The sequence below is a fragment of the Morchella sextelata genome (genome assembly GCF_020137385.1).
Source record: "Morchella sextelata strain SCLS chromosome Unknown scls_3, whole genome shotgun sequence".
Lineage (NCBI taxonomy): Eukaryota > Fungi > Ascomycota > Pezizomycetes > Pezizales > Morchellaceae > Morchella > Morchella sextelata.
This window is the reverse complement of record NW_025408618.1, coordinates 2,155,962-3,163,670: the sequence shown is the minus strand read 5'-3', so window position 1 is coordinate 3,163,670 and position 1,007,709 is coordinate 2,155,962. Positions and strand designations below refer to the sequence as shown.

The 1,007,709-nt window shown below is 46.9% G+C and overlaps 260 protein-coding genes across 260 annotated transcripts; 113 read left to right on the top strand and 147 right to left on the bottom strand.

The window, feature by feature from the left end:
• Nucleotides 1–11,067: 11,067 nt before the first annotated feature.
• Nucleotides 11,068–12,450, top strand: H6S33_009644 (uncharacterized protein; the record flags this gene model as incomplete). Its single annotated transcript, XM_044841062.1, has 1 exon — nucleotides 11,068–12,450. The coding sequence occupies one exon, from the start codon at nucleotides 11,068–11,070 to the stop codon at nucleotides 12,448–12,450; it is 1,383 nt and encodes a 460-aa protein (XP_044698459.1).
• A 1,525-nt stretch (nucleotides 12,451–13,975) lies between these two features.
• H6S33_009643 (uncharacterized protein) lies at nucleotides 13,976–14,479 on the top strand (the record flags this gene model as incomplete). The annotated part of the gene is made up of 1 exon (XM_044841061.1): nucleotides 13,976–14,479. The coding sequence occupies one exon, from the start codon at nucleotides 13,976–13,978 to the stop codon at nucleotides 14,477–14,479; it is 504 nt and encodes a 167-aa protein (XP_044698458.1).
• A 9,149-nt stretch (nucleotides 14,480–23,628) lies between these two features.
• Nucleotides 23,629–24,792, bottom strand: H6S33_009642 (uncharacterized protein; the record flags this gene model as incomplete). The annotated part of the gene is made up of 1 exon (XM_044841060.1): nucleotides 23,629–24,792. One exon carries the CDS (start codon nucleotides 24,790–24,792, stop codon nucleotides 23,629–23,631), a length of 1,164 nt encoding a protein of 387 aa, XP_044698457.1.
• A 6,196-nt stretch (nucleotides 24,793–30,988) lies between these two features.
• Nucleotides 30,989–31,372, bottom strand: H6S33_009641 (uncharacterized protein; the record flags this gene model as incomplete). Its single annotated transcript, XM_044841059.1, has 1 exon — nucleotides 30,989–31,372. The coding sequence occupies one exon, from the start codon at nucleotides 31,370–31,372 to the stop codon at nucleotides 30,989–30,991; it is 384 nt and encodes a 127-aa protein (XP_044698456.1).
• Nucleotides 31,373–31,895: 523 nt separating this feature from the next.
• Nucleotides 31,896–33,204, bottom strand: H6S33_009640 (uncharacterized protein; the record flags this gene model as incomplete). The annotated part of the gene is made up of 2 exons (XM_044841058.1): nucleotides 31,896–32,016; nucleotides 32,345–33,204. 2 exons carry the CDS (start codon nucleotides 33,202–33,204, stop codon nucleotides 31,896–31,898), a joined length of 981 nt encoding a protein of 326 aa, XP_044698455.1.
• Nucleotides 33,205–42,461: 9,257 nt separating this feature from the next.
• On the top strand, nucleotides 42,462–42,761 carry H6S33_009639 (uncharacterized protein; the record flags this gene model as incomplete). The annotated part of the gene is made up of 1 exon (XM_044841057.1): nucleotides 42,462–42,761. The coding sequence occupies one exon, from the start codon at nucleotides 42,462–42,464 to the stop codon at nucleotides 42,759–42,761; it is 300 nt and encodes a 99-aa protein (XP_044698454.1).
• A 3,577-nt stretch (nucleotides 42,762–46,338) lies between these two features.
• On the bottom strand, nucleotides 46,339–47,472 carry H6S33_009638 (uncharacterized protein; the record flags this gene model as incomplete). Its single annotated transcript, XM_044841056.1, has 4 exons — nucleotides 46,339–46,437; nucleotides 46,493–46,566; nucleotides 46,617–47,125; nucleotides 47,276–47,472. 4 exons carry the CDS (start codon nucleotides 47,470–47,472, stop codon nucleotides 46,339–46,341), a joined length of 879 nt encoding a protein of 292 aa, XP_044698453.1.
• A 6,305-nt stretch (nucleotides 47,473–53,777) lies between these two features.
• On the top strand, nucleotides 53,778–54,713 carry H6S33_009637 (uncharacterized protein; the record flags this gene model as incomplete). Its single annotated transcript, XM_044841055.1, has 4 exons — nucleotides 53,778–53,840; nucleotides 54,047–54,303; nucleotides 54,391–54,478; nucleotides 54,543–54,713. The coding sequence occupies 4 exons, from the start codon at nucleotides 53,778–53,780 to the stop codon at nucleotides 54,711–54,713; spliced, it is 579 nt and encodes a 192-aa protein (XP_044698452.1).
• Nucleotides 54,714–56,347: 1,634 nt separating this feature from the next.
• On the top strand, nucleotides 56,348–59,471 carry H6S33_009636 (uncharacterized protein; the record flags this gene model as incomplete). Its single annotated transcript, XM_044841054.1, has 11 exons — nucleotides 56,348–56,367; nucleotides 56,440–56,465; nucleotides 56,594–56,632; nucleotides 56,692–56,797; nucleotides 56,850–56,983; nucleotides 57,046–58,213; nucleotides 58,270–58,563; nucleotides 58,635–58,772; nucleotides 58,843–59,068; nucleotides 59,133–59,302; nucleotides 59,372–59,471. 11 exons carry the CDS (start codon nucleotides 56,348–56,350, stop codon nucleotides 59,469–59,471), a joined length of 2,421 nt encoding a protein of 806 aa, XP_044698451.1.
• Nucleotides 59,472–60,388: 917 nt separating this feature from the next.
• Nucleotides 60,389–61,152, top strand: H6S33_009635 (uncharacterized protein; the record flags this gene model as incomplete). The annotated part of the gene is made up of 5 exons (XM_044841051.1): nucleotides 60,389–60,489; nucleotides 60,553–60,560; nucleotides 60,623–60,664; nucleotides 60,722–60,805; nucleotides 60,869–61,152. The coding sequence occupies 5 exons, from the start codon at nucleotides 60,389–60,391 to the stop codon at nucleotides 61,150–61,152; spliced, it is 519 nt and encodes a 172-aa protein (XP_044698450.1).
• A 10,925-nt stretch (nucleotides 61,153–72,077) lies between these two features.
• H6S33_009634 (uncharacterized protein) lies at nucleotides 72,078–75,560 on the bottom strand (the record flags this gene model as incomplete). The annotated part of the gene is made up of 1 exon (XM_044841050.1): nucleotides 72,078–75,560. The coding sequence occupies one exon, from the start codon at nucleotides 75,558–75,560 to the stop codon at nucleotides 72,078–72,080; it is 3,483 nt and encodes a 1,160-aa protein (XP_044698449.1).
• A 248-nt stretch (nucleotides 75,561–75,808) lies between these two features.
• On the bottom strand, nucleotides 75,809–76,864 carry H6S33_009633 (uncharacterized protein; the record flags this gene model as incomplete). The annotated part of the gene is made up of 1 exon (XM_044841049.1): nucleotides 75,809–76,864. One exon carries the CDS (start codon nucleotides 76,862–76,864, stop codon nucleotides 75,809–75,811), a length of 1,056 nt encoding a protein of 351 aa, XP_044698448.1.
• Nucleotides 76,865–86,551: 9,687 nt separating this feature from the next.
• On the top strand, nucleotides 86,552–87,641 carry H6S33_009632 (uncharacterized protein; the record flags this gene model as incomplete). Its single annotated transcript, XM_044841048.1, has 2 exons — nucleotides 86,552–86,657; nucleotides 87,433–87,641. 2 exons carry the CDS (start codon nucleotides 86,552–86,554, stop codon nucleotides 87,639–87,641), a joined length of 315 nt encoding a protein of 104 aa, XP_044698447.1.
• Nucleotides 87,642–89,070: 1,429 nt separating this feature from the next.
• On the bottom strand, nucleotides 89,071–90,906 carry H6S33_009631 (uncharacterized protein; the record flags this gene model as incomplete). Its single annotated transcript, XM_044841047.1, has 4 exons — nucleotides 89,071–89,333; nucleotides 89,385–89,784; nucleotides 89,838–90,771; nucleotides 90,833–90,906. 4 exons carry the CDS (start codon nucleotides 90,904–90,906, stop codon nucleotides 89,071–89,073), a joined length of 1,671 nt encoding a protein of 556 aa, XP_044698446.1.
• Nucleotides 90,907–93,628: 2,722 nt separating this feature from the next.
• Nucleotides 93,629–94,345, bottom strand: H6S33_009630 (uncharacterized protein; the record flags this gene model as incomplete). Its single annotated transcript, XM_044841046.1, has 1 exon — nucleotides 93,629–94,345. The coding sequence occupies one exon, from the start codon at nucleotides 94,343–94,345 to the stop codon at nucleotides 93,629–93,631; it is 717 nt and encodes a 238-aa protein (XP_044698445.1).
• A 1,139-nt stretch (nucleotides 94,346–95,484) lies between these two features.
• On the bottom strand, nucleotides 95,485–97,088 carry H6S33_009629 (uncharacterized protein; the record flags this gene model as incomplete). Its single annotated transcript, XM_044841045.1, has 6 exons — nucleotides 95,485–95,852; nucleotides 95,907–96,170; nucleotides 96,228–96,519; nucleotides 96,568–96,650; nucleotides 96,705–96,951; nucleotides 97,047–97,088. The coding sequence occupies 6 exons, from the start codon at nucleotides 97,086–97,088 to the stop codon at nucleotides 95,485–95,487; spliced, it is 1,296 nt and encodes a 431-aa protein (XP_044698444.1).
• A 344-nt stretch (nucleotides 97,089–97,432) lies between these two features.
• Nucleotides 97,433–98,446, top strand: H6S33_009628 (uncharacterized protein; the record flags this gene model as incomplete). Its single annotated transcript, XM_044841044.1, has 4 exons — nucleotides 97,433–97,919; nucleotides 98,001–98,017; nucleotides 98,078–98,291; nucleotides 98,343–98,446. 4 exons carry the CDS (start codon nucleotides 97,433–97,435, stop codon nucleotides 98,444–98,446), a joined length of 822 nt encoding a protein of 273 aa, XP_044698443.1.
• A 459-nt stretch (nucleotides 98,447–98,905) lies between these two features.
• H6S33_009627 (uncharacterized protein) lies at nucleotides 98,906–102,833 on the bottom strand (the record flags this gene model as incomplete). The annotated part of the gene is made up of 13 exons (XM_044841043.1): nucleotides 98,906–99,146; nucleotides 99,215–99,386; nucleotides 99,437–99,667; nucleotides 99,725–100,102; nucleotides 100,157–100,370; nucleotides 100,426–100,682; nucleotides 100,735–101,182; nucleotides 101,241–101,576; nucleotides 101,634–102,343; nucleotides 102,429–102,500; nucleotides 102,549–102,621; nucleotides 102,684–102,713; nucleotides 102,765–102,833. The coding sequence occupies 13 exons, from the start codon at nucleotides 102,831–102,833 to the stop codon at nucleotides 98,906–98,908; spliced, it is 3,231 nt and encodes a 1,076-aa protein (XP_044698442.1).
• A 3,367-nt stretch (nucleotides 102,834–106,200) lies between these two features.
• Nucleotides 106,201–107,883, top strand: H6S33_009626 (uncharacterized protein; the record flags this gene model as incomplete). The annotated part of the gene is made up of 1 exon (XM_044841042.1): nucleotides 106,201–107,883. One exon carries the CDS (start codon nucleotides 106,201–106,203, stop codon nucleotides 107,881–107,883), a length of 1,683 nt encoding a protein of 560 aa, XP_044698441.1.
• A 4,258-nt stretch (nucleotides 107,884–112,141) lies between these two features.
• On the top strand, nucleotides 112,142–119,694 carry H6S33_009625 (uncharacterized protein; the record flags this gene model as incomplete). The annotated part of the gene is made up of 10 exons (XM_044841040.1): nucleotides 112,142–112,163; nucleotides 112,257–113,460; nucleotides 116,284–116,368; nucleotides 116,437–116,568; nucleotides 116,632–116,682; nucleotides 116,735–116,923; nucleotides 116,985–117,002; nucleotides 117,063–119,259; nucleotides 119,322–119,476; nucleotides 119,539–119,694. The coding sequence occupies 10 exons, from the start codon at nucleotides 112,142–112,144 to the stop codon at nucleotides 119,692–119,694; spliced, it is 4,209 nt and encodes a 1,402-aa protein (XP_044698440.1).
• A 199-nt stretch (nucleotides 119,695–119,893) lies between these two features.
• On the bottom strand, nucleotides 119,894–120,592 carry H6S33_009624 (uncharacterized protein; the record flags this gene model as incomplete). The annotated part of the gene is made up of 3 exons (XM_044841039.1): nucleotides 119,894–120,001; nucleotides 120,069–120,382; nucleotides 120,442–120,592. The coding sequence occupies 3 exons, from the start codon at nucleotides 120,590–120,592 to the stop codon at nucleotides 119,894–119,896; spliced, it is 573 nt and encodes a 190-aa protein (XP_044698439.1).
• Nucleotides 120,593–121,590: 998 nt separating this feature from the next.
• On the bottom strand, nucleotides 121,591–122,577 carry H6S33_009623 (uncharacterized protein; the record flags this gene model as incomplete). Its single annotated transcript, XM_044841038.1, has 6 exons — nucleotides 121,591–121,595; nucleotides 121,671–121,736; nucleotides 121,807–122,010; nucleotides 122,072–122,218; nucleotides 122,282–122,347; nucleotides 122,421–122,577. The coding sequence occupies 6 exons, from the start codon at nucleotides 122,575–122,577 to the stop codon at nucleotides 121,591–121,593; spliced, it is 645 nt and encodes a 214-aa protein (XP_044698438.1).
• A 386-nt stretch (nucleotides 122,578–122,963) lies between these two features.
• H6S33_009622 (uncharacterized protein) lies at nucleotides 122,964–124,424 on the top strand (the record flags this gene model as incomplete). Its single annotated transcript, XM_044841037.1, has 3 exons — nucleotides 122,964–123,072; nucleotides 123,143–123,254; nucleotides 123,314–124,424. The coding sequence occupies 3 exons, from the start codon at nucleotides 122,964–122,966 to the stop codon at nucleotides 124,422–124,424; spliced, it is 1,332 nt and encodes a 443-aa protein (XP_044698437.1).
• A 464-nt stretch (nucleotides 124,425–124,888) lies between these two features.
• Nucleotides 124,889–125,936, bottom strand: H6S33_009621 (uncharacterized protein; the record flags this gene model as incomplete). Its single annotated transcript, XM_044841036.1, has 2 exons — nucleotides 124,889–125,337; nucleotides 125,450–125,936. The coding sequence occupies 2 exons, from the start codon at nucleotides 125,934–125,936 to the stop codon at nucleotides 124,889–124,891; spliced, it is 936 nt and encodes a 311-aa protein (XP_044698436.1).
• Nucleotides 125,937–130,783: 4,847 nt separating this feature from the next.
• On the bottom strand, nucleotides 130,784–131,439 carry H6S33_009620 (uncharacterized protein; the record flags this gene model as incomplete). The annotated part of the gene is made up of 2 exons (XM_044841035.1): nucleotides 130,784–130,915; nucleotides 130,984–131,439. 2 exons carry the CDS (start codon nucleotides 131,437–131,439, stop codon nucleotides 130,784–130,786), a joined length of 588 nt encoding a protein of 195 aa, XP_044698435.1.
• A 14,202-nt stretch (nucleotides 131,440–145,641) lies between these two features.
• Nucleotides 145,642–146,214, top strand: H6S33_009619 (uncharacterized protein; the record flags this gene model as incomplete). Its single annotated transcript, XM_044841034.1, has 1 exon — nucleotides 145,642–146,214. One exon carries the CDS (start codon nucleotides 145,642–145,644, stop codon nucleotides 146,212–146,214), a length of 573 nt encoding a protein of 190 aa, XP_044698434.1.
• A 111-nt stretch (nucleotides 146,215–146,325) lies between these two features.
• H6S33_009618 (uncharacterized protein) lies at nucleotides 146,326–148,824 on the top strand (the record flags this gene model as incomplete). Its single annotated transcript, XM_044841033.1, has 3 exons — nucleotides 146,326–146,655; nucleotides 146,761–148,273; nucleotides 148,346–148,824. The coding sequence occupies 3 exons, from the start codon at nucleotides 146,326–146,328 to the stop codon at nucleotides 148,822–148,824; spliced, it is 2,322 nt and encodes a 773-aa protein (XP_044698433.1).
• Nucleotides 148,825–161,427: 12,603 nt separating this feature from the next.
• On the top strand, nucleotides 161,428–163,851 carry H6S33_009617 (uncharacterized protein; the record flags this gene model as incomplete). Its single annotated transcript, XM_044841032.1, has 6 exons — nucleotides 161,428–162,000; nucleotides 162,053–162,721; nucleotides 162,777–162,950; nucleotides 163,100–163,325; nucleotides 163,431–163,525; nucleotides 163,591–163,851. The coding sequence occupies 6 exons, from the start codon at nucleotides 161,428–161,430 to the stop codon at nucleotides 163,849–163,851; spliced, it is 1,998 nt and encodes a 665-aa protein (XP_044698432.1).
• A 3,160-nt stretch (nucleotides 163,852–167,011) lies between these two features.
• On the top strand, nucleotides 167,012–167,630 carry H6S33_009616 (uncharacterized protein; the record flags this gene model as incomplete). Its single annotated transcript, XM_044841031.1, has 2 exons — nucleotides 167,012–167,164; nucleotides 167,223–167,630. 2 exons carry the CDS (start codon nucleotides 167,012–167,014, stop codon nucleotides 167,628–167,630), a joined length of 561 nt encoding a protein of 186 aa, XP_044698431.1.
• Nucleotides 167,631–168,327: 697 nt separating this feature from the next.
• H6S33_009615 (uncharacterized protein) lies at nucleotides 168,328–169,038 on the bottom strand (the record flags this gene model as incomplete). Its single annotated transcript, XM_044841029.1, has 3 exons — nucleotides 168,328–168,713; nucleotides 168,797–168,910; nucleotides 168,981–169,038. 3 exons carry the CDS (start codon nucleotides 169,036–169,038, stop codon nucleotides 168,328–168,330), a joined length of 558 nt encoding a protein of 185 aa, XP_044698430.1.
• Nucleotides 169,039–170,496: 1,458 nt separating this feature from the next.
• H6S33_009614 (uncharacterized protein) lies at nucleotides 170,497–172,191 on the top strand (the record flags this gene model as incomplete). Its single annotated transcript, XM_044841028.1, has 7 exons — nucleotides 170,497–170,968; nucleotides 171,046–171,097; nucleotides 171,155–171,390; nucleotides 171,466–171,777; nucleotides 171,832–171,923; nucleotides 172,073–172,107; nucleotides 172,185–172,191. 7 exons carry the CDS (start codon nucleotides 170,497–170,499, stop codon nucleotides 172,189–172,191), a joined length of 1,206 nt encoding a protein of 401 aa, XP_044698429.1.
• A 765-nt stretch (nucleotides 172,192–172,956) lies between these two features.
• On the bottom strand, nucleotides 172,957–173,862 carry H6S33_009613 (uncharacterized protein; the record flags this gene model as incomplete). The annotated part of the gene is made up of 1 exon (XM_044841027.1): nucleotides 172,957–173,862. One exon carries the CDS (start codon nucleotides 173,860–173,862, stop codon nucleotides 172,957–172,959), a length of 906 nt encoding a protein of 301 aa, XP_044698428.1.
• Nucleotides 173,863–175,368: 1,506 nt separating this feature from the next.
• On the top strand, nucleotides 175,369–176,896 carry H6S33_009612 (uncharacterized protein; the record flags this gene model as incomplete). Its single annotated transcript, XM_044841026.1, has 3 exons — nucleotides 175,369–175,905; nucleotides 176,433–176,661; nucleotides 176,757–176,896. 3 exons carry the CDS (start codon nucleotides 175,369–175,371, stop codon nucleotides 176,894–176,896), a joined length of 906 nt encoding a protein of 301 aa, XP_044698427.1.
• A 3,018-nt stretch (nucleotides 176,897–179,914) lies between these two features.
• Nucleotides 179,915–181,609, top strand: H6S33_009611 (uncharacterized protein; the record flags this gene model as incomplete). Its single annotated transcript, XM_044841025.1, has 1 exon — nucleotides 179,915–181,609. The coding sequence occupies one exon, from the start codon at nucleotides 179,915–179,917 to the stop codon at nucleotides 181,607–181,609; it is 1,695 nt and encodes a 564-aa protein (XP_044698426.1).
• Nucleotides 181,610–181,636: 27 nt separating this feature from the next.
• H6S33_009610 (uncharacterized protein) lies at nucleotides 181,637–181,834 on the top strand (the record flags this gene model as incomplete). The annotated part of the gene is made up of 1 exon (XM_044841024.1): nucleotides 181,637–181,834. A coding segment is annotated over one exon (198 nt), but the record flags the coding sequence as incomplete, so codon positions are not given.
• Nucleotides 181,835–191,296: 9,462 nt separating this feature from the next.
• H6S33_009609 (uncharacterized protein) lies at nucleotides 191,297–194,854 on the top strand (the record flags this gene model as incomplete). Its single annotated transcript, XM_044841023.1, has 1 exon — nucleotides 191,297–194,854. The coding sequence occupies one exon, from the start codon at nucleotides 191,297–191,299 to the stop codon at nucleotides 194,852–194,854; it is 3,558 nt and encodes a 1,185-aa protein (XP_044698424.1).
• Nucleotides 194,855–197,330: 2,476 nt separating this feature from the next.
• On the bottom strand, nucleotides 197,331–198,407 carry H6S33_009608 (uncharacterized protein; the record flags this gene model as incomplete). The annotated part of the gene is made up of 1 exon (XM_044841022.1): nucleotides 197,331–198,407. One exon carries the CDS (start codon nucleotides 198,405–198,407, stop codon nucleotides 197,331–197,333), a length of 1,077 nt encoding a protein of 358 aa, XP_044698423.1.
• A 105-nt stretch (nucleotides 198,408–198,512) lies between these two features.
• Nucleotides 198,513–200,888, bottom strand: H6S33_009607 (uncharacterized protein; the record flags this gene model as incomplete). The annotated part of the gene is made up of 1 exon (XM_044841021.1): nucleotides 198,513–200,888. One exon carries the CDS (start codon nucleotides 200,886–200,888, stop codon nucleotides 198,513–198,515), a length of 2,376 nt encoding a protein of 791 aa, XP_044698422.1.
• Nucleotides 200,889–202,800: 1,912 nt separating this feature from the next.
• Nucleotides 202,801–205,010, top strand: H6S33_009606 (uncharacterized protein; the record flags this gene model as incomplete). The annotated part of the gene is made up of 2 exons (XM_044841020.1): nucleotides 202,801–204,720; nucleotides 204,777–205,010. 2 exons carry the CDS (start codon nucleotides 202,801–202,803, stop codon nucleotides 205,008–205,010), a joined length of 2,154 nt encoding a protein of 717 aa, XP_044698421.1.
• Nucleotides 205,011–205,310: 300 nt separating this feature from the next.
• Nucleotides 205,311–208,892, top strand: H6S33_009605 (uncharacterized protein; the record flags this gene model as incomplete). Its single annotated transcript, XM_044841018.1, has 1 exon — nucleotides 205,311–208,892. The coding sequence occupies one exon, from the start codon at nucleotides 205,311–205,313 to the stop codon at nucleotides 208,890–208,892; it is 3,582 nt and encodes a 1,193-aa protein (XP_044698420.1).
• Nucleotides 208,893–209,782: 890 nt separating this feature from the next.
• H6S33_009604 (uncharacterized protein) lies at nucleotides 209,783–210,835 on the bottom strand (the record flags this gene model as incomplete). Its single annotated transcript, XM_044841017.1, has 1 exon — nucleotides 209,783–210,835. The coding sequence occupies one exon, from the start codon at nucleotides 210,833–210,835 to the stop codon at nucleotides 209,783–209,785; it is 1,053 nt and encodes a 350-aa protein (XP_044698419.1).
• Nucleotides 210,836–213,015: 2,180 nt separating this feature from the next.
• Nucleotides 213,016–216,597, bottom strand: H6S33_009603 (uncharacterized protein; the record flags this gene model as incomplete). The annotated part of the gene is made up of 1 exon (XM_044841016.1): nucleotides 213,016–216,597. The coding sequence occupies one exon, from the start codon at nucleotides 216,595–216,597 to the stop codon at nucleotides 213,016–213,018; it is 3,582 nt and encodes a 1,193-aa protein (XP_044698418.1).
• Nucleotides 216,598–216,899: 302 nt separating this feature from the next.
• On the bottom strand, nucleotides 216,900–217,387 carry H6S33_009602 (uncharacterized protein; the record flags this gene model as incomplete). The annotated part of the gene is made up of 2 exons (XM_044841015.1): nucleotides 216,900–217,133; nucleotides 217,190–217,387. 2 exons carry the CDS (start codon nucleotides 217,385–217,387, stop codon nucleotides 216,900–216,902), a joined length of 432 nt encoding a protein of 143 aa, XP_044698417.1.
• Nucleotides 217,388–217,414: 27 nt separating this feature from the next.
• Nucleotides 217,415–218,758, bottom strand: H6S33_009601 (uncharacterized protein; the record flags this gene model as incomplete). The annotated part of the gene is made up of 2 exons (XM_044841014.1): nucleotides 217,415–218,185; nucleotides 218,234–218,758. The coding sequence occupies 2 exons, from the start codon at nucleotides 218,756–218,758 to the stop codon at nucleotides 217,415–217,417; spliced, it is 1,296 nt and encodes a 431-aa protein (XP_044698416.1).
• A 1,106-nt stretch (nucleotides 218,759–219,864) lies between these two features.
• On the bottom strand, nucleotides 219,865–223,125 carry H6S33_009600 (uncharacterized protein; the record flags this gene model as incomplete). Its single annotated transcript, XM_044841013.1, has 1 exon — nucleotides 219,865–223,125. The coding sequence occupies one exon, from the start codon at nucleotides 223,123–223,125 to the stop codon at nucleotides 219,865–219,867; it is 3,261 nt and encodes a 1,086-aa protein (XP_044698415.1).
• Nucleotides 223,126–223,502: 377 nt separating this feature from the next.
• On the bottom strand, nucleotides 223,503–225,533 carry H6S33_009599 (uncharacterized protein; the record flags this gene model as incomplete). Its single annotated transcript, XM_044841012.1, has 1 exon — nucleotides 223,503–225,533. One exon carries the CDS (start codon nucleotides 225,531–225,533, stop codon nucleotides 223,503–223,505), a length of 2,031 nt encoding a protein of 676 aa, XP_044698414.1.
• Nucleotides 225,534–226,710: 1,177 nt separating this feature from the next.
• Nucleotides 226,711–227,826, top strand: H6S33_009598 (uncharacterized protein; the record flags this gene model as incomplete). Its single annotated transcript, XM_044841011.1, has 1 exon — nucleotides 226,711–227,826. The coding sequence occupies one exon, from the start codon at nucleotides 226,711–226,713 to the stop codon at nucleotides 227,824–227,826; it is 1,116 nt and encodes a 371-aa protein (XP_044698413.1).
• A 1,217-nt stretch (nucleotides 227,827–229,043) lies between these two features.
• On the bottom strand, nucleotides 229,044–230,045 carry H6S33_009597 (uncharacterized protein; the record flags this gene model as incomplete). The annotated part of the gene is made up of 1 exon (XM_044841010.1): nucleotides 229,044–230,045. The coding sequence occupies one exon, from the start codon at nucleotides 230,043–230,045 to the stop codon at nucleotides 229,044–229,046; it is 1,002 nt and encodes a 333-aa protein (XP_044698412.1).
• Nucleotides 230,046–230,102: 57 nt separating this feature from the next.
• On the bottom strand, nucleotides 230,103–232,601 carry H6S33_009596 (uncharacterized protein; the record flags this gene model as incomplete). Its single annotated transcript, XM_044841009.1, has 1 exon — nucleotides 230,103–232,601. The coding sequence occupies one exon, from the start codon at nucleotides 232,599–232,601 to the stop codon at nucleotides 230,103–230,105; it is 2,499 nt and encodes an 832-aa protein (XP_044698411.1).
• Nucleotides 232,602–232,678: 77 nt separating this feature from the next.
• H6S33_009595 (uncharacterized protein) lies at nucleotides 232,679–234,709 on the bottom strand (the record flags this gene model as incomplete). Its single annotated transcript, XM_044841007.1, has 1 exon — nucleotides 232,679–234,709. One exon carries the CDS (start codon nucleotides 234,707–234,709, stop codon nucleotides 232,679–232,681), a length of 2,031 nt encoding a protein of 676 aa, XP_044698410.1.
• A 1,183-nt stretch (nucleotides 234,710–235,892) lies between these two features.
• H6S33_009594 (uncharacterized protein) lies at nucleotides 235,893–236,402 on the top strand (the record flags this gene model as incomplete). The annotated part of the gene is made up of 1 exon (XM_044841006.1): nucleotides 235,893–236,402. The coding sequence occupies one exon, from the start codon at nucleotides 235,893–235,895 to the stop codon at nucleotides 236,400–236,402; it is 510 nt and encodes a 169-aa protein (XP_044698409.1).
• A 374-nt stretch (nucleotides 236,403–236,776) lies between these two features.
• Nucleotides 236,777–238,843, top strand: H6S33_009593 (uncharacterized protein; the record flags this gene model as incomplete). The annotated part of the gene is made up of 1 exon (XM_044841005.1): nucleotides 236,777–238,843. The coding sequence occupies one exon, from the start codon at nucleotides 236,777–236,779 to the stop codon at nucleotides 238,841–238,843; it is 2,067 nt and encodes a 688-aa protein (XP_044698408.1).
• Nucleotides 238,844–238,960: 117 nt separating this feature from the next.
• H6S33_009592 (uncharacterized protein) lies at nucleotides 238,961–240,037 on the top strand (the record flags this gene model as incomplete). Its single annotated transcript, XM_044841004.1, has 1 exon — nucleotides 238,961–240,037. One exon carries the CDS (start codon nucleotides 238,961–238,963, stop codon nucleotides 240,035–240,037), a length of 1,077 nt encoding a protein of 358 aa, XP_044698407.1.
• A 6,788-nt stretch (nucleotides 240,038–246,825) lies between these two features.
• H6S33_009591 (uncharacterized protein) lies at nucleotides 246,826–248,856 on the top strand (the record flags this gene model as incomplete). Its single annotated transcript, XM_044841003.1, has 1 exon — nucleotides 246,826–248,856. One exon carries the CDS (start codon nucleotides 246,826–246,828, stop codon nucleotides 248,854–248,856), a length of 2,031 nt encoding a protein of 676 aa, XP_044698406.1.
• Nucleotides 248,857–248,933: 77 nt separating this feature from the next.
• On the top strand, nucleotides 248,934–252,491 carry H6S33_009590 (uncharacterized protein; the record flags this gene model as incomplete). The annotated part of the gene is made up of 1 exon (XM_044841002.1): nucleotides 248,934–252,491. One exon carries the CDS (start codon nucleotides 248,934–248,936, stop codon nucleotides 252,489–252,491), a length of 3,558 nt encoding a protein of 1,185 aa, XP_044698405.1.
• A 987-nt stretch (nucleotides 252,492–253,478) lies between these two features.
• On the bottom strand, nucleotides 253,479–255,038 carry H6S33_009589 (uncharacterized protein; the record flags this gene model as incomplete). The annotated part of the gene is made up of 1 exon (XM_044841001.1): nucleotides 253,479–255,038. The coding sequence occupies one exon, from the start codon at nucleotides 255,036–255,038 to the stop codon at nucleotides 253,479–253,481; it is 1,560 nt and encodes a 519-aa protein (XP_044698404.1).
• Nucleotides 255,039–259,784: 4,746 nt separating this feature from the next.
• Nucleotides 259,785–261,062, bottom strand: H6S33_009588 (uncharacterized protein; the record flags this gene model as incomplete). Its single annotated transcript, XM_044841000.1, has 9 exons — nucleotides 259,785–259,818; nucleotides 259,887–259,900; nucleotides 259,950–259,971; nucleotides 260,031–260,217; nucleotides 260,269–260,362; nucleotides 260,418–260,581; nucleotides 260,639–260,893; nucleotides 260,960–260,996; nucleotides 261,060–261,062. The coding sequence occupies 9 exons, from the start codon at nucleotides 261,060–261,062 to the stop codon at nucleotides 259,785–259,787; spliced, it is 810 nt and encodes a 269-aa protein (XP_044698403.1).
• Nucleotides 261,063–261,809: 747 nt separating this feature from the next.
• Nucleotides 261,810–262,193, bottom strand: H6S33_009587 (uncharacterized protein; the record flags this gene model as incomplete). The annotated part of the gene is made up of 1 exon (XM_044840999.1): nucleotides 261,810–262,193. One exon carries the CDS (start codon nucleotides 262,191–262,193, stop codon nucleotides 261,810–261,812), a length of 384 nt encoding a protein of 127 aa, XP_044698402.1.
• A 469-nt stretch (nucleotides 262,194–262,662) lies between these two features.
• Nucleotides 262,663–263,991, top strand: H6S33_009586 (uncharacterized protein; the record flags this gene model as incomplete). The annotated part of the gene is made up of 6 exons (XM_044840998.1): nucleotides 262,663–262,798; nucleotides 262,866–262,994; nucleotides 263,050–263,131; nucleotides 263,193–263,330; nucleotides 263,390–263,655; nucleotides 263,753–263,991. The coding sequence occupies 6 exons, from the start codon at nucleotides 262,663–262,665 to the stop codon at nucleotides 263,989–263,991; spliced, it is 990 nt and encodes a 329-aa protein (XP_044698401.1).
• A 2,921-nt stretch (nucleotides 263,992–266,912) lies between these two features.
• Nucleotides 266,913–267,272, bottom strand: H6S33_009585 (uncharacterized protein; the record flags this gene model as incomplete). Its single annotated transcript, XM_044840996.1, has 3 exons — nucleotides 266,913–266,940; nucleotides 267,016–267,066; nucleotides 267,124–267,272. The coding sequence occupies 3 exons, from the start codon at nucleotides 267,270–267,272 to the stop codon at nucleotides 266,913–266,915; spliced, it is 228 nt and encodes a 75-aa protein (XP_044698400.1).
• A 1,592-nt stretch (nucleotides 267,273–268,864) lies between these two features.
• On the bottom strand, nucleotides 268,865–270,883 carry H6S33_009584 (uncharacterized protein; the record flags this gene model as incomplete). The annotated part of the gene is made up of 10 exons (XM_044840995.1): nucleotides 268,865–269,080; nucleotides 269,155–269,364; nucleotides 269,422–269,525; nucleotides 269,603–269,625; nucleotides 269,679–269,892; nucleotides 269,955–270,131; nucleotides 270,207–270,314; nucleotides 270,388–270,520; nucleotides 270,599–270,730; nucleotides 270,788–270,883. The coding sequence occupies 10 exons, from the start codon at nucleotides 270,881–270,883 to the stop codon at nucleotides 268,865–268,867; spliced, it is 1,413 nt and encodes a 470-aa protein (XP_044698399.1).
• A 1,921-nt stretch (nucleotides 270,884–272,804) lies between these two features.
• Nucleotides 272,805–273,970, bottom strand: H6S33_009583 (uncharacterized protein; the record flags this gene model as incomplete). Its single annotated transcript, XM_044840994.1, has 2 exons — nucleotides 272,805–273,506; nucleotides 273,563–273,970. 2 exons carry the CDS (start codon nucleotides 273,968–273,970, stop codon nucleotides 272,805–272,807), a joined length of 1,110 nt encoding a protein of 369 aa, XP_044698398.1.
• Nucleotides 273,971–274,763: 793 nt separating this feature from the next.
• On the top strand, nucleotides 274,764–277,452 carry H6S33_009582 (uncharacterized protein; the record flags this gene model as incomplete). Its single annotated transcript, XM_044840993.1, has 4 exons — nucleotides 274,764–275,484; nucleotides 275,548–276,798; nucleotides 276,851–277,017; nucleotides 277,102–277,452. The coding sequence occupies 4 exons, from the start codon at nucleotides 274,764–274,766 to the stop codon at nucleotides 277,450–277,452; spliced, it is 2,490 nt and encodes an 829-aa protein (XP_044698397.1).
• A 4,025-nt stretch (nucleotides 277,453–281,477) lies between these two features.
• H6S33_009581 (uncharacterized protein) lies at nucleotides 281,478–282,606 on the bottom strand (the record flags this gene model as incomplete). Its single annotated transcript, XM_044840992.1, has 3 exons — nucleotides 281,478–281,581; nucleotides 281,640–281,716; nucleotides 281,786–282,606. The coding sequence occupies 3 exons, from the start codon at nucleotides 282,604–282,606 to the stop codon at nucleotides 281,478–281,480; spliced, it is 1,002 nt and encodes a 333-aa protein (XP_044698396.1).
• A 902-nt stretch (nucleotides 282,607–283,508) lies between these two features.
• Nucleotides 283,509–285,760, top strand: H6S33_009580 (uncharacterized protein; the record flags this gene model as incomplete). Its single annotated transcript, XM_044840991.1, has 9 exons — nucleotides 283,509–283,818; nucleotides 283,878–283,957; nucleotides 284,027–284,176; nucleotides 284,407–284,428; nucleotides 284,505–284,557; nucleotides 284,619–284,786; nucleotides 284,846–285,054; nucleotides 285,107–285,534; nucleotides 285,591–285,760. 9 exons carry the CDS (start codon nucleotides 283,509–283,511, stop codon nucleotides 285,758–285,760), a joined length of 1,590 nt encoding a protein of 529 aa, XP_044698395.1.
• Nucleotides 285,761–286,181: 421 nt separating this feature from the next.
• Nucleotides 286,182–286,576, bottom strand: H6S33_009579 (uncharacterized protein; the record flags this gene model as incomplete). The annotated part of the gene is made up of 3 exons (XM_044840990.1): nucleotides 286,182–286,325; nucleotides 286,400–286,462; nucleotides 286,544–286,576. 3 exons carry the CDS (start codon nucleotides 286,574–286,576, stop codon nucleotides 286,182–286,184), a joined length of 240 nt encoding a protein of 79 aa, XP_044698394.1.
• Nucleotides 286,577–287,092: 516 nt separating this feature from the next.
• On the bottom strand, nucleotides 287,093–287,850 carry H6S33_009578 (uncharacterized protein; the record flags this gene model as incomplete). The annotated part of the gene is made up of 5 exons (XM_044840989.1): nucleotides 287,093–287,110; nucleotides 287,174–287,409; nucleotides 287,470–287,493; nucleotides 287,569–287,729; nucleotides 287,816–287,850. 5 exons carry the CDS (start codon nucleotides 287,848–287,850, stop codon nucleotides 287,093–287,095), a joined length of 474 nt encoding a protein of 157 aa, XP_044698393.1.
• Nucleotides 287,851–290,910: 3,060 nt separating this feature from the next.
• Nucleotides 290,911–292,026, top strand: H6S33_009577 (uncharacterized protein; the record flags this gene model as incomplete). Its single annotated transcript, XM_044840988.1, has 4 exons — nucleotides 290,911–291,040; nucleotides 291,107–291,282; nucleotides 291,358–291,879; nucleotides 291,928–292,026. 4 exons carry the CDS (start codon nucleotides 290,911–290,913, stop codon nucleotides 292,024–292,026), a joined length of 927 nt encoding a protein of 308 aa, XP_044698392.1.
• A 395-nt stretch (nucleotides 292,027–292,421) lies between these two features.
• On the bottom strand, nucleotides 292,422–293,215 carry H6S33_009576 (uncharacterized protein; the record flags this gene model as incomplete). The annotated part of the gene is made up of 3 exons (XM_044840987.1): nucleotides 292,422–292,585; nucleotides 292,647–292,791; nucleotides 292,880–293,215. The coding sequence occupies 3 exons, from the start codon at nucleotides 293,213–293,215 to the stop codon at nucleotides 292,422–292,424; spliced, it is 645 nt and encodes a 214-aa protein (XP_044698391.1).
• A 1,556-nt stretch (nucleotides 293,216–294,771) lies between these two features.
• On the top strand, nucleotides 294,772–296,073 carry H6S33_009575 (uncharacterized protein; the record flags this gene model as incomplete). The annotated part of the gene is made up of 4 exons (XM_044840985.1): nucleotides 294,772–295,035; nucleotides 295,104–295,558; nucleotides 295,625–295,762; nucleotides 295,854–296,073. The coding sequence occupies 4 exons, from the start codon at nucleotides 294,772–294,774 to the stop codon at nucleotides 296,071–296,073; spliced, it is 1,077 nt and encodes a 358-aa protein (XP_044698390.1).
• Nucleotides 296,074–297,574: 1,501 nt separating this feature from the next.
• On the top strand, nucleotides 297,575–299,835 carry H6S33_009574 (uncharacterized protein; the record flags this gene model as incomplete). The annotated part of the gene is made up of 10 exons (XM_044840984.1): nucleotides 297,575–297,581; nucleotides 297,650–297,719; nucleotides 297,779–297,804; nucleotides 297,863–297,889; nucleotides 297,947–297,982; nucleotides 298,049–298,197; nucleotides 298,251–299,222; nucleotides 299,278–299,478; nucleotides 299,537–299,727; nucleotides 299,796–299,835. 10 exons carry the CDS (start codon nucleotides 297,575–297,577, stop codon nucleotides 299,833–299,835), a joined length of 1,719 nt encoding a protein of 572 aa, XP_044698389.1.
• Nucleotides 299,836–300,941: 1,106 nt separating this feature from the next.
• H6S33_009573 (uncharacterized protein) lies at nucleotides 300,942–301,855 on the bottom strand (the record flags this gene model as incomplete). Its single annotated transcript, XM_044840983.1, has 3 exons — nucleotides 300,942–301,428; nucleotides 301,517–301,791; nucleotides 301,853–301,855. The coding sequence occupies 3 exons, from the start codon at nucleotides 301,853–301,855 to the stop codon at nucleotides 300,942–300,944; spliced, it is 765 nt and encodes a 254-aa protein (XP_044698388.1).
• Nucleotides 301,856–302,360: 505 nt separating this feature from the next.
• H6S33_009572 (uncharacterized protein) lies at nucleotides 302,361–303,856 on the bottom strand (the record flags this gene model as incomplete). The annotated part of the gene is made up of 6 exons (XM_044840982.1): nucleotides 302,361–302,377; nucleotides 302,439–302,999; nucleotides 303,060–303,434; nucleotides 303,496–303,507; nucleotides 303,584–303,743; nucleotides 303,806–303,856. The coding sequence occupies 6 exons, from the start codon at nucleotides 303,854–303,856 to the stop codon at nucleotides 302,361–302,363; spliced, it is 1,176 nt and encodes a 391-aa protein (XP_044698387.1).
• A 556-nt stretch (nucleotides 303,857–304,412) lies between these two features.
• On the top strand, nucleotides 304,413–305,758 carry H6S33_009571 (uncharacterized protein; the record flags this gene model as incomplete). The annotated part of the gene is made up of 4 exons (XM_044840981.1): nucleotides 304,413–304,487; nucleotides 304,543–304,602; nucleotides 304,677–305,279; nucleotides 305,372–305,758. The coding sequence occupies 4 exons, from the start codon at nucleotides 304,413–304,415 to the stop codon at nucleotides 305,756–305,758; spliced, it is 1,125 nt and encodes a 374-aa protein (XP_044698386.1).
• Nucleotides 305,759–305,987: 229 nt separating this feature from the next.
• H6S33_009570 (uncharacterized protein) lies at nucleotides 305,988–306,524 on the bottom strand (the record flags this gene model as incomplete). The annotated part of the gene is made up of 1 exon (XM_044840980.1): nucleotides 305,988–306,524. One exon carries the CDS (start codon nucleotides 306,522–306,524, stop codon nucleotides 305,988–305,990), a length of 537 nt encoding a protein of 178 aa, XP_044698385.1.
• A 638-nt stretch (nucleotides 306,525–307,162) lies between these two features.
• Nucleotides 307,163–308,469, bottom strand: H6S33_009569 (uncharacterized protein; the record flags this gene model as incomplete). The annotated part of the gene is made up of 8 exons (XM_044840979.1): nucleotides 307,163–307,361; nucleotides 307,440–307,606; nucleotides 307,676–307,795; nucleotides 307,854–307,969; nucleotides 308,031–308,089; nucleotides 308,158–308,180; nucleotides 308,242–308,312; nucleotides 308,394–308,469. 8 exons carry the CDS (start codon nucleotides 308,467–308,469, stop codon nucleotides 307,163–307,165), a joined length of 831 nt encoding a protein of 276 aa, XP_044698384.1.
• Nucleotides 308,470–309,174: 705 nt separating this feature from the next.
• H6S33_009568 (uncharacterized protein) lies at nucleotides 309,175–310,435 on the top strand (the record flags this gene model as incomplete). Its single annotated transcript, XM_044840978.1, has 6 exons — nucleotides 309,175–309,259; nucleotides 309,313–309,538; nucleotides 309,609–309,698; nucleotides 309,758–309,818; nucleotides 309,869–310,244; nucleotides 310,314–310,435. 6 exons carry the CDS (start codon nucleotides 309,175–309,177, stop codon nucleotides 310,433–310,435), a joined length of 960 nt encoding a protein of 319 aa, XP_044698383.1.
• A 255-nt stretch (nucleotides 310,436–310,690) lies between these two features.
• On the bottom strand, nucleotides 310,691–311,636 carry H6S33_009567 (uncharacterized protein; the record flags this gene model as incomplete). Its single annotated transcript, XM_044840977.1, has 2 exons — nucleotides 310,691–311,130; nucleotides 311,405–311,636. 2 exons carry the CDS (start codon nucleotides 311,634–311,636, stop codon nucleotides 310,691–310,693), a joined length of 672 nt encoding a protein of 223 aa, XP_044698382.1.
• Nucleotides 311,637–311,967: 331 nt separating this feature from the next.
• On the bottom strand, nucleotides 311,968–312,566 carry H6S33_009566 (uncharacterized protein; the record flags this gene model as incomplete). Its single annotated transcript, XM_044840976.1, has 2 exons — nucleotides 311,968–312,153; nucleotides 312,324–312,566. 2 exons carry the CDS (start codon nucleotides 312,564–312,566, stop codon nucleotides 311,968–311,970), a joined length of 429 nt encoding a protein of 142 aa, XP_044698381.1.
• A 1,725-nt stretch (nucleotides 312,567–314,291) lies between these two features.
• Nucleotides 314,292–315,276, top strand: H6S33_009565 (uncharacterized protein; the record flags this gene model as incomplete). Its single annotated transcript, XM_044840974.1, has 5 exons — nucleotides 314,292–314,367; nucleotides 314,456–314,764; nucleotides 314,822–315,041; nucleotides 315,133–315,159; nucleotides 315,219–315,276. The coding sequence occupies 5 exons, from the start codon at nucleotides 314,292–314,294 to the stop codon at nucleotides 315,274–315,276; spliced, it is 690 nt and encodes a 229-aa protein (XP_044698380.1).
• A 673-nt stretch (nucleotides 315,277–315,949) lies between these two features.
• Nucleotides 315,950–317,016, bottom strand: H6S33_009564 (uncharacterized protein; the record flags this gene model as incomplete). The annotated part of the gene is made up of 2 exons (XM_044840973.1): nucleotides 315,950–316,663; nucleotides 316,828–317,016. The coding sequence occupies 2 exons, from the start codon at nucleotides 317,014–317,016 to the stop codon at nucleotides 315,950–315,952; spliced, it is 903 nt and encodes a 300-aa protein (XP_044698379.1).
• A 2,374-nt stretch (nucleotides 317,017–319,390) lies between these two features.
• H6S33_009563 (uncharacterized protein) lies at nucleotides 319,391–319,831 on the bottom strand (the record flags this gene model as incomplete). Its single annotated transcript, XM_044840972.1, has 2 exons — nucleotides 319,391–319,573; nucleotides 319,649–319,831. The coding sequence occupies 2 exons, from the start codon at nucleotides 319,829–319,831 to the stop codon at nucleotides 319,391–319,393; spliced, it is 366 nt and encodes a 121-aa protein (XP_044698378.1).
• A 1,015-nt stretch (nucleotides 319,832–320,846) lies between these two features.
• H6S33_009562 (uncharacterized protein) lies at nucleotides 320,847–321,135 on the bottom strand (the record flags this gene model as incomplete). Its single annotated transcript, XM_044840971.1, has 2 exons — nucleotides 320,847–321,068; nucleotides 321,124–321,135. The coding sequence occupies 2 exons, from the start codon at nucleotides 321,133–321,135 to the stop codon at nucleotides 320,847–320,849; spliced, it is 234 nt and encodes a 77-aa protein (XP_044698377.1).
• A 1,962-nt stretch (nucleotides 321,136–323,097) lies between these two features.
• H6S33_009561 (uncharacterized protein) lies at nucleotides 323,098–324,790 on the bottom strand (the record flags this gene model as incomplete). The annotated part of the gene is made up of 7 exons (XM_044840970.1): nucleotides 323,098–323,154; nucleotides 323,213–323,299; nucleotides 323,351–323,512; nucleotides 323,583–323,992; nucleotides 324,051–324,506; nucleotides 324,563–324,667; nucleotides 324,742–324,790. 7 exons carry the CDS (start codon nucleotides 324,788–324,790, stop codon nucleotides 323,098–323,100), a joined length of 1,326 nt encoding a protein of 441 aa, XP_044698376.1.
• A 1,713-nt stretch (nucleotides 324,791–326,503) lies between these two features.
• On the bottom strand, nucleotides 326,504–327,667 carry H6S33_009560 (uncharacterized protein; the record flags this gene model as incomplete). The annotated part of the gene is made up of 5 exons (XM_044840969.1): nucleotides 326,504–327,168; nucleotides 327,226–327,256; nucleotides 327,330–327,421; nucleotides 327,506–327,539; nucleotides 327,623–327,667. 5 exons carry the CDS (start codon nucleotides 327,665–327,667, stop codon nucleotides 326,504–326,506), a joined length of 867 nt encoding a protein of 288 aa, XP_044698375.1.
• Nucleotides 327,668–334,719: 7,052 nt separating this feature from the next.
• Nucleotides 334,720–338,301, bottom strand: H6S33_009559 (uncharacterized protein; the record flags this gene model as incomplete). Its single annotated transcript, XM_044840968.1, has 1 exon — nucleotides 334,720–338,301. One exon carries the CDS (start codon nucleotides 338,299–338,301, stop codon nucleotides 334,720–334,722), a length of 3,582 nt encoding a protein of 1,193 aa, XP_044698374.1.
• Nucleotides 338,302–338,601: 300 nt separating this feature from the next.
• On the bottom strand, nucleotides 338,602–340,719 carry H6S33_009558 (uncharacterized protein; the record flags this gene model as incomplete). Its single annotated transcript, XM_044840967.1, has 1 exon — nucleotides 338,602–340,719. The coding sequence occupies one exon, from the start codon at nucleotides 340,717–340,719 to the stop codon at nucleotides 338,602–338,604; it is 2,118 nt and encodes a 705-aa protein (XP_044698373.1).
• Nucleotides 340,720–341,569: 850 nt separating this feature from the next.
• H6S33_009557 (uncharacterized protein) lies at nucleotides 341,570–342,643 on the top strand (the record flags this gene model as incomplete). The annotated part of the gene is made up of 1 exon (XM_044840966.1): nucleotides 341,570–342,643. One exon carries the CDS (start codon nucleotides 341,570–341,572, stop codon nucleotides 342,641–342,643), a length of 1,074 nt encoding a protein of 357 aa, XP_044698372.1.
• Nucleotides 342,644–345,365: 2,722 nt separating this feature from the next.
• On the bottom strand, nucleotides 345,366–346,211 carry H6S33_009556 (uncharacterized protein; the record flags this gene model as incomplete). The annotated part of the gene is made up of 1 exon (XM_044840965.1): nucleotides 345,366–346,211. The coding sequence occupies one exon, from the start codon at nucleotides 346,209–346,211 to the stop codon at nucleotides 345,366–345,368; it is 846 nt and encodes a 281-aa protein (XP_044698371.1).
• A 3,123-nt stretch (nucleotides 346,212–349,334) lies between these two features.
• Nucleotides 349,335–349,990, bottom strand: H6S33_009555 (uncharacterized protein; the record flags this gene model as incomplete). The annotated part of the gene is made up of 2 exons (XM_044840963.1): nucleotides 349,335–349,599; nucleotides 349,674–349,990. The coding sequence occupies 2 exons, from the start codon at nucleotides 349,988–349,990 to the stop codon at nucleotides 349,335–349,337; spliced, it is 582 nt and encodes a 193-aa protein (XP_044698370.1).
• A 1,412-nt stretch (nucleotides 349,991–351,402) lies between these two features.
• Nucleotides 351,403–353,670, top strand: H6S33_009554 (uncharacterized protein; the record flags this gene model as incomplete). The annotated part of the gene is made up of 9 exons (XM_044840962.1): nucleotides 351,403–351,451; nucleotides 351,506–351,690; nucleotides 351,746–352,300; nucleotides 352,358–352,793; nucleotides 352,845–353,048; nucleotides 353,114–353,189; nucleotides 353,258–353,364; nucleotides 353,440–353,582; nucleotides 353,635–353,670. 9 exons carry the CDS (start codon nucleotides 351,403–351,405, stop codon nucleotides 353,668–353,670), a joined length of 1,791 nt encoding a protein of 596 aa, XP_044698369.1.
• Nucleotides 353,671–360,038: 6,368 nt separating this feature from the next.
• Nucleotides 360,039–360,926, top strand: H6S33_009553 (uncharacterized protein; the record flags this gene model as incomplete). Its single annotated transcript, XM_044840961.1, has 3 exons — nucleotides 360,039–360,305; nucleotides 360,366–360,713; nucleotides 360,765–360,926. The coding sequence occupies 3 exons, from the start codon at nucleotides 360,039–360,041 to the stop codon at nucleotides 360,924–360,926; spliced, it is 777 nt and encodes a 258-aa protein (XP_044698368.1).
• Nucleotides 360,927–362,118: 1,192 nt separating this feature from the next.
• H6S33_009552 (uncharacterized protein) lies at nucleotides 362,119–366,083 on the top strand (the record flags this gene model as incomplete). Its single annotated transcript, XM_044840960.1, has 15 exons — nucleotides 362,119–362,151; nucleotides 362,225–362,578; nucleotides 362,644–362,722; nucleotides 362,774–363,002; nucleotides 363,058–363,412; nucleotides 363,474–363,575; nucleotides 363,623–363,739; nucleotides 363,800–363,898; nucleotides 363,946–364,224; nucleotides 364,278–364,480; nucleotides 364,531–364,862; nucleotides 364,911–365,022; nucleotides 365,077–365,726; nucleotides 365,783–365,932; nucleotides 365,992–366,083. The coding sequence occupies 15 exons, from the start codon at nucleotides 362,119–362,121 to the stop codon at nucleotides 366,081–366,083; spliced, it is 3,186 nt and encodes a 1,061-aa protein (XP_044698367.1).
• Nucleotides 366,084–366,857: 774 nt separating this feature from the next.
• H6S33_009551 (uncharacterized protein) lies at nucleotides 366,858–367,717 on the bottom strand (the record flags this gene model as incomplete). Its single annotated transcript, XM_044840959.1, has 5 exons — nucleotides 366,858–367,010; nucleotides 367,063–367,197; nucleotides 367,278–367,475; nucleotides 367,549–367,576; nucleotides 367,650–367,717. The coding sequence occupies 5 exons, from the start codon at nucleotides 367,715–367,717 to the stop codon at nucleotides 366,858–366,860; spliced, it is 582 nt and encodes a 193-aa protein (XP_044698366.1).
• A 2,698-nt stretch (nucleotides 367,718–370,415) lies between these two features.
• H6S33_009550 (uncharacterized protein) lies at nucleotides 370,416–372,403 on the bottom strand (the record flags this gene model as incomplete). Its single annotated transcript, XM_044840958.1, has 9 exons — nucleotides 370,416–370,571; nucleotides 370,629–370,748; nucleotides 370,814–370,876; nucleotides 370,947–371,157; nucleotides 371,221–371,390; nucleotides 371,445–371,723; nucleotides 371,775–371,799; nucleotides 372,040–372,121; nucleotides 372,205–372,403. 9 exons carry the CDS (start codon nucleotides 372,401–372,403, stop codon nucleotides 370,416–370,418), a joined length of 1,305 nt encoding a protein of 434 aa, XP_044698365.1.
• Nucleotides 372,404–373,623: 1,220 nt separating this feature from the next.
• H6S33_009549 (uncharacterized protein) lies at nucleotides 373,624–374,118 on the top strand (the record flags this gene model as incomplete). The annotated part of the gene is made up of 3 exons (XM_044840957.1): nucleotides 373,624–373,692; nucleotides 373,774–373,851; nucleotides 373,930–374,118. 3 exons carry the CDS (start codon nucleotides 373,624–373,626, stop codon nucleotides 374,116–374,118), a joined length of 336 nt encoding a protein of 111 aa, XP_044698364.1.
• Nucleotides 374,119–374,493: 375 nt separating this feature from the next.
• Nucleotides 374,494–376,144, bottom strand: H6S33_009548 (uncharacterized protein; the record flags this gene model as incomplete). Its single annotated transcript, XM_044840956.1, has 4 exons — nucleotides 374,494–375,426; nucleotides 375,495–375,576; nucleotides 375,638–375,736; nucleotides 375,858–376,144. 4 exons carry the CDS (start codon nucleotides 376,142–376,144, stop codon nucleotides 374,494–374,496), a joined length of 1,401 nt encoding a protein of 466 aa, XP_044698363.1.
• Nucleotides 376,145–376,533: 389 nt separating this feature from the next.
• On the bottom strand, nucleotides 376,534–381,299 carry H6S33_009547 (uncharacterized protein; the record flags this gene model as incomplete). The annotated part of the gene is made up of 16 exons (XM_044840955.1): nucleotides 376,534–377,269; nucleotides 377,336–377,616; nucleotides 377,670–377,839; nucleotides 377,890–378,373; nucleotides 378,423–378,557; nucleotides 378,612–378,733; nucleotides 378,788–378,854; nucleotides 378,910–379,221; nucleotides 379,284–379,570; nucleotides 379,630–379,830; nucleotides 379,886–380,343; nucleotides 380,399–380,704; nucleotides 380,759–380,823; nucleotides 380,883–380,912; nucleotides 380,968–381,102; nucleotides 381,159–381,299. 16 exons carry the CDS (start codon nucleotides 381,297–381,299, stop codon nucleotides 376,534–376,536), a joined length of 3,930 nt encoding a protein of 1,309 aa, XP_044698362.1.
• A 1,148-nt stretch (nucleotides 381,300–382,447) lies between these two features.
• On the bottom strand, nucleotides 382,448–383,428 carry H6S33_009546 (uncharacterized protein; the record flags this gene model as incomplete). The annotated part of the gene is made up of 4 exons (XM_044840954.1): nucleotides 382,448–382,504; nucleotides 382,557–383,057; nucleotides 383,122–383,270; nucleotides 383,359–383,428. 4 exons carry the CDS (start codon nucleotides 383,426–383,428, stop codon nucleotides 382,448–382,450), a joined length of 777 nt encoding a protein of 258 aa, XP_044698361.1.
• A 2,202-nt stretch (nucleotides 383,429–385,630) lies between these two features.
• Nucleotides 385,631–387,114, bottom strand: H6S33_009545 (uncharacterized protein; the record flags this gene model as incomplete). The annotated part of the gene is made up of 4 exons (XM_044840952.1): nucleotides 385,631–385,673; nucleotides 385,734–386,839; nucleotides 386,915–386,935; nucleotides 387,040–387,114. 4 exons carry the CDS (start codon nucleotides 387,112–387,114, stop codon nucleotides 385,631–385,633), a joined length of 1,245 nt encoding a protein of 414 aa, XP_044698360.1.
• Nucleotides 387,115–387,751: 637 nt separating this feature from the next.
• On the top strand, nucleotides 387,752–388,889 carry H6S33_009544 (uncharacterized protein; the record flags this gene model as incomplete). The annotated part of the gene is made up of 4 exons (XM_044840951.1): nucleotides 387,752–387,794; nucleotides 387,974–388,116; nucleotides 388,301–388,544; nucleotides 388,621–388,889. The coding sequence occupies 4 exons, from the start codon at nucleotides 387,752–387,754 to the stop codon at nucleotides 388,887–388,889; spliced, it is 699 nt and encodes a 232-aa protein (XP_044698359.1).
• A 560-nt stretch (nucleotides 388,890–389,449) lies between these two features.
• On the bottom strand, nucleotides 389,450–390,379 carry H6S33_009543 (uncharacterized protein; the record flags this gene model as incomplete). The annotated part of the gene is made up of 2 exons (XM_044840950.1): nucleotides 389,450–389,672; nucleotides 389,730–390,379. The coding sequence occupies 2 exons, from the start codon at nucleotides 390,377–390,379 to the stop codon at nucleotides 389,450–389,452; spliced, it is 873 nt and encodes a 290-aa protein (XP_044698358.1).
• A 2,394-nt stretch (nucleotides 390,380–392,773) lies between these two features.
• H6S33_009542 (uncharacterized protein) lies at nucleotides 392,774–393,938 on the bottom strand (the record flags this gene model as incomplete). Its single annotated transcript, XM_044840949.1, has 2 exons — nucleotides 392,774–393,033; nucleotides 393,098–393,938. The coding sequence occupies 2 exons, from the start codon at nucleotides 393,936–393,938 to the stop codon at nucleotides 392,774–392,776; spliced, it is 1,101 nt and encodes a 366-aa protein (XP_044698357.1).
• Nucleotides 393,939–394,990: 1,052 nt separating this feature from the next.
• H6S33_009541 (uncharacterized protein) lies at nucleotides 394,991–397,620 on the top strand (the record flags this gene model as incomplete). The annotated part of the gene is made up of 3 exons (XM_044840948.1): nucleotides 394,991–395,208; nucleotides 395,432–396,294; nucleotides 396,362–397,620. 3 exons carry the CDS (start codon nucleotides 394,991–394,993, stop codon nucleotides 397,618–397,620), a joined length of 2,340 nt encoding a protein of 779 aa, XP_044698356.1.
• Nucleotides 397,621–399,206: 1,586 nt separating this feature from the next.
• H6S33_009540 (uncharacterized protein) lies at nucleotides 399,207–401,658 on the bottom strand (the record flags this gene model as incomplete). Its single annotated transcript, XM_044840947.1, has 5 exons — nucleotides 399,207–400,473; nucleotides 400,539–400,679; nucleotides 400,730–401,016; nucleotides 401,078–401,413; nucleotides 401,479–401,658. 5 exons carry the CDS (start codon nucleotides 401,656–401,658, stop codon nucleotides 399,207–399,209), a joined length of 2,211 nt encoding a protein of 736 aa, XP_044698355.1.
• Nucleotides 401,659–402,668: 1,010 nt separating this feature from the next.
• On the top strand, nucleotides 402,669–403,521 carry H6S33_009539 (uncharacterized protein; the record flags this gene model as incomplete). The annotated part of the gene is made up of 4 exons (XM_044840946.1): nucleotides 402,669–402,756; nucleotides 402,832–403,078; nucleotides 403,132–403,283; nucleotides 403,394–403,521. 4 exons carry the CDS (start codon nucleotides 402,669–402,671, stop codon nucleotides 403,519–403,521), a joined length of 615 nt encoding a protein of 204 aa, XP_044698354.1.
• A 394-nt stretch (nucleotides 403,522–403,915) lies between these two features.
• H6S33_009538 (uncharacterized protein) lies at nucleotides 403,916–404,542 on the bottom strand (the record flags this gene model as incomplete). Its single annotated transcript, XM_044840945.1, has 1 exon — nucleotides 403,916–404,542. The coding sequence occupies one exon, from the start codon at nucleotides 404,540–404,542 to the stop codon at nucleotides 403,916–403,918; it is 627 nt and encodes a 208-aa protein (XP_044698353.1).
• Nucleotides 404,543–405,242: 700 nt separating this feature from the next.
• Nucleotides 405,243–407,126, top strand: H6S33_009537 (uncharacterized protein; the record flags this gene model as incomplete). The annotated part of the gene is made up of 1 exon (XM_044840944.1): nucleotides 405,243–407,126. One exon carries the CDS (start codon nucleotides 405,243–405,245, stop codon nucleotides 407,124–407,126), a length of 1,884 nt encoding a protein of 627 aa, XP_044698352.1.
• A 147-nt stretch (nucleotides 407,127–407,273) lies between these two features.
• On the bottom strand, nucleotides 407,274–407,718 carry H6S33_009536 (uncharacterized protein; the record flags this gene model as incomplete). Its single annotated transcript, XM_044840943.1, has 2 exons — nucleotides 407,274–407,501; nucleotides 407,569–407,718. The coding sequence occupies 2 exons, from the start codon at nucleotides 407,716–407,718 to the stop codon at nucleotides 407,274–407,276; spliced, it is 378 nt and encodes a 125-aa protein (XP_044698351.1).
• Nucleotides 407,719–409,575: 1,857 nt separating this feature from the next.
• Nucleotides 409,576–410,361, bottom strand: H6S33_009535 (uncharacterized protein; the record flags this gene model as incomplete). The annotated part of the gene is made up of 5 exons (XM_044840940.1): nucleotides 409,576–409,612; nucleotides 409,668–409,809; nucleotides 409,848–410,155; nucleotides 410,222–410,278; nucleotides 410,354–410,361. The coding sequence occupies 5 exons, from the start codon at nucleotides 410,359–410,361 to the stop codon at nucleotides 409,576–409,578; spliced, it is 552 nt and encodes a 183-aa protein (XP_044698350.1).
• A 3,432-nt stretch (nucleotides 410,362–413,793) lies between these two features.
• On the top strand, nucleotides 413,794–416,652 carry H6S33_009534 (uncharacterized protein; the record flags this gene model as incomplete). Its single annotated transcript, XM_044840939.1, has 7 exons — nucleotides 413,794–413,845; nucleotides 413,919–414,052; nucleotides 414,109–414,157; nucleotides 414,207–414,312; nucleotides 414,389–415,547; nucleotides 415,603–415,686; nucleotides 415,741–416,652. The coding sequence occupies 7 exons, from the start codon at nucleotides 413,794–413,796 to the stop codon at nucleotides 416,650–416,652; spliced, it is 2,496 nt and encodes an 831-aa protein (XP_044698349.1).
• Nucleotides 416,653–418,255: 1,603 nt separating this feature from the next.
• H6S33_009533 (uncharacterized protein) lies at nucleotides 418,256–419,951 on the top strand (the record flags this gene model as incomplete). Its single annotated transcript, XM_044840938.1, has 4 exons — nucleotides 418,256–418,773; nucleotides 418,877–419,227; nucleotides 419,291–419,675; nucleotides 419,745–419,951. 4 exons carry the CDS (start codon nucleotides 418,256–418,258, stop codon nucleotides 419,949–419,951), a joined length of 1,461 nt encoding a protein of 486 aa, XP_044698348.1.
• A 548-nt stretch (nucleotides 419,952–420,499) lies between these two features.
• On the bottom strand, nucleotides 420,500–421,072 carry H6S33_009532 (uncharacterized protein; the record flags this gene model as incomplete). The annotated part of the gene is made up of 1 exon (XM_044840937.1): nucleotides 420,500–421,072. One exon carries the CDS (start codon nucleotides 421,070–421,072, stop codon nucleotides 420,500–420,502), a length of 573 nt encoding a protein of 190 aa, XP_044698347.1.
• Nucleotides 421,073–421,802: 730 nt separating this feature from the next.
• On the bottom strand, nucleotides 421,803–422,885 carry H6S33_009531 (uncharacterized protein; the record flags this gene model as incomplete). Its single annotated transcript, XM_044840936.1, has 2 exons — nucleotides 421,803–422,291; nucleotides 422,355–422,885. The coding sequence occupies 2 exons, from the start codon at nucleotides 422,883–422,885 to the stop codon at nucleotides 421,803–421,805; spliced, it is 1,020 nt and encodes a 339-aa protein (XP_044698346.1).
• Nucleotides 422,886–424,316: 1,431 nt separating this feature from the next.
• Nucleotides 424,317–425,396, bottom strand: H6S33_009530 (uncharacterized protein; the record flags this gene model as incomplete). The annotated part of the gene is made up of 3 exons (XM_044840935.1): nucleotides 424,317–424,339; nucleotides 424,404–425,001; nucleotides 425,070–425,396. 3 exons carry the CDS (start codon nucleotides 425,394–425,396, stop codon nucleotides 424,317–424,319), a joined length of 948 nt encoding a protein of 315 aa, XP_044698345.1.
• Nucleotides 425,397–426,802: 1,406 nt separating this feature from the next.
• Nucleotides 426,803–427,850, bottom strand: H6S33_009529 (uncharacterized protein; the record flags this gene model as incomplete). The annotated part of the gene is made up of 5 exons (XM_044840934.1): nucleotides 426,803–426,918; nucleotides 427,002–427,245; nucleotides 427,302–427,434; nucleotides 427,513–427,607; nucleotides 427,758–427,850. 5 exons carry the CDS (start codon nucleotides 427,848–427,850, stop codon nucleotides 426,803–426,805), a joined length of 681 nt encoding a protein of 226 aa, XP_044698344.1.
• A 922-nt stretch (nucleotides 427,851–428,772) lies between these two features.
• Nucleotides 428,773–429,894, bottom strand: H6S33_009528 (uncharacterized protein; the record flags this gene model as incomplete). The annotated part of the gene is made up of 4 exons (XM_044840933.1): nucleotides 428,773–429,306; nucleotides 429,376–429,638; nucleotides 429,721–429,769; nucleotides 429,841–429,894. The coding sequence occupies 4 exons, from the start codon at nucleotides 429,892–429,894 to the stop codon at nucleotides 428,773–428,775; spliced, it is 900 nt and encodes a 299-aa protein (XP_044698343.1).
• An 865-nt stretch (nucleotides 429,895–430,759) lies between these two features.
• Nucleotides 430,760–431,310, top strand: H6S33_009527 (uncharacterized protein; the record flags this gene model as incomplete). The annotated part of the gene is made up of 4 exons (XM_044840932.1): nucleotides 430,760–430,777; nucleotides 430,847–430,906; nucleotides 430,969–431,038; nucleotides 431,249–431,310. 4 exons carry the CDS (start codon nucleotides 430,760–430,762, stop codon nucleotides 431,308–431,310), a joined length of 210 nt encoding a protein of 69 aa, XP_044698342.1.
• A 730-nt stretch (nucleotides 431,311–432,040) lies between these two features.
• Nucleotides 432,041–433,677, bottom strand: H6S33_009526 (uncharacterized protein; the record flags this gene model as incomplete). The annotated part of the gene is made up of 4 exons (XM_044840931.1): nucleotides 432,041–432,462; nucleotides 432,532–433,071; nucleotides 433,145–433,437; nucleotides 433,472–433,677. The coding sequence occupies 4 exons, from the start codon at nucleotides 433,675–433,677 to the stop codon at nucleotides 432,041–432,043; spliced, it is 1,461 nt and encodes a 486-aa protein (XP_044698341.1).
• Nucleotides 433,678–435,216: 1,539 nt separating this feature from the next.
• Nucleotides 435,217–436,015, bottom strand: H6S33_009525 (uncharacterized protein; the record flags this gene model as incomplete). Its single annotated transcript, XM_044840929.1, has 3 exons — nucleotides 435,217–435,572; nucleotides 435,657–435,846; nucleotides 435,929–436,015. 3 exons carry the CDS (start codon nucleotides 436,013–436,015, stop codon nucleotides 435,217–435,219), a joined length of 633 nt encoding a protein of 210 aa, XP_044698340.1.
• A 7,154-nt stretch (nucleotides 436,016–443,169) lies between these two features.
• Nucleotides 443,170–444,639, top strand: H6S33_009524 (uncharacterized protein; the record flags this gene model as incomplete). The annotated part of the gene is made up of 8 exons (XM_044840928.1): nucleotides 443,170–443,182; nucleotides 443,326–443,390; nucleotides 443,487–443,521; nucleotides 443,587–443,650; nucleotides 443,863–443,906; nucleotides 444,105–444,275; nucleotides 444,344–444,453; nucleotides 444,590–444,639. 8 exons carry the CDS (start codon nucleotides 443,170–443,172, stop codon nucleotides 444,637–444,639), a joined length of 552 nt encoding a protein of 183 aa, XP_044698339.1.
• Nucleotides 444,640–445,289: 650 nt separating this feature from the next.
• On the bottom strand, nucleotides 445,290–445,628 carry H6S33_009523 (uncharacterized protein; the record flags this gene model as incomplete). Its single annotated transcript, XM_044840927.1, has 1 exon — nucleotides 445,290–445,628. One exon carries the CDS (start codon nucleotides 445,626–445,628, stop codon nucleotides 445,290–445,292), a length of 339 nt encoding a protein of 112 aa, XP_044698338.1.
• A 6,935-nt stretch (nucleotides 445,629–452,563) lies between these two features.
• On the top strand, nucleotides 452,564–454,398 carry H6S33_009522 (uncharacterized protein; the record flags this gene model as incomplete). The annotated part of the gene is made up of 2 exons (XM_044840926.1): nucleotides 452,564–453,550; nucleotides 453,613–454,398. 2 exons carry the CDS (start codon nucleotides 452,564–452,566, stop codon nucleotides 454,396–454,398), a joined length of 1,773 nt encoding a protein of 590 aa, XP_044698337.1.
• Nucleotides 454,399–459,948: 5,550 nt separating this feature from the next.
• Nucleotides 459,949–463,828, bottom strand: H6S33_009521 (uncharacterized protein; the record flags this gene model as incomplete). Its single annotated transcript, XM_044840925.1, has 11 exons — nucleotides 459,949–460,115; nucleotides 460,177–460,272; nucleotides 460,336–460,716; nucleotides 460,776–460,982; nucleotides 461,073–461,838; nucleotides 461,888–461,947; nucleotides 461,997–462,126; nucleotides 462,177–462,536; nucleotides 462,598–462,761; nucleotides 462,817–463,082; nucleotides 463,162–463,828. 11 exons carry the CDS (start codon nucleotides 463,826–463,828, stop codon nucleotides 459,949–459,951), a joined length of 3,264 nt encoding a protein of 1,087 aa, XP_044698336.1.
• Nucleotides 463,829–464,373: 545 nt separating this feature from the next.
• On the top strand, nucleotides 464,374–465,850 carry H6S33_009520 (uncharacterized protein; the record flags this gene model as incomplete). Its single annotated transcript, XM_044840924.1, has 7 exons — nucleotides 464,374–464,407; nucleotides 464,556–464,638; nucleotides 464,731–464,951; nucleotides 465,424–465,434; nucleotides 465,491–465,659; nucleotides 465,720–465,736; nucleotides 465,837–465,850. The coding sequence occupies 7 exons, from the start codon at nucleotides 464,374–464,376 to the stop codon at nucleotides 465,848–465,850; spliced, it is 549 nt and encodes a 182-aa protein (XP_044698335.1).
• A 1,233-nt stretch (nucleotides 465,851–467,083) lies between these two features.
• H6S33_009519 (uncharacterized protein) lies at nucleotides 467,084–468,140 on the bottom strand (the record flags this gene model as incomplete). The annotated part of the gene is made up of 3 exons (XM_044840923.1): nucleotides 467,084–467,821; nucleotides 467,878–468,019; nucleotides 468,076–468,140. The coding sequence occupies 3 exons, from the start codon at nucleotides 468,138–468,140 to the stop codon at nucleotides 467,084–467,086; spliced, it is 945 nt and encodes a 314-aa protein (XP_044698334.1).
• Nucleotides 468,141–469,484: 1,344 nt separating this feature from the next.
• H6S33_009518 (uncharacterized protein) lies at nucleotides 469,485–470,776 on the top strand (the record flags this gene model as incomplete). Its single annotated transcript, XM_044840922.1, has 5 exons — nucleotides 469,485–470,039; nucleotides 470,093–470,182; nucleotides 470,249–470,425; nucleotides 470,485–470,653; nucleotides 470,706–470,776. The coding sequence occupies 5 exons, from the start codon at nucleotides 469,485–469,487 to the stop codon at nucleotides 470,774–470,776; spliced, it is 1,062 nt and encodes a 353-aa protein (XP_044698333.1).
• A 2,120-nt stretch (nucleotides 470,777–472,896) lies between these two features.
• H6S33_009517 (uncharacterized protein) lies at nucleotides 472,897–473,707 on the top strand (the record flags this gene model as incomplete). The annotated part of the gene is made up of 2 exons (XM_044840921.1): nucleotides 472,897–473,300; nucleotides 473,365–473,707. The coding sequence occupies 2 exons, from the start codon at nucleotides 472,897–472,899 to the stop codon at nucleotides 473,705–473,707; spliced, it is 747 nt and encodes a 248-aa protein (XP_044698332.1).
• Nucleotides 473,708–474,504: 797 nt separating this feature from the next.
• Nucleotides 474,505–476,337, bottom strand: H6S33_009516 (uncharacterized protein; the record flags this gene model as incomplete). The annotated part of the gene is made up of 8 exons (XM_044840920.1): nucleotides 474,505–474,576; nucleotides 474,627–474,672; nucleotides 474,734–474,950; nucleotides 475,011–475,360; nucleotides 475,452–475,468; nucleotides 475,540–475,650; nucleotides 475,741–475,811; nucleotides 475,899–476,337. The coding sequence occupies 8 exons, from the start codon at nucleotides 476,335–476,337 to the stop codon at nucleotides 474,505–474,507; spliced, it is 1,323 nt and encodes a 440-aa protein (XP_044698331.1).
• A 1,524-nt stretch (nucleotides 476,338–477,861) lies between these two features.
• Nucleotides 477,862–479,785, bottom strand: H6S33_009515 (uncharacterized protein; the record flags this gene model as incomplete). Its single annotated transcript, XM_044840918.1, has 3 exons — nucleotides 477,862–479,315; nucleotides 479,390–479,550; nucleotides 479,661–479,785. 3 exons carry the CDS (start codon nucleotides 479,783–479,785, stop codon nucleotides 477,862–477,864), a joined length of 1,740 nt encoding a protein of 579 aa, XP_044698330.1.
• A 2,853-nt stretch (nucleotides 479,786–482,638) lies between these two features.
• Nucleotides 482,639–483,304, bottom strand: H6S33_009514 (uncharacterized protein; the record flags this gene model as incomplete). Its single annotated transcript, XM_044840917.1, has 3 exons — nucleotides 482,639–482,712; nucleotides 482,781–483,028; nucleotides 483,231–483,304. 3 exons carry the CDS (start codon nucleotides 483,302–483,304, stop codon nucleotides 482,639–482,641), a joined length of 396 nt encoding a protein of 131 aa, XP_044698329.1.
• A 1,421-nt stretch (nucleotides 483,305–484,725) lies between these two features.
• H6S33_009513 (uncharacterized protein) lies at nucleotides 484,726–486,850 on the top strand (the record flags this gene model as incomplete). The annotated part of the gene is made up of 3 exons (XM_044840916.1): nucleotides 484,726–484,804; nucleotides 484,874–486,248; nucleotides 486,307–486,850. The coding sequence occupies 3 exons, from the start codon at nucleotides 484,726–484,728 to the stop codon at nucleotides 486,848–486,850; spliced, it is 1,998 nt and encodes a 665-aa protein (XP_044698328.1).
• A 492-nt stretch (nucleotides 486,851–487,342) lies between these two features.
• H6S33_009512 (uncharacterized protein) lies at nucleotides 487,343–488,638 on the top strand (the record flags this gene model as incomplete). Its single annotated transcript, XM_044840915.1, has 4 exons — nucleotides 487,343–487,539; nucleotides 487,624–487,726; nucleotides 487,784–488,097; nucleotides 488,170–488,638. The coding sequence occupies 4 exons, from the start codon at nucleotides 487,343–487,345 to the stop codon at nucleotides 488,636–488,638; spliced, it is 1,083 nt and encodes a 360-aa protein (XP_044698327.1).
• A 154-nt stretch (nucleotides 488,639–488,792) lies between these two features.
• H6S33_009511 (uncharacterized protein) lies at nucleotides 488,793–489,796 on the bottom strand (the record flags this gene model as incomplete). Its single annotated transcript, XM_044840914.1, has 6 exons — nucleotides 488,793–488,918; nucleotides 488,978–489,035; nucleotides 489,094–489,134; nucleotides 489,192–489,255; nucleotides 489,314–489,451; nucleotides 489,516–489,796. The coding sequence occupies 6 exons, from the start codon at nucleotides 489,794–489,796 to the stop codon at nucleotides 488,793–488,795; spliced, it is 708 nt and encodes a 235-aa protein (XP_044698326.1).
• A 508-nt stretch (nucleotides 489,797–490,304) lies between these two features.
• On the top strand, nucleotides 490,305–490,805 carry H6S33_009510 (uncharacterized protein; the record flags this gene model as incomplete). The annotated part of the gene is made up of 1 exon (XM_044840913.1): nucleotides 490,305–490,805. The coding sequence occupies one exon, from the start codon at nucleotides 490,305–490,307 to the stop codon at nucleotides 490,803–490,805; it is 501 nt and encodes a 166-aa protein (XP_044698325.1).
• Nucleotides 490,806–491,765: 960 nt separating this feature from the next.
• Nucleotides 491,766–494,753, top strand: H6S33_009509 (uncharacterized protein; the record flags this gene model as incomplete). Its single annotated transcript, XM_044840912.1, has 1 exon — nucleotides 491,766–494,753. The coding sequence occupies one exon, from the start codon at nucleotides 491,766–491,768 to the stop codon at nucleotides 494,751–494,753; it is 2,988 nt and encodes a 995-aa protein (XP_044698324.1).
• A 2,125-nt stretch (nucleotides 494,754–496,878) lies between these two features.
• On the top strand, nucleotides 496,879–498,726 carry H6S33_009508 (uncharacterized protein; the record flags this gene model as incomplete). The annotated part of the gene is made up of 7 exons (XM_044840911.1): nucleotides 496,879–496,914; nucleotides 497,048–497,518; nucleotides 497,570–497,654; nucleotides 497,719–497,925; nucleotides 497,979–498,239; nucleotides 498,380–498,454; nucleotides 498,515–498,726. 7 exons carry the CDS (start codon nucleotides 496,879–496,881, stop codon nucleotides 498,724–498,726), a joined length of 1,347 nt encoding a protein of 448 aa, XP_044698323.1.
• Nucleotides 498,727–499,773: 1,047 nt separating this feature from the next.
• H6S33_009507 (uncharacterized protein) lies at nucleotides 499,774–501,012 on the bottom strand (the record flags this gene model as incomplete). The annotated part of the gene is made up of 4 exons (XM_044840910.1): nucleotides 499,774–500,034; nucleotides 500,106–500,575; nucleotides 500,630–500,753; nucleotides 500,824–501,012. The coding sequence occupies 4 exons, from the start codon at nucleotides 501,010–501,012 to the stop codon at nucleotides 499,774–499,776; spliced, it is 1,044 nt and encodes a 347-aa protein (XP_044698322.1).
• Nucleotides 501,013–503,518: 2,506 nt separating this feature from the next.
• Nucleotides 503,519–505,364, bottom strand: H6S33_009506 (uncharacterized protein; the record flags this gene model as incomplete). The annotated part of the gene is made up of 3 exons (XM_044840909.1): nucleotides 503,519–504,328; nucleotides 504,402–505,218; nucleotides 505,285–505,364. The coding sequence occupies 3 exons, from the start codon at nucleotides 505,362–505,364 to the stop codon at nucleotides 503,519–503,521; spliced, it is 1,707 nt and encodes a 568-aa protein (XP_044698321.1).
• Nucleotides 505,365–506,984: 1,620 nt separating this feature from the next.
• Nucleotides 506,985–510,646, bottom strand: H6S33_009505 (uncharacterized protein; the record flags this gene model as incomplete). Its single annotated transcript, XM_044840907.1, has 6 exons — nucleotides 506,985–507,174; nucleotides 507,244–509,457; nucleotides 509,521–509,841; nucleotides 509,940–510,276; nucleotides 510,357–510,504; nucleotides 510,563–510,646. 6 exons carry the CDS (start codon nucleotides 510,644–510,646, stop codon nucleotides 506,985–506,987), a joined length of 3,294 nt encoding a protein of 1,097 aa, XP_044698320.1.
• Nucleotides 510,647–511,372: 726 nt separating this feature from the next.
• Nucleotides 511,373–514,056, top strand: H6S33_009504 (uncharacterized protein; the record flags this gene model as incomplete). Its single annotated transcript, XM_044840906.1, has 4 exons — nucleotides 511,373–511,420; nucleotides 511,593–512,163; nucleotides 512,216–512,996; nucleotides 513,054–514,056. The coding sequence occupies 4 exons, from the start codon at nucleotides 511,373–511,375 to the stop codon at nucleotides 514,054–514,056; spliced, it is 2,403 nt and encodes an 800-aa protein (XP_044698319.1).
• Nucleotides 514,057–514,435: 379 nt separating this feature from the next.
• Nucleotides 514,436–515,488, top strand: H6S33_009503 (uncharacterized protein; the record flags this gene model as incomplete). Its single annotated transcript, XM_044840905.1, has 3 exons — nucleotides 514,436–514,769; nucleotides 514,832–515,247; nucleotides 515,327–515,488. The coding sequence occupies 3 exons, from the start codon at nucleotides 514,436–514,438 to the stop codon at nucleotides 515,486–515,488; spliced, it is 912 nt and encodes a 303-aa protein (XP_044698318.1).
• Nucleotides 515,489–517,461: 1,973 nt separating this feature from the next.
• Nucleotides 517,462–517,788, bottom strand: H6S33_009502 (uncharacterized protein; the record flags this gene model as incomplete). Its single annotated transcript, XM_044840904.1, has 1 exon — nucleotides 517,462–517,788. One exon carries the CDS (start codon nucleotides 517,786–517,788, stop codon nucleotides 517,462–517,464), a length of 327 nt encoding a protein of 108 aa, XP_044698317.1.
• Nucleotides 517,789–524,622: 6,834 nt separating this feature from the next.
• Nucleotides 524,623–525,163, top strand: H6S33_009501 (uncharacterized protein; the record flags this gene model as incomplete). Its single annotated transcript, XM_044840903.1, has 2 exons — nucleotides 524,623–524,833; nucleotides 524,940–525,163. 2 exons carry the CDS (start codon nucleotides 524,623–524,625, stop codon nucleotides 525,161–525,163), a joined length of 435 nt encoding a protein of 144 aa, XP_044698316.1.
• A 692-nt stretch (nucleotides 525,164–525,855) lies between these two features.
• Nucleotides 525,856–526,167, top strand: H6S33_009500 (uncharacterized protein; the record flags this gene model as incomplete). Its single annotated transcript, XM_044840902.1, has 1 exon — nucleotides 525,856–526,167. The coding sequence occupies one exon, from the start codon at nucleotides 525,856–525,858 to the stop codon at nucleotides 526,165–526,167; it is 312 nt and encodes a 103-aa protein (XP_044698315.1).
• A 247-nt stretch (nucleotides 526,168–526,414) lies between these two features.
• Nucleotides 526,415–528,423, top strand: H6S33_009499 (uncharacterized protein; the record flags this gene model as incomplete). Its single annotated transcript, XM_044840901.1, has 4 exons — nucleotides 526,415–526,831; nucleotides 526,971–527,639; nucleotides 527,714–528,250; nucleotides 528,358–528,423. 4 exons carry the CDS (start codon nucleotides 526,415–526,417, stop codon nucleotides 528,421–528,423), a joined length of 1,689 nt encoding a protein of 562 aa, XP_044698314.1.
• Nucleotides 528,424–528,847: 424 nt separating this feature from the next.
• On the top strand, nucleotides 528,848–530,371 carry H6S33_009498 (uncharacterized protein; the record flags this gene model as incomplete). The annotated part of the gene is made up of 2 exons (XM_044840900.1): nucleotides 528,848–529,087; nucleotides 529,388–530,371. 2 exons carry the CDS (start codon nucleotides 528,848–528,850, stop codon nucleotides 530,369–530,371), a joined length of 1,224 nt encoding a protein of 407 aa, XP_044698313.1.
• A 4,208-nt stretch (nucleotides 530,372–534,579) lies between these two features.
• H6S33_009497 (uncharacterized protein) lies at nucleotides 534,580–535,462 on the top strand (the record flags this gene model as incomplete). Its single annotated transcript, XM_044840899.1, has 5 exons — nucleotides 534,580–534,689; nucleotides 534,880–534,930; nucleotides 535,075–535,109; nucleotides 535,209–535,288; nucleotides 535,385–535,462. 5 exons carry the CDS (start codon nucleotides 534,580–534,582, stop codon nucleotides 535,460–535,462), a joined length of 354 nt encoding a protein of 117 aa, XP_044698312.1.
• A 1,261-nt stretch (nucleotides 535,463–536,723) lies between these two features.
• H6S33_009496 (uncharacterized protein) lies at nucleotides 536,724–539,362 on the bottom strand (the record flags this gene model as incomplete). Its single annotated transcript, XM_044840898.1, has 6 exons — nucleotides 536,724–536,979; nucleotides 537,040–537,445; nucleotides 537,500–537,668; nucleotides 537,726–539,029; nucleotides 539,106–539,160; nucleotides 539,222–539,362. 6 exons carry the CDS (start codon nucleotides 539,360–539,362, stop codon nucleotides 536,724–536,726), a joined length of 2,331 nt encoding a protein of 776 aa, XP_044698311.1.
• A 1,072-nt stretch (nucleotides 539,363–540,434) lies between these two features.
• Nucleotides 540,435–541,894, bottom strand: H6S33_009495 (uncharacterized protein; the record flags this gene model as incomplete). The annotated part of the gene is made up of 12 exons (XM_044840896.1): nucleotides 540,435–540,453; nucleotides 540,512–540,516; nucleotides 540,572–540,587; nucleotides 540,738–540,751; nucleotides 540,819–540,845; nucleotides 541,017–541,049; nucleotides 541,103–541,122; nucleotides 541,348–541,374; nucleotides 541,441–541,470; nucleotides 541,541–541,621; nucleotides 541,708–541,720; nucleotides 541,811–541,894. The coding sequence occupies 12 exons, from the start codon at nucleotides 541,892–541,894 to the stop codon at nucleotides 540,435–540,437; spliced, it is 369 nt and encodes a 122-aa protein (XP_044698310.1).
• Nucleotides 541,895–542,095: 201 nt separating this feature from the next.
• Nucleotides 542,096–542,995, bottom strand: H6S33_009494 (uncharacterized protein; the record flags this gene model as incomplete). Its single annotated transcript, XM_044840895.1, has 3 exons — nucleotides 542,096–542,607; nucleotides 542,681–542,870; nucleotides 542,936–542,995. The coding sequence occupies 3 exons, from the start codon at nucleotides 542,993–542,995 to the stop codon at nucleotides 542,096–542,098; spliced, it is 762 nt and encodes a 253-aa protein (XP_044698309.1).
• Nucleotides 542,996–543,738: 743 nt separating this feature from the next.
• Nucleotides 543,739–546,472, bottom strand: H6S33_009493 (uncharacterized protein; the record flags this gene model as incomplete). Its single annotated transcript, XM_044840894.1, has 5 exons — nucleotides 543,739–543,811; nucleotides 543,880–545,724; nucleotides 545,780–545,902; nucleotides 545,955–546,112; nucleotides 546,197–546,472. 5 exons carry the CDS (start codon nucleotides 546,470–546,472, stop codon nucleotides 543,739–543,741), a joined length of 2,475 nt encoding a protein of 824 aa, XP_044698308.1.
• Nucleotides 546,473–547,155: 683 nt separating this feature from the next.
• On the bottom strand, nucleotides 547,156–548,024 carry H6S33_009492 (uncharacterized protein; the record flags this gene model as incomplete). Its single annotated transcript, XM_044840893.1, has 2 exons — nucleotides 547,156–547,793; nucleotides 547,865–548,024. The coding sequence occupies 2 exons, from the start codon at nucleotides 548,022–548,024 to the stop codon at nucleotides 547,156–547,158; spliced, it is 798 nt and encodes a 265-aa protein (XP_044698307.1).
• Nucleotides 548,025–550,135: 2,111 nt separating this feature from the next.
• H6S33_009491 (uncharacterized protein) lies at nucleotides 550,136–551,789 on the top strand (the record flags this gene model as incomplete). The annotated part of the gene is made up of 5 exons (XM_044840892.1): nucleotides 550,136–550,490; nucleotides 550,559–550,600; nucleotides 550,661–551,137; nucleotides 551,215–551,616; nucleotides 551,680–551,789. 5 exons carry the CDS (start codon nucleotides 550,136–550,138, stop codon nucleotides 551,787–551,789), a joined length of 1,386 nt encoding a protein of 461 aa, XP_044698306.1.
• A 761-nt stretch (nucleotides 551,790–552,550) lies between these two features.
• H6S33_009490 (uncharacterized protein) lies at nucleotides 552,551–553,299 on the top strand (the record flags this gene model as incomplete). The annotated part of the gene is made up of 4 exons (XM_044840891.1): nucleotides 552,551–552,598; nucleotides 552,659–552,727; nucleotides 552,781–553,118; nucleotides 553,185–553,299. The coding sequence occupies 4 exons, from the start codon at nucleotides 552,551–552,553 to the stop codon at nucleotides 553,297–553,299; spliced, it is 570 nt and encodes a 189-aa protein (XP_044698305.1).
• A 626-nt stretch (nucleotides 553,300–553,925) lies between these two features.
• Nucleotides 553,926–556,265, bottom strand: H6S33_009489 (uncharacterized protein; the record flags this gene model as incomplete). The annotated part of the gene is made up of 10 exons (XM_044840890.1): nucleotides 553,926–554,302; nucleotides 554,361–554,852; nucleotides 554,918–555,018; nucleotides 555,088–555,228; nucleotides 555,288–555,336; nucleotides 555,393–555,465; nucleotides 555,528–555,587; nucleotides 555,640–555,733; nucleotides 555,832–555,903; nucleotides 555,958–556,265. The coding sequence occupies 10 exons, from the start codon at nucleotides 556,263–556,265 to the stop codon at nucleotides 553,926–553,928; spliced, it is 1,767 nt and encodes a 588-aa protein (XP_044698304.1).
• A 1,839-nt stretch (nucleotides 556,266–558,104) lies between these two features.
• H6S33_009488 (uncharacterized protein) lies at nucleotides 558,105–558,882 on the bottom strand (the record flags this gene model as incomplete). The annotated part of the gene is made up of 2 exons (XM_044840889.1): nucleotides 558,105–558,450; nucleotides 558,509–558,882. The coding sequence occupies 2 exons, from the start codon at nucleotides 558,880–558,882 to the stop codon at nucleotides 558,105–558,107; spliced, it is 720 nt and encodes a 239-aa protein (XP_044698303.1).
• A 410-nt stretch (nucleotides 558,883–559,292) lies between these two features.
• Nucleotides 559,293–559,860, bottom strand: H6S33_009487 (uncharacterized protein; the record flags this gene model as incomplete). The annotated part of the gene is made up of 4 exons (XM_044840888.1): nucleotides 559,293–559,490; nucleotides 559,552–559,567; nucleotides 559,638–559,719; nucleotides 559,791–559,860. 4 exons carry the CDS (start codon nucleotides 559,858–559,860, stop codon nucleotides 559,293–559,295), a joined length of 366 nt encoding a protein of 121 aa, XP_044698302.1.
• A 1,669-nt stretch (nucleotides 559,861–561,529) lies between these two features.
• Nucleotides 561,530–563,795, bottom strand: H6S33_009486 (uncharacterized protein; the record flags this gene model as incomplete). The annotated part of the gene is made up of 2 exons (XM_044840887.1): nucleotides 561,530–563,546; nucleotides 563,605–563,795. The coding sequence occupies 2 exons, from the start codon at nucleotides 563,793–563,795 to the stop codon at nucleotides 561,530–561,532; spliced, it is 2,208 nt and encodes a 735-aa protein (XP_044698301.1).
• Nucleotides 563,796–565,522: 1,727 nt separating this feature from the next.
• On the top strand, nucleotides 565,523–567,071 carry H6S33_009485 (uncharacterized protein; the record flags this gene model as incomplete). The annotated part of the gene is made up of 3 exons (XM_044840885.1): nucleotides 565,523–565,913; nucleotides 566,270–566,878; nucleotides 566,983–567,071. 3 exons carry the CDS (start codon nucleotides 565,523–565,525, stop codon nucleotides 567,069–567,071), a joined length of 1,089 nt encoding a protein of 362 aa, XP_044698300.1.
• A 1,502-nt stretch (nucleotides 567,072–568,573) lies between these two features.
• H6S33_009484 (uncharacterized protein) lies at nucleotides 568,574–569,693 on the bottom strand (the record flags this gene model as incomplete). Its single annotated transcript, XM_044840884.1, has 3 exons — nucleotides 568,574–568,765; nucleotides 568,955–569,357; nucleotides 569,425–569,693. 3 exons carry the CDS (start codon nucleotides 569,691–569,693, stop codon nucleotides 568,574–568,576), a joined length of 864 nt encoding a protein of 287 aa, XP_044698299.1.
• Nucleotides 569,694–571,326: 1,633 nt separating this feature from the next.
• H6S33_009483 (uncharacterized protein) lies at nucleotides 571,327–575,302 on the top strand (the record flags this gene model as incomplete). The annotated part of the gene is made up of 6 exons (XM_044840883.1): nucleotides 571,327–571,538; nucleotides 571,694–571,805; nucleotides 571,961–572,053; nucleotides 572,214–572,431; nucleotides 572,771–574,631; nucleotides 574,691–575,302. The coding sequence occupies 6 exons, from the start codon at nucleotides 571,327–571,329 to the stop codon at nucleotides 575,300–575,302; spliced, it is 3,108 nt and encodes a 1,035-aa protein (XP_044698298.1).
• A 3,686-nt stretch (nucleotides 575,303–578,988) lies between these two features.
• On the top strand, nucleotides 578,989–579,768 carry H6S33_009482 (uncharacterized protein; the record flags this gene model as incomplete). The annotated part of the gene is made up of 1 exon (XM_044840882.1): nucleotides 578,989–579,768. The coding sequence occupies one exon, from the start codon at nucleotides 578,989–578,991 to the stop codon at nucleotides 579,766–579,768; it is 780 nt and encodes a 259-aa protein (XP_044698297.1).
• Nucleotides 579,769–580,211: 443 nt separating this feature from the next.
• H6S33_009481 (uncharacterized protein) lies at nucleotides 580,212–581,043 on the bottom strand (the record flags this gene model as incomplete). Its single annotated transcript, XM_044840881.1, has 3 exons — nucleotides 580,212–580,299; nucleotides 580,351–580,948; nucleotides 581,004–581,043. 3 exons carry the CDS (start codon nucleotides 581,041–581,043, stop codon nucleotides 580,212–580,214), a joined length of 726 nt encoding a protein of 241 aa, XP_044698296.1.
• A 1,518-nt stretch (nucleotides 581,044–582,561) lies between these two features.
• On the top strand, nucleotides 582,562–583,182 carry H6S33_009480 (uncharacterized protein; the record flags this gene model as incomplete). Its single annotated transcript, XM_044840880.1, has 1 exon — nucleotides 582,562–583,182. One exon carries the CDS (start codon nucleotides 582,562–582,564, stop codon nucleotides 583,180–583,182), a length of 621 nt encoding a protein of 206 aa, XP_044698295.1.
• A 554-nt stretch (nucleotides 583,183–583,736) lies between these two features.
• H6S33_009479 (uncharacterized protein) lies at nucleotides 583,737–585,896 on the bottom strand (the record flags this gene model as incomplete). Its single annotated transcript, XM_044840879.1, has 3 exons — nucleotides 583,737–583,956; nucleotides 584,044–585,637; nucleotides 585,707–585,896. The coding sequence occupies 3 exons, from the start codon at nucleotides 585,894–585,896 to the stop codon at nucleotides 583,737–583,739; spliced, it is 2,004 nt and encodes a 667-aa protein (XP_044698294.1).
• A 1,808-nt stretch (nucleotides 585,897–587,704) lies between these two features.
• Nucleotides 587,705–589,363, top strand: H6S33_009478 (uncharacterized protein; the record flags this gene model as incomplete). Its single annotated transcript, XM_044840878.1, has 11 exons — nucleotides 587,705–587,846; nucleotides 587,919–587,980; nucleotides 588,031–588,051; nucleotides 588,105–588,182; nucleotides 588,254–588,286; nucleotides 588,347–588,395; nucleotides 588,447–588,535; nucleotides 588,587–588,832; nucleotides 588,893–589,107; nucleotides 589,170–589,181; nucleotides 589,240–589,363. 11 exons carry the CDS (start codon nucleotides 587,705–587,707, stop codon nucleotides 589,361–589,363), a joined length of 1,071 nt encoding a protein of 356 aa, XP_044698293.1.
• A 445-nt stretch (nucleotides 589,364–589,808) lies between these two features.
• H6S33_009477 (uncharacterized protein) lies at nucleotides 589,809–590,117 on the top strand (the record flags this gene model as incomplete). Its single annotated transcript, XM_044840877.1, has 1 exon — nucleotides 589,809–590,117. The coding sequence occupies one exon, from the start codon at nucleotides 589,809–589,811 to the stop codon at nucleotides 590,115–590,117; it is 309 nt and encodes a 102-aa protein (XP_044698292.1).
• Nucleotides 590,118–591,084: 967 nt separating this feature from the next.
• H6S33_009476 (uncharacterized protein) lies at nucleotides 591,085–592,258 on the bottom strand (the record flags this gene model as incomplete). The annotated part of the gene is made up of 2 exons (XM_044840876.1): nucleotides 591,085–591,884; nucleotides 591,991–592,258. The coding sequence occupies 2 exons, from the start codon at nucleotides 592,256–592,258 to the stop codon at nucleotides 591,085–591,087; spliced, it is 1,068 nt and encodes a 355-aa protein (XP_044698291.1).
• Nucleotides 592,259–592,592: 334 nt separating this feature from the next.
• On the top strand, nucleotides 592,593–593,715 carry H6S33_009475 (uncharacterized protein; the record flags this gene model as incomplete). Its single annotated transcript, XM_044840874.1, has 3 exons — nucleotides 592,593–593,006; nucleotides 593,064–593,274; nucleotides 593,330–593,715. 3 exons carry the CDS (start codon nucleotides 592,593–592,595, stop codon nucleotides 593,713–593,715), a joined length of 1,011 nt encoding a protein of 336 aa, XP_044698290.1.
• A 2,936-nt stretch (nucleotides 593,716–596,651) lies between these two features.
• Nucleotides 596,652–598,602, top strand: H6S33_009474 (uncharacterized protein; the record flags this gene model as incomplete). Its single annotated transcript, XM_044840873.1, has 6 exons — nucleotides 596,652–596,745; nucleotides 596,802–596,904; nucleotides 596,973–597,308; nucleotides 597,371–598,025; nucleotides 598,084–598,404; nucleotides 598,468–598,602. 6 exons carry the CDS (start codon nucleotides 596,652–596,654, stop codon nucleotides 598,600–598,602), a joined length of 1,644 nt encoding a protein of 547 aa, XP_044698289.1.
• Nucleotides 598,603–599,695: 1,093 nt separating this feature from the next.
• Nucleotides 599,696–600,747, top strand: H6S33_009473 (uncharacterized protein; the record flags this gene model as incomplete). The annotated part of the gene is made up of 2 exons (XM_044840872.1): nucleotides 599,696–600,311; nucleotides 600,377–600,747. The coding sequence occupies 2 exons, from the start codon at nucleotides 599,696–599,698 to the stop codon at nucleotides 600,745–600,747; spliced, it is 987 nt and encodes a 328-aa protein (XP_044698288.1).
• A 5,976-nt stretch (nucleotides 600,748–606,723) lies between these two features.
• Nucleotides 606,724–607,875, top strand: H6S33_009472 (uncharacterized protein; the record flags this gene model as incomplete). Its single annotated transcript, XM_044840871.1, has 5 exons — nucleotides 606,724–606,958; nucleotides 607,044–607,209; nucleotides 607,276–607,385; nucleotides 607,441–607,526; nucleotides 607,600–607,875. 5 exons carry the CDS (start codon nucleotides 606,724–606,726, stop codon nucleotides 607,873–607,875), a joined length of 873 nt encoding a protein of 290 aa, XP_044698287.1.
• Nucleotides 607,876–609,490: 1,615 nt separating this feature from the next.
• H6S33_009471 (uncharacterized protein) lies at nucleotides 609,491–610,043 on the bottom strand (the record flags this gene model as incomplete). Its single annotated transcript, XM_044840870.1, has 3 exons — nucleotides 609,491–609,810; nucleotides 609,880–609,915; nucleotides 609,983–610,043. The coding sequence occupies 3 exons, from the start codon at nucleotides 610,041–610,043 to the stop codon at nucleotides 609,491–609,493; spliced, it is 417 nt and encodes a 138-aa protein (XP_044698286.1).
• A 2,521-nt stretch (nucleotides 610,044–612,564) lies between these two features.
• H6S33_009470 (uncharacterized protein) lies at nucleotides 612,565–613,389 on the top strand (the record flags this gene model as incomplete). The annotated part of the gene is made up of 3 exons (XM_044840869.1): nucleotides 612,565–612,716; nucleotides 612,796–613,074; nucleotides 613,158–613,389. The coding sequence occupies 3 exons, from the start codon at nucleotides 612,565–612,567 to the stop codon at nucleotides 613,387–613,389; spliced, it is 663 nt and encodes a 220-aa protein (XP_044698285.1).
• A 306-nt stretch (nucleotides 613,390–613,695) lies between these two features.
• On the bottom strand, nucleotides 613,696–615,165 carry H6S33_009469 (uncharacterized protein; the record flags this gene model as incomplete). The annotated part of the gene is made up of 4 exons (XM_044840868.1): nucleotides 613,696–614,243; nucleotides 614,307–614,654; nucleotides 614,712–615,008; nucleotides 615,069–615,165. 4 exons carry the CDS (start codon nucleotides 615,163–615,165, stop codon nucleotides 613,696–613,698), a joined length of 1,290 nt encoding a protein of 429 aa, XP_044698284.1.
• Nucleotides 615,166–619,461: 4,296 nt separating this feature from the next.
• On the top strand, nucleotides 619,462–619,968 carry H6S33_009468 (uncharacterized protein; the record flags this gene model as incomplete). Its single annotated transcript, XM_044840867.1, has 3 exons — nucleotides 619,462–619,577; nucleotides 619,644–619,752; nucleotides 619,825–619,968. The coding sequence occupies 3 exons, from the start codon at nucleotides 619,462–619,464 to the stop codon at nucleotides 619,966–619,968; spliced, it is 369 nt and encodes a 122-aa protein (XP_044698283.1).
• A 510-nt stretch (nucleotides 619,969–620,478) lies between these two features.
• On the bottom strand, nucleotides 620,479–621,684 carry H6S33_009467 (uncharacterized protein; the record flags this gene model as incomplete). The annotated part of the gene is made up of 4 exons (XM_044840866.1): nucleotides 620,479–621,306; nucleotides 621,376–621,489; nucleotides 621,548–621,560; nucleotides 621,623–621,684. 4 exons carry the CDS (start codon nucleotides 621,682–621,684, stop codon nucleotides 620,479–620,481), a joined length of 1,017 nt encoding a protein of 338 aa, XP_044698282.1.
• A 2,741-nt stretch (nucleotides 621,685–624,425) lies between these two features.
• H6S33_009466 (uncharacterized protein) lies at nucleotides 624,426–625,887 on the top strand (the record flags this gene model as incomplete). Its single annotated transcript, XM_044840865.1, has 4 exons — nucleotides 624,426–624,938; nucleotides 624,998–625,186; nucleotides 625,247–625,754; nucleotides 625,808–625,887. 4 exons carry the CDS (start codon nucleotides 624,426–624,428, stop codon nucleotides 625,885–625,887), a joined length of 1,290 nt encoding a protein of 429 aa, XP_044698281.1.
• Nucleotides 625,888–628,567: 2,680 nt separating this feature from the next.
• H6S33_009465 (uncharacterized protein) lies at nucleotides 628,568–631,827 on the bottom strand (the record flags this gene model as incomplete). Its single annotated transcript, XM_044840863.1, has 6 exons — nucleotides 628,568–629,043; nucleotides 629,677–629,886; nucleotides 629,951–630,498; nucleotides 630,590–631,227; nucleotides 631,293–631,498; nucleotides 631,623–631,827. The coding sequence occupies 6 exons, from the start codon at nucleotides 631,825–631,827 to the stop codon at nucleotides 628,568–628,570; spliced, it is 2,283 nt and encodes a 760-aa protein (XP_044698280.1).
• Nucleotides 631,828–633,387: 1,560 nt separating this feature from the next.
• Nucleotides 633,388–634,458, bottom strand: H6S33_009464 (uncharacterized protein; the record flags this gene model as incomplete). The annotated part of the gene is made up of 1 exon (XM_044840862.1): nucleotides 633,388–634,458. One exon carries the CDS (start codon nucleotides 634,456–634,458, stop codon nucleotides 633,388–633,390), a length of 1,071 nt encoding a protein of 356 aa, XP_044698279.1.
• Nucleotides 634,459–635,703: 1,245 nt separating this feature from the next.
• H6S33_009463 (uncharacterized protein) lies at nucleotides 635,704–636,342 on the bottom strand (the record flags this gene model as incomplete). The annotated part of the gene is made up of 3 exons (XM_044840861.1): nucleotides 635,704–635,737; nucleotides 635,862–636,254; nucleotides 636,308–636,342. 3 exons carry the CDS (start codon nucleotides 636,340–636,342, stop codon nucleotides 635,704–635,706), a joined length of 462 nt encoding a protein of 153 aa, XP_044698278.1.
• A 336-nt stretch (nucleotides 636,343–636,678) lies between these two features.
• On the top strand, nucleotides 636,679–639,538 carry H6S33_009462 (uncharacterized protein; the record flags this gene model as incomplete). The annotated part of the gene is made up of 9 exons (XM_044840860.1): nucleotides 636,679–636,711; nucleotides 636,766–636,895; nucleotides 636,951–637,581; nucleotides 637,691–637,720; nucleotides 637,794–637,951; nucleotides 638,020–638,213; nucleotides 638,298–638,817; nucleotides 638,900–639,040; nucleotides 639,168–639,538. The coding sequence occupies 9 exons, from the start codon at nucleotides 636,679–636,681 to the stop codon at nucleotides 639,536–639,538; spliced, it is 2,208 nt and encodes a 735-aa protein (XP_044698277.1).
• A 649-nt stretch (nucleotides 639,539–640,187) lies between these two features.
• Nucleotides 640,188–640,892, bottom strand: H6S33_009461 (uncharacterized protein; the record flags this gene model as incomplete). The annotated part of the gene is made up of 2 exons (XM_044840859.1): nucleotides 640,188–640,566; nucleotides 640,651–640,892. 2 exons carry the CDS (start codon nucleotides 640,890–640,892, stop codon nucleotides 640,188–640,190), a joined length of 621 nt encoding a protein of 206 aa, XP_044698276.1.
• A 1,989-nt stretch (nucleotides 640,893–642,881) lies between these two features.
• H6S33_009460 (uncharacterized protein) lies at nucleotides 642,882–644,804 on the top strand (the record flags this gene model as incomplete). The annotated part of the gene is made up of 3 exons (XM_044840858.1): nucleotides 642,882–643,052; nucleotides 643,159–643,841; nucleotides 643,916–644,804. 3 exons carry the CDS (start codon nucleotides 642,882–642,884, stop codon nucleotides 644,802–644,804), a joined length of 1,743 nt encoding a protein of 580 aa, XP_044698275.1.
• Nucleotides 644,805–649,642: 4,838 nt separating this feature from the next.
• H6S33_009459 (uncharacterized protein) lies at nucleotides 649,643–650,595 on the top strand (the record flags this gene model as incomplete). Its single annotated transcript, XM_044840857.1, has 2 exons — nucleotides 649,643–649,696; nucleotides 649,762–650,595. 2 exons carry the CDS (start codon nucleotides 649,643–649,645, stop codon nucleotides 650,593–650,595), a joined length of 888 nt encoding a protein of 295 aa, XP_044698274.1.
• Nucleotides 650,596–650,804: 209 nt separating this feature from the next.
• Nucleotides 650,805–655,197, bottom strand: H6S33_009458 (uncharacterized protein; the record flags this gene model as incomplete). Its single annotated transcript, XM_044840856.1, has 6 exons — nucleotides 650,805–651,468; nucleotides 651,527–651,746; nucleotides 651,798–651,920; nucleotides 651,972–653,937; nucleotides 653,996–654,659; nucleotides 654,737–655,197. 6 exons carry the CDS (start codon nucleotides 655,195–655,197, stop codon nucleotides 650,805–650,807), a joined length of 4,098 nt encoding a protein of 1,365 aa, XP_044698273.1.
• A 4,429-nt stretch (nucleotides 655,198–659,626) lies between these two features.
• Nucleotides 659,627–661,100, top strand: H6S33_009457 (uncharacterized protein; the record flags this gene model as incomplete). The annotated part of the gene is made up of 6 exons (XM_044840855.1): nucleotides 659,627–659,914; nucleotides 659,977–660,087; nucleotides 660,160–660,338; nucleotides 660,394–660,546; nucleotides 660,619–660,686; nucleotides 660,754–661,100. The coding sequence occupies 6 exons, from the start codon at nucleotides 659,627–659,629 to the stop codon at nucleotides 661,098–661,100; spliced, it is 1,146 nt and encodes a 381-aa protein (XP_044698272.1).
• Nucleotides 661,101–664,555: 3,455 nt separating this feature from the next.
• H6S33_009456 (uncharacterized protein) lies at nucleotides 664,556–665,608 on the top strand (the record flags this gene model as incomplete). Its single annotated transcript, XM_044840854.1, has 1 exon — nucleotides 664,556–665,608. The coding sequence occupies one exon, from the start codon at nucleotides 664,556–664,558 to the stop codon at nucleotides 665,606–665,608; it is 1,053 nt and encodes a 350-aa protein (XP_044698271.1).
• A 1,518-nt stretch (nucleotides 665,609–667,126) lies between these two features.
• H6S33_009455 (uncharacterized protein) lies at nucleotides 667,127–669,423 on the bottom strand (the record flags this gene model as incomplete). The annotated part of the gene is made up of 4 exons (XM_044840852.1): nucleotides 667,127–667,186; nucleotides 667,235–667,862; nucleotides 667,961–668,103; nucleotides 668,170–669,423. The coding sequence occupies 4 exons, from the start codon at nucleotides 669,421–669,423 to the stop codon at nucleotides 667,127–667,129; spliced, it is 2,085 nt and encodes a 694-aa protein (XP_044698270.1).
• A 2,634-nt stretch (nucleotides 669,424–672,057) lies between these two features.
• On the top strand, nucleotides 672,058–675,510 carry H6S33_009454 (uncharacterized protein; the record flags this gene model as incomplete). The annotated part of the gene is made up of 5 exons (XM_044840851.1): nucleotides 672,058–672,081; nucleotides 672,148–672,252; nucleotides 672,322–673,024; nucleotides 673,088–675,123; nucleotides 675,199–675,510. The coding sequence occupies 5 exons, from the start codon at nucleotides 672,058–672,060 to the stop codon at nucleotides 675,508–675,510; spliced, it is 3,180 nt and encodes a 1,059-aa protein (XP_044698269.1).
• Nucleotides 675,511–678,942: 3,432 nt separating this feature from the next.
• H6S33_009453 (uncharacterized protein) lies at nucleotides 678,943–679,845 on the bottom strand (the record flags this gene model as incomplete). Its single annotated transcript, XM_044840850.1, has 3 exons — nucleotides 678,943–679,188; nucleotides 679,241–679,445; nucleotides 679,508–679,845. The coding sequence occupies 3 exons, from the start codon at nucleotides 679,843–679,845 to the stop codon at nucleotides 678,943–678,945; spliced, it is 789 nt and encodes a 262-aa protein (XP_044698268.1).
• A 6,057-nt stretch (nucleotides 679,846–685,902) lies between these two features.
• H6S33_009452 (uncharacterized protein) lies at nucleotides 685,903–689,484 on the top strand (the record flags this gene model as incomplete). The annotated part of the gene is made up of 1 exon (XM_044840849.1): nucleotides 685,903–689,484. One exon carries the CDS (start codon nucleotides 685,903–685,905, stop codon nucleotides 689,482–689,484), a length of 3,582 nt encoding a protein of 1,193 aa, XP_044698267.1.
• Nucleotides 689,485–698,818: 9,334 nt separating this feature from the next.
• Nucleotides 698,819–699,112, bottom strand: H6S33_009451 (uncharacterized protein; the record flags this gene model as incomplete). The annotated part of the gene is made up of 1 exon (XM_044840848.1): nucleotides 698,819–699,112. One exon carries the CDS (start codon nucleotides 699,110–699,112, stop codon nucleotides 698,819–698,821), a length of 294 nt encoding a protein of 97 aa, XP_044698266.1.
• A 75-nt stretch (nucleotides 699,113–699,187) lies between these two features.
• H6S33_009450 (uncharacterized protein) lies at nucleotides 699,188–702,446 on the bottom strand (the record flags this gene model as incomplete). The annotated part of the gene is made up of 5 exons (XM_044840847.1): nucleotides 699,188–699,580; nucleotides 699,659–700,110; nucleotides 700,495–700,544; nucleotides 700,573–702,045; nucleotides 702,169–702,446. The coding sequence occupies 5 exons, from the start codon at nucleotides 702,444–702,446 to the stop codon at nucleotides 699,188–699,190; spliced, it is 2,646 nt and encodes an 881-aa protein (XP_044698265.1).
• Nucleotides 702,447–702,520: 74 nt separating this feature from the next.
• On the bottom strand, nucleotides 702,521–703,747 carry H6S33_009449 (uncharacterized protein; the record flags this gene model as incomplete). Its single annotated transcript, XM_044840846.1, has 1 exon — nucleotides 702,521–703,747. One exon carries the CDS (start codon nucleotides 703,745–703,747, stop codon nucleotides 702,521–702,523), a length of 1,227 nt encoding a protein of 408 aa, XP_044698264.1.
• A 7,592-nt stretch (nucleotides 703,748–711,339) lies between these two features.
• Nucleotides 711,340–712,223, top strand: H6S33_009448 (uncharacterized protein; the record flags this gene model as incomplete). Its single annotated transcript, XM_044840845.1, has 3 exons — nucleotides 711,340–711,786; nucleotides 711,901–712,013; nucleotides 712,079–712,223. The coding sequence occupies 3 exons, from the start codon at nucleotides 711,340–711,342 to the stop codon at nucleotides 712,221–712,223; spliced, it is 705 nt and encodes a 234-aa protein (XP_044698263.1).
• Nucleotides 712,224–714,475: 2,252 nt separating this feature from the next.
• H6S33_009447 (uncharacterized protein) lies at nucleotides 714,476–716,400 on the bottom strand (the record flags this gene model as incomplete). Its single annotated transcript, XM_044840844.1, has 7 exons — nucleotides 714,476–714,483; nucleotides 714,531–714,555; nucleotides 714,626–714,697; nucleotides 714,759–715,220; nucleotides 715,285–716,043; nucleotides 716,124–716,246; nucleotides 716,341–716,400. 7 exons carry the CDS (start codon nucleotides 716,398–716,400, stop codon nucleotides 714,476–714,478), a joined length of 1,509 nt encoding a protein of 502 aa, XP_044698262.1.
• Nucleotides 716,401–724,283: 7,883 nt separating this feature from the next.
• H6S33_009446 (uncharacterized protein) lies at nucleotides 724,284–727,207 on the top strand (the record flags this gene model as incomplete). The annotated part of the gene is made up of 7 exons (XM_044840843.1): nucleotides 724,284–724,335; nucleotides 724,412–724,551; nucleotides 724,604–724,719; nucleotides 724,775–725,205; nucleotides 725,279–726,750; nucleotides 726,872–727,051; nucleotides 727,130–727,207. The coding sequence occupies 7 exons, from the start codon at nucleotides 724,284–724,286 to the stop codon at nucleotides 727,205–727,207; spliced, it is 2,469 nt and encodes an 822-aa protein (XP_044698261.1).
• A 715-nt stretch (nucleotides 727,208–727,922) lies between these two features.
• Nucleotides 727,923–728,805, bottom strand: H6S33_009445 (uncharacterized protein; the record flags this gene model as incomplete). Its single annotated transcript, XM_044840841.1, has 2 exons — nucleotides 727,923–728,360; nucleotides 728,467–728,805. 2 exons carry the CDS (start codon nucleotides 728,803–728,805, stop codon nucleotides 727,923–727,925), a joined length of 777 nt encoding a protein of 258 aa, XP_044698260.1.
• Nucleotides 728,806–730,454: 1,649 nt separating this feature from the next.
• On the bottom strand, nucleotides 730,455–732,707 carry H6S33_009444 (uncharacterized protein; the record flags this gene model as incomplete). Its single annotated transcript, XM_044840840.1, has 6 exons — nucleotides 730,455–730,687; nucleotides 730,817–730,928; nucleotides 730,986–731,643; nucleotides 731,731–732,031; nucleotides 732,092–732,492; nucleotides 732,592–732,707. 6 exons carry the CDS (start codon nucleotides 732,705–732,707, stop codon nucleotides 730,455–730,457), a joined length of 1,821 nt encoding a protein of 606 aa, XP_044698259.1.
• A 16,817-nt stretch (nucleotides 732,708–749,524) lies between these two features.
• H6S33_009443 (uncharacterized protein) lies at nucleotides 749,525–750,443 on the bottom strand (the record flags this gene model as incomplete). Its single annotated transcript, XM_044840839.1, has 2 exons — nucleotides 749,525–750,026; nucleotides 750,082–750,443. 2 exons carry the CDS (start codon nucleotides 750,441–750,443, stop codon nucleotides 749,525–749,527), a joined length of 864 nt encoding a protein of 287 aa, XP_044698258.1.
• Nucleotides 750,444–754,966: 4,523 nt separating this feature from the next.
• Nucleotides 754,967–755,515, bottom strand: H6S33_009442 (uncharacterized protein; the record flags this gene model as incomplete). The annotated part of the gene is made up of 2 exons (XM_044840838.1): nucleotides 754,967–755,182; nucleotides 755,249–755,515. The coding sequence occupies 2 exons, from the start codon at nucleotides 755,513–755,515 to the stop codon at nucleotides 754,967–754,969; spliced, it is 483 nt and encodes a 160-aa protein (XP_044698257.1).
• A 3,458-nt stretch (nucleotides 755,516–758,973) lies between these two features.
• On the top strand, nucleotides 758,974–759,514 carry H6S33_009441 (uncharacterized protein; the record flags this gene model as incomplete). Its single annotated transcript, XM_044840837.1, has 2 exons — nucleotides 758,974–759,240; nucleotides 759,314–759,514. The coding sequence occupies 2 exons, from the start codon at nucleotides 758,974–758,976 to the stop codon at nucleotides 759,512–759,514; spliced, it is 468 nt and encodes a 155-aa protein (XP_044698256.1).
• Nucleotides 759,515–765,475: 5,961 nt separating this feature from the next.
• Nucleotides 765,476–766,186, top strand: H6S33_009440 (uncharacterized protein; the record flags this gene model as incomplete). The annotated part of the gene is made up of 5 exons (XM_044840836.1): nucleotides 765,476–765,731; nucleotides 765,783–765,795; nucleotides 765,878–765,975; nucleotides 766,032–766,069; nucleotides 766,139–766,186. 5 exons carry the CDS (start codon nucleotides 765,476–765,478, stop codon nucleotides 766,184–766,186), a joined length of 453 nt encoding a protein of 150 aa, XP_044698255.1.
• Nucleotides 766,187–767,658: 1,472 nt separating this feature from the next.
• Nucleotides 767,659–769,431, top strand: H6S33_009439 (uncharacterized protein; the record flags this gene model as incomplete). Its single annotated transcript, XM_044840835.1, has 1 exon — nucleotides 767,659–769,431. The coding sequence occupies one exon, from the start codon at nucleotides 767,659–767,661 to the stop codon at nucleotides 769,429–769,431; it is 1,773 nt and encodes a 590-aa protein (XP_044698254.1).
• A 4,739-nt stretch (nucleotides 769,432–774,170) lies between these two features.
• Nucleotides 774,171–775,396, top strand: H6S33_009438 (uncharacterized protein; the record flags this gene model as incomplete). The annotated part of the gene is made up of 2 exons (XM_044840834.1): nucleotides 774,171–775,137; nucleotides 775,206–775,396. 2 exons carry the CDS (start codon nucleotides 774,171–774,173, stop codon nucleotides 775,394–775,396), a joined length of 1,158 nt encoding a protein of 385 aa, XP_044698253.1.
• Nucleotides 775,397–775,641: 245 nt separating this feature from the next.
• Nucleotides 775,642–776,259, bottom strand: H6S33_009437 (uncharacterized protein; the record flags this gene model as incomplete). Its single annotated transcript, XM_044840833.1, has 1 exon — nucleotides 775,642–776,259. One exon carries the CDS (start codon nucleotides 776,257–776,259, stop codon nucleotides 775,642–775,644), a length of 618 nt encoding a protein of 205 aa, XP_044698252.1.
• A 1,012-nt stretch (nucleotides 776,260–777,271) lies between these two features.
• On the bottom strand, nucleotides 777,272–779,791 carry H6S33_009436 (uncharacterized protein; the record flags this gene model as incomplete). Its single annotated transcript, XM_044840832.1, has 9 exons — nucleotides 777,272–777,418; nucleotides 777,485–777,589; nucleotides 777,706–778,043; nucleotides 778,127–778,553; nucleotides 778,609–778,852; nucleotides 778,911–779,020; nucleotides 779,093–779,362; nucleotides 779,421–779,607; nucleotides 779,673–779,791. 9 exons carry the CDS (start codon nucleotides 779,789–779,791, stop codon nucleotides 777,272–777,274), a joined length of 1,947 nt encoding a protein of 648 aa, XP_044698251.1.
• Nucleotides 779,792–783,718: 3,927 nt separating this feature from the next.
• On the bottom strand, nucleotides 783,719–784,698 carry H6S33_009435 (uncharacterized protein; the record flags this gene model as incomplete). Its single annotated transcript, XM_044840829.1, has 3 exons — nucleotides 783,719–783,784; nucleotides 783,888–784,178; nucleotides 784,285–784,698. The coding sequence occupies 3 exons, from the start codon at nucleotides 784,696–784,698 to the stop codon at nucleotides 783,719–783,721; spliced, it is 771 nt and encodes a 256-aa protein (XP_044698250.1).
• Nucleotides 784,699–790,323: 5,625 nt separating this feature from the next.
• Nucleotides 790,324–790,877, bottom strand: H6S33_009434 (uncharacterized protein; the record flags this gene model as incomplete). The annotated part of the gene is made up of 2 exons (XM_044840828.1): nucleotides 790,324–790,471; nucleotides 790,528–790,877. The coding sequence occupies 2 exons, from the start codon at nucleotides 790,875–790,877 to the stop codon at nucleotides 790,324–790,326; spliced, it is 498 nt and encodes a 165-aa protein (XP_044698249.1).
• A 9,320-nt stretch (nucleotides 790,878–800,197) lies between these two features.
• Nucleotides 800,198–801,448, bottom strand: H6S33_009433 (uncharacterized protein; the record flags this gene model as incomplete). Its single annotated transcript, XM_044840827.1, has 2 exons — nucleotides 800,198–801,025; nucleotides 801,080–801,448. 2 exons carry the CDS (start codon nucleotides 801,446–801,448, stop codon nucleotides 800,198–800,200), a joined length of 1,197 nt encoding a protein of 398 aa, XP_044698248.1.
• A 5,727-nt stretch (nucleotides 801,449–807,175) lies between these two features.
• H6S33_009432 (uncharacterized protein) lies at nucleotides 807,176–807,900 on the bottom strand (the record flags this gene model as incomplete). Its single annotated transcript, XM_044840826.1, has 2 exons — nucleotides 807,176–807,756; nucleotides 807,807–807,900. The coding sequence occupies 2 exons, from the start codon at nucleotides 807,898–807,900 to the stop codon at nucleotides 807,176–807,178; spliced, it is 675 nt and encodes a 224-aa protein (XP_044698247.1).
• Nucleotides 807,901–807,938: 38 nt separating this feature from the next.
• Nucleotides 807,939–809,845, bottom strand: H6S33_009431 (uncharacterized protein; the record flags this gene model as incomplete). The annotated part of the gene is made up of 7 exons (XM_044840825.1): nucleotides 807,939–808,489; nucleotides 808,562–808,781; nucleotides 808,839–809,162; nucleotides 809,224–809,286; nucleotides 809,386–809,623; nucleotides 809,699–809,772; nucleotides 809,843–809,845. The coding sequence occupies 7 exons, from the start codon at nucleotides 809,843–809,845 to the stop codon at nucleotides 807,939–807,941; spliced, it is 1,473 nt and encodes a 490-aa protein (XP_044698246.1).
• Nucleotides 809,846–811,388: 1,543 nt separating this feature from the next.
• On the top strand, nucleotides 811,389–814,162 carry H6S33_009430 (uncharacterized protein; the record flags this gene model as incomplete). The annotated part of the gene is made up of 12 exons (XM_044840824.1): nucleotides 811,389–811,547; nucleotides 811,609–811,663; nucleotides 811,740–811,958; nucleotides 812,014–812,429; nucleotides 812,492–812,592; nucleotides 812,668–813,074; nucleotides 813,142–813,185; nucleotides 813,245–813,296; nucleotides 813,360–813,469; nucleotides 813,516–813,617; nucleotides 813,675–813,860; nucleotides 813,929–814,162. 12 exons carry the CDS (start codon nucleotides 811,389–811,391, stop codon nucleotides 814,160–814,162), a joined length of 2,085 nt encoding a protein of 694 aa, XP_044698245.1.
• Nucleotides 814,163–814,769: 607 nt separating this feature from the next.
• H6S33_009429 (uncharacterized protein) lies at nucleotides 814,770–816,613 on the bottom strand (the record flags this gene model as incomplete). The annotated part of the gene is made up of 2 exons (XM_044840823.1): nucleotides 814,770–815,307; nucleotides 815,406–816,613. The coding sequence occupies 2 exons, from the start codon at nucleotides 816,611–816,613 to the stop codon at nucleotides 814,770–814,772; spliced, it is 1,746 nt and encodes a 581-aa protein (XP_044698244.1).
• A 1,607-nt stretch (nucleotides 816,614–818,220) lies between these two features.
• On the bottom strand, nucleotides 818,221–819,902 carry H6S33_009428 (uncharacterized protein; the record flags this gene model as incomplete). The annotated part of the gene is made up of 5 exons (XM_044840822.1): nucleotides 818,221–818,469; nucleotides 818,555–819,316; nucleotides 819,384–819,664; nucleotides 819,723–819,767; nucleotides 819,836–819,902. The coding sequence occupies 5 exons, from the start codon at nucleotides 819,900–819,902 to the stop codon at nucleotides 818,221–818,223; spliced, it is 1,404 nt and encodes a 467-aa protein (XP_044698243.1).
• A 1,617-nt stretch (nucleotides 819,903–821,519) lies between these two features.
• Nucleotides 821,520–826,938, bottom strand: H6S33_009427 (uncharacterized protein; the record flags this gene model as incomplete). Its single annotated transcript, XM_044840821.1, has 5 exons — nucleotides 821,520–821,923; nucleotides 821,979–823,266; nucleotides 823,325–823,965; nucleotides 824,017–824,466; nucleotides 824,520–826,938. 5 exons carry the CDS (start codon nucleotides 826,936–826,938, stop codon nucleotides 821,520–821,522), a joined length of 5,202 nt encoding a protein of 1,733 aa, XP_044698242.1.
• Nucleotides 826,939–829,181: 2,243 nt separating this feature from the next.
• Nucleotides 829,182–833,895, bottom strand: H6S33_009426 (uncharacterized protein; the record flags this gene model as incomplete). The annotated part of the gene is made up of 4 exons (XM_044840820.1): nucleotides 829,182–829,735; nucleotides 829,791–831,029; nucleotides 831,092–831,863; nucleotides 831,922–833,895. 4 exons carry the CDS (start codon nucleotides 833,893–833,895, stop codon nucleotides 829,182–829,184), a joined length of 4,539 nt encoding a protein of 1,512 aa, XP_044698241.1.
• A 1,404-nt stretch (nucleotides 833,896–835,299) lies between these two features.
• Nucleotides 835,300–838,028, bottom strand: H6S33_009425 (uncharacterized protein; the record flags this gene model as incomplete). The annotated part of the gene is made up of 3 exons (XM_044840818.1): nucleotides 835,300–835,414; nucleotides 835,473–835,670; nucleotides 835,720–838,028. 3 exons carry the CDS (start codon nucleotides 838,026–838,028, stop codon nucleotides 835,300–835,302), a joined length of 2,622 nt encoding a protein of 873 aa, XP_044698240.1.
• A 2,132-nt stretch (nucleotides 838,029–840,160) lies between these two features.
• On the bottom strand, nucleotides 840,161–840,325 carry H6S33_009424 (uncharacterized protein; the record flags this gene model as incomplete). Its single annotated transcript, XM_044840817.1, has 1 exon — nucleotides 840,161–840,325. One exon carries the CDS (start codon nucleotides 840,323–840,325, stop codon nucleotides 840,161–840,163), a length of 165 nt encoding a protein of 54 aa, XP_044698239.1.
• A 7,983-nt stretch (nucleotides 840,326–848,308) lies between these two features.
• Nucleotides 848,309–849,043, bottom strand: H6S33_009423 (uncharacterized protein; the record flags this gene model as incomplete). Its single annotated transcript, XM_044840816.1, has 3 exons — nucleotides 848,309–848,625; nucleotides 848,705–848,879; nucleotides 848,969–849,043. The coding sequence occupies 3 exons, from the start codon at nucleotides 849,041–849,043 to the stop codon at nucleotides 848,309–848,311; spliced, it is 567 nt and encodes a 188-aa protein (XP_044698238.1).
• A 2,627-nt stretch (nucleotides 849,044–851,670) lies between these two features.
• H6S33_009422 (uncharacterized protein) lies at nucleotides 851,671–856,626 on the top strand (the record flags this gene model as incomplete). The annotated part of the gene is made up of 9 exons (XM_044840815.1): nucleotides 851,671–852,319; nucleotides 852,401–853,665; nucleotides 853,745–853,954; nucleotides 854,005–854,657; nucleotides 854,736–855,175; nucleotides 855,245–855,461; nucleotides 855,576–855,729; nucleotides 855,795–855,816; nucleotides 855,866–856,626. The coding sequence occupies 9 exons, from the start codon at nucleotides 851,671–851,673 to the stop codon at nucleotides 856,624–856,626; spliced, it is 4,371 nt and encodes a 1,456-aa protein (XP_044698237.1).
• A 4,073-nt stretch (nucleotides 856,627–860,699) lies between these two features.
• On the top strand, nucleotides 860,700–862,702 carry H6S33_009421 (uncharacterized protein; the record flags this gene model as incomplete). Its single annotated transcript, XM_044840814.1, has 2 exons — nucleotides 860,700–861,054; nucleotides 861,120–862,702. The coding sequence occupies 2 exons, from the start codon at nucleotides 860,700–860,702 to the stop codon at nucleotides 862,700–862,702; spliced, it is 1,938 nt and encodes a 645-aa protein (XP_044698236.1).
• A 1,139-nt stretch (nucleotides 862,703–863,841) lies between these two features.
• Nucleotides 863,842–864,781, bottom strand: H6S33_009420 (uncharacterized protein; the record flags this gene model as incomplete). The annotated part of the gene is made up of 6 exons (XM_044840813.1): nucleotides 863,842–863,870; nucleotides 863,990–864,126; nucleotides 864,186–864,273; nucleotides 864,319–864,555; nucleotides 864,606–864,641; nucleotides 864,757–864,781. The coding sequence occupies 6 exons, from the start codon at nucleotides 864,779–864,781 to the stop codon at nucleotides 863,842–863,844; spliced, it is 552 nt and encodes a 183-aa protein (XP_044698235.1).
• Nucleotides 864,782–865,661: 880 nt separating this feature from the next.
• Nucleotides 865,662–866,794, bottom strand: H6S33_009419 (uncharacterized protein; the record flags this gene model as incomplete). Its single annotated transcript, XM_044840812.1, has 2 exons — nucleotides 865,662–866,151; nucleotides 866,214–866,794. 2 exons carry the CDS (start codon nucleotides 866,792–866,794, stop codon nucleotides 865,662–865,664), a joined length of 1,071 nt encoding a protein of 356 aa, XP_044698234.1.
• A 1,172-nt stretch (nucleotides 866,795–867,966) lies between these two features.
• On the top strand, nucleotides 867,967–868,641 carry H6S33_009418 (uncharacterized protein; the record flags this gene model as incomplete). The annotated part of the gene is made up of 3 exons (XM_044840811.1): nucleotides 867,967–868,135; nucleotides 868,220–868,498; nucleotides 868,550–868,641. 3 exons carry the CDS (start codon nucleotides 867,967–867,969, stop codon nucleotides 868,639–868,641), a joined length of 540 nt encoding a protein of 179 aa, XP_044698233.1.
• A 1,641-nt stretch (nucleotides 868,642–870,282) lies between these two features.
• Nucleotides 870,283–872,999, top strand: H6S33_009417 (uncharacterized protein; the record flags this gene model as incomplete). The annotated part of the gene is made up of 2 exons (XM_044840810.1): nucleotides 870,283–872,821; nucleotides 872,875–872,999. The coding sequence occupies 2 exons, from the start codon at nucleotides 870,283–870,285 to the stop codon at nucleotides 872,997–872,999; spliced, it is 2,664 nt and encodes an 887-aa protein (XP_044698232.1).
• An 831-nt stretch (nucleotides 873,000–873,830) lies between these two features.
• H6S33_009416 (uncharacterized protein) lies at nucleotides 873,831–876,446 on the bottom strand (the record flags this gene model as incomplete). The annotated part of the gene is made up of 3 exons (XM_044840809.1): nucleotides 873,831–874,307; nucleotides 874,362–874,506; nucleotides 874,594–876,446. The coding sequence occupies 3 exons, from the start codon at nucleotides 876,444–876,446 to the stop codon at nucleotides 873,831–873,833; spliced, it is 2,475 nt and encodes an 824-aa protein (XP_044698231.1).
• Nucleotides 876,447–876,865: 419 nt separating this feature from the next.
• Nucleotides 876,866–877,156, bottom strand: H6S33_009415 (uncharacterized protein; the record flags this gene model as incomplete). Its single annotated transcript, XM_044840807.1, has 1 exon — nucleotides 876,866–877,156. One exon carries the CDS (start codon nucleotides 877,154–877,156, stop codon nucleotides 876,866–876,868), a length of 291 nt encoding a protein of 96 aa, XP_044698230.1.
• A 1,523-nt stretch (nucleotides 877,157–878,679) lies between these two features.
• Nucleotides 878,680–880,028, bottom strand: H6S33_009414 (uncharacterized protein; the record flags this gene model as incomplete). Its single annotated transcript, XM_044840806.1, has 3 exons — nucleotides 878,680–879,692; nucleotides 879,742–879,916; nucleotides 879,963–880,028. 3 exons carry the CDS (start codon nucleotides 880,026–880,028, stop codon nucleotides 878,680–878,682), a joined length of 1,254 nt encoding a protein of 417 aa, XP_044698229.1.
• Nucleotides 880,029–880,542: 514 nt separating this feature from the next.
• On the top strand, nucleotides 880,543–882,028 carry H6S33_009413 (uncharacterized protein; the record flags this gene model as incomplete). The annotated part of the gene is made up of 3 exons (XM_044840805.1): nucleotides 880,543–880,831; nucleotides 880,895–881,141; nucleotides 881,206–882,028. The coding sequence occupies 3 exons, from the start codon at nucleotides 880,543–880,545 to the stop codon at nucleotides 882,026–882,028; spliced, it is 1,359 nt and encodes a 452-aa protein (XP_044698228.1).
• A 764-nt stretch (nucleotides 882,029–882,792) lies between these two features.
• On the bottom strand, nucleotides 882,793–883,194 carry H6S33_009412 (uncharacterized protein; the record flags this gene model as incomplete). The annotated part of the gene is made up of 1 exon (XM_044840804.1): nucleotides 882,793–883,194. One exon carries the CDS (start codon nucleotides 883,192–883,194, stop codon nucleotides 882,793–882,795), a length of 402 nt encoding a protein of 133 aa, XP_044698227.1.
• A 1,855-nt stretch (nucleotides 883,195–885,049) lies between these two features.
• On the bottom strand, nucleotides 885,050–886,525 carry H6S33_009411 (uncharacterized protein; the record flags this gene model as incomplete). Its single annotated transcript, XM_044840803.1, has 2 exons — nucleotides 885,050–885,699; nucleotides 885,757–886,525. 2 exons carry the CDS (start codon nucleotides 886,523–886,525, stop codon nucleotides 885,050–885,052), a joined length of 1,419 nt encoding a protein of 472 aa, XP_044698226.1.
• A 975-nt stretch (nucleotides 886,526–887,500) lies between these two features.
• On the bottom strand, nucleotides 887,501–888,625 carry H6S33_009410 (uncharacterized protein; the record flags this gene model as incomplete). Its single annotated transcript, XM_044840802.1, has 2 exons — nucleotides 887,501–888,484; nucleotides 888,551–888,625. The coding sequence occupies 2 exons, from the start codon at nucleotides 888,623–888,625 to the stop codon at nucleotides 887,501–887,503; spliced, it is 1,059 nt and encodes a 352-aa protein (XP_044698225.1).
• A 4,653-nt stretch (nucleotides 888,626–893,278) lies between these two features.
• H6S33_009409 (uncharacterized protein) lies at nucleotides 893,279–893,680 on the top strand (the record flags this gene model as incomplete). Its single annotated transcript, XM_044840801.1, has 1 exon — nucleotides 893,279–893,680. The coding sequence occupies one exon, from the start codon at nucleotides 893,279–893,281 to the stop codon at nucleotides 893,678–893,680; it is 402 nt and encodes a 133-aa protein (XP_044698224.1).
• Nucleotides 893,681–894,763: 1,083 nt separating this feature from the next.
• Nucleotides 894,764–895,780, top strand: H6S33_009408 (uncharacterized protein; the record flags this gene model as incomplete). The annotated part of the gene is made up of 3 exons (XM_044840800.1): nucleotides 894,764–895,040; nucleotides 895,111–895,251; nucleotides 895,305–895,780. The coding sequence occupies 3 exons, from the start codon at nucleotides 894,764–894,766 to the stop codon at nucleotides 895,778–895,780; spliced, it is 894 nt and encodes a 297-aa protein (XP_044698223.1).
• A 419-nt stretch (nucleotides 895,781–896,199) lies between these two features.
• H6S33_009407 (uncharacterized protein) lies at nucleotides 896,200–898,161 on the top strand (the record flags this gene model as incomplete). The annotated part of the gene is made up of 6 exons (XM_044840799.1): nucleotides 896,200–896,318; nucleotides 896,402–896,867; nucleotides 896,926–896,992; nucleotides 897,073–897,230; nucleotides 897,283–897,615; nucleotides 897,676–898,161. The coding sequence occupies 6 exons, from the start codon at nucleotides 896,200–896,202 to the stop codon at nucleotides 898,159–898,161; spliced, it is 1,629 nt and encodes a 542-aa protein (XP_044698222.1).
• A 235-nt stretch (nucleotides 898,162–898,396) lies between these two features.
• Nucleotides 898,397–898,906, bottom strand: H6S33_009406 (uncharacterized protein; the record flags this gene model as incomplete). The annotated part of the gene is made up of 1 exon (XM_044840798.1): nucleotides 898,397–898,906. The coding sequence occupies one exon, from the start codon at nucleotides 898,904–898,906 to the stop codon at nucleotides 898,397–898,399; it is 510 nt and encodes a 169-aa protein (XP_044698221.1).
• A 1,042-nt stretch (nucleotides 898,907–899,948) lies between these two features.
• Nucleotides 899,949–903,087, bottom strand: H6S33_009405 (uncharacterized protein; the record flags this gene model as incomplete). The annotated part of the gene is made up of 5 exons (XM_044840796.1): nucleotides 899,949–900,113; nucleotides 900,177–901,461; nucleotides 901,515–902,335; nucleotides 902,437–902,749; nucleotides 902,795–903,087. 5 exons carry the CDS (start codon nucleotides 903,085–903,087, stop codon nucleotides 899,949–899,951), a joined length of 2,877 nt encoding a protein of 958 aa, XP_044698220.1.
• A 2,853-nt stretch (nucleotides 903,088–905,940) lies between these two features.
• On the top strand, nucleotides 905,941–911,825 carry H6S33_009404 (uncharacterized protein; the record flags this gene model as incomplete). The annotated part of the gene is made up of 3 exons (XM_044840795.1): nucleotides 905,941–906,375; nucleotides 906,446–906,514; nucleotides 906,576–911,825. 3 exons carry the CDS (start codon nucleotides 905,941–905,943, stop codon nucleotides 911,823–911,825), a joined length of 5,754 nt encoding a protein of 1,917 aa, XP_044698219.1.
• A 5,986-nt stretch (nucleotides 911,826–917,811) lies between these two features.
• On the top strand, nucleotides 917,812–918,012 carry H6S33_009403 (uncharacterized protein; the record flags this gene model as incomplete). The annotated part of the gene is made up of 1 exon (XM_044840794.1): nucleotides 917,812–918,012. One exon carries the CDS (start codon nucleotides 917,812–917,814, stop codon nucleotides 918,010–918,012), a length of 201 nt encoding a protein of 66 aa, XP_044698218.1.
• Nucleotides 918,013–923,219: 5,207 nt separating this feature from the next.
• On the top strand, nucleotides 923,220–926,693 carry H6S33_009402 (uncharacterized protein; the record flags this gene model as incomplete). Its single annotated transcript, XM_044840793.1, has 1 exon — nucleotides 923,220–926,693. One exon carries the CDS (start codon nucleotides 923,220–923,222, stop codon nucleotides 926,691–926,693), a length of 3,474 nt encoding a protein of 1,157 aa, XP_044698217.1.
• A 7,268-nt stretch (nucleotides 926,694–933,961) lies between these two features.
• Nucleotides 933,962–934,579, top strand: H6S33_009401 (uncharacterized protein; the record flags this gene model as incomplete). Its single annotated transcript, XM_044840792.1, has 1 exon — nucleotides 933,962–934,579. The coding sequence occupies one exon, from the start codon at nucleotides 933,962–933,964 to the stop codon at nucleotides 934,577–934,579; it is 618 nt and encodes a 205-aa protein (XP_044698216.1).
• Nucleotides 934,580–935,738: 1,159 nt separating this feature from the next.
• On the top strand, nucleotides 935,739–939,330 carry H6S33_009400 (uncharacterized protein; the record flags this gene model as incomplete). Its single annotated transcript, XM_044840791.1, has 3 exons — nucleotides 935,739–938,541; nucleotides 938,625–939,185; nucleotides 939,251–939,330. 3 exons carry the CDS (start codon nucleotides 935,739–935,741, stop codon nucleotides 939,328–939,330), a joined length of 3,444 nt encoding a protein of 1,147 aa, XP_044698215.1.
• A 1,653-nt stretch (nucleotides 939,331–940,983) lies between these two features.
• On the bottom strand, nucleotides 940,984–941,370 carry H6S33_009399 (uncharacterized protein; the record flags this gene model as incomplete). The annotated part of the gene is made up of 1 exon (XM_044840790.1): nucleotides 940,984–941,370. The coding sequence occupies one exon, from the start codon at nucleotides 941,368–941,370 to the stop codon at nucleotides 940,984–940,986; it is 387 nt and encodes a 128-aa protein (XP_044698214.1).
• A 10,430-nt stretch (nucleotides 941,371–951,800) lies between these two features.
• Nucleotides 951,801–952,820, top strand: H6S33_009398 (uncharacterized protein; the record flags this gene model as incomplete). The annotated part of the gene is made up of 1 exon (XM_044840789.1): nucleotides 951,801–952,820. The coding sequence occupies one exon, from the start codon at nucleotides 951,801–951,803 to the stop codon at nucleotides 952,818–952,820; it is 1,020 nt and encodes a 339-aa protein (XP_044698213.1).
• Nucleotides 952,821–956,939: 4,119 nt separating this feature from the next.
• Nucleotides 956,940–957,575, bottom strand: H6S33_009397 (uncharacterized protein; the record flags this gene model as incomplete). Its single annotated transcript, XM_044840788.1, has 1 exon — nucleotides 956,940–957,575. The coding sequence occupies one exon, from the start codon at nucleotides 957,573–957,575 to the stop codon at nucleotides 956,940–956,942; it is 636 nt and encodes a 211-aa protein (XP_044698212.1).
• A 3,449-nt stretch (nucleotides 957,576–961,024) lies between these two features.
• H6S33_009396 (uncharacterized protein) lies at nucleotides 961,025–961,447 on the top strand (the record flags this gene model as incomplete). The annotated part of the gene is made up of 1 exon (XM_044840787.1): nucleotides 961,025–961,447. One exon carries the CDS (start codon nucleotides 961,025–961,027, stop codon nucleotides 961,445–961,447), a length of 423 nt encoding a protein of 140 aa, XP_044698211.1.
• A 174-nt stretch (nucleotides 961,448–961,621) lies between these two features.
• H6S33_009395 (uncharacterized protein) lies at nucleotides 961,622–962,943 on the bottom strand (the record flags this gene model as incomplete). The annotated part of the gene is made up of 6 exons (XM_044840785.1): nucleotides 961,622–961,673; nucleotides 961,735–961,855; nucleotides 961,919–962,358; nucleotides 962,412–962,660; nucleotides 962,721–962,783; nucleotides 962,852–962,943. The coding sequence occupies 6 exons, from the start codon at nucleotides 962,941–962,943 to the stop codon at nucleotides 961,622–961,624; spliced, it is 1,017 nt and encodes a 338-aa protein (XP_044698210.1).
• A 4,162-nt stretch (nucleotides 962,944–967,105) lies between these two features.
• On the top strand, nucleotides 967,106–967,986 carry H6S33_009394 (uncharacterized protein; the record flags this gene model as incomplete). Its single annotated transcript, XM_044840784.1, has 2 exons — nucleotides 967,106–967,512; nucleotides 967,575–967,986. 2 exons carry the CDS (start codon nucleotides 967,106–967,108, stop codon nucleotides 967,984–967,986), a joined length of 819 nt encoding a protein of 272 aa, XP_044698209.1.
• A 1,011-nt stretch (nucleotides 967,987–968,997) lies between these two features.
• Nucleotides 968,998–970,538, bottom strand: H6S33_009393 (uncharacterized protein; the record flags this gene model as incomplete). The annotated part of the gene is made up of 3 exons (XM_044840783.1): nucleotides 968,998–969,829; nucleotides 969,937–970,273; nucleotides 970,337–970,538. The coding sequence occupies 3 exons, from the start codon at nucleotides 970,536–970,538 to the stop codon at nucleotides 968,998–969,000; spliced, it is 1,371 nt and encodes a 456-aa protein (XP_044698208.1).
• A 1,557-nt stretch (nucleotides 970,539–972,095) lies between these two features.
• Nucleotides 972,096–978,477, top strand: H6S33_009392 (uncharacterized protein; the record flags this gene model as incomplete). The annotated part of the gene is made up of 5 exons (XM_044840782.1): nucleotides 972,096–972,221; nucleotides 972,276–972,647; nucleotides 972,708–973,192; nucleotides 976,069–976,306; nucleotides 976,372–978,477. The coding sequence occupies 5 exons, from the start codon at nucleotides 972,096–972,098 to the stop codon at nucleotides 978,475–978,477; spliced, it is 3,327 nt and encodes a 1,108-aa protein (XP_044698207.1).
• An 878-nt stretch (nucleotides 978,478–979,355) lies between these two features.
• H6S33_009391 (uncharacterized protein) lies at nucleotides 979,356–981,654 on the top strand (the record flags this gene model as incomplete). Its single annotated transcript, XM_044840781.1, has 2 exons — nucleotides 979,356–979,646; nucleotides 979,711–981,654. 2 exons carry the CDS (start codon nucleotides 979,356–979,358, stop codon nucleotides 981,652–981,654), a joined length of 2,235 nt encoding a protein of 744 aa, XP_044698206.1.
• A 135-nt stretch (nucleotides 981,655–981,789) lies between these two features.
• H6S33_009390 (uncharacterized protein) lies at nucleotides 981,790–982,185 on the bottom strand (the record flags this gene model as incomplete). The annotated part of the gene is made up of 1 exon (XM_044840780.1): nucleotides 981,790–982,185. One exon carries the CDS (start codon nucleotides 982,183–982,185, stop codon nucleotides 981,790–981,792), a length of 396 nt encoding a protein of 131 aa, XP_044698205.1.
• A 260-nt stretch (nucleotides 982,186–982,445) lies between these two features.
• On the bottom strand, nucleotides 982,446–984,413 carry H6S33_009389 (uncharacterized protein; the record flags this gene model as incomplete). Its single annotated transcript, XM_044840779.1, has 2 exons — nucleotides 982,446–983,655; nucleotides 983,707–984,413. The coding sequence occupies 2 exons, from the start codon at nucleotides 984,411–984,413 to the stop codon at nucleotides 982,446–982,448; spliced, it is 1,917 nt and encodes a 638-aa protein (XP_044698204.1).
• Nucleotides 984,414–984,538: 125 nt separating this feature from the next.
• On the bottom strand, nucleotides 984,539–985,643 carry H6S33_009388 (uncharacterized protein; the record flags this gene model as incomplete). The annotated part of the gene is made up of 4 exons (XM_044840778.1): nucleotides 984,539–984,733; nucleotides 984,789–985,254; nucleotides 985,307–985,573; nucleotides 985,633–985,643. The coding sequence occupies 4 exons, from the start codon at nucleotides 985,641–985,643 to the stop codon at nucleotides 984,539–984,541; spliced, it is 939 nt and encodes a 312-aa protein (XP_044698203.1).
• Nucleotides 985,644–987,614: 1,971 nt separating this feature from the next.
• On the bottom strand, nucleotides 987,615–990,439 carry H6S33_009387 (uncharacterized protein; the record flags this gene model as incomplete). Its single annotated transcript, XM_044840777.1, has 4 exons — nucleotides 987,615–989,282; nucleotides 989,339–989,807; nucleotides 989,863–990,069; nucleotides 990,144–990,439. The coding sequence occupies 4 exons, from the start codon at nucleotides 990,437–990,439 to the stop codon at nucleotides 987,615–987,617; spliced, it is 2,640 nt and encodes an 879-aa protein (XP_044698202.1).
• Nucleotides 990,440–998,414: 7,975 nt separating this feature from the next.
• On the bottom strand, nucleotides 998,415–999,760 carry H6S33_009386 (uncharacterized protein; the record flags this gene model as incomplete). The annotated part of the gene is made up of 4 exons (XM_044840776.1): nucleotides 998,415–998,706; nucleotides 998,788–998,976; nucleotides 999,043–999,494; nucleotides 999,563–999,760. The coding sequence occupies 4 exons, from the start codon at nucleotides 999,758–999,760 to the stop codon at nucleotides 998,415–998,417; spliced, it is 1,131 nt and encodes a 376-aa protein (XP_044698201.1).
• A 4,702-nt stretch (nucleotides 999,761–1,004,462) lies between these two features.
• Nucleotides 1,004,463–1,006,837, bottom strand: H6S33_009385 (uncharacterized protein; the record flags this gene model as incomplete). Its single annotated transcript, XM_044840774.1, has 3 exons — nucleotides 1,004,463–1,004,662; nucleotides 1,004,726–1,006,306; nucleotides 1,006,426–1,006,837. The coding sequence occupies 3 exons, from the start codon at nucleotides 1,006,835–1,006,837 to the stop codon at nucleotides 1,004,463–1,004,465; spliced, it is 2,193 nt and encodes a 730-aa protein (XP_044698200.1).
• Nucleotides 1,006,838–1,007,709: the final 872 nt, after the last annotated feature.

Sequence of the window (1,007,709 nt, the reverse complement as noted above, 5' to 3'; positions counted from 1 at the left end):
GCCTGGCTAGCTAGCTGTGCCGGCGCCGGTGGTACGTACCAGCTACTACACCTACTACTACACCTGCTACACCATTTACCTAAGAGCAAGCCGTTTGTTCTAGAGATCACGGTTTTTCCTCACCACAGCTCAGCTCAGCTCAGCTCGACAATTTACTGGGAAAGAATAGACGAAGGGCAGCAGGGTCTCACACACACCACTTCAGGTCATTTGAGCCGATCACGAACCAACCCTCTCTACTCTGGAAGGAGGGTATGTAGTATTCCCCAAAGAAAAAAAGCGCCATTGTGCTCTGCAGGTCAGGATGACGAACGAACGAGCCTTTGTTTCTGTCGGGAAAGGAGGGAGGGATGAGTGATGGGATGAGGCATGGGGATGGGGCAACAGTCTGGCCGTCGCCGGATATGATGTCTCAGTTCTATCTACATCCAGACAGACATACATACATCTTGGGGAAATACCTATTCATCTCTGAGTGAGTAAGTGCTAGTGAGTGACCAACATACAGAACAGATAGGGCAATTAAACATTCTTTTTGTTTCCCTGGATCTCAGTCGCGGGTGTCTGCCAAACTGAGATATCATCTCCTTAGACATTAGGTACAATTAACTGCCCAACTACCCCGCCGGTACCGCAGTTAGATGGAACAGTGTGGTACACGTGCTGAAAGCCTTAACTTCCCGGGAAACACCCTACTAACATGTCTATTAAATCCGGATACTCTTGCCTTGCCCTTACTTCCTGTCCTGTCCTGCCTTAATTGCCTTAACTGACTGACTGACTTGACTGATATTGTCTTGACTGACTAGCTGACTGAACAAAACCAAGCGTTCCCGAGACCCGCAATTCAGAACATGTTGGAATTTTCCAATACCTACTCCAAGACCTGGAGAACAAAGACAAACCACGCGGCCGGCCCGGCAAGGCAAAGCAAGGCAAGGTAATGTAGTGAAGTGAATTGACCATGAATTGATGAAACAGACCCGCGCTACCCGCAGTGCAGCCATTCCAACATTACCAATGATCCAGTGATCTCTATGTATGGCGGACGCCGGTACCATCCATAATTCCCGGGATCCAAGCCTGTGGGCTGTTGGTACTCTATTGTTGGGTGTTTTTGCTTTCGATTGGCTTACGTTGGCAAAAAAAAAGAGATTTGTAGCACGTTTATTTGTGTTGTTTAATTCCGGTATTGGGGATTTCGGGAATATGGGTGTTGGGGTTTTGGGTTTGGGGTTTCTGGGGTTTCTGGTTTTGGTTTAGAGTAGGATAGGATTTGGGAAGTAGGGGGATAAGCACTAGAAAGCTAGAAGGAAGCTCCGGTGGGCTGTGAGTGGACGGATACATAGGATACAAGGGGAAGGAAATAGAAGCCTCTGTAGGGTAGGGTAGGGTAGGGAAAAACAAGCCAAGCTCCCCCCTGTTGCGGCTGTTTCGTCTTTTGGGGGTCTTTTTTATTTTTATGTTTTTGTGTGGTTTTTTTTGATAGTGCTTGTTTTTGATATTGATCTTCAGAGCTACGTACCCAGCTAGAAACACGGAATGGGGATACATGTAGCCTACTACCTATCCTACTCTACCTTACTAGCTTACGATAACCTCCAAACTCCTCCCCCTCAGCCCTGTGCCATCACTCCCTCGATCCTCCTGCTCACTCCCAACCCAAACACGGAAGCACCCATAACCAGCGCCAGAGCCAGAGCCAGAGCCAGACCTTCTGAAAACCCCACTACTCTCGGCTCCCAGCGGAAACCCATGCTACCACTAAAGCCGAACCACTCAACACCGGCCAACACCTGAACACACGGGAGGATCTCCACTAGCTCTGTAAAAAAAGTAGGCAGGTATATTGTCGTCATGTAAGTTTTGTTCGGAGTTTATCATTAGTAGTGCGGTTACCTGGTTGGCTGTGCATATTGGCAAGGCATGGCAGGGCATGGCAGGGCATAGTCATGCATGGAGCACAAAACCCAACCCAGGGAACCGACCAGCAAAAAAGCAAAAAGAAAGGTCGATCTTGCTCGTCTCGTGACTTGCACCGGCGGACGAACAGGAGAGAAGAGCACCGAACGTCCAAGGCCGGAGTAGAAAAAAAGAAAGCAAGTGACAAAAAAAAACGTTGCGTGAGGAAGTGGGAAAGAGGAGTAAAAGAGTAACGTGCACCAATGGACACACCTAGAGTATGATGGACTAGCAAAAAAGCAAAAGAAGTGCGGAGCTTTTCCCTCCAATTGTTTTCTCTGGCTCTCTGGCTGTCTGGAGGTAGAGTGGAAATCCAAAGTAACCGGCGAGAGCCGAGTGGTGATCTGTGTGCACAGTGCAGTGGTGTCGTAGAATAGATACTCTAGGTGTATTCGCTCCACCTATCGATGAGACGAGTTGCGAGTGATAGCAGGAGGAGGCGAAGAAGCTTTTGGTTGGTTGCTAGGGAAGGCTAGGGAGGGTTAACCTTAAACTTCCTAGTCCAACTAACTTGTCAACGGACGACACTTGCTTGCATCATATGAACGACAACGACAAATGTCGCGGTGGTACATGGTACATGATACATAGAGTTCCGGGATAGCGATTCGACCGCAACCCGAGGAGGCGGTTGGAGAGGAGTATGAATAGTATCTACTAGTAGAGGTACTTTACTCCTCACTCTAGAGTGCTAATGTAGCTCTAGCTTAGCTAGCTAGATAGCTTGGCCAGCAGGTAGAGTACCTACTCTGAGTTACTTACTAGATTATTACCTGTCAATCATAATTCGGACCGCCTCAACTCAAGAGGGGTCGGTTAGTAAGCGGTACAGTGACTTTCAAATACGGTTCTCCATCCCAGTCGAGTCCCCATGATAACGAACGTTAAACCAGTACAGTTACAAATTCTGCTCACTATCCCAGCCGTACTGACTGCCGAACGTCGTCGGTAGAGTAGAGCAGATTAGAGAGAGAAAGGGTTCTATGCAACGGATACCTGCATCAACAGTCCCCTTCCAAATCCAAAACGTTCTATTTTGAACTCTCTCTGCCCGGGAGGGGCAGATAGGTAAATAAAAACCCTACCTCCTCCCCGTCCCCCGCCTTACCCGGATTGGTGGTTTTGTTTTTTTGTAGTGAGTGAAGTGAGTGAGGGACGAAAAACGTGGTTTTAGTGATCCGGGGGGGTAGAGATAAAAACGTTGGAGTGCATGTTCCATGTGTTTGTTGAATAATCTCTCTTCTCTCTCTCTACGGCTGTTGCGGACTCGCAGATAAAAAGAATCAAGACCCCTACCTGCCATACCACCACACATAACCTTGAATATTTGGAAGAGGCAGTGAGTCGAGCAAGAGTAGAGTAAGGTAGAGATAACCAATAATTAATGATCATTCAAAGAACGTTAGCCCAGCTCTACAGTCGCGACACCACAGATAGCGTTGAATCGTGGTTGGCGATGGGGATCGTGCATTCCCCCGGGCCTGGCACCCCATCCATGGCCCATCCACTCCCCCTCCAATTACGTGCCGACGTCATTTCAAATTAACCCTGGGTTTGTCCGCATACATACAGACACACACACAGAGTTAATTAAATTTTTTGGTCCCCATTCCATAAACCAACGATTCATGAACCGCATCTCCGATCTTGCTGTCCTCTTCTTCTTTTCTGAATTAACAAAAAGAGGGCATATGTGTACGGGTACATAGATAGGGTACCGAGGCCGCCGTTTCGCATGGCATGAACCGGTTTTTGATTCTTTTTGGACGAGCTTGCGCGCGAGTGCGGGTGGGGAGAGGATGAGATGTTTTTGATACGGAGGACCAGAGATTTGCGATATGGTGGAGAGACAGGCCTTCCTAGATCCGTACTAGGGAGGGATGAGACCCTTATCGTTCACCAGCCAGCTAGAGTAGTAGCTAGAGTAGTAGCAGTTGTAGTACCACCACCGCGATATTGAGTCGTGGGGGGAGACGCGCGAAATATTTTGTGAACCCCCACGAAGTATTTTCACTCTATCTACACGCGTACGGGTACTCTATCGCCGTGGACCCTGACTTGGCTTGACTAGGGATAGATCGATGGAGGGGGGGAGGGGGGGAGGGGCGAAATATCATGAGCAAGAAATAGAGTATGGTTAGAGATGATGCTTCATCGGATTAATGAAACACTCAGCTTGGATTGATAGATGGCCAGCCAAATCATGGGTCTCGACTTCTCTTTTTTCACAAGCGAGATCGGAAGTTGCACTGACTCCAGGTTGGTCGTGCGCGCGCGGGCTTTGTGTAGCAGTGGTAAATAAAGATTGGGTGAAATTGTAGAGAAAAGGTATTCTTGAGCGAGCCGAAATGTTTCATCCAAAGGGGACGGACACACGCTAGGGAGGGAAGGAGCCAGAGAGGTTCTCAGAAACATTACCCACACTGGTAATCATCATCACTAGCCAGAGTTTACTACGCCAGCTATTGAAACACCACAGCTCCACAACCTACAACACCACACACAGACTTAACCGCGATACTCGAGGGAGAGGCTCAAGAAGCACCAAAGAGTGGAGATGATCTCGGTTGCCGAACCCCGGTGTGCTCTGTGTGATAAGCCCGTCTACTACCTATCCTTCTCTCTAGTGTACGTCTACCTACTCTACTCTCCGCCGGTCCCGCTCAAGGGTCTTTCAATAAAATTGAAATAGCCCACGCATCGGATCTGCGCACGCACACACACCACACGTCGAAATGGATTGCGACACCAGGCAGCAAGAGCGGGCCAAGCTATTTCCCGGTGCTAGCTTTTTTTTTTTTTCTTTTTTGCGCGCGGCGAAGGTGGTTCATGATGATATGAGTAGAAGCCTGAAAGTTTATGTAGTTGGCCTAGCTGAGTAGAGCAGCAGAAGATGTAGGTATCTAGGCAAAAAAGGGTCTTTAGCCTAGCTAGCCTTTTCGATCAGTTCCATTTTAAAGCCTACCGATTGACAGCTGCCTGCTTGAGCGAGCGAGCGCAGGGACAATTGCGGTACAGTCTGGATTCTCTCATTGAGCATGATGGATAGCTTGGCTGTCCCATCTTATCGGCATGTTACGCAGGTTTTATCTACCATCTACACTCAGATATCGATTATTATTTTTTTTTTATTCTTATTTCATTTTTTCTACCTTCCTTCCTTCCTTTCGATGCTTGAAATTAAGTCTTCAAGATGCGACGGGGGTGGCCAGGGAAGCTACATGGCATAGGGTAGATCTATTACTTCAGCAGTGCGAGATGACGGCGGACAGCATATATGTCCCCAGATATATATATATCGGTTCGTTTAAAACAAAATAAAGCAGGTTTTCATTTTACCTTTTTTTTTTTTTTTTTTTTTTTTTACCTTTTTTAATAATAATATACTGCAAACCGGGGAAAATAAAACAGAGTATCATCAATCAATCAATCAATATAATTGCCATGGCAGCGCCCCCAGCCCCTAGCCTTGATAGCGAGAAATAACGTAATGAGATCCAAATGTTTCGAAACATTGGGCGGTGAGCTCAGCTTTTGGTGTTGCAGATCATTGATGTTTCGCAGTACCACCACCACCATTACCACCATTACCACCCATCATCACCGGTCACCCACCATCAATACCACCGAGACCACCGACCGGCTTTACACACAGAGGTATTTACGCCGCAGCCGTATATAGCTTACCGGTGAACTGGTAAAGGATGGCGGAGGATCAGTAGTAGATTTATAAAAAAAAAAAAAAAAAGAACTCTAATTTACTGTACGCACAAAAAAAATAGATCATTAATTATTATTATTTTCCTCAAAACAATATGCTTCGACGCACCGCCACGGTGATTTCTGTTTTCGTTTTAGTGGACATTACATGAAGGAAGGGGAGGAAAAGGCTCGCGCGGCCTTCTGCTTTCTCCTCGTGGATAACTGTACGACAGCAGGAGCACCATGAGCAGGCGTCTGTATGAGAGGATTAATATGCCATCACGATGGAACAATATATTCAATTGCGGTGGTAGTACTGAAAGGAAAGGAGTACGTTTTTCAGAGAGCGCGTGGTGGTTAAGCATATCAAATCAGCATTCCCGCGTTTTCCATGTGGAAACCTAAAGAAAGAATCCAAGACAAAAAGCCCTCCAAAAAAAAAATGATTTTTTGATGTTTGATCCTTATGAAATGAAATTTATCTGTATCCCAAGGCTGCACACACAAGACAAGTCCGTTTTGTCGCCCAAGTTGAAGCGAGACCTGCGTGCAGCTGTGTTTAAGGCAACTCACCACTTCTGGACTATCACATCACAAGGAGGGAAGGTACCAAGACGCCAGGGGAGGCGCAGGTAAATGTAAAATACCTTCTATGTAGCATGGTATAGCATACCTAGCATACCCAGCAGCAGCAGTAGGTACATAACCACGGTTAATTAAATAATTGGGGGATTTTTTTCCCCAAGAAAGGCTTTGTAATTTAATTAGGGGACGCTGCGGTCCTGGAAGTACTACTACTTTGATAAATTAACTAACCCACACACCACTTACCACCATCACATACCGACCCTCCATAATGCAGGCTGCAGTGTAACTTGTTTCTCGCCATGGTTACGGGTTACGCAGAGTTTGGTGCGAAAGGGGAGAGAGTGAGAGGAAAGGGAAAAGAAAAGTGAAGATCCTTTCCTTTACAAATTTTGCGGAGCGTTCCATTAATAACCCCAGTAGCAGCATCAGCAAGCAGCACGCACTGGTCGAAGGCAGACAGACGTGCAGAGAGCAAGAGAGAAAAGGGAAAAGGAAAAAGGAAAGAAAAAAAAAAAGGAACACCCCTTAATTGAACACTTTTCTCTTTCTTTGCTTCTTCGTTCTAAGGTCTTCGTTGTGTGCTTCGTTCGACCTGTGTGGTAAACGGCTGGTATATGAGACAATTGGACAAAGGCATTGGTGCATTGGAATGTAACTGTTGCAATTGTGCGTACATGTCATACTCTGTAGAAGTCAATGATCAGTTGATATTTCGCAAGCAACCTCCCCCCCAACCAACGAGTGATGGCCAAGCAAGCGGGACCCGGGACTACTACCTAGGTAGAACATGCTACCAATGTAGCAAAAAAAAAGTGTTTTCCCTACCCTCAACGTCTCGTTTCGACGCGACGTGCAGCGCAGGTATCTCATCCCAAGCCGGTACATACCTACAATATGCAGTTTCATCCTTCCCTTCCCCACAAAAAAAATAAAATAACAAAAAAATTTGAAGCGTGGAGAAGGAGGTAGAAACCGTACCTACACCCTTGGAACAGCCGCACTCTCTCTCCCTTTCTGTCTCTTTAGAGTACCCATATCCATAGTGCATATTACATACCTACCGCTCGGTACACACAGGTATGTATGTGTATGTAGCAAAAAGCCAAACATAATATATAGCCTAGCTATCCTCACACAAACCCGCGTGCGCTCCCGGCAAAGCATCTCGGGAAGGGATTTTTTTGATGCGGCTTTGCGGGCACCTTCACTGATTCACACGCAGCGCCCGCTCTTGCAGCGGGGGCATTGGCCCCATGCGTCCTATATGATGGGGTAATTGATATACCTACATCTCTGGTAATGGTGATAAAGCCAACCTTCGTCTCGTATGTCTTGAGTTCTTTTTCTCACGAAATTAGTTGATTATAAATCTTTAGGATCTTGAGATGACTGTTTTTTTTTCTCCCGGGGGGTGGGTCTACGGTATGTCAGAAAACGATATATAGGAATTAAACAAATTAACCCCAGACGATGTATGTGTGTGTGTATGTGTATATGTATGTACTGTATGTAGGTAGGTACTATGCCTAATTTCAATTTCCCGGTAACGTAGAGGTAAGGTATGTATGTAAGTTGAATGACCGCAGAGATCGTAATGTACGAGTGAGAGAGTGAGAGAGTGGGAGAGTGAGGCTACATTACATACATATGTAGTTGTCCTTGATTTTCTCATCAACTGGTTTTTTTGTACGTACGACATTGAGCTCTCTGCCCGTATGTAGGGATGGAGATCATTTCAATCTCGGCCTGGAGAACGAGGCAGAAGGAACATTCGGTAATCGTGATAGTCCACAAGCTTCAAATCGTATCGTGGACGTCAAAGTATGGGGCGTTCGTACTTGAAGGAACCAAGACCAAGAAAGAAAAAAAACCAAGCTATTCTAAACCCCCCTACCTACCTACGTGCTGCTGCTCCTGTCCTGCGAGATGGGTCGGTCCCATGAACAACCTCTTGCTTGGAGGGCTAGGCTAGCGTGGCCCTAGCTTAGCGTACCACACGTAGCACTCTCCTCCGAACCCTGAATTTACCCCAGAGTGGGAAGGAAAGGGAGGATCCGAAGGGGAAGAAAAGCAGCTAGCGAGAAAGCTAAAAAATCTTGAGTACGACGAGTTGAGCAGAGCAGCACAGAGATGTATGTACGGTACGGTAGTGCGAGCCAGCCAGTTGTTGACCAGTTAGCTAACCAGCTGTTAGCCAGTTACTCGCCTGCTAGCCAGCCAGCCAGCCAGCCAGCCAGCCAGCCAGACAACAGAGCAATGAACGCAAAAAGAAAATCAGCGCAAAGGAAAGAAGAAGAAGGAAAAACCAGACAAGTACGTACTGACTGCAGTACTATGTAAGCTGGCCGGTCATGGGAATGTTGATTTGGCTGTCCACTCGGCTTCGGCACAGCTATTCTGGTAACCAAACCAAAAGTAATAGGATTTGTAGTCTATGACGAGAGTAGCGTGGTTCCTGGATGGCAATCACTAAATGCGGGGAAGCACTAATAAACGACGCTAACGTAAAAAGGGCATCACTCACTCCAGTCACTCAACCTCGCTCCCTCCTCTCACCATATGAAAAGGGAGAACGGAAAAAAAACACCCCAGAAGAAGCAAAAAACCCACACGACAGTTGTGTAAGAGAGGCTCTCTCTCTCTCTGAGAGTGAGAAGGAGCGCCATGGCCACCTCAAATGCCGCTAGGACGAGACGAACGCTGATGCAGCGGACCTCCTCCATCCATCCATCCCTTCCCTTCCCCTCCACTTCAAAACCCCCCTAAATCCTACATACAAGAGTTACATAACCTACCTTGAGTGTGCAGTAGCAGACCCCAGGCTAAGAAGAACCTGGAGAAAGGGAAGATGAGACACGGGATCTCGCGTACATATGGTCCATGGGGAGTACCAGCAGCCAGCCAGTTGGCGGAGAAGGAATGGGGAATAAAAAAATAAAGGAATAAAATGAGAAAAATAAAAAATATTAGAAAAAAATAAAAAAAAGGAGAGACGTGCTTCAAACGGAGATACTCAAATTCTGGTAGGTGGTGAGTCGATCTTGGGTAATGGTTTCGCTACATTTTTTCCGTTTATATATTTTGTTCTTTTGAGAAACCTTACACTCACTCAAGAACGAAGAAAAAAATCGATAATGCTTGCTTGCGGGAAGTCGCATGACAAGTCTCTCCATACTTAGGGGGAAAGTGCATGGTAAAAGTGTCATATCACTTTCACTTTGAAAAAAGGCTTACATCCTCGACACTCTCGTGAGATTCAACAATTTCTCAACTAGGACCACTTCCATGTAGATCAATCTGGTACTACAACCTTAGCTTGGAAGTCATATAAAGGATGAAAAGGATAAGAACTGTACTCCAAAGGAAAAAAGAAAATATACCACGGGGATTATTTCTGTTAAAGTGCTCATTTAAACATCAAGACGAAGGGAACATGGTCCTCCTGGTCCTTTGGACAAGTCATGAGGCAATCAAAACCTGGGGAGCGGAGGTCTAGAAGGAGATAAGTATTGAAATATGTACAAGTCAATGACGCATGTATTCACTTGACTGAATAGGTGATGAAGTAGGTACATCTCGCGCAAGGAACAGTTATGAATACGTACATACTCTGCGAACTACGAACTGTCACTGAACGTCTACAACTCACTCCCATGCTGCTTAACTCCCCTAATTACGAGTCCATACACTCTCGTGAGAAAAAAATAAACATGGAGTCCTCTTGGCTGAGGAGGGTGACGAGCCTCCACAATATGCATGACAATTGACGCAAGCCCTGGAAACTCAGCTGACGGTCCAATCATAAAAAAGCGGAGTACTGAAGCAGATGGGGTCCAGGTTAGGACCGTAGGTTAACGTCGAATGTATTCTCCATCACTTTTCAGTCTAAGCGCGGCCATGAGCTGTGCCTGTGATATGGCCGACGGTTAGCTAGCTAAACCAGACACGGTTCGTCTCAAGAACAACGCGGAAGCCTCACTCAAACTCAATAACGACTGACAGGCCAAGAAATGATGGCATTGATCAACGGGTGCAAAGCTCACGACCTAGATCTCGCCGCAACAGGAAGCCTCTTTTAATATTGTGGTCCAAGGGCAATTATGTTTCACTATATGGAGTTAAAATGCAGGGTTCCACTAAGGAAATACTCGCAGTTAGCGACTGAAAAAAAAAGATAGGGGATGTGGACGTCTATGCGCAATCAATATCGTGAATGTTCAACACTATGGGCCCTCAGCCTGGGTCTCACGACCACATCTCTAAGAAATTGAGCCTTTCTTCGGGTTCGGGATAGAAATTCGGCTTATGAGATTATCTGTTGATCAAAAATTTGACAGTCTGTTCGCGCCTCTCTTCGGTTCGCCACCCGTACCTATCAGTGTCAATCTATGTCTGATTTGGGAACATGATGGACAGCGGGAAGTGATAGAAGCAGTAGAAAAAGCTTTCACGATGGTTACCTACGACAAACAAGGCTTTGAGCTTCTCTCAGTAACAAACCGTCTATCTACACTTGCCACCAACCACATGCTACAAAAAAGGGCTATGAAACTCCTGGGGGGATTTTTTTTTATGAGCAGTCGTATGTGATTGGGTGGGTCAGCTGGAGCTTGTGTTTCGTTTTTTTACCTTACATAGAAACAACAGTGGCAGAAAATAGAAGTAAAAGGAAATATCGTGAGATAATAGGTGATGCAAGTAAAGTGGATTAACATCATCCTTCTTCCCCGCTTCTTCCTTGGTTTTTGAAACCAACCTCCTCTTTTTACGTGACAACCGTTCTCACACACCAAAAACTCCCACCATTCCGGCTTCATGTCGGTCGCCCACTTGTTGCTAAGGAAAGCCCTCTTCGAGGTAGTCGACCTTAGCTCGCTCGACAAGGTCCTTGGCCTTCCAGAGCTCAGACACTCCCTCTCTGCCGAGGTTGAAGAAAAAACCGGAGCCAGAGACCACCGCGACTCCAGTCAAATGAATACCCTCCTCTTGTTAGGAATTATTCATCAAAACAAACAGCTCGCTGAAACAGTCTCCAAGCTAGGAGACGACATCACCTCCCTGAGGGAGTCAATCGCAGCCCCCAAGGCTGCTCTCACCACCTCAGACCCTCTCATCGTCCAAAAACTGGACACCCTCATCGGGAGAACCAGCCTCCCCCCTCCCACACCCCAGGCCCCCCACAGACCTACCCCGCCCGCCAAGCCTGCCCATCCGAGGGCAACCCCCATGTATGCACAAGTGGTTCGATCCACTCCCAACCCACCCAACCCCCCCAGCAAGAAGGCAGCCAAGGCAGCCGCAGCCCCGGCCCCAGGATCCGCCCCGAAGACGAAGCCCCTACCGTCTGCCCACCGCCGCTTCTTCGCCACCAGGACAACCCCCAGCCCCATCGCCAATGCCGAAAGGCTGTCGGCAACCCTCCCACGCCTCTTCGGGCAAGCCCTGGCTCGAAGCCACCAAGTCGCCCCCGTCACCTCCCTCTCCGTCACCATCAACAACAGAGGCACAGTATCTGTTACCGCTCCCCCCACCGTCCCATCAACGGTCTATACACCCTTCTTCGAGGCCCTCACCACGATCCTAAACGTGGAGGTAGCCTCCCCGGAAAACCCCTTCACCACCTTCCGCCCCGCTCCCACCAACGTCGATCTCGCCATCCATGGCGTCCCCCTCTACGAGCTCCCCAACCAGGAATGCCTAGAGGAGATCCTGCCCTCCGCACTTAAACTAGCCGTTGGCATCACCCCCTCTGCCGTCCGTTTCCTAAACACGGATGAAACCTCCCGCTCCTCCAAGGCCACCACCTCTGTCATCGTCTCCGTGACGGCGGAAGAGGCAGCAACCATTGGAACCACCATCCGCCTCTTCTCCCGCCCCAGACGCTGCAATGTCATGTGGCGAGCATCCTCCACCACCCAATGCAGGAACTGCTGCAAACTCGGCCACGCTACCCAGGGATGCAGGTCTCCCGTCGCCTGCCCCCTGTGCACCCTCCCCCACAAGCTCCAAGACCACCGCTGCCCAGTTGCCACGTGCAAAGGAGCATCGGCACCTCTTGAAAACTGCTGCGAAATCTCTCCCGCCAAGTGCGTCAACTGCAACGGGACCCACCGCTCCTTCGCCCCAGCCTGCCCCAGCAGGAAACCCACCACTCCCCCGACCCCCCCCAACCCCCAGACCGCGATGGAAATCTCATAAAAACGCCGCGCCACCCCGCCACTACCTCCAGGAGACTAGGTTCTCGGAGGCCCCATTAAGGATTTTTCCCCTCTTTCATAATTTTTCATTTGTCTTCGTAAGCTTTTTATAGGTGGAAAAATAGTCGGTCGGGGATAGGTCTTTACGCCATAGTTTATACTTTATGCGACTCTTTGTACCTAGAAACAATAGAACTTGATCAAAAAAAAAAAAAAAAAGTGGATTAACATATGTTTTCCAGGGTATAAAATACGGCAGGGGCAATGATCATGTTAGAGAACCCAAAAGAGTAATACCGTTTAACATGGAGTTCAAGCACGGATTTGGATAGCACGACAGCAGAGTGAGTGGCCTAGAGGTTGATCAAAAGAAAGAGGTGCAGGAACGACATTGAAGCCTAGCTAGCTGATAGGTAACCACTGTCGCCCTCCTCAGTTGATGAACAGCCCGTGACGAGGCGTAAAAAAGGCCCGAAGCGAGTCTTTACCCAGGAAAAAAAACTCGTTGCGTTTCGTGAGTGGACAGATGTGAGAAATTTTGTCCTTTTTTTTCCCTTCCTTTTTTTTCTCCAATAGATTGCGTGCCTTCAATAGTACTTTACGGTAGAGTCGTGATGGAGGGTGAAAGGACAAAACAATTGGGTGTGTGAGGCGCAACGGGCAGAGCAGAGAGACTGGAGGGAGGTGCCGCACACACGAATGCAGGCCAAATAGAAAGTGGATTAGGAAAGAGGTTGTCTCGGAGGGCTGGTGTGGGAACTGGGGCGAATTGTTATTTCGTTTTTCCAATTTGAGATTATTTATTTATTTTGGGATGAAGGAGGGTTGGAATAAATTGGGAATTGGAAGAATGAAAAAACAGCATGAAAAAAAAACTGATTTTTGTGTTTTGATTTTTTGGAGGGGACTTGCGCTTCTGCTGCTGCTGCTACTGCAGACGACGACGCAGCTGCTGCTGCACAGGGATCGAAGTGGCCTCACCCTCATGCTTGGTGGCCCTGCACTCCTCAACCCACCACACACCCTCACACAAAAGCCTAGTACTTTTGCGATGCATCACACCCTCGGCGAACTAAAGACCTCATTGGCTCACGCCAGACAGGCAGCGATCGTCTCGGATGGTGTGGATCCTGGCAGACCCACTCACTTTACCACCAAAGCACGCAAACCCTCCCCTCACTCGCTCACTGACTCTTTAGTTAGCAGCAACCTCACACACTGCCTGCCCTGCCTAACACTCTTTAAATATATGCTGCCAGTCTCCCCCTCCGATCTCGTTCTAACCCCCCTCTCTCACAACACGTTTGGCTTGCCCTTCATTCATCACCATAACTATCCACTATCCCTACTACATATCGACTACTCTGCCAAAACAACTGAGTTCGTTCCTTCATCAATTCAAATCAACAATCAATCGATCGATTCTTCACTCTCGAACATCGTCTCAAATAGCTGAATATCAATCAGCTAAAGTTTTATAACCACCAAAAAAACACCTTCACTACTACTCAATAAACATCACTAAAATGGACTGGTCTCCTGATTACTGTCTCTCTTGCGATCGTGAGATCTCGCAATCTGGTCACGGAGCATACTGCTCACAATCGTGCCGCTTGGCGGATCTCGAACACGCTTCTTGCAATTCCGGCTCATCATCACCTACTACCACTCCTACAACTTCATGGCAGAACTCTAACATGGGCACCGGGGCTGGATTCTACCTTCCTCCTCCGCTCAACTTCTCCGCAATGTCTGGAAGACAGTCAAGCTCAGCATCCTCATCACCTGCATCAAGAAGCCCAATCTCATCTACTCCTCCCAATCTCTACTCTTCGCCGTACGCACCAAACAACACTCGCCCTTCTCAGCTTTACACCTCACCATCACGCACCTCATTGTCGTCATTGAACAGCTACAGCGGACAGCAGGAACCGGCAGTGCTTTCGGACAAGGTCAAGAGCGAGCTTAGGGATTACGCCAGCTCATTCGACCATGTAAGGGACTGGAAGCGAAGGATGACGGTGGTTTAATTTTGGGGACAAGAGAAACAAACTTGGGCGGTTGTACGATGGGAGGGAGGCTTTAAGGGTCTCAACACAAAAAAAAAATATCATCATTTCGATTCTTACGAACATATTTTAACTACGGGTTTTGTGGGTGGCATTGTCACATTACATCTCATCTCATCTTTTGCGTACGCTATACCATTCGCATCAGCATTCGAACGATATCTTCTCCTGGTGACTCGCTGCTTTGGGAGTTGGCTGGCATCGAGGGCTGCTTTTCTTTATATCTTCATTTCTTATCTGCATATTTCGGGGTCTTTTTAAAAAGTTTCTATTTTGTCGGTTTTGTGCTTTACGTTCGGGGTTCGGTTTTCTAGGTTATTGTGTGTGCGTATGGGAGATTTTGGGGCGTACCTTTTTTTTTCCATTCTATGTCTTAACATGATCTCGGAGAGGTGAACTATTTGGGTCTGCTTCTGTTTTTGCAACATCTACACTCTTTACATTTCCTACTCTTTCTTTTACTTATGCTATGTTGCAGGGGGAAGGCGTCTGATGGGCCATCTAAGACTTTAATTGGTTTCTTTCTCTTGTTACATACTACGACTTTCGATGTTCAAAGTTTTTATTTCCTATGTTAGCGGGTTTTGGGGATAAGGAGAGCTGTTCGAGTACGATTAGGGCGTTGTAACTACTAGATTTTTTTTTTTTTGATTTTTTTTGATTTTTTTTTTGGAGGTGATCTCCAGTAGCTGAATAGTTAGGCCAATTATATGGCAGGGAAAGGGAAAAAATTAAGTTTGATCACCACACACATTTTGCTCCAAATTATTTCTTACTTGCGAAAAATTTTCTAAAAAGTTCCTGGCTGAGTTCCTTGCTGGGCTGTGATGTGACGTTCGCCGAGATCGAGCGCGGGCTCTGTTTCATCCGGTCGGCGATCCTTCACAACCGGTATCGAACATATTTTTCTGCAGCAGCTCGGTGGTAATGGCAACGAACTTTAAAGTACTGACCTGATATGTTGTTGGGCTATCAGGCAACCTCATACGATGAAAGAGTGGGCAATAAAGATGGGGGTTCAGTAAGGGTTCTCCGCAAGCAGTACTAATGGAAAGGATCAATTTTTTTCTTTTCTTTTCCTTCTTCTACCATCGGTCTCTTCGGATGGGCATTGGCGGGTAGGTTCATCCATACATCGTGCGCACTTTGTACTGCCTCCTTCGATGTCTAAGGTACCCTACCAAGTGAAGTACCTACGTAGGGTACTGTAGGTCTGCACATCTGCAAATTTTTATTCTTTTTTTTTTTTTTTTTTTTTTTTTTTTTTACTCTTTCCATTTCCCTTCAGTTGCTTCGTCTCTTACGCACACTGTTGCACGTTGCTGGCAGTTCGCTGTCTGATACGTAGGTTAGCCTACTACTACTAAAAAAGTCACGGCCACGGGAGACAGCCAGTCAATCCAGAGGATCAATCATCCCCCCCATTCCTTGCCAACTGAATTAGCTTTCTAGGATGATTCGATCAGGTATCATTATTGTATCATCAGGAAGTTAGTTAACCACTTCTGTGCCTAGAGTGGCTCTTCCAGGCAGAGGTCCCCAATCCAAGGTTGCGATGCAAATTTCAGATTGATGGTCGGAAGGAAGCGGACGGGAATGCATTGCTGCACCACGTGTATGGGGAGGGGAATTGTAAGTAGCCGGACCCCGAAAATGGAGACGCTTGTATGGTTTTTGAAAGGTCGTACAGATTTTGGACGTTTTATGCCACTTGCCTGCCTAGGTGGCTACAGTAGCTAGCTAGAGTAAATATTAATATCTCTACTACTTGCTAGACTAGGCTTGCCCCATACAGCAACAACAGTTGTTAATTCTGCACCTGCAAACTCCGATAGAGTACGGCCTAGAACTGTGGTGTACCTACGGATATGCTCCCAGATAGTAAGGATAGCCATGACTCAAATTGAGTTGCTTCCCTTCTTTCAACGACCATGGAAAGGATATATTGTGCGCTTTATTTTCTCTTGGCACCGGGAGTGTGCTGTAGAATACGTACGACTGCGCACGCAATCAATTTCTCTTGCTTGCTTGCTTGCTTGCCTGCTTCATACTGTGCTTTTTAAAGTATGTATCATGTAAGATATGTGCATGGAAGGAAACGTCTTGAGTTTTTTTTTTCTGTCTTGGAGAGAACCAAGTCCGGAGTACCATAAAGGTTAAAGTAGGCGTGTTTCACGACCGTAAGGGAAGCCTGGCATTTGCAACATCCCATCCATCAAACCGTATGTACTTGAAGAAACGGCCGGTTGTCTATCCTTCAGGTTCATCGTTAATCCCTTCAAACGCGCAGCACAGAAAAATAGTCTGGAATTTTGCCAAATCAGACACACAAGGCTGTAGATCAAACCCCAGTACATGGCAGGAGATTGACACCCTGGCCCTTGCCTTTTTGCCTGCCTACCAGCCTACATACATCCTTCTTTCTTCCTCTGCTCTCCCTCTCCTTGGTTCCCTTCATGCTCAACGCACATTGGAGAAAGGCGAAAAAAAAGATGACTTGTTCCAAATATCTCCACTGCATTTATTCGTCGCTTAAACAAGAATGAAGCAAAAGAGATCCTTTCCGGTTTATCCGAGTGGTAATGTATGTACCCAGAGCGCGTAAAACTGGGTTCTTGGAGTCACGTCAAGCAAGTAGGCAGGAAAGAAGGAAAAAAAAAAAAAAAAAGATCCCCCATACTGGCGGAGCGCCAGAGTCATCATGAAAAATTTCCCATGGTTGACCTGTCAAAATACCCAAACCAAACACTTTTCATGCACATCGAGCGATATTGAATGTACCCATCCATGCCTCTGGGGCCCGCACCGCAAAGCGACCGAATCAGCTGAGAATATCGCTGCAAAAAGTGAAGTTTTTCGTGCTTCGCTTGTTGTGCTTGCTGCTGAGATTTTCCTTCAGCCCACTATTCTGAGACACTTCGATCAAGCAATTGAATAGAAGCCTTTCTCTGGCAATGAATGTATATATCCCTGCACTATCATCGATCTCAGACCCTCGCGGAACCGGGAAAGAAGGAACGTATGAGAGAGCGGCAGGTACATTGGATTGGTACTTTCCCTTTCCATCCTCTCTCTATTACAGGTCTCTCCTTGTTATTGTTGTTGTGTCGCTCCCTGATTGAAACGAAACGTCAAGGTGAAGGATGATTTGCTCACCACCCCCCTTGGCACTGGTACTTGAGGACCGCCCATCGAGAAGCTGATTCGTCGCCTTGGACAGGGGGGGGGGGAAGAACAAAAAAACAAAGGATGACTTGCATGACGCAAAGTCCGCAGATGGATGGAGAGAGAGAGGGAGAAGAAGGGAAGGGGAGACAGCAGGGGGAGAATGTTTACAGGAACACCCCTGTCGGCTTTGTTCCGCTCCCGTGTCCTGTTCCTGTCCAGACTTGCCTACGCTCAGACATAGTACAGGGCAAGTCAGCTTTGAGCCTCTTTCATGTATTTTCTTTTATTCCTTTTTTAATTATATTTCGTTTTTCTTCCTCTCTCGGACATAAAAGGTACAAACAGTAAAACGAGCCGTAGACAGATCGCAGCCTTGTGGAGTTAAGATGCCGCCGGTGGCATTTCAATTGAGTGCGGGCATAGGAGGCGAGCCCTCCTTACAGCATATTGGAGCCTCCTTCTTCTCCTTCTTGGCCCGTTCCTGATTTCCCTGAGGCTCCGGTGCTAATGGCTTGGGGCATGGGGGGGGGGACAGTGTTCCTGGTTTTACCCCCCCCTCCTTCCTCAATCCCACGGGGTATGAGGTAGTCGTATCATTCCTTCTCCAGGTTTCGACTTCCGGCTCCGTAAATAACACGAATCTTACCAGAGCTAAGAGCTAGAGGGAAACAAAGAAAAGAAAATAAACCTCCGTCATCATCCGTTCTAATTCTCCTAAGCGCGTTAACCCGCACATTGGGAATTACTACGGGGTTTTTGCGGAGGTTTGGTCTACTTTACTTAGTAACAGTGGTACGAGGCGAGAGACTCTCGTAGATAGAGAGTACTCTACCGGTCCTAAGGTTCGTCCGAGGACCGTGAACAGAACAGCCCATGGGAACACAAGGAAAAAAGCGGTTGGCCGTGGAACCTTGGTAGGCAGAGGACGAAGAGGAGCGCTTACTGTATGTAGCCATCCATCAACAACGACAATCCTATCTAGCTAGCTAGCCAGCTACATTACCTATTCTACTCTCCAACGGGGCCTGCAAACGAACGGGCAAAAAGGGCCTCAACTCCAATTCAATCCTGTGCAATTTATAAGATTTATTGCGCAATGACACTTCATCAACCACGATTATCAACTCGAGGAAGGGGGAGTTCGAATCAAAAATGGCGTTTGGCCCTGAGTGGATTTGGTTTGGATGGATGGTTGGATGGGCAGGCATGGAAACCTCCAGGGAACAAGCCATACACAAACGTAACCACCACTATCCACCGTCCACCATCCATCCAGCAAGGTGGTGAGGTGGAATTATGCTCTCACCATAACAGCTTGGCGATAGCGCCCCCTCCGGAGGGTGGGAGGGCGCGATCTTGGTTCCGAAACCACATCCACACGCACGGTAGTCCCCCGTTGACTCATCCATGGGATCACCGATTCGCACTCTTCCTTCTCGGAGGCTCTAAACCCTATCTTCACCTAGACTTAGCAGTCACTGGGGTGATGGGATCGAAATAACTTGACAACAATTTGTTCCTGGCCAGCCAGGTTCTACCTACGTGCGTGGTGATGGTGGTTCTGGACATGGTTGATCGATGATGCTTGATTTTAGTAGCCTTGATGGTTGAGTTAACAGTCAGCAGGGGGGACCTTTTCCGCACCATAGAGTTAGAGTACCCTAGCCCTAGGTATCTAACTAACCTCCTTCCTACTGGAACATTCACCCTAACACGGCCGCCCAGTTTAGTAGAAAAAATTATTTCTTCTTCCACTTCGGCGCCGGAAACATCTTTTTCCATTTTTCTTGTCCACTACCACCACAACTACGATCAGCCCCACGTGCTCGAGCTCGAGGGCCCTTCATAAAGAAAAACAAAAACCAGGGGAGATCAATTCCTCAAAGCGGGTATCTTTGGACGGACAACGTGCTTTTTTTTACATAATAATAATAGGATACAGGAAATGCTGCGCTCTGCGGGTGTAGGTAGGAATTGATTGAATAGGAGGGAGGGCAGGGACGCACGTTTTATGTTTCGATAAAACAGGTGTCATGGCATGAGCAAGCATGATGAGGCTTTACATATGTGCAGTAAAGGTAAGGCTGTGGATATTTGTTTTTCTTTTTGGCTGCTGTGCTGCCTGTACGTATCAGGAAGGAAGGAAGAGATGGAAGGAGAGGTGGTAAGTTAGTTAACCTGTTCTCGGTTTTTGTTTTTTGAGAACTTTTGTTTTTTGCTACGCTATGCGGCCTGGAGCTGGCTAGTTGTGAAAACGGTACGAGCCCCATAAAATGTGGTTTAGGGGAGAGGTTCAATATAATGATGCGTACACGTATACGTAGCAAGGAATTGCTATCAAGAAACCCGCCAAGGCCAGGCAAGTCAAACCAGGCAAATTATATTAGCTTTCTATTAGCTAAGTAGGCACAGGGCTACGTACCACGAAGGCGTGCCCCAAGGTGCACGTGTATATCAGCTCCTGATCATCAACTGAGGACCTTGATGGTCACGGCAAGCAAGCAAGGCCCAAAACAATCGGCATGATAGCAATTAAGCAGCAGCTATTAACCCAAAACAATCGACATGATAGCGATTAAGCAGCAGCTATTAATCAACTCATGAAATGCGAACCCGCACTGGTTCTTATGTGCACGGCCCATCTATAGCTATAATCTGGTTAGCTGTTAGCTAGATATTGGATGTCATATATATGGTGAGATAGAGCGAGAACAGGATATATGCTGCTCATGCCGGTAGGAGCAGAGCGGCAGCAGAAGGATCTAGGGATACCGATAGATTTAATAGGTCGTACAATTAATTAGGATCTAGACGCCGTTGTTTATAGGCAATGGAATTAATGCTGGGACCTTTTTTTTTAATTTTTCACTTTTCATTATTTTTGAGGGTGTCCATCACATTAATACATGTAGTAATGGGATATAATTAACTGCATAACTGGCTACATATGTACCCCATACTGTTACCTAAACCACATTTTTACTCTTCTCTCTCCTAAAATACCAAAACCACAGAAAACAGCCGCCACAAAAAGGCACCCGTACCCGGGTTTTCAAAACTCTTTTTTTTTTTTTTTTTCCTACTTACTCTACTTCCTCGGCCTTAAGCTTGCCAATTAGAAAAAATTCCAATACCGCCCGCGGCATGCAGAATGACCACCCTCTCTATGTCGAGTACCTCTCTATCTCTTCCCACCCAGCGTACCGGGAATTAAAGTGACGTCTCCATCCCTCCCTCTCCATTTCCTTGTATGCACGACTTGTAGCTACGCCATTACCGTATTGTTTCTTTTTTTTCTTTTTCCTGAAAAAACAAAAGAAAGAAACTTTGTTTTGCAGGTACCCCATAATATATTACTGTGGTAGGGTGGGTAGGGTAGGGTAGGGGGTAGGGTAAGGTGCAATTAAGAGTGCATATATATTTTATGCACCACCCGCCGGCACGGCAGAGTAGATTACGGAACGGAAGACTGAGAGCTTTATTTTTATTTTTATTTTTATTTCCCATTCAGAGTTTTTTTCCTCTCCCGAGAGATGTAATGTGTATGCATGAATCTTACTTTTTTTCACTATACCTTTTATCTTTACCCCTACTTGCCGGGCCGAGCTTAGAGTAGAAGTCGGTATGTACAGAGAGAGAGAGATACGATGCATCACGTAGTACGTACGTACTCTACATACTCGACCTCCGCGTGGGGAAGGAGGTCGGAGATAGGACGCGGGAGCTAGGCGGGTCGGTGGTGACATGGTGGTGGTGATGATCATGGTGGTGGTGGTTAGTCAGTGGTATCAATGATCGGAACGACTACTTAGTTGGTATGTACCTCGTACAGTACGTACCTACATACATGTAGACAGAATTAGACCCAAAGGCAGAAAAAAACTCAGAATCTCGTACCTACCCCCCCCCCTACCTAACTCAGGCAATCTACTCTATCCCAGGAAATCTACTCTATCCCACAAGTCGCCTGGTACCAGCCAGCCCTCCCACAACCACCACTCACTACCCACCCCTCCCAAGGCATAACCGAGTGACCTCTCATGCCTCACCCACTCCCTCTCACCACACTTCTCACCACACCCTCACCCAACCCCACACTCCACCACTCCCCAACCTCGGGCCCTACACCACAGCACACCTCCCCCCTCCGCCCGTCGGGAAATCTCCTCCCCAAAAACAAAACAAAAACACAGTAGAGTACCATATCCCCATTGGCCGCCCGCCGTACCACGGCAGATGGTGTAAGCTACGCGGGCGGGTTTCGAAGTTAACCGTCGTCGTCGTCGAAGAAAAAAAAAAAGGGGGAGGGGGGGTGACTTTTTTCTTCTTCTGTGCGACAGCAGCAATAACCCCAACCCTTCCCTTTCCTTTCCAGCCCCGGGGGTTTGGGTTTGTGTGGGGTGGGTGGGGATAGAGTGGAGTGGAATAGGGTTGGGGAGTGAGGGTGGTGGGGAGGCCAGCAATATGCAGAAATTTCGAAGCAAAAGTAAAAAGTCGCCCAGATACTCGAGATAGATAGAGTAGATAGGGTAGATAGGTCCAGTCATGAATTCATCCAGCCCTCCCTCCCTCCCTCCTCCCTCGGAGCCCCCCCCCCCTCCTTCCCAACCACCGTCGCACTGCATTGGTGGGGGGGGGGGAGCTGTTTTGTCTGGCGAGCGGCGGGGTGGAGGAAACAATAGCAGGACAGGGCCCAGTTTCGAATCTGCAGGTTCGTTTTGTTTCATTTCGTCTCGTCTCGTTCGTTGGCCGTGGGCGCCTTTTCTTGTTTAGAGGCGAGGGGGAACAGGATATTTCGAAAACCGAGAAAAAAACCAAATCAAGATGGCCGGTAGGTATTCCAACCGTACGAGAGGGGGGACGTATCGGAGTTTAGCTAGAGTATAGGCATATGGTATCATGTATAGTAGAGAGGCAGGCAGGTAAGAAGAAAAGAAAGAAGTGCAGTGTGGAGAGCGTTTACATATGCCTATGCTTTGCTTATGCCTATGCTAGATTATGCACGTCACAGTCTACACTACTCCTCCTCTACACTACACTACACTACGTGACTATACGACTACATACGAGCGGAGCGGGATGGCTGGCTGGATGGATGGAGCTCCTCTCCTCTGGTGTCGGGTCGCGGAGAGCTAGAGAGCGGTGAGTATCGTATCGGAGGTGCGCCCCGTCCGCTACGTACTCTTTCCTTTTTGTTTTGTTTTGTTTTGTTTTGTTTATCCGTGAAGGACGTTAGCTACATGTACCTAGGTGGCTAGATATGTAGTTTTTTTTAGTTTAGTGTTCATGTCGGTATCTCTCCTTCCCCCCTCCCGCCAGCCGGGATGTGAATTCCCCCCCATATTTTAATTGCCGAATGGGCTTGGTGTTTTGGTTGAAACCGAGGCTTCATGGCTGTGTTTGATTGGCGGGCTGGGCTGGCTTGTTTTTGTTGTGGTGGTGGTGATATATGGTACAGCTAGACAGATACATAACTTCGTCAACAGCAGCAACAACGAATAGAGCGTGACGTAAGGATTACAAAGTCTGCGAGGAACAAGTGCTCCAATCAGCTAATCCAGCGGTCAGGAAACAATGAGTTGTGGTGGTGTGTTGTCGGGATGTTCTCTACATGTACTATGCAGTCATGAAACGTCACTCGGACGCCACAAAGCTGGTGATGACGAGACGAGGAAGAGGAAGAGGAAGGAGATCAGGAAGGAAGGGAAGCGAGAAGCGAGAAGAGAGACTCTGCGCACACACGGCCAATGACTGCGCGCGGGTGCCGTTTCACCGCTAAGCTTTCTGCACGATAAGCGTTGTTGCGGCCCGCACTCACTGCTGATATGCAAAAAAGCCAATGATCATTTTTTCAAACTACCCATACACAACAATATTTTCACCCAACTACTTCCACATGCAAAAAAACACTCAACACCACAGCATTCACACCCCCTCCCCCTTTACAAAGAAAACATCAAAGTCCCATACCCCAGCTGGTCATACCCGCCACTGTTGGGGCCATAGTTCCCGCCGCCGCCCTCAGACCCGCTTCCATTCGTCCTGACGAGCGCCGCATACTGCGTCGTCCACGGCGCCGACAGCCCCCTCTTCACCGCGTACTGATTGTACAGCAGCTCCCAGATGGGCCTGATGTCGCCCCTGCTCGCGGGCGCAATCACCGTCTGCGTCACGTCGCTGTTGGTGTAGGTCGTGTACGGCACGTCGTTACCCAGGTTGTACTTTGCCGCGTACTCGGAGCCCTTGAGGATGCGGTTGTCCAGATAGCCGAAAAGGTCCACGCCCTGGCTGTCCGCCATCTTTGCAATCGTCCCCAGCATCCCAACCACGAGCATCGCGTGGCCCTGGTCGCGCCCGCTCTCCTGCAGCTGCGCAAGCCCGGCGTCGGCGCCAGTGTACACCTTCCAGATGGCCTTCTCGATGGCGCCATTTCCGGCGCCGTGGTAAAAGTACTCGATGGCATCGTCGTAGATGGTCTGGTTATCCGCGACCACGCCGATGGCGATCGCACTCGCGATATTGCACAGATCCCAGTTGGCCCAGTAGTGGTCGATGGCCGCGCCGTTGTGGTTGAGCAGGAAGTCCCGGTTCATGGGGTAGAAGACGTCCAGCAGGACCTCCTTTGCCGCTGCGAACCCGGTCCATGCGCTGTACCCACGCAGGATCTCGACCGCGTTCGCAAACTGGAACCCGTACAGGCCCGCCGCCAGGAACTTGTCGGAGCTGCCCGAGATCTCGGTGAGCGTGGAGGACCAAGCGTCGATGACGGCGGCGCCGGCCGCGGCGTAGGCGGTGTCGCCGGTGATCTTCCAGCGCAGCGCGAGCGCATATGCGGCGGCCATGTCATTGAAGAGGAGGGAGTAGTTCTCGGTGCCGAGGCTGCTGGCGCCGCGGTAGACGGTGGCTACGGGCCGTGCCGTGTAGGTGGAGGCCGAGTGGGAATTGGCCGTCAGTTTGGCAAAGCCCGTGGTCCATGGTTGGGCGCCGGAGGCGACTTTGCTGGCGACAAAGGTGAACTCGGAGGCGGTGTGGAGGAGGCCTGGATGGGTGAAGGCGGCGAGGGAGAAGGGAAGGAGGAGGATGAGGGAGGTGGCGGAGACCCTCATTTTGGATGGTGCTTTAGGGCGTTTGAGGGGGCGTGGATTGAGAAGCTGAGGGGCCAATGAGCTTGAGAAGCTTGAGAACCTGAGGAGCTGATGAGCTTGAGGAGCTTGAGGAGCTTGAGGGTAGCTATTTGGGGGCTAACAGCGAGTTCTATATAGGAATTAGAACTCGGGAGTCAATCCTCAGTACTCTAGAGAAAACATCGAGATATCAAACATACCATAGCATCTCAATTGCCCCTCCAACCCACCAAAGCTCTCCCAGCAGTATTCTCCACAGCTCCGTAGCTATACCGGCTCCCTCTCCCAAAACCACCCCCGGAAACAGTCCGTGCGATCCTCCGCCGCCGTCTGGAGTATACAGGATTTCCAGGACCGGCGCCGGAGTGTAGTACACATTTTATATTATTTTGGACTGCCCTCTTTTTCTGCTGACGTTGGGGGATGCTCACCCCAGAAACCCGGTAACCACTACTATAGTAATAATCGGACTTTAGGAGTGTACAAAAGCTCCCGAAAGAGGACTTTTGAAACATTATTTTTGTTTAAGGAGTACCGCATTAGGTTGGGGTTGTGCCTGTACGGGCCGGGGTCCGTTGGGAACGGGTTTTTATTCGCCGAGTTTTGGATACTGATGGTAGTGAGGCTTGGTCAGGACATTTATTAGGAACGCCCAGTATTGGTTAGTAGGCCAGTTACTCTAATGCTTTGTTTTAAAAGGTTAGAATTATATAAATCCATAGAAACAACTATATTAAATCAATACCTGAACTATAGCTACCGTTACGAACAGGATACCACGGCCAATAGATCTTACGATATGGCGAGGTTCCCAAAATAGTGAGCAAAGTATATACTTATAACTACCTGTGTAGGTTCAATGATATGCTATCAAGTTATCACTAAAGAGGGGACCTATAATCACAGTCAATCATAATTTCAACCTATCTAGTAATCGATTAAGTAATATTTTTAAACTTACGCGGCGAGTTAAAACACCCATTCCAATAATATGTCAACCTATGTTCATCCAAAAACTCAGCAGCGGTGTCCCCCCGCACTTTCTCCGTACTTTTAACCTCCCCGGTTTTTTACCCCCATTCTCCGCACTCTTCCCTGCATCAGGAGCCTGCGCGGCCGAGTTCCGATTGCTGGTACCACTATGGGGTTTGTAAGGTTTTAAGGGGTGCAATATACCAATCGGGCTATGATCGACCGTTTATATTGGCTGATGCTTAGCTAAACCCTTACGGTACTAATGACCTCTGAGTAGTTGGAGCTTCCACTATTTTCTGCAACTAGTACTTAATACCACGGGCCTTCCTGCGGAGTTGGGGGGGGGGAGACCAAATTCTCCAATTTATCGAGGTGAATTATTATTATTATTTCCCATCAATTCGCGGTTTTGGTGGATAAATCAAGTCTGCAGTCAAACCGCATTATTTTGATCATCCGCATTAACAGGCACCCCCTAAATGCATTCCACGTAGTGTCGTTCTCCAGATTTCCCTACCGGGACGGCACGAGACTAGATTCCGTGTGCTCAGATACATTTACCATCAGAACAGGCACTGAAACTACTGTTCTTGGCAGGGTTACTAGCAGAAACTACCGTGTTGTAGCATAGCACGAAATCGAGGTTTTATGCAGTGCTGCGCTGTTCATCTATGAGAATTACCTTCAATTTCTAGAAACGTCAAGTAGAAACGGCATATGTACCTTATTCTTCGGTCATGGGGGGGAAGGGAGGTTCCGGTTTCCCCATATATGCATCAGGGTCTCTTGTACTAGCTAAGCCATCCGAGCCCACGGAAAGATGAAGCTTGGCCCCTTGATACGGAAGTTCCACTCCAGGGCAACCAAGGGTTGATAAATGCCAATGTTCGGGAAATCGTTAAATCTAGGTGGCCCGGGCCGAGCATTTTCTTCTCGGTATCCTCCGAACAGGCCCCCCATAACCCTAGAGAAACAGCAAACAACACATCAGTGTGATTCCTCTGCGTATGCGGGAGTGTCGCTTGCTGTTTGGTGTTTTGTTATCCCCAAGGGTCAACTTACCCTCTTACGCTTCTTCCTTCCTTGATTATCAGATCATCTGCATAATCACCTCAGGTCTTCAAATTTTACGAATAGGTAATAGAGGGTATGTACTTCAAGAGAGTGAAGTATGTCACATGATATCGTACGCCGGTAGAACGCATCAATGACCTAATGAAATCAGACATCTCTGCCTTTATCAAGATGTTTTGTGTTAATATAGCGCAGCCCAACCAGTGCGACCGGCCATACCCATCCAATGTTCCTCCGCACCGGGGCCGGCGAACAAATGTCGGTATCTCGCCGCCGCTGTAGATCAGTATTGTGCCAATTCATGTAATTGATATTAATGTGTTATATAAAGAGGTAGTATAAGTCGTTATTGGCTTCGGTGCTTTCCCTCTTGTGATCATCGTTGTTCCAGATTATCTTTTCGTCATTGGCAAAGACTTTTCTAGATCTCCTTGCTCTATGGGATATATTAGGTTCTCTGAGATAACTGTAGCAATATCCCTTTTTAACATGTTTGTTTAATATTGGAGGGTACTAGTCGCGCCAAATCTTTTGTTGTCGATCTTAGCTTTGGGTCACCGCAAACCACTTATCAAAATCACAGGAGAACTTACAAAATGCAATAATATAATCCAACAAGATTCTCCCGGAGCTACACGTACCTGTATAGAGCAGTAACCTCCGTGTAAACTCCGAACAAGCGGGAAACACGGAACCCGAAACATGCACCTGCAAGGAGAGGGTATACAGGCTCTATCTGGATGATATCAAAAGGGCTTCGAAAGACCTTATACGCTGCCCTAGAGAACCGAACGGGAGAGTTGCTTAATAATACCAATGCTATGGTGCAATGGCTCCTCTGTTCTTCGGGGTGGTAATACCTGTCATTCGCCTATTGTATCCGGTTTATTCGCCGGCCACCATGTACCAGTTTAGAAGGTCTATATGATTCCACAACACTGAAACCTTATGTATCCATGCAGACGCTCCAACCTATATAGACATTGGATTCTATATACCCAATTGCGTTTGGTAGGTAAGATGAAAATCGCGATCAATCGAGCAGCCCTTTCGGAACTTCCTTTGTTAGCTTACTTCTACAAGACGGACACGCTTCTCTATCTTCACCTTTTGGAATTCTTACTTTCTAATACGCGTTTAGATCCAAAAAACTAGTTGAACTATGCATACGGTAGGTGAAATTGGGTTTGAACCGAATCCTTACATGAGTGAGTTGTGTTGCACACAACCGACGAGAGGCTCCTACGGGGTGCAATTCCGCTGTATGGTTGAGGGAAAGATGGTTGCAGAAGATAATGTATCTCTAGAACTCGAGGAACTCACCGAGCTTGTATGACATGTGTCTTCACCACTGTCGATATATATACCTGTATGTTGTGCACATACTTGCGTGTACGTGTCCTTTCTGCGAGCGGGTTAAAAACTTCCTCCAAAGCTTAAATTTTCGGATATAAATTTGATGGAATAAGAAAGCGAAGCTTCTCATACTGCAGTTACATACGCAGGACGGAAGTATTTTGCGGAGAAAGCATTCCCATCAGCACCTACATGAAGATTATCAATCGATCAATCATCAGCACCTATAAACACCGAGTGATGACCCATGAGCCTAATTACATCTATCACTCACCCATGTTTTTGGAAAAAGATTAAGGATTGAGTCATAAAAATTCTTGAATAAGTATACAGAGTATGTATCCTAGTCCAGTAGGCTTTGGCCTCAAGGTATCCCATGAACTGTCAAGATGGCTGAGGCATTCAACTGGAGAACGGTTTAAACAAAAAAAAAAAAGAAAAAACTGGAGAACGGTAGTGGATGGTCTGTGTTTGTTAACATAAACTACAACATCTTACATATTGATGATTCTGCTCAGATTTCCTGGGCTTGCGACCGTTTGCTTTGTCAAAGGCCTCTAGTCTCCGGCCTAATTTTCAACGATATATGTTCCATCTCGGTCACCACAGGATTCTGTTGACTGACCAATTAGACTGCTGGTAAATGAGTTGTCTTGTTGTATGCTACTTAGTCGTAGCTAACCGCCTCCGGGATCTTATAAGGTTTAGCCAATTTGGATCAGTACTCTGGAGACTTTTATTTATAATTGATACTTTCTATTTTCTAGCATTCCACTATCCTAGGAGCATACATGTATATTGCTATTACCTCTTGACTTGCCGTTAAAGATAAAATTATTCAGAATGAAATGTGATTAGCTCCGTTTCTTTGGCCGGGTTATCCACCGGCATATCGATATATCAGACAAGCGTCTACCGGCTTTCGACCGGACTGAAGCTGTGGAGTATCAATCTCTGAATTATATTATTCTATAGTTATCAACTCCCTTGATCACAATTTTGCTTATTCTGCTGGCTGACAGAAGTAGGTTTTGTTTCATACTGGAAACAGCATAAGAAACGTATCGTGGAGTACTAGTGCATAGCCGAACACTACGTGTACTATATATCGTTGTTAGTATCACATATTGGAGCCAACACCATACCATCTTTATTAATCTGTCGACTCACAAGAATATATTTACTCGCAATAGTTAATCAATCGGCTGACTCAGTTGATCAGAGAAGACACAAAAGAAACTACTATATAGAAACGAAAAAAGCTCACATTATGTACACGGTATATCCATACTTATCAGATAGTTCCAGAATCAGATTTATAAGAAGCTTCCAGTATAGTACAGAGATTGCATTCAGGCTTCGTTTTTCTAGCTCCTCGTAATATTGTGAATCAACCACTGTAATAATGCCAACCATCTGGTTTCCCGGACAGGTCTAACTAGTACTAGTATATCGCAATTAGTGATATCATAACATTAACAAGAGGAGTCACCTAACAACTCTTTTAGGCTACGTATCACATATTTCTCCTGTTGGTAGAGGGGCCGATAATCATGTTGGCGACTAGGACGGAACATATTATAACGTCCCCGGGGTGTCAATAAGTGATGCAACAATCTTATATCTCAGCAGTTGTGCTAGCATGAAGAAAACCAAATGGATCGACAGTTAATTGGGACTCATATATTACGGTTTTGACCGGATTATGTAGCGCTATAGCTTTGGGTCCAAAGTTGCATATTGACCTTGCCGAGAAGCTTCGACGACCACCTTATTCATTATATCTATGAAAACCAGATTTTTTATTTTCTAAGCCGATAAACGATACCTAAATGTAGTGTCGGGATTTGAGACTAGTTTAGGTTTTGTGTTGTGTCGAAACATCGGTTTTTAGGCGGCTGAGAAGTCAAATGTGGAATCACTTGCAATTGGTGATATTCCAGGGACATGGCCAAATAGACTAAGCCTGCAGGCTAGTCTGGAGCCATCCCCTCTGCAGACTACTGCACTCGGGTGGAAATGACGACTACATCTACCTAAATCAAACTCAATCTTCATACTACAACGCTTGACACATGATGTCATCATAGATTTCTTTCAAAATGCTTGTCTTGTGTCGCGCTGTGATCCTTACATGCCAAGGATGACGACATACACGCGAGTGATACTCTGTGCATATAGATCCTCAACCACATTTCAATAAGCTCACGAATTATGTTTTTCACTTTTGGATGGACAGCACAGAATATAATATAAGATCTATGAGTATTTTGTATTTGTATGTGCCATCTCAATCAATTCCAACGAACGACCTCTCATAAATAATACAGTAAGGTTATCATAATACAGATAGTGAATGTGGTATAATGAAACAAAATATTTCCTCCGTAGCCGACGATACACCCGCCGCAGTAGTTGAATACATAGAAGGTCAATAATCAGTCATAAAAACACAAACTGGAATGCAAGCATATACACCAAATAAACAGAAAACTCCTCCCCAGGTGCAAATGAAAGAAACGGATGATAACGCCTGCAAAGCCACCGCCGAACGAAACGACCTTATCGCTGGGGGGGAAACATAAAAAATACCCCATACTCCACTTGAATGGCCCAACAACCTTAGACCACAATGTCTCCATGAACCCGGGGTGAGGGGGGAATACCGAAAGAAAAACATTTTTAACAATCCTCCAAAAAGAACTCCCTTAATGCAACTGATGAGATGTGGTTTCAGCAAAGAAAAACTGCCCGAATAAGTTTTAGCCTCTATTTATGGGTGCCCAATAAGCTGGATTGGGTCGTCTTCATCTTCATCGTCCTCTTCATCTTCACCCGCTTCTGTCTTAAACTCGTCTTCGTCGTCCACTTCCAGGTCCGAAACCGCATCACTATTCGTCTCCCAACCATCATCGACTATCAAGTCCTCGTCTCCCATATCCAACGTAACACCAATCGCCTCCTCGGCTGCTGCAAGCGCTCGGTTTGCATTTAGAATTGCCGCCTCTCCATCTGTGGGCCCGGCTTCGGCCCGCGCCAAGCGTGGCGGTGAATTCAGTGGTTGTGCTGTTGCTAGTGAATTCGAGGAAATTGTCCTTAACGGTGCGGGAGGTACGGCTGGCGATGTGTTGTTGTCTCTATCAACATCACCAGCCATATTTTCAGGCCGGATTGTTCGAATTTGACTTGTATTATACGATTTACAATTGTCGCATTTCAGTCCCAGAAAGTGGAAAGGAACATTCTGTTTTGCCGAACAATCGTTGCAAGTGATAAGGGACCGCCATTTATCGTACGGAGCAGGAAGGGGTTGAGCCTCAATCTCACTGTCGAGAGCACGAAACTGACTCTCCATGTTTACGATTGTCCTCGTACATGTAGGACACCGGTAGGATGTCTTCATATGCTCATAGTAGCATTTGCGATGAATTGAATGTCCACAACGCTGCATCACCAAAGTAAGTTTCATCCGGGATTACGGAATTGGAAAGATCGAAAATATTGAATCACATACCATAAAAACGACCGTCATGGTAGACGTAAACATGTATTCACCGCATATTGGGCAGTCACACTCCGTTGAGCGCTCTATGCACCTGTGGGAGCCCTCCAAAGAGATAGACATACATACACCGCATTTCTATATTACTTGTTAATTTTATTCGTTCCACACAATTTGTTTACGTGATTAGAGACCTTGCAGTGGAAGAAATCTTTGCCCAGTCCTTCACCAATCCGGCATATTCCACAGTCATTGCAATGATAAATGCTTTTTCGCGGGTCGTTATCCCACAATTTACACTATTGGTCACAAAATCAGAGTCAGTATTGTATAAGTCTTTCCAAGGTTGGAGAGCATGGTATTTCTTTTTAGTCCTTGACGGGTAGAATGTGATAGATATGAATAAGAGAAGGAAAAAAAATAGGTATTTCTATCTTCTTTTTTGAAAAAGCGACGGCCAGGAAACAGACCTTGTCACAATAGTATCTAGCGCTCCTTATACCGCAATTCTTGCAGTCCTGCCCTACTGGCTGTGCCGTTCCACAATGCATGCACAACATGTTTTTAGTTTCCCTCCTAATCAAAACGTGGTCCTCTTTCTCATCGTGACAGAACCTGCATGTGTACCACTTCTCACATGTCGAACATTGGAGTTTTACGCCACGCCGGTAATGCGGGCATCCAAGCTCCTCCGGTAGATCTTGGAGAGTTCCCAAATCCGTAGAAGCTGGTATCTCCTCTTGAACTACCAACTCCCCATTAGCTGCTACATCTGGAGTAGGTGGTCCTGTATAATATGTTTTTGCGATATCCAGAGGTGAAAGTTTGAACGGGTTATCGTGCTGTGAGATGTAGGACTCCTCTGCATTAGCTTGGGACTGGCCCGACTGTGCAGATTCTAACTCGAACATTTCCTCGGGACGACGAGAGGCATTATATTTCTCCAACATAAGACTATGCATTCGTACGGCCCTCTCCCGGTCTGAAATATTCAGCCTTGAGATCTCGACAAGCTTTTGGCGCAAAAACTTCTGTCCATCATCTTCCGGGAGCGCAGATTTCGCGGGGTTCTGTAATGCCGAATTGTCTTCCGAGGTCGGGGATAAGGTAGTAGGTAAGTCCGAGAAAGATATTGGCGACCTCCATGTTGACGGTGGTGATTCGGGGGTCCGATTCGCGAATTCGTTTGATTGACCTGACATGGGGGGCCGGTACCTTGAAGAAGGATCACCGATTGCTAATGCCTGCTCGGAAGCCCCGTCTTCCGGGTCTGCATCGAAAGATTCGAAAACTGGCTCTAAGGCACGAGGGGAATGGAGTGGTGTCGCGATGGCTGATTCTGCGGCTGAGAAATCGTGATCCTCATCTGAGAGGGCTGGAATAGGAGGTGCAGGACGCTCCTCAGCGGCCGACGACTGCGACCACCGTCGAGCCCTCTCAACAACTGGCCCAAGAACGTTTTGAAGTCGGGTAGCGTAGGTGGCCATCAGAGATTTTGAAAAAGGGCTGACTACACAGCGCACTTTTATACTGCACTTTACCGTTTGTGTTGTGTTACAGTGCTATTATCTGGCTCTCCTATAGGGGGGTAAACCCTTCTGGTTGTTATATAAACAGCTGTACGGGTGCTGTAAAGGTAGCTAACTGGATGGGACCGAGGTCAATCGTCGTGATAATCTGGGGTCGGAGCTAGTGACTGCAGGTAGAGAAGTCAAACTATTTAGTGGTAGTAGAAATAACAACCCAATGTACTCTACCGCCAGAAGAGGGATTATATTATGGTATTATTTGATAGCTGAAGGTGGGGAGTAGCAGTAGTAACAGCGGAGTAATAACAGAAACCTGGGGGAGGGGTACGAGGAGTCTGTGGGTACTCGAGAGTATTGAGTATGGAGAATATGTGGTGGTGAAAGTTTCAAGCAGAAAGAAGAAAGGATAGCGCGGTGGGGGGGGGTTGCGGCCAGTTGACGATGATGATCACACACGCATACACGCACACATCCACATACACAAGAGATGAGGGCAGAAAAGACAAGAGGGAAACAGCAACAGCTAGAGCGGAGAAGTTCGCACGGAATTTACAGTGTCAATGGGGGATGACGGGGTTTGATTTGAAGTGCTTACTGATGAAAGAGAGCCATTTCTAACCCTGAGGCAAATACCTACATGATTGTATCTAGAGAGAGATTCTTCCTAGTGGAGTTGACCGGGGATAGACGGAGCTGGGAACTCACGCCCGAGCACCATCCAGTCGGCAGCAACAGCAGCTCTTCACCCCAGTCAATTACGGAGACAGATGCCGGTCCTGGCTCGAAAACTAACGACATCATCAGCCATGCATGGTCTGATTTCTCATCTCGCTTTCAATCTTATTTCTACATGCTTCAACTACGGAAGTTCTTTGTTTCCCGTATAGACGTCTAGCATAGGACATCCATATGGTAAATACTTGATGGCCAAATCGAGGCGTACTCTATATATCTGTTCAAGCAGAGAGCCGTCTTCGGTTCTTTTCCTCAGGTAGAGGCCCTATGCAGTCCAACCCACGCTAAATGCATCCCAACTCAAAGAGCAAGCAGCGAATTTCCTTACATACATGTACTTTACATGTGACGTTAAAGTTGAGATCGCGACTGGCTTGGGGACATAGCCCAAAAAGGAATAGATATCTTGCCCAATTGCAGGAACATCTAGGAAGCTGTTCCTGGGTTCCCTCGATTCGGAATATTTAAGGATGGACCTTTGCTAGGCAAAGTCGTTGCCAAGCATTCTAGATCTCACGAAGCCAACTGGTGACTACATACAACCGACCAACCGTCTGGCAGATGCCTTAACCGCATCGATAAATTCTGCCTCTTGTATCAAAGAGACCTAGGATAAATATTTGTTTCGGCGGTTTGTTTCCGGCGGGGCTCCGATTTACAGTCACCAAATTCCGGTTGGATATCGTCCGCACTGGGTGTATTAGGGAAAGAATTCATACTCCACCATATTTGCAATTTCAAAACGGGCAGGAAAACGATCAGGTATCAAATAAGTCTACCCCATAGCCATCTTGAAAATATCATGATCACGACCACAAATGCAAGATACAAACGTTAATATCCTCAATACAATAGAAGAAAAATTACCCATGTTTCGGATTTCTATAATCTACAATGCTTCTGTCCACTGGCAGTCACTTCAATAGGGTTCATCACCGATACCTGGTACTTCCTGAATTCTCTCACAAACTATTTAGGTCCCTTATTACCAAGGTGTAACTCCTCAGAACCTTCTCTAGGGGAACTCTAAGCACAAAGGAGGGGCATCATATCATTCGCTCTACAAACCTCTTCCAGTGACTATCAAGGTCAGTTTACATGTAATTTTGGCTTGAGACTTATCGCCCATGTTTCACTGGTTGCATATGGCTACATGTAGATTTTCTGCACAATCCTTACAGTCAAAATTCTGTTATAACAGAATAAGATGGAACAAGCCAATCAAGGTTCTGATCAGACTAGAGTACTACAGTCGACAGCAAATATCAATCCTACTAGTACGGCCTAGCAGGTCCCAGCGGAATCGAAGTTGCTCCCAACTAGTGCAGTTTCAAAAAATCGGAAGTGTTCCGAGATCGTTGTCAACTAACTCATGAAGCTCATACGGAGTCATACCCATGGCAAGATCCTTGTTGAAAACGATGATAGCTTTTTATTGATTGCTCGTGCTTGATTACAGAAGTGAGGAAGAAGGAAAAGGCAGAAGAGAGGTCGTTGACCACGACCCTAGTAAGTATGACCCGTACTTGACATCCTCCTCACCCGTCCGTCCTACCCTAGTCCGACTCCTGTCCGTACCTCAGACTAATAGGCAACGTAGGACGCTCAATTTCAACAATTCTAAATGCACATACTATAAACCCAAACCTTTCAATATTAAAGTTACTATTGAAATACGAAACCACAATAGAACTCCATTAAATACCTACTTTTTAGCCTAAGTTAAAAAAGCAGGACCCCGTAACGCCCAGAGTATATTCTAATTAAAACTTCGGTTCTATAATTCAATGCCAGAATCATGTATATGACGTCCTGTCCCAGTCACCGCCAGAAACACCAACCACCAGAGACCATTAATGAACAGATTAGTCCGCGCCTCAATAGTCCGCCCTATTGACTAATATAAAGAAGAAAGGAGAAGATTACGGAGAACTGGGCGTAATTTGCTCTGGCCCACCTGAAATACAAGCTCTTCCGATCAAACTCCAGTGCCCTATGCCCACTCAAATAAATCAAGCAGAACTCCCAAAGCGTGGGAGCCTAGGTGATCATTGATGAGTCGAAAATACTAGGTCTTAACCTTTCTTGAGTGATCTAGAGATATCCTATCATAGGCTTGTCTGGAATGAGCAGCTATATTTAGTTAAGTAACGACCTCTTTACGGTTGGAATTTATCACTGGACTGCATTTCAGCGAGGAATTCCGACTTCATCGCTACACTGCAATTGACATTTTACAGTGTTAGTCTGTCCATGAAGAATTTCATTAAATGCTGTAAATAGCTTGTGGGATTGCTAGGTCATGAATTCGAATCTCGTGTCCCCCAACCCCCATATATTGTAACCCCACGGGTGTGCCGTATTCGAGCCTCGCCCATTTTCGTAAAAGCTAGGTTTTAGATGTTCTCTATAGTTACAATACCTAAATAGGGCGCGGATAATACCTTGAACGCCGCCATAACCTACATTTTTATTATTGTTGAGGGATTATTTTTGCGGTTTGTGTGCGAGTGATATTCTATGATGATACCAAGTTACGCTGCCAACACGTAGTCAGATACCGTTAATTCTCGAATAATCCACTATCCCCGTATTTGTATGTGGTAAGTCCGGACCAAGGCGAATTGGCGTATCAAACTTCACGGATTCATGCAGATACACACTTTTTCTCGCCTGGAATTAAGATTTAACGAAGCGGAGATAGCGGATTTCTCGAGAATTAACGGTAATGCGATAAGATAAGGATAACCTATGTAGCCATCGTAATAAGGTTTACCTTCCTTAGGCCCTAAGAGTGTGCGTCCTTGGCAAGGATGTAAGTACCACGTCCCCCACCTACTGTGTCCAGTTCTCCTGTTGATCAAATCTAGGAGGTTATTGACTAATAGCGGCTGCTAATTACCGAAACGTCTCATTGGTGTTGGTAAATAGCATCAACCCGATGACGCACTGAGCCCAGAAATCGATGAAAATTGGCCGGCCTCCGGATGAATCAACACTTACCATGGCACACATCAAGACAAGCGGAATCTCGTATCATCACATCACGAATCCGCATCATATTGAAGATTCTGATAGAAAATCCCATCAAAATGCGGCTCGAGGACATACTTTACATGGGCATAAATCCTTGGTGTTTGGTTTTCGAACTCCACCATGAGATCGAGGCAGTATCCTAGCTGCGAGCCAAGCCCTTCCTTGTGATAGAAGGGGTTTTAAAGAACGGGTTCCTTATAAAGTTCGGTCCTGAATTTCAAGGATTAAAGAAGTGGGTAGCTTAAGACTCTGTTCTTTAATCTCTGTGATAATCAAAACACCTCACAGCTGATCCTCAACGTTTCCACCTGTCGAAGTAAGAGTTTATAAGAACTTTTGAACATTAAGCCTACTCGAAACATCACAAGACCATTTGCCTCTAATTCTAGCTTTCTCGATGTCTAGACAGAAGGTGCTGATAAGCTCCTAAATGAAAGGACGCCGAGACAACTTTGAGACTAGGCTTTCCTCTGGCCAGTGTGACTGTGCATGCTCTCCGGCAACAGGATCTGCAATACAGCAGAGTTTCACTAAATATCAAGGATAAGACTATCAGAGAATAGAGACATTTTAAGATTACTAACTTTATCAAACAATACTATCATTACACTAGATATATACAGAAGCAATGAAGCAATGACACAGTATGTGCACGGAAAGAGATTACAAGTCCATAAAAATGATCACTACGTACTAGATTCTTGCGAGCAAGGACCATGGGCATGGCGTTATTGATCTTGGTCTTTGCATGCACAGGGGACATTGCATACCTTGGGTTGTGGAGGTGCTGGGTCCCTATCCCGGAGAATTTACCGATACCGACGATACCAATGTTGCCCGTGAGGTGACTCGACCACCATCTGCCCGGCCTGTTCCCCTCGCTTGAGTATTTTCCAACTCCACTCGAAGGCCGAGCACACCCAAGAATAGTAGCTTGCAGAAACTGGCCTATATTTACACAAGATCGAGAACGGTATCGCCACCTCAAGTCTCTGTTTCTCAAATGGATAGTTCATCTATGTATAATTTTACTAGTGGTAAAAATAGAATTCCGACCCACTCGCTACAAAGACACGGCCCAGTGTTAGAGAACCGACCGCTCATTGTCTGCATTGGAAAAGAGACACTTGAGCACGTCCCGTGTATAAGATCTCAGACCTCTGCGCTCGGCCGAACCTCGACATACTCTGATCACGACTAACACTAAACTCGTTTTCCTAGACCTCAACAGCATCCATGGTACTTATACTAATCATCATTGCACTTAGACTTGTTTGGGAGTATAAGAAAATATTTCATCGTCTCGGCAAAAGGGGCTGTGCAAATGTGTATCGAGTGATAATTCATGATGTAGGCGATACAGGTTGCAGGTTCGAGTAACCAGCGCGCGTGCTAGTGAATAAGGAGTGGGTCTAAGCTTTCATTTAAAGATAAACTTATCTCAGGGACTCCTGCCCTATGAGGTACGTATGAGGGGTGTTTTTAGAAGCACAACGCAGGGAGCCGTGTAGGAACTTACACTACGTTCTGCGGTAGAGAATGAATTAATCAATCAAATCAATAACAGTAAAGTGTTGACACAAGGTAAGATAGAACAGGGCTATGAAGACTTCCTTTGTAATTGTTTGTCTTTAACTATTTACCAGGATGGTTAGTATTGGTCCTTTAGAATATACCATTAGGACTCGTAGAAGACAATCCCGTCCCCAGGACTGGACGCTGAGAATTTACTGGCCGCTAGATATCAGCCCATGCTGATTCTATTTACAAGGCAGCTACAAAAGCACCACTAATAAACACTCTACAGTCAGTAATACAACTTCAACGGGATACAACGTCTATCTATGTGGCCACATTCTCGAGGAATCTCTCCATCGATCATGCATTATGACTCGTTTTCTCAACTACCGCTGGCTACACAGGTAGCTGACCAACGGGCCGATGACTCAGTTGGAGACATCTTTGTGTTCAATACGGGTAGATCTGACAGTAGAGCGTCCTGTAATAGTCAACGAGGTGCCACTTGCGTGAGGACTATAGACAAGAGCTTCGGAAGACTGCTAACTGGTAGTAAACTGGATACTTAGGAGTACACAAGATACTCCACTCAAAGATATCTACCAAATCTCAGCGCCCTATATCACGGCTTCCTACATACTACTCCCACAGAAGCCAAAACATACATTCAACACCCGGCATCAGAAGCCCCTCCATCTATTCTACCACTCACCCAAGCTAAACGTACGCCCAGGAATATTGAATGTTATATCACGTCACCAAGCCCTGACACTTTACAGCGGGACCGATCATACCATGCGCCGCAACGCTGCACAATTACGCAACCTCCCAAGCCACAGAGTCTAGGCAAGACACAAAATCAACGACATTATAGTGACCACATATGAAATCCGCTATCTAGTATCCACTCCCTCAGAAACCACGATAAACAAGTACTCATCACCCCTCATTCCTATTAACCCTCAGAAACTCTAGATACAGTTCAACACCAATTGAAACAGCAATGCAACCCCGCTCACTGGCCCAAAGGGCCCTGGCACGACCCATGCCAGCACCCGTCATGCCAGCACCCGTCCGCGCGCGCAAAAAGGCAATGACACAATACCTAGAGCTCTCTTCTATCCATGCAGGCAGCCAACGATCGAGAAGACGCCTTTCATCGGTGGTACCTGGGGGTGCTCGCATCCGTATGTATTCGTTCGATAGCTCAGGCGCCCGTGTGCACATGGTGGTTTGAGTTGAGAGCGCGTGCGGTGTCAATGATCGCCGACCCACCTGGGCCTCAGAGCCCCCATAGGTAGATCTATGTTTCAACTAATTAGACCTGCAGTTAAGCTTTCAGTATGTCATTAGCCCCTCCCCTTCCCCCATCATTCGTCAGTCCCCTATATGCCATGTCCATGCCATCTCTACCCCATCCGTGCGCCATCTCTATATCGTCAAGTAAAGTAGTTAATTCTAATTAATTAAAGGCAGAAAAACAAGCTTCTACTCCACTCACTATCCTCGACGCCATGATCAATCAACTAAATAACTGTGCCTTAAAGTTAAAGTACATATCTAGCACGCGTCCATCCATGTCAGTGAAAAAATTTGCTACTCTTATCGATAACCCGCGCGCGGCAAACACCAAATCACCCCACCAGAGTACCACTACGGCCCCGCTCTCTTATCGCGCAATGTACCTACATGTACTTGAGCTATCAAGCCCTACCCCATACATGTACCGGTCTACATGTATGCAAGTACCCACATAGCCAGCCGCCCCGCGGCGCGCCGGACGAGCTATAAACATCGTGGCCACAAACCTTAACCAAAGACCATGGCCAATCAACCACTACCACCACTACCATCGCCACTACTTGAACCACCAACCAACTACTACACCACAGCTACCCCGCTGTTTGTACGCCGCGGATGAGAAGGGGAAAAAAAAGTCGGAACGTAAATGTTCGGCAGCATGAGCGATTTTCTTTTCGCAGACGAACGAATGGATGGCAGAGAATGGCATGGCAGGTATGGTATGGGCGGATGAACGGTTTTTATGAGTCGATGATCCAGAGTCGAACCATACGCATAAGCAATAAACTTGGGCACTGACTGGACAGTTACTGTCGATGATCCAGAGTCAAACCATAAACATAAGCTTGGACAGCGACTGGGCCGTTACTGACGTTGGCCAGTAAGGTTTCTAGCAGCCAAAGAGAGAGAGAGGGGGAAGTCGCAAGAACCTTGCAGGTTCCATACGTTATCGTGGGAAAGTATATTTATTATTCATAGATCACCATGCTTCCTGCACCAAAGCAAAAAGCACATCTAAAGTAAAATAAGGAACAACCCCAAATAAAAAATAAAAAATAAAAAATAAAAATAAAAATAAAATAAAAATAAAATAAAAATAAAAATAAAATAAAAAAACAAGGCACCGGCACCGGCACCGGCACAATCACAATCACAATTGCAATCCAATCCATAAAAGCCCTAAAACCGGTCGCGACAAATTTACCACGCGCCAGGTAGTCCATGTAGCCTACGTACTCTATACTGGAGGAGAGGATATAATTTTCTGCTGTGGAACTCTGCTCACCGCGGAGCAAGATCTCCCGGCGCACAGCATGCAATCAATATACCTATTAAATAACCCAGCGGAGAAAAATTCTCCGAGAAGCGCCCTCAGCTTGCCCCTCCCAAAAAAAAAAGGGAGATTTGGGATTAAATACAGTACCGCAGCCAGTCAGCCAACTAGCTATGGAGGGGATAAAATACATGTAGCTACTAAGCTACATTGCAATGAGCTGACATTGTATTGTATTGGTATTTAAGGAAGCTGTGTGTAGGCTACACGACACGAATGGGCAGTTCTCTATACCTTGCAATACGAGCTCTCCCCCACTCATAGCGTCGGGGGGACTATGCAGCAGCTAGCAGCTTAGGGTACCCATACTAAGTATAATAAGTATACGAACGTCGTACACTCTGTGGAGAGAATTTAGAAGGAGGGCAAATGGTGTTTATATATGATACAAGGGGGGGGGGGGGGGGGGGTATATAAGCCTCTTGGATCCTGGACCTCGAGCTCAAGCTCTCCCCCTTTCCAATCTCATTTTTCTCGCGTGTCAGCTCAGCGAGATAGATGATGATGTGAAGGAAACATATCGTGTTACTTAATTCCAAGTAGATAGCTTACCTGGTTATGGGCATGTCTTGAAGCAGATGAAGAGTGGGGGGGGAAAAAAGGGAAAGGACAAAATAAAGATTGCGATGTCTCACTCTTATTTCCAAGCAGTTAGCTGTTAGGGGCACAGCCTTCTTCATCTTCGTTACCGTTCTCCTCGAATGATCATGTGGGGTTCAGGGCCCGACCGGGGCCCCATACTAACTGAACTGTTGCCCATGGAAGCTGCCGGGAAATTAGGGGTATCTTGGACAAGATGGGAGATTCCACATCGTGTTTGTTGTTTTCGGTCGTGTAGTGTTGTAGCTCCATGTTTCTGTGCCGTTGGTGCCTGCGTCGCTGTTGCTGTTGCTGACGATAATTACGGTTGGGAAATATCGGGGTTGAAGGGCCCAGACAGACACGGACCACTCTCTCCCTCACTTACTCACTTCGTCAGTCAGGGTCCTCACCAGCCAGGAAGGACCAGCCCAATCAGCGGACATGCCCGTGCCTGCCTGAGATGAACCTCACTCACTGCAGCCCAACGAGCAAGCACGAACGTTGCCAACCTCCCCAGCCAGCCATCTCCAGCCCCCCCCCAACTGCCAACCCCAACCCCAGCTCCGGACCCCGGCTGCTGACTAACCCCACTTACCCTAGCCTAGCCTCGCCTCGCCTCTTGTCCCCAGAACAGCAGCACACCTGCGCCTCACCGCCCGGCCTCCTCACCCACAGCACAGCACAGCACAGTCAGCCAACCGCCGCCGCCATGCCCGCCTCCCCCTCCGCAGTAACACACGCCTACCGGGCCCTCTACAAGGCCGGGCTCGCGGCCGTGCAGTACTCGCACCCGGCGCGCTACGCCGTCCGCGACAAGCTGCGCGACGCATTCCGCAACCCCCGCCAGCCCCGCCAGTTGCTGGGGGAGAAGGAGCAGTTCTCGCAGGAGCGGATCGATAATACGGTTGAATTTCTGCGCACGGCGGCGCGCAGGAAGGGCATGGAGCATGAGATTGTGAGGAATCTCACGTTGGTGCATTATTGGAGGGTCATGAGGAAGCAGAGGTAGGTTTCTATTTTTGTTTATTTGGGTTTTTGTTTGGGGGGTTTGGATTGGGGGCTGTTTGGATTTTTTGTTTGGCTGTTTGGCCGTTTGGTTTGGATTGGGATTGTCCGGATCGGGAGTGTCTGAATCGGGCTTGTTTCAGTGTTTGGGGGTTGATTGGGTTGCGCTGTCACGTGGGATATTTTATTCTTCAGCCCTCTCTCTGTTCTGTGCGAGCCGTTTCAAGCTCAGACAGGCCAGCAGACGATGTGTGTGTGTGGTGTGTGTGTGGCTTTCGGTCTGTCGGTCTGGTGGGGCGTGAAACAAGTCTGTCTGTCTGTCGGTCTATCCACGGCTCTTGAATCTTCTTCTTCTTCTTTGCTGTCGGTCTCGGAATGCCAGGCTTTGTGTGTCTTGTCTTGTCTTGCCCTGTCTGCTGTGGCTGTGGCTTGTCTGTCCGGCGTCTGTCTGGCTGTCTGTCTGGCTGTCATGGCTGGCTGTCTTGTCTTTGGCTATCCTGTCTTTCGTGCCCTTTTCCTGTTCCTGTCTTGCCCTGTTGTTGTCTTGTCTCGTCTTGCGCAACATGTGCTGTCTAATCGTTTCGTCATGATCATCTCAGCCCTCGGGGCGACAAAGAAAGAACAAAAAAATATGTACATGTACATGTACATGCAGCACCCGATTCCGATTCTATACTTCCCGTCTCTCCCGTCTCTCCCGTCTCTCTCGTCTTTTCTTTCTTTCTGCGTTTTAGATCGATCCTTGCTTGGAATTTCGCCCCCCACTGATTATGGACCTATGTATGTGCTCACTGACGTTTCGCTCGCTGAACCAGCCGCATCATCCACGGGTACGAGAGCGCCTACAACAGCTACAACGAGAACATCGCACTGCTCAACGAGAGCATGGGACTGGAGCTACGGTGAAATGGCAAACGCCCCCGAAAGAGAACGAAAAGATTAGAGGGAATACCTAAAGGAGTGTGTATGCAGCATGTGTGTGTGTGTGTGTGTGTGTGGAATCAATGAGAAGAAGAAGAAGAAGAAGGGTTCCTGTTTCATGGGATCTAAAATGATGCATACAAAAGTTCCAACTGCATACAACCCACATGTAGAGTCCCCATTAGCAATGAGCAATGCAATGAACTGGCCAGGTACGAGATAGGTAGCGATAGGTACCTGTAGGTACAGGTACCTACATATGCAATGATAATGATAGCTATTTCCCGTGCCTGCCCCTCCGAGCTGAAAAAAAAAAAAACCGAGCTGAAGAAGCGCTTCCATGGTAAAGAATCCGTCCATTCCATTCCATCCAATCCAATCCACGCGTGCTGTCCGGGGGGTGGTTTCGTCAACGGTGATGGGTGAGTGGTAGCTACCCGAGCACGTCTGTACCTTTTTTTTTTCTTTCTTGCGTGCGACAGAGAGACAGGCACTCGTACTACCATTCCGCGACTTCCGGCACTTTGTCGACCCAATTGCCACCGCGAGAACGAACAGGTAACTGACTCTGGCTGCGCTGCCGAAATGCGCTTCTTCTTCTCTACCCTACCCTAGCTCGCAGAATAACCCTACCTGCTCCCCTACCCAGTAAGCAAGCAAGCAAGCAAAGTCAGCATGCCGCAGGGTTTGGTTGTGATGTTCTTTGCACTTTTCTAGAGCAACAACAAGGGCAAGGGCAGGGGCAGGGATCCTGTTCTGCTCCGGGTAGGGGATTGTAGGCTAATCTCCGGTAGTGATTGGCAACGAACACGCGCGCCAAGAGTAGTGTTCCGCCGAGTGATGGGCCATGACAGTAGCAACCACAGCAACAACCGCACAGCAACAAGCAATTGCAACGCACCAATTCCAACAATTGCAACATTACCGCCCTCGCTATTACATCGCGCAGCGGCGAAATGCATACGGAGGTCATGACCCCCCGGTTCTAGAGCAGAGCAATGCATCTCCGGTATGTACTTCTAGGTACCTATAATCCGTATCTGTGTATGTATATGCACGCTTGCTTGGCCTTACGATTACAAGTTTGGGTAAAGTTTGGCGCCGCCCCCCCCAATCGATGATGCTAGGTACTCTATCCCAGACTCAACCCCCCCCCGAAATCCATTCCCACGGGATACTCTATATACTTTGTCTGCAGGTTTCAGCCTACACGTCGGTCCGGTCGCACAGGAAGAGCACTCTAATAGGAAAGAAAAAAGAAAAGAAAGCGCGTACCTTTTTTTCTCTGCATGCAGTGCAGGCGGGTGGTGCGAATTACTCTGCTCCCAGGGTGCCTACTCTCCCACCCCCCCACCATTCTAGAGTAGGCTAGCCGCTAGCGAGCGAGTGAGTGGGCTATCGATAGCAGTGGAAGAAAAATTGTATTGGACACGCTTATTTAGATTCTTCACTTTTTTCACACGTTTCAATTTTCACTTTTGGATTGACAAGCTGTTCGCTCATGAAGCGGCATTGAATGATTGGGGGGGGGGGGGAGCTATAGCTAGAATACGAAAATCACCCTCCCCCCCCCCGGTTTCCTCTTCAACGCCCCGCCTTCCCCATGGGGAGCAAACAGTGCATTTTCCAAAACAACCCTTTGCGCCGTCTCCATTTATACCGTCCAGTAGTTGTTACCAGTAGGCAGTAGTACTCGTAATTTCATAGCGTTTGTGAACACAACTGGGTTGCATACCTGCAAAATCCTGCATGAGGCTCCAGATTTTGGTGTATGCAGACCCAGCTATGTTCACAAACGCTATGAAATTACGAGTAGTAGTAGTAGTAGCTGTTGTGATGAATACGACCCGAGTGGCTCGTCTACCATGATGTGTGGGTTTGCAAGATGTAGGTATATATATATATGTGTGTGTGTGTGTGTGTGCACTCTTTCAGGGCGTAATGTGCCCTCATATTCCGCTAGCCTATCACGCATCGTGTCCAGGATATCTAGGAGCCAATTGTGCGTGAGTTGTCGTGAGTACTACATATACTCTAGTTATATCTCAGGTCCATTTGCTGCAGCATTTGGCGTGTACGGATGATCGTCAGACATTAAACTGTGTTTATATTGCAAGTGGCACAGTAAAGCATAAGTCGTAAGATAAATTAAGGTATAGTATAGTCTACATAGATGTGCTTATTGTAAAGAGGAAGAGAAAACCAAGTGTGTCCGCAGTGCCAAAGCCAGCAGAGATTTTTTGAGATCCAGTGAAAAGAAAATCTATGTAGATGATAGTATGAAGAGTAACGCATATGTAAGCGAGGGATATATGTCGCAGTACCGCTAAGCGAGGCACTGTAGAAGGAAAACATGGCAAGCCAAAACGTAAAGGAATGAATGAATATACAAGAAATGAAATAAAAGATCTGAAACACTGTCCCAGACAAAAAGAAGGTCAAAAAGGCCAAAAAAAAACTAAAAAACTGGCCAAGACTACGCCGAAGCCCCTCCGTTACCCCGAAACCACCAAACATATACCAGGAAAAAATATGAAAAAGCCACACACAAGGCTAATGGACTCCATTTACCATTGCCCAGTTTTCAAAACGGGGTAATGAAAAGGCTCGAAAAAAAGAACACTGGAGAACTAAATAAACAAAAGTAAAGACACTTTTGTTTACATGGGTGACCAGGTCATCTTACACCTTCCATCAATCTCAGTGCAACCGAGTGCCTTGAAGAGTTCGAGAGTGCAATCGAGATCATACATGCCATTCTAAGGTTGACATTAGAAAAAGAAATACTGATGTCTAGGATTAAGAATTACTCACACATCCTGGACAAGTATCAACAATGGTTGCAGGAACTTGTTTCCCCGTTGGGCCCGTCATCATAACTTGCTGACCTGCAAAATTGTTAGATATTGGAAGTACAATTTGGAAGGATCTTACTTACCGCACTTAGGGTTCTTGTTAGGGTTTAAACCCGAAGAATAACTCTCCAACATATATAGGTGAGAGGGAGCAACGATGTAATCGCTTTCACCGCTCGTTATACCGCAAGAGCCGAGGCCAGGCGTATAGTACGTCATTTCTCCCGCATACATACCAGAACCAGAACCACTACTGACCGCTGACTCTACAGCCTTTGCGACAGCAGAGGTAGCAGCGGGCTGGGTAGTAGTCGGAACGAATAACGGGGTAAAAGTAGGTATGACGGAGGTTGTGGTTGGAATCTCAATGGTAGTTGAAGGGATTGAGACCGATGTGGAAGAAGTGGTCGGCTCCTGGCTGGTTGTAGATGTTGTGGGCTCTACAGTAGTAGAAGTCGTGGATTCAGCAGTTGAGGTAGTTGAGGTAGATGTAGCCTCGGTGGAGCTGGAGGTGGAGGTAGAATTAGCCTCGGTGGAGGTAGACTCGGTGGTGGTGGTGGTGGCCTCGGTGGAGGTAGATTCGGTTGAGGAGCTAGTAGTCGATTCAGTTGATGAAGACGATAGAGATGATGACGAAAATGAGGAGGTAGATGATGTCGACAGAGTCGACGGAATAGATGAGAGTGGTGTCGATGTTTCGACGACCGCCTCATGAGTAGTAGTAATACTGGAGGGCTCATACCCATATTGCTTTGCGGAGTACGCAGCAGGGTGCTCACTCTTTGCAGGTGGAGCAACCCAAACTACAGCTGTTGATTGAACAACCTTAGTGTAGGTCTCGGTGACAGTGGCAACCTCGACAGCACGCTCCTTGAGGGGAGCAGCCATGACGGCAGACAAAGAGAGGACAAAGCCCAAAGTGGTGGTTGAGAACTTCATGGTGATAATAATAATGATTGATAGTGGTGGTGGTGGTGGTGGTGGCAGTGGTGATAGTGAGTGATAATGCTATTCCTGTGATTTTGCTGTAAGAGCTGTGAAATGGAATCGTCTAGCGATTGCAAATTGTATTGAGTGTTGTCGTGGATAGCAATAAGCTGAGGGAGGGAGTGAATGTTCTATATAGAATAGCAAAGCTCACCAGGGAACGTCGTTTCACGAGCAGAGCAGAAAGGAATGGCTACTCCGAAGCAATGGATGTCTATGATGGATGAGAACGATTGGCGAGCGAGCCAGGAAGCTATTATATAGATTCCGGAGGCGAGAAAGTGAAGGGACGGGACCGACGTGGACCCAATAGACTAAGCGTAGGAGGTGGGGGGGGGGGGGGGGGGGTGCAATGGTGCAATGGGGAAGGAAGGGATGGGGCAGGGGACAGGGTGATCAAATTTTCCAATGCTTCCACTGCAGAGCGGTAAGAAAAGGAACGTGGGTGGGATGAGCGAGAGTAAGAGGCTGAGAGAGGAGGGGATGGGGGACAGACAGGCTGCAGCAAAGAAGAAAAAAAGAAAAAAATTACTACTCGTAGGTAATGAGCAAGGAGTGTGGTTCTGTGTAAACAGAAATGATGTGTGTGATTGGATGTAAAGGAAAAAAAAAGAAGGATTGAGAGAGAAAGTCGAAGAGAGGTACACCCGGGACATGCAGGCAGGGAAGCAGGCAGGCTTTTTACGTGGATCAAACCGCATGTCTGACCGTCTGGCTTGAATTTCCCCTGCAATTCAAACCTTTCCCTTTCTCTTTTGAATTTCATCCTTCTAGTCTCTTGCTACACTAGTTTGCTTGTCCGACAAAGGTTATGATGTACCAGGTGCCTCTAAACAAGGGCTTTTCCCTCGTCCTAGATCTTTGACGTTGACCATCGTTTTGGGTGTGAGCACTTCCAGATTTAGTCAGACTCAGGTACCAAATGGCGCGACAGGGCATTTCTTCTCAGGGGTAATTTAAATACCACACATCCTCGGATGTCTGCTTCGCTTTGCATCACTTGGTGCGCTAACGGGCCTATTGGTGTGGCGCAACAGTGGTTCGGGAAATGGCCATGCTTATTAGTGCCATTTGGTGGTGCTTGGTTAAACCTAAACTTCGCTAGTTGCCCAGGACAACCCCTGACATTACTGTTGCGCCCTAACCCTGGTTTCCTTGTTCTACTCTTCTGCGTGATTTGTGTCTTTGTGCCTGTCCCGCTCCACATCCACCCACCACACCTACTGCACCCACCACACCCAGACCTCCCCCCCCCCCCCCCCCCCCCCCGGCCCAAGCCATGTGCCCCTGTCGCTTAAGCAGCTTGTCAAGCCAATCGTCTCCACATCTCAGGTACCTACAACCACAACCAAGCTGCCATGCCACTACCTAGAGATGCTAGAGTAGAACTGAGCTGTAAATTCCAGGTTAGCCAGTTATCTCGGGGAACCTTTTTAAATTGAATACATGTATGTATTAAACAACAATTAGCGATGTGCGATCCGTGTCCAGAGAAGAAGAAGAAGAAAACAAAACAAAATATATATCCGTCTGGGACTCTAACGTAGCGATTGATTGTAGGTAAATTAAATCGTCCTAGGTCTCCTAAGGCACAAGAAATACATGTATTCTTTGGACCGGCAGTTACATGTAGTCCAGCACTCCTACATGTATGCCCCACTGTAAGTAGGTACTTACATGTATATGTACTCTAGGGTAGCTGTGCACCTACGATACCGTACTCTACGAGTCTACAGGACTGCTCCGCGGCGGATATACAGACAGTAGCTACTAGTGTACCTAACTGAGGCTTGGAGATGGTTTATTGGAGTTTGTTTCGCTGGACAACTGTCACCTCTGAAAACTCGAAAACAACCGCATCGGTGTAGGTAGCCAGCTCCTGCCTGTGCTTTGCGCTCGTCTCTACTGATATTTCTAATGCGCAAAACTTCCAAATACGAGTCTCCTTGCATTCGGGTTTACCTTTACCCGACGATGCGAGCCGGGATATCGCCCACCTAACCCCGGCCCCCTCCCCCCCCCGACTGACGGCAAACTATGATCTTTATTCAAAATTCTACCGTCCTGCGGGTGATCACCACGATAGGACATTTGATAACGAGATGTTTACGCACCATGATCCCGCAAGTTGGAATTCCGAGGCGCATGGAATCGAAATGGATTAGCGAAAACCTAGTGTCAGAAACTCAGGTACCCCGCAGGGCTGCAGAAATATTACTTGTATGTACTCTAGGTACTCTATATACGATGCATTATATAGGGTACGTTTCGTTACCGAGATACATACATACATGTATGTAGTATCAAGTCGTGCAGTAGAGGACTAAGCATAGGTCCCTATGGATACTTAACTCTACTTGACCAAATTTATCTATACAAGTATATGTACTTACTCTAGAAGTCCGTGTACTCGTAGTTTTCTAATGTTTCCGAACTAGACTGAGTCTATATATGGGCGAAAATCGTGCATGACAACCGGATTTTGGTGGTATGCAGACCTAGTCCAGTTCGGAAACGTTAGAAAACTACGAGTATATATCTTTCTCAAGTATGTGCATAGTAAGATACATGCGGGTGAATATACTTACTCTACGAGTCTAGGTACCCGGCCGGTCATAAGTAAATACTTATGCACGTACTTTAATGAGAATGGATAACACAGTAAGTGCTGATGTGCACCTAGAAGCACATACGCAGTCAAATATGTCTTTTGTGTTGTGTGCGCAAGTTTCTGCATCGGCCAGCCTTTTTAGTCTTACTTTTGCATCTTCTCAGTCTAAGATACAATAGCTGAAGCGAATTCGATCCCCAGAATACCAGTAGGATGGGTGCCTCTTTGATAATTGCTTTGTTTGATTGGTACATTCATCGTCCGTCCTCCGTTCGGCGATGTCATCGAGCTACGTCTTTCTTTTTTCACAACTCAAGTATATGTACCTACTCTAGAGTAGAGTAGGCAGTACCCTACTCTACAGCAGCTGAAACTGGACCCAGAGTTGCGTATCGTCAAATCCTACAGGTAGGGTACATCCTGTCTAGATCGAAGACATTGAATTACGCATTGGAATGGAAAGTCTGCTCCATCTTCATTGCGCCGGCAGATAGATAGATGGGATTGGTATTATTGCAATGTTGCGAGTGTTGAGTTGTGCAAATTATGGAATGAAATTTTCGAAAGGCTCGGAACTAGACTACCTATCAGAGTAACCATGGCTCTAGACCAGGGCCCATAGCGACGAGTCCATGTTTCCTTTTTCTTTCTTTCTTTCTGTCTGCAAGTGGGATATCGATTCCCCTTTGGAGATTGATAGTTCAGGAACCACACATCAGGAACACGTACCTTACTGTTTGGTACAGTATGGATCCTATTATGATGCCCTGACGTTTGGCCAAGATTTCGGGGACCAGTCTGGTTGCAATTGAGGTCTTCGCTTCTTGAGCCGAACCTTCCATCTATCGCCACGCGAATAGCCGATCCCGCTTGAGCGAGATGGCAAAACGTTACTTTGACAAACAACCAGACATGTGTACATACATAAATTAGTTTCCATTCCTGATCTTCTCACGCACGCGATTCGTAATATGTACCTACATGTAGCTAACAAGAACTTGGAAGTGAGTAGGTGGTGTCTGTATGTACATATAGATACATGTAGGTACTCGGGGCAGGTAACAAGAACCTGAACATAAAAACGCGCTAGCAGGGGTCAAAGTGGTTGCTACCAGAAAAACGATGTTCAGGTTCTTCATGCCTGCCCCGAGTACATACGGTACATCTATGTGCTCGCCGGGATTGCGGCTGTGGTTCATTGCCAGCAGCTTTCTACAACCGGCAGTCGTGGTATGTACTTATTCGTACCTACAGTACTGATGTTCAGCCAGCGCTTGTCATGATAGATAGCAGGGGTGAAACGATACGAACCAAAACGCATCTTTTTTCTATCTTCATTTTCTCGTTGCCCGATTAGAATGAATAAGACTTCCCAATCGATATCCCACTGCATACGGCACGGTTAGCCAATACTCTGTCTCGACTTCGTTTCGTCCTGGGGTCTTGCAGGTTAATTATATCTACATGTAGGCGCTCCACTCCACTATCTATTGTATCTACATCATAGAGTACCTCTTACTCTAGAGTACTGTGTAGGTATTCTACAATACGTGCTCGTACATTGTGAGGACATGCATACATGTAGGTACGAAGCGTACGGCATGGTCTTGCCACGATATCTATCTCCCCGGTTTCCCTTCCCGCCTTGTGTTGAACGGATCGGATAGACGAACCAGTCTGCAGTTTGCGTGCACCTTCATATCTCTAAAAGCACCCATGCTCTACCTGATAGAGTAGCCAACCTATCCGGCCAGCTTTCTTCCGGCCCCCCATTTACTTCTTCTGAATAGAAAAAGCATTTGGCCCCAATAGAGGTTTTTAGCTGCACCAATTGGATGATAAGGACCTCATGGAGCCCATTAGTTCGAAATGGTGATGCCGAGTAGGCTACACCTTAACGGATCATTGCGTTTTTCTCAAAAATTGTTACATACTTTGAATCTCTTGTGGATGGATATATTTTATATCTCCGGGCACAAACTCTTCTTATTGCGCGCTGGAAGCTGTTTGCTTGTACATCTCCTTCCAGCGTTATCCCCCATCTTCAGACAACTAACATACCGCTGAAAGACCTTTATGTCCTTTGAACTCATAGCACATTACCCAATTTTAAAATACTATCCTCGTTGCTTTAATCCCTGGGTGGATTGTATTTATTTCTTGATGTTTGGCATGCCGGCCGCAGCTTGCAAATAGAAAGTCCCTATCGAGGAACGCTCTTGAAGCACAACATTGCGAGGAGAAAACAATCATGGTTATTAATTATGGAAGGTATAAATATGTAATTTCATATATGCTGATTGCATGAATTCGAAGGTCCTGCACTGTATCAACAAAGTTAGTTTTGCGCTCGATACAACGCGATAGTTTGACCCGATTTACCTCGATTTGCCTCGATCTTCGGCGGAAGAGGGATATCCAACTTGATTGATTGCTTGATTGCTCTCAGTTTTTCAATCTGGGTAACTATGTGTTAGCATAGAGTTATTTCAATAAGAAATTTCTCAAAGGTCATCTCATTGCTATTGGTACATTGTGGATTACAATCAAGGGTTGCCACGTATACTTATGTACTGAGATTGGAATGAAAGACGTTTCTGAAATCGAGGTGCACCTGTACTATCCATACATACATGTGGAGATGTACATCTACTACACAAGAGGTATTACGGAATAACAGAAAATAAAGAAAGAAAGAAGAAACAACCTACTTACAAATCTAAGATGAGGGTTCATGATGGAAGAAAAGGCTGCTGTGATGATAGTAGGAGTATATACTTACTCGGAACCAGTTGAGAGAATGGTCAGCTTATGGTGACCAATAGATTAGGAAGAGATATGAGAAAGCGATTGTAAATTTGCAGGAGAAATGATGAGGTACTCGAGGATCCAGACTGAGTATTTGCCTAAATATCGCAAGGAAATAATAAGTATTGTATCCTACATGTAAGTACTATGTAGATTATGCTTAAATATTCTACAAAAACTCGAGCTCGTTTACTAATTTGAGGGTTAGTATAATATGATGTCTTATTAATGATATATTATCTCGACAGAAGTATCGTGGATATATATTAGCTGATAAGGGCTTGAGATTGGTAAATTATTGGATACATGCCGGGAACTAGTTTGGAAATGACAGTTGAAGAATCGATTGAAGATTTGTCAATGTATTGTATTGGACTCAACTAAATACCACTGAATGCGGGCAGCCTAAACCAGTTTTGGTGATGTTATAAGCTTGGCGGTCGTCAACAGATCCAGCACAGGAAAGCCAAGCTCGTAAACCCTCGACAACTGAGAAAGAAGTTCGTTGCTGCGGCCTCTTGACAACAACCACCACGACACACTCATCTACCATTTACTCTTCACTTCCAGTACTTGAATTCTGCGACGAACACAAACTCTGCAGCCACCGAGTGAGTCCCCCTCCCCAACCACTGTACGAAAAAATCGTGATCCTTAAACAGCGATTGCCAGGTTGCTAGTCTCAAGTTTCCGATTTCTCTTCCGACAGTCTCCATGCCCCACCTTTTTCTTCCCCTAACCACCTTTCATATATTGTCGCGTTGTATTGAGGCTGATCTTATCTCCTGCGTATGAACTTTTAGGATTAGAACTTCTGGATACTAGCAACGCGTTAAATATGGACGAACCAAGCAAGCTCGAAGAACGTATAGATGGTCATGAAGAAGGTGGCGATGAGGAGGTATGGAATATCAGTGACCTTGAACTTTCTCTCTTCTGTTATTTGAGAATAGTCTCTGGATGGACGACCGCTAGATCAGATATCCAAAATCTCAGACTTCCTTCCGACATGCAAATTTTTTATTTTACCCCTTAGCTCAACTTCGGGAGATTTTCACCATCCGGAGTGTTATTGAAAGCTGATGAGTTGGGGTTTCGCATCTATAGGAGGAAATCTCAGCCATGAAAAGAAGGGTTGCAGAGATGGAAGCCGAAGCCGCGAAGCTACGGGAAATGCAAGCGACATTAGACAAAGAGAATAATGATCTACGTGAGGACAAAGAGGATATCGACGCGCGAAGCATTTTCGTTGGAAATGTGGATTATGGAGCTAGTCCAGAGGAAATTCAGGCACACTTTCAGAGTTGCGGGTCCATCAATAGAGTTACAATTTTGTTGGATAAATTTACAGGGCATCCGAAAGGGTATGTTTTGTTAATCAAGCCTTCCTACACCTTCTCTATTCCGCTCTAAGTGCAAAAGATGCTAACCGTATATAAATAAATCATTAGGTATGCTTATGTTGAGTTCACAGAGCCCAGTTTGGTGGCACAAGCATTGGTTCTCAATGAAAGTGTCTTCCGTGGCCGTTCGCTCAAGGTAGGCCAATACCCTCTTCTACCTGCAGTGCTTTGGTGTTATAGAGTACTTACGCTCGCCTTAGGTTGTTCCCAAGCGTACAAATCTTCCTGGAATGAATCGTGGACGGGGTCGTGGGAGGGGTGCGCCAGGAGGGAGAGGTGGGTTTCCTCCTGCGTACCGCGGTGGGTATGCACCCCGCGGTAGTTACAGAGGCGGATACAGGGCGAGGGGCAGAGGATATGCGCCTTACTAGATGTGTTCTTTTAAAAAAAAGCCTCGGATTAGCTCGATCGTGTGAACGCGTCCATTGAGTCTTTTTTTTCCCCCTCTCTCTCTCTTTCTCTCTTTCTCTCTCTCCCTCTTTCTCTCTCTCTATTTTTTTCTTTCTGCAGCAACAGCAGTATGATAATGGCTAGTATGCTGCAAGGATCTATTCTTTCATTCAGATGAAATGAGTACCGACGGGGGAGAATCAAAAAGCGGAAGAAATGGCACGGGCCGGGTGTGGAGATTTCGAACAACCAATTTTCTTTCCTTTTCTCTCTCTCTCTCTTCGTTTGCATTTACCTTTCATTGATATTTGAACTTTGTATAATATTGTTTCGTTATCGCATGAACCGCTTGATTGGTCTTGGAAAGTCTGTATTCGCGTTACCGGCACCAGTACAGGAGATATAAGAGTGGGAAGAGAGGGGCAGTGGATGCTATTCCTGGGACGTTGTGATCAAATAGATCAGGGTAGAATATTAACTGGGAGTATACGAAGGCAGGAAATCTGGGGCGAGAGAAAACTGGTAGAGCAAGTCAAGGGAAGCGGTGACGTTTGTAGTAGCAGTGTAATAAAAGGCCGTGGGATTACAGGTAGGTGAAGGTATTGCTGTGGTTATGGGAGAAGCTGTTATCTATAAGTACATGTACTTACATGAAGTACATGTGTTCGTGGGAAGATGTGATATTGGTGGATGTACATGCAGAGGGTCTGCGCACACATGGCGGGGTCATGTATCAGTTCGTGAGTTATGTGTAAGAAGGATATGGGATATTGATGCGGGATGCGGGATGTGGGATGCGGGATGTGGGATGAGGGATGAGGGGAGAGCGGAGAGAGCAGGAAAGTCAAGAGGACCCTGGCACACTCAGAGGGGCTGAGAACGAGGCGAGTGAAGTCAAGACGCCACATAGTAAACTCTCTCTGCGAGGTCCTCGCGCGTTCTGCCTGCATACATTGGCACTGGATCTTAGAACCTCTCCACAAACAACTTTCTTCACATCAAATAACAACAGCAAAAGTGATAGAGGAAGAAGGATAAAAAGAAGGAAGAAGAAGAAGAAGAGGAAGAAGCAGCAGCGGCAACAGAAGCGACAGGCTCCGGATAAAGATTCGTGTTATTGGGGCCTTCACCATCTCCTCTACCATCACCATAAGCAATATCGTCGCTATTGCGATCAGTCCTCTCTCCTCCTCCTCTTCTGCTTCATCTCATATCTCTACCTCCTATCTTCTCATCATTTTTCTCCCTATCACAGCCTTACTTGATTTCTTTATTGTGCTTGGTAAGGCTTACGATTTGGCTATACGCTTTTCTCCTTGTCGTGTTTGCTAGCCTATTAGTGAGACGTTTCGCTTTGCGTTGCGTTCATTACTGCCACAGCCGCTTCCTAACGCTCTCTTTGGAGCTTACGGGCGAAGCACTGCCACTCTCTTGACGTATACCTGCAAGCATACAAGTGACCCAGCCTCGTTGACTGCAACCTCCGTTTTGTCTTTCTCCACCTCCAACTTCTCTCTCTTCTTAGCTTGTGCCTGCCCTCTTTTCTCGTTCGAATAAGCGTCTCCTGAGTTATCTACTGTCAACAAGCGAGTATCATTATACAACATATAGAACAATGACTGATGGTGGGCCTGCGTACGTTGAACTCGCTCCTCGAATTGTTCAAACAAACGGTGTCAGCAAACCTGATAACTAATTTATCTTCAGGAGTCCGCGGAAGATTCGAATAACAGGTGCGTTCCCAACAATCACAGCTTATTCCCATTCCCCGCCATTCCCCGCCATCTCCGCTCTCTAACCCACTTGCTCTTTCCCTAAGAGCAAGAGAAAAATAAGGCGGCTGTTAACGTGTCTCGAGTAGTCATCGCCGCGGATGGTCTTTATAAAAGAGATGTCTTCAGTAGGTTCCTAACTTTTACCGGAAGAAATAGCGGGGGTGGGGCGTTAACTGGGCACCAGGATTTCCCGATCCGTTTGCTGTTGTCACCGTTGATGGAGAGCAGACTCGTTCAACTGCAGTGATAAAGAAAACTTTAAATCCATACTGGAATGAGTCGTTTGATCTGTATGGTCGTCCTTGGCGTAGCTTGGATATTCTGCTTACGGATAACATACAGACAAGTTTCCGAGTCATCAATAGTAGCCGTACAGATATTTGATCACAGAAAATGGAAAAAGAAAGACCAAGGATTTCTCGGCGTAATCAATATCAAGGTTGGGAATGTATTAGATATCGGGCTGGGTGGAGAAGGTATGTCGGCGTTTACTCGCAAGTTTCTGCGAAAACGCAACTGACATGACTCGCAATTTCAGAAATGCTCACTCGAGATTTGAAGAAATCGAACGAAAATGTCATGGTTCATGGAAAGCTAATAGTCAATCTCACCACCAACATCGACACCCCCATCAGGGCACCAAACCAAACCACTGCGGTTCGACCGACTTTGCCTGTGCCAGGGGGCTCGAATAATGGACAGTCTTCTCCAGCTGGGGGATCGGTATATAACTCAGATTTGGGTCGGCAATCAGCAGTCTCTGTGGCCAGCCCAGCACCCCAAAGGGCGCCGTCACAGACGCAAGCAAACGGAGCACCAACGACAGCACAGCTTGCTGCACCCAATGGGACCGCAAGAAACATGAGTTCGTTTGAGGACAATCAGGGACGACTACCTGCTGGCTGGGAAAGACGACAGGATAACTTGGGAAGAACGTATTATGTTGATCACAATACTCGAACAACCACTTGGAACAGGCCTTCCACCACATACAATGAAACAGATCAACGAGCTGCCATGCAACAAAACACTGATCTTGAGAGAACGAGGCATCAGAATCGAATGCTACCAGAGGATAGAACTGGTGCAAGTTCTCCCACCCCATCAGCATCACAATCACAAGAAACACACTCGAATAATACTAGTCAGGTATCAATGATGGCGACAGGGGCCACTACAGCTGGAACTGGTGAACTTCCTCCAGGTTGGGAACAAAGACACACACCAGAGGGGAGGGCCTATTTTGTTGATCACAATACCCGCACGACAACATGGGTAGACCCTAGGAGACAACAGTATATTCGTATGTATGGGAACAATGCAGGTGCACAAAGTATTCAACAACAACCGGTCTCCCAGTTGGGACCTTTACCAAGCGGATGGGAGATGAGATTGACCAATACGGCAAGGGTATATTTTGTCGACCATAACACTAAGACAACTACATGGGATGATCCTCGACTTCCTTCTTCCTTAGATCAGAACGTACCACAATACAAGCGCGATTTCAGGCGGAAGCTCATTTATTTTCGCTCACAGCCTGCGCTCCGTATCTTGTCTGGCCAATGTCATATCAAAGTCCGCAGAAACCATATTTTTGAAGATTCTTATGCCCAAATCATGCGCCAATCCCCCGCTGATCTCCAAAAGCGGTTAATGGTCAAGTTTGATGGAGAGGACGGATTAGACTATGGTGGTTTATCTAGGTAATTCCGTTATTGTTTAGGACATTCCCAGCGATCTGTTGACCAATTGTTACTAGGGAGTTTTTCTTCCTCCTTTCTCATGAGATGTTTAATCCATTTTATTGCCTATTTGAATATTCAGCCCACGACAATTACACCCTTCAAATCAACCCCCATTCTGGAATCAATCCGGAACATCTTGCCTACTTCAAATTCATCGGGCGCGTGGTTGGCCTAGCAATTTTCCACAGGCGCTTTCTGGATGCTTTTTTCATTGGTGCCTTCTACAAGATGATTCTAAGGAAAAAAGTGGTCTTGGCGGATATGGAGGGTGTCGATGCAGATTTTCATAGGAACTTAACATGGATGTTGTATGTTATTGCATAATCTTCCCCCTGTGTTGGTTTTAAAAAGTAGGGGACTAATATAGCGCTATAAACAGGGAAAATGACATCACAGATATTCTAGACTTGACATTTTCTACAGAAGATAGTCGATTCGGAGAAACCGTAACGATTGACTTGAAACCTGGCGGTAGTGATATCGAAGTCACGAATGATAATAAACGTGAATACGTTGAGTATGTTGGCCTTTTAAACTCCGTGCATGGATTCATTGAGTATTACATGCTAAAACCTGTGACTATCTAGTCTTGTCACAGAATGGCGTATTGAAAAACGAGTTAAGGAACAGTTTGATAATTTTGTTGAGGGATTTCATGAGCTCATTCCGGCAGATCTTGTCGGCGTTTTTGATGAGAGAGAGCTGGAGTTGTTGATCGGAGGTATCGCAGATATCGACGTCGAGGACTGGAAGAAGCATACAGACTATAGAGGTTACACCGAGAGCGACGACGTAATCGTTAATTTCTGGAAGGCAAGTTGTTGATCTACCACTTTGATCCCGCTTGCTTATCTCGTGCGCTAACGGCTTACAACAGTGTGTTCGAAGCTGGGATGCTGAACAAAAGTCGAGACTTCTTCAATTCACCACAGGTACATCGCGTATACCTGTCAATGGGTTCAAGGACTTGCAAGGCAGTGATGGACCACGTCGGTTCACTATTGAGAAGGCAGGGGAAATCCAGCAATTGCCGAAGTCTCATACATGGTAAGCTGTCCAAGTCTCACTCCGTGGCATTGGAACATAAACTAACAACGAGCCTCTTGCTCTTTCCAGTTTCAATCGATTAGATTTGCCCCCATACAAGAGTTATGATGTTCTCAACCAGAAACTATCGTTGGCAGTTGAAGAAACTATGGGATTTGGGCAAGAATAAAATATTGGAGGCCTTGAATTCTATTTTCATAATCTCTTCTTAAGGCTTCTTGTTTCCTTTTTTCTTTCATTTTATCCTTTGCTTGCATTCTTGGAGGTGTGTGATAATTGGTATGGTGGTCTGGTCTATTCCTTGTGCGAGCAGCTTGGACTTATGTTTCTTCTCCCAACATTGAAATCAAAACTGGGAGGGAACCTTCAGCATTATTTTATCATCCTTGATATGTGATCAAATTCGTTGGGGGATCTGAGAAGCAGCTTGCTCGTATAGATGAGCTCTTGTAGTAGTATTTGGATTTGAATTTGTATGTGGAATCTGGAAGGAAAGAAGAAGCTGGGATTGATATAATCCAACGGCGTTGCAATATCAATAAGGGGTTATTTTTCATTGCAATTAAGAACATCCTTAATAGCTTTCTCTGGCTTCGCTCGAGACTTTAGATGAGCCTTCGGGTAAGCGGTGTTATTTATTTCCCCTTGCTTGATCACCACAACAAGGTGTTTTCCCGATGTTGGATTTAGGTCAAACTGTGATTGATCCTGCATGCCTAGATTTGTCTCAACCCATCTCCACAATCAGACTACCCCAGACGATATGTACGATTTGATTGGGTGGAACGCGGGTAAATTCTCTTGGCAGGGAACTCGGTCCCTGCAGGGGCTAGTGGACGGCTTTGGCAACCCCAACTTCGAGATATGCATACTCTCCAAAATAAGAATCTCGTAATAGGGTAAATTTACATACCTGACGAGCACCATATATTTTGCCTCCCCCCCCCCCTTTCCTTCACATCTGCCCTCTTCACTTTTCATCCACTGTCGCTACGCGTTAAATTCAAATTCAAATTTTCTTTTTAGTTTCTGTTACTCTCAATCCTCACTCTCCTACCTAATACCTTAATTCCAGCACACAACAATATGCATCCCACCCGAGTACTTCTTGCCATCGCTACTTTCGGTGGATACGTCGCGGCTCAGTCTTCCCAATGGACCGTGGATCAAAGCTGTGATGCTGCCAAGTAAGTACTTTGTCCATCTCACTATCGGATGTAGTTCGAGTTCTAATTAAACCTCGTGATTAGTATTGTCGGTACGTGAAGACTAGCTGATTTCCTCGAACTTTGTCGAAAAATAAAACTAATTAGTGGACAGAGGCTTGCATTAACCTCATTTCGCCTAGAATCACTGCTTGCAGTATGTTTTCCAATAACACACCTCATGAAAGTATATGATATTAATGTTTTTTTTTAGCCAAAAATGGAAATGATTATGAATGTCTTTGCCTTCAATACACAGATTTGGCAACATGCTATAACAACTGCCCTAGTGACCCGAGTAAGTCGTGACATTGTCTACCACCTTTATTTGATATGTGCTTGGCTAATATCTGCCTAACAGCTGCCTCGTCCATTAAGAACACCATAATCTCGTACTGCGGTGCCTACTCTGCAACAGCCAGTACTAGTTCGGTTGCCACTGCCACCGGATCTTCCACCGGAACTTCCATCGGAACTTCCGCTGGTTCCGGCGCGACTGCTACCACAACTGGGGGCGGTTCTTCCGGAACTCCGACCTCCTCCTCAGCCACAAGCACCTCAACAAATTCTGGTACTGTTATCACCCCCGGCTATAGCTATGGAGCTATTGCTGGTCTCCTGGCTTTCGCTGGCGCTTTGTTGTAGGTGGTCGACGGTAGACGTAATGCGCGGTTGTGCCTTCGTTTCTTTCTGGGAAGTTGAATGAACGGTTTATGGTGTAAAGAAGTTTTTAATAACAATGACAATGCCCTTAATTTCACCCGTAAAAAAAAATCGAGTCTCTGTCTGTCGGTGAAGACAGTCATAAATATCGCAGGACCGTACAGAGTCCTAAAGTAAACAATATATTGTGAGAGCGGTATGGGGCGGTAGATATGGAAATATGTGTAGGTACATACATACTAGTTGTGGTGCTCGAAGTCGGGAAATGAAAAAACTCGCAAACTAGAGTACGATCGAATCTCTCTGTAAGGGTACGACTTCTTGGTCCTCATTGGGCTTTTTAAGTACAAAATAACCTTTGTTAAATAGGCACACGCCATAGAGGTACCCTTATAGGGAGGTACTGCTGTAGATGGAAAAGGTAGACTAAAATACATAAATAGAGCTTGGTCAATTGGACTGGAGAATTAATTATTTGCCATTAGAGTAGAGCTATTCATGAACACGGAGTTATGGTACACGGTGGAGAGGCTAGGGCTTAACCATACCAAAACTAACGTGTAGAAATTCTTTCATAATTGGCGTTGAATGGGAAGGCTGGCATCCTTCAACTCTCAACAATTATTTCCTCTCACCCAGTTCGGTGTGTTGTCGGGTCGTTTCGGTGGGTTTTAGTCGAATCTATATTATTAGTGGGAAGAATTAGTAGTTGGACAGCTTGCGAAACGAGCACTGGATCCAACGAGGAGTAGTTACTAGTAGATTTCAGGTTGTGAAGCGTAAGAAAACTAGCTATTGGCCGAATAAGGCAGGTATTCCAATAGCGGGTGACAGCTCGAAAGGTACAGCGACTACCCACTGTAGTGAACTCCAGCGAACCTGTAACGAAGGGTTTCGGACCGGCAATGCTTAAATCATGCTGATGAACCGAATTTCACCCTTCCTGTAACCGTAGGAAAGATTTCTGTTGCAATAGGGAGATTGTGCAATGCAGAATTATTATTTGGAAAAGAACAGAGACCGTTTGCCAAAGTAATAAATTCCCCAAATTTTACTTAAATGTACGATAAACCCAATTGGGCGATGTTAGGTATACCAAGAAATCAAATCAGGATTTAGACCTGATTACAAATCTAACTACAAGTGACATGATTTAATTGGGGGCAGTTTATTTTTTCCTGGAAGCTCCTCCCTGTTAGCTTTCCAGTTTATATAAATTTATCTATAATAGCATCATGGCAGTATGCTCGGACATCGTGTTGAGGCGTAAAGAGGAACCAATTAGTAACGGAGTTAGGATTTGTAATATAGGTTTCTTTTGAATTCTATTCATTTCTATTATCTGAAGGTATGAGTCATTTTCGGACTGGGATTGTCAGTTATATAAAGGAGTTCTATCTTTCGTTCTTGTTATGTTTCTCTTTTCCTCTTTATACAACTGTCTTCATTCTCTCTTTTTCGGTTAGTTTACAATACTATTCTCGTGTTACATTACACAATTCTGGACACCTGTATCCTAGGATGCAGGTCAGCCACTTGGGTCCATAGTCCATAGTCTTTGTCCCCTAGTATACCTTAATAAGGAAGACTACAATATTTCAGTTAGTCTATAGTCTATATCCACGTCCTCTACATTGGTTGTATCCCTTGGTAGCTATAGTTTATACTCTTACCTACATCCACTGTCCCAAGTAACATTAAACTATCTTTGATTTTCTCCTCTTTCTTTTCTGCTTCCATAATTAAACAATTCAATGGGGATTTTTTTTGACTTATCGGCCCTACCGATAACAGTTCTCGACTCCCTATTTACCATTTTATCATGTTTTCTTCTCATGTTTAATGTAAATCTCCAGTATACTCAAGATCTTTAATCCCCCCACCTTCGCCAACAAAATAGTAAGGTTTCTCTATATAGTTGTTATAATAGAAAATATTATCTTTCCCCTATCAAACACTGTCTAAAGTGAGTTCAAATCCCAGGAGTAATTCATATATACCCTTACAAATAAACTTCTTGGAATAGAAAGTATTTGATAGATATGGAAAGATTTATTCAACATTAATAAGACAGAGCCTACCTAATATTCTATATATAATAGAGTTTGTCTAACTGTGTGGTTTATGAGTATATACAGGGTAACGGTACAAATCGAGAGATATTATATGATACCGACAACTTATAGAATTATAGTATTTGGAGTAGGGGTTCGTTACTCACCCCAATGCTTATATGTTTTCAGGTGTCAAAGAATAGTAACTATCCTCAGAGTAATTACTGATTTTACGTGTAACTATTAGCATAGATGAGAACATAAACTATGGACTGTGGACTCAAGTAGCTGACCTGTATCCTGGGGATACAGGTGTCCAGAATTGTATAATGTAACATAAGAATAGTATTGTAAACTAACCGGAAAAGAGAGAATAAAGAAAGTTGTGTAAAGAGGAAAGGAGAAACATAACAAGAACCAAAGATAGAACTCCTTTATATAACCGATAATTCCATTCCAAGTATGATTTATAGTTTCGTATAATAGAAACCAATTGTAACGACAGCTATGTATTTCGGCTAGTTGATAAACTAGAATGAGGAAAGGAGGTATTGTGCAGTGGAATTAGGATTTGCAATGGTGATTTCTGTTATGTTCTTTCTGTTTCTGTTACGCGGAGGTATTAGTCATCATTGGACTATGGTTGGATATATAAGGGGGCGTTGTCTCGTGCTTTTATCTGTTTTCTTTCTTTCCTTCTTTCCTTACGCAACCTCTGTATTCTACTTGCTCGCTAAGGCTCGCAAACAACTCCCTGATAATTAACCTCGCTTCAAAAACACTTTATTCTATTCCCCTCGGTTTACCCTGGTATACCATACCAGGTTGAGCCACTTCGCCCCCGGTCGTACGGTCGCGTTTGTTGTTCCTAGCGAAAGAAACACCAAGAAAACTGGCTTCTAGCGAAGAATTCTCCAGCCTTGACCTCCCAAAGGGAAGGAAAAGAAACCTTTCCGAAACATCACTCTCCGCCGCCAGAAGAACTGGACATTCAATTATGTCGCAGCAAGCTTCGCTCCAGTCCTTTTTCACCCAGTCTTCCCAACAAGGGACAGCCCCCTCGCAGAACAGGAACACTCAGGTTCCCGACCCAACCCCATCCGGAGCTCAGGAACAGGAATTCTCCTCGACCTTTGCAACAGAATCCGACTACAACGACCCCTACCAACCGAGAATCGACTACCTCTACCCGAGCATTGTCCCCCAGGATACTCACACCCAGACGGACCTGAACTACATTACCTGGGCCATCAGACATGCCACCAGCCGGATCTGCCCACCCTCCGACAGGATTGAAATCCTCGAAGAGCAAACGACTACACTCCGGAGAACAGTGGACACACTGAAATATCAGATCGAGGCGCAGACAAACATGATCACCAATATGCATTCGGCGATCCACGCGCTCCTCAACAAACAACCACAACCGCAGCAACCGCAACAACCACAACAACAGCAACAACAGCAACAACAGCGAAAACCACAACAACCGCAAGGACAGAGAATGCCCCCTCCAGCGATGCCACAAACAGTTCCCCAAGCAGCGCCACAGGCAGCTCCTCAGGCCCCCCCACCTGCACCCCCCCAACAAGCCCCGCCTCGTGGATGGAAGGCAGGCACCTGGGCCGCCGTGGCCTCGGCACCCGGTCCTGCCCAAGGTAACTTCCAGGTCATCGAGAGGAAAAAGAAGTCCGCAAAGCCAAAAGCGGATCCCCTCTTCAAACCAGAGTACACCAAGATCAACAGGGAGATCATCGTGGAAACTACTGCCCCATCCGACGTTAACCCCTCCGAGATCAGAACCCTCGTCAATGCAAGAATCCAAGATGAGTCCTGCCACTTCATCTCGGCAAGAAGAACACCCAAGGACAACTTCATCCTGGAAACAAAATTCGTTACCCCTGCAACAAAGGCAATGGAATATGCCAAAGAAATTGAGGAGGCCCTCCTCACCCTACAGGTACCGGTCGCTGTCATCCGCGCAAACTCCAAATGGTCAAAGTTTCTCCTCCATGGAATCCCCACAACGGTCGGGGAGGGCATTGAGGCGGGACAACTAGTAGCATCAGAAATCAGAAGCAACTATGGAGAGAACTTCCAACTTGCCCAGGTTCCCCGCTGGATATCCAGGGCAGAAACTCGAATGGAGAAAACCCACTCATCAATGGTCATTGCGCTCCCAGGACAAATCACAATGGAAACTCTAGGAGTTAAATTCCTATCTCTCTTCAACCGAAGCTGCCATATCGAGGCCTTCCTCCCAACCTTCCCGGATACCCAGTGTGCGAAGTGCCTCGAATACGGCCACCGCCAGGAGAAATGTAAGAACGATGGAAAATGCGGCCACTGCGCCGGAGATCACCTCACCAGTTTCCACCCATGCAATCAATGCCAGGGAGGATATAGATGCACCCACACCCCAATCAGATGTCTGAACTGTAAAGGAATCCATAAGGCCTCTGACCCAGCATGCCCTGAAAGAGTTAAACGCCGATTCCTTAACAAAGGAAAGGAAAACGCCCCACCCGCCCAAGACCCACCTGCCGCACCCGCCCAGGAGCCAATTTCAATAATCCAAGTACCAGCCACCGCCCCGGTCGGAGCCACACCCGTTCCCGAAGACGACCAACCCATGACGAATAATGCCTAGGCTGCGAACAACCGCGCTCGCACACCAACTTAATTGTGCACGGAGCGAACTAATCACCAAGGCGGCGGTGGAAGAAGCAGAAACAGACTCGAGCATTTATTTCCTACTACTACAAGAACCATGGACCTCAACAGAAGGATATCCACCAGAATCAAATCTCTTTTACCTTTTTACAGCCAGCAATACCAACACGAAATGCGCAACATACGTCCGCAAACATGCCAACCTTAAACCAAAACACCACTATACACATGATAACTTCATAGTATCGATTACGGTAGAAATCCAGACCAAGAAAACCCAAATCCTAAACATATACTCCCCAGGCCGAAGTGGCCCCTTCGCTCAAATAGCAAGTACAATCCAAACCCTTGATAACTGTCTAGTAATGGGAGACTTCAACTGCCACCATCAAATGTGGTACGGAGTAAATTCACATGAATACAGAAACAACATTCGAGCAGACCGCGTCAACGGCGCACGGGTAAAACGATTAATAACCCGACAGAAACTGACCCTCCTGAACGAACCAGGCGTCTTTACGCATTTCCCCAGAGACAGAGGGAAAAGGCCCACAACCATCGACCTTGCATTTGTAAAAGGTCCAATACTTGACCACAACCTACGATGGAGCACTGAACCCTACGGAGCGGGCTCAGACCACGGGAGAACCTCCGTCCACTTACACTTAGAAAAACCACCTTTCGTACCAAGACGAATGTGGCGACAAACAGACTGGAAGCTACTGGAGAACCACATGTCAAACATCTCCATCCCTGCAGAAGCATGGGAAACCAAGGAACTTACGGAACAAACTGTCGATTTCTTCCTAGAACTGGTCAGGTCAACAGTCAGCATAGTAACACCGCTCTCGAAGGAGGGGGTAAGAGCCAACTCCTGGTGGTCAGATGAAATGAAACAAATGAAGGCAAGGGTAAACGCAGCAGAAAGGAAGGCGAGAAACACAAGGAAACCTAATCACGTGGAGGAACACCGGAAGGCTTGCAGGGAATGGACAGTCATGATCCGGAAAGCAAAAGCGGACCAGCGGGAAAAGACGATGAACGAGGCGAAAGGTAGTGAAGTCTGGAGAATCCTAAATGCAGGAAGGAGAAGAGACACAATCATACCAACCATATAAGGTGAAGAAACGTTTGCGGGGAAGTGTCAAGCTTTAAGAGCCCAACTTTTCCCCTCGAAATGGACGTCCCCCGACCACCCCCCCCTAAACATTAGACCCCCTTCTTTTGACCTTAGCAACACCTTCGACATAGTCACCCCCGAAGAACTTAATAAAGCAATCGACTCCTGTCCAGCGCACTCGGCGACCGGCCCGGATGGCATCCCTTATACCTTTATTAAAGCAATAGTCAGAGAAAATACAACTCTAATCCAAGACATGTTCTCCGCCATGCTCCGGCACGGTGTACATCCAGCGGAATGGAAAATAGCTAAGTGTATCCCGATCCCGAAACCCGGTAAAGCAAACTACCATGAAGCGAAAGCCTATCGGCCCATTTCCCTTCTACAATGTTTCAGTAAAATCCTGGAGAAGATAGTGGCCCAAAGACTCTGCACCGCTGGAGGAATTCTAGGCACACTCTCAGCGAATCAATTTGGAGGAAGACCAACCATCTCGGCAATCGACGCCTTCCTGAGAACCTTGACACCAATACAACAAAACCTACTACTGAAAAACAGTACCGGAGTCGCTCGGCGAGACAGACCAGCGATCCTAACCAACGACATCCAAGGAGCATTTAACTGCGTCGACCACCTAGTCCTCGCGGAAATCATGTACCAACAAAAATTCCCTACCTACTTAACAGAATGGTGCAAGGAATTCAATACCGGCAGAAAACTACAGTTTCAGTTTAACCATGAGCTAGAGGAACCACAGCCTTATGATTCTGGAGTGCCGCAAGATAGCCCCATGTCCCTGGTACTATTCATGATCTATGTTGGAGTAATCCTGGACCCAACAAGTAGCCCGAAAGAGATGGACACCACATATATCGACGACGATGCACTGGTGCAAATATCCAAAACACCAGGCTTCACAATCAAGAGAATGGAGGAACGAATGAAAGAGAGACTAATAAAAGCTGAGCCACTCCAAATCAAGTACGACCCGGATAAATCCGACCTGATCTTCTTCCAGCCCACTACATCATCCACACAACAACCACGACTTTCGGTCAAAATTAACAATACCAACATACACCCCAAGGAGAGGCTGAAATATGTAGGAGTCTGGATAGATCCGACCCTCTCCTTCCGGCCCCACATTGAAGCAGCGATCGCAAAAGGCCTTAAAGCCCTCCACCAGATTCGATACACCGCCCGCCTGCCAGGAATAACGGTTAAAACAATCCATCACATTATAACACAAGGCTTCCTCCCAAGTCTACTCTACGGATCCGAGGCTTGGTGGACTGGCGCAGACCACATTATAAGATCCCTCGAACCACTATACAATGAAGCGGCCCGGGTCATCACCGGCCTACCACGATGGACCAAAAGAACTAAACTCCTCCGAGAAGCAGGCTTACCCCCCTTAGAACATCTCCTGACATATCGCTCAAGAAAGTACGGAACTAGAATACTCTGCACCGACGCAACCCACCCCAACAACGAATCTCTGATCGAGCTCCTCCCATACAGAGAAGCAAATATCAAAGGAACAGGCTTACACCGAATCGCCTCCTTACTACTCCCATACCAGAGCCCCGGAAGTGCGAGAGATAAGTGGAACCAAAATAAACTACTACGCGACCACCTGTTGGAAGAATGGAACACACAATCAATACCGAACTACCACCACCGGGGGGAATTCTGCCCCCCTCCCAAGATAGCGAAACTCACCCTTACGGAAGCAAAGAAAGTTTTTCGGATCCAGTGCCAAACCACCCGAGTCGACAAACACGCAGTATACACAGACCCCGAACCATGCCAGTGTGGGATGGAAAACTCAGCGAAACATATACTTATGGAATGCCCAGCATGGGCTCGAATCCGCGCCCCTCTGATAGAGAAGATCCCCGGAGCGATGACCTGGGAAAACTGGATGTTTACAAACCTGAGAACGGACCTCATCCTACAATTTGCGAAACAATCTCAACTCTCGAAATGGTATGAGTCGGCGGAGGCGGAGGCGGACCTGGAAGAGGGGATGGAAGAAAATGACCGGGAACGGGATTAGGAAGGGGAGTTTCCTTTTACTCTTTAAAATTGTTTTTATTCTTTGATTTGATGGATCCAGCGCTCGAGTCCGCTGAGATATGTTATTTCTCCTTGTCGTTGGGTTTTTCTGGTTGAAGTGTTGTTCTGGATTTTCCTTGTTATTGTTCGTGCTCGCTGGTGCTTGTTTTGTTCTTGTTCTTGTTCTTGTTTGTTCGCGTTTGCGTTTATTGTTTTTCTTTCTTTCTTTTGTTCGGTTCGGTTCGTGTTTTAGGCGGTTAGGGTCGGTGTGCGATAAGTCTTGTACTTCAAAGCAATATAAGTTTCTTCTTCTTCTTCTGCATTCTACCCGCTCGCCTCTGGCTCGCGGTAGGATTTCTTCCCCCCGAGATGGAGTTATACTGATTCTCGAATTGCTTCGGTCCCTGAACTTCCCTCGCTCGACACTCCCCATTCTTTGTTCGTTCGGTGCCCTCACGGGATGCGTCCACCGTTCACCCCTCGCCAAACCAGTGGCTACTCTCGAAAGCCGCCTTCGCCCCTCCTTACTTTCACTCATCGCACGAGTGATCCCACACGTCGGGTTCACACACTGTCAGTAATCTCTAGTCAGCGAGAACCTACTGCCAAAGCGCTCGACAGCCCGCGAAGTTAGCGACCTTACGGTCGCGAAACTATCGTCAAATTTTTACCCGAGGTCCCGTGACCTTACCCCTCTTTATCGGCCCTAACCAGGCCACCCACTTTTATCCGAGGCGGCCCGCTCCCCTCACCCCAACCCAACCAGTCCCCGAGACCACCCCTCAACATAATACGGTCGGCACTTTCGATTGCGACCCCCATATACACTGAGTCTCCGACTCACCCCTCTTGCATGTCCCCTCCAGAGGACACCACTTCAACTACGACTCGGGCACAGTCTTTAGCCGTTGCTCCAGGGACCGACGACCCCACCCACTCCTTACTTGACCAACCGGTCACCACGCCTCAATTCCTCGCTGCCTGACAACCAGATGCCCGAGGACCCACACTCGACCCACCCCCCCCTCGCTTTCACACCTGACGCTGTTGCGGTTGGCCTCTTCTGCCTTCGTGCGCGTGGTTTCCCAGTCCTGTTAAGGTTCGTCCACAGATATGACACCGGGAACGTTGGTAATGATATCGTTTCGATTGAACACTACGTTTAGGAGTGTGCTCGCTAATGCAGTTGACGGAGAAGTTTGGGGTTCACTCTTACTACGGGAAGGTTTCTTTGTTGTCGCTTAGATTCTGCTTACCTGTACCACTTGTTACTTGCGCCCTCTTCGTGCGTCGTTTATTTTTATTTATGTACGTAGTTCTTGTAGCTGCGGTAGTTAGTTTTTGTACTTTTGTTTTGTTTTCGGGTTAGTCGGTGGAGGTTGTAGTCGGGTAGTTAGGTGTGCGATAAGCTTCGGCTTCTAAGCAATATAAGTTTCTTCTTCTTCTTCTTCTGCATTCTACCCGCTCGCCTCTGGCTCGCGGTAGGATTTCTTCCCCCCGAGATGGAGTTATACTGATTCTCGAATTGCTTCGGTCCCTGAACTTCCCTCACTCGACACCCCCCATTCTTTGTTCGTTCGGTGCCCTTACGGGACGCGTCCACCGTTCACCCCTCGCCAAAATAACGGCTACTCTCGAAAGCCGTCTTCGCCCCTCCTTATTTTCACTCATCGCACGAGTGATCCCACACGTCGGGTACGCACACTGTCAGTAATCTCCAGTCAGCGAGAACCTACTGCAAAGCGCTCTACAGCCCGCGAAGTTAGCGACCTCTCGGTCGCGAAACTATCGTCAAATTTTTTACCCGAGGTCCCGTGACCTTACCCCTCTTTATCGGCCTTAACCAGGCAACCCTTTTTACCCGAGGCGGCCCGCTCCCCTCACCCCAACCCAACCGATCCCCGAGACCACCCCTCAACACAATACGGTCGGCACTTTCGATTGCGACCCCCATACATACTGAATCTCCGACTCACCCCCTCCTGCATGTCCCCTCCAGAGGACACCACTTTAAACACGACTCGGGCACAGTCTTTAGCCGTTGCTCCAGGGACTGACGACCCCACCAATCCTTATTAGTATAACGGGGACTGTGGGCGTAGGAACTATGAAGCCAAGGAATACAACCGAGGCGAAGATGTGGACGTAGGAGGTTCGTGGACTATGGACTATGGGGCCGAAGGGTACACCTAAGGCAAGAACGGGGACTGTGGACTATGGACTATGGATGGTTGTACCTGGTCTAGTATACCGGGTAAACCCTATGACGTAGCGCGAACCAAATAGTATTCGTAACTGTAAAGTACAGAGGTTGCATAAAGAGAAAAGGAAAAGAAAGAGAAACAAGAAATCACGAGACAACGCCCCCCTTATATATTCATACCCTATCCCAATGCTGACTCATACCCTCACATAACAGAAACAGAAAGAACATAATAGAAACCCGCTTCGCAAAACCCAACCACACTACATAATCCTTCTCCCTTATACTCAGACAACTCACATAGCCAACCCGCCTAGCTGCCGTTACAATTTGACCTACCGGTCACCACTCCTCAATTCCTCGCTGCCTATCACGGGGACTATAGACGATAGACTGTGGTGCCAAGGAATACAACCTAGGTAGCGACGTAGAGGTGGACGTAGACGTAAAGGTATACTTTGACTATGGACTATGGGGTGGCTCTACCTGGTATGATAAACCGGTTGGAGCCCTATGACGTAATGAGAACAGAAATAGTATTCGTGGAATAAATACAGAGGTTGCGTAAAGAAGAAAGGAAAGAAAGAGAACAGCTAAAAACACAAGACAACGCCCCCTTATATATCCAACCATAATCCAACGATGACTAATACCTTCACATAACAGAAACTAAAAGAACATAACAGAAATTCCAATTACAAATCCCAATCCTACTACACAATACCGCCTATTCCCATTCCGACTTCTCGTCTAACCGAAATCCATAGTTGCCGTTACAGACCACGGCCCCCTCTAAGGCCTACCTCCTGGTAGGTTTAGGTTTTTCTGGATAACGTTCATGGAACCGTTTGACGATATCAGGTGAATGCTCAAGGTCCGACAGTGGTTGCCAGTAGGCTTCATCATATCCCGCGTATTGTACTAAATACTCAAACCTTCCTCTTCGTTTCCTCGAATCCAAAATATCTTCGACTTCCCATTCTTCCTCTCCTTCGATTTCAACTGGAGGGGGTGGCAATTGTTGTTGTCCTGGTAAAGGATCATTCGCTTTGGATGACAATAACGAAACATGAAATACTGGATGAATTTTCATTGACCGAGCGAGTGCCAACTCATAGGCATAGGGGTTGACGATCCGTTTAACGCTATAAGGTCCAATACGTTTCCAGTCGAATTTCTTGGAAGGCCGTTTTGTTAGAATATGACGGGTTGATAGAAAAACCTTGTCTCCCAAACGATAACGAGGAGCCGGAGTCCGATTTCTATTGGCTGACTCTTCTTGTATCCTTTGCGCCCGAAACATCTCTTCTCTTAGAAAATCTACTACATCCTTCATTTCCTTTGCAATACGGTTCGCTTGATCCTCCGCCGTCGTTCGACCATGTTCCAAGGGGCCAAAAGTCATCCTTGGATTTCTTCCCAAATTGGCATAAAAAGGAGAGACTTTTGTTGTTTCGGAGGCATGATTGTTTGTTGCAAATTCAGCCATTGGTAACATTCGAGCCCAATCATCTTGTTGGTAGGAAACATAACTTCGGAGGTACTGTTCCATTACGGCATTGATCCTTTCCGTTTGCCCATCTGTTTGGGGGTGAAATGCGGTAGAGAATTTTGGTGATATTTCCAACCGATCACAAAGCGACCTCCAGAATTCTGCAACGAACTGTGTTCCTCGATCGGATACGATAGTATCCGGTAATCCATGCAGTTTCCAAACGTTATCGATATACAGCCTCGCCACTTCCCTTGAATCTGCCTCTTTAGTCGTCGGTATCAGATGTCGCATCTTGGTTAATCTATCCACCACAACTAAGATTGCATCGTATCCATCGCTCTCAGGAAGATCAGTAACAAAATCCATGGATATATCCATCCACGGTCCCTCAGGTATGGGCATAGGTCGAAGTACTCCGTAAGGTGCATTGCGTGGTGCCTTGCTACGGGCACACACATCGCAATTCCTAACGTATTGATCAACATATTTTCGCATTTGTGGCCAATAGTATTCTCGGTTTAGAAGTTCCAATGTCTTTGCTCTACCCGGATGTCCTGCAGATGGTTTGTCGTGGTGTTCTTTTAAAAGCCTCAGTCGAAGGTCATCGTCGTCTGGTACATATAGCAGGCCTCGATAAAGTAGCCGACCGTTGTTATCTTCCGTACATTCGGCAAGCGAAATTTTATTTGAGTGACGAATGCCATTCCGAAGCATATTGAGGACCTTGTTTGGGAAACTATCCACTTGGTAAGCTTTTGAAAATAACTCCTCCACAGTGGACGCTCCTTCAGCGGATTCATTTGACAAAGAGCCCGCGAACAAGCTTAGCTTGGTATCCAAATTTTTTCGCTTCAAAATCACTTGACTCTGATGCGTCAACCGTTCATCCCCCTCTTTAGGTAGGTCTCCTGACCTTCTAGTCAATGCATCTGGTTTTGTTCCTTGTTTTCCTGGCCGAAATTGTATAACGAAATCAAAGCGTGAAAGAAATTCGGACCAACGGGCTTGTCGACGATTTAACAATTTTGTTGTCATAAAATATTCAAGATTCCGATGATCGCTAATAACTTCAATTGGAAATTGAGCTCCCTCTAGGTGATGTCGCCATTCTTCGAAGCATCGTATAATTGCTAAAAGTTCTTTGTCATAGATTTCGTAGTTGCACTCTGCAGGAGAGTGTTTCTTGGAGAAGAAAGTGACTGGATGTAGGATTCCTTCGTTGTCGCGTTGAGATAGGATTCCTGCTGAAACATAGTCGGATGCATCGGTTTCTATTACGATTTTTCGATCCGGATTGAAATGAGCTAGGATTGGCGCCGTTGTAAACATCTTTTTCAAAGTTTGAAATGCTTCCTCCCTTTCATCCGTCCAATCAAATTTAATATTCTTCTTCGTTAAGGTTGTAAGTGGAGCAACAATTTTCGAATATCCTAGAATAAATCGTCGATAGAAATTTGCAAATCCTAGAAATACTTGAACATCGCGAAGGTTTGTCGGTGTGGTCCATTCTAAAACATCGATGACTTTCTTTGGGTCCATTCTATTTCCATTCGGAGTAAGGATTAAACCGAGATATTTCGTTTCCTGAACCATAAATTCACATTTTTCAGGTTTAAGGTGAACATGATTCTCATCAAGTACCTTTAGGACCTTTTGAATGTGTTCTTTATGTTCTGATAGAGTTTCGGAATAGATAAGGATATCGTCTAAGTATGCCGTTACGAATTGGTCGAGATAGGGACGTAAAATATCATTAATCCAATGTTGAAATGTAGCAGGTGCATTAGCTAATCCAAATGGCATTACTGTATATTCGAAATGTCCATATCGAGTCCGAAATGCTGTTTTCCATTCATCTCCCTCCGCTATCCTGATTTGATTATATCCCCAACGTAAATCCAACTTGGTATAGTATTGTGCTCTTGACAGCTTAGCCAGGGTTTCCTTTAACAATGGTAATGGATATCGATTTTTGATTGTGATCGCATTTAGACCTCGATAGTCAACACAAAGTCGAAGAGTTCCGTCGCTTTTCTTTACGAACAATATAGGTGCTCCCGCTGGTGATTCACTAGCCCGAATAAATCCTTTAGGTAAATTTTCGTCAAGATATTCTCGTAATGCTTTCAACTCGATTTGCGATAACCCATATATAGGTCCATAGGGTGGTCGTTTACCTTCTTCCAATACTATTTCGATGTCATGGGATGGTCGATGTGGTGGGAGAATTGAAGCATCGTATTCTTTAAACATATGGAGACGATGGTGAAATTCCTTCGGTACCAATTGTTCAATATCGACAGTAGATTTTTCAGTTGCTGAAACGATAAACGTATGGTGTTCCGGTAAGGGAATCGAGATGCCATGAACAATAACTGCAGTACCGATGATTGAACAGTGTTGACAACAGCTTCGAGAGTCAAAAACAAGTAGATTTTCTTTCGGTCGAATCGTAACATCATGTCGTCGCATCCAAGGTATACCCATCACAATCGGATAGTGTCCTAACTTCGTTACAAAACATGGTACGACTTCTCGATGAACATGAATGTCTAGCGAGACATCGACAATATGGGTAATTTTTCCTGATTTGATAGGCCTTCCATCTATAACGTCTACATGGCGAGGTATTTTAAGGGGAGTCGTTGTAAGACTATTGTGGCGTGCAAAAGATTCATCAATGAAAGCATATCCTGATGCTCCGGTATCAATAAGAGCGTAGGTAGGTATGAAAGAATTTTTATTCTGTGAAATCGAACAAGTTACTACAAGTTGATTTCCATCCATTTCCTCCTCTGATACCGAAAAACCAGAAATACACATCCTAGAAAAATCCTTAAATGGTCCCTGGGCTAAGCCACTTAGTGCAGGGACAAATCTTTTGCCGACTCATTATCGCTTCCGGCATTCTCTTCCACCGTCAATGCCGCTCCCCTCATCACAGGCCTCCTTGGTTGATTTCCCGTTGCCCTTGCTTGGGGGCAATCCCTAACCATATGCCCGACACCTCCACAATAGAAACATCGGCCCTCAGCTTAGCGGGCGTTTCTTTCGGCAGGGGTAGGGCGACGACGTCCTCCAGACAGATCCATGGGTACATCACCTCCAGGACGGAACGAGGGGTGATTCTCAGTGGCAGGTGGGTTGGCAGCAGGGGCAGCGGGACGGGGAGCAGGAACAGGATTTGTTGGTGGGGGACGCGGAGCCGGGGTCGCAGTAGTAGTCCAAGGTTTTTTACTACCTCGTTTAGCTTCCGCCGCCCGTCGTCGGTTATCTAACCGTTGCAAGAGTGTTGCACAACCATCTACCGTTGCAGGAGTCTCATGGTGTATCATCGATTCATCCAGCTCTCCATTAATTCCTTCCATCAAAGCCTCAATCCGAGAAACTTCATCCATTCCCGACTCAGCAGCATACCGTTGAAACTCAGCGAAATAGTCGGCGAAGGTTCGAGTACGTTGTCTGATATTTCGGAGATTTCTCCTAGCCGTACGCATTCGATCGGGGTCCCCAAAAGCTGTATCTAGAATTTCATAAAACCGCGTCATAGAAGGTAAAGCAATACCTTCTTCTCCCATATACTCTAAGAACTGATTGGCAGCAGCGCCTTCCAATCTGCTGAACGCATACGATAACTTAGACTGTAGTGTAGGATAGCGATCGGCATTTCCTAATAGCTTAAGTTTCATTTGTTGCTTGAATAAGTGTAATCTTTCTCGATCACGATCCCCCCTGAACACATCGGGGTCTGGAAGTTTTTCCGACCGATAGGTGGTACCTGTAACTGGTGGTGCTGGAGGTACAGGTGGCGCATTGTTTCCAATGGGTTCCTCGTCAGGGGCCACAACCTCAACAGCAGTTCGTTGAGCTCGGGCAGCAGTAAGATCTCGTTCAAACATTCTTCTTGCCCTCTCAACTTCCGCCTCTACCTCTTGTAAATCCGTTGCATATTGAGTAAGACCATTTTGACACTGTTGAAGAAGCGCATAGGCTTCAGCTCCGATAACGTGATCGACCTGTGGATGTGCTTCAAAAAATCTTTGGAGGTTATCGTTGAGTTGTTGATAATCGACATGGACATGTTCCGACATTGTAGACTATGGTGTTGTATTGGTTGGCGATAGAGGACGCAACCTACGTATCACGGGGACTATAGACGATAGACTGTGGTGCCAAGGAATACAACCTAGGTAGCGACGTAGAGGTGGACGTAGACGTAAAGGTATACTTTGACTATGGACTATGGGGTGGCTCTACCTGGTATGATAAACCGGTTGGAGCCCTATGATGTAATGAGAACAGAAATAGTATTCGTGGAATAAATACACAGGTTGCGTAAAGAAGAAAGGAAAGAAAGAGAACAGCTAAAAACACAAGACAACGCCCCCTTATATATCCAACCATAATCCAACGATGACTAATACCTTCACATAACAGAAACTAAAAGAACATAACAGAAATTCCAATTACAAATCCCAATCCTACTACACAATACCGCCTATTCCCATTCCGACTTCTCGTCTAACCGAAATCGATAGTTGCCGTTACACTGCCTGACAACCAGATGCCCGAGGAACCACTCTTGACAACCCCCTCGCTTTCACCCCTGACGCTGTTGTGGTTGGCTTTTCCTGCCTTCGTGCGCGTGGTTTCCCAGTCCTGTTAAGGTTCGTCCACAGATATGACACCGGGGACGTTGGTAATGATACCGTTTCGGTTGAACACCATGTTTAGGATTGTGCTCGCTAATGTAGTTGACGGAGAAGTTTGGGGTTCTTTCTTACCACGGGGAGGTTTCTTTGTTGTCGCTTAGATTCTGCTTACCTGTACCACGTGGTATTTGCGCCCTCTTCGTGCGCTGTTTCTCCTATTTATGTACGTAGTTCTCGTAGCTGCGGTAGTTAGTTTTGTACTTTGTTTTTATCTTTGGGTTAGTCGGTGGGGGTTGTAGTCGGGTAGTTAGGTGTGCGATAAGCTTCGGCTTCTAAGCAATATAAGATTCTCTCTCTCTCTCTCTGTATTCTACTCCACGAATATTACTTTTATTCTACGCTACGTCACAGGGCTCATCTTGGATCGTTGATCAGGATTGAAACACTTCATAGTCCATAGTCCCGAATCCCTCGATACCACATCTTCGCCTCGGTTGTATTCCTTGGCATTATAGTCTCTCGTTCATATACCCACGTTACATCATAACTAGTATACAGAACAGTGCTCGTATCAATATCCCGCAACTGACCGCACAGCGTCGTTGAAGCTACTCACGTTACATATCATTTGAGGGACTGGTGCCTTCCTATTCTTTGATAACGGCGTATCAATACAAAGAAGTTAAAGTGAGGATTGCCTCATCTTGAGTGAGTATGACGAATGCTTCAGCTCTGTAAGCATTGGTGAGTGCTCTGGAAGTACTCGTAGGAGCACTCGGGTGGGCATTTGCATGGGCATTTCAATGGGCATTTGCGTGGGCCTTTGCGTAAGCATTCGCGGTGTCGTAAGAAAATTCGCCATGCCCTGGGAGCATTTGTCATACCATGAGAGCATTCAAGAAAACTGTGAGAGCATTGAGAAGTGCTCGCGTGGTACTACTGTCGTAATCAAAAGAATCAAAAGTGCAATATATGCTATGGGCGGGGTCACTCCATCCTAGCATCTCCGGAGAGTGGGGTAATATCAAGGCGGCCTAGACGAGCATATCTTTAGCGAGTTCTCTCTGGAAGTGAGCCATAACTCCTGGCGGTGCCGGAAGGTTAGGCGCTTCTTTAGCGAAGCTGGACGCGAACGGTGTACACTGACAGTGCCAGATACGGTAGGCGATGGGGGCATAGAAAATCCGCAAGGACGAAGGTACTACACCTAGGTAATACTCGAGCTTGTTGATGTTGGGCTTCCCTTGGTAGCGTTTGCATAAGTAGTTTGCTTGCTGGTTTGTCTGATCGTAATATATTTTTCAGTATTCTTTTCCTTGTTCTGCTGGCAAGGGCAAGGGGCAGCGGCAGTATTATTAACTTGAGCAGAGGCTGAAACAGGTGCGGGTGAGGGTTTTTGTTGGACTGGCGTAGGTAGAATTTATTGAAGGCGGTTTAATTTTTCCATTATCCTATCTTGTACTTTAATCATTTCGAACATTTGTTTTGATAGTGTATGGACTGAGAGTTTAAGTGATTTATTTTGTTGGAGCAGATGTTCCTTGCTCGCAGTGAGATCATGCTCGATTTGATGTAGTGAGGTACTTGTAGGGTCAAAGATGAGAGAGGGGGCATTACCGATTGTGCAGGCAATATAATTAGGTTTCTGTAACGGCAGCCATGTGGTTTGGTTATGCGAGGTGTTGCAGTATGAAGAGGAAGGGTTATATAGTGTGGTTGGGATTTGTATAGTGGGTTTTTATTATGTTCTTTTTGTTTCTGTTATGCGAGGGTATGAGTCAGTATTGGGATAGGGTATGGATATATAAGGGGGGCGTTGTCTTGTGATTTCTTGTTTCTCTTTCTTTTCCTTTTCTCTTTATGCAACCTCTGTACTTTACAGTTACGAATACTATTTGGTTCGCGCTACGTCATAGGGTTTACCCGGTATACTAGACCAGGTACAACCATCCATAGTCCATAGTCCACAGTCCCCGTTCTTGCCTTAGGTGTACCCTTCGGCCCCATAGTCCATAGTCCACGAACCTCCTACGTCCACGTCTTCGCCTCGGTTGTATTCCTTGGCTTCATAGTTCCTACGTCCATAGTCCCCGTTACACTTAGGTTGCATCCACTACAGCCAACCAATACAACACCGCCTCGCTTAGCTCTGGTCGCAACTATGTCCGACACTATCCAGGATACGCTACTACAGCGTCTTTCAGAATTTCTGATCACCTATGGTCCCCTCCCAGCCGATATAGACTTCGGCGAAGAACTTACCGAGGCTCATGGTCTTATCGCTGAGTGTTTGGAGGCTTTCACCAAGCCTCTCGACACCCCCACGCCACCAGAACCCGTCATCGATACGGCCCAGGAAGAGGTTATTACCAGCCTCACCACAGAACTAGAAGCAGCCAACGAAAAGGCTGCCGATTTTTGGCAAACCTTGTGCGATAACCAGGAAGATTCTATCGAGATCATCCGAGGTCACGACGAGGTTATCGTTGCTTTGAAGATTGAGCTGGAGGAATCGAAGGCTGAAGAAGAAGAGCTTCGGTTCCGTCTGGCCCTACATCAAGAAAGTCTCGCCATTGGCGATGAAAACCTCGCTGATGCTGAAGATGAGATTCTTCACATCACCTCTATTGCGAAGGCCTGGGAGGCCCAAGCAAATGCCACCATCGCTGACCTTCGCTCCTATATCTCCAAAGTCTCCGCCTCCGCCACCACGGTCAAATCTGAACGCCACCATGTCTCCACCAAGCCACGCTACCTGACTCCTCGCGCCCAAGATCCCCGTTCCATTAGCAATTGGCGAGAAAGGCCACTTGAAAATGGGTCCTCAAAGCCGGCGTTAAAAGGTCAGCCCCTTTGGTAAAAAATGGCAAACCAAAGGGGCCAGCCCTGCCATCTGTTTCTGTTCTCCCTGCTGCTGCTGTGTCTGAGGACAAGATGTCCGAAGACTCTCTTGTCGTTACCTGCTCGGTTTCTCAGAATCCTGATTCTTTTATACCCACCTATGCCCTTATTGATACCGGAGCCTCTGGATACGCTTTTATTGACGAATCTTTTGTACGCTATAATAATCTTACAATAACCCGCCTTAAAGTACCTCGTCAGGTAGATGTTATGGATGGGAGGCCTATTGAATCAGGAAAGATCACCTATATTGTCACTGTGTCGCTGGATATCCATGGTCATCGGGAAACTGCATCATGTTTTGTAACGAAGCTGGGACACTATCCAATTGTGATGGGAATACCTTGGATGCGACGTCACGATGTTACGATTCGGCCGAAGGACAATTTACTTGTTTTTGACTCTCGAAGCTGTTGTCAACACTGTTCACTCAGTGGAACGACAGTCACTGTCCATGGAATATCGATCCCTCTACCGGAACATCATACTATTATCGTTTCAGCAGTTGAGAAATCCACCGTCGACGTCAAGCAACTAGTACCAAAGGAGTTCCACCATCGTCTCCATATGTTCCAAGAATATGATGCTTCAGTCCTTCCACCACATCGGCCGTCACATGATATTGAGATCGTATTGGAGGAAGGTAAACGACCACCGTACGGACCGATATATGGATTATCCCAGGTTGAATTGAAAGCACTACGAGAATACCTTGACGAAAATCTACCTAAGGGATTCATTCGAGCCAGTGAGTCGCCAGCGGGAGCACCCATACTATTCGTAAAGAAAGGTGATGGGACCCTTCGGCTTTGTGTGGATTATAGAGGTCTTAATGCAATTACGATCAAGAATCGCTATCCGTTACCGTTGTTGAAAGAAACTTTGGCTAAGCTGTCGAGGGCTCAATATTATACCAAACTGGATTTACGATGGGGATATAACCAGATTAGGGTAGCAGAAGGGGACGAATAGAAGACGGCATTCAGAACTCGATATGGACATTTCGAGTATACAGTAATGCCATTTGGATTAGCGAATGCCCCTGCCACATTTCAACATTGGATCAATGATATACTACGTCCCTATCTTGACCAATTTGTAACGGCATATCTGGATGATATTTTGATTTATTCGGAGACCCTATTGGAACACAAAGAGCATATTCAGAAGGTTCTGAAGGTACTTGATGAGAATCATGTCCATCTTAAACCCGAGAAATGCGAATTTATGGTTCAGGAAACAAAGTATCTCGGTCTTATTCTCACCCCAGACGGGAATAGGATGGATCCGAAGAAGGTTGTCGACGTGTTAGAGTGGTCTACACCGCAGAACCTTCATGATGTTCAGGTATTTTTGGGATTCGCTAATTTCTATCGACGGTTTATCCTAGGATATTCAAAGAATGTTGCCCCACTTACGGCTTTGACGAAGAAAAATGTTAAGTTTGAATGGACGGACGAAAGGGAGGAAGCATTCCAGACATTGAAAAAGATGTTCACAACGGCACCCATACTAGCGCACTTTGATCCGAATCGGAAAATCGTAGTAGAAACCGATGCATCCGACTATATTTCTGCTGCAATCCTGTCCCAACGTGATGATGAAGGAATTTTACATCCAGTTGCTTTCTTCTCAAAGAAGCATTCCCCTGCGGAATGCAACTATGAAATCTACGACAAAGAACTTCTGGCAATTGTACGATGTTTTGAGGAATGGCGACATCATTTGGAAGGGGCACAATTCCCAATTGAAGTCCTCAGCGATCATAGGAACCTCGAATATTTCATGTCAACAAAGCTATTAAACCGTCGACAAGCCCGTTGGTCGGAATTTCTTTCACATTTTGATTTCGTTATTCAATTTAGACCAGGGAAACAAGGGGCAAAGCCGGATGCATTGACTAGGAGGTCGGGTGACCTACCTAAGGAGGGGGATGAACGGTTGACGCATCAAAGCCAGGTGGTTTTGAAGGTAAAAAATTTGGATTCAAAGCTAAGTTTGTTCGCGGGTTCTTTTTCAAATGAATCCGCTGAAGGAATGTCCACTGTAGAAGAGTTGTTTTTAAATGCTTACCAAGTTGACAGTTTCCCGAACAAAGTCCTTGCAATGCTTCGGAATGGCGTCCGTTACTCGAATAAGATTTCGCTTGCCGAATGTACGGAAGATAATAACGGTCGGCTACTTTATCGCGGCGCACTCTATGTACCAGATGACAACGATCTTCGGCTAAGACTCCTAAAGGAACATCATGATAAACCATCGGCAGGCCATCCAGGCAGAGCGAAGACTTTGGAACTCCTGAATCGAGAGTACTACTGGCCACAGATGCGAAAATATGTCGACCAGTACGTTAGGAATTGTAATGTGTGTGCCCGGAGCAAGGCACTACGCAATGCACCTTATGGGGTACTTCGACCTATGCCAATACCGGATGGACCGTGGAGGGATGTACCAATGGATTTCGTTACTGACCTTCCGGAAAGCGATGGATATAATGCGATATTGGTAGTAGTAGATCGACTAACCAAGATGCGACATCTGATTCCCACAACTAAAGAGGCGGATTCAAAAGAAGTAGCGAGGTTGTACATCGATAATGTTTGGAAATTACATGGACTTCCTGAAACTATGGTATCTGATCGAGGAACACAATTTGTTGCGGAATTCTGGAGGTCCCTTTGCGATCGTTTGGAAATATCGCCAAAGTTCTCTACAGTGTTTCACCCCCAGACGGATGGACAAACGGAAAGATTCAATGCTGTGATGGAACAATACCTTCGAAGTTATGTTTCTTATCAACAGGATGACTGGGTTCGATGGTTGCCAATGGCCGAGTTTGCAACAAATAACCATGCTTCTGAAACGACGAGAATCTCTCCATTTTACGCCAACTCAGGGAGGAATCCAAGAATGACTTTTGGTCCTTTGGAACATGGTAGGACGACAGCGGAGGATCAGGCTAATAGTATTGCAAGGGAGATGAAGGATATATTGGATTTTTTATAGGATGAATTATTTCGAGCGCAAAGGATTCAAGAAGAGTCCACCAATATAAGTCGGACTCCAGCACCTCACTATCGTGTGGGAGATAAAGTTTTCTTATCGACCAGCCATGTCCTCACCAAACGACCATCGAAGAAACTCGATTGGAAACGCATTGGACCGTATGTCGTGAAACGGATCGTTAGTCCGTATGCCTATGAGTTGGAACTCCCTCGTTCTATGAAAGTTCATCCCATATTCCATGTCTCTTTATTGTCGTCTGCAGCAAACGATCCTTTACCAGGACAACAACAGTTACCACCACCGCCGGTCGAAGTTGAAGGACAGGAGGAGTGGGAAGTCGAGGATATTTTGGATTCCAGGGATCGTCGGGGAAGATTTGAATACTTGATTAAGTATGCCGGTTATGACGAAGCTTCGTGGCAGCCATTGTCGGATGTCGAACATTCGCCTGATATTGTCAAACGATTTCACGAACGATATCCACGGAAGCCTAAGCCTACCAGGAGGTAGGCTTTAGAGGGGGGAGTGGTCTGTAACGGCAGCCATGTGGTTTGGTTATGCGAGGTGTTGCAGTATGAAGAGGAAGGATTATGTAGTGTGGTTGGGTTTTGCGAAGCGGGTTTCTATTATGTTCTTTCTGTTTCTGTTATGCGAGGGTATGAGTCAGTATTGGGATAGGGTATGGATATATAAGTGGGGCGTTGTCTTGTGATTTGTTGTTTCTCTTTCTTTTCCTTTTCTCTTTATGCAACCTCTGTACTTCACAGTTACGAATACTATTTGGTTCGCGCTACGTCATAGGGTTTACCCGGTATACTAGCCCAGGTACAACAATCTATAGTCCACAGTCCCCGTTCTTGCCTTAGGTGTACCCTTCGGCCCCATAGTCCATAGTCCACGAACCTCCTACGTCCATGTCTTCGCCTCGGTTATATTCCTTGGCTTCATAGTTCCTACGTCCATAGTCCCCGTTACATTTTATTTTAGTATGGGTGTCTTGTGGGACAATAGTGGAATGGATATAGTCATCTTTCGGGGCATATGGTTGCCCGTATTGGGCCGTGTCGGTGAAATCAGAAAGGAGTCTATCGTTTGTTTGTTCAATGGTGGTGGATTGGCTGGATTGAGTTTCATCAAACCTCGAAAGGGGAAGGCGGCTAGCGGAGGGTTGAGTTGCCCAAAGAAAGTTTAGGAAGACTTGTAATATAATTGCTCTATCATGGTAGTTTGGAGTAGTGGAGACTTCAGATAGGATCCTTTTCCTGCTGTATAGATTTGGTGGGGTGGATGGTCGAGAGGGTGTTAGTGATGCCAGTTTATTTGAGTTGGCGATCACGGAAGTATTTCTTTCGCTTAGAGGACATGATATTCTAGCAGGATCTTACTATCCATAGGAAAATCAACTGCTGTAATATAGAGCTGGACTGAAGAGATAGTACTTGGACGAGGATAAAGTTTTTGAAGTTATTCAGTGGTAGAGTTTGTATTGTGAGCTTCAGCAAGCAGGGAGAACGAAGAAGGTTGCGTAAAGAGAAAAGAGAGAAACAGAACATCAATGAAAGACAGAACCCCTTTATATATCCAATAACTCCAGTCTGAGTATGATTCAAATACTCGTACAATGGAACACCATAGAACCCAAAGGAAACCCATATTACTAATTCTAACCTTATTGACATGTACTTTCTCTTTACGCCCTTACACAATATACGACCATGATGCTAAAACACTGTTACAGAAAAAGGTTGTGCAAAGAGAAAGAGAGAAACAGAACATGAACGAAAGACAGAACATGAACGAAAGACAGAAAATGAACGAAAGACAGAACTCTTTTAGATATCCAACAACCCCAGTCTAAATATGACTCTTACCCTCGCATAACAGAAACCCATAGAACTTAAAAGAAACTCATATTACTAATCCTAATCTCTTTGTCAAGTACTTCCTGGTTATGCTCTAACCTAATTTCCGATCGTAATGCCAAGACACCATTACACTGTTGGTAAAATTACTTTTGATATATTTACCGCCCATACCCTTAAATCTTTTTTTTATTTAAAAAAAATATTCTATTTAATGATGTCCACTTATAAGTATAACTGAGAAGTATATTGACAATATTGTAAAAAATGGAAGGATGGCTATAAATAAAATATATTAACTCAGGTGATTATATAAGTATTGGTCAAAACGTTCAAATATATACTGGACCAGTATACAGGAATAGACTAGGAAAAATAAAACAAAATAGTAACTGAAATATTTATTATTCTGCGGAGCAGAACGGGCTGTTATGTTTAAGTACTTACATCTCTCAAGATGTCCCTGTTCTGATTACAATTACCAACTCTTATTAATCATTGGATATTTTTCTTGCGAGAAAACTCTTTAAAATTATTAAGTTCTGTGACTTTATTGTTTCCAAACCATTCTACTCCTTTACCCACTCCAAACAGTGAAATTTTTTATTTTCAATTATACTCTGAACATTGAGTCTATGGTCGGAATCAAAAGGAATCTCCAGTTAGACCTGATGCCGGAAAAATTCCTGGTAAAATATGCAAACAATATACTTAACAATTTATTTATCAACAATGTACTCAATTTCCCTAGGCCAAATATTGTGAAAACTACACATGCAAACATAGAAATAAGTCAAACCTCATTGTTCTTTGGTTTTTGCTAAAAGAAAAAAAAAAAAAAACTGTTTACAATACCATGAAAAAACTCTAAGATGTATACAAACTAAGATATAATATTTCTTAGAGGCTCTAGTTCGCCTGCTGAGGGGGAATATTGACTGTACCCCATCAACCTTAAGTACATACATGGAAGCCTACTAAACGCCTCTCACACCCAAGTCCCAATCTTTTTGGGCGTGCGGGATCCTCGGAGCAGGTAAAAAGTACCGGACAATGCAAGTTTTGTGTCTGGGCTTTTTTTGCAGTAGCTCACGCCTAGCACGCGCACCCATTGGTGAACCAAAAACCTGCATTGTCCGGTACTTTTTACCTGCCCCGAGTAATTCCCGGTGGTTAAGCGAGCAGCAGCGTCACATAGATAATTAGTGGAACTCTCAATTAGTCCCAGTGGATTTGCATAACTTCATAGATACAGGCGAAAAGATAAGCCTATCGTTACTATCTATCTCCTACAGTTTCCCCGTTCATTAGCCTCGGCTGTATCCTCATCAAAAAAACACCACAAAGCAACACCAACATGCCTGACTCCCAGGAACCAACTCTCACAATAACTCCACCGGGAATGGCGGTGCCCGAACATGGTGGCCTGGCGAAGAGGCGCCAGCAAAGACTGTTGACCTCCGGTGAGCTCTTTGTGAAAAAGTATCGAACAGAGATCGCAGCGAGTGCTAGTAGTTGTGTATCGACATTCATTGCTGTGAGTTATTTCGCTCTTATTACGATCCGTCATCGAGATAGAAAATGCAAGATTTACAATTCTGTAAAACTAGTTTCCCCTCGACTCCGTCAAGACGCGCATGCAAGCGTGAGTTATTACTACTATCTCTTCTACTCACCTGCTCTTCCTTCATCGCAACCTCCGCCCGATTCGCTCAAGTTACTGTCGCCCCTTAATCGTATAGGCGGGAAACAGATTAATGTGTTAATTTGTGGAGGTTCAGGTATAAATTTCGAAGTTTTTGGGATTGCGTTACTCAAACCCATAAAAACGAAGGAACAAGAGGTTTCTGGCGAGGTATGGCTTTCTTCTATATTTGATATTACTGGGGCTTAATAAATCAACAATATTTTGTGTACTACAGGAAGCCTTGCACCTTTGGCCTCGGTAACCTTAGTACGGACCATATCCTTTTCGATCTATTCAAAGTCGAAAAATACGTACTCCTCGTTTTTCAAGTCTATGCTAGGTCCGAAGGCTATATCTTCTCCGAGCGAAGCGTTTAAACCATTAAACCCAGTCTACTGGTTTATTAGTGGTGCTACGGCCGGGGGTGCCATCACAGTTATTGCGTGTTAGTGGGGTGCCTCTTCTTGATGTCCTGACGGGGGGAGTGAGGAATGTGTCTTGATGCGATGTGCGTCAGATGCAATAGGGGACTGACACCTAGCTCGGTTTAGGCCCATTTGAGTTTACGAAGCTTTCGTCGCAGATCGAACTACTGATGGCCCGCTCGCGGATGGCGAGTGTGGATGACCCAAGTCACATCACCAAGTACCAGCCAAAAGGGACTTTTCAGAGTGCTAGTAGTATCGTGAAGGCGAGAGGATTTGGGGGACTGTATTCCGGGTTTCACCTTCACTTTAGTGGGTACATCTTTGATTTGTGAATCATTCTGGACGTGGTAAATGGATGTGAACGATTGAAGTTAATACACTTGGGAGCATTAGTCCGTGACACTCTGGGAACAGCAATGTACTTTACGGTTTGTATATCCTGGAATATATCCTAGTGTCATTCTGCTTTTGAAGAGGGAGACTAATTGTTTTGAGGCACGTCAAGTTTTATGAAAGTGGCAAACATTTGTTTTCCTCCTCGAACGGCGCTGGACCATTGGCGATTGCGGCTTCTGGTGGACTGTGCGGCTTGCTTAGCTGGGTCCTAGTAAGAAGACTTTCTTCGAATTTTACCTGATACTAACCGTAGAAGATCTACCCGATAGATTCGGCGAAGGCAATATATCAGAGGGACGTCTTGACACATCGGCCGGGTGAACCTCTACCTAAAAGGCCATTTCGATTTTTTAATCGTAGGATGTGAGGAATCTCTCCCGGATCTCACATTTATCCTATTTCAAATAAAAAGTTAACCTCCTCTTCGATGCAGGTATCGCGGCCTGGGGGTGTCCATGACTAGATCATGCCTCCTGAATTCTGTCTTCTTCAGCAGCTATGAGTACATCAAGAGACGTGTTGATTCAATTGTATAGGGGCGGTGGAAGGACAACTAGCACGATTCTCTCAACTCTCAATAAAGTACGAGGCATTCATTACTTATCCCCCTTGGTTTGTGTCAACGATGGTAAACTTGGTTGTTTATACATATTTTATTATATTTTCTGTTATTTTGAACGGAGAGGGGGTTGTGCTGATCTAACCTAAGCTAACTAGCATGTGAGTCTGGGTATTTAGTTCCGCGAAACCTATATAAATGCCGCTGTAATTTTGTGTTACAAAGGCACAAGCCTTTAGCGGTAAATAACACTGGCGGCAAATAACATGAATGAACGACAGTCTCTCTTGCTATGTATTTTAGGAAGAATTTAAAGCATTACATACAGCTGCAAAAAATGGCTTACAATGTGTAATAATGTGCGTTATTTTGATAAAGCCTAATGAAATGCAGTCTGATCAGCCCAAAAGTGCCTTGCAACTGGAAGTGAATCCGGGATTATCTAGAGTATGTCAGCCGCTATTCGATCGATACAAAGACCCATAATCCAAAACAATGTTTTCCAGGATATATTATTATTCTCTTTTTGTAATATTAGTCAGGCCTTCTACTTTTAGTAAAACCATGCTTATTATCATTGGCATTTGATTACATAACCTCAGTTTTCTTTTCTTTTTGGTTTGTGGTCATACTGTAGTGGGGATTTCATTGAAAATTCATCATTATTTCTAGCTATGGATGAGATTCACGTTGCTTGAGCCGTCGTTCTGAAAAAGGTTGCTTTTTCTATTGGGTTTTATCTTCTAAAGCCACTGACCCAAATGTATGTTGACTTCGCAACATATTCTTTTGGTTCTTACTTAACTTTACGGTCTCAGCCTGATTGGGTCTCTTGGAAATGCACTCGCTCTCCTAATATTCTGCAGTCCCAGCCACAAGAAGACGACGCGTTCAAGACCAATCCCCCCACCAGCGTGCGGCGGCGCGCCATATCGAAACGCATCAACGTAATCTTCCAGTCCAGGAGTTTTTGGATCCATGCCTAAGCTCTTCATGCGTTCCGTAAGGAACTCAGAATTGTGCACACGCTGTGCGCCAGAGAGGATCTCTTCACCGCGCATAAAAAAGTCTGATTATGATCAGTATTGTTTTCAGTCTTATAGATCAAGGTTGGGTATACCATAGGAATTGGAGTAATTTTCGTCTTCAGGGTCAGGCATGGTATAGAATGGCCTCACGGCCAATGGAAATTTGTCCATGACGTAAAAGTCCGTGTCATATTTTGCCAGTACTAGCCTACCGAGGTTCCTCTCCATCTCCGTGCTCAAATCCTCAAGCTCTGGGACATCGTAGCCAGCTTCTCTAAGCATTGCAATACCCTCCTTAAATTTTATACGCAACACTTTGCCGCCCTTCGGAATTTTGAATTCTTCGACGGGGTATTGCTCTCGAACAATTGCAATTTCTTTGGCGAATCGCTCACGAAGTCCGTTGAAAATGAAAACAAAGAGACTCTCAAGAACTTCAATAACCTCATGGTAATGTTCTTCAAATGCCATTTCGAGGTCGAGTCCGGTAAACTATATATTTATATCAGTCTGTATCAATGTGGGGTGATGAACATCGCACAAACCTCGGTCATGTGTCTATGTGTCTGAGAGTTCTCGGCCCTGAAAACTGGGGCGATCTCAAAGACACGCTCGAAATCACCAGCAATGAGCATCTGCTTATACAGCTGTGGACTTTGGGCAAGGTAAGCATCGCTCTTAAAATAGGTGACCTTGAATACGTTCGCACCACCTTCGGAAGCGGCAGCGATCAATTTTGGTGTGTGAACTTCAGTAAACCCTTTCTGTAGAAGAAATTCTTTGAAGAGCATGCAGACACCTGATGATATGCGGAAGATTGCCTGGTTGGAGAGTGTTCGGAGATCGATAACACGGTTATCGAGTCTAGTAGAGAGCGAAACTGTCGGGTACCTCCCTTCACCTTCCTCGACTTCCTTTAGTGATCTCGAGGCATCTTCAAACTGGATTGGCAGTACTGGTTCTGCCGCGGCTATCACAAACAGCTTAGAGACATGAACCTCAACATCCGACAAGCTTGCTGAGGTGACAGGTTCAGGTGTTTTTCGAATCACACCATAGACTAGAACGATGCTCTCGGCATTGATTGCTGAAGACCACTTAACCATCTGCTTCGAAACACTACCATCTGTATTGACTGTCATCACGGCCTGGATACTGTCGCTTTGCTGCCGCAAAACAAGAAAACACATCTTTGCTCCTTGAATTCTAGCATTCTGCATCCTGGCACGAAACACAACCTCGCGGCCGTTGTCCCCAGCCGTGAGCGACGAAAGCCGGATACGCTCGATACCAGAACGCTCGGTTGATTGAATCATTGGTTTTATACCATAATTTGCCGTTGCATGGTCGATGTTTGCAAGTTCACGGGCGGCCTTCTGTTCGGCCTCGAGAGCAGCTCTCTTTGCTGCCTTCTCGGCCTTCTCTTTTTCTTTTTGAATCTTTTTTAGGGCATTCTTTGTGAGAGGTTGACCATCCGGTCTATATTAACGGATGTTAGTTATTCACTGTTAAGCAATGAGAAATGAAGACGTATGCGTACCCGAGAGGGATTTCCTCAGCTGAATCATTGAGGGGAGCAGAGATTTGTTCGGTTGGGGGTTCTGAAGAAGACATCTTAGCTTGTGGTATTGCTTTCAAGCGTTGTAGACCGAAGGGTTTTTAAATCTGTAGTTAAATCGATGGATGACTCTGATTTGAAGTGAGATGTTTAGTGGGGTGATTAAGTCTTGGCGAGGGGCTTGTTGCGATTTCCAGGACAGGTCTCGACACACAACATGGAAATCGCAATAGACTAGGTATAATTACTCACTTTAGCAGAATCAAGAGGTGACTACGTAGACGAGCTATTTCTGGAGTAAGCTTTGTTACTCACGACATGTGGGTGTAGCGGCTTAACATCAGGGTTGGTTATTTACCAGGCCCACAGCTTATATGTAAGTGAAACATTCTAGTTAACTTCTAGGGAAAAGTTTTGACAAGTTCGGTTATCTAACTGGCAATATTTGATCACGGAAACTAATTATTCATGTCTTTCAGTAGATTTTATAAAGCTAGTACTAGATAAGAAATACAGTGATATATTGAGGCTGTATGTCAATTATACAAATTCAGAATTGAAGATTTCATCTTTTAATGGAAAAAACAAAAAAAAAATTTAAAAAATTAATATTTGTGGCTAAATCAGTGCCCCGAATGTCGGAGACAGAGGGGTCGCCTGTGAAATTGTATAAAGTTGCCTATCTAAGTTTAGTTCGCTATGAATGATGATTATTCAGCGAGCCAGATTCATTTTTGCAAGCCTAGGAGCTTTGTCTGGTATCTGTCATAGTCTCTGGTATACTAGTATGTCACTCCTTAGCATATATTTCTTATATAAGACCTTTCTATTGAACTGTAGTCAACCAAACGACGAACCTGGAGGAAAGAGGGGAAGGGGGGCCGTAAGGCCCCCATTAACTGGCTACTTGAAAGGTCAGAATTCTATTCACATAAGAAATATATTCATATATAGGCAGTGTAATAACGTATTTCACCGTGTACCCGTACGCCACCGTGTACCCGTTCGTATGTTTCAGAGATTTGGCTTGAAAAACACTTTTATATTTGCTTAACTCGAGATGGATATCTACAGGAACTGACTATAGTACAGTGTGAAATCTTGATGACCTTCGAAGTATTATTGGTAATGGGTCCACTGGTGAGTCGGGTTCAGAATTCCATTCAAGTTCATCATCTACTACTAGCGGGCTGGTATCTTTTTTTTTCTTTGCCGTTCTTGCTGCCTACTTCATAGCCTTTTTTTTCTCTTTCCTCTCCCATTCAGTTCTCAAGCGGACGACGTCATCAGATGATAAAACAAGGGCCTTGGAGAGCACTTTGCAGCTTTGCACTTTTAGGGAGTCAGTCTCCGCTTTGTTCTTTCTTCGTAAGTGATCCAATTCTTGTTCTAGTATTACGACCTTTAAAAATAATTTGAGTTAGCAAGTGTAATGGAGCCATTTCAACTGTCTGGTGTATGAGTATACATGGGACCCGGTTACATACTGAGAGTTATTGATAGAAGCCAGTTGCATGGTGATATGCAAGTACTGGCAGTGAGGTTAGCTACCAGCTGTTAGAGTAACTACATTCCGGGCGCTAGGAAGGAGATCTATTCATGGGAGCAATAACTGACGAGTCTGTGCCTCGCCAGTGACTAGAAGACCAGCCAGAGTGAAGCTCTGATTGCCCGGTGATCCTCTGCATCCTCTGAGCATTGTAAGTCCGCCGAAAGGCAGGGACTATGCTAGGGAAGTCTACAATAAGCGAAAGCTCTACAGCAATGATTAAGCTTACACCTGAGCGGCAGCTCATTCATGCAGGTCCTCGGTTGTGTGGCAACCAAGGCTGCAGGTGTTACAAAGGCTTTGATTAAGGGTGGTTGCCTTGGGTATCGGAAAGACCTGCTGACGCTTAGAGAAAAGCGGGGTAGCGGTGGTATTGTTTCCGGCACTGAGGAAAGGCTTCACCGGAACTTAGTAAGGAGTTAGGAGCAGAGAATCGAGGCCTTTGGAGTATAAGTACTCAGGTTCATTCTCGCCCTTCAGTCCTGTTCTCTCCAGTCTTCATCAGAAAGAAAACCAAGTTCTTATCGGTAGCAGAGCCCTTAAAGATTATTGAGTTCTAGCGATAGTATCTTTGAATAATCTGCAACCTGATTATCTATCTTGCACGGCCGTCTCTATTCTATCTTATTCTATTTCTCTTAGAAGAGACCCCCGTTACAGTCTACGAGGGTTGAAAGGGTGTATTCCAGCGGCCTCAAATGCGTTGAGAATATTCTTTTTGGTAAAAGTAATCTTGCGTGCTTGAAGGAGATGCCTGCCAGTTTCTACAATTAGAAACCGTTTTCAAAGCCTGAGTAGAATGATACTTACAGGTAGAATGTCCCTTTATTAATACCAGTATTACCATTTTGTAACGAGTTGTCTAAACATTCTGAGTAATTGCGTTGGAGCGGTCCAAATAAACCTACATCCAATGGTTGAAGTAGGTGTTTTGAGTTTGCAGGCAGACATAATGGAATAATGTTGTGTGACAAACAGAATACAAAGAACTGTCAGGTGCAATGCGATACATGCCCATCCATAATAAATAACCGTGTGTTTCCCGCAGCACTGAAATTAAATCAGTCAGTCATATTTCTACTAGGTTGTATTTCAATTTCAGTTGATTACCTTTCCCTTGTATTCGGTTCAAAAACATCGCGCATATATTCCAGTCCAATGGCACTATTTGTCCAACCAGTTGATGATCGACTAAAGTATATTTTATCACCAGCTTTGACTAGTGCATGTCATCCTGCATACTGAGCTTCGCCTTGATAGATAATCATTGGTGGTGGAGTTGTTCCAGCTGCGGAAACCGCCTCGATAACTGTAATTAATTTACGCGTTCCATCTTGTGATTTAAAGTTTCGCTTCTTTCCCCTTCGTAGAATAACCTTAACTCGAGCTGACCGTCCCATTAGGAATCCCTTCTCATCCATATTATACATGTTTCCAGCAACTATTCCGTGTTCTCGAATGGCGATGAGTAGTGTTTCATAAAAGTCCTCTAATATCTCCGGATTGTCTGCATACGCGCGTTGCTTGTCCAAACGCGTACAAAACTTGGATGCAAGGTCGGGGTGACGTGACAGAAAACGGGTCATCCAATTTTTCCCTAGCTTTTGCGATTGTATATCATGGCTTTTGATGAAATCCAATGCCATATCTTTGACATATTGGTGGCGTGACGGAAATCCCCAATCATCCAGCTTGAAAACCCATTCCTTGATTGGATTCTCTTCCGCTGGTGTCAATGCTTGCTCACCAATCCTGCACTCTTGCCTGCTTCTCTTTCCTTTCAGTCTATTCCGTAGCGTACTCTCTGCCACCCTATGCATTTCCGCTGCTTCAGGAATGGTTAGACATTTTCCAGTAGCTAGATCTGTCTTTGCATCTGAAATATATCTCTCAAAGGCTTCATCCTGCTTCACCTTAACGCGATTGCTGACTGGCCGGCGAGGCATAGAAGATATCTTAAACACGACCACTGCAATTGTCTCCAGGTGCAATCCTGCTGAGAACGGAAGCTAGTAGCAAACTCTTCGTACCTACCATTCCCTAAATATATGCGGGGTCCTGAGACATGCTTACCAACCTAAGACAAACACAGACACGGGTACATAGTGTTTTGCAGGTACACGGTGAAATACGTTAACTCTCGCAAGGTGGTTCCATGTACAGTATTGTGGTCGAAGAAAAGCAGAAACATTCGGGGCCAGGCCAGCCTGCTGGCATCCAGTATCCCTTCCTCTGTTTTCAAGGTACACCGGAAGTGGTTAATGTGGTGTATCGAACCATTTCTGGGTTGTGGGGGTGCAACCACTTTGGGTGGCGCAACCATCATTGACCCTCAACTATCGAGAATGAACACAACTACAGCAATGATTTGCACATAACTACAGATTCTGGTAGAATTAATGCGAAAGTGGGTTTTCCGTGACCCGATAGTCCCATTGGCCCTCAAAGGAATTTTTGCAGTGAGCACGGGCCAAGAAACCCACCCTTTTAGTTCTGACTTTCGCAATAATTCTACCGGATACTGTACAAGTTTACCGCCCGCCGTTCAACTAGTTTCACTGTTGCTCTAAAAGCGACTGTAGTAGTATTTAATTCCTGGGGTGAGAATATTTGTGAGTGTTAAAAATACCCCTGACTAAACAATATATTTCGAAAAGCAGCGAAGGAATGCTCAATAACATTTTGCAGCATGAGCAAGTAGGTACAAATCATAGGCACATCAAACAACCATCCTGGTAAGTGCGATGAGTCTACTCGCACGTCTTCGTCAAGAATGTGTAGGTCTAAGGTATTCAACTAGAGAAGTACGCATTCTCTACCATAACACGCAAAATGCTCGTCACCTTAATAGGCTAGATACAGAGAAGGCAATTCATTTAATTTCTCTGACCCGTTAACCTCAAGCACGCCAGAACAGTGTACGTAGAGGTAATCATATACGTACATCTTATTATACCCTGCTTCCAAAATGACCATTGCCCCACTCCCCCACCCCCACCCCCACCCCCACCCCCACCCCCACCCCCACCCCTGCGGCATACGCTCCTAGAAAGCTTGCTCAATATTCTTTCAACACTGCACTCGCTCATTTAGGGACTTTGGACGTAGTAATGCCTGTTTCTTGTGGTCCTGTGATGGACACCGGCTTGGCCGTTTCTTGTTCCTTCGACGGAACCTCTCGCTCATCATCACTATCACCAAGGGAGAACGGATCCCTATCCATAGGCGCTGGCTCTACGCTCTTCAAGGGTTCCCACTTGCTGGTTGTAGCTGGTGATGGCTGCCTAACAGGTGAGACAGAAGCTGAAGGGCGGGGATTTGGGGCAGGGCGATATAGGTCTTCGTCAGAAATATTTGTAGGACGATCTTCAAAGGAGACCTTGCGACCAGCTTTATCAGCCGAAGACGGTTCGAATAAACCTGGGTTTGCTTTAGGGCGTCTTGATTGCGGTGCTACAGCATTTGTTAAAAATAAATATTACGAGCTTCTATAGTCATTTACAGTACCTTCAGTAGTAGTGTCCCTCAAATGCAAATGAGTGAAATCATCAGTCAGGACCCTAGGGTCAGCATCGTACCCTCCATCCCTAGAACCCCGTCTACCGGTCGCAGGTCGCGCATACTGAGCGCTGTTACGTGTAGAGGGTGGAGGCGAGTTCTCTGGCGAGTCGCCGTCCAGACGCTTTTTGATATCGGTGATCCATGAGTTGAACTTATTTTGTGTCTCAGCAAACCCTTTAAGGATATTTTCCTTAATCACCGGGAGCTCGTCTTACAGGCTGGAATTAGTTATTCGGATATATTTAAGTATATATTGAGAGTATCTACCATCAATGAATGATCTTTCCTTATTTGGATCAAAGTCCTCATCTCGAAGTGGTGTGTGTTGCCTTCTTCTAGTTTCCACATTTCTAGTGTTGTAATTCACACTGCTACCGCCTCCTCTTCCAGAACCTATGTTACCTGCTCCGAAATGTTCGGCTAACTGCCTGGCATATATTTCATCTGCCTCGAGCTGGTTCTGAGGAGTAGAGGTCATATAGGGAGTGGTGGCGAAACCTTGTGGGCCCTGGCGCCGTGGATGTTCAGTGTGTTGAGTAAGATTATAGTCTGAGCCTCTCTGTAGAGATTTAGTTTTGTGGAATCCTGAGAGTGCAGTACTACCTACTTGTGGTGAATGAGTACCAGGGCGAGGACGAGGCGGTTGAGGTGGCGGACGCATATCTTCTACAACAGAAGGGTCGCTCATACCTAGATCATATCAGAACCCAAATAGTTCATCTGATTATATAGAGATATTCTTACTTAGTAATGCCGTAAATGCAGGCTCTATTTGACCACCAGAAGCCACCAACACAGCACGTACCACCGCCCCATCGATAGACGGAAATGCCTCTTGCAATGTAGCTTGAGCCTGTTGTTGAGGCGACATGGGACGTGGAGGCTTCGCTGGGGGCGTTTCGAGGGTAGTGGATGGGCCCAACGGTGCTTGATTTGGAGCTTGGCTAGAATTCTTAGCGAGAGCAGGAGAGTTATCCAGTGTGGAGTTTGTCTAAGTGAGTGGTTAGTAAATACATGTAATTAATAGAAGTAGCTTAAGACGCTACTTATATGGAATAAATGGGGTAGATGAAGAATAGAGTATACCGGGAACTCCTCTGGAAGTTTTTCTTGATGTTCAGATTCCATAATTGTTTCAAAAAGATTGTAGGTAAGAAGTATTTAGACTTTATATGAGCAGAGCTTGTTAGGGGTGAGGGGTATAAGAGCAAATGGATGATGGATGGTAGAGCTGAGTTGTTTTTATCTTTAAAACTATTTTGAGACGGTTTCTTGAATGGTGATGTTAGCTGTGGGGTGTGCCGTCATCCATTCCGGACCTCGATTGCGCATTACGTTGCCCCGCCAACTTCCCCGCTAGATGTGAGGCCACACAGTCAGCACAGCCACATCAGATTGTGCCACATCCCACTATGCGAAAGTTCAAATGGTGGAATATCCATTCTTCATTACCACCATACTGAACTGCAATTATGCCGCCGAAAACATCGATCGTCACAGTCTGGAGACATCTAAAAATAGGGTCGCTCTTTGCCTTTACCTCACCCCTCAAGATCAACAATGCTTCACAATTTTCTACCTCTTCGCGGGTCGCTTTCGGCGGTGTTAAGATGAAGAGAGTCTCTTCCTCCACCTCCCCTACCCTCCTTGCAGCCTCTAAAGCCGCTGCACTCGAGCGCCGACGAGTTCCTGAACGCGTTGGCGCGCTTGCTGTTAAGAAGGAAATGACCGCTGTTTATCTCCCCAATGGCCAACGAATTCCTTGCACAATCCTACAACTTGATCGAGTCCAGGTTATGGCTTCCAAAACTAAGAAGAAGCATGGCTACTGGGCTTGTCAAGTAGGTTTGGGGTGGAGAGCTCCAAAAAACATAACAAAACCAATGCTGGGGCACTACGAAAAATTTGGTGTAGCACCCAAGAAAACAATCAAAGAATTTAGGGTGAAGGACGAGAACGGTATTTTGGCACCTGGCACCATCATCAGCGCTGATCATTTTGTCGAGGGACAATATGTTGATATTTGGGCAACATGCAAAGGAAAGGGGTTTGCGGGAGTGTGTTCTCGAAGCTTCAAAACGTAACGCCTCGTGAGACTGATATGGTGCTTTTTACAGGGAATGAAACGCCATGGATGGGGTGGTCAGCCAGCCTCTCATGGTAACTCTTTAACTCATCGCGCAATGGGTTCCGCTGGTCAATCCCAGGGTGGCGGGTCTCGTGTGTATCCGGGAAAGCGGATGGCAGGGAGGATGGGTGGGCACTCGAAGACCATTCAGCATAGGCAGGTTTTGAAAGTGGACCGGGAATTGGGCGTGGTTTTGATCGATGGTAAGTAAAGTAAACCCATATATAAGCTCCCTGTTCATTAACATTCGTTAGGACCCATTCCGGGGCCAAAAGATGGCATCGTTAGTATTCAAGATACTATTCACAGGCCTTCTCCAGTGGTTCCGGAGGAACCTCACATAGTTGCTTCCATGTAATATATCTCAGGTTAAGGGGTTGACATTTGTTTAGATGTTTACTACACAGAATAGGGTTGTACATTCCTCAGTATTTATAGTTCTTGGGCCCTGTTTTGCCCTGTTTGATAATCTTCTGTAGTGGCTAAAAGATAGACTGTGGTGGTTCATTGTGCCAAGAAGATCTTGATCTGCCTTAATGAATAATCTTAGGTTGTTTAACACCGTAGGTTTTTCAGGATATCACTATTGGAATCCCCTATTGCTTAAGATCAAGAGGAGAATGAGAGGAATGTTTGAGATGCGATACTGGTTAGATAATTAAGAAACAGCACCGCTTAGATGGACACTCTATCATCAATCCCACCACCATCCCTCAGCCCAGTCATTAACACCACACTGTAGATCCCCTTTAATCCGGCGCGGCCCAGGCTGTAATAATGCCTGATCGTTTTCATCCGTTGGACGGTATCCGCTAAGTCACAACTCAACGTCATCCATTTCGCTAGGCTTCATCAATCCACCGACTTTCATTGCCTTTTCTCTTTCCGCCCGTCGTGCTTCTTCGGCAGCAATTTCCCGGTCCTCGGCAAACAATTCAGTATTATCCCCTGCAGAGAATTCCTTAAGTTGGATCAGGAAGTCGCGGAGGTTGAGTTTAAACTTTGGAAGGTCGTTATTTAGGGTGAAAAGGCCATCTACAAAAATCTTCACTTGGGTTCTATAAAATGATGGCATAAGCATTAGTTTACTGTTTAGTAAGATGAGAGAGAGGCCAGGACGACTTACGGCTGAAGATGTGGGAATGCATTTCGGAGAAGCCCCGCCACATATTCCCGCAAAAATTGTGAGTTTGTAGTGCCTACTGGTGCCTGATCCGGTGTGTAAAGAGGTGTCTGAACCTTTCCAGAATCTACGAAGTAGAACATTCTTGATAATAACAGTGCTTGTAATTTGAACCCTTTAAAGCCGTTAATGACAGCCCGCATGATCATTTGACAGAAGACTCACCAGCTTTGTGATCTGCATCGGTGAGAACAAAGAAGATATCCTGCAAAATAGGGATGAAAAATTGCTGGAAAAATGCACTCGCAGTTTGAGGGTCTGTCTCGGCAATATTATTGATCAACTCGATGCACATGTTCAGACCGGCTGCTTCGACCTCTCTATTATCGTGCTTGCTTGCCCATAGACAAGCATCGATGACGAATTTGAACTGGCGATTATCAAGTTTAAGTAACGCTGAAAATTCGTCAGTGAGCCAATCATTCCTGTCTCTCAAGGTCACATGTAGCTTACCAGGAAAACAATTTAAATTGATGGCTCTCAGGAGCTTGAAGAACTCCACTCTGTGTTCAGGATACTCTGAAAAGTCCTTGTTAATCATATCGAGCGTGCACTCGAATACGTTTTCCATGATAATGGGAATTTTGTCCTCCATCAAGCCGTGCAACTTGCTAATTATAGTTGACATGACATTCAATACCTCCGCATCTCGAGCATCCGGTACGTTACGGTTATAATCCACCAATATCGCATCCAGGAGCGGTGGGACTATGTTGTCGTTAACCATCTCGAGATTGTCCGCCTTCTGCACGTAAGTCTCAATCAATTTCAGAATTTCTTTCTTTACAGTACGAAGACCACGAATACGAGGCTTTTTTGGTGCAATAGGACCTTTGATAATGTTAGTAATGGGGTAAATAAATATACACATTTTCTACTACTTACCATCTCTGGCAACACCTTCAGAGACCATTTGGCTAACAGCACGGTACATAGATAACATATCCATGTAGATGCGACCAATTTGAGGATAGAAATAACTTCCAGTCGATGTGCAGGCTGCCACATTTGTTTTCATGATATTACCGATTATTTTTACCGTCTCAGTATTATCTAGAATACTAGGATCCTGGGTCGCCTGCAGGATGATGGCATCCCACTGTACAGAAAGGGGTCAGTATTGAGGTAATCGAGTTTTGATTGGGATTTATTACAGCTTGGTTCGGAAGAGCCATCAAGTCATGAATCAAGCGTTCTTGAATGCTAGACTGTCCTTGTGCGCTGATCATATAACCGCACGCCTCGTAAAATGTGTGAACTTGTTGAGGTGATAGGTCACGCGTAATTGTTTGCATAGTTCGCACAATCTCTTCGATAAAAGGCTCGCTCTCTCCAGGCTGGAGTGCTACGAAATGGCGTCGACATTTTTGAGCAATTTTGATGAACGTGTCACAAGCCATGTCCTGGACGCCTTGAAAAGAGTAAGCAAATTATCTCCAAATAACAGGGCACCTTGCGCATACCCTCATGTGTCTCGTGCATGAACTCAAAAAGTTTGTTCACCACAGTTTTCAAAAACTTCCAGTGCGCCTTGAGAAACCGAGGGTATTGTCCGACAATATACATAATATTCGAGGCTACCACCGCCTTGTTGTCCTTTCCCCGCTTCATCTCCGTGAGGCCAAGAAGATCTTTGATGACTGTAACCAGAAATCTCTTTTCGGTCTCTTCATTCATGGCACCCGAGATGGACCCAATGGCCCAGCATAGGGTGTTGCAATTGGGCCATGACCATTCAGTCCCATCAACTTGCTTGGCCAATTTTTCAGACATAATATTCTCGGTATCCACTACATCCAGATGCGTGAGATAAACTAGGCATTCCCGGGTTGCCTTATACAACTGAATGGTATCGCTTTCCTTGACAAATTCACGAACAATTTCCCCTTCGTCGTTCTCTACAATTAAAACCTTTATATAATTAGTGGTTGGTCAAACGATAATCATTACCTATAAAACGCGAACTAACCTCTTCTGGCCTAACCATTCTTTCGATCATGACTTGTCTCAAGTTCGATAGAACATCTGTATACATATGCTTTCTCAATGGAAAGTTTGCATGTAGGTTGGGATGAAGAGCGCCGCCTCCGCTAGCTAGCCCCACAGCACCGATCTGTCCCATACTAAGAAGAGGATTGATATCAGTGATTGGCAGGGACTGCATTTCTTCATAAAGCTCTTGAACAAGCTTGTTCCAGTATTCAAGACAGATTTTAAAGATCTCACGATCTTCAATCTGTGAAATACGGATAAGATAGAAATGGGAATGGGTAAGGTAATCTTTGTTAGGTAAATTTTCGATAAGCTAGTTTACTAGTCAATATTGATAGGACCTTCAAACTAAGACATGTTGGAAGAATACCTTGAGATGTGGGGTGAAAAAATTGCAAATGAACAAGGCCAGGTTTTGAATAAATTCCTGATCTCTATTATTACTTGATGGGTAAACGTAGCGGAGATCTGTAGACAACGGAACGATCTTTGAAACTGTTGTCATAACGTTGGTAAACATCTCAACCAATTTCTCATCGTACTGATATTGGTTAACCTGAAGGCCTCCGATTTCGGTCAAACACTTCATGGTAACATTCCGAAACTCGGGTTGCTCTAGGAACCGTGTGCGGAGTGTTTCAATGATTGGAGTCTCAAAAATATAACCTAGAGGAATCCAGTTTAAAAAGCGAAGTAACGTTTCTAGAGTTGCCTTGATGAGACTTGGCTGCTCAGCCATCTGCAAAACCTCAGAGCAAAGCTGAAAGATGGAAGAAAACTCCTGACACATAGTTGTCTTAAGATTTTTGGTTTTAGACTGCGTCATTTGCTCCGCCGAAAAATCGAACACTTCCTCCGAAAGGAGCCGGAGAATGGCCATGTTGTTTTCGCAGATGGAGAGATTGCTCCGACATGAGCTGATTATTTCGTTGATGAAATCAGGCCAGTCATGGGGCCAGTCTTGCTTCAATATCGATACCAACACAAGATTCAGTTTGTTGATTAGAATCCTTTGTTGATTCAAGCTTTCTGGTGAAGATGAGGCTTGGATTATGAAGCCAACAACGAAATTTCGAATTCCTAGAGACATTCAAGTTAGTCTGATGCCTAATTGATTGCTCTACAGCTCGTCACTCTTGCATTCTTCGCCGCGTCTTGGTCTTACCTTGTCGTTGCTCTTTGGGTAAAATCTTCCATCGGGTCTGAATAACGTTATCAAGAACCTGGAGTCCAAGAACTGAGAGAGTTAACGATATGGACGAGAAAGGTATAAGAAGATTCTTACATTTAGTTTGTGGATAATTTGCAGACTCTAGCAACTTATCCACTAGAATCCAAGAGTCTGGATTCTCGCGAAACTATTGGTCGGGTTAGCATTATGTAGAGAGGAAACTTTAACAGGTACCATGAAGGCGCTTACCTGATTCAAAACTAATTGCGCGTTTTTTTGCTGTAGAAAGTCAGAAAGATACAAAGAAGATGGGGAATAAGAAGAGCTCACGTCTGGGCCCCTTCCCTCGTAGAAGGTGCGGACGTGCTTGTCCAGTTCATCGATAGAGATAGTGGCCATATCTATATCTGTGCTTTGGGTCTAGGTAAAGATGTTTGCACCAGAGCTCCAGCAGAACAAGCAATGAACAATAGATGTGTAAGTTCAAACTTACTGGAAGGGGAGTTTCCTGAATGATTGAGTTGGCGGGGTAGGAAGATGAGGGGACCTAAGACTGCACCCAAGGTTTAGCGAAGATAATAGTAATTCCGCAGGTATTACGGGCCTTACGTACACGCGAAGGTTCCTCTACGTGTAGGGGAGATGCACGATTTATTCCAAGAGAATTGTGCGAAGTACTTGACAAAGAGAGAGAGGCTGTAGAGGATGGGCAAAGGGCGGGGCGGCTGGCCTGTATCCGTCATGAGATGAGTCAGCTCTCCCATTCAGTAAACACAAGAGCCGCAGTTCTTGGGGTACATACATGTATGCAACCATCAATTTTGCTACCTGCAACTATGAATTGATGTGTAAAAACAGGGTTTAAGTGGCTGACTCGGCCAATAGGACTCTTCCCATACTTCTACAATAATTTTACCACACGCTGTACCTTGCTGTAAGAAACAGCGCATAGGATACACGCTAACGACTCTATATACACCAAAATCTTACTTGCTATAAGATATTTTTGCTATAAGAAACGAAAATTGTCTGCACCTTGGCGTTTCTTATCCCTTCGTTCGTCAGAGCAAAATCGGAGACATATTAGGCCCGCGACGGCGTGGTGATATCCAGCAAATCTAGCTACCTACAGACTGTGGAGACACCTGTAAAAGGTATAGAAGGGGTCACACAAGTTGACTTTACAGCAAAGGTTCACGGAATGAGGGTTAGGTTTATTACTGAGTAAAAGCTGCCCATTAGCGCCTGGTCGTGAAATACACGAAGGGATGTAGTACATGTTGCTTGATGAATTCGTCGAGGTCTACACATTATTTGTGATATATTATTGACAATATTTGAAATCGAGTGAATTATATAAGATGAGATTCACCATGATTTGTTGAAACTACTCGTTCAGTTTAATAGAGCGTGTCATTTTTGACAATTGACACTTCAAAATTGACGGTTGCAAATGCAAAATTGACACTTCCCCTCCATAGGGATATGAAATGCGCAAGCCGCAAAATGACACTTGTGGATGCCGCTTTGGAGAGCGCGAAGCGCCAATTGTCAGAATTGACGGTTAGTAAATACGCTCTAATGAACCATGATGTACTTGTATTGTAGGTACATGTTCATACGGTCATACATGTACTACATGCACATCTTCGCATAGAGTATGTATATACAATATTCAATTGCACGAGTATACTCGCGCGTTAATTAAGTACTGAGAAATTTTGTGAGGTCGTTGCTACCAAGAATTCTCTTTTCACACGGGTACCCCCATGCCTACATGCATGCATCGGTATTTAATTTTGGGTGATCGCGTGTAACCCTATCATAGGTGTGCTGATTAAGGTGCCTTGGCACGTAACTACATGTGGCTCTTACCGGGTGCTAATTAACTCGCCACAGTTTCTCGGGGGGGGGGGGGGATTCAAACTACATGCATGGTACGTAGCCCCGCGAGACCGTAATTTCATGCTACCCGTAGTTCGGAACGGGAAGAAGCCTGGTAACTTATCCGAGCCACCACAGCCTCCAACGGTAACGATACCTATTACATACAGTCGCACATGTACTTCTACATACTCTAGGGTATATGTAGTCCTGGCATGTGTTAGATACATGTACCTTTCTCAACGGCTAACATGCCGCATAAGCACGTTTGTTATAGCTACAAGTACATGTATATGTACGGGGTTGTTTCTCGGCTTGAACGTTGATTTAAATCTAGATCCCGCGAAAGTTGGAGTGAGAAAAATGAAATAGAAGAGGCATGAGTATAGATTATAGAGGGATCAATGGTTTTATAAGTGGAAAGAGAGAGAGAAAATGGGAGAGAAAGAGAGAGAGAGATTACAGTAATTTGCGGAAGAGTATGACAGCTGGAGTGCTGGGATCCACTGACCAGGTTGCCAAGTACCGCAATTTCCGTGGGAGGTCTCCACCCGATCAGGTACTGTGCCTTTGATCCTTGTTGGTGTGCCCCCTTTCGCACATTCCTGGACGGCTCGCATGGACTCCAATTGGTCTCCTTAGCACGACCAAGCTACTCTACCACAGGGTTCCTCTGTACCTGCTCCTAATCCCTGAAGCGATGAGGGAGCACCGATGCAGGATGCAGCGACATGCGTGGGAGGTTTACCAGACTGTTTTGTCTACGGTGGAAAGCACGAAGAAGCAGGCCTAAAGAGGCAGAAAGGGAGGTAAGAGGCTCCATGTTTCCTGTTCTCGTAACTCATGCTTGCCAATCTCTCCACAGCCGCTGGTGGGCGGGCTGTCTCATCATCATTATTATTCAGGCCTAGACAACAGCCAATTCTTTCCCTTGTCCAATCTATGCAGGAAGCGGCCTCTCCTTTCCTTTTCCCGTTTTCGTTGTTTCCTACCCATAACCACTACCGCCCTCCCTTCTCTTCTTCCCTCTCCTCTCTCTACCACCACCACATCGTTGGGCTCGCCAGACAGAGGCTCTTCAGTCAACGCTGCTCTACAGCCAGTAAGCCCATTCAGTCATTCTTTTACCCCTCGAAGGACTTTCCTCCATAAACCCTCTTTTGATCTTTCACACCAGTCATTCCTTATTCCCCCTTCCAAGTTCACTATTATATGAATTTCTTTCCCTCTTTAGCATCACTTTATTACGCCAAACACATTCCTTCGATTAATCCGTAAATATTGCTCCGCCGAAATCAATTGATTTAACTATCACCATTTCGCATTAATACAACCCCAATTGAGAACGACTTTTACTCCAAAGCACCTCATACATAATAGAATACCCCAACCTGGCCGTGCTGTGAAAATCAGTTGAGATAGTTTGGATCCGTATATATATATAGTTCGAGGTGAGTAATGATATTTAGATGAAGTTGCGGTTGCATAATCTCTAACGTTGGTATCTGAGAACCTTCAGCGTTATCTGATTATGCATACCCGCGGGCACCACCGTTTGCACGAACTTGTACGTCGAAAAGCAACAGAGCTACCGACCATTATCCATGATGTGGCTACACCAAGCTTGAACAAACGTGCAACTACGACAATAATTTCTGCGACAGCGACTTGCACGGAAGGAGATCCAAGCCCACGCTGTGAGCTTCCAGCCAATGCTACTAATCAAACACTGCCAATTTTATTAGGTGCAATGTAAGTAATCTAGCGAGCTTATTGAATCTATAGTTATCTGACCTCGACTAGGGTTCCCATTTTTATTGCATGTTTAGTTTTGGTCTATCTTCATCGCAGACATACTCAGAAGTTGAGGAAAGAGGATGCCATGGACAAGACGAAAAGTATGGACTTTGGCATGGAATTTGGGAGTGGTAGTGGTGGAAATCGTTCTAAAATTCCACCCGCCCACCTTGCGGACGGCGAAAAGTCCGATAGTCGTAGCCGCCGACAGGTTTCCCTTGATCTCGACGTTGCATCACCATATCTTCTTCCGGCAGGCCTCCATTCACACGATACTCTACAGACGATGGGTGCAAGCAACGATGACAGATATGGGCGTCCCATGACAGCTGGTAGGGATTCGTCGATCTACGCACATTCCATACGCCAAGACGACAGTCCTGATGGTTCTCGGACAAGTATGAATGGAGGGCTGCTCAGTGGAGCTTCGCCAATGCCAATGTCCACGCCTCCACACCCACGTAAACCTTCTATGCCCAATCCTTCCCGCGGTGTCCCACAGATTACCGTCCCGTCTCCTGCTGCCATGAAATCTCCTGTTTCCGGGCTACCTTTAAGCCCTCGTGCTGGACTCAGTAATCGTGAAAGCGAAGAACAAAAGACTTCAGCTAAAGAGATCGAGGTGCAGCAACCGGCCCCTCAACAACCAACTAAGGCACTTCCTCCTGCGCTCGCAATTGGCTCCTCCCAACAGTCCCCCCAAATTGACATTCAATTCGATTTAACGGAGTCTTCAAGACCGCTTTCAAACGATCAAAGTGAATATGGCGAAGGGCCTCAATTTCGCCTGTCTATGGCCTCAGAACGAAGTGAAATGGAGGATCCGATTCCTCAAGCGGCTGGTCGAAAGAGCTTGGCCCCAGGAGCGTTTGAGGACCGCAGGCTTTCGATTGGGTTCCGTCCCCTACCTCCAGAAGGAACAGCTGATGAGAACGCAGAGGAACGGGCAATGCGAATTAGGTCGTTTTACAAGGAATACTTCGAGGATACGTCTCCTGCTCCCCCCATGCCTACGCAACCCAGACACAACAGACAAGATGAACATCAAGGGGAATACCACGACGATAGTGTTGCAGTCTATGACCAAGAGACTGGTAGATTTGTAATACCCGGAGCAAGACCATTCGCAGAAGCCCCAACCAGACGTGCAATGACTCCTCCTCCTCGCATGCCACCAAGATTTGGTGGACCCCCACCAAGGAACGGGTCTGCAGCCAGCGGTCACTTTATGCCGCCTGGTCCACGGTCCTTCTCCTCTGCGAGTGGACGGGCGGGCCCCGGAGGACCCCCTCCTCAACGAAAGCCAATGCCCCCACCTGCACCGCTTTATCTTCTACCCACGCCTTCAATGCTAAAGGAGGATGCCTTCGCTTCACCGGTTATATTTGCCCCCTCATCAAGAATTCCAGGAGATGGTACAGAATCCCCTGGACTTCGTGGGGGGCTTCGCCCATATTCACCCAGTGTATCTCCACACGTACCGCTTGCATCTGCTTTCGATGAGCTCTCCCTTCTTCCCAACCCTCATAGTCTGAGAAATTCTTCTACGTTCACTGGACTTGATTTCGCTCCTCCACGCAAGTTTAAGAACGATGATGCAGTAAGCGACGCAGGGAGCATTAGGAGCAATAACAGCGGCGTAACAGCCCAGCAAATCCAAAATATCAGGAACGGCGCGTATCGCGTGTCACGCATTCCCCAGGACGTCGTTCCTGCCAAAGAGGCGATTTCGTCCAACCTCAAGCCTACCTGGGATATGCGCAAGTAAGGAAATGTGGTCTGTTGTGAGTTAGAAATGGTGTTCGGATCCAGTATAGATTTCTTTCGTTCGGGTGTATAGGTTCTCTTTGGGCAGCGTTTTCCACAATGATGATTTCCAAATCCGAAGGAACGCAGGCGACCAGCGGCAATATTTCCTTAATTTCCTACATTCTTTTCTTAACGATTTTTGGAGGTTCTGGTGATATCGAGCACAAGGTCGGGCCAATTGCAAGCATAAATCAACCAATAACGAAGTGAGTCATGAGAGCGGAGGTGGTCCTTTGAATTTTAAAGCTATGTTTGAATCGATGTAATTGCGTGCAGTGCGTGCTTTTGTTATTTTGTCTGGATAGATGGAAGATGAAATTTTCGAGTACAGGGGTAAAAAGTGTTTCTGAAATACGCTCATTTTTCCCGCAGGATCGTTGATTTTCTTTCTTTCTTTCCTTCTTTCTTTCTCTTTCATCCGGCTTGTCCAACCTCAGACTTGATGGATGTTGAGGACCAAAGCCACATAGGGAGTTAATGCCTTGTGGGCATTATTTCGGTATCATGGGTACATATGTCTCTTTCTTATCTAGCGGTGATTCATTTTATTCCTTTTTCCCTATCTATTTCCCCACAGTTATTTTTGTCTTTATCTTACTGGTGCTTCCTGATTTCTGCCTTGAACTGGAAAATGGTCAGTCCTATTACATTAGTCCATTCTCAGGTCTTTTTTTTTTTTTTTGTAAGTACAATATAGGTTGTAGTATTAGCGGGATTTTATTTTATTCTTTGGCAACAATATGAATACGGGGGACTGTAGTATGTGCACTAGCTAATACTTCATTCTTTTCATCAATGTCTCATGTGCTATAAAATTTAATGACAAGCATGAATAATGAATGATCCGTTTTGTGGCCATACCCCGTGAGCGGTAAGGTGCTACACACCGTAGGCATTGAAACTTATCCAATTTATTTAACGATATTCTCGAGCTACGGGTACGTCGATTTGCCAGAAGTTCTCACAACTGGTATGTTTGCAATTTGTACGACGAGTGGGTTGTATTACCACCAACACTCATCATATGAACAAATCCGTGGTGCACACAGATTAAGACTTCGAGCTTCCCTAATTATACAAAGAGGTGTTGGTAGAAAGACGAACCTACATAGACCTCGGCTTTCGGGGCCAGGAGTTAAAGGTGGAAGGTGATGTTGATGGGACAGCGAACGAACTATCGATCAATTAATCACTAGCTCAATTAGCCAATAAACATCAGGAAATATCACCCAATGGTTAACCTCAATCATCGCTCACTTCAAAATCTTCTTTGTATGATCTCAGCGGCGAGGAATAGGTTTTAACTAACGCAAGGCTCACTTTCACCAAATACTCACTCTAGAATCTTGTTTTTCTGGTTCGCTATTTGTTTTCGTATTATTTGGAGAGTCCAATGATCGCGAAAGCTTGAACTGGTTCCTTCAGGTATGTAATTATAAATTCAGTGCAGGTGCCGGAGGAGATCTTATACGGACGTTGGCACAGGTTATTGATATACGTCCCGTCCCAGTCGCAAATATTATTGGCCAATCGGATAGCCCCATTGGGCAACTGTGAATTTTATTTTTCACTTACAAGGCAGTTTACTATAATCCTCATGGCATTTGAAGTTGTATTAGAGTTGAATTCATCTACCTAGCTTGAGGTACGTTGTTCTATAGATCTATTCCGTGGAAAGTCGTCGACCTTAATTATATATAACTACATGTAGCTATCATTAAAAATGGTTTATTTGCACTTACTTATCTAGACCAAGGATGGAGCAAGGGCACATACATGTATGTAGGCACATACCATAGAAAGGACTTTTGGTTTTTTTTAGTTGTGAATGAACTAGACTATATTAAGTGCAGCTATCGCTACTACCTGTTGTATTGTTGATCATGATGGAATATCGAACTTTTGTCAAATTCCCGCAGGCATTGGTCAACTGGACAGGAAGAAACTCAGTGACTGTTTGCCAAATCTCAGGAAGAATTGGTCAGTAGCCCATATTGGTCAATAGGACGGCCAGTTGGGCAATGGGCCGGGACGGAACATATATATTTGAGATTAAGTTATCTCAATGGAACATGCCCGGGTTTGAGCCCCTACAGCCCCTAATGAGAATGGAGTTGCTTACATACAAACTCTACGGAGCGTGGAAATGTGTATTTCGAAATAAGGTATTTTACCGACTTTCCTATACCCGTTTCACCGTGTATGTATGTAGCTGTCTCGCTTTAGCAATCAAGTTAATTTGGCAGCCCTCTTGCTCGAATAGTAACGAGTGAGAAGGATTTTGAAGTTCCTTCAACTACATGTAGTCAACATGGTACGCTGATGAGAGAAGCAGAAACTCCAGGGAGAGCGGGTACCTACACCCAGTTTTGGTAACGACCAGGGGTCCTAATGATTTATCTTAGGGTCGGGTCATAACGATTTTAATGGGACCGGGTCTTCGGCCGGTCATAATGTAGGTCGTATCAATGCCAAGAAAGGCGGTTCTATTAGAAAAAGATACAGACTTTTCTTTTCTCGAGTTTCCTATAACTTGATGATACGACCCAGGGAGATGATATGACCTAGATTATTACCTTTTACGACCCACGGGTCCTCGGCCCGGTCCTCACACTGAGGTCTCGTGGGTCGTTACCAGTACTACTACTTACACCTAGGTACCTACCTACAGGCATCTCTAACGCGAACACTTTCATGGCAACTCGAACACTTTCAGGGCTGCTGCTGTTGCTGCTGCTGATGGAGTGCACAGCGGGTACCTCCAGGGCATAGCGGGCATCACGAGCTCTGAGGCAGCACAGTGCAGCGCAAGTTTCTACAGACAGCGCTTATGGAGTAGATTCAAGATTGAGCTCTTCTAAAGTACTGTCGTTCACAGGGTATTGATGGACACTGGACAGTGGGTGTTGACGGACAGGGCCTTTTGACTAATAATTCAAGGCAAAACTGGGCTTGGCTGTCTCTCTTTTGGCAAATAAATCAGTAATCGTCAAAAATTTATTAATAGCATACGTACTGAAATGACCAAGGGTGTTACTGTCTAAGGTACAAACTATTTTTTCAACACATGGCATGCTATATATACGAAATGCCATAAAAAGCCCCCGCCCACCCCCTCCCCCCCCAAAAAAAAAAAAAAAAAAAAAAAGAAAAAGAAAAAGAAAAAAAGAAAAAAAGGAAAAAAAAAAAAATCTGCTGTAACGAACGGGTTTTGTCGATCTGAATCTAAAGTTCACACCGAGTCTTGTCTGCGTTACATTGCGGAATAAGTAGGTTCGTTATAACAGAGGGCAACTGTACTCTGTACTTCCCAGGACCAGGAACAGTAAACCAATATTTACAGAGCCAAGAATCGAAACCGATGATGTTTTCACGAGTCCAACATCGAATTTGATGTGGTTGCGCGCTCAATATGAGAAGATTTCCTTACGCTACTGTAATTAGTTGCAGCTTGTAGGTACAGAGGAGAAGAAAGCCCCTTACCGCCCACCCTTAGCTCCTTCTGCACTGGAGTCCTTACATACATGTACCTACGTACATGTACCGTACTCTCTCCATTCACACCCTTAAATAATCGCACATACAAGCTATTGAATATCACCACGCTAGAGCATAATATTTCTTCGTCCCTCTGCTCTCGTCCTTTTTCTTCACGTGTGGAAAGTGCATATTTTCTAAGCTGGATAGAGAGCTAGGCTCCACAAACGCATTTTACCCATCATTTCCGTGTCCCTTTCTTTTTCACCACCTTCTCTCCATATCCCTCTCTATATCCCTCTCCCTCTCCCTTCCCCTTCCCTCCCCCTTCCCCTTCCGCTTCTCGCCCTCCTCCACTGGCTTTTCAACCGTTGCCAGCTTCCCTGCCAGGTCATCGCTTCTTCTTCAACCTGGGCCAACTTGGGCCCTATCCACTCATTTAGTCATTAGTTGGACGCATTCGCTTGTTGTCGCTCTCGCTTTTGCTTTCGGTCATCTTTCTGATCCCCATAACCTTTATTATTCCGGCCTGTTTCTTCGACAAATCTTACACTTCGATATTTACAACCATCCCCCCCCCTCTCTTCCTCTTGATACTCCCCCACTTGCATTTCTTCCCGCATGTTGAGTCGTTTGCGACCTGCATCGTATTTGCTTCCCTGAATCACTTAAGCTCTTCCAAGCCCGTTACCCAACGATCTGCACATCAAGTGTGCGCCGTGAAGATTGCCATCTAAACGATGTCTAGTTCCAATATTACCAGTGCGTTTCTGTCTTCAATTCCACCTTCCCCATACCCCCAACCTTCTTTCTTACTCCACAAGCTCCCTGAAGATTCTTTGCTGACATCTATAGCCCCGCCCACTGCTGCATCGCCTCCGTCTTTGACGTCTGTAATTTCCACCACCTCTCCAGTGCGTGACCCTACCACATCTTTGACATCATCATCTACGGCGCCCCCGATCACTACATCCCAAATAGTTCCTACCACAACAACTCAACCAACAACGTCTCCAACCCCAACATCCCCAGCCACTACGCCAACCACCACCACCTTGACAACCCCTTCTATTGTCACGGCAACTCAAGCACCAATCACAAGTACCTTCGAAACTGTCATTGTAACTACTGTTTCGCCATCAAATGAAACTCCTCGGACAGTCACGCAAACCATCACTTCGACCAATATCACCCCAGGAGGTGTAGCGACAAATCTATCATCATCTGTTTTTACATCTAGCGCCGCAACTACCGGCACTTCTACCGCGGAGCAACCGACCAGCTCTTCAGCGGAAAACTCTAATGCCGGAGGTGGGGGGTTGAACGGAACAGCAAAAGTAGTGGTTGCCGTAATTGTTCCTATTATTGGTGTTGCGTTTGTTGCAATACTTGTGTTGTTTTTATGGAAGAGGCGACAAAAGACCAGGGCTGATGCAGAAGCCAGGAGGAAAGAGGTTGAGGAATACGGATACAATCCCAATAATGATCCCCACGGGGGCGCGGCATCAACGGCGGCGGGTGTTGGGGTCGCTCGGAGCAATAGTAACGGTGAAGAAACTCTTTACGAAATGACAGAAAGCGATGGAGCTGGTTATAGAGGATGGGGGTCGACAAACGGAGGGAGGAAAGCGTCAAATATGGGCTCGAGTGTGGGGACTAGCGTACCAATGTCCCCTGTTGGGATGGCATTTTCGGATGGGGGTTTCACTCAACAGCAACAGCAACAGCAGCAGCAGCAGCAACAAAATATCATTGGCCCCGTCCCAGATGGGTATACGGGCGTAGCGACTTCGCCTAGTACATCTACCTTCCCTGCGGGCAACTCACCTTCTGTTGATGGTTCAAATGCTCCTTTGATACATGGGAGTCGGCCTTTAACAGCAGACTCTAGTGTAATTGGAGCCATGAATGGTCCTGTCGCGGCGGAAAATTCCGGGGGAATTCATAGAGGCATTTCTAATGCATCTTCAAATTATTCCGCCATGACTCAGTCAGATCAATCTGATGTTGGTCAACCCATGTCCCATCACGATGCCCAATACTATGGTGTGGATGATGGGTATGAGGATGCATATTACTCCTCGAGGAACCCCGCCCATCCCTATTCAGGAGATAATGGTTATGGACCAGCCCCTGTCATTAGGGATGTCTCTGCTAGACGTAACACTCGCATTGAAACACCCACAAGCACCCACTTTCCTCAACAGGGTAATAGTGGTATTGCCCAGAATTTTTAGGAACCGCAACGAGCCAAAGCTTGTTAAGAATCCCTGAGGTTTCTAGAAATTTGTTGAAAACTTGGTAGTTATTTCTTTTTTGACCTTCCTTCTTTCTCTAATATCACTGTCTTGAATATGAGAACGACTTGTCTCGTATATCTTTAAGACCCAACATTAAAGGAATGGGGGTTATTCTGTCTACATCATTCTACAAGGTTGTATTCCGAGGTTTTTGTTCTGTCACCTTTTTTTTATCTTATCTTTTATCCTCCCCCCATCTTCGCATTTGAATCATCTACCAAAGGTACAGAGTTTAGTGCTTTTATGCCATATCTGTCATTTTTCTCTAAATTTTGTTTCTTTTTTGTCCCTTTCCCTCACTCTTATACATTGTATTTCTTTGGGCGAAAAGGTGGAATATCAACCTTTCTAATGTTGGAGATATTGACCCTATGGGCCTTTCTGAAAATTGCTCCGGTTAGCTGAAAAATGGCAATATTTGAGTGTATGTTCTTTCCGAATGGTGTCGAGTACATGTTTTCTCGTGATGCGGGGCTGAAATGGGACAAGGGTTCAAGTCTGGGAGTTTGTATGAGTTATTGTATGTACCTGCAAAGGCCAGGGCGACTGCAGTAGGCTTGGCTGTTAGGTTGTTGTGGTCACTCGCTTTGCGGCGAAGGATGGAGTCCGATTTGCTGTTCTCATGCGCAATGAGACTCATGACTTCATCCGTCTTTGTTGTTTGTTTTGATTTTGGGTACAGTGGCAGCATTCTTTTATAAACTAGGTTTGCCCAAACGTACTTGCGTATTGGTTCGGTTCCTACCCGATCCCACATGTATGTATTTGCTCTGCCTCATCCACTACACCCCGAGCGCACATCTACTCTTTTCTGGTTGCGCATGCACTCAAGTCGTGAAACGTCCAGGATTGGTGTAATCCAATCTATCTGGGCACACGTAGTATTTATATATCGGATCGCTCACTATGGCATGTCATTCATGCATTACCTAACAACGAAAAGCCCCAATATTAATATGTTGAATGAGGGGACTGGAATTTTAGTATGCCACCAGTTAAGTCAATGTCGATATATCAATCTAGGAGTCTCTAACCGGCGCTCAATAGGCGAACATTACAGTGTAAGATCATCTCCTTGGTGTTTATAATCAAATAAACCGTTCTTCTTAAAAAGGAGAACTGCCATACTTTTGTGGTATCTATGGGGATTTGCACAGAGACCGAATTATAACGGCGTTATGTACTGCATGCAAAAGCATCTATTCTAACCAGTGGGTCGGCGGATGATTCGATTTCATAGACCCAAAATTGAATTTTGTGCATATATCAACATCTACATCTAGTGCTGGTAGAGCCTAAATAGATTATTGGGTGTCGTTTATTTGATGTTGTCGAGGCTGCTCCATTGAAGTGCAAATATCTATAATCACTCCTGTCGTCTTACGGGGGGGGGTGCAATTGAAGAAACTGGACAATGGTGTGAAGTCAACAATTTCCCATGGGTACGTACGGTACTATAGGTATGTATATATTGTAGGTGTTGTTTACTGGTTGGCGAAAGGCCGAAAGTAGGGGGACCAATAGCGTGAGAGGTTCCACAGATATTTTCAGCCACGTTGACATCGATACTGCTGTTCAGAGGTAGAAACGATGATGCTGGATCTGAGACCTGCGTTTACGAGGCCGATCACTGGCCAAGGCTCGCTTAAAATCCGGGTAATACTACATGTATGCATCTATATCCGCCCACATCAATCTTGAAGGACATGAGGTGGTTGAGTTGTGGAGTCTGCAGATGGCACCAGACCGGACACAAATAAACGGCAAAGCTTACGAAAGCCATAACCACATATAGTGTTTACATCGTCGATATTCATATTATGTAGTACTTACTGGCTACTGCTAGAGCTGCGGAGTAGAATGCATATATATTAGCAAAGAAGAAGCGAATAAAGAGGTGAGGTGGAGTTTGATACCGGAGATTCTTTCTTCCTCAATTCCTTGCGTTGGATCCAGTCGGTTAGATCGATATAAATAAACAATGGTGGTTCAGGGCCTGTAGATCGAGCTCGATTCTTGGATGCGGCCCTTGCCAACATTTTATCAAGCCAACAACTACAGCCGTAGAAGAGCGCACGTTTGTCTTTACAGATCCCTCATTGGCTCTCAACCATAAATCTCTTCACGATATTTGGAACCCACGGGCGATTCCTCCGCGCTCGCTGACTGCGAAGTACATTTTCGAAGAGAGGGGCAAAGGTTGATAGAGTGAAGGAAAGAGGAGGGTAGGTTGCGTTCCAATATGGATGCCAGCAACTTCCACCAGGGTGACTGACAGCTACTGTTGATGAAGCTCGGCCTTCAGTCTCTGCACGCTCCCCTCTTCATCTCTACTTCGCATCATCAGCTATCAAGCACTCAACATTCCATCCCCTGACTGTAGGCTGCAATAATCCTTTCCACGTGACAGGAGGAAGCGGGGATCCCGAGCAGTTGCGCCCCGCCATCTCCGGAGCCTCACCATAAGCCAACGGCGGTAGCATAAAACAGCAGCATGTGAGAAAACCGCATCTTGAAACCCTTGAGCAAATTTATGCTGTTATGGGATGCACAGAGTAAACTGACATTTCGAGTGTGTATAGGAAGTTCGGAAAAACCTTAGCAAAGCGGCAATTGGACATTCCCGAGTATGCGGCCAGCTTTGTCAACTACAAAGCTCTCAAAAAGGTCTTTCCTCCTTGCTTTAGTTCATTCTGTATTCCTTAAATTCAAATCTGACGGTTTTCTATACGTAGCTTATCAAATCGCTGGGCGCTGGAGTAAAGGCACCAGCTCCTCCAGTACCTTTCCAAAGCCCGGGAGGTCGTTCCTTCAGTAACCCACAGGCTACCTTGCAAGCAAATAAAGCCACCTTCTTTTTTAAACTGGTCAGTTTGACCTAACATCTATTAGTATGATCAGGAGCTGAATTAGGAGCCGAATGAATACAGGAAAGAGAGCTGGAGAAGGTGAATACGTATTATTTGCATAAAGAGGCTGAAGTAGGACGCAGCCCCGCCGTATTGTACACACGGTCACTGACCTTAGCGACAGCTGAAACTGCGGTTGAAAACATTGATAGACAAGAAGAGACTTATACAATCCAGGAGCGAGACTACCTCTAAAATTTCAGCAACATACATTACTTTGCAGGAGGGATTCCGACAATTTCAACATGACCTAAGCAAGTTACAGCAGTTTGTTGAAGTCAACGCTACCGCATTTTCGAAGATTTTAAAAAAGGTAATTTAGAGGCATATATCTACAGTACCCGTGAATCAGGTTGCTAATAAAATGCTTGTAGTGGGATAAATCGTCGAAGGTATTTTAGGCCTACCCACCGAGTCTTCTGAGGCCAATTTACTTACAAAATGTCTCGCAGTCACGGACAAAGGAGCTTTATCTTTCTAGAGCGGTAGAGGTTCAACCATGTTTCAATCGAGATGTTATAACAGAGCTCTCGGACCAGGCAACAACCAGCCTTCTCGAGCTAGAGGCTTGGGCAGAGGGGGAGAATATCTCTTTTGACAGAAAAGGGGGCGAAGGTGCTCTCACCGGGCGTTTGCTTGGCACAGACGAGAGCGATGCCGATGCCGAATTTCTGAGAGCTATCTTTTCCGAGAATACTACCGTTTTGAAGGAGTGGATAGCTCGATTGGAGGGATCTGGAAACGCGCGTGAGAAGGTCACTAGAGCCTTTCTTGCCGCTATTCCCGAAGGTTCCGAGGAGTCACTTGGAGTGCTTATGGAAACCAACCTAATCGATTATCATTCAGAGGATGAGATCAATGAGAGAAATTGTCTTCACGAAGCTGCAAACGCTGGTAGAATGTCAATTCTCAAGGTTGGATTACAGCAAGGGGTGGATGTTGCTCGAGCTGATGTTTATGGTCGAATACCATTACACTATTCCTGCATTCATGGACACGTTGAAATGGTACAGATATTGGTTGATGTCAAGCCGTCGACGATCGATGCCATGGACCACGATAATTTCACTCCGTTGATACACGCTATAACACAGAACAAACAGCAGTGTGTCTCTAAATTGATTGCCTGCAATGCACGGATAGATCCGAGGCATGAGCAGGACTATATTCCGCTCAACTTGGCCTGCCAGTATGGCCTTTGCGAGATTTCGGAAATTCTCCTCAAACATAATGCTCGTATCTTACCAGACGCAGAAGGCCTTTACCCCCAGCACCTAGTCGCAAGATCTGGCGAGTCAGTACGGCTTCTGATGTTACTAAAACAGTATGGAGCGAACCTAAATGAGGTGGACAAGTTATTTCAATGGACGGCTGTGTTCCATGCTGCAAGCGAAGGGCATGTAGAATGCCTGAAAGCTCTTCTAGAGAGCGGTGCTAGGAGTGACATTTTAGACGAGAAAGAGCTTTCTGCCATGTATTATGCAGCTTGGGAGGGTCATCTCGAGTGTATGCAACTTCTTTCGGCAGCAGGTGGAGGACTTGGTATCGTCGGAACCTTTCCTCATAAACCATCACCTGCTTCAATTGCCTCAACGCAGTCTGGAACACATATGACTATTGACTCCGACGGAATTCCCGATCTCTCTCTTCCCCCTCCCATCCTTCCTCTGCGTCGATATGGGCACAATTTCCTTGAAAACAAGACCTTCGTTCAGCTCACTTTCCACGAGGCGGGTACTGAGCCAATACTCTTTTACCAGGACGACAAATATCCCGCAGCTAGACTCACTATATCATCGAAGTCATCGGATCTCATTCCCCGAAATCTCCTCCTTCCTCTCAGCGAGGATCTCAAAACAATATCCTTTCAAATTGATACATTGGATCAATTTACCATAGATTTCGACATATACCCAACCTTTGGGTCTAAGGTGATTGCGCGGACGATTGCTTTACCGAATACCTTTAGCTCAAGTAGCTCTGGTCATTGTGTTTTGCCGCTTTTCGACCCTCGCCTTCGGGCTATGGGGCGAATATCTTTCGATTTCCAAATAATCAAGCCTTTCCAAGGTGTTCCACTGGAGATAACCCATTTTGCAACTTATTGGAAAGCTACAAGTCAATTTGAGTCTCACCCGAATGCACTTATTACTGGATCATCCCTATCCGGAGAGTATGTCCGTCTTTACATCCAGCTCACCAGAGATTGCGTTCCTGTATTATACCCTAGATGGACAATACCCTTCGGTGAGCTTGAGGTCCCTGTTTCTCAGGTTAGCTTCGCTCAATTTCAAAAAGTTGGTGCTCAGTCTGGTGTGGGCATCAAGCAAAAGCTATTGGCAGTCAACAATCTTTCGGAAGCTTATCTCATACTGGCATACTCGTTTACTGGCCTCAACGAAGTTCTGTCAATTCTACCCAGTGAGGTGCACCTTGACCTTAACATTATCTATCCGACCTTTGCCGAAGAACAAGAGTATGGATTGACGGCCACGCCGAATGTTAACACCTGTGTCGACGCTATATTAAATACCGTATTTGATCATGCCAGAGCATTGAAGCAAACATCACATGATTTAACAAGATCTATTGTCTTTTCTTCATCGAATTCCAATGTTTGCACCGCGCTTAATTGGAAGCAACCAAATTGTGAGATTATCTTGAGTCGTTAACATGAATAACATGGTCGATGCTAATATATTGCAATGTAGACCCAGTGTTTTATTGTAATGATCTTGGGAAAGAGCCAGGAGACGATTTGAACGAAGTAGCCTCAAGCGCCAGGAGTTGTACGTCTATCAAGGAGGCTGTTAGATTTGCATCGAACAACAATTTAATGGGACTCATATGTTCTTCTCGACTCTTAGTAAGTCTATTCCAAGTTCCAAACGTGGCAGGGAATAGGTAAATTTATTCATTTCTGTATAGGATATTGTGCCGGCCCTTGCTCAGAGTGTAAAGGTCGCGGGCTTGGTGTTGGTTGCTCACACCGCAAATGATCCATCCCCAGCTATTCTCGCATCTGTCGATGGTGTTCTAAGGAAAGAAGGGGTTTTAAAGTTTGAGGAGACAATTGATATGTGAACTGCTAAGAGGAAATTTATGTATTACTATCTTTTTGTTCCAATTCCTTCCTTCTATTGAGTAGAAGATGGAATTACTGAGGGGATATTGATATTCTGAATTCATTTTCTAGAATCCCCTCCTTCGGCCAGGGCATAAATGTACCCCTATGTACATAATATTTACATCCTCCAGTTCGAAAGATGTTGTGAAGAGAAACTCAAGATTGAAGAGATTCTAACTGGGGGAACGGATCGGCTTTAGAATTATCAAGTAGAACTATTTGACGTCCATCGTCCATAATTAGATCCCACCGCAGCGTCTCGAACTACAATAACCGCATGTTATGTAAATAATAAATCTACAAAGTTTATGGGATAGCACGAGAAACATACCATACCCATCCTCGTCCTTCGCACGCTTTTGAAACGCATAAGGCCCTCACCCTTGGTTCCTTTGACTCGATAAGATATATCAATATCGCCATGGAGCTGACTCAACTTCCCACTGATCCAAGGCATCTTGTACTTATAGGTAATCTCGTCACCAAGAAGCTGTCGAGCTTCGGGGTGGACACGGAGCGCATAAAGAGTTGATGAAACAACGGAAGTGGATGACTTTTGGTAATTGAAAAGAGCGAGTGTACTGGCCCCCAAGATGACAAGGAAGACAGGAACGGATATCAGCGTCGAGCGGCGGGGACCCACGGCTGTTAGGGTTCTTATTATCAGTCTCAGCTACAACCGAGAGTAAGGAATGGAATCCGACCTGGAAGCGCACGGTCACTCCTTCTCTCTGTCAAAACCTGGCCAGTTTTGGGAGCAATGGTGATTTTACGCGATTGAATTGAGAACGCATTACGAAGGAGATACCTCGAAGGTGAAGAGAAGAGGCAGTAGTTTGTGGTTCGGATAGCCATTTTTGCTATGGTGATGATTGGTTTCAATTATCAAATGATGTTCGAGATCGAATGAGCTTAAAGACAAACGCCAAGACTCAGAAACAGATATGTGTAGGTACATATGACGTGAAAATCATCTCTTCCGTAGTTGAAGACGTGCTAGGCCCACGACGGCGATATCTAAATATAACTCTATAGATTCGCCAGAATAGGTAGAGCAGGCATCTTTCACGGTTAAACGGGGTTCACGGAGGGTTTGTATTTGAGGCCGAGTTAATTTGAAGTGATCGAATCTTTTCATAGGCTATTTTTATTTTAAAATGAAAGATTTGGCTTGAACTAACCTTCAGGGGCATGATATGGTTTTTGTAAATTTTTGATTTTTCTGAAAACAAGTTGATGCAAGGCAGAAAAGGAAAATCAAGACTTTTGCATTTGACTGTATTTCAAGGGATAAATAAAATACAATTAATGAATTAAACAAAAAAAAAAAAAAAAAAAAAAGAAAGGGATAAATAAAACCCAAATTTCCTCATGGTACAGTCCTAATCTCTACTTATTGCTTGTCTCTTTCATAGCAGCATAGTGACATACGGGTAAATGACAACTGGTCAAATAAACATAATGGGATTCTGGGTACATATATGTTACTTTGGTATTGATTCGTGACCATATAGATTATCCGCTACACAAAAGATCACTCGATTTTGGAGCTATCCAATATAATCAACAGAAATCAAGGTCGATGTTCGATATTGGATTCTGATCTCAAATCGCTTCTGGTAGCTCTCCAACAACCCTAACATCATATTACCTCAATATCCTAATTTTGGAGAAATACAATGATATTTGTTTGTAACCGACCAGGCCCTGAGTGCGAAGCGTCTGCAGAGATTTCAGCCTTGCTAGTAATTCATGCTAATACCAGATGCCCATACCGGGGGTAAAGGAGAGAGAAACCCAAGAAATTGATTCGAACGCCCCCAAAACGCCATAGCTCCGATAGTTCGCCTAACCTACCCTGACGCGTAAGACTCGTCGGCATATTCTTTGAAAAGCTGTCTCATCCCTTTGAGAAATAGTGAAAAGTCTCTACTTTCGTTCAATTTGTCCACTACATCGATTATTTTCGTCTTGTCTACCTTTGGCCGACATTGTATGACTGCACGAGCCAGAGTTAAGCGATGCTTGAGATAATTAAGTCGATAACGAGGTTGCTCAGTGATTCATACCTTCATAGTCTCTAGTAACCATGTTGACAATGAAAGAGAACTCTTTAGTCCAATCGGAATCAATAATATGTGTGAAGACAAACTTCAGGTGGTCGGTGACACCTGCCCCTTCTATACGCATGCCTAGATAATCTTCCCAGAACAAGAGCTCTGGGGTATTACGTGAAGCTTGAGAACTCAAGGTTTTACGTTCAGCCGCTCTCACTGGAAGTTGAGGTTAGTAAACTTGGAACCAGTACTGGCTTATGGGATGAAGGTTGCGTACTTTTTCTCTTCTTGAGTATAGCTTCTTGAGTCTCTTCAATTTGCGCTAAAAGGTGTGTGCGTTGTTCCTCTTTACATTGCTTTTTGCGGGCCATCTCAGAAATGGCTTGTTCTGCTTCAGCAGCTTCTTGGTCTTCTTTTGCAACGACTAAATAGAAAAAGACGAATTAGGAGCAACATTCCCATAGATCAAATTATTGCCACCACTTACTCTCAGCGACATCTTTCTCCTTTTGCTTATAGTGCTCAATTTCTTTCTTTAACATCCGCTGGGTATCTTCATCAGTGCAGTTCAATCAGTTTTCTAAACTCAGTTCATATGTAGCGCAAACGTGAGAGAGAGCACTTACCTTTATCCTCGACAACGTTTTTGGCAAACTCGTTTCTCTCCTCCAAGATACGCTTCCGGTTTCTCTCAATATACTCGTCGAAATTGACTGTAAAACGCACCATGCGGTCTCTGAGCTCTTCAAAGCCGAAATTGATCGGAGGGAGAGTAACAGCCATAGATGGGTTTGAATGGAAGGTTGTGTGTATACCTTGGGTCGATGGAAGGGTTGAAAGACATTTGGCGAGAAGAGGCTCTGTTTGTGTGCTATTAGATGCGGTCTACGCAGATACCGTAGTGGAAGTGTTGTGGGTTGTTGCCGTAGTAACAGAAGAATCTTATCTGCTTATCGGGCATCCGCCAGGCGGCAATGTCCGCGTCACATGACGAGCAAACTTCATATCTCAAAAATAAGTCATGTGATCCGTACTTATACTTGGTGCGAAGCTCCGGTCGCTGCTGCAAGCTTGAATCGACACGCAAGTTCTCCAACAAGACAAAAAAAAGACAACCTACAGACATCAATTATCACCATATTTTGTACACGTAATAAGCTTCTTGAAAGATGAGTGGATTTCAAGATGTACGCGATGTGATGGACATCAGTGGTCCCTCTGAGAGCACCCCACGAGCTCCTCCCTTGAAGAAACAAAAAACTGTTGAAAAACGACCAGGTGTGTTCATTAACTCACCCATTTCTGTCTTTTTATGAGTTTGTATGCTGACTTTATTGGTAACCGAAAGATGGAATTACCCGTGAGCTTTTCGCGTTACTGGGGGAGAATCCTCCGCCAGTAGCTATAGTCGAAAATAAATTCAAAGAGAAGCCAAGGTGGATGGGAAAGGCCAACCCATGGTATGTTTGAATATCTTTGTGCAAGGTAGATGACCGCCAGTTAACTTAGATATATACAGGGAATGGAAGGATTTTACCAACCCGGCGCGGACCGACAATCTTATTTTACGACATTGGGAACGAAAGAGTAAAGAATCCCCTGATCTCGAATACCGATTCTCGAAATTCAATGTCAAGGTCGATATCCCCACATACTCTGACGGAGAATATGAAATTCTGAAAGATCTGGATTGGTCTCGAGAGGAAACCGATTATCTTTTCAATCTCTGCCGTGAATACGATCTCCGCTTTATCATCATATGGGACCGCTATGACTTTCCTGATGGCAAGTCAAGAAGCGTCGAGGATCTAAAAGCGCGCTACTATTCAGTATGCCGAAGCCTGATGGAATTGAGAACACCGCTCAACCGGATGTCGCCTGAGGAAACCCAGATATTTAATACGCTCAATTTCGATAAGGAGCGAGAGACTTCCAGAAAGAAAATGGCAAATGTACTCTTTGCGAGGACACCCGAACAGGTGAAGGAAGAGGAAATGCTATTGGCCGAGCTTAAGAGGATCGTCACGAACCAACAGCGAACATTGGAGGAACGAAAGGATCTTTTTAATCGTCTCGAGATGCCGTCCTCACAAGGCTCAATCGCTGGATATACCGGAAGCCAAGGTTTAGCTGCTTTAAGAGAATTTATGGTCAATAGTTCAGACAAGAATAAGAAGCGAAAATCGATTGCCATGGGAGCCAATACTGGTGCGGATGGTGCCCAGCCAAGTCCTGCCGTGACTTCAATATCCGAGAAGGCTAGCACAACAACAGCTGCATCACAGAAGGAAGCAACACAACCGAAGAAACAGGCCAGGAAACTTTCAGGTGAAGAAATGAAAGAGTATGGTGTGATATATCACGATAAACTTTCTCAGGGAATCAAATTTCGTTCGTCGATGGTGGCGACAAACGTCAAGGGCGGTACAGCACAGAAGGTTTCGCAGGCTTTGGCTCAACTAGAAATTGCACAAAGGTTGACCATGCCAACATCGAAAACGATTCAGAAATATGAGCAACTGCAAAGCAATGTGGGAATACTTTTGGATACTAAGAAGCTGCTTGAAAAGGTGGAACAGGAGCTGAGGGTCCTCAAGGCGCAACAGGATGCGGTAAAAGAAGACACTTGATAAACTATTTAACCGCAAAAATGTACGATACATGATTTCGCGCAGTTGGGTATGGGAACTTGAACATTTCACGAAGGTGGGAGACTTTCTGATTGTAAGCAAATTAGCTTAGTATCGATAAAAAAGAAACCCTTTTCAATAAAAGCTTTTAAGAGAATAAAGTTGACAGCGATTGGATGGAAACCTAGGGAAAGTGACAATAATAAAGAAAAGAAAAAAAATCTCCAAGAGCGCCTGAACAACCCGGTATTTTCAAGCACTCAACGCCCTGCCATACAAATGAACAGCTATATTGCATTACGACCTTAACACGAGACCCCTATGATTCTCCAGTGAAAGCTTCTGTGCTTTAACCAAATATTTGACACGTAAACTAGCCTCTCCCAAAACGGATATTGATTTCTCAAATTTGCGACTCTTTAACAACCTAGAATAGGATTAAAGAACCATTTTTTGAGCAATGCTTATGCGACAGCATCGACTGAAACAATTGATATAGGAAAGTTGGTCTCATTGCTAGATGTTTTCTTTTCAGCTTCCTTTGCCTTTGCAGCTGCGGCGATTATGGAGGCGTGATCGATTCCTACAGCTTCTTTCGCAATTTGAAGGCTGATTTGTGGACTAGCTGGAGAAATTCGAAGAACTTTTCCTGTATGCCCATCCTCTGATATCTTCTCAATAATAACGACGCTTCGGATTGTTCCCTTAGGCTTTTTCTTGATAGCAAGCTTTTCGTGAAGCTCATAGGACGGGTCACAAAGAAGGGTGTATGTGAGATTTTGCTTAGACTTGAACTTTTCGTTTGTTGCTGGGCTGTCGCCAGAAAGCCCATAAACGGTATAGCCAGCATCCAAAAACGCGGTGAAGCTATCCCTGAAAAGACATGCCTGGGCAATACAGCCCGGAGTAGAGGCTTTGTACATGAACAGTTAATATCCGAAAACGGAGAACACTAAGGGAATTTGAGAAAGAAGCGTTTATATGCATAGGCTTGTGCAGGTAAGTGGAACAGGTGTATCAAATACCTTTAGGATAAGCAAAAATAATAATTCCCTTCTGTGCACTCTTAAGCAGGCTTTCTATTGTGGTCTTACTACCATCCTCGGTCTGAATTTCAGGAAGATCGGTTGGCACCAAATCACCGTCCTTGAGCCCTTCTGACATTTCATCAGCCTTTTTTGTCTTGGCGGGGTTTGCGACAGACTTCACGGCCATCGGTTTGGCAGTAGTTTTTGCAATAGATTTAGAAGTGGCCTTTGCAGGCTTCTCAGCATTTCCGACCTCCTCGGGGCTTGCAGCAGCCCTGGAAGATGAGGCAACTTCCACGGGTTTGGTGAGAGCAGCTTTCAAAGCGATCGCGGTGCTATCGGTAGCAGTTTTGATCTTCTTGGCTGTAGAATTCTTCGGCTCGGCGGATGCGCGCTTTTTGTACTCCGGGGCAGGAGAGGGGGGTACGGGGACGTTTTTTTTCGCAGCGTTACGGCCGCTTCTGCGTAGTGGGACCTCAGACATGACGATTAAGATAAACCAGAGGGATGCGTAAAGGATGGGATGAAGGTGCGAAAGACAAGTGCGTTGGCTGTTCTAATACACACACCGAGAGATGAGAATAGGGGATGATTTTTGCAATGTTCCTTCTTTTTAGTGAAAGACCTTGCGAATGGGGATGAGAAAATTCGAGGGCGGGGGTGAGGGGAATGCGGAGAGCTCTTATTTATGTTCAAGCCGGGAGGGGGTGTGAGCAGTGGACGAGGCAATAGCTGTTGTGGCAGGCGATTGAGGTTGCAATATGGTTGAGCTGTTCAATAGAGTGGTGTATCCAATAGATACAAGGTATAAAAAGCGATGTAAATTTACAATGGTACTGTATTCAATCAAAGAGCACTTCGGGACATGGTGGGGCAAGAAAATGATCGTGGTGAGATGCACGTAGATAAAGTTTCAAGAGATGAGACGTGAAATTAGAGAAGTTTGGCGCCGTAATGCGAGGAGGACCGGATTACTGTGGGCACCAATATAGCTAAAGTATGGATAAATTTAATATTTCTTTATCATTGATCGAGAGCTGGAAACCCTAATATTGACTAACAAATCAACCTATCCAAACAGAAAAATAGCTAGATACCGAATAAACTCAGATAATAGGAATTCTCAGTAAATGGAACGCTTTTAAATTATTATCTGACGTCCCATAATCAACTGGGGAGATCTGATTACTGGTGATCAACTGGCGGCTACCAGAACATAAATCAAGTGAGTATGGCGCGAGAAGTTATAAGGGGTGAGTGTGTAAACTTCAACAGACTTTCCTTTAAAAAATTCTGATTGGGTCACTAAGCTGTCTCACCTAGGGTAAGGTTTAAAAATTTAAAGGCTAGGGATATGGCAAACGGAATTATTAGTTGATTACACAGAGTAGAGATAGAGAATTACGAGAGTAAAGATTTTTTTCTGTAGAATCCGAGTCAGTACCCCTCAAACTACTACAGCAAAGATGTCAACAAAAGAACTTGAATATAGTTGTCGGACAGGAAAACCGATTAGTCGCCAAGCAGTATGGAAAAGGAAAAAGCTTGCAATGCAGAAAGAAGCTCAGGGCACGGAAGGCTCAAGTTTCTCATCGGTTAAAGAAGTTATAGAGAATTGGCCGTTAGCACCCGGTCTTCAAACCGTTATGGAAATGCGAAGAAGGATACTTGAATCAGGTAATTGGAAATTTTTAAAACTAAAGTGAATCAAACAGCTAATCAATTCAGCATTGTTTGATATCAAAAAACTTCTCAAGTCATCTAAATATCCTACGGGCCAGGATTATTCTCGTCATTTACAAGTTCAGTATTTTATAAATCTTGAATTGAAACGACCGATTGCTTTCTCTTCCAACAACACTCGAGAAAAATTAGCTCTACAAGTAGCAAACTCCTTCAACGGTGGTAGTAAGCTAGCAAGCTTTATATTACAAAGAGAAAGAAGTTGGATTAGAAGATGGTAAGCTTGACTATTAGAATTTTATTAACCTTAAACATTTACTGATAACAATTGAAGATATATACAATCAGGTTTACAGGGGAAAACCGCATCAGCTCAATCGATTTTAAATGATGAAGGTACTTTGATTGCAGTTAGAGAATATATTGCCCGTGCTGGACAACAAATCACTGCACAAAGTCTTGCCGATACGGTAGTACGATATTGGAAGGATTCATTATCAACCAGTAAGGAAATTGAGAATGATTATTCAGAGGATATTATTTCTATGAAGGAGACGATTCTAGCTCTACAGAATATTGATTTAGATGAGACTAAGTGGTATTTATCTAGCCGTTCAGCTGTTACATGGCTGCATCGATTGGGCTATGATTGGAAAGAAGTTGGGAAAGGTTTATACAAAGATGGTCATGAAAGAGAGGATGTAGTCGACTATCGGCAAAACACTTTCCTACCGCAACTTGAAGCTTTAAAGCCGCGACTATTAGAATGGGACGAAAACGGCGATTATGTACGTATACCAGCTGAAATATTAGCAGCTACTGGAGAATCCCCATGTGTACTTGTTACACACGATGAGTGTACCTTTCATTCAAACGAAGGACCTACCCACTAATGGGTCAAAACTGATAGTCAACCGTTGCGGAAGAAAGAGTTAGGAAAAGGTATTATGTTATCAGGTTTTCTTACACCGCTGTCAACACTGCAAGCTCTCAAATATATTTCAAACCTTCAACTCCAACAGTTAGGTCTCCGCCGTGACGCAATGGAGATGATTGAATGTGGCGGTAATGTTTGGTGGGATAATGAGAAGTTGATGCAACAAATCAACAATTATGCAATACCTATTTTTGAACTAGCTTTTCCGGGGTGTCAAGCGGTATTCCTTTTTGATAACGCACCTTCACATCATGCATGGGCAAAAGACGCACTCAAAGCTTCATCTATGAACTTGAGACCGGGCGGGAAAGCTCCTGATATGCGAGACGGTTGGTATATTGGTCCGAACGGAACAGAGTTCAACAATCATTCAATTTTTCACTTGGTGATTTTACGGTACCGGAAAACTGGAGAGGTAGACCAAAAGGCCTTAAAGTTATAACGTATTCTACCGTGGAAATGATCAACACCGGGAAAGTGACTAAGCAGGACCCGATGTTATTATACTATGATTGCGCCTATAATTGCTACTTATGTGCTCTCAGTTTCCTCCCAGACCTCGTACTATTACTACCTTCTATACTAGGGACTTCTAAACTTCTTCTACTTGTAGTTCTATCTATATATGTGGGGGAGACCTCAAATTCTTGATCACCCTCGCCAGCTGCACCCTCATCTGTAGAGAAACCGTCCTCCTCCTCAAAATGGACAATCGGAGTTCGCTGAGATGCCTGTTTGGCCGGGTTTTTCTTATTTTGAATTCGGGGTTTGTTCTCTTCCTGTTCCTCCTTTTCTTTTTTGTTGAGAGCGGCCCTGACCATTTTCTCATTTACGGCTTTATCCTTCTCTTCCAATTGTGCGCGCAACTTGAGAACACAATCTACAGTTACTACTAGTGCTTTTGTAACGGGGGTCTCTTCTAAGAGAAATAGAATAGAGTAGAATAGAGACGGCTGTGCAAGATAGACAATCAGGTTGCAGATTATTCAAAGATACTATCACTAGAACTCAATAATCTTTAAGGGCTCTGCTACCGATAAGAACTTTGTTTTCTTTCTGATGAAGACTGGAGAGGACAGGACTGAAGGGCGAGAATGAACCTGAGTACTTATACTCCGAAGTCCTCTATTCGCTGCTCCTAACTCCTTACTAAGTTCTGGTAAAGCCTTTCCTCGGTCCCGGGAACAATACCACCGCTACCCCGCTTTTCTCTAAGCGTCAGCAGGTGCTTCCGATACTCAAGGCAACCACCCTTAGTCAAAGCCTTTGTAACACCTGCAGCCTTGATTGCCACACAACCGAGGACCTGCATGAATGAGCTGCCGCTCAGGTGTAAGCATAATCATTGCTGTAGAGCTTCTCGCTTATTGTAGACTTCCCTAGCATAGTCCCTACCCTTCGGCGGACTTACAATGCTCAGAGGATATAGAGGATCACCGGGCAATCAGAGCTTCACTCTGGCCGGTCTTCTAGTCACTGGCGAGGCATAGACTCGTCAGTCATTGCTCCCATGAATAGATCCTCTTCCTAGCGCCCGGAATGTAGCTACTCTAACAGCTGGTAGCTAACCACACTGCTGGTACTTGCATATCACCGCACAACTGGCTTCTAACAATAACTCTCAGCATGTAACCGGGCCCTGTGTGTACTCATACACCAAACAGTTGAAATGGCTCCGTTACAGCTTTTGAGAGTACTTTACGGCTTTTGACCTTTTTCATATCTGTTAGTCCCCGCTCCCGCAATCTCTTGAGCTCCTCCCACAAGATGACATTTTCAGTACTTGATTGCGCTGCTGCATTGGCCAGTTTTTGAACCATAATTTGACGGTATGCAGATTGAGGTGTCGCGCTTTGAAAGAGTGACATTGTTCGCCTAATATGAGTGTGTACACTCTTTCCATGGTGAGGAGTACGGGGTGCTGTAGTTGGGTTGTTGTCATTTAAGTTTTTGGTTTTGATTTTAGTGTATGCGGGTGAGTTAGGCTTCGCAACGAGTACTTCGGAAATGATATTCAATGGACGTCTAGGATTGAGTGGGTAGATGCCAGTTGCTTCAAAAGCACTTTTAATATTCTTTTGGGTGTAAGTGAGCTCCCGTTCTTTCATCAAAAGACTGCCGGTACTATGTTAATATTTTTCTTTCAAATTCCGATAGGGTCGGGGATGGGGAGACTCAACGGGAAGAAAGTTCCTTTATGTATGCCACAATTCTCACGTTCTATAAAATCATCTAGCAACCTTGAATAGTTGCCTTGTAAAGGACCAAACAATCCAACATCCAATGGTTGTAAGAGATGTGTCGAGTGTGCCGGCAAGCAGAGAGGAATAATATCATGCTCCAAACAAAAATCGAAAAACTCCCAAGCGACGTGTGAGGTATGCCCATCAATTATCAGTAACCGTTTATTTCCTCCTGCTCTATATAATTTAATTAGGAAATATTTTAAAAGCACTTCAGTAGTAATTTGATAGTACTTACCTGTCTCTAGTATTCGGTTCAAAATTGTTACGAAGATATGATAATCCTATCTCCCGATTGGACCAACCAGTAGCCGAAAAGCTGAAATAGGCTTTGTTACCTGCTTTCACCAAAGCATGTCATCCTTCATATTGTGCTACTCCTTTATACACAATTGTTGGTGGTAGGTAGTCACCAGCTGCCGATACCGTTTCTAGGACAGTTATGAGACTACGGTCACCATCATGAACTTAGAAAATTCGCTTCTTTCCTTTCTGACAGATAACTCTGGTAGCTCTCCCCTGTCCCATTAAGAACCCTTTCTCGTCCATATTATATGTGTTTTCTGGTAAAATATGGTGCTTTCGGATCAGCATTTGGAGCTGCCGCAGTAACGTTGTTAGTCGCTTATACGCTAAATTTCTGATTACACAACCGGTTAAAGTTTTACTTTTTTAAAAAAGTCCTTAATCACATTTGGATTATTAGCGAAGCCCCTTTGCTTGTCTAACCGAATTACGAATTTTGACTCCAATTCTGGGTGGCGAGTAAGGAATCTAGTGGTCCAATTAACCCCTAAATTCGGATTTTTGACACCATGGCTGCGGACATAATTGGTGGCCAGGTCTTTAACATATTTCCTACGGGGCGGGAATCCCCATATATCTAGTTGAATAATCCAAGCCACTATCGCCTTCTCTTCTGGAGGAGTGAGAGCTTGCTGATATATATGCGAATGCGTTTTAGACTGGACACTGGCAAGGCGGTTCCTGAGTTTCCCATAGGTGATATCGTGAGCCATAGCTGCATCTCTGATATTTTTGAACTTTTCGCTTCTATAGGCTTTGACCGCGGCCAGAACCCGCTCCTCATCATCTGAATTCTTTTTGGTGCCTTTCCGGGCCATTTTTGGTTACTGTAGGTTGCGATACTGAGATTTTCTTCCCCGCATTCACATATTTTAAGGTGGGGTTTGCTTAGTCACTTTCACGGTGTTGATCATTTCTCCAGTAGAATACGTTACTACAGGAGCGTGGGTTATGGTATGATAAATTAAAGCAGAAGTGTAAAGGTGTATGTGATATTAGTACACCTGAAGGCTGTTGCGCAGAACGTATTATGTCAATTCAACCAGATTTTAAAGAGCAAACTAGTAAGATTCAACAACTAGTTGCCGATAAAGGTCATTTAGCTCTTTTATACCCCAAATTTCATTGCGAGCTCAACTGGATTGAATACTTTTGGGTGTAACGGGGACTATGGGCGTAGAAACTATGAAGCCAAGGAATACAACCGAGGCGAAGACGTGGACGTAGGAGGTTCGTGGACTATGGACTATGGGGCCGAAGGGTACACCTAAGGCAAGAACGGGGACTGTGGACTATGGACTATGGATGGTTGTACCTGGTCTAGTATACCGAGTAAACCCTATGACGTAGTGCGAACCAAATAGTATTCGTAACTGTAAAGTACAGAGGTTGCATAAAGAGAAAAGAAGAGAAAAGGAAACAGAAAAATCACAAGACAACGCCCCCCTTATATATCCATACCCAATCCCAATGCTGACTCATACCCTCACATAACAGAAACAGAAGGAACATAATAGAAACCCGCTTCGCTAAACCCAACCATACTACATAATCCTTCTCCCTTGTACCCAGACAACTCACATAGCCAACCCGCCTAGCTGCCGTTACATTGGGGTGCCACCAAATGGTATACACGAAAAAACCGTACATATACACTTTCTGCATCAAGAGGTCACATACCCGAAGGTCTTTGTCATGCACAAAAATTTGTATGGGGGTATTGGAGAAAATCACGAGATATTATGGAAGCTAATAGAGCCGGGACTGGTTGGGGTTCTCATACCAACAAACAGTATAAAAGTCACAGACGGGTACAAATGGCGGGTCTTTTAAACCCTATTTAATAGCAACATATATCGCTAGTACAGTATCGAATAGTACAGAATTTAATTTTCTAAATCCCATTCAGCCATTTTTTCTTCCAATAATTTCTTCAAACCCTCCTCTGAAAACTCCCCTGCCCGTCTCAAATTTCTCTCAATTTTAACCTTTGCCGCATATTGAGCCGATGCTCGCTTTGCTTTCCTAACTTTTCTAGCCCTCCAATTGGCCGAATTAATTCTATCCTGCTTTTTTTTTTCCTCATCTACTCTAATTAGTTTAAATCAATAATATAATTCAATATTATTAATTATACTTACCAGAAGGTTTTTTCCGCTGCCTAATATCCTTAAGAGAATCCCGAGCCTCTTGGTGTTTAGGATCCTTACAGGAAAAATGGAGAAGGTGTTTCCAAACTCTCCTGTAAGGATCAAACTGGTAACTGAAATCCTTATAACACACTGGGCAATTAATGAATTTTTTGCTGGTGCTTCTAACGGCTTCATAGCGGTTTTTTTCAGGAACTATAGGAACTGAAGATTTTAAAGGTTTCTTTCTAATCCTCCCTGTAGCTGTATAGCCATAAGGGGCACTAGTAAACTGAGAAGTATTTTCTTGGTCTGGCATTACTAGTAAAGAGGTATTAAGGATTGATGGTGGGCGGATTGCTGGTCGACAGGTACAAATGGTTGCTGATGGTGGATTTTATAGCAGCAGGTGAACCGCGACCTAATCCACACATCAACATGCTGTACCCCGACCTAATCCACACATAAAGGTTGTGAACCGGCATAAAATGGCAACCACCTCGCGTACCACGCCCATCTATCCCTTGCCCAACCAGCTAACTCTTGCCCACCCGGCTAACCCTTGCCCACCCTGCTAACTCTTGCCCACTTGACGAACATTATTTTTCTTCCGAAGTTGACACACCCACCCCCTATAGCTTCTCGCGCCATAGGTGAAAAATTATACCGAGAATCTCTAGGTAGGAAATGGCTAATATATACCTATGACTAAATAAATATACCGAAATTAATAATAACCGTATCTTATCCAAAATAGATATTTTTTGGCAGTAGGGAGTATTTACAAAAGTAGTTAAACTGAGTAAAGATAGATAATAAGTTCAAGGTTACACCACCTCACGTAAGAGTTCGGTACTATCCTATAAGAATGTCGCGAATGAAGTTTCAAACATTAACAGAGATCGTAATGAGAGAATAATGAAATCAAATTATATAGAGACGTCTGTACAATATAGAAGTCAAGTTTGCAAACCATACAAGATTTCTGTCCCTTGTAAGTAGAATTTTAATTCAGATCAGGTCGGGCAGGAAATAGTTTGGTTTCGATAGCTGATACAAGATATGTATATTGATGCTATCTGTAATGGGGGTCTGTAACGGAGCCATTTCAACTGTCTGGTTTATGAGTACACACAGGGCCCAGTTACATATTGAGAGTTATTGTTAGAAGCTAGGTACACAGTGAAATGCAAGTACCGGCAGTGTGATTAGCTACTAGCTGTTAGAGTAACTACATTCTAGGTGCTAGGAATGGGATCTACTTATGGGAGCAATGTGTGAGGAATACGTACCAGACTACAAGAATACACTATGCAGAGCTGAGAGTTCGGTTAACAACTACAAAGGTAGAAGTCTGAAAGGTCTCTTCATGTAACAGGGGTCTTTTGTAAGAGAAATAGAATAGGATAGAATAGAGACGGCCATACAAGATAGACAATCAGGTTGCAGATTATTCAAAGATACTATGTAACGGCAGCTATGTATTTCGGTCAGCTGGTAAACTGGAATGAGGAAAGAAGGTATTATGCACTGGAATTAGGATTTGCAATGGGGATTTCTGTTATGTTCTTTCAGTTTCTGTTACGCGGAGATATTAGTCATCTTTGGGCTATGGTTGGATATATAAGGGGGCGTTGTTTTGTGCTTTTATCTGTTTTCCTTCTTTTCTTCTTTCTTTACGCAACCTCTGCATTCTACCCGCTCGCCTCTGGCTCGCGGTAGGATTTCTTCCCCCCGAGATGGAGTTATACTGATTCTCGAATTGCTTCGGTCCCTGAACTTCCCTCGCTCGACACCCCCCATTCTTTGTTCGTTCGGTGCCCTCACGGGATGCGTCCACCGTTCACCCCTCGCCAAACCAGCGGCTACTCTCGAAAGCCGCCTTCGCCCCTCCTTATTTTCACTCATCGCACGAGTGATCCCACACGTCGGGTACGCACACTGTCAGTAATCTCCAGTCAGCGAGAACCTACTGCCAAAGCGCTCGACAGCCCGCGAAGTTAGCGACCTCTCGGTCGCGAAACTATCGTCAAATTTTTTACCCGAGGTCCCGTGACCTTACCCCTCTTTATCGGCCTTAACCAGGCCACCCACTTTTACCCGAGGCGGCCCGCTCCCCTCACCCCAACCCAACCGGTCTCCGAGACCACCCTCAACACAACACGGTCGGCACTTTCGATTGCGACCCCCATACATACTGAGCCTTCGGCTCAACCCTTTTCGCATGTCCCCTCCAGAGGACACCACTTCAAACACGACTCGGGCACAGTCTTTAGCCGTTGCTCCAGGGACCGACGACCCCACCCACTCCTTATTTGACCTACCGGTCACCACTCTTTACTTCCTCGCTGTTTGACAAGCAGATGCTCGAGGACCAATACTCAACCCACCCCCCCTCGCTTTCACCCCTGACGCTGTTGCGGTTGGCTTTTCCTGCCTTCGTGCGCGTGGTTTCCCAGTCCTGTTAAGGTTCGTCCACAGATATGACACCGGGAACGTTGGTAATGATATCGTTTCGATTGAACACTACGTATAGGATTGTGCTCGCTAATGTAGTTGACGGAGAAGTTTGGGGTTTTATTCTTACTACGGGGAGGTTTCTTTGTTGTCGCTTAGATTCTGCTTACCTGTACCACTTGTTATTCGCGCCCTCTTCGTGCGCTGTTTTGTTTTATTATGTACGCGGTTCTTGTAGCTGCGGTAGTTAGTTTTGTACTTCGTTTTTTGCTTTCGGGTTAGTCGGTGGAGGTTGTAGTCGGGTAGTTAGGTGTGCGATAAGCTTCGGCTTCTATGCAATATAAGATTCTCTCTCTCTCTCTCTGCATTCTACCCGCTCGCCTCTGGCTCGCGGTAGGATTTCTTCCCCCCGAGATGGAGTTATACTGATTCTCGAATTGCTTCGGTCCCTGAACTTCCCTCGCTCGACACCCCCCATTCTTTGTTCGTTCGGTGCCCTCACGGGATGCTTCCACCGTTCACCCCTCGCCAAACCAGCGGCTACTCTCGAAAGCCGCCTTCGCCCCTCCTTACTTTCACTCATCGCACGAGTGATCCCACACGTTGGGTACGCACACTGTCAGTAATCTCCAGTCAGCGAGAACCTACTGCCAAAGCGCTCGACAGCCCGCGAAGTTAGCTACCTCTCGGTCGCGAAACTATCGTCAAATTTTTTACCCGAGGTCCCGTGACCTTACCCCTCTTTATCGGCCTTAACCAGGCAACCCCTTTTTACCCGAGGCGGCCCGCTCCCCTCACCCCAACCTAACCGGTCTCCGAGACCACCCTCAACACAATACGGTCGGCACTTTCGATTGCGACCCCCATACATACTGAGCCTTCGGCTCAACCCTTTTTGCATGTCCCCTCCAGAGGACACCACTTCAAATACGACTCGGGCACAGTCTTTAGCCGTTGCTCCAGGGACCGACGACCCCACCCACTCCTTACTTGACCTACCGGTCACCACTCTTTACTTCCTCGCTGTTTGACAAGCAGATGCTCGAGGACCAATACTCAACCCACCCCCCCTCGCTTTCACCCCTGACGCTGTTGCGGTTGGCTTTTCCTGCCTTCGTGCGCGTGGTTTCCCAGTCCTGTTAAGGTTCGTCCACAGATATGACACCGGGAACGTTGGTAATGATATCGTTTCGATTGAACACTACGTTTAGGATTGCGCTCGCTAATTCAGTTGACGGAGAAGTTTGGGGTTCTTACTTTTACTACGGGGAGGTTTCTTTGATGTCGCTTAGATTCTGCTTACCTGTACCACTTGTTATTCGCGCCCTCTTCGTGCGCTGTTTTGTTTTATTATGTACGCAGTTCTTGTAGCTGCGGTAGTTAGTTTTTGTACTTCGTTTTTTGCTTTCGGGTTAGTCGGTGGAGGTTGTAGTCGGGTAGTTAGGTGTGCGATAAGCTTCGGCTTCTATGCAATATAAGATTCTCTCTCTCTCTCTCTGCATTCTACCCGCTCGCCTCTGGCTCGCGGTAGGATTTCTTCCCCCCGAGATGGAGTTATACTGATTCTCGAATTGCTTCGGTCCCTGAACTTCCCTCGCTCGACACCCCCCATTCTTTGTTCGTTCGGTGCCCTCACGGGATGCGTCCACCGTTCACCCCTCGCCAAACCAGCGGCTACTCTCGAAAGCCGCCTTCGCCCCTCCTTACTTTCACTCATCGCACGAGTGATCCCACACGTCGGGTACGCACACTGTCAGTAATCTCCAGTCAGCGAGAACCTACTGCCAAAGCGCTCGACAGCCCGCGAAGTTAGCGACCTCTCGGTCGCGAAACTATCGTCAAATTTTTTACCCGAGGTCCCGTGACCTTACCCCTCTTTATCGGCCTTAACCAGGCCACCCACTTTTACCCGAGGCGGCCCGCTCCCCTCACCCCAACCCAACCGGTCTCCGAGACCACCCTCAACACAACACGGTCGGCACTTTCGATTGCGACCCCCATACATACTGAGCCTTCGGCTCAACCCTTTTCGCATGTCCCCTCCAGAGGACACCACTTCAAACACGACTCGGGCACAGTCTTTAGCCGTTGCTCCAGGGACCGACGACCCCACCCACTCCTTACTTGACCAACCGGTCACCACTCCTCAATTCCTCGCTGCCTGACAACCAGAAGCCCGAGGACCTACACTCGACCCACCCCCCCTCGCTTTCACACCTGACGCTGTTGCGGTTGGCCTCTCCTGCCTTCGTGCGCGTGGTTTCCCAGTCCTGTTAAGGTTGGTCCACAGATATGACACCGGGAACGTTGGTAATGATATCGTTTCGATTGAACACTACGTTTAGGATTGTGCTCGCTAATGCAGTTGACGGAGAAGTTTGGGGTTCTTACTTTTACTACGGGGAGGTTTCTTTGTCGTCGCTTAGATTCTGCTTACCTGTACCACTTGTTATTCGCGCCCTCTTCGTGCGCTGTTTTTGTTTTATTATGTACGCAGTTCTTGTAGCTGCGGTAGTTAGTTTTTGTACTTCGTTTTTGCTTTCGGGTTAGTCGGTGGAGGTTGTAGTCGGGTAGTTAGGTGTGCGATAAGCTTCGGCTTCTATGCAATATAAGATTCTCTCTCTCTCTCTCTCTGTATTCTACTTGCTCGCTAAGGCTCGCAAAGAACTCCCTGATAATAAACCTCGCTTCAAAAACACTTTATTTTACTCCTCTCGGTTTACCCTGGTATACCATACCAGGCTGAGCCACTTCGTCCCCGATCGTACGGTCGCGTTTGTTGTTGCAAGCGAAAGAAACATCACGAAAACTGGCATCTAGCGAAGAATTCTCCAGCCTTGACCTCCCAAAGGGAAGGAAAAGAAACCTATCCGAAACATCACTTTACGCCGCCAGAAGAACTGGACATTCAATTATGTCGCAACAAGCCTCGCTCCAGTCTTTCTTTACTCAGTCTTCCCAGCAAGGGACAGCCCCCCCACAGAACAGGAACACTCCGGTTCCTAACCCAACCCCATCCGGAGCTCAGGAACAAGAATTCTCCTCGACCTTTGCATCAGAATCCGACTACAACGACCCATACCAGCCGAGAATTGACTACCTCTACCCGAGCATTGTCCCCCAGGACACTCACACCCAGACGGACCTGAACTATATTACCTGGGCCATCAGACATGCCACCAGCCGAATCTGCCCACCTTCCGACAGGATGGAAATCCTCGAAGAGCAAACGACCACACTCCGGAGAACAGTGGATACACTGAAGCACCAAATCGAAGCGCAGACAAGCATGATCACCAGTATGCACTCGGCGATCCACCTTCTCCTCAACCAACAACCACAACCGCAGCAACCGCAGCAACCACAACAACAGCAACAACAGCAACAACAGCGAAAACAACAACCGCAGGGACAGAGAATGCCCCCTCCAGCGGTCCCCCAAACAGTTCCCCAAGCAGCGCCGCAGGCAGCTCCTCAGGCCCCCCCACCCGCACCCCCCCAACAAGCCCCACCCCGTGGATGGAAAGCAGGCACCTGGGCCGCTGTGGCCTCGGCCCCCGGTCCTGCCCAAGGAAATTTCCAGGTTGTTGAGAGAAGAAAGAAGTCTGCAAAGCCAAAAGCGGATCCTCTCTTCAAGCCAGAATATACCAAAATCAACAGAGAAATCATTGTCGAAACCACTGCCCCATCCGACGTCAATCCCTCCGAGATCAGGACCCTAGTCAATTCAAGAATTCAGGACGAATCCTGCCACTTTATTTCAGCAAGGAGAACACCCAAGGACAACTTTATCCTGGAAACAAAATTCGTTACCCCTGCAACAAAGGCAATGGAATACGCCAAAGAAATTGAGGAGGCTCTCCTCACCCTACAAGTACCAGTCGCTATCATCCGGGCAAACTCCAAATGGTCAAAGTTCCTTATCCACGGAATCCCCACGACGGTCGGAGAAGGCGTCGAGGCAGGACAACTAGTAGCATCCGAAATTAGAAGCAACTATGGAGAGAACTTCCAACTTGCCCAGATCCCCCGCTGGATCTCCAGAGCAGAGACTCGAATGGAGAAAACCCACTCATCAATGGTCATCGCGCTCCCAGGACAAATCACAATGGAATCACTAGGAGTTAAGTTCCTATCCCTCTTCAACCGAAGCTGCCACATCGAGGCCCTCCTCCCAACCTTCCCAGACACCCAATGCGCGAAGTGCCTCGAATATGGTCACCGCCAGGAGAAATGCAAAAACAACGGGAGATGCGGTCACTGTGCCGGAGACCATCTCACCAACTTCCACCCATGCAATCAATGCCAGGGAGGATATAGATGCACCCACACCCCAATCAGATGCCTGAACTGCAAAGGAATCCATAAGGCCTCCGACCCAGCATGCCCCGAAAGAGTCAAACGCCGATTCCTTAACAAAGGAAAAGAAAACGCCCCACCCGTTCAAGACCCACCGGCCGCACCCGTCCAAGAGTCGATAGTTCAAGTACCAGCCACCGCCCCAGTCGGAGCCATACCCGTTCCCGAAGATGACCAACCCATGACAAATAATGCTTAGGCCTCGAACCACCGCGCTCGCACACCAACTCAATTGTGCACGGAGCGAACTTATTACCAAGGCGGCGGTAGAAGAAGCGGAAACAGACTCTAGTATTTATTTCCTATTATTACAAGAACCATGGACCTCAGCAGAGGGATATCCACCAGAATCAAATCTTTTTTACCTTTTTACAGCCAGCAATACCAACACAAAATGCGCAACATACGTCCGCAAACATGCCAACCTCAAACCAAAACACCACTATACATACGATAATTTTATAGTATCGATCACGGTGGAAATCCAGAACAAGAAAACCCAAATCCTAAACATATACTCCCCAGGCCGGAGTGGCCCTTTTGCACAAGTCGCAAGTACAATCCAAACCCTTGACAATTGCTTAGTCATGGGAGACTTCAACTGCCACCATCAAATGTGGTACGGAGTAAATTCACATGAATACAGAAACAACATTCGAGCAGACCGCGTCAATGGTGCACGACTGAAACGATGGATAACCCGACAGAAACTGACCCTCCTGAACGAACCAGGCGTCTTTACGCATTTCCCCAGAGACAGAGGGAAAAGGCCCACAACCATCGACCTTACATTTGTAAAAGGCCCAATACTCGATCACAACCTACGATGGAGCACTGAACCCTACGGAGCGGGCTCAGACCACGGGAGAACCTCCGTCCACCTACACCTGGAAAAACCACCTTTTGTACCAAGACGAATGTGGCGACAAACAGACTGGAAGCTATTGGAAAACCATATGTCAAACATCTCCATCCCTGCAGAGGCATGGGAAACCAAGGAAATTACGGAACAGACTGTTGATTTCTTCCTAGAACTGGTCAGGTCAACAGTCAGCATAGTAACACCGCTCTCGAAGGAGGGGGTAAGAGCCAACTCCTGGTGGTCAGATGAAATGAAACAAATGAAGGCAAAGGTAAATGCAGCAGAAAGGAAGGCGAGGAACACAAGGAAACCCAATCACGTGGAGGAACACCGGAAGGCTTGCAGAGAATGGACAGTCATGATCCGGAAAGCAAAAGCGGATCAGCGGGAAAAGACGATGAACGAGGCGAAAGGTAGTGAAGTCTGGAGAATCCTAAACGTAGGAAGAAGAAGAGACACAATCATACCAACCATACAAGGTGAAGAAACGTTTGCGGGGAAGTGCCAAGCTCTAAGAGCCCAACTTTTCCCCTCGAAACGGACGTCCCCCGACCACCCCCCCCTAAACATTAGACCCCCTTCTTTTGACCTTAGCAACACCTTCGACATAGTCACCCCCGAAGAACTTAATAAAGCAATCGACTCCTGTCCAGCGCACTCCGCGACCGGCCCGGATGGCATTCCTTATACCTTTATTAAAGCAATAGTCAAAGCAAACACAACTCTAATCCAAGACATGTTCTCCGCCATGCTCCGGCACGGCGTACACCCAGCGGAATGGAAAATAGCTAAGTGTATCCCGATCCCGAAACCCGGTAAAGCAAACTATCATGAAGCAAAAGCCTACCGGCCCATCTCCCTTCTACAATGTTTCAGCAAAATCCTGGAGAAGATAGTGGCCCAAAGACTCTGCACCGCTGGAGAAATTCTAGGCACACTCTCAGCGAATCAATTTGGAGGAAGACCAACCATCTCGGCAATCGACGCCCTGCTGAGAACCTTAACGCCAATACAACAAAACCTACTACTGAAAAACAGTACCGGAGTCGCTCGGCGAGACAGACCAGCTATCCTAACCAATGATATCCAAGGAGCATTTAACTGCGTTGACCACCTACTCCTCGCGGAAATCATGCAACAACAAAAATTCCCTACCTACCTAACAGAATGGTGCAAGGAATTCAATACCGGCAGAAAACTACAGTTTCAATTCAACCATGAGCTAGAAGAGCCACAGCCCTATGATTCTGGAGTGCCGCAAGGTAGCCCCATGTCCCCGGTGCTATTTATGATCTATGCTGGAGTAATCCTGGACCCAACAAGCAGCCCGAAAGAGATGGACACTACTTACATCGATGACGACGCGCTGGTACAAATATCCAAAACACCAGGCTTCACAATCAAGAGAATGGAGGAACGAATGAGAGAGAGACTAATAAAAGCTGAGCCACTCCAAATTAAATACGACCCGGATAAATCCGACCTGATCTTCTTCCGGCCCACCACATCATCCACACAACAACCACGACTTCCGGTCAAAGTTAACAATATCAATATACACCCCAAGGAAAGACTGAAATATGTAGGAGTCTGGATAGATCCGACCCTCTTCTTCCGGCCCCACATCGAAGCAGCGATCGCAAAAGGCCTTAAAGCCCTCCACCAGATTCGATACACAGCCCGCTTGCCAGGCATAACGGTCAAAACAATCCATCATATCATAACACAAGGCTTCCTCCCAAGCCTACTCTACGGATCCGAGGCTTGGTGGACTGGCGCAGACCACATTATAAGATCCCTCGAACCACCATATAATGAAGCGGCCCGGATCATCACCGGCCTACCACGATGGACCAAAAGAGCTAAACTCCTCCGAGAAGCAGGCCTACCCCCCTTAGAACACCTCCTGACATATCGCTCAAGAAAGTACGGAACCAGAATACTCTGCTCCGAGGCAACCCACCCCAACAATGAATCCCTGATCGAGCTCCTCCCTTACAAAGAAGCAAATATCAAAGGAACAGGCCTACACCGAACCGCTTCCCTACTACTCCCATACCAGACCCCCGGAAATGCGAGAGATAAGTGGAACCAAAATAAACTACTACGCGACCACCTGTTGGAAGAATGGAACACACAATCAATACCGAACTACCACCACCGGGGGGAATTCCGCCCCCCTCCCAAGATAGCGAAACTCACCCTTACGGAAGCAAAAAAAGTATTTCGAATCCGGTGCCAAACCACCCGAATCGACAAACACGCAGTATATACAGACCCCGAACCATGCCAGTGTGGTATGGAAAACTCAGCGAAACACATACTCATGGAATGCCCAGCGTGGGCTCGAATCCGCACCCCCCTGATAGAGAAGATCCCCGGAGTGATGACCTGGGAAAACTGGATGTTTACAAACCTGAGAACGGACCTCATCCTACAATTTGCAAAACAATCTCAACTCTCGAAATAGTACGAGTCGGCGGAGGCGGAGGCGGACCTGGAAGAGGGGATGGAAGAAAATGATTAGGGACGGGATTAGGAAGGGCAGTTTCCTTTTACTCTTTAAAATTTGTTTTTATGTTCTGTTTTGATGGGTCCAGCGCTCGAGTCCGCTGAGATATGTTATTTCTCCTTGTCGTTGGGTTTTCTGGTCGAGTATTGTTCTGGAATTTCCTTGTTACTGTTCGTGCTCGCTTGTGCTTGTCTTGTTCTTGTTCTTGTTCGTTTGCGTTTATGGTTGTTGTTTTCTTTTCTTTCTTTCTTTTGTTCGGTTTGATTTGTGTTTTAGGCGGTTGGGTCGGCGTGCGATAAGTCTTGTACTTCAAAGCAATATAAGTTTCTTCTTCTTCTTCTTCTGTACTTTACCGTTACGAATACTATTTGGTTCGCGCTACGTCATAGGGTTTACCCGGTAAACTAGACCAGGTACGACCACCCATAGTCCATAGTCCACAGTCCCCGTTCTTGCCTTAGGTGTACCCTTCGGCCCCATAGTCCATAGTCCACGAACTTCCTACGTCTACGTCTTCGCCTCGGTTGTATTCCTTGGCTTCATAGTTCCTACGTCCACAGTCCCCGTTACACTTAGGTTGCGTCCTTTACAGCCAACCGATACAACACCACCTTGCTTAGCTCTGGTCGCGACTATGTCCGACACCACTCAGGATACGCTGTTGCAGCGTCTTTCAGAATTTCTGACCACCTATAGTCCCCTCCCAGCCGATAGAGACTTCGGCGAAGAACTCACGGAGGCTCATAGTCTTATTGCTGAGTGTTTGGAGGCTCTCACCAAGCCTCTTGACACCCTCGCGCCACTAGAACCCGTTATCGACACGGCTCAGGAAGAGGTCATTGCCGGCCTCACTACAGAACTAGAAGCAGCCAATGAAAAGGCTGCCGATTTTTGGCAAACCTTGTGCGATAATCAGGAAGATCCTACCGAAATCATCCGAGGTCGCGACGAGGTTATCGTTGCTTTGAAGATTGAGCTGGAAGAATCGAAGGTTGAAGAAGAAGAGCTTCGGTTTCGTCTGGCACTACACCAGGAAAGTCTCGCCATTGCCGACGAGAACCTCGCTGATGTTGAAGATGAGATTCTTTACATCACTTCTGTTGCAAAAGCCTGGGAAGTTCAAGCCAATGCCACCATTGCCGATCTTCGCTCCCGTGTCTCCGTTTCTGCCGCTAGAGTTAAAACCCAATCTCGCCATGTTTCCAAGTCTCGCTACCTCGCCCCTCGCTCCCAAGACCCCCGTACCATCAACAATTGGCGAGAAAAGCCAATTGAACAAGTGTCTCAAAAGCCGGCATTAAAAGGTCAGCCCCTTTGGTAAAAAATGGCAAACCAAAGGGGCCAGCCCCGCCACCTGTTTCTGTTCTCCCTGCTGTTGCTGTGTCTGAGGATAAGATGCCCGAAGACTCTCTTGTTGTTACCTGTTCGATCTCTCAGAATCCCGACTCTGTCATTCCTACTTACGCTCTCATTGATACTGGAGCATCAGGATATGCTTTTATCGATGAATCTTTCGTACGCCACAACAATCTTGCAATGACCCCCTTTAGGAAATCTCGCCAGGTAGATGTTATGGATGGAAGACCTATCCAGTCAGGAGAAATTACCCACATTGTCAATGTTTTACTAGATATTCATGGTCACCGAGAAATTGCCTCATGTTTCGTTACAAAGTTGGGACATTATTGTGAGGGATGCGTACCAGACCACAAGAGTACACTACGCAGAGCTCAGAGTTCGGCTAACAGCTACAAAGGTAGAAGTCTCCAAGGTCTCTTCAGTCAACGTCGAGTATGAATCTCCTTGATCCGATACGGGCCCCGCGAGCTACGTTATCAACCAAGATTCACTAGAGTTAGCGTATAGAATTCGACCGTCTTCGACGTAATAGTTCAGGTAGAGTTCGAAGTCACGATAGAATAAAGTAATTCCAAAAGTATAGTCAAATAAAGTTGTAACTCGCGTATCAACGATTTATATTGTTAAGAATCTGATTTCGCCGATGATGGTTTGGCTAGTCAGTGAATGACACAGTATTTATATCCCTCGCTTATGTCTCGAGGACCCAGTCTAATAATACAGAATACACTCGGGGCATGCCCGAGACCCTGAAAAACAACCAAGAACATTTAACTCCTAAGTCCGTAACCCAAACTCCTAAATCCGCTGAAACCCCTCAACCTATTTATCCACTCTAATGCACATTTCCCTGTCGATGTTTCTTCTCCATCGGCCGTCTGGTGGATAATCGTCAGCGTCGGCTATTCGGAGGTCTCGGACGGCAAGGCTACCTACTCAGGCCTCTTCCCACATCGCTTTCCCACATAGCAGAGTCCTCTCATGCCCACAGGTACCGCCGATAGGTACTCGGTCGGCTGGCAGCTTGCGCCGATTCGCTCCGAGCGGTCCGATCTTCGATCCGATTGATTCCAGCTGTCCCTCATATATCCACCGGTACCAAAACACTCCCCTCCGGCGGTTTGACGCTCCGGGGGTTATTATTGGGGTCGAAAACGTGTTTTTTAACTAGGAAAACCGCAACTCCGCATTTGGTCGCATATCGATCGCACCGCACCTCGTGGGTGCGAACCGGAGTTGATAGTGGTGTTGCCATTAGTATTAGAGGGTATTGGGGTATCTACTAGCCTTTCTTCTTACTCCCGTAAATGCTTGGCATGCCCGTAACAATTATCCCATCGTGATGGGGATACCGTGGATGCGACGTCACGATGTTACCATTCGGCCAAAGGATAATCTACTTGTTTTTGATTCTCAAGACTGTCTTAAACACTGTTCACTCAGTGGGACTGCAGTTACTATTCATGGCGTATCGATTCCCTTACCAGAATATCATACTGTTGTCGTTTCAGCAGCTGATAAATCCGCTACCAACGTCAAGCAACTAGTACCAAAGGAGTTCCACCATCGTCTCCACATGTTCCAAGAATATGACGCTTCTGTCCTGCCGCCCCACCGACCCTCTCATGACATTGAAATAGTGTTAGAGGAGGGTAAACGACCACCGTATGGACCCATCTATGGCCTGTCCCAAATTGAACTAAAAGCGCTACGAGAATATCTTGACGAGAACCTACCAAAGGGATTCATTCGAACCAGTGAGTCACCAGCCGGAGCACCTATACTGTTCGTAAAGAAAAGTGATGGAACTCTCCGACTCTGCGTGGATTATCGGGGCCTAAATGCAATTACGATCAAGAACCGTTATCCGTTACCCCTGTTGAAGGAAACTCTGGCCAAACTTTCAAAGGCATAATATTATACCAAGCTAGATTTGCGTTGGGGATATAATCAGATTAGGGTAGCGGAGGGGGATGAATGGAAGACAGCGTTTAGGACTCGGTATGGACATTTTGAATATACAGTCATGCCATTTGGATTAGCCAACGCCCCTGCCACTTTTCAACATTGGATCAATGATATCCTACGGCCCTATCTCGATCAATTTGTCACAGCTTATCTGGATGATATCCTGATATATTCGGAAACCCTGTCGGAACACAAGGAACACATTCAGAAGGTTTTGAAGGTACTTGATGAGAATCATGTTCACCTTAAACCTGAGAAATGTGAATTCATGGTCCAGGAAACAAAGTATCTCGGCCTTATTCTCACCCCTGATGGGAATAGGATGGACCCGAAGAAAGTTGTTGATGTTTTAGAATGGTCTATACCAAGGAATCTTCACGATGTTCAGGTATTTTTGGGTTTTGCGAATTTCTATCGACGGTTTATTTTAGGATATTCAAAAATTGTTGCTCCGCTTACAGCTCTGACCAAGAAAAATGTCAAATTCGAATAGACGGATGAAAGGGAGGAAGCATTCCAGACATTGAAAAAGATGTTTATATTGGCACCCATACTAATGCACTTTGATCCGGATCGGAAAATCGTAGTAGAAACCGATGCATCCGACTATGTTTCTGCTGGAATCCTGTCCCAACGCGACGACGAGGGAATTTTGCATCCAGTTGCTATCTTTTCTAAGAAGCATTCCCCGGCGGAATGTAACTATGAAATCTATGATAAAGAACTCCTAGCAATCATACGATGCTTTGAAGAATGGCGACACCATTTGGAGGGGGCACAATTTCCGATCGAAGTCCTAAGCGACCATCGAAATCTTGAATATTTTATGTCAACCAAGTTATTAAATCGTCGTCAAGCTCGTTGGTCTGAATTTCTATCACGTTTTGATTTCGTTATACAATTTCGACCAGGAAAGCAAGGGGCAAAACCGGATGCGTTGACTAGGAGGTCAGGTGACCTGCCTAAAGAAGGGGATGAACGGTTGACACATCAAAGTCAAGTGGTTTTGAAGAGGAGAAATTTGGATGGAAAGCTAAGTTTGTTCGCGGGTTCTTTTTCAAATGAATCCGCTGAAGGAATGTCCACTGTAGAGGAGTTGTTTTCAAATGCTTACCAAGTTGACAGTTTCCCGAACAAAGTCCTCGTGATGCTCCGGAATGGCGTCCGCCACTCGAACAAAATCTCCCTTGCCGAATGCACGGAAGATAACAATGGTCGGCTACTTTACCGTGGCGCACTCTATGTACCCGACGACAATGACCTTCGGCTAAGACTTCTAAAAGAGTATCATGACAAACCATCGGCAGGTCATCCAGGCAGAGCGAAGACTTTGGAACTCCTGAATCGAGAGTATTACTGGCCACAAATGCGGAAGTATATCGATCAGTATGTTCGGAATTGCAATGTGTGTGCCCGTAGCAAGGCACTACGCAATGCACCATATGGAGTACTCCGCCCGATGCCAATACCCGATGGACCATGGACGGATGTGTCAATGAATTTTGTTACCGACCTCCCGGAGAGCGATGGATACAATGCAATCTTGGTCGTGGTAGATAGGTTAACTAAGATGCGACACCTAATATCAACAACAAAGGAGGCGGACTCAAGGGAAGTAGCGAGACTGTATATTGACAATGTTTGGAAATTACATGCATTACCCGATACTATGGTATCCGATCGAGGGACACAATTCGTTGCGGAATTCTGGAGGTCTCTTTGCGACCGTCTGGAAATATCACCAAAGTTTTCTACCGCGTTCCACCCTCAGACGGATGGGCAGACGGAAAGGATTAATGCCATGATGGAACAGTACCTTCGGAGTTATGTTTCCTATCAACAAGATGACTGGACTCGATGGTTACCAATGGCTGAATTTGCGACCAACAATCACGTTTCAGAAACAACAAAGATATCTCCTTTCTTTGCCAATTTAGGACGAAATCCAAGAATGACGTTCGGTCCTTTGGAACATGGTAGGACGACAGCAGAGGATCAGGCTAATGGTATTGCACGGGAGATGAAGGAGGTATTAGATTTTCTACGAGATGAGTTGTACTGAGCACAAAGGATTCAAGAAGAGTCGGCCAATACGAGTCGGACTCCTGCCCCTCACTATCGTGTGGGGGATAAAGTTTTCTTATCAACACGCCATGTCCTCACTAAACGCCCTTCGAAGAAACTCGATTGGAAACGCATTGGACCATATATTGTGAAGCGGATCGTTAATCCTTATGCCTATGAGTTGGAACTCCCTCGTTCTATGAAAGTTCATCCCGTATTCCATGTCTCTTTATTGTCGTCTGCAGCAAACGATCCTTTACCAGGACAACAACAGTTACCACCACCGCCGGTCGAAGTTGAAGGACAGGAGGAGTGGGAAGTCGAGAGTATTTTGGATTCCAGGGATCGTCGAGGAAGATTTGAATACTTGGTTAAGTATGCCGGTTATAACGAAGCTTCGTGGCAGCCATTGTCGGATGTCGAACATTCGCCCGATATTGTCAAACGATTTCACGAACGATACCCACGAAAGCCTAAGCCTACCAGGAGATAGGCCGTAGAGGGGGGAGTGGTCTGTAACGGCAGCTAGTCGGATTGGCTATGTGAGTTGTCTGGGTACAAGGGAGAAGGATTATGTAGTGTGGTTGGGTTTAGTAAAGCAAGTTTCTATTATGTTATTTCTGTTTCTGTTATGTGAGGGTATGAGTCAGCATTGGGATAGGGTATGGATATATAAGGGGAGCGTTGTCTCGTGATTTCTTGTTTCTCTTTCTTTCTCTTTTCTCTTTACGCAACCTCTGTACTTTACCGTTACGAATACTATTTGGTTCGTGCTACATCATAGGGTTTACCCGGTATACTAGACCAGGTACGACCACCCATAGTCCATAGTCCACAGTCCCCGTTCTTGCCTTAGGTGTACCCTTCGGCCCCATAGTCCATAGTCCACGAACTTCCTACGTCTACGTCTTCGCCTCGGTTGTATTCCTTGGCTTCATAGTTCCTACGTCCACAGTCCCCGTTACATCCTCGTCAAATTGAAGCCGTTCTTCAGGTCTATCTTTGCGAATATCTTAGCCTTGAACAACCTGTCTCTGAGCTCACTCATGATTGGCAGCGGGTACTTGTCCTTAACAGTGACCTTGTTCAATCCTCTGTAATTCACACAAATCCGCAATGTACCATCCTTCTTAGGAATGAACAATATGGGCGCTGCAGCAGGGCTATTGGATCTAGAGATCTTTCCTGAAGACAATTCTTTGTCCAGGTACTCTCGGAGGGCCTTCAACTCTGGAGCGGAACATGGGTACAGCGGGCCAAAAGGGGGAGCGGTGCCAGGCAAGAGTTTGATTTTCAAATCATTATAGAAATGCGGCGGCATTTCCCCAATCTTCTCTTGACTGAACACATCAGCCCATTCCCAGTATAGGTGGTGTATTTTCTCCGCAATATCACCTCCGTCCTCATCAAGCTACACTGAAGCAAACAATTGATAGACTGTCTCTTCTTCTGCCAGCATCTGATATGGATAGATGAGTTCAATCTTGATGGCTGCTGGGAGCCAATTCTGCTTGCAGGGGTCATTCCTCCAGCTCATGGTGTTGAGTTCCCAATTGAGTTCTGGGTTTTGCTTCCTAGCCCAACTAATTGACAGGTAACCGGTCATTCCTTCTTCCCAAATAGCCACTTCCTATCGCAGTGTCTCCTTATGATCTCCCATAATCATATAAACCAAATAAGTATAGTACACACCTCCTCCCATCATGACATCCCCTTGAGCATCAAACATTGTCAGAGGTTGTAACGGGGGTCTCTCCTAAGAGGAATAGAATAAAGTAGAATAGAGACGGCCGTGCAAGATAGACAATCAGGTTGCAGATTATTCAAAGATACTATCGCTAGAACTCAATAATCTTTAAGGGCTCTGCTACCGATAAGAACTTGGTTTTTCTTTCTGATGAAGACTCGAGAGAACAGGACTGAAGGGCGAGAATGAACCTGAGTACTTATACTCCGAAGGCTTCTATTCTCTGCTCCTAACTCCTTTACTAAGTTCCGGTGGGCCTTCCCTCAGTACCGGAAACAATACCGCCGCTACCCCGCTTTTCTCTAAGCGTCAGCAGGTGTTTCCGATGCCCAAGGCAACCACCCTTAGTCAAAGCCTTTGTAACACCTGCAGGCTTAGTTGTCACACAACCGAGACCTACATGAATGAGCTGACGCTCAAATGTAAGCTTAATCATTGCTGTAGAGCTTTCGCTTATTGTAGACTTCCCTAGCATAGTCCCTGCCTCTTCGGCGGTCATACAATGCTCAGAGGATACAGAGGATCACTGGACAATCAGAGCTTCACTCTGGCCGGTCTTCTAGACACTGGCGAGGCATAGACTCGTCAGTCATTGCTCCCATGAATAGATCCCCTTCCTAGCGCCCGGAATGTAGTTACTCTAACAGCTGGTAGCTAACCACACTGCCGGTACTTGCATATCACCGTGCAACTGGCTTCTAACAATAACTCTCAGCATGTAACCGGGCCCTGTGTGTACTCATACACCAGACAGTTGAGATGGCTCCGTTACAGAGGTTGATCCGGCCGCACTAAGGGGATTCCATGTTTCCTGACAAAACTCTGGTTGAGGATAGCTCCTCTACAACCGGTGTCAAACAGGAAAGACCTTTGGGCGCCTTCATCCTTTTATCACGGGGACCGTAGGCGATAGACTGTGGTGCCAAGGAATACAACCTAGGTAGTGACGTAGACGTGGACGTAGACGTAAAGGTATGCTTTGACTATGGACTATGGGTGGCTCTACCTGGTATGATAAACTGATTGGAGCCCTATGACGTAGTGCGGACAAAGAATAGTATTCGTGGAATAAATACAGAGGTTACGTAGGGAAGAAAGAGAAGAAGGAAAACAGACAAAAGCACGAGACAACGCCCCCTTATATATCCATCCATAATCCAACGATGACTAATACCTTCGCATAACAGAAACCCAAAGAACATAACAGAAATCCCTATTACAAATCCTAATTCCACTACACAATACCTCCTTCCCTCATCCCAGTTCATCACCTAGCCGAAATACATAGCTGCCGTTACACCTTTCCTTTGACCGTCCACGACAGTCCTGCCTTCAGTATAGGTCTTTTTCCATGTATTGGTTAGGAGGGAAGCCTCTGTTCCAACCTTCTTTGCTTAACAGCGGGTTCTGAACTCGTTTCTCTTTGTCTTTTCAACATAGCTAATAGCTTCGGGTACTCCTAAGATCAAAGATCCTTTGGTTCTATTCCCAAGCGATAATATAGCGGGTATGATGTGTAGTAGTTTTTTTGGTAGCGGTTTTGGAAGTGTCTTTGTAGCAAATGTAACTTTCGTAGAGCACTGACAGACTAGCTGTTTCGGGTCTTAAACCTATCCTCAGAGTGCTTGTAGCAATCAAATAGGCGGAAACACAATCATAATTTTATTCAAGAGAAACATAGAAACCAAAAAACCCATATAAAAGAAAACTAGTAAACATAGACTCAAAGAGACATTTTTCTACCAGATGATTTCATTGTCCGAATCTTACTCAGGCTGAAATACAAAATCTTCTGTAACTTCCGGGAGTACAACAATTGGATCCTCTGCCACAACAGCACCCACTTTAGCCTTCTTCTGAGAGTTGGACTTGCAATTCCCTCTTTTCCGCTTTTGTACTCTCACTGCTGCCACCCTGACAACAGTAGGTTCCTTGTACGAACAATCGGTCCATTTGTATCTGAACTTGATGCACTATTGCAGAAGTCAGTCTACGCACTGTACCAATAGGGAGTACCGAAAGGTCATACCTTCAAGCATACTTCTGCTTTCCTTCTTTCTTCTAGAATATTCCTGGGATACTGTTACAGGCATGCCAAGTATTTACGGGAATAGAAGAAAGGCTAGTAGATGCTCCTAATACTCTCTAAGTACTAATGTCAACTCTGGTTCGCACCCACGAGGTGTGGTGCAATTAATATACGACTAAAATACGGAGTTGTAAAAAACACATTTTCGACCCCAATAATAACCTCCGGAGCATCAAACCGCCGGAGGGGAGTGCTTTTGGACCGGTGGATATATGAGGGACAGCTGGAAGCAATCAGATCGAAGATCAGACCACTCGAAGTGTATCGGCGCAAGCTACCAGCCGACCGAGTACCTATCGGCGGTACCTGTAGGCATGAGAGGACTCTGCTATCATCAGCAAACTCTGCTATTCCTCAGGGCGCAGCGCCTACGCCCTGGGCGCCAGGCACGCCAGGCGCCGCCAGGGCAGAGTGCTCGTGCCAGGCGTCGCCAGGGCAGGGTCCTCACGCCAGGCGTCGCCACAGCAGGGTGCTCGCGCCAGGCGTCGCCACAGCAGGGTGCTCGCGCCAGGCGTCGCCATAGCAGGGTGCTCGCGCCAGGCGTCGCCACAGCAGGGTGCTCGCGCCAGGCGTTGCCACAGCAGGGTGCTCGCGCCAGGCGATCCTAGCATCCGCGCCCGACGCCCCCAGAGCAGTATGTTCTCTGTCTGGCAGCACCAGGGCGCATAATCGTCTATACACTCCGCCAGAGCGCAGTGCCAATCATCTGACCACGTCAGAGAAGAGAGCTTTTCACGACTGCAACTCGAGCACTCGCTCCAGCAGAGCTCTCGATCCAAGCAGAGCACTCGCTCCAAGCAGTCCGCTGTCAGAGCAGCATATTCGTACTCCCTAATGAGCTTCTTTGCACTCGCTAATGCTACTGTCTACAGAGTACTCTGAGCGATATCACCTACATCCATAAAGCACCCAGCAATGCTCTCTCCGCAATCTTCTCTAGGCGCGTCGTGCACTTTCACGCGTCATGCACCTCCAGGCGATATGGTGCTCGTCCTGAGAGCACCCGGCGATGCTCTCTCCGCCATGACACGCCTGGGTATGCCTCCTGCGTCTGAAGAACGATCAACTAATGAGTTTCCGCCCAGGGACTGGCAACGAATCACGGACGTGTCGGGGCCCGCCAGGAGACAGCGTCAGCGCCCTGACAGCACTCGTCAGTAATATCTGCGCCAGGAGATCAAATCACAACGAGCTGCTCGCCAGGCGCTGCCAGAGCATATCGCTCACGCCTAGAGAGCACTCGTCAGTACTATCTGCGCCAGGAGAGCATTCTCAACGAGCTGCTCGCCAGGCACCGCCAGAGCATATCGCCCACGCCAAGACACTCTTCGTCAATGAGTTTTTCCAGGCACTGCCAAGAGATATTGCTCACGTCCGGAGAGCACCACGAATGCTTCCATAGCACTGACCAATGCTCGTAGAGCTGCGGAAACATCTTTAATAATACTATTCAAGGTGGGACACCCCCCACTTAGACCCATATGAATCGATACGCTTTCTTCAAAGGCAAGGTAGGCATCGCCGGTCCCTCAAACGATATCTCACGTGGGTATTCTTCACGCCGCTGAACGGTCAGTCGCGGAATACTGATACGAGCACTGTCGTGTATACTGGAGATGGCTACCAAACCTTTGACGAACGTGTATGTATCTGTCGATTTGTGAAAGGCATAAGCCTTGAGGTTGAGGCCATGGTACGGCTCGTCTGAAAAGCTCAATGTCCATGCATAAGCAGCAAACATGGACTGGAAAAAGGTGCAGGATGACTTTACTGGTCGGAAGACCAATGCCTGCCTACCGCGCCCTCCTGGAGCTGGCTTGCTGGATAGTCAGCCTCAGATACTGAGCGGCCGATACTCACCTCCCTCTTCCAATCCGCATGCGTACTAGCAGAACGACACGAATTTTGAATTAGACGGTCCTATTGGGTCTAACATTCCACTCGTAGAGCTCTCGCCACTGCCCTCAGAGCATTCACTGAATAGCACCCGGTATTCCTCTCATATCACTGGATAGCACTCGGTATTCCTCTCATATCACTGGATAGCACTCGGTAATCCTCTCACATCACTAGATAGCACTCGGTAATCCTCTCACATCACTGGATAGCACTCGGTAATGCTCTCACTGGATAGCACCCGGTAAGCCTCTCACATCACTGCATAGCACTCGGTGATCCTCTCACATCACTGCATAGCACTCGGGAATGCTTTACAGCATTCAACTGAATTCATTCCACGTACGCAAATCTATCCTAGTATTTACCAGCCAATTGCCAGCATCCACCTCGAACAAATGGGCCATTCCTAATATACTCCGAATATTCACGACCCACATCCTCTTCCTCCTCCTCCTACAGACCTTCAGCAGCCCATGTGAGCTATCAGCGATACCACGATCCTTCGCCTCAAGCAGCTCAACTACACATAGTCTATGTGCGCGCCCTGTGCTATCCCGCACCTTGAACAGAGCCTCCACACGTCCTGGTAAGCGTCCCCGAAACACTCCCCACTGCTCTGAGGAACCTACCGATACCCATGCCCAATCCTTTCTTATTTTCCCCTTCCTAAAAGATGCTGTTCCCGTACACCTGATGTTGTGAACCTCGTATACGTCAGGCCTTTGGAAGATTGGTATCGGAACCTGCAAGCATGTGAAAACCTCCACCCGGCGCTCCAACATGCTCTCAGAGCTTCCGGCAAAGCTCTGAGAGCATCCCGCATCCTCGGCATACTCCTTTATCAGGCGATATAGCGTGAGATGGCTCATTTGCAGTCCGTCTGCCACGTTGAAAAGTCTTTCCGATTTCGCGGAGGGGTTGCAAAGACGCTTCAGGGGCAGTCCGCTTTCTACTATTGAGCGTTCATTTGGCGTTTTCTTGCGGTCCTCGATCTTGAAAATGTCGAGCAACTCCTTGAGGTTATCCCGATGGCTCCAGAGGATGTCGTCAGTGCTCTCAGAACCTCCGACGATGTCTTTCAGATTCAGAATTCGAATCTCTAACGCCAATCGCCTCCCTCCATAGTCCAGTATCTGCGTCGCAGCATCAACCTTGTTGGACGCTCTGTAAGCTTCTTTTACCTGCCGTACATGGGCAAGCTCGCTGACGTCCGTGGAGTATTGAGGAATGCTACCAAAGCGCTCAACGTGCTCCCGGTAGTGCATTAAGACGTGCAATTTGATGAAGTTGAAGTGCGATCTTTCCCGAATCTCCCGGATCTCCTCCAAGCCTCGCTGGGTGCTCTGGGAGCCACTAATTGCTTTCGTTCGATCTCTCGCATCCTTTAACGTCTTCTTGTACGCCCTGAATTCTAAAAAGATATCCTTGTGTTTATGGAAATCCTCGAGATAGCTCTCCATATAGTCCAGTGTGCTCGTTGTATGACTCCCATATTGCGCCATTAAGTGGAAGTCTATTAGGCTTCGAACGCATTTCAAAGCTTTTGCGAAGTCGCTCCTGACAGCCACTCCCGGGTTTCTCAGAGCAGCCGCGAGTGCTCCTAGAACGACCCGCCCCAGATTCCGCATCTCTTTCCCTTGCCATTGGGTGGTAGAACGATATGCCTTGTTTGGTACTGCTAGTCCAGGGTAAGGCGCAATCGAAGCCCAAGCTTTGTCGAATTCCTCCAATCGATGATGCTTCTTCAAGAAACCCTGAATCCACTCCATCATGTGCTTCAACATCCCCAGGTAAATATTGTGCAGTATGTCCGGTTTATTGAGATCGTACGGATTAACCCTCGGCATACCCCAGAAAGCATTGAAGAGTGTTTTGACGGATCTCCCAACAAGGTATTCTACCGGTTCTAGATTGCCCGGGTTCTCGCCAAATAGCTGTACCCTCTCCCTGTAGTCCTCGTGATTGCGCATAGAGCTTCGACGAGTGCTCCCAAGATTGTGAAACTCCACCTCGCATCTCGGGCAAGCACTAGTGCTAATGTTTTGCAAGTTTGAATGCTCGGGTTGATCGGCGATCCAGCCCGAGAGCACCGGAAAGCATAGTCGTTCGTAGCCGTCGGCGCATTTGATTAGCTCGCCCACCTGAGAGCACTCGCGAATGCTTTGAAAGATCTCCCCAAGGGCACGATGCAGTGCCATTTGACTCTGACGTCTTAAAACGGAATTAGCGAGTGTTGTATTCTTTCCGAGCTTCGGTGGCACTGGTAGCAGCCCTAGGAGAATGAATGAATGCCCTGTGGGCTTGTTGCGCACCGACGACTTGATGTTCCCGATGGTAAGATAGATTGGCCAGGCTTTCTTGTCCCCGCTGAAATTTGTCAGATGTGTGCCATCCGACGCGCAGATAATTGGTACGACAGTGGACCCCTCCGGTAACGTATTCTGTCGAGAAGACATTAGCGACTGCTCCTGTAGCATCATCGACTGCTCATAGAGCACCTCAAGTTGACAGGGTGAAGTTTACGGACCTGTATCTCCCACCACCAATCTCCTGTATGCATTTCCCCGTACATTCGCTCGCCGAATTCATTATGCTCCACCACGGGCGAATACACCAATGACTCCCGGAAGGCACGTTGCCCTAGAAGATATCGGACGACTACCATTGGATCCCGGTAGTAGTAAGAGATCTTCTCCCCCCCAATATCCACCTCCGAATGATTCCAGCTCGCCTTTCCCAGTATATCGTTCATTTCCTCCAACCTCTTGATAAAACCCCGCCCAGTGCTGTAGGAGCACTCGCCACTACTCGGCGGAGCGTGTAGAAAGAAGCTGTCGATGTTCCCCTGTGAGGCTTTGGACAGTGTGAAATAGCGTGCTATTCTGAACTCGTATGCTGACCGGAATGGGTGCCATGGGTATTGGAGAAGGCTCTGTGAGCACTCGTCGTAGTCCTCCGAGCGGTAAAGTGGCTCTCCAGCACCCTCGTAAACTGTCGTAGATGCCCTACTATGCCCATTTGAATCGCCATCTGCCTCTTCCATCACGAAATATGATTCGGATTCGAGGTCCGAATTGTTACCCGAATCTTGGTCGAAAATGTCCGACTCTGAATCGTAATGCGTGTCTGAATAGTAATCGGGAATGCTCTCTGGGCTCTCGTCAGTGTTGTCGGGGGTCTCTGCAGGTTGATCGTGCTCCAGCAGTGAATATTGATTTCCCAGCCATTCATCTGCTTCCAAAGGATGGATCGTTCGAAGATGTCTGTCAAAATTCGCGGAGGAGCTGTACCTCTTGCTGCAAAAAGGGCAAGACGATTTCATTGGACTCGAGAATTTGCAGTCTGCCAAGGCGGAGGCTCTTTCCTGCAGGCGGTGCAGAGTGCTCTACGAACGATTTGTCATCCAATGAGGCTCTCGCCGCCAAGCGGTTGTGCAGAGTGCTCTACAGAGTGCTCGCTGCAGAGCGCTCGCCAAGTGATTGTGAGCCTTGCGCTCGCACCTCCACCATAGCGAGGCTGATTTTGACGTCATACATCTCCAACGGAATAATGCAAACACAAACACAAGCATACAACGAGAAGAAACAACAATCACCACAATCATGCCGCCAACGATGCTCCGTTCTACCCTCTCAGCATTCGCTCTCTCTCTCTGAGCACTCGCGGATGCTATTCAGATCATGGAGAGACCATTCTCACCGCCAAATTCGATACTAATATCGGATATGCGCTCAGAGGATACACACTCTCCGACTCAGCTTCATAGCGCACAGAGCCCCGACACCAACAAGAACACAAACACCAACCCAACATAGGAATCCAATCGACACCACTGTTGGTACTACCGTCAGAGCATTCCCGAGTACGCCTAGAGCATTCATCTACGTCATTCAATTGAATCAAACCTCCAGAGTAGAATCTTCGAGTGCGCCTAGAGCATTGATCTACGTCATGTATTGGAGCAAACATTCAGCACGGCTTGGAGCACCATATGCAGCACTGGTGGGAGCGCCCGGGGGTGCTCGTACAGCACCCGAGGATGCTCGTACAGCACCCGAGGATGCTCGTATAGCACACGGGGGTGCTCTCGGAAGCATGATGAGCCCTGGAATAGCTGATTGTATTCGGTATAAGAGCACCCTTCTCCTCCTTCCAGATCGTGAGAGCTTCCTAACCATCTTCCAGCGCTACCTATCACTTCAAGCCCCTCCCTGCTATCTAAGCTTTCAAGATACCTCTTGAAAGCGCATTCAGCTCACGTTTCAAGTTTAGGCTTCAACTTGAAGTTTCAAGTTTCGTTTCAAGTTCAAGCTTTCAAGCTGCACACCTAGCGATCATATATAAGATGGTATATCCTCCTTAATCCTATTGCTTTCAGAACCATACTCATCACATATTCACTATAGCCTTCATCCTCCCCTCAGGGCACTCCAGAGCGCTCACAGAAGAAGCGAGATCGCGATCCAGACACCGACGAATCAGATAGCAAAAAACGCCGAAGGAAGGAAAGGAAGGAGAAGAAGAAGGAGAAGAAGAAGGAGAAGAAGGAGAAGAAGAAGGAGCAGAAGAAGAACGAGAAGTCCTCCCCTTCCTCGTCTCGCAAAGAGCAGAAAAGCCTCCAGCCTATCCCAGAAGAGATAGAAGAGACACCCCCGCCGCAGTCGTCGTCTTCCCGGAAGCATCCCCGAGTGGTTTCAAGCTCCCGACAGCACTCGTCACCGCCCCCTCGGCACTCGAGACTCTTCCCAAAAGAGTGGGAATCAGTGCAATCTGAAGCCGAGTCCGACAGCGAACGTTCCGCAGCAGGCACAGCAGCAGGCCCAGCAGGCCCAGCAACACACTCCGCAAAGCGACCAGCAGCAGGGACAGCAGCAGGCCCAGCAGCAGGCCCAAAACCCCAAGGAGGACGAGCACTTCAACGAGTCTCCAGCACTTCCCCAGAATTGGGCAGCTCGCCGCCACAACCGTCGGCCCCTGTCCGTAGAACCGTACTCCCAGTTGGTGCCCCTGCTCCAGAAGCAGTCGCCAGTGCTTCACAGAGCTCTCAATCCCGAGGTCGCCGTCGGCTACCAATACCTAGTTCCCCTCCACCGGCAGAGCAGAGGCAAAGCCGCAGAGATCGTGCCCCAGAAACTCCCTCGCGTGCTCAGGTAACATACGCCAGTGCTCCAGAAGCATCATCCCCAATCTCTCAAGCCCGATACCCCGGCAGAATGACTGAGGCAAACAAAGCAAAGATGGCTTTAGGTTTGATCAACCTCCCTAAATTGTACACTAACATCCGCAACAGCCTCAAAGCGGAGATGCAGAACACCGGTTGGGTCAACAAAACCGTTTCCGGAGCAGCAGCGTTCGATGCTCTATGCCTCCATGTGTTGAACATACGCCCTCTCCGTGGTTTCCTGCCTATGTGGAACGGAGGCGATTCCGCAACCCGCAGAGCACTCGCGGACGCTTTGAAGTGGCTCATCGGTGATGTTGGGCAGAAGGAAAAGCTATCGAGGGGGCAGGGAAATCGCGAGTATAAAGAAGTTGCTGACGATAGCGATGATGATGAGGACGGTGGTCTGCCCGCCCAACGCTCTAAGAAGCGTAAACGGGACCCAGTGTCCGCAGATCTCGATAGACCTTCCATAATGGTTACGGTGGTAGACCCGGATGCTCTAGGAGCATTCTCAAGGGTTGCCCCGCCCCCTATCTATGACTGGAACCATCGACGAAATCAGAATTCGTTCATTGGAGTTCTGACCAAGATAACGTTTCCAGGGCTCTGCAATTTGATCCTGAAGCACACCCCACCCGGCAGAGCAATCAGGAGTATCTGGGGAGCACTCGATAACGTTCCACCGGCATCCAATCCTCCTGTTCGGCCGATGGAGGTGCAGATCACTGATTCGGAAGAGGTCGAGGGTTGGTTGAAGAATAGCGTTGGCAGGCCTCGGAGGATACTGGCGGTACTCCACAGAGCGGGCGCGGGTGCTAATTTGGGTGGTGCTGAAACACCGCCGCTGACACGAGCATTCCCTCATATCGAGGAAGACGATTACACCACGATCGATATTCCAGCAGAGGACTCTGATTACGAGGAGGGAAATCACCGCATCAATGCTAAAGGACTGAGGGTATATTTGCCCAGAACTGATGCCAGTAATCAAAGGCTAATCCAGACTCTTGTTAGACGTCGCGATAGACAGCAGGATGCTATCGACGACTTAGACCCCAAATACCTGAGGAAGTATCCTCTGGGTGTAGGGGTTGCTGACGCAAACTTTGCACAGGGAGTAATCTGGACGCCTGCCGGGATAGCAGCCAAGAGAGCTGCTGACGCACTCGCGGCTGCTGCTGGAGGCGGTGGTGGTGGTGGTGGTGGTGGTGGCAATCCTCCTCCGGGCGGTGGTGGTGGTGGTGGTGGTGGTGGTGGTAATCCTCCTCCGGGCGGTGGTGGTGGTGGTGGTGGTGGTGGTAATCCTCCTCCGGGCGGCGGTGGTGGTGGTGGTGGTGGTGGTAATCCTCCTCCGGGCGGACCTCCTCCTCCTCCTCCTCCTCCTCCTCCTCCTCCTCCTCCTCCTCCTCCTCCTCCTCCTCCTCCGGGCGGACCTCCGGGCGGTGGTGGTAGTGGTGGTGGTGGTGGACCTTCTGGAGGCGGTGGTGGAGGCGGTGGTGGTGGTGGTGGTGGAGGTGGTAGGCCAGCTGGAGGCGGTGGAGGCGGTGGTGGTGGTGATGGTGGTGGGCATCATTAGTCTCCTTTGGTATAGTCTCTCACCACTCTTCCTGCGGATTTCTCACTACTAACCTTTGAAAAGCTGTACAGATTGCTCTCTGAGCACTCGCGACTGCTACTGAGATGGAGGAGGTGCGGTACGATTTTATGTTTTGGATTTCCTTTGTCTTGCGAGCATATATGAATTGATGGGTTTTTGAATAGCAGTATGGAGTGCTCTCTGAGCACTCGCGAGTGCTACTGAGATGGAGGTGCTGTACGATTTGATGTTTTGGATTTCCTTTGTCTTGCGAGCATATATCAATGGATGTGTTTTGTCGTATTAGATGAGATTAGATGAGATTAGATGAGATTAGATTAGATTAGATTATTCCGTGTCGTAATTGCATTGCTTTTATTTCAGAGTCGAGTCAAACTCCTAGATTGCTCTCAGAGCACTCGGTATTGCTTCAGAAAGTGCAAAGTGCAGTAAAACGAGTGATTACAAATGATGCGGTTGAGCGGATCCCTGCCGTAGGAGGATTAGCCGTGCAAATTCTTCTTGATTAGCGGCGCAAATTTTCTCGCCAAGAATTGATTTCTAATCAAAGATACCGCGAGTGCTCCTAGAGCACTGAGGATATTCCTGCTAGCCATCAGAATGGCTCCCACCAAGCGCTCCTCCGGTTCAGCACCTCTTGCCCCAAAGCGCCCACGACTCCCAAGACGACCTGAAGAACATGAAGATTTACTGACTGACGAGTCTGAGATACCTTGCCGACCATTGACTCCACTGCCAGCCCGCACTCGGAGTAGTCAGTCGACAACCGCCCCAATAGCGCGTAAAGGGCTTCTGTGTTCTACCGACACATCCACTGGAAGAAGCAGCCCTAGAAGGGTAGAATTCCATCTCCCCGATGGCAATACTGACAGCGTTGAAGTGCAGGAGCATCAGGAGGATGTGCCAGAGGTGGAGGAAACCGCCGATACCAGCCACTCGGAGTATGATGACTCCCCAGAGAACGCCCAGGAGAGCTCTGAGGAGAACCTGGACGACCCGGAGGAGTCAGAAGAACCTCAAGCCTCCACTCAGCAGAGATCCCAGAGTACGGGGAAGAGGCCTCGTACAGTGCAGCCGACTACTGCCAGAGCACTGGGCAATGCTCGGAGGAGACCAACCGGAGCGGTAGCGGAGGTTATTGCTTCCTCCGACGTGTCGGTGGATGTGGTACAGGTTCGACTCCATCCCACCCATTAATGTTAAGGAGAAAACGCTAACGATTTAGAGGGGAGCACGTCCGGGTGCAAAGGTAGTACGGAGAGCAGCTCCCACTTCGGCACCCAGCCAGAATGCATCCCAGAGAGCACCGCCAATACCCACACAGTCTAGGCCTTCTGAACCTGTTTATTATCATGATTACAGCTCTTCGACGCGCCATATCGATCTTTCCTCATTGCGCTCTCGATACGGGGAGTCCTCACCTACTTACCGCCCCTATCGTTCCTCCCCGCCTTTTGAGGGCGTTGGCGAGAGCTCTATGAGCAGTCCCCGGATTCCCTCAAGCCCTCAGGTATATTTACCAGAAGCGCAACCAAGAGTCTACGATATTGCACAGCTTTCGTCGTCTATTAGGGAAGGAAATGCTCCTATAGCAGAAAGCGAGGTTAGTAGTATTCCCGATAGCACTGACGACCGCTTTGAGAGCACTGTTAACATTCATGCGAGCAACCTATCTCAGAGATCCTTGTTACCTAGCTCGAGGAGTGCAAACGTTCTCTCAATGCAGGCTCAGAGGATTGAGAAGGAGTGCAGCACGCTAATCGGGGACCACACTCCTCTACATGAGCCTTTTCCACCTGCAGCGAGGCTTTCGGTACTGGTAGTGAACATGTGGGCAGCTGCCAGTCGCAGGGTGGGATGTGCGGTAGATCTGGACGAGGTCGTTATCAAACAGGTGAATGCCCTTGAAACGTTGACGAGTGCTCTGGAAGCGTAATTGACAACGATAGGTCAGAAGTCTACACTCCCGAGTCCGTTCGCACTTGATGCACGAGGTTAAAGGGCGCCTGGCGGATTCGACCATCTATGGGCTTGGAAAGCTCTCGAGTCCTGAGGCGAGGGCTGCTCAAGTAGAGTATCTTTTAAAGAATGATCGCTTCTTGAGCCCTGCGCAGCATTACGAGGTATGATCAATCCCTAGAGAGCACCCGGGGGTGCTAAGAGAGCACTCGGGTGTCAATGACCAGAGAGCACTCGGGTGTCAATGCTCGGAGAGCACCCGGACACCCGGAATGCTTGGAGAGCACTCGCGAACGCTGCTAACAGATACTAGACCTACCGTCTACGGTTTCTTGCGCCAGAGATTATCGACATATTGTACTATAAATACTTTGATGGGGTCAGGATGCGAGGGGTAAAAGACCCCGAGTTCCTAGAGCGGATTACCCCTACATTTATTTGCCTGATATCCACTGCAATTTGGCATGGCATTCGGGCATGGTCAACGGGAACATACGTGAAGCCTGACCATTTCCAGTCACAGAATGAGAGTGTTGTCAGTAAGCATCCCTGATCCCCTTACAGCTATAGCGAGTGCTTTGAGAGCAGTAACAGATGCTCCCAGAGCTATAGTGGATTCGCGCGCTGACATTGCACACGAGTAGAAACGTTCAATAGGATGAGCAACACATGGAAGGGGAGGAGTAGGCAGAATCAGGAGGCAACGTTGGAGGTGATCAAGGATAACCTCCGGGAGAAGGTATGCTATAGATGGGTGCTACAATGGCGGAGCGCTCTTCTGCATACGGAGGCTAACCTTGATAGATACGAGAGAAGAAGGGTATCACTATTGAGGTGATACCGGAAGATGGATTTAGCGAGGACGACGAAGCGTTAGCGGCGGATCTTGCGGCATTCCGGAATGCTCGGAGAGCACCCCCGAGTGCTCCAGGGGATATCTCCGACAACGGTGGCGGCCAGGAAGAGGTGGTTCAGGCTCAACTTCGGGGCATTGAAGCGGAAGAGGAAGGCGAGGAGGATGAAGATGAGGATCGCGAGGGAGGGGAGGAGGAAAAGGATCTCTAGGGCACCGGCGAGTGCTTTGGAGCGCAATGGCGAGTGCTTTGGAGAGCAGCGGCGAGTGCTTTGGAGAGATACCTATATACCTGTATTATATTCGATTGGCGATTTCAAGACGCTTGTAGTGTTAGTATTTAGTAATAGAATCACGGTTTTGGATGCTCTGCAAAGCAGTGCCTACTAAAGCAAAGAGTAGTATGCCTGGTAAAAACATGGCGCTGAAAGGTAAAATGCGGTGCGTCGGGCGCCGCTGGAGCAGTCGGGAGTGCTCCAGAAGCATTAGTGATATGCCCAGGAGTCGTTAGAGAGGTTCAGGAGCGGACAAAACGCTTCCTGAGGCGTCGCGAGAGCTCCAGGAGCGTCCAGGAGATAGGTAGTAGTCTCAGGCGAGAGAACATTCCGTCGAGAGAGCGTCAGGCGAGAGAGCATTGCGTCGGGGTAAGCGTATCACTGTCGGGGCGCGTTGGGAGGGCTAGTGCGCGCCAGGGCGCGCGAGTAGCCTAGTGCGCGCCAGGGCGGAATGCTAAGCGCCAGGGAGCGCCAGGAACGCTCTGCTGCTTCTCTGGAGAGGCAGTTTGTCTACCGAGCGCCCTGGGCGCCTCGAGCGTCCAGAGCGTCTGGCGGAGGTTGCGGGTTTGCTGATGATGTGGGAGAGCGATTTGGGAAGAGGCGTGAGTAGGTAGCCTTGCCGTCGGAGACCTATGAGCAGCCGACACTAATGATTATCCATCAGACGGCCGATGGAGAGGAAACATCGACAGGGAAACATGCATTAGAATGGGTAAATAGGTTGAGGAGTTTCAGCGGGCTTAGGAGTTTGGGTTACGGGCTTAAGAGTTAAATGTTCTTGGTTGTTTTCAAGGTCTCGTACAGGTTCCGATTGTATTCTGTATTATTAGTAGACGGGGTCCTCGAGATATATGCGAGAGACATAAATACGGTGTCATTCACTGACTAGCTAAACCATCATCGGCAAAATCAGAGTCTTAATAATATAAATTGTTGATACCCAAGTTACAACTCTATTTGACTTTACAATTCTATATACTCTACTCTATAGTGACTTCATACTCTACCTGGACTATTATGTCGAAGAAGGTTGATTACCATCCGCTAACTCTAGTGAATCTTTATTGATAAAGTAGCTCGCGGGGCCCATATCAGACTCAGGAGATTCCTACTCAACGTTGACTTTGGAGACTTTGGAGACTTCTACCTTTGTAGTTGTTAACCGAACTCTGATCTCTGAGTAGTGTACTCTTGTAGCCTGGCACGCATCCCTCACACATTGCTCCCATGAGTAGATCCCCTTCCAACACCCAGAATGTAGTTATTCTAACAGCTGGTAGCTAACCATACTGACAGTACTCACATATCACTGTGCTACTGGCTTCTAACAATAACTCTCAGCATGTAACCGGGCCCTGTGTGTACTCATACACCAGACAGTTGAAATAGCTCCATTACACCGTTAGTCTCCTATTATCTTAGCTAGAGCGAGTCTCCTAGAATAGACATCATCATGCCCTCTGATTTGTTTTGCTTACACTAAGCGAGAATGAATCAGAACACTACGTGTAGCCTACAACGTCAAAGGAAGGAGAGCATTATGTTCGCTGGAAAAATCTAAATCAAAAAATTGATGAACATGTCTGTATCACTTTCTTCAACAACCTGCGACAACAACCATCTAGAACTCCAGAGTTGAAAGGAGCCCGCATTGAAAAGCTCTTCCACTTGTCTAACGGCCTTAATTCTCCGTAGGAATCTTTTCTTATCTAAATAGCGAGGCATGGCGATTGACAGGTCTTGATACAGGAAACATCGGGCAAAAAAAAACACTTCAACAGTTACTACAACAGGTGCGGACCTTCCTCTTTTGAAAGTTCTACTCTCAACCGCCCTCAGAACGAGTTGGGCCAGTTGAAGTCAGGAGGTTTTCTTCAACCGCACCCTAAAAACCTCAACCTCAACCTCAACCGCCACTTCAACCGATTTTGATTACCATTATTCTACTGTGCAAAATCTAAACCCTCTTAATTAGCAATCATGACCTCAAAGCTGCATACACCGTGACAACGACAGCCACCTTTGCCTGTATGTACTAGATCCTTTTGCCCGCCCGAACTGGGTCAATGCCCAGGATAGAATCATGTGATATCACTCGGCCCCTTGGCGCCGAGATTTTCGCTGAGATAAGCTACAGGCGTAGAGTATTTACAACATTCTTATTTTACTCTTTAAAAACACCTATCCATATATAACTTTCAAATAGATAGCTATGAAAATCTCTGAAAGGAAAGTGCCTTCGTCTTTACAGATTTTGTGGTGGGGATCGGGTGCACTACCATATACATACCACATGTACCTACATGTATGTAGTTTAGCCCGAAGAATACCGCTATCCTTGTCCCCTAAGCTCCCGGAGCCTTCCCAGAACTTGACTTTTCGCAAAAATCACAAGCAAATCTAGATGTAGCTTGATTGTCATTGCCCGCCCACCCGAAGACCACTACCAGTGGCAGTGTGTACCTACATTTAACCTGAGTATGTATGTACTAGTCGGATGCGTACTAACCGGCCAGCTGCTACACACATGTGGCTCTTTTTTTTTGCCTTGTTTTTCGTTCGGTTTTCCGTTTTTTTTTCGCTACAAAAATTTTTCCTTTAGACCCTCCTCATTGCAAGTTCGGAATTCCTTTTGCCGATCCCTCCACGATCGATAAAACAGATTCTTTCCGCTCACACGACTGTCACTTCACCCCATCCTCCACCATCTTCCAACTCTGCAATCCAAGTAGAGTTGTCCCGCGTCTCTTACTTAGGTATATACTTCGTATACTAAGTCTTTACAACAAGGTCGGCTGAAATTATTATCTTACCTCGAAGGAGTTAGTAGAAGGAAAGAAGGAAGGAAAGAAGGAAGGAAGGAGGAAGGAAGGAAGGAAGGAAGGAAGGAAGAAAGAAGGAAGGAAGGAAGGAAAGGGAAGAAGGAAGGAGAGAAGGAAAGAAAGAACGAACAGGGGAAGGAAACAGGAAGAGAAAACAAGCACAAAACAAAAAGGGAGCACTGAGGGCAAAAAGTTTGAATAAACCAAAAAGAGAGGCAGCCGAAGCGAGAAAGGAGTCTTTTCTTCCCTAGTCCTAATCAGCATCCCCATCGAAAATGAAGGTTTTCGAATCCTCTTGCACTTTTGATTATCCCTGGGCCAACGTCTCCGTCGCAAATTGGAGGAAATACTGCGCATGGAACACCCAGAGCACCCATGTTGTTGCGGTTGATACACTATCAAGGAGTGTGGATCCTTCAACTGGTGTAGTGAGTTTTTACTACCCCAAAGCTTTAATTCAGTTACTGACTGGAAACCTCAAAATAGCTCCGGACCGAGCGACTGATCACATGCAAACAAAGCGCACCACGATGGCTGATGAAGTTCGTTGGCGGAACAGAGGAGTCATTTGTTCGTGAAGTATCAGAAGTCGATCCATCGAAACGCACAGTAACCCTCCGATCAACGAACTTAACCGGATCGAACTTTGTCTCGGTGCAAGAGACTGTGATCTACTCACCTGATCCCATTGCTCCCGAATCGAAGACTCTTTTCAGGCAAGATGCTCAGATAACCGCTTATGGCGCGTTTTCGAGGCTATGCGGTGCTATTGAAGATTGGTCGGTAGAGAGATTTGGTCAGAACGCGATGAAAGGCCGTTTGGGGTTCGAAGCGGTGTTGGAAATGTCTGCAAAGGCATTTCGAGAGATGAGGTCTGAGGAAGCCAAAATTTAGATGGGATGGGAGTGCTTTGCAATCAGGGGGAATCTCGAGGACGAATACCTCTCACCCTTTAGCATCCTCCTATTCTATAGACCTCAATTACACCTAGATCAACGAAGCATATATTCTGCATAGGGGAGGGTGGGGGTTTGGATCCTTTCATTTTTGTATTTTATTTACCACTGTTCCTTTTCTTTTGTATCGTGCTTTTGGAGTTTGGACAAAAGTTTTCTAGGTATGAGATTTACTGGCGCTGTTTTTGTTTTTCTTTTACGATATGAGCCTGGAATTCAAGAGATTTCTTTAATTCTATGGTTTGATCTTATTTCTCCTCCCCTACTTCCCTTAGACTTCTTTATGAACAACAGGTAGCCGCGGTGTGGGGTAAATATCAGCCATGTATCTAGATTTTTGCCTGGACATGATTAGATAATAGACATGAAAATTCCTTGTTTCTAATGATACTTCTAGAGGGTTGAAATATATCCTCTGATTCAAAGGTTTAGAGTTACATATCAAGCGCGAAATAAAGAATGTGACAGTCAATGGCTAGGAGGTTAAATTTGTAATGTAAGGTCACATGGCGGAATATGTGATGGGAAAGAAAATAATAGTAAAACCCAATCTAACCAAAACACCGTCTATCAAAAAAACATCTAAGGTTATACAACTAGTGGCACGTATCGTTTGAGAGTTGTTGTAGTTTCTTTTAATCATCTTTTCTCGCACTAGAGTTTCCTCGCTCTATAGCCCTTTTCTCCGCTATTTCTTCACTGGTACTTGTAGCAGTCGAATGCTCTCCAGTACCTTGAGCTGTAATTTTCTTAGCCCTTCTCTGAGATGTGGTACAGCAGCACATTGCAGAATGTAGTGTGAAGGTCAGGATGGCGAATGCAGACGCCATCCACATGAATATAAACATGCGAGTTCCGAGGTCCCCATGAATATTGAAGTCCGGCTGGTCCTCAAATACTTTTTGAAAAACAACGAAGAGAGCAGTTGAAATCGCAGCTGCAATGGTTGTGAAAAGTGCAGAACCGAGGGAAATGAGACCCGTCACAAGAGAGTTCCAGCGAGTGTAGATATCGATCCAACCTGTAAGGCCGCAGACAATTAAGTACTCTGTCTTAAGTATCATTCTCGAAGATAAGCTACGGCTGCGTGTGTGGTGAACTTACCTATTGCTAAAGTTATCACCGCTAAGCAGATACCAATAATATAAGATGCAAACATCCAATGACTCGCCATCTTTACAATGGCAAGTGCATCAGTTATTGTAGCTGGCATGGCAACTGGATTAGATAATATGGTTAGTAATGTTGATTAAGGACATCCTCAAGGCAGAATAGGACAAAAACTTACTTGTGGCCCCATCTAGAAGTTGTGATAGCAAAATCTCTACCGGATTAAAGGAGTACATGGCTTTGGGTGGCGAGCAATAAGTCACTCCTTGGCCATTGTAACCTTCGCAATAATTCCATAATCCGACTTGATAGAAGTCTCGAAGACCTAAACTTTGGGCAATTGAGTTGACAAGTACTGCATTTGGTATTGATCGTGGGATAACATTGGAAACATCAATCCGAAGGAAGTACATGTCATCAAGTATCCGGACATCTCGAATGTTGCCAATTAAAACCAGGATTGAGAAGACTATTGAGACGAAGGTACAAAATTCCGCTATTGTTGTGACCCGTTTTCTGTGTAGGGTGGTGTTTTTGAAAGACAACTGAGGGCCCTCTCCTTTTTGACGACCAAACATCGTTTTATAATAATGATGATAATGACAATGAGGGTATATTTATTTATTGTGAAGGGTGGGAAGAACTCCGAAGAAATATCTGTCAGAACAGGGTGTGTTGGAGAGTGTGGTCGTAAAAGGGAACTCTCAGCACATAAATGCATGTATTTTATTTGACCAACGGACCCTGGAAAAAATGAGTCTCCCTAGATACATATACATGAAAGCGTTCCAGCGGGTTTAAAACAAGTAAAGAGCCGTCACAAGAAATGATAATCTTGGGATATAGATGGGCTGTGCTTGAGTAAAAAGTGATCCCAGCTAGTGTGAAGCTTCCGCGCGTAATGAAGAACCTATGATGTGCTCAAAAGTGAATTATGGACTCACTAATTGCCGTAAACGTCCATAAGTAATCGCCGTGACGTTGACGGACGGTGTTGGACCTCCTGTCGGACAGGGAGGATTATTACCAAGATCAACGATATGCAGGGGTGCCTGCAAGCTCTCGACGAACGACTTCTAGGGCCTGTAGATCCAAGCGTTCATGGCTATGCCTAGCTCAAGCACGGCAAAAACTCCGATGACTGGGTGGTGTACCTACATGTACATGAATAGGACGTAGTGGTTCCTTTTTCAAACGTCAGGAGTTGTACCTACTTTATACCTACATACATGTACTCTACTATACACACACAGGTACTATACATGTACCTACATGTACTCTGCCCCTCTAAATCAAGAAAATACCTTCTCTCGTATTATAGGGACCTCCATTTGGGCGACACATGTAACTACAGGTATGTATTTCTCCCCCCATGCCAATTAGAGAATCAATAAGCTCCAAGTCAAAGTGCACCATTAACCCGGGTAGGACGGCCTGTGCTGAGGTCTTGAATCGTCCCTTCTATCCACCTATCCTTCCTTCATTACACACATATATCCAGTGGGTCCCTCTCTCGGCCTTTTGAAAATTACACCAGCCCTCCAGGATATTATCCTAAGAATAAGCATAAGCGGTGGAATAAAAACAACAAGAACAAGAAAAACAAGAACAAGGACAAGAACAAGAACAAGAAGAAGAAGAAGAAGAAGAAGAAGAAGGAGGAGGAGGAGGAGGGGCACAATCATATCATCAAAATGCTTAAGTCATGGCTGCTCATTTGCTGCCACGGCTTTTTGACTGCCCTTGCCCAAGGCAGCTTGGAAGCCACAGCTACAGATTATTCTTTCTCAACAAGCTTATTAACAACAAAAACGGCGGCGACGGGCCGTGCAACTACACCAGCGAGCAGTACTTTCCTAGACACTTCCGCATCAGAAACACTACTTCGTGGTACTTATGATGGGAAAGATGAGACGACAACATCCTCTACAAGGTCAAATGGGACTTTGACGTTGGCGACCTCAACTTCGGCACTAGGAACATTAACAACAACTACACTTCCCACAAATACCCAACCTTGCAATCTTTATGTCGAATTTTGTACCCGCCTGTACAGTAACGTCACTTATATCGGAACCCACAACTCCCCATTTGTACGCCAAAGTAATGCGGCTGCCAATCAGGAGTTGGACGTGGAGACACAACTCAACGACGGAATTCGAATGCGTATGTTGTCCTAACGAGGCTATATAAAATTATTTTTATCAGCTTTAAATAGTTACTTACATTTCTCGGAATGTTAGTCCAGGGACAAACCCATATGGTCAACAATACCCTATATTATTGCCATACGAGGTGAAGAATTTTATCCTAAGCATTTTCAGATGAAGATTATTAATTTTCCCCTGTCAGCTGTGATATCCTTAACGCTGGAACGGTTGAAGACTACCTCACTAAGGTTGCAAAATGGATCAAACGAAATCCCTTTGAAGTTGTCACAATTCTTATAGGCAATGGAGACTTCGTCGACATTGGCAATTATACTGATCCTCTGGTCAATTCTGGGCTGGCAGATATTGCATACGTGCCACCAAAACGAAACATTAGGTACAATCAGTGGCCAACTCTCTCAGAGTTGATTTTGACAGGTAGTTCCATGACGTGAACCTTAAGTAAATATTTCAATTTTCTTGGTAGAGTGAGCTAACACGCGGCACTCGAAGGTAAACGCGCTATCGTATTTATGGATTACAAAGCAGACGAGGGTATCGTTCCGTATATTTTGGACGAATTCAGTTACATGTGGGAGACGCCATTTTCTCAAACCGACGCAGCGTTCCCTTGCACTATCGAAAGGCCTCCAGACCAGCCTAGAAACGACACCGAGGGAAAGCTTTACATGGCGAATCACAACCTCAATGTCGAGTTTTCTTTCGCTGGTCAATCATTGTTAGTGCCAAACACTGTGGCTATTAATTCTACGAACGCAGTAGACGGGCCAGGGTCCTTGGGCTTACAGGCGAATCAATGCAGAGGTTCGATAAGTACATCGTTTCCATTGTCTAGAAAGACTGTCTAATGTATAACAGGGCTTTGGGAACGCTACCCAAATTTTTTACTAGTCGATTTCTATGAGGCGGGAAATGGATCTGTATTCGAGGTTGCGGCAATGGCAAATAATGTGACTTATGTCAACACGTGTTGCGGAAAAAAAGATTCAGCCGCTTCTTCAGTTGATATACACATCGGTTTCGTGTGGTCAACAGTTGTCATTAGTTTGCTAGTATCCCTCTAGTAGTAGACACATATTTAGGTTCGTCACATTCATAGTACCTCAAGCATTGGGGCATAAATTATTTCATTGCGTACGTTTTCTTTTCTTTTCTTGGTTTTTATAGGTGGGAAGGGTGGCTGTCAATTGTTGATAGACATGGAGATTAAGATTCTAAGACAAATTGATGGAGAGTGGCTATTTAAGCCGAATATATATACACCTTGATTTTTATTCCTCGTTTATATAATTGTTTGGACAGGGGTGGGTGAATGGATCTCGAAAACCTACAATATCATGCCATGGGACCACTCATAATCAAGACTCACTTAAAACTACATGAAGCTCCGTAGATAGGGTATTATTTAATTGCAGTTGTAGGCGCCTTCATATACAGAGAAGGTAAGATAGCATGCAGAGCACTATATCAAATTTATTCCTTCAACCTTGGTCGCCGCCATTGAAAGGTTTTCTCTCCGCAGAGGTCATCAACTCGTGAGAAAGAGATTCATACCATGAACCAATATTAAGATGTATCCCATGAGCTATTGGCGTTGAGAAAGACAAAAGTTGGGGAAAGTGGCGTTCTTATTGACTTTTGCACTTGTCTCAAAAACACAGGATACTTTACTATGCAAATCCCAAACCGTCACAGAGAAAGGTTGCCGTAGTCAGGGTATAGAGAGCTGGTGACTGCGACTTAATTCCCTATTCAATTTTTCCGGTTCTCCTTCCCGAATACACGAGAAACTGGTCCTAAAAACCTTTTCCAACTGAACATAACTGAACTCAAATTACCTCTTTTCCCAAGGTGGCACCTAAATTAAAATGTTACTTTCAAAGAATATATACATATTCAAGGCTTAATTACTTTTTTTGCTCAGTAAAGGAATCCGATGTGACCCTATAAGTACCTAGCCCAAGGGAAATCTATCTGGTGAATCTAGCTAGATATTTCCTCCAAATGATCGGTTCCCTTCATACAGGTAGGAGAGCCCAGCCTTGGGGAATGTCCACGGGTGAGGTTACCCCTTGTTTTAGTCGTAAGTTCCTCGATTCGGGCTCTCAATATCTCCTTCTCCTTCTGCCAAATGTTCTCCATCACTTCATAGTCGGACAATCGAGCCTGCATCGAGGAAAACAGCTCATCATAGCTACAAAGCTTTTGGTTGATAACCGCCATGCCTGTTTCCGCTGCGGTTCGGGCAGCACGTTCATTCTGAACATCAAGTTTCAACTGAGCGATTTGAAACTGAAGCCTGGGAATATCCTCGCTTGTCTGATCTTGCTGCTCACGGATTCTTTCGAGAGCCTCTTTTGTCTCAGACCGAAGTATCATCTCCTTTTGCATATTTGTGGCCATATCATTGTGAGAATTTCGAAGATTGATGTAGTGCAGAAGTAGTTGGTGAACGTCGGTTATGCGGGCCTTCATCCAACATATATTCTCCGCGAGTAATTGACCGGAATCATTACTATTGACGAATGTAGACGTAGTAGCACTTGGGTGTGTGTTTGGGTTCAGAGGCGCAATAATATCAGTGTCCATAGGTTCTGAAGGTACAAGATACTGCTGGCTCTTGGTTGGGGAAGAGCCCGACGTCATAGGGAACGGTTGTGGAGGTGAGTAGCACTCAGATTGAGACGTGGCTGTTCCTGACGTGGCCGCCTCGTGTGGATAATCCGAAAGCCGATCGGGGTCATGGTTGAAAGTAGGCCCTTGGCTTTTATTGCGAAGATTATCATGCGATGTGCTTGGGTTATTATCTTCATGATCGGAAAAATCTCCAAACAACTCCTCATCTAAGGCTGTATAATCAACCATGGTCCCGTCATCGGCAGCATGCATTATATACCCCTCAAGCGAGAATTCGAAGGAGTTGAGTAAGAATTCGAAGGAGTAGGGTAAGAATTCGAAGGAGTAGAAAATAAAAGTTTCCTGCGGGAGGTTGTATTCTGAAGTTCCACACATATATGTATCTAGCACCTCTAACGTACTTTACATCCCTTCGTGTGTTTTCACGACCGGGAGCTAGTAGGCAACATTTACTCGGTAGTAAACCTAGCCCTCACTCCGCGAACCTCTTTTCACCTTCTGTATCCACAGTCTGTAAGTAGCTAGATTTTCTAAGTATCACCACGCCGTCTTGGGCCTAGTGTCTCCGTTTTTGCTGCAACGAACGAAGGCCGCATCCTGGCAACCAGGACAGAAATAAAAAATTAGAGCATGTTCTGCTACCAAAATATTTCAAATTTTTGATCAAGCTCGTAAGCCACAATGGAGGTGAATAAATTTCAGAGCCCTAGTAATATACAATATTTGGGCTGGTGAACTTGGTGCTAAGTCTGGTGCTAGTGCGGTGAGAATTAAGTGATACGAGCTTGAATATTTTGGTCTGAGCAGAATATTGATATTGTGGCTCTAATAGGATGACAAATATCGTAAAAGGTGGTTGCTCGAACACTACCTTCAGAAAGAATCTCACATATTGTGCCAAGACGGCCGAATATCGTGATATTCGTTGCAACAGGACGCGGCCTTAGCAGTTCAGGTCAAAATCTGATAAGGTGAAATACACGTATTCACTTATCAGATTCTTACCTCAACTACATGACAGTTGCCCTCCACTTCATGTATGTATGTACATACCAAATGCCAAAAAAGCCACAAATCTGCTGTAATGAATGATTTTCTTTTGGAATATACAGGTTCATTATAACAGAGGGCAACTGATGTCTACTAGCGAGAATATCAAATCTGTCCCTTTTGATACGTCGTAGGTAGTACTAATGTCGACAGTTTTATGGGTCATGTGACCCGATATCTTGCTTAGCTTAGCTTCTCACAGAATATAGGTCACATGACCAATAAAATCTAGTGTCATCATACTCTAGAGCACTGTTCCTGTCTGATGGTTGTTTAGCCTTGGCGTCCCAAAGTAAACTATGCTAAATCCCTGCCTATCAGACAGGATCCGCCTTCACCCCGTGAGTGAGTGTTGGTGCAGCGTTCCTTGGCTGTAGGTTTAGTGCCAGATTTTATATCGGTATCCTGTGTGCTCGCGACGTAGGGAAACGCTCAGGTAGTGGGTACATACCTGCCCATGCCAGTGAGAGATAGAAAAGACAGCAGCAACTCCAGAAACATAACATAAGGCCCAACCAGTCAGACAGGGATTGCACAGCATACAGCCCTCTCTTCAGATCTACGGAGGAGTGAAGGTAAACTCGGGGAAAGGGCCTGGCAGTTGTTGCCAAAATACCAAGAGCAAGAAAATTAATAGTAACATCGGCCAGATAAATACAGCCTCTTCGTATTCAATCCTACGTACTCTATGGCACTGTCAACACCACGATGAACTCGCTCAGCCTACTTTCATCCCAAGTTGATAAAGTCATCGGCGGAACTCCTTCGTCAACCACCAGACCCGATTCATCAAAAGCTCTACGGCATGAGCATAACTCGAACCCTTTAGCTTCAACCGGCAAGAGGTCTTACTTAGCAAGACATGTTGTAGACGAAGCTGTTTTCTACGAGAATGATGAGGAGGACGACGAGGAGGACGATGAAGGGGATGACGAAGACGACGATGAAGATGACCGAGATACGGAGCAGGCAACACTGCTTTACAACAAAAGTTCGCAGACGCTGAATGACAGGATATACATGGCCCTGATTAGTTTAGGTGCTTTCCGGTGGTTTATTTCTACACTGGTTGCGTCAACCAACTGGCTCATATCCTGTGTTTATGATGAGCAGGGCATTTTCTCACCCTTCATGCCATTCCGGAGGCTTACTGGGCTCGGCATGAAACCTTTCGGAGCGTCCGATCATGCAAATCCTAATTTCAAACCCCCTGTTAAATCCCAACACTGGCCCACCGCCCGGGATGTAAACGACGAGAAAAGGGACCATGATCATTACCCCAATGACCCGATAGTTATATCAACTACGCCTACGCATCACTCTCGATCAAAATCCATCAGTCAAGATTCCAATCCTCTTCTTCAGGAGGAGATAGTACCGCAAAGATCAATAAGAATTCGTTTATATAACGATGATTTGACAAGCAAATCAAGGACTTCATCTGTAAAATCACCAACGTCACCTTCATCGAGTCTCAGACTCACAAAGTATCCCCGTAACTATGGACCGCCAAAACCTCTTCTACCCAGTCACCCCTCACCAAAAACATTGATATTGGACCTCGATGAGACTTTAATTCACTCACTGGCAAAAGGTGGACGGATGACTTCAGGCCACATGGTTGAGGTCAAACTCGACCGGCAACATGCAATTCTTTATTACGTCCATAAGCGGCCATACTGCGATGATTTTCTTCGAAAGGTATCATGTCGTTGGTTCAGTCATGATCCTTCTGTCTACCCTACCTTGTATTGACTTTTATTTGAATATAGGTTTGCAAATGGTATAATTTGGTTGTGTTTACAGCTTCTGTGCAAGAATACGCCGATCCTGTGATCGATTGGTTAGAACAGGATCGAAAGTATTTCAAAGGTAGATACTACCGTCAACATTGTACTCAGCGTAATGGTGCATATATCAAAGATCTTAGTGCCGTCGAGCCTGATCTTTCGAAGGTCATGATTATCGATAATTCACCCACAAGCTATTGTTTCCATGAAGGTTGGTGTTGGCACCCGGTTTTTCAAAGTGACTTTGGGGACTTCAAGGGAGTTTGGATACAAATAGCTTACTTTTTGGGATTACATTCTCACAAGATAACGCGATACCCATTGAAGGATGGATCAATGACCCAACCGATATAGATCTCCTACACCTAATACCTCTTTTGGAAGCCCTTCAGTATGCCACCGATGTGAGGGCACTTCTTGCGTTGCGGATGGGCGAAACATGTTAGTAAACGGGAACTATGTACTGTGATAAAAAGGCGATGGTTTTCCTGTCCTACTCAATTAGATTTCATGTTTGGTTTCTTTGTTTTAATAGGTCCGAAAGTCCAAGAAGTTTGTCTTTCAAATCGCATGTTACTACTTTGAATTTGCATATTCACTTAGCAAATATAATTCTGCGTGATATGGCGGATCTACTAGGCCCAGGTAAAACAGTATCGGGACCAGCAATCCTCTTGGTCCCCACGTCACCTCCCTGTGGTACATAAGCGTGGCGCTGAGCCTCGAAGCTGTTGCTCACGGCGTGGACGACTATTTTTGAGATAGAGCGGTTGGAATAAGTTCAAATTCTCCAAACGACCGTTGGAGTCTGTTGGTCCAGTGTTGGTTTAAACACATCCAAAGAAAGAAATAGTGACAGAACTAAATCTAACTAAACAGAAAGTAAGAACCAAACGGAGCGGGTTGTGGGGGCACTGTGTAATTTGGTAACAGTTTAGTACAGTCTCACCTGGATGTAGGGAACCCCGTGTTCAGAAATATTAGTTACAAGGAAATATATTGAGAATTGTCTTTCTCCCAACGAAAAATACCTCTGTATACGGAAAATTTGGCTTTAGTGTAGTGGATTCGAGTCTCTAATTTAACACCCCTGTCACCCTGGTAAACATAGAAATATTATTTGCTGTAAGGAATTTGCACTGTGCCAAAAGTAAAAATTTTATTTCTTGAGGTGGCTACTGACATCAGCAAGCTTACTGTAACGGGGGTCTCTTCTAAAAGAAAATAGAATAAGGTAGAATAGAGACGGCGATGCAAGATAAACAATCAGGTTGCAGATTATTCAAAGATACTATCGCTAGAACTCAATAATCTTTAAGGGCTCTGCTATCGATAAGAACTTGATATTTCTTTCTGATGAAGACTGGAGAGAATAGGACTGCAGGGCGAGAATGAGCCTGAGTACTTATACTCTGAAAGCCTCTATTCTCTGCTCCTAACTTCCTTACTAAGCTCTGGTGGAGCCTTTCTTCGGTCCGGAAACAATACCACCGCTACCCCACTTTTCTCTAAGCGTCAGCAGGTGTTTCCGATGCCCAAGGCAACCACCCTTAGTCAAAGCCTTTGTAACACCTGCAGGCTTAGTTGTCACACAACCGGGACCTACATGAATGAGCTGACGCTCAAATGTAAGCTTAATCATTGCTGTAGAGCTTTCGCTTATTGTAGACTTCCCTAACATAGTCACTGCCCCTTCGGCGGACATGCAATGCTCAGAGGATACAGAGGATCACCGGGCAATCAGAGCTTCACTCTGGCCGGTCTTCTAATCACTGGCGAGGCATAAACTCGTCAGTCCTTGCTCCCATGAATAGATCCCCTTCCTAGCGCCCGGAATGTAGTTACTCTAACAGCTGGTAGCTAACCACACTGCCGGTACTTGCATATCACCGTACAACTGGCTTTTAACAATAACTCTCAGCATGTAACCGGGCTGTTACGGGCATGCCAAGCATTTACAGGAGTGAGAGAAAGGCTAGTAGATACCCCCAATAGCCTCTAATACTAATGGCAACACCACTATCAACTCCGGTTCGCATCCACGAGGTGTGGTGCGATCGATATGCGACCAAATGCGGAGTTGCGGTTTTCCTAGTTAAAAAACACGTTTTCGACCCCAATAATAACCCCCGGAGCGTCAAACCGCCGGAGGGGAGTTCTTTAGTACCGGTAAATATATGAGGGACAGCTGGAATCAATCGAATCGAAGATCGGACCACTCGGAGCGAATCGGCGCAAGCTGCCAGCCGACCGAGTACCTATCGGCGGTACCTGTGGGCATGAGAGAACTCTGCTATTTGGGAAAGCGATGTGGGAAGAGGCCTGAGTAGGTAGCCTTGCCCTCCGAGACCTCCGAATAGCCGACGCTGACGATTATCCACCAGACGGCCGATGGAGAAGAAACATCGACAGGGAAACGTGCATTAGAATGGGTAAATAGGTTGAGGGGTTTCTGCGGGCTTAGGAGCTTGGGTTACGGACTTAGGAGTTAAATGTTCTTGGTTGTTTTTCGGGGTCTCGGACATGCCACGAGTGTATTCTGTATTATTAGACTGGGTCCTCGAGACATAAGCGAGGGATATAAATACTGTGTCATTCACTGACTAGCCAAACCATCATCGGCGAAATCAGAGTCTTAACAATATAAATCGTTGATACGCGAGTTACAACTTTACTTGACTACACTTTTGGAATTACTTTACTCTATCGTGACTTCGAACTCTACCTGAACTATTACGTCGAAGACGGTCGAATAATATATGCTAACTCTAGTGAATCTTTGTTGATAACGTAGCTCGCGGGGCCCGTATCGGATCAAGGAGAATCATACTCGACGTTGACTGAAGAGACCTTGGAGACTTCTACCTTTGTAGCTGTTAGCTGAACTCTGAGCTCTGCGTAGTGTACTCTTGTGGTCTGGTACGCATCCCTCACAGGAAGTCTACAGTAAGCGAAAGCTCTACAGCAATGATTAAGCTTACACCTGAGTGGTAGCTCATTCATGCAGGTCCTCGGTTGTGTGGCAACCAAGGCTGCAGGTGTTACAAAGGCTTTGACTAAGGGTGGTTGCCTTGGGTATCGGAAACACCTGCTGACGCTTAGAGAAAAGCGGGGTAGCGGTGGTATTGTTTCCGGTACTGAGGGAAGGCCCACCGGAAACTTAGTAAAGGAGTTAGGAGCAGAGAATAGAGGCCTTCGGAGTATAAGTACTCAGGTTCATTCTCGCCCTTCAGTCCTGTTCTCTCCAGTCTTCATCAGAAAGAAAACCAAGTTCTTATCGGTAGCAGAGCCCTTAAAGATTATTGAGTTCTAGCGATAGTATCTTTGAATAATCTGCAACCTGATTGTCTATCTTGCACGGCCGTCTCTATTCTACTTTATTCTATTTCTCTTAGAAGAGACCCCCGTTACAGATAATCTTTAAGGCTCAAGTCACCTTCAGATTATTCTTCCTCTATACAAAAATGTCCGCCCTCTCGGCACCAGATGCACCCCTTCAGATTGAATGGCAGCCGGTGCCCCTTCAGCTTGATGCCACCGGGCAGACACAGCTTGTCAAGAAGCCCAGGACCGCTCTACAGACCTACATCCCCGGTTGTGAGCCTGCCTGGCAGGATACGGACGAAGTTTCCATCCAACAGTTCTTCACAGAGCTCCAGACCTACCTCCAGCACAGTCTGCAGAATCAGTTGACCCGGGGCGGTCAGGCACTACTCCTTGTACAAGAGCGTCAGGCAGCACAGAATGCTCTGATGGCAGAAGCTCTTGAATACATGAGGCATGAAGTCAACTCTGTCCAGGAAGAACTCCGAAAGTATGCGGAGAGAGATGAACTGGAAGCCGATGCCATGGAGATTGAGTGGACAAATCCGGCAACTCCACCAGACTTTGTTGCCGAGATACAGAAAGCCCTTGATGAAGGAAGGCTAGTGGTAGGGAGACCAGCAACTCCGGCACCAAATCCAGGCTCCAGGTCCTCTTCCAGAGCAGCTACCAGAACAATGCAGCGGAAGACCAGTCCCTTCGCAGCATTTCCGGTCAGATCCACTAGGAGAGTTGTTCCTATTGTCCAGCCAGCGGTGGGAGCATCTCCCTTACCTCCTAGCCGCTTTGCAGGAATAAACCCATTCCTTGGATTAGCCGACCGATCCTTTGACTATGAGGGAGAACTCTATCCAGGTGCAGGCCGAGGACCTCCCAGCCCGCTAGCCAGGAACTCAGGAAGGTTCACCATGTCTGGGGCCGCTCAACCAGGAGCAACCTCTCCACTGGCCAGCAACCCGGCACCAGTAGTACCTGTGGCCCCTTCTGCTGCGGCCGCTGCTCCCCCTCCAGCCAATGCGCAGGGTGGAAGCGGTGGGAACCAGAACCCTCCAGCCAATGCGCAGGGTGGAAGCGGTGGGAATCAGAACCCTCCACCTCCTGCGGCCCGTGCCCCTGCTCCTGGAGATTCAGACAGTTCTGACAGCTCGGACTCGGAACCAGAAGGTGGTGATAGAAGAAGCTGGCGGAGATACCTTAAGAAGAAGTTGGGGAAGCAACAAAGGGATTTGTTTGCTATGATGTCCCAGCACTATCAACCTCCGGCCACCTCTCACCCTTCTACTTCCACCAGAGCTCGAGAACCAAAGGCACCACCACCCTCCAAGTTTCAGGGCAAGGCGGAGCAAGTGGAGACCTTCATTCGGCAATGTGAGAATGTGTTCTCCATCGAGGGTCTGTCATTCACCTCTGAGGAGGTCAAGATCCGATATGCAGGCAACTTGATGGAAGGAGAGGCAGCGATCCGATGGTATGAGGCATACCACAATTCAATTAATCAAGCCTCCGCCAACCGCCTTGCGGGAATGCCGGTGGCTTTGGATCTGAGATGGAAGCGCTGGGATTCCTTTGTGGATGCTTTTAGAGCAGCCTTCGGTGAAGCCATCTCTCGAGATGATGCTGTAGCCCAATGGAATACCCTCACCCACACAGCTCGAGGAGGAATAGACCTCTTCCTGAATACTATCATTCAGTTGATGTGGAAGACTGGCTATGAGGGTCAGTTGGTGGATGATAAGATTCATAATTCCCTCCTCCCGGACCTAGGCATGAGTTGGGCTCTTTTTAATCCCAAGCCAAAGTCCTTGATGGAGCGGATAGCTGCTCTAAGAGAGTGAGGGCACACCCATGAGAGGTACCAAGGGATGGCAGCTGAGAAAGCGCACCCTCGGACCAAGAAGGATCCTCCCGCTCAGAAGGACCAGCAGCCTAAGAGGAAAAGAGAAGCTGCGAGCTCCTCCGGACCTCAGAAGACTCCTGGACCTAAAGACAAAGCGGTGGAACTGAAGGGTATCCCGGGGGATATTCTAGAAGAAAGAAGGAAAGCAGAAGTATGCTTGAAGGTATGACCTTCCGGTACTCCCTATTGGTAGAGTGCATAGACTGACTTGTGCAATAGTGCGGCAAGTCCAGACACAAATGGACCGATTGTTGGTCAAGAGAACCTACTGTTGTCCGCGTGGCAGCAGTGAGAGTACAAAAGCGAAAAAGAGGGAATGGCAAGTCCAGCTCTCAGAAGAAGGCTAAAGTGGCTGCTGTAGTAGCAGAGGATCCGCTTGTTGTACTCCCGGAGGTTACAGAAGATTTTGTTTTGCAGCCTGAGCAAGACTCGGACAATGAAATCCTCTGGTAGAAAAGTGTCTGTTTGAGTCTATGTTTACTAGTTTTCTTTTATATGGGGGTTTTCGGTTTCTATGTTTTCTCTTGAATAAATTATGATTGTGTTTCCGCCTATTTGATTGCTCCAAGCACTCTGAGGATGGGTTTAAGACCCGAAACAGCTGGTCTGTCAGTGCTCTACCAAAGTTATATTTGCTACCAAGACACTTCCAAACCGCTGATAAAAAGGACTACTACACAATACATCTGCTATATTACCGCTTGGGAATAGAACCAAAGGATCTCTGATCTTAGTAGTGCCCGAAGCTATTAGCTATGTTGAAAAGACAAAGAGAAACAAGTTCGGAACCCGCTGTTAAGCAAAGAAGGTTGGAACAGAGACTTCCCTCCTTACCAGTACATGGAAAAAGACCTATACTGAAGGCAGGACTGTCATGGACGGTCAAAGGAAAGGATGAAGGCGCCCAAGGGTCTTTCCTGTTTGATACCGGTTGTACAGGAGCTATCCTCAACCAGAGTTTTGTCAGGAAACATGGAATCCCCTTAGTGCGGCCGGATCAACCTCTGACGATGTTTGATGCTCAAGGAGATGTCATGATGGGAGGAGGCGAGTATTACACTCACCCGGTCCGCATGACTATGGGAGATCATAAGGAGACACTCCGATGGGAAGTGGCTATTTTGGAAGAAGGAATGACCGGTTACCTGCCAATTAGTTGGGCTAGGAAGCATAACCCGGACATCAACTGGGAACTCAACACCATGAGCTGGAGGAGTAACTACTGCAAGCAGAATTGTCTCCCAGCGGCCACCAAGATTGAACTGATCTCTCCATACCAGATGCTGGAAGAGGAAGAGACAGTTTACCAATTGGTTGGTTCAGTATGGCATGATGAGGACGGAGGTGATATCGCTGAGAAGATACACCATCTTTACCGGGAATGGGCGGATGTGTTCAGTCAAGAGAAGATTGAGGAAATGCCGCCGCATTCTCATAATGATTTGAAGATCAAACTCTTGCCTGGCACCGCTCCCCCATTTGGCCCGCTATACCCATGTTCCGCTCCAGAGTTGAAGGCCCTCCGAGAGTACCTAGACAAAGAATTGTCTTCAGGAAAGATCTCTAGATCTAACAGCACTGCTGCGGCACCCATATTGTTCATTCCTAAGAAGGATGGTACATTGCGAATTTGTGTGGATTACAGAGGTTTGAACAAGGTCACTGTCAAGGACAAGTACCCGCTGCCTCTCATGAGTGAGCTCAGAGACAGGTTGTTCAAGGCCAAGATCTTCACAAAGATAGACCTGAAGAACGGCTTCAATTTGATCAGGATAGCAGAAGGTGATGAGTGGAAAACCGCTTTCAGAACCCGCTATGGACTGTATCAGTATAATGTGATGCCATTTGGTCTATGCAATGCTCCATCCGCTTTCCAGGCAATGATCAATGATGTGCTAAAGGAACTACTGGATGAAGGAGTAGTTGTCTATATTGATGACATCCTCATCTACTCGGAGACTGAGAAAGAGCATGAGCTATTGGTCAAGAAGGTACTACAGAAGCTTAGGGAAGCTAAGCTCTGTGCCTCGATCAGTAAGACATCCTTCCATGTCCGAGAAGTAGAATACCTAGGCTATCACATCTCGGAAGAAGGAGTATCTATGTCAGAAGACAAGGTGGAGGCAGTTAAGGAATGGCCGGTCCCTGAGAATATCAAGGCAGTACAGGCATTCCTCGGATTTGCAAACTTCTATCGCCGCTTTATTGAAGGCTTCAGTAAAGTTTGCAAACCATTAACTGACCTCCTGCAAAAAGACAAGAAATGGTATTGGACGGCAGCACATGAGCAGGCCTTTGAAGAATTCAAGAGGCTGTTCACAAGCGCTCCAATCCTCCTTCATTTTGACCCTAGTAGGAGAACGGTGGTCGAGACAGATGCCAGTGATTTTGTCAAGGGAGCGGTGCTCTCTCAGTATGGGGATGATGGGAAGCTACATCCGGTGGCATTCTATTCTAAGAAGTTCTCCCCTGCTGAGATCAACTATGACATTCATGATAAGGAAATGGGAGCTATTGTAGCCTCTTTCCGGGAATGGGAACACATGCTCAAATCTTGTGAGCAAGAGATCACGGTTTTCACAGACCACAAGAACTTGGAGTATTTTAATTCTACCAAGGTTCTCACTAGGCGGCAAGCTAGATGGTCTGAGGACCTCGCCGGCTACAATTTCAAAGTTGTCTACAGACCGGGAAAAAAGAATGGCAAGACTGATGTGCTATCTAGGCGCTGGGATCACCGCCTTGGAGAGGGAGGTGAAGCTCTGCAGCCGGAGCCACAGTTCTTTTTTAGGCCAGGTCAATTGGTTTTGGATCCTGTAAAGCTAGCGGCTGTCAGGGTGAATCAATTGCAGAATACATTCTTAGAGCGCCTATATGCGGCTGCTAAAGAGGATAGTTTCTGGCAGGAACTGCACTGCTCCCTGGTTGAAAGGAAACCAAATTTGGACCAGAACTTGTCGGTCAAGAACGGTCTCATCTTCTACAAGAATAGATGGTATATACCCAAAGACAAGAAGCTTCAGATGGAAATACTGTCCGATACCCATGACTCTAAGGTGGCTGGTCATTTTGGCCAATTTAAGACACTAGAGCGGGTGAAAAACAACTTCTTTTGGGCCAACATGGATAAGGATGTTGAGGAATATGTCCGGAGCTGTGATAGCTGCCAGAGGAATAAGACCTCAAGACACAAGAAGTTTGGTATGCTCCAACCGCTGGAGATACCCTATCGGCCATGGACTTCCATCTCTATGGACTTCATTGTGGGATTACCGGAATCTAGTGGGTTTACAAAGATCTGGGTAATAGTGGACAGTTTTTCGAAGATGGCACACTACATCCCTCTTCCTACCCTCAATAAAACGGAAGATTTGGCTAAGTTGTTCTTGAAGGAAGTTTGGAGACTCCATGGTTTACCCGATGACATAGTCTCGGATAGAGATAGCAGGTTCATCTCTCACTTTTGGCAATCTCTCATGAGTCTCCTCAATGTGAAGCTGAAGATGTCCACATCTTTCCACCCCCAAACGGACGGTCAAACAGAAAGAGTTAACCAGACCCTGGAACATTACTTGAGGAGTTATTGTTCATATCAACAGGATGACTGGGCAGAACTCTTGCCTTTGGCAGAGTATGCTTATAACTCGGCGGTCTCTGAGTCTACCAAAGTATCGGCTTTTTATGCCAACTATGGATATGAACCCAGGACCAACTGGCCGGCCCCAAAGAAAGGAGTAGAATGGAACAATCCAGCGAGCAAGGTCATGATATCTCAATGGGAATCTATCTGGCAGGCTATGAACGCCAGCTTGGGTAAAACTAGGTTAAGGATGGCCCGGTGGTATGATGCTCATGCCCTGGCACCGCCTGAAATCAAGCCCGGAGATGAAGTTATGTTGGACCGGCGCAATGTGCAAACAAAGCGGCCTTTGGGAAAATTGGATCAGAAGAAGATGGGACCCTTTAAGGTCTTAGAAGCTATTGGTACCCGTGCCTACAAGCTCTCTCTTCCCCCCCAAATGGGAATCCACCCGGTCTTTCATGTCTCTCTTCTGGAACCTTACCGAGCACCGGTAGATCCTGAGAGAAGAGTTCCTGTACCGGAGCCCGAAGAGATTGAAGGAGAACAGAACTGGGTTGTCCGAGAGGTAGCTGATAGCCGGGTCAATAAGAAAAGGAGACGAGTGGAATACCTAGTGCTGTGGGAAGGTTATGAAAACGAGGATGCTACATGGGAACCTTGGGAGCATCTCAAGAAGAGTGCCGAAGAAGCCCTTCGAGATTTCCACATGAGGTATCCTAAGAAACCCAAGGACAAGCGGCTTGTTGGGGTGTAGATTTTTCTTTTGGGTTTTCATTTCCTTGCATATCACGGAGTTTCTTGTCATATAGATTGAATGGTAATAGAATGGTTATAGATCTCGGAGACCAAGATCCTGGAAGAGGGGAGTGGTGTAACGGAGCCATTTCAACTGTCTGGTGTATGAGTACACACAGGGCCCGATTACATGCTGAGAGTTATTGTTAGAAGCCAGTGGCACGGTGATATGCAAGTACCGGCAGTGTGGTTAGCTACCAGCTGTTAGAGTAACTACATTCCGGGCGCTAGGAAGGGGATCTATTCATGGAAGCAATGACTGACGAGTCTATGCCTCGCCAGTGACTAGAAGACCGGCCAGAGTGAAGCTCTGATTGTCCAGTGATCCTCTGTATCCTCTGAGCATTGTATGACCGCCGAAGAGGCAGGGACTATGCTAGGGAAGTCTACAATAAGCGAAAGCTCTACAGCAATGATTAAGCTTACACCTGAGTGGTAGCTCATTCATGCAGGTCCTCGGTTGTGTGGCAACCAAGGCTGCAGGTGTTACAAAGGCTTTGACTAAGGGTGGTTGCCTTGGGTATCGGAAACACCTGCTGACGCTTAGAGAAAAGCGGGGTAGCGGTGGTATTGTTTCCGGTACTGAGGGAAGGCCCACCGGAAACTTAGTAAAGGAGTTAGGAGCAGAGAATAGAGGCCTTCGGAGTATAAGTACTTAGGTTCATTCTCGCCCTTCAGTCCTGTTCTCTCCAGTCTTCATCAGAAAGAAAACCAAGTTCTTATCGGTAGCAGAGCCCTTAAAGATTATTGAGTTCTAGCGATAGTATCTTTGAATAATCTGCAACCTGATTGTCTATCTTGCACGGCCGTCTCTATTCTATTAGATTCTATTTCTCTTAGAAAGGACCCCCGTTACAGATAATCTTTAAGGCTCAAGTCACCTTCAGATTATTCTTACTCTATACCAAATGTCCGCCCTTCCGGCTCCCGATGCACCCCTTCAGATTGAATGGCAGCCGGTGCCCCTCCAGCTTGATGCCACCGGGCAGACACAGCTTGTCAAAAAACCCAGAACCGCTCTACAGACTTATATTCCCGGCTGTGAGCCTGCCTGGCAGGATACCGACGAGATTTCCGTCCAACAGTTCTTCACAGAGCTCCAGACCTACCTCCAGCACAGCCTGCAGAATCAGTTGACCCGGGGCAGTCAGGCCCTACTCATTGTACAAGAGCGCCAGGCAGCACAGAATGCTCTGATGGCAGAAGCTCTTGAGTACATGAGGAGGGAGGTCAACTCTGTTCAGGAAGAACTCCGGAAGTATGTGGAAAGAGATGAACTGGAAGCCGATGCCATGGAGATTGAGTGGACAAACCCGGCTACTCCACCAGACTTTGTTGACGAGATACAGAGAGCCCTTGATGAAGGAAGACTAGTGGTGGGTAGACCAGCAACTCCGGCACCAAATCCAGGGTCCAGGTCCTCTTCCAGAGCAGCTACCAGAACAATGCAGCGAAAGACCAGTCCCTTTGCAGCATTTCCGGTCCGGTCCACTAGGAGAGTCGTTCCTATTGTGCAGTCAGCAGTGGGAGCATCCCCCTTGCGTCCTAGCCGCTTTGCAGGAATAAACCCATTCCTTGGATTAGCCGACCGATCCTTTGACTATGAAGGAGAGTTCTACTCAGGTGCAGGCCGAGGACCTCCCAGTCCGCTAGCCAGGAACCCGGGAAGGTTCACCATGTCTGGGGCCGCTCAACCAGCAGCAACCTCACCATTGGCCAGTAACCCGGCACCAGTAGCACCCGTGGCCCCTCCTGCTGCGGCCGCCGCTCCCCCTCCAGCTAATGTACAGGGTGGAAGCGGTGGGAACCAGAACCCTCCACCTCCCGTGGCCCACGCTCCTGCTCCTGGAGATCCAGACAGTTCTGACAGTTCAGACTCGGAACCAGAAGGCGGTGATAGAAGAGGTTGGCGGAGATATCTTAAGAAGAAGTTAGAGAAGCAACAAAAGGATTTGTTTGCTATGATGTCACAGCAGTACCGACCTCCGGCCACCTCTCCCCCTTCCACTTCCACCAGGGCTCGAGAACCAAAGGCACTGTTACGGGCATGCCAAGCATTTACAGGAGTGAGAGAAAGGCTAGTAGATATCCCTATACCCTTTAATACTAATGGCAACACCACTATCAACCCCGGTTCGCACCCACGAGGTGCGGTGCGATCGATATGCGACCAAATGCGGAGTTGCGGTTTTCCTAGTTAAAAAACACGTTTTCGACCCCAATAATAACCCCCGGAGCGTCAAACCGCCGGAGGGGAGTGTTTTGGTACCGGTGGATATATGAGGGACAGCTGGAATCAATCGGATCGAAGATCGGACCGCTCGGAGGGAATCGGCGCAAGCTGCCAGCCGACCGAGTACCTATCGGCGGTACCTGTGGGCATGAGAGGACTCTGCTATTTTGGATAGCGATGTGGGAAGAGGCCTGAGTAGGTAGCCTTGCCGTCCGAGACCTCCGAATAGCCGACGCTGACGATTATCCACCAGACGGCCGATGGAGAAGAAACATCGACAGGGAAACGTGCATTAGAGTGGATAAATAGGTTGAGGGGTTTTAGCGGGTTTAGGAGTTTAGGGTACGGACTTAGGAGTTAAATGTTCTTGGTTGTTTTTCAGGGTCTCGGGCATGCCCCGAGTGTATTCTGTATTATTAGACTGGGTCCTCGAGACATAAGCGAGGGATATAAATACTGTGTCATTCACTGACTAGTCAAACCATCATCGGCGAAATCAGAGTCTTAACAATATAAATCGTTGATACGCGAGTTACAACTTTATTTGACTATACTTTTGGAATTACTTTACTCTATCGTGACTTCGAACTCTACCTGAGCTATTACGTCGAAGACGGTCGAATTCTATACGCTAACTCTAGTGAATCTTTGTTGATAACGTAGCTCGCGGGGCCCGTATCGGATCAAGGAGAATCATACTCGACGTTGACTGAAGAGACCTTGGAGACTTCTACCTTTGTAGCTGTTAGCCGAACTCTGAGCTCTGCGTAGTGTACTCTTGTGATCTGGTACGCATCCCTCACAGTATATTGTTACTCACAAGTTCACTTGGAGTAACGAAGTCACCTCAAAGAGAAAAAACTATCATCATTATCCCCTATCACAATGACTACCCGAAGGGATAATTACTTCATAGATACTTCGGCCGTAACTGAGGAGGCCGGAGGAGAAGATTCTATGGTGATATCAAGGGCTGCTAGCCCAGACCCCCTACTTACGGGAGGACCCTCTACAACAACTCGGCAATCGAGTAAACGCTCTGCTCAAGCCCAGTTCGTGAGGAACATGCAGGAGTTTTTGGATACCCATGAGGCACAAATGAGGTATCTGGGTGCAGCTGGACAGGCCGTTTGGCAGCAGCTACAAAACCTCCAGGAGCAAGTCCAAGGGAGTGGACAAATCCTGGATAAGAAAGTACGGCAAGAAGCCATTGCCCAAAAACAACATCTCGAGTCGCTCTTTGAGCTCGTCTCCAGTGTCCAACAAGTACACGAAGCAGCACGAGCCGCCGACCACTAGGTTCTGGAGCAAAGTCATCGGCAAACCCAGAACCAGCTACAGGAGGCGGAGCGACAACTGAGGATAGTAAGAGAAGAGCGGGAGCAGGAGAAAGGGGAGCAACGAGCTTGGTTTGCGGAATTCAAGCGGTCCGATGAGGAGAGAAACCAACGGATAGCCGAGATGGAGGAGCTACTGCGACAACACCTGTCAGTGGCACCTTCCGTGGCAAGTGCTCCTTTAGACCCTAATGCACCCCGAACGGTTCCTGTTGGCAATGGCAAGAACCCCCAAAATGCTGGCCCTCAAACATCAGGGAACGGCAAGCAACCAGAAGAAGCTGGTCCAGTTGGAGGAAACGGAGGCAAAAAACCAGAGGAAGCCGGCCCAGTGCAGGGAAACAGTGGCAGGCGACCGGTGAGAGCTGCTCCGGTAGGAGGGAATGGTGGAAATCAACCTCCCCGAAACCCACCAAGAGGGAACGTTGGGGGAGATCCCGAACCTTCCGACGACGATGATGACGATAATAGTGAATGGTCGCACGGTCGGAAGAATTGGAGAATGAACCGAGGCGGGAACCGGAATTCGGCGCCGCCTGAAGACGACGATATGGTAGATTCGCTCGCCAAAATACCCTTTGAGTTCGATAATGCCAGGAAGAATAACCTGCGGCATTGGCTCATGGAGTGCGAGATCTACTTCGAGCAGAAGCCCAAGAAGTTCCGAACGGACAGGAACAAGGTACTGTTCGCTGGAACGTATACGTGTGGGCTGGCAAAAGAATGGTTCATGGAATACATCGAGACCAAGATGCTAGGACCGGCAGCCGCGGACTACGCTACTTGGACTCGGTTCCGTCAGGAGATTAGGAAACGTTTCCTAAGCACTCAAGAGGCTATGGAGAACGCGATGAAGATGCAGCAGTTTAAGTACTCTGCGAACATCGGAGACTACCTGACGAGAATGGAGATCATGAACCAGCATGCTCAGATGAAAGGAGCATCCTATCGCGCCGCCCTGCTCCAAGGACTACCAAATGAAATCCGGGAGCGCCACTCACGCTTCGATCCAACCGACGACGACTCCGAGTACATCCAACAGTTGGAACGAGCCGGCAAGGCTCATGAGGCTTATCAAGAACAGATGAAGATGTTGGGGAAAGCGGAGTCGAGAGGAAGGGAGACGAATAATGGTGGGAACTCGCGGCAAAAGGAGAAGGGGTTTAAGATCAAGGGGAGGGCTCAGACTGAGGAGAAAGAAAAAGGGCAAGATAAGAAGAGCACCAGCAAGAACAAGTCGGGGAATAAGCCAATATACCACGACTACGACGAAGCCACCAAAGGAGTTCCACAGCCGGTCCGAGAACAGCGAAAGACCGATGGAGCCTGTGTGCGATGTGGCCGAAAGGGTCATCTTTGGAAGTGGTGTCGTTCAGATGCTAACAGCAGTGCATCTATCTCCTCTTTCTCACGAAAGCGTACCCGCGATGACGATGGCGACCACGATATGGAACCACCGGAACCCCAACCTCAGAGAAAGCGAATGAGACACCATGCTAAGAAGCCGGCTGCAACGGCTGCTGCGGAGTACACCAGTGGGCAAGCGTTTGTGCGAGAATGCGGATCGGAATCTGAGATGGATTTCGATGAGGATTTTTAAAAGGGGACTCTGATGAGTCAGGTCAGGAGTATCCCCAGATTGCTATGTTATCACTGACGGAAAACAACAAAAAAAATATGAAAAGAAAAAGGCAGGAAGGGAGAGCGTCCCAACCGGAGAAAAAACAGAAAATTTTGGAGGAACCTATTCATGGTCCTCGACCTATCGTTAATCAGTTCCTTTGTTTTGCGGAAAAATGTTTACCTTGTAAGGTGTTGTTGGATACTGGTGCAACTGGTCCCGTGTTGTCTGCTGCTTTTGTTGATAGTTTTGAGGTCCCGAAGGTGAAACGAGACGTCCCGGCCCGGGTATTTGGATTTACGGGAGAAGTTATGAAGGGCACGGGACACGCCTTTACACAACCATTAATTATAATGTCAAGGGGGCATCAAACGCAACTATCATTTGAGATCGCCCCTCTCCCGTCTGGCATCGATGCAATACTGCCGAACTGGTGGTTGAAAGAACACAAGCCGGTTATAGGGTTAAATGGGGAAGTTTCCTACGATGGTGAGAACTGCAAGAGTCGATGCTTCACTGACAAGGAACCTCGAATAGAAATGGACGAGGGTGTACTGGACGATCCGGAGGCCCAATTCATCGGTAGCATCTGCTTACTGGAAGATGAATCGGTTAACCTCCGTGAAACTCTTCCCTCTTGGCTCCATGGGTTCCTTAAAGTTTTCCTACCATCAGAAGCAGATAAATTACCACCGCATCGATCTTACGACCATGCGATAGACCTCGAACCAGGAAAACAGCCACCATGGGGACCCGTTTATTCCTTATCTGAAGTCGAGCTGAAGGTGCTTCGGGAGTACCTGGACAAAATGTTGCGATTGGGAAAGATTAGGCCTAGCAAATCCCCGGCAGGAGCCCCAATCCTATTTGTGAAGAAGAAGGACGGTAGTCTGCGACTTTGCGTCGACTACCGTGGACTTAACCATGTGTCCATCAAGAACAGGTATCCGTTACCACTTATGGACGAACTACGAGATCGAGTGGCAGGCGCGGTTATCTTCTCGAAGATTGACCTGAAGGAAGGTTACAACCTCATCAGGATCAAAGACGGCGACGAGTGGAAGACAGCATTCCGTACGCGGTACGGGCATTTTGAGTACCTCGTCATGCCTTTTGGGCTGGCAAATGCGCCGGCGACCTTCCAGAACATGATGAATGATGCGCTGAGGGAATTCTTGGATCAAGGTGTAGTAGTATACCTTGATGATATCCTAATATATAGCAAGTCTCGGGAGGAGCACAGAGAGTTGGTCGGCAAAGTCCTTGGTAGGCTACAAGAATACAATCTAGTCGCCAACCCGAAGAAATCGTTCTTCGAGCTCACCGAAATCGAGTTTCTTGGATACATCCTTGCCCCAGCAGGCGTCACCATGGCATTGGATAAGGTCATGTCTGTTACGAATTGGCAAGCCCCGCGCAGCGTTAAGGAAGTACAGATCTTTATGGGCTTTGCCAACTTCTACAGAAGGTTTATCCACAATTTCTCCGGGGTCTGTAAACCCATTACCGATTGTCTCAGGGGTGATGCTAAGAACTTTGTCTGGTCCATGACGGCCCAAGCAGCCTTCGAAAAACTCAAAACCCTGTTCACGTCTGCGCCGATCTTGGTACACTTCTCTCCAGATCGCCAGACTATCGTGGAAACGGACGCAAGTGATTTTGCTATTGCTGCAATTCTATCCCAGGTTATTGACGGAAAGACTCACCCTGTTGCCTTTTATTCTCGAAAGCTTAACCCAGCGGAACTCAACTACGACGTCTGGGATAAGGAGATGTTAGGAATCGTGTCAGCCTTCAAGCAATGGCGTCACTACCTCGAAGGACCTAGCCGAACGGTCCTCGTCTACACGGATCATAAGAACTTGGAATATTTTTCAACAACCAAGGTTCTTAACCGACGACAGGCAAGGTGGGCTGAGTCTTTGGCGGAATTTGACTTTAAGATCATTTACCGCCCGGGAACCAAAAACGGGAAGGCAGATGCACTATCGCGACGGCCGGAGTACCGTCCTGAAGGGGGAGGCACGCTTGGGAAACAGCCAATAGACAGGTTCTTTAAGCCCGGACAGTTGGCGGAGGAAGAGTTTGTGGTATCAGCGGTGTCGCTTGCCTCCAAGGGGGTGATTGACTGGTCTAAGAATTTTCTGGATCATGTCAGGCAGGCGGCATCGGGAGACCCGACATGGGTAGGATTGAAAGAGAGAGTTGAGCAAGGGGAGAAGCTGGGGGAATTGAAGGATATTGCTGAGAAAGACGGGCTACTCTTCTATAAGAACCGACTCTACATCCCGGCAGACGACCGTATCAAGATCCGAATCGCACAGGCAGAACACGACTCGAAAGTGGCAGGACACTTTGGACAAGACAAGACACTGGAACTTATCACGCGTAACTTCTATTGGCCAAAAATGAACGAGTGGATTGATGACTACGTTCGGTCATGTGACGAGTGCCAGCGCAACAAACCCAGCCGCCATAAGAAATACGGTGCGCTTCTTCCACTGTCCACACCCCATTCTGTCTGGCAATCGATATCAATGGACTTCGTCGTGCAATTACCGGAATCAAAAGGATACAACCAAATCTGGGTAGTAGTCGATAGGTTCTCGAAGATGTCACACTTCATCCCCCTAGTAGCAGAAACGACCGCGCAGGATTTAGGGAAGATATTCCTCGGTCAAATCTGGCGACTCCATGGGCTGCCTCTTGATATAGTTTCCGACAGAGATGCCAAGTTTACTTCAAGCTTTTGGGCATCCCTTATGGAATTGTTGGATGTGAGGATAAGAATGAGTACGGCTTTCCACCCTCAGACCGATGGGCAAACGGAGCGAGTCAACCAAACCCTCGAGCACTACTTACGAGCGTTCTGTAACTACGAGCAAGATGATTGGGCAGAGCTACTCCCGTTGGCGGAGTATGCTTACAACAACTCGGTTACCACCGCCACGGGTCAATCTCCGTTCTATACCAATTACGGTTACAACCCAAGAACCAACTGGCCGACGGAAGCCGAAGTGGTCAACCCAACCAGTGACCTGTACGCTCACTTCATCCGAGGAGTTCACGATTCTGCTCTTGCTCGCTTAACAGACACCAGGGAGAAGATGGTGAAATACTATGATCGGAAAAGGAACGAATCGCCGGACTTTAAGATAGGCGACATGGTCATGCTCAATGCGGCCAATATTAAAACACGTCGCTCTACCAAAAAACTCGATCACAAGAAACTCGGCCCGTTTAAAATTGTCCGACTAGCCGGGAAACGAGCCTGCGAACTGGAACTGCCACCACAAGTCAAAATCCATAATGTGTTTCACATTGAACTTTTGGAACGGTATCGACAGAGCAGTATCCCAGGCCGAGATCAACGCCCCCCGACTCCCGAAGAGGTCGATAAGGAAGGAGAGGTGCTATACGAAGTAGAAAGTATCGTGGGAAGCCGGAAGAATAGAAGAGGATTAGTGGAATACCTGGTGAAATGGCAGGGCTATTCGATGAGCGACTGTACTTATCAAGTCATGGACGTTATGAACGAAGACGTACTTGATCTAGTCCGCGATTTTCATCGAAGGAACCCCAAGGCCGTGAAGGACCAACACCTGAGACTATAGAGGTACCCCACGGGGCTAAGTCCTTCCCCTCCACAGACACCGCGGGTGATATGTGGAGCAGGTTTACTGGAACCATAGTCTGTCAGAAGATGTCCCGAGACGTGACACCCTGGAAGGGGGGTAAGCTGTTACGGGCATGCCAAGCATTTACGGGAGTGAGAGAAAGGCTAGTAGATACTCCAATACCCTCTGATAGTAATGGCAACACCACTATCAACTCCGGTTCGCACCCACGAGGTGTGGTGCGATCGATATGCGACCAATTGCGGAGTTGCGGTTTTCCTAGTTAAAAAAACACGTTTTCGACCCCAATAATAACCCCCGGAGCGTCAAACCGCCGGAGGGGAGTGTTTTGGTACCGGTGGATATATGAGGGACAGCTGGAATCAATCGGATCGAAGATCGGACCGCTCGGAGCGAATCGGCGCAAGCTGCCAGCCGACCGAGTACCTATCGGCGGTACCTGTGGGCATGAGAGGACTCTGCCATGTGGGAAAGCGATGTGGGAAGAGGCCTGAGTAGGTAGCCTTGCCATCCGAGACCTCCGAATAGCCGACGCTGACGATTATCCACCAGACGGCTGATGGAGAAGAAACATCGACAGGGAAACGTGTATTAGAGTGGATAAATAGGTTGAGGGGTTTTCAGCGGCTTTAGGAGTTTGGGTTAAGGACTTAGGAGTTAAATGTTCTTGGTTGTTTTTCAGGGTCTTGGGCATGCCCGAAGTGCATTCTGTATTATTAGTAGACTGGGTCCTCGAGACATAAGCGAGGGATATAAATACTGTGTCATTCACTGACTAGCCAAACCATCATCGGCGAAATCAGAGTCTTAACAATATAAATCGTTGATACGCGAGTTACAACTTTATTGACTATACTTTTGGGAATACTTTATTCTATCGTGACTTCGAACTCTACCTGAACTATTACGTCGAAGACGGTCGAACATCACAATCTAACTCTAGTGAATCTTTGTTGATAACGTAGCTCGCGGGGCCCGTATCGGATCAAGGAGAATCATACTCGACGTTGACTGAAGAGACCTTGGAGACTTCTACCTTTGTAGCTGTTAGCCGAACTCTGAGCTCTGCGTAGTGTACTCTTGTGGTCTGGTACGCATCCCTCACAGGAATGCTGTCTTCCACTCGTCGCCGTCTTTGATCCTGATGAGGTTGTAACCTTCCTTCAGGTCAATCTTCGAGAAGATAACACCGCCTGCCACTCGATCTCGCAGTTCGTCCATAAGCGGTAACGGATACCTATTCTTGATGGACACATGGTTAAGTCCACGTTAGTCAACGCAAAGTCGCAGACTACCGTCCTTCTTCTTCACAAATAGCATTGGGTGTGAGGGATGCGTACCAGACCACAAGAGTACACTACGCAGAGCTCAGAGTTCGGCTAACAGCTACAAAGGTAGAAGTCTCCAAGGTCTCTTCAGTCAACGTCGAGTATGATTCTCCTTGATCCGATACGGGCCCCACGAGCTACGTTATCAACAAAGATTCACTAGAGTTAGCGTGTGATGTTCGACCGTCTTCGACGTAATAGTTCAGGTAGAGTTCGAAGTCACGATAGAGTAAAGTATTTCAAAAGTATAGTCAAATAAAGTTGTAACTCGCGTATCAACGATTTATATTGTTAAGACTCTGATTTCGCCGATGATGGTTTGGCTAGTCAGTGAATGACACAGTATTTATATCCCTCGCTTATGTCTCGAGGACCCAGTCTACTAATAATACAGAATACACTCGGGGCATGCCCGAGACCCTGAAAAACAACCAAGAACATTTAACTCGTAAGTCCGTAACCCAAACTCCTAAAGCCGCTGAAACCCCTCAACCTATTTATCCACTCTAATGCACGTTTCCCTGTCGATGTTTCTTCTCCATCGGCCGTCTGGTGGATAATCGTCAGCGTCGGCTATTCGGAGGTCTCGGACGGCAAGGCTACCTACTCAGGCCTCTTCCCACATCGCTTTCCCATATAGCAGAGTTCTCTCATGCCCACAGGTACCGCCGATAGGTACTCGGTCGGCTGGTAGCTTGCGCCGATTCGCTCCGAGCGGTCCGATCTTCGATCCGATTGATTCCAGCTGTCCCTCATATATCCACCGGTACCAAAACACACCCCTCCGGCAGTTTGACGCTCCGGGGGTTATTATTGGGGTCGAAAACGTGTTTTTTAACCTGGAAAACCGCAACTCCGCATTTGGTCGCATATTGATCGCACCGCAACTCGTGGGTGCGAACCGGAGTCGATAGTGATGTTGCCATTAGTATCAGAGGGTATTGGGGTATCTACTTAGTCTTTCTCTCACTCCCGTAAATGCCTGGCCTGCCCGTAACAGCTTACCCCCCTTCCAGGGTGTCACGTCTCGGGACATCTCTGACAGACTATGGTTCCAGTAAACCTGCTCCACATATCACCCGCGGTGTCTGTGGAGGGGAAGGACTTAGCCCCGTAGGGTACCTCTATAGTCTCAGGCGTTGGTCCTTCACGGCCTTGGGGTTCCTTCGATGAAAGTCGCGGACTAGATCAAGTACGTCTTTGTTCATAACGTCCATGACTTGATAAGTACGGTCGCTCATCGAATAGCCCCGCCATTTCACCAGGTATTCCACTAATCCTCTTCTGCTCTTCCGACTTCCCACGATACTTTCTACTTCATACAGCACTTCTCCTTCCTTATCGACCTCTTCGGGAGTCGGGGGACGTTGCTCGCGGCCTGGGATACTGCTCTGTCGATAACGTTCCAAGAGTTCGATGTGGAATACGTTATGGATCTTGACTTGTGGTGGCAGTTCCAATTCGCAGGCTCGTTTACCGGCTAGTCGGACAATTTTAAACGGGCCGAGTTTCTTATGATCGAGTTTCTTGGTAGAACGACGAGTCTTGATGTTGGTCGCGTTGAGCATAACCATGTCTCCCACCTTGAAGTTAGGCGGTTCGTCCCTTTTCCGATCATAGTATTTCCCCATCTTCTCCCTGGTGTCTGTTAAGCGAGCAAGAGCAGAATCGTGAACTCCTCGGATGAAGTGAGCGTACAGGTCACTGGTTGGGTTGACCACTTCGGCTTCCGTCGGCCAGTTGGTTCTTGGGTTGTAACCGTAATTGGTATAGAACGGAGATTGACCCGTGGCGGTGGTAACCGAGTTGTTGTAAGCATACTCCGCCAACGGGAGTAGCTCTGCCCAATCATCTTGCTCGTAGTTGCAGAATGCTCGTAAGTAGTGCTCGAGGGTTTGGTTGACCCGCTCCGTTTGCCCATCGGTCTGAGGGTGGAAAGCCGTACTCATTCTTATCCTCACGTCCAATAATTCCATAAGGGATGCCCAAAAGCTTGATGTAAACTTGGCGTCCCTGTCGGACACTATATCAAGAGGCAGCCCATGGAGTCGCCAGATTTGACCGAGGAATACCTTCGCTAGATCCTTCGCGGTCGTTTCTGCTACTAGGGGAATGAAATGCGACATCTTCGAGAACCTATCGACTACTACCCAGATTTGGTTATATCCCTTTGATTCTGGTAACTGCACGACGAAGTCCATTGATATTGATTGCCAGACAGAATGTGGAGTGGACAGTGGAAGAAGCGCACCATATTTCTTATGGCGGCTGGGTTTGTTGCGCTGGCACTCGTCACATGACCGAACTTAATCATCAATCCACTCGTTCATCTTTGGCCAATAGAAGTTACGCGTGATGAGTTCCAGTGTCTTGTCTTGTCCAAAGTGTCCTGCCACTTTCGAGTCGTGTTCTGCCTGTGCGATTCGGATCTTGATACGGTCGTCTGCCGGGATGTAGAGTCGGTTCTTATAGAAGAGTAGCCCGTCTTTCTCAGCAATATCCTTCAATTCCCCCAGCTTCTCCCCTTGCTCAACTCTCTCTTTCAATCCTACCCATGTCGGGTCTCCCGATGCCGCCTGCCTGACATGATCCAGAAAATTCTTAGACCAGTCAATCACCCCCTTGGAGGCAAGCGACACCGCTGATACCACAAACTCTTCCTCCGCCAACTGTCTGGGCTTAAAGAACCTGTCTATCGGCTGTTTCCCAAGCGTGCCTCCCCCTTCAGGACGGTACTCCGGCCGTCGCGATAGTGCATCTGCCTTCCCATTTTTGGTTCCCGGGCGGTAAATAATCTTGAAGTCAAATTCCGCCAAAGACTCAGCCCACCTTGCCTGTCGTCGGTTAAGAACCTTGGTTGTTGAAAAATATTCCAAGTTCTTGTGATCCGTATAGACAAGAACCGTTCGGCTAGGTCCTTCGAGGTAGTGACGCCATTGCTTGAAGGCTGACACAATTCCTAGCATCTCCTTATCCCAGACGTCGTAGTTGAGTTCCGCTGGGTTAAGTTTTCGAGAATAAAAGGCAACAGGGTGAGTCTTTCCGTCAATAACCTGGGATAGAATTGCGGCGATAGTAAAATCACTTGCGTCCGTTTCCACGATAGTCTGGCGATCTGGAGAGAAGTGTACCAAGATCGGCGCAGACGTAAACAGGGTTTTGAGTTTTTCGAAGGCTGCTTGGGCCGTCATAGACCAGACAAAGTTTTTAGCATCACCCCTGAGACAATCGGTAATGGGTTTACAGACCCCGGAGAAATTGTGGATAAACCTTCTGTAGAAGTTGGCAAAGCCCATAAAGATCTGTACTTCCTTAACGCTGCGCGGGGCTTGCCAATTCGTAACAGACATGACCTTATCCAATGCCATGGTGACGCCTGCTGGGGCAAGGATGTATCCAAGAAACTCGATTTCGGTGAGCTCGAAGAACGATTTCTTCGGGTTGGCGACTAGATTGTATTCTTGTAGCCTACCAAGGACTTTGCCGACCAACTCTCTGTGCTCCTCCCGAGACTTGCTATATATTAGGATATCATCAAGGTATACTACTACACCTTGATCCAAGAATTCCCTCAGCTCATCATTCATCATGTTCTGGAAGGTCGCCGGCGCATTTGCCAGCCCAAAAGGCATGACGAGATACTCAAAATGCCCGTACCGCGTACGGAATGCTGTCTTCCACTCGTCGCCGTCTTTGATCCTGATGAGGTTGTAACCTTCCTTCAGGTCAATCTTCGAGAAGATAACCGCGCCTGCCACTCGATCTCGTAGTTCGTCCATAAGTGGTAACGGATACCTGTTCTTGATGGACACATGGTTAAGTCCACGGTAGTCGACGCAAAGTCGCAGACTACCGTCCTTCTTCTTCACAAATAGGATTGGGGCTCCTGCCGGGGATTTGCTAGGCCTAATCTTTCCCAATCGCAACATTTTGTCCAGGTACTCCCGAAGCACCTTCAGCTCGACTTCAGATAAGGAATAAACGGGTCCCCATGGTGGCTGTTTTCCTGGTTCGAGGTCTATCGCATGGTCGTAAGATCGATGCGGTGGTAATTTATCTGCTTCTGATGGTAGGAAGACCTTAAGGAACCCATGGAGCCAAGAGGGAAGAGTTTCACGGAGGTTGACCGATTCATCTTCCAAAAGGCAAATACTACCGATGAATTGGGCCTCCGGATCGTCTAGTACACCCTCATCCATTTCTATTTGAGGTTCCTTGTCAGTGAAGCATCGACTCTTGCAGTTTTCGCCATCGTAGGAAACTTCCCCATTTGCCCCTATAACCGGCTTGTGTTCTTTCAACCACCAGTTCGGTAATATTGAATCGATGCCGAGTGGGAGAGGGGCGATTTCGAATGACAACTGTGTTTGGTGCCCCCTCGACATTATAATTAATGGTTGTGTAAAGGCGTGTCCCGTGCCCTTCATAACTTCTCCCGTAAATCCAAATACCCGGGCCGGGACGTCTCGTTTCACCTTCGGGACCTCAAAACTATCAACAAAAACAGCAGACAGAACAGGACCAGTTGCACCAGTATCCAACAACACCTTACAAGGTAAACATTTTTCCGCAAAACAAAGGAACTGATTAACGATAGGTCGAGGACCGTGAATAGGTTCCTCCAAAATTTTCTGTTTTTTCTCCGGTTGGGACGCTCTCCCTTCCTGCCTTTTTCTTTTCATATTTTTTTTGTTGTTTTCCGTCAGTGATCACATAGCAATCTGGGGATACTCCTGACCTGACTCATCAGAGTCCCCTTTTAAAAATCCTCGTCGAAATCCATCTCAGATTCCGATCCGCGTTCTCGCACAAACGCTTGCCCACTGGTGTACTCCGCAGCAGCCGTCGCAGCCGGTTTCCTAGCACGGTGCCTCATTCGCTTTCTCTGAGGTTGGGGTTCCGGTGGTTCCATATCGTGGTCGCCATCGTCATCGCGGGTACGCTTTCTGGAGAAAGAGGAGATAGATGCACTGCTGTTAGCATCTGAACGACACTACTTCCAAAGATGACCCTTTCGGCCACATCGCACACAGGCTCCATTGGTCTTTCGCTGTTCTCGGACCGGCTGTGGAACTCCTTTGGTGGCTTGGTCGTAGTCGTAGTATATCGGCTTATTCCCCGACTTGTTCTTGCTAGTGCTCTTCTTATCTTGCCCTTTTTCTTTCTCCTCAGTCTGAGCCCTCCCCTTGATCTTAAACCGCTTCTCCTTTTGCCGCGAGTTCCCACTATTACTCGTCTCCCTTCCTCTCGACTCCGCTTTCCCCAACATCTTCATCTGCTCTTGATAAGCCTCATGAGCCTTGCCGGCTCGTTCCAACTGTTGGATGTACTCGGAGTCGTCATCGGTTGGATCGAAACGTGAGTGGCACTCCCGGATTTCATTTGGTAGCCCTTGGAGCAGGGCGGCGCGATAGGATGCTCCTTTCATCTGAGCGTGCTGGTTCATGATTTCCATTCTCGTCAGGTAGTCTCCGATGTTAGCAGAGTACTTAAACTGCTGCATCTTCATCGCGTTCTCCATAGCCTCTTGAGTGCTTAAGAAACGTTTCCTAATCTCCTGACGGAACCGAGTCCAAGTAGCGTAGTCCGCGGCTGCCGGTCCTAGCATCTTGGTCTCGATATATTCCATGAACCATTCCTTTGCCAACCCACACGTATACGTTCCAGCGAACAGTACCTTGTTCCTGTCCGTTCGGAACTTCTTGGGCTTCTGCTCGAAGTAGATCTCGCACTCCATGAGCCAATGCCGCAGGTTATGCTTCTGTAACGGAGCCATTTCAACTGTCTGGTGTATGAGTACACACAGGGCCCGGTTACATGCTGAGAGTTATTGTTAGAAGCCAGTTGCACGGTGATATGCAAGTACCGGCAGTGTGGTTAGCTACCAGCTGTTAGAGTAACTACATTCCGGGCGCTAGGAAGAGGATCTATTCATGGGAGCAATGACTGACGAGTCTATGCCTCGCCAGTGACTAGAAGACCGGCCAGAGTGAAGCTCTGATTGACCGGTGATCCTCTGTATCCTCGGTGCATTGTAAGTCCGCCGAAGGGCAGGGACTATGCTAGGGAAGTCTACAATAAGCGAAAGCTCTACAGCAATGATTAAGCTTACACCTGAGCGACAGCTCATTCATGCAGGTCCTCAGTTGTGTGGCAACCAAGGCTGCAGGTGTTACAAAGGCTTTGACTAAGGGTGGTTGCCTTGGGTATCGGAAACACCTGCTGACGCTTAGAGAAAAGCGGGGTAGCGGTGGTATTGTTTCCGGTACTGAGGGAAGGCCCACCGGAACTTAGTAAAGGAGTTAGGAGCAGAGAACAGAGGCCTTCGGAGTATAAGTACTCAGGTTCATTCTCGCCCTTCAGTCCTATTCTCTCCAGTCTTCATCAGAAAGAAAAACCAAGTTCTTATCGGTAGCAGAGCCCTTAAAGATTATTGAGTTCTAGCGATAGAATCTTTGAATAATCTGCAACCTGATTGTCTATCTTGCACGGCCGTCTCTATTCTATATAAATCTATTTCTCTTAGAAAGGACCCCCGTTACAGATAATCTTTAAGGCTCAAGTCACCTTCAGATTATTCTTCCTCTATACAAAATGTCCGCCCTCTCGGCTCCAGATGCACCCCTTCAGATTGAATGGCAGCCGGTGCCCCTCCAGCTTGATGCCACCGGGCAGACACAGCTTGTCAAGAAGCCCAGGACCGCTCTACAGACCTACATTCCCGGCTGTGAGCCTGCCTGGCAGGATACCGACGAGATTTCCGTCCAACAGTTCTTCACAGAGCTCCAGACCTACCTCCAGCACAGCCTGCAGAATCAGTTGACCCGGGGCAGTCAGGCCCTACTCCTTGTACAAGAACGCCAGGCAGCACAGAATGCTCTGATGGCGGAAGCTCTTGAGTACATGAGAATGGAGGTCAACTCTGTTCAGGAAGAACTCCGGAAGTATGTGGAGAAAGATGAGCTGAATGCCGATGCCATGGAGATTGAGTGGACAAACCCGGCTACTCCACCGGACTTTGTGGCCGAGATACAGAGAGCCCTTGATGAAGGAAGACTGGTGGTAGCTAGACCAGCAACTCCGGCACCAAATCCAGTCTCCAGGTCCTCTTCCAGAGCAGCTACCAGGACAATGCAGCGGAAGGCCAGCCCCTTTGCAGCATTTCCGGTCAGATCCACTAGGAGAGTTATTCCTATTGTGCAGCCAGCGGTGGGAGCTTCACCCTTACCACCTAGCCGCTTCGGTGGAGTACACCCACTCCTTGGAGGAACTGACCGATCCTTTGACTATGAAGGAGAGTTCTTCTCAGGTGCAGGCCGAGGACCACCCAGTCCACTAGCCAGGAATCCAGGAAGGTTCACCATGTCCGGGGCCGCTCAACCAGCAGCAACCTCACCATTGGCCAGCAATGTGGCACCGGTAGCACCTGTGGCCCCTCCTGCTGTGGCCGCCGCTCCCCCTCCGGCTCAGGCACAGGGTGGAAGTAGTGGGAACCAGAACCCTCCGGCCCAAGCACAGGGTGGAAGTGGTGGAAACCAGAACCCCCCACCTCCTGTGGCCCGTGCTCCTGCTCCTGGAGACTCAGACAGTTCTGATAGCTCCGATTCGGAACCAGAAGGTGGTGATAGAAGAGGCTGGCGGAGATATCTCAAGAAGAAGTTGGAGAAGCAGCAGAAGAATCTGTTGGCTATGATGTCCCAGCAGTTCCAACCTCCGACCGCCTCTCCCTCTTCCTCAACAACCAGGGCCCGAGAACCAAAGGCACCACCACCCTCCAAGTTCCAGGGCAAAGCGGAGCAAGTGGAGACCTTTATCCGGCAATGTGAGAATGTGTTCTCCATTGAGAGTCTGTCCTTCACCTCCGAGGAGGTTAAGATTCGATATGCAGGCAACTTGATGGAAGGAGAGGCAGCGATCCGATGGTATGAAGCATACCATAATTCGATTGATCAAGCCTCCGCCAACCGCCTTGCTGGAATGCCGGTGTCATTGGATCTGAGATGGAAGCGTTGGGATTCCTTTGTGGATGCTTTTAGAGCTGCCTTCGGTGAAGCCATCTCCCGAGATGATGCTGTAGCCCAATGGAATGCCCTAACCCACACGGCTCGAGGAGGAATAGACCTCTTCCTGAATACTATTATTCAGCTGATGTGGAAGACTGGCTATGAGGGTCAGTTGGTGGATGATAAGATTCACAATTCCCTCCTCCCGGACCTAGGCATGAGTTGGGCCCTTTTTAATCCCAAGCCAAAGTCCTTGATGGAGCGGATAGCTGCTCTAAGAGAATTAGGGCACACACATGAAAGGTACCAAGGGATGGCAGCTGAGAAAGCGCACCCTCGGACCAAGAAAGATCCTCCTGCTCAGAAGGACCAGCAGCCTAAGAGGAAAAGAGAAGCTGCAAGCTCCTCCGGACCTCAGAAGACTCCTGGACCTAAAGACAAAGCGGTGGAACTGAAGGGTATCCCGGGGGATATTCTAGAAGAAAGAATGAAAGCAGAAGTATGCTTGAAGGTATGACCTTCCGGTACTCCCTATTGGTAGAGTGCATAGACTGACTTGTGCAATAGTGCGGCAAGTCCAGACACAAATGGACCGATTGTTGGTCCAAGCAACCCACTGTTGTTCGAGTGGCAGCAGTGAGAGTACAAAAGCGGAAAAGAGGGAAGGGTAATTCCAACTCTCAGAAGAAGGCTAAAGTGGCTGCTGTAGTAGCAGAAGATCCACTTGTTGTACTCCCGGAGGTTACAGAAGATTTTGTTTTCCAGCCTGAGCAAGACTCGGACAATGAAATCATCTGGTAGAAAAAGTGTCTGTTTTAGTCTATGTTTACTAGTTTTCTTTTATATGGGTTTTGGGTTTCTATGTTTCTCTTGAATAAATTATGATTGTGTTTCCGCCTATTTGATTGCTCCAAGCACTCTGAGGATGGGTTTAAGACCCGAAACAGCTGGTCTGTCAGTGCTCTACCAAAGTTACATTTTGCTACCAAGACACTTCCAAACCACTGCTAAAAAGACTACTACACAATATATCGGCTATATTATCGCTTGGGAATAGAACCAAAGGATCTCTGATCTTAGTAGTGCCCGAAGCTATTAGCTATGTTGAAAAGACAAAGAGAAACAAGTCCAGAACCCGCTGTTAAGCAAAGAAGGTTGGAACAGAGGCTTCCCTCCTTACCAGTACATGGAAAAAGACCTATACTGAAGGCAGGACTGTCATGGACGGTCAAAGGAAAGGATGAAGGCGCCCAAGGGTCCTTCCTGTTTGACACCGGTTGTACAGGAGCCATCCTCAACCAGAGTTTTGTCAGGAAACATGGAATTCCCTTAGTGCGGCGGGATCAACCTCTGACAATGTTTGATGCTCAAGGAGATGTCATGATGGGAGGAGGCGAGTATTACACTCACCCGGTCCGCATGACTATGGGAGATCATAAAGAGACACTCCGATGGGAGGTGGCTACACTGGAAGAAGGAATGACCGGTTACCTGCCAATTAGTTGGGCTAGGAAGCATAACCCGGACATCAACTGGGAACTCAACACCATGAGCTGGAGGAGTGACTACTGCAAGCAGAATTGTCTCCCAGCGGCCACCAAGATTGAACTGATCTCTCCATACCAAATGTTGGAAGAAGAAGAGACAGTCTATCAATTGGTTGGTTCAGTATGGCATGATGAGGACGGAGGTGATATTGCTGAGAAAATACATCACCTATACCGGGATTGGGCTGATGTGTTCAGTCAAGAGAAGATTGAGGAAATGCCGCCGCATTCCCATAATGATCTAAAGATCAAACTCTTGCCTGGGACCGCTCCCCCATTTGGCCCGCTATACCCATGCTCCGCTCCAGAGTTGAAGGCCCTCCGAGAGTACCTGGACAAGGAGTTGTCTTCAGGAAAGATCTCTAGATCTAACAGCCCTGCTGCGGCGCCCATACTGTTCATTCCTAAGAAGGATGGGACATTGCGGATTTGCGTGGACTACAGAGGATTGAACAAGGTCACCGTCAAGGACAAGTACCCGCTGCCTATCATGAGTGAGCTCAGAGACAGGTTGTTCAAGGCCAAGATCTTCACAAAGATAGACCTGAAGAACGGCTTCAATTTGATCAGGATAGCAGAAGGTGATGAGTGGAAAACCGCTTTCAGAACCCGCTATGGACTGTATCAGTATAATGTGATGCCATTTGGTCTATGCAATGCTCCCTCTGCATTCCAGGCAATGATCAATGATGTGCTAAAGGAACTACTGGATGAAGGAGTGGTTGTCTATATCGACGACATCCTCATCTACTCGGAGACTGAGAAAGAGCATGAGCTATTGGTCAAGAAGGTACTACAGAAGCTTAGGGAAGCTAAGCTCTGTGCCTCGATCAGTAAGACATCCTTCCATGTCCGAGAAGTAGAATACCTAGGCTATCATATCTCGGAAGAAGGAGTATCTATGTCAGAAGACAAGGTGGAGGCAGTTAAGGAATGGCCAGTCCCTGAGAACATCAAGGCAGTACAGGCATTCCTCGGATTTGCAAACTTCTATCGCCGCTTTATTGAAGGCTTCAGTAAAGTTTGCAAACCATTAACTGATCTCCTGCAAAAAGACAAGAAATGGTATTGGACAGCAGCACATGAGCAGGCCTTTGAAGAACTCAAGAGGCTGTTCACAAGCGCTCCAATCCTCCTTCATTTTGACCCTAGTAGGAGAACGGTGGTCGAGACAGATGCCAGTGATTTTGCCAAGGGAGCGGTGCTCTCTCAGTATGGGGAAGATGGGAAGCTACATCCGGTGGCATTCTATTCTAAGAAGTTCTCCCCCGCTGAGATCAACTATGACATTCATGATAAGGAAATGGGAGCTATTGTAGCCTCTTTCCGGGAATGGGAACACATGCTCAAATCTTGTGAACAAGAGATCACGGTTTTTACAGACCACAAGAACTTGGAGTACTTTAATTCTACCAAGGTTCTCACTAGGCGGCAAGCTAGATGGTCTGAAGACCTCGCAGGCTACAATTTCAAAGTTGTCTACAGACCGGGGGAAAAGAATGGCAAGACTGATGTGCTATCTAGGCGCTGGGATCACCGCCTTGGAGAGGGAGGTGAAACTCTGCAGCCGGAGCCACAGATCTTTTTTAGGCCAGGTCAATTGGTTTTGGATCCTGCAAAGCTAGCGGCTGTCAGGGTGAATCAATTGCAGAATACATTCTTGGAGCGCCTATATGCGGCTGCTAAAGAGGATAGTTTCTGGCAGGAATTGCACCGCTCCCTGGTTGAAAGGAAACCAAATTTGGACCAGAACTTGTCGGTCAAGAACGGTCTCATCTTCTACAAGAATAGATGGTACATACCCAAGGATAAGAAGCTTCAGATGGAAATACTGTCCGATACCCATGACTCTAAGGTGGCTGGTCATTTTGGCCAATTTAAGACACTAGAGCGGGTGAAAAATAACTTCTTTTGGCCCAACATGGATAAGGATGTTGAGGAATATGTCCGGAGCTGTGACAGCTGCCAGAGGAATAAGACCTCAAGACACAAGAAGTTTGGTATGCTCCAACCGTTGGAGATACCCTATCGGCCATGGACTTCCATCTCTATGGACTTCATTGTGGGACTACCGGAATCTAGTGGGTTTACAAAGATCTGGGTAATAGTGGACCGCTTTTCGAAGATGGCACACTACATCCCTCTTCCTACCCTCAATAAAACGGAAGATTTGGCTAAATTGTTCTTGAAGGAAGTTTGGAGACTCCATGGTTTGCCTGATGACATAGTCTCGGACAGAGATAGCAGGTTCATTTCTCACTTTTGGCAATCTCTCATGAGCCTCCTCAATGTGAAGCTGAAGATGTCCACATCTTTCCACCCCCAGACGGACGGTCAAACAGAAAGAGTTAATCAGACCCTGGAACATTACTTGCGGAGTTATTGTTCATATCAACAGGATGACTGGGCAGAACTCTTGCCTTTGGCAGAGTATGCTTATAACTCGGCGGTCTCTGAGTCTACCAAAGTATCGGCTTTTTATGCCAACTATGGATATGAACCCAGGACCAACTGGCCGGCCCCAAAGAAAGGAGTAGAATGGAACAATCCAGCGAGCAAGGTCATGATATCTCAATGGGAATCTATCTGGCAGGCTATGAACGCCAGCTTGGGTAAAACTAGGTTAAGGATGGCCCGGTGGTATGATGCTCATGCCCTGGCACCGCCTGAAATCAAGCCCGGAGATGAAGTTATGTTGGACCGGCGCAATGTGCAAACAAAGCGGCCTTTGGGAAAATTGGATCAAAAGAAGATGGGACCCTTTAAGGTCTTAGAAGCTATTGGTACCCGTGCCTACAAGCTCTCTCTTCCCCCCCAGATGGGAATCCACCCGGTCTTCCATGTCTCTCTCCTAGAACCCTATAGAGCACCGGTAGATCCTGAGAGAAGAGTTCCCCCACCGGAACCCGAAGAGGTTGAGGGAGAACAGAACTGGGTTGTCCGAGAGGTAGCTGATAGCCGGGTCAATAAGAAGAGAAGACGAGTGGAATATCTAGTGCTGTGGGAAGGTTATGAGAACGAGGATGCTACATGGGAACCTTGGGAGCATCTCAAGAAGAGTGCTGAAGAAGCCCTTCGGGATTTCCATATGAGGTATCCTGAGAAACCCAAGGACAAGCGGATTGTTGGGGTGTAGATTATTTCCTTTGGGTTTTCATTTCCTTGCATATCACGGAGTTTTCTTGTCATATAGAATGGTAATAGAATGGTTATAGATCTCGGAGACCAAGATCCTGGAAGAGGGGAGTGGTGTAACGGAGCCATTTCAACTGTCTGGTGTATGAGTACACACAGGGCCCGGTTACATGCTGAGAGTTATTGTTAGAAGCCAGTTGCACGGTGATATGCAAGTACCGGCAGTGTGGTTAGCTACCAGCTGTTAGAGTAACTACATTCCGGGCGCTAGGAAGAGGATCTATTCATGGGAGCAATGACTGACGAGTCTATGCCTCGCCAGTGACTAGAAGACCGGCCAGAGTGAAGCTCTGATTGACCGGTGATCCTCTGTATCCTCGGTGCATTGTAAGTCCGCCGAAGGGCAGGGACTATGCTAGGGAAGTCTACAATAAGCGAAAGCTCTACAGCAATGATTAAGCTTACACCTGAGCGACAGCTCATTCATGCAGGTCCTCAGTTGTGTGGCAACCAAGGCTGCAGGTGTTACAAAGGCTTTGACTAAGGGTGGTTGCCTTGGGTATCGGAAACACCTGCTGACGCTTAGAGAAAAGCGGGGTAGCGGTGGTATTGTTTCCGGTACTGAGGGAAGGCCCACCGGAACTTAGTAAAGGAGTTAGGAGCAGAGAACAGAGGCCTTCGGAGTATAAGTACTCAGGTTCATTCTCGCCCTTCAGTCCTATTCTCTCCAGTCTTCATCAGAAAGAAAAACCAAGTTCTTATCGGTAGCAGAGCCCTTAAAGATTATTGAGTTCTAGCGATAGAATCTTTGAATAATCTGCAACCTGATTGTCTATCTTGCACGGCCGTCTCTATTCTATATAAATCTATTTCTCTTAGAAAGGACCCCCGTTACAGCTTCCTGGCATTATCGAACTCAAAGGGTATTTTAGCGAGCGAATCTACCATATCGTCGTCTTCAGGCGGCGCCGAATTCCGTTTTCCGCCTCGGTTCATTCTCCAATTCTTCCGACCGTGCGACCATTCACTGTTATCGTCGTCATCGTCGTCGGAAGGTTCTGGATCTCCCCCAACGTTTCCTCTTGGTGGGTTTTGTGGAGGTTGATTCCCACCATTCCCCCCAACTGGAGCAGCTCCCACCGGTCCTCTGCCACTATTGCTATGCACTGGGCCGGCATCCTCCGGTAGCCTGCCTCCATTTCCTCCTACGGGACCAGCATTTCCTCCTACTGGGCCAGCATTTCCTCCTACTGGGCCAGCATTTTCGGGATTTTTGCCATTGCCAACAGGAACCGTTTGGGGTGCATTAGGGTCCACGGGAATACTCACCATGGAGGGTGCTACCGACAAATGTTGTCGTAGACGTTCTTCCATCTCGGCTATTCGTTGGTTTCTTACGTCGTCGGACTGCTTGAATTGTGCCAATAGTTCCCGCTGTTCCCTTTTCTCCTGCTCTCGCTCTTCTCTTGCAACTCTTAGCTGTCGTTCCGCCTCCAATAGTTGGTTCTGGGTAATTCGATGGTTACGGTCTAGAACCTCGTGGTCGGCGGCTCGTGCGGCTTCCTGTACCTGTCGAACATTTTCGACGAGCTCAAAGAGCGATTCGAGATGTTGGTTCTGGGCGATGGCTTCTTGCCGTACTTTCTTATCTAGGATCTGCCCACTCCCTTGCACTTGTTCCTGGAGGTTTTGTAGCTGCTGCCAAACGGCCTGTCCAGCTGTACCAAGATACCTCATTTGTGCCTCATGGGTATCCAAAAACTCCTGCATGGACCTCGTAAACTGGGCTTGAGCAGAGCGTTTACTCGTTGACCTAGTTTGTGTAGAGGGTCCTCCCTGGAGTAGGGGATCGGGGCTAACAGCCCCAGATAGTACCATAGCGTCTTCTGCGGCCTCGTCTGTTACGGCCGAGGTGTCTACGAAATAATCCCCTCGGGTAGCCATTGTGATAGGGGATAATGATGATAGTTCTTCTTTGAGGTGACTTCGTTACTCCAAGTGAACTTGTGAGTAACAATATACTGTGAGGGATGCGTACCAGACCACAAGAGTACACTACGCAGAGCTCAGAGTTCGGCTAACAGCTACAAAGTTAGAAGTCTCCAAGGTCTCTTCAGTCAAGGTCGGGTATGATTCTCCTTGATCCGATACGGGCCCCGCGAGCTACGTTATCAACAAAGATTCACTAGAGTTAGCGGATGGTGATCGACCGTCTTCGACGTAATAGTTCAGGTAGAGTGCGAAGTCACGATAGAGTAAAGTATAAAGAATAATATAGTCAAATAGAGCTGTAACTCGCGTATCAACGATTTTATATTGTTAAGACTCTGATTTCGCCGATGATGGTTTGGCTAGTCAGTGAATGACACGGTATTTATATCCCTCGCTTATGTCTCGAGGACCCAGTCTACTAATAATACCGAATACACTCGGGGCATGCCCGAGACCCTGAAAAACAACCAAGAACATTTTAACTCCTAAGTCCGTAACCCAAACTCCTAAACCCGCTGAAATCCCTCAACTTATTTATCCACTCTAATGCACGTTTCCCTGTCGATATCTTTTCTCCATCGGCCGTCTGGTGGATAATCGTCAGCGTCGGCTATTCGGAGGTCTCGGACGGCAAGGCTACCTACTCAGGCCTCTTCCCACATCGCTTTCCCACATAGCAGAGTCCTCTCATGCCCACAGGTACCGCCGATAGGTACTCGGTCGGCTGGCAGCTTGCGCCGATTCGCTCCGAGCGGTCCGATCTTCGATCCGATTGATTCCAGCTGTCCCTCATATATCCACCGGTACCAAAACGCTCCCCTCCAGCGGTTTGACGCTCCGGGGGTTATTATTGGGGTCGAAAACGTGTTTTTTAACTAGAAAAACCGCAACTCCGCATTTGGTCGCATATCGATCGCACCGCACCTCGTGGGTGCGAACCGGAGTTGACATTAGCATACAGAGGGTATTGGGGTATCTAATTAGCCTTTTCTCTTACTCCCGTAAATGCTTGGCATGCCCGTAACAGAATCCCCTTGATCCGATACGGGCCCCGCGAGCTACGTTCTCAACGAAGATTCACTAGAGTTAGCGTAGGATGTTCGACCGTCTTCGACGTAATAGTTCAGGTAGAGTTCGAAGTCACGATAGAATAAAGTATTTTCAAAAGTATAGTCAAGTAAAGTTGTAACTCGCATATCAACGATTTATATTGTTAAGACTCTGATTTCGCCGATGATGTAACGGGGGTCCTTTCTAAGAGAAATAGATTTGTTTAGAATAGAGACGGCCGTGCAAGATAGACAATCAGGTTGCAGATTATTCAAAGATACTATCGCTAGAACTCAATAATCTTTAAGGGCTCTGCTACCGATAAGAACTTGGTTTTCTTTCTGATGAAGATTGGAGAGAACAGGACTGAAAGGCGAGAATGAACCTGAGTACTTATACTCCGAAGGCCTCTATTCTCTGCTCCTAACTCCTTACTAAGTTCCGGTGGGCCTTCCTCAGTACCGGAAACAATACCACCGCTACCCCACTTTTCTCTAAGCGTCAGCAGGTGTTTCCGATACCCAAGGCAACCACCCTTAGTCAAAGCCTTTGTAACACCTGCAGCCTTGGTTGCCACACAACCGAGGACCTGCATGAATGAGCTACCGCTCAGGTGTAAGCTTAATCATTGCTGTAGAGCTTTCGCTTATTGTAGACTTCCCTAGCATAGTCCCTGCCTCTTCGGCGGTCATACAATGCTCAGAGGATACAGAGGATCACTGGACAATCAGAGCTTCACTCTGGCCGGTCTTCTAGTCACTGGCGAGGCATAGACTCGTCAGTCATTGCTTCCATGAATAGATCCCCTTCCTAGCGCCCGGAATGTAGTTACTCTAACAGCTGGTAGCTAACCACACTGCCGGTACTTGCATATCACCGTGCCACTGGCTTCTAACAATAACTCTCAGCATGTAATCGGGCCCTGTGTGTACTCATACACCAGACAGTTGAAATGGCTCCGTTACACCACTCCCCTCTTCCAGGATCTTGGTCTCCGAGATCTATAACCATTCTATTACCATTCAATCTATATGACAAGAAACTCCGTGATATGCAAGGAAATGAAAACCCAAAAGAAAAATCTACACCCCAACAAGCCGCTTGTCCTTGGGTTTCTTAGGATACCTCATGTGGAAATCTCGAAGGGCTTCTTCGGCACTCTTCTTGAGATGCTCCCAAGGTTCCCATGTAGCATCCTCGTTTTCATAACCTTCCCACAGCACTAGGTATTCCACTCGTCTCCTTTTCTTATTGACCCGGCTATCAGCTACCTCTCGGACAACCCAGTTCTGTTCTCCTTCAATCTCTTCGGGCTCCGGTACAGGAACTCTTCTCTCAGGATCTACCGGTGCTCGGTAAGGTTCCAGAAGAGAGACATGAAAGACCGGGTGGATTCCCATTTGGGGGGGAAGAGAGAGCTTGTAGGCACGGGTACCAATAGCTTCTAAGACCTTAAAGGGTCCCATCTTCTTCTGATCCAATTTTCCCAAAGGCCGCTTTGTTTGCACATTGCGCCGGTCCAACATAACTTCATCTCCGGGCTTGATTTCAGGCGGTGCCAGGGCATGAGCATCATACCACCGGGCCATCCTTAACCTAGTTTTACCCAAGCTGGCGTTCATAGCCTGCCAGATAGATTCCCATTGAGATATCATGACCTTGCTCGCTGGATTGTTCCATTCTACTCCTTTCTTTGGGGCCGGCCAGTTGGTCCTGGGTTCATATCCATAGTTGGCATAAAAAGCCGATACTTTGGTAGACTCAGAGACCGCCGAGTTATAAGCATACTCTGCCAAAGGCAAGAGTTCTGCCCAGTCATCCTGTTGATATGAACAATAACTCCTCAAGTAATGTTCCAGGGTCTGGTTAACTCTTTCTGTTTGACCGTCCGTTTGGGGGTGGAAAGATGTGGACATCTTCAGCTTCACATTGAGGAGACTCATGAGAGATTGCCAAAAGTGAGAGATGAACCTGCTATCTCTATCCGAGACTATGTCATCGGGTAAACCATGGAGTCTCCAAACTTCCTTCAAGAACAACTTAGCCAAATCTTCCGTTTTATTGAGGGTAGGAAGAGGGATGTAGTGTGCCATCTTCGAAAAACTGTCCACTATTACCCAGATCTTTGTAAACCCACTAGATTCCGGTAATCCCACAATGAAGTCCATAGAGATGGAAGTCCATGGCCGATAGGGTATCTCCAGCGGTTGGAGCATACCAAACTTCTTGTGTCTTGAGGTCTTATTCCTCTGGCAGCTATCACAGCTCCGGACATATTCCTCAACATCCTTATCCATGTTGGCCCAAAAGAAGTTGTTTTTCACCCGCTCTAGTGTCTTAAATTGGCCAAAATGACCAGCCACCTTAGAGTCATGGGTATCGGACAGTATTTCCATCTGAAGCTTCTTGTCTTTGGGTATATACCATCTATTCTTGTAGAAGATGAGACCGTTCTTGACCGACAAGTTCTGGTCCAAATTTGGTTTCCTTTCAACCAGGGAGCAGTGCAGTTCCTGCCAGAAACTATCCTCTTTAGCAGCCGCATATAGGCACTCTAAGAATGTATTCTGCAATTGATTCACCCTGACAGCCGCTAGCTTTACAGGATCCAAAACCAATTGACCTGGCCTAAAAAAGAACTGTGGCTCCGGCTGCAGAGCTTCACCTCCCTCTCCAAGGCGGTGATCCCAGCGCCTAGATAGCACATCAGTCTTGCCATTCTTTTTTCCCGGTCTGTAGACAACTTTGAAATTGTAGCCGGCGAGGTCCTCAGACCATCTAGCTTGCCGCCTAGTGAGAACCTTGGTAGAATTAAAATACTCCAAGTTCTTGTGGTCTGTGAAAACCGTGATCTCTTGCTCACAAGATTTGAGCATGTGTTCCCATTCCCGGAAAGAGGCTACAATAGCTCCCATTTCCTTATCATGAATGTCATAGTTGATCTCAGCAGGGGAGAACTTCTTAGAATAGAATGCCACCGGATGTAGCTTCCCATCATCCCCATACTGAGAGAGCACCGCTCCCTTGACAAAATCACTGGCATCTGTCTCGACCACCGTTCTCCTACTAGGGTCAAAATGAAGGAGGATTGGAGCGCTTGTGAACAGCCTCTTGAGTTCTTCAAAGGCCTGCTCATGTGCTGCCGTCCAATACCATTTCTTGTCTTTTTGCAGGAGGTCAGTTAATGGTTTGCAAACTTTACTGAAGCCTTCAATAAAGCGGCGATAGAAGTTTGCAAATCCGAGGAATGCCTGTACTGCCTTGATATTCTCAGGGACCGGCCATTCCTTAACTGCCTCCACCTTGTCTTCTGACATAGATACTCCTTCTTCCGAGATGTGATAGCCTAGGTATTCTACTTCTCGGACATGGAAGGATGTCTTACTGATCGAGGCACAGAGCTTAGCTTCCCTAAGCTTCTGTAGTACCTTCTTGACCAATAGCTCATGCTCTTTCTCAGTCTCCGAGTAGATGAGGATGTCATCAATATAGACAACTACTCCTTCATCCAGTAGTTCCTTTAGCACATCATTGATCATTGCCTGGAAAGCGGATGGAGCATTGCATAGACCAAATGGCATCACATTATACTGATACAGTCCATAGCGGGTTCTGAAAGCGGTTTTCCACTCATCACCTTCTGCTATCCTGATCAAATTGAAGCCGTTCTTCAGGTCTATCTTTGTGAAGATCTTGGCCTTGAACAACCTGTCTCTGAGCTCACTCATGAGAGGCAGCGGGTACTTGTCCTTGACAGTGACCTTGTTCAAACCTCTGTAATCCACACAAATTCGCAATGTACCATCCTTCTTAGGAATGAACAATATGGGTGCCGCAGCAGTGCTGTTAGATCTAGAGATCTTTCCTGAAGACAATTCTTTGTCTAGGTACTCTCGGAGGGCCTTCAACTCTGGAGCGGAACATGGGTATAGCGGGCCAAATGGGGGAGCGGTGCCAGGCAAGAGTTTGATCTTCAAATCATTATGAGAATGCGGCGGCATTTCCTCAATCTTCTCTTGACTGAACACATCCGCCCATTCCCGGTAAAGATGGTGTATCTTCTCAGCGATATCACCTCCGTCCTCATCATGCCATACTGAACCAACCAATTGGTAAACTGTCTCTTCCTCTTCCAGCATCTGGTATGGAGAGATCAGTTCAATCTTGGTGGCCGCTGGGAGACAATTCTGCTTGCAGTAGTTACTCCTCCAGCTCATGGTGTTGAGTTCCCAGTTGATGTCCGGGTTATGCTTCCTAGCCCAACTAATTGGCAGGTAACCGGTCATTCCTTCTTCCAAAATAGCCACTTCCCATCGGAGTGTCTCCTTATGATCTCCCATAGTCATGCGGACCGGGTGAGTGTAATACTCGCCTCCTCCCATCATGACATCTCCTTGAGCATCAAACATCGTCAGAGGTTGATCCGGCCGCACTAAGGGGATTCCATGTTTCCTGACAAAACTCTGGTTGAGGATAGCTCCTGTACAACCGGTATCAAACAGGAAAGACCCTTGGGCGCCTTCATCCTTTCCTTTGACCGTCCATGACAGTCCTGCCTTCAGTATAGGTCTTTTTCCATGTACTGGTAAGGAGGGAAGTCTCTGTTCCAACCTTCTTTGCTTAACAGCGGGTTCCGAACTTGTTTCTCTTTGTCTTTTCAACATAGCTAATAGCTTCGGGCACTACTAAGATCAGAGATCCTTTGGTTCTATTCCCAAGCGGTAATATAGCAGATGTATTGTGTAGTAGTCCTTTTTATCAGCGGTTTGGAAGTGTCTTGGTAGCAAATATAACTTTGGTAGAGCACTGACAGACCAGCTGTTTCGGGTCTTAAACCCATCCTCAGAGTGCTTGGAGCAATCAAATAGGCGGAAACACAATCATAATTTATTCAAGAGAAAACATAGAAACCGAAAACCCCCATATAAAAGAAAACTAGTAAACATAGACTCAAACAGACACTTTTCTACCAGAGGATTTCATTGTCCGAGTCTTGCTCAGGCTGCAAAACAAAATCTTCTGTAACCTCCGGGAGTACAACAAGCGGATCCTCTGCTACTACAGCAGCCACTTTAGCCTTCTTCTGAGAGCTGGACTTGCCATTCCCTCTTTTTCGCTTTTGTACTCTCACTGCTGCCACTCGGACAACAGTAGGTTCTCTTGACCAACAATCGGTCCATTTGTGTCTGGACTTGCCGCACTATTGCACAAGTCAGTCTATGCACTCTACCAATAGGGAGTACCGGAAGGTCATACCTTCAAGCATACTTCTGCTTTCCTTCTTTCTTCTAGAATATCCCCCGGGATACCCTTCAGTTCCACCGCTTTGTCTTTAGGTCCAGGAGTCTTCTGAGGTCCGGAGGTGCTCGCAGCTTCTCTTTTCCTCTTAGGCTGCTGGTCCTTCTGGGCGGGAGGATCTTTCTTGGTCCGAGGGTGCGCTTTCTCAGCTGCCATCCCTTGGTACCTCTCATGGGTGTGCCCTCACTCTCTTAGAGCAGCTATCCGCTCCATCAAGGACTTTGGCTTGGGATTAAAAAGAGCCCAACTCATGCCTAGGTCCGGGAGGAGGGAATTATGAATCTTATCATCCACCAACTGACCCTCATAGCCAGTCTTCCACATCAGCTGAATGATAGTATTCAGAAAGAGGTCTATCCCTCCTCGAGCTGTGTGGGTGAGGGTATTCCATTGGGCTACAGCATTATCTCTAGAGATGGCTTCACCGAAGGCAGCTCTAAAAGCATCCACAAAGGAATCCCAACACTTCCATCTCTGATCCAACTGCACCGGCATTCCAGCAAGACGGTTGGCGGAGGCTTGATCAATTGAATTGTGGTATGCCTCATACCATCGGATCGCTGCCTCGCCTTCCATCAAGTTGCCTGCATATCGGATCTTGACTTCCTCAGAGGTTAATGACAGGCTCTCAATGGAGAACACATTCTCACATTGCCGGATGAAGGTTTCCACTTGCTCCGCCTTGCCCTGAAACTTAGAAGGTGGTGGTGCCTTTGGTTCTCGAGCTCTGGTGGAAGTAGAAGGGTCGGAGGTGGCCGGAGGTTGATACTGCTGGGACATCATTGCCAACAGATTCTTCTGTTGTTTCTCCAACTTCTTCTTAAGGTATCTCCGCCAGCCTCTTCTATCACCACCTTCTGGTTCCGAGTCTTTGCTGTCAGAACTGTCTGAGTCTCCTGGAGCGGGAGCGCGGGCTGCTGGAGGTGGAGGGTTCTGATTTCCACCACTTCCTCCCTACGCCTGAGCTGGAGGGGGAGCGGCGGCCGCAGCAGGAGGGGCCACAGGTGCTACCGGCGCCAGATTGCTGGCCAGTGGTGAGGTTGCTGCTGGTTGAGCGGCCCCAGACATGGTGAACCTTCCTGGGTTCCTGGCTAGCGGGCTGGGAGGTCCTCGGCCTGCACCTGGGTAGAGTTCTCCCTCATAGTCAAAGGATCGGTCGGCTAATCCGAGGAATGGGTTTATTCCTGCAAAGTGGCTAGGAGGTAAGGGAGATGCTCCCACCGCTGGCTGGACAATAGGAACGACTCTCCTAGTGGATCTGACCGGAAATGCTGCGAAGGGACTGGTCTTCCGCTGCATTGTCCTGGTGGCTGCCCTGGACGAGGACCTGGAGCCTGGATTTGGTGCCGGAGTTGCTGGTCTCACTACCACTAGCCTTCCTTCATCAAGGGCTTTCTGTATCTCGGCAACAAAGTCTGGTGGAGTTGCCGGGTTTGTCCACTCAATCTCCATGGCATCGGCTTCCAGTTCATCTCTCTCCGCATACTTTCGGAGTTCCTCCTGGACAGAGTTGACTTCATGCCTCATTGTGAGGGATGCGTACCAGACCACAAGAGTACACTACGCAGAGCTCAGAGTTCGGCTAACAGCTACAAAGGTAGAAGTCTCCAAGGTCTCTTCAGTCAACGTCGAGTATGATTCTCCTTGATCCGATACGGGCCCCGCGAGCTACGTTATCAACAAAGATTCACTAGAGTTAGCGTATAGTATTCGACCGTCTTCGACGTAATAGTTCAGGTAGAGTTCGAAGTCACGATAGAGTAAAGTAATTCCAAAAGTATATTCAAATAAAGTTGTAACTCGCGTATCAACGATTTATATTGTTAAGACTCTGATTTCGCCGATGATGGTCAGGCTAGTCAGTGAATGACACAGTATTTATATCCCTCGCTTATGTCTCGAGGACCCAATCTACTAATAATACAGAATACACTCGGGACATGCCCGAGACCCTGAAAAACAACCAAGAACTTTTAACTCCTAAGTCCGTACCCAAACTCCTAAAGCCGCGGAAACCCCTCAACCTATTTATCCACTCTAATGCACGTTTCCCTGTCGATGTTTCTTCTCCATCGGCCGTCTGGTGGATAATCGTCAGTGTCGGCTATTCGGAGGTCTCGGACGGCAAGGCTACCTACTCAGGCCTCTTCCCACATCGCTTTCCCACATAGCAGAGTCCTCTCATGCCCACAGGTACCGCCGATAGGTACTCGGTCGGCTGGCAGCTTGCGCCGATTCGCTCCGAGCGGTCCGATCTTCGATCCGATTGATTCCAGCTGTCCCTCATATATCCACCGGTACCAAAACACTCCCTTCCGGTGGTTTGACGCTCCGGGGGTTATTATTGGGGTCGAAAACGTGTTTTTTATGACTCTGGGTTTTTGGTCGTAATTTGGTCGCACCACACTCCGCGAGTGTGGTCAAGAGTTGCTTTTAGCGTACAGAGGGATTTGGGGTATCTACTAGCCTTTCTCTCACTCCCGTAAATGCTTGGCATGCCCTTAACAGCTTACCCCCCTTCCAGGGTGTCACGTCTCGGGACATCTTCTGACAGACTATGGTTCCAGTAAACCTGCTCCACATATCACCCGCGGTGTCTGTGGAGGGGAAGGACTTAGCCCCGTAGGGTACCTCTATAGTCTCAGGCGTTGGTCCTTCACGGCCTTGGGGTTCCTTCGATGGAAGTCGCGGACAAGGTCAAGTACTTCCTCATCCATAGCGTCCATGACTTGATACGTACAGTCACTCATCGAATAGCCCCGCCATTTCACCAGGTATTCCACTAATCCTCTTCTACTTTTCCGGCTCCCCACGATACTTTCCACTTCGTACAGCACCTCTCCTTCCTTATCGACCTCTTCGGGAGTTGGGGGAAACTGTTCTCGGCCTGGGATACTGCTCTGTCGATACCGTTCCAAGAGTTCGATATGGAACACGTTATGGATTTTGACTTGCGGTGGCAGTTCCAGTTCGCACGCTCGTTTACCGGCTAGTCGGACAATTTTGAACGGGCCGAGTTTCTTATGATCGAGTTTCTTAGTAGAGCGACGAGTCTTGATGTTGGTCGCATTGAGCATAACCATATCTCCCACCTTGAAGTTAGGCGGTTCGTCCCTTTTCCGATCATAGTATTTCCCCATCTTCTCCCTGGTGTCTGTTAAGCGAGCGAGAGCGGAATCATGAACTCCTCGGATAAAGTGAGCATACAAGTCACTGGTTGGGTTGACCACTTCAGCTTCCGTCGGCCAGTTGGTTCTTGGGTTGTAACCATAATTGGTATAGAACGGAGATTGGCCCGTGGCGGTGGTAACCGAGTTGTTGTAAGCATACTCCGCCAACGGGAGTAGCTCTGCCCAATCATCTTGCTCGTAGTTACAAAACGCTCGTAAGTAGTGCTCGAGGGTTTGGTTGACTCGCTCTGTTTGCCCGTCGGTCTGAGGGTGAAAAGCCGTACTCATTCTTATCCTCACATCCAACAATTCCATAAGGGATGCCCAAAAACTTGAAGTAAACTTGGCGTCCCTGTCGGAAACTATATCGAGAGGCAGCCCATAGAGTCGCCATATTTGACCGAGGAATATCTTCGCTAAATCCTGCGCGGTCGTTTCTGCTACTAGGGGAATGAAGTGCGACATCTTCGAGAACCTATCGACTACTACCCAGATTTGATTGTATCCCTTTGATTCCGGCAACTGTACGACGAAGTCCATTGATATCGATTGCCAGACAGAATGTGGCGTGGACAGTGGTAGAAGCGCACCGTATTTCTTATGGCGGCTGGGTTTATTGCGCTGGCACTCGTCACATGACCGAACGTAGTCATCAATCCACTCGTTCATTTTTGGCCAATAGAAGTTACGCGTGATGAGTTCCAGTGTCTTGTCTTGTCCAAAGTGTCCTGCCACTTTCGAGTCGTGTTCTGCCTGTGCGATTCGGATCTTGATACGGTCGTCTGCCGGGATGTAGAGTCGGTTCTTATAGAAGAGTAGCCCGTCTTTCTCAGCAATATCCTTCAATTCCCCCAGCTTCTCCCCTTGCTCAACTCTCTCTTTCAATCCTACCCATGTCGGGTCTCCCGATGCCGCCTGCCTGACATGATCCAGAAAATTCTTAGACCAGTCAATCACCCCCTTGGAGGCAAGCGACACCGCTGATACCACAAACTCTTCCTCCGCCAACTGTCCGGGCTTAAAGAACCTGTCTATCGGCTGTTTCCCAAGCGTGCCTCCCCCTTCAGGACGGTACTCCGGCCGTCGCGATAGTGCATCTGCCTTCCCATTTTTGGTTCCCGGGCGGTAAATAATCTTGAAATCAAATTCCGCCAAAGACTCAGCCCACCTTGCCTGTCGTCGGTTAAGAACCTTGGTTGTTGAAAAATATTCCAAGTTCTTGTGATCCGTATATACGAGAACCGTTCGGCTAGGTCCTTCGAGGTAGTGACGCCATTGCTTGAAGGCTGACACAATTCCCAACATCTCCTTATCCCAGACGTCGTAGTTGAGTTCCGCTGGGTTAAGTTTTCGAGAATAGAAGGCAACAGGGTGAGTCTTTCCGTCAATAACCTGGGATAGAATTGCGGCGATAGCAAAATCACTTGCGTCCGTTTCCACGATAGTCTGGCGATCTGGAGAGAAGTGTACCAAGATCGGCGCAGACGTAAACAGGGTTTTGAGTTTTTCGAAGGCTGCTTGGGCCGTCATAGACCAGACAAAGTTCTTAGCATCACCCCTGAGACAATCGGTAATGGGTTTACAGACCCCGGAGAAATTGTGGATAAACCTTCTGTAGAAGTTGGCAAAGCCCATGAAGATCTGTACTTCCTTAACGCTACGCGGGGCTTGCCAATTCGTAACAGACATGACCTTATCCAGCGCCATGGTGACGCCTGCTGGGGCAAGGATGTATCCGAGAAACTCGATTTCAGTGAGCTCGAAGAACGATTTCTTCGGGTTGGCGACCAGGTTGTATTCTTGTAGCCTACTAAGGACTTTGCCGACCAACTCCCTGTGCTCCTCTCGAGACTTACTATATATTAGGATATCATCAAGGTATACTACTACACCTTGATCCAAGAATTCCCTCAGCGCATCATTCATCATGTTCTGGAAGGTTGCCGGCGCATTTGCCAGCCCAAAAGGCATGACGAGGTACTCAAAATGCCCGTACCGCGTACGGAATGCTGTCTTCCACTCGTCGCCGTCTTTGATCCTGATGAGGTTGTAACCTTCCTTCAGGTCAATCTTCGAGAAGATAACCGCGCCTGCCACTCGATCTCGCAGTTCGTCCATAAGCGGTAACGGATACCTGTTCTTGATGGACACACGGTTAAGTCCACGGTAGTCAACGCAAAGTCGCAGACTTCCGTCCTTCTTCTTCACAAATAGGATTGGGGCTCCTGCTGGGGATTTGCTGGGCCTAATCTTCCCCAGTCGCAACATTTTGTCCAGGTACTCCCGAAGCACCTTCAGCTCGACTTCGGATAGGGAGTAAACGGGTCCCCATGGTGGCTGCTTCCCTGGTTCGAGATCTATCGCATGGTCGTAGGATCGATGCGGTGGTAACTTGTCTGCTTCTGATGGTAAGAAGACTTTAAGGTACCCATGGAGCCAGGAGGGGAGAGTTTCACGGAGGTTGACCGATTCATCTTCCAATAGACAGATGCTACCGATGAATTGGGCCTCCGGATCGTCCAGTACACCCTCGTCCATCTCTATTTGAGGTTCCTTGTCAGTGAAGCATCGACTCTTGCAGTTCTCGCCATCGTAGGAAACTTCCCCGTTTGCCCCTATAACCGGCTTGTGTTCTTTCAACCACCAGTTCGGTAATATTGCATCGATGCCAAGTGGGAGTGGGGCGATCTCGAATGACAACTGTGTTTGATGCCCCCTTGACATTATAATTAATGGTTGTGTAAAGGCGTGTCCCGTGCCCTTCATAACTTCTCCCGTAAATCCAAATACCCGGGCCGGGACGTCTCGTTTCACCTTCGGGACCTCAAAACTATCAACAAAAACAGCAGACAAAACAGGACCAGTTGCACCAGTATCCAACAACACCTTACAAGGTAAACATTTTTCCGCAAAACAAAGGAACTGATTAACGATAGGTCGAGGGCCGTGAATAGGTTCCTCCAAAATCTTCTGTTTTTTCTCCGGTTGGGACGCTCTCCCTTCCTGCCTTTTTCTTTTCATATTTTTTTTGTTGTTGTTTTCTGTCAGTGATAACATAGCAATCTGGGGATACTCCTGACCTGACTCATCAGAGTCCCCTTTTAAAAATCCTCGTCGAAATCCATCTCAGATTCCGATCCGCGTTCTCGCACAAACGCTTGCCCACTGGTATACTCCGCAGCAGCCGTCGCAGCCGGCTTCTTAGCACGGTGCCTCATTCGCTTTCTCTGAGGTTGGGGTTCCGGTGGTTCCATATCGTGGTCGCCATAGTCATCGCGGGTACGCTTTCGGGAGAAAGAGGAGATAGATGCACTGCTGTTAGCATCTGAACGACACCATTTCCAAAGATGACCCTTTCGGCCACATCGCACACAGGCTCCATCGGTCTTTCGCTGTTCTCGGACCGGCTGTGGAACTCCTTTGGTGGCTTCGTCGTAGTCGTGGTATATTGGCTTATTCCCCGACTTGTTCTTACTGGTGCTCTTCTTATCTTGCCCCTTTTCTTTCTCCTCAGTCTGAGCCCTCCCCTTGATCTTAAACCCCTTCTCTTTCTGCCGCGAGTTCCCACCATTATTCGACTCCCTTCCTCTCGACTCTGCTTTCCCCAACATCTTCATCTGCTCTTGATAAGCCTCATGGGCCTTACCGGCTCGTTCCAACTGTTGGATGTACTCGGAGTCGTCATCGGTTGGATCGAAGCGTGAGTGGCGCTCCCGGATTTCATTTGGTAGTCCTTGGAGCAGGGCGGCGCGATAGGATGCTCCTTTCATCTGAGCGTGCTGGTTCATGATCTCCATTCTCGTCAGGTAGTCTCCGATGTTAGCAGAGTACTTAAACTGCTGCATCTTCATCGCGTTCTCCATAGCCTCTTGAGTGCTTAAGAAACGTTTCCTAATCTCCTGACGGAACCGAGTCCAAGTAGCGTAGTCCGCGGCTGCCGGTCCTAGCATCTTGGTCTCGATGTATTCCATGAACCATTCCTTTGCCAACCCACACGTATACGTTCCAGCGAACAGTACCTTGTTCCTGTCCGTTCGGAACTTCTTGGGCTTCTGCTCGAAGTAGATCTCGCACTCCATGAGCCAATGTCGCAGGTTATGCTTCCTGGCATTATCGAACTCAAAGGGTATTTTGGCGAGCGAATCCACCATATCATCGTCTTCAGGCGGCGCCGAATTCCGGTTCCCGCCTCGGTTCTTTCTCCAATTCTTCCGACCGTGCGACCATTCACTGTTATCGTCGTCATCGTCGTCGGAAGGTTCTGGATCTCCCCCAACGTTTCCTCTTGGTGGGTTTTGTGGAGGTTGATTCCCACCATTCCCACCAACTGGAGCAGCTTCCACCGGTCCTCTGCCACTATTGCCATGCACTGGGCCGGCATCCTCCGGTCGCCTGCCTCCATTTCCTCCTACGGGACCAGCATTTCCTCCTACTGGGCCAGCATTTTCGGGTTTCTTGCCATTGCCAACAGGAACCGTTCGGGGCGCGTTAGGGTCTAAGGGAGCACTAGCCACGGAAGGTGCTACTGACAGGTGTTGTCGCAGTAGTTCCTCCATTTCGGCTATCCGTTGGTTTCTTATTTCATCGGACTGCTTGAATTGCGCAAACATAGCCCGTTGTTCCCCTTTCTCCTGCTCCCGCTCTTCTCGTACCATTCTTAGCTGTCGCTCCGCTTCCAACAGTTGGTTCTGGGTAATCCGATGGTTACGGTCCAGAACCTCGTGGTCGGCGGCTCGTGCGGTTTCTTGCATTTGTTGGACATGAGTGACGAGCTCAAAGAGCGACTCGAGATGTTGTTTTTGGGCAATGGCTTCTTGCCGTACTTTCTTATCCAGCATTTGTCCACTCCCTTGGACTTGCTCCTGGAGGTTTTGTAGCTGCTGCCAAACGGCCTGTCCAGCTGCACCAAGATACCTCATTTGTGCCTCGTGGGTATCCAAAAACTCCTGCATATTCCTCACGAACTGGGCTTGAGCAGAGCGTTTACTCGATTGCCTAGTTGTTGTAGAGGGTCCTCCTGTAAGTAGGGGATCTGGGCTAGCAGCCCTCGATATTACCATAGAATCTTCCCCCCCGGCCTCCTCAGTTGCGGCCGAGGCATCTATGAAATAATTATCCCTTCGGGTGGTCATTGTAATAGGGGATAATGATGATAGTTCTTCTTTTTGAGGTGACTTCGTTACTCCAAGTGAACTTGTGAGTAACAATATACTGTGAGGGATGCGTACCAGACCACAAGAGTACACTACGCAGAGCTCAGAGTTCGGCTAACAGCTACAGAGGTAGAAGTCTCCAAGGTCTCTTCAGTCAACGTCGAGTAGAATTCTCCTTGATCCGATACGGGCCCCGCGAGCTACGTTATCAACAAAGATTCACTAGAGTTAGCGTATAGAATTCGACCGTCTTCGACGTAATAGTTCAGGTAGAGTTCGAAGTCACGATAGAGTAAAGTAATTCCAAAAGTATAGTCAAATAAAGTTGTAACTCGCGTATCAACGATTTATATTGTTAAGACTCTGATTTCGCCGATGATGGTTTGGCTAGTCAGTGAATGACACAGTATTTATATCCCTCGCTTATGTCTCGAGGACCCCGTCTACTAATAATACAAAATACACTCGGGGCATGCCCGAGACCCTGAAAAACAACCAAGAACATTTAATTCCTAAGTCCGTAACCCAAACTCCTAAAGCCGCTGAAACCCCTCAACCTATTTATCCACTCTAATGCACGTTTCCCTGTCGATGTTTCTTCTCCATCGACCGTCTGGTGGATAATCGTCAGCGTCGGCTATTCGGAGGTCTCGGACGACAAGGCTACCTACTCAGGCCTCTTCCCACATCGCTTTCCCACATAGCAGAGTCCTCTCATGCCCACAGGTACCGCCGATAGGTACTCGGTCGGCTGGCAGCTTGCGCCGATTCGCTCCGAGCGGTCCGATCTTCGATCCGATTGATTCCAGCTGTCCCTCATATATCCACCGGTACCAAAACACTCCCCTCCGGCGGTTTGACGCTCCGGGGGTTATTATTGGGGTCGAAAACGTGTTTTTTAACTAGGAAAACCGCAACTCCGCATTTGGTCGCATATCGATCGCACCACACCTCGTGGGTGCGAACCGGAGTTGATAGTGGTATTGCCATTAGTATCAAAGGGTATTGGGGTATCTACTAGCCTTTCTCTCACTCCCGTAAATGCTTGGCATGCCCGTAACAGGCTGCTAGCCCAGACCCCCTACTTACGGGAGGACCCTCTACAACAACTCGGCAATCGAGTAAACGCTCTGCTCAAGCCCAGTTCGTGAGGAATATGCAGGAGTTTTTGGATACCCATGAGGCACAAATGAGGTATCTTGGTGCAGCTGGACAGGCCGTTTGGCAGCAGCTACAAAATCTCCAGGAACAAGTCCAAGGGAGTGGACAAATCCTGGATAAGAAAGTACGGCAAGAAGCCATTGCTCAAAAGCAACATCTGGAATCGCTCTTTGAACTCGTCTCCAGTGTCCAACAAGTACATGAAGCTGCACGAGCCGCCGACCACAAGGTTCTGGAACAAAGTCATCTGCAAACCCAGAACCAGTTACAGGAGGCGGAGCGACAACTGAGGATGGTAAGAGAAGAGCGAGAGCAGGAAAAGGGGGAGCAACGAGCTTGGTTTGCGGAATTCAAGCGGTCCGATGCGGAAAGAAACCAACGGATAGCCGAGATGGAGGAACTACTGCGACAACATCTGTCAGTAGCACCTTCTGTGGCAAGTGCTCCTTTAGACCCTAATGCGCCCCGAACGGTTCCTGTTGGCAATGGCAAGAAACCCGAAAATACTGGCCCAGTAGGAGGAAACGCTGGTCCAGTAGGAGGAAATGGAGGTAGGCAGCCGGAGGATGCCGGCCCAGTACAGGGCAATAGTGGCAGAGGACCGGTGGGAGCTGCTCCAGTTGGCGGGAATGGTGGAAAGCAACCTCCACAAAACCCACCAAGAGGAAACGTTGGGGGAGACCCAGAACCTTCCGACGACGATGACGACGATAACAGTGAATGGTCGCACGGTCGGAAGAATTGGAGAAAGAACCGAGGCGGAAACCGGAATTCGGCGCCGCCTGAAGACGACGATATGGTAGATTCGCTCGCCAAAATACCCTTTGAGTTCGATAATGCCAGGAAGCATAACCTGCGGCATTGGCTCATGGAGTGCGAGATCTACTTCGAGCAGAAGCCCAAGAAGTTCCGAACGGACAGGAACAAGGTACTGTTCGCTGGAACGTATACGTGTGGGTTGGCAAAGGAATGGTTTATGGAATACATCGAGACCAAGATGCTAGGACCGGCAGCCGCGGACTACGCTACTTGGACTCGGTTCCGTCAGGAGATTAGGAAACGTTTCTTAAGCACTCAGGAGGCTATGGAGAACGCGATGAAGATGCAGTAGTTTAAGTACTCTGCTAACATCGGAGACTACCTGACGAGAATGGAGATCATGAACCAGCACGCTCAGATGAAAGGAGCATCCTATCGTGCCGCCTTGCTCCAAGGGCTACTGTGAGGGATGCGTACCAGACCACAAGAGTACACTACGCAGAGCTCAGAGTTCGGCTAACAGCTACAAAGGTAGAAGTCTCCAAGGTCTCTTCAGTCAACGTCGAGTATAATTCTCCTTGATCCGATACGGGCCCCGCGAGCTACGTTATCAACAAAGATTCACTAGAGTTAGCGTGTAATGTTCGACCGTCTTCGACGTAATAGTTCAGGTAGAGTTCGAAGTCACAATAGAATAAAGTAATTCCAAAAGTATAGTCAAATAAAGTTGTAACTCGCGTATCAACGATTTATATTGTTAAGACTCTGATTTCGCCGATGATGGTTTGGCTAGTCAGTGAATGACACAGTATTTATATCCCTCGCTTATGTCTCGAGGACCCAGTCTTCTAATAATACAGCATACACTCGGGGCCTGCCCGAGACCCTGAAAAACAACCAAGAACATTTAACTCCTAAGTCCGTAACCCAAACTCCTAAACCCGCTGAAACCCCTCAACCTATTTATCCACTCTAATGCACGTTTCCCTGTCGATGTTTCTTCTCCATCGGCCGTCTGGTGGATAATCGTCAGCGTCGGCTATTCGGAGGTCTCGGACGACAAGGCTACCTACTCAGGCCTCTTCCCACATCGCTTTCCCACATAGCAGAGTCCTCTCATGCCCACAGGTACCGCCGATAGGTACTCGGTCGGCTGGCAGCTTGCGCCGATTCGCTCCGAGCGGTCCGATCTTCGATCCGATTGATTCCAGCTGTCCCTCATATATCCACCGGTACCAAAACACTCCCCTCCGGCGGTTTGACGCTCCGGGGGTTATTATTGGGGTCGAAAACGTGTTTTTTATGACTCTGGGTTTTTTGGTCGTAATTTGGTCGCACCACACTCCGCGAGTGTGGTCAAGAGTTGATATTAGCATACAGAGGGTATTGGGGTATCTACTAGCCTTTCTCTCACTCCCGTAAATGCTTGGCATGCCCGTAACAGCTTACCCCCCTTCCAGGGTGTCACGTCTCGGGACATCTTCTGACAGACTATGGTTCCAGTAAACCTGCTCCACATATCACCCGCGGTGTCTGTGGAGGGGAAGGACTTAGCCCCGTAGGGTACCTCTATAGTCTCAGGCGTTGATCCTTCACGGCCTTGGGGTTCCTTCGATGGAAGTCGCGGACAAGGTCAAGTACTTCCTCATCCATAGCGTCCATGACTTGATACGTACAGTCACTCATCGAATAGCCCCGCCATTTCACCAGGTATTCCACTAATCCTCTTCTGCTTTTCCGGCTCCCCACGATACTTTCCACTTCGTACAGCACCTCTCCTTCCTTATCGACCTCCTCGGGAGTTGGGGGACGTTGTTCTCGGCCTGGGATACTGCTTTGTCGATACCGTTCCAAGAGTTCAATATGGAACACATTATGGATTTTGACTTGTGGCGGCAGTTCCAGTTCGCAGGCTCGTTTCCCGGCTAGTCGGATGATTTTGAACGGGCCGAGTTTCTTGTGATCGAGTTTCTTGGTGGAGCGACGTGTCTTGATATTGGTCGCATTGAGCATAACCATGTCTCCCACCTTGAAGTTAGGCGGTTCGTCCCTTTTTCGATCATAGTATTTCCCCATCTTTTCCCTGGTGTCTGTTAAGCGAGCGAGAGCAGAATCATGAACCCCTCGGATGAAATGAGCGTACAGATCACTAGTTGGGTTGACCACTTCGGCTTCTGTCGGCCAGTTGGTTCTTGGGTTATAACCGTAATTGGTATAAAACGGAGATTGACCCGTGGCGGTGGTAACCGAGTTGTTGTAAGCATACTCCGCCAACGGGAGTAGCTCTGCCCAATCATCTTGCTCGTAGTTGCAGAACGCTCGTAAGTAATGCTCGAGGGTTTGGTTGACTCGCTCTGTTTGCCCATCGGTCTGAGGGTGGAAAGCCGTACTCATTCTTATCCTCACGTCCAATAATTCCATAAGGGATGCCCAAAAGCTTGAAGTAAACTTGGCGTCCCTGTCGGAAACTATATCAAGAGGCAGCCCATGGAGTCGCCAGATTTGACCGAGGAATATCTTCGCTAAATCCTGCGCGGTCGTTTCTGCTACTAGGGGAATGAAGTGCGACATCTTCGAAAACCTATCGACTACTACCCAAATTTGGTTGTATCCCTTCGATTCCGGTAATTACACGACGAAGTCCATTGATATCGATTGCCAGACGGAATGTGGTGTGGACAATGGTAGAAGCGCACCGTACTTCTTATGGCGGCTGGGTTTGTTGCGCTGGCACTCGTCACATGACCGAACGTAATCATCAATCCACTCGTTCATTTTTGGCCAATAGAAGTTACGTGTGATGAGTTCCAAAGTTTTGTCTTGTCCAAAGTGTCCTGCCACCTTCGAATCGTGTTCTGACTGTGCAATTCGGATCTTGATGCGGTCGTCTGCCGGAATATAGAGTCGGTTCTTATAGAAGAGTAGCCCGTCTTTTTCGGCAATATCCTTCAATTCCCCCAGCTTCTCCCCTTGCTCAACTCTCTCTTTCATTCCTACCCATGTCGGGTCTCCCGATGCCGCCTGCCTGACATGATCCAGAAAATTCTTCGACCAGTCAATTACCCCCTTGGAGGCAAGCGACACCGCTGATACCACAAACTCTTCCTCCGCCAACTGTCCGGGCTTAAAGAACCTGTCTATCGGCTGTTTCCCAAGCGTGCCTCCCCCTTCAGGACGGTACTCCGGCCGTCGCGATAGTGCATCTGCCTTCCCATTTTTGGTTCCCGGGCGGTAAATAATCTTAAAGTCAAATTCCGCCAAAGACTCAGCCCACCTTGCCTGTCGTCGGTTAAGAACCTTGGTTGTTGAGAAATATTCCAAGTTCTTATGATCCGTATAAACGAGAACCGTTCGGCTAGGTCCTTCGAGGTAGTGACGCCATTGCTTGAAGGCTGACACAATTCCTAGCATCTCCTTATCCCAGACGTCGTAGTTGAGTTCCGCTGGGTTAAGTTTTCGAGAATAAAAGGCAACAGGGTGAGTCTTTCCGTCAATAACCTGGGATAGAATTGCGGCGATAGTAAAATCACTTGCGTCCGTTTCCACGATAGTCTGGCGATCTGGAGAGAAGTGTACCAAGATCGGCGCAGACGTAAACAGGGTTTTGAGTTTTTCGAAGGCTGCTTGGGCCGTCATAGACCAGACAAAGTTTTTAGCATCACCCCTGAGACAATCGGTAATGGGTTTACAGACCCCGGAGAAATTGTGGATAAACCTTCTGTAGAAGTTGGCAAAGCCCATGAAGATCTGTACTTCCTTAACGCTACGCGGGGCTTGCCAATTCGTAACAGACATAACCTTATCCAGTGCCATGGTGACGCCTGCTGGGGCAAGGATGTATCCGAGGAACTCGATTTCAGTGAGCTCGAAGAACGATTTCTTCGGGTTGGCGACCAGATTGTATTCTTGTAGCCTACTAAGGACTTTGCCGACCAACTCCCTGTGCTCCTCTCGAGACTTGCTATATATTAGGATATCATCAAGGTATACTACTACACCTTGATCCAAGAATTCCCTCAGCGCATCATTCATCATGTTCTGGAAGGTCGCCGGCGCATTTGCCAGCCCAAAAGGCATGACGAGGTACTCAAAATGTCCATACCGCGTACGGAAGGCTGTCTTCCACTCGTCACCGTCTTTGATCCTAATGAGGTTGTAACCTTCTTTCAGGTCAATCTTCGAGAAGATAACCGCGCCTGCTACTCGATCTCGCAGCTCGTCCATAAGTGGTAGAGGATACCTATTCTTAATGGACACTCGGTTAAGTCCACGGTAGTCAACGCAAAGTCGCAGACTACCGTCCTTCTTCTTCACAAATAGGATTGGGGCTCCTGCAGGGGATTTGCTTGGCCTAATCTTTCCCAATCGTAACATTTTGTCCAGGTACTCCCGAAGCACCTTCAGTTCGACTTCGGATAGGGAGTAAACGGGTCCCCATGGTGGCTGCTTCCCTGGTTCGAGATCTATCGCATGGTCGTAAGATCGATGCGGTGGCAGTTTGTCGGCTTCCGATGGTAGGAAGACTTTAAGGAACCCATGGAGCCAAGAGGGAAGAGTTTCGCGGAGGTTAACCGATTCATCTTCCAAGAGGCAGATGCTACCGATGAATTGGGCCTCCGGATCATCCAGTACACCCTCGTCCATTTCTATTTGAGGTTCCTTGTCAGTGAAGCAACGACTCTTACAGTTCTCACCCTCGTAGGAAACTTCCCCATTTGCCCCTATAACCGGCTTATGTTCTTTCAACCACCAGTTCGGTAGTATCGCGTCGATGCCAAGTGGGAGAGGGGCGATCTCGAATGACAACTGTGTTTGGTGCCCCCTTGACATTATAATTAATGGTTGTGTAAAGGCGTGTCCCGTGCCCTTCATAACTTCTCCCGTAAATCCAAATACCCGGGCCGGGACGTCTCGTTTCACCTTCGGGACCTCAAAACTATCAACAAAAACAGCAGACAAAACAGGACCAGTTGCACCAGTATCCAACAACACCTTACAAGGTAAACATTTTTTCGCAAAACAAAGGAACTGATTAATGATAGGTCGAGGACCGTGAATAGGTTCCTCCAAAATTTTCTGTTTTTTCTCCGGATGGGACGCTCTCCCTTCCTGCCTTTTTCTTTTCATATTTTTTTTATTGTTTTCCGTCAGTGATAACATAGCAATCTGGGGATACTCCTGACCTGACTCATCAGAGTCCCCTTTTAAAAATCCTCGTCGAAATCCATTTCAGATTCCGATCCGCGTTCTCGCACAAACGCTTGCCCACTGGTGTACTCCGCAGCAGCCGTCGCAGCCGGCTTCTTAGCACGGTGCCTCATTCGCTTTCTCTGAGGTTGGGGTTCCGGTGGTTCCATATCGTGGTCGCCATCGTCATCGCGGGTACGCTTTCGGGAGAAGGAGGAGATAGATGCGCTGCTGTTAGCATCTGAACGACACCACTTCCAAAGATGACCCTTTCGGCCACATCGCACACAGGCTCCATCGGTCTTTCGCTGTTCTCGGACCGGCTGTGGAACTCCTTTGGTGGCTTCGTCGTAGTCGTGGTATATTGGCTTATTCCCCGACTTGTTCTTGCTGGTGCTCTTCTTATCTTGCCCTTTCTCTTTCTCCTCGGTCTGAGCCCTCCCCTTGATCTTAAACCCCTTCTCCTTTTGCCGCGAGTTCCCACCATTATTCGTCTCCCTTCCTCTCGACTCCGCTTTCCCCAACATCTTCATTTGCTCTTGATAGGCCTCATGAGCCTTACCGGCTCGTTCCAACTGTTGGATGTACTCGGAGTCGTCCTCAGTTGGATCGAAGCGTGAGTGGCGCTCCCGGATTTCATTTGGTAGTCCTTGGAGCAAGGCGGCGCGATAGGATGCTCCTTTCATCTGAGCATGCTGGTTCATGATCTCCATTCTTGTCAGGTAGTCTCCGATGTTAGCAGAGTACTTAAACTGCTGCATCTTCATCGCGTTTTCCATAGCCTCCTGAGTACTTAAGAAGCGTTTCCTAATCTCCTGACGGAACCGAGTCCAAGTGGCGTAGTCCGCGGCTGCCGGTCCTAGCATCTTGGTCTCGATGTATTCCATGAACCATTCCTTTGCCAACCCACACGTATACGTTCCAGCGAACAGTACCTTGTTCCTGTCCGTTCGGAACTTCTTGGGCTTCTGCTCAAAGTAGATCTCGCATTCCATGAGCCAATGCCGCAGGTTATGCTTCCTGGCATTATCGAACTCGAAGGGTATTTTGGCAAGCGAATCTACCATATCATCGTCTTCAGGCGGCGCCGAATTCCGGTTCCCGCCTCGGTTCCTTCTCCAATTCTTCCGACCGTGCGACCATTCACTGTTATCGTCGTCATCGTCGTCGGAAGGTTCTGGGTCTCCCCCAACGTTTCCTCTTGGTGGGTTTTGTGGAGGTTGATTCCCACCATTCCCGCCAACTGGAGCAGCTCCCACCGGTCCTCTGCCATTATTGCCCTGCACTGGGCCGGCATCCTCCGGTTGCCTGCCTCCATTCCCTCCTACTGGACCAGCGTTTCCTCCTACTGGGCCAGCATTTTCGGGTTTCTTGCCATTGCCAACAGGAACCGTTCGGGGTGCATTAGGATCTAAGGGAGCACTTGCCACGGAAGGTGCTACTGACAGATGTTGTCGCAGTAGTTCCTCCATCTCGGCTATCCGTTGGTTTCTTTCCGCATCGGACCGCTTGAATTCCGCAAACCAAGCTCGTTGCTCCCCTTTTTCCTGCTCTCGCTCTTCTCTTACCATCCTCAGTTGTCGCTCCGCCTCCTGTAACTGGTTCTGGGTTTGTAGATGACTTTGCTCCAGCACCTTGTGGTCGGCGGCTCGTGCAGCTTCGTGTACTTGTTGGACACTGGCGACGAGCTCAAAGAGCGATTCCAGATGTTGTTTTTGGGCAATGGCTTCTTGCCGTACCTTCTTGTCCAGAATTTGCCCACTTCCTTGGACTTGTTCCTGGAGGTTTTGTAGCTGCTGCCAAACGGCCTGTCCAGCTGCACCAAGATACCTCATTTGTGCCTCATGGGTATCCAAAAACTCCTGCATATTCCTCACGAACTGGGCTTGAGCAGAGCGTTTACTCGATTGCCTAGTTGTTGTAGAGGGTCCTCCCGTCACTAGGGGGTCTGGGCTAGCAGCCCTTGATATCACCATAGAATCTTCTCCTCCGGCCTCCTCAGTTGCGGCTGAGGTATCTATGAAGTAATTATCCCTTCGGGTAGTCATTGTGATAGGGGATAACGATGATAGTTCTTTTCTTTGAGGTGACTTCGTTACTCCAAGTGAACTTGTGAGTAACAATATACTGTGAGGGATGCGTACCAGACCACAAGAGTACACTACGCAGAGCTCAGAGTTCGGCTAACAGCTACAAAGGTAGAAGTCTCCAAGGTCTCTTCAGTCAACGTCGAGTATAATTCTCCTTGATCCGATACGGGCCCCGCGAGCTACGTTATCAACAAAGATTCACTAGAGTTAGCGTGTAATGTTCGACCGTCTTCGACGTAATAGTTCAGGTAGAGTTCGAAGTCACAATAGAATAAAGTAATTCCAAAAGTATAGTCAAATAAAGTTGTAACTCGCGTATCAACGATTTATATTGTTAAGACTCTGATTTCGCCGATGATGGTTTGGCTAGTCAGTGAATGACACAGTATTTATATCCCTCGCTTATGTCTCGAGGACCCAGTCTTCTAATAATACAGCATACACTCGGGGCCTGCCCGAGACCCTGAAAAACAACCAAGAACATTTAACTCCTAAGTCCGTAACCCAAACTCCTAAACCCGCTGAAACCCCTCAACCTATTTATCCACTCTAATGCACGTTTCCCTGTCGATGTTTCTTCTCCATCGGCCGTCTGGTGGATAATCGTCAGCGTCGGCTATTCGGAGGTCTCGGACGACAAGGCTACCTACTCAGGCCTCTTCCCACATCGCTTTCCCACATAGCAGAGTCCTCTCATGCCCACAGGTACCGCCGATAGGTACTCGGTCGGCTGGCAGCTTGCGCCGATTTGCTCCGAGCGGTCCGATCTTCGATCCGATTGATTCCAGCTGTCCCTCATATATCCACCGGTACCAAAACACTCCCCTCCGGCGGTTTGACGCTCCGGGGGTTATTATTGGGGTCGAAAACGTGTTTTATATGACTCTGGGTTTTTTGGTCGTAATTTGGTCGCACCACACTCCGCGAGTGTGGTCAAGAGTTGATATTAGCATACAGAGGGTATTGGGGTATCTACTAGCCTTTCTCTCACTCCCGTAAATGCTTGGCATGCCCGTAACAGCTACCAAATGAAATCCGGGAGCGCCACTCACGCTTCGATCCAACCGATTACGACTCCAAGTACATCCAACAGCTGGAACGAGCCGGCAAGGCTCATGAGGCTTATCAAGGGCAGATGAAGATGTTGGGGAAAGCGGAGTCGAGAGGAAGGGAGACGAATAATGGTGGGAACTCGCGGCACAAGGAGAAGGGGTTTAAGATCAAGGGGAGGGCTCAGACTGAGGAGAAAGAAAAAGGGCAAGATAAGAAGAGCACTAGCAAGAACAAGTCGGGGAATAAGCCGATATACCACGACTACGACGAAGCCACCAAAGGAGTTCCACAGCCGGTCCGAGAACAGCGAAAGACCAATGGAGCCTGTGTGCGATGTGGCCGAAAGGGTCATCTTTGGAAGTGGTGTCGTTCAGATGCTAACAGCAGTGCATCTATCTCCTCTTTCTCCAGAAAGCGTACCCGCGATGACGATGGCGACCACGATATGGAACCACCGGAACCCCAACCTCAGAGAAAGCGAATGAGGCACCGTGCTAGGAAACCGGCTGCGACGGCTGCTGCGGAGTACACCAGTGGGCAAGCGTTTGTGCGAGAACGCGGATCGGAATCTGAGATGGATTTCGACGAGGATTTTTAAAAGGGGACTCTGATGAGTCAGGTCAGGAGTATCCCCAGATTGCTATGTTATCACTGACGGAAAACAACAAAAAAAATATGAAAAGAAAAAGGCAGGAAGGGAGAGCGTCCCAACCGGAGAAAAAACAGAAAATTTTGGAGGAACCTATTCATGGTCCTCGACCTATCGTTAATCAGTTCCTTTGTTTTGCGGAAAAATGTTTACCTTGTAAGGTGTTATTGGATACTGGTGCAACTGGTCCTGTTTTGTCTGCTGTTTTTGTTGATAGTTTTGAGGTCCCGAAGGTGAAACGAGACGTCCCGGCCCGGGTATTTGGATTTACGGGAGAAGTCATGAAGGGCACGGGACACGCCTTTACACAACCATTAATTATAATGTCAAGGGGGCATCAAACACAGTTGTCATTCGAGATTGCCCCTCTCCCACTTGGCATCGATGCAATATTACCGAACTGGTGGTTGAAAGAACATAAGCCGGTTATAGGGGCAAATGGGGAAGTTTCCTATGATGGTGTTAACTGTAAGAGTCGATGCTTCACTGACAAGGAACCTCAAATAGAAATGGACCAGGGTGTACTGGATGATCCGGAAGCCCAATTCATCGGTAGCATCTGTCTCTTGGAAGATGAATCGGTCAACCTCCGCGAGACTCTCCCCTCTTGGCTCCATGGGTTCCTTAAAGTCTTCCTACCATCGGAAGCAGATAAATTACCACCGCATGGATCTTACGACCATGCGATAGATCTTGAACCAGGAAAGCAGCCGCCATGGGGACCCGTTTACTCCCTATCCGAAGTCGAGCTGAAGGTGCTTCGGGAGTACCTGGACAAAATGTTGCGACTGGGAAAGATTAGGCCCAGCAAATCCCCAGCAGGAGCCCCAATCCTATTTGTGAAGAAGAAGGACGGTAGTCTGCGACTTTGCGTTGACTACCGTGGACTTAACCGCGTGTCCATTAAGAATAGGTATCCTCTACCACTTATGGACGAGCTGCGAGATCGAGTAGCAGGCGCGGTTATCTTCTCGAAGATTGACCTGAAAGAAGGTTACAACCTCATTAGGATCAAAGACGGTGACGAGTGGAAGACAGCCTTCCGTACGCGGTATGGACATTTTGAGTACCTCGTCATGCCTTTTGGGCTGGCAAATGCGCCGGCGACCTTCCAGAACATGATGAATGATGCGCTGAGGGAATTCTTGGATCAAGGTGTAGTAGTATACCTTGATGATATCCTAATATATAGCAAGTCTCGGGAGGAGCACAGAGAGTTGGTCGGCAAAGTCCTTAGTAGGCTACAAGAATACAACCTGGTCGCCAACCCGAAGAAATCGTTCTTCGAGCTCACTGAAATCGAGTTTCTCGGATACATCCTTGCCCCAGCAGGCGTCACCATGGCGCTGGATAAGGTCATGTCTGTTACGAATTGGCAAGCCCCGCGTAGCGTTAAGGAAGTACAGATCTTCATGGGCTTTGCCAACTTCTACAGAAGGTTTATCCACAATTTCTCCGGGGTCTGTAAACCCATTACCGATTGTCTTAGGGGTGATGCTAAGAACTTTGTCTGGTCTATGACGGCCCAAGCAGCCTTCGAAAAACTCAAAACCCTGTTTACGTCTGCGCCGATCTTGGTACACTTCTCTCCAGATCGCCAGACTATCGTGGAAACGGACGCAAGTGATTTTGCTATCGCCGCAATTCTATCCCAGGTTATTGACGGAAAGACTCACCCTGTTGCCTTCTATTCTCGAAAACTTAACCCAGCGGAACTCAACTACGACGTCTGGGATAAGGAGATGTTGGGAATTGTGTCAGCCTTTAAGCAATGGCGTCACTACCTCGAAGGACCTAGCCGAACGGTTCTCGTATATACGGATCACAAGAACTTGGAATATTTTTCAACAACCAAGGTTCTTAACCGACGACAGGCAAGGTGGGCTGAATCTTTGGCGGAATTTGACTTCAAGATTATTTACCGCCCGGGAACCAAAAATGGGAAGGCAGATGCACTATCGCGACGGCCGGAGTACCGTCCTGAAGGGGGAGGCACGCTTGGGAAACAGCCGATAGACAGGTTCTTTAAGCCCGGGCAGTTGGCGGAGGAAGAGTTTGTGGTATCAGCGGTGTCGCTTGCCTCCAAGGGAGTGACTGACTGGTCTAAGAACTTTCTTGATCATGTCAGGCAGGCGGCATCGGGAGACCCGACATGGGTAGGAATGAAAGAGAGAGTTGAGCAAGGGGAGAAGCTGGGGGAATTGAAGGATATCGCTGAGAAAGACGGGCTACTCTTCTATAAGAACCGACTCTATATTCCGGCAGACGACCGTATCAAGATCCGAATCGCACAGGCAGAACACGATTCGAAGGTGGCAGGACACTTTGGACAAGACAAAACTTTGGAACTTATTACGCGCAACTTCTATTGGCCAAAAATGAACGAGTAGATTGATGATTACGTTCGGTCATGTGACGAGTGCCAGCGCAACAAACCCAGCCGCCATAAGAAATACGGCGCGCTTCTACCACTGTCCACGCCACATTCTGTCTGGCAATCGATATCAATGGACTTCGTCGTGCAGTTACCGGAATCAAAGGGATACAACCAAATCTGGGTAGTAGTCGATAGGTTCTCGAAGATGTCGCACTTCATCCCCCTAGTAGCAGAAACGACCGCGCAGGATCTAGCGAAGATATTCCTCGGTCAAATCTGGCGACTCCATGGGCTGCCTCTTGATATAGTTTCCGACAGGGACGCCAAGTTTACTTCAAGCTTTTGGGCATCCCTTATGGAATTGTTGGACGTGAGGATAAGAATGAGTACGGCTTTCCACCCTCAGACCGATGGGCAAACAGAGCGAGTCAACCAAACCCTCGAGCATTACCTACGAGCGTTCTGTAATTACGAGCAAGATGATTGGGCAGAGCTACTCCCGTTGGCGGAGTATGCTTACAACAACTCGGTTACCACCGCCACGGGTCAATCTCCGTTCTATACCAATTACGGTTATAACCCAAGAACCATCTGGCCGACGGAAGCCGAAGTGGTCAACCCAACCAGTGACCTGTACGCTCACTTCATCCGAGGAGTTCATGATTCTGCTCTCGCTCGCTTAACAGACACCAGGGAGAAGATGGGGAAATACTATGATCGGAAAAGGGACGAACCGCCTAACTTCAAGGTGGGAGACATGGTTATGCTCAATGCGACCAATATCAAGACACGTCGCTCAACCAAGAAACTCGATCATAAGAAACTAGGCCCGTTCAAAATCATCCGACTAGCTGGAAAACGAGCCTGTGAATTGGAACTGCCACCACAAGTCAAAATTCATAACGTGTTCCATATTGAACTCTTGGAACGGTATCGACAGAGCAGTATTCCAGGCCGAGAACAACGTCCCCCAACTCCCGAAGAGGTCGATAAGGAAGGAGAGGTGCTGTACGAAGTGGAAAGTATTGTGGGAAGCCGGAAGAGCAGAAGAGGATTAGTGGAATACCTGGTGAAATGGCGGGGCTATTCGATGAGTGATTGCACTTACCAAGTCATGGACGTGATGAACAAGGACGTACTCGATCTAGTCCGTGACTTTCATCGAAGGAACCCCAAGGCCGTGAAGGACCAACGCCTGAGACTATAGAGATACCCCACGGGGCTAAGTCCTTCCCCTCCACAGACACCGCGGGTGATATGTGGAGCAGGTTTACTGGAACCATAGTCTGTCAGAAGATGTCCCGAGACGTGACACCCTGGAAGGGGGGTAAGCTGTTACGGGCATGCCAAGTATTTACGGGAGTGAGAGAAAGGCTAGTAGATACCCCAATACCCTCTAATACTAATGGCAACACCACTATCAACTCCGGTTCGCATCCACGAGGTGCGGTGCGATCAATATGCGACCAAATGCGGAGTTGCGGTTTTCCTAGTTAAAAAACACGTTTTCGACCCCAATAATAACCCCCGGAGCGTCAAACCACCGGAGGGGAGTGTTTTGGTACCGGTGGATATATGAGGGACAGTTGGAATCAATCGGATCGAAGATCGGACCGCTCGGAGCGAATCGGCGCAAGCTGCCAGCCGACCGAGTACCTATCGGCAGTACCTGTGGGCATGAGAGGACTCTGCTATGTGGGAAAGCGATGTGGGAAGAGGCCTGAGTAGGTAGCCTTGCCGTCCGAGACCTCTGAATAGCCGACGCTGACGATTATCCACCAGACGGCCGATGGAGAAGAAACATCGACAGGGAAACGTGCATTAGAGTGGATAAATAGGTTGAGGGGTTTCAGCGGCTTTAGGAGTTTGGGTTACGGACTTAGGAGTTAAATATTCTTGGTTGTTTTTCAGGGTCTCGGGCATGCCCCGAGTGTATTCTGTATTATTAGTAGACTGGGTCCTCGAGACATAAGCGAGGGATATAAATACTGTGTCATTCACTGACTAGCCAAACCATCATCGGCGAAATCAGAGTCTTAACAATATAAATCGTTGATACGCGAGTTACAACTTTATTTGACTATACTTTTGGAATTACTTTACTCTATCGTGGCTTCGAACTCTACCTGAACTATTACGTCGAAGATGGTCGAACATCAAACGCTAACTCTAGTGAATCTTTGTTGATAACGTAGCTCGCGGGGCCCGTATCGGATCAAGGAGAATCATACTCGACGTTGACTGAAGAGACCTTGGAGACTTCTACCTTTGTAGCTGTTAGCTGAACTCTGAGCTCTGCGTAGTGTACTCTTGTGGTCTGGTACGCATCCCTCACAGGAAGTCTACAATAAGCGAAAGCTCTACAGCAATGATTAAGCTTACACCTGAGTGGTAGCTCATTCATGCAGGTCCTCGGTTGTGTGGCAACCAAGGCTGCAGGTGTTACAAAGGCTTTGACTAAGGGTGGTTGCCTTGGGTATCGGAAACACCTGCTGACGCTTAGAGAAAAGCGGGGTAGCGGTGGTATTGTTTCCGGTACTGAGGAGAGGCCCACCGGAACTTAGTAAGGAGTTAGGAGCAGAGAACAGAGGCCTTCGGAGTATAAGTACTCAGGTTCATTCTCGCCCTTCAGTCCTGTTCTCTCCAGTCTTCATCAGAAAGAAAAAACCAAGTTCTTATTGGTAGCAGAGCCCTTAAAGATTATTGAGTTCTAGCGATAGTATCTTTGAATAATCTGCAACCTGATTGTCTATCTTGCACGGCCGTCTCTATTCTACTCTATTCTATTTCTCTTAGAAGAGACCCTCGTTACAGATAGTATCTTTGAATAATCTGCAACCTGATTGTCTATCTTGCACGGCCGTGTCTATTCTACTTTATTCTATTTCTCTTAGAAGAGATCCCCATTACAGTTATGTGGGAAAGCGATATGGGAAGAGGCCTGAGTAGGTAGCCTTGCCGTCCGAGACCTACGAGCAGCCGACACTGACGATTATCCATCAGACGGCCGATGGAGAAGAAACATTGACAGGGAAACGTGCATTAGAATGGGTAAATAGCTTGAGGGGTTTCAGCGGACTTAGGAGTTTGGGTTACGGACTTAGGAGTTAAATCTTCTTGGTTGTTTTTCAGGGTCTCGGGCAGGCCCTGAGTGTATTCTGTATTATTAGTAGACTGGGTCCTCGAGACATACGCGAGTTACAACTCTATTTGACTATACTATTCAAAATACTTTACTCTATTGTGACTTCGTACTCTACCTGAATTCTTACGTCGAAGACGGTCGAGTCCCATCCGCTAACTCTAGTGAATCTTTGTTAATAAGGTAGCTCGCGGGGCCCGTATCAGATCGAGGAGATTCATACTCGACGTTGACTGAAGAGACCTTACAGACTTCTACTATCACGGGGACTATAGGCGATAGACTGTGGTGCCAAGGAATACAACCTAGATAATGACGTAGACGTGGATGTAGACGTAAAGGTATACTTTGACTATGGGCTATGGGATGGCTCTACCTGGTATGATAAACCGGTTGGAGCCCTATGACGTAGTGCGAACAAAGAATAGTATTCGTGGAATAAATACAGAGGTTGCGTAAAGAAGAAAGGAAAGAAAAGGAAACAGAGGAAAGCCGAAACAACGCCCCTTTATATATCCAGACCTCAACCCACGATGACTCATCTTCTCGCATAACAGAAACAGAAAGAACATAATAGAAACCCGCTTAACAAATCCCACACACACACTACACAATCCTTCCTTTACATACTCTAACACTTCGCATAACCGAAACGTATGGCTGCCGTTACAGACCACTCCCCCTCTAAAACCTACCTCCTGGTAGGCTTAGGCTTCCGTGGGTAATGTTCGTGGAATCGTTTAACAATATCGGGCGAATGTTCGATGTCCGACAATGGTTGCCAAGAAGCTTCATCATACCCGACATACTTCACTAGATATTTGAATTTCCCCCGGTGCTTCCTCGAATCCAAAATATCTTCAACCTCCCACTCCTCTTGTGCTTCGATTTCAACTGGGAGTGGAGGTAGTTGTTTCTGACCGGGCAAGGGATCATTGGCTGCGGGCGACAATAACGAAGCGTGGAATACCGGATGAATTTTCATTGACCGAGGAAGTTCCAACTCATAAGCATAGGGATTGACAATGCGCTTAACGTTATAAGGTCCAATACGTTTCCAGTCGAATTTCTTAGAAGGTCGCTTTGTTAGAATATGACGGGTCGATAGGAAAACCTTATCTCCTAAATGGTATCGAGGAGCTGGAGTTCGATTCCTATTGGCTGATTCTTCTTATATCCTTTGCGCTCGAAACATCTCTTCTCTTAAGAAATCCACTACATCCTTCATCTCCCTTGCAATACGGTTCGCTTGATCCTCCGCCGTCGTTCGACCATGTTCCAAAGGGCCAAAAGTCATTCTTGGATTTCTTCCTGAATTGGCATAGAACGGGGAGACCTTTGTTGTTTCGGAAGCATGGTTGTTCGTCGCGAATTCAGCCATTGGTAGCATTCGAGCCCAATCATCTTGTTGGTAGGAAACATAACTTCGGAGGTACTGTTCCATTACGGCATTAATTCTTTCCGTTTGTCCATCCGTTTGAGGGTGGAATGCGGTAGAGAATTTTGGTGATATTTCCAATCGATCACAAAGCGACCTCCAGAATTCTGCAACGAACTGTGTTCCTCGATCGGATACAATGGTATCCGGTAATCCATGCAGTTTCCAAACGTTATCGATATACAACCTCGCCACTTCCCTTGAATCTGCCTCTTTAGTCGTCGTATTAGATGTCGCATCTTGGTTAATCTATCCACCACAACTAAGATTGCATCGTATCCATCGCTCTCAGGAAGATCAGTAACAAAATCCATTGATATATCCGTCCACGGTCCCTCAGGTATCAGCATAGGTCGGAGTGCTCCGTAAGTTGCATTGCGTGGTGCCTTGCTACGGGCACACACATCGCAATTCCTAACGTATTGATCAAAATATTTTCGCATTTGTGGCCAATAATATTCTCGGTTTAGAAGTTCCAATGTCTTTGCTCTACCCGGATGTCCTACAGATGGTTTGTCATGGTGTTCTTTTAAAAGTCTCAGTCGAAGGTCATCATCGTCTGATACATATAGCATGCCTCGATAAAGTAGCCGACCGTTGTTATCTTCCATACATTCGGCAAGCGAAATTTTATTTGAGTGGCGAATGCCATTCCGAAGCATATTGAGGACCTTGTTTGGGAAACTATCCACTTGGTAAGCTTTTGAAAATAACTCCTCTACAGTGGACGCTCCTTCAGCGGATTCATTTGACAAAGAACCCGCGAACAAACTTAGCTTGGTATCCAAATCTTTTCGCTTCAAAATCACTTGACTCTGATGCATCAACCGTTCATCCCCCTCTTTAGATAGGTCACCTGACCTTCTAGTCAATGCATCTGGTTTTGTTCCTTGTTTTCCTGGCTGAAATTGTATAACGAAATCAAAGCGTGAAAGAAATTCGGACCAACGGGCTTGTCGACGATTTAACAATTTTGTTGTCATAAAATATTCAAGATTCCGATGATCACTAAGAACTTCAATTGGAAATTGAGCTCCCTCTAGGTGATGTCGCCATTCTTCGAAGCATCGTATAATTGCTAAAAGTTCTTGGTCATAGATTTCGTAGTTGCACTCTGCAGGAGAGTGTTTCTTGGAGAAGAAAGCGACTGGATGTAGGATTCCTTCATTGTCACGTTGAGATAGGATTCCTGCTGAAACATAGTCGGATGCACCGGTTTCTATCACAATTTTTCGATCCGACTTGAAATGAGCTAGTATCGGTGCCGTTGTAAACATCTTTTTCAAAGTTTGAAATGCTTCTGTTACGGGCATGCCAAGCATTTACAGGAGTGAGAGAAAGGCTAGTAGATACCCCAAATCCCTCTGTACGCTAAAAGCAACTCTTGACCACACTCGCGGAGTGTGGTGCGACCAAATTACGACCAAAAACCCAGAGTCATAAAAAACACGTTTTCGACCCCAATAATAACCCCCGGAGCGTCAAACCACCGGAAGGGAGTGTTTTGGTACCGGTGGATATATGAGGGACAGCTGGAATCAATCGGATCGAAGATCGGACCGCTCGGAGCGAATCGGCGCAAGCTGCCAGCCGACCGAGTACCTATCGGCGGTACCTGTGGGCATGAGAGGACTCTGCTATGTGGGAAAGCGATGTGGGAAGAGGCCTGAGTAGGTAGCCTTGCCGTCCGAGACCTCCGAATAGCCGACACTGACGATTATCCACCAGACGGCCGATGGAGAAGAAACATCGACAGGGAAACGTGCATTAGAGTGGATAAATAGGTTGAGGGGTTTCAGCGGATTTAGGAGTTTGGGTTACGGACTTAGGAGTTAAATGTTCTTGGTTGTTTTTCAGGGTCTCGGGCATGCCCCGAGTGTATTCTGTATTATTAGTAGACTGGGTCCTCGAGACATAAGCGAGGGATATAAATACTGTGTCATTCACTGACTAGCCAAACTATCATCGGCGAAATCAGAGTCTTAACAATATAAATCGTTGATACGCGAGTTACAACCTTATTTGACTATACTTTTGAAATTACTTTACTCTATCGTGGCTTCGAACTCTACCTGAACTATTACGTCGAAGACGGTCGAATCCTATACGCTAACTCTAGTGAATCTTTGTTGATAACGTAGCTCGCGGGGCCCGTATCGGATCAAGGAGAATCATACTCGACGTTGACTGAAGAGACCTTGGAGACTTCTACCTTTGTAGCTGTTAGCCGAACTCTGAGCTCTGCGTAGTGTACTCTTATGGTCTGGTACGCATCCCTCACAGTATATTGTTACTCACAAGTTCACTTGGAGTAACGAAGTCACCTCAAAAGAAAAGAACTATCACCGTTATCCCTGTTACGGGCATGCCAAGCATTTACGGGAGTGAGAGAAAGGCTAGTAGATACCCCAAATCGCTCTGTACGCTAAAAGCAACTCTTGACCACACTCGCGGAGTGTGGTGCGACCAAATTACGACCAAAAACCCAGAGTCATAAAAAACACGTTTTCGACCCCAATAATAACCCCCGGAGCGTCAAACCACCGGAAGGGAGTGTTTTGGTACCGGTGGATATATGAGGGACAGCTGGAATCAATCGGATCGAAGATCGGACCGCTCGGAGCGAATCGGCGCAAGCTGCCAGCCGACCGAGTACCTATCGGCGGTACCTGTGGGCATGAGAGGACTCTGCTATGTGGGAAAGCGATGTGGGAAGAGGCCTGAGTAGGTAGCCTTGCCGTCCGAGACCTCCGAATAACCGACACTGACGATTATCCACCAGACGGCCGATGGAGAAGAAACATCGACAGGGAAACGTGCATTAGAGTGGATAAATAGGTTGAGGGGTTTCAGCGGCTTTAGGAGTTTGGGTACGGACTTAGGAGTTAAAAGTTCTTGGTTGTTTTTCAGGGTCTCGGGCATGTCCCGAGTGTATTCTGTATTATTAGTAGATTGGGTCCTCGAGACATAAGCGAGGGATATAAATACTGTGTCATTCACTGACTAGCCTGACCATCATCGGCGAAATCAGAGTCTTAACAATATAAATCGTTGATACGCGAGTTACAACTTTATTTGAATATACTTTTGGAATTACTTTACTCTATCGTGACTTCGAACTCTACCTGAACTATTACATCGAAGACGGTCGAATACTATACGCTAACTCTAGTGAATCGTTGTTGATAACGTAGCTCGCGGGGCCCGTATCGGATCAAGGAGAATCATACTCGACGTTGACTGAAGAGACCTTGGAGACTTCTACCTTTGTAGCTGTTAGCGGAACTCTGAGCTCTGCGTAGTGTACTCTTGTGGTCTGGTACGCATCCCTCACAGTATATTGTTACTCACAAGTTCACTTGGAGTAACGAAGTCACCTTAAAGAAAAGAACTATCATCGTTATCCCCTATCACAATGACTACCCGAAGGGATAATTACTTCATAGATACCTCGGCCGTAACTGAGGAGGCCGGAGGAGAAGATTCTATGGTGATATCAAGGGCTGCTAGCCCAGACCCCCTACTTACGGGAGGACCCTCTACAACAACTAGGCAATCGAGTAAACGCTCTGCTCAAGCCCAGTTCGTGAGGAATATGCAGGAGTTTTTGGATACCCATGAGGCACAAATGAGGTATCTTGGTGCAGCTGGACAGGCCGTTTGGCAGCAGCTACAAAATCTCCAGGAACAAGTCCAAGGGAGTGGACAAATCCTGGATAAGAAAGTACGGCAAGAAGCCATTGCTCAAAAGCAACATCTGGAATCGCTCTTTGAACTCGTCTCCAGTGTCCAACAAGTACATGAAGCTGCACGAGCCGCCGACCACAAGGTTCTGGAACAAAGTCATCTGCAAACCCAGAACCAGTTACAGGAGGCGGAGCGACAACTGAGGATGGTAAGAGAAGAGCGAGAGCAGGAAAAGGGGGAGCAACGAGCTTGGTTTGCGGAATTCAAGCGGTCCGATGCGGAAAGAAACCAACGGATAGCCGAGATGGAGGAACTACTGCGACAACATCTGTCAGTAGCACCTTCTGTGGCAAGTGCTCCCTTAGATCCTAATGCACCCCGAACGGTTCCTGTTGGCAATGGCAAGAAACCCGAAAATGCTGGCCCAGTAGGAGGAAACGCTGGTCCAGTAGGAAGGAATGGAGGTAGGCAACCGGAGGATGCCGGCCCAGTGCAGGGCAATAATGGCAGAGGACCGGTGGGAGCTGCTCCAGTCGGCGGGAATGGTGGAAATCAACCTCCCCAGAACCCACCAAGAGGAAACGCTGGGGGAGATCCAGAACCTTCCGACGATGATGACGACGATAACAGCGAATGGTCGCACGGTCGGAAGAATTGGAGAATGAACCGAGGCGGAAATCGGAATTCGGCACCGCCTGAAGATGACGATATGGTAGACTCGCTTGCCAAAATACCCTTTGAATTCGATAATGCCAGGAAGCACAACCTGCGGCATTGGCTCATGGAGTGCGAGATCTACTTCGAGCAGAAGCCAAAGAAGTTCCGAACGGACAGAAACAAGGTGCTGTTCGCTGGAACGTATACGTGTGGGTTGGCAAAGGAATGGTTTATGGAGTATATCGAGACCAAGATGCTAGGTCCGGCAGCTGCCGACTACGCTACTTGGACTCGGTTCCGTCAGGAGATCAGGAAACGTTTCTTAAGCACTCAGGAGGCTATGGAGAACGCGATGAAGATGCAGCAGTTTAAGTACTCTGCTAACATCGGAGACTACCTGACGAGAATGGAGATCATGAACCAGCATGCTCAGATGAAAGGAGCATCCTATCGCGCCGCCCTGCTCCAAGGACTACCAAATGAAATTCGAGAGCGCCACTCACGCTTCGATCCAAGCGATGACGACTCCGAGTACATCCAACAGTTGGAACGAGCCGGCAAGGCTCACGAGGCTTATCAAGAGCAGATGAAGATGTTGGGGAAAGCGGAGTCGAGAGGAAGGGAGTCGAATAATGGTGGGAACTCGCGGCAGAAGGAAAAGGGGTTTAAGATCAAGGGAAGGGCTCAGGCTGAGGAGAAAGAAAAAGGGCAAGATAAAAAGAGCACTAGCAAGAACAAGTCGGGAAATAAGCCAATATACCACGACTATGACGAAGCCACCAAAGGAGTTCCACAGCCGGTCCGAGAACAGCGAAAGACCGATGGAGCCTGTGTGCGATGTGGCCGAAAGGGTCATCTTTGGAAGTGGTGTCGTTCAGATGCTAATAGCAGTGCATCTATCTCCTCTTTCTCCCGAAAGCGTACCCGCGATGACGATGGCGACCACGATATGGAACCACCGGAACCCCAACCTCAGAGAAAGCGAATGAGGCACCGTGCTAAGAAGCCGGCTGCAACGGCTGCTGCGGAGTACACCAGTGGGCAAGCGTTTGTGCGAGAACGCGGATCGGAATCTGAGATGGATTTCGATGAGGATTTTTAAAAGGGGACTCTGATGAGTCAGGTCAGGAGTATCCCCAGATTGCTATGTTATCACTGACGGAAAACAACAAAAAAAATATGAAAAGAAAAAGGCAGGAAGGGAGAGCGTCCCAACCGGAGAAAAAACAGAAAATTTTGGAGGAACCTATTCATGGTCCTCGACCTATCGTTAATCAGTTCCTTTGTTTTGCGGAAAAATGTTTACCTTGTAAGGTGTTGTTGGATACTGGTGCAACTGGTCCTGTTTTGTCTGCTGTTTTTGTTGATAGTTTTGAGGTCCCGAAGGTGAAACGAGACGTCCCGGCCCGGGTATTTGGATTTACGGGAGAAGTTATGAAGGGCACGGGACACGCCTTTACACAACCATTAATTATAATGTCAAGGGGGCATCAAACACAGTTATCATTCGAAATCGCCCCTCTCCCACTTGGCATCGATGCAATATTACCGAACTGGTGGTTGAAAGAACATAAGCCGGTTATAGGGTCAAATGGGGAAGTTTCCTACGATGGCGAGAACTGCAAGAGTCGATGCTTCACTGACAAGGAACCTCAAATAGAAATGGACGAGGGTGTACTGGACGATCCGGAGGCCCAATTCATCGGTAGCATTTCTCTTTTGGAAGATGAATCGGTCAACCTCCGTGAGACTCTTCCCTCTTGGCTCCATGGGTTCCTTAAGGTCTTCCTACCATCGGAAGCAGATAAGTTACCACCGCATCGATCCTACGACCATGCAATAGACCTTGAACCAGGGAAGCAGCCACCATGGGGACCCGTTTACTCCCTATCCGAAGTCGAACTGAAGGTGCTTCGGGAGTACCTGGATAAAATGTTGCGATTGGGAAAGATTAGGCCGAGCAAATCCCCGGCAGGAGCCCCAATCCTATTTGTGAAGAAGAAGGACGGTAGTCTACGACTTTGCGTTGACTACCGTGGACTTAACCGCGTGTCCATTAAGAACAGGTATCCGTTACCACTTATGGACGAACTACGAGATCGAGTGGCAGGCGCGGTTATCTTCTCGAAGATTGACCTGAAGGAAGGTTACAACCTCATCAGGATCAAAGACGGCGACGAGTGGAAGACAGCATTCCGTACGCGGTACGGACATTTTGAGTACCTCGTTATGCCTTTTGGGCTGGCAAATGCGCCGGCGACCTTCCAGAATATGATGAATGATGCGCTGAGGGAATTCTTGGATCAAGGTGTAGTAGTATACCTTGATGATATCCTAATATATAGCAAGTCTCGAGAGGAGCACAGAGAGTTGGTCGGCAAAGTCCTTAGTAGGCTACAAGAATACAATCTAGTCGCCAACCCGAAGAAATCGTTCTTCGAGCTCACCGAAATCGAGTTCCTCGGATACATCCTTGCCCCAGCAGGCGTCACCATGGCACTGGATAAGGTCATGTCTGTTACGAATTGGCAAGCTCTGCGCAGCGTTAAAGAAGTACAGATCTTCATGGGCTTTGCCAACTTCTACAGAAGGTTTATCCACAATTTCTCCGGGGTCTGTAAACCCATTACCGATTGTCTTAGGGGTGATGCTAAGAACTTTGTCTGGTCTATGACGGCCCAAGCAGCCTTCGAAAAACTCAAAACCCTATTTACGTCTGCGCCGATCTTGGTACACTTCTCTCCAGATCGCCAGACTATCGTGGAAACGGACGCAAGTGATTTTGCTATCGCCGCAATTCTATCCCAGGTTATTGACGGAAAGACTCACCCTGTTGCCTTTTATTCTCGAAAGCTTAACCCAGCGGAACTCAACTACGACGTCTGGGATAAGGAGATGTTAGGAATTGTGTCGGCCTTTAAGCAATGGCGTCACTACCTCGAAGGACCTAGCCGAACGGTTCTCGTCTACACAGATCATAAGAACTTGGAATATTTTTCAACAACCAAGGTTCTTAACCGACGACAGGCAAGGTGGGCTGAGTCTTTGGCGGAATTTGATTTCAAGATTATTTACCGCCCGGGAACCAAAAATGGGAAGGCAGATGCACTATCGCGACGGCCGGAGTACCGTCCTGAAGGGGGAGGCACGCTTGGGAAACAGCCGATAGACAGGTTCTTTAAGCCCGGACAGTTGGCGGAGGAAGAGTTTGTGGTATCAGCGGTGTCGCTTGCCTCCAAGGGGGTGATTGACTGGTCTAAGAATTTTCTGGATCATGTCAGGCAGGCGGCATCGGGAGACCCGACATGGGTAGGATTGAAAGAGAGAGTTGAGCAAGGGGAGAAGCTGGGGGAATTGAAGGATATTGCTGAGAAAGACGGGCTACTCTTCTATAAGAACCGACTCTACATCCCGGCAGACGACCGTATCAAGATCCGAATCGCACAGGCAGAACACGACTCGAAAGTGGCAGGACACTTTGGACAAGACAAGACACTGGAACTCATCACGCGTAACTTCTATTGGCCAAAAATGAACGAGTGGATTGATGACTACGTTCGGTCATGTGACGAGTGCCAGCGCAATAAACCCAGCCGCCATAAGAAATACGGTGCGCTTCTACCACTGTCCACGCCACATTCTGTCTGGCAATCGATATCAATGGACTTCGTCGTACAGTTGCCGGAATCAAAGGGATACAATCAAATCTGGGTAGTAGTCGATAGGTTCTCGAAGATGTCGCACTTCATTCCCCTAGTAGCAGAAACGACCGCGCAGGATTTAGCGAAGATATTCCTCGGTCAAATATGGCGACTCCATGGGCTGCCTCTCGATATAGTTTCCGACAGGGACGCCAAGTTTACTTCAAGTTTTTGGGCATCCCTTATGGAATTGTTGGATGTGAGGATAAGAATGAGTACGGCTTTTCACCCTCAGACCGACGGGCAAACAGAGCGAGTCAACCAAACCCTCGAGCACTACTTACGAGCGTTTTGTAACTACGAGCAAGATGATTGGGCAGAGCTACTCCCGTTGGCGGAGTATGCTTACAACAACTCGGTTACCACCGCCACGGGCCAATCTCCGTTCTATACCAATTATGGTTACAACCCAAGAACCAACTGGCCGACGGAAGCTGAAGTGGTCAACCCAACCAGTGACTTGTATGCTCACTTTATCCGAGGAGTTCATGATTCCGCTCTCGCTCGCTTAACAGACACCAGGGAGAAGATGGGGAAATACTATGATCGGAAAAGGGACGAACCGCCTAACTTCAAGGTGGGAGATATGGTTATGCTCAATGCGACCAACATCAAGACTCGTCGCTCTACTAAGAAACTCGATCATAAGAAACTCGGCCCGTTCAAAATTGTCCGACTAGCCGGTAAACGAGCGTGCGAACTGGAACTGCCACCGCAAGTCAAAATCCATAACGTGTTCCATATCGAACTCTTGGAACGGTATCGACAGAGCAGTATCCCAGGCCGAGAACAGTTTCCCCCAACTCCCGAAGAGGTCGATAAGGAAGGAGAGGTGCTGTACGAAGTGGAAAGTATCGTGGGGAGCCGGAAAAGTAGAAGAGGATTAGTGGAATACCTGGTGAAATGGCGGGGCTATTCGATGAGTGACTGTACGTATCAAGTCATGGACGCTATGGATGAGGAAGTACTTGACCTTGTCCGCGACTTCCATCGAAGGAACCCCAAGGCCGTGAAGGACCAACGCCTGAGACTATAGAGGTACCCTACGGGGCTAAGTCCTTCCCCTCCACAGACACCGCGGGTGATATGTGGAGCAGGTTTACTGGAACCTTAGTCTGTCAGAAGATGTCCCGAGACGTGACACCCTGGAAGGGGGGTAAGCTGTTACGGGCATGCCAAGCATTTACGGGAGTGAGAGAAAGGCTAGTAGATACCCCAATACCCTCTGTACGCTAATGTCAACTCTTGACCACACTCGCGGAGTGTGGTGCGACCAAATTACGACCAAAAAACCCAGAGTCATAAAAAACACGTTTTCGACCCCAATAATAACCCCCGGAGCGTCAAACCGCCGGAGGGGAGTGTTTTGGTACCGGTGGATATATGAGGGACAGCTGGAATCAATCGGATCGAAGATCGGACCGCTCGGAGCGAATCGGCGCAAGCTGCCAGCCGACCAAGTACCTATCGGCGGTACCTGTGGGCATGAGAGGACTCTGCTATGTGGGAAAGCGATGTGGGAAGAGGCCTGAGTAGGTAGCCTTGCCGTCCGAGACCTCCGAATAGCCGACACTGACGATTATCCACCAGACGGCCGATGGAGAAGAAACATCGACAGGGAAACGTGCATTAGAGTGGATAAATAGGTTGAGGGGTTTCAGCGGATTTAGGAGTTTGGGTTACGGACTTAGGAGTTAAATGTTCTTGGTTGTTTTTCAGGGTCTCGGGCATGCCCCGAGTGTATTCTGTATTATTAGTAGACTGGGTCCTCGAAACATAAGCGAGGGATATAAATACTGTGTCATTCACTGACTAGCCAAACTATCATCGGCGAAATCAGAGTCTTAACAATATAAATCGTTGATACGCGAGTTACAACCTTATTTGACTATACTTTTGAAATTACTTTACTCTATCGTGACTTCGAACTCTACCTGAACTATTACGTCGAAGACGGTCGAATCCTATACGCTAACTCTAGTGAATCTTTGTTGATAACGTAGCTCGCGGGGCCCGTATCGGATCAAGGAGAATCATACTCGACGTTGACTGAAGAGACCTTGGAGACTTCTACCTTTGTAGCTGTTAGCCGAACTCTGAGCTCTGCGTAGTGTACTCTTGTGGTCTGGTACGCATCCCTCACAGCTTCCTCCCTTTCATCCGTCCATTCAAATTTAACGTTTTTCTTTATCAAAGCTGTAAGCGGAGCAACAATTTTCGAATATCCTAGAATAAATCGTCGATAGAAATTTGCAAATCCTAGAAATACTTGAACATCATGAAGCTTTGTCGGTGTGGTCCATTCTAAAACATCGACGACTTTTTTTGGGTCCATTCTATTCCCATTCGGAGTAAGGATTAGGCCAAGGTATTTTGTTTCTTGAATCATAAATTCACATTTTTCAGGTTTAAGGTGAACATGATTCTCATCAAGTACCTTTAGAACCTTTTGAATATGTTCTTTATGTTCTGATAGGGTCTCGGAATAGATAAGGATATCGTCTAAGTATGCCGTTACGAATTGATCGAGGTAGGGATGTAGAATATCATTAATCCAATGCTGAAATGTGGCAGGAGCATTAGCTAATCCAAACGGCATTACTGTATATTCGAAATGTCCATATCGAGTCCGGAATGCTGTTTTCCATTCGTCCCCCTCCGCTATCCTGATTTGATTATATCCCCAACGTAAATCCAACTTTGTATAGTATTTTGCTCTTGACAACTTAGCTAGGGTTTCCTTTAACAATGGTAACGGATATCGATTTTTGATTGTAATCGCATTTAGGCCTCGATAGTCAACACAAAGTCGAAGAGTTCCATCGTTTTTCTTTACGAACAATATAGGTGCTCCCGCTGGTGATTCACTGGCTCGAATGAATCCTTTAGGTAAATTTTCATCAAGATATTCCCGTAGTCCTTTCAACTCAATTTGAGACAATCCATATATAGGTCCATATGGTGGTCGTTTACCTTCTTCCAGTATTATCTCGATGTCGTGGGATGGTCGATGTGGTGGGAGAATTGAAGCATCGTATTCTTTAAACATATGGAGACGATGGTGAAATTCCTTCGGTACCAATTGTTCAATATCGACAGTAGATTTTTCAGTTGCTGAAACGATAAACGTATGGTGTTCCGGTAAGGGAATCGAGATGCCATGAACAATAACTGCAGTACCGGTGATTGAACAGTGTTGACAACAGCTTCGAGAGTCAAAAACAAGTAGATTTTCTTTCGGTCGAATCGTAACATCATGTCGTCGCATCCAAGGTATCCCCATCACAATCGGATAGTGTCCTAACTTCGTTACAAAACATGGTACGACTTCTCGATGAACATGAATGTCTAGCGAGACATCGACAATATGGGTAATTTTTCCTGATTTGATAGGCCTTCCATCTATAACGTCTACATGGCGAGGTATTTTAAGGGGAGTCGTTGTAAGACTATTGTGGCGTGCAAAAGATTCATCAATGAAAGCATATCCTGATGCTCCGGTATCAATAAGAGCGTAGGTAGGTATGAAAGAATTTTTATTCTGTGAAATCGAACAAGTTACTACAAGTTGATTTCCATCCATTTCCTCCTCTGATACCGAAAAACCAGAAATACACATCCTAGAAAAATCCTTAAATGGTCCCTGGGCTAAGCCACTTAGTGCAGGGACAAATCTTTTGCCGACTCATTATCGCTTCCGGCATTTTCTTCCACCGTCAATGCCGCTCCTCTCATAACAGGCCTCCTTGGTTGATTTCCCGTTGCCCTCGCTTGAGGGCAATCCCTAACCATATGCCCGACACCTCCGCAATAGAAACATCGGCCCTCAGCTAAGCGGGCGTTTCTTTCGGCAGGGGTAGGGCGACGACGTCCTCCAGACAGATCCATGGGTACATCATCTCCAGGACGGAACGAGGGGTGATTCTCAGTGGCAGGTGGGTTGGCAGCAGGGGCAGCGGGACGGGGAGCAGGAACAGGATTTGTTGGTGGGGGACGCGGAGCCGGGGTCGCAGTAGTAGCCCAAGGTTTTTTACTACCTCGCTTAGCTTCCGCCGCCCGTCGTCGGTTATCCAACCGTTGCAAGAGTGTTGCACAACCATCTACCGTTGCAGGAGTCTCATGGTGTATCATCGATTCGTCCAGCTCCCCATTAATTCCTTCCATCAAAGCTTCAATCCGAGAAACTTCATCCATTCCCGACTCAGCAGCATACCGTTGAAACTCAGCGAAGTAATCAGCGAAAGTTCGAGTGCGTTGTCTGATATTCCGGAGATTTCTCCTAGCCGTACGCATTCGATCGGGGTCTCCAAAAGCTGTATCCAGAATCTCGTAAAACCGTGTCATAGAAGGTAAGGCAATACCTTCTTCTCTCATGTACTGTAAGAACTGATTGGCAGCAGCGACTTCCAATCTGCTGAACGCATACGATAACTTAGACTGTAGTGTAGGATAACGATCGGTATTTCCTAATACCTTGAGTTTCATTTGTTGCTTGAATAAGTGTAGCCTTTCTCGGTCACGATCCCCCCTGAACACGTCGGGGTCTGGGAGTTTCTCCGACCGATAGATGGTACCTGTAGCTGGTGGCGCTGGAGGTACAGGTGGAGCATTATTTCCAATAGGTTCTTCGTCAGGGGCCACAACCTCAACAGCGGTTTGTTGAGCTGGGGCAGCAGTAAGATCTCGTTCAAATATCCTTCTTGCCCTCTCAGCCTCCGCTTCTATCTCCTGCAAATCCGTTGCATATTGAGTAAGACCATTTTGACACTGTTGAAGAAGCGCATAAGCTTCAGCTCCGACCACGTTGTCGACCTATGGATGCGCTTGAAAAAATCTTTGGAGGTTATCGTTAAGTTGTTGATAATCGATATGGACATGTTCCGACATTGTAGACTATGGTGTTGTATTGGTTGGCGATAGAGGACGCAACCTACGTATCACGGGGACTGTAGGCGATAGACTGTGGTACCAAGGAATACAACCTAGATAATGACGTAGACGTGGACGTAGACGTAAAGGTATACTTTGACTATGGGCTATGGGATGGCTCTACCTGGTATGATAAACCGGTTGGAGCCCTATGACGTAGTGCGAACAAAGAATAGTATTCGTGGAATAAATACAGAGGTTGCGTAAAGAAGAAAGGAAAGAAAAGGAAACAGAGGAAAGCCGAAACAACGCCCCTTTATATATCCAGACCTCAACCCACGATGACTCATCTTCTCGCATAACAGAAACAGAAAGAACATAATAGAAACTCGCTTAACAAATCCCACACACACACTACACAATCCTTCCTTTACATACTCTAACACTTCGCATAACCGAAACGTATGGCTGCTGTTACATCTACCTTTGTAGCTGTTACCCGAACTCTGCGCTCTGCGTAGTGTACTCTAGAGGTCTTGTACGTATCCCTCACAGTAGCGGTGGTATTATTTACCGGACCGAGGAAAGGCTTCACCGGAACTTAGTAAGAAGTTAGGAGCAGAGAATAGAGGCCTTCAGAGTATAAGTACTCAGCTTCATTCTCGGGCTTCAGTCCGGTTCTCCCAAGTCTTCATCGAAAAGAAAAATCAAGTTCTTATCGGTAGCAGAGTTCTTAAAGATTGTTGAGTTCTAGCGCTAGTCTCCTTGAAATAATCTGCAACCTGATTGTCTATCTTGCACGGCTGTCTCTATTCTACCCGATTCTATTTCTCTTGGAAAGGACCCCCGTTACAATCAGACAGTTGAAATGGCTCCGTTACAGTGAGGTAGACCGCGACCGGGTGGAGGATTTCCTATATTTATTTGCAGTTAGATTATTTAGTTTGCTTTATGTTTTAATTGTGCTTGCGGCCAGGATTATAGGGTTTTGTTTCTTTGTATACCATACCCAGATTCTTGTGCAATCAGTATGAATTATAAATAAATAAATAAATAACCACTTGATTTTATTCTCATTTAGAGATACACAAGTTACAGTAACAAGAAACTGGTATTATGGAAAAGAGATATGTTTGGGGGAGGTAATATAGGATGGGGAGGAATTGGATTGAATAGTACAAAAAATGTTAGGTATGATTAGATCATACATCAGCGACCAAGTATTATTAACAGGAACTTAGGAAACAGACTGAATAGTGAGCCTGAACGAGACTGAGTTATAGCCTTGTCATTTGGAGGATTTCCTCTGTATGCTCAAATTTTTTGACTTCGTAATTTTTTGTCTCTTCTTTCTTACATTTCGTTTGCTGTTTCTAATTCCTCGATTACTGTTACTGCTTCGATTTCATATTTCCTTGTATTCATTTACATAAGTTTGTGGTCGGGATTATGGGTATCTTTCCTTGTATGCGATACCTGAGCTTTGGTGCAAGCAATATGAATAAAAACTAAATAATAAATAAATCACTTTTGTGCCCATTACGGCGATCCCATACCACCTCACTTTTCACCTTGCCATATATTATCACTCGACATCGAGTGATTTTGTGTGACCTCGTCAATCCTTGCCAAGCTCAAGGTTCATTTATACTCGAGAATTCACTACCTAAGTGTCATTTCAGATTTGGTTTGTTCAGGGCAAACATGGCCGTCTTGAGTTTCGAAAATCACAAAAAATTACATCTTCCCTGATAATCCTCCACCGAAGTCAAGGATCCAATAAATGGAATAACAATTCAAACTCAGAGATACAGGAACACTTGCTTTCAGCGTACGCTCGGGACCAGGATTTGGTACCCTAGAGCGAGATTGACCTCAAAGAGAGTACCCCTTCTGAAAAGCAGGGAAAGGGGGCTGAAAAGTGACACCTTTATAGTTATATCCCTTATGGAGTATTTTTACAGTAAGCCTTCACTATATAGGGAATGTGCGCTCGACTGCGATTAAATACTGACTTTACTTATGCCCACACAGTCGACCTTCTGATAATCTATGTTTGTTGACATTTCAAACGATTAATTCATCACGCCTTACGGTTGTTAAAATAGGTGAAAAGTATATTGGGTACAGTACTACTCCTAAGTATGATTGCTATCATCAGCGGTTTTACAAAATCAAGTAACCAATTGAACAAAGTATCAACGCAAATGATCCGCCAAAAGCCATCATTTTCGTCCCATTATTTCCTGCATCCGAAGCAGCAGTTGCAGATGCAGTTGGCCGTGTAGAAGGAGTTATCCTAAATCCAATCCAAGTTAGTCGGTTTCTGGGGGAACCAATGAATATAAAAACCTACGTGACGTTGGCGGGGATTGGCTCAGCTATTGAGGATATAGCGGGCGTCAGTAAATGAGTTCAAGTAGAACTGTGGCATCCGTTTATCAGGAGCTCAAAAATGATAATTCATATGTGCAAGTGAATTGCTATCCTGCTATTCACTCTCTCAAACGAACTCTATCCCAAATACCGCTTGGTTTTTGATGTTTTACATACCGACTTCATGATCATAGGACTTGCAAGTAGTCTGGAAGTAATCAACAGCTTTCTGCCTTGATCCGCCGCACCTGGAGGCCAGGCAAGTTTGCGCACTTTCTGAAGCGCAGACGGCCTGTATATCGGAAGGGGTGCTTTCTTCGTTTACACATGCAAGTACACACGCCTACGTATTCAACAGTTATTAGCTATGTATGCCAGAAGATATCATATTGAAGTTGAAATCTTACTGGTGGGATCTCAGCTGCAGCACAGTAGACGAATCCACTAACAATGAGCAAAAAAACCGTTAAAAGGGTATTTCTGAACATCGTGAACAGAAGTCTTGAAAAGAATGTGAGGCTGAGAAAACAGATTGGAGGGCCTAAAGAGCGACAGACTATATTGTGTAAACGGATTCGTAGAGAGAAAAGTTGGAGTTGGTCACAAGTAGGGAAGGAAAGAGAAATGCCAGGAGAGACGACAAGGTAAATATAGGAAAGTAAACAAGGTGTAGGTACTCTACAGTGACCCTATGTACATGTAGGTAACGCGGCGGGTTACTCCAGTAGGTAACAGCTGTAGGTGTAAAATTATTTAGTCAATTAGTATCAATCTTAATCCTGCATTGCAAGGGACTAGGGGGTAACCTTAACCCCCAAAGAAGTTAATCAGCTCAGCCCCATACTCCCAGGCTGCAGCCCAACTCTAATTATCAGGCTGAACAGTGCAGGATTAGATGACTCATCAAAGTGTCAGGGGAGATGGTAAAAATAGCAACGAAAGTACTCTACTCTACATGTGTTACTCTAGTAGAGGAGGTCAAGAACGGGTGACCGATCGAACTTCACTCAGAATTTTCATATACGGTTGCTTTAAGCGAAGGAACTTCATAAATTCTCCTCATTCGCGTGAACACCGTACCCTTCTAACCTCCTGTAGCCTCTCGGTAGAAACATATCCTACGGTTGGCGCCGGCGGTTAAGAAACCTTCTCCAACCATTTGTCCCTTCGGTAACCACTTGACGACGTGCAAAGCTTTGTCTGTCTCACTATGAGTTGCAACACAAGCTTTCGTTTCAGTAGACCACACCTTTGCTTTCCCATCAAACGACCTAGCACATACCATTATCTTGACTGGGCGTTTTTGGAGGTTTGGGCATTGGCTACATACCCACTAAGAATATACTCCCCGCTTGAACTCCACGCAATAGAAAACACCCAGCTAGAGTGCCCAGCAAGATTGGCCACTTGTTCGCCAGATGCCACGTCATATAGTGCAATAAAATTGGAATCACCACACGCAGCAAGTAATTTTCCCGCAGGAGAAAACGCGACGCATCTCACTGGTTTGAGGAGACCTGTAATTATTTTGTCAGCAAATGCCTATTCAAGAAATTTGTGTGACTGACCGGGAAGGGAGTGAAAAATGCGTCCTGTCTCATTATTGAAGATGTATACACCCCCATTTTCGTGACCAGATGCTACGAGTTTTCCATCGGGAGACTATTGACCTGCTTAATGTTGTTTGCTTTGGTCTAGAGGGTATAGGATAATATACAATTTCGACACACATGCCAAAGCTTCCTTTCGTCTCATACTGCCGAAGCTTCGTTCCTTGCTCCAGTGCATTCCAAAGTATTACCCTTCCATCGTAGGTTGTTGAAGCAAGGAGACTCCCAGTAGTTGATAAAGAAAGGGCCCAGACCTCTCCAGGGTTCTTTCCTTTAAACTTCAATCATCAGCAGCTTAACGAACAGGCTTATCGCTGATCTTACGAACCTCCAATATTCCCGATCTTTTTAAGCTGTTCAAGGTCCCACAGTAAAGTCTCTCCATCAAATCCGGAGCTAGCTGCTATTCTTCCATCTCTGCTTACCCCAACGTGATGGGTTCCTAAGGGATGAGCTTTGACAAAAGTGTGGAGGAGTGGATGTTCGGGTGAGGCAGTATCCCATAGTTTGATATTCGAGTCACCGGATGCAGATATGACATATCTAGAGGTCACGGCAAGTGAAAAAATGTCGGAAGGATGAGCTTTAGGAAAGGATACAGTCAACATTCATTCATAAACAAGTCTTTTATAGGGTACCATTGATACACCTTCTTCCTGAACATGAGCTGTGAGGTATTGTTTCGACTTTTAAACTTGTTAACTAAAGGCAGCAAATTAAAAGATCTTATTCAATTGAAGCAAACTTACCATCGAAAGATGGATCGACTCGCGGTTTTGATGGTGGTTAGAGTAGAAGGCGATTGATTACTGCACGGTGGCGGGGCATCCATTTGGCGCGCCTGAGCATGCACTAAGTAGGTCTCAACGCGCAAATCTGCATTAGATAATCATTGAACGCCTGCTGCATAGAAACCTCACTCTTATCATGTATAATATAGATATATGTGCCTGGAGCACTTTAGGGCAACTACTAAATACTCTACAATATACATATACATACATGTACTCTACATTATATACCTACATACTCTCCTCGCCATTGCGCTCTATAGGTGGTGAACTCGTATAGTATGCGCAGGCATTTACAATACCGTGAGGTTGAACAAAGTCCAGGACAGTAAGTGCAACTCTTGTATGGACAATAAAAGGTCAACTAGGCCAATGCTTCAATGGAGCAATTACTGCACGTGTTATTACAATCTCTCCATTTCTTATAATATATATGTAATAGGGATGAAAGTAACAAATTAATATGAAGAGACGAAGTCAACCACCTCTGGCCCACTATGTCAACATTTTGGTTTGACAGATGACCGTTGCTTTGTACATAAATCTCCTCTAAGTACAGAAGATTCCTCCCGCCCGTTTAATCGTTCGTGCTACCACCGCATGCCTTGCGAAATCTGAATACAACATCTTAGGTTGTGCCATGCTCACCATCTAACCCATTTTCTCGTAGGCACCCCTTTTAAATCGATTCCGCAGAAGCCGTATCTTTTATGGGGTGCCTGTTGTTATTTCCGTCCCCACGTCCTTGACCTCTCCTTCTTTCCTCCACATAGCCTTGATTGATTCCACGCAGTTCTCACAAAGAACGTTTTTGCGTTTGACCCCTCCACATGCGGGGCATCTGTTGAGAGCCTTGTTGTCCTGTAGGGCCTTCCCTGCCAATTGCCGCATACGCTTCCTCGAGTGACTCTGTTTCTTTTTAGGTACGGCGCGAAGTATTGATTCCCAGAGTTCTGGGAGAAATGAAGGAATGTTGAGGTGGATAGCTGTTGGAATAGTGATTGCAGTGGACATGCGAGGGAGTGTGGGGAGAAGAGCCTGAAGCGAGGTGAAAAGCCCAGCACGCGAGGACGATAAAGCATGCATTGCCATTTTAGATTGAAATTTGGCACTTGATCAAAGCTGGGGGAGAATTTGTTGCCGAGTGACGATGATGTGCCGAACGCAGGAACCAGGAAGTGGGGATGTCTCGGTATTAGTTGAGAACAATTTCTTTCACAAGCCCAGTTCGTTTGTGGGCTAGGGTTGCTATATGCTGATGCATGTGAGAAACCCTGAGCTGAACGCCATTTCCCAGTGCCAAGCCAGGGAAAGTGGCCCAAACAATCAACAACAGACAAGACAAGCAAGCGAACCCCTTTTCGTTCCTTAAAGATTATTGTAATCCCCCCCCCTGACTGACCTCAATCCCTCCTCAGCCCACTTGCCCATCCACTATCGACACGCAAGGAGAGCTATCTCTTCTTTTTACATTATCCTTCTTCGTGCTGAAGCTTCCTTTCCATTTCTGCATTCCACTACTAGCACAACCGCCTTGTTCTCCGTTTAATATCTTGCAATCATGGCTCAAACTGCAGCGATGATGTCCCAGACTGCTACTGTCTTTCCTCGTAGTCACGTCGGTTTCGACAGTATCACCTCGCAAATTGAGAGGAAGCTTCTGAAGCGTGGTTTTCAATTCAATGTTATCTGTGTTGGTATGTGACAAGCTTCTCATCTCGCCATCCTACCCGCCTTGCTAATACCCAACCGGAACAATCTTAGGTCAGACTGGCCTTGGGAAATCAACTCTTATCAACACAATCTTCGCGGCACATCTTATTGATTCCAAGGGCCGCCTCACCCCCGATGAACCTGTAAGGTCTACCACTGAGATCCAGACCGTATCCCACAGTATGTCATGCTTTACTTTGCCTCAAACTACGTGTGAGAGCTAACTCTACGATAGTTATTGAGGAGAACGGCGTTCGTCTCCGGCTGAACATTGTCGATACCCCGGGCTACGGCGACCAGGTTAACAACGACAGATGGTATAACCTCAGTCTTATGAACGTCGGAGAGCCCTGTAACCATAGCTGACATTATTGGTAGCTGGGATCCCATTGTCAAGTATATTAAGGACCAGCATTCCGCATACCTCCGCAAAGAGCTTACTGCTCAGAGAGAACGCTACATTCAAGACACCCGCATCCACTGTTGTCTATTTTTCATCCAGCCATCTGGACATGCGTATGTATACAATAACAGCTCAATCGTCCCATCCATAATTGCTAAACTCTCTGTTACAGTCTGAAACCCATTGACATAGTTGTCTTGAAAAAATTATCTGACGTTGTCAACGTTGTCCCTGTAATTGCAAAGTCGGACTCACTCACGCTAGAGGAGCGCGCTGCTTTTAAGGAGAGGATAAAGGAGGAATTCGCATTCCACAACCTTAAGATGTATCCTTACGACAATGATGAATTGGATGAGGAAGAGCGTGCCCTGAACGCCCAGATAAAGAACATCATTCCTTTTGCCGTTGTAGGTTCTGAGAAATCAATAATCGTCGATGGTAAGCAAGTTCGTGGAAGGCAAAACAGATGGGGTGTCATCAATGGTATGATCAAGCGTTCCTATTTTCTAATGCAGTTACTGATAAATTTGAGTAGTTGAGGATGAGAAGCACTGCGAGTTTGTTTACTTGCGAAATTTCCTTACTCGTACTCACCTCCAGGACCTGATCGAAACCACATCTCAAATCCATTACGAAACATTCCGTGCAAAGCAGCTCTTAGCTTTGAAGGAGTCCAGTGCTGCGGGTGCTGGCAGCAGCCGACCCATTTCACCAGCCGCTGAGAGGGAATTAAGCAGGGGGTCGCAACAAAGGATGACGATGAATGGATACTAGGAAGGTAGCTTCTACATTTCAGGGGAGCTTGGTCTGATCGTGGAGGCTTCCCCATAATGCCTCGATTGGAAAAAAACCACAATCGCGACCTTTTTATCTTCTGGTCGCCACTTTTCTTTTTCTTCGCTACTTATTAATAACTCTTTTGTTGGAGAACTTCTTTGTACTGCTGTATTTTCGATCATATCCAATTTTTAGCTCTTTACTCTCAGTTTGTTGATTCCCGCCCTGTGGATATAATTCAAGGTGACTTGCAAGGATACAAAGCAAGTTCACGTACTGATCGTACTAATCGAAATCACCTATACAAATTTCGACTTCATATACAGCCGGGTAACAATCGTTACTGAGACATCCGAAATACTGGGGTATGTAGAGTGTATTGTTAATGCTACCCCCAAGGGCTAGAATGGGGTGAGATCAATTGCTTGATAAGGTAAAGCTATTATCTACCTGAATTTACTAAAACCGAAACTCTAGAGTAGGTCAGCATGTCATGACATCCTTGTACCCTTACCCATGCGGGAAAGCTTTTGCTATGCATATTGTTCAAATCATGTTATCCACCATAACCTATTATAATAAGGGTATTCAAAGTGGGGATAAGATGAAGCTGGAATTCTGGATGGTTGCTGTGATTGGCCTACCGGTCAAATAGATTTGGTCTTGAGACCATCTTGAGCTTTCCATCCTGAAAGAACCTGGGTTGAAAATTGGAATAGAGACTCTACTCTAGGCTAACCATCAAAATTCGTTGCGGGTAGCAAAATTGATGGTTGCATGTCAATCCGCATATGTACAAATCGGCTCAAAACTGCAAGTCTCTAATTAAAAATGAAAAACCATTTTTGTCGTAGTTCAATCGATTTGTGGTATAGTTTCAGTCAAAAACACCCTCAAAAATAGCTACAGTACAATCTCCTTATAAGGGTTCGGGCTATAAGGGTATTCGCCTTATAACGGTAGGTGCGTGGGGTCCTCAATGGGCTTCGTAGGTACAAATTTGCTCCTCCTATAAGGGTACACACCCTATTCCTTGGACGACCTGGACCGTGCACCACTTAGTAGGGCAATAGTCTTACTTTTTACGGTTGGCAACAGCATCAAAGCCAATCAAGAATTTACAACAGTTGCCAGAACTTACCACAGTAGGCTAGTGAGAGCTGAAAGAAGTATATGCAAGTAGGTCGCGAATTTGACAGTTTCATTCGTCCAAGGGATAAGGTTACGACCCTCCAAACTAGGCAGGTTTAGACTGTGGCCCAGTGCCTTTGCCTCCGTGGCGGCGAGCTCAGCCATATAATAATCCCATGGCAAAGTCACTGGGCCACAGTCTAAACCTGCCTAGTTTGGAGGGTCCCGAATCTGCATGTCTCACCAGGCCAAGGGATAAGGAGATTGTACTGTATTCTCATTGGTCTACTTTTTTGTTGAATAATACTCTATGTAGGTACAGTCGTTTCGGGGTCAACGACGAAACCGGTTCGATGGCGAATAGGCCAATCGAAGCCAACAAAAGCCAACAAAAGCGCGCCGACCCCTTTGCCTTGACTAACTATCAGCGCAAAAAGTAGCCATTCGTCATCGAGCCAGGTTCGTCGTTGACCCAGAAACGACTGTACCCTTAATGGATCCCCATCAAGCGAGTTCAGCCAAGAAATATTTGAGAGTATAGTTGCCCGCCGCTATAACGAACGTGCATATTGAGTACCTTTCCGCTCGGTATAGCAGATTGTTCGGTACAGCAGACCAAACTCTTTGCTGGGGTGGGAAAAAAGCCAGCCCAAGTGGTTCGATACAGCAAATATTCGGTATGGGAGCGTTCGTTACAACAGCGGGCGACTGTATAATGTACCTCGCTCTCGACCAATAAAATGCTCAATACATGTAGTTTCGAAAATCAAATTATAGTACATGTAGGTATTCTACAATAGCTATTGTAGTATGCCTGAACCACGCCAAAGCCATTTAATAAAAAGAGTTATTGAATTCGGTCACTAATTCCGTCTAAAGGAAGAGTAGTAGCAGATAAAAGAAAACGAGTTTCCAAATCCACTAAGTCAGTCCCAATTATCAGCACAAACTGAGCGAATATCAAGCCCGGTTCATTATACGATTCCGGTTGCAGGTAAGGCACCTATGTATATCCATGTACGTATGTGGTAACGGCATAAATGTATGACCGGGTTAAAACTAGAGGCTATATGAGAATGTCATTATCATGAGACACCCGAACATTGGCCTTGAGCAAAACCGGAGGTTTGAGTCTAGTGTTGCTATATATACGGTGGTGATTTCACCCCTATATATTTATATCTGACGTTTATCCCATACCAACTCTCTTCCAACCACACACCTTCGTTCCCTAACATGGGGAAACGTGCGAAATAGAATAGGACTTCTGTTGGCAAAAATCAATATTTGCATCTGGGACGGAACGCATAATCTCTAATATCTACCCTAATTATAACCTCGTAATTACACCTCTAATATCTCCAGGCTATATTTTTCTAGATGTAAATCTCTACATACATGGAGTATATTTTTCAACTCGAATTCTACCATGGCCATGTATGGCATGGCACTACCACGTAAAACATATCTGTAAATATGTACTTGCGACAAGTAGATGTCGATTGATCGCTATTGGAGATGGTTAATATAAAAAGATGACTACAAAACCAAGCATCGATAAGGGTGAATGCCCCCAATTATTGCAGCCACAATGGAGAAATGCGTGTATATACAAGAGAAACAAACTAGAAAGACTTGAAAATCTTTTCAGATATTGCTATATAGAGTATCAACGAACAACCGAAAGAATTAAACGCAATAAACGACCCAAGGAAACATAACAAAATGAAGGATTTAAAGCCCAGGCATTTGTAATTCCAAGAAACACCAAACCCTAAAGTTTCACACTATGGTCCGCCGGTTGCAGTGACAAGACTGAAAGGTAACCTTGTTAGCGCTTTATCTGTGGTAATCGAGTATGGAGTTATCAAAAAAAGAAGAAAAACTTACGCCTGAGCTGCAAATGGCCAACCGAAAAAGACAATGTACATGGGAAGATACCTAAAAGTCCATGGGTCAATGGGTTCAGGCTACTAAGACAGGGCTGAAGTAACTTACATTGAAGCGGCACGTGCTAATCTTGTTGTGTAGAATTTTAGTTGAACTGGTTGTGCCTTCACTGTCTTTGGGTAGATGAAGAATGGATGTGGCTCCTCGAGCAGCCTCTTTCCGAATGGGCGCATGAGTCTCGTAGTAGCTCTAAACATGTTTGTATTTTTTTGATGGATAGAAGGGGAGTTTTGAGTTGAAGAGTTTCGGGTTGCAGGTGTGAGTGGAGTAGGATAAATTTGAAGCGTGCGAGTGAGAGGAGATGATTCTGATTCCGAATATTCCAATGCAGCAGATGATGAGAGAGCAAGATCTTACAACGTCAGGTACCGTGATACTTATACACATTAATACGGAAGGTTCTACAGTCCAGTGCATGCTTCACAGAACAAAAAATGTGCCAGTACTGTGGAACGATTATGGCGAGATTGTGGAAGTGAGAATAATCCACCCGCCGTGCCAATTCCAGGCATAAGAATTGAGGTGGAATGATACAATTAGTGAGAACGAGCAAAAATCAGGCGAGTCATCATCACCATCATCATCATACTGCAAAAGATCAGACAATATGGACCGATGTTTGCTGTAGGCTGAAGTTGTGGGGTGAGGTGGGATGGTCAGAGCAGAACCCTGTCTTTCTAATATATCTTGAAGTTTTTTCACTCTGATTGGTTGAGAGTGACAGGGGTGGTTTAGTAAGCACGACACATCAAAGTTCTGAGCACTCATGACTGAAAGAACTCTAACTAATGGAAGGAGAAGAATTGAACTCGAGAGAGCAGGAGGTGGAATGGGAGGGGGGTGGCCGAAGGCCCCCCCATTAAAGACCTCCCATAATTATTTTATACCCATAATCCAAAGTACAACTCGCGGTCGCGAGGTGGCCCCCCTAGTATGTAGGTACGTACATACAGCCACTCTGCAAAAGTGTTCGTGATTCCGATTTCGGAGTGAGACATTTCTCTATATATGTAACTCTGGCGGACCATTAAAACCCCCCAAGAGAAAACCTTCCCAGTGACCAATGGAGCCCGGAATCAATGAAGAATAAGATCAATGACCTATCTTCTTTTATATATAGTCACGAACTATATTATATATTTTTCGTTGTTTTAAATCACGAACATTTTTACTGAGTAGCTGTACATAGTACCTAGAGTACTCTGTCTTCGGCGGTCTCCGGGATCTGCGCTCCACTACCACATGTAGTATATCTACTATCTTCTACTATCCCTTGGCCTGGTGAGACTTGCAGACAATTTTGCTAAATATATCCTAGACTAACCTACAAGTTTGACAAACAATGAAGAGAATTTAGGTTGCCGATATTGAATCAGAGTATGTACCGAGGATCCGGGGAAACATAGGGGTGGGAGCTGGTAGACTGGTAACAATCCCCATATGAATGTATCCTATTATTAATTCCCTAGCCCCTCCCTACTACCAGGTTCGCGAGAATATGCGTACTGGTAATAGAGATACCGCAATAAGTTGATATCCTCTAGGTTGATAGAATACTAGACAATTATCCCATTATATACATAATGGTACTAGCATAGAAAAAAAGCTTGGTTACACCGTCTTGCTGTATGGGGACCCTCAGTGAATTCAGCCATAAAATCGTAGTTTTACCTCCCGCCCTTTTCTCGGCCTTTGTAAGAGACATGAAAATAAGCAGGATTAGACGGAAGAAAATTGGGCGAGGTTTTCTTGTATCTACATAAGCAGGCAAGCCAGCTTTAATTTACAGTCATTCGTCGTAGCCAGCATAATAAAATGGCCCAGCTTCTCGTTGTGTCGATATCCGCTCTTCGTCTGAAAGCATTCTTAGGTTGGCTCGCCTTAGCGCATCTACGTCTTTACAATGATCGCAGGCAAAATCGCATGGCGGTGCCTTCACTTCACCAAAATATTTAGATATGGCTAGGTGGCGGCAAGTAGAGATGTCTTCGCAGTAGTTGACCAACTTTTAGGAGTCAGTATTTTCCCGTATAAAACTAGAGCTGATAATAAAAGAAGTAAAGAGATCGCTCGCCGTACAGCGTCAAAGCTTGTGGCCCTTCCGAGGCCCTTTCCACTCGGCATTCTTTTATTTTCTTCCAAGCTTACAAGATATTGCGTTCGGTCTCGGTCCTCCCTACTATAATAAAGGATACACCTCGCGGCTTTACCGTCTCTTCCCGCTCGTCCAGCTTCCTGGTAATAGCTTTCGAATGACTTTCCTATTTGCCAGTGCACAATGAACCGAACCTGTAGGACAATCAAGTTAGCTTTTGCAAATAACTACCATGGTTTTTTTTTACCTACGTTTGGCTTATCAATGCCCATTCCGAAAGCCGTTGTTGCAACGATGATATCGTAACCAGGCTTGTCAAGCAACCAACTGGTAGTGGTGTCTTCTTTTTCTTTTTCTTTGAAATTTTGTATGTCAGTACATATCCCTGCTATTGTAAAGCTCCAGGTGAGCTTTGAGGAAATGAGGACTTACTCGCAAGCCCTGCGTGATAAGGTCTATTTCAAGGGTTAGCATAGATTTACCATGTTCTCGGGAAACCTTTTTTGACCTAGCGCCAATGCCATTATCTCGTAGTGCCTTTGCAAGATCTTCACATTTCTGTCTTGCTCGGCAATAAATAATCCCACATACCGCTGAAGCACGTTGATATTTATCTTGGTGTAGTTCTCGTCTTATATAAACCTCTCTCAGCCAGGCTACCATATCTTTGAACGTATCGAAAGAATCGTTCGTATATCGGATCTCGTAGTGAAGATTGTTGCCTTTACATATGCTCAGTGAGTATTGACTTATAAAAAGGGAAGGTTATATTAAAGCGACTTACGTGATGTAGAGAGGAGAAATATTTTTGTAGCTGGTGAGGGAAGATTGAGTATTTTAAGAATATCAAATCTTACTTTTTCGGTGGCAGTAGCAGTTACTGCCATTACTGGTACCGAGGGATATTCCGACTTGAAGAAAGATAGTTGCTTGAATGAGGGTCGAAAATCGTGACCCCATTCTTTACTAGTGTCAGAATTAATTTAGACAGGATCTGCTAAAAGTATTATAAACAGTCCCAAGATTGTAAGCCCACCTGAGATACAATGGGCTTCATCTATCACAATGCGATTTAGCTCGCGTTGTCGGTATACCAGTGCAAGTTTATGGCGGAAGCTCTGGGTAGCACAAAGCTCTGGAGTAACTAGAATATATCTCAATCAACATTAGGAGCACTGCAAATGGTAATAACTATGAGCAAGATTATAGCTATAGACCATATAAAAGGCGGTTTTTTGGATGTCCGCACTCAAGATCTGCAAGAATCGTTTGTCTTTCCTCGGCGGATACACTGCTGTTCAAGGTGGCTGATTTGATGCCGGCCGTTCTTAAAGCATCCACTTGGTTTGCCTAGATATATAGAATGAATTAGATTAAAGGGAGTATGTACGACTAATACCATTGTCTACGTGACATCGAGACTCTCACCATGATACTGAGAAGCGGCGAAACGACAATGGTTAAACCATGATCAACCACCACTGCCGGCAGTTGAAAGCACAACGACTTTCCAAGACCCGTTGCTGCTTGCAGATATACGTCGTGACCTGCCAGTGCAGACTAATTTCCACTTGTTAGTAGAATCAAACAAGATTACGATTCCCCGTTCAAAGGTACCTCTATAACTTCACGTTGAACTGATCGGAATGCTTGTTTCTTGAATATGCGCTTTAGTGCGAATTCGATATCGGGTTTTTTTTTCGCTTTGGACATTACTTAGACGACGTGTAAAGAGGTATCATCAAAACAGAAAAGGTTAGGGTTTCTCGGACACTTGGTGGAGAACGGGCTGCCAGGTCGTGTCAGGCACTTAAGATTCGATAGAGATATCTACTATGTACCTGATTGGTTGGTGTGAGAGCCCTAACCCTGTATACAACCAACCACCAACGGGAGCAAGCTCTTATTAACTGGAAGAACTGACAGAGTTATTTTAGGGATGGGGTCGGAGACCCCCATCACTTAGTGGACGTGATACTCGAATCTCACAAACCAAAGTAGCAACTCGCAGTCGCCAGGTATCTACTGGGCAGTGGTGTATGCGCTCATGAGATAAAACGGCTATGAAGTACTCGTCTCCAGACCAATTTAAAAACAACTAATATGTAGGTACAAGCACTAAGCAGCGCCCATTAATATTTGTGCCACTCCCAGTATGTATATGGACAGCTCCTGAACTCGTGCCAACCTAGAGTAAAGTACTAGCGATGCCGAAAATCTTACAGATCATGTCTTAGGATTTTGAGAGAGTAGGTAATGGGTAGTAGGTATGTACATGTACAGTTTCCGGTAGAATTATTGCGAAAGTCAGAGTTAAAAGAGTGGATTTGTTGGTCTGTCCTCGTAGCAAAAAACCTTTTAAGGGCCAATAGGACTATCGGGTCACGGAGAACCCACTTTCGCAATACTTCTACCGGAATGTGTAAGTACATACATGTATCCTTCGATTGTGACTTGTATCGTGCGTTCATGGTAACACTATCGATGACAACACCATTATGTAGACAACACCATTATGTAGACAACATTTGAATCCCTTCGTTCGTGCCCGCGATTCACATACATATGTAGAATAGCCGATTTGATATTCAAAATACTAACTGCTACAGGGAGTGGATATCCTCTAGGAGTGGAAAGATGTGTTGAAAAAGAGGTCACAAACTGTGATTTCGATCCTAAAGAGATTCGCGGAGTGTGGGTTAGGAGGTAAAGGTCACTGGAACAAGTTAAACACCCCCAAAAGCGTTTATGGTCAAAACGAACGAAGGGAAGGAAAGGAAGGGCTTGGTTCATAACTACTCACTCGATTTGTCAACCCTCTACTTCGGGGCGAACAATACGGCCCATTCCATGACCATACACTAGCCCGCCGCACAAAGTTCCTCTGAGAACAACAGGAATTGACCAAGCCTACGTGTCCATAAGAATACATATGAACCCTCCTCGTATTCTAACAAGTTATTAATAATATCGTTATAGAGGAAAATCTTTATTTTCCCCAGTTAAAAGGGCCGAGACTAGAGTATGTACGCCAGCACATCCTTACTGACCAATTATTGTTACCGGGGCCACTCTTATAACGAGGTTCGACTGTATATTTATTTTATAAGTGTATATACACATCTTACATTATCGATCATTGACCTACCGGCTCGTGCATGAGCCAGCTGAGACAAAAGTTTAACTCTGTGAGTGTCAGCTCCTAAAATGCTGAACCAACTCATGGTTAACCACTACCTGAACCGTGTAACACTCTATGATGATTTTTCGGGTGTATAATTATTATATTGAAACCGTACCTCATCTCGAGTCACTGGCCCGTAGAATATTGGCCAGTGGACCGTTGGCCACCGCTCTGACCATAAAAAAGACCACCAGCCACGGTTTCATCTATGGAAAACTAGGTCCATTTTGAACTCCCACAAAATAAAAGGAAGTATTAGGTCTAAAGACTTTCGTTAAAATCATATACAAGACCAGCCCTGCTGATTCTGATCTTCGAGTTACTATTCTATGCCATTTTGTATCCATCATATTTCATTGTTATCTTCTGTTTAGCAACATTATGGCATTTCAATAGTCCTGGATCATATCCACAACACCCCAGTTGTCAAATTCTCTATTATAACAGAGCCTATTCGTCAAATTTCCCCTTTTTAACCACAAACGCTTCCAAAGCTGCAATCGCCGCATAAAACCTATTTTCCGCTTCAGGAAACACCAAACTTCTTGGGGAGTAAAAGACATCATCCGAGACTTCTTCAGGCTTCCTTGGCAAGCAGTGCATGAATTTCCAATCTTTGTCTGCGCCTCCTTTTTTGGCAAGCTCTGCCGTGACTTGGAATCCCTGGAATTGCTTCAATCTTTTGGCTTTCTCTGATTCTTGTCCCATAGAAACCCAGGTATCCGTAACGATGATGTTGGCTCCCTTTACTGCCATCTCGGGCTCATGGGTAGTCTCAATTATCGCACCACTTTTATCGGCTGCAAGACGAGCAAGCTCAAGCATGTCAGGACCAACGGGATACATACTCGGGGTGGCTATAGAAACGTTGATCCCAATTTTCCCACAAGCTATGGCAAGGTCGTAAAGAACATTGTTTGCATCACCAACCCAGGCCACCTTGATGCCCTTGTGTTTAGGGAAGTGCTCGGTTATGGTAAGAACATCGGTGACCGCTTGAAGGGGGTGAAAAGCGTCAGAAAGTGCATTGATGACTGGAACTGTTGACGTTTTTGCGAGTTCGGTAATATCGGAATGAGGGCCAACACGGGCCACGATACCAGATGTCATGGAGGAGATGACTTTAGAGGTATCGTAGAGTGATTCATTAACCTAGGTTTAGCGTGGTTAGCAGTCGATCATGCTAGACTAGCGTAACTAGAACTGACCCCAAGTTGAATATCATCCTTTCCTAAGAACATAGGATGGCCACCGAGGTATACCACTGCGGCCTCGGTGGATACTCTAGTTCTGGTAGAACGTTTGGAAAACATCATTGCGATTGTCTTCCCAGATAATGTGCCCTGAAGTGAAGTGGAGATATTACCAGTCTTAATGGCATGTTTGGCTTTGCTGGACTGGCGTACAAGAGTGGAAAGTTCAGAAGCTGATAGATCTGCAATTGATAAGAAATGTCGCGGAGCGAAGGGGGAGGTGGAATCATTTGGAGATGTTTGATAGCTATGATTACTTGATGGTGTGGTCGAGAGTTGACGGAGAAAGGTGTTGACACCAGTAGTTGTAACTGTGCGGGGATAGTGCCGCAAGGAGAGTTTCAGAGCAGTTGAAGAAGCCATGTGGAATTGAATTCGGTCTTAATTTGGCGGATGAATATAGTGACGTGGAGATAAGGGCGTGGATCAATTAGATGGAGAGAAGAGCCACTTGTTTACCGGGCAAGAAAAAAAACCAGTGATAGAGTAGACGAGTTTATGGGAAAGCCAAGACGCTACATACTTTTTTTATGGATGGAACCATTAGTGATATCTGATAAGATCTGCCGCTGAGTGACAACTTATGATGAATAGAGGTTACGGATATCGGGTGCTGCTTACTACAGTCAATCATTTCCTAGGTAGGCCACGCCAATGCATCAGAGATTCTCCAAATGTCTCATAATTCCAAGGGACAGCACTTGTCTTTACTTCTTCCGGGAGTCCTGATTTACTGCTCGATAAGCCTAGGAGATTTACGTCTTGTCTTACATACAATCGTAGGCGCTACAAGGTATCGATTGTGTCATCAATCACGTAGATCGATTCCTACGACCTCCGACGACCTCTACAGCCCTTTTAGATTAGAAACTCCTCGTCCTTAAGGTTATTACCGCCTCTCCCTCTTTCTATCAAGCCCCTCTGGTTTCTATTCAGTTACTCTACGCCGGCCACTGTTATCTAGACAGTCAAAATAACGCTATCACGACACATACCTACATGTAAGTACATACATGTAATCATCACTTGCATGTAGCTACAAGCGCATGTGCCAACATCCATCTTACCATAACAGCTACACTAGAAACTTTATTGCATTGGTTTCCCTTCTCTACCTCCACTTCACTCCTCAATTTGTTTCCTTGCGGGGGATTTAATGTCTTCGCCAAAGCCGCACGGTGGTGCGCACTCGCAATTTTCGGAAGAAACGCCACTCCTCCGAAATGATTCCCTTTCAACTACGTACAATGGTGAAATATCACCGTGTTTGCCTGACGACGGTCTCCCCAAAATCTCTCATACGTCCTCCGAATCACCTCGTAGGCCTGCGAGCAGGCTCGCCCTAATTATCTTATGCACAAGCATCCTTACTATCCTATGTATCGGATTTTTCGTCCCCGCTGCTGCTTCGCAGTATGCCAAAGAGGCCGTCATTCTTGATATTTCAAGTCTCTCTATTGAGGGGTTTACGGATCGAGGTGTAAGAGCTCGTGTCCAGGCAAGAGTGACTGTGGACGCGGGCAGAGTCAGGAACAATGCAGTTCTAGCTCTTGGAAGAGTTGGAACATGGATTGTTCGGAGGGTATCGAGCGAACATTCAAAAGTGCATGTGTACCTCCCAGATTACGGCGACGGTCTGTTGGGGACAGCAACCACGCCTGCCATGGAATTAGACATACGTAATGGTCAAATAACACTAATAGATTTTGTCTCCGAGGTTGAGACCGGGTCTCTTGATATTGTTCGGAGCGTGGTAAATGATTATCTCACGGGGAATATTGGATTGTTACGGGTTCGCGGAGAAGCAAGCCTGGGCTTGAAGGCCGGTCTGTTTAACCTGGGAACACAAAAGATATCTGAGGAACTAGTCTTCGAAGGTTCTAAATTCGAGCTATGATCTTTCTCTGAGAAATAGACTGACTCAATTATTATAAAATTAGAATTCCCATCTTTGCCTAAGTTCCAAGTCAACAGATTAAATTTTGAGGAGGTAATTCTCCCCAGACAAAGGGCTGTAAACGCCACTGCATCTATTACGCTCAAGAATCCATACCAACTACAGTTTGGGATTCCTTCAATACCCTTCAATATTCTCCTTCAAGGTTGTGATGAGCACAATTTAGTACATATAGCTACAGCGAAGAGCTTGCCTCTTCATGTGGAGCCCAAGTCAGACATAGATGTGGAAATTTCCTCCATCATACACAACCTTCCTGGTACTTTCATCAATGCCTGTCCGAAATCACAGATATCTCCGATGGATAAATTTCTCGGGGCCTACCTCCATGGGGACGACAATACTGTCTTTGTTCGGGGCAGCGATTCTTCAAGTCCGAATGTTCCCGGGTGGCTGCAGGAAATCTTACAAAGTATTACCGTTCTTGTTCCATTCCCGGGAAACGCATTCAACGATACAGTAAAGTCCTTCAGTTTGTCAAATGTCAGCTTCCAACTTCCAACATCAGATGCTGAGCCTGGCTCCCCAGAGTCGTCTCCACGATTAGGCGCGTCGGTGGTTGCTATTGTTAGAACCCCGGAAGAAATAAACCTCTCGTTATATGTGAAACGACTTCGAGCAATAGCAAACGTTTCGTACGAAGGTGGGGTATTTGGAGCACTCGACCTTCGCAAATGGATGATAGCGGAGTCCTCGCGCTCTAGTAACAACAAATATCTCGAAGTTAATGCAGAGGTTAAGGATGCTCCCTTGAACATAACGAATTATGATATATTCAGGATAGTGGTTAAAAAGATGCTTTCAGGGGAGGAGAATTCTCTTCAACTTGGTATCAGAGGAGATACTGATGTCGATATTAAAACAAGCTTGGGTGAATTTGTGATTAGCAACATACCTGTAACGGGGAATATAACCATCGACCGCTTTCCAGGATTTGGGTCTATGCCATCTCCAAAGGCTCATAAGGTTGTAATCGAAGATACGGCGCCACACTCTATTACCCTACGCGTTGATCTAAGTATCAATAACCCCACCCCTTGGGGGGCTATAGTGCCATATATGAATGTTAACATTACACAAAATGATACGGTATTGGGGAATGCAAGCGTCCACAACGTACATATATTACCTGGTAATAACCTTTTAACTGTGTGGGCAATATGGGACCCAAGAACCCATGGGGGTGGTCAAGCAGGAAAAATAGGAGCCCATCTTCTCGGCGAATATATTTCTGGTAAGCATAGTCCACAGCGTATATGTTCTCTTTCATTAACTCAGCAATCCAGGCCAGAATACCACCATTACTATCCGCCCGCATGTGAGAAGCTTGCCATCTTTGCCACTATTGTCAGGTGTACTATCAAACTTTGAACTTACGATTCCAACTCCTCGACTTGGTGGAATTGACGACCCTGATGGCAATGCACCACCCCCTTTCATAGAATCTGCAACTGTAAGCGGTTTACCTTCCCTCTCAAGACCCAAACCTCGATTTGGCTGCCTTCATGCTGAGTATCTAACTTGTTTCCCTCCTTAGATTCACGTACTTTCGTCAACTGCTGATTTTGTTATCGATAATCCTCTAAGAAACAATGCAATCACGATTAAAAAAATCAATGGAACAGCGAAGTATAATGGCAGTGATTTAGGGACAATATTATACGAGTGGCCGTTTGACATTTTGCCCGGTAAACAAGGAAAAACCTTGACGCCCAAGCTGCCAGTGGATTGGGGCCCAGATAATGTAGGGTACGGAGTGGTTAAGAAAGCACTACGTGGGCAACTGAAGGTGCACGCAGAGGCCTTGTGCATGATTGGAATTGGGAATTTTTCGGTGGAACTATTTTATAACGGGAGTAGACCAATAGGGGCACACGTTGGATTTTAGGGAAAGTTCGTTGAATACACAATAAGTCATCGGTGTACTGTTAGTATGTGGGATTTTGTTTATTCACGGCGTTTGGGATACTTAAGGTCACTTTTGATATTATTAGCTGCTGTGGTTTGTGTTATCAACATTGATATCAACTCAACAGTTGAATTAGTATGTGGAGACTGTTGTGAAAGCTAGTTATAACATATTGAATTAGTAGACTAGAGATCATTCACGTACTTGGCCTACTCTTGTGAGGAGAGCTTGTAGAATATAATATATAGCATATCATTGTAGTTTTGTTCGTTGCGGTAATATCGTGGGGAACTCCGCCCCACAGCCCATATAGCCCCCTGAGTTCAGCGAAGAGTACCTACATATATAGTTTGAGCTCGGCTTGAGGGAAAAGGCTCAAGCCGATTTAGGCTTGCTGAATGATGAGGCTCGCTCTCAACGCCCCGAAAGCTCGAGCTGGGTGGAATATGTAAATACCATGGTAGCTGAACACCACTTACCTCTCGCGCCGAGAGCTGCGGGAGTTAAGGGCTAGGAGGGTGTGCCCTAATTGGGCATTTAACGTGTTAGACTAATTAATGGGGAATCCGCTCAGCGCCTGAGTTTATCGAGAATGCCACTTACCACGGTACTATCGGGAATACCATGGTAATATGACTCAATAGAGCATTTTAGTCCATCCCTGTAATCCATATTTCTTCCACGTAAAATGGTGTGGCGCACGTGGCTTCTGCAGCAGAAATATGGCCGAATTATGGTAGAAATATGGGGACTAAAATGCTCTAATACACTGAATACCATCCCTTCCTCTGTTTTCCGGCACTGTGGCGTGAAGGGATAGCTGTGGCAGACAGCAAACGCGGGACAGACTACATAAGGGATATCTCCAATTGGTAAATTGGTAAAAATTTTAAGAGCCTGTTCGGACAACCATAGATTATTTCTTCGGATTATCGGACAGATCGGACTGTTAGCAACCATTGATTTCGGGGTGTCAATTGTTAGAAATGAAACTTAGTAAATGCGCTCTAGATACTTGCCTGTTTGCACGACATATTCGCCTACTGGAAGCCATCCCGTGGATATTTTGAAGGTTTGTAGGCATTCAAATGTGGTCAGTTGACCGTTGAATGGGAAGCGTTATGTGCCCTGGTCTTGTTTTACAGAATTTGATGTCACGGCTTCCATATGTGGTTAACCTACCAGATACTAATCGGATCTGACGGCGGAGGGATTATAAGTGCTATGGCATTCTTTACTACATGTATGTATTGAACCTGAATAGGTATATACATGTATGTATGTAACTTACTACTATTCTTCCTATTAATGTCAATCTGGACTATTACTATTGAAGAGATTAGTGATAAAATTAAAGCCTTCAGTGATGGATTAAAATCGGACCATAACAAACCAGTTTGTCGGGATCTACTGCCAACGAAAGCGTACTCATGCCTGGCAGAAACTACTCGTAGTTTTTTGGCGTTTCCGGACGCAACTGCTATTGCATACACAGAAAAAACTCGCCAAGGCTATCTTTTGTATGGCATGCAATAGCAGTTGCGTCCGGAAACGCCATGCATCAAGTTCTCGCCGTTCACGATGCAACACCCAACCTCAATACTCGTTACTCAACCACAAGTGATATTTAATAGAGAATACATAGTAGAGTTAAATAGAATAAAAAGAAAGCGATTTTGAGACTACCATCTAGTATGCCCTCCATTGGTTTTGAGACACGCCTCAACCCTTAAGGGTAAGTTATCTAGCTTTGGTTGGGACAATGCCTCCCACTTCTCTTGTGCAGCAATAAAAGGTTCATCATCACGATGAGGTCTTCTCTGTCTATAACTTCATTGCCTTTTTAGTGCACTCTTGAGCATCTCCCATGAATTCTCTATAGTGTTGAAATCTGGTGATACAGTAGGCCAATCCTCCTCGTGACTGGACAGTTTGTATCTTTATTTATCTGTACAGTATTTCAGCTAATTTTATAGAGAATAACAACAGCTTGCCACTTGTTATATCTTGAAACTTTTGCAGAGTTCGTGGTAGAGTGGTTATGGTTTGACTTATCGTTTGTTGCATGCGACTGTACATGTATTTTGCCTACAGTACGAAAAAAGGGGGTGGGATCACTATCATAGCATTACCGATATAAGTAAATTATAGTAGTGATACAGTAATCGTATGAGTGTAGTATATTGTATACTATTTAATTTGTCAGAATACGGAAATTGAAGAAATACGGTAAGAATAAGGTAGTAGCCAGAACACGTGTTCCAGATTATACTGGGTTAATTGTAATACCGAACTTTATTCACTATAGCAGCACTCCAGTAAAACTACGGGATATAGGGATATACTTAAAACTTTCAACACCTAACCCTAATTCCACATTTCAAGCTTGAAGCATTTCAAATATGAAAATCGCTAGATGTTAATTTATCAATAGATCTGTAACGGCAACTATGTATTTCGGTTAGTGATAAATTGGAATATGAAGAGGAAGTATTGTGCAGTGGGATTAGGGTTTGTAATGGGGATTTCTATTAACTTCTTTTAGTTTCTATTACGCGAAGGTATTAGTCATTATTGAACTAGGGTTGGATATATAAGGGGGCGTTGTTTTGTGCTTTTACTTGTTTTCTTTCTTTCCTTCTTTCTTTACGCAATCTCTGTATTCTACTCCACGAATATCATTATTGTTCTACGGTACGTCATAGGGTTCAGTTGAGTTGTTGGATCAAACAGAGCTGCCCCATAGTCCATAGTCACGAACATCTTCTACTATGTTCTGGTCTCGGTTGTATTCCTTGGCATTATAGTTCCTTGCCCATCGACCCACGTTATAAGATCCCTGAAGGTTCATCCTCCAATGATGGGCGTTCTAGAACTGAGATATACTTTTAAAAAATAAATTTTCCTAATCTAGGCGTAATATCTCATGCAAAAGACTTCAGGTAATCTTATCAGCCAATAGTGATAATAATTGCAATTAAACCGGTGCAGACTTGATGATGGCGATAGTGATGTTAGCATACATGTATATACAATACTGGGCTCGATGTATAGATGGGGTACGTACCATCAAGGCAAGACTAATCTCAAAACACGCAGAATTAGTCCTAATTTGCTGTACCGGAAGGCACTAATTGATATTCTTTGCAATAAATATTTCTCCAAATACCGGCATAAATCGGTATTGGAAAGATTACGGTATAGATAAGAATACCGCACTACTACTATAGTACTACTATAGGGATCCCACCCCCTTCTTTAGTACTGTACTTTTAGTGTCGCAAAAGACAATCTACCCTCGATATATTATCCCTTAAACCGTCACTTTTTTCCCCCGCAAAAACCGGCTTCTAAGCCTATGGATATTTGGAGGGTAACAACGGCCCAAGTAGGTCCAGACTGAGTTTAGAAATGTAGATAATTATACCCACTGGCAAAGTCCGAGGACTGCTATGAAAGGGCCCATAAAGAGCGGCTATAGTGTTGTATCTACTTGTAAAGTAGCAGCCTGAGAAGACACTTAAAAAAAAAAAAGAAAAAACAGCTTAGATCTGCTTTCAATACCCAGGCTAACCCAAAAGCACAGGCTTAGAAGTCAATTTTCGTTAAAAAAATAGTGACGGTTTAAGGGATACCGGATTCTAGATTCCCATCCCCTCGCAACTCTATTTAATTCAAGAGAAAACATAAATTTGAACGAACTCAGAAGCTTAAAGGGGGGCGATGGAGATCATAATTCTCTAGCGGAGGATGTAATACAGCCATTATCCCGGGTGGGTGGGTCCGGTGAAAGGTGTTTAGTACTATGTTATTAACAAAGAACTTACTTTTGAGGCACTATAAAGCACTATTCGAAGTTGAGTGGATCGTCAGGATAATATCAGACAAGATATGATTAGAGGCCTGAGATTATTTATTTTCGTTGGCAGGGACACCACGCACAAGCTGCATTTAGTATTTTTTTTTATATATGCAGCTATCTAGGGATATAATAGGAGAACATCTTAACCGGGGGGGAGAGAGCTAGCATCAACAACATCACCGGCATCTTTAACTTCGAGATCCTCTGAGTGTGTGTGCAGGGGTGAGCGAGGAAGTGCCATGAGACCTGTACAAACGAAAGATTAGAATCCCGAATGGCGAAAGCTGGAGGAAGTAAGGTATACCAGTTCGAGCAGATTCGAGAATACCGAAAGGGGCGATAAGCTTCATGAATGCATCAAGCCTGGAGGGTTTCCCAGCACTGCCAATTTTGGATGTCAGCTTGCGACTTTCTTGTTTCTATTCTAGATAGCTTGGGTTCAAAACTAACAGTTCAACAATACAATTGTTTTCAGATATGTCTGAAATCTTTCCTCCAAACTGGTGAGTCAATTGTGTGATAGCCTGAAGATGCTGATGTTTGTGCCTTAATGCCTGGGAAATTGGAAGCTTCGAAGGATGATAATCACTATCCTTGTTCGAACTTTCAGCCCTTCCAGAGTCTCCACCCTCTGCTGTAATCTCCCGGTGATGTGCAAGTAGTTCTTCGAAATACTCTGGGCCTAAGATAGAGATCTTGGCGAGCAAGAGCTCCCGCTGGACAAGAGGTGCTGCAGTGTAATCAAGCACTGCCCAGACAGGAACAAGATCTTCTAGCTGTCGTCTAGCCTGTTCAACAACACCATCAAGGCCACTAAGAACGATGGTCATGCGGGACAAGTCCGGTACTTCAGTGTTGCAGACCACCAATGAGTCAATATTGAAACCACGTGCCGCAAGGATTCCCGACACTCGAGAGAGAACGCCAGGTTCATTCTGAACAAGACAATTGAGAACATGTCTTTTTGGCGGAGCAGAAGAAGGAAGGGGTGTCTCATAAAGAATTGAGGAAACGGCGGCGGAAGCAGACCAAGCGGGGGGCTCTGAGGTTGGGAGAGGGTTTATACGACGATGAAGAGCTTTGTAGGCCAAAGCGCCCGTTGACGATCCGGAGGAGGATGACGATGACGAGTGACGAATTCTTACTGAGAGGCAGCGAGGGATGACGGCGAGAACATTACTGGTGACAGTGGTTGCAGCATATTTTTCCAATATTGTGGTTGGTAATCTGGCTGTGCGAAGGGCAGCAGCCATTGATGAAATCGAGGCCATTTTTGATGGACAAGTTCGAGAAGGGAGGGTCCTAGGTTTCGGGGGTGCGGATGGTAAGTAAATAGAAAAGCGGCCCTCTTTGTGGGGGAGGCATGCCAAGAAGAAGAAAAATAAGTCTTCTAGGTTAAAAATGGTGTAGAGTACTTGGTCCTGGGACTACATTTCAAACCTTCTTGGGTCGAGCCGAGATCCATGGGCCTGTCTTGTAGGAAACTACATGTACATGGTATTGTACCCATACTCTACAGTAACCACAGTTCAAAGATGTGGTACATACATGTACCTACATGTATGTAGTCTAGAGTAAGGGTTAGGTTTCAATCCCAGTACTGTATAGGGCGATATTTCAGTTACTCTACATGTACCTACATGTAGGTATCGACGTGGATTGAATTTAGGTACAATCTAGACTGCTTGCTTGTTTGCTATGTACATGCTTATTATATGTACACAAGAATACTTACTATACATATACATGTAGTTCTCTTCATCTTTTTCAGTATATACTACATGTAGTACTGTACTTTAATGCCCTGCCCTGACATTTGTTCATACATGTAGTTACTTACTCTACCGCGCTAGTGGTGGTTGACCAATGGTTGAATTTATGTCTTTCGTCCTTTGACATTTCATGCTCTCCTCCTCTTCCGCAACCACCACCACCACCACCACTACAACGCTCACCTCCTCGATTGACGTGCTCCAACCCACGTTTTCTCACGCCTTCTTAGCCCCCCCATCTTTTTTTTTTTCACGAGCTCTACTCATATATTTGATATTCCTTTGCTCTGCCCCCTTCTATCCTATACGTACACAGACCGTTTCCCTGATATCAATCACGAACCGCGTTTTCCACCCAATCCAAAGGCTTAACTTCACCGGACACCCCAGAAATAGTTTCAATGACAGATGATTCCCCAGACCGCAGGAAGAGAAGCAAGTGGGACGAGACTCAGAGATCCAGCTCTAGTAGGGACAGAGTCGGTCACCATGGAGACCACCGGCCAGACGAAAGGGAAAGGTCTGTGAGCGGTCGTGGGGGATCTCGCTGGGACGACAGGCGTTCCCGTTCCCCGGCCTCGAACCCTTACACTTCTCGTCGAGAGGACCGCAGAGATGAGCGTCGGCGAAGTCGCAGTCCTCCCCCCACTCGTGATGCCACAAGCCCAAGCAGCAAATCTCCTGCCAAACCCGACCCTGCAGCTGCTGCTGGTATGCGCAGCAATTTCGAACTCAAATTCAAGCCTATGCTAATATATACATGTATCTAGCTGCCGCCGCCGCTCGTATCAATGCTTCAATTCAAGCCAAGCGAGGCATTCAGCACGTTGATGTCCCTCCAATTAGATCAGTACGAACCGGCCACGCCTTTTTCTTCCCATTCATCTCATCTCCTGAGTTCTAACCGCGTTTAATTTAGCAGCAGAATGCTGGGAAATCGTCTAGCCCTCCTAGCACAACAACTTTCAACAGTGATATGTACATTGCCGATGGAGATTATATCAAAGACATAGAGGTTAATGACTTGCGCAATCGCTATACGCTGACAAAGGGTGCTACTCAGAAAATGGTAAACACTGATCCCCCCCAGGTTGTCCATTAGCTTTCGCTATTTCTGCTCATTTCATCTGTCCTCCCCATCCATCCCCTCAATTTTAATGAAAAGCGGTTACCATGGGGTTTTGCTTATGTATAGCTCAGCTTGGAGGAATCACGCAAAGCTGAAACAAGCATTGTGCATAGCAGTTTTGTGTAAACCCTTTTGTGTCTTGCCGCTGACTGTCATCCGTGCCTGTTTAGATAAAAGAAGAGACTGGCGCGGGTACGCCCCACTACCCCATTGTTGTATATTTACATGTTATTTCAGATTTGCTTGCTTATATTTTTGGATATTCAAGATGTCACCACCCGCGGAGCGTATTATCCGGATAAAACTATGGCCACGCCACAGGCATGTTTATTCTTTCTAAAAAAATCTTCCAGTTCCCTAGCTAATGATAACTGGGACACAGAACCCGCCCTTATATCTTCACATTACTAGCACGACGAAAGAAGGGTTGGAGAAGGCAGTCCTCAAGATTGAAGAATTAATGAAACAGGACCTTCCCAACCTTGTTGACGAGCGCCGATTTAAGAGAAGGGAACCACCAGAACCTGTTGAACGTGATGAGTACGGAAGGGTTAGTTCGGGGATATTTCTGTTTTCTGAGAGATTCTGCTGACGAAACGGGAACGGAAGCGTAAATGGCCCGAGGAAAGAATTCCTGTCGACTTAGAGCCTATTCCTGGATTTAACTTACGTGCAGCTGTCGTTGGCCACGGCGGGCAGTACGTCAAGCATATACAGCAGGAGACACGTTGCCGTGTTCAAATTAAGGGCCGTGGATCTGGCTTTATGGAACACGGCCTTGGCCAGGAGAGTGATGAACCCCTTTATCTTCACGTGACGTAAGAAAGTTCTATACAATGATATATTGATAACCTACTAATCGTGTATTAGTGGCCCTGACGCCCGCGAGGTCCAGAACGCCAAGGGTCTTTGCGAAGACCTTTTAACAGCTGTAAAACAACAGTATGAAGAGCACAAGAGCCAACCACAGCCAGCTCGTTTCCCCGGCTATGGCGGAAACAACTCACATGTTTATGTGCCCTCTATGCCAAACAACCAGGGGCAAAGTCAAAACCACAGTCAAAACCAAGGTCACGGCCACGGCCACGGGCACGGCCATGGGCATGGGCATGGGCATGGGCAGAGTCATGGTCAGTCAGCATCGCCACCTCCAGCTCAGCAGTCTGCACAACCAGTAGCCCAAGGAGTGCCAGGTGCTGCAGCAGTAGCTCCAGGAGCTAATCCCTATGCTGCTTACTATGGAGGCGGGGCCGATCCTTACGCAGCGTTTGGGGGATATCCGGCGTATATGCAATACTGTGAGTATTACTAACCCCGATGTTCTATACAATCACTAATGTGCTTGACACCCAAGACCAAGCGTATTATGGTCAGCAGCAGCAGCAAGCCCCAGGAGCCTCCCCATATCAGACAATGACCTCTGTAAGCTCGCCGCCACCACCGCCACCACCATCTAGCAACCCACCACCGCCACCACCACCGCCGCCACCTTCTTACAATGCTGTTAGGCCCCCTGGGGTCTGAGTTCTAGTTTTGTCTACTCTCTGCCTTCTGTAAGGGGCTATTTTCGATAAAGTATTTCTCGCGCTCCTCCCAACATACCTCTTTCTTTCTTTCATCGAATCCCAGATCTCTTCGTTACAATGTCTTCTGTATACCTGATTGAAAAAAATTGCGAGAGCGAATTGTTCTATTGGTTATAGCGTGTTCTTGTTCTCATCCATCAAGTTCTTTTGATACAATATCTGGTGTTAAGGGTTTGATAGTACCTCTTAAATAGGAATGGATCTGGGTATTAAATTCATTGCGGATGCATACTAATTATTCTGATGGGCACGGTACTAGTGATCATAAATCCAAGAAAAGGGCAAAATGGAATCGAATTGATATTACTCCTATAGCCTCGTGTGATTTTTATAGCAAGAACAGTGTTAAAATGGGTAAACTATGAAGAGGAAGATGACGGGTTCTGGTTTAACAAGGCATGTTCAATCGCTTTGGTTCGAGGTACAGCTTCCATGCCTGTTGCGACCGCTTCTGATCTCTGGCGTAGTTTGTTGGAGGCTAGCAGAAGAGTCTCTAACATTTTCTTTTCATTAACCACTTAGCGTTATTATGCTATTCTACGCTATAAAGTTTGGGGAGGTGTGTAGCATAACAAACCTTTGTGTTTGAGCTTGCTAGGTGTTCTGCACTAGATGTACTTGTTGCCGCTTTGACAATTCTCTGGAATGCGATAATACAAGTTGATTTTGTTAGCCTTAGAGGATCGAATAATAGAGATGCTGGACAGATAGTTATCCTTACATCATCACCTAGCTGAATGTTGACTTGCGACATGAGAAATTTCTTTTTTCCTGTGATTGTTTGGGTGGCAATGGAGGTCAGGGTCTGCAATCTAAGGGTAGGGTAACCACCTCTTGATGTTAAGCATGCCGCATAGATGTCCAGGAGATTTTGAGGGTGAACCTAACAGGAAGAAAGGAGATCAAGAAAATGTATTCGATGTAATTATGATACAGCTCAGTGATGAGTGTTTGGAAGGAAAAAAAAATACAAAGCTGAACTGTTAACGCCCAAAATTCACCGACAGGCCCTACCATAGAAGACAATTGTGACCACATGTATATTCCTCCTGCCAGCGCCATAAGAAAGAAATAAAAGACATGAAGCAGAAGCAGAGAAACCGGAACGAATTATCCGTCTTCCAAAACATACTCATAATACTCGCACGGCGGTAGGATAAAAGCTTCTTGCAAAAAATGACCGCCATATGGATAGCTATCCCCCACCTGTGTATTTGGCAAGCTCATACTAAAATCTGCTCCACGGAGACAAGTATGAGATTCGGCATACCTATGGTGCAGGGTTTTCCTGAAATCTAGAGTTAGAAGAGAAAAATTATTGGATTCTAGTCTGATTGGTTCGTGAACATACCCTAACAATATACTTGATTTTCTTATCGTAAGCAGCTCTATCTTTCCTAAAGAGGTTATAGGCATCTGCCTGAGCTGGGGATTCGGGATTTGGATCATCAAGAAGGTCTTGAATACCGAGGAGAATTTGTTTGATGGTGATGGCAGGCTTCCAGCCTTCTTCCTCGTTGAGTATGCTCAGACACACAGTGCCTGAGGGATAGACATTTGGGTGAAAAAGTGGAGGAACGAATTTGCCTATATCAAATGAAAAAGTTAGCAAGAGAGTCTAAATCATGGGATAGAGTGAGTGCATACACTTTGGTGGCTTGGTAGGATATTCTATTGCCCGAGCAATTAGTTGTTATGGCTTTCTATCACGAGTTTCTCTTCACTACTCGATGAGCTGAACTGTACCTTCTGGGAATATCATGTCAAGCTTGAAAAGCCCTCCTTCCCATATAGTCTTCTCCTTTCCAGGGACACCACAGCTCCACCTCATGAGGTCGAGTCCGCCGTTTGGACTTTTCGCAGGCTTGGCGAAGAACCCGAACGGATGGTCCTTACGCCATTGCTTCCTAGGGGTTAGGAAACATCATGTTAATACCAGGCAGAGCTAAAAAAAGTTTGAAGGAATCAAGATGCAGACAGTAAGATTATATACCTTTCTTCTTGTAGCCGATTGACACAAAGCGACATGATGGGATTGCTGAGAATGCAGGTAAAAAGCGATGCAGCAGTATTCGACGAAAACCAAGGGTTGTAATCAATACCCTACAGAGTAATCTGAGTGTTTGTAAGGGCAATGATGGTAGCAGTAGTGGTGCTAGGGGATGCAGCTGTTGGTGTCGGAGTAGGTGCTCACTTACTCACTCTTTCTCTCTCATGTTCTGGACCTCAAGGGTGAGAGTTCCTGCTACAACTGACCTAACGCAGATCTTCAAAGTTAAAATACATAAAATAGCACTCTCATCTTTTTATAATGATACTAAACAGTATTCATGATCTCATAGAAATTTCCGTGCTCTTATTGAAAATATTCATACATAGCATGTTTGTGACAATTGTAAACAGTCTTTCAGTAGAGCGTATTTGCCAACCGTCAATTTCAACTATGGACACTTCAAACTTGACAGTTCCCCGCAGTGGCCAAAATCGATCTGGTTAACGGTATGACAGAATAAACCCCGAAAACCAGACAACCCATCACGCTACCTGTGAAGTACGCTGTTGGAACTGAAAATTCATACCCGTGATACTAGCTTCGGTAGTAACAAAACTGGGTACTTGTGATCCTCCTGGTATATCTCACAGCATGCCGCCCCACCGAAATTCAAAATTAACAGCCCCGGTTGCCATTTCGGAGCCCCACAATTTGTAAATTCTTGAAATTGACGGTTGGCAAATACGCTCTAGTCGACGGCAAATACAAATACATGTATGTACATTTTGTAACATGAGTTACTTCTCTATGCTTGAGACTACACGCTATAAGGATACGGTCGGGACCAAGAATATCTATCCTTATAGCGAATTAATAGCGAATTATCCTTATAGAAAGTGGGGAATGCTAGCAAAACGGCGGTTGCAGAACGGCCGCTGGTAACTTTATAGCGAGTATATCCTTATATCAAATATCCTTATAGCGAGAGTCTACTGTACTCTATGTAGGTACATGAATGATGAGGCGGCCGCGGTGCGATGGTGTTAGACTGTACCTATTATCTCTCATGCACCAAATCTTCGCTAAATTGGTTCTCTAAATTATTTATTTGGTTATTATTATCCTATCGGTTTTAGTAAATCCCAAATTAAATCTTTACTGAAAAATATAAGGGGGTCATTATCCACTTTTATATAAAGAAAGGCTTCACTACATGTACCGGGCGTTGAGGGTAAATACGAAGAATCTGATAAGAGAATCTTGCTGTGAAATAGGTGTGTTTATCTTATCAGATTCTCGGTATTTATGGTTGACCCCCGGTACTCTACAGTAGACTCTCGCTATCCCTTAAACCGTCAGGCCGAATTGCAACGAGACACTTAAACCCTTTATGGTAGTCGTGATATAAGTATCGCTTGATCTTGAAATTCTGTTGCAACCTGTCACGCATGATGAAGACTACAACCTTAAGTCTCTAGGCGTTGATCCTATCATGTTTCCGAAAAGGGTTTAAGTGCCTCTGATTGTAATTCTGCCTGATGGTTTAAGGGATGAGGATACGGTCGGGACTAAAAATATGTATCCTTAAGCTTATAGCTATTAATTCGCGAATTATCCTTATAGAAAGTGGGGAATGCTAGCAAAACGGTGGTTGCGGACTGGGCACTGGTACCCTAGGGAGAGTCTACTGTAGTACAGTATTGTATGTATAGCAGCATGTATATTGATTTACAGAGCACCTAACAGGAATTAAATGTTTCACTAAGTTAGTGAAGACTTTAATATGCGCCAAATCACGCACTGACCATATAAGCAAACCATTTTTATTGGCCGGTTAACAAAGCTACAGTACATAAATATTAAGTTCCAGAGCTTCCAATAGACATGTATGTATGTAAGTCCATGAGTTTCGTGGTCCGGACTACCTACTCCAACTTTAGTCGTCCGGACCAGTGGGCCCTGTTTTAATATCGCAGAACCTTTTGTAAAATTATGAACGGGCGTACTATTTTTCGTGAGTACAGGATAAAGTGAAATAAAATCAAGGAAGGAACATTGCACTGGAATTATTCGTGGGCTCTTTTCAAAGTCCGGACTACTCCAGTCTCCGAGGTCCATTTGTTTCGTGGGTTGGCCAGGCCGCCCAATTTTTGGAGTCCTACAGTCGTTCACTGGGTGAGGACGAACACTGGGTGTAAAGTAGACGAACAAATAGGAAACGATGGGAAAGATCGCTTTGGCAGCTTGCCATATTGAGAACCCTTGTTCGTCTTCACCCAGTGTTCGTCCTCACCCCGTGAACGACTCATGTACCAGTGCTTCACCTCGTACCTGTATGTTATTACTCAGGCCAAAGGTACCTTTCAACCCAAGAACGATCTACTAGCGATGCTGATAATTCTATTGGTCATGCGACTCGTTACTCTGGGGAAGCTTCACATGACCTATCCCTTGGACGAATGGGACATTGCAAAATCTCTCTCATACATTAGCATGTTCTATCAGGAAGTGATTGACTGGACTTAAGGCAGCATCCTGCGAAATATGGCATACCAGCGTAATATAAAGACTGGCTAACGCAGCAAGCTGTTTACCAGGACGTTTTCTCACCAAAATATAGAGATCACATGATATATATGCATGAGAGAGATTTTGCAGTGTCTCATTCGTCCAGGGGATAGCGTTATCGGAATCGTATGTATGTACCTACAGGCCATGGAGATTAGTACAGTCGCAACTCGATATGCCGGAACTCAATACACCGGATCCCTTGCTGTCCCGTACGAGATCCTCTGAGAATATTATTTTTCCTACTGCAAAATCAATCTGCTATCCCGGATTTTTTGCTATCCCGTACGAAATCCTTAGAATCTTGGCAATCCGGCATATCGAGTTGCGACTGTAACCAGAAACTTGCATGTGACAGATGGGCCAAGGTTTTGTACCAGATCCCTACTCTCGCGAGCCAACAATCGGCGTCACGTGAGTTAGTTGGAACTCGGCCTCGTGGGTACATGTACATGTAGTTTCAAGGCCCCACCACATCGTTACTCCTCATCCACAACGTGTTTTCCCTCGAATCCCTAATAATCATCATGGAGCCTCAAAAGTCAGCCGGAGCGTCTTCTGAGAAGCTGGAACGAAGTATTGAAAAAAAGCCTGAAATAGTCCCTCCGACTCCTACCGTGGAGGAAGAAGATTCTGATGATGACGATGAATTGGATGGTGAGATTCTCCCCCACAAGCGGGTACAGGGACGGTTCGACTTATCTCATGTGCCTTACTATATAGATTTTCTCGACGATTTTGAAACCCCTTCTATCCCAGCGATCCAGACGAGAGCGGTTAAAGCTGAAGGCCAAGGCGTACCCCAGACTGATAGTGAACAATCATCATCCCTTGACGATGATTTTGCTCGCCAGTTACAGCTCGGAATGCAAGACTTGCTGGGCGAAATACAGGATTCAGTATGTAGACTTTATGTGTTTGAATATCAAATTCCGAAAGCACCTGTATTTTTTAGGTTAACATGGTGTTCTCAGAAAGAGCTACAAGACCAATTTGAACACCTTGTAAAAGAGCTTAGCGACGCCGCTACGGGGGGTAAAGCTACAACTTCATCATCTTCCGCTCCAAAGCCATTAAAAGCACCTGCAAACTTTCAAGATCGCATTAAACAGACAATGGAGAGAATGAAATCTTCGGAAGCTGAAGTTGATGCTGCAGTAGCCGATTCTGAAGGAGACGATTTCCTCGCAGAGATGTTAAAACAGATGCAAGGTGCCGGTGGGGATGGGGAAAGCGATGAGGACTTTTCAAAAATGTTGTTGACTATGATGGAGCAGTTGACCAGCAAGGAGATTCTCTATGAACCTATGCGAGAGTTGGCCGACAAGTACCCAGAGTGGCTACGAAAGAATGAAGGGAAGGAGCCGAGTGAAGATATCGAGCGATACAGAGATCAGTATCTAGTTGTTAAGGAGATTGTTGCCAAATTTGAGGAACCGGCATATCGTGATGAAAATGATAAAGATAGAGACTATATTATCGACCGGATGCAGAAGGTTTGTGCTCTCGCCTCCTTTACTTTCTATCTAATGATTTGGCTATAGATGCAAGCTGCGGGAGCGCCACCCACGGAGCTGATGGGGGAAATGGGTCAAGGTCTTGATCTTCCCTCAGATATGGATTCGAATTGCACTATTTCATGAAGATGGTTATAGGGCACAACAAACAAAATCAAGACAGTTGGTTTGTAAATTATAAGTCGTACGTATATCAAGAAACCAGTGCGCGATACTATGAGCTTCAATGTTTGTATTTTGGGAAAAAAGCGCAAGAAACAAACTTATTTGGGATACTGTTGTGTTGTGCAGGTTTCGAAACCTCGCATCTCACAAAAGCCTACAGGTTCTACTCGGTGATTACAACAACCCGATGGATGCAGATATAGACGAGAAAGAAGCAAAGGGAACCGCGGGACCATTTATCCATACGCCTCAAGTAAAGAGAAAAAAAGAAAGAAAAATACAAATACTCTAAAATATCAAGTAAACCCAATGTACAGTTAATATCAGGATGCCGAACCCACTCCTATAATTAGAGTTCAAGTAACAGAGGATGACAATGTTACGTTAACTCGATCCTGCACTTTAATGGAATCGTCAACAACGGCATGGTCAAAGTCTAGATCCAACTGAGAAAGCATATCCTCGAGTTCTTCGCCCTCACGCTCAATGAGCTGGTCGAAATCATCATCCTCATCGATACCTGTAGTTTCAAGTTAATACGAAGATATAAGACCCAAACTTGTTATCATAGTGGTTTATACCGGAAGCGTGATATGGGAGATCATAATCTTGTGTCTCCTCAACTTCAAACTCCTCCTCCTCGTATATTGTTGATATCGTTGCAGCAGCTCTAGCTTGTGTCGCTTCCCACCTCTTCTGTTCAGACACAAATATCAATCGCATCATCTATGCCAAGACATATTAGAGAAGGGTTCAGAAAATTGCCCGTGTATAACCAAAATATGATAGGACAGAGGAGATTATTAGAGGTTACCTCATCTTCTCCGCCCCTTGATTTCATGATCTTATCCTCGCGCCCTCTTCTGACTTTCTTCAGAAACAAATCACGCCGCGTCTCACGTCCTTTCTCGCGGGAGACGAATATAGGTACCGGCTTAAAGAGCCGTTTTGGTGCGAGAAAATCCGGGGATGAGGGCGGCGATGGGAGCATCTTGGGATTAAACATCCCACTGATAGTATTTTGGGGGCGTGTGGATAAGGGTGAAGATCGAGAGGGGGTAAATAGGAGTGGTGTGGCGGGGCTTTTACAAGGTGTGGTTGGCGTAAGAATTATGTTTGATCCGTGAGTGAAATCCACGGTAGCGGCCATTTTTTTAGGGGATTGGGTGTCTTTGATGTAGTAACGGTGGAGATGGTAGCGGTATCAGTTTTAATTGTAGAGTACATGTACTTCTAGGTGAATACAAATAGTGTAACAGGTCAAGGAAGGGAATGAAGGGACGCGTTAAGGAACGCGAACAACTACTAGTCGCGTGTAATGGTTATTACTAAGCGAAGGTGCAACACTGCGCTGCGCTATTGTACTGCCCTGAAGCCCACGGTTCATAGGTACAGTCGACTCTCCCTATAAGGGTACGGAAATACCGCGAGGGCGTACCCTTATAGAGAAGTTACCCTTATAGATATTTCAGGGTTAGGTTTGGCAGAGTAGAAAGTTCACTTTTGGGGGTGAAGGGTTCGCGCAACACTGAACTTGGTAGAATGGGAAGTTCGTAGAACTTGACCTTTGCCGGCTAAACCATCATTCTTTGGTGATGGAACTTTTAGTTTTTAGTGGTGCAACTTTCAATGTTGTTAGCAGAACATTTTTCACTTTTTGAGGGCGAATGGTCTCAACTTCCACTGAAAAGTCACTCTCTCTATAAGGGTAACATACCAAAAAATGAGAAAACATACTAAGGGTATTCTTATAGCGAAAATATAAGCATTTACCCTTAACACTACATACTAAAAAAAGTAGCCTGCGGACCGGGCTCCTTATAGGGCGAGTATTCTTATAGAGGGTACCCTTATAGGGAGAGTTGACTGTACTCCAACTCTACAAGGTCGCACTTGTAGCCTAGTTTAACTTCAGTTTCGCCGTAACTCCTGCAAAGTACATATAGATTAACGCTTAATTTCGAAAGGCAATCGATGAAATTAAAAAAGTCAAGACAGCAGAATTCTTTATTTGATACAGGGAAATATATATATTATATGCTTTGTTAGGTCATATTCTTCATATGAAGTTGAACGGATACTTACTGCTTGACTGTCAAGTCTCTACATTCTACCTTGAGCTGCTCAGCACGATGATGACTCAAGGATAACTAAGCAAATGCTGAGCGACTATGCTCGCTTAACCCTGAAGTAGACAAACGAAGGGATCTGGTTATCATCTTAAGCCGTCAGGCCGAATTGTAATTAGAGTCACCTAACGCGATATGGAAATCGTGATATGAACAACCCGCTGTGTTAAGTAGGATAGAATAATCTATCATATTTTATGTAATCATTTCTGAGGTAAAATTTACCCCAAGAGCTTTCACTACTTGAAGCGTTACTTTCATAACAATTACCAAATCGCGTTAGGTGCCTCTAATTGCAATTCTGCCTGACGCTTTAAGGGAAGGTACCTACACCATTTTCCGCTTACTCACGTGCCACTACGGTACAGCACAGCATAAAAGAATCGCAAAACGCGGTAAAGGTCTCCAGCACGTCTGTGTAACTCAACGCTACCTCCAATTTCACTACTTTTATTTACGCTATATGCTCTCTACGATCTTCATGAACCCCTTCCATTCTCTCTGATAAATATCATCGTCAGTCCTCGTCAGTCCCCGCCCCAGTGAAATCCTGCTCGTTCTCTCTACTCGTCATAAAATGTCGCTTTTCGGAGCTGCCACGACCACGACTCCTGCCACTACCGCCAACAATACCCAGGGCGATTTGAGCAAAGATGTAGAGCTCACTTCACCTCCAGAAGACAGCATCTCGGATCTCTCGTTCTCCCCCCAGTCCGAGCATCTTGCTGTGGCTTCCTGGGACAATAAGGTTCGCATATACGAGATATCAGAAACAGGTCAATCGATGGGAAAGGCTCTATACGAACATCAAGGCCCCGTTTTGTCAGTTCACTGGTCGAAGGTTGGCTAGCCTGCCTGGTTTGAACTCCGGCGCGCCTCGGCATCATCAATACTAACACCTTTCTTCAGGATGGGACAAAAGTGGTCTCCGGCGGCGCTGACAAGGCTGCTCGCATGTACGACCTTACGACCGGCTCGTCTCAACAAGTTGCTGCTCATGATGAGCCTGTTCGCTGTGTTCGAATGTTTCAGGCCCCGAACGCGGGTGAGATGCTCGTCACCGGATCTTGGGACAAGACCCTTAAATATTGGGATCTCCGCCAGCAACAACCTGCTGCAACTGTGCAAATGCAAGAACGTGTATATACCCTCGATGTCTGCCAAGGCTTGCTAGTTACAGGCACTGCAGATCGACATATCAATGTCATAAATTTAGCCAGTCCCACCACAATTTTCAAAACCATTCAAAGCCCCCTCAAATGGCAGACGAGGGTTGTAAGTTGCTTCCCTGATGCTACCGGGTTCGCGGTTGGAAGTATTGAAGGAAGATGTGCAATCCAATACGTTGAAGACAAAAATGCCAAGTAAGTATATCACAGTCATTATGTTCCTGATTGAATAATAGACTGATTTTTGCTTGTTGCAACTAGTATGAACTTTTCGTTCAAATGCCATCGAGAAACTCCGTCTTCAGGAATTGCCAATGTCTACAGTGTCAATGACATATCGTTTCATCCCACTTTCGGAACGTTTTCTACTGCTGGGTCAGATGGAACTTTCCACTTCTGGTACGTATTTTTGATGATTCTTTTTTACTGTCGCTGCTCTAGATGTCGATCCTGCCGGACACGCCAAATCTCACCTAACGATTATGTACAGGGATAAGGATGCCAAACATCGTCTTAAAGGGTTCCCATCTGTCAATGGGAGCATTCCAGCGACTGGCTTTAACAGAAACGGTAACATATTCGCATACGCTATCAGCTATGACTGGAGTAAGGGACATCAGTCCAATACTCCGCAGTATCCTACCAAGGTCATGTTACATCCCATTAAGGAAGATGAGGCAAAGCCAAGACCAGTCGCAAAGAAACGGTAGTTTGTCCTTTGTCCCGAATTTAACGGACGGACACTGGAGGTAGAAAAAGGTCCTCGTAAAAATCTGCAAAGGCATCATTGCCAGTGTTTCTGGCCGTTGTAGAGAGTTCTTTTCTTTCTTTCAATATTGGCTATTGCGGCACTGCAAATGATCTAGGCAAATTCATTGACTGCCCTAAAATGATGGAAGTTAATAGCAGAATGGAGACGTAATTCTTATATCTACATACAGTTTTCAATTAGTTCAATCTCTCTTTGCCCATATCACGTGATCTTACTTGGATCTTATTCGGTATTCGACAATAAGGGGGATTAGTGATCATGAATTCGAGGCTAATATACTCAATTCCAGGAGGATTATCATGCGCTGGCGGATTCGTTTGTAGAAACACCCCCACAGAAGAGGGGAAGTATCATTGGTGAGGTAAAATATCAAGGATTTATGACATCTGGCACAACTAGATTAATTACAATAACCGTAAAGAGCTTGACATGCAGAAAGAAGAACCCCTGTTATGTACCCCATCTTCTTGTCGCGGTTCCGGGATATCGATCTGAGCCCACATGATTGCATCTAAATGTACCTACAGGCTACAGCAGATCCTGTAGGAACCAATGGCTGTCCACCAAGTTAAACTCGAGCGGCTATGCAATATGTGGTGAGTGCGGTCGATGATTTTGCTTGGTTTCATTATATTCAGCAATTGTAAATACCTACAGGAGTGGTCGAGAAATCCCCAACTGTAGGAGATACAATACTGGTATTGTCCAAATTAACGACTAAGCTCGGGCACTAGTAAAGATAGGCACATATGTAGATACATGTATATTTAGTTAGATATCAGTTTGCAAAAATATGATGCATTCGAGCGATGGTGATGCGATGAGTATGTTATGCAAGCATGACTGCGTACGGTACATTTTATGTAGGAACGAAGAGGACATTTCTTCCATTGGATACATACTCACTTCCTCACTTGTGTAAATACTATACCTAAGTACCTACCATGCTAGGATGTTCAAAGGAAGTCCCGATCATTCAATCGCTCGTGATGGACGAAAAATATAGCTGAACAAGTAGCAAGACATTTTGAGGTCATGAGGTGGAAAATTGTCCTTACCACAAGTGTATTTTTCCTTTTTTATGCTATTTCCTTTTGCGCAATGTTCCAGATACACACCCTAATTCAGTCCAATTTGTAAAATTCGCGAGTAGAAGAATGATTTTGGAGCACAGGCTTGAAGCTTCATACCAATCAATGGTGGTGTTAAGAGGAGAAAGAGGGAGCACCGGTACATATCTTTTTTATTCAGTTATTCAATGACTATGAGTCAAAAAACCTTGCCCTTTCTCCACTCCACCCTGGCCCTCCTGCTATTTACCCTACCACCTAAATCTATAAATCAATCATTCCCTTCTTCTTCTCCCGTTTACCTTCTACAACACTCCTCTTCCCTTTCGCATTCTGCTTCGCTATAGTATATAGCCTTGCCCCTCCACAATGTGTGGTAAGAAATCACCCCTCATCTGCCCCACCATTGGATCGTATATGCCTGACAGAATTGTTGAACCAAAGGAATATTCGCTTGTCATAAACACCCCAATGTGCACCAATTCAAGCCTCAGGCTTTACAATTAGCCAAGGCGTATGTATTCTCTCTATTCGATGCTTCTAAAGGGTTTCAATACTTATAGGCTTTTGCAGCGTGCGTCATCGCGGTCCGGATTGGAGTGAGATACTTCTTTTCCCGGGATTCCTTATCGTAAAATTCTAATTCTTATCTGCCAGGTGGAAATATCATTTCCAACGACACAAGTAAATGCTGATTACGTTTCTTCACCGAGTTTTCAAGAACTAATTTTCCAAAATCAGTTTTGACGCATGAGCGTTTGAGTATTGTTGGAATTGGTATTTACTCTATGTTCCAAAAAAATTTCCATCATGGGGCTTTTTTTTTTTTAACAGTCACAACAGATAGTGGAGCGCAGCCCCTTGTCAACGAGGAGGAAACTGTTTTTTTGGCGGTTAATGGCGAAATTTACAACCACAGAATATTGCGCAAGCAGCTCGATGCCGACACAAAGTTCAAGACTCATTCCGACTGTGAAGTCATTTTGCACCTGGTAAGACCATCAGCTCCAAGGGAAAACCAGGTATCTACTGACTAGCTTTGAAGTACCCTAAATATGATATCGATACTCCCAAGATGCTTGACGGAATGTTCTCTTTCGTCCTATACGATAAGGTCAAGGACAGGACCATTGCCGCACGCGACCCCATTGGCATTACTAGTTTCTATCAGGGGTGGTCATCAAAAACTCCTGGCGCTGTATACTTCGCTTCCGAATTGAAGTGTCTCCACCCTGTCTGCGACAATATCATTTCTTTTCCCCCAGGCCATATTTATGATTCAGCCACTGGAAAGACCACTAGGTACTTTCAGCCTTCATGGCTAGACTCCACAAAAATCCCGTCGAATCCGGTCGATTTCGAGAAAGTTAGAACTACTTTGGAAAAGGCGGTGCGTAAGAGGCTTATGGCGGAAGTTCCTTATGGGGTTCTCTTATCTGGGGGCCTTGACTCCAGTTTGATTGCTTCAATTGCTGCTCGGGAAACTGAGAAACTGAAACTCAAGTCTGGAGTTACTAACGGTACCGTGATACCACATGAACTGGTTGGAATCAGTGAAGGCGATGACCTTGACACGATTACTGCCTTGCCAGAGCTACACTCCTTTTCTATTGGACTTCCTGGATCACCAGATACGGTTGCTGCTAAAAAGGTAGCTGCATATCTCGGAACGGTCCACCATGAGTTCAACTTTACTTTACAGGAAGGTCTCGATGCTCTCCGTGACGTTATTTATCACCTTGAGACGTTCGATGTTACTACGATCCGTGCATCAACGCCTATGTATCTTCTTAGTAGGAAAATCAAGGCTCAGGGTGTAAAAATGGTTCTAAGTGGAGAGGGAAGTGATGAGATATTTGGTGGTTACCTTTACTTCGTCAACGCACCGAACAAGGAAGAATTTCACAAAGAAACCATTACGAGGGTCAACAACCTGCACCTTTCGGACTGCTTGAGGGCCAATAAATCGACCTCTGCATGGGGCGTTGAGGCCCGCGTCCCTTTCTTGGACAAGGAGGTGAGATTTTGTTCTCAAGTTTAGCTGGAGTAGCGATTAATATCGATTCCTATAGTTCTTAGAAGTTACAATGAACATCGACCCCCAAGACAAGCTTATCCTTAAAGGAGAGCGCCTCGAGAAATACATTCTCAGGAAGGCATTTGATACCTCAGATAAGCCAGATCAGAAGCCTTACCTTCCCGACGATATTCTATGGCGGCAGAAAGAACAGTTCAGCGACGGTGTTGGATATGGCTGGATTGACGTCTTGAAGGTAAGGATTTCATTCTTCCCAAACGTTTAACAAGTTACTTCCACTGAAATATTTCAAGGATACTGCGGAGAAAATGGTCACCGATGAACAGCTAAAGAACCCCAAACCTGAGTGGGGTGCCGATGCTCCTGATAGCAAGGAGGGATACTGGTACAGGTGTATGTTCGATGAGCAATTCCCAGCACAGTGTGCGCCCACTGTCATGAGATGGAAGCCTACCTGGTCCAACCAGACAGATCCCAGCGGAAGGTTAGTATTTCTTGAAGTTAAGGTTACTTGCGTTTGTACGCGTGGTACTAATTTTGCTGTTAAAATAGGGCCATCGACATTCATGTTGCCAAATATGACGAGAAATAGTTCACAAAATAAATTCATTTCCCATTCGACACATAGTTTAATAGGAGTATGTAGTTGAACCTGTGAATTTTTATTTAGATGGTGCAGCTTTATACACCATCTGTTACCAATAGAAGGCATTCTTATGCAATTCTTTTATGTTTAGGAATCCCTACTTTTCATTTTTGATGAATGCAATTGGTAAGTTAAAGAAAATGATACCTCTTCGGGTAAATCTCCACTATAAATCCTTTAGGTGGTAAAAAAAAGGTTTGTGTTCCAATGCTCCCGACGGAACTTCACGAATCAGTTATCAACCAAGCGCTCTTGATGGAATAGGATATGCTTTAGTACCTTCCGTAACCTCACACAAGGCGAGTGATATTCCATGACCTTCAAATGGCATTTTTGAAAACCTAGATACTCTAGGGATGATGTTCTACAAAACACACATGTTAGTTGCCCTCTCCACCCAATACCATCTTGGAGAAATGGGGCACCGTTCAACGAGCGCCGCGAATTCTCAGAAAGAAGTCATCGGCCCACACAGATGGGCGGCTTCTACAAACCTATGATTGACCTGAAAATATTTCTTGTTGCCTTTTTCTTGTCTCACCGGATTGGGCGTGGGATCATTGGTGTGTGGCGCCTCACTTGTTCCGTAATTTTGGATAAACCCCGTCCTTTTTTTTTTTTTTGAAAACAGTACTCGTGCGTTCCGTAAATAGTAGGATATCGTTGCAACTAAACATTCCGACCATTAAACGCGCGAGTAGTTTAAGCGATTAACGATATCATGATACACGCAGTTAGTGTCTCCACCGTGAGTAATTATCTCCAACAAACCTTGTCTGGAAGAGACTGCAATATCACCGCCAGCTGTTATGTATTTTTTTTTTTTTATCTTATAACTAGATACCGCAAGATTGACATGGTACGAGCAAATTTTATGTTGCCCCAGCAATAATACCACCAGATAGTCAAACTGCTGTTTAACATCGTTACCCAACTCAACATCAAGGCTAATTATTTTGTTTGATAGTAGCCCAGCTAATATTATTATTTGTTGGAGGGAGAGGCGTTTTGTCGATAGTTTCCAAGTGGACTTCTTCAGTAGTATAATTGGCCTATAGTGCCCCTCTCCTTGCCATCTCATTACCATGGGTTCTGACAATATCATCCATAACCTCCTTCAGTTTCCCGCATCCATCCAGCGCAACAGCCATCATACCCTCCAGTCTTTCCAGCCTAACCTTCGTCTCGAGTTGCAACAAGGTGATTTTCTCCGAGTTTCCGATTGTCGCAATCGTAACTCCTGGAAGATCGCTTTCCTCGATGTTATTCATATCCAATAGTGGATCTTCTCCTTCTACTTCAACGTTGGTGCCACTGCGAACTGAATGGGAGCCAGCTGTGCACGCCACTACATAGTCACTCATTGGAATGCCAGCATCGATCAGGGCAAGTGTGCAAGCATTGATGCACGTGGCGAGGACAGAGCCGTCCTGGGATAGTATGTGGAGAGTAATTAAGATCTCGGATCTCGGGTGAAGGTTTGTTAGAATCGCTTCTGCAAACGTTCTCTGCAAAGCGGTCTGCATCTCCTGTACTCGTCTGCACATGATTGTTTTCAGATCAGCCATGAGGCTTGTACTTGGATATGGCGGCGCATTGAAAAGAACTATGATAAGAAAGGTCTCACCGGTCACCTTTGGCTCTTTTCTTTCTCTCGTTCCCACTGAACGCAGCAAAACAGACTTCTACTGTGACTGTAGCCCTATCCTGATTCCTGTTCGCCCCAGTCTTAGGCTCATTTGGTCCGCCTACATTACAAATAATTTTTGTATTACCCCACTCGACGTAGGATGATCCATCGGCGGCTGTGGTGGTTGACAGACGTGCTTCAAAACGTCGGAGCTCATTCCAGCGTCGGCCATCTATGCGGAGTCCTTCGGGGGAGAGGAGTTCGTGGCGAGACTATAAGCAAACATTAAAATTGGTTATTAAAGGACTGTGGAGAGATTGAAAGAGGAGATACCATGGTTGATGTTCAAGAAGCCGTTCTTTGGGATGCCGGAATTTGTAGGATGAAGCCAGACGTTGAAGAGCAGAGCCTCATATACCAAGAACGGATAATTTAAGCTTCGGAGATCTTGGCAAGTAGAATCCCAGCAACTTTCGGCAATACCCAGAACCTACATGAAATTGGCAAAACAGGATAGGTTCAACAATCTGGAAATCCTGGTGTTTTACTTAGGGCTATTTAAAGTTTTGAAGATACATTACCGCCATAACTCGAAAAATTGGCTAGATCAAAATTACTTCTATGGAAACTTCTGATGCAGATTGGTGCAGTTCAACCAATCACTCGACTGGTAATCAATGGACGGAGATAGCCAATTTTGCGAGTTTTGGCGGTAGTAGGATAAATTTCAAAAGTGACTGATTTCTTGTGTCTGCGAACTTTATTTTGAGTATACAAGAAAACAGAAGCACGCAGAAATGATAAAACGCCGATCCATTACATCTTGAACCATTCCATTCCACTATAGCTTCTGATACTCTGCATAGAAAGTCAGTAAGCCTGGAGATCCGAATAATAGATTATGAGGTGGAGTACTAACCTAGTTTACCCTCTAACTTCTTCGCTTCTGCTACTTTTCGAACAGCTTTCGACATATCATCCTGGTTAATGGCATCACGATCGTCACGAATAGCAAAGAAACCGGCTTCGGTAATGACATTTCTCAAATCAGCCCCGTTGAGCTGGTCGCTCATCTTGACGATACTCTCGTAATCAATTTCTCCATCCTTTTGCACACCCGCCGCATGAATCTTTAGAATCTCCATCCTCCCAACCTCATTCGGAAGTGGAATTTCGATTTTACGGTCCAATCGACCAGCTCTAAGCAGCGCCGGATCGAGTGTATCAGGTCTGTTGGTTGCCATGATAATTTTTGTTTTCCCTAGGTAGTCGAAGCCGTCGAGTTGATTGAGTAGCTCCATGAGTGTCCTTTGAATTTCACGATCCGCTGATGTACCCTCACTGAACCTACGGCCGCCGATAGCATCGATTTCGTCCATGAAAATGATACATGGTTCATGCTCCTTGGCATACCCAAACATCTCACGGATAAGTCGAGCAGACTCCCCGATGTACTTGTCTACGATTGCGGATGAGACGACTAAATCAACGAGATTAGTATGGGCTGTTTTGAGATAATGCTCATTGATATTACTCGTACCTTTCAAGAAATTGGTCTCTAAGCTACTTGCCACAGCTCTTGCCAATAGTGTCTTCCCTGTACCTGGGGGGCCATATAGCAAAACACCCTTTGGAGGTTTGATGCCAACTCTTAAAAATAATTCAGGATTTTTTAAGGGTAGCTCAATGACCTCTCTCAACTCTCGGATTTGTTCGTTAAGACCTCCGATACCACCAAACGACACCTGCCCTGGGTCCTCGAGAGACATGTTATAAACCAGGGGATCAACCTCCCGAGGTAGCATTCGCATAATGGTCAAAGTGGTCATATCAAGAGCTACCCGGACTCCTTGCTTAAGTTTTGTCTTGTCTACTTTTGAGCGGCAACCAACAACATAGCGAGGACCGGAAGAGGCTGTTCAATTTATTATTATCAGCGTCTTCATTCTCTCTTGATGAATATGATGGAATATCACCCTTTACGATAACTATTTGAGTGTTAGCTTCAGAATGATCAGAGGCTTAGAGTGCCATCATATTGCTAGTTGGAGGGGTCTAACGCACATCTCTCATCGTCAAGTTGTTTTAGAACCTCTCCGATTATCTGTCCCACACTTTGTAAAGCCTTGATGTTATCTTCTGTATGATCGAATTCCTTTCCTAAATCCTTGAGCTCTATTCGTAGGTTCTTAAGTTTCGCATCCCACTCCCTATGTTCCAATAGCTTTATACAGGACAAGCCAGTTAGTCAAATCCTTAAAAAGAAATGTTCTCCTAAAAAAAAACCTTTATTTTGAAGTCACTAAGTGCTTTCTCTCTTTCCGGGTCGGAAGCCATTTTAGGATTTAGATGAGGACGTTTAATGAGATCAAGGTGCTTAGGTGCGTTCGAGTTCGGGGAGGTCGAAACGGTAACAGTAGCTGTTAGAGTCGAATATTATACAGGTAAGGATGGTGTTGATGAAATGATAACGAAAATACTTGATGGGCGGTGATGGTAGAGATATGATTGACAGTGACAGAGGAGCCTCACACTATATGGTGGGGAGGACCAGTTGCCGGTTCCCATATCTGCTTGTGCATTGCGCAACTATGGTACCTCGAGCCCAAATCTTGGCGATAAGCGATTCTCTGTCAGGGGTCGCTTGGAACATGCTGCTTGTGGAACAATCAAAATGGTGTACACATGTGGTTAGCATACTTAGACACAGACTGGAACGAGAAATCAGTTGAGGAAGCACCACACTCCTTATTACCTGGTAATAGCTACGATTGTGCTTTGCAGCTTCCTCCCTCCTTCCCCCCTGTCTCTCTTTTTGTCTTTCGCCTGAGTATTTAGAGGGTCTTCTCGCTCTCCACTCCTTACCGTCAAGGACTATTCACTCATTCCCATCATGGCTTTAGTCGTCGAAACCACCACCATTGGCCCAAATGATGCTTCGAAGGATTCCTTAAACGACTGGATTTGGGTAATTCACCCAACAAAAAACCACACAAGCGAAGAAAAACTAACCAAAGATACAGACATATCAAGAGGAACCTCATAGAACTCGTAGACACCAGATTATCAAGGCCCACCCAGAGGTATGTTACTGGGCAGTCAAGTACTAAACGAAAGAACATTGAGATCGTTCACTAACCAATTCAATTCTTACTAGGTTACTAAGCTATGCGGACCTGAACCTCTCACCAAGTATGTGGTACTTGGAGTCACATCTTTGCAAATTGGATGTGCATACCTTCTACGATCAACCCCTATCTTCTCCTGGCCTTTCTTCCTCACCGCATACATCGTGGGGGCGACAGCAAACCAAAACACCTTTCTGGCGATTCATGAAATTTCCCATAACCTTGCTTTCAGGAGCGCATATGCAAATCGTTTATTCGCCATATTTGCAAACTTGCCAATTGGTCTCCCTTACAGCGCTGCTTTCCGGCCGTACCATTTGACCCATCACAAAGCTCTCGGTGTTGATGGCCTCGATACTGACCTCCCCACCAAATTTGAAGCCATCTTCCTTGACTCGGTTTTAGGAAAGGCCTTTTTTTGCACCTTTCAGATCCTATTTTACGCCCTTAGACCAATGATGGTCCTAACATTGCCATTCACGGGATTGCATTTTCTTAACCTTGTTGTACAACTCGGGTTTGATGCCATCCTGGTTTGGTCCTGTGGCTGGAATTCTCTTGCCTACCTGATAATGAGCAGTTTCCTGGCAGGGAGCCTGCACCCCTGCGCGGGTCATTTTATTGCTGAACATGTGGGTTTTTCTTATTTGCTACCTAAAACACCTAATTCTCTTGGAAAGAAGGGTAAGATTTTGAATCAAACTTACATTACAAACCTGTTTAGTATGTCTTCGAGAAACCTGTCAACCCATCTCCCAAAAACGCTGTTTCCGGGGAGGCAGTGCCAGTTGAAACTTACTCCTATTATGGCTGTTTGAACTTTTTCACTTACAATGTTGGTTTACACAACGAGCACCACGATTTTCCTGCCATTCCATGGACTCGGCTCCCAAAGCTACGTGAAATCGCCAGCGAATTCTACGAGCCCCTTCCTACCCACACCAGTTGGTCATGGGTGATTTGGCAATTTATTTGGGATAACGACGTTTCCCTCTGGTCAAGAGTCAAGAGAGAACAACAATTGAAAAGCGGGAAAAAAGTTGAGGCAGATTGGACGAAAGAAGAGCTGGAAGGTGAGGCCGATACTACAGGTGATAAAAAGAAGGTGTAAGGATCATATAGATGTGTAATTTGGTAACACGCTTTTTGTGTTTAATAGAGTTTGTAGTGGGATTTATGTGTATTTGTTTAAAGAATGATGACATTTTCAGGTAGACAATCATCTAGTAGGCTCAGGATTGCTTGTTGAACAAAGAAATGACCAGTGTATGAGATGGCCATATACCAATACAAAAGCTAGACCCCGCCCTCCCCTCCCTCTCCCTGTAACTACCATCGTCTTACTCTTCAATGCTGAAATGTCTTAAGTACTTGTCTTCTTGAAATACTTTATAAGCATCGCGCTCGAGGCTGTTGATGCCGACTTTGATATCCATCTTAATGTCTTCAATCAAAGCCTCCTTGCTCACATAATCATATTCTGGCCTGATAAACCCCAAAATGACCAGATTCATGCGCACGCCGTAAAAGTCCTCAGGGAAGGAGTGTACAATATGTACTTCGACTGATCGAACGGTATTTTTATAGAATGGATTCCAACCGATCGACATTACCATTGGGAAGACAACTCCCTTCGACCCAGTGTCAGCGTTGTGCAGGTCAAGTCCTGCGAAACCGTAGTAAACGCCGCTTTCGATTGTTTCGCATCCACCGACTTTGAGGCCTTCGATGGGGATATTGGCAGTAGGTATTTGCAATTCTTTGGAGCCCCGCCCAAAACCCTTGATGACCGGCCCCGAAAGGCGGAGCGGAAAAGGTGATGACGGGCCCTCTTCGGGGCCGGATGTGAGGGGACGCTCAGTCGCTGGTGCCCGCATTTTGCGAAACGGAAATGTTTGTGATCTGGAGGGTAGTTTGAGAGGGTTTTGACGGGTTTATTGAATTGTGGTCAGGAACTCGGGGCGGCTTTATCCCAACTGAGAAGTGGGGCAATTAGAGGGGCACTAATACGACTCATCACCGTAGTTTAAATATGCATGGTGATATGTTCCAATTTATTTATACCGCCTTCTTTCCTCCCTTCTCTTTACGGCAAAATTAAACAATACCAACCCCAAGGAAAAAAGTTTACCATCAAATCGAAATATCCCATTTTGAGAGAAAAGATACCAGAGTGTTCAGCGCTTGAATAATAATAAAGATGTGGCGAAAAGTGCAAAAGAAAATAAAAAGCAAAGCTAAGCAGACTGAAAGATTCCCTTCAGGGTGATATTGACTGATAGAAAGCTTAGTACCACAGACGAGGCGAAGATGCATATATAGGGTGGGAGGCCTTTGTCGATCTTGTAGAGTACAACGATATGGGAAAGAAAAAAAAGAATACCGGCAAAAACAATGGAAAAATCACCATCAGAACAAAACCAAATATCCCGCACGTTACACCTCATTGGGAGGTAAACAAATGAAATCTTTTAAGAGAATGTGGTTTTTGGACTAACCAAAGATAACATCGCAATCAAAAGAATAGATACGCCAGCAAAAAGGTTACTAAACACAGGGCAGCACAAATTTGGACGGATACACCTTCCGGTGGGTGAGTGGTCAAACCCATGCCAGTGGCACCTTCAGCGGTATGCGACTTAGAGTCTGAAGCGACAGCTGCGGTCTTGCGCTCTCGAAGACCCTGTTGGTGCTGTTTGACCTGCTCTTGTAATCTAGTAATAGTGGCCTTCGCTTCAGCCAGTTGAGATGCCAAGTCATGGCTACTACTCCCCGAACTAGGGGAGCCATACTGGGTATTGGCGACACCTCGAATAGCGTCCCCAGTAGATGAGTGCCCATCCGATTTGGGTTCGGATTTAATAGCCGGCGCAGGTAGGGTACCGGAGGTCGCTGGTTCATCCGATGGCGTGGGGGAGGTATATGGAGGAGGAGATGAGCGGGACTGGGTATCATTGAACTGCCAGTTTTGTGAGCCAACTGATACTTTCCGGGCGATGTAGGGCCAAAGCCGCATAGCTCAACTTACCAAGATGTCTTGGACTATTTCCCCATTAGGCGCATTTGCCTTTTCATCAGGATCAAGAAACGTGACACGGATCTTCTTCTCTTGAATGGCGGATTTTTCGTTCTTTTCCACAAGCGCCCACTGATTATCAAGTTAGGAACAAAGAGTCGACCGTGGCTATAGACCATGGGAATCTCACAATCTGCTGGACACTGTTGTACTCCTTGTCTGCGGTGATGGCAACAGACTGAACAAGGAATTTATCACGACACTTGTAACCTTGTGGCGGATCCTCCTTCATCGCCTGGAGGAGGACTAGGCTTGTTGTTAGTATATTTAGATTTTACTGTCATAGGTTGGAGCTTAATCCTAATACCTTGAACCTCGACATCCTTTCCAGCTTCTATACGGCCGGAGTTTGGCCTCACACAGTACCTGAACAATTACTCAGCAACTTTTACTCAAAACCCCATGTCGGAAATCTTTGACTCGTGTGCACTCACTGCTTAGGGGCGGTTGTTTTCACCTGATTGACACTCTAGTTAATAACAACTTCACAAAAGAGTACAGCCCGAATATTAACAAACCTTGAAGGCAACAGGATCATAGTTGTTGTTTTTGATGCGAAGTGTTCGAGTTACCTCGTGATTGAAAGGACCTAGTTCCAAAGCGAAAGTTATCAGCAGCTGTCGGGTGCTTCCCCCCCCCCCCCCCCCTCTTCCTTTGCTGTCGCTTTTACCCGCGAAGACATCAAATAGATGGGGAGGTGCCATACGTTCGAATCCTAACTCGGCAGGATCAAGTTCGATGCTCATATTTGGCGACTCTTCGATGATTAAAAGTAATAAGTGGAGAGAACGAGGTCGGTTCTGAGGGCACTAGGGGCTTAGTTGAAACTAGGTTGTTCTGACGGGAGAAAATATCTAAAGGTTATAGGCAGCAGTAGCCGTAGCAGATACGTAGGGAGGTATTGTGGTGGTGCTGGTGTTGTGGACGAGTGTAGTTGTGGATACTGTGGTACTTGCGGTCAACTACTATGGTTGTGGTTGTGGGTTATCTAACAAGTGCTTGTTATGGGGGTTGGAGGCTGTATGTAGAAAGTGGGAGTTTGTGCTTAAGGGGGGGCGAGAAGCTGCTGGGTGAGGGAGAGAACAGTGTCAAGTTACTAGTGTGTGTGAGGTCAGCACGAGCAAGTGTCGCGATGGATGGCTATTCGGTCTTCTGTTCTCTGGCCTCTGCGCTTGCTTGTGTCTCTGCTGGCCGTTCAACTTAAACTTGCTGCGTGTCTGAAAACTGCTGTCCGCCCATTTGCACTGCCACGAGACACCCATGTATAGCTACGCCACCAAGCCACACCCAGCGCCATTCTTTTGGGTGACGTCGACTGCCACCTCGCGCCTTTAGTGTTACAGCTCCTACCCCACCGCTGTTTCTCGGTGTTAATCAAATATCTTCTTACTCTTCGGAACCAACCGACATCTATTTTATTTCTTATTCCGTCCCTTGCATCGATCTTAGCCATGGTTCAAGGAGATTATGATTTGCTCCTAGAAATGGGATTCGACGCCGAACGTGCCACTCTGGCTATCAAAAAGACCAAGGGTCGTAAGTCGCATGGCTCGTTCCAAACTATCCCGAGCCATACTAAAGTACAATAGTTCAAGATGCTCTGACTTGGCTTGATCAGAACCAAGATATACCACTGGAGACACTCAGAGCTGCAACCGAACAAGCTGGCTCGTCCTCGTCCGCTCCAGAAGATGGGAATGATTATGATGGCGACGAAAAATCTGAGATCCCCGGTACTGCGGCCAGTATGAAATGCTCGGACTGCGGAAAGCTTTTCTCAAGTGCAGAGCGTGCACAGTACCACGCCACTAGAACGTAAGCTTTTAGATCTGCAGAGCCCATGAGTCCCATCATCTTAGGCGCAGTCTTACTGATCTCAAGCAAGCGAGCACCAGAACTTCGAGGAGTCCACCGAGATTATAAAACCTTTAACTGAGGAGGAAAAAGCAGCAAAGCTACAAGAACTTCGCGAAAGGTTAGTGGTTTCTTAACTTTACCGGGGTTCCAAATTCACGGTAGCTGACCTCTTGGCAGGCTAGCAGAAAAAAAGGCTTCGCAGGCTATTAAAGATCGCGAGGAACAGAAAAAAAATGAGGCATGAACACCAGTAATTATTCATATCTTATAATACTAATTCATTTACAGCTCATTCGCCGTAAAAAAGGGCAAGATTCCGATAAAATCAAAGAAGAGCTCAGGAGGAAGGAGCAGTTGAAAGAGGTTGAGAAACGCAAGCGGGAGAAGATTGAGGATGCTGCAGCAAAGGAGAGGGTTAGGCAACAAATCAAAGAAACTCAAGAATTACGAAGACAACAAGCAGAGCGAGAAAAGGCAGCACGGGAGGGAAAGATTATAGAGGAGCAGCGACCTGAGCCTACCAAGCCAGCGGCGCCCAAAACCGTCACGTCTCACACAGAGACACGCCTTCAGCTTCGTTTACCTTCTGGGCCGCCATTGATAAAAATTTTCCCAGTAGATACTACCCTATTTGAGGTCGCCGAGGCTGTAAGGGAAGAAAGAGGTACAACACATTCACATGGCCATTTGCTGAAAGAAGATCTATCTATAGAAAGCTTCTAACGTCATCTAGGTATCGAAGTATCCTCAATTACAACAACATTTCCTCGTAAAATTTACCAGCAAGGGATCGACTTTGGTCAGACTCTTAAAGAAGCTGGGATGGTACCGTCGTGTGCCTTGGTTGTGGCATAGCAAAGCACTGTGGTCAAACTTAAATATAAAAACTCTCAGCGGATCATCAATGCATGTTTCTTTCCATTTATAGTTACTAAATAGCTTCTTTCATTGAAAGGCGTAAATGGAGTTACAAATCTTTTTCCCTCCTAAAAGCGAATCTTGAGAAACGCTAGAAGGACTTCCGCCTAATATCAAGTAAATATACCTCATAACACTGGGGCTATCTGGAGCTCCATTGTTCGTTTAAAATAGGATACTGTTTTTACTCTATTAGTCCTTGAATTTAATTTTAAGGGTTAAAGTTGAAGGTATCCCACCTGTTTCTGATAACCCCTCATGCACCGAGATCCGCGGTTGCCAGTTTAATCGTTCCTTGGCTCTTGATATGTCTGGTTTCCGCCTCGGTGGGTCATCAATCACTGCAGGTAGGTATACCACGTTTGATGTAGATGGTTGGTCTCTCTGTTCGTTGACAAGACCAATGACCATATTCGCAAATTCTTTGATTGTAAATTCGTGTGGATTGCCCAGATTGACGGGTTCTGTACAATCGCTTTCCATCAATTGAATAAGGCCGTCTATCAAATCATGCATATACTGGAAGGATCTTGTAGCGGATCCGTCCCCATAGACCGTGATATCCTCACTCCGCAAAGCTTGCAGGATAAAGTTAGATACCACCCTCCCATCGTTGAAATTCATACGTGGACCTACAATAGTTAGTAAAGGCAAAGAAATCAGCAACAACCACTGCTAGGAATATCTACGCATGATCCATGCACTCGCAGCAAGAAGAATCTAGGTATGCAGGTTCTATACTACTTAACCCGTATGTTTCTCTCTTGCCTCTGCTTTTTGTAGCAGTGCCCCCGGCCAATAGAATCCTTATTTAGACAAAATCCATCTTCGATTTCTTTCCTTCTTGCCCCGAGAACATACTACTGGGGTTTGATTGAGAGAAAAATAAAACAAATCGGAACATACCGAAGGTGTTGAAGATGCGGGCAATCCGCACATCCACGCCGTCCTGTCGTGCATAGCTGTATGTAAGAGCCTCTGCCACGCGTTTCCCTTCGTCGTAGCAGGCGCGCGGACCAAAACAGTTGACATGGCCCCAGTACTCTTCATTTTGTGGGTGCTCTTTAGGCGAACCATAAATTTCCGAAGTACTGGCAAGAAGGAAACGCGCCTTCACACGTTTTGCAAGTCCAAGCATGTTGTATCTAGACCCAGAAAAAAAGGAAATGTAAGCCCAGGAATGAAGATAAATCAATACCTCTTCCCCCCCCCCCCTTTTCTGGCTGACTGACTTAATTCAATTGGATAAAAATTAGATTTCCAGGCAACATACGTCCCAAAAAAGCTCGTCTTCAATGTCTTGACAGAATTCGACTGATAATGCACCGGACTCGCGGGGCAGGCCAAATGATAAATCTGATCAACCTCAACGAGAAGTGGATCCACAACATCATGGCTATGTCGAATTTAAAGGTCCTAAGTGATAAGAAACGGATTATTCTCTTGATTTGGAAATGAACAGAGGGCAATTATACGGCTTTGAATGAGAAGAGAGTAGTTTTTCTCCTTGCATACCGTATCATTTCAAAATTTGGATGGCCAATCCAATGCACGATATTCACCTTCGAACCGGTGAAGTAATTGTCGACGCAAATAACATCGTGCCCCATGAGCATCAGGCGATCCACCAAATGAGATCCAACAAAGCCGGCGCCCTACAGAAGTCCTCGAAAATAAATATAAGCTCTGCCTGAAACATATTTCTTACAAAGCACTGGAGTTGGTTTATTGGGGGGGGGGGGGGGGGGGCTATAAAAACGAGGTAAGGGGATTGTGCCAGTTGTAAACAAAGATACATGAGAACTGTATTGTTACATGTACTTACACCAGTTACCAAGATACGCTTCTTATTCAATGGGTTCAATCGTTTGACAGCTGGGAAGTCTTCCTGAGCCCTCGTGAAGGCGACAAGCCCTTCTGTTTGACCGTTGGCTGTCACATCTTTGAGATACAGAGAACGCAGAACTTCATGAGGAATTTCTCCGCCGACTAAATGATTGCTACTGGCATTGTTCTGATTCTCGGGAATATCAGAATTTGTAGGGTTGCCAAGTATAGTCGCCGACATTCTTCAAATAAATAATGGAGACGAGTGATACTCCGTTTTTGTTAAAGGTGCCTAGTTGGTTGCGGATGTGAAGAAGCGGGGCTGTCGTTAAGTTATAACAGGTGGGGCGGGGACCGTTTACATAAAGGCATGTAGACGGTTTCCCTGGCCCCCCACTCGGACAGTTAACGTAGAAAAGAGAAGATCAACGTTGTAAGTGGCTTCCGCACCTCTTCTCCACCAATCATCATTGACTGTCCGAGTGAGGGGGGTGTCCGAGTGGCTAGGGAAGTCGTCTACATGTAGTAATGTACTCGCGATTATTTGCCAAGAATTTCCACCTGACTCGGTGAAGTGAGGGATTTCGGTGTTTTGGTTGGTCAAATGCCTTGATCCCTCGGTCAGGTGAAAATTCTTGGCAAATAATCGCGAGTATACTTTTGAGGCTGAGGCTCTTCCCGATGACGAGTGGACCGTGCACAGAGTTCGAGGCTGTGACGGGAAAACTGCACAGGATCTGCGGTGGCCCGATTCTCGAGTTGTGGATTTGCAATAGGGCAGAGACTCAGATAAATACATCATGTACCGGGCGTTGAGGGTAAATACGAAGAATCTGATAAGAGAATCTTGCTGTGAAATAGGTGTGTTTATCTTATCAGATTCTCGGTATTTATGGTTAACCCCGGTACATGTACATTGTCTAAGAGTACCTGTACCTTAGGTACATGTAGTACATGTGTGTAGGCACATAGAGTAAGTTAGAACAACGGTATGTACTCTATATGGGTATTATAAAGTGATAAATTCGTCAGCCATATTCAAAAGCAGATTATCCAGGTGATCTAGAGAAGCTGAGTACCATGTAGGTACATACATGTATGTACATGTACTAGTATCTTCCTGACGTTTTTGAACTGGGCCATTATTGCATACACCCAAAATCATGAGCTTGGCGTATTTTTGTATGGCATGCAATATCAGTCGCGTCCACAAACGTCAGGAAAATACGAGTACACATGTAGCTAATGGTTAGCTAGCAGTTGAGCGGCGGGAAGCCACTGCAAGCGATCTGCTTGCCCACTCATGATCATTTCGCCTTTTCATCTTTTTTTTCCCCTTCCATCTGGCAAAAAGGATAAAGCAGCGCTGTTGTCGTCGTTCGTTCGTTTTACACGCCAGGCGCCACACCCCATCCATGATCCATCCACTGAACGTGGATGCCACTGGAATCTGCACCGTACGCAAATCGACTCCGTCTATCCAGTGGAATCCATCCACCTTCTTTTTCGCCCTCTATTTTCTTACATGCCCAAGTAAGTAGTGTACTAGTACTCTTCTTCTTCTTCTTCTTCTTCTTCTTCTTCCCTCATTTCCCTTTTATTCCTCCATTTCTCTTTCTCTCTCTCTCTACCCCCCCCCCCCCCCCCCCCTTACTCTCTCTGTCTTCCCTTTTATTTTCCCTTTCCCTTTCCATTTCCCTCCTTCTCTTTGGATAGTGGATCTGCTACGTACATACCTACCTACCTACATACATACATACATACATACATACATACGTACAAATCCATCCAACTCCCCTCCTTCTCCTTCACCACCACCACCACCACCACCACCACCACCACCAAGTGGTAGTATCAACAACATCAACCAACAACAATCACAAAATAAAAAATAAAACTCACTCCCGCCTCCATCACTACCGATTTCCTAACATCCATCCATTAATTCTCCTATCCAAGCACCATAATGAACAACCTTCCCGATTCATCGTCTTTTAACTCTCATCCCTCAAATGTTCGTTACTCCCCGCCTCTTCGTTTTGGTAAGCCGCGTTTCCCTTTCGAAACTATTGCTACTTTTGAATCCTGTACTTGCATTTGGGTTTGAAGATTTTCTAATCCTCTGTCAAGCCTCTCAAGGGGTTAAAAAAAGAAAGGCAGATGAGCAGGATGATGGACGGTCCGGTATGCACGACGACAACCGTTATTCAGAAGATAATCTCCCTCGTTCGCCCGGCACCTCTCAGCGCATGATCAGTAAGCGCCAACGCAGCGACGTTACCGGTCGACCTCTACCACTCACCCGCCTGCTTGAAACGGTCGACTCCCACACCTTAAAATCGATGCTACAAACCATTTGTGATCGACACCCAGGGCTTACCACAGAGGTTTTATCATTGGCTCCACGGCCTACGGTAAACTCAGCTCTATCGACTTTGAGTAATTACGAAAGCACAATGCGGTTAGCCTTTCCTTATGGTGGCAACTCCGGAGCAGATTATGCGTTCAATCGTGTCCGACCTGCACTTAATGAGCTTCTCGACGCACTTTCCGACTACACTCCTCACTTTCTCCCTCCAAATGAGTCACAAGCCGCTACAAGCTTGACGTTTTTGGATGAAGCAACCCACATCATTCACCGCCTACCCAACTGGGACAATCCGCTTCACAATCATTCGAAAAATATGGCCTACGAAGAGATTACAAAGGCGTGGGTGTTGGTAGTACAAGAAGCAGCTAAGCGTGGAGCTGGAATCCAATTAGAATATGGTGGTTGGGGAGCAAAGCTTGCTAAGCACGTCGAGCAGTCGCAAGGGAGGATGCAATCTGCTCTGGTACATCTAAAGCAAGCCGTGGGACACGATGATTACGGCAAAGAAACTAATAAATTCAGCGGACGGAACTTCAATATGCATTCTGCGGGTGTTCAAGTCCCTGTCCGTAGTTGGTAGACATCATTTCGCTGATTGGGGCGGTTTTTCTGAATAATTATCCCTTGCTTTCTTTCTCTCTCGCTCTTGTTCTCTCTCTTCTCTCTTCGCTTTTCTTCTCTTCTTTTCTCGCCTCCAATTGTTTCTCGTGGGTATTGCCTCTGGGTTGTTTATGACTTTCAGTTACCGTTTTCTATATTTACTCTCTTTCATAACCGGAATTTCTTATTCTCTTGCTTTCCTATTCGGTGTATCTCATATATCCTTTCCTTCTTCTTTTTCTTTCCGTCTCGTTCTCATTATTTGGGTTATACAATCCCACCTATTGCTTGTGCTATGATGAACTGGCGTGGACGTCGTTATGCCTTGTGAACATTATCATGTACATTCTCACTGTATAAAACACACACTAAGCTGCATCAAATTTGTAATCTAGACTCTCCGGACCCACCCCTACCAGTCGAGTGAAGTAAGATTCACATGCTCCTTAGACAATCAGATACCTACATGTATATCATGTGCGGTGCCAGCCACATCGTTATAAGGCGATCCAGGCCTTATCCAATGTGTGTTGTAAAGACTGTTTTTTCAAACTAATTCCTAATGGCGATAGCGTTTCAACCATCTAGATACTTGAGCCGGCTCTTACATTACAGTAAATTAACAGAAAAGACTTACTACACTCTCAAGCTTGTCAAAGAAAAATCTGTGACACAATATCAAAAACCCACCCGGGATCCTGCCATCCTTCACCTTCATCCCTCAGTCGCCGTTGCTGCTCTCGCACGCTCCGATCACCGGGCGTCTCAACTCTCCCCCGTTCTTTTTTACCCTTTACACACACACGTTCCTCTTCATATCCATCCAAAGATTCGTCGGAATCGGTATCATCGTCAGCAAATACCGACCACCCAATCAGTCGATCCACAAATTGTCCAACTCCAAACCCTCTGGGAATATCAACATATTCCTTCCCTTCGTCCTCCATCCGATTCTTCCATTCCTCTTCCTCTCCTTCATGGCAATTATCTCCCCGTGTTGGACTAAAGCCTTCCTCAAGTGCCTCCAATCCATTCGTATAGAATTCGCCGCTAAAATTCCTCGACAGCCGGCGCCTTGGTGAGAGAGGCGAGAACTCGTCATCGGCACCATAGTATATGCTACCATCGTCGTCTTCCCCTTCCCTGACAAGGCTGGTTGAACTAGCACGGCTAGTTAACCAACTCTGACCTTTGCTTTCGCGTGTTTCAGACGTGAGCGCTGCACCAGTCCTCTGCAGCCACTGATTAGATGTAGAATGTGAACTCGTTAGATGGGAGGATGATTTGGATTTGGGAAGTTCGGTGTGGAAACTACGTTGCGAGGTGAAGGACTGGTTTCTAGAGAGAATTCCGGGAGTCGTTGGTGCCTATAAGATTACAAAATTATGTAAATGATTTGCCCGAGTCTGCTGAAGATCACATGTACATAGAGATGCTTGTTTAGAACAGGTTGGCAAGGCTGTGGCTCCTCTCTTTATGCCGAAAAGAAGGGTCTAATTCAAGAAATAGATTATACATGGGGGAAACCAACCGAAAGTCCCTGAATATAAGAACCAGGCCTTCTCGTTTCACTTTTTTTCTTGAAATCCCGCTCTGTTATGGAGGCCGATGTGAGTGGTGATAACGACAAATGACTGAAATTGATGTTTCCTGTTGACCTTCTCGAATGACGCCTACTGTGAGATAAAGGCGTCCTGTTTGATGCCTCGAAATCCGCCATAGATACTATGAATTCCGAGTGAGATGGGGAGTGGTTGTAGTCGTCCAAACGATGGATGATGACATCCGGGGCAAGATGGGTTGAGTGGGTGCTGGCCCTGCTGGGTGCTGGGTGCTGGGTGCTGGGTGCTGGGTGGGCCTCAAAGCTTACCACGGCATATTTATGTAGGATCACGTGTTAAATTTTAATAGTTCTGCACCTTGCGTTGCGGGGTGCGACAGCACACCTACCTATTTGGGCGCAGTCGATTTACATGTGAAATCAAAGCTCTACCGGGAAGGCTCGGATACCAACACAATACCATGTACTCTACCTACATAGAGTAGGCACAGCACGTAGGTGCTCTACTCGACCCAAAAGTGTTTTCACTACGTGACCGATATATTCAGACTGTAGTCCAATGGCGGGACAGATCTATCGGTCCAGGCAGAATACGCACACAGTACCTACTCTACGTTACTGTGGAGGATTGGATCGCAGTTTCTTACATGGCATTTATCTTACAAATGATATTCCTGTACCCTTCCTCTTCACACCTCTTCTGTATGTAGAGTAGAGTACCTTACACACCTCAGTTTCTCTCATGACTCGTCTCGACCCAATCATCTCTGGCGCTGCAAGATCTTAAGGCCAAGACTAAGACATAAAACCGTCCGATTCTCAACATCGCATAGCCGCTTATTTCTTTCTTTAGGTCAATGGATCATATCATCTCAACACATCTGATTTGCCCCTCTCTGCCAGATCTCCATGGATATGCAAAATTGTGGCTTTCTTCTTTTCTTTTCTACTCTACAATTGGGATCGTGATATATGACTAATCACACTCTGGACAGTCACCAAGTTGTTCGCTAATGATATACAGTACCGTAGGTTCTGACTGGGCAGTAGGTATGTATTTACATCCTTAAAACATTTAAGGCTCTGTCTGGAAGAATGGCAGTGTTGCAATCGCAACCCCCACCAATTGTATTTTGGGTGGTACAAATTGGTATCAGACCAGATTGTGGTTTGGTGATCTTGGTGGATGGTTGTGGTGTGGATTTTAGTGGGGTATGCCGTTGCAACGTACAATACAGTCGCACCTCGTTGTGGAGAAGGGCAGTACCTGTCCCGCAAATCCGTACGAGACAGCAAGAGATCCGAGATATCGAATTACGAGATAGCAAGGTGCGACTGTAGATATATGTAATAATATCATAGATTGCAATAGAGGCTTTTAGTCGGTTGCAACTTTCATTATTTGCACATACAAATTTATCATATATGGGTGCATCTTGGCGCATTTTTGTATGTGTAAATAATGAAAGTTGCAACCGACTAAAAGCCTCTAATTAGAGAAAAAGTAGAATTTACCAAATCATGTAGGTATCCAAAGTCAAATCCCAATCGTGTCCTGGATTGTGAGCTGGGGCGTTGCAACCATGATTTGGGTGGCTTCCAGACGGAGCCTAAAATAAATAAACGTCGAGTGATAATACATGACCACTTTTCTCGAGCACTGTAGATAATCCACCTATAGGAGTCCTTTTCTTTTCTTTTTTCGGAGACCTCAGATAGTCCGAGAAATTGGAACTGTATCGCCTGGTGGGCCGAAACATGCTCAGAACCTGGTGCTCTGCAACCTTGGCAAATTTCTGCCAAAAGTTGAGTTTCTTGTTGAAATCCCAACTATAGTACAATCTCCTTGTAGGGGTACAAAAAAGTCGCGAGGTCATACCCTTATAGAGCGTAAACCCTTATAAGGAATTGAGGGTAAGGGTTTAAGTTCGATACGAGGTGCGTTCACAGTAGAAACTGCTTGTTGGACCACTCGAAAATTGAAAATTTCAATCAAAAACCCCTAACCCTGCTCTTTCTGTAGGGTAACGCACCAAAAAAAGTTCCAAAGTCTTAAGGGTACTCTTATAACAAATAATCAGTCATTTACCCTTAAGATTACATACAAATTATTTGGGACCGGAAACCTCCACCCCTATAAGGCGAATACCCCTTTAACCCGAACCCTTATAAGGAGATTGTACTGTATATCATTACCCTATATGGCAAGGCAAGCGCTAGGTTTGTACGATATCCAGAGCACCAGATCAGAAAGTGGATTTGTGTATTGAGTTGTAAAGGCTTAGGGCTATTGATGACGAGTCGCTGTAGCCGCTGAAAATATCGATATCTAAATACAGTCATTTACTCTGCTTAACTTGTTAGGTAAATTACCACGCATTGAGGGTATGCACTGTCAGCGATTTTAAAGAGAAAAACCACAATTCAATTTCAATTTTACATGTCATTCCACATCACTCATAGAGAAGCTTGAATGTTTCCTAACTAAACATAGAGGAAAATTAAATGCCTTGATAGAAAGCAGTCATATGCGTTACACTTTGCCACCCGCAACGGTACTTGAGTGCTTGGGAGAGACGAATCGTTTGAAAGCAGCACCAATGAAACCATCCATCGGCTTTTGATCATTGTAACCCTCAGATGCGTGGTGCCCTCTTATGGTTTCAAGGTTCTTGAACATTGGACCTCCTCGACCATCATTACCCCCTCCAAATGACTGAATGCAACAACGAACATGTTAGAGATTTTAATAATATTTAACTAGCCAAGGGAAGGATTTAATACAGCATACCAGTCGTTTCTTCTTCCCCTGTGCCTCCTGACGAGGAGAATCATCAACAGATGATGCGGTAGAAACCCTACGAAGAGGGTTCGCGTTCTCATCCAGTGATTTGTATGAGTCTGCTTGTGTGTTGTATCCATCCCCTTGTGTATAAGATCCTACAACGGGAGGGCTTGCGCTTTCTTGAGACATTGTGAGGTAGGGGATTTATGTTAAGTTTGATTGGAGTTGGAGTCGCCGTATTCGTAACGGTATGAGCGATAGAAAGGATCCCTAAGTTCGAGGATTGACCGCCTTTTTAAATAAGATGACCTTCTGCGCTTAGCGCTATCTACGTCATCACGTAAAACCAAGCAAAGTGTGGGGCATATCCGTGGGGACCCCACGATCTCTGTGACAAGCTCGATCTTGTCTGTGCGGGTGTAGATCGCCGAGATGTATTGTACTCTACATACAATTAAACGAGGGCTCTGCTCTTTCTATTACAAATTCTGCTGTTTTCAAGGCGTGGTACGGGGTTCTTTGCGGCTCACTGTATTTCTGACCATTCAGAAGCTTTTCAGGCCGCCGAGAGCTCTTTTTACCTCGAATTCGGTATTTTGTTATATTTACATTAGTTTTTGCACTATTTGGGTGATTAGCGGGACGATTAAAAAGATACATCGAGGTGGTATTTCTGAAAGCTTTTGAACACAGTTTGCATCCGGCGAAAATAGCTAAACTATATGCTACTTCCTATTGAAACCGCCCAAAGAACCACGGCGAGTGATTTGAAAGCCAATAAGAGCTCACCTTTTTGCCGTCTGTGCCGCTTCAACCCGGCAGCGCGAGTAGGTGCTTATTTTTAAAAGTTAACGAGATAAATATTGAAACTATCTTTCAGAAAGCCTAGTAATCCTCAATCTCGGCACCTCAGTTGTTGATCTGAGCTTGCCGAAACCTAAAAACTTTGTTGACATTTTCCAAAACCGGACAATAAACCTTTTAAAAGGAAATATCAAGTTTATTTCCCTTCTATATTCCCGTAAAACCCTTCGTATCATACAAGAATGAAGCCTTCTGCCTCGCCATCCATGATACTTTCTCTATTGGTAACCTTTCCATTTTTTGTGCGGGGGTTTTATCATAGGGTATAGCCGTCCCAAGTGATAATTGATGTTGTTCTTCTTCATCGGAGGTCCTTTCTGTTTCACCGTACATGGTCCAGTCAGCCCACGCTCTCCCACAGATTTGGGGTGCTAGGAAAGTCATCCACCTTAGCATCCATGCAGCTTCTCAACTGCTCTTCAATCTTTCCACACCCCTCCACAGCATATCCTTGAGAGGCCCAGCAACTTAACAGTGTCGCCATCACACCGATGCACGGATTCTTTGAAGCCTGGTTGGGGTTGGTGACGCGGAGATTCCGCAGAGGCGGGAGACGCATTACCTGTCACAACTATGTGTGAGTAAGTCTTGAAACGTGGGAAAAACCATTTTATTACCTCTTGGACCATCTTTTCGATCTTCTTTGGGGTAGCTGTGTAAGAATGTCGATGGATAGAGCCGTTGTGTGAAAGAGAAAATTAGCATGCATTTGAGCCGCATGATCTGCATATATCACGTGATAATTGTTACATGTAGTTAGTACATAAATAATAGTCTCAATTGTTCACCGTCACCAGGAATATTCATTTATTGGCCGAGATGAGACAAAGAACTACATGTAGGAAGGGAACTGGCATTAACAAGACATAGCTATATACGGATATAAAAGAACAAACACTGACAGAACTGCAGCTATAGTTTTATATATATCAACTTTCAGGAAAGGGAAACTGGCTTTTGTCAACTACATATACCGGGGTTAACCATAAATACCGAGAATCTGATAAGATAAACACACCTATTTTACAGCGAGATTCTCTTATCAGATTCTTCGTATTTACCCTCAACACCCGGTACATACTACAAGGTTGGGCGAGCAAGGAGGGTCAGTGTACAGCCGCATTCGAAAAGTTTTGGCACCTCCGGGCTAAACTCACGAGGTAGTCCTTTCTACTTTTGCAATTCTAATATTCGAGACTGTTATCAGAGAGAGCTGCAATGTCTCTATTGCGGTCATACCTGTCAATAAGTTGAGTATACGCGAGTGCCATGGTTATTGGTGGGCTACAATTCATGAACGACTCAATATAGTAGGGTGCCAGTACTTTTCGAATGCGGCTGTACAGAGCAGCGGCACCCAACCCCGACTGTAAGCGCCCAACAGAAATATTATTCAATTTGTTCCTACGTGCGAGAATTTGAGAAGGACTGTATACAGACTGCTTTCTTGCTTTGACTTAGAGAAGTCAGACTGACTCGGAGAGCATTTCTTCACCCAGGTCGCTCATGAAATTTAGTGCTTGCTTGGACAACCCAATAATCTAATAAATTACTACAATATTATAGTACCGGCGTACCTCTATTTCCTCACTTGCTGCCGGAGGCTCGGCCGCACCCCATTTGTATGTACATATGTACAGCCGCATTCGAAAAGTTTTGGCACCTCCGGGCTAAACTCACGAGGCAGTCCTTTCTACTTTGCAATTCTCATATTCGAGACCGTTATCAGAGAGAGCTGCAATGTCTCTATTGCGGTCATACCTGTCAATAAGTTGAGTATACGCGAGTGCCATGGTTGTTGGTGGGCTACAATTCATGAACGACTCAATATAGTAGGGTGCCAGTACTTTTCGAATGCGGCTGTACATGTATTTTTCTGACGTTTGTAAACTGGGCCACTATTGCATGAGCCTGGCGCATTTTTGTATGACATGCAATATAAGTCGCGTCCACAAACCGTTCTTCTGGAGTTTTATGTGACTCATGTACTTGCTGCGAGAATAAGTTCCCGCCACCACTTTTGTGTTGCAACCGCATTTTCACTTACAAATTTGGCGGAAATTTATTCTCGCCGCAAGTACATATGCAATCTTTCCTACGATGACCGGATTTGAATCCACAACAGTCTATTGAGATATTTATGTATGCTTGAGAGGTATTGAAATAGCCTTGCCGTGGGGTTTACACATATAGATCTAACTGTTGTGTCCCTGAAGTTATTCCGTCAAATCGATCATTGACGCCCGCATGTGGTTAAGCATGTTTCGTTGGTTCGGAATAATTCGTGCAGCTAAGACTCTCCCATCGCAACAGGATACCTAGCACAGGGAGATTGCACCAGGAACGAAAATGGCCCATTAATTATAACGATGAGACTAACCTGTCTAGAAGAATGTACCTTACACCCTTTGCTTCGTCAAACCGATGTTCGCAATCGAATTGTTCACGTCAGACTAAACTTCATATGATACAGCAAACTTTTGTGTTACTAAATATTGATACAAAGAATGCTTCACAGCTAAACCCTCGGTTGTGAGGAACCGGTTTTTTATACCCTGCTAATGTAGAAAGTATGGCCACAAGTCCACGCACTAATAGTCATCTCCCCTACTAATTACCTCCTTTACTGTGGGTCTAAGAAGGATCGTCTAAAGAACGAATATCAGTTATCAGAATTCAAGAACATATCATCCCCAAAAGACTTACATGTTCAAATTGGGCGGTGTAAGAACCCTTGATATCGCATAATGGAGGATAAGCTTCTACGATCCCGCTTGCCACGAGGTTGTTCAACTAAACTAGGTCAGTGTGCTTCTATGAACCCAAGGACCGTGGATGGCGAACCCCTAAAAGATATTTGTCTTGCCCAAGACGATCAAGGTATCTCCTACAGAATGGCAGGGTACCAAAGTTTTTTTGAATGACGTTAAGGATGTTCTTCGCCGAAGATAGGCGTAACGACACATTAGGTGCGTCTAAGTTCTTAGCATAATGTGATGTTTCAAGCTGTAAGAAGCAATCAGTAAACCACAAGCAACGAGTTGAGTAAAATAAAAAGAAATGTGTAAGGACTCACATCATCCCTAACATATCCTTTACCCGTACTTCCGAAGGTTTCTATAGCAAATGTTTCCCCCTCCTCCATCTTTGTCTGGTCTCCGCCCTTGACTATAGGAACGCTCTTTCCGCCATGAATCTGAAATTGGTTGATATTGTGACCATTAAGGTTACGAATGGGCTTGACTTGATGGGTCTGGCCACCAATCTCTACTTCGTAACTTTCCATGACCTCTTGGATCGCGGCGCCTATGTCGCACATACGGACGTCAATACCAGCCTCCCTAATACCAGTATTTGTCGCATCTTTAACTGCAGCCAGAAGATTATCGTATACAGGGTCAAATGTCATGGTGAAAGCACTGTCGACAATCCTTCCATTTACGTGAACGCCAAAGTCTACTTTCATGACGTCCTCCTGGTGCAAAACTATAGAAAATTATTAGGATAAAAGTCGAAATTTATTTGTTGTGGATGGCAAACCTACCCATCTTGTTTCCAGCGTTAGGGGAGTAATGGGCAGCACAATTGTTGATACTCAAGCCGCAAGGAAACCCCATTCCCCCCAGAAGGGAATCGCCCTCGGTGAGTCCGTCATGTCCCACCAACGCTCTCACAGAATCTTCGATTCCCTCAGCAATTTGTGTGAGAGTCATCCCAGGCTTCACGGTTTTTTGGGCCCATTGCCTCACTTGACGATGAATCTCCGATCCTTTCCTGTATTCGGTCAAAAAGTCGTTGTTCATGCGGTCCAAGTGTCGTTTTTCTTCGTCTGTCTTCCTTTTCAAATTCTCATCCCTATACTCGCACTCTTCTCCTACGGGAAAACTTCCATTTGGAAATAGTTGATCTATCGGTACTCTTGGAGGGTTGGACTGGGCAGTGACCCCTGTTTTTGTCTTCTTCTTGGGCTTCTTCTTCTTCTTCTTCTTCTTTGCAGCTCCTATATACGCCTTAGAACTAAAATAAAGAGTACTTAATGTAGCTGGTTCAACAAACCTGTCGCTCCAGCAGGTGCAGCATCTACCTCATCCTCGTCTCCAGAGTCTTCGTCAGCTGCTTGGCCACTTGAAGGGACTTCCTCTTTGTTTTTCTCCTCGGAAACTAAACAAAAGGAAAGGTTCAGAAGGTCAGTGGATGGTCTCTACATCATGCGGGGTAGTTATAATAATCAATACCCTTAAGCTTCTGTTCAAGTTCCGCTGCAGTCGTCTCCATACTGCCCATTCTCAACAAAGTAATTGGCGTGCTTTTAAAAAAAGATCTTCAACCTTCAATCGTAAAAGAGGCCGGTTTATCAGAGGATGAACTGGTTACTAGGAAGGGAGAACGGAATAGGCGATGCGTGATATTTCTTTATTTTTCCCCGGTGATGGGGCTGGATGAGAGCGGTTGCACGGCATTTTGCGCACAAGCCACTCAGCCGCAAATAAAAGTGCCCCTCCACAGACGTCATACCATAAGTATCTATCAGGAGGTGTTCTAAACTTCCCATAAGTGATATAATCCCATATACCCTCAAACCAGTATTGCAATTCGGTATGACCCGTAGGTGATGCTACCGCGCTCGATTTCTCGTACCGTCTCTAGAACCCATGCCTTCCGTTTCAATAGGCATCTGCACACCTCCACCATATATCATTCAGAAACTGAGGGAAACACCCATTACGAAACTCTCAATCTCCCCTCGAATTCAACGCGTGCAGAGATCAAAAAGTAAAACTATCTATAATATACTCACTTTCTCTCTCTACATGCAACGACTGACCCACACATAGACGATACTTTGAATTAAGCAAAGCTCATCACCCGGACCGCAACCGTAATGACCCCCTAGCCTCAAACCGCTTCATCAAGATAAGCACCGCCTATGCTATCCTCGGGCATGAAAAACACCGCGCTAAATACGATTTCGAACTCGCACGGAAGCATGGGAGCAGGCCTGCTGGTCCTGTAGGGGGTCGACCTGCGAGTGGATTAAGCAAGAGGCGCGGCCAGTTTCACGGGCCGCCACCTTCGTTTTTCAGAAATGGTGGGTGGAGTAGGTTCAAAGGGAAGCCTGCACATGCAGGGCAAGAAAGGCCTGGTTCTAGCCCAGGTAGCGGGCCTGGGGGGTTTGGAGCGGGTGGTCCAACAACTGCAAGGACTGATGATGTCCCCCATTTCAACTACGGACAAAAGTATCGGCAACATGAGGAGCAGCAGAGCCGGTGGGCACGAAGAGCTAAAAAGCACCGACTTGAGCCCGATACCAGTATAATATATCCATTAATTGGTGTAACAACTATATTAGTTGGAGTAGTTTCAATAGCTGTTTATATAACCCCGTAGAGCCTAGTTCTTTAAGATATATTTTAATGGCGGGTGCTAGCAAGTCATGTACACTGAAGTGCAAAACATTGATTCTTTACTCCTTGACTTCTCCTGACTCAGAATACACTCATGGTTACTTCCTGGGGTGTAATTGGAGCGATAGATAATTGTGGCTTATTGCTACTCATCTGGAACAGAAGCGGCTTCCTATATCTAGCACGCCGGAGCATGAGCCAAGAAAGCTTGTCTTAAGGGATAATTTATAATCGAGTAGGACGGTGTTTTGGATTGAGGAAAAAATATCGAGCTTGAGCTGGGATATCGGCGATCATTACCTCACAGATAGTTTGTACCAAAATTGCTCAAGAAATTGCCTGTAGCGTACATTGGATATTAAAAGGAAATGCTGGACGGAAGAACTCTAGAGAATTATGAATGAAATCTTTGTTTCTTTTTAAGAACTTCAATACTCTACAAACGCCAACTTTGGAACCCCATGCGTATCAATATACTCCCGGATTCTTACTTCGCCATGGTATCTCTAAATTTCGTTAGCCTGAATCCCATGCGAATAATGTGTAGAGAGCTATTACAAAGTTCTACCCAAATTATTTTAAAGTTTTACGTTTAAGCTTCAAAAACGAAGTTAAGACCGACTTTGTGAGCGGCAGCAGACTCATTCAGACGCTGAGTATCAACGGATGCGCCAAGACCAAGGGTTACACCAGGGCGGAGGAGCTGGTTGTAAGCAAGAGCAGCGATTCCCTGGTTATTGATCTTGGCCTTGACAAAGGCGGCAGAGTCCAACTTGTACTTGGAGGCAATCTCTAGACCAACACCACCAGCGTTCCCGCTCTTTGCGTCCCAAGTTGCCTTGGCACCCGCCTCAACCTGGGCGTTAACCTTGTGGTAGTAGGATGCAGCGAAAACGTTCAGGTTGTTGGTAGCTGTGATGGCAGCGGTGTATTCGGGAACGGAGTATCCGACAGCAGCAGAGTAACGGGTGATCCTGCCGTTGACAACGTCGTATCCGACTTCGGCACCAGCGAGGAATCCGTCGTGTCCGAGGACAACATCACCGTTGAAGGATGGGCCCTTAAGGAGATCGAAGAAAGCGCGAGCGTGAAAGAGGGGTTGGCGATAGTGGAGGTTGAGCTTAGCACCCTTGGACTTGCTGGAGGGAAAGAAGTTGGTGATAACCTCGGCCTTCAGGCCTTTGGCAAGGGTGTTGTCGAGCTCAACCTTAGTGTCAAGAGCGTTGGCGGTAGTCCAAGCCTGGGTCAAGGTGACACCTACGGACCCACCATCAGTTTGCGAAGGGTGGATTTAATCGTATGGAAGAAACTCACCGGTAGGCTTGTCGGTGTACTTGGCCTCAATCTGTATAGAAGAATTGAAATTAATCCCGCTGCCCAACTCAAATGGAATTGTATGAGACGCTGTGAATGTATACCTGACCAGCGATAGCTCCGGCCTTGTGGTCGCTCTTTCCCTTGACAGTGAACGCGACGCCATTGGGGGCCTTTGATTTGACCTCAAGGTTGGCTGTACTATGGGTTAGATTATAATTGAACCGGGACGAATACAAGCACGAAGTGCAAGATTTAAAAAAGCAACGGAAAGACCCACCAGAGGCAGTGTGGTAGAAATCCCTAGAAAGGAGCTTTATATCAAATGGATTGTTAGCACAGCTGACCCAACATTTATAGATTCCAAGTTCAAGACGAATGGCGAGAAGGAACATACATCGTTGGAAGGCTTAGCAATGTCAGCGAAAGCGGGGATAGACATTTTGATGGTGTTTGCAGGGGGTACGATGAAAGTGAAGATGAAAGATTATGAGGTTACTTATGACGGCGGGGGCTGAGGAGGAGAGGTTGTGCCTTTTTTTTTTCCTCTAAGAAAAGAAACCGGGTCAGGATCTTTTTCGTTGTGGTCACTTCCTGATCCGTGATTCGCTGTTTCAATGGGCTACCGTACCGACAACCGGGAAGGAAGTGGGGTGTGTCAAGGGCTGTGGGCTCGGGGCTAGGGCTTCATGGTCCTAGAGGGCTAGAGTATCAACGACCGATGATATACTACCGTTAATTTTTGGGAAATCCACTATCTCCGCAACAGGAGGGGGTATGTCCGGACCAAAGAGAAAAAGGCTCGGCGCATATGCAGAGAGGTGCAGGTACGTGATATCATATCAATTATTCCCCGGATACTAAAAACTCTATAGAATCGTCCTCATCATGAACTCTGTCTACATCTGCAAAATCAGAGGTTGAGGTTACAGGTAATTTCCAATCGCCAATGACTAAATCTTTGAAGCCCTTGATGTCTAACTGATCATCTTCCCTACCATCAGCAGCAAGTGAAAGACCCACTTTCCGGAAGACCCTTCTAATTAATTCATCTTTTTCAACGGCAAATAGTTACCAAGCGTCTCCAACAGCCCATGTGGTTAATACCCACCTGTGACTAACTGTCCATTTCTCAAATGTCTCGACACTTTCACAATCCCTAATTGCTTCATCTGTCAAGCTATGCATATATTCTTTTAAGAGCTTGTTAATAGAAACATCTATTGGCTGTACCAGACTAGTACAGCCAGCGGGAATAGGACTAGGTGTGATCTGATTTGAACGGAGGAGGTCTAAAACAGCAGGTGTTTTATGTGATGTGTATAAGTCCATAGCGAAGAGAGAGGGTTTCCCATTTAGTGCCGGTAGTAGATACTTTTCAATGTATTTTATGAATAGAATTTCAGTCATATACGCAGTGTCGTTGAACTCCACAATCACTTCAGGGTGATATTTTTCTGGTTCTGACCCTAACCGCTTGCCCTGTCCATGAAAGATAATCATATGAGGTATCCTATTAAATCCATCTGCAAAAATGCATAACACAAAACTAGCTTGACGTTTATCCTAACCGCTTCTTGACTCTTTTACCCAGACAGTTTTTTCTCCTATAGTATTGTATGTGCGGCCGATAAGGTATTCAAACGGTATAGGTGTCTCATTCAGATTGCAGATATTGGATAAATCATAACGGTTTTGACGTCTATTGATGTGAAATCCATCTCCAAACTGGGTCCGTTGAGAATAGAAAACGTAGGGATCAAACTGTGAGTTCCGACGGTTGAACCGAAGACAACTGATTACAAGATTGCGGTAGTCCTCTGGCACTTTCTGGGCAATCTTTGTTATGGATCGGAGACTGATTCGGTATCGACCGAGAAAACCAGGAAGCCATCCATTCGAAAATCAGAAAATAGAAGTTTCCACCCCAGAAAACAAATCCTTGAATATATCCTCAGCATGTATCCTGAACCATCCTCGGCGTACAGCTTGCCCTTTTTCTCTCCGTTCTAAAAATTGGCTATACAAGCGGGCTTCGAGATATGGCCATCTGCAAGGGGTAAAGGTACGAAGAGTACGAACAGAACTATATTTTGCAAGTGATTCTATTTTGTCCTGTTTCAAAACCCAGTCGCTTAGTGTACGCTGGGGAACCCTAAAGAAATCTGATGCTTTTATCTGTGTTGGGCAGCGGAAAACCTACAGTCGTAACTTTCAATCCTTTCACAACTATTTCTACAGGTATGCGGTGATGATACAGAAATACCAATACTCGCACTCTCTGCTGCTGGCTCCAGGTACGTTGTTGAAACCGAATAGGAATGATGTCCCTTGGCTTGAGGATTTTCGTGGATCGACTAGTGGATATACGGGGTTGCAAAGGGTCGGATTAGTCAGAAAGGTTCTATTGGGTTCTACCGGGTTCTGTTGGTTGTTAATGTATGAGTTATGTTGGATTTGTCATCGCTGGGATTTCCTTGAGTATATTAAGGGGGGTTGTTTGTACTTCTCGTTCTTTTTCCTTTTCTTCTTTCTTTACGCAACGTCTTCTGTATCTACGCTGTCGATTGCTATACAATATTATCGTCCTCTTCTTTCTTTAAGAAGACTACCGCCTCGCTTTCTCCTTGTCCCGTTGAACCTTATCAACGCTAGAGTCCCGTAGGACACCTATTGCGAGTTCCTATATGGTCCCCTATTACATCCTTCATACCCTGCGGAATACTCGCTACTCCACCCCTTGAGATTACGTTGCGTCGTCATCCGCACCGTACGACATGTCCACCCCCGACCCACCTGTATGGGCTCCACCCAACGATGTAGAAGGATTCAGGCAGATGTATGAAACCGACTTTGCTGAATTATTCAACAACATCGCCACCCTCGTCCAGCGCGTCCGCTTCCAAAGGGACACCCTTCATACACAACTCACCGCCGCCAATGAAACCGTTGACAACCTCGAGGAGCAGATAACCCGGCTCAACCTCGACCTCAATGTCGCCCGTGTTGCCTCCGCCCCTACCATCCCTGTCCCCGTTGCCGCTGCTCCCCCACCTGCTCCTGTCCCCGCCTTCAGATCCGGAAAGTTTCCAGACCCTGAAAAATTCGATGGCACCCATACCAAGCTCCCCGGATTCACCATCCAACTTGGAATGAAACTTGAAGTCAACCACGATCGGTTCCGAAACGAGGCAGCAAAAGTTATTTATTCCGTCAGTTGCCTGGAAGGAAGTGCCCTTGACCAGGTCGTTCCACTTGTTAACGCTAACCCTGCCGCCCCCTTCTCCTCCGTCACTGCCTTCGTTGCCCACTTGGAAGCCTCGTTTGGAGACCCAGACCCCCAGGGTACCGCCCGTCGCCAACTCGTTGCCCTGAAGCAAGGTAAAGGGGACTTCGCCACCTATTACTCGCAATTCCTCCGTATCGTGTCATACTTGGACTACAACGAAGAATCCAAGATCGATGCCCTGGCCGAAGGACTGTCGGAAGACCTGAAGGACGCCATTACATACCGGACAGACAGGCCTAACATCGTCGAGGCCTATGCCACCATGTTGATGACAATTGATAACCAGGTTCGGGGCCGCAAAGCTGAACAACGGGCCATTCGGAATACGATGGGACAATTCACCGCCCCCGCTGCTATCGCACACCCATCTCATACCGCTGGAGGCCTCGCCCCAATGGACCTCTCCGCCCTCCAAAGCCGTCCTACTCAACGCCCTGCCGCCGAACAACGATACACTTTTGTCAATGGACAACGCAAAACCTCTGCCGCTGAAAAACAATGGGGAAGGCACAACAATCTCTGTATGTACTGCGCTAACCCCGGTCATGTCTTTGCCAACTGCCCCTCTGCCAATCGCCCGCGTGGTAACCAACCGGTTATGAGAGGCGCCCTCCTCGCACCCGGTCATACGGCCGTCGACCCCGCTGTTCCACCGTTCGCTAGTCCCGCCTCCTCCGAGTCGGGTTTTCAGTAGTCCCTGGCTTGATTAATGGCCCCTGCCCGGGACCTTCCAATGTTTCTCCTTTGTCTGCGTTTTCTATCTCTGGCTTCTCGGTATCGTCTGTGGAGGATAAATTGGATGGGGATCATTTTGTTGCTTCTTGTAAAATTATAAACAATAAAATATCCATTCAAACTCACGCATTGATTGATACCGGTTGCTCCGGATTCGCATTCATTGATGAAACATTCGCGCGCCATAACAACTTCCCATTTCTCCCCCTCAAATCACCCCGCACTCTTGAAGTCATCGACGGACGGCCCATATCTTCCGGACAAATTACCCACCTCTGCTACCTACCGCTATCAATTGACTCCCACCATGAAACTACCCCCTTCTTTGTTACTAAACTCAGCTCGTACCCACTTGTCCTCGGAATCCCCTGGCTTCAATTGCACGACGCCACATTACGGTTTAAGGACAATAGCATACTGTTCGACTCCGAATACTGCAAACGCAAGTGCAACTCTTCCGCGATACCCGTTCCCATTAGAGGGGTTACACCACCCCCCCGTTTCCACCTCGTCAGTTCAGCTGCTCTTTGTCGCTTTGCTCGAAGGGACAAACTCCGAATCTTTAGTACAACTATTGAGGAAATAGATCAAACAATAGGCGAGGCCCCTAAGGAAGACTGGAGAATCCGAGTCCCAACCCAGTATAAGAGTTTTCACGAGATGATGGATGAGAAATTCGCTAACGAGATGCCGCCTCGCCGCCCCTACGATCACAAGATACCGCTTAAGGAAGGGAAAGAGCCCCCTTTTGGGCCACTTTATGGTATGTCCCGCGAGGAACTCATTGTGCTTAAACGATACATACAGGACAACCTCCAAAAAGGCTTCATTCAGGCCAGCTCTTCACCTGCCGGTGCCCCTGTCCTATTTGTTAAAAAGGCCGATGGAACACTCCGCCTCTGTGTCGATTATCGTGGCCTCAACGAACTTACTGTCAAAAACCGTTACCCGCTGCCACTCATCCGGGAAACTCTCGACCGCCTTTCCAAAGCCAAGTGGTACACCAAACTTGACCTTCGCCAAGGGTACAATCAGATCCGAATGACTGAGGGTGAAGAATGGAAAACAGCCTTCCGAACGCGTTACGGGCATTTCGAATATACGGTGATGCCCTTCAGCCTTACCAATGCACCAGCCACCTTTCAACATTTCATCAATGATTGCGTCCGCGACTACCTTGATATGTTCTGTACAGCCTACTTTGACGATATTCTTATTTACAGCGACATCTTCGAGGAACATCAAGTACACATCGAAAAGGTCCTAGAAGCCCTACAAAGAAATGGAGTACTGTTGAAACCGGAGAAATGCGAATTTTATATACAAAGCACCACCTATCTCGGTCTTATTATCGAACCCAATGGTATTAAAATGGACCCAAGAAAAGTGGAGACAGTGAAGAATTGGACCGTCCCCAAAACAGTTAAGGATGTGCAAGCATTTCTAGGTTTTGCTAACTTTTACCGACGATTTATACGCGGATTCTCGAAACTGGCTTCTCCCCTTACCAGGCTGACACGTAAGGACATATCATTTGGATGGACACCCGAAGCCCAAACCGCCTTCAACGCCCTGAAAGAAGCCTTCACCACGGCTCCCATTCTTACTCATTTTGACCCCGAGAAAGAAATTAGTTTGGAAACTGACGCATCCGACTATGTCTCTGCCGGTGTATTCTCCCAATACGATGACAATGGTACCCTTCGACCTGTCGCATACTTCTCAAAAAAGCACTCCCCCGCCGAATGCAACTACGAGATTTACGACAAAGAACTACTGGCAATTATTCGGTCTTTTGAGGAGTGGCGACCGGAACTTGAAGGGGCTGCACACCCAATCGCCGTCATATCCGATCATAAGAATCTCGAATACTTTATGAGTATCAAACAACTCAACCGGAGACAAGCACGGTGGGCAGAATATCTGTCACGGTTTAATTTTTTCATTAAGTACCGACCAGGGAAACAAGGAGGGAAACCGGACGCGTTGACAAGAAGATCAGGAGATCTCCCTGGGGAGGGGGATGAACGACAATTGCATCAGAGTCAAGTGGTATTAAAGAGGGAGAATCTTGATGCAAAGCTAAGTTTGTTGGCGGGTTCTTTCCCAAACGAGCCCGCTGAAAAGAACGCCTCACTGCAGGGACTATTCGATGAAGGATATAGCGCTGACCCGTTTCCACAAAAGATACTGGATATGCGGAACAAAGGTGAACGACAATCAAAGGACATATCACTCGCCGAATTCACCGAGGTTGAAGGTCGATTGCTTTACCGAGGCAGCATATATGTCCCTGATTACGACCCCCTTAAGCTCCGAATCCTCCAGCTTTACCATGATGCTGCCACTGCTGGACACCCGGGATGCGAAAAAACATTCGAACTCGTCAGTCGAGACTACTACTGGCCCCTTATGCGGGATTACATTGCCCGCTACGTTCGGAACTGCCACACCTGTCAACGAAGCAAGCCCAATAACCATGGAAAACTCGACGTACTTCGATCTTTACCAATTCCCGAACAACCATGGCAGGAGGTATCAATGGACTTCGTTACTGGCCTACCGGAGAGTGAAGGTGTAACGGGGGTCCTTTCTAAGAGAAATAGATTTGTATAGAATAAAGACGGCCGTGCAAGATAGACAATCAGGTTGCAGATTATTCAAAGATACTATCGCTAGAACTCAATAATCTTTAAGGGCTCTGCTACCGATGAGAACTTGGTTTTTCTTTCTGATGAAGACTGGAGAGAATAGGACTGAAGGGCGGGAATGAACCTGAGTACTTATACTCCGAAGGCCTCTGTTCTCTGCTCCTAACTCCTTTACTAAGTTCCGGTGGGCCTTCCCTCAGTACCGGAAACAATACCACCGCTACCCCGCTTTTCTCTAAGCGTCAGCAGGTGTTTCCGATACCCAAGGCAACCACCCTTAGTCAAAGCCTTTGTAACACCTGCAGCCTTGGTTGCCACACAACTGAGGACCTGCATGAATGAGCTGCCGCTCAGGTGTAAGCTTAATCATTGCTGTAGAGCTTTCGCTTATTGTAGACTTCCCTAGCATAGTCCCTGCCCTTCGGCGGACTTATAATGCACCGAGGATACAGAGGATCACCGGTCAATCAGAGCTTCACTCTGGCCGGTCTTCTAGTCACTGGCGAGGCATAGACTCGTCAGTCATTGCTCCCATGAATAGATCCTCTTCCTAGCGCCCGGAATGTAGTTACTCTAACAGCTGGTAGCTAACCACACTGCCGGTACTTGCATATCACCGTGCAACTGGCTTCTAACAATAGCTCTCAGCATGTAACCGGGCCCTGTGTGTACTCATACACCAGACAGTTGAAATGGCTCCGTTACACCACTCCCCTCTTCCAGGATCTTGGTCTCCGAGATCTATAACCATTCTATTACCATTCTATATGACAAGAAACTCCGTGATATGCAAGGAAATGAAAACCCAAAGGAAATAATCTACACCCCAACAATCCGCTTGTCCTTGGGTTTCTTAGGATACCTCATATGGAAATCCCGAAGGGCTTCTTCAGCACTCTTCTTGAGATGCTCCCAAGGTTCCCATGTAGCATCCTCGTTCTCATAACCTTCCCACAGCACTAGATATTCCACTCGTCTTCTCTTCTTATTGACCCGGCTATCAGCTACCTCTCGGACAACCCAGTTCTGTTCTCCCTCAACCTCTTCGGGTTCCGGTGGGGGAACTCTTCTCTCAGGATCTACCGGTGCTCTGTAGGGTTCTAGGAGAGAGACGTGAAAGACCGGGTGGATTCCCATCTGGGGGGGAAGAGAGAGCTTGTAGGCACGGGTACCAATAGCTTCTAAGACCTTAAAGGGTCCCATCTTCTTCTGATCCAATTTTCCCAAAGGCCGCTTTGTTTGCACATTGCGCCGGTCCAACATAACTTCATCTCCGGGCTTGATTTCAGGTGGTGCCAGGGCATGAGCATCATACCACCGGGCCATCCTTAATCTAGCTTTACCCAAGCTGGCGTTCATAGCCTGCCAGATAGATTCCCATTGAGAAATCATGACCTCACTTGCTGGATTGTTCCATTCTACTCCTTCCTTTGGGGCCGGCCAGTTGGTCCTGGGTTCATATCCATAGTTGGCATAAAAAGCCGATACTTTGGTAGACTCAGAGACCGCCGAGTTATAAGCATACTCTGCCAAAGGCAAGAGTTCTGCCCAGTCATCCTGTTGATATGAACAATAACTCCGCAAGTAATGTTCCAGGGTCTGATTAACTCTTTCTGTTTGACCGTCCGTCTGGGGGTGGAAAGATGTGGACATCTTCAGCTTCACATTGAGGAGGCTCATGAGAGATTGCCAAAAGTGAGAAATGAACCTGCTATCTCTGTCCGAGACTATGTCATCAGGCAAACCATGGAGTCTCCAAACTTCCTTCAAGAACAATTTAGCCAAATCTTCCGTTTTATTGAGGGTAGGAAGAGGGATGTAGTGTGCCATCTTCGAAAAGCGGTCCACTATTACCCAGATCTTTGTAAACCCACTAGATTCCGGTAGTCCCACAATGAAGTCCATAGAGATGGAAGTCCATGGCCGATAGGGTATCTCCAACGGTTGGAGCATACCAAACTTCTTGTGTCTTGAGGTCTTATTCCTCTGGCAGCTGTCACAGCTCCGGACATATTCCTCAACATCCTTATCCATGTTGGGCCAAAAGAAGTTATTTTTCACCCGCTCTAGTGTCTTAAATTGGCCAAAATGACCAGCCACCTTAGAGTCATGGGTATCGGACAGTATTTCCATCTGAAGCTTCTTGTCCTTGGGTATGTACCATCTATTCTTGTAGAAGATGAGACCGTTCTTGACCGACAAGTTCTGGTCCAAATTTGGTTTCCTTTCAACCAGGGAGCGGTGCAATTCCTGCCAGAAACTATCCTCTTTAGCAGCCGTGTATAGGCGCTCTAAGAATGTATTCTGCAATTGATTCACCCTGACAGCCCCTAGCTTTGCAGGATCCAAAACCAATTGACCTGGCCTAAAAAAGATCTGTGGCTCCGGCTGCAGAGTTTCACCTCCCTCTCCAAGGCGGTGATCCCAGCGCCTAGATAGCACATCAGTCTTGCCATTCTTTTCTCCCGGTCTGTAGACAACTTTAAAATTGTAGCCTGCGAGGTCCTCAGACCATCTAGCTTGCCGCCTAGTGAGAACCTTGGTAGAATTAAAGTACTCCAAGTTCTTGTGGTCTGTAAAAACCGTGATCTCTTGCTCACAAGATTTGAGCATGTGTTCCCATTCCCGGAAAGAGGCTACAATAGCTCCCATTTCCTTATCATGAATGTCATAGTTGATCTCAGCAGGGGAGAACTTCTTAGAATAGAATGCCACCGGATGTAGCTTCCCATCATCCCCATACTGAGAGAGCACCGCTCCCTTGGCAAAATCACTGGCATCTGTCTCGACCACCGTTCTCCTACTAGGGTCAAAATGAAGGAGGATTGGAGCGCTTGTAAACAGCCTCTTGAGTTCTTCAAAGGCCTGCTCATGTGCTGCTGTCCAATACCATTTCTTGTCTTTTTGCAGGAGGTCAGTTAGTGGTTTGCAAACCTTACTGAAGCCTTCAATAAAGCGGCGATAGAAGTTTGCAAATCCGAGGAATGCCTGTACCGCCTTGATATTCTCAGGGACCGGCCATTCCTTAACTGCCTCCACCTTGTCTTCTGACATAGATACTCCTTGTTCCGAGATATGATAGCCTAGGTATTCTACTTCTCGGACATGGAAGGATGTCTTATTGATCGAGGCACAGAGCTTAGCTTCCCTAAGCTTCTGTAGTACCTTCTTGACCAATAGCTCATGCTCTTTCTCAGTCTCCGAGTAGATGAGGATGTCATCGATATAGACAACTACTCCTTCATCCAGTAGTTCCTTTAGCACATCATTGATCATTGCCTGGAAAGCGGAGGGAGCATTGCATAGGCCAAATGGCATCACATTGTACTGATACAGTCCATAGCGGGTTCTGAAAGCGGTTTTCCACTCATCACCTTCGGCTATCCTGATCAAATTGAAGCCATTCTTCAGGTCTATCTTTGTGAAGATCTTGGCCTTGAACAACCTGTCTCTGAGCTCACTCATGATAGGCAGCGGGTACTTGTCCTTGACAGTGACCTTGTTCAAACCTCTATAATCCACACAAATCCGCAAAGTCCCGTCCTTCTTAGGAATGAACAGTATGGGTGCCGCAGCAGGGCTATTCGATCTAGAGATCTTTCCTGAAGACAACTCTTTGTCCAGGTACTCTCGGAGGGCCTTCAACTCTGGAGCGGAGCATGGGTATAGCGGGCCAAATGGGGGAGCGGTCCCAGGCAAGAGTTTGATCTTCAGATCATTATGGGAATGCGGCGGCATTTCCTCAATCTTCTCTTGACTGAACACATCAGCCCAATCCCGGTATAGGTGGTGTATTTTCTCGGCAATATCACCTCCGTCCTCATCATGCCATACTGAACCAACCAATTGATAGACTGTCTCTTCTTCTTCCAACATTTGGTATGGAGAGATCAGTTCAATCTTGGTGGCCGCTGGGAGACAATTCTGCTTGCAGTAGTCACTCCTCCAGCTCATGGTGTTGAGTTCCCAGTTGATGTCCGGGTTATGCTTCCTAGCCCAACTAATTGGCAGGTAACCGGTCATTCCTTCTTCCAGTGTAGCCACCTCCCATCGGAGTGTCTCTTTATGATCTCCCATAGTCATGCGGACCGGGTGAGTGTAATACTCGCCTCCTCCCATCATGACATCTCCTTGAGCATCAAACATTGTCAGAGGTTGATCCCGCCGCACTAAGGGAATTCCATGTTTCCTGACAAAACTCTGGTTGAGGATAGCTCCTGTACAACCGGTGTCAAACAGAAAAGACCCTTGGGCGCCTTCATCCTTTCCTTTGACCGTCCATGACAGTCCTGCCTTTAGTATAGGTCTTTTTCCATGTACTGGTAAGGAGGGAAGCCTCTGTTCCAACCTTCTTTGCTTAACAGCGGGTTCTGAACTTGTTTCTCTTTGTCTTTTCAACATAGCTAATAGCTTCGGGCACTACTAAGATCAGAGATCCTTTGGTTCTATTCCCAAGCGGTAATATAGCAGATATATTGTGTAGTAATCTTTTTAGCAGTGGTTTGGAAGTGTCTTGGTAGCAAAATGTAACTTTGGTAGAGCACTGACAGACCAGCTGTTTCGGGTCTTAAACCCATCCTCAGAGTGCTTGGAGCAATCAAATAGGCGGAAACACAATCATAATTTATTCAAGAGAAACATAGAAACCAAAAACCCATATAAAAGAAAACTAGTAAACATAGACTAAAACAGACACTTTTTCTACCAGATGATTTCATTGTCCGAGTCTTGCTCAGGCTGAAAAACAAAATCTTCTGTAACCTCCGGGAGTACAACAAGTGGATCTTCTGCTACTACAGCAGCCACTTTAGCCTTCTTCTGAGAGTTGGATTTGCCATTCCCTCTTTTCCGTTTTTGTACTCTCACTGCTGCCACTCGGACAACAGTAGGTTCCTTGGACCAACAATCGGTCCATTTGTGTCTGGACTTGCCGCACTTCAAGCATACTTCTGCTTTCCTTCTTTCTTCTAGAATATCCCCCGGGATACCCTTCAGTTCCACCGCTTTGTCTTTAGGTCCTGGAGTCTTCTGAGGTCCGGAGGAGCTCGCAGCTTCTCTTTTCCTCTTAGGCTGCTGGTCCTTCTGAGTGGGAGGATCTTTCTTGGTCCGAGGGTGCGCTTTCTCAGCTGCCATCCCTTGGTACCTCTCATGGGTATGCCCTAACTCTCTTAGAGCAGCTATCCGCTCCATCAAGGACTTTGGCTTGGGGTTGAAAAGAGCCCAACTCATGCCTAGGTCCGGAAGGAGGGAGTTATGGATCTTATCATCCACCAACTGACCCTCATAGCCAGTCTTCCACATTAGCTGAATAATAGTATTCAGGAAGAGGTCTATTCCTCCTCGAGCTGTGTGGGTGAGGGTATTCCATTGGGCTACAGCATCATCTCTAGAGATGGCTTCACCGAAGGCAGCTCTAAAAGCATCCACAAAGGAATCCCAGCGCTTCCATCTCTGATCCAACTGCACCGGTATTCCAGCAAGGCGGTTGGCGGAGGCTTGATCAATTGAATTGTGGTATGCCTCATACCATCGGATCGCTGCCTCCCCTTCCATCAAGTTGCCTGCATATCGGATCTTAACCTCCTCAGAGGTAAATGACAGGCTCTCAATGGAGAACACATTCTCACATTGCCGGATGAAGGTTTCCACTTGCTCCGCCTTGCCTTGGAACTTTGATGGTGGTGGTGCCTTTGGTTCTCGAGCTCTGGTGGAAGTAGAAGGGTGGGAGGTGGTCGGAGGTTGATACTGCTGGGACATCATTGCCAACAGATTTTTCTGTTGCTTCTCCAACTTCTTCTTAAGGTATCTCCGCCAACCTCTTCTGTTATTACCTTCTGGTTCCGAGTCTGAGCTGTCAGAATTATCCGAATCTCCTGGGATGGGAGCACGGGCTGCTGGAGGTGGAGGGTTCTGATTTCCGCCACTTCCTCCTCGTGCCTGAGGTGGAGGGGGAGCAGCGGCCGCAGCAGGAGGGGCCACAGGTGCTACTGGTGCCGGGTTGCTAGCCAGTGGTGAGGTTGCTGCTGGTTGAGCAGCCCCAGACATGGTAAACCTTCCTGGGTTCCTGGCTAGCGGACTAGGAGGTCCTCGGCCTGCACCTGAGAAGAACTCTCCTTCATAGTCAAAGGATCGGTCGGCTCCTCCAAGGAGTGGATGTGTTCCACCGAAGCGGCTAGGTGGTAAGGGTGAAGCCCCCACCGCTGGCTGTACAATAGGGATAACTCTCCTAGTGGATCGGACCGGAAATGCTGCAAAGGGGCTGGTCTTCCGCTGCATTGTTCTGGTAGCTGCTCTGGATGAGGACCTGGAGACTGAAAGTGGTGCCGGAGTTGCTGGTCTACCCACCACCAACCTTCCTTCATCAAGAGCTCTCTGTATCTCGGCAACAAAGTCTGGTGGAGTGGCCGGATTTGTCCACTCAATCTCCATGGCATCAACATCGGCATTTAGTTCATCTCTTTCTGCATACTTCCGGAGCTCTTCCTGAACAGAGTTGACTTCCGACCTCATGTACTCTAGAGCTTCTGCCATCAGAGCATTCTGTGCTGCCTGGCGCTCTTGTACAACGAGCAGTGCCTGACTGCCTCGGTTCAACTGACTCTGCAAGCTATGCTGGAGGTAGGTCTGAAGCTCTGTGAAGAACTGTTGTAAGGGAACCTCATCGGTATCCTGCCAGGCAGGCTCACAGCCGGGAATATAGGCCTGTAGAGCGGTCCTGGGTTTCTTAACAAGCTGTGTCTGCCCGGTGGCATCAAGCTGGAGGGGCACCGGCTGCCATTCAATCTGAAGGGGTGCATCTGGAGCCGAGAGGGCGGACATTTTGTATAGAGGAAGAATAATCTGAAGGTGACTTGAGCCTTAAAGATTATCTGTAACGGGGGTCCTTTCTAAGAGAAATAGATTTGTATAGAATAAAGACGGCCGTGCAAGATAGACAATCAGGTTGCAGATTATTCAAAGATACTATCGCTAGAACTCAATAATCTTTAAGGGCTCTGCTACCGATGAGAACTTGGTTTTTCTTTCTGATGAAGACTGGAGAGAATAGGACTGAAGGGCGGGAATGAACCTGAGTACTTATACTCCGAAGGCCTCTGTTCTCTGCTCCTAACTCCTTTACTAAGTTCCGGTGGGCCTTCCCTCAGTACCGGAAACAATACCACCGCTACCCCGCTTTTCTCTAAGCGTCAGCAGGTGTTTCCGATACCCAAGGCAACCACCCTTAGTCAAAGCCTTTGTAACACCTGCAGCCTTGGTTGCCACACAACTGAGGACCTGCATGAATGAGCTGCCGCTCAGGTGTAAGCTTAATCATTGCTGTAGAGCTTTCGCTTATTGTAGACTTCCCTAGCATAGTCCCTGCCCTTCGGCGGACTTATAATGCACCGAGGATACAGAGGATCACCGGTCAATCAGAGCTTCACTCTGGCCGGTCTTCTAGTCACTGGCGAGGCATAGACTCGTCAGTCATTGCTCCCATGAATAGATCCTCTTCCTAGCGCCCGGAATGTAGTTACTCTAACAGCTGGTAGCTAACCACACTGCCGGTACTTGCATATCACCGTGCAACTGGCTTCTAACAATAGCTCTCAGCATGTAACCGGGCCCTGTGTGTACTCATACACCAGACAGTTGAAATGGCTCCGTTACAGAAGGGTACGATGCAATTATGGTAGTCGTTGACCGGTTAACAAAGATGCGACATCTCCTGCCCTGTAATACAACTGTCAACTCCGAAGACGTCGCCCAACTATACCTGCGAAACATATGGAAGCTCCACGGGCTACCCACACATGTCACCTCCGACCGCGGTACGCAATTTACAGCCAAGTTTTGGAAGGCTCTTTCTAAACACCTCGACATCGAAGCAAGGATGTCTACCGCCTTCCACCCGGAGACCGACGGCCAAACCGAAAGGCTGAATGCTGTAATGGAGCAATATCTACGTGGGTATGTCTCTTATCAACAGGACGATTGGGTAAAATGGTTCCCCATGGCAGAGTTCTCCGCCAACAACCAGGTCTCCGCATCCACTAAAGCTACACCATTCTTCGCGAACTATGGATTCCATCCCCGGTTCACAGTGACGATTAAATCGCTTGACAGGACCCCACCGAGTCTCAATGCTGAAGACTTCGCCTCGAAGATGAAAGAACTCCATGAATACCTACGTTCCAACATCTGCACAGCGCAAGATCAACAAGAGCAGGCCGTCAACACCAAACGAATGCCGGCTCTACGGTACGATATCGGCGATATGGTGTTTGTTTCAGCAAAAAACATCCGAACCACGCGTAACTCCCGGAAGCTGGACTGGAAGAAACTGGGACCATTCCCCGTTAAAGAAATTATATCGCCATATGCATATCGAGTCGACCTGCCTAGGAGTATGAAGATGCACCCTGTCTTCCATGTATCATTGTTAGACCCCGCTGCAAACGATCCTATACCGGGGCAAATTCAACCACCACCCCTACCTATTATCGTCGAGCAGGAGGAGGAGTATGCAGTTGAGGAAATCTTGGACTCGCGAGAAACACGGAATGGTGGCCTGCAATATTTTGTTAAATGGACAGGCTATACCGACCCTACCTGGGAACCCGCCGCATACCACGATAATACCGCCGCCGTTGATGTCTTCCATACACGTTACCCCGACAAACCTGGGCCGTTGGAGGGCAAGGTTAAGGTTAAGGCTCGCAGGAGCTCGCGCTTGAAGGGAGGGGCTACTTTCATGGATTGACTAGTGGATATACAGAGTTGCGAAGGGTCGAATTAGTCAGAAAGGTTCTATTGGGTTCTACCGGGTTCTGTTGATTGTTAATGTATGAGTTATGTTGGATTTGTCATCGCTGGGATTTCCTTGAGTATATTAAGGGGGATTTGTTTGTATTTCTTGTTCTTCTTCTTCTTCTATCTTTACGCAACGTCTTCTGTATCTATGCGGTCTATTGCTATACAATATTATCGTCCTCTTCTTTCTTTAAGAAGACCACCGCTTCACTTTCTCCTTATCCCGTTGAACCTTACCAATGCTAGAGTCCCGTAGGACCCCTATTGCGAGTTCCCATACCATCCCCTATTACACTCTTCGTACCCTGCGGAATACTCGCTACTCACCCCCTTGAGAGCTTGCTGCCCATGGGGGGTTGGCACGAGATAGTCTATACATTGTACTAGTAGTGGCCCACCTTGCAACCGCGAGTTGTATTTTGGATTATAGGTATCAATTTCAAGTGTTAAAACCTTCAATCGGGGGTCCTTCAGCCTCGTTCGATCGTGAATGCTCAGAATTTTGATATGTTGGGCTTACTAAACCGCCCCTATCCCTCTCGACCAATTAAAGTGCAAGGACTTCAGAAGAGTCGAGTTTCAATACATATTAGAAGATAGATTAGATATTAGACTGTCTCTATTCTTTATTTTGGAGTTTGTCTTTTATGATATATATCTAGAGTATTCAGTTTAATACTTAAATACGTATACCTATAAGGAAATACTGTATGTACTACCTCGACCTATAGCTATTAAACCTATTAATAACACTAAATAAACATCATTATTCTTAGGCAGATGATATATATAGCTATTGTACTTATATCATAGTTCATGTACCAATTCTGGTTCCCTGTTCAAGCCGCTGTACTACGCGTACTTTGATCAATTGAGACTACCTTTGGGGAGCGCTGCTGTGCTGGAGCTGGTTTGGTACATATTCACAGGTGCATAAGGATTGCGCACGTATAATAGAGTGATGGATAAGCTATCACTAATTCTCATAGAAACAAAAACACATGTATCTCAATCTTATACTAAGAGATGATTTTTCACGACATTTCACTGAACGCATAAGTAAATAAATATTGTGTTTGATGTGAGCCTTGACCTTGCGCTGTTCTACGCACACCGGATATCCATGTACTAGCAATGCCGACTGGAATTTCGGTCACATAGGGATCCATCTAGAGAGTAGCAAAGGCATGCCAGTTTCTACTCTCACCTACGCATTATTTAACCTACAGGTGATCGAAATTCCAGCCGACATCGTTAGTAGATACATATATATCCCCATATATATTTACATACCTATAAGTGGTTTCCGGGATTCCGCCGGTGCTAGATATGTGTCGACCAGTCCAATATCCAGGCAAGCCGCTTTGCGGCTTATTATCTCTATTTGTCTATCACTATCTGTTCTGTTTAATATGTACCTTTTCTGATATCCCCCATATATCAGTAGATAGGTCAGGCAATTTCTCCAGTTCAAGCTGCAAGTTTATCCCTTTAATAGCCACCAAGGTGCTAAATCGAACTACTAATAATACCCATAACCAGAAGAAAACCTCTTAACAATCTAACACCACTCCGCACAATACCCTATATTCATATCCAACACAAAATATTTCAAGTGAAACAAAATCTCTCTCAATGAGCCAACCAGAAGCTTTGGAATGCACATGTGATAGATCATGGTTCGTTGATCATTGACAGGAGCGGGAAGAGAGTTGTAATCCTCGTCCTCAAGGGGGCTCACCCTAGCGGATGTATTACTGTATCTACTTCTCTTTCTTTTCTTATCCTTCTTACCTTCTAATAAATCATCTATCTATTCGTGCCAACAACATACATATGCAGGTTATAATTATATACTTATTAGATGTAGATATATAGAGTATAAATTACATGTATAAACCTACTAAAGTTTAAAGTTGCTTGAGCCCTTTGCCTATAAGAGGTGATGGTTTCACAGCCAGCGCTTTTATCGGATCAATACTTCTACCAGCAATGGTGGAAAACGGCGTATCTTAATATTAGTACGTTTTTGAGCTTATCCTTGATTAAGGTATATGTACTCTATTATCTGAGATTATAATTAGATCTATATATATTCTCTATAGGAAAGGGAGTTATATTACCTGATACTTCGGAAAGTTATTTACACATACTCAAGATGAGTAGATTTCGTACATCTGTCATACATGGTATATATCCACAATACATGTATCTACACACGCCACATCGGATGGACTCAAAATAAACAATAGACAGGTTGAGAAATCAACATTTGGGAAGTAAAATACAAACTTGGAGCAGTGAATTATATACACTACCTTGTGGGTATCCGCCGAATGCCTTGGAATATCCATCAACCAAGATGTAGAAAATAAGAAGAAAAGCATTTCACAGAACTCATATCCGTAACAATCCACTCATAAGAACCCTTAAATCCATCGATGACATGAGAAACGGGAGAATCCTGCAGCGTTAATCTAACCTTGCAAGAATTAAAATATGTAGAAACGATAAAGGTTCCGCTACAGCTCAAAAGAGGAACCCGGGTATTAAAGGACCGATCAAAAAGGAAACAAAGGAGTACATCAAAAGAATCAATTTTCTAACCCCCCCCCCCCCCCCCCCCGCGGGGCCCTGAAGTACCAAAGGTTCCGCCAGTACCTGTTATTGGCCTAAAAGTTGGACGAGGTGTTAACAACACCAGGAGGCTTGTGGTACTGATCGAGAGTAGCTTTAAATGGAGACGCCTCAGGGCTTGCAGCATGCATTTCCCTCCCTGCAGCAAGTGGTGATCCATCACGACGCATCAAATCATCCTCATCAATTGGATTGACCCTCTTCCTCTTCAGACGCCACGCAACAATTGCAAGTCCACCAAACAGAAGCGCACCACCAACACCGACAACAACTCCAATTATAGTGTTTCTCGTTGAAGTCGAGAGACCCGAGCCACCGTCGTTACTGCCCCCAGATGCCTGGCTGGCCGCGGTCCCAGTTGGGGTCTCAACGGTGGTACTGGATGTGACGTATGAACTAACCATACCATTCCCACTGAGGGTGGTATAAATCGTCGCTACAACTATACGAGTAGTCGGGCTAGCAGTGACTATATCCTCAGACTGGGCAGTGGTCTCTGCAGGATCTGTTGAAGTAGTCTCCGCAGGAGGCCTCGGCGTTGTCGATGTCGAGGTTGGTGTTGTAGTCGTTGTGTCTGGGGGGGTAGGGGTGGTTGTGGTTGTAGGGGTTATTGTGGTTGTAGGAGTCGTCGGTGTGGTCCGGCTGGTAGTGGTGGTTGATGTTGGGGTAATTATAGAGGTAGTCCTCGAAGTAGTTGATCTACTTGATATCGATGAGGAAGAGGAAGAGGAGGAAATGGAAGTCGAGTTATTGTCTTGACGCTTGTCGAGTTCGGGCAATTCCAAGTCATCAAAGGGTATTGGCGCCGGGTTGCCCAGCGAAGATCCCACTAGTAGACACAAAAGCGAGAGACAGATGAGGAGGGTTGATATTTTGGCCATGATTGATGGTCTGAAGGGTGAGTACGATAGAGAAACAAATTTATTAGGGGGAACCCCCAAGTTGCAAGAGAAAAACTTTAATAGTCGGGGAGAGGGGTATGGTATGTACTAATAGGCCGCGTGACTTCTGGGAATAAAGAGAGGAAGGCCGGAAGGTGCTTTTTACACTGGGCTCTATGTAATTCCCCAGTGTAACCTGTCTTTTCCTTTCAGACAGTGGAGGAAGTGTTCGATCGGAAACGAACAAAAGAGAGGTGGCCGCCGATAATCGGAAGCCACAAAAAACAAACGAGCGAAATGAAGCAAAATTTATTTGCTATGTATGTATAATATATATGTGTGTTATGTATATTTATACTGGCGTAATGAGCGAGAAGAGGAGTGAGTTTAGGCGGGAAGAAGAATAATACTGGCGAAGTGGGTGGGTAAGTGGGTGGGTGGATGGTAGGATGCGTGAAGTGAGTCGAGTGAGCGAGCGACAAAACAGTGGTTTTCAAAACAAAATTGAGGAAGTATGTGTGTGGGTAATGTAGCAGCACTGCCAGTGGTGGGATTCTGTCTGATGAAGGCATCAGTGCAACAGGGGGGTGGAGAGGATAATAGAAGGTGGCGACGACGCTGACAACACCCACCCCCCTTCCCCCGGAAACGTGAAAGCCGGTTTGAACTAGTAGGGAGCGTCAACTAAGTTAAGAACAGGAAGAAGGGTCGGACCCTGAACAGAAGAAGTTGCACTTATGTTGAATAGGAATCTAAAGAGGAAACAGAACAGCCCGATACCCTGGAGAGAAAGTGCAAAGGGAAGCCAGGAACAACAGTAGGGGCAAATAATCAGAAAAAGGAAACAAAGCCGCAGGAGCAGACGTCGTGACAGCCAACCAGCTACTCCTATTGAAAGCTTTGACGGCTATGTGAAACTGAGCAGAGTCTTGAGCTGCACAACCGGCACGCCGTTACCCCATCGGCCTTAACCTGACATGTAGCTGTTACTCTGCCTTCCTATTTCCCTTGGCATGGTAGAGTACCTACATGTAGAGTACGTACTCACGACAGGCATGAAGTACCCGAATATGCAGCTGCAAGTTTTTGGTGTATTTTTGACTTCTACTCCAATGGAAATTGCAGATTAGGATGTGCATTTTCGGGTACTTATTACCTGCCGCGAGTACATGTACTAGTATCTTCTTGACGTTTTTGAACTGGGCCATTATTGCATACACCCAAAATCATGAGCTTGGCGTATTTTTGTATAGCATGCAATATCAGTCGCGTCCACAAACGTCAGGAAAATACGAGTACATGTATGTACATCATATGTAGAGTACCCTAGATTCGAGTAGGTATGCACATCTATCGTAGCTAGAGTACCGTAGGTGTCTGTACTTGTTACTAGTGTTTTATTAATTGAGCCTTTAATTGCACAAAAGATTACAGCTCTAAATTCGGATTATCTGATTGGCTGATGGCAGGACCAATCAGGTTATCGGAATTTGGAGCTGGAGTCTTTTGCGACCGTCAATTCTGACAATTGACACTTCGCCACTCATCCGCAAGCCTTAATTCTGGATATTGGGGTTGCTTGCTAGGCTGTGAAATGCGTCAAGAGGATACAAAATGCAGCCTACGCATTTCATATCCCGTCAGCGTATATCACAGATAGTGTGAGGAATTATCGAATCTTCAGCGTTACCCCAATTGGACAAGCACACATTTCTTGTGTCACTAGCTCTCTGTGTCAATTTTGCCCTTTGCAACCGTCAATTTCGAAGTGTCAATTGTCGAAAATGACACTTAGCAAATACGCTCTATTGTGCAGATATATACCGTACCTACAATAACAAAAGTTCTGGTTTCAAAGTTTACAGCCCAAGTACCTACATATAGAGTACATGTATGTGCCTATGTATGTTTAGCTATAGTCGAGCAAGCAAATTGGTTGTCGGTTTTGTATACAAATTTTGTCCTAGTACATGCAGTAGAACAAGTAAAAGTACATGTACATATACACTTGTACATATAGTAGCACCGCCCGAAATCCTCACCAAGATTAAGTGCAAACAAGGTAACTGTGAAATCGATCTTGATGGTTGGACTACATGTATTTCTAGTAGTCGAACAAAAGATACATGTATCTACATGTAGTAATTCAGTAGACCTTTGCTATTAGAGCGTATTTACTAAGTGTCATTTTTGACAATTGACACTTCGAAATTGACGGTTGCAAAATGCAAAATTGACACTTCCCCTCCATAGGGATATGAAATGCGCAAGCTGCAAAATGGCACTTGTGGATGCCGCTTTGGAGAGTGGCGAAGCGCCAATTGTCAGAATTGACGGTTAGTAAATACGCTCTATTTACAGCAATATATACATGTATCTTGAACCTTCAGTACAGCACTGTCATATTGTGCTTACGGTACCGGAACTTGTGATGAAACTAATACCGCACTAGTGGATTTCCGCCTTATCTCCGTGTTTTAGCAAAGAAAACCGCAGTGCTATGGTATTAATTGTGTAGTAATTTCTGTCACTGTAGGTACATGTATGTAGGTATGTACACATAAGTCAGTGTGTACATACATACATACATTTACTATGGAGCAGACTGTTCTCGTTTCGGAATATCAGATAAGACAACAGCGCAAGCAGCTAGCGATGTTAGTATTAGCCTTAATCGCTACATGTAGATACATGTATCTAGAGTAAGACTTACCTAAAGAGAAAGTCTCAAGTACCGATACACACCTAAATACCGGCTTGCTTTTTGCAGCTGACATCTGAATTTTTTTCCCTCCATCAAGAGCTTTCAGAACACCTCATGAACCCTCCTCATTCACTCCCATAACGCGACACTCACCTCCTCTACTTTCACCTCTCGCCGACATGACCATAAGTCCTGTGTTATCAAGTGCTCTCTCTTCTGCGCACGCTTCTGCCCTACTGACTATTCGGGAAGCTCTGTCGGGTATCTCGGGTACCATATCCCTCGTTTCATGGATTGTTCTGCTCGTGCGTTGAACCTTTCATCCCATGTTGCGACTGTAACTGTGTCCGTGTCCGTGTCTTGACTGACATCATTCTGCTTGCGCTGCAGGTACCACAAATTTTAGAGAACTACAAAAATCAAAGTGGTGATGGTGTATCTACAGCCTTTTTACTCATATGGCTTTTCGGCGACATTGCAAATTTGGCTGGTCTGTTGCTCATTTCCTCCGTGAATGCAATCAACTGCCCACATCTACTCTCGCGAGCTGCATACGACACATGGTCGCTGTTACCAAAGATTGCTGATCCCCATTTGTAGGTGCCGTAAAGTCCAATCTGCTTTCCACCGTCATCACTCTCGCCATATACTTCTGCCTTGCAGATATTATCATAATATCCCAGACTTTTTATTACAAGCATGTCAATGCGCGAAAGATAGCTGTCAAAGAAGCACGACGTCAATCTCGCTCAAGCAACGTAGACGACCCCACCCAACCATTGTTTTCCCGCCGCAGAAGCTCAGGCGCAAACTCCCGTAACAGGCCTTCTGGAACCATACCTAGTAATCCTGCCCTCTCCGCCGTTGCTGAGAAAGATGCCAGTACCATGGAGGAGATGACTCGAAATTTCTTCTCGATAATCTCAGTGATATTTATTGGCTGCCTTGGATGGTTTCTTGCTTGGAAGAGTGGCGCATGGTCTGTTACAGTCGAGGATGGAGACAGCATCGAGATGTCCTTGATTGGTGCAATCCTGGGATATATAAGCTCTGTATTATACCTTGGGTTGGCCATCTATAGTCCGGTTATTAAGACAGAATCTGATATTATGAGTAGAGCTAGGATTCCTCAGATTATGAAGAATTACCGGTGCCAGTCTTGTGAAGGTACCTCCTAGGAGCTTGCATTCATGCATCTTTCCTATTTTACCAGAGCTAACCCCTTGTGAAGGTCTCTCAATTTTGTTTTTTATATTATCCTTGTTGGGAAACATCTCCTATGGAGCAGGAGTTAGTAACACCAAGCGTTCCGCTATCTGAGTTTAGCTTACTTATTTTCTAGATTCTGCTTCATTCTACTGAACATGACTATGTGATCCATAACCTCCCCTGGCTGATTGGGAGCTTGGGAACAATGGCACAGGACTTTATTGTAAGTTTGTGATGAGTTATGATTTGCTTTATACCCCGCTAATATTCATTTTGATAGATCTTTGGACAATTTCATTATTATAAAGGAAAGAAACTCGATGGTTCAGCTGTTGTTTAGAATGGTGTTATGGAGTTAAAATGGTTTCTTCCTTCTTTTGGATTATGGATAAATTGGAATTGGCTCCATAGAATCCTACATACATGTATGTATTTTGTATTTTGAATGGGTAATGCTGCATGTACAGTAGACTCTCGCTATAAGGATATTTGATATAAGGATATACTCGCTATAAGGATACCAGTGGCCGTTCCGCAACCGCCGTTTTGCTAGCATTCCCCACTTTCTATAAGGATAATTCGCTATTAATTCGCTATAAGGATAGATATTCTTGGTCCCGACCGTATCCTTATAGCGAGAGTCTACTGTACATGTAGCCTCATAGCCAAACACATAACGCCAAGCTAGTATTTGGCATAAATCTACTACATGTACTACAATACTCTACAAAACATACTGCATAGTACATGTATGGGCCACAGGAGCTTCTTCTTCTCATACCACTACTACATGTACTACTACTGCATAGAATAATACGTCAATGGAAACGTAGGTTCGGAGGCTATCAAATTTTCGGTTTGCTCTATGGCTCGCAGAGGTTCTTGTGGCCTAAATCAGCTTGGTTATTTATATTTAGGGCACTCCTTTACTTGGAAAAATCCGCTTCGTGTCTTGGGAAAACATTCATAATTAATCTCATATACTTAGAAGGTACAGTAGAATATAAAGTATGTATATACATACATCTTATAAAGATGTGCGCGCATGGAGCCTTCTGTTGCGCTGCCATGAGTAGCGCTTTGCTCTTACACATGTACAGTACTACATGTAGTGTTGCGTCGCTTTACTTACATACCCCCAGTAGAGATTCCGTTGCTTTGGGTTACCTATCTATGTACCTGCTCCGCCGCAACTTACTCGCTGAAGACGCCAGATTGTAGATAGGTTTACTGAACTCTGGCCCCTGATCCCCCTGCATTCTTCACAATTACGACGATATGGATATCATGGACACAAAGTCTGCTTCGCCTATGACGGCAAATCCTAGTGAGTCTTTCCGTGGGGTCGATCCTGATGGTTTCGTACTAACGTAGCGTGTAGCACCTTCACACAAGAAGAAGAAAGCGAACAAGAAGAAGAAGGAACAACAAGATAGTGGCGAACAAGAAGGCCTATCGGCATCTAGACCAAACTCCCCAAGTCCCGCTGAGGAAGCTAAAGACAGGGACAGCGAGCTTGGGGATGACGATGTAGAAGGGGAGAAGAAAGATGGCTCCGAAATCGCGGTATTTGGTCCCATTTGCCATTATAAAAGAGTTCCATTACTCAAGGGACGTACAGAATTGCGCGCCTTGCGCTCCTAACGGCCGAGAGAATCAGCACTATTTAAACGGCAATAAAGACGACAGGTCTGTTAAAGACGACGAGGATGCGCTACGGGACAATCTAGCGAAGGGGCTCAGAAGGACTCAGGAGTTGGAGGGGCTGGTGGAAGCTTTAAAAAAGCAGTTGGAGGAGGGTTCATCACCAGCAGAGGCTAAAGCGCAGGCTAGTGAAGAGCTGCAGAAGGAAAGATTGAAATCGCAGGAGCTGGAAAAAGCTGTACAAGATTTGAAAACTCGGCTTTTGGAGAAGTCGGAACCCATAGTAAAGAGCACAGAGGGGCTTCGCGGTTTGGGTGGAGAATCTCCGGCACAGAGGGAAATGGATACTGCCAAACTGCGACAACTACTTGAGAGAGAGCAAGAATTTCGGGAAAAGGACCGTCTTGATGCAGAGCAGAGGCTAGCGAAAGTACAGGAAGAGAAACAGCAACTAGACACTCAATACAAAGCACTCCTTGGAAGGGTCGCGCACATCAGAACAACTCTCAGTGATAAACTGAAATCTGACGCAGTGGGTAAACCCGTAGTAGAGTTCGAGTAAGCTAGTGAATATTAACACACCACACAGGAAGAACTCGAACGTACTCGGAATATGGTGGATAACTTAGAGGAAGAAAACCGAACTCTCAATCAAACCATAAACAATCTTCAGGCCGGTCTAGAAAAAGCAAATGAGGAAGGCTATGATGCTTCAAAGGAACTCTCAACACTTCGGAGTAGATTAAATCTCTCTCAACAGAATTGGATTAAAGAAAGGAACGATTTAATTAGTGCAGAAAAATACTCTCGTGAGGAGTATGAAGCTGCCAAACAGGCGATGCAGGAATGGGAGATTATAGCAACAGAGGAGCGATCTGTGCGGGAATCATTAGGAGACCGCGTCATCGAATTAGAGGAACAGCTGGCCAATCAACAAACCGCATATGATAAAGTTCTCTCGGAAAGGGACAGGGAGTCTAGTACAGTTGACGGTCTTCAGAGAGCGTTACAGGATATACAAAATGGTATTGATACTCTTCTGACCTATGAAGCTTATTCCTACTAACCATTTCTAGCACGTAAGCAAGAATTGCGGGAAGTTGTTGAGACCATGGAGGCGCAAATAAACCAACTAGCATCAAAAGGAGAAGTTCTAGAGAAACGGGCAAAGGAAGCTGAAGCACAGTTAATTACAGCTCAGCGGGACCTTGAGCGTGTCCTACCATTTGAGAAAGAGGTTAAAGAGAAGAACCTTCTTATTGGAAAACTTCGTCATGAGGGTAGGCCTTGCAATGACCTTATATACCTCAAGCATATTAAAGAAACTAATACCACCTTCACTAAGCCGTCACTCTTAACGATCATCTTAGAAAAGCTCTTCGTATGTTGAAACGTGATAACGCTGACGATAAGATTGATAAGTACTATCCCATTATATATCACAAACACTCTGTATCTGTCTGATATGCCGCTGACCTAGTGATTATAGAAATCTTGTGACAAATGTTTTCCTTCAGTTTGTTAGCATACAAAGAGGGGATTCTAAGAAATATGAAATTCTTCAGCTAATTGCCTCTGTACTTGACTGGAATGATGGTTAGCACAGCTTCTCGCCTTTATACCCTCAAAACCCGAAAGATAATATATACTGATAACAGTTTGGCATCATAGAACAACGTGAGAAAGCCGGCCTTGTTCGACCAGGTACCGCCGCCAGTTCACAGAGTTCTTTCCTCAAAACGCCACCGTTGTCTCCATTCCACCGTTCACCAAGCACACCAACTCTTAGTGATGCGTATGAGGGTAGCAGAGATGTATGTTAAAACTCCAAATACCTGCTCTACAAGTACTAACGAGACAAAATAGATTTGGGCGTCGGTTCTAGATTCCGAGAAGCCCTAGTGGCGATTTCCCAGGCCTTCTTTTATGCGCTTCTGTAATTTATATATACTGGGGACAAAATCAGGAGTTATTGGATTTAGTCAGTGTTTCCCTCCTCGCATGACCCTTATTCTTCATATTTATTTTGCAGCCTAGGCTTTATCTGTCCGTTTCGAATCGTCCCTGTGAAATGGTAAATTTATATGATATCAGGTTTGTTGCTCGCATTTAAATGCATATATTAATTATGCATGTAACAAAATTTAATGACACTTTACAAGTACGTTCGGGCTGTAATTTGAAATTCCAGTAGTGACCAGGTGGAAGAGTTTGAAGCCAAACACAATGCCACATATAAGGGTATTCACTTCCTCAAATACGTGCTCTTTTAGGCATGTGCTTATATGGACCGCTTAAAATAATCGGCAGTCGCGTATTGATCTGAAATACGCATGAGGAGAAAATAAGCATCACTAACCTACCTTATTGTCCAGAATATTGACTATGTATGTGTATAAGCTCAAATCTTAAATTAATATGGTAACAAATTTACTCCCACAATATGGCATGTGCACTCCAGAGGCATTCAAAATCCAGTGCCATATAACTACATGTAGCGGCATTGTAATGCGGTGTTATATACTTAATAAAGGCAGTACATATTTCTAGAAGTGAATAACCCCTATAGTTTGATGAAAATGTGCCTACTAAATATGAGCTTCATTTACAAATATCGGTAAAAGACTAAGATGCCGCGGCCGCGGATTCTTGTTGTATGCCGCGCCCAAATGAATGCCACAGCGGGCGAAATTTTCTGAGTGCCATAGCGTTATACACTAGTGGAATCTCTTCATAAAGGTACGATGGGACCGCGAGATGGTACCCTTATAAGACAGGGATACAATTAATGAAGTAATCAATCAATTCTAGGGTTATGAGGGTTAGGGTTTATATCCAAACTTGAGTCAGTTTTCGAGTAAAATAATCTACCTGTTATGTAGAATTTAACCTATAAACTTAACGAATATGATATATAGTACAGTACAGTGTTTTGTGTACGGCAGTTGGAGAAAAGTTGCATTTTGCTCTCTGTATATACCTAGAGTAGACCCTTCGCCAAAATAACCCTTTCCTGCCCTCATTTCTCTATAAGGGACAGCACCAAAAAACCATCCCAAATTCATAAGGCTTAAGGGTATTCTTATAGCAAGAATACAGCAATTTACGCTTAATTTACTATACAAATCAAATAGGCCCCTACACCGCACTCCTTATAGGGCAATTATATATTCTTATAGAAGGTACGTACGTACCCTTATTATAGGGAGATTCGACTGCAGCTGTACTAGCTATAGAGCAAGTCGCTGAATTGTGTCCGGTGTTTCCATCTTTATGACACTAGTCGTTCCGCATGCATGGGGGGATTCGAAGAATCTCACCCGTTGTGGGTATGTATATATATACATGTATACATATATGTAGTCTAGTCTCGTGTAGCTCGTTTATACTTAGGTACTCTCAGTACTTCAATCTAGTCGGTGCGGTCATCAAATATCACTCGATAGATATAACCACCTAATTATATATAACTACATTGATTGATTGATTAATTGTGTATATATAACTACGTATTAGGACAAAAAACCGCCCCCCACTGTTTATCAACTACTACTAGAAAAGAACTCATGGGTCTGGGAACGAGACTACATGTAGATATCCCCAATAGTACAGTCCTTGCACCGCGCGTGCACATGGTTTATATAATTATCCTAACCCAAGGTGCTACACATCAAGATTGGGAGCCGAACATATATATGTATTGTCGATAATTGTATTAGCTGTGCGGTTTCCTGTGTATTTTGGTTGCAATTGCTGGCCCAAAATTTGACATCACAATTTCCAGAAATGGCTGAGAGAGATCCAGAAGATTCAAGATTATGGTAGCTTTCTAGATCTTATAGGTTGATACATGCAGCTGCAGGTATATCACATAAGTCTTTTGTGCTTTTTCTCATTTCGTCTGTTCACTCGTTCATTTATCTCTAGATCTGTTTATGATCGTGAGAATCATGGATATTCAAATCGATATACTGCTCTTAATTTACATGTACCTTCTCATCTCGGTGTCATGGACGCTTCTCAAGGGTGTCCACGTCTGTATATATGTGATAATTCATCGGTTGGTTGATCGATTGATTAACTCAAACTCATTGATCTGCGCATGTGGGGCATACATGTATTGATATCGATGATATGATATAACACCAAGGAATCTAGAATCAACGACTTTAATTTGGCACGAAATCTATATATACGTGTAGTATCTTCCATGGATTCAATAGGTATAAACACCCTGCGAAGGAAGAATTATAAACATTCAGTCTCATCTATATACGTATATAGTACATGTAGTAGCTCAGTCTGATCATGAATTCTGTCTGTCTCATACCTTGTATAATTGATCATTAAGGGGGTAGATATTAATATAATTATGTTTGTGCCATACGCATATGATTAATGCATATGTACAGCCACTCTGCAAAAGTGTTCGTGATTCCGATTTCGGAGTGAGACATTTCTCTATATGTAACCGTGGCGGACCATTAAGAGCCCCAAGGGAAAACGTTCCCAGTGAGCAATGGAGCCCGGAATCAATGAAAAATAAGATCAATGACCTATCTTCTCTTATATATAGTCACAAACTATATTATATATTTTTCGTTGTTTTGAATCTCTCCATTAATAACATCAACGTCACGGGTGCGCCACACTACGCACTGACATTAAAACTAAATCACGAACACTTTTGCTGAGTGGCTGTACATGTAAGTACATGTATATATACATACGACGTTAGCACATACATATATATACATATATATACAGTGACAGAAACATGGATAATTAAAATGACTACCGCACTCTTTGGCAATGCCATACCACTGTGGTAATTGACACTACCGTACGCATATACTTCGTCAAAATAGGAAGATAAAGCGGAATATATATTCTCACAATGCCGTACTGATGCGGTATCAGTTTTATAATTTACCCCCATCTCTGATACTTTATATATCGCCCCCCCTTTATGGGATTGTGCTCCGTTTTAGTACGATCAATTAAAGACTATATAGCTAGGCCTAGTTATATATAGGTAATGTGCGTACTTATATACATGATATAATATTAGGTACATGTTATATGTACATACGTTATATGTGCATTGTTTGCACCACCTAATTGATTTGATTACATATAAAACAGACGAGGCGCTGTATGCATATATATGCCATATGTGACCGGAAATTTTCGTCTCGTTGAGATATATAAATTTTGTTAATAAGCAACCCGTTGTTGATGCTGTTTATGCAACCAAAAGTTACGCTTTGGGTCTGTCGGATTGAGGCTCAACACGCATTTGACCAATCTGAAGCCCAGTATTCCCAGTCCAGTTCGATTCGTTATTCCTAAGATTTTGCGGTCTACAAATTTAGTTAGTACTCTACAACATTCGAGATATATATAGCTATATATAGACATATTTCAAGACACATGTTCGTACACTGATCTGTTTAAGTGGCTGAGGATGAATGAGGTATCGATAATGTGAAATATTGTTTATAGCGAGAAAAACAGGAATTAATATATCTAAATGACACCTGACTGGTCGCTACAGTATGTTACTACATATATGCATGTAAGTACAGTACCAAAAAACGGGTGGGGGTTAGTACGGTAGTACTACGCCATCCCATAAAATCGGGTAGCACTCCGGTTGTCGAGCGAGTAAAGCCGCCTTGCAGCAAATGCTCTATCAATGCCGTATCAATACTGTATTATATAATCTATATATTCCCTGGATTCCGCAGTGTGGGTGGTATATTTATACTGCCCTAGTACTTCCGCATTTCCTAAAATACGGCATTCTTGTGGTATTTAGGACAATACCATTCCCCTAACCCTGGAATATCATATTTGGTGATGAAGCATTTCAGAATCAAAGATCACCAGATATTGTTTCATCCATCGATCCATCAATTCTTATCATCCTAGGATGGGGTTTAAACAATTGGGATATACTTTTGAAAAATAAATTTTGGGCTCTTAGGCATACATATACACATCATTTTAATTAGAAGTTGCGTCTACTATTCGATTATGATACGCTCATGTTGGTGATGATGATGATGATGAAGTCGTATAGGTGTGGTCTAGTCTTGTAACATAGTGTCGACGAGCCTACATGTAGGTGTGGTCCTGGTCATGGACCTGGCGTACTGGCACGCTAGACCTGGTGCTGGCACACTGGACATGGTGCTGGCACACTGGACATGGTGCTGGCGCGCTGGACCTGGTGCTGGTCACAACGCTAAAATGTGTCTATATTGCTGTGGTAGTGCTACGGTATTGCTATGGTATTGCTACGGCATTCTATGAAAAATATACTCCTTGAAATGCCGAAATGATGCAGCAGTCCCGAAAATACCGCATTGTAGCAAGACTACCGTAGCACTACCATACTAATCCCTGCCCCATTTTTGGTATTGTACATAAATCTTAACGTTAACTTAAGTGCAGTAAGCATAAAACAAAGATGTCTCGTTACCCGGCTCAGATCTCAACGATCTAGCTCACCAATATATTTAACATACATGTAATGACTTCTTTCAACGATAGTGAGTATTCGTTCTTTATCCAAGCTACATGTAGGTATCGATCCGTACATACAGTGACAGAAATATGGATAAAATGACTCCCGCAGTCTTTGGTAATGCCGTACTACTGCCGTTTACTTCGTCAAAATACAGAGATAAAGCGGCATATTCTCACAATGCCGTACTGATGCGGTATCAGTTTTACCCCCATTTCTGATACTGTATGTATATCCCAGTGAAGTTTCCCTGGGTACATATATGTAGATTACAGTACATGTGGACATGGATTTGTGCGACTCGCGTATACATATATAATAGCCCTGACCCTAGCTGCATGGAATCAGCAGTTACACTAGGCCCTTACCCGTTCTGATAGGTAGAGGGGAGCTAGTATCTCGCATTAGGTACATACATCTACAGTACCTACATGTACTCATACTTACAATCGCACCTCGCTATGCCGGATGCCAAGAATCGGAATTTCATACGTGATAACAAATATTTACGAGAAATCCGGGATAGCAAATTGATTTTGCAGTAAGAAAATTAAAATCCCAGAGGATTTCGTACGGGACAGCAATGGATCCGGGGTATTGAATTCCGGCATATTATCGAGTTGCGACTGTACATGTAGCTACTGGTGAGATCTGCTGTGCCGCACATTGATCATTTTACTGGAATGAAGTTGAGGAGCGTGGACTCTTAAGAACCCAAAGCCAGATTAGAATTATTTCCTAGGTCGGGGGCTGCTTCGAGGATCAGTGATTTTGATTATTAGATTAGTAATTTCGGATAGGGGAAATTTGCCAAGGCGAGACTTTAAGATGCACAAAGGTTGCAAGCGCTAAGAAGCCGATTTGCTGTTAATAACAACCTCCTCAAGAGTCAAGAACGACTACATGTAGGTACTACTGTGGTTTGGGGGGGGACATTGACAAATGACGATATTGGGGATACTCTACGAAGGCTAGCCAAATCTACGTCCGGGGAACCAACTGACATCAGTGCATTCATCTACTATGAATTCTGATTTGCTCGTTTGATTAGGTTACCAATGCAGGTTGTACTAAAGTGGACGAAGTTATCCCCTGGAACCTTTAGGGGTTTCATGTTTATCGCGAAAATTTACTTCCCTTCATCTTAGATCCCTAACACTTTCACATATCAGTCCCCCACTTCCCAGATACCGAATAGCCTAAGTTGGGCAAGTAGCTAATTCATACTAAATTGGGATATAGCAAGATTTGCCTAGATAATTGTACAAGCAATGTACCCTCCCTAATGTTGGGGCAACTTCAATATCCCAGTCGCTGGCGGCAAACCCCTACTTCTGAGCCCCCCAGGGTGAAGAGCTAATTTGCGACTGATTTCTGCGTGATGCTCCTGCCCGAACTTCCTATCAGCACATTTTCGCCCTCCTTTTCCTTTTTATTCTCGCCCCCCCCCCCCCCCCTTCCCAAAACCTCCTCTCTCTTCTTTTTTTACCCACAAACCTCTGAAAACGCAAAGTTTTTGCCCACGTTCATTACCGTTTTTTCTTTCGGCTTCAATTCTTTCGGGCCTTTGTCACTCTTTCAAATCCAAGTCTCCGCAAGCCACCAATATCAATCTTTCGTTTTCCGGTTTAACATCCAGAAAGTCTGCGCATTGATTGCATCGTTTTCAGTGCTTCTCAAAGAATAAAGATTGTCATTTCTGGCCCCTACGGACATCAAACAATCATAGAAATAAAAAATGGTTTCTTTCAATAACCTCATCATTTGTCTCACCGCCCTGATTTCTGCTTGCAGTGCTCATGGGCACAACCACCTGCACCGCCGTGGCCATCTTGCAGCCAGGCAAAACTACAATGGGACTGAGACCTCAATTGCCTATGGAACTGGCACCGCTGCAGCTTCTACTTCGCTGTACACTGTCACTGTTACTCAGACAAATACCAAGCTTGTAACTGTTACTTACACCTTGGGTGATGGTCGCATCAAGACTACTACCATTACAAAGGTAAGACATCAATCTACAAAACATTGATCATTGACTACATGTAGTTCTAATAAATCATAGGCGGAAGAAACTACTCAGACTATTGCGCACGTAAAGAGCACCGTCACCGTTGCTCCTATTATTGAAACTACTCCTGTTGCGGTTGCTTCTGCCAGCTCAGTTGAACCTGTAGTTTCTGCTGCTGCCAGCTCGGAGGCATCTGCACTTTCAGTTGCTGCTGCTCAAGCTGCTTCCTCAGCCAAGTCTAAGTCTACAAGTACTACTACTTTGGTTGTCACAGTTCCTAACACCGCATCAACCGTCACTGTCGAAGACGCCTCCGTAGCTGCCGCTGCCGTCACCCCTGCCGCTGCCTGCTCGGCGGAGACTGTTTATGTCCCGCAGTATGTCACTTTGTACAGCACAATTGTGAGCATTCCAGTCCGTAACTCTTCTACCTTTGTTTAATTTATTCTATAGACTGTCTCTGCTGCTGCTGCCCCGAGTATTGTCCATTCGCCTATCGTCCCTCCCTACTCCAACAACACCATGAGCACCGTTTCATACGATAGTACCAGCACCACCACAATGAGTGTCTACACTACCGTGTTCGTCACTCCTTCAGCCTCCGCATCTGCCTAAATGTTTGATATGTAGCTGTGCGATTTCTCCCGTCAAGTGGATATAATTGAGGGCTGGAATCCTGTTAGAAAAATGTTCTTTTCTTTGTATTTAAATTTATCCAAAACCTTCTTGCATGACTTTTCCCACGGAGAATATTTCTTTTTCCAATGGAGGATAATTAGTCGGAGTATCCTTTTGTGCTCTATTGCTCGCTGCAGTTTGGGATTTGGTCTCGCCTTTCTTTTTTTTTTTAAAAAAAAAATGTTCAAAGATAAAATCACTTAGTTTAATTATTGAGCTAGAAAAACCACTTAACCAACTCGAGAGTTCAAATCAACTATGTGTCTTTTTAAGGTATCGAAGGGAAATCTAGAGGTACCCGGTGCCGGCCTATATCACACTATCCAATTCCAATAAACATTATACAGTTGTTTATGGGTTCGTGGCGAGACTTTTGACCTACCAATGGGCGTCAACCATCTAGGGAACAGGGCCTATGTGTTTTTGCTGTACAGCCGCATTCGAAATGTTTTGGCACCTTCGGGCCAAACTAACGAGGTAGTCCTTTCTGCTTTGCAATTCCCATATTCGAGACCGTTGTCAGAGAGAGCTGCAATGTCTCTATTGCGGTCATACCCGTCAATAAGATGAGTATGCGCAAGTGCCATGGTTGTTGGTGGGCTACAATTCATGAACGACTCAATATAGTAGGGTGCCAATACTTTTCGAATGCGGCTGTACATATATCCGCCATCAAACAAACTTCGCTATGACCACAGGAATGACTATAGAGTTTAAATACAAAAGTCCCAACGTTCTTTTATAATTTATGCTACCCAAAAGCAAAGAAACTCGATACCTATAAACACCAGTATCATGTAGTAACATGTACTCGTAAATCTTGCATTATAAGGAAACTTTCCATATACCTTTTTGCAATCTCAAACGATACATCATATTGCTATCTTCATGGATTTTCACATGCACAGAGAAGCTTGTGGAAGATAAGTGGTTGCATTGCATATTGCGCATGGTTGCTCAGCGGACGCTTCACCACCGACGTCAAAGCAGCCGCACACATCCATAACCCCATGTTGCTCGTCACGTAGCAACATAACTACATCCTTTGCTTCACCCCATAACATCAACGTTATCTGCTCGATCAACGATCCTTTCTCTTTAGTTACCTTTCGGGATCTAGCGGATAGTCATGTCTTCAAATTCCGAATCTGAGGCCGACAAAGTGAGTAAAGTTGCTCCTACAGAAAGCTTTATGTTCTTCAGCATGTCTCAAAGAACGATTTAACACATTATAGATTCGTAACAAGCGACTAGCAAGACTTCAGGCTCCATCGCAGCCAAAATCTCAAGCTGAGGATGGTGAAAGCAGTTTCTCCCCTACAAAGGACCTTCAACCCTCGATATCCGGGCCTCAAAGTGATACTGCGCCAAACCCGTTCACCAAGCTGGGGTTGAACCAGTCGTCAAGTGCAACGCCAAAAAGGACAGCTACATCACCGCCCCCAGATATTCGTTCTCCCATAAAACCAACACAGTCTATACCGCCGTCAGAAGCCCTAGTGCCATCGTCGACTTCTGTGGGTAGTCTCGGTCCTATAGAGTTATGGGAGGACAAGACTTTAAAGCATATATATAAGGTGGCTCTAGAGGTTGGTGCTCTTAGTAATCTTTATGAGGGCTAGATTACCTCCGAGTATTGCTAAATCGAATTTAGCCTGGGCCACGGGTTACAGGATATTACATCTTGGATGACTTACGGAAAGATTTGGAGGAGCAAGCAGTTGAAGGAAAGCGTACGTCTGACCCCATCACATAGGCTCATGAATCCGTAATGACTTTTCTAGCGGCGCATATTTCCGTGGGTACATTGGACCAATTGATACTTTCAGTATGCAAAGACTCTGGTGTTACCCCTATGGACTACTTGGTTGGTTGCTGGAGACGAGCCTCTGTTATACAGAGGACTACACCTCCGTCTAGACTAGACGAGAGAAAAATCAATATTCTAAATACCGCTAAGAGACTTTGTATCAACTATGGGGAATACTGTATCACTATGCCAGACATTTTTGAGTAAGTTGTATCCATATAAAGCAGCGATACCCCGGCCATTCTAATATCATTTCAGGAACGATCGTGCATTAGCCAAACTAGAAAATCGTTTATTGAGCGATGCAGAAGATGATCTCGGTTTGCCTCAAGAATTTTTGAATGATCTAGTGTCTCGATCCGAAGACAACCCGGATCTTGTGGAGTATTTCCAGCAAGCAATACAAAATCTCAGCAGTCGACTAAGTAAGATGAACATGAGCGATAACTATAAACCATTCATATCGGCTTTAGGACGACTTGCTCAGTTCAAGCCACTTGTGGAACTTATGATTAAACTGCCTTCATTTCTCCCCTCTCCTGAACAGACTCCGGCACATCTTGTAGAAAAGGAAACCATCTTAGGCCCTTTTTTTCAACTTTCGCCCCTTCAGGTATTTACTACCTCTAAGCTATATAGCATATAGCGCACGGCTTAATTGATCATTAAAATAGTCACAAGTATGTCGCACATATTTTACTGGCGCAAAGACCAAGAGCCAAACTGCTTTAAATGATGCAACCAGAGCTCTTCGGTTATCGCTCCAAACAATACAGGTAAATTCCAATATACAAGATTCCGGTCACTAGCTGACACTTTTAAGGATCAACTACATCAGATTACCATGTTGATAATTCGGGCATCGCCTGAAGCGAGGGTCAAGGTGCTCGACTTCTTTGCGTTAGCAATCAATTTGAATAAGAAACGTGGCGCTATCCAGGTAAAGATATTCCAGGGGACCTACATGTAGTATATCTATATCCTAATCTTTCTGGTGAAGGTGGATCAAGCTACAGTAGCCTCCGATGGTTTTATGCTCAATATAACAGCAGTGTTGAACAAGTTATGCGAGCCTTTTATGGACGCATCTTTTTCGAAGGTCTGTTTTACAATATAATTCGCATTATAATGTCTAACCCGTTACAGCTTGACAAAATCGACATCGACTATTTCAAGCGTAATCCAAGACTGGACATCGGCGATGAGACAAAAATCAATGCAGATGAAGATACCGCATCTGAATTCTATTCCAAAAAGATTGAAGGATCAAATAATTTCATATCTGAAGTCTTCTTCCTAAATGTTGCAGCCCACCACTACGGACTTGGTGCCACCGAGGTTAATCACGATCAATTGGCAAAAGACATTGGAGATATGGAGAAACACTTGGAAAGAATCCAAGGCGAGAGATCACGCTGGGTTAACGTAAGGGGGTTTGGCTCACCCAAATATGAACTTATTACTAATCGAAATTATAGACACCACAGATAGGTATTTGGGATAGAAACATAGAAAAATTGAGACAGCGTATAGACGAAGGAATTGCGTATAAATTTGCACTCGAAGTATTCCTTTTTGACGGCTTGTCACAAACAAGATCGCTTTTGTTCATGCGATACCTTACGACCTGGCTCCTAAGACTGGTTTCTCCTGGACATAGATACCCACAAAAAATGATGAGGTGATTGACTTTGGTATCCCGACTGTACAATACAAGCTAACAAGCAATAGTCTACCTCTGCCTGCGGAAGCACCTCCTGAGTTTAGTGCTCTGCCGGAGTATTTCATTGAAGATATCGGACTTTGTTTTGGATTCGTAGGGAGATATCTGCCAGAGTGTATAGTGACGACCCAAGTAGATGAACTCGTCATCTTCTGCACAACTTTTCTACGTACATCAACCTATATAAAAAAGCCTAACCTTAAATCGAAACTGGTCGAGATACTCTATTATGGAATTTCCCCTTACCGTGGTAAAACAGCTGGTATGTTGGGCGATGTCATAAATGGTCACAAGTTCGTTTTACAACACCTTCTGAATGCTCTCATGAACTTTTATATTGGTAGGCTAGTCTTTTCTTTATCCAAGGCTTCATACTAAATAATCGCAGAAATCGAGAGGCAGTATTACGAGAAGTTTACAGTCCGTTATCACATTTCTGAGATTATCAAATCAATATGGCCAAACCCTGCATATAGAGAAAAACTGGATCAGGAGAGCAAGTATGTTTTTTGTCTCTTGTCTAAGGGATATACGGAATTAACGTATTCATTAAGGTTGAACGTTGATTTTTTCATCCGTTTTGTGGCTCTTCTTCTCAACGACGTAACCTACGTGCTAGACAACTCACTCACTGCACTAGCTGAAATCAATAAATTACAGCATGAGCTCGAAAGCGATGCGGCTGCTTCCCTGAGCCCTCAAGAAAAGGCCGAAAAAGAGAAGGCGTTGGCGAAATCTGAGCGAGATGCAACTTCGTACATGTCATTAGGCAATGAAACGGTCACGATGCTAAAGCTCTTCACGTCCGCGATTCCCAATGCTTTCATCATGCCAGAAATTGTTAATCGATTGGCTGGCATGTTGGATTATAACCTTGAGGCTCTAGTCGGACCTAAATGCAACTCTCTTAGAGTTCGTAGCCCCGAGAAATACCGGTTCAATCCCAAAGCCTTGTTGTCAGAGATCACAGACGTCTATCTAAATCTTAGGCACTTCACACAATTTGTGGAAGCTGTTGCAAGAGATGGTCGTTCATACAAGCCTGAACTTTTTCAAAAATTACAGGCTGTTTTAGAAAAGAACAGTTTAAAGGGGACCCCCGATATTGCAGCGTTGGCTAAATTAGCCGCGATGGTTGAGGAAACCAAACGGCGTGAAGAAGAAGGTGAGGAAGAGCTTGGAGAAATTCCGGATGACTTTTTGGGTAGGCCTCTCGTCACATTGCTCGCTTTAAGTCCGGGGTTCTAACCGCCGTTATAGATCCACTGATGGCTACCTTGATGGAAGATCCCGTGATCTTACCGTCTTCCAAGGTTTCGATTGATCGACAAACCATCAAAGTTCATTTGCTCAGCGATCCGAAAGATCCATTTAATAGAGAGCCCTTGAAAATCGAAGATGTCATTCCTAGTAAGCATGGATTCTTTCTATGGGCCGCCCGTGTCCTGTCACGCTGACCAGTATCTTAGATACGGAGCTCAAGGAGCAGATAGAAGCTTGGATAAAAGAACGACGTGCCGGAAATTCGATGAATGCAGACATAATGGATGTTGATGGTTAGAAGCCCTAGTGGCGAAATGTGTATAACGGCTTTATCTTTGCTTGCGTCATGTGTAATCTCTACATGTAGAGATGTAGTTACCAGAGATAAGAAAGCACCCGGCTTGTTACGAATGGACATTTGGATCACTGGGTACTGGCCGAGACTGATCTTACCGTTGATACGCGATATTCCTTTATTCACCAATCGGTCCTTGAATTGCTCTTAGCCTCGCTGTAGCCGAATAGCCTGGAACATGTGGTGCGTGGGAACTTCACGATTGTCACAAAGAGAGGGTGTTGCTAGATGGGTCGTACGTCAGGGAGTGAGTTTTTAAAAAAGCACACCTGTGTTTGACGATTATCCCCCGTCCTATCGGCAGAGGGTAGAAGAGAAAACAAAAAACAGATTGTAAAAAGACAATACCAAACCAGGACAACTCAAATGGGGATAATAAGGAACCAACAACACAAGAAAAACCGCACCACTTCAAAAGAGATGAGAAACAGTAGAAATAGAGAAAAGAAAAGTACATGTCCCAACAATTGTTTCCATTCCTCCCTTACTTTGCTGTCCTCATCCCACAATATCCGTAATTGCTTTCCCGGCTTTAACTCAACTGATGCTTCAATCTCCCGCTTCAAAAGACGCTTGAACAGTACACTAAATATGTGCCTTTTACTGCACCATGGTGGGAATTTCGCAAACGGAAGGGAAAAAAGCACGCCACTGTTGATTTAAAAACACCGTCGCCAAACCAGAGACAACCGACCCTACTCTAAAGACTTTACCAACTTACAAGATGCTGCATGTCTTGCGATGCTTTGGCTTTTTCTGTAGTAGGGCACAACGGGTTGCGTGCTCGAAAACTTCGCGGACACCCTCGTTGGTCTTGGCCGAGCACTCAAGGTAACGGTCTGCGTGGATGACCTTCTTGACAGCATCACCCTGTTTAAACAAGTTAGTTGCGAGTTCATGTGGGAGAATAGTAAGAACCTACCTCAGCTTCGGTTACTGGCTTCTGGGAGGTCTTGGAGAGCTCCTGGACGGTCTTCTGATCGTGTCGGAGATCCTTTTTGCATCCAACGAGAATGATTGGGAGACCTTGACAAAAGTGAAGGACCTCAGAAATCCACTGTTGAAGTAATCCTGACGTTAGAAACCAATTTGCCACTCCGTAATGAGCGTTGTAACGAGGAAAGTGGCAAGATGTACCTTCTCTTGAACGTTGTCGAGCGAGTCGGGTGAGTCGATCGCGAAACAGATCAGAATAACGTGAGAGTCGGGGTACGAGAGAGGGCGAAGACGATCATAATCCTCCTGGCCGGCAGTATCCCAAAGAGCGAGTTCTACATGCTTTCCATCGACCTCTACATCGGCGACATAGTTCTCGAAAACAGTGGGAACATACACCTACGCCAAATTGGGTCAGTACTATAAAAAACCCAGTTGAGGGTAGTTACTATAAGTAGCTGAGCATGCATACCTCAGGGAAAGTTCCCTTGGAGAACACACTGCGCATTTTGGTTAGCAAGGTCATGGTTTAAAATACATTTTAAAGCTCGCGAGAGATAGCGAGAGGCTTACATCAACAAACAGGTCTTTCCACAGGCACCGTCACCGACGATAACCAACTTGCGTCTAATTTCGGCCATTTCTGTAAAGCACAAGATGAATGATTAGAGGACTAAAGGATAGCAAGCGACCGATAGATGCAAACGAAGTATCAACAACGGTGTAACATCATAGATAACAAGAGAAGTAGTAGGATGTTTACAAGCTCTTTGCCATCTACTTTGTCCTACTCGCTCATTCTGAATAAGGGAGGAGCATGATATACAGGGAAGAGTCTAGGCACATGTATAAAGATCATTACTCACCGAAGGTTGTTTATTTTGCTAAGGGGGGGGGAGGAACAGTGGTAGATGTGTGTTTGTCGATGAAGAGGGTAAAAGAGGATTACAACGGTGGTAGTTTGGTATTAAAAAAGGGAGAAGAGCAGGCAGTAGCGTGGTAGGAGACTACGTAGAGAGCAAGAGAGAGATAGCGAGAGAGGCAACGGTAAAGGATGCACAGGGTGTGGTGGAGAGAAGACAGAGGATGAAGAGAGAGGAAGCGCGAAGGGCAGTTGATGGCTCAGTGGTGGTGGTGTTAGGTAGTGGAGTTGGCCCAGGAGGGTTGTTGTGAAGAGAGAAGGGGATGGAACGGAGGGCTGGCTGGTTGGCTACATACTGGCTGGACACACAGGCTGAGTCTTGGCCACAGCTGAACGAACGGGGCTTGCTTGCCTGCCTGCCTGCCTGCCTGCCTGCCAGTGCTGCTGCTACTCTACTGATGCTACTGCTGCTGCCTGTGTTCTCTCCCATCCATCCATACGTGGAAAATGAACGTGCGCCGGCGCAAGAGACAGTTTGTCATAATTGCACTGTAGGTAATATCTCTTTACCTTTGCGTGCATCCGGGGCAACAGCCCAGTCAGAGAGTCAGTTGGTCTGGTCCTATCCCCGAGGAAAACATTTGTATTCCTGTCATTTGCATATCTACGTACATACATGTAGATATGGATCTGTGGTACTGTAATCGCCAATCCTCCCTGTAAAGTAATCGTTGCGCTCCACACACCCATTATTGAATTATTATCCTGCTATGTTTTCAGTGTCTCTTTGCCTGCCGTCTTTCCGCCAGTTCATATATCCCTTCTTCATTATTTCATTATTTCCGCGTTCACCTGGGTCTGGTCCTTTCTGCGTGCGTGGCTGGGGACATACGTACTGCTCTTTCCCGCCGCCTTGAAGCTGAAACCTTACCACTCCAGTTCGCAAACGGAAAACCCAAACACCAACCCCTGAATCGCTTTGTCCTCCTAGAGTGAGGGAAGACCTCGCTCGGAAATCCACCCACTGTACCTAGAGTACTCTCTGTACATCATACATGAAGTATGTATATGATGTACCTTTAGTAGAGTAATGTAGGTACATGAAGTACATGTACAAGTACCTACATGTACTCTACTCTACTGTAGGTAAAGTACTGTACTCTATGTATTGGTACACACATGTATGCATCATGTAGATACATGAGGGCCTCGATCTACGGTATGTACTCGGGGCAGGCAAGAAGAACCCGAAAATGACTTTTTATGGTAACGACCTTTGATTCGCGGCTGGAGAAAAGCTACACCAAATTGAGCCCCTGCTTGCAGCTTGCATTTTCAGGTTCTTATCGCCTGCCCCGAGTACTTGATTATGTATATGTACTTATGTACCCATGTCTAGCTACGATTCCGGAAGGCTTTCTCAAGATAAAACCCATTGTTGAGGGCAAAGTTCATAAAATTATGCTCCCAAACAACATACTCTGTTGCGGCAAGTTCCACAGGCCCCCGCTAATGAGGACTTAAACTCCCGGCTTGCCGCAGCTCGCACAGAGAAGAGTCAGACGCATGGGCTAGTTGGGAACACTACGAGGGAGTTCATACACCATCTGTGCATCAACAAATGCGGCTGACAGGGAGCCACGGTACTGTACCCACATCTAGTACATAAAGCAAAGGTCAGAGTTAAAAGAATTTGGTTTCCTATCTTCCGAAGCTCTCAATTCAAAAGTAAAAACAACAATTGCGTATAATAGGGATTCGGCAGAGACAAGAACCAAGATCCTGTGCTTTTAAGACATAGCGTAAGACGTCCAACAAATGTAGCTCTCACAGGGCATAAGCTCTTGACTCTTGGGTGGTACCTTTAACTAGAGATCATACTACTCATGTGGGTACTTTGTCTAAGGAGTACCTACATCCATCTACTTTCTGTCAGCCCCGTACCTTTACACGGCTTAAATATAGTTCCTATAGCTTTCTATCCCCGGAAACTAATTTTTTCGCATTGTTCCTCGATCTTGACCTGCTCTAGTGTCCAAGTTGAATTGAAACGGCCCTATCGGTGCAAATTCCCAGGGTATGATAAAACGACCCCCCCCCCGCTTTCGTGGAATCCCCGGCACTGGGGAAGTTGTCCCAGTATATAGGTACGACATAGTGTACATGCAGTCGACCCTAGACCGGGGTAGGCCTCTACCATCACTATGGAATACTCTTCCATTTTTTCATACCATCCATGATCACATAGTATACATAGCCTCAGTAGTTCTAAATCTAATAAAATTAACCATTTCAAGACGCTATCCAAAATACAATCTGGTGTTTTATTTCTGGGAAAAATGAGATAAGAATATATTGTATAGATATTTAAACGGGCCATGACGCTTCTCAGATAAAGCATGAAAAATGCCGAATAAAAACCCTATTCTATATCAAACACAAAACAGATACCTGATTTCAGCACGTACCACATAGATTTAGGGAGTTGCAACCCCACCGTCCTCGCTATTTCGTAGTTCTTCGCAAATCTCGAAGCATTCTGCCAATAAGGAATTAACCCTTCCTTGGCCCTCAGGGATATCTGTCCCTACCATGAATTTACCATCGACTCTCATATTATCAATAGAGGCCAGCTACAATCAGTCATCAGTTATGTTATAAAATATGGGCGGGTAATAGACATAACGTACTTTCATGCTGTATGGATAGAGGTCTCTAGCGTTGCTGATACCGAATTTCTGCACTTCTTTTAAACAACGGCGTACTGTTTGGAGTTGGTTGAAGACGGGCGTCAGGGCTTCACTGACGGGCTGCACGTGGTTTTAGATTCGGCGATATGGAAACCGAGAATGTTTACTAAGAGTATATTGCTTACTTCACTTGAATTTATCAGGCTGTATATATGTGCATAACATCGTCTAACCATATATAATAATATCTGTATGGAATGATTTGTTAGTCTTAGTCTAAAGCTTAATTAAGGGTTCTGAATGATTTAAAAATCTTACACCTTGACCTTCTTCAGGTGCGTTTCCCTCACTATCCACAAATCTTCCATTCACTCGTTCCTGATCTAGAGTTAAAACAAGCTTTTGGAACTCATAAAGATCTGTTTCTCTCAATGACCAAGCCTGCGTCAGTTCTAATTTTTCCAGTTGACTCTTTGCTTGAAATAATTCTTCATATGTAGTTTTCAACCCAGGTGCCACTGCACCTTGCCTAGAGAGTTAAGAAGTATCAGTAAAGTTGCGATAGTTTATGATTGATGCATTTATTGCCCACTTTTGCAGAGCGTTTTCCGCTACTATATAGCAACGTTTGAGCAAAGTATCCAAGATATCTTGTCCCGTCTCCGGAATATTCCCATCCTCTGCCACAAACTTCCCATCTATTCTCGACGCATCGATCTCTTTGATTTGAGATAGATATCCCTCGACCTCTGTAACTTGAAACTAGCGAGAAACTCAATATAAACCTTTCTCGAAAATTTTCAAGTTACAACTTACCTGCTTCTTGGACTCGCAGGCCTTGATGCTCCTCCGCAGACTCACAAGTCTCTCTAATAAACTCTCCAGTTCTGATGGTATCGGTTCCAACCTTTTCTTCAACTCCTTTAAGGATATTTCAGAAGCGCAAACTTGTGATTCAAGCATAGATATAATTAGGGAATTGTAGAGGGGTCGGCCTTGTTCGATGTTCTCGCGCATGTTTATTAGTGTACGCTGAAGTGGGACAAGATCCTTTCGAGAAAAATTGCCCGACTCGTTCAGGTGCTCTAAAAGTCGCTTTTTAATGTTAGTATAATATATAAGAAAAGTTTTTTTTTAGAGAAAAACCTTGATAATGACGCTAGGAGCGTAACTTAAGAACAGTTAGCACAGTCGATCTTCTATTAGAGTAGTTTTCATATCAGACTAAGTCGAGTCATAACATATGATACAGTGCAACTTTCGAGAGAAAAACCTGACAGACCCACGGAGCCTTGATGTGAGGATAGCCTATTTAAATCATCATCAAGGTTGCACTGTATCTACGTGTTACAAGCTTTTCTGTGTCTAGAATTATGAAATTTTTAAGCGTTTTAAACACTTATTGACTTACACTGCTGGTGGTTCGTTGTTTCTTCCGACCGTTAAGAACAACAGTGAGATTAACTCGTAGCAGTCGGTCACAAGCTCGCCAACTAAGTTGCATGCGTATAATTTAGTATAATAAATTCAAGACGTCCTTGGCAGCAAAATGGCATTTCCAGAGAAGTTATCTCACGCTTGCTCCCACTTTCCCTCGGGCCATTTAAAAGTTCACTCTCAAACTCTTGTGCTTGTCGGATATACTCGCACAATTCATCATAGAGGCGAACCACGCTACTAGACTTGACGTATGTTGTTCGATCCTGCTTGAGCTTTATCAAGCTGTCTCGGAGCTTGATGAGCTTCTCGGCAACTGCCTCCGGAGTGGTGAACATATTTTGATTGAGTATTCGATAAGACACTTGATGTCAAAGGTGTCGATAGGTCTCCAAAGCAGCAGCTGTCAGTGGAATCTATGTGCTGCACAAGGCAGGGATATGATGATGACATGGGGTCATACAGATGGTGACCCGCCATTCTCAAAAATACGCGCTTATCGGATGACGACCCCACATGCCACCCGGCTAGATGATGGCAACAAGCTTCATCGAAGGCTTGCAGCTCTGTATGTAACAGAATCACCACTTGTGATAGCCCTTTGCCCTGGGGTTTTATGTCAGGACTAAGCAGGCATGGTGTTGAGTTCGCTGATTTGGGTATTGTAGTTGCGTATTTACTAACCGTTAATTCTGACAATTGGCGCTTTGCTACTCTCCAAAGCGGCATCCACAAGTGCCACTTTGCGGCTTGCGCATCCCATATCCCTATGGATAGAGGGGAAGTGTCAATTTTGCATTTTGCAACCGTCAATTTCGAAGTGTCAATTGTCAAAAATGACACTTAGTGAATACGCTCTAATCCTGCCACTCACAACTGTCAATCCAGAGGGAAAAACGCCAGAATACATTTTGGAACAAAACTCCATTTGACCCCTGCGAACTACGGCTAGATCATGGTTTGAAGCGAATCCAAACGGGCCCTTGATACTCCTACCATGTGAAGAATATTAGTCACGTGGATCTCACATACAACGCAAAGTAACTGACTGACATTTTGGTCTCCACGTGACCAATATTCTTCGCGACGCTAGTACACATGATATTGATAACACAAAATTACGTGCCAGCACTAGCACATATTATGTCTCAATACGCAAATAATGAAATAATGAGAACATGTCCCCTTATCCACATGAATATTAGCTCAAGGAGTTACATGTACTGTGTACATGTATGTACTCCTTAAGATGGACGGTGGCGTCGTGTGGCTAGTAAGGTTTCATCTGATTAGATTAGATATCAGGCTGTGATAAATACTACATGACTGCTTTTTAGCCCACACAGGGCTCAAACCCACCGCCACTGAACGGGAAAGAACATTCATCTCATAATTTCTCAACACCTACATACTCACCTCCGATAATCTCACGACAGAAAACGCCGACAGACGCCCCATCCTCTCATCAACATCTAACGAATAAGTGAGTAAACATTCCGGCAGACTCTACATTTCAAAGCCCGAATCAGCTTTAACTCCAAATCCAGCAGATATCGGGATGTCTAACAACGAACTTGCCGTTTCCTACGCCGCCCTCATCTTGGCCGATGATGGTGTTGAAATCACCGTACGTCATCACAAAGTTTCAAAACACTACTCAGCGACCTTCCGCCGACCGCAAACTAACACTTTTTTAATATACTTTTAGGCCGACAAGTTGCAGTCCCTTATCAAGGCTGCTGGTTGCACCGATGTCGAGCCTATCTGGACCTCATTGTTCGCTAAGGTCTGAAACCAACGGTTTAGATATTGGGGAAGGGTTAAGGAAAGATTGGTTGCTGACCATTTTTCCTTTACGAAATAGGCTCTCGAGGGAAAGGATGTTAAGGACATGCTTCTGAACGTCGGATCCGGTGGTGGTGCCGCTGCCGCGCCAGCTGCTGGTGGTGCCGCTGCCGCTGGTGGTGCTGCTGCTGCTGAGGAGAAGGTTGAAGAGAAGGAGGAGGAGAAGGAGGAGTCAGACGAGGACATGGGTTTCGGTCTTTTTGACTAAGCGCCTTTTCCTTTTTCCTTTACCTTTCAACAATCCATAAACATCCTACCTTTCAATGCAAAAAGTCTTTCGGGGTTCTGGTTTTCATTTCTGGGTTGGGATAAGGGCCTGTAGATCAGAAACGGAAAAAAAAAAATTAAAAAAAACAGGGTATTAGAGTGGGAGTTGTTGGCTGATTATTCTAGCCAAGTAAGCATATCTGCCGTGAAAGCTCTCTAATGGATAGCTTTACATAATGAATTTCACGTATTTTATGTTTCTAACATCTAATATTTCAACCGTTTGGGTGAATACATGTGCGCATAGAAAAACACCTTAACAGCTGCAGTTGTTCGCTAACGATAAAGCCGAGTGATCACTCATGAACACAGTGTTTCAATCAACAAGTAAGATGCCATCAACACTTCCAAATCCTGCTGCTACCCCGCCTTCCTCACTATCTCTTCCTTTCGTCCTCAATAGCCAACCAGTCTCTTCATTCACAACAATCTCCTTTATCCCTTTGCCCCTTTCTATCCCTTTGCCGTTTCTCCAAAGTACTGCCCCGAAGATGCCTAGTTCGCAAATAACCTCGCCAGTTGTAATAATTCCATTTCTGACTATGCTATTACCTAAACTCGGCGGTTCGATCAATTCCATGAGTATATAACTGCTCCAGTGCGACTCCGGAATTGACTTTAGGAAGTCGGGTATCTTAGATCTGTAGATATTGTTCCCTCCCCCCTCCCGCTGCGGCTTCAGAACATACTTTTCCGGGTTATTGAGTGCCAGGTCACGAGCGGCTAGACCAGCCGATGAAGTATCGAGTGGATATATGGCGGCGAAAGTATTTTGAATCCGAGTTGAGATCGACGTGTCTGGAAGAAACCTTTCAACGGTACCTTCCATGGCGAGGACTTGCTGCACCTTTTTGGCTCCAGCTAACTGGGTGATGACTGATGGGCACTTAATAGCTTTTGAGCGCTCAATTGTAGTACGAGATACCCAATCAGTCTCAGAGTGGAAATCTTCTGGATCATAACATGAGCGAAAATATGCCGTAGATATCTCCATATGGACTCCATCATCATGTGGCGGATGATATATCAACGCACGTGTTACAGGATCTAGAGTGATGAGATCCGGGACTTGTTGTATTGTGATACGATAGCACTGAATGTCGTGATTTTCCAGGAGGTTATATTCTATCAACCTTTGATCAAAAATATTTCTTTCATCATCCTGAATGATGAATAATATTGCCGTATTACGTCCCGATCCTCCAAGACCATATGCCTTGTGCGCTGCTGCCAGACCATTGGCTATTTCCTTAGCCGAGGGATCCAGTGGTATATTCTTCTGCGTTAATAAGTTGGCCGTCGCCGATGGATATGCACCCACTCGCAGTAAGTGTCTATGGAGTTCCGAAACGCGAGTCGCGAGACCCCCAAAAGACACAGAGATGGTGTTGAATTCGACCTGATGAATAATAGGTGGTGAGGTTGGAGACAAAGGGTCCACATGAATCAGGTAATCTGACCGGAATATGCCAAGGGAAAGATCCTGAATAAAGCCTTCTTTTTTGACATCAAGATGTACTTTGTATAAACGGGCCATGAAATCGTCCACCTCGATCAATCTGCAAACAGGAGAAAAGAAACATCTCAGTCACTTTTCATTCCCAATGCCGAATTTTCCGACTCAGTTTCAATGTAAATCCCCCGTAAGAGTCAATCAGAAGAGCAAAGGGTACCACATACTCGTCCACAATCTTCAATAACCACTCCTCGTCCGCTGCAATTCTCGCATATAACTCGTTGAACCATATTTGGACTGCTTTTGCCTCCTCAAAACATGCTCTCGGAAAGGGACTCGGGAATAATGTTACTGGCGCATGTACTGCTAGAGCTCCGTTTTGATTTTCCGCTTGAAGTGGACGGACGCTAAGACCATTGAACAGCGACCAATCTATAAAAGACTTAAGCAAGTAGGAAGATTGCTCAAATGATATTGAAGGGGGGTATGAAGGGAAAATTGAGGCAGGCATCGTTGAGATTGTTGAGTATCGATACTTGGGAACGTAAAAAGAAGCGATTAAATATGGAGGGGCTGATGGTACCTACATGTAGTTTTTTTGATTGGAAATCATCATCCCCGCAATGTTAACACGTGATCGGCAATGGGATTTATAATTAATCTCTAGGGCGAGTGATCCCAGGTCATGGAACAAAGGCGAAAACAAACCGGTCGTTCATTGATGCTACTCCTTAAGGAAATGCAGTACATACAACATAGTCAGAGGAAATTTGACAGCAGAATAAAAAAATTCATTACAGAAAGAGGAGGTATAGTAAGACAATGATATGGAAATTAAAGAAACCCAAAATATGTAATTCGCCGTGGAATGCTCCAGTCTCAGAACATATCTTATCTCCTTCAGTCCCACTCAGGCGTTTCGGTAGTAGGCGGCCCACGACTTCTTCGAGGTATATATTTATTTGAAGTCCTCAGTCCCGAGCTTTGAGGCGTTCTCCTGAGAACCTTTTTCTTCTCTTGTACAACTCTTCCAGCACTATTACCAGAGCTCAGTGGTAGATGATTCATGTCGATCTCATCTCCTGCAACGATACCATTCACATCATAGCCCCATAGGCTAGAGACGTTCCCCCGCTGTGACGAAGAAGACAAAGCCCTCTCTCTCATAGAAAATGATGACGAGGTGCTTGACGATATGCTTCTATGTCCTCTACTGCGATAGCTCACACGTTTCTCTTTCTCCCTCTCAGCACACATTTTTATCAATTCTCCCGCAAGGTTCGAAACAAGCACAGCATTATCCTTTTGCGCCAAACGATAGATCGTGCTATACATCCCATGTATTCTAATCAAGGCTTCTTTCTGTTCGCTTGCATCACAGATAGTCCGTAGGATCCTGAGAAGATTCAATCGAACAAGGGCTTTGTGGTGAGATAACTTGCTGAGAATTCGAGCAAAAAACTCTGGTTGGCCAACGGCATGAGCAATCGGCAAGCTTAAACGCATTAATTTCTGTAAAGGGTCAAGAATATTTTCGAAGGCGTTTGTTTTCGAAGTTGTAAAGCAATTTATGATAGCTGTAGTAAATGACTCGCCGAGCAGCCTTTCCTCTACTCTTGCTGTCTCTTCTTGAAGCCTATAACACTGTCAGCCTTAAGCCAAATATACCAACATAAAAAAAAAAAAAAAAAAAAAAACTCACCAAACAAAGATGGCATCAAGCGCAGTAACCTGCCAATACGGGTCCGAGAGTAACGATATATAAAACTGAAGACCCTTGTTTTGCCAGAGTATCTTTCTGCACACCTTTCCAGAGTGGGCCATGTCACAAAGGATAGGTAGCGCGAATTCTTTAAGTGGCCGCTCCGTACTAACGATACGTTGGAGCAATGGAATGATCCCATGGAGAGCAGCCTCTTCCTGTCGAGACTTGCTCAATCTACACAAGTTAAACATTGTATTCAGGACTTGGTTTGAAATCTCCTAGAATATGGTTAGAACACCCAACAAACATATCAAGAATCAGAAATAAAAACCTTAAAATGTGATACGTTCATACTGGCAGTCAAAAGATCAGTCAGGACCTCGATTGCATTGGAGTTTTGCAATGTATCCAAGGTAGACGACAACATGGACAGATTTTTGATGAATTTCAACATTACCACCTGATGAGACGGTGCCATCCGCTTCAGGTCTTTTAACACTCCTTGCCAAAATGTTAGTTTTGAGGTTGAATGGAAGATAGGAATGGTATACTTTTCAAAACTATCCTATCCGCCACCATTTCCTTGACATGGTTCTCTGCTTGGGAAAATAAGTAGAATATGTTGACTATACGTTCCACGCATAAATCCGACAACTCCCCGTCCTCATCAAGAACATGACACAATACCAATGATAATGGATGCAGAACCGAGCTTCGGGAAAATATCCGGCAAAAGTCATTCTTTGGCGTAGGGCCCTGCATTTCGAAGACGCTCCAAATGCCATTCACTCCGATGAGTACTAAATCCTTCTGGGCGTCATAATCTTCTTCCAGAAACTCTACAAGAACATTCAACCCTCCACAGCTGACAAACATCTGTAATGTCAGTGTTGAAGTTTGATACATTTGTCTTACAAATGCCGCCGCTTCCAGACGGATGTGCCCTGGGTATTTTTTCGACGCAAATTTCGTGATGATGGGGATTCCCCCAACAAAACACAGGTTCTCTTGAATTTCAACATCATCGAAAATGATCTGGGATTCGTCAGGATAATGCCGCAAAACTAAAAGAATTTTGACCTACAGCATTTACAATCTTCAATAGCTTGAGGATGACTTCCCGTTTCTTACAAGTTTCCAAAACCTCTAATATTGGTAACATACCATGAGCACCAATTATAGTATTTCTTGTTTCCGGGGATTCCAGAAGGACGTCCATCTACTAAAATTAGCTGGCAGGTCTGTTTTTTGACTCCTCCGAGAAAAGTCATACCAACTGGGATGAGATATCATCCAGGTCTTCCTCCGACTGAGTTTCTTTTAATGAGCCAACCAAGGCTTCAACCTGTATGCAAAGTCGTGCATATTTATCTCTAGCAATATTTGCCTCGAGATCTATCAACGTATCAGTTGTATTTCCTTAGTCCAACCTGGTGGGAAAAATCTCACCCATTTCGTCAAACCCTTCTTCTAATTGGGCGAATGGATCATCCTCATCGGGTTCCTCGTCTCCCAGCTAAAAATAAATGAAAATCAGTAAGAAACAAACCGAAGATGATATATGGACGTACCCAAGAATTGTTTGAAAGCTTGGTGTTTAGTAACAAGCTATGGTCATCGCCACTAGTCTCAGAGCCAGCCTCATCAGTTCCTCCTTCACTACCAAATATATCCGAATAATCGTCCTCGCCCTCGGGCTCCGCAAATCTCTGTATCTCCATCGAAGACCGTGACCTCCGTATTGCATGTGCCTGCGTTTCTGTATCTCCCAACGCCAATGATATTTGCCTCCTTAAACTACCATGCTGAGAGGAATTTGTAGATCTCGGTAGACTTTTGAGATCACTCGGATGAAAAAGTCGCGGACTTAAGGACGCATCCTTCTATTTATAAATCTAATGAGACACAGGCATAATATAAAGCAAGGAGACAGGGTATGTTCTACCTTCATTAAGTCAACTTTCCTAGCAAATGTTGCTTCGTTAACTGGTGCAAGATCAGAATAATCCTCGAATGCATCTTCTCTGAATACTGATGGATGGCGTGACGTATTTCGAAACGGCAACATCAGCTTTCGCGGTTTCGATTTCGTAGGCGTTGTTGGCAATGGCGGGGGCTCGGTAATTGGGATCATTGTGGTGGATATATCGTCACTCGGTAGGGAGGGTTCGCTTTGTCTACGAGGAAAGTAAGGTCTTATCGTCTGCATAGGATCTGCCTCAAAATCCATGACTGTACTTTCATTAGTAAAAATCATTGGTATGGATTTTGGTTCACGAAACATCACTCACTCGGTGGACTTTTAATGGTAATATCCCCTTCAAAGTCATCACCCCAGTTCTCGTCTGTGCCATCGTTGGATGCAAAGGACTTCAATCGGTCAAAAGATTGCAGCCCTGCAATGTTTCCATCCGCAATCTTATTGCGGGGAAACTGAAGGGCAGCCGCAGATATAACAGACCCAAAATCATCGTCCCAGTTATCATCCTCCACTATTGCAGATTTAGTAATCGGAAAAACGAGAAAAGGTAAGAATTGTATACTGACGGGTATTCTCTGGAGACATGAACGCCTCAGTTGGCCGAGACCTCAACGCCAATGGCCCTTTCCCAGGCTCGAGACTGTATACATGTGTACGTCGAGGAGGATTGGGGCTAAGGACGGAAGGCCGGGTTGTTTTCGGAGCATTTGGAGACTGTAGAGCCGCGTTCCATTGCTGTACACTTTTGACGGCCTCATCATACTTTGTAGTTGGTGTTCGCACCACAGAGTCTGATCTCTTCGCATTGACGATCCATGGATGTTTCAGTAGTTTACGAGCCGAAACTCGGAGGTTGGGATCCTTCTGAAAACATTGCATGAGGAAATCTCGAACTGCCGGCGAAGCTCCCTCCGGAAGTGGCGGATGGTCATCATTGACAATTCTGAACAATGCTTGCATGGAAGCAAGCTTATGATATGGCGGCTTTCCATCAAGAAGTTCAACCACTGTACATCCCACACTCCTTCACCTCTATAAGCCCTAACCAAGAACTCCCGAAAATTGAAGAAGCATCTTACCAGATATCTGACGATGTAGTAGCTCCTGCAAGCTCAATAACCTCCGGCGCCATCCAATACGGAGTTCCAACGACCGACGAGTCACTAAGCCCGGTAGTTCTTGTGGCAACTCCAAAATCCGCCAGCTTGACCAAGCCTTCCTTCGTCGTTAGGATATTGGCACCCTTGATATCACGGTGTATAACACCCTGGTCATGGAGATACAGTAGTCCATGGAGAACTTGCGTCATATAGAGGCCGACCAGGTTTTCGGGGAACTTTCCAAAGTTTTTACAGATGCTGTGGAGGGAGCCGTTTTCACAGTACCTATTGATCATTAGCCCATGCCTCGGTACTTCCTCACCCGAGATATCTACATACTCCAGAATGATGTACAAAGAGTCCGTCGTCTTAACGAAGCCATGGTATTGAACAATATTTGGGTGCTGCCTTATGATCAGTAGGTGTAGGTAGTACCAGGGAGGCGGACGTGTATTCCACATACATTCAAGTTCTTCAGAAGGTCGATTTCAAGCTATGCAACAGAACTTAGTACTAGCCAACAACCCACACAGTCGCGGAAGACTTACCATAATAACCCTCAGCTCACTCTTTGGCAAATCTGCGAGCCTCACCTGCTTCACAGCGACGGTTTCTCCAGTTCCCCAATTGAGTGCTCGATACACTGATCCAAATGCGCCCTTCCCCAGACAGTCTCCAAGGGTCTATCTTCAAAGTCAGCCAGGCATCCCTTCCTTGCACCAGCAGAAAGTTAACCTACGTAATCTGCCAGAGGCGCGGAATTTTTTGAGGAAGCCTCATTTTCTTTAGAAGAAGACGAGGTGCTAGGTCTGCTTGGGGTTCTCGGACGTTCGATTTGACGGCCATTCTGTCTGACCGGGATGGGAGTGAGGGTTGGCATTTCTTGTTCACTTAGAGAAGCAGCAGAGACGACTTGTAGAGTTGGGATCGGGCGAGCGATAGTAGCAGCGTCTTCATTGCCAGGACACAGACACAAGGAGGACGAAAGCAAGGACAATGACCAGGACAAGACGTGAGCAGAGTAGCGAGCAGCGAGCAGATAGGCCCTTGTGTAGGGGACAAACTGCGCAAAGGGTTGCGGCTTAAACACAGGTATGTATGTTGTATGGGCTTCCTGTCCCCAGTCGAGACGGAGTTTTAACCACGCCCGTCGCAGACAACGGAACCTCAAACGCAATGTTGAGAGAAGAGGAAGCAGTACGATCTCTCGCTCTCTCTTCTTCGCGCTCTCTCTCCCTCTACATGTATCCTTTCTGACCTCTCTTGCGGGGTTATCTTAGGCGGTCTCGACCCCAGTGTAACTGCATTTAGAGACTTCAATCGCTTTGTCTGCTTTCCCCCGCCCATCCCAATATGTATACACGAATCTACTATGCTCTCTCTATGTGAGGCAGATGAAAGGGGGGGTTCTCCCGGCTCCCATGCGAATCACCCCGGACAATTCATTCAAACGAGACCCCCTCTTCTCTCACCTACTCCCTTCCTTTCTCTTGAAACTTTGAGATAGAGAAATGGCAATATACCTGTCTATGTACACACATAAACCTGCCTACAAGTCAAAGATTGATCTCCCAACCCCTGCAGCGAACAACTCCCATCAATAAAATTGCAGACTTCACAACTTAGCCAATCACTTTCAAGTCCCAATCATCTGAATCATGCTCAGTATGTTAAGCCTCGATCGAGGCTGCAGTTTCATTGCGGAAGATAATACCTAGCACGAATCTAAGTCAAGGAGCTGAACTCGCGGCTGGTATGTACCGACGACACATATCGCGGGTAGCGATGTCGCAATCTCCACCGCGGATAAGGCTGTCAAGCATCCTTCTACAGCATGGGTGGCCTTTCACGTGATAGGAACTCACGCGCATACCCTAGATAAATACGCATTTACACGGTATCCGCGTATCTAAGAAAAGAAACAAAAGAATCGAATACCTATAGAACCCGCGCGCCAGGAAACCCATAACGTCGTAAAGAGAGGAAAAGAAAAGAAAAGCGAAATAAAATAAAATGAACCCAAATTTCCTAAAACCGCTCCTTCTGCCTCGCAGCCACTGTTCGGAGATTCCCATAAACTTTGCCCTATAATGTCGTCAGTACCCCACCAGGAATTTAAACTATGGATTGCACATACCGGAGGACTTCCTAAGATCAATGAGACAATGGCTTCCCTCGCCATTCTGATATTTTGAAATCCTCCTAGGATATGTATTTTTTGGTCTGCTAAAACAACTCTGGTCTTGGTAGTGTTCTCAATCGCAAATTTCGTTTTTCCATCCTTTCCTGCAATGCGCCCAATTGCTCTTCCCAAGTGCTCGCCGGTGAGAGTCTTGACATCCTTGATTTCGAAGGTCTCAATATACAGATCATCGAGCCTGAGCAGAGCGATAGCATCGTCCACATCGAATCCCAGCGAGAATGCTTTAACAAAATCGGCACCCTTCTGCAGCGCTCCAGTATCTATTGTAATTGCCGAAGAGCGAAGCTCGACAGTCTTATCCTTAAGGTTCATCCTAACCTGGAGCTTTAGATGCTCCACGAGTGGGGGGTAGATCTTGGGCCATGCCGACTTGAGAGGCGCCATTCTGTGAGGTGGTATTCCAACCTTTCGCGACTCGGATTTTTGCCTAATTTTCTAGAGGACATGAAAGTTTAGTGCTGGGAACCAAGGCATCGGCCTGCAAACTGGGGACACATACCTTCGCTTTCGCGGGCGCAAATTTCGGGCGCCCTTCTTCGTCAATGTGCATTTCAGTATCGTCTGCTTCCTTCAGCAGAGGGACTACAATACTGAAAGCGGGAGCTGTGGAAGCTGAAGCGTCGATAAGAACTTCGTCGTCAACGACCTCTATAGATAACCCCGCCATGGTCTCAGTTAGAATTTTCTCTTTCATTTCCCCGCTATTTTGTCTACAAAAGAAATAGAATAAATGTACCCATGGTTGATTGTTCCACAGCCGGGGTGATAGATTCAGGAGCTTTTACGAGAGCTGTAGGGGCAGGCATTTTTGGGTTTTGTGGTGGTGAAGGTGGGATTTGTGCGATTTTTATAATGGTTTCGGGGGGTTTTAAAGTTGAGGCGAAAGTTTAAACCCTGCCAGAAAAAAATGTTTGTGGTCAGCCACCGATGACTCAACATTTACATGACAACCGGACTTGTACTAGTAACTGGAGCTGCGCTATGGCTCGTAGGTACTCCGCAAGTGCTCAAAAGCCGCGCAGCGGCTTGAGAGCCCGACTTCAAACCCACCTTTCTCTAAGAAGGCCCCGTTCGGACAATTCAAAATTATCAGGACCGGTTAGGTAATGTGGAGAAATGTGAGGATCAAGTATACAGTCGCAACTCGATATGCCGGAACTCAATACACCGGATCCCTTGCTGTCCCGTACGAGATCCTCTGAGAATATTATTTTTCCTACTGCAAAATCAATCTGCTATCCCGGATTTTTTGCTATCCCGTACGGAATCCTTAGAATCTTGGCAATCCGGCATATCGAGTTGCGACTGTATATTCATGATAGTAATTACTTCTCGAGGTAGACGGCTCCACCACCCACCCGGACAACTAGATGATCTACCTTATAACTGGCTTTTATACCTCTTGTCAACCAATCACCATCAACTGTCCGTGTGAGTGTGTCCGGGTGAGTGGTGGAAGTGTCTAATTGTTTTAGGAAACCAAAACCTCATCACCCCCGAACCACTTAACAGGAAGGATTGGTAACGGTACAAAGTAAAGGCTTTCCTTACTTATTTGATACCTCATTATTCTACCACAAGCCGCAATATTTCTCTCAATGCTCGGAAGAAGGATTATGAGAGTGATGATTGGGTTGAGTCAGTGCCGCAACTTAATTATAACCTTAGGATCTCAAACTAACACATATTCTTAACCGGTTACAACCGCAACCTGCGTCGTGTAAAACTTTCGAATCAAGGCCTATTCGTTGCCCACGAGAAAAAATATCACGATATTACAAATACTCTAGATTGCCGCCAAGAGACGGAAATGGTCAACACAGAATATTTTCTAATATTGTGGTATTTTTAGTTGGCTTTTGATGCCATACTAGTTTATCAAGCTGTATCAATAGGTACCGTAACCATGTACTCTAGTATTCTGCCAAACAAAGTCCCGGTACTGAATCCACCCGTTTTTTTTTTTTTTTTTTTTTTTTTTTAGATGATAAGGTTATTTACAATTAACGTGCAACCTTATAAATTAAGTGTGTACTCGCTTGTCAACTATGTATTTGCCCAACCAGCAAAACACACCAAAAATCGAGGTTTTCAACAACTCATAAAAAGTCCCATAGTTATACCAAAACTGCAACGACCAAGTATAGTATAATTTCGATAAGGGAGATTCATGCTTCAAATTCTTGGCCTAATTGAGATACTGGTAAAGGTGGAGAGGAAAGCAATAAAAGGACTTTTAAGACACCCTTCGCCTCGTTCTTTATGGATATGGCCTAAAAGTGGCCTGTAGAGTCTTTCAGGTGTCTAGATAAAAGATGCATAATTTCAGGGGAGATGGGAAAGCTCTCGAGATTCTATATGTTTTGCTGGTTGCGCAAAAACATACTTGATATGCGAGTATATAGGTATACAATACCAAAAAAAAAGGGTATGGATTCGCTAGTAATGCAGCAAGAATACGGTATTCTTTTGTAATGCCGGTATTATTCACTAAATCCCGCAACTGATTTCACCCCGTTTTTTTCGTACTGTATGCATAATAAGCTGGCACAGCTGTCTGAGTTGATTGTGTGACGAGTGAATGAAAGAGCATGACTATGGTCCAAAATGAAAAGGTGTTATCAAGCTGTTGGATGAACTATTGATCATATACACTATTGGCCATAACCTAGTAAGCCGTTACCTGATAGCCGTTGTTTTGGCTTCAACAGCTCGTGGGGGTACTTGAATACGTATTACATGTAGTTGGTACGGTTTTAAAAAACTGTCATTTTGCACCATGTGTTATTGTAGAGCAAGTCTACTGAACACTGTGTCATTTTAGATAAATATTACGGAAAAGATCTCATATATCCTCTTGGGATATATATCGCAAGGCTGTACGATGGCAAGATATTGCAATCAAATATAGCGCTAGTCATGACTAAAAATCAATCGTTCATCCTTTTTAAGTGGAGCGATCATATTTACAATGCCTTCGAATACATAAACTTATATATGTTCCCAACTCAATTGGGCCTCGTTAGTTTGTGAACCTCTCCGGCCAAATACCTGAACGTTCGTCAGCATATAAACGCTATATATCCGCTTGTTAATTTGGTAGATACTGACAAGCTACCAGCAACGACCACATTTCCACCGTTGCATGCCGTCTTCAACGCAGCGCTTATATCGTGACCAAAATTTGTAACACTCTCGCCGCTTCCCAAAACATATACTGCTTCATTCACGATCTCCTGTGGGTCGACGGGTGAAACCCACGGCATTCCATCTACGGCCCCGAATGCAACAGCAACAACATGATCCCCGTCCCTAAGAAGGCTCTGCAACATTATCCTGACCTCTTTGCCTTTAGACGCAGAGAGCACCCATGTCACTGGGCCTGGGAGCTTTCTGTTCACATACTCCGCCAGAGCGTCTGCGGCTTCGGGGTTATGGGCGCCATCCACTAACACTGAAGTTTGCTTCCCAACCACGGGCGAAACGTCAACCCATTCCATCCTCCCAGGCCATGTTGTAGACTTGATGCCTGCCTGGAGCGCCGCTGGGGTGATCATTGGGAACTTTTCCGCCGCGTGAGAAAGTGCGTTCACGGCACACGCAAGATTTGAGGACTGGTAGTTTCCCTGTAGAAAACTCGTAAAGCGCTGGGTTCCAAAGGCCAGAGTCATTATTTCAGCGTACCCATCGCCCAACGCGTCCGGCTTTGAGATGGTGTAAGCCCCTGCCCCCACCTCGGACGCAATGCGTTGCAGCACGGAAAGCACCTGCCCCGTGTTGGACCCATCAACCACGCATGCGGTCCCCTTCTTCATGATTCCCGCCTTCTCCTTCGCAATCTCTTCCAATGTAGACCCCAAGAAGCCCTGATGGTCCAGCGCAATCTTTGTGATGACGGTCGCGAGTGGCGCTTCAAACACATTTGTTGCGTCCAGCCTTCCGCCAATGCCAACCTCTACAACGGCAATATCAACCTTTTGCTTGGAGAATATCTCAAAGGCCGTGGCTGTGAGCAGTTCGAACTCGGTGGCCCCGATTCCCAGGCTTGCGTCTCTCTCCTTGATTGCAGCCTCGACTTCCAGGAAGACTGATTTCGAGACGGTGGTTTCGTTGAGCGTGATGCAGTCCCAGCGGTCGACTAGGTGGGGGGATGTGAAACGGCCACAAGGGATCCCAGCGGCATTGAGGACAGACGAAATGTAGGCGCATACGGAACCCTATTTCGGACAGAGACAACTTAGCTGCCGCCGCCTGGGAAGAATAGTATTTCTGTTGCCTGAGAGATCACTCGCTTTTCCATTCGTTCCTGCAACCTGCGAAATTGATTATCAGCAGCAATCGCAACAACTATATTACTACTAGTACTGGGCACTGGTACTATCGAAACAAATCTGCCTGAAGTTGCGCATGCACATACGTGAATAGCCTGCCAGGGGAAGCGGCCTTGGTTTTGCAAGAGTGCGCCGATTCTCTTCAAGCCAAGATCAATCATTTTTTTTTTTTTTTTCTATTTTGAGGGGGCCTGAGAGAGGAAATGTTTAGTATTGATGTGTGGTTTTCTGATATTGCATATGAGTATAAGTGTACGAGTGGATGAGTGGATTAATGAATGGGCGGATGAGAGGATGAGTGGCTGGCTTGAGATGTAGGTAGGTATTAGGATGTTGAGTGCTATTACAGTTGTTGCACCGGTAGATCTGCAGCGGGAAGGAGCCGTCTTGGCTGGCATTTTATCCCCCCTGGTGCATAACACGATAACGTTGATAGGGGATGCCGGGTATATGATGATGTCCTGCTATGTACCTACTCGAAGGGACGGGAGGGGAGGGGGAAGGGGGGGAGGTACTGCTGTTGCTACTGCCATTGCCGCTACTGCTGCTACCACTCTGCTGGGTTGTTTCAACAATCGATATCGTCAAACAATTGCACATTACAGTTCCAGTAACTTCTGAATATTTAGTATGTATCATCCCCCAGCCACTCTTCACTGGACATTGATTTCCATCATCAAGCACAAGAGTTGAATAAATAACAAGCTCTCTAGGCCCCACATCATACACCGTCCACCACAATTTTCCAGCCTCACCGCTCTACTCCACCCCAACAACTACAACTACAAACACATCAAAATGATGGAAAACATAATTGATGACCTCGTGAACGCAACAAGCAGTATGTGTATCTTTTTTTCTCCATCACAAACACACACACACACGCACACACACACACACATATATATATATATATATATAAGTACATGTGCATATATACTTATGTATATATAACACCACCCACCAAACCAAAACACCAAATGCATCAATGATATAAAATAAAAACCCCCCTTCTCCCAGAGCTCCTCGCCGCCGCACCCCCAGCCTCCCGCGTCCTCATCAGCGTCTCCGGCATCCCCGGCAGCGGCAAGACCACGCTCGCCGGAAAGGTCGTCAACCGCCTCAACGCCCTTGACCCAGACGTCGCGGCAATGATCCCCATGGTACGCACGCACGCACGCACCAGCCGTAGTAATTCATGATGATAGCAGTAGTAGTAGTATCAGGCCCTGCAGTCTGGCATCTAGAGAGCAGCAGCCCAAATACTTCTACACACACACAAAGAAAGAAAAAATCCATATTATAATGTGCAAATGATGATAACAATTGCTTTCTGTATATTTAAAGGACGGCTACCACCTGACCCGCGCCGCCCTCTCCGCAATGCCCAGCCCGCTCGAGGCCCACGCCCGCCGCGGCGCGCCCTTCACCTTCGATCCCGTGGCGCTTAAGCAGCTCGTGCTGCGCGTCAGGGCGCCCATCACGCCCGACTCAAAGACCATCTTTGCGCCCAGCTTCGACCACGCCAAGAAGGACCCCGTCGAGGATGATATCGCCATCCTGACGACGCAGAGAATACTTGTTTTTGAAGGTCTCTATCACCCCCCCCCCCCCCCCCCTCCGTTCTGTTTCTATTGCCTTTTCGATGGGGTTGATTGTGTGTGTAGGTAACTATCTATCCCTCAAAACCGAGATCTGGGGCGAGATCTCGGCGCTCTTCGATGAGCTATGGTTTGTATCTGTTGATAGGGATGTTGCGAGGAAGCGCTTGATTGCGAGGCACTTGGCGGCTGGCCTGGCGGACACGGAGGAGGCGGCGGCAAAGCGGGCGGATGAGAACGATTTGGTCAATGGGGACTACATCATAGAGAATATGTGCACGCCAAGTAGGGTGATTAGGAGTGTGGAGGATTTGGAATATGCAAATTCGGAATAGATGGATGCATAGATGGGGGGTAGTAAGAACTAAAGACCTGCCTGCATACAATAGTTAGACTGGATAGAGATATGGTATTGTGGTAGCCTTGAATAGATACCTGTATAGAGGGTATTGTTTTTCTTGTCGTTTCCGAGTGACCCTTCAGAGTCTGTATCGATGATTAGATTGTAGTTTATTTATGTCGTCTTGAGTGATGTCTCGTGTCTGAGCACAGAGAATCATGATACATAAGATAAAACATAAACGGCCTTCCAGAGCCTTGAAATAGTATCCATATCCCAAAGAAAAACGAAACAGAAATGTACACATACATATATATATATATATATATATCTCCCACGAAGAGAGAGAGATAAACTTAAGGAGTATAAAGAACATCTGGAGAAAAAACATTGACACCCTGAGCAAGAACCCAATTGCCATTTCAATCATTGAGAAAAAAAAAAGTAAGAAAGATTGAGGGAAAAAAAAAAAGGAAAGAAGATAAAGGGCAATAACAACACACCAAAGAATAGAAGAAAATGAAGAAAATCGTAAACGCCGATTCATTACAGTTTTTACAATCTTTCAACCAGCCTGTCAATGTCCCTGTTATGCGCTGCAAACATATTGGCCACTCTTCTCAACCTGTCCATCTCAGACCTATCCCTCTCCACTTCTCCTTCTAGGGTCCCAAGAGCGTCCATGAGGTTGTGCTCATCGTCCTCGCTGTCCTCGCTATCCTGCTCACAGCCTGGAAAACCGAGTTCGGCCATGAGCTCCCACTGATTTGCGTCAGGACTATCATCCGCTCCTTCGATTAGCCTAGTGAGATATGTAGGGAGTGAGGGTATTGACCTGAGAGAACGCTCCCGATCACCCAAGCCGTCAATATCGAAGCGCGGCAAGTGAATCTCACGGGTCGCGTTTGATGAGGGCTCGGGTCGGCGGCCTTCGTCAATGAGGCTGGCGACGTATCTCTGACGCGCCGACAGCGGAAGCCCGAACCACGACATATCATCCGGTATAAATTCCTCGGTCAGGCGCGCCACCCTCTCGTGCTCCCGCTCGCGCTCCCTATCCAGCCTTTCTAGTAGCCTACGTCTCTCATTGTCCTCTCTTATGCGCTCCATCTCTTCCCTGCGCTGCATTGCCAGCTCACGATCACCAGCGGGCGGGAACCACGGCGTATAGACCTCCTCGCCCGTCGCCACCGAGCGACTCAACTGAGGGCGCAGCGGCTCAGACCTGCCAAGGCCTCTTCTGCCGCCGCCACGCTGAGCCGCGAGCAAGCTCGCGTTGTCGCTCCATCTAGCGGGACCCGTACTCAGGTTTTCGAGGGCGTAATCGCTGCGTAGGAGATTGAATAGGGTGCCCGAGGAACGGTCTGAGCCGCGGACTCGAGGGCGAATGCCGGCAGAGCGACGGACGACGGCTTCGCGACGAGGTTCAAGAGCAGCATCGGCCGTGCGCTTTTCGGTAGGTTCGCGCCAGATTGGTCGGCCCATGGTGGATTTGTGGTGGTGGTTAGGCGCGTGAGGAAAGGTTTGGTGGGAGGTTATTGGAGTGAGTGGTATGGGGACCGTGTCACTGATACAGATTATGGGAGAGGAGTACTTGACTTGGATGTGAGAGCGTTGGTCTGGACGTTGTTGGGTCGTGACAATGCAGGAGAGAGGGAACGAGCGATAAGCAGATATCCGGGTGTATGGATAATACGGTCCAATGTAAGTATTGTTGTAGGGGGTGGGGGCGTGCAAGTGAGTGGTGGCGAGGAAGAATGAAAGAAGAGACCCTGTTGCAGGGAGGTGAGAGAATATTATACTAATTAAATATGATGAAGACTGAGAACGACCGAATGAGATGCAGGAGCAGTCGATGGATGTGATGGACGGACTGGTTGATTTCTGGTTGGCTGTCTGTTTCTGCAATGTAACCTCCCAGAATTGAAAAACAACAAGAGGAAGAACAAGGCGAAGATGAAGAGAAAGAAAGAAGAAGAAGAGCGGTAGCAGTGGTAGTAGCAGAGAGAGAAGAAGAAGAAGAATAAGCTGCAGCTACAGCTGTCTTATTATTTGAAACCGTGTCTAAGAGAAAAAAAACACCGCCGCCTAGAAAACCCAATGTGTCCCGTTCTCCTTTGTACATACAAGCTGTCGTTACCAATATTACCGCATGAAAGGGCGCAATTTCCCCGGGGCAACCCACAGGGAAAGAGAGAGAGAGAGAGAGAGAGTGGGAGAAAGACATCGTGAGAGTCGGAGATTTACACAGCCAGCCCACGAGTGATCGATAATAGGGCCTATTGTGAGATTGAAGTCAGCGTTAACTGCTCTGTCTAGCTGTCTCCTGCTAGACAACTCCCCTGCCTGACATCAATGTTAACAGCCAGACAGACAATCCCCAGCCCTCTTGGCATTGTCTGCAGGTCAACCGACCGGTTCTTCTTCCTCCTCCATATCATATAATAGCCATCGTATGAGTGGCATGACGCTTGAACGTCATTTGCAACACAATCGGAGATGTCATATTAAAGCCATCCATCGAGTCAACCCTATCTCAGTCAAGTCTATAAATATGCACGTAGCTAGGCATAGACTACGCTGGAAGGCTCTTGGATATATCGATACCGGAGATCCCAAGCCACCAGGGTCCCCCTCCTCCTCCTCCTCTTCCGTCCACTTCCGTCCCTAATCAATCCCTAATGCGTATAGCGTGCACTTCGATACCTCCAGATGCAATCACAGCGCATCACTCGGTGGCACTAAACACTCGCTAAGAACGCGCGAGCCGAACCACGTGGGGAGAAAACTTTAAAAGAAAATGTGGGGAGGTATTAAAGTTTAGGATAATTTCCAGCCTCTTCTCCCGATAAAGTACGTGCAGACATATCGAGTAAGATAGGAAACGTGCTCGTTTTATAACCCGCAGGTTTGGGGTTGTCCAGTACTTGCATCTTGGCCATGGACTACTCATTGACTAAGAATACATATGGGGCGAGGGGGAGGACTATCACTCTGCCTCAGCAGACGCCACTAGGACTTTGGGGGGGGGGTTGTCTATGGCTGAATTGGGGGTAGCCGTGGTAGAGAGTACCTTTTTACCCCTCAACATCCTCCTTCCATATCTTCAATAAAATCCCCGATATATATAGATACTAGAAGCGCTATACATGCCGGTGCCATCACATTGATTCTTCATCGGCTGTGGTTGGATTCCCCTATTCAGTTTCTCGTAATTAGTACGTCATGAAGGATCACTCGATTTCGTCAACCTAGATGAGCACCCTTGGTGGGGCCAGGGATACTCTTATCGTTATTGCTACATGTATTCTTATCATTACTACATGTAGATAGTGTAGCTAGCGACGACTGAGAGCTCCCAGGGTGCGTGTGAATCCGGGGTACATGTTTATTGATCACAAGCGTTTGACCCTGAAACTCGCGGTAGATTAGTGTATTCTCGATCGAGTGTTAAGGGTAAACGTCGTTAGTATTGAGTATTTCAAAGATGTATTTTCTAGCGGAACTGCTCGCTGTCTCTATCATAGCCATGCGGGTTGGGGCGGATTGTATGTAACCTTCGGGGGAAAAACCAACGTCTATAATAACCATGTCAATGATATATTCACCCGCAAACCCTCAGCCATCCCATTCTAACTACTGCCCGCCGCATGCAACGAAAAATTTACAAGTCCTTATTCCTGTTTTTAAAAAAACGAAGCGTAAAAAGAAGATAAAAAGAAAAGACTTTAAAGAAAAAGAGAGTAAAAAAGAGAAAAAAAAGAGAAAAAGGCTATTTACTTATCACATACAATGGGAAAGAAATAAAAAAAAGACAAACCCCAGCCAACCAGCCCAACAAACCACGCAAAATGCAACCACCACCCCCTCTCTCTCTCTCTACCGTTTTTTCGCCACCACGGTGGCCTGGTTCTGGCTCTCCCGCATCGCCGCGCGCGCCTGTCTGCTCCCTCCAAGCTTCGGCCCACGCGGCTTCTTCGTCTCGTCTCTCTTCTTGCGGCTGTCGCCGCCTCTGCGGCGGCGCCGCGACATGAGCGCGTCCAGGAACTCGCGGCGGAACTTTTCAGCGATGCGGTCGTCTGCTGCGCCTTCTGTCTCGCGCTGCTCTTCGGACGGGTCGGGCTCGGTGTACATTTCCACTGCCGCTAGTTAGTCTTCCTGTATATATGCAGCGAGTGTGATAGATAGATAGAGTGAACATACATCGACTCTCCTTGAGAACCTCCTCCACCAGCTTATCCCTCTGGATATCCTGGCTGTTGCGTCTCCTGCGCCCCTTCATCTTCTTCTTCCCCCCAGAGCCCTCCTCCTCCTCCGTCACCACCGCCGCCGTCCCATCACCCTGGAGCCGTCGCGTGGCCTCCTGCGTCCGCGCAATATTGCGCTTCTTGGTCTCCTCCCCGAGATCAACCTCATGCAGCTTCCCCAGCGTCGCGCCACGGCCCTCAGGCACCACGGGCGTCCAGTACGCCGACCTACTCGCGCTCTCGCCCGAGGGGGCGCTGCTCCCGCTGTCGCCGCCCGCGGCCCCGGAAGTGTCGATGCCGCGCCGCCGCTGCATCTCGCTGTCAATGTAGGCCATCATGTGCTTGTCGACGTCGAGGATCTGGCCCGTCTGGTGCGTGAACCTGTTGACGACGGCCTGGAGCTCCTCCTCCTCCTCCTCGGCGGCCTTGGAGGCGGCGGCGTCGTCGTCCGGCGGGAGATGCGGTGCTGCTGCTGCTGCTGCGGCGGTCTGCGGCGTCGTGGGCTTGGGCGCGGTGACCTCGAGGCCGCGGCGGGCAGGGCGCGTGAGCTTCTTGCGGAGGCGGAGGATCGTGGATAGGTCTGGGGTCTCGGGGTCTGTTGGGGGGGAGGGGGGAGCTGCGCTTTCAGCGGGCGGCGGCGGCGTCGTGCTTTGGGTGCTGGGGGCAGTGGCGGCGTCGGGAGCGGTGTCGTCGTCGTCGTTGTCGGGGCGGCGGCGGATAAACTTGCGCTTCTTTGCGGGGGGAGGGGCAAAGGTGGGAGCTTCGGTCATGGCGATGTCGGTGGGCTCCATGGTCATTGAGGTGGGCACGTGCAGTGACTTTGTGAGAGGTATTGCTGAAAAGGAGTGACTGGGAGAGAGAGAGAGAGAGTGTGTGAACGAGTGACTGAGCGGGATATCGGTGAGTGCTGGAAGGGAGTGAAGGTATTATTCCCTGTGTTTGGATCCTTCGTTGGTGGTGTTTCGATGCGGTGTGGGGTGTGGTGAGTGATGCCTGGCGGAGAGAGGAAAAGGGAAGACGAGACTCGACACAGCGAAGAAGAGAAGCTTGATGTCCACCCGTCACGTGAGTGTGAGTGGCGGTTACCTGGAACTAGAGTGAGAGTGTGTTTGTTGTGCGCGTGCTTGGGGCGAGGCTCAAGGGCTAAACGAAGGGCTATGAAGGGCGCCAGCAAGGGCGGCTATGCAAGCCAGGGCACACGCGGTCCGGGTCTTGGATCTTTGATGGAGAGAGCACCGGCTGTCTGATATCACCTGCTATCTAAGGTTTGCATCCGGGCTCTTCATGCGACCAGCCAGCACCGCGTCCTCTAGCCCGCTCTCCCGGCGTGGGATCCAGCTGGAGGCGGCAGGCGAGTAAGTAAGCAAGTAGTGGCCGTGTGGGATGAGGACCTACACGTGCGTAGAAGTAGGTACAGACAGCATCGGATTGACTGACTCGAGTGCTCTCCCACGCTTCTCTCTCGTCCGCTCTCCCAGCTCTCCCGCTCTCCCATGCTCTCCCATGCTCACCCCTTCCCCTCCCTTCACTCCTCCAGCTCCCCTCCCACTCCCCGTCCCCTGACATCAATGGCCCTCTCCAGGCCCTCCCCTCTTACTAATCCCACGGCAGCATCCTCTCACGTGAGTGGCGTGCTCACATGTCCCTCCCCACTCAAGCCCCACCACCAGATCAAAATCAATCAATCGATCTGATAACACCTCGTCCCTCCATTGCCTGATTCCATCCCATCTTGCATCCCGCCTCTCTCAACTTCTTGCTCTCTCTCTCTCTCCCGCCCCAACACACCAGGACCCAATTGAACCCCCCCCCCACCCACCGTGCCCGCTGTCTCGTCCCTCAGCTCACCATGTACAGAGTGGTGGTCCCCCGTTCCGCGTGGTCAACGCTCTGCACCCGCTGCTGGCGCAAACAGCAGCTCCTGCTTCTGCAGCAGCAGAAAAGACATCTTGCGACCGCCGCCGCCGAGTCCCCGAAGCTTGGAGCTGCTGCAGCTGCTGCCTTCAACCCCGCCCTGCATTCCGCTCCGGGTGCGGGCTGGGAGGACAAGACCTTGAGGGACATCTTGTAAATTGCACCCCCTTCGGTTTTTTTTCTTTCGTTTTTTTAGATTTTTAGAGAGAAGAAAAAGTACCCGGATATCTACACTTCTGCTTGCCTTGCCTAGTTTACCATGTATTCTATAAAAATTTAAATATACAATGCCTCTTTCTCTTTCTCTTTCTGTTTTCACTTTTATTCTTAAGAAAAACCAGACAAGTGCACCAGCTAAATAGTCATGACTCTCCAGCGACAACCCCGCCATCTGGCGCGACTTCTCCGCCAAATCCCACAACCCCACGGCCCAGCACACCGGCCTCTTCCAGAACAAAGACCTCACCTCCGCCGCCGGCTTCAAGGCCTACGCAGACCGCACCCTCCAGAAAGCCAAGCGGCAAGTCGACAAGATCCTCGATGCCCACGCGCCCGACGAGCTCGTCCGGGTCGTGCGGGACCTCGACCGCCTGAGCGATCTGCTCTGCAGAGTCATTGACATGTCGGACTTTGTGCGGGCGACGCACCCCGACCGCAAGATTGTCGTGGCGGCGCACGAAGCTTACACCGTCATGTACGAGTACATGAATGTTCTCAACACCACCACGGGTCTCTATGACGCCCTGAAGCGGGCGCTGGACCACCCGGAGGTTGTGGCAAAGTTCTCGGACGAGGAGAGGGCGGTTGCGACTATCCTGTATAAGGACTTTGAAAAGAGCGGCATCAATCTTCCGGCCGGGGCCAGGCGAAAGTTTGTGGAGCTGTCCAATGAGATTGCGGAGCTGGGGCCGCAGTTTATCAACGAGATGGCGCCGGAAACTCATTATCTGACGTTTGACTCTGCGCGGTTGAGAGGGATGGATCCTATGGTTGTCCGGGAGCTCACGAAACGGGGCAAGGTGACGATCCCCACAATTGGGATGGCGGCGAACCATGCCATAAGATCGGTAGAAGACGAAGAGGTGAGGAAGGAGATATATATAGCTGGCCATACGAGCAGCGCCCGGCAGATAGGTGTTCTGGAAGAGCTATTAAAGCGAAGAGCAGAACTTGCGGTCTTGGTAGGGCGTGAGACCTATGCAGAGGTCGCATTGGCAGACAAGATGGCGTCCTCTCCAGGTCCGTGATATTCTTCACCTTGCCCTATACTGAAATCCCAATTTTAACATCAGTCCGGAGTCTACAGAAGCCGTAACCAAATTCCTCAACGCCCTCGCGGACGCCAATCGCCCCGCCGCCCAGACAGAACTCGACGGTCTCGCCCTCCTCAAAAAACAGGCCGGCCAATCATTACCCCTCCAACCATGGGACAAAGACCTCTACACAGCACGAATGATGCACGCGATCCGCTCCCGCCGCCGCGGCTCCGACATCCTCTCGTCCTACTTCTCCCTCGGCACCGTCATGCAGGGCCTCTCCCGCCTCTTCAACCGCCTCTACGGCGTCCGCCTCGTCCCGCGCGAGACCCTCCCAGGCGAAACCTGGAACGACGACGTCCGCCGCCTCGACGTGATCGACGAGACCGACGGCCACATCGCCGTCGTCTACTGCGACCTCTTTGAGCGCGCCGGCAAGAACCCCAACCCCGCCCACTTCACGCTGCGCTGCTCGCGCCAGATCGGCGACGAGGAGTACCTCGCCGAGGCGCTCACGGGCGCGCGCGAGGACGACGGCATGGCGTCCGTCCGCCGCGCCGACGGCACCCTCTACCAGCTGCCCACCATCGCGCTCATCTGCGACTTTGCGCGCGGAAACCCGGCGCTGCTCAACTTCCGCGAGGTGCAGACGCTCTTCCACGAGATGGGCCACGCGCTGCACTCCATGCTCGGCCGCACGGCGCTGCACAACGTCGCGGGCACGCGCTGCGCAACGGACTGGGCCGAGCTGCCGAGCGTGCTCATGGAGCACTTTGCGAAGGCGCCCGAGGTGCTGGGCCTGTTTGCGCGCCACTACCAGACCGATGAGCCGCTGCCTATGCCGCTGGTGGCCGAGCGGCTGCAGCAGGAGTCGCTGATGGAGGCCACGGAGACAAGGACGCAGATACTGCTCTCGGTGCTGGACCAGCGGTATCATTCGGGGCTGCCGCTGCAGCGGGGGTTCGACTCGACCGCCGTGTATCATGACGTCGAGGGGAGGTATGGGCTGCTGCCGGCGGCACCGGGCACGTCGTGGCATGGCTTCTTCGGACACCTGTTTGGGTATGGGGCGACGTACTATGCGTATCTGTTTGATCGGGCGATTGCGGCCAAGATCTGGAAGGACGTGTTTGAGCAGGACCCGCTGCGGCGCGACTCGGGGGAGCGGTATAAGGAGGAGGTGTTAAGATGGGGTGGGGCGAGGAGCGGATGGAAGAGCTTGGCGGGGGTGCTGGGGAAGGGGGAGCTGGAGGAGGGGGGGGAGAGGGCGATGGTGGAGGTGGGCGAGTGGGGGAGGGAGTTGAAGTGAGGGGTAAGATACCATGATAGATAGATTACTTGGCTATAGCTAGATGCGCATGTGGTTCTCCTCTTTTCCTTTTCCTTTCTTGTTTCACTTTTCTGTAGGTACGTATGTAGTTATCAGATCGTTGTTAGAGTTGTATATATAGACTGTACTTTTATGATTTAGGCTATTTATGATCTATTTTGTATGATTACCCAGTCCTGCTCTCTTAAGCTTTTCTAAGTTGTGTGTCTGATGCGCACGGGGAATAAATACATCAACGAGTGATTTCCCATGATGCCACAAAGCTACTATCTACTGCTAGCATGGGGGCTTGGATGTCTACATAGCTACATGTACTACGTGTAGAGTCTAGATATAGTACTGGCTCAATGTCATGTCGGTCCAGCCCATACTAACGCCATCCAGGGAAGGATTCGGGGGGTGTTATGGCTGGGAACAATTTTTTTTGGTCCTTCTCAACAGGTCAGAAATACTTCCCACTATAGACCTGCCTCAAATGCTGCGGCCTAGCGTGCTGCACGGAATATATAGCAAGATCCAGCAAGTAATATCACCCGCTCTCTCGATGGCTGGCGAGCCATCAGATGCAGTATATACGGTGCATACATGTATGCATGTATCCCATTCTCGTGCCTATCCACTATTATATGAGCAGTTTACTGCTCACCGTAGTATATATATATCCATATCTGGCCCGGACTGCGCATGCAACACCACCACCACCCCACTTTCACCGTCGTGATATGTCTTCTCTTCCGAGTTGAGGCCTGCCTGCACGGTCTTGTAGGGCTTACCTTTTGATAAAGAACGACCTATCCTGCCAGTGACTATTCGCGCGGCTCAGGGGACCACGTTATTGGCGCCGAGTGCAAATACTTAGACGAGCTCCAATAATCCTACGGCGGTAGTTTTCCCTCATGTGCTATATAACCAGACTCACATCTCAACGAATTATCAATCAATCAATGAATCAAATATCCATCTTTTCTTCCTCAGCTGAGTCGAGTGATGCCCTGTGATCGACTCTCTTCAAGGCGAGTGATAGTCCATGATCGGCGCATGGTGGTGTTCTGAAAATATTGGGATAATTACATGTACTTGATATAGTTTCACGACCTCGTACACTTTTGTATCCAACAAAATATTCAGCTAACGCAGCTTTCATTTCGTGCAGCAGCCCATAAACCCATCCCCAATTTAGAGACACCAGAATCCATACGAACGAAAGCAAGAGAAAAGAAAAGGATACAAAATACCTCCCACAGACGCATAGCAAACAAAAACCAAAACAAAAGTGAGCGTAAACATTAAGACAAGACAAAAAAAAAAAAAAAAGCAAACAAAACGAAATTAGATCCAGTCCGCATCTAAAAAGACTTTTTTTCTCCGGTCCCTTCGTTCTCGTCAACGATTTCATAAGACCCATCTAACTGCCCAGAGTATAAAATACTGATGAAAAATAAGCCACAGTCAGCACTGTACTAAGAGATAGGCTTTTAGTGGTGTATCGCTGGCCACACCCAGCTGCCTAATGCGATCTATACAGGTTACAATTTGAAACTCCAAACAAGAACATCATCCTAGTACTACATGCCGCCAACAGGCCCATGCACCCCCCCACCTCCTCCGTACCCACCTCTCCCAAATGAAGCACCCCCACCCCCCCACGGTTGTTGTTGTTGTGGTTGATGTGCCTGATATGGCAACCCCCCGAATGATGGGGCGTTCCTATCAAAACTTTGCATGCCTGGCTGAGATCTTGTCACATTCATTGGGACTCCTCCAACAGCGGGAGGGTTCCAGCCAAACCCGGATTGTGGAAAGCGGTGCTGCGTTATATTATTGTTGTTGACAGCATAGTTAGAGGGGGCATTGTAAGGGTGCCTGTTCCCAGATGCAGGGACAGGAGGCGTGGTGTGAGGAGCGTTGTGGGATGATTGTTGTGGTACAAAGCGGGGAGGATTAGTGAATGGAGGATTGGCCATTACGTTGTGTTGTTGTTGGGGGGAAGGGCCTGAGGAGTTGAAGTGATTTGGCTGCTCAAAGAAATTATTACGATGCTGCTGTTGATGCTGATGCTGTTGTTGCTGAGATTGCGATTGCAGCTGCAGCTGCAGCTGTAATTGCTGTTGTTGCTGCTGCTGTTGTTGCTGCTGATGGTGATGGTTTTGAGGCTGCTGCTGTTGTGGCTGGGGATGTGGCTGGGGCTGTTGCTGAGGGTATCCAAGATGTCCCATATTTACTGGATTTTGTGCGTTGAACCTGTCATTTGGCGTTTGAAATTGACGGTGGGGCGTCACAGGTATATAAGGCTGTGGAGTGAAATTGTTATTGGGAGGGTTGAAATTTGGCATATTCGGATTGAAACTAGGGGTATTTGGATTGAAGTGCGGCTGTAAAGGCATGTGCGAGTTTTGGAACTGTAATCCCGGGTTCTCATATTGAGGGTAATAATTTGGATTGACCGCAGGAACCGAAGGGGACAATATAGGAAAGAACTGAGAGCGGCCCGAAAAATCATCAGGCTGTTCTTGTTTTCTCTGCTTATCGTTCTGTTTAATGGGCGGAGGCGTCTCAGGAGGCGATACAACAAAGTCCTTGAAGATGCGTTCCCGAGCGGCCCTGTAGGCTTCCTCTCTCTCCTCTCTGCTACCTGTTCGTGCCGAGCCATCTCCAGAGGAAGTTTCGGAAGATGGTTTTTTCGGTGTATTTGAGTTCCGATGCTCGGGAGGTGTATCAGACCCCTTTTCGGAACGTGTTCGCCGCATAATTTTCATAGGGGCAGCGGATCCGTTAGCTGCAGAATTGAGCTGAAGAGCCGCGGTTGGCTTGTCTCCTAATCTTACAGGAGGGCTAAAAAAAAAAACAATCTAAGTAAATAAAAGTTCCTCAAATGTCTGTTTGATTGGGGTCCATACATTCTGGCGTGTTGACCTCTGTAAAATCTTACACTAGCGCCGGTGGCATCCGCAATGTGGGTAAGTCTGTAATATTCAGCCATTTTATGGGCGAGCAGACGTTGGTACGCATTGATGGGAGGCAGGTCAAAAACATCGCAGCTGCATTTGATTAGGTTTAATCTTTCCACATATGACCAAGCTGAACGTACATATTGTCTTGGATGAAATTAATGACATCGTGCTCCAGTCTTATCACAAACAAGCGATCACGAGGGGTTTCCAAAGCGTTTAAAAGACGCTCATCGGGTTCATCAATAAGCATTGGAACTACGGGCTTGAGCTGGTCGGCGAAAGGCTCGGGAGATTGGGACTGCGACGACACGACTATCACTGGGGAGGAGTCTGCACAGTCGGATATGACAGAGCTATGTTCACTGTCGCGGGACACAAGCCCCGGAACATGACCTTCTGACTGACTGGGAGCTATATTTTGTGACTGGGAGCTTGTAAGCAACAAAGGCATATTTTTTGGGCATCTCGGAAGCAGGTATACCCACAGTAGCTGGTTCAGCAGGGTTTCCCTGTGTGGCCACCGAAGCATTTCCAGTGGGCTGACACAGATCCGAGGTGCCGTTATGAGGAGATGGTTCTCCGCTCACGGTAGTATGACTAGTTCCTAAGTTGAGACCTCCCAGAGATTCTTGAATTAAGGAAATATCTTGGGGGCAAGAGCGAGGCTGTTGTGCGCCTTGTTCGAGTGGGGTTGAAATAGGGTACACATCGTCCGAGATTGTGGAGGTAACAAGGCTGTTTTTATTGCTGTCATGAGCGATTTCGGCGCTGGCGTTCACTGGTATGGGAGAATCCGCCTGGGATTCTTTCGCATCCATAAGCTGTAAATGAGAAAACAATGTTAGCACAAATTTAGGAGGCCAGCGTGGTGCAAATGAGAGATTACCTCAAGACCACTGTCAGAAGGGTTGACGGGGATGTCAACTGCAATAGTTGCTGTTGTTGTGGTTTTTGTTGAGGCGTCGGCGGTGGTGGTGGTGATGGTGGTGGTTGTGGTTGTGGTGGTTGGAGCCGTAGTAGCAGTTGAAGAAGCTGAAAGAACAGGAGCGGGTGATGAACTAGACATCTCCGCCAAAAGCTATGCAGCTGGAAAAGAACAAAAGACGAGAACTAAACCAAGAAAGCTCAAAAGGAAGTTGTTGGAAATTGCGATGCTCCCGAGACATGCTCCAACGAACACATTTGCGAAAGATCGAAGCAAAGTGGGGTGTAGCAGCAACAGGGGGGAGAAGAGAGGTCCAGATGAAGGAGGAAGGCGATGAAGCCTGGGAGGAAGGCCAGGTTTTAAGTGCAAAGAGAAAGGGAGAACATGTAGTAAAGATCTGAGGGGAATTCTTTTATTTTAATATAACTACTGTAAGGAAGATAGGAAAGACCTCCTTCGAGTAAAATAGAAGAATGAGATTGTGGACCTGGGTGGGGGTGGGGAGCAGAAAGAGTGAGAGAAAAGACTTCAGTGTTGCCTGGCCGCCAAACTTTCAAATTGTTGCCCAAAGTGATTTAGTGCTTGGCAACCGCCGCGATAGGCTCTTTAGAGATCTGATACATAGATCTGATTAGTCAGCCAATGAGGATCGAATGGGTGCATTTGTGCACAAGAAACGCTGTGGAGCGGCAGACTCCCGTTTTGGCAGTTAAGGCAAAGAAAACGAAAGAAAGCCCGATTTACGAGTTTTTGTATGTATGTAGGTAATGAAAGTAACATACGCCCATTTTTTTGCCTGTTGAGCGGTCCTGGTGAATACAAAGGAGAGTACCTGCAAAAATAAAACGGAATAATGTATGACCTACAAGGTGTCGTACTACATGTAGTCACATAGTCACTGACACACATACACCTGCACCCCAGAATATCTTCCGTACACAAGTTCGCCTCGGATTGTTCTGCTAAGAGAGAGAAAGATATTCCTTCAATTACTTACACTAGCACTACCTCCTCTAAGACTTAACTCTCTCCTATATTGGTACACATACTATATCGTTTCACTATCAACAACGTCCCTTTCTTCATCGCCTTTCTCTTCTGTTCTTCAATCACTCCCCATCCTCCACAAAATTTCTTCCTTCTTTCCAGCAATGTATCGCTCTAGGGGTCCTTTTGCCCCTTCTGCCTCGTCATCTCGTGCTTCTGCTTCAACAAAGTGCCAGAAATGCCTTAAGCTTGGTATTTGACAACACAGCTCTCTTCTCTGTCATCTTCTCTTCACGCCAGACTATTTGCTGATTGATAACCATCTAGGTCATTACAGTTTTGAATGCAAAGCCGCTGCTAGTGAACGCCCATACGTCTCTCGCCCTTCGCGGACTCAGCAACTACTGAATCCCTCACTACGCCCAGCTCTTACAGAGTCGGCGCCCCCCTCTGATGCGGTCATACTCAAGAAGAAAGGGACCGCAGACGAAATATTGAAATCGAAACAAAAAGAAAGGGAGAGGGACCGTGCACTAGACCGAAGCGACCGCGGCCGCAAAAGGCGGCGAGAAAGGTTGGTGACTCCTTAATCTTGTACCATGACCATCTCTAAACTCTTCAACATAGTCCATCGCCTGGCGCCGCATCACGTACCCGTTCGATTTCAACAGGGTCTACATCCTCGTATTCCAGCATCTCTTCGGGCCGCTCCCCTACACCACCAAACTACTCACAAGACCGCGCAGTAGCCCATAATTCCCCCAAAACCCGCCGTCGTAGTAATTCCCACGCCCGAGATCATCATGAACGATCTGTTCGCCGGAAATACCGCGATTCGCCATCTCCCGGTCGGAGAGGCCGTAAAATGAGTCCAACTGATTTCTCCAAGAAAAAGACAAGGAGCCCCTCTCCGAGACGAGCAAGACGAAGGTCATTCTCACCAGCCGAAAAAATGTCTGTTTCGCCGGCAAGAAGAGGAAATGGCGGACCCATAGTGAAGAGACCAAGTCCGCCTAGAGAGAGAAGCTTGAGTCCATTCACGAGGAGAAAACTTCTGACAGAACAGATGCGGAGAGGGCCAGGATAGATAAGCCCTAAACAATAGCTTTAGCAAGAAAAACTTCCCTTCACACCTCATTTTTATTATTATTTGAAATATCTCTTATTCATCTTGGGCACCGTTTTTATATTTTTATGAACTGGCCACTGCTGTTATTCTTTCAGCTGGCTTCAATTACGCGTTTTAGCGCAACACACATTATTGTACATTATACCGGTTATGCTCCTTGCCCATCTGGAATCGCCACTGTAATTTTACATGCACAAAAGAAAGAGAGAGAAAAGAAGAGGTATAAAATATGAAAAACATGTTATTAATTTTCAATTTCCCCTCCAATTACTAGGTTCCCGGTCATAGTTCCTCACTATCACTGTCCCCCTCTCCCGCCGCTTCCCTTTCCTTTTGGGCCTCCCTCTCCCTCTCCATAACCATCACCCCTAAGTTTCCCTCCACTCCATCCATCTCATCTCCGTATTCTTTGTTTTCGACCTTCTTCTTCTTGGCCTCTTCAATCCTCGCCCGGATAATCTTTGCGATTGCCACATCCGTTTTCATATCCAGCTTTTCCAGCTTCTTGTCAACGTCTCGCTTTAAATCCCAATTCGGTTTTTTAGGTTGTAGGCTGAAAAGATCGATCGCTTTATCGTTTTTTTCGTCTGCCAGCTGTTGTTCCTTAGTTTTGGTAACAATTGCTTCGGCAAGGTCCTCTAGAGTGTCGACACCGTTCGTTGGGGCTTGTGCAAATCCCATCTTTGGCGCACGTGATTCTATGTCATAATTGCGCCCAGAGAGAAGGTGAGAGGTATCTTTTTCCCCCGAGGGCGAAGATGATTTTGAGAGCGCTTCTGATGCGGGAGCATCAGGAATTTCTGTGTCTGTATCGGTAGAGGTCGGTTGTTTGCGTTTTAACGAATTGAGTTTTGCAAGACGTTCTTTGCGCGCTGCAGCTGCAGCATCGAGTGAAGCTATTGACGACATCTCAATCGGTTCTAGCTTATGTTCGTATTTTTGGCGGGAATTGTGGTATTGAAGTGAAAGCTTTGAGGTTTAGAAGCTCTAGGATCCTCGAGAGCGCGAGGTGAGGCTCACACACGCCAAGTCACTCGAAAACCGGGTAACATTGAAAGTTTCCCATATTGAGAAGCAGAAAAGAAAAACCCTCACGGCGAAACGGATGAAATAACTGCATGAAGACGCCTCTTCTCCTATCGAACAATGCGTCAATGTCGTTGGGCCTTCTCTCATTGTCGACCCGACGGTCATCTCCAACCTTGCCGTTCCTTGCGCCGAGCTTGTCTTGGAATTCGATAACAGTGGTGGGGGCGGGGGCGGGGATTCATATCCAGAGAGTTTTGGGTCGAGGTGAATATATCTCCCAATGTTAATTGAAAGAGTGGGGGCGATTCGATTAAATCCAAGAAACTTGGGAAAAGAGAGACTAATGGGTTAGGTAAAAGCCACAACATCAAAAGTAGAACCGCGACCATTACAAGGACTTAAATCAACCTCACCCTCGCCCCCCCGAATACCAGTCGCTCTGAAGAAGCCAGTCGCCCTGAAGAAGCCAATACCGCGCCGAGTAACTGTTGCGCCTTCTCAGAAGCGGCCAAGAAAGGAGTCAGCAAAAAAACGCAGCTCGGATGCGGTAGCCATATGGCATCAAGCACACACGAGTCCAATGGAATCGGTGGCAGATGAGGTCTTGAGGGAGGATGCGGACGATGGATTCACAATGCGTGGGGTATCATGCTTGGCTCGGGAATACTCTGAGGATAGGCTTCGCAAGCTTATTCCCTTGATTTTATCTGAAGGGCACAGTTCTAAAGCAATGGCAAAAGGTTGGGCAAAGTTAGATCCGAAAGAACGTCGTCATGGTGTTTTAATAAGCGTTGCTGGATATCTCCTCGAAAAAAAATGCCCAAAGATCTGCATGAGACTAATAGAGTGTTGTATCCATGATACACATGTACCAAATCCGGAAGATATTTCATTGGCGATAGAGTATCTGGTTGCGTTGGAATTTCGGGTTCGGAAAGGAAACAGACGGTGGTTACCACCACCGAGGGAAAGGATTGAGAAAAGGGCTTCGAGGTACATCGAGCTTCTCATGCAAATACTACAGATAGACTACGGGGGGGCCCTCAGTGTACGGCAGTCGACGATATATAGGCTTATTCAGGGTGCATCCTTGGAGGGAGTTGAACGACTTTATGATGTCGTCGAAAAGTCCAGGGTGATTCTTACCACCGATACTATTTTACACTTCATTCATCGGTTATCGGAGCCTGAGAGGTGGCCTAGAGCCTATTCAATCCTCGAAAAGCTTACGGGGGATCCCAAAAGGGATCTGAACCTCCCGCAGGTGTGGAAGGGATTTCAGACGATGTTCTATAAAGCGACCTTCATTGGCGAGGAAGAGAGCAGCAAGGTTATCCGGATGATGCTCCAGTGCGGAATTGGGCCTGGAATAACCTCCTACAACATACTCATGAGCAAAGCTGTTCGCGATAATGACGATAACAGCTTGACCGGAATATTTCGGCAGATGATTGATAGCGGCTTAAGACCATCGATGGTTACATTTGGGCTTCTTCACAATTTCTACAAAAACAGAAACCAGGAGCAAGAACGGATAAACGTCGTTCGGGATGCTATGCAGTTGGATAGAAAACTCAACCGTGTCATTGCCACAGACATCCTACACGCTAAACTCAAGGCTACCGAACATTACTTTCCGGTCCTGGAGGAATACCTAAACCTTTTCAACCCGGGACCTCTCATTCCCCTGGGGATTGCCCCTGCGGAACTCGGTAATCCACGGCGACAAGCCATCCAGGACAGACTTGAGCCAAACCATAAGACAATTGCCGTAATGGTCCATGCATTCACTGTTCATGAGCAAGATTCGTCGGCAGTATGGACAGCCTACAAACGCTACCACAGTATTGTCAAAAACGAAGAAAGTGAATATTGCGAACTCATTCGTAAAGCCGGTTGCTATATACCGAATTCCTACATGTTTGCGCTTGGACAACATGTGGGCACTCTTCAGTATGCTGTGATGATCATGGAGGATATGCTGAAGCCCAACTCCGTTATTCACCCAAACGTTCATTCTTGGTCAATTTTAATGCATGCAATGGCGAAGAATGGGAAGGTCGAGCATGCGGAACAAGTTTTAGGTGCGATGCGGCGGAAAGGTATCCAGCCAAATGTTGTCACTTGGACTTCATTGCTGTCAGGATACGTGAGGGTTCAGAGTATACGAAGGGCAGGGGATGTTTTGCGAAGGATGGATGAACACAATGTGAGGCCGAACAGCTACACTTTAAATCTATTAAAAAGCATTGTTGATTCAGACGAGCTTGCAAAAGGCATGATGTCAGACGGGGAGCCTGAGAATCTAGGGGAACAAACGTTCATGGATAATGATGCTCTAGAAATAAAGGAGGAGGGTCCGGAAGATGTAATAGATAGGAAGATGACGGAAGATGAGATCGATAGGCTCCTGATGAGGAATGGAGGTGAGGCGAGCAGAGATACGGAGCTATCACAAATGTAAAGATCGTACTTTGTATACTTTTGCAATACTTCATGTAAATATGATGAGGTACATGGGAGGGTTTGTTATGAAGTACATAGTAGATTGCTCTGTTTTATTTTATACCATAGATGAAAGTATTTTTGCATTTATATACTTAAACTTGTATCATTTCTTCAGACGCTCTTTACACCGCTGCTGCAGTACCACAAGATCCTTCTTGTCGGCGCTCTGCATCAAATCACCAACAAGCAACGCTCTTCCAGCTAACGCATATGAGCGCTCAAAGTCTCGAAAGTAATAACGCTCCTCAGCCGCAGCTTTGATCTCAAGCGCCTCCTCTTTAGAGGATGGCATGTCTGTGAATGATGTGGAGAATTTTAGTCTCCTCTCTGCCTAGTTTTTTACGCAATTCAGTGAGCTTCTATCATTGGTAATAGAAAAATAGCCTTGGGGGGTATACCTGCTTGATTTGACACACTGGGCGCCATAACCGTTTCTCTGCCTGAAACCCCTCCTCCGTTTGGTTGAGCTTTGCTTGACGGTCCTTTTGGATGGTGCTCTCTTCTTCGTCAGAGAAATCAAAGCCACAGAGAGGATCGTCGTCCTCCATTGTTTGTTTATGGCGTTGGGTTATGTAGTTATGTGCTGTGAGGTGTAGAGTAGGTAGGTATGTACATGTAGTTAGTTGCAAAGTTTGTGCGGGCCCAGGATTGTTGCCACACTAGCCGCACATGGCTTATGATTAAGGTTCCGCAAAGTTGAAAAAGCTACAAGATGATTGAGTTTATATTTCGACCAGTACCGTTCTCAATAGATATATCCACTCAGGCATATAACGAATATTTCAATAACTCCTGTGGAGTGATTCCAATCTTAAACGCTCATCAATTGGTACTTAAGGTGTAGCACAAGACTTGAATACAAGCATATCATATCATTTCCGTTGTTTCCACCTATAAAAGAGTTGGGATTCCGTAAGTACACGTATATCTGGTGTGGAAAAGGCCCGATTGGGACTCCAACTGGTTACTTGTTTTCAATAACTAGGAATTAACTAATACCACAATCACCACAGTTATGTTAGTACTAGCTATTATTGTTACGGCGTTATACTCATGGCACCTACTAAATTGCATTATCTACCGGTATGACTAAAGTATTTGAAGGCTCTTATGTAAATGACTCGTTTGTCGAATTCGTTATCACACTGCATGTAGGTATTAGTTATATGTAGTACCTAGTTGCGAATATTCGAATAGCACCAGGACCATTATCACCATAATTTGTCTGGACCTTGTAATAAAATACATGTGCGTTGTCGATGTAGAATTAATGCATAAATATATGTATATGCATCTAGGAAATTGGTAATATATTTAATTGAAGTATCGAAATATCTAGATCTACCGCGGCCATGTACACTATTTAATATTAAGTCACTTTATCTCCCCCGGCAAACAACCCCCCTAAGCAACCACCCCTTAAAGCCACCAAAGCCTACGATTCCCGAATAATGGGGTCCCATGGTTTTTATCTGGACAAAACAATCCTCGGATATGTACTGCAGCCCAAAGTTCGTGGTTCGGTATATATCTGGCACTATTTTCGCCCAGTTTGAAGAAAATCGAAGAGTAGGTAGACGCTAACTTTCTCAAGTATTCATAACACTATGCTTTGATAATTCCGATATATCTTTCTGGTTGTGGTATGTCGATGGCTGCGTCTTGGGTATTAATAGATAATTCCATTTAACGGATGCAAATGGTTATCCTTACTGTAATTATAAACTGAAATTTCAAACACAGCTACAGAATGAAACCCCACAACGTTTATAATCAAGCCGAAAGAATGCGTGTAATTGAGGTATGTTGCGTTCTTGGTGGCTCTTGAGATATCAATCATCAGGTATCACTCGGTCAATCGATTATCGCGAGTCGGTCTTTTACACATGTATTTATCGACTCGGTTGACCCAGCTTCTATCAACTAAAGAAAACAAAACCGCAACGCCAATATCATGGCCAGCAATCCAGCCACCTCCATAATAAGAAGACTCGATAAGACGCCCCTTCGTTAGGCGGGCATGTGCGACTTCTGAAATCTATAGACGAAGACCACCCTTTCGCTATAGGCAATCTAACAAGCAAGAAAGCTCCCTCTTTCTGTACCCATCAAACGAAGAACTAGGAAAAAGTATTTGTAGTCGTCGGACAAGCAATTCTTGGCGAATCATATCTATTCGTGATAAATTAAAATATTATTCTTCCTCAGACACCTTTGATCGGCATCTCCAAAGAGGCAACCATAACATATATGGTGATTAGAGATACAGGTGTCACTGAAAAGTTGCACTGAAAAACTCTATTACTTTTGATGGGAACTTTTGCCAGACATTTCATTTATTTATCATGAAGCAAAAAAAAAAAAAAGAGAGGGAGAAAGAAACCAAATCCAAAACGAAAAATTGTTTAAGAACGGGGCTTCTCCTTCTTCTCCTTCCATAGACTGTAATATTAATTAGCTTTAAATCCGCACCAAAGTTGGAATCGGGGATACCTACGCGGAAAGACCGACACCGGAAACCTTGACGACCTTGAAACGAACACCGGGAATATCACCCTTGGCCTTTCCCTTACGTCCGAAACCGGCGAGCAGGACCTCGTCGTTCTCATCAACAAAGTTTAAGCAACCATCGTTGGGGACTATTACACCAAATTCCCGTTAGCCACCAATTCCTAACCAGTTACCGCACCCCATTTCCATTGTTGTTCCTCATCCTTTACCCAGGCCGCCCAAACCCCCACCTCCCCAACCACATATTCGCCACCCATGTTCGGAGCAGAGGATTTCATACCGAAAGCGGTGACCTTCTTTCCGTTCTTGATAAGCTGTACCCTGACACACTTTCGGATGGCAGAGTTAGGCTGCTTGGCCTCGACACCGACCTTCTCGAGGACGATTCCCTTGGCGTGAGAGGATCCACCGAAGGGAGAAGACTTGAAGGCAGTTCCTAAAAGTCTCTTCTTGAAAGACTGATCGGCCCAGCGACTGCAAGTGTGTTAGTAAATATCCTTGAAATTGCCGATTCCGAGCTGTAGTGAAGGAGATTCGTACTTGTCACGGCGGTGGGTGCGGAGCTTGCGCGCGGCGTTGAGACCTCTTGGTTTACCTCTAGAAAAACGCGAAAAAATCGTCAGTAATCCCCTACAACATTTTAACGAATGCTTGGATCTTTATTTAACTCACTTTCCCATCTTGAGTTATTTGGTGGTTGTTTCTGGCTGGGAGATTGTCGTGATGTCCTTGAGTTGTCGCTGGGTGTATAGAATGTTCTGTGTGGTCTGCGTTATCGGATTGTGGGCTAAGAGCAGGGTTTAGACCCTAGCAAGGGTGGATGTCAGTCACGCTGAGTCAGGTAACACATTACCCTGCCATAGAGTAACCTACAGCAACTGACCAAAAGGATTAGACAGACCGTATAGTAGTGTTACATATATCTATCATCACTCTACCGCTTGAGCGCTTTACACGCAGAGTACATGTATCTACAGTATACAGGCACAGGTGTATCGGTATTCTTACATGAGGCGCTGGCCTAGGCTACCTACATGTAGTACTCACGCTGAATGCTAAGAATTTGAATCTAGGGATAAAATCTTTTAAGTACTAAAGACCGTATTAGTGCCTGTGTAAGTCTCAAAATGCAGTTTCAGATCAATCATGGAAAAGAAGGTTGAGATCAAGTAGCAAAGGCATCATGTGCCTGTATAAAAAAAAAGTCTTTGCTCTTAGGTTACCTTTTCTCCAATAAACCCGAGAGACAGGGTCACTGTTACACACTACTAGCGAGAATAAAAAGTCTGTCCCTTTTGGTACGTGTGTGGACAAGAAAGATTGGTGTCCTACCTACGTACCAAAAGGGACAGATTGTCTTTCCCGCTAGTATTCCCAATGGGCCTAAACCATGTGGTATTTCAGATACGCATGAACCCCTTGGGTCTTCTTCATATGTAGGCCTTCTACGTATCACATGAAAGAGGCCAGTTATTATTTTACCAATATATATATATCGTTGGATCACCTGATTACAATTGCCGCGAAGCAGCTTATGTAAGTAGTATGTGTGTGGTACATCCAGCGAGTGATAGCGTGTGCATCATCTGGATACTCTAAAATGCAGCACTATGAGTCAAGAAAGATAGATGTGTCTTGCGAGCAGTGGAAATCTCCCACCATTACGATCTATCAAAGGTCTCTCTCATCTTATACCCTGCCTACATGTAACTATACCTCAATCCTGCCTATATATGATGTAACTATGCCTCATTCCTTTGGGATGTAATTTGGGGTATGTAATTGACTGACTGCAGGCTGGAAGTCTCAGTATTGATGTTGATTCACGTGCACGCGTACACCTTAAGTAAAGTATAAAATTCCGGAAATGCTTGTGTTACCAGTGCAGCTTTATCGGGCCTGCCGATTCCGGCGTCTTTCATCCGAGTTCCCGACAATCCTCACATGTATGTACGGTACATCCCAAACGGTCTCTCCGCATTGATACATTTAGCGGGTATATTGCTACATGCTTAGTATGCTTACTTATCGTTATAATAACTTTCGTAGGTCCCTCCCCCTCTATTGGGGGACAAAAAAATCATGTTCAATTGTAAACGTGTAATGGGGGTGGTAGAATTTGAAGTAGAGTAACGATTTAGCGGGTTACGGTGTGAAGAGCGGCATGGACATTTGTATGTAGCCTGGAAAGCTACATGCAGAGTATCTCATATTAGCCCTCTTCAGCCAGACCGACGGAATCCCCCCTGGAGCCTGTCAAAATATGAGTACAACATAACAGCTGCATTTATCCGTGGAGTAACTTAATCCAATATTCGGATCCCCCCAAAAGCATATATATGAACTCCTACGATAACGGTTACCTTTATGGTATGTAAATGCTAATAGGTCCCCCTACAAGCATTTCATTCTCAGCTGCAGGCACTCGCATATCTGGAACATGACGAAATATTCATGAACCAATTACTGTTCACCGTTCAAACACGTGTGCAAACCTCTCTAAGGAAAAAGCAGTTTCTATTTGAAAATCCGGGGAGTAAGGGTACTCTACCAATTGCACTGGCCTGACTACCTCATACTCTGGACCATGCAGCCTCGATGGCATCAAATGGTTTTGAGAATTACCGTTTGATTTTGATACCAACTTAATCGGCACATGTCGGGATATAAATATGTATGGATATTTGTTATCATAAACCGTCGATCTTGACCGACCCTACATGATTTTTGCTGGAAACACTTATCCGAAGGATTGCCGACTGATACGTACTGCATGAATTGCTGGATGATATTCGAGGTTTAAATATGCAACCATCTTCCAAAGAGATGAGGTGAAACATTCAGTTGTTATCTTTGAGCGGGGATCTCGGCGATAGAACAAAACCAATTTTTGTGCGGTGGTGGTTCGCCATGGAGGTTTCCTACTAACTCATGTATAAGTGCGGGATGACGATAAGTCGTTTCTTGGCAGAGCTCAGGTTTTTTTAGTTGCCGAGATACATGGGTTTTGACTAGAGCAAAGCCCCTTTCTGGATGGCTTTAGTGATCGCATGATGGATGATGCTAGGGTGTTGGCGATGAGCTTCGTCTAGCGGCTCAAGCGAACAAAGAACGTTATTCCTCCAAAGTCACTACTGGCTTCCTTCAAGCTCGAACAGATCGATTTATCATGACGTTGAAGGGATTTGAGTCAAGGGGAACATCTCAACCCTAATAGGCTCATCTAGGAGTCCATTTTATATAGAGTACATGTATATTGGAATGGGTGAACTAAAAATACATATTGTAACAAACCAAGATCCGTCATCACCAAGGGTTGGTTGGCTAGAGTACAGACGCCTGTAGAAGCTATGTTCCTGGGAAAGCTGAAATTAAAGACAAAGACGCGTTTACGTACCCGGAACAGTAAAGGTGATGGCAAAGCTCGATTCGTATAGGTGTTTTTGGATTGGCGTTATGATCGAAGCTCGCCATCGACAATTACCACTTTTCTTTTGCTCTTCACGATTCAACCCCCACAATCAAAATTTTCGCAACAATCACCATCACTACCAAAGGTATTACCTATTCATTTCCCTTTCCTTTTCTTTGCGTTCTTCTTACACAACTTTCAACACCAGCTGACACTTTCCTTTCTGCTAAAGCTTTCAGAAGAACTCGTATATAAATATATGTAATTAACTATAAATCTCTCTAGAAATTCCACCAAAGAAACGTCTCTTTGAGAGATTCCATCCATACATCAGTTCGAGGCAGCTGTGCAGCTGCCGGAGTGTGTCCGTTACACCCGAAGATTCTAGATCATCCCTGTCTACCTTGCTGCACGACTGCGTCTCGTTGCATCTTACGCTCCCAGATTCTGCAATTGCTCCCGTGCTCTTCAAATATTTATCATCTCGCCTCTGGCGCCCTTATTTTCTTAATTGTGATAAGGTGATAGCCGGGCTCGCGAACAGATACTCATTAACTCCCACCTCCCACCGCCCATTACACTCCTTTCCTCTGGTCGCCGCTGATTGAAGCTTATCCGGCCTTATCTGCCTCCCACAGCCCTCAATTCTTCAACAAAGCTTGCAGCCTCTCTACATCCTACTACATTCACTACACATCCGATGAAATTTGGAGAGGCGCTTCCTCAGCGTTCCGTACCGGAATGGCTCCCTTGTGAGTATTTACTCACCCCTTGCTCCTTTTGTCCCTTTATCTGAAAATTAATTACTGATCCAAAAATCTTTAGATAATCTTGATTATAGCGAAATCAAACAACTAATAAAACGATACACCACCGGGAAATCCCTTGTACAGGTACCAGAGCTGAAAACGGGGTTTGAAGATGAGTTCTTTGAGGTTTTCATGGACCAGTTGGGAAGGGTATGGAGTTCTTCACTGCATTTTCCACCAACGACAGGAACTGATCTTTATCATAGATCGATCTATTTGTCAAAAGTAAAGCTGGTGAAATCGATCGCCGTATAGGTATGTGCGAGATTTGTTAGATAGCGAGCTCCTCGCTGACGTGCGCCAGTTCGCTGCAATAAACAAGTTGCTCCACTTCGCAGACGGGACCCAACAGACGGATTAACGCCTCGAAAAGCGAGTCGTTACGCAAAGGTTGAGCAAGAGGTTGAACGGTAAATTCGCCCCAAATTCATCCCATCCTAGTGGCGGTACGACAGGTTGTGTTACAATGAACTGACAGGTATCTAGTGTGAGCTACGAAATCCAAAGTTTATCCCGCTTCGTGAATGTACAGCACACCGGCTTCATCAAGCTTTTAAAGAAATATAAGAAATGGACTGGTTCATCACATCTCACGACTCGTTTCCTACCAATTCTGGAATCGCCCACTTCCTTTCACAAGATTGATTTTGAAAAAAACGTGTTGGATCTCTCGGATCTATTGATTGTTGTACGGAGTGGGTTCGATTCTTTCAAACTCGCGGCCCTGACTGGGCAGTACAATCGTTCCCCCAAAGAGACCACATTTAAAGACAGCCAATCTTGTGACAACGGCAACTCTCACACAATAACATCTGAAAGCCAAGCTTATATTGATACTATCTTGGCTATGTCAGCTTCGAGTGGTGGTAACGGCGGAAAGGCAACATTCTGGGTTCACTACGACCATCTTATCGAGGTTCAAGTGCTTCTAATGAAATATTTGACATTGCAAACAACATCGCCGTCTTCTAGCATCCCATCAACGCCGCTGGCACACCGAGACTCGTGGCTTGGGCCTGTCGGGAAGGACGATGAGGTTGGTGTGGTAGTTTTGGATGATTTGGATAGCTTTTCTGATGTACAAAGCACCGCCACTATCGCCGAAGTCAACAAAGCTGGACTGCGAACTGCGGGACAGATTAGATGGTGTTCCAGAGATTCGGAAGCTGTTGTTGTAGTTTCAGATGCTTCCTCTACAATACTAAATGGCAATGATGCCCATTCTGGAGAGACACTAGAAGTCAAAATGAAGCGAAAGCACGTCCAAGGGTTACTTGAAATGGTGTCGCCCGGGTCCGATTCAAATTTTGAGTTGGCGGACGCTGAAGAGGCGCCCAAATTGAAAGAAATCAAGGGGTGGTTTGCCAGACACAAAAATGTTGCGCCTTTAGTCAAAATTTTGACGAAGCGTACAAGATTTGCAGACACCCCGGACGGCAGTCCAGTCTGGGCTCTCCTTGATTGGGATATCAGAATGTTCAAAATCACAAAGGGTATGCAGTGGATGAACGATCCAGAAGTAGATGACTTAGGAAGGGGTTTAAGAAACGGGACTACAATGAAATTTCCGCATGCAGTGCTTGAAGTGCAGTGGGAAGGGGAGGAGATGCCAGGGCTTGTGAGAGAACTTGAGACCAGTCATATGGTTAGTTTGCCACGTGGAGAGTTGCATCAACTAGACACTAACTGATTTTGTTTAGGTTGAGAACGTGAGAGGATTCTCACTCGACGTGCACGCAGTTGCAGAGCTCTATCGACCAAAGAAAATGACTGCACCATTTTGGGTAATATAGCCCTTTCCCCCTGTGTATTATGCCGAATTACTAACATTTAAATAGGTATCGGCATTGCAGAAAGATATTCGAAAAACACCAGTACACACACCGCGACACAGTCGGCGGGGTTCAGCACATTTAATATTTGCCCCAAATTCAAAAGCAGCATCAGTCGGGGGATCAACAGCGGTTCATGATTTTACTGATGGGTTTGATTCTTCAGCGACAGCGTATGAGAGTGGCTCGGGCACTGGTTACCGGAATGGAAGGAAATACAACAGGACCAAAAGTGGACTATCTGAAATCGAAAGCATCGGTGGTGAACGCTACTGGAGCGAGTTTAATGATGCTACGGACAACGAAGAGGAGCCTTATACAATAATCGTCAGTCGCAAAGCATCCTCCGATGATGGGTTTGATGATGATGACGACACACTTGGAGAATTTATCAAAAAAGGCTTTGTTTCTACGGGAATCAAAATACAAAGGTTCTTTATCCGGAGCCCCGAGACGAGAGCAGAACGCCGACCTCTCCTCCGTAAACCAAGCATGGCAAGCTCTCTGTCTTCAGGCGAGGTTGATGTGGAAACAGGAATGTTATTGAGTACTCGCTCTGCACACCGGCGCCGCGCTGCAACTTCGCGGTTCGATATTTCACAGTCTTCGACAGATAGAGCAGACATTTATTGTCTTGCGGGTGCTGTTTTCATTCTTTCTGTTACAGCCATTTTGGCAATGAACTCGACCATATTAAGTCATAAGCACAAATGGCGTAAAAGAGGGTTCACGGTAGATATCGAGGTTTGCAGTGCTGTGTTGGTTGCTTTGATAATGGCAGGAACAGGTTTAGTGATGTTTTTAACGAAACGATTGAGGGTTGGGGTATTGTATCAAGCGATGGTATGGTTGGCCTTTGCTTCAGTTTGCATTGGGAGTGGCGTGATCTTTGCTATCGTGGGAGAAAGCGAAGTTTGAATGGTTGAGATGGTTGGCCCTACGGCAATCAGAAACACCAGATGCAACATGAGGCATCTGGTGATGGATAACAAATGCAAGGGCCAACCACGACAAAGTGATGCTAACGACTTTCTTTGCCTTTTATTGGATTATTCATCTTTATTCCCTTTCTATTACATTCAAGTTCGCATGGGTCATTCATTAGATAAGCCTAAGGAAAGACAAAGGGCTTGATGCTCGACCAGAAGATTCGTCAGGTGTGTTCTTTTTTTTGCTGCGCTTCCTTTTGTCTCCCCAATTACTTACAGCTACGTACTGTCTCCTTGGTTTTCTCTCTTTCTCTCTCTTTCCTTTTTGCACTATAGCGACTGCAGTTCTGTTTTGTACAGAGCTTGTTATTTTGCCTTCATCTGTTTTGTTTTATAATTGTTAAAGTGGCTATACATAGCGTGTTGGGAGTCACGGCGAAAAGGGATGGCATATATCGATTTATTGTAATAATTACATATCCGCACACGCATGTATATACAAGCTTTATGAAGCTGCCTGCATTGGTAGAACCTGTATGATAGACAAATACAGTAAGCTTAGAAGGCAAACCGAAATCAACTGAAATCAATCATGATGTATTTGCCGTAGCATACGCGTATATACGTATATGCTTGTATTATCTGCTACTCTCTGTTCAAACAGTTAAAACAAGAAACTTGTTTTAGGCACCGGGTTAAACATCTTTTTTTGACAGCGGGTAAAAACTGTTGGGCATTCCAATCTTATTTCTAGAACCTGTTAGGGCTAGGGTGCATTTTATGGTTGGGGCGTTGTGGCTGTGCCAAAACGATGACGGATGCATCTTACCAGCCTCACCTCGCCGTTTCTGCTCGGTTAGTGTCACGTCAAATCCCCACCAAATGAAAGAAAGAAGTTACAGTCGGAGTAAGCGTGGACCGAGGAGAAGCGGAACAGACAGCTTAACTTAAAGAAGGAGGAGGTGGTGTTGGTGATGCCAGAGTACTACTAGTAAAGATAGAGATAGAGAAGAAGGAGAGTTGCATGTCTGAGGACCCTCTGAAACCTTCCATCTATCAACCGATCAAATCAACCTGTAAGAACAGGAGCTTCAACACGTTTTACTGGTAGAGTACACATATAGCTTCCACACCGGCAAGCCTCCTTCTCTTGTCCAATCCTTTTTAAATCAAGTTTTGGCCTCATCTTTTCGGCCCCCATTCAATTCGTGCCTCTAAACTCTTACCATAACGCATTATCACAAGCAACATCACGAAAAGGCTGTTGTGCTGATCTCTACGCCAGGTTTTCGCCAACAAAACCTCCGTCGAATGTTGACGTGAACCACCACCCCTTTCCCTCTCTCACCAAAGACCCTGCTTCCGCTTCCGAATCCCGATAACAAGAAAGACAGAGTTGAGGAAAAATAAAATAAAATAAAAAAGGTTCAAAAAAAGGAGGTTGACTTCCAAGAAAGAACTTAGACCCGACTCTTTGGATCTCCCGGCTTGAAAAAAAATAACAGACTTTCCAACCACCTTCTATTTTTCTTTGATCTCTATTATAAAAAATTTCCCTGTTACTCTCAAACTCAGCAACATCCAAAGCAGTCATGTCGTTCTCATCGAGTTCAATTGTTAATAAGCGCAAGAGGTTAAACTCAAGAACCTCCGACAATCGTCTTTCCATGGAGGGAAACCCTTCAAATCAGCAGCCAACCTCAGGCGAAGAGGCCGATGCAGAGCTCTCCTACGATTCTGCTCCTACAGCTGGAGTTGGCGCTCCGGGGGCAGATTCAGTCGCGGGCGGCCACCCGGCGAAGCGAGCTAAGAGGCATTCGCTGGACCATAATGATGTTGACGAAGGTGATAAATCGTCGACTACGGAAGCCAGCAGCGCCATCCAGGGCCGTGTCAGAGATGGGAGACGCCCATTGAGTGGTACGAGGACAAACTCGAGCGCAAGTTCCAGTAGCACTGGGAGTGTGGACGGGCCACCTGCTCCCCCACCTATGGCACCGCCAGAGAAGGGAGGTACATTGGCTCCCGCGGGGTATTCCATGAATCCTCCTCCCACTGATAGGCCGGTGAGGGTGTATGCTGATGGAGTATTCGACCTATTCCATCTTGGGTGAGTTTTATACTTGGGTTCCCGTTGTGCTTACCGTTTATTCGGGCATGTGGAAGAAAAGTGGAAAAAGAAAAGTTTCTAACACAGGTCATTGGGCGCCCAGGCACATGCGACAGCTCGAACAAGCGAAGAAGGCATTCCCAAATACTTATCTTCTTGTTGGAATCCCTAACGACACGGAAACCCACAAGCGCAAGGGACTCACGGTTCTTACAGACCAAGAGAGAGCAGAGACGCTTCGCCATTGCAAATGGGTGGACGAGGTCATCGAGAACGCGCCATGGATTGTTTCCCCTGAGTTCTTGGACGAGCACTCGATCGATTATGTCGCACACGACGATGAGCCGTATGCAAGTGCGGATTCCGATGACATTTACCGCCCCTGCAAAGAAGCCGGCAAATTCCTCGTGACCCAACGGACAGAGGGTATCTCGACTACCTACATCATTACAAAGTGAGATATACCGGCGCAATTGATTATCCGATCTTCGGTAGAGTGCTGACGCGGTAATGATAGGATCGTGCGTGATTACGAGAAGTATATCATTCGACAGCTCAAGCGGGGCACTAGCCGTCAAGAGCTCAATGTCTCTTGGCTCAAGAAGAACGAGCTCGATCTCAAGCGCCACGTCACTGAGCTGCGTGAAACCATCAAAAACAACTGGTCCACGACCGGGCGAGAGCTTCGGGACGAATTCCGAAACTATTGGGCGCCTGCCTCTCCCAGGTCGTCTTCGCCCTATCTCTTTGGGACATATGGTGGATCAGGCGGATCAAATAGGGATATGGGCGGCGAGAAGAGCCACCTTTCACATTTGGAACCGCCTTCCAGGCCACAATCGCCGCACACTGAGTTTGCGAATGGATATTCGCTAGGTCTCATCGGTGGAGTTAGATCTTGGGTGAGTGGATAATTGATCCCTGGCGGAAATATATTCAGATGAGATTTGAGATTAATGAAATCCGATTAGATGCGTGCAAGACAGACCCCACGTGGCTCCATGGCTCAGTCGGAAGCTTCATCTGACGACGAGGATGCGCAGAGTCCTCCCAAGGAGGGGCAAGAGAAGAGGTTACAGGCCAGTATCCAGAACGACATTAACGCCGGAGCGGACGAGGCCGTGACAAGCGGAAACAAGACTACGGAGACGCCAGTCATCCGGAAAACCAGTCCATAAGGGAGTCAGCGTGTTTGCGTGTCTTTTTATTTATTTCTGGCTTTAGTTTACTTTTCTCTCTATTAGCAACAGATGTCGGCATGTTATCCAAATCAAAGACTTGCCGTTCCAATTTTCATCTTCTTTCTTGATTTACGTTTCATATCTTTCTCTCTCATTAGTTTGTGGATCGGTGTTATATTTAGATGTCATGCAGTATGACTTATTGGTTTAATGTCTGGTGGACGCGGCGCGATGCTGAAAAAACTATATGCGAACGAACGAACGGGAGGAGGGTGGTCCATGGGAGGAGAGTTTACTAGCTATGTCAATCATTAAAGGCCCAATGCCGGGCAATTCGCATCAATGCTCTGCTTTGCTCTATGCCATCGGTCCTGTCTAGTCCTGTGAATGCCCTATTATGTAAATGTGTATAACAAAAAATAAGCTCATGAAGAAGTAAGAGGCTCTTGAAGCTTCACCCAAACTCCATAAAAGAAAAAAAAAAAAAAAAAAAAAAAACGAAAAGAAGCAAAAGGAAAAACGACCAATATCTACAATCCCCAAACTCAACCCAGCAGCGAGCTCCCATCCGACTCACTACTCCCGGCCCAAATGCCCCTACTCTCCAGCTCCACGCCCGCCATAGCCCTCGCCACATTCTCCAGCCGCCTCGTCACATCAACCACACTCATGGCCACCCTCGTGAAGTGGGCATCATTCGCCCTCCTGCGCTCCCCGGCCAGCAGCAGGTCCTCGTCCTGCTCCTGCACGGTCGCGGCGGACGAGGACGCACCAGCACCAGCACCAGCACCAGCACCAGCACCAGCACCAGCGGGGCCAGCAGCGGCGGGGGCAAAGGCTTGACGGCCAAACACGGTGTGCTTGTTGTCGAGGTCGTCCTCCTCACTGCGCATCCAGGCCTGGGCGAGCTCGACCTGGGCGGTGCGCAGGCTGGCGAGGGACTTTGAGTGTGTGCTGCCGAAGACGTGGTCGCCGGAGAGAGACACTTCTTCGAGCTTTTGTTGCATCTCGTGCCACATCTTTTCGTGGGCTGTTGTTGCTGCTACTGCTACTGTAGGTGCTGCTGTTGCTGCTGCGGCGTTGGGGTTGGGGTTGGTGTTGGTGGTGGGTGGCGGCATTGGGGTGGAGGTGGACGGGGAGGGCGGGGTGGAGAAGAATTGGCGGGTGCGAGAGGGGGAGGGCAGGTGCGGAGGGGAGAGGGCGGACGTGGTAGTGGTGGAGTGGGAGCGGGAGAGCTGCTGGGTGGGTGGGAAGAGGGCGCGGCGGGTTGGGGTTTCCCCTCCTCCTGCTCCTCCTCCTCTTTGTAGGCGTGAGGAGTGAGACATTGTGCAGCTGTCAGAATTCCTAGGGCTCGTACTGTCCTGCTGTGTTGGTTGGATATTATGCTGTATATTATGCAGAGAGGGAGTGTTTCATTGGCTGTGGGAGAGGGCGTTTGGGCTGCGCATGATATCACACACGAAAGGTGTGTGTGTGTTACCGCGTACCGTGTGTGTCACCGCGCGTGTGGAAAGGGAAGTGACCTGCGCAACGCCATTTCTGGCCGCAGGTGCTTGGGCCAAGTCTCGCATCATGGATTATCACTCGGTGTCTTATCTACTGATAGCCAGCCATTTGGGCACTACAGTGGAGTCTCGATAGTAGCATATGGTCGGGAACGGATTTTCGTGTGCTACTATCGAGAATATGCTTGTATCGAGAACAAATTTGCCCGTACCGACTCGTTTGGGATTGCCCAACTATATGCTACAATCGAGGATATGCTATTATCGAGAATGCTACTATCGGGACTCCACTGTACTAACAGAAATTCTGGATATAACAACAATTCTAGATATTGATAACTAATTACGTCTCTGCTGCCAGTGGAGTCTCTGAGGTAACGGATCTTCTCGATATCCACCGCAGGGCCTTCTTCTCAAGTACCAGCTCTTCATCTACATTACTGGCAGTCTCTGCCTCTTGTACCCAGCCTTCCACCATCTCGATCAACTCTTGCCATTCAGCTTCTTTCAGCTGTAGCTTTTCGTCAACAATGACTGTCCGTATAAATATCCACACGCTCTCATGCCCTCTGGCCATATCATGCGCATAGATTGCCGCGTCCTTCGTGATGCTGAATATATATCCACAATCATCACTGGGCGACGACGATTCCCGCGCTCTCCAGAACAAGAACAGCAGGAAGGACCAGAAGCTAGTATCCGACACATGCGTCCTACACAGTACCGCATGGCTCTCCACCAACTCCCGCAGCGGCGGCGGGGGTGGAACAGCATCCCCCCCATAATCACCGCCGTAGAACTTGTCGACGATAAACCGCGCATAGTTCCAAGCCTAACCCTACCCCTTCAGCAACCCATTTTCCCCTAGAGAAAGGGGTGGTTGAGTATTCCTCACATAATAGTTCCTCGGATGCGCCTCCCCACTCCTCCTCACCACCTCCAGCTCCCCCTCCAACCCACCCGCGCCCAGCACCCCCACCCCACAGCGCTCCACAATCCACCGCCGATACCCCCACAGACTCGGCGACTTGTTATGCTTCGCGAGATGGCTCGTCAGCACGCCCTGCAGCAGCGCCATCTCCTCCCGCGGCGTCACCACATCCTCGCCCAACCCCAGCTGCAAGATGCGCCGCCGCGTGTTGACGGCCGTGGTGTGTTCGGCGGCCACGAGGATCAGGATCAGGGTGGCATCGAGGAGGGCGCGGGCGTCGGACGCGCTCCAGGGCGTGGCGGGGTGGAGCGTGCTGAAGGTGTGGAAGGCAGGGGGGAAGGCGGCGAGGAGGTGGGTCTTGGGGATGGCGATGTGGGGGCCGGAGGTGAGGAGGGGGGTGTGGGGCGGGTGGAACTCGATGGAGACGGGGGTGTAGCGGTGGGCGCGGAAGAAGGCGGTGAGTTCGGAGGCGGGGGAGGGGTCGGGGGATGCCATGTTTCGGGGGTGTGTGGGCTTCTGGTAGCTGTGATATGTTGTGCTTTGAGCTTCGAGCTGGGGGGAGCTGCCGGTGCGGTTGGGAGGCGTTGCCAAGACTTGTTGCAGCCCTGTTTGCCCGGTTTCGAGTGCGTCTCGTCGGCCCCGGGTTTCAATATTTATGTTAATATTGATCCTAAACTGGAGTTGGTATGCGGTGTCGGGAGTGTGGCTTCCAAAACGTATTCCAAATAATAGCTATCTAAAGAAGTATTGATCGGCCCTTCTATCTACAGGCGCATGCAGATAGGAGTGAAGACGGATTCTTGTCGCAGCAACAGGGGATTGTAATTATTAATTCATGCAGGTGTAATATTTGTGTTGAAATATTCTCCTTTGGCGTGTTATCTAAATTTGGGATATCATGGTTTTCATTGGCATGTGTGAGTAGGCTGGTTTGAATGGTCAATCATAATAAGTGCTATATTCTAGGACATGCGTATCTATTGATAATACTGCTGTTCTAGGCCATATTGGAAGATCGGCCATGATCGAAGATTCGGCCGCGGCGGAAGGAGAGCTTGCTATAGCAGATATGAAGTGAATACCTTAATACTAAGCATGAGTTCACAGTACTACCTGTATGTACTAACTGTTCCCAAGATCGTAAGAATTGGTGAGTGGTTGGCTCCCGGGGGGGGGGGGGGGGCGTGTGGGTTTGTGATCTTACTATTCGCCAAAAATGCGCCTGCTATGTGTGTGTTAATATGGTGTTGATCAAAGTCATGATATTTCGTTGGATATCGAGTGTTCCGGTAAAGAAATCCTACCTCGCCGCGGCGGAATCTTCAATCATGGCCGATCTCCCAAGAAAGGTTCTAATTGGTTATAGAACTACACAATAAAGTAGATTGTAATGGCGAGGCCTAGATAGGTGAATAGGTGATAATCTTTTGCGTATCCCATTGATTTGGGAAACTATCGCAGCAATGGAGAGCACACTTAGAAGGTCCACAGCATTTCAATTTTATTGTCTAAACACGCCCACACACACCAAACAAACTAGCTATATACGAACCAGCATATCTATCCTCCCCACGACCGTGACCCAATTATAAGAAAACCAAGTAAAAAAAAAAAAAAGCTTCCCAAGGAATATATATACACAACGAGTACACAATTCTCAAGAAGCCGCACAAGAAGAGGGATAAGAAGAAGAATAAGGAGGTGGATAAAGAGGATGGTGATAAGAGGGCCCGGGTAAGAAGGATTAAACTAACTGGCAGTGTGACAAGGTTTTCGAGAAGCCCGTCCCAAAATAATAATAAAAAGCAGAATTAGATTTTATAAGGGTCTTGCCCATAATCAAATGCAAAGAAGGTCTTGATACGAAAAAGACAAAGGAAAAAAACGTGAGCTAGCTAGCTAGCAGCAGAGGAAGCAAGCCACCATCTACCAAGGAGCCGGAAGAGAGCCTACACCGGACGAAATCAGCTATGATACACAATCAACCACCACTCGATCAACGAGATGAAATACCTCCATAACCACCATAGGCCCCAATCCCATCCCCCTGCGGGAACGCCGCAACCCCACAAAAGCACGCGCACTGGCACGAAGCACCACCCTCATTCCACCCCGTCTGGATCGGCGCAGCAGCACCCCCCGTGGCCGTCGCCACCGCATCCGTCAGCTGGCTCGTCGAAGCAATCAACGTAACTGTTCCTACGGCAGTTGTCTCAGCAGCAGTGGCACTCCCGGTCGTCGTTGCGGCAGTCCCGTTCAGCATGATGGCCGCAGCCTTGAAGGTGTCGAACGACTTCTCCACTGTCGGATTAATGGCAAACACCATTCCCTTCCCGCAATGCGTGCCCGTCCGCTGCTTGCAGTACCACCATGTCGGCTCCGTGCCCGTCACGGTGTACTCCCATGTTGGGGCGGGGACGATGGTGTTGTTTGGGTTCGCCATGAAGCCCGAGTCGGGTGCGTCGGCCGCCTTCTTATTGCAGGGCAGGGCAAAGGTCGATTCTGTGACTGTGTGGTTCTGCGACATAAACACAAACTGGACCACGTCGTTTACCGCTGCCATGATCTGGCTGGGCGCATAGACTAAGCCTGCGGTGCCGCCGACAGTAACCTGTGGGAAGGGTCAATGATCGTTTCTCAGGTATTAGGAAAGGGTCACGCATATGCATAGCTACTTACAGTGTGTGTTGCTGGCCCACCTGAAGCTGCTGGCGCAGCCATGGAAGCTGTATATCCACCCATAGCCGTAGTCATAGCAGCAGCACTCGTGGCCTCGGCGGCCATTGCAGAGCTTGTCATTGCTGTGTGCACCATTGCTGCTGCGGCACTACTTGTACTGGCAACGTGCATCATGGCCGAGCTGCTGGATGAGCTCATCACCATGGCTGGGACGACAGTCGTTTCGGCGGGTGAGACCCAGGCGAATGTGACGGCTTCTACTACTGGGTGTGCCGCTAGAGATATGCCGGCGGCGGAGGAGACCAGGAGGGCTGTGGTGAATCTCATATTGGGCTTTTTGGTATCAGGAAATTACTTTATGGATGGAGTAGGACCGCTCAGCGGGGGAAGCAGTACGTGGGGCAAAGGAGTAGGAAGATGAGGAATATAAGATAAAGATATCGAGTCCCGACTCGCAAAGAGTACAATAAAGAGAAAGGCAAATAAAAGACGCAAAGAAGGAAACGACTCGGCCCAGGAAAGAAAGAGTGCAAGTAGGATGAGGAGTAAGTAAAGTAAGAAGGAAAGAGAAAACCGAAGGGGTGACAGAGAGCTTTATGTTTATATTCACAGCTTCCAAACTCTGCAGCCCCGTATGGAGTATTATGTGGGCACACGAGATGTCACCCACATGCGGACAGTACCTAGGCCTTCTTTCAGATGCAACAATGTTTTTTTCCTTCCCTGCAAGGAACTCTCCATTTAGAGATCTGTTGCAAATGCCCGAACCAGTAGCTGGCTGTTTTCACCAAGCACAGTTACCAAATATGGCCGTTGGAGTTCTATAAATTTCTATAAACAGAGTAGCGGCGCCTCGGTTGTGGTGGGGTCAGGGCCCGCGTATCAGGAGCGACGTCTTGTTGGTGTCTGGGGGCGTCTGGGGGCGTGTATCAGAAAGCTTGACTGCGTTTGAGTTGGGCGCTAACAGGGTTGTGGTCCCTGGTCCCCTCGCAACCACAGATCTCGGGGATCGCTTTCTGGGAATGTTCCTGCGTTTCTCTCTCCTGAGCCCTACATGACCCGTCTCGTGCCCCTGGGAGCTTAACTCTAGCGAGAAGGTAGACATGTTGGGGCTGGGTTCATCACCGTCTTTCAAGTATTTGTGATTTCACCCTGGTACATCCGCGGCTGTACCTCAGAAGAATCTTTGCTTTGTATCGACTTTACCCTTTGCTTTTGGCAGTGTCTAATACTTGCATGAAACAACACTACAGAGAATATCCTCTCAGTTCTGGCTGATTGAATTAACCCAGAACTATCCAAATAACAAATATAGACTGTATATCGGCCAATTTGGAGTTAACTAGAAGACTAGTTACCTGAACAGTTTCTCTGAGTAATAAAACACAGATTGGTATGCATTATTGAGGACAACTTCATACAACGTTACTAGACTTCTCTAGAAATTTGTATGAATAAAGCAGGGTATATTTTACCTACATCGATAGCCTTTTCCATAGAAATGCGGTGGTTGTTGAGATTCAAAAACTAACCCTGTTACTATGTGGCCCCGGGAATTACTTAAATACGGGTGTGGTACAATTATTCCCTCCTTAAAATCCTTTCCCGTGCTTTGTGCTTTGTGCTCTATTCCGCTTTCCCGAGATGATTTGGAAACGGAGCCCGAATAGGGAGAAAGTAATACTTATCAATTATTAGATGCCCTACCTACCTACCTATGACGAATCTGCCTCTTATGGCTGTTGACCCCCATTCTGCTGCTGCTGTGCCTGCTGCTGCCCTTCGTACAATCCCGTGTAGTAACCGGCAAAGTACCAGGACATCATTAGATTCCTCAACGCCTCGTTATCTACATGTCTCACCTTATCAGCGACTACGCAACCACACGTAATAGTCGGAGCGGGAAGAAAAAGAAAAAACCAAGACACTCACCCTGGCCCTTCATATCGCCCGGAGACTTCATCGGAAACGGTGGTGGCGCTGATTGGAGAGCTGCTTGCGCATCCAGATGGCTTTGTATTCGTGCGTGTGCCTCGCTCTGGGCTTGGGCAGCGGCACTCAGTTCCTGGGCGGCAGCATCCTGTTCCTGGGCGGTAGGACTCTTTTCTTGGGCGGTCGTTGCGGTGGTGGTGGGGGGTCGCTGGTCATCCGTGCTCTTGGTAATGGTATCTGAGACCTGATATTGTCAGCTCCCTGTTCTGCTCTGAATCATCTGGCTGTCATTATACATACCTGCTCATGGTTTCCCTGATCCTGCTGTCCGGCTGTTTCAACCTCAACCTTAACGTGGGGCGCAGCAGCCTCCTCGTGCTCCATTGCGTCGTCCTCTATATCCTCGATCGAGGGCTGGTACTCAATGACTTCCCTGGTAGCAAACACAACAAATCCTTAGCAATAGCCCTCCATGTCAATAGGTTGTAATGTTGGGCAGGCGGCTTCTTACCGGTTCATGCTCGGCGCGTCCTGCATTTCTGCCTCCTCTGCTTCGCGCAGGATCTTTGCTTTGTTCTCCCCTGTAGCATCGATACTGTGGTATTTCTAATAGCATGCCCATGGTTAGCTACCCACCCTGTTTGATAACCCGCCTAGATACTATATCTGAAGCTCAGCGCGAAAGTGCAAATCCAAATCCAAATCCAAATCCAAATCCGCGTAAAAGAAGAAGAAAACGCTCAGGTACCAACCAACCTTATATTCATTCAGAGCCTCATCCCAGGCATTGACCAGTGTTGAGTCGTCCCAGATCTCCTCGTGCGTGAGCAGATTCTCCGAGGTATCCATTGGTATTTGTTGGAGCTGTATGAAAGTTTGCTGAAGCTGTGAGTGAGAGTGGTTGCAATTTGCAAGTACCAAGCTCTCGAATGCCGCCAGGGAAACGCGTAAAGCTAACTGCTTGTAACTAAGGCCGACAGAGCCTCTTCCGCCAAGCGCAGCGGCCAAATGTTCCTAGCGCCAAGTATCACGTGAAATTTACTTTAAAACGCACAGGAAACGAATTTTTTTCTCCGCTCAAGACGTCAACTTCAACGTCAACTTCGACGTCAACTCTTTTTTCCCCATTAACATTGCAGCAGCATCATGTACATCAATCCAATTCAATAATCAATCACTTTTTAGACCCAGTTTCACTCCCCTCTCTCCGCTTCCAATTCCCCTTCTATTTCAATACTGGCACTTTCGAAGCTTTGACGTGCCTTTTCTCCATGGTCGTTGAAGTCAAAAAGTTTTTTTGAGCCTAGAATCAGCGCCTTACTTCCCCTCGCAAGAGAGGGAGGAAGGTCTCTTTAGTATCTGGCGGCGGTTTAAGCGGTTTTACTGTGTGGACCGTTGCCTCGAATTAAGAGGAACATATCTAATCTCATTCTGTTGGTATTTTTTTTTTTGATTCCCTTCAGCTTCCTAAAAAAAAAAAAAAAAATTAAAAAAATTTAGAACTAAAAAAATAATAAAAACATATTTTAAAACTACTTTTGTTGCGCACTGAAATATCCTCCAATTCACGAGCATGCATGTATACTTTGGCTGAAACAAGAAAAGCACATCTCCATTATTCTATGGAAAGATAACGATACCGCCCAGAACCCAAGGGCACTTGCTAATAATAATGGCCCCAAAAAGTCATGTCCCTAGCCTATGCTACAAAAACTCCAGATAAAAAATTCGGAAACCCGCTCATGGAGAGAGGGGTGAGGATATCGAGCACCTACTCCTCAATCCTCGCATACGGATTCCCCTTCACCTTATACTCCGACGGCGACGGCTTCGACGAATAACTCGACTCTCCCGCCTCCGAAGACTCATACGGATTCCCTTGCACACCATACTTCGCCGTCGCCGGTGGCGGCGTCGGCCTCACCTCCGTATACTGCGACTGCGAGAACGCCTCCTCCGAGCCCTCCACCCAACTCGCCCTACTCTCCTCATTCGGCGGTGGTGGTCGTGGCGGTGGCATAAACGCAGTAGCATACGGAAACGCACCTCTACCACTAGATGCTACCGAAGGCCTCCTACTAACCATCTCGACATTCTGTACTGACGGCTCCCTCTCGAGCTCGTGACCAGCTGGCGCAACCCGCGATGCCTTGGAAAACGTGCGCTGGGGACGCTCGATACTGGGTTCCCCGTCGACGGTGACGCGGTCCAGTGTGGCGGGCTTGCGCGCTTCTTTGGCCTTCTTTGAGAATGTGCGGATGGTGCGCGCCGTTGTGTGGGTCTGGGAGTTGCAGAACACAAAGTTCTACCACAATACCGCCGAGTTGTTAATATCATGTCAGCAACGAGAGCACGGAGAGAGGGGGATATCTACGGCAATGAAGACTATTGCGCCGGTGGCACAGACGAGGGAGCCGGAGGCCATGAGGATCTTGTCGAAGGAGATGAGGACGGCGGCGGGTTCGTCTTTTTTCTCGCCGTGCTCATGGGGCTGGTCGTTGACCATGCCGAGGAGCTGGAAGCCGACGATGACTTCTGCGACGCCGATGCTGACGAGAGATGAGTCGGGGCCGAAGAGGGGCCAGCGGCGCTTGTAGTAGATGCTCAGGAGGGGGGTTTCTGAGATTAGGAGGAATACTTTGGGGGGCGGTATATCGCTTGTTAGCAAACTGGCATGCGCAGCCCGGGCGTGAGTTGGGGCCGGCAGGCAGGTACTTACAGCAGAAGAGAGCGAGGATAAGGTTGTTTAGGACGTCAAATAGGAAATACTACAGCACGGAGAATTCAGCAAAAAGTTCGGCGAAGTAAACAGGGTAGTGGGAATATGTTTCTCTCGTACCTTTGATTGGATGAAGCTCTTGACCAGATGTGTAATGGCTGCTATTATAGCCATGCACAGAGCTACTACACTTAAGCCGCGGATAACATTCAGGGCCACAAAGCCTCTGGAGTGTCGTGCCATTCCCAGGAACTAGAAGACGGGGGTGTAGAACTGTGGTTAGTTTAGAGAGTATCGGAAAGTAACGAAAAAAGAGACTGAGACTAGCTAGCGTGAAGGGAAGATCAAGATTTATTGAGAGGGTTCGTATCCGTAGAACAAATGATTAGAGATGGGTTAGCGTTGGACAGAGGAGCTGGAAGTGTCTGTAGACTTGGATGTAGACATCAGACGCAGCGGTGGAATTCAATGGATCAATCACGGTGCGGTGGACATATTATCTTGTACGACGCTGTATTGTCAAAGGCACGGGTGTGTACCTGGGTGTCAATGATTCTATTGACACTTTGCCCGCTTCGTGCCAAACAAACGCATTCTCTCCATTCTATTCCCGTACGTTCTTCCCAGCACCGGGCGAGCACCCAAAACCACCCAGGCAATCATTGGCACCCACACTCCCCACTGCCAATCGCACCAAAGTGCACTACTATCGGCCTCTCTCCGCTCGACCCGGTAACGAATCGGCAGCACGTGACACAGATTAGCGAGCCACGATCGGTGAACCCGGCGCCCGGCCTGGATTGAATTTTGAGGCTGAGCCTCCTCGCAACCCAACCCTAACCCCCCCGCGCCCAACACTGCCCACCTGGCAAAATCCCCTTTTGGTGAGCGTCCCCCGGGTTCTTCTTCCTTCTCCCACGCCTTCTTTCTTCTCTTCTTTCTCTCCTCCTCACCAAACCGCTCGCACAGAAACCTGCGATACCTCCCTCCCTCCCTCCGACAAGACTTCATTACAGAGCATCCCCCATCAACAGCAGACATGACCCGTGGAAACCAGGTACGAGGGCATCCCCGGATTGATTAGATTAGAGGTGTTGATACTGACGGGTGTTGTGTGGTGCGACAGCGTGAACGCGATCGCTTGAAGGCGCAGAAGGCCGCCTCGTCCCAGAAGAGCAAGAACGCTGTACGCTTCTATCTCCCCCCAGAAGATTGATCCAAGAAGAGGAAGCTAATAATCTCGCACAGAAAACGGGCTCTGAAATGCAGCGCGACAAAGAGCAGGTCGCGCAGATCATGCGTCAGAAGCAGCAAGAAGGTAATTATAGATAGAAAAAATTCACAACCAAAACCACCAACACCAACACCAGCACCAACATCACGACCTCCAAAGCCAGGCAGGCCCTGGCCTCTCCCCCCCTCCTCTTCCCCCCGCCCCCCTCTTTGATGAGCTAAAAAATACTACAAACTACCAAAGATGTAAAAATACTTCCGGCGCAAAATACTGACCCACCGCTCTTCACCACAGCCGAAGCAAAGAGAAAAGCAGAAGCCGCAAAAGCAGGCTCGAGTAGTGGCGGCGGAAAATAGCCCCGGCCCCCTCCACACACACACATACGGGCAATTCGAGCAATAAGGGAATACGGAGTAACTGGCTGCTAGGTTACTAGCTAGCTAGGGAGGGTTCCCTTTTACAAGTATATGATGACGATGGGGGAAGAGCGCTTTGGTTTTTAGTTTTTTTTGTTACCAGCATCGATTTGACATAGTTTTTTAAAATTCAGTCTGGAGAAATATTCCTTTTGTTTATTATATAGAAGTAGGCGCTGTTATAAAGCCTGGGCTAGCTAGCTAGGGTCAGCTGTTTTTTTCTATTGTACGCTAGCTATGCTCTGGTTTTTGGTCTTTTTGGGTGCCTGAGGGATATATCCAGAGTTGTGTCAATCGATTATTCGTTATCTTTAAAAACCTGAGGCCGAGGATGCATCTAGAGTTTTCTCAATTGATTATTGATTATCTTCAAAACCCCGAGGTTCAAGTACTTGGATTATCACTCGGTCAATGATCGCCCGCTAATGCGTAGCTGGGATCAGATCGTAGCTTAGCACTCTTCTACCACGCCGGGGATTGGGATTGGCCTCGATCCCATACCAGCTTTTGTACAATATCAACACCAAACACCTATCTCCAACTCATAAACCCACAATTTATACCAACCAACACCAGGGCACTATCAATGATATCAAATAGTGTATTTCAATTCACACTCTACCTCTACCTACTCCTCTAACCTACAGCACCACGCTCTAATCTAACCCCCCTACCTCAACGTCACCAGCTCCTCCGCACTCGTCGGATGTATCGCCACACACGCATCAAAGTCCGCCTTGGTCGCGCCCATCTTGACGGCGACGCCGAAGCCCTGCAGCATCTCGGCGCTGCCCAGCCCGATGATGTGCAGGCCGACGACGCGCTCGTTCTCGCCCTCGCAGATGAGCTTGTACGACGTGGGCCCCTTGTGCTCGAGCATGGCGTAGTACATGGCCGTGAAGGACGTCTTGTAGACTTTGATGTTTGCGTCGCCGTACTTCTTGCGTGCTTCGGGCTCGTTGAGACCGATGGTGCCGATCTCGGGGTGCGCGAACACCACCGAGGGGACGTTGGTGTAGTCCAGCTTGGCCGTGGCGAATTTGGGCCCGCCGAAGAGACGGTCGGCGAGGCGGCGGCCGGCGGCGATGGCCACTGTGTGCATGTGTTAGCTGGTCTGCTTGGGGTACTATATAAGGAGGAGGGGGGGCGGGGGAGGCTAACCAGGTGTCAATTCCATCTTCCCCGATACATCGCCGAGCGAGTAGATATTCGGCACATTCGTATTCTGGAAGTCATCGGCAATGACATGCCCCTTCTCAGTCGTCGCCACACCGGGCTTATCCAGCGCCAAATCGCCCGTCTCTGGGGCGCGTCCAATCGCCCAGATCAGCGTATCCACGTCCTTCAGGACCGCGGGGCCATTAATACCCTCATAGTGGATCGTGAGCTTTCCGGTAGCCTCGTCCTTCTCGACCTTTGTCTGCTTCGAGCGGCGGTGGATGTTCATGCCCATGCCCTCCTCGTAGTGCTTGGTCATAACCTCCTGTATCATGGGGTCGAACTGGCGCAGGAAGGTGTCGCCGCGGATCATGAGGTGGGTTTCGGAGGAGAGGGCCTGGAAGATGCCCGCGAGCTCGACGGCGATATAGCCGGCGCCGACGAGGACAACCTTTTTGGGCTGCTGCTCGAGCTCGAAGAAGCCGTCGGAGGTGATGCCGAGTTCGGCGCCGGGGACGTTCTTCGGGATGACCGGATATCCGCCTGTTCACCATAGGAATCCTCAATCAGCCCACAGAATCACCACAGTAACTTAGAAAGAGGGCAGTATGCGTACCGGTAGCGATCAAGATCTTATCCGCGCCATAGACCGTCTTTGCGCCGCTCCCGTCCGTCACCTCGACCTCGTTCTGCGACAGGAAGCGGCCGCGGCCGCGGATGTAGTCGACGCCGTCGTTGCCGAGGTTGCGCTCGTAGATGCCGTTGAGGCGCTTGATGTATGCGTCGCGCTTCGTCTTGAAGCGCGGCCAGTCGAAGCCTCTCACCTCGGTGTCGAAGCAGTAGTCGCGCGACTCGGCCAGCGTCTCGGCCATGGTTGCGGCGTTCCACATTACTTTTTTAGGCACGCAGCTGGTGGGGAGTTAGTATTCATTCATTCTTATACTCTGCTTCATAACTTCTCAGAGAGATGAAGAGGGCTTGAGGGGACTGGAGTACGAACCCGACATTGACACACGTTCCCCCCAACCGTCCACTCTCAATAATCCCCACCTTCTTCCCGTACATCGCTGCGGCGCGGCGGCCACTCGCGAGACCACCGCTGCCGCCACCGATGACGAGGTAGTCGTAGTGCTTTGCGATGGGTGCCATGGCCGAAAAGTGTCGTGAGAGGACTGATAGTCTATTTGTTGACGCCGGGTTGGAGAGGCGTTTGAGCAGGAGCGTGGCTGACAGTTTGGGCGTATGTGTGGGTTAGTGCACTGCTCGGTGGAGGAGTGCTCTAAGATTGGGAAGGGGGGTATCTATGAAGGGGAGTGCGGGGGTGGGGGGTGTATTTATAGAAGGGCTGTCTCTGTCTCTCTACAAACTATTGTGATATGCTCAGTTCTGATACTGCTATTCGTGGTGGTGTGGGGTGTGGTGGGATGAGTATTTCGCGTGGTGGGGTTTTTTTCCCCCAGAAGCGGATTTGTAAGAGCACGAATGATGACGAAATCGCCGGGCACAGTAACATCGCTGCGTTCCGCCGGTCTGGGCGCGCGCACACGCTCACGCTCACCCCTAGTTGCCTCCCCCGGCCTCTCCCCCCGGCTGCAGTCGCCGTTCTGGAGTGGAATGTCACTACTGCTTCTTCGCCGACTTCTCGGCCATTTTGATGCGTCCGGCGGGGCGGTGGGTGGTGGGGCTAGCTACCCTAACCCTGGTGGGAGTTGCATACTGGGGGAGTGCATTCTGTCTGGGGTGCGGTACTGTATCTCCTAGTACATAACCGTAGGAAACACCCCAGGTAGTACAGATGGGGAACCCTTGATATCAACAGCACAGACAGACACTTGCAGAAGATCAGTCAACAGCCCCGATATTTGTCAGGATGGGGGTTGACAGCTTCGGGAATCTTCCATCATGTGCGACGACTACATACATGTAATTAATTGACCCGAGATGAGATCCAATATAATATATAATATACTGCATGTAGTAGGGGTTAGCCCGGCCGGTGTTACTACCGCAAAGATCGTTGTAGCTACATGTACTTGTAACCTGGTACCGTGTGAAATAACTGGGAAATCGGTCATTGGCATACAAATGTAGCTTCCATTTCCCCAGTAGGGTAGGCTACCAGCCGCAGCCCTTCAGCAAACTCTTGGACGTAGGTAAATGGATATTTGCGTTTCCTTTCTTCCTTCCTTTCTTTCTTTAATTCTTTCGGCAGGTTTTTGGCCAATCAGTCAATACGTACCCGCTATTTGCGAAATGATTTTCCGTCCTGACCTTTTATCAGTTGCATGCATCTACCCGGGATGGAAACAATTTGGAATAAATGAAATACTGGCATTCACAGCAGCAGCAGCAGCAGCAGCAGTAACTACATGGATAGACCAGACAAAGTAGTAACAACTACATGGACAGACCAAGGCACAATAGCAAGGACTACTACAGAGCTTCATGATATGAATCTCAACTCGCAAAACAGCTGCGCGACAGGAATCTCGTATGAAACTAGAATCACTACTTGACTACAAGAGGTATACAATTAAATACGTGCAATCGTCTCCAATGCCCAAACAACGCCTTATTACCATTTGCCTTTCCGGATCTAATGCGCACAACGGAATCCCCAGATTACAAACACAACATGATGAAAAACCTCAAGTCCATAACTCATAGCTTAGATGCTCGTGTCCGATTTTACATGGCCTTCTTGGCCTTCTTTTTCTCGCCCGCCGCCGCCGCCGGCATCGCAACCGGCGTCTTGCCGTACTTGTCGGAAAACACCGCAAAGAAATGCATGATGATACCCGAGATCAAGTTGACCACCTGCCCGACGGCAAAGCTCCACACCTGGATCGACACACTGCCGATGGGCGCCTTGGGGAACGACAGCGCCCACTCGACATACCCCGGCACCCACCCCTCGGGCATCCAGAACATCGGCTCCTTGTTGTACCAGAACAGCACGAACCAGCGCAGCCCGGAGGTGAGGATCCACCTAACAACCCGAGTCTTTGAGTCGAACGCAACGCGCGCAGCCGAGATTGAGGTATCTGCGACGAGCTTACAGTCAGCCCACCACCCATTTCACATTCACACATATATCTGCAGCTAGCTTGGTAGCTAGATGTACTTACTCAGCTTCTCAAATTCCGCAACCTTCTTGTCGAGGGCGCGCGAGAGCTTCGCCCAGTTCGCAAACTCGTCCTGGGAGCTTGTGGCCCGCAGCTGGGCGCGGAGCAGCAGGATCTCGCGCTGCAAGGCTTTCCTGTTTGCGACGTCGGCCCTGGAGCTGCTGAAGGGGAGCGAATTGTACAATGACCACAACTATACCAACACAGAAACAATTAGCTTCCCGTTCTAACACAGCTCATCTCGCATTGCACTGCACCGCGCGGCAGCTACGTACCAGATTATTGATCTGCTGGGCACCCAGCGTATTCACAACATGCGTTACCACCGTCAACACAACGACAAGGACCAAAGGCGAAACCATCGGAGTTTGCAAACACAGAGAGAGAGAGGGAAATATGATAGGATAGGGGGAGAAGGTGTTTTTTTGCAGGTTGAATATTTTGAGACTTATTTCCAAGAGTCGATCTGGTCGGAACTCTTTAACTGGGACGTGGCAACGACTGGGGTGGAGGCTTCCGTCTTGGCGTTGTTGGGATTTTGCGTGGGGAGCTGCAGATGGGGTGGGTGGGCTTGGCTGGATTACTACATGTACTTTATGTACCCCTGTGAGGAAAGGACCGAGTCATGGCTTGTGATTCGAATTCATATTTTAGGAATATCTTAGTTGTGGATTATTTCACTTCTCACTCTCCTTATTATAGAGTTGGAATGTACCGGAAAAGGAGCTGCCACCCAATACCAGCTTTACAAACATCGTGGCTTATTTGTTGCAATATGTCCGGACCTATGATATATCAAGCTTTCTTTAAAGCTATCAAGATCGAGAGTTCGATGTACAGCCCCTCCTTGAGCAAGATAAGGGGTATTGATTTAAACATATATCTACGTAGCATAATTTGTTCCCAAAACTAAATGACTAGTTGCCAACAGTAGCATTCGAGTTCCAAATGATATATCCCGTCGATTCACTACAATTAGGTCGTTGTCCGACTTGAATATATCCAACCAATCTTCCATTATGAAATACTAGTAGTCTAGCAGGAACTTTCAGATAAGCATTGAAGATAGAGAGGCGCGGTTCTGTACAGACACCTCTCACACAAAAGTGCGAGCGATAGGGGACGATCTGTGTAAACCCAAGCCGCAAGCGCAGATATAGCTAATAGCGTCTTTTAGTATCATTTTTTTCAGCCTTGATATATACCAACACCTACTCCTAGTATCTATTAGCGGACCGAACCATAGCTATAAAGCCAAGCGGGTGATATCTTGTGACGCGACGCAATATTTGGCCGGATTCTGTCGTTTGTTTTTATGTCCTTAATTTAGCTTGGGGTAAGATAATAAAATCGGTAGACATCGATTTTTCACCATGATATTAGTGTAGTAACGGTCAAATCATCTTCGCCGCTTCACTTGTTTGTGCGGCAAATACTGAGACCGGCCCCAGAATCCAGCATTAGGGTAACTGAGCTAAGTGTGTTGCTGCGGGGCGCAAGGGTGGGGATGTAATCCAATGTCTGTCTGCTCGCCAACGCCAAGAGATACGACGTCCTTGATCGATCTCCCCAAACAGCCACCCATCAAAGTTATTTTACTCCGTAAGTTCACCAAATTACCCCACCGACCAAAAGAGCGTCCTATCTACCTGGCCAATGGAATGGACTCGATGAACAAGGCGCCTCATACCCCCCACACCAAATTGACCAAACATACTCTATGACTTGGTATGCTTCGTGATAGCTGATTCATCGTGTTTAAAGAGCTTTAGGCCTATTAGGCAGGCATGGCAATTTCGAGGGGTTCATAAAAGTCATGAAAGAGTGATTCTCATAGGATGTCTGCGGGACCTCCACTAGGTGGATGGCTCGACCCGTTGAGCCTTGTATATGTAGGTTTGGTAGGCCGAGTTTTCTGTCTACCATCTTGACGGATAGGGTGCTTAATTGGTTGGACAGCAGGGTTGTTTGGTCAACGGAGAAACCATCCATTTCATTCAGGTCTGGTTGGTAGAGATGTTATAGCCTCAGTAGTGGGTCTCGCCCCACATGATAAAAGAGTGACTACAGCGTGTAGCCTTACCATCCTCAGTTTTGACTTGGAGCTTGGAAAACTTGCGACTATCCCAGCTGTTCAACCATGATACAAGGGAAAGAGGACTGTTTAGACATCCGAAGAAATGATTCTGTAAATGGTGGAGAATTCGTCGGCCTGGTACGTAGCTGGGTGGTAACCACCCACCCGTAAAATCTGTTAGAGAGTAATAGTACTCCTCACAGTGACCCCACCTATCTTCCCTGATGCTGCCGGCACCGCAGACAGCGGGAATCTCGTTTCTTGGCACGCGAGTGATTTTCTATGATGCCATAAATATGCTGCTGTTAGCGACCTGGTCTAACCCGGGCGCAAAACATATGTAAGATACGTCTTAAGGATAAACTCCAAGTATGTCATAGTCACGGTATCCTTAGCAAACAAAGGTTTACAGACACTACGCCCATTTGTTGAAATGCATGGCTCGTGTGCGGATCGTGGTGGGGCGCCAGAAAGGCCTAGGGGGCTCATGGTCCTATCTCTTTCTTGAGTTAGCTACTCTCCTCCTTCTTCTTCTTTTTCTCGCCACTTACAGTACATCGAACTTACTCGTTACCGAGATCTCATCACTGTACGGTAGCGCCATCATCCCACCCCTCACCCTTCACCCTTTCGCAATTCCTTCATTGCGAGCATGAGGTGAATATATATGTCCTAGCTGGTCGGATGGTTCTAGCTGGTCGAACTGTCAAAGTCTATCTCTCATTCTGATAGTTCATGAATTGCCATCCATCCGCGAAGTAACTCACCCTTAGCTTGAAATGCCAGCGTGGAACACTAAATAGTCAATCGAGTAACATAAGAATTGTTTCGATCATTTTGAGGGTGAAATGCAGAGTAAGCAATAATGAGCGTATGCCCCCTTGATCTCAGGTTAAGTAACTTTCTTAGCCATAGCTTTATCCCCAGCTCTCATTCCCATTGAGGCCCCCCGTCCGCAGGGCCCTCTCCCCACTTTCTACCCCAGAGTGACTTCCATCTTTAGACGTTCCTGTCTCTTAGTACTAGGCATTGCAAAAGACTGTTTCAGAGGTATGGGGGGGGGATTTCTTCACTATCCAGTAGCTTTCTAATGAAAATATGAAGCTCCTCCCTCCCTGATGGCCCCGACGACTCTCAAATTGCATTTCTGTATGCACCCTCACACATGGAAGGATCAAGTTGAATCGGTCTAGGGATATAATTTTCTTTCCAAGTATATATACCCGGGGGTCCCTATAAGTAATGCAACGATCATATAATCCATATTTTTCAACAACGATCGCGAAACTAGCCAACAAGATGCGAAGTAGATTTATGATAATTTAGAAGGTGGGGATCATAGTTTTAGCAAGAGGTATTATGAATAGCTGTTGCTTGTCCTTTTATCACCTTTGTTGGCCGGAAGTTGTCCCTTTTGTAGGCTAAAAAATCCAAATTAAAGACTTGAAAAACGCAGGTTCTATCCTAGAGACTCCTGTGTCATGCATATGATCAGAAAATCTATCTTATTCAGGCGTTGTGTTGTGTTAAAACATTGGAGTCTGGGTGCCTCTTGGCGACTTTTAGGGACCCCCGGGTACATTAGACACTCGACTACGTCTTGTATCCACCCACAATCCTAATGAGCGAGTGATCGCCTATGAATAAGGCCAGATACATTTACTGTTGGGTCATGTTTAGTGGTGGTTAGCACTTGTTTCGGATACATGTGTCCCAATAGCTCAAATGCAAAATTCTTGTAATATTGATCCAACAACATACTGTCTTTGGTGGTACGTCCTTGAACACTGCCACTCTGAAAAATTGTTGGTGACTCAAGACATGCACCGCCCCCCCCCTTTTTCACCTTAGCTATACGCAAACTCTAGCGTCGCTTCTCTCTTCGGAGTCGTCGGTTTTACTCACGGCAAGAGCAGGAGCCTCAGAAAGATTATGTTACGGCCTTCGTTGAGAAGAGAATCCGCGGCGTTGGTGATGGTGGTAGCTTAGTACAGCTGTACCCCATGTAGATTGAGCGGGAAAATAGGTACTCAATGATAGACAAATTTTCTTGAATTGGTATGCTTCCGAAAAGAAATCCTCGAATCATGCCCACTCTTGGACAGTGGGTTCGAATACCAACACGAGTGAATAAACCAAACTTATGTAAACTCGACTCACATAGTTCAGGTATACAGAGTCGTTAGCAGCTACATGTATTTAAACGCAGAAATTGCGTGGGCGAGAAAGGTTACATGTATGTTGTGGGGGCGTGGCTTTGAAATGGCGGTAACCCGGCTACACCACAAAGTACACGCGCACACACACATGTAACAAGAACCCCCCTTAACTAACCTCTTGACAGAACCATCATCTCTGATGTCTTCTTTCTTCTTATCTCCCAGGCTCTCAAGTCTGAAAGCTTCGGTTATCTTGAGCTTCGGCGAGGACCGATTGCGCTCAGATCAAGGCAACTGGATATTCCCGCGAAAAGGGTCGAGGACGGGTCATCATTTGAACCCGAGAACCGGGAACACCCAAACACAAGCTTCCGCTGCATTGACCTAAGGAATGCAATCCTTAGTTGCGAGATTAGTGGCGTGCCTATATAAGGAAGCCTGCAACGATATCAGAAGCCAGCATCCAAAATTATAACACCCACCCCCACTATGGCTTCAGCCCCTTTAGACGTCCAACTTCGCGATATCAGGCTCCACACATACCTTCAGGGTCATATTGCCAGAAATGGTGCTGGAAAGGGTGCCATGTACGCACGATGGCATCCCGAAAGTACGGTCTCATCCGGAAACTACGAATAAGGCATAGAAGTAGCAATCCATTGTTTTTACGAGTGGCACACGCTGAGTGACATGGTAAAGTCTGTGCTTCCACCACTTTTGATCCTTCTATAGGTCCTGGAAGAGCCTAATTTGGATTTCTGGTTCACTCTCACGCTTTCCACAAACCGAGTGATACGTAATGATTGAGTTATGATCAATAGGAAAGGACTCTCTCCAAGACTGATAAATGTCACATCCATGATTTTGGGCTTGAACTGTGAGGTTTACCGACAAATAGCCCCTTCAATAGCAAAAGTTAGCCAGGGCACCTACATGCTGCCTTCTAGAAGGAGAAATGACTATCGCTAGAGCTGCTTTAACCAATGCAGAACGTCGGATGCAACTAGCCCCCGGGTCGTGAGGCCCAAGCGAAAAGCCAAAAATTGATCTGCCGGGTGCATATGAGACACGGTTCGGTCACCCAGTACCACGGAGAACGGGGAATGAACCATCCGTTCCACATAACTTTCTCTAACAATGCTTCCCGGGTTTTATACACCTTATCAACCTCCACAATAACACATTGTGCTCGATTTTGGTTAAGCTTTGGCCAGTTTGTACTCTACATAGATGAGGACTTGCAACTGCATGGCGTTTTGAGATCGACTGGGTCTGTACAACTGCCTAACTAGAGTATGCAGAGTGTTCTTGGACTACTCTATGCAGCCTGCAGCTGTTGATCAGGCACGGTCCCCAGTTAGTGCTGCCGGCATCCCCCACATCACATGTTGGCTTCTTCTACATACATATCGGCACCTACTTCGGCCAAAGACCGTTTTATGTGTGGACACTAACTAATCACCGCCGGAATATTACTGTCTCGGGGGAGTACAAGCGTTCAAGCGAGAAATGACGAACTATTGATTTCGATCGAGAGCAGAAACTGTTCCCGAGACGAAATTCGGCTTTCAAAATCATATTTTGTTGGCGTAAGATAGTTACCCCCCGTGGGGTAAGTCTAGCAAGATTAAGAGGTACCTGCTCGCGCTCATCTTGTGCCTAGCTCAACATGCCACCCGCCATGCACTATATATTGAAAACTGTCGGTATGAGGCTAGGTACCTGAATATCAATTTAGATATCCGGCGGCCCATTCCCTAAAAGTGGCTTTCCTAGAGGAATGCAAAACTATTTTTCTTTTACTGGGCTTGTCTCGGCGCACCCCCAAGAAAATACGGTATAAAATTACATACAACTCATGGTTGATCACTCGGATATGGCCAGATTTATCTGCCGAGCGCCCAAGCTTCATGGGGTTCATAAATAAGTGAATGAAATGACGTTATCGATGGTGGACTGGCTAGGGGTTCACCTAAAACTACAAACTAGTCTTCATCTTGCGGTCTACTTGAACTGAGGTCAATCGGGCATCTACTTCAGTTCGAACAGAGGTTCAGGTAGAGTATTTCTGACCGATCAGAACGGTTTACAACAAACACTACTATTTTTCTTAGGTATGATCACTGCTTCTCACTCGCCTATCATAGGTAAAAGAAGTTGCAGTACTTCTTAGCTATATCCCTCCAGGTGCTTTTTTTTGCGGATCCCGGAGCCTACAGATTACGAGCGATCATTTGTGCGCGAGCTAGCCTATCTAAGTGCCTACTAGGCCTCTCGATAGATGATTATTTCATTTTCACGGCAAATATTGATTCCATTCTGGGCTTCAATAAACAAATATATATTGTCATTGGTTGGCACATAGTTGCTACTTGATTCTACCAACTAGTACCACAACACATGGGACTGCCGTGATAGGTTCACCAATAGTAGAATCTCTCCGCCAAAACAAAAACATAACTAATAGCAGCCTCCCCCATGAGGAAATTCACACGGCAATCCTGAGGCTTACAGTAGCGGTCTCCTGAGAATAGGGCACGTGGTAGCAACACATGACATGGACATGTCACGCAAAAAGCCTAATGGGAGAGTCCGAACACCATTTCACATAAATAGAAATCGTCTCCTAGCGCCCAGTCCGACATCCGAGTTTTTCCGCTGATCTTCTCACCACAGGCGATTTGTAAAGAAAAAAAACAATTCCTATCAAGAGAAAAAACTGCTCAAGCACTTTTCTTACTCCGCTCCGCTGGCCGTTGCATTGCCCCGCTCGAAGGAGTACAGTACTTGATTGTAGTTGAGCTGATAGACGTCCGACCATCGACGGTGTTTTTGCCCGCCGAAACCATTGGCTGTTGAGACTCGGGCCAGCTGTCTGTGCGGACAGCATCTGGTCGGAGTGCTGCGGGGTAAGCACCCGTCCATCCGCCAAACGGCAGGTCGGCGGCGAGCGGGTATTGTCACTTCATCACATCTGTCGGAAACATTTCCCCTCTCCTTAAAAAAGAACGATAGAATCAGGACGAGTGATTGGTTATGACTTTAATGTGCCAAATCGCCATAGATATGAAAAACATCTCATTCCTACGCAATACAGAGGTCTCTTGTAATCGAGACATCGATATGGATGTATCGTTTACTTCACCGCATTGGTGCCGATTCTAAATCCGCCCTGATAGGCTGATTAGGCCGGCGGGCCCGCCAATCAGAAAGCCCGCTGAGTAGCCGAGAGGAAACTCAATTGCTGCGAGGTGGCCGCATTCCAAACGCCTCTAAGGAGATGGAAGTCCTATGTACGGTGGAGAGATAGAGGAAAGTAGACAAAGTACACCGGTGAGAAGGCCGTTGGTAACATGATTAACAGACGTTCATATGTGCCTGGATTTCATATTCACCAGATGAATCGCACCAACGGTTAGAAATTCCGGCACCCAAGACTCTCGGTCCCTTCTCATCCGGAACGTCAGCGAGAGTTGGATATTGTATTTCCCCTCTGTTCAGGTAGGTATCTTGAGAATCCTGTTTTTTGAGGGCAGCTGCCGCTGGTATGCCAGACGATGATTAGCTAGGTATTTGTATTTCTGACAAGCTCAACAGATGTTGCCACGTAAAGCTTCTTGTACTCGATTTCGGTAAAGCGGTCTATGGGGGATGCAATGATAATATCCAAGACGTCGCTGACCATAGCCCCTGGCAGGAGTAGAATGATTGGTAGTCAAAGAAAAGATCACTGTGTTCGCGAATCGCTGAAATTTTGCTCGGTGGGTGTGGTTCATCTGTCGATCTTGTAAAAGATCTAGAGAGAGGTAGCCCCCTACCTCTTGCCTATTGGCGTACCAAGGGGCCCTTCCCTGCGTCCAACACGCGATTGACACCATAGCCAGTTACTGAAAATCATCAGAATTTTTATTCCTGCGAGAGAAGCTGATACTGGTCTACCTCCAAACAATATGGTTCGCGCGGGGGTAATTAGCGTCGTAGGAAAAATTCAGTTCCGCTGCACCATCTCGATAAACGGTGGCCAATGCTGTCAATGATTGTTCAGCTCAGGCCAGTAGGAATATAATAAAAAAATTTCTTCCTCTTTCGCCGAATGTATGTATGTGTGTCGTGCTCACCAGGACTTTGCCACGCACTGACCATATAGTTATGTACCTAGATAGTGGCAATGCTGATTCTGGTTTGGATTACTGGAATCAACTGATGAGGATCCAGGGCGGGCATTCTTCTTATTCTTCCTCCTCTCGTTGAACCGATAGCCGGCGATTTTACTACGGGGGAGGAGTATCCCGTTGGAATGCCCTTGTCAAAATCTGGTGATCGGTTCGCCCAGAGGAGACCGGATATTTCCCATATGCCTGCCAGACCTTTCTTACCAGCATCAGGGTGTGTGAATTTTTTTTTCATGTCTTGCGCCCCTCCTCTTGAGCTTGCAATGACTCGCGTAATACTAGACAATTTCTTGGTGTAGGATTGATTCTAGCTGATGACTGTTCGTCGCTGGTGTGCTTCTGGTGGTGGGTGCTGGTTCTGCTGCTGCTGGCTGTGGTGGCAGTGATGATACGTATGTTATGTATATGTAGGTAAGGTTTGTTGTAGGTAGGAGATGAGCTCTTCCAAGGGTGGGGGGGTTAGTGGAAGGGAAGGGATAGGAACACACATACACGATGCAAAATTAAATAACAGAAAAACCTAGGTAGGTACTGCTGTTGGTATTGTTGCTGGTGTTGTTGTTGGTCGGACTGTGTAGCGGCCGTTGTTTCATCTCGTTCGAGATGGGGAACCCCCAATTTGTTGGTTTCGAGTGATATTTAATGCGGGTCAAACAGTCAGTCATTCATGTGGGCACATGTGGGTTAGTCTTGTCGATTGTATGTAGGCAAAGCAAGTCGAGGGGGGAGGAGAAGAAAGGCAATCCCCATCACAATATGTATGCGCAGCTATCTACACCTATTTAACAAAAGCACTACCCAGTACCTACCAGCATGGCCAACATATATAAGAAAGTGATATATTATTTATTTATTTTTTCCTTCCTTCTGAGAGAAAAAAAAAAAAAGAGTTATTCCGATAAGAATTATTATTTGGACCCACATGTCAGAGAAAAGTGGCAGTTGGCAGTTGGGTTGGTGGACGACGCGACAGCCAGACAGACAGCAGACTGTCCAGGCAGGCAGCCAGATCAGTCAGGGCCGTCCTCATCAGGAATCGCATTGACAGATCTGTGGTCTGTGCACGGGCCAGCAGTAACGCCAACCAGCCTCTCTCTCTCAAAGTTCGTTCCGTTCCCCTTGTTACGGTTCTATCCCCCCCCCAAGCCAGTTTGATTCTAGAACCGCGCTAGTGTTACGGCAGTTTACCTACGCGACCCTCCACTCCACTCCACCCTCCCACCTCACCTCACCTCCCACACCCCCAAACCCCCCCCTTGACCCTTGCCGCCATCAAATTCTGGAAGGGAGCGAGGGGCCAATAGAAAACTGGGAGAATGGGTGGAAGGGTCAAGCCCTGAACCTGAACGCGAGAACCTGAACCATGGGTCTGGTCGCGCGTCGCGTCGGGTAGTCGGTCCTCTCCCCGGTGGCCGGTCCGCAGAGCCTCCTTTCCCTCCCCCTTGATCACCCCTCTCTCTGCGTTGCCTGCCCCTCTGAGGTTATTTATTGAGGATCGGGGAATTATTGTGCTGGCAGCCAGCCAGCAGCAGTAGACGCGGCGGGCGGTACCTGGATCAAGGTGCATTGTAAATCACCCTGATGCGATGCCGTGATGTGATGTGCTGTGATGCAGGTGGACGCCCGTTTGGTTTGGTTTGGTTTGGTTGTAACTACATGTACTCTACCCAGAGTGAGCACTCCACCGACTGATATTGAGTGTAGTTACGATTGTGCTGGTGATGTGATGGCCCTTCCCCTCCCCATAACTGTAACTGTAGATGTAGATGTAACCTAGAGCAGAGTACTCTCCCTCTGAGGACGCACAGAAGAAGGCAGGAAGGCATGCACAGTAGGCAGGCAGCACATGTCGTGGTACAGAACACGCCTGCAGGTGTTTTTTTTTACACATGTCGTGTGCTGTGCTCGAGTTCCTGTGTTTCCTTTCGGCTGATCTTTGCCGGTTGCCCTTTGCGGGAGGTCGAGCCATGATCCGTCAACGCTCTCCTGCCTGGACTTGCTCGCGGTATGGGTATACTGTACGCAGAGCAGCAGAACAGAGCAGAGGAGTACAAGATTTCCAGAGCAGCAGCAGAGACTGGGGGAATCGAAATCTGACATTGCAGGGTTCGCCCTTTGATGCGAGATTGAATCTCAGTGTTTGTAGCTGGTACACTTCACTGAGGGTGAGGGGAACAATTAATCGATCGAGTGAGGTGGGAGAAATGAATGAATACGAGTGGGGGGGCATGTAAATAACTATTACGCTGAGTGGGCGGCCCGTATCCAGGAGATCTACTATCTACTATCTACTTATCGAGAAGAGTAATTGCGGGTGAATGGACCATGTACCGCCGCGACCGGTACTGAATCCTACTGATCATGAGCAGAAGAATGCTTTTCTGTTAATTCTGTAGGTAGAGTAGGTACTGTATCGCGGGGGGCGTGATCACTCTGCCGATATATGGGCATTGCGAGATAGATAGGTCCAGTGACCATTTATTTTGTTAATTTCCTGAGAGTACATGTACTTTTACTCGTACATAAGCCTGCGATCCCTACTCTATCTGGCAATAGAGTACATTAGAAGCACAGCACATGTCTTGAAGTTTTTTTTCTCTTTTCTTTTTCATCGATCCGCCGTGCTGTACGTAGGTAGGTAATGTCAAACCCCATACTCCACCTGCCGTACCGTACCGTGTCTTGGAGCATGTGCAAGCAGAATAGATTACTGTTGCTGCTGCATAGGGTCCATAACCCACGGCTAGCCAGCGCCTGGCGCGTAACTCTCCAGGTACCGACCGCCAACGCTAGTTGCCAAGACATCCAGGGACGAACGCTCGCCCGTTAGGTAAGGTGGGTAGGTAGGGCAGGGCGCGGTATATTCTAGCTCCCCCTCGCGTACGGATTCTAGAAGGAATGGAAAAAGCCGTTGGCCGGGGTCGCGCGGCCGGCGGCGGCGGTGGTGAATCGTGATGGTTTCTTCCTTCTTTTTACCCTTTCCCTTTTCTGCCGCATTTGCCGTTAGGCGAGAGCTTCTGGAAGCCCGAGTAGCTGCCTGAAGAGGAAGAGCCCCATCCTCTATCTAGTTCTGGTTAGAGCGGGGGAGGGTGGGAGGGCTAGCTGGTTACGCACTTCTCGGTAAATTGTTGCACTTCCTCTCGTGGAGGGGAAAGGGTTTTTTCAAAACGCTGCTCACGTGTGCTATGTGCTTCTCGCTTTTCACTCTCATTCTCCAGCCAGCGCAGCGCAGACAGCAGCAAAAAAAAAAAAATTAAAAGTGCAAAAAAGAATTGTCAAGTCAACGCCACGTTTTTTCCGGCGCCCGAGAAAGAAAAAAAAATTGCCCCCAAGGAAATCTAAGAAAGACTGGCGGGGATTCGCTAGGTAGTTAATGAAGATGATTGTTTCAGGCAAAGCCAAACCAAAATGGCGGGTGTTTGAGATCCCGTAATGGGGGGGCAGGGCAGGGACAGGGCAGGGAAAAAGGATCAACCACTTTCCTTACAAAGCGTTATGTGCTTGTGCTTGTGTGTTGAGTGGTTGTGGTTGTGGGTTGTGCTTGTGGTGGTGTGTGTGAGTGTTGGTGGTGGATGTGGGACGGGAAACGAACGCTCTGAAGAAAAAGATGGGATCCAAGCTCACCCATTCCACTCTACTACCACACCCACCCCTACTACCCCCAAGGGAAGGGAAGGACTGGACGGGCAGAGCCTTATTTTTGTTTATTTTTTATTTTTTATTTTTTTTGGGGGTAGGTATAGATTCGTTTTTCTACTTTCTCTCGCTCGTAGAAACATCCGGACGGAGCTGGCTGTGGCTCCATGGATGGTGGTGTTTGGACATCATGCCTTACCTTAGCGGATAGCGTGATGCCCACGCAACACGTGTCTCGAATGTTGAAATGCGCATCAGCATCACATCAAGGGGTGTAAGGCAAAATGAAGGGAAGTGTCGAAGAATGGGAAGGGGTGAGGGGAATTAGGTTTTTTGTTGTCTGGGTGATAGTTGACAATTAGCAACCGGGGAATGGGAGGAACGTAACATCATCTGGTTGTCCAATTAACAGTACATACAGAGGAGTCGAGATATACTCCCAGGGAGGTTCTTCCTCTATATGTAGCTTACTAGAAGGGGTACATAATCCCTCGAGTGGTACAGAAATCTTTTTTTGCAGGTGAGCTCTCGTCAATCATCATTGCTCATTCAGTGCCGGTTGTGCTGTCTTACTGGCAAGTGAGTGGTGGTGATGCATTTCGACTATCTCGCCGGCAATCATTAACTGTACTAGCTAGTAGATAGGGATCTCGAGGATGATGAGCTTACACCAAATCCAAACCCTCAGCTACCTAGCTAGCTAACTGGCGAAGAAGAGTATTCGTTCGCCTGTCCGTTGTAGCACGGTGTAGATGCTGCTGAAAGAAACATCACCTCTCAGATCTAGATACCGTCCCTATCTGATATTGCGCGAGTGAGAGCCATGTCTTACATCTAGCTCACACACACACCCCTTTTAGAAAGGCAATCTCAGGTTGCACCTCCACCTTGTTCTGCATGGTGAGAAGGTTAATGCCCAGCCAGAGACAGCGATAGATACCCCTTCGAGCAGTCATAGGATGTGCTCCAAAAGGGTAAAGATAGAAAGAATATCCCCTCCACCCCCATCGAGATGCCTACCCACCCCTCCGTATGTGGGATAGTTTACCACATCCACTCAATTGTTTGGCAGGCCATGTGGTGATACCAGTCAGTAGGTACATGTACCTATTCGAGACACTTTCCACTTCAGGCCCTCGTTACACATGGAGGGGTCTACATATATACAATACGATATTGGGAAGGGTAACAATCAATATAAATACATACAGTACTCTACCTCGAACCAATCCGGTTGCCCGGGAAGAGGGGGGAGCTGTAGGGTGTAGGTGTGTTAATATCAGACGTTTCCTCAACTTTCAACCTAAGCCTAACATCGTGATACTACAAAGAGACCCGCGCTCACCGGCACCAAAACGCTTATGCCCCAAAAGGCTGTTCTTGCGGATAAGAGAAAACCCCAAAAGTATTAATAAATAAAGGGAATAGCAGCAGAAGCGGTGCCCGCGTGCTGATTTGCTGCTGCTGCTCCTGTTGATGCTGTTGGCGATGATGGGTACAAAGGAAAATTAGAAGAGCATCCTAGATCCTGTTCGTGATATGATATCTATCGCGATCGGGGGAGTCGAAGGACATCTGTTGATGCATCCCCCAGCTCTCTCTCCCTGTCTACATACTCTCTCTCTATGTACTTCCCCACCGACCGAGCTGGAGCCTCTTCTTCGGCTAGCCCTAGCTGGGCCTTTGTTGGGAAGAAACCTTAACATCCACGTCCTATGATGTAAAGGGACATATGCGAAATTGTGTCAGACAAGCACAACCAGCCCGCGCCGGGTGTGGAGGAGCAGTCGTGGCGCGACAATCAACGGACGATGGGGGGCTAGAGTACTGAGTACATGTAGCTGGGTAGGGAGGTATCTGGGAGGAGCATCCCAGGGCTTCGCCGGCCGGGGTTATGGTGGTTTGTGGTGGGAGGTAAGTATGGTGACCACTCTGACAATATGTGTGTTTACCTGGTACTCTACGCTACTAGCTGTGCTCATCATGTCTGTCTGTCCCTCTCTGTCTGGCGGGTTGTCATGGAACTTGTTCATAGGTAAAGAGAGGACTTGTAGGGTACTGCAGTTTACCGAGTCTCCGAGAACGTCCGCCGGAAATGAGGGTATCGCAGACGTGGGTTCAGCGAGCGAAACTCCTCCGGCTGGATCGAGGTACGTGGGACTGGAGGATGGGGTGGGCGGAAAGTACATAAAGGCATTCCACACCACAGTACGTTACAGACAGCATATGTACTTTACCTAAGAAGGTTATTCCAGTCAGAAATAGAGCATCGAATGGCCACACTTATGCGCCAAGTAACCTACTTACAGGCCAGAGCTTGAAGCTGTAATATCACTGAGTGTGCAAAGTGGTAGGCAGTATCCAGGGACATACAGTAAGTACGGTACGGTACGCCAGCTATGGATGGGGGGATTAATTCTCTTTTCTAAGGACGTCCGTACTTGCATAAAGTATCACTGTCTGTGGCAAGCAGGCAAATCCGTGTTGATAATTGATTGTGGCGATAAAAGACAGTAGATGTAGCATCATCATCATCATCCTCCTCAACAGCAGCAGCAGCAGCAAGCAGCAATGGGAGAGAGAGAAAAAGTTAAAAGCTGACGGGGCGAAGGGGCGGAAGGTGTGAGAGAGATGGAACCATGTATGTGTATGTATATGTACTTTTCTCTACGGCATCAGGGGTGAAGGTGGAGAGAGGGGCTCATGACGACAGCGGTGTTTTTTTCTTATTCTCATTCTTCTTTTCTCCCCCCCCCCCTTCTTCCTGTATGTCTTTCTTTCTTTCTTTTGCAGAAAAATAAAAATAAAAATGAAATAAGTATTTAAAATCTACAAAGCACGATGACGGCAACTATCAACAGCCATATGCGTAATATCAGTTCATGAAAAGCAAGTATCTTTGGGGCGAGTGAGAGAAAGAAGAAAAGAAAAAGAGAGCAGCAGTAGCAGCTTGGGTGCGTGGACGAGCAAGCTGATATGCTTTTCTCGGTGAGAATGCCCATGGGCCATGACAAAGTAAACCACCATCTGGTGCAAGGCAAACGGCGAATGTAACGTTTTGAGTGCCAGTAGAGCTATAGTACCTACAGTTGTAGAACTAAACAGGCATGGGCCTTCCTCTACTAAGGTAATTTTTATGCCTGAACAGCAGGGACTCGCAGAAGCAGTATGATATCGAGAGGGGTTGCCATCATGAACCAGGTGGTAGTGGTAGAGGTGGTAACGGTGGTGGTGTTCATATGGAGACGACAGGTCGTGGCGAAACCAATTGTTCGTGAATCTCATCAAACGAACCGCTTTAGCATCGTCTTACCCCTCCTCCTCGTTTCTGCTCACTCGATGAGGTTTCTTTCCCCACCCCTCGTCTCGTCGCGTCTCTGCTGTCGGTGGGCGGTGGGGGGGGGGGGGGGGGGTTACATATGTAACTGATTGTTGTCTTCCAAAATTTGCGAACTATACCTGGTAGTTTACTCTATCTCGCGCGAAACCCCGACATTCATGCACGGTTGCTTCCGTGCGGGATTGTGTTTGTGCGTTGTCCGCCCACTAATTAGTGAGTCCCACGTACCCAGCTACAGAGGAAATATCATCACACCGTTTAGATTTCCTGTACCCGGGGCAAGCAATTCGCGTAACGGCCGGTGGGCCTCTTCTTGCTCTTCCTCGTCTTATCACCTTTTTATTTTTTTATTTCACCCGTTTCGCCTGGGGTTGGGGTTGGAGGGGCCTTTTAATAGTACTCGTAGTAGTTGCCAGACGTTTCCGGACCGGACTAGGTTTTGCATACAAGCCAAAAATCTAGTACTCCGGGAAAGTCATGCAAAAAAGAGTGTATCCCCTCCGAAGTTTGATTGGTTTTAGGTTCTAGGCAAACAAAACTAGTAGCTCGGTGGATTCGGAGAAAGTTGTGGATGTAGATAGACGGGTCCGCCTTTTTGTTTTATTTTTTTATATTTGGTTTTGCACAGTGTCAGCTAGTTAGGTCAGTCAGTAGTCAGTCAGGTCAGTCAGTAGTCAGTCAGGTCAGTCAGTCAGTCAGTCTCTTCCAATCCGGCCGGACAGCTGAGTGTTATTGTTGTTTATGCGCCAATCGTTTACCAGTAGTAGCAAAAGGCAATTGCAAGGGAGGAGGAGCAAGGAGGATGAGGGGAAGGAGAAGGAGAAGGAGAAGAAGAGGTGGAGGGGATGCAGGAGCATTACATGTAGTTAGTGGAGGAGCAGCTGTAAAGAAGCAACAGCATGTATGTACTCGTTTACCTACAGCAGCAATAATGATGTTTAGAGGGCAAAGCGCAATGTACCGTGATATTTCAAATGGGAATGATTTTTCCTTATTAATTCTTTTTTTATGTCTTACCCGCGGGGGGAAGTCAGCAAAAGGGCCCAGACACCCTTCCCAATTTTGTCCTCCCACACGCACGTCTGTAGTTGTTGCATCTCCCTAGACACCGCGAAACTACGCTATGGGCCAGCCCAAGTATGGCAAAGAAAAAAAAAAGAGGGCCTGGTGGTCTATCGAGTGAAAGTTACTAGTCCCCCCCCCCCCCCAATATGCTCACGGCTCTCCCTTACCAAAGTTCTACATACCTTGCCGATTGATGCAGGTCCCTTTATTTAAAATGAACTGGTCCCCCTCCCCTCGCCCGGCCTCTGTCCCCCATATTCTCAGTCAGATCAGCTTGCCTCGGCTTCTCAACCTTCCTAAATTGCCTGGCCCTCGACTTCAACATATATACAGCAGGTTGACCCAGCTTCTTCAGAGTTCAAACTACTGAATTGTTACTCCCAGCTCCATTATCTAGTGTCCATAAAAGATCGACATCCCATACAACCATATCACACACTACAACAATACAATAGTCCAAAATGGATTCCAGCCCTGGCCCTCACCACAGCCACAGCCAGCCGTTCCATCTACAAACATCAGATGGTGACTATGACACAGCTACTACACCCCCACAGAGCATAGAGCTCCCAGAGTCAAGCTCCCACAGTGTTAGCTCTGAGGTTTCTACACCTGGATACGAATACCAGTCCTCTCCAAATGCCCCAGCAAAGCGCTCGAATGAATCAGCCCCTCCATTTCCCAAACGCCCACGGGTAGAAGATGCAGGCCCATGCTCAGACCCCGTATTGCCAGCGTCACCCACACCATCAGAACCAGCAACAGCACCAGATTCAGATGTTGAGAGATCCTCAAGGAACAGATTCAGCCCCCAAAACAAACCCTACAGATCACGATCACTACCCCCTACTCTTCGCCGCAAACGACGACCAGTAGAGAACATGCACCAGCACATTCCCCCAGTCACTTTGAGCACATTGAGAGAGCTCGATCTGCACGAAATCTACCGCAACCCCAAGCTTCGTCACGATGTGGTCTTTGATTCACAGCTTCATTTCAGACCTAACCTTGATGGAACCCGGGGGAAGAGAAAGAAGGAGATGGCGGATATGTACTGGCAGATGGTATTGCACGAGTGCGAGGTGTTGCTTGGACCTTCCAGGTGGAAGCGAAACAGCTCTCTGGCACCCGTACCGATGAAGCTGCCAATTCTCTTCCAGACAATGCGTGATATTCTCCTTACTTTGGTTCCTAAGACCGACCGGATGGACGTCGACTCTATTCTTGACGCACCATTGCTCATGCAGCAGCTCAAGCACAATGTTTTGGACTTCAAAGGTCTTGCGTTGTGGTTGTCGGGCGTTTTGAAGGCTCACTGCGCGCCAATGAGGGACCAGTGGGTAGAGCAGATGGTTGCAAAGGTGACATACGGGGTGGACAATGGAAAGGTCTCAGCTTTAGTTGAAGGATTACAGATGGTTTTCGGGATTTTGGAGGCAATGAAACTGGTATGTTCTGTCTGTCTATTGGGTGGTTCCGGAAAATTATGAGTCATATTAACCTTTCTTAGGATGTTGCAAACCACCAAATCCGAACACTCAGACCTCACCTCATTTCCACGGCGATCAGCTTCGAGCAGGGGTACTTCCAAGAGAGGATAGAGCAGGGTCGCTTGGACATGAGGGAACCAAGGGAGTGGTACAACAAGTCTGTTTCGGCGTGCAAAACCGAAAACACCGACAACCTCACCACCTTCACTAGCGCCGTTGTAGACATGGTCACGCCCTCACACTACGCCAAGTACCCTGCCACGTTCGTGTTCGACTACGAGCGACTCGAGAGCCTTCGCGATGACATTCGCGAAGCTACTTGTCTCAAGCTAGCAATTCTGTTCTTCCGCCAACTCACTCTCTCGTCACGACGCGACGTCAACTCTGCCACTACAGACAAGTTGAGGACCTCTATTTTGGCGATCTTGGGAGAGGAGGACGGTGTTCACCGATGGCTGCGACACAGCAACGCCGTGGCTCTGCACATCACGCAGGCCGCTAACGAGTTCAATGGCTCCACCGGCATTGCCGATGCATCTTTGGTGAAGATGGCCGAGAACTGGTTTGCTAAGCACTTGCAGACTAACTCGCCCATTTACACCCGCGTTGAGAAGGGCATCACCGAAGAATTGACCGGGATGGTACTGAGAGTAATGAAGGGATGGCATTCGCTGTCCACATTCTCAATCATGTCAACTGTTGACGTGACAGGATCATCTATGGAGTTGGCCTCAATAGCTCAGAGGGCCTCACACATCACCTTCATGCACTGGCAGATCTTTGGAAAGATGTATTTGGCAGCTTGATGCGTCTATTCGCTGATCTATTTTCCTTTTCGTCGTTTTTCCTTTTGATTATTACCTCGTTCTACTGCGAGCATTATAATAGCTGTTTCGAGGATCATTGGCTGGGCCGCCTTTCAATTTCCTTTGTTTTTATTTACCCTGCTTTTTCCTTCGGTATAAACGGTTTTGGGCGGGTTTTTTGTTTTTATGCTTTTATTTGCGGTCACAAGGGGTTTACTGGCTTTTGATTTTTTGACCTTTTTTTTTATCTAATCCCGTTATATCTGAAAGAAGAGTTGGTTTTTGTTTTGGTGGGCGGGTTGGGGTGTTTATTCTGGTTTCTTTAATTTCACGAAATTGGGTTTCCTTTTGACTTTCACTCTTCTTTTCCCTTAATTGTCTTGTCTTTTTCTCAAGGGGCGTATCAAAGAGTAATACCACACATAGAGAGAGCGGAAAGAAAAGTATAGATGTGCGCATCATAAATACCCTGTATCTTAATACTTTGGTGTATCTAGAAGGCTGTTACGAAATTTACAGTTTCTTGAAAATTCACAAACCTCGCTTGAATTCTTGCTTCGCATTACTTCCCGGATCTCGCTGCTGGAAACTTTAGGCTTGCTCCGGGTTTCCTTTCTTTTTCACTCTCTTCCCAACTGCCCTTCTGCGGTTACCTTACTTAAATTGTAACCTCCACTGTTTGGGTTTGTCGTGCTTTCCAAACATGTTCTTCAAGTACCGGTCCTTTTTCGGAAGTTCGGTTTCGACATTAGTTTTTCCGGGCCGGGGCCCCCTCCAACGACGACTCGACCCCGAGACGGATTTCCCTTAATGCCGGAGAGCTCTTCTTTTTTTCCTTCCAAGTCCCCTTTGTTTATTGCCTGAGCTAATTTGCTGTCCATAGAATTATAGGGCTTACTACATGTACGGTCTCAATATATTTTTCACTCACGTGTGCAGATGCATGCCAATTATATGGGGTAAGGGTCCTTCCTGCAGGTATCAATCTACCGCGGGGGGATATGCAAGAGATAGACGGCATGCCGACTACAACGTCTAGAGTAGTCTTGAAACAAAGGAGAGCGGGGGAAGGTGTAAATTTTTTTTTTCTCCCTTTCTTTCTTTGTTTCTTAGGTACTTACCTGAGTCTCTGACGTCTTCATACATGAGCCACCACAACTCACAAGCAGAGTCACATTAGCTAAAAAGAAAACAGGGAGAAAATTGCAGCATACCTACATATACATACACGTGCCACCGACGACACTGCCTGGCCCATGCTTCTAGATGTACATACGCACTAGGTACCCATCATCATCGTCTGCGGAGATTTTTTCTTTCAAATTGCGACACACCTCGCAAAGATCTGTGGACCGGTAATCTGTGGTTACCATGGGTGGGGCGGCACGGGTGGGGGGATATAACGACCTTTTTTTGAGTACCCCGCGATTCAAATATGGGCCGGTATCTTTTAGTTACCGGAGGTCTGGGACAGCATATTACTTGCTGACTGGACGGGCAAGTAGAAGAACGGGTGTTGCTTTGTTTGCGTGCTGCTACTGAAGACTTTTCGAAATTTAGTTGCTTTTTAAAGATGTCAGAAGATCTACCAGGCCATTGTTGAACTGAACTGAGTTGAACTGTAGGTACTTTACGTTGAATGCGAATGCAAGTGATGCCTTGCCTCGCATGCCACACACGCACGAGAAATGAAATTCGGTAGGTAGGCAGAGGCAAGCCAAAGGCATGATGTTGCAGGTGTGGGGGAAATAGTCGGCAACCCCGGCTATCCCAAGACGTCGGTAAATCACAAGTGTATTTTATGCCTTTTGTTTTCTCGATACAGATTTGGACTATCTACTGTTCGTTAGCCATGGAGTTTGCGGTGTGTTTCCTTTGCCCCGTCGCCACCACCATTGAACGCGTGCCGCAGCTGTAGGGGGGACTTCGAGGACTTTTTCTGCAGTCAACCATTTACAGCCAAGAAAAACAGAAAAGCAAAAAAAAAAATCATTACCCCACACACGTGGGAGATTTGAGGGGCTGTAGTGCGGTAGAGGCTCAACCCAACCTTTGATGGGTTTAAGTTTCGTTAAAGCTTCTTGGCTTTTGTTGTGCGACAGCGTTCCATTGCGTGATCCAAATATACTTTTTTGCTACACCAACAACTGCTGTGGGAATGGCGTTCCGAACCCCCATTTGTTGGAGTTTATGTTCCTTTTTCGAGGGACACATTTATATCATCCATTTCAGGAAAATTGCTGCAGCTGGCGGTAGCGAGAGGGTTTGGTCTGTGAAAAGGCTCTGGCAGTCAACAACAGGACTGGTTTTCAGAGGGATTGTATACCTGGGTCGCGGATATAGCGTTTTGAGGCGCTTGACTAGTAGTGCAATTACTATAGACATATATACTTTGAGGTTGATTAATCTTTATATTAGAAACAAATGTATGGGTTCAAGAAGGTACATATTGAGTCGGTTTGGATGGTGAGGTGATTATCAGAAAAGTGGTCAATTCGATTAGAAGGCCAGTCCCCGTGAAGTCTTAGATGATGCGTATATGCATTCACTTGATATACGACACAATTCTATCCGGCCACTTATGCCCTTAACTAGCGCCATATTTTTCAGTGGTTGATCTGCATGACAGTCTAGCAAAAGTCTCATAGATTGTCACTCGGTCTGCATCCCACACACAAAACATGTTAAAATCTAACGTACTTCTACATATATCAAACAATTATTATAGCTGGTGTCTCTGATGCCCATAGATACTTGTGTCGTGTGAGACTGAGTGTTATCATATATATCAATGTATACAACGAATCCATTTGATCTGCCGTTGTTTGAACCATGTAGTTGTTTACCAACCCAACCTCTAGGATTCAGTCGTGATACCCGATACTGTATCTGTATCTTGAAACAAAAAGAATAAACTTATTAAAGCATAGTCTGCCTTAGACTACCTAACCTACACGTATGGGCTGATATTGGACCATGTACGACGCCCGATCACCGATCTCTTGCGCTGGAGTTTCATAGCTTTACACAACTAATATTAGCACACTGTACGGATGATTGATGCTATTAAATTATATACACTCACTTTTTCTGCGAGTTATTCTCCGTATACCCATTGTCATTAATTGATGTATATCGTCCTTCCTTTTTTCATATTCATGAACTATCACTCGGCCTCTTACTGAAGTAATTAAAACTGACGTTCCAACAGTGTGGATCGCAAGTTTTGGAAAACAGGACAGCATTCGTTAATATCACGTGTCGTACGTACCCCAGGAAATTAGGTAGGAAAAAAAATATAATTTGTGACAGAAGTGGGACTTGAACCCACGCTCGTTTCCGAACCAGGAATTGATGTTAAGAGTAAGACCTTAACCTGGCGCCATAACCAACTCGGCCATCCTGCCATGTTGTGCAAAGTAATAATATATATATAGCATTAAATTTATCTACAAAGTACTAGGTATGCACTTTGGGGTATTATTCTTAATTACCATCTATTGGAGATTTAGATCATTTCGGTGCAGGTGTTCACACACTTCAGTACCAGAGCTTTTTTTTTTTTTTTTTTTTTTTTTGGGGGGGGGGGGGGGGGGGTTAAACCCGATACTACATTAGTACGGAATTGCGAAGTATGCCGCAGTGTTACCGCAGCTCTATGGTATTATCGAAGACTGCTGTAGTAATTTCGCCCACATTCTTGTCACTCTAGTTGCAATATGTAAGCAACAAGTATAGGGAGTGCAGTGCTAAAAAAGCGGCAGAATGCTATAAGGTTACGGTATTGCTACGGTATTGCTACGGTATAATGGTTAGGATTCCGATTTAATTCGGGAGTTTTGCACAATTCTGTATTGGTATAGTACCTATTACATCCCTTTTTTTGGTACTGCGGTTAGGGGGGCTATCACGTCAGCTACACATTGTGGTTTTATCAAAGAAAGGACAGAAATTTACTTGCGAGAATGGCCGGTGAGTAAATCTGCGTGGAAATTCTCTATTTTTATCAAGAAAAGACCCTACATGGGAGAGGAGGCATCGTAAGGTGCACTTGTATCTATTATATGTACGTACTAAGTATGCAGTACGTACTAAGTATGCAGTACGTACTCTAGCAGCAACGCAAAAAAAGGGAAAAAGAAAGAAAAAGGATCGGGGACACATCTCAGTCACACAAAGTAATGATGTCTTCGAAACCTGAGCTATTTTTACGTGCACGTGTTGGCCCTGGAGGCTTTGCAGCGTGCACACATTCTTGTATATCTTACATGACTTGTACAGGGTCATACCAGACTATAAGTCGGAGTTCTTGCCTACACTAAACTCCCGACTTCACCAGAACTTAATTTTCTCAGCTCACCTAATGAATCAATCAATCAATCAATCAATTTTCTCAGTCCGAAAAGTCACCCAAGATTACAGCGAGATACAGATCTTAGCTTTAAGGCCACCAGGGATGGATGAGATACCAACCTATAGTTGTCGTGAGTAATAAATTGTTATCATGCCTCAATTTCGAATTTCTACTTCATCAGCCTGCAGACGTGCCAGATTGATCAAAATTGCCTCATGTCTGTCCTTGCTGATCGTATATTGCCAACTATAGTTCACTACGATGTGCCTCGCTGTTCCATCATAGGTGATATTCCAGAGCAGAATGGACGCAAGCCATTCTTTACCTCAATGAAATGGCACAACCTAGTGGAAAACCGACTATTGAATAGAAGAAACGATGGCCTACATCGAGGGGAGTTTTACCAACCTAGGATTGTCTCTACTTTCCGAGGAAGTATGAGGCATGCTTAGTTGAAACGATTACGGGATCAGTCGTTTCTCAGAGACTATCATATGTCAATGATAGACGGTAGGGTCAATTAGAGATAATCAGGTCAACGAGAAAGATCAATGATAAGGGAGCGAGATCAATGATAAGGGGCAAATATCGGTAAGCAGTTACATAAAAAATAGTGATAATTTGAGGGAACCTCTCGGCTCTTTATAACTCCTCCAATCTTCTACATTTATGGATAAAGCTGACTTCTGAGCTTTTAGATGTTCTGGTTGATATAACTAAGATTCTCCTCTGCACCACAATAACCGGATGTGTTGAATCTCAAACACCAAAAAAAAAAATAAAAAAAATACACGCTCTTCGGATATAATACTTTCCCGTTAACCCCCAGTACATTTTGTCCGGAAGAAAAGGTCCGGACTGGAAAAACAAATAAACAAAAGCAACCGACCATAGCCATATTACAACAATAATTCAAAGAACGCTTGCACAACAATGCCATATGGTCACGCTCATAAAAATGGTGAGGAAAGACATTGCAGTAATCACAAAGTGGTACAAATGTAAGAAAATAAAATCAAGCAAGATGACTATCACACCGGACACCCTTTCCAAAAAAAATATGTAGTAGACAGGAACTCAGGATACACAAGGAAATGATGTGAAAAGGAACTAAAGCATTGGAGTACATGAAGTAGCAAACATTAAAACCCAATATATAGCCGCAAAGACAAAACAACTACTCCAATTTTTTTTCTTTACTTCCCATTGATCTGCAGGGTTGGCATATGCAACCTCCTCGTTTTGCGTTTCTCCGCCTTTTCTGTAGGAGCTTGAATCACAGGAACTTCATGTTGCTGTGGCTGCTGTTGCATTTTGGGTCTAGCTGGCTCCTTCATAAGTGTTGGATCGAGCTTAGCAGGTGCTAAAATTGTGATTTCATTATCAGCATGTTACAATAAGGATTGAAAGTAAAAAGAGCATACTTCTATTGCTCGCAACTGTCGGATGCCTTGAGCTTTGTGATCCACTAGTGATAGTACGCCATATATGCTCGGACGTGTCTTGAAGATAGTTCGTCGCTGTAACCTGAGTGTGAGATACCAGACTCCTGCCGGCGGGGATGGGATGCAATTTAAACATACTGGACTTCGAAAAGAAACCAGACTTTCCACGGTTCTTCTTGGACAAGATGACTTCATCAAATAGTTTAATTGACGGGTCCGAGGGCTTTTTCGCCTCCCTGTCATGAATGAACTCGCTAAAGGCCTGGGTCTGCTCAAGCATCTGGATGAAGAGCGAGTTTTCCTGTGGCATGCTCTTGAGAAAGCCCTCCATGTTGAAACGGTAAATGTTTCCGGCTTTCTTTCCATCACCAGTGGCCGGTAGTAGAAACTTGCGGTATGTGTAAAACAAACTTGCAAAGCACCTGACGAATGCCGCACGTATTTGATCAGGATGGAAAGCTACAGGGCATGGGAGACCAATTTGAGAAGAGCAGCGGGCATGTGCAGCAACACGACAGTCTGATATTTCATATTAGCGTGAATCATCGTACCATAATTTCAATAGATGGAACACCTACTTGCGCAGCAGTAAATCCCCTCATCTGACTTTTCATCACAAATTGAGCAAACAGATTCAAGATTGTGAGTCTTCCATTGCAAACAATGACCTTCGACCCATTTCGTGGTGTCCGTATTCCTTACCGGCTGCACTAACATGTTCGGCATGACTGTCGATGCTGCAATGGTGGATGGAGCAAATACGGAAGGGGGATAAGCGTTGAACACTGATTGATTGTCAGCACCCAGAGAACTAGTTGACGGAGATGGCGAATGATTCGCAAAGGGCAGGCTAGGCCGGCGCAGAGTTGGCGTACGCTCAAACCCAAATGAAGAGCTCCTACGAGAGGCAGCATCGAAATTTCCAGACCTCTTGCCTCGCAAAGTCGCAGTCAAAGTGAATCCGGTTTCATTCCTGGAGAGACTCGTTCCTTGTGGCGGGTAATTCTGGGACTTTGGAGAGTGAGGGGAGGGCGGGGATTGCCCTCTAACTGTGCCACTTGTTCCCGGCCTTTCGTACCTGGTCTCACCTTTTGACTGTAAAAATGCGTTAAATACCAAAGGTCGTGGAGCAAAGTCGGAAACCACAGCGTCGCCGAATGAGGTTGAGTTCAAGTTGACTAGTTTCGCAAGTGTACTGGGCTGAGGTGTTGGGGTGAATATGCCGGAATTTTCGGACATGAAAGAGTTGTGAGGGAAGGTCTCAATGGCGTACTGAGGAGGACCTACTGGCACACCATAACGGTTATGATGAGGTGCGGCAAGCTGTAATAATGAAAGTAACTTCCTTCTCTGCTGCCTTGGAAGGAGTACTGGTGGTGTAGATGAGATTATCACGTCTGAATCAAGGTCCACACAGACAAAATCCTCCTCGGGGAGTTCAAGTTTGTCATACCGACGCTCTATACCCACGATGTAGGGACATGGAGCCTCAAGAGCAGATAAAAGGCGAGCTGGAAGAACAGGAATGTAGATCCCAAGCCATTGTAAAGGATACATCAAGCTGATCAGAGCACGTGTTGCAATATGCAACATAGATGTGTGGGATGACAAGAGTATGATCCGGGACTCGGCAAGCGCAAACTACCGGGGTTTAGTAAATTTTAACAAAAGATTACAGATAGGAACTCACCTCAAACATTGTTACAATGTTGGGAAGGGACAATGCCCTGAACAAGGCATAAAGGTCGGTCTATATCTATATTAGTAAAGATTCTAGGATCGAACACATAAGCACCTACAGTGCGGCTTCCTGGAATCTCATTCCCAGCCTCTTTCCTGGCAAACATCCTTAACTCACGAATTGCCAACTCAATTTGTGTTCTTGAGGAGTTGGGTGCTGGAGCTTCGGAGCAGAGGTTGACAACATATCTAACCTTCGTCAGTTATGCATGACAAGAAAAATATTGAGCAGCCCATACCTCTCTAAGGGCTGCCACATCCCGATCTTTGGCGAAGATAGAGGAACCCTAAGAATTGATCCATTTATCATGGGCACAACAATTGCCTTCAGCCACTCCTTCCAAAAGTTCACCATAGAAGAATCTTTTCCCAGAATACCATAAGCCCGAGGAATCCACAATCCAGTCTCGCCATCAGTCAGTCCTTCAATTTTCGAAGCTGCGCCATGACGCACAGGACGCAAGAGATCTGCCATAAGCCCAATCTTCTCCTCTGTGGCAATTATCTGATCATCCAATTCCTCTCTTGCCTCAGGATTATTCACCACGGACGGAAGTTTTGCCAGAAGCTTAGACAGCTTTGTACGTTCCGCCGCCAGCCTATTAATTATGTTAATAGTGCTTACAATGGTACCGAATACAAAGTTGGTGCAGGCTATACCTTTCGCCTAAACTAGTAGCAAGCTCTCTCTCTTCATCTGTCATGTTATCTCTTCTCCATTCTTCACACCTCCTCTCAAGATCTTCCGCAGCCCTGGGGTTAAGTGGGATCCAAATGATTATGCATATTCCGTGGAGGCGTGCATTATCACCACCAGTCATTGTCTGTACTGGACGTAAGTATATTACAGAGTATGGCGCACCGAACAGATGAACTTACAAATCCATGCCATGTGGATCTAGGCCTCTCATCACACGAGACAATATTCACATCGTTAGGAAATGCAAACATCGGGACGTAATCCGGGAATGGTCCACGTCGTTTGGTCTCCTCCGTCAAATGCTTTGGTGGGTATCTGTCTAAAAGTACAGGTTCGAACTTGCGTTTCAAGGGATGCATATTTGGAGAGGAATTTAGAGGCTGTGGGGTAGGAATGACAGAATTGTAATTCGACATTCTTCTAGCTGTGCGAACAGATGCTGTAGCTAATGGAAATAGTCAGCGAACCGAACCAACGTCCATCTCGTATTAGACAGCACAGAGTAACAAAATCCTGATTCTTACAAGATCTATTAACAGACGGAGCTCTCCGCATGGATGTCAGGTCCCTCAAGGAAATTCTCCGTCTCAACGAGGGGGCTTTCTGAAGGGCAGCCAGATCCTCACTGACGACTCTCTGAGCGCGGGGATGCATGACAGGCTTGTGGGGTACAATGGTACCCGCACTGAATGAAAGATCATCTAAAAAGCTGTCTCGCTCAGCAGCAAACTTCAAAAGCGCGTTGTCGAAGTCATCGTCGGTCATTCCTTTGAATGTTCTCACTCGGCCATCGTTATTAAGGTTGCCACTACCACTAACAGTGCTATTGTTGTTTGTGATTGTAGAACTGCTTGAGGTTGATGAATTGCGGATCAGATTGTTGGAAGGGTTAGCTTGTACCGGAGAAGTTGCCTCCACAGCATCACCGACATCACCGATTGGAGACAATGGGTCAATGGTCACGGTGCTATCCGGCGAGGGCATTCCATGTGAGGAGGGGCCATTTCTCGGAACATGAAGACTTTCCTGCACCTCTTCCTCCGCCTCGATAGCCTCCAGCAACTGTTCTGTGAAGCTTCGCCTGGCTGGCTTCGAGTCCTGGGCCAGATGTTCTCCATAAGAGATGGAGTCTATTCCGGCTATCCAGAAGTAGTCTGCCAGGGGAGGGTCAAGTCCGGGAGGGTTGTTCATGGCGTTTGGTTTTATACGGGTTCTGAATGTATTGTTTTATATCAGAGAGATTATTGGAGTGATGCGTATGGTGAATGGCTGTTTGAGATGACTGGAGTGTGTGGAAGGGGGGGGGGGGGGGATAAACAGGGTTTAAGGAAAGAAAAAGAAGTTAAAGAAAAGGGGGGAGATTAAAACAAAGAGGATTCGTTCATGACATTCGAAAAGTTTCCGAAGTATGGAGAGCGAGAGGAAACGAGATGGGGACAAATAGCAGCAACAGCAGAAACAACCACAGCGCGGAGGTGTATTTTGTGGTGGTGAACGTCGTTGCTTGCTGGGCGTCGTTGAGGTAAAGGGGCAGCAGTTCCTGAGTAAGGCTCAAACACCGTTGTAGGGCTCACGCTACTCGATCAGGAACGCAACACTAAAAAAAAAGTATGGTATGCAACTAGATATCGATCTCTTCCAGATAATCTTCTCTCCGGGAAAGCCACACGAAGAAGGAAAAGAAAGAATAGAAGGGAGAAATAAAAAAGAAAAAGAAACAAACAATTATCTCAAGGATGAAATCCAGAAAGGATGATAAAGAAGGGAAAGGTCAGGTCAGCCTAGAAAGTCCATAAACCCAAAACAAGAAGAACAGAAACCGAACCCTTTGCTCAGTGCTGCAGACTCTGCACAGACTGGACGCCGGACTAGGGATAGACACACAGACAGGTCCAGCCAACTAACTATAGACGCACAGACAGGGGAGCCGGCAAACATTGTGCCTTACCGACTTGGACTGCTCTCCAGTTTTTTGACATTTCCCCATCCTTCGAAACAACGGTAGGCTTGACCTGCGATTTGCTCCCTCGTGCAGGATAGGAGCAGCTGGGGCAGCTGGGGAAGGTCTCCCGTGTCTCTCGTTGCTGTTCTAGGCGGGAGTCTACCCCCAGTTTACCTGTTCTGGTCTCCTTGCAGTTCCCATCCATAAGCAGCGTCGACTGCGAGATGGTATATCTGCTGGTGTGAACCCTCTGTGGAGGGGTGCTAGAAAAGGTGCAGGGGCAGCGGCGATCTCTCCTCCCAAGAGCTGGTTCAAAGGAGCAGGGTCTAACCTGGCCACTGGTCAGGATGATACGGTATCTTCCACAACAATGTAACTTTGCTGTTCTCGGTCTTTCACCGTTCAATTCAATTGTTCGTGTGGTCACTCTCTCCCCACCTCGTTACTTTGCGCAATCCTTCGACGCAAGCGAGATCATGCCTGATCATGCTTGATATGCGTTGAGGAGGAGAGCCTCAGGAGCCGAGAGGGCTTTAAACTCGAGAACCGGTAATTACGATAGGTACATGTACATACCATACCATAATACCGTATCGTACCCGTACCACCTACGTGCTTGATACATGTGTTGATCTATTACCTCTTGGGAGATATTGACATAAACACAGACAGAACCATATTGGGCATGTGGTCGTATTGCGGCAAGCGTCACTACTAAAATTCGATAAGTGTTGCAGCAAAGGACAACAATACATCGCCGTAGGCACCCGTATCTATGTATCTCGGGGGGTGAAAGTAGGTAAATACATGTAGTGTTAGTTATGTTGTAACTACATGTAACCAGTCAGTATCTTAGTAGGTACTTCCTACCCCGCGACCACCCGATATCACAAGGTTTTAATAACTGACAGTTCAATTCGAAACCGATTATAATCAGCGGGAGGCTCGGGAGGGGAATTTTAAAGGTTGGAACCGGGAGTGCATCATCATCTCTCCATCGTCTAGTCCACCCATCAGTTGTGACGCCAGGACACGTAATCGTCCCCAAGGTCGTCGTGTACCTACTCGAAAAATTACTAGGTTGATGATTCCACGTATGAGAGGCTACAGTTACATGTAGTTACTGGGATTGCTATACAGCATCAATAGGAAAAATGGTATCGAATATCAAATGTCTCTTGGGCTTGCTTCGATCACTTAGGTACTTGATATTATGTAGGTACAGTATGCTGATATTTACATGTTTTTCTCTCTTAGGCATCTCTAGCTAGACATTTTTTAGTATTAATCCGAGTAATATACAGCCATCTAGACAAAACATCAATGATACCATTCAAAGGGGCGCTCCGTTGAATTGACTACCAAGCACAAGCAATTTTGAAGATTAGGATTAAGTTTTTCGAAGTCAAATCCGAGCTGAAAGGTTGCCCAGGTAGGCATACCATCCGTGTTACGATCTGGGCTGCAGTTATTTCCTACATATCGAAACGATGCAGTCATTGTATGTGGGTACTCTAGAGTACTCTACTAAGTACCTGCGCACATACATGTACCTAGCTGCAGCACATCAACAAAGATTGATCTTCAAGGCATTATATTATGGTTCGCCGACGGCAGCGAATACATAGTGCGTTGAATAGATAGGTACGCTGGGTGGGGGGTTGGCGAGATGGTACTCACTACAGTACCTCCTCTTCCCCGCGAGTTATGCACGATGGGCATCGGATATCACAGTAGCTAACCACGTGAACACGCGCTGATCAGTGCTGAATTGTTCACGTTACCTAAATTTCACAATATCTCTATCCAAGGATCATTACAGGGTTAGAGGATTGTAGTCCCGTTACTCTGCCATACTTCTGCTAAAAAGGCCGCAAGCCAATGTTTTCATTTGGGATCAGTATGAATTGCAAGGGGGGACTAAAACGATCTATCACCCTCAATGGCTGGTTAATGGTTGCAGAAAAATAAAGTTGTGATGGGATGGTATCACGACCAACATCTGGGAATTGTGAAGACGAACTACTGCAGCTGATCAGGGTTACACGGAGCTAGACAAGCCACAAGGCTTGAGTACGACGTTGTAACGTCTTTTATGTAGGTACTCCTGAATTTTGAAAATCCCATTTATCCCAGTTAGGAACCGTTATTTTTAGAAGAAATATCGCATTTTTAAAGCACACCAAGAAAAAGCTTGGGTTTAGCCAAACATTGTTACCGGCTTCGATTATTAACATTGAACGCGACTGCCGCTTCTTAATGCCTATACATACTGCACTTTAACTTACCGTGGTCTAAATAGATATCTGAATGTTTCATCAGCGCAAGTTTTATTAGAGAGGAATGGCCCCTGTGCGCCTCAATTTTCTGAAATAGAAGGTCTTAACCCATTATTGGGAATGTTACTTGTCATTGTGTCATCCTAGTAACTATTCTATTTGCGACCTGCACAAGACGCCATATCCATCATACTCCATACACTGTACCAAACGCAACAATACGATCTACACTTGCAACCCCAATCGACCTGTGGAAAGAACACCTCGATCTCCACAAGCAGACCTCCACTCAATGCTCAATTGCCCCAACACAACCTTCTCTGTGCCTGGATCATCGTCCTTTTTTTCTACTGTGCCATCAGGCTGCACTAAAAAGGCCACCTGCATCACATCTCGGGATCGAAGAAGAGGCGTATCCCTGGGATCTTGCCCTGATAAACCTACTCCTGTAGATCCTGGCCAATTGAGAGAAATGGATTTCCACCCCCTCTTTGTACCTAAATTCACCATCTCCAATGATATTGGGCCATCGCCCATGTTTTCTAATTGAGCTTCCAAAATTGCTCTTCCACCAGGGAGGGGCCCTGTTTTGGTTCGAATAGTTAAGCATTGTTGCGCAACAAACTGATAGAGTTTCCGAAATGTTCGAGTTCGACCGGGCATTGTTTCATCGTCATCGAGCTTCTTAGGTGCCTCTGTGTATGTCACCGTGACTGCTAAAACGTGGTTCCCCTCTTCTTTCAGATCATAGCGGACAATCTTTTGAGTAGTGCGCCCAACCTCTAGGTCCACACTTTGCCGCTCGTCACCGCCAAGCTCCAGATTCAATGTCTGTGAGGGTGTCTGCATTTCAGCGCTTATGCGAACATTCGTGGTAGTATTGGGCTTCTCATTATTGGCTGAGAGGCAGCAACTAAAATTTTCGCCGATATAGGCATTTCCAAAAGCTGGTGGAAGGGTAAGCTTGGAGGTGTCAGCCTTTTCTTATCGCTATCTGCACACCTGGGCAAGGAGCGTACCAATGGACTGAGTATAAAGGGGTTCGAGAGTGAGTGGGAAGGATAAGCTTGGGATTGCTTAGACAAGGCCTCAAGTTCTAGAGCTCCAGAGGCTGTGTCGACAGGGAGTGGATGCTGCTCTGCTAGAGAGGGTCGGGAGAGCCTACAAAGGTTAGCAATGGGATGTGCGCTCTAAGATACTACGAAAGGGGAGCTCACCGGAGCACCTTAAGGGAGATCGAGTGAGGCTCCTTAACTTCTGAGACTGCTCGTTCACGAGGCATAGCTAACTATAGGATCTGATTGGTACTAATTGTCTTTGGACTGTCGTTTGTTTATTAAAGCCGATGTTGACGTTGCACTCGAACTCTTCATCCAATCAATGAGAGCCGCGCCAAGCTTCCATTACTTACACACCCCTGACCGATCTAGGAACATGTTTTTATTTCAACCCCACGTTGAATTAATTGACATCGCCGTAGGTTCTCTACATACATACTACATAGTGCCCTGCATCACCACCACACGGAGCATTGTATTGAAGTAGCCATCAACTTCCTTTATTTCTTATTTACTCGAGTTTCAAATGTCAGTACCTTTGCAGCGCATTGACTGCTTAAAGCTCATCCTTGACACCCCAAAAGGTAAGCATATGGCCGCTATTCTATCTATAAAGGAGTTAGGGGGTTTAAGTCGTGTGCATTCTAGGGCGTGGGGTCTTTGCGGCAAAGAGGATCGAGGCTGGAACCATAATTGACACGGCGCCGGTGATAATTCTTACCATGGAAGAATTCGATAAATATATTCAACATTCAAAGCTCCTAAACTACAGCTAGTAATTACCCTCTCATGCGCAAATCTCTTCTCCCCGCATTTTAATTTTCCTTGTTTACCGCCTAATCGCTTGTCATTATTATTCTGATTCAATGGGACGTGAAACTAATTCACTTTTCCCATTCTCCTACTGTCTGTGCAGTAACTGGCCAAAGAGGTGCGAGTCTTCAGGAAAGTCAGTGATGCATCAGGCTATTGTCCTGGGATTAGGATCGATGTTTAACCACTCGTCAATCCGCCAAAATGTGGGATGGAAGCGTAATCTAGGCGCGGAAGTAGTCGTCTACTCAACGTTACGTGACATTGAGGAGGGAGAGGAATTACTGATATCGTATGGAGCTTGTTTGACATTCGAAGATGTAGAGGCGGAGGAAGCCAGGAGTGATGATGAGGATGGACAAGATATATTGAGTCGAATTGATGTTTGATACTCGTAGTTTTATAGATAGATTATTGTACTCACAAAAGTACATGTAGAGATTGATTATAATTACGGGTTACAGTACTGTAGTTAGGGCTGGTAGTACCTGCTCTACCTACTATGTACTTTACATGTACCTACATGTGGTTGTCCCTGCAGACAGCTGCATGCCAAGGTATAGCTATCAGAGCTAAGATTATGTACTCCACAGGCTAGTCTGCGGAACGTCACCACTACTCCACATACATCATACATAGAGGTAGTTTAAACACGCGACTGCCCGCAACATCAATTCTTATTATTTCATCCATCCCTACCAATTTTTTGTACCACCAAACATATATATTAAATATATTTACCGAGAACCCGCACAATGGCCCCTAGGAAAAGCAATCCTCCGCTGTGTGTAATCGATCTCACTGAAGACTCCCCCAACCTGGAACCGCAGCCTGTGTATGCAGCTCCAGCTCCAGCGCCGAAAAGAGCAGGTCGCAAACGAAAGATTGACCTAGCAGATACCGACAATAGTCTCGTACCCATCCCCTACCAGCAGCAAGCTGGGTACGAGCCTAGAGCAGACATTGAGATAATCGGGTTCAAGCCCACATCAACAAAGCCGAGAGGTGTGGGGAAAGGAAAGGAGGTTGCAGGACCAAGCTCTGCGAAGGCACCGAGCATAAAAAAGGCAAAAAACACACCTGCAGCAGAAGAAGAGAAGAGACTCGGGAGGTGGCGTTCACAGCCAACCCATCAGCTGAGAGATAGGATACATAGATGTCTTACTCAACGGATGGTTGTGTTGGACAGACATAGGAATATGGAAGTGTCCCCTCCTGAGGAGATCTTCCAAATTGCTGGGAGTACAGGGAATGTCTATCAAGTCCATATTAAACGCAAATCGACTTGTAGTTGTCCAGATGGTATTCAGGTGAGGGTTCCAGTCTGTAATGTGATCATAACCTATTGTGCTGATTTGAGTAGAACGGGCTTTGTAAGCATATACTCTATGTTATGATGAAGGTTCTAAAAGCTCGCGATGAGCTCGTTTATCAGCCAGCCCTTCTCTCGACTGTAAGAACCGCATTCTTCCCAATTTTAGAAGAGTACAGTCGAGAAGTATTCTTACCATGTATATAGGAGCTCGAACAAATTTTTCTTAAAGCTCCTGCCGCTCCTGCAAGTGATTTATCGAATAGTGGCCCTAGCAACAGAAAGCCACTTGAAGATGACGACTGCCCTATCTGCTATTCCGAATTTGATAACGAAGAGAGCACCGTATACTGCAAGTCTCAATGCGGAACCAATATTCACGAAGTGCGTAAACTTTCCCGATTTGAGATTATGTGCGGTTCTTGTGGCTTACCTGGTTACAGGCGTGTTTCCGGCAATGGGCCGCCACAAAAGGCCCCGGTCTAGTAACCTGTGTTATGTGCCGTCAACCCTGGCAAAGTGAAAACGTGAAGTCTGCTCTCGTGAACGGAAAGATTGGAGAGGAGGGTTACGTGAATGTAGCTGAGCAATTGGGTATGAGTCTTGAGCGTGGTATGTATGGACTATATTCTTCGGGGGACGCCCTGCTCACGACTTAAAACAGACACATCAACGTATGCTCCGGGCTTTGGAGCCTACGGAGGGCATGGATATAGGAGAAGGGGCTATTGGTAGTTTTCTTCTCTTTTCATCTAAACGAGCGATTTATCGCTTGGGGATATATTCTAGCCACTTCTTTCATATTTTTTCCGTTTTTGTGACGGTTGATTTTATTTCAAGGCGTATAATCTGCTAAACGACCCAAATATATTTCCTTTGTTCAAATTTTTATTAGTTACTCCGCTTACCTGCTCAGCGAGTTCCCCGTTGAGCGAGACTTCACAAATATTCCTTGGCTGCAGGTTTGGCGGCCAGTTTTTACGTGGTAGAGGATCCCAAGTCTCGGTCGTTGGGGAACACGCTGAGCAGGGAAACTGAGTACGGCTTCTGGGTACGAGGTCAGCTATGGCGATATAATAAAAGCCGAGCTAAATATTTATGTATAGCACTGATATATTATCTATCACCAATATGAAATTTATCCCACTCAATAATAATCGCTCTTATATTTCTCAATTTTACCTATCGATTCCTTGAATGTCGTCAAATTAACTATATGTATATATTAGCCATCACATCCACCGTTGTGATTAATATAATTCCATCATTGCGGCCATTGTTCTTTCTGAATCCAGTTTTTTGTAAACCCTCCCAACTAGATCCTTGTACCTCAAGAATCTCCGTACCTATTGGTCTGAAATTTAGCAGTTGGTTATCGCGGAAAATATGTTTATCTGCATCGAGACTCATACGCAGTAGGCGGGGTATATAAGGGAAGGGTAGGCCCATTTACACGATAAACCTCTAGTCTAAATTAAGGATGGATGTGCAGTATCCCTTTTTCTTTACCTATATACTAAAACTCTTATCTTCTGTGTAGGTACATTGCATGAGTAAGGGTCGCGGCGGGGGGTAATGGGATCTGCTAGTCGTCAGATGCATAAGATGCATATGCACTAGCTAAAAATAAAAATGAAATAAATGGTTTGAGTGGGTGTTCTTTAGTAAAACAGAAAACAGATTTCGATCACTACCCGTGGGGATAGCTCCGACCTGAGGAGAATGCAAATTGTTTGGTGACTGCCTATCCGCTAATAAATACATTTAGTTAGTGTAGTACTGGTCTACACAGTTAATTACACTACGGCGGAGAAAAAGTGATTAATCCGATCAATGACCATGGATGACGTTTCTGTATAATGACCACCAAATATTGTGTAATATCAGAAATCACTCGATAATATTCATACATGTATGTTTTTTTTTTTTTTTTTTTTGGTTAATTCATTTCATACATGTATGTTATATATATTATCTCCCTACGGCGGAAGCATAAGCGGAGTCCTAGTAGATCGCTATTAATACATAGTAGGGCTTTGGGACGCGCAATTATACTGGTGTCTACTTAATCCTGGACCATAAGTATTTTCACCCAAGTTGGCTTCCGCATGATAAATCTTTCTACTTTCGCTTAGGGTCTCTACCACTACTTTTCGCGGGGATAGTAATTATAAAAAACTTGCATTATTCAATCGATATCTTTCGAAGACACCTTTAAGAGCAAGTGGGCTTTACTTATGTGGAGAAACGACAGAGAGTGCTGAGATGAATTTATACGTATACTAGGTTCCACTTTGGCGATATACAGCCGATATAAGGCCCAAGTGATTATTTTAAGGTGCAGTGGATTCAAGTATGGAATTGATGGTTGAAACATGCGGAGTGTACTAGACTTTACAGATGTAATCACGTTACAAGCAGATCGCCAAACGTATAAATGAATCCATTATACCATATGGCCATTAAATGATAGAGGAACGAAGCTGGCCGTAAATATAAATACGAATTCCGCAAATTTGGAATCCATGAATCGGCCAGTTATTGTACTAGACACAGTGGATACGTTCGCATGTATTGGTGCTCTATCTTTGATGAAAGATCAGAAGCGGAGGTCGTAAATATGGGCTCTGCCAATTTAAATCCATAAATATCATTGCCGCTATATAGATGACGCTGATTGGACTGACACTTTAGTTGAGGTTGGTTTAAAGTTTTTAGCGTGTACGCCCTCCCCGTTTAGTGGCTCCATAATAACTTAAGCGATTTTAAGCCTCACTCCCAACACCAAACGTCCAACATTCATATTCCTATATTCACGATTACTGAAGAAAACCAACCCCCAAGACCTCCAAATCATGGCGCGCCCCCAACAGCCCCAATTTCAAAATTCCCACCAGGAGCTCTCCCTTTACTCTCACATCACTTCATCACGACAGCCTCAGATTCTCCGCATTATCTCTGGCATCACTGGCATGCTTCCCGACACTTCACTGCACCACACTCTCGTCTTCAAGCCCAAACGGCCCAAACAACTTGGTCCCGGTGGTGGTACAGAGCTATACTACGTGCACCTTGTTTCCAGGATCGACGAGACACAGGAGGCAGAGGGGAAGAGCTATGATGTGCGGAAACAGAAGTGGACGATGACGCTGGAGGATATACCGGAGCCGACACGGAAGCCGGTGACCAGTAGGAGTGTGTTGAGCTCAGACATCAGTGAGGGCGATGCTGTCGCTTTTATGGAGAGTTTGGGATATATGTGAGTTTAGGTACCTGTAGGCGGGGTGTGCTTCAATCAAGATATTGATAGAACTGGATTATAGATTCCAGGCAGCGTATTTCACGAAGTCAGAGCGGCTGGTACACAATAACGTCATTATTAAGTTGACACAGATATTAATTCCGCCAAACCCTCCGGCCCCAGACAATACAGTCACGCCGTCGGCAGATGAGATGCTAGGAAACCCATTCCCGGTGTCATCTCTGACACCGCTCGACCCGGCTAAATCATGGATTTTGAAGGCGAGTGTACGAGTTCAGAGTAACCAAGACGTAGAGAATCTCAATGTTGGAGCGAATGAGCTGAAGGGATTCAAAGAACTTATGAAGGGGATGTGTGATTTGGAGGTTGCAGAGAGGTTGGCTTTGGATACCAGGGTGAGGTAATTAATTAGCGACTAGTAATTCACTTGTTGTACATTTAGAACGATCGAAGTCACCAGTGATAACATTTGTGTTATAATATTTAAAATACTGTGCCCTACAAATTTAGTAGCCCACATGCAGTATGATAGACTGCCTATAAAAACTCGTCAGAAGGTGCATCCACTATATATATCTATACTTGACGGGTTCCTGGTAAGCGCCCCATGTTTGCGGGTCTCTTTCTGTAAGCATACCGCCCCATAACGAGGTAGTTTACAAACATTTCTAGGTTATTGTGGGTGATTTACTATATGAGTCGGGCGGTGGAGGGTTGAGACGGAGAGGTTGGCGGGAGAGATCCCTACTAAACACTTGGCATCGATTTCCTATGTAGTTGAAATCGCCACGCCTCACCATTCATCTCGCCCAACCCTCCACTGCTCTACCTCTGATTTCGCGGGCCGGATACGATTGTCAATGATCATTGAGATATAAAGTTTAAGAAAAGGTCTACAATTACAATAAAGGTTAAAATCTAGTGTGTACTAGCCCTATCCAGCTCCACTCATGATTCCCTCTATCCCCTAGGTTATAAAAGCCAATCTTAACACGTTCCCCCCTCCGCTCCCCCCCTTAAAATCTTCAAAAAGCTCTGCACGACAGATATTGCCATAACACAGACCCCAAAGACAACTGTTGCACCAGCAACGTACGTCTTCCAGCTCCTCGTTGCGAGCTTCATATAGCACAGCGGTGGCAGTATATACGCTAGTGCACATGCGCTCGTGGCACCAATCAACTCAAACACAACACCCAGATCACATGTAAGAAGCGACAGTACCATTGCAGAGACAACGTGCGAGGTCCCGAAGATGAGATGACGCTTCATACTAAAGGGAGCGTCGGGGAAAAAATAGGTTTCGACTACTTCTCGACATACAAAGGCTTCCAGCGGGAGCGTGGTTAGCATATTGAGGCCAAAACAGCTATAGTTTGATTGTTAGTACAGGCCCTATATAAACCTTCATATGGGTGAGAGAGACAGACAAGCGCGCAATGTTAACCATGACGTTGTTGGAAGGGAAGTTGTTGAGGACATTGCCTTCGGTTTTGTCACCGAATGTGAGGAAGCCACAGACGGCCATAAGAAGACAGGCAATCATGGAGATTCCCGTGGAGTAGTGAGTTACTTGCGCAAAGCGGTCCAGAGTAGGTGTTTTGAGGGAGCCATAGATCAGGAGTGAGTTATGGTGGCATACAAATGCTGGGTAGACCGTCTATTAGCTATGGCTCATTTAACTTAGAGGAAGGGTGGAGAACGAACCGAACGAGATGACACCAATGGCTTGGAATACTCCATCATTGATTAGAAGCATGTCTTTTCCAAGCTTGCCTTTCATATCTTCGGGCACGGTGAAGCCTTGTGTTATCACTGTGAGGACAATGATGAGCATTGATATGAGCGCTAGAGTAGACGCTTTCGCAAGCTTTGCAATATCACGGTACCAGCTCAATGGGTAGGATATTGTAAGTATGAAGATTACAATACATGCTCTTCGATTCGTGAATATGCTGAGTATAGCATTGGAATCCGCAGATGGGAAGAGCGCATATATAACGTGTGGAATTGTGTCGCCGACTATTATACAGAAGGCTATCATGCCTCCGAAGGCGCTAAAAGGATTATTAGAGGTTCGACTTGAATTTAGGCAGTAAGCCCGAATTTTGGGTGGGAACATATTTTGCAATAGATGCAATTACTTACAACGCCCATTGTGCAACCTAAAGGAGAGAATTAGCTTGTGCTTATTGCTTATACCACTACAATTATTACTGGGAAACTAAAAACTTACAGAAATCGCGATCAATCCAGGTCTTCCAAAACAAGCACTGACGGTAGCTTGAAACGACTTTGTCCCACTGAGTTTGGAGTTTATTACTATTAAGTTGATGGTCCAATCGACCTATGCATATCGTCAGCTGCAGCCCTATCGCCTGTGCGGAGAAACCAATGCAATGCAGGAGTTCTAGCGTAGGCGTCATAGTGTACCTACCGTTATCGTCAATCCCACCAACAAGAATATACCCATTCCAAGCCCAGCTTGTCGAAATGCATATGGCTGTCCTATATCCCGGAGTATTTGTTAGTACGCGCGTCCTAAATCCCTAGTATTGCGCGCGCGCGGGTGTCAATAGATGTAAGCTGGCCTACCAATGATACCCGCACCAATGATACTATTGGCCATATTCATGAACGCCATCTTCATACCGCTCTTTGGACGCGCATTCTCCAGAAGCTCTCCGAACTCAAACTGCGAAGTTGGCCTGCGACCTAGCAATCCTTCGTCCTCATCGTCACTATGGAGATAATCCTCCTCTGCCGTCCAGCGATCTCCCGTCTCTTCCTCCTGATCATCGCCAGGAGTCTCGTCTAGAGCAAACCGGACCGTCCGGTTAGGTGTACGTGGAACTGGCTGTAGCGGCGGCACTGGTGAACGACTAGGTGCGGGAGCTTCGGGGGTGACAACTAAATCGTCCGATGAGTGATCCGACGATAGAGCCGAAGAGAGAATTGAGTCATTGGAGCTGCGCCTTACGGGGCGGGAGCTGTTGGCAGTGGTAATGCTAATTAGAGTGGAGGGAGTGGACATTTCAGGTTCAAGGCATGGTTAGTTGTAAAGCTTGTGTTCAGATGGGGGGGGTGGGAACTTTGGTTTGGTTTCTTTGATCGGCAGCCGCCGTCCCGTCACCGGATCTGCAGGGTTCTTTGGTTTCCGGGAAAGCCACAAAAGCCTCAACAGTCTGACATGGAAGATCACTCGCTGGAACGAATGCTCTTCTGTGGGGAGGGGGAAGATTGATCTCGTTTCGATATCTCGATGATATTTGTGTATGGTCCTTTCTAGATTAATACATGTAGCGAACCAAGCTAGTTCAACATTTATTATTCAATCAAAACTAGAAGGGCCTCACTACATGTAGTCTATTTGCAAGCACAATGCAGGACAAAGAAAATAAATCACAGTCGACAAAGAATAAAATATACCAAATAAGGAAGGTGTCTACATAGCCGTTTTGCATGAGGTAAAGAAAACAGAAATGCACAGATGAGATATTCTGTGCGGGTGAGATAGCATGACCCTGACCGGGTGAGACATGTAGCATGATCGATCTTGTATCATTTACCCTGGTTGGTCATTTGTCATTGGCCAAAGTTTGCCATTAACTCAGTTGTGGCCCGATTCCCACTGTAGATATGATGTGTGTGTGCACCTGGGGGAGTTTGGTGAGACTTCAAGTCTTGGGAGAATGCCAGAAGCATGTTTTGTCACTCGCTCCAACTTGACACCTTGGCATCAACTCAACGACAATGCAGGAACAGTCGTATAACCATCAATAAGTTCCCGGCGCAGACACAGGATGACAATAACGTTTCCCACCTCCCGAGGCCGCTTTCTAAACAATCATAAGGTAATCACGAGATCTCTAAATCTCAAGTAGGGATGGCAGGAGACAATTATTTAACCTTGAGATAGGGTATATTTTAGCGCTGTGTTTGAGGGCAAATATTACAAATATTACGCAAGGACACGCATGGGAAAGGCTTCTGATTGGATAGTAAGTCTCGTTTCCTTAGCTAGAGCGAGAGCCAAGGAAATAACCTAAGGATCATTCACAGCACATTCCAACTTATGGCCTCAAGCTACTACATGTAAAGTTCGAATCTTTAGATTCCATCGGTTTAACTTTAGTCACATGTATATATTGCTCCATAGTAAAGTGTCAATATACAGAAGCTTCCTAAACTGTTCCATCCATTGATTTCCAAAGCTAATTCATGAAGTAATGATAATGGGTGTGGAAATGAGTATTTCACGAATTTCCGTGTGGTTAATTTTGGATTCTACACAATACTTTTTGTTGGCCCGGCAAAGCACATACAAACCAAAAGAAAATCAATATAAAGAAAGGAAGAAGTAAAAAGACTACATAATAATGCAAAGAGAAAAAGTACATCAAGAAATAAGAGACAAACCACATGAAGAAGAGAGGGGGAAAAAAACAAAAAACCAAGACACAGTTCGAGAGTATACTACAAGAGCAAGCCATCCAGCACCACCTAAGAAATTTTAACTCCTTCCACTCGCCTGCTCGTCTATGCTGCTTTGCTATATTTATTCCGACTTGCTCTTCTTCTTCCCGTCTTTGTCCTTCTTACTCTTCTTCTTGTCGACTTCGCCGTCGGTCTCAGCCTCTTTCCGTCTCTTCTTACTAGACTTGTCTTCTTTCTTATCTTTCTTTTCCTTCTTTGCCTCCTTCTTTGCCTTCTTCTCAGCCTTCTTCTTTGCCTCCTCGTCCGTCTCCTCGTCCTCCGATGACTCGGCAGCAGGGGTAGGTGCCGAAGGAAGAACGGCAACGATCGTCTCCTCCCTCTTCTTTCCTTTCTTGTCCTTCTTGCTTTTCTTCTTTGTTTCGGCCTCATCCTCGGAGTCCTCGGAGTCAGTGTCCATCTCAACATCGTCTTTGATGGTCTTGACAGTAGCCTCGGCGACAGCCTGTGCGGCAGATGGTGCATCCTCCATAACGGCATCAGCGTCAGGGTTGTACTTCTTAGCCTCCTTGATCTCCCACTTGCCGGGTTGCCTAGCGCCACCAACAGGAGTAGCATTGGCATTCGCACCTCGAGGAACAAGTGGCTTGCCCTCAAGTTTGCGGACACGGTTCTCAACCTGGGCGCGCATGGCAAGACCGAGGGCAGCAGACTCATCCTTGTCCTCGGTGAGAGCGTCAACTCTCAGACCAAGAGTGGTCTTAGTTGCGAGCATACGGGCGATCTTGCCCTTGTTCTTTCCGGTTGATTGACCAATGAGGGAAGCGTGGTAGATCAAACCATACTTAGGGGTATCGTGCTTAGTTTTCAACGCTCTGAAGAGCGCCTTCTCGGCACCAAGAATCTGGACAGTTGAGGCAGGTGATTTTGCAAGGTTCATCAGAGAACCAGCGTGGGCAATGAGACGAGCCCCGACAAGTTCTCCGACAAGAACAGTCAAATTGGGTGCAATAGCTGACATACGGGCTGACAAATAGGATGACAATTGCTGTCTGTACTCGGTGAATGAGATGACCTGCTCAGCAAGAAGGGTGATGTTGTTCAAATCCTCATTGGTGATCTCAGTGCCCATAGAAACCTCGGCGGCAGCCTTGAGGGCGGTCTCAATCTCCTCGGGGAGGATCTCCGAGAGATCGGTTGTGGAAGCCGAGGATCTCATGCCCATGGTCTTGATTACTTTGGCGTATGCCAAGTTGTCGTTGATGATTTTGCCCATTTCGGGGAAATGCCATCCGTACCATTCCTTGACACGCATAGCGTAGATGTTGAGCTCTTTATCGAGATCATCGAGAAGGGCGATCGCCTGAACGATCATGGTGTCGACCTTATCAGGGCTGAACTTGAGCTTGTGGCGTGACAGGGAGTGGGAGAGACCCAGTGACATGGTGGAGATATCTGAGGGTGTGAGACCGGGAATGAGTGCGGTGAGGTGCTCGCGGATCGCTCGGTACAGGTCATGGGTGCTGGAATCAGATATTATGGTGAATGAGAGACCAGGGAGCTTGTTGATGGCAATTCCTGCAACATATTAGGATACTGGCAAAACTACAGATCGAAACGAAACCAAAGGTGGGGTGGATGGTAAAACATACCCAATTTAGGGTCAGCGACAACGAGTGAAGCCTTCTTCTCATCTTTGACCGATTCCAAAAGATTTGAGAGCATAGGCGAAACCTTGTTCTCTACAATTGCAGTGACTTCTTCTAGCGCAGTAGCAGCACTGTCGAACTTTGCGAATTGCTTCAACTTCAATCTTTACATGAATTGAGATGTTAGCTATTATTTTCGCCTTAATTGGTCCTCCTATGCATTGAGAGTATACACTCCCATATCATAAAGCCAAACAGCAAGAGAGAAACATACAGTCCAGCAGCGCCCTCAGGTGTGCTCATCTCACCGGCAAGGTCATTCTTCTTCAACAATTTCTTGTCTTTAGCCTTGAAAAGAGCATAACCAGCACTGGTTTCGGTAAGAATTAAGAACGCCATTGTCTCGTCTGTCCTCGTGGGGGGGTTGATTGATTAACACGAGGTTTGAGCGTTGTGATTGAAGTTGGTTGGAAGAGGTTGAGGAAGGGACTTTGCAGGTGTGGACGGGCGCACTTTTTTTTGCAGAAGAACTTTTTTCCTGGGTTGTTGTTGAGCCCCTAACAATAGCTTTGTTTGTGGGGCTGTTGTGCGTCGATCTTGGCAGGGCACAGCAGTCTGTCTTTTCCTAATCCTAGAGACGGAGAGTTGGATCCCAGGGACTATCGCTGTCGACTGAACGCCTATGGGGAATATTCATACTCACCGAGTAAACATGCAGATCTGCCAGCTCCCGTCGGGACCTAGAATCCCAATTCCACGGAAACAAAACAAAACATTATAGTTCATTTCCCCAGGCCCCATATGAACCATCAGCCGTGAGAGGCACCAGGACGGAGCCGATTACCATGGTTGACTTGATTTACAATGCACCGAATGCACCGGGATGACAATACGGAGGAGGAAACTAAGGATTCTATGTCTCATCCCTGGTAACTACCCTAACAACAACACCTACCTATAGATTCCCATACGTTGGGTTCGTCCCGGCCCTTAAGCCTTAAAATTTTATAAGATGGTACTCCGGGGTATTTCTCCTAGGCTGATTTACGTTAATTGTGAGAAAGAACCTACATCCTTTACAGTGACCACACATCAAGGTCTGAAGAAAGGAGTTTTATCCTTTTCAAGGACTAGGAATGCATGCGCGTAGTGCACATTAAATATTTACGTATCCCACTGGAGTTTACTTAAGTTAATACCTATCCTAGATACATACATGTATCAATTCGAGTGATGCAACATGACCGAGTCTGCTTGCCAGAATTGGTTGGTCGAAGGTCCTGGATCAGAGTTTGAAAAAAACCATTCGGAGACTCTCCCAAGATAGGGTAAAGGTTCGGCAAGACCGCTTCAGAAGATAAATCAGCACAGACATATCAGATGAACCATGGATGGACTAAATATGGAGGTACCGTGAATTCTCTAATGTGGAAACGTTCACGACTTGACAATAACGACAATATGGATGGCGTACAAACCTGAATCACCAACCGAGGTGTTTGGATCTGTGCGGTTATACGGTAAGACCGGAGCTGTCATCCGTCCAGTTGACATGTTTGGTTTGAAATTACCAGCATGGGGTACTCCATGTGTGACGTTGAGACTTTTCTCCTATCGTCTTTGCATTTGCTTTTGTTTTCTTTTCTTTCCATAGGCTGGGAAGCCTGAACTGGGTGTGCTCTGACCTCATCGGTAAAGACGCCGCGAGATAAACGAATGTTCCATCTGCTGCCCAATGTCCGATATTAAGAAATCTGGAAGAAAGTAGACATGGGACCGCTCTTGGGCCCCTGTTGGCCTCATTGGGACTCACCACCTCAACCACGATCCTACCACCATCTCTGTGATATTCCATCTCTACTGGTAGAGGGTTCACTCGGATCCATTGATGACCTTTTGAAGGATCCGCTATTGCCGAGTCAGAGACGTAGACAGTTCACCCCTAGTCTCGTGAGATTCTAAGGCATTATAACCGGTGATGTGGTTCATCTATACTGCCTGAGATGTTACATGACATCTAAATGCGAGTCCTATCCATCCGTTCCGGCAGCTTCTTTTCTTTCACGGGGCTCCCGAAACCCTAAACCGCCTCATGGGAATGCGAATACATGTAGTGGTATCTCCAGATCTATGTTCGCTCAGACTCATTGATGGCCTTCTATATCGAGCCCAGAGTACTCTTCTACACGGGAATCTAATGGAATCTAGTATTAACAATATATAATTGGTATTATCAAATAGATGGACTCGATAATTTGAAGCCCTGATCTCGATAGATCAACCTAAAGTTAATATGGCGACAACGATCGATCCCATAGAATGGGGGTCCGAGGAGTAAATCTTGTTCCAGGGACACATGGAAACACTGGGTCACATATGTAGTTACTAACAACCCAAGTAGCAGGGCCTTCCATTACTCAGAATCAGTCACCCGGACCAATTAACGACCTAGGCTAATAAGTCAAGCCGTTCCTCCTATGTACCAGCTTCTCGGCACATGAAGCGTCCGTTGAATGATTAGCCGAGAAACAGATTCATTTGTCTCAGTTGCTCAAGAGCTCAGCTGGCTGTAGAAAATTAGCTTGGACCACAATGATAGGCTAACCCTGATCTTTATGTTGTACCGGTGGGTTATCTTGAGAATAATGCGTTAGAAGGTATTGCGTATTTGATGCGCTGGGTGTGAGCTAGGTGGATGCCTGGGCTACGTGTACTCGAAGAAGGGGGATTTCCCGAGTGATATAGTGTGACCCAATATTGCAATAATAATTCAATGTAATCACAGGTGGTGTTCACGGTCACCAAATGTATTTTAGCATGTGAAGCTGTGCTCTAGGTAGCTAGAATGACAGGCAGGCCATGGCGCGTAAAGATTGTACTCTGGGATCTAAATTTTCCTTGTAAAGAGGCTGTGGCGCAACAGAATCATCAAATTTAGCTATCTATAGGCAAACCCGTGTTACGAAGTCAATGGAAAACCCGCAAAAATGCATTTTTATACAGACAGTAAAAAACCAAAGCTGGCAAAGATTTGACGAAACGAACTCCCCCATTTTTTTGGTATATTTAGGTTGATGACGAGAAGGCGAGATTGATTTGGGCGACCCAACCAGGTGGAAAACGAGTACCCAATTATCTATTTTCCATAGTTGAACAGAAGAAGAACCCCAATCACGCAACCTTCCCACCACACCCGAGAACCAAACCCAGCTTTTGAATTGTAGTTTATTTTTAATTTGCGTCCCAGACCGTTTATTTCTTGTCCTTGCTGACCTTCTTTCCGTGGGTTCCCCGTACCTCCTTGGCCTTGTTCTTGCGCTGCTTGCCTGTGTTTTGAAAACGCCATAGGTCAGCCCCCCACCACACATACAACATGGAAATAAAAGGAACATACGTTGTTGACGAGACGCCTTCTCGATCTTGGTGGCGTCACCGTAACGGACGAGGCGGTAGTGGGGCTCGAATTTCTTCAGAGCGTCGTGGGATTCGTAGATCAAAGCGAAGCCGGTGGACTTTCCGCCACCGAACTGGGTGCGGAACCCGAAGACGGAGACCTGGCTCTTGTCGGCCTTGTAGAGCTCAGCAAGCTTAGAGCGAAGCTCATCCTTGGAGACATTGGGTCGGTTGGGGTGGAGAACATCACTATTGAGTTAAGTGGCCAAGTCAGTTTCAATCTCAATATTTCGCGATGTCTAAAAAAATCCTTCAATATCCCGGTCCAAGCCAATTTCCAGCTTTCATATCCACCCAATGACCGTTCCAATCTCTCATTTCTCTTCTTCCAGCTCTTTACCGATAACACTTTCCCGGCACGCAAACAAAGGTAGCAAGTGGGATAACATACACCACCATCTGTTTCCTTCCCAGAAGGGCGTTGCTCAGGAACTTGCGGGTCCTCAAAGTGACAGGGTCGGCCATGTTGAATTTTTCGAAAATTTACTGAACTTCGTTGAAACCGGCTTGGTTGTCGGGAAGGGCGTCGAGGGATATTGTCGTGGTCGTCGTCGGGTGCAGAAATTTGGTGGTATTCACAAACCAATTCGCCTAGCTGGACAAGTTGCCTGTGTGCCCGGGGTGCATAATTTGTGTGAGCTAGTGACTGCTGTCTCTTATTTGAGGTTACCCGGCATGCTAGGTTTCTACCCTAAGAAAACCTGACCCTGATCCGTTCCTACTTGAAAATCAGGCCCCTAACGTTGCGGTTAGGACAGCTCGAAAAACGTTTTAGAATCGAATACAGTACGGTGAGGTCCTATATGTATGTGACTCGTTCTAGATGTTGATCATGATGATATGGTCTTAAACTTTGCGAAGTCTTCCGCCTTTTCAGGTTCTCTATTATTATCGTGTGAATATATTTCATATGGGTTTTTTGGTCTTGTTTGCTTTTGCGGGGCATAACAGGCAGTCCTGGGTATAATAATCTCTTTTGGGGATTTGGGTCCGAAGGGCTTTTGGTTCCACCTTCATCCACCGCTTGGGGATTTCTGTTGGTTCGATGATCGACGTGGGGCGACAGTTTTCACTCCATCCATCTGAATCAAATTTGTGTAGAGGTGTTCGACGGTGGAGTTACTGAATCACCATTCAGCTCCTTTACTCCGTCAATCCATGTGATAGGAAGGTAAAGAGGTAAGTACTCAAAAAAAAAAAAAAGACGAGGGGTGAAGTTACTCGATCCAATCATTCCTTTATGCGCAGTAGTATTAGGATTTTCTCTTTAGGACTGGGTTCTCATAGATACGAGATGTGATGATACATAATATTTGCCGTTTTGACCGTTCATGGAAAAGGAGACAGAAAAAACAAAAGTAGGTACGTCCGTCCCATCGGTAATTGTCTTTGTCCACATCTCGATCTCGATCCTAGCATAGGTGGTTTTCAGGGTTGCTGATAGTAGAAACAAGGGCCTACCCGCTCGCTCGGCAATCCTTCTTAGATACCTGTGCTCGTAAATCCGCGCTGGCTTGTGTACCTACCAACTCATCCCGGGAGGACATAGGGTTACAGAGCGAAGAGGGATTCAGATGTGTATCGAATCCAACAGATGAGCCATTAAAAAAAATAGATACACAGAACTCTCCACCCCCCCGGCTGCTGCGGCGCACAATTATCTGGATCCGTCAAGGGCGCTGAGGCCTCTCATCTGAAAAGTTGTCATTCATAGGGCAAAATAATCCCTGTCAGCACCTCATACATACGCGGCGAATCCAGCGACAATACTGTGCAGCATCTGCCATCTGTCCCCTCCACCCCGGGTTCTAAATAATAACCCATCTTCCCCCACAGACAAGCTCATCACCTGGTTATTACAGTAGTTAAGCCAACACCACCATACAATGGCCGAACCTCCACCATCACCCGCCCCAACACTCTTCCGCGACTCTTTCCAATCTCCAGCTGATCTTCCAAGCGGCTGTAAGTATCCCTCTGGTCTACTTGAGCCCCATCTCCAACTTGCCTCTTCTAAGACCGAGTCCTTCGCAGACAATTCTTCCAACGACGACCACTTCTCAGACGCGCAAGAGGGTCGCGAGTCAGAAATGAGCGACTCAGACACCACACCATCTCCCACGATGCCCATACCGCCCACAGATATGTCCAAGTTAGATGAAGCTCTTGGGACAGAACCTTTCGAAGATCTCTCGGACGACGACACAAGAGTGCCTGACGGGGCCGAGACCCCCAAGAAGCGTAGATCAATGAGCATTACCATACCCGGAGCATTCGGTGGAAGTGACTGCGATGCCGATGATGACAATAACGTGGAATCAACTCCCGAAACGCCAAGATCAGGTGTTCCAGTCACTGTTTTAGAAAGAACCGACAACACTTCCAGTGACGGGAAAGTAACAGTGACAGAAACGCTGAAGGAGAGATTAGCCGATCTACAACCCGATGTAGACCGGTCTCCTAGTCCGATACCTACGATGATCGTACAAAGAATCGAGGAGGATAAGCCATATCATGGGGAGGTCCCTGGTACAGAAGCATACGAGAAACGGGCAGCGGATGCTCAACCGGATATTATTGTACGATGGAATGAAGAGGAAGATCGGATCACAAGAAGAGTACAGACTCAACGTGAGAAGATCGAGAAGATGGTCCAGGATGGCGGGACGCCAGTTGTGGCCCCTTTACATGGAAGGGCAAGAAGTGTGAGCCCAAGTGTGAATAAAGTTGATGAGGCACTATCGAACCCAGTGTACACACGAGCACGAAGTGCAAGCCCGAGTTTCGGGAATATGGATTCCATGGGGAAAAGAGAAGGAGCTATGGCTGGCGATGAAAGCACTGTTGTTGTGAGTGGTGGCTTTTTGGAGATGCCAGTATCCAAAGCCTCACTTACAGTCGACCTCGATGCAGCTGAGAATGACATTCCTAATACATCTGCACTCTCCCCTACATTTTCTACGGGCTTTGAGGAACATACTGCCCTGCGGCGGCGAAAATCGTCCGCGGCGTCACGTAAGAGTCGAAAGTCTGTCCCTCCATCACCAGCGACTCCTTCTGCAGACTTTGGGGATTTCCGGGAGAATGAAGAAGCAGATGACGATTTTGGGGATGACGATTTCGACGATTTCGGCGAAGTGGTAGAGGGGGAGGAGTTTGACGATTTTGAGGGATTTGGCGAAACTACAGCCGATTTTAAACCGGTACCTATAGAAACTCCGCAGCCCACCCCACAACCCCCTGCACCAGTAAAGCCGGTGATTTCTGTTCCAGTACTCGACCACAAAGAGCTCGGCGGAGCGGAAGCAATTATCAAAGCTCTTTCCGAGTCATTGGAGATCATGTTCCCGACAGGCAAGAAAACCAAGCTCGCGGCAGTAGAGGATAGCTGTTTCCTCACGGAAAGAAGGTAAAGCTTATTATCTTACATGACCTTATATGAGCACACATACTAATTTGTGTCACAGTTTGTCACTTTGGAATCAACTTGTCGCTCCACCACCTTTACAACCCCCTAACTGGAAAATCTCTCGTATCCGTCGTCTCTTCCTCGTTTCACTCGGTGTGCCTGTCGACCTTGATGAAATTCTCCCTGCAGAAACTAAACAGAAAAAGCTTGTCCTCCCATCCATCAATACTCTCCGTCGCTCCTCGGGTGACGACGGTCACAGGTCTCGTTCGAGCTCACAGTCAAGATCATCACGCCCTTCTTCACGTGCAAGGAAGGCTGCGGCGGATGATAAAAACAAGAACGGAGGGATTGGACCTGAATCTCTTGACGTTCCGAGTGCCAGGATATTATGTAGTACGAGCGACGTAGCATTGAGTGGATTGACAGTGGAAGAGCTTCAGGAGCATGTGAAGGAATTGGAGAAAGTCACGCAGATTGCAGGCGAGGTGCTTACATATTGGCTCAGGAAGCGCGAGAGTGCAATTGGCGACAAGGAAACTTTTGAAACGGTCATCGAGAGTCTTGTGGGATATGCGAGGAAGAAGAGGCAGAATGGTTAAGTGCCTTTTCTAAAAGCTATCATTATTATGCATCTAATCATCTACGTAATTTTGGGGGGGGGGGGGGGGGGGTGTTGCTTGCTTTATTCTCTATATTTTTGCGGGTGTGCTCTAGGGGAAGGAAGGGAAGTATACTGGGCTAGGAGTTTTATTTTATTTTAAAAATGGGTTCATGGGCGCGGGATACTATATGATATGGAAGATTTCTAGATTCCTTCGTTTAGGTTGGGAAGGCTTTTTGTTTCGTCTATTTTTTGGGGTGGACCTTGGTAATGATGCTGCGTTGGTGTCCCTGGCATAGTATGAGGAGGGACTTGATTATGAGGTCATAGCCCTAATATATTTATATGTAGCTTAAGAAGCATGTATTCTAATAACTATCGGTTATGGAGAAGATCCCCCACTTCGTCCTGCAGTAGCTTGTGACCTTTACCCGAGGTACTTAACCAAGTTTATACCAAAAACCTCAACCCAAGTTTCCCGGGATAAATCATGTCAACACCAACCAGAGTTATCCCGCCTGTTCCAGAGATCTCAGAGGACCCGTTGGCATCACAGGCCATTTACAGATTGCTTCCGGATGCCTATAAGATAGAGACAAGCTCTGGAGCAACTGTAGTTGCGAGGACCAGGAGTTTGGACAATGCAGAACTACCGGTATTGGTGATGATTCACGGCTATCCGCAGTCGTATGTTAATAGAAAGTCCTGCGAAAGTATAAAACTTATGGAAGGATTATGCTGATACGACGATGGCAGAATGAACATGTAAAGATCTTATCTAAGTGGTATGGACGGGAACGCAAAGTCTCACTGGTGCAGGTTTCGTTACATAGTAGAGCGTCTACCAGAACAGATTCCATTGTTCATACCAGATGTATTATAAGTACATGTATTCTTCCTCGTATTTTAATCTACTGATAATTTTATGAAGATTCCTGGATATGGAGAATCCACTCATTCTGCTACACCCTCAAACACAGCGGCTTACTCAAAGCGTGCAATCGGAAATATTATTCTCGAAGCTCTCAAGAAACTCCTCAACACCCCGGAGAGGAAGATTATACTACTTGGACATGACAGGGGTGCAAGGATCATTCATCGTCTAGCTGTTGACGCAGCAGAGGGATTCCTCCAAGAGAAATACGGATTTGATCTACTAGGAGTCGCTTTATTGGACATCGTTCCGACGATTGTTCAATTTGCATCATTTACGGATCCTGCAGTTGCGGCGGCAACTTTTCACTGGTATTTATTGAGTATCTGCTGCTGGTACTTATTATTTAAAATTAGAAAGCCTCTAACCCCTTGGAAACACAGGTCCTTCCTAGCAGCCCCTTCACCGTTGCCAGAGAATATGATCGAGGCGCTCGGAGGTGATGTATTCGTTGATAATATGATAAGAAAATGGACAGGAGCCTCGGGAGAACCGCAGGTGTCACTTGGTATTCCTATATATGCTGCATATTTCAAACGGCCCTCCGTAATTGCGGCGTCTTGCGCCGACTACCGTGCCGGTGCGCTTGTGGATGCACCAGAGCAGGTTGCGGATCAGAAGGAGGGCCGGAAGATTAATTGTCCGACATATGTTTTATATAGCGAGGGTTACTTGGGGAGTCGGTATGAAGTAGAGAAAGTATGGAATGATTGGGTTAATGGAAGTAAGGGGTTATTGAGTACGAAAGGGGTGGGGAATGGGGTGGGTCATTTTTTGTGCGAGGAGGCACCAGAAGAGGTGACAAATGGCTTATTGGGATGGATCAGGAAATATCTAGGGGTAAAGGTTTAAGCTGAGAGCCTCGGCGAGGCGTGGTTCATGAAATGTCACTCAGGTTCTATGTACAGAATAAGCGACGATTCAAAGGGCGTTTATTTCTTTTTACTCATAATGTACCTGTATGCTCTATATTAATACGTGATCGGTCAATAAGGGAGGGGTGGAATTACAAGAATATGTTTTCTCGAGTGTATGTTTCATGGTCTGTGTCGTGTTGGGCGTACTCAGGTTCGTCCTTGATTTCACGGACATTCAGTCTCTTCTTTATCGCTTTCATGAATGTCAAATCCGCCTATTAAACAGTTTCTTAGCATTATAAAAGATTAAAGATGTTATTGACAGGTTACTTGCCCGTCTCCTCTTCTTGAAGCAAAAGAATACAATTGTATCATCTCCCACTAAATTTACTCTAATCATCAATAAGCATTTGTATTTGACCTATCTATGGTATAAGATATCCAACTTACAGAGTTTTTTCTAGCAGAGGAAACGCAGGTTCGTAATAAACCTAAAAAAAGGTTAACCACATCTAGAAGCTAAGATGCACAGTTTCATATGATCATACACAGTCTGCTGCTAGCACAATATCCACAGGCTTGTTTGCTATTGTCTCGGGTATGGGTTCGCTCCTGATATAATAGAATTTTAAAATCTGCAACTTTGCATTAGAGGATCCAACTGGCTTACCAGTCTAGTAATTCTACTTTGACTCGGTTCTCGAATCCGTTAAGTGCAACATTCTTGTAGATTAAATCAATCATAGCATCCATATCCGTGATGAATAATTCGCTATCGTGAAGATCGCATGCAGCTGCAACACCAAGGCTAATGAATTGGTCAGGCTTCGCCGGACTTTCTGGTAACAAATTCAGCGGAGACTGGTGCATACCCTGTCAATCCACCCCCAGCACCCAGTTCTACAATCCTCTTGCCCCTCAGACCACCATTATCTTTATATCTTCTCAGAATATATTTCGTTAAGGTTTCTCCCGCTGGCCATATTTGTCCGCCGCATCCCTTCGCAAGATCCTCGTGCAGTTTGATAGGTGAGTCGAGGAGGCCACCAAATGTGGTTTCTGTGATACGAGCTTGTAGCATTGGAGCTGGAGCGACAAGATCTGCCCCAAAGGGCTCAACCTCACTATCGCTATTGTCGCCGAAGAGATCCATGATAAAGCGGTTGGGCAGAGTGATGGCTGGTGAAGGAGGCGGGGTCAAGAGGACCCCGCTAGAGCCTCACCAGAGCCGCAAAGCTTGGCGAGTCTAACATACGGAGGAGCGTAGTACCTACATGTACTTAATTTTTATTATTGACGACTCTCACCCCTCAAGCAAATAATGGAATCTCACACGAAAGAAATGTCTTTTTGTGAATGGTAAGCGCTAGAGAATAGAGGTACAGTATACGTGCTTGATCCTGAAGCAAACTCCAGGGCACTGAGCTGCACTTCGCTTAGGTTAAAGCACCTGCATACATGTGACCTAACAGCCAAAGTACAGTACTTCGAGTCTCAGGTTTTTGAATTGACAATTTGCGCAAGTGTTGGGGAGAAGTGAACTCGACCAATGTCATTAACGATGAGTAAGCATTGCTTGTCTTGGAACCCTAACCCTCTCACTTTTGACTAACAAGGTCAAGCTTAGGAGGATTAAACGTAGTTCGAACCACAAATTAACAATGGCTGATATTATGGATCTTTCGAAGCTCGCATTTATTAAGCTACCCTCGAAAAAATTAGGCTCGGGCTCGGACATTCTTCTCAACAGCATCAAACAAGTCGAAAAACGGTCGTTCCCATCAAACGAAGCGTTTGACTTCAACACAGAACTCCCGAAAAGGACTACAAATCTATACTGCGCGTTTGCTAAAACCGGGAACGAGCCAGAATTGTGCGGCTATATTGTGTACGTGCGTTCTAAACTAGTCACAAGGATTCATAAGGTCTGCGTTGTGGAAAAGAAAAGAGGTCAGGGTATCGGGAGATGGATGATGGATCTTGTCCTGGTGGACTTGAAGAAGGGTGGGGCCGGAATTGTTGACCTCTGGGTGGATAAAAATAGAGAAATCGCACGAAAGTTATATGAAGCGTGTGGATTTGAGAAGAGAGAGACCGTTGAAAATTATTATTCCGGTGGACGAGATGCAGTTAGGATGGAGATAAACCTGTGTGATTGTTGATGATATGTCATGAAATTAAAGTAAGGTCATTTCGAATTCCTGTTTTAGAAACAACCCTCCCTTCAACGTCTGTTAATTAACTGTGTACTAGCACTGCAAAATCATATCTCATGGGTATAACGTCTCACCTGTGCTTTTACGCTTTCTTTAGATTACTTGATGAAAAATAGTTAGATACTTTCCTTATCTAGAATTTATTATTTATTCCTTTACTAACTATCCTTTATCCAGCATGGTTAAAAGTTGCCATTCACGATATACATCAGCTTAATATTCTCTACTTTTCCAGAAGTCATGATTTTTATTCTGAAGGGTAAACCAATTACAAATCATCCCACTATTAAAAATACACGTGATCAACCCCCTTTCTGGTATGTATCGTCAATCATATATTTGCAGCTATTAAGTTAAGTCCCCATCCGTCAACTACCCCTTGCATCCGCTTATACACCCTCATACCATTCCAACGTCAACATGCCAAATATGTTAATTCTTGAGAATCCATGATTTAGCACTGCAAAAAACTTCTATGGTCCCCTTTCTGAATATTAGGTGTAACTTGAAAAGTTTGCGTTCCAGCAATGTGGATCCACCTACGTAAGGGAGATACTGAGTGTCCCTTCGAAAAACTGTAGTCATTCACAGTCTTGGTATCAAGTATCATTGCTTGAAGATTTCTTCGTCCAAGAGTTTCTGAAATTCTTTCCTGGAACCTATAGTACACTGTCGTTCTTTCTTTTTTGGCTTTTATCGCCTATTCTCACTCATTCATACCATACATTCTTTCCTAGTCGTTCATACCGCCCGCTGGTGCACAATCCAGCGAATTCTTTCCCATATCGAAATAAGGATCTTTTGAGTTAATCTACGAGCTCGTGAGGTATTTTATTTATTCTTGACTGGTAGTACATGAATCCAACATATGCTAACGAGAAGTTAGGATTCTCGTCAATCTCTATAATGGTGGCTTTTGTTATTATCATTCTTTCATACGCCTCTCTTATTGCAGGAGCACCATCAGTTTCCTTCCCAATAAATTCACAAGTACCACCAGTAGCTCGAGTATCGGAAGCGTTTGAGTTCGTGTTCTCACCATGGACCTTTACCTCAAGTGTAAAGCCTATATCATACAATATCACCAACGGGCCTTCATGGCTGATGCTCGACAGCAATTCACGAAGTCTATATGGCACGCCGAAACAAGATAATATTGGATCTTTTGAAGTGGTTATAACTGCGACAGACCAGACAGGGTCAACATCACACCCAGCAATACTCGTTGTGTCATCGGAACCGGGTCCAATGATAGAAAAAGACATCGATTCTCAACTAAAGAATGCCGGCATGAGAGATGGAAAAGGCGGAATCGTTTTTTTCCCTGGCCAACCGTATGAGTTCTCGTTCTTAAAGGATACTTTTGGCCCTCCTGGATCTGTAAAACAATACGAGGCGGTTTCGACAGGAAATACACCTTTACCGTCGTGGATTAATTTCGATCAAGGACGCCTAAAGTTTTCTGGGGTGACACCTGATTTAACGTCTTTGATTGCCCCGCCGCAGTCTTTCGATGTTACTCTAATAGCAACCGACTATCCAGGATTTGCCGGGCCATCCGTATCATTTCAGATGGTTGTTGGGCCCCATCGCATCTATTTCAAAGACACACTGTTTACTGCCAATGCAACTTCCGGAGACCTGTTCAATTATAAGGTCCCACGAAATGCTATCTTACTAGACAGCGAGCCAATTGGGCTCGAGAACTTGAGTTCGTTATCTGTGACCGGGTCTGATTGGCTTTCGTTCGATGCGGATACCTTCTTGCTTAGTGGAACACCACCAAAGGGCACAGAATCCACAACAGTTAATCTCGTGGCTCACGACGTTTTCGGAGGCGAGGCACAAGCAAAGCTCCAGATCAGTGTTACCTCAACGAACACAACTGATGTTATATTTAAGGGAGGAATTCCTGATTTCAACACCACTGGCGGAGAGAATTTTGTGTACTCGATTGACCGAAAATCTCTCTCTACCAAAAATGTTAAGCTCAGTGTGAAGTATAATCCGGACGTGGACTGGATTTCTTTTGATGCTGAAAACTTGCGTTTTGAGGGTACAGCACCGAAAGAATCGATCAGAGTTCAGGTCATCATGTCTGCTCAAGCGATTGGAAAACCTTCAGAGTCTCGCAGTTTTTCGTTAAATGTTGACGGAGATGCCAACGTGGAATCAGTTTCAGCTACTCCAACTAGTATGTCTACTGGGACAACTACAAGTCAAACAGAAGCCAAAGCGACTTCAAGCTCAGTGACCCGTACAGGAACACCTAAGGCTAAACCCCCCAAGGGAAAGGCGGATACCAACTCTGAGGCATCCACAAAACGTAGCCGCAAAAGAACACTAATAATTGTCCTTGCAACCGTGCTACCTCTTATTGTAGTTTGTAGTTTCCTCTTTATATGGTACTTTGCCACCCGTCGGTCTACAGACTCGAATTCATATTACAGCCGCTCTACAACCCCCATAGGTTCAGAAATCTCTCGGCCCTTTGTACAGCTTCCTCAACCATGGGCAGTCACTTCGAGCAACCAAAAAGAATTGGAGACGCCGAGGCGTTTATCGGCCTTTGGATACTTCACGACTGATGGAAGTGGGAGAATATCGAACGGGTTCATGAGTTCAATGATGAGTAATGATGGGACGATCCTGCGCCTGCCTTCGCCACCTATACATACAGCTTTAATCCCTTCCGCACCAGAGACACCCGGTGATAGTGGTACAGTTGGTGCCATCAACTTTTCTCAACATCCCGTGAATCGCATCTCGTTCCCCACAGGGCCACTGTATTCCCTATATCCCGCAGTCGGCCGCTCAAATTCTCGAGGAAAGGGCACACATCCCGCGATTGCACGATCTAATTCTCGAAGAGAAAACATTGCTCCAGGCAATCACCGAACGGGCTCCGGAGGATCGAGCTCACGCCCTTGGGGAGCCAATAGCCATGCACTCAGACGGCGTTCAAGCACATCCGTCAAAGGGAATAACGTGGGTCACGGTAAATCCTCATTTGGAGGACCGCCAGGATATGGTGTCCCGAAACGATCTTGGAAAAGGACAGTAGTTTCACCTAGCCGCTGGCCTGGCGGTAAAAGATTCAGGGAGAGTGAAGAGACTTTTGAGACTGTTTCGACCGAAATTTTCAATCAGGTGCCACAGGTTAGTCAGAAAAATGAGGTTGATCAACCCAGTGTTAGGCTGGTTGATGGATCTCCTGAGGGAGCTGAAAAGGCGAGTCAAGTACGAGCGAGAGGTTCTTCGCCTTTCTTCGCGGGGTCTTCAACAGCATGGAGAAGGGGTTCAAAGGTGCACTCGTCAACTGGAGCCGAGTCGAACGATGGTGACCAAGATGTCATAGACGATGTCATCAAAACAATGATTCGGGAGAATAGCTATACGAAGACTATCGGGACATATTCATCGCTCAATCTCCCGGAGACACCACTGCGAAGATATAACAGTGCTCTCCCATCTCATTTTGCGGCCTCATCGTCGTTTATGAATCATCCTAGTAGGGGCTTGACTGCTGAAGAAGATGGCGCCTTCTCAAATGTGGTTGATGAAAGTGGACAAAGGGTCTGGTATCCGAAACACTCTACTAGAGAAAGCGGTGTTACATCATACAGTCGTGGAGGGTCATCATATTATCCTTATGAGCCATTTGAGTACGGCGTTGCGGTGACCTCCACACGAGCACAGGGGCCAGCCATGGGAAGACCTAGTACGGAAGAAGAACGGCCAACTCGTATAGTGGGGGAGATGCCTATACCTCCTCTGGTCACGCAGCGAGCAAAATTAGTGGACTTTACGAAGAAAAGACCAGTCGGTATCAGTGAAGAGGGGAGTGAGGAGGAAATAAAAGGAAGCTTCCCGGTGGATATGACTTATCTGTAATATGATCTGGGGTTTACTAATCGGAGTTTTACGTTCTTTCAAAATCTCATCCATTCGTTTGAAGTTAAATTACATATATAATGTAAATATTTAGTATTAGGCTATTTTAGAGTGATTTTCTGTGATGATACATGTAGTATTATATTTATCTCTAGATATTCCAGAGAATCAAATAGTCCCTGAATTTCCGAAAACAAGAGGGGGTTTGTATAAAGAAAAAGTGAGAATCGGTGGATGGAATGACGAGGCAGTCGCCGTTGGGCCGATTTTTGAACTTCTGTATGCATGATGGCCGGTTCGACGTTGGGGATGTAGACGCCACAAGATCTTGGCGGAACCTTCCTATAGGGTTATGGCGATCCCTTTGGCCCTCATATTTATAACCCAATTGGATTCAAACACACTTCTTTGGGCTATTTTATTTATTTCACTGGAAGGCTCTTGGTGACAGACCTAACCCAATTGGGCTAGACTTATGAGTTGAAGATACATGTACTAGTGGAGTACTGACCAAGGGGAAGTAATCACTTTTCGATCCTATGAATTGAAATCTAGGGAATTAACTACATATACTTCAAATTCCTCAAGTTTATCGAGACGTTTACATACGTATGTACAGCGAATCCCTTATTGTTTCTAATCTTAAATTGTGGTATTTAGGGTGTTGCTTATCGTAAACTCAATAGAGTCTTTCAGCTACAAGAGTTGGACAGAAAGTCGAGCACTTCGACAAAAAGTCCTGCACATCTTATTGATTGAACGACTGCAAGTGTCTTCCTAAAACAGCTAGACTTTCTGTCCAACCTTCTTGACTTTCTGTTCAACTCGCGCAGCTAAAAGACTCTAATATCATAAAATTATCTTTGAGGATATGCACATATAGCAGTTAGGGCGTTTGTCGGATCTAATCATAAGGTGTCGCTCGCTTCGGATCATTGGCGCGCGGATGTCAAATATTAAACCTTGGAAGTGTAAGTATAGTCAAAGTTGGTAAAGATAGCTGACGCAAAGAAATGCCTAGGCCGGCCCAGCACTTCGTCGATTCAACATGCACAAGTGCTGTTAGGTTCTGCTATACCTTGTAATACCACTACCATTTCCCGTGCGAGTGTACCAGCACGGCATGGTACGTAGAGACATACCTACATAGAGTACTTTAGGTACCTCGATATTCTAGGCAGCCATGCGCGGTTTGTGAATCAGGTTGGTTTGAGCTAGAATGGAGCTTTCCCCGCTGTTCGCTGCTTGATAATGTTAGGGCGAGTTGAAGATAATTGAGGATTTATCTTTGTAGAGGGAGCTTGGAATCAATATCATACCTCCTAGTGTTCTGTAGTCCTATTCTGACTCGTTTTCTACTTGTACTTGAATCTCGGGTGCCATATTCTGGACATGAATAGGACGAGTTTTTCTGGCGTCATCGGGAGTTTCATTTGCCCCTCTTTCCGGGTGAACGCTTTTCAATTCTCGTCTCCCCGCGTCACTGATAAGATTATGGTAATAGCAAATGCTCCGCAACGGACCTTTGGTATGGGACTGTAAAATTACAGAAGTACATACATGACATTACAGGAAATTAGAATAACCAAAGGATTAGCTTCGCCTTCTTCAATCATTATCTATTGCCTTATCAGCTTTGTCCAGCAGTGCCTTCTTCCTGTATTGCCCCTCTCAGAAGCACGCGACCGAAAAGAAGTTAAACCCTGAAAATCAGGATCTTCGGGCTTCTTTTCTTCTCTATTTTCATACGGTGCCTAGTTTTGTGACATGCGCACATTGAGGTCTTGTTTTTAATTAGCTCGTTACCCGAAGGTTCTTGTTTTCTCTCATTTTTTCGTTGCCTTTCAGACTGGGCGAGGGTCTTTCTGTAGCCGCAGCACAGACTTTGACAAGGCACTCTACCCCTTCTTTCCCCTCCCCCACCATCAACAACCACACAGCGCAACTCGAGGAAAAAGAATAAAGAGCGATTCCATCATCTCTTTAGCCACTACTTCTTTGTTTCACCCACAGGAGGTCTATCATCCATCATATACAGGTTCCCCACACATTGAAAATTACTACCAGCCTTTTCGAGGACCTGGATTGAATCTTTTACTTATCTAAAATTTAAACGAACGACATCATGGGTCAGACTCTTTCGGAGCCAGTAGTAGAGAAGGTACGTCATTTTTAGAGAACGGAGCGAAGGGAGAAAGGATGAATGAGGATAAGACGAACGGAACTCTTTCACTATCTCTTTGGCTCTCTAGCAGTTTTTAGGAAGATATGATCAAGTACCTGACACAAATTAGCTATCCGACAGCGGTGAAGATGATCGTTTGGCCTTCGGACTATCCAGCATGCAGGGCTGGCGTATCTCTATGGAGGATGCTCACGCTGCGGTTCTCGATCTCCATAAACCTGACGTTGCGGGCACTGCCGGAAAAGAGGGAAGGTTGAGTTTCTTCGGTGTCTACGATGGGCATGGAGGCGAGAAAGTTGCTGCATTCAGCGGGGATAACGTTCATAAGATCGTGGTGAAGCAGGCTTCTTTCGAGGCTGGTGATTACGGAAAGGCCCTGCAGGATGGGTTTCTTGCTACAGATAGAGCTATCTTGCAGGGTAATAAATTACCTTTCCTAGTGTTTGTGAAGAGTTGGCTCGGATTCATTCTAGGGCAGGATGCTGATGAGTCAACCGGTTCCCTAGATCCCCGCTATGGCGACGAGGTATCTGGATGTACTGCCACTGCCGCCCTTATTTCAGACACAAAAATCTATGTTGTAAGTTATTTCCCATCATAAACGAGGGAGATATACTAAGAGACTCAATAGGCAAACGCCGGCGATTCACGTACAGTTTTGGGTGTAAAGGGAAGAGCTAAGCCCTTGTCTTTCGACCATAAGCCACAGAATGAAGGTTGGCTTTCTTCCTTCCCGTGCGTAACTAGCACGTGATCAGAACATTAATGTTGTCAAAATAGCCGAGAAGGCCAGGATACAGGCTGCCGGTGGTTTCGTCGATTTTGGAAGAGTTAACGGCAACCTTGCGTTGTCAAGGGCTATCGGTGATTTTGAGTTCAAGAAGAGCGCCGACCTCCCACCAGAACAGCAGATTGTTACCGCCTTCCCAGACATCAACATACACGAAATCTCAGATGATGATGAGTTCCTAGTTCTTGCCTGTGACGGTAAATAATTCCTGTAGCTTTCAATTTGCCTCTATTACTGATGTCGTAACTAGGAATCTGGGACTGCCAGTCATCTCAGGCCGTTATCGAATTCGTTCGACGTGGCATAGCCGCCAAGCAAGAGCTTCATCGTATTTGCGAAAATATGATGGATAACTGCCTTGCCTCTAGCAGTGATACTGGTGGTGTAGGATGCGACAACATGACCATCGTTATCGTTGCCTTACTCCGTGGCAAGACCAAGGAAGAGTGGTATGATATGATCGTGAAGCGTGTTGCTGACGGCGATGGCCCCTGCGCTCCACCCGAGTACGGCAAGTCTCTTTTCATTTTAATTCAACTGTCTCCCTTCCATTCTGCCAACCCCCCCCCCCCCCCCCCCCCCACAAATACGTAGCTCCTTTGAATTATTTTCAGATTTGTTCACCATTATCAAAACTAACATACATATCAGCCGAGTTCCGCGGGCCGGGAGTACACAACGACTTTGATGATAGTCCAGACGAGTTTGATGCGCAGAATCAGTCGGGTGGGGGCCGTATCATCATGCTCGGTGACGGAACAGAAGTTTTGACTGATTCTGATGCAGACATGTTTGACGACGCAGAGGATAAAGAAGAGGAGGAGAAAGATGACGAGGCACTACGAAAGGTAGCTGCAAGAGAAAATAAAGGGGAGGATGAAGAGATGAAAGACATCACGAAGTCGGACAAGGACAAGGAGAACGCAAAGGTCGACGCTTCTCCTGCGAAAACCGCCACCTCTACAGACGGAGGGCCCAAAAAGCAAGCTTCAAATTAGCCCAAAGATCAAAAAAGTAATTCGGAGAAAGGAAAGATTTGTTTCCTGAAATTTACAACTCCAACCCCTAAGCTTTTTATTTTTTTGTCTTTGTGATTTTTTTCAGAGAAATGATATGGTTGACACCAATTTTTCGTCACATTTGTGTAACCCGAGGAACATCATTAGACCGAAGCGATGTATGTTCTATCCGGGGAACTTACGAGGGCAGAGCATACCGGACTTCTTCATAAAGGAAACATGGGGTTATGAAGAATCTAGACCTTCGAGTGTTGTGTTTTGCCAGCCATTGTTTGTGTCATTTTCATGTTTCATTGTTTTCATGCTCATTTGCAATTTTCATCTGTTTCTATTACTTGTGTTTTTCTATTCGTGTGGGATTACTACTACTGCTGAGTCATGGGCCGATGGTTGCTAGGTCTGTCGAGTTTCTGCTACTATTACTACATTACTATGGGCAAGGGGAATTACCGATCGGGAGCAATGAATTAACGAAATCTTTAGGAGAGGGGTATTCAAGTGGCTTTATGCCCCTTTCTTGCAATTACTATTTGTTTTTTCTGCTTGTTGCTTGCTCATGTGAGGTTGAAGTTATTTTAAGGCTATAATTTCTTTTGTTTTCTCTTTCTGCATTGCTTGCGGATGGATTAGACGGACATGGGTTTCTTCTGTTTATCACCTCTAAAACAGTTTCTTTCACGGGTTTGACTGCATTCATATTCCATTCTTTATCTCTTGCGGTTTTGTCCAGCTGTAGATATAGATTCGGCTAAAGGCGATGGGTTTCCATAGGGCCCAAGCGCGCGGCTAATCTCGCTACTGCGAGTGATGGCCTGTGAAGCAGTGCAGGGTTAGTTACGTCTGCTAAGGGTGCTCTTTTCCCACTTGTCCCCATTCGTTACCAAAGCTTAGCTTCTTTATCTCACTAAGACTGTATTTCCGATCGTTAGACGGGAAATCGACGACAGAAGGCAATAGAGGAATTAATCTATCTACTGTAAATCCCACCCAGGTCTATATATATTCGCACCATGACGCCTTTATTTTCTACTCGGCTGTCTTGACACCCAGCCCAAAGACATCTACAGTATTCTTCCATGCAGCTTCGCAAACCTCCTCTACACTTATGCCCTTCACATTCGCGATGACATACGCCACCTGGGATATACACACGGGCTCATTCCTCCCCTTTATTAGCTGATTGGCACCAGCAACGAAGCGCTCCTTCTTGACTGCTTTCGGCAACGCCGGTGCATCTTTGAGGTATTTCGAAGATGCGTGAGTAGGGCGAATCTCACACCATGGGCCCTATCACACCAGGTCAGCTACGCCGCAAACTCGCCCAGGTAGCAAGACATTTCAGATGGGAATGCACCTACATCAGTCTCAATCATAAGCCTGTCCAATGGTATCTCCTTCATAACCGCCAGGTTCTCTTCCGTCTTCAAACTGCACCCATTGACACCCACATACAGCCCAGCGCCCACGATCCTCTTCATCTCGTCCATAGACCCCGTAAAACTATGCACCAGGCCTCCCTTCAGCTTCGGCAGTCTTGGGAACAAGATGGCTTCGAAATCCCCGGCGGCAGCGCGTGAGTGCAGGAATAGCGGCAGCCCAAGCTCCTCCGCGAGGTCCAGCTGCATCGTGAACGCGATCTTCTGCTCCTCGACGGAGGCGTGGTAGAGGCGGTCGTAGTCGAGGCCGATCTCGCCGAATGCGGCGACGAGGGGCGAGGAAAGGGCGAGGGTGCGCAGAGAGTCGATGTAGGCGGCGTGGCCAGCGTGGTGGTTTGTGAGGTCTTTGGCACTGCAGGGGTGCACGCCGACGGTGGTGTACATGTATCCGGCTTTGGGGTGGTGTCAGGACTATCTGTCCATTGTTATTTTTGGGAAGAGCTTACGGTAGCTTTGGGCGATCTTGAGCGCCGCTTTGGACTCTTTGAGACAGGAGCCGGTGAGCATGAGCCTTTCCACACCGCCTAGTCTGCCGCGCTGGACTATGTCGTCGAGGTCGGATTGGTGGACCTGGGTATTGAGTGGTTTGTCAGCTATAGGCTGCGGAGCGGTTTCTGTAATAAGGTGTTGAGCATTATACCTGCTTCCCGTGGTATTCGCCATGGAATTGGCGGTCCGTTAGGTTGATGCCTATGTCTATATACCGGAGGACATATGGGGATGATTGAGGAAGCGCCAAGTCAGACTGCGAAGAAGCTGCTGTTACATCTGCAGATGAGGTAGCTGTGGAGTTCATAGCTGTTGAGGGAGCGCTGCTGGCTGTAGACATTTTTCTGGCTGATTTCGGGGTGATGGCGAACTGGGTATTTTGGCTATGGGTGTTCAGAAACCTCTTCTGTTTTGGGAAACTGAAGGCAGAAAGGCGAGCACAGGTGTGGTTATAGGAAGTTATATTACGGAGGACAGCTGGTGGGAGGCGTATTCGCATGTTTAAGTACATGTACCTACATTCACCCAGTAGCAGCCCTGACATCAACGCCGCATGAATGACTCTAAGGCCTTGGTAGGGTGTCATTTACTGGGGAAATTGAGATTTGTATTGAGTCACTCTCTCCTGCACTTTCAATGGTATTCAAAAGAAATTCTCAATGATTCCGCACCAAGAACAACATTTTGATCATTGAGGATTTTCGAAAGGTGAGCGGGTGTGGGGGTCATGTTGTTGCGGCTCAAATGGCGGTAGGGTAATGTGGAACATAACATTCTGTGTGCTTAATCACAGGATGTCACTCGAAGTACTTCTGAGAAAAGTTGTTTGCTGATTTTCTACGAAAATATGTCTATCAGAAGCTTTGTAGCTACCTTACTCGTCCCCTCCTCTTAAACAGTCGTAGGTTGAGACGGATCGAAGGCAGAATTACCCAGCTCTAATCCCAAATGTTCTCTAACTAGCTAGGCCTAGCTACCGTGCGCTGTGCACAAGCATGCGTTGCTATTAAAACCCAACCTAAAGGCGCACTCCACTCATAAATAAACCCCCCCCAATACCGACAAACATATCAACCAACATCCAAGCCCCATTAGAACATCTCCTAGCCGACCAACGAGAGGTTGAAGCAGCACTATTTACGTCATGGTCCTCCTCTAGACAGATTAACCTCCATCCAAGCCTGTTCGTGATGAGTTTGTTTGTACATACCCTCCTCGTCACCACCGAATCTATAAACGTATTTGGTCTTTGTCTTCGTCTTTGTCTTTATATCTGTGTTTACCACTGCCGGTTTGGGCCCGCCAATAGCCACTTCTGTGATCAGCGGGGAGAAGGCTTTATCCGTGGCACCGCAAGTGCTCGTGGTAGCCGTGGACGGTAGGGCGAGTAAAGATATCAAGAGCAAAAGAAGGAGGGGAGAAATAATGATAATTTTTGATGAGAACTTCATGTTTGTCAGGACTGATGAGGACATGTAGGAGCTCATTGAAAATTTATATCACGATCGTTTGGTCATAAGGCCAGATTCGACTTTATTGTCTTTTGTATGGATGTTGGAACCAACAGCGAAGAAGCTATAGGCGCCTTAGTATTTACGTAAAGTGAGTAAAAGAAGGTGCGTGAAGGATTGATCTCGAATTTCTTAGTGTAAGATTCCCTTTGTTCCGAAACGTGTGTCGAGTCTAGATCTGCTACTAGCTACCAGCGCCAGGGAATTAGCGTTGCCAAGCGCCCTGGTGATCAAATATGTTTCCCTTTCAATATTCTGAGTTTTAAGTTTTGTTCCTGCCATGTATCCCCGAGGAGCACCTCTCACATCCCGCGCGTAAGATGAAGCTAGCGCCGCGGTAGAAAAAGAAAAGAAACCCTCCTCCTTCCAAAAAGCTTAGGTAAAACCTTAAATTCTCTCGATCCAGGCTAGCGTATTCATAGAATATCACTCGTGTCCCAAGGACAGACTGTCAGGATCATGTATCTTGCCACGAAGTGAGCTCGAGCCCATGTACATACATGTACATATAAAATGGACACCTACATGATAGCCTACTCGTGTTGACCCGTGGTGTAACTTTGCCGTTTGGATTCCCAGCTTAATGGTCGGACTAAGGGCATTTCGTCACAGTGCAGCCCACCTTGACGATGCCGTTATCAATGCTTGAAATTAAAATAATAAAGCTTGCTTTGGGTGTTTTTGAGGCTTTTACATCCTGCAGCTGGTCCAATAAGTCAAAAGCTCTCCACAGTCAATTCCGCTCGACTATCGCATCGACACGTGACCCACCTACCCATGTCTCTCAGAACACGTACGAAAGATTTGGGTCCTGAACACTCAAAGCCAAGAGAGTTGAAATTGTCTCGTGCCAGTTCTACATCTGCGCATGCTGTGCACCAAGCAGCCGGGACGGAGTCAAGCCCAAAGCGGAAGTATATCAAATCCCTCACGACATTGGCCCACACTATTCGTCAAATATAATTCCGAAATTCTTCATCCTACTCTTTTTTTGAGCAAGTCAGGGAGAAAAGGAAATCCTTAGTAAGTTCTAAACCAATTATTTCCTTCGGCGTAAATACATGTAGCTCTAATCTCATACGAAACATGGAATCAAGAAAGAAACTTATAACTTTGGAGTAATACCAAACAAATGCTTTTCATTGCTTTAAAAAGCCTCCCCAACTCCAAGAACACTAAGTGGTCGCGACTAATTCATTGTATTCGCCTTTCGCCTACTAATTCTTGACTGGCCCTGGAGGAGTAAAAGAAAGAACACAAAAAAGGAAAGTAACTGAAAGAAACGCAAAATTCCCAGCCCAAACTAGAAATGAATCCTCACATTAAATTAAACCACTAATGACTTGGTTTTCCATACGCCGGTGGCCCACCCGCCTGGTACTGCATCGGCGGAGGAGAAGTGGCCTGATAAGTTCCACCGGAGGGCCCATGAGCTCCTCCCGCTGAAGGTGGAGGAGATTGGTAGCCACCAGGACCACCATGACCGCCAGGACCGCCGGGACCACCAGGACCACCAACTGGTGGCTGGGATTGGTAGCCACCGGGGCCGCCGGCTGTAGGATGGGGCTGATAGCCACCTGGGCCGCCGGGACCACCGCTGGTTGAGGGCGAAGGTTGGTACCCGCCTGGACCACTAGTGGGGGGCGCATGATAGCCTGGTGCACCCCCGGCTGGGGAGTAGGCGGATGGTGGGGGAGAGTTATAGCCCTGGTATTGGCCTTGAGGTGGAGCGCCATACTGTCCCTGCTGCGGAGGCGCACCATATTGACCCTGCTGAGGAGGGGCTCCATATTGACCTTGTTGAGGGGGAGCACCGTATTGGCCCTGAATCGGTGGAGCACCGTACTGGCCCTGGGGACCTTGAGGGCTTTGAGGACCATGTGGACCCTGTGGACCCTGAGGGCCCTGAGGACCTTGGTAACCGCCCTGGGGAGCCGGGCCGCCGTATTGGTGCTGTTGTCCAACGGGACCAGAAAACTGCTGCCCTTGAGCGCCGGGTGAGGGGTAGGACTGCTGAGGATGCCCATAGGGAGGGTTGGCGTTATAGGGAGGGTTTGGAGATGGAGAGCCGTGTGAGCCGTATTGCTGGGGTTGCTGGGGTTGCTGGTGGGTGCCATAACCATAGCTCTGTTGCTGACCCGGTTTCTATCACCATGATCGATCGTTAGTATTTCGACATATTCTATGGGTCCCAAAGGCGGGAAAATGCTGTACATACCGGTTGACCATGGCTTCCACCCCCTAGCACGCCACCAATAAGCCCACCAAGGCTACCAAGTCCTCCCGGCATTCCACCACTGGAACCATGCCCGCCACTGGAACCATGCCCGCCACTGGAACCATGCCCGCCACTGGAACCATGCCCACCACTGGAACCATGCCCACTGTGCGCGCCATGTCCACCTTGTCCACTCTGTCCATAGCCACCCTGCGAACCTTGGGTGTTATGCTTGTTTTTCCCCCCACCCAACAATCCACCAGCAATTCCAGCAGCTTGCCCAAACAAGCTGCTGCTGCTCCCGCTGCTGCCATGGCCACCATGGCCACTGCTGCTTTGCTTTCCGCCACCCAACAACCCAGATGCCAATCCTCCCAATCCACCACCACCACCTGATGAATGGCCGCTGCTGGAATGCTTACCACCTCCTAGCATCCCTTGAGCAAGGGTACCGACGAGGCCAGAGCTACTTGAGTGCCCGCTGTTCGAGTGTTTACCACCTCCTAGCATTCCCTGAGCGATACTACCGGCGATACCGCCGAATCCACCAGCGCGAGTAGCAGTCTGGCCGTCTGGCTGAGGACTATACTGTGGTTGGCTATAAGCTGACTGCTGTTGCTGCTGTTGCTGATCTACATAGCCTGAGTGCGAGGGCTGGCTCTGCTGGTTATAGTTGTCTGTGGGCGCTGGATACGGAGATGGAGTGGGAGGACCGGGGGTGTTGGAAGCTTCCTGAGTTGGAACCTCCCAGGTTGTTTTTCCGTTCGCTGTTTGAACGTAGTAATAACGCTGCGTTGTCGGATCCCATTGAGCGATCCTAGAGGGCAGAAAACATTAGATCCCGGAAAACTCAATTTAAGATAAGGGTAGGCGAGACACATACCAGCCGATAGGTAGGCTTGGGGGAGCAACACTTGGGCCGTTCGCGTTCGGGGACGCGATAGGGTTTGGTGGGGTTACCATGACTTGGATGGTCGTTACAGAGGAGGATGCGGGGTATTCACGCTATGAAAAGTGGGAAACAAACGAATAGAGAGTAAAATGCAGGAATACGTTGTAAGATGCGTAAGGAAGGAATGTTATGCAGAGTCAAGCTTCTTCTTGAGAGTGATTTGAAGTTGTGGGGGGGGTGAAGAAATAGAAGGGAAGAGGGAGAAACCAGAGAATAAGAGATGGGTGGAAGCGCCTCAGCGAGTAAGAAGAGGTGGGGTTGGATGGATAAGTGAATGAGCGGAGGGGTTCCACGGCGTGCATGTGCATCAGTGTGGAAGCAAAAACGACCAAAACTGATCAAATAACGGGTGGGCTGTGCTCATCTCGGCCTTCATCACCGTTCGCCAGGTACCTCACTGCAGCAGTAACTGCAGTACCCGCGCATGACCCAGTAACAGCCGCCACTCCTACGCACCATCTGCTATTATTATTTTCATTTTCCCTTTACCTTTGTGTCGGTTGGTGTGGCTGAGCCTGTTATTTCATTCTTCGCTCTGCTTCCTTTTCTACGCTCCTTTGCTGGCTGGATACCGCCGGCTGAAGCCTGGACAAAGCTGAAAGTGAGGGAATATCACGTCAACAACCAACCCACCCAAGCCACCACCACCCCTCCTTATCCTCCTCAGTCGAATCCTACGATAATGACGGAAGCATTTTTTATCTATGCCGTAGCATGTACACATGTAGAGTCCACGCGTCTGCTTTGCTCAAATCCTACACTTTTTAGTCAGCTTATGGAAAGTGAAGAATGGTACTTAGATGCGGTCTGTGTGGCCCACAGCCCACCTTCTTGTACAAGGATATAGCTCGTGAAGCGGAATATACGATTCGCATTCCAAAGTTTACATGGATATTTCTAAACAATACGGACCGGACCGATTTGAGGCTGCGGAATGATACTTACGGTTTCGGGGTTACATATCAGTGGCGGTACGGTACAGTTGGCTATGGCTTAGTTGATCTATGTCGGGATCCGGCGGTAAAGCACATGGAAGGTTACCCTGCCGGTCTGTCTGTGCGCGCCAACGAAAGCTAAATGGGGGTCCTTGAATGTTGAACTTTGAACCGTGAGTAAAAAAACTAGAGCTTACTTTGGAGGCTATATAGGGCTGTATGGATTCTTTAGACTCCAGGGACAAAATGCAGGGAGTGGGATAAACACTTGTTAATTTGTGTAGTCACAGATGATCACTCGGTTTATCTCTCTATTGTCTTTATTAATTATACTCTCTAATGAGTTTATTTTATTTTAATGGTATACAGCTTAGAGCTGACTTGAGTAGGCAATTGGATTATGGGTATGGCTTACGAGAACGCTTAGGTTGCTTCGTCTTCTGGATCATATTAGCCATCACCAATATCGAGTGAGAGTTCATGATACAACACGCGAACCATCCGTGAACCGAAGCCACAAAGACCCCAGCACAACGCAAATCGAACCTCCATATCCTCTGAAATCATCTGATTTATATTAATAGGTATTACACTACAGACAATACGAGGATTGAACAAAAAAGAAAGGAAACGCTCAAAATAATGCCCATGCCCCCCTAAAAAATGCATCCCCTACGACCAACCCTAAACTCACTCTCAACCAGGCGCATGATATCTTGCAAGCCTGGATGCATGTCTTTTGTTGCATTGGTCCAGAAACATCCTGAGCTTTGGCATGCGTATAAGATTCTGATATCCCGCTGGAGTCATAAGCTCCATGCATCTCTTAGTTATTTCCTCCTCCGGACATTGATTAAGGCCGACTTCTACTCGTAGAGGATCAACTCTATATTTTAGATTATTTGAATTAGTATATTATTACCAAAAAGGAAAGGGGCAGCTGAATGAAACTTACTCATAAGTCGGTCGGAGGTCAAGAGAGATGTGATACGGGAACCGTGGTCTTCTTGGTTTTGATTGCCCATGCTCAGAGGCCGCGTAGTCGATCACGGAGTTCTTGGGGCTCGTAGCCTGGTTGAGAACACCGGATCCCCTCACGACTATAGCTTCCTCCTCCTTGGGCTCCGTTGCATTCCGGAGAGGTGTCTCATCAACAATCTCATGCCCCGCCTCACCACTTTGATACAAGTCATAGCGGCCCTGATCCACGCTTCTGAAAACTGCTTTGTGCGCATCCATTGCAGCCCTACTTGTCTTAATTGGAGATGTGCTTTCCTTTTCATCTGAGCTCCCGTCGTCTGTACCAGGCATTTTTGGCTTGCCCATCTTTCGGCGGCTCTCTTCATGTTTTACTCGCTCCAGGTGTTCCTTTACCAGGCGTTTGATCTCCAGCCGCTCTTTTTCAGCTTGCTGGAATGCTTCGATTTCGGCTGCGCGTTCCTGCTGCGCTTTCTCGTGCGCTTCGAGACTAGCCAAGCGTTTTTTCTCGGCGTTGTCCATGCCAGGCTGAGTTTTAAAGCTTCCAGGTGCATCGGATTCCTGGGTTGTTTCAGACTTCTGCTCTTGAGATCTTGCCTCTACCAATGGTGTGTTCTCCGTGGTTTTCTGTATAGATATATCGTTACGATGGTTATTCTGAGACTCATATGACTCGATTGATTTATCAGTAGTGGTCTCAACTTCGGTCTCAACTTCGGGCTCAACGGGTGATTGAGTTGCAGGTGCTGCTTGAAAGTTAATCCTGGCCAACGGTTCATTAACCCTGGGGAATTTGGTCTCTTTGGTTTCTTGGTCTGAATGCTTCTCATCCTTTTCATGATTCTTTACGAGAGATTCTTCTTTCTGGGCCTCGTCAGACGGCCTAGCCTCACATGTGGCTTCAAGTTGTTCCTTGACTCCAGAATGTTCCTCCTCGATAGACTCATTGGAAGGCACTTCTGAGACTTCCCATGTTGACTGCTCCTGGGGTCTTTTAGTTTCCGAGCTGCCCTCCTCTTCCGCTACACCTTGTGCGATATCCTCTATGAGATCTGCCATTTCAACGTCAGGTCTTCCCACCTCTGCGCTTTCCTTAGCAATCACTGGTCGTTCAGCTTCCGCTACAACGTTTTCAGTTCCCAGAGCCAAAGCTGATACAGCCTGCTTGAGAGTATTGCGCTTCGCCTTGATATTCTGCAATTCACGCTCAATTTGAGACATTGTCACTTCCTTGGTCTCGATTTCCCGGAGAATCTCTTCCTTTAGTAACATCATCGTGGCGATACGGGCCTGTAGGGACTGTTCAAAGCTATCAATGCTAGATACCTCGGTCTTGAGATTGTTAACGGATTCCCTAATTGCGCTGATATCGTTATGTAGTGATTCAATTGTTGCGTCATCTTCTTCAGAGATATTGTCCGAGCCGTAGGGGTTTGTATTAGCATGCACTTCTAGGCTACCCTCCTCTCCTCTACTGACTGAATCATTATTGATGACAGTGCTATTAGATTCCAGAAACCTAGGGGGAGGTGTTCTAGTGGCCTCAAGCTGTGGTTTGGCGGACGATAACTTATGTGGAGCCGCACCAGCACTATTATCACTTGCAGTCCCACCCAACTTGAAGACAAACGGCGCTCCAGGACCAGTTAAAGGTACAGAAGAAGTTGTAGAAACCGGAAGCTTGAAGATAAATGGCGAACCGGGCTCAATGGTGGCTTGAGGCCTAGGAATTGGCCCAGCGCCTGAAGTAAAGATAGTTTCCGGGAAAATAGAAGTCTTAGCAGTTTCAGAAGCTTTTTGAACCAGGGGAAAGAGAACCGAGCCAGGTGCAACAGCAGGGTAAATTTGAGTAGAAGTAAGTTCAGGGCTCTTCTTCTTAGGAGCGCCGGGTATAGTGGAAACACCTGAAGCGATTGGTAAGTTGGTCTTTTCCTGGCTTGGTAATTGAAACCTATTTTCGGAGGAAGGGACGGTGTCTGCCTTTGCCGCTCCTGAGAATCGAAAAAAGCTTCCAGAGGAAGAAGCTTTGTCGGCCGTTTCCTGGTCTGCTGGTAGAAAAAAGTTCCCAGAGGGAGGAACTTGGTCGAGCTTTGCCGGTGTCGGGATTTTGAATAGACTAGAAGCGGGCTTTGGTGGGTTTGACAGATAGTCATAATCGACACTGTTCGTTACAAGTTTACCCGTATTCCATCTAGTTTCATGTATAACTTAGCAAATACGTTCCAAAAATCAAAAGAAGCTTGAATAAACTTACTGGCTAACCTCCGGATTCCTAACAACAGCCCTCGCAGAGAGATGAGGTGGTAAGGTAGATGTTTTTTTAGGAGGAAGGGCAAAGATCTGCATAGAACTTGGTCCCTTAGGTGCGTTGATTGGTGGGATATTGGGCGGCGCAGCCCTCCGCTGCTGAGCGACCTGTGCTCGTAGGGGAATGTAGGCGTTTCCAGCAAGATGGTGCTTGACGATACTATGTACTCCCCTGGAGCGAAGGGATCTTTTCCTTCCTGCCACTTGCTCAGGCGCCCGTAGTGGTGCTAGGGGATCACCTGGCGGCCCTTCGAGACTGTGCATGCTACTAGTGGTTATTTAGCATTCGTAGACCCACCAAAACAGCCCAGCCAGCCGTACAAACAATAAAAAACACATCAACAGAGAAAGATCAAAAACACAAACCTCATCTTAGCCCTCAACGCCGCCCTCCTCTGCAGCACCGCAGCCCCACTCACAGTCCTAACACTGTCTAGCGGGCCGCGGCTGAAAAACGGTATATCGGGCGGCAGCTTGCTAAGCTCAAAGAGCGACCTCGCATTCCGCAGCGTCCGCCCGCCGCTCGGCGGCGACTTGTTGCGCCCCCCTTTCGACCCCGGGTCTGCAGGGCGGTGCGAGCCGCTGCGGCGGTGGTCGTCGTTGTGGTTGTTGTTGTAGGGCTGGTAGTTGGGGCCGCTGCGGTGCATCTGGCCTTCTCCTAGGCCGTCGTCGCGCTCTTCGACGAGTTTGGGGTCGAAGAGGGCTGGCAGAAACATTAGTTTACTGATACTACTAGGGGAGGGGGGGAGGGGGGAGGGGGGAGGGGGGAGGGGGGTAACTTACAGGCCCAGGCATTGGGTATATCTGGATAGTCTTCGGCGAGCTTTGCGACGCGCGGGTTGTGTTTTGAGATGTCTGGTGGGGGAGGGGGGAGGATTGCTGTGCTGCCGGAGAGGGGGAGGGCGGCGCGGCGGTGGATGCCGAGGTCCGCCTGTGGGGGTGTTAGTGGGTGTGTAGATGGGAGGGAGGGGGAGGGGGGGGGAACTTGCCATCATTTCAGCGACGCCATAGGTATCGAAGCTGGCTGCGGGGGAGGGCGTGAAGCGGGAGTCTTGGGGGGTGAAGGACGACATCCCTAGATGGATGGATGGATGGAGGGGCTGGGTGGGGTGATGGTTTTTATGGTGGGGGGAGAGAGGGAATGAATTGATTAGCAGACGGGGAGAAGGATGAAGCTATGCTTATAGCAAGCTATTTGATAGTGGAGGAGGATGAGGAGGAGGAGAGGAGTTATCTACAATTGATGATGGTGATGGATGATAGAAGAGAAAATTGGGGGAATGAACGTGACGGTCCTGTGGTGTCTGTGGGAGAAGGTTGTGGTCGATGTTGGTGGTCGTCGTTTGTAGATGTAGGGCTCTGTTAGCTTCACCGAGCGAGAATCCATGACGCACCAACTGGGACCAAGGGCCCACCCAGACTTGGCAGCAGCCCTGACCCTGACCCTGACCCTGACCCTGACCTGACCCTGACCCTGACCCTGCGCTACGACAGGCCAATTAGCGGCCGCGCATCCCTGGTCAGTCAGCACGATAGCGAGTGGGGCAGAGAGCTAACAAAAAAAAAAAAAAAAGAAAAGCAACGAAAAGAAAATCTTTGGTCGTGTGCAGGCAGCTGTGGGAATTCCTTTCCCCTCCGTCCCCTAAGCCCTGACTTAGTTACCGAGCCCGGGCCCTTCCCCTGGTACATAAAGTGCGCGCAGCAGCGGTAGTGGGGTAAAACTCCCCCCCCCCCCCCAGGTCCCGCATCCCGACATCTCTTCCGCACATCGAGAGAGTCTGAATATCAAGAAACACAGAATGCAGTCAGCAAGGATTTCGCGACTGGCTCGCGCAGGGAACAATAAGGTAAATACATAATTATCATTTCGTCTGGTAGCTGTGAATTGCTTCAATTGCAATTGCTAGATATCTGCTACCCCAATGCTCTCTCCCTCCCAAAGCCATTCTTCTTCCTATATATTCCTCCCACCTGAAAGCTCAAAAACACCCAGCTAACAACCTCCCTCGTATTTCACAGTGGACGCCCACCCGCCAGCCCCTCACCCGCACCCTCGCAACCCCCGCCAGCCCCAACACCAACTTCTCCGTGCACCCCGAAATCGCCTCCCGCACGCCCCCCTACAGCAAGCTCATCAAGAACCTCGCCGAAGTGCGCCGCGTGCTGGGCTCCACCACCGGCCTCACCCTCGCCGAGAAGATCGTCTACTCGCATCTCGCCAACCCCGAAGAATCGCTCGCGGGCCGCAATGGCAGCATCCGCGGCGACGCCTACCTCAAGCTCAAGGTCGACCGCGTGGCCATGCAGGACGCGAGCGCGCAGATGGCGCTGCTGCAGTTCATGACGTGCGGGCTCGGCAGGACGGCCGTGCCGGCGAGCATCCACTGCGACCACATGATTGTGGGCGAGAAGGGCGCGGACGTGGATCTGCCGAAGAGCATCGCGGGCAACAAGGAGGTATTTGACTTCTTGGAGAGCGCGGCGAAGAAGTATGGTATCCAGTTCTGGGCGCCCGGGTCGGGCATCATTCACCAGATTGTGCTGGAGAACTATGCGGCGCCCGGGTTGATGATGCTGGGGACGGACTCTCGTATGTATACTGCTATATACTAGTTCTGCGGAGGGCTGACAGAGAATGATAGACACTCCTAACGGAGGAGGACTCGGAGCCATTGCCATCGGTGTCGGTGGTGCCGATGCCGTCGAGCCACTGGTCGACGCACCCTGGGAGCTCAAGGCGCCCAAGGTGCTCGGTGTGCGCCTCGAGGGCCAGCTCAGCGGCTGGGCCACGCCCAAGGACGTGATCCTCAACCTCGCTGGCCAGCTCACCGTCCGCGGCGGCACCGGCTACATCATCGAGTACTTCGGGCCGGGCGTCGAGACGCTCAGCTGCACGGGCATGGCCACCATCTGCAACATGGGCGCGGAGGTCGGCGCCACCACGTCCCTCTTCCCCTACACCTCCTCCATGACCTCGTACCTGAACTCCACCCGCCGCGCGCCCATCGCCGAGGCCGCCACGGAGGTCAACAGGTCGCACAACTTCCTGCGCGCGGACGAGAACGCAAAGTATGACGAGATCATCACGATAAACCTCTCGGAGCTCGAGCCGCACATCAACGGCCCGTTCACCCCGGACTTGTCCACCCCGCTGTCAAAGTTCAAGGACGTGGTCAAGGAGAACGAGTGGCCCGCTGAACTCTCGGCTGGGCTCATTGGGTCGTGCACAAACTCTTCGTACCAGGACATGTTGCGCGCCGAGCACCTGGTCAAGCAGGCTGAGGAGGCCGGCCTGAAGCCGAAGGTTGGCTTCTTTGTTACCCCCGGAAGTGAGCAGATCAGGGCCACCCTCGAGCGAGACGAGACCCTGAACGTGTTCGAGAAGGCCGGCGGTACCGTTCTGGCAAACGCCTGCGGACCTTGGTGAGTTATCTTCACAGCTCATCACTCGGTGCCATCCACTGACCTGGACGAATGCAGCATCGGCCAATGGAAGCGCAGCGACATCTCCAAGGGCGACACCAACGCCATCCTCACCTCCTACAACCGCAACTTCCGCGCCCGCAACGACGGCAACTCGCAAACCATGAACTTCCTCGCCTCGCCCGAGATCGTCACCGCAATGATCTACTCCGGCTCCATGTCCTTCAACCCCATCACCGACACCCTCCCCACGCCCTCCGGCAAGCCGTTCAAGTTCTCGCCCCCCACCGGCCCCGAACTCCCCTCGCAGGGCTTCGAACTCGGAAACCTCGCCTTCGTCCCCTCCAACTCGGCCCCCTCCCCATCCACGCAGGTCGTCGTCTCACCGACCTCCGACCGCCTGGCACTCCTCGACCCCTTCGAGCCATTCGGCGACAGCGACCTCAAGGGCCTCAAGGTCCTCTTCAAGGTCAAGGGCAAGTGCACCACCGACCACATCTCCGCCGCCGGCGCATGGCTCAAGTACAAGGGGCACCTCGAGAACATCTCCAACAACACGCTCATCGGCGCGCAGAACGCCGAGACCGGCGAGGTCAACCGCGCCTACGACGACGACGGCACGGCCTCCGGCATCCCCGAGCTCGCGCGCAAGTGGAAGGCCAAGGGCCAGCCGTGGCTGGTCGTCGCGGAGAGCAACTACGGCGAGGGCTCGGCGCGCGAGCACGCGGCGCTGCAGCCGAGGTACCTGGGCGGGCGGGTGATACTGTCGAAGAGCTTTGCGAGGATCCATGAGACGAACTTGAAGAAGCAGGGGATTGTGCCGCTGACGTTTGCGGACGAGGCGGATTATGATAGGATTGGGTCGTGCGACGAGGTGGATACTGTTGGGCTGTATGAGATGCTGAAGAACGGGGGCAAGGGAGATGTCTCGTTGGATGTGACGAGGAAGAGCGGCGAGAGGTTGAGTATCAAGGTGAAGCACACGATGAGCGAGGACCAGTGTGGGTTCGTGTTGGCGGGGAGCGCGCTGAACCTTTTGTCGAAGAGGAGCCAGGCGTAGAGGGGGCCGGGGCGAATATAGCTAGTGATACCTGTTTGGGCTTGTATGTAGTTGTTGCAAGGGAAGAACAAAACAAAAGTTCTGGCTTAAAGGCCTTGCTTTGGTCTCAAGTACTGTCTGTGTGTGCTGTTTCATGCTTCATGTTTCTGATCTGGTTGTGGATGTGGAGACACCAATGATCGATTTGCCGCCAAGCACGTTCTATCATTGGCCCTACTCCGTAGCAAGTGCTGGCTCCCATCGACCCGTCAGTCCACGGGCTGCAGGGATTCCCCGATGGCCCGACCGACTGCCAAGTCTTTCGACCGTGACCATAAGCGATCACAGGCGGCGCGTCTTACCTCCATCACCGGCGCCCACCTCCGCAAAAAGCCACAGCATGACCTCCGCCTCCACCGCTCCCACCGCTCCCACCGCTCCCACCGCTCCCCCCGACACCGCGCCCGCCATGGCCACCCTCCTGCCCAGCTTCCGCGCCACCCTCCGCGCCTTCGCCGCCTCGCCCGCAACGTTCCAGCACATCCGCTCCACCACGGCCTCTCCCCTGTCCGCTGCCAAACAGCTCTTTGTCCTCGACTCGTCGTTCAATCCGCCGACGAAGGCGCATTTCAGAATCGCACTTTGTGCGTTCAACGACACTGCTACTACAGCTGGGTCGGCGGCGGCGGAGAAGAGGCTGCTGTTGTTGCTGGCGACGAATAATGCCGATAAAGGTCTCTCTCTCACACTTGCTCCTACTTAGCGCTAGCTATCTGAGCTAACGCCCCCAAAACAGCGCCCAAACCAGCCCCATTCGACGACCGCCTCGCCATGATGACCCTCCTCTCGTCCGAAATCTCCACCTCCACCGCACAGCCAGCAGCCGTCGACGTAGCGCTCACCAAGCACGCCCGCTTCCTCGACAAAGCGCACGCCCTGCGCACGCACTACACCGGCGCCCGCGAGTTTGTCTTCCTGACGGGCTTCGACACGCTCGTGCGCATCTTCGATCCGCGGTACTACCCCGAGGCGGGGCACCGGCTGGATGGGCTGGCGGCGTTTTTCGAGCGCGGGGTGGTGTGGTGTATGTTTAGGGAGGGCGAGGGGTATGGAAGTAGGGCGGAGCAGGAGGGGTGGTTGGAGGGGCTAAGGGCGGGGAAGTTGGAGGGGGTGGGGGGGAGGAGGGAGTGGGCGGGGAGGGTGAAGTTTATCGTGAGTTGCTCTTTTTTCTTGTTTTTCTGGTTTTTCTGGGTGGTGTGGAGGGGGGAGTGCTGACGGGACGGGGCGGTAGGAGAATGATGTGGGGGAGGTGGTGAGCTCGACGAGGGTTCGGGAGGCGGTGAAGGGGGGCAGCGGGGAGGTGTTGGAGGCGCTGTTGACGAGGGGCGTGAAGGAGTATGTGCTGGAGAGGGGGTTGTATTTGGAGGAGGAAAAAAGTGGGGGCGATCATTGACCTTGTGAAGATCTTTTTGTCTTTGCGTTTTAGATACCCCCCCTTATAAGTAGCAATTTTTAGTTAGAAATGAGGGTTGCAAATTGGCCATTAATTACGTCAGTTTCTCGCCCAGAATTTCGAGTGTTTTCGTTTTTCTGCTTTTGACAAAGCGCCAAACAGAAAGTATAGTAGTCTCTCTCTAGCCATAAGGATATTGATATTATTTATAAGGATATGTGCCCTATGATAAGGATATATTAGGACCCTAGAGTTTCGTAGTTGACTGTAATCCATTGCTGGAGATCACTCGGGCATGAAGGGATCTCCCTCTAATGGGTAGAATCATAGATGAGCACTCGTCGCCTCAAAACCGTCAAGGTGTTTACTTGAATTGCCCGTTCCGAGTGTAACTCATTATTACTACACCAAGCTAGCTCACAATTCCGGTAAATAAGTCGAATCTTGGCAATAGGGCTAGGTGTCTACTTCTACCACTACAACAACTACTACAGCTAACATTCAAGCTGCGGTTACGGGCCAGAGATCAAGAAATTTAAACACAAAAAGCCTTGCTGAAGAATGTGCTTTTCAGGGTGGTGAGTGCCATTTATTACACACAACGCCAGTATAGACTCCCACCCCTCGGGATTGAACCCGTACCCATGCCCTACTGATGGTCATGGGGACTCAACCCACTCGGTGTCCTCCGTTGACGAGGCGTCTACCACTAGACCACGCTCGCCCTCACAATTGTCAGTGGCCCGGAAGTAATATTTAAGGGAGCGGGGGCAAAGTGAGCTAGGGGACACCTAACCCTGCAACCACAATCGATTATCTACCACGACGTACATCATGCCCCACACTGGCCACCCTCTTGTGCTTGTATATACTTCGAATTGTTACAGCGTTATTTGGCTATAGCATTCAGTAACGACATAGTAATCCTAATATTCTAATCTAAGATCTTCTATAGCGCCGTTGTGGGTACCGCTCATGACACCCCTCTCTTCCTCCTCCATTCCCGCCGCTTGAATTAGCTCGAGTCAACCCCGAGACGTAGAAATCAGGGCCGCACTAGAATATGACCCACACGGATAGTTCCTGACAATTAGTTATACGTCAATGCAGCCCGGAGGCCTTTGTTTCAGCGATCGCCGACACGAACCAGTGCAGGTTCATGAGCGATCACTCGCACGTTCAAGTGGATACAAAATGCGGCAAAAAAGCACGGCTGATCCGGAACCCTTCTGTTCTCCGGTGAGCGTGTGGGGGAGTGAGAATGACTTAGTTTGAAAGCGGGGGAGGAGGGCGCTCGCGAAAAATGTCAACTTGAATAAAGGCCTAGGCCTGACAGTCTAGCGGCGTGTTATAACTGGATTATCAAACGCCATGACTGATGATGATGTGGGCTTAAGCTCTTAGATTGTATTAATCAGTATAAGCTACGACATTATAAATGCTTGGGCGGCGGTAATAGCGGCGGAAAGTATCTAGGCAGTGAGTGATATAGGCCGACAAACCTATTAACTTTTTGGCGCTTATAGTATTTTGATACTGACTACGTACGAGATGGGCTTTGGTAAATCTCAGCCTTTCAAGGTCGAAGTACTAGTAGATAAGTACATATGTAAGTCGCTTAGAGAGGTGCTACATGTAGTTGGTGAAACCTTTCATCCAAAACATATTCGTCTTCCCCCACTCGATCACGTTTAATCGGTAGCACATGACGAAATCGCGGAGTTTCACACATCAATTTTTCAAATTCACGTTCCATCGCACTAGTCATAACGAGATTTAACGATTTAATGATTTAATTCCGAGCATCTTCCCAACTGAACTCACATGACAGAATGCAGTGATACTAGTAAATCTTCAATTACTAGAAACAAAAAAAAGCCATGCAATTATAAACCCCCTCAGTTCAAAAAACTAAGAGGGCCCACGCAGCAGAAAAAAAAAAAAAAAAAAACAACTCTCTCCTACCTACCTACCTATTTCTCCGGCAATCCCTGCGGCATGAAATCCTCCTCGTCGTCAAACGCGGCCCATCTCTCCACCGCAGCTGCGTACTTCATAGTAACCGCATTAGCATCCCTGACCTTCCGCTCTTCCAACTCAGTCTCCTCCTGTTCCAGCAGCTCGCGGTACTCGCGGTCACTGAGGAGACGCGGCAGGACCGATTGTTTGGCATCCTTTTTATTCTGGAAATTGGTGCGGGGCTGAACGACGGGGGTGGCGGGGGTGGTCGGGGGTGTTGGCGAGGGGACGAAGGGCTTGCTGAGGGGGTTCAGCTTGGAGTTGTTTTGTGGGGTAGACATCGTTTTTGAGTAATTTGGTTATTGAGTAGTTTTGGTGTTAAAGCCGGGATTGTGTTGTTGAAGTGGTAGTTGGATGGTGAAGATGGAGTTTGAGCTGGTACAACTCGAGCGGTATATATAGGTGTCTTGTGCATATAAAATCTTAAATGGAGTCTTTCAAGCCATTCTATGGGCTTGAAAAAAATAGTGTTTGGTGACGGCGAGTGATGGGTTGTGAAGAGAATACAGGGGGGAGGGGGATAGAAAGTTATCATATAGGACTAGGCCCCACATCGTAGTACTAATTGTTTCATCCTTGGAAAGAGAAACCTTGTTTCTCTTGGATTGTACTGTAACGCGTGCTATTCTTGGCATTGATCTTATGGGGAGGAAACAAACCGTCTCCTCACCGGTTTGTCTGGTTTCTGACTAAATATAGATATCGTGGTGCTAGTAGTTGACTTTTATCCAAGTTTTCAAAACCGGGGACAGTTCTGCGTATCAAAGGAGAGTTATAATTATTGGTTTTCTTGAAATATTCTTCTAAAGTAAATTTAGTTCCAAATTTAATAATATGTCCGAGGTAAGTAGTATGACTTATGGGAAACAATAGATGCTCATAGTACGTACATATAACTCAGCTCATAGTTATGGAATTGCGGAGAATATCATTATACTTCTTGTTGTTTTGTTCATTACTATTCGACTTTCTCTCTTTTCAAGTCCACTCTCTAGATCTCACCAGCCCATGAAAAACAACAGAGCCTCAGGGCATTCTGTGTGCAACCAGCTTTCAAGTTTGGTAATACAAGCGAGCTAATAGCGCACTTGTGCAACTACTGCGCATGTATTCATCTTACAGCTCGACAGATGAGTAGCCAGTGCACTCCAAACCAGATCCGCCCCCATCTTCCGCGTGCAGCAGGTGATGGTCAGGAGACCGACAGACTTTAGGCCAAATCCATGGATCTTCTGTACATGCAGTCCAATGAGGACATATTGCTAAAGTGTCACTGCTCATCACATGAGGTAGGTACGTGTAGATTATTATATAGATTGCCCTATCAGCAATACCGAGATAGCCACGCCCTAGAGATCCGATAAGATTGTAGACTTTGTGGATAATGTCTAATCTTATCAGATGCAGAGAGTATTTCAGCCCTTCTAGTACTTTCTAAGGGGTACCAATGATCACATACAGGAGCTGACCCCTATCTTCAGCCCTAAGGGTCGAGTCCCAGCCCATTATCAGCCGCTAGAACATTTCCAGAACGCCCGGGACCACAGCTCGATAGAGAACTCCCGAAATCATCCTCGGCTCATAACATCGGCTCGTCCCACCGGAGAGCTGCAGTCGCTAGCTAGCCCGTTCTCGAACCCAACTTGCCCTGACTGGTACCGGGGTGGTCGTGTTATTCCCGGGATCGGATCTCTGCGAGCCGCATGCCATGCTGGGCCAACGTCACGTCACACAGCTAACAATGACCCAACACTCCCGATCGTCGAGGCCCCGAGTGGCTTTCTCGGGGCTTCCGTCTCGAGAAGGTTAACCAAGAGCCAAAGGTGATGCATCCCGGGGACTGTGTCTCATCGAAGGGAGCGGTGCAGGAGGCCGAGTCATCATCCATCACTCGACCGATTATAGCCTCAAAAACAGATCGAGATCGCACGCCGGGTGTCAACGTCAACAACAACACACGCCAAAAGCCAAAAGTGCTGCTTTAAAGATAGGTCCGCACCAACTCGCGATAATAATGGCTTCTGGGGTTTTCCGACGATAGATTGAGACACTGCTCTAAGGAAAACAAGGAAATCCCATCGCCGATATGGAGGAAACAAATGGCTCTCCACGGTGCAGCAGCAGAGGAGAGAAATGAGACAGGACGTCAATGTTGTTGGGCTGCAGTATGTACTGGTTCGTGTGTGTGTGAGGTGAGGTGAGAGTGAGAGAGAGTGGAGGGTGTCACCAAAATATGGATAAGCATTCAAATGTTGCTGGCAACATACGTCACCCGTTTGGGACCGAACCACCTGCACCGCAATTGCTCAGGCACGCACCCTTTTCAGGACCTCTCTCTGATTAACATAGGTATACTGGCATGTGCTGCTGTTGGGAGTCATGATGGGTTTATTCTTATTGACACCCCACCACTGCTTCGCCAGCTAGGTGGATAAGGTACTCGGCCGCAGATAGATAACCACAACGTCGGTAAATATTAACAATTACAATTCACGTGACTAGCCACGTTTACCATAAGCCATCTTAATTGGTATCAATTAATTACTATAATTGGGCACCGGCACAGTATGGTATTCACACCCTTGGGCTTCTGCTGTGTAAAGGGAACTTTATTCATCCGGTACTACTACAACATAGAGCTAATACGAGGAGGCCAAATCACTCACAAAGTGCAAAGTAGATACCCACAGCCTGACCAGCTGGTTGGTATCTTGAGGTCGGAATTAACGTTGTTAGCTACTAAGAAGGCAGCTCATTGCCAATCATAAACCTGGTTATGAAATTTCAAAAACCCCGTAAGGATCCGATTCTTAACAATTGCTACGATCCGAACACTCTTCCGCAATCATATATATATATCTAGGTGTTCCGGGGAGCACAAGATCACGGAGTAATGTACCGTGCTGGAGAGAGAAATAGCCAAGAATGAGCCCAAATTAAGGATGTGTGCGTTATCATGACTTCCTTCTCCAAGGAAGGCCTCCGAGACACTGGCGTAATGCCCAATTTCCTTGCTCCGTAGTCCAACGACATGACAAAAACATCTCAGCTTTGATATCTAGATACAGATATTCTTACAGTTACAAAGAACAACAAACATGAGCTACCGGGAGAAATGGAATCAGTTCAAGAGTAAGGCCGGAAGAAACTCCGCGAACAGTCAACATCGCATTGCATCTCCCAACGAAATGAAAAGCTCAAAGAAGAATCACAAGATCCACAGGGACAGATATGAGATACAGTACAGAAAGTAGAGTACTGTTGATTTGTGGTAAGCAAGTCCTAGCGCTGCGCCATACGTTCAAGAGGTAAACGAGAAGGTAATTCGGATAGGCATGTCTCAATCAAGCCCGTTACGGTAGGTAAATTCTCACCGGCGAACAAGGCGACTTTGATCGGATCGGAGCTCTACAATAGCTAGGGACAAACTAGTTTATCATCAAGAGGTTGCGTTTCGTTGGCTACTGCTGCCGACTGTCTGCGCTGTAATGTATGTACCGTACAGTACAGTACATGAGTAGAGAGAAAGATAAAAGGTTTCCATGAAATGGCAGTATGTAAGCAAAGGTATCAAGAAATCCCAAATATTTCAAAAAGGGCTGAAGATAACAAATGGTTGGTTGAAAGAAGCAAGTACAGGCTCGTACGGGTGTGAGAGTGGAACGGAGGTGGAAATAATAGGTGGGGCATGAGCATTTGTGGCGAGTATAAAATAGATAGCTACTTCCTCACTACCTGTAAATTCTGCAAGTACTTGTAGTAGAGTTTTAAATTCTACTACTATTTTCACAAAACAGGAAAAACTAACTATATGTAAGGCCAGAAACACCTTTTAAAAAGCCGGTAGAAACGTGGGGTCGTGGGAAAAGAAAAAGAGTGCTGTACCGGCATGTATGTTCCTACATACAGGAGGTAGAGTAGCGAGCTGACTGGGGTTCGCCATTGGAACGACGACAACTCTGCTCTCTCCGCGGCTACGGCATCCTTTGTTTTGGCTGCATATCATGAGGCGACAGACAGCAGCTCCATGGCGGCATCAAAGCAGAAACTCTGTTCGTGGTAGCTAGCTACATATCAGAGACAGCTCAGGGAGCTCCTACCTACATAGCAGCAGCACAGCTAAGGTCCAATGCAGACCGCACCGCCTTGCACAGTTGCTACCTACTGTCTGTGCTTTTTTTTGTTCTATCTCTGGCTCTGCTGCTTTTCTGAGCTCTGACAGGTCTAATTTAGAAAAAAGTCACACATTTCACACTGCTGAGCAAGCTGCGAGTGTGCTCTGCATAAGGCGCACGTTAGTTATGTCTCGAGCTGCTGTCTGTCTGGCCTATCTTCTCAAGCTCGTGTATCTATCTCTTGGCCCCACCCCCGGAGAACCAGAACCACTCGTTTACAAAACCTAATCCTCACGGGATAACCGAGAGTGCAATTAATTCCACAATGCCAGGGGGTTGATGGTACAATTGAAAGCCAAAAGCAGCGAATGGAAGACCTTCAACTGATGTCCTGACACATCCCACCACACCCATATCCAGAGTATTCTCGGTACACTTTGTCGAGTATCAAACTTGCCCTTTCCCGGGCTCTACCTAGATCTGTCCGATTCGAAGCAGACAGTCAACTAACACCCCCCTTCGATCGGTGGCCCACAAGGTGCCGGCACCAAATGAGCTTGGATACGTAAAAGGGTTTAACTTTAGTACCGGCAGCACAGCACGAATCATGGATCTGGGATGAGCGTCAATATGTTGATTTATTAGGAAACCCTCTCGGTTTTTCTTTTTGTTCGAGAAGTAATCATTTAAGGCCTAAGGGGTAAGAATGTTTAGAGTAGGGAAACGACAAAAAAGCAAGCAAAGAGATTAGGCAGCCTCTCCCGGTAATAATTGATCAAAGAACCAGATATGGCCAATTCCTTCGATGTCTACAAGCTTCATAGGTACGGGAGTCTCATTATAAGGTCTCAAAAGGTGCGGCTTTGGATCCCGGTAACAGCTTAGCTACCTCAATTGAGATAAGAGATCTACCTTCCACTTGACACGCACCGGGAGTCGCCTTTCAGTTGTTAGATTGTTTACCGGTAACTAAACAACCTTTTTTTTTTTTTTAACTCTTCCCTACTAATTCTGGTTTGGGATGGGAACGCGCCGCTGTGCAGCGGAACGGAAAGGCCATGTTTAAGAAAAGAAAGGGCCCTGATTTTTCCGGTGGCTTGGTTCGGAGCCCTGCCTTATCGTTGATGTTTTGTTACTTTGGCATATGCCCGAGAAGGTACATACGGGTTAGTGTATGAAAGGATAGCCTTGTTAGTCGTATCGTATTCCGCTTTTGGGGCGGATGCGGTGCGCGTTTCGACCTCCCACGCTGTCAATTAATTACTTTTGACAATTTCTTTTCCTTTGGTGTTTTGTTTGATGCAGGAGACACAACATGTCACGGAAGGTAAAGCTGAGTACCGAAGAGGTGTACAGCTAACTAGGAGGCCCATGATAGGTTTTTTGCTCCAATTACTTTTATACAATTTGTTGGAGAGTAATAAGTGCATTGGATACATGTTCCGCGCAAACTTTTTTCCCAACTGCATAAACAATATGTTGATAGCGTCTTCACGTTTGAGGATAGCGGCAGGAGATCCGTTTGCATGTGTTGTGCGTGAATATTTGTTCGTGATCGTCGTCGTGGGCAGCAGCTCACTTCTTGCTCCCCTCGAAGGACCGGTCCGGACAACTGTGTCAAAGGGTTTCGTTGGGCGGAAGCAGCAACACTCACTATCAATCAGTAGTACTCAAGAAGGGTTTGGGACCGGCTGATAACAAAGCAAGAAGGAAAGATTTTCGGCCAAAAAAGATTGTAGTTTCCGCTGCTCCGTGCAGCAGCAGCAGTGAGAGATGCTGCTGTCGCTGCTACAATTGTCAGTCCGTTCCAGCTCCTTGGACACGAGCGGGGGAGGTCAACAGGATTCTTTAAATCGGAGAATTCAGTCGGAATCGAAGGCTGCAGGCCAGAGGTGCACGAAACTGGGTGGCGGGTAATCTGCATCGAATTGGGCAGGCAGGCAATGCAAGAGAATGCAGTCTTTTGTTTGGATGGGTGTGCTGCAGGCCTGCCAGAGGAGACCTGCGGGGTGGACTACGAGGCTTGGATGCAGTGTCACGTCATTGTCCGAGCAGGGACCTGAAGGGATGGGCTTTACAGGGATTGCAGGTCCGTACCTCTGTTTCTATTCTATATAGGTATCTTTGAGGGGGGTGCGTGGAGGGGGGTGGTGGAGGGGGAGAGAGATGGTGTGAAGCATTTTTTTAAATGCAGCGCAGGAGGGAGTTGCAGGAGATGGTGGTGGGTTGCTGTGGGCCTGTTCTGCTGCAATCTATTTGGAGGGATAGAATTGTGGGCAGCAGAGGTTGAGTGGGTGTGAAGAGCTTAGAGGATGGGTTGAGTTGGGGCCATGGGGGTGGTTGAGCTTATGGGCTGTGTATGTGGTGGTTGGAGTATCACTGTGGATGTGCCAAAGGATCTAATCTGATTAAAGAGACCACCCACTGGTAAAGGTTAGGTTTAGTAGACCTCTCGCCGCACTAACACGGAGATGATCGAGTGACAGGCACACCCACGCCTACCCACCCACGTCCGACCGCCCCCGAATCTCTCCACCCCCATTCCCTTCTATCCACTCAGTCATTTTTCGAGCCCTCCACCCTATTCCACTACTCTACCCACTCGAATACCCCCCTGTCTGCCCTGTGGACACTGTCTTGGCCTCTTGCTCTTCAGTATCCCGAGTCCGCGCTTTCAATAGAGTAACACGTACCAGGCATAGTAACATTTACTCACTCATTTGCACCACTCAGAGAACACTCAGGATTTAGCATCCGTAGTCAGATTTTTTTGTCCTTATCTTGTGCTCGCGCCCCCCCTCGCTTTCTACCTTCTACCTCCCCCCAACAGTCAGCCATCCAGTCCTCTTGCTTATCTTCCGCTGCCTGCCCGCCGACCTTAGCCCTGAATCTTTTGTTTTAACATCACCTCACCGCCCTCTTTCGATTCCTTCTCATCCTCGCGATCTGAGCATCAACCAGTCCACTTCAAGACTACAATACATCAACCCCATACCAAATATGCTTCTTCCTCCTACTGAACGCCGCGAGTCGGGAGCTATCATCCCCTCCGCATCACAAACACAAACGAATGCACAGCCTTCCATCCCCAGGCCCGTTCGTGTCCCTGATGGAACCCTCAGACTCAGAGGAGGTCCTGTCGAAGATCGCCGTGTTAGATGGGGCGCCGATGTCATTGACAACGAAGGATTAGGAAGAAAGAAGTCTAAAGGTTTGTTACTAAATTCCCTCGATTCGTGGTCGTTTGACTACTAGTTGCCAGACTTCAAACCTTAGTAAGTGAACATCAATTAACATGTGATTTTCCTCTCCAATAGTATGCTGCATCTACCATCGCCCAAGAGCCTACGATGAGTCCTCAAGCGATGATAGCGATTCCTCATCCGACGATGACAGCGACGCTAGCGATCACCGACACGGAAAAGACTGTGGACACGGTTCGATGAGGAATTCCCGCTCAAAGGGCAAGGGAAAGCCCAGCAAGAGAGGACCAAGCCCAAATGCCTACGAGAAGATGCCCAAGACAAAGAAGAAGGCGTAAATGACTGGTTCATCGGCTTGTAGATTGGGTTTTGGGTCTTCAACATAGAGAGGAAAAACAGGGTTCGGCCTGAGGTGTTTATTTTTTAACTTGTGATTTCTTCTTATTCTTCTTTTTCTTCTCGAGAGGCGTAAAGTTTTATGGATATTGCTTGCAGTTCCTCTTCAATTCTTCTAGTCTCTATATTATTTTTTAGTCTTTTTTGTTTCATTTGTTTCCGGAGAACAATGGAAAGAAAAAAAAAGCTGGCTGTTTGGGTCTACAGTTAGCATCTGGGTTATTTTTCTTCATTACTTCTTCTCCTGGGCCATGTGGAGTTTCACGGAACACAATTGTTGTAGCTGCGAGTTTCTATATCCTCATCGTCATAATGATGAAACTACACATTTAGGTACTTAAGTCTCTGGAATTTACATGGGGGAGGAATTCTCTGGTGGAAAAAAAACAACTTTTTTCTTGGTAATAATTGCTTCTGTACCTTGCCAAGTGTGTGCTGCTAGCACAGGGTCTTAGTTAACGGCTTCCATGGTCCGTGCGTCTGCATGTAAATGCGGCTCAATGCCGTGACAACGTTGCAGTCAACGTCGACAACAATTACTTATACATATACAGTCACGTCACCAGCTCATAACTATTGAAATCTGACCTTCTTGCCATTCTTCCCATCACTCCACCAATATCTACGTCAAAAAATGGCCTCCGCTGACCGTTCCACCGAAACCGAGGAATACCTTCCTAGTCTCTACCGTCCTTCAACAGTTCTCCCCATATCTCGACACCGAAATGCTCTTCTGTACCTCATCGAAAACCATCCAGTGACCATCGTAGTAGGCCAAACCGGGTCAGGAAAAACCACACAGCTACCCCAATATCTAAACGAAGCGGGATGGGCACGAGATGACAAGATTATCGCGTGTACGCAGCCCAGGAGGGTTGCAGCCACCACAGTCGCAACAAGGGTGGCCGAAGAAATGGGTGTGAGGCTGGGTGAAGAGGTTTTGTGAGCCCCTGTCCATTATTATACCTTACCTCAGTTACGGATAATAATAAATCCCATTATTGTTGGGGCAGCATGTGCTGCTCGAATATAACTTTTTTTTTTTTTATTTTGGCTTTTTTTTTTCTTGTCCTTGGCTACATAGCTATAGCTATCAATAGCGACATGTGTTATTTTACTGGGCTGACGGTTTTTGCGGGGTTTCCGCGAAATAATATTACTTTTAGGTGGGTTACTCCATACGTTTTGAAGACATGACATCCCCGCGCACACGGATAAAATACATGACGGATGGAATGCTGCTCCGAGAAGCGCTGGTGGATCCTTTGCTATCCAGGTATTCTGTTGTCATGATCGACGAGGCGCATGAGCGCAGCTTAAGCACAGATATATTGCTTGGGATATTAAAAAAAATTAGGAGGAAGCGAGAAGAGCTAAGGATTGTGATTAGTTCCGCTACTCTCCAGGCGGAGGAATTTGTCAGATTTTTCGAGGGCGACGAGACGCCCGACAAGGGCAAGGGCAAAGGGAAAGAGGTAGACAAGAAGGAATTGGCAAAAATCATCTCGCTGGAGGGAAGATGCTATCCGGTGGATGTACTCTATTTAGAGGAGCCTACGGAAAATTACGTAGAAAAGGCTGTGCAAACAGTTTTTGATATACATCTCAAGGTAAGTTTTGTTACTACGATTCGTTTGGAATATTTTTTCCCTCCAATTTTTCCAAATCTTCAATCGCTGCAGTTCTGGAATGGGGAAAGAATCGGCTCTTCCTTTAATCAATGATTTCTGATATATCTGAGACATGCAGGAAGGCGAGGGCGACATCCTACTCTTTCTCACAGGCCGGGATGAGATCGAAAATACTGTTTCTGCGATCCATTCGCGTTCCCAAGATCTCCACCCCCGGGCCCCACAGCTCTTACCCCTGCCCTTATATGCAGGTCTACCGCAGGACGCCCAACTTGCCGTTTTTGAGCCTGCACCTGAAAACCACCGTAAGGTGATAGTATCTACCAACATTGCGGAAGCATCAGTCACAATCGAAAAAATTTGCTTTGTTATTGATTGCGGGTTTGTCAAGCTGCGAGCTTTTAACCCGCATACGGGGATCGAGTCATTAACTGCAGTTCCGATCTCAAAGGCCTCTGCTACACAGCGGGCGGGAAGAGCAGGAAGGACAAGGGCGGGAAAGTGTTTTAGATTATACACTGAGAGTGCGTTTCAAGAGGAGATGGCTGATATGGGCGTACCAGAGATCCAGAGGAGCAATCTAGCCCCAGTAATTTTGCAGCTAAAGGCACTTGGGATTGATAACGTTGCTCGTTTTGCTTTTATCACGCCACCACCGAGTGAGTTAATGGTGAGGGGCTTGGAGCTGTTGTACAGTCTTGGGGCCTTGGATGAATATGCAAGACTTACGAAACCACTGGGTCTGAGGATGGCAGAAATGCCGTTGGAGCCCATGACAGCAAAGATTGTGAGCTGAATTTTCTCAAGTCTTACCTAATCCTGGAGGGCACGAAAGGTAGCAGGTACTAACCCCAGAAATAGCTACTCAATTCTGTGGAATTTGGGTGCACTGAGCAGATTCTTAGTATTGCTGCAATGACGAGCGTTCAAAACGTCTTTATCAGCCATGAAGGCGAAAAGAAGCCCGCTGAATCGGCCAAGCGACGCTTTGCGGTTGAAGAGGGAGATCACCTGACTTTACTGAACGTCTACCAAGCATTTACAACTAAAGGTGGCCAGAAATCATCGTGGTGCAGAGATCATTACCTGAATTTCAAGTCACTATCTAGGGCCGTATCGGTACGCGCACAGCTGAAAAAATACTTGGAAAGATTCACTGTGGACGTGGAGAGGGAAAAATCCCGGTCACAAACGGCTACTGGTGAAAGTATCAGGAGATGTCTCACTACAGGTTATTTCGCCCACGCCGCTAGAATGCAGCCAGATGGGAGCTTTAGAAATATCAGTGGTGATACGGTGCTCTGGGCGCATCCTAGTAGCGTCATGTTTAATCGGAAGGCAGATTGGGTGATATTCCATGAAGTTGTGGAAACTGGAAATAAGACTTTTATCAGAGATGTATGGCAAGCTTCCAATATCACTTCCCCCCACTACCACCCAATTCTGCAAGCGAGGTATGTTTTATTTCAACATGCACTAACCATCCGATTTCATCGCGATTTTAGGTTACGTCTGTACAAAAAGACTGGTTGCTGGAGTATGCGCCAGAGTTTTACCAAGTGCGCAAGTAGGTATTTAATACATCTGGGCGGTGATCGTAGATTAGTGTCGCATGTGTAAAATACCAAAAAGATCTAGTTAGGTGCGGGAATTGCCGAAAACAAACATTTCCAGGGGTGGGGTTGCTGGGGGCCTTGGCAAAACACCTTTGCGGGTACGATGTTGTTCTCGGCACTTAGTAGCCACATGTAGTAACTGAATACAACTCCAACGTCACAGTAAATGTTCAATCATTTGTCCTCAGAGCTTTACCAGGCCATGGCTCGCAATACCAATGGTCAAGGTAATAGAACCAGCACAATACTTCTTCTCACTATCTTTGTTATTCTAGCAGCTGTACAGTACCCATTCGTGTTCTCGTGGCTACAAAAGATCTCAGGTCAACGAGCTTCCTCAAACCCAATGAGCTCTAGCTACCAGCCCGGACTATTCAATATGTCTTCAGCCCATAAGCCACAGACAATCAAGTTTTCAGACGGATCGAGCCGACAAAGAGCTCGACAGCGGATATTGAGGCAATTGACAAAGACCAAGGGCTGGGAGCGCGATACAAGTCACCCCAGGCGGAGGGTACTAAGTGCACTTGTGGGGTTCCTAGAGTACAGGGAGAAGATGGAAGAAGCCGTTCGAAGGAAGAGAGATGGGTGGAACAAGTTGACTGTTAGACAGAAGGAGGTTTGTTGTAGCTTTTTTTCCACCAATTTTTCGTTTCCATATCGTCATCTTCATAGTGGGTTTTGGAGCCCATCGTGTTGTTTAACCGCACTTCTCGCCTGTCAGATTTACATCAAATGTAGATCATGGCTGGTTCTGTCTTTCAAGTCTACATCAATTAACCCGGAGCGCAAAGTCAGACATGACGTACTAGGGAGAAACCGAGATTGTGGAAAGACACTATCGAGATTATTTTCTGAAAATCCTATTTTATCTTTTTTTGTGTTCCTGGGCTAATATGCGTATCGTTGATCCCATCAGCTTATGTCTACAGTTCCCTACGGCGAGAAGCTGGAAAAGACATCCGCTCTCATTCGCGAGAACGACAACCTGGTGCAGAAAATCGTCGATCATGGGCTTTCATACTACGATCTGACATTTACCGAGCTCTTGTCCTTCAGATCTGCGCACAAGAACGACACCAGGTCTGTGGCGGACCACAGTTCAGTGATACAGTCTTTAAAGCACTTTATCCGCGACTGGTCCGCCGCGGGAAGCCATGAGAGAGATACGACCTTCCCGCAAATCCTCACTACCCTGGAATCACTCTATCCTGACCATGTAGGACGAGGGCAAAAGAAAGTCCTTGTTCCTGGCGCGGGGTTGGGGAGGTTATCGTACGAGATTGCTGCCATGGGGTTCCAAACTGTTGCGAATGAATACAGCTTTTATCAGAACCTAGCACAACTTTGGATACTTTCCCTCCCCAACACAACACAAAGGGAGTCCTTCAAGCTGTACCCATTCATTAACTGGTGGTCACACCAGCGTACAACCACCTCGCTGCTTCGCGGTGTCTCATTCCCGGACACGGAGCTGTCGGCTTTGGCACTCGAGAAACTCTGCCTGATCGACGGTGATTTCACGACTGCGTTTTACGCAGAGGCCAGTAGTTATGACGTTGTCGTGACACTGTTTTTCATCGATACGGCGCGTAACATTGTTGATTACCTAGACAAGATACACGCCGCTTTGAAACCCGGGGGAGTGTGGATCAACCTCGGACCGCTACTGTACGGGACGAGCCCGTGGTTAGAGCCGTCACTTGACGAAGTCTTGGCAATTGCGGAGAACATAGGGTTTGAATTAGTACCGACAGAGGAGAGGTGGGGGACGGACTCCTTTGCAGATGTGGAAGCTTGGAGGGGCAAGGTGAGGGGTGCGTTTGCGGGGTACGGTTGGGATCAAGACAGCCTTAGTCGCAACGCCTATTCGGCGCAGTTTTGGGTGGCGGTGAAGAAATAACTACTCTACATGCAGAGTAGGTAGCATGAAATAGATATCATATCAGTTTATATCACGACAGAAGGGAATGCTGGTTGAGTTTTTGTGGTTGTGATAGTTACCAAACCCACCTCCATAGGCATTCTTATCATGAAAAGTAGTCGGGCGAAGATTTGAATAGGAATCCATTGGATAACTAAGAAACAGATACCTATCTATAATACCTACTATCGTGAGAAGCCACGATAGTGGGAAAAGAGGCTCGTATTCCGAGGTTAATCCGGGCGTGGGGGTTGTCCGGTACGACGACTCAGATCAAAACCGAATACCTAACCGCCCAAAAGTGTATCCCTGTTGTGGCTAGGTTAAAAACACGTTTTTTGGAGAACGTAGTTTAGAACCCTCAGTTATCAAAAGATATAGGTACTCGCGCGGCCGAGTTTCGACTTAATCACATGACCTATGAGCAACGCAAAAACCTGTTAAATAGCGTCACGTGAGTAAGTCGAAACTCGGCCGCGCGAGTAGATCTTTGAATTAAAAGCTCCACTCGGCGTACACCATGCCTTACACACGTGCCAGGGATTCATCTAGTTCTCAAAGTGGAATCATCTATATCGTATTTCCCAAAAGGTGGCAGTGATGTTGCGAAAGTGACCGATAGATTGAGCTTTTCGAACTTTCTCCTGCAGCTCTAGTTTTGGAGAAAGGCATGAATGTATAGCTATCCGTTTAGGGAGGAAGAAACTCAGGGCCGAACCAGGACGAAAGAAAGAGAATGCCAGGGACCGGCCAATGCTCACAACCCATGCCCATATATTGTTAGGGGGATACGGGATCTTTACCGCCATGGGATCGCTAATCGAACATCGGTTACGATTCGACCTAGTTGCTTTGTGACGAACATCACCTGTTGTCACTCGGTTATCCTGAGGGTGAAGTTTTTCCGAAATGCCGTTATGAATGGAACATACATGGGAAAGAGAAAAGCCCCTTTAGAGAATCACAGATAAATTAGGTGTGTCTGTGGGAGAAGACACGTTTTCCACCCCCCTTCTCTTCATCCCCGCAGAGTTCGGGCAAGATTTTTTTAAATAAAATCATCAGCCGAGTGCTGGGCTGTGAAAGCAGCGACAGTAGTACCATAACAGTTTCACAAGGGCGCTTTAACTTACCCATGAGATAGAGAAAGTAACTCGTTGATGGATGGCGCATACAGGTTTAATCCCGCACACATGTGTCGTTATTAATATCAGTTTTCCGATCGATCGATCGATCGCATCTCCCTGAATAAATATGCACATAAAATGTCGCAAAAACGCCTGGCAAACATTGGTAACCTTGTGAGTTTTTAGTGGCCAGATATCAATTAGTTCAAGAGAGATGTTTGATTGGCTATACCGTAGAAATGTTTCAATACCAACTTCCTGATTTTTGAGCATATTTTTTATCGTCAATGGAGATAAGTAGGTTAATTGTAAACCTTTGTTTCTCCTCTTGAAAAAAAATTTGCACTTCCCCTCTTTCTTTCTTTCTTTCCTTCGGCCGCATCTTCCACTTCTCATCTCGTTTCGTTTCGGTTTTCTATTTCTTTTTTGCTTCCGTTGTACCTTTTTGGGGCCAGGCCGCTGTTGACGCTGCTAGTAATGACTGCAGGACCTTAGTTTCGCCAGTTCGCCAGTTCGCCCAGCTTCACTTTGGTAAGTACATATGTCGTCCTTTCATTCCCAGAATCTCACACGGTCCCTTTTTCTGCTTTATTGCATCCACTCTTCTATTCATTTCTACTCACCGCCTATGAAGACTTATAGTTAGTAGTTTGCAAGTTAGCTATCAATGCAGCCCTCCAGGGTTGGAATCTACCTGTTTTACCGCCTTTTCCACTCTAAAAATCGAACTCTGATTCCATATGTATTATCCTCATATAATAGAAACACGTGCTGGAAATTAAGATGAGACCGTTATCGAATTTTCGTATCTGGGGAAAGAGCCGGCATATTACATACAGGAGCCCAATTTCGAATGATTAAAGAAGTCTAAAAGACTAGTTGGCTTCGAGGGATATGGCCGTTATTGCGTTATCAATTGGATCGGACTTTTCTTTCTTAAGGGAAAGCCGAATTGATGCCCGCCCTAGATATCGACGCGGGACAGCCAGCCGGAATTGAGTGGAACTCTAGAGTATAAGTCATTAACAGGGTGCGGTCTGAGATAATTGGCCCCATTGGAAGCAATTTTTGATAACCCAAATACCAATAGCTTTAGGATTCGGAAGCTAGTGTTGAAACTCACCTTTTAGGTACGCGAGACTATGCCTGAAGTACGTGCATCTGCTTCGCTGCAACGCGCATCCTCGACCTGCATATGTGCCAATTGCTATTTATCCACGCATTCTACTTCGGTACTCGAGACCTGGGAACCCAAGCGAGCGAGAAAAAGAAAGAAAGGTTTTTCGGTTCTGGTTGTTTTTGGTACTTTTACGTTTCGTATATTTTTTGATTCGTTTCAACGGTTCTGTAGTGGGCGGCGGCCGGCAATCGCTCATCCCACTCTGTCAATGTTACTCGGTAGACGGCAGATGGATCTACAATTTTCTTTTTGTTAGCTAGAGTAGATGGTCAGGAGGCTAGCAGCGGCAGTCAAAAAACAAAATTCATAGTCAGTAAATAGGCCCCACGAGGCAGAAAAATGGAATAAACCCCACGCGCACAGTATAGCATATACGTACTTCGTGGGATGTGTACTGAGATCGAAATACTTGTAGCCAATAAGACTTACTTTGAAAACTCAAACATGGTGGGGAAATTTCAATCCTCAGTGATGATGATGTTCCCGAGGCTGGTACTTGTTACAATAAGCATTACGTTAGGCTAGTTAACAATGTAAGCCTCAAGCTTTGAGGGGGATCCACGTACGGTTTCATGTTGCTTTTTGATTTTCAGCTACTGTCGCATGCCGTGCATCTCGCAGTTAGCTAATCACAGGAAATCACTCGTTTTAAATATACGATCAATCACTTCGTGGCCAGGGCTCCATCATGTGCCTACGGAAGACTCGATTCATAAGACTTTGTAGATCATACCGTTCTAAATGGAACGGATAGTCCCTTATTGAGTGGGGGTCTTATAAAACATAGAACATAAGGAGTTAGTGAGTTTAAAGAAGAAAACAATTATTGGTAGATCATCCGTCTTTGCTCGTACCGGGAACCGAAAAGTTCGTTTAATGCACGTACCAGGGGATTTTAACATCCAGTCCTGTTCCCCACAAATATCATCACTTCCGTGTCATTTTGAGACCTGTCAGGTACGCAGATCTGCCGAATCCTAGCGTTAGACGACCGAACGCCTCAAAAATAGTAATAACGGGAAAGGTCCAGAAAGCCGCCGTCTTAAAAATGCTACCGGCGTTGGCAGAATAACGAATTCTGTCTCCGGTAGGCTTCTATGTACTCGTGATTGTAAAACGCTTCCGAATACGACTGGGTTTGCATGCCACCAAAAGACGTAGGTACACAATGCAATATTTCCCTATATGTGATCCGGCTGTGACCGGAAGCGTCTGATAAAAAGCACACGCACGCACGCACATGTACCTATCTTTTATATTAATGTTTTGAGAAGACATAGACTGGTAAACTAAAGACAGAGTTGGCAAACTGCAAATCGGCTTTGAGGATGAGATGAAGATACCGCCAAAACTCGAAAAGTTGGCTATCTCCGACTAGGGATTACCGTTCGAGTGATTGGTTGGATGGTATCGATCTGCATAAGAAGTTTCCCGTAGCAGTAATTTTGATCTAGCCAATTTTTTCGAGTTATGGCGGTATCAAGGTGAATTTATGTGGCGTTGTGGAATTAGATGTAGTCTAGTAGTACCTACACACGTTAAAGCTGCCAACTCTGCCAAGGATCATGTCTCAATCCTGTGGCTTGCGTGCAAGGCTCGCCTGATGTTACTATATCTTATGTTGGCAGCATTTAAGTAACAGCTTAAGGGATACGTATATCATGGCGTTGAATCGTGCGAGCAGCATGCTGCTCGTAGCGATTGGACCTAAAATCTGTCGTGCGGGCTGCGGAAACCCTAATAATTTGATGTTCGAACCACATACAGTTAGTGGCACCCATAGGCCAGATCAGATCCGATATCATATCGAAAACAAACATCTTTTGTATAATATTCTGATACATGATCTGATCGTGATCAGGGCATTTCACATGGCCAAGATGAGAACTCGGGATGCATTCTTATATATGACCGCAAAAAACCTCCTCAACTCACCAGTCATCAGCAAAGGAGGCCACTACCCAAATCTCTTATTTGATGACTATGCAGGGTGAGTCCGGTTGCTGATTCTTAGGAATCTCCAGAACATGTGTGCTATAGCTGATGATTGGTTGGCACTGAATCGGAATCGTGATTTCATCGATGATCTATCCGATGGAGGTGACACCAAAACTCACGAAGTCAACGTCTATTAGATACCCCATCTAGTCTTATCATTTGCTTATCCCAAGTGCATGTAGTGTAGGTACTGAGACGGTATTTAAGGGTCCACCATTCGATTCTTGGCGTTGGTACTAAGTTCTTTTGAAGATATAGTATATTCTCCCTCATAATGGTTATGTAGTAAAATTTCCATTGGCCATGGTTAGATCTGACCATTTAGAGAAGTTTATATTCTAATGCTGTGTTAGATTTCACCTAAATAACGACTTTAGGTGGCTTTCTTCCAAAATCCCAATAAGCCTCACTTGTAAATGACGCTTTTGCGGAGTATAGACTGGACTGCTGTTACTATGCCGCCGCCATCGCGTGGTGTAATGCATGAGACCGCTCGGTAGAGGTGGATAAGGTTACCTCGAGACCTCCTGTCTTGATGGAGAATCTACCTCGTTTTTAGCACCAATGGAACTTTACATCCAGGTTCTCGAGGTAACTTGAGGCGAAGGTAGTAGTGTCTATATCAAATAGCCTGATGGTCACGAACCCTTTGGATTATGATGCCTTATAGACTGACTATAATATAAGTGCTTCAAGGACTCAGGCTGCACTATAACGCGGAATACCTCTGTAGTGGATGTACATAGTACTTCGAGGGTGAAGTAAACAGGCGGCAGGTAGTGGGGCCATGGCCAAATGTTTGCAGTATAGTACAACCATGTGCACCTGTGTATGGATTTTTCTCCTTCACTTGGATAGTTCCCTCCTTCTCCACATGGCCACCGTTGCGGCCTTCCGTGGAAATTCGGCTTGCACCACACCATGTACTGGTAGTCGACCGGCGCCCCTCTCAACGAAACAACCACCTTCAGCGAGATCAGAAACGTTTGGCCGTATGGCATAGGTAGCCATTAAGCAACCCACTCCATATAGCAATACTTCCAAGTAACTCCAACGGGGGTCCTTTCACTGGTGGGAAAGCCGGTATATCGATCTAGCTCTTTTCTCCATGAGATCTTCCAGTTACAAACCCGAACCATCTTTGACATACGTCGAATATAAACTATCGAGGTTAGCGATAGTGTCATAAGCTGGACGAGATCCATGAAAGGGCTGAGGTAAGTACTCGACGATGCCACGACTCAGTTGTTGCACCGGTGTTCAAATATATGTCACTCATGTGTCGGGTCGTTCAGCGTCCCCCATGATTGCTAGGTTACCCGGTATCTTACTTGCCTCGAAGTGTGACCCGGCCCAGCCCAAGTCATTCGATTTCTAGACCTGATTCTTATGGCGCCCGCAATCTCCCTCGATTGACCCCAGGGCCCATGGACACGCAATTGATTGATTAATTGATTATTTCATTAATCCCAAATTTAGGACAATTCGTATTTTCCCTCACTATCGACCGGACATATCTAAAGGGAATCGGCTTTAACCCCTATTGTATTTTCAGCCAGAGGCTAGTTCTCACTCGTACTACGTATGTTCATATAGTCTCTCTTATTTATGCAAGCCTGATATATTGCGTTCTTCATATGAGACCGACTGGTTGGTTTGGAAGTGTTATCTTGATATGGGTCACAATTACCAGCGAAAGAAAGTAATTCAAATCATGGAGAGGCTCCGTATCGGACCAAATATTAAACCTGTAATTGGACACTTGTCGTATTATATTTTGAATTTAATCATGGAATATCACTCGACTGATATCAATCTATCTTTTGCCCTACTGTACCGTCCTAAGATGTAATCTAGTGCGCTACAGGTGGTCCAGGGGTTTTAAATCTTTTGAGGATGCCACCACACCTTCAGAACCTTCCTAACAAATACCACAACGATATAACCTGGTTGATATATTTCCCTAACACTAGACAGGCTCGATGGGGCCATAATCATTTAATGTTTACAGGTATTTCCCTACTATTCATCGCCCGCCTTTGTCGTCTGAAAATATAATCTCCGTGGTAGAATTCCCCTTCCACAGTCCTGGGGCCGGCAACGCAACCGGCCTCGGAACTGGCGCAGGTAATGGAGTGCCCGTCGCCGCTGGCCTATTCTGCAACGGCGGTGCTATAATCGGTGGTATCTGCTGCTGCGGGTGTGACTCTCGCGTCGGCCTCTGTGGTTGTAGCACAGGTGTTTGCGAGAGGCGTATAGCTTGCATTGCGTTCGTTATCTCACTAGGTAAAATCATCAGTTATCACTCGCCACTAAAAAGAAGGGGATTAAGGTGCACACACTCCTCAAACTGCCCTGCTTCCATTCTTCTCCCATATGTAAAACTTTTACATCCGTCTCTCCATCTTACCATTAGTTTGTTGAGGTCGTTGTAGAATTTCCGGCCGACATCAAGGTTGTTCATGATTTCGCGGTATCTTAGGTATGCGTTCTCAAGACCTTGTAGCGCCTTTTCTCGGTCCTTATTTACGTTTTCTCCTTTACGGCAAGCCAGGAACGAGCTGTTTGCCTCGCGTAATCGCTCTATTAAATCTTGTTGGGCTTCGGATTCTTCGGCTAGAAGGGAGCGCTCTGTTGAGTAGTGAGAGGATAGGCGTGACTCAAAAAGGGGCTCAAAGTGAGCAGGCTCGAGTTTGCAGAGAGGATTGGCACGTTCAAGGGAGGAAGCTTCGTTAAGAATTGCGGATGCTGAGGGGAGTTAGTTGAGCGACAGAGGTAGACATAAAAAACAGAGCGAATTACTAATGTCATCTGCTTTGGCCTTCTCACGAAGACTCTCAATTTTTCGACGTCTTCTAGACTCAAGTCTAGATACTTCGTTGAGGCATTGCCGTAACTTTCCAACTTCACGATCCATCTTTGGCGTGAGGGTAGCCCTTGCGGAGTTTGGCACAAAGTCTTGAAGGGCCCGCTATACATGGCAATTTAGTTAGCACATACTACACGGAACACACCAAGAGAAACTCACACTATCCCCTCCTCCCAATAACCTCAATAATCCCTCATTCTCTTCCATCTTATTCTTTACCACCCGGTCACTATTCTCCGCACTCTTCAATATCCCATTATACTCATCCACATGTGCCCAAAATCCCGCGCCTGCAGCCTTACTCGGCTCTCTAGACCATCGATCGGTCCCATGCTTCGCTCTGAGCTTATCATCCTCTTTTTCCTCGGCCTCCAGCATCTCTACCGCTTCTTGATATATCGCATGGTCGGTCGCCTTCAACTTTGCGATGTCGTCCATACTTCTTAACAGTGTGCCAATCCCCCCTTGTTGGTGCATCTCCTCCGCATGAGCAATGATACCCGGGGGAAGACCGAGTGGCTTTTCAAGGGCCTGGAGGGAACCAGGGAGGCCGAGAGATTGAAGCAGGTCATGAAGCCTCGTGGTCAGAGACGAGAGCTCTTCAATTAAAGAGGTATTGACTAGTCTGTCACGACGCTCCGCGTAGATGCTGGCCGCTACGTGAACAGCAAATGGTACGAGCTTCGCAAATAGCGGAGCACCATATGGGCCTCCTTCTACGAGTAACGTCTGAGATTCTGAGATTTCCTTTGGAATTTTGCTATTCACCATTGGCGCGCGTTGGATCTTTGTCAGTGCACTCGCCGGTGGGACTGGATTGAGATAAATCAAGTCGTTATCCTTCTCCGCGCCTTTCAGAGTGTCTGTAACTTTCTCTTTCAATCCCTGGAGATCACCCAGGACAATCTTATTGAGGTATCGTGCTTCTTTCAAAGCCTCGTTAACCGCATCCAGAGCATCCTTTAAGCGGGCGACCTCCTCTCCGTATTTGCTCTTCTCTAAGCAATCACACGCAGCCCTATACTGCGCTGCCGCAGCAAAGTGGTGGTGCTTGGCGCTCATATGGTGGATCCACTCGCTGGAGATACTTGAGCTCTTAATTGCGAGCTCCCCAGCCGCGTCATAGAAGTCGGATACTTTGGCGGCAAGCTTGGATACCAGACTGTCTTTATGCCCGTCGACGACGGCCTTAAGCCAGAAACATTCTTGTGCCTGGGCGAGCATGAGCTGTTCTACGCACTCGAGGGTAATGGGATCCATATCTTCTGGCGGAGTGGAGCGAAGCTCAGGCAGTACTGAGTCCTTGAGGTACGACATGACCCCAGCGGCCGCGCAGAAGTAATTACAAGCTACCTTGAGCCCATTTTGAGTATCACGAGGAGAAGAGGTGGCGAGCTGGGAGTAGAGAGACGCGAGATTATAGAGGATATTTGCGCGCTCAAATTGGAGATTATTTTGCGTCACTGGCGGCGGCAATCAGAAACAAACCCAGAGTTGCTCGTAAAACAAGCGGCAAAGGAAAAAAAAGAGGTTACCTACCAGGTTTATGGGTATTGTATCCTAAAGCTGGATACCATGCAAAGTCCGCTCCAATCTTCCATCCCACCACATCAGTGAGTGTTCTCAAGCAGCTAAATAACTTCCGAAAGACATACATCTATGGGGAATTTCCCACTGATCCATTGCAACTGGGCTGCGTAGCCCGATATCTTGGCTATACCACTAACGTGCGCTTCCTGAACATGGACGGCGTCGGTGCGTAGCTTATCGATTGCAGTGAGGTCCGCAGCGAACATGTCGGGGTGTTGATCATATTTTGTTGATATATACTGTTTGATCGCATCGGAAAGGCTAAGAAGTACAGACTTCCGAAAGGGTAACTGCGGGGGTCAGTAGAGGTTTAATCAGGCGTTTTGGAGGTGGAGATGAATGGTGGGGGAGGTACGTCGAGTATGTTTGAGCTAGTGGGAAAACCTGGTTAGTCTAGGTAGAATTAAGGCGGAAGCGGAGGTTCAGGCAGCTTACGAAGTCATTTCAACAGACGAAAGGTGTTAAACTGGAGGTAATATGAAGGGGACTCTTTGAATGGGAACACTCAGGGATATCAGCGAGGGCGAGAGGAGAGTCCCCGGTGGTGGGGTTGAACGAGATATGAAGACTCCAGTTGGGGTGCGCATGCGTAGTTGTAACAGGGCTCACTGGTGGAACGTGCACTGGGGTTGTAGCCAAGCAGGGGTACATACAACCAATGACGTGTTGTCGTTGCATGAAAGACCTAGCTGGGTACATGTACGTTCAACTCCACAAAAATTGTATTAGAGTACAGTATTTATTGCTTTCTGAAAACCACCATAGAAACCCTATTGTTCGTATTTAACTACACTAGGGTTGGTCCGGTGTTCGCACCGCGAAGAGTGATTGACAACCTACATGTAGATACGTGATACGTTTTTAACCTGGTCCCGTGTTAAACTTAATTGGTATTCAAATTTAGTTGTGAACAAATTCGGTTGTGATTATTGCCGAACCTTTTTGCCTCCAAAGTTTATGTGTAGGTTTTTAGTGCTGTTAATTGCCATACAACTCGTTTCTAGGTCTGACACAGTACTTGGTCAAATACATTACTGGTAACAATGATGGATCCATAACTTTATAAACGATTTGGTTGTAGATTTATAGATCATAGTTTAATTACGTTCCTTCCCTTAATTTATAGTTGTCTCTGCTGAAAACAGACCACCCCCTCCCTTAGAGAGTGTGCTGAGAGTTCGTTACATGTAGGCTTCCACCACTGTTCCGCTAGTTTTTCTCCTTCTTTGCTAACCTACATTTAGTAAATGTAGATAATACGTCTGGGTTTGGCACTAGTCAGGGATGATAATAGACCCTATTTAACGATTAGAAGGCCCAGATCGTCATCCTCAATGCGAAACAGGTGTTTTTACATGGGCTGGCTCGGAGTCAGTACGCGTTGGTCGAGGCCAACTTTAGAGAGCTCTACCGACCCTGATATACATGTGTCTACATGTAGTCTTTGTAGTTAGGCCCCTAATCTACTAACTAAAGAAAGGAAAACTTCCATAAAGATGAAGGTGCCGAATTTTGGCATGTACGACTTGTCTTGGCCTTGATCCAGCGGCCAAGTTTAAAACAAAAACCAGTAGATCTTACGGTCCCATGTCTAACTAGTCCATCTGTCAACCTACATGTAGTTGAATAAGGAATTCCACCACTGGGTTTTGGAATACGTACCCAAAAACTAGGAGTGCCATCCTTCTTCTAATATGTATATACATGTATGGAGGAACCACGGGTTCAAGAGGTCCCTTCACTGGCGGGGGAGGACCCTGGGGTTGGGGGGGGGGGGCGTCTCATGGGGTGATATACAATTAACTGGAAAGATCAAACAACTCGCGGTTGCGAGTCCCCTCCACTGCTAGTGTTATGTACTATTCGAGGGTCACGGTGGAGGACGGAAGTATGCTACCGACTCATTAGCGCTCATGGATTTTTAAGGGAATTAGAAAATTACCTACCATCAACCACTTCCTGTGGCCTAACAAGCTGAAGTGTCGCCCAGAGGGGCCGAGGTCGATAGTTTGAACCTCCCAGACTTGGTGGGAAAGTATACACTGTGTGACTGGGTAAAGGAGCAGAGCGGGATGCCTCTCCTTTTTGCTGCTTTGGACCTTGGAACACGGAATTTCCTTTTTTTTTTTCTTTTGCTCCGTTTTTTGAAACTTTGAACGGCACCCACGAACTCCTCGAGGGTCGTACTGACTCGTTCTTATGTGTGCCAAGACGGTGTCTAGTGCTAGATTTCCTTATGGATTACATGTATTTGATCAAAACCCACCTCTCACCAATCACTCACCTGTATCTGCTGTGGCGTTATCATTCCCTGCTATAAGCCTTTAGCATGCCAGTTTATCTCGCTATCGGTATATGAAAATGCGGCGAATATGGATAGATACATATATCGAGTGATATTTCATGAGTCAAGAGTATGGGCCGTGTCACGCTCCCCCAAAGGCTTAGCCTGACCAACACATCCCCTAACCCCCATACATCATCAATTCTATAGTTTCTTTTCTAAAGATTCGCAGTTGCTTCAACCCTGTAGCTATCTCTTTTTACTTACCTTTTCTCGGATTCTAACAATATCAATTAGTAAGATATCCTAAGGGAGTTGAGACCAAACGTCCGAGACATCCTTTCAGAAGGCGGATATATCTTTGATAAACGGCATCTTGATCGCTTGATTTAGTTGGCGGGTCCTGCCTTCGAATCTCGATTAATAGTTGATTTTGCCCAAGAGCTGAAGACATGACGGGGTACGAAGATAGGTATTTGTTCAACCTCTACAAGAACGCCTACTCTAGGCAGCTATCTAACATGCATTCAACGATATAAAACTATAAATGGCGCAAAGGTAAAATGAAGGAAGAAAAAGGAAAAGGAAAAAAAAGGTAGATATACCCCGCTACTCCGTTCCCACAAGCGCAGAACCCGCCTCCCCAGCTAGCTCCTCATGACCTCTTCTTCTTCAACTCCTGATTCAGCATCTTCACCCCCTCGTCCACCACCACACCCCCACCAACCCTACACTTATTCCACACCTCCCACTCCCACCTCACCACATCCACCTGCGTGCACAAATCCTTGACACATGCCCACTGCCCCACCCACAATATCCACTCCCACAACCTCCTCCCACCCGTCAGCCTCTCCAGCCCCCAACTCCCCTCCTCTCCCATCCTCGTCTCCCTCAACCACGCCGTCACCAGAAACCACCCAACCGCAAACACAACCCCAACCGAATACCCGCACGCCACCTGCGTCGGCGTATGGTAGCTCAAATACACCCGGCTCCCACTCACCGCCGCAGACCCCGCAACACACAAAATCGACAGAAGCACCTTCTGGTACCGCGGGAGATGGTGGCTCGCGCGGAGATGCAGCCACAGACTGAGGTACAAGGCGAAGAAGGCGACGAACTGGGCGTGCGAGGAGGGCATGCCGTAGCCTTTGCCGTACATCTCTAGAACACCACACACAGGTCAGAATATATATCCCCGAACGGGCAGACAGACAGAAAGGAATAGGGGAGCTACGCTTAGGGCGCTGCTGTTTAAAGCACCGCTTCAACACCCAGTTCAACGCCTCGCACGCCAGCTGCCCCGAAAGCATAAGCAGCACCTCCAGCTCCCGCTGCGCGACAGACAGCGTCGCGTACGAGACCATGAGTGCCTGGGGCACGAGCGCGAGCCATGCGCACAGGAGGGATGCTGGATCATCTGGATTCTAGCACATCCACGGCATTGTTAGCTAGCTATTTTTCTAGTATACAATAACAAAGGGAGACATACGTAGTATACATGTGTAAGGCTCAATGAAGCGAGCGGAGGTTCGAAATTGCTGTCCTCCATGGTGTGCTTCTTGGGGAGTATCGAACTGTAGATGCTGCGGGATTCGTGGTTTCTCTGGCAGGCCCGGGGTGTGCAGCTGCTTATATGCGCGCCTTGGCAGGATGATTGTCATGGATTCCACGTGGTAGGATTGGAACATGGGGTTGTCCTGCGCTACGACGGGCTGGGACAAGACAATTAATTGGGACAATGGGAGCGAGTTGCGATTGTGCGAGCGATAAAGAAATCGTTCGTGATCAGGTGGATTGTGGAGAAGAAGCTCTATTACTTCAGTATAATTACAGTCGATAATAGAGACTGGGAGATTTGGGCTCAAGCTAACTACAATTAAACCAGTAAAGTTGCCTTAATACAGCTGAACTCAACTAAAACCCTCGTAAGGACATCAAACACCAAATATCACGGACTTCTAAAAACTCATGAAACCTTCATTCAAACAGCACACATCACAATTGCGCCACATTTTCATAATAATGTACAGAGAGTAACTAGCTCACGCCTTACTGGAAGCTAAAAGATAAAAAGAAACGAAAAAAAAAAAGAAGAATAGCAAATAAAGAAGAAAAAAGAAGAAACCTAATACGCGTGAATCCGTGAAAAATTACTTTTTTCTTCCCTCAACCTTCACTAGGTACTACTTGTTGTAATCCAAACAAATCATTGCAGACATAAAAACCAGGTCAAGCACTATTAAGAAAACTAACTGCCAAGGAGGAGGACTGGCTACGAGTCGCTGACCCTGACTAGATCTGAACCTGTTCCACCTCGGTAGTTAAGCCTTCTAGCTTTTTCCTGGTAGATTTTACAAGTACATCTCTGCAAATCGCAACTTGTTAGCCACGACCACTACTACTGGCAAAGCAAGGGAAAAATGGAATACATACTCTCTATCTAGCAGTTCCCTCAGGACTCTCAACTTCTCCTCCCTGATACTCTCCGGCACATCGTCCTTACGGCCCACCAGCCCACTTCCCTTCCCGCCCTCTACCAGCGGCTTCAGCTCCCCCATCATCCCCGCCACCATCTCCTTACGCGCCGCGAGTGCAACCCTCCCCTCCCCAACAACCCTCCCCTCAATCTTCCCCACCTCCTTAAACCACTTCTTCTCCGCATCGCTCAGCCCAGTCTCGCTCTTGACAATGAGCAACTTCAGCACCTCATCCGCACGAGCCTGCAGCTCCTCCTGCCTCTTGAGATACCGCTCGAGTCGCTCGCGCACATCCTTACTCTGGATCTTAGCCAGCTGCTCATCGGCCCGGTGGATCGTCTCGATCTGCTTCCGGTACTCAATGCGCTGCAGCGCCGCACGGTCATACATCTCCTGCGCTGCCTCCATGATGCCGTCATACTCGAGCTTCAGTGTGTCCCTTGCTTTCCTCAAGAACTCGTTGCTCTCCGTCGAGAACATGACGGGGCTGCGGACCAGGCGCGGGTTCTGCTCCAGTGCTTGCTGGAGCAGCTGCGCCAGCTGGCTGCGTTGTCGGAACTGTACGGAGGGGTTATACGGCGGGAGCAGGATGTTCATCTTGCGCTGGGTGCTGGAGCTAAGTGCGTTGCTGCGCTGCGAGGTGGACGTGGACATGCGGAGCTGATCGGCTTTGGCGATGGTTTCGGAGGAGCGGGAGCCGGTGGCGAGGACTTCATCGAATTCGGCGGCGGCAACGCCCTTGAGTGTCGCTGCGACAAAGATGTAGCCTAGGTAAGCTTCGTAGATGACGACGCTGCCGGCGACGGGGTTGGGATGGAGGCTTTTGCCGCGGTTGTCGAGGACGACGCTGACGGTGCTCTGCGGGCTTTTTTCCAGCGTGAATGTCATAAAGTCGGGGTCCTCCTCATGATCGAGGACGGCAGAGAGTTTGCTGAGCCAGCCCTTCATGCTGAAAGAGACGACGCCGGAGTTATGATTGACGAACCAGACTTGCTCGCTGCGTGGGTCCGGGACGAATACGGGCCAGTTTGTGGTTGCATTATCTCTGCCAGCGTGGAGACCGAGATCGATACTCTCGAAGGCGGCGATGACCGGGAGGTCGGTGAGTTGTTCTTGGTGCCGCTTCTTCTTGTCGACCCATTTGGCGCGGAGGAGCTCAAATTCGAGACAGATATCGACCTTGCCGTTGGAATAGAGAATGCCAATGACGCCAAGGGAGCCAGCTTCCATGTGAAAGATGTCGCAGGCGTAGTGGTCGCCTGGGAATTCTACCGGCGGAGGTTGAAAGAGGAAGGGGCCTTGAAGGTGCGGTAGTATGTCCTCCTTTGAGCGCGCATCCAACCCTGGGCGTGTGAGGTATGTCTGATTCTTCTTCCACGGCGTGCTCTGTGATGCCCCAAAAGAGTTCTCAAGATTTGTTTCTTGGGTCAATACGTCGTTGATCCATTTGGTCTGCTGTCTCAATATGAGCTTTTCCTGCAGACTTGCGTCCTGGTCGACGGATTCCAGGTCTGCGGTGATGCTAAGGGATAATTTCTGGAGGTATTCCCGACTTGCCATCCAGCGTGACGGGACGAGCGGAGTAAGGGCGTAGATATCACCACCGCGCATAAGAATATATAGTGTGAACTGGCGCCAGCCTTCTGCACCTTCGCCGAAGCAGCAGGACGCAGGCTCCATCTCGGACTCGTCGGCGTAGAAACCGGTAGTGTAGCGAGCCCGCCCAGAGAGCAAATATAGGTCAATTTCTTGGTCGGCGATGTTGAAGGTGATATCGCGGCCGACCTTGAAGTCGTAGGATCTGTAGATACCTCATTAGCACCTTCAACCTAGGCTCGGGGGAGAAGAAAACTGACCTGATCATGCCATCTTTTGACAGTACTACCAGCGAAGCGTCGTCGACCCCCAGCGGATGCCATAGCGCGCGTACGATCGGGAAGGTTACTTTATTGTAGACGTTCTCGCCAACCTTATGGAACCTGCCTCTTAGTCAGTAAGTAGCCCAGAGCCTAGAACAGTGTGCAAACTTACGCAGGCACCCTCAACTTTGGGTTCTCCATCTTCGACAATCCTTCCGCGGGGAGCACACAAACCGCGAGCTCATTCTCACCGACAATCGCGAGGAACACACCATCTTTGCTGATCTCAAGCTGGCAGATGTCGAAATCCAGCTCTGGTAGATCCAACCTCTAGACCACCGACCTATTAGCCCTCCCATCCACTGCCAAAAACCAACAGCACTTCCCCCGCGAAGAATAAGAAAAACTGCGCACCTTGTACTCTCTGTACCCCTCCACACTCTGTTGCGCTGGCTGCCTGGCCTTCAGATCCTGCAAGTCTGCCACCCGCACCTCGTTACCCCGCGCCACAAAGATCTCGGTGCCTCTGCTCGCGATGGCCCTGCGTGGGCCTACTGTGGGGGCGTCGTCATTTGCTTCGCTGACAAGTGGGTATGACGTGGGCTTCTCTGGCGGCTTTGAGAAGAGGTCCCAGCCGGTGGAGGGTTTCGCGAGGAAGGGCAGGCTGGTGGACGTGATTGTTAATGTCATCGGATGGTCTGTCAGTGTGTACGGTGTGTGTCTGTCTGTCTATCGGTCTGCTATTTGAGTGTTCTCGACGCGTTGTGGGAGGGGTGGGTTGTGGTGGAGGCCTTGGGCGGTGGTGGGTTGACGCGCTGTTGGGGCGCTAGGAGGGGAGCGAGAGGTGTGACAAGAGATGATTGATGGTTGCAGTTGTCGCTAGCCTGAGACACGCAGCAGCGGAATGTTTGGTGGCCGCTGATAGGCCGGCCCTGCGCTGCAAACAGAATCTACGGACGAGAATATTATATGGGTTCTAGCTATTATATTAGGGTCACTTTCTTTTACTACACTGACTGGTTCACAGATCTCTTACAAAAGACAGTGGGACATTAATCGCTGAATTATTCTTTATGCTATTAACCTGCAAACGCCAGTAATGCTTTTGATAGTAACTAATATCATGTAATGTACCCAATGCTTGACTCCGAATTTCTATCCCAATTATGTATTTCATGCTTCGTGATAACCCAGAACCCCGCAGCTCGTTAATCTTTACTAATGTTTTATGGCCCGTTTAGATTCGGCCTCTCGATAGCTGATTTTCTTCTCTTAGCTGCAAGCCTGCGCTACCTGCAACAGTGGTCTTTGGTTCCTGAGCGCAACTCATTCCGCCTTGGGTGCCATAACAGCCCAAACACCCCAACGGCTCTCTAGTCTTCAGCCGTCTCCATTGTTTCATCATCCTCAGTTTTCACTTTCACTGCCTTCTCATCCACAGGCTCCTCTTTATTAGGCGCCTCTTTCTCTTTCTCCTTCCCACCATCCTCCTTCTCCTCCTTCTCATCCTCCTTCTCCTCACCATCCTCCTTCTCCTCACCATCCTCCTTCTCCTCACCATCTTCTTCCTCCCCTTCACTCTCAATCTCGCTCCCCAGCGCACTATCCCTCGGCTCCAACTCATCCGCATCCTCCAGCATCGCCCTCGTCTTAATATGCGGCAGCGCAATATCACACACCCGCTCCTTCGTCAACAGATCATCAATAAACTCATCCATATGCGTCAGCCTCCACCCGCCCATCCCCCTCACCCTCAGCTTCCGATAATCCGTCATCAGCGGCTCCAGCGTCTTGAAGATATCCACGGCGTTCCACGTCAACCGGATATAGAACGCCGCGAGCGCGCGCAAGTACTTGAACTCGTCGTCGTGCAGATACGCCAGCACGATCTCGCGCTCCGGGTGCAGCTGCAGCAGCTTGAACGCGAGGCAGAGGAACGGCGTGGGCTTCTGGTTTGAGTATTGGCCGCCGATGTATGTGAGTTCTACGGCGCGGTCGAGGAGCGTTGCGGCTGTGGGGTGTTAGTTTGGGGTGTTAGTTTGGGGTGCGGGAGTGCGAGCGCGCATAGGGAGGGGGAATTACCGTTGAGACCGAAGGCTTGCTCTTTCCAGTAGAGGCTCTCGAAGATGCGTTCGCGGATGATCTTCTCGACGAGGAGGAGGGGGTTGACGCCGTGGACGGTGGCGCCGGTGTATAGTCCTCGACTATCCAGCATGGACTTTGCGTCTGCTTGGTGCGCCATTGTGAATTTATTTGCGGTCGGAGCTATGGAATTACTGGATTACTGGTATAATCGCGGATTGTAGAATCGCGGGTTTGCGAGGCTCTTGAGACCTGGCTGGGGAGCTTGTTTTAGGGCGTGCCGGGTAACTAGCGTGGGTCAATGATTGCGCGGTAGGTTCTGGGTGCTGATGTTAGTATCCTTGAAATTGAGTGGGTTCATGATTATATTGAGTAATCGACACTCAAAAAAGGCTTTTCTGGGTATCTAAGGGACCTCCCGGGTCATCAGGAAGTTTATCAAATACCCGGAGCATATATATTAGAAGCAGCTAGTAAGAGGAGTTCCAGCAAGGATATATTAGACACGTACACTCAAAAGGAAATAGTTCGGTGCCCGGTTTTTCATCATCCCAAGCACTTCGAATCCGGAAAGAATGATTTTAATTGGGGCTGGGTTATATTATAAACGACCGAACGAGGTCTATATGGTCCGTTTCATATTAATATCCTAAGAAATATAAAAAAAAAACGGATACCGGGCTTACAGTAATACCCAGCCCTCGAGCTAATTTGGAGAATTACATTGCGGCAAAAGACCTTACTGGAAAACCGAAGTTCTAAACAACACTCATGGATATCTACCACCGTTACTGCTTCGTATGGCTAGAAGCTCCCCATATAGCTACAACTATGGTCAAGCTCACTAGAGTACACAGAAAGACTACTTTAGTATTTCCTTAACTTGAATTTAGATCGAGTCAAAAGCTGAGAGTCTCACGAATACACATCTACAGCGGTCTATTACTATAAAGATAAAAGGGCTTCTAGCTATCAACTACATACATATCAGCTTCTAAACATAGTGTTTCCTGGCACCGACAATATCTATTTTGTGGAAACTGTGCATCATATCTCAACAACACAGTCGTCTTTGTTTTATAAAAATACAGAGATCGGAGAAACATAGTCTAAGGGCCTAGGGCCCGTTTGGTTACACATTGGCGGGCAAATTTGCGTTGCAACAGATATTTTTTGCATAACTCTGTTTTCACGAAATCCTTTGTGTTCGGGGTGCGAAAACCCCACCAAATTCACAATCCGAACTCCATTTTGAAAAGATATCTGTTTATACTTAAGCTTGCGTAACGGAGCCGTTGCCAGACGGAGTTTTGAAACGCCAAAAAAAAAAAAAAAACCAAACGGGCCGTAAGTTACTAGCGATATCTCTGTGAGGAAGGGCTTCGCAACTACATCCCATAGCTGAAGAAAAAATTAAAACAAAAAACAGGCTCCGGGGGGAATCAAACCCCATCTCCATGGCAAACGTCCTACTGATACCCAGGCAGGCGCATTATTAACTATGCTACCGAAGCTACTGTTGATACAGTGGGTGCTGGAGTGGATTGTAAAGATCTCTTTCCCGCCGTTAATTGCAGATAAGAGAGATGACGAGAACTGTGAGCAAAGATCACTCACCCTCTTCATAATCACGTACAACATCTTGATCATTTATCAATGACTTTAGATAAAGGGGGAAAGGTTTTAATTGGTGACTTGTGGCATTAAATAGCTTTTTACAGGATCCCTCCAACCTATTCAGTCTCATCAATACTTATGGGAGAGGTTATCTCCCCAATAGATGGTTGCACTTGCTACTGGAAAAACGGTAGCCTTCCGACCCCCTACCACTACAATACAGTAGTGGGGTTATCGACCGTGCATTATGAGCTAATCCATACCACTTATCCCTTTGGATGCCATTAGGCTACCGGCTTCTAAGATATCATATGTTGCCTGAAAGAAACAGTGCTTAATAATGGCTTGGATTTCGTGCCTGGTCCCATGGAAAGCTTCTTCACAGACCATCACTCGTTTCACAAACCCTAACCCACCCAGCTAAATATACCAGATGTATCACTGATCAAGACAGATTGTACTTCAAGTAGAGGAGCGATTCTATCTCAAACCGCTTATAGTGCCAAGATTCTTGCCACCCCTAAGAACGGACGTGGCCTATAGATAAAACGCAACACCAACACTCGAGCTTGTTGTGTAGGTTTGGAGTATAAACACATCAATCCGGCCCTATACATATATTGTACGTCATACCCGGGCCTCTGCTCATTGATTATGGATTATCAGTTCTCCAGAATACCAAAGAACACTAGAAGAGGGAATAGAGGTAACTATCGGTCAAGTTCAGGATCGTATTCTTCAGGCGCCGGCTATTCTGTAGCTACCGGTACCCATTTGGAGAAAACTAGTTCGAGAACCGTCCTACTCGAGAAGGAAGACGATGACGATGACGATGACGATAAATACCCCAATGATCAACGGGATGGGGCTTGGGGGGGTTCTTCACGACATGTCACGATTCGAGAAGAGGGAGACTCAGAGAAAAGTCCTCAGGACTTGGAGAGTGTTAAGGTGATTTCGCCAAGTGAGGAATGCGTACATCATGTGGACGATACTGGAAGAAGTGAGAGTGCGAGTCTTATGCCTTCCGAATTCCCCGAGTATTCAATTGAATGACGGACTTACTGAGTTTTATAGCTGCAAGTGTTTACGCGCGCTCCCCTTCTGTTGGTATTGAGAGTTAGTATTTTAACCATCCAGCACAATTAGAGGAGTATTTTACTAATGATGGTCTAACAGCGTCGAGTATTTACTCACTGGATCTTCCGACCATCATGTCCGACCAAAATGAGTTCGCGCTCTACCCTAGATTTGGAAAGCTCAACTGTCTAAACCTCCTTCACCTGCAACAGCATCTCTTTGATCTCGAACAACAGCTCGAGGATCTGAACCTAGAGGAACTCAAGAGTATGGAAGAGGAAGACCTTATTGATAACGTGAGGGATGCCTTGGAGGAAACCGAAACGTCCGGTATAAGGCGCCGACAACAATCAAGGGTATCGAGAGCATCCTATAGCTCCAACCTCTCGGTTAGAAGTGCTCGATATGGGGGGTCCAGCTCTCAAGAGAAAGCCGATAGAGAACATGAAGGTTGTAAGTCGCAAGGCCATATTCTTCGGATACCTCGCTCTCAAGAGGGGCAGACAAAGGACCTGCCAATAAGTTTGAGGAGGTGCAAGTTGATGGGAGAAGTGGAGATGACATTAGGAGCTTATAGTGCGTATCTTTCGTTTGATGAATACAAGTATAATCTACGTATCGTCCTTTACTGAATGTTCTCGCTTTGAGACCAGACCGAGCCCTTTTGAGTTATTCCCAATTACTTAACCTTCCTAGCGCATCTACGCGGGATAGACGGGCGCTTAAGGACTGGCTTCAGCGTGCCGATGACCCTCTTGCCAGAAATTCGGATTCGCTTCGATTCCTAGATGAGGATTCTGCTGATGTGATAGCACTTTGTGCTCGCGATTCAGATATTTTGGAAAACTTTTTCCAATCTCGTCTACTCCGTATACTCGAAAACTGGTCGGTCTGGACTTTCGTATTCCCGTCCATTCGGGGGGCAGTGGCTACAATCAGGCCAACAATCCAATCACGTGCAACCCTCGAGTTCCTGAGGTTTTTTATCTCCTTGGGTGGAGCAGTGCTGATTGTTGCGCCGGTTGTTGTTCTTTATTTTACAAGGTCGGAATGGGGTAGATTGATGATTATTTGTGTGTGTACCATTGTATTTGCCATTCTGATGCACATGTTTACAGCTTCAGACAAGAAGGAGGTGCTTATGGCAACTACTGGGTATACAGCTGTGCTGGTGGTGTTTGTTGGGTCTGATGCATTTTCGGACGCAACGGTTCCAATGCCTGGCTGAAGGTTGTATGTGTTTGTGTTGAAGGTTTTGAGCTAAGCTGGATGTGTGCACTTGGGTGGTGCACGTTGCAGGCTGTTTTCTGTAGTTCTCTAGAGTCTCATCCAGATCGATCACGAATACGAATCGATATGAACCAAGAGACAAGTGATTGTATTATGAGGGGATGATGGTCTAGTCTAAGTGTTCTGTGATCGACTAATTCTAGTTCGCTTCTAGCTACGTTTCCTTCTTGTCTTCTGATTACGTTGCTTCTGCGGCTTAGCCACAAACCTGTGCCACAACGTAGGCCCGCAGGGCTTAAAGAACAGAGCTTTACTTGCTGAGAAATAAAGTTCGATAGGGAGCGCATGCAACCAACCTGTCGGTGTAGAAATCAAGGCATGCTCACGTCTTAAATATTAGAGGTCCCCGAGGCAGTACTTACGATCCAAAGCCGTAACGTATCACAAAGAGCAACGTCATGCAAGATTAGTTTAATGAGAAAATTCAACTTTCGAGACGGAGCCAGCTGAAGCTAAACCATAGAAATCGTACTGAAGAATGTACATGTATCTGTGGGAAGCTGTCAATTCGTTCGCCGATCCAATCCCAAGAAGGTAAATACATATGCCATGCACGAACCATTTCCTAATGTAGGGATAGTCGCTCTTAAGCTTTCTTTCAGCCTCACAACCCAAAACCAACCCCACATTACAGGGCCCTACCCGTCACCCCCGAAGCCCACAGCTATATAAAAAGGGAAGGATAGCTACAGAGCTCGGATGTCAGCACCGTTTACAAATCTATACCATCTACGGAAGGTAGCAGAGGTAAGGGAAGCTCAGATTCTAGTAGAGGAAATAGGTTTTGATAAACCGGCTTCATTCTAGAGCGCTGCGAAGCCATGTATGGTGTGCTATAAGCCTACGACGAGCGTCCTTGTGACGCCGGATAAGAAGGTTTGTTGGTGAATTGATAGCCCTGACAAGGACTTTATTAATGGGATTGGCAGGACTTCTTCTATGTCTGCCCTAGCCACACGAAGGATCGCGGATTTGCGTCTGCAGTTGTGGACCCAGAGCCCACGCCCGAGGAGCTGGATAGGAAGCGCAAGGAAGCTGAGGAGAGGATGCTAGCCGAAGAGATTGAGAGGGTGAAGAAGGAGTACGAGGAGAATCAAAGGAAGAAGAAAGAGAAGGATGAAGGCGAGAAAGAGAAAGAGAAAGAGAAGGACGAGGAGAAGGATAAGAAAGAAAATGAGGAGAAGGAGAAGGGGAAAGGTAAAAAAGAAACCTCGCCCCCCGTCGAACCTAAAAAGGCTGAGGAGCCTAGGATATTCACATTGCACAAGTGAGAACTCCCGCCTCTTCCATAAAATCAAAGCTTGGAGAGCTTGCTAACTCCCGTCTTCTGTAGGACCATATTTGATTCTAGGATGCGACGATGGAAGCAGCAGCAGATTTCGAAGCTGAATCAGGAGAGGCTTAGGTCTAGTGCGTTTCCATCGGTTCCTAAGGGTGACCCGGTATAGATAAATTATATCATATCATGGAGGGTTTATGTGTGCTTTGTTCCTGTTCTTAGATGCATGCATCCATTAGACATGGCGAGTTGTGGTTGACGATTGTTTCGATGGTGGATTGACTTATGTGAGAGCGATACAATACCTAGCATACATGTACTTATGGCCAATATAATTCAGAAAGTTCTCCCGGCGAGGAAGGTACTTGCAGGTAAATACAAACAGGGCGGAAGAAAGACGCTATATGTGGTTTATACAACGAGTGATCACCAATGACCTAGAATAAGGGTCGTATCTAAACGGACAAGGACTTATTGATATATACTTTCAAGCTTCCAGTTGAATGGAGCTTGATAATAATATTTGCCAAAAATAAACTAACTAATGATCCTACTGGGATAGCTCTAGGAATTTCTCCCCAGACGGAATCCAAACCGATCAAGCAGGATATCCAGAAACAGAACAAGTCCATTAAATGTCAGATCCCATGCACTCCCATCCCGCGCAACCAAGAGAAAAAAATGCATTCCCAATCCCGTACCACCCATGCCGAAAACCTGTTGAAAGAACACCGATTATATATCAAAATATCTGCATCTGTATTAACACAGCCCCCAACTTCATCTTACCCCCTATCAACCTTCCAATAGCTTCTTTTGTACCATTTCGGTGGTACCCACCCCACAGAAAACCTCTTTCCAGTAGATCCCCATCTCGAACACTTTCAGCTTCGCACCGATACGGAAGTACTCCCATAGGGCCGAAACCCACCGGATGATGTTCTCCACTCTCAGCAAACCGCCGTGCTTCTCAATTTCCTCGCGGGCTTCTTCATAAACAGCTCTCGAGCAATATCTCGCAAGGATCATGAACGTTCTTTCTGGACCGCGACCAGTTTGGAGCCCCTCATCAAGCGAACGGGTAAGATCATTTGTTTTCAGGATGAGCAGAATAACCGACGGGACATTGGCGAGTAGTTGGATTAGTTGTTCCAAAAGACCCTCAGTCATAGCTAAATCGTAAGTGTCAATGACCATTTCCCCATAAATCGACTTAAAGGGGAAAAAAACCTTGAGTAATCTGTTTCTTCTCTTCCTCATTTCGTGGAAGTGCAACTCCTTTTTGCAAAGCGGTAAAATCCCTCCCTGTGATAGCACTAGCAAATAACGGGAACTGTTCGTCTGTGATACCCGCAACTTCGTTCGCATACCTCCTCATATTCTTTTCATTTCCGTCAATCACAGCCAACCAGAGCTTTGCGTAAGATCTTCTCAGATCCATTGGTATTTCCCTATATAAGCCGTGATCATATAATATTATCTCAAACTTGCTCTTCCGCCATCCTCTCTTTGAAGGATCTGTAAGCCGGATTGCAAGGTTTCCCCCGTGTGGATCACAGTGCAGTGGTGCATTATTTCCAAATACCATTTCGTTGAAGATTCTGGCCAACGCAGCAGAAACCTCATCCCGAGAGATACCATTGCTGTCTAGCCATTGTAGATCATCGAGGCGTTTTCCAGGAAGATATTCCATTACCAATATTCTTGGCTTTGCCCAAATCACTTTCTTCCAAGTTAGTATGTTTGATAATACCCCCGAATATCTTTACATCGCGAGATTAACCAACCTTTAGGAATAACCACGGGTGTATTTTTGACGTTCTTGAAATATTCTGTTACCCGGTGAATATTGCTGGCCTCTCTTTCAAAATCGAGTTCTTGAGGCAGACTGTAAAGATATATTTACTCGTAAGCATCCCTCCCCAAAAAAGGACCGCATCTGAAAAGGTATACCCACGATGCCTCCATCTCATCGCTGAGCCAGGTCAACGGATATTCCGGGAAGAACCACTTGATGTATTCGAATGAGAATCTCGTCAATTGCATATCGAGAGGGATCCATTCCGCCAATGATGGATGTTGTAGTTTTACCGCAACCCTAAAGTCCATTAGCATCAAAACCTACGTCCCATAAATGAAAAGCGCATGAAAACACACTCTTGGCCTGTCTCTCTCAATATCGCCCGGTGCACCTGAGCCAAAGATGCTGTCACAGAACTCAGTTTTTATAGCTCGAAAAAGTAATGACTGGGTTTTCCGTACCGGCTCCTAGGGGGACTGGGTCAAAGGTTGAGAAGAGTTCTGGTATTGAGTGACCGGTGTCTTCCAGAATCATCTAACCATCCAAATCAGCACAAACTATCATTTCCAAGGCCTTAGTCATCCGCAATTTCTTACTTTTTCAATACTTTCCATACTAGAAACTGGGCAACGATCTTGTAGAGGAATAAAGGTTTCCTGACCAGTCATTAGAAAATAGCTTTCCGGTTTCTGAACAAAACAGTCTTACAGTCCACTCCACCGGTAGAAGATATCCCATGGCAGCCAGATGCTGTCCGAGCTTGATGAATATCGAGCCATTCTTCTCGAGTACCTTGTAGGTTCTATACCAATTGAGTTAATTCCATATCACGAGAGGTATTTCCGGTGAAATTTTGGAACCGCCGGAAAAGTGAAACATTGACCCCACCTTTCGGCACACCGTTTATGGCATTTCGAGAGCACTGTTTCATTATCCGGGTCACTATCAAGGATCCTCAAAGCAACTCGATAACTACCAATCAATTAGCTCAAATCCCGCGGGAAAATCAACAGGAAGAAATCATACTCATTTATGCACAGCGCCAACGCACTGGCGACCCGACCCGCCCTTTCCACAGCAGCAACCGCATGCCCCACATCTGTCACGAGCCCGAAGACCGCCGCCCCTACTATCGTACCTCCGAGGACGCCCAATACTATTTTGCCACTTCGACGAGGGGTAGCTTTTGTTCCCGTCCTAATAGCTTGGAAGGTTGAAGGTTTCCGTAGAGATGAGAGACATCGTCGGCATGTCCATGAGGTAGAGTTGAAGGCAGGGAATATCGTATTCTGATTCCGGAGGAGGAGACCACGGGATGGGATTAAGGCACGCATGACCGGAAAGCAATTGTCGAAAGATGAGAGAGGACGGAAGCTATCATACAGGCGATAGATGGACCTAATTATATTGATAGCAGGCGGGGAAGAGGGAAAGCCCAGTCTGGACGACGTGGTCTTGAGTTATCGGCGGGTGAGACTCGGAGAGTGTTGAGAGCAGGGTTAGGGTCACGAGCCAATTTTTTGCTGGCAGTTCATGAGCTGCAAGAGTCGTCGTAGGGATTAGTACGGTTGAAGTTAGGCAGAGCCTCAACAACCACGTCGAGTTCCTGCGTTTCCCTGCACTGCTTGACCACATGGATATGACAAACGGAATTTGAAGCTGGGCTTGCTGCTGCAGTAAAATTAGAAACAACTACAGAGCTCGTTGTTTCCTTGCATTCCTCGAAAAAACGGTTCAGGTCATGGCTGCTTAAAAAACAAAACTGCACTCGAGGTTTTGGATTACAATTTGCGACCTTCTGGTGACAAGTCGGATTCCGAAGCGAAGGTCTCAGCAGCTCGGCTTTCATAACCTGGCTGGACCATTATTACCACCGCAAAACTAGTACGTTTTTAGCCCGGTGCCGTGGGAAACTGAGAAATGGTCATTTACATACACACACGGTTGTGAATAGACCTGGCTGTGAATAACACCCGTGGCTTTGTGTGGCAGAATGTCTATTGGGGAATTAGCAAGTCGATCCGCTATCCATTTGTAACCTTAAGCCTACGAAAGCTACATGTATTTAGAAAAGGATTTACCCTTCATTTATAGTTGTCCCTACTAGTGAAAGCTGACTACCCCTTTTGTAGAGAGTGTGCTGAGAGTACGTTCGCTTGTTTGACTCACACTTAATCTAGTAGCTTCAGGCATTCTTTCCTTCCTTCATGATGGTTCACTATATCCATTACAAGCACCAACTGCATCCCTTAAAGCAAACTCTGGGACGTACTCTAGGGGAATGGGTATTTGCTTTTTTCAGCAGGCTTCTGGCCAACCAGTACCCGTCCTTTGCGAAATAATTCATCCCAATCTTGAGATATCTCAGTTCCCATCATTTTATTGGCGTTTAACGACCCCCGCTTCTGAAGTGCATATATGGTCTTCGTGGGCCTAGATCGCCTAAGGCGGGGTTATTCGAGAGGAGAGAGCATCCGCGCGCGTAAAAAGTATAGGGCCGTAGACGTGCCTTATCACCTTGAGAAATATACGTACATGTATGTATGTCTGAAATTGATCATATATGAATTCGCCTAAACAAGCCTGGTGGTGCATTTCTGTAGCCAAGGGAGTAGACGCCTGTTGCTTTCGATTGATGGGACTTTACATGGAAAGCAAAACTGACTGAAATAGTGGTGAACCTTCGGCGTTCCAGTATTTTGTCATCCACAGCATACACCCTTAGACGTATTTTTTCAATGATTTAGAATTTGAATTCTACAATACATCTGTATTGAACGCCAAGCCAAACGAGTGATCGGATATGTACCTATAAAGCATCGATGGTAACTGGGGGGGACTGCAGGTCTCTTGCTGATAGAAATAAGAAACAAAACCAGAATTAAGGTAAGATAACAGGAAGAGAAGACGGCATATATAATGTGTTGAAGCCGAGATGAAAGTAGGGCTTACGGATGACATCCAGATGTTTGATATTTTTGATAACCCCGCTAGTAGTACATCGACTGTACCTCCTTATACTCAGCAGAGAGCAAAGCAAGAAATTATGTCTGCTGCCCATTTTTAAAACCCCTGCAGCTTCTATATCCCCTCTAAACCCGCGAAGGGACCCCATGACCCCGTTCACAAAAGATATAAACACCGGACCCATATTTTTATATATATACAGACCTCTACGCCACAGCCACTGGCTGCTCTTCGGCCTCAGCATCAGCAACTGGTGCCTCCGGCTCCTCTTCAAAGTCAGACACAGTAAAGGTACTCCTGCCCCGTCTCTTGATGATATCAGCCGTAGCCACCTCTTTCCACATCTCAAGAGCCTTCTGCTCCATCTCGATACCGATCTCGAGGTACGGCTTCCCGAACTGAGCGCCCACAGCCAAGGCCTCTTCCGCCGCAACACGGCGCTCAATGTCCTGCTTCATACGCAGGTCGTAGAATTCCCTACGGGCACGGTCGTAGGCATCGGTCTCCCCAAGCTCCTCGTTCTCCATCAACCACATCTGTCGCTGGACAACACTAGACGCAACCATCAGCACCAGCAAACCACTGACAGATAGCATGCTAGGAAACCAACCTTTCACCATCCAGCTGCTTGCCCGGCTGCTCAATCTTGCTCCAGTCATAATGCTTATGATCGTTTCCGTCGTTCTCCACCAAGATCCTCGGCCTAGCCAGCTCCCACGGGTGGTCCTTGAAGAATTGCGCTCGCAGCTTGTCCTCGGGATACTCAATCTTCTGGGGCATGAACATTCCTTTCGGCTTGTGTCTCTTTGTCCATGGCTTGTGGTCCTTCTGTTGCACCGGGAGCGGGCGGACAAGTGACGTTGTGGGCGGTATCGAGCCGACAATCCGATACCACGCCGGCTCCTCCCGCAACCGTCCAGTCTCGAGGCGGCGAGAGGCGGTCAGGTGTACCCGTATGGGGCGCAGTCGTTTGATTGTGTTCATTGGGGCGTTCCGGTGTGAGCGGAGGGTGTTTCGGGGATCTCTGGGTGGACAATTCCGGGGTAGTCGCCGGGGGGTCGAGTTTGGTTGTTTGGTGGGCTTGGGGAAAACTTTGGTGGGTTACCGTGGGGTGGTGATGGCATGTGCGTCAGTAGCGTATATGTGGGAATGGGTGGTTCTGGGGACAACTCCGGGGGTGTCGCGTTGTAAATTCTCACCGCCGGTAGTTACTATTCACAGATTCGGGTTTTCTATTATATTCGTAGATTTCATTTGAGTAAAGTGGAAAACCGGAACACCGTAAAGAATTATAACTATGGTACAACTGCTAAAGAAAGCGACACATTCAAGAATACTCCCTTATCAAATCCGTATCCAGCCCCATGGAAGGAAGATAACCTCCATGCCTATTCTTACTTTGCTGCAGTAGCCTCCACGACGTCCTGTTTATCGTCAAACTGCTTCCTGGCATCGGCGATAACTTTCGCCATGACCAGAAGCTCCTCAACACGGCCCAACTTCTTCGGATCGCGTCGTAGAGCAAACTTGAAGTCGTCGACCTTGATCTTATTTCGTCGAGCCTGTGAGGCCATGCGCGCTGCGTCGTGACACTGCGTAGAAGAGCTGGTTAGTTTAAGCTGCTGCGGAAGTTCGAGCACTGTAGGTAAATACCATATCGACAATGTAGCTGCGAGCGCGAATGGTTAGCTATGCTATCTAGGCTGAGCTCAGGGGGAAGGTTCGTATAAATAACACACTCAGTGACAATCTCATCAAGGACATTAACACTCTCTTGGAGTGGCTCTTGGTCATCGCCGAAAGCGTACATCAGCGACCTAACTACATCACCCCCAAGGTGACTGTCAGTACAATATCACAGCGAAGTAGTATTCCGAGGGCAGTAGACGAACTCTCTTTAGCGAAAAGGTGCTGGCGTCTACTGCGCGGGCGCGAGCGGGAGATTCCAGCATCCGTGGCCATGGTTTTTGAAGATTGATGTTTAGGATGAGCCCTCTTCTGCGTCGACTGTTCAGGACGCTCCATGGTTCAATGGAATCTGGGTTAGGTGGCGGTATCTGTGGCGGTGATGCTACAGTGTGGCGTCGGTATGTTCCTAGCTTCAAAGCTCTGACGTTGGTTGAAACCACGATTCAATTTACCACCAGTGCCCCACGACTCCCGCTCTCACATTCAACCCTCCAAGTCTACTTACATACGAGCCCCACAATGGTGAGTTATCCCAGAATTCCTCTGCAATAGCTCCAGCTAACTAACCGCCCTTATCTACGTAGTCTGCTCTCTTCCACTTTGACGCGCTCCTTCTAGTTATCCTGCTCCTTGTGTGCACATGCACCTATGTGCGCGCCACTGTGCCGGGCATGGTAGACTCACGGAAGGATAAGAACATGTAGGACCCTCCCGTTTCCCCACACACCCCTGCTGGCTAATATACGGTAGGCTGATGAGCGATTGGTAGCTTCTTTGGCATGTTTTGGAAGTTTGCCCGTATCGGAGAGCGATTGTCGCCATATGTTAGCTTGTGCTGCATTATTATGGCTGTAAGTTCTTACCAGGAGCTTTGCACTTGGAGTCGGCTCTCGTTATAAGAACTGGTCAGCGGCGGAAAGCCGGTATCCTGCAAGATAGAAACCCTCATAAAGTTTAAATACTCTTATGGGGCGTCTTTATAGCGAGAGTCGACTTCCGGGAGTGAGTTAGTTCGGAACACATGCTAACATGTTAGCGATATAGGTTGTGACATTTGTTTCATAAAACGGATAGATACACAGGTCAAGACGGAGGAGGATGGGGACGAATTTTTGTTTGTATTACTGCTCTGTGTTGGATTGTTTTTATCGGGCGTCCAAATGCATTTTTTCTTTCTTTCTTTCTAATTATTATTGTCCTTTCCCGCGCGCATAGATTATTGATACCACATACATTTCAACAAAAGTGGTTGAGTTTAGGCGCATGAGTGCAGGTCCTGCCGGCGCCATGAGCGGTCCATGATCTCTATTGAATAAAGCCTTGGTGTAAGCTCTGCACACACGTGGGCCGTGGAGCTTCGTCATTGATAGACTGCATCACCGTGGCTAGGAAGCGTTTCTATCAGCTGGTTTTTAAATCATGCATCTGAGATAAAGAGGATTAAGAGGTACTCAATGGACAAAAACGGATTTGTAGGCAGCCAAGGCCAGAGAGAAAAGTAACTTTCCCAGGGCTGTGGGCTTCTAGATCTATCTCAACCTCAAATGCCTGTATCTTGAAAATCCAATTAAGCCGTAGTTGAGCCATCGAACCTACTTCTGTAGCTTGTGGGATTATAGCTTAATTTTTTTTCCTGTGCATGTGCCATGCAACATATTCCGGTGCTGTAAACTTGTTAAATGAGACCCTTTGTCAAGACAAGAACCAAGTCTCTTGCCTTCTCCTCCTGAGTTTTTCAGCAGTTTTGGCTAACATGACGGTCACCAGGGAGCCTGCAGAATCAGAATCAAGAATCTTTATGCTGCAGTGGCCATCCAGAGCCTTCTCACCACTACGCATGGACGATGATCATCAAGAGAAATACCAATGATATCTCGACCACCTTCCATTAATATCTAAAATACAAAAAGCAAACTTTTATCTATCACGGCCTCCTCTCCTCCTACACAAACTCAAAGGTGTCGCCCACATCCGTACACATCACGCCCACCCGCTTCGACCCCACCACCCTCTCCAACCTCAGCACATCCCACCGACTAAAGATCACCCTCACCCTACACGTCCCCGCCTCCGCCATCCCCTCCCTCACACTCCTGCCCAACCACCCACCTGTCACCTCGCGATAAAACCGCTCATTATCCGGCACCTGATAAAACACCACCTCCTTCGCCCCGGCCACCTCATACCTCCGGAAATGGTGTGCCCGCCCGGTATACAGCAGAACCTTGAGCCTTCCCGTCCTGAAATGGCTCCTTGCCCGCGCAACAGCGCCCACCTCCGTCTCCTCGCTGATCACCCCAAAGTCGAGACCTAGGGTGTCCAAGTGATTCCGCACCCGCACAAAGTCGTAGTACGAGTTCACAAACACCACCGACCCCCCAGCGCTGCGCTGCAGCCCCGGGAGTACCATCGCTGTGAAGAACGTGAACCGCGCATTGGCATCTTGGGTCGGCGCGGGGGCGTCGAAGCGCATGAATGTTTGCCGTACCTGTAGCCCCAGGTCCGTCATGGTGCCCGCATACTCTGGCGCGGTCTTGACGCGGCCGGCGATGTTGCGCATGTGCGCTCCAAAGAGCGCGTTGAGTTCTGGCGTGAGGAAGGTTGCGGTCATGATTGTCTGCCGGATGAACTTTGCCTGCGAGTCGAGATACCAGGAGCGGACGCGGCCAAAGTCGCAGCCGTGGGCGTCCTTGGGGATAAGGTTGAGGTGCTTGAAGACATACTCAACATGCTCCCAGTTCTGCATGAGCAGGGCGTCGGCATGGTCGACGACCACAAGCTCGAGCGAGGAGAGGAAGTCGTAGTCGCGCTTCTTGTCCCCCTCGTTTCCGAGCACCATCCGTAGGCCGAGCGGGGAGGCGAGGATGATGTCGGAGGTGTAGAACTGCGAGAACAGCTTGACGGACTTGCGAGTGAACTTGAGGCCTATCCTGAAGAGGTCGTCATGGTTTCCGGAGAAGAGCTCGCGGAAGTCTGCCGGCTTCGTGGTGGGGATGCGCTCTTCCTCGGGAGGGAGGGTGAAGCTGTCGGTGAAGCGCTTCTTGTTCTCTTGCTGCTCCGACTGCGACAGCGCGAGTAGGGTGTTGACCACCTCCGCACAGGCGTTTCGAGTCGGCAAGAGGAAGAGGACCTTTGGCCGCGTGAAGCCCTGGTCCCGTAGCTCGAGGTCGGCGTCGTCCGTTGCGCGGGAGAGGCGTTCGTTGTTTTTGAGCACTCTGCTGCGGGTCTTGTAGATGTGGTTGAGCGCATGGACGCAGGCCAGGTTGCGGACGGCGGCGGCGTTGTCGGGCGTCCGCGAGGTGAAGAGAACGTCCTGGTTGGCAAAGATGTAGGGCGCGAGCGCCTGCTGCACCGGTGTGAACTCGCCATTGAGAGTCTCAAAGGGCGCTGTGAGCTTGTTCTTCAGGTTTACATCTGCGATGCTGTCGACCTTCTTGCCAGGCGCTGCTTGCGACCCGGCGGGGGCGCTGAAGACCAGCTTCCCGCTGAGCGCAGGGTGCGTGAGCTTCTTGATCTCCCAGCTGTTTGCCTCCGCGGCCTTCGTGCGCGCAAGATACCAGGGCGTTGGGGTTGCAAAATGGGACTCGAAGGGGTCGGACTGGTCCTCATCGTCACTATCCCCCTCATTCTGCTCCTCCGGAACCTCTTCCTCTTCCTCTGCGCCCTCTTCGTCCACAGGCGCCCACTCCTCTTCCGGATCCTCCTCTTCCACGACGTGCTGAGTTTTCCGGCGCTTTGCGTCCCGTGTATCTTTAGACTTGCGACTCAACGTTAGGGACTGTAGTAGTACGTTATACGGCTTTGCGCTGGTATCTTCCGGCTCCTCCTCGTCCTCCGTGGAGAGGACATCGTCGTCTTCGGACTCGGACCCGGACTCGGACCCGGACCCGGGGGCATTATGGGCTGCGCCGGCTTCCTCGTCGGAGCTGGCTTCGTCTTCTGACGGCGCTGGGTGATTACTACCTTGCTGTTAGGATCAATTGCACTTATCGCATGAATCGATGCACTACTACTAACTCTCTAGGACGGTTCTCGAAACTGCGGATACCGCCTCGACCACCTCGACCACCTCGACCACCTCGACCTCTACCACCGCCGCGGCCCCGTGCGCCGCCTCGTCCTCTACTGTTGCCACCGCCTCGGCCGCCGAAGCTACTGCTGCTGCTGCCGCCGCGTCCACGTCCACGTCCTCGCTGTCCTGGTGGCATTGTGTGGTTGTAGGTGGGTTTGTATGTGTTTGAACTCAAGGTGAGGTGAGTTGCGAATGTGAATAAAATAAATAAAATTTAGGCGCATGAGGCTCTGTGGATCCCTGCGTGTGCCAAGGCCCTGCACACCCCACTATCTTGGTGGGCGGGTCATGAGGTGTCACTCGGCTAAGAAGTGAGAGGCCGAGGGAAGCAATATATTAGATCATGATGCAAGTGTGAGTCTGTAAGGTGCAGTAGCTTAAGGATATGGGATTGAGGTATTCTGGGTCTGGTTGGGCATGGGATGCTGGTGTCGCGTGATGCGAGAAGAACTCTCGCCTGGACCCCCGGCGGCGGTTCAGAGCCCTCTGTCTGGCACTGCAATTGTATTGTATCTCGTATTCATAGCTCTCCTGAGGCTGTCTGGTATCTCTACGCATATATCTGCAATCGCCAATGGCTGTCCTGTCCCGAGTAATCATTCCAATGCATGCTGCCAATGATTACTCTGCCATCGTAATATCGTACGTGCTGCTGTCAAAGAAAGACCCGGGCCCGAGTGACTTATCAGATGCGATTACTCATCGCTCACTCTTTCTTTCTTATCGCAGTCCCGACACTCCCCCGTGCGCGCAGTCAACAATCCAATTCACTTTTCCCCACGCCCGCCGCCCCACATGCGAGCGCTGTCGAGTTGGTGAGTTCTTCTTCGAGCAGCGAGGGTTCCTGTGACGTCCCCTGCCCAGTGTTTTTGCCCTGCGCCTTGGAACAGTCCCGACCGACCGAGCGAGCATTCTCACAATTCCCATCTACTTACATATACCTACTTACATATCCCTTCCTCCCTCATCCCTTCTCGCCCCCCCTCCCCCTCCCCCACATTTTTTATCCCTTTCCCCCTTCCATCCCCCCCGCATCCGCTCCCCCGCTAATGCTGCGGAATTTCCCCACCGTTACCGACCGATTCCCGCACTGCTTTGTTGGGTGGAGGGCGGGTGGGAACTTGCCTGCTGCTGCTGCTGTCGTGTGCGTTGAGCGATAGAAGAGAGAAAGAGAAAGAAAGAAGAGAGAGGCAGCTGCGCAGAGTGAAGAGTGAAGAGAAGAGAGAAAGACTGTGTGTGTGAGGTGGGCTTTTTTTTAATATTGGTGTTGTGCGCCCATTCGTCTTTTGTCGGCACATTACTCTAATAACGATAACAATCAATAACTAAAATACTCTGCATCTTTTCCAGAAGGAGGAGCCAAATATCCAAATATATACATACCTAGTCCGGTGGTGGTTATCCTGCTACTAGCACTTCTACTACTGCTTCTACTGCTTCTACTACTTCTGCAACTATTACTACTATTCTGCTGCTGCTGATACTACTGCTTCTGCTATATTGCTGCTGCAATTAAATACTACAATACTGCAATACCACAATACCACAATACAATTCGCTGCCACCACCAGTACTGTTCCCATTACACCAACTGTCAGTACGTCCCGGTGCCTTACTCGTGATACCGGCCACAGCTCCATTCTGCCGAATCCTACATATATACATACACGCCCGGCCTATTGCATTGCGTCCAGACACCCAGTCCACAGCAGCCTGCACCCATCCGTCCACCAGTCCGTCAGCCAGGAAACACCAGCAGCAGCACCGAGTCACCTCACCTCACACGACACCCATATCCCATATCCCCCACCATTAATACCACCGACGCAGTGACTCTCCCTCTACCACAAAAGAAAACTCACAATGTCACAACCCCCCACCCCCTCCACAACCTCCCCCGACAAGCCCCCCCACCCCGTACACCACATCTACCCCATCTTCGTCCCCGCCGACCTCTCCGACAACTTCATCCACGCCTTTGCCGGCGCAACCGCCGGCTTCGCCTCCGGCATCGCAACATGCCCGCTCGACGTCATCAAGACCAAGCTGCAAGCCCAGGGCGGCTGGTCGCGCATGGGGCCCGGCCCCGGGGAGGTGGTCTATCGCGGGCTCTTTGGAACAGCGAGCACGATATGGAAGGATGAGGGGTTTAGAGGGATGTATAGAGGGCTCGGACCGCTGATTCTGGGATATCTGCCGACGTGGATGGTGTATTTTACGGTGTACGAGAAGGCGAAGAAGTTTTTGGAGCCACGTGAGTTTTTATTCTAATTTTTTGGTTTTGGTGTTCTTTTTCTGGCATAGTGGGGGGGGGGGGGGGAGTTGGTTTGAGTGGGGAGGGAGGGAGAGGGGGTTATATTTGCCTTTATACTCGTATTTTTACTTGTTACTTCCGCTTTGGGTCTGCGGTTTTGCAGCTCTTCAATTGCGGTATTGGGGGTGCAATTGACCTATTCCTATGCCTCAATTACCCTAAATACTATTCCCGGTTTTCTCCTACCTCTGCGCCCACTTCCATCCCATTCCTCGTCTCTCCATACTCCCAATTGCCAATACCGGGCATCCATCCCCCACTACCTGCCCAACGATCATTTCCACTAACACCCCCAGAAATCGAGCGCACCTGGGTGACACACATCCTCTCCGCCATGACCGCTGGCGCCTCCTCCACAATCTGCACCAACCCCATCTGGGTCATCAAAACTCGGCTCATGTCGCAGCCCCCCGTCACCGCCAACTCCCCCGCCTCCCAACACTACACCTCGACCCTCGACGCCATGCGCAAAATGTACATGCACGAAGGCGTCCGCGCCTTCTACTCCGGCCTCGCCCCGGCACTCCTCGGGCTAACGCACGTGGCCGTGCAATTCCCGCTCTACGAGCAGTTCAAGAAGATGTTTACCACCGGCGCGGGGCAGGGCCAGAGCGGGCGCGGGAAGACGAGCGATTTCTGGGGGATCCTGGCCGCCAGCTGTCTGAGCAAGATATGCGCGAGCTCGGCCACGTATCCGCATGAAGTTGTGCGGACAAGGTTGCAGACGCAGCGGGTGCTGGGGGAGGCGGGGGGAGGAGGGAGGGGGAGGGTCAGGTATCGCGGGGTGATACAGAGCTTTGCGACGGTGTTTAGGGAGGAGGGACTGGGGGGTTTCTATGCGGGGATGGGGACGAATATGATTAGGGCGGTGCCCGCGAGTGCGATGACGTTGTTGACGTATGAGTGTGAGTTTGGTCTTGTCTTTCTTTCTTTTTCGGGGGTGCTTTGGGTTGGTGCGGGATCGCAGGTTGGGCGTTGTTGGAATCTCGGGGGCTAACGTATCCAACAGTCATGGTAGGACGGTTAACACGATACAAGGAACAAGGAATACTAGAACGGGATCGATTACTCGGCGAACAATCGCAGTCATCACGGTGATGTAGTTTTTGTTTGCCTCTTCGTTTTTTACTTTATTTTCTCTGTTCTCCTTCGATTCTCTTGATACACGAATACTAGCCCTGCCGGAGAGCGTGGTAAATCCCCAGATTATCGGTATATATCATGTCGTCTATTTGCCTGTGAATTGGAGATTGGAGGGAGGGAGGGCTAGCTAACTGGGGGGTTGTGCATGTAGTTACTTCTGCTTCTTGTTCGTCTTTTTATTCGTCTCTATTCTTCTTAGTTGGGCGTATATTCATTCCATTCTCATCATTCTTGCTTTCTTCTTTTTCTCCTTTCTATTTTGGGGATTTTGTAGCCTTTCTTCTTTTTTTTTTGTAATTGTGATGCGGGGATCCGGACGAGAGTAAAGACGACGAAAAAAACATCATGGGGATATATACACGGACTAGGTATTATAATGTAACAAACGCCACTATACACTTCCTTTTTTTTTTCCTTCTTCTTTTTCTCCTTTTTTTTTTGGTTTGGTTTCTGGTTTTTTTTGGTAGATGGAAAAGCACTCCTTCTTTTCTTCTCCTTCCTCTTTTTTTCATTCTGCGGTTGCGGTCAACTAGAGTAGACGGTCTCTTACAAGTCAAGTCACTTTGGTACTCTACGAGGTCGCATTACATAGGCCGAGTAATGACCAGTGATTCTACGTCCCCGCCCCATGCTACAAGCAAATGAAGAGAGAGAGAGTTGACGACCCTCCCATGCTTTTCCGGCAGAACCTCACTGACAAAACCCTGCTGGCTTGAGTTAAACTCTGGTAGAGAGAGCACATGTACCTGCATCACCGACCATTACCGGTGCGGGGTTTCCCGAGGCGCACATGCTGTGGTTGATGCAACGGCGGAATTAAGAGGGGAAGTTATAGTACACTGGAAATGCTGGCATGTGATGGGCCCTGGGATATTGGGTGGTGAGGAGCTGCTGCAGTCTGCAGTGTGTGGATCATTGGCTTTTGGGCTATTGCCATGTGAGCTTCGTAGGTTCCGGGGAAGGCATATATGTGTCTGTGGATAGGGAGAGTGAGTTGGTGTTTGGGCTGTAGAAAGGATCCCGAGGATGGGTCTGTAGTGCCGCAATGCGGGAGTGACTGGAGGGGGAAGGGCTGTAGACCGGCCGGCGCATTAGATAGAAGAAAGTTGCCCAGAAAAAATACACCAGACATCCAGAACCCATGTGAACATCTCAAAATACCCAGTTCGAACCAAGCCATACAAGAAGACCTCTCTTCTAGTTCCTCAACTATAGAAACACCGGTGTGGTGCAAAAACTATATACAAATCTCGAGCTCTCCGCCAGCCCATAAAACGCCAACATACATGTAGATATATAATGTTAGTTTTCTCAGCCAATCGCTCACATACACAAGTCCACACTCCTCTACGCGCTCCGCTCCAGGTCCAACATATCAAAAATAAACCCATTACTATTTCCTATATGCGCCTGTATAGTAACCTAGCCCAACAAAATCCTGCTCTAAACTATATTCTCTACCTGCTATCTCTCCCTAACCTCTCTTGTAGGTCCTCTACCAGCTCATAGGCAGGTTTAAATCGCGGCGTTGACTCTCCGCTCTTGTTCTCTAGTAACACTGGGTTGGGATGGGTATCGGTCGTTCCGCCTAGAGACGTGTAGCCCTTATCGTACAATGAGCAGTACGGTATCTCAAGCGCGCGCAGAAACTACGATCACCCGTCGGGTCAGCATGCCGTTATTGTCCAAGGATCAACCGAGACACTTTACGGGCGGGAAGACCCGCAGTGAGACAAATCAAATCCCACCCGCGCGGGGGTCCGAGAATCCCAACCGCACAACGGGAATGGGGGGAGTGGAAGAAAAGAAGACGGAGCTGAAGGGTTCTGTCAACTTACAGCCCAAACCTCCTGGTAGTGCCAATCAATTACCGGGTGCACTCTCATAAAGTCCGGCCAGCCATGATCCGTCCGGTCAAAATGTGTGAGGAACTCGCCGTGCGGGTCTGTCCGCCTCGTACCGACGAAGATGGCCTTCACGTTCTTGTTCTGCTCGAGGTATGTCTCGAATGCCTTCTTCATGGGGAGCGCATAACGAGCGAGGTCGAGGTGGTACGACGGCACGCAGATATCTACGAACTCATCGACTTCAGCGAATGGGTGCTGGGACATGACATAGACTGCGTTTAGGAGCGCTATTGAGCTCTTTGAGAGCGAGTTCTGGGAGAGTCCGGCAAGGAAGATTATTAGCAGTACGAGGCAATCTTTGCCACCGTTAAATGAGATGGCGAGTTCATCGAATCTGTGGGAAGCTTTAGTTGTCTGTATACGACTTGATGAGCGGCGAAGTCTGGAGAGGGCAAACGAACGAGTATCTCTGTAATGCTTCTTGGATGACCTGGAGGGATATCTTCGTCTGGTGCTGGACCTGCCGGAGGAGCTCAGTCTCAGGCGTGGACGCGAGGAAAGCAGAGATCTTGTCGTGGAGTTGCGAGCAGAGCTGGTGTAGTGATTCTTTGGATTGTTCAGCGCTCTTCACATGAGTGGTCACACCGTTCTGCTGGACCACATTCGGGGGAGGGTGGGGGGTTGTGGTGGTATCTTCTTTGTCGAGCATTATCACAGAACCTCTGGACATGATCATTGAGGCCGTGAATGTCGAGGTTCTGAGAAATTTGAGGATGTAATCTAGAAGAGGTGCGAGTGTAATGTATGTATTTGGCTAGGTGGTCTTTTTTGTAATAAGCTGGGGATGTATCGGTATCCACAACCACCACCATGCTGCTCTTGCTACCCCGCCGCCGCCGCCGCTTCAGCTTTACCTTTACAACCAGCTGGGTACATGCCTTACCACTGCCGAGAAGCGGGGATTGACTGATTGATTGAGATAGTGTCAGGTACGAGATCGATCTGGTCTCGGAGGCATCTTCTGTAGGTAGAGTAGCGGAAGTAATTGTTTTTTTTATTTCTATCTACACTGGGCTGCAAGCTTGCAATTGCCAGTTTCGTGATGTCTCTAAAAAAAATGCCTATTCGGGGAAATGGAGAGCTCACTTGGATGAAGGATGAGAACGAATGGGTAAATGGGGATGCTCCGCGGTCAGAAAACCTCTTCTAAAATCCCAGCCTGCATTTCTACAAGTATATATACTTACATAGCCATGGGATGCACACATAGATACTAGTAGTACTCAGGCATGAGTACTCTAGAGTACGTACAGTGCACTGCCACTTCAACACAACCCTGCGGAATTAAGAAAGAGAAGAAGAAACCAGAACATCACACCACACGTGCTACCCCGCGGATCCGCGCAATGCAGGTGTGCCCCCATCCCTCATCCCTTCCCTTGTATAAGAAGGGAAGTGCGAAAAGCTTGATGTCTGTCTGAATCGAGGAAATCGCTGTTTCTTCCTCGATTTCTGCTTTTATGTGCGCAAAATCACAACCGGGGATTCATAATCGAAGCTCTCGGGAAAATAGGACCCTGATTACCTACCTATTGTACCTACATGTAGGCAGATAGAGTATGTACCTGATCCAATGAGTAATTCTGCCTTCTAAAGAAGTTTCCTGGGATATGTTGCTTTTCTCTACAGCTGTCTGTTAGTACCTGCAGCTTTCCATTCCTGGGGCGGTTTTTTAGTAAAGTACTCTACCGCCGGCTGTTTGATTTCCCGCCAACATCGCTCATCCAGTCATCGTGGGAGAAGGCGAAGAAGCTCACGGCAGTGTGCGGATCACCCCTCGACGGAAGTTACATGGGGGAGTAGGAATTCACAAATAGGAGCCTGCATTTCATGTAAAACGTCGTGTGTTTTGCAAGGCTGTTGGTTACATATCGGTATGCCCCCATACTTAACAAGCCCGAGACAGGCAAGCAGCAGCAGGCAAGAATAGTAGACCAGGTAATCAGGCGGGAAGCATCATTACCCAGCGGGCCGTACATAGAGTACCTACATATGTAAAAACCTACATACATCCACAGCAAGCTTTCACCGCCATAAGCCAGCACCGGGTTTTCGCTCTCCTCCCCGCGTACCCGCCCTCTCCGCAAAAAGAATGAGCGCATGCCGCAGTTGTGTGTGATCTTGTGCTTGTGAACACTCACACGCTCACTCAGCTCCGTGAATGACTGTAACTGGTCGACTGCTGCTGCTCTTCTGTTTCAACACAGCTGCTGCCCTTTCTTCGTCTTTTTATACTTTTTGTGCTTGCTAGCTATTTTTTCCCTCGCAACGTCCCCCCATCCAACATTCCTGCGCTGCAGAAAATGTCCGCTCTACCCGCTGAACATGCCGTTTGCTTCGCCATCGTCACCAGAGCTCTTGCACAGGCCCGTGAGGAGTTCAGACTCGAGAAGCACCTCAGAAAAGTCTCGCCGGGCCGCCAGCCAAGGCCATCGTTCTCGGTAGACTTGAGATCCAAGCAGATCTCAAGCATCCCGCTGGAGGCTATTAAGCTCATCAAAGATGAAGTAGAAAGGTCAGCCAACGGCAAACCATGGAAGGGGGGCAAGTGATGAAACGCCACCACTTTACCCCCTTCAGAAAGAAAAAAAATTAAGCTATGGCGGGTTCGATTGTTGCTAACTGATTATTCTTCCGCAAATTTTGTTCTGCTTGTTTTGTGTTTTGAAGACTCGCTTTGGCCCATAATCAATTGACCTCGCTGCAAGACGGGTTCTCGGGCCTTCACAGAATGAGATATCTGAACCTCCGTGCGAACTTACTCGGAGAATTTCCGGTGGTGGTATGGTTTGACAAGAAAAAAAACTTCCTTCCCTACAGCTTCTTTTCTCTTTCTTCCCTATTACCCTTCCTTCAGTGCTAGTATGGGTAAAAAAAAAACTGAAGTAACGGGAGGGCTGATATTTTAAATGTTTGCTTTATGTGTTGCTGCCGTAGATCACTCGCCTGCCGTCGCTTGAGATACTTGACGTCAGTCATAACCAAATAGGCTCACTGCCCGAAGACTTTGGGACCCTGATGTCGCTGAAGGTATGGCCAGCCAGTACTGCAATCAATCAATCAATACTCTTATTTGCAAGGCACAATAATTTACCCTCCTCCTCCAATCCCCACTTAAAATTACATAGTTATACTCAATCTACCTGACAATGATAATTCGAAAAGCTGCTCACATGGCCTCTCCTAAAAGGTGCTCTCAATGGGCAAAAACAAAATCACCGTTCTGCCCAATTATATTGGCGCCATGCCCAATCTCACGATCCTGAAGCTCCACCACAATCCCATCGTCTTCCCCCCACAGGACCTCCTGACCAAAGACGACGCAACGGACGACGAAGCATGGCTGGAGGTGATCAAGAGATTCTTGAGGCAGCATGCGGAGAAGGTGGGCACGGGGTCCGAATCAAGGTAAGGAAGGCCCTCCTAGATCAGTAACAATAGAAGTAGGTGAAGTAGGTAGAGTAAATGTACCTACCCTGGGTGCTACCCTACCCTACCCGGTCCAACCCCCCTCCCCCTTTCGCATATCTACCCCCTACCGGAACCCTGGTCCCGGCATTGACGGGGTCACGGCGAACCAGGGCGCGGGGGGGGGGGGGGGGAGGTTGGAGTGGGAGTGGATAGTTTGATGAGCTGCCTGCGCTACCTATTTTACCTACTTCTACCACCGCACCTGCCGGCATTGTGGGTTTGTGCCGTGGTTTCAATTTTGAGGACTAAACTTTCCTGGGGTAAAATCCCTTCTAGTAGTGATTACGGCCCAGACTTGGGGAATGATTCTTGTTCATCAATCAATACCGCAACCTTTGCTTCTAGAACACCAAGCCCTGGTTCTGTGAATAGCTGCTGCTGCTCAGTGGAAGGTAGCGATACGAATAACAACTCTAATCCCACTACTATTATTACCACAAACAACCAAGCGGAGGAACAGCAGAAAGAGGCACCATTCAGGCTATCAGCAGAGCTCGATACCATCATGCCACACGCTTCCAATTCTCTAAGGACGCGATCCGTTAGTCCGTCCAAACGGTCCATGCTATCTCTGCACCAGAATCGCTCGCCTTCGCCACTGTCGAACGCCACGATGTTGTCTAGCTCTGCACCAATGCCCGCCTCCTCTCTCTCCCCATCCCAATCCTCCTCTATTACTTCCGAGCAGGAGCAGCCTCAGACACCGCTTTCAGAGTCCAACCTGTCTCAGCTGGAGCGATCCCGTAGTCATAGCGAATCTACAGCACAGCTGCAGACCATCCGGGGTAATCGGAGAATGGGCATGTTGCCACCACGCAAGTCCCCAAATGCCATTTTCCAAGGAGGCGGCAGCAATAATAGCGCCACCGGCAGCAGTAGCAATAGTAGTGGAAGCATTGGAGAAGGAAACAACAACCTTCGAACCGTTATCGAACAACCGCAACCGCAACAGCATCCACTGCATCTGCAACAGCAACAGCAACAGCAACAGCAACAGCAGCAGAAGGCTTCGAAGCACCAACGTGGTTACTCGCACGATAGCATCATCGACTCGGCTGGAAGGACGCTAAAAAAGAATATGGGGAAGCCTGCTGACGGTGTTAACGGCGGCTCGCAGGGCAGTCCTACGGAAAAGGAACGACAACCTGGGCCGTACTTTCGGCGGTTAAGCTCGTTACCAGAGAATAAGCGGACGTCATTGTCATCTGCAAGAGTTGGTGAAGCTGCTAGGGGGATCCTTTATGCTATGAGCACACTGCAGAAGCCGATCGAGCACTTTGTGCAGTCAGCAGTCGATCCTAACGGACCTCACCATAAAGTTGAGAGAGCTCTTTATAACGGGAATATCCATATAGGGTCATTGGTTGGAGCTCTGGAGGCATATGAGGAGAAAGACGACGAGGCAGCAGTAGATCAGGTCATTGATGCTTGCTACTCTTGCGTTGCCGCGTTCCGGCAAGTGCTATCGATGCTACAGTCGAGCTCAAAAGAGATTGGAGCCGGAGCAGCAGGACATGATGTCCGCTATATGAGGACATTACTACTTACAGTCTACGGATCTTATGTTGAGATCCAGAGCTCGTATGAGATTCTCAGACCATTGCTTAGGACACATCGCCCCACGCCGAGCGTACAATCTTTCAGTAGTGCTAGCTCAATGATGAGAGGAAGACAGCCGCTGCAGATTAATAATAACCCTGGGCTACGACTAGCATCTATCCCGTCCGCTACGTTCATGTCGTCAGCAGCTTATACGACCCCACGGGGCGGCCCACTGGGTGCCGACTACTTCTCACTCCCGCCAACGCCGGGTTTAAATAGTGTCCCGTCTTCAGCTGTCTCACAGATGTCGGAGAATGGGTTTGGGTTCGACCACGACGAGCCGTTGTATGGGATCTTCCAGACTGCCATTGGCGCGGCATTGAGCACGCTGCCAGTCATCGAGAAAGAGATTAAGGCTGCGTTGGGGCAGAGCTTGATGCCGAATGTGTCTTTGAAGCTAAGGCAGGTCTCGGCTTTGTGCGTCAATGGGGCGGACGCGGCGAGGAAGCTGAGTAAGGTCAGATGGGAAGCTATCCAAGAGGGAGATGTTGGTGAAAGGCGGCGATTCTGGGACGACACTAACATCTTCACTAAGGTTAGTCTCAGATTTAAGATTTTGTTTTTTAAGAAGATTTACTGATGGAGTGATAATAGTTGATTATCAATATTGCGGAGCTCATCAAGAGCACTCACCAAGAATACACTTTCCGAAAGAACATGCTCACTGCCGTCGGTATGGTTGTACGTCCGACAAAGGATCTCTATATCCTCTTGAATGGCTCGTCATTCAGGATGTACATGGCCGAGTCCTCTTCGACACCTAATTCTCCGCCATCTGTTCTCTCACCCACACAATTTGGATTCCAGTCCATGGTCGCTCCGAGCCCGACACCGACACCGACACCGACAATGACTGCACCCCAAACCTGGCTCGCCGCAACGCCGCTCTCTGCAGCATTGGGTCCTGCAGCGCAGGCAACGCTGCCACAGGGTATGTTTTATCCAAGTCCTGGACTTGGTGGTGGAGGTGGTGGGGGAAGCGGCAGCGGATCAAATAGTAGAAGTGCTACTTTGATGAGCATGGTACACCCCACTATGACAAGTGTTATGAGTGGTCTTGGTGGGGCTGGGATAGCGATGGCTATGCCCGTGACTCCGAGCACACCTGGGGCGGAGGGACCTATGGGACTTGGAATGGGGTTAATGACACCTGGAGCGGCTAGAGGTGGAGTGGGCGCTAGTAGTGTGAGCCTTAGGATGGGATGAGGTGGGAAGTATTGTGTGGAGGATGGAATACTAACACACATTCTTTTCTTTAACATTAGGGTGCATTATGGGTTCTTTTTCTTTTCTTTTCTTTTCTTTTATTTTTAGCGTTATTTTCTGACTCTCATTCATTGGTGTTTTTTTTTCTCTCTTTTTTATTCAACATCGTCGTCTCTCGACTTGAACAGTGTCTTAATTGACATGCATTTTTTCAAAAGTACTTGTTATACCCCCCCTCCTTTCCCATTTTCTTATTTGTCTCTTTTTTGTTACCAGGTTTCAGGCTGCATTATTATAAAAACGGTGTTTTGGGGGTTGTTACTTATGTCTTTTTACTTTGTTTTTTTGACAAAAATAATGTTCTGTTTTGGTGTTGGCACGCACATCTTACATCTAGTTGACATCTTTCTTTCTTTTTTTTTTCTCCCATGCATATTGACAGAAGTTGGTTTACTAATCTGTCATTACATGTATCATCTATGTATTCTCACATAGAAACGGAGTTTTTCTCGCCCAGTTGTGTTTTTTTGATTTGATTTTAGTTGCATGGTGGTTGGTGGTTGGCCGTGGTTGGTGAAGATACCTAGATTGGCATTAAGAGGAGGGGCTGCAAAGTCGAAATTGGACAAGATTGCATTATTATATCTGATGAGCTTACGGACCATAGAGTTAGAGCTGGCTACATGTGTACTTACGTAGCTGGACATTTATTTTTATCACTTATTAATTTGAAGCCGGAGTTTTTCTGTTTTTGAGCGCTGTTTTTTTTTGTGGGAGTTTTGGTTTAAAATGCTTGTTAACTATTTTTGTTTGGATTTACCAACTACCTTTTTTATGCACATCTTGTTTGTAATTTTTAATACCATGACCTTGACAGCCAGGAATCGTACACTGCTGTTCCTTCAACCTGGAGAAACGATCCTAGCACCAAAGAGAAACATGTTTCTCGATAGGTAAAGCACAACCCAGTAACCGAAAATCACTGCCGATTATCAAGTATTTTGTAACCACTCCATAGGGTTCCGGGGTTCTGGCCGCGATGCGCACTGTTGTCTTTCTCTTTGCTTCCCTACATACGATGGAAAGTTACTCCATTCTACCTACGGGGCTCCCTGCTGGGGGTAGGTAAAATCACTCAATCGGTGAGAAGCCTGCATCGCTGGAATATGCTCTTCTTCCCAGGCTCACGGTTGACATGCAACGAAAAAAAGCTCTTTGCATGGAATTTTGCCAAGAAGATGATGGGCCACGCAATACGGAAGTTATCGCGAAGTTTAAAAAATTTAAGGTTTTTTGATTATCATTCCTTATTCTCATTCTCCATATATCTCAAATAGATGTATAGTATTACACATGTGAAGCCTAGGGGGGATATGCGCCAGAAGCGAATCTCGAAACCCGTGGGAATAACAAATTGCGAGAATTATGAAAGGCGTTTTTGTTTGATCTGGATCCTGTACTAAAATTTGCAATTGGACGTTGAGGAAAAACTGGTCTATGCAAGGGTATGTTGAGGATCGTGTAATATGTAGAGAAGGAAGAGGAGTGTGAGGGGGAGGGGTAATTTATACTTTTTACAGAACCAGGGAGAAGCCCCTTACCCTAGTTGTAGTTTGTCTTGGCCTTTGGGGTACTGGCCAAATAATTAGTACATACATAGACGATTTTAGTGGTCGTACGAGCTAGTCTAGAATTCAGTTATCTTGTCGGGGTTTAACATACTGCGATTGAATTTCATGACATATATGCACTGTAACTGGGTATGAGAATACTTGTCAAGGGCGCCAGTAGAATTAACGTATCTATAAGATACATACATACATGTATACATAAGTATCTATATCATCTGGCTATGGCCAGCTAGCACTAGACTGCACATTCCTATCTGAGCAACTAGATACATACGAAATATGGCAGCTTTAAGGAGACGTCGGCTTTCTCATTCATACTATAATGATTCGGATTCCATTACAATACATCTTGCTTTTCCAACCAAGATATATTATAGATACATGTAACTGAAGTTAAAGAAAAGATAAAAGATCAAAGAGCAGTGAATGGTCAAGTATGGGGTTACCGATACAATAAATGAAAATAGCTCTATAACAGAGAAGCAGCTATAGTCTATCAACCATAGATGATGTTTAAGATATTGCTAGGCGTTATAGGATTTCTATAGGCATCTGCCGGGAGGGTTCACGATTTGATCAATAATAGGTCTTTACATTCCCAATCCCTTTGGGGGTATTGCGCTAAATAGGTGCGGACTGTAGAGCGCTCGAGCTCTAAATCCATAGATGACATACAGGTAGCTAATAGGTACAAGTAGTTGAATACTCGAATATATATATCTGAGAGGCAATTGCAATCTATATACGAATGTTATCTGAGACAATTAACGTATTATTCTTGTCCTTGGTGTCTATCTATATCTGTACATACTACCAAACCTCTAAGAGCTCGAGTTTGCATTATCGGCGCATGAATATAAACGAACAAGGACTTAATATCGCATCAGGATTATTTGAAGCGTATATAATGTGTTAATTTGCTGTTACAGGGGGTATTAGTGACTCCCTCCTTTTGGTGGGACAAAATTTATGCAGTAGGATTGATTTCTTAATCATAATATATCACTCGGCTAATGACGCTCCAGTCATGAGTTGTAGGAATGCTTAAAATGCTGATAAACCGTCTAACACATTGGTTTGTTAGTATTGTTGTATGAACTGGATACTTATCAATTTTTAGAATGTCCTAAGGTGAGGGAGACAGCAGATAGTTTCGACGAGGTTGTATATCTCGATTTACTGGTTATGGATGTGTAGAAATGCCGGAGTAACCTTAAAAAATGAATGACGTTGAAGTTGTTAAAGTGGTAATTGGATTCGATTAATATATTGACATTGGGCACGGACTGGCTCGTGTAAACATTTACCTTGAGATGTTCGAACCTGGTAGGCTCGAGCTTAGCTTCGAGCCCCCTTTTTGAGACCTAAAATTAGATCTCTCTCTGTGAAATTTGAGATGAATCCGGACTGTGAATTCTTGCAAAGGTATGAGGCGAGACTTTAGATGGGCTATTTGGCGTATAACACACAGTTCATAAATTATAAAGCTCGAGCCTGGGTTCGATCTTTCTACGGATAAGTTCCGAGCTGGCTCAGCTTGGGCGATATAAAGCCCGCACTAGGTATTGAAGCTCCAATATTAGCCAGATGACTCGTGCCTAACACTGTTGCTGCAACAAAACTTGTTCATTGAGCAGCTACGTATATAGCTGTTGGGCGAATACTTACTTATTAACGAGCGAATTATCAACAAATATTTCGGGAGCAAGGGAGCGATGGCTTACTTTGTATACATGTAGTTTATAACCATTATATGTCGTCTGTTCTGGGGCATAGGTAGGCAGCTTTGAAAGATCGATCAACTTATCCAACCTAGCCATACTATTGAGATGCCTGAAACACGCGCACTAGTCGCTACCAAATATCGCACTGGATAAGTTATGGTTATTGTAAGCTCGAGCTCACCGAACTTCTCCCAAATGCCATCCGTAGGATAAGATCCGCTCTCGAAATTTCCTTCTTCTTTCTTCTCTCATTTTCCCAAAGTCATCCTCCAAACTGCCAGAGCAATCCAAAACACCACAGCCCCCCCTGAATCAAGGCAAACAAGCCACAATGACGGAGGACCAGATGACCCTCCGTTCGCTTACAGATCTTCTCTCATCCAAGGGTTCATATTGGCACCAACCACTCGATAAACTCATCACCCAATGGGCCGATACTCAGTATGGCAACGATAGCACCAAGAATGTACTCACCCGAGATCTAATGAGGAACCAACTTACCTTCCACAGAGACGCCATCCAGTCGGCTCTGGATGAGAAGGCTGAAGCAGTTGAGCTTCAAAAGATACATCTAGAGAATTTGGTGGGGCGTCTCAAGCATGAGCAACCCAACCCCGGAAATGTCTTTTCTGAGATCGAAATCATCCAGTATAGGCTGAACGAACCCCTGGACGAGTTTATGAGTTTGAACACCATGCTTGATGTCGATATCAAGTCAGCTTGGCAAGAGGTGCAATTATTCGAAAAGTTGTTTGCGGACATCAAGGGGTATTTTGCTGCCAGGGACCAAATGTCGTTTGGTAAACTCGCCATTGATTATAAAGAGATCGGAGGACTTCTTTTGGCGATTTTGCGGGTGCAGTTGGAACTTCAGAAAATGGAGGAACAATCTCTAATCATCCAATCAGATATCAGAGACAAAGTCATGACGCTAAACTTTGGCGTGGATGCAATCTTGGCCATGGAAAGGAGCAAGAAAGAACCTCCGAAGGGTTTGCGCCATCTTGGAAAAGCTTGGAGACGTGTTAGGATGGTGTACAAGGCCAGGAGGGAAAAGATTTCGAATAAGTTGCGGAGACGTATGGGCAAGAGGGAGTGTTTTAGGGATTGACTTTACGAAGCGGTAAGTTGAATCTGTCAAAGGCTGCATAAACCTTCTTTCTTATTTTAGATTTCACAGGCACTTCCCGATGGATGACACAGTATCAACAAAACGAGCGGAACGGGTACCGCTTAATAAATACTGCCAAATCCACGCATTTCTTAATATTTTTCATATGGTTTTCTGGTTAGGGTGCCCTTGTTTCTGCATTCTCACATTACTACACATTAATACTACATGTATCCATCACATCACCTTTTTGGCACTCTATTGATTCACTTATTAAATTACGTCATTTCTTCTGGAAGTATTTGAAACACTGTTACTTGCATACATGTATCCCTCCTACCGATTCCTCATGGGTCAATTACCCATATCCTTCCTATTCTTCTCTGTTGCTATCTATCGCACTCGGTGTAATTAGATGTGTACATGTAATTTACACCAAATCATCAGATCACGCCTGGTATGACAGCTTTCCTGTCAGGCACCACATTCTTTCCAAACTTGTTCAAGTACCATCTTTTCCCCTGCAACGCTCTTTACATGAAAGTCAGCCACAGTTATTTTTATATCAAGCAAAAGTCTTACCTAGGCAACATAGTTGCAACCTCATTAACCACAAACAGCCCTGCCGGCCTAAAGCTCGAAAACCCCCCGCCTATCATCATATACCCACACCACTCCACCCATTCTGAAAAGTAATGTGGGTGCCAAACCCATCTGAAGAGGCCACCCTCTGGGATTTTGTAAACCCTGCCATTGTCTACAACAACTTTTCCTTCTTTCTCTGCATTTTTGTCCACCCTATTATCCCTTCGAATCTCTCTAAGTACCTCATCATGGTACACGTTTCCAAACAGTCCTGTTACGAACAAAATACTTCCAGCGATCACCTGCCACATCGGCACATGTTTAGCAGAGCCATATCCGCCAAGCCACCCACCAATTAAGCTGCCGTTCATCAGGTTGAAGAAAGCAGCTCCGATGGGGAGGATGATATTTATAGGTGCCATTGAATGGTTCATAAGAGGGCCGATGAGCGCTCTGTTAGCGTAATGAAGACAGTAGAGTGCTACTAGCCAGAGATGAATATAGGAGAGCGGTTGCGCTCGTTCGGGGTTCGTAAAAACCGTGTAAAGCATGGTGAGCGGAGAGACAAGCTCCATTAAAATCCAGGCAGGTTTACCTATACAAAGGGTTGTTAGGATATGTTGTAGAAAGCTACCAGTGGGGAAAACTACCAGGAACATTGAGAATAGACTCGTAGGAGGTCTTTCCCATGGGGTACCAGTCTTTCAAGATTAGTTGCGTGGGGCATATCTATGCGGCATTAGATGGATCTGAATCTGATGGTGAGATTTCGAGAGGGAGAGGTACGAGAGTGAAATATTTCCAGTAAGTCATCAAAAGCTCCCAATTATCTCTTGTGAGAGGCACAATGCCAGCGGTGCGCAGAAAATCCATTATCAATAGCTATTCTGCGGAGTTGAGCTTAAGGGCGAAAAAGGGGGAAGCTGAAGATTTGACTTATAATTCGAGTAAAACTTTGATAGCGTAGAAGCAAGGGCTTAGTCTTCGATAGATGCTATAATATAGGTAGTTGTCGGTCTACTGAAAAGTATATTTTCGTGATTCTTTATACTGCACTTGGAATCGATCGTACATGATATCGATCATCAATAGTTATCGTGGTTGCGGTTCCGATCCCTGAACCCGGTTACATGGCGAATTCTTATTGGTCGGCCAAATTCAATGGCCAGTGGGATGTGTCCCTAGGCCATATCTCCACTATTAATAAAAACAAACAAGTACTAATTCAGCGTTCAGTGAAAAATCGCCCCGTTGCAACGCCTGCAGTTGTTTTCATGATCTAGATATATCTGGAGCGACTTTTAAGAAGGGAATAAACATGCAGGATAAAGAAAATAAATCGCAATAGAAGAAGAATAAATACCAAATAAGGAAATTATAGAAGCGCGAGTCATTCTTTCCGGGCGAGGCAGCATGATCTTACACCATTTACGTAATTACGCCGGTTTGATCATTTGATTGCCATTGACCAGGTTCGCCATCTACCCAGAAAATACTGTACATACATATGTACCTACTCTTAACACGGCCCTGAGCAGACTATAGGCCGCCAGGAATTCCTAGGACCGTTGAAGAAGCTCAATTCAGTGATCTAGATCTTGGATATCCGAATATCTTAAGACCTCTTTGCAATTGATGAACAAGTCAAGGAATTTAGATATAACTACATGTAAGCACCAATTGTTATTTATCCATGATAATGCTCCTCACATATGTTGAGACTGTACTATACTCGTGTGTTATAAATGAAGATAGGTGTACCGGTTATTGGTACTGTAGAAGTAATGTGAATTCCCATTTGACAAATAAACTCAAACCTAGGGGGTATAGATCATGGAAAGTACATATTAACACTCAGTCTAGGAGGTATCAATGATTTGGTATACAAGTATGTAGGTTTCATAATGCCTCCGGTTTATCGACAAGGCCTACGGATAAGTACGGAAAATCTACATGCATAACTTCCTGATCAATCATCCCCGTTTAGCCCTGTGTAACATGATTCTACCAGAGTATTCCCTGACGTGCAGGGGATTTTGTTTCTCCGAATACGAGTTGCGAACGCTAAGTTACAAATTGAGCTCATGAGTCAATCTATGAGGTTATATAAACCTCAATCCCCGGCCAAGGAAATGCTATTAAGCTAACATCGACATTACGACATTAAAATCACATATATCTACATACATACATCGTACAATCTCTAAAATGGTTGTCCTTGAATATGCCATCCTCTCTATCAAATCTCCTCACACCAGTGACACCCCCTCACTAAAATCCGGTCTCCAGAATGCACTACAGGTTCTGAACAAAGCCTCTGCACCTTCTGGTGCCCAGTTTTCTCTCTTTCAGCAAATTGAGAACCCCCAGATTCTTCATCTCCTGGGCTCCTGGACCTCTGTGGAAGCCCATCACACTTTTCTCCCCTCAACAGAGAACTTGGCACTCCTCGAGGAGCTAAAAGATCTTATCAATGTTGATCTTCTTTTTCATGCCGGCATGGATAAGTCAACTCTTCCGCTGGGTGCACCTTGCGTCGCTTTTGCCCGGCACTTTGTCAAAGCTGGTCATAAAGAAGATTTCGCAAAGGTGTGGGGAGAGAATTCACATCATCTCAAAGATTTCACGGAGCCGTACCCATTGGTTGGAGGGTGGAGAATTGATGGTGTTGAAGAGGGTATTGGCGGTGAATGGGTTCAGTTTTCGGGGTTTAAGACGGTGGAGCATCATCATGAATTTGCAAAGACAGAGGGCTTCAAGGAATATGCAAAGATGAAGGAGTTTTTGGAGAGATTTGAGGTCGTACATGCAAAGGCGTTGAATTGGTAATTAGATTGATATATAGATACCTATATATCCATTTGCAATTGTAGGACTTTTATTAAGTATTTTGATCAATCCTATAGGCCTAACGAGCCAAGTCTGGAGTGACCTATTCGCCCAATATAAACTGGGATCTGATCCAAACTTGGACATGGGAGTCTAGAAATGATCGAGATGAAACAATGAACGTCATTTTGCCCAATCGCAGATACGTATTGAGAAATTATCAGAGATTTTAATAATGTAATTTTCTAAAAATTTCTCTGAAAACTTCAATGCAGTTCATTTGCCAGCCAATTAAGCATTAACTTAACAAAATGAAATAAGAAAAACCCTCATAAAACCAATATTACTGGTGCAATTTTATCAGACAGTAACCTCTACCACTTTGATACAGCCAGTATCGAAGCAAATTGTAGCATGGGATTTTCCCCAAGCCAACGATTCAAAGAATATTAACAATTACCCCCCCCCCCCATCAAAGTCTTATCTATGCCATACTCATCGATTATTCCCAGATGAAATGATATGTGCAAACTAGTTTTGCAATTAATCATTCATCAAGCTGTGATCTCCAAAGATTCTCTTGCATCACGCCAGATTTCCTCCGTATTCCTATCGCCAACTCTGAAAGGCCCACTTGATTGTGTATCAACATCACTATCGCTCTCAGCATCTTCACTTCCCTCCCCTATATCATCACCACCAAACGGCAAGGTCACACAATCATCGTATAGGGTACTCCATGGCCTAGGCCTACTATTTGATTCCTCAATCAAACTTTTAAGTCCAGGCTTGTCAGACACACTTCGGTCATCAGGAATCCTATGTGAATGTACGCCATGATAGGAAGAAGACTCGACGTACGGCTCCGCGATTTCATTTTTTGTAACAATATCTTCATCTCTAGGGGATATATTTTTGATAAGCTCTGTACTGCTCTGATGTTCTAACATCTCTTTGGGTAGGGATGGTCGAAATATGATGCTAGACACATCCGATCCAGAAATACCGAACTTATTCCTTCCACCAAGTGTCTCAGGGCTTTGAGTAAATAAATTTTTTTCGTTACAATGCCCTTGATAAAAACCATCTTTGTTTGCTTGCTTGCCCCTAGGTGAAGGAGGCATGATTGTCCCTCTTGAACTCTCATTAAAACTCACTTTTCCTCTAAGCTTTGCGATGCTATTTGTAAATGTCCTCCTAAGTGTCATACTCCTAGAGCGAATCATGGCTCTTGATCTCCTATACTTTAAGCGGGAATTCCTCGCTTCGGTTTCGTCAAGAGTTTCAATATCAGACGTGAGATTAGACAAAACCTCGGAACCTGTAGCTTTTCGTAGTTTTTCTTGGGTTTTATCCCGGATACTAGAACGTTCCCACATTCTTTCACCAAGAGAGATACTATTCTTTAAAGAAAATTTTTTCTCGGTTTTGCCGTAGTTACTAAAAATATTTCTTTTTGAACCGGTGGAGCTCCTACCGTGAGGCGAGCCCCAGATTCTCGGGTCCTTCACTTTGTCTTGCCGCATCGTTAAACTGCTTACACGAGTAGTTGACCTGACCCATGTAGTAGTTTTTTCTTTCTTCTTCGGAGCAGGTGTCGCGAGATTATCATAGTACCAACTAGCCTTATCTATTGGGGCATTTGGCAGGCTCCCAGGAGTCTCAAGCATTGATTTGACACGGTCCTCCAAGTAAATGTCTTCGCATACCTCGCCATGTTGGTTGAGAACGACATCCTGAGACCTTTCAGTGCTTGTTCCAGGTGCCCGCTGGAGATCACGGTCCCTCTTCTGTGCTTTTTTTAAGTGTGCAAGCGAGCTGCCTCTAGTAAAAGCAGCCTCATTTGTAATAGGCTCTGGCGACTTATTCATACTACGGCTCACCGATGGAAACTTAAATAGCGAACCTCCAGGCGAATCTATTATCATGTCGGAAGGTCGAGGAGTCCGGTTTAGTCTGTGGGCATCAGCATCCGCAGACAATGCTGATGATTCTGGAGTGCGTCTCTCGGATTCAACTAAAGATACGCAACGCGAGGTTCCAGGAGATGGATAGAAGGACGAAGTATTATCAATGGACGGCCGAAACTCATAACCGGGCGTTGGGGGACAAACAAAAGCAGGAGTACTGACCCCCGTGCTGTTTGCACTTGTTGCCTCCAACGGGGAATAAAATCTAGTAGAGTTACTCTTTGTGAGTTCTGGAGTTGCGCTTCCTGTACTCGGAGAACTCCCCAGGCCATCTTTTTGGTTATGGTCGTGAGAAGAAGGGCACGACATAAAAGTACTTGTTGAGGGCCTAACCCATGTTGGTATTTTCGAGAAGATCTCATCGGGCGTGAAATCGTTCCTACTCGCGGTCTTATCACTGCCACTCACATCTTCTCGATGCTTTGTGTTTCTCGAACTCTCGAGAATTGCAGTCGTTACTTCCTCATCATCGGCAGCAGTGCCATCTTACTCGTCAGCCTTATCCACTGTTATCATTTAATTGCAAAAAGAGAATAGATCAATAATCGACTTACCAAGCCTGATCTCGGGTTTAATAGTATTGCAGTCTTCTGGCCATTCATCCACCGTTTCAGCATCTTTTTTGTCTAGATTCTGCTCCGATGAGAGTTTCCCAGCCTCCGCGTTATCTTCGGGAATAGGAATTGTGATTCCTGATCTTGATTTACCATTTATCGATGCGATTGTAGTAGCAATGCTAGGCATTAGATAAGGGCTCAAGTCTGGAGTGGAAGGCACAGCTATATGGTCTACTTTCGGGGTCACTGTAGCTGGCGTATTTACCGGGAATATTTGAGATAGTGGTGGGTTTTTTGTCTCCTCTAGGGAAGATGCGGTTAAAAGAATATGGTGATTGATGTCGCTTTCTAGAACGGGTCCGGTTCTGGGTTTAACTATCTCAGATATCAATGAACTGGTCAAAGCAGGCATTGATTTTGCAGGGACTGTAATTCCGTTGGTATCTGGAATGGCTGGTACAGTTGACCCACGGAGTTCAATTGCTGAGGATGCTTTTGATACTCGGCGAGTACTAGAATATCTCTCCGTCAGAATCTACGAAAATCGAACAAAGGATGGCTTAGGGTGTATGATTCTTATACCCATGACCGTGCCCTATTTCCCTATAATTCTTCGTAGCTGCAGAGGCCGCCTCTTCACCATTAACAGGTGTCCTAATATTCCGTACTGAAGTTTTTAGCTGATATTCTAACAACAATAGTTAAAAACTTCATAGAATCTCTTCGAAATCTCACATTCTTCCTTAATCTCATCCCGTAAACTAGATTTGTCCCTTTCTTCCTGGTGAGTATTTAATAACTCTCTACCCTCGTTGTAAAAGGCCTCAATGTTTTGACGTGAGGTCTGAGGGCGGGGCGTCGTAATACGACCAAGTATCTTAGGAGACAGTGACACTGATTTGTTGACAGTGTTTGGGTCACCTCGACGGCAGCAAAGAATAGACATAATTTGTTTGCCTATCAGTTGTGTGAACGATTATCCACAGAAATTTATCAGTATGTCAGAGAGTTTTATTTTGAGCACAGGGGGGAATAAAAGTTGATGCAATAAGCAGCAAAGAATCCAATTTTTTCCAAAGATCTAGTAGCTAGGGAGTTGAGTGAAGTTGAGCATTTGACTTCTTGTCATGTAGATACATGTAGGTACAAGTTATAAGACCAGATAAACACCTCGCTATTACCAAAAGTACATACTTCATGTAGAGCACTCTAGTGGATGACGTTATCAACAATCTGTGCCTGAAGATCTCCATAATGTCGGAGTCACATGACGTTGTCCCGCTGTGAGCTAGAGTAGAATTTACCCGATAAAAGCCACTGATGAAGCCACCGCTCGGTCTCATCGAAATTCGATAGTTTAATTTGCTAAGAAGATTACCTGCTCCTAGCACAGTATCCCCTACTGTATGTTTCGATGTGAATCAACAAATTCTTTGAATCAGAAAAGATATATGTATGTAGGGTGGAATCCACAATCGATCAATTAACTTCCGTTTATCGAGCTGCCGTATTTCGTACCTGGCACAGGTGAGGTCTTGCGAGTTCTTTAATTTCACGTGCGAAAGGAAGCTGTTGAGAACAGGGGTGAGATTCAAGATTGTCCAATTAAAATGATTATCTCCCCCACAAGCCCTTCCGGGAGATATACGGTATGTTCCGAAGCGAGGTTGTATTTGGCTCTTAACGGTAAAGATATCAAAGTGTATTTTATGGACCCTGTCAGCCTAGAAAACGTTGTAGGAACGTGCTACAGAAGATGCTCCCCACGGGCCAGAAATTTAGATCTAAGAGCGAACGGGACAGGAACCATGAAGCTACACGGGAGAAAGATTTGCCTCAAAGCAATGCGACTTTATGTTCAAAAGGCGGGCGCTTTCCGCCTCAATTATGAACTACCATTGCTTATACACAGCTCTCTTTATCGCTAGGTCCAGTGCACTCTTTCTCTTTCCAGAATTTTAACCTGCAACGTGGTTTTCGACTAAATCGGCAAATATGGTTCATTTCTCAAAACTCGCGGTAGCTCTTGGACTTGTATTGAGCGTATATGCTACTCCGAAGACATACAGCGGTGAAAAGGGGGATAAGAAACTCGAAGTTCAAGCTCATAGAGGAGGGCTCGGGTACAGGCCAGAGAGTAAGTTCTATATACAATCCGTACTCGGTACAATATTATATTCGAGAATGCTAATAAGTTGTTACTACGCAGGTACCTTGTGGGCATTTGCAAAGGCTCTTGAGAGTGGCGCCAATGTCCTGGAAATGGACACTGTAAGTCTCCTATGATACTAAAGAGCCTATTTCTTACTGACATGCGAAAGTTGTTTACAAAAGATGGTGTTGTAAGTAGAGAGGTTTATCTACCCGTAAATTTACAAAACTGATCGTGTTGTAGCCCGTGATCTGGCACGATCACCAAATTGTGGCGTCCAAGTGCAAAGATACTGAGCCCAATGCCACATACGTTGGACAGGTAAGTTTCTCAATTGAGTAGCAGTCTACTTTCGGAGAACATTTACTTACTGTAAACTTCGGATTGTCTAGTTTATTGCCAACTTGACACTTGCACAAGTGCAGGTACATTACCTATTGGGATTACGTTAAGCGATGAGTTTCCCTTATTGACATTAAATCTAGTCCCTTGATTGTGGAAGCCTGCAGCTTGATCTTCACAAACAAGTAGAATGTAAAAACTCACTCATTTTTGATCTTATGAATGTGTAACTGATTAGAATAGTACATCCTGGGGCCAGGATCCCCACTCTTGAGGAGGTTCTTGACTTGGTCGACTGCTACGGCGATAAGAAGGTTGAAATTAATTTGGAGGTAATTCACCTTGACTTCAACTATATACTTGAGGTATCCTAAGAATCACAGACCAAAATCGACCCCATTCGTCCCAACGAGACGTTGGCTCTCGAGAAATACATTGATGATATTGTGCCTATCCTTGAGAGGCGTGGGTGGGCTAAAAGGACTTATATCCAGTCTTTTGATTGGCGTACTCTCATTGGAATTAAAGAAAAGTTCCCGGAAACTAGGATTGTTGCGCTTTTAGACGATACCACAGTCATCCCTGAGGACCGTGGTGTCTCAGGCTACCCTTGGTTGGGCGGGATCAACGTATTATTTTTCTCCAGTCGATTTAGTCAAGTTCAAGCACTCACTTTTCCTTTCTCTTAGCTTGATGGCTTTAACGGCGACTGGGTCGCCGCTGCAAAGTCCATTGGATCTGCTGTCCTGTCTCCAGTCCACGGTTACCCTTCATCCCAAACCCCCAACACTCCCGGTTACACACCTTTTGTCACCAAAGATGTTGTACAGCGGGCACACAAACTTGGGATGCAAGTCGTCCCTTGGACTGTTGATTACGAAATTACTATTAAGAAGTTGATTCTGTAAGTTTTCCTTTGTTATCTAATGAGAGCCGTCAATTTTAAGCTAATGAATCCTATCATAGTGATGGTGTCGAGTAAGCATTCTGCCCAATATAAGCACCTTTTTCCTAAGATAATAACTAACCAAAATAGTGGTATCATCTCCAACTATCCTGACCGCGTGTTCTACGTCGGCGCCGAGTATGGAATGGAAGTTGGTATCAAGACCAACCGCCCTCACCCTCAATGCCTCAAGAACGCCAGTATCAAGATTTAATTCCGACTTTTATAGAGATAACTTTTGATATTTTATTATGGAAAGAGCAAGGGAAAGCCCGAACCAGCAAACAGACAGAGCTAGAGTAGGGAGTGCGTGAATAGATACGCATAGAGTGTATCCTAGTAATAGCATGGTTTGTAATTAAAAACTGGTTGAGGCCGTAGATTCTGATTGGCTGGCGCAAAAGATACGAGTTGCCACCGAGTGATTTATTATGAATTCCCTTATCATCATCAGATAAGATCCTACACCCAACATCACACCATCGATCGGGCGATATATCGACAGCTATATAGATACTCTTCAAGTTTCTCAAGCACTGAAACATCCGAACAAAATAATTACTGAAGAAAGCTTCCAAGATGCCTCCCATGAATGCCCGAGTGCGCTTCTTCCTCCCCTGCCCGCAGACCCTACTAACAGCCCAAACAAGACCCTAACTATGCCTATGGCGGCCGCAACCATGGCGATACTCCTCTTTGTGTATACGCGCACGTCCATCAACGCCGCAAAGACCAATGCCAAGATGCAACGCGAAGCCGACGGTGGACAGATATCGTGGAGAAACCAAAGCCTGCGTCAACACGGGCAGCTTCCCGACGAGCCGCTGCCTGGGCAGAGCGGTGTTGCGAGGGTCATTGATAGGGTTTCGACGGGGAGGGGTGCGGGTGGTGAAAGGGCAACGGTTGAGGGAGTGGGGGGCGAGGATGCGAGAATTAGGGATAAGGCAAGGGAGAGTAGAGCGAGATAGGTGAGACTCTTTCCTTTGTTTGAGTGGATATGGGAGATGATCTGGGTTCTATCTCCATACCATATCCACAGTACTGGCTGGCAATTCAATAGCATCAACTGAATTTCAAAGTCTTGATAGATACCAAAGTAGTACTAGCCTGTCGAATCCTCATCTTTTCCCTAAATCGAGGACAAAACCAAAAGTGAAGCGCCGCATTCGACCAACGGACTTCCCCCGATCAACTATAGAAAGTTTGTAATTCTACGCACAGAATCTCACTCGGTTGTATAAACGACTATTGATGTTTCGTTTTAATAGCTTCGAGAAACACGTGCGTACATGTATGTGGCACATCCCATCAGGTGTCTTTTAAGAAGCATGAGATAGAGTACGTACATTTATCTAGATGACCACCAGAACATAAATACATGTACCTTGTTGGTTGCTGCATCAATTGATCAACACAGGCCATCATTCATCATCTAAATGCGTATAGGTCAAGAATTACCAAATAGAAAGGTATTAAATTTGTCTCGAACCAGAAGTTGTGTGAATAAATAAATTGGCGTTCCGCTACGGCTTCTTTGCAATTTGTGGTCTGCCGATTCATTAAAACTACGCTAAGCCAAATTGAGTCTGATTCGAGACAAGGTATTAAATATACGAATCCTATTTCATCTATCATCCATCCATCCACATGTAAGCGTTACAGAACCGCAAACCATATAAAATACCAAATAAAAACAGGAAAGGGTTTTAAAAAGATAGAAAAGAGTAAAATCAAAAGATATCATTAAAGAAAAGAAAAAGAAAAGTAAAGTAAAGAAAAAACGCCATTCCCTCCATCTTTTTAATCTCGTTTTAGCAAGGCAAAAAAAAGTTAACCAACCCCATTACTTAATAACATCATTCAAAAGGAAAGAAAAACCAGTGCATAAAATTAAGGCCGCTTCAGTACAAAAAACCACCACACTACCCTTTTAATCTAATATCTCCTGATACCCATTTCCTTCATTTTCTGACAATGCGGTAAGTGCATAGAATTTGCTCTAGCCATTCTCTCATTGTCGACAAAGATCCAACCCATAGCAGCATTCCTCTCATTCGTCTGAATCTCCTGCTCTCTTTGACAATTGTAGTTCAGATCATTCACAATTCGGTTCTCGACACGTTTAGCCAGTTTTGCAAGTTCGCCCGCTCTGAGGTCCTTAACTTCGGCGGGATTTACCCAGTATGGGATCTTATAATGTGGTGTTTCCCGTTGCAGTGTGAATGGATGTATCCGCTCAGTTCTGAAAGAGGGCCCACGGAGACTCTCTCCGCTATCGCCGCTGAATAGTGAACCGATGAGGGGGAGTATAAAGAAAATTATGAGAGGTAGTAATTGTATGAGTATTTTCCCCAGGCCTGCCGGGGCTGCTGCCTCTTCCTGCGCCCCAGCATCCTGCGCTGGTCGCCTTCGTGGTTGCCGCCCCATGTGATGAATTCGGATGCCTGGCCCTCCAAAAGTAGTAAATCCACCAGCCGCACCTTCTCCGAACATTGCTGCTCCAGGTCCCATCCCACCGAAAAACATATTGAAGAGGTCTTCAGGTGAGATTTCACCCTCGAACCCCGCACCACCACGGGCCGGTTGTGCATAACCAAAGGGTGAACCACCACCGAAACCACGGGGAACACCACCGGAGCCGCCGCCGCCGCCACGACTGTCCGGGTCGCCGCCATGGCGATCATAAGCGGCGCGTTTATCATTGTCGGAAAGGACTTGGAAAGCACGGGAGACAACTGCGACGTGTTAGCTAGGCCTGATCATACGAGTCCAGTTCCGGAATTCAACTCGGATGGATATCACGGACCCGAGCCCGGGTGTATAGAGAAGCTTTCTACTCACGTTTGAAGGCTTCATCTGCGCCAGGAGCCCCATTCTTGTCAGGATGCATTACTAAGGCCAGCTTCCTGTATGCTTTCTTTATCTCCGCTTCCGTCGCTTCCGTCTTGATGTCGAGGATCTCATAGTATGCTGTTGCTTTGCATCTTCTTACTTTATCGACAGCAGCCTTCTGTTCAGGGCTATAATCGCGCCCTTGTCGGCCCTGATTGTGTTCGCGGGATTTCTCGGAGCCCTTGTTGGGGTTTGTTTGAGCTCCCGTTGAGGACATCGTCTATGGTGTAAAAAGCGGAGGGGGTTTAACAGCCTATAAGAGAATGGAGGGGTTAAGGGATTTGGGATGAGGTGTATAAGGATGTATGTAGAATATACTAGTGGGGGGGGGGGGGGGGGACGTTGATGTTTCTGTTGAAAGAATGGGAGTTGAGGCGTGGATGCGTGGATGGGTGTGGATGGGATGAGGTGTGTGGAGACTATCTGGTCTCTTTCTGGCCGACAGAAAATGTTTGGAATCCTTGATCATGCAGAAAAGACTTGGCGCTGAGATTTCCACCATGATTTACGACATATCTTTCGACAGGTATACAATTACAACACCACTAAATATGTCACCCACGAACGAAGACGAAAAGAAGCAAGAGGAGAGGAGGAGGGATTGGCTAGGTGTTGAGGATAGCGAGGCTGAGGATGATGATGCAGGTTCAGAAGAGGAGGAGAGTCGAGTGAAGGGGATCTCAAAGCGCTCAACAAAGCGACGAAAGGTCGACCATGTCGATTCAGCGAGTGAGGACGAAGAAGATGGTGAAAAGGAATCACAGGAAGACGAGGATGGAGAGGAGGTAGAAGAGGCAGAAAAGGCCTCAAAAACAAAAAAGAAGGAAACAAAGAAGCAGGACGAGGACGAGGACGATCTGCTTTTCACAAATCCAAATAAGCTCAAGCCACTCACCCAGGAAGAGCTTACAGCCTCCAAAGCAGCGACAAAAAAAACCGGTGTGATATATCTTTCTAAAGTTCCTGTGAGTTTCTCCCAACCAATGGCTCCAAAATGATTATTAATTTAAACTATTCACTAGCCATTCATGAAACCCATGAAAGTTAAACAACTTCTTTCTCGCTTCGGCGAAATAAACCGCATTTTCCTCGCTCCCGAAGATCCCAAAGCTTACGCCCGCCGTGTTCGCTTTGGTGGCAATAAAAAGCGTAACTTTGACGAAGGCTGGGTCGAATTCGTAAACAAGAAAGACGCAAAGCTAGTCGCCGAAACTCTCAACGCTACCCCCATTGGTACGTATCTCACTTGAACTGCTCAGGATCATTTAGCTTTACTGACATAAAATAGGTGGTAAAAAGGGATCCTACTATTACGACGATGTCTGGAACCTGAAATATCTCCCTAAATTCAAATGGCATCATCTTCAAGCTCAAATCGCCTACGAGAACGCCTCCCGTCAATCCAAAATGCGCGCGGAAATTGCGCAGGCAACCCGTGAGAATAAAACTTACATTCGGAATGTCGAGAGGGCAAAGATGGTCAAGAACATGGAGGCTTCTACGGCATCTAAAAAGCGCAAGTCTGGAGAGAATGGCGAAGAAGAAGAAGAAGGCAAGAAGAAAGTCATCGAGGTCCGGAGGCAATTTAGACAGAATAAAACCAAAGGGAGCGCCGATACCGGAAAGGCGGAGACAAGTGAAGGGGTCAAGAGGTTGCTCAGTAAGGTGTTCTGAGATTCCTATCTTGAGTTGTAATGACTATACTGTGTGGTTGGCCTTCTTCGTGAATCAGATTTGGATCATGGATTGTCACTCATTTTTCTACATATGATATTCTAGATTCCAGACAGGCGTTGGGGCTGCTTAGATTCGCTCTGGAAAACCTAATTACAACGATAGAGATGTAAATACTACTGGTAATTTTCTATCCGTAATCCTATTTCTTCTTTTTTTGAGTAGAGGCCGCGGACTGCACCATTGCAACAGTCACGAAAAATTGTTGTTTACATACGTAGTATACAATACTCAATATTCATAGCACGAACAAAATCGAACGCCCCATTAAACTATAAAATACATGTAAGTACATGTATAGTCTATTTATGAGTTGAGTTGACCAATCTGGTCTTTTCTGTTTTCTTCTCAAATCACGTGTACATACATACATGTATGGTTTCAGAAGTCTTAAACCTCCGGGGACGGGGACGGGGACGTGGGCGAGGACGGCATCTTGGTGTGAGGGTTAGGTTTTCTATTGTCAACATAACGTGCCCGTCCCTCCGTCCCCCCGTCCCCTCCCATGGCCAGAGGACCGGGTTATTAAGACTTCCGGAGCCATACCAATCATATAGTATTCTTCATATTCAAACTCTTCACATCCGTCAAAATCTATTTAGATTTAAAGCCATATATTATGCTGGAACAGCGTTCCCGACGGTAAAAAGTTGACTAATCACCAACGGAAAGTTTTTCTTTATTTCTTATTTTCCGTTTTCTTTATTTCCTTATAAAGCAATTTTCCCGTTGAATATTTCTTGATCCAAATTATTTCACTAGTGAAACTCTTTGTCTCACTTTATTTCACTTTCTAGAACTCTCTCTAGTAGTCTATGGGTTCACTAGGGAGGTGAAGCCATAGAGTAGAGTGCAGTCATTTATTTCCTTTGTTAATTTTCGTTACTATAAATAAATAGCCGTACCCGATAGAAAAATATATCATGGACTTTCACACGTACGAACACCCCTTTTGGACATAATAGACCCTAATTTGGCAATTATATATAGAGGTAGTCCCTAGGAAGTGAGTATCCTTAGTGCTAATCCATTAATAAACGGTGAACACTAGCTAGGATTATGATATAGAAAAACAATTGCAAATGGCAGCTCCTATCCTCAAAAAACGATACGAGAGTTGGCCGTTCCGTCTCTCATCACTCGGAGAACCGCGGACAGGACATAAGGGTGTTTAGTGTCCTGATGCATATGTCGTTATATTCCGCAAGAGGGATTGAGGGCCTTCACATATATCTCGCCGGAAACAACACCGTACTCCAAAAGGCCGTACCAAGACACTCAGTGACTCGCCAATCTTGATAACAAAGCACATCATCTGAGTAAAGAATGCTCCTTTAAAGGAGGCGCGACGGCCCGCCGGTCGTAGGGACCACGCGTCTCCAATGTCGTGTGACATCCCGAAGAAATGGTGCCTGCATCTTGTGAGGAGGGAAAGAATGCTTGGACACACTATGTACTTAGATGTGTGCGTTTCTTATCGGGACCGGTTGGAGGGGCAATGTTTAGAGTACTAACAGAGCAGGGGAAATGATAGCAGTGTGAGTAATGGATATACATATATCTACATGCACTTATATACATGAGGCAACCTGGACCGAATGTCAAAGTTCCTCGACTCATCATCCACTAGATGTGGCCGGTCCCTGACTAGCAGATGCTCCGGCCGGAACTGGCCTGCGGGGTATAGGCTTTGGCTCGATCTCATCCTGGTCCCTGTCTGCCCGTAAGAAGTATCTACATATAGCTGTTACTGGCAGTATGTCGACTTAAACATTTGGTTATATCTGTACGGTAGACAGGGAAATCGGATGGCTTCGGAAAATCGGACTAGTAGCTCCAGAATCTTGTGATTTGATGGCCGGTCTGCACTAGGTGTAATTATTTACAATCCAAGGACAATCAAGGTTGTGAGAGTGTTGGAGAAACTCGAAGTACAGGACATAAAGTTATGCCTGATGAAATGGCTTTAATTGCTCGCAGTTACGTAGATACGCGTACCATGGGAAGAATCCTACGGAGCTACAGAGTTTGCCCATGGTTCTGTGTCTTGAGAGCGAGAAGTCGAGAATTTGAGCTTCTAAACCTGAACTGACCCTCCCTTCGGAGTCCGGAGAAGGTCCGGGTTGGCGGGCCGAGTCGCCAAGGACACTCAACTACCAAAAAGTCAAGGGTTTTGTACAACCCTACTAATATTCTTGCCTATTCAGGTCAAGGCCTGGTGTGTACTATACAGTACTTGGTAGTTTTGTATAAACTGCGGCTATACAGGCTAGGCCTTATTTAAGTCTTAAGGGGCAAGAGTACCATTCTGATAGGAGCTAGTTAAGCTTATTTCTAATGTCTGTGAAACAATTGTAGGATCACTACAGTAGAGCTCTCAATTTTGTTCGAAACGTCTTAAAGCAAGTTCAGCAACCAGAGCTACAATGCACGGCGTAATCTTTCGGATTATGCCAAGCGCGTGAGCGCCCTAGTTTTGACGAGTTCCTGGATAATAATTAATACCGAGGGTGGTATTGTTGGGATAAACCCTCCCAACCAAGCAACAAGTTAGTACAGTATTTATATTAAATGGGGGAAGGTGTACCTAGCTACGTACATGTATACATGTCCTTATTATGAATATGCGCTCCTATGGATGCATCGATCAAAAAAATAACGTGCTCTTTCTGAAAGTGGACGAATGGAACTAACCGCTTCTTTATTAAATGTTTCGCGATTATTACCACCGAAGCCTTTGAGCCAAAGAGCTCATTTCCCGTTTTCTTCAGGGACGAAAACCAACGTGAAAGGGGTTCGTAGTTTCTTGATATAAAGTCTAGATGATGCCCTGGTGGAAAATGGTTACAGCTCTTTTGCACTAAGAAGCCGCAACGATGTTGTTGATATCGCTCCTTCTGCTGGCTTTGCAGCCACTGCTTGCTTTTGCTGCCTGGGGATACACGGATGATGGGTCTAATTATGTGATTGGTACTTACTATAATATTCCATGATAGTTTGTGGGAATTGTAACTGACGAAGAACAGATACTGGGGCCAGTCTCGTCTTCAAGGTTTCCAAGACAAATGGAGACATCAACTCCATGGTATATAATGGAGTCGAATACGAGGGATACCAGGGCAAGCACTCGTAAGCTTCCGATTTATCTACTTGTCTTATAGGTATATCATAGTTTTTGCTAATAACAACCTGAATAGTCACGTCGAGTCTGGCCTTGGAACATCCACAGTCACCATTAATTCCTATAGCAGCCCAGCATACATTATCAAGGTCACAGTTACATATGGAACTCTTCAGCACATTATCGTAGCACGCTATGGCAACAATAACATCTATCTGCTCACAAACAAGGGCGACTCTTCAGTAGCTGCATCTCGTTTCATTGTCCGTTTGAAGCCAAATGTTCTTCCCCACGACTCGAGCATGTCAGATTTCTATGACGACGCTAGCACAACCATTGAAGCGTCAGATATCACTCAGAATTCTCTGGGTTATACCAAGAGCAAGCACTATCAGGGTAGCAACTATGGGAGGTCAGTATTCATGCCAAAAAACTCTGTAATAATCCAATTGATATTTACAAAATACATTGCAGAGTTATCGATTTCGATTATGTCGGAAAGACCACTGGCAGTGTGGGCATCTGGCTTATTCGCTCAAACCACGAGAAAGCATCTGGAGGTCCCTTCTTCCGTTCTCTCGTCCGAGGCTGCACAACTATTGCCGAAGATTTATACGAAATTCTTTTCTACTCCATGGGACACACAGATGCCGAGCGTTGGGGCTTGCAAGGCCCTTACGTTCTATCTTTCACTGATGGCGGTACTCCAAACTCTGCGCTCTTTGCCAGAAACGCGGATTGGTCATGGTTTGATACACTTGGCATCACCGGGTGGGTTGCCGACTCAGCACGTGGAGCCGTTGCCGGTGTGGGAATAGCCAATATGAAGAGCGGATATACATATGTTGTCGCGTTGGCAAACACCAACTATCAGTACTGGGGAACTGCGGCCTCTAGTGGCGGTGCTTGGAGCATCAAGAGAGTTGTTCCAGGAACATACACATTGACGGTATATAAGGGTGAATATGCCGTGTATACTGCTAGTGTTACTATCAGTGCTGGCTCAACCCTGGCTTTGAACACTATCACTCCCAACCTGGACCCTTCAGATGTTACCGCTATATGGAGAATTGGTGATTGGGATGGTACTCCTGGTGGATTCTTGAACTTCGATACCACCCCGTGGAAGGTAACTATCATCCCCCAAACTTTTGATTCCATAATGAGACTAACATGGTCGTATCTAGCCAACTTATATGCATCCTAGTGACCCTCGTCTTGCTGCTTGGGATTCGTCTAACTTCATCATTGGAACAAGCACCACGGCCACCTTCCCTGGATACATGTGGAAGGATATCAACAACGATTATCTTGTTTACTTCAAGCTGACAGCTGCTCAAATTGCAGCCGCTAAAACCGTCCGAATCGGTATCACTGAAGGTTACGCGGGAGGACGTCCTACTATCGCTGTGAATAGTTGGACAAGCTCACTCCCCAGTGCGAGCACGCAAGGCAGCACGAGGAGTTTGACAGTGGGGACCTACAGGGGAAATAACGCGATGTTTACCGTATGTCTCCCGACCCCTCCCGAGTATTTGAAGCAAAGATAACTGATTTTGATATGCTTTTAGTACACTGTTCCAGCAAGTGCGTTCCTCACTGATACGACACAGTGGAATATCCTGAAGATCACTGTCATCAGTGGAAGTGGAGCGACCGACTATTTGAGTGCGGGTATCTCGATTGATTGCGTAGACTTCTATTAAAACCTGTAGTTAAACCTTAAATAAGCGAGATTGGGTTAAGGCGGATTTAGTACGTGCAATTTACATCGAGTGATAATCTGTGATTTATGTACAGCGGTAGGTACATAATAAGTGATGGAACGCCCTGAGGTACAGTTGCACCTGCAATCACCGTATGTTGGTGGCTTTTTACCTAAAACAGGTATCACTGTGTCTCAGGGCGTTCCATCACTTATTACCTACCGCTGTACATACTACCTCAGTCATTCGTCTCAGCGGACACTTAGATTGACGTTGAAATTCCTTAATTTAGTCATTTGTCTTTCAACCTCCCCCCCCTCCCCCCAATCTTTCCCTCATACGCGCTATAAAAGGCAACTTCGACGTCTACGTAACCGTCCACTAAGACGAATTACTACGGTAATGGATCTGAAAAAGGTAGTTGGGATAGATCTAGACGTTATTAGACTGGTTCGAGTATCTTAACATAATTGGATAAATACATGTAAGTCATTTTATACCATCCATTTTTTATAGCTAACTTGCAGTCCTTTCCTTCTATGAACTTAGAATTCTTTTATAATTTATCATACCAGACAGGCCATGTGCCTAGCTAACATTATGATACCAGGTACCTACATGTATGTACTTACATGTACTTGGTTCAAAAACTACTTACGGCGTGGCGTAATACAACCCTATGTAGCCAGCATTTCTTGAGCACATGTAGTTCCAATAATTCAGTAATAACCTATCTCTGATATTGTAGTTCTCAATGATTTTAGATTTTAGCTTTAGATGCCTTTGCCAGAATAACGACGACAAGGCTCTGGTTTTCTCGGGTGAGGACATACAATTATATAGCTACAGTAGCCATACGGCAGAGATAAACGGAATAGAACACGTCATTATTCCATACTTTGACAACCTACTACATGTAGTATGTACATATACACCACTTCTTTACTGGTGGGGACGGGAAGTATAAGCTTTTACTAAGATTAAAGAAAGTATAAAATGTGATGTCCGTCATACAACCCCGCCCCGCCTAGACCCTTCACACTCGACAGTTCTTGTTCGCAGGTTTATAATTTCTTAAGAACCAATTGCAAACATGTCTTCTGTCTTTAAATGCAAGCCAGCCATCTCTAGAACAAAGTTCGAAAATTCACCAGTTGAAGCTCTCCGCTTTCTCGACCTGATTGATATCTCTATATGGGCGAATCCTCCCACAGATGATTCTGTCATTCTCGAAGCCATCTCAGAGAAGATTGGTACAGAGTCTGCTCGAGTTTGGTACTATGAATTGGCTGGTACTATCTATCCCCGCCCTCTTACACTCGATGATTTCCGTCGGGCACTCTTGAGAGATTATCATGTCGAGAACTATCAGGCTGTGATGGCACGATATGATGATGAACGCAGCTACTTCAAGTCTCAGGAATTCCTGCTCAAGGTTAGCTATCATGATTCGATTGAGGGATTGCAGGATAGGATCAAGTTTAGGGACAGCAAAGCACTGGGAGACCAGCAGCATTTCAACGGATTTACGGCTAAGCTTGAATCTATTATTACGGAAAAGGACGCTAGAATCAAGGAATTAGAGTTTAGGCTTCCCGAGACCGAAAGAGCAACTAACGTTGCTATTAACCCAATCACCATGTTTGGGAGGAGAATTGAAGAGGCGAGGAGGAGGCTTAAGGAAGAATTGAAAATTGAAGGATCTGAAGGTATAATTTTTAATCGAGTTGAACTCTATAAACCTCTATCCTAATGCTAACAGAATTATGTATAGTTGCTCAACATGAAATGTCGACATCATGCTGTCATATCAGCCCAGGAGTTCCCTGTAATTGTCCAAATTATCAGGATCACATGCCATTAGCGCGTTTCTCAGCTCCTAAAGCTTTGCTCACCAGGTCTGTCCAATGGCATGGCCCATCCTCCCTTGAAAACATCGCCGAGTCAGTCCCGAATTCCACACCCCAAAGAGAGAACTCAGTAACCCGACCTCGCTCCTTTTTGGATAATATCAGGTTCAGTAATGGCGGCAGGGCATTTTCCCCTCGCTCGTCAGTTACAACTACCACAATGGATGGTTCGGTTTCAGTCGACTGTGATGAATTGCAGGCTGAGTGGGACAAAGAATTTCCGAACTCGCCTTAACTTTTCTAACATATAGAAAAGTTGCATTGATCAATGGATCATAATCGCATTAGATTTCTTTTTCGGCTGCACTAAAGATTTAAGAAAGACAGGGAGGAATTAATTTGTTCGAATTCTCTGAACCAAAAGGTGGTTCCCGGAGGATGAATATTAGCTTTTTCTCAAAATCCTTTAATAACTGACTACTTTTGCAGTATATATACTACGGTATATATGAACACACATATAGCTATAATTTATATACTCCAATTGTGCATATACCTCGTAAACATAGAAAATCACTCGACCCTTTTCTTCCTGTACTTAAGACTACCAATTGATATCAACGTTTCTCCTACTACGAAGTACCGTATTAAAGCTACATTTCTAGTAGAGATTATTCTGGAAAAGCCACTATAACAACGACACGGCGTTATCGCTAACAAAATAGAATATTATTTTTACAGGCTCTGGAGGAATAAGCCCGAAGCTCAGGCCGCGGAGCAAACTAGTAGGAATATGAAAGATAAGATTCTGCCAAGTTATCGCTGTGATTAGGGTGAGAGGCGTAAGGATACGTGTATTGATGGCAGCCAGCTAGCTCCTCTTACCTTCCACTGCCTTTCCGATGGCAAAACCACACTTCTCCACCAACCACAGCTCTTCATACGCTTCGTTTGGTGCTTAGTCCATACAAAGAGTTGAAGAATCTTGTGGATAGTGGCCTATCTATCTCTTTATCGACTACCACTAGGATTGATGCCGTGGACGGAAGACTGCAGCGCGGGCCGACCTCTGCCAAAACACTCAAAACGTCGTCCACCAATAATCACATCAAGCTTGGGATCACCTTAAGCCATTGCTCCTGATGCGCCGCAAATAGGAGGCCTTCTGTTTCAGCTTTGAAGGCCGATGTGCTTTGGTGAGTTCTCCTGATTGATTATCCCCTAAGCTCCGGCGGATTCCTATCCAGTTCCCCGCAAACGAACTTAAGAGCTTTGATGTAATACTAGGGTTTCTGGTTGTATCTCCCAAACAGAATCCCTGGAGATTATGATACGGCACAGTTTAATTATCAAGCTGAATGGCGTTGATGTTCATTTTGTCAACTAGACTCATATCAGTACAGTAATAATACAGCTTAGCCTTAGCTGAATGCAGATGTCAGCCTGCAATCCGTCAGTCAGCCGTAGCCAACGTCCCGCATGTTCGGTGTCCGGGTTTCGGTGTTTCGGTAGTATGGCCCGAGGCACTGCGGTCGAGCTTAACCGGCTTCTCGGAATCCGGCGATGTTGAGGTTCATTCCTCCTCTTTCACCACCGGGATATTGGATGCCTTAGCATTCTGTGGTTATGCGTTTGGGCATTTTCGATTGGGCATTCCGTCAGCGGTGGATAAACGCGTTTATCGCTGAAGAACCAGTCAGGTATTCACGACGTGGATTATATTACTTACATACTTTGTTGTCTCCGGTCCGGCATAATATCATCTTGAAGCTCAAAAAATGACAAAATTGTAGATAGAGCACATATCTGCCAACACTCTTCTTAACACAGCAAAGATATGTAGTTTTCTGCGAGCTCCAGAATATCTACAACAAATATGCCCGGCAGTTGTTCAATGTCGGGCGGTAGCGCGCCGGAATGCGGGGATCTTTTGATGTCTGAGGGTAACCACCGGGATATTTCCCCAACTGTTGATGTTGGGGTGGTCATAGCTACATAACATATGTAGTTGGTCGACATTCATCAAGGGTTTCCCCGCTATCCACAAAAAGCAAATAGCAAGCCAATATTAACTGTCGCGTTGCACAATCTAAGGGACAACACTGCGCGTGGGTAAAGCTATGACTTTTAGATCATCTGCTAATCTACACTTGTATTCCGGGAAATCTGCGGGGAGTGAACAAACGGGTGATAGATCAGATAATACTATGTACTAGGGGTGCTCGAATTCTCCAAACTAGACGAATAAATCAAGGCCGAAGAAATCTTCTTCATCCCTACATGTAGGTACTAGGTAGCTAACCCCACAGAAAATATATCATCATGTGAAAAAGTCATCTGAATAGTGAGACATATGCTTTCCACTTCCAACTGGACTGACAGGATATATGCTTGACAGAAACGAGAAACCTGGCCTCTAGCAAGCTCTACTAGTGAAGCCCTTCGGTCCAGTCCTTAATGAGGTGTCAAAGCATTACCCCATCTTCCAGAATCCCTATAGGGTTATGGCGAACTGCAATTCACGTATCTCGTACTTTGACTTTTGCTTCTTCTTCTGGCTGATGATGATGATGTTATTATTATGCGCATCTATCTGTTTTTACACGTTTCTCGACTGGGGACCCTGCTGATCACCCACGAAGTCCTCGGGCCGGCAACTCCTGTCGAGCTGTATTTATGCGAAGCAGTGGGGAAAGTGTGGGGTGCATTTGAACTTTTTTATTTACGTTCATCGTTGCCGACAGGCAATGAGATGTTGTCGGCTGTTCATGGTTACCATAAACAGCACTACACCTATACGAGTGATTTCTCATGAACCCTATCAAAACGAGTTTTAGGAGAGAAATGAGACCCCCGTGCATGATCATATGACACATGTTTTTTTTCCGACCCTTGGAAGGTTATGGAGTATGTAAGTACCCAGATAGATGGATGTAAGAGTACTCGAGTAGGTACAGTAAGTAGACCACTTTCAAATACACCTTGGGTGGCTGTTTCTGGATGCCGACGCAGTTTGAGGGGAGAAGAGGCGGTTTGGGGAGGTGTTACTTGCTGTGACTGTCTTGTGTTCTTGTCCCTGCGAGGTAGATCAGGCAAGAAAGTCTTCTATTAATTGGTAGAGAAGAATGAGCATTCAAGTTAGGTCTACCCTATGCTGCCTCCCCTGCCTGCTTGTGTATGGAAGCGGATGTATTCAAAATACAGAGCATTAAACTGCAGCGACGCAAGTGGCTGTTTACTCCTAAGGGGGAAAAGTGATTGGGGACGTCACCTCCTATGTGCTTGGCTAGGAAGTAGGGCCAATGATTGTTTCCATACGACAGCCCGCGCCCGCCCGCCGCTCCACTGTACTGGGACCCCGCCGCGATTCCGTTCCGATTCAATCGGGCGGTGGCTGATTGGCTCCATGCTCCGTTATTGTACATACCCGTCAGATCCTGCATCTCCGATTCAACGGCCGTTTTTTGAATCGCGGAAAAACTCGAGGGGCGCTGTTTATTTTATTTTTTTCCTCTTTTTTTTCCGGTGTGTGTGGGTGGGTTGGGTGGATGTGGGAAACAAAACAAATACTTACTAGATGATGCGGGTTAACTTGATTCCTTCGGCTCGATCACCTATGTATGTACTGTAGCGTGGTGGGTAAGGGTGATAAGGCTGTAAAACGAAACATATCCATCCAAGATGTGATGTGGGTGAGATATACCCAGCCTCTGATCATGTTGCGCCGCTTTTTGGCTTCTTGAAGTGGGTATGTTGATCCATTAGGGATTGTAACAACACCCTGATCAATGCATGTTCCTCCGGGCCTACTATGGAATTACCTACTCTATGATAGGTACATGTACTGCTCTACGAAACTTGACTCGAGAATACTCTACCAATACAATTGAACCCGCTCTTCATACGTGCTCTACTCTAGAAAGCAGTCATATCAAGAAGTCAGGCAGGGTCCTTACTACATCCAGTCGAACGAGACAAAAAAGCAACGATGAGAAATTTAGAGTGCATTGCATTATATCCGGGAGGGAGCTCTTCCCAAGGTAGAGAAAATAGGGGGGGCAAAGGTTCTAATTCGAGTGACGCGTGACACGATGTTGGATCTGGTACGGATATCGCGAGTTTGAAGAGAAGGCATCGCATACGCAGGTCATGGAGTGTCGTGGAGGAGGAAGATAGGCTGCCTGGTTTGCCCGCCCGCCCGCCAGCCGAAGAGAGCGCCGCGCGCGGGGTAGTTGGAGGAGGAGAAAATACATACAGTGGCTAGATTACATAGGGAGAAAAAATATTTTATCGACTCGTCTCACTGGTTGGTGGACTTGGGTCTGTGGTGGGGTTGAGAGCTAGGAGGAGGGGAGGTACATGAGTGCTCTAGCTAGGCCTAGGTATTCTCCATGTATCTACTGCGAGTACGGCCGCGGTACATGCAAAACACCAAAGTTCGTGGTGCGCTCCTCCCCATGGCAACAGATGTCATTCGTTACTCAGGTGATGCGGTGGATGATTCGACGGGGAGATCTCGGAAATGAATTTGCTCGCGTGCTTTCATAGGAGACGCCGAGGACGGCCGCTGGCTTTCCAGCAAGTTAACTGAGGTTTTGATATGTAGTTACTTTTGTAGAGCCTAGCTACAATACTCATCTGTATACTCCTACATAGTACCTGATACATGTATCTATCTCGACTATCTTGATGAGAATACTTGCACATATGTATCTACGTGGCTGACTGGTTGCGTTATGTCTCATGTCAATTGGACGAGGGAGGGTCCTCGTGCAAAGGAGAGGACTCGCGGCAGTCGCAGATCATGTTGAAAATCATTTCTCTTGCCAGGCCATTTTTTTTTTTTTTACATCTTTCTGCTGCTTTGCTCAACATGATTTCCTGGGAGTTGTAGTAGAGTAGGCAATCCTGTTTCAAGCGGATATTCGATGATGTTCTGTCGTATACGTTCTGCGGGTATCCGTGTGAATGAATCATGGGAGGGGGTGAATCCAAGAATATTGAAATTGTGTGGACCTGTGCTCGACATATCTACATAGTACTCTTCCTAGATACGCTATGTACCTACACTCATGATTTCCTAGAATATTTTCCGGAGGCGGGCGTTATGGGCGTATGGGCGTAAAATCCGAGGAGGCGTCTGACGTCGGTCGGGACAACAAGACGTTGGGCCCTTGCAGGCGAGTTGACTGGGGCCCTGGGGGCAAGGGAGCGTTGAGTCTTGGAAATTGGGCCACACTCTCATTGGTTGACGATGATGGGTCAGTCTAGGGTATGCTTTTGGGCACGAGCGACAACGCTTACCCTAGGCCTGTCAATTGAAACAAGACAGTGGGATGTGCGGTGGGTGTTGGTGGGGTCCCGTTTGCTCCGGGGGAAAAAGCTGGATCTTCTGTTTCAATTGCTCACAAAAAAAATTATTGTTTTTTTCTTTCCTTCTTTTCCTTAAGTCTTTCTTTCTTTCTGTCTTCCTTCCTCGTCCTTCAGCCTCCTCCACACTGCGCCAGTGATATCCAATCGAATACCTGCCGACAGATTGCATGATTACCTGTCACATAAAACCCCCTACTTGACGTACTCTATTAGGTACGATAGGAGAGGTGTGGACAGTAGGTACATACATGCGGTAGTGACTCGAGACTCGAGGGTTTTATTTGGGACTGAGACCTGATCTCTCTAATAACCCTTTTCGGACAAGCTATACAAAGTACTCCGTGAGATATCCATACATAAAGTAAACTTTGTCCCCCTCCTAGATCTTCTCATCCGCCGCTTGTCTGCTCTACAACCCCTCGCTTCCATTAAATCCTCTGTTTCAGCCCCATCATCCGGATCCCCTACAACTTCTTATAGAACCTCGACACACCCCTCCATTTCCAAGAATATACACCTTCTAGTTGTAGATCCACCAAACCAAGCAGGACTCACTATATCAATCGTCGTTCCTCCACTCTGGAAAGAAGATTTATATATCTAGCATCTACTCAGTCTCCATTGTCATCACACTATTGAATCCCGGGTCCCGTATCTCGGAGAGGCGCACTCTGTCCTGTTAGGTAAGCTTTTAGTTGTTTACTCTTTCCGGTCTTAGACGTAGCTTCTACCTCTAGCGCAGAGCTCCCCTCTCTCCCATCAACCACCATTCATACCTCACTTCTATTCCATTCTAACAATATCTTCATCGTATACAGTAACATCTAAGGAAAACTACACACCTCTACATCCAAAATCGAGTTATTTCACCATAAAATAAATGCTATCATCATCAGCCATGTTCAACAACCACGAGCTGGCTACATCGCAATCTATTACCAAGAACGTCGTCACTGTCAGAGACAGTCAGACCAAGTCAAAAGAAAACGAGCGTGTTAACCATCGTATCTCTTCCATGGATCCAGAGCGCCCTACAATTCGCATTCGTTCGAACTCCTCAACCAGAGTTGAAGATCTCCCAAAGCGTGCAACTGCAAACCAAGAGATTGGGCCCGTCAAGAAGAAGGCTGGAGGTAGAGCTCCCATTTTCTTCCAAATCCCTGATGTTTAGATTGGAAGATGTGAGCTGGTTCTTACGCTTGTACGTTGGTGCTTTAGCTCCTGCTGCCCCGAGAATCCTCAGAAGCATGAGCGTTTCCCTCAACGATGGATTCGCCCCGCCTGCCAACTTTGCGCTTGTTGGCGGCGGAGGTGTCTACAGGAGCAGCTTCCCCAGAGTGGAAAATTTTGGATATCTTAGGCGTTTGGGGTTGAAGAGTGTCCTGTGAGTATTTTTGCTTTGAAAATGTTTGTTAGGAATCTACAGTTGCTGATAATTGTCGCGTGACAGAACACTTGTTGGGGAGCCATACCCTGAGGAGAACTTGAAATTCATGAAGCAGTGTGGAATTACCCATTTTCAGATTGGCATGCCTGGAAACAAGGAGCCATTTGTGAATAGTAAGTTCTCTGGAGTAAATTTTGACCTTGAGTGTATTCGCTAATAATCTATTAGTTCCTGATGAAAAGCTATCTGCCGCTCTAAAGGTTGTCCTTGATCGCCGCAATCACCCAATCCTTATTCACTGCAATAAGGGCAAGGTATTTGCCCACTTTTCTTAAAAATGGCATGATGTCAAATCTGTGCGACATGGATATTGACTTTTTTATTTAGCACCGAACCGGTTGTGTTGTCGGCTGCCTGCGCAAGCTCCAGGCGTGGTCTTTGACCCTTATTTTCGACGAATACCGTCGCTTCGCCGACCCCAAGAGCCGCGCGCTCGACCAATTGAAAATCGAACTGTATAAGGAAGAAGCTTGCATGGGTATTGCAAAGCAATGGGGTTGGATGCCGGAAATTATGATGACTGGCGGTGGTTGCTCATATCAGGAATGCACTGACGGGATTGGTGGATGTGGATGCGGTGGACTAGAAGTCCAGGCTCTTTAACTTCCAATCTCGGAGGTTTCGTTTAAAAGCAAAGATTTGTTTCGAGATCTATGGGGAAATCTGGGGAAACGGTTGTTTTTCTGGGTAACCACACTTCGGATTTCAAAACAAGCTGGAAAAGTTCATTTCTCATTTTTTGTTTTGCTTTCCTTTTCTTTTGCCCTTTCACATTCCCCTGGGTTTGTGGGGTGGACAGTTTGCCTTTGTACAGTGGGCGGCATTTTTTTCTTAGACCCCAATTTGCTCCTTTTAAAGGGAGCAAATGGGTTTTATTTCTTTTTCACGTCACCGCGAGGTGACGTTTGGGGTTATATTTGGGATTTTCTTTCGGGTTTGATGGTTACGTTGGTTCTGGAGTTATTATTTATTGGTTATTGAGTTTATTAGAGTGGCTATGGATATGGTTCTGGGGGAAAGTGTTTTCTCTGGTGGATAGGTGTCCTGCGTGTCTTCTCTTCATTACTTTTGTACCACGGTTTGAGTTCGGGTTTGAGCACAGCATACAGCACAGCATACAGTACGGCATACAGCAAGCAGGGTTGTCTCGAGAGGGTTCTGTACAATTATTAGCAACCTATTGCATTTTATACACCCTTCTGATACTTGTGACGAGTTAGGATCGGGAAAACAGAATAGGATCGTCCAAGCAATGGTTTTTTTGAAGTTTGTCGGCCTCTGATCGTGGGGCTTACTGGTTGCGTCAAATCTTTCTCTCGCGTGACCAAAGATTCAGCATGGAAATTGAGTTCTGATCTCTCGGAGGAAAGCGGAATGGGATCAAAAACTCGTCATCAAGTGTTTTTGGTGTTTTGTTGTCAATAACACTATATGTCTTCTGGGGGATAAGTGCTGGAACAGATGAAATTGTTTCCGATAGTGATACAACATTTGAAGCTACGTCGTTCTGTCCCTATCTTCTCGACTGTTTTTTTCTCGAGGTTGCTGAATCAGCTGATATTGCAATCCAAGTCTGCACTGTTCCGGCGGTCTCGGTTTTATTTCATTGGGTTTCAGCGATCTGTTCTATGCTTACTTTGCATGCTTGCTTCACCGTTCCTACCGTTCCTGGCCATTCGGGCATTGTATCCCTAAGCCTTACTATATGAACTAACCCCCCCAAAATCAAATCAACAAAAACGCATGCAAATTAACCCCAACCCACTAACTACACTGTCTTCCTTTTTTTCGGGAGGTTTAGTGAACACCATGATTCATCGACTTCGCTTCCAAGGCTTGCCGCGGCAGGTGATGATAAATACATTTGTAGATGTAGTAAAAGCTTTCTCGCGGGGGGACCTTCTATGGCTCTCACGGACAACGAGTTTCTAGGACCATGTGATGTAAACGGCTACTACACTACAACCTAGTGTCTTCCTTGGCCGAAACATATTCACTTCTTTGGTGCTGTAACCTGGTTACGCACATATCTGGGACCGGGTTGTCGGTGAGATTTTATGGTAGGTTTAGAGTAAGGTAGGACCAAGGCAATACTAATGAGGTCAGAAGTGAATTTATATGCTTGATTCTTTTAAATACAGTCGTAATATAAGAAATTAAAGAAAAGGGTATATAATAAACCCTAACCCTAGTGGTGTGCCACCACTACAGCCTTGTTCTATGAGCTCTTCTCCTCCTTGGGCCTCGACGTATTAAAGTAATAGTTTCCGTGAGTGATTGCGTTTACAGCTGAAAAACCTGCGACACCCAGCGGTAATGGGTTCCGCAGGCGTACTAGCTGCTTTACGCTCTTGCGCACACCATTTACCATGAGGTAGAGGAATGACCAGGCGGCGGTGGTACCGGCGCCGTCAATTGGTGCATGGTCGTAGGTCATCCAGCCTCCTAGTGCCATGGTGGAGGAGAAGAGGAGGAGGGTCCATGGCCTTGGGAATAGTTTGGCGTTATGTTTTCGAGCTAAAGGAAGCTGTGATAGGACTACATCGTGTCAGATGAATGGCTTTTTTTTTATTTCAACCCCATGTAGTGAGGGGGGGAGGAACGTACCAGCTGCGGAGAAAGCCCATGCTGGAAGAGGGGACTCTGTGGGGTTGCGGCTCTGTTGTTAGTTTGGGGAGACCCCATTTAGGTGGGTGGGGTAGATGCATACCAGCGTAATCTCGACCGTGAGAATTGAGGAGAGATCGCGCTTGGTGGAGGATTTCTGACATGTCTGAATATAGGGTTTATGGATTTTGTATGAGTTGGGGTTGACCAGATCTACTTTTGTTTGCTTTTCGCGGGCCAGCCGTTTACAGGTGCATATGATGTCATTGGGAGGAGATATTCGTAGTTTGGCGCGGGTGTCAGACTTGGAGAAAATTAGCGCCGTCGGATTAACGTTGTTCCTTAATCTTGGGATTGACATCCAACCACGTCCTTCATACCTATCAAGCGAATCAGGGGTCGTTATCTTCAACATCCACGAACGAGCCTTATCAAAAATTAAAGACATCAATAGAAGACCAGGATCACAATTCGCCCGCCTATCAGGGTTTTGCTAGTGACTGTTCTTGGAACCTCTTGCACATTCGATAGACAGCCCTAAGGCGCCAGGAACCAAGAATCATATGGATCGATAATAAGGCTATAAATTCACCAATCTCTACCAAACTGCCGTCATCGCACTATTTCATCCTTACTTCACCGGTCTTTTTTCAAGCGTTTTCATTACTGAGTCTCCTAGAGTTACGTGGCTCGCGGGTCTAGAGCTCAACCGTGATTCCTGATCATTTACAGATTCCTTCGATTCTGCTGTGATCGAGGAAGTTGAAGTCTGTGCCCTCAATTGCCACGACACAGAAGGTTTAAATTCACTCTGAATACTTCTCGGGCCCTAATTGGACTCTTGTATATCAGGCAAGGAAGCTACCCGGGTCGAGGGGAGCATCAAACATAACCGTGGCGCGAACCTGGGACGGGCCGAAGATAAACACGGGATAGCTTTCTGATCCCGCCCAAGAACCCGATCACTCTAGGGTTCTCATCTCCTGCAGCAAGGAGAAACTGGAGAATTGACATGTGATAAAGAGATTCTACTCGACACGTTTTTTAAAATGCGCAGATCATTTTTACTGGGGCCAACAACGTTGGCGTTCTGGGCTTCTAGCCTCAATTGAACGACAACTCAGTTAACCATTGGAAAAAGTCTAATTGACAAAGTGATCCCGCATTGTATGCGGTGTACTGTTCTTTGGATCGTTTTGGAAAAGAGGGATTTGATAAGGTCAATGGGAGGAAGGAAATTTGTCAATATCAAAAAAAGCCAGTGTTTGCTGTCTTACCAATGTTTTTTACCCGTTCCACAAGGCGCAAGCCGCAGGACTTAGGTACCCTTTGCTCTCGATCGAGATCATGGGCTAAGCATTTATTCCGTGTCTATCAAAAAAGGACCCCGTACGTACGTACTCCGCTGAGTTCCCTGCATAAGCCCTCCACTCATCTCAAACATGACATGATGGGGCATAAAACAAGATCTTGATGACTTGCATCAGCTGGACGCCTCTCCAGCACGATATGTACGTATCAGACTAGTCGACTATATTGAGATGGGCGCATCAGTCTTCCCTTGGATCGAACAAAATGGTAACGGATCAGAACCGGACATATCTATGTGAGCCGGTCGGTCCGCTGCGAGGGATCATTTTAGCCTATGCACACGTGAATGGTGCAGATTTTGGGAATTGGCCATTTGCGACGCAGTTAGAGAGGTCATTTGTGCCAAATGAGTGGGTTGGTTATAACAGCGATATTCCTGGGGAAAGCGGAGTGTAACATCTGTTTGGCTGGGTGAATCAAAATGGATTGCAGGTATTTGTTTACAGACAACGTTTACTATAAACAAAATCAATCGCTCACAAGTTACACGTCCCTGAGTTCTGGCAATTGCATATCGTTACTCTACATGGACACATACATACTAACGCTATTTGGACCCTTTTTTTTTTTTTTTTTTTGCCTGTTGAACGCTGCTAATTCAAGACACGTTGGCTAAGAAACGTTGAGACATCTGGAAGTTATGTTCAAGGATCGCCTCGATCGGAATGTATTACTGACATCTTTTTGACAGCTTAATTTCAAAAAACGTTACCATCCCGGGGGGAGCTTGCAGGAACTGGGTGTGCGAATACAGGTATTCTAATGTACACAGGCACCATTATGTACAATCTATCCGATAACGTTATCTTTGCGGATGCGGACATGCAGGTCAAGTCCAACCCATGTTCACAGCTAGTCACTCGAGCATCACCGCTGTCATTGGTTCGTCACTGAGTTTATACATAGTAATTACTCATCGAGTTTATTCCGACCCTCATCTCATTAAACGGAGGCGCTATGATAAGATCAAACTGTAAAATCGGAACTTGGGCCTCTAGGTAATGGCACCTAAAGTGGAATAATATCTTACTAATATCTAGCCAAGGCTTGTGATTAACGCTCGTGATATTTGATATTGACTGTAAGTGATTCGGGTGACCAATGGGAGTTCACTCACACCCACATTTGTTTACAGAGGCTCAAAAAGCAAGCTACGAATCTAAACGTTAGCACCCCCCGCCAAGATCACAGATCACTGTCGGGTCCGTGCACTTAGCGCCAATCTTGAGCCTCACCTATTCATCCCGCCTAAGATCTCAACCGCCGACATCTCGCAACTCGACATCACGCGAGCATATATCAACTCCAGTAACAATGTCAGGATCAACTACAACACCAAGACGCCCACCGAACGTTCCCTTCTTTCTAGTTCCCCCAGAACTATTTTCAATAGTCACAGATGCTGCCCCCTTCCCTATCTACCGTTGCTCCAGTGTGTCCCCCGAGAACCGGCCTTTTCTTAAAACGTATAGACCTCCCCACTTAAAAAGCAATTATATTTGCCAAATTTTCAATTTGCTGACACAAATGGGGGATTTTGTGCAGTTTAAATCTTAAAACCATACTATCTCTTACTGCCGAGAAGCCCTCGAAGCCACTCCGCGCCATATCGGAGGAGCAGAACTTGAACTTGGTCCACCTCGGGCTCTGGCAGCCTCGCAACCTGGAGGCTTCCCAGCCATTATCAAAGAGTGCGGTTGAAAAAACGTTACAATTACTCACTACCGACAACCTACCGGCATTATTGGTGGACGGAGGTCATGGGATTTTTGTGGGCGTACTGAGAAAACTCATGGGATGGAACCATACTAGTATCATTCTAGAGTAGTGAGTATCCTATAGGTCCCGAATATCAGCTATCATGAACGGGAATAGAGGAGGAGGTAGTGGTAGCTAATGGGACGCAGTCGGTCCTTCGCAGGCAACCATCCGAGATATGGAAATGAGGAGTTTATCGAGATGGTTGACACTTCGCGGATTAATATTCCCGAGGGAATTGAGTTTCTAACTTGGCACGGTCCTAAGAGCAATGAAGAGGACAAAGACGGGGAAAGTGAAGGAGAGGGAGAAAAGAATAAGGGGGAGTCAAAGGATGTGGGGGTTGCTAGTCGATCTCTAGCTGAGCTAGTTAAGAAATAATTGCCGAACTAGCCTAGTATCTATATACCCAGGAATGTTTTCTTATCTAAGCTTCTACTTCAAGTTTTCAAGTTCGAGCATAAACCTCTTCCTTATTCCTTTTTTATTGTACATAGAAAGAATCATATTTTCTCTTACCGAACGCCGCCGGCCTACCATTGCAATTTTACTTCTCCAGAAAACATAAATATCGAGTGAGTTAGTGATATATATACCTTTATCTTGAGCTAAAGAAAAAGGAATTCCCCATTCCATAGTGCAAAAATACTCAGGACAAATGCAGCAAACACCAGCATTTATCTATAACTACTTTTTATTCCTTTTCTCTCTTGGCTTATCCGCGTCAACGTCTTCCATCTCACTTCCTAACTCATCCTCTAGATCCACACTTCCCTCGTCCTCACTCCCCATATCCTCGCTCCCCTCCGCATCACTGTCATCATCATCATCATCATCACTCCCCCCTTCGCTACCACTGCCTACTTCCTGACCGGGGACATAGTCCTCCTCCTCCTCGTCCTCAACATCAGCCATGGCCTGTTCCAATGCACCCTCATCCCCTTCTTCACCATTGACCTTGAACTCCTTTGCTCGTCTTGCTTCGGCCATAGATGCATCGTTGAGCCGGTTCTTCTTGATATAGGTGTCGATACCCGTATATTCCTCCTGGTCGATCATGCCAAACTCGATTTCGTCCCCTTCAGGGGAAGATTGGGTGGCGACATGGATAGATAAGTTGAAGGTACGTTTGGTAATTGAGGTATAGGAGATTGAATTGATTGCCGCGAATGAGAAATAAGCTAATGGTTTTCGGAATGCCCAGACAATGCCGGTACGGAGGAAGAAAAGGTAGCCTGGTGATAGGTTATTAGCTTATACATACTTGAAATGTCAAGAACACTAGAGAAAAAAAATACCATCTTTGCTCCCACGGTGAGCCTTAACATGGAATGCCTTTTCACCCTTCCGGTGAGATTGGGGTAAAGCTGAGTAGAATACAGCCTCGACGGGCTCCTGTACCACGGCGTTTGATTTGGAAGCTTTAAGGAGCGCGTTGAAAGAGTCAACCAGTAGTGACTTATAGCTCGTTGTGTCAAATCCGCGACCCATCCCATCTCCAGTTGCGGTCTTGGGTGCGCTGTCCGGGATTGTGAAGACCAAGGCGTCTGCATTCCCGTCTCCAATACCTTCTGAGCCTTCGGGGAAGACACAGAAATTCCATTGGCGCGCTGCTTTGTCCGGGACTGGAAGACACGATACGTATTCTGTGACGCACCATTAGCTGGCTATTATATCGGGGAAACAAGGGGTAGGTAACTAACTGATGTTATCCCATGAAACTCCGAATTCCGTCACCCCCGAAGCAGCACCAATAGCGCTCATGCCCCCTTCCGTAAGTGCCAAGGTGAACTTCTTCCTTTGTGGAACTGAAAAGCTAATCTCTTTAACGAGCAATACTTCTTTTCCAGCGAATGTGGGAGCTTCAGCTTCATCGGCGGAGACATCATTAGAGACTTTCCGCTTCTTGACTGAAGGCTCTGGAGATCGGTCTACTGGTTTCAACGTGATGATGTATTTCCCAATGTCGTGAAGGAGAGTAGAGTATTTTGGGTCCTTTGCTATAGGTGATAATGTTAATCAGCTATCTCAATGAGTTGAGAAGGGGGGTAGGATAGTACCGAGAGCATCGCGGACGGAGGTGTTTAGGGATTTCTGTGTAGTGGTGGGGAAAGCTTGGTCAATCCAAGTGGTATCGGATAGTGATAACGCAGCCATTTTTTCTTCCTGCTTTTTTCTAGGAGGCATTATTGTTGTGAGTTATTTCTTGGCGGGTATAATTTTTTTCTTCTCGTGGACCTTGCTTTTGGTGATGGTGAGTTGTTGAGTTTTTGGCTGAGGTTGGTTGGTTGACTGTTGGTTGGTACTTTAGGGGAAGAACTGACTACCAGTGTAAAGAAGGTAACCGCGAGTGCGCGCTTGAGTGCGAAGAATGTAGGGGGAGTCCTGTGATAGGGAGAGAGTTCACACGTGTTGATAAAGATGGGTACACGGACCGGGGGTTAATATATGCGTATACACTTGGAACCGTGTGGACTTTGATGCTGCTTGTGCCGTGACGGTTTTTGTTTGTTTTTGGTTTGATCAGCCTTGTCGCGGTCGAAGGAGCCTCGTGGTTATTTTATCGCCACGCGATAGGTATATTGATCATTGCAGGTATCTTGTATGATACAGGAATCAGGTGCAATGCAGTGCCATGCAGTAAGACAACTGCAAAGTTGCTAACAATTGCTCTTTAGAAGATAACTACATGTAGATGTAGACCGCAGTCTTTGATCATTCTCAGTCTTTGATCATTCTCAGTCTTTAAGAAATGAGTTGATTCTTGATAAGCTGAATGTAGATTGTTAGCACAAAACAAATTCAGGGGGTCATCTTTTAAGGTACAGAAGCTATAGAAAGCTTGCTTGAAGATCATTGTTCTCTAACACTGGAGGTTGTTGATCATTGATATATATCACTTAGGACTTTTTAATCTAGATCTTGTACGTTTACCAAACTTCTTTTGTGATCATAAAATTGGATACTCATAATAGATACATCATTCTCAGTACCACAAACTGGATACTACATTGATCTAAGCACGGTGATATTAGCACAGTGCTTGGTTCATCTTTACATCTTGTTATCCTATTACGTTCTAGTATCCACTTTCGTTTATGTAATGCCTGCAGGAACAAGATTCTGGTCAGTCACAAAGCCCATTGCCTCTAAAGATAAGTAAAAGGGCCTTGAAAATGCGCTAGAACATAAGATCACTTGCAACCGGCTGATGCAATACTGCACCCTAGGCCTCATCCACGAGGGAATAAGTTTTCTTATGATATCAAATTAGGATCATCGAGTGTACTGGCTTACCCCACACAAATAAAAGTAACTGCAGGCTCATTTCCCACCTATTTAGAGATCGTTCATTGTGAGTTCCCCCTGGGCGTATGCGTGGTATGTAGTTATTTCGTGGGGCTTTTCGAAATATCGGATTGAAATTGGCTTCGATGGGTAATGTATTCCACACCCTGCAGCTCGAAAATGAAACTGAACAACGGGGCATAGATAAAAGCGCGAGCTCGAGGAATATATAGGGAGTCGGGAGCAACATAATTCCCCGTACACACACACACACACCAACTAGCTTGTGTATGTGGCTCATAACACCTAGTCATAGACCAGTACAAGACGCGGACTGATAGAAGCATTGGAACCTCTCATAGGCCGCATCAGTACCCATATATACTCAGTCTATCCGAAAGTCAGGTTTAGGCTAACATAACTTAAATCAATATACTCCAGTCAATTTTGAGCTTATATTAAGATATATGTTTGGTCGAGCTCCACATACCCCAGTCCCTATGATCGTGATATAAGGGGTTCAAGGTTTTATTCCCTCCGAAGGGATAAATCCACAAGACGGAAGCACCCAGACGTTTATACTTTCAGAAGGAGACTATATATAAATATGATCCCGTCGCGGGTCGTGAAAGATAAGCAGCGATTGTCGAGCTCGAGAGAAAAGTGGATTGTCTCGATATTTCACCCAGTATTCAGAACCCCTCAATGTTGACATCGTAAGCTTTATATGCATAGATAGTAATTAGATATTGCCGCATAGTATATAATAAAGTTTAGATTATTAAGTTATAATCGTACCTTGATATCTGGAGCATTGAACAATTTAGTTAATCACAGATTATCACTCGATACATCTCTAAGAGTAGTATCCTTAATCAGTTGTAGCTTTGTCCCTTCGCATTTGACGGTCAATTTAGAATATATTCTGGGTGTTTTCAATCAAGTGATTGTATTTACATACTCTCCATACATCAGGTCCAAGGAATAAGTCGTCGAAAATGACAAGGAAGAATGTGTATGCATGTCGACTTCACTGTAATCATCGAGTCGTCGGGCACCTTCCAGGATGGTGGCGAGCAAGTCGCCGTGTATGATGGATGATGTGTGTGCCCTCTAGATCTGTATATAATTGTATTTGACTGAGGGGTGGGGTGTGGAATTTTATTTATGCCTTGACAATAGCCTGCATTCAAAAACTTATATCGCGATGTAATATTCCCTGGAGACACTTCATAGAGCTGCCTCACGCGCGTGCATATTCCCTTTTCTCTTAAAACGCCCACGAATACTCTGTGGGGTAACATCAAAAGGTTGCATTTCTTAGCTAGAAGATGGGAGGGTTCTGACGGAGAAGGCGGACGCAGAGCTCTGGGAACTGGTTGCACTTAATCTTTGGGCCGGGATCTATCCCTTCCCTTACTCTTTGTTGTGGTGCAGTTGATCTAGGTTAGGGATACCGATGGGATAGCCTAACTGGGGCTCATTACCTGGGTCGCTGGCCGCCGCAGCGTAGCCCATGTGGAGCCTTGATGTGACTGGGCTTGTGAAAGCGTAGGAAATAATAAAACATCAGGCCGGGGTCGCTAGTCTTAGTAAAACGGTCTCTTGTGTATTAGTACTTCATCCGGGGCCGGGGGTGACAGAGAAAAAAGACCAAATCTCAAGGTACGACCTATATTTTCTCTGCGCAGGTACAAATCTGTGGTAGATTTGACGTTACCCCAAGCCTCAGATCTACTTTGCCTCGTATGCAAAATTATGCGTAAAATTAACTTCTTCGTTTCCCCCAAGGTAAATATATATATGCATGCATACATGTAGCTACAGATGTATCTTGACCTCTTTGCGTATTGGTAATTGATATTCAAACCTAAATAGAGGAGTAAATAAAACTAAAAGAAAGACTCGGTTAGATCTGTAATGCCTGGACTTTGGGGTTAAAATAATCGATGACTTTACTTGTAATTGGTGATACAAAAGTCCTGAATCGATCACATGACACCATGGCCACATATCTTCTGAGAATCGTTTTAGTGGAAGCTTTGACGGCTACATGTACATACATGTGGCTACTCTTGTGCTACATGCATGTATATGTACTCCACTAGCCGATCCGGAAGCTTTACCAAGTTCACTCTCCGTCCATCAAGCTTGCTGGACAGGACGACCCGTCCCGAAGCCCCATATATATGAAGGTGGCCCGTTTGTCAAATGATTTTTAATTGCCTCGTTCTTCGAGAAAACATGTTCCGGCGCTAGGATTCTAGGAATCCTTCGGTGATAATAGAAACACCGCGGCCGTAGAAAAAGCAATCTATGAAAACACTCCCAAACCAAGCTACGTGTGCAAAGCTTAATTCTAACACATTGAGAACATGAGGGAACCGAAGATTTTGAAATGTCAAGAATTTCGTCTGTGCAATGGAGCAGTCCAAGGGACTGGGTTCGTCCTTGGATTGGGTTCGTTTGTCCAGCTGAGAGCTCTATAAAAATTCGGCAGCTAGCATCTAGCGCCAGTACCAAACTTTTTTTTTTTAAATGATAGGAATTTCGATTCAGATGAGAAATGCAGGTTTTTTTTTGGAATGGTTGGTGTACGTTTAAAAATTGAAAGTCGCTAGTTCTCAAGTCCCAATGTATCAGGTGTAAAGTTCACGATGTTGTGTGGTGTTGAGTCTGGGCAAAAGTGAAGAGCTCCACTGCTAGCATCTTCTCCGTAAGCCTGTAAAGAAAAGAAAAGAAAAGAAAAAAGAAAAAAGACGAAGAAAAAAGCTCTAAACCCCACAATAAACAAGGACCCTGATCTAGAACCCTAAGAATCGAACCGAACCATCCCCCATGATCCGCAAACCGCATGACTAATCCCTCTCAAGCGGGCATTCAACCAATCCAAATCGATCTGATAACGGCTTACTCAATCCACCCTGATTATCCTTACTCCCTCACACCCGGCGGGAACGAGAAATTTTCGGGTTATCCACCGTTCCCGGATCTACCCCGCCCCGGTCCAGAATATTCAACTGAAACCAAACTTGTTTAAACCCTCTCACCTTCCCCACCAACAACGGTTTTCCATAGATCAGACCTCTCCCCTCGCTTTTACCCCAGCGCCATCAATCCCACCACCGCGGGTTTCAATTGCAACAACTCTCTACTCGAATAACCATGCCTCCATTGTCTATTGCGAAGTCCATCGTCGCCAGGCCTTGGTTACAGCGCGTCCTCGGCCCTGTAGCCAACAGGTACGCTGATCTCGCTGGATACCGTCAAATCGGACTTGTGTATGTTGCCCCCCAAATCTCAATATATGTATATTTTGAGAACGCCCCGCGGCTAATATGGAATAGCGCCGATGATTTGATTGTGGAAGAGACCGATGTTGTTCAACAGGCGATCAAGAGACTGCCCCCTAAGGTCGCCTACGATCGTATGTTCCGTATGCGTCGTGCTGTACAGGTATGTATACTTATACTAGTTCATCACTTACTCATAGCTTGAGATTGGCTGCTGATTGTATCAACTTTATAGTGCTCGGTTGCCCACCAGATCCTGCCAAAGCAGGACCAGACAAAGCCCGAGGACGACGTCCCCTACTTGCTACCCTACATCGAAGAGATTGAGGCCGAGTTGAGAGAGAGGAACGAGCTCGACTCGTTGGCAAAGGCGAAGTAATGGGTTGATTGAGTTTTGCGGTGATAGACCAGTAGGATGGTTATATTGGATGTACCGGTGTTATAGAATTGAGGGTAGAAGCTGTAGGGGGAAAAAGTTGATACCATACCTGCCGAATGAAGATTTTATCTTTTTATTCGGTGTTTCTGGCTCTTTCAATGTCCCTTTTTTCTTCTTTTTTTTCCTTTTTTTTCTCTACCTCTTGCTTTTCTGGATTTTGGAAAAAAGAAAAAAAAAGCTATTGTATAGTGCTTTCTGCTCGCTACTTTCCGAATATGCAGCTGGAAGCGGGTCTTATAGATAGCCTTGAGGGGAGCTTTTGGGAGTTTTTGCATCATCCAGTATTACTCTGTCTGGAATTCTCAATTTACAGAACAGCATCTTTCGGGTAATAATAATTTGATCGTGTGCCATCACTCTCTGTTTCATGTCACGGGCTATGTTGAAATCAGAAACTTTTATCATTGACAATTCTTCTATTTTACAATATAGTTAGTATTTACCAACTAACTACAATTCCAATGCCTTCTTGGCCAGTTCGAGCGCTCCCTCAAAGCTCTTATTACCACCGATGAACCCGCTGGCGTGAACAAACACACCACCAGGAACTCCAGTAACCTCGCTCAAAGCATCATCCCTGATACCTCTCCATGCGGCCGGCAGAGCCTTACGGCTCTCGAACGAGTCCTTGCTTACTGGCACGGCCTGAACCCTCCAGTTTTTTTCAGGGCCCTCGCCATACAATACATAGATGGCCTCTCCTTTAATGCCTTTCTCCTCCTCAATTGTGAATAAATGATCTCTCCACGGGATCGACCGCTCAAATACCAAGATGCGGCCCTTGTCATCATACTCCATCCTCTTCTCTATCGCAGCAACGACAAGGTCCCTCGCCGGCAGCCAAGATTTCCCGTAGAAGTCGAGCTTGCGCAGGAACACCGACCCAATAAAGTCGGATGCCTGGACAAAGTTTGCGTCCTCGGACTCCTGCGAAGGCGAGGGGTCATTCCAGTTTGGATTGAAGGCGCCGACGGCAGATGGCAAAGAAATCGATTTTTCGTTAAAGAGTGGTGAAGGCGCGTCAGAGGGGTAGGCGGAGATGCCGTTGTCGTTGGCGTCGAGAGCTTCAATAAAGTCGTTGTAAAGCTTAGTGTAAATGAGGTCTGAGGAGGAGGAGGTTGGCTCGATTGAGAGGCGGTGATTGATGATGGCGCGCGCGAAATGCTTGTAGACCAACCCGGCGCTGGAGAGCTTTGTTTTGTGGTTGGGAGAGAAAGTCTCGGCGAATTCGCGCTGGTGGTGGTCAAAGTGCTTGGTGCCATCGTATTTACCAGTGACCTGGGGTAAGGTGTTAAAAGGGGGGTTAATGGTAATTTGGGTTTGGGGGGGGGGGGGGGGGGGGTTTACATCGACGATTATGTCGCACTCTTCAAGAACAGCGGGATCCCGGGAACGGGTGAGTGTTGCGTCTTTATATTCTGGGAGGAGACGGAGCATATAGACGGCGAGAGCCTCATCGGCCTAGAATATATAAATTAGTATTTATATAGCTTATTCTTGGTGTTATCTCGAGGTGTACATGGAAATGACCACTAATACATAATAACAATTATTAGCAAACAACGCGATAAAATATTGGTGTGAGGAAACTAACTTATGAGTTCCAATATTCAATGGGGTAGCCTTCATACGTTTAGCGGGAGCAGGGGTGGCCATTTTTGCGAATTTAGAAATTTGAGAACGGGTTGTGGTTGTGAATTGATTGAGAAGTGAGGATCGGGCTGAGGATAAGAGGTGGGGCAACATATGGTGAACGCGGGGTCGCTATGAAACAAAACGAAACGCAGCACGGTTGTGTATGTATTTCATGCATAACTATTGGTGTGTAACAGCCGGGTAACGAACCGGGATATGCGCAGTATCATTGGCTGAACTTACTCTACTCTACGACTGGTTAACTACATGACGTAGGTGAATTTATGTTTATTGGCTATCGGGACTTATTGTATTAAGGATTCAATACGACGTAACTGGTGAAAACGGCCTTAACTGGTCCCAGCTCTCAGTGAGGTGCCTATTCGGTCTTCTGAAGGTTTATATATAAACGCCACGCTAGCAAATTTATACTATACAAGCATCTTCCGGCCTTTGGCCGGAGTAGGAACTGTTATGGCTTAAACAATATCAGTTTACCAACGCTTAAGATCACTGAAACCCCAAGATGCCCTGTGCACATATCCGATATACTATTTGGTTGACTCAAGGTATGTTGGAACCAATATCTACTGGCTGACTCAAACATATTTGATAGAATATCTACTTACTGACAAACATATTTGATAGAGAAAAAGAAAACCCCTCAAACCTGGCCAATCAAAACCTTTAAATAACACATTGCATATCGGTATATCTATATACTTATTAGATAACCACTTCGACTGGTAGACAATGTCATTCACTTGGAGTACTATCATTATGTCTGATCTTTGTAAAATATTATATCCTGTTTGCTGACAGGTACTAGAGTACCTAGTAGCAGAGTTTCAACCTTCTATGGTATTTCGAGGAGTTCTCGGGCGGATTCTAGAGTTTGGTTTATATCTTCGGAGCAGGGAACGAAGTGAGAGCCACGGAATTGATAACCCGGTCGTTATTACGTATATATGCATGTGTTATCAACCGATTTCCGTATGTAGGTATACATTTACTCTACTTATAGGAATGTCGGCCCTGGATCTAATTTATTCCTACCAGGTGCCTGTAATATATATAGCATTGTTTATATGATCCTTGAAACGACAAAGTAATGCCTTTGGGCAGGTCTGCAATCTATTGGAAATTGGTGCCACATACACATAGTCTATAAGTGGTGGTAATTAAACTTTGCAGATAGAACGGCGAAAATATGTTGCAGAATCTCGAAGTCAGAGGCTTTTGAAGGGAGTCTCTTGAATTCAAGAGTTGAGGTTGGGCACTGAGCTTAAGTAGATTTAGGTCTGAATTAGATTCCGCTGCCGATCAACTGTTCCACGAAAACACGCGCTTGGCGCCAAGGGTCAAAGTTCTTCTCTGGAGTCACATTTTGGGTCTCTAACAGTCAAGTGAGCCTAATTCCCAGATGAAGGAAGCATCTCCAGTTGAATAACCTCGAGCTCCCAGGTGATCTAGTCACACAGTGTAGCAGACGTTACACACAGCGGATCTGAGGCGTCAAAACACCTGCCAAAATGATCTAACACCCGTGTGTACTCTATGTACATATGTATCTGTAAATCTAGAAAAAGGACATACATACATGTACTCTACCTATTAATTGTGTATAGACGGAAGAGCATGAGGTACCAAAACTTTAATCATACATAACTATGTCGCGATATGTGTAGGCACTCTAAGTGCAAATCCTTTTGTGCTCCCGATGATAAGTCTTATCAAGTATGCTTAATCTATCGCGGATCCAAGCCTTATCAGGCCATAGGTGTCACTTGGCAAAATAGCAGGGAAGTTTTTTTTTTTTTGTATTATTATTTGCCCAGCCCTCTCTGAAGAGTAGAATTTCTGATTTCCCTGAATTATTATTATCTTGTGATTACGACTGACTGCATGTGGACAGTCACGGAAGATCATCTTTTCTTGACCTGCTTCTCCTGTCCTGCCTGGTCCCGCCAATCCAAATCCTCTCGCGTGCTTTGTTGTGGAGTTGCCTGCCAGACCAGTGGTGTTCTTTGCTAGAAACATTTGGTTCCTGATCACTTATCACGAGTTGTTGTGCGGCTGTGGTGACGTGAGAGACCTTTCCCTTCACTCATTACGGCATATTTCTTTTTGTGTGGTCATCGTCAGTCACAAACGTTGCAGCTGTGACTGCCCGCTGCCCGCTGTCGCTCTTGGAATTTTCCCCTGCGCAAGGCTTGTGATATAGATAGATAGACACCATTCACTGTATTGGAACTTTTGGCTGCGAAGGGAAGTTTTTCACGAGGTGAATAACAACTGACAGGTGCTCTGTGCTTTCTATTTTGTCCATTCAGACTGCCAGTTTCCAACAGCCACTCATATCTCACATCCCATACGTCTATTCTGTCAGTCAGAAGCCACACATAGACACATTTCCTCACCCCCCACTCCACCCACTCAACTCTGAGACAACTACCTCATATCGACAACCTCACCTCTAACTTCTAACTTTCAAATACATACGGTATTAGCACTAACATCACCCATTCATTCATTACTGAGCCTACTACTCGAACCTTCGCTGCTGCCGCCGCCTCCCCCGCATCTCATCTCATCTAGATACCTCATCTCGGTCCACCGTGGATCTCCACCAGCTCGCAAACACGCGCCTCCAACGGCTTCACCATTCCCAACCACCAGGTCCACCGCTGCTCGAATACAGCGGTTGACCCTAAGCTCCCTCTCAGTATCATTACTCGACCAATAGTCGAATCACCTTTCCGATGTCGAGCTTCTTACGGCACCTCACGCGGGTTTCGGCAGGTGTTACCTTCCTGTCACTCATTATCCTGTTAATACCACTAGCCTTTGATGTTGGCGGCCGTGACTGCGGTCTTACATACAGTCTCTCCCTCACAATATTCTACTTCCTACTGTCAACTACGCGGATGATCACACCAAACTCGCCCTGCTGGAGGGGCATGCGCATGCGCGTGTTGCTATCTGTTGTGGGGGTAGCTCAGCATTTGGTCATTATCCCTGGACTGCTTATCTACGCGCTCAATAAGTTTTCGGACAACGAAGGAAATGGGGGAAAAAGCGCGGGCTACGTTCACGACGAGAGTTGGAACCCATCGTGGGTGGACAAGCTGAGCATTGTCCCCTGGGATAATTTTCTCACATTCTCGACACCGGTGTTTCAGCTATGTGAAGGCTTCTGTAGCTTGTTAGTTATTCAGGCGGTGGGACAGATTTCGAGATGGCTAGTTAATAGGAACAAGTCGGACAGTTGGATGGTAACGATTTGTTCTCTTGCCTATATGGAATTTGAAATTGGCGCTGATTTGGGATTTAGATTGCACTATTGGTCATGTCAGGTTCTGTCATCTCCTCATCTGTCTACTTCCTTTGGAGAATTACGACTTTCCCGGAAATCGGTAATATCGATGCTTCGCTCATTGGTGTAGCTGTCACGTGTGCGATCTTCTTGTGTGCCTACGGTATCGGCTCGGGCAGAGGGAACCCTATCGAGTCTTCTCTTCTCGTAAGTTTTTACTCGAAGACATTATTCCATGACTCCCAATACTTACTCTACCTCAAATAGTTCTCATACATTGTCCTCTGTTTGTACCAAATTTTCACGGACTATAAGCCCTCGTCACTAGATACTGCCGACGCCATACCACCCGGAAAACCTGATTTCCCACCATTCCCACCTCTTATAATGGCATCTTATAGCTCTATAGTTGCCTCGATGTCCTCCTACCTTCCCGGATTTCTGAGACAAATCGCATCATTTGGAATTAGCGCTGTTGCAACAATTACACCGTCTGTGGTGATCTCACTCGCATATAGGCTGTTTGTGTTTTACGCCTCGACGAGGATTATCCCTGCGGTGAGGGATGAGAACAGTGCAAGTGTGAGAGGGGGAGAAGCAATGTCAAGGATCCTTGGCTGGTATAGTCCGTGCATTCTTGTGAGCGTGTATACACATTTATTGATGCAACATCTCGAGATTGCCGGTGGAGACGCGGGAGTGGGAGCTGGGAGCTGGGAAGGAGGAATGCCGGCAGGAGGGCAGGTGTGGCGATGGGTCAATATCGGCGCTACTAGTATGTTTTCCTTTGATTTGATGGAATAAACGTAAGAAGCTGACATTTGGCAGTGGTATTGTATGCATTCGAGCTGAAACATGGGGACAATGACGGAGGAGAATCGTTGACAAGCCATTGGAAAACGGATTAAGTGGACATAGTCTGGAACAACAAAAAAAGAAGAAAAAATCGAGATTCGGTGTGGGTACATGGTATTGGAGGGTTGGAAATGGTAGGTGTTGGCAGGCAAAAGTAAAACTATCGTTATTTTTCTCTTTTTTTTTCTTTGTCAATTTCTTCTTCTTTAAACCCTTTCATCTATTTTTCGGCCTAATTAAGCTGGGGTAATATTGAATGGATGGTCATAGAGTTTTTTTTTTTTACCTCCCTCGTTCCTCCCCCTTTCGGTGGTTAGTTAATCATGGATGGTCACTCGTTATTTCCTTTGTAATCGGCTCGGTATGGTTGGGGCGGGACCTTTTGTTTTCTATGTAGTCTTCTTATTTTCTTTTCTGATTTCCTGTGTTTTGGGGCCTCTTGTTACGAGTTTTACGATGAACGGCCTTTTCTTTTATTTTATCTGTGGATGTGAGTATTATACCTTGGATGGATGGATGGCGCGTTTTTGTTTTGTTTTAAGGACGGCCGAAGTGGCGGTAATGGGTCGAATGGGTGGGCACATCATCCCTACTAGTGGGAAGTGGACATAGTTAGGAATTAATCATTTTCCTTCCTTTCTTCTACTTATTTGGGTTGAATTGATTAATGGCTTTTGTGGAAGACTGGTTATTAGGACTTGAATGACTATTGAATACAAGTACATGTAGGCATAGGGTATTGGGCATTGGGCCGTGTTCATACACTGTCACTCGTGACCAATTGAGGCAGGGATAGGGTAAATCATTCTGGTACTGCAGAGCACTTGTATATATAACTGTTGTCGCATCTGGGATTTGTGTCCTCAAAGCCAGGAAGATATGTATCCTATAGATAGAATAAATCCTATAAGAGACCCCCAAGACTACATGTAATCCATCAGTCCTTCCATTCATCTATCCTCCTTTATGGCTCTGTCTTGGGGCTCCCGTCACATTAGAAACAATAACTAGGGCTTCCGGGAGGAACATAGACTTTGGATTGAAGCAGACAGGCATATATGACCGCGAGTTAGGTCCTTTTACACTACAGATAGGGAGAGCTTGTAAGTCATGAGGGGGAGAAACGAGTTCTCATCCCAGCACATTTGCCACCTCCGCTCCCTCGCTCCCCTCCTCTCCCTACATTCCAGCATACGCCTGTCTGTTCTCTCTTTCCCCCTGCCCCCCCACTTCCATGTTTTCTTTTCCTCGATTCCTCCCGCCATCGTACTCTATCTTCGGGAAGTGGCTAGTCGTTTGTTTGTATTGTGTGCACATAATGATTGAGGACATTATTTCGTTTTTTGTATTTTTTTTAAAAATTGTTGCTGATGATACAACCCAGATCCCAATTTTTTATAACAAATCCCTCCCCACCCCCATGAGGGGGGGAAGGATGCTGAAAAGAAGAGAAAAACCAGAACAAAAGAAAACAGATGCTTAAGTTCCTGGGTTGGGGTTCATCTTTCTCTTGCCACCGGTCATGGTGACGTTTACGAAGCGGCGGGTGTACCTGTTTGAAAACCTTATTAGCTCCCTGTCTCTGCCGGGAATATAGAAATGGAATCGAGCGATGTGAGCTCGGTGGATGGAGACGTACAAGATTCTCTTCCAGGCACGACCCTTGGGCTTCTTGGGCTTCTCCTGGGGCTCGACCTGTGGTTGTGGTGGTGATGTGTCAGTTGTTTGCAATATAGGTGGATGAGTAATCCGCTGCTGCCGCCGCCGCCCCCTCCCTCCTTCGCCGCCTTACCGCTCCTCCCTATTCCTCCCTTTCTCCCCCTCTTGACCGGGCGGCGGCGACGACGGATGCTGAATTGTGAAAGAACGAGAGCGTAGAGCATACCTTGGGGGTCTGAGACTTGACTTTACCAGCACGAGCGAGAGATCCGTGGACTTTACCCATGGTTGCGGATGTGTGTTTGGTAGGTTTTTAAGCTGGAGGTGGCGGCTAAGTTTCGAGTGAGTTAGTGAGAAGTTCTCTCTCTCTTTTTGTGCGAAATTTTTGGAAATATCCTCTTTCCTCTGCTCTGCTCTCCTGTCCGTAGCGGGGGGGATCTAAAACGTACCTAGGCTTCGAGAAATGATGTCGGTCGTAGGGTTGTGGTCTGTCGTTGTTTCGATGTTGTCTGGGAATGATGGGCTCTACCGGCTTGGAAGATTTGCGTGGCTGCCAAGACGGAGCTAGCGGAGTACGGAGTTGGGCCGAATGTGACCGTGGTGCTAGGGCTGTGCCCTGATGGGTCCACAACGAGTACCGTTAATTCTCGAATAATCCACTATCCCCGTATTTGTATGTGGTAAGTCCGAACCAAGGCGAATTGGCCTATCAAACTTCACGGATTCGTGCAGATACATATATGTATGGACTTTTTATCACCCGGAATTAAGATTCAGCGAAGCGGGGATATGTAGTGGGTTTCTCGAGAATTAACGGTAGTTGGTTGGGGTGGAAATGATCGTTTTTCGGCTACCCACGTGAGGGTTTGTGAATGGAGGTTTTGGGAGTGGCGGATGTCATAGCTAGGTAGAGCGAATAGACGAATATTTACAAGGACAGTTTCGTCGTTCATTTGGTAGGTATATGACTACATAATGCAAAAATAACAAAAAAAGAAAAGAAAAGAGGAATGAAAACCTAAACCTAGACACCAAGCACCACCGAGTGAGAATCTATGTATAAGCAGCGCATTATCAAGTCCCAATCCTCATAAACGGATTGATGCCAGTACCCGGCTCCTTCACCCTCCCATACGTCTTCTTCTTCACCTCGATATCCGGGTTGACACTCTCCATGCTCGCGAGCGTCAGCACGGCCGCCCTCTGCGCCTTGTTGATCGCAGACTCCCAATCATTCTTCTTCGCGTACTGGCCCAGGAACACGCCGAGGAACGTATCACCCACGCCATTCACGCTGACAATCATGCTGGGCTTCTCGGCGGCGAAGTGCTGCGCGATGATCTTGTATGGTCCTCTGCCGCGCGTGGCAATGGGCTTGGGCACGAGCTCGCTGGTGTCGAAGTCGGAGGGCACGAGACGCACGCTGAGGACGCCGCGCGCTCCGAGCTTGATTAGCTGGTTGGGGAAGTAGGGAGCGAGGTGCACGGCTTGCTGCAGGATGCCGGTGCTGCGGAAATCGACGCCGGCTTGGTGGCCGAGCATTTCCATCTCTGGTGGAGGGGTTAGTACATTATAGTGGTACCGTTATTTCTCGAGTAATCCACTATCTCCGCTTAGTTAAATGTTAATTCCGGGCTGGAAAAAGCGTGTATCTGCACGAGCGCGTGAAATTTGATGCTGCCAATTCGCCCAGGCCCGGACTTACCACGTACAAATACGGAGATAGTGGATTTCTCGAGATATAACGGTAGTGAGGATGGTGTTTATTGCGAGATGGTTACGTATCCCGGTTGTTGTATGGGAAACAGTGTTTTTGAGCCTACCCACTGCAAAAATAGCGCTCTGGGGCTTCGTAACGAGGAGGTAGAGCTCGAGGATTTCTAGAAATGAAATTGCCTCGTGGTTGTGAAGTTGTGTGCTTTCTAGGTTGGGCATTTTTTGATAGAAACATAAGTCCCAAAATACCCAACTTTGAAGTCTTGCATCTTCACAACCATGCACGATACCGAAATAGGTATCCTCGAGCTCTACCACTCATCTTTCCTTGTCCTCTCCTTACGCCATGAAACCCGTCGAGAGCCATTTCCCGAGTGTGCAAGCACCCAAAACACCAGTTTCCCATATATGCGGGTATACATCTTACCATCGGGCAATGGAGGTAGAAGGAGGATGGAGACACATACCATTGTTAAACATCGAGTCCACGCCAATCTCATCAATCATCTTGAACCACTTCTCGGCCTCAAACAGCTCCATCTCCTTCGCGGCCTTAAACATGCTCGCCAGCTCCAGCTCGTTCGGCGATACCAGTGAGATGCGTGTCTGTGGGTAGAAGCGCATCCGGGGGTGAAGGATCCGCACGGCCTTCTCCACTGATGTGGGCTCGAATGCAACTATACGCTGTCAGCAACTAAGCTCTTTCTCTACCGGTGGGTGGGCGGGTTGAGTGGTACGTACTTGACATGCCCGTGGCATCGCCCCCAGCAATCATCTTGATGGTCGCAGCGGAGAGGTTCCCGTCAAGACAGATCCACGTCGGCCGCGCCTTCACAATCCTCTCCTTCAGCCACTCCTGATCAATGTTCTCGATGATGGCCATGTCCGCGCTCGCAACGCTCATGTTCCCATCGCCGCCATTGAACGCCACGTATCGCGCCGTGCTGTGACCATCGACCAGCCGGATGCCCGTCGGGTCCATTCCCTTCGCCTTGATGCGTTGCAGGGCCCAGTCGCCGCTCAGGTCCTTCCCGACGGCGGAGATGAGCTTTGTATTTGCGCCTGCATAGTGCGCTGCTGTGGCGACGTTGTTGCCGACGCCGCCGAGGGACTCGACGATGCGGGAGGGGTTGGAGGTGGAGAGTTGGACGGTGGTGGTGGCGTCGCAGGAGAGGTCGATGGCGATGCTGCCGACGACTAGGACGTCGGTTGCGTACGTTACGCTGGGTTCGGGGCTGTCATCGGGTCTAGGGCAGTAGACCTCGGAGGCGACGTTGATCCAGGTGGAGCTGTGGTTGCGGGGTGTTAGCGGAAACTTGCACATTGATCATTACCCCTCTCCCCTGCCAACCCACACACCCCGGGGAGAATATAACATACTCGTTTGTGAGTGCGGCGAGCTCAACAGCGATCTCGGCGCCGCGCTTGGCATTGTTGACGACGAGGGCCTTGTTGGCAAGGACCGAAGCGCCGCGGGTCTGGTCGCGGATGACCTCGAGGGTGTACGGCGTGACGGCCTTCCCCGTGATACCCTTCTTCCGGCACCGTGTCACGGCGCCGGTGATGATGTCCTTCATGGCCAGGTGATTGATGTGGTGGCTGTCGGGGATCGGGTTCATGAACAGCTGCCCGCTCTCCAGCCCCATCTCCTGCGCCGCATACACGATCCTGGCCGCCTCTGCCGACGTCTCAATCACCATCTCGGCCTTCCATCTGCTGTCACGGCTGTAGAACAGCGGGATGAAGGTGTCCTGGCCCTTCTTGCCGAAGGTGATGGCCGGCACGCCGACGGTCTCGAGGTACTCCATTGTGCGCTCGATGTCGAGAAAGGGCTTGGCACCCGAGCACACGACCGCGACGGGCGTGCGCCCGAGCTCGGCGAGGTCGGCGGAGATGTCCATGCTGTTTGCAGCGCCGCGATGGACACCGCCGATGCCGCCGGTGGCAAACACTTTGATGCCGGCGTGGTGGGCGAGGATCATGGTGCCGGCTACGGTGGTGCCGCCGCTCTCGGCGCCCTGTCTTTTATGTTAGCCCCTAGAGCAAAACGCAAGCATTCCGGGGTGGTAGGGAGGCAACTTACAATACCGGTGATCCAGGGGAGGTCGCGGCGGGAGACCTTCTGAACGCTCTTGGGGCCGGAGTTGGCCAGCACTTCGATCAGAGAGGCGTCAAGGCCGATACGGGCGATTCCGTTGACGACGGCGGTGGTGGCCGGGATGGCGCCGGCTTCGCGAATGGTCCGTTCGACTTTGGCGGCGAGTTCAACGTTGTCAGGGTATGGGAGGCCTGTTGAGATTTGCGCGATTGGTTAGCTGCTAGCCTTATAATACAGTCTTTTTTGAATTTATTTATTTATTTCATATATATATCCAGGCCAGTGGCAAGTAGAGCTTGGGCAATTGAGACAAACCATGCGTGATGATAGCACTCTCAAGTGCAACCACCGGCTTGCCCTCTGCCAGCGCCTGCTGCACCTCCTCCGAGACCTGGATGAACTTTGAGAACCGTCGCCATGGCTCCCGTTCACCGGAGGTGGTGGTCGAGTACAGTCGCGGTGCGAGGGATTGGGGACGGGGGATTCTGAGGGCGCGGGGGAGGCGCGAGAGAAGTGACATTGCTCTGGTGGTGTTTCCGGTGAACAGCTGCACAGAACGGGGGGGGGAGAGAGAAATCTCGAGAGAGCACAGGCAAAGGTGCAATTGAGTCTTGACGGCGAGGAAAAAGTAATTATGGCGTTGCGGAAAGCGCCGCTTGGGGCCGGGTAACGGGCTGGCGTCACTCGGTGTCACTCGGTAGTTCTGCAGCTGTGGTAAAGATGATTGATTGATTGATTGATTGATTGATTGATTGATTGATTGATAATTCATTAATCGTGTGCAGCCCGGAGGCAATGACTAAACCCGTCAATAAGAGCAAGCAGCTACTGAAAGGGTAGACAAACAAAACAAATTAAGGGCCCGTTTAATTGGGAGCTGGCCTCAGTAGAAAACAACTTTTCAATCACCTCCGTCCCCATGGAGTTAGCAATTCTCTCCTTGTTCCCCTAAAATCAGATTTCGTATCTTGCCTGGGCTTGCGGTGGATAACCCTATCAGCTAGCTCAGCATGCCATTGCATTAAATATATTGACGGTGAACGTCCTGGCTGCCCATGTGCACATCTATCAATTGACTGCAAGCAAGCAACTGTTAACCCTGACGTCGCTGGCCTGTCTACTCGCCAGGCGGAGAAAAGAAAGAAGCTATCGATGCAGCTGCACACATATTCTAGAGTTCATCAGAGTACTGCTGCTCTCTCCACCATCCCGGCCACCGCAGTCACTACGAGTAGGATATTGGCAATCACCCGGCCGCCCCACCTACTCTCTACCATGCCAGTACAGTGTACAAGACATACTGATATCTTATACCTGCTTTCCCCTATGCATCTATAGAATTCACCCTTTTGTACCGCACCTTTGGCAAACACTCACCGACTAGCTCCATGTAGATTAACAGCACTTGTTACCGCGTGGCTCCTGCCGCTTCATGGGCGGTCACTCGAGTCTTCCCCTGATACATTGTACACATGAGTACAGCGGGGAAGTAATGGCAGTCAAAAAGAGCCAAGGCCTCTTTTATGTGTCTCGCGCGAGAGGCTTCAGCTGGCCTACGATACATTACTTCCATTGATGAAGAACACTGCCTAGCATGCACTGCCCGGCGCGGCTACCTAGAGTACTAGGATCATACAGTCACTCTGTGAAACTCAAACTGGATTGACCGGATGGCACCAGCATTACGAGAAGAAGAGTGTATATCTCGATATCAAAGCTGGTGTTTGGAATCACAAACACTTTTAAAGTCCATGGACTATGCATCTCACTCAAACGTCGGCGGATCAGTAAACAGCTATATTTTTGAAAGGTTGACCTGGGATACCTATTCACACCGATGGAAAGGTCACAGATATATATGATTCCTGCGGATGGAAGCCTAGAGAAAGCAATATTGAAATATTATAGTTGTGGCTGTACCCGCCCAGCAGATACAGCAGCTATATAGACAGAGCCCCGTCCCCCCAATAACAATAAAAAATAAAAAATAAAAAATAAGAAATAAGAAATAAGAAACAAGAAACCTTTAGCTCATTAACCTTAATCATTAAACCATAACGTCAAAAAAAACCATCCACTCTCATAAGAAAGGTGAGCTCCTATCTGCCTCCTCCATATCCCACTCCTCTTCGTCTTCCTCCTCCTCCTCATCATCATTCATCTCCATCTCCCACTCCCACAGCTCTCTCGCCCTCCCACATACTTGATAATGCGCCAGATATCCCTGGGCGGTGAACATCCTCCCCAGCTCCCTCTTTCTCGCATCGAACCCCTCCAACCCGCTCCCAATTCTCACTGGCATACAGGGCATCCCCTCACCCCTCAGCGCAACCACCGGAAGCGTGCTTGTGCAGCCCTTACAAGAGACACCATGCTCTACCACTCCTGCCCGGCGATCCACCGTCGGCAGCGCAATCACGCCCAGAAGCCGGCGGACATCCATATCCTTCGAATCCGACACCCCCTTCTGCGCCCGCGCAGCAACATATTCCCCAACCTTTTCGGCGCTGCCGTGGACCGCCACAGCAACCCTCATCGCCGCAGCCCTAGACACAAGCCGTCTCGACTCGGGCTCGACACAAGCCTCCTTCCACGTCCTATACACGCCCGGCACACTCCTCATGACCGGCAGCTCCGCCGCGCGCCCGCCCGGGATGCCGTACAGCCGCATTGCCTCCTCCGGCGCCAGCGGCAGCAGGTCCGGGTGCTGCGTCAGGCACGCCCAGCAGCACCGTGTGCAGTCCAGCATCCAGAGGAAGGGCCCGAATTCGCCGCAATGCGCGCAGCGCTCCGTGCACAGCGCCGCCGAGAGCTGGGCGACGGTTATGGACGCGCCGAGGGCGGTTGCGGAGTAGGCGTGCAGCGCGTGGGCGGCATGGGCGCGCAGGTTGCGGTAGAGGGGGTCGGAGAGGAGGAGGGAGTGTGTGCTGGAGCTTGTGGAGAGGAGGGGGCTGAGCGCGCTGAGGGGGAGGGCGTGGACGATGTCGTGGAGGAGCTCGAGGGGGAGGGTGTCGAGGGCGCCGAGGGAGGCGGAGGCGCGCGGGGTGCGGGGTGCAATGGGTGGGGGTGGGGTGCAGCTGAGGATGGAGCTGGTGAGGTCCGGGCGCGGGTAAGTGAGTGTCTTGAGGAAGTCGGGGGTGCTGGATGACATGTTTGAGGCTGGGGGGGGGGGGATGGGGGGAGGTATCGAGTCAATCGATTTTCTTTTGAGGGCCGGATATTATTATTGACAATGGGGGGGGAGGGGGGGGGGAGTATGGAGGTGTCTATGAAGCAGATTCAGATTTCATGGCGATAAGCGTCCCCAGTATTATTATAACACATCCATCCATCCTGATGTGTGTGTGCGTACGACACGACAGCATACCACCCGTCCGCCCCTCCCCTCACTGAGTAGAGCAGGCAGGACACAATACCCAGGTATGTAGAGAGGGCAAAGAGTGAGAAAAAAAACCTCCGTTGTCCCTACATGAGCACGGCGTCGAATCGATGAGGTCGTGTTCCAAGGAAACACCCTCCCAACGATCATTGCCAGGGTTCAGCCGAGCTGAAACTAAGAACTAAGCTGGCTGGCGGGGGGCGGAAACACTGCTATTGGATCGCGCGTTTGGGGGCGCTGCGGGTTGCCAGCAATCGCTCGGTTGCGTTGCCCGGTTGGGTCAATGTCGACATGACATGCATGAACCACCACCCCCGAGGAGATGTCTTGCCATGTGCCCTGCGGTGGCGCAGTGCTGTCGAGGGGGAGAATCATACCCTGTCACCCGCGATGCGCATGAAGCGTGGGTTTCCCGATAAGGGGGGCAGTACCTACATGGAGCAAGCAAGTACATAAGTGCAAACATTCCACTTTGCTAATCAAATGTTTGATCATGCAGTAAAAGTAGGGTGCGCCGTGATTAGGCAATGAGGAGATACTTGGATTACATGGGGGCGAGAAGGACTGGCGGTCAGGCATGATTGTCGATTGCTGGGTTTGAGAATTGCCGGTGAAGAGATGTAACTGCTACAACTACTGTACTGTACTATGCCTGCCAAGCTGTAGGATAAAGTACATGATCGGTCACCGGAGTGAATAAAATAACAGTGTCTATGAAGCTTATAAAGCTTAACTTGAGCTTTTCCCCCGCTTTACGAAACACATACAATATCTTTTGCCGCGAGGCAATTATTCTTTGGAAAAAAAAGAAAAAAAAGAAAAAAGAGAAAAGGCAATACAGGCATTTGGGTTAGATTGTAAAAGAGGAAAAAAAAGAAAATAGAAAAGATAACTCCGGATTTTTTTTTTATAAAGTCTTGTTTTTGAAGGGTGCCGTGATGATTTTGCTGACGACACCGAGAGTTTCTTGTATCACTGATAGATACAACGGAATGTGCAAAAGAAGAGAACTTGAGCTTAGATAAGCTCATCGCACGTCCAATCCTCATAGCTAAAGTAATCATAACCGTTAGTAAGCCACACATACGAAATAATTAAGTCATAACTTCCCCCCTCCAAAAAAAAAAAAGAAAAAAATGAAGTAAATAAAACGGGGAAAAAAGAAAACAACATACTATCCATCCGGCAAATACCTCCTGACCACCAACGGGATCTTCTTCTCCTGCAGCTCCTTGAGCGCAATCTGCAGCGGGTCCGTCTCACCACCGGTATCCACGAGCACAGGCGCATTCATGCTGATCTGCAGCGCCCTGGTCCCCAGCAGCCGCGCGCGCTCGTACTTGGTCATGTACGGCGTCGTCGTGCGCTTGTCGTCGGGGATCTTCTTTGGGTCCTTTCCGCGGACGCCGCCGGCTGCTGCTGCGGCGGCGGCAGCGGGGTCGCCGGCGACAATGTAGTCTTGCGCGTTGAGGGCGGCCGAGTCGGCTTCGTCGCCGGAGAGAAGGTCTTGGGGGTCCACGTCGAAGTTGTCGCCTTCGTAGTCTTCTTCGTAGGCGTCGTGGGCGAAGCTGGGGGATGTTAGTGGGGCGTCGGGGGTGAAGGGGAGGGGGGGGGGGCTTACTCGTTCTCGCCGTCGTCACCGCCGTAGTCGGACATTGTTATAGCCTGGGGGGTGTTTGTTTGTTAGAGCTTGTGTCTGGGGGCGGGACTGCTGTGATGGGGGATGGTTGTGGTTGTGGCGATGAGAGTGGTGGTGGTGTTGATGGTGTTGATTGTGTTGATGGGCGAAAACCTCTCTTTACGCGTGCTGCGGTGCCAAGCTTTGCGGCTCTTTTGCCACTGTCGAGCTAGTTCCAGACTCGGTTACTCGATTCTTCAAAACCCAACCCCACGTGATCTGCAGTTTCAACCTCCGCGCTGAATCTCGAAGACTCGAATTGAACCCCCCACCATCTACACATTATTTCTCAATTACCTCGATCCCCACACAACATGCGCGCGGTCTCGAGGAATATAGGTGCTTTGGTATTAACAAGACCCAGACGGTCCCCCCACCACCAGATACTACAATGCCTCCAGACAGCGGCGATACCCCAGCAGCAGCGATACCAGCGATCTGCGCCATCAATATCAATAGAAAGCAATGGCATCAGCACCAGTAGAAGCATATCCACCACCCCCGCCCTCTCCGCCTCCCCAATTCCCTCCGGCAAGCCCTCCCCTCCCCCCCCCCCCCCCCCAAGACACCCCACTAACCTCCACAGACCCCACCCCCGCCTCACCCCCGCCGCTGCAGCTCCGGACCTACCAAGAAGAATGCATCCGCGCGGTCCTCGAGCACGTCTCCCTCGGCGAGCGGCGCCTGGGCATCTCGCTCGCCACGGGCTCCGGCAAAACCGTAATCTTCACGCAGCTGATCGAGCGCCTGACGCACCCGTCGCGGCCGGCGACCGCGACACAGACACTGATCCTGGTGCACCGCAAGGAGCTGGTCGAGCAGGCGGCGAGCCACTGCAGGCGCCACTATCCGCACCTCACTGTGGAGATTGAGATGGCGACGGCGCATTCGAGTGGGACCGCGGACATCACGGTCGCCAGCATCATGAGTGTTGTGAGTGGGGAGAGGATCGAGAAGTTTGAGCGGGAGAGGTTCAAGTTGATCTTGATTGATGAGTGTCATCATGCGGTGAGTAAAGGGTACTTGAAGTGCTTGGAGCACTTTGGGTTGGTCAAGGTGGGGGCGGTGGCGAAGGAGGGGGAGGACTCGTGGGGGCCTGATATGGCGATGGGGGGGTTTGGGAAGGACACACCCGTGCTGGTGGGCGTGAGTGCGACAATGTCGAGGTTTGACGGGCTCAAGCTGGGGAAGGTGCTGGATAGGATTGTCTATCATAAGTTAGCACTCAATTGCACCAAAGATTTTCTTCTTCTTCTTCTTCCTCCTTCTTCTTTCTGTGTGCGTGTGCGTGTTGTAGGCTGATTGTGTGCTGGGAGAGTTGCGTAGGGACTACATGGACATGATTGCTGATAACTGGTTTGTCGCTCATTGACCCTCCAATATTTCTCTCCCCCCCATCCATATATAGTGCTAAAACACAACAATGAAGGCTCTCGCCCTGTAAATTCACCACCGTCCAGACCCGCGTCGACCTCTCAGATGTCCGCGACGCCTCCACGGGCGACTTCAATCTCTCCGACCTCGAGCGCGCCGTCAACACCAAAGAAACCAACAACGTCACCGTCCGCTCATGGCTGCAGAAAGCAGGTAAGCTCCTTCACACCCCTCTCAGTCTTCCCTCATCTAGTCGTGCCCCCACTGACAGCGCAGTCCAGACGACCGCCACTCCACAATCGTCTTCTGCGTCAACATCCAGCACGTCAATGACCTCTGCGACACCTTCCGCAACCACGGCATCGACGCCCGCCCCATCACCAGCAACACCCTGCTGCAAGTCCGGCGTGAACGGCTCGAAGAGTTCCGCGCGCGAAAGTTCCCCGTGCTCGTCAACTGCGGTGTCTTCACCGAGGTATACCGCCCTCCCTCTGCCCCCTCCCCCCCTCCCCCGTGCTGCGTGCTGCGTGCTGATATTGACTGGGCGAGGTATGCATAGGGCACCGACATCCCCAACATCGACTGCGTCCTCCTCGCGCGCCCCACAAAGTCTCGCAACCTCCTCGTACAGATGATCGGGCGCGGCATGCGCCTCTTCCCCGGCAAAGCCGACTGCCACATCATCGACATGGTCGGCGTGCTGAAGCGGGGGATCGCTACAGTGCCCACCCTCTTCGGGCTCGACCCCGACGAGCTAGTCGACGAGCTGACAGTGGAGCAGCTACAAAAGCTCAAGGAGAAGCGGGAGCGGGAGGCGGAGAAGCGGCGGCTAGAGCTGGAGGCGGAGCAGGAGGAGGCGCGGGAGAGGGGGGAGGAGGAAGAAGGGTCGGGGCTGGAGGGGATGAAGATCAGTGTGCAGTTTACGGACTACGAGAACGTGTTTGACCTCCTGAAGGACGCGAGGGAGTCGTGCGGTATCAGGCGGCTGAGCCAGTATACGTGGGTCACGATTTCGGCCGGGAAGCATGTGTTGCCGCTGAAGGCGGGGCGGTATCTGAAGATTGTGAGGGAGAGGGACGGTTTGTGATCACCCCCTCCACCATCTATTCATGTTTTATAGCTGTGGGCTTTGGGACGGGGGTTTTGTGCTGATGCTGAGAGGGGCGGGGCGTGCAGGGACGTTCACGTTGATTGAGTATAATAAGCTCCCGCCGGAGGTTACGAAAGCAAGTACGTTCCTGTCGAATAGGCGGATAGTTATGGCGGGTGCGGAGTCGCTCGCTGATATCATACAAGGCGCTGGTTTGTCCCCCCTCCACTCTGTCTTTGTACCCATCCCTCCTGCCTTTCCCCACTCATCTCTGCTTTCACCACGTCTCTCCCCTCTGCTCCCCTCTCCTTCCCCCCCACTCTAACCCAGCATCCACAGACACGCTCGCCGCCAAACACAAAGCACGCAACCTCCTCCTCCACAGCGCCCCCTGGCGAAGACGGCCCGCCTCCGAGCCGCAGCTCGCGTTCCTCCACACCTTCAGAGACAAGTACACCATCCCGGAGGACCTGACGATTGGGCAGGCCGGGGACATCATCACCAAGCTGCGGCACGGCGGCCTCAAGGAGCTGGAGAAGCGCAAGAAGCAGGAGCAGCGCGAGCGGCTCAAGGACGAGAGGGAGCGCATCAGGGACGAGAAGGCGCGCATGAAGGCAAAGGTGAGGGAGGAGGCGCGCGAGCAGAGGCTGCGCGATAAGGAGGAGAAGTTGAGGAGGTTGGAGGAGGTGAAGGTGGGGCGCTTGTTTTGAGGGCCTGGGTAGGGGGGTTTCGCTGCTTGGGTGTGGGGGTGGGCTTTTTCTTTCTTTTTGATCTTGCTTTCTTCTTTTCTGTTTTTTTTTTTTCTTTCTTTCGTTTCTTGGTCTTGTCCGTTTTTGTGTGTTCTTGGTTTGGTGTTGGACATTGGTCTGAGCGACCGAGTGATGTGCTGTGATGCAGTGGTTTTTAGTCCATCTTGGTCACGTCTGAGGTAGATCTACAACAACTACACGTAGCGCTAGCGATAATGTTTGGCTTCTTGGACGAGTGATCGGTTTTAGAAAATGAGTCGCCTGTGTATTGTTGGCTAGAAGAAAATAGACTATAAGGAAAATAAAAGGAATGACATAATATCGAACTCAAAAACCCATCTGATCCTCCACACTTTTTTTTTGACATTTTTTCTTTTCTTCCCTTTTTTTTTGGCTTATCCAAAGAAATTCGTAAAACAAACCACACAAACAAACACTGTCCAGAAGCCTAACCAAAGAAAGAAAGAAAAAAAATCGAAACTCATCAATCTCAAACAATTTCAGCCAACAGGAAAAACAGATACCAAACTCCGCACACCAACATCGTCATAAATACCGACCGAGATGTGAACAAGAATGCTCGCCGCCGGTAGGATCAAGCAAGCAGAGACTAGTTGCTTGCGTTTGAGGGCCCCGCATCGTTGGGGTTGACAGTCTTGCGTGCGTAAGGCTTTGGCGCCTTCATCCTGGGCGTAACGTGAGTCTTTGGGATGTTTTCTTTGTGGATACTCCTCCGGTGTTGAAGTAGGTTATCGTAACGGATAAACCCCCAGTGCCCGGTTTTTTTACAGCCTTTGAATGGGCAGGGAATCATGTTCTCAATCCTGGTGTCATGCAAAAGGTGTGTGGATTTGAAATGACGGTTGAAATTATTTCTGGTTTTGAATTTACTGTTGCATGCAGGAGCAGTGAACCCGCCCCGCCACGCCGTCGACACGCACTGTATCGTAAGCGGTTTATTAGTGCTATAGATACATTGATGTTCGCCGCTACTAAACCACAATTAGCATATATATCTTGCCCGTAAACCTAGAATTAAGAGGTGTGAACGATATTAATCGTAAAATACATACAGAAATTTACCGCCGCAGTTAATACCGCAACTGTAATCTTCAGAAGAAGAAACCTTGGGCACCTTCTTGTTGACGCTGGGTCCTGGCATCACTGGAAGAGCTGGAGCCTGTGCTGCGGGGTCATCATCCTTTTCTGGAGAACTTTCGTGATCCATAACATCTTCATGTTCGGGTAGCGATTGGTTGGAGACCTCGTCGGGCTTGGAATGACTGTGGATGGTATTTAATTGGTTTGAGGCCATCGGAGGGAAGCGCGTTTGGTAGGTTTGTTCCGCGGGGGGGCCCTCATGGGTGGCCTTGGAGCCATGGGGGTTGTTGAACCATGAAAGTTGACGTTGAGATATGTCCCAGATATAGCTCTCGTGAGTGGCTGCGATTGGGTGCACTTGATAGGCTTCATGGAGTTTACAACTGCGTAATGAAATCAAAGTTCAGGCTCGTCAGTATAAGCTAAAAAAAAAATCACCGAGAATCCATGTCGATTGGTATGTAGACTGTTATTCCAAATGCGATATGTGAGTGAGCGCCTTGCAGCTCAGGCCCCGGCAGTGGTAGAATTGTAGAAAAGTGTAGTTGCACAAAAAAAAGTGAGTTAACTGAGTTCGAGTGTGTAGGCTTTGAGTGTGTAGGTAGGATTTGAGTGTGTGTAGGCGCAAAAGAGAACAGAAGGCAGAGGGGGGGACCTCTTCGTTATATAATTTTTCTATAGATCCGCACATTATCAGACTCGTTCTACCAGCTTCTAGCTAGTCGGCGATGGCATTATATAATTAGGCCTGTACGTACTGTCCCTATCAATTTTTACTGAAGCGCACTGTATTGCAGCTACGGATTATCTCGCTCTATAACTATCTGGTAAAGTTGATAATGAAAAATCATAACTCTCTTCAGAAGCTACTACCTAGTGCTTTGCCTACTACTATCGTGTTCCTTAGCTGCCTACGTACGTACTGAATGTTGAGAGTCCCATATTACGTAAAAACTGGCCGCCAAACACCCAGTCAAGCGAAGTTTGTCTATCTACATTTCTACTTGGTAAATACGTACACAAGTTGAATTTTGTTCTTTGGACGTCGCTTAATGCCGCCGTTTATGAAATTTCGAAACTAGATGTTTCACACCTACACTGGCCTGCATGTAGCTGACGAGCCTGGTTGCTACCTTACATACATGCCAGGCTCATCGGAAGCACTAGGCCCATAGGAGCCAGTCTGAAACATGCAGCTGCACGGTTCACTGGCGCCAAATAAGGACTGGCGTTTAACGAGCCTGAAAATATGACATTACCCCTCAATCCTGATGTACTGTTATGCTGGATATGTACTGGAATATAATTCTTCTGAGATTGCTGCAATCTGATTGGTTGACAGCGACAGGGATATTTAGTAAGCACGACACATCAAATTTCGTTTGTTTGGTGCAGTTACCCTGCCTAATTTGGTGCGGTTACCCTGCCTGATTTAGTGCTGTTACCCTGCCTGATTTGGTGCAGTTACCCTACCTGAGGTTACCCTGCCTGCAGGTAGCGGGTGCGCTCTGAATTTGAGGTGTCGCGCCCGTTGCTATGCACCTTTGAGGTACGGTGCGGGTTCTGAGTGTGGGTTGCGGAGTTGCGGAAATGCACCAAAAAAAACCCGTTTTCGACCCTGAAAATAACCCCCGGTGCGTCAAGTGGCCGGAACCCCCCTATTTTGCACCGGTGGATCTGTGGGAGCTGGGTGATAACACACACAACTCCTTGGGACCGGACTCTTTGCCAAAAATTCAATCTACTGAATAAAATCTACTGAACAAAATCTACTGAATAAAATCTACTGAATAAAATACCATCAACTCTTTAACAATCAATATCTTCGATTAAATTATCTGCTCCTGGGCCAAACAAAGTCCATTCCATACCGTTCCATAGTGTTCTCACCCAGCTCTCTCGGCAACATGTCGACAATTAAATGCACAACCTGTAAACAAGATAAGGATATTGCAGATTATGATCTCGATCGTAATGGCCGGCCCTGTAAATCATATCGGGCATGCTTAGTGAGTTTTTAAGTTACAACTATTAATTGAATTCTACTGATTCGGATCTTATTACAAGGCTCGCTCGCGTGAAAATACACGTCGTCGAACAGAATTAAGACGGCGGCAACAAATAGTAAATAATGTAGAGGTGAGTGGCAATATTGCTCTTTATAGTACCAATACGCGGGGTTCCTATTCTAATAGATACTCCTATGGCAGCCATCTCGGCCGCCGATTCAACCCGCGGTACCACTAGCATTCCAATCGTCATGGGCACGTTGGACGCCATTGGAGTTGGGCAGAATGACAGTGATTTGTCCTTCATGTCAAGCTTTACATTGGCTAAGCGAGCGCGTGCAAGGGAGTTCAATCACGTTACCGCGGTTTGAAAATTGTTGCAAGAAAGGCGATGTTCAGTTGCCGGCATTGGAACAAGCCCCCGAGTACTTACGGTACCTACTAGAATCTACTGATACAATTGCTAGACAGTTCCGTAGCCGCATTAGGGAGTACAACTCCGCTTTGATCTTTACTTCCGTTAAATATACCTCAGATGAACGCATCGACCGTCAAGCTGGGGGGGTGACATGCTTCCAAATCCATGGCGAGCTATATCACCTTCAGGGGCCCCTGACTGCAGCAGCAAACGATACGCCCGCTTTTGCTCAGTTATATTTCTATGACCCACTCTACGCTGCACAAATGATGCAGCAGGGACATCCAACTCTAGATATTGCGGTTTTGGAACGGTTGACACAAGAGATACACACAGTCAATCCATTTATTCCATTATACAAGACAGCGAAGGAAAGATTGGAAGCTGCGTCCTCACAAGATGGAGATGTACGTGTCTTACTCAATCCGCAATTGCGGTTGATAGTGGAGAGTGGAGCGGACAAGCGGAGACACAATTTGCCTACAAGCAATGAAGTCGCTGCGATTATCCCGGATGAATATGGTGAAGCAGGATTCCGGGATATTGTCTTAGCACATAGAAATCCAGATGCCAATAGGCAGTTTAGTATAATTGATCCTAATCATGCCGCTTATATGCCCTTACATTATGTTCTGCTATTTCCAAATGGTGAGAGGGGTTGGCATTGGGGCTTACGGCTGCGGGATGAGTTGAACCGAAGGAAGAATTTAAGGTTACAGCAACGCGAATTTTACAGGTTAGTTATAAACACCAATGGCTCAAAGACTTTTTGATATGGCTAACTTTTTGATTACTATACATGGTGTGCAGGTACCGACTGCATACCAGGACGACTGAACCCATGACTTTGTTCCTCTCGCAACGGCTATTTCAGCAGTATTTGGTAGATGCTTGGGCTGTTTGTGATCAGAATAAGTTGAATTGGCTTCGACTGAATCAAGCAAATATTCGGGCTGATCTGTACAATGGGTTGGCGGATAATATGCGGCAAGAGGACTTCAACTCGGAACAAACCGGGAAGCGTATCATTCTACCACGAAGCTATACAGGAGGCGACCGATACATGCTGCAGTTGTTCCAGGATTCCATGGCTATAGTCCGTCATTTTGGGCGTCCCTCACTATTTGTTACCTTTACCGCGAATCCAAAGTGGGAAGAGATTACTGCGGAGTTACTACCGGGGCAAACTGCTGTTGATAGGCCAGATTTAGTTGCAAGGGTGTTCCATCTCAAGCAACAACAACTCCTCCAAGAAATAAAGCGTAAACACATCTTTGGTCGCTATCTTGGGTCTGTATGGACCATTGAGTACCAGAAGAGAGAGCTGCCACACATGCATCTATTGATATTCCTTCATCCGGATGATCGCTTTCTGACAGCAGAGAGGATCGATGAAATTGTATGTGCAGAGTTACCGGACCCCGCGACTGATCCTACGGGGGAACTAAATGCAATCATTAGAAGTTGTATGGTATACGGTCCATGTGGAGAGGCCAATATGCGATCGCCCTGCATGGCTTCAAAGGAGAATGGGGGACCAACTGCATGTTCGAAACGGTACCCTAAGGCCTATCAATCAGAGACAGTTGTACAGGAGGATGGCTATCCACTGTATAGAAGACGTAATGATGGCAGAACCTTTTCAGTGGCAGTAAGGGGCTCAGGGTTTAATCAAGAGTATCAGATGGACAACAGATAGGTGGTTCCATATAATCCTTATCTTTCTTTACGGTATAAAACTCATATCAATGTCGAGATCTGTGGTTCTATCCACGCGATAAAATATATACACAAATATATATATAAAGGTTCAGATCGAACAACACTTCAAGTAGGGAGTGACTCGGATGAAATTACTAGATACCTCCAAGGGCGTTATATAGGACCCACTGAGGCTGTATGGCGTTTGTTCGAATACGGAATGCACGAAGAATACCCGTCAGTCATTCACTTGGCTGTTCACTTGCCCGGCGAGCAACCGGTATACTATGGAGATAACTCCAACCGGGAGGAGTTGATACAGAGGATGCAAAACTCGAGAACTACACTGATGGCTTATTTTGAGTACAATACAGAGCACGAGGATGGTACCCGGTATCTCTATCAAGATTTCCCGGTGTACTTTACCTATGACGCTAAATCGCGGAAGTGGGGATCCAGGAAGAGAGGTGTGGCTATTGGACGTATGTGGCATTGCAATCCTATGATGGGGGAGAAATACTATATGCGTCTACTGTTAACCGTTATCCCTGGCGCAAAATCTTTTGATTATCTAAAAACTGTCAATAATGTGCTGTATCCTACATTCAAGGCTGCATGCATTGCCCTTGGCTTATTGGACGATGATCAAGAGTGGGTGCAGTGCTTTACCGAAGCAAGCATATTCTCGAGCGGATATTCCCTCCGTACACTCTTCACCACTGCCTTGCTATTTGGCAACGTGACTGAACCTCTGCAATTATGGGATAAATTCAAGTCAAATATCTGCGATGACTTGCCCCGAGCTATGGAAAGAAACACATGTCTCATTATCCCCCCTGAGCTTCCGGATGCCCATCTGGACTATGGTTTCTACCTGATATCACAGATTCTTGCCGACTCCAACAGAACGCTTAACGACTTTGGGTTGCCCCTCTATATAGTGGATTGGAACCGAACAGGTGGGAACGAGATGATTGCATCAGAACTACGATATGATATGGTTGCGGAAGCGGCAAGTCTACAGTTGAGGATCGCACAACTCAATTCAGATCAGTTGGAATGCTTTAATACTATTACACACAGTATTGAAGAAGCTGCGTCCGCCCTATTCTTCATTCAAGGGCCCGCAGGTACTGGGAAAACGTTCCTATACAACGTTATCTGTAACCATTTCCGCTCCCAGGGTAAGATTGTGCTTTGTGTTGCCTCTTCTAGCATTGCGGCACAGTTGCTCCCTAGAGGCAGAACATCTCATTCCAGATTCAAAATTCCGATTGCTATCCATGAGGGCTCAACATGTGACATCAAACGGGGCAGCCTGTTGGCCGGTTTAATTCAAAAGACCGCGCTGATCATCTGGGACGAGGTACCTATGCAGAACAAGTATTGCTTTGAAGCGGTCAGCCGGACCCTGAATGATATATGTAGTGTGGGGGATGATTGCCTGTTCGGAAATATTCCGGTCGTACTCGGAGGGGATTTTGCTCAAATTTTACCAGTTGTGCAACGCGGTAATAGGGCTCAGATAGTGCAGGCATGCCTACAACGGTCTTCTTTATGGCAGCACTTCAAGATATTGAGACTCAAGATCAATATGAGGGTCCGCAATGGGGTTGAGAATGAGGCGTTTGCGGCTTGGCTTGGGCAGATGAGCCATGATTCCCGATGGTATGGTAGAATAACTCTACCACTATACATCCAGAGCTGTAAGACAATTGAAGACCTTTGTATGCATGTATTCCCGCAGCATATAATTGAATCAGCCCCAACAAATTACACCGCATTCTCGAAGCGGGCGATTCTGGCGATGAGAAATGATACAGTCGCTGAGTTTAATGATAGAGTTCTACAGCAAATTCAAGGCGAAGTGCACACGTACTATTCGGTAGACACTGTTGACAGTGGTAATTCAGAAGAGAATGCAAATCTACTACCTCCAGAATATCTGCAGGGTCTCAATCCGTCTGGCCTCCCACCGTCTATCATCAAACTAAAGGTGGGAGCACCAATAATTCTTCTACGCAATCTATTTCCAAAGCAAGGTCTCTGCAATGGAACACGAATGACGGTAACTAAGCTGGGTGTACGGTGCATTGAAGCCAAGATTCTGGGTGGTGAGTTTGATGGTGAGCCAAAGGTTATACCACGTATACAGCTTTCGTCCACTGAGGGAGATCTACCTTTCACATTAATGAGAAGGCAGTTGCCTATTCGGCTATGCTTTGCGATGACTGTCAATAAATCGCAGGGTCAATCACTGGATGTCGTTGGGGTTGACTTGAGGTCTGATCCCTTCACTCACGGGCAGCTCTATGTAGCGCTCTCGAGAGTCACAGATGTAGCTGGCTTGATGGTGCTGCAACGAGATGAGACGCCGCCGCAAACGGACAATATTGTATACCGTGAAGTGCTGCTGTAAAGAAGTAAGTCCCCTTAATCCATATTTTTATTGATACTGACTGTCGGTTAGGGTAGAAAGGACTTACACTGGAGCCGGTTGGAGGACTTGGGGGTATATGGTTGGAGGTGGTAGAAGGTGGATTTCTGTGTGGATGGTATGTATATGCCGCAAGGTGACAGTTTGGTATATGACACTAACGTTTATTATAGGTTTTCGGTAAGGAAGAGAAAGAGGGGTCGGTTACGGTATTGGATGTAGGATGGGGGGAATGCAAGAAGTTGGGGGATTGGGTATCGAATGGTAAGTATATATACCGATCATGTACCACCCAGAAGTGCTTACCAAATTATTAGCTAGAATGACTTATGGAAATGGTGGGGAGGATCCAGGCATGGAGGAAATAGGAGAGAAGGATAGAGTTGGATACGGGAAGGTGGGTGAAATTGCATAGTAGGTGGGAGGAAATATGGAGGAAGCGGGAAGGAATTGAGCGGCGGACTGTATTTAGTTAGCAATTTGTATTTTCTTTAGCGTGTATGTTTCTTAGCGTTTATCTGTCTTATTCCCTGTCTTATCGTTGTTTTGTAGCATGGTTTCTTTGTAATAGGGTGATAAAAAGTTGTTAAAAAGATATGCGATTAGTAGAAAAAAACTGCATCGAGTTACCCCGGTTATTTACACCATTCCCCGACTATGATCGTATGAATTTATTAATTTTGTCACAGACTGCCGGATGGAGTAAATAACCGGGGCATTACACTCTTGGATCGTTGGCTGTTCCCAGCCTCACCAAGCGGACAACCCTCTTCCCTATAGGAGGTATAAATACCAACATCTATAGGGTTATCAATGACACATCCTCTAACTAACGTCTGAATTTCACAGCTCGCGCTCCCGCCATGAGTTGAACCCATAGCATTGAGGACATGTATCAAATATTTACCACTAAGCTAAGTACCTTTCTTGCACCAGCAACTCTTTTGGACCCTAAATACCTTGCAAGTATTATTTTTTATTTTTTAATTTTTTTATTTTTTTTTATTATTATTTTTTTTTTATATCTAATTTAATATAATATTTCCGCTGCCTAAATTGCGCACACAACTCGCGGTCGCGAGGTGGCCCACCCCTAGTCCTGATGTACTGTTATGCTGGATTGCTTCCACGCAGTGCTCGACAAACAAACGGCCCCCACCAGAAAGCAACACATCTACAATTATTATGTAAATTCTCAACATACCACTACCTAATTGACATGCCTCACCGTGCACCCTGAGGCAGGAATAGATGGTAGTTGCTGGGAGACGTTTAATTATGATCAGAATCAAGGGTGAGTTAACAGATAAGCGCTATGTAGAATACATGTAGTACCCACTAGGTACTCTACATGAACAACACTGCACCAGTCAGTTTAATACGGTTGCAAGGTTGTCTTTTAGTAACAACCAATCTTTCACCGTCGATTGGGGAGGCGCTCAGTCTGTTGCTCTCTATAGCCGTATACCTAGCTTTTGGAGTGATTCTAAATATTTACATACATACAATGACCAACTTTTCGTTTGCTGGGAAATGAATATTTGCTACCTCAAAAGTTCGGAGTCAACGAGCCTATCTTTTTCCTGGCTGATGTTTGAACGCCGATCCTAGTTGCAAGATCGATAGAGTCCATAAAGCCACAAAGCAGTCATTGGTAAGTTATAAAATCTACCTATATACATGTATTCTATCGAAGGACGTGAGGAGGCCGGATCTCGATGCGTCAAGGCGTTTATGCGACATGAATGAGCGAGAATCGATAATAACATCCCATGGGGCAACATTAGACACATGACTCTGTATATTAAATGTTTTATAGCTTGAAGCAAATTTGCTACTATTCATATTGCGGTGTAGTACATGTGGTTATGTACATATAGTTATGTTAGCTATGTTCGATCACGTCGTAGCTTTATGGATTAGAGTCTTCACGTTCATTGGTAATTGCTATGGATTAAAAGATTTTGTCCACCGATAGAAAGCTTCGCCCCTTATGAACGTTAATCCAGCTTGGTAATTTAGAACACACGTGCACGTTGTGGGCTGTCTTCTGTATTCGCTAGAGTCTATTGTAGAGTCTACGAATGGAGACAACCAAACTGATCGAACGTAACGATGAACCAAACCAACGATGATAGTATTATGAGAGAGGTGACGACTAGGAGACAAAGAGAGATCTAAACTAGAGTAATCGTGCCCTATTATCTAGTGTTGTCTTTTCTGCTTAGTGATGCGCCATGCGCCACAACATGTGCACGTGTTTATTCACCAACCGTCACTCGCTTATCTATTGACCGGCAAGGATGCTGGTTGGACAAGTTACCCGGTTGACAGACTTATGTGCATTTACTCTGGTTTCATGAAATCAATTAACCAAACTTCAAACTACACCAAATTCAATGCTGCTTCGTTACGCACTAGACGTAGCTCCACTTTGGAACTCCTCAGAAGAGGTTCAAGAGCCCGGTTTTGATTCTTGTATATTTCTAACTGACTCTTGTACGCACAACCTTGCTAGTTTACCGAAGCTCTCAACCTTCTCCCAGCCCCAATAAGACCATCGGTAACAAAGTTCTACTTCCCCGCCGATCGCAAGCTTGCTCTTGGCTCTCAACTACTTCAGCGCTTTGTCGTTTCAAGAGTTTATAGCAATGGGAGGCCCAGTGCTGATATACCAACACTTTCCTCGATTTCGATAACTCGGGATGCCGAGAGCGGGCGACCTTCCTATCACAATCCCGCTGAGCTCCTAGAGAAGGGCAATGGATTGGTACTCAGGGACTACAACGTTTCGCACCATAACCCAAAGTCAAATTCTGATTCGACGCCGTGCCTTGTGATCCTGGTGGCACGTGTTACTGTCGCAACATTGTCTTCACCCCCTCTTAGGGTTGGAGTAGATCTGGTGCCTACGATCCACAACCGAGGCAACACATCTGCCGCAGACTTCCTGGAGACCTTTAGGGATTCGGATGTTTTTACTAAAAATGAGATACGGGCTATATATTCCCCGCCGCTGGAGGGAGATCGGGTCAAGATGATGTATCTACATTGGGCACTGAAGGAGGCATACTGTAAAGCTGTAGGTACAGGGTTGGTAACGAATCTTTTAGCTATAGATTTTAGACATGTTGAGCTTGATAAGGTAGAGCAGGGAGAGAGAGATACCCAGGTGAAAGTTTTTGTTGATGGAACCCAGAGGGATGAATGGATGTTGGAGATAGGGAAGCTATCCGGGGATCACTATGTTGCGATCGCCACAGATTCTTGGAGCGACGAAGAGGAAGCTGAGGAAACAGGAAAGTGGTCATGGATAGATTTCGGCAAGGATATATTAGGCATTTGGAGTTGAGCGTCAGAGTCTGGCTAAATATGGAGACAAATAGGACATTCTTCCCACTTTGAATAGAGCTGCATTTACCCTTTTTTCTTTTCTTTTAAAATATTCCATCAAAACTATATACGTAGCTAGCTAAAGATAAAAATGAAATCATTACTAATGAAGTTTTGGCGTAGATATGATAAGTGGGTATGGATACAGTCGATAAGTAGTATAAAAATCTAGATGCTTCCCTCATGTCCATTACTTTTCACCCATTCTTCTTTGTTGAGAAGTCTATGGAGCTCACCACGTCGCTCTAAAAGCTCCTCTAACTTCCCGCTCTCTACAACCTCCCCATAACTCATCACTACAACCTTCTCAGCGCACCGCATCATCTCCTGACTGTGCGTGATGATGATCACCGTCATCTTCTTGTCATAAGCCCCACCTTCATCGACCAGCCGGCCGATGGTGTTATGTATAACCCTCGCACTCTCAGGGTCCAGATTACTGGTGCACTCATCCAGCACCAGCACCGCTGGCCTTCTGACAAGAGCTCTTGCAATACCAACCATCTGGGCCTGACCCCCTGATATATGGCCCCCCTTGTCTCCCAGATATGTGTCATAACCATCTTGAAGGCCCTTGACGAATTCATGGATTCCAGCTGCCTTCGCTGCTCTCTCAACCTCCCAGCGGGTATAGTTGCTGCCGTAGGAAATGTTGTCGTGGACACTGCTATCAAAGAGAACCGCGGACTGCGAGACAATAGCCATCTGTGAGCGAAGGGATCGGATGCTGAGGCTTTCTATAGGGAGTGTGTCTATTGTGATGCTACCTGCCGAGTATGGGTAAAGACGTTGAAGCAGGGCTGCGACGGTTGATTTTCCTGAGCCGGAAAGACTATGGATACTATGTTAGTTCAAGATTGCTAGAATGACGGGCAGTTTTTTTTTTTTACCCTACTATGGCAATGCATTCCCCGGGCGTAACTTTGAGGTTGAAGTTTCGGAGTACAATGGTGTCTGGGCGAGTGGGGTATGCAAAAGTAACGTTGGAGAACGATATGGCTCCTCTAAAATCCAGCGTCCTGATACCCTCAATTTCATGAGAACTACGGGGCAGGGTGTAGAGTCTAAGCACACGCCGTGCAGTGTCTTTGCTATTACTTATCTGGGGAACTGTAGAGAAGTTAGACACCCGCGACAGTCAAATTGAAATAGGGACGTTACCAAAACCGACGATCGTATTTGCACCTGCCAATGAGAATAGCAGCAGACTGAAGACCGTAAGAACATGCTGAATGTCGTATAAGCCCTTCCCAATCAACACCGCACCGTACCAAAAGATTAAAGCTAAAAGGAAATCAGTATCACCAAAGAGCCAGGAACGCCAGAGACACACACCTGTTGCAAACGATACCGCGGAATCTGATAGCCCGTAGCCAACACCTGTGTAAATAGACCTTTTCACGCCTATTCTCAATGCCGCACGGGTAGCTTTCGCATACTTCTTCTTAAAGTATCTTTCGAGAGCAAGCCCCCTTACCGTCTTTATATTCGTGATCGTTTCATCAAATACCCCGCCAACAATCTCAGCTGCCTCATTGCTATTTTTCTCCCACTCATCCGAGATCCACGCAAAGGTCCTTGTCAGGCCATACATGACCGGCGCAATCGACAAGCCGACCATCGTCAATTGCCAGCTTTCCGTGAAGCTCCAGCCAACACCTAGAATCATGATAGTTGCACCGATAAATACATACCCAGCAAACCGCCCCAACAAGTCTCTCATATCCTCAGCATTCTTTTCCATGTCCTCTGTTACCGTTGCTACCAGGTTCTCGTCGAACCATACACGGGGCTGGTCAAGAATGCGAGCCAATGATTTTGTGCGCAGCGTATCTATCCAGGACTGCGCAACGGACTCTAGAAAGTAGTGCATCAAGTAACTGCTTATTGCGTCTATGACCGCAATGCACAAGATCACTACAGACCATTTCGCCGACTCAGAGGGCAAGTTCCCGTCCTTGAAGAACGATGAAAGAAGCCGCGCAAGTGCGTAGGAGAACGCTGGTGTTGCCGAAGCATGGAAAAAGGCCGCCGTGAAGCCGGTGACCAGCAAGAACCTGTAGCCAACGTTCAAAGAGGGCCATATCGTGGAGAATATCTGCAAGAGGGTGATCTGTTTCGCTTCAAACCTTCTGACAGGTCGTTTCCTGGGGGTTTCGGGGATTATGGAGCCAATGTCGTATGTTGGGGAATGGGCAGGTACGTAGTCAAAACGTGTCATCTCGGTATTAAGGCTTCTTTCAAGCAGCCGTGCTTGACGCTTTCTTCTGGTTCTTTTGGGGCTTGAAGGTTCTGCTCTACCTAGTAGTGACAGATTCTCTAGCTTGAAAGTGGACTCCTTGGTACCATCTAAAAACTCGTCATCTTGATCTTGCTCCGTCGAGCTTTCTTCCGAGATTGGGGCCAAAGTCCCATTAACTGGATAGCCTTCATTGTATACATCAGCAGCCATAAGCTCTTTGGCTCTATCATGATGGCCCAGTTCAATCTTGGGTGAGCCTGGTTGATTTCTTATTTCCTTTTTAGAGTCATACGCCGTCATAAAATCTCGAAATAGGCCGTCTACGCTACAAATTTCAGACCTGTATCCATTTTGGACGACCTTTCCATTTTCAAGGACGTAAACAAAGTCTTGCGGTTTAATCTGAGAGATGTCGTGGGTGATTATAATGGTTGTCTTGCCCCGCCGCCATGTGTGTATTGCTTCCATGACTAGTGATCTGCTGACATAGTCAAGGGCACTGGTAGCTTCATCTAAAATCAGTATCGGCGTATTTCTAAGTATGGCTCGCGCCAGGGCAACCTTTGAAGAGTCAATAATCTTTGGAATGTGAATCAAGCTTAAAATACGGTCATGGAATCTCACTCTTTGACGTTGGCCCCCAGACAACGCAGCGCCCCCAACACCAACTATGGTATTAGAGCCCAACGGAAAATTTCGGAGCGTTTCCTCAAGCATGGACATCCGACAGGACCGATGAACCTCCTCCCGGGTGGTACTCTTGTAGTCTTTCCTCCCGAATGCAATGTTACGGAAGATTGTCTCGTTGAACAGCACGCTCTCCTGCTGCACCATAGTGACATTACTTCGTAGCCATTCGTGGTCGATATCCTGGACGACGGTTCCATCTAGGGTTATAGTGCCAGATAAAGGCATATATGTTTTAAGAATGAGGTTTCCAAGGGTGCTTTTCCCAGAGCCGCTTTTTCCTACAATGAAGGTGGTCTCATGCGATGGTATAAAGATACTGGCTCCATTCAGTGCCAAATGACAAGGGCGTGAGGGATATGCAAATGATACCTAAGAAGTCAGTATGAATCTAAAGAATAACGGGGGAGGGAGGGTGTTTTAGAGTTACATTTTTGACTTCAATCTCGCCTTGACAGCTCTTCGGGATGATCCCGCCCTTCATATGGAAGACCCGCCTCCCTCTCTTGAATTTCACTAACAATGCATCGAGGCCTGCACCTGCAGCCCTCCCCTTCTCCAAGACTATCATCTGCGGCAAAACCATCGAGAGGGCCTGCGTAGCCATCAGGCACGACCAGAACGTAGTCATCACATCCCCCACAGATGCCTCTCCCTGCCTAATAAGGCGCCCACCGTACCAGAAGCCTTGCACAAACATCGTCAAGATCACAAGCCTTATAAAGCCCACAACCATGGCATTGCTATGCGCCTGTTCTCTGTACGCCCGTGCGGCCTTCCCCGCGGCCAAGGCAAACACATAGCGCTCGTACTGCTGGCCGTTGAACGCTTTTACTGTCTCGATTGCCGTGAAGGCCCTATTTACGATTCGAGTGGCTCTCGAAAGGTGCTCTTTCTGCGTGTCGATCTGCGTCTGGATGCGGCGCGAGACGACGCTGAGGAATATGAACGCCAGCGGTACCCCCATCAGCACGACGAGGGTCAATGACCAGCACGTCGTGATGGACACGAAGAGACACACCGTCGCCGTCACAAGCGCTTGCAGCGAAAGTCCCAGTGGCTGCGACACTGCCGTCTGGAGCTCCTTCGTCTGCCTATCATCCGATCCATTCTCAGTCAATAAAAACTACCAGAATAAAAAAGGCGGTGGAAAGGTTTCAAATATCCATACGTTTGCACTCTCGCCAGCAGCCCCGCAACTCCATTCCTCCTCATATCATACCACTGCATATCTTTATCCACCAGCCCCTCAAACAAGCTCTTCCTCGCCCCCTCCGCCTGCAACTCCCCAAACACGCCCCACGAGGCATAAAACGCCCCACCAAGGCACCAGCTCGCGGTCCCCAGCGCCGCCAGCTGTACGGCGAACACCCTCACCTGGTCCACGAGCTCATTGGCGGGCATTAGGTCGGCGCCGAAAGTCGCAAAGGCGTTGAACAGCCTGCCGAGGATGATTGCCGTGGCGGGAATCACGAGCCCGTTGAGCAGGGCGAAGAAGACGGCGGCGGTCAGTGGGAGTATGTGTTTTCGGTTGGTGAAGGTGAAGAGGGAGGACCAGCTGTGGTTGCTGTGGTCTTCGTCGTCGTATTCGTCGTATTCGGTGTCTTGCCGTTGGGGGCGTGTAGGTATCATGGTATTTTTCTTCTTCTTCTTTTGTTTTCCTTCTTGAAGTTTGAATTTGAATTTGAATTTGAAGCTCAACTCTGTATGCAGCGATATTATATATCGATTACTAGCTAGTTTAATCGCTGGCCCAAAGTTTTAGGATATCTAGCTATAGCTATCTAGCTACTCCCGTCAAAGGTTTGTTCTGCAGAAATTAATAACGAGCATGACCAAGCTTGCAATGGGTGAAGCTCAAAGTAAGCCATTTAAAGGCAAAAAATAAAAACCAAAATTAAAAGGGCCATCTCATGAATTATATGCATAGAATTGAATTTTCCTTGGCCCTACTCACTGCACCGTATTTGGGGAAAGTCTTGATATTGTGCCCCTCTCTTAGCATTGTGACGTTTTTTCATTGTCTTGAAATATAAGGTTCTGTTTATGATTGGCTGTCGTGTGTTGTAGTTTAGTAGCCAGGGTTAGGGGCGGGCGAATATTTGGATTGATGTGAAACATGCATCGGATGGCCTCTGCATGCCAGACCTGCACATGGCGCAAAGACCAACAACGACCGTACGTGCATGCACACCTCGCGGAACGGGCGAGTGACCCCCACGATGTCCCCGGAAGGGAGGAGCAGAACCCGCCATGAAGCCGGCGGTATGTACATACTTCCTCACCTAATCCCCCCTGCCAGTCCGCTCATTTCCGGCGCCGACCGAGTCGATATACCGGTCTCTCATCTCCCGGACCAGTCGAGGTCCGGGGCGTAAGGGGTGGGCCAGGCTGCGGTTCGGTTACGGCGCGGCCGCTCTTAGATTGACCCAAGCGCGGGGACCTTAGCTACTCTACTTCTTCCTCCGAATCCATATGAACTCGGCCGCCGCACTTCTTTGTAGACAACCGGCCGGGCCTTTAGTCTAAACGTTACTAGCTCTTCACGCTGAGCCCGGCATGGCTGAATATTAGGCCCGGGCTCGAAGCGTTCCCACTGACGGCCTGTTCGCGAATAATACGGAACGAGTCATAAAACATGCGCTTGCTGTGAAAGCCATGAAAATACTATGTTTTGCATTCTTTGTAGGCTGTGCGGTAGTCAGTAACAAGTCAATTGTCTCCTTCATGATAAGACCGAGTGATATATCATGATTAAACATCTTTATTAGTACTACTCTGCCAACCATGATTCACCGGCTTGTTTTAGCGGGCCATAAATTGCGTACTGTTTGACGTATATCGTCTAGCACCGTATGTACTAATAAACGCCCCATACTTAGAAGCAGATGCTGCATAAAGACATTCGCTAGTTAGTTGTGTAGTGCTAATTATGATTTTGCCACCATCGACAAGGGCATCGCTCTCCTGATGTGGCTCAATAATTGAGCGAAATCCTGAAAGATATATGCAAGCTATCCATGGATGATGCTTTCTTGGATAGTAGTAGGTGCACATTAACTGCTGCTTAGGGAAAGGGTAATATGTATATAATAGTGACCTCTCATCCAAATCATCTATCTCAATCATTTGGATTTTCTAGTTTTTTTCGTAGTAAATGAGTAACTGTAATCTATTTTTAATGGAAATAAAACGCTACCAATCCCTCTCCGGGATATTAGATAGATACTTGCTCACCAGCAAAAGAACCAGAAAATGCGATTTCTCGGGGTAATGATCATCTGAACAGAGTGGCGCCATTCTCTCATACAAAAACCCCGCCTTGGAAACTTTCATTTTCCGCTTCTTTCATTGGTAAGCAAGTAATCCATAGAGCTAAACATCACACCTACCACGGCCAAAGAATTCCCGCGCCACAGGATCCAAATATATGCACCTTTACCCTCTGAGGACTCGATCAGCAAGGGACCGTAGATATCGGAAAATCAACGTCCCGCAGCTAGTAGAATGCCGGCATGTCGATCATTTCCCCCAGCTAGCCATGCGAGGTACACATAAACCTCGGCTCGATCAGGGTGTGTATGCTTTAAGATAAGCATCAGGGCTTTATCACGCGGCTAACCACTTGATAGGTATCTTTTAAGCATGCGCAAAAGAAAGGATAGTGTGGCCTAGGTATGTAGCTTTTAAGCATAAGGAAGTCTAGCCTCCGGCAGGTATCCAGCTGCCTGCAGGTGGATGCCCTCGATTAAAGTAGAGTAGGGTCTTGATTGCGCAAAAGGGCTCCAGCTCTAAACTTCCGAAGGAGAATCGGCACCAACAGGCTACCGGGAAATTAATTGGAGACTGGCTCTGTTTGTGCAAAGACTCGATTTGGGGGGCTGCATTGCGGATCTAAAGGTAGTTCGCGTTTGACATATAGCTAGAAAACGCATTTATGGGGACTATGCCATTTCCAGATAAGGGCTAAAGATAGGTGAAATAGATTCTATCTGGACTACCCGGTAGGTAGTTGCATCTTGACATCAGTAGTTTCTACGTACATAAGTAGTTGTGCCTTAAATCCTAGCTCTACATAGATCTATTCTTTGATAGGGTCCTAGACCCTCAATCAAAGATCAGCAAGGGTCCAGTACTAAGGTAGTGTTCCGAAACAGGCCTAGCTTGTCGGTAACGATTAATGCCTACTAAAGTCTAGATTGTCCCCGCCCTCCCCGCCTCTTCCCCACATAGCTAAAGCGGGTTGCCGCGTCTCATCCTCTCATTTTTTGCCGCTTGAGAGTTCGTTGCCGCTTCATGCTCCACTCTTATCACTTGACTTGAAGCTTTTTTATGTCAGGTAGCAAAACTCTACTGGCGGCAAGCTTTTAGTAGGCATTATTAGACAGATCTTATTCGGCAATCTCGGCTTGGATTTAATCTTGTCTGATCCGTACTCGATGATTTGGAATTTTGACGCAAGTGAGGGTTAGGTCGATCGGTGGCCAGAGCTCGCATAATGAGAATCATTAACTTTATATTGGCCCTTCTTATGCTGCGCGCATAGGATTTAACAGTTATTCTTAACAATTTCCATGTCGGCTATGAGTTATCTATCTAGAGAATTTATGTATGGTGCGCACACTCTTAAAGGTGATGGGGTGGCATACGGAAGATACAGAAGTGGAACAATTGTGGCTGCAATATGGCCTCATGGGCCAATAAGAGGGCCCATTTCTAGCCTTCTGCTGCATCACTGCCATGGCCTGATCAGGTTTGCTTCTTTAAGGGTATAAATGGGTATAATACTGTTCCACTTTGTTTAGTCTTGGCGCTTTTTACATACTAAAATACCGAATTTCAAGCTTGAATAACTTTTTAACCAGGAGAGATATCAAAAATCTGGTTGGTAAAGTTCTTCTTCATCACTAGTACTTCAATTTTACCAACCGGATTTTTCATAATTTGTTTCGTTGGAAAGTTATTCAACCTCGACCTCGCCCCAATTTTTTGACTACCTTTATGATTGGGCGCACCATAATTGCTAAAAACATTTAAAGGTCCGGCCAGAAAGATGCATTTTCAACAGCCCGACAACCGATCTAGAAAGTCGTGATAGAATTTGACATGGGTAATTTCTTGTGCGTGACACTGTAAAGCAGGCCCAGTGGTACACCATGGGGCTATATAACAGTTGCTGACTGTTGTTGGTAAACATAATATAATATGTGGCCCTGCAGGCGGCTACCGTTCACGGCGGTGTAAAGTAACATGCCCATATGCGGCGTCACTGTGGAGTGAGGGGGTTATGAAACGGAGCGCAGAAGAGAAAACGAGAATCCAACGGGTCAGCTTCTTTCCCTCCATCGGTAGTTGTTTTCTGGTGACGTCCTGGTGTCAAGAACCGAGACCACGGTACACGGTATTACTATGTGCCCTGAGCATGAATGAAATTTAAAGCCGCAAAAATGTATAGGTAAATGGCCCTGGGACATAACTAGCCTAAATCGAGATCGTCAACTGACGTATCCGCTACATATCCACTAAATATAGTAGGGGTAGAGAGTATTTAGAGGAAAGGTGGAAATGTCTTCAGTACTAAAGGGTGGATCTTAACTCATGTTGTACAGTCCTACCCAACGGTCACCCCGCGAACCCACTAATCCAAATACCCTGGAGAGATTAATGTGGACACCACTAAACCAAATACGAGGGGAAAACTCGTCTGATCTTTGTGATTGGTGAACGATTTGCAATGGCTTATCCAGGGGGTGGTGCGGTTAGCTACACGAAAGGATAGGGCTGAGTTCTCAGGGTGAGGTTATGCTGACATGTTATTAGTAGCCCGGACCAAAAGGTCCCCACACTGGCACACTGGCACACTGGTCCCGTGGTGGTACCTTCATCCATTCAGGACTACCCTTGTACATGTGTATCCCCCCCACACAGGGCACAGGGAATCGGAATCCGGAAGGGGGGCAGATGTGAGAAAATGCTGTATCTATATAACTATATCATGCTTCGTCCAGACATGATTCTCGTCCTCAATCATTCCCAACACCAGGACAGGACTTGAGCCTCGATGACTCCCGACGAACTACGAGTGCTACCTGGTGGAGAGGAGCCGATCCCAAGGAATGGAAGTTGGGGGGGTTCACGGACGGGCTTCTATCCACCAGGTTTTGTTCATCCAGCAGTCGGGAGTGACCCCTACCCTTGGGAGTATGAGCCAGAGAACAAGGCGGAATATTTGTTTGCGTTGACCATTGTAATGGTGGCGCTTTCAACGTTGGTGGTTGCTGTGAGGATTGGGTCTAGGGTTATGCTGAGAACGTTGGGCGTGGATGATTGGCTGATTATTGGTGCGACGGTGGGTGCTCCCTCAAACCATGCAATGCCATTCGATGTTGTCATCGACTAACTCTGGTGTAGTTAAATACCATAGCAGTCGGTGCAACAATAATCATTGGTGTTGTTAGCGGCGGTGCAGGCGTACATTGGTGGGATCTAGAATACCCCGAGTTCAAAAAGGGACGAGGAATTGTCAGTATTAAATCAAACCCATACCATCATAACAATTCGATCTGATTAGAATTAAAGTTTTGGGGTTTATAGATTATGAGTTTCCATGGCGCTATCTATGCTACAGCTGTTCTCTTCATTAAGCTGTCAATACTATGTTTTCTGAGGAGACTGTTTGCAAACACCTCAGGATGGATGACGAAGCTGATAATGCTCTACATCGTCGTTAATATCATCTTTTTTGTGACGAGCTTTTTTTGCTTATTCTTTTTGTTAGCATCTCCAATACCATGATTTGATCTGGTAATAGTACTGACTATCATACAGGAATGCTTCGTTCGGACTTCTTTATCCTCTGGGTGGTGTGCACCTGAGCTTGGAGATTGCAATATTGATACTCCCCATGAGAATGGTTTGGCGACTGCAACTTCCATGCACCCAGAAGATCATTTCAACTCTGATCCTAGGACTTGGTGGAGTGTAAGTCCTCTCTCATCACCATTGGTGCTATAGCTACCACTCAGTCAGTATTAACAATCTCGGATTATACAGCGTTTGCATAATATCTGTACTCCGCCTCTACTATTTCTACACGTATATTACCTCCTTCGACGCCACCTGTTAGTACTCAATCTAAACTCTCCCCTAGGCCTTTTTCTATATACTAACTATATACTACTAAACTAGACAACGCCACTTACATATACTTGTACAATCTCCTCGAATGCACGCTAGGTATTTTTACCTCATCAGCCCCGTCAATGAAGGCAGCGTATACGCACTTCATGAAGCCTCGGGTAGAAAGGGGCTCTAATGAAGGCATTCTAGACGGGGATGGGTCAAGAAATGCATCCCAGGAAGGTTTAGATAAGGGGGTTGGCTGCGCTAGGATGGCGGAGCGGCAGGATTATGACGAAGAGGCTGCGTTGAGGCCGATCCAAGCAAGACTTGAGATAGTGCGTTCGAGAGACGAGATATTTTTCCCCGAATCTGAAATTCGGACTAGTGTATTATTACCGGATCTTCCACATTGAGCAGTGCTCTTTTTTCATTTGTTAGTTATTGGGACAGCGGGTTTTGTTTTTAAACTGGGCGGTTACTACAGATATATAATGATACCATGTAACTAATAGTCAGGAGTATATAGCCTTCAGCTACTACAGCATTTGAGAGATATAATGCACCCGACAGGATTTGTGTATTGAGCACATTACATAGCACATAGCGAGTTATCTTGAATAAAGCTTACGGGACACTGAGTCATCATCCGTGATTCAACGCGCTGAAATTGAGTGATTTCTTATGATTCAACCACTCTTTGGCCGCATCCCCTGATGTTGCTCCCGGGTCCACTCTCTCATTCCTTCGTTATTCTGTATTTCTATTTAATCAGGCACCAGTTCCGTAACTGGTTTCATGTACAATGTACCGTTAGATCTATAGAACGTAAATTAATTGCTGGTCCGTATTTGAATCGGAAACAAGACGTAGCATGCAGTCGATAGGTCGCAGCATCTAATGACGATGCATTGATGCTGCTTTATTTAGAAATATACGTGTAATTCATTTAGTTGTCCACTCTTTTATATAAAGCACGAAATGAATTAAAGTGAAAAAAAAACGAACGTACACCACCTACGTAAGCGAGTGATGTGTGATGATTCGAATGTATTTAACAACTGAAACCACTGAATAAAATAAAAAAAGTGCCAAATTCAAACAAAGGAGATAAAACATCTGCATTCATTGAGATACATATATTGATACTGTATTAGACGCTGGTCGGCCCCAGGAAGTGCTCTCCCCACTCAAGAAGGAGCTGCTTGTACCGCAGTGATGGGACGTTGTCATCGTCAACCAACCCCATACATGCACACATGCACTGACAGCTAGCTGCATAGGACATTTCGATTTACGTCGTACCTACATGTAACTACTTTTTTATCCATCTAGAATTCACCCTTGGTAAAGAATGTTTTACCAGTTGGGCTGATCTCGGATTCCAATCAGTCTCGTGCGCAGAAACTGTAAGGGTGATTCCGGGAGGCAATGACAACTCTCAATCCCAGGAAAGAGGATAGGTTGCCAGTGACGAAGTTTCTCGGATACTTGGTCATGCATATCTTGGCCCATGCATTAGTTCATGGCTCAACAACGGTCATGAATTCTGTCATATATGTGGTCTGAAACAAGGAATTCACAGGAGAGCAATTTTTTTTCATTTCAACTCCTCTTCTGACGAAGACCCTTGCTGAGACGCATCCTCGAACCTAGCGGTTATCTTGTGCATCTGTGACACCGCATGTATGCATTATACCGCCACGATCAGATCAAAAGGCGGTATTCTCGCTTCAGGGGAAAATGCAGGTAGAATATCGTGTACTATGTAGCTTGAGTACCATAGGTTAGCTTATTCTGCCTACTCTAGAATGATCTGAAGGACTGTACACACATGTATATACTCGCAGCAGGTAACAAGTACCCGAAAATGCACGTCCTAATCTGCAATTTCCATTGGAGTAGAAGTCAAAAATACACCAAAAACTTGCAGCTGCATATTCGGGTACTTCATGCCTGTCGTGAGTAGATTATATCCTATACCCTTGCATACATGTACTTGCATGAGTACACATGTACCTACATGTACCTACTCTTGATGACTTATTTCCAGCTGGTCCTAGAAAACGTCAGAATAGGTGGTTCAACATAAATTTCGCCGTAAGTTCGAATACGTACTTAGGGAACCAACATAATTAAAGTGAACATCGGTATCCGCCCTTTAAACTAAGAACACATACGAGGACTCAATAATACGTCCATCCAGGGAGTCGCGAATTATCTAGTTGCATGTATTTATAAATAGACGTACTGCCGTTTACAACTGAAGTTCCCATTGACGTTCGCTTGAGCTTTTAATTCTCGCCGTCTCCCGGACGGATACGTTCTCTCCTGTCAATTTCAAGCATTGATATGAGCAGAAAGAATACGTAGGTACATGTGTTAGTAGTAATAGCTCAGGTACCGATGTTATTGAATTTATGGCGTTGTATGAAAACAGGGTACTGGGGAGGAACATGCATGCATGTGCATGCCAGATACTCTAGATACAGGTATGGTAGCACAAATTGCCGAGCTGATGTGAGCTGGGATTGAAGCTGAAAATACTCGCTAGATACGATTAGTACCAACCGGGTTTTGACCCGGATTCGGTTGTCGACGGGCAGGTTGCGAATCAGAAAACCTGTCAAAATTGAAGCTTGAGTCAAATAGGGGACGGTTGTGATTTTGTCCCCTTCACCGTTGCTAGTCCGCCTTGCGATCCGCCCGGTCATTAGGTATTTGCAGTATGGATTTTGGACGTTCTTTCTTTTTTAATGATTTCATGGCTATAATCGCAGATATTATGCATTGGCCAATCGGTCTAGATTGTGGCGACATGCATCGCAACTCTACCTACGTAGGATGTAGTAGAGTTGTTGTAGGTGAAGTTGCATCATTCTGCTGTGTATTGTAGCTTCAATTACTTGGAATTCCGAAAAAAATGTGTGTGTGAAATCTTGGGAGAATACTAGAAAGCATCTCAAAAGTGCAAATTGAAAGGAAGCAGGCAATTTGAGTTGATGCCGGCTATGACGCGTAGGCTGGATGACAATTGCGCACCAGACATATATGCATTGTTGCCTAGTATCGTTCCGATTCCTGCACTACGTAAAGCACAAACTACATGTATTCTTCTCCTTCTTGCCATTGTCAATATGTTCGTCCTCGAGCCCACGGGGGATCGATTTTTTTCCTGGACGTAAACTATACTGCAGCGCTCCCTCAAACCATGAGAAGTGCGCAGTAGATAATTTATTCTACGATGGCAGTTTCATTGATGGCACATTACGTACGTATACATATATATACGCCATTATTGTACTGCCACTTTCAAAAGCAAAGACCTGAAACCGCTAAAAAAAAAAGAGGAACTCTTGTGAACTAGACCAGATTACCATTTCATTTCATGACCGTTTGGAATACACACATATATGACAGTGTCACGTGCATGCATGCATACATGTATGCACAAGTGCGAATATGCACAAGTGCGAATATGCACAAGTGCGAATATGCACACCTAGGTGCGCACCCACCAACTTCATAAATGGTAGGCTGTGGAGGTGGCCCTTCATTTCTCTTCTTCGCTCATCCCAAATCCAATTTGACAGAACGCAAAAAACGTAAAAGTCACTTTCATTCTTAACCATTGCCTCGCCGCTCATTTCTTCTCCGAAGACAAACCATTCAGCAGAAGCTAGAGAGATCCGATTGTGAATAGAGTAGCTTTAGAGAAGCTTGACTCAGTCACACAAAGTTTGAATCCTGGTGATTTACAGGTACATACGCATTCTTACACTTTTTATTGACTAAGTTTACTAACTCCTAATTCAGTTCTTGATACGTTTAGCAGGTCTAACTCTCGAGAGTCTTTGCCCTAATATTTCCCATGGGTCTTCTACTCGACTTACCCAATGAACTCCTTCTCTGCATATCAACATACCTTGAAGAGTCGGGGATAGGCTCTCTCTTAAGAACGAACCGCCGGCTCCGGGAACTCTTAACGTCAGAGCTGAATCAGCATGCAACTCAAATTTGTCGCAACGTTTATCGTCGAGGAAACCTCAAAATCCGCTGCACACTTCACTGGGCTGCCTGGAGGGGTCATGAAGCACTGTTCCAGCTACTCCTCGACAAAGATGTCAGCATCGAATGTCCGGCCGACGCCCATCACTGCCATAGTCAAGAAACGGTCCTCCACTTTGCCGCTTTCCAGGGCAGTGAAACTATCGTGAAGCTCCTGTTGGATAAGGGAGCCAACATCAACCAGACAGACGAAACCGGGACAACAGCACTGCACTTTGCTGCCATGAGAGGGAATGAGGAAGTTGTCCGCTTGCTCCTGGAGAACGGAGCGGAAGTAACAGCAGTGGATGGGGCGGGATTGTCGATCATGAGCAAGGCCTTGAAAAGCTACGACCATCACCGGACAAAGAGGAATTTAAATGTTTTTAAGCTTCTGCTTGAGAATAAGGCGGATATCGACGCGAGGGATAAGGAAGGTGCGACTGCATTGCACCTTGCAGTCAAGCATATGGATTTGGAGATCTTGGATATCTTACTAGAGTCAGGTGCGAACCCGTACATCAAATCGAAAGATGGAGAGACAGCACTCGACTGGGCATTGATCCAGACATTTGATAAGATACCCGAGGAGAGACTCGAGAAAGCATACCATGTGGTTAGGTTTCTACAAGAGAAGAGGTTAATTCCGACTTTGGGAGGAAAGTTCTACGATGTGAGGAGACCCAGGGGGAAACGCGAGTATTGGAAACTGGCATGCGGAAGCGGCATCAAGAATCAAGCCAAATCAATAATCAAAACTTGGACTTTTCAAGCCTGTCCAACCGAAGCAGCGGGGAGATATTATAGGCAGCAGAAGATCAAAGCGAATCGTGCTTTCAGAGGCACTACTATCAACTATTATAATTACAACCTATAATCCTGGTTGCATTTATAATTCTTTCCCTTCTTCATTTCCCAACTCACTATTCCCCTTTAATCTTTGTTTATCATCTTTTTATGATCTCAATTTACGACCGAAGCTGGATCGAGCACGTATTTATCACTCATTCTGTTAATCTCTTGTTTAATTAATCTACCTTCGTTTCTTCAGTTTTATATTTCGTTTATTTCTACTACTGGCTGGTTAGGTTTATTATTTATTAAGTCATGTCCTTCTTTTTATTCGGATTTAGCGTTTTATTTCCTTCTTTCATTCTCCATTTTCTTTCTTTACTATTTGGTTATGTCATGACTCATGATTTACGAATTACGAAGCTTACAGAGGTTACAATTTGTCATTTACGAGTCGAGGTCCGTAGGACGCTGTCGTCGATGTTGCGTTTGTCTTCCTAGTCTACACTACGTTGGCTTGGATATACACCCATAAACATAACGCATATACCCCCCCGCCCTCAAAAAAAAAAGATATCCGTCAGGACTTATTTCTCTTCTTTCTATCCTGACCAGGATTGGGGCCTAGTCACCTGCTAGTCGGGTCGAAACGATCTTTTCGAAGTTAATCTCTTATTTTTTAATTTCATATATCCGATCGCTAATATTTCATAATTTCGAGTGATTATGAGGGCATGAGAAATCAACGGTCCATTGGTTCTACGAATCGGACGAAGGAAATGGATTGGATGGACAGGAATTCGCCGATATGATTTTTTTCTTCTTCATATTACGTTGCTTTATTCTCTTAGTTATACCATATAATCATGAGCAAGAACGCATACATGCCTTTTATTTGTTTATCTCTTAGTATTTGCTCTTTCCTCTTTACTTGGTGATTTGATCATTTCCCTAGTTATTAGATGTATGCAAGGTTGCCTTTGAATCTAGCTATATACGCACTAGTAGCTTTCTTTACTATTTCTAGGTTTATTTTTTTTTAAGTTTTTCGCTGTTCTATATCTTCTTTGATTCTATAAAAATCTGTAACTCAGAGACAAATTAAACGTTTTTTTTTTTACTCATAGATTGTGCATGCATGTGCCTAACCTTTCTCTTTAGTAGTGCCGTTTTAAACCTTTATCCGGATCCAGTTCAACCTTTAAGATAGAAGAGAAGAATGAGACCGCATCCGAAAAACTTATAAAACCCCAAAGACCCTTTTCGAAATCCCTAACTAACTACAGATATTTTGAACTTCAAACTCCACACGCTTATAACTCGCAAAAATAAATAAAAGTAAAGGAATAATAATGAAATAAATCTATACACAAAGAAAAACGAGCTAGTCTTGTGTATGAGGCCTCTATGCTGATGTAGAAAAAACACCTCTAAAGAAAATAAAATGGTTTCCAAAGACGCACACATGATCTAAATCTAAGAAGATATAAAGCGTTGTTTAGCTTTTTAAAAAAGAGAGAAAAGGAGGGATACAAAGGGGAAAAGTAAGTTATATCTCTCTATTTTATATATGATTTTTTCTTTATTTCCCGGGGTTAAGAAGTTAATATCTCTGGCCGAAACCTTGTGGGACCTTTGGGCGTCCAAAATTTTGATCGAGATCCTGATTCACAATTAGTCTCAGATCCCCAATATATTCAGTTGAACTTACCATGATGATCTTCAATGCATTCCGGCTTCTGAGGTAAGGCATAGGTGCACTCTGTTCTGCCATCCCGATAGCTGGTATGATTCCACCTGAGAGGCTTTCTGCGTTCTGCTTCTCTTTCCCAGCCGTTGGGAAAATGTTTTGCAAAAGCTCATACGCAGCCAGGGTCGCACCAAATTGGGGCGAACTTCGCAGGATCCTTGCAGGACCTCCCTTAAAGAAGGCTTTAAACCCTTCTTCTTTCCAGACCGTTGTAGCGCAGTGGATCAAACCACGGTAATGGGTCTGTCCCTGTCTGGCCTCGACCTGTAAACGAGTTTTGATGACATCGCAGGGGGTGGTGAAGTATGCGGCAGGCATACCGGCGATTGCACCAGCAGCCAATAATTGAAGAATTCCAAGTTTCTTAGTAGGCGATTCGCCAAAAAAGTCGGTTTTTAAATGATTGTATGTTGGGAAGTAAATCGCTGAGAACGGGACATCACGGAGGAGACATGCGGATGCTCCCTTGTAAAGACCGATCAACCCAAGATTTTTGACAATCCATAGGGCTGAACGGCGAGGAACTCCTTCAACATTTTTGGCGACTTCTCCTTGAACCTGAAGACGGATTTTTACGATTTCAAGGGGGCTTGAAATGGGTTAGCCAAAGGCCCAGATACTACACAATATTGAAGCGAAAGCGAAGAAATGGATGTGAACTCGCAAAGCAGGAAAGTCATATCTCACTTTGTAAAAACGACCTGGCAAGCGCCCGCACCCCCTCCCGCAAGGAGCTCCCACGGAAGGGTGATCTCGCCGTTCTTATCCTTCGCCTTCGATCTGACCAAGTCATTGACAGTGAGTTTGATAGCTTTCTCTGGCGCAACACCCTATATTCAAAATAATCCATTAGTACCTCCAATTATCTGATCAACACATGACTATACATAACCTACAATCAATTGTGGTCCCAGGCCACTGTACAACCCCAAAAATCCCTCGTTACGAATAACCTTCTTGGCGCAATCTAAAGAGTTCTTGTACATAAGCTCACCCACAACCTTGCTTCGTTGGTTCTGCATCCGTGTCTTGACAAGGTCAATGGGGTAAACAATAGTTGCACCGAATGCTCCTGCGAGTGACCCAAGGGCAAAGTTCTGAGCTGCATCTAGGGCTTGCCCAAAAAAGCCTCGACCGTGGGTGACCGAATCAACTGTAGGAAGAAGTCCCTCAGTGGGAGGCAGTAACCCAGAAGTATCGAGCTTTGGCCCCCGCCATGACGGGTCAAGAACACGTGTAAAGTCCTTAAGCCCCAAACGGCCGGATGTTGTATCAAGACCAGCGAAATGGAACAGGATATCGGCCTCCATGGGTGTGAAAAGAGTGAATCTAGCGACCTTTGCCGCTTCGTTTAGGAAATCGGTGCGGGTGATCTTCCCGTCAGCAGATTTGGCGGTAGCATTACGCACAATTAAGTCGACCATATCCATTCCTCGAACAATGTTCTGGAATGCACGAACATTGGCATAGCTGATCTTGGACCCGACAGAGATGTTGCAAAGTGTGTGCAGATTCTCAAGAAGGTGGTCACTGAGCTTGTGAGCAGAGGTTTCGAGGATTATTCGTTGGAACTCCTCTGGTTCGATAAAACCAGTACCCCTTTTGTCGAAATAGTGGAAAGCCTGCCTAACACGTTCCCCCTGGAGCCCACGGAGCATCTGTGAGAATTGGGGGTACGTCAGGTCATGACGCTTGTTCTTCCCCCCGAGGTAAAGAGACGCCCACATGCTATTCCAGTCAAATGGAATATCGGAAGGGTCCCTGTTGGCTGTACAAAGTTTAATAAATTCATCATACTTTACACTGCCTTTACCTTCGACATCGAATAGTCTAAATGCAATTTCATATTCGACATCTGGCTTCGCAAGAAGGTTCTCGAAATTTGCCCAATCGTGGAGATTGACAATGCCTTCTTTGCGGCGATCGGCCACCTCAAACAAAATCAAGTACTGCTCCCTCTTGATTTTATGATAATCTTGGTCCGGAGGTGCAATGGCCGAAACAAAGTCCTCTTTGGTCATGTAGCGCTCCCCCGAAGGAGCGGTATGGGACGCATACTTGTCGAAGGTTTTCTTTGCTTCATCGGTAAGCAGAGCAGGTTGCTCGCTACCTACGAGGGATTCTTTGATGGCTTCCTGAACTGTAGCCATTTATCTCAAGATGGGTAACTGAGAATCGTACGTTTTAAGACTGAGCGAATTGGCGTTGTGGAACTGTCCACAGAGCTGCAAGGGACGGTTGCTTCCGATGACTCTTATAAAGCGCTCCCGAAAGAAAAAAAAAGTAAAAAGATTGGTAGTGGAAAAAAGAAGTGTATTGAAGTCACAGCAACAGAGGAAACGTCGAAAACACTAGCAATCCCGAAATGCAGGTGCTGTAAAGATTGAGAGGAGCCTAAGATAGGAAGTGATTGAGGAATGAAAGGAGGAAGAGGAGGTGTAGGCACGGTAAGAGTCTAGAGAGCGGGGAGGGAAAAGGCGGAGGGGTTGAAATTCCGGGGGTGGTTAAACAGAATCCGGGGGCTTCGTTTATTAGTGGATGCAGAGCTTCTAAAATCCCACGCTAAAAGTGGAACGGAGACGGGAAGTCTTGCGTTTGTTTCTGGTGCAAAAGAAAAATGATCTATGGCGTGGGATGGTGCTCGAGAGGGGGGACAGTTCGCAAGCTGAGATTGGATAAGCTCACTAATCTCGCTCAATCTGAAGACACCAGAAAACAGATTGTTTTGAAAACGTCCTCTGCTGTTTGGAATATCTAATATCAATTTGTCCTTTTGTTCTTAATAACGAGGTTAATGCCCACCGGAGCGTCGTTATTGGTGGAATATGTGTGTGTTTTTTTCGGTTTTTTTTTTTTTTTTCCCTCCCCCTCCCCCTCCAAGAGCCGCTTGAACCCTGCTCGTGACAACTCGGATGATTCCCGATCTTCCACGAGAATTTCCCCTCCGCTTCACCCACATGACTTCATCTTCACCAGTAATTGACTTAGGGTCCATAGAACTGTGGTTAGAACCTCCGATAACTACTCATATGAGCCGGTAATTTGCTATTTAGCCGTCCCTTGAAAAACTATTAGATGAAATTAACTATTAATGGTTAGTTTCCTCAATTAGCAATCCAATCTGATAAGATTGATAAGATCACAAGGTCTTGTTTGTTCGTGAATCGTGGAATCGTGGAACCCAAGACATGACAGGCCCTTTCCGACCCCAGATTTTAGAAAGCAGTCCCGAACGGAAACCGCCTGTAGGTATAACGGGTCGGGTTAGGCCACTAATTGTATTAAGCCTGTTGAGGGAGGTGCAGCTACATAGCTTAATCTTCATAGCAACGGATCATAGCAACCAACAAAGCTAGTAAATACGTTCTGAGGTCAGTTGCTAATCCAGCTAGGATAAATATTCGCAGTGGTAGTGGGCAAAATACCGACCTGGTAGCGACGAAATTTCACATGCTGTGAGATAATTAACGTCGTGAATCGCATATATACATGCGTAGAGTTGCTATTGTATGCTCCTGTATCAGAGCTTCCTGAGTATCCCCTGGATCGTATATTTTGCCTGACTGGACTCAGTGATATCTGGCGAATTTGAGAATACTGTAATTAGTGAAACATAACGTATTTGGCTGCGCCTACAAGTCAATTGCATCCAGAAAGGTTTGATTTCCATATCCTGTTCTCAGACAAATAGGGCTATTATCAGATATTGAGTTAATCCAGTTAGAGATACTGCATAAATAATGTGAATTATAATTCACTGATTCGAGTCAGTCAAATCAACCAACTACGATGCAGGGGATAAGCATTCGATGCTCCTCATGCTCCAAGTGGCAGCGCAGAAATATTTGGCTCGTACTAACTTTTGTCAAAAAATAACTGGTTCTGCGGATCCAACATACCATCGTATAAGCCAGTGGCTAAACCGAGACGTCCACTAGTTTTGATGGGAGCTATAGGCAGGATTGAAGCCGTATCGCTTTGGAGAGAAAGGGGCGAAGACGATGAAATTTAAACGAAAGAGTTGAATTAGCCTTGAGCCCTTATGAAGTCGCGGAAACCTTCATAGCTGTAGTATTTGCCTGGCTTGTGTGGGGTGAACATTTTTATCAGACGTAATTAAAGGGTTAAAGGCTTATAGCGGATGGATTCCTTGCGTGAGATGCACAGACCAGGGAAAATGATTGAGAAGTGCACCTCCATACACTTATATTCAAATATCAGCGGGTGAATCTACATGTATCCATCAGCCGAGGGTTCGGGATTAACCCGGGTGACCCGAGTCTCACAGGCCATCACTCGCGTTCAAAACGATTGAATCTGATCTGATAAGATCTTTGGATAGATAGCAAACTCGGTGGTCATTTTCGCAACTTTCATAATTGCAATGATTATCGCAGTGACATAGGAATATATATATTTGTGATGTGCCTCAATAGAATGTAATTCAAGGAATGTTTTAAGTACATGTAAAACTCTAAAGCTTATCTCCAGGATGAATTATTTTGGTTGAGTGCTGATTTGCGCACGTGCCACATGCACATCCTTATGTAATGGCCATGTCCAGCGACACCGTGTTCTCTCGTGCTGAAGTTGAAACGCGAATTCAGTGGACATCCAAAAGCTTCTTTCTTTCTTTCTTTTTCTACCCCCCGCTGAGCAACGGGATAAAGTCCCAAGAATCAATTATAATTCTGGTCTCCTAACTCCTTATCATCTTCCCCCTCTCAAGGGCTTTCAACTAGAACACCAGAGTCCTTTGCTGGACCCGCTCAAGTTAATTCAAGATGCGGCTCGCCGTGTATGGAGCTGTAAGTACCTTATTTCCCTCTGCTTTACGCCACAGCAGCTAAACCATAAACCATCTAAACAACTAGACCAGCGTCATTTTGGGCGCCGGCGTCATCATCTCAGCTTTCAACCAACGCGCAAACTTCTATTCAGCCTGTGTTCACCTTGCTCAGTCCAATGCTTGTCTTATGGTCCATTTCCCTTCTTATTCACTCCATCAGATATATCTCCACGGATGACTGACTTCGCCGGTCACTTAGGTCCTTACAAATTTGTTACTCCTTCTCTCAATACTCTTCGGCCATGCTCTACAGCTTATTTTCTATGGACCTCTACGGACCCCCGAGATTGAGAATCTATACGAGAAGGCTTGGTATGCTGTGACGGAGACATGTTTGGCCATGACTATATTTCGCGACGAGTTTGATGTCCGGTTCATCGTCATGTTTGGTGTATTATTATTTATCAAGTGCTTCTGCTGGATCGGAGGAAGTAGAGTGGAATTTATGGAAACCTCACCTCCAGACAATCCGACACTCTTCCATATCCGGCTGGCCTCTTCCTTGATTCTGCTTCTTTCAGCCTGTTCAGCAATGCTTTGGCACTCTGTTTCCTCAGTTCTTGAGCGTGGGAGACCAAATATGATGGTCATGTTTGCTTTCGAATTCGCAATTCTTCTAATAACATCGCTCGGAATTACTGGTAGATACGTTCTAAGCTTGGTCGAAAAATATATCTTAAAACGGGAGGCGATGCGAAGACGTGCAGCAAGAATTCTGGAGAGGGAAGGCGCTCGCCAGAGACATGCAGACCGGGTCGCAGAGGTAACAAGAAGACGTAGAGCTGGCGATCTTGTGGAAGATGTTCCTGAGTTGGAAGAAGAAGACGAAGATGAGGAGGAATTAGATGTCGGGGGTTGGGAGGAGAAAGGAACATGGGTTTTTTACTTGGAGTTGGTTACAGGTAATTCACACAGGGAAACACTTTTGAGCTCTCCACGAACATGACTGACTCAGATCTAAATAGACCTTCTTAAGCTCCTTACTTATCTCTCATTCTTCTCGATTGTCCTAAGATATTATGGACTTCCACTCCATATCATCCGCGATGTCTACCTCACCCTCCGTTCATTTATCACCCGGATTCGAGACTTCATCCGCTATCGTCGGGCAACTGCTCACATGAACTCCCGGTACCCAGATGCAACCCCCGAAGAGGTTGAGCGCGAAGGGGTCTGTATCATATGTAGGGAAGAAATGAGAGCGTGGACTGAAGGTGGTGCTGCGGGTGAAGGTGGTAGAGCAGCCGGCACTCAAGACCAGAGATCAAGACCAAAAAAGCTTCCATGTGGGCATGTACTCCATTTTGCCTGCTTAAGAAGTTGGCTTGAAAGACAGCAAAGATGTCCTACATGTCGTAGGCCTGTACTTGACGAGCCTCTCAATGGCCCAGGTGCGCAAAACGCTGCTGCACGAGCACAAGCAAATGCCGCTGGTGGAGCAGGTCTGGCGTTTGGTGCGCAACTTGGTCCTCTAGGATTTGACATTGGTGTTGGGGGGCCTGGTTTTGTCCAAAATTTAATGGATAGAATGAACCAACAACAACAACGACCTCAACCGCAGCAAAACCAACAGAACCAGCAGAACCAGCAGCAGCAGAACCAGCAACACAATCAACAGGCGCAGTTGCAAGCACAGTTGCAGGCACAGATTCAGGCACATGCGCAGAATCAAGGTTTAGCAGACGTTGGTGCCGGTGGTGCTGGGTATACAGATCTTGCTCAGCAGATACTCAGGACTAGGCAGCTTCTTGACCGCGAAGTAGCCATGTTGGAGATGACGCAACAACAATTAAGGCAATTACGAGAATTACAGGCGCAAGCTGCAGGTATTCCGGGGGCTGGTGGTCTACAAGGCCAACAAGTCCCAGCTACCCCACTTGCTCCTGGAGCCACACCCCCCGCAGCTGCTACCAACCCATACCTAAACACCGGGAATAATCTTGAAACCAACTTACCTCCAAGAATTAGAACACCGGGCATGTCGGTTTACCATGGGGGGCCGGTATTGAACGGATCCAGTGCTACGGCGGTACTGCCTCAAGGAATGGTGCTTCCGCCGGGATGGAACGTGGTTCCCTTGACTGCCCCTAGATCTACTGCCACTGCTTTACCGATTACAACTCCAGGTGGAACAATGTCGTTAAGAGGAGCGGAATCCTTAAGAAGTCGAAGGGGGCAACAAATGTACCGGGAGCGCATGATGGATCACCACGCTAGATTGACCCCAGGAGAAGAACAGACATCTCGTTCTTCCAGACCAGCCCTTACCAGAGCAACGACCGCCCCAAGTGGACTCAGCCGCCCGCAACAGAACTGGGCAGCTCAAAGAACTAGCGGACCAGTCACGGGTGGAAATCTGAGTGAACGGTTGTCCCAAGAACAGATGGAAAGGTTAAGTCCAACAGTTCAAAGAAGTGTCGCGACTATCAGTAGACTTTTACAATGGCAATTAGAATCAGGAAGTGGCATAACAGTGCACGAAACTCTTGCTGGTCTTCCAGATGAAACCCGGGAAGAAATTCTACAGGGCTGGCCTAATAGAGATATGGCCCAGGAGCTCGCAGAGGGTGCTAGGAATGCCACCCGTTCTGAACCTGGTGCAGATATGGTGCGTTCTGTGGCGAATATTGCTAGATGGCTTGAGATATTGCCTAGAGAAGAAAGGATTCAGGTTGTGCTGGGATTTCCCGAAGGCGACTTTAGGGGATTTATAATGATGCATCATCCAGGACTCAGGGCAGAAGTAACAAGGCTGTCTACACTGCTGAGAGATATCAACGAAGAAATCACTGAGACTCCCACTACAATCTCGCCATCTGGCGTTTCTGGCATGATTGAGAGCATCTCCGACTGGACTCAGATATCACCTTTGGACGAAACAAGTTCTCGGGAAGACATTGAGAGGGTAGAACGGGAAACTCGCGAGACTGTCAATAGACGTATACAGGTCCTCAATGATATAGCCAGAATTATGAGAAATGCAGCGGGGCAACTCGAACAAGTTAGTGGGAGACGGCTTCCATCTGCGTCTTCAGCTCCTGTCAATTCAATCGACTTATCAAGACTTCCTACTCAGTTCAATACCGAGAACCAACTTTCACTATTTGGGGAAAGAAGCATCTTCAATCCCAGCGCGCAAGAGCAGGCGTTGAATGCACTGGAGCAGGAGGTTGTACAGGAGGAGAGGGAGTGGAGGTCGAAACAAGGAGTTGCAGCTGTAGAGAGTCTTTTAGGGGTTGCTGAAGGACCTACTGATGAAAAGGGTAAAGGCAAAGCAAAGCAAGAAGTGGAATTAAATGATGCCCAGGAAGGCGAAGCCTCAGTAACTCCGGAAGCACAAGGAAAGGCGCCGGTTAAGGTCACGGTAGAGGATGCTGATGATGAGTGATGCTTTCAATTGTATTTTAGCTGCTTTTTTGTTTGTCTGTTCTTCGTTCCTCTGTATGGAATGGAGTGATATTGGGCTTTATTTGCGCGGAAGATCTGTAACGTTAGTATTTTTACCATTTGGAGTTGTAGTTTCTCCACCGAATTTCCAACTGTAATGCACCTTTTTCCACTACATGTATGTACGTAGTGATCATCGATGCTTCTTTCAAAAGACTTCCGTGAGAGGATACATGAGATTATGGTCAATGGTGGTTATACAATCACTCGCGCGCGTTGATAGACCCAGCAGTAGACCCCGCGGCCCGAGAGAAAGGGACAGCTAACGCCTACACTGTGGTTAATCTTAAACTCGTTGTCATTGAATCAAAAACCATCAGGACTAACCTGATATACACCGACATGATGAGAATTGAAACTCTTGCTTGCATTATATACCCCTCTTTATTAAGGGTAGGGGATGGGGTATCTGTTCTTTTTATTTACTATCCCCGCTTCCATTTCGCGAGATATTGGCAACAAACGTTACACCTTATACTATCCCTCACTCAGATATCGAAGTAAAATCTATGATAGATATGGATGGACCTAGTAGTATACTGTGTGGTGGAGAGAGTTCATAAATGCGGGTATTTCGGGGTTTATCATGATATGAGCTGACTTATTGTGGTCTCTTTCTAATGGGTGCGATCTGTTCCTGTCCATAACTACATGTAGCTCTCAGCTCTAACTACTGTAAGCGCTTTCTTTTTTCAACCCCACAATATACCGATGGTATTCCCGGCTTCAACTCCCCCGCTTGGTCAAGCCTCTTTGAAGAGTGGTGGGCAGGGTAAAGACTATATGCCCTAGCCGTCCGCATTGACTGCATTTCTGTGCCGCCGGTAGGTCTCCCCTCTTTGTTCTCAGCAAAGGAGACAATCCCTCGGGGTTTCTTTCTCTTTGCGAAATCTACTTTACCGGTAGAATGGACGACCCAGAGATGACAGAGATTATGATCGGAGTAAAATTTAGCTGGACATACATGATGATTTTGACGTGGTAATACACCGGATATTCGATATGGATGCGGAAAAAAGAATGATCATGAAGCCTTAGGCTAGTGGGAATGACAGCCGATGTGAGGAAATGGATGTGGAGTTTAGGTCATGATGATGGTTACTAGCAACGTGGGGATTAGACAATCCAAGAAGTCCTTCTAGACAAAAGGGTAGCCATCAACCTTGGCTACTCTTTGGAGTTTAAACTCTGACAATAATTACAATATTTAGGTATGCTGAAAACCGTATGACATGTCAGAAGAATTTGGGAGTTAGGAAGGAGGTAGAGTACAAGTCCTCCCCTTGTCTCATGTCCAGCCCATAACGCAAAGCTTACCTCACACAGCACCTAGGGTTCGGCTCATGAAAGTTTCCGAGCTTTGTCAGAGCTTTCTGCAAGCTGGGTGTTTCTGAGCCCCTGATGCGCTTGAGATTTGATTAATTTTAAGTACTCAGTCAAACAGAGCACTGTGCCAAAAAGAACCTCACCTAGCCCGGAATATCTGGAACACCAAGAATTTAAGCATGCAGGCACTAGTACTAGTGTACCGTTTGACCCAACGTTTAAAAGGAAAAAGGGAAAAAAAACTAAGCCTTATAAAGTAAAGCTCGTATGAAGGATAGTTGCAGGGAATCTTCAAACCCGTATGGATACAACTTCTAGAACCACGGGCCCCACAAACAAGACAGAATATTTTGATCTGTTCACTACACAGCTTTCGGAAACTCCCGAGACCGTCAACCAGGCACAAAACTGGTTATCAATCTCTTTCTGCGTCATGCCGTAAGATGCATACGCAGATAAAGTAAGCGAACTAGGCTCTAGGTGACCCATTGGCCGGTGTACATATGGCAGCAATGAAATGATGTGAACGAGCCAATATCTGATCCTGATATCTGGTCCGCAATAGAGCATTTTAGTCCCATATTTCTACCATAATTCGGCCATATTTCTGCTGCAGAAGCCACGTGCGCTATACCATTTACGTGGAAGAAATATGGCCGAATAATGGATTACAGGGATGGACTAAAATGCTCTAATGTGCATTAAACATTTTTCCACACATCTATCCGCACGTTTGGGCTGGTGGAGCCCTTTAATCTATCTTAGAGAAGCCCAGGTACTTCTTTGTTAGGCAAAGGGTGATTCGCGATTATCGCGGCTGCGGCTGCCCACATTGGCAATACATAACGCTGCCCTACTAGAGTACATGTATGGTTTGGCTGAGAGGGTTTTACACCTTTCCCGTAAATCTAGGTTCTGCTGTTATCCCGTGGATGGAATGTCGTGCACATGTTGATCGGATCGTGATTCGTCAGCGGCCCTCGATTGTGATTGACTGGCTTAACGAGAGATGGGACGATACCGTATTGGCAGATGGGGCTATATCTGGAATTATATAGCTGCACAGCTCATATGGCACCTAAATAGTTCTTCAGAAGATAGCATCATCTCATACCACAGGTATATCTATATTCAATACTCCAAGTAATACGTAACCGCAGCTAATACCTCGTCATAGCACTCCTTTTTGAAAGCCATAATAATTTATCAAGACGTTGGATCTCTATAAATATTTACGTTCTGGTGAGATACGCCCAGAGCTGGCCACCACACCGTAACTCGATTGCGGGGTATAGTTCTCCCGGTACATCCCATCCCATTCCATGATTGCTGGAGACAGAAAATTTTCCATCAGTAGTATAACAACCAGTGAATCCTTTTGTTGTACGAATATCCCTCATGTCAGGTGGCCCTACCATCCTATCCCGCTCTCTCAAACCCTCTTGGCAAACAAAAAAAAGTGATCGGCCAGCTCAACACCATCCATCATAGGATATGATAAGGTGTTATTGTCAAAAGACGCGTATCCCGTTTTTTCACACAGATCTTGGTTTATTGGAATCATCGTGGGAATCGAAGAGGTAACGGTGTTATAGATTGGCTACTTGGTGTTTAGCTTTTTTTTTTTTTTTTTTTTGAGTGAGGAGTGGAGGGAAAGGAATAGTAGGTGGTAGGGAAAAACAGGGTATAAGTCATTCCTTACTTATTACCAGCGCCGGCAATAGACCCGTCCGCGACCGACTGCGCTGACTTCCATGGACTGGCGGGGTCGGGCGTCCTTTTTTGGTCAACTGTAGTCGGACTGTGGTCAACCACGGTCCTCAGGGTTAGGGTGATGGAAGTGACAGGAAGGGAGGACAGGGTCTTTAGGGGTGTCCCCTAAATCGCCCCCGCTTAGGCTGAAACGCGGGTGGATGCGGGGCCACTCCCCGCCGAGGGGGGCACCGGGGGGCTCCTCGCCCCCCAGAGCGATTTCGGGCATTTTAGAGCGTTTTTTTACGGGTTTTATTCATGATCTACGGATTCAGATACGGTTCTATGTACATAGTTAAGCTAGCTTAGTGTAGTTCCATATATTCTGGTGATTGAAGAACACAAAGCTAGTCCTGTCACCTTCAAAATCAGTGAGGTAATGCTCCAGTATTGCGGCTTTGAACATTATCACATCTACAGGCTTGAAATCAAGTCTTATTCTCAAGTCTGGTATGACTAGGTGACCCTTGGTGAAATTTCCGGCACATATCATCATTGTATATCCATCTTTCCTGTCACCTCTATCTCTATGAGGCCTTACCTGCTACCAATTAGTTGAGATCTTTATGCAAATAGCATGCGTGTAAGCTCACCTGTAGGTTGCGCAAGACAGCTACACCATGGAATGGAAATCTTCTGCTTGTACAGAAAAGGTCCCAGGCACCACCACGTGCTCGCATAACGCGAACCCGTGAGAGTGCACTCCAGTAGTCCTGTGGATCAATAATTTGGTAGATAAGCCCGAGAATCTGCAGGAAGGGCGCAATTTGACGAAAAAATTGTATGCAAGCTTGGTTTCTATTCAATATTAGTGAAGTTCTAGTAGCGGAAATGCGTTCATGAGCGAAATGGATACTTACTTGTAGGCGGTTTCAATTAGATTAGCGGAAATGACAGGTGCTTTTGTCTTTGCTTGACCTTGCGCAAACCACCATGCGAAATGGTAAAGCCCGCAGACACCAGGCTTCTGAATCAGACAGGTAGCCGGTTTCTCGGCGTTTTTGTGTCTTTTGTCAGTTGCAGGGGGCTTAGGTGGTTTGTAGGCAGATTGAAGCTCAAGAATTGCGGTATCAAGCTGTTTCAAAAGCTTTTCTCCAAGAACAGGCCCGAAAGGCGTTTTTGACGCATTTTTCCAGAAGATAACCAGGTTCTCCCCATCAGAGGACTTTACAGTGGTGCAGGACACTATGAGAGGCATTTTAGATGCGTGATCTTCCAAGGACTCGAGTTTTTCGAATTTGAGTTTGGGTTTGTTCAGTAGGGAAGTATAGCTGACATTGACAGTTTGGGTGTTAAAAGAGTTGTGAAATGCTTTAGAGCAGTCTCTTAAAATCCGGTTTTGTTCCGAAATTTCTGTAGTTTGAGGCAATTCTTCTTGTACCAAACACTCTGCAGAGTGCAAAAGCATTTGATAGGATTCAGCTTCGAAAAGGTCCATCACAAATCAATAGGAGGTGACCTCACAGCACCTATTGATTTTACAGAATAATATATTGGTGGCCTCACAACAATATATTATACCTGTTGAGATTGACGGTTGACGGTTGACAGTTGTAAAGAGGAGAGAGTGTCTGTGTAGATACAGTCAATTATCAAAAGGGAATAGATTGTAAAAATTTTGAGCAATAACAACAACTTGAACAACAACAACAACAACAACAACAACACTCAACGCGTCCTCAACGCGTATGGACAATGGTGAAAGAAAGACGAATAAATGAAACCCGGAAGAAAAATAAACACATAACAATTCAATCAGAGTCGGAAAATCTCAACGAAATATTCAAACCTTGATAAACTTGAAAACTGAACCGGAAGCAAAACAACAGAAAATACAAAAGCTATAGCTGAAGAAAGCCCCTTCCAAAAACCAACATAATATATTGAAAAATGGAGTCTACAGATTCAGACTCGTTAAAGAATCTCTTTCGCTTTGAACCAAGTGTTCGGTTATTTGTGCTGAATGCTCAAAGGTAATTAATCCGGCTCGGGCCCAAGATTTTTGACACTCGCCGGCTTCAATTATATTTTCATCCAATCGATTACGCAGGTCTGAGATTGCAATCTTTGCACTATTTACTACTTAGTTTATATACTGTACTTGAATGATGGATTCATACCTGCTGAAAACACGCTCGCACTCCGCAGACATCGCAGGTGTTGAAAATACGTCCAATGCAAGTATTGAAAGTCGAGGATATAACGGTCATGCCTTAATCCACCATGGGATGGGAGACCCGATTTCATGTCGGTTTTGTGATACCCAGTAGAGAAAGCGTTCAAGTTCGTCCTCCAACGACTCTAGGTTCAACCTCGGTTTCTTAAATTTTCTCAAATTTGATATAGTACTGGGATCGAGAGTCCGTTTAGGCGATTGAGGAGTGGTAATGGAAGCTCTGTGAAGTTCTATCCGCTTATAGGAAGATTCCCATAGGAGTTTTACCAACTCTTTCGCTTTAATACCCCACTCAGGTCGTGTTCCCCACCCTGACTCCATGTCGTCAAAGAAATTATCCATGTCGGGATGCAGAACAACTGACGCACATATAATAGGTGAGAGTTCGGTAAGGGAGTAATACTTTTCAAGTTTTTGAGCAGCAAGATCAAGAGAGTATCGAAGGACATCTGAACTGGCAGTCTCTTGTGTACTCGATATATGCCGCTGCAGGAACTCCAGAGAAGGGTATATATCATATAGGGAGCCTTGACTTCGGTTTCCCTCTAAAGCTAGGGTTTCATTGTGGAACGGCTTCAAGAAATCAAAGATATCTTGAAGTACAAACCAATCGGTTGGAGATAGTTGATCCTTTTCGATAGCAGATTTTGACGCAGGTGACTGGTTGATTATCTGGTGAATGTGAAAATCTAACGCATGACGCAACTTTAAAGCTCTCTCAAGTCCATCGTAATCTCCAGTCCATCTGGTGACGTTCCCCAATATCAATGATCTTGCTTGTGTTGAGTTCCCTAAAATGGTTTTGACTGATTGACAGAATTCGTCACGACACTGAGGGCTTCCATGTATCCATACTGTGATATTTCGTAGCTTACCCAATGGCCCAATCTTTCGCTACCTCTCAATTTGCGCATTGGTTCTTTCAACTAACTGTTTTTCCCCTGTACAGAGCAAATGTAAAGACTTCCTCCCATACAAGAACACTTTGACTACCAAATTTAGAACATGCCCGTAACAGCGTACATACCGGGAAGTATGTGTCGATAGAGTTTTGTTGACAATTGACTTCCTTCAGATATGGTATCTGATTGGTTATTGATTTGAGTTTGGATGAACCGTAGAGCTGTGACATTATTACTCGCATTATCCAAAGTAAAATAACCTAGAGAGTTATCGATTTGGTAGTCTTTTACAATCAACCAAACAGTACTCCCTTGATTCTCTCCACTGTGTGCACCTAATAGGCGTCGAAGTCCTAATAGACTGTGTTGCAAGATTCCTTCTTCGTTTAACCAGTATCCGACGACTCCGAGCAGAGCTAGATTATTGGGAGAGGTCCATAAATCAAAGCTAATGTGTATTGAAGATACTGAATTGCTTAAAGCTTCTTTTATACTCTGCTTATTTGCCGCAAATGATTGCTGTATCCAAGACCGTACTGTACTCGACGATTTCGGCATTGCTTTACCTAATTCCGTATAGGATGCTTGCTAAAACAGATATATATTATCAGAAACCCGTATTTGAAATTAGCTATGAATTACTTACTACTGCAGAGAGATACATGAGTAAATATTGTAACGTGGGTGAAATCGCTTGCTGGAATGAACTATTATTGGTAATTATCCATCTATCAGGGGGACTATAGGCGATAGACTGTGATGCCAAGGAATACAACCTAGGTAGTGACGTAGACGTGGACGTAGACGTAAAGGTATACTTTGACTATGGACTATGGGGTGGCTCTACCTGGTATGATAACCCGGTTGGAGCTGTAACGGAGCCATTTCAACTGTCTGGTGTATGAGTACACACAGGGCCCGGTTACATGCTGAGAGCTATTGTTAGAAGCCAGTTGCACGGTGATATGCAAGTACCGGCAGTGTGGTTAGCTACCAGCTGTTAGAGTAACTACATTCCGGGCGCTAGGAAGAGGATCTATTCATGGGAGCAATGACTGACGAGTCTATGCCTCGCCAGTGACTAGAAGACCGGCCAGAGTGAAGCTCTGATTGACCGGTGATCCTCTGTATCCTCGGTGCATTATAAGTCCGCCGAAGGGCAGGGACTATGCTAGGGAAGTCTACAATAAGCGAAAGCTCTACAGCAATGATTAAGCTTACACCTGAGCGGCAGCTCATTCATGCAGGTCCTCAGTTGTGTGGCAACCAAGGCTGCAGGTGTTACAAAGGCTTTGACTAAGGGTGGTTGCCTTGGGTATCGGAAACACCTGCTGACGCTTAGAGAAAAGCGGGGTAGCGGTGGTATTGTTTCCGGTACTGAGGGAAGGCCCACCGGAACTTAGTAAAGGAGTTAGGAGCAGAGAACAGAGGCCTTCGGAGTATAAGTACTCAGGTTCATTCCCGCCCTTCAGTCCTATTCTCTCCAGTCTTCATCAGAAAGAAAAACCAAGTTCTCATCGGTAGCAGAGCCCTTAAAGATTATTGAGTTCTAGCGATAGTATCTTTGAATAATCTGCAACCTGATTGTCTATCTTGCACGGCCGTCTTTATTCTATACAAATCTATTTCTCTTAGAAAGGACCCCCGTTACAGATAATCTTTAAGGCTCAAGTCACCTTCAGATTATTCTTCCTCTATACAAAATGTCCGCCCTCTCGGCTCCAGATGCACCCCTTCAGATTGAATGGCAGCCGGTGCCCCTCCAGCTTGATGCCACCGGGCAGACACAGCTTGTTAAGAAACCCAGGACCGCTCTACAGGCCTATATTCCCGGCTGTGAGCCTGCCTGGCAGGATACCGATGAGGTTCCCTTACAACAGTTCTTCACAGAGCTTCAGACCTACCTCCAGCATAGCTTGCAGAGTCAGTTGAACCGAGGCAGTCAGGCACTGCTCATTGTACAAGAGCGCCAGGCAGCACAGAATGCTCTGATGGCAGAAGCTCTAGAGTACATGAGGTCGGAAGTCAACTCTGTTCAGGAAGAGCTCCGGAAGTATGCAGAAAGAGATGAACTAAATGCCGATGTTGATGCCATGGAGATTGAGTGGACAAATCCGGCCACTCCACCAGACTTTGTTGCCGAGATACAGAGAGCTCTTGATGAAGGAAGGTTGGTGGTGGGTAGACCAGCAACTCCGGCACCACTTTCAGTCTCCAGGTCCTCTTCCAGAGCAGCTACCAGAACAATGCAGCGGAAGACCAGCCCCTTTGCAGCATTTCCGGTCCGATCCACTAGGAGAGTTATCCCTATTGTACAGCCAGCGGTGGGGGCTTCACCCTTACCACCTAGCCGCTTCGGTGGAACACATCCACTCCTTGGAGGAGCCGACCGATCCTTTGACTATGAAGGAGAGTTCTTCTCAGGTGCAGGCCGAGGACCTCCTAGTCCGCTAGCCAGGAACCCAGGAAGGTTTACCATGTCTGGGGCTGCTCAACCAGCAGCAACCTCACCACTGGCTAGCAACCCGGCACCAGTAGCACCTGTGGCCCCTCCTGCTGCGGCCGCTGCTCCCCCTCCACCTCAGGCACAAGGAGGAAGTGGCGGAAATCAGAACCCTCCACCTCCAGCAGCCCGTGCTCCCATCCCAGGAGATTCGGATAATTCTGACAGCTCAGACTCGGAACCAGAAGGTAATAACAGAAGAGGTTGGCGGAGATACCTTAAGAAGAAGTTGGAGAAGCAACAGAAGAATCTGTTGGCAATGATGTCCCAGCAGTATCAACCTCCGACCACCTCCCACCCTTCTACTTCCACCAGAGCTCGAGAACCAAAGGCACCACCACCATCAAAGTTCCAAGGCAAGGCGGAGCAAGTGGAAACCTTCATCCGGCAATGTGAGAATGTGTTCTCCATTGAGAGCCTGTCATTTACCTCTGAGGAGGTTAAGATCCGATATGCAGGCAACTTGATGGAAGGGGAGGCAGCGATCCGATGGTATGAGGCATACCACAATTCAATTGATCAAGCCTCCGCCAACCGCCTTGCTGGAATACCGGTGCAGTTGGATCAGAGATGGAAGCGCTGGGATTCCTTTGTGGATGCTTTTAGAGCTGCCTTCGGTGAAGCCATCTCTAGAGATGATGCTGTAGCCCAATGGAATACCCTCACCCACACAGCTCGAGGAGGAATAGACCTCTTCCTGAATACTATTATTCAGCTGATGTGGAAGACTGGCTATGAGGGTCAGTTGGTGGATGATAAGATCCATAACTCCCTCCTTCCGGACCTAGGCATGAGTTGGGCTCTTTTCAACCCCAAGCCAAAGTCCTTGATGGAGCGGATAGCTGCTCTAAGAGAGTTAGGGCATACCCATGAGAGGTACCAAGGGATGGCAGCTGAGAAAGCGCACCCTCGGACCAAGAAAGATCCTCCCACTCAGAAGGACCAGCAGCCTAAGAGGAAAAGAGAAGCTGCGAGCTCCTCCGGACCTCAGAAGACTCCAGGACCTAAAGACAAAGCGGTGGAACTGAAGGGTATCCCGGGGGATATTCTAGAAGAAAGAAGGAAAGCAGAAGTATGCTTGAAGGTATGACCTTCCGGTACTCCCTATTGGTAGAGTGCATAGACTGACTTGTGCAATAGTGCGGCAAGTCCAGACACAAATGGACCGATTGTTGGTCCAAGGAACCTACTGTTGTCCGAGTGGCAGCAGTGAGAGTACAAAAACGGAAAAGAGGGAATGGGAAATCCAACTCTCAGAAGAAGGCTAAAGTGGCTGCTGTAGTAGCAGAAGATCCACTTGTTGTACTCCCGGAGGTTACAGAAGATTTTGTTTTTCAGCCTGAGCAAGACTCGGACAATGAAATCATCTGGTAGAAAAAGTGTCTGTTTTAGTCTATGTTTACTAGTTTTCTTTTATATGGGTTTTTGGTTTCTATGTTTCTCTTGAATAAATTATGATTGTGTTTCCGCCTATTTGATTGCTCCAAGCACTCTGAGGATGGGTTTAAGACCCGAAACAGCTGGTCTGTCAGTGCTCTACCAAAGTTACATTTTGTTACCAAGACACTTCCAAACCACTGCTAAAAAGACTACTACACAATATATCTGCTATATTACCGCTTGGGAATAGAACCAAAGGATCTCTGATCTTAGTAGTGCCCGAAGCTATTAGCTATGTTGAAAAGACAAAGAGAAACAAGTTCAGAACCCGCTGTTAAGCAAAGAAGGTTGGAACAGAGGCTTCCCTCCTTACCAGTACATGGAAAAAGACCTATACTAAAGGCAGGACTGTCATGGACGGTCAAAGGAAAGGATGAAGGCGCCCAAGGGTCTTTTCTGTTTGACACCGGTTGTACAGGAGCTATCCTCAACCAGAGTTTTGTCAGGAAACATGGAATTCCCTTAGTGCGGCGGGATCAACCTCTGACAATGTTTGATGCTCAAGGAGATGTCATGATGGGAGGAGGCGAGTATTACACTCACCCGGTCCGCATGACTATGGGAGATCATAAAGAGACACTCCGATGGGAGGTGGCTACACTGGAAGAAGGAATGACCGGTTACCTGCCAATTAGTTGGGCTAGGAAGCATAACCCGGACATCAACTGGGAACTCAACACCATGAGCTGGAGGAGTGACTACTGCAAGCAGAATTGTCTCCCAGCGGCCACCAAGATTGAACTGATCTCTCCATACCAAATGTTGGAAGAAGAAGAGACAGTCTATCAATTGGTTGGTTCAGTATGGCATGATGAGGACGGAGGTGATATTGCCGAGAAAATACACCACCTATACCGGGATTGGGCTGATGTGTTCAGTCAAGAGAAGATTGAGGAAATGCCGCCGCATTCCCATAATGATCTGAAGATCAAACTCTTGCCTGGGACCGCTCCCCCATTTGGCCCGCTATACCCATGCTCCGCTCCAGAGTTGAAGGCCCTCCGAGAGTACCTGGACAAAGAGTTGTCTTCAGGAAAGATCTCTAGATCGAATAGCCCTGCTGCGGCACCCATACTGTTCATTCCTAAGAAGGACGGGACTTTGCGGATTTGTGTGGATTATAGAGGTTTGAACAAGGTCACTGTCAAGGACAAGTACCCGCTGCCTATCATGAGTGAGCTCAGAGACAGGTTGTTCAAGGCCAAGATCTTCACAAAGATAGACCTGAAGAATGGCTTCAATTTGATCAGGATAGCCGAAGGTGATGAGTGGAAAACCGCTTTCAGAACCCGCTATGGACTGTATCAGTACAATGTGATGCCATTTGGCCTATGCAATGCTCCCTCCGCTTTCCAGGCAATGATCAATGATGTGCTAAAGGAACTACTGGATGAAGGAGTAGTTGTCTATATCGATGACATCCTCATCTACTCGGAGACTGAGAAAGAGCATGAGCTATTGGTCAAGAAGGTACTACAGAAGCTTAGGGAAGCTAAGCTCTGTGCCTCGATCAATAAGACATCCTTCCATGTCCGAGAAGTAGAATACCTAGGCTATCATATCTCGGAACAAGGAGTATCTATGTCAGAAGACAAGGTGGAGGCAGTTAAGGAATGGCCGGTCCCTGAGAATATCAAGGCAGTACAGGCATTCCTCGGATTTGCAAACTTCTATCGCCGCTTTATTGAAGGCTTCAGTAAGGTTTGCAAACCACTAACTGACCTCCTACAAAAAGACAAGAAATGGTATTGGACAGCAGCACATGAGCAGGCCTTTGAAGAACTCAAGAGGCTGTTTACAAGCGCTCCAATCCTCCTTCATTTTGACCCTAGTAGGAGAACGGTGGTCGAGACAGATGCCAGTGATTTTGCCAAGGGAGCGGTGCTCTCTCAGTATGGGGATGATGGGAAGCTACATCCGGTGGCATTCTATTCTAAGAAGTTCTCCCCTGCTGAGATCAACTATGACATTCATGATAAGGAAATGGGAGCTATTGTAGCCTCTTTCCGGGAATGGGAACACATGCTCAAATCTTGTGAGCAAGAGATCACGGTTTTTACAGACCACAAGAACTTGGAGTACTTTAATTCTACCAAGGTTCTCACTAGGCGGCAAGCTAGATGGTCTGAGGACCTCGCAGGCTACAATTTTAAAGTTGTCTACAGACCGGGAGAAAAGAATGGCAAGACTGATGTGCTATCTAGGCGCTGGGATCACCGCCTTGGAGAGGGAGGTGAAACTCTGCAGCCGGAGCCACAGATCTTTTTTAGGCCAGGTCAATTGGTTTTGGATCCTGCAAAGCTAGGGGCTGTCAGGGTGAATCAATTGCAGAATACATTCTTAGAGCGCCTATACACGGCTGCTAAAGAGGATAGTTTCTGGCAGGAATTGCACCGCTCCCTGGTTGAAAGGAAACCAAATTTGGACCAGAACTTGTCGGTCAAGAACGGTCTCATCTTCTACAAGAATAGATGGTACATACCCAAGGACAAGAAGCTTCAGATGGAAATACTGTCCGATACCCATGACTCTAAGGTGGCTGGTCATTTTGGCCAATTTAAGACACTAGAGCGGGTGAAAAATAACTTCTTTTGGCCCAACATGGATAAGGATGTTGAGGAATATGTCCGGAGCTGTGACAGCTGCCAGAGGAATAAGACCTCAAGACACAAGAAGTTTGGTATGCTCCAACCGTTGGAGATACCCTATCGGCCATGGACTTCCATCTCTATGGACTTCATTGTGGGACTACCGGAATCTAGTGGGTTTACAAAGATCTGGGTAATAGTGGACCGCTTTTCGAAGATGGCACACTACATCCCTCTTCCTACCCTCAATAAAACGGAAGATTTGGCTAAATTGTTCTTGAAGGAAGTTTGGAGACTCCATGGTTTGCCTGATGACATAGTCTCGGACAGAGATAGCAGGTTCATTTCTCACTTTTGGCAATCTCTCATGAGCCTCCTCAATGTGAAGCTGAAGATGTCCACATCTTTCCACCCCCAGACGGACGGTCAAACAGAAAGAGTTAATCAGACCCTGGAACATTACTTGCGGAGTTATTGTTCATATCAACAGGATGACTGGGCAGAACTCTTGCCTTTGGCAGAGTATGCTTATAACTCGGCGGTCTCTGAGTCTACCAAAGTATCGGCTTTTTATGCCAACTATGGATATGAACCCAGGACCAACTGGCCGGCCCCAAAGGAAGGAGTAGAATGGAACAATCCAGCAAGTGAGGTCATGATTTCTCAATGGGAATCTATCTGGCAGGCTATGAACGCCAGCTTGGGTAAAGCTAGATTAAGGATGGCCCGGTGGTATGATGCTCATGCCCTGGCACCACCTGAAATCAAGCCCGGAGATGAAGTTATGTTGGACCGGCGCAATGTGCAAACAAAGCGGCCTTTGGGAAAATTGGATCAGAAGAAGATGGGACCCTTTAAGGTCTTAGAAGCTATTGGTACCCGTGCCTACAAGCTCTCTCTTCCCCCCCAGATGGGAATCCACCCGGTCTTTCACGTCTCTCTCCTAGAACCCTACAGAGCACCGGTAGATCCTGAGAGAAGAGTTCCCCCACCGGAACCCGAAGAGGTTGAGGGAGAACAGAACTGGGTTGTCCGAGAGGTAGCTGATAGCCGGTTCAATAAGAAGAGAAGACGAGTGGAATATCTAGTGCTGTGGGAAGGTTATGAGAACGAGGATGCTACATGGGAACCTTGGGAGCATCTCAAGAAGAGTGCTGAAGAAGCCCTTCGGGATTTCCATATGAGGTATCCTAAGAAACCCAAGGACAAGCGGATTGTTGGGGTGTAGATTATTTCCTTTGGGTTTTCATTTCCTTGCATATCACGGAGTTTCTTGTCATATAGAATGGTAATAGAATGGTTATAGATCTCGGAGACCAAGATCCTGGAAGAGGGGAGTGGTGTAACGGAGCCATTTCAACTGTCTGGTGTATGAGTACACACAGGGCCCGGTTACATGCTGAGAGCTATTGTTAGAAGCCAGTTGCACGGTGATATGCAAGTACCGGCAGTGTGGTTAGCTACCAGCTGTTAGAGTAACTACATTCCGGGCGCTAGGAAGAGGATCTATTCATGGGAGCAATGACTGACGAGTCTATGCCTCGCCAGTGACTAGAAGACCGGCCAGAGTGAAGCTCTGATTGACCGGTGATCCTCTGTATCCTCGGTGCATTATAAGTCCGCCGAAGGGCAGGGACTATGCTAGGGAAGTCTACAATAAGCGAAAGCTCTACAGCAATGATTAAGCTTACACCTGAGCGGCAGCTCATTCATGCAGGTCCTCAGTTGTGTGGCAACCAAGGCTGCAGGTGTTACAAAGGCTTTGACTAAGGGTGGTTGCCTTGGGTATCGGAAACACCTGCTGACGCTTAGAGAAAAGCGGGGTAGCGGTGGTATTGTTTCCGGTACTGAGGGAAGGCCCACCGGAACTTAGTAAAGGAGTTAGGAGCAGAGAACAGAGGCCTTCGGAGTATAAGTACTCAGGTTCATTCCCGCCCTTCAGTCCTATTCTCTCCAGTCTTCATCAGAAAGAAAAACCAAGTTCTCATCGGTAGCAGAGCCCTTAAAGATTATTGAGTTCTAGCGATAGTATCTTTGAATAATCTGCAACCTGATTGTCTATCTTGCACGGCCGTCTTTATTCTATACAAATCTATTTCTCTTAGAAAGGACCCCCGTTACAGGAGCCCTATGACGTAGTGCGGACAAAGAATAGTATTCGTGGAATAAATACAGAGGTTGCGTAAAGAAGAAAGAAAAGAAAAGGAAACAGAAGAAAGCCGAGACAACGCCCCTTTATATATCCAAACCTCAACCCACGATGACTCATCTTCTCGCGTAACAGAAACAAAAAGAACATAATAGAAACTCGCTTAACAAATCCCACACACACTACGCAATCCTTCCTTTACATCCTCTGACACTTCGCATAACCGAAACGTATGGCTGCCGTTACAGACCACTCCCCCTCTAAGTCCTACCTCCTGGTAGGCTTAGGCTTCCGTAGGTAACGTTCGTGGAACCGTTTAACAATATCGGGCGAATGTTCGACGTCCGACAATGGTTGCCAAGAAGCTTCATCATACCCGACATACTTCACTAGATATTCGAATCTCCCCCGGCGCTTCCTCGAATCCAAAATATCCTCAACCTCCCACTCCTCCTGTCCTTCGATTTCGACTGGGGGTGGAGGTAGTTGTTTCTGACCGGGCAAGGGATCATTGGCTGTGGGCGACAATAACGAAACGTGGAATACCGGATGAATTTTCATTGACCGAGGAAGTTCCAACTCGTAAGCATAGGGATTAACAATACGCTTAACGTTATAAGGTTCTGTAACGGAGCCATTTCAACTGTCTGGTGTATGAGTACACACAGGGCCCGGTTACATGCTGAGAGTTATTGTTAGAAGCCAGTTGCACGGTGATATGCAAGTACCGGCAGTGTGGTTAGCTACCAGCTGTTAGACTAACTACATTCCGGGCGCTAGGAAGGGGGATCTATTCATGGGAGCAATGACTGACGAGTCCATGCCTCGCCAGTGACTAGAAGACCGGCCAGAGTGAAGCTCTGATTGCCCGGTGATCCTCTATATCCTCTGAGCATTGTAAGTCCGCCGAAGGGCAGGGACTATGCTAGGGAAGTCTACAATAAGCGAAAGCTCTACAGCAATGATTAAGCTTACACCTGAGCGGCAGCTCATTCATGCAGGTCCTCGGTTGTGTGGCAACCAAGGCTGCAGGTGTTACAAAGGCTTTGACTAAGGGTGGTTGCCTTGGGTATCGGAAACACCTGCTGACGCTTAGAGAAAAAGCGGGGTAGCGGTGGTATTGTTTCCGGTACTGAGGGAAGGCCCACCGGAACTTAGTAAAGGAGTTAGGAGCAGAGAATAGAAGCCTTCGGAGTATAAGTACTCAGGTTCATTCTCGCCCTTTCATTCCTGTTCTCTTCAGTCTTCATCAGAAAGAAAACCAAATTCTTATCGGTAGCAGAGCCCTTAAAGATTATTGAGTTCTAGCGATAGTATCTTTGAATAATCTGCAACCTGATTGTCTATCTTGCACGGCCGTCTCTATTCTACTCTATTCTATTCCTCTTAGAAGAGACCCCCGTTACAGATAATCTTTAAGGCTCAAGTCACCTTCAGATTATTCTTCCTCTATACAAAATGTCCGCCCTCTCGGCTCCAGATGCACCCCTTCAGATTGAATGGCAGCCGGTGCCCCTCCAGCTTGATGCCACCGGGCAGACACAGCTTGTTAAGAAACCCAGGACCGCTCTACAGGCCTATATTCCCGGCTGTGAGCCTGCCTGGCAGGATACCGATGAGGTTTCCTTACAACAGTTCTTCACAGAGCTTCAGACCTACCTCCAGCACAGCCTGCAGAGTCAGTTGAACCGAGGCAGTCAGGCACTGCTTATTGTACAGGAGCGCCAGGCAGCACAGAATGCTCTGATGGCAGAAGCTCTAGAGTACATGAGGTCGGAAGTCAACTCTGTTCAGGAAGAGCTCCGGAAGTATGCAGAAAAAGATGAACTGAATGCCGATGTTGATGCCATGGAGATTGAGTGGACAAATCCGGCCACTCCACCAGACTTTGTTGCCGAGATACAGAGAGCTCTTGATGAAGGAAGGTTGGTGGTGGGTAGACCAGCAACTCCGGCACCACTTTCAGTCTCCAGGTCCTCTTCCAGAGCAGCTACCAGGACAATGCAGCGGAAGACCAGCCCCTTTGCAGCATTTCCGGTCCGATCCACTAGGAGAGTTATCCCTATTGTGCAGCCAGCGGTGGGGGCTTCACCCTTACCACCTAGCCGCTTCGGTGGAACACATCCACTTCTTGGAGGAGCCGACCGATCCTTTGACTATGAAGGAGAGTTCTTCTCAGGTGCGGGCCGAGGACCTCCTAGTCCGCTAGCCAGGAACCCAGGAAGGTTTACCATGTCTGGGGCCGCTCAACCAGCAGCAACCTCACCACTGGCCAGCAATCCGGCACCAGTAGCACCTGTGGCCTCTTCTGCTGCGGCCGCCGCTCCCCCTCCAGCCAATGCACAGGGTGGAAGCGGTGGAAGCCAGAACCCTCCAGCCAATGCACAGGGTGGAAGTGGTGGAAATCAGAACCCTCCACCTCCCGTGGCCCGCGCCCCCGCTCCTGGGGATTCAGACAGTTCTGACAGCTCAGACTCGGAACCAGAAGGTGGTGACAGGAGAAGATGGCGGAGATACCTTAAGAAGAAGTTGGAGAAGCAACAGAAGAATCTGTTGGCAATGATGTCCCAGCAGTATCAACCTCCGGCTACCTCCCACCCTTCTACTTCCACCAGAGCCCGGGAACCAAAGGCACCACCACCATCAAAGTTCCAAGGCAAGGCGGAGCAAGTGGAAACCTTCATCCGGCAATGTGAGAATGTGTTCTCCATTGAGAGCCTGTCATTTACCTCTGAGGAGGTTAAGATCCGATATGCAGGCAACTTGATGGAAGGGGAGGCAGCGATCCGATGGTATGAGGCATACCACAATTCAATTGATCAAGCCTCCGCCAACCGCCTTGCTGGAATACCGGTGCAGTTGGATCAGAGATGGAAGCGCTGGGATTCCTTTGTGGATGCTTTTAGAGCTGCCTTCGGTGAAGCCATCTCTAGAGATGATGCTGTAGCCCAATGGAATACCCTCACCCACACAGCTCGAGGAGGAATAGACCTCTTCCTGAATACTATTATTCAGCTGATGTGGAAGACTGGCTATGAGGGTCAGTTGGTGGACGATAAGATTAACAATTCCCTCCTTGCGGACCTAGGCATGAGTTGGGCTCTTTTCAATCCCAAGCCGAAGTCCTTGATGGAGCGGATAGCTGCTCTTAGAGAGTTAGGGCATACACATGAGAGGTACCAAGGGATGGCAGTCGAGAAAGCGCCCCCTCGGACCAAGAAGGATCCTCCTGCTCAGAAGGACCAGCAGCCTAAGAGGAAAAGAGAAGCTGTGAGCTCCTCCGGACCTCAGAAGACTCCTGGACCTAAAGACAAAGCGGTGGAACTGAAGGGTATCCCGGGGGATATTCTAGAAGAAAGAAGGAAAGCAGAAGTATGCTTGAAGGTATGACCTTCCGGTACTCCCTATTGGTAGAGTGCATAGACTGACTTGTGCAATAGTGCGGCAAGTCCAGACACAAATGGACCGATTGTTGGTCCAAGGAACCTACTGTTGTCCGAGTGGCAGCAGTGAGAGTACAAAAACGGAAAAGAGGGAATGGCAAGTCCAACTCTCAGAAGAAGGCTAAAGTGGCTGCTGTAGTAGCAGAAGATCCACTTGTTGTACTCCCAGAGGTTACAGAAGATTTTGTTTTCCAGCCTGAGCAAGACTCGGACAATGAAATCATCTGGTAGAAAAAGTGTCTGTTTTAGTCTATGTTTACTAGTTCTTTTATATGGGTTTTGGTTTCTATGTTTCTCTTAAATAAATTATGTTTGTGTTTCCGCCTATTTGATTGCTCCAAGCACTCTGAGGATGGGTTTAAGACCCGAAACAGCTGGTCTGTCAGTGCTATACCAAAGTTACATTTGCTACCAAGACACTTCCAAACCGCTGCTAAAAAGACTACTACACAATATATCTGCTATATTACCGCTTGGGAATAGAACCAAAGGATCTTTGATCTTAGTAGTGCCCGAAGCCATTAGCTATGTTGAAAAGACAAAGAGAAACGAGTCCAGGACCCGCTGTTAAGCAAAGAAGGTTGGAACAGAGGCTTCCCTCCTTACCAGTACATGGAAAAAGACCTATACTGAAGGCAGGACTGTCATGGACGGTCAAAGGAAAGGATGAATGCGTCCAAGGGTCTTTCCTATTTGACACCGGTTGTACAGGAGCTATCCTCAACCAGAGTTTTGTCAGGAAATATGGAATTCCCTTAGTGCGGCGGGATCAACCTCTGACAATGTTTGATGCTCAAGGAGATGTCATGATGGGAGGAGGGGAGTACTATACTCACCCGGTCCGCATGACTATGGGAGATCATAAGGAGACACTCCGATGGGAGGTGGCTACTTTGGAAGAAGGAATGACCGGTTACCTGCCAATTAGTTGGGCTAGGAAGCATAACCCGGACATAAATTGGGAACTCAATACCATGAGCTGGAGGAGTGACTACTGCAAGCAGAATTGTCTCCCAGCAGCCACCAAGATTGAACTGGTCTCTCCATACCAGATGTTAGAAGAAGAGGAAACAGTCTATCAATTGGTTGGTTCAGTATGGCATGATGAGGACGGAGGTGATATTGCTGAGAAAATACACCACCTATACCGGGAATGGGCTGATGTGTTCAGTCAAGAAAGGATTGAGGAAATGCCGCCGCATTCCCATAATGATCTGAAGATCAAACTCTTGCCTGGCACCGCTCCCCCATTTGGCCCGCTGTACCCATGTTCCGCTCCCGAGTTGAAGGCCCTCCGAGAGTACCTGGACAAAGAATTGTCTTCAGGAAAGATCTCTAGATCTAATAGCCCTGCTGCGGCACCCATACTGTTCATTCCTAAGAAGGATGGGACATTGCGGATTTGTGTGGACTACAGAGGATTGAACAAGGTCACTGTCAAGGACAAGTACCCGCTGCCTATCATGAGTGAGCTCAGAGACAGGTTGTTCAAGGCCAAAATCTTCACAAAGATAGACCTGAAGAACGGCTTCAATTTGATCAGGATAGCAGAAGGTGATGAGTGGAAAACCGCTTTCAGAACCCGCTATGGACTGTATCAGTATAATGTGATGCCATTTGGTCTATGCAATGCTCCCTCCGCTTTCCAGGCAATGATCAATGATGTGCTAAAGGAACTACTGGATGAAGGAGTAGTTGTCTATATTGATGACATCCTCATCTACTCGGAGACTGAGAAAGAGCATGAGCTATTGGTCAAGAAGGTACTACAGAAGCTTAGGGAAGCTAAGCTCTGTGCCTCGATCAATAAGACATCCTTCCATGTCCGAGAAGTAGAATACCTAGGCTATCATATCTCGGAACAAGGAGTATCTATGTCAGAAGACAAGGTGGAGGCAGTTAAGGAATGGCCGGTCCCTGAGAATATCAAGGCAGTGCAGGCATTCCTCGGATTTGCAAACTTCTATCGCCGCTTTATTGAAGGCTTCAGTAAAGTTTGCAAGCCATTAACTGACCTTCTGCAAAAAGACAAGAAATGGTATTGGACGGCAGCACATGAGCAGGCCTTTGAAGAACTCAAGAGGCTGTTCACAAGCGCTCCAATCCTCCTTCATTTTGACCCTAGTAGGAGAACGGTGGTCGAGACAGATGCCAGTGATTTTGCCAAGGGAGCGGTGCTCTCTCAGTATGGGGAAGATGGGAAGCTACATCCGGTGGCATTCTATTCTAAGAAGTTCTCCCCTGCTGAGATCAACTATGACATTCATGATAAGGAAATGGGAGCTATTGTAGCCTCTTTCCGGGAATGGGAACACATGCTCAAATCTTGTGAGCAAGAGATCACGGTTTTTACAGACCACAAGAACTTGGAGTACTTTAATTCTACCAAGGTTCTCACTAGGCGGCAAGCTAGATGGTCTGAGGACCTCGCAGGCTACAATTTTAAAGTTGTCTACAGACCGGGAGAAAAGAATGGCAAGACTGATGTGCTATCTAGGCGCTGGGATCACCGCCTTGGAGAGGGAGGTGAAACTCTGCAGCCGGAGCCACAGATCTTTTTTAGGCCAGGTCAATTGGTTTTGGATCCTGCAAAGCTAGCGGCTATCAGGGTGAATCAATTGCAGAATACATTCTTAGAGCGCCTATATACGGCTGCTAAAGAAGATAGTTTCTGGCAGGAATTGCACCGCTCCCTGGTTGAAAGGAAACCAAATTTGGACCAGAACTTGTCGGTCAAGAACGGTCTCATCTTCTACAAGAATAGATGGTACATACCTAAAGACAAGAAGCTTCAGATGGAAATACTGTCCGATACCCATGACTCTAAGGTGGCTGGTCATTTTGGCCAATTTAAGACACTAGAGCGGGTGAAAAATAACTTCTTTTGGCCCAACATGGATAAGGATGTTGAGGAATATGTCCGGAGCTGTGACAGCTGCCAGAGGAATAAGACCTCAAGACACAAGAAGTTTGGTATGCTCCAACCGTTGGAGATACCCTATCGGCCATGGACTTCCATTTCTATGGACTTCATTGTGGGACTACCGGAATCTAGTGGGTTTACAAAGATCTGGGTAATAGTGGACCGCTTTTCGAAGATGGCACACTACATCCCTCTTCCTACCCTCAATAAAAACGGAAGATTTGGCTAAATTGTTCTTGAAGGAAGTTTGGAGACTCCATGGTTTGCCTGATGACATAGTCTCGGACAGAGATAGCAGGTTCATTTCTCACTTTTGGCAATCTCTCATGAGCCTCCTCAATGTGAAGCTGAAGATGTCCACATCTTTCCACCCACAAACGGACGGTCAAACAGAAAGAGTTAACCAGACCCTGGAACATTACTTGAGGAGTTATTGTTCATATCAACAGGATGACTGGGCAGAACTCTTGCCTTTGGCAGAGTATGCATATAACTCGGCGGTCTCTGAGTCTACCAAAGTATCGGCTTTCTATGCCAACTATGGATATGAACCCAGGACCAACTGGCCGGCCCCAAAGGAGGGAGTAGAATGGAACAATCCAGCGAGCGAGGTCATGATGTCTCAATGGGAATCAATCTGGCAGGCTATGAACGCCAGCTTGGGTAAAGCTAGATTAAGGATGGCCCGGTGGTATGATGCTCATGCCCTGGCACCGCCTGAAATCAAGCCCGGAGATGAAGTAATGTTGGACCGGCGCAATGTGCAAACAAAGCGGCCTTTGGGAAAACTGGATCAGAAGAAGATGGGACCCTTTAAGGTCTTAGAAGCTATTGGTACCCGTGCCTACAAGCTCTCTCTTCCCCCCCAAATGGGAATCCACCCGGTCTTTCATGTCTCCCTTTTGGAACCTTACAGAGCACCGGTAGATCCTGAGAGAAGAGTTCCACCACCGGAACCTGAAGAGGTTGAAGGAGAACAGAACTGGGTTGTCCGAGAGGTAGCTGATAGCCGGGTCAACAAGAAGAGGAGACTAGTGGAATACCTAGTGCTATGGGAAGGTTATGAAAACGAGGATGCTACATGGGAACCTTGGGAGCATCTCAAGAAGAGTGCTGAAGAAGCCCTTCGGGATTTCCATATGAGGTATCCTAAGAAACCCAGAGACAAGCGGATTGTTGGGTTGTAGTTTGTTTTCCTTTAGGTTTTCGCTCCTTGCATATCACGGAGTTTCTTGTCACATAGATTGGATGGTAATAGAATGGTTATAGATCTCGGAGACCAAGATCCTGGAAGAGGGGAGTGGTGTAACGGAGCCATTTCAACTGTCTGGTGTATGAGTACACACAGGGCCCGGTTACATGCTGAGAGTTATTGTTAGAAGCCAGTTGCACGGTGATATGCAAGTACCGGCAGTGTGGTTAGCTACCAGCTGTTAGAGTAACTACATTCCGGGCGCTAGGAAGGGGGATCTATTCATGGGAGCAATGACTGACGAGTCCATGCCTCGCCAGTGACTAGAAGACCGGCCAGAGTGAAGCTCTGATTGCCCGGTGATCCTCTATATCCTCTGAGCATTGTAAGTCCGCCGAAGGGCAGGGACTATGCTAGGGAAGTCTACAATAAGCGAAAGCTCTACAGCAATGATTAAGCTTACACCTGAGCGGCAGCTCATTCATGCAGGTCCTCGGTTGTGTGGCAACCAAGGCTGCAGGTGTTACAAAGGCTTTGACTAAGGGTGGTTGCCTTGGGTATCGGAAACACCTGCTGACGCTTAGAGAAAAAGCGGGGTAGCGGTGGTATTGTTTCCGGTACTGAGGGAAGGCCCACCGGAACTTAGTAAAGGAGTTAGGAGCAGAGAATAGAAGCCTTCGGAGTATAAGTACTCAGGTTCATTCTCGCCCTTTCATTCCTGTTCTCTTCAGTCTTCATCAGAAAGAAAACCAAATTCTTATCGGTAGCAGAGCCCTTAAAGATTATTGAGTTCTAGCGATAGTATCTTTGAATAATCTGCAACCTGATTGTCTATCTTGCACGGCCGTCTCTATTCTACTCTATTCTATTCCTCTTAGAAGAGACCCCCGTTACAGGTTCAATACGTTTCCAGTCGAATTTCTTAGAAGGTCGCTTTGTTAGAATATGACGGGTCGATAGGAAAACCTTATCTCCTAAATGGTATCGAGGAGCTGGAGTTCGATTCCTATTGGCTGATTCTTCTTGTATCCTTTGCGCTCGAAACATCTCTTCTCTTAAGAAATCCAATATATCCTTCATTTCCCTTGCAATACGGTTCGCTTGATCCTCCGCCGTCGTTCGACCATGTTCCAAAGGGCCAAAAGTCATTCTTGGATTTCTTCCCGAATTGGCATAGAACGGGGAGACCTTTGTTGTTTCGGAAGCATGGTTGTTCGTCGCAAATTAAGCCATTGGTAGCATTCGAGCCCAATCATCTTGTTGGTAGGAAACATAACTTCGGAGGTACTGTTCCATTACGGCATTGATTCTTTCCGTTTGTCCATCTGTTTGAGGGTGGAATGCGGTAGAGAATTTTGGTGATATTTCCAATCGATCACAAAGCGACCTCCAGAATTCTGCAACGAACTGTGTTCCTCGATCGGATACAATAGTATCCGGTAATCCATGCAGTTTCCAAACATTATCGATATACAGCCTCGCCACTTCCCTTGAATCTGCCTCTTTAGTCGTTGGTATTAGATGTCGCATCTTGGTTAATCTATCCACCACAACCAAGATTGCATTATATCCATTGCTCTCAGGAAGATCAGTAACAAAGTCCATTGATACATCCATCTATGGTCCCTCAGGTATTGGCATAGGGCGAAGTACTCCATAAGGTGCATTGCGTGGTGCCTTGCTAAGGACACACACATTGCAATTTCTAACGTACTGATCGATGTATTTTCGCATTTGTGGCCAATAATATTCTCGGTTTAGAAGTTCCAATATCTTTGCTCTACCCGGATGTCCTGCGGATGGTTTATCATGGTATTCTTTTAAAAGCCTTAGTCGGAGGTCATCATCGTCTGGTACATATAGCCTGCCTCGATAAAGTAGCCGACCGTTGTTAACTTCCGTACATTCGGCAAGCGAGATTTTATTTGAGTGGCGAACGCCATTCCGAAGCATAGTGAGGATCTTGTTTGGAAAACTATCGACTTGGTAAGCTTTTGAAAATAATTCCTCTACAGTGGACGCTCCTTCAGCGGATTCATTTGACAAAGAACCCGCGAACAAACTTAGCTTGATATCCAAATTTTTTCGCTTCAAAATCACTTGACTCTGATGCGTCAACCGTTCATCCCCCTCTTTAGGTAGGTCACCTGACTGTAACGGCAGCTAGGCGGGTTGGCTATGTGAGTTGTCTGTGTATCAGGGAGAAGGATTATGCAGTGTGGTTGGGTTTAGCGAAGCGGGTTTCTATTATGTTCTTTCTGTTTCTGTTACGCGAGGGTATGAGTCAACATTGGGATAGGGTATGGATATATAAGGGGGGCGTTGTCTTGTGATTTCTTGTTTCTCTTTCTTTTCCTTTTCTCTTTATGCAACCTCTGTACTTTACAGTCACGAATACTATTTGGTTCGCGCTACGTCATAGGGTTTACCCGGTATACTAGACCAGGTACAACCATCCATAGTCCATAGTCCACAGTCCCCGTTCTTGCCTTAGGTGTACCCTTCGGTCCCATAGTCCATAGTCCACGAACCTCCTACGTCCACGTCTTCGCCTCGGTTGTATTCCTTGGCTTCATAGTTCCTACGCCCATAGTCCCTGTTACACTGACCTTCTAGTCAATGCATCTGGTTTTGTTCCTTGTTTTCCTGGCCAAAATTGTATGACGAAATCAAAGCGTGAAAGAAATTCGGACCAACGGGCTTGTCGACGATTTAACAATTTTGTTGTCATAAAATATTCAAGATTCCGATGATCGCTAAGAACTTCAATTGGAAATTGAGCTCCCTCTAGGTGATGTCGCCATTCTTCGAAGCATCGTATAATTGCTAAAAGTTCTTTATCATAGATTTCGTAATTGCACTCTGCAGGAGAGTGTTTCTTGGAGAAGAAAGCGACTGGATGTAGGATTCCTTCATTGTCACGTTGAGATAGGATTCCTGCTGAAACATAGTCGGATGCATCGGTTTCTATCACAATTTTTCGATCCGGATTGAAATGAGCTAGTATCGGTGCCGTTGTAAACATCTTTTTCAAAGTTTGAAATGCTTCCTCCCTTTCATCCGTCCATTCAAATTTAACGTTTTTCTTTGTCAAAGCTGTAAGCGGAGCAACAATTTTCGAATATCCTAGAATAAATCGTCGATAGAAATTTGCAAATCCCAGAAATACTTGAACATCACGAAGGTTTGTCGGTGTGGTCCATTCTAAGACATCGACGACTTTCTTTGGGTCCATTCTATTCCCATTCGGAGTAAGGATTAGACCAAGGTATTTTGTTTCTTGAACCATAAATTCACATTTTTCAGGTTTAAGGTGAACATGATTCTTATCAAGTACCTTTAGAACCTTTTGAATATGTTCTTTATGTTCTGATAGGGTCTCGGAATAGATAAGGATATCGTCTAAGTATGCCGTTACGAATTGATCGAGGTAGGGACGTAGAATATCATTAATCCAATGTTGAAATGTAGCAGGGGCATTAGCTAATCCAAACGGCATTACTGTATATTCGAAATGTCCATATCGAGTCCAGAATGCTGTTTTCCATTCATCTCCTTCCGCTATCCTGATTTGATTATATCCCCATCGTAAATCCAACTTTGTATAGTATTTTGCTCTTGACAACTTAGCTAAGGTTTCCTTTAACAATGGTAACGGATATCGATTTTTAATTGTAATCGCATTTAGGCCTCGATAATCAACACAAAGTCGAAGAGTTCCATCGTTTTTCTTTACGAACAATATAGGTGCTCCCGCTGGTGATTCACTGGCTCGAATGAATCCTTTAGGTAAATTTTCATCAAGATATTCCCGTAGTGCTTTCAACTCAATTTGAGACAATCCATATATAGGTCCATATGGTGGTCGTTTACCTTCTTCCAGTATTATCTCGATGTCGTGGGATGGTCGATGTGGTGGGAGAATTGAAGCATCGTATTCTTTAAACATATGGAGACGATGGTGAAACTCTTTCGGTACTAATTGTTCAATATTGACCGTAGATTTTTCAGTTGCTGAAACGATGACCGTATGGTGTTCCGGTAAGGGAATCGAGATGCCATGAACAATAACTGCAGTTCCACTGAGTGAACAGTATTGACAACAGCTTCAAGAGTCAAAAACAAGTAGATTTTCTTTTGGTCGAATCGTAACATCATGTCGTCGCATCCAAGGTATCCCCATCACAATCGGATAATGTCCTAACTTCGTTACAAAACATAGCGCAACTTCCCGATGACCATGAATGTCTAGCGAGACATCGACAATATGGGTAATTTTTCCTGATTTGATAGGCCTTCCATCTATAACGTCTACATGGCGGGGTATTTTGAGGGGGGTCATTGTAAGATTGTTGTGGCGTGCAAAAGATTCGTCAATAAAAGCATATCCTGATGCTCCGGTATCAATAAGGGCGTAGGTAGGTATGAAAGAATTTTTATTCTGTGAAATCGAACAAGTTACTACAAGTTGATTTCCATCCATTTCCTCCTCTGATACCGAAAAACCAGAAATACACATCCTAGAAAAATCCTTAAATGGTCCCTGGGCTAAGCCACTTAGTGCAGGGACAAATCTTTTGCCGACTCATTATCACTTCCGCCATTTTCTTCCACCGTCAACGCCGCTCCTCTCATCACAGGCCTCCTTAGTTGGTTTCCCGTTGCCCTCGCTTGGGGGCAATCCCTAACCATATGTCCAACACCTCCGCAATAGAAACATCGGCCCTCAACTAAGCGGGCATTTCTTTCGGTAGGGGTAGGGCGACGACGTCCTCCAGACAGATCCATGGGTACATCACCTCCAGGACGGAACGAGGGGTGATTCTCAGTGGCAGGTGGGTTGATAGCAGGGGCAGCAGGACGGGGAGCAGGAACAGGATTTGTTGGTGAGGGACGCGGAGCCGGGGTCGCAGTAGTAGTCCAAGGTTTTTTACTACCTCGCTTAGCTTCCGCCGCCCGTCGTCGGTTATCCAACCGTTGCAAGAGTGTTGCACAACCATCTACCGTTGCAGGAGTCTCATGGTGTATCATCGATTCATCCAGTTCCCCATTAATTCCTTCCATCAAAGCTTCAATCCGAGAGACCTCATCCATTCCCGACTCAGCAGCATACCGTTGAAATTCAGCGAAGTAGTCAGCGAAAGTTCGAGTACGTTGTCTGATATTCCGGAGATTTCTCCTAGCTGTACGCATTCGATCGGGGTCTCCAAAAGCTGTATCCAGAATCTCGTAAAACCATGTCATAGAAGGTAAGGCAATACCTTCTTCTCCCATGTACTGTAAGAACTGATTGGCAGCAGCACCTTCCAATCTGCTGAACGCATATGATAACTTTGACTGTAGTGTAGGATAGCGATCGATATTTCCCAGTAACTTGATTTTCATTTGTTGCTTGAATAAGTGTAACCTTTCTCGATCACGATCCCCCCTAAACACGTCGGGATCTGGGAGTTTCTCCGACCGATAAGTGGTACCTGTAGCTGGTGGCACTGGAGGTACAGGTGGAGCATTTCCAATAGGTTCTTCGTCAGGGGCCACAACCTCAACAGCAGTTTGTTGAGCTCGGGCAGCAGTAAGATCTCGTTCAAATATCCTTCTTGCCCTCTCAGCCTCCGCTTCTATCTCCTGTAAATCCGTTGCATATTGAGTAAGACCATTTTGACACTGTTGAAGAAGCGCATAAGCTTCAGCTCCGACCACGTTGTCGACCTGTGGATGCGCTTGAAAAAATCTTTGGAGGTTATCGTTGAGTTGTTGGTAATCGACATGAACGTGTTCCGACATTGTGGACTATGGTGTTGTATTGGTTGGCGATAGAGGACGCAACCTACGTATCAGGGGGACTATAGGCGATAGACTGTGATGCCAAGGAATACAACCTAGGTAGTGACGTAGACGTGGACGTAGACGTAAAGGTATACTTTGACTATGGACTATGGGGTGGCTCTACCTGGTATGATAAACCGGTTGGAGCCCTATGACGTAGTGCGGACAAAGAATAGTATTCGTGGAATAAATACAGAAGAAGAAGAAGAAGAAACTTATATTGCTTTGAAGTACAAGACTTATCGCACGCCGACCCGACCGCCTAAAACACGAACCAAACAAAAGAACGAAAGGAAAGAAAACAACAAACGCGAACAAACAAACAAGAACAAAAGCGAACATGAACGAACATCAACATTTAGAATAAGGAAATTCCAGAACGACACTCAACCAGAAACAATCCCAACGACAAGGAGAAATAACATATCTCAGCGAACTCGGGCACTGGATCCATCAAAACAAAGTAAAAACCAAAGTTAAAAAGGTAAAAGGAAACCGCCCTTTCCTAATCCCGTCCCTAATCATTTTCTTCCATCCCCTCTTCTAGGTCCACCTCCGCTTCCGCCGACTCGTACCACTTCGAGAGTTGAGAGTTTTTTGCAAATTGTAAGATAAGGTCCGTTTTCAAGTTTGTAAACATCCAGTTTTCCCAGGTCATCGCTCCGGTGATCTTTTCTATCAGGGGGGCACGGGTTCGAGCCCACGCTGGGCATTCCATAAGTGTGTGTTTCGCTGAGTTTTCCATACCACACTGGCATGGTTCGGGGTCTGTATATACCGCGTGTTTATCGATTCGGGTAGTTTGGCACCGGATTCGAAAAACTTTTTTCGCCTCCGTTAGGGTGAGTTTCGCAATCTTGGAAGGGGGGCGGAACTCCCCCCAGTGATGGTAGTCCGGTATTGGTTGTGTATTCCATTCTTCTAACAGGTGGTCGCGTAGTAGTTTGTTTTGGTTCCACTTGTCCCTCGCATTTCCGGGGGTTTGATATGGGAGTAGGAGGGAAGCGATTCGGTGTAGACCTGTCCCTTTAATGTTTGCTTCTCTGTATGGGAGGAGCTCAATTAGGGATTCATTGTTGGGGTGGGTTGCCTCGGTGCAGAGTATTCTGGTTCCGTACTTTCTTGAGCGATATGTTAGGAGGTATTCTAGGGGGGGTAGTCCTGCTTCTCGGAGGAGTTTAGCTCTCTTGGTCCATCGAGGTAGGCCCGTGATGATCCGGGCAGCTTCGTTGTATAGTGGTTCTAGTGATCTAATGATGTGGTCTGTGCCAGTCCACCAGGCCTCAGATCCGTAGAGCAGGCTTGGAAGGAAGCCCTGTGTTATTAGGTGATGAACTGTCTTGACTGTTATCCCTGGCAGGCGGGCGGTGTTTCGGATTTGGTGGAGGGCTTTTAGGCCTTTTGCGATTGCTGCTTCGATATGGGGCCGGAAGGAGAGGGTTGGATCTATCCAGACTCCTACGTATTTCAGCCTCTCCTTGGGGTATATCTCGATGTTGTTAACTTTGACTGGAAGTCGTGGTTGTTGTGTGGATGATGTGGTGGGCCGGAAGAAGATCAGATCGGATTTATCCGGGTCGTATTTGATTTGGAGTGGCTCAGCTTTAATTAGTCTTTCTCTCATTCGTTCCTCCATTCTCTTGATTGTAAAGCCTGGTGTTTTGGATATTTGCACCAGCGCATCGTCATCGATGTAAGTTGTGTCCATCTCTTTTGGGCTGCTAGTTGGGTCCAGGATTACTCCAGCATAGATCATGAATAGTACTGGAGACATGGGGCTACCTTGCGGCACTCCAGAATCATAGGGCTGTGGTTCCTCTAGCTCATGGTTGAATTGGAACTGTAGTTTTCTGCCGGTGTTGAATTCCTTGCACCATTCTGTCAGATAGGTGGGGAATTTTTGTTGGTGCATGATTTCCGCGAGGAGTAGGTGATCGACGCAATTGAATGCTCCTTGGATGTCGTTGGTTAGGATCGCTGGTCTATCTCGCCGGGCGATTCCGGTGCTGTTTTTTAGTAGTAGGTTTTGTTGTATTGGTGTCAAGGTTCTCAGGAGGGCATCGATTGCCGAGATGGTTGGTCTTCCTCCGAATTGGTTTGCTGAGAGTGTGCCTAGGATTTCTCCAGCGGTGCAGAGTCTCTGGGCCACTATCTTCTCCAGGATTTTGCTGAAACATTGTAGAAGGGAAATGGGCCGGTAGGCTTTTGCTTCATGATAATTTGCTTTACCGGGTTTCGGGATCGGGATACACTTAGCTATTTTCCATTCCGCTGGATGTACACCGTGCCGGAGCATAGCGGAGAACATGTCTTGGATTAGAGTTGTGTTTGCTTTGACTATAGCTTTAATAAAGGTATAAGGGATGTCATCCGGGCCGGTCGCCGAGTGCGCTGGGCAGGAGTCGATTGCTTTGTTAAGTTCTTTGGGGGTGACTATGTCGAAGGTGTTGCTAAGGTCAAAAGAGGGGGGTCTAATGTTCAAGGGGGGATGGTCGGGGGACGTCCGTTTCGAGGGGAAAAGTTGGGCTCTTAGAGCTTGACACTTCCCCGCAAACGTTTCTTCACCTTGTATGGTTGGTATGATTGTGTCTCGTCTCTTTCCTGCGCTTAGGATTCTCCAGACTTCACTACCTTTCGCCTCGTTCATCGTCTTTTCCCGCTGGTCCGCTTTTGCTTTCCGGATCATGACTGTCCATTCTCTGCAAGCCTTCCGGTGTTCCTCCACGTGATTGGATTTCCTTGTATTTCTCGCCTTCCTTTCTGCTGCGTTTACCCTTGCCTTCATCTGTTTCATCTCATCTGACCACCAGGAGTTGGCTCTTACCCCCTCCTTCGAGAGTGGTGTTACTATGCTGACTGTTGACCTGACCAGTTCTAGGAAGAAATCGACAGTTTGTTCCGTGTGTTCCTTGGTTTCCCATGCCTCTGCAGGGATGGAGATGTTTGACATGTGGTTCTCCAATAGCTTCCAGTCTGTTTGTCGCCACATTCGTCTTGGTACAAAAGGTGGTTTTTCCAGGTGTAGGTGGACGGAGGTTCTCCCGTGGTCTGAACCCGCTCCGTAGGGTTCAGTACTCCATCGTAGGTTGTGGTCGAGTGTTGGGCCTTTTACAAATGCAAGGTCGATGGTTGTGGGCCTTTTCCCTCTGTCTCTGGGGAAGTGCGTAAAGACGCCTGGTTCGTTCAGGAGGGTCAGTTTCTGTCGGGTTATCCATCGTTTTAACCGTGCGCCATTGACGCAGTCTGCTCGAATGTTGTTTCTGTATTCATGTGAATTTACTCCGTACCACATCTGATGGTGGCAGTTGAAGTCTCCCATTACTAGACAGTTATCAAGGGTTTGGATTGTACTTGCTATTTGAGCGAAGGGGCCACTTCGGCCTGGGGAGTATATGTTTAGGATTTGGGTTTTTTTGGTTTGGATTTCTACCGTGATCGATACTATAAAATTATCGTGTGTGTAGTGGTGTTTTGGTTTGAGATTGGCATGTTTGCGGACGTATGTTGCACATTTTGTATTGGTGTTGCTGGCCGTAAAAATATAAAAGAGATTTGATTCTGGTGGGTATCCCTCTGCTGAGGTCCATGGTTCTTGTAGTAATAGGAAATAAATACTAGAATCTGTTTCCGCTTCTTCTACCGCCGCCTTGGTAATAAGTTCGCTCCGTGCACAATTGAGTTGGTGTGCGAGCGCGGTTGTTCGAGGCCTAAGCATTATTTGTCATGGGTTGGTCGTCTTCGGGAACGGGTGTGGCTCCGACTGGGGCGGTGGCTGGTACTTGAACTATCGGAAGCAACTCTTGAACGGGTGCGGCCGGTGGGTCTTGAGCGGGTGGGGCGTTTTCCTTTCCTTTGTTGAGGAATCGGCGTTTGACTCTCTCGGGGCATGCTGGGTCGGAGGCCTTATGGATTCCTTTACAGTTCAGACATCTGATTGGGGTGTGGGTGCATCTATATCCTCCCTGGCATTGATTGCATGGGTGGAAGCTGGTGAGGTGATCTCCGGCACAATGACCGCATCTCCCATTGTTTTTGCATTTCTCCTGGCGGTGACCGTATTCGAGGCACTTCACGCACTGTGTGTCTGGGAAGGTTGGGAGGAAGGCCTCGATGTGGCAGCTTCGGTTAAAGAGGGATAGGAACTTAACTCCTAATGTTTCCATTGTAACTTGTCCTGGGAGCGTGATGACCATTGATGAGTGGGTTTTCTCCATTCGTGTTTCTGCTCTGGAGATCCAGCGGGGAATCTGGGCAAGTTGGAAGTTCTCTCCATAGTTGCTTCTAATTTCGGATGCTACCAGTTGTCCTGCTTCGGCGCCTTCTCCGACCGTTGTGGGGATTCCGTGAATGAGGAACTTTGACCATTTGGAGTTTGCCCGGATGATGGCGACTGGTACTTGTAGGGTGAGGAGAGCCTCCTCGATTTCTTTGGCGTATTCCATTGCCTTTGTTGCTGGGGTGACAAACTTAGTTTCCAGGATAAAATTATCCTTGGGTGTTCTCCTTGCTGAGATGAAGTGGCAGGATTCGTCCTGAATTCTTGCATTGACTAGGGTCCTGATCTCGGAGGGATTGACTTCGGATGGAGCAGTGGTTTCAACAATGATTTCTCTGTTGATTTTGGTATATTCTGGCTTGAAGAGGGGGTCCGCTTTTGGCTTTGCGGACTTCTTTCTTCTCTCAACAACCTGGAAACTTCCTTGAGCAGGACCGGGTGCCGAGGCCACGGCGGCCCAGATGCCTGCTTTCCATCCACGGGGTGGGGCTTGTTGGGGGGGTGCGGGTGGGGGGGCCTGAGGGGCTGCCTGAGGCGCTGCTTGGGGAATTGTTTGAGGGACCGCTGGAGGGGGCATTCTCTGTCCCTGCGGTTGTTGTTTTCGCTGTTGTTGCTGTTGTTGCTGTTGTTGGTTTTGTTGTGGTTGTTGCGGTTGCTGCGGTTGTGGTTGTTTGTTGAGGAGAAGATGGATCGCCGAGTGCATGCTGGTGATCATAGTTGTCTGCGCCTCGATTTGGTGCCTCAGTGTATCCACTGTTCTCCGGAGTGTGGTCGTTTGCTCTTCGAGGATTTCAATCCTGTCGGTGGGTGGGCAGATTCGGCTGGTGGCATGTCTGATGGCCCAGGTAATATAGTTCAGGTCCGTCTGGGTGTGAGTATCCTGGGGGACAATGCTCGGGTAGAGGTAGTCGACTCTCGGTTGGTAGGGGTCGTTGTAGTCGGATTCTGTTGCAAAGGTCGAGGAGAATTCCTGTTCTTGAGCTCCGGATGGGGTTGGGTCGGGAACCTGAGTGTTCCTGATCTGCGAGGGGGCTGTCCTTTGCTGGGAAGACTGGGTGAAAAAGGACTGGAGTGAAGCTTGCTGCGACATGATTGAATGTCCAGTTCTCCTGGCGGCGTAGAGTGACGTTTCGGAAAGGTTTCTTTTCCTTCCTTTCGGGAGGTCAAGGCTGGAGAATTCTTCGCTAGAAGCCAGTTTTCGTGGTGTTTCTTTCGCTAGGAACAACAAACGCGACCGTACGATCGAGGGCGAAGTGGCTCAACCTGGTATGGTATACCAGGGTAAACCGAGGGGAGTAAAATAAAAGTGTTTTTGAAGCGAGGTTTGATATCAGGGAGTTCTTTGCGAGCCTTAGCGAGCAAGTAGAATACAGAGGTTGCGTAAAGAAGAAAGAAAAGAAAAGGAAACAGAAGAAAGCCGAGACAACGCCCCTTTATATATCCAAACCTCAACCCACGATGACTCATCTTCTCGCGTAACAGAAACAAAAAGAACATAATAGAAACTCGCTTAACAAATCCCACACACACTACGCAATCCTTCCTTTACATCCTCTGACACTTCGCATAACCGAAACGTATGGCTGCCGTTACACCATCGTAGATATAGTTGTTTAAAGACATCACTGTTAAAAATGATTTTTTGAGGTGTGTTGATGGAACTGAAGCTTGATGGTGGTGGTAGGAGTTGATTTTGAGTATTGCTTGAGTTGTTGGGATCTGTTCGGAGCTGACCGTTTTGATGAAATCCATGAAATTTTACCAGATGATTAATCGCGTTTTTGGTGGTGGTATCCGCATAGGTAATAGCTGTTTCAGGATTAGGGCATAGATCACATTTCCACCTTTGTTTGAGAATTCCATTCTTATCGGGACACTGAAAAACAGATCCATGTTTCCAAACCCAGCTAGTTCTTTCTTTTAACTTCGGTAAAAACGCAGCTGGTATATTTGGATTACTTGGAAGTAAACGTGGCTCAATTATTGATTGTGCAGTATCTGCTATGGAGGGTGTTGTATCTGCTATAGATGGTGAATAGTTAGAACTCTCTCCGACGCGTGTTGTATTTTCGTTAAATGACATTTTGTTGTTTTAGGAATTCATTCTAAGAACTGGTTCTCCACTTCACCCCCGCAGTTCTTATCTACTCCGCAAGTTATACACATCACTACAATTTTACTAATCTAATTTCGGTAATTCTGGTAGGTATGCAGTCCATAGTTTAAATAGTCCGTCCACTTTTTGGACGGACTGATCCTCCTACTAGACCACAGTCGACTGCAGTCCATTCAGTCCACTTCAGTCCGTTGCCCACTTTAAAGTCCTGGCTTGGCACAGTCGACTGCCAGTCGGACGCGCCTGTTGGCGGCGCTGCTTATTACTGGTCAGCCAATAGCAGGTTCGGAGTTCTGCCACTACTAATACTACTAATACCAAATAATTTAGTCCTAGGGTCCTCTCTTTAATTTGTCCTGTTTGTGTTGATCGCACGGAGCATCCTATGGCCAGTGCCAATATGACCTCACAGATGATAAAACCGCCTTTTTCTAACAACAGCAATCACACGTCAGAATATCAAACCAAGTTTCTAGAAGAATCCTAGAATATTATACCCTCTCGGGGGCTAGCCGGTCGGTGACCAAGATAAGGGTAACTCGGGATAAGGCAAAGCTGGCAGTGTCGAAAGGCAAGGGCCCAACATCATCAGGCGATAACAACTGAAGTGAACCTTGCAACTATGTAGACCCAGTAACCAGGCTCCCGGGTGTTCCAGAGTCACATGAAGAAGTTGTGGATTAGAGGAAGGTAAGTATGTACTGTGCGAGGTAACCCTGAATATCGGTGCACGCTGTATGTTGCTGATCAGAGGGAAACAAATGTATTTTCTTATGTTAGCTGTGTGGAGATTGCCGTGTGTGTGTGCACCGGCCACCTCCACCATAGACAGCCATGCACTTAGCTCGATGACGGCAGCTAGCGGGCGCTCGGTGATCGGACTTTGGTGGAGCAACTGGATTGTTTCTTTTTTTTTTTTTTTTTAGTTGGGGTTGACAGATTATGGCTCAGCTAGCTAGCAGCTAGTGTAGAGCTTGGGGAGCTATGGAGCATTTGGTTATATACCTATATCTATGTCCCTTTTTTGAGAACTCTTGTATAAAGACCTCTTGTGGGCCCTACCAAAGTTCAGTCTTGATCTCTACTAGCTATATATCTAAAACCCAAATAATCTGCTACCTGCCTCTACCCCATTAATTAGCAAGCAAGCTCCCTAAAATGTTTACACCTCTCCCCTCAATCTCGGAGACAGAGACAGAGGCTCCCCCACGCGTCGGCATCCCCTCCTACCTCCTCCAAGACATCTTTGCCCACCTTGACCTCTACGACATCATTGCCTGCCAGCAGGTCTGCCGCCTCTGGAATGATATCTTGCAGACCCGCCGGTCTCTTCGCAGCAAGCGCTTCCTCGCGCCCACCCACCTCCTGCCCTCTCCGCCGGTGGAGAAATACATGCTACACCCCGTTTTTGGGCTAATTCATTTCTCTCCCTCACTGTGCGCCGCAGACACAACCTTAGGGCGCCGCGGTGATGGGCCAGCAGCGCTCTTGAAAGACTCGTCGGTGTGCGCGCAGTATGCAACAGACCCACCGACGGCCTGGGCGGCGTTCGAGGTGTTGAAGTTCCACCCATATTGCGTAGTCGAGAATGCAACGGGCGTGACGGTATGGGATGTGATGGTAGCGCTGGCAGAATAGTAAGTGAGAGATGTGATATATGTGGTGTGGTGTGGTGCGTGGTGAGGGGACAGTTAGCTAACCTGAACCGCGAATAGTAAGACGAAGGAAGCCAAGATTAGCTTTGGAACATTCTTTGGGTCAACGATCTGCTCAAAGAGGAACTATGACCGTTCCAGGAGGATGCGGCATGTGGACTTCTTGGGGACGGAGAGGTATGTTGGTCTGCTTTCGATCATTGGTATTTGTGGTTGGGGACTAATGAGACTGTGTTCTGCAGTGTGTTCATTGATTTCAGCGGGAGAGACGAGAGGGATCCCAGGGTGTTTATTGGTACGTCATTTGAGGCGAGGGGCGGCTCGAAGAAGGGGAAGTTGTTTAAGTTTTGGAGCGCTATTGCGTTCTGCGATGAGGTGAAAACGTAACGCAGTTTGCTTATTGGTTTTCTCTCACTTTGTAGATACAGCTTATGTTTTGACGAATTTCGTTACTTTCTCTCCTTTTTTTTTGCTTTCTCTTTAGCAAGCGTGTTCTTCTCTCATTTGTCTGGCGTGCTCAGAAAGGGGTTCTTCATTCTTAACTTCGTAGTATCAATCATTTTATTTCATTTCACTCTTTCCTTGTATCCATAATTCAGGTTACTGCATTGTACGTAACGGCTTAGTTCACTTCTGCAAGCCGAACAATTGATTCCACTAGCAGGCGTCCCGATCCCCACTACCCGTGCTCAGAGCCAGCCAAGCAGTACTCTTTGCCCTCAAAACAAGCGATCTGCATTATTATTTGTTTCTGATTCGATCACATGCATGGACCGGTTCGTAAGTCTTAGCCATCTCCACCTTCTCGATGGCTGCTGTCCCGACCGGCCGTATCGGCAACACATAGGGAGAGGAGAGAGAGAGGGCAGAAGTGGGGTTCCTTGTGCTACGCGGAATCGAAAACAGGAATCTTTGTGAGAGTGTTTTTTCATCGAACAACCAACCTGCTGGGAAGAGCTTTCATGCCGTACTCTTTCCCATTATATTGATATGGCATCAACTAAAGCCTAAAGCGCAAAGCTCATCACTACCAATATATGTATATATTAGGCCATTCATATGATCATCCCACACGGCCCGAACATTCGTTTCGGTTTCTGACACTAGCCCGGCACAGCACCGCGCTAGGACGACGCAGTAGCAGAAGAGTGAGTACTTTTCTGTTGAAACAGGATCGGGACAATGGGACTTTCAGAATGTTCTGCAGATCATCGGAGATGTCCATTTTGAAACCGGGTGTTGGTGGATCCGAGGCAGGCGATACATGCCGTGAAAAGTGTAATAGTTATTGACATGCATGTATGAAGTACCACAATTGTACAACATCTTTCCATAAGGTAAGCAATATAAATAGATGTAAAATAGATGTAATTCCCTATTTCACCCCAGACGAGAGAGCGGAGAGGAGTTTCATAGCTGGGAAACGTCTCCAACCCCGTTTCTGCACTACCGTATAGTCTAGTCTCTCATAGTTGTTCTTTTGACCATGCATACAGATTGCCATATCCTTCAAGCTTTACAAAGCTCTGGTTACGTGTCCTGTTCATACGTATCAAAACCCCGAAGTGTAAAAGCTTAACAGCATCTTAATAACTGGTTCTAATTAGATACTTCTCAAGTTGTACATGTACATCGATCATGTAGATATGTCAAAGGGAAATGATCGGAATCCCATGATTTGAGCACCAATCCTGTGGCGTTGATGAGGCTCTATTTGGAAGCGCTGCGCATTTCTCACATTTTTGGTGATCATATCAATTAGTAATCCTTTTCAGATGTGTGGCCACTGCAGGGCCTGCTACTGTCTTAGCTTTTTGTTTAGTAGTTATTCGCTAAATACCATGAGATTCCGAGATCGATCGGGAAGCTTCAACAGATTTGGCCGGCAGATCGAGTGTGTTGGGGATTACTCAACCCCACCCGTTCCATGAGGCGGATGTCTCGGATGTAGTTGGATGGTCCCTAAGAGAGCCTGTTTTTATAATACCACTACTCGGGGCAGGCAAGAACCTGAAAATGACTTTTTATGGTAACGACCTCTGATTCGCGGCTGGCGAAAAGCTACACCAAATTGAGCCCCTGCTTGCAGCTTGCATTTTCAGGTTCTTATTGCCTGCCTCGAGCACATCCCTGGTTTGTAAGTATGCACCAATGTGTACTTTCTTTCCCAAGACCTAACCGGCCGGCCAGGAGAAGGTAGTATTATTCAAAAGCCAGTACGAAACTAAGGGGCAAAAACATGAGGTATCTTCCGGGCTGGATCAGTCATCAGGGTTAATCGAGTGATAGCCTATGACGTGAATTTCTAGAGCTGCACTCGATACCGAACTACGCGAAACGACAGCTCAATCATGCAGTTAACTTACATACCATAGATCTAAGAATGCTATGTCACTTCACGTATTACATGTAGGTCCTCCTGATTGGCCCACTGCTCCCGAATGTTCGTAAATTGTATTAAAAAAACTAATCTAGAAATGAGATTCTCAAGTGTTGGAGGCGGGTTAGATAGAGTTGAAGGCGCTATATTAGTCCGCATACTATCTATATCGTGAAATCAAACCGACCAGGCTAAATTGCAGCAAACATATGGGCTACCTCCGCCAAGCTCAAAAGTATAAAATCATACTCTTGTCTCCTCAATTCTCTACCTTGAATTCTATTCTTGATCTCTTTCCCACAACAGTACCGCACCCCAATAGGGGGCTTGCCCTACCCTCTTCCACCAGTTTCAGATACTGTTTTTTGCACGTACTCGGGCCAAACCTATAGCTCCCGCCAAGACTTACTATAGTGTCTGATACTTGCTTCCATTTCACACCCAAAATAGATGGATCAACTATCTCGAGGAGTAGTTCAATCTGCTCTAGTTAGTTAGTACACCAAAAATATCATCTTAGATGGAGTGATTGAATGACAAACATCCTCTTCTGTCCATTGTGGCTTCCTCAACCTTTCGCTTTTGGGCTTCGTTAAAGTTCTTAGCCTTCCACGGAGAGTACTCTCGGCTTCATTGATTCCAAGTTTCTTCTTGATGGTACGATAGCTGATACCTTCGGATCTCCACCGCAGAAGTAGCCGATTTTGCTCCCTCAGTAGCTCTTTTGAGTCCGGTAGCGGTCTCGAGATGAAGGAGGTAGGGGTCGAGGCTGGTGAAGGCGAAGGTATATCATTGTCGGACATGGTCGCTTCATCGCTATCTATTAATTCTTGATCTGAGATAAACCTAGAAAAGTCGTGATATTTTTCAAGCCCTTCAGGATCGAAGACGCTCTTTGGTGGAGGTGTGGAGGGGAGTTTGAGCTTAGAGAGGTGACGAGGGGAGATTGTAATGTTAGGGCTTGGGGTTTCTTCCGGGATTCCGAATACGTGCGAGAATTCTGACTGCTTTCCCGGTAAGCTTATTAAAATTATACGGTGGAATCATGTGGGGTTCGGGAAGCAATACATTTTTCAAATCTAAATTGACTAGATCGGAAGATAGTTGTGATAGATGACCGCTTTTGAGTGGCTCATATGCATCCACAGTGTAGGTGGCGGCAAAAGAGGGCTGCGTAGCTGTGGGATGTGGTGATATCGATAGCTTATCTCTCCTTTGAGGATCCTCGATGTCCGGTGATTCAATGGGGACGAATGGAATTGAGGACGGTGTTTGATTAAATCTGGAGCACATATCACTATTTCGTTTTCGTTTCGAGGCCCGTGGGTTAGAAAAGGGTAACGAGTGGTAGGTTTCATGGCTTTCCTCTGTAGGATAAGCCTGAATGATAGATGATATATTCTGAGTTTCTGATTCCGGGAGTGTTGGTTTTACTCTGAAGATACAGGTGTCCACAATCTCTGGGAAGAGATCAACAACAGCTTGGTGAGCTGCGGCTGTGAAACTGGGAGTACCGGACTTAAAGGGGGTAACGGCTGGGGTTGGGATAGTAGAGACGTATTCGGGTGAATTTGGCGGTGCCGTTATGCTCTCTGGGGTGTTTGGTTGTGTTTTATTATCTGATAGTAAACTCGTAGGGGTTCCCGTCCCTGCTGCTGTGCGTATACCCACCATCTCATCCTGTATTTCCTCTTCTCCCTGTTGCTCTCCAACATCAAGTGGATATTGTGTATCAAAGCTCCAATCTTGATCCTCCTGATGATAGCAAGGAGGTGAAAATTTGCCGTAGGATTGTACTAAGATGCTGGATTCTCTGGGAGGCTGGAACTGTAAAATTTATAAGTTAACTGGCATGATATGACTTAGGTGACTACGTATAAGACGCCTGTCAATGAATTACAACTCACCCAATCAGCATCATCAATGAACCTGTTCTTTTCCTGGGTTTCTTGTGGTTCCCACATTCCTATGTGGTGTATTTCTGGCACCGGCTGGTCCGTAAAGATATGTCCAAAGCCGGTAGAAGACGTCTATTAACTCGGGAATAATTAGATGTCACAGTGTTCTTTCCCGACCTTTATTTGTCACTTTGGATTATATTAGAGACGAGACTAGACTGGTTACCTTTATATCAGTGTCATATGAACGCCAGATACTACCTGAAGGATTAGGATCCGATTCCATAACCTAAGTAATCTTTGTCAGTATAATAATAGTAGATAGCAATGAGTCCTAACTACATACTGCAATCCTCGACCCTAGGTAAACACTGATATTAGACTTATTCCAGCGTCTAAACAGATCTAGAAGCAGTATAGTAAGAGATTAGTGAGCTATCCAGAAACAATAATTCGTGTAACTGGCTCTTTTATAAGGTGGTTCCGAGCTCATTGATGCCTCTAAGGAGTTAAATCATATAGAAGTCGCACCTGATGAGATAAGATTGCTTTCTTGGAATGGTCAGGAGCTTTCAAAACCTAGACGTTCGTGATATCAAATAAGCAGGTGACTTGTGGTCAAACACGTAACGGTGTACGCGTGCGTCAGATTTTCTTCTGCGGCCGGAATCGATCTTCCTTCAACAGCAGTTGCAACTATGGCTTGGGCTGTTGTAGCTGTTGTTATAGTTTTTGATCCGGTATATTCATACCTGTCTTTCTGATATAGTCGGCAACTGGCCACGAAGCCACATGGTCAGGTTCAGGTCTTATAAAGCAAGATGAGAATGTACATGTGCGACAAAGCGAGCGAATCAGAAACCCGCGGGTGATCTGTATATATGATTCTAGAAAGCTGGTCCTCTGCAGCGTTTCTGCTGAAGATACACAAGACTCACATCATCTCCTAAGCAAACCTGGTTTCCGTATACACATTGCGTCTTGATTCCAACACTTTCTGGTCGTGATGTACAGTCTGTGTGACGGATAAGAAAACTTGGGTCCATTGACTAACACACAAGCCTAACCTCACCATGATAAAACTCTTCAAGAAAGCAGTGTTGTCCCTCAACTCGCCACTCGCGTCAACTTCGGGAAAAAAGACAAGCAAAGTTTAATAAAGACATATGCAGCGTGCGGGGTTTAACCCGTACCCCCCACTCCTTGATGTGTAGATGCTCCGCTACCCGCTGGGCACTGAGAAAAAGGTGAGTACCTCCCTTTCTCCACATTGTTTCTGGTATACCGGCATTCGATACCCCATATTGGGAATTCCGAGGAGAATGTGCATATGCCAAATGTCTAAGTGACATGATCAATCCTGGCCCTGCAGCAACTTGGATACCGGTTATTCAAGCATACGAGCGACAAGTGCACCTTTCCCAGCTTGACTGTTTTCTAATGACTATATTGCTATTCATATAGGACCAATCGTACGTGGGGAAAGTCATATGTAGTTTAATCAACACGATCTAGAGTAACTGTCCTTACGTGATGAGCACCGCTATATCGAATCTCTATTACTACTGCAGCTGGGTTTCTTTCCAGAATTGATATCCAACCCCGCACCATCTTACCAAGCTAGCCGGAGAATTGCTGGGACCCTTTAATCTATATAACAATGGTTATTTATGGCCTTTGTTCTCTCCACCCTATCACTCACTGGGATGTGCGTAACCGTCACACTAAAACACTACCGTTCCCCTGAAATGTTGAGATGAAAGGTACGTATAGTAAAGAGAATTATATGAAGCTCCAGCAGAATTATGGTCCCTAACCTATGGCCATGATCGATATAATTTATAGGGTATAACGTGGCCGGAGCCTCGGGTATTTTTAGTGAGACGTTTAGATAAGTAAGTTTTAGGCGGAAAAGTATGATCGATCGACCAACCCAATACAAAAAAGACTTTTCTGCCTTTGGTTAATTAAGTGGATGTACATGGGGGAGGGAGGGGGGCAAAAATTACCAACTCTATTCTGACTAGGGAGGTTTTATTTTTTATTTTTCCCAGGCAAAACGACCTCTTCATGGCCGAGAAGCATTGGCTTGTGAGTATCCTCTGGAGTAGGAAATTCTCATTGGCTAGAATACTTCAAGTAGCTCGAAAGTCTAGTATCCTTAAGCAGGATTGTGATGCTCCGAATTTTCGCCACAGGATACACCCACCACAGCGTCCCGAGCCACAGGACTATTAACATAGAAGTTTTAAACGAGAGCTGCATCTAACACTACAGTGAAATGTAGAAGCAGGGATCTGTGAGCAGGGCCTGCATTGCTGGCAAGGCAAATAAAAATTTTCAAATATTTCAACAGTAATTCCACCACACGCTGTAGTGACTTCAACTTGCGATCGTCAAGCTGTAGGCATTGTTTGACTTGGCGAATGAGCAGCTGCCAACCATATGCTCCACCTTAGTTGTATATTTCTGTCATCCCCTCCTCTTCTGCAGCGGAGATGTATTCACCCTTGCCCGCTCTTTCTTTTCATCAGAGAAATGCCGGCACTTTTATGAACATTTTGTCTGCAGCGTGGTTTCTGAAGCATTTAAGTTTTGATAGGTTCGCGTCCTAATCCTTGATGCCCCCTGATATCATCTACCCTAGCGTCTGAATGTGTCAAAAAGCTCTAGCTAGATACTATCACCGGCAATGCAGCATGCCGGCTAGGCACCAGGCTAGGGATGATCATAAAGCTTGCGAGTGATAAGTTGTGACTAAGAATTTGGCTGTACAAACTTATGCTCGTGCCATTCTACATTCGTAGATAATACAGACAAAGAACTTCTATCCATTTGTTATTCTCCAGACCGGAATTGACAAAGAGAGTGAATGATAAACCCTTGTCTTCTACTCGACGTTGTGATGCACTTCCCCAACGTTGCAGTGCACTTCCCCAACGTACGTAACCGGCATTACTATTAACTCTTTGTAGTATTAGACCTTCTTTCCGTAGACTACAAGTTCCAGGCTACTTTATTCTAGAACACAACAGTAACTGGTTTATCTTGAACTGCCGATAGCCCTAATGATACAGGATGAAACCTAGTATAGGCCTGGTGTCTACTTACGGGTTTTGTACATCCCGCAGTGCACATAGGACGGAAGGTCTAGGTCTACTAGCAGATCATGTACTGCAGTGGAATTGCGGCCCGAGCCGGGCAACATAGGGGCCTGAGCCCATGAAGTGTGAGGCTGAGAAGAAACGAGAAAGGCTGTATACGATAATATTTTCATGACCGGGGTGTTTTGTGGTAAAACGAGGAAACATGGTGTCATGTTTGCTACGTGTAGTCTTGTGATTCTTGGTTGCCACACAACATTAACCAGTGCCAAAAAAACCATCTCCATTGTCCTCCACTTGGTGAGATCTTTCCGGGAATTCCCGGGATCATTTTTGCTTTAAATTTTCTCAGTAAGAGTCAAATGGTTGGGCTTGTGTGCAACTCCCGAAACAGTCTCGGTTGGTTTAAAAATGCTAGTGGAGTACCAGGTGAACTCCGGAATCGTAGGTTTATCCGGAATAAGAAACTCTCGGAGGCTTCGGGAGTCCTTTGGGGCCTTTTGAAAGCCATTCAAAGCTTTATTCTCAATATTCTTCGTTGTGACGCAACATGCGATACGGACTCATACGAGACATAGCTTTCTAGAGGCCATATAATGGCTAAAACATCCATAAAAGCTCATTACTAACTTCCAATCGCCTGTGAATTTCCTATACAAGGGAATTTAATCTGTCGGCCTGTTTTTGGAGGGGGGTGTCAAGCTGTTATTCCTGGAATGAATAGAGCTCCAAGAGAGAGCGTAGTTAAACTGCCGGCTAGTCATAGGAAGAATTCATGGCGGGCCCAACTCTCACTCTTCATTCTAAGGCCTCTCATTCGCTGCGATGTTGATGAAAGATTCAGTTGACTGAATGTATGTATAGAGAAGAATATGAAAAGCAAAATTTGGTGGGCAGATCCGGGGAAAGAGATTTCATTCAATTTTCTCTATGACAGTACGCTGAGCCATAGAGATTTCCCTCATGGATCTTTGATATTGACCTGGATTATCAGAGGTGTCTGGTAACAGCTGCTTAAGTCAAAGCTGGCTATTGAATTCGTCTGAATTGGCTCATATATATCATTTTCGCTATGCCGCTGAATAAAGCACTAGTTGTTTATAGCCGTTGTGGGTGAAACCGCCTAATCGGACAGATAGGTGATCACAAAGGTATGATTTAGCAGCCTGTGCTCTTTTAAAGACGACAATATAGGTTGTGTCGAATTCTGTGTTTGGAGTTTCTCAAAAACAATCAGGGAATACTTGAGGGTGGACGACTGGAGAGACTTTAGGAGATCGTTGGAACTGTATATGCGTATCATGGTTTTAGTAATATCTGACGATGTTGGGTAAGAATTAAACCCAGCCACCTGTGCCACCATTAGCCACCGTTGTACTACCAAATTCAACTCACCTCTGCTGTCTCAAATAAATCCACTGGTACTCCTTGTGTTTCACCAAGAAGTATACAGGAATACTCCATGGATGATTTGAAGGTCTAGGCGTGATGGAAGCTGATCTGGAAGAAGTGGAGGATGAGGTTTGTAGAGAGGATCGAAGATCAGGCCGGGCAAATAAAAGAGTTTGTCTGGACGTTGATTTAAGGTTCTTGGCTAGCTAGATGCAGAAGAATGAGACAGAGCCCCTTCCCGCAGTATTCGCGCCCCACACGACCACCACGATCAGACATCAAATTGCTACGTATGTACATGCACTATTCCTGGCATGACCCACCAACTTAATAAATAAATGTATGCTGGGGTCATCATAAAACCCTCTACGTACAAGAAGCAGATATTTAACGTTCAAATATGCATCATTTTAAAGATGATCCACTAGCTAAAGGAAAAGCATATGGACCAATTCAAATAATCCTCATTGTTGAAATATGTTTTAAATCAATCTCTATGCGTTCTGATCCTCCTACTTTTGCAAGTTTTGATCCCTTTGATTAGTATCCATTCTACGTACGTCCATGTGGTCTTCAGAGTTTTGGCAAGCTACACACACACCCATACAGGAGTCTAATAGCAAATTATAAAGAGTGTAAAGCTAGCACACATAGTAAATCTCGGGATCATTCCCCCAGCTATGTCTACACACTATTTAAAGTTAGTACACATTAGTTAACTGCCAAGATATTTACTAATGCTAAATACATGTATTTATATAGACCCCTGCTCTACATCAGCTCTGGTAGCTCAGTGGTTAGAGCATGCGATTGCAGATCGCAGGGTCGATCGTTCAAACCGGTCTCAGAGCTTTTTGATTAAGTTTTTCCTAGTGTATTATATTATCAGCTTCCTTCAAGATCGCGCCGAGCTATATCCAGTTTTAGTATCCCCCCCTCATTCAGCACTGGAGTCGTCCTGGTTTGTGGCCAACATTCATAGCTATAGGCTCTGTTTTTGAATAGACGATTAGTTCCCTTTGAATAATAATATATGGTGGTTTGCTTGATTTGGGATAAAGGTAAAAACGCCAAGGAATCCATCCCTCAGGCCAAATGTTTGTACAACCCATTTCATCCCGAGAGAAGTCAAGCCATATATTAAGCCACCCACATAAATGTAAGTACATTAAGTACACTGTAGCGTATATATGTATGTATATAGAGCTGGAAGTCGGCACATTCAGGTGGGGGCGACAAACCTTTTATATGTTCATGTAGCTGTCACTTCGGCCCGCAGTTAAGAATATCTCTTTCGGCCAACTGGCGTGGGACAGATAGTGGGGGAATGTTGTAAACAAGACTTGGTACAGACAGGGTGCTACATGTATATTAGGTACCGTATACATGTCCTTCACACGCGTACCCACATCACTGATGTAGAGAAATGCTGGAAAGGCCACTTTGGAGAACGCCGCAGAGAACGCTCTGAGCAATACATATCATTGGCGGGGGTTAAACCCTTTTCAAGCGTCCAAGAGACACATGTGTACTTCTTTCCTCATCATGTTGTCTCTCACTATGAAGCACCTGTCTTCATCTGATCCCGACCTCAACCGCATCTCAGGCGAGCTAGATTCCACGAAGGAGTCGACTCAACTACATTGGAGATAGTTTTCAAGGAATATCATTGTCCGCCTTCTTATCCGGGTATCTGCCTCATGATCAAAGTCATCTGTCCAAACAATCTGGATGTGATGTCCTATGGAGGTACAGCATACGTATATACTCTTAGCAACCATTAATACGGACAACTACGACTAATCATTTTACGTGCGTCGAGCCTGGGGTGCAGTACATGTAATTTATAGTATTTTATCCCCTATATGCTTCTTCATTATAAGGCCTCAAGTCCATCCTACACATCGGTTGATCGGAGGACCACGCCCCCACACATCTCACCTATAGATACCCGTCAATATTATCTCGTCGGGGATTAGAGGGCAAAAAGCATGGTTCTCGCGAGGTGAAAACCTCTACTATGTACAATCTCGGCGAAATTCAGCCCGGTACATCTGATGGTAGTGATCGTAAGATGTAGGGAGATAGTACTTTGAGCAGCTTTCGACCCCAATGTACAAAAAGAGGCACCGTGAGATGAAAATTACGGAGCTGCTTAGCGGCCCGACGTTATATACGCACGTGGCACATCTTTCCGGAAACCTGAGGCGGATTCTCCGCTGTAATCCGACTTCAAATGATTACCCAACCAAAACCAAGCTTTAGGGAATGAAGACAATATCTATAGCTGGTGGTACATTGATGTTACCAGGAAATTATGTTACCTGTCAACACAAGACGGTGCATACAGTACTGATCAATACGCCTCGCTTTCTGAGTCATCTGCACATTTGGAGAGCTATGTCGTATTGAGGGAGACATACCTAGGTACTGAGCAGACAACTAAAATGTCGGGGTTTGAGCTAATTACACAGGGATTATAGATTGCAGATAACATTAACTGTACTCTATATACCACATGCCATGGGTGTATATCTTTATTTCGACATGCAATACTCCGGGGAATACACCTGCAAGTGAATGAGTAAGCACCATCGAGCAGATGGGTAAGATTCATATCCGTAGCCTACGGAATTAAAGTCTTGATGTTGTAATGTAAGTTGTTATGAGCGCTCAAGCAGACCAAAGTCGCATCAACTTGTCGAGATACACTAACGGAATATGCTGTCGTAAACCCGGTCGTCGGCTGTTGGAACAGCATTCAAAGATTTCCGCAAGCGTATCTTCAAATTTCAATCTGGCATACAGGCACGCGTCTCCCCGCACCCCGCACCGCCATCTGAAGCAGGTACAGGTTTTGTCTGGGCAGGAGTACTGCAGTAGTAGCGTACAAGGATTGTAGTGAATTAATTGGGTCGACTCCTATTGGCTCTGGGCACTCTCGGTAAAAAGTAAACCCATGATCCTTGCATCTTACCAGGAGACTCGGGCCTAGAGACCGTTATTAATGATCAACAGGGGGAAGAGAAGGTTGTCGATCCGCCTGTTGGAAGAGGTTTAATAAGTTTAATAAGCAAATAAGCCTTTTTCGTGTGTAAAGGCGAGCTATCGGAGGCTTCCGTCCGTTAACAGAAACCTCCTATGTAGCAGACAGCTATTGACTGATACGTAGAAAAACCGATTCTACCGCAATACCCACGGATACTCTACCTCTACCCCAGTGTCAAGGTCGTGCCACAATCTAAAGTTGATGCCGTCGAGTTTGCTAGCTCGGAGATTCCCCACACATGAGCGGAAAAACGTGTGAACGTACCGACTGCCATTGTCTTCTGCGCTGCATAGGCAGGTAGGCACTGCTCCATGCATGCATTATACGGGCCCAACTGCAATTATCATGTACCCCAGGAAACCTCACTTCCCGGGTGCATGGAGTGCCCAGAGGTCCACCGCACTAACGATGAAATGAACCATACGATTCTCCTCGCCTCTTCATCTATCACTCCTTTCTAGCCATAGGAGATCTCAGGATTCAATATAAGAAGCCCATTGATCCCCTATGATCTCCCGTACCATCTCTCTCAAGCAAGCAAGAGACAGACGACCCACTCAACCCACCAAATCCACCAACCAAATCTGGTTCCGGTGATAGTCTTTCCTTTACTGAGTCGCCAATATGAAAATCTCTTTCTTCTACCTGTTGTCCGTGTTGGGTCTGACTAGTTCAGGTAAAAAAATATTCCTCATATATTAGAAACCGTGTTATACCCACCCGTGCTGATCCTTTCTCGGCGTGAATGATAGTACTCGCACAGTCAACAACTGAATACACCGACCCCGAGACGGGGATAATCTTTCAGCGTTTCCTAACCAGCTCATATGGGGGCTTCAGTTTTTCAGTCGTCTTTCCGAGCACACCAACCAATGAGTTTATTGGGCAGATTGTGAGTATCATTATTACTATTGATGATAAATTAAAGTGCTGATGGTCTATAGGTCGGCCCCATCGGAGGATGGTCCGGTGTCAGCTTTGGTGGAGGCATGAACGGCAACCTTCTCAGCGTCGTGTGGATGAACGGAAATGAAATTGTCCAGTCGTTCCGCATGGCCTCGTAAGTCTCCCGGAGAGCAGGTAGCAATAGAAAAGCAGTGCTGATAGTCCCCCAGTGGCTACCTTGAGCCCACAGTCTACTCTGGCACCGCCTCCAGCATCCCCCTCTACACCAGCTCCAATGCCACCCATTTCTCCTACACTTTCCGCTGTGTCGACTGTGTGACCTGGACCGACGGTGGCTTCGACCCCACTGCCGACTTTACTGTTATGGGATGGGCTCAGAGCACCGCCCCTGTCGATGATCCCACTGATCCTGCCTCCACATTTGAGGAGCATCAAGGGTTCGGTCAGTACGGTGTTATACTTACAAGTGCGAGACAGGCAGGGTATGAGGGGTGGCTTGCAGCTGCACCGACGCCCACTGCGGTCCCAACTACTACTAGTGCAGTCAGTACTACCGCACCCACGGCGACACCCACAAGCACAACGGTGCTGGGCACGTATGATTATATTGTTGTTGGTGGTGGTGCAGCAGGGTTGGTTGGTAAGTTGATCATTGACCCTTCTATATCAACGACGTAGTAAGGCAGCTAGCTAACTGATATCTATGATAATAGTTGCGGACCGTCTTTCTGAAACCGGGAAGAGCGTGCTTCTGATCGAGCGCGGTCCACCAAGTACCTACAAGTCCGGAGGCACCGTTGGACCCGCCTGGCTGGCAGGAAAGGGCCTGACACGCTTCGATGTGCCGGGTCTCTGCAATCAGATTTGGGTAGACAGCGCTGGTATTGCATGTAACGACATTGACCAAATGGCCGGTTGCGTCCTCGGCGGTGGGACAGCCGTCAATGCGGGACTGTTCTTCAAGCCCCAGGACAGAGACTGGAACGATAACTTCCCCACCGGATGGAAAGCCACTGATATGGTCTCTGCGACCAACAAAGTCTTCACACGTATTCCCGGCACTGATAACCCATCTAGCAATGGCGTACGCTATCTGCAGGCGCCTTACACCGTTCTCTCCAGCGTCCTAACGACCGCCGGGTGGTCAGAGGTCACCGCAAACTCGGTCCCCAACCAGAAGAACCGCACATTTTCCCACTCGCCATTCATGTACGCCAACGGCGAGCGTGGTGGGCCCCTCGCAACATACCTCCAGACCGCAAAGGCCCGCTCCAACTTTGCCATCGCCGTCAACACAACCGTCATCAAGACTTTGCGCACCGCCGGCCACATCACCGGTGTGCAGGTGACACCCTCCTCCACAACCGTCGGCGGGAAGATCGGAGTCTACAACGTTACCCCCACCACTGGCCGTGTGATTCTCTCTGCCGGTACCTTTGGGACACCCAAGATCCTCTTCCGCTCCGGTATCGGCCCCACCGACCAGCTGAACGTCGTCAAGTCCTCTCTGGAGGGCGCCGCGATGCAGACAGAGAGCGAGTGGATCCGCCTCCCAGTGGGTTATAACGTCCTCGACCACACAAACACGGACATGGTCTTTAGCCATGCGAGCGTCACAAGCTATGACTTCTACGCCGCCTATGACAACCCAAACACCACCGACATGAACCTCTACCTGAACCAGCGTGCCGGCATCCTCGCCACCGCCGCACCGGGCCCAAACACCATGCTCTGGGAGTCCTTCCTCGGCACTGACGGCATCACTCGCCAGCTGCAGTGGACAGCCCGCAGCGAGGGCTCGCTCGGCCAGGAGGGCACCAACCTCGTCACAATGTCGCAGTACCTGGGCACCGGCGTCACCTCGCGCGGACGCATGACAATCACCAGCTCGCTCAACATGCAGATCAGCACTTCTCCGTTCCTCCGCGACGCGGCCGACATCGATGTGGTGGTAAGGGGTGTCCAGAGCGTGCTCAACGCCGCGAGGGACAAGGGCGGCATCACGTTCATCAGGCCCGCGGCGGGCGTCACAGCGCAGGAGTATGTGAACTCATATGTCGACAGCAGACGTTCGAACCACTGGATCGGGACCTGCAAGATGGGCACCGACTCTGGGCTTTCGGGCGATGGGACAACTGGGAGTGTCGTGGACACCAACGCGAAGGTCTACGGGACCGACAACCTGGTTTGTGATCCCCTTCCTTCCTTTTGCTTCTCTTCCCTTCCTTTTTTTCATTTCCTCCTCTTCTTCTTCCGCCTTCCGTGATAAGACAAGACTGAATGACTGACTGATAAAAAACCCGTAGTTCGTCGTCGACGCCTCCATCTTCCCCGGCCACGTCACCACAAACCCGTCCGCACCCATCATGATCGCGGCCGAGAAAGCCGTCGAGAAGATCCTCGCCCTCGCCACCCCCACCACAACCACCAGCAGCGCCTCCGGGAGCGCGACCGCCGTCCCGCGGTACAGCCAGTGTGGCGGTATCGTAAGTTTTTCCCTCCCTCTGTTTGTGCTTGATGTGGTGTGTGTGTTTGTGATGCTAACGGTGGGCGATTAAAAACAGGGATACCCGGGATCAACCGTGTGTGCGAGCCCGTATGTGTGCACTGTCCTTAATGATTACTATTCGCAGTGCTTGTAGTTGGTTAGTTAGTTTAGTCAGTGGTTGGCTAGTTGTCTCTCATTGTTTGGTTTTGTTTTGGTTTTGGTTCTTACGTTCTTGTATACTTATCTTGGTTATATATCGAATCCTTCTTTGTGTGCCTTTGTTGTGTTCTTGTGTGCAAACAACTGTTGGATGCATGTGATACCTGAGTTGCAAAAGATTCCACACCCCACCACAATCACTTCAGACGTTGAATCCCTCTGAGCGCATGTCAATGACCACAAACACACCTTTCCAGAAACCCTAACCCTACCACCCAAGTTCAAAAGTAACATAAGCGAACCACCCCACCGAAAAACGAATTTTGCAACCGAGAACCATAAAAAAGACACCAAAGTGAACGAGTGTGGGTATTGGGAGGTGAGAAAAAAAATTGTAAAGTCAAGCTCTGAGACCGATTTGAACGATCGACCCTGCGATCTGCAATCGCATGCTCTAACCCCTGAGCTACCAGAGCTGCTTGGTTTAACCGGGTAATTTGCGCGCTGAAAGAGTTCACAGCTATCTTTTCACAGTTTACCCGGCCGGCTGGCTGACTGGCGGGAGCAGAGAGGCGCCGAGTGATGGGTTGTGCTTAATTATTTACTTTTGCGTCCACATTTCCAAAAGGTCACTCGACTGCCCCCCTAATAACCTACATACACGCAAAGACACCACATCCACATCTACAACCATCTACATACAAGCCCACTCACAGCTTCGCACCAGGCACCCCCCTCCCCGCAACCCGACAACACTCCTCCGCCAGCCCCCTCACCGCCGCCACCTGGCGCTCCGTCGCCCCGTTCGTGACCGCGCCCTTGACATGGCCCCTCAGCTGGGGATCCACGTCCTGCGGCACCAGGCCCGCGACAACAAGCAGGCTCGTGTCGCGCGCGCCGAGCACCGCCGTGTTGCTGAGCACGTGCGCGTAGAGGAGTTCGGCGACGACGCCGAGGTCGTCGTAGGCGTGGACCATGCTGCCCATGACACGGGGGGTGACCTTGCCGTAGAGGGTGCTGAAGAGGGCGTTGCCGCGGGCGAGGAGGGGGTGCGGCGGGGAGGCGAGGGCGGCGCGGCGGGAGGTGGGGGAGGGGAGGTGCAGGTGGGGGGGCGTGGCGGTGGAGAGGGCGGTGAGGGCGTTGATGGTCTGGTGGCTGGGGGGTTAGTATGGTATAGAGGCGGGGGTAATGCGGGGGTGGGGTGTCCGCGGAATGTGTTGGGATAGGACCGGGGGGGGGGGAGCGAGAACGTACCACCGGCAACCCGCAAATAACCACACTCTTCAACAGCGCCTCCCTTATCTTCCGATGTATGACGAGCGCACTCTCCCTTCCCTCTTCTTCCTCCTCCTCCCCCCGCTTCCCCGCGCCGCCCGCCGCCAGCTCCCTGCGGACATAGTCCTCCTCGGCGCTGCCCGGGATGGCCACGTTCTCGAGCGCATAGCGCCAGACGCGCGGGATCTCGTCGGGCCGGTTGAGGGCGGAGAAGGCGACCGAGGCCAGGAAGTAGAATGTGTGCCGGGGCAGCGCGGGGTTGTGGTGGAAGGCGCGGAGGAGCTTGTGGGTTGCGAGGGCGGCGGCCGGGCGGGACATTGCGGTGTGTGCGGTGTGCGGTGTGCGGTGTGCGGCGGTGGGGGTGGGGGTGGGGGTGGAGAGCGGCGACGGCGGGTGTTGGGTTTGTGTGTATAGCTAGCTGCACTGGGCGGGCGGGGAGGCGATGATGGTTGGTCAGTGGGTGGGTGGGTGGGTGGGTGGAGGACTGCAGCTGCGCTTTGGGGAATCCGGGAGGTTTGGTTTGGTTTGGTTTGGTTTGGTTAGCTGTTGTGCCGGCTGCAGGCAAGTAAGGTAAGTGTACTTTAGAACCTCGGCCCGACCCGCGCGCACCCATCGATATCGATATCGATAACTGTATCTCGATATTGTCTATCTCTGATCTCTATCTCAATCTAAATATACATAAATATAAATATAAATATATATCCGTGCCTAGGCCTGTGCTCCCCACCACTGCACACTGCACCCACCCATCCATCCATCCATCCATCCATCCATCCATCTAGACTCTAGAGCATTCTTCACGCATTAATTAATCTTCACCCATATTGATCGCCCCACCACCCCACCCAACGTCCCACCTCCGCGCCCCCCTCCCCCCCCCCCCCAGATCTATCGATGGCAGTTGATGGAGCTGCCACACGGAGGTAGCCAGGTAACTAAAAAGCAATTACCTAGGTACTACTACTCTACTCTGCCATGTATGAAGCTAATTAATTAGTTAGCCCCTGAGTGCTGATGAATCATGATGGGGCATGGCATGGGATGGGAAAGAAACGATGCGTCCTGCAGATCACTTGCAGTCACTCGCATCGTCGGATTCTCACATCTGAGTTAGATAACCTTTTTTTTCTTTTTTTTCTTTTTCATAACCCTCACTTCTAATTTTTCTGGACTCGCTTTTCGTAAGCTAGTGTCGTCATCCCTCCCTCCCTCCCTCCCTCACTTATAATAATTACTGGTCTCATATTTCTCGCGTGTGGCAAAAAATATACATGTAGGTACTCTATATTGCACTGCACCATGATCTGAGCGGGAACATTAATTTTTCAATGCAAAAAAAAAAAAAAAAAAAAAAAAAAAAACCAAGGCTGGTGGTGGCCCTTTAATTCATCTAGATAGTCCGTCCCCATTGTCCCTTCTCCCGATTTTCTCCCCACTCAAGGAAAAAAAAGCACAGAAAAAGCAAAGATACTAGTAAACCCAAAATCCTCAAAGCCCCCCCCCCCCCCCCATATGCCAAATGTGTTTTTTTTTTTTTTTTCTCTCGGAACATTGTGAATTCATATCCACATCCCCCCCCCCCCCCCCAAAACCCCCCAACAGCTCAGCTGAAGTAACATAAATGAAACCCAAAAGAAAAAGGTACACCGTCCCGTTGAAACAATCCCAATCATGCTAATCGTAAAGGAAAAAGGATTTTTTTTTTTTGCTTTGAGGTGGGATCGCAAAAAAATAATCCAAAAAAAAAAAAAAAAAAGACCCGCTCCCAGCCATCGTATCGTCGCTCGTGAGATCAGAAAAACATAACACCGTAAAAGAAAAATGCAACGCCAAAATGAATAAAAAATCGAATCCAAAAAAAAGATAAAGGAAATAAAAAGGGTTAATACAAAAATAATAGACATAGAAGGATGAGATAAAAGAAAAAAAAAAGAAGAAACGTCAAAAAAATAAAATTTGCAGTATTATCTCGTTTCTCCCACAATCCCACTTGATGTGGACTGTGCAGCCTTGCTGGGCGCGGCGTCCAAAAAGGCCTCTGCGCGCCTCATAGTCCAGAAGTCAAGGTCGGAGACATACGAGTCTCCGCCGAGCGGGGCTCTGACTTCCCACTCGGTGCTCATCATCATCTCATCGCGGCACAATAGCTTCGGTCCGTCGAAAACCATGAGACATCTTCTCTTCGTCACCATCTGTTCTGGCTGGCTCCCCCACCCGGCGGGAAAGTTCTTCCTCTTTCTTGGGCGCGGGCGAGAGGCCGGCTTTTGAATGGAGCCACCCCCGATTACTCGGGAGTGAGTTGATTGTCACCTCGGACGTGACCCACCGCTTCCATTCCCGGAAGCGGGCTTCTTTGCTCCCCCGCGAGTGGCTCGCTTGGAGCCATTGCGTCCAAGCTTGCCGGTGGACTTGCGGCCGGGTGGGGTAAAGGTTTCATCCTTTCCGTCATCGGCACCGTCTTCACCCTCCTCGGCAAGGTCGTCTTCTTCCTCGACATCTTCCTCGTCTTCCTCCTCCTCATCTTTGTTGAATCGCTTTCCCTTCTCTGAAGTCTCTTCCATGTCTTCTAGCTTGACCGAGTCAAGATTCATTTCGTTGAATGCTGCAGCTGGCTCCTCCTGGACAACCTTGAGCTGCACGCACTCATCCAAATGCTCGTAGAACTGCTGAGCAGTGGCGAAAGTGACCGCGCAAATACTGCACTTTCCGGTGATGTATGCGCCAGAAAAGCGGTCTTCCTCCGTAGGGGACGCAGTGAAAGAACCTTGCTTTGATCCAATCTTCTTGCGGCCGTTTGGAGGCGTCTGCTCGACGTTATGTACAGACATCAAGTGGCGCTTAAACACGTCTGCACGGTTGAACGACTTCTCCACTGCTGACCCGGATCCAGGACAGAACCCGCACACCATTGTTCCCTTGTAGTGTGTCAAAGTGTGTCTTTGGCAGTCATATTTTCTAGCAAATCCCTTTTTCGAGTATTCACATGTTGCGATCGGACACTTCACTGGTCGCTCCAACTGGTGGGTGAGTTGATGTGCCCTGAGATCCCTAAAACTCTTGTTGCACTCTGGGCAGACTGTATCCTTTCCTGATAATCCAACACCGCTGTGGCTGCTTGGGACGCTGGCAGAGCTGCTTGGTGCCCTGGCCCCCCTTGATCGGTGGGACTCGGCACTTGCAGCCCTTTGCAATTGCTGTCCTGCAAAGATTTCACCCTGGACCCCGCTGGGATCCTCAAACCATTCCAAATTACCAGCTCCAATTGGTGATCCATGGGACCTGCGGGAGCCCTGGGACGATACTGATGGCCTTCGGGTTGGGTAAGGAGCTGGGCGCTCGCGTGCTGGGTAAGGTGACAGACGGCCAACGGATCCACCAGATCTTGCTGGCTTGTTGAATACTGGCGACGCAGGGTTAGAAGTTGGAGATGGTGCCGATTGCCAATCGGGTGAGCCATGTGACGAAGCCGAGGCCGGGGCATCATCGTTCAGCTGGTTTGGCGAAGGGATGCTGATGAGCGAAGGGTCGACGCTTCCTGTTGCTGATATGTTCGTTAACAACTGCTCCAGAGAGGTAACAGGAAGCTGGGTGAAGAACGTACCAGTGGGATACTGAGTAGTGTACAGGCCGTCGTCATTGAGGTAAGGTGAGTTGCTGCCAGCTTCAGATCCAGAGATAGCACTTGTGACTGAGGAGTGACCATCCCATCCACCGGCCGAGGTGACTGGAGAAGGGAAGGGGCTTTGCCTGTAGTCTTCCTGAGGAATATTAGACGGATAAGGAAATGTCGGAGGGTGGACTAGGACGCCTGGGGCTGGGGGCATCTCGTCTGCGAAGCTTTCTGAGATCCCGTATCCGGTGTAGGCTGGGTAGTTGTCGAATGATGAGGCCGACGTAGCTGGCGGAAGGTCCATGGGGTAGAATGGCTTGCTAACTGCCTCTTGATGCTGCTGCCGTGTATGTAGATTATTATCTATACTACTTGGGTTCTCTAACATTGCACTCCAATCCACAACTCCACCCCGTGATGCTGATGATGTAACGTAATTATCTGAGTGGATTGGCGCTGAGTGGAATTGAGGGTTGCTCTGGTGAATAAACTGCCGCGAGTCGAAATATATAGGTTCGTTTTCCTCGAATAATACAAAGTCTGTCAAGGCCTCCGGCTTCATACTAGGGGCTATCGACGAGGTAGGTAATGACTGCGAGGTTGCCATTGTTGTGTAATATGTAGTGTTACTGTTGCTGCGAGGGAGGGAGATAACTGAGCTGAGGAGAGACAAGCTGAACTATGCTTGTTTTTCTCGCTCACCTAATAACCGTTTTGTGCGGTTAGCTTTAGAGCTTGATAGACAATAAATGTGATAATCGTTCCTCAGCTGCCAGCCAAACGGGCCGACAACCGAGGTTTACGATAATGGAAGCGAAACTCGAAACCAGCTGAAAAAGTTGTGACATTTCAAGAGAGACATGACGCTACATGACCCGAGAGTTTGGAAGAGTAGGAAACAAGATCTGTGATTCCCCCAAACGTACCTTAAAGATCTCACGAGATTTGCCGCTCGATTGTGTCCTGGGTTCTAGAAGGATGGAAGGCAGACACGAGAACAGAAAAAGTTCGGTGTGGGAGGATGATAATTATATGTGCGAGGCAGATTCTCGAATCTTTAAGTATAAAAAGGAAGCTTTAGTGAGGATGGTTGAATGCCTTGTGATATGCCTTGCTGTCGAAGATGGCGGATTATCTACCTATGTATATGAGTCTGAACCGGGAACTCTGTAGGGCTGGGGTGAGGAAGATTGAATGGAGATCTTCGTGTCTTTTTGTAAGACGGCTTTCGGGCAAAGACGAGTGAGTGAGAGCAGATGCTGCGGCTTCTTTAAATATGGGATGGGCCATGGGGGCTATGAGTGTGGATGGATCCTTCTATGCGACCGGCCCTCGTTTCTGTGCACATATCCCAGCCAGAGGGTGATTGGTTCGCTGCGTGGCATAACGAACAAGATTGGCTTTAATTATTCTCCCTCGCCATACATAGTGGGAGTGCAAGCTGTCTGACTTCCTCCACCACCCCCCCCCCCCCCCCCCGCGCAGCATGCCTGTATCCTGTATGTGTCTGTGTACATACATGTATCTATCGTGGATGGTGGCAGTGTGAGACATGGAGGAAGGGTGCTCAGGGTGAACGGTGTGGTAGTGTTGCTGCTAAGGAAGACTCTCTTAGTGCGTGGGTCCAGGACTCGCTGTTGGCAGGGCTGATGACTAGGCACCAGTCCCCCTGCAACTAGTTGCAGGTCCACCATGAGGAAGTTCGAAGTGGTTTGTCTACATCTCTCCTTTCTCAAAACCGATTTCATAGTACGGTTTCTCAATCAATCCCTTGCAATTAATTTATCCCTCCAATCAACTCAATTCCCATCAGTCACAACTCATCATCTACAATCATCTTCATCATCATCAGCATCATCATCATCATATCACCAACAATACCCTCCTCCCCCCATCATCATCATCATCACCACCACCGAATCGACACCTATCATCTCGTCAGAGTATTATGTACCCTAATGTATACTTTCCAATCCCATGAAACACGAATCTGTAGCCCAAAAAGGAATGAAGGAAGCCCCAACCTGTCCCAATCCAACATATCTTGCATCCTGCAATCCTGCAGTCCTACCAGCTATTCCTCTTTCTCCCTGTTCAGAATCGGTGACCCCCGCATCGCTGGACCCGGACAGGGTTGTTCGCCTATGTAGATGGGACAAATCCTAATCCACATGGATGGTACGATATTTAGCACCGAGGCTTTGCTCACCAGCCTCGCTTGGTGAGGCGCATGCCCTACGGTGTGTGAATGAACAAAGCCAACCAGCTAGGCGGGTATGGGCAAAAGGAAAGAAGAAATCACACTTTACATCACTGTGCGTATCTTCCCATGCTGCACAGCTAAATTCCCATCCCGAACTCGAAAGTCGCATGCGATTACTGAGCCTGTGCAGCAGTGTTCTACCACATACATGCTAAACTAGGTACACTCACAAACCTAGGCAATTAACTCTTACCGATTCAAACATGTAGCACTCTCCAGGAGGTGAAGAGTGTTCGAAATGATGTCCATGACGTTCGGGTGAACTTTGGCACCAATTCCTAATCCGTAATAATTAGACGAGTCCTTGGAAGCACACACTCTAAAGTGCACCCTTTCCTCCCTTCCCGCTCTACCCTGACTCCCGACCCTCCGATATCTACCATCCCCATTCCCAAAGCGTCATGTACCATTAATTGATCTGCGAAAGAGGCAATTCACACGCCCACTAGATGTAGCCACCGACTTTCAACAAAAATCTTCCCAAATGGATCTGACATATTTGATTTGCAGAAGTGTTTCTGCTATGAAATAATAACTTCCTGCCAAGAGCAATCCCAATTAGGCACCGTATTATATATCGTTTCCCAATCATCTCAATTAGGGAGAGCTTGTTCCTAATTGGGACTAGCGGCTGGCTTCGAGTTGTCCGACGCTGTATTTGTTTTCCCCAGTCAGGGTATCTCGCTCATCGCCTATCACTTGCACTTGGTATTTTGCTCGGGACAATCACGGAAATTGACAAATACATGTGTATTGGCTTGAGAACGGAATAACATTCCATCCATATTCTCTAATCATCAGAAATTTGGCTCCATTGACATAAGGTATGATCCTGTTCGAATCGGCAAATACGCGCGACACGTCGGAAAAAGTTCCATTTCACTCTGTTTGATATGCTCTAATACTTGCCCAAGATCAAACCTTGATTGGTCAGTATACAAAAGGAGATAGACCCTTTACTATTTTTAAATAAAAGAGCTTAGCACACCAAGCACAGACAATTGGGTGTGTGTGGGGGGGTGCTCAAATCAAAATCCCGCTATTTGGAGTGGTGTAACGAAGCACAGACGAACTCCGTTCCTTCTTATTCTGCATGTCACAGAAGCAAGTCAGGCCTGGCACCAATAAGCATCGTGTAGTAGTCGCAAAGAGGCTTCAATCACGGGAACAAGTGACAGGAGACGATAATTCACCATGCCCACCAGAACCAGGTATTAAAAGTGTCGAGCGCCACTTGATAGACGGAAACAGCTACTCTAATATGGTGGGGAAGGAAAGGAAAGGACCAACCTCGAGGTCTGGATCAACGCCCCCAAACCCCAGAAAGCAAATTCTGTCGATTGCTTCTTATCCAGGACGCATGCGGGACCTTGTTCGCGGGACCAAATTTGCCTCCTTCAATAATAGGCGTTTTCTTATTACAATCGGTTTCCTTTCAGTTGGGCGCCGGGAGCGCTCATGGCTTGATGGCGTGAGGCTCTATCAACTCAATAAAATATCTTATGATACATGTGTGTCTACACAGGTACACTATTGTAGTTAGAAAGGGCGACCTAATTAATTGTTAGTTCTGCCTCAACTCCTGCCTCCTTCCCCTTGGCTGTCTCTATAAGCGAGAGGACACCGACGTGGAGAGTCAAATTGTAAAGGCACAGCAAGGGTATTGGCTTGGTCTGTGCTACAACTGGTATGACTGTGTGCTACTAGCAGCTACAACCGGAAAAACTCGTAGGTATCACAGCCAAGGGAGATACATGTAAGTACCTACATGTGGTGATACTCAGTCGTCCAACGCAGCCGTTAGCCCCCACCAAGTGAAAAAAAAAAAAAAAAAAAGGCCCTCAAGTGGGATAAAGGAGCCTCCACCACTGTGTATGTATGTAGAGTACCTACCTGTCTGTGCCAGCGACCATATCCCCTCCTCTACCTCCTCCAAATACGTGTGATTTCTAAATAGGCGACCTAATTATTTACTCAACGTGTTAATGCCCGCTTGCCATAAAGGAATCAAGCCTTACACTGCCTCCCCCGCAAAGGCAGGTTATACTTAGCCTCGCCATGTAAAATATAGTAATGTACATGAGTTGTGGAGATCACATGTGTCCCTCGCTTGATTTAAGTTATCGTTTGCGAGCCGAACGATGTGTGGAAGTGTGTTGCCCTATCAGATGCAAGCCACAATTTCTTACAGTTGACAAAAAGGGCCTGTACCTAAAAATCATATCTCCTACTCTAGATCCCCAGACAAGCTTTCAATGGTCTTTGCCCATGGTAGAGTAGCTAAAGATAACTATCGATACTGACACATCCTAAAGCTTCTTTCCTGTGATCTCCATGACGTTGACCAGTAGGTACATACATGTGGGGTAGATAACTACATGTAGAGATGCACAGGTAAATGGTGGACTGATCCTAACAGGCATCCTTAGCGGGGAGTTCCAAAACGTTACGGTTCTTATTTTTTCTGTCTCTCCATGAAATAAAAATATAACTCTTCTCGTGAAATCTTGGCCCTACCTATCACCGAAATATATACTCATATAGGTGCGTTTAAGCGTTACTCATCTACTATTTTGCGATATTCAAAGTCTTCGTCGATCCTGGCGACTATTGTCACTTGGATCTATCTATCACATTACCTATGTACCATAGGGAAGAAAATAAAAAATAAAAAAAAAAGAGGGCGTCTTCTGTCGGCTTGAAATGGTAAGTCCCGTTTGATAGAGGACCGAGCAGGGGGCCCGCGGCCGCGTTTGCTGCGCCTTCAGCGCCTGCATAAGATATTTTTTGCTTTTTTGCTCCATGTCCCGTGGTGCTGGGACTGAGCATCTGTTTCCTGGACCCGACGTTTCTTTGTTGCGCGAGAAGAGCGAATCGATATCCGTCATGGCGTGACTGGCAAGGTTTCAGAAGCATAGCCAGGACCGCAAGAGCTGTTTGAGCAACTGGAAACCCAATGTCAACAACAACACAACATCAATATGCTGACAGACGGCAGGCGAGACACCCTGAATTCGGGGTACGTTCTGCGGAGCTTGTTTTTTATGCCCGTTGTTCATCGGCTTTCGTGGGCGATCTAGCGTACAATACGTGCGGAGAGGAGTAGGTGCTGCTACGGTATGTAGAAATTAACGTTGTCTACCCCTTTTCGGATTAATAGTCTCTTTCCTTATTCCACCGTTTTTTGTCTTCGACCAATTACCATTGGCTACAAGGTGATGAGCCCAAAGATTAATGTGGAAAGCCACTTCAGTTAGCTATTTTTTCTCTACGTCCCGAGGAATCGTGAGTCGTTACTGTTAACTTACGACATTACATCTTTATTTTTACAATTCGCTATTCATATCGTCTTGTCTAATCCCCATGGCATAGAACACATTACTAACTGACTTGTACCAAGATCAAGTGGAATGGCACATGCACTGCACGACAAAGCTTGCGATGGTTGCCTAGAGCCATCGTGTTGTCACACGCAGCAGCAGCACGTACAACCTAGCACACCCAACAACGATACCAAGAGAAAATCTTGGAGTCTGTGTCTAGTAGGGCAATCTTCGTCGACCAAAGCGATCCATGAACCTTGAGTGTTGAGGGGATGACACGTACCTAACTAGATACATTGCCTACATACAACTCTAAGGGTCTGATGTTTACATACGTTTCGATTCCGTCCATCCACCCTGCCTCCTGCCTGAGTATCGATCGATAGATATCAGTAACTCATAAATTACGCTGAATCTCCCGGCGAATGAGGACCTTGAACCGATGATATTGGGGTGAGGAAGGAGCAAAAGAAAGATATCAACATAAACAGAAAGTTTGTGGGTGGATGTGTCGGCAGTTTTTTCCAGAAAAGTACACATCACAGTAACGACTTTCCCCACATCATGAGTTCTGACTGCATATTCTACATCAATCATTGTTTCATATTCTTTGTACCCTCACAGCATTGAAGGGCCTCATTGGATCTTTGAACGTTGGAACCTTGCTTGAGATGTGTGCTTTCGGAGATTATAGCATTGAAATATGATGATAACCTAGGGACCTCTCTTCTTCGTATGTTGTCCTCTAGCGCCAGTGACCACACCAAACTCTGGGTTATATCAAAACCATCATCAGATCGTAAGATTTCTTCGGAATCCATATCGCTGGCATGGGGATGATCGGCCCTGTATGAAAAAGGGGAAGGCTTTCGTTGATCCGGTGGCACAGAGTAGTTAGAAATTTTAATGGTTTTTGGTTATGATATCTCATTTACCGCTGGCTGGCTAGTTGGTAGAATAGGTAATACATGAGCATTCAAGAAGGTAAGATGTTAGCCTATTCTTTCTTCTATAAAATAACAAGATATGTAGGGTCAGATCTTCAATCCTGGACTGGAACCTATTATATTCATTCGGTTGAATGGTTCGACTGGGACCAGACACGGGTTTCTGTCTGAAAATACAAATACACTCCCCTGTTGATTCTTCCTGACCAAGATGATATTTTTATTTTTTATTTTAGGGAGAAGGTGCATAATATGAAACGAAACAAGAGTAATCCACAAAGCACATACCAATGCTAACAAATACTCTACTACTATGTGTTACACCTTCTCCTTATGGTCAGTCCCGGTCGGGGGATGTCTCGATTTCCCGGAAAACTCGAGTACGATCCCCGGTGTCCCGCTGGAGTGTTTAGGATAACCCCCAAAACCAAATCGGTATATCTTTCTAATCGGTTTACGTGTACGTCCCGTGGGCGTTAATCTTCCGTGCCACGGGATATATTTCCCTGTATCCTCGTGTTCGAAATTGATCAATCATGCATCGTCTTCCACCCATTCCAAACCCCGGAGCCATGGAACAGCTACGCAGGCCAGGGGGAGAATAATCTGCCTATCAATCGGCCTATATGCCTACAACTGTATCTTTTGGCCATGGATTACAGTACCAGAAGGGAGCTCGGGCTTGAGTTTAACCGCTAGTTTGAAAAGAACCTTACCTACCCATGAGTTCGTCCGATAGTCCCTTTTCCGTGCGCCCCCGTGGCCGGGACAAACACCGTGGTAGAGCTATATCCCGAGCATATCCTTTGGAAGCGGGGGGTGGGGGGAGGACCAAAATATATCCCTGCTCCTGGAAAACTACCAACCTCTTTCTACGGGGGACATTCCTAGCGAGGAGTTTATCAGAAATATATCAGCAAGGTGTATCATTTATATCCTTCTCAAGAATAAACATATGCCTCAAAATGGGCTTCCTTTGCGGACATAATTATATAAAGTTAAAAAAATAGAGAAAAAAAGCATAATTACCGCTTGATCCGGCCGGACCAACCTCGAAAACGAAATGAAAGGCAATTAATTGTAAAGCAGACCTGGATACGCTTTTTTTATCGCCGAATAAATAAAAACAAAAGTGAGACTGCAGTGGTCACTACCACCACCACCACCACCATGTGTGTGTGTGTGCATGGCTTGTTTACCGGGTATCGGAACAAATTCAAGTACCGGCACTTATTGTTCTCACTCTTCTACTGCCGTGAAAAACAGTGGTGATTCTATCTACTACACTACGAACACTAGTTACTTAGGTGCTAGAGAAGTTCGGAGGTGTAACAGTAGTAGGCCAATGATCAACTTTTGCGTTCTACCAATCGGACGTTCTGGAGGTAATTGACGAGTTAAAGAGACCAAGACCATTGTACTTCCGTCTCTGCATCTAATTTTTATAATTTGATCTACTCTACCTAGCATTTTTACTCTTTTATTCTCTCGGCGCCGATCACTGATCAAGGGTAACTAACTACATACATCAAGATAGTAACTAGTGTGTACTCTAATATCAAGAAACCCAAGTAGGTAGCAGATAGGTTACCCAGTGGTGGATCGGCGCGAGTGAGTAAGGACTAAATCGTGACACTTCAAAGTGGACCACTTCGTACTGGATGAGGTGCTCTTGGTACCCATAGGGCAACTCACGCATGTAAGTCCGTAGGGAAACAGTTTAAATCCCTCGTCCCATACTTTGCTTGACTCGACTTCTCTAGTACTCTAGAGTAGGGTAGCAATATGCATACCATCTGCACCGAGGAAAGGTTTCCGATTCTGGAGCGAGCCGTGGGGTGCGGTCGCACCATCATGGGGGTAGGGTGGGAGTTCAGCTGGACAAGGATCATTCACCCGCATAATAGTAAGACAGACATTGGATTGGGAACGTAACAAGATTAGCCTGAGGGAAGCGTGACGGGTCGTGCGTGGAAAATCGCCAGTCGATGTATGTGATGGCATGGCCTCTTGTTTTTTTTTTTTTTTCCGTTGACGTTGGGTAGATTGGCTGGGTAGGACTCGGAAATAATGGCCAAACCATGCTCTGCCGTCTCTTATTGATTCTTCAATTGAGTGGATAGCAAAGTCTCCCGGAGTATGGAGGCCGTTTAGCTCATCAACACCTCGATATGTGTAGCTACCTACATACTCTACATACTCTACTTCATAGCTCCTACTTCGCCAGTATTTGGGTAGGTACCTACTGCTCTAGCGATGCGGTATGTATGTACGACCCATATAAGAAGTGCAGCGCTTACAACTGACTGATTATTCAAGATCCGCGTCCATACAAAGGAAGAAAAGCTACGCAAAAAAGAAAGGAATCCCTGGCAGGCGTAGGGCAGACTTGACAGGAGGAGGGAAGGGGAGGAAATAATACGGAGGTCGCCGGTTCGTAGGGCAGACCAGACAAAGCTCGCTTCTTCTAAGTATGATTCAGATCGATACCCCGCCCCTTTCCCCCTACCGTCGGGTTCCTTCTGGAATGATTCCATGCCATGATATGACGTGCCATAACCCTACGGTTTGATCTCTTACCCACATACACCATCCTCCTTTCCTCTTCGAATCTGCTCCCCATGTATCCCCCATGTCGACTGCGCAATTGGTGTGTGATGGGTGTGTGGGTGCGTGTGTATGTGTGTGTGTGTGTGTGTGCCATCCCTTGTGTTGTGCTGGGTACTCATGCTGGTACATCCGTCACACTCACAACTGCACTGAGGAATGCTGACTAGAAAGAAGGGAGCTCGAATGGTTACCACCATGCCTACATGCCCCTCGGGTCCACACAAAACCATTGATCTATCAGCCCTGCAGCTCGCAGCCTAGCATACCTACACATTCACAACGCTATGATATTTATTTTTTTCGCTCCATCCCCCCCCCTTCCGATGTCTAATGCCCTGCCCGTTGCTGATGTGATATCTCTATATCATCGAATCGTGCATGTTTATTGTGTTACTTCACACGGGAGGAGGGGGCAGGAAGTGGTTTGCCATGGGTTGCTTGGTCCCGGGCCATGAGATCAAACCCACACGATCTTCCTTTTTCTCCCATGTTTCCAACGATGGTTGGGATGTGATCAAATATTAGTACGGTAGGGCAACACATATATGTAGAGTCTAGGTAACTGCACTGTATACTATTCCGAATTTGACAAGAAAAAGCGGTCTGGGTATGTAGGTACGGGTAAAAACATTTAATTTATTACGAGTATGTACGTACAATTACTGTAGATGCTTTAGAGTACGTACTTACGCACTCCCTTCTGTTTATGTTTATGTTGTGGGACTCATCTGCAAAAGAAGCGGGATAGAAGACTCGTCGAAGAAGCCAAGTCCCCCACCACATTTGCTTCCACATGTCGAGTCCCAAGGTCTACTGATCAGCTTCCTAGTTGAGTATCTATATCTCAACTAGTAATAAGTTCATGTGCATCCAATGCACTCTCCACGCATACACACAAACGAATTAAGCCTGCCTGCTCATGCCGTACAACACGAAACCCAAGACGATAACACCGAAGAACAGATATGGACATGATTCCACCATTAATCTGAAGTTCAATTACCCCAACAAGCCTCCTATATTGACCAAATCCAACCCTCCCTCCCCACTTTGCCTTTTTTCCGGTCCTTGTACAGTCTGTTTCGGCGACTCCTCGCTTGGAAAACAAGCAATCATGTTCAACGTAGAAATGTCTTAGACATGTCTCACAAGAGCCTCATCTCATTGAGGAATAAGCGGTAAGTATGTATGCACATACCTACATTATGTACTGTAATTCTTTGTAAAACATATTTGCCAATGTACAAACAATAATTCGATCAAACGAACGTACTGTGTATTGTTTACTTGTCCCCGCCAGCATGATCAGTGGTATTTGGGCACATGTCAATTGAACGAAAACCCAAGACAAAAAAGGGTTCTCGTGGACCGGACCCGTCATAATAACCAACCCCCCTCGACGGCGTGTACCGAAGGGCAAAGGAACCAATTGAAATTCTATCGAGAGATCGGACGATGGATATACTCCAAATCGGGTCGCATCCTCCTCCCCCACAAAAACTCTTGTTGGTGGTTGTCTTGTATTGCTAAACACTCCTGTTTCGGGAACTGTAGGTTGATTGATGGGTATGTCGGCCAATACCAAGTACCGAGTTCCCGTCGCCGATCAAGGCAAAAAAAAAAGGAAAACAAAACCCCATAAAAGACATGGCTTTCGTTGTGTAAATGATAGATGCCGTGGTCTATGCGCATCCATCCTTTCTTTGGTTTTTTTCGCTTAATGATGGACGGCTTCACCAATGAAAATCAACACCACCACCACCAACTTTTCTTGGTGGTCAGAAGGAAGGTAGGACCCTGTCCCAACCTTTCTTCAACCATTTCCCGCCTTCGCCATGGTGGCATCGTTTTGGGATTGCTAGGTAACCGTTCCAACAACTGGTACCTCGGGTTCGCTTGAATAAGGTATGGTAGGTATGTACGTAGTCAGAATCTCACAGATCGTGGCGGAGCGGGACTGGGGTCCCTAGTTGGTTGGATGATGTGTAACAAATCTCTTGTAGCTGGTCCATGCACGTAGCTATCCGACGGACACAGCCACCAAGTGCAGTGGCGCTAGTAATAATTAAGCCGAGCCACAACCAATTGATGCACGGTGACATGATTAACGACATCATCGTGGCAGAGCGAGAGTAAGGAGAGTAAATGTTCTAATGACGGTGGTTATGATGCTGATCGGGCATTGACAACAGATATTCGATGGACTATTGCAATTCGTATCGTCGGTGAGCTCCGTTCATACATGCCTAGAGAATGACACGTGAACCCACCGAGTTGGGTGACGAGAGAGAACGAGATAGGTATGTACACACTCTAAAAGAATTAGCAGTAGTGCAATAATGGGAGACCGGGAACTCGGAATTCGGGGTTGATAATAGGGTAGGTATTGAATCTGCAGTTATCCACGGGCAGCAAGCTAGTTTTCTCCGTATAGTTATGTCAGAACAACCTCCACTAAAATAGCAAGAAAGGATTCTTGACTCATGAGGAAAAGCAAAATATTACGCTCTCAGTACAGTCCAAACATATTGCCCCTTGATTTGCTGTTGATTTTGCTGTTGCCGAGGTCTCTTTCATCGTGGAGGAAGTAAGTAGTCCGTACTCAAGGCATTAGGTTTCATTCCTTGCTGAAAATGGAGAGAATGGCTATTTTCCTGGGGTGTGTCTGTTCTTATACTTGGTCTCTTCAGCCCCTACTTGTTCAGCCGCGTTGAAGGGCTAGATTCAGCTGGTGCGATGATTGTGGGACCTGGGTATTCTAGGGGTTCATGGGATTGTTTTAAAAAAAAAAGTAGCTCGAAAGGAATAGAATGGGCTCTACCACTGTACTATGGGCTAAACCCTTCGGGGTTTAAGAAATTCGTGCTCTAGACGTATCGAATAAGATCACAATCTGCCTTGTAGACTTCGCCGGGACCGATGACTATTCAAAACGTAGCACACACGTGCACCTGCTGCGTGAATTTCTGAATACTAGCGGAAAAGCGCCTACATATGACTAGTTAGACCAACTCATAAAGCGCCTTTAACAATGCAAAGGGTGTGTGTGTGTGCATGTATCAATATTGTGTGAGGGTCGATCTGGAACCATTTTCAGGGGAATACGTACACATGCAGTATTTATCTTTGCCGCCATTTTGCGACAGGGGGTAAGTTTACATGCCACTTGGCTAGTCAGATGTGTTTTTAGGTCAGAATTCGACACCGACCCGAGTGATGAGTTATGATTCAAATTATTATCCTAAACCATGGCCAGTAGGTACATATATGTACAGAATGGTTTGAGAGGATGTAAGCGTACTTATCTATCTGACTAAAGGGAATTAATAACGCTTGCCTATATGTTATAAAAAAGTTATCACTCCATGATGTTAAGTAAGGGGCCGGGGAATGCGATACTAACTGATTTCATAATTAGTCAACACTGATGGAAATGCCCTTGTTCCAAATAAGAAATGACAAGGCAAGCTAACCAGTGTTTAATAAACAGTTTTGATGGCCCTGACAACATTAGTAAACTCTGGGGGATTGTGCATATGACAAGCAAACGATAGTATGACGGGAGCTGGAACAAAATAATCCTGGTCTCACTTGACATGTAATTACGAATTAAGTTGTGCTTCGCGGCTGCATATATCACTACCAGTGAAATTAATATGGGGGGGGGGGGGTTATATTTGGTCGAACATTAAATGCGCTTCCTGAAATTATGAAAAACCCACGGGTGGGTAAAGGGACGTAATATTTACTCTATTTGTTTTCCTAAATTAAACCAGAAAATCAGTGTAGTAACCCATATTTTAACTGGAAGATATATGAGGGGGCTCGCCGCACGTATACTTCATCACACTCCATTTTCATTAATTCCACTTAATCTCCGCGATCCGGCCCTTCCTTTCAAATTATCAACCAACCAACAAGCTAACCAATCCCATTCAACTCCAAATCATCTCTTCCCTCTTTCAACAAGATAAATCATCGCTGGACTTATCCTTTATCTAATGTTCCCATTATGGGTCAATGTGTGTTGGTCAGAGATGAACTGGTCCAGGGAAGAAAGAGAGAGGAGCGGTGCTATAGCTAGGAAGGATTAGACCTATAGAGCGGTAAGCGAAATGTGGGGTAGATATCAAGAACGGCTTGAAAGAATTATAGAGGGAAAGATGAATGAAGAGGAATGAGAGGAATGAGATGTGGTTGATTTAGGATCCGGAAATACATGTGCCTTCCCGCCCTAGACCCGGCCAGAAGTAAAATGTTAGCGGCAATCACTAACGAGAATAGTACATACGTGTTCCTTATCAACTTAACTTTGCTTTAACATTGGTTCGTCGCTTTGGCAAAAAAGCAAAGGTTCTGATACGGCCTGAATATCTCAACTACAGAATATTCTGTAAGATTGTTCGATGCCTAAAGGTACCCTAGTCATCTAATATTTTCAACGATACGGTAAATGCTAGCACTATCTAGTAGGATTCCATTGTGGTAGCTAGCTAACTGTCTTAGTAGCTCATAGGCCTCCAGACATCTTTGGATAAGAATACGACGGTTTCTACCGGCGATCGACAAGACAAGATTAGTCAAACAAGGGGTTTTTCTGGCGAGCGCAAATAGACGGGTGCGTATCTCTATACCCCGATCAGATCTTTTGGTGTAGAGGGTCGAAGCAGCCTTGATATACGACATGACGGCTTCGTAGAGCACCTTTGAAAGGAAGATGCATTGAATGCAGATATCGAGGACCGACACGATTGGCTTGATCGGCCTACGTAGCTACTCGGCTGATCATAAGATAGGCACTGAATAATGAGGTTGGATTGAGAAGGAATGAGCAGGAGCCAGACTATGACTCGAAAAGAAAAGATTAATACCATGATGGGTCTTGGTGCTTCAGGTAGATTCGAAGAAGCACCAGAAGGTTTATGATAAGGAAACCCTACTACATATTCGTTCCCAAAATTTGGAAACTTCACTCGAATTTCGGCTGAGAATGGGCACCAAACCTTCTTTAGCATTAAATATATACAAACAAAGTGCTCAATACAGCCTGCAGATGTGATGATAGTTTTGACGAGGGTTCTAGACTAGCCGAATCTACTATAAGTACTAAGGCTATACACCAGAGCGCCCAATTCAGCTTGTTGTTTTGCAATTTGAACTGCAGTAACGATAGTATTAAGGGACTGGCCACTGCTCTCACTGACAATCACTCATGTCCCAGAAATAACAAAGGCCATTAGCCTATGACGGCCTTGGATGTACTTTGGACGGGCCATCTAAGATGAAATTGTGAGATATTAACCCTTTGAAACTATTCGACCAAGAGCTTTGTTCTGATGCTTTGTCTCTGGGTCGTTAATCGATCATTTAAGCTATTTATCTCCTGTCATACGCAAGGCTAAACAGACTATATAAACCTCGGCCCGTAGCTGTTGATATCTATTGAGCTTGTAAGCCATTTGGAATTTCGGTGGTGAACAGACTGTAGTTATCACTTTGGTTGTTAATTTTTGAAGATTGTAGAATAGTAACCGACCGCTTTGCGCCGTGGTATAAGAAAAGTTTTGATAGGCTTAATCTGATTGCGGTATCTTAGCTATCACATATTCTGATATAAGAATTTAAGACTAACGCATACGGGATGGCCAGGCTCGCCTTGGGTCTGAAAATCAAAGGTTCATTAGTCGGGAACAGTGTAAATTCTCGCGAGGACTGAGCTCATAGACTGGAACGCCTAACATAATCAAGGGACTAAACAAATCTGGAAGGTTGGGCTAAACAACCCCTCTAATTATAAACGTAGTGATCTGTGGCGCTTCGATCTAAGTACTGTGGTTTAGATTGAAGATTATCTACAGTGTGTTTTCTCCTGAACTTTGAATTCATTCAACGGGTAGGGAAATATCCAAGAATTAATAGGAAATAACCTTTAAACCGGTTTATCTTCCATGCTCAACTAGCGAAGTAAATGCGTCAAAGCACACATTTCCCATGCGGGGGGTCGGGGAAAAGGTATCACTTGATGCATTAACTGACGAGGCCGTGTAGAAACGCACCAATCGACGAATTTCCCTACACATTTCACATTTCCAACTGAAAAGTCGTCGGGAAAGTCGTCCAATTACATTTCCTGATTCATTACGTATACCGGATGCATTTTCTAATAATACATTAAACAACGACATTCCCGATGCCTTTCCCCACACAAATATAGGTGCAAAGAAGATGCATTAACTGATTCATTTACTTCGCTAGTAGAGATGGAGGATTGGTCTGAGATGGATCGCGATATCAGCAAAACATTGGAGTAATAATATATTAAATTATATATTACTATATATAGCTTTATCGGAATCCTAGCTATATTTCTCAATTATATCAGCTGTTATGAATTTGATCAAAAAGAAAACGTCGCAACTTACCCCCCGTCAGATTGGAAGATAAGACGGCTGGGGAATATGGGCAGATCTATCACAGCTGTTTTGTGTCTTGATCTGGGAGATTACGCCAGCCCGTTCTGACTGATCGGCCCACACTCACTAGCTAGCTAAACGGCGTGTCTTATGGAAACTCCATGGCCAGCACATCAGTGTCTCTGATATTAGTAGAGGAAGGTAAATAACTCCTAATTACCTAGGCATAAGAGGTGGATGAAAAACTAAATACTACAATATTTATACACGTATATAATATTTAATATTGGGGGGGGGGGGGGGGGAAGGAACGAGATTTAGATGAGCTCGAGTGGATATGAGATGGAGAAACGACAAGCCCCAAGACAGCTACGTACACGCTGTTTGTCTGGCCATGAGGTGGGGCTGCGAGACAAACAATTCAAGTAAGAACACATGCAGAAGGTTAAAATCAATATACATACTGCTAATAATAAATTTTTAAATAGTGGAGGCCATACCGTGGATATTTTTGATGGTTTATAGGCGTTCAAATGTGGTCTACAGATTTACTCACCTGGCAGTCTGCTTACAACTCTCATACTTCAAATGACCAAAACAACACAGCAACATCTTCTAAAATCTAAAAAAAGAAAAAAAAGAAGAAGAAATAGCGCTTCAGTACTATTAGCAACTGGAGATATATAGATATCATGTTTACAAGCCTTATTCTTTCTCCACTGTCGAATGGAGAAGCTAGCGTTATGTGCTCTGGTCTTGTTTTTACAGAATTTGATGTGGTGAGCCGTTGCTATGCAAGATCTTCAAGGCTTCAGGTTTGAATATCCACGGGATGGCTTCGAATTCCAGTGTTGTGTGTAAATATATATTCAAGACTTTATAGAACTAGAGACCGCGCGCTGGTACAGGCCTTAGCGCTGGACTGAAAGTATGGTCCACATCTACATATAGGCTTGGCACATTTGTAGCTTTGTTTCCATGTAGTTAGTGTGACAAGCTAGTAACAGTGACGAGAGTTTTGAAATCCTGGGCAACTGTGATGCCAAGAGTTGGCCAATTACATATAGGTTGCAAGTTGATTCCTAGCTTGGAATACCATTCGGAACTTCTACAATTACACGCATGCCCTTCTCATCTCACTGGCTAAGCTATCGTTATATTGCCGGAAAGGGTCTAAAATAACATAGTTTTCAGTAGACGTGACATACATGGCGCAGTAACACGGCGCAAAACGGCACACCCTGGGAACGAACCGTGTATATTGACCTTCATAGTTCAACCTCTGTAAACTTCCAAGTTAAAACAGATGGCTCTCAGAACTTTACTAGGTGATGATCTACTCTTTTCCAAGTCCGTTATTTAATTGGATCAAATGTTAATTCGATCGATCAAGAATACAGAATTGGGCTATTAGTGGTAAGTTCACACCCCGGATCTATCGGTGTATACCTGAAAAGCCTTTTAAAACCACCTAACTAATAACATACATAAGTATATATATAGATTATATATACTCTGGAGACGTCTAAAAGTAACTAACGTGCTGATCTGATGAAGGCACGATGGTTATTCAGCGCTGCTCTTCCTGTAATGGACCAGGAAATAAGAGGTCAGCATGCCGTCTTCCGGCTGTTAAATGTTTTGTGGGAATTAAATATGTTTAACAGCTAGTACGATTGTGATATCGAATTGTGAAGCTCAAGTGAGTTCGTTTGGACTAATAATGAAGTGTGTCATTTTGAGTTGTAGGGAAGTACGTACTGTATGTCCATATATGTGTCATTTTGCACTACATGTAGCTAAATATCTATGTGTTACTATATATCACATCTATTACACATACATACATAAGTATCTAATTAACTCAATCACAAGCCGGCAGCCTCCGCAACCTCCGACAGACTCGAGTCTGAAATTTGGACCCTATAAATCCAAGAATTGAAAATATGATCAGTCCCCGACGGTGCCGTCTCCCCAGTATAGATATTATTCGCTGGACAGTATTTATCCCCATCATCTGCGCCTGCCGCTGCTTCTCCTCTATAAATACCAAACTTCGGGCTGGTATCACCAGTGAAAAGATACACATTCTTCAACCGTTTACCACCTCCATAGGCCGCGTTGAAATTCTGTTGCACGCCGTCGAGATAGAACTCAGCCCAACCGGTACCATCGTTTGCGGTGTTGATGACAAAACCAAGGTGGTGGTTTGTGTTAGCTCCAACTGAAACGGGGCCGGTCCAGACGACTTCACGGTTAGAACCGGTACCGCCAGGGATTGTATATTCGATTGTGAGGTCGAGATTTTCATTGAAGAAGACGTATAGAGGGATATTTTGCTGGGGTTCTGCACTTTTATCCCATTTTTTCCTGAATGGAAGTTAGCGCGCAAGCCATAACTTCTTGTCGAGGAATATTTACCCACCATTGGAAAATCACCAAACTTTCATACGCCTTACTCAATCTAAAGTTGTACCCAATATAATACGTTTTGTCCACAACGGCCTTGTTCGCACTCGTGTACAGCGCCTTAACCTCGGCCCTTCGAAAGTGCGGATCCCTTTTAAAATGTAAAGAGGGCTTCCCTGTTGCAGAGTCGACTTCGGGTTTGATGAAGCACGCATTTCCCGCTTGACCATTTATTATCTTGCAGCCGAGTTCTTGACCTTCGAGCTCAACGTTACCGAGAACTGAGGCTGCGTCGCCACCATGGTAGTCGACGAGGAGGGTTGCGGAGGAGAGGAGGAAGGAAGAGAGCAGAACGAGGAGTGAGGGGGAAGTCTTCATTGTTGTTGATGAGGGAATGAATATGTAGTAGGTGTTTCGAATCGGTGAGGGGGAAATGTCCTTGAATTTATACATGTTCTCTATCACAAGCAATGATGTGAGGTTCTAGTATCATTTTGGATTTTGAGCCCAACCCCGGGCTCTCCATGGGTAACTCTGCAGTGAAAATCCGCTGATAATAGATCGTGAGCCGAAAGTTGCCTATAACCTTGTATTTTCTTGCTTGTTTACAAGATCGACGTTGATTTTTGGGTAGCGTTGGTACTGACCGAGCCCCACTCTATCACACCCCTTGCGCCAACACCTTCTAGATGGGATTACAATTTTGTTTCCGAACGATAGTAATACCACGCTTTAAAACTAGTGGTAATGACTAAACCCTGGATTAAGCAACAAAGCAGTCAACACCCTACACCTAGCGACCTAGCTAACCCTACTTTAGTATCTCCATCGGCCATGTAGGGTAGGTAGCACATTTATGCATACGATATACTTTACTTGAAACGTTATACGGCTAGTTCAGTAAGCCTACATGTACTACCACAACGGCCCCACTAGTGGTAGTTGAAGTACCGACGAAAGGTACGAACCTTCTGATTTCTGTATCTAGAATGGTACCAACCCGGATTGCTGTACTATATCATCCTTCACAGGGTCACGTATAGTAAGAAATTAAAGTGATCATGAAACCACATACGGATTAGTTTACCTATATTATAATGAGAGAAACAGGCTAGGAGCATCTTATAATCGACACTAAAGCACTGAGTAAGGTGTTTTGCAATCAAAAATTGTTTGATACGTCAGTGAAACTTCGAAGACGATTGGAAAAGCGAATATCAATGATATGTATATGTTCACGTGTCTTCACTTGGTTAAGTATCTGGATATCAAGATCTGATACATGTTACAATTACTACATTATCGATGGGAACGATATTTAGCTCTAACCAGCCTTAACCAATGATCGACACTACTAGATACAGACATTTTCTAGGCTTCACCCAGGATACTTCAATGCGCCTCCGGATAATTACGGATACTTACAAACTTTGAAGTCTCGAAATAGAAACCTGTGCGACATTACAAACTTAAAAACGTATCAGGATCCACACCATAATATAATCTTAGCTGCGCTGGCCATGGCCTACAATATAGGATGTATATAGTACGAGGCTGTGCTGTGTATATGTACATACATACACGTAGTATATGTAAATATTATATATATGCTATGAAAACCTAAGTGATATATAGAGCTATCTATACATATCAAGCTCTGAATACTACTTCGAAGGGCTATTTCTTACTACTTAATTTTGGTAGTAAATGTGATTTAAAGACTGGCTTGCGTCTAAAGTCTGGTTTTCAAAAAAGGATCTCGACAGCTTAATTATAATTGATGACGATTTGTGAGTACATGTAATGCATGTATATGTACGTAGGTAGCTAGTACAATTCTAATATGTTTTTGTGCAGCGGCGGATCATGAAGTCTTGTATACAGCAGCAGTAGTATATATATATACATGTATATATTATACTAGTACTTACATATGTATGCATATCATTACACTATAGTATATAGTACTATAGCCAAGTACATGTTAGTAGATCTAGACGTTGCTAGACGCCTTCCCCTATGGCCTAGGCTCCACCGGAACATCCCTCTTAGTGGAACAACTAAACCTAAGAAGGAAAATATCGTCGTTGTAACCGGTACCGGCGGCCTCCTCTTTACCTCTTGAATCGCCAAATATCAATGATCAACCAATCAACATCTGTCCAGTGAGAGGTTGTTCCGGTAGAGCCTAGGTCATAGGGGAAGGCGTCTACGTCTTATGAAGTACATATACTTGTATATATATAATCTTGATAACCACTTGAATCTCGAGTGATACCCAGTGTTACATGTTCAATATGTATATATCATTCAATATGCACATGGATAATTATATTAAACCGCAATTAATTCTAGATCTCTACAATTCAACACGCGTTGACCAATGCGCCATACAAGTATATACACGCCAAAAGGGGGTATATATACTTACTTAGTATTATGTCATGTACATACATAGTAAGGTACATGTAGCTATAGCTACGTGTAAATATGTAGTAGCACGTCCACGCTGGCTGCACTGGGTAAACTTTCGATACTACATTAACATTGCTGTATATCCTTACATGGCATGATTCTGGGCTGCAGATAATAATTATAAATTATAATTGTTTAAAGCAGTTGGATCTCATAATATCGATCCATACTTTAAACTCTTGATCTAAATATATCTTAATGCCACAGAAGATTTTGCGATGAGAACTCTGTTCTACAGTATACATTTGTAAAGTACAAATTACTGCAAACACTCATGTGCTACCACAGCGCCTGCACTGAGCTATATAGCATATATATCTGTCAAACAAAGAAACGAGAGTCCGTTATTTTGCAGGGGATTGGTCCTAGATCTGTCATGTGCTCGTTTAAGCCTAGTGCAAAACTTTAATGAACGTTAATCGGATCTCCTGGCATCATCCCGTTTATGGAGCGGTAAATGTGTCAAAAGTAATTTTACCAATGGTAGTAAATTATTTACCACCGGTGGTATAAGCACTGAATTTCAGTCATTGTATCTGCACGCTATCCTACATTAGTACATTTCCACTGGTATAAACACTGAGTTTCGGTCTAGATCTTTATGCTGCGCTATACTAAATAAGTAAATGTTCAATCATTAATGCCAAAACTTATGAAAATTTCCCACCGGTGGTGAAATACCGCCACCGATGGTGAGATTCCCCATCGGTGGACAATTTTCATATATATTGGCATTATATGGCCCCTTTTGGCCAAAAGGTCTATGCTTTTATCATTATAGGGGTATAAATACTGGTATTATTTTCACCACCGATGGTAAAATAATTTACTACCGTTGGTAAAATTACTTTTGACACATTTACCGCCCCATACCCGTTAGCAAATAATAGACACGACGCGACGCGACAGCTGCGGTTCAGTTCGGTCGGCGTATATATGGTTCATACCTCCAATTTTCTCTCGTCAAGCAATAAATTGTCGCTAATTATATCACGTCTCTTCTGGCGTAAGTACTGTGCATGTGATAAATTCAAGGCTTGGAGTCGCGGATGAGTGGACAAGAATGATAGCACCACGGCCTTATCGGAGGTGGTCAGGCAACGTATGTCACGTCACAATCACCCTCAGCCAAAGCCAGAAGCGTTATCCATCCGTCCGTCTTCGGTTTAGCCACTTTTTTGGATGGTCTTTTCACAGGATCTGGCTCTAATAATGTCTTGGCGATTTTAGTGATCTCAGTCATAGTCACAGCGCATCACTCGGCAAATGAACGGTACTACATGAATGTAGAATGATCGAAGGTTTAGATATCGATGAAATTTAGTTAGCTGTTATTATATCTATACATAAGGCTATCATCGTATGATTCTCTCTCGTAGAAGCTCTAATCTAATCAAATACATCAGCATTATAAAATTCGCTAACGAATTGAATCATTTAGAATTACATATATACATGTACGTACATAACTGCTTAGCTCACGAAATTTATATTGGCCACTGTTATTAGTGTATAGTACTTCATGTATGTATAACAGAAAGATCATCGCTGCTCCAATCTTTATATATAGAACTGAATACACCATACGCATCGGAATAGAACTTTAGAGACAAGAATTTAAGGCTCGTTTGGAAGCCGTCCAAAACGGAGTTATGGGGGCTTAAAAATCCGTTCTGGCGGAAACTCCGTTCTGAGAAAACGGGGTTTTTTTTGGCGACCCATTTTGCGGGTCTAGAAAATAACGTTAACTCCATGAAAATAGAGGTTTCTAATAAGTAACTAGGACCTACTTTTTCGCTTAAAACTCCGTTTCGAAATTTATCCGTATCCCACCTACTAATGGAGGATGATTGAAACGTTTTTGACTGAGGCTAGCTCCCAAACGGGCTAAGATTGGGACATACTTAACGTGGTAGAGAACCGACCAGTGAAAAAAACATACTGCGCATTTTCTCACAAAATACCGCTTACAGAGCACGCACGAATCACCAAACACCTCTGCCTTAACATCAGGAAAAGAGAAACCGAATTGGCCGCATTTTTTGTAAGAAAGGAGTATTGCTGTAAACTTAAACTCAAAGTAAAACCATGGAAAAGCAAAAACAGGAAAAAACAGGAATTCAAAACAAACCAGAAGTGGAAAACTAGAGAAAAAGCAAATGAAATGGATATAATGAAGAGATCAAAAAGGCCAAGTAGATATAAACAGCTGACAAGATAACAAAAAAAAAAAAATAAGAAAACAAATCAGAAGAGTGCCGACCGCAATACCCAGGTATACGTATAAGGAATAAAAGAGATCAAGAAATACATAACTCTAAGAGAAAACAACAAAACAAAGTCTCTTCCAACCACGCCTCATAAATATTGTCAAACCCAATATCTTCTTGTATCCTCTATATATACCAACTCCTCTCTTCAGAACGCTATATCTCTGCATCATCGACAGGAGCATTCATGTCTCTCAACAAAGCCTTCAAAATGCCACCCGCCTTCGCCGGGTTTTTCGGAAAATACTTTTCAGTCTCATGAGTATACTCCCTCAACTGCCGTAAAGTTTTAAATTTCTTCACCTGGCCCCCGCCATTCTTGACATCATTATCAATAAGGTCTACCAGATTCACATGGGTTCTCCTCACAGCCTTTAAAACCTCCGTATTAGCATCAAACCGACAAATTCCGGATGAAAATAGTAAATCAAGCCTTACCTTTCGGCACTGAGTAATAGTCTCTGGAACTGGGTCGATCCCAACAACTCGACAGAGGTTTTTCCACGATTCGAGGTCGTTGTTGTCGGTACCGTATGTGGCATTGAACTCGTCAATCATTGCACTTCTGAATCTGCGGTGAGCTCGGGATCTTGCTCTTCCTGCAGGAGCCCAGTTTTGTGCAGTTGAAAGAAGATTGAAATTGGCAATAAGGGAGGAGTTAGGATCGGGGGTGAAGCCCTGGAATCTGGCCCAAAATTCGTCCATGATGTCTGATACTGATGCTAGGAAAACTTATACTCTTGAGATAAAGTTTTGTAATTTGGGCGAGAGACTTTAGCTGTGTGATATTCGATGCTTTGTAGTGTTGTAAATACAATCTGTCTGTGCTAGCTGTGCTGGAAGAAGAAGACCTAACTATTGGATCCAATCTTTATATCAGTATAAAATCATTCATTCAGCGCAAATCTACCACGCTGATGCGGCACATGTACTAGATCATCTACAGCAAGTATAGTCTAAGTGGTGCATAGTGCCTAGAACACATGCTCAACGAACTTATTATACACTGCCTCCCAAAGGGAACTCTACCGGTACATTAAAATCGATCAAATACCCCGTGGGACGTTGTAGGTAGATAGATACTTAGCCTGGTAGGTTAGGCAGCAGGAGTACCTTTCACATACCCAGACCCACGTAATCAGGGATGACATGGGTGAAAATCGATCTGTAGCATTGGAAAAATCTTGATCTGGTTACTTTATATGATCTATGATACGCGCTAACTACAAGTAGGTACAAAATCTGTGTGATTTCATATTGTGGTTGTTTCGTGAGGCTATGTTGGAGTTGGATGGGTGGATGGAAGCATGACATGACCAGTTTTTCATCTTATATTGAGTGCCTGAATGGTGTTGTGGACGAGTGGGTGGTTTGGTAGGCTTACCATAAGAGAGGCCGGGAATCGAACCCTGGGGGTGACGATTATTCCCGTGGCTTAAAAGTTCGCGAAACCTTGGGTGGCGGATAAGGAAATTCAGAACCTCTACAGGGGTCTTTATCGTGCTGGTGAACCTGGTATAGTTCTTCGTGTACCCCTAATGGTAAAGTGGTATTAATAATGTTGGGGGATATGTTCTTTTTTACCTGCAGGGGTAACCGTTTTCTTTGTTCCTCAAGTACTGATGTTTGAGGGTGGCGCGTACGACGGAATTAAGCGCTGGCTCCCGCTACTCCCGCTGTCATTCGTGCGAAGTGTTCCCGCCTTCTCCAGCGCAGCATACGCGCCACGCCGTGCGGAGTTTTGGTCTAGTGTGGAATGGTTTCATCCAAATTTCTGGAAAGCCTGTTATATAGATGCCTCCGGGCAAGCGGGCTATATACAGACAGCAAAAAGACGACAATACTGCTGCTGTTGCCTTATTCATCGATCCCGTGACAAGGTGCGCCGGTCGATCGTGATATATTGGGCAAGCACACCGACACTTGATGGCGGAGAGTGTATGTAAGTGTGCAATGTGTACATCTAAGTGTGCCCTATACTCCATATGTGTTCAAAGGATGTACAACACATAGGCTCATCTCATCTCATCTTATAGGGATGCTGAGCTCATATTATTTCATTTTATGGACCCAAGTTTGCTGAATATTAGTTTGTTGAAATTCTTTTTCACGAGTGATAGCTGATGATTTGCGTGAACAACCTTCCGGTCCGTAAGAATATATCAAGCTAGTTCATCATTGCAAGTCTCAATAATCAGGATCATGCAATTAAGATATTATGTAGGTGGCTTTCTCTACACATGGTATAGAGCGTAGAAGAAAACTGATGAAAGTTTCTCATCAAACTTATATTTAAGTCAGTAAATGCCTGATTAAATCTAAAATAACTTTGAGTTGGAAGTGTGATTACCAATCCTTGGCAAGCTTGGGAAAAATTTAGGCTTGATAGCAGAATGGTCTCGAGCAGACTTGTCTTATAGAAGCTTCAGTCTTGTAGGTTCAAGCCTTCTATCTCGAGACAAAACTATGGGTCAGCTCGTTTCGGAAGGAATACTCGATGTATTCAAGATACTCTCGTTCAGTGGGCGATGACGGACACTGGGCGTTGACTGACTGGTAGTTTAAGTCAATGAGAAAGACCTTGGCTGTTTTGTTTTTCTCTTTTTGGTTGAACCCGTCTACACCTAGTGCCCGTCAATACATGTACCCAGTGAACGACTTTACTCGAGATACACTGTATTTACTGCAATCAATTAAGGTTTGAGGCTGGCGATACAGTGCATGCTAGTGTGCCACAAGATCCCAATCACTCAAACTGCGGTATTATTACGCCACAAGTTCGTTCAGCTGTCCAGTTGTCTTCAACAGGGCAGTGCTCTAGAGAATGCACTACCGCCAGATCACACCCCAACATACCAGAGCCTCATCCTCACCATCCAGGCCCTACCACCGTTAGCGCCCGCGATTGTCCTGCATCCCTCTTGGCTGGGGGAATATGCAGGAGATACTTGAGCGTGGGCCACTCCCGAGTCCCGTCATTTCAGTGATGAGCTATGCATATGGTGGGAAGAGACGCAACAAAAAATATTGGCCAACAAATAAAGGGAATGATAGGCCACCGATGACGAAGTTTCTATGCGTTACTTCAGACATGGACAACGAACTCGGCCAGTCGTACATATAAAATTTAAAAAGATGAGTGCTCCTTTCATTACTCTATTACTCAATTGTTACTAGATTGCTTTTTCCGAAGCCTGAGGGGGAGAGAGAGACAGTATTCGCACAACTTTGACAAAGTAAGAACAATCGCCTGAAAATATATGTATGTTAACGGCGTTGATATATTTAGACTCACATTTGCAGTTAAGGATGTATGTACACGTCCATATATACGAAAGGCACTTATGGACGTGAGTAGTGATCCGAGCCAATCGAACTTAGGGGGCCGTACTAACCACCTACCAGCTTAACCCCTGTTGCATGCAGTGGTAAACAGAATGTTATCGAATGACTAGGCCTACACACAACTCTAGCTGTGTCTGTCTGGCCGGTCGAGGGGTTGCGATGGCTTGTAATTCATGCGTCTAGCTTGGCGGTCTGGGATTTGATGCTATCGAGCTCTAGCTCTCGTGTCAATTAATCGACAAGCTAGTAAATTACGGGGTACTGGCTTGAGAACAGCCGCCGCAGCATGTGCAGATCGTCCTTGATATCGCTAATATCGCTAGTGATAGAACGGCCTTAAAATTTATGGCCATATGGATAGACGGGTAGATATCGATTAGGCACCAAAGACATCCTACCCGATGCGGCAAAGGAGAGAGGCAGACCGAAAAATCGATGGAAAAAACTGCCTTGATACACGTATTAGTACCATATCTCTAAGAGAAACATGGTGGAAAAGTTGGGATTCCATCATCTTGGGCCCGAACCATGCCCCTCCCGCCCCTCCCGCCCCTTGAGCCTCCCCCATTAGGGAGATTATCACGGAGAAATCTTTTAAAAGTACACTTATTTTGCGCCTTGTTCCCCTGTGAATCCGTGCTCATATACCCCCCTCACACCCCTCTCTAGGTACACAAGTACAAGCAAGTGCAAGCAAACTGCACTTGACACTGACAAATACTACATATTTCTACACACCTTCCGCGCAAAATCACCCTTACTTCTCTCTCTCCCCCCTCTCTCTTTGCTGGTGTCATACGCATCTACTCTACACAAACATGGACACATTCTTTGCGCAGTACCCTACCTTTACCCGCCCCTCCGCCTCGGGTCTCGTTGCTTGCTTCAAAGCCCTCTCTGTATCACAAGCATGGACGCCTGAGGACGAAAAAACCGCGAAGCTCAATTTTAAGGCTGCAATGGTACAAGAGTTCAATAATCGGTATGGAACAAACGAGAAAGATCTCGAGTCATGGAGGAATCTGTGTAGGGTCTTCGGAATTGGAGAAGACGAAATGCCGGAGAGTATCACGAAGTGCAAAAAGGTTCGCTTCTTCTTACATATATACCAAAACCCACTAGTATTACAGATAATCTGACATTAGGGTTGTACTATAGGAGATTGCAAAGATCCACGTGAACCTTGTGGATCTTATCGAGTTACCACCACACAGCTCTGGTCCTGTCACGGCAGCTAGGATATTTCCCACGTTGAAGGCGTTGAAGAAATATACGAAGAAGACAGGGAAATACTTCTCTCGGAACGATGCGAAAGCAGGTGGGATTTTGAAGAGTCTCTTGCGAAAAATCTTGCGTTAGGGTTTCGGTTTTCGTAGGGGCGGGCTTTTCGGTTCGGGAGTTTTTTGGGGTGCTATCTTCTGGTGGTGTAAATTGTTTTTGGGGGGGGCGGGGGCAAGGCGTTCTGAAAAGTAGTTTGATCTCAGACAAACATCTACAGGATACGAAATAAGCCTATCTGACAGATTCTCGGGCCTGACGTGAAGTCAACTCTCATCGAGTCCCGGGTGTCTGCAACTTAATCGTATTTGATATCCTGTGTGTTCGTCAGAGAACGATCCACTTTCTAGAACGCCCTACCCTCTAACGCGATTGACATCTCCATACGATGGTAGTTGTAATATTTGTGTTTTAAGCTATTTAGTTGGTGTGCTTATTATATAGATGTATGTAGCTACGTGGTATGTTTCCTTCTAGGGGGGGCATACCTAAGGGCACTGGAGTATTTCTACGGCTCCGAGTGAATTGGCGCCCTTGAAGAGTATTCTACTGGTTTACTGGTAGGGTACTCTTCAGGGGTGCTGAATCGCTCGGGATTGTAGTGGCTCTGCGTGGGACAAATAAAATTTCTGTTTATTCTCTTCTAATATTGGAACTTCCATGGCTATATAGATCTGGAAATTTAAAACTGTGTTCGGTACTCTTACGGATTAGGTGCATTTAGGTCTCGTGAGGTTTCCATGGTACCGGCGCGGGTGGTGCGTGAATTATTACAAACTACATTTGTGGGGGGGGGGGGGACCCTGTCATATTCGATATGATATGTATTCCGAATTCCTCTCGGTGGAACCAATTCTACATGTAGTTTTTGTGATATACTCTAAGTCTTGCACAGCTGTCAATAGGCACGTGATCTGAAATCTTCTATGACATGAAGGAAATGATCGGATGATGCACTACAGCGCCATACATGTATGTATAAGGTAGATGAGACGGAAGCCAAGACAGAGGACGCAGTAAGCACTTTAAATTTAGCTCCAGGTGCCCCAACCTAATATGCATGATCTTCGATCTTTAACTGCACGATATCGGTTCCGAGGATTCTATCTCGGGGGCGAATTGTGGAGACTTTACCCTCCATGAGGATCAATCTAGCTAGGTAGCAACAGTCTCGATCACTACCAGCGTCATATAGCTAAATACCTCACACTATTCAGCTTCTAAGATCAATAAGATCAACCTTCCGCTCAGCTCTTCGGATTATCAATCACAGAGACGACGTAGTGTCCTGTGTAGGAAAACCCGGTGGATCTCCAATCCGCAGTGGCGGTTTTGTTTCTTATTCTCTGACTATAAAGAATATAGCTAGATTGGTCAGGAATCATCGATTACTATTTGGATTGGAATGACTCAACTAAAAGATGGACCATTGGTTGGTTACATACTCTAGTCCGATCCGGTGTGCAAGAGAACAGTTTCACGTTACACGAAACCATGTAAATCAGGATCAGCAGACTTTAAGACCGTGATCGACATCAATACAGGCGGTCTTTATGTGGCTATCGACAACACAATTTGGAAGATGGCAAAGCGAACTTTTAACGAAATCTCAGCTCAAAGCTATTTTGTGGGTTGCAAAGCTTAAAGGGCTGTCGCCACGCTGAGATACTGAACACATGTTCGCATCCCTCCGGCTCCATATACTGATGAAAGAATAGGAATTTAGATACGTGTATCTACTATAAAGATCATCTTTGGAAGTTGAAAATGGGTTAGGGTAAATTCAGGGTCAAATAGAGACGATTCGATGAGAAGGGGCATCTGGTTCGGGAGAGACAGACTAGAGGGAAGCCATAGTTAGAAACGTCAAATAGAGGAGAATGTTATCTGTATTGGTGATAGGTACAAAGGGCGGACCGATAAGGATGAAGGAGAGGAAAGGCGAGTTGATAGGTGAAGAAACTGATAGGGCAATAGGAATGCCCTTTGGATCCCCCAAGAGCCCGAAGACCTGGGTGAAAGGAGCCCCCCTTAATCTCCTCCTGTTTGTTAGCTAGAACATACCACATGCAACGGAGAGGGGGGGATCGGAGGCGCCTAGTAGTGTGGGCATTACGGATAGACGGCGTTCAATACTGGATGATGTAGTGGTTAAACCCTAGTTAGGCGGATTATTTCTATTATTATCGACGTTACTGATGAGTTCGAGCTTCCGGCCTAGGTCGGCACTTACGACGTTATACCTAGACTACCAAGCAGTACAGTCTATAACTTGTCATAGCCTACGGGCTGGATACACAAATGAATATCAATCAATAAACAATCAAGGTCCATAATAGATTCCTAGGCCTGGTGAAGGGCTACATCATGTACTTATGGTAATCCACTAGGCATATAGTTTCAATGATTGGAGGATAGCCTCAAATATAAAAGAATTAAGAGGCAGTGTGGTCCACGAGGGCGCTTGAGGCGAGGTTTGGGGATGTCCTTGAGGTACCTCGTCCTCGTCATAGCCAAGAACTGTCCTTGGAAGTCCTCGAGGCAAGGACAGATATTGTCCTCGAGGTTCCTTGTCCTTTTGGATCGCTATCCTTGTGTGTCATCGAGGACATGTCCTCGAGGCAAGGACACAAGGACACAAGGACACAAGGACGCTCGTCCTCGTCATGGACCATACTATTAAGAGGGTATTTTATCTTTCTGGGCCCGCGTCTGAGACCCTAGTTAGATTTTTCCTTATAGCATTATACTAGAGTTTCTCCTCTACGAATGTAACTGCCATTGCTCTTTCATATGGCTATGCGGGATCTTAATCCCAACCAATATTTAAACGTAGTTTCTGGGTGTTTGGGTTATATAGAATTAAGCTACGCTTGTAGGACATCACACATAATCAGGGCGTAGCAGCAGTGTGGAACTATGGTACAGGCCAGCTAGAGGTTTTCTGTCTACAATATACATATATATCTTGTGGTGGCATGGTATAATGAGTAAAGAATAGCCCAATATATAGATAGATTTACTTGATGAGTTATCAATTCTTTCTATAGTACTTCCTCTAAAGTTCCAATCAAAATACAAAGGGGTGATCTCAAAATATTACAGCGAGTGATCTTTCATGCTTGGATAATAGCCAAAATAACTCTAGGGTTCATAGCCCTAACCCATAGTCAACTTTGATTTACACTTTCATTCAGTGAGCTAGAATCAGCCGGGTTACTTAGAAGCCACACATCATTCATCAGGGATTGACTAGCCGCCGATCTGCAATAATGGGAATCCTAGCCATCGGCCATGCAAAAAGGAATAGCCGCCAGCAAATCACTCAGTGGTCACGCCGATCAATTTGTGGAAACAGATCACGGAAGAGTTCCTTCTTTAGCAGTAAGGCTTCCGGGTGGGGCACTTAGAGGCGTGGGTGCGCTGTCTGCACCGCTCTAGTAGTATTTGTGCTTTTTGCCAGCGTATACCTTTGTGCGAGCGTCTATTTACGTTGTAATGGTCTGCCTTCTTTTCTCCAGCTAATGAGAACCCTTCGACAGCCGATAACCATGAGCCTTCTAGGTAACGAGCGTTATACCTGGGAAAAGCTGTCTCATAGCCTTGTCTCGGGAATAGAAATAATCGAGCCCACGAGGCCGGCCGGGCTAGTGACAGTCACGGGGTCAAAGATGAGACAAAACTTGGAGTAGTGGCCCAAACCACTGATGTCGAAAAAGTAAAGATGACAAGCGAAAAGGGACCTAGCTAGTGATGCTACATGGCTCGAGATACCAGCCGCTGCGTTCAAATTGTGGCTACGTTATAACTTATGATAGACGGACTAAAGCCTATGTATGCTTAACAGGCCAAAACGAACAGCACCTCATGGTAATAGTCTTTCTAAAGATTGACAACAAAGTTACCACATTCTAGAACTACCAACATTTTCTGAACGCCTCCACTCATCGTCACCAATAACACCCCGCTTGAATCCTCTGGAGAGAGACTTGAGATCCCCCTGCTGCTAATATTACTTGCGCTGGTAATTCTAACCAGGGTATCTAGGTCTCAAAATCCGGTCAGGCAGTTTACTCAAAATAAAAGACACGCCCTCGATGCTGTTCTGTATGCTATGGTCCCAGGTCTATATCTTGAAACATTTCGAAACAATGTCGAGTGAGTGTTTGTGCGCCAAGCCACACACAAACAAGCCTCTATAAATGCTTAGGCCTATTAGAGGCTGGAACCCATCAGTACTACACAGAATTATTGCAATAAAAGTCTAAAAGAGTACTGAAAGGGGACCCATGATCGGTAAGGCAATAGCGAGCTTATAACTCAATATTTATAGATGATGTTTGATCTTATTGGTATACTAGAACCTAAGCAATTCCTTATCCGTCGAAGTGGGTTCTGGCGGACTTTGGCCTACCGGAAAGTCACTTCATGATGAAGTTTATTAACTAGATCTTTGGCTCAAGAAGTGACATATAAATTGTAAGATCTCGATAATTGTAGGTGCAGTAGAGATGGCTTAGTGCAATGAATGAGGGGGTAATTAAGGAAGCGTCCCAGATTCGACTCTGCATCAGACACTCAAAATGGTTAAGCATTCATAACCCTCACAAGCATCACTGTTTAGTGCCGATTAACTGCATGGGCAGTGGATTCATCAATACGATCTTACAGGCTGAGCCTTGGTCCGAGATAGCCCCATAATCTCTAGGTACATATATCAGTCCGGCCATGAAGTTTGTTGGACGATCTGACTATCTTCCCGGACCGAAAAGTAAATCAACTGAAACGCGTGTCTAGCCACGAAGATCTGAACGGAATATCTACTAGTTAATCTGCTTCAACGGCCAAACCGACACACCGTTGGAGCGCTTGCTTGTTTACTACACGCAGGCTTAATTAAGGACTTATTCTCGGCCCTCGAAGCCGACACCACTCCTAGCCTGAGATATCGGGGCAGCTCGCGCGTAGGATACATTACTGCTATTCTCCACGGAAACTCTTAAAGATTACAATTAACAAGTATAGTCAAAACAACTCGAATCTATGCAAAACATTAATTGTTAAAATAGAAGTTGCTGAGCAGGTGGTGGGATTCTGGATCCAAACCACAGATAAACTTATTTGACTCGTCAAATAACCATGTTCTTTTCTCCAATCAAATGATTAATGATGGAATTTGAGATTAAGAATATATTGGGGAGTTGTTTCCGGTAAGGGCACGGAAAATTATATACTGTCCCAAATATGTCCTTAGCTGAGCGGTTTGTGGCCAAGCTTTTCAAAACCTAGCAAAGCTGCTAAAGAGGCAGGTAATCTACTTTGATCACTGGACTGTAAGTGGACGCTACCTAAAGGGCTCACGAGTATATGATTTTATTGCCCTGTGTTATCACTTAGTTGTTTGAACTACTTACTAATAGGCCAGCGCCGTTTATGGTCTGGAAAGGCCGATTACCAATGGTCAGTGGATATTTTTCACACGGGGCTGATACATACATGTATCTAAGGCCTGAGTAGACCTCACAAGATCATCTTTCCTTAGTCACCAAAGTTGTTTTTCCATCGCCGCAGCTTCAAGCTCGAACATTCTCTAGTGCTATTGGTCTATCTTAAGCCTGCTCGTATCTATTTTCTATTTAAATCTCACCGTGGGTATTATAACTGCACCCCAACCCGGATAATCTCTTGAGATGATGGGGTCACGCCCCATCACTTATCAAGGAGAGCGTGATAGCTCAAAGGACGGATTTTCACGCCTCAAGGACACTCTACTTTACCCCACAGACGGACACTGGAGACAATTTTTGTTGTTAGTTCGACTGAACAAGTGTGCGTTGTCCTGAGTTGTTTGAACACTTCGCGACCTACTTCTTCAACCTGGCCAGTTAATCCGGCTCGTTCGTTGGCTCTCTTCAATAAAGATTACCCATAATAGAAACAGCTACGCTATTGCCAACCTGATAGTGAGCATCCTCTCTACATCCCTGCATGTGCCTATTACACCTCTGCTGCTGTAAGAGGTGCAAGGTGATATTCCTTGTGATGTGGCATAACGTTAATCTACCTGGAGAAGATACCAGCCACAACGAACATCTTTTACCGCTTTCAAACTCATCCAATTATGGCGACTATAGGCATCTGTTACGAAACGTAGATGTGGGGAGTTTAGGATACCCCTTAAAGTTCCCAGAGTCAGATGCTGTCTGCGGAGACTTCCGGCCGCGCAGTGGGATATCACTGGATCTGTCCACGGCGAGGATCCACCCTAAGTGTTCATATGCACTCCACAGGAGCACAGGTATTTTTTCATGGCGACATCCCTGAGTGACGCGACGCCAATCTACCGCAGTGATCAGGAATAGGTATGTGAGTTCATCCACCTCAAAGTTCCAATAACATTCAGAATTATTGATACGAGGCTCTCGTACCACCATGGGGATCTAGACAAGGCCTTGTCGGCAACAGGAGCCCCCCAAAGTCGCCGGTACTACAAAAGATTCCTGCGATGTCAATAAACTACCGAGCAAAATATATCTTTGCAGGTTCATGACAATCACCGGGACCTTCCTGATGTGCAACTAGCCCTCGGAATATTTAGATACGACAGATGTTGAGCATAATACATGTATGATCCAGGTAAGTTAGAGAGTAGCTACGGATGTTACAAATTCACATGTTGGTCCTTACTCTTCATCTGGCGATCAGTACAATGGCACTGTTATCGACAAGGCTAGGTTTCAGTCGGAACAATAAAACGCCGACCCACCGCGGCCTCTTGCTGAACCAACTCATAGAAGCACTTATGACTTGTATCAATACGGCCAAGTTAGTAGTTATACGCGTTCAATCTAGATCTTGGGAGAGAGCCACACCCGTTGGTCACCGACCCCCGTGGGGAGAAGTGAGGAGAATACAGGACAGCAGACACCACCCACACTTGCACCACTGAAGTTGGCCGATCCCATCCAGCAGTTTTGCTTTGTCCTTCTGCCGGATCCGGGGTGCTGGTTTTCCAGATAAGGATGGCTGCAGTATAATCATTCGTAATGGTTAATCTCCTATTTATCACCCGCAGCCGCGGAAAAGGGAACTGAACGGGGAACCTCACAGGCTTCTGGATCATGAAACCAGTCGATTGACTCAGGAGTTTTCCTACTACGGTCCCGACAGCCCTGCGATATACAGTACTCTACCTCTCTCGACTTTTTCGTAGAGAGTAGGTAACGTTATATGCAGTCGAGTTAGAGCTCCTGAAATTTTTCTTTCTGCAGGATCCAATCCCAAGGGATGGGTAGGGATTTGGAAAGATGCACCGTAAGCTGTTATTTTTGCTTTTTTGGTATATTTTTATTTTGTTTTTCGGGCATCGTACTCTGGGTTGGAGAGGTTGGGCCGGGTTGGTTGTCTCAGAGGCCGTACTGGAATTTGGAATTCCCATGGCTGGGGGTCGGGGAGAGGGAGGGAGGGGGGAAGGCTATGATATTGCGATGGTCCAGCAATTTGACCTAGGGGACCGACATTATTCAGTTTAAATGTAGAGGTCAATAACGGTCCTGACCTACCCTTTTTTCCTCTTTCTTTCTTTCTTTCTTTTTTACTACCGTATAAGGTACATACCATCTGCCTCGCTCGCTACGAGAACCATTTATTATATTCACAGGACGGTTCAGTTAGCAATCGACCTGACCTTTTCTATATTATTTCTTTTTCCCTCTCTTTCCGTTTCCTGTGCCCTGGATTTCGTATGATATGTATCTACATGTACTCTAGAACAGTTCATGCAGTCAGCTTATCACGAAAGCTTATATCTGCGCAGGAGAGAGAGAGAGAGAGAGAAGCATCAGCAGCTGTAGCTTCTACTGGCCAGAGACGGGAAGCCCCGTTTGCCACCAACCATTTTTAATGTGTCAGGAAATGATTGTGCATGCCAAACACAGCCCATCACTCGCAGCATCGCCCAAAGGAAAATGGCTTGGCCGCCCCCACCTTGGCGCTCGTCATCCCGTAACCGTGCGCCGCCCCCTAGCAAGGCTTGACTGCTTGCTGCTCTCTGCTCAGCCAGCTACTGCACATACCGTAGCTGCCAGTACAGCAGAAGCAACGTTAACGAACGAACGAACGAGACAGAGAAGGCGCACTCACCGCGATTCGAACCGCACCACCACCGCCCCTCCGCACCACCCTAGCTAGAACCAGCGATCCAATCATTGATATCACCGACCACCATGGCGACAGGCACCCTCCTCTCGTACCTCCCCTTCTCGCCGCACATCCGCCCCCTCCACGCGGCAACATACCTCCTCGGCGTCTCCCTCTTCTCAATCTCCTTCCTGGTCTTCCTCAACTCGTCCGTTTCCTTCGTGCTGACAGACCTCCTCCACATCGCCCCGCCAATCGGTAACATTGTCGGCACCCTCGGCTTCGTGGACGAGCTCGTGGCCATCGTGGCCGCCCCCGTGTGGGGCGCGCTGTCGGATGGACCGCTCGGCACGCGTGGCGTCGCCGTGACGGGCTTCACAGTCATTGCGGCGTCGTTGGTGGTCTTTGTCAATGTGCCAAACGTGTATCCGGGGCTTCTCCTCGCGCGGATGTTCTTCTCGATCGGTGCCGCGGCAGTAGCCACAATGGTGTCTGCAATCCTCCCGGAAATGACAGCGTCCCCACTACCAACGCCGTCGCCGCCGGCCACCCTCCCGCGCGGCCGTATTGCAACCCCGCCGCCGTCGGAGCTGCCGACGCCGGTGCCGGATATTGAGGCTTCTGCGGCGACGGCACGGCGACACCCGACGGGGAAGCTGGCGGGGCTAGTAGGGCTGTTTACGGGGCTTGGGGCGCTGCTGGCGCTCGGTGCTTTTCTACCGCTGCCGACGCATTTTGAGGGTGGAAGTGGGGGCAGAGAAGAGGCGGTGAGGAGGGCGTTTTATAGCGTTGCGTTGGTAGCTTTGGCGGTTGGGGTGTGGTGCTTGTTGGGGCTGCCGGCGCCGGTGCAAATGGTACAAGAGGAGGAGCAGGTGTCGCTTGGATTCCGGGCGAAGCGGTGGTTGTGGACGAAGATTTGGGGGGGCGATCCGGCGGTGCTGGAGCCGCCGGTGTCCCCGGGATCGTGTTCGAGCCGGAAGAGCGGTGGTCGAGGGAGTGCCCGTGGTGGTGGCAGCGGCGGCGGAGGAGGGCTGGTGTCGCTGAAAGCTGCGGTAAGGGCCGGGCTGTACGATAGCCGCATTGCACTCTCGTATCTGGGCGGCTTCGTGGCGCGCTCCACAAGCGTCGGAATATCACTGTTCATCCCGCTGTTTGTCAATCACTACTTCATCGTCAGCGGCAAGTGCCCTTCCGACGCACAGGACGACCCGAAGCACGGCTGCCGCAAGGCGTATCTGCTCGCTGCGGCGCTGACGGGCATATCGCAGCTGAGCGCGCTGCTGTGCGCGCCACTCTTTGGCTACTGGAGCGACCATCCGCCGTTTGGTGCTCACCGGAACACGCCGCTTGTACTGAGCGGGGCGCTCGGCGTGGTGGGGTTTGGAGGGTTCGCTATGGCGCGGGTTGCGGAGATGTCGTTGGGGGTGGTGGCGTGTGTGGTGTTGATGGGCGTGGCCCAGATTGGCGGCATTGTGGGCTCGCTGGGCGTTATGGGGCGGGGCATCGTCGAGGAGGAGGAGATCGAGGAGATGGCCGAGGAGGAGTATGTCTATGATGAGGATGCGCGAGAGATTGGCGAGGAGGAGCCGCTGCTGGGGGGAAGGGATAGCGGCGGTAGTGGTGGTGCCAGTGGTGTGGGGGGCGGGATTGCGGTGACGGGGAGGAGGAGGAGGGACGTCAAGGGCGGCATTGCGGGCGTGTACAGTCTGTGTGGCGGGGCGGGCATCCTGGCTCTGACAAAGCTGGGCGGGTGGGGCTTTGATGCTGTCAGCGTCGGGTGGCCGTTCTGGATGCTGGCGGCGTTTGAGGGAATGCTGGTTGTGGGCGCGGTGGCCGAGGGCGTGTGGGGGCGGAAATGATGGGTTTGCATGTAGCGATTGGAAGTATTTGTAGTTCTTTTTCTTTCTGTTCGTTGCAATTGTCTTTCTTTGTTTGGTGTCTTGTTGGCTATCTGCAGACATTCTGCGCCTTGGATTGATATCAAGAGAGTCGCACACAAATAATCTCATCTGATATCGACATTTAGCAAGTAGATCTACTCTATGCTTGGCTTAGATGCGGTTCGGGCATTACCTAGCTTTACCAATCACTGTCCACGACAGTTATGCACGAGCTCTCCCTGCTCTCATGCATTTATCACGGTTATCCACCCAACCACTGTTCCCTTTATCACGTCCCGGCCTTCATCCATCAGGTGTGGTCTCGGATATCAAGAGGTATGATACCTTCCTCAGCTGGCGATCCAGTTTCCCTCTTTTCAATGGCCGCTACTTCAGAGCGTCAACTCTGATGCTAGTTAATGTTAGTTGTGGTGAAATCCTTGTTGCTATTAGTCGTAATCATCACTCGGGCCATGATGCATCATGAGTGGTCACTCGGTTGGTCTTGGCATTTGAGGGTTTAGAATATAGACGTTGCATGCCCGACAAAGACGTGGACACCAGAAATGTCCAGAACACCACCGGCTATTGACACCATATGGCATAGTATTTTTAATGGACAATGTGATTATCGCCCAACGTACTGGAGGCTGCTACCAGTGATGTCGAATCACCTAGGCTTGGGGAGCCTGATCTAACTTACTCCCGTCCCTCGAACTGCACCGACCCTCACAGCTTTTTTAGGCTTGGTAATCATCCCAAGCAGGAAATCAGAACTCCTGGGAGAGGACTAGTCCAGGTTACAGCGCTTCAAGGTACGACGAAAGCGGCGACGGCAACACCTAGTATGGCGTTAGCAACGAATATGATGTAGTGATACTGCTGCCCATAATGGCTAAATAGCCGTGCCCGGAAAACAAAGGAAGGGTTGACTGCGGATATTTCATTCAGCAGATTAAGCCTTCCGTGATGAGGGGCATGGTCGAAGTGAATCATACCGAATCCAAGATAAACAACCGTCAGCCTAGGAGGATGACAGGGGCGGATTTTCGATTTACATGGGACTTTTGACAAGAAGTCACGAAAATTTGGGGGCTTAAAGGACATGTAGAGTGGAGTTTACAAAGAGGATACGAGCACACCTAGAACTCTTCTGAACGTGGCATCTTGTTTGTAAGACTAGAGAGGGCAGACTTCCCCGCTGGGCCACCAGCGATACTGGATAGGCTCCCGTCTTACCAAGAGTAGCCTAGTGCCGCCACGTGCACGACAGCCTGAGATCCGACAGGACAATTGGGTTTGTTCTTGTTTAACAAGTGCTACTTGTGGCCCGGACAACCAAAATACCTAAACAACTCTGAAGATATGGACTCCAATCAGGACATATGGTCAAGCCGGTCTGCTGGGAACTTGCATTGAAATGATGGAAAGGAATTCTTGAGGCAGACAGTTGCAATACCTTCGTTTCTGGCTGATTCAACATTGAGATTTTCCATTTATTCAGAACAGCGCGATGTAAACTATAGTACTATGAAATAAAGGCTAGTACGGGGGAATTAGTAGCCTGATATCAGACCGGAAGCTCTTTCAAAAACTATTTTCCGGCAGAAATCGCATCAAGAGTCAACTAAGGTCGATACGGAAGTTACTGTCTATCATTTATAATAATTGAGCCAAAGCAACTCAATCGGCCGGCTGGCCGATGAAAACAGCAACATATCACATTACTCAACAGAAAAGGGATAAACAAAACTCTCCAACCAGCCCAAAGAAACGATGGATGAAGAAACCAACCCCGCTTACGCCGGCGCAAAACTAAGAACCCAACTCCCTCTCGTCCGTCAATTTGTAAAACCTCCCCGAACACGCTCCCTGCACCCTGCCCCTCGCTAACCTTGCATTCACTATCCTCTAAGTATACGCCCATCTCAATCCTTCCCTCCGAAGGTCAATCAGATATTAATATATTCCTCTTCCTCCGGCAGCCAGCGGCGGGAGCTCTCACTAGCACTACTGATCCCTGGAGATAAATTGATGGAGTCGTCACATGCACGGTTTGTACTAGCTGGGTGTAGAAAATGAATTAGTGGCGGATGTGTTACTGTGGTCCCTCACTTTGGAGGATTTCAAATGATCGAGTTCTACACGGATGAGCTTCTATTCCCTGCTAAACTGGCGCTTAGCGCCTGCGAATGCAACTACCTGCATCCGCACTAGGAAGAAAAAATACACCGAGCCTAGCGACATAGCCGCAAGAAAGCTCTAGTACTTTAAACTTTTCTTCCTTCTAAAAAGAGTCGGATAGGCGGCAGGCCCGCTCTAGCGATCAGGGCTTCAAATGTGGTTTCTAGCGAATTGAACCGGGGAGGTGGTACCGTTACATGTATTTTAAGCGCGAAACGTCTCGCGTTACATACATACATAACCACTAGCTACTAGCAGCTATCAATTTTAATATTGTGGAAAATACCCCTAGCACATGCGGATTGGGGCTATAGAGATACATGTAGGTGCACATGTAGTATGTTGTTGCAATTGCGCGGCCATGGCTTCTGGGTCTGGTTTTGTGGGTGAGGCGCAGATGTCTCTTGATACATTCCCTATATATTGCTTAAATACGGGAGTAACTTCAGAGCCGACTAGCCGACTACATGTAGCTATAGCTGCGTATCAGTCACCTCCACTACGATAACTGGCCTTATAGAGCATGGATTTGCGGGTGGCTGTAAGCGCTCTTTTCATTTCTAACTTTCATGCTGAGCGCTCAGCAGGTTCACAGACCGGACTAGACTAGGGGAGCCGGTCATAATCGGACCCCTTTTACAGCCCGGTATCTGTACGACGTTTAACCAGGCGTCAAGGCATCGTAGGCAGCAATCCCCCATGATCATATGATTCAAGATCGCATTTTCTGACACCCAGAGCTGGGCTGAGAGAGAATATGCCTTGCTGGGTAATAGTGAGTGGGGCCGACTTGATCTTTTTATAGACCCTTTGAAAAGTCATGGGAGCTATGAGAGCATAGACATTCACTTATTAAATATATTGGTGGTGTCATGACTTAGAATCCTGGCTTAGATATGAGTAGTTTTGATGTCATAGCCTTTATGAAATTAACCACTCAGTGCTAGGGTGGAGTTATATCTCAAATCTTAACTAGGACCCATTTATGGTCTTATTCCTGGTGAGCCTAACCCGCTAGAGTTCAAACTCTGCCTTATGCCGAATAGACCCATGACCACAACTTGCATTAACTTAGTCCTCGAAGCTTCTAGCTCTGGTTTCGACAGCAATCTTCTAGAAGAATATCTAACCTCTACGATAGCTCAGATGACAGTGCCCAGTCTCTAGAGCTGTCGTAATCCGCAAGTAACCAACCAGAAAACGAATGGCTGTCTGGTTGCCTCTTGCTGCAAAGCGAGAGGTTACGGGTTCGAATCCCGTGTCCCCTACCCCCGGTATACCCATCTTGCCGGTCGGGCTGGATTTTGGAAGTTTTCCCCAGTCACTTACTCAAATGAGGGCGGCGGTAGTCCCTTGAACGTCGCCATAACCTTAGAGTTGCATGCGAGTATGAGAGTTTATTATTATTATTATCAACCAAAAAACGAGACGCGTGAATCAGATCATGGAATATCACTCGCACATAAACGCGCCAGGTGCGACTTCATGAACCTGTGAACAAGAAGAAAAAAAGGAAATCGTACTTTTATTCAGGCTTATCTTATCGTCAGTTCATCCCTTAGAGTATCTCTTGATCGAAAGTGTCGTTTCCGCCGCTACTCGTGATCGGGTTAGTTTATACACCAATGAGCTGTGTAGTTCGTAATTACCGTAAGAATTTTGAGCTGTGGGAGCGCGGATCTCTTTCACGGGTGTGGGTATTACCTTCTGTATTGGATATGGGGTGCATCTGGTGGTGCTGTGTGTATTTGATTTTTTCCTGATACCGCTATCCTGGTTTAGTAGCGGAAAACCTCTTGGTAAGGTGAGGTGTATGAAGCAGTCCGCCCATATTGGGGGTATCTCTACTCTGTAATGTTGGCATCGGCGCCGTATGCTGACCGCTCCCATAATAGTACAAAGGAGAATATTGCAAATACGTACCTCCTCCGCTTCGAAGTCTTCGGCACCGGGGAGTTCCTCAATAGCCATCAACCCTCCAGCTAGCATAACTCGACCTCACTGTCGGCCGGCCACTGGCCCCTCCGGCTCCGCAGCCAGAACCGACTACAGCGCCATAGCCTCTCAGTCCGTTATCGCCGCACATCGTATGCGGGCGACACGGTTGTGTACAGCTTTAATTGCGGGCGGTACCCGGGCTTGGGGGATCTTCTGGGCGCATTGGTTGCATCCTACCGGCGGGGAGCGGCGTGCCAGACGGGAGGAGGGCGGCGTCGGAGAAGGCGTTGTCGATACGCGAGGACGGGTGGCCGGAGTTAGGCCGGAGGGGTCGGGGGTGGGGGGTGGGGGTGGGGGGTGGGAACGAGTGGGGTTTCTGCGGGTTTGTGCTGCTCCCTTGTCAGTACATGTATACTAGCAGTGGCCACTTCGCGACCGCGAAGGAGGGTTCTAGAAACATGCCAGTGGGCGGGTTACTGCTGCAACTTCAAGTTGGGCGGGTTACTGTTGCTCCAATGATGAATAAATAGAGCCAGAAAATTTCTCTTATCCACTTCATTCATCGTCATCAACAAACAATTCATCATCCACAAACAATGTCTACTACTACTACCCCCATCATGTCTGCAAAGAGCAATAAAACCGCCAAACTTCCTGCCAAGCCTCATGCCAAGCGCACTCCGGCTGCCAAGCCTCCAGCCAAGCGCACACGGGCTACCAAGGCTTCCAAAACCGCCGAGAGTTCTAAAACCGCAGAACTTTCTGCCAAGTCTTCCGAAACCGTCAAGCCTACCGAAATCGCCGAGCTGGTTCCCAAGCCTTCTGATTCTGGCACCCCTGCTGCCACCGTCAAGCCTACCGCTAAGCATCCCGCCAAGCGCACCCGAGCTGCCAAGGCTTCTAAGAGCGCCGAGAGTTTTCAAACCGCCGAGCTTCCTGCCGAGCCAGCTGCCAAGCAAGTCGATACCGCGGAGCCAGCTGCTGAGCCTTCTGCTTCCGGTACCCCTGCTGCCAAGCAAGCCGATACCGCGGAGCCAGCTGCCGAGCCTTCTGCTTCCGGTACCCCTGCTGCCAAGCAAGCCGATACCGCTGAGCCAGCTGCCGAGCCTTCTGCTTCTGGTACTCCTGCTGCCAAGCCTTCCGATACCACCGAGCCGATTACCAAGCCTTCCGATTCAGGCACCCCTGCTGCCAAGATTTCCGAATCCGGAAGGCTTGGTACCAAGCCTTCCGAAACCCGCCCCATTCAGTATCATGAGTCAGCTGCTGAGGCATTAGTAATGGGTGGTGTTACCAATACGGCTACTGCTAAGAAATTGGCTAGTATAGATTGGATTAGACCTGTTATGGTTAAGGAAGACAGGGGTCTTAATATGGCAAGGCCAGTTAATGTTGAGGCTATATTGGGATACAGTAGGGGTGAACTTGCAGAGGCAGTTTGTGACTGTTGTACTGACAGTAAGGGCCCTTTTATTGAATGTGTAACTGTGCAGGGTATGTTTGCAGGTAGTTGCACCAATTGCCACTACAATAGCCAAGGCAAATATTGCAATTTTCGTCCTGGTATGTAATCTACAATTCCTACAATGTCTTACAATGTGTTTACAGTGACTTACAAACATATACAACAGAAATTAAACCTCGCGAACGCTCTGCACCCATTGCAAGCTCTTCTACAGTTACTGCGGAGGGTGCAGACAGGTATAGGAGAGTTGCAAAGAGGAAGCGGTCCACTACCAAGGAAAAATGGCTGAGGCTTTTGATAGCGGTGGAGGGAGTGGCTGATGCAATTGAGGATATCATGGACGAAATGGAAGATTAAATGTAATCAGACTCTAAGTTAGTTAGAAACATTTCCAATAGCTTTAACAATAGAAAGTTTGTGTTTGCAACTCTCGCAACTATCTTACAGCTGATTACAATTGATATTTCTTTTCTGCAAGTTTATGCAAGGAGTTGTATGTGATTGTAAGCTTTGATTTGTTCCTGCAACAGTGTAATAAATACCGTAACTCACTGCAATTGAAAGATATAAGACAGTAAGGGGTATTCTATAATGTGCAACTATCATCCCCTCAACAGTACCTCCGGATACACTATGTTCTCAGTTTCCCTACCCCTCTCCTCTGTTTGCAAGATTTGTAACTTATTGACGTCTGTTGCCATTGACAAAGCAACATACAATTGTCCATGGGTAAAAGATGAAGTTCGTAAATCGATCCTCACAATGTCAAGTGATTGTCCCTGTACCTTATTTACTGTCATTGCAAAACACAATCTTACAGGAAATTGTTTTCGAGTTAAGATGAAAGGCAACTCCCCTTCGGTTGTAGAAAGTTTGATGCGAGGAATAACCTTCACTTGACCATCATTATCGCCTCCCAATATTTGCACCTCAATGCAGCGTCTTTCCATACGAATTACGGTCATTCTAGTCCCGTTGTAAAACCCTTGCTTTGGGTATAGATGGCGCAAAAGTATAACTGGTGCGCCAATCTTCAATCGCAAATGAGAAGGTGGTAATGCAGCTGGATTCAGGTTTTGCAAATACTCTGCAGGGAGTTCGTTTGATGCTTCTTCTGAATTGTTGAAGTCTGCGCTATCAATAGAATAATATGTCTTAGCTTCACCATTAAGTGTATTGAGAACAATATCATTGAAATCCGCAACTAAATCATTTCGCATTGCAAGTATTGCACGTCCCATAAATGCCGTATAATTGCTGTGAGCTGATGTGACTATTGCTGCAGGGAATACATGCTCGCAGAGATCTTCAACTGTTGTGCAAATAGATATGAATTCCGGCAAACGTATTCGACCGTTTCATGGTGGATTGTAAGATAATTGTAAGAGCCAATTGGCAAATTTTTTATTTGTTTTTCTTTCCATAACTCGCATATTTGTTTTCAACAAAAGTTGCTGAAAACGCTTGGCAGTAGACATTATTGTGAGGTATGGATGTTTTTGTTAAGATAATTGAATTGAAAGATGGTGGGGAATGAAATTTGTGGTCAAGAAGGTGTAGTTACCCATCCCTTGAAAACCGGGTTTTTCTTTCTTTGGTTACCCTACCTCCCCAACCTGTTCCCATCCCATAAAAATACTATTGTTACCGCACCTCTGCACCCCTGTCACCAACCCCTGTCCAATTCCGAAAACGGCTTAGCTTCTTATTTTTGAGAAACACTGTATTGTAGTACTATATAGATAACTGCTGCTCGCCGGCGGTTGGGGTGTGTGTTTGCGGGGATGTAGAGTGTGCACTGACGTGAGATCCGGCTGCGGCGGTGCGGGGTGCGTGTGCGGGGTGCGTGTGCGTGTGCGGGAGGAGGTCGGGTGATCGGGTTGGGGCCACTAGATTTGGAGCATGGATGAGATGGAGAACCGCGCTTGCTCAGGTGAGTTTAGGATATTTATTGCATAGAGAGTACGTATGATGCATTTACGCGAGTGATAGTCCATGATTCGGTCAAGCTGCTTGGCAGTTCGGCAACAGAATTATTCTCCATTAGATAAATACATAAATATACATGTATGCAAGCAGCCACATCACACATCACACAGTAGAGTACGTGACCAATAGCCTTCAACACGTCTGTCTCTCCACGGGATGACTCTTCACCCAGCCAACCACTGCAGAAACCCGAGTAAACCAGCCTACTACCCCTCGCACATCCATCCCCCTCCGACTACTTTATTAATTGACGGCTACTTGTAGTCTGCTGCCTCTCGACGAGGTGATGATGATTGAGGCCGGTCTTCGGGCAAGACCACTAGTCGTGCTCGAGAACCTACCGTTCCCCAACGCCGTCATAGCGGTAGATGGGTAGTTTGGGTTCACAATCTTCACATCCCATATCAGGATCAGCACTCTAACTCAGGATGGTGTGATAGAACGGATATACTGTACCCCCAAGGACAGGATAGAAGACCCATCGGTCACGCTGCTGCGAGCCTCGATCACCAATGTGCCGGTACCCCTCCTGTTTGAGTAAGTTTGCGAGACGAGAGTTATCTAAACAATCATTCCCATGCACGTTAACGTTAGCAACCGTCTCCTCTGAAAAACGATTCTCATAGAGAGTCTATCTAGTATCTCCGGCCACAACGCCATCGGGGAAGAAAGCTTACCACGTCCGGTGACGGTGCCACGACGTTAACCGTTGCACTATCCTTGCTATTCCCAGCCGCATTGCTGACCGTGAACTGGAATACCAAAATCGTCGCCGTACCCGGCGCAGTAAACGTACAGATCTTTCCATCCGTACTACAGCTAAGTGCCATCGCTGTCCCAGTACTGGCCTGCAGCCATTTATACGTGAGTGTATTCTCTGGGAGGTTCGAGGTGTCGGTGCGGCCACTGAGGGTTACTACTTGTCCGCCGGTGACAGACATGTCAGGACCAGCGTTAGCTACCGGGATTACCGGGGCTACATTATTGCAGACAGGAGCTGCATCGGCTCTAACACCTATATGTGGATTTCCGGTTAGTATATTTGTGGTATTACACAAATTCTGCACTAGCAAAGAGGTCAGGAACCGGGGAACATACCTGGCCATGGATCCAACCGCCCTACAATGGGACCGCTTGGGTCTTCCGCCGCTCCGGGGATACCGCCCAGCCATGGCCCCGCACCCTTCGCTAGCCATGGTAATTCATCAAAATCAAACACAACCTCTGGGTTCCCAAACAGCACCAACTCTGGGAATATAAACCCATCATCCATGATTGGCTGTACATACTGTCCAGCGGTTATATTGTTCCCATTGAGCATACTTGCCGACGGTACCCTTGCTAGGACCTCCCTGGAAGATGGCGTGATATCAGGCGTAGGGCGGTAGCGCCATTGCCCGCGACGGCCGTTTGGACGGGGGACGACGGATGAGAGAAGACGCTCCGTTGTGACGCCAGTGCATGGGTCAACATCGAGAGCGTAAACCTCGACGTTTTGTGTTTGGTCTGTTGTGTAGCCCTCAATCTACGCAATTGTCAGATATTTGCTAATATGCGGGTATTGGATCATGAGCTCTCACTCGGGTCTGTGCGAACTCGCCGGCGGGGTTGCCAACGATACCATATTGCGCCTCGGTGATGGCAAGGTAGACGGGCTTTGTACCAGGCGCGGTGTAGAAGCCGAGGTTAGCCTCAATAGAATAGGCCGCGACAAGGTTGGTGTCGACATAGACACCGCTGTAGGTTATGAAGTCGCCCACCATGAATGGTGCAAAGAAGTTTGGGTCTGGTCTACCGGCTGCAACCGGAGGGGCATCGAATTGGCTTTTAGGGATGTGTTAGTCTTCAGAAAAGAGATGAGCCAGGAGAGAAGGGGGTATACTAGACGCTCAAGGGGATGTTATTTGTGTTCTTCGGACGGTTCTTAGACGGGCAGAGGAGGTCCTCCGGCTCCGTGGCGGGATTAGTCCTAGGAAGGCACATCGGGAAGCCCTATATCACACAAATTATTACCAACAGGCCCTCCCACATTCCACTATCTCTAGCATGAACATATATACTAACAGTAGCTGCCCTAATTGACGGATTATCCGTATCCGCCGTCATCAACCGCCAGGCATTATATACCCTCCCAAACCTGCCGACTGGATCATTGATAATGACTCGCGTCCCTGTGGGTACCGGGTTCGACGCATCGGGCCAAGTACCACCCACATACATCACTCCTGAAGCGTAGTCGATCGCGGTGATAAAGCCGGTAACAGCGTGGCCAAACTTTTGGGAGATGTAAACCATGCCCGCAATGTAAACGCCATTTTTACGGTTGGCGTTAACCTATCATCCGAGTGTTGGTAATGAGCAACGAGAGAGAACAAGATGGGGTGCTACTGACCGAAACTTCCCATTCTGTGACGCCAAAGCGGGGGAGGTCGAGGGCTCCGGCAGAAGTGAAGAGCTCACTCCAGGAGACAGTGATAGAGGGAAGAGTCACGAGGAGATTGCGAGGAATGATAATATTCATGCCATTGACGCTGAGGGTGCCGCCGGAAAGAATGTCGGAGATATTGTTGACAGTTGCTCTAACACCAAGAACCAAAGTAAGTTTCTGTCCGACTAACTAGTTGTATTTGTGGGAATAAACTACGCTTGCAGTACTCCGATAGTGGAAAAAGGACTTGGGTTGTATGGGTCTGCGGTTACTTGGCCCAGCGTGAGCTGAAGCAGAAAAGTAAAGAAACAGAGGATACTGATTGCGAGTCGCATGTTTGCAATTCTGGAGACAAAACTGCCAGTGTAGGATCTTGGAGATGTGAGGTCTGAGCTGGACTTGGGGCTGTGAAGAGGAGCATCTTATAGATTTTTATCTCCCCATTTCACGATACATGCTAACACGAATTCTGCCTAACGCCACGCGAGACTTTCTTTGAATGATAGAAATATACCCAAAACATTAATTTAGGGTATCTTGGTGTCGGCATAAAGTTTATAATTTGGAACTTAATCTTGAGTGAGACATGGCATCGTTTGCGCATGTCTCTGACTCAAGTCAACCCTTGATGCCTGGCAACATGAACTATAATCGCATCATGCGCTTGGAATAGACCTCGGGTGGCTTGCTTTACAGACATAACAACCAAATACTCTACCAACTATTCTACAGTGTTTACTCGAACGGACGGGGCCTTGCAATGGGGGTGTTTCCCCAAACATTCTACGATTACATACTGCAAGACATCACCAGCCCCCATTGGGAGCCAAAGATGGAAATAGTTTTAAACATCGGACGGCAGAAATATCTTTCAGTATCGAATAATTTCCACCAATGTGGAGCGGATGTTAGTTGATCGGATCAATTAACTAATCCTTTCAATATTTCAGGATCATCGATGGGCAGTACTACTATTGTCACGAGATATAAGTGTTAATCAGCTCAAATAATTCTAAAAAACTAACTCAGTATTGGTACAACTACAGTCTCGCTCTACAATAGATCCACTTATCACAGATCCACCTCAGTCCCACTGCACAAAAGAAAACTACCGCATCACCTCCAAAGACCAGCGATACCCCTTTTACTTCAAGTCACCGCTCAATAAACCCTTGAACCCAGAACTACACAACCATCTAAAGTGCAAATACACACCTGAAGATGTCTTGGCACCCAATTCGATGGTAGCACAAACTTCCTAATATGCTCTATTTTCAGCAATCGGAGCGGGGAGATGGGGGGCTTGCATGAGTGGGGTGTCTCAGGCGCAAAGAATTGCAAGTGATCATCTGCCAAAGGAAGGGAAGGTGATGATGGTTCGGAATCCGAGTGTTGGACAGGGTTTCCCGGCGAGGTTGAGTTGAGGGAAGGTGGTTGTGAGTGAGAGGGTATGATTCACCCGCTTGGACCCAGGGGGTAGTAGCTTCATACATTACATATCGAGAAGGAGCCAAGAATTTCGACATGAATTATTGTAGGTACATGTACCTACATGTACGTACCTAGCGAGGGGCCTTAAAATTCGGTATATAGGTAAACCACATATACCAGACATATATGGAAGGAATGGGGTCTAGTCGCTACTTTAGCAAAGTGGGGGGGACTGCTAAGAATTAGTAGGCCTCACGGTAAAGTGGGTTAGGTTGTGGATGTACCGGCTTGAGCCGAGGTGCCAAGGGACTGGCTGGATAAAGAGTCGATACGAACTTCTTCAGGACCCAGTACAAGCAGGGTAGTACCCGGCTAGCAGTACCCACGTTCAACATCAGTCTCGTAGCACAGGACTCGGTTCGAGATAGGAGTTGTGATGTCCGTGGAGGGCGGGCTCAAGACTCGGGCGGTGGATAGGAGGTATGTAGGTCCAGTCTACTAGTACAAGGCAGTTATTAGTAGGCCGGGCATATTTACTAGGCTAGCCTACTAACCTAGATCGCTGTTCATTCTCTGTAGGTGCAGTCCAGGCACAGTCCTGCAAGGCCCGCAAAGTTTGCTAGAGAGTCCTTACCTATCTCTACGGTGGGCCTAGACTACTGGAGCTACAACCACCTATTGAGAGTACAAGGCCCGGCCCGTGTAATACTACCTACTCTACTATAAACTACTCGCTTCGGATCCCGGCTTAACTCTATTTCTGTACCCAGCTCGTTACACGAGATTTGCACTATATGTCTTGTCTTGTGCAACTAGATTAGACGACTTCTACCGCTATGGCGGGAGTGCTCGGCGCCCTGGGATTATATTATATTAATCTACGTGATATTTACTTGGGTGGGACGAGCTCTCGGTAGATAGCCGAGATTTGGGATGTTGGGGCGCGGGCATGGGTATGGGTAAGAAGGGCAAGGGGAAGGGCACGGTGTCTGGACTCTGGATGGTCATGTTCATATGTTTTCATACTGTGGCGACTTCTTAGTAGATTGCATTTATGGGCTTTGTCAAGAGTTTGAGATTTCGTGTGAATGAAAGAGTCACAGAATCAACTAATGGAGCTCTGTATCTATCTGTACTCTTGATCTTGAATTAATAGCCAACGATATACAACCAGATCTTTAGATATCATCTCGAAACCGACCGAGACAGTGCTAGTTAAGCCTCTGTCTTCATGAGCTGTCTCAAACACATATCGATCCGCAACTGACTCAGGTACCGTACCTCCCAGATCCCTCTAACTCGACTCGGTCACAGTTCCCATCCACCCCCACTATCACCTCCCCTCCACTGTAACATCATACATATGCACATCAACATACACAACTACATGTACCTCCCCAAGTTACAACCACCCTGATCAGCGCTTCCGCTAAAGCCTGTAAAGCCTATTATTCCCAGGGGATGGCCGGTGACCGGCCGGCTAAACAAGCAACTACAATAACTCGTGAGCTAGATATGTAGGGCAACTTAACTAGCTACATATAGCTGGGTATATAGATGCTTCTCACACACACATATATGATATATACCGCTCTATTAAGATGGAACCTTGTCCCTAGATATTTTGTAGTATACTGGCTCTGGGTATACTTGAGATAGGACTAGGTTTCTATACTAGGCGGAACTCACGACCGGAGCTGTGGCGGGGGGGGAAGGTACATACACTGCTTGCTTGGGGGTATCGAGTTCCCCACAGACGCACTCGATGGATTAAACCGCTCCGAATCGAATGATAATGCATGATTCCCAACCCCACCCATCTGGCCCCTTAAGCTTCCTCCTCTCAAAAAAAATCGAAAATTTATTTTACTATAAAAAAAGGTACAAAAGGTACTGCAGCGACTTATTCATCACTACCCCCCCCCACCCCCTGGTTTGAGCCCAGGACTTTTTGTTGTTATCCTGAGACCCAAACACTCGGTGTCTAACCTGACGAGCAGTCTAACCACTAGACCACTCGCCTATGGTGGGGGTTGCGTGGGAAGTGATACTTGTGCTTGGCGGTGTGCCAAGATGAAGTGGAATCCCTAACCCTTTGATGCCAATGCTCACTTGCAGCCATCTGAGCTGGGCTTTGGGAAAGAAGGGGGGGGGGGGGGGTACATGTATGCACCGGGGAGAAGGTTTGGGGGGGGGGGGGGGTTAATTGAGCAGGCTAGGTTATTAGGAAATATGGGTGTTGATATGAGACTTGCAATTGGGGGGAGCACAATATTGGCTGAATTGAATATTAATTCTACGAGGTCTAGATCAAATTCTTCATAATCCACATACCTACATCCCATGGACCTATGTCTCTATTACTCTTAGCAGTGGTTCAGTGGTGTCAATGATTTAAATCCCGTTTCCAGTTTCGGCTTGGTTGCAAGTGGGGTTACTTATAATAATGCATTAGATATCGCCCGCTACCACTCCTCATGCTAAAGATAATACATGAATATAAATGTTCATCAGGTCATAAAAAAGAACAGTAAAAAAGGACCAACACCCCTAAACGCCCCCCAAAAGATGACATCTAGAAATAAACGAACAAGAAGAGGGAGAAAGAAAAAAAAAGGAGGAAGGAACAATTCTTAAGCAGCCAATAGAGTAGTAGTAGTACAGGAACATTAGTACTAGCTATCTATCTCCAAAATAGGGAGGGGGTCTGGGCCAACGAGTTGTCGAGTTATTCCTTAACGTAGTTGACCTGCAGTGATAAATGCTATGCTGTTATGTCGGACTCTCACAAAGGCGTTGGATATCCGCGAAGAGAACAAAGCGGCACATCTCTACCCCTTCAGCAGTTGCTCCAGTACCACCTCTTTCTCCCTCGCCAGATACTGCTGCGCCAAATCCTACCCACTGCAATTAGCACCACCAGTCCATGACCTGCATACCTCCACATAACCAAGAAAGGAAAAAGAATGAGGAGTATGAGAAAAAAAAAATCCTACTAACCAGCACCTCCCCCGCAGCCCTCATCTCCCCAACCGCACGATCATAAATGCCCATGATCTGCGCAATCTCACCGCCCGTATCAACCTCTTCGTCTGCCGGCAGCCGCCCGCTGAGCGCCTTGATGCGCCCCAGCGCGTGCAGCGCCGACAGCGACTGCCGCAGCGACTCCTTCAAGAGTTCTTCCGGATCCGGCCACGACGGAGGGATGTTGGCTGAACGAGGCGTAGTCGCTGTGGAAGACTGCCCGTAGCTGTCGGCGTCGTTCTGACCACGGTGGAGCGAGAGCAGCGTCTGAGGTGTGTGTTGAGCATGCGTTAGTGAAATTTAATAATATATTAATGTATCTATGCATAATCCTTTTTTGTTGGTTGTAATTTTTTTTATTTTTTTTACTCACCATGGCCTGCGAAATCTTGCCTAACCCCTCATCGTCTGAGTCTTGCCTCATGACCCCACCACCACCACCTCCTCCCCCTCCTCCACCACCACTACTCACGGCATTGCCCAGGTTACGGCTCGCAGCCTCCACGTCCCTGGACCACAGCGACGTGTGTCGATGACCCTCGGTCTCCATCTCGTACATGCTTCCTGGGGACATTGTCAGCCCCACGCTCATGACCGTCGAGCTACTCTGTCGGCGGTGCCGTAGCGACGACGTGGGCTTGAACGGGCTCTGTGGGGGATCGCGGGGCGACGTTGGGTATGGGATTGAGCGGCGGCCTCCCACTCCTATTCCTGATCCCGATCCTGCTCCTGCTGCCACTGCTCCTGGTCGAGGTGTTGTTGAGAGTGGCGGTGGCACGTGTTCCATGGGGATTTGCGGAAGAAAATTTCTTCTCTTTCTTTCTTTCTTTCTTTTTCACGATCTGGATTTGTGGTGGTGGCGGCGGTGGTGGTGGTTTGTAGGTGAGAAAAAGGGGGGGTGTGTGGGACGAGGAGCTGCTAGGTAGGGTATGTAGGTGATTAGATCATGTAGGTAGGAGAGGTAAAGTAAAGTAGAGCACCCTGGGGTCCCCCCATCGTGAGGTTTTGGGAAACTGCACGCGATTGGTTCGAGGGGTTGATGATCTACATGCCATGCACTAGGGAACCCTAACCCAGTTGGCTGCGGATATCGAAAGAGATAACAGAACTCTTGATGGTAGAGGTACCTATTTTGATTATTGGTCACTATGTGAAAGTGTCTTTACATGTATGAACGATTTATCTAGGCGTGTTGTAGAATTCTGGCTCGAATAGGCTCGAGGGCTACCTTCACTCAACTACAACATACAGATTCTGGTAGAATTAACGCGAAAGTGGGTTTTCCGTGACCAGATAGTCAGGACGTCCCATTGGCCCTTAAAGGAGTTTTTGCAGTGAGCACGGACCAAGAAACCCACTCTTCTAGTTCTAACTTTCGCAATAATTCTACCGGATACTGTACATGTAGTCTAGGCTACTAGCTGCATGTAGCTAGCTAGGGAATTATTAGACTCCTTGCGGAATAGGAAAGGCTCTCACATATTTACGAACAGCGTGATTGGAGGATGAACTTATTGTTTGCTGAGCAGAGCAAGATCTAGCCACATATGTACCATATATTTACTTGAGCTTAGTCAAGTACTTTATATCCTTAGAGACTCTTACACACATTAAACAGAAGCCCAAGTATTTTAGACAGGAACTGATCATACGCTCCTGCATGTACTTATTGAACAGCAGATGAGCCTCTGACCAAAGCACTCGCTAAATCTCCCTTTCCAAAGAAAAAATATAAAGTACACTAGGGGGCTTTGTAGAATGGAATTAAGCCAATAGTATATATCTCAAGTGAACAATTTAACGTTTTCGAGTCGACCAGTATAGCCATATGTACCCATATATAAGATAACAGTGGTCCCCCGAGAAACTAGCGGAACACAGATATGGTGCCTACATGTAAATAGCATGTACTACTTACCTTAGGATATTACAATAGAGCGTATTTGCCAACCGTCAATTTCAAGAATTTACAAATTGTGGGGCTCCGAAATGGCAACCGGGGCTGTTAATTTTGAATTTCGGTGGGGCGGCGTGCTGTGAGATATACCAGGAGGATCACAAGTACCCAGTTTTGTTACTACCGAAGCTAGTATCATGGGTATGAATTTTCAGTTCCAACAGCATACTTCACAGGTAGTGTGATGGGTTGTCTGGTTTTCGGGGTTTATTCTGTCATACCGTTAACCAGATCGATTTTGGCCACTGCGGGGAACTGTCAATTTTGCCTCCCGGAACTGTCAAGTTTGAAGTGTCAATAGTTGAAATTGACGGTTGGCAAATACGCTCTAATATAATGAAATATAGTATACGTACAAATATGTACAAGTATAATATGTGGCACGCACATTAATACATACATGTATTCGGTAACGTCATCGCACGTATATCAACTCACATGCAAAATTAATTATCATAATCCCAAAGATAGTAGGGGCATGTACCACGTAACATAAGCCTTCTGGATCGAATAGCATCTGCAGTTGAGACGTCGACCTGATCTACGGATCTGCTGCTATGTGTCAGAAGATGGTAAATCCATGGCCATGGCTCCGGTGTCGAGACATCAATCTCAATTGATCAAGGCTGCCCACATGCATCCGATGGTTGGTTTTGCCGTCAGTGTGCAGCGCGGAAAACCGGGGAAAGTTCCAAAGCACGCAAAAAGTTGCCCTAGGACCGCGGAGGGTTAGGGTTAGGGTTATCGTTTATCTTGGGCCCTGCATGGTGATATCGATATATAGAGTATACTCGTCTATTCATAGCGTTTCCGAACACGACCAATATTGCATGACATACAAAAAGGTGGATTTGGCGCTTTTTTATATGGTATGCAATAGCAGTCGTGTCCGGAAACGCCAAAAAACTACGAGTAGTGCCATGCATGTCCTGCAGGTTTAGCGAAGACTTGCAGTTGTAATTAGGGCGCGAGTTGTTGGTAGGAAATGCGGGTACATGTAGTGAGCACTGTTCCTTTTCTTGTTCGCGCGGGTACCAGTCTAGTTCTACTCCAAAGTAGTGCTTATATCAGTACCTAAATGACAATTCAAAATTCGTACTCGGGTGATATATCTTTACTATAGGCGCGGATCAACTAGCCAACCCACTAATCGACGATTTGATATGCAATTTAAACCGGCCCGGGCTGCTAAATTAAATTAAAACCAGAGGCATTTAAATGAACACAGGGCTAGAGGCGAGTTACCACACAAAGGATTGATCTCCAACTTCTTACATTTCAAGTGTATACTACCTAGTACGCGCACCGAGAAGTATATAGACATCTGGTAGGCTAAGAAGCTCACTTCACGAAATAGGCCTATCAAAGCCTGTGGTAGGCCGTATAATAACAATATTTAACCGCAAGTTTGGGACTACGAAAAGTGTAAATAGTTGAGCCTAAGGCTAGAGTGCACGATTGTCTGCTGTTCCAATTCTTGATAATTATATGACCTAGCTAGATATATATAAGCCATATCACTGTAGCTGCTAGGCTTGATGCTATATATAAATGGAGACTTGGCCGGGCCTATTCTGATCGGAATTTGATTGGGCGAGTTTAGCGGTAACTGCAGCTTAGCTTGAAATGGAAAATGAATTGTGAAACTGAAGACAAACTGAGATTAGCCTGACGAACATCTTCGCTAATAGTTAATCGGGATTGGAGCACCACTCATGGCCAGCTCATAATTTGGCTTTAGCTAACAAGTAAACGTCTAGTTGGGCTGAACTTTGAGTGCTTACATGTGTCTATCTCGGCCTCGAGAGTAGGGGAACTCCATGGAATTTATTGATCTTTGTTTCTATTTGACCACCTTGATTCGTGCTCCTATATGTAATGATAATCTTCTCAATATGATAGGCTTGTGTACCAGTATCTAGGAAATATAATACAATTTAGCCGTAGAAATATCGACAAACTGTACTGGTGAGTGCGCATCGTCGTATACATGCACATGCGTACCTTATGTACGTGTGTATTCTTCGCATGCACCTCCTTTATCTCTTCTAACACTAGCTAGGGCAAACCCCCACATATTTATCATGTCATTGACTCTGGGTATGAAACAGCTAGTTATCACAAACTTGCACTTACAGCTCAAGCTCAGATCATGTGAACCATACATGTGCAAATTTCTGCGGGAATCTATGTTTGATTGGCGTGCCTCGATCTCGTTATGCACACCCATAAGATTAAGCTCCGACCGTAGCTGACACGCAGTCGGGAGAGCCGATAGATTGACAAGTTATAATTATTGTTGTTCGAGGTTTGGACGAACCTGCTTCTATACATCGGCTTTCGATTGATCATACTAGTATGTTCATCTGTGAAGTTTTGAAAGGTAAATTAACAAAGTCGATGATCTGCTCAATCCCAGTTAGCCACTAGCACTGCTCTTAAGATCTAGGGCAACGCTACAGGAGGTCTCCGTACCTAATTTATGAATCATTTGGGATGAAGCCTATCCCCAATAATGCACCATTGCGCGTGCCTACGTTGGAGTCCACTGTTCTCTCAACAATATGCAGTATGACACAAGGCAACTACATGTACCTCCCGGTCTAACAGGGCAACATCTTACTTTGGTCGGTACATAGGGCTGGAGGTTGTTCTAGCCGGATGAGTTCAAGGCAACACTAGTAACCGTAATAAGGCATGGATTTTTATATTGCTGGCAGATCAGCCTTCTGAAGATACAAATAGACCAATAGGATAGATTAATGGCCTCTTCAGCTGTCTCAAACCTAGAGGTACGTTTTAGGCTCCTTGCTACAAATACCACTGCATTCCCATCAATATTTTCTAAAATTCCATCGATGCTTTGGCAGCTCAGGGCATATATCTCCCAATCTCTATTCCTCACCAACGTCTTTCCTATAATATCGAGGTCCAATGCTACTTTCATCTTTCGCATTCCGATTTCTGATAGTCCTCATTCTGTACTATAGATTTTCACTGGTTCATGACAAGAGAAAGTCAAGTCATGGGAGGAATTCAGGGAGCAATGGCTCCACCTATGCCGGAGCAATCCAACAGGATCATGTCGAGATAGAGGAAGATTGTCTACCTTGTTCCGTGTGAGGGTTGCCTAGGGCAATAACTCGTGCACCAATGACTAAGCAAGACGACACCAACTCGACACTATGCCAAATTAAACGACGTTACTCACGACCGATATCGTCAGGTTGAGACAAGAACAGATCATCCAAAGAACCAAAAGGATACGTGGAGCTACCCTGTATAATCTCTCGAGTTCTTTCTGGTAGCTTCTAACAGAATTATCGACAAGCTAGCCACACGGTGTACATTCGATGATTAACGTCATTTATAATTATCTAGAGCTAGCCATGTCATTTGTCTAGCTCCTATATATCCGGGCTAAGAGTTTCAAGGAGGCAGAAATGTTTGGCCAGGTCCAACTTTATAGCGTATGTCTCCCCATTATTCACTCGATCACATAATCATAACTTAAAAGAGACGCTTGGTTTTTTTAATGACATATATATCAGTCATATAGTAGCCTAGGGAATTGACAATACAAGTCACACATAGCTTACAACCGACCAGAGTCAACCCCGCAGACAATAGACCAGTAGCCAATCCAATACAAATGAAGGGTTTCGAAAAGAGAGACAATCAGAAACCGCTACAAACGCTCATAAATTTACTCATACAAGGCTTTCTGTCAAAGGAAGCTGTGGATACATGGGTCCATTGGAGCAGGAAAGTGTTGAAGACTCATGAACTTCCTTAAGTCTACATACAGAAACGACGGGGGTGTGTATTGAGCGGGGGATTTGGCAATCCAGTGCCTTTGAGTCCAAATGATGCCCGCCTACTATCGCGCAGGCTCAGTTATCGGTCCATAGAGCGAGATGTAATCATGAGTCTCACGTCCGGCTCGACTATGATGATGATGATGATGGTGATGATGATGATGATGATGGTGATGATGATGATGATGATGATGATGATGATGATGATGATGATGATGATGATGATGATGATGGAATTAATACTCGAAGTGATCGAGAGGCCATCTAGGAATACCGATATCTGGAACGTATGGGGTCTGTTGGACACTCCGGCCCCTTTTTCTCTTGGGTATCACTTCATTGTGAGGGCCTCTGAGGTGTTGCATATAGTTGTCCCTACGCTTGAACCCATTTTCTCCAGATCTAGAGCAGCCAGGGTAGCTACAGGGAATAAGGACGGGTTTCTTTTTGAGTTTTTCTCGATGGACTGATCCTTGGTGTCTTGTGAGCTCTGCGCTTCTTCTGAAGTGTTTGTTGCAATCATCCAGCTGGCAAATCTGGGGCTTTCTGCCAGATTTGCGCCTATTAACCATAACCCAGAATTAGGTACATGAACCAGCGACCAAAATCGAAATCATAATTTAAATCTAAGAATTACTTACCTTTTGGGTTCCTTTTCACATTCGTCGCCTTTGTTATAGTTATTGGGGGGGGCTAGTTGATAGGTTGAGCTTTCAGGAATGGAGCAGGGGGAGAGGGCCTCTGTTTGTGATACATAGTATTCTGTTCCCGGTATCGGCCATGCGCTAGGAAATGTTAGTTTTGGGTTGATAGTAGGGGAACGGATATGGTGGGGGCGTACTCAAAGAGTTCAGGGGACGATATTTCTTGGCTGGGAAGACGCGTATCCCTGGGAACCAAGAGTTCGTAATTGATAGATCCATCATGCGTATACACATTCTGTGTGATATTGATTTGACCACCAATTTCTCCCGGCCTGCCTTGGCCATAATTACAGAAAGGAAGCGAATAACCAAAGGTAGTGAAGGATGTATCGCTTGTTGGAGATAGCTGACGGCTTGTGTTTTCGTAAGGCGAGTATATCTCCTCGAAAGATCCGGAGGAAGTTGTCATGCTGTGATCATCGTCTCCTGCGTCGGTGGAAGGAGAAGGGGGGCCTTCGTTTTGATGTTGGTTTGCGTTGTAAGTCATGTGAGTAAAAATTGATAGTGGAAGAGAAGTACGATGAGACACCAATATATACTTGAGGAATAGACTTTATGAACGAATCTCATCCGCAGGGAGGTGGGTATTTAATAGTACGTCTAACACGATTGTATCGTTGCGGCTCATTGAAAGAGCTACAGGTTGCACACCGAATCATATTTGCGCAATGATTGTTACCTTGAATACCTAGAAGGATGGAAGGAAAAAAGGAAGGAAATATCATGGTGTAACCCACGAAGAGATGGATGTGAGCCAGCGGGACCGAGTGGCGAGAACGTTGCTCATTGGCAGCGTAACTAGTTGGACCCTGCGCACCAGAAATGTCTGTGATTTTAGGTCAGTGTCTACCTAGATAGTTCTTTATGCGATGTGTATACTTCCAATGGAAAACTCTTTGTACATGCAGGAGGCAGTGATTATGTGGTTGATATTTCTTCTTGTAAACCAACATCACGTCCCGAAGATTTGGAAGCCGGTTTTCGCACTCTCATTTTGAATGATAAGCTTTCTAAGCTTCAGGCAAAGCGGGACGTAAAACGATGTCCTCTTTTAATTTCGGCCTAGGGTCAATGTGAACAAACGTATTTCCAGCCAATTAAGTCTCAATATCTTTTAACAGCTAGCAGCAAACATAGTATGGCGGGAATATAACCCCAATAAAATTTAATAACCGCACATACAGTACGTGTTTAAATATATCATAAAACCTATAACCAGGAAATGCTTGATCGATAAACCCCAAATACAAGCTAAGGCTACCCTCTTCGCAGATTTTGACCCTGACGCTTGATTAATTAAGGTGCATTTTATCTCTTTCCAAATTTTAAGTTCACTATTCTAGAATGACGATCTACCATCTCAATCCTCTTGCACATATTGAATATGCGTCACTTGGCACACAACTATATTTTGACCCACTAATTTGAAGGCCCGATCATGTATGATATCGATATATGATCAGCTACACACCAAATGGCTTAGAATACTTCGTTTTAGCTTAACAAAAGCTAGGAAGAGTATTCGATCTATGACAATTATCAGGCGAATTTTCGAAGCCATAGAGGGGGAAAGTACAGTTGCGTATGGTCCCTACAGCTCATTAGGCGAACAAAAATGGCTATATTCGTTTTTATAATATGCAATCGGGATAATCAACCTGCATATGCCAAGCAGCAGCCATGACAGGGGTACGGGTCGAAGGACGGCTTCTGCCGTGCTATCTCAACGATTCAACGCACATCTACAGGATGTCCGCAAGCTTTCAGGACTCAACCCTTTGAGATATGCATCTCCAGATCTTCATTGCGGATAGTCATCTCCTACCCAGTCAAAGAGCCACCAATTATGCACGTACCCTATTAAGGTAAACGCCAGTACCATTGAATAGCTGTCGTGGTCGTTCCTCTTACGTTCATAACCCAATATAGTTTTCGAAATTTCTGGATCGATACCTCCATATTCTCCCTCAGCCTCCACCATCTCAAACGCGCAGCGGCGGGCGCCAAGAACCTTTAAATCTCTCTAAATCAGGAATACCAGTTTGATATGTAGGTGCTGTCATCCCTTTCTCAGCCGAAACCGTCACCAACACCTCTTTTCCTCATGTTTGTACTAACGTAATAGAGGGTTTTAGCTACACAATTTGGACAGAAGCTCGGGTATTTTAGACAGAAACTCATGCACGTTGTAACCAATAGGAAGTACAGGAGCTTCTGTCCAAACGCTCGATTTTCAGTCCAAATTGTGTAGCTAAAACCCTCTTATATTTCTATATCTCTCAAAAGAAACCTTGAACCTCGCAGAAAAACATTGCCTAACTCGCCTATGAACTATATTAGATGGAGATTTTTATCCTCCACTTCTTGTGGGATTGCAGCAAATTCATTGGTGTACACAAATCAGCCGAAAATTACTTGATATCAAACGAACATATGAAGATCCTAAGTACTATTCGTTTAAAAGGCCCAGGAGTTATTAGGAAATATTTTTCACAATCACGAGCCCAAAGATTTGTCTCCGTGCGTTAGATTCTGTAACTTGATATTGGTCAATATTCTAAGTAGTCTTAGCAATAGGGGGGGTACATATATCTAGGCAGCCAACCTCAAGATATCGTGTGTATTGGCTCGAGGTCGTGGAGCCTATGGATTCAATATACAATCCAATACAGGGAGCCAGCGACGGTTGAAACCCTGAGGCATGAGGGGGCAGCTTCAAAGGGTTTCTTGGTCAAACTAGTTTGATTCTAAGTCGACCACTTACGTTGCAAAAGCATGATAGGAATATTTCGTTCGCCGTATGTAAGTTACCATTGCTTTTTGATCAGTTTATTCTCTAGGTACCATCCATACATGGGCATACAACATTTGGATCGAAGGTCCCGGCCGAGTTACTTAGGAACGCTGCATATCCTCGAGGCGAATAAGCGGCCGTACACAATTATTGACGTTTAGGTAGACAATCTTATATTATTCACATAGAACGACATTTGTAAGGTTTTACAATAATTTTAGTGTCAAATCTCGATGGTGATGATAGAAATGGCGCCTAGGTACAGTGCGACATCATTTATACTATGGCTGGAGTACTCCAAGATATCACTCATATTCAGGTGACCAATTTCCAATCATTGATCCCAACTTATAATTCTAATACCAGCATTAATCCCCCCGATATAGCCCTAACATGATGTCCAAGTTTTACGTAATTACTATATTCGGCGAACCTTGATTATTCTTACGGGACTCGAAAGCATATACGTATACGTATATATATACCTAAGTTTAATTCCCATAACATTATCACCACCAACGTCCCTCACAGAACTGACAGAGCTTATGATCACGAATCACAAGATCTGCAGATATCATACGAGCATGTGTCCCACAGTAAGTCCAATAAAGTAAAGGTGCTGCATACACCGCATAAACTCGAAACGTTAGCTGGTCTGTGCCATCAAATCTAGCTACTACTAAAGGAGGTTCTTGACGCAGATTGATGACTCTCTTAAGCCAATCATTAGTGAGATAATCCCTGGCCAAAGATAGCCAAGTTTTTATTCAGCCTTGCGGCTTATTGAAAACGGAATCGCTTGAGCTCGTGCACGTACGATTGACTGATCTGAGTCTCGCCGTAGTAGGTTCATGATCTTACATAAAGTTAACCGAGCTTAGACAGGGATACATAGTTGTCCCGGTGGTGGGATCATTGACACGGTTAGCTGCCAGAGCCGGGTACTAAACCAGGCTGTGTGACGTGCACAACACAGTGTAGTATACGTACTGTTAGCCTTTAGAGTCCACAGATGCAAAACAGCTCTGACAAGATCACTCGACTATCTGTACAGAACCCCAATTGAGCACAGATCTCAGCTATCATGGTGTTTACGATCAGTGGGTAATTCACAGCTCCAGCTCTTCCGTTCAACCAAGGCGGTAAATGGCATAAAGGCTCCAGTGGAGTCAAACTGGGCTCTTCAATAGAGATATCTAGCTTATGTGGGATTTGGGGCTGGAGACTAGCATAACGCTATGAAGGGTCAGATTTAGTGTTATGTGACAAGAGTTCCAAATTTGGGGTATGTACCATGTACCATCCCTGGCTTGTGACTGGCTGGAAAACGCGCATTTTCAAGCCACAAAAAATAACATCGAAAGAACTTCAGAGGTTATTGGGACTATCATCTAGCTCAGTATGCATGCATGCAACGGTTCAAAAACAGACCTGGATTTAGGCGCGTGGTCGCCGGCCGCTTCGTCGTTGCTCCAGCTCCTGAAGGCTCTTAAGTACAAGTTCGCCTTGTGCTTTAGGCAATTCTTCTCATGAAATACTTTATACAAATCGAGTATCGCCACCGGCTCTAGAGTTAAGTCAATTATCGAGTCAAGTTCACTCCCAATGCAGTAAAAACTCTCGTACGTGTGGTTATAACTGACGTTGACAAAGCTAGGTATATAACGGTTATTTCAACAAGGCGCAGATTAGCTTCCAGTCATTTAACACTTATGAGTACTGGACCCACCGGCGTGAAAAGAATAGCTATCTTATAGTTCGCGCATTGCCCCTCAATGCGAGTCCCTTAACTCACTATTCCCGGAGCGCTCCCCTTTAATGAGGTGCAAGCCCCTCATTAGGCTTCCATAACTCTAGGACCGGAACCTTAGGCCACCTCTCGGAGCTTGGCCCGTTTGTAGTCAGAAAGGTTTATACCAGCTATCATGGCCGCTTCTGCCTTGATTTATGGCTATCTCTAAAGGTCAATATAAGGATTTAAACTCTATCTTGGCAAGGAACAACTTTGATAGACATTGACAATATGAATCATACCTCTCAATGTTGTTGCCTATTGGTCCAAGTGGGCCTAGGCCACTGTTCCCGCAGTGCTGGAACATTTTAAGGTCACGAGGCCGACTTTTACTGCTATTATTTTCATGAATAGGAGGTCTTTCCTGAGACTTTTGGCATAAACTGACAGGTTTCATATATATCCACGTGTTAGGAAATATAAATGAGCTCATATGCCCATTCCCATCCCCTACATTGATCAAAATCGATGGTTCTATGGTTGAACTGGAGCCATCGAATCATTGAGTTGCTAAAATACAATCAAAAAATTCATGTGATTAACCCCGATGACAGAAGTTACCTGTCCTTAGCAAAGGTTTCTTTATCTTTGAATATGGTAGCATGGTTCACGGAATAAGGTCTTAATTTTAGTGGGATCTTCTTCTTCTTGATATTATGTATCGGGAGAACTCTGAAATCAAAAAGTTGAAGCTACACGCTCCAGGGATTTTTTGATACTTGAAACTTTATACCTAGTACTAGAGAGGTCTTCTTTGATTCGGCCCCAAAGCAGTATTTGATGTACCATTACTACTTTACACAAGCCAATCTCTACTAAGCGGGCTGAAATTTTGGAGCATGTGCTGGCCGAATTAGGCCATGGAAACACTCCACGACATATTTGCTTCCGATTCCAAATAATCAAACCGAGTAAACGATGGGTGCATCCCAATAGTTGCACAGTCCAATTCGAGAATTGGCATTTGGACTGCATGGGTATTGGATCAATTTGGTCATAGCTAAGCCACGTACTCGTGGGGGAACGCGATGCATTATCGTTTAAAGGATGTCCAACCCACATATCTCTTCACAGGTTGACAGGTCCTTAAAAAAGGGCACAACTAGCTCACAGCCAGGGTGCAGGCGTTGAAGACGCTACAAAAAAAAAGAAATTTTCAGAAAACAGCAAATCATTGCACCATCCGAAGTGTTTGCGCAGGTGCAGACGGTACATAGTACGGCTCTACTAGTATCTTCCTGACGTTTTTGAACTGGGCCATTATTGCATACACCCAAAATCATGAGCTTGACGTATTTTTGTATGGCATCCAATATCAGTCGCGTCCACAAACATCAGGAAAATATGAGTATTGACACTTGATTTATGCCTACCCCGCTCGAAATAAAATGCTGACCCCGATACTCCCGACAACAATGCTGGTACATATGGTAGAGTATAACACTTTTGCTTTTTTCACCTGTCCAAGCTGAATGTAGATATAATTAGCGACATCTGAAGGAAAAACAGCGGAAATCTTCAGCCCTACCACACACCCTTCATGCTGCATAAACCAGACACACTTTCTTTGACGCAATTGACCCAGCTCCATGGCGTCGTGTCATTATCGGCAAGTTCCCAACAGCATTTCGTGTATTGTTTGGCGGGAAAGATCTCGATCATCTGCGATCAGCGTGTATGGCGTACTGCACGCGTGTTTTCAATTTTGATCATGATTGATCACTCGATGGTATAACAGGCGGGTGTTTGTCAAGATAAGCACAAACTCTCGACACCCCCATAACCAATGAAAAGCATACGATCATACGAGAGTATTAGGAGACATAGCTCCAAGCTGAATCAACACGAAATCTTTTAATCGCTGGCTCATAGCTACATATATGTAGGCATACTAGTATCGCCGGCCTATTAAAGTTCAAGATTGTGTAACGTATCGTGCACGGTACATATTAAGCACCAGGACATGTAAGACATTATTCACGGCATGTCCGACTGCACATCTGTGTTCAGCCTTACAGCTAATAGGACATATGTCAGTATTCATCCGCCCGGGTCTTAGGATATATCCTGTAGCTCGTACGTAGCATCAACCGACTGTGGGGAACAATGCGCGGCAAGTGCCCGGCGGCATTGCTTTCAGCTACACAGGGTATGGTTGCAACGTTATGGTTAGCATCGCATGATATTTACATATAGACAGGGTATCGAGGGGTGCACATGATCTAGCCTGACTACTTAGCTGAAAGATGACAAAAGCGGCTATAACACACTTACTAACTACATTTGTTCGCCACATGGTTCTAGAAACACGATTTAAACTCCAATAGCTGCATGTCTACTCTATCCGATCACTCTTTGAAAGTGTTGGTGTATAGCGGTGATCTATATATTAATGCCCACTCCTTCCCCTGTATACATGATCGAGACGTGGTACAGCTAGCCGTTCTCTTCAAGAAAGACTTAATACGTGCCCCTCGACTGGACATGCAGGCACTGTTTCTACATTCTATTGTAGGTGGGGGGGCCCCACTGGCCATACTCAACTCTCTATTTATCTTTCGACCGCCCATCCATTTCCCAGCAACTACTGTTATTCCTTTTGTAGCTAATTTAGTGTGTCGGGCTGTGGGATGGCTTGGCAATGGCAGGCAATGATATGTTTGACATGTTTGACATGACATGTAGTATACATATAACCACACTTAAACCAACCGTCAAACTAAGAATATTCCTTTGAGGTCATCCCGATTTGAGATATAATCACGAACCACTTTTGCAGAATGTCTGCTGTAACGGCAATATTCACATAGTACTATCATAGGATATATATATTCCAGTGCAATCAATAACGTACCTAATCATATATATATCGTACTCCAACGTCATGATTACATACAGCTTGGCGCGTCTTGTTGCAGATATTTATGAATACGCGGATCTGTTGAAAAGCATCTCGAAAGGACATCTATTCGGTTTGTTTCCCATAACTGCATTTACTGGTGTATCTAATTCACAAAGCTACATGCATGTATAGGCCTAGTCGAGCAACTGCACAAATCTATAATGCTTAAGGACAACAAGTATAGTCCCACTTATATGCCCCCTCATATCATGCTCAGCGGATGATTGTTGGACGAATCTTTAAAGCATCGCATCGACAGGTGTGGGGAAATGAACTATTAAACGAACCAAAAGCGCAAACGAATACCTTTCCCGACAAATTTCCCCCTTTTAATGCCTTTCCTCATATTTGATGCCTTTGCCGCTGTCTTTCCCGATACATTTACGGGTACGTTTCCAGATGCTTTTCGAATTTCGGATACATACAGCCACTCTGCAAAAGTGTTCGTGATTCCGATTTCGGAGTGAGACATTTCTCCATGGGTAACCGTGGCGGACCATCAAAAAAACCCCAAGAGAAGACTTTCCCAGTGATCAATGGCGCCCGGAATCAATGAAGAATAAGATCAATGGTCTATCTTCTTTTATATATAGTCACGAACTATATTATATATTTTTCGTTGTTTTAAATCTCAACATTAATTAATAACATCAACGTTACGGGTGCGCCACACTGCGCACTGACATTAAAACTAAATCACGAACACTTTTGATGAGTGGCTGTACATATACTGATATCTTTCCCGATACCTTTAATTTCCCGTCCACATATTTCGCCAAACCAATATGTGCACCATAACCAAGCCCAAGTAACCACTTATGCGGGAGCGTCATCAAACTCAACATCATGGGAAAGCATCAACACATTCCCGGCCCACATTCTCACATTCACGTGCTGCCATCTCCACCATGCATCCGATATACACACTGCCTTCATCTACAGTACCAAAAAACGGGGTGTTTTTCGTGCCGCGAGACTGCGGCATTTGGTTGGACGCCGTATTCTTGTAGTATTCTTATAAGCAATAGCATAGGCAGCGTATTTCGGGCGGCGGGCTGGTATTGCTGTGGTATTCATTTCAAATGCCGCACTACTACCGCATAGCTTAAATGTTTAATTTCCTGCTACCGCTTTTTTAGATGTACCTACATGCAAGATTTGGATGCACACCTAGAAAATCCCCGGGTTTATTTTATCATGAAGCATCACGGAATTTATCATCACCACAATTCATTTCATCAACAGTTCAGTCAATTCTGACTTTTTCTCATTGGGTGATAAAGATTTAGGGAATAATTTTTAAAAATAATTTTTTCTTTCTTTCTGGGATTTCGATCTATCACAAGTAGTCTCGGAGCAGGTTATAAATGGTGATGATTATACATGCGTGGTGGTGATGGTCATTATGATCGTGATGATATACATGTGTGGCCATGGTGGTGATGGTTGAACTACTAGCTGGTAGAAGCGGGCAGTACGTACTGTAGGCAGCGGGCACAACATTACTGAGGCAGGCAGTTAATCGGTTAACCAATTAACCGGAACCTGGCAGCCAGTTAGATGCCTAATACAGCACCTAGCTGTATTCCTATGGTAGTGCTACCGTAGTTCTACAGCAGTTTACAAATACCATAGCCCCAATGAATGCCGAATTATCTCCGTATTGGCCCAGCATTGATGCGGCATTGTAACAAATACCGCACTACTGCCGTAGCACTACGGTATCGAAAACACCCCGATTTCTGCTGCTGTATGTACCAGGCTAGGGACCCAAATCTGTTAGTATGTCCTAGGCTGTTCACATACGCTTCTGACTCTAGCTGACGCAGCATGCGCGCCAGACTACTGTACCTGCCCAATTACGACCACCATGAGTCCTTCCACTAAAGTCTCGGTGTCGTAGATGCTTCAGCAGCGCAGGTCGAAGAGCAAACGACCCAGGAAAGGCTATATAAGCGTCAAACCGACGAAGAAATGGCATGTATCAGCAGGGCCTTGATCGGAGATGAAAAATAGTCTTGGCACATTTTGTTTCATGTCTAGTTATATAATCATAAATTATCACTCGGTCTTTAACACCCCCCTCCTTGGTCCGACTCGCATTCATCCCAAACGTTCTGTCCAGAATTTGAGCATGTCAACACATCACAAAACAGTCTTCCCATCTTCGATTAAGCACAACACCACTGCAAAAATAAACAGAATCTATATACAAGATATGCAAAAGAAGACCCCCCCCAGACCAAAAAAAAAACCCGAAACGGAACACCAAATCGCTAATGTAACAGGTGCCATAAATCCCACCCCACCCCGCCCGCCCTATCCCGAGAACTCGCTCCCCAGCTCCAACTTCCTCATCCTCGGATCCTTACCTCTAATCCTCGCCCTCACCGCCTCCTCCTCACACCAATCATCCAACTCCTTGATCTCCGCCCTGACGCGGTCCATCCCCTCCCTCCTCCAGTCGTCAATGACCGCCTCCGTGTCCTCCTCCGCCAGCTGCAAGCGTGCCCTCAGATCATTCGCCTTGCGCCTCTGCGCCATAAACGCCTCATACTCCACCTCACCGCCAAAGCAGTACCCATACCCGTCGCAGTAGCACACATGCTCCTTCGGGCAGCTGGTTGCCCGCTCCTCCAGCGACCCCAGCCGCTCCGGCCCCGGAAACACAAACTGCCACAGGTACTCCCAGATGCGCCCCGAGACGTTGTCCTCGAGCTCCGTGTCGATGATCCACTGGCGCCACTTTACGTAGCGCTCCTTGGGGTGCTTCCGGATCGTGTCCGCCGTGACGGCGAACTGGGCGCAACACGCGGTCGAGAAGACGTCTGGCATTTCCTCGCCGGGGAACAGCTCCTGGAAACCTTGGCGGAAGACGGCCTCTTCGGGCTTGTTGATGTCGGTTTCGGTGGTGTTTGCGCGGATCCAGGCGGGGCAGCCGGGCTGCCAGTGGCAGCGCAGGTTGACGTAGCCGTGGCGGAGGACGCGCAGGTAGTTCATTTCGAGGAGCATGACGGGCGTGGAGGCGAGCTGCAGGTCGTTGTTGTGCCAGGTGGCCGAGTGGGCGTGGACAAAGATTATTATGTCGGGGAGGGCATGATCGTAATGCTCGATAATGTAGGTGAGGTATACCAGCACCTCATGTCCCTACAACGGTATTAACATTTGATAAAACGATTTCAGTATATATTGACGGCATACCTTATTTATCGGCGTTGTCATGGCCCCCACAGGCGGATTATCAAGGTCGGCATCCACAATATACGGCTTCGGCGTGATCATCATCTCCGGTGGGAGATATGTCAGCCAAGACACATCCTCATTCGACATTCTCGGCAACACCAGATGCTTCCTGTATCCATCCGGCTTGAACACCGAGATGCCGTGCGGTATGACTTCTTCGTCTTCTCCATAGGGCCTCCCAAGCTCAGGGCTGTAGCCAGACGTGGGAACGAAGCCCCGGGGCGGCGAGCTGAACCGCGTGGACAGCGTGTAGACTACTAATGCCGTGAGAAGGCAGCTAAACAGGAGCGAACGTGTCTGGGAAAGAGTGCCCATCTGGATCGTCATCATTCCTCTTTTTCTTTTCTCGCAAGAGAGGTCCCGGGACGGGGGCTCTCTCTTTTCAACACAAAAAAAGGTTGTTGGGGGTTTATATATCAACTATATGGTTATCTATCCCGTTCTCTTTTTTATCAAGAGTGAAGACGAAAAAAGAGCTCTTCCCCCACACCCCTTACAGCAATTAACAAAAAAAAATGTTCACACAGGATTTCGTTTTTTCTTTTTTACACGCCCTTGCCCTCTTTCTCCCCGTATTCTTTTTTTGGGAAGTTGGCTGTGGTCCGATATCTCGTTTTCGTTTATTCGAACTGTTTTCAGTTTCCCTGGATCGTCTCTCCGCCCCGCAACTCCGTCGGTTGTGTAGGGCTCCGGGTGCGGCCAAGAAGGGCCCAACTGCTGTTTTGTGCTTTGTGAGACGGTCTTACCGAGCTGTCGGAACGCAATAAACTGGTTCCCGGATAGGGAGGAAAAGAAGAAGATAACGACAGACAGGTGCGAGAGATTTTGGAGGGGAAAAAATGGGCAGCCCACACAGCCAACAAAACAAGCTTGGGGTCAAGTGGTCGATTGGGCGATCAAGCCGCGTATACGTATGAATCGCAGTTATGCCGTAGCTGGTGTAAATGTGCGTTCTGAAAAGAAGGGAAGCACTGTGGGATAGATGAAAAGCTCTAGGAAGCGTTTGTTGGCGAGAACATGTATGTATATGATCAGAGAAAAGGGGTGAAAAGAATAAGAAGAGAATGAGGAAGCATCAGTCGACTCCTTTCATCCCAAGTAGTCTCCGATGATTCCCAAGTGTAATTCACCCAATACTTGATGCTTACGACATGTGCTTCGAAACATCTTCTGTTGATCATCTCCCGCCCACGTTAACGGCCTGTCGCCTCAGCTAGTCACACTAAGAATAGGACCAGCGACAGGGACAATCCTTCCTAGACGGGAGTGCCCAACCAACTAAGGAAGCCCTGTACAGACTCGCCGCCAGCCCAAGTCTCAGTCAACGTCTAAGTAGTCCCCATACCGGGCTGCGAACAGTTGGTCCCTAGCTTCTAGAGTGCCTATGTTGCACAGACCCGAGCTGCGGGAGTCCTTGCCGGCTGTCATAAAACAAAAGAAGCTTAAACGGAGAGTGTATTGTACCACGCAGAACGTAGAATAGGCGAGATATCAGGAGGCACACACATGTGTGTATGTTGCCTGCCGAATACGACCATGCCTATATCTGGAAGAGAGAGATGTATGTATGGTAATGTACCTACAGGATACGGGAACTAAATTTGTGCGTATGTAGCCAGCTGACTGAGCAAGTCTGAGTCAGGCTACTCTAGAGAAACCTCCACCACCATGCTGTTGTAATTAGCCATGAGATTGATGGGGATTGCTGTGTTTGAAGAAATATTTCTGTGTTTGGGCAGAGAGCAGGCGAGGTGGCTTTCTAGAAATGCAAATCTGAGGGTGTGTGAAACGAGTAGGCGCAAACACTCAAGAGTCGGCTCGGGGAATATACGGCTTCCCGGTATGAAGTACTTGAGATGAGATGGGATGGAAGCATACATGTACAGTCGCACCTCGCTATCTCGTAATTCGATATCTCGGATCTCTTGCTGTCTCGTACGGATTTGCGGGACAGGTACTGCCCTTCTCCACCAAAAACTATTTGCTGTCTCGTATACTTGCTATCTCGTAGGGTTTGGCTCCCAGAATACGCTAACGACATAACGAGGTGCGACTGTACTTACACTCTAAACACTCTTTGCATCGCGGCTTCCAACCGGAAATCAGTAATCACCACCATCCCCACCCGCAAAACCACAGCTGTGTAACAAAACCTTCTTTAAGTGAGGGCCACCGTACTTTCCTTCTTCCACATACCGCACATCGGTACAGAGGTACTCTACTCTATCCAAGTACATTTACACATACATATTCGGATCCGGGTCTGACATGAATGATCAGCTGCTCTTATCCGTTTACGATTAATTGATTCCCCACGCACGCTTTTGGGAAAATAAGCAGCCGGCAGAATTCCATATAGGTACACAACAACAACAGCCCGTATCTGATATATATTGCCTAATCCATACTGGCCATGCATGGATGGCATCGAATATATCTTGAACTTAAAAGTCAATCGGATCGCTAATACTAATCTGCGTAGATTATCCAAGGATGCGGCCCCCTCGAGCCCATGAGAAGTAAACTCATATATAGCGGGGTTATATATATTGCCTCCGCAACGGCTGGTTGGTACTACGTACGGGCATGCCGTGCCGGCCGACTCGTAGGTACGTCCCGCCGATATGTGTACTGCTCCGCTCGACCTGGCTAGACGTCATGTCTGGCAAAATTCAAAGGAAGGCACTTTGGTTCTCAATTCCTAGCTAGGATCAGCCGGCGGTGGATGATGTCCTTCGGTAAACTTTAATTATGAATTATATTACTACACTTGCTCGATATTACTCGTAACTTAGCCTGCTAACGGGCACAAGACGAAATAGGCTAGACTTGATTGATAAAGATCAGGTCTTCTGCTTTGTAAGTGGGAGGTGCAGCGAGTCCTGTAGTCTCGTGGCAAGAGAGAAATATATTATAATATACCAATCACTATCAGCCTATAAAAAACATTTCACTAAGTTTCCACAATTGAAGCAACGGTGACCAAGCTAGCTAGCTAAAGAACATCTCGTAGGCGTGTTTATCAAGTACATGTACCTCCATAGCCGCATATTGTAGTTCATCAAAACATTTAGACCTAGCAGAATACACAGTAGTGTATGTATAAAGAATTCTAGTCTTTTCTCTTCTACCGCTCGAGCTGTGAACTCTACTAACTTGAAGTTGATCATTACGCATGCCCCCACGTGGACCCATATTCCGTATGGCGGCCAGTGTGTATTTATGTATAGATCCCAACACCACATAGGAGTAGTGTCTGGTATCGAGCTTCGTATTTACATATTTTTATCCACTGCTTCAGTCCACCGTCGTATACGTTAGTATCGAGGCTAGAAAACATGAATTACATGTATACATTATATAGATATGCCCGGGCGGGATGAATACGACACACAGCTCTCAACCCGGCATCCCAGCCGGATCTACGATCACGGGGGCCGGCAGAGGCCGTACTGCTAAAAGCAAATTCCAGATTCCCGGCACCGGCACCAGAGCATCCGCTCTTTTCTGCGCGGCTTTGAATGAGCTGCATGATATTGCGCGGCGACCTGGGCCGTGTAGGCGCACACTTCAATGATCGGGGCAGAGGAAGGATATCGGGCGTGATTAGATACACGGAACGGATACATAGACAGGGTTCTATCCTATTCGGTAGACACGGCGCGCATCCGAGCCGATGATGACGAGACAACGATTCAAGGTATCGGAGGAGGAAGGCGGCCAGACAGACAGAAATCTTCCCCGTGGCATCGGATTTGGATTTCTGGAAGACAGGATGAAGCTCCCCCCCTCCCCCCGTCCAACAGTCAGGATGGCATGACCACCACCACTACCACCACCACCACGACCGCGGGGCGCAATGCTCTATGCATCTAGCTATATCTAACGTATACCCGTTTTCCTTCTAGATTTTCTCTCCATATCTTACCTAGCTGGCTATATTGCACGAAACACAGCAGACGCTTTATATCAGCCATGAGGCAGTGGAAGCTTCTCTCATGAGCCACACACACTAGAGTGGGTTGATAACACGCAATGGCTAGAATATACTATCATTGCTATCGATGCCAGGTCGAAGTCTTAATTCCGGGCCAAGTGGGTTGCGTTGGGCCGACATATAATCTGGGAACCTATGGGGACCTACAGGGACGAATTAAGCTGTCCGGATCTTGTGGTGAGGACGGTGGAGGAGGAGAGAGATTTTGACCAATGGACTATGTACAAAGAAGCTCGCCACTCACAGCTGGTTAATTACATATATGTAGTTACCCAGTTGCTCCTATGGTCATATATCTTCCTACAACGTTTCGCAACCCGCGAGCTATGGCTTAGATATATATATCGCCGGTTCACCATGGCTTCTTATACGTATTAGTTCTTCCAAGATACTTGTATGTATAGAATTCGTCAAAATAATCAAAGAAGCAATGGCTCCCCTCGGTCCGATTGTTTCTCCACGTGGTCACCCCATTGCCCCAGCATTGCAAAACTACTACTTGCTGTCTGCAATATACTTAAAGAAATACAGCTATATACCTGGCCACCCTGATGCTGTACCCACCACGTATTGATTAAGGAGTAGAAGGACTAGTGTTTACTGGCCACAAGAATTATAGTTAGCTACATTGTACTTAGTATACCTCATGTCCCATTATGTTAACAGGTGATCAACTTATAAGCTCTAATATGTGTATTGATGATCTCCATACAAAGAGTGTGAATTCTGAAACCGATCCAGGTTTCTCTACCTATGAATATGTATCACCTGCTCTTTCCGCACACGCTCGGGTCTAGGGATGGGCCCTATGGTAGCGCCGTATCGAGTGATATATGGTGATTCAAATTCTCAACTGCGAACCAAAGCGCCAATATCCGTAATAACAGCCCAAGGTGGGGAAGCCAAGACCGCTAACTGCTACAAGTGTCAAGTAGGTGCATCTACCTTACTCTGAATTAGTAACGTGGTAATAAAGCCTTCGATTTCATGCTCTGGTAGCTCAGGGGTTAGAGCATGCGATTGCAGATCGCAGGGTCGATTGTTCAGAGCTTTTGTTGCCTATCAAGTTGGGTCACCAACTCCTACATTCTTTTTCTTTCTTGATATATCAAGCTTGCCGCCCTCCCGAGACTCTACCTCGCGCCAATGATCGATACAACTGATATTGAAAACGAGCCGAAGTATACACAAAAGAAAAGACATTACACCATAACCGATACATTACAATGAAATCGCTAATTTATTTTTGAAATATATCAAAAGATTATTTCGCACCTCACAGCCATGTACTTCCTCGTAATGACGGTACGAGACATATAGCTACTTATATCGAACAAGAAAGGAAATGACAAGACATAAAAGCTGCAATACTGGCGAGTCTTGGACTCCAGCTAACGCCCCTTTTATACTGCTGATACGGGTATATTCGTATCTATCTGGACTGCGTTGGCTGTTAGTTGTCCTTGATCTCATGTGGTGGAGTAGTTGACTATATATGATAGTAGGACTCGGGAGATACTTACTGAGAGGTAAGCTTGAAATTACGTTGAGTTTAAATTGAATTTGGTTCGGAGGGCATGTGCTTCGGGATGTCGTCCTTGTTTGTAGTATAGATTTGCCAGGTTATTTACCGTTATCAGTGTATCACTGTGGTCCGGACCGAGCACCTTCTCCTTCCCAGCAAGAGCCCGCTTGTATAACATTTCCGCCTCGGGATATCGCTCATGCCCTTGATCGGAGTATAATAATGCCAGGCTACCTACCGTTCCCAGTGTTTTAATATGGTCTGGACCGAGCATCTCCTCATACGCATCGACAGTGTATTCGAATAATTTCGCTGACTTGAGGTAATCTCTATGCTGATAAAAAATACCCCCGAAAGCCACTAAAGACCTAAGCACTCCGTTGTGAGTACAGACCTGCCGCGCTACCGTCATATGACTAAAGTTTTGAAAACAGGTTTCTAGATGTGGGAGAGCATTCCGTTTTGCTATTATACTCTTAGTTGTATTTGGCAGCCTAAGCGCGAAGTCTAGAAGAAGAACACCGGAGATAAATTATTGTACTTTGTCTTCGTCTACCAATTTCTCGTGAGCCCAGAAATGAACCAGAGGGTGGATTGAAAAAAAGACATCGTCTTTCTCAAAACTATCTCGCGAGTGTTTAAAATTCTTTGCCCTTGCCAACGAATAAGAAAATAAATCCGCTGTTGCTTTTTGAAACTCAACAGCATCTTCCACAATGCTTTTCAGCCATTCGAGAGGTGGAGGGGTTTCTTCTTCCTCTTCGCTTTTGATTGATGAGAGTTGTCTGCACCCACGTCTAAGGAACGCTAGGGATATTTCGCCGTGGTGCATGAAGGTACAGAAAAGAAGTCGTTTAATAGCGTTGGGATTTTTATCTTTTAGGTCATTAAAAGACATGTCCCAAGATGTATACACATCTTTTCCATATCTTTTAAGCGCACCTCGAGGAATTTCTTGAAGAATTTTGCTTTTGTGGTCTTTCAAAGTTTCGAGAAATTGGCGAGGATTCAATCTTGTACGCAAAATATAAGCCCCTGCAATCTCGATTGCTAGAGGTAACCTTTCGAGGAGATTGACGATCTCCCTCACTTCTTCAATGCTCTCAAAATCCTCTATCAACAGTAAGAAAATTTCAATTTAAAATCAGACTGTGAGTACATACGTGGCGATGACCCAGAGAACCCCAGGTATTGCGAGGTGCTTAAAAGAAGTTTAATGCCGTCTTTCTCTTCAATTCCTTCGACCTCCACGGTCATCCCGTGCGGATAGACAGCTTCTTTTCTACGGCTCGTGATTAGAATGCTCCCTGTATTAGGGGAAAATTCTGGGAAAGATCATAGGATTCGATATCATCGTAGTTATCATAAATAATAAGAACATTTTTGTTTTCCTCAGTCTCGACCAATCTCTTTGCTGCTTTGATAACGCGTTCTTTATCGACTTCACCCAAATTGCTATTCAAAAGCCCATCCTCCTGTACGAGACCCGGTATGCCTAGACGTCGTGCAATCGTTGCACAATCAATCGCGAGATACTCATCAGTAATATTGGCATCGATGAGACCTTGGACTATCTGTAAAAGCCCAAGCGTTGCAGTTTGGCTATTGGTAGCATCAATCCAGAAGACCGCAGTGTACTCATGGCGGTACTTGAAAGCATAAGCAAGAGCAATCTCGGTTTTTCCAATTCCTCCAAGGCCGTGGAGTACGACCACTCTCCGGGACAGCCGAGTTGACGACGACAAAGTTGTGAGATGTTCGTATATGCGGTTTATTTCGTACTCCCTTCCAGAAAAATTCGGAGACCTTTCCACATTCAATCGACTGCTTGGGAGCAGCGTTTTAACTTTCGTCAAACTTAGCAAGGTATGCTAATATCTAATATATGGTGGGTTCGGTTTTTGAAGAATTTACGTACAGGCAGAAACTCCGCTATCCCTAGGTAGTACAGACTCTTCCGGCTCTGTCTTGTCTTCAAGTATACGCTCTACCAGCTGCTCAATTAAGCCGCCAACAGGTTCGTATCTATCATCTGCAGACTCAAATTTACATATCCCTGAGTGGTCCGCATCTATCGGTAGTTGGTTCTCGCGAGCGCCCGCTAACCCGAGTTTTGCAGAATCTGCGTCTACTACTATCTATAATATTTTAATTACTTAGTAGCTATAATTACCCTCGGGTCGTAAAGTCATTACCGCATTGAAAACACAACCAAAAATTCCGCTAAGCCATCTATCGACCTTTGTCTTCCTCGTTTCGTAAAAAGTTAAAACACGATATCTTTCAGATTGGTGTCTAAAATCGTCATTAGAGTTTTTCGTAAGAATAGAGTCACTGCTCAAAGATCTGAGTATGTCATTTCGATCTGCTCCAGAAACGGCTGTGATGATATTGGCAGCGACCTGGCCTAGTGAAGCCCCGTTTCCGCCTCGATGAGGCGTACCAAAGAAAACCAGGCCTCGAGTAGCTTCTTTGATAACCCCATACTCCTCATAGTTGTTTGTTGCGTTAATCAGTGCCTAAATCTTAGTATATTCCTACGGTACATCTAGTTATACATCTACATGAGTGGTGCCAAACCTGCTTTATTACTAAACCGCCGAGGCTGTGCCCAACAAAGATAATAGGTCGAGTCTTCGAATTCTATCGATATTCAGCGAATTTGGCCAAAAGAAAATCTCTTTGACCCCCTTTTTCCAATGCCGATTTCTTATTATGGCGTTTTATCAAAAGTGAATTTACCTCTGTCACCTTTCGATTCCTGCCGAGCCTATCCAAGAGGGTGTTGGCATGATCTTTGATTCCTTGGTTAGAGACATCAAATGCGACGTTCGAGTTATAACCGAAGAGTAGAATACGACATTCTGGGACGTTTGAAGGCAATATATCTCTGGGCCATAGGGCTCCATTTGCATGCGTCCATGTTTTCTCGGCAAAATCTTGGGTGTTAAGAGGATTAAGGCCATGGACAAAAACGATACTATAAATCAAGCACATGTAATTAGCGGAGGATTGGATACATGGATTTTTCAATTGGGGGGGAAAGCTATCTGACTCGACCGTAGGTTCTGTACCCGGGGGGTTATAGAGTTCCCGGAGAAGCGTAGGGGTGCCATTCCTACGATTAGCCTAGATTTTCCATATATTCAATTAGTTGCACATTCTTTTAAAATTTCAACTATGTTTGATCAGCATTTACCATGGCTAGTCGATATTTGTTGAATCGTCGAAATCCGATTTAGGTGATTTGAGTTTCGGCGATAGAATGAGTAGCGGTTGGGAGGACTTCTATCAGGTAGCGGGGTAGCTACGCGCGTGTGTGTATACTCTGAAGTTTGGTTGGACGTGATGTGGTAGAGACCTCCGCCACGATAGCCTTGTGTTACACTGCTTTTTACTTGTCAGCTTATGCACATAGAGTACCTACTCTGCATACTCTACGTGCTAGGTATCTGACAGCTGTGCTGCTGAACATTTTGACCGTTCGCTCTCTCGTCGAGTTCAATCAATTTCTTATCTTCATTTATACATTACATAGCTGGTCTATCTAACTAGATCTAGGTTTACAAGCAGATAATAAAACGGCCCTATGGGGCGAAGTAAGGAGTAGCAAGTATACTACATGGATGCGTAATTGATTAGGTACGTACTTGTAGTATGTAGCTACATACACTACCGCTTTTTGTCTCCATTACAAGCTTTCGAAGGCATTAGCTTCCGTCCGATGCCCTTGTATGTCGTGCTACCGTATAGTCGCGTGTTGTTAATTACTAGTACAACGCAATCTTGAAATATCACTCGGAGTCTTCGCACCAAGTTTCAGTCTTATTATTACTACAGAACATTAGGACTCTATGTGCGCTAGTTACTATCGATACACCTCCTACTATCAAGAACCCAGAAAGCGGCCACCGGGCTGGTGACATTGCTTTCTAAATCATAGATTAACTAGTGGTTCTGTACACAAAATAGTTAAATCCATTTTCGACGAACTACTAATAAATTTCCAAGACCGGGCTAACCATTTAAGTGTAGATATCTACTCATTTAACCACGAAAGCCGACAAGCAAGACCCCACTATCCCACCTCCTATCGTGCACCCTCCACCTGATCCTCCAGAGCACCTACTCTTCCTACTCTACCCACTCCATAAACCCCATATTGCACGAGCCCAGCCATCTACCCACCTCGTAACACGCAGAAATTCGCCCCGAATCGGCCCCTACTAAAGCGAGCGCGCCCGGTTATAGGCCATGGCTAATACCAAAACCCTGCCCTGACAGGATCTACATACATCCTCTGCTTCGGCAGGTACACAGCTATAGTATCTATACACCTACCACCTACATGTGATACTATAGGTACCCTACACATCCAGGTACCTTAAAGCCCACGCCGTACCGGGACAAGCAAAAGGATCTCCACCGCACAAGAACGTACGTCACAGCAGGCATCTGAATTGATATAGAGTTTTCCAAAGCTCCACCTCTTCCTCCTCCTACTACTCCTCCCCTCGGTCCGGCCATGATCAGCCGGATTCCAGCTGTAACTCCACGGTCTTGGTACTCTACTTGTAGATTTATCCGCGCTCTCTCTCTCGAGCTCTCCCCACAGCTATGTACTCTACCCCGCAAAACAAAAATGGCCCCAGAAATTAAGGTTTAAAAAGGAGCGGAGGCACTCAAGTAGAGCGAGAGAGAGAGAGAGACAGTCGTGCCTCGTCAAACAAGACGCAATTGAAAATATGTACTTGCATCAATTAGTTGCGCTACTCGCACTCGTCGCTGCGCCAGCATTAAGCCAGACCGTGACGCCAGTCCACCTCAAGATCAACACCGAAGACACCGCAGCCAGGAACAAGACCGCGCCGAACCTCTATGGGCTGTTCTTTGAGGACATCAATGTGAGCTTGCTCCCCCGTTGATTGCAACTACGTTGTTCTTCTAACGCGTGCAAAAAAAAAGCACTCTGGTGACGGTGGAATCTATGCCGAGTTGATCCGCAACAGGGCTTTCCAAGGTATAACCATAAAACCTATGTTTTATCACTCCTAATTTCAAGTGCTTGTCTATTAATACGGCGAGGTGTAATGTAGGCTCTGGGGTGAAGCTCCTCAACAGCGGGTCAACCCCGTATCCGTATGGGACCCAGGAAGCAGATATCCCGTACGGCCCAAACCTGGACGCCTGGCGTGCAATTGGGGATGTCAAGCTCTCCATCGATCTCCTGAACCCCCTCTCAGACGCACTACCGGCGGTCTTGAGGGTAGATGTCGGGAGCAGCGCCACTGGCGAAGTCGGGTTCATGAACGAAGGTAACTACATACATACACTCCTAAGCTGAATTAAGTGATACTGACGAACCCACAGGCTACTGGGGCATGGACGTACGTCCGCAGAAGTACGCCGCCTCCTTCTACGTCAAGCCCTGGGAGCAGTACTACAGCGGCGCCCTCAGCGCCTTCAAGCTCTCGCTGCGCTCCAACCTCACAGACGAAGTGTGGACCACCACCGAGATCCCCGTCACGGGCAAGCTGGACACGTTCGACTACACCAAGCTGGAGGCCACCCTGGCGCCGGAGGTCGCGGCCCCGAGTATCAATAACTCGTTTGCGATCACGATGGATGCGGCCGAGGTCAAGGGGCAGACGTTCTACTTCTCGCTGGTCTCGCTATTCCCGCCGACGTTTAAGGATCGGCCGAATGGCATTAGGAAGGATCTGGCGGAGGCGCTGAAGGGGTTGGATCCAAAGTTTTTGAGATTCCCAGGGGGGAATAACTTGGAGGTTGGTTTTCTCGCCGTTCTTTTAGAAGCCTGTAAACCGCGGTACTGATATGGCTTTGAAAGGGCTTCTCAATCCAAACCCGCTGGAAGTGGAACGAGACAATCGGCGACCTACGCTACCGCAAGGGCCGTGTCGGGCAGTGGGAGTACTTCAACACCAACGGGTGAGCAAAAAAAAGAAACACACACACAAATGTCCCCGGCAGTGCTACAGTTACTGATGGTAGAGAGCCCCTTAGTCTCGGCCTGCTCGAGTACTTTGACTTCTGCGAAGACATGGAGATGCAGCCCCTCCTCACCGTCTACGCCGGCTACACGCTCGCGCCCAACGGGCGTAATCCGGCCTCTACGGTGCCCCGCGAGCACATCCAGCCCTTCATCGACGAGGTGCTCGACGAGCTCGAGTACATCCTCGGGGATTCCAGCACGCCCATGGGCGCATTACGGGCATCGCATGGGCGTGCTGAACCCTATAAATTGGAGCTGGTCGAGATTGGCAATGAGGACCAGTTCTCGGGGGGGAGTTATAATTGGAGGTTCCCGATGTATTACGAGCAGCTCAAGGCAAAGTATCCGGACATTACGTTCATTGCTACGGCGGGCCCGGATATCACGCCGAAGATGGAGATCCCGGCGGGGGAGATGTGTGAGTTGAGGCCATTTCGTGATGTAGCTGAGTACAGCATGCTGATGTCGGGTTGTTCATATGTTAGGGGATCCTCATTACTACCAGACTCCGCAGTTTTATAAAAACAACGCAAGTATCTAGCTGCACCCTGAGATGTTAGTGAGAGGTTCCTAACCCGCAAACTACAGTTCGGCCTCTACGACAACTTTGGCGTTAGCTCGTACCAGAACGTGACGATCTGTAAGTCCTGATGTACTCCCTTTCACGTCACCTCCAAGTTAACTAACCCTCCATCGTCTCCAGTCGTCGGCGAATACTCTGTCCTCTCCGTCGACAGCTCCTCTGGCAGCGTACAATGGTCCGGCCCCGGGCGAATCGTCTACCCCACCCTCGATGCCGCCATCGGCGAAGCCGTAAGTGATACCTGACCTAGTATTCCGACCTGGAGCTAACACACAGCTTGTCAAGATATTCGGCATCGGCATGGAGCGCAACCCCAACACCGTCAAACTCTCCTCCTACGCGCCCCTCTTCCAGAACTACAACTCCTACCAATGGACGGTAACCTCCCCCCCTCCCCCTCAAAACTGGCCTTTTTTTTCTAACGCACCTTGACAGCCCGACCTGATCAGCTTCTCCGCCAACCCCAACCAAACCACCCTCTCCGCCAGCTACTACCAACAAAAACTCTTCTCGCACCACCGCGGCACCGAGACCCTCCCCATCACGCCCGTATCGGGAACCTTCAACCCCCTCTGGTGGGCGGCGCAGCATGACGGCGGGCGCGACGTGATATACGTCAAGGTAACTCTCCCCCTCCCTTCCCCCGCCCCCCTTCACGAGTACAAAAGCTAACGCAACAACAACAACAGCTCGTCAACGCCGCCAACTCCGCCGTGCCACTAACGCTCGAGTTCGACCGCGCCGTCACGGGCGTCAACGGCACGATCCTGACGCACGAGGTGCGCAACGGCTTCAACTACATCAGCAACCAGACTGCGATTTCACCGCGGGCGCTGGAGTTGGATGAGGTAGAGGCGAGCGCGAGCGAGTGGGCGTGGGAGGTGCCGAAGGCGAGTATTGTTGTTTTGGAGTTTTCGTCGTAGTGGGGGGGGGGGGGGGAGGGAGGGGGTTATGTAGATACATTGTAGGTTCTGTTGGGAGTGTGTGTTAGTTTAAGCTTTGTGAATGATATCCGGGAGTCTGCGTGTGTTGCCGGGTCGCTGCGTGTATGTACTGCGTGGTAGTTCCCGCTTCCTCCCGCCCAGTTATAGTTCAACGTGCAACTCTCATCTATTTTTACCGGGACACACTAACTATATCTACCCTTCCACCACACCACACCACTCTACTCTACAAACAGGAAGCACTAGAGACGGCTACACCCGAATGTACAGTTTCTCGCTTCAACGCAGATTAAAATTCTAGCAAAATCAGCTTATGCCGCATCCACAGAGGTGACTGTGAGCTCCGCGTAGGATCATGGGATATCACTCGCCTGTATATCTTGGCATTTTCAAGCTTGAGTTGAGCCAGAACGAAAGACAGCCCACCTCTAGGACAAGATCTATTCTATCTAAATACCAACAGAGCTACTACATCTAAATGCCAAAGAAAAAAGTACATGTAAAAACCGGCCCTCAAGCTACACCCCACAGAGCCCCCCCCCCCCCGCACACACCTTCTAATCCACAGCCCTCATCTCTATACCATCTACACCGCCCTCCACCGCCCATCCAACCTCCCCCCCTCTGCCCCCGCCCTCCCCATCTCCGTCTCAGGGCCCTGGTGATACACCGCCCCCCTCCCACCAAACTCATACATGCCCAACCGCGTACCCACATCCCTCCTCTGCCCCCCACCCCCACCACCAGCACCAGCACCAGCACCCAAGAAATCCAACTCCCACACCCTCCCCTGCGCCCCCGCATACACGCTCCTCCCGCCCGCCGCCACGGCAAGCGAATACAGCGGGCTCTCCCACGCCGCCGACCCTCCCGCCCCCATGCCGTGGGCGCGGTAGCGCGCGGGCGGCGCAAGATATGTTGCCCACCCACCGCCACCGCCACCGCCACCGCTGCTGTGTGAGGTGGGCACGCGCAGGTCAAAGATCTTGAGGATGCAGTGGCGGGCGCCGGCCGCGAGGAAGCGCGTGTGGCCGAGGGGGTGCAGCGCGTAGATGGGGGTTTGGGCGTCGATGGGGTCTTTGTATTCTGCCACGGAGGGGGCGGGGGTGCGGAGGTCGTGGAGTCTTTTTGTTTTTGTTATTATCATCACTATTTATTATGCCAATGCGGGCTATAGTAGAATATGGATATAAGAAAGGAAAAGAATGGGGGGACTCCAAACCGTGACACGCCGTCATACCACCCCGCAAGCAGCACATTCCCGCCCCCGCCCCCGCCCCCGATGGGCGCAAGCGCATACACGCCGAGCGCATCGACGCCCGCGCACGCCGCGGCCGAGAACGCGCGCACAGGCTGAGCCCGGAAGCCCTCGCGCCCAAGCGCAAACACCGACAGCGGCTGCGCGCCCGTCGTGCCCAGCGCCACGAGCGCCGGCGACAGGAACGCCGTCTTCCACGGGATGCCGCCGCCGCCGCCGACGACGTCGGCCAACGCGATGCTCGACACCGCCTCGACGGGCTCTGTCTGCGTCTCCTCTGGCGGGTCGCAGAGCGGGTACAGCGCAACACTCGAGGAGCCGAGGACTGCACACACGAGCCCCGCTGCCCCGCTGCTGCTGCTGCTGCTGCTGCTGCCGAGCACAGCCACATCCTTCACCTGCCCCCCGCCCGTCTCGCACCTCGCCAGCACCTCCGCCCGCCCCACGCACCCCGGCTGCCTCCCCGCGGTCCCCAGCCCCACAACCTCCAGCCGCCCATTCGCCCGCCCCACCACCGCCGTCTCCCCGCCCGACCCCGACCCCGATCCCTCCAGCAGCCGCAGCGCCGTCACGTCGTCCCGCCCCGCCCGCTCGTTCCGGTCCCCAAACCCCCACCACCGCACACCGCGCTTCCCCGCACTTCGTCGCCGCACCACAATGTCTGGCCCCGCGCCAACCACCAGCGTCTCTTCCTCGCCGCCACCCGCGCCGCCATACGCCTCGCTCAGATCCAGCACCGGCACGTAGCCGAGCGTCTGCCGCCCTTTCGGCGCCCATCTGCCTCCAGCACCACCGCCGCCTCTACCGCCACGTCGCCCACCACCTCCTCCACCACCACCACCACCACCACCACCACCACCACCACCGCTGGATAACTGCACCTCCAATACCGCCGCCACAAACCCGCGCCGCCGCCAGTTGCGCTCCACCGTCGTCTGCTGCCTCGCCCACGCGCGCCACTGCGCCGGTGTTCCCGCGGCGGCCGGGAACGCCGGGAAGCGCGTGCGCACGAAGACGCGCCAGCCCTCGAGCGCGATGAAGGCGTGGAGGGAGCGGCAGGTGAGCGAGAGCGCGGCGAGGGAGGAGGCTGTGGGTAGGTGCGCCGTGAGCAGGCGGAGGAGGTCGTGCGGGAGGGTTGGGAGCGTTGCGGGTTGGGGGGGGGGCGGCGGCATTGTGTGTGTGTGTGTTTTTTTTGTGTTGTCTATATCTGGATGTACTCTATGGGGACTTGGGTTTAAGTTGGAGAGACGTGATTTATATAGGATTGCCGGGTTGGTGCAATGACTAGTAGCTTATCGATAGACTCATATGTATCATCGAGTCATATGCCGAAAGTGGAAAAAGAGGCCGGTGCGCCCTGCATAAACAATGACAATCCCTGGCCCGCTCTCGAGGATCTGCAAATCTACCCAAACCAGGACACAGAGCGTCGCCCCCGGACAGTACTACTCTAATTACCGGTTTATCCGTCGATCTGCCATCACTCGGGTGTCGAGCTATATCCCATGATGGGGCCTACATGCTCAGCTACTAGCATACATGTAGCTACATGTATCTACCTCAATCCCGGGCGGGGGGGGGAATTGTAACTACTTTACATAGCCTGGCCTGCAGGTACTAGTGGCTGAGGCGAATTAACTCCATCACTTACCGTGCGAGCCGATGATTTAATTCCAGGAGAACTATTGACACAGAAATGATTGGAGTGTTGAATCATCTCAGTGATCAGTACGTCATGGAAGCCGCCTCCTGCTTCAACCCCCGATCACTCGGTCGCCAAGACAACAACAACAACAACAACAACAACAACAACCACTGCGAACAGTTAACGAAAGAGCTCAGAAAAGACCCTTGATACTAGAGCTGGACAGACTATATTGTTTGGGCGATTTCAACTTTGATGCCCCAGGAAATGGATACCTTGGGGACACGATTTGGGGCTAGCTAGGTATCTAAGTGGTTGATTTCATGATATCACTCTACCGGGATATGAACAGTGTTTTTTTTTTTTTTGATCCGCAGCCTTGAGCATAGTGATGGCCACGAGACAAGGCGTCCCGAGCTCTTGTCTCGAGACTTGCCTACAAGACCTGGCAATACAGCGATTATGGAAGGACAAATATCTCGAGACGAGTCTGAGGTTGGTCTCGAGATATAATGCAAGACTTTGCCGCTACTTATTTAGTCCCTACAGATCCAATATTGGGTGATCCATTCTCCAAAATCTTGAACTTTATGGATCACGTGATTATACTTCAGTCTAAATTCAAATATTCTCTCAATTGAAGCCGTTTAGTGCTATTGAATACGAGACCACAATTATCTCGCGGTACTCTCGAGACATCTCGAGACTCCCGAGACCTATCACTCACCAACAGGATACGAGACGAAACAACTGTCAATCTGGTCTTGTCTTGTCTCGTGGCCATCACTACTTGAGCACGACCAAGAAGCCCGTTGTTATTCCACTACCTACATATACCTCAACAGGCAGCTTTCGTGCGCTGAGTGACCATTCATGATCCAGAACGCCGCTTTACCCGATTATTCTATTCATTGAGATGCCCGAATTCATAAACCTTCTCCTGCCTACTGATTACATGTAGCTAAGTACATATAGCCACATTGCAGTAATGTCCCCGATTCTTGTTTTAATTTTAGGAATTTTACTCTCAAACGAAAACGAACGACCCTCAACCGCCCCATCTTTGCCATCAATAACAATAAGACCCGAAAGAAAAGGAAGAGATATAAAAGTGAATATTTGTGAATCATTTGCTCAAGAACCCATGTGGTGGAACCTCTCCATAAACCCCTGAGCCCTCCCAGCATGGCCAATCCATCCCTGGCCCTGGGCGGGCCCAGAAGGATGGCCTTGTCCCCCCTTGGGGCCCCGGACCTCCAGACCTGCACGGAGGATGTTCATCCTCATCAGCCTCATTCTGGCGGTGCGCTCGTAGTTTTGCGCCATCGCTAGAGTATCCCGGTGGACTGCTGTGCGGAGGTTGGTTTCCTTTGCGGTGAGAAGCTGGAATTCAAATATGGTAAGCTTAACCACAACTAAATAGCGAGACTAGGGACTTTATCAAAGAAGCCGTATAGGACAAGCATACCCTATTCTTTGTATCTATTCTCGCGTTCAAAACCCCTTTCCCAATCATCCCCACCAGCTCCTTCTCCAGCGTTTTCTCGTTCGTCGCAAATGCCTCCGCCATACTCTTCAACGACACACACGAAAACGGGATAAAGTACTGCACGATTCCCTTGCTTCTAATCATCTCAAACAGCTTATTCACATGCTTCACCAAATGTACGTCGAGGTAATAATCATTCCGGTACTCCTCGAGAATCTTCAAGCAATTCGAGTATTTCGCCGTATAAAAGTACGCGATGGCTCTCCTCATCTGCGGCTCCAGCTCCAAGAAGTTTCGGAAGTCGTTGTTATCGAGCACCTCCTTCTTGAGCTGCGACCTCTCCATACTGGCGAGCGCACAGAGCCCACCGTAGACCGCAACGTCATTGGAAGAGATGACATCATTATATGTTGCTCCAAGGGTCGGCGGAGTCTCTAGAAAGCTCTTTGCCGCCTCTTTGAAAGCCCCTGAGGCAAGCTGCGTGAGGCCCATAGCGACGCACAGCTTCGGTTTCAGGGCCTCCTCCTCCTCGGCGGAGCGGGAAAGACTGCGGATCTTGACAATGTGAGACTGGACAGACATGTAATTCCCCTGTTCAATGCAGACGCGGATAATCTGGAGGGACATATCGAGGATGTGTTTGGGCGCAGTGCAGAAGTCCCGCATGCGGGAGTATGACTTGAAAGCGTTGACGAGATCCCCGGATGCATAATAGTGATTGCCGAGATCCTCGTGACCCATCTACGCCGTGAAAGATCGGTTAGCCGTCACCTTACCGGTTTCCCCCAGCTGGATCAATGGGTCTTACTCTGATGCTCTCTTTGATAAGGTTGTGTTTATAGCTCTTCAAGTCTGCTTCAATCTTCTCGGTACTGTTTGCAACCCGTCTGCTTGTCTTCTCAACCCACTCCTCATCCATCACAGCTTCTGGGTCATCGGGAGCTAGCTTATTGAGCTGTTCGATTACGAGTTTATAGCGTGGCACATCCGACGTCTGCTTCAGCGCCTTGATGGCTAGTTTCAGAGCTTCGACGCATAGCGGTGGGGAATGTAGTCCGATATGAAGGAGTCTCTCAATCTGGGTTCGCCCTACAGCACCAGAGATGTTAGTCGCAGTCCACAGATATGAGGTGAACAAACACCGTACCGGTATAGTTTGAGATGTAGCTTTCGAGGTCGAACTTTGGAGGATCTGGCGGGGTTGAAACAGGTCAGTTTTTATTAAAGCCCGTGCAACATTCAAAGACAGCTAGTACAAACCGGGAACGACGAGAGAGTTGTCGGCTCTTCGCTGGGCGAAAAATGCGTGGATGTTACTTGAGGCCATAGCTGTATCTGTAGCGAGTTTGGAACTATGGTGATAGATGATGGTGGGGGAAGCTCTGTTTTGGCTTGGTTGGGGTTGGGTTGCATTGTGTGGCGGTGGTGGTGGCTCATTACGAAAGAGCCACAGCACAGAATGTCACTCGAAGCGGCCACTCAACATAATGTTGTTGACCCACTCAACATGAGACAACAGACATTACCAAAACCACAACATGAGCAACAGTTGGAACCTCAAACGATATCCAAAAGCTGGTGATTTCTCTACAATGATCTTTGTAGAAAGTTATGTCTAAATAACAAAAACCCGACTAGGTGGCTGAAGGGGGAGGGGATGTTTAATAGCAAAGTTTTACTGCACCGGCGCCGGCCAATATACGCCTCTACATTAGCATCAGTACATCACTCTTCAGCCCTACCCGCTACGTGTAGTAAAGAAACTTTGGTTATATAAAATACCACATTTTAGCTGGAATACGTACCACTGTCCAGCGGCATCTAGATCTATCCGGATGTGATAGTCATTTCACCGATTTTTTGGTATTGGTATATACACCCACTCTACAAGATTCTTCACGACGGCCTAAACTTGCGATAGTAAACCCGGCTATCGTGTGTAGACTCCTACTCGCCCATAAGGTCGGCAAAATCCTCGCACCAGCAGTCGCCGTGGGTTATTTAAAACACGCCAACGTGCATGCCGGCCACTCCAGCTGATTTCCCTCCGAGAGGATTGCTATACTCATGGGCTGGGCTCGTTCGTGTCCTCGATATAAGTGGTGCATATTTTTGCTGCTTGCTTTTCTCCCCTTCTTTCCTCTAGCTCCAGTACTATGTATGTGTACATATGGTCTTTGTTGCGATCCTGGATCTTATTGAACCACTTCGCTACAATATATACATATGTACTTATGTATGTACATAAACCTACAGTACCTCAGCAGGGGGGTATACTCTATGTACAAAGAATAATCCTCGCTTGCCCTTACTTACAAGTAATCGTATAGATTTTTTTTTTTCCTTTTTTTTTTCCTTCTCGGTGAATCGAATTTCGCGCGCGAATCGATAGCACGCCTAAAGCGTTCGTTCAATTGAAAATAAAGACACGAGTGAAAGTATTATAAGAGAAAACACGGCCCTCCCACCAACGCACATACCATTGATTCCAACACAAAAAGAAAGAAAAAGAAAAAGGACACCAAACATGCGCATAAAAAAAAAAAAAAAGTAAGGCAAAGTAAGGTCTGAGGAGTTGAAGTATGAAAACATAGAGTCGTGATCGTACAAGCAAAATAGAGCATGTCAAAAATTACTAAATTATTCTTTCATCCAATTCTGATCCCTGCGTCCTGCACACAAGTTTCCTCCCTACTCATTTCGTTATTCGCTACTTGCAGTAGCATTGAGAGCATAGGGATTTCAAATAATAAGGAAAAGAATAAAGATAAAAGAAGTCGCAAACCAACTCTACCACACTCTAGAAGTTATAACGACCAAGTACAGTAAACGAAATGAAGATATAGAAACACAAGAAAGAAAAAATCCCATATAAAAATCCCAAATCAAAAATTTCGCATAACCCGGGTAAACAAAATACAAAGTAGGGTACTGGGAAAGGCTTTTAGAAACTTCCGCTGGCAGTCATCACTTGTTGAAACTCCCTTATGTCTTTATCAACTTCTTCAAACGCTTCCATCGCTTTGTCCGCAACCTCATTCCTATTCCAGAGAATCCTAGATTTCCAAATGGCGTCCATCATCGCAGCGTTCACTTGTTCGAGTTGTTCAACAGAGTACCCAGATGTACCCTCAGATAACCGGTGATGTATATTGTCGATCCTCTCGTTATCCAGGATAAGCTTTGGGGCTTTCGGTGCTGGCAGCTCAAATATTGGTGGTGCTGTAAAACTACTACCGAACTGCTCGCCCTGAGATAAACTGCCTCCTTGTGATCCGATAGAAAATCGGGGTGTTGATTGTGACGCTAGAGACTGACTACTGTTGAGGTCTGAAGATGAGGCAACAACTAAAAAAACCCGGTTAGGAAAAAAGGTCCATATTTTTTAGAAAAATAAACTTACTTTGCGTATCAGGTAATTGTGAGTCGTTTTGCTCAGGATTTGGGAAAACTGGTTCTAAATTCGTATTGATGAAGCTATTGCTGTTTTGTGTGCCGTTGCTGTTTGAGTGGATGTTCGATCTCTGTTGTGCCCCATCACTAGTTCTCTGTCCGGAGGTTGTTGACGACGCGTAGTTGAGTACCATATTACTACCGCTACCACCACCAATATCATTATTGAATGGAGTTAATCCCACGGAAGCTCCAGTTGCAGCGGACATCTGAGTTAACTGCGTTGCTGGTCTGTTTGACCCACTTTGTTGACTCGGAAAGGGCACCCATGACGAGTCCATGTCCAAATGCGGATCCATCCGCGAGTGTGGTGTCGCGGGCACGTTTGCGTGGTCATTACTCTGTAACTCATTTTCAGGATTTGAGGATGGCACAACCCCTTCTTCAAGGACACCATTTGAGTTGAAAGAACCCCCATTGCTTGGACTCTCATGAGAGTTTGTCTTGGGTTTTGCGGGGCTTCCGTTACTTGGGCGATTAGCGGGTGGTGCTATCTTCTCGGCAGCTTCACGAGCGTCTTCTAATGCCTTGGCTTTCCGTTCACGTTTCGCCCGAATGTCGGCCCTTTTCTTTTGTTCTCGCCGGAACATGTCCTCGCATTGTAAGATAAAGCCAGCATCCATTTCAACATCGGCAACAAAGACCTCGGCATTCGTGAGCATCTCATTAGCTTTCATCTTTCGCTCTTTGTCGCCACTTATATCCGCATCGAATCGTATATGCTCCAGATCTTGAAGGAACTGTTTAGTAGTACAATAATACCCGTTTGATAACCTTTCCTCGATAACATCGATGTCCAAATTGTAATATGTCTTATTGGCCATTGTGTCTTGGACTCTGAGTTGCTCATCAGTTTCGTCAAAGAATATTCTGTAACGCTCTTGTGCTGGTGGAGGTGGGATATCAGAGGTTATAATCTCGACATCAGGCGGGGGTGGGGGGTCCAGAAGATGTTTGATGAGATCATATTCAATGACTGGCTTCTTAAAACGGCGGTATCTCTGTTTGATAGATTCCATCATTGGGTTAAGCCTAATTTTAAGCCAATTCTTGATCTGTCGATCCTTCTGCTCTTGCGCTCTGATTTCCTCCTTTGTCATTTCGCGGGGTGGAGGTGGCGCTACTTTTTCAAGCACCTCCAAAACCCTTTTTTTGCGATTGTTGGCGTCGGGCGGGAAGTCTGTAGGTGCCTTGCGAATATGCGAGATCACATTATCGAAATACTGGAATCGTGCATCCTGCATAGTACCGTTAATACCCTATGAATATATAGGCTTTAAAATACCGAGAACAAACCTTATCCGGCTTCCCAAGTTCGAAGCGATCCTTTCGCGAGTATCCAAAAAACTCCGTGAGCATTTGGGAAGATAGGTCCTTAACCTCTTGTTCGGTTATTCCAAGAAAAAGGATAGGTTCATTGGCAGGTATACTCTGTAGCAAGCCTCTAAATGTAGCTAGGGCATGATCAGACAGCGATGAGTACCACATATCGATTTCAGGAACGAAAATAACACTAGGTTTCCGCCGTTTTACTTCAACGAATAACTGAACGATAGCAGCCTCCATTGACCTCGTTGCATCACCCATTAAAGTTGCAAGGTCGAATGACTGAACATGAACTTTTTCTAAGTGGTGCAAAATCGCGGCAGCGATATAATGTTGGCCCATACCCGCAGGTCCATGAATCAATAACCTTGGACGGAAGACCCGAGCAGTTTCAAAATCCGACATCATTTTTTCACGCTCAAAGCCTCCGTCTACACCCATGTCATCTTCTAGCAGCGCCTCTTCAAAAACAGACAAACGCTTCCTGTCAGGTAGAATCAACTGAAGAGCGTCTTTGATGGAATCAAGTTGGGAGGAAAGCAATGGCTCGATATGCCTTGGTAATGGCGATGCCCCCGAAGACGATGACCGCTCGGAAGAAGGCACCATATCTAGGAAAATTAGAGATATTCTGTAAGTATATATGGGCACAAGTTACTCACTCTTCAAGGATACCATGAAATCTCTGGCCGAAACCTTGATACTGTGTGCATCAACCTTCAACTTCTCCGGTGTCATGTAGATCTGAGGATATGTTCTTTGTACGGCATTCAAAGCAGCTTCTGTACACAATGCTCTGAGATCGGCACCACCATATCCCTTCGTTAATTCCGCCAATTGATCCTTAAATGCATTCTCCAACGGTGGCTCCCATCCCTTTGTGTGTATATCGATGATCTTTCTTCTTGCCTCGGTTGCAGGAAGCGGGAAGTAGAACTCCCTGTCAAATCTACCAGGTCTTCTTAAGGCTGGATCTATCGCATCTGGCCTATTGGTTGCTCCGATGACCACAACTTGGCCTCTACCGTCCATGCCGTCCATAAGAGCAAGCAACGTTGAAACAATTGAGGCATGGATCTGTTCTTGTTTACTCGAACGGACAGGAGCAAGACCTATATATACAGTGAGATACCACATCATGAAACAAAAAGGGGCGAAAATATACCATCAATTTCATCAAAAAAGATGATACTTGGCTGATTGTTCTTGGCCTCTTCAAACAATAACCTCAACTGCCTTTCGGCTTCACCGACCCATTTGCTTAAACAGTCGGCACCTTTTCTCATGTAGAAAGTAACTTTTCTGCTCTCGGAACTACAGCTAGCAGCCAAAGCCCTCGCCATCAATGTTTTACCGGTGCCTGGAGGTCCATAAAATAACACACCACGAGGTGGGGTCATGTTCTTTGCAGCGAAGATTTCTGGGTAAGAAAGAGGCAATTGGACCATCTCCTTAAGTTGATGAATCTTGTCGTCTAGACCACCAACGCTATCAAAAGTAATATCTGTAGCAACACCTAACGGGTCCGCATCTGCAAGCGTTTGTTTCGCCGGCTTCGTAACCTTTCCAAGGTTTGCCGGTGTCCCTTGAAGTGCATCCATATTGTGCGTCTGGGCTATCGAAGGGAGGAGCCCTGGGCCTGCAGCAGTTGTGGGAGTCATACCCATTCCTCCGCCAATACCAGTCATTCCCCCAGCACCACTAGGTTTTTGCATTCTTTCATCGTCTGAGCTATCAGAGTCAATATCGAGAGGCAAATTGCTGAATTTTCCTGGCCGACCAAACAAAGGCACAGGCCCACTCCCACCACCAAATGGGCCAAAAGTATCGAAAAGAGATTTTCCTGGTGCAGCAGCAGCCCCAGTACGTCTCCTTGAGGGGGTTGATGCGCCCCCTTCGGGCTCGTCAAATAATATCCCGGCTTCAGGTCGCATAATCCGATAATCAACAGGTTGAGCTCGTCTTCTAAGAGTCCTGTCGGGAGCCTCGCCCCCAGAAGGCCCAGATCCTCTGGTTGCCCTCCGCCGTTTAGGTGAGGGTCTTAGTTCTTCGAGTTCTTCCGCCGCCTCCAACTGTTCGGCCTGGCTCACTTGTTCATGATCTGAGGAATCTAATCGTCGCTTACTTCTCAGTTGAGAAGCTGCTTGCTCTGGCCGCTTCCCTTGACTTCTTCCGCGTCGTGTGTTGTTTGCCTCGGAATAATCTTCATCATCTTGGGCTATAAATGCCTGCGTTGATCTTGGTGCCTTTGAAGGTGAGCCTGCATCTGATGACAATTCCTCATCGCCGCTCCCTTCCTCTTCCCGGTACTCGTCTTCGTCACTTTCACCCCCGGCCTTTCGGCTACCCCCGCGCTTACTTTTCCTCAACCGTCCAAGACGTTTCCCACCCTTGGACGGAGAATCTTTGTGGCTCCGCTTATCAGCACTCATGGTCATTGCTCGCTCTTTGTCTGCGGCTGATCTCGTTGTCCGTGGGGAGATTGTAGAGTCACGAAGCCCGCTTCCACCGATACTTCTAGTGCGGGTTCGTTTGCTAGGTAGGACGTCTTCGTCCTCGTCTGCTTCGTGGCCCGCATCGAGATCTCCTTGTACGCTTTCTTCGTCTCCAGGCGCATCCAAATCTTCTTCGGCCTCGATGGTATCTGTAGCAGGGACCTCCACAGTAACTTCCGCAGGTACACTCTGATCGTGATCATCAATGGCGTTTGAACCGTAACTTCCATGAACCGCTGCTGTTGATAACATCGATTCTTCTTCTTCCTTTTTGTAATCGCCGTTACTGGATATATGGGTTGCAGATGTTTCCAATGAACTCTCACCCTCCTCCAATATAACTTCTTCGTGACCAAGGACTTCTGAGTGTTTTCCGGAGTTGACAAGTTGCGCAAGTGGTTCATTGTCATGTCCTAGTCGACTGCTTCTTCTTGTTCCCAGAGCGGTACCAGTAGGAGGCCCAACGCTACCCCCACGGGTGCCCGTCGTCTTTGTAGGTGCTTTACCAGCAGTAGTTGGACGCGTCTGTGCGTTTGCTGAAGCAGCCCTGGTAAATCTTCTAGGGGGAGGATTTGAGGCCTCATGTCTCGGTCCAACTTGAGCCGGACCCACTCTTAGCTTGATGACAAGTTTTTTCGCAGGTGGAGCTTCTGTTCTGACGTTTTTTCTTGAGTTTTTTGGTTTTATTGCCTGTTGGTCTTCATCGTCGTCCTCAATCTCGTCCACACGCTCGACTTCCTCCGAATCGTCCTCGGCATAGTTGGTAGCCTTAGACTTCCTTGCTTTGCGTACTGGTCGCCCAGATAGACCAACCTCTACTGGTTCATCATCCTGATCGATGGACTCTCCATCATCATCAGAGATCTCGTCTTCATCGTCCTCCTCATCATCATCATCATAGGTGTCATGCCTTCTCCTGCCACTGGATGTATTCTTCTTGCCCTTGCCAGAAGGCTTCGATTTACGACTGGTCGGTCTCGGGGATGGAGCATCATTGAAGTTCTCGTCGTCGGAATCTGACGCGAGGGGGTCGTCTTTATTACGCTTCCGTTTGCGCGCCGAAGCAGCTGCCGCACCACGAACCGGCATTTAGAGCGATCTGGGGTAAAGGCGGGAGTGACGAGTTCCTGAGAAGGATGGCCAAGAGTTCGTGCTACAGAATGTAAATATTTCCGACTTATAAAAGATGTAAGACGGAGAGAGGGAATAGCCAAAGCAGATAGGCGCGAGGAAAGAGAGAGTGCGTGTGTGGAAGGGGGGTTGTGGAGAGCAGTAGCAGTTGAGGGGGTTGGAAAGGGAGAGAGGGCAGGTGAAAGGACAGCTAGAAATAAAACGTGATATATGGATAAGCTATGGAGAGCAAGGACCTCAACATACTTGATAATTAAAGAATTTTTTTTAATCTGACACGATGCCTTAACCAGGCGAACGATCGCAGTTCTGATTGAAACGCACGTTTTTGAGGGCGCGAGGGAGAGCAGCGACAGTGGCAGTAATAATATCGATAGTGGGACTTGGAGAACGAGTATCTATGATGTAGGTACTGTGTATTTTGTTCAGCGACGAAGGGATCCGTGACTGAAGTGCGCTGAACACTGTACAAAGGACAACAGAGGGAGGAATAGTAAGTCCAGAAAGAAAAGGCGTGAGAAAAAAAAGGAAGGAAGAAATTGAATGCCTTGGGCGCCGGCAGTGTCGGTTTACAAACAGAGAGAAAAGAAAAGCGCGGGAGATCAATCTGATTATCAAGAATCAAGATCGCGGGGGTCGACGCGTGAAGAGTGGCGAGACGAGACACGACAGGACAAGGGAAGAAGCCGCGCGACGCAACTGGGCTTTGCTGGGGAATGGTGTAAAGGGGAACGAAAACAACAGTTAAATCGAATCAACCAAGCTCGAATATTCTTAATGGGAAAAAGACTCCCGCATACCACAAGCCTGATACTGACACTTACTTTATCTTCAAGGAACACAATTTCAATCAAATCGCGTAAGTAAAGATTTGGGGTGGGGAATGATTATTTTTGGGGTCCACAACGAAAATGATGCGGCTAGTAAGGTCTGCAACCTCCAAATGAGTCGCTTTCTAGAATTCTTTTTTCCTAACTTATTCTTTCGCGAAGGTTCCTGCTAACTTAATTGTCAGATGTTTACTCTAGCTTTTGGTGTTGGCTTTTTTTACAGTGCATATCGCTACTCGCTGCGAGTAATCAGGTGCCCTTGCACTAGCCATGTTTTGGAGTAGCCACCCTATTGGCACTGTCTCCCAGCCTCACCTTGGCATCCCTCGACAATTCACTTCACCTCATTAAATTGAATTATCTACGCATTAATGTCTTCCTATCTTAGATGCGTAGCTCAATCAATGGTTAAAGTAGATCGGATTCTTAGAGCGTCCCAACATTCCAACCAGTGCCTCCTATATATCCTGATACGGTAGGAAATAATTCATCTTTTACGATGCGTGTGATGCAAACATGTACAATTACCTACCCCAGAAGCAGCAATACTGTTTACATTAGAGTTACATGTATTTAACCTGGCTATAAGCCAGCTACTGATCCTCCCAGAATAAAAGCATGTAAAAGGTTCTCTTTGAATCGGTCAAATAAAGAAAAATTCATAAACCCCCTCCAAACCCCTCATCCCATTAATTGCTACTCGTAGATAATACCAAAAGCCCCGAGTGATACGCCATGAGTAAGTACTGCCAAGCGAGTAACCCCAGAGGTCACTGGCCAGCTAACAAGGGTGGCAATAAACCCGCCTCAGAAAAGAAAAAAAAAAAAAAAAAAAAAACTAGGCATCTAAAAAAGCTTAAATTTTCGGTAACACACCTTTATCGGGACCTGCAGCCGCAGTCGTGTTCGAAATTTACCGGGCGACAGGCACCAATGCTCTAGCTTCGAGGCTTGTGTTTATTCGCTTGTCGACTCTACTCTAAATCGTTGCTTCTCCACGCCACTGACGTTCATTACGGGTCACGTGCAATCTCCCTAGATAACACCGCAACAAGAACTTGAATTGAGTGAGAGATTCTTGGTGACTACATGTATCTAAACTAGTACATATAGTTACTTCGATGAGATAGCGAACAAAATCTACATCAATGAAAGCAAAAACCATTAGTCCTAAACACCCACAAAACCAATTCGTAGAATAAAACTCCCTTCGTTCGTTTACGGTGCCAATTCATCCGGCCAATAAACAAACATAAAATGTGCCGTACAAAAATAGTGCGTAGTGAAAAAAGTGAAAACCGACCCCCCTAGCTCCCAAGCAAGAAAAATCGTAGTCATGAGCCCATTTAAAACGTATCGAGCACCGGAAAATCAGCTATGCAGAGCGGTTATGATCTGCTCAAGAGCAGAAGATTTTACCAACTCCGTTCTCCCACTCCCGCCTCTGGTATTAACCCTTTTCTCCTCCTCCGCTTTGATCCCCTTCGTAACTGCGCCAAGTTTCTCTACCCACTTTTTCCTTGCTAAAAGTCTTTGACGTACACTATTGTTTGCTACAGCCCGCTTCAGGACGCATACCGAAGTGGTGAGAATTTCTAACTGTGGGGTATTCGCGGCCGCAAGCTTCATAGTATCGATGACATCTAGAATTATAGTAAAAACATCTCTTGGAATAGTAGCATGACCAGCTACTGTTTTTTTCGCAGGTTTCTGGGGTGGTTTTGCGAGTATTACGACTGCGTAAGATGATTTTGAAATGTTGTGAATTATATTGACCGCAAGGGTAAGGTTCCGGGTGACAGCGGATGTGACCGACTTCTGTGTTTGTTTAAGAGATGTTTCGATATTGGAGAGGAGTGCCGCCATAGCGACTTCATTCTTGACGACTCTAACTGCACATTCTCTTGAATATCTGGTTGCGACATCTATAAACGAGTGGTTAGTATTGACCACAGACTCTTCGTTTATGCGATGGCGTACCCAATTGCATGACACCTCTTCCATAGCCCGCAGGTGATTTGACTAACTCCAGCCCCCTTTTTTCCCTTTCGCACAATCGGTCATTATCTGCCACTTGGGATAATATAGCTTTCTGAACCCTTCGCCGCGCAATTCTCACTCTGGCATTTGATGCCTCTCGCACTTTATATCCCCTCCACACACTTTGGATCATGACCACCTCTCTAAATATTTTCCTTAATCTAACCAACCAGGCGAACTTCCTCCAACTTCTTTGGATCAAAATTGTCGCATCACGCCTTTCAATAATTCTCCGGAAATTACGTTGGAGAATTGTTGTTTGGGCCTTCAAGGCTATAAACTGCCCCCTCTCCTGCCGTGCTATGACATAAGATCGGCGAAGACGTTGAACATTGAGTGTCGCCCATCTCAACTCAAGGAAATTTAATCGGTCCACGAGACCCGCCCTATATGCTTTGAATTGCTGCTGGATGACACGTGCCGCTCGAATTTTATGCTCGCACCTTTGACGTACCAGTAGACCCCTAGCAATGGTTTGAATATTGACTATTGCGTTTCGTGTATGGTAGAAGTCCCGACGAGGAATTTGAACCGCAACTTGGTCCCTCCACCATTTTTGAATCATAATAGTTGCACTTCTCAAGATCAGGTATTCTGTTCGGGTTTCCCGCTGAGCAAGTCGGTTTAGCCACCATTCTTCGAGTGTCCTTAAGGCATTCCTTTGCCGCTCTAATCTTTTTCTCAATAGCAAACCTCTGGCGACAGCCTGGAAACTCATCATTGCCTCCTTGGCAATGCCGATCCTATCCTGAAATCTAGATTCCCTTATTTCTCTCCATGTCCTTTGGCATGTGGTGATTACTGCTATATGTTTTTTAAATACCATACGCGTAAGTGCACCACGCATAATAGACTGGACTTTCGTCATGCCATTAATAAGTCTCTTTATCTGAAGATGAAGATATGCTCGGTAAGCCCGTTGGATGATAATTGCAGCATTCGTTACCCTACTTCGTGTATTGGCAACTATAGCGCAATCGTGAGCGAGAATGAGAAGGATGATGCGTTTATGAGAAGTATGGCGAAAAGCATGAGACCGATAGGCCCTTTGGATTGCCACCGCCGCCCGTTCTTTTACAGACCATTGGAACAATCTCGAGCACAGATAGGCCAATCCAGCTATAATAAAATCCTCGTCAAATATTCTCTCGTTTTTCTCTGAATTGGCAAACAATCCAGCTAAAAAATGGCCAAACCGATCAGCATTATGTAGTTAGAGATATCCCTTTTATGGATCTTACCAAAATACGAGCTGCATCCAAGTGCCTTCAGCTTTTCCTCTAACGTTGCGCTTTTCCCTCTCTTTATATTCACTGGAAAAAATTGTTCGTACTCTTCCACAATCTTGGCAAACACCTTCCCGTCCGAAAAGCTTGTCGTAAGGTTTTCAACATATAAGCCATGTAATGCCGCGATAGAACTTGCCCATTTGTACAGTAACTGCGCGTAGTTAGTCGGTTCCTCCATGTCCTCATCCTCACCGCTCGAAAGACGCTTTGACCTATACTGGAGCCTTCTGGTTTCTTTTTTCACTTCTCCCCAATCCACTAATAGCTCTAGCCCCCACTTACTAACAACTCCCCATAACAGTCCAACCGTTTTCTCGCGGAACCCATCAATGATCTCTTTTGCTGTAACTTTGCGCGGATTCCCCCCAACGGATTCAAGGGCTGCGAGGGCCAATGAAACATTATGTAACCTGTGGGTTTTTGTGGTAGCAGGGAGCTTCAAGTTGGAAGATAATGGTAATTGATGAATACTCTTTAGTGCATTTTCTGAGTCTGACGGAGGCTGGGGATAGATTAAGAGCTCGACAATTCGACAAAGACGTACACCATCACGCATATCTACTGCCAGATTCGATATTTCGTACTCATACTCTTCTAACGGGTGTTGTGATGTTTCAGGGAGGTAATTGAGGTGACTTAATGGTCTTAGAATATCTCCTACCGATGGCAGAAGCAGCCTTGACAAGGACTGGAGGATTGATGCCGAGGATTTATGCGGCGACGACTGAAAATAATTAAAAACAGCTCTAAGAGAATATAGGGTTTACTAAGAGATTACGTGCCTTTTTAAATAACTTTAAGCTCCCAAGCGCACCTTGAGACTTTCCTTTATCCATCAACAACACAAGTAACAAACTCCTCAGCAAACTTTTCCTCAATAACCATGCTGGGCTTCCCCAGTCCTCGCTATCCCCATGCGAATTGGCCACGGCACCTCTCACCCTAGCTGTTTCAACAGGCAAACATGCTAACACATCTTCACATTTCACAAGATATCGTTCTACGAACACCTCGGCGAGCTTTCTCTTTTCTGCAGCGCTCTTGTAGGGGTCAGGAAACATCTCTCTTCCAATTACGACTTCCAACCCCGGGATCAAAGCCGATAGACTATAACAATCGAAGAAAAGGGCCATGAAATTTTTGCGAATGGCGATGTCTTCTGCCCAACCCCAGCCTTGACCTTTGTGGCCGGCACCCACCCCTCCAAATTTCGCTGCTGAACTCTTTTCGAGGATATCTTTCGGTACAGATAGAGCCCCATAAAGAAGACTAGCTTGTAGACGCTTGAAAAGCAACGGAAATGGGGGTTCTGAGTATATTCGCACGAAGTCTTTCCGTACTGTAAGTTCATGAGGTGGAGTAGTAGAATCAGACAGAATAGAGTTTAAAAGTTGAGAAACTGAAGATTCTTGTGCCATAAGCCACGACTCCTCATACATTTCAGCTCTGCGTAAATCCTCCTGTAATACTGGATTTAGTCGTTGCCGAGACTGTTTGCCATCTAAGATTTGGAAAGGGGCCCCGGGTTGAAGAATATCCATTGGGAGTGAAAATGGCGCCAACTCGGCCTCCTCTTCCTTCGTCAAAGAAGGCGGTGTTGGTAGGAGTTGCATGCCAAGTTTCCGACGCTTAAGAAGTCGGAGTTTATCTGATCTAGTGTGCGAAGAGTTTCCAGACCCTGTTGTGGATGGTGTAGAGCTAGATGTGAAAGAAATATCATCATCTAGTATCATCGACTCGCTACTCCGTTTTAAGGATTCCCGTGCGAATCGTTGTGGCCCCCTGGAAGCATGGCGCTCAGGTGGTCTCATGTTTCCGATACTAGTATTGATATTTGCTTGTTTGGTTTCCTTCTCGCCCTCACTAGAAGCTCTCCCCGCGTTCTTATCAAAACCCCGCGCAGCGGGAAATTTTCCAGGAGGAATGTTTTCCTTCCCTCCCGAATTCCCACGACGGGTAATATCAGCCCCCGGCTGGTGAAGACCACGCGACGAAGCGTGAAGCGGCATTCGTCTCGGAGGTACATACAAAGACTCCTTCTCGACCGGCGCAACTTCGGTATTTGACTTCGCCTGGGAACTTGAGGAACCCTTCACCTTATCACCAAGCATTGCCTTATCATTTTCCTGCCAAGACCTTGCTGATGATACAACTGATGGAGTAACAACCGGAACTTCCTGTTCATTCTGAACCTGGGATCTCATCGCCGCAAGCATTGTGCTAACCCTACGTCGATTTTTCGTCTCAATCTTTTTTGCCATTCCGGTTCCTATCCTTCTTGGTTGTTGATGCAATCCTTGTCCTCTTATCTGCTGTTGCGGCGGCTGCAAGGCTTGAATGACATCAATGTGGAAATTGTTCTCAGTAGATACTCTTTGAGGAAGGGGTTTTTCTGGTGCCTTTTCTGTCAGAGCTCTCTCTGGCGCTCGATCGATAACTCTCTCCGGAGCTCTCTCGGCCTTTTCTAGCGCTGTCTGTCGTCGTCCGTTCTGATTTTGGCTTTGGTCCTGCTTCTGTACCCCTGTCATTCGTCTCGGGGGCTCGTGCAGCCCAGACTTTCGAACTTTGGTTGCTCTTTTCGGAAAAAGCTGGAAATCATCAGGTAGAGCTCTGGTGTAATCAAGGTCTTCATCGTCATCATCGTCATCGTCAGAAGCTACCAGCGGGAAGGAAGTCTGTAGCTGTTGTTGATTCCCTCCTGGGAAAGAACGAATAGGACATGGGGTTTCGTCGGCAAGGTGGGTTATTTCGTCCATCTGGAATTGTGGTGGTTGAACGCGAGTGACAGGGTAAACGAAGTGTTGGAAACAGTGAAAGCTGAGATTATGTTGCTGGGGCAACATATAGGCTTGGCAACATATGTTTTACTTTAGGCAATCAGGCCCAATCAAAATCCATCTGGTTAACCACAAATGGCAGATATCCTAATAATTGATTCTCCCGTCGTACATGTACCTACATACCTTCCTTCTAGTTTAACTACATGTACTTTAGATACATTTGATTAAATCTGACTACCGAAGATATATGCAGATACATAGTAGTTAAAAATTAAAGTATTTTGCTTCTACATATCGATCATGTAGGTACAGCGGTATGGAGCGGTAAATGTGTCGAAAGTAATTTTACCAACGGTAGTAAATTATTTACCACCGGTGGTATAAGCACTGAATTTCAGTCATTGTATCTGCACGCTATCCTACATTAGTACATTTCCACCGGTATAAACATTGACTTTCGGTCTTTATGCTGCGCTATACTAAATACCGCCACCGATGGTGAGATTCCCCACTGGTGGACAATTTTCATATATATTGGCATTATATGGCCCCTTTTGGCCAAAAGGTCTGTGCTTTTATCATAAAATTAGCATTATAGGGTATAAATACTGGTATTATTTTCACCACCGGTGGTAAAATAATTTACTACCGTTGGTAAAATTACTTTTGACACATTTACCGCCCCATACAGCGGTACATGTACTTTATTGATGTTACTTTCTGTATTTACCCACACGTACTCGCGCGTTAACTAAGTCCTGGGAAATGTTTTGGGGCCGTTGCGCACTTATGTACATTGGGCCCACGCCAAAGATACCGAACAGTGGTTGTAGCTACATGGATTGACAATCAACCATGAAGGAAAGAAAAAGAAATAGCCCATACTTTAATGTTGTTGCTTAAATCCAAGTATTTTTCGAATCAAAACAGTACTACATACAGAGAGCTAAAATTTTAAAGGAAGCTGCACATAGGACCCCAGTGGGCCCTAAAATTCTGGAGTAAAAATGCGATTCAACAGGAGATAAAAGACGGGAAATTAAAGGCACAACTATCCCCTTTTCCCCTTCGATCTCGCTCTCCAGGAGCTGAATTCGCTAATTTACTGATCATCCAGTTAACTGTATATCTCTTCCTGCTTTTCCCCCACTAAATATTTCCGAATGAGAAAGGAAAAATGAAATCAATGGAAAACCCACCCCCAGAGCCTTTGCAACTATCACACCCAAACCTAGGAGTAAAGAAAACAAACAAATAAAACACCGAAGGAAATAAATATGGAAACAGCAAGAAGAGAAAACAATCATGTACTCATTAACAGTCGCTGAATGCATGACGAAAGTAAAACGCCCCATATCGTAACAATTCCCTATATAAGTCTCACGCCCCCAGCCTTCGTCTTCTACCTCTGTTTCCTCCTTCAGGTCGCTGGGATAGAACATCTCTCAACTGCGGGTCGTCTTTATCTTTATCCATATGATGAACTCGCACATGCCTACAAAACCTCATATTAGAAAATCAAAATCAAGAATTCAAGAGATTGTTTAGAATACCGTTGTAGATTATCTGGCCTTGGGTACTTATGTTCCCTATCGGGACAAAACGGGCAGACGTATCCGGGCGAATCATGAACTAATCCATGGCGGATCATTTCATTCTTTCTTTTAAACCCTTTCCCACCTTCTGCCCTTGTACAGCCCTTTACAGGACAGTAGTGGGGTCTAGCGGACGAGTGTACATTGGCATGGGAACTAAAAATGTTAGCACAGTGAATTATGGATCGGTGTATTTTTGGCTTACTTCAATAGGTACTGTGTTTGAAAAGGTTGAGCTTTGCAACCTTGATATTCGCACTTAAAAACGCCAGCAGATAATGCTCCTTGAGTTCCAGCTGGCATCCCTGGACGGTTCCTAGGACTTGTTACAGTCTCATCAGAGCTGGCCATTGTTTCTCCTGTACTTGGGCCTGACGGTGGTGTATGTTCTGAATAGTATTCAAATGCTGAATCTCTTCGCCCACTTATTGTTGATGGCATATTATGTTGCTGCGCAAAAAAATTGGCCCCTCCAGGAGGAGGCGGTGAACTCATGATTCCTGGTAGCTCACGTCCAAAGTTTGGGCTAAAGGAGTTTGGATTCCCGTTGTTACTTGCATCTTTTATAGGTGGATAGGGAGACTGGTAGTGCTGATGTTGCGGGGGGTAATATTCCTGGCTCAAGAGAATTTGTTTCTGCTGCAACGAGAGATGATGCATAGGTGGGCGAGAGTTTCCGTCAGGGCCGTATCCGTGGGCTGCCTGTGCAGGACGGGGAAGACCAGGTGATTGGGCGGCTTGGCCCGATCTGTTAGAAGGCGCGACACTAACATGGGATGAGACGGTTGGATAAACCGTCCTAGCATTTGGGGCCATACGATTGTTGTTAGCCCATGTGGTTTGCTGTTGCTGAGAAGACTCCTTCTCAGCAATATCTGCAAGAACATGGATTGACGATACTGGTGGTAAAGTCGTATGCCTCCCATCGCCTCCAGGAAGACTATTCGGCGGCGAGCTTGCCGAAGGGGCATTCATTATCGAGGGGAGAGAAGGAGAGGAATTGGGTAACGGTAATTTGAGATGTTGACCGGGAGGTGACTGGGCATGAGGCGTTGGTGCCCATGACCCACCACTCGTGGACGTGGGGAAAATTGCTGGAAGCGATGCTCCTGATGAAAAAGGCTGTTGATCTTTACCAGCCGCCCCCGCAAGAGCCATGAGATTATTCACCGCTGCTTCGGAAGAAGGTACTTCAACCTCCATGGCATTGCTGTCCTTCCTGCCCATAGAAGTATCGCCATCATTTGTTCCATCATTCTCTTTCTTGAGCTTTTGTTCCCCGTTCATGGACTTCTCATTGGGACCTTCATCAATATCCATTGCATCTGCATCCGAAGTCAGCTGTTCCATTTCTTTAGCCTTTTTCTTCTTGTCTTTCTTGTCCTCTTCCTTTTTCTCCTCCTCCTCCTTGTCGTTATTCTCTCCATCATTCCCACTAGCCCCATTCCCTTTCTCTTTACCCCCATCTCCGGAATTTCCTTTTCGTTCATCGCCTCCTCCTCCTCCTCCTCCATCGCCACCTTTAGCTACGCCGCCATCGGTTGAGTTTCCGTCACCATTATCCATATTTCCGTTGTCATTTACACCTTCATCGGATTGTTGTCTGCTCATACTCCTGCTATCATTGTCACCGTCACCCCCACCTGGCCTGTCATGATCCCCACTCTCTGTCTCCATTTCTGTTTCCGTAGATTCGCTCCCACTGAGCCAAAATAATGGGCTCTCGCCGGCTTTAAGTGCAATTTGAGGTTGATCGGGTGCGAGGAAACTAATAAGGACGGCGTCTCCCCGTGATGCGCGTGGAATTCCCCTCGGCCGCGGACTTGAAGGGGCCACTGTAGAATCCTGTGATACAATGGAATCGCGGCGCCCACCCTGGTTATAATTATCAGGGAAAAGCTGCGGGTGAGCCTGCTCAAGTACTGGAGAAGACGTAGTGGACACGGTGGGGGTGGAACGGTTAGAGTCCACCGGTCCAGGATCGTAAAGATGGGAATTCAGCGTAGTTATTTTGTCTATAGCCTCGTTTTGGATTGGAGGTCGTTGATAGGGCGTCAGCGGTAGGCCCTCGGGGGTTTGTCTTTTGTCTTTTGGATTTGGGGGCGGGACTGGCGAGACGCAAGTTAATTGATGTGGTGCCTCTGGGAGTGGTGTTGAGGAATTGGGATTCGATGGAGCGGCAGATTTTTGAGGATTTGAAGGTGTTGAGGAATTGGGATTCGATGGAGCGGCAGATTTTTGAGGATTTGAAGGGTTAGGGAAGTCCTTTGATCGCTGCTCTGTCCCAAGTCTGAGAGATTTTAGCGCATGCTCTAACCTGTAGTTGGCATGCGACTGCTCAATGTATTGCCCTTCACCAATGCTTTTTTGATCTGCTGGTTTCTTATACTTGGGTTTAGATTTGATGAGGTCTAGGCCGCTAATGGATTCGTCCTTCGAACCGTGGGTTAGGCACCCTGCGGCTGAATTGTCTATCCTAATCAGATTCTGCAAGATCTCATTCTTATTTCGCATATCCTGGGTTACGGGGGTTCACTTACCCCAGGTTTGAGTAAAGAGGCAACAAATTTGTTTAAAATTATCCTTCTGAAATTGAATGTCAAAATCCGAGTTTACTTTCCTAAAGCTAATGCCAGCCTTGAAGCGATGGTCGCAGATGTCGTTTATTTTTGGCAGTAGTTGCACAGAGAAAGGAGGGGAATCGAATGGTGCTGAATCAAGACCTATGCAGGCGACGAAGAGAAAAAGGTAGATACCGAGGTCAGCTTTATCCGATCAAAATTGGCGGGGGAATCGAGGAAATCGCAATAAGGGACGCGCACAGTAGGAGAGGGGATCGAGAGGGAAAAAGAAAAAGGCAATAAATTTGAATGAGAAAATAAAAGGCAAGGTAGAGGCACAAAGATATGAGCATAAGAAGTGGCAACACGATCAAGTTAAGATACAGAGATGCAGCAGGATAACCGACGTGGTTCCATTCATTTAGGACCTAAAGTTGATGGATTCAACCTGGAGAGTGGTGAGATGCGGCTCATGCTGAGGCTCTGAACCAAGCACAGAGCCCCACAAAGCACGACCAATCGTGCTCCGTCCCAACCGGAATCCACGAACAATAACGACGACCAAGTACACTTTTTAGCCGTTACAGCGGAGGTTTTCTCCAAAAATGAAGAAATACGACAAGTAATAATAGCAAATGATCCAAATTGACGAAACTTGCAAACCCACTCACAAATTGACGTATTCAACGACTGATGACGCCGAACAGCACACAGCATAATAACCTTTCCAGAAGCAACGAACTTTCAATTAGCCAATGCGGGCCACAGTTATCGTAGCTTTTTTCGATCTTCCTAATCGTATAATTCTCAACAGTGATTTCCGTTATACGATCCTACGTCGAGCCAAAAACCTTTTGTTTTTGGTTGTGATGATGACGACTATGATGAGGCTGAGAGGCTGAAAGGAGGGGAGGGATGACGGGCGGATGATAGCGTCGCTGCAACGGTTGTGTTGTGGGTAAAAGAGCCTCGAAGAATAACAGGGGGAGGGCTTGGGACTAATCAAGAGATATAGCAGGGCAACTCAAAACAGAGAAGAGAGTATTTTAGTAGTAGTAGTGATAGTACTGTAGTGGTAGTAATGGACGTAGTAATGGTAGTAATGGACGTAGTAATGGTAGTAATGGCAGTAATGGTAGCAGTTGTAGCAGCAGTTGAAACAAAGACCTAGAATGGCAGTCTGTTCGTAGTTGAAGAAAGGTGAAGATAGAAGGTAGAGAGAGAAAGGAGAGAGAAAATGTAAAAGGGAGTGGCAGGACAGACGGATCGTAAGTTGAGGGGTGGAGGGCTAAGTTCGCGACCTCTTGAAGTACTTCTTGCTTAGCGGGATTTTGGAGGCTCAAGGCGACGAGACCTTAACTTGTACGCTATTGAAGTCTAGGGACTAGCGTCACAACCATACGTTAGGTCGGCTCTCCAGCAGCCAATAGTCGGGTGATCAGCCAGCTCTAGAAAGGGGAGTGTGTCTATCCCTTCCTTCCTTTGTCGCAGATGTGAATTTGATCAGCTCTATTCTTTCACTCACTAGTTATGTTGTATGCTTTCCTTCCTCCACTTCCTCCTCCCACTCCCTTACTTCTCGCACTTTTTCTTCCCTTTCCTTTGTAAAGATATAATATGTATCAAATTGAGATTGAGTGGTCGAGGTCCCGTTTGTAGACAGGATGTTTCCCAGAGAAATACAGCACAAGAAGAAAAAAAAAAGAAAAAAAAAAGGCGGCTGACAATCAAGATTATTCTGTTACTACTAAGTATGTTGAATACTAGATAGATCTAGCCACGTCCAGCATAACTCTCTGGGTCCGAGCTCCACATATAGTGAGTACTGAGTAGGACAGCCAGGCAAGTGAGAATAATATTGGATAAGATATGGTTGGTTCAAGTGTGATAGGAGGAGGAGGAAGAAGGCGGCTGATAGGTAGATGTGCGGATGGGCTGTAGACCACGACGGGAGCTCTAAGGTTCCGTAACCGGGACCGATGTTTCCGGGTTCGGGTCGGCGTTCTGTAAGTATAAGAAATGGTCCGAATTGTGAGCCGAGAGTAAAGGAATGGTGAAGACCACAAAGATGAGAGGGTAAAAGAATTACAACGTAAGTAGGTACTTGTGCGAAGAACTACCCACAACTTTCCTCACTGCAGCAACAATGCAGCTACCTTGATGTGGAGGTGGGGGAGCGGATGTCAGTTGGAGGCTCCGAACGATCTGGCGTGTTTGCGGCTTCAAATTCTCGGCAAGGATCATGGACATGAATACCTATCTGACACAACCGGACGTGAAGGAAGGTCCGGCTCTAGGAAAAGAGCCGCGCTGCAGCAACGAGCCTGTATGTCGCAGGCTCAAAAAGCAGATATTGACCAGGGTCGAGAATGCAGCAAGGATGGGGGCGGTTGAGATGAGGATTGGCTCGGAAAACAGCTGGAGTGGGATTGGATAGATGGAAGAAAACGATATTCTATATACTGTATCTGTGTCTGCTTGGTCACTGGACATACATGCACCTTATAGTTTCCTCTAATGATCTAGACGAGTGCTACTCGAGACGTATGTATGGTACAAATAACATGAGGTTTGTATTTCTTCGAATTCAATATCGCAAGTACTATCATGTAGTCTAGGTAGTCTACTACTCACACTGAGTACTAGGCATGTATGTCAGCCCGCGTATGTGCACCCCCAAAGCCTTACTTCACGCCTTCCAGCAGTGTTAGTGCGGCGAAAAATGAGGGGCTCTTATGGGGCTCTTATGCTCCGAATTGCTTGGCCTGTCGCTACACGGAAACAATATCGCCACCGTCGATCTTACAGTACCCGTCTCATCACTTCAAATAACTTCGTGAAGTCTCGAATCCCAAATATCGGCACATGTACGTACATGTATGTACTCTAGAAATACATGACATGGTAGACTTCGGAAATCGCCAAAACCTTCAAATGAGTAATATTTGAATACAGTAATTAATTAATTACCCATAACGTTATAGTAATTTGTCTTTACCCATATTTCTCTCATACTCGACGTTAACGATTTGATGGATGGTGATTAACAAAAAAGGTCTTGTAAGAGGACCGGCACAGCCCCCGGCAAAAACACAATTAGGTTGTGAAACTTTAAACGAGGTGCACCCTGCTGAGGAAGTAAACCCCCGCCCAGGCCTACAAAATTTACTTCCAAGTGTTCATATAACTTAACAAAACACAATTGCTGGTACTGTTAGTAAAGTATGCAATTTATAATCCCCTATGCTCACTAAAAATTACCTTCATTCGAGTACTTGCTCTTTGTGAATTTGATTTGTGGGTGTGAGGGAAAGGGCTCAGGCGCCTAAGGAGTGGAACCGAGTTCGAAGATGAGTGGATTCCTCTCACCATGCACAACTTCCCCCTTCTTACTTCATCACAGAGTTTCTAAGGATTGATTCCTTGTCAAGGTGCTACGCATGACGTGCAACCTACCCAAGTTACAGGACAGGGAATCATAGTCCTCCCCGATCGGTTTTCGAGCCGGGCAAACATTTGCATCTCGCGGGATCGCTCCTCTCCAATTCAAACCATCCAAGAAGCTTAATCTAAGTGTCTTTATTCGATCCAGAGCCCGATATTTAAAGGGGGGTCCTTCTACTCTACATACGACCCGATTTTTACAGAAATCAGTCTCTGCGTATCTACAGTTCAGATAGTTCAAATGCTGTCATGCTGCCCGTTTTGAGTGTTTGAAGTTACTGATGAGTACCTACATGCATGTTTCACTCGGCATCCAGAATAGTGAGAGATATGGTGTGCGGCACGAGCCTCTGGCTCTACTCCGGAGTAGAGTAGGCACCACGCTAGAGCACTCGGAGACATGATACGAAGGTTTGTGTAACTTTTATTATTTAGCGGCTCATATGTGGAGTAGGTACATGGATTTGATAAGTCTGGACCACGACAGAACGATGTGAGATAAACTCGCTGTACCACGAGTTTCTGCTTTTTAACACCCTAAACAAAGATCGAGAGAGAATTGTGGGGGTGAGGCACGATGTGAGAGCCTCAAGTGTTCAACGCCGACTTGCATACATGAGCCGCTTTTAAGCCGCCTTGCCGAGCAAGGACTGGCATCCCTGTCTTGCTTGCTGATGCTGTAGCCTCATGTTGCCGCAAAAGCATTCCAACGGTAATTTACATCTACTCTAGAGTACCTACATGTATACTAGGTAACATTCGAGAGGTTGATGCTCATCAAGTGATCCCACGATCTAATCATGATCCAGTAACCGCCTCAATCCAGGTAGGGGGAAAAGATGAAGGCCCATCGCACTAGTGCTATACTAACGTACTCTATATCTCCCAGAAGAGCTTTTTATATATTCACCTACTCTGCATAGTGCAATTCGGTTTGCATCTAGCCGAGGTGAGTTTCACGCTGTGCAAGTCGTTACCTACTCCGGATCAATCATTGACAATCAACCCAAGGACGTAGGCCAGGTCTGAATACTACCGAAATCCGGAATTTTGTGAGCGGGTCTGACCCAATATGATCATTTTTATGTCGATACCGCTCGTACGATTTGGATTGACTAAGCCGTTATTTTACCCCTCGGCGGCCAGGCCTAATTGAAATTCATCCAATTAACCACAATTAACCACACACGACAGGTAGAGTATGATAAGGAGAACTGTAGGAGCGGACAGCTCTGCACGCCTTCTCAATTACCAAACTTAAACAGGCAACGTGAGGAATTGTTTTATCTTCGAAGTTTCTCTCATACCTTCCTTTGGTAGCTAGTCAGACGAATTCCGATTAGGTTAGGTCATCGAATATATACAGTATGTTTAATTGCACTTACTTGTCAAACAGTAAATCGCACAATTTTTAGAACTTGCGAGAAGGCAGTCGTTGATGTCTCAATTGCAATATGGTATTCTATTAGAATAGACTATCCCTTGGACGGATGAAACTGTCAAATTCGCAGCTTGCCTTTTTTGAGCTAATACTAGCCTAAGCAGGTATCTAACACTTATTTTTGATTCGCTCTAGGTCTATTATCAACCATTAAGAGCAACGGATATACCCAACTCAGTGCGTGCACGGTCCAGGCTGCGAATTTGACGATTTCATCCGTCTAAGGGATAGCTACGGTATTACTACGGTGTAGTAATTAACATTCGGATTTAACTCAGAGGTTATACAAATTAATTCCGTATTGCTACAGTGTCTATTACATCACATTTTTATACTGCAGGCAAATTATAAAGTATATGTCCTCTAATGATGCTCTGGGAACCGAGATTGACGATATGTGTATAATCATGATTCGGCTCCGCATGCAGTACCTACGTACCTACATATTTATGTATACTACGTTGATCATGACGGATCGATATCGGGAATAAACCGAGGAACTTGTGTCCTCTGACTTGCTACGTCTCCTTGTACCTAATTATAAAACACCATATCTAGCTGGGATGAGTGGTTACGAAATCGAGGCTCAAAAGAAGGTTTCAAATGCCCAGATATCTACCTGTCGTAATTCTCAGCCCATTTTTAAGCGAAGAGACCAGACACAGCAACGTCGATCAGGTACATACATGCAGCATATCAGAGCACGATAAGTACCTACATAAACACATTCACAATTTCTTAGTCGTGATAATTACATGTACTTATCCAGATATAATTCTTTAAGAGGCCGAGAAGGTGATATAAATAATGTAAAGCCTACAATATCAGCTAGTTTCATACGGTGTGTCCTTTAATTATGTATGCATCCAAATCATACATGCTAGTACACACTGATCTAGAGTACATGTAAGGAGCAGCTCTGCAGCTAGCTGTATGATCTTGCAGGGTTGGGAGCAGTTGAGGCTCAGGAGTAACAGCATCACTCACTTTCTGCACATAATCGTGTGACGTACGTGGCACATGTACTTTTATGACCTTTATACCCTACACCTACAGTTCATATGTCCATGTGCCCGGCAATGGACGGATACAAAATGCTCGATCCGTTTAAGCGCCTTTGAGGCAAATTATCTTGCAGCGAGGGTAGGTTAATAACAATAACTATGGACATGAGGTGCTGTAGCATGCTCGTTATATACTAGTCCTCTTTCTATCGGTATTGAAGCCATCATGGCTACTACTTCATGGGTTGCACGGACTTAAGTGATACGTATAAAAATTTTATAAAATTTCAGCCTTGATCTGTTCGGTTCTCAGTACATGTGTAGGTACTTTTAGCTGTACCTACACACCCTCATAATATCTTTTTAATCTTCAGTACTGGTAACTGTAACCATCCACCATCCCTGATCTGAGGATTAGGCGTTATGCCTCATCCAGTCCTCAATTAAAGTAACGTGCAACCTTCCTAATGTGTTGACTTGCCACTTGCAGGTACTAATCCCGGCGTACTCTGGAGAAAATCCGTCTTGGTTTGGTTTAGTTAACCAGAATTTCAGAAAGGCTAAACTCATCGATATCTAAAATATTTGATGGTAGAGTACATACTAAAAAGCTGTGACCACAAAGCTTGGTATGCCAACATACACGATCTGTATCTCGCCTCACTGATCGTGAGGATCAACCATCTCTTGTATCGTCAATTATTCAGTAGTCCTCCAAAACATTAATGGCTCTTTTAATCCGTGGAAGTACTATATAGCTGAGCGCTCTGGTTCAAAATCTAGAGATAGCATCTATAATGTACTGTCTCTATTTTTTCTATTATTGGAACGGTCTGATTGGCTGTTGGGTGCAGGGATGTTGATTAGTCAGCACGACACATCAAAGTACTGAGCACTCACGAGAGGAGGAGGATGGGACCGAAGGCCCCTCATGATTGTAGAGGGAGAATTAAATTTTATTTGATACCCATAATTCAACGTACAACTCGCGGTCGCGAGTTGGCACACCCCTAGTACTACATGTATGTATATATACTACACGCGTGACGGAGCCAGGGGTTTGAGAAATCCATGGATATCAGTGAAATATAATCGGGACTTCTTAAATATTCGTGCCACCACATTTCAATGTGATTCTCGGTAACCCTAGGCCTCCGAGTATTCTTCTGTCATCTGGAGGGTCGCCTGTTGAAATCATGCGTCTGAGGTACATACATATATATATACATGTATCTCACCACCTCGTAGGTTTAGGAGGACAGCACACTGTCCTGAAATGGCTAGAATATCCGAATATTTGAATTTCTCAGAACATGCGCCGAGCGACTATCAATGGCTATATATAAATTACAAGTGGAGTGCGGCCTCCGGCCGCCCAAATGTGGTGAGGAAATGAAGGTGCGGGCGGTACTGCGATAGTAATTTCTTAGATTATTGCTGTTATTCTGGATCATTGGGTCATCCAAACGTACAGGCGCGCACCAAACGATCATATAGGTAATCTGCGATTTATTAGCTCTAGTATGCACTCTAAGTCATTCAATAAGTAGCTTTAGTATGTACATGTAGTTCATGATAAAATGCTATCAGGGAAATTCGACGTTGATATATAAAAATATGGCTGTAGTTCTGTCAGTGTTTGTTCTTTTATATCCATCAATTGCAATAGCTACATGCCTTTAATGCCAGTTCCCTTCCATCTCGGGAGTAGTTCTTTGTCTACTTGTGTAATGATACGCAAACAATATTAGAAATAGTACGCAACCAATAGAAAACGTTCCTGGTGACGATGAGGAAGACTATATAGTTTAGATGAGTTGATCTTGTCTGTCATTAGATAGCAATACAGTACGAAAAAAGAGGATGTAATAGGTACTGTACCAATACGGAATTGTGCAAAACTTCCGAATTAAATCGGAATCCTAACTATTATACCGTAGCAATACCGTAACAATACCGTAACCCTACGGTATTTTGCCAGATATGGTACTGGATCCACCCGCTTTTTTGGTACTGTAGTTACGTAACGCAGATCTTCTGCTGCTACTCTACATTAATCGCATACATTATATACATATATATAGCTATATACATGCATGTATATAGGTCGAAACTCTTCCTATAATTTTGATTCGATCGGGTCCTAACCTTTTAACTGTATTGAACATCCAAGTTCAAACACATACATGTACACAGATTATTAGTATTATATTCATAAAAGCTCTAGTATATATATAACTATATATTAGAGCGCACCACACTCTGCAAAGACCTAGACCTGGGAATACCTATCCAGGGGGTAATATATAGAAATTGTGTGTACAATACTACATGTTATACTCGGCCTCATATAGCATTTCGGGGACCTATATCTAATAGCCTAATCACAACTTCTTAGTACGTACGCACGGTCCACAGCTACAGGCCTATATCCACATTTATAAACCTATAGATCTATTAACTCCATAAGCTTACATTTTGAGAGTTGACAAGACAAATTTCCCCAAGAATAGGTTGGATCCCCGGACACTCTTTGCAATTTGCGTTGCACTTTTTTATATAGATAGTCGCGGCGTACCCATGGCGCTTGCATGCACGAGTACCTACATGTAGGTGCAAAACGAAGTTTTTTTATTTTTGAGAACATTGGCTTACAATTAAGGAGCTGTGCCACTATGCTATCGACTCCTCATGCTCAAGACTGAGAATGTGGAATTTTTTGTCGGTGCCAATTGTAACTATTGAATGAAGGGATGCGTGTGGTTCTATGAATCTAGAATTCTTAGATCTATAGATCTGATATATACTCCGGCCAAGCAGAAATTAAAAGCCTAAAGTACATACTTCACCCTGCCAAGGCGCGTCCCCATTTCTGTCTTCTGGTGGACCAGGTTTAAGAGTTTCAGAAATATATGCACTATATTATTTTAAGTAGAATAGATTGATTGTAGCTGATGGCCTGTTAACTTTTAATTTTCTGCGGGTCTGTGGCAGGGCAATTGCATATATGTTTAATTCCTGCGACAAGATATACTACATGTAAGTACTTAATTATACGTAAACGCGCGCACTGTGATCCTGCTTATCTCGCCCAGGTAATATATAAATACTTTGGAGAAATCAGAGTGAGTACTTCCCGAGTTGGCATAGCCCACTGCATCACTATATCGAGTGACAGAGCATGAAGCAATTGGATAATCCTCGGGTCTAGCTAGCTAGATCTAGCCCGGTAAGAAAGCTCAGGCTCAACATGGCCGAGGCCCTGACCGGCCACCTGCGCGCTCTCGGCGTAGGGAAATGCTGTATACTGGGCTAATTGGGTCGTAGCTAGCTTCTGCAGAAAGCAATACACTCTGAATGAGGCCAAGGGTTGGATACCCAGGTGTAGGTGTATGTATTTAGTACTAGTACATGTACATGTAGTTAGACGGCCAGCATATAATGTACGTCCGTTTGGCGCGATTAATCAATCAATTAGTACATGTAGGCTTTGAGCGACGTACTAGGTTGTTTAGGCGAGTGATAGTTCATGAAAAAACCACTTTGCTGATATAATATATTTAAAGCCCGTTTGGGAATGGGCACTTATAAATAACACCGTTTTACTCGATCTCCGTCAGTAGAACGGTATTTAAAACTGATGCACCATTTGGAGGAAATAACGGTGGGGTTGATTGCGACGGTGGGGTTGCGACGGTGGGGTTGATGGCTTATGTCTATATACATATGTAACTATATATAAACAGATTTTCATATAAATCCGCTCCTTGTTCGTTGGTGCATGCAGTATTCCGGATCCGGCTGTGGTACATGAGAAAACCACTCCTGAAAATACCTTTCAAAATCTACGACGGTCCTAGCAATCAGATTCCCTTAATTGCAACCCTCTAGAACTGGTAAACGAGATGAAAACCACCTTTTAAATTTGTTTGACGAGGGATAGCTATATTTGAGGTGTATCCCGTGGCCGCCGCCCTCTTAGCTGCATGACGATACTTTATAATTATAAGTGAACCAAATCATCGTGTATATTATAGCGGATACCTGAATTGAAAATGATTAAATTCTGGTCTAGCATATTGTTATACAAACACCTAATAACATGTATGCAAAGAAGGGAATATTCTAAAACTTGCATGCTAAATTTCAATGGATAAAAAGGGTATCATGCCACGCCTTAATCAGAAACACCAAAGAAGAAAATTCCGAGACCCCATAACTCTAAATAGAGACTCATTCAACTCTATTATTTTCCATAACCCATGAAAAAGAACTCTGAAACCTGTGTCATCAAGTGTCCCGGGAAATGAGATAAATCCCCATGCTGTGTTAGGTTCCGAACGTCTAAATTCCGACATTAGGTTCATCGTTGATCGTTTTGCCGATATTCGAGCTCAACAGGCCTCTACACTCTTCTCTATGCTGTACCGCGCCATCGCGAGGGACCTGGCGGTTTTGGTCTAAAGACGACGATGCCGAAGGCAAAGGCTGATTCGTAGAGATGGCGCTGTAACCCCGCTCAATAGAATTAAAAGCAGATCGTGGGGCCCCAGCATGACGGTAAAGGATGTAGTGCTGGATTATGAATAGGATGTCGAAGATGATTGTAATTTGACCAAGGAAGAACTTGATAGGGTTACCAGTTAGGCCAGACCAGTCATCTATAAATATAGTTTAGCATCATAGTTATTCGGGAATTATGGACAGCATGGCGTGGTTGAAGCACTGGGGTTTACATACTTTGTAAACTTGAATCCAACACTAGTTGCCCAAGCGACAACGCACCACCAGAGATATCGAGGAGAATGTTATGTATTGACCACCCAGTGGTTGCCTTGCGTCGATAATTAAGATACGCCTGTGGGATGTACTTTACGATGGATATTAAGAGCTTAACATATTGCAGTGTATAAACCTAAACAAAAAAAATGCACACGGGGCATGGATCTGAATTAGCGACTATATGATGTAACGCTCTCTCTAAATCAGTGGTTAAATACGCACAACGTCGATCCATTCCCAGTTGCTATTACTAAGGGCGAGGAGCACAGCGATAGTTATGGCGGCAACGCAACTCATAGCGATAGCACTCATAGTCCGCGACATACGCTGTGATGAATGCCTCTTGTAACCCCAGAAGTAAAACTGCGATAGAGTTATTGAGCTTATGAGTAGCGCATGTGCCTACTGTCGTTAGCAACTCAACCTCCGTCAAGAAACTGGCTTATTAATCGGCATGAAGGGGTCATAATAAACTAACAGCAAATGCCAAATCATTCCACCTTACGGTCGGCTCTTCAGCACCAGGGTGTCGACGAGCGTATTCATCTCTCACAGTTGGTGAGAAAAGAAAGAGAAATGACGATATAGTGTAACAAATATACCCGAGGACATTAACAGCAAAGAAGTCAACCGCAAGCCCGGTGACGGACTGGCGTTGATGGTTAGCTAAGAGCTGAGGGTAGAAGGATATTGACCAACAGAGGAAGTAAGACCAGCCTAGAAGGCGTGAGATTACAAGGGCAAGGAAATCGTGTTGAGAAGCAGCAAAGAGGATGGCCATTTGATAAAATTTTTTTAGTTGAGATGGTAGGCCTGTGGGGATGCGTGAAAGAAGAAAGGATTATTGACAACTCCCGGAGTGCATGAAATAAGGTGTTTCCGTAGGGCTGGCAGTTATTATTAAGAAGTGATCTATTGGAGAGATAAGTGTTTGTCGTAATTTAAATCTATTGTGAGGACGAGATGTTTAAATAAAAAGTCGATAACGATGATGTTTGAAGAGTATGTACAAACACACATGTAGATAAGTAGCTGAGCATAAAAAACCTCAAGCTCTTATTCATCCGCCCCTTGCAGTCCCAGAGGTCAGCAATCACGTCATTTCCGCCAAGCAAGCCCTATGCATGCTGCAGATCAAGATTAGATATGGTACCTACATGAGTACCGACATGTAGGTACTTTACCTACATCCTACATAAGCGGTCGCACATGCACCTCCATATCCAAAACTTAGAGTACATACTTGTAGGCTGTTTTATTCCACCTAGCAATACCTACCCTATTCGGTCATACATACAATGGCATCTACAGTACATGTTCCTTCAACCGCTATGTGGAAGAATACAAAAAAATCAATATGTACAACGTGGGCCCTTTACTACATACAAGTATCTACCAGTTTTGGGCCGTATAGGGGCCATGGGAATATCAAGATGTATTATCTGCACGGGTCTGCAAATTCCCTCAAATACCGCCCCCGATGCTTTAAAAACCACCAGACCCAGGATGCCTTAATTAAAGGCGCAAAATAAACTGATCAGTGATGTGGCAAAATAGTAATATCTCCGCTATAGATGTAAGCTCTTTCCTCAATGAGTATATCTGAGTAGTCATGTGCGTTTTGGCGAAATCGAATAGCATCAGCTGGAAAACTCCATCTGGTCGGGCCATTTTGAAGCTGGGATCAGGCTCGCGGCCAGTGCCGGAATAACAGCTATAATTTGCATCTTTAGAACCGAAGATCTCGGGTACCTGCATCACAGCTATAAAGGTGGAATAATACTAGTGTTATGTTAGCCGTGTTGCCACATGTAGATATACCCGCTTATCAGCTGTGATGGCGGATCTTCTCTGATGACCATGTTTGCAGTATTTACTTACCTTGGCATCCCCAAAGTGACTCACCCCGTGAGTGAGTGTACTTATGATCAGTTTATGAATCTAAGGGTTCGATGAAGCTGCATGATCACGATGTTGTGAGCAAATGAAGGACCTTTTAAGAATATAAAACAAGTATACTTAAGTTATCACACTCCTACCTCAAAACAGTATGTGCTTATTGGAATAAATATGCCGCAAACAGTATTTTTTGCGGTTGAGTACAGTACTACATGTATATATACGACTTGTCCAGTACCTACATGTACTTTAAATTTCTGTGCCCCTCAACATACCCTTAAAATAACCTACATAAGTACTCGTCTATAATTCATAGCGTTTCCGAGGGCTTGACGCTTTTTTATATGGCATGCAATAGCAGCCGTGTTCGGAAACGTCATGAAATTAGTAGTACATATGTGTGGATATATAGAAACTACATGTATATAGCATGTGTCTACCTCTACATATTCCTTCATGAGCATGATCATTGCAACAAACAGCTTGGTTAAGAAGTACATATATATCTACGTATACATTATGTACTTAAGACGTATTTTCAAACGCATGAGTATATACATGTATATACATCTGGCCTATTGTGGTGAACACATGTAGATTATTCTTCAAGTTCTCGTTGACAATATACACATGCAGTCGTTCGCCGTCACTCGACAATACTTCCAGTTGGACACAGTTATGGCAAGATCTCCAGGGGTTTTTATTTTATTTCTATTGGCCCAAATTCCTCTGTTTGTTATACCGTTCAAGCAAGGATCATACAGGGTGGTTGGTCATCAAAAATAATGCAATCAGCTGGGCTCTTCACTCAATCTCTTGGCGATCTGATAACGGTCGCGACCTCAACCCTCCTTCAGACCTCCCCCCAGACTGTACTGAAGAGAAAATTCGCTCTTTGCATCAAACTCGCTCCCAGTTAGCATTCAATTAAGTTCTCCTCATCGAAATCACCATTGACAACGCGTTAGTTTTGCTGGACTATGGTATAGCACCCTAGTCTCACCCATCGCAACAAATCGGGCACTATGGCACCATCCCCTAGTTCTGGTGGACGTACTCCTTCAACTCGTGGTCGAGGAAGAGGCCGACCGCGGCTAAGAGGTCGTGCAAATAGTCTGCTCAGTGGTAGGAGACGCACCTCGTCTCTCCCCGCATCTGTCCCGGAAAGCTATACTCCTACGGGCCGCCGAAGACCTGTTTACCAGAATGGCTACAGGCCAGGAGGTGCTGGCGGTGGTGGAAGATATATAGATCACTCTACAGGATCGATCGTTCCAGCAAACGTTTACAACACCACCACTACTCCAGCCCCAAACAGACGAAGAGCTCCAGTGACTCCGAGCGTGACGGCGGCGGATGGAGTTTACAAGCCAAGGGAGGAGAAGAGCTATATAGAGTTCCATCCAGATCTAGATGTGGATGCTACGCTGGAATGTTTGTCCGCAGAAGACGTCGATGGAGCAAGCTATAAACCCCCGGAGTGCGGGAAGAGTGTGAAAATCGTGGATGTTAAGGAAGAGATCGAGCCACAGGAAGAGAGGTCTACTACAGGTTCGAGGAGATGGGATATAGGAATGAGCCTCGATGGAAATGGCCAAAATGTTGATGAGATATTGGATACAAACACTGGGATTATCACATCATCATTTACAACCTACTCTTCAGCTCTAAACGGTACCGTCTCCGCGTCATCCTTGAATGACATAGATATCGACATGTCCGATGCCCCCACACCTACCCTAACCCTCACTACAGAAGGCGTTGAAAAACCGCTAAATCTCTACAATATTAACCTCCCCATCGACCCCGCCCTAGCTGCTCTCACCTCTCCTTTGCCATCGGAGCTCACTACTCAGATACCAATCGACCCGGCCCTCTCACAAGTGGATCACCAACTAATCCCACAAACACCCGCCATCACCCCAACAGAAGAAGTATCAATTACTCACCCTCCTGTCACACCTGGCCCCATAAGAACTTCTCGTAGGGGCGATGATGGCCCCACTCTCGCATCCCTGCGTGCTCATCGATCAAATGCTGGCAAACCTCCCCTCCGTCAAACTGTTGCCCACCCACAGTCGGTCCGACGTCCACGGGCCCAAACATCAACCCAGGCGTCATTTGAAGCCGAGAAGCTCAACCTTCCAAAGCCAAGTTACCGCAAGATAACTCCTTTTCAATTCTCTGAATTTGCGTGGTCTTCCTCTGTCGGATCTACTGGTCCCTATGGCCTCAACAACCCACCGTCTTCCTATTCCATGGGATCCGGTAAGGGTCGTCGTCGGCTGGAACCAACCACACCCGGATCAGTAGATCGGTCTATGGCGCTAATGGGTTACCAGCAAACATCGCTATTCACACTTCCTCATACCCTCCTCCGTGATGTCCCCGACCTTGGCATCGATGAGGAACTCAACAGCGTCGATATTCTAGACCGTGTGGAATATGACATGGATGAACAAGACGATAAATGGCTGACCTCCATCAATGCGTATCGTCTCCTTACCTCAGCCGCCCCCATCACCCGTGAAATTTTCGAAATAACAATGACAAAAATTGAAAAGGAATGGGTGACGTTGGAAAAGAAGATCCCAAAGGTCATAGCCAAACCCCACTCCACATCCTTTTCCGCACGGCGTCGTCGGACAACTGGTGATGATGAAGAGGAAGAGGAAGGGGCCGAGGACAGTAAATGCGCAATCTGTGATGACGGGGAATGCGAGAATAGTAACGCCATTGTTTTCTGTGATGGTTGTAACCTTGCCGTTCATCAAGAGTGTTATGGCGTTCCATATATACCGGAGGGGCAATGGCTTTGTAGAAAATGTCTTACAATACCAAGGCAAACGGCGCATTGTATATTTTGTCCAAATACCGATGGGGCATTTAAGCAGACCACTACAACGAGGTGGAGCCATCTTTTGTGTGCTATTTGGATACCAGAAGTCCGATTGGCGAATCCGGCCTATATGGAGCCTGTGGATGGGATGGAGTTAGTGCCGAAGAGTAGATGGAGGCTGGTGAGTTCCAACTGGTTGAATTTTACAACCATGTTGTATTTTTTTAGGCATCATTTCTTTGCTGACTTCGGCGTGGCAGACGTGCTATATCTGCAAGCAAAAAATGGGCGCATGCATTCAATGCAGCAACAAAAGCTGTTTTATAGCCTTCCATGTTACTTGTGGCCGACGGGCGCGGCTGCACATGAAAATGAAGAATACCTCTGGGCCGGGTGCGCAGTTGGAGGCATCGGGGCTGAAGGCATACTGCGACAAGCATGTTCCTGCCGATTGGAGACGAGAGAACGATGTAAGTTCTCTACAGAACCTTCTGCCTATCAATCACTGACAATTCTATAGGTCGATGAAGCTGTCATGGACGCCATGGAGTTCTATCATCAAACAATGGCTGGTCGCAACTGGGGCGACTCTCAATCCGCTGCAATGGCCCTTCCAGACCCTTCGGAAGAAAACAGTCCCCCTAATGGCATCCTTGTTGGAGGCAATCTCCCCCGTCTAAACCTAACTTTCGGCAATAAACGCAAACGCAATGCGAATCCGAAATCAGTGTGGAAACTTCCCTCTGGCGCACCCGTAATACCACATGTCATCTACACCGCCGTTGTCGAATTTCTCTCCCGCTTCAAGGTTTACAAGAAAGAGGAATATGTTGCTGAAGCGTGCAAATATTGGACCCTTAAGCGGGAAGCACGTCGTGGTGCTAGCTTACTAAAGAGGTTACAGTTACAGATGAATAGCTTTACAAGTGTGGAAGTTACGAGAAAGAATTATGCGGCGATGGGGCACACACTTGGGACCAAAAGGCTAGGGAAACGCAAAGAGTTTACGGATGGGTTGATCAGCATTTTGGGGAAGCTAAAAGATGTGACTATGAGAGTCGAGATGAGAGAGACGGAAAGGGTAGAGGACGCAAAAGCTCTAAAAGATTCATTGGACTCTATATATTTTCCCGAAGTATCTTTGATGAGGGAAATTTTGGAGAAGGCAGAAAGGTTGGTGCTTCCCTTTTAGAATATCAGCGCGATGACAGGTCTTCATGTGAAATTAATGTGGCATAGCTAACGTTACAGTGTGGGGTACACGTGTAGTCAGGATCACGAACGTGTCTTTGAACAGGGATTCTCGCTTATTCTGGACCGAATCGAGAACCGACTGTATCCAACCGTAGAGACATTTGCCATGGACATGCTCTCAGTATTAAACTCCGCTCCAAGCCAGCCATTACTAGAGCACAAGTTCAATATACCTTCCTATACTCCGCCCATACTAGAGCAAAAGAAGGACATGGATGATCTAAGCCAGGAGGCGGCGACCACGATATTGAAGCAAGTCGAGCCGCTGTTAGATGAAGCCGGGTTAAAGGAGATAGATCTGAGGACTGATTCAATATCTATGTCTGCTAATGCGGTTATTTTAGAAGCTAAGGTTACGCAGCAGAGGATTTCAGATGGGAAAGGAGATGATGAAAAGGAAATTGCCGAGATCGCAAGCATTCTTACTGGAACCAACGGTATCAGTTGGAATCTCTCCACCGACAATAGTGGAGACATGGACTTTAACAAGGATGAGGTTGAAATAGAGGACGAAGATATCCAAGTAGATGATGCACAAGAAGGCGGTGATGACGAAGGCGATAACGATGACGCATTGAGCGAACAAAACGGAGTCAAGGGAGCAGAAAATAGCCAGCCTTCTTCAATGCAGTTCACCAAGGAGTCTATTTCATCCCCGAAGAAATCAAAGGCGGGGGTGGAGGGTATCAATGGAGCATCGCCTCTATTGATTAATATGAATATGTCAGTACCCGCTGCAGGCACCACGGTGCTGGGCTATTGGACCGATGGTCATCCACCGTGGTATATGAATGATAATGAGCCTAGGGAACTTGACATTGTTGACCCGTGTATTAGGAAAACACCCACGCCGACTCCGAGACAAATGAGCCCAGTTACTGGGATAAATGGCGATAAGTCGACTCCTTCACCAAAAAAGGTGCTGGCATCATCAAAAAAGGCGTCATCCCCCAGAAAGAAGGCGCTAGCATCACCAGATAAAAAAACACTTGTCTCTCCATCCAAAAAACTTGCATCATCACCAACCAAGAAAAGACTATTTTCACCATCAAAAAGGCCGGCGTTGCAAAAGTCTCATGTAATACGGAATCAAGGGGCTGTCGATGTACCTGTTAACGGGGTGGCAGATTCAGAAATCGCTGACACCTCTATCCCACAACGAACCGAAGTCTTTCCGAAGACTCCAGAGGCAGGATCACCGGTAGAAAAATCGGCCAGTTTTCGCACACCAATAAACAGAGATGTACCCACAGTCAAGGTTCGGCGTGCTTCGGATGGACTGAAGCCCACTAAAAAGTCTGATATGGATTTTGCTGAAAACGAAGATCTTATGGGAGGGTACCGACTTGAAGATCTCCCTTCTCCGCTGGGAACAGTCGATGGCTCGAACCCTAGCCCTGACCAGGAGAAGGTGGACAACAGTCTTTCTGCCCTTCCAGCACCAGCACAGAGTACTCTAGCTGCGTTTGTAGCTGCTACAAGTACTGCTACTAACGGGGTTGGAGATCATGACAATACAAGTGTTCTTTCCGATCCCCCGGATGATGAAGATGTGGATATCGATGCAGAGGGGTCTACAGAAAACGAGGATGAGATTGAGGGCTTGGACAGGATGGACGTGGATGTTACCAATCAAGAAGATGAAGAAGACGAGGATCTAGATGCTGGAGATGAATTGGAGGAATCAGAGTCCGAGGAGTCAAAAGGGGATGGTTCGGCAGGGAGCAGCTCGGGTGGTTCGACGAAGAAAAGCAGAAAAGGCATGGTTTTTGCTCGGCAAAGTAATGGCAGGTTTGGGTCGATGAAGGCAGGCGTTTCTAGTAGTAGGGGAGGAGAAAGCGGAGCGGGCGGTGGCTCGAGGGGGAAAACAAGGAAGAAGAAGTGGTGAGAAAACTCTGAAGACTCAATAATGTTAATTATTTTTCTGTTTACATCCTGTATTTTTATTTTCCTTTATTATTTATCTTTTTGATAGCTGGCAGATCTTATTTCCTTTGTCTACTTGGATGGAATGAAACGTACGCGTGGAAACGGAATAACTATGGGTTTGGGACTGGGTTTGGGTATTTTTTTTTCTTCTTGGTATTTTTTTCTTTCTTTCTTTCCGTACGCGTTACTCATGCACTTCTGGCAGGGGCTTTTGTTTTCCTATTTGTTTTTTCCTATTTGTTTTTACAATTTTTTCTTACAATTAGGGATAGGAACGGTGTTTGAACGTCTTCTTTCTTTTCCTATTTCCTACATTATACTTTTACTATTTCCTCTCTATCATCCCCCCCCCCCCCCCACACTTTTTTACATTGCAGCCATCAGGTCTACACCCTTCTTCATCTTCGATATCGACCCTGGCCCCCCTCCATAGTAGATGATGAGCTTTGGGAACATTCTGGGCCTGCGGTGGTTGTTTTTTTGTAACATGTAGGTGGTAATATAATTGGAGAAGGCTGCTGTTGTTGATGTCGATCTGTGATTGATCATGCATATATATTTCACGTCCACATAGATCATATCCCGCTCATCCATTTGTGGCGGTGGTTCTTGGTAGTCGGGCGCGGTGCGGTGTTTGCTATGTGCTGGTGATCATCGGGACGTTAAGAAGCAGACATGCTCTTTGGTGCTGGTGTATTTTGTTGTGATCGTGGCGGTGTATGTTGTAGAGTGATGTGATTCTACCTATGGGAGAAAGAAGGAGTGATGAAATAGTCCATAGTTCAATCCAGGACTTATGTATGGTCGACCTATAGCCAGCTAGCGCTTTTCCCTACCGCTGAGCACGAGCTTATTTGTCTACACAACGGCTTTTGGCATGGTGATGATTTTTGACGGTAATGGTAGAGTGTGAAATACAATACGTTTGATGATGTTTTTGTAGTTTGAGATACGTGTACAGTGGGCGGTACCACGTTCGCCCCATCCACCCTAATTAATGAATTAAACAAAAAAAAAACCCCCCATCTACCCTACAATACTACATACGCATCATGATATATCACTCGCCCGCCATGACCCAAGACCGTGCGAGATAGCAAGCAGCATACCAGGCCGCACACCAACACCTCAGCATCCGCCGGAACATCTATCTACACCGGCCGCAGTCTTGCACTAGTCAGATCACATGTAGTTATGTAAGTAGCGATGTGTTAATTGCCGCATCTGTAATACTCGTTGCGAGCTGGTCATGAGCGAAATCGGCTTAGAATAAGCTTTCCCCTCCACCACCTCCCACCAGCACTTTGTACGGCCGCAATGGAGAACAGTTCCGGTATCCTATCTCTATCATGATCTCGTGCCTGCACACCTAGCTACACCCACTCCCACCTCTCTTTCCCCACAGCGACCAGTTTCCCCACGACCGGCAGGGGGGGCGCTGGTTTCCGGGAAAAAAAAACAAATCCTACCTGCGAAACAAATGGTTCTTCATATAAACGGCGGGTGTGGGGTGCACGTTTCTCCGCAATTTTCTGAGTTTAAATTGAGGGTGGGAGGAGGAAAGAGCCGGGGGGGTTGCGGTGGGGAGGGACAGAGGGACAGCTTCATGTAGCTAAATTGACGCAATTTTTTTTCTACTCTGTCGGTATTGTAAGTAGGTTAGGAGGCCAGGTACTCTACGTCGGGGGCATAATGCCGGCGGTGCGATTGGATGGTTGGACCGGCGTGGTAGTACCTACTTGCAGTTGCTCTACACTTTGAGTCTAGAGTTGACACCTTGGTACAGTAGGGATAAGTATCACTGTATCAGTATTCTAGTGCCGTAGCATCCGTAGAATCCAGCATAACGCGGGCGGGCGCATACAATCGCAGCGTCGGGGAAACCTTCGGAAGCCGAACACTCCGGCCGGCAGCGGAGCCGTGGGGGGACGTGTAGGGATAGCAGAAGGAGAGCAGAAAGAGTAGAAGAGTAGCAAGCGAAGCCGAAGCGATCTTCGCTGTAATTGACCGAGGGGAGTGAGGGAGTAAGCGAGAGACAGATGATGCAGGGCACGGCGTGGATCCTTTTTTTATTTTTATTTTTTATTTTTTATGGAGAGAGTGTGTGTGTTTGTGTTCTCTTTTTCTGTTCTACAGCTGAATCCCCGCGGAGCTAGCTACCTGCATTTAGACTCGTGGAACTCGTAGAGAGTTGAGGGAGCCAAGTAGAAGCACGGGAATGGTGGACCTGAAAATCAAGCTGTTGTGATGTGACAGACAGACCTCCGGAGTGTAGCTACTGGGGACGAATATCAATCGGGACGGGGTGATGTAACAGCCCGAAGCGGGAAATTCTAAAACCTCTTTTTTTTTTTTTCTTTCTTTCTTTCCCAACAACAAAGTTACATGGTATATTTTAATCTGAGCTAGAGGGAGTTGACATTTTGTGGGGGGGAAGGTGTACCTAGAGTAGAGTGAGTAGAGCATGGAAAGTTGCATGGGAATTTGTATGGAACGACGGAGCCGTCAAAGCTACACATGGTACGATTGACATTGAGAAGGGGGACAGGGGGGGCAGCACTCGGGAATGCGTTTTGAGCGGAGTGAGAGAAGTGTGTGTGTGATGTAAGGTGTTTTGTTTGAACGCTTTGAAGGGTCCCTGGGAAACGAGTGCCTAGAAAGAAGGAAGGACGGGCTCTGAGGAACGAGTTTCACAAGAAAGACGTCAGAACAGTGCAATCGAGGGAAGGGGGAGCGGTGGGGGGGGACCGCCGCCGTTACTCTAATATTGTTAGAGATCACCATCAGAAGCAATTCTTTGCTCTATCCAGCGACCGAGGAAGAAGGGTAAGAGCACAAAGCCAGGCACAGGAAAGAACAGTAAGCAGCGTGTACCCGGGAGCCGAGGAAACGAGATTCGAATCAAGATGTGCGGTAGCAAGTAAAAGAGGTAGGGGTCCTTCTGGATGCGGGTATTTTTCTCTCTGGTTCTTCATCCTTCCCGACCCAGAGTGGGCACTGGGTTTTCTTCGGCGGGGGATCTTAGATCTGGGAGGGTGGGTGGGATGGGAGGCCCGCGCCAGCCAATAGGAAGAGAGAGGTAAACAATTGCTGAGTGATGGTTTGACGAATTTCCTTTTTTCCCTACAACACGCGCTTATCCTGTTCAGGGGAGCACATGTACGGAAGCCCACTCGGAAGCGCTCTTCAGACGTCGAGTGGTTTTTCATGCTCGTGGGGGAGGTTTTTTTCGCCCTTCCCTTTTTCGCTTTGTTGGATGTTGTCTTTTAGAGTACAGCTACAGTCAGACTTGTAGGTACAATGCTCCGAATCTGCTCTCTACATAAATAAGTGATCGTCTCTGTGCCCTCCACTGGAGTACAGGTGCCTTTCTATTGGCTTTAATAACGATCATTATTATTTGACTACAGTAGGGAAACTCTACTGCCTAGGTTGTAGGTCATGCATGACCACATATTAGACAGACATCTGTACCCTGACAAGGACAAATAGATGCCTCTAATTGACTAATTGATCCCCCCCCTTTGGCACCGATTTACTGATATACTTGGTTGGTACTGAGCTGTAATTGGTTGTGGATATGTAACTCGGCGGTCTAAAATGCCCAGACCGTCGGTGGTAGTGGGTGGTGGTGGTGGTGGTCCTGATGGAGGAGTGAGGGAATGTCCCCCTCGGTCCAAGTCGATCACCCCCATCCATCCTTTTCCAAACACCTGGCTTTCCCGAACGTCGACGAAATTCCTTTTATACGCCGTCTCTCCCGCCCCATCCATCCCATCTTCCTCTTCCTCCCGTCGTCTCTCTCCCCATTTCTTGTTTAGCATCCATTCTAGATTTGATCACATAATCTAGATCAGCCAAGTTAACAACATCTTTCTGAATAAACCCACTAGTTTCGTTTTTTTTTTTTTGCCCTACTGTTTTCTAGCCAGAAAATAATCCCGCCACATTTCAACAACCCCATCCCCTCCCCACAGCAGTTTAAATATTGCTAAATACCCTCGCCCACGTTTCATTGAAACCGTACTCGAAATGGAGCCGCTTCTAAGCCAATCTCGTCGTCTTTGTCCGTTCCTCAAGAAAACCTCTCCCTCGACCCTCCGCGCCCTCTCCACCGGTGTTTCTCCAAGTGTTGGCGGCGGGACCATGAGCAACCTCCAAGTCGTTGCCCGTCGCTGCCCGGTCATGTCCAAGGCACTTGCCGTTCAGAGTGTCCGTAACTCTGCATTTTCCACCTTTGGTGTCCGCGCTGGAATTGCTGGGCAGAAGAGGGGATACGTTGTCCCGAGCAAGCCCGCCGGGTTTCAGGCCACCGAGAGGAAGGATGCCGAGGCCGCGAGCATCGAGACCCTGCACCTCCAGGCGGGTGTTCTTGACACCTCTAAGGGTATTTTCAGCCTCAATTGCGCACCAGTTGGAATTGAGTCGAATAGAATGCTAATTTTACAATAGGAATCTGTCCTCATGGCGCTGCAGCGCTCAAGGCCGCCCAGGTCGCTGAAAGCATGGCCGCCGCTCCCCGCGCCCGCCCTACTCGTCCCGTCAACGTTGCCCCCGTCAAGATGAACCCGGCGACTACTACCGGAACCGCCTTTGACTATGAGGGGTTTTACAACAACGAAATTGAGAAGAAGCTCAAGGACAAGTCCTACCGCTACTTCAACAACATCAACCGTCTTGCCAAGGACTTCCCCCAGGCGCATCTCGACACCCCCGACAAGCTCGTCACTGCATGGTGCAGTAACGATTATCTTGGTATGGGTCGCAACCCTAATGTTTTGAAGGCTATGCATGAGACACTGGACACCTATGGTGCTGGTGCGGGTGGTACTAGGAACATCTCCGGCCACAACAAGCATGCAATTGGGCTTGAGCGCACCATTGCGAAACTTCACGCCAAACCGGCTGCACTTGTTTTTTCGTCATGCTACGTGGCTAATGATGCGACCTTGGCAACCATGGGCTCAAAACTCCCCAACTGTGTGATCCTGTCCGACTCTCTGAACCATGCTTCAATGATCCAGGGTATCCGCCACTCTGGGGCAAAGAAACTTGTCTTCAAACACAACGACCTCAAGGACCTCGAGGAAAAACTTCAATCAATTCCCGCCAACTACCCTAAGATTATTGCGTTCGAATCAGTATATAGTATGTGTGGTTCCGTTGGGCCCATTAAGGAGATTTGCGATCTTGCCGAGAAGTATGGCGCAATCACCTTTTTGGATGAAGTACACGCTGTTGGCATGTACGGACCACACGGCGCTGGTGTTGCAGAGCATCTTGATTTTGAAGCGCACGCCGCTGGCAGGTCAGAGGGAACAGTCATGGACCGAATTGATATTATCACTGGTACACTTGGAAAGGCATACGGATGTGTTGGAGGTTACATTGCCGGAAGCTCATTATTCGTCGATATGATCCGTTCCCTCGCGCCTGGGTTTATTTTCACTACTTCATTGCCCCCAGCTACAATGGCGGGTGCAGATGCGGCAATCGATTACCAAATGCACTACCATGGTGACCGCCGACTTCAACAACTGCACACTAGGGCTGTAAAAGAGTCTCTGCAGGATCGTGATATTCCAGTCATTCCCAACCCATCTCATATTGTACCTATCCTTGTCGGAAGTGCCGAGCTTGCTAGGCAGGCTTCCGACAGCCTTCTCGAAGACCACGGTATCTACGTCCAGGCGATCAACTACCCTACCGTCCCTGTAGGCCAGGAGCGCCTCCGCATCACCCCCACTCCCGGCCACACAGAGACATACCGCACCCACCTTATCGAAGCCCTGGAAACCGTGTGGAACGACCTTGGCATCAAGCGCACCTCCGACTGGCGCGCCGAGGGTGGCCTTTGCGGTGTCGGCGTCGATGACGTCAAGGTTGAAAACATCTGGACTGACGAGCAACTCGGCTTTCAAGGCAAGAAGTTTGTCGAGAAGGCCATCAGCATGAAGACCGGAAGAGCAACCGGCCCAGTCATGGACGCTATTTTGGAGAAGGAGATGGGCAGGCCGATGGGTATTGAGGCCTAAGGGCGTTTTTTGGTGCACATTTGCATGTGGATGTCCGCTGTGTTTTAATAGCTGGAGATATCATGTCAGCGTTAGTGGTCGCGAAGGGTTTTTATGTAGTAGGACAATATGGTGGAATAATAGAAGTTATTGCGGTACGGGGGTTTGTAGATCCCCGGAAACAGTATTTCTCGAATTTTTTGCGTTCTTGCCATGATGTATGCGTGTACTGTGCTGTGATTTTTTGATTATTATACCATGCGAACTGTGATTTTATGTCATGCTGTAATTATAGTAAACACCAAAACATGTAGCACGTAATGCAGAAACAGAATCAGAAACAATCATACCCGCTCACCTACACCAACTTACCCAACAAACACACCTTAGCCCATCAAACACACACGGGAGAGCAACATCACCTGTTTGTCATGCGCTAGCTTCTGCCATGTACTTTTGCCCACCCGGGTATATCTCGGGGACCAACCTTGGTCCCTACTCTACTCACAACCCATCACTCGACATGGCCTGATCCTCCCCCTTTTCTGTAGGGTGCTGTGTAACCCAATGAGAATCGCGGGATTGGATTTGGCACCTGCGCGTGTGGGCGTGGGTGGTGACCCGGTCCTTCTCCAACGTGCATGGGGCGGGAGGTCTGGACTTGGGATTTGTCATATGGTTAGTCATGGTTTGCGTACGTGTGTTGAGTTAGGGGAACGGGAACAGGGAGGGGAACGGGAAGGGAACGGAGAGAGGCGGGGAGTAGTGCGGAGAGGGGTTTTTTTTTTTTTTTTTGGAATGGTGTTGGTGGTGCTTGGCTGTGTTGGTGCTGTGGATGGGGTGCTGTGCTGTGGTTTGGTCTGGGCTTGGGCTGGTTAAGGGATTATTTTGTCCTTCTGTGTTTGACTGGTAGTGTTGCGCCGAGATATGGAACTTATTCTGGGTGGATGGACTGGGCGGAGGATCGGAGGGAGCCAAGAGAGGTTCGTGGAATCATGAGATTGTGGAGTCGGAATATGGGTCATGGGCTATCACTCGGTGCTGTTGACAATTCGAACTCAGTATTCCCATTCTGGTTTGTGTGGTTTATACATGCTACCTGGGCTTGGTGAAGTTGTTGTGGGCCAGAAATGAGGTTGGGTATTAGAGAGTAAGTACGGTCACGCAGTCGTGACCGCAATAGAATTAACTATGAGATACATTTTAATACCCTGAGGAAGATTATTTTTCAGAATAGTGACTGACTGAATGGTAATCATTATCAACCGCGTACCGGTCGACCGCCAGTACTTTTGTGGCTATACTTACTTCCATTAGCTATGGCTTTAATTCTTTTGGGAAATTTATTCCTGCATATAGCCAGGAATAACTCAAGCAAATACTGCTCCCTCGTTACGGCGTCCATCCCATCGGTGGGCAGTATCAGACGGGAAGGGTATAAATCCCTAAAGAGTCATCATGGTTAGCTAGCAGAAAAACGGCCGAACCTCATAGGGATTCTTACTTCTGCTTCTCGGAAACTTGGTCTTGGTCACTGATGACCTCCTCTTTCACAGGTACTATTATTGGCTTCTTGCACAGACGTGTGCAGCCTAGGTTACGTTCTTATTAATGATTCGATATTTCGGTTAACATACCCTGGCAGCAGCTGGAGGCTGCATGTACGTATTCGCTATATAAGCGTACACGCTTCTGTGTCGGAGGCTCCTCCCACGTGTAGTTTCTATTTCGTTTCATTTCCAAGAAGATTCTATATTCTTGCTTCACAGATAGCCATAAGTTGCTACGCACATGCTCTTCGAAAGTGTATTGGTCCTCGTCCTCCTCGTCCTCCTCATCCTCCTCGTCCTCCACCATACTCTCCATCCAATCCCCTTGCGAATCGTCAGACATTTTCGTAATTATGGTGGTGGTGGATAAAAACCTGGGGTATAGCGGTGAACTGATGTTGAAATGATCCCTAGAGTTGATTGAAAGGCGATTTATAAGTAGCTCTGCTTATTGGGTCTTCTTTATGTGCCTCTATATTCAGTACATATCACATCCAAATACTGATGATATACATCAACGCGTACAAAGAACTGTCGTGACAAACCTCATAGGGCCCTGACAGTGCGGTTTGATGCTTCTGTGTTCATCGAGCGTATACTCTTTATCATGTTTGTCTATCACCACATCCTTAACCAATTTAGCCGTGGTGGTGTCCGCTTCAGGTGGAAACACCTTGAGCTACGTGGAAGATTTTTGGTTTATAAGGCGGAGGTTTAATGATGGAATAGGCGTCGGGGATCCGGGACTTGGGAAGCATCTAGATTAACTAGGCCACTTAGCTTTCGACAAAGAGATTAAGGGGCCATGCGGAAAAGTCTATAGATTAGGCGATGTAACTTGTAATCTATGAGATGGCTTTCGTGCTTAGTTGGCAAACTTAGGAGCTGTAGTGGACTGCCGGTAAATAAAGAGTATGAGTGTATTTTTTGGTCAAGGGTCTTATATCGCGATCGTCGTACATATCCGCACGGTTGTATCAAGGGATGCACGGAACTGAATAGTGATATATGACAATCCTTTACCCTTGGGATAAATACATGTATGCTTGATATTGCACGTACCAGTGCACCTAGCTCAATATGTACACACTTACTATTTACATGTGCTTGAGTAGTTAATTACTATACAACATAAAAAAGCTACAAAAACCTTGATCATTGTTGAATAAAAATGTGTTACTTTAAGCATCAACAAGAAGTGCATAAAAGCAAGGTAAATCTAAACAGAAAGAGAAAAATGAAAAATGATATCTATCCACGCCATATACCCCCCATGAGATCCCACTCCAGCAAGTAGCAATAAAAGATAGTGTCACGCCCGTGAAAAGAAAGAAAGTAGCAATCTCTTAAAAACCTAAAACCCTAGTTACGAGGAAAAAAAGAAGAAGAAGGAGGCGAAGAAGGTAAAGTACATGGTAAAAAAAAAAGAACTACGCGGAAACACCAACGCCTTGCGCCTTTAACCTCTCTTCAAAACCCTTACAGACATCCTCGAACCCGCCGGTTACTTCTGCACAAACACCCGCTGCTTCCCTTCTCTTACATCTTGCATCCCAGTCGCCTTCCTCGATCCACCGTCTTGCCTTCTCGACCGCTTCGAGCTCGTGTTTCCAATCGGCGCAGGCTTCACGGGCAACACGTAGCTTACGGTTCGCGGCAATCGAGGATTGTCGAGCCATGTGTAAGGAGTCCGAGAGGAATGCTAGCTGAGACACAAGAGAGAGCGTGAGGGAGTGGAGGTTGGATAGCTCGGCAAGAGGTTGCGGAGAAGGTCGAGGGATGAGGTCAAGGAGAGGTAGGAGGAGATCTGAGGTATCTTCCGCGGGAAGATAGGCCGAGTTGATAGACAAGGAGAGGTCGCGGAGGGTTCTCGCTTGATGAGCCATGTTGGACGTTAACGCAGCGTGCGCTGTTATCAGCCTATCATATGGTCCGTGCGTCAACAAGAGATATCCCATATCGGTAATAGGGGAAAGACGAACCTCGTGCTTCCTGTCTCTAGACTACTCTGTGGCGCCAGGTTCTGTAGCCCCTCCATCAGCCTTGGCATGACCCCCGCCAGCTCCCCAATTCCAGTCTCTTCCTCCTTGAGCATGTGACGGTTCCTCAGCGCCAGATTCTCAATCTGGTTGATCTTGTCCTCCAACCCCACGCTAATGCCATTCCCCAGATCTTCAGGGTCGCCGTACTCACTCCCATCGTAATCACTCGCAGATAACGGCCTCACGGGGGCCTTCTTTACCGAATCATCCTTTGTCGCAGACCCGTTCACGATATGATGGTGATGCGCTCCATTAACCTGGGCCTCTCCGAGCATCATCTCAACTTCGCCTCCCTCTTCGTCGTACTCCTCATCAGAATCATACATGGCACCCGCCAACTCGTCCGCAAGTGACCCGAGGCCACCGAGACCGCCGCCATCGTCCTTGTGGCCCGGGGGGTTTGAAGTAGAGGGCATGAGCATGCTGTCATCTTCGTACGATATGGACGGACCTTCGTCGGTGAAATTAGGAAGGGGAGAGGACTCGTCCAGGCTGGTGACTTCGTAGAGTGAGTGTGCCATGTTTCTTTAATAAACGCTGCAGATGTAAGTGCTTGAGATAAGTTTATAATTTTATTTCGTTGTCGTTATCCGTAATGTATCCGTGTAGATAGATATGGGTATGCGCAAAGGAAAGAGAGAGATGTAGGGAGAAAAGGAGCTTGGTGAGACGAGAGTAGATGCCTTAAGGTGTGCTCATCAACTTCTGCTTGTTCCACAAGTAGCCAGGGGGTCTATGCACAGAAGAAAAAGAAACCAGGTACCAGGCCTTTCGCGAAACAGGAGTCTAGAGAAGAGGGTGGGGGAGGGGGAAGCAGGGGCGCTTATGAGGGGGAAACCCAGAAGGCAGCGTTGATATGCGATGCAATAGGTTGACCCCTACGGCTAGCTACACGTGAGAAACGCCCACGTTAGTAAGCCGTAATGTGATGATCATCAGATGAAACCCGAGTTGCAATCTTTTTTTTGGTTTGATTTTCATTAAAAAAAGCAATATCCTATCCTTAATATTAGGATCTGTGCAGATGAAGTCTCAATAACACAACATGCCAACATGGCCAAGTACCAGAGAAGAACGTCACCCAGGGACATGCCCCCTTCCTTTATCCCATCTGCTGGTGTTCAGTGCTTTCTTGGTCAATGGCGAACCTGGACCAACGGCAAATGACCAAACCAGCTAGTGGTGCAAGATCATGCTGTCTCATCCGGATAGAAGTCATCAATGATCATCTGTGCATTTCCGGCTAGACATTATTCTTCGACTATTCCGATTTGTTTTTGTTGGAAAAATTAATTACACACTCTTTTTGACTTGCAAAATGGGCTAGTATGGGTTTTCTGATTGGCTATTAAGCGCGCATTCGCCGTTAAACCAGACTCACCATTGACACAGAAAGGACTGTAACCCCACACGTCACGACGTCAAGTCACGTTAAGTCACGTTTTTGTGTTGGCAACTAAAGAGCCCCACCAAACTCAAAGAACTTTTTTTTTTATCGATAACAGAGGACACACGACACGCGGGACCCCGCACCCGCCCCAACTCCCCCTTTGTACATAAGCTTTTTCCATGAACTAAAATCAACTACATACCTAAGGCTGCGCAAAAACAAAAACAAAGAAACAACCGAACCAAGAACTCAGAGGGTCGAAATTGGGGACAGAGGAGCTGAAGAAGAAACGAAAAAGCAAAAATGAGCTCGCTACGACCTTTCCATGCGCTGGACCTGTTCCGTTTCAACTTGACAAATCTCGATGTATTAACTGAGAACTACGTCCCAAGCTTCTATCTTCAATATCTTGCAAAATGGCCAACACTGTGTTCGGTTATGGAGAGTGCTGGTGGGAAGATTATGGGGTATAGTATGTCGCTTTCTCTGCTACTTGTCTCAACCACTATCTTAGGGGTTTATGAGGATTAGCTGACCAAACTCTTTGTTTAAATAGTTCTTGGGAAAGCCGAAGGCGAATATACAGAATGGCATGGCCATGTAACCGCTGTTACTGTTGCACCCGACTTCCGCCGTCTCGGCCTGGCCAAAACCATGATGGACGAGCTCGAACGTGTTACTACCACCGTTTATAATGGCTACTTTGTCGACCTATACGTCCGCGTTTCCAATAGACTGGCAATAGATATGTACGAGGGGTTGGGGTATAGTGTGTATCGATGCGTCCAAGAGTACTACTCAGCCGGCCCCGGAGAACTAGAAGAAGATGCATATGGTAAGCAACTATTTTCTCTTTGTTACTATGTGGTGCTAATATGGGTAATAGACATGCGGAAACCAATGAAGCGTGATAAAAAACGACAAAGTGTTCGGAAGAACGGGAGAGAGTTTAAGGTGCAACCGCATGAGGTTTATTAGTTAACGACCTGTGGGAGGAACCAATCAAAAGTTTATGTTCATGGACCGGAAATCAAAAGAAGTAGATTAATGTTTATCTGTATATATTCATTTTCTTCTAGATCATTATATATCCTAGAAAAGTGGATGGGAGGCTTGAATCTTTAGAACCGGGAAAGGTGGGAATAGACACCAGTACCAAAAATAGGGAACGAGGGGTGTCCTAGGTAACAATTAGTTGCAAGTAAGCTCACCAGACCCCGAATATTCTCTTGTAATAATCAGTCAACCGGACAATATCATCTAACCGAGACATACTCGATGATTAGCGCCGAATCAGAATCCATGAAGTAGTCTCGAATTACTATTGGTGCCGAAAATTCCAAGGGCTATTTCATCTATAATTCTGAATGCTATTCACTAGATACTCAGAACTCTACAGATTGTTTAAGGATTATTCTAGACCATTTCATCATAGGCGATGTTTACAGCAATTAAAGATTAGATCGAAATGAGATGAGTGATCTTTCATGATTGAGCCATCATAGTCTATTCAGGAACACTAACCGTTCGACGGATGTTCTTCAGCGTGTTGATCAACCCCAAAAATACTATACATGTAAGGCAGAGGGCCGCAGAATAGGTTCAGGACAGGATAAACACTACAATGTACATACATAATTGCAGGACTTTGCTAGCTACATAGCTAATGATTCAAAGAGTTGGTTACATCTACTAGCACTCAAGTGGATAGAAAAACGGTTTAAGAGGTATGAGGTCATAAAGGGGATTGAGTCATGGAGAATCACGCAGTGTTCCGAATTATGCAGGATCACGCAGCGGCGTCGAATCATGAAGAATCACTCAGCGTTGTTCAATCGCCTCAATAACCGCTATAAAGGCATGAGAAGTGCCGGGCTCTTTGTAGTTCTCCTCACAATTAGTGCTTACACGAATCTGTCACCGTGTGAGACTGGATATCGGGCGTCTTCTTGTTTGGTTGTGGACGGGTACTGGGGCAGACGCTCCACAATGGGTTGTGGGCCGCAAATGGGGATAAATATGCCCCGGAGAATTCAAGGGTGTTTTCTAGGCTGAACTAATATAGATGAAGTCAGTTTATATGCTTCATAAACACTAATACTCTTTTTTGTACAACCGATTGGCTTTATTCTAGACCTTTTGACCCTGGCCCGTCATATTGTGTTTAATGGGTAGGTGGAGTTCGCAGGTGGGCCGGGACAAAGCTAACAAGCTCCTAGCACATTAACACATACACCCTTCCCGACAAGCATGTAACAACCACATTCATATGTTTACCACAAATACTTTGACCATCCGCTCTCCAGAACTCGTTTGAATCAATCACTTGCTGCTGGGGTCCTTCCAAAACCCTAGCCCAACCGCCAAGGCTGCACAGCATATGACGCACCCAGCTGCATTCCTGGAGTAAATAAAGCTCTGTAGCCTCGTGCCATCGCCTGAGCTGATAGCAGCATAGAGAGCCGCTTTCCACGCATATATCTGCTACACAAGTAGAGTAGGTATGTTTAGGCATACCATTTCACGCCATGTATTTGCTTCCGGCTAACAACAGCATGTAGCTATAGGCAAACACCTCCTCAGCTTCACTCAGGCTTTATCCTCCCCAGGCCAGCCACCATGCCATTACCCGAACTTCCCAACGAGCTACTTTTCATGATCGCCAAGGAACTAGGTCGACACGACCTCAATTCGCTTATCCAGACTAGCCGCTGCATGTACAATGTCCTGATATCTCTGCTCTACGACTCCATCGACAAGTGTCAAGATCAAGATGATTTATTCTGGTGGGCTGCCAGAAAAGGAAACGAATCGTTGCTCAAGCTAGTAATTGAGAAGGGTGCAGACCCGCTGCAAACAAAAATCCCAGAGACGCAAGAGACGCCTCTCCATGTTGCGTCGAAAAATGGACATGAGCAAATCGTCAGACTACTTCTGGGGAAGGGTGCTTATGTCAATGAGGTGGACCATTGCCAGGAGACGCCCCTGATTCAGGCGGCGAAAGAGGGTCACGAGGTGGTTGTGAGACTTCTGATCGAAAACGGGGGCGACGTTCATCTACGAAGCGAGACGGGAGAAACAGCGCTACATCATGCAGTAGGCGAGGACCAGGAAGCAATAGTCAAATTGCTGCTCGAGAAAGGTGTTTGTGTTGATGATAAATGTCCCAAAGGCCATACAGCTTTAATGAGAGCTTCGGCCAGAGGTTATGAACCTATTGCGAGACTCCTTTTGGAGTGGAAATCTGATATTAACTCCCATTCTAACAATCACAATACATCTCTCCATCTTGCTGCATTGAATGGCCATGATGAAGTGGTGAAGCTGTTGCTAGATAAAGAAGCTGCTGTTGACGAGAAGGGTCTTGATGATCGGACACCCTTAGTTATGGCGGCTAGAAGTGGACACGCATCGGTGGTAAAAATACTCCTTGAAAGAGGGTTTGATCTCTCTATCCGGGACAGATTCAATAATACGGCCCTTCATTTAGCAGCGCGTGAAAATCATACAGAAGTTGCGAGTCACCTCTTAGCAGCAGGTGCTAATATTGATGCGAAGGGGGAGCTCGATCGAACACCATTGATTTGGGCTGCAAGAAAAGGACATGGAAATATGGTTAATTTTCTGTTAGAGCGGGGATCTAGCATTTCTGCTCGCGACAAGTTCAATGACACGGCTCTTCACTTTGCAGCCTTTTATGGGCACGATGAAATAGCAAAATTACTATTGCAAACGGAGGGCGCTTCTGTCAATGAAAAGGGGTTCAGAGGCCGTACACCTTTAATTTGGGCTGCAAGAAAGGGATACGTAGCAACAGTAGAGTATTTATTGGAACGAGGTTCCGACGTCTCTGCTCACGACGGCGATAACGATACGGCCCTCAACTCTGCGGCGTTGAACGGTAATGTGGGGGCTGCTAAGTTACTTCTGAAAGCGAAGGGATGTTGTATAGACGAAAAAGGTTATAGAGATCGAACCCCATTGATATGGGCAGCAATAAAAGGTCATGACGAAATGGTGGAGGTTCTTTTGGAGCACGGGGCGGATATTTCAGTGTGCGACGACGACAACGATACGGCCCTCCACTGTGCAGCGTTACATGGTAACGAGAGATCGATAAGGTTGCTGCTCCTGCGGGACAAAGGAGCTAGTATAATCAATATGAAGGGATATAGGGATCAAACACCTTTGATCTGGGCGGCAAGGAAGGGACACCAAGCAGCAGTAGATCTCCTTCTAGAACACAATGTTGATATTACTGCCCGCGACAAAGACGGAAATACCGCACTCCATTTAGCAGTACGTAACTCGCATACACGCACATCGGAGGTCCTCCTAGATAGAGGGGCCCATATCACTGCCTGTGATAATACGGGTAAAACTGCGCTCCATATGGCAGCAGATATCGCCCATCCAGCTCTAGTTACACTTCTGTTGGAGAAGGGTGCCGACATCACCGCCCGCGATAATGACATGAATACAGCTCTGCACCTATCAGCACTCAATGGCAGCTACACCGTAGCAAAGGTACTCCTAGATGATGAAGCTGACATTGACATTGAAGACAAGGGCAACGGGGACCTGACCCCCTTGATGATGGCAGCTAAAAATGGACTTGGGACCACAGTCAAATTCCTTCTAGACCGAGGAGCCATTATTTCTGCTCGAGACAACCAGAACAACACATCGCTACATCTATCGGTATTCAGCGGCCATGAAGGCGTAGCAAAGCTACTCATAGAGAGCGGGGCTGACATCGAAGACCAAGACGACGAGGGCCAAACACCTCTAATCGTAGCCGCAGGAAACGGACACGCAGCAACAGTAAACCTTCTTCTAGAGCGGGGCGCCGACCTCACTGCCCGCAACACAAGCAACAACACCGCACTCCACGTATGTGTTTTCAACGGGCACGTCCTAGTTGCACGGCTCCTCCTCGAGAAGGGCGCAGACGTGCACGCCGCCGGCCTCCTCGGCCGAACAGCGCTCCACATGGCGGTCGACATTGGCAGCGATGCCCTTGTGGTGCTCCTCCTGGAGTACCATGCCAACCCGCACATGCAGGATTTCGAGGGAAAGACGGCTTTCAGGATGGCGAGGGAGATTGGTCTCAATGGCATCATCAAGGCTTTGAACGGAGAATGTGCAGCTGTTCAAGGTAGTTCTCACTCCGATTCCCGTGACGGGGGTGTTCTAATCATGTCTAAAAAGTTAGCACGAGCCTCGGCGAGCTGAGTACGAACGATGAGGATGGCGGGCCGAGGAGGAAGGGGAAGCTCGATGAGGTGCTGGAGAAGGTGCGGTTCTTGAAGGATGGGAAGTGGTCGCATTGGTGATTGTTTTCAAAAGCGGATGGGAGTAGGGAGTTCTGGGTTGGAGGTTGGAGGTTGGCCGGGTTTGCGTGGGTGAACGGAGTTTTTTATGGCATTTGATCGGAGAAAAGGGGGGGGGGGGGACAGGCTAAAATTTATTTCATGGACATTCAAGGCATGACTCTTTCTTTTTTTTTCTTTCTTGTCTTTTTCCTTTTTCTTTTTCCTTTTCTTTTCTTTACGGCAGGTAGAGGTATACTGCGTATTCCAATTTGTAGAATCTTGAAGCAATATTTGTAAAAAAAAAATGCTTTAATACGAAGCTATGAGGTTACGAAATGTTGTCATCATGAGATATCACTCGCACGCTATCTCGTTGTTCTAGCCCATGTAGGAAGTGCGCTTACTTGTTTGATGTGCTTGCTTCAACAAAACCCTTTCTGAACTCATCTCAACGATTAAGACTGGGTTAATGGGGAGGTGGTAATCAAAAACTCTACAATTTGGCAAATGGGGAGGAGTGTATCTAAGAACTGATTTGGGAAGGGAATGGCTACAGGAGCTGGAAACTTCATTGGTAGGTAGGGGTAGGATTGTTGGGTGGGCTAGGGTAGTTGGGAGCTAGGCACTTTGATCCCCACGAAAAAAAATCTATAACTTCACATACCCAATCCAATTATTTATTCATTATTAGTTTTCAATTGTTTTTTTCTCATTCTTTCAACATTGGATTAATCCATCATAACCAACACTGCACTTTCCAACCAAGCGCAGCGCCAACAACAACAAAAAAAAAGTCAGTACAATAATAATAGCCCCCCCCCCCCCCCCCCCCCCAATTCCTGTCCTATGAACCTAAGACGCCACCCTCTTCCTCCTCCGCCCCCTCGCGACCGGCTCCTCCACCGCCGTCACAACCCCCCCAACCGCCGTCACAATCCCAAGCGGCCGCACCCCATAGCCTCCCCCCCACCCCACAAGCACCGGGTCACCATCCCCCAGCACCGGCGTCGACACCGGCAGCCCCATCTCCAGGTCCCGGAACGCCTCCACTGACCCGCCCTCGTCAGGCACGGGCATGATGTAGCTCAGACTCAGGCTCATACTATCCCTCCTCGGTGCCGGTTCCTGGGGACTACTCCCACTCCCACTTTCCTGGGGACTACGTTCACTTTCCTGGGGACTACGTTCACTTTCCTGGGGACTACGTTCACTTTCCTGGGGACTACTTTCACTTTCCTGGGGACTCTCCTGCACATCAGAAGCAGAAGCGGGACTCCCGCCCTGCCCGTCGTTGAACTGCATCTGCATACCCTGCAGATCAATCAGCGCCTGTGCGGCGTCAGCGTCGGTGTCGGTGCGCCAGTCTGTATCGGCATATATCACCCTCTTCGGCGGCGCCGCATTCTCCCCCCTCTCCCCCTTCTCCCCGGGCAAGCTCTTCACCCCCGCCGCAGCAGCAGCAGCAGTGGTGGTGGCAGCGGCGGTCTTACCACGCTTCACCTTCCACCCCTTCCCCTTCCCCTCCCCCCTGCCCCTCCTCGCCCCCTCCGCGCCCCCCTCCTCGGCGGGCGTCGTATCCTGCCCGGCATCCCCGCGCATCCGCAGCGCCGGAAACGCCATCTCGCGGATCAGCGTCGGCGAGCGGATCGCCTGCGGCGGGTTCGGCGGCGGCGTGTCCAGCGAGCTGAGCGACTCGAAGCGCATATTCGCCGGCGCCGCTTTCCTCCCCAGCGGGCCCTGCGGCGGGGGTTCTCGGAGGATGTCGCTGGACGAGCTGAGCGACGCCGGCGGCTGCAGCTCGAACGACGTGAGCGTGTCCATGGACGCGCGGGTGAGGCGGGCCGGGTCCGGGTCCGGGGCTGTGGTGAACGTCACGTTGCGCGGGCCGGCGGTGGCGGTGATGGTGGCGGGGGTGATGGTGCTCTGTGCGGACTTGTCCTTGATGACGCGGAGGGGCGAGACTGGTTTCAGCGGGCTCTCCTTGCGGGTGGTGCGGGTGCGGGTGCGGGTGGGCGAGTGCGGGCGGCGGAAGGAGTCGGGGATGGCGCGGCGCTCGGTGGTGCGCTTTGTGTAGGCGCGCGGGCGGGCGGAGCGCGGGCTTTTGTTCCAGCGGGAGAGCTCGCCGACGGCGGTGAGGGTGTTGGGTTCTTCGACGCTCTGGGAGAGCGGTGGTGGGTCGGTGGGTGGTGCGTGGGAAGCTCTGCTGATATTAACTGCTGCGCCGTTCTGCTGCTGCCCGGGGTCGCTGGGGAGGAGGTTTTCTTCGGAGGCTGCGGGTTGTTCCATCAGGGAGCGCCGGGTGACGTGTGTCTGGACGGCGGCCATGAGGTTCTTGGAGGCGCCGAAGGTATCGGGGGCCGTGATGTAGCCCGCTGCCGGCGGGTCCGGGGACGGAGTGTCGGGGATGGATTTGATGTACTTGCTTCTACTATCTCGACCAGGCTTCATCTCCGCAGACAACTTTGACGCAGAGGATCCAGTCCTGGCAGGGGATCCCGCAACAGAAACAGAAGACCCCGTCACAGCAGAAGACCCCGTCACGCCAGAGGATCCAGCTGCAGGAGGTCTCCTCCTAAAGCTGTCCCTCACAGACTGAAACGCATCCTTCCAAGAGCTCCTAGTGGAGCGTTTCGAAATCACCGACAGAGCCCGAGAAGCCGGCGACATCCGCCCCGCATGGGCCATCCTGGGATCATTCCTCTTTCCCTCAGGCTCAATATACCTCTCCTCCTCTGGCTCAATATACCTCTTCTCCCCAGGCTCGCCATACCTCTCCCTACCCCCCCTCCCCGGCGTCCTCGGCATCTCACTGCCACTCGGCGACGCAGACACCTCCACCCCCAGCGACGACGACCTCGTAATCTCGCTCTCCAACCTCCTCAACCTCAGCGCCGTCAGCGGCTGCACCACCTCCGGCATCGGCACCGGCGGCGTCATCGCCGGCTGCTCCGGCGGCGACAACGGCATCGCAATCTCGACCTCCGGAGTGCCGCCATAACCCGCCTCATCCCCCCCGCGCCTCTCGCCCTCCCGCCGCTTTCTCCTCGCCGGCCGCGCCTCCTCCGTCCTCACGGCCCGCCCCGACTTCCACCCCTTGACACTGCGGAGCCTGGCATCAACCTCCTGCGGCGGGAACTCCATCGCCCCGCGGAGCGTGATGGGGGAGGTGTGTGACGTGCGTGTGACGACGACGCCGCCGCCGCCGCTGCTGCCCTCGCTGGGCGACGGGGCGGACGATGCGACGCGCAGCCAGCTCTGCACCATGGAGCGGACCTTGTTGGGCGGGATCTTGCTGCGGTCGAAGCAGGGGCGCGAGACGACGACGGGCTCCTGCGACTTGCGGTTGAAGAAGGCGATTAGCGACTGGACGTGCGAGGCTTGGCCGGGGATGTGTAGTGGGCGTGGGCGGGAGTCGGGGCGGCGGCGGTGGGAGTGGGAGGTGGAGCGGCTGGTGAGGTGGGTGAGCATGGTTGCCCGGTGGGTATTTGGGGCATATATTGGGAACCAAGTTGGATAAGTAAAAGGTTCCTTCTAGGTCTGGATTCGAAGATTGTGAAATTGAAAATTTTTATTATTTCTGTCTATGGTCCTTTTGATAAAGGTTCCTACGATCTGGATGTGTGTTTTGTAATTAGGGTGGGATAACGATAGGTATTGATAGAGCTGGGTGCGAGGCATACTGGCTGGCCTGTGCAATAAAGCTTTGGTGGGGTGGAGGTCTGCAAAAAGACACATTTGATGTCGTGATGTCGAGTCGTGGATGAGATGACGGGTCCTTTTGGAAGTGACAGGTCCAAACAGTTCTCATTGTAGCCTTCTCTCGTAGTCTTTCGTCCGAACTTTATATCCACGACAAGCCCGCACAAGTAGCAGACCTTTGGCAGTATCTAGCCTGGCCACCGGATATCTGCAATTCTTCTTATGGCAATGTTGACGCCGCTGTTTCTGACTGGCGAGTCGACGTCCGGCCACCACATATCCGCAACTCTGGTAGCAACGTTGAAAGAGTTGATGCTGATGTTTCCGAAAGCCCAGCCAGCCAACAGCTGACGCCTGGAAGCTCCGGCCGGTCGACGTCCGGCCACATGGAAACCAGCGGCTATATACAACGGAGTCCCGATAGCAGCATACTCGACAGTGGCATAATCGATAGTAGCATATTCCAACCAGGTCGGCATGAGCAAAATGATGCCTGATACAAGCATGTTCTCGATGGGCGACGTTCCCGACCATATGCTACTAACGAGACTCCACTGTATGCACCGACTCGACGAACGCAAGCCAACATGACCGCCGCCCGGGCACCCGCACACCGCACACCGCACGCCGCATTGTAGTTGACTAGTGGGCGGCCCGCAACACGAGCGCCCAAATTCAAGTCCGGCGCCACACGAATCTCACACATCTATCACACCCGTGAGCATCCATACTCCAAAATCACACACACACACACACACACAAAAAAGCCAAAAGCACACTCCCAAACACAAACACCGAAAAAAGTCCAAACAGAAAAAAGAGTCTTTAACACTAAAACTACAATAAAAAAAAAAAGATAAATGTCGACTACATGAAAAGGAACCCCCCCCCGGCAGCCATCATCATTGTCAGGGCGCGGCGGTGAGTAGAGAGTCTGGGATGATGTGCCTTACACCAAAATAGGGACAAACCACGATTGTATATCAGGCTTTGACCCAGAGTGTTGGTAAGGGGGGGGGATGCGATGCTCTGGAGCAATTTGCAAGAGGAAAGGGGGGAAAAGGAAAAAAGGAAAGGGCGGGAAAAGATTGTGATGATTGCATTCTTCGCTATGTACATGAGTGTAGGTTAGAATCGACATCGGTTTAACCAAAAGGGGGGGTTCGTGAAGTCGCAAGAGAGAACGAGGATCATGAGTCGCTTCCCCCCCCCCCCCCAATGCCAAGCCCCAAATCGGCCGCAACAAGGTACCCGCTCGCCAAGACCTTCTCAGCAACTAGCCCAAGATGGTTACCCCCCGCGCCGCCGCCGCCGCCGCGGAAGGCGCAAAAAAGATGGGACGAAACCCAGCGACGCGATAATAGCTCAGTTGGGAGAGCGCCAGACTGAAGTGTCTTTATCCGGGGTGCCATCTGGAGGTCACCCGTTCAATCCGGGTTTGTCGCATTTCTTTTTTTTTTTTGCTTTGGAGTTCTTGGTGTTGTGGGGGGGTGATGATGGTGGTTTTTTGGGGGGTGGGGGGGGGAAGGTTGTGAGTTTGTGAGTTGCAGGGTGAGTGAAAAGGCTTGTTAGTAGGGGGAATTGGCAGTGTATCTACACTGGATTTCCCTCTGGTTGAACGTAGTTTTGTAAGGGGGGTTACTTGGAAACCTCTCACACCGTGCCAAAAGGTAAGTGGGTAGGTAGGTAGGTTTGGTACTGTACAGTGTCGCAAATTACCGTGCGCACGACGACTCTGTACAAAGATTCTGGCAGTGTTCTGTTCTGGTCACCTACAACCACGATCTCGTCATCTTGATACTGTTTTTAAAAAACCGTATCTACACTCTTCACAAGAAAAATAAGAAGTCACAATCTCCAACAAACCTATAAACCTGCATCCCAATCATTGACCTACCCACCTCTCACCTACCTACCCCCCCCCCCCCCCAGCTCCCCCACATCCACCTCCGCACCGCCCACCTCCTCCCCAAGCCTGCGCACCCTCCACACCTTCAACCCCTTATCGAACCCGCCCGTCACCAGCCACTCCTTTTCCCCCTCCCCCTCCCCCCTCCTCCTCCTCCTCCCCCCCTCCCTCCGCCATCCCCGCCCACAGCGCCCTCACCTTCTCCCCGCCCCCGCAGACCCGCAGCGCAGCAACAACCTTCCCGCTCCGCACCTCCACCCCGCGCACAACCCCGTCATCGCCATTCACCCACACCCCGCGCGCGCACGGCCGCCACGCGAGCGCGCCGCTGGAGTATGCGCCCTGCGGCGCGCCGACGAAGACCTCTTTCAGCACCTCCGCGCTGGCCACGCGCACGAGCAGGAACTTCATGACGGGGACGTGGCTCGTTGCGACGGCGAGGAGCGTGGGGTCCGTGGGGTGCGGGGCGAGGTCCATGGCGTGGAAGGCCGCCCAGCTGTTGGCCGCCGGCGCGAGGCTGTGCGTGGCGTGGTGCGGCAGGCCGGGGGCGAGCAGGTGGTAGTGCAGGGCCGTGCTGTCGCGGCGGGAGAACACCAGTAGGGGGTTGGGAGCAGTAGAGGGGGGGGTGACGATGGCGAGGGCCTCGGGCGGCGTGGGGAGGGTGAGGGTGCCGAGCGGGGCGAGGGAGGGGGTGCCGGTGGCGGGGTCGTAGACGATGGTGTGTGCTGCGATTGTGCCGTCGTAGGATGCGGTTGCGAGGAGGGTGGTGCTGTGCAGGGCGGCGCGGGTGGCGTATTTTGTGTGCGGGCGGAGGGTGCAGAGGGGGGTGGGGGAGGTGGGGGTGGAGAGGGCGAGGTGGCCGGTCATGGAGGTGGTGATGAGCCATTTGTGCTGCAGCACGGTGACGGAGAGGATGGCGGAGGGGTGCAGGGCGGGGTGCGCGGCGAGGAGCGTGCCGGTGAGGGTGTAGAGGCGGAGGAAGCGGTCGGCGGTTGTGGCGATGAGGACGGGGTGGTGCCAGGGGGCGAGGGTGGGCGCGAGGGTGACGGAGAGGACGTTGGATTGGGGGGTGGCGGGGGGGGCGATCAGGCGTGGGATTGTGGGGTCTGGGAGGAGGGTTAGTGGGGTACATATCTAGTGTCTGATGGGGCGCACAGGGTGTGGTGAACTCGTCTTCGTGGTCGAGGATCTCGACCTTCTCGAGGGTGAGGGAGAGGTCGAAGAGGCGCTTCTCGTCGAGCAGCTTCTCGAGGCTGAGGGCGGTGGTGGGGTCTTTGGGGTCGACGCTGGAGGCGGGGAGGTTTGTCTCGTGTAGGAAGGCTGCGAGAGTCTGCAGGCTTGTCAGTAGGCGGGGCTCGAGAGGATAAATTGCTCACCTTGTCGTAGCCATTGGACTTGAGGAAGCGGGCCACGAGGAGCACTGGAGAGTCGGGTGCGGGCATTGCGAGTGGGTGTTGTGTTGTGTTGTGTTGTGTTGCGTTGTGTTGTATTGTGTTGTATTGTATTGTATTGTATTGCGCTGTATTGTATTGTCTGTGGATGGCACCCCAGGCCCTTGTGTGAGGCTCAACACCCGCAAGCCAGCACCAAGCAGTGAGTTCCCAGGCTCATCTAAAACGATACCGCTCTGCCACAGCAACACGCATCTCTGCCACAGCAACACACATCACTGCGTTGCTTCTGCCTCCTCCTGCGCGTCATGCACGCGAGTCTCTCCACGCAGCAGAGAAGATAGACACACGACACACGGCAGAGAAGAAGAGACACCACAGCCAGCACCCGCTCTCCATCTACTATCTACACTCCTCCCCTCCCTCTTCATCTCTCATCTATCTCCATCTCCCACTCACACTCACACTCACTTACACCTCCACACCCCCTTCCCATTGCCAGACAGAAAAACCAAACCAGCCCACGGACAACCCCTTCGCCACCACCGCGCCCCCGCCGCAAACAATGGCCCACCCCGCCGTGCAAATCTCCTACGACGACGACGACGACGACATCCTCATGGACTACGACGACCCCCCCACCACCACCGCCACCACCGCCGCCGCCCCCATATCCACACCCGCAGCAGGGGCCGCCGAGCCAATGCAAGACGTCGAGACCGAGCAGCTCGCCCCCGAAAAGGTCTACCTCAAAGGCGTCGACAGCATGTCCACCGCCAACGTCAAGGCCTTCGTGTCCGAGCACTTCACAGCCGCATCGATCGCAAAGGTCGAGTGGATCGACGACTCCTCGTGTCCGTCCCCCCCCCTTTCCTCCCCCGCTGAGGGCAAGCAATGCTGACAGTGAGGCTACATAGGCTGCCTGGTGTACCGCACCGCCGAGGATGCCGCCGATGCGCTGCGAGCCCTAGCCCTAGAGCCGCAGGAGCAGCAGCTGCCGCCGCTCGCGCTGCGGCCCGCGAGGCTGGCGGCGTCGCACCCGGACTCGCGCCTGGAGGTCAGGGTCGCGAGGGTGAGCGACAAGAAGATTGCGGGCGCGAGAGACAGGAGCCGATACTACCTGTTCAACCCCGAGGAGGACCGCGTCGAGCAGGCCGCACGCCTGTGAGCCACCTCTTTCCCCCTCCTGCACACAGCACCCAGAACACAAAGCTAACAACCTCCGCAGCCGCCGCGAACGCGAAGAATCCCGCCGCACCCGCCCCCGCCGCGCCGACAGCGCCAACGCCAACGCCGACTACGAGCGCCGCCACTACGACAGCCGCGAGCACGACCGCCGCCGCACAACCGACATGTACACGGACGGCTTCTACGACGACGACGACGACGCCGCCGCCGCCAGCTCGCGCAACGTGTCGCGCAGCCGCCGCACCTCGCGCAATGTGTCGCGCAGCCGCCGCACCTCGCGCAGCCGCACCTCGCGCAGCCGCACCTCGCGCGACCGCTCCTACTCGCCGCGCCGCGAGCGCTCCCGCTCGCCCGTCGAGCTGTTCCCCGGCCGCAGCCGCAACCGCAACCGCTCGCGCGAGCTGTTCCCCGAGCGCGCCTCCGCCGCCAGGTCTGAAGAGAGCGGGCGCCTGCGCAGCGACGAGGGCAGTGGCAGTGGCAGTGGCAGTGGCAGTGGCAGTGGGCGGCTGCGCAGCGAGCCCGTGGAGCTGTTCCCGCGGCGGCCTGCGGCGAGTTCGAGGTTTGAGGTGTCGCCGGGGCCGGCGGTGGAGCTGTTTCCGGGGAGACTGGAGGAGCGCGTGGCGAGGCCGGTGGTCAAGAAGTCGCTGGAGGAGCGGATCAACTTGGATGGTGGGAGCGATAGGGAGTCGGGGTATAGGATTAAGGGCCGTGGGGGGCAGCAGGCGGGCGGTGGTGGTGGTGGGGGGGATGAGTTGTTTGCGCAGAAGCTGAGGGCTGCGAAGGGGGAGGGGCTTGTGGTGGAGGAGGGGGGGCGCAGGAGGGGCGGGGCGAGGAGGAATAGGGCGGAGGATATGTTTGGCTAAACATGGGCTGCTATGGGGGAGGGTGTATTGTACGTAGCTGAGGGGTTTTTTTTATTAGTGCTTTTTTTTTTTGCTGCTTTCTTGCTTGCTTTGAGTTTGGCATTTCTTTTTTTTTTATTACTTTGGGGGTGAGGGGTGAGGGTGAGAGGGTGTTTATATGTATCGGTATATCAAATCGAGCTCGTGTCGGGGGGCGGGATATTGGTTATTGGAAGTCAGTGGGTTCCTTTTTTGGTTGTGGAGCTACTGTGTTTATTATCGTCTTGGTAGTGCTACTAACGGCTATACATGTTTTTAAAAGGAAGTTTTAAGAGATATCGGTGTGAACTATTCAAAGCTGGCTACCATGGGCGTCATTGCCCGAGGGAGGAAAGGAAAGAAGAAGTAAAAAAAGTAAAGTAAAGGGGAAACAGAATCATCCACAGTAAACAGCCAGAGAGAAAGAAAGGAAATCCGTACAATATATACTCAATGGATACAGAAAGAAGCAGAGGTTGAGAGCTAACGTAACACGTAACAGGAAAACAAGAAAACCCCAAGCAAAGACAAGCTCAAGGAAGAGATGACTACAAAGATCCGGAAGATTGGTAAACATAGTAGGAAATGCCGGAAGACTCGTAAAACAAAACATAATTGCTGGAAATTCCATGGTAGTTGTGTCTAGTCACCAGCCTGATAAAGAAGATTAGCACATGGTAGAATCAATATATATCAGACACGAAGAAAAAGAGTGAAAAGGCAAAAGGGAAAAACAAACCCTCCAACTACTCAGTATCCTCGACATCCCCATTGCTACTCCCTGTACCAGACCCATCTCTCTTTCCCTTTCCGGAGACTTCATCATCCAACATATGCACGATGCTTATAGCATCCATCTCGGCCTCGGTCCCCTCCTCCTCTTCTTCCTGGTTTTGGCCCTCGTCTTCGTCAGTCGTCTCCTCTTTCTCCAGATCGCCGAATTTATAGCGACGATAACCCTTTTTGGGGAGTCCGGGGCCCCCGGATCTGGGCAGCCTTGAGTTCCCCGCAATGCGGGCCTCAGGCTTGGGTTTTGGTTGGCGAGGTGGGATATCTACCAGAGGGATTAGGTCTTCGGCCGCTGGTTCCTCTTTGTTGGCGGTGATGAGCTTGAGGCATTTGGTTTTGAGTTTTCTTGTCCAGTCCATTTTTTAAAGTATGGGGGTGGTATTGGATGAAGATCTACATAAAATGAGTCAGTTTTGAGGAAAATATTTTTAGATGCGTAGAAAAGGATGAAGATAAGGATGAAGTGAAGGGGAAATAAGATTTCATTGAAAAAGGAGCGGGAATAACAGACCTTAGGTGTGACAGAAGTCGAAATAAGGCTGTGTTTGTATTTGTATACTCTCGACTTTTTTTTTTACTATCTGTGCAAAAGAAACGTGATGAGTGTTAGTCTCGATTGTCAACTCTATCCAAATCATCAGAACAAGATGAAAATACGGATAAAGTGAAGGGGAGATCGGATTTTATTAAAAAGGGGGGCTGGAATAGCAGACCTTGAGTTCGACAGAAGTCGAAATTAGTGCTGTTGTTTTATTTGTACGCTATCTCTTTTACTGTCTGTGTAAAAGAAATAAGGAAGTGTCAGTCTCGATAAAAATAAGGATGCAGTGAAGGGGGAGAAGGGGAGAAAAGCAGTGGTGAGTAACAGACCTTAACTACGATTCGAATCGTTCGACGAAACTCGAATATCTCCGTCACAAGTATGTGCTTATATCTTCAAATGGCAGCCCAAGGAGTTGAGTCTGTTATCGAAATGGAAAGATTTTTCAACGATGATGGATGAGATGAACTATGTGAGAAGGAAGTGGAGGGAAGGAATAGAGGAAGAGAGGCAACTCGAGTCTCTCCGTCACAAATGTGTGTTTATATCTTCAAAGTCAAGTAGTTGCGTCTGTTATCGAAATGTAAAGATATTTCAATGATGATGGATGGGATGAACCGTGTGAAGGGAGTGGATAGAGGAAAGAAAAGAAGATGAGAGAAGAAATAGAGGAAGAGGAGGGGGGGAAATGGAGGAAGAGGAGAGAGGAAATGGAGGAAGGGGGAAAGAACTCTTTGTTGATTGCAACTGCTTGGCTAGCCTGTGTAGAGCTAGTAGTTTGAATCAGCTCCAGATTCAGGTCAACGCATGTGCAGCCCGTCCGACGGCAGCCTGTGTAGGTAGCGTGAGGTCAAGAGAGTAGGTCCGTATAACCGCTCTATGTCCCTGGCTCACATATACTTTGGTCCAAATAGTGACTACAGAGTTTTGAAAGTCCGAAGGCCTGAAAGTCTAAAGCCCGCAATCCTTCTTTTCCTACCGCCTCATCATTGATCGTCCAACAGAGTTTGTGATACAGTCACCGCTGATCACTCGGAAGGCCGAGTGATCAGCCATGGAGGAAACTTAGTTCCACTTACCCCCGAGATATAATTCCCATATATGGTGGAAGATTTTTAAGTCACAAAGGTCTCGACCTGCATCAACTGAGTAAGTCCATACATGTAGTACAATCTCGTACGCATGCGCAGATATACGGTTGAGCTTCACATACATCCATGCGAATCCACCCAGAGTGTTGAGAATAGGAAATGTAGATCCTGAATGCATGTATTTCTATAAAACTCAGAATAGACTACTTAGGGTAAACTTGACAGGTTATCTTGAGTGAGTGCTCTTCGGCCCTTGAGTCTAACGGTTTACTTACCATCTGTCGTTTGGAATTATCATTGACCTTTTTACCGAAGGGCCTGTAACCTCAAAAAAAATCATTTGCCCCATCACGTGATATAGTCCATCCATGAAATAACCGACATATCACACTATCAGCGAAGTATAAATGAAGAGGATATAATATTATAGTTGAGTGAGAATGCGGAGAGGAATTCTCTATCTGCGATTTTTTTATTTGGGTGTCGCAATGCTAGTAGAATACAAATATGAGAAAGCAGCAAAGAATATCAATTTTCAAAAAATCTAGCACGTGCTCCAGCCCGACTCCTTTTGTTTACTATTTACCGCACAGTAGCTCCCTTCAAGCTCTCAACGCGACATGTTCCCTTGCCCTCAACCATCAGCTTCCCAACCGCGCCCTCACCTGGCGCCTTGCCCTTTGCCGCATCACCTTCCCAGCCGGCCTTTGAGCGGTCGAAGATCACCTCGTTCTCTTCGCTCGTTGAGAAACCGGGCTGGATCGCCTCCCAAATCTTCTTCTTTGGGTTCAGCACTGCCTCAGGCTCACCCTTGTAGCCCTCAAAGTACACACGCTCACCAGCTACTGCACCCTCTGGGGGGGCAACGAGCTCGACCTTGCCATGGTCGTCACCGACGGGGGAGGCGGCGAGGACCATAGCAGCGGATTTGACACCACGCATAGTGACGGGCTTGAGGTTGGCCACGACAACAACTTTGCGGTTCTGCATGGCCTCCAGGGGGACAAGTCCGTTAAGACCTGAGCAGACTGTGCGTACAGGAGGGAGAGGGTTATGCGCAGTGAGGACAGACTCAGGGAGGGTTAGTGTTCCAGGAGGAGTGACGAGAGCTGAGTCAGCTGGGTCGCCCATGGCTATGGTAGACACGAACAATGAGTCGGCGTTGGGGTGAGGAGTGCAGTAGAGAATGTGCCCAACACGGAGGTCAATCTGGCAGGGTGAAAGTACAGGCTCTGTAGATTATGTTAGCGGTGCCTTTTCAATGAGCAAAGTACCTTGTATATACGGACCTTCCTTTGGAGGGGCCTCTCTGCGAGGGCCCTTCTCCTTCTTCTGCTGCTTCTTCTTACCGTCGCCGGCAACAGCAGTTGCAGCCTTGTTAACCTCCTCTTTAACAACCTCCTTAGCCTCAACAACCTTCTCCTTAGCCTTCTCGGCAGCACCTGCTCTTCCCTTAACCTTCTTCTCTCCCTCAGCACCCTCCTTCTTCTTCTCCTTAACAGCCTCCTCGGGCTTCAAGTACACCAATACCTTGCTGGGGTCAATCTTGACCTTCTCACCCTCTGGCAGGTTGAGCCCAAATACAGGCGAGTTCTGGACAAAGTCGACCCAGCGGACGATGTTCCTGTAGCCAGTCTCTCCAGTTCTCTGCTCATCTGTCCATCCAGCAACATCGTCCTTGAGACGGGCATACACAACCACGTCTGCGATAGAAGGCTTCTCGCCGAGGATTGTGGTGCGGAATTTGAGCTCACCGTCCAGCGAGCGCAGAGTGTCCTCAATGATCGGGGACGCGGCAGTGAGGGTAAGCCATTGAGTGATTTCGGCCTTCTCGAGGTCTGTGTATTGGTCCTCCTTGAACGCGGGAATGAGTGTTGACAGGTGCGAAACGATGGTGTTTGTTCCCGCAACAGTGTCGGCGTTGCTCAACACAAGCTGAGACACAGCCGGAGTGGACTCGGAAACGGTGACTGTGGGAGTGAGAAGGTTCTTGAATGACGAAATGAGTAGCTGGAGTGGCTTGTCGTTTGGTGCGACTGAGAGTGTGTAGCCAGCCATCTTTGTGGTTGTGTATCTTCGCTGTATGAGCTGCGGGAGCACAGAAACTCGACGAGGAAGTACGCGGGCTGCTTTGCGGAGAATGGCTGGGGTATTCAGTTTGAAGATTGGGCTGGAAGCGTTTATTGAGTGGGAGGCCGCGCGCGATGACTCTTTTCTGTTTGTAGCTGCGGGGTGCGAGATGCCCAACTGCCAAGACAATTATGCCCCACCATCATCATTGATAAAGAAACGGGGTTTAGGGTTGAGGGTTCAAATCCATGCATACGATTCTGAAGGTTCAGATCTCATCTCGTTACTTTTTTCTTTTATAGGAGTAGATACTCATTCGATAATAGGCTGATTTTATATCAGTAAAAAAACTCTCCCTTACGTATACCTTTGGGCAGAGCGCACAAGTTCATGACGCCGAGTGATACACTGTGAATAAGCATCTAATCGAAGAGGTTTTCCAAGGTGATAATAATTATAAAAGTGTAACTGAGTTGAGCCTGTTATGATATGGAAGTTGGAAAAGATAAAACTGTACTACATGTACTCTTATGGTCGAGGGCTGGGAACAGGCTTCCTTCTAGTACTTGAGACTTGATCTGTAGCTCAACAGGCCTAGGCATCAGAAGGCGTAGATTTCTTCAAATCTACCGGGAGAGGGATTTGAAAAGTATTTGTAGACATGTCAATTATCATAAGAAATACAGACCCTAAGTCCCTACCAAAGCAAAAAAAAAAAAAATAAAGAAAATGAAACATGGCAGTACATTATTGAACCTGACCCCATACATCTAGATCCATGCCTTAAATGTTTCGTATCTGGTCTCGATATCCCCCTCTTACAGATTGTTATTGATCTCCTCGAGCATGCATACATTACATAGCTACATGTAAGCTACATGTAGATAAGAATATAGACCCTATCCACGGGATACAGCCACAAATTAACAGATAAAAGGCATAATACACCTTTGAAAGCGGTGACTACAACGCAAGATCATAGTCGTCTTCATCTTCGTCTTCGTCTTCGTCTTCATTCTTCTCACTGTAAATCTTTCGCGACTTACTACGCGGTTGACGACTTCTACTAGCGATTGCCTGCCATTTCTGAGGGGTGCGTTCAGATTTCCTCGGGGTGCGCGACGGCGACGGGGAGCTGTGAGAAGAAGATGGGGGAGAAAAAGAGGACACAGAACTTGCAGGAGAAGTGCTGCCCAGAGTAGCGGAGAACTTTCTTTTAGTGGGGGTCTTGGGATCAGGATTTGTTTCCTGCTTGACTATGATTGTCGCACCCCAGCCATCATCATCGTCGTCTTCGCCTTTTTCTGGGACTGCGATTTGGTCGAGGATTGGGGTAACTGGGGGCAAGACAAAGGTTGCAGGAGGTATTGGGAACATGTCAGGCGGATTCAAAAACGATGTGGTTTGCAAGTCTCTGGTGTTATTTTGAGTGTTTTCTGGCGTAGGCTGGAGTGGTTCCGCGTCATCTTGCTCTTCGGTCTTGAAAATTTCTTTGATCTGCGGAGCCGATACCGCTGCCACCACAGCTGCAGCAGCGGCTGTAGGTGGTTGCTCGTTCCCCGGTGCCCGAAGTGTCTCTTCATCGTCACCTTTGTCCCCAGAACTAACTTCACCTTCCATATCATCATCCGCATCTTGCTCATTCTTGACCACAACTCCAATTCTTTTGCCTGCCTTAAGCTTGGCCTTTCTTGGGGTGCTTTTGTCCTTGATAGCATCTTCAAATTCAAGCTCTTTCACCTCCTCCTTTATCGATTTCTCTTCTTTCTCTTCTTTCTCTTCCTTGGGCGTCTTTGGAGCCTTCTTCTTAACCTTTTTGGGCAATGGCTCGGGGGCGAACTGTGGCCGTGTATCGTCGGGGTTGATGGACTTTTTCAGACGGCTCCAACGCATGCGTGCTGCAGCGGGGTTGATAGCAAAGTCCGCAGCGACACGGGAAAAATCAATCTGTATATATACTAAGTTATTATTCTATGAAATGAAGATCATTAATGAATGTTTAGGTAGACATACTGTCTTGTAGTCACTACGGATAAGGCATGAATACAAAAACTTGACATTCTCGTCGAGAGGGGCTTTCGCAGGCATCTTTCAAAGTGTGTTGGTCTCCAACACGCTGCTGAGACGCTGATGTAACAGTTGAATTTGAAAGCCCAAGATCGTGGGATGTGCAAATGTTAAAGGTTGTTCAGAAACCCTGATTACAAGCAAGAATGAAGAGGCGTTGGAATGAAAACAGGAGGCCGAAGGTACAAGTTTGTTATAAATCCCCGCCAGAATTAAATCCATGAACAAACTAGAACCACGGGTGGCGAGTGATTATGGCACTTGCACTGATGTACTGACGCTGTATATTCGGGAAGACGCATCGGGAAATCTAGCCAGCCAACAGGATGTAAGGACTGCTATATTGACTCACTCTTTCCCCGAAATGGCCCAAGCCATATCCCAAATTGGGTGGAGGAGCTCGGGCCCAATGTTGTGATGTTAGTACCGTGTAGTTTGAGTTTGCGAGTGATTTTTCGTGAAACACCTCGATGTTTGAAATAGGATTTAATGTTAACGTTACAACGCCGAGTTAACACAAAAGCTACAGAGCTACACAATTTGCCATTATATTTATTCAAGACATAGTACTAGTGGCTATAGGACTTTTTATGAACATTTCTTAGCGGCGCATGCTTTGACTCCACCCTCATTCTTTACAGACAAACACTGGGGCTGAAACCTAGCGCACGGGTAGTGACGTAGGTGGGCGTATTCGATAGGCCGATAAGCGCTATATGTACTACATGTAAAGATCAACCTGTCTCAGATAGCAGATAAGTATATCACGAGCGATTGTATACCTTTGTTTTTACATGAAATAAATTTCTTCAGCTGCGGGGTACTATGTAGCCAGAACAGATACTTCGAGTGATCTCTTCGCTTTTCTAGTCCCCATTTTTAAGAGTCCTATTTCTGTTTTAACCCGACCTTGAAACCATAGGGGAATCCCCATATTTCTCCAACTGATGACGGAAACCCTTAAGTCTCATTCAATACAACTTTACCATTTAGATCCAACCAGCATGATAGTTACTAACATCAAAATATGTAGTAGAATATGATAGGGACCAGCATAGAGCACTAGTGGTGGTGGGCGGGAGGGTGAGGCCAACAGTTGAACGCACTCAGTTGCATTGCAGATATTGTGCGAGTAGTAGAGAGGGACCTCCGGGAAGCAAACATTGGGAGCCTCACCTTTAACTCAACTCTATGGTTATGAAGGCCAATATTAAGATATATACTACGTGAACAGGGTAGACAGGGTGCCCCCCAAACCCTCTCGCACCATAGTCTCTATTCGCGACCTCGCACTAGTCGCCCGTCTAAAGATCGAATTAATTCAGATGAGCGCCAAGTTCAGGGCCTTTAGGTGCTTAGTGTCGTTCACGATTATGAAGTATGTGTTGGCCCAGTAGAAATCGCAGCGCGGGTCATGCCTTGTTGAATGGAAGTCGTTTATGAGATGTCAAGGCGTACCATACGTATACATGTATGCTCCAACTTAGTTGGTGGGTTAGGGCTCCTTTACTAGGGTGTCTTTGCTAGCTAATTGGTCTGATCTGGTTGGATTCATCCCTTGCCCTTCCACATACGCACTTATGTAACTTCATCCATGGTAGCATAATTACTTCATGAAATCCTCTGACAGACCAGATTATTCATCAATCCCCTTGCACTGAACGTTCCTCTATTGATAGCCGTTCGGAATTCGATACGATATTCGATAACTACCCTGAATAGCCCGACACTGAAAGAATGGGATTTCAACTGCCAACGGTGACGGGTAGTATAAGGGGGTAAACATACACGATGGGAGGACAACCAGCGGATTTTCTCAACAGTTCGCCGCTCTTTAGGATTAAAATTATGGGGGTGGTATCTCGATATAATGAGAAGTTCCTTCCTCTAAAACGATCCGGGTGAAGTGCTAATGATTGGTATGCCAGTGGGCAAACCAGTGCGGAAAATGAGACCAGCTAACTTATATGTAGCCGTCATCAATATAGAGCTCGTGGGCCATGCACGAACTGTTCTGAGCCACAGCAAGATGGACTTTCTCTCAACGAACTACATTTGAGAACGGCCCGTAGCACCTGCCAGAGGAGCCCAAGTTATTATTCATAGTTTGGACCCTTCGAGTTTTATGAACTAAATGTCCGGCGCGTCTTAGGTATGACATTACCTCGAAAGAACTTAGTTCATAGCCTTTAGACTAATCATCATATCTAATGAGAGTATCCGCAGGATGCTGTGCTTCCTGTCAGAACCTCGCCAGACTAGTATGGTCAAATCTGGGAAAGGAGTTCGAATTCAAGAAATGGCTCGTCAAACACAAGCAACCTTGGAATGTATCAAGTTTGCTCATGCCGACACTTTAACGGAGAAATCAAGAGAATTGGCCTGCCTCCGAGGACCCTCTTGATGAGATTGGTGAGGAAGAAAGTCAAATCATAGACGATCACTCGAATTTTAGAATTTCAAGAATTTCAAAGCAAACATCATAACATGCGCAACAAAAAGCAAAAATGTTAATCATCATCAGCCGGCCAAAGAGCCGTTGGGCTTCCGCTTCATCCGTTGTTGGAATTGGGCTTTACTTGCTTATTCGCCTAGCATACAAAACCTCTTCACAATTTACTCAACCAAATTTGTCAATACTGATTACACTGCCTACATGGTGAGCTGATGAACTCGTATTCATGGAAGATGAGTTGGACTGACAAAGAGATCCGCACTTCGAGTGATTATTTATGACAACCAAATGTGAATGATTACTTTTACATGTAGCTAAGCTAATGCGGCTCAATATTCCTAGTTATCACAGGTCACAAGATATTATTGATATAAGCTTGTTAAAATAGGGAAGTTGAAATGGCACAGTTATTCATAGACAAGATAATTCCGTTCAACCCCGCCCCATTATCGAAGTATCTCACTCAGATCAACGCTACCCAGGAATGGGCTAGAAACAGAAACTTGACATGACTCCCTCCCGTCAGAGTTTGTGATGAATGAGGTGTTTACCCCCACCAAGGCCAGTAGTCCTGACGGGAGAGATCCCATGACAATATCTCATTATTTCACAGCATCCGTTCAGGTAGTCATGGATATAAGCGAAGCTCGAAAAGATTTCCGGGAAAATAGGCAAGTCACTTTCTGCTGAGGATATCGTATGGAATCTTATCACCACCTCTCAACACCATGTACTTACCTTCCGAAAGCAACCGGGAGAAGAATAGCCGTGGTCTGATATCAACAATTTAGTACGGAGAAAATCGGCCTTACTTCTTTAGAGTTATTACAATAACAATAGAGAAGAAAGTCATGAGTTGCGGTGCAGCTATATTTGAACATCGTAAAGCATCGGTTAGAATCATAGCAAGCTCTATGTACTGTATCTACATCCAGGGACTGATTCTCCTTCTTTCGGGCACGATGACCCGACAAAAACATTATCCTTCGGCCCAAAGTGGCCTGAAGCCGATTCAGGGAGTTGTGTGTTTCTATAAATGGGCTCTGCGCACGGCCCCTTTACGTCACTGATCGACAGGGAAGGTTATTATTGGAAGGGAATCCCTGTGTAACATAAGCTCTTTCCCCGTTGAGTCTTATTTTCCGCGATAGGGTCCTCTACGGATATGTACCTAGTAGGTACATACTGCATTTGCTTTCTGGCGGCGTGCTGGTTAACGTTCATCTATCCATGAGAATTCAGGCAAATGTTTTTAAGATCTACAACCCTTTGTGCAATATGGGATTATTAGTGCCTACTCTCGAGCGATTTTGAGGGGTTGCACAAAGGTTGGGGAAACCTGGGGCGGGAAGCTTAGTCGTTTTTGTGAGGAATCATCACGAGATCGAGACGGTATGGCATGCTACCCATTAAGATATTCAATTGCGATATCGTAAAGGGGAGAATCCTCGAGTATCATCGGCACAGTATTGGAGTTGAATATTTTATTAGGATTAATCTACAATTACAGGACCTCGGACTGGCAGAGATCCGTCATGTAAATAGATACACGGGTTGTAGTCCGATCAATATTCCGCACATCCCCGGACCGACGGTTATCCATCACGAGAATTTAGGGTTGCATATTGGCTTTCCAATTGACGGGGAAGGTAGTAACGGTTGCGGTAAGGTAAAATGCTCTAGAGTACTTTACCTACATGCTGTCTATGTGCTTACCCCGGACCCTTGCACGATGTACCCGACATCCGAATCTCGTACTGAGTATCCCCGTGACCCAATTTGGTAATAATCCTCTAGAACACCATGACCACAAGTGGTGCAAAATAGACTACCACTACACCAACCTTGCAAGATATCACTACACCACACTGTAGTAGTATAACCGACTTTATCTATCCGAGTGATATGGGAGAAATGGAGAATACGAGCTGTGATGGCTGGCAAACATGGCTGGGGAATGTAATATCGTGATTAATATAATTTTCCCAATTGCAGTCTAGTAGTATATCGCCAGGTTGGCAAGATATCAAGTTATCGTGGAAAGGACAGAATATATAAACCACTGTCCTCATCCACCAGAAAACTTCTTTCTTCACCTCACTCACCATCGAGTTTAGTACAGTCACATTCCACTCGCTACCTCTTCACTCGCTTTTACAAACCACTCTCACAATAATTCTAATTACTTAACTCCCACCCTCCCCAAACCAATTATCAAAATGCAGTTCTCGGCCATCCTCCTCACTCTCGTTTCCGCCGCTACCAGCGCTCTTGCTGTTACTGCAGCCTACGACACCACCTATGACACTAGCAGTCTCTCCACCCTCGTCCTCGCCTGCTCTGATGGCGTCAACGGCCTCTACACCAAAGGATATCAAACTCTTGGGTCTGTCCCCGGTTTCCCTAATGTTGGGGCTGTCGAGACCGTTGCAGGGTGGAACTCTGCCAACTGCGGCAAGTGCTATGATGTGACCTATGGCTCTACCACTATCAAGGTCGTTGCTGTTGACCATGCGGCTTCTGGATTTGTCCTTTCATTGGCAGCTTTGAACACCTTGACTGGTGGACAGGGTGTGGCTTTGGGCAGAGTCGATGTTACCTATACGGAGGTTGCTTGTTAAATGGTGAGGATAAATCTTCTATCCCTTACATCTATACTTTGATTCTAACTCTATAATTAGCCTCCAACCTCTTCAAGCGGCGGTTCATATAATATGATACCTATGTACGAGATGAAAGATTAAGCAAGGGGGAGGGGAGGCGGGTTGAATGTACGATTTGTATACCAACATAGGAATGGAGGAATTTGGCTATAGGGCTGGATTTGGATGGGTTACCGGGAGATTTAATTTTGATACTGTACGCTTTGCATGTATACTCTAATGGTTACTTTGAGAAATTTGGCACGAAATATCATAAATTACATATCTAAAAAACCCTTTTTTGTGCGAGAAGAGAGCAGCCACAGCCTATAACCACTCATTCCGGACACATATTCCCGTGATTCAGATACCTCTGGGATAGATCCGGGTACTGTCCATAATACTGATTGTACTGCTGCCCTACTAGAGTTCAACATCTATGAATTAAACAAAAAAAAAAAAAAAAGAAAGAAAGAGTTCATCTAAACATGATGAGAGAATCGAACCGAGTGATTATTGATGAGTGAGCTTGATGAACCATTTTGGAGAGTTTGTTTTAAACAGCGACCAAAGTTACTAACAAAACAGCTGGTCACTGTAGGGCACCGTCACATCATGATGAGATTACACGCATGTTATGGCTGTTTGCATAAGACTACATGTAACTAGGTCTAAGCAAATATCACAGGACAAAGCACAAAAATGTAGGTTGATGGGTTGGTTCTGACGTAGGCTATCATCTGAGACATTAAAACAATCAGATTAGATATCATGTGAGAACTGATGCACCTTATGCAGAAAAAGTGACAAGCTGTAATGTTGTATAGAAGTAACAGTTGTTATTTCTAAAACTGACATAGACATACAAGGCAAAGAAGTGACAGAAAGTAATATATAATCGCCAATCCCCCAGTTTGATAGCCCTAAGCGGGTTGTTGCCCTAGCCACAAAATCAGTTGTAGTATACATGTGGTATACTAGAACTAGAAAGCTTAAATTAACATCACCATATCAACGGTACGATTCACCGCTAAGAGAGCGCTATCAACAACCAGGGCAGTAATGCCTGCCGCTTCAAGCGTTGCGATGTCTTGTTTAACAAGCTTTGAAGACAAACCATTGCCTCCATACTCACCGCAGAATCCGTTCCGCCTCTGGCAGATCGAGAACCCGTGGACTCCCCCGGCACAGCGCTGGGCAGCTATAAAGACCACCAAAACAGTCATCAAAGGAGCTGAGATCACGGATGATGTCCTTGTAGAATGTGTCAAGCTGTTCAACACCAATTTTGGGACGTGGGGCAAGCTGGCTAAAAAGCAGGGAAACAAAGGTGTGCCAGGTACGCCCACTTGATCCTGGACATTACTACGATGAATTGTGTTTGTAATTACTGATCCTGTGGTCGATAGGTTCAGCAGTGAGGACAAATGTGAAGAGCCTTCGTGCAAACTGCGTTCCTTGCGAAGAAACCACTCTGGTTAGGATTTATGTTCAGGACAAGCTTGTTGGTTATGCATTCGGAACTCGATGGCCCCACCATGAGCGGGATGGTATGTTGATGACCATTGAAATTATCAGTGCTAAGTACTCACTAGCTCTATAGGTGATGTGTGCTGGATCACCCAGGTGGTAGTTGATAAAAATTATCGCGGAGTAGGCCTCGCAACTGCTCTTCTATCAAAGTTCAAAACCTACACAGATGTCCTATATGGCATTATGTCACACCACCCTGCTGCGATCATGGCGTTGAAACGGGCTGTTTTAGGGACCGGACATTCTCACCATGATTTGTCCTATACGCAGGCTTATGCCAGAGATGTTCTCCAGGGATCCATCATCGAAACTCACCAAGATGTCGTACTCCGCGGCATGCTCTTCAATGAAATTCCCTGCAACCCTGGCGATGATGGGATCGTTTGCTGTGTCGAAACAAATCTCATGCTTACTCATGATGATGCACTTTCCGCGCTGAGGTATCTGGAACAAAAAGGAAAGAATTGGGATTTTGGCCAATTACACCATGGGTTGGAATTCATCGCCCTGATTGAAAATAGGAGCTGCAAACAGAAACAGGGCTAGCTAATATTTGGGAATGTTCGAAGCTATGCATATGGATACGGGCCTAACTTAATAGAACCTATGTATCTAATAATTAGAACTAGCTCGTTCATAAGTACCTGTTGGCTCGGCAACGAATGTTGCTCAATTTGTCGAATCAAAGTAGTCCAGGGATGCGGGGCTATCATCCCAATGTCTGAGACGAGACTGTACTACTAGTACAGCCTATCACCTATCTATGTACCTCAAAGACAAGGTATGACACATATGCAGGTACTGAAGAACATGGAGGCTATAACGTTTCTGAACGCTCCTCCATGGTTACCCCTCATCTCGTCGATTCCGCGGGATATTCAAACTCTTTACCTTAATCCACAATCAATCCTCTATAAGGCGCCAAAATCCACTAACCAATCCGTTTAGATTCAACATCCTGTATTATGGACGACTCATATGATCAACAAGGATGGACTAGAAGAGACATTGTTATCCGCGACAAGATATTCAGCACCGCCGAAGAGGGTTTTAAGCGTCATGGAGGTGTGCGAATGGATACTCCGTAAGCCTCTTTGCAAATCAGAAAATGTCCGTAACGAACTTATGCTGGAACAAGTAAGCCAACAAGTGGATAACCTACTATAGTTATATCGCGTCGCGAGAGATCTTCCGCCACCATTATTCTAGGGCTTTATCTCTCTTGTGTGTGCGCGGCCGTCTTTTAGAGTCTATAGAACACTGGCTTGTAAAGAACCCGGAGGTTAAATCTACAAAGCGCTACATGATCATTAGGGACTGTATTCAGCGGATTCCTTACTCTGATTCGGACGATATCGATCCCTCCGAAGGCCCCGAGGATCCTGTATGCGACTTCAGTATTGTTGGTGTACACGACGATATTCTTCCCGACGCAGAAATCTTAGGGACCTTAGCAGAAATCTTGAGCAAATTAGACATAAACGATTATAAGATAAGGATTAACCATCGGAAGATTGCCGACGGAATATTCGAGAGTTGTGGGGTGTCCGAGGATGCGTCTGCATCGGTTGCAGTTCGGTTTGCCATTTCACTGTTGCGGCTGAAGAAGGTATCTTCAACCTCCGATTTTGATGTTTTTCAACTGCTGTGTAATTGCTCGGATGAAAACATCTCTGATGTCCGGTCGATAGGAGTTCCAATCGGATGATGATTTCCGGATAGAACTGGAAAGACTACTTGAACCACCGGAGACTGCTCGTATTCTGTCGCAATACTTATCTAGAAAAGGTTCTAAAGATAATCTCTCAAGTTAATCTTCCATACTGAATCTTTAATAGGGGGGAGGCATCTTCAGTATGATTTGTTACTTGAGGAGGATTTGACTGCAAATGAGACCTTCTCAAGTGGGCTTCGTGAAATGGGACTCCTTTTTGATTATCTTGAGATATTTGGTGTAATGGATAGGATTGAATTTGATCTTTCTTATACCCCACTCGTAAGTACTCGATATTCTACCATATATTGAAAGCTTCTCATATATATTCTAGATAGGGAGTGGAATAGTATTCATGGTTGTAGCACCAATGCCATCTTTAGAATCGTCACCGTCTCAAATAACTGAACTCACCGGAGATTTCGAAGGTATTGTCTGTCTAGCGACCGGTAGTCGAAATAATTCTAGAAGGGAAAAAGAAATCCAAGTCGTTTCCTTCTCGCTTGATGTGAATAAAACTTTTGATATCATCAAAGGGAAACTATCGATATCACCCCAGAAGGAGATTAGGGAGAGCGAAACCGAGGTGTATGTTATGTCTTTCGGAGACGGGCTACTAAGAGAGCGTATTCAAGTTTGCAAAAAACTTTGGAACGCAGGTGTTAAGGTTTGCAGTACTTGGAATTCCTATATATTCCAAACGAAACACAAGAACTGATGGAGACAGGCTGAATTTTCATATCAAAAAAAGCCAGAGCTCTCGTACCAAATGACAACCGCAAGAGAAAGCGGGATTCCCTTTGCAGTAATACTCAGCGAACAGCTCCTGCAACAGCAAAAAGTAAAAATCCTGGATTTGAGTCTCCGTGAGGGCCATACAGAGAAAACGGGGGTAGATGTAAATCTTCTGGACCTTGCAAGAGAAATCAAACAGAGACTTGAAGGGAAGGAAGATGAGAAAGACGATGATGGAGAGGAAGACACGGATAGTGAATCTACTGAAGAGATCGACAGCGGTGCTGCTAGTGGTGGGGAGAGGTTTCACGAAAACGTGAAGAAGGTTAAACTAGAGGGTGGGACCGTAGATATGGAGGGTATTGAGATCGAGATGGATTTTGCGAAGATTACGTCAAAGGGCGCTCAGATTGAGGTCCAGGGGGCAAAGATCAAGATGAAAAATGCGAAGATCGAATTGAGGGGGCGCAAGGAGTAGAGTTACATGATTTCGAACTCGTAAGCCTGAAACTATTGATAAATGTGCTTGATTGTTATAGAGAGGCTTACTTCATAATTTTATTAGATAACTAGAATGAAAAGGCCCCAGACTGTTTAGCCCCCGCTTTCTTGTTAAATAACATAAGACTGATTTGTCCTTTATAGTATCGTTTGCGGTAAGTATGCGTACACTTTGAAGAAACCCAGTGATTAATAAACCCCAGCTCCCCAAATTAACACAGTCCTTTCAGGATTCTAAACATCTGTGTTTCGTTCATGAGCTGAATCCTGAAATGATTCCTCCTCGATTCCTCCTCCCTTTTCAATAGTTGAAGCATCTTAAAAATCTCGACGTAGACCTCCCATTCATGGAAGGTCAAAAAGTGGGGCAGTTTCGATACGCTATCAAGGTACTCCATACGCGCTGTGATTTCATTGTACCTTTGGTATGCGCCAGAAGCAAGATTACCAAGAATATATATTGCTTTCGTACGAGAATTTATTAGGGCTTCATTCTCGGTAGAAGCTACATCCCTTATGAACGGCGTTGATGGCAGTCGACCGCCAGATCCTGAGAGCAGGGATTCTAAAATCGAGCTAGCTTGGTCGTGATCAAATTGGCGTCTAGTCATTCTCTCAATTATTCCTTTAGAGTATACTCTCAATTCACCAAGAATGTATTTTTGAGATGACTCGTGTTTGATACCACCATACCTCCCGGTGCAGATATCAAAAAGCGACATTAAAGAATAATCAACATCTCCTTTAGACACGAATTCGGTGGAAGACAGGCAGGATAGAAAATCTCCTACAAGTCTATTTCTTTGCAAGACTGTTTCGCGTCCGAAAGTAGTCATGTTGGATATTTCGTTGTTCCTGTAGGAGTAATGTAGATATAGTTTGTAGTTTTGTGAAGGTTGCATGAGAACATAATATGTAAATATTTATTTCTTTTATACTATACTGGACATCTCGATTGACATAGAATGCCTTTGATCCCTTGATACACTCATAGATCCAATACTATGAAGCCACAGACGCCAGGCGGGATGAATTCAGGCTGTGGACATGCATCTAGCTAGCTTGGCCTAGTGGCCCATATTGTTTAAACAATAGATACGGTATGCAATCACTCGAAGACTCTAGGCGGGTAGTAGAAGTCTGAAAATGCAAGCCGAAAGTAGATCTCGGCCGGGATAAGGATTGTTGGATAGGTCTAATTCGGTAGTACAAGGAGTAAATAATGAAAAGAGAGGACTCCAGAGGGAGTAGAGGATTGCGAAAAAGATAGACAAAAGTATACATCATCCTCGTCCTATCAAATAGTACGTAGCAACTGGTTGAACAAAAACCTCGATCTCCCCTATCCTCCGGGAAGCACCTAGCTTTATATCTTTTCTAAATAGAAGAGAGTCAAGACGGCGAAGAGCGCCAAGGCCATGAACGCAAATCAAGTAACACAGTATAGCATACGATCTACATGCTTCCTTTTATTATAGCTTCCCTCATTCCCTCCACGATGATAAAAATTATGAAGAAAGCCTATTGCACGAGTTGACGTGTAAAGTTATGCGGATCCAGAGTATTTGCTTATGAACTCTTTGTAAAAGTCAACTATTATTTTGGTCGCTTCACTCGCGATCGACCCTTCTTTATTCTCTTTTTTTCTATCAAAGATAATTGTAAAACTGCATTCATTTGGGTATCAAATTAATCCATGCTTTCTAGACAAGAACATATTGTCTGCGAAATTCGCATAACTGCGTCATAGCGTCAACACGATGGTTAATTTCCATCAACCCCTGCAGTTGAGGTGTTTGTGGGCTGTCCCAGTTCCTCCAATGCAACGTTAGGATGCAAGACAAACACGGTTCTACCACCAGCTGAGCTACTTCCTTCTTCGGCTTCACCAACGAGACCTTCACCACGGATTTGCATGAGAATGTTGTCCTGTAAACATAAACCAATTAATTTACGACAAGACTTTACGCACGGAGAAGTGGGGATACAAACCTTGACCATCCTCTTGATAACCTTCTTAACGAGTACCTTCTCATCCTCCAATTCCTGCTCGTCGTTAATTTCTTCTTCTCTCTGCTCCAGATACCATGTTATTAACTCCTCCTCTTCGACACCCTGTCCAGTCGTAAGTTCGTCTTCGTTTACCCTTCTAACTAGTAGATTGAGTATTTGCATGTAACGATCGTAGGTGATCTTTGTCTTCTCCCTTGGAGGTTGGCTGGCTCTTGTAGAAGGTGCCGGACCTGGAGTCGCGGTGGGATCCCTTGTACTTTCTTCCTCCGCATCAATTTGCATCTCAGAATCTCCCACGGGTATATCATCTTCGTCATCGTCAACCTCGACATCGTCCTTCTCAACATGAATGATACTCTGGCGCAATAGACCGAAAGCTTCAATCACGAAAGCCTCCGTGACGTCCTCCACACAATTTGCTTTTGCAATGGCCTCAGAGAGACGGATGAGAGATTCAAGTTGACGTACTGTGATGCGGTAACTGTTACGACCGACACCACCCTGGGCATCATCTGCACGAAGTTGTTTGTATTTCTCAACAAGAAGTGCCTTGGCTTCCTCTGTGAATACTGGGCGGAATGTACGTGCGAATTTGATATATCGTTGAAGCTGCTCGGTTGTAAATTCTGGCGTAATGGCAGCATCGCGATTGCGATGAATGTTAACAATGTGACGAGCAAGATGCGTGTCTACTGCTTCGTTACACTCATCAAGTACGACAAAGAAGAGATCGAAACGTGACATGATAGGAGCGGACATGTTGATATTACTCCTCAGAGTTGTTTTCCGGTTGTAGCGTCCTCCTACAGGATTTGCTGCAGCAAGAATTGATGTTCTGGCATTGAGAGTTGCCTGAATACCTGCCTTTGCAATGGATATTGTCTGCTGCTCCATAGCTTCGTGAATGGCAACCTGATCAACGATATCCATCTTATCAAACTCATCAATAGCACATATACCATTATCTGCGAGCATGAGCGCACCGGCCTCGATAGTGAATTCGCCGGTTTCCTCGTCTTTAACGACAGCGGCAGTAAGACCAGCTGCTGAGGAAGCCTTTCCAGAGGTGTATACTGCTCGTGGGAGAAAAGAGCAAATATATTTCAAAAATTGCGATTTGCTAGTGGAAGGGTCGCCGACAATACAGATGTTGATATCACCACGGAGACTCATGCCCTCTGGCGTCTTTTTATGAACACCGCCCATGAGTTGTAAGAGCAAACCCTTTTTAATGATTTCATGTCCATACACCGTTGGCGCCAGACTGTTCGCCGTGTCAGCAGTGAAGTCTTAAGAGGTTATGAGAGTATTACTCACGAATTTACCAATCTTGAGTAAATATGATCACTATGTACCATCCCTTTTAATTCGGCAATCTCCGCTGGTGTTAAGCTGTTCAAAAAGTCCTCCTGCTCTCTCTCGTCATCACCAACTCCTGCCTGAGTTCCCCTCAGTAGCCCAGCGACTTCTTCTTCCTCTTCACTTTTTCTCATTCTTGCACCTGGAACCCCGCTTGTATCACTTGTAACCATACATGCCAAGAATGCCAGCCTATATGTTAGATCTCTGACACCTAAACTTTTCAGTCCAGTAACACCAGTACTCTCTGCGCCTCCTCTCGACGCGTTTTTCACATCCTTCATACTTTGAGCTTTCAGCCCCGGAAGGCCTAACATACTCACATCCGGAACTACAATTAATGTTCCAGTGAAAATGCATTTCTCGCCGGCCTTCGCTCGCTCCACAATCTCTCCGCGCAAGATAATGTCTAGAGTCCTAGGCATACTTCCCGTGGGAATCTCTCCGGAATTCTCCTGCACACGTACTTTTTGCCAATCGATAAATGTACTCTGCTTTATCTCCAATCTCCATCCACTACGGTTACCACAGGTGAGATTGGGGCACTGGGCAGGTTCCGTATATCTAAATGTTTGTTCAACATTGGGTATTACAGTACGGCAGGCTTCGCAGGTAAATGTAGCGAGAAGAAGCTCTGGACGGACCTCGGAGGTGCGAGTAACAGTTGCGGAGATGGAAGTGAGGGTTCCGATCTGCGCAGTGCGGAGTGAACGGATACGGGTTGTAAGAGGTAAATTGTGAAATCCAATTGAGAAAACTTTATCTGCAGCTGGGTCAATCTTTATAGGAGATTAGCTTGAAGTCTGTCGGGCGCCAAATGGTTGAGAGGCATCAATTGCTCTAAAACCTGAACTGCATAGTAAATCAAAAACTAACTCACCCCTTCGTTACCACCGACTCCTCTCCCAGCCTTTCCCCAGTATTCCGGCTCATGTCTTCTGATGCACGCCTCCAATCCTCTTCTCAAGAACGGCAGGAAACGATAATGTCTCTCAGTGATTGCCTCGGCAAAACCTCGCACGTTGGTCTTACTCCAATACTCCAAATGTGAATAGTCGACAAACAAAGTGCTCAGATCCATCGCTGCCATGTTGTGGATTGCCGCAATGTAGTACTTATCCGTACTCGGTGGTGCAGTCCCAGAAGGAGCTGACGATTGCGGGGGGAGTGGGTTCTCTGGGTCCTCGACAAAACTAATCTTGTCAGAGAGCTCTGATTAACTGTACAAGGATACCTACTTTTCGAGAAACCCAACGAATGCGTTCATGATCTGGTCTCCAGCCTCGTCTGATACCTTTGGCACAGCACTCAAGTCTGCTCGAGGACGACCTGCTCTCCCTGCAAGATCTCTTGATCCAACCACTTCATCTTCAGGATCGATGTCCATTCCGCCATCATCACTTGTAGGGCCCGGCGCACGAGAGGATGATCGTCCTGCATTGCCACTACGTCTAGGCGGTGGTCGGGGAGTTGCAGGATCCCCGGGGGTGGGGAGATCTGAGTAGAGAACGGAGTCTACTAGAGATGACATTGTGGAGATGGAGGATTTCAATTGAGCTCAGCGTGGTGGTGGTATATACTTTGGATATAAAAGATTGAGCAGAAAGTTTGGCGGTTGTGTTGGTGATAAGGAGGGGGTCTGAGCACTTGGAGGGGGGATAGCAGATTGAGTGGTATCTCGATTCAACAAAGAGACGCGACACGAGGAAACGCGAAATCAGCCAACCAATTAAGGGGGACCCATTTACTGCTCCATTAAGCCTAGTGTGTGTATCTTTGAACCCTAACCCTATACGATCACATATGGCCTGTGGTCAAGACCGCCTTGTCATGATCCATTTTTCCGACTTATCACACCTCATAATTAATTACCTCCCATCGCATCAAGTCCTATCATGATTGATGAACTTTGCCCCTAATATATGGATTCTTATATTCAAGATCAGATATAAGGAACATGCGGCTAGTTAGCAGAGTTTGTAGTGAAGTTAGGTCCAAGCCACTCTTCAAAGTTCTTCACATTAATCCCACTTTTGCAAGCTTGACAGAGTTCGGAGTTAGGAAAGTATCCCAAGTGCCGAGATTTGCCTATGTTTTCGAGGAGGTGATTATACATATCAAACATCCGCAAGATATAATAGATAGAATCTGTCAACAAAATCTGGTACCGAAGCATGGGAATCCCACGGTAGATTATCACACAATATGGAAACCATTTCAGACAGAAACCGAGAATCGGTGGTTCAGAAGTATACACGAAAGAAACTGTGCTATAGCCCTCACAGAATGTTTTTCTGCATTACCGCGGCTTATGGCCATCGAAATTTATCAGGAGCCAGTCAAACGCGGAAGATTTAGTGAAGGAGATTATCGGCCGAAAGCAGAAGCAACTTACAAACTCTGCGCAGTCATGATCGCTGCGAGCACTTTAAAGAACAAACTGGTTTCCCTTTCAACTAATACATCTTTCACTTTTAACCACCAGCGTTGGCTTCCATATTCGCAGAAGGTCCTCCGGGCCAGTGTCAGAGATGTTTTAGAGAACATCCGAACTCTGCATGTTCGGCCTGTGCAAGGGGGGGTGGATTTCAACGCTGATATCCTAAATATGGCAAAGAACCTAGTGCAGCTCCGTATTAGATTTACTCATATAATCAACCACAGACCCAGAGATGATCGACTGCTTTCACATCGGTTCGTTGATAAGTGCTTGGAACTTCTGGCCACACCTGAAGGAGTTGACCCTCGAGAATTTTGCCTTGAGAGATCATAAACCTCTTCTGGAATTTTTTTTAGAAAGGCACAAACCAACACCCCGAGTCTTCACTATGAGGAATTTTGAACATAATTGCCCATGTATTTCAGAATTCACGATGAGTAGGTCGTTAAAATTATGGAAAAATCTGATCAGAAAGGTGAAGGGTATATTGTCTAACTGTCAAATAAATATCATTACCCACCCATAGTATTATGGCTGTTCTGGGGGAGGTAACCAAAACGTGAAAATACGTGCACCGGCTGATGCCTGTATTTTACAAAAATGCGGTAATCACCACCAGATTATATCACGTGTCATGTGGCTATAATAACTTCCAAAACCGGTTGTTTAAATCGGCTTAGATAGCTGAGGAGTGATCGGTCTTCTAACTTGCATCATTCTTATTTCTTATCAAATACTTGAATTACAATTGCAACGAAAATCTGGGTAGTGGTTTAAGAGATACTGAATTACATGTAGCTACGTGTAGCTACTGCATAAGTATGTACATGTAGCTTACACACCTTTAAAGGATGCCTAAAGTTTCCTCCATGAATACTATAAGCAGGTATAATTACTGTGAAGTCTACAGTGCCCATAGAAGTCTATAGGTCCGGCAGAGGCATGGCTGTCGCTGTAGTACATACGTATACCTGAACTTCGGGGCCCGGTTTGTTTTGGCCCACCTCTCAAGATGGGCAGTTTTCACAGTCGGTCGGGCTTCAAAGAAAATAGACTGCCCAGTTATAAATATTGGTGAGAGTGCTACCGTTTTATGATACATGGTGCACTGTCGAGTGATAGTGAATGATTGATCTGCCGAGTGACGATGAATGACGCACCGAATCTATCGAATAATAGATCGTGATTAGCTTATAATTACTAAATTATGATTAATCGCGTATTATAAAGAGCCCGATGAATGACAATTCACTATCATGAATTTAATCTCCGGATATAGTTACTAACCTATTATCTGCCGGTTCATCTTTATTACCGGTGTCGGTACTATGTATGTACGTCAAAAAAAGAAACACGAGTCTCGCCCAACCTAGGGCTATAGAACCCTTCCACGGAAAAGGACTTGTCTTTTTTTTTTTTTTCATACCAGCCTCCATAAATTGAGCGGCTATATAGCTATGGTATATCGGGCCCCATTCCAGTGGGGCCTTTACAAGATTGTATAGGTACTACATAGTCATTCAAACTTGATCCTGGTAATACCCGCTGAATCGGATAAAGGCAGGAGCCCAAAATATCTATTAGCTACAGGAGTGCGGTGTAGAATATGATAACGATAGGTATCAAGATAGTACTGAAAGGGGTTGTGAGGGAAGTCTGGGATATCAAATAACCTACATGTAGGCACAGATCACTGGTCCAGGATAAGGAACATGACCCCAGGTTGTCTCAGATAACCCCTGACACAATCTAATCGGACCCGATAACAGTGCCAACACCGATTGGGTCGCTTAATCTTGAACCATGGCACCTCCCGACAACGGCGGCGGCATCCCAAGCTCGCTTTCCTCACCTACAGCGGTCAAATCCCTCCTCCTTGACGTCCTCAATGCCGATGACCCCCCACTAAAACGTAGATAAAGAGTCTCTTTTGCGGCACCCAAAATGTCGACTACCACAAATCTCCACCCTCCCCATTCCTCGTCCTCCCACATGCCTCCTGCGACCCCGACACCAGGCGCACAGACGTCGAGGCAGATGACATTATGGATTCATGATCCTGATGCAAACCCAACGCTATCGCGTCAAGATGCGATACTTAATTACGAGTTGTTTGCGCCTGGTATCGCGAAACCAGGGGATATTGCGGAAGTTAGGTTATTGCCAGGGAATAATGCTGGTGACGATGTTCCAACTGCGGGGGGGATCGGCGTGGCTGCGGAGAATATGGAGAGGAAAAGAAGCGTTTCTAATAATGGATGTGGTGAGGGGACGGAGAGAGGGTTTCCATTACAGCCGAAGAATGACCGAGGGGAGAAGAGGTTCTTGTTTGTGGTGAGAAAACTGACGGCGGAACAAAGGTCGAAGCCCAATATGCAGGTGTGTCAATGATTACCTAGTCAACTCCGGTAGGTTGTTGGGGTGGAATGCTTAATTTTATGGGCCACAGATCTCATTAGCAAATCATGTCGCAAATCTATTTGGTTTCCCATCTAGAGCTACGGTGATTGTCTCGATCGTGAGTTCCCTAATCCATTACTCGTCACTGGTAGTTAAAGAGCTAAAGATAAGAGTCAAAGGTCGAAAAAGAACATCATGAGGCCAGTCATATAGAAATTTATTTCCGAGACCAATATATCTCCCGCAGCGACATGTGGCGCATGTCCACTGCTCTCTTGACAGATACATGCCCCTACAACGCCCAAAAACTTCTTTTTATACAGTCCGTTCGCGGTACAGTGGGAAATATTTGGGTTCGCGGAGAAAAGGTTCAGTCAGCGTACTTCTCTCCACATACGGTCCCCATATTTCGCTCCGAGTCGGCGCACTATGTTCTCTTCGTGCAGATGTCACGCGAGATGTGGCATTTTGACACCGACGACGGTGGGGAAGGAGATCAAGGGCTAGACACGGGCGGTGCTGGTGTTGGTGTTGGAGGTGAAATCGTTTTCAACAAGCTTGTCAACGGTTTCCTCCCAGAGCTCTTTAAAAGGTGGAAACGCATCAATGCCCACCACCTCGTCTCGATAGTTCTGTTCACCCGAGTCGTCTATGAGCATGGTGAACCTGTAGGTATCCTCAACGGCGGGAAGGAATCCGAAGAATTTCTCGGGACCCCCGGTGGAATCGGAATAGGCGAAGGCCGCCGTTATCGAGATTTTTACCGCGTCGTAGTATCTTCAATGGCATCGGCAGACTGGACTATTATTCTTCATCGACTGAAACGTGAATTCACTGTATTCCTTAGGGATGTACTCGTTCAACCTGTTGAAGACGACGAACCAAGCCCAGATGCAAATAGCACACCCATACCTAGCAGTGCTATCTCTACCACAGTTTCCCGCCCTGGTACCCCGGCCGCGTTCCCTCCCCAGATTACAGAAATGCTTCGGCCTGCTTCCTCATCCACTAATTCCCAGCCTTCCCCGAAAATTCCGCCTCAAAAGGAAGCGCCAAAGCCGAAAGAAAGGAAAACAATCATCGCTGGTCGTCCTTCCGCAGCTATTCATGGTAATATTCTTGAGGCTATCAATCTTGCTACATTTCAGTTTAGTCAAGATTACGTTGACCGTGACCTTGTTCGTACGGGTATCAGTGTCGTAATTATCACTCCTGGAACCGGCCATTTCGAGGTCGATTATGACATGTTGAAAGCCACTACCGATGGCCTCATTATGAACGGCATGGGTGTGGACCTAGTCTGCCTTTCTAAGGTCCCACTCCACACTGTCCCCCTCTTCAAATACCGTAATCCATCACCCCGTCCCGCTCCAACTCCAAACGAATACCACGATGATAAACCTAAATTTCTTGGCGTCTCACCGCCAAAGGTTACAATCGGTTCCCAGAACTCGAGTATTCCTCCCCAACCTCCGATTCAACCTCAGCCTCCACAATTGGGGGAATGGGTTTTCGCCGTCCCTCATTGGATCGATATCTCATTTTGGTCCGCGGCCTCTGAGAAGAAGGTCAAGAAGAAAAACAACCTTACAGGGAAATTCGAAAAAAAGAAAGATACAGTCAAAGCCAAACCCAAGAGCCATGGTTTCAAACCTAGATGTAAGATGTACGAATTGCAGATGATGGGAGTTATGGAGACTGAGGTCTCTGAGATTTCCGTTCCGTTTATACATGAAAGTCCGTTCTGGCAACCTTGGCCGACGCCTATAAAATCACCAGATGTAGATGAGATCGGGCCCGGGACGTCAATAGCAGCTGGAAAGGGGAAGGCGAAGGTAGTATATTCTAAAGACGCTTTCAAATGGATGGATGACTACGACGAAGCTGTGTTTGCTCCGCTTCCTAAACTCAGGGAATTGGAAAAAGCTGCTCGTGAGCGTAAGCTTGGCAGCCGTGAAAGTGACGATAAAAAACTACGATTGAAGCTGGAAGAGGATCCGATGGTTCTTGGAACTAGTTTCCATGGTGAGGCGCAGCGTGGGCAGCTGGCTAGTCTTGCAGCATCTGGTTTCTTTGATAGGAAGATGAAAGCCGAAAGACAGCCGGCTGATCTCGATAGTCCTATTGAGGCTCGGGAGAACGATGTTATGCCACACCATACTGCACAACCACAGATGGCTACAATTGCGGAGGCTGCGCATGTGGGTCCAACTACTCTACAGGATATGACGGTTATACCACAACATCAACCACCGCAGCCACAGTCACAGCCGCAGCCGCAGCCAGGCTCTGGGGGTATCTTGGGCAAGCCAACGAGGTTGGTGAGGAACATTAGTTTTGGATTCAAGTGGGGTGCTGCAAAGGCGACTGCAAAGACGGGGCTTGTAGGAACAGAAACTGCTGCTGGAACGGGGCTGTTTAGTAACCCGGGAAGTGGTGTTATGGTCACTAGAGGATTTGATACTGGCGAGAATAGTATCCTGGCTCCGCCGAAGAGCCCGTTGAGCCCTAGGATGAGCGATCACGGGAGTAGTGCAGGAGCGCCGAGTCCGGAAAAACTGGGTTGGGGGAGTAGACCAATTTCTATCAAGAATAACGCAATCAGCTCGCTGGAGGCCGCTAGCAGGGAACGGGAGCGGCGAAGATCCTTCGCTGGGAGTCCACTTGAAGGCCGTGGGGGTGGAGGTGGGAATATGGATATCTTGAAGGCTGCAGGTATGCAGAGGCGGGACCGTCCAGCTATTGACATCGCCGCGAACCAAGATAAAATGGCTGTTATTCCAACTGTCTCTCCTACGAGCGCTCTCGCGCCATGGGTCCAGGTGCTTAACCCGAGTAATCCAAAAAAGAACCCTCCCAGCGTCGTGAACCAGTTCCGTCGCTGGCACCATGTGTTTCCCAAACCGCTAAAGATCTCGACTGTCAAATGGAAGAGTCTCTGCTCTCCAGCTGCTCTTCCACTCACAACCGAACACTTCCCAACCGCTGAGCAACTTCGCGACGAATACCAGGAGAATCCGTACGTCATTTGTCAGAACGAGATTGATGAGCCCGAAGACTCTGTGGGAAACAACCGTGAGGAGCTTGTTCGGGCAATGATTGGGCAGCGTCTCGCACAAGGTTTCCAGATAGTTGTTGGGTCCAGTGTAAAGGCAGCAACTGGCGGTGGCGGTGATACAAATATCTATGAGCCCTATTATATGGTTAAGGCTGGAAGCTCGTGTTTCATGAGTCTGGGAAGTCAAATCCATCAGCTCATCTGCGATGAGGAGTACAATGTTGAGGTGAAGCGCTATGTCAGGAAGCCAATGGCGGCAATTCCAGGTTCAGGTTTAGTTGGTGCTGGGGCCAGCAATGAGTATATTAGCTACATGAAAACCATCATGAGCGATAAGTATCTGCCTGTCAAAGCGTCCTTCAAGTTGCCCATCACCGAGTATAATTGGAACTACGTCGACCAGTATATCGGGGGTTACGAAGATTCACTCACAGAGCAATTGCGCTACTGGAGGGCCAGGTTTGTTCTTATCCCGAATGATCCACCAGAGTCTGCGCGCAAGAGTGGGATGTTCAACCGCCCTGGCCGACATGACCAGCAGGGTCAGCTTGAACATATCACTGAGTTAAATGATGAGGAAATCCGTCTAGAGGGTATCAAGAAGTTGACTCAATTGTTCCAACGCAACCGTTATATCCCGCCAGAGGAGCGCCAGTATTCCAGTAAATCCAAAGGAAAGGAAAAGGACCCCCTGCAGATTCTATATAAAACTTTCGATCCTAGCGTTGTCGTAGCGCAAGAGCTTGAAAGTCTCCCTCCGGCAGAAAATAATAACATGCGCCGTAGCCAACTGCTATCCACTGAACTGTTCGACAAGAGGTCTCTCGATATTGTAGGAGTTGCGCAGGAGCTCCAAGGTCCCCGTGGTGTTCGCTTGGAGAATCGCCGTTGGCATCTTAGGTATCACACAAACTGTTTTGTGGGCGACGAGATGGTGACCTGGATCCTCGAGAATTTCAAAGAAGTTTGCACCCGCGCAGAGGCAGAGGATATCGGGGCAAAGCTCTTTAAGGCAGGACTTTTCCAGCACGTCGATAAGCGCCATGAGTTTAGGGACGGTAATTACTTTTACCGTATTGCGGAACAGTTTGTGGTCCATCAGCCTAGGCCCACATCAAAAGGGACCGGGTGGTTCGGGGGGTTCAACACCAAATCTGTCCCAGCGACTCCGTCAAGTGTAAAGGATGAAAGTATCAGCCCGTTAAGAAGCAGAAGTAGCACAATGATGACTGACGATAGCTCTGAGGGATCTTGTGCATCTGGGTTTCGCACGCCTACTCCAGTCCCGAAGAAGAAGGCAGAGGTTGAGTTGAGTAAAGTGATGAAATATGATGTAGATCCGGGGAAAAAGAGTTACCGCAAGGAAATCATCAACCTTCACTACGACCGCCTTCACAACCCGGACAATTGCTACCACATTCGAATCGATTGGATGAATACCACATCTAAGTTGATTGAAGACTCGTTGACTTCATGGGCTCGTACAATCGATCGATATGGATTGAAACTTGTTGAAGCGCCCATTGACGAGGTCTCAACTATTCCGATCAGAAATCCGTTCAGAAGCCCCTATATCATCAAATTCAGTTCTCCTCCTCCACAAGCGCCGCCGTCGCCTCAGCATCCGCCAGCATTCACCCAGCCATCCTCGCCAACAGTTGAAAATATGGAGATGTCAACGATCCTTACCCCACTCCCGCCACCACCACATCCACCCGCAAATAACGATCCCCATTTTTATCATAAAGCTGCCCTGAAGAAATTTGGGTTTGTCCTTGACATCGAAAGCGCACGAAACTTCCCTGCCGATGTCAAGGTCAAATACTCTTGGGGTGTTCCCAACTACCGCTGGAGCCAATACATCCACAAGACTGGCTCCCTCTTCGTCCAAGTCAATGACGAAGGTCACTTTCTCATGATGGCTAATAGGAGCTACTCAACCCGTGTCAACCGTATAACTCCTCCATCGGGTCCACCACCTCCACCCGAGATTACACCGGAAGCTCTCGTGGCCGACTTTGAGAGTTTCTGTAACGAACCCGAGACGTTGAAGAAATTTTTCAAGAGCGTGGTGATTAGTAGTAAGAACGTCATCACGTATGATGATGCCAGCCTTGGGGCCATAAGTGCTAGTATGAGCAGTAGCCGTGTCCTCTCATCCCCATTTCCGAGAATTGAGCCGCCGGTTTTCCCGGCACAGCTGGCGAGTCCGGTATTAGGGCCACTAGGTGCGGGAAGTCCAACTACCGGCGCGAGTACTGTGCATGGGGTCGGGAGATCAAGTATGGGCCTACAGAGTGGATTGCAGAGTGGTAGGAGTAGTATTGCGGACGTTCCAGAAGATTTTCATCTTTCGTTGAGGTATACTTGATACTGGAGGTATTTTTCTTTTTTATTTATTTCAGTTTATTTTTTTTATTTTCCAAAAGTCAAGGGGAGGGTTCTGTTTTTATTCTACCTTCAGCATGTTGACGTTCAAAAGTTAATGGTTAAAGTACTCTATAAGTATTTAGATGGTATGAGCACCGTCCTGTTGTTTTTGTTGTCTTGGAGCTAGGGCGCGTTTATGTTTTTGTTTACGGGGCAATGGGTATATCTTTTTGAATTCGGGGGGTAATTATTTCTCTCAGTGTGTAATGTATCCTTATTATTATAATTCATTCTATTAAGTTCTGAGGTTTGTTCATCGAGTGATACCTTATGATTAACTTCGTTACTCGATGCCATGGCCATACGTATACCCTCCCATCCCAAACAGCCATCCAGTACCTATATATCCTTGTATTAATCTTTTAGATCTTAACCGTGAAGTGTGCCATTTCGTACTATGTGTTATTGTATATACATCGCGTCTACCGACAACTGTGCTATTTTAGACCCTTTCCGCTATATATGTATATATATTGGTTGACTTAATTGCTCAGTTACATTATATAATTCTTATCTTTGTGGCATGATCGTGATCGTAATTCGTAGGTAATTTGCGAACGAAAGTCATTTTATAATTATCCCTAAGCGCCATGGCGCCAAGAACGAGTGCTACCACATGATTGACCAACTCCAACCCACACGGGGAGGGACGATACTACAAATTCCGATTTAATCTTGGTTGTGAAACGAATTTTAATGTCAAAGAAATATGCTCAAACTCTCTCGTAATAGCAATAGGGACGGTGCGTGGGGGCTGGTTAGACTAGAGTTAGCTGACTAGAGCTGCGCTGCCGATCGGATCTTTGAAACAACAGCTATTTAATTAAGCTCCCAGGTATGATAAAGCAGCACCCGTACGTGTATATGTATTTGTCTGCGAATAATTTCTATACGAGCTGACAAGATAAGGATTGCAGTGTAGTGTCTTGTTGTGTTCCTAGCTCCTGAGATACCTACCTCTAGGCGCAAATTAGTCATTTCTGGCCTCGCCATATATATTACATATACCGGATGGCTCTATATACACCACCCTCCGTTTATGCCTTTATATCTCTCCCTCCCCTCAGTTTCTCATCGATATAATGTACCGGGTGCATAGCTGAATTTGAAACTCTTAGTGATGGTTATTCTTATCATCAGAGCAGGTCATGCGCACGCATCTTTGCCACTAGAAGGGACCGAAGAAAAGGATGGGTGTAACTTACAAATCAGTATACATGTGATTTTTAGATCTCCCTTACACGTGAGTATGGGGGCATATACATGTACTTCTTAAATGTACTTGTATATCCTTTGCCACAAATGCATCGGGTCTAAGATTTCTCTGATTCAGACTTAGGTGTTCGAAGGCAACCTTGTGCCACCGTTCGCTAGATTTAGTATGTAGTCACGCTACGTTGGGGAGTGAGTACATGTAGCTTTGCCAATGATCGACGGGACCGTTCAAAGTAACGGGTGCTGTAGCCTTGAAGTGTGTTACATGAGGCAAGGTGTCACCATGTTTATGGCTTAGCGTATAGTGGATGTACTAAGTGACGTGAAAACACGGCTGATAGGCCAAGAGCTAGCTTCCCCTGGTCCACCGCTATTCACCCTCTATGCATGTTCTAATTAGACTTGTTCCAGTTATCATCATCATCATCATCATTATATATAGCAGTACCTTCCTCGAGCGAGTGAGTGTATGTGCAGCAGGTAATGAGGTGACATCCGCCCCATCTATCACTATTACAGTGCAGGAGATGCTGATTCTCGCTAAAAGGTTGGCTACATAAGCACAGGCACAATACAGTTGCAGCACATCCCGAAGTGCACATATACATACCTGACTGGCAATTCTTCACTTCAACAATTTATATACCCAATAAAGCTCCAGGGTAACGGCGTATATCATTACCCGGGTTTCGGAAGTTCGTTTGTGGAACACATGAATAACTTGTCTTCTGACCAACCAAGAAACTCAGCTACTATAGGTTGAGCTAAGAATTACTCATACAGGGAGAGACAGAACTTATAGGGGTTGTCTCCGTGAAGGTGGATGATTGTTGATTACTATTGGACTGATGTAATTCCAGTTAGGTGTTCAATTCAGGGGAAATGCAATAGAGTTGGAGTCGACCCAATTAATTGTTATCAATACTCCGGCTAGAAACCTGGGTTTCCTAATTACTGGACGCAGATTGAGGAATATGTAGAGTAGGTGCAGTGCATTCTAAAACAGGGTAACTGCATGGTTTTCCTGGCCGCCGGTCAGATTCGAGAATCTTAACTAACCACTCATCCACAAACCTAGTTATTGAGTTACTATGCGTACAAAACAACCAGTGGCTGAAGCCAATATCAAGAGAGCAATGATGCTCCAGAGACACGTATAACCATCATATCATATAGCACAGAAATACACGGAGAAGCTGAACATTTAGCGAATATTGCCTCCAACAAATAGACAGCTCGGTTCTTTTTCCCCAAATATCAATGCGGGGTTCTCCTGGGGACGACATTAAAGAAATGAGGGGGGCGTAGTACGGCATTGTCTCCGCCGAACAAAATAAAGCAACTCTTTCAGATAAGTAAAAATAAAATAAAAAGAGAGGGAGGGATAACTAATAATTCCGTTTAAAAAAGCGCCTCCGTGTGATATATTACGTTTTTTTGACGAATTCTAAAAGCCAAGTGATCACAGACAAGCCTCGCGAATGATCGACCAGCGAAACACGAATTCTCAAAACATGCTATGAACAAGTATGCAAAATAAAAAGCGATATGTAGTTTCAGAAATTCTTGTGTGCTGCTATGGAGAGGAATATTTTTTCTCCGCTCATATCACACAAACAAAAAAAATATTACGACGACGTCACTTCTCTAAGAATTCGCACCGCACCGCAACACCCTTACATATGTACCGGGTGTTGAGGGTAAGTGATCAGAATCTGATAAGTGAATGCTGCGGTGAATACGTGTATTTGTCTTATCAGATTCTGATCACTTTTCGCTACACCCTAGTACAAACGGCTTTTTTTCGCGCATGGCATTCCCCGCATTCCGAGATGTGATAATTGTCCGCATTAACAGCCAGATGCCGGCAGTTAATTCGAACCAGACCAGCTTTGCTGAGGGGGGGGGTAAGAAGAATAAGCAAAGAAAATGGAAGACCGAGCCACTCACTGCAACGACCTAACTACGCTATGCTGATGGGGAAATGGATTGAATAAAGGGAAAAAGAAAGCAAGTAGACAACAACAAGACAAAAGCAATTCCCCGCCAAAAAATGAACAAAACAAAAACGATCGAGATCTCGCATTGCTACCCTCATCGGCTTTCTGATCAAAAGTAAATATGAAATTTACAAAAGTAACATCGTGAGTTTTCTTCCAAAGCATCAAATTGTGCCACATATCCCCCAGCCGAAACTCATTCCATTGCGGATGAGCGTTAACGCGATTTCCAGTATTAAATAGGATGCGGGAGATCGATCATGACTTGTTTAATTTCCCCCCTCTTTAAGAAACAGTATTTTTCTTTCTTTTCGCCTCTGGTCATCCCCCCTCGTGGTCATAGGATTGGATTGTTAAACTCCCATGGGACATCGTCAGTAGGGAATTCGGTTACAGTTTTTTCGTGCGGGTCAAATCATGCGGTGGATGACAGATGTTGCTCCAATTGTCCCGAGCAATGTGCTCTACACGTTCGTCTCAACTGTTTTTTCTTTGGAGGTGAGACGTTTCGTAAAGAACCCCTGGCGAAGCACGAGTGATGTTCTGTGATCATCCAACTACCGAGCACACAGCTAACAAATATTATTCTAGATAAAAAGAAGAAAGTTAAATATATCGTGGATAACCGAATCTTTTTCTTTCTTTTTTTGTTTCGATCAGCTTGACGAACAGAAGATAGCAGCCATTGTGAAAGATCCAATTGGATCGTCGTACGTCCATCGTCGTTGTCGCTTCATGCTCGGAAGTACCCTGGTTTTTTTCCGTTGAGGAGCTCCGTCGAGAGATCAAGAAGAACCCTCACCGAACCGAAATCGCAATCGAATCGAAGAAAGCAAACTCGCGATCGGTTTCAGGCCTTGAAAAGAAAGAAATAAAGTTCCTCCGTAAGGAAAAAGGAAAAGAAAAACGCAGCTTGTCAGATTATCAGCATCACCATCTTCTGCAGGTTTCGTTGAGAATCTATGCAAAGATACCTACATAACCAGTTGACCAGTCACCGGGAAAAGATACAACCGCACACCGCACTTTATGCAGCTCAGATCTACTCCACATAGTAGATATCGAACTCTGCATAGACTTTTGTTTGAAGCTACGCATGCCCATAGAGCAAATATCCTACATACACACCTCGGAGATATGCAAACACGCAGTACCTAAGATCCTGGAGTTGGAATACATTACCTATATGGCAGTAGGCGCCGATCCTGCCGCAGATCTACCCGTTAGTCCGTTTCGCTACTATACTATCATTGACACAGAATTCAAACTACAGCAGTGGAAAGTCCACGAGGGAATGCCGGTCTCCCCGAAAAATACACAGTAGGGTTTCAACCACAGTAATCTTATCGGCAAGTCGGAAGTGGACACTTGTACTCTACACCACACGGTGACGATTCATTCACAATTCTGAATTAACTGATCGGTTTCAAAGTTCGGTGATAAGGCCATTGTACTCCTACTGACTGATAGCATTCATATGACGTCTAGTGGTGTATACCTGCCTGTCCTCCATTGGATGAGCAGAGCGCGGGGAGATGTTGGCAGCCGAACGTGCTGTTTCACTTGATATGAGTAATCAACTCTTTTACTGATGATAGGTACCATGGGGGCACATACAATTCAACCTACTCTACCCTCAAGGCAGAAATACCCTGGGAGACTGCAGCCGGTCTGTAAACAAATATTAGAAGCAGAACCATACCTGTGATGAGAAAACACGAGATGGATCGAGTGACACTCTATGATCAGGATAGTCAAAGCTGAAACGAATGTCTTCCAAATAAGACTGTTTTACTATGTACCTACATGCGTAGAAATATTATAACTTCAATTGGGAGAATTAAAAGGATATTAACCGGCCCTTCAATCATTGTTGACACCTATAAGTGCCTCTGATATAGCAATAAAGCAAGATCGAATCTCCGGAACCAGTGCGGTACCTGCCTAGATTGAGCGGGATATCTAGATTCACGAACCCCCGTCCAGCGCTCATTGCGCTCTCTCTCTCTCACGCTCGCTCGCTCGCCGCGCACGCTCCGTTTTCAGATACCTCTTTCTAATCCACCCCATCCTCTCTCTTCTCTTCCTTGCATCTTGCTTGCATACAGATCTCGGTAAGCAGCGGGTACTTCTTCCATTACATATGCCTAGTATGCCATCCTTTGCTCTTTTCGCACCCCCGCCCCGTCCGTGCGAAAAAAAGGGGGCGCTAGCTATGACATCTTCAAAACACCACACGGTCCAAAAGAAATCTCACGAGAGTTGACGTCGGTGGGTCGGCTGTTGGGGCACGTGGGTGTTGTGACTGGGTGCAGGCTCCTGCTCCTTTCTTTTGAGGAGCTCCCTCCTGCGTATGGTAGGGTAGGTAGGGTAGGTAGAGTAGGTAGGGTAAGTAGAGTACGTAGGGAGGTACCTAGATGGGTGGGTACTAGATATGTTCGTTGGCAGATGGAGAATGGAGCTTTAGGCGTTAGGTAGGCGTTAGGTAGGCATTAGGCTGTCCGGAGGGGCAGACGTAGACTGTAGACGTAGACTTGTTCATCACATGTCCCTCTCATTCTCACCGGTGGAATAGCTAGCTAGCTAGCTACGTATTGTATAGTCCTCGGTGCTACGTATTTACAGAGGTTCTACAAGGCTTTCTCTCGGGGTATGGAGAGTAGAGTAGAGTAGCTTTGCCTTAGACGAAGGCTTAACTAACCTGACCCTGACATGACGACCCTGGACATCTGGGGCCCCACCTTATTTGTTAACTCGCTTTCGACGTACTCGCTTTCTCCTACATTCTGCCTAACTCTTGATCCGGGCTTGGCTACATCTAGTCTGGGGAGAAACGCGGAGTGCCAGTGCCAGTGCCAGTTCCAGGTCTGGTTCATTGCTCATGCTCATGCTCAGCTGGATCCATTCGGGTGAAGACGCCGGTGGAATTTAATCTCGTTTTTATTTATTTGAATTTACTTACTCCCTTCCAACCGCCGCTTCCCCCGTCAGTAATATATTTTTGGCGGAGAGTAGGAGAGAAGGTGCGGTTGGTTAGGTAATCGTGCCGGGGAGGAGAGGGAGGGGAGGGGGGTATTGCGCAATTCGCGGTCGACGCGAGCGGTCGTGGTCGTGGTCGTGGTCGTGGTCGTTTCAATTGATTTGGGTTTTTGATGTGCCGGTCAGGTAGAGTCGGTGGTGGGGAAGGGAGAGCGGTGAGGGTTTAGAGTAGGAGTAGGGTTTGATATTTACAGTTACATACATATAGTTGTAGAAGAATAGATCTCCGGTAGATTAGTTGATTTGATTCGACCGTGCAGGTTGATTGATCCAATGTCTGAAGCGCGCGCACCGGCACGGTATGTACCTCTCTCTCTGCAGTTGCAGCAGGAAAAAAATAAAGGTTAAAAAAAAAACCGTTGATTTAGCCTCACTTCTTGCTCATCCTCATCTCGAGTATCAACCGCATCTGCCATCTACATCTACGGTGGCTGCAATGCGTACGCATCGCAATTGGAATTAATTGATTATTTTCTTAATTGCGTTTCTATGTACTCGTTTCGCGAAGTCTAGACTCTGGCTTTTGGCTGGTAAAAGTAAAAGGTAAAAGTAAAAACATCAGGGTCCAGCCATCCACCAGCCAGCTAGCCGGTCCGAGCTAGCTGCATGCAGGGCAGGGCAGACAGGGCACCGGCGGAAAAAGAAGTGACAGGCATGGCATCGCGAAGCGCAAAGACTTACTGGAGTCGGCGAGATGAGGGGCGGCGGGGGCGAAACGAAACGGGAGGGGCGAGTGGAGAAAGGGACCAGATCTGATCTGGGCTGGGCTGGGAAAAGGAAAAATGGGACTATATTATGGTACTCTATGGGGATAGAATAGGTATGGAAGGGGGTGATAGAAAGAGGGATTCCGAGGGAAGAGGAAAAGAAAAAAAAGGTGTCGGGAGTGTCATTGATAGGGACGGCATTGGTACTTGATTGATACTGATAGCAAGTGATAGGTGGTGACAGAGATGGGCCCGGTCACGGGTTATGTAAATGTTACTTACTCGATGATAATGATACTTTGGCATCTTATCTCGTGGGATATCAATCTCTCCTCTCTACCAAGTAACTACATCTAGTCAATCAGTCCGCCAGTCAGCCATGTCAATCAGTCAGTCTCCAATCCTACCCATATCACCACCAGAAACAGCAACAATAACCCTCCTCCACACTGTCAGATTCAAAACCCAACCCAAGCCACACAGGGTGTCTCGAACACAACGGCTTTTCCGCGGTCTGCTTTTACGAATTGATATGTATCTTCCCCGGTTTTCTGAAGGATGGGGGGGGCAAAAGCAATTCCCCCACGGCCACGAGCACCACGCGCGAGCCCCAAGCCAAGAAGTAGAGTATATGAAGGACGGGGGGATGCGGCTGTGGGATTCACAGAAGTGAGATCGGAGATCGGGACACAGGTACGTACTCGTACTCTCACTCAGCTGGAGATGATGTCTTGTACCCCCATGGAGTAGAAGACATAGACAGAGCTCTACCTACCTGATCTAAGATGAATTTTATCGCGCCTGTAGCGTTGCGTCGACGCCTCACCTTGCGTTGCGGGGGGTCGACGGTCGATCTGGGGGGCTGACTGACTAGGGTGCGGTGGGATCTCTTGTCAGTGCTTTGTCCATGTCGTCTACTTCTTGACATATGCGGCTGCCTGAGATGTGCTCCTCTACTTTTCGCTTTTCTGCTCTACTCTACAGGAAGTTCTGCAGCAGAGCCGCAGTGAGGGGAAGTAGGTATGGGCCCTCATGTATCGTATTGTGTTTATCCTTTCTGGGTTCTAGGTTCTTGTTCTTGCTTCTGCTTCTGGGGTTCAATTGAGAGGCAAGACGCAAGCCGTAGAGGCAAGAATAGAGGCAAGTAGAGGAAAAGAAGAAAAAAAGTGCTGCTCTGCAATTGAGCTCTGAACTGAACGCACTGACTTTCTTCTCGCTCTACCTACTCTATTCGATATTCTAAAATGACATAGCTAGAGGCAGTCAGTCGTGTGCACTACTTCCTTCCTAAGAAGTCTACTCCATGTACAGACTTCAGTCCAATTCAAACTCTCTTACAAAAAAGAAAAATTTTCTCCTCTGCTACCGTATTTTAATTCTACGCGGGGGCATGCGGGCCCCACACCGGCCAATTTACAGGGGTGGAAGAGACAGAGGGTGGTTGCGGCGGCATCGTGAAATTTTTTTTTGTGTATTTTCCAGCGGGTAGGTTAGTTTTAATTTTGGTTAGTGGGAGAAAGGGTGGAGTTGCTTGATTCGGGAGGAGGGGGGCGGACGTGATGGTAGGTGCGGTGAGGTGGGAGGTTCGTGGTCTGGAGAATTGGAATTGGAGGGGGTGTGAGTGGTAGATGGGTTGGAACTTGGGGTTAGGTTAGTGAAGGCGGACTTCACGATGTTTCTGGCCGGTGGTGGAGGTGCGGGTGGTGGTGGAGAAGAGAAGAGAGGAGATGATGCGAGATCGCTGAGCTTACCCCCCGGATATAGCTTTTCATGTATGTACGCCCACTCTGCTTTAGAGGAGATGCAGTATCGACCTTGATTCAACCCAAACCCCGCTGTGCTGCTGGTGGTGGTTTTTTTTTGCGGTATCATATTTTGCGTTGCGGAACACACTTTATTTTCTTACCATTCTCTCCGGCCATACTTTACTGGTTCGCCGGCCGTCACCCTAGGTGCTCTAGCAGTGTTTTCAAAACTCCGCTGCAGGGGGGTAGGGTAATCGATCACTCTAAACCGACATAGGCGGGGAGATACGGAGCCAGGGTTTTGGAGTGGTGGTGGTTGTGGTGGGTGATATATCATATTTTTTTGACCCGTTTCAACCTTTCTGGACGAAACAATCGGGGGTCCTGGTTGGTTTGTGCGGTTTGGTTTGGATGGGATTCGTATGTATGGACGGTTGGTTTTGTATGTATGTAGGTTTTTTATGTTAGAGAGAGATACATATGGGGCCGCACACCTTGCTTGACGTTCTGCGGTACGATGCGATCTCATCGATCAGGACGACGGGCAGCTAGCTACATTACATTACTTGCAGGACAGATAGATAGAGGAGGAGGAGGAGGAGGAGAAGGAGGAAGGAGCGGAGAGTATGTAGGTAGGAAGATCTAGAGGGAAGGAAGAAAGAGAGCGGCTGTCGCCCCGTTCCGTGATACGCAATCAGACAGATTGAGTGAGTGAGTGAGAGCGTGTGAGTGTGCAAACATACCGCAACAGAAACAAATTCACAACCATTTCTCACTCACTCTCACACACTCTCACTCGTACCTCCCTCGTACCGTACCCGCGCGCGCCGGCCCCCAGCTCCCTTCCCCCTTCGTCTAGAATTCTCGTCTCCCAACAAAAAAGTATTCCCATATCAAAGCCCCCAAAACCCAAATCTCCCTAATCTTAACAACCGCAACCCGCAACCGCAGCGCCCCTTCATTCCTTGTTTTGGCTGATGTGCTTGCCTGCTCTGGTCTGGTCTGGTCTGCTCTGGTCTGCGAGGGCTGGTCTGTGCATAATTAAACAAGCGTGCAAGCCGAACAGAGACTGCAGGATGGAGTTCGAATTAAACAAGCTGAGTTAACAGAGAAGCAGGCGCTTCACCGCCAGTTACTGCATGTAGAGAGAGATACATATCTACTTTAGAGATACTTTGGAGATCCTGAAGAGAGAGGGTTTGCGACGGCTTCTACCGGCTGTTCGGGTCTGGTGTCCTTACAACCGTCCGTAGTCGTCGGTTTTCCATCCATCTTCCAGAGCGCGGTGCAAGTATGGAAGACCAAGACAGTAATTCAAGCAGCCCCTAGAGTGAGTGAGAATCCATAGTGAGAGTAGAGTGAGTGCCAACCCTGCCATTCGATACTCGCCCACCCACACACCCAGACATCCACATCCTCACCCACAGTACCACACCCACCCAAATCCACATCCACAGCCATCTACTTATCCAACCACACACACCCATCACTCTGGCAATCCCTCCCCGTACATACACCCACATACACCTACCTACACACCCACATACACCACCCACACACAGTCAGTCAATCAGTCAATCAAGCAGTCAATACATATCACATACCCTACCCACCATCACCCCCAGACAAAGACAGTCTACACTAGACCAAGTAGGTAGTCGGTCAGTCAAGAAGACGCTCGTAAATTCCCCCGTTCTCGCTTTCTCTGTCTTTCTTATTCAGCCATCCATCCATCCATCCATCCACCAACCAACCAAACTCACAACCTTTAATAATAAGCCCAGTGACTGGCCCAACGTCTGGCTTTGTCGGTCTATCAGTCTGTCGGTCGGTCTGTGAAGGAAAGTAAGGTAGTTGTGCTCGCTCTAGAAGAGTTTAAACACCACCACCACACACACCATACATACCACACACACCGTCCATTCACAGGCAACTCACTCCGTCATATATCCAACTTATCGAAACCACCACACACCACCACGTTCACAACTTATTCGCTTCCCTTTCGGCATCCACACCCCCCTACACCTACACTCCACTACATTCTACATACTACATACAGATTATACTGGGCACTCACTCGACATCCACAGCCACCCCTACCCTACTCCTAACGTCCAGACCTCAACCTACACAGGATTGCAACTTAAACTAACGGCGGGCCAACTATATCTCACCCTCGCCCCCAATAGCCAAACCAAACCCCCAATCGCACCGTGGAAAACGAACAACACATACATCATCATTTATCACACGCTCCTGTCTAACTCTTTCCATATTAACAAAGAGTTAGCTAACCGCCCCCTACCCCTTCTTCCACCGGAGATATCATTATTGTTCATATATATATTCTATAACTATACTACATTACTATATACAAATAAACCCAGTCGGCATCATGGCTGTTGTACGGCGCTATTGAATTCGTGCCCCTACAATAACATCCCCCTTCTATCTTATCTTCTTATTCTCTCCCTTCCCACACCTACATTAGCTTGCATTTTTAAATCTTGGAACATCAGTATATATATAGTGTATTATACATACATATATATATATACCTGCGAACCACCCGACTTGTTCGCACACCGACAGACACACACTCACTCACACACACAGGACCGCCGCAATGCTCGGCCGTCTCTTCTCAACCGCTAACTCTACTACAACCTCCCCCGGCGGTACCCGTCCCTCTACCGCTGCCCTCCCCGACACAGAAGAACTCCACACCCGCGCCCTCCTCTACCCGGACCTGCTCACGCCATCCTCCTCCTTCACATCCTGCCTCAGCCTCTCTCACACACATTCGCACACCTCCAGCACACACGCAGAACCCCCAACAATCGACCTCGACGCCGCCCGCGACGTGCGCGTCATCATCGCGCAGGACGCCACGGCCTCGGAACACAAATGTGCGCTCTACGACTCCAAGCCGTCATCAGATCCGCCCAGCTACAGCGCCGCCACCGACGACACCGGCCCGCTATCGCCCGGATTAGGCGCATCGCAGTACAACCGCTCGCGGCGGCGCCCGCCGTCCGCGCAGTACTACAGCAATGCGACATGCCTGAGCTCCTCCGGCGGCGACAGAGGCGCTGGTGGTGCGGGTATGGGCAGTGGCGGGGTGGAGGACGAGATGAGGGTGCTGACGGACTGCATGTTTGGGTCGGCGCCGCTGGCATATAAGGGACCCTCGACGAAGGTGCATATTCTGCCGGACAATGTGGAGGAGAAGAAGGCGCCGCGGAGGGGCTCGAGGGCGCCGTCGTTTAGTACGGCGTATGCCGCGCAGCAGCAGGATGTGGCGGCGGCGTCACAGCAGCATCATACACAGAGCCAGCAGAAGGAGAAGCGGAAGTCGGTGCTCATCACGAGGCTGTTTTCGGTGGTGATCCCGCCAACTCCGCCGATGACGGCGTATACGACCGCGGTGTTGAGGGATCATACGCCGACGCCCGCGAGCTCGTTGGGGTCTAGTCATGGGTTTCCGTTTCCGAAGATGACGGCGAATGGAGGAGCTGTGCCAACGACGCCAGGCGGTGCCGGAGGTGCGGGCGTAAAGTTCGTGAAGCCGCCAAAAACGTCAATGTATGCCGTCGGCGTGATCATTTCCCTCCCGCAGCCACCGCCACCACCAGCAGCGGCACAGCCATATTCATGCGGGTCCGCAGGGTCGTCCATGCACCGGTGCTGCTGCCAGTCACTGCCGTTCGGCGCATTCGACGGCGGCGAGTTCTGCTGTAACACGCCACCCTCGTTTGAGGAGGACTACCAGCCACCGTCTATGGCCGACCGAAGCGGCGGGTTTGCAGACGACTTCTTGCTGCCGCCGTCGGGCGCTGACGACCGAATGGACCTGGTGACTAAGCACTGGGACGTCATCAATCGGGCGTTATCGGATCTGCAGCGCGTCGCGCAAGTGCGGATCTTGGAGCATCTGAACCACCAGGGCGGCGCCGGCGGGACGCCCACCGCATCATGCCAGAACGGATACAAGTACCGCAAGAAGGCCGAGCTACGCCAAGGCACGCTGATGCGGGACGAGGTAGTGCGCAGGGAGGTGGAGCGGCTGCGGTGGCGGATCGTTGCCGGAATCAGGACGCCGCGGGTTATCACAGGCCAGGGAAAGTGGGCCGTGTGGAAGGACGAGGCAAAGTGGGCCAATGCCCGGTTTGGGGGGAGAGACATGAACTTGTCAGTTGCCATCCCGTGGTTGACCGCTGCTCAGGATGCTAACAAGAGGTCTTGCAAAAACAGCTTTTTCCTCACGCTGCTGACGGCCTTTCTGGGACACCATACCGAGTGGCTGGATGTGCTGGGCCCGGCGCAGTATCGGCTGCGGCACCAGCAGCAGCAGAAGGCCACGGCTAGCAGCGACGAGTGCGGAATCCCTACAAGGACTGTGCTTCTCGCCGCGGATAAGATGGCCGCGAGACGGCTGATCTATCTGCTGTCGGCGTTCCTGCCGTCAAAGTCATTGCCGCAATGGGGTGAGGGCCTGGTCCCGCCACCGTCAAGGACAGACTCGATGAATTATCTCTCGCAGTCCCCCCCGGTCTCTTCCTCCGGTGCAGGAAAGAAGAGCTCCCTCCGAAAGAAGGCCAAAAAGAAGCCTAGCAAGCTCAGCATGGTCACTGGTGAAGCGGATGAGCCCCTCCAGTCTGCTGTGGTTGGCTGGGACATCCCGGCACCACATGGAACTGAGCTGCCCCCGGCACCGGCGCAGCTGCCACTCGCACATCCTTCCGCTGCCAGCGCCACGCTCAAGAAGCCGCTGCTGCCCACGGCCACCGTCATCCCCACCAATGCGCCGGCATCAAGCCCGCAGAAGATGCTCGCCCGGCCCGGGAGCAGCAGCAGCGTCGCCAGCATGAACCTCATGAACACGCTCAAGCGCACCGGCACGGCCAACACCAGCGCCGACTCGTCCGGCAGCTTCCTCAGCTTCCTGTCCTTCTGGAGCAACGCACGCACGGGGTCCACGGCACCGAGCGAGACAAGTACGCAGCCGGACGAGCAGCAGCCCTGCCATCACAACGCGGCAATCAAGATCTGCGGCAGCGGCAGCGATGACTTCCCCCGCAGCGGCCTCTATCTCGACGACGAGGACCTCGCCCACCACAACCACCACCACCACAAGCACGTCCACCACATCCCGCCGCCGCCACTCCACGCATACGGCCTCGTCGAGAACGAGGTCCGCATCTCCGTCGACGAGAGCGACGGCATCGTCGACGTCGATATCCCGATGCCGCCCATGCACATGCTCGACTTTGGCGCCGCAGGCACAACCTTCACATCGCCCATCAGCAGCCCGTCCAGCGGCGGCGGCTGGCCACAGTCACTCATGGACACGGGTCTCGTGCGCTCAAACAGCATGAGCTTCTCCAGCGCCATGCTGATGCCAAGCTTCATGCCCGACCACGACGACAGCGGCCTCAACGTCGCGGGCTGGATGGACGACGAGCTCTTCCACCCGGACTTTGCCCTGCAGGCCGTCAAGCCCTACCCCGACGTCGAGGAGGACATCAAGCGTGCCATGCGCGCGGAGCCCACGCCGCCGCATGCGGCGGGCACCACGGGTGTCACGCCGTCGTCGGAGAGTGGCGATGGGAAGTGGACTACGGTGTGCTCGGTGCTTATCGCGGACACCAAGAAGCTGCAGATTAAGCGGCTACGCCTGCGGCGGCGCCGGAGTGCCAAAGCGGCAACAGCCACAACGGCGGGAATGCAGTCACCGCTCCCGAGTGCGCTGGGGGCGCATAAGCATCTGCACCCGGCGGTTGTGGCGCCGGCGGCGGCGCACCAGGAGGAGGAGGAGGGCGAGGAGGAGGAGGTGATGGATGAGGAGCTTGTGTGTGATGTTGATGACGTGCTGGCGACGGCCGTGGAGAGGGTCATTGGCACGGCGGGCCACGAGGAAGAGGAGGAGAATGTCGGCGTGCAGGTGTGCAAGTGCATGGTCCTGGGGGCGCTCGAGAATGTGGTCAAGGCGGTGGCCGTGGGGAGGGGAAGTGTCGTGGGGAATGTGTTGACGGAGGGAGTCGCGAAGTGGTTGAGTGAGGTGGAGGAGTCGGCGGCGGCGGCGGCGGCGGCGGTTTGATAGTTGTGTTCTGTTTTGTTTTTCTTTTTCGAGGACTTTTTTCTTTTTTTCTGGATGGTTCACGGTCTGGCTGGTCGGTCGGTTTTTTGGTTTTTTTTTTTCTGGGTTCCCTTCGTCTCTTACTACTACTACTACTACTACTACTTGCTTGCTTACCATACTTACTACAGCATTGCGTTCCGGTTTTTTTCATCATGGGGATATTGGGGGGTTCTTTCAACTTGTTTTTGCGTTTTTATCTTTTATTTTCTGTCTATGACGGACATGGGCCTCTTGGTTTCTTTTGGTGGGGATTCGGATTTTGCATTTTGGAGTTCTTTTTTCTCATTTTCTTTTCTTTCTTGTCTTGGTAGTTGGAACGGGGTCGGGGGGGTGGCATTTTTCTTCACTGTTTTTTACTTTTCTGTTCTGATACTACTACTACGGCTGGCTGGGGATTTTTTTTCTGCTATTACTTACTACTACTATTACTACTACTACTACTACTACTACTACTACTACTACTACTACTACTACTACTACTACTACTACTACTACTACTACAGGGAATTGGGACTGGACTGGATGGGACTGGATGGGACTGATTAAAGTAAATTAGCCTACTATTACTACTACTACTACTACTTACTACATCTTTATGTGTACAACTAACTAATCATTTCCGCGCCTTCCTCTCTCTATCTTCTGTTCTTACTTTTGGGCTGGTACATAGTCATTTTTCTTCTTTTCTTTACTTGACGGGGAGGGCGGGGTGTATGTACATGTATGTCTATATGTATGCATAGAGTAGGAATAGGAATATAGGTAGTCTAGTTAGTGTTAGTAACTCTAGTTAGGATAGCTTTAGATTTAGTTTGCGGGGGAGTCCGAGAATGAGAATAGATTCGAAGAAAGAAACAAGAAATGGGTGTTTTAATTCTCTTGATATTGCAATATATATTGACTGTCGTTGCTGTTGGCTGTGATTGTGATTCTTATTTCTGGCCGGCTTTGATATGAATCCCGCTTCTGTAGGCCTGTTTGTAAACTTCTGCACATATGCAAACAATACCTACCTTACATTGCACTACATTGCACTACCTCCCCCCTCTTCTCATAGCTACGTAGAGTAGCTATAGGCACTTGCTCTATGAATATTCGCTAATTGACCGACCGGCTGCATCTTCCGCACCGCACCCTCCGCCCAGTCCAGTAAGCCCCGGAATAACCCACGTCACCCACACCCACCAACGACAAGAAGCCTGTATGGACGGAGTGGAGTGCATTTGATTTGAGCCGGGCCCCCGGGATATCGTATCGTACATGTAGGTACATGTACATACGTCTGTCTATCGTACTTATGCTGCGTGGTGTTCATCGTGCATATCGTTTCTGGTAGGGTATTTTGTTTAGAGCAGAGTGAGCAGACTAGAGATATCTAGCTATCTATACCCCCCTAGCTACCACTCTATGCATGCCATGCCATGCCCCCGACAGCATAGGTACCTGTCTACCCAGGGTTAGGTAGAGTAGTCCTCCTCCTACTAGGTACTACCCCCTAGCTTATCGCTTTCATTGCCATCATCTAGCAGATAGAGATAGGGTACAATAGCCATACTATCGTATCTCTATGACAGCTAGGCACATAGCATAGGTACCAGATAGATATGATATTCGAAATCACCCGGCACGCCAACAAACTCGACCAGGTATTGGGCGGAGCAAGTAGGAGCAAGCTGTAGGAGGAATGATGAGTGAGAGATTTAATCCCCCCCCCTTTTACATGGAGAGTAGGTAATGGTATACGTTTTTCCTTCTCTAAAACGGTTTGCACGTGTGTGTTTCCGGGTAAATTCAAACCTCCTTATCCCCTTCGAACCCCTTTCTTTTCAACCCCCCCTGCTGTAACTGGTACGGATTTGAAGGCTTATCTTTCTGTTGGGTACGGTTTGGGGTTTGGGGTTGATGAGAGGGAGTCGTGTAAACGTTTACCCTGGGGGAAAGGGTTATTAGGTTATTAGCTAGGTAGTAGAGGAGGTTGTTTCATGCCAAGCTGTGAATATAAGTAAAACAGTAGTCAGTTGAAGTCGGAAAAATAGTAGGCCGGCCCCGCTAACTTCTCACTAGCATCAGCCTTACTTTTCCCTCTGGATGACGCCGTGGCGTGAATATCACTCCCAAGAGGGCGTGCAAGCTTATGGATTACATATAATAAGTGAGGCTCATAAACCTGTCTCACGACTTTTATGCGGAGATAACCTGTTTTTTCTTTCTTTCCCCAGGGCTGTATGCACACCGCAAATGAGATGTCGCTTGCCTTATCTCGAGCCCACCGCCCTGTCCCCCTTCTTCGCTTCCTCCGGTTTAAACCCTAAATAGAACGCTTTGGACACAGCAAAGCACAGTCAGCAGCGGGATTTCCCAATACGTCCTTCCGGAGGTCTGTGCACGCGTGTGTGAGTAAACGCGAATCACGCGGTGGCGCGCTTAAGCCGTGTGGATCGGAGGTCGGAATATGGGGCTATCGATCCTGATTTTCACCGGCGGGAGGGGGGGGAGGGAGATCGTGGGGTCATTTGTGCATGGAGAGGAAGCGAGGGACATTGTGGTATCATTTTCCGCTTTTGATATTGTGATAGCGGAGGGTTTCCATGGTTATGGGTTTCTGGTTCGCCTTGCGAGTGATAATTAGTGAATGGATGAATAGCGAGCTTCAGATATGTTGACAGAAACGCTAAGAGTTGGTCTTCTTTCGTGTTGTACTGGATACATAACTACTCTACCAATCAGAACGACATGGTTTGAATATCGTTGTTATTGAAATCCTTCAGGGGGGCTGTTCGCAATCTTATCTAGACTGTCTCTCGTGAACCAACGAAACAGTGTCTTACTATATAATCCTCGGGAGTTGGGATAAATAAATCACGGCCGTGCTCTAAGGTATGCAATGAAACTATCTCCCGAGTCTCGAGGATAAAACGTCTACCACGTGGATTCCATGTCAAAGCTTTTTTGAGTTATGTAGCATAAAACACGGCGTATATACCTTCTTCTGGAAGTGTACCAACATCTTCAAAAGGGGGGAACGGCAGCGCGGCAGAGACGACAGCCTCGTCTGAAGATCGACAATTATGGCGATGTGGAAGGCGTTTGTAGCGATTCTTTTGATATGATGATATGATGTTGACGATCCTCCTACGCCTCTCTCCTACGCCTCATGTAAGTCTCCCGCGCTCCCCAACCCATATCTACCCCAGACCACGGAACAAAGGTAACACAGCAGCCGGAAATGTGATCTTAAGCTCGTAGTTGATGGGGCGAGTGATCTTGGGTATAAGGTGTAAGGTATATCACATCCGCGGAGAAAGAGGAGTAGAGTGACCAAGGCTCACTGCAGAACGACTAATTAGGCCGTGATATCGCCTTGTGGTCTGAAGGCTTTCGAAGTAAGGACAAGCCTTGGATCAGTCAATTGAGGAGTTTTAGCGATGATCTTATATCGATTGTGCTTTGTAGCGATAAGAACAAGGTGTCGATAGAAAACGGACTGGACACCGAGGATCCATTTTAACTAGACAGTCTTTGGCATCGTGTAACGGTGTTCTAATTACGCTAAACTTGTAGTGACGCTAGGGGCTAGAGAAATAAAATTTAAGAGCTGGAGCCTTTAACCGGCTTTTCAGTTGATTTTCCAGAGAAAGTGTTCCATGTCTTGGTAGTTTGAGTTTTGTCAGTTTGGTATTTATAAGGTCTAGTCAAATATATAGTCATATTCGATGAAGGGGATATCTACAGTACGTAAAAAGGGGATGTAATAGGTACTGTACCAATACGGGATTATACAAAACTTCCGGATTAAATCGGAATCCCAATTATTATACCGTAGCAATACCGTACTTTGCCAGATATGGTACTGGATCCACCCGCTTTTTTGGTACTGTATGTTATTAGCTGCACCAAAATAGATATTATTTTATTATAATCAACTAAATGTATGTGGAGGGGTGGCTTCTCAGGGGGTACATGTGTAAGAACGTTTAGTGGCATTTCTTTTCTATTGGCCTGCCAAACTACATGTACATCATGTAGTAATACGCACTAACCACTTTGGTGGGTTTAGTAGCAGTTTCAATACTCTAGTCACGGCCAACAGAATGCACCAACTTGCCTAACTAAACTGATAATTCTTGGCATTGCTTGAAGGTCTTCGAATATAATCGAAGCTTGTTATAAGGGTATATATAATATGACAAACATCGTGGACCGACATCCTTATAACGCGCAATTTCAAATGGACAAGTTGAGTGATATTTCATGAGTCTAGCTAGTATATGCATTTTTGGCCTAACCACGTCAATACCATTGATGCACGTAAATGGACGTGCACAAATAGCAGCTAGCAATGGGATTGAGAAAGAAGAGCCAGTTAAACAACCAACAAGTACAACTAATTAATTAAGAAGAACAGCAAGCACCACCCATGCTACAGTGGAGTCTCGATAGTAGCATATGGTCGGGAACGGATTTTCGTGTGCTACTATCGAGATATGCTTGTATCGAGAACAAATTTGCCCGTACCGACTCGTTTGGGATTGCCCAACTATATGCTACAATCGAGGATATGCTATTATCGAGAATGCTACTATCGGGACTCCACTGTACTTGAGTTGTCCCCATTTAACTACTGGGCATCTACTTAGTAAGAAATCCCCACAAGACGTGTGGTAATCGTGTTGTTTTGGGGTATTGAAAGTCGTGAGACTAACCTGTATATTTATATGATCTTTGCACAGTACAATCAAAATCTTGATTATAGGGTATTAAAGAACCATTGCCCAACGATCTTAATCACACGATATCACTCGGACTGCCGGTTTCTTGGCGCTGCATCAATTACTCGGATTAGCTCATTCATTGCCGATATTTGCGGAACAAGTGTGCTCCGTAGGGCCTTATGTTTCACGCATGTGAGCGCGAGGAAGGATCACCGTGGCTAGGATCCACAACGGCATTAACCAACTCTTCAAGTACAACAGAAAGTGGTAGTTCGTTCGTGAGCTTGAGTTCAAATCATTTCCACCGCATTAGAGTCATATCGACAAGTAAATATGCGGTTATCTCATCCAGTTGTATTAGCTACAACAGCCCGAGAAAGCAGGGATATTTCTGTGCGTATCGCAGCATCATCTCCCGGTCTCTATTTCCAGTCTCCCATGGATCCTCGTCACCCCGCTGCTATTGAAGCACATGGCCATCTATAGTCCTGCTGAAAACTTATGCTAAAGTTTCCTTCCTTCGTCCGGTCTCTAATAATCTTCATCCGTGCGGTGTGCAAGGCCTAGAAGTTTTGTAAGTTTGCTTACAGGCCACCAGATCGAGGCCAGTACTAAGAGCCAATGGTTTGCATTGCACAGGCGTAGGGTGCTTCGAGCCACCAGATATATTGCGTTGACTCCGAGTATTTTCGAGGGCAGTATAAATAAAATCTTTTAAGAAGGTGATGCTATCCATCGAACAATGGTTGGCTTGCGATGCGCTAGGCCTTTGAATTTTTATTCCCTAGAGCTATAAGCATCTGGTTAGGCGGCTCAAGAGGCGGTTCCAAAGCTTTTAGGATCGAATGAGAATGGCCTAGGGATTATGACGCGACTTGGAAGTGACCATCTAGACTATAGTTCTTTCCTTGTAAGTTGTCGTTGGCCGAGCGCTCAATGGGGATGTTCTATTTCATCCGTAAAACCGTTCTTCACCCACTATATTTCAACAAGAACAGTAACCATGAAATGAACCTCGTTTAGAGAAGGATAGCAACACGTAGGTAATTACAACTCACCAAATGAACCAATAGAAGATATTACTTTTCCCTGCAGAGTTGTATTGTTGAGATATCTCATTACTATGTAATTTGATGATAATGGTCTGCGTTAAAAAGAGCTGATCTTTGGCTTGCCAGTTGAACTCGAGACACTTGATCTAAGCTAGGGAGCGGATCAGACCGTAAGAATCCTCTCCTTTACATCAGATGTTGTTTGGGGTTGGTGGTCACCCGGAGTATATATACCGAGATTATCGTGTCAAATCACCATCAATGTAAATAGTGAGGAGCTGAGTAGTGAGCTAGATGCATTGCTATATCGCCGAGAATGAGATGAAGTTGCTGGTGTAGCCACCAAGGCCCGGTGGGTATGTCCGTGGGGATCATATATATATTTATATGTATATACATACCTGTCAAACTCTATAATATACGGCGTATGCACTTATCCGTATCTCCTGACACCCCTTGTGATGGTAGTTTCCGAGGGCCGCAATCGAAGAACGAGTGATCCCTCGTGTTCAATTATTGCTTCGGGTGGCGCTTAGAACTTCTTAATTGAGCCGGAATGAAAAATTGCACGTAATGAATTTCATGTAGACTTTCCAGGCGACTACCTGAAAACCATGCGCAAACGGTGAATGTGTTTGGGTTTTCGAGTGCAGCCAATTCACCCTGGTCCAGACTTGTTGTATGATGGTATGAAGAGCCATTATTCATTCGCTGGGGCAATTGCCTACGTAGGTGTTTTTGTGCAACTCGAGACGTGGAATCGCAAGCCAATTCCTGGAGTTCGAGTTTGTATAGTTAACCGGAACGGTTCACCACCTATATATTCGCAAGGCTGAATTTTAATTGTAGCAGACAAAGGAATGACGGCTATTCGCATAACGGCTATTTGCATAGCCAGCTTTATACCATAGACCAGCAATACTATAATATAGGTAGGTAAAGAAGCGTTATTATTTCGGGCTACAATGGGCAAAGATGCCCATTCCATAGACTGCGCTGCCTCATGCAACTGATGATTCGGTCGGGCTTCGACCGGAACCTGACTCATTGAATAAAGTAAACGTGTATTTAACTACGTTTGGTACTTTATGCAGGGTTGATTGATGTCAAAGTTTTCAGCCTTGGAGGCAGTGTTGGATTGATAGGCTCTCTTCATGTAACAACATCACCTCACCGGTGCCAACCTCGGACGGTGGGTTGGATTGGTTGCTGTATATGAATGCGCCGTGCTGATGAAGATGTGTTGTCTCTTTCCTCTTCTCTTCTCTTCGTTCTTATAAACTTAACATTATTATCTCACCACAACCTTTGAAAACAATAATAAAATAATCCCGATAGCATTATATTATAGACGCAATTAAGTATGGGGAAGGTATGTGCCGTGCGACAACCGCATCCTAATCGCGTCTGATCTCTGCAATGAAAGCTGATACTTCCACAGAGTCATCATAGGAAATCCATCATGGCCAAGGTGCCATCCGGTCGCCCTAGCCCGCGTAAACTAGTGATAGTTGGTGACGGGGCCTGCGGTAAAACCTGCCTTCTTATGCGCTTCACCAAGGACGATTTCGACCCTAACGGATACATCCCCACCGTCTTCGATAACTACGTCGCAGACGTGACCCTTCCCGATGGGACCGAAATCGAGCTCGCGCTCTGGGATACCGCCGGCCAGGAAGACTATGACCGGCTGCGGCCACTTTCATATCCCGATTCTCACGTGATATTGATTGCAATCTCGATTGATTCGCCAGACTCGCTGCAGAATGTTTACGACAAGTGGATCCAGGAGGTAACGCATTTTTGTCAAGGATTGCCGTTCTTGTTGGTGGGGTGCAAGAAGGACCTGAGGCAAGATGAGATTGCAAAGAAGGATATAAGAGAAAAGACGGGGAGGGATCTGCTGGGGGTTGAGGATGGTCAAAGGGCGGCAAGGGAGTTGGGCATGAAAGGGTATTGGGAGTGTTCGGCGAAGACGGGTGAGGGGGTTAAGACCGTGTTTGAAGAAGCGACGAAGATCTCTTTGGATGCGCCCAAGCTGGGCTCGAGGTGTCGGAGGGGAACGTGTGTTATTGTGTAATGGAAGTACTATGTAGGCCTCAGTATCGAAAATTTGCTTAGGTATGGGATTTTGCAGGACGTTTCTACATGCACCTCTAGGATTTATTTGTTGTATACCTATATGCATGTACTCATCGTGTAGAGTATATTTTAATCCCTTATTCCTTTTCTTAACGAATATGGAACAGCTCCAGTAGATCTGGATATTTCCCCACAGGGGCAAAACCTGATTTACCTCATATCAAAAGCTTAATTCCCTGCACGTCAGTGTCGTTCTGGCATCTTCCGATTAATATAATGTAATGGCAGCCGTCGTGGCCAATTAATATTGAAGCCAAATACCTAATAGTCGACATGTAGGTACACTTTTAGATTGCATGTAGTACCTGGCCTCTATCCAAAGCCATATCACAAGCTGTATCAGCTAGATCTAGAGCATTTTTCAGAGAGAAAAAAGATGCCTAAGTTCACGTTAGTATACCGCGGCTGATCGCAAGAGCTATAATTCTTTGGATATCCTACAATTGCAAATTAAAAACGTCAAGCTAGGGCTAGGGCTATCGCAACTTCACTACCCTTAGACTTTCTCATCAATCTTGCCTTCTTTGAACTTCTTTTGTTCTAACGTGATAAACAATGATTTTACTTATACATGTATGTGCACATGTGACATGTGGCAACCTCGTAGGGAGCCTACGCTCATGGGGGATCCGGAGGGTAACAACGTTGATTTCTTTGTTCTTTAAATTGGTATCAGCTATAATATCGGCTTCGTCTTAATCTTCAAACATTGTGCGATTCGATAGTTTCCACCGGGGGCTGGTATAAATCCACTGATTAGAGCCAAATGCTGACGATCATTAGTACCATGTTCCATGAAAGTCCACCGCAGAGCTCAAAATCACTCAGCAGAGCGATGGATCATCAACTGGGAGTCTTTGGGTTAGGTCCTGTTCTCGGAACCCCAAGAGCAGCATCGAACCGTGAAAGATGTGCAGTCTTTGTTCACTATCGCCTTGTTCTCGAATCCCACTTTGTTCTCTAAAACAAAGGCTATTCAGATGGGGAAAGTGTCCAAGAAACAATATCTACCTCCATACCTCCAACTTCCTATCAAACAAATCCTCTTCCCCCTGTTTGCTAAACCTTTGGCCCATCGAAACACTGCGAGTCTAATCATGTCCGAGGCAAGGCGTGGAGTAACCTTTGCTCTCGGTGGAAAAACTCCTGCGTCTGGCGACGAAATGTCTGATGCACAAGGAGGCGAATTCATGGACCCAAATATCTTTTCATCGCCTGCTTACAGCGCTGGTGTGAGAGCCTCTAACAGACGTGCCCAGGCCACTCCAGGTAGTATTGAGATAAGAAGTTCACTTCGCAGGAGATCCACGGGTATCCCTTCTCCTGTAAGATATCCCGTGAAGTCTGATTCGGATGTCGAAGAAGAAACAGAAGACGAAGAAGAGTCAAGTTCAGGCTCAGAAGACGAAGACTCGGGAGACCAAGGCTCAGAAGACCAAAACTCGGAAGACGAAGACGATGAAGAGGAGGAGGATACGAATGAGGATGATGATGACGATGATTCTGATGATGATTCTGATGACGTAGAAGATGCTATTCCTCCCCGGAGGTGGTTTGAGAAAGAAGTTGAAACAGCAGCCCCAATTTTCTTTGAGCAGGAGCCCCCGGCGAAGAAACCGTTCGAGAAGGTTTTTATTGCTCCTCCTCCCGAGCCTTCAGATATCGATGAGCCAGTGGTACCTGCCGCTGTGCAGGAGAGACTTAAAAGAGGAAGCTCAACTATGGGAACCACTTTCAGGTCTGCACTGAAACCCAAAAGGAGAAAAATTATTAGCCCTATTGTCAGCCCTATCGTCCATCAAGATGATTCCTCGGTAGTCATGCAACCGGAATATGACGGGCCATACCAGTTAGAAGATCTTCCAGATCCCGTGTACGACTCGGACGGATCAATGATAGTACCATCATCCAGCGAGAAGGGTAGTGATTATGAAGACAGCATTCGGAAACCTAAACGTACGGGAAAGAGTCCTCAAAAGCCACCACCTCGAATTTCTGCAGAGATTAAGCCGAGAAGGGGGAGATCTGCGACCCCCATATTCGGGCTAGAAACTGTTCCTGAACTGCCAGAATCGATGAATATTGATATACCGGCCATTCCTCATACACCGTCTCCAAGGAAGAGGAGAACACCAGTCAAAGGACAATCTTCCACAGCTAGGATAGATACCAAACTGCCTACCCGCAGGGAGCGAGGTAACAAGAGAACTACTGTCTCGCTGCCGGCAGCGCTACCGCAGGATGGGCCACAAAGCTTACCAGGAGCACTCCCCGAAGCAAAGGATAAACCAACAACACCCCGCAAGGCCGCGAGGTCACCACTACCTGCGACAGATAAGCCTGTAAGAACCCATCCCAAAGAATGGGATGTATCGAGTTCTCCATTTTTGGAAAATCCTGATATCCACCGCTCAAGTAGCCTTAGGAGGCAACCGTCTTCACCAGAGCCGCTGTCCAATGCTTCATTCAAAAGCCTTATCGATGAAAATGCTCGAATCAATGCTCAACTAACACAGTTGGAAAGTGAAAATGAGAAATTCGTTGGCCTCGCTGAGATCCTTGGTGAGATCGCATTTACGAGCGCAGATCAACCAATAAAAGAAATTGAAGAGGTGAGATTGAGTCTGGCTCAAATTGATCATCCTGCAGCAGAGGTGATTGATTATCTTATTGAAGAGCTTTTGGTTAAGCGTACAGAGCTCTCTGAGGCAAGAGAAAGTGAGGGGAAAAGTTGGACTCAGGCGCAGGAGCTGAGAGATGAAAACGATTCCTTGAAGGAGAAGGTCGTGGAGTTACGCAAACACAGTGGCTCCAAAGATCCTAATATACAATCGGATACCAGGAATGCTAGTGTCACTAAGAGCACGACCAAGCCCCGGACTGCATCTGCTGCGTCTCCTCAACTTGAAAGAATCCCATCTTCTGTATCCCCTCACCAGAGGAGGAGAAGAGGCAATAGGCATTCTGGAGGAGCCGACACTGCTGCATTAGATGCTCTTGGAGCCATTGCCGCCTTAAGGGGAGCATTGGCGGCTTTAGATCCCGGGGGTGAATTTACAGATCAAAGGGCCGAATCGATCGCCCATCAGATTGCATTATTACAGGCACGGGAGGCATTACGTCTGAGCCAAGCAGAAGTTGCAGCCAAGGCAGCTAATCCGCAGGATATAACAGACCGGGACGCAGAAATAGCGAGGCTGACTGCGTTAGTCGCAGCGGGAGGAGGAGGAGGAAGGGGGGGGGATGGTCCAGATAGCGCAAATCTCAGACTCAGACTCAGGGAGGCACAAAGGCAACTCGACGGATTCAAACAGTTCCCTGAGGACATAAGTCTAAATATTGCTCAGATTACAGATGCAGCCATCGTTACAGAATGGAATGAGATTTATGCAAACATCATGACTGTTTGCTCAATCAACTACTCTGCACGTCCTGGTTTTGTGAATTTCGACTATGATGCTAGTGATGCTGCCGGCGAGCTCACTTCAATATATCTGCGGGATGTTACTCTCCGCCAGAACACTTGCACTCGGAGAATTAATAGAGCCGCAAAGGCCGGTTTATATGATTATAGGACACAAGTGTCGGCCGCAATTTTCTACAGGATACTTATTGATGAAATATTCAACCCGATACACTACATGTTGACACTGCGTTTCCAGGATCCGTCACAGCGGTGGAAGCACAAGAAGCAATTGAAATTTGCATATGAAGCGAACGACTTTTTCAGAAATCAAACACAGGGTTGGTTTCAAGAGAGGTCGTCTTGGTCCCTACGAAAAGAAGAGGCTTTAGCGGAAAGAATGGAACAGACGGAGCCATCGGGTTTCCGTAAAAGGATTCGCCCAAATTTCAACTATTTTAGAAAAATTGAAAATACTAACCTCGCGGACAATGGCGGTAAGCAAACGAGTCGATTCCTCTGCTCACTCCTTACATTTCGCCCATCTTATTACGCTTAATCTTTTGCTGATCGATATTAGATATCCGATCTGTGCTTGTGCTGAGGGCGAAATTAATGCACGCTATCTTCTCTGCCAGCGAAGACAGTCTCGGTGACAAGAGTAAAGAGTTGCGTGATTGCGTCTCGGCACTCATTCGAGATACGCTTCGTCCATTCCGCCTCCCGCCTGTGCCGGTCCCAGCTGGTGGATTAGCAGCTGACGGATTAGCAAACCCCCTCTCAAATGGTGGACTCAAGTTTGCAATTTGGAACATTATCAAAAGATCATACTTACTTGCCTTGAATATATCTTTTCAGCCAACCGTAATATTTGCACATAACGATGAGCTATTATCAATGATGTATTTCAATGCAACGATCATGGAAGACAACGACGCGGTAGACGGTCTAACACCTGAGCAATTACATGCGCACCATACTGCCATCGAGGCCGTTTCTAGAGGGTTTCCCAGGATGGAGACAACAAATAAGGTCGATGTGGTTATTCGCCCGACTTTGTCGAAGAAAGGGATTCAGACGGATGGTGCGCAGTTCGACATCAGAGGATGGACAACCCTCTGCCCCGCATCAGTTGTTTTGGGTAAGCTAGCGATAAAATTCCACGTATTCTATTATCATGTATCATCTACTGACCTAGTCTTATAGCACCGGTCATAACTGCAGCAGATTTACCTTATGACGTAGCTGATGATGAAGATGATGATGCAGCTGAAGGCGGCGGTTGACACAAGCAGTGCTTTTTTAATGGGGGGATGCCACCATTGAACCTTTTAAGGGTGAGGGTTAGCTTTCCGTCCTTCCCTCTTTTTTTGTTTTCACTGTTATTTGCTGGAAGTAACGAGATTTCTGTTTATCTATTAACTATCGAAAGGTTTCCTTGCCTCTTATCGTACAGGAAGGTTATAGAGATAAACGTAATAAAGTGTCATCCCAGGAGAGATACATGTATACGTAGTTACATATACCTGTTCCTAGGGCCTTTTTTTATTTCTGTTTTTGTGTATAACTGCTGTTCGTGTTCGTTCTTTTTATCTGCATCAATTTTGAGGATATCCAGATCTCTGTTCAAAGGCGAGGGTTGTGTTAACGGATACATATACGTGAATTTCAACTTGTTTGGCCATGATGGCTACATTTGATGAAACAATGTGGTCATGACTGTGATGTGTTACCTGTAAATATTGAGATATGAACATATGTGTGAACAAACTCGAATAACCGCATAATTTTGGGTAACAAAAAAAGACCTCTCATAGTATCTAAGATTGATTGACTTCAAAGCCAATGACATTTTATCAGTCCTTCTTGAGCATTCATAATTTCTCAAGACGTGGTCATAGGCCCCAGGATCCGTAGGTGCATGTCCACAAATATGTACACGCCACAACAGCTGGTAATATTGTCGAGTGCATCTCTCATACCAGCTAACCCACCATAAATTCGGATATTCGTACTTTTAACAACGATAGGACTTATAACCAAAAGTAAGACACAGCAGGTTATACACAATATCCCAGGCCACGTCAGTACAGCATGTAGTCGGATATTCGCGACATGGGCTATCACTCGGTTACTCAGCGACGGGTCCAGTCTTGGCACATCAACCATGTACGCGCCAGACAACATAACCCCAAATCCGATCCGGTGCACGGTGCTTTCAGGAGTGATAGTACCGCAGCCCCACGAATACGAGTGATAGTACCGCAGCCCCACGAATACGAGTGAAGATCTCATGACGGCTTAAACCAAAAAGAGATGGGGTATGAATCACCCCTCATGATCATGACTCAACTACATGTACGTAACTAACCTATGTTAGAGAAAACCTTAATTCTAAGCTTTGGGTTTTAATTTTGGATTGGACACGAGACTGGCGGTGGTATGGGTGGCTGATGTCTTAAAACTAAGATCTAGGCAGCAAGGGATTTATGGAGTAGGCGCTCCGCAAAACATTGCCAAACTACATGTAGCCAGCCATTCCAAGGCGGGCCAAAACAAATATTTCAAGTGTACGTGGGGTTTGACATAGCGGGAAAAGGTGCTTATTACGGAAAGCTGCTAAGGCATGCTACTAATTGTATTTTTATATATAAAAAGAAAATATCCAGCTTGGTTTTTAAATCACTTTTATATGGGAGATACTGCACATGCACCGCATCTCTAATTATCACTCGGTCCACTCGACAACTACACGACAGACAACAGCACAGCGATACAATTTTGTATTGAACTTTACTTTCACAAAGTCTCACTCGAGGTTCCTACACGGCATACGCCATGTATCTACCTCACACACCGCCCGCGCGCCCCTCTCCCTACAAATCTCCTCAATCAACTGCAGCTCACCCCGAGCCCGCCATACCCGCCCATCACAAACTCTAAACAGCACTCAGAGTACAGTTCTGGTACACCGGGGTGCTCCCGCACTTGCTCGAACAGAGCTTTACATTGTCGTTGTGGCAATAGCAGCTCTGCGGCCAGACCTGAATACATGCCCACTGGCTCATGCACTTGTTGTAGCACTCGACAACCTCCGGCTTATCACAAGCGTCAAGAACCGGAACGACGCCGTCGCGGGGGCAGGCCTCGGCGCACTTGGTCTTGTAGTCGTTGAGGCAGTAGCAGCTCTCGGGGTAGGTGTCGGGGCACTCGGCGGAGGCGACGCATTTGTCGTAGCAGGTGACTTCCTCCTGGGGGAGGGCGATGGTGGACACAAGGGGGAGGAGGAGGAGGAGGGCCGGGAGGATGGAGAATGTGAACTGCATTTTGGCTGGGGAGTGTTAGTGCTGTCTCTGGTGAGGAGAGGGAAGTTGTGCTATAGTTATAGCTGGTGGGAATGGATTTCTTACCTATGTTTGCGGAGAGAAGATCTAGCTAGTGAATATCAGAGTAATTGTCGGACTGTTGCTGAGTGCAAGTCTGTCTGTCTCGATTGCTGGATGGAGAAGAAAGAAAAAAGACTTCATCGCATCCATACGGCCCTGTATTTATACATCTTTCTCCGCTCTCCAATCGCGATAATTCAACCCCATCTTGACACCTCCCCCACCTCGCCGTTCAACTTGCACCGGAAGGCTTCATCATGAATTCCGATCAACTTGCTGCACATTCGCCAAAATAAACCTTACACAGCAGTCTTGAGTTACAATCGTCGTTTTCCTGTTGTCGTTTGGATAAAAGACAACTCTCCAAGACTTTGAGATGCCACAGCATATGCATACACTCCGTCCATGGCCACCAGCGAGATAGCGTGAGACGGCGGAGGGGAAACAACTATATCTTTTTTCAAAAAGGGTCCCCCTCACACCCCAAAGAAGATGTCCTGGTTGATCTGGAGGGTGGACGCTTTATCCGTCGTTCCGTGTGATTTTCGGTTTTCGTACGCGGTGAAGATTATAATATTGTATTCACGGCCGTAATATGAGCCTAGGTGTTATGCATGTCCGGCCGACCAATTGTCGCCGCGGTGTGTTCTCGGACAGTATGTACGGACAGAGCTCGAGTAGCTGTATACACAGATCATATTCTCCTCTGTTCTCTGCCACCCTGCAATTGTACAACCTTAAGTTCTATCTAGGTATCCCGTTAGTTGATACCAACATTCCAAGTGAAATAGAGTATAGCTACATACATCACAGCTTAAAGGTCACCAACCGTAGCAGCCTAGCTGGGTCTAACTGGATCGGAAAGGAAAGTCAGACATGTTGTACTGCGTTTATGTAGATTCGCTTCTTTTGTACAACAACAGGCACAATACGAGCTAGCTCCCAGGGTCGGGGGGTGGATGGGGTCCAATTAAGATGCCGAAGTATGTTCGGCCTGGCCGGGGGAGGGGGGGAGGGGGACCGAGGGTGTTGCAGAGAGGTTCAGTGATCTTTTGAAAGTCTATAATGGCAGAGGAACATGTTTCTTTCTTATATGGCCTCTACGAGAGGACATGTATCGCGAGTACGTAATGGGTATCATCGATTGTGCAATCAATTAGTTAAGTGTGTAGCTATCTGGCTACGTACGCGCATCTAAGTAGTACTAGTCACTCTATTAATTATATATGTATCTGTCATTTCGTCGTCGACCGCCTTGCGAGTGAGTATACTTATACACTGATTGAGAAGTTGTTCCGTACCTCGACCTTGAATCCGGCAGGTCTCTGTCAGTGCTGCACCATAGACCTCCTCTTCTTCCTTCCCCCTTCCTCTGCCCCTTCCTCTTCCTCAGCATGCAGATAAACAGCTCGGCAAATACAAGTCCACGGAAAATAAAAACGTGGACCGGAATGCCGGTGGAGCATGGATTATACTAAGACTACTCTATTTAGCAGGCACCAGGCAGGTAACACAGCACGTGCACCCGGCAATCAGAAAATTTTTCTCTCTCTTTACCTTTGATGTTGACGTTGTTGTGTTTGAGCTGACGGATATCCCGCGCGGTTTGCCTTGCCAGTTGGGCTAGCAGGGCGATCAAAGTAGAGTACGGCCGGTACCTGGTGATACATACATAGAGTCCCGTCCACGGCCTTCTTTCATTACATCCGTTACTTAATTACGTGGTTCGTTAGTCAAGGTGTAACCGATGTATTGGACACTTCATCTAGAGTATCTGTTAATTCTAGATGTACAATGTATGGGAAGGGATAAAGGAAGTCTACAAGGAAGCGAACAGGCAGGCTTCTCTAATGGATAATTCAACTGAAGTTGTCTCGTCTCGGAGGCCCTTGGGCACGGGGTAACTAAAGGAAGCGAAACCGTTGGATTATTATTGACCTAGCTGCCGACACGCACACCCGCCACCGCTCGGGTTAAGTCCATAGCCGATGGCACTGAGGCTTGACTGATGTAGGTACTCTATCTACATTTATTGCCCTTGGCGCGCCTACTACTCTATATCAGCACGCGTGGTGAGGCATTTTTATTGGTGCAGTCGTTACTCCGGATCTAGAAGTGTAGTACAGCGATTTAATTAACCCAGGCCTGTACATATATACATGTACCTGTGTATACCTTCCTACAACCATGGTTGAAACCCACGTGGCTCTTAGTTTCTACTCGATCTCCTCTTATAATTACTGCTGGAGTATGGTGGGCGACACGATATCGGGGTCGGTCTTGGCACATGTAAAAATCTCCATCAGGTAAATCATCACCTATTTAGTAGTGAAACAAGTGTTTTTGAGCTCACAGATGGCAGATCATAGCCGTTTTTGGTAATAAACCGAGTGCTTTATGGTGATTGACAGGGGTATTTTACTGGATTTCGATCCGGCCTTAATAATTTGTATGGGTAAAAATTGACCTGCCTCCCTACCAAAATCACCCAACTTCAAACTCTATCTCCTCAACCACAACACAAGATAATTAAAATCAAAGGCCGTAGAATGATTCTGCTCTTGATTCTCTATCATTCTACGGCTTCTAATCAAAAATATATTGTGTTGTTGTTGAGGAGATAGATTTGGCGTTCATATACTCTTACCGGCCCCGATATCGTGTCACCCACCATATATACAAATATTATGGCCTCTGAACCAGAAAGGGATCCTCTGTTTCGCAATTGGGGGCCTGGGGGCTGGAGGTGAGTTTCCGATTTTTCTTTCTTTTCTTTTTGGCTAAACGCGGGATTTTAGGCGTGAGGGAGAATTAGTGTTTAATGACCACTGTGCTGGGAATTGGGGACGGTGGATGGGTTTCCTCTTTCGTGGCTGACTGGCTATCGATCGTGTTTGAGAAGAAGCTGAAGAGTAGAGGAGAGCAGGTAGAACAGAGGAGGTAATATCGGTCTGTCTATGTAGGTACTCTGCACACGTCGTCGATGTCATGCACCCAAATTACCTTCTTACTGATCTAACACACACCGTACTCTACGCGCCTAAGCAATTGCGCAAGCAAAGGCCCCTTCCTGATGTCTTTCCTCCTTCTTCTCGAACATCCCATCACATTCGCTTTCAGCATCCCGAAATTGCGGCAGACAGCAAGATCTAGACGCCACCATGCACTCCTTCCCCAATTCCCAACCCCCCGCGCATGCGTCTGATATCACTAATTACCCGCAATACATAGCATCACTGTCGATCACTCGGTGTCTCCCTCGACCCCCCACACACACAGATAAACACAGACGCAAACATTCTCTTTACCCACCCCACGCAGGAAATGAAGGCGTGTAGCCGCTGACTGCGGTCAAGATGCCCGAGCGTATGCCCACGGTTGGTGTGTGCGTGTATCGCGTTTAAGCGGTGGTAGCAACTCAATTAAACACCTATGAAGTAACATGATAATATGGCGTTTCTTTTTCCCGCGTGCTATACGGGCCCCGATCTTTCCTTCTCTTCTCGAGAGGCCAAGTGGGCAGCGTATTTACCAGTTACGCATAATCAACTACATATGTATATTCTACATACCCAACCCAAGCCCGAAGGTTGGTTACCACGATATTTCTTTTTTGGCTACATATACATAGCTAAGAGCTTTGTGGAGTTTGGGCCAGCGCCACCTATGTACCCCAAAGATTTTCAAATGTTGTTTCATGAGCTGCCCATGGATGGGGGACCTGGATAGACCTAGAGTCGAAGGGCCGGGTCATACTCATACACATCGCCACGACCGCACCCACGGGGCCGGGAGGAACGAGAAAGAAGAAGAAAACATACGAGAAAAGGGAAAAGGGTTCTATCTCAGCGAGCTGCGAATTAGGGCTCTGGCGCGCGCGGATACTACTTGTTTCTACAGTATGGACAGCGTGACCTTTGGGCTCGACTAGCTAGCTAATTCAATGAGGGAAAGCTGGGAGAAGGTCAGTTCTTAAAAAGATTCGGTATGAGAAATGGATATGTGCTAAGAAGAAACAATCCAGAAGGATTACATGACTACTAGAATGCACTGCGCTATGGCTCCTCCTCCTCCTCCAAAACTCCTCCACGCCTAGGCTCGTACATGTCCGACCGTCCTTGTCACTGCCCAGCGAGCGGGCGGGCGGGCGGGCGGGCGGAAGCACCCGCTCGCGTGAAAAGTTCCTAACACCTCATACTCTACACATACAAATACAAACACCTACATACATACACGCGGTTCCTATTTACATTACTCTACCTACATACGTACATATACAACCACCGGTCACCCAATCAGTTGTCTGAACACACCTCCAAGCCAACAAACGCGACGACAGACACGCTCAGACATGGTTCTGCGGGAAAGGATCCATTTCCCTTCCCGCGCGAGCGAGCAGACCGATCAATGTCACCACTTTTCGCGGCTGTTCGATTTGGGTGGAACATTTATCGGCTGTTTAGGGGGGTGCGGAAAGGTCCGTTGTCGCTAGTTAGTTTACGCTGTAGCCGAGACTTTTGCTTCTTTTGTGAGCGCAAAGATGGGTGATGTGAGTGATGCAGCATGAAGTGAGTGAGATCTCTTAACACATCCTGCTATGAACTGTACCACAGCACACAGCGCACGAGGCAAAAGACTCAACTCGCACTCAAGGCCGATACTCTCTACGTCCCGAGAAACGGATATCGCGTCCCGTACTCCGGCCCGGTCTGTGATCGATGGGAAAGAACGAAAGAGAAAGAAAGAAAGAAAAAAACTTAAATTCCCATTCGTCCGCCTCGACGAAGCATCCTGCTGCCTGCCGGGTATCGGTTTTTTTTCTTTCTAAGAATATGTATTTCTACATTCCGGTGAATCATACAGAGAGGAATCCCAACGCAGGCAAAAAAATTGCTAAAACGTCCACTCCGGCTCCATAAACAATCCCCAAAATACCAAACCAGGAAGGAACAAAGGAAAAACCGGGCGATTTCCTCAAACCAGGTGGCGCCTAGAGCTTCCTCTCACAAAAGGGAGTTGTCTACTCTTGTATGCTGCGTTATGTATATGTATGCAGCGCAAGCAAGAGGTAACTCGCAAAGAGGAAAGAAACCACCGCGCATGATGCGGTGCAAGTGACTCCCCATCGGCTAAGTGGGTCCCCTCCCCCCTCTGCCCTTTTCCCCCGCTAGCTAGCGCGTAGCCAGTGTGTAGAAAAAGTCGAGTATCTTAGACAGGGCCAATCAGTGGGCTTGGAGGTCAGAGCCTTCTACGTCACGTATGCTGCGGTGGGCACCGTACATAGCATAGCATAGAGTGAGCAGTGCCTAGAGGAGAGTTATCGCGATATTGTAGATATGCGTGATGGACGGGGTGCTTCCCAAACTCGGGGTGAATACTCTGGGCCCCCCTCGTCAATAATATTATCATTATGAGGCCCACCCCATAATGTATTGTATATGTGAGCTACCTACCTAGAGACTCTTGGTATCAGGTATTAAGGCAATTGGCAAGGTAGTCAAGTCAGTCACTCCTTCGCTCTCCCCGTGACAGCTACATGTAGATACCTAGAACTGACAGCAAGAAACCTCTCGATGTTTCACCACCAGCTTCGTGGGGGCCAGACTCTCCTACACCACATCCAGCCTAGCTAGCTAGTGTAGTCTAGCAGGGCCACAGATGATCGGCAACGCGGTTTCGTTTCGTCCCGAACGGCTCATGTCAAATTCGGCCCGCAGCCCTAACTCTTGGAGACTTGCCCACACGGACCCGCGCCTAGCCGCGATAGAAGCTGCTGAGGATTTTTTCAGATAGAGAGAAGGGGGGGGGGGGGGGGGACGGATGAGAGACACGCGTTACATAGTGGCGGGGGCCGGTTTGGGGCGTTGATTAATTATTTATATTAATTGGGGATTTATTGTAGTCGGCGAGGACGAATGAGTGAAAAGGAATGGATGGAAATGATACATCTCGAGAGATCGGTTTCGCTTTGCGGCCGGGGTGGTGGGATGTGAAGCGGATACATGCATGCTGCGCTGCCTCAGAAACCACCACCACACATTTGCAGCTTGCAAAGTTGATTACAGGTAGCATATGTAGCATAGCATATGTATAATGGCTGTTTCTCTATTACTAGCGGTTCCCGTTGCGGGTGTGCCACCGGAAGGTCATTTGCTTTTTTTGAATATATTTTCCTTCTTTCTCTGTAATACCTCTTAAAATAAGGACGTAAGGAGAGGAGGGAAGGGAAATGCGCATGTGAGTAGCTACTCTAGCGGCCGAAACCCAATCTCAATCTCGCAGCATAACACTCCAACGTCCGCGGCCGCGGCACGGCTCAACCAGTGTCCTGTCCTCTGCTCCTGCTGCTGTGCTGCGGTTGTTCATGAAACATTGAAGACCCGCCAGGAGACATGAAGAAACCCACGAACCACGAGGCCCGCCCGGGTCGGGGGGTTGGGGTGGGTGTGGGTGTGGGTGGACAGACCAGATAGTCATATCATGGATTCTAGTGCCAAGGTGCACTGGAAAGACAGTATCGCGCAACACATATTCCTTTAAGATTTCGCTCTCCTCCGAGACCCTATAGGTATTAGGGTATTGTCGCCAGACTGAGATAGAGTAGAGTATGTAGAGGCTCCATAGTTCATATTGAGGAAGCCCGTTCCCTCAAAAAATAAAAATAAAAAAAGAACTCGTTTTTCTTTTTCGCCAGCTCACAAGGAGGGGGTGGGGAAAGCCAAAGAAAGGAAAGAAAACTCTGATTATGCCTAACAGAAGTTAGCAGCATGTACCTCTCTACCTCTGGAGGAAGTTGATTTTAGGGCTGATCGCTACTACCTTGCCGCTGCCGAGGGGTTGGGGTCGAGGTTGGGGTTGAGGTTGGGGCCGTTTTTGTGCTTGTCGGAGTTTTTTTTTTGTTGTGTAGAGAGGTAAAGTAGGTACGTATCTGCCCGATTTCTTGTATGGTAGATTGTGGTTGGTTTTGCTTTACAGGGGATATATGGATGGGAGGTTTAAGAGTGAGCTGGTGGATCTTCACACAACATCATCATCCTCATCATCTAAAAGGGATGGATGAGGGGCGAGAAGAGGGAGGGAGGGGGATGCGTGTGTGTCTCCCTGGTAATGAATTTTAGAATCGCAGGTAGCGGGATTTACAGTGGCCATGGTCGAGCTCTCTTTTTTTTTACGGAAAACTCCCAGAATGCCACGCCAAAAGGCAGGCCGGGGTCCCGAATGCCACACTGAGAATTATATGCCACGCAACCATTCCTGTACCTACCTGTTAATAAATTTGGGTTTCATACTACAACCCAACCCCGGATTACAGCAATGCGGTAGCAATGGAGATAGGCTCTGCCATCCCAAGGTGCCGTCGCTGTAGAGATGGACTCTCAGTTAGTTTAAGCTCCCGTCAAATATTTGGGTATTCTTGAACTACCTGCTCTCGATTGAAAAATATCTCGGAAATATGATAGCGAATGCAAACAGGAAAGAAAGAATTTTTTTTTCTTTCACTACTTCTTTTACTCTAACCCAGTTGAAACTATTTACATGGCATATTATTCTCAGTGTGGCATTTGGGACCCCGGCCTGCCTTTTGGCGTGGCATTCTGGGAGTTTTCCGTTTTTTTTATTTTATGGTATTTGCAGTACAGTACCTTATACCCCGAGTACATAGAGGAGTGCAATTGGGGCTTCAATTGCAATTGCGCAAAGAAAAAAAAACCTCTGCTCTGCTCGTGCTCGGGGTCTACTACATACGCTTCTAGCTTCTAGCGGTGCATATTGCGTCGGTAGGCGAATTAAAGATTCGCCGCTAGAGTACTACGTGGGGTTAGGGTAGAGCAGGCAGGGGGGATCACCAATCATACCGTAAGCTGCGGCGGCGGTGGTGTGTTTGCAAAGAGATGAGCACGCATACACACATACATGTAGTTGATCCTTTTTTTCTGAGAGATCAAAGTGTGAAAAGGAAACAGAAAAGGGCAGCAAAACGCCCGTTTTGTTTCGACATGTGGTGTGAGAGAAGAGCGGGCAAAAACAGCCTCGGCGGGCGGTGGATTGTGGTGGGAGTGGGAGTGGTTGTGGTTGTGGTGACACTGGCCCGGCCCCACTGGTGGACGTACAAGCGGTTAGGGCTTTGAGAGGAGGGAGTGAGGGTTAAGCGCGGTGGAGGAGCCGAGCCGAGCCGACCGAGCGAGCGAGCTAGGGAAGAGCAGGAGCGAGGGGGGGGGGGGGGGGGGGTGACGAATAGTTTAGTTCGTTACTCTAGGGCGGGAGCGGGAACTAATTGAAAAATCCAGAACTGTTTTTCCCTCTAACTTTCTCGATTTCGATATTTATTGAGGAAGGGGGGTGGAGAGATGGTGAAGGGGTGGAGAGACCCGTCTAGGTATTTCGAGGCATGATTGTGGCAGATTAGACGCGGGTACTGCTGCATATGGACGAAGGGGGTAGGTTTATGTGTATGTAGGTGTAATGTGTATGTGTTATGTTACTTACAGGACCGTATGTACCAAGTGAGCAGAGTATCATCTTACCTTACAGACAAGCAGGCACAAAGTTAAGTTACGAAAGGACGGAGTCGGAGGGATGTGAGGAAGACCTACCTGCTTCATACATGTACCTCCTCTCACACTAACTTCACTAACGCACTCTACAAGGTACCTAGAGTAGAGTAGAGTACCGTACTCTACAGTACCTAACTCACACCCCCTCACTCCCTTGCTGCTTTCCTTCCCTTCCCTTCACGGCCCGTTAGTTAGTGTGTGCTTGCTAGGTAGTTAGCTTAACTCTTTTGACTGGAGGCGTCGTTCGCTCGCTTGCCTGCTTGCCTGCCCTCGCTCTCCCCCCCCGTCTATTTTTCGATTTCAGTCAGTTCGTGGTTCCTGAGCTGCTGCTTCTGCGAGCTCATCTTTCCCTTTGCCCTACCTGCCTGCCTCTTCACCCCCTCCCCTCCCCATCTCCCCTTCTAAACGCCTCTTTCTCTCTCCACTCTTGCTTCCCTTCTTACCCGCCCACTACCACCACTACCACCAGACACCACATATACACGCTTCCGCCCTCCCGCCCTCCCTCCCTCCCTTCCTCTCTTTTCTCTCCCCCCCCTTCTCAATCCATCCTCCTCTTCACGAGCACCACGAACCGGTACGAAAAGGAAAAGAAAAGAAGAAAGAAAAGTTAACCAACGACCACCCCCCCCCGATATTTTTTTAACCGGTGTTTTTTTGGGATTTTTTTTTATTTCGTTGCGAAGGAATAAAAAAAAAATTCCTTTAAATTTTTTTTATTATATATACACTGTGTTGTTGTTGTTTTTGTTGTTGTCGCGCGCGGCAGACAGGGCAGGCAAGAAGCAGCAGAGGAGAAAGAAAGGGTTTCAACTTTACTGCCCTTTGTGTTGGGTCTTTTTTGGAACCGACTACTACAATTCACCTCCAGTTCGACGACAAACGTCCGGTCGCAATTGCGCCAATACCAGACGAGTCAAGCAACAACTAGTCAACCGCTACTACCACTACTACTACAACTCTACTACACTACTACCACCAACGGCGAATACACTAGAGGGAGCTACCAACAGGGCCCTGTGCTAGTTGTCTAAGAAGGCAAGTTTACCCTCCTACCCCCCGGGCGATCGAGAGAAGAGAGATTTTTTATTTGCCTGGCCTGCCCGTTTGTCTGCTGCATACTACTCCACATACTATACCTCCAGCTGTTGGTTGCTTGCCTGCAGTTGCAGTTGCTTGCTTCACCGCGCGAAGATGCCACTCACAGCATTTTATTCTACCTCATGTAGCATGCCTGCCTGCTGTACCTATATGTTGAAGGGAGGGAGGGGGGGGGGGGTTGTGAGTGAAGGAAGAGGAATGATCCGAATTCACGCCCGGCCCCCTTCCTTGACTGCCCACACCCCCCCCTCTCCCTTCGGCTCTTCCATAAATGTAGTTTTTTTTTTTTTTTTTTGCCTTTCCTTTTTCCTTTCTTATTTCTATCGCTGTAGACTGTTGTTGCTACAGCGACGCCCTCGCTCGCTCTCCATTCCCTATTTCTTCCTCCCGTCCCTTCCATTCACCGCTTTCTCGGTCACCGAGAGAAGGAGAGAGCAATACGCACCTCTATCATCCCACCCCCCTCCCACCCAACCGCCATCCCTCTTGACCTATTTCTTCTCTCTCCCCACAATTATTAGCCATGTTAGTCCTGACATCTCGCCTCTTGTGACAGCCTTTGTAGCACCAACGTCTCACTCAACAGAAGAAGGAGAAATTATACCAATAAGCCAACGCCAATTGATAGTCTCTTAGAGACGCACTCGACTCAGCAAGGAAAAAACTCAACCACTCACAAATTTTCTTCTTCCCTATATACACACAACAACCCAAATGGAAAACCCAGTATTCAATGAGCTCTTGGTCGCCCTCCCTGACTGGTCAGCACGACTAAAGGTATTGTCCGCACGATATCCCGAGACGGTCACTCCCCAACCATCACGGAAACGCGCCCCATCACTCTCAATATGCGAGGATGAACCCATCCCACCATGTGCCAGGGTGACACCCGCCGCAGAAGGGTCACAAGCCGTCACTACCGTCGTCGGACCACATCCTCTAAAGCAAACGCCCGCAGCCGCAGCCGCGGCGGCTGCCGCGGCCGAGGAAAAGGAGAGGCTGCAGCAGAGGAAGGAAACCGAGGTACCGCAGGAATGCCCCCCACCGCCGAAGCAGATGTCTAAGATGAACGCAAAGCCCACCCCTCCAAAAGCAAAGTTCTCGGCCATCAACGGTCCCCAGATATACTATGACGGCGAGGCGCAGAAGGCGCTGTTTGACTGCTGGACGACGCTCAACGCGAAGCGCGGGCAACTGAGGAAGGAGATGATGGGTATACGGCGGAAGAAGATGATGTCGCTGCCTATAACCGACTACGGCTACAGTGACGAGTCGGAGGAGGAGGATGGCGAGTCAGAAGGGAAGCCCAAGGAGACGCCGGAGGAGAAGCAAGCGAGACTGGAGGAGGAGAAGCGGAAGGCCGAGGAGGAGCGGATACGGCTGGAGCGGGAAAAGAAGGCAGCCGAGGTGCTGGAGTACATCGATTCGTGCCTGGATAAGGCAGCAAAGGGGTGCGAGAACGCGGCTTTCCTGTGGTTGAAGGGTGAGGCGTGCTCGGGTCACGTCAATTTCATTGCGGGACGGATGCAGGATGCGGTTGACAGGATCAAGGCCGAGATTGCAAAGGCAGCGGAACCGAAGCCGGAACCAGTAGCAAAGATTGAGCAGGACGACGATGAGGGCCTTGGAGATGATGTTTATATGGAGGATGCGGGCCAGCCACAGACAATCAAGGTAGATCAGAGGGAAGAGCATTGTATAGCACGTCCAATCCGGCGTGCTGGCGGCTTTTAAGGACCCCGTGGTCGGAGTCCAATGGGCCATTGGACCTTCAGACAGATTCCCTTCTATCACCACTACCCGTTGGCTGGGAAAAGCTTTTATTATTCATATCTTCAACGACAGACTCAATACCCCCCTCTCTCTCCCCACCTCACCCCTATATACATATCGCCAAAAACCTTCAGATATCGAAAAATCGAAACAAAGGACCTAGCTAGCTAATTTTCATCTCTTAATTTCTGGTGGGGAGTGGGGGACACGTAAAGGAAACGGAAGAAAAGAAGAAAAAGAGGGAGAAAAAAGGGACACATATTTAAAGGGAAAAACGAACGGACGCCTCTCAATGTTATGTTAGTTTTTTTTCTTTCAGTTTTTTTTTTTTTCCATTTCGTTCGTGCTCTTGAATTGGGGAAAGGGGGGGGGGGGGGAGAGAAGGGGGATCTGAGGGGACACATTGACATTTGACTTTTTTTGTTTTTTGATTTTTTATGGCCCCTTGCATTTCTGTTATGTATCTATCTGTCTCTTTCACATCTTTTTCTTCTTAAGCCTCTTCATTTTGGGCCGGTGGATTCTTTTTCCTTTCTCATTTTTCCCTGCCACCAACAGTTTCCTCTGTTTTTGAGCGCCCTTTTTTTCCGTATTGTGTTCCCATTTTTTTTTTTTTGTTTGTGATATTAACGAATCTGTATGAAACGCATCATCATCATCATCATTCATCGTCCGTTTTTGTTATCTTGGAGTTTGTTGTTATTGTTGACTATAGCTTCTTTTTTCCTTTCTTTTTTTTTGCTCTCATCCAGCGTTAGCAAGAGCAAGCTGAAAGCTCCATCTACCTACCTACCTACCTACCTTATCTACACATGTACTCATACATAGCTTCTTCCTTATTGTTGCTGTCTCGATAGCCCAAAAGGAAAAGAAGAAAGAGAGAGAATAAAAACAATTCTGGATCATGGGAGAATCAAATGGTCCCTACATCCATACAGAGGAAACCTGGGAACGGCCCGCGGATCGATTCGATTCGATTCGGGAGGGTTAGGGGAAGTCGGGACCGGGGAAAACAAAACAAAAGTGCACTTGTGACTAGGCCCTTAATTTCGGCTTCCCCGCAAAAAAGATCTCGTGAGGGTGGGGCGTAGGTTGGATGGAACGTAACCTGGTGCTAGATGATACTCAATCTCGATCCTCCCCCTCGTTGTATCTACAGACAGGACAGGCCTGTGGTCGTGAAGGAAGGGATTGCTTGCTCAACTCTACTATATTCAACCTACTATACGATACTCTCCTTCACTCTCTACCGGTGCTATCCCTCCTCCCTCCTCGAGTTTTTTCTGACACGTGCACTTTCCCACTCTGTGTCTTTCGATCCAATTAACATCGCCCCCCCCGCCTCCCCCATTTTCGTATTCTGGCCAATCTTGCCACGAAAAAACCCCGGTTGCGCTGCTCTCAACAAACAGGGCCGGAGGGTGAGGGAGCAGAAACAGCAGATCAGATCAATCCGCAATGGTCTGCATGGCATGAAGCAAGGTGGAGTGCTCAAAAGGCAGAAAGAAGAAAAACGTAGCGACGTAGAGCTACTGGCTGTGATAGGATGGGACATAAGTATCTTTCTACTCTGTAGATGGTGGTGTGCTTAGATCTTGCTCTCTGTCAGGTAGGAAACTGAAAACAACACCAAATATCCCCGAGGATGGACCACATCGATACTACTAGTATCTTCCTGACGTTTTTGAACTGGGCCATTATTGCATACACCCAAAATCATGAGCTTGGCGTATTTTTTGTATGGCATGCAATATCAGTCGCGTCCACAAACGTCAGGAAAATACGAGTAGATACACCGCAGTAACGGGTAGCTAGCAATGTACTCTAGTTTAGTTGGCCAAACACGTGGAAGAGCTAGCTAACACTACCTAGCGAGGGACATGGGTTGTGGTAGTGTTCGATCGGAGGTGTGAAAGAACGAGTTTCGATTTGGGGGGGGGGGGGGGGGGGGGGGCTGCTTCGGTGCTTTGGTATTGTTCTAGATTCGTCATGGGGGGGGGGGGGGGGGGGGGGGAGGGTGTCTTGATTTTTCTTCGGCTGGAGGGAGCCGGTGGATCTGATTTTCAGATGTTTTGGGTGAGGGAGAGGTCGTAGGTTTGACATGCTAAGACAGAGGCATTAATCTGCTTCTCTGCTAAAACTGCCTCGCAATGTCCTCCACTCTAACCTCAAAGAACGCACGGGGCCTTGCGGCTGAAAGAATGGTGCCAACTAAACACTACTACATAATAGCACTGGTCCCACTAGCACAAGACAATGGTATTTTTTCATGTCACCCACATGCCGACCGACCATCGCGTGTTGCCTCATCTCCCCCCATCCAATTGAATTGATTGGACCGGACAAGGGAAGGGAAAAACGGTCTGACAGGTGTAATTTTAGTTGCGGGACCACCCTTTCCTATGACATGACTTAGCTCGATGTATATAGCGCTTTGGAGTATGGTATATATATTGGTTGCAAGGAAGAAGACTGGGATCACTCGGACTGCAGATAATGAGGGTTTGTATATACATACGTAAAAGGTATATACTGTAGGTACGTATAACTCTAGGCGATATAGAGCAGGGGCCCCGGAGCGGGCCGGCAACGAGGGCATATGGATGCATATGGGTGAATTGGAGTCTCCTCGGCTTCGGAGATGTGGGTGGACTCCAGGTCGGCGACGTTGCAGGTAAGAAGGAGATGTAGGGAGGGTAGAAGGAAGGGAAGAACGTATGAGATTCACCGGGTGACAATAGGATTTAAAGGTCCCTAGCCGTTCCTAATTCCCGTGTTCTATGCAGAGCCACAGACAGCTACAGAGAAGGAATAAGCTTCGCCTTGCCTTAACCTCCCTCATAAGGCTAATTGTAGAGCCTAGCTCATGATGGTAGTCCGGAAGTGTGATCTGCTCACGAACTGTCCTCACAAGAATAGATTAGCAAAATACAAAACTGTAGTGATTATATATGTAGCCTCAATTGTCAGGAGAGAATGTGGGTTTATATCCTGTACATACATGTATATATATTGGCGGAAGGGTCGCTGCACCACTACATGGCCTCGAGACTAGATTATCAGATCTGGAATGACGACGGTATAGTACCTAGATGTAATGCGATAGCTGCAAGCTGCCTTGACCGTCATCTGTATGCAGTTGAGATGGGAGGAGGCTGACGGTATAGACGGGTATGGGTGGCTGCGCTTAATCAACTCAAGCTTTGGATGAGGATCTAGATCTAGATTTGGTGTTTTGTGTGTGATGGGGGGGTTGAGATGGGAGCTGGTGGGTGTGATATGATGTGAAGAGAATGAGTGGAAGAGAGAGTCGGTAGGTAGAGATGGTGTATGCCTTTTGATGTTGTTGTTACCTAAGAGATGAGTGAGGTGGACTGGTCGAGTGATCTCACGTGACGCTAGCTTGTGTTTACAACTTCTCTCGGATGGGACTTTTAATACATGTAGTCCCAACGCTTCTCTTCAGAGGCGGAGAGAATCTTTTACTGTATTTTCTGATTGTACAAAGAAAGAAGGAATAGATATAGTACAGAGAGCACGTATCGCGTAATCTAGACAATAATATAGTTTTCTGATATCTACTGACTAACAAAACAAGTACATAACAGGAAGAACAGACACTATCGTGGGGGTAGCCACTTGCCGTTCCTGATAACCGAGAACGTACGGTTAACTCAAAGGGATTGTATATGGCACAGCCATTGGATGGCGGCGAGCGGTGTGGCATGTGTTTTGATAGCTTACCCTGCAACTAAGGTAGGCGAGACAAGCGGGACAAGCGAGTAGAGGGTGTGCACAGCGGGTTGGGGGTAGAATTCATAAACACTACATTGTAACACCTGAGGTGCTATCGAAATCAACTTCAATATGCTATCGCTATCTCACAAAGAAATCTCAATCACTAACTATCTGTGACTGATGAGGTACATACATAACTTAATTGACCCCAAGCCCGCGGAAAACTTTTATTATAATTGAACAACAGAAATTAAAAATATACATAATGCAATAAACCTATCTACAATGCCTGTCGTGCAGTTGCATCTCGAGTAAAACACCATATTTCAAGCATATAAAATTCTAGTATGCTTTCAGAAGCCTAACTATCTCATCGTTCCCCACGGACTCTGCCAGCTCACGTATTGTGGACTCAAAACTATCTAGCACATTAAAATCAAACCCGTCCACCAGCAACATCCTGCATAAACCCCCATATCCGAACTCCACAGCCCAAAAAATAGCCATTCTCCCAGTATTGCCTTTGAGAGATTTATCTGCACCCTCCTCAAGCAATACCCGGGCCACACCCTCATGTCCTCCTACCACTGCCCAGTGAAGTGCTGTACCCCGATATCGTTGACTATAGACCGATCCCTCAAAGTCCTGGAAATCAATTTCTTTTCCATTCAAACCACTCTTAATAATCAATCTAACTACATCTTCTGACCTTGATGTCACTGCCCAATGGAGGATCGTCGAAAAGTCGTTCGTGCGGGCATGTATATCGGCACCGTGCTTAAGTAAAAGCTTGATTAACTCAATATGTCCCTCCGATGCGGCCCGGTGAAGTGCAGTGAGGCCTTCGTCGTCACGGTCATTAACCCCGACCGCTCCTGTTTCTAGTAGCAGTCGGATTAGAGGTTCGTGGCCTTTCGACGCAGCCCACATGAGTGCTGTCACTCCGAGACTATCCTCGATCGCATGCTTGTATAGCATGCTTTGCAGGAAACATGCAGTTCATTTGGGAGGTCTATCAAAAGCATTTCTTTTATGTAGATTAATAGAAGAGTGGTATTAGGAGAGGAAGGGCTGTGTGGGATAAAAGCTCCGCGGGCTCACCTAAAGTACCTGTGGGGTATTTAAGAGGGTTTGATTCTAGGCTCAACTGGCCAAGAAGCTGAATTTTGTTGTCTAACTGTAGATATATTCATGCACACCGATTGATAGTAATTATTAATTCTCCGAATCTTAGTGATATGACATGCACGAGACTAGACCGATCGGGTAGTGACATGAGCACCCGAGGTCTTACTTCGAGACACCTACCCCGAGAGGGTCGAAACAGAAGGTCTGTAATACAGATCGTGGATATCTCTCTCGCCATAGACTTGAAGTAAGTGGAAAGGTTATGAGTTCGGAATCCCGAATGGAGACCTTCCTGTGAAGCTCAAGGCAGTATAAGGAAATGCCCACTTAAAGTCCTCAATATCTCCAACCCCCGTTGAATTGAGAACTATCTTAACTCGACAATGTCTCACGAACCACAGGGTTCAATAACTGGTTTCACTTTTCGGACTAAGACAAGACATGGTGACGCCTAATTGGCCCGTGCCCGATAGATTCAAAGATCTGCACCATCGAAGGTACTGATTCTCGATAAACTAGAGCTGACTCGGGTTTGCTTTTCCCTACTTCGTATTGTTTGTGGTCGCGGCATTGACAACTCACTCCTAGAAGCATAAGTCTGCAAGATAGGCAATGCGGAGACGGGCCAGATATTGTACTATCTAGGTACAATCATGATAACCGTAACTAGCTGTGTATATATCGATTAGCTTAGTTAACTCCCCAAAAAGAAACTGCTAGATTTAGGGACATGGTACAGTCTTTGAAGGATTCAAAGTCTCAAATTCTCAATAGATACGACTGTAAGTGGTTGATTTAAGCCCACCAATGAAATTCTATTCTTTTGGATCGCAAAAACTGCTGTGCCGCTTGACCAATCCAGAAAATGTTAGCTGTTAGGAACGCAAGCCTTAGTAAGCTCCAAAAGTGTAACAACTGCCAAGTACTTATAAACCTTCTCTGCTTACTTGCCTAGCAACTTCTAAGCTTCATGCATGTTGAAGAGTATCCATCAGTTTTTTTTTTTTTTAAAAAAAGCCGTCGGTTTTCCCGGCAGGCCAATGGGAATTTGGGACAAGTTTCTTTGACTGGAGATCCATGGTTAAACTTAGATAAGCCCCAATACTGGAATTTCTATATCTTCGTGTACCAGGAAGAGTAACACTATTAATATTAACTTCGAGTGCATTCCAATGGCCAAGGGAAAAGTCGATAAATATGACGGAGCCAATGTAGTCAACAGTGTTCGAGGTGGGAGATATGTATATACATGCCCATCCAGCATCTCCCTCGCGGCGCGTGATACAAACATTGCAGAGAAGTGTCCATGCCTAGATGATATCATGGATTAGATGGTAAGAGCTAGTGTAAAATCGTGAGGAGCTATGCATTCCTATAGTTTTTTTTATATCACAACTATTGAGATCAGGCCTGACGGCCTAGGTAATCTGAACATTCTCCGTCAGTTTTAATAAGGATAAAGCTAGGTATATTATATTTAGATATTGGATATTACTTACCACTAATAGTATAAATATCTACACTATATATTAAACTCCTGATTCTCATGTTGAATTGAGGGGAAAATGTATCTAACCTAAACGTAGCGTTATAGTTATTGGTGAGGAGAAGGGTTTTCTAGGCAAGTAGCTCGATCGCTCACGGTCAGCGGAATCGAAAATTTCAAAGCCTCAGCACTCACGGCATAAATTTATGTGTAGATCACTTTCCATCTCATCAGAAGCTCTCTAGAATGGGGGAGATTCTGTGGGCTGTGTGTGTTGGGGAGCTAGAGGTGGGGGCGGGGAGCCATTGAAAGATGAAGTTAAGTCCGTAGACAGATGGCTGGAGAGTAGTCTCGTGCCCAGCCTGTGTTTGCTGTGTCTGCACGCAGTGCGACAACAAAACAGTCTGGGAATGAGACTAGCTGGAGAGTAACGTTAGCTTCGTTCTCAGATCACCTTTATCGCAGCTTCTGCGGACTAGGCCCTAGGCGCCAACTGGGTACGTATGCTAAAGATTAAATTAACGACACTCTGCCGTTTATATCAATCCATTTCTCCTTTTCTCGTTCTGTTTGACCAAAACAAGGATTTGTGTCTGGGTTTCTCTACACCAGACTAACAGTAGCTCAACCCTTTCCAATAGCTTCTCCTGGATCGAAGCTCTTCCATCGCACTATGTTTTCGTGGATATCGTCCGTTCTCTCGGCGAAGTTGGAGATATGAGAAGTCTAGTAAAAATCTCGCAAGACGAGATCTGCCTACACAGGCGGTGATTTGTATAAATTTACCCCATACAGCTCTCTGTTGCGTCTGGATACATAGTGAAAATTCCAGCCCTGATGGAACAAAATGTGTATTTCGACATGCAATGGAATTTTATAGTTCCATTTCAACATTTTTGTCGCTACAGAGAATTATCACAGCCTGGGCACGGGACTGGGCGTTCTCTATGGCTGAGATAAAGTAAGGTCCTCGGGATCTCCAGATCAGCGGTACTAATCGTTAAAGTTTATTAGCTCCTAGCTACGGATCGATCGCAAGTAGGCGCACTAAAAACTTCTTAGTTCATGTGCCACATGTACAGCGATTGATTGTTTTATTGGGGGCCGTTGCTGACCGGATGTTTATATTTCACTTGGAAATCATGATAATTAAATCCGATACGAAAGACTCCCTGTCTAGTTTCTGGGAAAACAAATGGAGAATCTGAATTACCCTACGCCTATGGAATTTGATTTCTGATTCTGCGGGAGAGTTTTTGTCTGGTTTTAAAACGTTCTACGTCGGTAATGATAAAGGCCAAGATGAGTACATGTCGGCATTTTGAAGTTCGTCGTAGTGCTACTAGTGTGGGCGGGCAAGGTTATGTATTATGATCGACCCTAGAGCTGCGCCGTGATATATATCATCCGGGGTTGCTAGGCTATTATCTATATAGCTCATACTCAATTAAAGCCAATAATGGTATGTAGCTCACATTCCAATGCTGAACACTTAATAAGCTAACAGGTACACAGAACATGTTTGTAGAATAACAATATATCTATTTCCTAATATTGATGGATTGTTTTCTTTTCGGTGTTGCGCTAGCTAGGGACCGGGGACTTTAATTGTCGCAGATATTGGCCCCATGATTACCTATATTCGAACAGCTACATGTAATTATGTGATCACCCCCTCCGCTTCGAGCACCCATCCATCTTGATCTGTTTACACAATTCACCCATGATTCACTAGCTTCTGCTTGCCGGTGAACACTCAAGAGCCTGTCCAATCGAAAAGCCATCGGCCATATATCTACTATATTCCGATTGAATGGCAGAACGATCCTTCCTACGACTTCCCGGTGAGCCAGACAATAACTGCTCACTGATCTCGGAGTCACCTGCTTCTTCAAGACCACCTATCGAGTACATCCTTACGACAGATGGTCTCAGAATCTCAGAAACCTATGCGGCAACCACCACTGTTAGATCCGTCCCAGTTCTGAAGCGTGAGCTATCAACAGTTCTCTTAAAGGATACATATACTGAAGAAGAGATGTTGCAAAAGATTCAGAAGATGATTGATCGCCAAAAAAGGCCTGGGTTTCTGGGAAAGATTAAGAAATTATTTCTGCTTCAGGATGATAAGGAGGTGACAGTTGTTTATATGACTGCAGAAGAAGCGGCTTGGAGAAAGTTGAGAGTGGAGAATCATGTCAAGGCTGGTGGTTTTGTTGGTACTAGAGGAGGTTGAGAAGGAGGATTCTGTGAATTAACACTTCATTTTTCATTGAGCGATCATGTACGGCTGTGATAGAAACCAAGTCGAGGAGAAGTTCGGAAATAATTCATAAGTACATAAATAATACATAATAATGCAGGGAGTTTCATATCGAAAATAACGTGTTTCTGCTCCGGAGATACCAGACTACTCGGCATCCTTACATGCATCCTCTGGTTTTTGACCGTAAACAACGAATCTAGATTCACGGAATCAGTATTGATCATGGCGAAAAGTAGTTCAGGCGGCATATAACATACAATCTGTAATAACCGTGGACTTTTCTATTAAGGTATTCCGCTCGTACCTGTCCCAGCAGAGCGTGGACCTCAACCGGATCCCAACCAAGGACGCGCGTATAAATCGCCATTGTAAATCCCTCTGCAATCAACGTTATTTCACATTCTCCAAGCGAATGGACCTCAAAAGTCAAAAAGGACATACCAGCTGCCTCCAGCATATTCAACAAATTATACTTCCCGATCTCCTTAAGATGCTTATCCTGAGGCCACGGCCCCACAGGCACCTTATACTCCTTCTCAACCACATTAATAAATCCTTGCTCCTCCATCCACGGCTTAATCTTGTACTCCAGAGTGAAACTCTTTCCAATCTTTTCCTCTGCAATCTTGCAGTTGCGGCCCCACTCTAGAACTGCAGAGTCTTTGGGAATGGAGTTATCATCGCTGAGGTGCTCGACTGTCGTCTCAACAGATTCAAACCATCCGCCGGGCTTCGTGACCTCGTATGCACGGGAGATGAATTGCGGCCAATCACTAATGCTGCCATAGAGGGCACGGGCGTGCACGAAGTCGAAAGAATTGGACTGGTGTGCCCATTCTTTCGTGAAGTCATCGATTTCGAATTGGAGATTTGGGGGTACCCTGGGTAAATGTTAGCAAACAATTACTTTTGAATTAGTGGAGATGTAACACACCATTCAGGTTGGATTGGCGAGAGATCATTCCCAATGATTCGGGCCGACGGGAACTTGTCCGCCATATCGATCGCCCAGATACCGGTCCCAGTACCTAGATCAAGGACACTCTGCGGGTCATTCCCGATTGGGGCTTTGAAAAGGTCTCCTTCTAGTACGAGAGAGTATATATGGTGAAATATATCTAGCTGCCCGTTCTGCTTATCGTCATTGGGGGCCCAGTATTTGCCATCGCTGTAGGCATGGTATCTGAGGGGACATAACAGTAAGTCTGGGAATTGGATACAGAAGAGATAGGAGGGTAGTTACCGCCGACCGTTTTCATATCTGTATTTGGTTATTGAAGATGAAAGTGATGTTGTATCGGTGCCGCTGGTAATGTTAGAATCTGGCTGACAGTCGTTGAGGAGATATAGGGGGCGCTAAGGTTTACTACGTACGTGCCACTCCCATAGAGGGAATCATAATCATTATCTTCAGAACCCGAAGATTCTGCTATCAACAGGCTCTGAGTAGCCGGTGACGGTACCATGGTTTGCTGTTTATTGCGGGGAATTTACACTAATTTAATTCCTGGCCTTAGGTTTATGTTATGGAGGAGTGCTTATAAGAAGAAAGTAAGACATAGCTAATTTAGGTTCTCGAGGATCTTTTATATGTGTGCTCAGATCAAAACGTGGCCCCGCATTTTTCAACCAGGTACCTTGTTTATTTGACCTTTTTTTTCTTTATCTACTATATATACTACGATATAGAGAAACTCCTTCAGCGCTTGCATTCCCGGCACTAGGAGAATTCAGGTCAGAGGTTTGCACGTGGTTCCATGGAGAATCCTGGCTGTTTACGATGTAGGCCATGTTCGTTTGGCATGAGCCATCTGGTTTTTATCCCTTGAACGTTGTTAATTCTTCGGTTGTATTCTTAACTAGGTAGAAACCTACATGTATACCTCCGTGTCAAAAATCCTGGGACAAGCCCCCGTAGCAACTCGCGGTTGCGTTGTCCCGGGACTTTTGAACAAGAACTATACCTACACAGCACAGCAGCTCTTCACTAATGCAAAAACATTTGTATCAGGATATCCATCTCCATTAATAGTATGTTTTCTTCGTTCCTCGAGGGTTGTTTGTGCCTATTCTTGCCCACATGCGGAAGGGTATGGAGTAGGTATGGGCCCGAAACGTGTGTCTAGGGATTGTATCGCGTATGCGTACATAAAACCTCGTTTATTCCAAATGAACAGGCCACAATTTAAGAAGAGTACATGAGGTAGCTGGGAGGGGAGATTCTCGAGTGGGTTATGGATACCTGCAGGTTTGGGGGGTAATCTGTGTTATATTGGCGGCCTCGTACGTTCCTATATCGTTATCTTTTACGTCGGCTGATTAGACGCCTTATGGGCACGGGTTAGAGTCATTGGCAGCGCTTGTCGATTTTTACCCAGGCATCTACATACCTGAGGTTCACGCATCTATACAATCAATCGATTGATTCCTACATCGATTAGTTCAACTGCTCTGCCTACATGACTGGCCCTTGATCAACAGTCCTTCCTTGCTGATAGGGGTATCAATAATGTCTCTAAGTATGCAAGTATGTCGTATTTTAGGTAGACTGCACTCTTGCACTATTCGGCTAGAGTGAGTACGTACTTTATATTCAATATGTGATAGCCGACTTGCCGATCACGCACGTTGCATGCACAATCACTCGGTTACATTGCCAAGACATTCTCGGGATAACGGAGCGATCAAGAGATGCGCGTGATGTAAAATACACAACCAGCATACATATAATAAGCGCGTAAACGGCCCTAATTTTGCCGCGATGGAAGGTGGTATGAGTTATTTTAAGCGAGAACAGAATTAAATTATGGGTTACTCCGCTACAAACATTAATCTCAGGAAGCGACGGTGGCATGCCACTAACGTAGCTATGCGCTGGATGATACATCGTGTGGAGTTAATAGTTGGAAGATTTCGAGTATATCGACGCCGGCACCGGAGTCAAGGCCGACACCGACACCGACACCAAGGCTGCGGATAAGAGCCCAATATTCTAAAAGAGTACACGCCATACGGCATGGTTCATATGTAATCTTTTAGGGTGTGAAGACGAGCCCAACAGATGCTGTCTCCAGAATCAACATTCGATTCACGGCACCAGATCAGCGAGCTAAGCCGTGACCATGGCCGCGGATTGTTTCCCCCCATGGTTTCTTTCTAAACCACACACTGTACCGGGTATTATGTGTTGCTCCTTGATGACTATTTATATTGGGTATCCTTAGTTAGACGCCTACATGCACCCTAGGCAAAAGTAGCCGAAATTGTATATGTTCTACACGAATATATTGAGGAACCAAAGTGGTATGTACCAAGTAGTTCAAACTATTCGGGTTTTAGGGAATGAACGCAGTTGCCGCTGAGCTTGAAAAGTATTTCGTAAGTTCAATGTTCAGCTATATTAATTACAGTATACGTATCATGCGCATATGCGCTTAGTATTAATATTCAGTCTGAAAAAGTGAAAACATGTATAGCGAATTGATATAGGGCGAGCTTTCCAGGAGTACTTGACTACAAATCAAATAGTATAGCCGATATTGAGAGGTAATTAGGGAAGTTCGCGGGTAGTTGAGGAACATAATTAAGTAGTAGAGATTTGGAATATTATCAATTATACATGATCATGAGTCGCTACAATTTCCAACAACCAGACACTATTCTTGGGGATGAATTAAAAGATGCGAATACTTCTGTGGAATCCTCAATCCTTGCGTTGAATAGAGGGGCACATAACATCCTATGGTTCCCCACTAGACTCGGACCAATACTACCATTACCCAGAAGTTTTGATGAACTAACCGATATATGAATATATCCGTACCTAGCCTTTGGGCTAGGTACAGCCAATGAGTTAACAAAACCTGTCCGGCCCAATATTCGGTGTACTAGACCGGACTCGCTCCAAGTTCCGGTAGTCTGTACTGGTACGGGCTGTCTTCAGTTAACTGTTTTGCGTTTTTTTCTTGGTGCATTTTAGCATGGTGGGATATTGCGAGTACTGCACAACGGGGTTTTACAGATACAAAATCTTATATTAAATATGAATGTACTAAAACACACTGCAAGCACATGCTCAATCAGCAATGTACCGCGATCGCTTTATGTAGTCTTGGGGCCAATGATTGAAACGTGCTTTGTTCTTGTCTCTTTGCAATATTCTTTTCGGAGATACAGAGAATTACATCTCCTACTAATCATTTCCATCTGAGGTATTAGAAGGTTGAAACATCTTTTCAACACATTTTCAATGTACTTCGCATGCCTCTTGCGCCCCTGACGGAAAATATGTGAGCTAGACTTGTTCAAGTCTTTTTTTCTAGCTATGACCCACCCATCTATCAGGACCCCTATCATTACTTCTATCTTCTGAACCTCGAGCTATCTTGATCTTAGGCTGAGCAATAAGAAGCACCTTTTACGGTTAATTGGCCGTAGCATTGGTCTCCTTGATTTTTTACATCTGACTTCATACTCTAAGGGAGCTAGGCAGGGAGGATGCTAAGAAGTTAACTTCGGCAAGTTGAGCACGTTAGGTATACCTGAGTTAGATAGAACACGATTTCCAAGCTAAAATAAAAAGCCAGGTAATCATCGATTTAAAATAGCTTCGCTCGCCGGCGACGCTGCTCACAACCGGTCCACACCATTGGGTATGTTTTGCATCATTAGAAAAAAAGATTTCTCTACAGGTTGGGGGCAGTTTCTATCACCATTAAACTTACAGTGTACTGACTCGTATCTTTAGATTAATGTAGTAGCCAATAACTGTAATGAAACCAAGCTACTTAGTTTTTACGCCCCTATATCCGTACATATACGTAGTTCGTACCTGAGACGAACGAGCCACACGATCCATCTGCATCACAGAGAATCACAGGTTTGTTATCAGCGCGGTCAGAAGACAAAAACCTCATACAGATGTGGGGGATTTTTTGTGTCAGATAAAAAGCGGCTGTAGGGAGCTCGAGGGCCGGGGAGTTTAACCAGAAATATCAATCTAAAAACCTTATTTCAACAAGATGATGTAAGTTTCGGGATACTCATATAATGGACCTTAAGCTTTTTCTTAAGATCTTGGAACTTGATCTTAAAGAAGACAATATTAGTACGCATTAGAGATACTGCTCACGTGCCATATCATGGCTATCGTATCTCCATCACTGCACGTTTCGCAACTCTTGTGATCCCTGCGCGACAAACTTTTGTCATCTTCATAAATCACTACATAGCTAGCCAGCAACGGCTAGAATTTCAATCTCTGACGATAAGATATCGGATAAAGTGCAAAAAAGCATTGCATAAGGTGTTCGTGAAACCTCACCAGGAGAAGTTCCTCATCGATATCGCTATCAGTGGGCCGAAGACCACATGGCGTTTCATTCATGAAACCTGCCATGGCCGGTCTGGCTGCAATTCTTAGGATATAATCCACAATAGTCCCGGCCTCTTCTTTGCTCTGGATTGGTTGGTCTTCTCGAATATTTTTACGGCGTGGGCATTTGACGACAAGAATACGATCATTCATGATAAACCGGCCTGGGAAACTAATATAGCGAGGTTAGGCTTTGACAATATACATTTACATTCTTTCTTACGTATCCTTTTCTTCTAGTAAAAATATACGAGATGCGACGATCATTATCAGTAGTTTTCATATCCTTAATATTCTCCCTCACCCACGCCCTCCTCGATACGGGATTCAACATCACCAAGCCCTCCTGGCTCTTCAACGGCATTCTTCCCGCATCTGCTACAGACGAGCTCCCAGCGGCCTGTATCTCCGCATATACAGAGCCCATAAACTGCAACACCACGATTCTAATGTCCCCCAACCTTGACACCAAGAACGAAACACTCGAGGACTCATGTAACCCAACCTGTGCAGCCTCACTACTGAATTTCCAGAAAAACCTTAAAGACGCCTGTGCAGGCGTTGATCTCAGGGATCTGGATCTGGATACATCATGGCTAGAAGCAGCGGTTGACGGCGAGGCAGGCGTATTATTATACTGGAAACAATGCGTCCGAGATCTGTAGGTACACATATATGTATACCCCATAAAACCCCGTGTCCCCCGGTCTAACACCGCGGCAGAAAGACCAATGTACTCTGCATGATTACCGAGAAGGACTATGTAATCGCCTGGGACGCCGTCTCCGCCGACACCGCCTCCGACGCCTCCGTGCGGCGCTTCTGCGCCGACAACTGCCTCACACAGTCCGTAGTTCTCAATGTCCCCAGCGCCGAGAACCTTGAAGACCTGCGGGAGATGTGTAGCGATATCGAGATTGAGGAGTTCCCGTTTATCGATGCTATGGTGTTTGCGAATCTTATAGAGGAGGATAACGGTACTGTGGTCGCGGTGGGGATGAATGCGAGTTTAGGGCCTCCGGGGCCGCCGGAGGGGATAGGGAGGAGCTCTGGCGCCGCTGCTGTGGGGAGGGTGGGTACAGAGGCGATGGTGGTGGCGTCGGTGATTTGGGGGTTTGCGGTATTATATTTATAAAATGATCTTGCGGGCTGGTCCCGATTTTGTTTCTTGTTTTGTACCGGGCGTTTATTTTGGCCTATTCTTGCCGTTATATTAGTGAGGAGCCTCCATAGATCTTACTTTCTAGTTACCAGAGGACTTCCGGCGGGAAATTCCAAAGCTTTTTGTTCAGAATAGCATATTCTGCGCCTGGAAAATGGATCAGGAAGTAGTGTTTTGATTGATTCGCAAAGTCACTTTTTGTTGCTAAAGATATTCGGGCTTTATAGATAACATACATACATGTATATACCACATGTGCCATCAGCTAGCCCTGAGGGTCAATGATTGAAAAATGCTTTGTTCTTGCCACTTGGCAGTACTGCTAGTGTTCTCATTGGAGCTAGCTGATATTACATCTCCCGCTAGTGTGTACTAATAATTCCCGTTTTAAGGTACCGCGAGGTAATCCATATGTGGTCCATCGTCTACGTACGGGAAGCTGCTCATAACAATTCCTACCTCCCGCTACACTAGCAGCCCATCGTGAACGTGATAACCCAGCTGCGGATGTTTTGCCTTGATCCTGCGTTACGGGCTTTTATAATATTCGCTCCACCTTGACTTGGGAAAAAGAAAAGAAACCTTCACCTAACCCTGACACCTGAAACAGCGTCGAGTGATTACTCGTGATGAAGTTTCTTACTGTTGTCTTTTGGCGCTGTTCTTCGGGAGTTATGTTTTTGGGGTTATCCGGATCATGGTTTGGGACTACTCTGTTTAAGAGGTATTATTTCGAAAGTTTGGGTTGGTTGGATTGGGTGGGTTCTTGATGTAGATTTTTGGTGTAAATACACCGGGGACTAACAGCTCGACATAACGGAGAAGAAGCTACACATAGCATTTCATAACCTTTATTTTCTGTACATTTTCCTTTTTAACTACACTACATACACAATAATATCCATTATCATTACCATAAAACCCTCCCATCACCCCCAAGCCCACAAGCCACAAGTCCATTACACAACCTACTCACAAAACTAACTACAAGTTCCCATACCCCGCATTCTTCAACACCCACTTGGCCACATCCTCCGCCTTCTTCTGACGGTACTCATACGGCGGTGTAAACACCACATCCGTATACTCATGCGTCGCCCACTCCGCGACCGCCCTCCCGGCTGCCGCCGCCGCCGCAACTTCCGACGCCTTTGCCGCATCGTACTTCGTCTTTGCGACGGCCTCAAGATCGACCTCTGTGCCATTGACGGTGGACTTTACGTCCTTGAACCTGTAGCCCTTGTAGTTACCGACCACGAGGTTCGTCTTGGTGGTCAACGACTCGGTGCCATTAATGGAGAACGCGTTGCGCTCCGAGAGGATGGTGGAGTTGATGCCCATGCCGAAGAAGTAGACGATCTTCTCGTCGCCCGAGCTCTGGCCCTCAAAGTAGTTGTTGAAGACGTGGACCTCGCCGAAGCGCACACGCGGGCTGCGCTGGAGCGAGTTATAGTAGTGGTTGCCGTACATTGTGACGTGGAGGCGGCCGGTGTCGCCGGGGCCGAGGTTGCCGGCGTCGTTGTTGCCGATGAGGTTGGTTTTGTCGTGCGAGAGGAGCTTGTTGAATGAGAGGGTGACGGCGTCGGAGCCCTCGGTGATGTCGATGAGCCCGTCGTGGCGCTGGATCTGGTGCCCGAAGACAATGGGTTCGTCGGAGTCGGGGTGGTCGCCATCGGAGAGCGTGAGGTGGTCAATCCAGATGTTGGTGCTGGTGACGACGCCGACGCAGTCGTATTTGGAGTTCCAGTTGCCGGTGGAGCCATCGGTGGGGTCCCATTCGGGGAAGAGATCGATGGGGGAGTAGACTTCGAAGTTTCTGCGCATATCGGAAAGCATCATCAGCCCACCTTTTCTTCACACACCCCTAACCCACATTCACCCCAAAACAAAAGGATCATTAACATCACAAGAGCAACAACATACCTCAAAATGACATTATCTGTCTGATTCAATGCAATATACGAATTCTGGATCCTGGCCACCTTCGCCTTCTTGGCGCTCTCAATCGTCGTATTGTTCCCAATCTTGAGCACAATCTGCGCCTCCTGCTCGTTCGACGCCGCCTGCCGGAACGTCTCCTGTGCGTCGAGGAGCGTAAGCTCCGCTGCGTCCGCAGGGTCCGTCGAGTTACCCAGGATGGCGCGCAGCGTCGCATTGAACGAGTCAAGGTAGCGCTCAAATGTGTAGTTCCCGTTGCGGGCGTAGTGCTCTTCCGTGGCTAGGGAGCCATCGGCGAGGTAGTCGCCGTCGATGAGGCCGTCTGTTTGGTGACTTTGTTAGCTAATGATTGGTTATATGGGGGCAATTGAGGGAGGGGGCATACTGATGTAGATGATCTTTGGATCGTGAGGGGCCCCGTTATTGTCGAGCGCTGTACGGAGCTCGTTGAAGTCTGTAACGGTGTAGATGCTGCTCTTTGGGGCGCCTGCTCCACCGGTGGTGTGCTCTCCGTAGCCCCAGATGTCAGTGGCTGAGGCGAGTCCTGCGGCGGCCGCAAGACTGAGGATCAAGTAGAAGCGGGCCATTTGTTTAGAGAGAGACGTACGGAGCACCGAAAGAGGGAGTGATGAGCCGGATCGTGAGATGCATATATATCGTGGGTTTGTGCAGCATTATATAGTTTCCTCCTCCTGCCTCCCTCCCGTCCCTCCCCCCAAATTGAAAATACTCGATATAATGAGAAAAGTAGGTCAATGTAGAAAAGATTTCCCAGCGGACTTTTGGGTGCCGAGGCTAGTATATTACTGTGCATGTAGATGCTCGCAGATAGGTACTTGTATCCACCCCCCCATCTCTCCGCATTTAAATTGATCCGCTGGCACCCAAATTTCCCCTGCAGCTGGGTAAAAGGAAGGATTTAGAGACTCAAGAGCAGCCGAAATGCAAAAACCCGGGAAGCTGCGTAATCGCAATCCCATCAGGCTGGATTTGATATTACTCTGCTGTCGCACCAGATGATTACAGATCCAAGATGTAGGTACTAAAGCTCCGAGTGGACGATGTTTGTAGATAGAAAGCTCCTATATTCTAATCAGCTCAGTACCCTCATGATAAACATACTGAACATATGTATCATACACAGACTATTACAAGATGCCTAGTTAGTCTGAATAAGCTCTCCTCAATGTTCGCTCGGACAGCAGATTCGGATAAACACTAACATCAGACGAACGCCACATTCGGTATAATACCACCGAGACCCCACAAAATATCCCGGGTATGTGCAGAGCTTAGCAAAAATTAGAGGTAACCGACCAGGGGCTGTAGATTGCCGACAAAAACAGGGATGTGGATATATATGCGGGGTGTGTGGGGAGTGGGGGAAGGAAATAAATCTGGGGTAAGTTAGTAGTAGCTAGTAGTAGTAGGCCTAGGTAGTAGCCATTCCACATTCGTCCTTTCAACTACAGCACCGTCCGTGTGTATATATTTATTTCAGCCAGGAAGAAAAGGTAATCCGGGATGGCAGTGATTATAAAGTACCCCACACATAGAGAAGCCATAAAATAAACAGGTACTCGCCATATTATGCCAAGTACTGTACATGTGGTCATGTGTGAAAACTCGTGGCGTATTCAGGTACTGCTTCTGATTCTTGCTGAAATAAATCAGGCATCTCGGTATCAATAGACCGGCAAAGTACTCTAGATTGAAATCTGAGTCCTTACAGCAGCTGCAGGCGACGAAAAGGTGGGGTATCGATCAAAGTTAACGGCCATCTCCATCCATCCAAACGTCATTTTTCCGGGGCTGGGGGGCATATGCTGTACACGAATACAATGCAATTGCAATATAAACCCTAGAGGCTTGGGAATGTTGGTTTTGATAGCTGTGAGTTTTTCCTTCCAAGAATTATGGATGCGGTTCTTTCTCCGGACCTTGCTGATGTTCGGGGTTATGGAGAAATCGCAGTATATAAATGATGCTGGAAATCCCCCGTTGGTATCAATTGCTACTTCTCTGTTTGTCCAGTAGAGAAAACAGGAACAGACCAGTCAATCCAATTGAGCATCTTTAAACCTCTCGAATCCGAATCGTACCGCAGAAACGTTAGCTCGTAGCTGTTCTATATCACGATCACGATGCATATCCTCAACCTCCTCCTCCTGCTCCCAGTAACATTGGCTGTCGCAACCGGCATCACAAAGCCCCCCAAGGGCTCCGTTGTAGTCGACATCAACAGCAGTTCCCCCAATGTTTTCAAATCCGTAAGCCTGCATGCTCAAGGACGATGTTTCTCCACCCCGCTAACACTCTCATAGGTGCAAGACGCCGTCTGGGCCCTCCCGAACGACACCTCCTCGCAGACAATCTTCATTTACCCTGGAACCTACAAGGGGCAAGTAGTACTCTGGCGTCCAGGTCCAACCGTCTTCCAGGGCTACACCAAGAATATCAAGTCGCAGAAAGAAAACACTGTGTTGCTCACAAACTCGTTGGTGGCCTCAGTGGCCGGCTCGAACGCAAAGAGCGCTACTCTGCAGATCTACTCAAATGATACGACAGTGTACAACATCGATATCGAGAACTCGTATGGCACCGGTGGAGCAGAAGGGTCCCAGTCTCAGGCGTTGGCGCTGTGCCAGGCGGGTGCTAGAAATGGATACTATTCGTCTGGCTTCTACTCCTTCCAGGTATGCCCTGAAATCAAAATTTTAGCCACAATCGAAGCAGTAGCTAATGGTATCAATTAGGACACTGTTTACACCCAAAATGGCACCGCCTTCTTTGGCAATGTCTACATCAAGGGCGCCGTCGACTACATCTTCGGCATGCGCGGTCTCGCATACTTCCAAGACGCTATCCTGGCCTCCTCGCGCGCTGGCTACATCACAGCCCAAGGCCGCGAGAACTCATCTTACTTTGGTGCCTACGTGTTTGACAATGCCAAGCTCATCACCGTCGAGAATGCCACGGACAACAGCATGTTCCTCGGACGCCCATGGCGCAACCATTCCACTGTCGTGTTCAAGAACTCTGACTTTGGCAATGTTGTAGACCTGCGGGGATGGTCAATTTGGGGCTCCACCGACCCGAGGACCGATGCGGTGTACTATGCCGAGTATAACAATAAGGGTGCGTCAGCGTGGAACTCGCAGAGGGCGAACTTCTCAAAGTTGATTGGTAGAGAGGAGGCGGAGAAGACTTGGAGCGTTGAGAACACGATAGGAAGCAAGAAGTGGGTTGACAAAAGATTTCTTTAGAGGGAGTTGTCTGTATATAGTGCGGTAATGTGATATGTGTAAATATGTACCTATGGGTCACGTTATATCACTCGGAGAATCCAAGCTAGAACAAATGCCGGGTTTCTAGAATCAGTTGATAAAGACATGACTACAGTGGCCATAAAAGCATCAAGATAACTCAGATCTGGGTGATATTTCTGCTCCAGGTTCTTCGTGGGTAACTTGGCGGTGTCCTCGAAGGCAAGATTCGAAGTGCTTAGGCCGGGTGCAACCTCTTCCCGACCCAAAACGAAGCCCGGGTCTCCAACTATATCCACGGCCCACTCTCTCCAGCCAACGCGGCCCTCAGTGAATGCCCGCTCGGATCCGAGAGGGGGTGGAAACCATTGTCACAGTCTCCAGATAGCGGGCAATACCCGCAGAGAGACCGCGCTCGCCAAGGGCGGGAGTGTTGGAGAATGAGATCGGGTGGTTGGCTTGGTCAATTTATAGCCCGTTTAGATAACACAGTCGCGGCTCGAACAGGACACCAAGCGATTATACGACCGCCATGCCCAGTCCCGGCGTTGTGTCGTCTAAGAAGCCGCCATTCCGCCATTCAAGCAATCCGCGCGTGTCGTTGTTAGCAAACACATGTGCACAGCTATCACGGTTACCCATACGCATAACCTCGTCTCCCAAATATCCTCGACCATTACACTGCCTGTCATCCTTCAGCATAACCCACTCGCCATCCATCGATCCTTGGCCAGAAGCCCCAGGCCTTTCCGACGGAGAAGCCATCCGTTCCGCCTCCTCACTGAAGTCTTGACCGTTCCGCTGGGCAACTCCACCCCGAACACCTCATCCTAAGATGCTCCAGCAGGCACCCCACTCTCGCCACCCCATCCCACCCCACCTCAACCTTCCCTTCCCTTCCTTCCCCGCAAAAGCTTACCTCCCTCGCCTGCCATCACGCGGCGTTCTCCGGCCAAGGCACCAACCCCCCCTTGGCCCTGGTCTCGGTCTTCTCTTCTCGAATGCCCCGAACGGCCCGCTCGGGAAAAGCTAGAGGTCTATGGCAATAGCCGATGTATGTAGAGTACCTCCATCTCGCTCACTATCCCGAGCTCCCCTTTAATTTCAGACCTCATCAAACTCTACAGTAGAGTACAGCACATACATGTAGGTACATATAATTGTGTGCCTTACCATGCGAGCGTAACGTGCGTGCATGCATGCACATACCTACACTCTCCAAAGTAAGAGTACAAGCATTTTAATTTACCTATTCAGCTGAAATCCTTTGCTCGCTTACAGACCCATTACTTAATATTCTCCTCCGGGCCCCACACCCCCAATATAACAACTGCAGGGGTAAAAATCCAGCCAGGTGGGGGGTTCATTAATCAAATCGAACCCATGCGACAATGCATATGCCAATGTCAAGCTTTGCAATAAGGTGAGGTGCTTGAGCCCCCGGCCACCCCGTTGCCAAGTCTCGAGTGATAGCCCGTGCGTGAGCGAGACCAGATCTAGACAGGAGGAAGGTTCTCACGAGGGGAGGGAGGGGAGAGATCTGGATAGCGTAAAACGCCCTGTTATATCAAAGGCGGTACGTAAGGCAAACCAGCGAGACGAAAAACCACAATTGTACCCGTACGCGCGCCGGCGGGATATTCCATACCGGGTGGGACTGGATTTGTTAATATCAGATACACATATACGCGGTCGTGATGTGTAATACGCACATCATAAACCACTACCACTACCACCGCATGGGGGCTGGATCGGTGGTGTAGCATTTCTAAATTATTTCTTTATATGCCGTGGAATGCCCTAAGTTGGCTGGCCGTTATCGCGGCTTGTCAAATTGCATCTCACTGTGAGATGTTGCATATATTACTGGTATCGATATCCCATAAACCATCGATGCTGACACCCTCTTGTGGAACAAAAGGTCACAGCAAAATCGAGTAAGAGATCAACAAAACTATCAAAAACTATTGGCTCCAGTCACATCTTGGCCTTATGCGATAATCAGGGGCAGCTGTGTATCTATCTACGAATATTATCGGTAGTAATAATGCATGGTACTATGTCTACTATGTACTGGATTATGGTTTTTTCTGAAGTCCTTGCAGTCTTATTGGTCGACAGCGACAGGGGTATTTAGTAAGCACGAGAGGAGGAGGATGGGGCGGAAGGCCCCTAGCCTCGTTTCCAGGCTGTATTACGTAATAGTAACAAGGTCAGGGTAATGTTATTACAGCCACACATCCAGCCACATCATGATATATCACGTCAAACCTTCATACAGCCTGGTGAATTTGATCCTCACCACATACACCTACCACCGCCACATCGTATACTCTGCCCCTAAACCCCCAATTCAATTCCTAGTGCACCATTTTCCACGCGCAAGGTATTCTACACGCACGGCGTACCCTACGCGTACCCATATTCTTGTATGTATATCTACATTCCTGCGCTCATGTTTGCCCGCGCATCTGTGTCACCGCGCTCCTTTTTCCCCGCGCATCTGTATCATTGCGCCCCTGTTTCGCTGCGCACCTCTATTCTTGCGCTACCCGCTCTCCTGTTTGGCTGCGTACTTCTATTCTTGCGCTCCTTTTTGCCCGCGCATCTCTATCCCCGCGCGAGTACACGGGCGTGAGGATCCCCGCGCGAGTACACGGGCGTGAGGATCCCCGCGCGAGTACACGGGCGTGAGGATCCCCGCGCGGGTACACGGGCGTGAGGATCCCCGTGCACCTTTTATATTTTCCTGCGCAAGGATAATCACGCGTACTCATATACTAGTGCGCGTGAAAAAACACTGCACCTCACATAGATATATATCCATACTAATATCTTGCTTGCCCTTTAGCTCGCAATTAAAGCCGTACACCAAACATGGCAGGGCCAGCTCGCAAGCGCACCCATACTCCTGGCCCCACGATGCCCCCCCCCCAAAGCGCTCACGCAATGCCCGAGTGGAGGAAACCCCAGATCCAAACTCCACCCAGGAGCCAGACCCCAAAAAGAAAAAGCAGCCTGCTTCAAAACCTACCATTAAGCCTGATTACGCACCCAATCATCTCCGAAAGTTCATGCAAAGCTCTAAGGTTTGACCCCCCCCCCCCCCGCGCCCTACAGATATTCCCACGCGCTGCCTACTAACCTTCAATAGTCGATTGAAGAATGGAGCGCGCGCGTGCCGCTTTACTGGGCCCAAGTATTCTTCGTGCGCGCCGGGTTTCTTCAAGCCCCTATACGCGCCCTCTTTAAGCAACTCCTGCCCGCCGAAGAGTTGTTTGCCAAAGCCGAACTTGATCTTCTTGGCGACTTCCAGGCTGCGCACGATAAGGTTTTAAACCATCTGGTCAAAAAGGTCAAGCAATACGCCCAAATCTTCCAGGAAAGCCCCCTCCTGGAAGACTATCTTAAACGACGGTCCCTTGCAGAAACTGCGCATAGGGTTCGCCCCTCCCCACCTTTGGCGGACGTTACCGCTTTTGGGATGACGGAGCTCATTGAAATCCACACGCCCCTACTGATAGGCGTGCCCACGGTGAAAGCTCCGCCTGGCCATATTGGCTGGCTCGAAGATGATACGGATGAATACTGGGAAAAGACCCTGCGCGATAGATTTTGCGTCGCTGTGGGCAAAGCTCTCCATCAGTGCGGCACAGACCCCATCAGCGACCTGGGCGATAATTACATAGCGACTATCTTCAAGGACATAACCCCTGCCACCAATTCCCCCCTTATATGGCCTCCGCCAATTCCCTCCACCCCCATCAAAGACCGTCCACCCGCCTTACTACTGCCATATTGCCCCACGGAGAATTCATCGCAAAATAGCGGCTACACGCCAGTTCTCCCCACTCCCCCATCGCCGCCACATGGAGGTTTACTCTCCGACTTTGACGACCCTAACTTTGACTTCACTGGCATCGTGAAAGATGCGGAGAATGCTGTTTCGAGTACCAACCAACAGATTGCAGAGGATGTAAGCAAGTTCCGGGCTTTGCGCGCTAAATCTGCGGACCTAGTGGACGCAGATATATTTGCGCGCCCAGGAAATCTTGACTCCGCCTGTGATTACAATGAAGAAACTCCACTCTCCAATACCCTCGCCAAGATATACGCGCGCTCCAATATTTACATGAAGCATGAAATTCATCAGCGGATAATCCTCGACGAGTGCAACCGCATGGATACTATCGCCTACGCTGCCCTACGCCGTAAGGAATACCTGCTCACTGCTACTCGTAAACAGCACGCTCTTATTGAGCAGTACAAAAGAAAAAGAGACAAGCTCTGTGAGCTGTACGGAGAAGAACCATCGCTCCTCGAAAATTTGTCTAACGCAACGCAAGCCATGGAAACTGAGAGAGCATATACTACGCGCGCGCGCGATCAGTCCAAACAGCCAGCGCAACAGATGCAGCATCACTCCAACCCCTCATGGCAAAACCACCCCGCCGAAGCTCCTGGCACCGCGCAACAAGCAATGTCGCCCACCAGCGCCTTCTTCGGCATTCCTCCTGCGCGCCTACCCACCGAGCATATTTTTAAATCGCGCAAGGTAGCAAAAGCCCCGCCCGCAGAATCCCACGTGAGCTCGAGAGGTGACATGGGCTCCCGATATCACCACACGGCGAACCCTTCTGCACCCCTTAAAACCATGAGAATAACCCCCGAGCGTAAAACGAGTGAGCACGCGCCGTCACCGCTATCTACGCAAATGGATCCTCAATCGCCCCGCGAAAACATCACGCGCGCGGGGTCGAGATATTGGCCCCCTAATATGACCACTGCGTTTCGTGAGCCTTCCAGTGAAGCTTGTAGTGTCATTGACCTTGAAGCCGAGGATGTTGTCGATTCTGGAGCGCCCCTCCCTACCCCCGCGCCCCTCTCTACCCCCGCACCCCAGACTCCCCGCTATGGCCCTAGACCGCAGAGCCAGGGCTTCGAGGATAGGCATAAAGGGCTCTATACAAGGCAAACCTCCAGCAGGGCGGTTTTCCCACCTAAGCTTGAAGTGATAAATGAGAATGAGGCAGGCTCCTCCCCCACCGTCCCCGATACCCCCCAGCACGAGGACGTCAATACCGATGCGCGGCGCCCCACTCGAGGCTCAGCAGAAATATCACAGAAGACGACAGATGTCGGCAATTGGGTGAATGCAATCCCCTCGGACGGAGATGTAGAAGGGGGGGCAGAAAGTCTAGAAGGGGGGGCAGACAATCTAGAAGGCGGGGCAGAAAATCTGCCAAAGCAGGATTCTTGATTTTGGTGCGAGCTCCATTTCTCGCGCCAACCAGGCCGTGTCTTTAAAGGGTTTCTTTTATACTAACCTGTGTGCGCTCTCTATTTCTTATAGCTTACCTGTGGTAGATGCGCGGGGTATCATTCTTTCTTGTTCCTGGTGGTGCGCGCTGTATTTCTTGCGCGGGGGTATCATTCTTTCTTGTTCCTGGAGGTGCGCGCTGTATCTCTTGCGCGGGGGGTATTCATTCTTGTTCCTGGCGGTGCGCGCTGTATCACTTGCGCGGGGGGTATTCATTCTTGTTCCTGGCGGTGCGCGCTGTATCTCTTGCGCGGGGGGTATTCATTCTTGTTCCTGGCGGTGCGCGCTGTATTTCTTGCGCGGGGGTATCATTCTTTCTTGTTCCTGGCGGTGCGCACTGTATTTCTTATAGCTTACCTGTATTTCTTGCGCGGGGGTATTCATTCTTGTTCCTGGTGGTGCGCGCTGTATCTCTTGCACGGGGGGTATTCATTCTTGTTCCTGGCGGTGCGCGCTGTATTTCTTGCGCGGGGGTATCATTCTTTCTTGTTCCTGGCGGTGCGCACTGTATTTCTTATAGCTTACCTGTATTTCTTGCGCGGGAGGTATTCATTCTTGTTCCTGGTGGTGCGCGCTGTATCTCTTGCGCGGGGGGTATTCATTCTTGTTCCTGGCGGTGCGCGCTGTATCTCGTGCGCGGGGGGTATTATTCTTGTTCTTGGCGGTGCGCGCTGTATCACTTGCGCGGGGGGTATTCATTCTTGTTCTTGGCGGTGCGCGGGGTAACCATGTGCTCCACTGTATCTACTACGTAGTTAGTTTTCAGGCACCAATTATCGTCACATCGCCCCAACCTCCTGTGCCAAAGAGTTCTGAAGATGGAGAGTAAAAAGTGGTTAGATTCCGCCGATGTCGACCCAAATCATTTACGAGCACACTATATCTTGCGCGCGCTCAACGTTGCCCGTGCAATGTACAGCATCAAGCTCCATGATTGGCAAGCTGCCGCCATCGCCGACGTATTGATGCACCGGGACGTCGTTGTCAGTGCCGGAACGGGCTCAGGGAAGAGCATTATCTTCCAGACGTTGCCATATACTGTGCAAAATGGAATTATCCTAGTGGTATCTCCACTGCTGAGCATAATGTACGACCAGGCAAGTAATCATGTGAACCTACACGGCATACTAGTAGCGCGCGCGCATACATGTACGTATAACTGACCAAACATAGGTAGCGTGGCTTCAATCCAATCAAATAGGTGCTATCGCTCTTACCGCGACGGAGATTCAAGCGCGCCCCCAAGCATTGCGTGAGGTCGCTGAGGGCAAATATCGTCTCGTATATGCATCCCCAGAGGTCCTCCTTACCTCTGGGTCGTATTTCTGGGTGCACATACTGAGAAAGCCCTGCGCGTTCAGAGATAACCTCCTTGCAATAGCCGTGGACGAAGCTCATGTGGTGTGGGGATATCGAACATTCCGCCAAGAGTATAGCAACCTCTCCGATTTCCGCGCGCACCTACGCAGCATTCCCATCATTGCACTGTCCGCGACACTTGCACCCAACGTATTGGGCTATATCCATAAGGTTTTACTGCTTGCGTCGCCGACTATAATATACAGGCGGCCAATCGGCCGTGCCAATATTACCTTCGCGGTTATACCTATTAGACAAGCATTACTAGCTGCGCTACATGAACTTGACTTTCTTATAGACAGACAGGTGGTTATTGGCTCTATGATTCCAAAGGCATTCGTATTTGTGGACAACGTTGATAGCGCGCATACAATTGCGCGCTATTTACGAAACCTCTTGCATCCCTCGATATCTGCGCGCGCCAAAGATCTTATAAAGGTCATGAGTGCATCCCTTGAGCCAGACACCCGTGCACAATACATGAGAGGTGTGAAGGATGGCTTGCACCGTATATTTGTTGGCACAGAGGTGTTTGCTATGGGTATCAACTTTCCAGACATCGATGTCATCGTGCAGTGGGGAATAATGCCACATCTTACCCTCGCTGCAGTATGGCAGCGCATTGGTCGCGCGGCGAGGGATTCAACGCGCCATGCGGTGGCATGCATATTTGTTCAGGAACGTTATTTTCTGCCGGAGGAAAACGACCGCCCAGGGAATGAAGGGGGCTTCTACTTTGGATGGCGCCGCGCGGCTGACCCCGCGCGAAGGCAATCCATGGAGGAGTTTCTTAGGGGTCTATACAGCGCACTCGCGGCGGATGTGCGTTGTGTGCTGGATAATATTGACCCTGCACTAGTATGGTTTCTGAACACCGCGGGGTGCCGTTGGCGTGCTGGTATTTGCGCGTTTGGGGACCCCTCCTGGATATCGGGCGTCGGTATTCCCGTGCCTCCAACGAGTGCGACGGCGTCTACTTGTTGCGATAATTGTTTCTTCAATAATGCAATAGAATGGGGGGACGGGGATTTTTTGATAGGGCCTGTGGATATTCGGCGCTCAATACGCTATACATATACTACAGAGTACCAAGAGACCCAGTATTGTGTGCTATTCGAGAAGAATATGGACGTAGTAGTGGCAAAGAGCAATGCGCCCTCCAAATCTGGGATGGTATTGGCGCGTGAGAAGCTTATAGAATGGCGCGCAACGGAATACAACGCCTGGGTGCGCGGGTTATACCCTTCCTTGATGCCTACGGATTTCATGAGCGAGGCTGCCATCGCCAAAATTACAGGGGAGCTATTCACTATTAACAGCGCAGAATCCTTGGCCGAGGTACTGTCGCCTGAAGTGCATCTGGAATACTCTGTCCTCCAGGCCTCCACACAGTCGTTGCTATCACTCATCGACAGTATCAAGATGGTGATTTCCCCGCGAAGACGTGAGCGAGCACCGCCACGGCCCCGAATGTATGATTTCAGTTTTGTTCAAGTGGATCCCGGAAACCCCGCGCAGGCGCCACTACTAGAGATTCAGCGTGCCATCGCAGCTACAGACAAAGCTAAAGAACAGCGCGCGGTGCAAAAGAGGACTATTCTGGCGGCACGGAAGACACAGGAACAAGTTGAATCAAAGGCAATAGCAAGCTGGAACGAGAAAGCAAAGGGATTAAATCTGCCACTAAGGCCTCGGGGAGGGCTGCGCGCGGGTAAAGTCAGGGCCGCTGCTTCAGTACGCACGGGCAGGAAAGAGTGATTTGATAAATATATATTAAGCCTATTGATTTATTCCCCAATTCAATATATTTACGCGCAAATATGCACACGCAAATGTGTGTCCCTAGCATATACAGCGCGCAAGAACAGCGCGCATAAATATCCGCGCTCTTTCTCAAAGGTCGAGGCATCCAAGAAATGCCAGAATTTTTCGTCTGCGCGACGTAGGATTATTCGCACTCGCATAATTGAGCCAAGGTATATGAGTCAATCCATAATGTGCTGAGACGGTGCCCATTTGCTGGGGAGTCATGGCTAGCAACTCCTCGTGGTTGCGCGGGAATGTAGCCCCTGGGCTAGAGCCATCTACATGTCGCATGGGTATCCAAACCTCCCGTGATCCGCTCATATATATTGCGCGGTTGATTCGCCGCGCCTCCGCATTGAACAGATGGGCTCTAATCTCGATCAATTGGTTGAGTATCTGGCGCCCAGTATTGAGCGCTGCCTGACCGACTGCAAAATCCACATCGACCGGATGCTGTATAGGATGATTTAGATTGGCTGCCATAATTTGTCCACTGCTACATGTCGGGCATTGGTCCAGTTTGTCCCTCGAGTATGCGCTCAAGTTTGGGATTTATAAGAAACAGTCTACATAGTCTAACAAAGAAATCCTGCGCACAGAGAAGCCCGCGCGCAGGGACAAAGAAACTTGCGCGCAAAGAAACCTGCGCGTAAGGACAAAGAAACCTGCGCGTAGGGACAAAGAAACTTGCGCGCAGGGACAAAGAACTAAACCATCAGACAAAGAAACCAGCGTACAATGTGTCAGAGGAGATCGTCTAGCCCGGCTTCTGGGCCAACTATATCAGTATCAAAATCTTCTTCGGTTTCGAGATCCAGCGATGACGTGTTTGATGAGGACTTTCCAGGGTGCCAGCTGAATCGTGCACGCTGCATATATTCGCGCAGTGGCACCCCAGTTGCGAGGCGCGCTATTCCCGCGCCCATCAAATCTGTTGCCTCCCAGTGCGGTTGTTCCTTCACACTATCCAGCGCGCGGGGGATCGAGTCTCTGCATATGGCTTCATCGAGGAGTACGCGCACAATATTCGCCACATCAGTTGAGCTGCGTATCAAGGATGAGTGCGTCCCATAGCTGTGCGCACGCGATTCTCGCTCCATAGAAACCTTACTGGCGTGTAGCGATATCACTTGGCGAGATATTGTTTCTCTAAGGTGTTGGTCCGAGTGAATATTGCTGCTTGGGTGGATCCTAGCCTTGATCTCACGCACAACATACTCACCAAATAGGTCGTCGGGCACCCATGCCCCCCTGCGCCCAGAGGGATTAACCAGGCAGTTGTGGCGCCATATATTTCTCATCTCTGGGGACCATATTTTCTCCATGCAAGCAATCAAATGAATCACCTCGCGCGGGTAATTGATATTTTGGGTACCATGTAATTGCGTGGTCCAGAGGCGAATGATGTGCTCCAGGTGCCCGGGATCCCCCGCGCATACCGCCGCACCGTAGTCAGCGTACACCAATCCTTGCTGCAGTAGTAAAATCGCATTTTCATATAGAATATCTCTGGATTGGTGCGGAACAGGAATGCCGCACTCACAGAAACGCCTGCGCTTGACGACGGATAGTCCCCCGCATACTGGGAATATAGCATCAACCATATCCTCTATTACAAGACGCCAGTTGGCTGCGCGGAGGCGGTGATTGAACAACTCGACGGTGTCGGCGTTGAGAGTTTCGGCAGCAAGAGATATTATATGCGCTTCAAGTATTTGTTGAAAGAATTGATCGTATGCGCGGAAATCCTTGGGTTTAGGTGTGTTTATCGCGGGCTTTCGAAGTAATTTAACAAACCGGAGGATACTAGTGGGCTCTCGACCATCATTCCCCCAGTGCGCCTTAAATATAGTGCCCAGCATACACATTTGCAGATGAAAGAGACCAATTACGGGCTCCACGTATTCCATTTGGTGCGCAGGTTGATCTTCCTGCCTGCGAAAAACAGCCTTCCTAGCGGAAGTTAGCTTAGGGAATGCAGAGTTGTGCCAAGTACGCACGTACAGTATATTTCTCACGGTTATATAATCGCCCTTGAAGAGGATCAGTTTGTCCATAAGCTGGTGGGCGGTGATATCAAGCTCCTGTAGAATTGATTTTATGATGTCGATAACCTCGCTGATTATGGCCTCATTCTTATGGAAGGTGGGCATTGTGTGAAGGTCAGATTTTTTCAAGGGCAATGGAAACAGTGCGGGGGCAATGAATGGTTCGTAACCTGGCTTGATGATAGTGCCATCTTTTCCTCTGCGCTGCATATTGAGCTCTATAGCACCATGCGCATGTTTGTGGAGTATATTCCATATGTTGGCCTTCGCGGCGTCGCGCGTGTATTGGAAGGTTGTTGAGTCCACCATTACGTCGCGCGCAGATATCAATCGGGCACTATCACAGTTGAGCATTTCAGCGCGAGGGAGGAACCCAGCGCGCGGGGTGCCCTGCAGGAATGCATTATACCCCGCAGTGTAGTGTTGTTGATATTGACGATTACCAGTAGTATGAGTCTTTACCCTTTGGTAGAAAACCATGTTGTCGAAGGAAACAAAGAACGGGTGGGCAGCAGCCTTGATGCGTAGCATATCACGCAGGGCAGAGGCGTTAGCACGCAGTGCGTGGTTTACAGCCTCATAAGTGACAGAGATTCCCAGGCAGTGGAGGACCTCTATCACTCGTTTACCGGCGCCGGAGGCGTTCAAATAATAGCCCACCATGCCCTGAAGAGAATTGGCGCGTTGTGAGCGCCCATAAGCTGCAATGCTGATGGCAACTGTAGAGACAATATCATAACGCTTGGTGGGCGCAGGTTTCTGCGTACTAGTCGTACCGACTCCCAGCTCTATGAATGAAGGGAGATCTTCTGAGTCTTCTTGGTGGGGTTGATAATGATTGCCCAGCGGGGAGGCGGGGTCTTGAGCGTGCGTGGGGTCTTGAGCGTGCGCGGGGTCTTGAGCGTGCGCGGGGTCTTGAGCGCGGGGAGGGTGTTGAGCGCGCGCGGGGTCTTGAGTGCGCGCGGGGTCTTAAGCGCTAGGCGCTATCATTGCATCAACGAGCCTTTTGACTGTGGGGGCGAAGCTGTTTTGCGCTACTGCAATATCAGAGAGTGAAAATCCGCTGATGTATTCATGGGTAAATTGATTCATCTTTTTGCGCATGTGCGGTGCAGCTATAAGGGCGCTCATTTCGCTGTGCACAAGGTTCTCGACGATATCCACACATGCATTACGCAAATCAATATCCTTTGCGAGGGTTTTGATGGAATTAGAAGAGTGTACGAGCGCAGCACATAAAAGCTTGCCCATGCTACCGCGCTGCAAGTAAGCTTTGGAACGCGCGAGCACGGATGGATCTGTACACTGAAGTTCTGCTAATAGGCAATTGGGGATATCATCGAAACCATACTGTCGCACCATATTCCGCGCAGCAGATAAGCGTTGAGCTAGGGTAGGAGGCGGAGGCGGCGAGGTATAATTACTGTGCATAGGTGACTGTTGAGTGGTTGAGCTGGCGGATATAGGATAGTGCGAAGGAATGAATGGGCGCCCGGAGGCGGCCCTCCGTACTGAACGTCGGGCTGGCATATATGTAGGCCACCTAGGCGACTTACTCGGTGATTTGGGTGCGCAGCGAGCTGGGTGCAGTGGTGATTTGGGTGCGCAGCGAGCTGGGTGCAGTGGGGATTTGGCTGCGCGGATGGTTGCTTGCGCTGCGCGGATGGGTTGCCTGCGCTGCGCGGATGGGTTGCCTGCGCTGCGCGGATGGGTTGCCTGCGCTGCGCGGGTGGTGGCTCGCGCAGTGCGCGAGGTATTGCTCGCACGACAAATTGGGTGATTTGGGTGCGCAGCGAGCTGGGTACAGCGGGGATTTGGCTGCGCTGTATATTCAGCGCGATCCAGTCATTTTGGAGGAGGTTTTGGGGGGTAAAAAATATACGGTGTAGGCATGGCAGCAAATTCACCAGGCTCAGAAGTGGTGATAGAAATTTGATGTCAAAATAGGACTAGCGGGCATTATCAGCCACACGAAATAAATCACACCACCTGAGCCTGGGACCGAGGCTAGAAGGCCCCTCATGATTGTAGCGGGAGAATTAAATTTTATTTGATACCCATAATCCAACATACAACTCGCGGTCGCGAGTTGGCACACCCCTAGTGTACATGTACTTATATTTGAACGCGGGTCTGAGAAAACTTGACTTATGGGTTCAAACCTAACAAACCCAAACCACCAAATCAATCCACCCAAAAGCTTCCCCTGCTGATAGAGCATGTTCTAAAGGGTGTATATTATATTTTTCAGAAGTTCCTTTAGCCAGTAGGAGGCTCCATATCAAGTTGGTTGAAACCTACTGTTTTAAGATACTAGATAAAGACTAAGCGAATACTCCTAAATCTTTTATTCTTACAGCACCATGAGAATTTTGACCCTTGATATAGTCTATCTACATATTCCCACTCGTTTCCCATATCTGGTGGTTGTGCAGAAATTGATGTTTGTTAAATTTCCTTTCTGCTGGTTGTTGCGTTGCGTCCTGGCCTTCGCCGACCCAGAAGTCAAGTTTTCTCAGACCCGCGTTTATATATATATATATACAGCTATATATTTATTAATATTGAGTATATGTCAGGACAATCACAATATCAAGTTCAGACATTCATCAAGTTCCGTATTTTCCCACCGCACCGACATCCGACGACTCAACCAACACCCGCCCTACGTATATGTCAATCAATCAACCGTATACTACTATCCAACAAGCAGGCTCAATCGCATCCCCTGCTTGTTTGCAAGCTCATGGTAGTATAGTACGATAATGTATCCATCTATCTATCTGGCTATGCAGCTTGTACATGCGGCAATTGCAAGTCTACATTTTAGAAAATGTTACAAGTCACAGTCACAAGAAGAGAAATCTAGTGATCAGATAGAGAAAATTTAGTATGTGGTTAGAGAAAATGCATTGCTATGGGACACTGGAGGCAGATGGGGCCGGGGGTTTGGATATTGGTGTAGGTTTCTAGGTGGTGGTGATTGAGAAAGCATGCAGTAATTATAAGGATATTGTAAAAATATCTTTAGCTGGACACTAGGACTTGGGCGTTTAATTGTCGCTATCATGAAATTCAAGAGCTCTATCCAAGAGGAATTCCCCTCTTCCACAACAATAGCCACGTCTCCCACCTGCCACTAAGGCGAGCTTTAACGTTTTGTCTAGCACGCAGCTAGGCATTGTGAGTATACTCAACACGCCCACCATCACCGAACGATATCCAGCCCGTCGAGTACAGTCTCTCAACAGCCCCCCCCCCCCCCCCCCCATTACAGCCAAGGCCAGCTTTCACTTCGAACGAGAGAACCACTACCATTGAAACCCCCGGGCGGACCAACGCAACACCAAATCTCACTCGACACCAGAAAGCTCTTCATCAATCATTACTATTCACACCCCGCCCCCAACACCGCCACCACACCATCAACCATCTGACTAGCCACAGATAATACATAAAACAAGTGATGGTATCAAGCTATTGGCAAGCTATGATTATATACTAAGCATGAAAATAATAACTCCTACAGGAAGCCACCTCCGCTGTTTGCTGATAGTGATACTTCCTCATCGCCCCCCCCCCCCCCCAGTCCCTTTCCTCTTTACGCGCTGCTATGTTTTCAGTGTTACAGATACGCAGCCTGCATAGCTTATTGTTTTGTTTTTTGATAATGGGTTGTTGGCTGGCAAGACAGCATTGCCAACATGCCAGATACATTGATAAGGAAAAGATAAACGATAGAGTATACGTAGCTGGGTATTAAGGAAGAAACAACAGGCCCAAATTAGGAAGGTAAAAAAAAAAAAGCAGACGCTTGGTACAACGAAAAAAGGTGAAAAATAGGAAAAAACAGAACCAGCCCGATTAATAGACCGGTCCTGGGTGCCAGCCTGGCGGCATCTCTCCCTCGATCCATACGACCTTGCTCTTCTCATTAACAATCGCACCTTCGTCAGAGATATCGACAACACTTCCTGTGTGTGCCGCCTCCTGCCGTGAAACACCACCCTCGTCTCTGGGGATCCAAATGGCTTGTGGCCTTGCCACAATAGCAGGGTTCATGTATGCCTCCTGCTCCGCATTGGCGGTGTACGAAGCCTCGGGGAAGCCTCGAGGGATGAGCTTGCGCATTACAGCGTAGTTCTCGTATGTCTCGGGGTGAAGGAATCTGGTAATCATGCCACCGCTTTCAGCTGGCGCAACACCCCCAAGAGGACGGTGAATAATCTTATCGCCATCCGCCTCAGATGCAACCGGAGTCACATCCTCTTCGACTCCGATATGATCGCCGTTCTCAATTGAAAGGAGAGACTCTTCCTCACGTTCGAGGTTCTTAGGGAGGAAGCGGAGGAGAGGCTCCATGGCTGATGAAAGAGACAGCTGGAAGAGAATTGTGAAAATGAGGAAGGCTACCTGGAGGACTGCAGGACCGGGGGATTCGCTAACACCAAAGAGACCAATCAAGCAAATCTGCGCTAGATAGACACCGGTGAGGGTCTGGTACAGCGCACGTGGATACACGAGACCCTTGGTGTCAATGTTGACATTGTACACAAAGAGCAAGTTGTACCTGTATGCGTAGTGTAGAAGACCAAGACCAACCACGGCGAACCCAAGGACGAGGGGCGCAATCATGGAATATGTGATGGCAATGACAGCGATATTGGTGTAAATAGGGAAAACAGTGCCCCATCCAAGACCCGACAGAGAAGACCAACGGTTCCATTGCTTGCGCGGGGTGCCGTCGAGGAGCATACCAAGAACTTTGTACAAGACCAAACCAGCAATCTGGAGCAGAGCACCCGAAGATATGGCAAGACCCTGGAGAATCATGAATGAGATATAAAAGTTGGAAGCCTTGGGAAGATTAGAGGCAAGAAGGTCTGTGGCCGACATCGGGTTTTTGTAAATAGAACTAGCAGCGGAGGAGGCTCCGGATGTCAACGTGGTGACAAGGAAGACCTGGATGACCTGGAAAGCAAAGTACATGTTCTGCACTTTAAGCTCGATGAACGAGACTGAGGGCTCCCCAGAGATTTTTGCAAGGATTCTAAGAACGATGGGCAAGAGAGCCATCAATACGGCCAAGAGCACAACGGGGAGAAGACCAGTGATGAGACCCAGGACTGGCTTAGGAAGGTCGGTGAGCCAGGCCAGGAATGGGACTGTATCGGCCAAATAGGTAACGTTGGAAATAAGACCCACAAAGGCAACAGGGATGGACCAGAAGAGAACGAGAGCAGAGACCGCAGCGGTAACAGCAGCGCCCTTTACCAAGCGCTCCCACCATTGGAGACGGAGGTTAGTCCAGATAACTTCTTCAGGGGTGACTCCGATGTAGCGGGGCGCCATGTGGAGGGGCTTGTTGTGTGCAAGGGTCTGGAGAGCGATCTGAGCAGCCGATTGAGAAGTAAACTCAATGAAGGCAGAGTTCATCTTCTTGCCATCACCATTCTTTTGTACTGCCTGTAATTCCTCAATTTTAGGGTTCAATTCGGCGAGACGACCACGACACCAGTCAATGGTATCGACCTAAAGCACACGAGTAAGCAATTATATTTCAAGGATTAATCAGTCTCCGGAATTACCTTCTCTCCGAACAAAGGCGTCAACCTATGGCTAGGCCTGTCCTTCCTGTCCAGCCATCTCGCAGCAATGCTACCGCTCTCGCCCTCAACTTCACCTTCTTCCTGTGGAGAGTCGTGTCCAAGTGCGCCTCGTCGTCTAGCAGCATCTGCAAGCCTGATCAATTTGACTTCAGCCGCCTCAAGTTTGAGGATGGTCTTATCACGCTCCTCGACCAAATCCTCGAGCTCTTTGGTGTCGGTATTGATCCAGATACGCTTGACATTGTCAAAGACGCGCTTCAAGGCGGTCTCAGTAAGATACTTCTTGGGAATTGTGGTTATGAGTACAGTTCTAGCAGAGATACGGGTTGCGTATTGAGGCGAGAGCATGTACGCCTGGCGCAGAGTAGTATAGAAGACCAATTCACGGTAAACAGTGAATAGAACGAAACCGAAGAAGATGTATCCAACAAACACATGGGCGTAAAGACTGCGGTCCAATTAGCGGCTGCCTTCAACGCGAGGCCCAATTGATAAGCTCTTACCGATTGCGGATACCAGCGTCTTTGGTATTAATATTGCTGAAAGATAAAATATCCAATCCGGTCTGTCCACCACCTCCAGTTCCGTTCAAGGGCAAAAGAATGGGAAACGTCAAACAACAACCGACAAAGCAAATTGTCTGCGCCTTTTTCAGATAACGTAGGAAGAAGTAACCATCAAGGCCATTAGTACGGAGAACAGTTTCGTCCCTATAATGATCGTCAGTACATCAGATCAGATCTGCGCGGGAACCCGCATTGATTCGCAAGCACTGAGAACCGACTTAATTTTCCAAGCGCTCAGTATCCAGCCCAACAAACCGGCAAAGCCCTTGACATGCTCCACCTCATCGACGAAGCCATCGCCATCATCATCAGTAGTTTTGAGCCTTCTCCAAGGCTCTATAGTACTGATATAGGTCCTAGGCGCATAGATCCGCCTATTGTAACGACGTAAGACCGTAAAAATTGTCGTTAAGACAGCGAAAATTACTAAATTGACTACCAGAGTTGACAAGAAGGCTGCTGTGGAAACACCACGCGCAGAGGCAATATTCGGGTCGTCATTTTCGTCGACCATCTTGACGATAGGGGGTGTTTTTTTCTAAACACGAATCTGTGATGTCGGATTGATCAGTGGGGGCAGGCCTTTGCGAGCGATGTGGGAAGGGGTCCAAAGATATACACACCTTCAAAACTGAAACCAGGTACCGGTTGTAGGGTGATCAACACACAGGAGTGTCCGATAACCTGTTTGATTCGATTTGGAAAAGTTGGGTCTCTAGGCAGAAAAAGTAGACCCCTTGGGTGACGACAGGTTTATTTATTTACTTAGATTATTGTAGCTAGCAGGGGGGTTGTCTCTTTCGCTAGTAACCGAGAAGTCGGGTTGTGGTAACGAATCAGGCAAAAAAAGGGTCACTCTGCAAGGGAGGCTAAGTGGAAGATAGGCACAGCCCTGACTGGAAGAGATCCAGATGATGATGGATGATGCGCAACAACGCGGCGATACAGCTGGATGTGACAACGAGACGCGTGGTGACGACTGGTAGGTAAGGCCAGGGTTCAAGGGCCTGGAGGGGTGAGGTGGAGGAGGAGGAACAAGAGGAGGTTGGTTTGGTGGTGGGGTGGGGTAGGGTGGTAAATCAATGAACGAGTGAGCGAAAAGGTAAAGGAGTGGATGCTACACAGTCAGTGAGAGCGAAGTGCGCGCTTGAGATGAGTGAGTGTGGGTGAGGAGGAGGGATGAAAAGGAAGAGAAAGAGATCACTGAATCCTATCAAAATACCAAGAACTGAGCAGTCACTCACTCCATCCAGGAACCTGGAATTTTTTTAACCCCCTTCTTTAGACTCAAACCAAGCAAGGCAAGTAATTGAATTGATGAAGGGACAACTACGGAAGAGTGGAATCATATTGATCGTTTGGGGCGTTTGGTAATATACCTCCTTTCCACATCGACATGGCTCTACCCAAGCAAGTCTTTTGATGGCCGCTCTTCCGCATTGACCATCCCTGCGTTGGATCCACTGAAAATATATTCCGCATATCCAATCATAGTAGCGTGTCAGATGAGGAATTTCCAGAGTTATGTTCAAAACAGATAAAGACTTGTGCTCTAACACCAATCTGGTCCACACCAATCTGGTCCAAGAGTTGAGGCCCTCAAGCGGTACGCAATTTTCTTGTTCCAATCTACCCTTCCTTGGTTGACAACTTAGGTTTGTGTGTGGTAACTTCATACATACTCCTCACGAAAAGCAGAAGACTTGGAAGTGCATGCATGGCCACACAGAAAACGAGTGATATCACCAGGATAGGATGTATCTCTACGCCGTTGTAGGTACAGGAGCCAACCTTCAAACACACAAAAAGAAAACATTTATCTAAACGCCACCACCACCACCCATCATCTGCTCTATCACCTATTGACAAAAAGAAGAGCAGTTCCAAAGTTGTTTGAAGGGGTCACTGTCACAGCCTCAGTGGCGACTACATACATCTTCGCAAAAAACGTATCTCCACAGCATCGTGCTGTCCATGCAGCTTATTAGAGATCTTCAAGATCCCTGCCCAACATGGTCTAGAGGGCATGTTAAAGATCTTGTGCGACGGAGAGTTCCGTCCCTTTTTTCTTGGTCGATCTTAGTTGGTCATAACTTCCTTAAGCGATCGCACCAGTCCTTAAAACCCTAGGTATGGAGTTCGGGGCGCAGGTGACCGGTTAGTACTCTAGTTGGGTTGATCTGAAGCTTCTCTTCTCAGTGGGATTTGAAATTTTCTCGTCACGTTTTCCCTTTGCTAACTTCTAGCTGCAAGTCTAGCCGTGACAATATTTGGAAAGGCATCTCAATCAAATTAGCGAGCGCGGGTGGAAGCCCGCGCCCTACTGATATTGAACTGTTGAAGAGCTTTCTGAATTTGATTGCAGTACCTACTGCGCGGCAGGTGCCCGCGTTCAAAAGCATAGCAACCATGTCACTACCAATGACATCGCCACTATCAATACTACATGTAGGTAATAATATCAATGTTTGTAGCGGGGTCGAGTGTCTAAGACCTCAGTGATGTGATCTGATACTCTAGACAGAAACAAAGGAAGGGTCTCAATGCGTTTTGGCCCGACTGGACCTGGGATGGCACTGAGGCCGCTTCACTAGGATGATTCTGGTTGGAACATTGACCTGGATCCCCCAATCTAGATGTATGTGCGTACTCATAACAATGTTTACCCACAGTAAACCAATGTTCCATCAAAGGCACGATAAGGATATCAAAGATGACAACAGACGTGTATTTCCCACGAGGATGAGTTGCACAAGGTGGCAAAGCTTCACCCTGATCGAATGATTGCCTTGCCTTAACCTATCCCGTATCATCCCTACATGCAATCAATATGCTTAAATTCACGTGGCTCTATCCGATGGCGAAATACTCATTTATTAATAGGTAGATTCCATTCAGCTTTGGCTCTACCACTTCCAATAAATCCATCAAACTTCAATTCTACAGCCGCAGGAATGAGTGCGCAGCCTCCTTCCACCTAACTACCCATACGCTCCATGTACTCTATGTCCGCGCGGTTTTCAACTACGGAGCAATTGCTCCGTCAACTATTGGAAGCGATATCTTAATCCAAATCATGCGCGGCAAACATTTCGGTACTTTGTTTAGACAATTTATGCGCTGGTGTAACATTAGAAATTCCAGTTGAACACCTTCACCGCCAGCCATTGAACTGTGCATTTATACGCCAGTATCACGGGTTCCGATGTGATGGTTTCATGCGTACGTACAGTGCTTTATTGATACCATCATGCATCATCACATTAGGATTCAAGAAGTCGGAACACTTATTACTATATTTTATGCTTAAAGTGTCTTCAACTCCAGACAATGGATCGCGACACAGAAAATGGCTCAAAATGACAACTATTGAGACCTCACTAGAGTGGAATGAGTTGCAACCAGCATGTTGCTAACCGTGATATGGCTGCAGCCCGCCGCGCGAAGCGGGGTGCAGAAATGTCGACAGCTTTGAGTATCGAACTCCGAATCCTAATAGGTACCGCAAATACTCGATAAATTCGCTAGCGCCGTTTGCACCAAAAAGTACCCAAAGTGCTGTTTTTTTGGTGTGATAAAGGGCAATAACGCTAGCGAATTTATCAAGTATTTGCGGTAGGCTAGGTTCCAATCATCACAGAGAAGCAAAAGGGGCCATCCCTCTCTCCGGGAAAGAGATGCTTGGGTCATACGATGTCACCTTAGGTCAAGTATTTCCCAGCCCTAAACAAGGCAGGTTCTCGAATCGAAGCTAGCACGTCAAGTTCCGAAATCGGGTGCCATAAAATCTTAATTTCGTACCCCTTCGGGTATGCAGACATGGCGGCATCAACGGATTGTCCGGACGTCCGGCCGGCTGGATAGTTGCATGTGTCAAAGTGCACTTTCAGCTCAGTTATCCATATGTAATCTACAAACCTTATTATAATGATCACGCAAAGTGTAGGGGCCTCTACAGTACAATAGGAAGCCGCCTCCCTCACTTTTTTACTAGCAATCCAGAAATAAACAACCTGCGGTCTGGTCGGGCGGCCTCACTACTGTCACTACGTCACGCACTAAGCTACCTAGCTTAGTACATCCATAGGCCGGCATATCCAAGCGTTATTCTGGGCTAATATGGCACTGTTATGTTTTCTGGTAGTTCCGGTCCCTGTATGAGGTATCAAGGACAGTTGTATCGCGCAATTGCTGCCGTTCTGCCGAATTTATCGATCCTGTATATTTCTGCAACTGTCCCTTTTGTAGAGTACCTATCTAAATAGGGCTAGTTGTGTATGTACAGCTAAATTCTAAGCGGTAATTTACGGTACACCAATTGAGGCGGATCTAGGCCTTGGGGTTGCATAAAGTTTCGATTTATGCAATATAGGATCTATGGTTCCGCCGAAATAACCGGCTTTTGCGGATTTCGTTTTCATCGTGGCTCGTTAAAAGGTTTTTGGAGATGTATGTGTGTTCCAGAACCGAAACTTTGGTTATTGTACGCAATACACTACCCAGCCCTATTGACGGATACAAGACAAAAATAGAGCGGATATGGTGGTATTCGCAAAGCAGTATTTATATACTGCAATATACTCTCATGCCGGCTCCTCGTGTTGGTGGGATTTAGGTTCTAGACTCATTTTCATATGTTTTTTTATTAATATTCATCAGGTTCTATTACCAAGGTCAATGATTATATCTCAATAATGGCAAACTAACCAATAGACGGTAAAATGTTTCTTATAAGCAACTACAGGTATGTACTTTAACGGCTGGGGAAATTATTTCCCCGTAAAAATAAAGAGTACGGAAAGAAGAGGGGCCCTGCATATAACAGCTTTTTGTGAAGGCTAAAGGAGAAAGAAAGTGTAGAAACAAGGAAAGATAATCAGTAATTCATATCTTAACATTTATGTATCCCATGAATTATTAAGACAATTCAGGTCTTTTTTTCGTGGGGACAAAAGTCAGGATGGCTAGATGATCTGTATAGATCTATAGAGCTATATGGTGAAAGAAATATGGTAATTGCCCAAATACAGTAGCTTTTGGTCCCCATCGAAAAGATCAGCATTAAGTGGTTTAAAAGATAAATGATTCGACGGGTTAGGCATTTTGCTACTTCCAGTTCTAACCTCGGGGCGCAATTTTCTTTCACCAGTCGATGTGATAAAAAACATTTTATGCATTTTTTTTAGTTGCTGGACTCTTATTTGTTCATTTGAGTGGCAGCACCCGAGAGTTTCATTCCGCCGCCAGCATTTACTTGGTTTGGTACGAACGCCATGTAGATAGCTAGCTATTAACGATGTTGTTCCCACCATCAACTACTCCATGACCATAAACCTCCATTAACAATTTCCCCCCGTTAGGTTCTCTTATAGTCAGCGTCGATAATCTAGATGAGCAACAGTCAGTCTACATATATGGAGCGGTAAATGTGTCAAAAGTAATTTTACCAACGGTAGTAAATTATTTACCACCGGTGGTATAAGCACTGAATTCCAGTCATTGTATCTGCACGCTATCCTACATTAGTACATTTCCACCGGTATAAACACTGAGTTTCGGTCTTTATGCTGCGCTATACTAAATAAGTAAATGTTCAATCATTAATGCCAAAACTTATGAAAATTTCCCACCGGTGGTGAAATACCGCCACCGATGGTGAGATTCCCCACCAGTGGACAATTTTCATATATATTGGCATTATATGGCCCCTTTTGGCCAAAAGGTCTGTGCTTTTATCATGAAAATTAGCATTATAGGGTATAAATACTGGTATCATTTTCACCACTGGTGGTAAAATAATTTACTACCGTTGGTAAAATTACTTTTGACACATTTACCGCCCCATATACATAGACCACATCACAATGTTGACGGTTAGCTTTATTGAGTTGGTCGCTTTTCAGGTTAAACCATGATTCTTATAGATATGAATAAGTAAATTGTCTCGTTCAATAAACTAGAAAAAAGTTTAAATTAAATGAATTGTCAATCAATCAATCAGGAAATGTTAGGTCATGAATTATCACTCGTTATTTATCACTCTTCGCCAAGGATTGATTGATTGATTGATTGATTACTTCATTAATTGTATGCAACCCGGAGGTAACTTTGCTAAGGACATTTGATGTCTACAAATTAAGAACGTTCTCACATTATACGGACTGGAATCAAATATTTCTAATGATCATGATCGGGTAATACGATCACGATCTTTAGTTGAAAGTTGTAAAATACCTCGATATATCAACTAAACTTGATGCTGACGTCGAATCCAAGTAATATTAACTCAGGAGACAGAATAAACTCAAGACGGGGCCTCGCCTTCTATATATTTTGTGTGCCATCTTCTGCGAACACATCTAAACACTCCCCTATTAGATGGTCGGTCCGTACCTGAGGCACTGTAGAATAGTTGGAATCTCGATTCGATCTATAAACAGAAATTGATAAGAACTCTTAATACGATCTGATACTCATGACCATAGGGCTTCTGTCCCACGAATTCCTGACCCAATGACTTTGAGTACATATAAGTAGTCAACCATCTTGATTATAGACATGCACGTAATTCAGCAGCTAGGATCAACCTTATCTTATTTTAGACTGTTTTAATTTTGTCCGTTAGCAAATATCCAGTGGCCTTTAAATTTAGGTACCAGGGCTTATCAATGCATTGAGTTTGACATTAAATGTATAACGTAATTAATTAATATATAGTATAAACACCATTTCCTTTTGCCTTTTACACAGTCTAGGGACTTTTGAAAATTCACACTATATTTATTCCTAGGCCTTGATTGATTATATATAAATCTATTTCCAGTACTTGAGTTATATATAACGCTAGCTTCGTACATGATACGTACAGTCGATCTATATCTATTAAGACCTTTACCTGTGTTATTGTCCACACATATATTACTGCACAAGGCAGTTTCTCTGCAACTGAGAAATACGCGATCTGAGCAGTGAGTTCCTAGGCTTGAAAATTCTCTTCTTGATATTGTTGGAACTGGCTTTTTTGATAATTGCTAGGGGAAATGGTGATTGGGTGCACGTGTTTATAGTGAAAGGTTTCGCGTAGTGACGTATACGTATACTTTTCATCATTCTATTAGATAAAATTTGACTATCCTTTGGCGATATTAGAGGCTTATGTTCAATGTGTGTACTAGCCCAATGACGAATCCTCTCAGTCACGAAAACCAACGGCTGGGAAATCCCATCCGCGAACTTCCCCGGGTTCATTTCAAAGCCATGCATGGCTGGCAAGGGCAGCTCATCGACGAACAAGTTTTTCTCTAAAATTATGCCTGTAGGATCAACAGAATATATTGTTCCTATGAGATCATGATGCATCAATGAGTACCTGCACACTGATCGACAGCTCTGCAAAACACTGTATGTATTGAGGGATCAAATATTGATATTTGTGACTTCGACATGTGAAGACGGTTTAGAAACTTAATCCGGGTACGTCCGTCAATGAAGTTAATGCTAAGATTACCGATGATATATCACACGGGTCACACGTAGAAAACCTTGAAATAACAACTTTCTCACAATTCTTTTATTATTGGATTTACAAGTCACGGTCTAGATATCAGACCAGTAAATATTGGTGTCCGAGCCCTCAAGAATAGATCTAGATACCATTATATACTACATACATATCTATATTAACCTGCGTGTAGATCTATTCTAATGCCAGATACTATAATCCCCCTCCTTTTAGACATCCTCTTTACCCTCTAAAATGCATATTCCTTTTACTACCATATCACCCTCATTCCACCAAATATAGGTTGCACCAAGTCAGGTAGTACCATCTTTTTCAAAAGCGTTTACATATGCCAACAGGCCGAATACATGAAGACTATATGTGATCAATATCAGCCACAGTTAAGTTTCACCAAACACTACATGTAAGCTACTCCACGGACTATCCCTAAAGTCCTCGGTATAGAGATTGCATGTACTCGTGTACACGGTCACGTCAGTTGAAAAAAAAAAAGCATATTGGACCTAAAATCAATTACGATAAGGCATGGGAGTAAGATAAGTGTGTGTTTTGCCAGTACTCTACAATACAAACCAATCTAATAAGCTCTTGTAATCACATGATAAAATCTTACGACGACCGGATTCCCACTTTACACAAGCCTTTTCCCTCAAAGTTGCTTAATGTATGATATATGTGATCTAGAGTTATATTGCCGAAGATTTTTGGATTTTGGGTGCACGTCCCCATGCATGCATGAGCGATAAGCGGGCCCCCACACTTGGTAGCGACCATTTATGATCAGGCTATAGGTACGTACGTGTCGGGATATTCTGTGCCTAATATTTATTGCTAATTAAAGAAAGTCTCGAACTCTGTGACAATCTACCTCCACACCATGTCACAATTATTAAGTAATTATGAATTTAGCATTTACTACTCACCACTAGTATTGTGGCCCTCCATCCAACAAAATTTTGAATCTCCCCTAAATCCCGCACTTCTCGCGCACATAAGCCCCACTGTCCCCTACTAAATCACGTAGATACCCCATAAACTCTTCCACGGGAATCATATTAACCTCTCCCATCGCCGATGAGTGCATGACCTTCCCACCCCACAGCACCCTCATGTACCACTTCTTGTTGAGACCGGCATCTAGAATCGAGCTCGAATAGAGCTCGAATATAACCTCAGACCCCATTCCGGGCCAGACCATCTCACTAATCTGTAATGCTCCCAGTAGCAGCGATATAGAACCGTCATGACCTATATTGTGTCTATATTTAACCTTTGAGCCTTTGGTACCATCGAGGTGCTGCTGCAGACGGGCCGAAAGCTCGTGGAGATAGAGACCGTACTTGGTTCTTGCATATTCGAGCGATCGGGGGGTGTCGCGGAAGATGTAGGAGTATTCATATTGGGCGATGCGAAAGACGCTATCTGCCATTTCATGGCTTATGCATTTGCTCGGGGAAGTGACTGAGCATGGGAGCGGTTTTGAGTGGCAGAGACGGGAGGAAAGATTGTCGAAATAATGATCGTACCAACTTGAAAGTACATATATCAGTGAGTAGATAGCAGATAAATATCTGATATGGAAAGGTGGATCTTACGAGTGCCATTCACTATCATTAGGATTAACACCTGATACTGCATCAAGCCCATCGAAAAGCCACTGACTCAGCTTTAAGTGTTCAGTCCAATTTATATTACTTCCCTGATAGCCACTATGGATACTATCCGCGTACGGACAAGAGTAACCAGGACGAAGAGAGTCTATGGTGTCATATTGCTGAAGCACAGGAACTTTATCAGACGAGCCGAACATTCCCTTGATTAAAGCTCCTGCAACCTGTGACGTGATCACATTACTGGTCGCTCGGAAGACTGTTGTTTCATCATATTTTGCAGGAAGGAATTTGAGTAGTTTATGATAGACGTCGTGGAGGTCCTTTCCGTGAGTATACGAGTCATCGAGACCGTCTTTGGTGATTTGTGGGAATTGGCATGTACCCTGATAGCCCCGTTTCCGTAGGGGGTTTAAAGAGTCCTCGTAGTTATCCCACTAGTAGACTTCAAGTCAGCAAAAAACCCTTCAACTATTAAAACCGGCTAGCTGTGACCCACATAAACCTTCGAGGCCTCAAATCCATCCATAGGCTCGCCATAATAAAACTGTCTTGTGTCTCCACAATTCCACTCAATATCTTCCACCGGAAATGTATTACTCTGGTACGGGGTTCTCTTGTGGTGCCTTTGGATGACCTCTATATATTCCAGTCTGTACTGACTATCCGGGACCAGGTACTCCCTCGCCCGAACATGCGGCATGTTGCAATAATTATATACTCCATATGCTTCGTCAGATGTATAAGAAGAGTTGTATATGAACCCGTTTGTACCATTGCCAGACACAGCGAAGGTCACGTTGTTTACTTGTGTTGAGTTGGGCGCAAACCAGTCGGAGCTGATAGGAGCTCCTGGCGATATAAACAGGGGTAGGAGGAGTACATGCATCAGACCTAGGGAATGTGTGATTGTGAGCTGACCCAATTGGAATGACATTCTGCTTGAGACGCGTTCGGTGCTGGCCATTGAAATGGTGAAGAACTTTGTGACTGTATATTGTAAACAAAAGCTTTAAAGGGCAACTAACCTTGAGGACGTGTCACGAATCAACTTCTTAACATCCAATACCTTAATGTCTATCTATGAATGGCTAGTTTCCTTCAAGTGGCTAAACGTGCGCACTTCCGGAACCTGTTATTGGTGGGGTGTCCATCGGGATGTAATAAGATGGTAACCCTGCCAATAAATTGTGAGACGTTCGCCGAACAAAGATGGACCTCGCGGGTGATCCACCATGCTCGGAGGTTGCCGACTTTACACTCTGGGACCGGTGGGCCGAGAAATGTGTAATGATATTCCGAGTGATCTTCTATGACACATGTCCGGTAAACGGCAGTTCATATGAATTGCAATACCCATAAAACAACTTCACATGGGTTATAAATCACTATTCTCGCCCAGACTCTACCTCTATCCCCTTAATTACCTGAATTAAGTACATGTACAGTACACATAAGCGCATGTCTAGAGTTACCGCAAAAACTCGAAGAATTTGCTAGCTCCGTGAGATCAAAATTACTTCTATGGGAAACATCTGACGTAGATCGATGCCATCCAACCAATCACTCGAGGGGTAATCCCTGGACAGAGCTAGCGAATTTCTCGAGGTTTTGCGGTATCTCTCACTCTTCACACCGCTCGCAAAACTACTTCTCGCCGCTACAAGTTCTAGACTATTTCCATTTATACTTAGCGTTGAGTCTATGCCTGATACCTGTCATTAGCCCACGTGTCGGAAGCTTGGTCTCACGTGGAATCCCTAGTGAGAGCTTGTTTAGGATGGATGTATGTAGGCTCATCTTCCGCGTGGACTTCCCTTGAAACATATTCCCATTCGATCGACGCTGGAGAAGCTGATGTTCAACGTTCTTGAGTTTTTCAGGTTCAACAGCTGCACAGGTGCCTTCCAATGCCAATGCAGCTGTACGATGACCTCCCTATAGATCTACTACCCTAATAGGTTCGAGCTGTTCTACAGAGCTCAGCTCAAGCTATAAAAAAAAAACCTCGGGCCACCGGAGAAATGGTTCGGCATAATCGGCGCCGCGGTTGAGTGAATCTCCTAGAGTATGTACGGTGCTTTTCTGTTTTCACGCCCCCTTTTTGTCCTTTGAAACGAGTGCGACATTTCGCCCTCGTGAATGCTGGCAGAAATCTGAGTGTAGTACAATTTCCAAGGTTTGATCATGTCAATAGGCTCCTGTTTAATCCGAGTCGAAGTCCGAGTACCATAGCCTCTGTGCGGCAGCATGGCATCAGTATGGCAGCATGGCAGCCTGGCAGCCTGGCAGCCTGGCACTGGCACTGGCAACGTCCCCACAACGGCCTTTGCCGTCAGCTCCCCACTCGAGTATCCGCGGGATTTCTTGTGGAAACGGGGAGTGCATGTCACTCTACTTAGAACCATGTTGATCCTAGTATACGTATACACCTAAACTATTACTTACTGTCCATTGGAGCTTTCACACATCTCCGGTACTAAGAAGTAAAGATCACCCCACAGTATATTCCCCACTTATGTAAGTCTCTCAATATATTTACCCTTTACATAGCAATTCCTACTCCGTCAAGATCTGATTGGCTTCTTACCACTAGCTCTGTGATGCATACATATTCCGATTACGATACAAGAACCGGCGAATGGAATCCCAGGAACAGGCATTTTTGACACAAATGAGGCCTATGTTATAGTATAGAGTTGTATTAATATTCCTGAAAGATTAGCCTTCAACCTCGGCGTTCGAATGCAACGTACATACTGTTACCATAGGCTTCGGAGCGGCCGAGAAACCAGTATATAGGTACACAGGCTTATTGGCACTGATCTACATAATTGGGTTAAATTTCTAACGGAAGAAGCAATAGGTGTCAAGTGCACCACTTAAATTACTACAAATTGTAGCATTTACTCGTTTCCCGGGATGAGAAACAAGAATGGGTCTCGGCGCACAGGCGCTAGGCAATAACATTATCCTGGCATAAAAACCGCCATTTTAACAAGTCTTCACTATATGTACCAAAACGGTCGTATTTTTCAGCGAATAATCCGTGCACCGATACCTGCATTTTCAGGTCCTTACCCTGAGGAATAAGTATGTACAATTCAATAGCGTCCCACAGTAATAAGCACCGGAATGGCGTGTGGAAATGCGCACATACATGTACATGTGCACTTACTCTAAGCATCAATTAGGGCGCACCATCATCAGAGGAAGAAAAATATCAGGTCCGTACAGCCAGGAATCCTTCCTCGGGTAACCAGAACAGGTTCGAGAAGCTTTGAAGCCTTCTTCAGGAAGGTACTTCTTCAAGGGATACCAACTCTCCATGCAAATTATCTGTATCGCGCAATTATTCCCACTCAAAGCGGCCATCCTTAACCGGTTCTCCTGTAAGCGAGTGATGATTGATGAGGCTCAAAAATAAAATAAAATAAATCTTAGGACATTGAAAGAGAGCTAGTATATAACGGGATTCTTTCCTATAAGCGTTAACACTTCCCATATTTATTGATTTCAAATCTAGAGACATTTAGCTAATCATATGTTGTGACCTTTAGCCTGAGAGAGGCAATTCCAAGATTTTTCAATACGGTTGGGTAGCTCGGATGGGTTAGTCCCATAGCTGCTGAGTTGTCGGTTGAGACATTGGACGAAAGTAATGACTTCACGATGTCGAAGTCGTTTTGTAAGATTTCATAATATCTGCTTTCTATCGGCATCCGTATACGTAACGCGCCCCCGGTCCGCTATCGGTATGAGAAACGGCAATACTATTCGTGCCGTAGTGACCCAGCATTCTTAAGAATACCGAATTGAGCCGATTCTACTATCTGTGTGAATATCACGGTACGCAATTACCTCAGTCTCACGGCATCCTGCCAGATGCGGTAGCAAACTCGTTCGATTTTTTTCGGTATCTGTAGCTATAGCCCAAAAATACCCCTGAGCGGTTTCAGTAGAATCCCCGGTTTTCTTTTCCCGTCTGCAGTACATATCTAGGAATGTCAAATCTCTGTGATCGTGAACCCAGGTAGCGAAAAGATCACTGACGAGATCGGTGTCGACGGTGCTACCAATGGAATTTTCAACCCGTGTTTCAATTCTTCCAGAGGATTGCCGTTATCTATTAATGCGTGTTTATTCTTGCTACCTATCGAGATAGACGTGGGGGGCAGTGATATATATGTGTGTACATGTATGGTACGATTGACTATAAAGTATAAACGTCTGAAAACGACGAGCTGCCCGTAATCCATACATGATACAGAAACCAAAGCAGAAGATTGGAGGAAAGATGTAATGAAAATCACATGTGCACGCAAACATGTCGGAGGTTTGGTTGTGCGTGCTAGGTACTTGGGTTGGACTTTAACATGGCTTGGACGGTAAGGCAGAAATATAGGGCGAGCTCTCTGGTTATAAACAGCCGTGTCAAAATAAACCCCGAAGCCAGCCAGATACAAAGTGGCTAGGGCTGCCTATTGGACCTACCTTCGTCGCTCACCACGTCCAACGGCAACAAGGACTGGTGTAGCCTATCCTAAGAATTTATTGGCCCCACTAGAGTTCTCTTCCATTGATCCAATTAGGTGAATATTCACATGTTTTCTTCATCACTGTTAATGCAATTGGGGCTTGGCCATTACCACTGCCATGCAAGCCCCGGCTGGGTTTGGTTCAAGATCAATGGATTCCGCAAATGATTTAAGCATGTCTGTACTATGCCAACAATTAAATCTTTTTTTCTTTCGATATTCAGACCATGCATACTATAATTACACCCTTTATGAACCTTGAAACGTAACCCAAGCCCCCCACAAAAAAAAAAAAAAAAGAAAAAAAAAACCGAAAAAAAAACGACCCCCTATGCAAAAACGAAAGAAAGTAGGTCTTCAATGCTCACATCTTCACGCTTGACGAGCGCAGCGCGAATGAAACGAATGTACGAATAGGAAAAAACGGTGGTATGCAGATAGAGTGAGACAAAATGCAGGTATAATAAAACAATCAAAAGAATTTAACAAAAACGAGCCCGTAGTGCGCCAGATCATCATTCAATCCCCAATTTCGGTCAAAAAAAAAAAAAAAAAAAAATGAAGCATAAAACAAAATTAAGAAGGAAAGAGGTATGTAAACGAGAGTATAAAACGCGGGTGAAAACAAAAGGAAGAAGCCATCCAGAACACGATCAACAAGAAGTGAAGTACTAAACACCAAAATAACAATAAGTACAATGGGATAGATATATGATAGAACAACCCTGAAACCTGGGACATAGTGGATTCGTATCTTTGGTTTCTCGTTTGGAGGCCTGGGCCTATATATAGTGGGGGATTCTAGAATTATGGACAGTTGGGTTTTTCTGAGTTATAATCTACATCCTATTTTAAAGGATTTGAAGATCAATCTCTCATTTCCACATCTGCCGATGGGTCGGTCTCTGCCTTTGCTGCTGCGTCGGATGCGGTTTTGAGTTCGGGGGAATTGGGGTGAGATTCGTGTCTCGGGTTCGGGTCGGTCTCCCGTTCTCCGAGCGGAGGTGGCGAAGCCGATGTCTCGTCGGTGACGCAGTGGGTAGAAGCTGGAGGCGTCATTTGTTTTTCTGAAAGAATGTTAGAACTGTGATCGAAATGCCGTAGTGGCTTAAAAGGCTATTCTATCCTACCTCCATCGATCTTTGCAGCTGGGGCTGTGCCGTTTAAGAAAATACCAGATGACCATTGGTCTTGTCGTCTTTGCCTTTCTGCCCCCATCTCCTTCACGATGTCCAACAACTTTTGAACGCCTCCCTCAAGCTCCTTCCAACTGGCCTGGGCCAAACTCTCAGCAAGGCGCTTGAGTTCTCCCTCATTTTCCGCCTCCTTAGAGAACTTTGATACGAGCCACGCATCCATCTCAGCCTTCATGGCGGGTTCCTGTCTGGTGGGAGGAGTGGCGGACCGGCTACGACGTGCTTCCTGGGCACCCACCCTCTCACGCATTGCCTCTAATTTTGCGCTCAGTGCCTGTATTTCAGCAGCCATGGCATGATTATCCTCCTGGAGCCTGACGTTGTCGGCCTCAAGTTGATTCTTGATTGTCTGCAACTGGAGATTTCCACGAGAAATCTCTGAATTCCACGCTTTTAGGTCCTCGTAATCGGCTTGCAACCTATTGATTTCTGCCCTAAAACTAACTTCGACCTCTTGGAACCTGCGAACCTCCATATCGTATTGTCTCATATGGATCGTCTTTTCGTTGTTGGTAATCTCCTGCTCCAAGGCCCTCATTTCGTCCTGAAGCTGGGCCTTGCGGTTGACCACGTCTGTGAGACGTGTCCTGAGCTGTTCTAGATTCATTTCGTCCTCTCCTTGATGCCGCTGGATGGGATGACGGAATTCGGATGGTTCCGCTGGGGGCGGAATGTTGCCATTCATCGCAGGGATAATTTGTTGTGGAGGGGGAGGAGGGGGAGGGGGTGGTGGTGGTGGAGGAGGATGCTGTTGTGGTGGTGGTGCCGAGCCCTTGGTTAAGCTGTTGCTGCGCAGGACCCTTGGAGGCGGGTTGTTGGGTCTGGCTGGTGAGATTTGTGGCTGAGATTCCTTGCCGTTGCTACTGTTGTTGTGCGAGCCTTGTGGTGCAACAACAGTGCTCGGACGCTCGGACTTCGCCGCGATCTTCCCCCCCTTGGCAGCGAAATTGGACGGCGGCGGGTTTACGGGATTCCACATGGGTGTTTGCGGGTGTGCAGCGGCCTGTGGAAGTGGAGTAGACTCTTGCGGAATTGCCGGACGTATCCTAGTGGGATATACCGCCGGTTGGGAGTTTTGTGGCTTGTGCTCCATCTTGAGCTGTCCACCACCATCATGGTGATGCTGCTGTTGCTGCTGATGTTGCTGCTGCTGCTGCTGAAGATGCTGCTGGTGCTGTTGTTGCTGCTGTTGCTGTTGCTGCTGCTGCTGTTGCTGTTGCTGCTGGAGTACCATCCTGTCAGGAAACGGAGCAATCTCGGTGGGGATTTGCGGGGTCTCAGGTCGGGATTTCGGGGTGTGTCCTTCGCTCTCCGCATGCGGTCTGTTGGATATGTCAACGGAAAACGTGGGCATTGACGATTGCGGCGGCCCGCCGGCAGATGATGCACTCGCGTTGGCGGAACCATATGAACGGCGCCCTCTCTTTGCCGGTGGGGGTCCTCCTCCGGGGCCTGTGTCAGGAGGGCTATCGGCGCCATTGGCATCGGCCGAATTTCGATTTCGTTTCAAGGCACCTATAACAAGAAAAAGAAAAACCAGTTAGCCCAGCCTATACCCCCCCCCAAAAAAGAAAATTGTCGCCGACTCGATTCTTGGGAATTTGGGGGAACATGATCATTACTCGCACACATACGAGAAATTGCAGTTATGTCAATTTCCTTGCCGAACTGTTTTTGAAACCAAGCGGCGAGCTCACGGTATGTTTTCTTCGGATTGGCTTCATAGTACGCCAATAGTTTTTCGCTTTCCAACCCGATCCGTTCACGGTACTTGGATCGTTTCTTGATTACCATATATTCGAGATCGGACGGTTGGTCAGAGCGGCGGCGTCGAAGCTCGATTTCCTTCCCAAACTTGTTCTCAAACCATGTTAGATATTCCGACTTGTCCTTTCCAGGATTATCGCGCTGATATGCGTAGAATTCGTCGGTCTCTTGGGTGGTTGGGCCAAGAAAGACTTCCCGAGTATCGCGGTCGGCAGACATGGGCGTAGAATTTGTCGACCAATCCGTAGGAGCATGTATCCGGGGGGGTGTTGTCGACATGCCCGGCGAGCGGGTCGACGGAGGAAGTGATGACGGAATGGTGCTGACTTGCGAATTAAAATTATAATAACTCTCGTAGGGTAACGTGGTGAAGCTGAGAAAATTTTGGATATTAATTGAACAGCTTATATATTTATATCCCTAATTGACAGAAACGTTGGATTGTCCACGCAAGACGAGTTATTGTTGAGCTTTGGATAACAATAGTATTAGGTGGCGGTATTAGAATAGTAGACTACTGTGGAATAGTAGGCGTTGGCGCGGCCGGAGTTAGTTATTTTCGGTACGTAGTTGTTAAGTAGTAGTTAGATGTGTTGCCTCTTGGTGTAGGCTTCCACTTGTGACGACAGTTGGTTGACGTTCACGGTAGATGGCAGAAGAACAAGAACAGAGGGGGAGGAGCGAAAGAAGTAGAAGAGGAGGGATGGGATGAGTTTGAAATAGTCGTGAGGGGGCTGTTGTAGTGGGAGGTGGTTGCAGATGAATGTTAATTAACTAGCAGTATTGGTAAGTGGCGGCGAACAATAATGTACTCACTAGTACAAGAAGAGTAGTAAGGAAAAAATTGATGTTTGTCTCTGTTAAGTAAGTCAAATGTCGGTCAAGGTATCAAGGTATTCCTAGTTGCGTTGTGACACTCCCTCTTTTGTCTTTATCTGGCGGACTCCAGTGGTACCCAGGTAGAGCAGCGAGCAGCAGCAGTGTCTCAATCGAGCGGGCGATTGCAGCTGGGCGAGGCAGGGAGGGCTCTACTAAGTAGTAACTAACATGAGCCACCACATAAACACCGGAGATTAGTATATGATTAATCTAGCAAGAATGAGAGATATAATTGGAATTCGAGTAAAGTGACAGACAGGGGTGTGGGGGTA